At 49.9% G+C, this 1,037,685-nt stretch overlaps 319 protein-coding genes and 2 non-coding genes across 321 annotated transcripts; 167 read left to right on the forward strand and 154 right to left on the reverse strand.

The window, feature by feature from the left end:
- Positions 1 to 16,579: 16,579 nt before the first annotated feature.
- Positions 16,580 to 18,733, forward strand: J4E83_005462 (uncharacterized protein; the record flags this gene model as incomplete). Its single annotated transcript, XM_049332381.1, has 1 exon — positions 16,580 to 18,733. The coding sequence occupies one exon, from the start codon at positions 16,580 to 16,582 to the stop codon at positions 18,731 to 18,733; it is 2,154 nt and encodes a 717-aa protein (XP_049188189.1).
- Positions 18,734 to 19,663: 930 nt separating this feature from the next.
- Positions 19,664 to 21,454, forward strand: J4E83_005463 (uncharacterized protein; the record flags this gene model as incomplete). The annotated part of the gene is made up of 3 exons (XM_049332382.1): positions 19,664 to 20,696; positions 20,743 to 21,071; positions 21,119 to 21,454. The coding sequence occupies 3 exons, from the start codon at positions 19,664 to 19,666 to the stop codon at positions 21,452 to 21,454; spliced, it is 1,698 nt and encodes a 565-aa protein (XP_049188190.1).
- Positions 21,455 to 22,190: 736 nt separating this feature from the next.
- J4E83_005464 (uncharacterized protein) lies at positions 22,191 to 23,241 on the reverse strand (the record flags this gene model as incomplete). Its single annotated transcript, XM_049332383.1, has 2 exons — positions 22,191 to 22,236; positions 22,358 to 23,241. The coding sequence occupies 2 exons, from the start codon at positions 23,239 to 23,241 to the stop codon at positions 22,191 to 22,193; spliced, it is 930 nt and encodes a 309-aa protein (XP_049188191.1).
- A 275-nt stretch (positions 23,242 to 23,516) lies between these two features.
- Positions 23,517 to 24,302, forward strand: DPM1 (dolichol-P-mannose synthesis; the record flags this gene model as incomplete). Its single annotated transcript, XM_049332384.1, has 2 exons — positions 23,517 to 23,617; positions 23,681 to 24,302. 2 exons carry the CDS (start codon positions 23,517 to 23,519, stop codon positions 24,300 to 24,302), a joined length of 723 nt encoding a protein of 240 aa, XP_049188192.1.
- A 494-nt stretch (positions 24,303 to 24,796) lies between these two features.
- On the forward strand, positions 24,797 to 25,655 carry J4E83_005466 (uncharacterized protein; the record flags this gene model as incomplete). The annotated part of the gene is made up of 2 exons (XM_049332385.1): positions 24,797 to 25,120; positions 25,176 to 25,655. 2 exons carry the CDS (start codon positions 24,797 to 24,799, stop codon positions 25,653 to 25,655), a joined length of 804 nt encoding a protein of 267 aa, XP_049188193.1.
- Positions 25,656 to 26,377: 722 nt separating this feature from the next.
- Positions 26,378 to 27,220, forward strand: J4E83_005467 (uncharacterized protein; the record flags this gene model as incomplete). Its single annotated transcript, XM_049332386.1, has 1 exon — positions 26,378 to 27,220. One exon carries the CDS (start codon positions 26,378 to 26,380, stop codon positions 27,218 to 27,220), a length of 843 nt encoding a protein of 280 aa, XP_049188194.1.
- Positions 27,221 to 27,431: 211 nt separating this feature from the next.
- J4E83_005468 (uncharacterized protein) lies at positions 27,432 to 27,851 on the reverse strand (the record flags this gene model as incomplete). Its single annotated transcript, XM_049332387.1, has 1 exon — positions 27,432 to 27,851. One exon carries the CDS (start codon positions 27,849 to 27,851, stop codon positions 27,432 to 27,434), a length of 420 nt encoding a protein of 139 aa, XP_049188195.1.
- A 1,114-nt stretch (positions 27,852 to 28,965) lies between these two features.
- J4E83_005469 (uncharacterized protein) lies at positions 28,966 to 30,390 on the reverse strand (the record flags this gene model as incomplete). Its single annotated transcript, XM_049332388.1, has 2 exons — positions 28,966 to 29,732; positions 29,790 to 30,390. The coding sequence occupies 2 exons, from the start codon at positions 30,388 to 30,390 to the stop codon at positions 28,966 to 28,968; spliced, it is 1,368 nt and encodes a 455-aa protein (XP_049188196.1).
- Positions 30,391 to 31,093: 703 nt separating this feature from the next.
- Positions 31,094 to 31,720, reverse strand: J4E83_005470 (uncharacterized protein; the record flags this gene model as incomplete). Its single annotated transcript, XM_049332389.1, has 1 exon — positions 31,094 to 31,720. One exon carries the CDS (start codon positions 31,718 to 31,720, stop codon positions 31,094 to 31,096), a length of 627 nt encoding a protein of 208 aa, XP_049188197.1.
- Positions 31,721 to 32,120: 400 nt separating this feature from the next.
- Positions 32,121 to 32,954, forward strand: J4E83_005471 (uncharacterized protein; the record flags this gene model as incomplete). Its single annotated transcript, XM_049332390.1, has 2 exons — positions 32,121 to 32,137; positions 32,189 to 32,954. The coding sequence occupies 2 exons, from the start codon at positions 32,121 to 32,123 to the stop codon at positions 32,952 to 32,954; spliced, it is 783 nt and encodes a 260-aa protein (XP_049188198.1).
- Positions 32,955 to 34,096: 1,142 nt separating this feature from the next.
- On the forward strand, positions 34,097 to 34,708 carry J4E83_005472 (uncharacterized protein; the record flags this gene model as incomplete). The annotated part of the gene is made up of 1 exon (XM_049332391.1): positions 34,097 to 34,708. The coding sequence occupies one exon, from the start codon at positions 34,097 to 34,099 to the stop codon at positions 34,706 to 34,708; it is 612 nt and encodes a 203-aa protein (XP_049188199.1).
- Positions 34,709 to 35,982: 1,274 nt separating this feature from the next.
- On the forward strand, positions 35,983 to 37,674 carry J4E83_005473 (uncharacterized protein; the record flags this gene model as incomplete). Its single annotated transcript, XM_049332392.1, has 4 exons — positions 35,983 to 36,247; positions 36,296 to 36,608; positions 36,661 to 37,189; positions 37,234 to 37,674. The coding sequence occupies 4 exons, from the start codon at positions 35,983 to 35,985 to the stop codon at positions 37,672 to 37,674; spliced, it is 1,548 nt and encodes a 515-aa protein (XP_049188200.1).
- A 7,649-nt stretch (positions 37,675 to 45,323) lies between these two features.
- J4E83_005474 (uncharacterized protein) lies at positions 45,324 to 45,536 on the reverse strand (the record flags this gene model as incomplete). The annotated part of the gene is made up of 1 exon (XM_049332393.1): positions 45,324 to 45,536. The coding sequence occupies one exon, from the start codon at positions 45,534 to 45,536 to the stop codon at positions 45,324 to 45,326; it is 213 nt and encodes a 70-aa protein (XP_049188201.1).
- Positions 45,537 to 46,818: 1,282 nt separating this feature from the next.
- On the reverse strand, positions 46,819 to 48,484 carry J4E83_005475 (uncharacterized protein; the record flags this gene model as incomplete). The annotated part of the gene is made up of 2 exons (XM_049332394.1): positions 46,819 to 47,703; positions 47,762 to 48,484. 2 exons carry the CDS (start codon positions 48,482 to 48,484, stop codon positions 46,819 to 46,821), a joined length of 1,608 nt encoding a protein of 535 aa, XP_049188202.1.
- A 562-nt stretch (positions 48,485 to 49,046) lies between these two features.
- J4E83_005476 (uncharacterized protein) lies at positions 49,047 to 50,613 on the reverse strand (the record flags this gene model as incomplete). Its single annotated transcript, XM_049332395.1, has 3 exons — positions 49,047 to 49,742; positions 49,791 to 50,184; positions 50,384 to 50,613. The coding sequence occupies 3 exons, from the start codon at positions 50,611 to 50,613 to the stop codon at positions 49,047 to 49,049; spliced, it is 1,320 nt and encodes a 439-aa protein (XP_049188203.1).
- Positions 50,614 to 51,206: 593 nt separating this feature from the next.
- J4E83_005477 (uncharacterized protein) lies at positions 51,207 to 52,639 on the reverse strand (the record flags this gene model as incomplete). Its single annotated transcript, XM_049332396.1, has 3 exons — positions 51,207 to 52,250; positions 52,299 to 52,439; positions 52,490 to 52,639. 3 exons carry the CDS (start codon positions 52,637 to 52,639, stop codon positions 51,207 to 51,209), a joined length of 1,335 nt encoding a protein of 444 aa, XP_049188204.1.
- A 259-nt stretch (positions 52,640 to 52,898) lies between these two features.
- J4E83_005478 (uncharacterized protein) lies at positions 52,899 to 56,545 on the forward strand (the record flags this gene model as incomplete). The annotated part of the gene is made up of 4 exons (XM_049332397.1): positions 52,899 to 52,907; positions 52,958 to 53,399; positions 53,447 to 56,199; positions 56,249 to 56,545. 4 exons carry the CDS (start codon positions 52,899 to 52,901, stop codon positions 56,543 to 56,545), a joined length of 3,501 nt encoding a protein of 1,166 aa, XP_049188205.1.
- A 406-nt stretch (positions 56,546 to 56,951) lies between these two features.
- Positions 56,952 to 59,787, forward strand: J4E83_005479 (uncharacterized protein; the record flags this gene model as incomplete). Its single annotated transcript, XM_049332398.1, has 5 exons — positions 56,952 to 56,956; positions 57,608 to 57,841; positions 58,001 to 59,002; positions 59,049 to 59,301; positions 59,347 to 59,787. The coding sequence occupies 5 exons, from the start codon at positions 56,952 to 56,954 to the stop codon at positions 59,785 to 59,787; spliced, it is 1,935 nt and encodes a 644-aa protein (XP_049188206.1).
- A 14,968-nt stretch (positions 59,788 to 74,755) lies between these two features.
- Positions 74,756 to 75,966, forward strand: J4E83_005480 (uncharacterized protein; the record flags this gene model as incomplete). The annotated part of the gene is made up of 2 exons (XM_049332399.1): positions 74,756 to 75,167; positions 75,230 to 75,966. 2 exons carry the CDS (start codon positions 74,756 to 74,758, stop codon positions 75,964 to 75,966), a joined length of 1,149 nt encoding a protein of 382 aa, XP_049188207.1.
- A 133-nt stretch (positions 75,967 to 76,099) lies between these two features.
- Positions 76,100 to 78,670, reverse strand: J4E83_005481 (uncharacterized protein; the record flags this gene model as incomplete). Its single annotated transcript, XM_049332400.1, has 1 exon — positions 76,100 to 78,670. One exon carries the CDS (start codon positions 78,668 to 78,670, stop codon positions 76,100 to 76,102), a length of 2,571 nt encoding a protein of 856 aa, XP_049188208.1.
- Positions 78,671 to 83,531: 4,861 nt separating this feature from the next.
- J4E83_005482 (uncharacterized protein) lies at positions 83,532 to 84,293 on the reverse strand (the record flags this gene model as incomplete). Its single annotated transcript, XM_049332401.1, has 1 exon — positions 83,532 to 84,293. The coding sequence occupies one exon, from the start codon at positions 84,291 to 84,293 to the stop codon at positions 83,532 to 83,534; it is 762 nt and encodes a 253-aa protein (XP_049188209.1).
- A 1,037-nt stretch (positions 84,294 to 85,330) lies between these two features.
- Positions 85,331 to 87,193, reverse strand: J4E83_005483 (uncharacterized protein; the record flags this gene model as incomplete). The annotated part of the gene is made up of 1 exon (XM_049332402.1): positions 85,331 to 87,193. One exon carries the CDS (start codon positions 87,191 to 87,193, stop codon positions 85,331 to 85,333), a length of 1,863 nt encoding a protein of 620 aa, XP_049188210.1.
- Positions 87,194 to 89,014: 1,821 nt separating this feature from the next.
- J4E83_005484 (uncharacterized protein) lies at positions 89,015 to 94,402 on the forward strand (the record flags this gene model as incomplete). The annotated part of the gene is made up of 8 exons (XM_049332403.1): positions 89,015 to 89,309; positions 89,372 to 90,219; positions 90,638 to 90,678; positions 90,732 to 90,852; positions 90,906 to 92,942; positions 92,996 to 93,370; positions 93,417 to 94,090; positions 94,141 to 94,402. 8 exons carry the CDS (start codon positions 89,015 to 89,017, stop codon positions 94,400 to 94,402), a joined length of 4,653 nt encoding a protein of 1,550 aa, XP_049188211.1.
- Positions 94,403 to 95,157: 755 nt separating this feature from the next.
- J4E83_005485 (uncharacterized protein) lies at positions 95,158 to 97,224 on the forward strand (the record flags this gene model as incomplete). The annotated part of the gene is made up of 1 exon (XM_049332404.1): positions 95,158 to 97,224. The coding sequence occupies one exon, from the start codon at positions 95,158 to 95,160 to the stop codon at positions 97,222 to 97,224; it is 2,067 nt and encodes a 688-aa protein (XP_049188212.1).
- A 218-nt stretch (positions 97,225 to 97,442) lies between these two features.
- J4E83_005486 (uncharacterized protein) lies at positions 97,443 to 98,289 on the reverse strand (the record flags this gene model as incomplete). Its single annotated transcript, XM_049332405.1, has 2 exons — positions 97,443 to 98,095; positions 98,187 to 98,289. 2 exons carry the CDS (start codon positions 98,287 to 98,289, stop codon positions 97,443 to 97,445), a joined length of 756 nt encoding a protein of 251 aa, XP_049188213.1.
- Positions 98,290 to 98,614: 325 nt separating this feature from the next.
- On the forward strand, positions 98,615 to 101,069 carry J4E83_005487 (uncharacterized protein; the record flags this gene model as incomplete). Its single annotated transcript, XM_049332406.1, has 2 exons — positions 98,615 to 98,704; positions 98,919 to 101,069. The coding sequence occupies 2 exons, from the start codon at positions 98,615 to 98,617 to the stop codon at positions 101,067 to 101,069; spliced, it is 2,241 nt and encodes a 746-aa protein (XP_049188214.1).
- A 77-nt stretch (positions 101,070 to 101,146) lies between these two features.
- On the reverse strand, positions 101,147 to 102,508 carry J4E83_005488 (uncharacterized protein; the record flags this gene model as incomplete). Its single annotated transcript, XM_049332407.1, has 1 exon — positions 101,147 to 102,508. One exon carries the CDS (start codon positions 102,506 to 102,508, stop codon positions 101,147 to 101,149), a length of 1,362 nt encoding a protein of 453 aa, XP_049188215.1.
- Positions 102,509 to 103,620: 1,112 nt separating this feature from the next.
- Positions 103,621 to 104,859, forward strand: J4E83_005489 (uncharacterized protein; the record flags this gene model as incomplete). The annotated part of the gene is made up of 1 exon (XM_049332408.1): positions 103,621 to 104,859. The coding sequence occupies one exon, from the start codon at positions 103,621 to 103,623 to the stop codon at positions 104,857 to 104,859; it is 1,239 nt and encodes a 412-aa protein (XP_049188216.1).
- A 4,302-nt stretch (positions 104,860 to 109,161) lies between these two features.
- On the reverse strand, positions 109,162 to 112,378 carry J4E83_005490 (uncharacterized protein; the record flags this gene model as incomplete). The annotated part of the gene is made up of 5 exons (XM_049332409.1): positions 109,162 to 111,219; positions 111,265 to 111,420; positions 111,468 to 111,875; positions 111,921 to 112,299; positions 112,350 to 112,378. 5 exons carry the CDS (start codon positions 112,376 to 112,378, stop codon positions 109,162 to 109,164), a joined length of 3,030 nt encoding a protein of 1,009 aa, XP_049188217.1.
- A 2,015-nt stretch (positions 112,379 to 114,393) lies between these two features.
- Positions 114,394 to 115,149, forward strand: J4E83_005491 (uncharacterized protein; the record flags this gene model as incomplete). The annotated part of the gene is made up of 1 exon (XM_049332410.1): positions 114,394 to 115,149. One exon carries the CDS (start codon positions 114,394 to 114,396, stop codon positions 115,147 to 115,149), a length of 756 nt encoding a protein of 251 aa, XP_049188218.1.
- Positions 115,150 to 116,012: 863 nt separating this feature from the next.
- On the forward strand, positions 116,013 to 117,421 carry OLE1_2 (stearoyl-CoA 9-desaturase; the record flags this gene model as incomplete). Its single annotated transcript, XM_049332411.1, has 2 exons — positions 116,013 to 116,793; positions 116,850 to 117,421. The coding sequence occupies 2 exons, from the start codon at positions 116,013 to 116,015 to the stop codon at positions 117,419 to 117,421; spliced, it is 1,353 nt and encodes a 450-aa protein (XP_049188219.1).
- Positions 117,422 to 117,491: 70 nt separating this feature from the next.
- J4E83_005493 (uncharacterized protein) lies at positions 117,492 to 118,848 on the reverse strand (the record flags this gene model as incomplete). Its single annotated transcript, XM_049332412.1, has 2 exons — positions 117,492 to 118,676; positions 118,726 to 118,848. 2 exons carry the CDS (start codon positions 118,846 to 118,848, stop codon positions 117,492 to 117,494), a joined length of 1,308 nt encoding a protein of 435 aa, XP_049188220.1.
- Positions 118,849 to 119,012: 164 nt separating this feature from the next.
- Positions 119,013 to 119,993, forward strand: J4E83_005494 (uncharacterized protein; the record flags this gene model as incomplete). Its single annotated transcript, XM_049332413.1, has 3 exons — positions 119,013 to 119,182; positions 119,375 to 119,898; positions 119,950 to 119,993. The coding sequence occupies 3 exons, from the start codon at positions 119,013 to 119,015 to the stop codon at positions 119,991 to 119,993; spliced, it is 738 nt and encodes a 245-aa protein (XP_049188221.1).
- Positions 119,994 to 122,084: 2,091 nt separating this feature from the next.
- On the reverse strand, positions 122,085 to 122,543 carry J4E83_005495 (uncharacterized protein; the record flags this gene model as incomplete). The annotated part of the gene is made up of 1 exon (XM_049332414.1): positions 122,085 to 122,543. One exon carries the CDS (start codon positions 122,541 to 122,543, stop codon positions 122,085 to 122,087), a length of 459 nt encoding a protein of 152 aa, XP_049188222.1.
- Positions 122,544 to 124,159: 1,616 nt separating this feature from the next.
- On the forward strand, positions 124,160 to 125,157 carry J4E83_005496 (uncharacterized protein; the record flags this gene model as incomplete). Its single annotated transcript, XM_049332415.1, has 4 exons — positions 124,160 to 124,163; positions 124,222 to 124,478; positions 124,525 to 124,981; positions 125,078 to 125,157. The coding sequence occupies 4 exons, from the start codon at positions 124,160 to 124,162 to the stop codon at positions 125,155 to 125,157; spliced, it is 798 nt and encodes a 265-aa protein (XP_049188223.1).
- Positions 125,158 to 125,955: 798 nt separating this feature from the next.
- On the reverse strand, positions 125,956 to 127,734 carry J4E83_005497 (uncharacterized protein; the record flags this gene model as incomplete). The annotated part of the gene is made up of 2 exons (XM_049332416.1): positions 125,956 to 126,392; positions 126,450 to 127,734. The coding sequence occupies 2 exons, from the start codon at positions 127,732 to 127,734 to the stop codon at positions 125,956 to 125,958; spliced, it is 1,722 nt and encodes a 573-aa protein (XP_049188224.1).
- Positions 127,735 to 129,289: 1,555 nt separating this feature from the next.
- On the reverse strand, positions 129,290 to 131,060 carry J4E83_005498 (uncharacterized protein; the record flags this gene model as incomplete). Its single annotated transcript, XM_049332417.1, has 2 exons — positions 129,290 to 130,911; positions 131,003 to 131,060. 2 exons carry the CDS (start codon positions 131,058 to 131,060, stop codon positions 129,290 to 129,292), a joined length of 1,680 nt encoding a protein of 559 aa, XP_049188225.1.
- A 1,649-nt stretch (positions 131,061 to 132,709) lies between these two features.
- Positions 132,710 to 134,284, reverse strand: J4E83_005499 (uncharacterized protein; the record flags this gene model as incomplete). The annotated part of the gene is made up of 1 exon (XM_049332418.1): positions 132,710 to 134,284. The coding sequence occupies one exon, from the start codon at positions 134,282 to 134,284 to the stop codon at positions 132,710 to 132,712; it is 1,575 nt and encodes a 524-aa protein (XP_049188226.1).
- A 112-nt stretch (positions 134,285 to 134,396) lies between these two features.
- Positions 134,397 to 134,687, reverse strand: J4E83_005500 (uncharacterized protein; the record flags this gene model as incomplete). Its single annotated transcript, XM_049332419.1, has 2 exons — positions 134,397 to 134,526; positions 134,560 to 134,687. 2 exons carry the CDS (start codon positions 134,685 to 134,687, stop codon positions 134,397 to 134,399), a joined length of 258 nt encoding a protein of 85 aa, XP_049188227.1.
- Positions 134,688 to 136,581: 1,894 nt separating this feature from the next.
- On the reverse strand, positions 136,582 to 137,836 carry J4E83_005501 (uncharacterized protein; the record flags this gene model as incomplete). Its single annotated transcript, XM_049332420.1, has 3 exons — positions 136,582 to 136,985; positions 137,046 to 137,771; positions 137,824 to 137,836. 3 exons carry the CDS (start codon positions 137,834 to 137,836, stop codon positions 136,582 to 136,584), a joined length of 1,143 nt encoding a protein of 380 aa, XP_049188228.1.
- Positions 137,837 to 140,802: 2,966 nt separating this feature from the next.
- ATP23 (Mitochondrial inner membrane protease atp23) lies at positions 140,803 to 141,528 on the reverse strand (the record flags this gene model as incomplete). Its single annotated transcript, XM_049332421.1, has 1 exon — positions 140,803 to 141,528. One exon carries the CDS (start codon positions 141,526 to 141,528, stop codon positions 140,803 to 140,805), a length of 726 nt encoding a protein of 241 aa, XP_049188229.1.
- Positions 141,529 to 143,816: 2,288 nt separating this feature from the next.
- ARK1 (Serine/threonine-protein kinase ark1) lies at positions 143,817 to 145,083 on the reverse strand (the record flags this gene model as incomplete). The annotated part of the gene is made up of 2 exons (XM_049332422.1): positions 143,817 to 144,932; positions 144,982 to 145,083. 2 exons carry the CDS (start codon positions 145,081 to 145,083, stop codon positions 143,817 to 143,819), a joined length of 1,218 nt encoding a protein of 405 aa, XP_049188230.1.
- Positions 145,084 to 145,423: 340 nt separating this feature from the next.
- Positions 145,424 to 146,283, forward strand: J4E83_005504 (uncharacterized protein; the record flags this gene model as incomplete). Its single annotated transcript, XM_049332423.1, has 2 exons — positions 145,424 to 145,734; positions 145,785 to 146,283. 2 exons carry the CDS (start codon positions 145,424 to 145,426, stop codon positions 146,281 to 146,283), a joined length of 810 nt encoding a protein of 269 aa, XP_049188231.1.
- A 1,804-nt stretch (positions 146,284 to 148,087) lies between these two features.
- J4E83_005505 (uncharacterized protein) lies at positions 148,088 to 153,075 on the forward strand (the record flags this gene model as incomplete). Its single annotated transcript, XM_049332424.1, has 5 exons — positions 148,088 to 148,127; positions 148,182 to 149,556; positions 149,607 to 151,184; positions 151,235 to 151,511; positions 151,567 to 153,075. 5 exons carry the CDS (start codon positions 148,088 to 148,090, stop codon positions 153,073 to 153,075), a joined length of 4,779 nt encoding a protein of 1,592 aa, XP_049188232.1.
- A 453-nt stretch (positions 153,076 to 153,528) lies between these two features.
- Positions 153,529 to 154,476, forward strand: J4E83_005506 (uncharacterized protein; the record flags this gene model as incomplete). The annotated part of the gene is made up of 3 exons (XM_049332425.1): positions 153,529 to 153,547; positions 153,601 to 154,194; positions 154,256 to 154,476. 3 exons carry the CDS (start codon positions 153,529 to 153,531, stop codon positions 154,474 to 154,476), a joined length of 834 nt encoding a protein of 277 aa, XP_049188233.1.
- Positions 154,477 to 154,954: 478 nt separating this feature from the next.
- Positions 154,955 to 157,300, reverse strand: J4E83_005507 (uncharacterized protein; the record flags this gene model as incomplete). The annotated part of the gene is made up of 4 exons (XM_049332426.1): positions 154,955 to 155,743; positions 155,792 to 156,670; positions 156,719 to 157,206; positions 157,258 to 157,300. 4 exons carry the CDS (start codon positions 157,298 to 157,300, stop codon positions 154,955 to 154,957), a joined length of 2,199 nt encoding a protein of 732 aa, XP_049188234.1.
- A 3,521-nt stretch (positions 157,301 to 160,821) lies between these two features.
- J4E83_005508 (uncharacterized protein) lies at positions 160,822 to 161,758 on the reverse strand (the record flags this gene model as incomplete). Its single annotated transcript, XM_049332427.1, has 4 exons — positions 160,822 to 161,094; positions 161,144 to 161,183; positions 161,229 to 161,338; positions 161,390 to 161,758. 4 exons carry the CDS (start codon positions 161,756 to 161,758, stop codon positions 160,822 to 160,824), a joined length of 792 nt encoding a protein of 263 aa, XP_049188235.1.
- A 439-nt stretch (positions 161,759 to 162,197) lies between these two features.
- On the forward strand, positions 162,198 to 163,059 carry J4E83_005509 (uncharacterized protein; the record flags this gene model as incomplete). Its single annotated transcript, XM_049332428.1, has 2 exons — positions 162,198 to 162,465; positions 162,536 to 163,059. The coding sequence occupies 2 exons, from the start codon at positions 162,198 to 162,200 to the stop codon at positions 163,057 to 163,059; spliced, it is 792 nt and encodes a 263-aa protein (XP_049188236.1).
- A 202-nt stretch (positions 163,060 to 163,261) lies between these two features.
- Positions 163,262 to 163,793, reverse strand: J4E83_005510 (uncharacterized protein; the record flags this gene model as incomplete). The annotated part of the gene is made up of 3 exons (XM_049332429.1): positions 163,262 to 163,312; positions 163,363 to 163,673; positions 163,721 to 163,793. The coding sequence occupies 3 exons, from the start codon at positions 163,791 to 163,793 to the stop codon at positions 163,262 to 163,264; spliced, it is 435 nt and encodes a 144-aa protein (XP_049188237.1).
- Positions 163,794 to 164,137: 344 nt separating this feature from the next.
- Positions 164,138 to 165,889, forward strand: J4E83_005511 (uncharacterized protein; the record flags this gene model as incomplete). The annotated part of the gene is made up of 1 exon (XM_049332430.1): positions 164,138 to 165,889. The coding sequence occupies one exon, from the start codon at positions 164,138 to 164,140 to the stop codon at positions 165,887 to 165,889; it is 1,752 nt and encodes a 583-aa protein (XP_049188238.1).
- Positions 165,890 to 167,753: 1,864 nt separating this feature from the next.
- J4E83_005512 (uncharacterized protein) lies at positions 167,754 to 168,614 on the reverse strand (the record flags this gene model as incomplete). The annotated part of the gene is made up of 1 exon (XM_049332431.1): positions 167,754 to 168,614. The coding sequence occupies one exon, from the start codon at positions 168,612 to 168,614 to the stop codon at positions 167,754 to 167,756; it is 861 nt and encodes a 286-aa protein (XP_049188239.1).
- A 757-nt stretch (positions 168,615 to 169,371) lies between these two features.
- On the reverse strand, positions 169,372 to 170,910 carry J4E83_005513 (uncharacterized protein; the record flags this gene model as incomplete). Its single annotated transcript, XM_049332432.1, has 3 exons — positions 169,372 to 169,452; positions 169,501 to 170,538; positions 170,590 to 170,910. 3 exons carry the CDS (start codon positions 170,908 to 170,910, stop codon positions 169,372 to 169,374), a joined length of 1,440 nt encoding a protein of 479 aa, XP_049188240.1.
- Positions 170,911 to 171,498: 588 nt separating this feature from the next.
- Positions 171,499 to 171,987, forward strand: J4E83_005514 (uncharacterized protein; the record flags this gene model as incomplete). The annotated part of the gene is made up of 1 exon (XM_049332433.1): positions 171,499 to 171,987. One exon carries the CDS (start codon positions 171,499 to 171,501, stop codon positions 171,985 to 171,987), a length of 489 nt encoding a protein of 162 aa, XP_049188241.1.
- A 479-nt stretch (positions 171,988 to 172,466) lies between these two features.
- Positions 172,467 to 173,512, reverse strand: J4E83_005515 (uncharacterized protein; the record flags this gene model as incomplete). Its single annotated transcript, XM_049332434.1, has 3 exons — positions 172,467 to 173,107; positions 173,182 to 173,380; positions 173,468 to 173,512. The coding sequence occupies 3 exons, from the start codon at positions 173,510 to 173,512 to the stop codon at positions 172,467 to 172,469; spliced, it is 885 nt and encodes a 294-aa protein (XP_049188242.1).
- A 581-nt stretch (positions 173,513 to 174,093) lies between these two features.
- J4E83_005516 (uncharacterized protein) lies at positions 174,094 to 175,632 on the reverse strand (the record flags this gene model as incomplete). Its single annotated transcript, XM_049332435.1, has 5 exons — positions 174,094 to 174,585; positions 174,634 to 175,178; positions 175,231 to 175,252; positions 175,369 to 175,489; positions 175,583 to 175,632. The coding sequence occupies 5 exons, from the start codon at positions 175,630 to 175,632 to the stop codon at positions 174,094 to 174,096; spliced, it is 1,230 nt and encodes a 409-aa protein (XP_049188243.1).
- Positions 175,633 to 176,088: 456 nt separating this feature from the next.
- J4E83_005517 (uncharacterized protein) lies at positions 176,089 to 177,605 on the forward strand (the record flags this gene model as incomplete). Its single annotated transcript, XM_049332436.1, has 2 exons — positions 176,089 to 176,202; positions 176,262 to 177,605. 2 exons carry the CDS (start codon positions 176,089 to 176,091, stop codon positions 177,603 to 177,605), a joined length of 1,458 nt encoding a protein of 485 aa, XP_049188244.1.
- A 1,351-nt stretch (positions 177,606 to 178,956) lies between these two features.
- J4E83_005518 (uncharacterized protein) lies at positions 178,957 to 181,423 on the forward strand (the record flags this gene model as incomplete). Its single annotated transcript, XM_049332437.1, has 5 exons — positions 178,957 to 179,292; positions 179,339 to 179,698; positions 179,745 to 179,898; positions 179,944 to 181,292; positions 181,352 to 181,423. The coding sequence occupies 5 exons, from the start codon at positions 178,957 to 178,959 to the stop codon at positions 181,421 to 181,423; spliced, it is 2,271 nt and encodes a 756-aa protein (XP_049188245.1).
- A 1,020-nt stretch (positions 181,424 to 182,443) lies between these two features.
- Positions 182,444 to 183,177, reverse strand: J4E83_005519 (uncharacterized protein; the record flags this gene model as incomplete). The annotated part of the gene is made up of 2 exons (XM_049332438.1): positions 182,444 to 182,734; positions 182,785 to 183,177. 2 exons carry the CDS (start codon positions 183,175 to 183,177, stop codon positions 182,444 to 182,446), a joined length of 684 nt encoding a protein of 227 aa, XP_049188246.1.
- A 765-nt stretch (positions 183,178 to 183,942) lies between these two features.
- On the reverse strand, positions 183,943 to 184,659 carry J4E83_005520 (uncharacterized protein; the record flags this gene model as incomplete). Its single annotated transcript, XM_049332439.1, has 2 exons — positions 183,943 to 184,251; positions 184,315 to 184,659. The coding sequence occupies 2 exons, from the start codon at positions 184,657 to 184,659 to the stop codon at positions 183,943 to 183,945; spliced, it is 654 nt and encodes a 217-aa protein (XP_049188247.1).
- A 468-nt stretch (positions 184,660 to 185,127) lies between these two features.
- Positions 185,128 to 185,792, reverse strand: J4E83_005521 (uncharacterized protein; the record flags this gene model as incomplete). Its single annotated transcript, XM_049332440.1, has 2 exons — positions 185,128 to 185,448; positions 185,508 to 185,792. 2 exons carry the CDS (start codon positions 185,790 to 185,792, stop codon positions 185,128 to 185,130), a joined length of 606 nt encoding a protein of 201 aa, XP_049188248.1.
- A 339-nt stretch (positions 185,793 to 186,131) lies between these two features.
- Positions 186,132 to 187,556, reverse strand: J4E83_005522 (uncharacterized protein; the record flags this gene model as incomplete). Its single annotated transcript, XM_049332441.1, has 2 exons — positions 186,132 to 186,686; positions 186,885 to 187,556. The coding sequence occupies 2 exons, from the start codon at positions 187,554 to 187,556 to the stop codon at positions 186,132 to 186,134; spliced, it is 1,227 nt and encodes a 408-aa protein (XP_049188249.1).
- A 359-nt stretch (positions 187,557 to 187,915) lies between these two features.
- Positions 187,916 to 189,143, reverse strand: J4E83_005523 (uncharacterized protein; the record flags this gene model as incomplete). The annotated part of the gene is made up of 2 exons (XM_049332442.1): positions 187,916 to 188,713; positions 188,835 to 189,143. The coding sequence occupies 2 exons, from the start codon at positions 189,141 to 189,143 to the stop codon at positions 187,916 to 187,918; spliced, it is 1,107 nt and encodes a 368-aa protein (XP_049188250.1).
- A 923-nt stretch (positions 189,144 to 190,066) lies between these two features.
- J4E83_005524 (uncharacterized protein) lies at positions 190,067 to 191,596 on the forward strand (the record flags this gene model as incomplete). The annotated part of the gene is made up of 2 exons (XM_049332443.1): positions 190,067 to 190,530; positions 190,582 to 191,596. 2 exons carry the CDS (start codon positions 190,067 to 190,069, stop codon positions 191,594 to 191,596), a joined length of 1,479 nt encoding a protein of 492 aa, XP_049188251.1.
- Positions 191,597 to 191,739: 143 nt separating this feature from the next.
- Positions 191,740 to 193,424, reverse strand: J4E83_005525 (uncharacterized protein; the record flags this gene model as incomplete). Its single annotated transcript, XM_049332444.1, has 4 exons — positions 191,740 to 192,947; positions 192,997 to 193,183; positions 193,232 to 193,348; positions 193,401 to 193,424. The coding sequence occupies 4 exons, from the start codon at positions 193,422 to 193,424 to the stop codon at positions 191,740 to 191,742; spliced, it is 1,536 nt and encodes a 511-aa protein (XP_049188252.1).
- A 355-nt stretch (positions 193,425 to 193,779) lies between these two features.
- J4E83_005526 (uncharacterized protein) lies at positions 193,780 to 194,616 on the forward strand (the record flags this gene model as incomplete). Its single annotated transcript, XM_049332445.1, has 1 exon — positions 193,780 to 194,616. The coding sequence occupies one exon, from the start codon at positions 193,780 to 193,782 to the stop codon at positions 194,614 to 194,616; it is 837 nt and encodes a 278-aa protein (XP_049188253.1).
- A 1,100-nt stretch (positions 194,617 to 195,716) lies between these two features.
- J4E83_005527 (uncharacterized protein) lies at positions 195,717 to 196,291 on the forward strand (the record flags this gene model as incomplete). The annotated part of the gene is made up of 2 exons (XM_049332446.1): positions 195,717 to 195,875; positions 195,932 to 196,291. The coding sequence occupies 2 exons, from the start codon at positions 195,717 to 195,719 to the stop codon at positions 196,289 to 196,291; spliced, it is 519 nt and encodes a 172-aa protein (XP_049188254.1).
- Positions 196,292 to 200,116: 3,825 nt separating this feature from the next.
- On the forward strand, positions 200,117 to 201,868 carry MFS1_1 (MFS sugar transporter; the record flags this gene model as incomplete). The annotated part of the gene is made up of 4 exons (XM_049332447.1): positions 200,117 to 200,122; positions 200,180 to 200,608; positions 200,657 to 201,436; positions 201,497 to 201,868. The coding sequence occupies 4 exons, from the start codon at positions 200,117 to 200,119 to the stop codon at positions 201,866 to 201,868; spliced, it is 1,587 nt and encodes a 528-aa protein (XP_049188255.1).
- A 1,506-nt stretch (positions 201,869 to 203,374) lies between these two features.
- On the forward strand, positions 203,375 to 206,305 carry J4E83_005529 (uncharacterized protein; the record flags this gene model as incomplete). The annotated part of the gene is made up of 3 exons (XM_049332448.1): positions 203,375 to 203,882; positions 203,940 to 204,495; positions 205,123 to 206,305. The coding sequence occupies 3 exons, from the start codon at positions 203,375 to 203,377 to the stop codon at positions 206,303 to 206,305; spliced, it is 2,247 nt and encodes a 748-aa protein (XP_049188256.1).
- A 314-nt stretch (positions 206,306 to 206,619) lies between these two features.
- On the reverse strand, positions 206,620 to 208,980 carry J4E83_005530 (uncharacterized protein; the record flags this gene model as incomplete). Its single annotated transcript, XM_049332449.1, has 2 exons — positions 206,620 to 207,159; positions 207,208 to 208,980. 2 exons carry the CDS (start codon positions 208,978 to 208,980, stop codon positions 206,620 to 206,622), a joined length of 2,313 nt encoding a protein of 770 aa, XP_049188257.1.
- An 872-nt stretch (positions 208,981 to 209,852) lies between these two features.
- On the reverse strand, positions 209,853 to 213,441 carry J4E83_005531 (uncharacterized protein; the record flags this gene model as incomplete). Its single annotated transcript, XM_049332450.1, has 2 exons — positions 209,853 to 213,138; positions 213,260 to 213,441. 2 exons carry the CDS (start codon positions 213,439 to 213,441, stop codon positions 209,853 to 209,855), a joined length of 3,468 nt encoding a protein of 1,155 aa, XP_049188258.1.
- Positions 213,442 to 214,433: 992 nt separating this feature from the next.
- J4E83_005532 (uncharacterized protein) lies at positions 214,434 to 215,251 on the reverse strand (the record flags this gene model as incomplete). Its single annotated transcript, XM_049332451.1, has 3 exons — positions 214,434 to 214,711; positions 214,764 to 214,841; positions 214,900 to 215,251. 3 exons carry the CDS (start codon positions 215,249 to 215,251, stop codon positions 214,434 to 214,436), a joined length of 708 nt encoding a protein of 235 aa, XP_049188259.1.
- An 813-nt stretch (positions 215,252 to 216,064) lies between these two features.
- J4E83_005533 (uncharacterized protein) lies at positions 216,065 to 217,355 on the reverse strand (the record flags this gene model as incomplete). Its single annotated transcript, XM_049332452.1, has 2 exons — positions 216,065 to 216,934; positions 216,990 to 217,355. 2 exons carry the CDS (start codon positions 217,353 to 217,355, stop codon positions 216,065 to 216,067), a joined length of 1,236 nt encoding a protein of 411 aa, XP_049188260.1.
- A 1,390-nt stretch (positions 217,356 to 218,745) lies between these two features.
- J4E83_005534 (uncharacterized protein) lies at positions 218,746 to 219,958 on the forward strand (the record flags this gene model as incomplete). The annotated part of the gene is made up of 2 exons (XM_049332453.1): positions 218,746 to 218,774; positions 218,947 to 219,958. 2 exons carry the CDS (start codon positions 218,746 to 218,748, stop codon positions 219,956 to 219,958), a joined length of 1,041 nt encoding a protein of 346 aa, XP_049188261.1.
- A 276-nt stretch (positions 219,959 to 220,234) lies between these two features.
- J4E83_005535 (uncharacterized protein) lies at positions 220,235 to 221,214 on the reverse strand (the record flags this gene model as incomplete). Its single annotated transcript, XM_049332454.1, has 2 exons — positions 220,235 to 220,505; positions 220,565 to 221,214. The coding sequence occupies 2 exons, from the start codon at positions 221,212 to 221,214 to the stop codon at positions 220,235 to 220,237; spliced, it is 921 nt and encodes a 306-aa protein (XP_049188262.1).
- A 1,090-nt stretch (positions 221,215 to 222,304) lies between these two features.
- J4E83_005536 (uncharacterized protein) lies at positions 222,305 to 224,043 on the forward strand (the record flags this gene model as incomplete). Its single annotated transcript, XM_049332455.1, has 4 exons — positions 222,305 to 222,346; positions 222,405 to 222,629; positions 222,767 to 223,833; positions 223,890 to 224,043. The coding sequence occupies 4 exons, from the start codon at positions 222,305 to 222,307 to the stop codon at positions 224,041 to 224,043; spliced, it is 1,488 nt and encodes a 495-aa protein (XP_049188263.1).
- A 177-nt stretch (positions 224,044 to 224,220) lies between these two features.
- Positions 224,221 to 226,773, reverse strand: J4E83_005537 (uncharacterized protein; the record flags this gene model as incomplete). The annotated part of the gene is made up of 2 exons (XM_049332456.1): positions 224,221 to 226,571; positions 226,764 to 226,773. 2 exons carry the CDS (start codon positions 226,771 to 226,773, stop codon positions 224,221 to 224,223), a joined length of 2,361 nt encoding a protein of 786 aa, XP_049188264.1.
- A 1,416-nt stretch (positions 226,774 to 228,189) lies between these two features.
- J4E83_005538 (uncharacterized protein) lies at positions 228,190 to 229,125 on the reverse strand (the record flags this gene model as incomplete). The annotated part of the gene is made up of 5 exons (XM_049332457.1): positions 228,190 to 228,245; positions 228,297 to 228,356; positions 228,405 to 228,914; positions 228,968 to 228,973; positions 229,119 to 229,125. 5 exons carry the CDS (start codon positions 229,123 to 229,125, stop codon positions 228,190 to 228,192), a joined length of 639 nt encoding a protein of 212 aa, XP_049188265.1.
- Positions 229,126 to 230,739: 1,614 nt separating this feature from the next.
- J4E83_005539 (uncharacterized protein) lies at positions 230,740 to 236,832 on the reverse strand (the record flags this gene model as incomplete). The annotated part of the gene is made up of 1 exon (XM_049332458.1): positions 230,740 to 236,832. The coding sequence occupies one exon, from the start codon at positions 236,830 to 236,832 to the stop codon at positions 230,740 to 230,742; it is 6,093 nt and encodes a 2,030-aa protein (XP_049188266.1).
- A 448-nt stretch (positions 236,833 to 237,280) lies between these two features.
- Positions 237,281 to 237,752, forward strand: J4E83_005540 (uncharacterized protein; the record flags this gene model as incomplete). Its single annotated transcript, XM_049332459.1, has 3 exons — positions 237,281 to 237,306; positions 237,441 to 237,567; positions 237,624 to 237,752. The coding sequence occupies 3 exons, from the start codon at positions 237,281 to 237,283 to the stop codon at positions 237,750 to 237,752; spliced, it is 282 nt and encodes a 93-aa protein (XP_049188267.1).
- Positions 237,753 to 237,822: 70 nt separating this feature from the next.
- On the forward strand, positions 237,823 to 239,693 carry J4E83_005541 (uncharacterized protein; the record flags this gene model as incomplete). Its single annotated transcript, XM_049332460.1, has 3 exons — positions 237,823 to 238,075; positions 238,122 to 239,473; positions 239,526 to 239,693. 3 exons carry the CDS (start codon positions 237,823 to 237,825, stop codon positions 239,691 to 239,693), a joined length of 1,773 nt encoding a protein of 590 aa, XP_049188268.1.
- Positions 239,694 to 240,257: 564 nt separating this feature from the next.
- J4E83_005542 (uncharacterized protein) lies at positions 240,258 to 240,887 on the reverse strand (the record flags this gene model as incomplete). The annotated part of the gene is made up of 4 exons (XM_049332461.1): positions 240,258 to 240,508; positions 240,580 to 240,691; positions 240,754 to 240,770; positions 240,839 to 240,887. The coding sequence occupies 4 exons, from the start codon at positions 240,885 to 240,887 to the stop codon at positions 240,258 to 240,260; spliced, it is 429 nt and encodes a 142-aa protein (XP_049188269.1).
- Positions 240,888 to 241,998: 1,111 nt separating this feature from the next.
- On the forward strand, positions 241,999 to 242,598 carry J4E83_005543 (uncharacterized protein; the record flags this gene model as incomplete). Its single annotated transcript, XM_049332462.1, has 1 exon — positions 241,999 to 242,598. One exon carries the CDS (start codon positions 241,999 to 242,001, stop codon positions 242,596 to 242,598), a length of 600 nt encoding a protein of 199 aa, XP_049188270.1.
- Positions 242,599 to 242,698: 100 nt separating this feature from the next.
- On the reverse strand, positions 242,699 to 245,804 carry J4E83_005544 (uncharacterized protein; the record flags this gene model as incomplete). The annotated part of the gene is made up of 2 exons (XM_049332463.1): positions 242,699 to 243,840; positions 243,896 to 245,804. The coding sequence occupies 2 exons, from the start codon at positions 245,802 to 245,804 to the stop codon at positions 242,699 to 242,701; spliced, it is 3,051 nt and encodes a 1,016-aa protein (XP_049188271.1).
- A 3,057-nt stretch (positions 245,805 to 248,861) lies between these two features.
- Positions 248,862 to 249,821, reverse strand: J4E83_005545 (uncharacterized protein; the record flags this gene model as incomplete). The annotated part of the gene is made up of 2 exons (XM_049332464.1): positions 248,862 to 248,995; positions 249,044 to 249,821. 2 exons carry the CDS (start codon positions 249,819 to 249,821, stop codon positions 248,862 to 248,864), a joined length of 912 nt encoding a protein of 303 aa, XP_049188272.1.
- Positions 249,822 to 250,809: 988 nt separating this feature from the next.
- On the forward strand, positions 250,810 to 252,136 carry J4E83_005546 (uncharacterized protein; the record flags this gene model as incomplete). The annotated part of the gene is made up of 3 exons (XM_049332465.1): positions 250,810 to 250,956; positions 251,038 to 251,167; positions 251,223 to 252,136. 3 exons carry the CDS (start codon positions 250,810 to 250,812, stop codon positions 252,134 to 252,136), a joined length of 1,191 nt encoding a protein of 396 aa, XP_049188273.1.
- Positions 252,137 to 254,597: 2,461 nt separating this feature from the next.
- Positions 254,598 to 256,031, reverse strand: J4E83_005547 (uncharacterized protein; the record flags this gene model as incomplete). The annotated part of the gene is made up of 1 exon (XM_049332466.1): positions 254,598 to 256,031. One exon carries the CDS (start codon positions 256,029 to 256,031, stop codon positions 254,598 to 254,600), a length of 1,434 nt encoding a protein of 477 aa, XP_049188274.1.
- A 683-nt stretch (positions 256,032 to 256,714) lies between these two features.
- On the reverse strand, positions 256,715 to 258,753 carry J4E83_005548 (uncharacterized protein; the record flags this gene model as incomplete). The annotated part of the gene is made up of 3 exons (XM_049332467.1): positions 256,715 to 257,184; positions 257,240 to 258,674; positions 258,724 to 258,753. 3 exons carry the CDS (start codon positions 258,751 to 258,753, stop codon positions 256,715 to 256,717), a joined length of 1,935 nt encoding a protein of 644 aa, XP_049188275.1.
- Positions 258,754 to 259,054: 301 nt separating this feature from the next.
- On the forward strand, positions 259,055 to 263,760 carry NTE1 (phosphatidylcholine and lysophosphatidylcholine phospholipase; the record flags this gene model as incomplete). The annotated part of the gene is made up of 4 exons (XM_049332468.1): positions 259,055 to 259,326; positions 259,372 to 262,974; positions 263,021 to 263,592; positions 263,648 to 263,760. The coding sequence occupies 4 exons, from the start codon at positions 259,055 to 259,057 to the stop codon at positions 263,758 to 263,760; spliced, it is 4,560 nt and encodes a 1,519-aa protein (XP_049188276.1).
- Positions 263,761 to 264,280: 520 nt separating this feature from the next.
- Positions 264,281 to 267,575, forward strand: J4E83_005550 (uncharacterized protein; the record flags this gene model as incomplete). Its single annotated transcript, XM_049332469.1, has 2 exons — positions 264,281 to 267,422; positions 267,484 to 267,575. The coding sequence occupies 2 exons, from the start codon at positions 264,281 to 264,283 to the stop codon at positions 267,573 to 267,575; spliced, it is 3,234 nt and encodes a 1,077-aa protein (XP_049188277.1).
- A 2,215-nt stretch (positions 267,576 to 269,790) lies between these two features.
- On the reverse strand, positions 269,791 to 270,648 carry J4E83_005551 (uncharacterized protein; the record flags this gene model as incomplete). Its single annotated transcript, XM_049332470.1, has 1 exon — positions 269,791 to 270,648. The coding sequence occupies one exon, from the start codon at positions 270,646 to 270,648 to the stop codon at positions 269,791 to 269,793; it is 858 nt and encodes a 285-aa protein (XP_049188278.1).
- A 501-nt stretch (positions 270,649 to 271,149) lies between these two features.
- On the reverse strand, positions 271,150 to 275,624 carry J4E83_005552 (uncharacterized protein; the record flags this gene model as incomplete). The annotated part of the gene is made up of 7 exons (XM_049332471.1): positions 271,150 to 272,386; positions 272,435 to 272,778; positions 272,832 to 273,176; positions 273,228 to 273,643; positions 273,696 to 273,897; positions 273,959 to 275,441; positions 275,566 to 275,624. The coding sequence occupies 7 exons, from the start codon at positions 275,622 to 275,624 to the stop codon at positions 271,150 to 271,152; spliced, it is 4,086 nt and encodes a 1,361-aa protein (XP_049188279.1).
- Positions 275,625 to 284,778: 9,154 nt separating this feature from the next.
- J4E83_005553 (uncharacterized protein) lies at positions 284,779 to 285,505 on the reverse strand (the record flags this gene model as incomplete). The annotated part of the gene is made up of 2 exons (XM_049332472.1): positions 284,779 to 285,384; positions 285,497 to 285,505. 2 exons carry the CDS (start codon positions 285,503 to 285,505, stop codon positions 284,779 to 284,781), a joined length of 615 nt encoding a protein of 204 aa, XP_049188280.1.
- A 121-nt stretch (positions 285,506 to 285,626) lies between these two features.
- On the reverse strand, positions 285,627 to 286,205 carry J4E83_005554 (uncharacterized protein; the record flags this gene model as incomplete). Its single annotated transcript, XM_049332473.1, has 2 exons — positions 285,627 to 286,055; positions 286,161 to 286,205. 2 exons carry the CDS (start codon positions 286,203 to 286,205, stop codon positions 285,627 to 285,629), a joined length of 474 nt encoding a protein of 157 aa, XP_049188281.1.
- A 3,489-nt stretch (positions 286,206 to 289,694) lies between these two features.
- J4E83_005555 (uncharacterized protein) lies at positions 289,695 to 290,672 on the reverse strand (the record flags this gene model as incomplete). The annotated part of the gene is made up of 3 exons (XM_049332474.1): positions 289,695 to 290,102; positions 290,150 to 290,382; positions 290,489 to 290,672. The coding sequence occupies 3 exons, from the start codon at positions 290,670 to 290,672 to the stop codon at positions 289,695 to 289,697; spliced, it is 825 nt and encodes a 274-aa protein (XP_049188282.1).
- Positions 290,673 to 291,026: 354 nt separating this feature from the next.
- On the forward strand, positions 291,027 to 292,889 carry J4E83_005556 (uncharacterized protein; the record flags this gene model as incomplete). Its single annotated transcript, XM_049332475.1, has 1 exon — positions 291,027 to 292,889. One exon carries the CDS (start codon positions 291,027 to 291,029, stop codon positions 292,887 to 292,889), a length of 1,863 nt encoding a protein of 620 aa, XP_049188283.1.
- Positions 292,890 to 293,593: 704 nt separating this feature from the next.
- Positions 293,594 to 295,267, forward strand: J4E83_005557 (uncharacterized protein; the record flags this gene model as incomplete). The annotated part of the gene is made up of 2 exons (XM_049332476.1): positions 293,594 to 294,246; positions 294,298 to 295,267. 2 exons carry the CDS (start codon positions 293,594 to 293,596, stop codon positions 295,265 to 295,267), a joined length of 1,623 nt encoding a protein of 540 aa, XP_049188284.1.
- Positions 295,268 to 296,991: 1,724 nt separating this feature from the next.
- Positions 296,992 to 298,788, forward strand: J4E83_005558 (uncharacterized protein; the record flags this gene model as incomplete). The annotated part of the gene is made up of 1 exon (XM_049332477.1): positions 296,992 to 298,788. The coding sequence occupies one exon, from the start codon at positions 296,992 to 296,994 to the stop codon at positions 298,786 to 298,788; it is 1,797 nt and encodes a 598-aa protein (XP_049188285.1).
- Positions 298,789 to 303,372: 4,584 nt separating this feature from the next.
- J4E83_005559 (uncharacterized protein) lies at positions 303,373 to 306,971 on the forward strand (the record flags this gene model as incomplete). Its single annotated transcript, XM_049332478.1, has 10 exons — positions 303,373 to 303,462; positions 303,519 to 303,597; positions 303,654 to 304,114; positions 304,164 to 304,348; positions 304,401 to 305,590; positions 305,643 to 305,774; positions 305,825 to 306,370; positions 306,422 to 306,585; positions 306,634 to 306,751; positions 306,802 to 306,971. The coding sequence occupies 10 exons, from the start codon at positions 303,373 to 303,375 to the stop codon at positions 306,969 to 306,971; spliced, it is 3,135 nt and encodes a 1,044-aa protein (XP_049188286.1).
- Positions 306,972 to 306,989: 18 nt separating this feature from the next.
- On the forward strand, positions 306,990 to 307,236 carry J4E83_005560 (uncharacterized protein; the record flags this gene model as incomplete). The annotated part of the gene is made up of 2 exons (XM_049332479.1): positions 306,990 to 307,091; positions 307,159 to 307,236. 2 exons carry the CDS (start codon positions 306,990 to 306,992, stop codon positions 307,234 to 307,236), a joined length of 180 nt encoding a protein of 59 aa, XP_049188287.1.
- A 1,344-nt stretch (positions 307,237 to 308,580) lies between these two features.
- On the forward strand, positions 308,581 to 310,613 carry J4E83_005561 (uncharacterized protein; the record flags this gene model as incomplete). The annotated part of the gene is made up of 4 exons (XM_049332480.1): positions 308,581 to 308,674; positions 308,724 to 308,734; positions 308,796 to 309,803; positions 309,852 to 310,613. 4 exons carry the CDS (start codon positions 308,581 to 308,583, stop codon positions 310,611 to 310,613), a joined length of 1,875 nt encoding a protein of 624 aa, XP_049188288.1.
- A 564-nt stretch (positions 310,614 to 311,177) lies between these two features.
- On the forward strand, positions 311,178 to 318,596 carry J4E83_005562 (uncharacterized protein; the record flags this gene model as incomplete). The annotated part of the gene is made up of 4 exons (XM_049332481.1): positions 311,178 to 311,239; positions 311,289 to 311,353; positions 311,409 to 318,139; positions 318,207 to 318,596. The coding sequence occupies 4 exons, from the start codon at positions 311,178 to 311,180 to the stop codon at positions 318,594 to 318,596; spliced, it is 7,248 nt and encodes a 2,415-aa protein (XP_049188289.1).
- Positions 318,597 to 320,671: 2,075 nt separating this feature from the next.
- On the forward strand, positions 320,672 to 322,521 carry J4E83_005563 (uncharacterized protein; the record flags this gene model as incomplete). Its single annotated transcript, XM_049332482.1, has 2 exons — positions 320,672 to 321,540; positions 321,591 to 322,521. 2 exons carry the CDS (start codon positions 320,672 to 320,674, stop codon positions 322,519 to 322,521), a joined length of 1,800 nt encoding a protein of 599 aa, XP_049188290.1.
- A 2,210-nt stretch (positions 322,522 to 324,731) lies between these two features.
- Positions 324,732 to 326,072, reverse strand: J4E83_005564 (uncharacterized protein; the record flags this gene model as incomplete). The annotated part of the gene is made up of 6 exons (XM_049332483.1): positions 324,732 to 325,040; positions 325,097 to 325,244; positions 325,294 to 325,362; positions 325,411 to 325,538; positions 325,589 to 325,765; positions 325,818 to 326,072. The coding sequence occupies 6 exons, from the start codon at positions 326,070 to 326,072 to the stop codon at positions 324,732 to 324,734; spliced, it is 1,086 nt and encodes a 361-aa protein (XP_049188291.1).
- A 544-nt stretch (positions 326,073 to 326,616) lies between these two features.
- J4E83_005565 (uncharacterized protein) lies at positions 326,617 to 327,448 on the reverse strand (the record flags this gene model as incomplete). Its single annotated transcript, XM_049332484.1, has 3 exons — positions 326,617 to 326,701; positions 326,753 to 327,350; positions 327,406 to 327,448. The coding sequence occupies 3 exons, from the start codon at positions 327,446 to 327,448 to the stop codon at positions 326,617 to 326,619; spliced, it is 726 nt and encodes a 241-aa protein (XP_049188292.1).
- Positions 327,449 to 362,680: 35,232 nt separating this feature from the next.
- Positions 362,681 to 363,433, forward strand: J4E83_005566 (uncharacterized protein; the record flags this gene model as incomplete). The annotated part of the gene is made up of 2 exons (XM_049332485.1): positions 362,681 to 363,086; positions 363,138 to 363,433. The coding sequence occupies 2 exons, from the start codon at positions 362,681 to 362,683 to the stop codon at positions 363,431 to 363,433; spliced, it is 702 nt and encodes a 233-aa protein (XP_049188293.1).
- Positions 363,434 to 363,567: 134 nt separating this feature from the next.
- J4E83_005567 (uncharacterized protein) lies at positions 363,568 to 364,800 on the reverse strand (the record flags this gene model as incomplete). The annotated part of the gene is made up of 2 exons (XM_049332486.1): positions 363,568 to 364,460; positions 364,506 to 364,800. 2 exons carry the CDS (start codon positions 364,798 to 364,800, stop codon positions 363,568 to 363,570), a joined length of 1,188 nt encoding a protein of 395 aa, XP_049188294.1.
- Positions 364,801 to 368,490: 3,690 nt separating this feature from the next.
- On the reverse strand, positions 368,491 to 370,480 carry J4E83_005568 (uncharacterized protein; the record flags this gene model as incomplete). The annotated part of the gene is made up of 2 exons (XM_049332487.1): positions 368,491 to 370,314; positions 370,367 to 370,480. The coding sequence occupies 2 exons, from the start codon at positions 370,478 to 370,480 to the stop codon at positions 368,491 to 368,493; spliced, it is 1,938 nt and encodes a 645-aa protein (XP_049188295.1).
- Positions 370,481 to 371,579: 1,099 nt separating this feature from the next.
- J4E83_005569 (uncharacterized protein) lies at positions 371,580 to 372,898 on the reverse strand (the record flags this gene model as incomplete). The annotated part of the gene is made up of 3 exons (XM_049332488.1): positions 371,580 to 371,930; positions 371,978 to 372,635; positions 372,687 to 372,898. 3 exons carry the CDS (start codon positions 372,896 to 372,898, stop codon positions 371,580 to 371,582), a joined length of 1,221 nt encoding a protein of 406 aa, XP_049188296.1.
- A 905-nt stretch (positions 372,899 to 373,803) lies between these two features.
- Positions 373,804 to 374,992, forward strand: J4E83_005570 (uncharacterized protein; the record flags this gene model as incomplete). The annotated part of the gene is made up of 4 exons (XM_049332489.1): positions 373,804 to 374,094; positions 374,144 to 374,206; positions 374,264 to 374,518; positions 374,567 to 374,992. The coding sequence occupies 4 exons, from the start codon at positions 373,804 to 373,806 to the stop codon at positions 374,990 to 374,992; spliced, it is 1,035 nt and encodes a 344-aa protein (XP_049188297.1).
- A 740-nt stretch (positions 374,993 to 375,732) lies between these two features.
- On the forward strand, positions 375,733 to 376,406 carry J4E83_005571 (uncharacterized protein; the record flags this gene model as incomplete). The annotated part of the gene is made up of 3 exons (XM_049332490.1): positions 375,733 to 375,966; positions 376,022 to 376,093; positions 376,143 to 376,406. The coding sequence occupies 3 exons, from the start codon at positions 375,733 to 375,735 to the stop codon at positions 376,404 to 376,406; spliced, it is 570 nt and encodes a 189-aa protein (XP_049188298.1).
- A 581-nt stretch (positions 376,407 to 376,987) lies between these two features.
- Positions 376,988 to 378,284, forward strand: J4E83_005572 (uncharacterized protein; the record flags this gene model as incomplete). The annotated part of the gene is made up of 2 exons (XM_049332491.1): positions 376,988 to 377,131; positions 377,187 to 378,284. 2 exons carry the CDS (start codon positions 376,988 to 376,990, stop codon positions 378,282 to 378,284), a joined length of 1,242 nt encoding a protein of 413 aa, XP_049188299.1.
- A 163-nt stretch (positions 378,285 to 378,447) lies between these two features.
- Positions 378,448 to 379,229, reverse strand: J4E83_005573 (uncharacterized protein; the record flags this gene model as incomplete). Its single annotated transcript, XM_049332492.1, has 2 exons — positions 378,448 to 378,994; positions 379,045 to 379,229. The coding sequence occupies 2 exons, from the start codon at positions 379,227 to 379,229 to the stop codon at positions 378,448 to 378,450; spliced, it is 732 nt and encodes a 243-aa protein (XP_049188300.1).
- Positions 379,230 to 379,434: 205 nt separating this feature from the next.
- Positions 379,435 to 381,083, forward strand: TCA9 (Succinate--CoA ligase [ADP-forming] subunit beta, mitochondrial; the record flags this gene model as incomplete). The annotated part of the gene is made up of 6 exons (XM_049332493.1): positions 379,435 to 379,488; positions 379,577 to 379,660; positions 379,724 to 379,796; positions 379,845 to 379,944; positions 380,001 to 380,886; positions 380,949 to 381,083. The coding sequence occupies 6 exons, from the start codon at positions 379,435 to 379,437 to the stop codon at positions 381,081 to 381,083; spliced, it is 1,332 nt and encodes a 443-aa protein (XP_049188301.1).
- Positions 381,084 to 385,104: 4,021 nt separating this feature from the next.
- J4E83_005575 (uncharacterized protein) lies at positions 385,105 to 386,170 on the reverse strand (the record flags this gene model as incomplete). Its single annotated transcript, XM_049332494.1, has 3 exons — positions 385,105 to 385,554; positions 385,630 to 385,917; positions 386,003 to 386,170. 3 exons carry the CDS (start codon positions 386,168 to 386,170, stop codon positions 385,105 to 385,107), a joined length of 906 nt encoding a protein of 301 aa, XP_049188302.1.
- A 961-nt stretch (positions 386,171 to 387,131) lies between these two features.
- On the forward strand, positions 387,132 to 388,613 carry J4E83_005576 (uncharacterized protein; the record flags this gene model as incomplete). The annotated part of the gene is made up of 8 exons (XM_049332495.1): positions 387,132 to 387,146; positions 387,196 to 387,330; positions 387,385 to 387,501; positions 387,555 to 387,745; positions 387,800 to 387,922; positions 387,971 to 388,051; positions 388,107 to 388,174; positions 388,225 to 388,613. The coding sequence occupies 8 exons, from the start codon at positions 387,132 to 387,134 to the stop codon at positions 388,611 to 388,613; spliced, it is 1,119 nt and encodes a 372-aa protein (XP_049188303.1).
- A 211-nt stretch (positions 388,614 to 388,824) lies between these two features.
- J4E83_005577 (uncharacterized protein) lies at positions 388,825 to 391,218 on the reverse strand (the record flags this gene model as incomplete). Its single annotated transcript, XM_049332496.1, has 3 exons — positions 388,825 to 389,222; positions 389,281 to 389,424; positions 389,475 to 391,218. The coding sequence occupies 3 exons, from the start codon at positions 391,216 to 391,218 to the stop codon at positions 388,825 to 388,827; spliced, it is 2,286 nt and encodes a 761-aa protein (XP_049188304.1).
- Positions 391,219 to 392,205: 987 nt separating this feature from the next.
- On the forward strand, positions 392,206 to 393,944 carry J4E83_005578 (uncharacterized protein; the record flags this gene model as incomplete). The annotated part of the gene is made up of 3 exons (XM_049332497.1): positions 392,206 to 392,547; positions 392,600 to 393,005; positions 393,052 to 393,944. The coding sequence occupies 3 exons, from the start codon at positions 392,206 to 392,208 to the stop codon at positions 393,942 to 393,944; spliced, it is 1,641 nt and encodes a 546-aa protein (XP_049188305.1).
- A 2,001-nt stretch (positions 393,945 to 395,945) lies between these two features.
- On the reverse strand, positions 395,946 to 396,375 carry J4E83_005579 (uncharacterized protein; the record flags this gene model as incomplete). Its single annotated transcript, XM_049332498.1, has 3 exons — positions 395,946 to 396,034; positions 396,097 to 396,243; positions 396,318 to 396,375. The coding sequence occupies 3 exons, from the start codon at positions 396,373 to 396,375 to the stop codon at positions 395,946 to 395,948; spliced, it is 294 nt and encodes a 97-aa protein (XP_049188306.1).
- A 1,051-nt stretch (positions 396,376 to 397,426) lies between these two features.
- On the reverse strand, positions 397,427 to 402,060 carry J4E83_005580 (uncharacterized protein; the record flags this gene model as incomplete). The annotated part of the gene is made up of 4 exons (XM_049332499.1): positions 397,427 to 397,529; positions 397,580 to 400,322; positions 400,374 to 401,385; positions 401,449 to 402,060. 4 exons carry the CDS (start codon positions 402,058 to 402,060, stop codon positions 397,427 to 397,429), a joined length of 4,470 nt encoding a protein of 1,489 aa, XP_049188307.1.
- Positions 402,061 to 409,467: 7,407 nt separating this feature from the next.
- J4E83_005581 (uncharacterized protein) lies at positions 409,468 to 411,199 on the reverse strand (the record flags this gene model as incomplete). Its single annotated transcript, XM_049332500.1, has 3 exons — positions 409,468 to 409,814; positions 409,864 to 410,477; positions 410,529 to 411,199. The coding sequence occupies 3 exons, from the start codon at positions 411,197 to 411,199 to the stop codon at positions 409,468 to 409,470; spliced, it is 1,632 nt and encodes a 543-aa protein (XP_049188308.1).
- Positions 411,200 to 414,511: 3,312 nt separating this feature from the next.
- Positions 414,512 to 416,716, reverse strand: J4E83_005582 (uncharacterized protein; the record flags this gene model as incomplete). Its single annotated transcript, XM_049332501.1, has 7 exons — positions 414,512 to 414,866; positions 414,923 to 415,236; positions 415,337 to 415,489; positions 415,539 to 416,150; positions 416,198 to 416,316; positions 416,363 to 416,441; positions 416,492 to 416,716. The coding sequence occupies 7 exons, from the start codon at positions 416,714 to 416,716 to the stop codon at positions 414,512 to 414,514; spliced, it is 1,857 nt and encodes a 618-aa protein (XP_049188309.1).
- A 373-nt stretch (positions 416,717 to 417,089) lies between these two features.
- On the forward strand, positions 417,090 to 417,922 carry CSM3 (chromosome segregation in meiosis- protein; the record flags this gene model as incomplete). Its single annotated transcript, XM_049332502.1, has 2 exons — positions 417,090 to 417,374; positions 417,422 to 417,922. The coding sequence occupies 2 exons, from the start codon at positions 417,090 to 417,092 to the stop codon at positions 417,920 to 417,922; spliced, it is 786 nt and encodes a 261-aa protein (XP_049188310.1).
- A 432-nt stretch (positions 417,923 to 418,354) lies between these two features.
- J4E83_005584 (uncharacterized protein) lies at positions 418,355 to 422,506 on the forward strand (the record flags this gene model as incomplete). The annotated part of the gene is made up of 6 exons (XM_049332503.1): positions 418,355 to 421,051; positions 421,102 to 421,378; positions 421,418 to 421,614; positions 421,664 to 421,843; positions 421,894 to 422,360; positions 422,473 to 422,506. The coding sequence occupies 6 exons, from the start codon at positions 418,355 to 418,357 to the stop codon at positions 422,504 to 422,506; spliced, it is 3,852 nt and encodes a 1,283-aa protein (XP_049188311.1).
- A 4,366-nt stretch (positions 422,507 to 426,872) lies between these two features.
- On the reverse strand, positions 426,873 to 431,368 carry J4E83_005585 (uncharacterized protein; the record flags this gene model as incomplete). The annotated part of the gene is made up of 3 exons (XM_049332504.1): positions 426,873 to 427,369; positions 427,424 to 430,912; positions 430,963 to 431,368. 3 exons carry the CDS (start codon positions 431,366 to 431,368, stop codon positions 426,873 to 426,875), a joined length of 4,392 nt encoding a protein of 1,463 aa, XP_049188312.1.
- A 237-nt stretch (positions 431,369 to 431,605) lies between these two features.
- On the forward strand, positions 431,606 to 432,344 carry J4E83_005586 (uncharacterized protein; the record flags this gene model as incomplete). The annotated part of the gene is made up of 4 exons (XM_049332505.1): positions 431,606 to 431,677; positions 431,737 to 431,753; positions 431,805 to 432,010; positions 432,070 to 432,344. 4 exons carry the CDS (start codon positions 431,606 to 431,608, stop codon positions 432,342 to 432,344), a joined length of 570 nt encoding a protein of 189 aa, XP_049188313.1.
- A 196-nt stretch (positions 432,345 to 432,540) lies between these two features.
- J4E83_005587 (uncharacterized protein) lies at positions 432,541 to 434,093 on the reverse strand (the record flags this gene model as incomplete). Its single annotated transcript, XM_049332506.1, has 2 exons — positions 432,541 to 433,995; positions 434,073 to 434,093. The coding sequence occupies 2 exons, from the start codon at positions 434,091 to 434,093 to the stop codon at positions 432,541 to 432,543; spliced, it is 1,476 nt and encodes a 491-aa protein (XP_049188314.1).
- A 415-nt stretch (positions 434,094 to 434,508) lies between these two features.
- J4E83_005588 lies at positions 434,509 to 434,580 on the reverse strand. The gene has a single exon. It is a non-coding gene; the product is annotated as a tRNA-Arg (tRNA).
- A 774-nt stretch (positions 434,581 to 435,354) lies between these two features.
- On the forward strand, positions 435,355 to 436,866 carry RPT5 (26S proteasome regulatory subunit 6A; the record flags this gene model as incomplete). Its single annotated transcript, XM_049332507.1, has 3 exons — positions 435,355 to 435,665; positions 435,748 to 436,163; positions 436,211 to 436,866. The coding sequence occupies 3 exons, from the start codon at positions 435,355 to 435,357 to the stop codon at positions 436,864 to 436,866; spliced, it is 1,383 nt and encodes a 460-aa protein (XP_049188315.1).
- A 2,278-nt stretch (positions 436,867 to 439,144) lies between these two features.
- On the forward strand, positions 439,145 to 441,362 carry J4E83_005590 (uncharacterized protein; the record flags this gene model as incomplete). The annotated part of the gene is made up of 3 exons (XM_049332508.1): positions 439,145 to 439,567; positions 439,615 to 441,164; positions 441,230 to 441,362. The coding sequence occupies 3 exons, from the start codon at positions 439,145 to 439,147 to the stop codon at positions 441,360 to 441,362; spliced, it is 2,106 nt and encodes a 701-aa protein (XP_049188316.1).
- Positions 441,363 to 441,778: 416 nt separating this feature from the next.
- On the reverse strand, positions 441,779 to 442,393 carry J4E83_005591 (uncharacterized protein; the record flags this gene model as incomplete). The annotated part of the gene is made up of 2 exons (XM_049332509.1): positions 441,779 to 441,861; positions 441,913 to 442,393. 2 exons carry the CDS (start codon positions 442,391 to 442,393, stop codon positions 441,779 to 441,781), a joined length of 564 nt encoding a protein of 187 aa, XP_049188317.1.
- Positions 442,394 to 442,768: 375 nt separating this feature from the next.
- Positions 442,769 to 443,710, forward strand: ECHS1 (putative enoyl-CoA hydratase, mitochondrial; the record flags this gene model as incomplete). Its single annotated transcript, XM_049332510.1, has 2 exons — positions 442,769 to 442,907; positions 442,980 to 443,710. The coding sequence occupies 2 exons, from the start codon at positions 442,769 to 442,771 to the stop codon at positions 443,708 to 443,710; spliced, it is 870 nt and encodes a 289-aa protein (XP_049188318.1).
- A 406-nt stretch (positions 443,711 to 444,116) lies between these two features.
- On the forward strand, positions 444,117 to 446,084 carry J4E83_005593 (uncharacterized protein; the record flags this gene model as incomplete). The annotated part of the gene is made up of 1 exon (XM_049332511.1): positions 444,117 to 446,084. The coding sequence occupies one exon, from the start codon at positions 444,117 to 444,119 to the stop codon at positions 446,082 to 446,084; it is 1,968 nt and encodes a 655-aa protein (XP_049188319.1).
- A 1,234-nt stretch (positions 446,085 to 447,318) lies between these two features.
- Positions 447,319 to 448,908, reverse strand: J4E83_005594 (uncharacterized protein; the record flags this gene model as incomplete). Its single annotated transcript, XM_049332512.1, has 3 exons — positions 447,319 to 448,095; positions 448,186 to 448,733; positions 448,782 to 448,908. The coding sequence occupies 3 exons, from the start codon at positions 448,906 to 448,908 to the stop codon at positions 447,319 to 447,321; spliced, it is 1,452 nt and encodes a 483-aa protein (XP_049188320.1).
- A 278-nt stretch (positions 448,909 to 449,186) lies between these two features.
- Positions 449,187 to 450,012, forward strand: J4E83_005595 (uncharacterized protein; the record flags this gene model as incomplete). Its single annotated transcript, XM_049332513.1, has 7 exons — positions 449,187 to 449,213; positions 449,270 to 449,310; positions 449,365 to 449,377; positions 449,429 to 449,494; positions 449,552 to 449,594; positions 449,653 to 449,790; positions 449,858 to 450,012. 7 exons carry the CDS (start codon positions 449,187 to 449,189, stop codon positions 450,010 to 450,012), a joined length of 483 nt encoding a protein of 160 aa, XP_049188321.1.
- Positions 450,013 to 450,705: 693 nt separating this feature from the next.
- On the reverse strand, positions 450,706 to 451,144 carry J4E83_005596 (uncharacterized protein; the record flags this gene model as incomplete). The annotated part of the gene is made up of 2 exons (XM_049332514.1): positions 450,706 to 450,948; positions 451,001 to 451,144. The coding sequence occupies 2 exons, from the start codon at positions 451,142 to 451,144 to the stop codon at positions 450,706 to 450,708; spliced, it is 387 nt and encodes a 128-aa protein (XP_049188322.1).
- Positions 451,145 to 453,505: 2,361 nt separating this feature from the next.
- Positions 453,506 to 457,176, reverse strand: TOF1 (Topoisomerase 1-associated factor 1; the record flags this gene model as incomplete). Its single annotated transcript, XM_049332515.1, has 4 exons — positions 453,506 to 454,548; positions 454,596 to 456,767; positions 456,814 to 457,045; positions 457,093 to 457,176. 4 exons carry the CDS (start codon positions 457,174 to 457,176, stop codon positions 453,506 to 453,508), a joined length of 3,531 nt encoding a protein of 1,176 aa, XP_049188323.1.
- Positions 457,177 to 457,435: 259 nt separating this feature from the next.
- On the forward strand, positions 457,436 to 458,446 carry J4E83_005598 (uncharacterized protein; the record flags this gene model as incomplete). Its single annotated transcript, XM_049332516.1, has 2 exons — positions 457,436 to 457,567; positions 457,616 to 458,446. The coding sequence occupies 2 exons, from the start codon at positions 457,436 to 457,438 to the stop codon at positions 458,444 to 458,446; spliced, it is 963 nt and encodes a 320-aa protein (XP_049188324.1).
- Positions 458,447 to 458,573: 127 nt separating this feature from the next.
- J4E83_005599 (uncharacterized protein) lies at positions 458,574 to 459,341 on the reverse strand (the record flags this gene model as incomplete). The annotated part of the gene is made up of 2 exons (XM_049332517.1): positions 458,574 to 459,304; positions 459,338 to 459,341. 2 exons carry the CDS (start codon positions 459,339 to 459,341, stop codon positions 458,574 to 458,576), a joined length of 735 nt encoding a protein of 244 aa, XP_049188325.1.
- A 678-nt stretch (positions 459,342 to 460,019) lies between these two features.
- Positions 460,020 to 460,637, reverse strand: J4E83_005600 (uncharacterized protein; the record flags this gene model as incomplete). The annotated part of the gene is made up of 1 exon (XM_049332518.1): positions 460,020 to 460,637. One exon carries the CDS (start codon positions 460,635 to 460,637, stop codon positions 460,020 to 460,022), a length of 618 nt encoding a protein of 205 aa, XP_049188326.1.
- Positions 460,638 to 461,065: 428 nt separating this feature from the next.
- Positions 461,066 to 462,663, reverse strand: J4E83_005601 (uncharacterized protein; the record flags this gene model as incomplete). The annotated part of the gene is made up of 3 exons (XM_049332519.1): positions 461,066 to 461,436; positions 461,605 to 462,144; positions 462,198 to 462,663. 3 exons carry the CDS (start codon positions 462,661 to 462,663, stop codon positions 461,066 to 461,068), a joined length of 1,377 nt encoding a protein of 458 aa, XP_049188327.1.
- Positions 462,664 to 463,842: 1,179 nt separating this feature from the next.
- J4E83_005602 (uncharacterized protein) lies at positions 463,843 to 465,049 on the forward strand (the record flags this gene model as incomplete). The annotated part of the gene is made up of 3 exons (XM_049332520.1): positions 463,843 to 463,879; positions 463,929 to 464,175; positions 464,224 to 465,049. 3 exons carry the CDS (start codon positions 463,843 to 463,845, stop codon positions 465,047 to 465,049), a joined length of 1,110 nt encoding a protein of 369 aa, XP_049188328.1.
- Positions 465,050 to 466,334: 1,285 nt separating this feature from the next.
- On the forward strand, positions 466,335 to 466,684 carry J4E83_005603 (uncharacterized protein; the record flags this gene model as incomplete). The annotated part of the gene is made up of 2 exons (XM_049332521.1): positions 466,335 to 466,482; positions 466,530 to 466,684. 2 exons carry the CDS (start codon positions 466,335 to 466,337, stop codon positions 466,682 to 466,684), a joined length of 303 nt encoding a protein of 100 aa, XP_049188329.1.
- Positions 466,685 to 467,365: 681 nt separating this feature from the next.
- On the forward strand, positions 467,366 to 469,445 carry J4E83_005604 (uncharacterized protein; the record flags this gene model as incomplete). The annotated part of the gene is made up of 2 exons (XM_049332522.1): positions 467,366 to 467,402; positions 467,521 to 469,445. 2 exons carry the CDS (start codon positions 467,366 to 467,368, stop codon positions 469,443 to 469,445), a joined length of 1,962 nt encoding a protein of 653 aa, XP_049188330.1.
- A 450-nt stretch (positions 469,446 to 469,895) lies between these two features.
- Positions 469,896 to 471,092, reverse strand: J4E83_005605 (uncharacterized protein; the record flags this gene model as incomplete). Its single annotated transcript, XM_049332523.1, has 5 exons — positions 469,896 to 469,929; positions 469,981 to 470,570; positions 470,631 to 470,787; positions 470,836 to 470,971; positions 471,074 to 471,092. The coding sequence occupies 5 exons, from the start codon at positions 471,090 to 471,092 to the stop codon at positions 469,896 to 469,898; spliced, it is 936 nt and encodes a 311-aa protein (XP_049188331.1).
- Positions 471,093 to 471,445: 353 nt separating this feature from the next.
- On the forward strand, positions 471,446 to 474,439 carry J4E83_005606 (uncharacterized protein; the record flags this gene model as incomplete). The annotated part of the gene is made up of 1 exon (XM_049332524.1): positions 471,446 to 474,439. One exon carries the CDS (start codon positions 471,446 to 471,448, stop codon positions 474,437 to 474,439), a length of 2,994 nt encoding a protein of 997 aa, XP_049188332.1.
- Positions 474,440 to 476,922: 2,483 nt separating this feature from the next.
- On the forward strand, positions 476,923 to 479,294 carry J4E83_005607 (uncharacterized protein; the record flags this gene model as incomplete). The annotated part of the gene is made up of 2 exons (XM_049332525.1): positions 476,923 to 478,141; positions 478,195 to 479,294. The coding sequence occupies 2 exons, from the start codon at positions 476,923 to 476,925 to the stop codon at positions 479,292 to 479,294; spliced, it is 2,319 nt and encodes a 772-aa protein (XP_049188333.1).
- A 934-nt stretch (positions 479,295 to 480,228) lies between these two features.
- J4E83_005608 (uncharacterized protein) lies at positions 480,229 to 481,708 on the forward strand (the record flags this gene model as incomplete). The annotated part of the gene is made up of 2 exons (XM_049332526.1): positions 480,229 to 480,285; positions 480,374 to 481,708. The coding sequence occupies 2 exons, from the start codon at positions 480,229 to 480,231 to the stop codon at positions 481,706 to 481,708; spliced, it is 1,392 nt and encodes a 463-aa protein (XP_049188334.1).
- Positions 481,709 to 483,189: 1,481 nt separating this feature from the next.
- On the reverse strand, positions 483,190 to 484,659 carry J4E83_005609 (uncharacterized protein; the record flags this gene model as incomplete). Its single annotated transcript, XM_049332527.1, has 1 exon — positions 483,190 to 484,659. One exon carries the CDS (start codon positions 484,657 to 484,659, stop codon positions 483,190 to 483,192), a length of 1,470 nt encoding a protein of 489 aa, XP_049188335.1.
- An 873-nt stretch (positions 484,660 to 485,532) lies between these two features.
- J4E83_005610 (uncharacterized protein) lies at positions 485,533 to 486,561 on the reverse strand (the record flags this gene model as incomplete). The annotated part of the gene is made up of 2 exons (XM_049332528.1): positions 485,533 to 486,219; positions 486,271 to 486,561. The coding sequence occupies 2 exons, from the start codon at positions 486,559 to 486,561 to the stop codon at positions 485,533 to 485,535; spliced, it is 978 nt and encodes a 325-aa protein (XP_049188336.1).
- A 719-nt stretch (positions 486,562 to 487,280) lies between these two features.
- On the reverse strand, positions 487,281 to 488,939 carry J4E83_005611 (uncharacterized protein; the record flags this gene model as incomplete). The annotated part of the gene is made up of 3 exons (XM_049332529.1): positions 487,281 to 487,354; positions 487,404 to 488,286; positions 488,337 to 488,939. The coding sequence occupies 3 exons, from the start codon at positions 488,937 to 488,939 to the stop codon at positions 487,281 to 487,283; spliced, it is 1,560 nt and encodes a 519-aa protein (XP_049188337.1).
- A 636-nt stretch (positions 488,940 to 489,575) lies between these two features.
- On the forward strand, positions 489,576 to 492,531 carry J4E83_005612 (uncharacterized protein; the record flags this gene model as incomplete). Its single annotated transcript, XM_049332530.1, has 4 exons — positions 489,576 to 489,846; positions 489,945 to 492,294; positions 492,353 to 492,433; positions 492,498 to 492,531. The coding sequence occupies 4 exons, from the start codon at positions 489,576 to 489,578 to the stop codon at positions 492,529 to 492,531; spliced, it is 2,736 nt and encodes a 911-aa protein (XP_049188338.1).
- A 100-nt stretch (positions 492,532 to 492,631) lies between these two features.
- J4E83_005613 (uncharacterized protein) lies at positions 492,632 to 493,684 on the reverse strand (the record flags this gene model as incomplete). The annotated part of the gene is made up of 1 exon (XM_049332531.1): positions 492,632 to 493,684. One exon carries the CDS (start codon positions 493,682 to 493,684, stop codon positions 492,632 to 492,634), a length of 1,053 nt encoding a protein of 350 aa, XP_049188339.1.
- An 881-nt stretch (positions 493,685 to 494,565) lies between these two features.
- On the forward strand, positions 494,566 to 496,134 carry J4E83_005614 (uncharacterized protein; the record flags this gene model as incomplete). Its single annotated transcript, XM_049332532.1, has 3 exons — positions 494,566 to 494,856; positions 494,969 to 495,251; positions 495,311 to 496,134. 3 exons carry the CDS (start codon positions 494,566 to 494,568, stop codon positions 496,132 to 496,134), a joined length of 1,398 nt encoding a protein of 465 aa, XP_049188340.1.
- A 6,479-nt stretch (positions 496,135 to 502,613) lies between these two features.
- On the forward strand, positions 502,614 to 503,420 carry J4E83_005615 (uncharacterized protein; the record flags this gene model as incomplete). The annotated part of the gene is made up of 1 exon (XM_049332533.1): positions 502,614 to 503,420. The coding sequence occupies one exon, from the start codon at positions 502,614 to 502,616 to the stop codon at positions 503,418 to 503,420; it is 807 nt and encodes a 268-aa protein (XP_049188341.1).
- Positions 503,421 to 503,529: 109 nt separating this feature from the next.
- On the reverse strand, positions 503,530 to 504,386 carry J4E83_005616 (uncharacterized protein; the record flags this gene model as incomplete). Its single annotated transcript, XM_049332534.1, has 2 exons — positions 503,530 to 504,188; positions 504,245 to 504,386. 2 exons carry the CDS (start codon positions 504,384 to 504,386, stop codon positions 503,530 to 503,532), a joined length of 801 nt encoding a protein of 266 aa, XP_049188342.1.
- A 1,133-nt stretch (positions 504,387 to 505,519) lies between these two features.
- Positions 505,520 to 509,022, reverse strand: J4E83_005617 (uncharacterized protein; the record flags this gene model as incomplete). The annotated part of the gene is made up of 3 exons (XM_049332535.1): positions 505,520 to 506,378; positions 506,430 to 507,992; positions 508,040 to 509,022. 3 exons carry the CDS (start codon positions 509,020 to 509,022, stop codon positions 505,520 to 505,522), a joined length of 3,405 nt encoding a protein of 1,134 aa, XP_049188343.1.
- Positions 509,023 to 510,905: 1,883 nt separating this feature from the next.
- J4E83_005618 (uncharacterized protein) lies at positions 510,906 to 511,397 on the reverse strand (the record flags this gene model as incomplete). Its single annotated transcript, XM_049332536.1, has 3 exons — positions 510,906 to 511,180; positions 511,237 to 511,321; positions 511,371 to 511,397. The coding sequence occupies 3 exons, from the start codon at positions 511,395 to 511,397 to the stop codon at positions 510,906 to 510,908; spliced, it is 387 nt and encodes a 128-aa protein (XP_049188344.1).
- Positions 511,398 to 511,715: 318 nt separating this feature from the next.
- On the forward strand, positions 511,716 to 512,882 carry J4E83_005619 (uncharacterized protein; the record flags this gene model as incomplete). The annotated part of the gene is made up of 2 exons (XM_049332537.1): positions 511,716 to 511,965; positions 512,032 to 512,882. 2 exons carry the CDS (start codon positions 511,716 to 511,718, stop codon positions 512,880 to 512,882), a joined length of 1,101 nt encoding a protein of 366 aa, XP_049188345.1.
- A 1,044-nt stretch (positions 512,883 to 513,926) lies between these two features.
- J4E83_005620 (uncharacterized protein) lies at positions 513,927 to 515,231 on the forward strand (the record flags this gene model as incomplete). The annotated part of the gene is made up of 4 exons (XM_049332538.1): positions 513,927 to 514,314; positions 514,368 to 514,541; positions 514,600 to 514,755; positions 514,813 to 515,231. The coding sequence occupies 4 exons, from the start codon at positions 513,927 to 513,929 to the stop codon at positions 515,229 to 515,231; spliced, it is 1,137 nt and encodes a 378-aa protein (XP_049188346.1).
- Positions 515,232 to 515,844: 613 nt separating this feature from the next.
- Positions 515,845 to 516,216, forward strand: RPS28 (40S ribosomal protein S28; the record flags this gene model as incomplete). The annotated part of the gene is made up of 3 exons (XM_049332539.1): positions 515,845 to 515,905; positions 516,011 to 516,094; positions 516,155 to 516,216. 3 exons carry the CDS (start codon positions 515,845 to 515,847, stop codon positions 516,214 to 516,216), a joined length of 207 nt encoding a protein of 68 aa, XP_049188347.1.
- A 1,474-nt stretch (positions 516,217 to 517,690) lies between these two features.
- J4E83_005622 (uncharacterized protein) lies at positions 517,691 to 519,186 on the forward strand (the record flags this gene model as incomplete). Its single annotated transcript, XM_049332540.1, has 2 exons — positions 517,691 to 518,620; positions 518,713 to 519,186. 2 exons carry the CDS (start codon positions 517,691 to 517,693, stop codon positions 519,184 to 519,186), a joined length of 1,404 nt encoding a protein of 467 aa, XP_049188348.1.
- A 388-nt stretch (positions 519,187 to 519,574) lies between these two features.
- J4E83_005623 (uncharacterized protein) lies at positions 519,575 to 521,020 on the reverse strand (the record flags this gene model as incomplete). The annotated part of the gene is made up of 1 exon (XM_049332541.1): positions 519,575 to 521,020. One exon carries the CDS (start codon positions 521,018 to 521,020, stop codon positions 519,575 to 519,577), a length of 1,446 nt encoding a protein of 481 aa, XP_049188349.1.
- A 1,303-nt stretch (positions 521,021 to 522,323) lies between these two features.
- GLD2 (Glycerol 2-dehydrogenase (NADP(+))) lies at positions 522,324 to 523,313 on the forward strand (the record flags this gene model as incomplete). The annotated part of the gene is made up of 1 exon (XM_049332542.1): positions 522,324 to 523,313. One exon carries the CDS (start codon positions 522,324 to 522,326, stop codon positions 523,311 to 523,313), a length of 990 nt encoding a protein of 329 aa, XP_049188350.1.
- A 346-nt stretch (positions 523,314 to 523,659) lies between these two features.
- On the reverse strand, positions 523,660 to 524,943 carry J4E83_005625 (uncharacterized protein; the record flags this gene model as incomplete). Its single annotated transcript, XM_049332543.1, has 1 exon — positions 523,660 to 524,943. The coding sequence occupies one exon, from the start codon at positions 524,941 to 524,943 to the stop codon at positions 523,660 to 523,662; it is 1,284 nt and encodes a 427-aa protein (XP_049188351.1).
- Positions 524,944 to 525,345: 402 nt separating this feature from the next.
- Positions 525,346 to 527,501, forward strand: J4E83_005626 (uncharacterized protein; the record flags this gene model as incomplete). Its single annotated transcript, XM_049332544.1, has 2 exons — positions 525,346 to 525,628; positions 525,685 to 527,501. 2 exons carry the CDS (start codon positions 525,346 to 525,348, stop codon positions 527,499 to 527,501), a joined length of 2,100 nt encoding a protein of 699 aa, XP_049188352.1.
- Positions 527,502 to 527,561: 60 nt separating this feature from the next.
- J4E83_005627 (uncharacterized protein) lies at positions 527,562 to 528,338 on the forward strand (the record flags this gene model as incomplete). The annotated part of the gene is made up of 1 exon (XM_049332545.1): positions 527,562 to 528,338. One exon carries the CDS (start codon positions 527,562 to 527,564, stop codon positions 528,336 to 528,338), a length of 777 nt encoding a protein of 258 aa, XP_049188353.1.
- A 1,717-nt stretch (positions 528,339 to 530,055) lies between these two features.
- J4E83_005628 (uncharacterized protein) lies at positions 530,056 to 531,426 on the forward strand (the record flags this gene model as incomplete). Its single annotated transcript, XM_049332546.1, has 3 exons — positions 530,056 to 530,341; positions 530,439 to 531,034; positions 531,301 to 531,426. 3 exons carry the CDS (start codon positions 530,056 to 530,058, stop codon positions 531,424 to 531,426), a joined length of 1,008 nt encoding a protein of 335 aa, XP_049188354.1.
- A 9,701-nt stretch (positions 531,427 to 541,127) lies between these two features.
- Positions 541,128 to 542,530, reverse strand: J4E83_005629 (uncharacterized protein; the record flags this gene model as incomplete). The annotated part of the gene is made up of 2 exons (XM_049332547.1): positions 541,128 to 542,221; positions 542,275 to 542,530. 2 exons carry the CDS (start codon positions 542,528 to 542,530, stop codon positions 541,128 to 541,130), a joined length of 1,350 nt encoding a protein of 449 aa, XP_049188355.1.
- Positions 542,531 to 543,283: 753 nt separating this feature from the next.
- Positions 543,284 to 546,419, reverse strand: J4E83_005630 (uncharacterized protein; the record flags this gene model as incomplete). The annotated part of the gene is made up of 4 exons (XM_049332548.1): positions 543,284 to 543,940; positions 543,993 to 544,248; positions 545,078 to 545,889; positions 546,309 to 546,419. The coding sequence occupies 4 exons, from the start codon at positions 546,417 to 546,419 to the stop codon at positions 543,284 to 543,286; spliced, it is 1,836 nt and encodes a 611-aa protein (XP_049188356.1).
- A 3,643-nt stretch (positions 546,420 to 550,062) lies between these two features.
- On the forward strand, positions 550,063 to 553,791 carry J4E83_005631 (uncharacterized protein; the record flags this gene model as incomplete). The annotated part of the gene is made up of 1 exon (XM_049332549.1): positions 550,063 to 553,791. One exon carries the CDS (start codon positions 550,063 to 550,065, stop codon positions 553,789 to 553,791), a length of 3,729 nt encoding a protein of 1,242 aa, XP_049188357.1.
- Positions 553,792 to 554,429: 638 nt separating this feature from the next.
- Positions 554,430 to 555,132, reverse strand: J4E83_005632 (uncharacterized protein; the record flags this gene model as incomplete). Its single annotated transcript, XM_049332550.1, has 2 exons — positions 554,430 to 554,713; positions 554,991 to 555,132. 2 exons carry the CDS (start codon positions 555,130 to 555,132, stop codon positions 554,430 to 554,432), a joined length of 426 nt encoding a protein of 141 aa, XP_049188358.1.
- A 312-nt stretch (positions 555,133 to 555,444) lies between these two features.
- Positions 555,445 to 556,895, reverse strand: J4E83_005633 (uncharacterized protein; the record flags this gene model as incomplete). Its single annotated transcript, XM_049332551.1, has 2 exons — positions 555,445 to 556,614; positions 556,731 to 556,895. 2 exons carry the CDS (start codon positions 556,893 to 556,895, stop codon positions 555,445 to 555,447), a joined length of 1,335 nt encoding a protein of 444 aa, XP_049188359.1.
- A 320-nt stretch (positions 556,896 to 557,215) lies between these two features.
- On the forward strand, positions 557,216 to 558,319 carry J4E83_005634 (uncharacterized protein; the record flags this gene model as incomplete). Its single annotated transcript, XM_049332552.1, has 1 exon — positions 557,216 to 558,319. One exon carries the CDS (start codon positions 557,216 to 557,218, stop codon positions 558,317 to 558,319), a length of 1,104 nt encoding a protein of 367 aa, XP_049188360.1.
- Positions 558,320 to 560,723: 2,404 nt separating this feature from the next.
- On the forward strand, positions 560,724 to 561,992 carry J4E83_005635 (uncharacterized protein; the record flags this gene model as incomplete). Its single annotated transcript, XM_049332553.1, has 2 exons — positions 560,724 to 561,130; positions 561,194 to 561,992. The coding sequence occupies 2 exons, from the start codon at positions 560,724 to 560,726 to the stop codon at positions 561,990 to 561,992; spliced, it is 1,206 nt and encodes a 401-aa protein (XP_049188361.1).
- Positions 561,993 to 563,726: 1,734 nt separating this feature from the next.
- Positions 563,727 to 565,506, forward strand: J4E83_005636 (uncharacterized protein; the record flags this gene model as incomplete). Its single annotated transcript, XM_049332554.1, has 2 exons — positions 563,727 to 564,779; positions 564,832 to 565,506. The coding sequence occupies 2 exons, from the start codon at positions 563,727 to 563,729 to the stop codon at positions 565,504 to 565,506; spliced, it is 1,728 nt and encodes a 575-aa protein (XP_049188362.1).
- A 1,460-nt stretch (positions 565,507 to 566,966) lies between these two features.
- On the forward strand, positions 566,967 to 567,913 carry J4E83_005637 (uncharacterized protein; the record flags this gene model as incomplete). The annotated part of the gene is made up of 2 exons (XM_049332555.1): positions 566,967 to 567,102; positions 567,156 to 567,913. 2 exons carry the CDS (start codon positions 566,967 to 566,969, stop codon positions 567,911 to 567,913), a joined length of 894 nt encoding a protein of 297 aa, XP_049188363.1.
- A 3,288-nt stretch (positions 567,914 to 571,201) lies between these two features.
- On the reverse strand, positions 571,202 to 572,470 carry J4E83_005638 (uncharacterized protein; the record flags this gene model as incomplete). The annotated part of the gene is made up of 1 exon (XM_049332556.1): positions 571,202 to 572,470. The coding sequence occupies one exon, from the start codon at positions 572,468 to 572,470 to the stop codon at positions 571,202 to 571,204; it is 1,269 nt and encodes a 422-aa protein (XP_049188364.1).
- Positions 572,471 to 574,546: 2,076 nt separating this feature from the next.
- Positions 574,547 to 575,683, forward strand: J4E83_005639 (uncharacterized protein; the record flags this gene model as incomplete). Its single annotated transcript, XM_049332557.1, has 3 exons — positions 574,547 to 574,790; positions 574,855 to 575,204; positions 575,255 to 575,683. 3 exons carry the CDS (start codon positions 574,547 to 574,549, stop codon positions 575,681 to 575,683), a joined length of 1,023 nt encoding a protein of 340 aa, XP_049188365.1.
- Positions 575,684 to 576,513: 830 nt separating this feature from the next.
- On the forward strand, positions 576,514 to 577,554 carry J4E83_005640 (uncharacterized protein; the record flags this gene model as incomplete). The annotated part of the gene is made up of 3 exons (XM_049332558.1): positions 576,514 to 576,916; positions 576,970 to 577,229; positions 577,285 to 577,554. 3 exons carry the CDS (start codon positions 576,514 to 576,516, stop codon positions 577,552 to 577,554), a joined length of 933 nt encoding a protein of 310 aa, XP_049188366.1.
- Positions 577,555 to 580,552: 2,998 nt separating this feature from the next.
- On the reverse strand, positions 580,553 to 582,415 carry J4E83_005641 (uncharacterized protein; the record flags this gene model as incomplete). Its single annotated transcript, XM_049332559.1, has 1 exon — positions 580,553 to 582,415. One exon carries the CDS (start codon positions 582,413 to 582,415, stop codon positions 580,553 to 580,555), a length of 1,863 nt encoding a protein of 620 aa, XP_049188367.1.
- Positions 582,416 to 582,922: 507 nt separating this feature from the next.
- J4E83_005642 (uncharacterized protein) lies at positions 582,923 to 583,996 on the forward strand (the record flags this gene model as incomplete). Its single annotated transcript, XM_049332560.1, has 2 exons — positions 582,923 to 583,078; positions 583,289 to 583,996. The coding sequence occupies 2 exons, from the start codon at positions 582,923 to 582,925 to the stop codon at positions 583,994 to 583,996; spliced, it is 864 nt and encodes a 287-aa protein (XP_049188368.1).
- Positions 583,997 to 584,529: 533 nt separating this feature from the next.
- On the reverse strand, positions 584,530 to 588,380 carry J4E83_005643 (uncharacterized protein; the record flags this gene model as incomplete). Its single annotated transcript, XM_049332561.1, has 3 exons — positions 584,530 to 584,699; positions 584,755 to 588,288; positions 588,338 to 588,380. The coding sequence occupies 3 exons, from the start codon at positions 588,378 to 588,380 to the stop codon at positions 584,530 to 584,532; spliced, it is 3,747 nt and encodes a 1,248-aa protein (XP_049188369.1).
- A 1,056-nt stretch (positions 588,381 to 589,436) lies between these two features.
- On the forward strand, positions 589,437 to 598,879 carry J4E83_005644 (uncharacterized protein; the record flags this gene model as incomplete). The annotated part of the gene is made up of 5 exons (XM_049332562.1): positions 589,437 to 590,030; positions 590,084 to 590,399; positions 590,447 to 596,349; positions 597,639 to 597,950; positions 598,022 to 598,879. The coding sequence occupies 5 exons, from the start codon at positions 589,437 to 589,439 to the stop codon at positions 598,877 to 598,879; spliced, it is 7,983 nt and encodes a 2,660-aa protein (XP_049188370.1).
- Positions 598,880 to 600,928: 2,049 nt separating this feature from the next.
- Positions 600,929 to 602,002, forward strand: J4E83_005645 (uncharacterized protein; the record flags this gene model as incomplete). Its single annotated transcript, XM_049332563.1, has 2 exons — positions 600,929 to 600,936; positions 600,973 to 602,002. 2 exons carry the CDS (start codon positions 600,929 to 600,931, stop codon positions 602,000 to 602,002), a joined length of 1,038 nt encoding a protein of 345 aa, XP_049188371.1.
- Positions 602,003 to 605,966: 3,964 nt separating this feature from the next.
- On the forward strand, positions 605,967 to 606,431 carry J4E83_005646 (uncharacterized protein; the record flags this gene model as incomplete). Its single annotated transcript, XM_049332564.1, has 2 exons — positions 605,967 to 606,133; positions 606,191 to 606,431. 2 exons carry the CDS (start codon positions 605,967 to 605,969, stop codon positions 606,429 to 606,431), a joined length of 408 nt encoding a protein of 135 aa, XP_049188372.1.
- Positions 606,432 to 606,699: 268 nt separating this feature from the next.
- Positions 606,700 to 607,691, reverse strand: J4E83_005647 (uncharacterized protein; the record flags this gene model as incomplete). Its single annotated transcript, XM_049332565.1, has 3 exons — positions 606,700 to 607,488; positions 607,542 to 607,630; positions 607,682 to 607,691. The coding sequence occupies 3 exons, from the start codon at positions 607,689 to 607,691 to the stop codon at positions 606,700 to 606,702; spliced, it is 888 nt and encodes a 295-aa protein (XP_049188373.1).
- A 615-nt stretch (positions 607,692 to 608,306) lies between these two features.
- Positions 608,307 to 609,515, forward strand: J4E83_005648 (uncharacterized protein; the record flags this gene model as incomplete). Its single annotated transcript, XM_049332566.1, has 1 exon — positions 608,307 to 609,515. The coding sequence occupies one exon, from the start codon at positions 608,307 to 608,309 to the stop codon at positions 609,513 to 609,515; it is 1,209 nt and encodes a 402-aa protein (XP_049188374.1).
- Positions 609,516 to 609,942: 427 nt separating this feature from the next.
- J4E83_005649 (uncharacterized protein) lies at positions 609,943 to 611,692 on the forward strand (the record flags this gene model as incomplete). Its single annotated transcript, XM_049332567.1, has 3 exons — positions 609,943 to 610,196; positions 610,250 to 611,282; positions 611,363 to 611,692. The coding sequence occupies 3 exons, from the start codon at positions 609,943 to 609,945 to the stop codon at positions 611,690 to 611,692; spliced, it is 1,617 nt and encodes a 538-aa protein (XP_049188375.1).
- Positions 611,693 to 612,277: 585 nt separating this feature from the next.
- On the forward strand, positions 612,278 to 613,759 carry J4E83_005650 (uncharacterized protein; the record flags this gene model as incomplete). The annotated part of the gene is made up of 1 exon (XM_049332568.1): positions 612,278 to 613,759. One exon carries the CDS (start codon positions 612,278 to 612,280, stop codon positions 613,757 to 613,759), a length of 1,482 nt encoding a protein of 493 aa, XP_049188376.1.
- A 6,800-nt stretch (positions 613,760 to 620,559) lies between these two features.
- On the forward strand, positions 620,560 to 621,922 carry J4E83_005651 (uncharacterized protein; the record flags this gene model as incomplete). The annotated part of the gene is made up of 2 exons (XM_049332569.1): positions 620,560 to 621,148; positions 621,201 to 621,922. The coding sequence occupies 2 exons, from the start codon at positions 620,560 to 620,562 to the stop codon at positions 621,920 to 621,922; spliced, it is 1,311 nt and encodes a 436-aa protein (XP_049188377.1).
- A 7,391-nt stretch (positions 621,923 to 629,313) lies between these two features.
- J4E83_005652 (uncharacterized protein) lies at positions 629,314 to 630,069 on the reverse strand (the record flags this gene model as incomplete). Its single annotated transcript, XM_049332570.1, has 1 exon — positions 629,314 to 630,069. The coding sequence occupies one exon, from the start codon at positions 630,067 to 630,069 to the stop codon at positions 629,314 to 629,316; it is 756 nt and encodes a 251-aa protein (XP_049188378.1).
- Positions 630,070 to 630,511: 442 nt separating this feature from the next.
- J4E83_005653 (uncharacterized protein) lies at positions 630,512 to 632,090 on the reverse strand (the record flags this gene model as incomplete). The annotated part of the gene is made up of 2 exons (XM_049332571.1): positions 630,512 to 631,391; positions 631,444 to 632,090. The coding sequence occupies 2 exons, from the start codon at positions 632,088 to 632,090 to the stop codon at positions 630,512 to 630,514; spliced, it is 1,527 nt and encodes a 508-aa protein (XP_049188379.1).
- Positions 632,091 to 632,422: 332 nt separating this feature from the next.
- J4E83_005654 (uncharacterized protein) lies at positions 632,423 to 633,237 on the forward strand (the record flags this gene model as incomplete). The annotated part of the gene is made up of 2 exons (XM_049332572.1): positions 632,423 to 632,624; positions 632,675 to 633,237. 2 exons carry the CDS (start codon positions 632,423 to 632,425, stop codon positions 633,235 to 633,237), a joined length of 765 nt encoding a protein of 254 aa, XP_049188380.1.
- Positions 633,238 to 633,366: 129 nt separating this feature from the next.
- On the reverse strand, positions 633,367 to 633,792 carry J4E83_005655 (uncharacterized protein; the record flags this gene model as incomplete). The annotated part of the gene is made up of 3 exons (XM_049332573.1): positions 633,367 to 633,534; positions 633,624 to 633,692; positions 633,745 to 633,792. 3 exons carry the CDS (start codon positions 633,790 to 633,792, stop codon positions 633,367 to 633,369), a joined length of 285 nt encoding a protein of 94 aa, XP_049188381.1.
- Positions 633,793 to 634,232: 440 nt separating this feature from the next.
- On the forward strand, positions 634,233 to 636,612 carry J4E83_005656 (uncharacterized protein; the record flags this gene model as incomplete). Its single annotated transcript, XM_049332574.1, has 4 exons — positions 634,233 to 634,422; positions 634,469 to 634,600; positions 634,656 to 634,769; positions 634,817 to 636,612. The coding sequence occupies 4 exons, from the start codon at positions 634,233 to 634,235 to the stop codon at positions 636,610 to 636,612; spliced, it is 2,232 nt and encodes a 743-aa protein (XP_049188382.1).
- Positions 636,613 to 637,179: 567 nt separating this feature from the next.
- On the forward strand, positions 637,180 to 637,556 carry J4E83_005657 (uncharacterized protein; the record flags this gene model as incomplete). The annotated part of the gene is made up of 2 exons (XM_049332575.1): positions 637,180 to 637,267; positions 637,408 to 637,556. 2 exons carry the CDS (start codon positions 637,180 to 637,182, stop codon positions 637,554 to 637,556), a joined length of 237 nt encoding a protein of 78 aa, XP_049188383.1.
- Positions 637,557 to 638,488: 932 nt separating this feature from the next.
- Positions 638,489 to 641,747, forward strand: J4E83_005658 (uncharacterized protein; the record flags this gene model as incomplete). Its single annotated transcript, XM_049332576.1, has 8 exons — positions 638,489 to 638,579; positions 638,631 to 638,718; positions 638,773 to 638,786; positions 638,843 to 638,886; positions 638,936 to 639,225; positions 639,272 to 639,606; positions 639,653 to 641,595; positions 641,646 to 641,747. 8 exons carry the CDS (start codon positions 638,489 to 638,491, stop codon positions 641,745 to 641,747), a joined length of 2,907 nt encoding a protein of 968 aa, XP_049188384.1.
- A 1,798-nt stretch (positions 641,748 to 643,545) lies between these two features.
- Positions 643,546 to 645,831, reverse strand: J4E83_005659 (uncharacterized protein; the record flags this gene model as incomplete). The annotated part of the gene is made up of 4 exons (XM_049332577.1): positions 643,546 to 644,381; positions 644,429 to 645,641; positions 645,692 to 645,729; positions 645,786 to 645,831. The coding sequence occupies 4 exons, from the start codon at positions 645,829 to 645,831 to the stop codon at positions 643,546 to 643,548; spliced, it is 2,133 nt and encodes a 710-aa protein (XP_049188385.1).
- Positions 645,832 to 648,142: 2,311 nt separating this feature from the next.
- On the reverse strand, positions 648,143 to 648,748 carry J4E83_005660 (uncharacterized protein; the record flags this gene model as incomplete). The annotated part of the gene is made up of 1 exon (XM_049332578.1): positions 648,143 to 648,748. One exon carries the CDS (start codon positions 648,746 to 648,748, stop codon positions 648,143 to 648,145), a length of 606 nt encoding a protein of 201 aa, XP_049188386.1.
- Positions 648,749 to 651,766: 3,018 nt separating this feature from the next.
- Positions 651,767 to 652,663, reverse strand: J4E83_005661 (uncharacterized protein; the record flags this gene model as incomplete). Its single annotated transcript, XM_049332579.1, has 2 exons — positions 651,767 to 652,498; positions 652,559 to 652,663. The coding sequence occupies 2 exons, from the start codon at positions 652,661 to 652,663 to the stop codon at positions 651,767 to 651,769; spliced, it is 837 nt and encodes a 278-aa protein (XP_049188387.1).
- A 471-nt stretch (positions 652,664 to 653,134) lies between these two features.
- On the reverse strand, positions 653,135 to 653,779 carry J4E83_005662 (uncharacterized protein; the record flags this gene model as incomplete). The annotated part of the gene is made up of 1 exon (XM_049332580.1): positions 653,135 to 653,779. One exon carries the CDS (start codon positions 653,777 to 653,779, stop codon positions 653,135 to 653,137), a length of 645 nt encoding a protein of 214 aa, XP_049188388.1.
- A 1,448-nt stretch (positions 653,780 to 655,227) lies between these two features.
- J4E83_005663 (uncharacterized protein) lies at positions 655,228 to 656,568 on the forward strand (the record flags this gene model as incomplete). Its single annotated transcript, XM_049332581.1, has 5 exons — positions 655,228 to 655,393; positions 655,441 to 655,497; positions 655,546 to 656,049; positions 656,100 to 656,430; positions 656,481 to 656,568. The coding sequence occupies 5 exons, from the start codon at positions 655,228 to 655,230 to the stop codon at positions 656,566 to 656,568; spliced, it is 1,146 nt and encodes a 381-aa protein (XP_049188389.1).
- A 996-nt stretch (positions 656,569 to 657,564) lies between these two features.
- On the forward strand, positions 657,565 to 660,210 carry SIP5 (SNF1-interacting protein; the record flags this gene model as incomplete). The annotated part of the gene is made up of 2 exons (XM_049332582.1): positions 657,565 to 657,975; positions 658,033 to 660,210. The coding sequence occupies 2 exons, from the start codon at positions 657,565 to 657,567 to the stop codon at positions 660,208 to 660,210; spliced, it is 2,589 nt and encodes an 862-aa protein (XP_049188390.1).
- Positions 660,211 to 664,050: 3,840 nt separating this feature from the next.
- On the forward strand, positions 664,051 to 665,301 carry J4E83_005665 (uncharacterized protein; the record flags this gene model as incomplete). Its single annotated transcript, XM_049332583.1, has 2 exons — positions 664,051 to 664,058; positions 664,332 to 665,301. The coding sequence occupies 2 exons, from the start codon at positions 664,051 to 664,053 to the stop codon at positions 665,299 to 665,301; spliced, it is 978 nt and encodes a 325-aa protein (XP_049188391.1).
- A 1,621-nt stretch (positions 665,302 to 666,922) lies between these two features.
- Positions 666,923 to 669,712, forward strand: J4E83_005666 (uncharacterized protein; the record flags this gene model as incomplete). Its single annotated transcript, XM_049332584.1, has 2 exons — positions 666,923 to 667,477; positions 667,526 to 669,712. 2 exons carry the CDS (start codon positions 666,923 to 666,925, stop codon positions 669,710 to 669,712), a joined length of 2,742 nt encoding a protein of 913 aa, XP_049188392.1.
- Positions 669,713 to 674,169: 4,457 nt separating this feature from the next.
- J4E83_005667 (uncharacterized protein) lies at positions 674,170 to 675,904 on the reverse strand (the record flags this gene model as incomplete). Its single annotated transcript, XM_049332585.1, has 2 exons — positions 674,170 to 674,958; positions 675,494 to 675,904. The coding sequence occupies 2 exons, from the start codon at positions 675,902 to 675,904 to the stop codon at positions 674,170 to 674,172; spliced, it is 1,200 nt and encodes a 399-aa protein (XP_049188393.1).
- Positions 675,905 to 680,701: 4,797 nt separating this feature from the next.
- On the forward strand, positions 680,702 to 682,298 carry J4E83_005668 (uncharacterized protein; the record flags this gene model as incomplete). Its single annotated transcript, XM_049332586.1, has 2 exons — positions 680,702 to 681,794; positions 681,880 to 682,298. The coding sequence occupies 2 exons, from the start codon at positions 680,702 to 680,704 to the stop codon at positions 682,296 to 682,298; spliced, it is 1,512 nt and encodes a 503-aa protein (XP_049188394.1).
- Positions 682,299 to 683,477: 1,179 nt separating this feature from the next.
- J4E83_005669 (uncharacterized protein) lies at positions 683,478 to 684,467 on the reverse strand (the record flags this gene model as incomplete). Its single annotated transcript, XM_049332587.1, has 1 exon — positions 683,478 to 684,467. One exon carries the CDS (start codon positions 684,465 to 684,467, stop codon positions 683,478 to 683,480), a length of 990 nt encoding a protein of 329 aa, XP_049188395.1.
- A 652-nt stretch (positions 684,468 to 685,119) lies between these two features.
- Positions 685,120 to 686,154, reverse strand: J4E83_005670 (uncharacterized protein; the record flags this gene model as incomplete). The annotated part of the gene is made up of 1 exon (XM_049332588.1): positions 685,120 to 686,154. The coding sequence occupies one exon, from the start codon at positions 686,152 to 686,154 to the stop codon at positions 685,120 to 685,122; it is 1,035 nt and encodes a 344-aa protein (XP_049188396.1).
- A 317-nt stretch (positions 686,155 to 686,471) lies between these two features.
- Positions 686,472 to 687,966, forward strand: J4E83_005671 (uncharacterized protein; the record flags this gene model as incomplete). Its single annotated transcript, XM_049332589.1, has 2 exons — positions 686,472 to 686,849; positions 686,896 to 687,966. 2 exons carry the CDS (start codon positions 686,472 to 686,474, stop codon positions 687,964 to 687,966), a joined length of 1,449 nt encoding a protein of 482 aa, XP_049188397.1.
- Positions 687,967 to 688,528: 562 nt separating this feature from the next.
- Positions 688,529 to 690,729, forward strand: J4E83_005672 (uncharacterized protein; the record flags this gene model as incomplete). Its single annotated transcript, XM_049332590.1, has 5 exons — positions 688,529 to 689,100; positions 689,149 to 689,379; positions 689,426 to 689,752; positions 689,804 to 689,944; positions 689,994 to 690,729. The coding sequence occupies 5 exons, from the start codon at positions 688,529 to 688,531 to the stop codon at positions 690,727 to 690,729; spliced, it is 2,007 nt and encodes a 668-aa protein (XP_049188398.1).
- Positions 690,730 to 691,887: 1,158 nt separating this feature from the next.
- J4E83_005673 lies at positions 691,888 to 691,974 on the reverse strand. Its single transcript has one exon. It is a non-coding gene; the product is annotated as a tRNA-Phe (tRNA).
- Positions 691,975 to 692,261: 287 nt separating this feature from the next.
- J4E83_005674 (uncharacterized protein) lies at positions 692,262 to 693,149 on the forward strand (the record flags this gene model as incomplete). Its single annotated transcript, XM_049332591.1, has 1 exon — positions 692,262 to 693,149. One exon carries the CDS (start codon positions 692,262 to 692,264, stop codon positions 693,147 to 693,149), a length of 888 nt encoding a protein of 295 aa, XP_049188399.1.
- A 546-nt stretch (positions 693,150 to 693,695) lies between these two features.
- J4E83_005675 (uncharacterized protein) lies at positions 693,696 to 694,208 on the forward strand (the record flags this gene model as incomplete). Its single annotated transcript, XM_049332592.1, has 1 exon — positions 693,696 to 694,208. The coding sequence occupies one exon, from the start codon at positions 693,696 to 693,698 to the stop codon at positions 694,206 to 694,208; it is 513 nt and encodes a 170-aa protein (XP_049188400.1).
- A 5,099-nt stretch (positions 694,209 to 699,307) lies between these two features.
- On the forward strand, positions 699,308 to 700,615 carry J4E83_005676 (uncharacterized protein; the record flags this gene model as incomplete). The annotated part of the gene is made up of 2 exons (XM_049332593.1): positions 699,308 to 699,312; positions 699,364 to 700,615. 2 exons carry the CDS (start codon positions 699,308 to 699,310, stop codon positions 700,613 to 700,615), a joined length of 1,257 nt encoding a protein of 418 aa, XP_049188401.1.
- A 476-nt stretch (positions 700,616 to 701,091) lies between these two features.
- Positions 701,092 to 701,763, forward strand: J4E83_005677 (uncharacterized protein; the record flags this gene model as incomplete). The annotated part of the gene is made up of 2 exons (XM_049332594.1): positions 701,092 to 701,671; positions 701,723 to 701,763. 2 exons carry the CDS (start codon positions 701,092 to 701,094, stop codon positions 701,761 to 701,763), a joined length of 621 nt encoding a protein of 206 aa, XP_049188402.1.
- Positions 701,764 to 702,476: 713 nt separating this feature from the next.
- J4E83_005678 (uncharacterized protein) lies at positions 702,477 to 703,894 on the forward strand (the record flags this gene model as incomplete). Its single annotated transcript, XM_049332595.1, has 3 exons — positions 702,477 to 702,555; positions 702,637 to 702,949; positions 702,997 to 703,894. The coding sequence occupies 3 exons, from the start codon at positions 702,477 to 702,479 to the stop codon at positions 703,892 to 703,894; spliced, it is 1,290 nt and encodes a 429-aa protein (XP_049188403.1).
- Positions 703,895 to 707,302: 3,408 nt separating this feature from the next.
- Positions 707,303 to 707,949, forward strand: J4E83_005679 (uncharacterized protein; the record flags this gene model as incomplete). Its single annotated transcript, XM_049332596.1, has 2 exons — positions 707,303 to 707,580; positions 707,634 to 707,949. 2 exons carry the CDS (start codon positions 707,303 to 707,305, stop codon positions 707,947 to 707,949), a joined length of 594 nt encoding a protein of 197 aa, XP_049188404.1.
- A 3,228-nt stretch (positions 707,950 to 711,177) lies between these two features.
- J4E83_005680 (uncharacterized protein) lies at positions 711,178 to 712,359 on the reverse strand (the record flags this gene model as incomplete). The annotated part of the gene is made up of 1 exon (XM_049332597.1): positions 711,178 to 712,359. The coding sequence occupies one exon, from the start codon at positions 712,357 to 712,359 to the stop codon at positions 711,178 to 711,180; it is 1,182 nt and encodes a 393-aa protein (XP_049188405.1).
- A 1,557-nt stretch (positions 712,360 to 713,916) lies between these two features.
- Positions 713,917 to 716,410, reverse strand: J4E83_005681 (uncharacterized protein; the record flags this gene model as incomplete). The annotated part of the gene is made up of 4 exons (XM_049332598.1): positions 713,917 to 714,726; positions 715,075 to 715,749; positions 715,798 to 715,924; positions 715,980 to 716,410. The coding sequence occupies 4 exons, from the start codon at positions 716,408 to 716,410 to the stop codon at positions 713,917 to 713,919; spliced, it is 2,043 nt and encodes a 680-aa protein (XP_049188406.1).
- A 1,652-nt stretch (positions 716,411 to 718,062) lies between these two features.
- Positions 718,063 to 719,838, reverse strand: J4E83_005682 (uncharacterized protein; the record flags this gene model as incomplete). Its single annotated transcript, XM_049332599.1, has 3 exons — positions 718,063 to 718,397; positions 718,453 to 719,345; positions 719,429 to 719,838. The coding sequence occupies 3 exons, from the start codon at positions 719,836 to 719,838 to the stop codon at positions 718,063 to 718,065; spliced, it is 1,638 nt and encodes a 545-aa protein (XP_049188407.1).
- Positions 719,839 to 720,849: 1,011 nt separating this feature from the next.
- Positions 720,850 to 722,465, reverse strand: J4E83_005683 (uncharacterized protein; the record flags this gene model as incomplete). Its single annotated transcript, XM_049332600.1, has 2 exons — positions 720,850 to 721,863; positions 721,926 to 722,465. 2 exons carry the CDS (start codon positions 722,463 to 722,465, stop codon positions 720,850 to 720,852), a joined length of 1,554 nt encoding a protein of 517 aa, XP_049188408.1.
- Positions 722,466 to 724,633: 2,168 nt separating this feature from the next.
- Positions 724,634 to 725,857, reverse strand: J4E83_005684 (uncharacterized protein; the record flags this gene model as incomplete). The annotated part of the gene is made up of 3 exons (XM_049332601.1): positions 724,634 to 725,386; positions 725,452 to 725,672; positions 725,728 to 725,857. 3 exons carry the CDS (start codon positions 725,855 to 725,857, stop codon positions 724,634 to 724,636), a joined length of 1,104 nt encoding a protein of 367 aa, XP_049188409.1.
- A 2,217-nt stretch (positions 725,858 to 728,074) lies between these two features.
- Positions 728,075 to 729,808, forward strand: J4E83_005685 (uncharacterized protein; the record flags this gene model as incomplete). The annotated part of the gene is made up of 3 exons (XM_049332602.1): positions 728,075 to 728,306; positions 728,360 to 728,814; positions 728,864 to 729,808. 3 exons carry the CDS (start codon positions 728,075 to 728,077, stop codon positions 729,806 to 729,808), a joined length of 1,632 nt encoding a protein of 543 aa, XP_049188410.1.
- A 1,815-nt stretch (positions 729,809 to 731,623) lies between these two features.
- J4E83_005686 (uncharacterized protein) lies at positions 731,624 to 733,721 on the forward strand (the record flags this gene model as incomplete). Its single annotated transcript, XM_049332603.1, has 2 exons — positions 731,624 to 731,991; positions 732,149 to 733,721. 2 exons carry the CDS (start codon positions 731,624 to 731,626, stop codon positions 733,719 to 733,721), a joined length of 1,941 nt encoding a protein of 646 aa, XP_049188411.1.
- Positions 733,722 to 733,949: 228 nt separating this feature from the next.
- ARL1 (Arf GTPase arl1) lies at positions 733,950 to 734,704 on the reverse strand (the record flags this gene model as incomplete). Its single annotated transcript, XM_049332604.1, has 4 exons — positions 733,950 to 734,297; positions 734,356 to 734,439; positions 734,535 to 734,573; positions 734,630 to 734,704. 4 exons carry the CDS (start codon positions 734,702 to 734,704, stop codon positions 733,950 to 733,952), a joined length of 546 nt encoding a protein of 181 aa, XP_049188412.1.
- A 362-nt stretch (positions 734,705 to 735,066) lies between these two features.
- On the forward strand, positions 735,067 to 736,015 carry J4E83_005688 (uncharacterized protein; the record flags this gene model as incomplete). Its single annotated transcript, XM_049332605.1, has 3 exons — positions 735,067 to 735,478; positions 735,529 to 735,740; positions 735,797 to 736,015. The coding sequence occupies 3 exons, from the start codon at positions 735,067 to 735,069 to the stop codon at positions 736,013 to 736,015; spliced, it is 843 nt and encodes a 280-aa protein (XP_049188413.1).
- Positions 736,016 to 737,274: 1,259 nt separating this feature from the next.
- On the forward strand, positions 737,275 to 737,790 carry J4E83_005689 (uncharacterized protein; the record flags this gene model as incomplete). The annotated part of the gene is made up of 1 exon (XM_049332606.1): positions 737,275 to 737,790. The coding sequence occupies one exon, from the start codon at positions 737,275 to 737,277 to the stop codon at positions 737,788 to 737,790; it is 516 nt and encodes a 171-aa protein (XP_049188414.1).
- A 462-nt stretch (positions 737,791 to 738,252) lies between these two features.
- Positions 738,253 to 739,149, forward strand: J4E83_005690 (uncharacterized protein; the record flags this gene model as incomplete). Its single annotated transcript, XM_049332607.1, has 1 exon — positions 738,253 to 739,149. One exon carries the CDS (start codon positions 738,253 to 738,255, stop codon positions 739,147 to 739,149), a length of 897 nt encoding a protein of 298 aa, XP_049188415.1.
- Positions 739,150 to 739,935: 786 nt separating this feature from the next.
- Positions 739,936 to 740,580, forward strand: J4E83_005691 (uncharacterized protein; the record flags this gene model as incomplete). The annotated part of the gene is made up of 2 exons (XM_049332608.1): positions 739,936 to 740,062; positions 740,198 to 740,580. The coding sequence occupies 2 exons, from the start codon at positions 739,936 to 739,938 to the stop codon at positions 740,578 to 740,580; spliced, it is 510 nt and encodes a 169-aa protein (XP_049188416.1).
- Positions 740,581 to 742,548: 1,968 nt separating this feature from the next.
- On the reverse strand, positions 742,549 to 744,459 carry J4E83_005692 (uncharacterized protein; the record flags this gene model as incomplete). Its single annotated transcript, XM_049332609.1, has 2 exons — positions 742,549 to 743,240; positions 744,237 to 744,459. The coding sequence occupies 2 exons, from the start codon at positions 744,457 to 744,459 to the stop codon at positions 742,549 to 742,551; spliced, it is 915 nt and encodes a 304-aa protein (XP_049188417.1).
- Positions 744,460 to 744,880: 421 nt separating this feature from the next.
- On the reverse strand, positions 744,881 to 746,913 carry J4E83_005693 (uncharacterized protein; the record flags this gene model as incomplete). Its single annotated transcript, XM_049332610.1, has 4 exons — positions 744,881 to 745,836; positions 745,890 to 746,281; positions 746,326 to 746,523; positions 746,576 to 746,913. The coding sequence occupies 4 exons, from the start codon at positions 746,911 to 746,913 to the stop codon at positions 744,881 to 744,883; spliced, it is 1,884 nt and encodes a 627-aa protein (XP_049188418.1).
- A 1,054-nt stretch (positions 746,914 to 747,967) lies between these two features.
- J4E83_005694 (uncharacterized protein) lies at positions 747,968 to 749,687 on the reverse strand (the record flags this gene model as incomplete). The annotated part of the gene is made up of 4 exons (XM_049332611.1): positions 747,968 to 748,205; positions 748,264 to 748,711; positions 748,762 to 749,562; positions 749,612 to 749,687. The coding sequence occupies 4 exons, from the start codon at positions 749,685 to 749,687 to the stop codon at positions 747,968 to 747,970; spliced, it is 1,563 nt and encodes a 520-aa protein (XP_049188419.1).
- Positions 749,688 to 751,236: 1,549 nt separating this feature from the next.
- On the forward strand, positions 751,237 to 752,435 carry J4E83_005695 (uncharacterized protein; the record flags this gene model as incomplete). The annotated part of the gene is made up of 2 exons (XM_049332612.1): positions 751,237 to 751,377; positions 751,431 to 752,435. The coding sequence occupies 2 exons, from the start codon at positions 751,237 to 751,239 to the stop codon at positions 752,433 to 752,435; spliced, it is 1,146 nt and encodes a 381-aa protein (XP_049188420.1).
- Positions 752,436 to 753,071: 636 nt separating this feature from the next.
- J4E83_005696 (uncharacterized protein) lies at positions 753,072 to 754,565 on the forward strand (the record flags this gene model as incomplete). The annotated part of the gene is made up of 1 exon (XM_049332613.1): positions 753,072 to 754,565. The coding sequence occupies one exon, from the start codon at positions 753,072 to 753,074 to the stop codon at positions 754,563 to 754,565; it is 1,494 nt and encodes a 497-aa protein (XP_049188421.1).
- A 1,109-nt stretch (positions 754,566 to 755,674) lies between these two features.
- On the forward strand, positions 755,675 to 756,835 carry J4E83_005697 (uncharacterized protein; the record flags this gene model as incomplete). The annotated part of the gene is made up of 2 exons (XM_049332614.1): positions 755,675 to 756,739; positions 756,788 to 756,835. 2 exons carry the CDS (start codon positions 755,675 to 755,677, stop codon positions 756,833 to 756,835), a joined length of 1,113 nt encoding a protein of 370 aa, XP_049188422.1.
- Positions 756,836 to 757,688: 853 nt separating this feature from the next.
- On the reverse strand, positions 757,689 to 758,694 carry J4E83_005698 (uncharacterized protein; the record flags this gene model as incomplete). Its single annotated transcript, XM_049332615.1, has 2 exons — positions 757,689 to 757,753; positions 757,836 to 758,694. 2 exons carry the CDS (start codon positions 758,692 to 758,694, stop codon positions 757,689 to 757,691), a joined length of 924 nt encoding a protein of 307 aa, XP_049188423.1.
- Positions 758,695 to 759,851: 1,157 nt separating this feature from the next.
- J4E83_005699 (uncharacterized protein) lies at positions 759,852 to 760,855 on the reverse strand (the record flags this gene model as incomplete). The annotated part of the gene is made up of 2 exons (XM_049332616.1): positions 759,852 to 760,639; positions 760,822 to 760,855. 2 exons carry the CDS (start codon positions 760,853 to 760,855, stop codon positions 759,852 to 759,854), a joined length of 822 nt encoding a protein of 273 aa, XP_049188424.1.
- Positions 760,856 to 761,357: 502 nt separating this feature from the next.
- J4E83_005700 (uncharacterized protein) lies at positions 761,358 to 762,302 on the reverse strand (the record flags this gene model as incomplete). Its single annotated transcript, XM_049332617.1, has 1 exon — positions 761,358 to 762,302. The coding sequence occupies one exon, from the start codon at positions 762,300 to 762,302 to the stop codon at positions 761,358 to 761,360; it is 945 nt and encodes a 314-aa protein (XP_049188425.1).
- Positions 762,303 to 762,775: 473 nt separating this feature from the next.
- On the forward strand, positions 762,776 to 763,862 carry J4E83_005701 (uncharacterized protein; the record flags this gene model as incomplete). The annotated part of the gene is made up of 2 exons (XM_049332618.1): positions 762,776 to 762,900; positions 762,950 to 763,862. The coding sequence occupies 2 exons, from the start codon at positions 762,776 to 762,778 to the stop codon at positions 763,860 to 763,862; spliced, it is 1,038 nt and encodes a 345-aa protein (XP_049188426.1).
- Positions 763,863 to 763,987: 125 nt separating this feature from the next.
- Positions 763,988 to 765,510, reverse strand: J4E83_005702 (uncharacterized protein; the record flags this gene model as incomplete). The annotated part of the gene is made up of 4 exons (XM_049332619.1): positions 763,988 to 764,584; positions 764,639 to 765,193; positions 765,242 to 765,341; positions 765,395 to 765,510. 4 exons carry the CDS (start codon positions 765,508 to 765,510, stop codon positions 763,988 to 763,990), a joined length of 1,368 nt encoding a protein of 455 aa, XP_049188427.1.
- Positions 765,511 to 765,798: 288 nt separating this feature from the next.
- RRP3 (ribosomal RNA processing protein) lies at positions 765,799 to 767,446 on the forward strand (the record flags this gene model as incomplete). The annotated part of the gene is made up of 2 exons (XM_049332620.1): positions 765,799 to 766,486; positions 766,545 to 767,446. The coding sequence occupies 2 exons, from the start codon at positions 765,799 to 765,801 to the stop codon at positions 767,444 to 767,446; spliced, it is 1,590 nt and encodes a 529-aa protein (XP_049188428.1).
- A 3,102-nt stretch (positions 767,447 to 770,548) lies between these two features.
- J4E83_005704 (uncharacterized protein) lies at positions 770,549 to 771,157 on the reverse strand (the record flags this gene model as incomplete). The annotated part of the gene is made up of 2 exons (XM_049332621.1): positions 770,549 to 770,881; positions 770,930 to 771,157. 2 exons carry the CDS (start codon positions 771,155 to 771,157, stop codon positions 770,549 to 770,551), a joined length of 561 nt encoding a protein of 186 aa, XP_049188429.1.
- A 1,574-nt stretch (positions 771,158 to 772,731) lies between these two features.
- On the forward strand, positions 772,732 to 774,949 carry J4E83_005705 (uncharacterized protein; the record flags this gene model as incomplete). Its single annotated transcript, XM_049332622.1, has 5 exons — positions 772,732 to 773,749; positions 773,802 to 774,154; positions 774,206 to 774,411; positions 774,461 to 774,590; positions 774,644 to 774,949. 5 exons carry the CDS (start codon positions 772,732 to 772,734, stop codon positions 774,947 to 774,949), a joined length of 2,013 nt encoding a protein of 670 aa, XP_049188430.1.
- Positions 774,950 to 776,853: 1,904 nt separating this feature from the next.
- J4E83_005706 (uncharacterized protein) lies at positions 776,854 to 778,092 on the forward strand (the record flags this gene model as incomplete). Its single annotated transcript, XM_049332623.1, has 5 exons — positions 776,854 to 777,111; positions 777,185 to 777,366; positions 777,426 to 777,593; positions 777,683 to 777,839; positions 777,961 to 778,092. 5 exons carry the CDS (start codon positions 776,854 to 776,856, stop codon positions 778,090 to 778,092), a joined length of 897 nt encoding a protein of 298 aa, XP_049188431.1.
- A 2,943-nt stretch (positions 778,093 to 781,035) lies between these two features.
- Positions 781,036 to 782,562, reverse strand: J4E83_005707 (uncharacterized protein; the record flags this gene model as incomplete). Its single annotated transcript, XM_049332624.1, has 1 exon — positions 781,036 to 782,562. The coding sequence occupies one exon, from the start codon at positions 782,560 to 782,562 to the stop codon at positions 781,036 to 781,038; it is 1,527 nt and encodes a 508-aa protein (XP_049188432.1).
- A 1,084-nt stretch (positions 782,563 to 783,646) lies between these two features.
- On the reverse strand, positions 783,647 to 785,722 carry J4E83_005708 (uncharacterized protein; the record flags this gene model as incomplete). The annotated part of the gene is made up of 1 exon (XM_049332625.1): positions 783,647 to 785,722. One exon carries the CDS (start codon positions 785,720 to 785,722, stop codon positions 783,647 to 783,649), a length of 2,076 nt encoding a protein of 691 aa, XP_049188433.1.
- A 612-nt stretch (positions 785,723 to 786,334) lies between these two features.
- Positions 786,335 to 787,573, forward strand: J4E83_005709 (uncharacterized protein; the record flags this gene model as incomplete). Its single annotated transcript, XM_049332626.1, has 1 exon — positions 786,335 to 787,573. One exon carries the CDS (start codon positions 786,335 to 786,337, stop codon positions 787,571 to 787,573), a length of 1,239 nt encoding a protein of 412 aa, XP_049188434.1.
- A 2,086-nt stretch (positions 787,574 to 789,659) lies between these two features.
- J4E83_005710 (uncharacterized protein) lies at positions 789,660 to 790,757 on the reverse strand (the record flags this gene model as incomplete). Its single annotated transcript, XM_049332627.1, has 1 exon — positions 789,660 to 790,757. The coding sequence occupies one exon, from the start codon at positions 790,755 to 790,757 to the stop codon at positions 789,660 to 789,662; it is 1,098 nt and encodes a 365-aa protein (XP_049188435.1).
- A 922-nt stretch (positions 790,758 to 791,679) lies between these two features.
- J4E83_005711 (uncharacterized protein) lies at positions 791,680 to 792,890 on the forward strand (the record flags this gene model as incomplete). The annotated part of the gene is made up of 2 exons (XM_049332628.1): positions 791,680 to 791,762; positions 791,825 to 792,890. 2 exons carry the CDS (start codon positions 791,680 to 791,682, stop codon positions 792,888 to 792,890), a joined length of 1,149 nt encoding a protein of 382 aa, XP_049188436.1.
- A 445-nt stretch (positions 792,891 to 793,335) lies between these two features.
- On the reverse strand, positions 793,336 to 794,871 carry J4E83_005712 (uncharacterized protein; the record flags this gene model as incomplete). The annotated part of the gene is made up of 1 exon (XM_049332629.1): positions 793,336 to 794,871. The coding sequence occupies one exon, from the start codon at positions 794,869 to 794,871 to the stop codon at positions 793,336 to 793,338; it is 1,536 nt and encodes a 511-aa protein (XP_049188437.1).
- Positions 794,872 to 795,524: 653 nt separating this feature from the next.
- On the forward strand, positions 795,525 to 798,856 carry J4E83_005713 (uncharacterized protein; the record flags this gene model as incomplete). The annotated part of the gene is made up of 2 exons (XM_049332630.1): positions 795,525 to 797,342; positions 797,396 to 798,856. The coding sequence occupies 2 exons, from the start codon at positions 795,525 to 795,527 to the stop codon at positions 798,854 to 798,856; spliced, it is 3,279 nt and encodes a 1,092-aa protein (XP_049188438.1).
- Positions 798,857 to 799,550: 694 nt separating this feature from the next.
- On the forward strand, positions 799,551 to 800,367 carry J4E83_005714 (uncharacterized protein; the record flags this gene model as incomplete). Its single annotated transcript, XM_049332631.1, has 4 exons — positions 799,551 to 799,603; positions 799,661 to 799,691; positions 799,757 to 799,916; positions 799,964 to 800,367. 4 exons carry the CDS (start codon positions 799,551 to 799,553, stop codon positions 800,365 to 800,367), a joined length of 648 nt encoding a protein of 215 aa, XP_049188439.1.
- Positions 800,368 to 801,143: 776 nt separating this feature from the next.
- On the forward strand, positions 801,144 to 802,340 carry J4E83_005715 (uncharacterized protein; the record flags this gene model as incomplete). Its single annotated transcript, XM_049332632.1, has 1 exon — positions 801,144 to 802,340. The coding sequence occupies one exon, from the start codon at positions 801,144 to 801,146 to the stop codon at positions 802,338 to 802,340; it is 1,197 nt and encodes a 398-aa protein (XP_049188440.1).
- A 431-nt stretch (positions 802,341 to 802,771) lies between these two features.
- J4E83_005716 (uncharacterized protein) lies at positions 802,772 to 804,168 on the forward strand (the record flags this gene model as incomplete). Its single annotated transcript, XM_049332633.1, has 2 exons — positions 802,772 to 803,289; positions 803,337 to 804,168. The coding sequence occupies 2 exons, from the start codon at positions 802,772 to 802,774 to the stop codon at positions 804,166 to 804,168; spliced, it is 1,350 nt and encodes a 449-aa protein (XP_049188441.1).
- A 380-nt stretch (positions 804,169 to 804,548) lies between these two features.
- Positions 804,549 to 805,640, forward strand: J4E83_005717 (uncharacterized protein; the record flags this gene model as incomplete). Its single annotated transcript, XM_049332634.1, has 2 exons — positions 804,549 to 804,696; positions 804,754 to 805,640. 2 exons carry the CDS (start codon positions 804,549 to 804,551, stop codon positions 805,638 to 805,640), a joined length of 1,035 nt encoding a protein of 344 aa, XP_049188442.1.
- Positions 805,641 to 806,402: 762 nt separating this feature from the next.
- Positions 806,403 to 807,064, reverse strand: J4E83_005718 (uncharacterized protein; the record flags this gene model as incomplete). Its single annotated transcript, XM_049332635.1, has 2 exons — positions 806,403 to 807,002; positions 807,056 to 807,064. The coding sequence occupies 2 exons, from the start codon at positions 807,062 to 807,064 to the stop codon at positions 806,403 to 806,405; spliced, it is 609 nt and encodes a 202-aa protein (XP_049188443.1).
- A 291-nt stretch (positions 807,065 to 807,355) lies between these two features.
- J4E83_005719 (uncharacterized protein) lies at positions 807,356 to 808,383 on the forward strand (the record flags this gene model as incomplete). Its single annotated transcript, XM_049332636.1, has 2 exons — positions 807,356 to 807,584; positions 807,641 to 808,383. 2 exons carry the CDS (start codon positions 807,356 to 807,358, stop codon positions 808,381 to 808,383), a joined length of 972 nt encoding a protein of 323 aa, XP_049188444.1.
- Positions 808,384 to 808,480: 97 nt separating this feature from the next.
- Positions 808,481 to 810,304, reverse strand: J4E83_005720 (uncharacterized protein; the record flags this gene model as incomplete). Its single annotated transcript, XM_049332637.1, has 2 exons — positions 808,481 to 810,034; positions 810,095 to 810,304. The coding sequence occupies 2 exons, from the start codon at positions 810,302 to 810,304 to the stop codon at positions 808,481 to 808,483; spliced, it is 1,764 nt and encodes a 587-aa protein (XP_049188445.1).
- Positions 810,305 to 811,018: 714 nt separating this feature from the next.
- Positions 811,019 to 812,783, forward strand: J4E83_005721 (uncharacterized protein; the record flags this gene model as incomplete). The annotated part of the gene is made up of 4 exons (XM_049332638.1): positions 811,019 to 811,308; positions 811,361 to 811,633; positions 811,685 to 812,092; positions 812,144 to 812,783. The coding sequence occupies 4 exons, from the start codon at positions 811,019 to 811,021 to the stop codon at positions 812,781 to 812,783; spliced, it is 1,611 nt and encodes a 536-aa protein (XP_049188446.1).
- A 2,327-nt stretch (positions 812,784 to 815,110) lies between these two features.
- Positions 815,111 to 816,048, reverse strand: J4E83_005722 (uncharacterized protein; the record flags this gene model as incomplete). The annotated part of the gene is made up of 2 exons (XM_049332639.1): positions 815,111 to 815,865; positions 816,045 to 816,048. 2 exons carry the CDS (start codon positions 816,046 to 816,048, stop codon positions 815,111 to 815,113), a joined length of 759 nt encoding a protein of 252 aa, XP_049188447.1.
- A 230-nt stretch (positions 816,049 to 816,278) lies between these two features.
- Positions 816,279 to 817,283, reverse strand: J4E83_005723 (uncharacterized protein; the record flags this gene model as incomplete). The annotated part of the gene is made up of 2 exons (XM_049332640.1): positions 816,279 to 817,145; positions 817,266 to 817,283. 2 exons carry the CDS (start codon positions 817,281 to 817,283, stop codon positions 816,279 to 816,281), a joined length of 885 nt encoding a protein of 294 aa, XP_049188448.1.
- Positions 817,284 to 817,882: 599 nt separating this feature from the next.
- On the reverse strand, positions 817,883 to 818,615 carry J4E83_005724 (uncharacterized protein; the record flags this gene model as incomplete). The annotated part of the gene is made up of 2 exons (XM_049332641.1): positions 817,883 to 818,395; positions 818,451 to 818,615. 2 exons carry the CDS (start codon positions 818,613 to 818,615, stop codon positions 817,883 to 817,885), a joined length of 678 nt encoding a protein of 225 aa, XP_049188449.1.
- A 333-nt stretch (positions 818,616 to 818,948) lies between these two features.
- Positions 818,949 to 820,287, reverse strand: J4E83_005725 (uncharacterized protein; the record flags this gene model as incomplete). The annotated part of the gene is made up of 4 exons (XM_049332642.1): positions 818,949 to 819,446; positions 819,498 to 819,544; positions 819,722 to 820,169; positions 820,231 to 820,287. 4 exons carry the CDS (start codon positions 820,285 to 820,287, stop codon positions 818,949 to 818,951), a joined length of 1,050 nt encoding a protein of 349 aa, XP_049188450.1.
- Positions 820,288 to 821,462: 1,175 nt separating this feature from the next.
- On the reverse strand, positions 821,463 to 822,871 carry PDB1 (pyruvate dehydrogenase E1, beta subunit; the record flags this gene model as incomplete). The annotated part of the gene is made up of 5 exons (XM_049332643.1): positions 821,463 to 821,870; positions 821,925 to 821,988; positions 822,038 to 822,324; positions 822,378 to 822,501; positions 822,630 to 822,871. The coding sequence occupies 5 exons, from the start codon at positions 822,869 to 822,871 to the stop codon at positions 821,463 to 821,465; spliced, it is 1,125 nt and encodes a 374-aa protein (XP_049188451.1).
- A 543-nt stretch (positions 822,872 to 823,414) lies between these two features.
- Positions 823,415 to 824,650, reverse strand: ERG6_2 (Delta(24)-sterol C-methyltransferase; the record flags this gene model as incomplete). Its single annotated transcript, XM_049332644.1, has 3 exons — positions 823,415 to 823,993; positions 824,042 to 824,398; positions 824,447 to 824,650. The coding sequence occupies 3 exons, from the start codon at positions 824,648 to 824,650 to the stop codon at positions 823,415 to 823,417; spliced, it is 1,140 nt and encodes a 379-aa protein (XP_049188452.1).
- A 437-nt stretch (positions 824,651 to 825,087) lies between these two features.
- On the forward strand, positions 825,088 to 826,261 carry SLT11 (Pre-mRNA-splicing factor slt11; the record flags this gene model as incomplete). Its single annotated transcript, XM_049332645.1, has 2 exons — positions 825,088 to 825,118; positions 825,168 to 826,261. The coding sequence occupies 2 exons, from the start codon at positions 825,088 to 825,090 to the stop codon at positions 826,259 to 826,261; spliced, it is 1,125 nt and encodes a 374-aa protein (XP_049188453.1).
- A 73-nt stretch (positions 826,262 to 826,334) lies between these two features.
- MZM1 (Mitochondrial zinc maintenance protein 1, mitochondrial) lies at positions 826,335 to 826,767 on the reverse strand (the record flags this gene model as incomplete). Its single annotated transcript, XM_049332646.1, has 3 exons — positions 826,335 to 826,435; positions 826,484 to 826,666; positions 826,713 to 826,767. The coding sequence occupies 3 exons, from the start codon at positions 826,765 to 826,767 to the stop codon at positions 826,335 to 826,337; spliced, it is 339 nt and encodes a 112-aa protein (XP_049188454.1).
- A 243-nt stretch (positions 826,768 to 827,010) lies between these two features.
- Positions 827,011 to 828,263, forward strand: J4E83_005730 (uncharacterized protein; the record flags this gene model as incomplete). Its single annotated transcript, XM_049332647.1, has 3 exons — positions 827,011 to 827,034; positions 827,082 to 827,314; positions 827,360 to 828,263. The coding sequence occupies 3 exons, from the start codon at positions 827,011 to 827,013 to the stop codon at positions 828,261 to 828,263; spliced, it is 1,161 nt and encodes a 386-aa protein (XP_049188455.1).
- An 8,163-nt stretch (positions 828,264 to 836,426) lies between these two features.
- J4E83_005731 (uncharacterized protein) lies at positions 836,427 to 837,677 on the reverse strand (the record flags this gene model as incomplete). Its single annotated transcript, XM_049332648.1, has 1 exon — positions 836,427 to 837,677. The coding sequence occupies one exon, from the start codon at positions 837,675 to 837,677 to the stop codon at positions 836,427 to 836,429; it is 1,251 nt and encodes a 416-aa protein (XP_049188456.1).
- Positions 837,678 to 837,993: 316 nt separating this feature from the next.
- Positions 837,994 to 840,371, forward strand: J4E83_005732 (uncharacterized protein; the record flags this gene model as incomplete). The annotated part of the gene is made up of 2 exons (XM_049332649.1): positions 837,994 to 838,024; positions 838,072 to 840,371. 2 exons carry the CDS (start codon positions 837,994 to 837,996, stop codon positions 840,369 to 840,371), a joined length of 2,331 nt encoding a protein of 776 aa, XP_049188457.1.
- A 381-nt stretch (positions 840,372 to 840,752) lies between these two features.
- J4E83_005733 (uncharacterized protein) lies at positions 840,753 to 842,153 on the forward strand (the record flags this gene model as incomplete). Its single annotated transcript, XM_049332650.1, has 1 exon — positions 840,753 to 842,153. The coding sequence occupies one exon, from the start codon at positions 840,753 to 840,755 to the stop codon at positions 842,151 to 842,153; it is 1,401 nt and encodes a 466-aa protein (XP_049188458.1).
- Positions 842,154 to 842,739: 586 nt separating this feature from the next.
- On the reverse strand, positions 842,740 to 844,181 carry J4E83_005734 (uncharacterized protein; the record flags this gene model as incomplete). Its single annotated transcript, XM_049332651.1, has 3 exons — positions 842,740 to 842,903; positions 842,954 to 843,686; positions 843,795 to 844,181. The coding sequence occupies 3 exons, from the start codon at positions 844,179 to 844,181 to the stop codon at positions 842,740 to 842,742; spliced, it is 1,284 nt and encodes a 427-aa protein (XP_049188459.1).
- A 447-nt stretch (positions 844,182 to 844,628) lies between these two features.
- J4E83_005735 (uncharacterized protein) lies at positions 844,629 to 845,383 on the forward strand (the record flags this gene model as incomplete). Its single annotated transcript, XM_049332652.1, has 2 exons — positions 844,629 to 844,892; positions 844,943 to 845,383. The coding sequence occupies 2 exons, from the start codon at positions 844,629 to 844,631 to the stop codon at positions 845,381 to 845,383; spliced, it is 705 nt and encodes a 234-aa protein (XP_049188460.1).
- A 463-nt stretch (positions 845,384 to 845,846) lies between these two features.
- On the forward strand, positions 845,847 to 847,492 carry J4E83_005736 (uncharacterized protein; the record flags this gene model as incomplete). Its single annotated transcript, XM_049332653.1, has 3 exons — positions 845,847 to 846,011; positions 846,058 to 846,506; positions 846,553 to 847,492. 3 exons carry the CDS (start codon positions 845,847 to 845,849, stop codon positions 847,490 to 847,492), a joined length of 1,554 nt encoding a protein of 517 aa, XP_049188461.1.
- Positions 847,493 to 852,903: 5,411 nt separating this feature from the next.
- J4E83_005737 (uncharacterized protein) lies at positions 852,904 to 853,752 on the reverse strand (the record flags this gene model as incomplete). The annotated part of the gene is made up of 1 exon (XM_049332654.1): positions 852,904 to 853,752. The coding sequence occupies one exon, from the start codon at positions 853,750 to 853,752 to the stop codon at positions 852,904 to 852,906; it is 849 nt and encodes a 282-aa protein (XP_049188462.1).
- A 1,086-nt stretch (positions 853,753 to 854,838) lies between these two features.
- On the forward strand, positions 854,839 to 856,414 carry J4E83_005738 (uncharacterized protein; the record flags this gene model as incomplete). The annotated part of the gene is made up of 3 exons (XM_049332655.1): positions 854,839 to 856,136; positions 856,185 to 856,317; positions 856,388 to 856,414. The coding sequence occupies 3 exons, from the start codon at positions 854,839 to 854,841 to the stop codon at positions 856,412 to 856,414; spliced, it is 1,458 nt and encodes a 485-aa protein (XP_049188463.1).
- A 2,639-nt stretch (positions 856,415 to 859,053) lies between these two features.
- On the forward strand, positions 859,054 to 860,157 carry J4E83_005739 (uncharacterized protein; the record flags this gene model as incomplete). Its single annotated transcript, XM_049332656.1, has 3 exons — positions 859,054 to 859,058; positions 859,132 to 859,138; positions 859,186 to 860,157. The coding sequence occupies 3 exons, from the start codon at positions 859,054 to 859,056 to the stop codon at positions 860,155 to 860,157; spliced, it is 984 nt and encodes a 327-aa protein (XP_049188464.1).
- Positions 860,158 to 860,391: 234 nt separating this feature from the next.
- Positions 860,392 to 861,635, reverse strand: J4E83_005740 (uncharacterized protein; the record flags this gene model as incomplete). The annotated part of the gene is made up of 3 exons (XM_049332657.1): positions 860,392 to 860,938; positions 860,985 to 861,130; positions 861,180 to 861,635. The coding sequence occupies 3 exons, from the start codon at positions 861,633 to 861,635 to the stop codon at positions 860,392 to 860,394; spliced, it is 1,149 nt and encodes a 382-aa protein (XP_049188465.1).
- A 586-nt stretch (positions 861,636 to 862,221) lies between these two features.
- Positions 862,222 to 863,901, forward strand: J4E83_005741 (uncharacterized protein; the record flags this gene model as incomplete). Its single annotated transcript, XM_049332658.1, has 5 exons — positions 862,222 to 862,352; positions 862,402 to 862,524; positions 862,580 to 862,847; positions 862,901 to 863,047; positions 863,104 to 863,901. The coding sequence occupies 5 exons, from the start codon at positions 862,222 to 862,224 to the stop codon at positions 863,899 to 863,901; spliced, it is 1,467 nt and encodes a 488-aa protein (XP_049188466.1).
- Positions 863,902 to 864,425: 524 nt separating this feature from the next.
- Positions 864,426 to 866,234, forward strand: J4E83_005742 (uncharacterized protein; the record flags this gene model as incomplete). Its single annotated transcript, XM_049332659.1, has 4 exons — positions 864,426 to 864,670; positions 864,718 to 864,856; positions 865,033 to 865,626; positions 865,680 to 866,234. The coding sequence occupies 4 exons, from the start codon at positions 864,426 to 864,428 to the stop codon at positions 866,232 to 866,234; spliced, it is 1,533 nt and encodes a 510-aa protein (XP_049188467.1).
- Positions 866,235 to 870,530: 4,296 nt separating this feature from the next.
- On the forward strand, positions 870,531 to 871,651 carry J4E83_005743 (uncharacterized protein; the record flags this gene model as incomplete). The annotated part of the gene is made up of 5 exons (XM_049332660.1): positions 870,531 to 870,606; positions 870,662 to 870,764; positions 870,819 to 871,022; positions 871,073 to 871,140; positions 871,266 to 871,651. The coding sequence occupies 5 exons, from the start codon at positions 870,531 to 870,533 to the stop codon at positions 871,649 to 871,651; spliced, it is 837 nt and encodes a 278-aa protein (XP_049188468.1).
- Positions 871,652 to 874,697: 3,046 nt separating this feature from the next.
- On the forward strand, positions 874,698 to 877,855 carry J4E83_005744 (uncharacterized protein; the record flags this gene model as incomplete). Its single annotated transcript, XM_049332661.1, has 5 exons — positions 874,698 to 874,703; positions 874,823 to 874,830; positions 874,880 to 876,009; positions 876,058 to 876,305; positions 876,353 to 877,855. 5 exons carry the CDS (start codon positions 874,698 to 874,700, stop codon positions 877,853 to 877,855), a joined length of 2,895 nt encoding a protein of 964 aa, XP_049188469.1.
- A 64,127-nt stretch (positions 877,856 to 941,982) lies between these two features.
- J4E83_005745 (uncharacterized protein) lies at positions 941,983 to 943,074 on the reverse strand (the record flags this gene model as incomplete). Its single annotated transcript, XM_049332662.1, has 2 exons — positions 941,983 to 942,845; positions 942,906 to 943,074. The coding sequence occupies 2 exons, from the start codon at positions 943,072 to 943,074 to the stop codon at positions 941,983 to 941,985; spliced, it is 1,032 nt and encodes a 343-aa protein (XP_049188470.1).
- Positions 943,075 to 943,930: 856 nt separating this feature from the next.
- J4E83_005746 (uncharacterized protein) lies at positions 943,931 to 944,860 on the reverse strand (the record flags this gene model as incomplete). The annotated part of the gene is made up of 2 exons (XM_049332663.1): positions 943,931 to 944,429; positions 944,481 to 944,860. The coding sequence occupies 2 exons, from the start codon at positions 944,858 to 944,860 to the stop codon at positions 943,931 to 943,933; spliced, it is 879 nt and encodes a 292-aa protein (XP_049188471.1).
- Positions 944,861 to 945,472: 612 nt separating this feature from the next.
- J4E83_005747 (uncharacterized protein) lies at positions 945,473 to 946,181 on the forward strand (the record flags this gene model as incomplete). The annotated part of the gene is made up of 2 exons (XM_049332664.1): positions 945,473 to 945,872; positions 945,937 to 946,181. 2 exons carry the CDS (start codon positions 945,473 to 945,475, stop codon positions 946,179 to 946,181), a joined length of 645 nt encoding a protein of 214 aa, XP_049188472.1.
- Positions 946,182 to 946,349: 168 nt separating this feature from the next.
- On the reverse strand, positions 946,350 to 948,169 carry J4E83_005748 (uncharacterized protein; the record flags this gene model as incomplete). The annotated part of the gene is made up of 3 exons (XM_049332665.1): positions 946,350 to 947,573; positions 947,628 to 947,857; positions 947,911 to 948,169. The coding sequence occupies 3 exons, from the start codon at positions 948,167 to 948,169 to the stop codon at positions 946,350 to 946,352; spliced, it is 1,713 nt and encodes a 570-aa protein (XP_049188473.1).
- A 3,166-nt stretch (positions 948,170 to 951,335) lies between these two features.
- J4E83_005749 (uncharacterized protein) lies at positions 951,336 to 951,872 on the reverse strand (the record flags this gene model as incomplete). The annotated part of the gene is made up of 1 exon (XM_049332666.1): positions 951,336 to 951,872. The coding sequence occupies one exon, from the start codon at positions 951,870 to 951,872 to the stop codon at positions 951,336 to 951,338; it is 537 nt and encodes a 178-aa protein (XP_049188474.1).
- Positions 951,873 to 952,271: 399 nt separating this feature from the next.
- On the forward strand, positions 952,272 to 953,387 carry J4E83_005750 (uncharacterized protein; the record flags this gene model as incomplete). Its single annotated transcript, XM_049332667.1, has 2 exons — positions 952,272 to 952,564; positions 952,613 to 953,387. The coding sequence occupies 2 exons, from the start codon at positions 952,272 to 952,274 to the stop codon at positions 953,385 to 953,387; spliced, it is 1,068 nt and encodes a 355-aa protein (XP_049188475.1).
- Positions 953,388 to 954,710: 1,323 nt separating this feature from the next.
- On the forward strand, positions 954,711 to 956,003 carry J4E83_005751 (uncharacterized protein; the record flags this gene model as incomplete). The annotated part of the gene is made up of 3 exons (XM_049332668.1): positions 954,711 to 954,831; positions 954,888 to 955,069; positions 955,119 to 956,003. 3 exons carry the CDS (start codon positions 954,711 to 954,713, stop codon positions 956,001 to 956,003), a joined length of 1,188 nt encoding a protein of 395 aa, XP_049188476.1.
- Positions 956,004 to 957,431: 1,428 nt separating this feature from the next.
- Positions 957,432 to 957,877, forward strand: J4E83_005752 (uncharacterized protein; the record flags this gene model as incomplete). Its single annotated transcript, XM_049332669.1, has 3 exons — positions 957,432 to 957,574; positions 957,641 to 957,732; positions 957,786 to 957,877. 3 exons carry the CDS (start codon positions 957,432 to 957,434, stop codon positions 957,875 to 957,877), a joined length of 327 nt encoding a protein of 108 aa, XP_049188477.1.
- A 943-nt stretch (positions 957,878 to 958,820) lies between these two features.
- J4E83_005753 (uncharacterized protein) lies at positions 958,821 to 959,873 on the forward strand (the record flags this gene model as incomplete). The annotated part of the gene is made up of 1 exon (XM_049332670.1): positions 958,821 to 959,873. One exon carries the CDS (start codon positions 958,821 to 958,823, stop codon positions 959,871 to 959,873), a length of 1,053 nt encoding a protein of 350 aa, XP_049188478.1.
- A 246-nt stretch (positions 959,874 to 960,119) lies between these two features.
- Positions 960,120 to 961,826, reverse strand: J4E83_005754 (uncharacterized protein; the record flags this gene model as incomplete). Its single annotated transcript, XM_049332671.1, has 1 exon — positions 960,120 to 961,826. One exon carries the CDS (start codon positions 961,824 to 961,826, stop codon positions 960,120 to 960,122), a length of 1,707 nt encoding a protein of 568 aa, XP_049188479.1.
- Positions 961,827 to 962,273: 447 nt separating this feature from the next.
- J4E83_005755 (uncharacterized protein) lies at positions 962,274 to 963,236 on the reverse strand (the record flags this gene model as incomplete). Its single annotated transcript, XM_049332672.1, has 3 exons — positions 962,274 to 962,279; positions 962,328 to 962,987; positions 963,054 to 963,236. 3 exons carry the CDS (start codon positions 963,234 to 963,236, stop codon positions 962,274 to 962,276), a joined length of 849 nt encoding a protein of 282 aa, XP_049188480.1.
- Positions 963,237 to 963,666: 430 nt separating this feature from the next.
- On the reverse strand, positions 963,667 to 964,674 carry J4E83_005756 (uncharacterized protein; the record flags this gene model as incomplete). Its single annotated transcript, XM_049332673.1, has 2 exons — positions 963,667 to 964,560; positions 964,609 to 964,674. 2 exons carry the CDS (start codon positions 964,672 to 964,674, stop codon positions 963,667 to 963,669), a joined length of 960 nt encoding a protein of 319 aa, XP_049188481.1.
- A 631-nt stretch (positions 964,675 to 965,305) lies between these two features.
- On the forward strand, positions 965,306 to 965,951 carry J4E83_005757 (uncharacterized protein; the record flags this gene model as incomplete). Its single annotated transcript, XM_049332674.1, has 2 exons — positions 965,306 to 965,828; positions 965,881 to 965,951. 2 exons carry the CDS (start codon positions 965,306 to 965,308, stop codon positions 965,949 to 965,951), a joined length of 594 nt encoding a protein of 197 aa, XP_049188482.1.
- A 3,205-nt stretch (positions 965,952 to 969,156) lies between these two features.
- Positions 969,157 to 970,955, reverse strand: J4E83_005758 (uncharacterized protein; the record flags this gene model as incomplete). Its single annotated transcript, XM_049332675.1, has 5 exons — positions 969,157 to 969,968; positions 970,018 to 970,481; positions 970,539 to 970,593; positions 970,646 to 970,775; positions 970,824 to 970,955. 5 exons carry the CDS (start codon positions 970,953 to 970,955, stop codon positions 969,157 to 969,159), a joined length of 1,593 nt encoding a protein of 530 aa, XP_049188483.1.
- A 1,600-nt stretch (positions 970,956 to 972,555) lies between these two features.
- On the reverse strand, positions 972,556 to 974,932 carry J4E83_005759 (uncharacterized protein; the record flags this gene model as incomplete). The annotated part of the gene is made up of 4 exons (XM_049332676.1): positions 972,556 to 972,769; positions 972,820 to 973,482; positions 973,538 to 974,745; positions 974,843 to 974,932. The coding sequence occupies 4 exons, from the start codon at positions 974,930 to 974,932 to the stop codon at positions 972,556 to 972,558; spliced, it is 2,175 nt and encodes a 724-aa protein (XP_049188484.1).
- A 690-nt stretch (positions 974,933 to 975,622) lies between these two features.
- On the reverse strand, positions 975,623 to 976,870 carry J4E83_005760 (uncharacterized protein; the record flags this gene model as incomplete). Its single annotated transcript, XM_049332677.1, has 4 exons — positions 975,623 to 976,543; positions 976,593 to 976,676; positions 976,724 to 976,790; positions 976,845 to 976,870. The coding sequence occupies 4 exons, from the start codon at positions 976,868 to 976,870 to the stop codon at positions 975,623 to 975,625; spliced, it is 1,098 nt and encodes a 365-aa protein (XP_049188485.1).
- Positions 976,871 to 978,936: 2,066 nt separating this feature from the next.
- Positions 978,937 to 979,357, reverse strand: J4E83_005761 (uncharacterized protein; the record flags this gene model as incomplete). Its single annotated transcript, XM_049332678.1, has 2 exons — positions 978,937 to 979,250; positions 979,300 to 979,357. The coding sequence occupies 2 exons, from the start codon at positions 979,355 to 979,357 to the stop codon at positions 978,937 to 978,939; spliced, it is 372 nt and encodes a 123-aa protein (XP_049188486.1).
- Positions 979,358 to 980,028: 671 nt separating this feature from the next.
- On the forward strand, positions 980,029 to 980,909 carry MRPL4 (54S ribosomal protein L4 mitochondrial; the record flags this gene model as incomplete). Its single annotated transcript, XM_049332679.1, has 3 exons — positions 980,029 to 980,374; positions 980,427 to 980,734; positions 980,784 to 980,909. The coding sequence occupies 3 exons, from the start codon at positions 980,029 to 980,031 to the stop codon at positions 980,907 to 980,909; spliced, it is 780 nt and encodes a 259-aa protein (XP_049188487.1).
- Positions 980,910 to 981,375: 466 nt separating this feature from the next.
- Positions 981,376 to 983,141, forward strand: GDI1 (Rab GDP dissociation inhibitor alpha; the record flags this gene model as incomplete). The annotated part of the gene is made up of 8 exons (XM_049332680.1): positions 981,376 to 981,421; positions 981,481 to 981,505; positions 981,557 to 981,616; positions 981,667 to 981,694; positions 981,746 to 982,085; positions 982,140 to 982,691; positions 982,743 to 983,000; positions 983,050 to 983,141. 8 exons carry the CDS (start codon positions 981,376 to 981,378, stop codon positions 983,139 to 983,141), a joined length of 1,401 nt encoding a protein of 466 aa, XP_049188488.1.
- A 411-nt stretch (positions 983,142 to 983,552) lies between these two features.
- On the forward strand, positions 983,553 to 986,671 carry MCD4 (Glycosyl phosphatidyl inositol anchor synthesis; the record flags this gene model as incomplete). Its single annotated transcript, XM_049332681.1, has 4 exons — positions 983,553 to 983,721; positions 983,769 to 985,339; positions 985,389 to 985,576; positions 985,624 to 986,671. The coding sequence occupies 4 exons, from the start codon at positions 983,553 to 983,555 to the stop codon at positions 986,669 to 986,671; spliced, it is 2,976 nt and encodes a 991-aa protein (XP_049188489.1).
- Positions 986,672 to 987,672: 1,001 nt separating this feature from the next.
- On the forward strand, positions 987,673 to 988,789 carry J4E83_005765 (uncharacterized protein; the record flags this gene model as incomplete). The annotated part of the gene is made up of 3 exons (XM_049332682.1): positions 987,673 to 987,686; positions 987,741 to 988,177; positions 988,227 to 988,789. The coding sequence occupies 3 exons, from the start codon at positions 987,673 to 987,675 to the stop codon at positions 988,787 to 988,789; spliced, it is 1,014 nt and encodes a 337-aa protein (XP_049188490.1).
- A 4,431-nt stretch (positions 988,790 to 993,220) lies between these two features.
- Positions 993,221 to 993,886, forward strand: DEP6 (Depudecin biosynthesis cluster-specific transcription activator dep6; the record flags this gene model as incomplete). Its single annotated transcript, XM_049332683.1, has 1 exon — positions 993,221 to 993,886. The coding sequence occupies one exon, from the start codon at positions 993,221 to 993,223 to the stop codon at positions 993,884 to 993,886; it is 666 nt and encodes a 221-aa protein (XP_049188491.1).
- Positions 993,887 to 994,546: 660 nt separating this feature from the next.
- Positions 994,547 to 995,533, forward strand: DEP3 (Efflux pump dep3; the record flags this gene model as incomplete). The annotated part of the gene is made up of 3 exons (XM_049332684.1): positions 994,547 to 994,954; positions 995,013 to 995,054; positions 995,114 to 995,533. The coding sequence occupies 3 exons, from the start codon at positions 994,547 to 994,549 to the stop codon at positions 995,531 to 995,533; spliced, it is 870 nt and encodes a 289-aa protein (XP_049188492.1).
- A 35-nt stretch (positions 995,534 to 995,568) lies between these two features.
- Positions 995,569 to 996,011, reverse strand: J4E83_005768 (uncharacterized protein; the record flags this gene model as incomplete). The annotated part of the gene is made up of 2 exons (XM_049332685.1): positions 995,569 to 995,719; positions 995,824 to 996,011. The coding sequence occupies 2 exons, from the start codon at positions 996,009 to 996,011 to the stop codon at positions 995,569 to 995,571; spliced, it is 339 nt and encodes a 112-aa protein (XP_049188493.1).
- Positions 996,012 to 997,025: 1,014 nt separating this feature from the next.
- J4E83_005769 (uncharacterized protein) lies at positions 997,026 to 998,756 on the forward strand (the record flags this gene model as incomplete). Its single annotated transcript, XM_049332686.1, has 1 exon — positions 997,026 to 998,756. The coding sequence occupies one exon, from the start codon at positions 997,026 to 997,028 to the stop codon at positions 998,754 to 998,756; it is 1,731 nt and encodes a 576-aa protein (XP_049188494.1).
- A 312-nt stretch (positions 998,757 to 999,068) lies between these two features.
- Positions 999,069 to 1,001,190, reverse strand: DDI1 (DNA damage-inducible protein 1; the record flags this gene model as incomplete). Its single annotated transcript, XM_049332687.1, has 3 exons — positions 999,069 to 999,793; positions 999,874 to 1,000,454; positions 1,001,180 to 1,001,190. The coding sequence occupies 3 exons, from the start codon at positions 1,001,188 to 1,001,190 to the stop codon at positions 999,069 to 999,071; spliced, it is 1,317 nt and encodes a 438-aa protein (XP_049188495.1).
- A 537-nt stretch (positions 1,001,191 to 1,001,727) lies between these two features.
- J4E83_005771 (uncharacterized protein) lies at positions 1,001,728 to 1,002,860 on the forward strand (the record flags this gene model as incomplete). Its single annotated transcript, XM_049332688.1, has 2 exons — positions 1,001,728 to 1,001,994; positions 1,002,318 to 1,002,860. 2 exons carry the CDS (start codon positions 1,001,728 to 1,001,730, stop codon positions 1,002,858 to 1,002,860), a joined length of 810 nt encoding a protein of 269 aa, XP_049188496.1.
- Positions 1,002,861 to 1,004,573: 1,713 nt separating this feature from the next.
- Positions 1,004,574 to 1,007,601, reverse strand: J4E83_005772 (uncharacterized protein; the record flags this gene model as incomplete). Its single annotated transcript, XM_049332689.1, has 2 exons — positions 1,004,574 to 1,007,383; positions 1,007,454 to 1,007,601. The coding sequence occupies 2 exons, from the start codon at positions 1,007,599 to 1,007,601 to the stop codon at positions 1,004,574 to 1,004,576; spliced, it is 2,958 nt and encodes a 985-aa protein (XP_049188497.1).
- Positions 1,007,602 to 1,008,798: 1,197 nt separating this feature from the next.
- Positions 1,008,799 to 1,009,871, forward strand: J4E83_005773 (uncharacterized protein; the record flags this gene model as incomplete). Its single annotated transcript, XM_049332690.1, has 3 exons — positions 1,008,799 to 1,008,917; positions 1,008,979 to 1,009,357; positions 1,009,410 to 1,009,871. 3 exons carry the CDS (start codon positions 1,008,799 to 1,008,801, stop codon positions 1,009,869 to 1,009,871), a joined length of 960 nt encoding a protein of 319 aa, XP_049188498.1.
- A 694-nt stretch (positions 1,009,872 to 1,010,565) lies between these two features.
- Positions 1,010,566 to 1,011,791, reverse strand: J4E83_005774 (uncharacterized protein; the record flags this gene model as incomplete). The annotated part of the gene is made up of 3 exons (XM_049332691.1): positions 1,010,566 to 1,010,836; positions 1,010,887 to 1,011,499; positions 1,011,626 to 1,011,791. The coding sequence occupies 3 exons, from the start codon at positions 1,011,789 to 1,011,791 to the stop codon at positions 1,010,566 to 1,010,568; spliced, it is 1,050 nt and encodes a 349-aa protein (XP_049188499.1).
- Positions 1,011,792 to 1,012,474: 683 nt separating this feature from the next.
- On the forward strand, positions 1,012,475 to 1,014,142 carry J4E83_005775 (uncharacterized protein; the record flags this gene model as incomplete). Its single annotated transcript, XM_049332692.1, has 1 exon — positions 1,012,475 to 1,014,142. One exon carries the CDS (start codon positions 1,012,475 to 1,012,477, stop codon positions 1,014,140 to 1,014,142), a length of 1,668 nt encoding a protein of 555 aa, XP_049188500.1.
- A 464-nt stretch (positions 1,014,143 to 1,014,606) lies between these two features.
- Positions 1,014,607 to 1,015,662, reverse strand: J4E83_005776 (uncharacterized protein; the record flags this gene model as incomplete). The annotated part of the gene is made up of 2 exons (XM_049332693.1): positions 1,014,607 to 1,015,472; positions 1,015,521 to 1,015,662. 2 exons carry the CDS (start codon positions 1,015,660 to 1,015,662, stop codon positions 1,014,607 to 1,014,609), a joined length of 1,008 nt encoding a protein of 335 aa, XP_049188501.1.
- A 2,182-nt stretch (positions 1,015,663 to 1,017,844) lies between these two features.
- J4E83_005777 (uncharacterized protein) lies at positions 1,017,845 to 1,019,675 on the forward strand (the record flags this gene model as incomplete). Its single annotated transcript, XM_049332694.1, has 2 exons — positions 1,017,845 to 1,019,062; positions 1,019,118 to 1,019,675. 2 exons carry the CDS (start codon positions 1,017,845 to 1,017,847, stop codon positions 1,019,673 to 1,019,675), a joined length of 1,776 nt encoding a protein of 591 aa, XP_049188502.1.
- Positions 1,019,676 to 1,020,113: 438 nt separating this feature from the next.
- J4E83_005778 (uncharacterized protein) lies at positions 1,020,114 to 1,020,852 on the reverse strand (the record flags this gene model as incomplete). The annotated part of the gene is made up of 2 exons (XM_049332695.1): positions 1,020,114 to 1,020,455; positions 1,020,526 to 1,020,852. The coding sequence occupies 2 exons, from the start codon at positions 1,020,850 to 1,020,852 to the stop codon at positions 1,020,114 to 1,020,116; spliced, it is 669 nt and encodes a 222-aa protein (XP_049188503.1).
- Positions 1,020,853 to 1,021,269: 417 nt separating this feature from the next.
- On the forward strand, positions 1,021,270 to 1,023,098 carry J4E83_005779 (uncharacterized protein; the record flags this gene model as incomplete). The annotated part of the gene is made up of 2 exons (XM_049332696.1): positions 1,021,270 to 1,022,406; positions 1,022,457 to 1,023,098. 2 exons carry the CDS (start codon positions 1,021,270 to 1,021,272, stop codon positions 1,023,096 to 1,023,098), a joined length of 1,779 nt encoding a protein of 592 aa, XP_049188504.1.
- A 1,001-nt stretch (positions 1,023,099 to 1,024,099) lies between these two features.
- Positions 1,024,100 to 1,025,501, reverse strand: J4E83_005780 (uncharacterized protein; the record flags this gene model as incomplete). Its single annotated transcript, XM_049332697.1, has 4 exons — positions 1,024,100 to 1,024,448; positions 1,024,498 to 1,025,131; positions 1,025,179 to 1,025,421; positions 1,025,471 to 1,025,501. The coding sequence occupies 4 exons, from the start codon at positions 1,025,499 to 1,025,501 to the stop codon at positions 1,024,100 to 1,024,102; spliced, it is 1,257 nt and encodes a 418-aa protein (XP_049188505.1).
- A 740-nt stretch (positions 1,025,502 to 1,026,241) lies between these two features.
- Positions 1,026,242 to 1,029,610, forward strand: J4E83_005781 (uncharacterized protein; the record flags this gene model as incomplete). Its single annotated transcript, XM_049332698.1, has 4 exons — positions 1,026,242 to 1,027,318; positions 1,027,368 to 1,027,809; positions 1,027,863 to 1,029,253; positions 1,029,299 to 1,029,610. The coding sequence occupies 4 exons, from the start codon at positions 1,026,242 to 1,026,244 to the stop codon at positions 1,029,608 to 1,029,610; spliced, it is 3,222 nt and encodes a 1,073-aa protein (XP_049188506.1).
- Positions 1,029,611 to 1,034,393: 4,783 nt separating this feature from the next.
- On the forward strand, positions 1,034,394 to 1,034,646 carry J4E83_005782 (uncharacterized protein; the record flags this gene model as incomplete). Its single annotated transcript, XM_049332699.1, has 2 exons — positions 1,034,394 to 1,034,402; positions 1,034,446 to 1,034,646. 2 exons carry the CDS (start codon positions 1,034,394 to 1,034,396, stop codon positions 1,034,644 to 1,034,646), a joined length of 210 nt encoding a protein of 69 aa, XP_049188507.1.
- Between the last annotated feature and the right edge of the window lie 3,039 nt (positions 1,034,647 to 1,037,685).

The raw sequence follows: 1,037,685 nt of genomic DNA on the forward strand, positions 1-1,037,685 counted from the left end.
GTTTAGCTAGATTTATATAAAAAAGAAAAAGAAAGCTAATAGAAACTAGTACTAGATAGTACTAGCTTATAGAGTAGCTCTTTTATAAGCTAGATCTTAATATTATTAGTTATTTAGTAGCTAGAAGCTTATATATTACTAAAGTTCTAAAGAAGTATATTCTTAATATACTAATAATTAAGTACTTTCTTAAAAGTAAAGATACTATCTATATCTACTTTACTATTATAGTATAGTAATTAGTTACTTAATTAGATTATATACTTAAAAGAAGAGTAAGTACTCTAGTAGCTTAATAAGATAGAAAAAAGCTTTTTTAAATAAAAATACTATTTTATTACTTATTACTACTTACTTTACTTTTAGATTCTACTAATTAGATATTAGATATATTCTATCTCTATATATTATATTATTATACTATACTTTATATATACTTAGAATAGAAGTTAAGCTATATCTAAGTATAAATATAGAAAGCTATATTTAGTAGTAGTAGACTATACTAGAAAGAATTTTTAAAAAAAAGTAATAAGAAGTAAAATTATAATTAAGATATTTTTATATATTATCTCTAGTATATAAATACTATTATATAAATAGTAGTAATAATAAAGTTTTATTAAATCTACTACTATATTATAGTAAATATAAGGTATTTAGAAAATATATCTATATTAAGATTACTATATAGAGTTACTAAACTACCTTTTATTACTCTACTTTATATTAATATTTTACTATAATAAAAAAGTTTTATTAAAGCTAGTAAAGATATAATATTATAGAACGTACCTCTAGATACTCTAGTAGAGTATTATATATAATTATACTAGTATAGATTAAAATAAGCTCTTAAAAGCTTTACTACTTAAAAAAGCTTTCTAAGTAAGCTTATAATATAATAATTTATCTTCTATTTATTTCTATACTTCTAAATATAATATATAACTATAAAATAGTTTTTTTAATATAGTAGCTATTAGAGAATAGAAATACTATTATAGTTATAGTAAATATAATATATAACTATAAAATAGTTATTTTAATGTAGTAGCTATTAGAGAATAGAAATACTATTATAGTTATAGTAAATAAAGAATAAATATACTAGTTCTATAAGTAGTATTTATATTAAACTATTACTATTACTTTATTACGTATACTAGTATAGAAATATAAGTATAATATAGTAAAGTAATATAGTATATAATTATAATATAGGTATATTCTCTAAATATCTTATTTTATAGTAGGTAGTAGTATATATTTTTTTAAAGATTCTAGTAATTAAAACTAAACTATAAGGTCTAAAGCCTAATAGAGCTTAATAGAATGTACTAAAGCTTATTAGACTTAGATCTTACTATCTATATATATATTATCTTAGACTAAGAATACTATCTTAGTTATTCTTATCTTTTTAGGTTATATTAGCTTAGTAGTCTAAGACTATATTCTTATATAAACTATAGAGTTTAAAACTTCTAAGCTTTATAAACTTAGATTCTATAGAGAAAAAAAAATAAAAAAGTATATATTCTATATACTCTTAGACTATTACTATATATTATCTTAGCTATTATAAAAGTTTTATATATATTAATACTATATCTAGAATTATAGAAATAAATAGAAAATAAATTATTATATTATAATTTTTCTTAAAAAGCTTTCTTAAGTAGTAAAGTATATAAAATTTTATTTTAATCTATACTAGTAAGTTATATATAGTACTTTCTAAAAGTACTTTAAGAATATATTTTATATTATAAGCTTTAGTAAGATCTACTAAGCTTTATTAAACTTTAGATTTTATACTTTCTTAGAAAAGAATACTACTTTAATTACTTATTAATATCTACTTTACTTTTATATTCTACTAGCTCTAGATTTAATACTTTATAATTTTATTTAGTATAAATATAATAAGTATTTACTTATATAAATTTTTTTCTATTCTATATTATATATCTAAATTAGAATTAAAACTTGTTAGAGCTAGAGACAATTAACAATTAGAGATAATTAAGTATATTATAATTAATCTACTACTAAAGAAAGTTAAAATAAAATCTCTAGCTATATATCTAAGAGCTAAGCAATTACGTATCTGCGATTAAGTAATTATAACTACTCTTTAACTTTAACACACTCTCTAAAGTAGTAAAAGTATTAATCTACTCTACTAAAACTAATTCTATTAAATCTACTATAATTAGTATACTCTAGCAGAGTCTAGACTTAAGAATCTAGAGCGTAGTAGTAAGTCGCAGCCTAACTAAGCGTTTAATTATACTTAATACTAATAGTAGTAAGCTCTTACTTATTTAAATAAGGCCTAATAGCCTAGAAATTAACTCTATTAGTTTAAGAATTATCTTATAATAGCCTAGAATGCAGCTAATAGCTATAGAAATCTAGATATCTAACTAGTAAGAAATAATTCTAATAGTAAGATCTAAGCTTCTAATCTCTCTTAGGTAAAGTTTGCAGCATAATTAATAGCTTAATAAGCTATGCTAGCTTTCTACGTAAATACGCGCTTAAGCTAGAATTAGAGACTTTATAATAATAAGTTCTCTAATTCTTCTTTTCTCTACTATAATTATCTACTTCTATATTATTAAGATACTTAAGCTAATAAGCTAATAAGCTACCTATTTAATTAACTTATCTACCTAAGATTCTTAGCTTTTAAGCCTTAGCGCTCTTAAGCTTCTGCGCTTAATTCTTTACTCTACTTAATATACTACTCTACTTACTTCTCTACTCTACTTACTTCTTTATCTTCTCTATTACTATAGTAAGTTCTTACTTTTATACCTAAATTAATAGCTAACTATTATAATTTAGTCTAATAACCTAACTTCTAACTCTAACTCTAGCTGCAAGCGCTAACACTCTAGCTTCTACTATAATAGTATTCTACGCTCTAATTATAATACTTCTAGTAGTAGTAATTATAATATATAAGCTAGCACTTAGCGTAACAGCGCTTAGCGTAATAGTACTCTTATTAATAGCGCTCTATAGTTAAGCGCTTAACCTCTCTACTACACTTAACTTAAAAACGCTACTACTTAAATTCTATCTCTACTTTCTAGAATAATAGTAGCTAATAGTCTATTCTCTAGTAGCTTTATATAAGATAATTAGGCTTCTAATACTTAACTATCTTAGAGCTTTATAAATTCTAATAATTAACTAGATTAGAGCTTTAAAGTAACTAGTAGTTTTAGTAATAATAACCTCTATAAGAATTATAAGCAATTAGAGTTATACGCTAAGCGTACCTACTTAGGTTATAAAGCCTTTTAGTTTAATAACTTTAATAACTAGAATGTCTAAGAGACTATTAAGTCTATTTCTAAAAGTAGTATCTTTATTACTAATAATACTTTCTAGACTTAGAATTTAGGTCTTTAGTAATCTAACTATATTAAAAAATAAAGCGCTTAAGATTAAGAGAAGTAAGTATTTCTAAGCAAAGGTTATAGTTATAGTTATCTTTCTAAAAACTCTAAAAGCAAGGCTTCTATAACTAAGACTCTTCTAGATTATCTATACTTAACGTACACTAGTTATCTACGTAAGTAAGTTAGAGTATTACCTAACTATAACGCTTCTTAATATCTCTAGTGTAAGTACTATATTTATTAGTAACTTCTTAATTCTATTCTAGAGTCTAATTACTTTAAGCAGCTCTACTAGGTTACGCGTTATTTATTCTACTACTCTTATAGCTACTATCTAGCTAATTAAGACTTTTAAAATTACTATATAGGTATAGCTAATTACTATAGTTCTTAAGTAAGTTTATAATTCTCTTTTTTTTAGCTTTTTTAATCTTTTACTAACTTAATAATAGCGCTAGAATACTAAGAATACTTAAAAGTATTATAAGTAGCTCTACTAAGATCTCTATACTTATAAGAAGTAAAAGAAAGAAGCTAAGAGTAGTTCTAAGACACTAGCTAAATTATTAGATAGAACTTCTAAGTTCTTAGGTAAGAAGAGCTTAAAGAGTACTCTACCTATAACTTCTTAAGACTCTAATTAACGTAGTGCTTATAGTAAGTCTATAATACTAAGTAAGAGAATAAGAAGAATTAATATAGATAGTAGCTAGATACCTCTACCTACTCTTTCTACTTAGAGTTATCTACCTATAGCTTTTAATCTAACACTATAATACTTAGAATACTACTATTAAAGCTTATTCTAGTAGCTACTACTACTAACTTTCTAGCTATAGGCTTCTTAATTTAGAAATTAGCTACTATAGAATTAGTAGTAGAATTAGTATAGTTATTATTAGTCTTAGTAGCGTAACTTCTAGTCTTAGTAGTATAATTATTAGTCTTAGCTACGTAATAATTATTCTTAGTATTATAATTCTTATAATTCTTAGCTACGTAGTTACTAGTCTAATAGCTCTATATCTAGTATTATAAGTAATAGGTTCTATTACTATACTTAGCGTTAGCTAGCTAAAGCTAAGTACTAGAAAGCGTTACTACGTACTAAGTATAATTAGATATAGCTTAAGATTTATATATAGAACTAGGCTACTAAGACTACTTATCTAAGAGCTTAGGTTAAGAATTTTAAGAATAGCTAAAATAATAAGCTAGCCTTTAATAAGCGTAACTATAAGAGTTATAATTAGAGAGATTAGCGCTATAGTAGTTAGTAAGTTAGTAGCTATATAGGTTAGTTTAGTAGAAAAGTTTAGTAATTTCTCTACTTTATGCTTACGTTAATTATTAGTAATTACTTCTCTATAACTAGGCGCTAGTTAGAGTAACTAAGATCTAGCTTAGATATAATTAACCTTTATAGTAGTAGTCTAAATAAAGATCTCTCTACTCTATCTACTTCTTAAGAATTAAATATTATAAATCTTATAAGTTAAGTAGCTATTTAAACTTCTTAAACTATTATTAGATAAGTAATTTAGTTAATCTATCTATAAGTATAATTATAGTCTCTAAATACTTAACCTTAAATAATTCTTTAGTATATTTCTACTATAGCTATATATTCTAGATATTAATATACCTAAGCTAAGTATTAATATACTTATTCTTTCTAATAACTAGCCTAATTATCTACTAATTATTACACTAGATAGTTTAGAGTTCTCTAAGATTAAGCGCTAGCTTCTTAAAAAAGTACCTAAGTACTATAGCTTTCTTAGTAGTGTACTTAAGAGTAAGTAGCTCTACTTCTATAGTAAAGGTAGTAACTATACTCTACTTTATAGCTTTCTAGAAGATTACGTCTCTATATAATATAGTAATATAGCTATAAGATAATTAGTAAGTCTCTAGATTATTAGTAAAGAATACGTCTCTAGTAATTATTAGATTAGACTTATTATAGTTACTATACTAGATTATATTAAAATAAGTATAGTAGAAATATATAATTACTTACTCTATAGCTTTTTTATACTTATTACTTAGATTTATAAAAAAGTGTAAGAGCTTTAAAGTAGTATACGCTATATCTAGTTAGAGTATAATTACTATATAAAGTATAGAGCTAACTATTTTCTAGTATCTCTTAATCTTAGACTTAGTTACTTCTTTAGTATTTTTAATTAGCTTCTCTAATAGTAGAAGCGTTAGAAGAAAAAATCTATCTTTAAGCTTAAACTTCTTAAGTATCTTATCTATATATATATTATAAATAAGTATAATTATCTTTAGATATTAGTCTCTAATTATATAAATACTAAGAAACTACTCTATATCTCTCTAATCTTAGATCTTATACTTACTAGAGATCTTAGCCTATATAGTAATTACTTATTATTCTATACTCTTATAATAAAGTAATAGAATATTATTAATATAGAAGAGAATAAAAATCTTATATTCTTAATTAAAGAAAAGGTAAAGCTTTTCTTAAGAAGCTATTATACTAATAGCTCTTAGCGTTTCTAAGAACTTCTTATACTATAATAGTAGAGAGTTTTACAATCTATAAAGCGCGCAGTTAAGCTATACGTATAATTCTAGCTTTCTAAAGCTATCTAGCATCTTATAGATTACTAGGTTCTCTACTATAATCTTTACATTAAGAAACACTTCTATAATATTAAACTATTTAATCTTTAGATTACTCTAGATAGTAATTACTATTACAGCGTAAAAGAACTTTATAGTAAGTATTACTATATAAGTTAAGTTAATTAAGTTCTTCTTCTAGAGATTACTATAAACTATAATTTAAGCTTTATATTTAAGAAGATAGCTATTCTAATTATACTTATAAGTCTATATCTATTTTAATAGAAGTAGCTAATCTTAGACTTTTAACCTATAGATTTCTATCTAGATTCTTTTCTTACTTAGCTAATTAATTTCTTTCTTAGAGGCATCTTTAAAAAGCATACGTATAGAATACTAAATTAGTTATTTCTATAACTTAGGTAGCTTCTAAAGATTATTATAGTATTAGTAAGTAGTCTTTAGCTTATACTTGCTAAGCGTAGTAGCTATAATAATAGAGTTTATAGTTTTATAGCTAGCTTAATTATTCTAGTCTTCTTAAAGACTAGAAAGGTAGGTCTTATAAAAGTTAATCTAGGCTTACTTATTAACTAAGCCTATAATTACTATATTTACGCTACCTACACTATTACTTTCTAGTTAATTACTAAGCTAAGTAGGCTACTTACTTTTACTTTTAGAGCGTTTTAATAGTTAATAGACATTTATAGAAAGAAAGCACTTAGGCTCTTTACTTATAACTTTTCTACTATAGTAGATTTTAAAGAATTTAGCTACTAGCTAATTCTATAGCTATGTTAATTATTAAGAAAAGGCTGCTAATTTAGATAGCCTACCTCTTAGTCTCTTTAGCGCTTACTCTAGTTAAGCTAGTCTCTTATCTATTTTTATAGAACTAGAGTTTATTATAATAAGCTTAATAAATAAAGTTAGATCTTCTAATCTATATATAAAAAGCTTTCTACCTCTAGGCTCTAATAGGTTAGCTCTCTTAGGCGTATACACTACTCTTTAACTATTAGAAACTTTATAATTACTTTAATTACCTATCTCTAAAATCTTACGCTTAGGCGTAGATTCTAGAGTAGTAAGCCTAGTAGAAAGCTACTAATTATTAGAAATTTCTAATAAAATACTAGCTTTATACTCTATCTCTATTAAATTAATAGAGCCTTAATTATATTTAATAAGTAAACTAACCTTATTACTTTAATTATAGCCTATATTACCTCTAAGATCTTACTTAGTAGTTAATAGCTCTACTATACTTACTATTTAATTAATAGAAAGAATATTAAACTTCTCTATAGAATTAATAAGCTTGCTATTATTAAGTATTTTAATCTACTTAAGTACTTAATCTCTAGTTAGCTTCTTTTTACGTTTGCCTTAATAGAACTTCTACTTATTAAAGGTAATATTATAAGTTGTAATTACTTAATTAATTACTAGTATCTATATATAATAGATATTAGAAGCTTAATAGCTAATAAGATATTCTATATAGCTATAAAGCTTAACTTTAAAGTCTTAATAGTGCTTTCTAGCTACGTAATTACTATTAAGTAGATACGCTTAATAGCTATAAGCATAGATTCTACTCTAATCTAGATAAAGATTAGTAGCCTAGTACCTAATCTTAGGTAGCTAATAATATTAGAAATACTTTCTAAACTATTTATATAATACCTAATCTAGAGATTAATAGCTATAAAGCTATAATAAACTTATTCTATAGAGTTAGACTACTACGTTTATAATTACTAGCTAGAGCTTAGCTAGAAGATTAGCGCTTATGCGTATCTTAATTAACTTAGTAATAAGCTCTTAGCTAGCTCTCTCTGCTAAGCTATTAGGCTTATAGGTATATAGTAAAAGCGTTATAATTATAATTCTCTTCTCTTTAGCCTATTTCTTATATCTTAAGTACTCTCTCTAAGGTAATATTATAGTATTATTATTCTAATAGATTTCTACAATCTTCTACTAATAGCAGCGCTTAACTATAGCTATAAAGCTTATAATAACTTCTATTACAAAGTCTAGCGTCTTATTCTTTAGATTATAATTATATAGCTTATCTAAATAATTCTTCTTAATAATTAGAGCTTATTTATTAAGCGTATAGCTTATAGAGAAGTTAAATAAGTTCTATAATACTCTAAAGAAGAAACGTAGTAATAGCTTATAAGAATAATAAGAGATTCTTTAAGATATATAAGTAGTAGTGTAATTATTATATTTACTACGCTATATACCTATAATCTCTATATTCTAGGCAGCTTTAATAAGAGCTTTAAGAGCTTACTTACCTAAGTAGCTAGATCTTTAGTACTAAAGATTAGCGTTGCTAGTGTATAATTATAGAACTTATAAGCAGGTAATAGTATTTATAATAATAGAATTAGAAGAATAGATAGAAGAGTTATATTTAATAAATAAGAGGTTAAATCTATACTTAAGAGTTATAAGAATAATAAATGCCTCTAGTGTACCTATTCTAATTATATAATTATAGTCTATATACTATATACTACTATTTCTAAGAAGCTTCTCTAAGATAATATTAGTATAAAAACTAGAGATAATCTTAATACTAGTAAGCATAAGATTAGCTTTCTTAGGTTCTTTAGAGGTGCTAAGAACAAGACAAAGTACGTAATTACTAATACTAATTACTAGAAGAATCTAGCTACCTACCTTAACTATTTCTTTATTAGTTTTAATAAAGAAATTAAGCTTAATTAAAGCTTTATTATTAACTAAGTAGACTATAGCTCTACTATTAAGAATTATACTAGCTAAGAGCGCGTAAGGCTTAAAGCCTATACTAAAGATAGAAAACCTAAACTTAGTAATTAGTTTCTTTAGATAAATAATTATTAAAACTATATTATTTAGATACTTAGAAGCTAGAGCGCTTATCTTCTAACTAGATTACTTAACCTTCTTACGTAGGCTACTCTACTTCTCTTTATAATAGCGCTTCTAGATCTTTTACTTATCTTAAGCTAAGAGTTCTATTAGTAGAATACCTAGTAGCCTAAATCTAGTAATTATAGTCTATAATTAGAAATATAAAATAGGCTTCTATTTATACTTTGCGTTAGGTTTATAGAAGTAAAGCTTAGGTAGTAAGCTTAACTACTTCTTATCTAACTTAGTAAGAGTAGAGAGTTAACCTATAATAGCGTTAAAGATTATACTAGCTTTCCTCTTTTTAGTAGTAATTAATATCTTCTAGAGAATAATACTAAATACCTTACTAAGATTACTAAGGCTTAATATATTCTTTCTAAAGGCTATAGTAAATAATTAATTATATTACTACTAGTAGGCCTACTTAAAATTAAACTTCTTAACTATAGTAAGAAAGTTAGTAATTATAAAAAGTTCTTTAACCTCTAAGAGCTTAAAGATCTTTACCTTCTAGTAGAGTATTAACTAGTTATTAAACTACTTCTTAGTAGTTTCTTTCTAAATCTTCTTAAGATAAGCGTAATACTTTGCGTAAACTATATATTATATAGTCTAATTAGTAGAAGTAAGTATAGTCTTAAGAGTCTTTATAAGAGACTAGACTATTCTTTTATTATTACTTATAGTTATAAGTAATAAGTAATCTAGCGTAATAGTGCGTATAATCTAAGTCTTAACATTATTAATCTTCTTACTCTTTCTTAACTACTACTTAGACTTATAGTTCTAGTAGGCTATAAGAGTAGTACTATTTTTAGTCTTATAATTATAATCTTATAAAAGAGCATTATACTTATAGATAGCTTTATTATACTTATTTTTTTAATTCTTAGTTAGCTCTATAAGAAAAGAAGCTAAAGCTATAGACTCTAGAACTAAAAAGTTAGAGAACTTAGGCTCTAGAGTATCTATATATTTAATATCTAGAAGATTAGAGTTAATCTTTTTCTAGATACTCTTTTTATTATAGTATTACTTAAAAAGCGTAAACTAAGTATTCTAGTTAGATTACTTTTTAAAAAGTACACCTATAGCTATAATAGCTATATTATAATTACTTATATCTATAGAGTTAAAGAGTAGAATTAATATAAAGATATAGAGAGGTAGGTAGTAAGTAAGTACTTATACAGAAAAAGTTCTAATTACAAAATATTTAGAGAGAGTAGAGTAGAAATAAGATTAACTAATCTATCTTCTAGTAAGCTTTAATGCGTAGTAGAAATTAATTTTATAATTAAGTAGCTAGGCTTATAACTATTAGAGCTAGAGATAATTAATAATTAGAGATAATTAAGTATATTATAATTAATCTACTACTAAAGAAAGTTAGAATAAAATCTCTAGCTATATACCTAAGAGCTAAGCAATTACGTATCTATAATTAAGTAATTACAACTACTCTCTAACTTTAACAAAACTATAAGTAGAACTACTTTACTTATTATTAAAAATTTAATTTTATTACTATAAGCTAGATATTAGTATATAAGTAGCTAGATTTATATTTTTATTTAGTAATTCTAACTATTAGTTTACGTATAGTACTAAAGTAGACTTTAGTAAAGATTTTACTATTTTATATAGCTTAAAGTCTAGTTATAAGTAATTATAATATAACTATATTATAACTATATATCTAACTTAAACTAATACTTAATAGTATATTAGTTAAAATAACTCTAGATATTATTATATACTAATTTAATAAAATATAATAAGTATATTTAGTAGAACCTTAATAGATAGAATAGCTAGTAAGATATTAGTATATATTAATTTTAAAATATTTATAAATTAGTTAGCTCTAGAGTTTACTAGAGTACTAGAAAACTAGAGCGCTAGAGCGCTAGAGCGCTAGAGCGCTAAAGTGTCTATACGTAGTCTATACGCGCGCTAGATTAGTGTCTTAGTAAACTAGTTAGAAATTATTTCTAGAATAATTTTTTTAAAATAATAATAATACTACTCTACTATACTACTTATACTACTAACTAAGCTACTAAATTTTACGCTACTTACTACGCTAAATTATAGCCTACTAAATTATAAGTATACTTTATAGTAATATATAAAACGTTCTAAAATTATTTATTAATTAATTCTAATAGATTTTAGCCTACGTTTAAGTAATTTCTATAGCTTAACTAGCTACTATTTAGTTATTTAGTCTTTACTATAAATACGTAAGATTAGTTTATTATCTATATAAGTTAGCTATACTATATAATTAATATTAGTAGTAGCCTTTATAGTATATAAATTATTCTTTAATTATTTTTTAAATAATTCTAACTATTCTTTTAGAGAAAGTTTACTAGCTACACTTTTCTTAGAAACTACCTACTTACTATCTATAGATTAATTATAGCTATAGCTAGGTAGATTAGTATACTCTCTAACTAGCTAATTTAGCTTAAATTAGATAAGTTTAAATTATTTTTTAATTATTTCTAAATTAATTCTACTTAGTTTTCTATATAAATATTATAGCTAACTATAATATAATTACTAACTTCTCTTCTTCTATTACTAAAGAGAATTTAAATTAATTCTTAGATAATTTAGATAAAGAAGAAAAAGAAGAAGAAGATAAGAAAGAAGAAGAAGAGTAGAAATAAGAAAATAAGAGCGCTATCTCTAGCTAAAAGAAAAAAGAGAAAAAAAATAATAGCCTTTTTTAGAATACTATTTAGCTTAATAAAGATTAAACTTAAGTAAATTATTTTTTAAACGTTTCTAGATTATTTCTAACTAATATAGCTTAATTATAATTTTATAATAGATTATATCTAGAAGTATTTTTCTAATCTAGATAATAAATTTAATCTCTCTTACTAAAAGTATAACGTAAAAGGCTTTAACGCTAAAAATCTAAAGAGTAAGCTTTATTTAAATTATTTCTTAAATATTTCTTAATTAATTCTAATAAAATTTAGACTATACTTTCTTTTATAATAAGTTTACTATATATACTTCTTAGTAGTTCTTCTATAACCTTTCTAGAGAAACCTCTAAGTCTAAAAGTCTAGCTACTCTCTCTAAGTCTAATAGTAATAAGAATTAAAACTATAGTAGAATTATTTATAGAATAATTAAGAAATAATTTAAGAATAAATAAATATATAAAATAAATTTAATAAAACTATAACTTTAATTATATTCTCTATAAGTTTTAAAAAGTAGAAGTATTATAATACTATTAATAAAAGTAATAAGCTATATTTTAGTAAGTAAAATATATATTAATTAAAGTTTAAATAGTAAAAAAAAGCTTATATTTAAATCTTCTACTTTAGTAGAATTTATATAGTAAAGGCTTATTATTTTTAAGTAGTAGATAGTAAACTAATTAGAAATTAATTTTACTCTTTTTCTATTTTTTTTACTTATTTAAGAATATAAAGCGTAGTACCTCTAATAAAAATTTAGTAAAAAGAGTAGCTAGTTAGGTAGTAGATTAAATTAGCTCTAGATTAATTAAAGAATAATTCTAAAGTTTATTTTAAATCTACTTTTTAGTAATAGTATTCTTTTCTACTACTTTAGAGTTATTATAGCGCTTTATTACTTCTTAAAAAAAGTAATAGATAGCGTAGTATATCTATAAAAGTATTACACTAGTAGAATTTAGTGTAATAAAGTACTAGAGGTAGATTTTATAAATATATTTAATAAAGTTTAATCTTCTCTTATAGCGCTACTAGAATTAGTTTAGAATTAATCTATAAAGAGTTCTAGATAACTATTAAACTTATACTATAAAAACTTAAAAAGCTTTTATTATACTTTATATAATAAAAGAGTTCTCTATAGAAGATAATATATTTTTTTTTAGAGTTTTTAAAGTTAAACTCTATAAAGCTATATAAAAGTATAGTAAGAGTAGTATATTAGATATATATAGACTAAAATAGTTAGTAATTAATTTAGAACTAGTTAAATAGAGATAAATCTTATTAGAAAGAACTCTACTTACTATATTTAATATAGAAAAAATAGAATTAGAGAGTAAAGTAGGTTTTAGTAAATTTAATTTAGTGCTAAAAACTTTTTAATTATACTAACTATTCTAAGACTAGTCTAGTTACCTCTTAACTAGTTCTAGATTAATTTATACTAAAGGTAAATCTATAGCTTTCTTTCTTAGAGCTTTAACTTAGTTTTCTTAGTTTAGATTTAAAGTAACTTTCTTTTTTATTAAAGTTTTACTTTTTTATACTCTTTTTTAAGCTTACACTTTTTTTCTTTTAAGTTTATATTTAGATTAGAGCGTTCTCTATATAGATTAGTTCTAGATTAATCTAGAAATAGTTATACTTATAAAGCTAGTAATAAATTAGCTCTAAGAGAGAATAAAGCTAAAAATAATAACTAGAATATCTATATACGTAAGCGCTATACTACTAGCTAAAAGCTTAAGCGCTAGTAAGGTTACTATCTTAATAGCTTAGGTAATTTAAGTAATTTAAGAATATTATCTTTTTTTTTAGTTTCTTTTTTTTATTTCTTATACTCTAAATAGTTTAGAATTAATCTATATATAAATAACTAAATACTTACTCTTTTTTTATCTTATATTATTATAAAAGTAGCTACTTAGGCTTAAATTTTACCTTAATTTATACCTAATACTATACTTTTTATAAATTTTATATTTCTATATATTTTATAAATCTATCTATATAGCGCTAGGTAAAATTAGTTATAAAATAATTTAGAACTAATTTAATATATAGTCTAATACTAACTAAAAGCTTATATCTTAGGCTAGTATAATAGCTCTTTATATATACTTATTCTATAGTATTTATATAGAATTCTAGTATATTCTAGATAGCTCTAGATATACTACTATAGTGTATATTTAATTTTATAGTAATAATAAAGTTCTTCTTATTTTTTACCTATTCTTTAGCTATAGATATTAAAGTATTTTCTTAGAATAGTTTAGAAACGTTCTAGAATTAATTTAGACTACTTACTAATAAGTAGATTATATAACTTAAAATACTTAGTCTAGCTTACTATAGTAAGTAGTACTTTTATTCTACTTTATAAAGAATCTTTAATATATAGTATACTAGAATAAGTCTTATTAATAGTGTAAAGAAAGTAAATAATATAGAATCTTATATAGTAGCTAAGATAGTACTTCTAGTCTTTATTAAGCTAGTTAAGACTAGTAAAGTACTTTCTAAATTCTAAGCTAAAATAAGTATAAATTAATTATAAATTAATTTAACTTACTAGCTATCTACTTAGTATTTATATTAATAGTAATACTATAGAAACTACGTGCGTAGAGATACTACTATTATACTAGCTAACTTAAATACTTTTTAATAGTCTAGAAGAAAGTAGTAAATATCTTTTAGTATATTTTAGAAAACTTAGTATTAGTAGTAAAGCGCCTAAATATAATAACTACGTAAATTAGCTATAAATTAATTTAGAAGTAATTTATATACTCTTTTTATAGCTCTTTAGTATAGTAGTAAAAAGAATTTCTCTCTAACTATTATAGTAGCGCTTAAAAGATATATTTATTTAAAAGGTCTTTTATTTTATAAGTAGTTTAGCTTACTTATTCTACACTTAGATAATAATATAGCTTTTACTAGCTAGTAAGATTTAGTAGATATATATCTATATAGATTAATTTAGAAATATTTAGAAAATAATTTAGATAGCGCTTATAGTAGTAGAGTTAAAATAATTTACTTTTCTTTTAAAAAGAACCTCTTTTAAGCTAGTATCTAGAGAAAATATAATTAATCTTTAAGTAGTAGCTATTCTTATAAAGTAGTTTTTATTTACTTAAGTAGTATAAAGTTTCTTAATTAATAAAACTCTATACTATCTTAAGTAAAAGATAAACTAGTTAAACTATAAAAAGATAGCTAGAATAGTTTAGAAATAATTTAGAATTAATATCTATAAAATAGCTTATATCTTATAGTGTTTAGTATTAATATTAATTAGAATATATAAACTATATTCTTAACTAATTTATATCTAGCTACTAAGGTAAAGAGAGTATATACTAGTATATACTAGTTAAAACTACTATAAAGTATAGAACCTACTTAAAATATAAAGAGATAATAATATTAATTACTATATTATAGTTTTATAAAATAAGTTTATCTTAACTCTAGATATAGTTAGTATCTAAAATAGTTTAGAATTAATCTAGAAATATTCTTTAAGAACTTACTATAGTTTTTTAGGTATAAGATCTAAAGCTTAACTATATTATAGTTTTTATAAAAGCTCTCTACTCTACTATTTAGAAGAGCTTATAAGTAAGTAATATTAATTTTTAGTAGTACTCTCTAAATATAGTACTCTATATTATCTAGAGCGTAATTACTATAAATAATAAACTAAGAAGTAAGCTCTATTACTTACTAGAATTAGTTAGAAATTATTTCTAAAATAGTTTAACTATATATACTATTAATTCTACTTAAAATAACTCTAGACTATAAAAACTTTCTTTATTAGTATAAATACTATCTCTAAACTAACGCTAAAGCTTATTAAAGTAGCTTTTAGCTTTTCTTTTTTTTTTATTCTACTTAATTTAGCTTATAAATATTTTTATCTACCTAAGTATTTTATATAAGCCTTTATCTATCTATAAGTAAGTAAAATTTTATAATTAATTCTAAATATATTTATATATTTTAATACTAAAGTACTTAAAAATCTATCTTAAAGTAGTTAAATTTAAAAAGAAGCTAAAAGTCTTTTTTTTCTCTACTTTACTAGCTTTATAGTATTAAAACTACTTATACTAAATTAGTTTTAAATTAATTTAGAAATAGTTTATATAAGCTACTTATACTTTTAGTATCTTATAATACTTTCTTAACTAAAGAATATTACTTATTTACTTTTAAAACTTAAATAATATAAATATAGTTTTTAAAGTTTATACTAAAGTATTAAAGTAGATATATAGTATACTTAATAACTTTAGCTTTTAAGAGAAGTATACTACTATTCTTAAAAGTAAGTTAAACTATACTTTAGTTTAAATAAGTCTAGAATTATTTTAGAATTAATTTAACTATATACTTTAACTTAGTTTTTAATACTACTATTATTACTTTTACTAAAGCTAAATAAATATAAGTTAAATCTCTTATAAATATTTAAGTCTAATATATTAAAGTTAAAAAATTTAAGCTTAGTATTAAATATAGGTAAAAAAAGCTTTATATTATAATATAAGTATAATTTAGTCTAAATTAATTTAAAATAAATCTAAAAATTATTTAAATTAAAATTTTATTACTAAGTACACTAATTTTTTTAAGTAGTATAACGCTAGTATACTATATTTTAAAAATTACCTATTTGCGTTAGCGCATGCTATATCTTAGCGCGCTCTTAGTTAGATAGACTGTATGCACGGCCGTAGGGAAGCCCTAGGCGTGACGCTAGTCTGGACCCTCACGCGCAAGCTTAACTTTCTGGTTGGCACTGCGCGCAACCTCACCACCACCTCATGCCGCAATCACCTCATGAAATCTTGCAACAAGGCGATTAATTGATCACACGCCACCATGGCCTTCAAATTCTCCCTAGGCGCCGCGAAAGCCAACAAGGCGCAATTGAACGCCAAAGCGAAGGAGGAAGAGGAAGCGAAGGCGCGCGAGGAGAAGAATGCGCTCGACAAGGTCATGGCCGATTTCGAGGCGGAGCACGGCGCAGAGAAGAGCATACTGGGCGAGGTTGAGCAGCAGGAAGAGGAAGATGTCTTTGTTCCAACGGGAAGCAAGAGACATTTCACAGGCAGACAGCGGACGATGAAAAGCGGCCCCGGCACCCTCGAAACGGAGCCTCTCAATGGCTATAACAGACCAGGCGCACCTCCAGGACGCCTCGCACCACAGATACAGTCACGATTCGGAGGAGCAGTGCCTACAGGCCCAGCCGCACTCGATGGCCCGAAGCAGACCGAGAATTTCTACACCACCGTCGTAGCGAAAGCGTCGAACCTCCCGCCCGAAATAGACTCGCGACGCGTCGAAGAGCTGTTCGCCGATTTCCCCTCACTCAAGATCGCGCGGGTCGACAGAATACCACAAGGTTCGAGGGTGGAGGGCAGGCCTTCAGCGACGATGAACATCACCTTTGACAAGGATGCCAACGCGAGGGACCTCGACGCAGCGATGAACAAACTCAACGACAAGAGGTATCTGGGCAAAGGCTACTATCTACATCTAGACAGATATCTGGGTAGTCGCACAGCAGACACAACACAACAGACAAAGGCATTTGGCGCACGGTGGCAGGCACCCGAGCTACCCAAGGGTTTTGCGCCGCCGCCAGATCTTGGTGGAGGGGGAGGGGGTAGAGGGCCGCGCGAGAACACTGAAGATCTCATCATCACTGCGAACCAGCCTCCCGATCTCGCGACACTCAGATTGGTACATCAGACTATTGAGGGCGTCATTCTTGGTGGTGTGGAGTTCGAAGCGGCTTTGATGAACGAGCCGCAAGTACAAGAAGAGGAGCGATTCGCATGGCTATACGACCAGAAGCATCCCGTCAACCGGTACTACCGTTGGCGTCTCCACCAAATCGTCACCAACAGCACCGATTCCGAAATCTTCGCGGGGCAGGGCGCCTGGAAAGGCCCCGTCGATCCGCTCCGCCACGAGTTCGTCGACCACGTTGGCGCTTTCGAATCAGACGACGAGAGTCTGGATAGCGATGACGAGGAGGAGAAGGAGAAGCCAATATTCAAGCCTCTACCCGTGGGCGACAACTATCCCGGCCGCGTGGACAATGGACACGGCATCATGAACCCCAGATCACGAGCGATGCTCCTGTGGATGATCAACGCAATCCCACCCGGCAGCATCGTCTACGACGACCTCGCCGCCATCTCGACCTTTGCCGTCGATAACGCCGCCCAGGGCATGGACGAAGTCACCAGCATCCTCGTCTCCAACATCATCAACCCCTTCCAACTCACCGACGCAAACACACGAAACCGTGCAGGCGACGCAGCCCTTAAAGACGACATCCGGCGCCCGGACCTCCGCCAAGTAACCCTAAACGCGCTCCGCATCGTCTCCGACGTCCTGCTCGTCACCGCAAGGGAATCAGGCGTCTCCTACAAATACCGGCTAGCCATCGGAACGGAGCTTGTCGAACGCAAAGTCTTTGAACACCTGGAGCAGTTGCCGCAGAAATTGGAGATGGGAAGGATGACGGAGAGGACGTATAGGGAGGATGTTAATGCGATTTTGGCGGTGTGGACGGGCGATCATTTGTTTGATGAGAAGACGTTGAAGGAGCTGGATGATGCGTTTAATCGGAGGGAGAGGGAGAGGGAGGAGCTGGAGGTGCAGAGAAGGGCGGCGGAGAAGAGGAGGAGGAAGGGGGTGGTTGTTAGGAAAACGGCTAATCCTAGTGCGGATAAGGGGGAGGGTGAGGAGGTGATGGATGTTGATGTGGATGAGGATGCGAAGGATGGGGCGGGATCGCCTTCTCCTACTGCGAGTCAGATGGGGGACCCGGAGCCTGAGCGACCTGTTGCTGAAGCGGATGCTGAGGCTGTGGTCAAGGAGGAAGTTGTCGCCCCGGAGGTTGTGGTGCCTGCAGATCCGCCAAAGGTCGTTGAAATACCTGGAGAAACCGCTGTTGCGAGGGCGAGGCGGTTGAGACCAAAGGCTGAGGATATGTTTGCTTTGGATGAGGAGGATTAGTCTTCCTATTTCACCACGAAGATGCCGTCAATCATCTCAAGCTCTCCAGTTGGACTCGGAACCAGATAGGTTGGCCACGTTGATCGGAAAGGACTAGGAAACTGTATGACGCGTGGGTGGGGGAGGTGGAGGGGAGGTGGTGGCATCTCATCAGAAGGATGCTGCATACCCTCTGAAGCTCACCTTATGCGCCCAAGATAATATGGGGTTTTTCGCGTTGATCGAAAAGGACTAAGGAACTGTATGATACCCTAGATAGAGACAAGTGGAGACATCGGCGAGTAAAGAGCGGTGATGAGGAATTCGAACCCCGACCGCTGTCTTTGATGCTTCGAATTTTCAGTTGGTATGAAATTTTGGCTCCACATTCTCACAATGTCTGGGTAACGCGTTATGATGAATGTTGAGTCGTTGTTCGTACACATGGATTCTGAACGTAGGTCTGCCAGGGCTCCCTTCAACTTGAAAGGCACGAACAGGCGCCATGCCGCTAGTCATGACCCCACGTTCGATCGACGACAGGCACGCCCCTGATTCGATCCCCTGCCCAAACGCATGGTCGCAGCATATCCTTTGACGTGATATTGACAGTTACATGCGTGAAAGATGGCGGCTCTTTGAAGTTCGCAGAAAACATCAGGTGCACGCGTGATTGGCTCGTGACTTGGGTGCTCGACTTGTGGACCCCAACATCGTGGAGCGCCCGCTACGGAAGCTCTCCGCTAAACCAACAACACAGACCTTCAGAGTCGCTACCTCACACCGCCTCCTAGCCCATCTTCGCCTACTTACTCGCGCAGCTGCCCCTCCGGCGGCCGCTCTATCGCAGGGATATTTTCTCCCTCCCAACTCTGCCAAGACTACTGTGTTAGGGCTCTTCCGCTGCCATCTCCGCAGCTTCGCAGCCGTCCTCACCACGCCTAATCCAAAATGCCGACCTTTCTAGGCCTCGCCGTCAGCATCCATGCCGACAGCAACCCGCTTCCAGAGTACTCGATACAGAAGCAATCTAAACATCACCGCATCACCTCGTACATCCCTGTCCCACCCGCAAAGATACCGCCGGGCGCTACCAAGCCTGAGCAGTCTTCTTTCGCGATATCGATCACTCTGCTCACTCCAGGTCTTCACGTGCCCTACTCGACGCCCAAGCCAACTGACGATGACCCCAACCCGAAAGCGAAGATTGTCGGGGGCCTCCCAGGTCAAACCGGAGAGCGGGGCAAGTACGGTCCCACGATAGCCCCGTACAAGCCCTTGACCACCTCGCCGAACGAGACAATCGCTGCATACATATACTTTGACGGCCGGGCAAAGGAGGAAGTAGCGACCCTGCTGCGACGCGGCGAAGAGACGTGGGTCAACTCACGGTGGGTCAGCGTGCCAGAGTCAGAGGGCGGGGGTCTCGCAGAGCGCGAGTTCCTCTTCCGCGAGGTCGGTCTCGAGAGATGGCTCAACGGTCTGGATCTCGAGGGCAAGGACAAGGACGTGGCCGCCAAGATTGAGCGGAGAAAGCAGCGCCTGGAAAAGAAGCGGGCAAAGCGGAGAGAGGCCATGGACAGCAGCGACGAGGACAAGAAGACCTCCGGCAACGGTGTACTGCGCTACAGCGAAAGCAAGGACGCGCCTGTCGAGACGCTTTCTGGCAACGACGAGTTCTTCACCACCGACTCCGATTCGGACGACGAGCCCCCCATGCCCGAGGCAGCCGGACAAATCAAGGTCGCCCTGTTCCGCGTCCTGGCGTCTGGAGAGATCAAGCGCGGCGAGTACTCACCCCAGTTCGACGCACACGATGACGACGAGCAAAACGGAGGAGGAGAGGGCGAGGATGTTGACCACACAACGAGTTTCGCAAAGCCTAAGACGCTGGACCCCAAGTCTATCAGCACCCAGACCGTGACTGGCATAGATCCTCCGGACAAGCCTTACGCAGTCTTTACCTTCTTGTACCGCGGAGAGCGTAAGTTTACAGCAAGGGATACAAGATTTTCGCTAACCAATGACAGGTCAACTGCGCAAGATGGGTATTCTGAACACCAAGGAGACGCCCAAGATCACCTCGCCACAGACCAAGCGGAAATCCGGCGCACTCGACTTTGGCAGTCTGAAGCCTCTGAACGCGGCTGCTGGAACAAAGAACTTTGGAGGTTACCGAGAGACTTCGCCCAAGTCCAAGAAGAAGACGGAGGACGCCATGGACAGCGACGCCGACGACGAGGACGATGTCAAGGTGGAGGATGCGGATGATGATAAGGAGGTTCTCGACAAGGGCTTGCTGTCGCCTGAGGATGCTCACAGGCAAGGCGAACTTGCAGAGGGCGTACGCAAGATCAAGGTATGTGTATTGTTGTCGCTCGAAATTCATCTACTAACACATCACAGCTGAAGCGTCAACATTCCGCAGAACCTCTCGGCCGCCCCGCAGGACCCTCCCACTCCGATTCGACAGGATCTCCTCTTTCCGGTACGCCAGCACCAGAAAACGCGTCGACAGGAGAGGCGTCATCCTCAGCCGCCGCGAACACCTCCGGAGAGCCCAGCACAAACTCGATCGCTTCACCCTACAAGAAGCAGCGCGCTTCATTACCCGGATTCGACGACAACGTGCGCAAGAGCCTAGGCCAAGCCCTCATGGATGCCCACAACCAAGGTCGGGCGAACTCTGACGGAAACATCCCCACCATCGAAACCAAGATGGAAGAGGACGAGGAGTTGTGACACAAGAACATCCGTTTCCAACGCGCATTCGAATGAGGTAGTTTCTCATCGTGTAGCAAATCACACATTTTGTTTGCATTATAACGGTCAACGACGAGTCGAAATCCAATACCACGATGTCACCCAAAACCTTAATACCACGCGGACACCACAGTCGGGCATTACCTTTCAGGCGCAAAAATTGGCAAACGGAATCCTGCGAAAATCAAGGGTTTGGAGGGGGCTTTGGATAACAACTTGGCTCGGTGCCTTTTTTGGCTCTGGTTGCTTTGGTGGATTCTGTACATGATCATGTTTCGTATGTTTCTTTTTGCGGTGAGGCTTCGGCACGAATGGCAAGATGGGTCGGTGGTATGGATGTGGATGGGGTATGACGGTTTGGTGGATAAGATGCAGACTTTAGTGTCTTTCGTCTCTGGCGGGGTTGGTGGTTGGAGGTTGGATTGTCGACTGACATGGAATGAACTGCAATGAGACGTATGATACAATAGATGGTATTTGCTGATGTGACGAGTGTGTGGGATCAGAGTGAGGGAGTGTGATGTTTGTATGATGAAACACTATCGATGGGCTTGTAATCGGCTGCTTAATTTCTTCATTTACCAAGCAGTGCCATGTAGATTACGTCTGGCTTCGTGGTCGACCCTTCTTCTGCCCTGGCGACAGTGTATTATACTTGCGATTTCTCTCATTCGTGAGACCTGCCCTGGCGATCTGTCTTCAGGGACCTCCTCCTTTATATAGACATATCGGACGGGCGATACTTCAAGCCGTTCAGATACCTGTCGTGGCCACGCACACAAATCGAGCAAGGAACCAACATGTGGCACCATTCTGTCCTGACTGATTACCTCTCCTGCCTCCCCTGTCTCTTTTCCCTTTTCTTCCATCTTCAAACCGTACCCTTGGCCACCCAGGGCATCTGGATCTCTCTCTAGCAATACGCTCGACCAGCCTGCGTCTTGCGCGCCGAACACGTCTTTCTGGATATCATCGCCCACGTAGATTTTCTCAAACGAGGAAACGGGTGGTGCAGTATCGGAGCTGGAATTAACAGAGTCGTTTAGAGTAGCAGCCAGCATCTCTTCCGCTGCCGCAAAAATCCTTCCATCGGGTTTCTCAGCCCCGACGTCGTAGGATAGGACTGTGAAATCGATGTCGTCTTCTTTTTCCGCCTCCTTCCTGTTCTTCTTCTTCTTCGATGGCTCTGATTTTGTGGTGTCCAGAGGACTGACAGCCACACCACTATAACGCCGCGGACTGATATTGAGATCAAAGGAAGATAGTATCCCGGGGACGCGGTTATCCGAGTTTGTGATTATGCCTACTACAGTCTTGTCCCAGGGCCAGAGTCCATGAGAAGCGCCGTAACGTCTCCTATGCGCTTTCATATGCTGCACCATGCGGAAGAAGGGGAGGACGTCGGGGTACAGTGTATACCCCTTACGTGACGAGTAGGTGTGGAGAAGTTCGGGGACGAGGTACTTTGGGAGAGTTTGGTTTGGAGCCAAGAATGGCGTGAAGGTCTCTTTTATTACTTTGGCCCACCATTTTTCTGCGCCCATGCCTGTTGCTCGGCCATAGTTTGGGTGTTCTGATGATAGGCGCTTGAATGCGGATTTGAAGGATGAAGATACTTGGGTGGCGGGGTCGGGCGTGTTTATGGTGATGCCGTGCTTGAGGGCGGCGGCGGCGTAGGTTACTGGGATGGGTGCGCTGGGTGTGAAGAGGGTGCCGAAAGCGTCGAGACAGAGGAAGAGGTTTTTCCTCTGGGGTGTGGGTGACATGGTGAGAGGGTATCCGGCGTATCGACCGGCATTACCCTACAAATCCGACAGCACCGATCCAATATCCTTCTAATTGGCGCGGGAATGTCGATTCAACATTACATCGACGTGTAAGGCCACCCAAACAGGCTAGTCCAGGGTCCGCCGACAGCCCCGAGCTACTTGCGGACACGATCACCTCCGCGAATCCTCAACTCCCCCAACGTCAACCCTCACCTGCAGTCGCTCATTCACCCAATTCCGCAGACACACAACTCATACACGCGATTGTAAAGATGGCGAACACCAACAAGTACTCGGTGCTCCTCCCCACCTACAACGAGCGCCGCAACCTGCCCATAATAACATGGCTGCTGGCCAAGACGTTTGAGGAGAAGTACGTCGCAACACCCACCCCCTCAACCTCCACCACGTTACTATACTAACAATGCATGAACAGCAAACTCGACTGGGAACTCATCATCATCGACGACGGCTCCCCCGACGGCACCCAAGAAGTCGCCGCCCAGCTCCAAAAAGCCTACACCCCATCCCGCATCCAAATCCGCGCGCGCGCCGGTAAACTCGGTCTGGGAACCGCCTACGTCCACGGCCTGCAATTCGCAACCGGAAACTTCGTCATCATCATGGACGCGGATTTCAGCCACCACCCCAAGTTCATCGCGCCCATGATCGCTTTGCAAAAGACCAAGAACTACGATATCGTTACCGGAACGCGGTATGCAGGCGACGGCGGCGTGTTCGGCTGGGATCTCAAGCGCAAGTTTGTGTCGAGGGGGGCGAATCTTTTTGCGGATACGGTGCTCAGGCCGGGTGTGAGTGATCTTACGGGCAGCTTTAGGTTGTATAAGAAGGAGGTGTTGCAGAAGGTTATTAGGCAGACGGAGAGTAAGGGGTATACGTTTCAGATGGAGATGATGGTAAGGGCCAAGGCTATGGGATGCACCGTTGCGGAGGTGCCTATCTCGTTCGTTGACAGGTTGTATGGCGAGAGCAAGCTTGGTGGTGACGAAATCGTTGAGTATGCGAAGGGTGTGCTGGCGCTGTGGATGAAGGTTTAGACGGGACGTGTGGGGTGTTGGTGGCCGGCAAGGATGGCTGGCCGTGACGATATCTTGGGCAGGTAAGGAGATGGTACATTTGATCTTTCTCCGCCTTGTCTGATTAGTATGTTTAACTCTTAATCTTCTCACCAGCGTCTTCGCGCACGTGTTGCTTCCAGTCGCGACTGCCACTACCTATTTCGTACGCCAAGCGGCGCTAGAGTCCGTTGCTCTTGCCAGAGCTGCCTTCACTTTCGTCCTCGTCCTCACTTCGATCTTAACAGTCTCTCGATCGCTGCATCGCTACATCGCGGGTTCAGTCTCTCACTACAGCTCTGGAGTACACTCACCTTGAGCAAGGAAAACACCAAACAGGTTTGCAGCCTACATTAAGTTGAAACATACAAAGTACGCGAATTAACTCCAACGCAGGCTCTACCGCGTTCGGCGTTTTCCTCGTGTGCAGTGCTATCACGATGTCGACGCAAAATGACTCCAAGCCCTTTCGCTTCATGGACCTCCCGTCAGAGTTGCGCCTCATGGTTTACAAGCGCCTACCCCGTCAGATCAAGCACACTGAGGTTCGCTATCTGGGCTATTCGTGGCCCGACACGGAAGTGAAACTCGATTCAACATTCGTCTTGATCACACGTCACCTCCCAGTCGCTATCCTAAGGACAAGCCGCCAGGTCTATGCCGAGGCGCACAGTATCGTCACAGCTCTGATCAAAAGCTTTGTGACAGAGTCGGAGCCGCGGGCCATAGGCCGTGAGGACAATGGGAATGCGTTTCTTTTACTCGCCACATTGATAGCAACTGAGCGTACAGCGCTTTTGGTGAGTCGAATCTCACATTACCATTCTTTAAAGCTCGAATCTAACGCAAGTGTAGACTGGTCAGCCTTACCATGTGAGCGACGTCATTCAGCGACACCCGTACCTTGCCTCTCATCCATGGGAAACCAGACGGCCGCGCGACATTGCAATCTTCTTTGGTCAAACTACACTAGCGAAAACGCCAGACACCAGGATCTGGGTCGCCAAAATCGCTACAGTATACTTCGAGAAGCAGGAAGACGTGATCGACACGCTGCGCACGCAGCATTCTTCGAGCCTCGCCCCTGGCCCCCCACCACCTCCTGCGAGCGTGATAGAGATGTTTCGTCGGGAATATGAGTCTGGTCTCGGCGAGTTTGTTCGCACAGAAATGAAGGGTACCATCGCATACGCTCCCAACGAAGAGTACAAAGTCACAGCAAAGAACGTCCCTGTCATACTCAACGTGGACAAGTTCGATTTGGATGGGACCTTGACCCTGGAGACTTGCATGAGCCAGGATGACTGGACTGGGCATTGGGTGGCTTCTTCGTGAGGGGTTCCCATATGTCATCCAAGGGAGGGATTTAATGCCCGTTCATGAAGAATGATGGAAGTAAAAAACCCGGGAGTCTACGTTGCGTTGAAAGTTCGCCATCTTTTGTGTGCGAAACCACGTAGACTGCAGGGTGTCTAGCTCTTTCCTTTGATAGGGTGCTCACATCCTAGTCGAAGTACCGTCCAAAAGGGCCGATCAATACTCTTATAAGAATTCCGCTCTCACGTATCTCGCAATCGTTACGTGAATGTGGTAATTGTCACGTGATCATCTCGTCTTTCACGTCCCCTCGACGGGCATTAGTATCCACCTTCGCAACTTGGGTTGACTAGCTGGATCTCGCTATACAACTGCTTCCGGTGATCCGACGCAGACTTTCTGTCTATTCGTCCATATTTCGCCAGTCATCTTACCAATACTCCGGCATCGTTCTTTCCGGCTTACCCGTGGTCTTTGTGACGGCACGGTAATGTTTAGTGAACCCATCCGATAGGGTTTCTCTTATCGCCATACCTATCCAAGCCTTATTACTCTAGTATTGACACCGGCATATATGATCTTGATGCTCATTCACGATTGAATTCATCCATTCTAGAACATCGCAGCTTGCAGCCGCTGGCGTAGTGAGTACAGTCAGTACCTTGATGTCTTCCAATATCAGTCATTGCATACGATCCCTCAATTCCAAGAGCAACACATACATTATCTCAGCCACCGACATGTCGATCGACCAACACAATCCTTTCCCAATCATGAATCTTCCCGTCGAACTGCGCCTAATGATCTACGAGCGGCTGCCACGCCAGATCAAACACACCGTGGTCTCCATAGACGGAGAAGTGGCTGTCCTAGTCACAAGACATCTGCCGACTGCCATACTACGTACGAGCAAGCAAATCTATCTCGAAGCCCACGCCATCGTAAACAATCTAGTCCGACATTTCGTCGAAGAGTCACCAACGCAGCTCATCGAGCTCGGCAAAGCTGGAACAAAGATGAGACAGAGGAAGGTACTCGACTATCTCATGTCACAAATCCCCCGCGAACGCATAGCCGTCGAAGACGATGAGAAGTCCGACATCCAAGCCATTTCGCAGAGACTACCCAAGTCCAGTGGACTTCGACCTACCGATCCCGCCAAGGCATCCAACATCGCTCGCTTCTTACATCAAGCTGCTAGAGCTAGATACCGTCCCGGTGACGACCGTTTCCACGACGCAGCAGGCGGGCTGTGGAACAATACTGTCGTCACAGTCTTCGTGACCCGCACATCTTACAAGAACGAAGAGGAGTTCCAATGCTTCGCCGAGATTAATCACAGACACATTCGACATATGTATCATCATGGGGAGATGCCGCACTTTCCGCACGACATATGGATCCGAGATGGTGGTAGCATACAGGTCGAAGGAGATGTTTCTCTGGAGAGGGCGATTGACAGGGTTCCGATGTTATGTCAGGATGGCTATGACGATTGGGGTGAGTCGATAGAGGGTGTGGGAGATTTGTGGGGGCCGGCCATGGGGAGAGATGAGTGGGATGGAGAGTGGCTTTCTTCGTAGGCACGTCATGGGACAGGGATGGATGTTTGTACTGCAGTTTGAATGCAGTTAATGATGACTTCGTTCCCCCATATCATAAGTCAAATACCCTTAATAACCCAACATAACATCCTGTTCCGACCAAGTCGCATTCCCAAAGACCATATTCCAGCCTGGCTTCCAATTCCACTTTTCCTTCCCAAACTCCCGAAACCCATCACCAACCACGCATCTAACCCTCCCTCACACTAATCCCCTTCTTCATAACCAACAACTTCGTCTTCGTCGGCTCCGCAAACTTCTCCTCCTCCTCCAGCACCGGAATCGCCGCATCGCTATGCATAAACGCAATAAACTGCTGCAAATGCAATTCATCCTCAAACGCCATGATACCCATGCAATCCCAGTCCATCCCGTCATCAACCCCAATCAACACCCGCGGAATCCCGATTGGGCATTCCTCGTCGTCAACATGGTAGTGCCGCGTCCACGACAACGGGTGCACTTTCCCCGCGATCTTTTTGAGTAAAGGTGCGTATTTTTCCTCGTTGTGTCGGTGGAATTCTGCGCGGGAAATGCCTTCTTTCCGTGTCGCGACTGTGGTGAGGATGTAGGGGTAAGCACTCGTTTTCGTCATTGTAGTTCCCGGCATTTTGGTTCTGTGGATTCTCCGGTTGTTCAAGGTATGCGATGGGGATGGGGGCTGGGGGCGGAGCTACGTCGGCGGTGTAGAGATATGCGGCCGATGATTGGCATGGGAATAAGTAATCGCAGGATCGCGGAGGATTGTGAAGGATTCGCAGGAAGAAGCAAATAAATTATTGCTGGGGGAATTTCAAAGGAATACGGAACTGGGCAACGGGAAGAACGAAACGCCAAACCGAAATTTCAGGGCCAGGAAAACAGGAGAACGGATGGCTTCCGTATGCAGGCTGGGCCCGTCAGACCGTAGTGTGCCGGTGTCAGCTAATGGGCAGTTTGCACCCCTGTATTTTATTGGTCCCCACTTCCCGCTCGGTTACCACGAGGGCCGATCGCTGGAGACAGTGCAGACAGTGCGCTAGCTGGGTCTGGACTACTGACGAAGCGAAGTGTCGAGCCTTTCCTTTCGAATGTCAGGTTTCCAACCTGCTGCCTTTTTTGGTGAGGCCGCCGATTCGGTTGCGACATGTCAATGCCGTTGTGGTGTTTGGTGTTTGATTATGCGCCTGTTATCTCGTTTGTACTGGGGAGGGCCTGTGAGCGTCATCGGGTATGACGTTAGGCCTCCAGACACCGCTAGTTTCATGTGCCGATGGCTGCTTTGGGAGTTGAACGTCGTTGTCGGAGTGTTGATCAGACGGAAGTACGCGGAAGTGGTGAGAGGTTCTTCCTTAGGTCCGCGGAGTCTTTCGGTATGTTGTGTTGATCGTCGCTGCCATCATTGATAGAGTTGTGCAACAGCTGTCATCTAGTACTAAAGCGTCACAGCGCCGTGAGCGAACTCATCTCTGGAAGTCAAACTATTGCATCGCGCGTTGTCCGTCAGCTCTTGGCCCGCTGTAGCGTCCACATAGGTACTCGTTCTGTTTCCTTGCGCTTGTGCATCGGCGCGGACCGTCACTACTTCACCCCGCATGTGCGTGGTCAAGTCCGTGGCCGTCATGACTCCACCGAGGCTTCACATCTATCGATATTTCGAAATTCATTGGAATGGTATTTCATCCAAGCGCATTAATTCTAACACAACTAGAGCAAAGGTTAAGGCCAATCCCCTACCCCATATTCTACTTGCGAGTTCTGATCTCGAGAGCCCTCCTCTCGCCCGTGGGAGTGTTCTCTCCCAATCCCCTACTGAGATCCCACCTCTTGTCGTCCCAAAGATACCGGAAGACCCCCAGTGTATGTGTCTTGATGACAGTCATAAACTCTTCAATGAGTACAGCTTCACCATCTGCACCCATCCCGCTTGGAGAAGGCCCAAACACAAACGCCGGTACACCGCGATAGCGATAAAACTTACAATCCGTACCACCCAGGCCGACAATCTGTACCGGCTCCCTCCCAGTAACGTCCCGCGCAACATCGGCCATGTACCCAGAAAGCGGATGATTGTACTCCGATAAGCTTGCTGGGTTGCTGGCCGCTTCTTGCACGGAGTATGAGACGCCAGGGGACGATAGCAGTAGGCTGTCAATCTCATTGAGTACAGTCTCAGCCTCGAGCCCGATCGGCAGGCGGATGTCGGCTTCAAAGACGCACTTTGAAGGGATGACGTTGACTTTAACGCCGCCGTTGATGATGCCGATGTTCAAAGTGGGTGAGAACATATTCGCTGCTGCCCCAGCGCCCATGATCTCATCAGTCACGGCGTGCGCTTGTTTGGAGCGAAGATAAGCCCTGAGTTGGTGCGGGATCTTTACGGGTATCGATTCGACCACGTGCTTCAGCGTCGTTATCAAGGAGCAAGCGTGTACGATAGCTCCGCAGCCGTTGTGTGTGTACGCTCCGTTACCGCCTTGAGTGTTGACTGTGAAAGTCAATCGTAGAGTGCCTACGGTACAGGGTTAATATAGGTCTTCAAAGCTGTTCATGGATAAATGTCACTTACCCTTCTCGCCGAACCTAATGGACTGTAGACCACCAGGCTCGCCGTTGACAACACAATCGCCTAGCCAGGGTGAATTTTCACCACAGTGATCAAGCAGATACTTGGTCCCCCATTCGCCTCCCGTCTCTTCGTCCGAGACCACGGTCAAAGCGACGCTTCCGATGAGATGCGACGCTCGCTTCTTCAGCAACGTGAACGCGATAATGGAGGCTGCCGTGCCTGCCTTCATGTCGACGGACCCGAGACCATGTATCGAAGTGCCATCGTTATGTCCAGAGTATGGCGGGTAACGCCAACCCTCAAGGTTATTGACCGGGAAAGTATCCATATGGCCGTTGAAGACGACGCGAGGACCGTCCTGCAAGCGGCCTTCGAAATCCGAAACCACGTTGGGCATGTGAGCCATCGGGGCAACAATATCTGCATAAATGTTGTTGGCTGCAAGGAATTTCGTGACGACATCTGCGGCGGCTCGGGTGTCGCCTGGTGGGTTGGGGCTTGCTGCTCGGACAAGCCTTTGCAGAAAGTGTATGTACTTGTCCTTGTTTGCTTCGATTTCGCATAGTATGAGGCTCTCGTGGTATTGTCTGGCTGGAGCCATCTTGACTGGAGAAGAAGGTTTGCTATGTGTAGATGAATGAAGATGATGTTGAGCTGGTGAAGAGATGGAGGCTTTATGTTAAGAGAGAGTGCAGACTTTTACTCGCGGAACTGGTCGAGTACGGAGATGAAGAAAATTCATGCTCAATCGTGGAAGGCGCCCTTGGTAGTATATCGGCGCATGCCATAGATGAGCACACGAAACATATGCGCGTCGCATCACTGGCTGCTCAGTGTTCGGTACCGTACATCAGCGAGCGTCCCATCCGTGTTCAGTACGATTCGCTTACAATTCGGAGTACGCCGACGGATATCTCTCCAGGAACAACCGTACACGATAACTGTGTGGGCTGACTACATGAAGAGATTGGTTGCGCGTTCGAAACTTTTGTGTGGTTCGTAGTCCGCTACCTAATCCGCAACTTTCCGAATTTCGAACTTGACTGCAGCACCCACAAGTCTTTCCTTTGAAATTTCGGTATTCTGGTTCCATTACTTGTATCCATAAATGTATCTCATGAATTCATGATGTCTTCGCTCATGGTTCCCATCCTATGACTCAGCCTTAGGAGATCCTGTCACACTGTTCCCTCATCGCTGCTCTTCTTTTCATTCGGTGACGCTATTACAGATCAGACGAACTCGCGGAGCCATACATTTGATCTACACGTGGCTCATGCGACCATCTTATGACCATATCCCGGCTAGCGACCCGGTGAACCCTCCCCATCAACCCCATCCGCGCCGGTTATGTCCTGCTCATCCGATAACGTCATACCCTCGACCGCCTCCTCAAAACTTTCCAGCTCCACAAGCTTGGCCTCGGACGACGTAATCTTCAGCTCCATCTCCTGCTTCAGCACCTCGACCGTCGCACTGAATCCAGCAAGGGCCTCAAGTAGAGCCCACGCTGTTGCCAGTGTGTCGAGATGGTCCTTCGTCGCTGAGATTGCTTCGTCTATGGCAGCGTAGAGAAGATCGCGCGTAGTGAAAGTTGCGGGGTTGATGAGAGGCGCGTGCGTGGCGAGCACAGTGACTATGGATGCGAGGTCGGAGACCGTACTTTCTGTGCTTGAAGATGCAGAAGGCGAATCGGCGGCAGGAGAGCTAGTTCCCTCCTCGGTGATCTCTGGAAGGATGTGTACGGTATGCGGCTCGGGTGTTCGTGGCGGCGACGGATCTTGCGATAGCGGCTTGGGCTCGTTTGCGGGTGACTTTGCGATGAGAGGCGACCTTTCATTCTCGCCGACTTTGGATGGGACTGCGTCGCGCTTGAGTTTGGAATTCGGACCGTGCCTGAAGATGTGTCGCAATAGACTTCCTCGCGTCATCGTGGCGGTTATGGTTGAACTGGCGAAGTCGACGGGGGTCAGGTCGCCGCGGCTATACCGACGGGAACGAGATATGACTCTCAGCGTAAACTGTCGGCGTAGAAGCGGGAGGTTGGTTGGGTGATGGCGTCGCCGCAGTCGCAGTAAATACTTGCTCACCTACAATATAGTCGCGCTAGCCAAGGCCATATCGACAAACGCACGATCTCGTATGTACTTCCAGAACACCACGGTTCTTCTGTTCTTCTCTCGAAATCCATCAATTATTCAAAGTCTTCTGATGGCCTTCAACAATACCTACGACAGTGCCCGTGACCCTCGGCTTAGTCGTCAGCCTAGCAATGTCGACATGCCTGATGTAGCGTCTATTGTCCCGACTCCGAACCGCCAAGCCGTTCCGATGCCGCCTACAGAGCTGTGAGTACCCTGAAACTATCTCCGAAGGAGCTCTTACTAACTTCATCACAGTGCGGCGCCGCCCTCAATCGATGGCAACATGGCACCAATGAGGCGGGTTCCCGAGCTTCTTGCACGCATCGCGGACCAGGAAGCTGACAACGCAAGACTCCAGCAAGAGAAGACGGCTGCCAAAAAGATGTCCAGCGACTACCACACCCGTCTCACGCAGACAACCAAGTCCCTGGGCGATCTGACAGTCTCGTATTCGAAGCGCCTGGAGGAGAAGGACGCTCTATTCAGTGAAAACGTCGCAATCGAAGAGCGCGACACACTGATGAGAAAAGAAACCGCCAAGTCCGCCCGCGACATCAGCGATATGACGGCCAAGATACAAGAGATGGAGGCCCAGATCCAAGCATACGAGGTCGAGAACAAGGATCTACAAGATCGCGTCACTACGTTGGAGACAGAAGCGCATAGCCTACAGTGTCACGTTCAAGACCTAGAGTTTGAGAGAGAGCAGGGTCGGGCTTCGGAAAGTATCGATGGATATGGAGCAAACGGTAGGAGGGACTCCATGCAACGCCCCATGTCGAACGTTGACGCCACTCCTCCGCGCCAAAGTTCAGATCGAGACCGAGAATCGAGGTACAGCGAGGCGGTGTACACTGAGCATCGGAGGACGTCGGGTGGATTCTACGAGCGCGGTGGCCATCAACGAGGAGCTCGCCGGGAGCGCGATCGTGGCCGAAACGTACGGAACAGGTCATCTACCAACGATCGCTTCGTCCCTGACCTGTACCCTCCCACCGGACCTCGCGCCGACAGGCGCTGATGCAGAGAGCAGGGAGAAATGTGAAGGATCGTGATGAAGATGGTGACAAGCGTCACAACCTGACGCCGTTGGTAAGACTGAGAAGATTGAAGGAGGAAAGTCCGTACGGCAAGCCTGCTCTACATGGCGGGAAACGAACCTGTGGGAATTGTCAGATGTACGCAGCGGATTCTGACTGGGTGGGTCCCAATATTTGGCATTCTTTGCCGTACATACAATACCTGGTGATAGCAGACGCCTTAGCATGATGAGAGCTAATGCCGGTTGCTTGAGTCATGTTCATCATCCCCAGTCTGATCCATCGCTAGTGAAACATGCGTAGACACTCATCAGTTTGCATACTGAAGATAGTATTGTTACCGTCGCCGTACACAGACCCATAACATGTGTTGAAAGAACGACGAGGTTGGTCATAAGTCACAGTGAAGTGCGAACGTCAGGGTTGTCGTCACCGACAAAGAGTCTCCGCGGACGAAGATATATGTGAAGAGACTAGTGGGAAGCAGGGTACGCGGAGCCTTAATATCATGCCGTGATAAATGTGGAGAGGTGACTTGGATGGAATCTCGCGTAACAGAAACCGACAGGGGGGCAAGAGCATCGGACATACAAGCCGCCTCACGTGACGTGTCCGGGACTCGTGAACGGGCCGCTAGTTCATCTCAGTCAATGACCCCGAATATAAGGTTCGCTAAAGCGGAGAGGATCTGGAGGATTGCGAGGACATGTGTCTGACTGGTTGATCGGGTCTGGATAGGAAGATAGGCGAAGCCACGATGCGACTGCGCCGCATGCCGGTACGCGAGCCAACCACTCATGTAGAGCCAGGCGTTGCTCGCTGCCCGTTTACCCAATGGTGGTGCTTTGATCAATAATCGCGCAACGGGCGACGTTTCTTACTGCGTTGGTGGCAGCGGAGTAGTCGACAGAACCCATGTTCGTACTGCAACGCGATAAAAGGGCCGTTTCCGCGTCAGAAGGCGTCCTCGGAGCATCATCCGTCTTTCTCCATTCGTGCGTACCATCTTGAGAACCATGGCAGAACCAATGAACAAACGCGTCGTGGTGGTAAGTCGCCTTATATGCCATGGCTAATATGAGGCTGATCATTCCAATAGGTTGGTGGCTCGATAGCTGGGCTCATGCATGCTGTGGCGCTCAAGTCTCATGGCCACAGCGTTGTGGTTCTTGAGATGCGAACTGAACAGCAGCTACAAGCCCGAGCTGCAGGCTTGAGTCTATGGTCAAACGCACAGAAAGTGTTCACAACATACCTACCTGATGTTGAGCTCGACGATATCGTATTCCGCAACCCCGCATTTCCAATCCTTGACAAGGATGGTAAGGTCTTGGTAGAAGTACCGTTCACGGAAGACGTGCGCACCTCGTGCTGGGCTGGTCTTCACGGTCTGCTGTGGATGGCCTGCGAGAAAGATGTCGAGGGACATGGGCCTGTCAACATGCGCTGTGGATACCAGGTATGCGGGCTGACTGAGCAAGCTGACCACCTCGTGGTGTCATACAAAGGCGAAGATGGCATCGAGGAACAGATGACGGCTGACATGGTCGTGGCGGCCGACGGCGCACGTTCCCGTCTTCGAAGCCTTGTCCTTCCTGACGTGAAGACCGACTACGTTGGCTATGTGGCGTGGAGATCACAATTCCCAGAAAAGGATGCGCCTGACGAGCTACGTTGTGCCATAGAGGGGAAGATGCCTCTTTGCATGCTGGACGGGAGCTACATAGTGGTGTAAGTTGGGTATAACGTTGCCAACCATTGACTGACATATGGTAGCTATCTGTCGCCTAGCACGATCGGAGACATGCGTCCTGGGAACCGTGTCATCGAATGGTGCTGGTATGATGCTTGCGACGCTTCGACACCAGTGTTCGCGGATTACATGACCGACGTCAATGGTGTCCGCCATAACGTCACCGTACCCGGGAACCTATTGCGTCCAGATGTTTGGGAGGCTCAGCTTAAGCGAAGGGACAACGTGTTGTCTCCAATGTGGAGGAAGATCTTCCACGAGTCGAACCCGCCGCTTCTCACAGCCGTTCGCTGTATGTGCCGTCCATGTAGATACTCGGTTGATGATTTGTGCTGACTTACGCAACCATCTAGCGTTCGACAATACAAAAGCTTCGTTCTTCGGAGGCAAGTTATTGCTGGCAGGCGAGGCATTCATTCAGCTTCGCCCACACCTTGGCGCGAGCTGCGATATCGCAGGGTTGTCGGCGATTACATTGCCGCAAGTGCTGGGAGGGGAGATGAGCCTCGAAGAATGGGAAAAGAAAGTGGGTAAGCACGCCATGGAGAAAGCGATCGGAAGCAGGGCCACTGGAATTTTTGGTATGACGGGACAATGGCCAGAAGGCTATACAGCAGAGTCTGCGGCAAATTTCTCTGAAGAGGTGATGGTCTGAAGAGGTGAAGCTTGCCGTGTGAAGGGAAGGAGACAAGGGGGTGATGACGTAGGAGATGCTCAGAAGTTGGCCCCAGCGCTAGCGAACGGCCTAATCGAATTCAGTCGGATGCCTCCTGCTCACTTGCGCATCATGTCTTTTCCATCACAATCGCTCATCGCAGCAGAACACGGGTGCTCATCATCTCCAGCGGCAGACGGCCGTTTAGAGATCAACATGGTCCTGCTATCGTCGGCTTTCATCTTGCCGCGAGCGGACGGTCGGCCGAACATTGACGCGAACCCCGCGCAACGCCTCAGCCTGGCACCTCTTCAGCGCAGCATGCATCCAAATATCCAACTTTTCGGATTCCGCGGACACGCTTGACGTGTTTTTGCCCAGTCGGGGATCTAATAGTGTGTTTATAAAAGGTCCGAATGCTTGGTTTGCCGGCGGTGGACCGCCTAAACTCGAGTTGCCAAGTCTACATCGCGCGAAAAGACATGGGGGACTGCTTCGCATACTATGCGATGTACGAAACGATGTCGAGGATGATGTACAAAATGATGAATCATATAAGTGTAGCTGAGTGTCTTCAATCATCACCCTGCTACAGCTCAAGATGATGTCCGCAAGTATCTTCGCTCAGCTCAAGGAGGCTTGGGACCTGTCTTTCGTGGAGACGCGCTCTTACTCCGAGCTTGCGGCCAGCATAGTTCTCTTCGCCCTCGTTCTGGGCTTCCTACGCGCAGTCTACCTACTCTACTTTCATCCACTAGCATCCTTTCCGGGTCCATACCAGGCGGCACTATCCAATTGGTGGCAATACAATCTGAGCAAGACTGGCCAACAAGAAGAGACACTTGAACAATTGCACAAAGCATATGGTAAGTCTCACGACGAATCACACGCCCAGGCACTGACGATTTCAACAGGCACACGAACACTGAGGATCGGTCCAAATGAGCTTCACATTACTGGTCCCGCGCTCTACCGTACAATTTACTCACAGAACTACGCCTTTCCCAAACAAAAGTACTTCTACGATGCTTTCGCCGCACACCACTCTGTGTTTGTCGAGGGCGACAAAGAGCTGCACCGTGTACGACGAAAGCTTCTCAGCAACTTCTTCTCGAAGACGCACATAAGGTCGATGGAGAAGACTTTGCTCTCCAAAGCCACCCTCTTATGCAATAGGATATCGGAGACTAAAGGCAACGGCGCGATCAACTTCTACTATGCTTTCAGGTAGCCCTCCCCAATCCTACCGGATGTAACATGAACGCTAAAATCATCACAGGTGCCTGACAGTCGATCTCATCACGCAAATGGCTTTCGGAGAGTCTTTCAACTTGCTTACTAAATCCGATGACAATACTTTCGACGCTCCCTTCCACAGGTGCTTTGATCAAGCCGCCGAGTCACTGTGGACCATGCTATACTTCCCTCCTCTCCGGACTATCGCCTTCAAATGCCCACCCAGTATAGCTGCCAAAATCAGTACATCAGCCGCAAAATTCCAGGCTCTCATCACCGCCACCGCGGATACCGTAGCCAATTTCCGACGCCTGAAGACTTCCGGAAAGTCCTTCGACCATGAACTCGTGTTCGATTCTTTGGAACACCTGGACGATGACCTTGTCTTAGCCGAAGCCATCAGTACTTTGGTCGCAGGCTCCGACACCACGGCCTTCACACTCGCGACTGCTGTCCAACAGATGAGCGAGGATCCTGCAATCTTCGTAAAGCTAAGGAAAGAATTGCGCGACAGCGGTATCACGGCGGGCCAAGATCTCAGCCTTTTGACACTAGAACAGCTTCCATTTTTGGTATGTGCCCTGACATGATCGCGATACGAAGCTAACGTTATCAGACTGCCTGCGTCAAAGAATCGTTGCGCTATGCTATGCCCGTGCCAGGGCGACTCCCGCGTGTCGCACCGTATGGAGCAAAGCCGCTCATCGTCGACGACAAGATCATTCCACCTGGAACCGTAGTCGGCATGTCTGCGTACAGCATACACTTTGACGAAAGCATATGGGGTGAAGACGCCAGAAGCTTCAACCCCGCTCGTTGGTTGACTGGAGACGCAAAAGAGCTGGAGAGATATCTCGTGGCCTTTTCCAAGGGTGCAAGGCAATGTCTCGGGGTCAATCTTGCCTATGCAGAGATCACCCTCACGCTCGCCATGCTGGTCAATAGGTTTCGCTTCGAACCTGACGAGACGATGACGGAATCTGATACCCGACGTCTGGACCACTTTACGTATGAGTTTGAAGGCACTGGCGTTCGTGCTATTGTCTATGAGGATTAGATCTAAGCTTTTGCACCCTGCGCATTAGACAAATGCTTTGGTTAAGGATCGAAAAGCTGGGTGCGATTAGCAGGAAGTCGAGACTGTGAACGAGGAAAAGAGGATCGTATGAGTAGATTGTACTATTTAGCGTGTGCGTTCTTGGCAATGCTGCGAATGTAGGCGATGCGATCTTTCATCATCTCCACCTCTATGTGAATGTATGTGAGGCTAGAAGAGGCGACCGGCTTGTCTGCGGTTTGACGTGCGCACATGCTGGTCAGTTGCTGGGGTGGTTAACATCGCGCACGGGTTGCGGTCTGCGATGCGTTAAACTACTATGACAAACGCAACTTCGGGCAGTCAACTCACGCCGAGCTCAAGGCTCATGTCCGTCAAGGGTGCAGTGCTCATCGTCGGATGGTATGCGCAACAACAGGTTGGAGAATAGCATCCCTGACCTGTTGCACAATTTGACGGTTGATGGCAGAGCGAGGGCTGAGCTCAACATCTGGCACGAAGTCAGCGACGAACATGCCTCATGGCCGACCATATTCACTGACCATTCGATGCGCGGTGGGCGTTGAGATCCTTGCGCCTGAGTAGATGCCAGACGAGGACGAACGATGGAGGGCATGTCACCACAAGAGTGACGATTGCGATGATAGATTCGCTAGACAAGGATGACATGGTTTCTGATTGGTCCAGCTAGCGACTAGTGGCGGTGTCTTGCGCGCTCGATCCTCTGAGAGACGCGGATTGTTTGAACGATAAGGGTGTAATTGTGTAGAAGGCCGTTCAGTATGGAACTGATGCTGGCTATCTTCATAGTGCCTGGGACCATTTTATAATCAACAGAAATGAATTTTGTGCGTCTGGTGGTAAGGGAGAGGTTTGGTGGTAAGGGAGCGCTGAAACATGCAGACGCTTGGACTTTGGCGTGACGCGCCTGTATAGGAACTGTACATTAACCAGAAGCAGACTTTGGCCTGATGAGGCTTGAAGAGGCCATGTAGCACACCCAATCAGAAGCAGAAGCTCATGGCTATGCAGCAAGCAAACTTGACATCATGCCGCGATCCAACGACTAATGGCAGTGGAGGCTAACTACGGGCTGCGTACGTTCGCGAGCTTATAGGAATTGATGGATAGAGAAGATGCACGGCCACGGACTGATTAGGCTACGTATGAAAGCGCAATACATGCGACCATCTCGACTGTTATTGGGCGCCTATCCCTATATACCTCAATTGTGCCCTTGAATGACTTCGATTCGTGTTCGCCTTTTCCGTGTGAGCACCCCTTGACTCGCATCGAGTGGCCCGAAGCCAGGAGACGGCGGCCTCGATGAAAGACATCATCCTGATCTATCCTTCGTCGTAACAGACCGACTCTTTGCGATTAAAGGTAGCCGACTGTCATGTGTCATGTTCTCGGAAGGTGTTGTGTTCTATGCACGATCATCAGACGGTCACAACCAGATCCGATCGAGACCCGTACTATGCCATCCTTCTCTCCGATGGTTCCACGGAGGTAAACGCTTGATGTGCAGGTATATAAGCAAGACCAGGTCGAGGTACAAGGAGGTCGACCTGACCGTCGACGAGGTCTCCGATGCTTGGCCGAGCTGGGCTATTGGCGAGCTCGGCATCTAGAGTGGTTCAGCCGGGATTACATATTGCAGGGCTACAGTCAGATGTACATACCCATCCGACAGACTCCATTGTTAGGACGAGATCGCTTGATCCAATGACATAACAGCGCAACCGAAGGGGGACATGTTGTGACGAGGGTAGCGATAGCGATTATGTCCCCGTTCGACAGGGACGACATGTTTTGTTACACTTGCGAGGATGTGAGGAATGGAATAGAATCCGTGGTAGGAAGACTTGAATAGACGCGATTGATGCACGAGATCGATGCCGTCGTATATGCCGCTTGAGAATCGTCCTGCCGATTGGAGAAAACCACAGAAGACAGCGGGCTGGCATTTTATAAATGTGTGTTGAGCAGTCTAACGCGTGTATAAGCTCCCAGCCCATCTTGCCTTAAGTATTGGGATGCGTGCTCAGCTCCGTAGTCGTCTACGTTCTTGCGAAGCGAGAAATGATCTCAAGCTAGCAAGATGCGAGCCTACGAGGAACCGGCGGCCTCCCGGCCGTTCCCTACTCTCCATTTGAACCTACGTTTCAGAAGCAGCGGGTTTAGCCCGATATTTGTTCCAGCGACTATGGGCATATGCACGGCGTTGATACACCTATAAGATTCAGCGTTAACAGGGACGCATCGCAGAGATCTGCACCGCGGACTAGATTGGTGGAGGGTAGGTAGCGTGGAGGCTCGTGTTGGTGCTAAGAGTGACGGGACGAGCGCGCGAACCCGCATCCGCCAGAGGTCCGCTGGGCGTTCTTCCGTGCTCGTCCGGCGGCGTTCTATCAGGACGCATGGCGGTGCAGTGGTCGGCTCAATGATTGCGCATTGCTTCCTCACCATATCGTGGTTTTTGATGGCGGGCAGTGCAGTGGCGCGTCCAATCCTCTGCGCCACGCGTTCCAAGGTTCTTTTATAACGCAGGCCCTATGCGTTCATTGTGTTCCGATGCAGTTCAAAGCGATCGTGGATGAAGGGCTTCGTCAATGTCCGCCTGTATGTAGCGTTATGTTGGATCGTTAACTTGAGTCGGCGTTACGAGGTGCGAATACATTGTTCGGTGGGTGATGCAGCCTTCGCACCGGGTCGCCCGCGATGTGAGTTAGCAATTGCCGCCCTCTAAATCGCAAACCCATTCTAGGATGGCAGTGATTCTGTGGGCCTTTGGGATCTATCGCGTCTCAAGGATCTGAAGAAGTAACGCGAGGCAGTGGAGCGGCAATAGTTGCTCGAACTCGCCGGGCGGCACGATGCGTTCGCGGTTTGCGTGAGTCGCATTAGGCTGTATATCATCCAAGCTGGTGTGCTTATGGATTCAGCATTTGAGCTTCGCAACCCATTCGATTTGCGTTTCCGGAATGGCGTCCTTGACTGAGATGGTGTAACCTGGAGCGTGGAATGAACCAAATGCATCCTTCCATGATGCAGATGGTGGACTGCCGTGCATTACCTTGTGAAGTCCCCATTGTGCATGATTGTAGGATAGGAGATCATTGGCCTGAGCAGACAGGCAAAGGAACCCTGGAGGGCTCATCAATTATCAGCTAGAATTCGCGACAGACGCTGCCAGGTGTCAGGTAGGTAAGTGGAGCCGAGGCTGCCCAGATGAGATGCCCCCGGGGCCGAAGCGGCCCGCGCAGCGCCAGTCGTCAACAGGCCCACATCGCAACCGCAACCGCTTTTCCTCTCGACCCTACCATCACGACAACGCTAAACAGCTTCCAAAGCATAACGATATTCTGGGAATGCATTCGCCATTAGCATGTGCATCTCTGTCAAGGACTGGTCTACAGCAGGCGACATGCACTGCCGCCGCCGACGCATGTGACGCGATCGCACTGTCCTAAGCAGTTTCAGTGTGGGAATCGATCAGGCTGTATGGCATATGTCGCCTGGTCATGGTCTACGTGCTTCATAGTCTGGATGTAAAAGGTTAGGAAGGCGGGAACGTGTTGTAGGTGGTCTGGCAACATTATTATGATATCTCTCTATGATACGCCACTCTTCCCATCTTTCGTCGTCAACAACATTTTTTTTTCATAGCTAAGACCCATCTAACTACGCCCCATCTTCCAAGATGCTCGACTCTTCTGTTCGCTAGGTTTTTTGATAGTCTCTAGCGCGTTGAGAAAGAGAAGTGGGCTTTGCCATGAGGTGGTGGAAGAGCTTTGTTGAGTTGTTCCCTATCCCGTGTCGACGATGCGAGTGATGGTTATCGCCGAGAGAGGTAAGTAGGAGTGGGTTTGAGTAAAGTATCGTCGACGTGCTTGGTGATCTTGCGATCGATGGCTGAACGAAAGAACTCGTCATCTAGGAAGCTGTCAGCGACGAACAGTGAGCGTTGACACATCTCAACGAACCGTTAAAGTCTCTTTGAACATGCTCTTTACGCCTGAGTAGGTGCCAGATGAGAACTAGGGAGGGCGGACATGTTGCGACCAGACTGACAATGGCGATGATAGATTCGTTGGAAATGGTAGACATGGCGGTTCTGATTGGCTGAGCGACGCGAACTGACCAGTACGTGTGGTCTGCGCTTTACAAGATAGTCGGAAATAGCGTTGTGAATGAGGAATGAAGTTCTGTGTGAAAGATCTGTTATGCTTGAGTTGCAATTTTTGAAGATGATGGGAAAGCGCTTTAGATAAAGTGTGCTACGTTCATCGGCTGAGACCCACACCCCAACACAGATATCCCCAAACTATCATCGGTCACCCCTACGCTGGGTACTTGGGCAACTCCTCACGAGAAACGGCTCATCATTGGCCAGTTGCGTACGGAACGTCTTAGGCGCCAATACATTCTCTGACGTTGACACCCGGATGCAGGAAGTTGTAAAGGACGATACACTTTACCGTCCTACTCGAGCCTACCATAGGGCTGGCCATATGTGGGATGGGAGGGCCAGCGCGCTGGGCCGTATGTGGGATGGGAGGGTCAAGAGCGCCAGCGCGCTGGGTTAGAGCAGTGATGGGGCAGTCGTAGGCTTATCGCTAAGCTGTCGTGCATTCATCGCTCACGGGATTTGCAGGACGGACGCATATAGCCTGGTATTTCCCGTCAATACGCTACTTGTAATTCCTCGGCACACAGTTCTCATCTGTATTTTGACACCTTGAGCGATTGTGACGGTCAAACTACCTCAGTTCATTGGCTACAGCGAGCATGTAACTCCCAATCTTGTGATCGAGAGACTTCGTGGAGGCTTAGCTCCTGCATACTAGCAAGCCCCGCACCGCGCTTGCTACAACTTCCTAATCCTAGCCACTAGTAGGTAGCCACACAACGTGGGTTCTGGGGCAGATTAACTAGGTATCCGCGCATACTTGCCTATTTACCTGCCCCGTAACAACCAGAGAATGCATACCTGCATCTTCATCACGTGGACGGGTATTCTTGCCATGTGCACATGCGTTGTATGTAGACCCGCGTAAGCGTATAATGAAAGCGCCGAGAGGAGAAGTCTTTTCGTAAGTCCATACGATAGCGCAAAGGCACATCGGCAGCTTTACCAGAAGATACTCCGATCCAGCCCCTAGATTAATGGTTGTATGTGCAGGCTTTCAGCAATGCGTGCGCATGCAAAGTCGTGACTGTCAGTCAGCAGGTCTGACGGCTTGACTCGATGTGCCTCAACTCCAGGTTTCGTCCGATTGGTGGTGGTGCCGCGGGAATCATTGCACCGCCTCTTCGAGTCTTCACCGGTGATGGAATTTGCTGACCCCTGCATAATCTCGCGAGTCCACTGCGAATTCCAGGTTTTGCTGATTGGAGGATGATATGCAGGCTCTCAAAATGGTATCGCCTACGTCGTGATGCATTCCAGGTTTTGTTTGATTGGTTCGTGGAAAGGAACGCTGGAGCGCATTTATGCTGCCAGATGTAGTCTTCTTCTCTCTTCGCTGTGTTAGACAACTTCCTCTCAGCTCTTACCTTCTCATCGCAATTTGATACCATTCTCATCATGTCTACAGATGCAAGACCTAATGCGCCACGCATTCCTCGAAGTACGTGGGAGAAGCACCGATACAGGATCAAAGCGCTGTTCGTGGACCAGAAGAAGACCTTAAGCCAGGTCATTAAGATCATGAAGCAGTATGGCCTTCATGCAAGGTTAGTAGCCATATTCATACTCTCTCGTGTAGCTATAGATAATTTAACGCCCGTCTAGTGAGTCGCAATACGAACGCCAGTTAAAGATATGGGGCATACGGAAGAATCGTACAAGAGAGGAGTGGTGCCTCATCAAACGTGTAGTCGAAGAGAGGCGTCTTCAGGGAAGGGACAGTACTGTTCTGATCGATGGCGTTGTACAGCCGAGCGAGAGGCTCGAACGCGAATTTGCGAGGAGTGACTACCGTACACACGGGGGTATGATTTCCTATCAACGCGTATATCCTAGCTAATACGTCGAAGACTTCGAGTCGCACCTTCCCGGGCACATAGAAGTGATGTCGCCGCCAGCGGCCGCCCCGTCACTGAATATCTCAGTTGGAAATTCCGACAGCGAAGACGGCGTGTCAAGGCCGACGCAAGCAGACTCATGGCGGTCCAGATTCGATATTTGGACACTGGGATGCGTCCTTTCGACGGCTGCGACCTGGTGTGTCTTGGGTAGGGGTTCGGATATGTTGGAACAAGCCAGACATGGACTAAGCAGAATGGCGCGTAGACTTGGCCTTCGGTTCACCTTGGCATCTATCCTTCAAGATTGGGAATCTTCGCTGGGATGGTCCAATCCACTGGACTGCTACGAATCGCCTTCTGAAGACCCAGACATCGTCATGTCCGATTACGAGCCCGATTTTGGTGGTAGTCCGGTTATCACCCCACCGTCTCCATCAGGAGCATGGAGTGTTGCCAGTTTGGAGTCTGTGGGTATCACTTCCGAGGAGTGGGTGACTCGGGGATGGAATGTATTCTTCGGGGCGTGGGGTTGAAAGGAGACTGGAATGAAGCTAGCGTCTCCTTCTGTTATAACGAGACTCGTGTGTGAAAAGCTATCATGATATTAGAGATGTGCGTAGACGAGGATTCAGAACAGCCTGACAAGTGCAATGGACAGGGACTCTAGCCCTTTCAAGGAAGACCTTGCTTAAGTTAGTGTGCCGCAACAAAAATGAATCAAGCAGTTGAAGTGTGATCAGCGACATCTCTCGCTGCACACTTCATGCCCCAAAAAAAGTGCAAAAAAGAAGGCACTGGACGCTGTGGGAATTGAACCCACGACCTTTCACAAGTACGCACATTTGATAATGCGAAGCGACTTTTGATGGTGTTAGTCTCATATTTCAACATCTTGATGTTTATTGGTGTTGTCTTACAAATCATACCCCTAGACTGAGGGTTGTTAGTTTAAACTGTAGAGGCGGAATGGTTGTGCGGTGAAGCTTACCCAAGCGCCCGAGTTTGTGTGTTTGATGGCGAAATGGTGGAATTTATGGTACTAGTTCTTGGGTGCTGGGGGTAGGGACGATGCAGAAGCGTGATAGCGGGGGCGAGACGGCGTGAAGTATGGAATAGAGGATGTTGTGATTCGTTGGCGGGGTCGAATCACGAGAGCCGCGGTTGGTGAGGCTAGTATGGCGGGGCAATTGGCAACGAATGGCTGCGGAACGTGGAGGCTTCACGCACACAAATGAACGCAAGTTCTCTCTAGAAGAGTATGTGAAGTCATCAACTCGACGTTGTACGAACAAAATGATATAGATGTCGACTCCGTGGTTATGCATCCTGTTCGAATTAGAAGCAGGGAATAGCGCGTCAGTGAAGAAGGCGGGCTTTGAGAAATGCAACGAATCTACATTTGTGCTACAAGGAGGTCATCGACAGACATCACTCACGCGACCAGAGTCGAGGCATAAGCACATACACGTCCATGCACATCATATCATGAGAATAGTCATTCATGCATTCATTTCATTCCATGCTCAGACCGCCTAGTGATTCCATAGGTCCCACGTCTGATTCATTTCCACAGCTACAAGGCCGTCACTCTGTTCTTCTGACCCAGTCCTCATCTAAACCTTCTTGCTCGTAGTCTCCTCAGCGTGCTTCTCCAGAGTGTGCTGGGGGTTGCTGCTCAAGCTGTCCTTGGTGTTGTCGCTCGCCTTCTCAGCGCCCTCCTTGGGTCCTGCGCCTTGGCTGTTGACGTTGTCGGAGGTCTGGCCGGCTTGCGCTCCGGATTGGCGCTCGGGCTCGGGGGACTGGCGACCGGCGTTGGGGGCGGACATGGTTGTGGGTTGGGGGGTTGTGTTTGGGGTTGGTTGGGAGTCTGGTGGGTGTGTTAGTAAGGAGCGGGAGGATGCTGGAGGGGTGAATGGGTAGGGAGGGAGGTGGTGCGATGGCTGGGTGAGTGCTTGCTCGATGCCATGAAGCTCGCGCTGCCGGCTGCCTCTGCCATCACCCGCTCAGGTACAACATACAGGTTTGTAGGTTTCTTAGTAGTCTGTCCCTCAATTAGCCAACATTTCCCAAAATATCTCTCACCGACCAAACATACCTGTAGAATAGAGCTTGTGAGAAGTGGTGTGTATGAAGATGTCTCGAGAAAGGGCCCCCTCTATGTGTTTTCATGGGCGAACCACCTGCCCCACCAGGCCTGACGTCACAACGCGAACGCGCCTGCATCGGGCAACATCGACGTCAACCTTCAATCAAACGGCTCGTCGCGCATGGCGCGTTATTGCGGGTCCAGAGGTTGATGCATGCTTAGCAAGCGCGGGTGGGCGGCTCAGGCTTGCTAAATAGGTTCAATTTGGCGTTCATGCAGCGATACCCGGTGGCTATCACTCAACGCGTTGGGCGCTGCCTCTCCATGATGCTGAGTGGTGATGGCATTCGCCGAGGTTGTCTGCAGATATCGGTGGACGCGCCGAAGATGTGGGTTATAGATGCAGGTTTCGTATGGGAATTGTTATCGGACCTTTTATTGCTGATGGGAGAATGGAGTCGATGCCTAAGCAAACACCCCAGTGAACAACCTCAAAGCTATAGCAATGTCGTATACTAAGATACAACCTCGATGACCAGCCCAAAGCAGGACCAGACCGCACTCTGAGTTAAAGGCGCACTTGTTTCTTCGCGTCATCGCGAAAGCTAGAAACTGGCCTTATGGTAGGCAGCCCTCACAGCTATGCAGCCACACTTTAAATACAAGCCCCAAATGATTGAACTGCTCGCGGTGTTGTATTCTGGATTGATTAATTTTCTTTTCCGTCATCCGTAAAGCTGTTGTACATGCTTGATTGAACCATCTGATCTTGAAAGCATTATTCAGATAATTTGAACAGATGGCATCAGGAATTCTGTAGGCTGTTGCTTTCCTGAGGTCACGAATTGCAGTTTATGATAGAAGATCAAAAGACAAGTTACAAACCGCTTTGTAGTACAGTTGAAACCATTCACGTAAGAAAGTTGAGCGATATGATGTATCGACTATGCGCAGGGAGACAGACTCGCGATAGATCCATGGTGGCGATGATCAATGCATACACAACACAACCCTACATCCATCTACGTACTCCTCTTCCCCATCTCAACATCCCCCTCACCCCCCTCACAATCATCATCCCACTCACCCCCCTTCAACCTCTTCCCCGCCCAAAGCCCCAACACCGTCGCCGCACTCGCCGCCAAAAACCATCCCTCAAACCACCTCTCCGTGAACCCCGGCTCAAGCGGCGCCCCCAACGCATCCCCAATCTTGCTCTTCATCTCAGGCGGCAAGTTACTCCGAAGAAGCAGTGCAGAGCTGATGACATAAGTTGCTGCGATCTGCGAGATGATAAGCGCGAAGTTTGTGCGTGCGTGGTGGAGGAGACCGGGGACGACGCGGGCGAAGAGGTAGAAGGTTTGCAGGACGCTGTTAAAGGAGAGGAGGAGCATGACGCCGGAGAGGAGGAAGGAGATGGTACGGCTCCAGGCGACGCGGTCGATGGTGGGGTCCCAGTGTTTTGCTAGGAGGGCGAGGACATTGTTAATGGGGTCGCTGCTTGCGAAGCTGGCGTTTGGTGATGAGAAGCGGCGGAGAGTTGTGACTGTGGTGGCGATGATGCGGTATGCGCAATATACGGCGAAGACGTATGAGACGATGTTGAACAGCCTTCCGTTTGCCGTATGCGATCGCAGCTGGTTCTGCCGACGGTTTTGGAGAACTGTTAGGGAGTTCTGGAGTGTATGGCGCATAGTTTCGAGGCCTTGTATCTCCAGTTGTAGAGTGTTGCGCTCTTGAATATCTGGGTTCCCACGAATCGAGCCTACTACGCGGCCCATAAAGCCTTGCTGGGGGTTGTCCGCGAGTTTCCGTTCGACCGCTCGGAGTCGACTCTCCTTCGTTAGGAGCATGTCGTTCGTAGCTTGTATACCAGCTTGCTTGCGACCGATGTCTGACTCAGTAACCTGTAGAGAGTCAGTATATCCAGCAAATACTTCTATCCCTGGGAGACGATGAGCTTACCGGACGATACTTAACGCCAAATGTATGCCAAAGCGCGGATATAGCAGCAAATCCAGCTAATGAAGCCATCAAGCTAATACCAATAATGCCTATCCTCTCCAAACAGCCTTCGCTGAAAGTATGATCATGCTCATACGACTCCTCATGCAAATACGAGCCCAGAAGCCCTCGACCAAGATACCAAAACCCCGCCAGCCATGTCGCCAGCCCACACAGCTCCAACACCCATGCTGCTCGTCGCCGACTCTTCTGTTCTCCACCGATATTTAGCCCAGTCCCCGATATGATCGAGTGAATCTCAATCGCCGGTGTCGCGACGACAAGCAGGAAGAGCAGCGAAGGAAGAGTGATCTTGAGCGCTAACGTTCGTGTGGCGCGATTGACGGTGTTGGAGATTTCGCAGAGGATGAGCTCGGCGAGTACGGCGGAAAGGGCGAAGTTGGTCGAGAAGAGAATACTGGCGAGCGATCGCGCATTTGGGCGTAGACTGCTCAGTATGGAGGGGCGTTCGCGCTGTGGTGCCCCAGGCAGTCGCGCGCCGTCATGGTGTGCTTTGCGATCCGCATTCCCCGACAAGATAGGGAACAGCTTTTGCGCCGCTACAGAAGCAACGAGGAAAGTGACGATAAAAGGAAGCGCCGATATGGCGACCGTCATGGGGCTGCGGTGCAGCGCATAGTCGGGCATGCACTCATCGCAGTCGTCTTGCAGAGTCGGGATCATCGGATAGGCGGTCTTGTTATTCGGCAGCTAATGTGTGGCTGGTGGCTATTGCCAGTTTGTCCTGGTTATGGGCGAGGTGCGGATACCCATTGATTACGCGGCGCGGTATGGATACGTTGACACATGGGGGTCTTGGGGGGATGTGGAAGGTTACGCAAGTGAGGCAATCAGTCAATGAGGGACTGGGGCCGGGAACGCGCATGCATGTCGCGGCGTCAAGCCACACGAAACGTCATCGCGTCGATCATACCGGGGTCTGGCAGGAGCACATGAAACACCACAATCTGCTATCTTTGAGGCTGATGTGAGAGACGAGATATCTTGGGTATTGATGCTAAAACCATGCGCCCCCAATTTGTGCGCCAAAATGTGCGGGTGTGTCTTTGGGGCTTTTCTGAGTTGCACCCGTGTCTATTCATGTACGACACCGACGGTTTCCACCGCCCATGTCTCCTTCGCCAACCTTCATGACGCGGTCCAGATTTAGTCTGACCAAACGACATATCCTCCTCGAGAGTCACACTACCTCCCTTCGCACACCCATCCTTGAATAATGCTTCCACTATGCGCCCTGTGATTCATTCGATTCCTTCGACTCCTTCGCTCCACTTGTGAGACTGTCCATGTACGACATTGACGCATTCCCACCGCCTGCGTCTCCCTCGCCAACACTTGTCTGCCCTGTTGCGATCGATGCTTTCTCTACTGCCGAAGTTCCCGAAGTCGAGACTCCGCCGTCTCCATCTTCGTCGTCGCTACCAGACTGGCTGCTAAGCTCTGGGCTGCTCAGATTCTGTAGATGTGGGCTCTTCATCATCGGGCCCGGGCTTCGTGGATCGTCATTGACCAAGTCATTGAGCACAGTGGTGGTGCGAGTATCTTCCTCGTCCTCGCTGCTGTCTGGCGCTTGTTCGACCTGTGCTAGAGGATGCGCCTCTACGGCAGGTTTCGGTGCGGTCGCCGCTCCCCCGACTATTGCTGCCTCGTCTTCGTTTGCGAAGAAACTGTTACGAGGGCTGTTGAATTCAGGAAGGCTCTCACTCTTCGCCAGAATCTCTCTGTAACCCTGGCGGTCTGGGTCGTTGGTGCGCTTGCTCTTCGCCTTGTCGCGTTTCGATGTGGGGCGTACAACGATGACAGGTACTGGCGAATGTTGTAGACAGTATTTCGACACACTGCCAGGAAGTAGTCCCTGGAATCCGCCCAAGCTCTTGCCCCGTGTCCCGACTACCAGGATTGCTGGTTCGTAGAGATTTATCTGCCTGCTGTTAGACATGAAACAGTTGAGCAACCGCGGAAGACTAACCATGTCGTCGATAACTTTGTTAACCTTACCGATGGAGAACTCCAAGATCAGATTGATCGCCTTGTTGTCGTGATTTCGACTTTGTATGTCGGCCATGGTGTTGTCAGCCTCCACGCGATACCGACCAGTCTCTACGCTGCGGTCTCCTGCTATTGCATCCTCCTTCTCGACTACTCTGAGACATACTATTTCATCTCCGTCGTCGACTAGCTCGTTGATGAGCCATTGTAGGGCGTATACCGAGTACTCGTTCTCGTCGAAGCCGCAGAGGAACGTCCGCGAACGCTTTGTGTATTCGTAGTCCTTGTGCTTGGCGATGAGGGTGAACGAGCTCTCCTCGATGAAGTCTGCGGGCTTGTCGAAGGTGTCGAAAGATACCCGAGGTTGGAAGACGCTGAGTGAAGTGTCAGTCAAAGGGCCTTACCAGGTATTCGCAAGATATGGAGGTAAGTGCCCATCTGAGCTCTGGCACGCTGGAAGCATACTTCGCCATTTGTGCGCCATAAGTACATGGAAAGAGGAAGACGGGCGCAAAGCAGCGCAAAGCTTAGATATACCCGGAGTGCATGAGGTATGAGCAAATCAATACTTACGGTGGAGGCGGCGGTGACGACAACCGGCGTCGTTCACGGGGCCTGGGTTGGCCTCTGGGTAGCGACTGATTTCTGTGCGCCAGGAACTGTATCGACGGCCGCCGTACCTCGTCCTGCGCGAGGTGTCCGCCAGTGGGGAGCTGCAGCGGGCTGACCTTGTAAGGCCCTGAGGACTTTCGCGGCGCTGGAGACGCATGTCGGCCGTCTCTGGACGTGGGGGACGCGCTCATAGTGATGTCGGAGTGAGATTGCGGGCACGAGGTCGTCGGCCAAATCCAATCAGGCGAGCGCAGTGCCAGTGAGGTCCGACCGCGAGAAACCTGCTGGCTGCGTGGGCTTGCGCAGGCGATCGGTGCTGCTGTGCGTCGTGTAGGGGTCCTTGGCGCGGGGAAATAGTGCTCGCGGGGTAAATGGGCGATTAACGATGGCGAAGGGAATTGCAGTGGTAGTTGTCGCAGTGGTCGTGAGAGAGAAATGTCGGCTCAAGCCAAACTTTGGGTGTCGTTAATGCACTGCCTGATCCGGGTGACGGCAGCGCTTGGCTTCTTGGTGGTGTGTCGCGCGATCCGCATCCACGCCATCATCTTTAGACCCTGGTACCGCCCGCCGCGGAAACGCCCGCTGAATGCATTTGACACATGTGAAGGCATGACATCAGATGGGGAAGTAAGCTGGGAGGCTGTAATACTGGCTGCGAATTCGAGTTGAATTTGAGATGAAAGATAAGAGGGTTGTCACAAATGGAATCATGCATATCATTATTCCCGTTCCGTCCAAGTCTAAACAACGTCTATCAAGAAGTGGGTGCAGCCTGAGCCGCTTTTCAAGCCAGAGCCTTGAGCTCGCCCTGCGTGAGCTTTGCAGCACCAATGAGACGCTGGGCCTCCTCCTGGAAGATCTCCTTGATCTTACCGGCATCCTTGACACCGTTGAGCTTGCTGGTCAATGCAGCCAACTCCTCGTTGTCCTGCTTTACGATGATGGTGTCGACGTCGCTGAGAGCGGCATCGACCTGGGAAGCGGGCGCATCGCCGGCACCGTGGAAGTAGTTGGCGTCCTTAACGGCACCACGCACAACACGCTTGTTCTTCTTTGCCGCGTTCTTCGCTGCCTCCTTGGCCTTCTTGTTGTCAGCCTTTGCGGCCTTTTCGGCAGCCTCCTTCTCAGCTGCAGCTGCAGCCTCCTCGGCCTTCTTCTTCTCGGCCTCTTCCTTTGCGGCCTTCTCGGCAGCCTCCTTTTCGAGACGGCGCTTGTTCTTCTGTGCGTTCTCAGCTTGGCGGAACTTCTTGATACGCTCGTCAAGCGCCAGACAATCGTCAACCATGTGCCTCAGACGAGTGGTGTCCTCAGTCTTCTTCTTGCGGCGCGCGTTCTGGTTCTTGCGTTCGACATGACGCTTCTGGTCACGGTTCTCGTTGTCATCGGGCACGTCCTCGTCAAGGTACTCAAAGGTCCTCCAGCTGTCGAAGTTGTACCAGAAGTTGTAGAAGTGCTCGACCTCCTCCTTGGTGCTGTTGGCGTTACCCAGCTTGGGTACGGGCTGCTTGTTTGAGAAGCGTCCCTCGGCCTCGAAGACCTTGCCCCAGAGCTTGTAGAAGTTGCCCTTCTGTGTGTCCTTCTTGGATGGTGGCTCAACCTCAGCGCCCTCGTCGACGGAGTCGAACTGTCTCCTCTTGACAGGGTCGGAAAGCACCTCGTGGGCCTTTTGGATGCACTTGAAGAATTGGTCGTCCTCGGTTCCGCCTTTGGCCGCCTTCTTATCGGGGTGGTGCTTGAGCACCTTCCTGCGGTGGGCGCGCTTGATCTGTTCGTCGGTGGCCCTCCATCGGTAGCGGGTTATGCCGAGCACAGCGTAGTGGTCTTGTGACTGGGAGATGTTAGTAGGAGTCAAGAACAGCCTGTGCAATCGCCCTACCTTCCAGTCCTTGGCTTCACGCTGCAGCATGACAGGGTCCTCGGGCTCGTCAACATCGTCGGGGTCCTCCTCCTCGACGCTCTTGACGTTGGCCTGCGCCTGGATGCGGTCATCCTCGGAGAAAGTGCGCTTGTTGCGCTTCTGTAGAATGTGTCAGTACTGCATATGCCAATCATCGTCGAAGCACATACTCTGCGGGCGTAGGCGAGGAAGTGCGGGCCAACAGGCTCGATCTTGCGGTCGTTGGCGTCGCTCAGCTGGCCGATGGCCTTGAAGTCTTTCTCGCCAGCCCAGCCCTCAGGCAGGACTGGCAGCGGCAGTGAAATCTCCACGTTTGCCATTGTGCTGGATTATCGTTGTCGTTCTGGTGGGGGAAATGGCCAGAGAAAAAGTGAGGATTCCCGCCGCACTAGCTTACCGAAGGCTGATCTTAGCGCCTGTCCAGCGTCCCCGATCCATGTCACCTAGCCGCGACGGACCCCAGAACGTGTCAGAATAGTGGTTTGTCCCCATGGTTCCGTGTTTGATATTCCATTAGGGAAGTGTATTACTTGTCTACTTTGCATGTTTTTCTATACTCCTTCATAATTCAGCAGCATCATGTTTCAGGTACCCCATCGCCATCCACGTTACATCAAAGGCATGCTGACAAGACACAGCGCATTCGGGGGGCCATCGACGCCAGAATAGCAGAAGAGCAAGCGCGCCAGAAAGCCACCTCACCATCGGGCACTCCACGATCCAGCTCCACAACACGGAGATCCAACTCACGCAACCTCTCGCCCTCGAAGCGCACAGCGAGATCGAAAGATGGCGACAGCAGCAAGGCCGCGCCGGCAGGGAAGGGCCCTGACCCCTCAGAGTTTGACCCGGAATTTGTCGTAGGAGAAGAAGATGACCCGCCGAGTCGAGCCGGCACACCGCGACCAAAGGAGAAGGCGCAACCCGCCGAAGTGAATGCGGAGAATGGCGATGGCAAGAAGGAGGAGGAAGAGGGGCCGACTGCCGAAGCGGAAGTGAAGCCAGAACAGCCACCAGAGCTGCCGCGCGAGATCCAATTGCGATTGCGCAGGCTGGACAAGCTGGACCCCAAGTATACGGGTGAGTGACGCCTTCCCTATGTATGCGCCAAGCTAATTCCCCTCCAGAACTCCTTCGGTCGTACCGCATCGCACACGCCAGAGTGGGCGCAATCGAGGCTTTCGAGAGCTCCCTACGCGAATACACCCCTCTCACTTCCATCAGCGACACGGGCGCATTCGTCGAATACCTAGGCCAACTGAACGTCAAGAGTGACATGCTCATGGAGGAGCTCAAGCGGGTGTCCAAAGAGCGCGATGAGCTCAACAAGAAGCTGGAGGACGCCGAGAAGCGCGCGAAGGAGGCTACGGCTGAGGTCGAGACGCTGAAGTCCCAGGCGCCGGCTGCCAGCGACGCTGTACCGGACGATTCCACAACACAGACCGAGTCCGTCGCACCATCGTCACCCTCTAAAGCGTCCAAGCAAACTGAGAGCACCGAAGACACAGAAGACTTCTTCTCGTACGACAGCGAGCTGCCCCGCTTGCAGACACAATTACAGGAAAGCGAGGAGAAGGTCGGAAAACTCGAGGAGGAGAACAAGTCGCTCAAGGAAGAGCTTTCTACTGCTCAGGAATCGGCGCAGTCTTTCATGCAGAATCTAGAGACTACGACGAACGATCTGAACACATTCAAGGACACCCACCAACGACTACAAAGGGATGCTGATGATCGCGAGAAGGAGCTTAACAGCACCATTGTGGATCTCAAGTCGAAGGTTGAAAGCGCCGAGGAAGAGCTACACAAGCACAAGGATACGCATGACCAGAATGAGAGGACCATCGCCGAACTCAAGACAAAGCTTGACGCAACATCCAAGGAACTGGAAGAGCTACATGCGGACAAGGGAGAGAAGATTGTAGAAGATGATCAGGTGCAAGAGCTCAAACAGCGAATCGAAGAACTCCAAGGTGAACTCTCGCAATTGCGCGAATCACAGGCCAAGGCCGAGAAACGGAACGAGACCATGGACGGACTGCTCGGCAAAGTTCGCGAGCAACTAAAGACTACAGAGGCAAAACGCGATAGCGCTGTGGTCGAGCTTGAGCAAGCGAAGAAGGACTTGCAGAAAGCGAACGATGACAAGAAGTCGACCAAACCAGAACCCGTTCAGCAGCCGCAAGCGACCCCAGCACAAGCTCCTCAGAGCGCAGCAGCAAAGAAGAGAGCCCGCGCCAAGGAGAACAAGAAGAACAAGAAGGGCGGAAAGGGACCTGAGGCAAGTGGAACGTTGACACCTGAAGCAACACCCAGTGAAGCTGGAGACACCGAAGGCCTTCTCAGCCCCCGCGATGCGGAGTTCTCGCCATCCCAACTCGAGGACGCCCTGAAGGATGTCGCGCAGCTCAAATCCGACCTTGAAGAGAAGGTCGCAGCTATCGAAACATTGCAAACCGAGGTCGCGGAGAAGGCGTCGACGATCGACCGTCTCAGCAAGAGGGCAAAAGACCAAGAAGACATGCAAGAAGAGATCGATACCCTGCGTCAAGACCTCCTTGATTACGGCCTTGAACACACTGAGGCCAAGGATAAGGTCAAGGAACTGCAAGCCGAGAAGGCGGCGCTGCAAGAAAACCTCACCAAGCTCGAGGCCGAGATCGCCGAGCTGAAGACCAGCAAAGCGTCTAATGAATCGTCGCAACAAGAAAAAGAGGCGCTGACCGCCGAGTTCACGGAGCTCAAGACAAAGGCGGAGACGTTGCAGACGGATCTTTCGGTTGCAGAAAAGCTCGCGGCATCCCGCTTCAAAGACCTCACCGAAATGCGAGAGGTGCTGCAGAAAGCACAACCGGAGCTGACATCATTACGCAAGGAGGTGGCGGAGCTGCGTAGCACGAAGGACGAGCTGACAACAAAGACTACCGAAGTCCGTCGGCTGGAAAATCGCGAGAAAGACCTCAGATCGGAGATCACTGAATACAAGTCTCGGCTGTCGAGCAAGGAGAGCGATATCAAGACGCTCGGCGAGAAGATCAAACAGGAAACCAGTCAAAGGCTTGCGCTGGAAGAGACTAACAAGAAGATCCAGCGGGATCTCCAAAACTCGGAGACGGAGCGGAAGGATGTCATCGAAACGCGGGACAAGTTGACGAAAGATGCCAAAAAGGCACAAGACGAGCTCAAGGCTTCGCGTCAGAAGGTTCACGATCTGGAAGAGGAAGTTGCAAAGCTCATGCGGGAGGTGGGCAGCCTACGTGAAGAGATCCAGATGAAGTCGGCGCAATCTGCGAGCGCGCAGGACTTTGTCAGCAGCATGCAGGACCAGGTACAAGAGATGAGCACTCAAATGAAAGAGGTTCGCGCCCGAAGCGAAAGCCTAGAAGAAGAGCTTGCCGATGCGCATCGCTTACTCAGCGAACGTGGACGCGAGGCTGAGACAATGAGGAGGCTGTTGAACGATGCGCAGGGACGAGCTGATACGCGGGTACGAGAGATGCAAGAGCGCCTCGACCTTGCCGTCGAAGAACGCGAACGTGCGGAAGAGCAAGCCAGCACATTCAGCCGCCGACGCGCTCGGGAGCTCGAAGAACTGAAACAAAAGGTGCGCGACGCCGAACGCGCACAAGCACGCGCTGTGGAAGACAAAGAAGATCTGGTCGCTTCCGAAGGAGCGCTCCGCAAGCAGACGGAGGATCTCGAGAAACGGGCCGCACAAGCCAGCGAGGAGGCCTCTGAAGTCAGACTCGCGATGAGCCAACTCCGAGACGCGCTGGACGAAAGCGAGAAACAAGCCCACGAGCTAGAAAAAGAAAAGAGCGATCTGCGACGAGCATTCGACGAGACACAGAGCCGTCTCGAGAAGCTCCAAAAGTCCAGCAAGGTACGTACTTCCACAAAGCCCGACATACAACCTACTTACCAACCCACAGACAATGTCCGACGAACTCCGCACCCTCAAAGCCCGCGGCTCCAGCTCCACTCCCATCCCGCAGTCCTCTCGCTCCTCAGTCGAGTCCTCGCGGTCGCAACTAGCTTCACCGCGCGCCAGGGGCGGTGGAGCGATCCAAGAAGCAATCGACTACGTGTACCTGAAGAATGTGCTCCTGCAGTTTTTGGAGCAACGAGACAAGAAGTATCAGCAACAGCTTATTCCTGTGCTGGGTATGCTGCTGCATTTTGATAAGCAGGATGAGCAGAAGTGGATGGCTGCTGTGAGTGCGAAGTGAAAGTAGTGGTGATGATGGTGGTGGTGGTGGTGGTGGTGGTGGTGGGATGCGGCTCTCCGCAGGGAGGGATATGCGAGATGCATGCTTTGAGCGTGACGTGCTGGTCAGGTGTTACAGGGCTGCTAATGGATGGCGCGCGATATAGGATATGGGACATTTATAGTTTTGCATAGCGGTTTCTTCTTTGGAGGTCAGGTTTCAGGACTTATGTATTACATAGTATTAGTGAGCTGCGCTTTCCTGCCGCAGAGGTTGGGCTCAGCGCATAGCTCTTTCTTGAATAGGCGTTTCCATTGCAGACATTGGTAGCGAGAGCTAGATAGGAAGGCACACATCATGCATGACGCTACCTCCAGATCCTCAGATGCGGTATAAATGATGAATTGGAAGATACAGATGTGGCATGATGTGGTCCAGGGTCTTCAGGTGCAGTTGGTATGCTGATGTTGACATCCCACGTGTGCTGCAGATCGGGTCGCAACAACAAGCATTCCTAGCAGCTGGCAGCTTCTACTGGTACCGGCCCGGTATGTCTAGGCAAGGTGCTCGCTGCGCTAATTAACAAGACGCAAGGCTTTGGGCAAAACTGGCTTCCAAGGTTGCGTGGACGAACTAATGTGGTAGCAGGCGACTATTCGTAGGCGTCGACTGATGTCATAATTCGTCTGGCCTGCTTCCTTACCGCTTCCTCCGGCTTTGACGCGCTCCAGCCATCCGTCACCATCTCTATCATCATCCCAAGTCGCATCGAATTCTCCGAGAAGCGAGTCGGACTTGATTAATCACGCATCTCTCCCAGCGAGTCATCTCCCGTGGTTGTCGCAGCATCGCGCACCCGTGCAAACCCCCACCAGAGCACCAATCAGAGCCCCGACATCGATAGGCTGGCGAGGGGAGCGCTAAGCCCGTGTCCAGCAATTGAAGAAATCGCGAGGCAGTGCGACAGAAGAGCCACACTGCCCTCGCTGTACACCTGCAAGCCCATACCAAGTAGTCTGCGTCTGCCCATGAGCGCTGCCCAACGCGTCCGGAGCGCCTAACCGCACACGCACATCCCAGCAGCCCTCGAGCCTCAGTCCCGCCCACAGCCCAGCGCGTGGCGGGGAAAGCCACCATGAATGGCACCGACATGAAGAAGGCGGCCATCAACAAGGCCAAGCAGGTCGCGCAGGCTGCCAACAGCAACGGCGGCAAGAAGCGACGGAAGGGCCAGGACCTCAAGCCCATCATCACCACGGAGAACCAGGGCAACCAGAACGCCTCGCCCGCTGGCTCGACGGGCTCCTTTCAGTACAAGTACGTTCACCACCACCACCACCCGCAACCACTGCCCTCCACCACCGCTTGCAGCCTCACCCCTCCCGCCCGCCCAGCCTGCGCCCCCCTCTTTCACTTATTTTAATGCGCCCGACATGCCCTGACTGCCGCAACCTTATACTGACCTCAACCCCGCAGTGTGCAGAACGCCAACTCGCCGCTCGCCCAGCACAAGATGTACGGAAACCAATTAAGCCACTCGCCCGACTCGTCGTCGTCGTCGGTCGATGAGGCCGAGAACACAGCCGACGAGGAGGACTCGGAGGACTACTGCAAGGGCGGCTACCACCCGGTGCAGGTCGGCGAGGAGTACAAGGACGGCAAGTACACGATTGTGCGCAAGCTTGGGTGGGGCCATTTCTCGACCGTCTGGCTGTCGAGGGATAACACCAGCGGCAAGCACGTCGCCCTCAAGGTCGTGCGCTCCGCTGCGCACTACACCGAGACCGCCCTCGACGAGATTAAGCTCCTCAAGAAGGTGGTCGACGCGAACGAGAACCACCCCGGCCGGAAACATGTCGTCAGCCTCCTCGATTCCTTCAACCACAAGGGCCCGAACGGCGTCCACGTCTGCATGGTGTTTGAGGTGCTGGGAGAGAATTTACTGGGCCTGATCAAGAGGTGGAACCACCGCGGTATACCAATGCCGCTGGTCAAGCAGATCACAAAGCAGGTCTTGCTGGGCCTCGACTACCTCCATCGCGAATGCGGCATCATCCACACCGACCTGAAGCCTGAGAATGTCCTCATCGAAATCGGCGACGTCGAGCAGATCGTAAAAACATACGTAAAGGACGAACCGAAGAAGAAGGACAGCGAAGACAGCGTTAGAAACGGCAGGCGGAGACGGAGGACCCTCATCACAGGCAGCCAGCCGCTCCCCAGCCCGCTCAACGCGAGCTTCAACCAGGCCGAGCTCTCCAGCTTCCCCGGCAACACACAAAGTCTCAACAAGATTATGAGCGAGGGTACAGGTAAAGACTCCCCCACGACTATCCCGAGTCCTCCTTCTTCGTCAGACGGTGTCGTAATGAGTGGTGCTCTAGCAACTCCATCTGCCGGCCCCAGCCTGTCCATGGCAGAACGGCTCGGAATAAAGTCGAGCGACGACGACGCGCAAAAGCAACGAGAAAAGTCCGCGTAAGTTATCTCGTGTCCATGTTCGAGTATATACTAATCTTGTCAGTGATCTCCTTACTAAGGAGGTATCGGGTATCAGCCTCGATAAACCCAGCAGCTCGTCCGGCAAAACCGAGCTCGAGCAGCAAGTCGAAAACGCCTTCGAAACCATATCAGTCAAGATTGCGGATCTTGGAAACGCCTGCTGGGTTGGACACCACTTTACCAACGACATCCAGACCAGGCAATATAGGTCACCAGAAGTTATCCTGGGTAGCAAATGGGGTGCCAGTACTGATGTCTGGAGTATGGCCGCGATGGTATGCAAGCCACCAAACGTGAAAGGCGTGGACTAACAATACTAGACATTCGAATTGATCACCGGCGACTACCTCTTCGACCCACAATCCGGCACAAAGTACGGCAAAGACGACGACCACATCGCACAAATCATCGAGCTACTAGGCACCTTCCCGAAGGGCCTCTGCATGTCGGGAAAATGGTCACAGGAAATATTCAACCGCAAAGGCGAGCTGCGTAACATTCACCGATTACGACACTGGGCCCTTCCCGACGTCCTCCACGAGAAATATCATTTCAGCTCAGAGGAGAGTAAGAAGATTGCCGATTTCCTGTTACCCATGTTGGAACTACTACCCGTCGACCGCGCCAACGCGGGCGGAATGGCAGGTCACGAATTCTTGAAAGACACTAAAGGCATGGAGGGTGTGGATTTGAATATCCCGGTTGGCAGCAAGGGCGAGGGCATCGAGGGGTGGGCGACGGAAATCAAGAAGACGCGGTAGAACGCGGTGAGGAAGGTGCTGAGTGCTGCGTATCTATAGAGGGTGTGAGTGGAATGGCGGGAACGGAGGGAATGGAACTGCACTGGTTAGCCTGTTTTTGCTGAGCAATGGAACAGTACTCTGCGCTCGTTACGGTTGGCGGGTGATGTGTTGTTGTTGGAAATGGGATACCGCGATAGAAGCATTACGATTATGACTCAATTGTATAGTGCGCTTTTAAGTGCAATGTTCGCAATTTGGCTGTTCGAGAGACGTAGATGCGTGATTTTGCCTGAGGCTGGATGCTCTAGACATGGTGGTTGTGCGAACTTGTGATACGGATTAAATTTGTCTGAGATGTGCCGGTGCATCGCTTCGAATATGTATAACCATAAGCGCTGTTCTCGAACACAGCCATATCGGCTCAAGACGTGAAGTCGACCGGCCTGGACTCGACTGCGACGACTCTTCTATCTCGTGTTCGGCTCTCGCTCTAATTTGTGCCCGGTCCTTTCGTGTCTCGCCGACGCCGTGCTATGGATAGGAAAGGAAAGGCGAGATGCGGTGCGGTGCGATGCTGATGAGTGAGTTGATCCGAGCGTAGTAGTTGTGAAAGAAAGGGGTCTGTGATGCGATGAGGGGGGGACCTGCAAGAATAGCTCTGTCATGCGCGATGTCGATGCCATGCCGTATAGCGGTGCATCAGCATAGCATGAAGCCGATATACCCAGCTGTGCCACAAGCTGTGTTGCCTCACAAGAGGATCAACGCCTGTAAATGTGTCTGCTGCCTACATTCCTTTTGCGTTGGTCGTTAGAGTAGTAGTTGGAGTTCTCGGCGGGAGAAGCGCATGCGACATCATCGTGTCACCACAACACTCGATGCAACACCAACACCGTACATCTCACGCACTTGTTATGTACATCGTGTCTGTCGTACAAGAACCTCGGTACTGCGATAACAACAGTGTAGCTCGGCTGTCCTGCAGCGCGACCTCAGGTAACCTTAGCGAGCGCTGCGGAGGCGCACCTTAGCTGTCCTTACTTAGTATCTAGGATAGCTTAGTACCCTAGAATTTTTAGCTTATTTATCCTTAACACTATATTAGATTAGACTAAGATAGATCTAGATCTAAGATGCGCAGAACTAAAATCTCTATTCTTAACCTTAGTGTGTACCTAGTATAGTCTAATAAACTTAGGTTCTATTACTAATGCTATAGTAGCATAGAAGCCTTCTCTATTAGCTTAGCTATAGGCAACCTACGCAGAGATAGAACCTAGACTATACCTAGAGACTACTCTAGTAATACAGACCTACTACTTTAGGTTAAATATATAATAATTACTTTATAATAAATTGCAGCGTAGCTTTAGCAGAACCTTAGACTATATATAGTTAAGTCTCTTAGCTAACGCGCAGTATGCTTAATTACTATCTAGTCTAGTTATAGTGTATATCTAGTCTAATTCTATAGACTCTAGTTAGTTACTATTAACTTCTTACTAATTAATACTACTACTAGTAGCACTATTAACTATAACAAGCCTTTAAACCTATACTTAGATAAGTTACTAACTAAGTAACCTTTTCTCTTAGGTATATACATAACCTAGGCATGCTATAGCGCAGCTTGCACTAGACTCTTACTAATTTAATTTATCTTAGACAAATTATAGTTGCTCTATTTAGCGTAGTTGTATACTATTAGACCTATTTTGTAATATATTTATAGTATCTTCTACGTACGTAGTATCTAGAAGAGACTTAGAAGAATCTCTAATAAAGCGTATACAAGTAGGTAGCGTTTAGAGTAGTTAAGAGTCTAGTGTACACTTAGTCTAGTTATAGTCTACATCTTGCGCTAATAATAAGCAAAGTAATATCTAGTTTACCTATATAGTAGCTAAGCTACTAGTATAAACCTCTCTTATACTACTATAGAACGTATATTACTAGCTAAACCTAGAGGAGCCTTCTAAAGACGTACGTGTACATTACCTAGATTACACTAAGTTTATTTCTAACTTATAATAGCCTAAGTTCTTAGACATTAACGTTAATAGTAATTCTAGTAATTATTACCTAGATAATACTAAGATTAAACCTAATATACTAGTTAATTTAAACAGCAAAGCAGAAGTTAAGGCTAATAATAACTTTGTTATCTAGAATTAAGACAGTACTTAGACTACTTCTCTAGAGGCATTAGTACTCTTTTGCACAACTATAGTACTAATATACTCTTACACCTTACCTACTAGCACTATATACGTAGTAGAGTTACTATATGTAAAAACCTAATATTAGGCTCTCTTAGCGGTTAAGGTATAAGAGAACACTTAGTCTATTCTAGTGTTTTACTAACGCCTACAAGGCAATCTAGTATAGCTATAGCTAAGTCTAGAAAAAAGATACAAATAAGTTAAAGAATTCTAAGACTAATTATAGTATAAGAGTCTAAATTCTAGGCAATATTAAATGCTATTACTACAAATATAAGTGCTAAAGTATTAAATACTACAGCGCGCTTAGTTCTTAGGTATAAGAGTTATCTTACTCTTATTATAGTAAGAGTATAGTTAACACTATACATAAGATCTATTTCTATAAGAATAGAAACTCTATATAGTAAGAGATCTATAGGTATATAGTAATCTAGATTCTACTAGGTTTAGTCTAATAGTTGTAGCTACTTTATAGCTGTAATTAGAACCTTTTGTCTTAGAACTTTATATAAAGAGTATAATGCTAAGACTTATTAGCCTACTATCTAGCAGAATATAAATGTTATTGTAAGTTAAGAGCTGTCTTATATCTTCTCTATGCTATACTAATATAGAGACTTATCTAAGTGTAGACTAACTTTATAAGATAACGTCTAAAACTCTATAGTACTACATCGTGTGTGCCTATTAATACAACTCTAGTGTTTAGCAGAGTAAGCATTTTAAAAGAAAAATCTCTTCTAAATATAACTTAGAGATACTCTTCTTAATACAATAATTCTAAGAAGATTATATATCTCTAGTAACAACTAAGTGTTATGTTATAGAGTAGAATAGAGTAAGAAAACCTACCTGCTATACGTACATGCAAGAGCTATCTTAGTTAATACTTATATTAACTAGAGATTACCTACCTTGCTAGTAAAGAACTAATTATTAACTTTCTAACGCAATTTCTAGAACTAGGTCTATATCTAAACGTCTTCTATATCTTTGTTCTAGTTAAAATTAAGACTAATTCTATAATTGTTATAGTATTCTATAATAACTATAACTACCTACTACCTCTACTATCTAAGCTTCTACTACTTATAGAGAAAGAGTTGCGTTAAATTATTTGCACTATGCAAGAAGGTAATTAAAACATAAGTATGTATACACTATTAATTAAGTGCTAACTAAAACTAATTCTAACTAGTAACTTTGTTATAAAACTATTTTCTCCGCAAACTACTTTAAGATAGAGGCCTAGTGTTAGTAGCTAAGCTATATGCCTCTCTAAATAATCTTAATATACTCTAAGCGCTCTATTATAAGAAGAATTTAACTATAATATATTATAATAATAGAATTAAGAGTATTAAGATACGTTACTAAGCAGAGCATAGAAAGCTAAACAGAGTAAGTGTAGAATAGAAGCAATTCTAGTATACTCTAGACTAACGTTGCCTAGTACATTAAACACTTCTACTATAATAGAAATAACCTAGTTATTATTACGTTCTTCTAGTCTTAACTTACTCTACTCTAAGATAGTTCTTAGCGCTAGTTCTCTATTAATATAAGTTTTAAGCGTGTAGCTATAAAATCTATATAAGAGATTACCTTTACTACTTACTTAGAGAGCCTAGGCAAATGTATATTATATAGTTCTTACTTAGACTAATCTAATATAGTACTGTAGTCTACATAATTACGCAGGTATACGTTAATAGAGACACTAGAAAGATGTACTAGAAGGTGTTTACTAGAGTATTCTAAGAATAGCGCACAGCAGAATACTCTGTAAACTAGTATTACTAAAATAGAACTAGAATTTAAATTATTATTATAGATATGTACACTAAGTAGCTTAGTAGTACGTTACTATACTAGTAGAATATACTAAGATTACTTATATATTTACAGAATTTAGCAATTACCTTATATATACTACTCGCGATAGTAGAGATTAGCGATAGTATATTATATATATTGTTATGTTTTGCGTAGTCTACTTTATAAGAGAGATTATAGAATTAACTTAGAGTATAAACTAGAATATAGAAAGCTTAAATAGAGCTATTAAGAATCTTATTAACTGCAAGATATTAGAGAAATATAACTAATTTATTAAGAGTCTAATTAGTATGTCTAGAATATACTAAGTCTATACTAGACTAATATTTTAGCTGCGTTCTCTAATAGCAAAATTAGCGCCTAGGTAAAGAATAAAGAAGATAGAGGTATATACGCTGTAAGCCTATGTCTTGCAAAGTCTCTTATTAAGTCTAAAGTGTAGTAGAATACCTAACGTTAAGATAGCAATAATTTAGAGTAGAATTATTATAAAATAAACTCTATAGGCAGAGCTATGTCTCTAGTAAAGACTATTAGTAAGTAAGTTACCTTAGAGTATACTTAATAGACACTACACTAATACTACGCAGTATAGAAGTTATTAACTATAGTAATAGTAAGGTATATAAGGCCTATATAGTCTATAGTCTTAGATAGATATATAAAAATACTAGTCTAAGAGCACGTCTAAAAACTACTCTAGATAAGGCTAGACGCAAAGAGCGTAATAGGCAGAACGTTTAAGACTACTAAGCTAAGAATAGTCTAGAAGTAGTCTAGAGTAACGCACGCTTGTTGTTATAGAGCTAATAGTATATCTCTTCTACTAGTATTCTACGCGGCCTATCTAGAAGCTTATCTTAAGAGTTGTCTTAGTTATCTATAGGTCTATTAGCTAGTTTCTAAGGCCTAGCCTAGAGGTTAAGTAGTTAAGCGTAAGAATACACCTAGACTACTCTATAGTTAGCGTTAACTAACTAGTCTATAGTAGTTTAGAGGTTTAACTAATAATTAAGATAGACGTATATACTTATGCGCATAAGGCGTACGTATAGACTAGTCTTACTCTACTCTCTCTACGCTAATAAACATAGTTAATCTTAACTAGCAAGTTCCTTCTCTATAGAAAGCTTACTACCTATAGAAAGCTTACTACCTATTAGAAGCTTTCTACCTATATAAAGCTTTTCTGTTATAAATATATAACGTAGTTTAGTGCCTATATTATACTAATAGGCGTCTAAGAATGTTCTAAGTTGCTACTTAACTGCGGGCAAGTAGGCAGCTATACCTCTGTCTCTCTAAGAGCGCGCTCTTTAGGCGCAGATAGTAGCTTAAGAGTTAGTAAATACTAAGAGAATACTTGCTGTATTCTAGAAATATTAGACTAGTAGAATTAAGAACTAGTTCTCTATAGTTAATCTACAGGCTTAAGCTTTACTAAGATCTACCTAAGTTAACACTATAGAGTAGTAGTAATATAATACTAGTACTGTGTTTAATTAAATAACGTTTATTTATCTAAACAAAGCAATAATATAGGCAAGAGACAAAGAGATAACGTAATATAGCTAGATTTAACTAAGTATGCTCTACAAACTCTATATTAATCTTAGAATATAGTAGTTATAGAAATAGTTGCAGTTAAGAATAAGAGGTACTATATAGATTACACTAGGTTAGCTCTGCGCTACGCGCTGCGCTTAGCTAAGGTTAAGAATAAGGTTAAGAATAAGGTTAAGTATAAGGTTAAGCATAAGGTTAAGTATAAGGTTAAGCATAAGGTTAAGTATAAGACGCATTAGTAGATTGCACTAGGTTAGATCTACGCGCTATATAGTATACTTAGCTAAGGTTAAGAATAAGGTTAAGTATAAGGTTAAGAATAAAACGCGTAGGTAGACTGCACTAAGTTAGCTCTATACGCTACGCAGTACGCTTAGCTAAGGTTAAGAATAAGGTTAAGTATAAAGTTAAGAATAAAACGCGTAGGTAGACTACACTAAGTTAGCTCTACGCGCTGTGCAGTGCGCTTAGCTAAGGTTAAGAATAAAGTTAAGAATATAGTTAAGAATAAGGTTAAATATCTAAACATACTCTAGCTAAATAGCTAGACGCAACTTAGTTAGATCTTAGTAAAGCTAATTAATAGTAACACTAGTGTCTTAGCGCGTCTATGTGCTTTACTTAGTATCTATTTCTATTTTTTCTATTTACTTCTTATTCTTAACCTTATACTTAACCTTATACTTAATCTTATTCTTAACCTTAGCTAAGATCTATCTTAGTTTACTCTACCTCTATTATACTCTCTCTATTATTTACTATAGCCCGCTGTATAAGAGCTTCTAAACTTATAGATTATATACGCAGACCTTTCTATGTATAGTCTTAGTGTAATTAACCTATACAGCCTACGTATAAGAAGTATATAATACACTTTAACTAACTAGAGCTCTTTCTATTTCTATACTAAGTAAGCAACGTAATATTAACATTAGACTAAGTATAATCTAAGACTACTATTACTATAAAGAATCTAGATTCTCTCTTATACTAGCATGTAAAGAGCTAATTACACTACAACTTTAATATTAGTGCTAACTCTTCTACCTGCAAGATGTGCTTATAGAATGTAAGTAGTCTAAGTATATTTCTATTAATATATAAACTTAGCTTTAGTAGAGTATATTTGCTATAGAAGCAGCCTATTTACGCTATCTTATAAGAATTTATATGCGTATTAGTTATAGAGTCTACTAAGACTATACTTATTTTGTATAGAGTGTAAGGCTTAGAGAATAGATAATAGAACTAGCTAGTTCTAAGTAAACAGCGCAGTTAGCGCGTAAGTACAGAGCGCTCTAAGAGTAATTATAGTCTAATCTAGTTAGGTTACTAGTTCTATATTCTAGAAAATAGAGCCTGTTAGAGGCGCAATCTTCTAACTACACTACTCTCTTCTCTAGTCTTTCTACGCGACAAATCTAATATTAAGATTAAACCTAGTCTAGTTATTAACTCTAATATAGTTATAAGGCTATATAATAGTGTAGATACAAGTATACGTACATGCGCTAAAACTACACTTAGTTTAGTTCTTGCTAATACCTCTTGTCTTTTAGAACTCTAGCTATAAGAACACTAAGTCTTAGGCTAATGCTAGCACCTCTCTTAGTAATACTGCGAATAAACCTACTAGAGCAAGCAGCAAGACTACACTTAAATACAACCTAACTAACTAGATACACACTAAAGAAGGTAGTCTAGAAGACGCTCTAGGTAATATAGATAAGAAAGTTTAAAAAAGTGCAGAAGAGAGGATATACGCAGCTAACAAGAGAGATTTAATAAAGTCTACACTTACGCTAGACCTAGATAGTTATACGCAGAATAATATAGTAGCAGCTAGTTCTAAGGTTATAACTTCTCTAACTAATAACGTATCTAGACAAAACTTAGTTATATTGTATATTAGAGATAATGTTGCAAGTAACGTAGTTATATCTAGTAGTAAGAGTATAAGCTAGTGTAAGAGTACACTTAGTGTGCACTTAAATACTGCACTAGATAGTTAACGCTAAGACCTACTAGTTAATGTAGACAAGAGTAGACTTACACTAGACCTAGCTAATCTATTTATAGCGTTGCTTAAAGAGCCTAATTATAATAATAACACTAGAGATACCTTTTCTTTAAATAGTTCTAGAGTAAGTCTACACTTAATTCTATCTACTACAGTATTTAGACCTAACTTAGTAGATACCTAACTACAAAAAGGCTAAGAGTTCTCTAGGTATTAAGTTCTTATGCTAGGCATGTTAAACGTCTCTCTATAGTTTATTCTTAGTTTAATTCTATTAGACTTAAGCTAAAGCTCTACAAAGTGTCTATTATTTAGTTACCTATCTAACTATTAAGTAGCTAAGTATTTCAAACCGCCTCTATAGTCTAAACCTTAGAACTAAACCTAGTCTAGTCTAAGTCTTATATTCTAATAACTATAGCTAATGTACTATAAATCTAAGTTTTAGTCTACTCTCTTATTACCTATCTCTCTATTCTATTTTAATCTCTTACTATGCGCATTTCTATATAGAGTTAGTGTATATTAAGAAGTTTAATCTAAGACTACACTTATATAGCTATTATAACCTAGATGCATTCTTAAATAGTAGTTGTATCTAGTAGAGTTAAGACCTAGTAGTCTAAACTAAGTTAGGCTATATCTAGGCAGGCTAATATATACATTAGTTAAGACCTAACTAAGATAGTTTCTATACTTACTACGTTTATTTCTTCTGCTGCTAGCAGCCTTATACGTTGCATACCTAATATCTATAATTCTAAGTATTTTACGAGTTACAACAACTGCGCAGATCTAAAGTTGTAATTAGCTAGACTATACTAAGACAGATCTAAATATACTTACCTTGTTTGCTTTAAGCTCTAGCAATAGAAGGTTTAGGCTACCTAGCTAACTAAAACTAGTCTAGAATATAACTAGTAGTGCAGTAATTATAGTAGAGGCAGGTGCAGAATATAGCGTAGAGACTAGACTAGCTATAGGTAGAATAGAGACAGAGGCTAGGTTGTTCTTAGGCTTAGAGTAGTAGAAGAGCAAAGAGAGTATAATCTAAGATTAATTCTCTTCTCTCTCTTCCGCCTTAACATACTTATATAGCTTAGTATAATACTCTAATAAAGGTTAGCTATAACTAATCTAAGTATAAACTAACTTACGCCTAAGCTTGTGTGTTATAACTAAACTAGTCTTACCTTAAGCCTATTAACCTAGAATATAGCTAGCTGCAAGGTACTAAATATATTAGTTAGGTAGAATAAACTAAGTTAGTTCTAAGAGGACTTACGTGCTTAAGGTGCACTCTTCTAAAGTGCTTTAATATTGTAGAATAGTTTACAAACTAAGTCTACTACTAGTTAGTTAGAATTATACTTAGTTGCTATATAATCTATAGTCTTATATTTGTAGTATGCTAGCGCAAGTGCTGCAGTTCTAATGTTTATATTCGCAGTGTAGTTAAGAAGCCTCTTAGAAATAAATACTACCTTCTAGCTATTAATCTCTATCTATTAATATTAGTAAGAGTACACTAAGACTAATCTATATATACATACAGTTAGTAGAAATAGTAAGCTAATAGGCGCCTTGTTATTAGTAGAGATAAGAATATTCTTATACTTCTTAAACAAGGGCTGTCTTATATAAGCGTAACTAAGTATAGACTAAGACTAATCTAAGTTTATATATAGTCTTCTAGTTTATAGACTCTTCTCTTTAGAGTAATAGCAAAGTTAGCAACTTCTACTTAGTCTAGACTAAACTTCTACCTCTCTAGAGTTCTTAGAGACCTTATACAAGATTAACCTAAGATAATACTAGCCTCTACTTTATCTCTAGCATCTAGTTTAATACTTAAGACTACACTAAGATTAGTCTTACTAGAGCTAGGCGTAGTCGCTATTGCGTTAAATATAGTGTAAGTGTTATTAACGTTAAGAGTAGAACTAACTTAGTCTAGTTAGTAGTAGTAGTAAGTAGTATATTAATATATTTACTAGTAGTGTATATAGTAGATAGTAAAAGAGACAAAGGTATAACCTAAAAGGTAATATAAGATATTACTATCTATTTACTCTAACTAGCGCAGACGCTAGCAGTGCTCTCTTACTCTTCTACTACCTAGTATCTACCTAGTATCTACTTAGAATAATCTCTATGCGTGTCTATATGCAAATTAAAACTCTTTGCACACCTATTAGTACTAGCTTTGCCTATTTAGAGTAAATCTAGAATACTCTTACTCTCTTCTACCTTCTAATAATTTACTAATAATTAATTTAGACCTAGGCTGCTTACCTTTCTTACTTATGCGCTTACTCTTTCTAAGAGCCCTCTTCTTCTTTCTGTAGATAGGTTAGTACTTAGTATAGACTTAGACTAATCTCTACGCACGCTTCTACTTTGCTAGCTATTGTAATCTAGTAGCGTACTACTAATTCTAGATTAAATGTAGTAATAAGACAATAGTTAGAATCTACTTTAATGTCTAGGCATACTAAAGGCGTTAGTTTAGAGTACACTAAGTCTACACTATTATATACCTCTAAATATAGTAATATACGTCTTGCACTAATTCTAATATACGTCTACGTATAGTCTTAACGCTCTAGCTTTAAGTATACCCTCTTTATTAACTATAAGGTTTAGCGCTTTCTCTTTGTTCTTACTAGCCTTCTATTGTTAATTAGCAAGATCTTACTAAGTCTACTCTGCAGTACGTACTAAACCTAGTTAGTATATATACTAGACGCGCTTAGAGAGGTTGTATCTCTAGTCTCTATTAATTAAGATATAACTAAGTCTAAACTAATAGTATATACCTTCTTATTAACTAGGTTATAAAATAGTGCATCTTTTACGCTCTTAGAGATTTTGTTCTTATAGATTCTTAAGGTATTAACGTTAATAGATTAATAATAGGCTTACTTATTAGTAGAAATGCTCTAAGATAGATCTACATTAATTACTATATACTAGTAAGCGAGTCTACAACGTGCCTTAGTACATTGCTAGACGCCTACCTTACTTTAGTGTAGCCTAGGTTAATATACTTTACTATGTTAGCTAGGTAGAACTAAACTAAGATAGGTCTAGATATACCTATTAGCTATGCGTTTTTCTTATGTAGGAAACAGCAGTTAGATAGAATATAAAGGTTAACTAGTTATATTAGCAAAGTCTAAGATTATTCTAAGGCAACACTACTTATAATATACTATAACTAAACAATGTTAAGAGTTTGCTCTAGCAACGCTAAAGTTAATATTAGATATGCAATACTTTGCTTCTAGTAGGTACTAGAAAACCTTTCTCTTATAGTTCTGTAAATAACGTTAGTTAGGTTTATACTTAGAATGCTCTAGTTATATACTACGTGCACAAAAGTTGCACTATATAGCCTAGATATATAGCTTTTGTAGGTAATATAGCTCTTCTATATAGAGTTAGCCTTATTAGAGTTATATCTAAGTATAGTCTAAGCTTATGTTTTTAGTCTAATCTACAAAGTTACTTATATTAAAGAGTGTTAGTTCTAGCTCTATGTTCTCTAGCGCAGGTATAGAGTCTATATTTACCTCTACTTCTAGTAAATTACTAAATAGATTAGTCTAAGACTTAACCTCTATGCCTTCTAGGTAGATACAGAAGCCTTTAATAATACTAATACTATATGTTTTAACTACCTTGTGCTAAAACTAAGTTAGGTTATACGCTAGCTATAGACTTATCTAAGATTAGTCTACCTAACTAGTAGAACGTTCTATAGAGTCTATTATTATCTCTTAAAAAGACTTCTTATACGTAGAGAAGTTAGAACCTATTATTAATAGGTCTATAGCAGCAGTAGTAGCTAGCTATAGAGGCGCTACTTAGTAATTAGACTAAGATAATTCTTAGAAAGAAATCCTAGCAAACGCTGCTTAAATCTTATTAGGTATTAGAGTGTTAGTATCTAGATTAAACTAAGTATAGTCTAGACTCTCTGCATTTAGTATATCCTATATATTCTAGTCTAAAGTAGAAAGATCTATTTAAGCTAGAGTAGATAATACAAAACTAATATTAAGACTGCACTAAGTCTTCTTTAGAGTAGTTTTACCTAGAGTAGTACCTAATACCTCTATTAAATCTAACTACAGCGAGATATATATGCTAGAATTAAGAGAGGTTTACAGATTATTCTTAGTCTTATTCTTAATGCGCAGACCTAGATTTAGAGACTTGTATCTAAGTAGAGTAAATAATTGCGCTACTAGTAGAGCTAGGTTAGTAGCTATAGTTAGTTTAGACTTAGTTTAGTCTGTAGAAGATTACACGCCTAGAGCAGCTAGCGGATTCTCTACTAATATAGGCTTCGCTAACGCAGCACTGTAACTAGGTTTCTTCTAAGAATAATCTAGTCTCTTAGGCTTCTATTTAATAGCTAGTAATGTAAAGCCTAGAAACAATGTTGTTAGTAATAGTATACTATAGCTTAGCTAACTAGAGTTTCTATTAGACGCTATAATTAGATGCTACTAAGACTAATCTATTTCTAGAATTTAGCTATTCTAGTTAATATAGTAGAGTAGATTAGCAAAGAGAATAGGTAGCTAAGTTAATAGACACTAATAGAAATTACTAAGTATGCTACTAGACGTATAGACTATATATTATAGTGCTTATTACTAGACTATACTAAGTCTACTCTTAGCTATGTAAGACGCCTTATAATAAGTCTATAGAGGCTATAAGACTATGCGCCTAAATAGATTAGCTACCTAACCTAATGCTTATTTAATTTCTCTTAAACTAGACCTAGTAGACACTAATTAGAAGCTACTCTTACCTTAGCTACTCTTACTCTTGCTGCGCACCTTCTTTTCTTTTTACTTTATAGACTTAGCCTGCCTATATATTATTAGTTAAGATTTAACTAAGACAGTTCTTATATATATATAGTATAGGCAATATATAATAAGTAAGAGTAAGGCTCTTATTAGTAAACTTTACTAAAGTCTTGCACTCTAGACTAGGCGCAGAGACTAGCTCTAGATAAACTAGTATTATTAGTTAAGTATAAACTAAGACAGGTCTTAACTTACCTTGCTTCTCTCTATAGTAGGTCTTGCATCTATAGCTGTTTTTTAAAATTCTAGCAGCAATATAAGTAGCCTTATACTTAATAGCCTGTTTAATGTAAGCGAGAGTATACTAAGGTAACTCTAATAGTTACTTACTCTGTTTCTATATACTAGCAACTTAATAGTACTCTCTGTAACTCTATTAAATCTTATAGTTCTTCTTACGTTGCGTAACTAATAACTATTAGCTAAGATAAATCTAAGAATATACTAATACTTGCCTCTTACTCTTAACGTTGCTTCTCTTAGAACTCTGTATCTCTAAATAGTAGAATATACGCGTTGTCTAGAGTAATGCTAATTTAGTAATAGTCTAGAGGTAGAACCTTATTAAGTGTTAACCTAGATACTACTACTTAGTTAGCTCTAAGCTAATAATTGCAGTAAAGCTACTTTACATTGTAATACGCCTTTAGTTTCTTAGTACGCTTAAGAACTAGACTAAAGTAGGCTATACATATTAGTGTAGTTTTGTCTAAGTTTAGTCTATACTTATTATACTATTAACCTAAGTAGTTTAATATCTACTAAGTTAACTGTCTATTTATATAAGAAGAGTATAGCTAGCTATAGCGTACTATGCCTTATTAGTAATATAGAGATGTAACTAAGATTATTCTACCTATAGCTTCTGCATAGGTATTAACTATATATTTTTTTACAACTGTAGGTGTAGTAAACTTATTCTTTACAAGGTTAGTAGAGTGTCTTATCTTAAGATTATACTAAGTACTAACTTAGTAGAGGCATCTCTTAGTAGAAATATTTTTGCTAATATTTATGTTATATATACAGTATAGAGTCTAACGTATAATAGCCTAGGTCTTACTCTCTTTATTCTAACTAGAGTTAACTAAGACTATTCTATATTAAGGTCTTATACTCTTATAATAGACGCAAACAGTATTCTAGCTAGATATAGAAGAAGACTGCTATACTTATAATACTATTACTAAGGTAGGTGTTAGCTTAAGAATAGTCTAAGACTAGTCTAACTAAAGACTAGTCTTACCTAATTACTAATATTCTTTATTTAGAGTACCTTTGCTAGTATAATAAAGTTCTTAACGTTGCTGTTACTATCTATATTACTTTTTGCTACCTCTAAATTAATATTAGTTTTGCTCTCTTTATATTAACGCTTGCTAAGAGCTATCTTAGATTGCACTACACTAAGTATATTCTCTCTACTGTTACCTTAGTCTGCTATAAGTCTATACTTAGTTAGAACTTAGCTTATTATTACTTGTAGCGCGTTTAGTAGATAAACGTTTATAGTAATAATTATAGTTAAATCTTAGTTTAGCTAAGGTTAAGAATAAGGTTAAGAATAAGGTTAAGAATAAAACGTAGAGCAGCTACTAAGGCGCTAGCGCTAGGCTATAACTGTCTAAGGACAGCTAAGCTTGCGATTAATCTAACTGTCTAAGCGAGTGTCGACTAAGATTAACCCCAAGGACAGCCGAGCTACTCTCTGTGCGATGACCCACACGCCGTCCGTACAAGCACGGAGAGATGCGCCGCGCACTACCCACTCACAACCCACACATTCCGTATAATCGACACAAGCAACACCCAAAATCCTCCTATCACACTCCGCTATTAACAAAACCCTCATCGTACAAAAACTCAAATCCACCCAACATCGTGTTCGCGTACCCAGCTATCTATACTTAGCAAGACACACCAGCCACACTCCCAGCTCGCATATATTGAGTTTCGGGATCGCCAAGTGGGTCGAGCGTCGTCATTAACCCACGCGGCTTTAAACACGGGCCGAGAGTTGGTACCTGTAATTCGCGTAACCACTCCTGACCCTCTCGTTCCCGCTGCTGCTGTTCTCGCTATCAATGGTGGATGCTTGGTCCTGGCACCCGTATCTTTGGGTACAGGGAATGATCTGGGAGCTGACGATGGTAATTCAAGGGATCCACAGTGACGGGGGCTGTGGAGAGTGGTGTGGTTTGGTGACCCCTTGATGAGGAGGTGCGTGCCACGCGGAGGGTTGAGCATGGCAAGCTTTGTAGATTGTGATTAAAGTAGGTGGGTACGCGGGTTCCTTGTGGTGCTTATCTTCAGCCTCTTGCTTCAAGACTTGGTTTCTCCTCTTTGCTGGATTCACTGTCGCTGTTTCTGTCCCTTCTCTATCATTTTTTAAAAGTCATTCGTTCACAATATCGACAGAAGATTGACTTAATTCTACATCTTCCATAATGCATCTCCCCAACGTCTCGTTACTCCCCCTCTCCCTCGTCCTCTTCTCAGCTACCCAAACTCTCGCCCAAACATCCACAGATTGCGACCCAACAAAGAAATCCTGTCCAGCAGACACCGCACTCTCCGAGTCAGTCTACACCCACGACTTCACCACCGGTGCCGACGATGAGAACTGGAAGGTCACTGCTGGCGATGTGAAGTACACGTCAAAAGGTGCGGAGTTCACCATCAACAAAGCCGGTGATGCACCCACTATCCAATCGAACTGGTACATCTTCTTCGGCAGCGTGAGCTTCGTCATGAAGGCTGCACCCGGCAAGGGCGTAGTGAGCAGTGCCATTCTCGAGAGTGATGATCTGGATGAGGTGGATTGGGAGTGGCTAGGTGGACAACCCGGGAACGTGCAGAGTAAGTCTTCCACCATTCTTCCTATCCCTACATATAAGAACCCCCAACTAACACCCCCCCAGCAAACTACTTCGGCAAAGGCAACACCACAACCCACGACCGCGAAGTCGACGCCCCAATCCCCGACACCCAATCCACATCGCACAACTACACCATCGCCTGGACCTCGACCTCCACAACCTGGCTCGTCGACGGCACCCCCAAACGCACACTCTCTTACTCCGACGCCAACGGCGGCTCCAACTACCCCCAAACCCCCATGAACGTCCGCATCGGCATCTGGGCCGGCGGCGACCCCAACAACGCCGAGGGCACCATCGAGTGGGCGGGCGGCGAAACGGATTACAGCGCTGCGCCTTTTACGATGGTGGTGGAGAAGGTGGAGGTGAGGAACCAGAATCCCGGTTCCAGCTATCAGTATGGCGATTTGAGTGGGTCTTTTGAGAGTATTGTTGTTGATGGCGGGGATGGGAAAGTGAAGAAGAGTGGGGGTGAGGATGGTGATGGGGAGAAGAGTTCTAGTGCGAGTAGTTCGGGGTTGAAGACGGAGGCTAGTCCGAGCGCGAGTGCGAGTGCGACGGTTAATGTTAATGTGGATGGGGGTGTGGGCGGGGAGCATGCGATGGAGACGGGGAATGTTTCGGCAAGTGCGAGTATGGCTAGTGTGACGCCGACGGGGAGTGCGACGGGCAGTGCGGCTGTGGCTGAGCAGACGGGTGAGTCGGGTGCTGTGTTGGGCAAGAGTCTCGGTGGAGGGCTCTTGATGCTCAGCGCCATGACTGCGATGCTCTGGATCTAGATGTTGGCCATGACCACTTAATTCATCAATCCATGGGACGAAGGTCATTCTGTATTGGAAGCCTAGACGCTGAGCCGAGTATCTACCCTTCGCGCGAAGCTAGAAGTGTCGATGATCTCTTCCAAGATGCAACCTAATCCACCTCCGACACGTATCTAGAGCCATATCCAGAGTTGCCCGATCGTTCCTGCACCACTCGCCAATACATCGAGTATGGAAACTCGGTACGCAGCTGCACGGGTATCAAGTCTTCCAACGGGGTTTCGAAGCTAGGTTCATCCACCCTCCGGTATCCTGGGAACTTAACCCTCATACTCTTCTGCAACGCTGCAGCACCCTTGAGAGCTGAGTCCCCCTCTTTCTCAATCATCTTACGGAGCTTTATACCTACCACCGGAAAGATACACGGGTGGTGTGGTGGATTCTTCTTCCAGTTGTACAGCATACAGGGGATAGCGATGGTCAACCATGAATCTCCTTGGAAAATGAATGCTGGATAGTCGACCGGTGCGACCTTCCGAGCGTACTTATGGATCTGCAGCAGTACCTGGGTGCATCGCATATGCAGCTGCAACACGTCGAATGTGAGAGCCGTCTCATCTTTGCTAACCACGTCCTTGAAGATACGTAGCTTTTCCAGAGAAGACAGGGGCTTGTGCGGATTGTGAGACCTTTTCTGAGCGTCTCCAATCAACAACTCTAATTTGACGAGCGTGTCTTTCCTTGGTCCGTCGTCATATACAGGCCCCTTCTGTCTTTGTTGACGCCATTTCTCCAAGGTCTTGACTTTCTGATGCGTCTTATCGCGTGGCATTCTGTCAACGGACGACTCGAGATACTGGGAATGATAACTGAGGCGACGTGTTCCACTGACGCGGGAAACATAGGTTGAGCTGCTGCCTACGGTGCGAGGCCTGTAACCTTTGGTGAAATCGTGGGCCACATTTCCCATGATCAGCAGGACGCGTTTTCCGAATTCGGGGTCTTGTTTTGGTTTCTTGCCCATAAAGATCCAGTCGCTACCTTGTTGCTCGATCAAATGTTCCATATCTGCCCATCGCAGGTCTTCAGGTAAATGTCCGGCACATTGAGCAGCGTTGTACAGATGAGCCATGACAATGATCTGACCATCGTTTGAGGTACATTCGATGGCTACTTCGTGATGCTCTTTGCACATGGTGGCCAGGAGTACACCGCAGAACGCGGGATCGCACCTCAATAGTGAGAACCCAGGCATCTTCCGGAACTTTAGCGGTAATTGTTCTTCGTCGATATCGAACGCCATCTGGGCCTTCTTATTGACAATGAAGGCTTCGACAAACTCTTTGCGATCGATAACGCTTTCACGACAGAGTGTATAGAAGTCATCTAATTCCTCGAATCCTTTGACGTCGATGTAGGCTTGGTATGTTGTGATGATCTGCTGTCCGATCTTGTAGAGAAGCTCCTCACCGACAGATAAATGACGCTCCAGCTCTCTTTGCATGTCCCAGAAGATTTGCAGCGAGAAAAAGATCCAGCTTTGCAGCCGGCCCTCGCGAAGCATGGCGAATGCAGCCTTTCGCACCATGTATTCACCCATGAAACGGGGTTCTATCGAAGGTGATGCTGCAAGCTGTGAAACACACTTGAGAAATCTCTTTTCATCGTTGGAGTATCGAAATTCTTCGTTCTTCGTTACATCACTGAATGTGAAGAGGAGCAACTCTGTGACATGCTTGCACATGACAGTGTTGAAGCTCAATGATTGCTTTTCTTGTTTGTAAGCAAAAGGCTCCCCACAATCATTGGTTGCATCGACGAATGGCGAACCTGGTTCAATCTTGGAGCGGCTGCGCTGTAAGAAGCCGATGAGTTCGCCCTGCATACTATGACCTTTCGAGTCTTTGAATCGAGGGTTGGCTTCTTCGAAATCGTTGCTCAACTTCTCTATCATTGTCAAAGCGACGTTCATGGTTAGCGCGGCGGCCTGGAGACCGATGTCGCCGTTCGCGAACTCGCGCCAAGTGCGTCTGACTGCAATCCTGAGATCTGTAACGTCCTTGAGAAAGCAGTAGATGGCGAAGGTAACGTCAGTATCAGACTCTTTGAGCTTGTAGGTCACCTTCGACTTGGCGGGTTTGGCGTGGACCTCGATAATCTCGGGCATATCGTTGGACTCTGGGAGAGCCCCGTGCTCCAAAAGCTCGTATTTGTTACTCGTGCGTAGAGCTTCTGCTTTTTTGGTCTTGGACTGCCCACGTTCAACTGGTGGCCTCTTGGCGGCCTTGAGGATTTCGAGGACATCCTCCAAAGTCTTGATAAAGTGTTGATGGCCCTCGTTGTTCTCCTTGACGGCGTTGTCTGCACAGTCAGAAGTGCTTGCGTACCACACTGCACAATCCTTGCGACCTCGAATGACAGCCTGTAAGGTTCCAAAGACCGAGGTTGGAACAGGTATACGCGCATCGTTGGCGATGGCTGTCGCAAGAGTGACGAACGATCTAGCGGTGATGTGGTACGTAGCTGGGGCGTTCTTTGCGTCTTTCCGAGCGGACCCTTTCAATCTACCTCCCGTATGCGGTTTTCCATGTTGTTGAATATCGCTGAACACCTCGTTGACGGTACCAGTGGCGCGGGCTGTCTCAGCTAGCCATTGAACGAGATCTTCGGTTCCTCTCTTGTACTTCTGATACGCATCGAATAGCAAGGGCGTAAGCGCCATTATTGGCAAAGGAAATTGGGTGAGGGATATGGCAACGCGTACTGGTCGCGTCGCAAGTCGGATGTAGCCAAGTACCTGGAGGTGGAGCATAGCTAGACTGATATACTAAACCGAAGTCGTCCGTGCACGCTCGCAATGAAGGAGGGCTTCAAAGAGAGGAACTGCTGTTGCGTGGGCAACGGTGATCAAACATAGCCAAAGGGGTACTGTACAAGACACGGTGACGGAGGGACGCTGCATACCTGCATGTGAAACCAGACCAACACATCGACAAATACATTGAGATGACCATATAGTGCCACGGTGCGCTTTCGACGTCCTTGCTCCATCCATGGCAGGAGGACCAAATAAAGTAAACTCGATGAGTCCAAAGCTCAGAGTAGCACAGTTCCTGTGATGTTGATGCCCGGTGCAGGAGGTAGTAACACAAAGATTTCGTAGGGGCGCGGTTGCTTTAGGCAATGTGATGGTATGGGACGACATGAGGTGAACAGAGCTTTTTTTTTTACGACTGCTAAAGACTGACGGGAATGGGAGCTTCGCCATGTTGGTCAGGGGCTGCTCTGATACGTGTGTGTCTTCTGAAGCGGCTCCTTGAATCGTGACGAAACTGTTCACATCCAGGTATGCGACCTTTTGCTGCACCCCATAAGTTTGAAGTCATTGAGTGATGAGTTTTGATGAGAGCTGCATCGTTCGCGTTAGCCATCAGCCTACAATTTGACATGCGGTGGCTAAAAGCTGCCGTTGCGATGCCGGTACCGGGTCTGCATTTTGCGTGAAATGAAGCGTGCAAAGCGTTGTTTGTGAGAAGTGCGGTCATCGAGGCCAAGGGACGGTGGTCTATCCCGAGGTCTTCCGATGGCGAACGTGTTAACGCACGGTCCTGTCGAGGTGGGGCTCCGGCTCGCTCGCAGCCTGCCTTCGTTCATTGCGACCACAATTTCTGCAAGAACTATGAACATGGCCGTCGCAGTCTCTCGCTATCTTTGCAACCGACGGAATAATTTCAGCTGCTCGCCTTGGATATCAACGTCACCTCCGCATACTGCAGACAATCTGCTAGTACATTGCGCCGTAAAATTAGTAGGTCTAGAGACATTTTGAAAGCCCGCTTAGCATGCTATCTCATAGCACTCTCTAGCTAGATGATAACAATCACGAAGCATACAGGGTACTTCTGATTTCCGTTGACGCTGCAGAGGTGTGTAGCGAACCAACGCGACCCAGTTCCGGGCCCCAGTCTGGATCAAAGGCGCATCTTCTTGTGAGGCAGTCTTTTGGAATTCCGGCGTAAGCAGTATGCTCGAATCGAGGATGGCTTGTAGCCCTTCTGCCTTAAGCCGCCCCGCTCGGCTTGCACGCGCACCGCCTCTATAAGCTACCTGCTCATATTTGTCGTCACTCGTACTCTGGCACTGCCCTAATCCTGCCAATCCTCAACAATACCAGATCAACATTTCCGCTGCCTTCTCTCTTCGCGCGGAACTTCAAACAAACCAGCAGTCTTGAAAATTTGGGTTCGAGCGTTGGCATACGCATGTCTCGTTCCTTTCAGTACCGGCCTTTGGACCGACAGACTTCCTCAATCAGACTCATACGACTCCTAAGCGAAAAGTCCGCCGGCGGTCACGTTCAATGCAAGATCAAAAGCGCTACTACAGAAGCCTCATATGTCTGTCTCTCATATGTATGGGGCGGTGATGACGAACGCTATACCATTCTCATGGACGGCAAACCCTTCAAAGTGCGTCACAACCTACATCGATTTCTCACACGGGCGAGACAAATCAAGCACTTAACACGTGCGTGGATCTGGATCGACGCCCTCTGCATCAACCAGAACGACTCTTCTGAACGAAATCACCAGGTCCAGCAAATGGGTGCAATTTTCAGCCGAGCGAGGAATGTGGTGTCATGGCTGGGAGATGACGTCAACATTGCCGAGTTTTTGGAGTACATGCGACCACGTACTATGAGCGAAAAGTGCGCAAAAGATAAGAAGAAACCGACTTTGGGACATCCTGAATCTGGGATGGGCTTTCACCATCTTTGCGTTGCTGAGTACTGGGATCGGGCATGGATTACACAAGAGCTCGGGCTTGCACGGAAGATTACGCTCATGGCAGCTGGCATCGAATTGGACGGTTCATTATTCCCAGTACCTTCAAATTCGGAAAGCTACCCTAGACGACTCGAACTTCTCCGCCAATCTATTACTATGGACTGGAAGGGTAGGAGTCTTATCTATCTGATGAACCGATTCAAGCTCAAGGAGGCACACATCAGCCGAGATCGTGTCTATTCACTACTTGCGCTTTGCGGCGAAGGGAAAGATCTACAGGTCGACTACAAAGCTACGGATCCCAGAGTGGCAAAACATATCATAAGGTGTTGCAAGAAGTCGTTCTGCTTGTGCGCCACCAATCTGGTTGCATTCATTCTACAGCTGAAGTCTCCAGATCCGAGCGATGTGGCTTGGAACGATAGGCTCTCATCGTTTGCAACGATGACGCTACCTATCGTTTCGGAAGACTTTCTCCGCGCCTCGTGCTCAAGCGAATCATATCATGATTGCTATCCAAGTTGCAACGGTACACAGCAATCCCATTTACCAGGCTTCGTGGTAGTATCGCCTTCTAGTAAGCTACTGTCGATACATCTCTATCTGGGCAGAATATGCGAGTCCTACGAGTATACTTTCGTCAAGCTTGACGAGGTAGCTCACGTTCCTGGTTTCGCTGCCCGATGGAGTAGAAGAGTACGCTCCCGGGAGCTGGAATCCACGGAGCTCACCGTGCGACCCTACGACTGCTCCTTGCGATTGACGAACGACAAAGAGAGCTATAAAGCGAGGTTTTCTTTCGATTTCCTTGTGAAACTCGCCCAACTTGATCGAGACTATCGCAGCGAGCTATGCGCCCGTGTAGCTGACGTAGGGACAAAATCGGCGTCGTCTCATGACGGCCCTGCGATGCGGCTACTCTCTTCGCGTCGTTCGCGTCACGCACGGGTAAACTAAGCTAATGACAATATCATCTGTTGATTTTTAGCTACTCTTCCAGCGATGAAATTTGATTGTGGTCTGTCGACCACCCTAACAGCATCATTGGACAAGAGCATGCTTACGTGCAGCTACGTACCTCTGCACTGCCCCACTCGCGGGCTTTGTCATTCACCTACCTAGGCTCCAACTTCCCATAGTTCTTCTTTATCCACACTGCACAACTCATGATCGCGCAAACTTCTTCGCTCTGTGTATTTACATCCATCCAGCGCGGAGCTGTTTGACGATGACAAGCCATGTCCAACCAAGCTCCGATGACGTATCGAAGCCGCAGCCCCCAGACGGAACATTCGTATACGCTCCGCTCGACCATGACAAAGCATCAATTCGCCTAATCCGCGTCCTTGCAACACGAACTCACGAAGGTTATATCCAGTGCGAGATTCGGCATGCATCCATCGATGACTCGTACATCTGCCTCTCCTATGTCTGGGGTGAGCCAGTGGACGAACACCGTATCGTGGTCAACAACAGGACTATGAGAATACGGAACAACCTGTTCGATTTTCTAGAAAGAGCAGGGAAAAACGGCTGGTTACAAAAGGAATCGCTTTGGATTGACGCTCTGTGCATTGATCAAGAAAACGTGGTCGAGCGCAACTTTCAAGTGCAACAGATGGGCCGTATCTTTTCCTGCGCTCAAGAAGTGGTATCGTGGTTCGGCGAAGACAAAGACTCTATTGCCGAATATTTTGTCAAACATCTATCCCGATCGGAAGATGCGGTCAATTACAGCCTTGACGTTGTTGACAACCTGTTCCTCAAATTTGCCTACGCACCTTACTGGAACCGCGCTTGGATTACTCAGGAAGTCCAGCTCGCTCGAAAGGTCACTCTCCTAGCTAGGAACGTAATGGTTGATTACCGCCGGCTACTCAACTCGGACAGGAATCTTCTGATCAAAGATAACTCAAATCCACATTGGATAGTGCCGCCACGCCCTGAAACCTGGCTACCTATTAGAAGCCTTATCCACGTAATGAGTGAGTTTGGTTACAAGAGATGTCACGATATACGAGACCGCGTATATTCCTTGCTCGCTCTTTGCGATGACGGATCAGACGTCCAAGTCGATTACCACACGTCAGTAGAGCGACTTGCCAGACACACTCTGGAGTGCTGCGAACGGTCGTTTTGTTTTTGCTCCATGCGCATCGTCCACGATGTCTTACACCTCGGACAACAGCTTTCCCACGGCCCATTGGAAGACGGCTCTTTAAAGCCTTTCGCATACATGACCTTGCCTTATTATCAAAGCTCTCTACCATCGCCGAGGTGCGCATCGAGGCCGTGCAAGTTTTCAGCATGCGACGGAACTGCATTGTCGCATACCCCAGGCTTTGTTCATCAAAGCTCACAGAACGATGATCCATCAATCACCATCTATCCCGGGTCCATTTGCGAGTCAGTTGTTCACAACCTTGTCAAAATCCGAATGGTTTCAGTAGGAAAATCTCGATACAGGTGTGATAAAGCGAGGTTCTCGGGTAGTGTCATGCCGCAGACATGGTATTGGGATGCACCGCACAGAGGTCGGCACCATTACCTCGTGTTGACACTTGCAGAAGACACCTGCAGAATTGACTTTCAATTCAGCGCCTTGATCGAGATAGCACGCGATTTAGTAGAGGCAGAACCGTGCGGCATTGTTAAATCTCAAGATGCAAAGCTTGGACACCCTGTGTTGCGCCTTTGTTCTTCACCAGAATAGTTTGGACGTTCTATATTACATGACTATCAAGTTGGAAGCGTCCATGTTCAACACTTGTCAATTCTTTACACGCAAGCACATCTCTACCATGGCAGCGTAGTTCCATCCCAATTCTGGAACGTTCCCGAAATCGACCTCTCCGCCTTATCCAGCGTGCTCAAAACACCGCCCACACTCTGCTCAACAGTAATAGCACCCGCGGCCTTCAGTGCCTCAGGCGGACCCATAGTGTTCCCCATATCTGTCACCACCAAACCAGGATGCGTCACGTACGATGTGAGCCACGGCTCCTCGAAATGCATCCGTGTCACCGCCCAGTTCAATGCGGCCTTGCTAGAGCCATACGGGCTGAAGACTTCTGGGAAGCCTGCCATAGCTGCCTGGGCGCCCATGCTGCCGATGACCGTGGAGATGGCGAGGAAGATGGGGTTGCCGGTCTTGCTGGCTTGGAGAAGCGGCTTGACGGCCTGGAAGAGGAGGATGGGGCCGATGGTGTTGACGGCAAAGTGGTCGCGGAGTGCATCGGCCGAGGTGTTAACGATGGTTGTTCCCGAGTGCGCGATTCCGGCGTTGGCAATCACGATGTCGAGAGAGGTGATTCCATGCTCGGATTCGAGCTGCGCGACAGCATTCTTGGGGTCTGCTTCGGCAGATGAGTCGAGCTTGACGACGATGAGTTTAGAACCAGAGGCCTTGGACAAAGACTCCAGTGTTGGGGTGGACTTGGCGACGTCTCGGACTGCGGCAATCACAGTTGTGTTTGGACGTTGAAGCAGGCTTTGGGTGAAGCCTTTACCGATGCCGCGGTTGGCTCCGGTGATCAGATAGGTAATGGGTGAAGACATGGTTTGATTTGTGGTGGCTGCTGTGATGATGTCGAATGTGTAGCAATTGGTAGAGAGCTGTAATGTTATGATTCATACGATACACCTCTCCCTTATGTAGGCTCCGACCTGGAAAAGAAGAGGTGATAAACCCCGAGGCCGAGCATGCTTAACAATCCTTTGGTTCTTTCTGGCGCGCTGGTGCTGGTGAGGAAAAGTTCCATACGAATGATGCAATTTGGCCAGAAGGAGAGTTTGTTCGTCCGGTGCTGAGAGATACGGGCGCAATCTGGTGAAACACCTAGACTGATCAGTCGACCTCGGGATCTAAGCATGACCCGGTGGGTGATTAGTGAACGTTGGGATTTCTGGTAGCCGGACCGATGCTTAGTGAGCCCGGCCATCCTAGACTAGGTAGTCTACCACGCAACATCTTCATGAGTTACGCTGTCTGATTCTAGCCACTTCTGCCTCTTGATTGTAAGTCTTGACATTTTTCGACATAAGGAATGGAAAAAGCTAAGGGTGAGCAGTACATGATAGCGCATATAGTAAGGCAGAGGCGACCTCGGGAACGTTGCGGACAAAACTCCGTGAACCAGGCGTTGTACTTTTTGTTCGGCGGTATTCGGGGGTACGTTAACCTGCTGCAGCATACCTTGGTAGCTATCGCGCACGCAATGTTAACGTTTCAACCTGAAAGCGGGGGATTCTCTGCAACTATGTTAGTTCCCAAGGACTGAGGTCGAGATGAATGATTACCTATGCATTTCGGCATGGAGGTAGGCGGCGTTAGCAGGAGCGGCTGCCGAGGTTGCCGAACTTTGGCCGAGTCGAAGCCGTCCACGGTGCCCGGGTGGCTTTAAAGGCATCATTCGCCTCTTTGACGACGCATGGAAACATAAGACAGGCAGCCGTGCGTGAATGAATAAGAGGAACAATGTCCGACAGATACTTGATAGTTCATTCATGTATCAATGACGCTCTACCGACGGTACTAACGAGAGCGGCCAATTTGGATATAATAAACACTGTACAGAGAAAAGAACGTCCCGCATCTAAACACGACAAAGCTTGCCGTTCTCGTTCGGTAGACCGTCTACACTCTCTACCCTCCACCTCTCGCTACCGACACCGGTAGTCGCAAAGAAAACATCCTGAGGGTCAAGCTTCTTCTTCAGCTCCAACAACTTAGGGTAGTTGTCACCGAAGAACGCATTACCAAAGTCTGGCTCGAGACGATCAGCCTCAGCAAGGTAGGATCCAGCACCAGGGCTAATGTCTCTCCAGGCCTGCATGTCGCCTGCTTGGAACTCCTTGCGGATCTTCAAGATCTCCTCGGCGGTGCTGTTGATGGGCCAGCGTACGGACTGCATGCTGAATGAGACGAGCGGGCGCCAGTGAGTGTTGACAGCGTTGTCAGTGTTGTATGGGTCTTTGGCTTGCATGTTGAAATGGACTTGTACGCGGTTCTTCTCGCTCGATCGGCGGATGTTCTCGTATACTTCTTGACGCTTCTCGGCTGTCTCGAAGTTGGCGCGAGGGAAGAGGCGCGATGCAGTCGCTACATTGGGCTTCTGAACAGCTTCGAGAGGGAAGGATGAACGCCACGCGTCGTAGTAGTTGTCGAAGTGAGTGATGTTGGGGTCATACTTGACACCCAAGTCATCGAGCTTGTTGAACCAGGGCTGTAGGAGGGCGGTGGCTTGCTCTACATTCTTGCCCGGCGCGAAGAAGGGCGAGAAGGCGAACGCAAAGGTGCCGTTGGAGGGGATCAGAGTCCAGTATGTGTATGTACCGGCATCGGCGTTGTCGATCCAAAGGTCGACGTATGAGCGGATGGCAGCCCAGAACGTCTCGTTGCCTGTGTCCTTGGAGTTGAAACCAAAACGGGAGGCTGTGACTTCGAGGTCGGGGTGGGCCTTGACGGTCACGGAAGTGACGACGCCAAAGGTACTGCCTCCACCGCCGCGCAGGGCCCAGAAGAGATCGGTGTTGGAGGTAGAGTTTGCGACAACAAATTCGCCATCCGCCCTAACAACCTCCATGGAGAGTACGCTGTCAGCTCCAGTGCCGTACAATCCGGTCAATGGAGAGTGACCGCCTCCTTGGATGTATCCTCCCATGACTCCGACCGTCTCGCCTTCGCCACCAACGACGATTCTGCCCTTCTCGGCGGCAGCCTTGTAGATCTCGAAAGCCTGCACGCCGACACCGCTCTTGAATGCAGGGCCAGTGTAGTTGAGCTTCTCATCGACATACTCTTCGATGTACTCGATATCCTTCATGTTGTGCGTCCAGATGCTAAGAGCATCCTTGCCGCCACTCTTGCCGAGGAAGTCGTGGCCAGTGTTCTTGACGACGAGTCTGACACCCGAGTTACGAGCAAAGTTGACGGCGAGCTGGACGTGCTTGGGTTCAGTCGCGTTGACAACGTACATGGGGAAGCCTCCGCGAGTGCAGCCATGCGAGTCGTAGAGAACCGGTGGGGCACAGGTCAGGCCTTGAGCGACTGGGGACATCATTTCGATAGGGTCGATCATATGGATATATGACTTCTGCCATGCTGCCACAGTGTATTCGGAGCATTTTGCAGCGTTGTAATCTTCGCCGGGGTAGCACACTGCTGCCAATGGAGTAGGTGCACTGATGACGCGGTCGCCAGTGAGTTTGCTGAGCTGGGACCAGGCTTCATCGGAAGGCCATTGGGGGTCATCGGGGTAGACTTTGCATCTCGAAGAGTTCGTTGGTGTTGTAGCGTCGAGCGAGCCGGGGAGAAAGAGGGACCTGACTGCTGAAGTGACGCCTTGGAGGTCTACATCTACGTTGAGGGTGTTGGTTCCCGCCTTGGCCGAAAGGACGGGTGATGCCGTCGTTGACGTCGCAGCCAAAATCGTGAGCCACACAGCGATGGAAGCCATTTTGAATAGTTCGTCGGTGTAAAACGACGACTCAGTGTTTCACCGAGTGTACCAGTCTTTGGCAATTGATCGTCTCCCGTCGAACGTTTGCCGATCTATATGTCTGTCAGAAAGTTTCTTTTTGCCATTGACGGCCGTTACTCACTGTACCTTTCCCCTGGGGCTTGCGGCTGGGCTGCGGATGACGGACCGTTGCGCACTGAGACGAGAACAAGGCGATAGTCATAATGGTCATCTTACGGACTGACTCGATATAGGAGGCGTCGTCCAATAACCTGAGCTTGGCAGGATGTAGGCTAATGTTCTTTGCCCAGAGTGTGACCGCTGATCTTGGCTGGAAAGATTGTTGACAGCTGAGATAACCGGGGTCGACGACATGGTATTCAAGTAATCACGGCATCGCGACCTATCCAGGCAATTCCTGAATGTTCATGTATGCAGATGTTGCGTGGTACGGCGTATCTCACATGCATATTCCATATATTGGACCTATCGCAGGGAGCGATCAGCAACGATAATGCGAATTCTGCACTCGTGAGGCAGTCCCTGGAATATCGACTGCGCCCACGTGCGCTCGAATATGTCGTTGGGACTAGTCTCAGGCACATCGTTACTCGAGTCGTGAGGCTTGCCGCCCAGGGTCTGCCTGGTTGGTGCCGGCGTAGCTGCCGGTAGTGTAAAGCCTGAGAGTCATGTACGCGTGCAAGCGCGAGGCTGCCGCGATTGCCTGACAACGGACCTGCAGCAGTGGACCTCACAAGCCGTTCTAAAACACGCGTTCATGATAACGGCTTGGAATGGTGTTGATTAATTATTCTTGGTCTTCAATTGCAATTCAGCGCATCGGGGTGGCTACGCGTTTCGTAGGAGCCGCGTCAGACGGGTCGGACAATAAACTAGTCCCGCGGGATCGTCTCCGTTAGCCACATGGCCGCCGACCTCCAAGCCTTCAACGCCAACAACGCCATAATCCTGCAGATCGGCATACTTTCTTCCCCTAAACGCAAGTGCCTCCAAACATCGATTTGCTCACTCTGCAATCGCAATCGCAATCACAAAGCCTAGTGGCAGTGGCTATTGTCCATGGTGGCGTCCAGACCATCGACCAGCCAACATCTGGGCGGACAGGCCTCCAGCCGGAAAATTGCGACCGTGTCCAGGGCTGCCCTTGACATGTCAGCCCAAATTCGGACCGTGAGAAACCGATTTGGACTTCGTGAGACGCTCTAGTCCTCTTTCTGGTCAAGCGAGAGGGGAAGACACGAGCGGGAGTCGACTACTGTTGCCGCGGCTGTGGTGTGCATAATGGACCGCCTCGCTTTGAACGACGCCTCTGGTTCCTGGCAGGTTTTTATCCTTGAGACGACAAGAGTCTAGAGCAGCGGCTGGTCCGAGGCAACCTTCCACCTCGCCGTGCAGTGACAGCATCCTTCTTGGCTCCCAAACATCCGATCCTGACAACAAGGGAGCGTACGTGCGACTTCCCGCGTGGACGCGCGACATATACTAGTCACATAGCGAGGAAAACTCGAAGGCGTCCAGTGCGGGTACATTCGACTTTTCGTTGGGTGGGCCAATAACACCTACAATATCCGTCACACTTCAGATCCTCACTGTTTGCGTCGTTACTCCACGTTCGCTTCTCGGTGCGATCATCCGTCGTGGACCCACGATCTTCATAAGCCCTCTGGTTCATCCGGTTCGCGATCCACTGAACAGGCCAACATTGAACTCCACGCCGTGGGCTTCAACGCCTATTGCGCACCTACGGACTGAGCGCTCCACAGTCGCACGACGCCGGCGACAAACTCCAGCAGGACTATGGTGGAAAGCCGACAACCCGAGGTCCTGGCCATCATCGGTACTTTCACAGTCGTCGCCTCTCTCACAGTCTTCCTCAGGGTATGGTCGCGGTACCTCGGACGCAACTTTTGCTGGGACGACCACCTTATCTTGATAGCCTTTGTCCTCCTCATACTAGATACTCTGGCAACATGGATGTACATTGTACTGAGCGGCACCGGCTATCATGTCTATGATCTGCCCAAGAAGTCGGTGGAGGAACAGCTCGTTGCGATACGATGGAATTTCGCCGTACAGATGATGTACCACCCACGTACGTATATTGGATCTGCAGGACATTCCGGCATTTTGCTGACATGTGGCGTCTGCTTCTAGTCATGGGATTGATTCGAGCTTCCATCATCATGTTCCTCTTCCGCATGAAGGATAGTCGGCGGCGCGTACGATACCCGTTACACCTTACTTTCTGGTTGAACATCATATACTCCGTCGGGTCGACTATAGTCAATGTCGTGCAGTGCACGCCTCGTGCCTACGCTTGGTCCAGACCTGCCATGGATAGCATCGATGCCGATGGAAATATTGTACCAGGTGGTACTTGTATCGACGCGCGTACCTTTGTACTTGTGTCGTGTGGTTTGTCCATCTTCATGGATCTTATCATCATCCCAATTCCTTCTATCATGGTATGGGGTCTCCAAATGCACCGACGTACGAAGCTCCTAGTCGTTATCGTCATGAGCCTGGGTTGGATTGCGACAGGTGTTTCGATCGGCAGATTCATCGTATACTACTACCGATTTGCTCCTACCAACAAGGATCGTACCTGGGATATTGGCATAGGAATCAGCATCGCCGAACCAGCTGTACACATCATGACGGCATGTGCACCAGCGACCAAGTGCCTCTTCCGAACCCTGTTCCCACAGTATGGCACCGGCCGGAATACCTCTTACTACGAAGACCGTACAGCGGGCACAATGCGACCGAGCACCAAGGTTTTCGGGAACTTCAACTTTGGGCTATCCAACAACCCAGATGACGAGATCACTATCCAGGAACTGGGAGGCGCCCCTAGGACCGCCCCGCTTCCACCCGTGAAGGACGAGTGTGAATACGGCTTGAAGGCAATGGGAAGCTTCGAATCTAAGGAGTTCGTTGCAAGAGGATTAGGGAGGAAGAAGAGCTGCTCAAAAACCGCATGCACAGAAGCTAGTGAGCCTGTAGAGGCGGAGCCAGAGCATTGCCTGGGGCAAGCTCGGTGATTGTGCTTTTAGTCTGCGTTGATGAGCGATGATAGCGTTTGAGATACCTGGTGAAGATATTCACACTCCTTTAGCACATAGTAGTAATCGATGACGTCTACGGCCAATTGAGAATTGTGCGTATACTTGTGCCCTCGCATTGTCGTAGCTGGGAGTGGAAGGTGGCGGGGCACGCGTGGGCGCGCTTCCACGTGAAGGCCTAGCGCGATTTGGTGGGCGGTACCGAGACCCTTGCCCATGTGAGACGGAACAACAAACATTAGCAGCGACGCATTTCAGCACGACAGCACATGCAGCCACCATGAGGATTATAGAACTCGTAATCGATGTAGGCGACCCCGAACTTTACCGTAGTCGCTTCCTAACACGCGCATAGGGCTACAAGTCATACGCTGTCCGAACTGTCATCTCTGGCTGGTAGGGATTGTTTACGCTCCCCGCACGTAACGACACGACTGACAGTCGACCAGGGACGAGAGCTTCAACTCAATCACGGGACTGAACGGATCCGGAAAGTCGAACATTCTCGATTCGATATGTTTCGTACTCGGAATCAACAACTTGAGCGTGGTGCGGGCGCAGAACTTGCAGGTGAGTGTGGACAGCAAGAAGTACGCGATACGGGAGCGCTGACAGTACTGCAGGATCTCATCTACAAGCGTGGCCAAGCGGGTGTCACCAAAGCGAGCGTTACCATCGTGTTCGATAACCGCGACAAATCGAAGAGCCCCGTCGGCTTTGAGGAACATGCTCAGATTTCGGTGACAAGGCAGATCGTGCTCGGCGGAGCGAGCAAGTACCTCATCAACGGACACCGCGCGCAACAACAAAGCATACAGAACCTGTTCCAGTCTGTACAGCTGAACATCAACAACCCGAATTTCATGATTGCTCAAGGAAAGGTCATGCAGGTGCTGAACATGAAGGCCAAGGAAATTCTGGCTATGCTGGAAGAGGCTGCTGGAACACGCATGTTCGAGGACAGGCGGGACAAGGCATACAAGACCATGGCTAAGAAAGAAATGAAGGTGCAGGAGATCACGGAATTACTGCGAGACGAAATCGACCCGAAGCTCGAGAAACTGCGGATGGAGAAGCGTGCCTTCCTGGACTTCCAACAGACACAGAGCGAGCTCGAGCGCCTTACAAAGCTAGTCGTCGCATACGACTACATACGATACAACGAGCGCTTACAACAATCGGCCGAGGACCTTGAAGCCAAGAAGCAAAGGGCGAAAGATCTCGACGCGTCCGCTGTGCGCATGAAGAAGGAGATTGAGAACCTCCAGGAGGACATCAAACAGACAAAGGCAACACGAGAGAAGGAGCTGCGCAAGGGCGGAAAGTTCCAGGCTCTGGAAGAGGAAGTCAAGACGCATTCGCACGAGATTGTTCGCCTGACGACAGTGCTAGACCTGAAAACGACCAGCATGGCCGAAGAGGTAGAACGGAAGGAGGGCGTCGAGAAGAGTGTGAAAGAATTGGAGAAGCTGCTGCAAGAGAAGAAGCAGACGTACGAGAAGTTACAAGAGAAGTACCAGACAGCCCACGCCGAGCTGGCCAAGCAGACAGAGGAGGTAGAGAAGAAAGAAGAACTTCTGCAAACTCTACAAACTGGTGTAGCTTCCAAAGAAGGCCAGGAGGGTGGTTATCAGGGCCAACTGCAAGACGCCCGGAATCGCGCAAGCGCAGCCGCGACCGAGCAAGAGCAGAGCAAACTTCGGATATCACATCTTGAGAAGCAGATCAAGGAAGACGAACCGAAGGCGAAAAAAGCCAAACAACAGAACTCTGGGCTCCTCCAAGACCTCGAGGCGTTGAAATCCCAGGCTCAGAAGCTAGAAGCGGACCTTGCGAAGCTTGGCTACAACGAAGGTCAGGAAGCCGATATGTATCAGCAAGAGTCGCATCTTCAGGCACGCATACGTGAACTTCGCCAACAAGCAGACGGCATGAGGCGGCAGGTTGCGAACATCGACTTCAGCTACAACGACCCCTCCCCGAACTTCGATCGGTCTAAAGTGAAAGGTCTGGTCGCTCAGCTCTTCACACTAGAAAAGGAGCATACACGAGCAGGCACCGCTCTGGAGATTTGCGCTGGTGGTCGGCTGTACAACGTTGTCGTTGACTCAGCTGCCACTGGCAAGCAACTACTCGAGAACGGCAAGCTGAAGAAGCGAGTGACGATCATTCCACTCAACAAGATTGCAGCTTTCAAAGCGTCGGCAGAGAAGATTGGAGCTGCTCAAAGGATCGCGCCTGGGAAAGTCGACCTGGCCTTGTCGTTAATCGGATACGAGCACGAGGTCAACGCTGCCATGGAGTACGTCTTTGGGTCCACACTCGTCTGTGAGGATGCTGAGACCGCTAAGCGCGTGACCTTCGATCCCGCAGTGCGCATGAAGAGTGTCACTCTACAAGGTGACACATACGACCCAGCTGGTGTTCTGTCTGGTGGTAGCGCACCTCAGTCTAGCGGAGTTCTCATTACCCTCCAAAAGCTCAATGAAATTACTACAGAGCTGAGTTCACAAGAAGGCCAGCTTCAGTCGCTGCAGGCTACCATGGCCAAAGAGAAGAAGAAGTTGGACGCTGCTCGTAAATCAAAACAGGAGCTCGACCTCAAGAGGCACGAGATCAAGCTCACTGAGGAGCAGATTGGCAGCAACTCTTCCTCATCGGTAAGTGATGACTCCTAGAATTCGAACCTGGGGCTTTGCTAATTATGAATTAGATCATCCAAGCCGTAGAAGAGATGAAGCAGACCATTGCTCAGCTCAAGGAAGACATCAAAGCGGCGAAGACTCGCCAAGACGAGGCCAACAAGGATGTCAAACGTATCGAACGCGACATGAGCGAGTTCAGCAACAACAAAGACAGCAAGCTTGCTGAACTACAGTCATCGCTGGACAAGCTCAAGAAGGCTTTGAACAAGAATAGCGCTTCGATCAAGCCCCTGCAGACCGAGATGCGCGAAGCTATGGTCGAGTCCGAGCAATGCGGGAGTGACCTGGCGGCAGCACAAGAGCAACTTGAAGAGGTTCAGACCAATCTGCAGTCGCAGCAAGCAGAAGTCGACGAGTTGCTAGCTGAGCAATCTCGTGTACAGGTTAGTTCTTTGGACCAATGTCACATGTCAATGTTAACCTCGTTAGGACGCCCATGACCTGGCTGCAGCCCACTTGAGAGACGAACAAGCGAAACTCACAGGCTTCGACGAAGAACTTCGCTCACTTGAAGATGCGATCAGGTCGAAGAACTCGTCCATCACTGAAGGCGGTCTGGAACAACAGAAGCTCGGCCATGAGATCGAAAGATTCCACAAAGAACAGGAAGGCGCAGCTAGCCATGTCAAGGCGCTCGAAAAGGAGTACGAGTTCATCGCGAGCGATTCCGAACTCTTTGGGCGTGCCGGAACAGTCTATGACTTCAAAGGCGTGAACATGGCCGACGCGAAAACCAGGCGGAAGTCGTTGGAAGAGCACTTCCAGCAGAAGAAGAACAAGATCAACCCCAAGGTCATGGCTATGATCGACAACGTTGAGAAGAAAGAAGCCAGCCTCAAGCGGAACATGTCGACAGTCATCCGAGACAAATCGAAGATCGAAGAGACCATCGTCAAGCTTGATGAGTACAAGAAAGAGGCGCTGCACAAGACCTGGACAATTGTAAATCGCGATTTCGGTCAAATTTTCAACGAGCTGCTGCCAGGCAGTTTCGCGAAATTGGATCCTCCCGAGGGAAAGACGATCTCTGATGGTCTGGAAGTAAAAGTCATGCTGGGCAAGGTGTGGAAGCAGTCACTGACAGAGCTGAGTGGTGGTCAAAGGTATGTACTCACCCGTACTCGCCCGAATCACATGCGCTAACATCTACTAGATCACTTATCGCCTTATCCCTCATCATGGCCCTCCTCCAGTTCAAACCTGCACCCATGTACATTCTGGACGAAGTCGATGCAGCGCTGGACCTTTCGCACACACAAAACATCGGTCGTTTGTTCAAAACCCGCTTCAAGGGATCGCAATTCATCGTCGTCAGTTTGAAGGACGGCATGTTCCAAAACGCAAACCGCATCTTCCGCACACGGTTTGTCGACGGCACTAGTGTGGTGCAAGCCTCGTCGGGATCATCTGGATAGGTATTGATGTTTGCGTAATGTGTTATGAGGCATGGTTTGGATACCCGGTATGCATGGCTTGATTTGCGGAGTGGAAAGATATCCGTGTAGTTCTGCATAGGAATGGTGTTGGTGGAGTCTTGTTTATGACACTAATGTCCCGGTTGGGAAGTTGGTATGCACATCCGCGGCCCAAACGGCCACTTCCTCGTTAAGATGTCTTGTCGTCCATGTCTCCTTCCTCATGCGGAAACCAAATATACAAGCTTCCTCTACACCCCAGCTCAGAGCAACACCATGTTTCCTACTATTGCGCGCTACCTATTCTTTTTGCGCACCCACCTACGATACACCTATTGACCTTACGAACGGTTTGCTAATCAACACACCGTCCGCTAGATGCGTGATCAACTGGGCGCACACGCTTCAGATACGCAACAACGGCTTTCATCGCCGGTCCGCTCATGCTATCGGCACCACCGACCAGGGCCCACGCAATCGATACCCCCGCGTATGCCTCTATCACACCTTCGGGCATACCAGGGCTGATCGCACCCTCTGCACACGATCTCGGTAGCTTCCTGGGCCCGAGCTCGCCGACGTCTCTCACTAGACATTACACCTCACTTCAGGACCATGCCGACCAGATCGTTAGCACGGAGTCGTCAGAGAATGGCGAAGGAACTACCCCAAGACGGCATGTCGACAGACGTGAGGGGTTTAGCTGGGACCATCGAGCAAGCCTCGGAAATGAGAGCAGGCACAGTCGCAACCCAATGGCGATGGAACAGGAACGTCCGAAAACACCTCCACCGCTGGAAGAGATAATTCGAAGGACGACCATAGACGATGCGGACCATATCCAAAACAGCAAGCTGCAGCATATCGACAGTATGGAGTCGCGCACTTCCGAGACTACAGCTCGAACAGGTTCCTTCTCCACAGAAACCAATGATTCTTACGTCCGCGATCACAGAAGGTCATCTATCGCAGCTTTTGCCAAGGGCATCGTAAGGCACGTGCCGGAATTCAGGATGCTTCACCTGCCCGAAAGCAAAGATGACCAAGACCGGCGAGATCCTCAGGAAGGAAGTCCGCTCAAATTATACAAGAAAGACCGCATGCTATCATTCGCACCACTTCCTGTTGTCAAAGCCAAGGAGTCCTACGAGCAAGCATCAAAGCCATCCGTTGTTATCGAAGAGCCAACAACGCCAACAAAAAATGCAAAACCCCCATCGTGCCCACAGTCTCCGACGGGAAAAGGCGGACTACGGGACCGCAGAAAGGTCAATCTCGATCTTTCTATGCCAACTGTCATTCCAGACTTACCTGCTCGCGGCCGCTCACCCGTCGATATTATGGCCAACCTCGGTGCTCCACGCGCGCGAAGCCCGAAAACACCGTGGATCCGCAAAGAGCAGCCAAAGTGGGAGCCAATGCCAATGGCCAAAGCTACGCCAATCCTCGAAGAAGACTACATTCGGGACAGCACCTCAGCGCTGAGGAATGAAAATCAAGGTGGCATAGGTCTCCTGCCCGATACCGATGCCATCTTCTCGTCGCAATCGCCGAAGTTCGAACGACCGCCGCCGAAAGTACGAGATCGGTGTTACATCGATCGTCCACGATCGAAGAGAACGAGAAGTGGCAGGAGTGAGAAGAGTGGTACGAGTGCCAGCGATTCGACGGTGGCCAAGACACCAGATGGGAGTTGGACCCCAGCAGAAGAGAAGATATACAGAGATCAGCAAGCCCGAACAAAGGCAGAGTTGCAGCAAATAGCGAGCGAATCCAAGGCGACACGTTCGCGCCGCTGGTTATGGCTGAACAAGTCGAGTGAAGATGCACCTCCCTCTCCTGGACCAACGCAATCTCTCAATCGCCGCTTCTCTTTCAATCCCTTCCGACGCTCAAACCGCATCTCCGACCAAAGCGGCACAGAGGCTACCAAACAACAAACTCCATTTTCCTTCTTCCCGGCTCGGGGCAAACAAGTACCTCCAGTAAAGTCGCTCGCACAAATGCATGCTCCGCCAGCCTTCATCCCACCCGGCCTCCAACGCGTACCAACACCACCAATGTTCGACTCCAACGGTGAAGTCAAAGGCAAGCTAGCAGACTTCTTCTTCGACGTCCATGGCGGTGGCAGCGCAATCAACACACGCAACAAGCCCAAGTCCAGTCCAGGTGGCTACTGGGATTCCGACGCCCTACTCATGAGCCTAGCAAACGACATCGACAACCCCTCGGACGAAGCAGAAGACGAAGGCCCTTCCGGCCCCCGCAGCGACTTCATCAACCCACCCGTCGACTTTGGCCCGAGCAGCACGCTCACAGCGAGCACAAGCAACGAAATCGGCAACGCAGCAGGCTACCTCGGCGTAAAACCACCAGCCAGTCCCTCCTTAGCTGCCACATCCCCCATGCTGGGCCACGACGTCTGGTCCCGCATCCACCAATCGCACTACCCCGACACCCCGGACGAACGCACTCTCGCAGCGCTCGCCCGCCAGGAAGAAGAAGAGCGACGAAAGTTTGAATGGCTCGTCCCTGAACACCTTCCTAATAGTCCGCTGTGCCCTCTGCATCCGAAGTATAGGGGGCCCAGCGCGGACTTGTGTTACTGGCATGGACGCAGGTCTGGTAATGAGATTAGGAAGGGGGAGTATGGGGGGCTGGGGGCGAAGGGGGTTTGGAATAGCGCGAGTGGGAGTAGTGGATATAGTCAGCATGATTATGGTTTTGGGGATAATGGAGTGGCTGGGGGTATGCCCAGGCTCGCGGGGACGCCGAGTAGGGAGGTGAAGAAGAGGAGATTGATTAGCTTGTCTAATTCTTGAGTGCTAGAGTTGTTCTTGACGTCAAGTTGAAATGCCTCTTGAGACAGGCGAAGAGGATCAAACATCACGACTGAGAGAGAAATGACGTTTACATACGAGAAGATGAATTCTAGACATGCAATTACCGTCTACTAAACCGTCGTACCTCATGAAATGCGCCAGTGAAGGAGCCCGTCTATCGTAATGCGAGTGCGCTCGGCACCATGCGCCGTTGTCCCTCAAGACTTCTTGTACGCACTAGCAGGCTTCGCTATCTTGCCGTGATCGTTCCACAACTGCTCCCTCTCACGGATGATCTGCTGCGCCCATGCCTTGACTTCCTCGCTCTTGATAACATCTGCGACCCACTGGAATTCCCCAAGATCATTCTCGCACTTGGACGTGCGCTCGTATTCGACCATTTGAACGAGAAGCTCAATCTTGTCGATGTCGTGCACAAAGTGCGACTCAGCCGTCTCGCTGTCCTCGTATTCCTGCCATAACGCCCTGATGTCCTGGCCGTTGAGTCCACCGTTGAACTTGCCCAGCAGGTTTGTGCAGATGTAGTCCATGGTCTCGGTCTCTCTCCTGCTCTTTTCTTCCTTGGAGATTCCGTCTACGGGGGTAATGTCGCCGACAAGCGCCTCAGCCATGTCGTGGACAACAGCCATGCGACAGCATCGCGCGATGTCGAGCTTGGAGCTTATTGAGGCAGGAGCCATCATGGTGAGGATGCTCATGCGGTACATGTGGTCGGATATAGACTCGCCATCGCCAATCTCGAAACGCTGCCATCCTGCACGTTTGGTCGTCTTTAGGCGCTCGAGGAGGTGGAAGAAGGGGAGCGGTGAGTCGGTGTTTTCGGGGTACTTCAGTGCGTTCTCTGAAAGGACTTTGGAGCAGGTTAGCGCTATGTTGATGAAAGTCATGAGGGGTAAGAGAGGTGTCGCATACGGACGAGCTATCGCTTGTTCATGACATACCACTCTCGACTGTCCACTTCCTCTGTTCTGCTTTCTTTGCGTCAAGTACACCGGCGTTAGAGTCGGGCACGCCGTTGACCTGGGTTGCTTCGTCGACTGTCATGATTGCTTTGTGTCTCGAATGCGGTTCGGAGTCGGAGGTTTATAGAAGTCTAGCGGGTGCGTGATTGTCTTATAAACGGTGACTGTTTGGTGAGTGAAGAATGGCGGGACAAGTGACGAAAGTCAGACAGGGAACAGAAGGCGCGAACGGACCTATCGATAACACCCGCCTTGGCAAACAACGCAAGGGTCCCGTCACACCGCAACACCACGCATGCACCCCAAGTCTCAGGGACTTTGACCAGGGTCGCCGCGTGAATGCATGCTCTGCGGTCGCGAACATGTCTCGACCGCCCTCAACCGCCTCTACGGCCACCGCGACTACCATGAGCGGCCATGCGCGCACCGCGTCGGTCAAGACAATTCCCAAACCTCAAGCAGTGAACCCAATAGCAGCGCCCGATATTCGCCTGTTCGTAACCAATTTGCGATTGTTGGATTTGGATTTGCGACCGGATTGGCCTGAAATCACGATACAAACTTTCTCGGCCAAGAATGCAGACCAGCGACAGAGAATTGGCGGGGCTGAATGGGCACTATTTCGACTCTTCGAAATATGGGATCCCAATGAGACAGCACAGGTATGCTGGGATGAAACTTCACGCTTATCTATTTCTGACTCAGCTACAGAAACTCCAACCATTCTTCCCGCCACTCGAACCACTCCAATCGTTGAACCTCCGCGCTGCGCTATACCGATGTCTGAACGAATTGAAGAAGAACGGCATTTTGGGAAGAGAGTCAGTTCTTAGGAAGACAATGCTTGACGAGTGCAAGGGCGAGAAGTTCTACGAGATATTGGCTATATTTTCGAATGCCGTACTCAAAAAGGTTCTTGCAGCGCAAGACGGAGGTGACAGAGACGCCGTTGTCGCAAGAAAACTGGCGACAGCGTCAACACTCTCAGTCGAACAGCAACGGTCATTACTGCCCCTAGCTATCGCACACAAGGCAGCGCTCGTCAACGTGCTGAGACAAAAAGAAGAGAAGAGGCTGAAGTACATGGAATTCCATGGTCTTCTGGACAAAAAGGCAGCAGATATTCGGGGTCGCATACGCAAATGCAAAGATACCCCTCGAGCGCAAAAGCCAGCGATACCACAGAAAGAAGCCAATGCCATCAAGAAACAGCTCAAGGACAACTGGGTTGGCAACCAACAGTGGCTCGACGTAATGCTACGCGGCGAGAACGTACAGGCGGACGATGCGTTCCTAAACAGCCGGTTCGACAAAGTCTTGCATATGGTGGAAAAAGGCAGAAAACTAGAAGACGTCGCGCCTGAAACTGGATTACTGGAGAACCTGCAAGCAAGAGTGCAAGAGCAGCAGGAGAGGTTACAAAAGTGGAAGGCTTTCCATGCTGAGCTACAAAATGACGACTCAGAGAAGGAAACATCAGGAAGCGGACAGACTACGGCGCCAGTAAAGGAGTTCCACTTCGATGACCACTCGCAATATCAATTGCCGTCGGCGAAGCACACAGCAGAATCTGCGAGTGTAAAGCGGCCGACTATGCGAACAGAGTTTCAAGATATCCTGTCTGACATGGACAGTGAGCTGGCGCGAGCCGCCAAGGTCAGAGCTAGTACTGCATCTACAATTATACATCATAGAAGTACCTCGACGGCAAAGACTGCTCGCCCACCACTTCTCACAAGGAAATCTACTCAGACGGAGGCGATACGCAAAGCACCAGTGATTCCAGCTAAGCCTGTCAAATTACAGTCACCATCAAGACCAAACTCGTTAGAACATGTCCCGGTCCTACCCAGACCATCTCGGCACGTTCCGACAACTGCCACACCAATCGACTCAGATGCCACACTAATCGGTCAATCATCTGCGTTGAGTAGAGCTACGACTCAGCACGACGCATCGCCGACGGAGACTGACAACGAGCGCACACCAGTACCGGAGACTAGATCTGCTGTTTCCGAGCCCGCCGTCGATAATTCATCGTCTGAAGCTGCCAAGACACTTACTAATTACTCGGAGCAAAAAACAGATCTCTCCCCTGAAAAACTACTTGAGCCATCGCCAGAATACCCCTCTGAACCACCAATCCCAACTTTCGATCTCCCAGAACTCAACGCTGAAGAAGCACTTGCCGACCAGATCATCAATTCCATCGGTAATGCGACCCCATCTCCGGTCAAGAAGCCTCAACCACGCATGTCCCTTTCACTCATTGAACGCACACGCATGACAATGGCACGGACAAACTCTTTCGAACCTGTCCCAGAGTCACCTGATCTCCCGCTGCCATCTATGGGACCACCGCCTATTCCTTCTATCACTGGAGATGAAGACGGCGACCGACGCGCAACACTTGCCGAACGAACCCGGCTCACCATGGAAGCCATGCAATCCAACCCCCGCCCCTCCGTCACAGCAAAGAAGGAACAGCGTAAATCTAGCCGATCATCACTCTTCCCCGTCAACCAATTCGACACACCCCGGACCCGCAAATCATTCGAACTCCTGGAGCAGGCGAAGCTCGAAAGTATCGAGCGTACACCCACCGAGCAATTGTTCAGTGACGAAGTGGATTACGATAGGGTGTTCAAGTCAAGACCAAAGATTGCCACAAGCCCGGTTTGGAGTCCAGAAGGTGGCGTTGGTGGGCAAGAAGAATTTGGAAGTGACGGTGAAGATGTGGATGGTGTTACTGGTATTGATCTGGGAGATGTGGATCAGGACGATGACGGAGAGGATAGGTTCAAGGAAAGCTGGATGGATAGTCCGAGTCACAAGAAGGGGGTGAGGAGTATGAGGTATTAGATACGATGGAGTACACTTGTAAATGACATATCAACATTGGGACCAGCCCTGTGCGACCATCCATCTTCTCGTCCCGCTCACGACCAATCCTTCACCTCCACATATGTTCTCCGCTCACCACGCTTATCCACTTCTCCGTCACCAGTCTCAATTCTCGTCTCGTTTTGAGTTGGATCGAAACAAGTCATCTGAACAGTACCGTTACATGCTGGATACAGTTCACGCGTCTTCATATCACAGAACATCTGCTCGGGCTCGGAATAGAAGTCAGGCCCAACACTACCGGTGCTTTGGCAGATCTCCACTGCACTTTGCGTGACATCTTGACTCTTGACTAGTACTCCATCGAACTGCCTCTGGAGCGGATGGTCGGGTGAAGTGCGCCGATACTTCGATTTGGGAGCATGGGTAAATGGCCAGTAGGATGAAGAAGATCGCGATCTTAGAAGCGACCGACGCTTTTCCGGCCCAGGCGGGCATGAAGGCCTTTCTTCACACTTATAATACCACCAATCGTCGTTAAGACACATCTGGTCGTACATAACAATGAGATCGTATCGTTCCTGGTACGTGAAACTGTCGTCCTCGCAGATGTGAGGGTCTGTCGTGCTGTCTTTTGCAGCCGGTATACATGCGGAGACGGTATCCAAAGGAAGACTTGCACCTTTGGGTGGCGCTGGACTGAAGATCTCCGGGCAGAGCATTGGGTCGAGCCTGTCGTATGAGCCAAATCGCGCCAGCGAGTCGCACATTTGTGAGGGGTCTTCTTGCCATCCATGGAAGGTAGTGTTGTCGAGCTTGAAGTCGGGAAGATGAACTTGGAATCCTTCGTAGTGGGTCGCTGAGTCTCCGTCGTCGTCGGGCTTGTCGATCCACAGGCATTTCGGTCGTCCGTCTTGGGTCTGCCCGGATTCCGACTTGAACTGGATCTGTGTCGCGGATGGGGACCAGGAGTACTTGTAATCTGGGTTGTGCGTGTTGCATATGGCAGCTACCTCGCCGGGCAGGAAAGCGTACGTGTCGCTGCTAGTGGGGTATGTGACTGCTATAGCTGAGATGCAGATAGCATCGGGGCCAGATGCGGATACGGTGATGTACTCGGCTTTCTCTGTTTCGCCTGGCTTGATGTAGTCGGCCCAGATGTCGGTTGGACTGTTCTGGCTAATGACATGCTTGCATTTCTTGTTTTTGCTGTAGCCAACGCGGTCTCCGTTTGCGTTGAAGAGTGATACTTCCGGAGCGCATCCGCCGTAACTCAACTTCTCGTATATCTCGTCCTTCTTGTTCTGCTCATCGGCATCCAACGGCGGCAGACCGACCAGTACGTTGATCTTGGTTTGTGGCTTGGGGTTGCCGTTGAGCCATTCGGGGACCATGGGAGCAAGACTGATCATGGTGAAAGCTACACTGAGACCGAGCTCGGCGAAGAAACCTGACATGGCGAGAGGTGATAAGGTATACAAGTATGGAGCTTGTAATAGGAGGGAATTCGATAGCACAAGATGTAGATACTAGGATAAGAATGTTTGAGAGCGTTTGGAATATTTGCAAGTAGTTGAAGGTTATAGCGATAACTGATGTTGATGCTCTCATCGACTGTTGCTTTGCTTGCTTCTTATATCTGACTGTGACAGGGCATAAAAGATGCATTCTCCACACCCAAAAGAAATCCGGACGTGTTCCTTTGGCCTCTCGTGTCCTGATGCAAGACCCTCTGGACCCCATTCCCATGATGATGGTGTCACCTACACTGCACGCGTCATGCTCGTTCGACTTTCGTGAGCTTGAGATGCAGGATGCCATCACTGTACTCTCAATTACTCCTTATGTGTCCTTGTTTCTGCTTCATCTCACTGCATCTGAGGTGTCGGCAGTTACATCGGCCCCGAGTCGCGACACTGAGCACTCGATCTCCTTTCTATGCCGCAGCCCCAACTCCATTGCGATGCGATAAAAAACATCATGGCCCCCCTCTGTGACATAGAGTAATCAAATATGGCGCCGTATGTCATCACATTGGTGTGGTAATGGCTCTGCGCCGCCTCAACGTGCGGCGTCTGGACTTGCGGCGTGGCGACCATCGTCACTCACAATCCGCCCCCGCAAGACCCTGAGGCGGCTCAGTTACTGTTAGGTTTCATCTAGAGATCTTTCCGCCTCTTCGAAGAGCATACGTGACATCCAACACGGCGATCGTGTTCCACATAGTGTCACTGCCGAACTTCGCCACGGGCCGTCCGCAGCAGATGGACAAAGAACCCAAGCACCGCCTTTGATAACGAGGGCTTATGACGTAGCATTGAGACGTGAAATCTGGCATGAGGCTAGATGTGCAAATCTGTTGTCTGATTCGAATGTGACCCCAGGAAAGTTCGGCGGGACGAGACACGCAGAGAAACGACGGAGGAAGACATAAGAGCCACGACTCCTGACTCGACGTCCAGCACAACAGTGATCTACTCCCTTCTTCACCCAAACTCTACTATTAAGATCATTCTGCAAATTACATCTTCGTATCAAAACACCATCGCCACTCAACAACACCATCACGATGCGCCACTCGGTGCCGAAGTCGATTGCTCTTGGATTGTTGTCCGCATACATCCTCCAAAGTAGCGGCAAACCAATCATACCGATCGCTCCATGCCAGAACGAAGTCGATTGTAGATACCCATTCAACAATACAAACTGGCCTTATCTTGCCCGTACTGATGCTCTCCCGCCCGCACTCGACCGTAGAGCCAGTGGCGGAGGACGCCCAACTAAACCCAACGACAACAGTCCCAACGCACCTCATGTAAACCCAGATCAGCAAAACACTCCTTCTGACGCCGGCGATCAGCAGGGTGAGTCTGGGGGGTTCAGTGAGCAGCAAGAGACATCTGGTGGCTTTTCCGATTCGCAGGAAACCGAGGGAGGGTTCAACAACAATAACAACGGGGATGATACGGGCGGTCCAGGTTCTAGTTCGCAACCAGCGGCCCCCGACCCGGACGCTCAACCAGCAAACCCTAATCCAGCCCCGAACCCCAATCCGGCCCCAAACGCACCCGCGGGTAACAACCCTGGTCCGCAGAATGCTGTTCAGTACGCGCCTTCAGCAAGGAACAACCGTAACCAGCCGGCAACATCCGCCAACGACGTTTTTGATCCCAACACTGCAACTCCGGCTGTTCCGGTAGTTAACTTAGCAGCCCGGGTGAATGATTTCCGAAGAATCATTGCACGAGACGGACTTACTGGCAAGCCATGGATGTTCTACTCTGGGCTGGATAACCGCGGAGAGAGCTTCGTCTTCAAGCAAACGCTGGAGCACAAAATCGGCCAAACCAACATTCCATATATGGATAACGTACTGCCTATTAGAAACCTGCATGATAGATACCACGACGAATACGAAACATATAGATTGGCTGGTGAAAGACAAGCCAACTACTACTTCGCAGCAAACTCGAAGGCCTATGCTCAAGCAGTGGAGGGCGATATCTACGCTTTGATAAAGAGTGGTACCAGTGTGAACCAGCCGTATCCTGGGAAAGGCTCAAATTGGTGGACCTTTGAACTTCCAGAACTTACCCGTAACGCCCGCGTGGATAGCATCAAAGTTGTACCTATCAACAGAGACGATCGTCTGCAATTGGGAGAAGATTATGAGCGCTTCGAATTGGGCGACGAAAAGGTGATCTGGAGGAGAGGCGATGAACCGATTGGTTTTCCAGCAGATGAGATGCATGGCGTCGCGAGGCCCGGTGAGCCATGGGAGACTCTCCCGGATGTGGAGATCTCCTAATAGATTCGCATGGCTGCGTGTCGATAACCATTATCGACGGACTGACGGCGCTGGGCGTCATCAGCAAAGGAAAGAATCAGAGAGAGTGGGTTGAAATGAGATGGTATTTCCTCATGTTGAGTCTGTCATTGCCGATGGCTGCTTTTGTTTATTTATTGAGTCGCTCGTTTTGCTTTTCTGTACTACGACTTAGAGAATACATCTACGTATGTGAGATGCACGCAACTTCGCTTAGAATACCCGTATCTCAACCTTGCAAGTATCTCGTGGAGTTGCGCATCATTGGATGTGACTGGTCGCAACACTGTATGGCCGACGAGTGAGGGAGCCAGGCCAACAGCCATCAGGTGTCGAGGGGCATCGTACGGCGTCGCACTTGACGCTGCTGCATGTCAGACACATGCAATGTCAAAAGTTGACATAAAAAGTGAATAGGCGGAGCCGTAGCTCTTGGCGGTCGGATGGAACGATGGAACCTCGGGAGGCTTGGCCCTCGTGACCCTGACCTAGCCTGATTGGCGCGACAGGCTCTCTCAGACTACATGACCCCTCATGCTGGGAGAGTCTCAGGCAGATTGCCTCAATTACAGCCACCTTCAGACATTACGATTGCGATTGGCTCGCAATCTATGCAAGGCCCACACACGGTGGCCGGCCATGTCTGTGCCACAAACCGTTCCGTGCCGCAATGGCGAAGGGCGCAAGCCCCGCGACGCCTCTCTTTTATCCCAGGAGACTCGCTGCTCAACATAAGCCCAGGCAAATTTTAGGTCAACCTCAAACACATATCCATCCCGCCAACGGCTTCAGCACTGTCCATCGTGGGGATACCCGTAGACGATATGAAACTTCTTGATCTTCCCAGAGAGCTGTTCGAAACGATCTTACACTATGCCATCCTAGCCCGAGGAACGAAAAGAGGTCTGCGTTTGAGACTGATAAACCGTATGGAGCTATCTATCATGATCTGAGCTTTCACACTGACCGCCGTTAGACTACTTCGCGCGAGAAGTGATACTCGCACTTCGTACCTTCCGCCTACTCGATGGAATCATGTTTCGCACTCCCTATTCTTGGGAAGAAATCAACTTTTTCCAATCCTATCGGGTCCACCGAATTATGCATGAGCCTCTAGATGGCAACTGCTTCCTCAACGGTGTCCGAAACGTGGCTCTACAAATTTCATTGTCGGTCGATGCTCAAAAGGACGATGAATGTATCACTACGAATGTGGTCCAGACTCTATGCGCAATGATGAGGATGAGCAGAGATGCCCGGGACCGTTGGAGAAGCGAGTTCCGCCGCCCAAACAAGTGGGATCCTTGCGAATTAGAGAAACATATTTTTGGTGCTGCGCTTTGCACCAACAGCCTACCTTACGTTCGGCGGTCTACTGCGTTACGAGATACCATGTTGTCAGACATCACAAGTGTTGATAACAGCTGCGTATTTGGAACATTTATCGAGCTGGCTGCAAAGCTTGGCAACGAGGAGCTTCATGAGTACCTTATGGCGAGCGCACCACCTGATTCCGGCCCAGGTGTAAGGTTTGAACTCTTCAAACTTGCAGCGATAGCCGGTCGGATAGATATCGTTCGTTTCCTACACGGGTATCGAAGCGAAGAGTGGCCATGGCGTTTCGAAAACACTCCGGTTGGGTCAACAAATCCATTAGACTCCATTCTTGATAAAGTTATGGATCTTCAAGTGTGGGAATATATCGAGACATTACGCATTGCTTGTGGTATGTTTCCGACGTCCAGGATTGACCTTTGGCGCAGGATCCGTCATCTCGCAGGATTGGGCTACCTGGATATGGTTTCGTTTCTAATACGAGTCGCCGCACATACCGATGAAGGTCGGGATCGGTACTCAGTCTGTATGTCGAGATCATCGGACTATGAGATTTCATGCCAATTGCGGAATGAGGCAGTCGACTATGCCAGCAAACGTGGCTTCATACCCATCGTCGAAATCTTATTAGACGACGGAGCCGAGTCTGATCGAGCCCTTTCGAGCGCGGCTGGCCATGGCCACAGGAGACTCCTCAAATGGCTACTGGATCGTGGGCTTAATATCGGTGATGCACTTGTCGATGTGGGGACATGGAATGCAAGTCGCGTAGTGCCCGCTAAACTGTTCGGAAATCTCAAACAAGGACCTTATCTGGACGTAGTGCGGCTACTTGTTGACGCCGGCGTAGATGTCAACGAAAGCATTGGCAAGGACAGCCCTCTCGCCGGAGCAATCGCCACAGAACATACGGCACTCTTTGAGTTTCTTCTCGAACGAGGAGCGGATTTGCATTCTCCAGGAACAGCAGAGGAATGCGTGCGCCGAGCGAGAAAGGATGGGCTAGAGTCTATGCTACTGCTGCTTGAGAAACATGGGGTTGGTGTCAACGTCGATTTGGAAGAAGCGGTATGATTGAACAGAGACGTCATGCAAATTCATACACTATGATGAATCGAACCTTAGCGGAAGTGCAAGAGAACACCGAAGATGTAGCTTCAGCGGAAAGCATGTGCTTTCGGTGACTCATAGAAATGAGATGATATTGAACAAACATGAGTGTAGAGCTGTCTGGATATTGGGACGCGAGTGTTGCGGACCAAATCCACTTCAGCAAAACAGACATGACCATTGATCGCGCTTGTTTTGGCAGCGCCGACTGGGTGAGAAAGCATATTGGAATAATATACGCAAGAGAGCCACCTCATGCGTAGATCGGTCGGTAGTTTTGCTGGAAAGGAGGGCCGACACATAGCAGCACATGCTTTACTTTTGGAAAGTTCGCAAAGTGCACACAGCTTTTGAAGATGCTCAATGTTCAGGAAGAACAGGCTGCTTTATACATGACCCGAGGCACAGACTTCTCCATCATATCCTCCTCTAGCCAAGCTTTGAATAGCGTATGCAAAAGCCTCCCTTCGTCTCCATGATTGCGTGCAGAATTCTTTTTGTTTTCGGAAGTCGATGCTCAGGGGATATTCAGCGCTCGCAGTGGTCTGAGATTTTCGCAAGTCCAGGCAAAGGAACATAAGTGTAGCAAGTTTGGGTTTTGGAAGAAGCAAAAGAAGAAGCCATTTGCGATGTACTTGATCATTTTAGCGATTTGAAGTAGCAGGATTTGATAGGTGAAGAATAATGGAAGCAAGAGAGTGTTTATATATTGTGCGGCTAGTGAACTGGTCTTGGACGCGCAGGACATGCCAAATGTTGATTCAGACTTTTAGAAAGAAGAGGAGGAACAGCATAGAAGGGTTGACCGCGTGCTTATTTCGAAAAGTCAGAAGACGCCGCAGGAGGCCATGAGCTTCGAGCTCCTCTTTTTTGATATGTTTTTGATAAGTGTGGGTTATGGAAGAGCATCCCAGCTTTCAGTAGAGTATTTATACACACACTTCAGCCAAGGTATACTAAGCCCAAATGGTGGGCGTCGACTCCACTGGAAGACAACCACCAACATGAGTAATCTGTCTGACGTTTTCGTACACTTCGTTTACTGCATGGTAAAGACTGAAGAAGCAGAAGACAGAGCCAGCACATTGCAGACGTAGGTAGTGTCTTGGGAAAGGAGCGAGCGAGGAGCAGGACACATGAACTCTACCAGTCTCTCTTTTGGTTTGAGAGAGGCTGCTCGCACTCGCAACATGTCAAGCCCAAGAACGGCTTTTTGATAGTCGCATGCGCAAAAGTTATGCAGGAACAGGAGAGGCATAGTGTTGTATTCTGTTGTTTTATACGCTGCCACTTGGCCATGGCGACGTCAACCTCATTTTTCATTGCCCAGTCTCTTTGTAGGAACAAGAACCGCAACTCGCAGTCATCACAATAGGCCAATGTGTTTTTGTAAATTAAGGCATGAAGCTCCGAACAGATCATCGCGGGAACAGGTCCATGCTTTTTTTGAGTTGTTTTGCGAAGACACAGTCGCACACTTCGCCGCACATGCGCTCGAGAATTCGAAGTTTTGGACAATGCTCAACACATGGGGACTGCTCACATTGTTTTTGAGAAACTTCGAAGGGAAAGTGAGTAATGAAGAAAGAAGTAGTGTAAGTACCGAAGCGCGACTTTATATAGATCGATTTTCGGGTGATTGTCGGGGCGCACAGCTGGAGCTGGTTAGCAGAGAGACTGCGATGGTGATCATCATCACCAACACATCGCATCGCAAAGAGTGCACACCAAACTCGCGAATGACACAGAAAAGCGGTAATTGTCCTCTGACGGGAGTATGCGCCATGCAATGCTATCCCACCAAACGCCACGGTCTAAACGCCTTGCACTGTTACAATATCACAGCTCTTCCACTTCCCGCTCAACACTACTCGTCCTCTCACGAGCCTTTGACTTCCCTTTCTCCATGCGAAAGCCCACTTCCGTCCTCGCATCATCCGTGAGCCTTCCCCACTCAAGCAACAGCCTAAACATGTACACCTCCATGTCCTCCTTCCTCAACACCTTCTCCGTCCACACTTTGCCATCTCGTGCAATCTTCTCTGCAGCCTTGATATGACCCTCCATCATACGCTTGTTCCTCGCCTCGACACCATACCCACCAAAGTAGGCAAGCGAAGAAAAGAGATCGTGTAAACGAAGATCCACAGGAACGAAATGTTTCCAGGCAGTGAGGCGGCCTTCGTACCATTCGCGAAAGAGGGCAGCCTTGAAGACCACGGAGTTGGACTGTAAGAAAGGGAGGAAACGGCCAGAGAAGCCGGCGCCATCCGCGTCGAACAGGTAGCGGTAGCGCCAGTGCTGTTTGAAGTCGATAGGGTCACCGAAACCGAACTCGCGTGTCTGGTCGATGCAATCTTGACCTGCACAGCGCGCTATCGGACCCACTAGGCGGACATCAGTCTTTGTCTCGAGAAGCCTCTTAATGTCATTAGTGCGCTTCAGCACATACTCCAGGTGGCCACTATGATCGGGTTTCGGGAGAAGGATCGGTTGACGGGATGTTTCGTTGTTCAGGAGATGTACAATTCGTTGACGGAGCATACCCTTCCAAGTGCCATGGGTAGTAACACCTTCCGTGGTCGTCCCGCGCCAGAAGAGGACATCCGCTTTGTCTTGGAAGTGAGGATCAGGGAACTTTTCATCGAAACCATACTTGCTTTTGCCCAAGTAATTCCACGGCGATGGATATCTGATGTCGACAAACCCGGGAGCACGACTCTGGCTGAAGATTGGAACCATGTCATGAGTACCCATGAGACTAGCAGGACTGAGATGCATGCCATGGAGATTGGCGATATCTGGCTGATGGCACGGCTCTGATGATAAGCTCCAATTAGCCACGAATGCGCCCATGGAATGGCCTTGGGTACAAGTGTGACAGAAGGATCTCGTCTGCCAGTGCCGCTCTTTGCGTGCGCGCGAGTCAGGTGGGCATGCGACAGAACCGAAAGTCTCATACGAATGCTTGATGCGAGCGTCGACGAAAAAATGCGGGTCTGTTCGTACGCGGTCCACATCCAGCCATTTCTCCGCGCGGTCGGCGCTGAAGTCTTTCCCTGGGCGAGACGAGTCAGGGGAGGGGTACTGCTGTGGTTTGTCAAGCGCATCTCGCAACCGCTCGTACGGTGCAGCCACGCGACTCTCATCATTCAGGTTCAGGGCAAGATCCATGTCTGGAAGCGATTCGGAGAATTGCTGGATCATGGCCGCCGCGCCATCCATCATCCAACGATGCGTACCGGGGACGTTGTTGAAGACCTCCACCTTCCCGTTTCTTATGCGTAGCCCACCGACCCCCTCATGCGTAGCCAAGACAGTGGCAGTACGTAAGCGAAGATCATCGGCGTTGAAGGAAGAGAAGGGTGCCAAGTCTTGTTCGATATTGTCGTAGTCATCGATTACAATGGAGTTCCGGCTAATGGCGAAGTGATACCACTTGTCGAAATTCGGCGGAGGGTCGCGGTTGTAACGTTTCCGATAGTGCACAACGGCCTCAGAAAGGGATTTGCTCCGGTAAGCTTGTGATGCCCACCGGTCGTGCTGGACTGTCGCGATATCGATCAAGGTAGTGATGGGATGTTCGAGAACGGGACCGTGCCGACGATATACGACAACACCAATGGAGAAGGCGATAAGAAGCACGATGAATCCAGCCGACTGGTTCCTGCCCAGGCGGATGGGTACTTTCGATCGTATGCGGGTCTCGATGCTGGTGTCTGTGACGAGGTAGAGGATGAGCGCAATGGTGAGCAGAGTCAAACACAAAACAAGTCCGACGGTGGATTTTGGTGGGAACGAATAGGACACGCCGGTGCCCAGAGCACGGAGAACGCCAATGTATGCAGAGGAAAATGCGCCAAGGAGCAAAGCGCTCATAACGCCATACAATCGAGCCTAGGAGGTCAGCGACAGAGTACCAGACGGGATGTAGTAACGTACCGATTTGAGGAAACATAACGTCATAAAGGGTATCATCAACGATAAACGCAAAAGACCAAGGAGATATTCAGACGAAAACGAGAGCATCCACTCGCGATGCTCAGGCATTGCGGGGTATATGATGATGCCGGCGACGAGAAGAACCAAAGAAGATGCCTGTTTAGGGTCAGATGTGTAATGGTGCTTGAAGGCGATTGACGTACAGTAAGTGTCAAGCCGACTAAGAGGTGATTCGAGGTGCCATCTGGGAGGTGGATGGTCCAGTCGTCCGCCTCGGAGATGCCATCGTCGATCAGACGGTATGCTATCTGGACGATGACGCAGTCCAGCAAGAAGCCGAGGAACTGAAGGAAAGGAATGGCGGTTGCAGTCGAGTCTGCGATGGGACAGATGTAGTTGGAGCGCAGCGAGCTGGACTTGATGATGACAAGGAAGCTGCTGACAGAGAGCAGGAACGAGGGAATGATGTATCGTGTGGAGCCGTCGAAGATGAAGCTGTAGACGCGGTCGAGCTGGGTACGCGGGCGCGTGTCAGCGCTCCAGGCGGGGTATTGTCGCTGACTGGGGTGCCGAATGCTGTGGTAGAGGGCAGCGACGAGGGGAAGGAATGACTAGATCAGTCAGTACTGTTGGCGCGATGGGAGGGGTTTGCGCACCAATGCAGAAGGGCCGCTGCACTCAACGTCCTTGGTGACGCGGTGGAAGATGGCTATGCGCCCACATATCGCGAACAGCAGGACGGCCAACAGCGCGCCGACAGCCCGGACGCTCCATCCTCTCCGCCGGCCTGGCTGGCCTGCCTCTGTCCATATCTCTTCGGCTGCAGGTCTGCTCTGCACCTGGTTCAGGGCTATGGCGATATATCTTGTATGCGGTTGCGGCTGTGCACTGCGCGACGACCAGGCTTCAATTGCGACAACGGCGAGGCCAGTCAGCAGCAGGACGATGGCGACGGTGTGCAGCGGCTTGTCGAAGGCGAAGGAGTAGTCGACGGGGGTTGCAGTGCTCAGGTACCCGGATGCTAGGACGAGGCCGCTATTGTCTTGTCAGCTGGTGTGCTGCTGGTAGCCTAGGACTGTGCTTACCACGGGAAGAAGAGGGCCTTCCTGTCCATGACCGCCGCATTCTTCGTGGCTTTTCTTTACAGCGGTGGGGGGAACAAGTAGTCGCGACAGGCAGCGCTCAACATGGCCTGATGGTGATGGACAATTGAGCGACGTGAGAAAGTGATTGTACTGAGGCCCGCGTCACTGGGAGCACGGCTGCCCGGCACCTGCAGCCATACCACCGGGCTGTGCTAGAGACCCTCACACTAACGGGAGGTGGAGAAGTCCGTGCCCACCCCGAGTCGAACGTCTGTTAGCGGTTCTGTTATACGCAGATACGCACTTCTACGACGCATCCCATGTTTCGTCCACTGCGACTCGCTGCGTCGACATGGCAGTCGATGGGTGAAGGCACCCTGCAGTCGCCGATCGGACCCTGGGACGCGATCTCCAGGAACCGTCCGCAATTACATCACGCACACGAGACGGCTATCACGGCAGCTATTGCACTGCTTCGCCCCGCTGTGAGACGTGCGCAACTTGTGATCGCCGCTCTTGGTCGCCCTTAGCGGTATCAACTCTTCTTCAATTCTTTACCATGATGTTTGCCACTGCGACACCGAGTTCACTGCAGTCGTCATCAGCCCTGGCGCTAAGCTACTATCGAAACAGCTTTTCTTGCGAGCGAATGGTGGGGTACCTACATGTCTTCAGACGCGGGAACATGCATGCGCCTCACTTTGTGGTGGCGCCAAGCACACGCGGCTGTCAGCATGTCATGCTCGTATTGATATGTGAATACAGTCATGATGGTGTCCACTTTGACGTTCTCGCATTGTAATGACTCCAAGACTAATGCGCCAGGAACCCGCTTTTGTGAGCAAAGGAGCTTCGTTCGCGGCACTGTAGCAAAATTGGAGCTGCCGGCGAAAACTGGCCGAAGACGATTACCACATCCCTAAGGACTGGCAGTCTGATGTCCGATAAAGCGCCGTGGTGCAAAGACTACTACTGCTAGGTCTTCGGCGCGGATACATGATCCAACGATGCTTCAGCTCAGACGACTTATAGCTTTCTTTTGCGGCGATGGTCAAAATCGGAGTTGGATGAGTGGGGTGATCCAAAACCTCCGCCAACGACATCACTACTATCCAATGGCATCAGGGTCTTATCAACTTGGCTTGGAGTATTCCGTGCAGTGAACATGAGCCCGGTGTATCTGCCCCCAAAAAAGAAGAGTCGTGCCAACCTACTGTGGGCGTGCTTGGTTCGTGAGCACATCGAGGAGGGTGGTATCTGCATGGAACTGTGAGAGTGTGATTGAGTTCTCCAAGCATCTGAGGACAGATGCAGACACTATTCTACAACCTGGAACTCAGACATTATCACATACGTTATGTATTACTCGTCAGCTAATTCGCATATGTGTGCGATACCGTTATTTGGTTCCATCCACTTCATCTACTGGTAATGCGACATCCCGAACCGAGTAGCGAGCCACTCACGACCCAGCAACACACAGTTATTACATACACGAGGGTACTCTCGAAAGCAATATTTCGCGATTATCGGAGACTTCGAGCATCAACCAAAGCCGCAGTCCAGATTTGACCTCGCCAACCGTCACCATTGATGGCTTCCATGTCACATGCCGGGTATATAGGGCTTAACCCGCGATGTCGTCTGCACCTACCAAAGAGCGGTTGCTTCGTAAACACCCAATTGCGAGGGCAACAGCGAATGGCGGGGGCCGCAGCGGAGCGAGAACAGGTGGGCAGCACCCTTCCTAGTTTAGCCCGTTAGACTTATTACACCATTCACATTGAACCACCTATCCATAACATTCCAGACGCTATTAGTCTCTACTCACGTCGCGAAGCCGCTCTCAATAAACCACCACCCCACAACACAATACCCGATGACCATCACTAAGGTTCGCGGCGCTGCCAGAAAGGCGAAGAAGCGACAAACCCTCTTGTGACCAGCCCTTATTCATTTACTTGCAACAAGAGTTAACGCATCATATAGGCTGGGTCACAGAATGCTCCGCCTCTACGTAGGCACATCGCGCCGCATATTCATGATGCATCTAGACATGCTTTGCGAGCGATCCACCTTCTTCAAAAACCAGCTCCAGGAAACAAGGCAGGATATCGAGGGCAACTGTGTCACATGCCACGAAGATCTCGATCCTGTCGCTCTAGACTTGACATACTGCAAGACATGTGGGAACAACGTTCACGAAAACTGCAAAGACGAATGGTACAAGATCGACAACACATGCCCTGTATGTCGTGCACAATGGGTCGAGCAGCCATACTTCCAGTCGATGGATCTTGCACAGGTTGAAGTCAATGGGTTCGATATGTACGCTCAGTGGTTCTACGGATACAGCCTCCCAGCATACAACGCGGATGGAGAGGGCGGTGAACTTCGTTGCATCCGGCTGATCAACGCGCATATCGTGGGCGACCTCCTGAAAGACAGTCAGTTCGTGCAAGCTGTGCGCAAGGAGATCATCAAGTGCAGCCTGAACATATCAGATGCGTCTCGCTACACACTCCTTACTCATGTTTACAAGAGCACAAATGGCCGCTGCGCTCTTCGAAAATTGTTCATCGACTTGCACATTCTCAGGAATAGGCACATAATGGCTCAGATGCGTGAAGCTCCCGAGGACATCACTCATGACCTTATACGCCGTTTACTGGAGAGGTCGAGGGCTCTTCGTGACGAAGATGTCTGGAGCTTCATGAGCGACGAAGGATATATCGAACAGGACGAGGCAAATATTGACGAGGAAGATGACACCACTGGAAATGAGAGCCTGGACAGTTGAGCAAGCGGGTATCGATCACGCTCAGCATGGTCGTTGGTGAGGGTTTGGGGTCATTCGAGCAATTAAGGCAAGACAGTTCCGCAGCCTGTAGAACCTGGGCTATCAAACAGATGCGGCTCGTCTTCTAGGACAGTTAGAGTATATTTGAAAAGGAATAAACTCACGTGTAACTACTCGAGCGCGTGCCACACGCATTCGCAAGGTCAGCAGACGGGAGAACCATGAGTAGTGTATCCAGTCGCCATAGCACACACAGGATGAAGTATAGCAACCATGCGCATACGTCGAATAGGCATCAAAATCGCGCCTTCCAATCTCTCGAAATGTGTCCTGTCGTCTCCGCCAAGCCGCTCGCATCCCACCCCCGAACTCGCATCCCTCGCCCAAACCAGGTTAGTCATCAAACCACCGAAGAACCACCAGGTTCCTGCATGCCACTAAACCGCACACGGCATTGTAAACTTCATCAACCACCCACCACCAACCCCCTCCAACCAATCACGCGCGCTGCGCAGATGTGCGCACGACGCCCGTGGAATCCGGGTCGGAGGGTTTGGCACGACCGTCTCGCCGTTACGCACGTTTGTTTTTGCCGATGCATGGGGCTGAAAGGCGCGAGAACCACGTTAGAACCACGTTTACGCTTCTAGCAAGCACCTGGGCATGCAAGGTGCAGGTGGCCCTGCGTTTTTTTATTAGGCTGACAAGCACTGGTGTATTCGGTATGTTCCGGATGGGAACGTGGGTGGAGGTACATATACGAGGCTATAGTACTTCGAGGTGGTGAACCGCTCCAGCAATTTCGACTTTCTTACCTGCTTTCGTGTGTGTGTGTGGGGGTATTCAACTACCAGGACGCCACGATGGCTGCTACCAGCACCCCACCAGAAAAGGAACCGCACATATCCTCCCAACCCATCACCTGGAAGAACTGGTACAGGAAGATAAACTGGCTCAACACAACCCTCGTCATCCTAGTCCCAAGCTACGGTCTCTACCTCGCTCGTTCCACATCCCTCACCCTCCCAACATTCCTATGGAGTATTGTCTACTACGCCACAACCGCCTTCGGTATCACAGGCGGATACCATAGGCTGTGGAGCCACCGATGCTACTCCGCACGTCTCCCCCTACGCTTATTCCTCGCCTTCACAGGAGCAGGAGCAATCCAAGGTAGCATACGGTGGTGGAGTGCTAATCACCGCGCTCATCACCGGTGGACGGATACGATGAAAGATCCCTACTCGGTTATGCGCGGACTCTTATTCTCCCATATCGGATGGATGGTGCTGAACAACGATCCGAAAGTTAAAGGACGAACGGACATCTCTGATCTGGATAGCGATCCCATCGTCGTGTTCCAACACAAGCATTACGGCAAACTGCTCCTGTTTACAGCCTGGATCTTTCCTGCCATGGTTGCTGGTTTGGGATGGGGCGATTGGTGGGGTGGATTTGTGTATGCGGGTATTATACGGGCGTGTTTCGTACAACAGGCTACGTTTTGTGTGAATAGTCTCGCGCATTGGATTGGCGAGCAGCCGTTTGATGATCGGAGGAGTCCGAGGGATCATGTGTTCACTGCGTTGGTGACGATGGGGGAGGGGTATCATAACTTTCATCATGAGTTTCCGTCTGATTACCGTAAGTTGCTGCTTCTTTTGAGCTATGGAAGCTATGATAATACTGATGCTTGAAAGGGAACGCGATTGCCTGGTACCAATACGACCCTACTAAATGGCTCATCTGGATCATGTCGAAGATCCCGGTCTTCCCACTAACATACGACTTGAAGACTTTCCGCTCGAATGAGATTGAGAAAGGTAGACTCCAGCAGCAACAAAAGGCTCTCGACAAGAAGCGATCTATGCTCGATTGGGGTGTGCCACTCGCTCAGTTGCCGGTGATTAGTTGGGACGACTTCCAGACTCAGGCTTCAGCTAAGGGTGCTGCTTTGGTGGCGATTGCTGGAGTGATACATGACGTTTCGCCATTCATCGCTGATCATCCTGGCGGCAAGACTCTGATTAAGAGTGCGATTGGGAAGGACGCTACTGCAGTGTTCAACGGTGGGGTATATGAACATTCGAACGCGGCACATAATTTGCTGTCGACAATGCGTGTTGGCATATTACGAGGCGGACAGGAAGTTGAAGTTTGGAAAACAGGTGGTGAGAAAGACACCAGAGATACCAAAGGGCTCGGTGTTGTCAGGGCTGGTGATCAGATCACGAGGGTAGTTGCGCCAGCTACAGCTGCCACAGCAGCCTGAACGATATGAGGTCGAGTATTGAATCGTTTATTTCAATCAAACAACTCTGGTATCGTATACTGTCCTCATCCTACTTGTTCGAAGGGACCTCCTCCCATTGTACTCCGACCCATTCCTCCAAATATCCGACTTCTCCTTCCTGAACATCGTTGGGTTTGCAGTCTTTGCTGCATACTGCCATGATAATAGTGCCCCATTCCATGCCGTCGAGACTCATCTCATCAGCCTCAAGCTCGGTGATCGCATGCGGTGTTAGTTGAACTTCGAAGACTCTGTCCGCGCCACAGGTCGAACAGCGAGGGAACCCAGCCCCACTCCGTGAGCCTGCTGTCTTGACTTTTGCATTCGACGAGGAACCGTTCTCCGAGTGTGGACCTAGAAGCTTGCCGATAGCATCGTTGTCGCTGTACAGGAGCGGCTTGCCTTTGTACTCATATCGTAGCACCTGCTCTGCATTCTCTCCGATGCGATCTGCAAACTTCTGGAACGTCCTGTCCATGGATGACTCAAACACCTCCTTGTCTTCTTTTCCACCACCGCTACCGCTGCCTTCATTATCTGTGTCCATCCGCACGTTCGCTGGGATCGAGGGTGTTGAAGGGGCGTCTAATGTCTCGTATTCGGCGTCGAGGTGATAGTGAGGGAACGGTGTAGGGAAGGCGGAGTCTGCTGGCCATGGCTCATGTGGACGCGGAGGCTGTTGTTCGGAGGGAGGTGGTGACGAGAGACGAGCTTTGGATGCGAACGTCTCGGGAAGGGTCGTAGAGGCTTCGTCTTTCTTCTCTTGGGGCTCGCTAACTTGCACTGCGGGCGTGGGAGTCGATGCGCCGAAAGGATTCGCACCTGGTTTGGAGAAGGGGTTCGATGATGCTGCGCCATTCGGGTTGGACGAAAACGGGTTCGAGAAGGGATTCGCGGATGTCGATGCGCCTGTCCCGTTCTTCACTCCGAACAGCGACTCGCCAATCTTGGGCTGCGGCTTCGCTTCTTCCTTGACTTCCTTCTTCTCGGCCCTGGGGGCGCTAGCCTTGTTGTTGGCGCCTTTTGCGATGCGCACTCCGCGAATGCCCCTCACACTGCCCTCCTTCCTTCTACACGGCTTGCGCCGACATGTCCAGATGTAAAGCCGCCGCTCGTGGCCAGGAAAGTTGTCGGGAAGGTCGCCGTTGAGTTCGAGGAGGAGGCTGAGGTAGCCATTGCAGACTTTACATTTTGCTAAGGCGCCAGAAGGGGCGGTCTTCTCATCTATCCAGCTCTACTATGATCGTCAGAAAGACGCTCGACGTGGTTGATGATATGCGTACCGGTGCGCCTCCAATGTGGGAAATCGCGTCGCCCGTTGCTTCCCTCGCTGCATATCCTAGCAGAACATTCGTCTCGGTGTAGTCGCCTCCATCGTCTGAAGAATCACTGTCATAGGGCGCCATTCTGGTTGTTCTCGTGTATATTTCCACAGGTGATTGTTTGGCGGGGTCTAACTTTTTTGAATATGACGCGGGGCTGCTCGGTGGCCAATGCGCCTTTTGTCGCACTGAGCGAATTTGACCAAGCCTGCAACACCAACTCTTCGTCGCTCATCTACACAACCACCATGGGCGCCCCTTTCGACTTCGCGCCTGAGCGGCCGGATCACATGCAGCAGATCCTTGATGGACTGGATCGCTACAACCCAGAGACGACGGGTGTCTTCCAGGACTATGTCATGCAGCAGTGCGAGAACCAGACGTACGACTGCTACGCCAACCTCGCCCTGTTGAAGCTGTACGTGTCTCCCCTACTCTTCCTCCCATGCTACAAGATGAATAAACAACCACAACGTTTCCTATTACCCGAGGGATGGAGCATGAATCACTCCCCCGCTGAAGTTTATTATTAGCTCTATCTGACAGCTTTCTCCTGACTACCATTGTACCTCAAGCATCATCGTTACATCTGCTAACCACGATGCTCCAGCTACCAATTCAACCCACACCTTGCCCGTGACGAGACCATCACCAACATCCTCGTCAAGGCTCTCACCGTCTTCCCCTCCCCCGACTTCTCCCTGGGCCTGTCCCTCCTCCCCCCACACGTCCTAGCTCCTCTTTCATCTTCATTACACAACCCAGCTGCTGGCGACGCGCCGCTATCAGAAGCTGTCCAGAAGCTCAACGAGCTGAGGAATTTGCTTGAAGGTGCCGACTACTCTACCTTCTGGTCCACACTAGACTCCGACGACCTGTACGCCGACTTGATTGCCGATGTCTCAGGGTTTGAGGAGCTGATGCGCGTACGCATCGCTGCAACCGTCAGCCAGGCGGTGCGCGAGGTTGACCGCAGCATCCTCGAGTCGTGGTTGAACCTCTCTGGAAGCGAGTTCGACAACTTCGTCGGAAGCGTTTGCGGGTGGAACATCGATGGCGCCAAGATCAAGGTGCCTATCAACAAGGACAACGAGGCTAAGGGCACCGTTGTCCGTGAGAACGTCAAGTTCGATCGTAAGTACATCAGCACCACAAACGTCGAGTCGCTGCTAACAAGCCTATCAGAATTCGCAAGGGTCATCAAGAGGGCATACGAGCAGCCCGCATGAGCGACATGATTTATAGTATGACGACATGAGGCTACGGTTTGCACGGTCGGCGTTTGAGGCGGACATTACAACTGCATCAGTATGCGACAGAAGCGTACCAGCTGGCCTTCGACAACCGCACAGGTTGATTTCGATGGCTTGCTATATACCCCAAAAGTACGCCGCTATGAGCAGGGCCCAGGAGCATGAAATCTCCATGGGCTAACAAAGATCAATCACATAAATCCGACAAAGTTCAGACAAAGTTCACTGCTCCTCCTTTCCTTCTTTCGCAATCTAGATCTCCTTTCCGTTTCGCTTCTAACAACCCAGTCCCTGTCAGAAAACGGTGGATGACGGTCCCATAGGCTCGGAGAATCCTGACCTAAGCTTCTCACACTCGCCAATAATCAGCCGCATGTCTATCATTCGTTATTAAATGTCCGACATCTGGAGCAACTTCTGGCTTGTAACATGGCGCGACAGTCGCATTGAATCGTACTGCGATAGGGAGTGGTGCCAAGTCGATGCGCAACGGCCCCGTGAATTTCGCTTATGCGTACGCCACCTTTGCCTCTTACCAACCGTCCAACCCTGTCAACAACAACACCAAGGACAACTTCTACGTGTTTACCATTGCGCATTCCAGTCGATAACCATGTGGCGCGGCGGGTTAGCTCCTTTCGATCAGGTTTTGACCCTGACAGCTGAAGCTTGTTCGACATGATCACAGCCTGGAGTGTGCTTTTTGCGTTGAACTATGCAACGCGAGTCTGCGATTGTATATGGTTATGGTAGGGGTCGATGTCTTTTGCGGAATTCCTTACCTTCACTTTCACCTTCACCTTGGTCGGTTTCGCTTCGAGATAACCGGTGTCCACATTCCTCCAGTATCTACCAGTAACATTGCGAGCTCACATGCCCGTCCATGTCACACACAACATACACGAAATCTCCACATCACCGTCCAAAGACCAATCCTACTGACTTGGAACAATTCAAGTCGAAGTGCACTGGTAGCAACATCTAGCTCACGTCACACGCGGCTTCTCGTCAGGTCTCACTCGTGATCGCCTCGGCTCAGCTGCTTCAGCTACCTGCAGGTTACACGGAGCTGAACGGTCCATCAGTTTGAATCACATTCAAAAAGCGATTGAAAGTCTGCAAAATCGCCCAGTTGTACGACCTTCCCAAACATCGACAATACGTCATCATGCCTCTCCGGGAATTCTTACTCTTCATTGTGTGCGCCATTCTCACCTTCGCGACCGCGCAAGCCAGTCCACTATCGTCACCGCAGCAAGCGCCTTCTGTCAAGCGCGGCACGAATGCCGTTGTCAATCCCTCATTCGAAATCCCTGTGCTGTCTCCGTGGATGGATATGGTAACCGGTTCGTGGTACTCGCGCGGAATATCCACCTCCCCTACAGGCGGACACTCCGGCAGTAATCTCTACGCCGCGACATCGAATAGCTCAGCGGTCCAAGCTACACTCACGTTATCGCAATCCTACATTGATCTTCCTGTCGGTGCGACGGTCGATTGCTACGCATGGGTTAACGGAAGGAGACCGAATGGGCAAACGCGCGTTGAGATCTTTCTGGATCAAGTCAGCTGTGGAGAAGCACTTCATATGGGGGCTGGACAAGAAGGCTGGACGAAGGTTGGAGGGAAAGTTCAAGTGCAAGATGTACCTGGAGGCGTTGGACATTCGGTTGCCGTCAGTGTGCAGGGCGATGGTGTTGAGGATGAGGAAGGCTGGAGAGTGGCTGTTGACGATGTTGGCGTGATGGTCGGATGCTAGACGAGCGGAAATGAGTGGCATGATTCAAGTGATCAGGTCAGGCTGGGTAGAGAAAAGCCGTGTCAGCTGGAGATTGTCCAAGGGCTAAGACAAATAAAAGTGTCCAACAAAGAGCTGTCACTGTCGAGTGAACTTGATCTACCAGAGACAAGGAGAAAGATATGGAGCTACGATATCCACAGAGGCGAGACCGAGTATCTTACTAAAAGACTTCGCGCTAGCGGTCGGATTTGGCAGCTGCAGTACTCTACCCAGAAGTATTAACTATCCCCCGATCGTCGATCAACCGCGATTTCCAAACACTTCAATCACTCCGGTTCCTTCAGTCCAATCTCCGCCGCCTTCCGGTCGCAGAACTCGGCCATGTCCACATCCTTGATACTCAGTCCCTCGGGCTTATGCGTAGTCCACTCAATCTCGACCCTATTATACAGGTTCGACCAACTCGGATGATGCTTCTTGACCTTGCACTCATCCGCAACGAGCGACATGAACCGCCAAGCCTTTGCGAAACTGGTAAATGTAAAGGTGCGCGTGATACTCTTCTTCCCAGCGTTGATTTGCCATGCAGGAGAGAGGCTGGACACGCGTTCGGGTAAGTCAGTGGGCTGGTTGGCCGCGTAGATCATGTCATATGCTGCATCTTGTTTCGGCTGCGCTGCCGGACTAGATGACGGACGAGAGCCAGTGGATAGTGACCGGAACCCCGTACGTGCGCTTGCGTATCCCGCATAAGGTAGGGAGGTAGCTTGTTGCAGCGGCGGCATTTGTGTTTGGAAGCGGGTCAGCAAAGACGTTTTGGTGCGACAGTGATGCTGGCACAACGCTTGATAAGGTGAGCTGTGATTCGATGGTTAGATGGGTTTGAGTTCTGAGTCATCAAGGCAGGTGCTCGGGGCTTTGGTCAGACGAGGGAGTGGCTTGTTTGTTGGTCTTGGGGTCTTGGGGGGACTAGTTGGTGGACTTACGGGAGAGCCCGTAAGAGATTTGGGGGCCTTGTCATGATGTAGATGGACTTTGGTGGTGGTGAGGGGTTCAAGTGCAAGCAAGCATTGATGGATTACGGCTAGTTCCCTTTTCAGAAAGAGTATAGGAGTAATTTATCAGACTGTACCCAGAAGAGAAGAATGATTAGTTGTAGGTTGCACAACAGATGCAAAGGCGATGCGCAGTGAGGAGCGGAGTAGGAGTGAGAGCTAACTACTACGATACGCCTTGCAAACGCGCATGGACCAAGGGTCTCGAAGATTACGGAGTACCCAAACGGCCATGCATCTAATCAAGATTTTGAGGAAGACAATGAGAGTTGTGTAATGACAAGACTCGTGCATGAAACTAGATGGGATGAGATGAGTATCACAAGATTCGCCTTGACAGCCATCGGCTGATGCTGCACATGCGCTTAGATGGACAGATGGGAATAGCAACGGCTGATCCGCGCGGCAAGTCATCAGCGTGGAGACATTGAAGGAAGGCGTACTGAAGCAGCGATTAACCTATCTCAGAGCGCAACAAACACTCCATTCGGTCCTTACGGGAGCTTCGGATCTGGAGACACATACATCCGATATACACTCTGTAATCAAACGCGAGAGACTAGCCCGTAGAGGATTAAGGTGTGTTTGACGGGTACCAGAGGGTCGGAGTCGGGGAATTGGTCAGCATCAGCGCGCAAAAAGCAGGTCGCTGGGATGCAGTAGGCAGGTCGTCGGATGGCAGCCGAAGCCAGACAGAGAAGGGCTCGGGGCGCTGATTTGCGCAGCGTGAGATGGGGCGAGTCGTGATGGCATGAGGGGAGCGTGTGCCATGGATTGCATTGTCCTGCTGCTTGAGCGTTCCCGAGGCCGACCTTGCCGCCCTGCTCTGTATATAGCGCGCATCGCCCTCTTCTTAGTCAAAGCTGCGTAATCCACTCGACCAACTGCATCGTCACGATACAGGTGAGCTGCCCCAGCGTCCTACAACCCGAGACGCGCAACCAAAATGCCGTCGCAACACTGCGCGCCTGTCTTGGCGCTGGCGAGCGCTGAAGCTGACTCTCACAGCACCCGCGCGCGCTCTTCACGCACGGCAGCCTGCCCTCTCGCACCACCACCTTGTCGCGACGTCACCACCGCCGCCGGACCGCGCCCGAGGACCGCTGCTGCCACCCCGTCTGCTGCCGCCCCAATTCCCACGTTGCTGTCTAATCAACGCCACAACACCCTCGCTGCGGTGCTCCCGTGCGACGCGCCTTGAATGAGCCAAACTCTGGATCCTGCGATCCAAGCCAGCACTGGCTATAACATGCAGGCATCTGCCGCTCAGGTAAGCTGCGCTGACTATTCAGGCCCGTTGCGCTGCTGACACGCCGCTTCAGGATCAATCCAAGCCGACCATAGAGATGAGTTAGTGCCCCGCGCATCCCTACCCTCCTGCCGATTACTAACACGTATCGTCGTGCAGGCTTAAGAGAACATCTGCTCGCTGCTGGCGCTGGACAGCCCGGCGTGCAGCCTCTCCCCCAGCACTCCCCACACGCCCAGCATTCCCAGCACCCGCACACTGCTGGCCCACCACACGCCATCGACCCGGCCATTGGGGGCTCCGCCTACGACATGAGCGCCGGCGGCCCCGACGATGGGAACACGAGCGAGGGTCGCTCCAAGGGACGGAGAGAGCTGTCGACATCTAAGCGTGCCGCACAGAATCGCGCTGCCCAGGTACATGCAACGCGCGCATTCCAATGGCACAAGCTAACACCACCAGCGCGCATTCCGCCAGCGTAAGGAAGAGTACATCAAGCAGCTGAAAGACCAGGTCAAGGAGTTCGAGCAGCTATGCGAGCTGTACAAGACGCTCCAAACCGAGAACTACCAATTGCGCGATTACATCATCAATCTGCAATCGCGACTACTCGAAACCCAAGGCGAGATACCACCTGCGCCGGCCGGTGTAGATCTCAACCGGCCCCACGAACAGCCAAACATGCACCAACAACCGAACCCACCACAGCCGCCCCAACAGCCCGAGCAACCACAGCAGCAACAGCAGGGCTCGAACAACAACAATGGAGGACTCTCGGAGCACCAAATCGGCGAACTGCAAATGGCAGCGCAAGCTGCAGCAGCCGCCCAACACAGCGCATCAGGCAACAAGCACACCAGCTCTGAAGGTTCGTACGACTACGCCGAGAAGCGCCAAAAGGTCGACGAGCCACCGCAAGGTCAGCAGCACCCTTCGCCGTCCTCTTTCTACCCCAACCCAGACGCTTATTGAAGATGAAGAAGCAGCCGGTCCGATCCATGGCTTACCAGCATAGTAGGCTCCGGTTCCTCCGCCGCAGATTACGACGCTTTCGTCAACGAACTGCAGCAATCGTCCAGCAAGCAGACCACATAGGCACATCGATACTCACATACCCCCGTCGCGTCTGCTCATCTCCTCCTCCTCCTCACCTCTTATCGCTATTTTAATTCGCTTCTTCGCCATACTTTTCTAGCCTCGCTTTATGATGTAATGCATAGGCCCTGAAGCCTGTCCTTTTATTCGCTCGGGCCGGCGGTGTTTTACTGTGCTGGGCGTATGGAGTTTGTGTGTCATTGACACACTTACCACGTTTTTATTCCAACGCAGTGTATGGGTCAGGGTAGACTGGACCGTATTTGTAGCCTCTCCCCGACAGGGTTCTGTGCTGCGCTGTGCTGTGCTGTGCTGTTTTAGGGGAATACCAATGTTTTCGGTGGCTTCGAGCTGCTTCCACCCTCATACCTTTATGCGGTTGAGTGAGACCTTCGGTCTTGCCTGCGATGAGTATTGTTTCGCGTGTTCCTTGATATCTATGCGCGTGTCGTCGCTGAGTCTGCTCAAGTTTGTACGGTACGATATTGTAAATGGCGTTCGGTAGTCCATTGCAGCCGAATAAATCGCCGAGCGGATGTTGGCATTGAGACGACACCTCTTGATCCAGCTCTGTGACTGCAAGCAAAACGCTCCTTCCCTGGAGCTGGAAATTCACGACAATCACTCATCGCGTGCGAAATTCTCAGGAGACTCATAGTGTGTAACTCTATAAATTACAATCTGGTACATTAAACGATTGGTATCATACTCCATATCATGCCCCATCCGCGCATTCATCGCATAAAAAAAGGTGACCTATCAAACAGTCCAAAGGAAGAAGGAAGCTCTAGCTGACATCTAGAAATGGGGCGTGTTAAGCGCCATAACCATGAGCAGACCGGAGATAAGACCAGCACCGGGCAGGGTGATGACCCATCCAGAGAAGATGAAGCCAACCTGCTTCCAGTTGACGGCCTTGAGGTCAAAGTTGCAGAGCGCAACGCCAATGGTGGCACCAGTGAGACATTGCGTGGTGGAGACGGGGAGAGCGAGACGCGAGGCGAGGAGCACGGTGATGGCGGCACCGAGCTCCATGCTGAAACCACGGGTGGGCGAGACTTGGGTGATCTTGTTGCCGAGCGCGCGTACAATGTGGTAGCCGTAGAACCAGAAACCGATGCCGAGGAGGAGACCGGCGACGACGAGGATCCAGATGGGGGTGTCGGCTTCCTTGGTTACGACACCAGTGGTGTAGGTGTTGTAAGAACCGACCCATGGGCCGACAGCGTTGGCAACTGCGATGGGGAATTAGCATGTGTGTGGAAATGAGTGTTTCAAAGAGTATAGCTTACCATCATTGGAACCGTGGGCAATAGACATCATCATGGCGGAGGCAACTTGGGCGTAGGTCCAGAGATGCTCGACGCGGTTGTCGTAGACAATAGCGCGGGAGTGGACATCGGCGAGATCCTTCTGGGTAACTACATCGCGGGAGACACCCTGGAGAAGGATAAACTTGGTCCAGTTGGCGATCTTCTTGGGAGAGTAGAAGGGAAGGTGCTCGACGGGCTTCAACCAGCGCTCCTCAGGCTCAGGGGTGGCGGGGACAATGTGAGCTACGGCGCCATCGCGGGGAAGAGGACGGGAGAGGCCGCGGCCACCTTCGACGTCAATGTTGTCGCTGTCAGAAGACTTGTTGTCGAGGGAAGTAGAGTGGCCAACAGCCTTCTCGCCCTTGAGTCCATCGCTCTCTTGGATCGGGACAGGGGCAGCCTTCGCGTAGTAGTCGGTGACGACCTGGTCGCCCTTGCCAGGGAAGTAAATGGGAGGGTTCTCGCGGTACAGAAGGGGACCGAGAGGAATGTGCCACGCCCTCAGCCTGGTGTCACCCTTGACAAGGCGGCGGGTGAAGTAAGGGATGAAGAAGATGTAAGAGATGGCAAGCATGCCGAAGAAGACACCAAGGATAATACCACAGGCCTTGCCAGCGCCCATCTCCTCAAGCGACTCGCCATTTGGCAGCTCGTCGATGATGAAGAGAGCGAGGACACCAGCGGTGAAAGCCAGGTAAAAGGGAATCAGGCGCATAGCCCACTTGAAGGGGTCCTTGCGGTTGTGGACACCGAACTTGATGGTCAAGAACAGGACGGCAGCGAAAGCGGCGGACAGGAAAGGCGCAATGACCCATGAGGCGGCGATCTGGGAGATGGATCCCTTCTTCCAGCCCCAGCTGAGAGGAGATTGAGCAGCAATACCGGCACCAGCGAGAGCACCAACGACGGTCTGGGTAGTCGAGACGGGCATACCAGCGATGGTAGCGACAGTGAGGAAGACGGCGGATCCGACCTCGGCGCAACCCATGGCAAGCATGAGGGTACCGGGTACAGGCTTGAAGGTGTCAAGGGCGAAGATACCGCTCTTGATAGTTCCAGTGACTCGTGATCCGAGAGCGACAGCACCGAGGAACTCAGTGAAGCAGGCCAGAATACCAGCCTGCCACATCTTCAAGGTCCTCGCAGCCACGGACGTGGCGTAGGAGTTGGCGACATCGTTGGCACCGTTGGAGGCGGACGAAGCGACAAAGGCGATGGTGGTAATCGCTAGGATCCAGTCGTACTTCTTCAAGGCGGGAGCCATTGTGGGTGAAGAGTGGCGAGCAGTAGCGCCGGTTGACTGAAAGGCTGAGGTGTTGTGAGGTGTCCTGACTGTTTGGTTGAACGAGTGCAGGGGAGTTTAAGTACACAGCATACAAACGGAGGCGTGGGATCTTGGCGGCGCAGATGACATTTCACTGCAAGTGGACTTTTGTGGACGTCAGACGGTGTTGCCTGCCTCTTCGAGGCGCGGTGGATCATCGAAGCCACAATATCATGCTATTCGGCTCTGGCCGTGGTCCAAAGGCCCAACAACACCTATTTCCTGGACCCTCAGCGCCGCTCCGGGGTGAGCGTTCGGGTGCAAGAGACGTGTGATTGGTCTGCAGGACCCCCAAGCCTGGATCCACGCGCATGGCATGTTGGTGTCGCGTTAAGTCTCCACTGTGTCTTGTCGCGGGTCTTCGCCATCGCCTTGGTGTAACCAAGTCAAGGTGAACGAACGAGCGTTCGACGCTGTACCACGTTCCCTTGGCGCCCAGTCCGCCCAGCCCCACGCCAAGCTGGGCCTCCATCCTTCGAAATCTCTGATAACCCCAGATCATCGTAGACGCCGCTAACTCTCCAGCCAATCACATTGCGTCCTTTTACCTCGTGGTAGAACCACGCCCTCAGAGCGTGCTACACGACTGCGGATGGCAGAGCGTTGTATTGGTATTCACGAACTACGGTGCCGCATAACCGCGTTCCCGTCCGCCTAAGTAAGCCTTACAAGGATTGCCGAGGCAGCCTTCGTCGAGCTTCGGTGCTGCCATGAGATGAGGCAAAGCCTTGTCAACCACTACAAGCCGTTCATTGAAGACATGTGCCCCATTATCTACTAGGTAGCAATTCGTCTAAACATGCAAAGAAGGAAGTTGATCGGGCTGACCGAGTGGGTGTCATGACTTCGCGAGGAGATGATGATGGAATATCGCCAGGGTCTACCAAAAAAGAACTGCGAGCTGAAGGCTAACAGTGACATTCACACGCGCCTGGTACATGGGACCATGGATGGAAGAACGTCGGATAGACGCCGAGTTAGGTAAGCCAGACATGTGCGCAATCGGTCCGTGGCCATCGCGTCTCTCGCATCTATTTTCAACACATCACCTCCTGTCTTCTTCGAACAACATGGTATTGTCTTGAATCATCATTGGTTCCATTCACTCGGCGAGCTCCGGGATGCCAGTGGCACGTTGGTAGGGCAGACCTTATGCAACAGCCCACTGTAACCCCATTAATCCATGTCGTCCCTGTTCATGCATGGAAGCCCGCGAATTCTCCCTGCATGCTCATATCCGCTGTCAATGTCCCAGACCCATGGTACACGAGTTTAGACCCGCTTGCATATAAGAGGCCGCCGGCACTTGCAGGACCCATAGCAAACAAGGGTCAGTGCGGTGTTACAAATCAGGACATGTTGGCACCATGTTTACGGAAAGGTGTCTCATATCTTAATTGCATTTGTCTTCCAGCTGCAGGAGCAAACATTCTTCTTTGCAGTCGGACCCACTACCTTCTCAGGCACCCGAGCACACATGCTATATGCTTCCGCGCTAGACTTCACAATTTGCCCACTCTCGTCCATCTCCCCACTCCATCCAGCTGTGCAGCTCTTCAACCATCTCAAGATACGGAATTGACCCCCTTGGCAAGCGCAGACACTTTCTGACCAGCCTATCGAACACTTTCTTCAGCTCAACACAGTTGTCCAACGTAAGCTCTGGAATTTGTCGTCTCATCTCGCTCGCCAAGAGTATGAGCGCCAGCACCTTTTCCCCGCCCCGAACCGCGTTGTAATCGCCGAAAGGAATGTGGATAGATTCTCGACAGAGTGCTTCGACTGTAGGAACGATGGAAGTAGTGATGGACTTTCCATCTTTCACGTTGATCACAGACGCGAGTGGAACGTTGTGAAGCAGAAGATATTGGGTGATGAGTAAGGGAAGTGATCCGTTCAGCGCCGCGATGAGATTCCGCATCGTAAGCTGAACGCCTCGGTCGAGCGCCAGTTGTATGATAGCGCGATGACCGTGTGTCGCAGCGATGAGCACAGTGTTGACGTCCGCATCATCTGGATGTACCAAATCTTTGTCGAAGACGTATTGCACAATGTGGGTATGACCGTGTTTGACCGCAAGACGTAAGCCTGCAGTCAGGGCATTCCAATAGGGCAGGTCGGCGATTAGAGGATTCCATTGGTCCATGAGCCATATGAACACGTCCAACTGTCCCCACCTCATGGCATCGGTAAGGTAGTATGACCGGGACTTCATATGCGCTGGTATTTCAACGCGGCATCTTGGCAAGAAGTTGAACAGCGTGACAACGGCCCTCAGTTTTCCGGTCCGAACTGCGGCTCTTATTGCGGAAGTGATAGTCTCTGTGAGTGGACCGCAACGGGTGATACGACCGTGCTGTATCCGAGCGAAATGCCGCTTCGTGAGCTCATTGTTGACTTCTATGAGCAGACACTCAAGAACTTCGACATTTCCACTGCAGGCTGCCGCGGTTACAGGGTTACCAAAGCCAGCAAAGTATTTGGGGAACCAGTCAATGACCTCAGCAGATTGCGAAATGTAGTGACGAACAGCTGCGAGACTCCCTGCCATAGCTGCTGCTGCCAGCATGTCGTTGACGTTCTCTTGTGCAGAGTTGAGATGGTCCCGTTCCCTTTCCGCTATGCTGCGCGAACCAGGTCTGAAGATTGGTGTGAAGACGGAGTCCAACGTCAATGGCTTTGTGTCGAACATAGTCCGTGGGGCAACTTCGTTTGTAAGGACCAGACCATGGATAAGTGCGTTTAGATAGTCCTTTCGCAGAACGGAATGATCTGTGCCCGTGGTAGCAAACTCCATGAGCTTATCCGTGACCTTGTGTATAAAACTCGGCAGTCCAGAGGCTATGATATGGTTGTCTTCGATGTGATTGAGCAGATAGATCTCGATGTTGCTCAGAAGGTAGCCCTTGATGTCAGATGGGAGCGTACCCATCGAGTCGGTATCATTGTCCTTGTTATAACGCGATATAACGTATAGCTGATGCAGAGGAGGTAGAGGGTTATGAATATCAAGGCTAACAGGGATCGCCTGGCGTTGATGGTAACGACTGTGGAAGTCCGCAACGGAAGTTTTTGCAAGAAGTTCGTTGTCGATGTCTCCGGCAAATGTACCTGTCTCTATTAGCTTCACCGTACAGTGCTGTCACGAAGTTCTAATGTGTACGGGACACGGCGCGCAGTCGGATTAGCTCATGGAAGGGCACTGCACGCGCAAGGGCGGCGACAACCCTCTCGAAGAGCTCCGGTGGCAGATCGAGTAGCTGCATGTTAGTAGCTTAAAGCAAGTGAGAGTGGTGGAGTGTGAAAGAGAGGGTTCGAAAGTAGGAGGAGGTGAGTGAGGGTCTTTCCAAGGTGGCTGTAATAGGCAGTGGCGTTGATAAGCGAGGTGAATGAGGAAAGAGCAAACATGCGCGGCTGAACGCATGAATCAAGTCCACTTAGATCAAAAGAAAAAAGAAGGAACGATAGTCCTGTTGGTATATAGGAACGCCGTGGTAACTAGGCATAGATTTAATTAAGAAGATTATAGATCTAAGAAGAAGAATTAGGTATATAAAGTAGCTAAAATCTAGTAATTCCTCTCTACTAGTATCTACTAAAAGCGTAATATAAAATATATAAACTTTAATTAAGCCTACTAAGTATAAGTAAAGTTAAAGCTCTTAAAGAATAGTAAAGCTATATATTTTATTTAGGTTTTTATTAATAACTATAGTAAGTAAAGTAACTAAGTATCTTTAAGACTTTAATAATATAAATTCTTACTAAGTAGTATTAAATATCTTTTTTATATAGCTTTTACTTACTTTTTTATTTATTATTTTTTTTTTTATTTAAAGCTTTTCTATTAAGCTTAAAAACTTTTTTATTATTAAAACTACTTTTTTAAAAGCTATAAGCGTACTTTTAAAAACTTATTTAAGTTTTAGCGTATTACGCGCTATAACTTTAAAACTTATTTTATATAAGATAGGTTTTTCTTTTATAATACTTACTAGTCTTACTAACTATATATTAGTATAGATAGTTAGTATTAATAGCTTATTATTTATATTCTCTAACTAAGCTACTAAAAGTTATTAAGCTCTTTAATTTAACTTTTATATTATTAGTAATATTATTTTTTATAATTATAATAATATATTACTTATTATCTTTTTTATACTCTAAAAGACGCTTCTTTACTATACTAAAATTTTTAATTTATATCTTAACTTTAGCTTTTATATTTAGTCTAATATTATATATATTAAAAAATAAGTTTAGTAAATAAAAGTAATAGCGTAAAAGGTAATTAATATAAGCTTTATAGTAAGCTTATAAAAAGTAAAAAGCGTAGTATAAATAGTAAGAATATTATTATATTATTATAGTAGCGTAAAGTAGATAGTTAAGAAATATAAGTTTTATTAGTTATATATATAAGCGTCTTATTAGAATTAGATTATATTACTACTATTATTATTAGTAGCTATTATTAGTAATAAGAGCAAAATGTATAACACTAAAATTAGTAACTCCGAAACGGGCACGGTGACCCGTGACTGGGCATAGGCTGAGACAGGAGCTTGCCGACGTTGTGTCTCACGGTGAACAACACCGTTGGGTTCATGCGAACGGGATGACTACACGCGGACGATACCAAACGAAGCCACACTCTCAGCAACAGATACATGGCATATTCACCACACGATCGTATGAAGCGCAAGACGAGAGACTGAGTGACGTCACACGAATAACATCTCTATACTATGAATATGCTTTATAGTACAAGTCTATCAGATGTGCTCGAAAGCACGGGGTATCAAAGAAAAAAATGAGGTAACAAACAAAACTCTAAATGCTCGCTTGAAAGGACTAAAGGGGGCGTTGATGAAAGTACTGGGACATGAAGACTTCGTTGCACGTGAGCTCTTCAGCTTTGTGTGGTGTACATGTGTATGTGGTCATGCATTTGCGATGTAGTGTCGCGGTAGGGTTGATGCTGCTGAGGCATCAGGTGATGTTGAGGGTGTTGAGGATGTTGAGAATGCTGATGGTGTTGTGGGATGTGATGCTGGGGCTGCTGATGCTGATGAGGGTGACGCATGCCCATTGCGGCAACACTGTAGTCAGGAAGCATCTCTGACGAAGCTTGACTCATCTGCGATGATGGTCTCTGATTCGAAGAGCTGCCTCTTGAGCTGCTTATCCGACTGCCTATCTTGTGGAGCGGCTTCGATATCATTTGACCGAACGAGGGGCGGTCGTAGTATTGCGACTCTTCGAATTGGGGAGCAGCACCGAAGTAGTTGGGATACAGTGATTCCAGTGGGTTGGGTGTAACCTTGACTTGGTCCATGTACTCCTGTTGGTACAACTGCGTGTGCTGCTCGTGATCCATGACTGGCGTGGGGTGTGCATGGGGTGTATGCATTGTGGATGTCGTCATAGCCGGTGGGAGATCAGGAATAGCCGGTTGCGCTACGTCCAAGTAATCTCCAGGGTCCACGTCCATATAACTGATACGGCGGCTGGCCGTATCCACTGCGGGCGCACCAGGCGTCTGCGGCTCCACAAATGGAGACGAGCCGCAATCGTAGTCAGGTACGTGCGCCAACGAACTACTGATGCGTAGCAAAGCTGCGTTGATACTTGCGAGACGCGCTCGTGAGTGATGCGGATTTGAGTTTCCGATGAGTATGTGCATCCGCTGCTCGCGCGACAGCTTCTCAACATGCGGCACGGAATCTCTCGAGGGAGTTACGAAGCCGGTGGGTAACTGTTGATGCACAGGGTCCAGGGGTATATCAGCGCGTAGACTCAAGGCGGTAATCAAAACCTCTTCCCGACTCGGTCGAAGGTCACAGCACTGGAGCTTCTGTCGGAGGATTCGCGAGTTGTCGGGACACCAACTAATCTGCGACCGACTCTCTCGCAATCTCTCATCCAAGCAACCGATAAGCTCTTTCCATGTGTCGTGGAGAGCTTCCTGTCGTATTAGGTTCCTGATCACATTAGAGTATTTCCATTGGTCCATCGTCGCGCCATTCTTCATGTGCTTCGCGACGTGGTCGCATCGCTCATCCCAACCGATGCTGACTTCTTTACACTTGTCGAACCCGCAACCAAACACTCTTCGCGGCAATAATGTGATGCCGATGTCTGTCAGCGACGGCAGGGGTCGACCGGCGTGGTAGCGTTGATGATGCTTGATGAAATCTTTCTGTCGGTCAAAAATGCGGTTGCAACCGTTGACGACACATGGCCAGTCTTCTCCAGTCTCGTGCATCCTCATCTCATGTTTTTTCCAGTCAGACTTTGCTTTGAACGTCTTCTGGCTCTTCTGTTCGGCACAATACGTACAGAACATGAATGGCTCGCCCGACTGACTCTGTGACTTGTCATCATCCGGGTTCAGCGATGGAGAAGCAACACTAATGTCGTCTGTCGGCGTGTAGCTTGGTTCGATCTTGAGATCAAGTGGACTCTCAGTGTCCACCACAGGCATGGAAGCCGGCACCGGACGTGTCGGATCAAGACCAGCTGGGTAGGATCGCGGCTCTGCCCTTCTCATCCTAGAGCGCGATGACGAAGAGGAAGCAATGGAACTTCGCGTATCGCTACTCCCTGTAGATGAAGAAAATGTTGATGCCATAGAAAGCCGAGACCGCCATGATGACCCCGACGAGGATGTTGTAGATGAGCTCGCGGTGCTGGTAGACATGAATGACGAGGCTGTAGAGTTTCGGCCTAGACTTGGTGAGCATGTACACACAAAACAACACAACGAGGAACGTACGCGAATCTATCGCTTGAGAAAACATTCTCTGGATCAAATGTGGAGGATGCCTCGCCAGCAGGGCCTCAATGTGTCGCATAGACTCCTCTGGTATGTCTAGGTTGTCCTCCATTGTGGCGAGGGGAGAGCCGTATGCTCAGTTCAAATCGCGCAACAGAAGACTACTCCAACATGCCGACCATGAAGACCTTGCGACAACCCAAACGACAGAAAACTAGAACGAACGACAGGCGGAGGTGCAAAAGAGGGTGGGGAAGGGTATCCAGGTGTCGCGGTAAGACTAGGGGCCAAGGAGTGGATAATCGTGTATCCGAGCAGGCATCAGCTGCTGTTGGTGCGACAGTTGATATACAAGTGGGATCACCTCACGCAAAGGTGCAGCGGGGGATGCGGAAATGGCACGCTTCTAGAAGGCGTATGGAAGGATTGTAGAAGAAGCTAATTGAGGGCTGCTCGCGGGGGCGCTCGTGCGCAACATCGACATGACCACTGCCCTGGTTTGGCCTCAAAGCTGGGGCAAGGCTGAGGCTACGACAGGCATGCCAATATGTAGCGTGTTTGAGGTGGCCGCAAGGAACCGTAGTAGGGGCTGGGAGAGCACGAGGGCAAGCGACGAGAATGAAAGAGATAGTGTGCGCATCGACTGCTCAAGTCTCTTTCAGCGCCGTCTGAAGGCAGTTTTCGAGCCGGGTCGAGACGTGGCCGGACAAGGTGGCTGCGCGAGGCGATGATTCGCACAGACATGGTGTGCAGCAACACGCACCTATCGCAGAAACGCAACAGGCCATCCGCAACGAATCCATCCGAACACTAGGCCCTGTAAGGGGCATGCAGCGCGCGGTACCTGGATGACGCACCGCTGGTAACTTCTCGAAGTGTGTTGGTGCCGTGATGAGTGACATTTTTGGTGGGACCTGACAGGATTCATTCCTGCACGCCGAACTTCGGCATCACGCCTTCGCTTAACGCAGACGCAGCTATCGCAGCTCGACAGCCGGTCAGGCGTTGGACGAGGTAGCACGGCAGCCATTGTACATCGAGGAAGGACTCCCTCACAGCGCGCGCACGTCAATCAGCACTCGAATGCCCTTCCCACGACGACTTACTTGAGACGCGGTGGCTGACAGAATGGAGTGCTGACGGCAGGAGCACGTACCCCATGCATAAACGATAGCAGCGAATGAACGCTTTGGGACTGTGATTGTAACAATTGGGCTGCCGCACTGCAGTCCGTCATCGCTGAGGATGCCCTTGTAGCTCGAGGTCATCGCGTAACCACGCGCGATCAAAGGAAATATCGACTAGTGTAGGGTAATGTAAGGAGACGGGACTCTGCCATAACGGGCAGGAAGTGGCCGGATAAATTGCAGTAGTTCGAGATAACAGCCTTAGCTAGAGCGTTTGGTTGCTTGGTATGTGAAATCGGACGGAGCGTTAATCACGAAGACGTACTGTAATTAACTCCATCGCGCCTCTTCCATGTCGTCGTGAGCGCGTACCCACATTGGCGTGTCCCTGAAAAGCGGCGCTGTCGTTCGGGACCCGAACCGCCGCGGTACTCTCGAGGACGTCCAGACCGCGAACGGTTTGCCCAAAACGACGAGCAAAGTTTGGGCGAGAGTCAGGAACGGACTGAACTTTGGATGCGGCGCGAGGTGGTTGGCGCGACGCCCGGTTAACGTTGAATTTTACGTCACGTGGCGCGTGCGCAGCAGTTCACACGGTACTTGCGCAGGCAGGTCAAGAAGCACCATGACCCGAACGTACGGCGTAGTTCAATTGTGACAACATTGGTGTTACATCGCTCTGGGGCCCCATCCATCCGGCCCACATAGTAGAACTTATCGCTTGAACTCTGGTCCTCAGAAACTGCAAACGATATTGCTAGGGATTGTCTGTGAAACCATCAAAGCGCGCGGTAGTTGGAACGACTATTCAATTCTGTTGACACGCGGCATGGTTTCCGCACTCTGCGAATGAAATATGGAAGTATAGATATAGCCAGCTCATACAAAGTGTCCGTCGCAGTCAAAGTTACCCTCCGTCTTGAAGTTGCATGAACTCTCGTTTCCGCCTCCAGTGATACGAACGTTGTCGATCTTGATGTCGCTACAGCTTCCTTCTCCACAGAGGATGTAGTAGTTCTTTCCTTCCTCAGTTGCAGTGCCAAAGATGTTCTTCATAGTGATGTTTTGGATGATGACACCGTTCGTGGGGTTGCCAGTTGGCCCACCGTTTAGGTAGTCTTGCTGGATGTCAATTCCGTAGATAGAGATGTTCTCAACGCGAATGTTCTCGTAGTGGATGTTGGAGATGAAACCGGTAGTGTTGGAATTCGACTTGATGCGGGCTCCGTTCTCGGCGTTAAGAACCACGGAGTTTGTGAATGAGATGTTTGTTACGTTGTTGTCTGAATAGATGTGGTTAGTAAAACATGATTATTGTATAGCTGGATGATGGGATGACATACTTGACTTTCCACCCACAGACCCGATGGACAGACCATGGCTACCATTGCAGTACATGTTGCTGACGTGGATGTTGTCTCCACTAGTGACAGCTACACAATCATCTTGGTTGATAACGACACTGTCGCGAACCTTGGTATGATTGGTGCTACTCAGACCAAATCCATCGCTGTTGTGTGCTGCAGGAAGACCGTTGGAGCGGTTGTTGGGCGCATATCCGTCGCTGTTGTCCAGCGTAATGTGGTGGACATCCAGACCAGCGCTGTTGCTGATACTGAAGCAGTGCACCGGGTAGTTCTTGATGTAGATGTCGTGTACTGAACTGTTTCCAAGCACCTTCACCTCAATGAAGTGGTTTGGCTTGGTAACGCCTCCATTACTACCCAAGCCATCCCACCAAGCCTGACCATTGCCATCAAGTACTGCGTCTTCTTCGGCAGTGATTTCGACATTAGTACCTGCCACCTTGATGAAGGCATAGTTTGCATCGGCGTACTCCCAGAAGGTCTTTCCTTTGAACGTAACCTTGGTTCCAGTCTTCAGCTTCGTAAGATCGATACTTGAGTTTCCAGGAACGGTGATGCCATCAAGTGTTATGCAAGTGCAAGCTGCGACTGCAGCCGGGATATCGGCGTACTTCGTCACGTAGCAGGCATCGGTCCCAGTTGCAGAAGGTGAAGGTACGGCAGATACAGTTCCCGCAGTGGCAAGAGCCAATGATGATGCAGCTATGAGTTCGTCAGTACAGAAATGGTCTAGGCTGCAAAGTGCTATTAGTACCGTGGAATCGCATGGTGAAGGTTTGAATCTGACGTGAGCGTTAGGTGAAGATGAGTATACGGGATCTTGACGAAGCTATATAAACGTATGCAGGGTCTTGGGTCCCCAGATAATCTGTTGAAGAGCCACCTGCATATTACCGACTAGTCGCCACATAATATTGCGCTCGGCCGCTGTAGTGGTAGAAGAACTGTAGCCTCGTCATTTCCGGCCCCAAAGCACAAGCACTTCAAGCACCAAAGCCAAGTCCAGACGATGCTTGACAGCAGTGCTATGCGAAAAGAGGCATTTGACCCACAAATCGGCATCCGGAAGCGTGCTATCATGGGGAACGGCTCGGAAGAACAGGGGGTACGGCTGGCCGGTCAGTGGCAAAAGGTCTAAATCGTGTTCTGTTTGGCCGATTATTGCAGATGTACAACGTGAAACATTCATCCGGAATGCCACCATGGCCGTAGTGCAAATGCGGAGCGACTGTGCGGAAAAAATGGGTTCCGTCCAACGGCGCGGCTACTTGGAAGCGTAGATGACGGGATGAGTGATCATTGAAATGATGGGGGTCAACGGCATCTGCGGATGCTGTACTAATCCACGAGCTTACGCGCAATCAACGAAGAGTGTTGAGACAATTTCATCTTTGAACACGGAAAAGCACCGATATACATACAGATATCGTGATGAACCTGCAATGACGGCTGAGCTATTAGAGCAAGCATGCGCGTTGGAAAGTGATCAGGGAAAGGGCTAGATGACTAGCGGCTTGGCACCTAGATCGATACGTGCCCAACCTTGTAGCTCCTCATCTTCTAGGCCCAGTGAGCCCTCACATGCATATACCGCCCACATCAACTCCGAATTTAGTCTTTGAATAGCGGAAGACGGAAAGGGGTGTTGAGAGAAATTCCATGCATTTCGCGCCGCCTCACATCGACATAAGGAAGACTCTCACGCAGAAGAGGTAAGAACACCAGGTTAAATCAGATCAGATGTTTAGTCATCTACGTCTCCAGAGTCAAGCTCCATGGCTGCGATCAGTCCCACGAAATCCAGCGCCGCGCAAAGGTCACATAGGTGTATCTTCACATCATTTCGCAATTCTCGGACCGAAGTCGACGGCGCACATGCAACCCATGATGATCTCTTCCGATCGCGCAAAGAGATGGCAAGCCAAACAAACGACACAACATGATGAATATCAAAGCATATTCTGGTCGTTTGGAGAAGTTAGGAGGTCATTGAGTTGAAGAGTCTTGATCGTGAGCGAAAGTCGCTTTATTTACACCTGGACGCCAGTACACAATTGGACATCTTTTCGCAAGATGGCAGTGGATATCCACTTCTGGCGATCAAAGCTTCTTGATCTCGCCGAAGAGCCTCAGACACATATTGCCTCCTTGTACCAGATCTTTCGACAAATTTCCTTCGAAGATCGCTCTCGCACTTCGATGGAAGTCTGGAGGCTCATCCAATCCATCATAGCTCATGATTCGTACCGTGTTCATTTTCGATGCCCGATCAAACCTCCAGGTTCGTTTCCAGAGAGAAGCCGAATCAGCATGATCCAAGCATCTCTGGATCTCGAGGACCATCGGGACAGGCGGATGCGTAGATCCCATCAAACGCGATTTTGTCGATTTCGCTCGAGCATGTATCGAGAGCATCAGCAGACCTGAGCACCGGCATGGTATTTTCGTTCATCAATATCGCAAAGCTCAGAGGATTACTGCCGCCAACGGTACAGCGACCTATTCGCAATCAGCTACCAATCTTAGAAATCACTACAAGGAAACTTACCAAGCCGACCAAACTCATACCCATCCCCACATCCTCGATCCTCGCCGCCCCACCAGTCGAAGCCGGTACCGTCATCCCTGTCGTAGGAGTCGCAGTTGAATGAGTCGCAGTTGACTTCGAAGCAGCAAGAGAAGCCGCCACCTGTGCGGGCGACAAAGTCTTCGCTGGATTTCCATACGGCCTAGACGCGACTTTCGACGCAGTCTCATCTTGATCGTCAGGAAGTTGCACATCAGGCACTTCAAAACCTCCAGTCGGTTTAGGTGCTTGGAAACCTCCAGTCATTTCAGGTGCGTCAAAGCCTGGTGTCGCTTCAGGGTCTGGTCGGTCGGCTGGCCGGTATGGATTGGGTGCTGCTGGTGCGGGTGCGATGGGTTCGATGATTTGGGGTTTTGGTGGGGTGGGGATGCGTGGTGGGGGGATGAATGCTGCTGATGATGTTGCGATGAAGAGGGTGTATAGGAGAGTGTGTGGTAACATTTTGACGGATAAGAAGACTTGAGGTTAGACGTGATGATAAAGGATTGACGGAACAAGACTAGATGGAAGAGGGGCGCGCATCGCGAGATATCTACTTGTTGTATCTAGGCGTCCATGATGTCGGTGGGTTTCAAGGCGCCCAGACTTATGGGCAGTGTTGTGCCAGGCACCTAGTGTTGTTGCGGCGCAGCAGCGAAAATCAAGGGTGGAAAATACGCCCTGCAGCCCCGCGATTCGGGCGATGCACGCCATGGCTTGATCCGTAATTTCAAAGATTGGGGGCCAAAAACACCAACCTCTGATATTTTCAAGAACTTGAAAATGACGTGGAATGAGGGACAATATGAGTAATCAAGGCCTTACTCTCAAATCGAATAGAGATGAGATGTGCGCAACACTGCGCCCTCTGAGATTTATCTTAGAAACGCCATCGCTATGCAAACACAAGGGTAATAATACACCGACAACCCACCGCTTCAGTCACATGTTCAAATGACACATGATCTTGGTCATCGTACGTTGCCGTATTAATAGATCATCGCGAGATGATCCCAATAAATTCCATTTGGAGTAGTGCTTCCGGACGAACTTCAAATGGAAAATATTGAGATCAACTCGAGATGATCTATTATTACGGCAACGTACAATAATCAAGATCATGTGTGTTCAAACGAACCGACCAACCACATCTCCCTCCTCTCACGATCATCGATAAACCTCGTCAAACGGCCTGGTGTCCCGGAAACAACTTTCCCACACCTCATTCACTACTTTCCCAGCATGCTCTTGATCCTTTATGCCCGGCCTCGCCATCATACTCAGCGTCGCCCTCCTCCTAACACAAGACTGTAATTGTTCCATGATATTCCATTGATTCCTCGTGAAGAACTCTCTCGAGAAACGGCATTCGCCGCTGAGTGTAGATGCGCGAATCTCTAGACAAGCCTGGTGGCGCAGGTTCTCAGGTTCGACTTTAAACTTTAGATGGTCCCACGCGTGAACCATCTCATGCGCCATGGTGTCTTCCTGATGCCCGCGATTGCGGAACTTGTTTGCGCAGAGCAGGATGCCGTGGTCGAGTGAGAAGCCACCAGATTGCTCGTTCGTGCACATGCGACAGAGAATGTTGTCTTTGTTCAAATCGCCGCCTAGCTTGTACACTTCGTCCGACATGAAGCGTATGATGGGGCTGTATTTCAAGAGGTATTCCTTGTTGGACTCGCAGCGCTTGCATATCGAGTCGGCTTTTATCTTGTCCATTTCGTTGAAGTAGCCTTTTTCTAGTTCGATGTCGCGGGAGCCTGTCATGCGGCCGAGCATTATGTTGAAGGTGCTGCTCCAGGTGTAGTATACGGGGTCGATCTTTTGGGGCGGCGGTTGGGCCATTGCGGAGAGGGATGCGCCGTCGGGCGCCGTCTCGGAGGTTGCCATCGTAGTAGGGCGTGGAGTGACGTTCGAGTTCAATTACGGGGGGATCAAGCGTTGGGCGTGCAGGTGTCGCGTGGCGTATAGATGTTTGGTGTAGGGCGTGGCATGTTCCTGATTCCCGGCACGAAAAGTTTAGGTGGAGATGGAGATGCAGCTGGTAGCGCGGGGAGCCAATCGGAGGGAAGACGTCACCGCGTACAAGGGAAGCCGAAGATCGCTTGCGAGGAAACTTGGGCAGCTTACAGTCATCCATTGCGCGACAACACACGAGCTGCGTGTTCATATAGTACACGACGCGTTGTACATATCTCACCGTCTCCTTCCGTCCAAGACTTATAGCCATCACCACCTTAGGGCTTTTGTCCCTCCCTCCGTCGCAATGGCCGTCCACATGCGCAAGCAGCCCGGCCAGCTCACCGTGGTAATAAAACTCGGTAAATACACAACCGTACATATGCCACATCGACAAGAAGAGAGCACCTAACCGACACGCCCAGGAACCTCATCCATAGTCGACGAGAAAACCCACCAACCCCTCCTCTCCATCCTCTCCCTCATCGTCGAGACAGCATGCAGTCTGCGCGCCGCCGGCCACCGCGTCGTAATCGTGTCTTCGGGCGCCATTGGTGTCGGTCTACGGCGCATGAACCTTCCTCGTCGTCCAAAGCACCTCCCACAAGTCCAGGCGCTCGCTGCTATCGGACAGAGTAGATTGATGTCTCTATGGGACCAGCTGTTTGGCCACTTGGAGCAGCCGATTGCTCAGATCCTGTTGACAAGGAACGACATTGCGGACCGGACGCAGTACCAAAATGCGCAGAACACTTTCATTGAGCTGTTAAGCATGGGCGTCATTCCGATTGTGAATGAGAACGATACTTTGGCGGTTACTGAGATCAAGTTTGGTGACAACGATACGCTGAGCGCCATTACATCGGCCATGGTCCAGGCGGATTACCTGTTCCTAATGACGGATGTGGACTGTCTGTATGACAAGAACCCTCGCACAAACCCAGATGCCAAGTCTATACCTGTTGTGGAAGACATTGCGGAGCTGGCAGCAGACGTCAGTTCGGCGGGCAGTTCACTGGGAACAGGCGGTATGAGCACGAAGATCGTGGCCGCGAGGCTAGCAACGAGCGCAGGTGTCACAACAGTCATCACAAAGAGCAGTAAACCAGGCAACATCTCAGGCATAATCGCGCACGCCGAGAAGCAAAGAAAGTCACGAATGTCAAGTCGAAACTCCGTCACCAACTTCCAAGACGAAGGCGCACCACTCGCACAAGCCGCATCTCAAGACTCCAACCACGATCTCTCAACATCCACATCCACACTGGACAACCAACAACTCACCGGCCTCTCCTCGCCCAAACCAGAAGAGCCCGTCCCCCTCCACACCCGCTTCCTCCCCATATCCAACCCCATCCGCGACCGCTACTTCTGGATCCTGCACGGTCTCGCACCCCACGGAACGATATACATCGACCAAGGCGCCTGGGCAGCCCTAAGCGACAAAGCGGGTCTCCTCCCCGTCGGCATCGTAGAAGTAGACGGCCACTTCGCCCAACAAGAAGCCGTCCGCATCGTCGTGGTCAAACGCCTCTCCAACCCACCCCACTCCCCGAAACCGACGACTCAAACACCACCAACGCCCCAGCCGCCCAATACACCCGGCGCCCTAGCCCACGGCGTTCATGCCCCAATTCCTATCCGAACACCACTCACGCACTCGTCCTCGTCCTCGTACTCAATGTCCTCTTCCCAGACACTACTGCAGCATCCCCCCAATTTCGAACTGCACAATCCCGCGCCGTTTGAGATAGGGAGGTGTGTGGTGAACTATTCTGCTACTGAGATTAGACGGATCAAGGGATTGCATTCTACGCAGATTAGTGAGGCGCTGGGGTATGCGGATAGCGAGTATGTGGCGTTGAGGGAGAATATTGCGTTCTTTGGGGGTGAGAGGAGTAGGCCTAGTACGCCTGATTTTAGGCATGGGGAGAAGAAGGGTGAGGGAGTCGAGGCGCATTGAGGATCGTAGCGAGGCATGGGATCTGGCAAGATGAGGATGTTCACGGTGCAGACATGGCATACTAGACGGTGCTTTGGGTGTCAAGCTTGAAGTTGTTGAATTGAATGAGTTGTGGGATGTATTCCCAATTACGATACCAACCAACGCCGAGCAATGCGACTAAAGACAAGAAATTCAGTGACTACCGTGCGGAACGCCCCTTCGCCGTCGTACATGTTAGACATTATGTGAAGTTGGAACGCCACCAAGACGAAGCTTAGTAGCTCTCCTCAGACTGCTCCGAGCTGCTGCGTACCTTGCCGCCAGATGTGCGCTCGTAGGCTCGCGAGCTGCCCTTGCAGTGCTTGAGGATCCAGGGGTGTACCTCGACATCCTCAAGTGCGATGCGCTTCTCAGGGTCAAGCACGAGAAGTTTCTTGATAAGATCTCGTGCTTCTGAGCTGACGAAGCTCGGAACTGTGTACTCTCCCCTCGCAATCTTGCGCTGTGTCATGACCTGAGTGTCCTCGAAAGGCGCTTCACCGACTAGGAACTCGTACGTCAGGACGCCTAAACTCCAGAGGTCGACCTTCTCGGAGTAGAAGTTGTCTTTGCCGCCACCGCGAAGCATCTCCGGGGGCAGGTAGTCAAGAGTTCCGCACATGGTGTTGCGGCGGTTGTTGGGCGCGTGTACCGACCAACCAAAGTCGGAAATCTTGATCTCGCCGTGGATGCCGACGAGGATGTTTTCGGGCTTGATGTCGCGGTGCATGACGTGCTTCTTGTGGAGGTACTTGAGTGCTGCGGCCATCTGGGCTAAATATTGTGCTGCCTTCCATTCGGGGAAGCGTTGCTCCTTGCGGAGGTGCTTGTATAGTTCTCCTTTACCAGCGAATTCGAGGATGAGGAAGATGCGCTTTGCGTCGTGGAAATGGCCGAACAGCTTGAGGATGTTGGGATGTGTGAGGTGGGACTGGATCTCAATCTCTCGTCGGACCTGCTTCTCGACTTTGCCTTGCTGGATCTCAGACTTGTGGAGCACCTTCAAGGCACACACGAAGCCTGATGACCGCTCCTTGGCAAGGTATACGCGACCAAACTTTCCCTTTCCGAGAGGCTTGCCGATGTCAAACATGCCCAGATGCCATTGTTTGGGTGTTGCAGGGTTTGAGGGAACGGTGTAGATGGCGGAGTCGGTGAGCGTGCGGCGATGTGATTGGTGCTGTTCTGAGGGTCGGCTGGAGCTTGCTGAGATGGTAACTTTGGCGATGTTTGCCGTCTTTGCGTTTTGCGTAGCGAGCTTCTGTAGTGTCTGATGGGGCAGCTTCATGCGGTTTGCAGCTGATTGGGAGGATGATAGGCCAGCTACCGTGACGGTTGTGGATGCAGAGGGCTGGATGTTGTTAGGACATGCCCTCCATGCGAGACCGGGTAGTACACACCTTTACCTTGTGGTAAGTGGATGTAGAAGTGACGTGCTCATCGTTCTCGTCGTGGATGGTGGTGCGCTCAAAGGCGGCTTCGAGGTTTGCGACGTCGGCCATGGCGATGTCTGTATGCAGGCTGGAGCGACAGGAAGCAAGCAATAGGGCCACAAAAGACCACTGGTAGCTATATTGTGCTATGGGATAGGTGACAGTTGGTGGGTGTGGATGTTTGCAGGGTTCGAGGACGGATGGCAGCTAGTTAACCCAGACAAACAAGTGGGTTTCGTGCGTTGTCAAGGAAACAGCCATCGGCCATCGGCGGTCGGCGGTCGGAGCGTTGGTTCGCGCCCCACCACGCTGAAGCTCCCCGCCATCGCCATCGGATCCACCTGCAGGTGTCTGCGAACAATTTATACACACAGCATTCTTCAGGGTCCCGTCGCATAAGTCCCCAGCTATGGCATCCCTCAATGGCGCGCCCGCCGACACTGTGGCACCCGGTGTCGCCGACACATCCATTACCAAGGAAGGCTTCAAGATCACCACGCGCAAACTGCCCATCCTCAAGGCCGGCCCAATAGAGGACATGACCAAGAAGCTCGGGATCGCGCCGCCCGAGATGATATTCGGAGACAACATGATGCGGATAGAACACGCCCAGAGCGGCTGGTACATTGAGTTCAATGCCTTCGATGCGCTGGATCTGGTGGACAAGACGGGCGAGAAGATGTTCAAGGTCTCCTACTCGAAAGAGTGGCAGCAAAATAGGTGAGACCAAAGACGCAGCACGGAGAGAACTTGCAGCTAACTCGGATCAGACAGAAGCAGTTTGAGGACATCAAAGAAGTCGTGAAGCCGTTCGACTGGTCCTACAGCACAGATTACAAGGGCACCACACCACCAACGCCCGCCTTCGAGCCGACCGAGACCCCGATACCACTCCACCTTCTCAAGCGTCCCGACCCGATACACTTCTTCGACGAACTGGTGCTCTACGAAGACGAGCTAGCAGACAATGGCATCGCCATGCTATCCTGCAAGATCCGCGTCATGCCACAGCGCTTGCTCCTCCTTGTGCGCTTCTTCATGCGTCTGGATGATGTTGTATTCCGGATACGCGACACGCGCGTGTTTGTCGAGTTTGGGGACAACGTGGTGCTGAGAGAGTACACGGCGAGGGAGGAGAAATACGAGGAAGTGCGGAAGAAGCTCGCAGGACGGAAGGAAGACGTGCTTGCGATAATGCGAGACCCTAACCGCTTGGCGGAACATATACCCATAGTGGAACAGAAGCTTGAGGGGTTACAACTGAAGTGAGCAAGCGCGGCTCGACAGAACCTTGATCATCACTCATCAGCCCGAAACCAAAAGCACTAAAAGCGCGGAGGCACAACGGCGACCCAAAACTGCGTCGACAATCCCAAGGTCAGTCTGACCGGTGCGTACGTTGATTAGGCTTTCGCTCATCGCCTGTTCAGTAATCACGCAAACAACCAGGAAGCAGGCCTCTTGTCTCTGGAATCCGCCGTCTGACAGGCCTCAACCCAAGGCAATCTCTACTCTCGTTCCAGAATTCCTATCGAATACACGCCAATAAGCTTAGCTGGACACAAGATCCTGATTATCAAATCGCTACTCAGTACATACCGCCTAGACAAAGGGCCGGCATAAGGCCTGCATGTGGACTGCATGTGGACGGATAGCGTAGGAGGGTTTCACCGCTCTCGAGCAAGATAGCCTTTACAATGCAACCCCGATTACATAAACGGATGTTGTTGACTGAAAGCTGTCTGACCTCCCCAAAAGCGCCGGTACTAATGAGGCTTGCAGCCTCATGCAAGGTCCATAGCTGATACAGCAGTAATGGTGCGAGTCTGAACATCTACGTACAGCTATGGTCAATGCCGCTCTGTGTCCTGGTACCGAGTTTGTGCGCAGTCGTCCAATGTATTGTTACGCGCCTCGAAATCTTTCTGTCACTGCGCCCAGACAGACCTCGAGTACATTCGTTTCTGGAACATATCCTGACCTATGGAAGCGCAGAATTGAAACTCAATCGCTAGACTCCAGCCACGTTGTCCAAGTGTCTTCGCTCGTTGATGCTGATCATCGATCCCACCGTGCGCGAACGTTTAGGGCCCGTAGGGCGGTTCCTGCTGTATTGCTTCCCCTCAAAAAGCAATTAGGTTCTGTCGATGCCGACACAAGCAAGTGACACTGCGTTAGCGCTGCCTGACATAACCAAGGAGACGCGTCCGCCTGCCAACATCAAACGGAGATTACGTTCGTCCGAGATTGGCCTTGTTCAGGGTTCCGTTGTGCACCGCCCCATATTACGACCGGCGGAGAGTGGAAAGTTGACGCTCCTCAACAGACTGGAAATCACCGGCATTTGTACAACAGATAGCCGCTGCTCGGATGGTCCGGATGGCTGGAATGACGACAAGGGTTTGTACGATAGGATAACGGGTACCGAAGACGCGAGAGTGCATGGCAGGCGTAAGGAGGATCCCGAGCGATCTCTCGTCCGAAAGCAGTAAGCTGTCGATCGCGGACCAACATAAGCGTTTTCGACGGGCAGCCGCAATCTTGCTTTACGACCACCAGAATCACGCAAAGAGTGCGCATCGAGCGCAGAAGCTGCCTCGTCACGACAGCCACCGCATGTCTGCTTCCATTACGGACTGTGATGGTGGGCGGATTGCTTGGCAACACCCTCATCCGTGGCCGTCCGGGCTGTGATGTCATATTCAACATTGAGAAAAGCAGTCTCGGCGCCCAGTGTTGTCGCACTAATTGCGGCCTCGAACAAATACGCATCGAGCATGCTGAACTTGGATCCGCTCACTTTGAGTCCGGCCCGCGTAGCGCACGCACGTCCCAATCATCTACTGCGGCGAAGGACGAATCTCAATCCACAGGCCCAGCCATCTCGTCCGAGGCCATGGCAGATGGTGCAAGACTAACCGCGGCCATGGGGAGATTCCGCTATCCGGGGTGCTATGACAACATAGGCCCAACGTGGCTAACAATTGATATATGTTAGATAGTCGCAGGTGGGCACCAGCAATACATCATCGACGCCGACGTTACTCGCCATCACTTGCCGTTGAAAATCACCATGGCTGACCACCAGTCCCACGGCGAGACTTTCATGTCGAGTACGTCGCAGTCACATCAAACACATTTCAGCTCTTCCACCCAATCGGGGTCAGGAACCCAGACTCCTCCCCACGGCGTCACGCGAACTACTTCTGGTCGTCCGACCTACTTCCCAGATGGTCATGCTCACGGCACCCACGGAGTCTTCTCATCACACTCCTACACGCATGAATCGTCGACCGCACATGAAACATCAGCCGGCGCAGGCTTGTTTTCCTCCACCGATGGCACTGAATCCCAGCACAGGCAAGAGGAAGTCGTGCCGCTCGAAAAAGTCAACACATCGAGCTCCTCAGATTCTTCAGACACGCGGTTAGGATCTAATGGACAAGCCCCGAAAGTCAAGCGAACCGGCACTTCATCCTCTTACGAAGATGCAGCCCCAGCCACTCTTCAACGCCGAGTCACACGGGCTGAGATCGACGACGACGGCAGGCAGGAGTTGGCGCGCATCTTCACCTCACAGTCAAAAGTGACTCAGCAGATGAGCATTGCGCAGCCAAACGATCCCCGTGTGGACCCCTCCAACGAGGCTTTTGATCTCAGCAGGTTTTTGAACATGTTCCGGAACCAGCTGGAGGGCGAGGGCATCGAAATGAAGAAGGTCAACGTTGTGTACAAGAACCTGGACGTCTTTGGTTCGGGCAAGGCTCTGCAGCTTCAGAGCACTGTTTCAGACATGTTCATGGCACCCTTCCGAGCTAAGGAATTCTTTGGCAAGTCGGAGCGCAAGCAGATTCTCCACAGCTTCGACGGTATCATACGAGCTGGCGAGCTGTGTGTTGTGCTCGGACGTCCTGGCTCTGGTTGCTCCACGCTTCTCAAGGCTCTCACTGGAGAGCTTCATGGTCTGGACACGGATGACTCAGTCATCCACTACAACGGCATTCCCCAGGAGCGTATGCGCAAGGAGTTCAAGGGAGAGACAGTGTACAACCAGGAAGTCGACAAGCACTTCCCCCATCTGACTGTAGGTCAGACACTGGAATTTGCCGCGGCTGTCAGAACACCATCGAACCGACCCGGCGGAGCGAACCGCGATGAGTTCGCCCAGTTCATGGCAAAGGTCGTCATGGCCGTGCTTGGGCTGAGTCACACCTACAACACCAAGGTCGGAAACGATTTCGTTCGTGGTGTGTCAGGTGGAGAAAGGAAGCGAGTTTCCGTTGCTGAGATGTTGCTTGCCGGCGCTCCATTCGCGGCCTGGGATAACTCGACACGAGGACTGGACTCCGCTACTGCGTTGAAGTTCGTCAAGGCTCTGAGGGTCGGCTCCGACTTGGCTGGAGGTGCTGCTGCGGTGGCTATCTACCAGGCTAGTCAAAGCGTGTACGACTGCTTTGACAAAGCTGCTGTTCTCTACGAAGGCCGTCAGATCTACTTCGGACCCGCCAATGAGGCCAAGGACTTCTTTGAGCGTCAAGGATGGTAAGGAACCCCATATACCGAGACACCTGGAAGCAACTAACGCGCAACAGGTACTGCCCTCCTCGTCAAACCGCTGGAGACTTCCTCACAGCCGTTACCAACCCACAAGAAAGGCAAGCCAAAGAGGGCATGGAGAACAAAGTGCCCCGCACACCGGAAGACTTTGAGAAGTACTGGCGCGAGTCCCCAGAGTACCAGTCGCTTCTTGAGGAGATCAAGGACTTCGAAGCAGAGAACCCAGTCAACGAGCACGGCACTCTCGAGCAACTACGCCAGCAGAAGAACTACATCCAGGCTAAACACGCTCGTCCCAAGTCACCTTACCTCATCAGCGTCCCGATGCAAATCAAGCTCAACACTCGACGAGCATACCAACGCATCTGGGGTGACATTGCGTCTACTGCAACACAAGCTGGTCTCAATGTCGTCATCGCTCTCATCGTCGGTTCCATCTACTTCGGTCACTCTACAGGCTCCAGCTCGTTTCAAGGTCGCGGAGCTGTCATCTTCCTGGCCATTCTCTTCAACGCTCTTACTTCCATCGGTGAAATCGCAGGTCTATACGCCCAGCGGCCTATCGTCGAGAAGCACAACTCTTACGCCTTTTATCATCCGTCTACCGAAGCTATAGCTGGTATTGTTGCCGATATACCTGTCAAGTTCATTCAGGCAGTCGTCTTCAACATCATTCTGTACTTCCTGGCCCAACTGCGGTACACTGCAGGACAGTTCTTCTTGTTCTTCGTGGTTACTTACATGGCAACCTTCGTCATGGCAGCTATCTTCCGAACGACCGCTGCTGTTACCAAGACTGCATCGCAAGCCATGGCAGGCGCTGGTGTCTTGGTTCTCATTCTGGTTATCTACACTGGTTTCGTCATCCGCATCCCCGAAATGCCCGACTGGTTTGGCTGGATTCGCTGGATCAACCCGATCTTCTACGCATTCGAGATCTTGCTTGCGAACGAGTTTCACGGAGTCGACTTTCCCTGCGATGCCTTCATCCCGTCAGGACCTGGATACGCACAAACTGGCGACTCGTTTATCTGCAACACGCAGGGCGCGGTCGCCGGACAGACGTTCATCAACGGTGACAGCTACATCGAAGTCTCATACTCCTACTCTTGGAGCCATGTGTGGCGCAACTTTGGTATCCTCTGGGCTTTCCTGATCTTCTTCATGGTCACCTACTTCGTCGCTGTTGAGGTCAACTCTTCCACATCCAACACTGCCGAGCAACTCGTCTTCCGTCGTGGACATGTTCCCGCATACATGCAGCCTGGTGGCAAGGGTTCCGATGAGGAGTCTGGAGAGACGCAGACAGGAGAGCATGAAGGCGCTGGTGATGTCAGCGCCATTGAGGAGCAGAAGGGTGTTTTCACGTGGCGCGACGTTGTTTACGACATTGAGATTAAGGGCGAGCCACGTCGTCTGCTCGACCATGTCTCTGGTTTCGTCAAGCCAGGATCAATGACTGCTCTTATGGGTGTCTCGGGAGCTGGCAAGACCACGCTCTTGGATGCTCTGGCTCAGCGGACCACAATGGGAGTCATCACTGGAGACATGTTTGTGAACGGCAAGCCTCTCGATCCTGCTTTCCAACGCTCAACCGGTTACGTGCAACAACAGTAAGTTTTCCAGTTTATGTCTGTCTTATCACAAGTACTAACCATTTCAGGGATCTTCATCTCGAGACTTCGACCGTCCGTGAAGCGCTACAATTCTCTGCCATGCTACGCCAGCCAAAGACTGTTAGCAAGAAGGAAAAGTATGATTACGTCGAAGAGGTCATCAAGATGCTGAACATGTCCGACTTTGCCGAAGCCGTTGTTGGTGTACCTGGCGAGGGCTTGAACGTTGAACAACGCAAGCTTTTGACAATTGGTGTTGAGCTTGCTGCGAAGCCCAAGCTGTTGCTCTTCCTTGATGAACCTACCTCCGGTCTTGACTCACAGGTCAGTACAATTGCATCAGCTCGTGTACGATCGATGGTTACTAACTTCTGCGCAGAGTTCCTGGTCCATCATTGCCTTCCTCCGCAAGATCAGCTCGGCTGGCCAAGCCATCCTCTGCACCATCCATCAGCCCAGCGCCATCCTCTTCCAAGAATTCGACCGTCTTCTCTTCCTTGCCCGCGGTGGTAAGACCGTCTACTTCGGCGAGCTCGGCGATAACTCCCAAACACTCCTCGACTACTTCCAGAACAACGGTGCACGCAAGTGCGGTGAAGACGAGAACCCAGCTGAATACATGCTGGAGATTGTCAACGCCGGCAAGAACGACAACGGACAGGACTGGTACGACGTCTGGAGAGAAAGCGAAGAAGCCAAGGGCGTCCAAAAGGATATCGACCAACTCCACGAGGCCAAGAAGAGCGAGGAACTCAACATTGCAGCCGAAACCGGTGGCGGCGAGTTCGCCATGCCATTGACCACGCAAATCGTCGAATGCACATACCGAGCCTTCCAGCAATACTGGCGCATGCCCGGCTACGTCATGGCTAAATTCGGTCTCTGCGCCATCGCGGGTCTCTTCATCGGTTTCTCTTTCTATAAGGCCAACACGAGTTTAGCAGGCATGCAGACGATCATCTTCTCGGTCTTCATGCTTACTACCATCTTCTCGTCGCTTGTACAGCAGATCCAACCCCTCTTCGTCACCCAACGCTCTCTATACGAGTCGCGCGAGAGGCCATCCAAGGCATACAGCTGGATCGCTTTCATGATCGCCAACATCGTTGTGGAGATACCCTACGGCATTATCGCTGGTGTCTTCATGTTCGTCACATTCTACTACCCTGTCGTTGGTGTGAGCCAATCCAGCGAACGCCAGGGCTTGGTCCTGCTGTTCTGCATGCAGCTCCTCATCTACACATCCACCTTCGCCGACATGACCATCGCAGCGCTACCCGACGCCGAGACAGCGTCTGGCCTCGTCTCTCTCCTTACTCTTATGAGCATCCTGTTCAACGGTGTCTTGCAGCCTCCGGACCAACTCCCCGGCTTCTGGCTCTTCATGTACCGCTGCAGTCCCTTCACATACTGGATCGGCGGCATGGTCTCCACCATGCTCTCCGGCCGCCAAGTCGTCTGCAGCGAACGCGAAGTCTCCGTCTTCGACCCCCCAGCTGGCCAAACTTGCGGCGCCTACCTCGCCGACTACGCTGCCGTCGCCGGCGGCACAATCCAGAACCCAGACGCGACTGCTGGCTGCAACTACTGTTCCCTCACCAACGCGGACCAGTTCTTGGCCGGCTCTTCGATCTATTACGGCGAAAGGTGGAGGAACTTTGGCATCATTTTTGCTTTCATCGGGTTCAACGCCGCTATTGCTGTTCTCACTTACTACCTCTTCCGCGTTGCCAAGCTTAGCTCGTTTAAGAGCTTCTTCCATAAGAACAAGAAGGGTGCCAAGGCGAAGGGTACAGCGGATAAGGCACAGGAGGGTGCTGAGAAGGCGGCGCAGCAAGGTGGACACCCTGGTGAGAGGAGTGGGGAGAAGGATGCTGGTACTGCTTGAGCGTTTTGAAAAGTAGTCGTTGATGTTTTTTGAGCGATTTGTTTCTTTCTCTTTCGTATGCATAGATGTTTTGGGTTATCTTGTTTAATCAATAGTTAATATTACATTTTGATGTTAAAGCTTCAGATCTGCTGCTTCTCAGTGAGGACGTCTTACTATCCGAGGGCGCGATGGCAACATTCGAGGAAGGCGCCTGAGTCACGGGAACACGCGTCCTCGCTCCTTCCCCAACAGCCAACATTGCAGCCTGGTCTACCATGTGACGTGTGACGCGACGTGTTACACCTTCAGCTCTCACACTGCTTCCACTCCTCTCTCATCTTCATCGCTCACTGCAGACAACCAAGATTCACCTCACACAGCAAACATTGGCAGTGGTAAATCGCCATCGCTTCTGACAACCTCTCCACTTCAACACACTGCACCGAAAACCAGAGACTACAATACTGCAAGATGGGTGCTTGGGGATACTGTGAGTGGTAACCAGCTACAGCATTGTGACCTCGTCGACTAACGTAAGATCAGGCCTCTTCCAGTCGGACCATGACCTGGACAACGTCGGCGATATGGGTCATGAACTCGGACTCTCCAAACTCCAGGAAGATGCTCATGCAGTTGCCAAAGCCCAGGGTAAGACCGAAGAAGAAGTAGAGCGCAGCATCCACTATGACATCTACGCTCCTTGTTGCTCCGACCCCGAACTCATTCGCAAGCACCTCGATTCCGGTGTCCTTGTCGAAATGCTCTCAAAGAAAGAGGCAAAGATCCTAAAGCCACTCACCGGATCTACGGACGAAGGGCTCGAATACTGGTTCTCGGATCCCTGCTACATGTACATCCTGCTCAGTGCCTGCGCGATGACGCTCGGATGCCATCTCCCAGCTTCTTGCATCGCCTTGCTCAAGAAGATCTTCACCGAGGGCGGTCTCATGCCTGATGCTCAGCGGCAGATGCACAAGGCGCTCTTCGGTCCAGACGGCTACAAGGACGGAGAACCGTACGACTTCGCATCCAAGAACCTTCTCGAAGAGGTGAACGCTTCTTTCGAAGAGCGTCTTAGTAGTGGACCTGGCTACGGAGGTCTGAATGTTGTCAGCCCGGGAGGCATGTTCGAAACCGGTAAGTAGCATCAATGCACGAACTGATGACGCATGCACTGACTTCATGTGCCAACATCCAGGCATGACGACCTCTACCACCTCGATCGTCGTCAAGGAACTTCGCGCCCAGTTCAACACGCCGGATGAGTGTGGTGGCTGTGGCGTAGAGCATAGACCGAAGGGCAAGAACCTGCTCACTTGCTCCAAGTGCTTGAACCGCAAGTACTGCTCAGTCGCTTGCCAGAAGAAGCACTGGAAGATTCACAAGAAGGTCTGCGAGCCAGCCAAGAAGTCTCTGTAAGCTGGCGCCTGCATGCGTCGATGGTCGTTTGTCCCAGATGTGATACAGAGGCAAGCTGGAGTTCTCGGTGATGGTGGCACGAGGAAAGGAAACAAACTGCGATAGTCTAATGGCAAAGTGGCGTGGTTCTCATGTGTTATTACATTAGTGTATGCGATATGAGACGAAATACAATCACGACTCACAAGCTATATCCATGAAATCAAGAACATCGCTGTAGTGACTTGGGGATCATGACAATAAGCAGGCTTTTGAGGAAGCTGTATTCATAACACATTGTTATACGACAAGAAATACCACCCTCGTTGAACCCAACAGGATGCGCCCTTAACGGAATGTCTACTCTCACCATCCCACATCAACCCCATGCTGCTCTAACAATACCCAATAACCCACCCATCTACACCCACCCTCCAACAGTTCAAACATCTCGACCTTCCTTGCGAGACCTATCAACAGCATCCCTATTCACTCCGTCCTACCAAGCAAACATGCACTTATTATTCAACAGCCTCGCCCCCAACATATCATACTCATACCGACTAATCCAGCCATCATTCCCATGCCCACTCAACCGCCCAAACACACTCCCCCCCTTCCACGCCACAACCTGCGGATCAAAGTCTCTTGGCGGCGGCCCCACAAGAATCTCTTTACCGTACCCGGGACGCAACTCACGGAGTCGCATCTCGAGGAACTCGCGTAGACCGGGTGTTTTGGAAGCCCCACCAACGAGCATGATGCCGCCGAAGAAGTCGCGAAGCTTGCGGTCGTCGCCGCGGGCGCCTTGGGAGAGGGATTCGAGGATCGCGGCGTCGAGGGAGTGGATGGGGAGGATGGCGTCGCGGGCTTCGGCTAGCTTGGTCTTTTCGTGGATCGGGTCGCGGAAGAGGAGGGGGGCGCCGTCTGTGTCGCCCATGGGGGTGTCGCGGTCGGGGTTGGGCGTGTTGCTGCCTTCGGGGCCGGGTGAGCCGGCTACAGAGGAGCGGGGTGTGCCTTCGTTGTCGTTGAGGCGGCCGAGGAGGTTGAAGGGGTTTGGCTGGGGGCGTTGGGGGGTTGAGGCCGGTGCTGTGTTGTTTACGGCGTCTGGGGCGCCGTTGATGGTGGGGACCACGGGTTTACCGGCTGCGGCTTCGATGATGGCGATTTGTGCTTGCGAGATGGGGTCGTTGGGTGAGCCGTCGTAGAGATCGACTGAGCGAGGCACGACCTTTCTCCTGTTCTCTAGTTTCCGGGCATTCTCGAAGATTGAGGGCTTGAAGAAACCCTGAATTCGTTAGCAGAGTCCATCTTACATAATTGTTGTGTGACTCACCATGACAGAAAGCATAGTTTCGTCGTACGTCTTGAAAGTGTACTTCCGCGTGTCTTGGCCCGAAGCGCGAAGATGGAAGTCCCACGTTTGTACCGTGACCGAGCCTTCATCCATAGAGCAGAACTTCTGCTTCAGCTCCTCGGCAAGCAGGAAGTCGTATCTCCGCTTCAGGTTCATGTCGGCATACGGAAAATGACCGTAGAGCATCATCTTGATGAACGTTTCCGTCACATCAGCTCCGCCCATCTTGAGGTTGACACGGGACTCCTCAGCACAAAGGCCCTCGTCAACGCAACAGATCGATGTCTTCTGAGCACCGATATCTACTACGCAGGCAACACCGTAGCCAGCACCGAACGTAGCCGAAAGCGACTCTTGCTGCAGGCAGACCTTTCCAAGGCCAAGGTCCCGCATGAGGATGTCCAATATCATTGTGACGTACTGTCGTTCGTAGAGATCCGGTATGATAAAGACGCACTTGTAGTTGACAAGGTCTTTTAACCTGGTGATACCAAGTTGATTCCGGAAAGCCTCTTCTAATATCTTGGAGAGATCATGGTAGATCTGATTACGGTCGCGATAGTCCTTCTCATTAAACGTGCCGTTCCGTATCGGCCAGAACAGCTTGTATCGTGGGTTGGATCTCTCGGGTATCCGCAGCGCATCGTGCCCAGTGAAGAAGTCCGGTGCCTTCTTGGGGTCTGCAGGTAGTTCTGTCCACTCGATGCGGTTGATGTCATTGTGTTCGGAGATGATGTCTGGGGGTGATTTTCGGTTGAAATTGATAACGAGGTCTTTCGAATTGGGCAGTACTCGTCGCTTGTTGGATCGCATCCTCGTCCTAAGTTCGGATGACATGGCCATGTACTGGTCGGCAAACTCGTCGCAAGTTAGCATCGCCCGTGAAACGAGTACGGGAATACTCACATCCTCTCCAAACCACTTCTCAGGCAGGGCATCCGCCGGCACGGCACCTTCGACCTTCATCCGCTTGGGGCTAGGCTCTCCCTCATCCTCCTCGTCCTCACTCTCCTTCCATTTGCGCGCGATGACCATAGGCACAGTTTTCGGGAGTGCGTCCGATCCAAGGCCTATCCTCAAGTTCTGGCTGCCAGGATGTATCACGATGAGCTTGGAGATGTCGGTTCTTGATGCGAAAGAAACCTCGGCATCTTCCATTGTCTCGTCCGCAACCTGTGGTGTCGCTCCTTCCGTTGCCGGTACACCCAACGCGCGTGCGCGATCCTTATCCCTGGCTTCCTGCACTATGCGCGCCCTCTCTTCATCCTTGGGGTATCGTACGGCGAGGAACTGTTCGTCGCGCTTCAGGAACTCGGTGTAGTAGTTCTTTTGGTTGATCATGCCGACCTGAGGCCATGTCGTAAGATCCATATTGTTGTCCGTTCGCTCCAGACCTGCAGGCTTGTTAGTTGCCATGTTTGCGCTGTGATGTCCCGATGCCGTACCTTCTTCCCTCAATTGGGCTCTCCCCGATTTCTTTCCAACCATCTTGGCAATTTGTTCAGGTGTGGCTGGCGATTGAGAGGGTCGTGAAGTCGATGTAGCCTTCGCAGGGTTACGTGAGCGTAGGCGGTGTCTGAATCTCGAAGGCGATCAATGCCGTCGTGTCGGCGAGATGACTCTGGTGCGCGCACACCGATATATGCTGGAAGAGTCTTGTTGGGGCCGTGCAATAGCGGAAGTCGACCGTGGGTGTAGCCGTCTTGGGAGAGGTTCGTTGGCGATGCCGCTCTTCTGAGTGGTGGTGAAGGCTAGCCGGAGGTTGTTCGTCGCGGTCGCGCGTCTGGTGATTGGATCGCGAAGCTACCTAGGTACGCGCACGACCCCTGGCCCTTAGAACCATCCATCACTTCCACCAGCTCGTCATCATTCCCACAACACTTGCGACAATGGAGGCCATCGCTGAGAAGCACGCGGGCTTCATCTCCCGCCTGACGAAGCTCCTCGATCTCTTCGTCGCGATGCGTTACATATCCCCATCTGATGTAATTCGCCCACCTCACTCTTCCGAAACCGTCGCAACTTCAATCTTCGAGAAGATTGGCCTGGATTCTGAGATTATCGACCTGATCAGATCAATTCCTGCAATGCGCAGCGAAATCGTCGAAGGGTGGCAGTGGTTCGGCGTTGAAATGACACCCCGCTCAAAAGCCGTGACATACTTCGCCGACTCCGGTGACACAGATTTCGTCGAGGATTTGCGGTGGGGTGAAAGGTATCATGACGAGGATACCAAGCTGCTACCGCCTCATACGCTGAGGATTACAAGCGGTGATACCTATAGCGGGCACTACGGTACTGACTTAATCTATGATACACAGGACCGTATGTCAATTACTTGCAAGCACATGGATTGAACGTTCACCGAATGCAGAAACGATAATTGAGTGGTCTTCAGTTGGACCTGACCGCAACGAATGGGAGAAAGCACCAAGACGGCCAGCTGAGACCGTGCTTGATGAGATAATAGCAAAGTTCCAAAGCCTGGAATGGGTTCCGTACTATGACCCCTCAGAGGATGACGATCCTTCCCATCCACCCGCGCGCAAGATCTTGGAGGATCCCATTATCATGCAGAATCTTTTTCCGGGAGGCATTCGTCTTCCTACTGACACAACTGCCGCGATCCAGCATTTGAGGCAGCAACACGGCCCAGATGGTGCTGACTGGTTGCGACGGTATATTAATCGAGTAAGAGCGTGGCAAACCATCTATCTCGATTGTGGATGGGGCTCGGGGGCATTTGACGGCGAAGCCTTCGAACTGAAAAGAGCAGATTTTATTGTGGCTTTAGAAGAGCTCGATGATATGGAATCGGGGGCACGCAATCGCTCGTGGGCTATTTCTGTCGGTGCACAGCAGGTAGTTGGAGAAGATGCTCCCACGTTGGAGCAGATTACTTCACGGCTTGATCACTTTCTTGTGCAAGCTGCTGGAGAGCTCGCTGTTTGAAGTCGCTGCAGTCATCGCCGAGCCCATACTGTTTCATATCATTTGTAAATCAAGAAGTATTCATATAATCAAGTATTCATTTCCCCGTGATATCTCAATACCTAGGTATGCTTCAGAGGGCCGTCACATCGCCACTGCGTGTAAGTAAATTCTGAACACGTCTGCAGACCGCACTCAGATAAAGCAAGTGAAATAGAAAGACTTTTTGGTAATGCAGGCTCCATAGGGTTCAGTTTCTTCCTATGTTGACATGTCGTCATGACCATGTACATATCGTGTCATTCGTGAAAAACGTCTCACACATCCTATCGTAACATTGTGGCACATTTCATCCAGAACTTCCATTCCTTACAGTACCATGCCGCTATCCAAGAGGAGTAGCTACGTCTCCCTAGATAAGCCAGGTAGCAGCCAGAACGCCGAGGAACAAGGCGATGAACGAGGCCCTATTATCTCCAGCCTGACCCTTCTTAGTCTCAGTGGCCGCAGATGTTGTGGTATCAGAGGCATGAGTAGTGCCCGAGGCATGGTCAGACGCATGGCGGGTGACCGTGGAGGTAACAGTCCTTGTGGACTCTTCGTCCCTTGCGTTCAGCGTGGGGAAGATGCCGGGGGTGTAGCTGATAGCGGTACCGTTCGCGAAAGGTGGAGCATGATGACCACCTGACGGTAAACGCGCCATCGAAGACGTCGAAGCAGCCGAAGATGTGGAATCCAACGCAGACGAGGAAGCCGCCGAAGACGCGGAAGCTGACCAAGACGTGGAACCCACCGAAGACGAGCTACTAACAGTATGGCTAGGGAACAATCCAACCGATCTGCTCTTGCTAGATGATGGCGGACCGACGGACGACACTATCGATGGTACCTCAGTGCGAGACGCCGACGGCGATCCGCCCGAGACATGGGAGGATTTGACATCGGTAGGGAGGATCGCAGTGAAAGACCAAGTGATGGACGGAGGAGGAAGAGATGACGACGTAGAGCTGGGAGCGACCTTGGTGACTGATCTAGTGATGGTAACTTGGACTGTTGACTGAATGATCACGGTCGTGGTAGGCTCCTCTGCGGGAGGACCTCCAACGTCCGAAGTGGCTGAGACGGGTTTGTGGGGGAGAGGCTGCACTGAAGGAGCAGCTCCGACGTCCGAGGTAGGAGCGGGAGCAGGAGCAACGCTAGAGGTCAGGCTTTGGTCTGCCGTCACAGTGGTTGTCCTGGTGGTAGTGACGGTGACGGTAGACGGACCTTCGGTCTTCTCGGGACACAGATAGGTGAGGGTGGTCTCATAGCCACGTAGCAGTACCGCGTCTGTGCAGAGCTTTGGGAGCTCGGCGCAGTGGTCGTCACGTGCAGCTACAGCATGAGCGAGAACGTGGTTGATAGCGGGACTCCACTGGGCAGACTCCGCGGCAGCGCCTGCTGTATATATGTTAGTAAGAATGATATAGTGGGTGAGTGCGCTGGTTGGAGACTATTTACCAGCAACTGCGACCATGGTGAGTGCGCGTACAGTGTTCATCTTCGAGGGTGAACGTTTGTATCGGAAGGAGCGACTGGGGTTGAAGTGGGTAGAGGGAAGTAGCGAGTGTGAGCAGCGAAAAGAATGTGGAATGGATCAAATACTTCAACGAGCGTGGTGAGGTGAGTGGAAGCTGATGATTGTAAAAGAGGTAAATGTTTTGTTGTTATGAGAGCGATTGCGGTCAACGGCACTAGCGGCATTGGCCTTTCAGCAGCCAATAGCGTCGAGGGCAATTACTGGGACGAGTGAATGGGAGATTGGTGTGCGTTTGCACTCGCGCGTTTGCTCTGCTCTCCACTGTTGCTGGTAATATCGCGCAAGTGACGTCATTTCCGTGCGGATGTCGCTTTATAGGGAAGTTCACAGCTAGAGCCTGTTTGGGGTGGTGAATGAACGGACACCGTGAGGGCACAGAACGTTTTGGTCTAGGATCAGAAAGCTAAGTCCGAAGCCCGGCAACCACCCACCATCAGTACTGGCAGAATACTGATAGTAATGTGGCAATGAAGCGTTTCCGTGATGTAAAGAGACCTCCTCAGTCTCCATACAGCTCCATCAAGTGGTTCAGCATCTTCCGCTGTAATTCGAGAAGCTGCTCTTTTGAAATCTTCCCACCCGCCGGCGTCGGCTGTGAGTCTCCCACTTCTGTCGGGTCGTAGCTGGAGCCAAGTACAAGATGTGGCTTTACACCAAAAAAGGGAACACCCAAAACTTTGAGTGAGGATGTTTGTAAGTCGACCATAGCTTTAGAAGCTCGATATACCTTGGCGTCATATTGGTCTAGTTCTTCTTTCTCACGCTCTGGTGTCTGTGCAGCGTCAGTACTCGTCCGTTAGGATAAGTGTGTTTAGACATACACGAAGCGCGGGTGTGTTTTCCAAGAGACCTGGTAACGACCTGTGAACGTTAGTGATGTATCATAAGAGAGATCTTGTAACGCACAGCGCAGCTCGATGAGTCCGTTCGTTCTCCCGCTTGAACCTATGTTCATCAATCAGATTCTTGCGTCCAGCCTCCCAAGACTTGACATTTGACTCTTGATCTTTCATCAACTGAGTAATTTGTAAGCATTGCGCATAAGGTCACATGATAGTATGCCATACTTTGCGAACTGCAGGAGCAAAGTCTGGGTTCTGGGAAGCTATCTTGCTCACACAGCGGAGACCTTGTTTCCATTCCGTGATGGTAGAAGGATCGATGAACGGAGAAGAAACTCTGTCTTGTGGTTTGGGAGGTGGCTGTCGATGTTGAGGAGGTGCGCGACCAGCCAGACGAGGGTCAGCTGATTGTTGATACGGAGCACTTTGCTGATTTGGATATGTCTGTTGGGGCTCCGGGTACCCCTGGTGACTTTGATAGGGCTCGTATGGCTGTTGTTGATCTTGAGCTGGCTGAGCTTCCGGTTTGGGCAGGTTCGCAAGTGTAGCCAAAATTTGTGCCAGATCCAGGTTCTGATTGACGTTTTCCGCCATGTCTGCGATAACAGCGCGACTGCACTATTTGATGGTGTTACGGAGACTCTCCAATGCTAAGATGTCGGAAGAGTGGTGTGAATTGAAGGTGGGCACGTTGGATCATGGCGTATGTTTGCGCTCAGATCAAGGACATTGCAAGGAAAGAAGCAATCTTTGGCCTGCACTGCTCATACTGAATTCTGCTGCCCTCTCGAATCAACGTATCAGCGAGCTCCCGATCCACACTCGAAGAAGATCTGATAAGTAGTTCAGCGGTACCTAGGTATGGTTGACGATGTACGTTAGCGGGCAGATGGGCGGAAATCTCCGCATCGAACCCTAGTCCATCTCGACTTTTGGAAATCATCGAATCATTCGTTCTCCCGCTCCGCCATCCTCACGACATCTTCCTCCCACGACACTTACCGCCCGAGCGCTCTTCCCATTACCGCCCACTATGTCGAAATCACCGAAAGAGTCGACGCGATTTACAGCCACCGGAGTATGGGCGCACACAAGACCTGGCGGGCGGGCAACGACGCTGCAATTCGCGGATCCCGCACCGAAAAACGAAACGCCACAACAGAAGGTCAAGCGGTTACGAGAGGCAGCGAACAGGGCAAAGATGGCGCAGGTGACGAGGTGGGATTACATGTACTTGTACGGCAGAATGGCGGCGGATGCAGCGCATAGATTTACCGTCTACGGCTTGATATTTGCAACGGGTATGTGGGCACCAAGTAGCCAATGGCTGCACTGGTCATTGGGTAGGAACGATACTAACTGCCTGAACAGGTTGCGTCGGTGTCCTCGCAGTCTTCTCAATAGGCGACATGATCGTCTACAACCGACGGAAACGAGCAATCTACTTCGCCGAAGAGGAACGAGTCCAAGCCAGGATCCTCGAAGCCGCCCGCAATGCTGTCGCAGCAGGAACAGCCTCACCCGCACAAGCCGCTCTTGTCACGGGTATCGCCGAGGAGCAAGAAGCAATGGAGAGGAAGAAGGCAGAGCGAAAGGCGCCCTCCAAGCTGCTGTGGTGGCTGCACGGCGACTGGAAGGAGGACCAAGCAATCGCAGAGCAGAGAAAGCTGGCGGTGGAGGAGATTAAGCGGCAAGAATCCCAAGGCAACTCAAACCTAGGTATCGCTGCTGCGGTACAAGAGGCCAGGGCGAACGACACAACATCCACTTTCACATCATCGACACCAGTAGTCGGAGGCCCGCTCGACAATACAGCAGAGAAGGCAGTGCACAAGGTGGAGGAGACGGGCAAGGGATGGTTTGGATTCATGAAGGGTGGATCGAAGAAAGAGTAGAGGAAGGACAGCGGAGAGTGAAGCCAGACGCTTCAGTGTACTATATACGACCTCAGCCTGTACATTGCTGTCACATTAGATGTATGCATGATGGAGTTCTTCAGCAGTTATGAAGGAGTCAACGATCATCTTGGGTATCTTCGCTTCGTGTCCATATTGTACATTCAACGCATTTTCAAACGATTTCCAGTCCTGCAACTCGCTAGTTCCCTTGACCAGCCACTGGTATATAGCTCCGACGCTCCCGTGCACGCTGTTTCCAGTCAGTTCCCGATCAAGTTGGCCTCGCTCATCTACACGTACCTCTCTCCATCCCTCGACATAAGGCCGCAACGCCGCCCACCCCAAGAGCCCCACCGTCGCTCCAATGAAGACAAACACAACTGCCTGGTCTTTGGCAGAATCTCTCTGGAAGCATGTTGTAAGCACGTTCTCCTCTTTCTCTCCTGCGCAGACGCCATAACCTAGGCAGAATTGGCGGGTGCAATCGTTACATGTCTTCTTGGAGGCGCGGGGTTTCAACTCGAGGGCGGCGGGCTTCTTCGTGCTGGGCGCGTCGAGGGCTATGATAGTGCTATTGCCTTTGCAGGTGCATTTGCAGAATGACGTACGCGCTATGAGATGTTAGTAAGTGCCTGGTACGAGGTAAAGGGTGACGTACAGGCTGCAAGGGACACGGAGAGGGAGGATAGAAAGGTAAGGAGAAGGAAGAGCAGGTAGGGCGGTTTCCGCATCGTGGTGGTGACAAGGATAGATATTGTGTTGAGTCTGTACAAGCGACGGATCAAGTGCAGTGCCAACAAGATGTCAAGCTGATGTGGTTCTAGACGTCTATCGCGCGATGAACATCATAATGGTCAGAGTGGAGCTCCAAACCTCCGCCCGCATACACGCTATGACCAGACAGCTGGGTCTCTTGTCGCGCTAAGCATTTTCCTTTCCCCTCCGGCCCCGACACCTCTACACGACGCTTACAGGCGTCGCTCAAGCTTGTAGCCCGTATTATTTGCTCTAGACGCCCTGGAGTCTTTGCGCACAGTCATCTCCACCTGTCGCACGCGCGCGAACCTGCGACCCAATGCCAGCAGCACAAGCGCCTAACTCTTCCGAAGCGCAACCCGAAAGCAAGGTCGTCCGCCTGCACATTACGCCTTTCCGCCCCGATCTGCTCAAGGTCTACGTCGCGCCGTCTGTCCTCCCCTCTGCGCAGAATATCTCGTACCATACCGTCGCGACCTTCCCCGAGAAAGGTTTCGGCTACGTAGAGCTACCCGAACCCGAAGCTCAAAAGATCAAGAAGAAGCTCAACGGCACAATCCTGAGAGGCGCAAAAGTGCGGATAGAGATGGCGAAACCTGAGAAGCGCAAAGCTCTGGCAGAGGCTGACGCGGCGAAGGAGGTGGCGGACACTGAACGCCCCTCGAAGCGCGCGAAGAAGGAGAAAAAAGAAAAGAAGGAGAAGAAAGAGAAGAAGAAGAGGGAGCAGGGCGTGCTGGAAGGTGTAGAGCTGCCAGACGACAGGAAAGTCAAGCGCGGTTGGACTGAGCCGTCGAAGAAGGACAGGAAGGACAAGAAGGATAAGAAAGACAAAAAGGACAAGCGTGACAAGGACGAGAAGAAGGAGCGGAAGCCTTCCAAGTACACCAAGGATGCTGAGCTGCTCTTCAAGGCGAAGCTGACACCCGTGGCTGCGACCGAAGTTGCGCACAAGGACGAGAAGAAGGTGAAGAAGGAGAAGAAGGAAAAGAACAAGTCGAAGATAAATGAGGTGGTGGTTCACGAGTTCGAGAAGAACATCAAGACTCCCAGCTTCCTGAAGCAGCCACAGGTCGCCCTGTCAACGAAGCCTGCAGTCGACTACGTCAATGGTCAGGGCTGGGTTGACGAGGACGGTGTCGTTGTTGAGCCTGAGACTGGCAAGGCCAAGGCCAGGCGAGCTCTGGAGCTGGTAGACGCGCCCTCAGAGGCTCAAAGAGCCTGGATCGACGGAACAGGCAAATCCTCCACGCCTGCGACTACGAAGGATAAGAAGAACAAGAAGAAAGCTACTCCTCCGCCATCTGATTCTGAGTCCGAGGACGACGATTCATCAGTAGTTTCGTCTTCTTCTGAAGATGAGGACTCTTCCGACTCCGAGTCAGAGTCAGAATCAGAAGCCGAATCATCTGCATCTTCTCCCGCTCGACCTATCGAAAGTCGGAAAACGCCCGAGGTCCAACCAACTACATCGTCCGAGAAAGAGGTCCACCCCCTCGAAGCGCTGTTCAAACGCGCAAAGCCCGCAGATGGCACAACCTCAACTCCCACCAAGAAGCTCACTCCAATCGACACATCCTTCAGCTTCTTCGACAACAACGAAGACACGATGGAAGTCGACGGCGAGCGCGGCCAGCCCATCGACGAGGCCCCCACTACCCCCTTCACTCAACGAGACATTGAATGGCGCGGCCTCCGCAGCGCGGCACCAACCCCCGACACCGCCGGCCTCGGCCGCCGCTTCTCCTTCGACTGGCGCAAGAACAGCCAAGAAGCCGACGACGACGAGGACATGGGCGACGTTGACTCCCTCGCCGAGCAACGCCTATCTCAGAACACGCGCGCAAATGCCAAAGCCAAGCTAGCTGAGGTTGCGGAAGAAGACGAAGAGGACGAGGAAGAGAATGCAGCGGCTGCTGGTGGTAAAGAGGAGAAGCCGGAGAGTGAATTCAAGAAGTGGTTCTGGGAGAACCGGGGTGATTTGAATCGCGCGTGGAAGAAGAGGAGACGGGATGCGTTGAAGGCGAAGCGGCATAGTGAGAATAGGAAGATGACCGGTAGTAGAAGGGTTTGAGGAGAGGTTTAGGGGGACTGTGATGGCATTTGTTGTTACGTTTGCGCGCTTCAAGATGTTCATGAATTGGGGTAGCTACGAGAAGGAAAGACAGGAAGAGGAGTTATCCTTTCCATTCATAAAACTGAGACAGGGAAGATGTCTATCAATCAAGACCTCACGTTATCGTACAGCCATCCCCCTCAAAGATCCAGTTCCCATGTATACGCCTCAACACCAACGCCTTCCTCCCACAACTCCACCCAACAAAACACCTAGACATCAACCCCCTTAAACATAACACACCTCCCACCCTCCCTCTCCCCGCCCACCCAACTACTCTTCCTCCCCTCCCCACCACACGCCTCCTCCGCTCTCGTCAGCAACGTCCCTTCTCCGACCACATCCCTCGCCTCAGACTCATGACCCTGGCTCGACGTCGCGGACGAGTCACTCGGTATGCTGCAGAAGGGGGCGCCTATCATGCCTTTCTCCGTCGCGGTGATGATGTCGGTGGGTATATGTGGGAGGGGTGGCCGTTGTGGTGCGGAGGATATGGTGGAGGGGTTGGAGGATGGGGGTGGAGGTGGGGAGGCGGATGTACGACGGTGGGACGAGGGATTATGCTCCGTCGTTGTTGTTGTTGTTGTTGTTGTAGGTGTGTCTATTTGTTTCGATGGGAAAGCTAGGTTTCTTGTTAGCATGTCGATACATCATTCTCCAAGTCTAGATAGTTACATCGGCCGGGATATATTATCCATGTACATACCATCGCTTCCGGAATCGACGTGTTGGCTACTCCTCCTTCTCTTCTTCTCCCCAAAACTACTCAATCGATCGCGTAGGTTGAACAGCCAATTCATGTTGTACGACGGCTCGGAAAGTAGGTGCTCTGTTCCTGATTTCTTAACAAACATGATCGGTCTGGATATTGGATAGAATACGAATCGTACCTTAGTAGTAAGTAACAGCAGCCTTGCGCAATGATATATGCAATCTCTCAGAATCCGTAAACTCAATAAATCAACCTCGAAACGCAGTCGAAAGTTGATGGATGCTCCACACTCTCAGTATATATCCCGACCCCGAAATACCCCGACCGATGCAGTCCCGCCCCCATTAAAGGTTGAAAGCTGTTCTGTTCCACCTTCAAACAAAATGACGTATCGCAGGCGCCTTACTCTTACTTGCTTATCTGCTTACGCTTTCACGCCCCCATGCCCACGCCCGTGCCGTGGCGCCTCGTCCCTTGCACCACATCGCATCACGTCACGACCCTCCAAAAACGAGGCATTAAACACATCCATCCAACCTCTCTTGCATCACGCCACAGATGTGTCCTGCACTTACGTATGTCACGCCTCCTCCTCTTCACATGCAGACATCCCGCGTCGCTGATCTGCCGTAAGAAGGGGACCACGAGATCGACGCTGGGATGCTGTTCCGTTAGGTGCATATCGTGAGGATCAGCGGCGTTAGTCGGTTAGCCCTAGACAGATCTACGGGTATCCCGTCATGCCGTGTTGGGGGGGAAAGAAGCAAAGTTTGTGATAAGAATGGTAATGGGCGGAGTAAAAGAGATTCGGGGTTGTTATCTTTGCGATCGCATCGGAAGTAGACTTTTGTTTAGCTTGATTGATTGATTGATTGATTGATTGATTGATGAGAATGGTAGAATTAGAATAAAATATCCGCCCGTATGGATGCCGATTGGCATTGCATACCATGCCTGATCGCTCAAACTCCATGTCGACAAGTAAAGATATGGCGGAAACAACCCTGTTCCATTCCGTCGCACATGCAACGTGAGCCTGGCCTACACTATGAACAATCCTTCTCACTGATACCCTACAAACACATCTCCTTCACCCTATTCACAGCTTTATTAGGGGACCCCTGCCGTCTCATTAGCAGGTGCTTGCACAGTATCAGAAGCATTGCCAACCCCGCTGCTCTGCGACTGCGGTGCACCCCTCCGACCCCTCTGACCGTCAGCGGCGTCATTGCCGCCCCTGATCATGCGCTCGAGATCACGGATGCGCTGTTTCAAGGCCTCGTTTTCCTTTTTGACCTCCTCCAGCTCCGCCTTGTGTTGTGCCACCTCTTCGTAGCGTGGGGTGCTGACGACGCTCGAGCTGCGGTGGTCGCGCTGGGCAGGATCGCCCGTCGCAGGCTGCGAGGAGATCGAGTAACGGTGTGGAACGTGGCCTGGTGGTAGGCCGCTGCGGGAGACGCTCGAGGAGCTGCGGTGGCGGCGTGAGGATGTGGGATGCATAGGTCCGGTGTGAGCTTCAGCGTGTGCGACAGAGGAGTCGGCGGCGCTGGACATGGACGTATTGGAGGCTACAGACGCAGAGTGTGCGCGCAGAGCCGAGAGTTCTCGCGTCAGACGGTTGACGACGGCTTCCTGCTCCTTCTCGAGCTCGAGGTGCAGCTCTGCTTGTGTCATCGGACGTGGGTGTCTCATCGGAACGCCTGCTGAGTCGACGCTCGCCTGGACGTAGCCGCTCGCGCTGGGGCTGAGAGGCGGAAAGCCATGTACATGATGTGATGCTGACTGGGGCGGTGGTAGGGTACCGCCAGGCGATGCGAGAGGCAGCGGCGGGGGGCCCATCTGCGACGCTCGCCTAGAGCCTGGTGTAGATGCCTGACGTGACGATGTCTGACGTGACAAGGAGCCTGAAGCTGGCTGCGTGCTCGAAGTGTTGCCTGTGTTGGTCGGCACCTTGTTCAGATCGGGGGCCATCGTGCTTGTCTGGGTGCGAGTCGCGCTGGGTGTGGTGGACGTGAAGGCGTTGATGACCCGTAGGAGACGCGCTGTCTTGGAATGTTTATCGAAGAAGCAGCTGGCGGCTAATTGTGAAGGGGAGACTGATCTCAATTACTGGGCGTTGTTGTGGTGGTTCCGAGTATGTGGACGGGAGGAAAGTGCATCAGCGGAGCGCACGAGCGACCGAGAGGGGCAGGGACATTCACTCCATCGCATGATCATTCCGGACGTGCTTGCTCCGAACGATGCGCTTTAACCGGAATTGCTCGTCAATGATCGTTTGGATGGTGTTGGTCGGACAGAAGCGAAGATTACGGCAGAGCAGCCACGTCCACTCAATGCGCTAGCATCTACCAGTCTGCTACGAAGGCTGAACCCTTGTTTCCCCACATGATGTGACGATGTCAAGCTGAAGTTACAAACATTCACACCACGTCGCGTCCACTTATTGATATGTGTTTGAAATCTGCAAGTTTGTTTGGTATTCTTCAACTCATTGCTCGTTCGCTCATCCTGTCCATCTTCCAGCCCACTCGTCGCGCGCGGCGGGCGGTGTCCAGTCGTGGAAGATCGCGACCTGGACCCTATCTTCGCCTTCCCCATGCCTAAGCGTATCTTTAGATTTTGCAAACACGCTTTTGGATACCCATGAAATCCTCCAACTCCAAGCGCAATGCTTTATTGTATGGGCCCCGAATGTGAATAGTCGCTCTCAGAAAACACTCGTGATCCTCTAGTACGTCCTGGCCAAGTTGCGGAGGTACCAGTCTACGAGCCTCCTGCCGACCTTTGCCTCTGAAACGTGGATGAGGTCCTGATAATCGTTAGCAGATGTCTCTCGTTCCAGATGTGTTGTACTTACACCCTCCATAGCATAGTCGAGGTCGCTGGCCTGGATGATATCACCATCCAACAGACCACCCTCGGCCCACCTTATTTGCCTGCTCCTCTGCTTGTTGACGAGCAACCAGCACCTGAGCTTCTCTGGCTCAACCTCCAAGAATCCAGCGAGCTTCTTGAGGTCCATGGTTGTGTAGAGCTTGAGGTAGCTCTTGACGGTGGGCGACATCATGTTGTTCTTGACCTCGTCCATGAAGATGCGGAGGTGGTGCTCAACAGGGTCAATGTTGACCTCTGGGTTGTCGAAGTCGGGAGGTGTGGGGCTGATGAACTTGGGGCAGGCAGTGCGGAAGAGCTCCTCAAAGAGGGGAAGGGACTCAGGGCCGCCGCGCTGCAGCCTGTTGAACTGCTCGCCGTACTTCTCCCTCAGAGCAGTGTGGATGGTGTCGTCGAGCCTCGTGGGCTGGAAGGCTACGCAGATGGCGACAAGTGCGTACATCTGGTCGTTCTTCTTGGTAATCGAATCGTACTGCGCGTTCTTCTGGAAGTTCTTTGTCCGCGAGACGTAGACGAGGATGTGGCTGAACATGCGGATGGCATCCGAGTATCGTCGCATCATCATGTAGGAGAATCCGACGTAGTAGTATGTGGTGAAGTGGGCGGCCATGACACGGGCGAACATGGCCTTCTTGTTGAGCTCAATGTCGTCGAGCGTCTTGAGCGCGAGGCTGAAGTCTCCGAGCAGGCAGTGCACCCGGAGCAGACCGATGATGGAGAAGTATCCCAGCATCTTGTATAGCGGCCTGTTGCCGTACTCTCCAGCGTACAGACTCGCGTCCTCGCCCCGCTTCATCGCCGCCAGCTGCTCGCTGATCTGTGACCGCTGGATGAGCGAGTACAGAACGTTGAGGACGCTGTAGCAGCCCCATGTGTTTGGGTTCTCGCGCAGGAGCGCAATCTCCTCCTCGTTCTCGTTCTTCTGGGCGACTCGTTGGCGGTAGCTGCAGAAGCTGTTGAACTGGTAGATGAACTCGTCGATGACATCCCACGCCCAATAGTACTATGCGCAGTTAGCCCTGCTATATTCCCCTTTTTTTTCCGGATTCCTTACGTTTGGCACTTCCAGGTCAACGGGGCCCTCGGAGTTCAGGATGTAGTGAAAGAGGTTGCAGTAGCTGTCGTAACTCGCAAACTTGGTCTCTAGCGTGGCCTGGAATTCCAGGGGGGTGGCCGCAGCCTGCAGTTGCGCGTGGATGTCCTGGTTGCTGTTCATCGAGGGCATGCGGTCGAGGTCCTCCATGCCGTCGTATTGGACCTGCTCGCGGTAGTCGTTCGCCATGGCCTCCTCCTCGACGTCCGAGTCGTCGTCCGGCGCACGCCTGGCAGCGTCGCCATTCTGGTACTGCGGCGGGACACGCTCGCGCAGACTCATGTTGGGTGTTCGTTCGGGCGACGGCACGGGTGCTTGTACGGGGGGTGAATGTCGTGTCGTGGTGCTGCTCCCCGCTTTGTCACGAAATTTGGCGTTCTGTGCGTTTGCTAGCGGCAGTCTGCTATCGATAGCGCGCCCAAGCAGAGGGCACAGGCAGGCGCGACCGGGATCAGCGCTGTGAGGGGCAGTGCGCAGAGGTCCACTCCACTCAATCCTCACGGCCATCCTGCTGTTTTGACACGTCCTGATTCGACTCACCGGCCATATCCTCAGCGCTGGGTGTCGTGACGGCGTTGAGAAAGTATGGCGAGCCCATGTCGTCTGCCGGTGCCGGGTCCGTAGTTTCGCCCTAGGGCACGAGTAGCTGTGTGCATCAATAACGGAGGCTTTAGGCGCGCTCGGTGCCAGTATGATGTCTTCGCATCGAGTGTGGCTGATAAACTACAAAAGCCTGCCGTTCCTCTGTCCCTAGACCCTCTGGAAGCCACGCCGCTGTCAAAACCCTACTACTGTCTTTACCACCCACGCTACCAATTTCGTCGCAGTCAAGACCCTTCCTGCCCTCTGACTCGCTTCCCACCCTCCAATATGACGTACACCATCGTCCTCTTCATCACGCGCAACCACGACCTTACCTCGGATGAGTTCAGAGATCACTATGAGCACACGCACATCCCCCTCGCCCATTCGCTGCTCGCCTCCTGCTGGCCGATCGATTTCAAACGTCGCTATCTCGCGCGGATATCGCGGAAGGGGTTCGGAGGACCGGCAAATCCCGACCGACCGCCGCTGATGCTAAGGGGCGAGATGAACGAGCTGGACTGTGACTGCATTGCAGAAATGACGTTTGACAGCGAAGCCCGCTTCCAAGAATTCTACCGAAGAATCTACGCCCCGGAGAATGCAGCCAAACTAGCAAGAGACGAAGAAAAGTTCCTGGAAAAAGGAAAAACGAGGGTCATCGTCGTTGGGGAGACTTGGAGTACGGACGAACACGGCGTCTCGACGAGGGAAATAGGCTACGTCCGCAAAGACGAGAGGTCCGACAGCGAAGCCAGTGGTAGTGGCCAGAGTTGAGATGAGAGACGGATGCCGACATGCGACCCGGAGATACCAGTCGACGCCCAGCACGCGATTGAGTCGAGGTGTCTGCGTTAGGCGCAGGAAGATGGTGCCATAGTGGTTAATCGTGCTTCTGGCCATAATGATCGGCGTTCAATAGTTTGGGAGAGGGGCTGGCGCTGCGCGCTACTAGGCACCCGTTCGCGCTGCGGGTAGGAGTTCACCGGTTGCTTCCTCGAACTTTTGTCAGATACCATGTCTTTGCGACTTTGCGACTTTGCGACATTTGGGCGCATCTGGAGGGGCTTGACATTGGTCGACATGAAATTGAATATCTTAATCGAATACACTTCATTCATTTGATTTCACGATCTTAGACGAAACCAGCATGAACTGTCTAGATCGAGACTAGTGCTTTCCCGAGCATACAACCCGTAGACATTCTACTTGATGCCAGTGATGATGTACAGGTGTCGCGCCAACCCTCTACTTTCTTAAAGCTTCCCCTCGCCCGAGTGCCTATAAACATAATGCCAATCCCCCCTCGCAATATCAGCCCTGACCTGATAATTACTCTCCGCATCCTCCAAGACCTGCATATCCAAATCCACAACACACATGCCCTCGCCCGCACCACCCAATTTCCCCAAAGCCCCCACAAAAGGCACAGCAACCTGACTCAACCCCGCATACCCCATACCCGGTGGACCCCCCGCATTCGCAAAAACAACCGCACACGTATTCTCAAACGCCCGTGCCGTCAGCATACTATCCAGAAACAATGCTTCAGCCGCTGGATTCCTCGCCAGACCCTCCTTATTACAATCATTCAGCGTCCAGAACGTCGGTATAATAATAATCTGAGCGCCTTTGGCAATCAACTCGCGGAACGCTTCTGGGAAGGCGAGGTCCCAGCATATTAGCAAACCGACTTTTCCGATGGGCGTGTCGAAGACTTCATGGGGGTCGTGGCGGGAGCCGGTGAGGTGGTTGCGTTCGGGGCCCCAGAGGTTCTTTTTGATGTATTTTCCTACGATGGAACCTGAGGGCGAGATGTAGTAGCACACGTTGAGCAGTTTGTCTTCCGTTGCAGAGTTCTCTTTGTGGGATTCTACGATCGTGCCCGGGACGATGGCTGCAGTGAGGGGGAGCTTAGTTATGGGTTTGGGGGATGTATGGAGGGATGATGGGGGTTGGAGTGATACTTACAGATGTTACATTCTTTGGCTAAGGAGCAGTATTTCTCTAGGTAGTCGGAGCATTGTTCGATGCAATTTAGGAACTCGGGATCGTTTGGCTTCCAGCTTGTCAAGTGGTATTCGGGTAGGACGGCGAGCTCGGCGCCCTGAGCTGCTGCGGAGCGGATGAATGAAACAGCTTTGTTGAAATTATGTTCTGGTTGTAGGGGCTAGCTAGTGTTAGCAAATGACTCTGATGTTTGTAGATGTGGTCAACCATGATGGGTAATCAAGATGATGTGGGGTAAATGAGATACCTCTGGGTAAAGTTGGATAACAGCAACTTTGATCGTCGGCGCCATCTTGATTCGACAAAGGCTGTTGGTATAGATCGCCTAAGTCAGGACGATATCTGTGGTGAAGTTGTGATCTACAAAGTGAGGCTAATCAAAGGCGTATGACATAGCTGACGCATGCGCATCGATGCAAGACTAGTGCTCGCTAAAAGCGACAAGCTTTCTGCCCAGGGGGTGAGCATGCCTACCATCCCAGCATAAACGCTGATCATGGACATCTCCTTTAAGCGTGAAGGGATCAACGTATTGTAGGTAAAATAATCATATTCCAGAGTAGCCGAGGGGTATCTATATAGGAAAAGAAGCACACTCCAACCAACACCTGTCGAGGGCTGTACGACACGACCTTCTTCTCGTAAACATACCCATACTATTATTCTGGTCGCCATGCCTGCACTCCTGGCTTCCCTGTCTTCGCATAAAGAATGTAGCCGGATAGGTGGGATATTCCTTAGCTTGCTGTGAAACGTGCCGCAACGCGAAGAAACTTGACAGAACAGAAAGACCGGATCAAGTTACTGTAACCCCTCGTCGACCCCAGGGAATAGGCCGAGCTCTGACAGGTGATGAACCTCCATCGGCAATGTTCATGCTACTACACTGTCAGCCCAATGGTAACCATCGACTTGCACACCGTTGGTCCTGTACAACTCCTCTTCGGATTCTGACCCGTCGTCGGAGCCGGTATCTAGAAGAGCATATTGGTTGACCACAGGTGCAGGCTTCATAGGCATGCGAGTGACGGGAGTGTGGGCCTTTTTGGGCTGAGGTAGCGGCCCAGCGCATTCATCCGGGTAGTACTCGATGCGCATGCCCTTGTATACAGTACGCGACATCATGCAGGTCCTGGCGAACAGAGCATTGTGAATAGAGTTGGTCGAGATGTACGCATCGCTATTCTTGAAGTAGACGTCTACCACGATGAGGTTGTGGATGTGATCGAGATGGTCACGGATCTGATCTGTAGTGACCTTGCCTGCAACGCCTCGGACAACAAGGTTTCGCGTAGCGCCGCCGGCGATCTTGTTGGACACGTGCGGTGGTACGTGGAATTGTCGGTCGCTCCAACGGAATTCAAGCTGGGATGGTCAGCTTCTTTCATGCCTTGGGGTAGGTGCATATCTTACCCTCTTCATGTGCAGATATATGTCATTACGCTTAGCATAGGCAAGGAAGTCGGCAGCTCCTTCGATGAAGGATACCGTTGCAGATCGGTCATTGCGGAGGAATATGTCCAGAAGTCTGCCGCCACGAACAATGCCGGCCAGATCCTTATGTGTCGTACGCTCAGAAAGGTTGGTGATTAGCACAGTGCGCTGATCGTGGAGCGGTATACGCTGGGCTGGTCCACGGTTTATATCGTCATATTCGCCGGGTGGGCTGTCTGGATCGCCGGTGAAAGACTCGGAGTCCTCATAGCTGACGACTCGACGGAACGATGCCGAAGGTCTAGGGTGGAGTCCGTGGCTGGCAGAGGTATAGTCGGAGTCTTTTGGGTAGCGAGCTGACGTAGGCGCTACTACAGGAGTAGCCTGCGATCTTGCATGCGTGTGTTGCGATTCATAATCGTAACTCGAAGGTTCTTCGTTCGAAGCCCCATTCTCGCCCTGTAGCAGTGTATCCAAGGTTTCGTTCGTCAGGCCGCCACGGAACAGAGCGCTCTTGAGAAGGTCTAGACATAGTCAGAAACAAATAGTATTGCGCTGGAGCAGGACTGTACGTACGGTACTCTCGCACTGCTTGGGTCTGTAGGAAAATGTATTGTTAGCATGTTTGCAACTAAAACAGAAACCAGAGCCAGCTGGCTGGGTGGTGAGGAAGGTCCAAACGTTTGGAGTGATGTTGGGTTTAATACAACGTACCATGTGCTCATGTTCTGCCTTGCTGATGGTGACATTGTCAGAGAGATCAGTGCCGTAGCTGACAGGCTGGTTGGAAGTATGCTGTTGATAAGAGTCAGCTCTACCGAAGCCAGACGCATAGCTACTGCCTGGGGGGCACCGACAAATTCAGCCCTAAAACTCTAATCAGCAAACAGCCCGGCGCATAACACAGTGCAAGATTGTGAGCACTCACTTGCGTAGAAGAGCGTCGAAATAGGATTTGCCTATGGTTACGGTGGCCATGGCATAGGTGAAGAAGAGCGCGGTGCTCGGGGCCGAAGATGGCTTCGCAACGTGCTTTCGGGGTGTTGATCAGTGAATTGGGCAGGCTATGGTAGTTATCAGTGACGGGCAGCAGGTCCAAGCTCGCCCTAGCGCTCCACAACTCCACAGGGCTGGGAAGGCGCCATGGAAGGCCTTCCGCGACGCGACCCCGGATTGCTTATGCAGCCCTGTGCATCTGTGTATACAGCATTATCAACGTCTATGTTTCTTTTTCTGCTCCGTTTGCACAACTTCCTGATGGTGTGACGAAAATACGTCCACCAACCTTCCACGTTGCAAACAAGCGCTGTGCGACACCCATCGGTTGCGTGCGACATGGTGATAGGCACGAATGGGCGCGGCGTAGCGGCATCGATCCCCCGCTAGCGTCCATGGCGTATCAAATTTCTGGACAGGCGCGCCTCTCCGCCGCTCATGGAACCGAACACGCCTCAACACCAGCTGGCCAAGCAGATCGCTGCCGGCAATAGCAGCCCGGGTCTCAGCTCGCCCTGGTCGCAAATCACCGACAATCCCTTCTTCACCGCCGTATGATTCACCCCGGGGCCACTGCGTGCTTGCTGGACGTGTGCTCACTGATGCCATAGGGCTTCGGTCTCGCAGCGCTTGGGGTTGCGGCGCGGACGGGCCAGAAGGGACTCCAACACGGCGCCGCGTTTGTGCGCCGCCGCATGCTCGTCGATCTCGAGATAACTCGCCATGACGACGCCTATCCCTGGGTCCTCCAATGGATGACCAACTACCACCGCGCACAGCAAGCCGGCACCAGGCCACTCGTGCGCAACGGCGTCCTCTCCAAGGTCCTCAATCGCATCGACCCGCGCATGCACCACCTCCAGGTGCAGACGTACACGCCGCAAGATGGGCCCTCGCACGCCGCCCACTTCTCCTTCGTACCGGGGCCGGGCAAGCACTTCTTGCGCTACAAGAATGCCTTCATCCTCGTCGACCGGCAGCGAGAGCGCAACAGCCTGAACGTCAAGGATGGCGTACCCTTCGAGACGATCAACCTCACGACCCTCTACTCGCATCGCGACGTCTTCGAAGACATATTCGCCGAGGCGCACCAGATATACCAGCAGTCGCAGGAGGGCAAGACTGTCATATACAACTCCATGGGCACCATGTGGCAGCCCTTTGGCGACGCAAAGCGGAAGCGGCCCCTCGATTCGGTGGTCCTTGAGCGCGGCGTCAAGGAGCGCATTGTAGAGGATATGGAGGCCTTCATCGCGTCACGCAAGTGGTACCTAGATCGCGGCATACCATACAGGCGAGGCTACTTGTTGTATGGGCCGCCGGGCACAGGGAAGAGTTCCTTCATCCAGGCTGTTGCAGGTCATCTTGACTTCAACATTGCCATCTTGAATGTCAGCGAGCGTGGTCTCACAGACGATAGGTTGAATCATCTGCTGACCAAAGTCCCGCGACGGACTGTAGTGCTGCTGGAAGATGTTGATGTTGCATTCATGAACCGTAAGACGCCTGGTGCAGACGGATTCGCTAGCGCCTCGGTCACCTTCTCCGGGCTGCTCAACGCTCTCGACGGTGTTGCCAGCGCTGAGGAGCGGATCATCTTCCTGACTACAAACCACGTCGAAAGACTAGACGAAGCGCTCATCCGACCTGGGCGCGTGGACATGACGGTAAGACTCGGTGAAGCAACAGAGTTCCAAATCGAGCAGCTTTGGGACCGATTCTATGCAGAGTTCGATGCAGGCGGGCAAGCGAAGCAGAGATTTATGGCTAAAGTGAGGGAGTTGGGCCTCATCGACTCGGTGAGTACTGCAGCGCTACAGGGGTTGTTCCTCTACAACAAGGACGACACCGAGGGCGCTATTGCGATGGTTGAGGGCCTCACCGCTGGTCGCAAAGCCGAAAACCACGTGGGGATACCCGGTCACGTTGACGTGAACGAAGTGACGTCACGCTGAGCGTTGGGAACCCGTAGAAATATGTAAAACTCCGAATGCAAACGCTGCGGCTCTGTTCGCTCGGACGTGCAGATGTCAATCAGTCTTGGTGTGTAAGGGTGCCGGGATTTTGAAGCATGCAGGCGTGTGATGGTATGCAGGCGGCTCGCGCGCGCGGGAGCGTGCGAGCTTTTTTCCTGGGAACTCCACATCGTCGCCCGGATCTAACCGCTTACCGTGAAGACACTGCACTCGCCATTGGATGACTCAAGCAGTATTCCATCATTGACCTAATTCTGGACCGCTTCCCGCGCTTCCATCTAATCAGATCATCGAAAAGCGTGAGGCCCAACACATGGCTGCCGGTGGTTTTATCTGATCATCTGATTCCGACGTCGCGCGAGGCCGCTTTGGCGCGACAAACGGAGCACTTGTACACGCGCCCCTGGCCACACCCGGGCACCCACCCATACATATGGCTAACGAGGACGGGTGCGGGTCATCTTCGTCGCTTGCTCTCTCGCCTGCCCATCCTTCTGGAAACACGCGACACGACCGTCCTCCCGTCTCGCCAGGCAGCTACGAGTTGCAGCCTCTGCCTGACAAAGCAAAGAACGCAAGGAACATAGCCACGTCCGAAACCCCTTCTGATGACGATCTTGATTCGCCAGCTGGCCGCCCCGAGACTCCTACACGATCCGTCAAGACAGCAATGTCAAGAGTACCTCTCTTGGTGAGATCGAGCCCGGCGCAGGGAACAGGTACGCAAACTATTCTTCGTTGTCAAGCGCCATGGCCGTCAATCGCCCCTCGGCCTTGGACGGGTGCACAGGAGCAACGATGCACACGGCGCACAGAACCTCATTCGCTACACGTGCTGACCCCAACCTCAGGTTCATATGGCGGCCTACCTATTCTTTCCTCCAGTCCAGAGGAGTCTGATGAAAATAATGTGATTAAAAACTCAAGAAAGAAAAAAGGGAAGAGCAGACTTTCGCATAGTGAACCCTCACTACTTTCGGATCACCGCCAAAATGATTCGACACGGAGTGAGCCAATCCTTTCAGGCGCTACCAAGTCACGTCGCAGGACGGGTGACGCCAGTCGTAGCAGCACGACGCTCGGTGTAGCCTCTAGTGGCCAGGACTTTGAAGCTAGGTTCAACGCAAGCGGTCTTGATCCTTCTACCGCTGGCGCGCCACTGTTTGACAACTCAACCTCATCGAGCAGTACGCTAGACGATAATGAATCCTCCGAGGACGACGATTTACACGATATGAAGGGTAGCCCGTCCGATAATTCGCCCTACGCTCAAGTGAGGGCATCCGTCGCTGCTACCGACGACCTCTCCCTATCCATTGATACCCCGCGCATGTGGTTCCTATCGATTCTGTTTTCCATTGCCGGTTCTTCAACCAACTTGTTCTTTTCCCTACGATACCCTAGCGTCAGCCTTACTCCTATTATTGCACTACTACTCGTCCACCCCCTCGGTCTACTCTGGGACCAACTCTTCAAACGACACGACGATCCTGAAGAAACCTTTGTCGATGGTTGCTCGCAAACAACATCGCATCCTCCACAGGCAAAAGCCACTTGGAAACGCCGGTTACGGCTCTGGCTAGGCCAAGGCCGTTGGAATGAGAAGGAACACTGTTGCGTATATGTCAGCAGTAATGTATCCTTCGGCTTTGCCTTTGCGACAGATGTAAGTATCATCTATGCAGCCATGTATGGTATGCTGACAACCCAAGGTCATCGTTGAGCAAGTAAAGTTCTACAAGCAAGACCTTGGCATCATGTACCAAGTATTGCTTATCCTCTCCACACAAATACTTGGCTACTCCCTCGCCGGTATCACCAGACGTTACCTGGTCCGACCCAGCGGCATGATCTGGCCGAGCACACTCGTATCTACCGCCATGTTCACCGCGTTACATAAAGATGAGAACAAGCCTGCCGATGGCTGGACCATCGCTCCACGCAAGTTCTTCTCGCGCATATTCCTAGGATCCGTTGCGTTCTACTTCCTACCTGGTCTCCTATTCCCAGCATTGAGTTATTTCAATGTCATCACCTGGTTCGCGCCAAAGAGCGTTGTTGTTGCCAACCTGGTATGTTTATAGTCATTTTGGATTGAGACAAAGCTAATCTGTGCAGTTCGGAATCTCATCTGGTCTTGGATTGTTCCCAGTGACTTTCGATTGGGCGCAAATCGCATACATTGGCTCCCCGTTGATTACGCCATTCTGGGCTGCTATGAACATTCTTGGAGGCCTTGTAGGCGTGATGTGGATCGCAGCGCCTATCATGTGTAAGTAGTTCAGGAGGTTTGACTACTTATGCTGACAGCTTGTAGACTACAAGAACGTCCTCTACTCTTCCTACATGCCCATCCTATCATCCGCTGTATGGGATAATCGCGGCAAGCCGTACGACGTCAGCAAGATCTTGACCGAGAACTTCCTCTTTGACGAAGAAGCGTACAAGCAATACAGCCGCGTCTACCTCCCGATTACATACGTATTGAGCTACGCCCTACAGTTCGCCGGTCTTACAGCTCTGCTTTCGCACACTGGCCTTTGGTACGGGAAGGATATCTGGAGGCAATGGCGTCGCTCTTGGGCTGAGATCCGGAAGGAATCAGGAGCTGACTACCAGCCACTTGTGAATGGTACCGACAACAACAGCCAACCAACTTCCCCTGCAATGTTGCGACACAGGCCCAGTACGACTTCAGATCCAGACGTGGAAGACTTGCTATCTGCAGAAGATGTGCACAATCGACTCATGCGCAAATACGAGGACGTGCCGATAACTTGGTACCTTTTGACTGGCATCAGTATGGCCGCAGTTGGCATGTTCGTCGTCGAGTACTACCCCGTCCATCTACCCTGGTACGGCCTCTTGCTAGCACTTGGCATCGGTGCAGTCCTCTTCGTCCCCATCGGCATCGTCATGGCCATCACGAACCAGCAAAGTAGCATCTATCTCATCTGCCAACTGATATGCGGCGTTGTGTTCCCCGGTCGACCCGTCGCAAACATGGTCTTCACAACCTTTGGCTACATCTCAGCAACCCAGGGCCTAAAGTTTGCTTCCGATCTCAAGCTCGGCCATTACATGAAGATCCCACCTAGAATCCTCTTCAAGCTCCAACTCTCCGTCACCATCATCTCCAGCCTAACACAGATCGGCGTGCTAAACTGGATGCTAAACAACATCCCCGGTATCTGCACACCCTCGGCCATCAACGGCTTCAACTGCCCCATCGCCCGCGTTCACTTCAACGGAAGTATCCTCTGGGGTGTCGTCGGTCCAGGAAAGTTCTTCGGTCCCGGCGCACTCTACCAACACTTGATCTGGGCCTTCCCCATTGGCGCCATCGCGCCCGTCATACTCTGGTACCTCGCCCGCGGCAGCCGCAAGTCCATTCTCAGTAAAGTCAACCTCGCCGTGGTGTTTGGTAGCTTGAGCTGGATTCCACCAGCCACCGGACTCAACTTCTCGGTTTGGGCGATTGTGTGTTACATCTTCAACTACGAGATCCGCAATCGAAGAAATGCCTGGTGGAAGAAATACAACATGATGCTTAGCGCGGCTTTGGACTCTGGCCTTGCGTTTGGTGTTGTGGTCATCTTCTTTGGCATTGTGTACCCCGGTTGGATGAGCAACTTCAAGTGGTGGGGTACGGAAGTTTACAAACAGGTAAGTCAACCACATACAACCTGGGCTTCATTGGATACAAAAGCTAACACTATCGCTAGGGTTGTGACTGGCAAGCCTGCCCGTACAAGGAAGTACGCAAAGGCGAGACCTTTGGACCTGGGAGTTGGTGATTCATTGATTACACGCGTTGAGCTTGCTTACGCGCACTGGCATATGCATTAGACGACCGGCGTTCATAAGTGGAGTTCGGGATAGACATGCTGTTAGATACACCACGTTGATCGTTTGAGCGGATTGGATACGCTCGCGACTTTGCATGTTATTTTTAGGTACTGTTGTTGGATACAATGAATCTCATTGCTATCCACTCTTTGATGGTCTTGGTAAGATTGAACGCTAAGTAAGACACTCCCGTCGACGAACTCACCCGCCCGCCACGCCACCGCTCTTATCTATCACTCTATGGCAGCAAAAAAGACGGTAAACCCACAGCGCTCAACACAAAGATCTAGCAAAAAGTAATGAGCCCACCGCGACTTGAACGCGGATCCCCCACAATCTCGGCAAGGCTGTGTGCTATCGGTCATCTTTGGCGGAGGCGGAATTTGGATTCGAGAACTGTAAGAGGATTCGACATCAATTGGCGGAAGCTCGGACGGTTTCTCAGCCTTGTTCGTTCGCACGCTGAGACGATGCGATGGCAGCCCTGCGCGGTTTGAGATGTGGGTGTCTTACCGTTGGACTATGGGCTCTGAGAATGAGTTTGATGGAGGAGTGGGCTATTAGAGGAGTTTTGTGGTTAAGGTGTTGGCTGGGTGGGTAATTATTATGCGGAGATATGGAATATCAAGCTCTCACAGGGCGGTGGAAGAGCGCTTCAGAGATGATGGCGCGGGCTTATGGCAGCTCGGAGGGTCTCCATGAGATAATTACAAACAGGAAGAAAGATTGTTGGTACATGTATAGTTCTTTATTAGATCTCATCTTGCGCTCGGGATGGCTCGAGCTGACCATATAGTAGTGAAGCTCCTTCATATCACAATACCTGTCGTGGCAATACCGCAGTCGCTCGCTACCTTCTCATAAGGCCTGCGGGTCCAGGCTCATCGTATATCACGCGCCAAATGAATTCCAGATTATATCCTTCCAAACAACTCCGACCGATCCCGCTCAATGATGCCGGCTTCGCATCAAGTCATCTTGACATCCGTCTTCAACTCCCAATATCTGCCACCGATCATTGCAGTCGCCAATGCCGAGGCGCGCTTTGCCATCTCCATCTCTTCGGTCTCGATGGTCATCTTAGCAACGCCGCCATGGCACTCGAATTTGCCTGCCCAGACATCTGGCCACTTTGGAGCGGAGTACGCGTTGCTGGCAGTAACCTTCAGGTGCCAAGATCCATCGTAACCGATGAGGAATCCGGCGACGTGCTCGAAGCGGTACGCTTTCATCGAAGTGTGGTGCTCGAAGGTGCCAATCTAGAGGGTTGTTAGCGGCTGTCTGCTTGGAAGTGTATGCGATGACTCACGAAGACCTCTAAACCCTTGCGCCAGATGACTAGCTGGACGTCCTTCTTGCCGAATACAACCTTGAACGTGTTGACAGTAGGGCTGACAAACGCCTTGAGGGTCTCAGCCGAGATGTTGAAAAGAGCGGTGACAACGGCATCTTGTAGCTTGAGTGCGCCATCTTCCTTCATGAATGCGGCATACTCGTCTAGATCGAGGATGTGGGCATGGCTAGTAGGACCGCTTGAAGGAAGTGTCTCGAAGTCATCGGTGTACGAGAGAGTGCTGCTGTCGCTCTTGCCAGAATCACTCTTCCCGGGAGAGTTGGCACAAATGTCCATATCGGTGGTGGCAGCGAAGTCACTGCTGACGATGCCAATCTCCATCGGAGTGCTGTCGTGGTGTGTAGCCATTGTAGCGGTGCGGTTGACAGATTGTGAGTGATGTTTTGTGTCTTGTTCGAGATTGATGTCAACGTCAGAAGGTTGTAGCTGCAAGCGTTTGAATCTCGTAGTCACCGGCATGGTACAAGATATATGAGTACAACAACTAGAGGCGCTAGCTTCTGGTGAGCGATGAGATCTAGGAAAGATCAATGGTGAGCGTGAAGTTCAACGGGTAGTGATGAAAGATGAGGGGCGAAGAAGCTGCAATACGTGAAGTGTGCGGGCGTTTGCCATGCTGGTCACACTAGCAGCGCTAGCGGGCGAGGTCGGTGAGGGCTGAAGGAAGGCGCGACGGTGAGGAAAGAGACGACATACCGATTATCGCACATAGCTGTAGTAGTTAATAGGTGAAAATAACAATAATGTCTAGAGCAAGTGATGGTGTTCCAGGGCAGAAACAACCAACATGCACGGTCTCGTTCGCGCATTAACAAAGGGCAGGTGAGATGAAAGAGCGACCACAATTGAAATGCGACTTCGGATACTATATATGTTGGAAACAAAGCCATTGCTTAGTATGGTTCAACCATAGCTTGTCGCAATACACATTTAAGTTGTTGATAGGTTCCTGAAAGAAAGCTCTGATTCATGTCGACTACCCCAGTATTTCGTGCGAGAAGGGGCTCGCATGAATAACCAGTCTTTCAAATCTTCTTCCTTGTACGGATACATGGATCGCGGAATCCAATGTTCAGTATATGAGACAGCGGGCTTCATGAATATGGCGATGCATCAGCGGGCCATGCTGATCTCAATGTTCCACTTGGACTCCGCTTTGGCGATCCAGCACTCGTTGCTCAGGATGTAATCACCCAAGGTCCGCGCGGATTGCTCTTCCCCCTTCTTCTTGTCATGCTCAATGCCCATTCGGGTGTAACGTGGGAGGAATGATTCTGCCCATGCGTGGTGAAGCCCAAGGCGAGTGTATCTACCAAACGTGGCGGATGCAAGGTCCCAAGAGCCGTCATAGTTGATACGGCAACGAACAAGGTTGTCCCATTCTAATTCATCATCCTCGGGGTACTCTACGAACTGGCCGACCTAGAATCCAAGTACCTAGTAAGCATTATGTTGAGACTCATGTATCTTGATAGGATCACTTACAAGAACTTGAGCACCCTGCCTCCAAACGATCATCTGATTCTCGACATGCTCCCTCTTGAATGACCAGAGAAACTTGAACGATGTAGTCTGACTGTCAAGGAATTGATCCAAGGTTGCCTTAGAGATGTTGAAGAGCAGAGTGGCGACTGCGTCTTGGATCTTGACATCGCACTGTACCCCTATAGAGGGCAGGGAAGGCTTGTAGAGAGCCATATCGATAACGTGGGCATGGTCGGAAGGTGCGTTCGCAGGCAAATGCTCATGGACGCATAGGAACCACACAGGAAGATACTCGGTGTCGATGGACCAGGCGCCATTGCGGTCGCAGCTAATAGCAAGTACCATCGTGTTTGGCTTATGAGGTTGATGTGTGTTGTGTGGGGAGCAAGACTTCGTCCAAAGTTGTTTTGATTTCATACCAAAAGCTTGGACCACAAGGGGAGAGCAAACGGCGGTGACAGTGCGCGCAAGTCAAGGTGAACGAGGATACTCCACTTTTGTTAAATCATGGAGAGAAATCTGACGTGTAGCGCGTGGACTGGGAAATTAGTAGGCCGTGCAAAATAGGCAGATATGTTCCCATGTCTAGAGGCGAAGTAATCGTGCTCGTTCGGTAAAGCTCCTTCAGTAGTTTGGACTGGGTCAGTAGACGAGAGTTGAAAAAGAAGAAGACACATGATGAAGATAGATTTCAAAGTATTCTAGTGACATATGAGACTCTGAAGTCATGTAGGAGACAGGAGAAGCTCGCACTATTTAGAAGTCCATCATAAAATCCTTTCCGCTTCCTCGTTTGAGTGGTCACGGTATGACTTACTCCCAATGGAATTCCCTGGTCCAGCGAGTAGAGTCCCAGTACTGACCCGCCAATAGGTGATCAGCAACCTGCGTGGCCAACATTGCCCGCTCCGGCTGGCCTTCAGTAGTCTCGAAGCGGAGAGCCGCGAGGACACCACCGACATTGACCGTGGCTCCTGCCCAGACATTCTCCCAGGTGTAGAAGCCGATCATTTCAACGGAGAAGTAGTCGCGGTAGGCTGCGTAGGTGATCTTCCAGGCTCCAGTCGCATCAATAGAGCAACGGAGGAGGTTATCGAACTCCAGCAAACCCTGAACTTTGGCGTACTGGCCCACCTGTGAGTAGTTTCGTTAGTGTCATGAATTCCTAGACGCCTCTCCCAACTGTCACTTACCAAAACTTCGTTGCCTTTCTTCTTGATAATGATACGATCGTAGTGGCGATCGGTCTTAGATTCAAAGTCCATGTGGAAGAGCTTGGTGGGATGGAAGAACTTGGTGAGAGTATTCTTGGAGATGTTATGAAGAGTTGTAACGATGGCGTCTTGGATCTTGATGTCGGTGGTGACCTCGCCGTCGTTCTCCTTGAAGGTAGTGAGATCGATGATGTGGGGATGATTGGCTGGAGCAGTGGAAGGAAGGTCGGCAAAGCTATCGACAAACTGGATGTGGTGGACCATCGTGCTGAAATTGATGTGTACTGAGTCGTGTTGTGTTGTTTTGTGTTGTGTTGTGAGAATCTTGGTGGGGGAGACGTGTGCTTTATATAGAGAGAGGCTCTGCACGATACCAGCATGTAATCACCCTGGCGTCTCCCGTGCAAACGGTCCCAGTGGCGAAATCTTTCACCGCATAACCTTATTAGGAAAGTACCTGCAAGTCTATTTGTCCTTCTCTCACCGTGATCATAGTGCTAGAGGTAATATAGGTATGTTTACTGCCTGAACAAACGCACTGAAGGTTACACATGAGACTCTTAATGCTGCATTCTGTCGTCATGGTCTACGATACATCCGAGTTTAGCTGTCCCCCGTTATCCTGCGCAGCATCAGCACCTCGTGTTTTGTGACGAAGACGCTGTTAAGTGCCACCGAAGCATCAGTGGGCGACTGCGACCCCATGTTGTCAAGCGCATCGACCAGATCACGCACCTTCGCGCCCTCCCAGCCTCCTTTGTCATCGGTCCAGAAAACGCGTTTGATGCCCACAGACGCCATGTAGGATATGCATCGGTAGCAGGGTCGGGAAGCCAGGACGGTCGGTCGCTTGTCGTCCTTTGTTGGAGTCGGCGGGTGTTTCGTGCGTGCTGGCCTCGCCGGCTCTGGACTAGTGAGCTCGTCGTGCAATGAACCTGTGGCAGGGCGTGATGGAGGTAGCTTCGCGGCGTCTTCATCAGGCCCTTCGCAGCACACCTTCGGCGCACATTGCCAGCCCAGTCTTACGACGTACAGATCGGCTCCATTCAAACGTGGGCTCTTGGTCCTGTCTTTGATACTGCGAGAACTCTGTCCAGTCTGTCCCTTTGGCATGAGCATTGGCTGACTCCTGGCGGTCGGGGGATTCTGTCTTTCATTCTATGGCCGTCAGCATGTGTGATAACAGATCTTGGACGACGCACCTTTCCTGCTTTATCACGATCATTGGATGACACTTCCGGCGACGAAGACGCTTCAGAAGCGCTCGACGTTGGAGACTGATTGTAGCATGGAGCTACGATGGTCTGCTTACGCGCATGTTGTCGACCACTGTGTTTGTGTTGTCCATTGTTGGACTTGTTGCCAAGCTTGTGATGATGATGATTCTTCCCTTTCTTCGGACGGTGTTTCTCCGTACTGTTCATTTTCGACAAGGCCACGTTCTCGTTCTTCTCCTGGTCGTGAAACACAGGGTTCAGTCTCGCACGATCCAGATGCAGAGGATTCAAATCGCCACTCTTGAACACCGGACTGGGCACTGCCAGAGGCCGCGGTGGACTGGGCCAGTGCGGCCTCGCAGATGGCTTTGACATAGGAGTTGATTGCTTCCCTTCGTAGTCGTGACTTTCGTTTAGAATCACCCGATAGTTTAAAGCACGGTTTTTCGGAGGACACCGCGCTAGATGCCAGCGTGCTGGAAGCCGAGAGAGCAGAGTGAATCGCCATCATCTCGCTATGCATAGATAACGGAGTGTTGGCGAGCTTTCCTCCACCACCCATACCCATGCTTTCAAACGGCGTAAACGTCTTATTCACATGACCTCCCGGTATACCTAACTCTCGCTTAGTCGAGGAGCGCAGTGGAAGGCGCCCGGTCTTCAAGGCACCACCGTCGAAGCCAGAGCGATGATCATTGTAGCCCTGACCGATGACTTTACCGCCACGGACTATGATGGCTCCATGGCGGTAACGCAAAGGCGACTTGGCAGCCTGCTCGAGGCAGAGGTTAAGGTAATTGTCAGTCTTCATTTTGATGGACGGCAGGTGTGACTGGACTTTCGATGCAATGTGGTTAAAACTGGTATTGCGAGTGAGTACTGCGGATATTTGATTTTCTTCGTGTTGAACCTGATAACAGGATCGTATTGGGCAGCTAGTAAGACGTGTTTTGGATGCACAAGGAATCATGGGTGTGAGTCTTGACGCGTGAGGAAATGGCACCCGCGTTAGCGTCTTGGCAACACTCAAGCTTCACGCGCTCTTTCCTCTTCACACCTCCATCGCAGACGAACGCGTCATCGTGGAAACGCAATCAGCCTGCGCAACCCTATGATTCATACGAAAGTTATTGTATATACAAAAAGTCCCAATGATCAACAAGCGGACGCCTACTCGGCCCAGACAACCGCGCTGAGACCGTCCTCGTTCTCCGGAATACCGGCAGCCCCGATCCTGAGGTCCGCAACGCGCTCTCCCAACTTGCCAGTCGCCGGATCTCTTGGTACGATAGCTACGTTCGAAGTGGTTTGATCACCAATAGCGACGAAGTCACCGGCCTTGTTGATATCGAAAGTACGCGGGTATGTGCCGTAGGACGATGTGAGGGCAGTCCATGTCAGGCTTCCGTTAGGAGAGATGCTGAATTGGGTGATTGAGTCGTTGGGCCTGAACTTCTTGTCGTTTCGGTTGCTGGTGTAGACGAAGTTTCCCTTGACCTTGATCTCGCCGACCTTGGTACCAGAGACGGCGGTGGCGTTGCCTTGGTACGGTGTGAGCGTCTGCTTCAGGGTCAGAGACATGCAGCCTCCTGACGCTGGGTATGACACCGCCCATGCCGATACGCTGTTGGAGAGCTCGTTGGCGATGAAGAGGACTGTGCCGTCTGCAGCTCGGCGAACGCGCGAGTTCGCTCCTGCCGGCGCCCAGAAGGCACCGTGCCTTGGTCCTGTTCCAGGTGGCGGCAAAGCAGCACCGCATTCTGTGAGATTGCCAGTTGTCTGGTCAATCTTGTTGATTCTGATCTTATCGGTTCCGAGATCAGGTACGATCAAGAAGTCGCCAGACGGGTCCACAAAAGCATGATGCGGATGAGGAGCTTCTTGTCGGTAAGGGTTGACGCTTTTACCAGTGTACTTGATTGTCTGAAGCGGCTGTCCGCCATTCAATGGCAGCTTGAAGGTTGTCAACTGCGAAGTTTGGCTTTCGGTCGATTAGCAACATTCGTGTTTTCTCAGGGCTGCTGACTTACTAGTGGGCATTGGCGATGAAGCTTTTCCCATCCGGACCACCATAGAGCGTTGTCGCAACCACACCTTGAGGTGTAGAGCCCTTTCCGATTGAGGTCACGTTGCCGTTCGCACCCGTGGAGAAGGACACCAAGTTTCCGCCTCCTTGGCCCTGGAAGACCTCATCTGGAATATAGAGCGCCTTTCCAGCACTGTCGTACGTAATCCAACTAGGGAGCTTGTTGCCAGTAGAAGCCGAACTACTGAGAGTCAAGGCATTGCTGTTGAACGACAGGTAGTTGATGGTGCCGGAGTAGTGCGTCGCCCACAAGTTTGCCGCACTTGCGGCCGTGCCGAACAGCGGTAGAAGGAGTGAATGCGAATGGACCATGATGATTATGGTTTGCGAGTCAGGATGTATCTGTTACTGACTTTGAAGCACAGGGAAGTAGCATCGTTTTGTATGTTCGACGTGTGTTCTTTGACATTTCCACCAGACCGCCTTGCGTCACGCGCCCGCACTCGACATTTCGGAGCTACGACGATGAAACACCTGACTACACCCTCTTGGACTAAACAACCGACTCCATCATGCGTTTTGCTGAAAGCGAGGGTGCCACTTCAGCCTCGGTGAGTATGCGATTGTCCAAGCCGGTTAAAGGCCGCACGTCGGACAATATATAGTAATCTACAGCCATGTTTCGAGCAGGGGTACAACGTTTCAGCCGGTTGCCGACCCCAGGTTGATCAACATGGCGAAATTGCAGTAGCCTTGCATTTCGGTCTTTCATCTCGGGCACGCGCATGTTAAGATCTCTTGGCCAGGCCTTATACCGGGAATGCAGCCGCCACGCCGCTGCCCTATGTCGGTACGTGGATGCGGCTGCAGCGCACCTGGACACGTGTGTGGGTATAGACGAGGTGGCATCTCTTAATCTTTCTGCGACCAATCTTTGCCAAGAGGTAAATCAAGCTGAAGTCACCGCTTCTTGGTATAGCCGTAGCTTGGAAGTTGTCGTGCGATAGAGGCAAGATCTGTTATTACCAGTACCAAATCCTCTTGGAATCCCCACGATTCCGACGAAGGATCCAAGGAAAGAGCAAGGTTTCCACTCTGGGCATTCTCATCCCTTCATCGCAGTCATGTCTCCTGGTCAGATATGTTTTCTGGGTCTTCAGCCGTAGTGTATTGGCTCAATATGTATCTCACCATCAGAATCCACCTCTAGGATTCAAGCAATCCATAAGTATCGCGAGGACGTTAGCGGATGAATTTTTCCTGGGCAGCCAAGCCACTTTCCGACTTCCAGAATGATGAAAGAATACTACACATGGCTGTTTGCAGCCTGCGCTCTCTTTTCTTGCACTACCGCTGCAAACGCTACATTGAGCGAATGCCTTGAGTCTCGCCAGGTCCCTGTATATGCTGCAGGTACCAAGAACTACACTCAGGCAGTCAAACCCTTCAATCTTCGTTTACCATTCAAACCGGCTTCCTACGTCGTACCACAGACCGTCAAACAAGTTCAAGATGCTGTATCTTGCGGAGTTGAGAGTGGTGTCCAAGTCACCCCGAAGTGCGGAGGCCACAGCTATGGATCACATGGTCTTGGAGGCGAAGATGGACATCTGATTGTCGACATGCGCCGCTTCAACAGTGTAACTGTTGACCAAGAGGCACACACAGCTGTTATAGGAGCTGGCGGTAGACTGGGCAACATTGCTCTGGCTCTTTACGACCAAGGCAAGCAAGCCATCAGTCACGGAACATGTCCTGGGTAGGTCCTCATCCTTATCATCAACACCATATATGTACTAACACTTTCCAGTGTCGGTGTAAGCGGTCTCACTCTTCATGGAGGTTACGGCATGTCCTCTCGCCTGCACGGCCTTACACTCGACCAACTTGTCTCTGTAACTGTCGTCCTCCACAACAGCAGCGTAGTAACCGCGTCACCAACCTCCAACCCCGACCTCTTCTGGGCCCTACGAGGCGCCGGCGCCGCCTTCGGCATCGTCACCGACTTCAAGTTCAAAACGTTTGACGCCCCCGAAAGCAACCTCGTATTCTCCTACAACCTCTCCCCATCCAACACATCGCAACTCGCCAACATCCTGACCGTCCTCCAAAACTTCACCATCCACGACCAGCCCCCGGAGCTAAACATGCGCATGTTCCTCCCCAACCAACTAACCGGCGTATACTACGGTAACCGCAGCGCCTTCGACACCATCATGAACCCGCTGCTTACCAAACTCAACATCCCGCTCGAGGGACGCGGCGCCGGCACCGTCTCAACGAAGAAATGGATCGACACTTTGACATCCTTTTCCAACGGCCCGTTGCCGCAACCAGAAATATACGACTACCACGAGAACTTCTACGCCAAGTCACTCATGCCAGAGTACCTCTCCCCCGCCGCCATGAACGCCCTGGCAGATTACTACTTCACCACCGCGCGCAACATCCGTGGCCGATCCTGGTACCTCCTCATCGACATGCACGGCGGCTCCGGCTCCGCCATCTCCAAAGTACCCGCGGACGAGACGTCGTACTCGCACCGCAACGCCGTCTTCAAGATGCAGTTCAACGACCGCATTTTCCCCGACAGCGCGACGTATACGCCTAAGATGATGGAGTTTCTTAATGGCTGGGTCGATGCGATTGAGAAGGCGAGCGAGGGCGAGCAGTTTGGCATGTATATCAATTATGCGGATACGAACCTTACCAAGGCGGATGCGCATTCGAGGTATTGGGGGGAGCATTATGAGAGGTTGGTGGGGATCAAGGGGGTGTATGATCCGCAGAAGGTGTTCGAGGGGCCGCAGTTGGTAGGGAGCTAGATCTTTTAGTTGTAGGGGTAGATTTTCGAACTGAATGCGAGCGACATGTGAACATGAGAATGATTGAGAAAGAAGTGATCTGCTTGCTCGAGAAGAAAGTCTATACGGCCTACAAATACACATTTACACACTTGGATCTGTGTCTACAAGAACTCGATGCCGACGCCGAAGCTCAGTCCTTTCCTGCCTTCCTCCTTGGCCCTCATGACGAGTGGTAGAGAGAAGTTGATCTCGAACCTCGCAACAGGGTGTGCGTATACGAGGCCTAGACCAGCTGCCGCACTGGGAAGTTCAGCGGTGAGGCTGGAGAAGGACTTTTGAATCGCGCCAGTTACGTCGCTTGAGCTGCCGAATGATCCGTCTTCTTTCTTGGAGTTGGGGTTCTTGAGTGCGAGGAGACGGCCACCGTTGATGAAAGCTTGGAGACGGAGAGGTGTCTCTTTGCCGACGCGCGGGATGGGAAGGAGGAGCGATGCGCCACCAGCAGCGTAGATGTCGCCACCTAGTGCATCAGCGCCGTCACGAGGACCAAGACCAGCGATGCGGAAGCCACGAACGTTGTTGGGGCCGCCGAGCTGGAAGCGGTCGTTGATGCGCGAGGCCTGGGGCTGGCTCTCCCCGCCCAAAGCCATGGGGTAGAGAAGTCCACCCCGTAGACCAGCAGTAAGCGTGATGCCTGTGTTGCCGAAGGGGAGAGCGACTTGCGACTCTGCCTCTGTCTTCCAATATGCGGTGTCGCCCTTCAGCGGTCCCCAACCTGCGAGTTCGGATACGGTCTTCAAGAAGTAGCCGCTGCTAGGCAGGAGAGGGTAGTCGCGCTTGTCGTTGACCCAGGTATGCGAGATGCTCGACTTGAATGAGTCACCAGCATCTGCGCGAACAGAGGGCGATGCGTTCTCAGCCAGACTAGTCACCTGTCGCCAGATGCCAGAGTAGCCAAATTCGTGTGTCGCACCGTTCTTCATCCTCCATAGTAGCTTTGAGTTTCCACCCTTGAGGACTTCCTCATGGCTTGCCCAGCTCTTCAGTGTCGAACTCGCGAATCCGTTGACCTGGAACTTGAGATCGGGGTTGCTGAGGATGGGACTGTCGAAGGCGAGGGAGTAGGCCGACCGTGTTCGCGTGCCCAGCGATCCGTGTGCGTTCAGCGTCTCGGCTCCACCAAGCAGATTTCGAAGTTCGGCGTGGACATAGGCATCGGCTTCAGAGGCTCCAGCCTCAGTTCCGGTCTTGATGGTATAGTTGCCGCGCTCCTGGGCCGAGATGTACACGTCAACATCCGTGGGGGAGGAAGAGGCGATGGTCTGGTTTGGACGGTCGAGGTAGACTGATATTGGCGACTTGAAGATACCTAGCCAATGTTAGACAAATGTGAGCCCCTCCGTCGCGTATTGACGTACCAAATCGATTGAGCTTATCGGTAGCTTCGCCAACTTCCTTTATCGCATCTTCGAGGGTATATGGCTGGTCCCGGTTTGCGCTCAGCAGGGGGTCGACTACTCGCTCGAGGAAGCTTCTTCGTGTGCGGTTGGCGTGAAGGATGCGGACCGACGATATCGTTACGGGTAGCGACGAGTTGTCTTCAATCTAGCACAGCCTCAGCAACAGCCCCAATTGAATGCCCAGAATGCATACCAGCTCTCCCAGCCTCTCCTTCGACCTCTGCTGTTGGGCGTAGAGCCGCGCATTGAGCTCATCCTGCTGGCGCTTCTGCTCGTTCAGGTCCGTCTTGTTCTTGAGCCTTTCGAAGACCTGGGGCCCAATTAGCAATGTGCCGTTACTGACATGATGCACGACTACTCACATCGTCTTCATGCGGCGAAGCCATTGGGCTGTCTGTGTCTGCGTGCGTGATGCTTGGCGTTGTTCAGAAACCTTGAACTCTAGATCGCCGCGGGCGGCGGATGCACGTGCGCTTACTCTCCAACTGTTCCAACGTCGTCTGGACGTGCGACCCGAACTCTTTCACCAACGACCTAATTCACCTATCGCGCCTGCCTTTGTGATTCTTATCCTTTGTCTATCGCGGGGTAATCACTGAAAAACGTGCCACGCCTTCTGCACTGTTATCTGGTGGCCACCTATACAGCGCATCCGATAGTCGACGTCAACTATCTCCGCCCAGGAACACGTCGACTACCCCAACCACCCACTCACTCACTCTTCCCCCACATTCACATACCATGGCGACGCCAGCAGCCACCAAGCGCCTCACAAGAGAATACGCTTCCATCTCCAAATCACCACCGCCATTCATTACTGCACACCCTTCGGATAGGAACATCCTAGAATGGCACTACATCATCACCGGCCCACCAGACACACCCTACCACGGCGGCCAGTACTGGGGCACGCTGAACTTCCCGCCCGACTATCCCTTTGCGCCGCCCGCAATCCGCATGCACACACCGTCCGGTCGATTCCAGCCCAGCAGCCGGCTGTGCCTCAGCATCTCCGACTTCCACCCTAAGAGCTTCAACCCCGCATGGGAAGTCAGCACGATTCTGACGGGTCTGCTGAGTTTCATGACCAGCGACGAGATTACTACGGGTAGCGTCCGGGCATCAGAAGCAGAGCGGAAACTCTTCGCCAAGCGCACACGGTGGTGGAACAGCACAGGCGGCGGCAGCAAAGCATCTGGGTCAGACAACGCCGGTGGTCGCCAGAACGGCAACATCCGGGCTGGAGATGGCGGCGCAAAGTTCAGACACGAGTGGCCGGATGTCGACGAGGAGAATCTCAAGTGGATGAAGGAGAACCGCATCGACCCCCTCACGGGCCTACCACGGCCGGCAGCACCAACCCCCTCGCAGCAGCCAGCCTGCTCGCCCGACGTCTCGGGTCTGCGACGACGCCCCGGCACAAGCGCAACGGTCGTTCAAGATGCAGCGCAAATAGCGCGAGATGCAGGTCAAGGCTGGCTGAGCCGCAACAAGTGGAGGATCGTACTCGGAGCGATGATGCTATACATCCTAGTCGCGAGGGTACTAGGCGACGGTGCAATCGCAACTCCTGCTTAGACGGACTGGTCATCACAGGATAGGGCATAATATAAGGATAGTAGGGTAATGTGCATCAGCGGAAGACACAGGTCACGAGTCGTTCAAATCGGCATTTACTTTGGCGTTGGCGGGCGCTCGGCATACCCAAGTTTGAGTCGAGCACTCTGTATGATACCTTTGATAGTAGCAAACAAGGACAAAAACATGCTAATGTTCTTTCTCCAATCCGCTCTCCAGATGTCTTCTGGTCGGTAATGTTTGACTCTGGTCTTGCGTTACTCGCCACCGACTATCACCGCAATGCCCCTGTATTATCTTGAGACTTTCATAATAGTGTTGGCACACGGTACTCCGTACCTACCTTACTCCCCCATCCACCTCAAGGAGACCTGACAACCCGGGCACCACAGCCTCGTCGCGTCGCCACAAGTGCTGGGTGGACCCAACCGGCAAAACTAGGCTTCTTACGGCCACGCTAGCCACGCGACATGCGATGACGCAGTGGAGATCCCCCACCAGCCACAGTATTTCCATGCCTCCATTCCAAGCAACCTCCTCATTCGAACTGACATTGCAATGTTGTTTGCACAGCCCAATATTGAATCTCACACTCGTGGTTCGAATAACACTTCTCCACACGTCAGCAAACCAGCCGACTCAAAGTCCTAGCTAGCCCTGTGTTTCGCATCCCCCACCCATCCCCGTCCCGTTGGTTGGTCCCTGACATCGAGCGCTCAAGGTTAACAAACGCATATTCCCAGCTGTACATGCAGGGATGCGCATAGACTGATCGGCAGGGTCGTGGCGAGCTACGGCGGGCGATTGGGTGGCTGAAAAGCTTCAGGTAGGTTACCCTTTCACGCGTAAACGTGCTTGATAGATCGCGCCGTGGCCTATGATGGTATGTGTGCATGCGGACTTTGTGGGACGTGGGATCGACGTTTTTTACTTCGTGCAGGGTCTCGGTCCCGGTGTTGTGGGTGAGAGGTTGGAGGTATATAGGTAGGAGGGGTGGGACGCTGTTGGGGTTGTTTCGAAACATTTTCGTTGACATTTTCGCTGTTTTCAAGTCATTTGTGTATTCTGTCAGTCTATCATTGCTGTTACTGCAATCAAGCATGCTCTTCTCATCTCATCTCTCCTTCGCCATTGCGAGCGCGTCCATCTCCGCTGCGCTGCCGACAGATTTGACCAACTTCCTGCTCGTCACCACCTCGCAAATAGATGCTAGTGCGAATACCTCCGAACTCAAAGCCGTATCCGCCACCTCGTTATTCGTAAGCCCATACATCAGCCCTTCCAAATAACCCGTCGGAAATCTAACCTTGCACAGGACCCCTTCCACCAACCTGCCCTTCTCCTCCGCCTCACAGGCCCCGGTTACGGTTCCCTGCCCAACTTCACCCTGGCAGACGGCACACTTTCCACCATCGCGTTGGCGCCCTTCGGCAACACGTATTCTCGTTTCAACAGTACGGTTGTGACAGCCGGGTCGGAGTTGCAGTTCCTCGCCTCGGTGCAGCCAGCGGGCAATATCGCGTTGGACGAGGGATACCTCTTGACGGTGGATGGCCAGAGGGAAGGCTGGACGATATGCGAGGGTGCGCTGAGTAACGAGGTATTGAGCTGGAGGGGCAATGCGAGTGATTGCACGAAGACGTATGTGCATGCTGTGTTGAAGGCGCCGTACTAGACTCGAATGTATCCGAGTAGCCGAGCCAACTTGGCCAATTCGAGTAACAGCAAATGATATTCGATGGCATAGCCTCAAGAAACTTGACTTTCATCCTGTGCCGTTGAGGAACTTGCGCCACCAGACTGTCTCCGCGTCCAAGAACCAGGGACTCGCTGCTGCAATCAGTTCTTCTGGTGATGGCGCAGTTCCTGGACCCAAGTGTGCGAGAGCCATGATGAAGACGTCGCAGGTTGTTAGGCTTGTGCGTGCAAAGACGCTGTTGGTGATGTGATGTGGCATGGTAGCTCTGACGTTCCTGATGGTGATATTGTGTCGGAATAGTATGTGTCTGAGCGAAATCTTATCGGCTAGACGGCGATGGAGACCCGACGACAGAATGAAGAAGGCGAGGGTAGTTGTCAAGATATCAGGATATTCGAGTATGAAAAGTCCCACAGTGTACTGGATGATATATCTATCATCGGCCGTTGCATGGGTGATATATTTCGTATGTTTCGGGGGTCAGCTATTCGCGCTTTCTACTCGATTCTCACAGGTGAGAGCACGGTGTACTTCACCGCCAGTCCCCAAGTCTGTCGAAGAATCTCGGCGATGGCGATTCCAGCTGAAAATCCCACGCTGACTTCCCGATGAGGCAGTGCGCGATGCGTCCTCGTTGTTTGCCTCTTCTGATCTCCACCAACAGGCTGGAAGCTTGGGAGCGGGATATATGCTGTTCGCCGATGCGAATGGCCAGTGATACCGACGTCGTGATAATTGGTGGGACTAGCACAAGCTGCGGCCCGTTGCACGCGTGCTGACGGTCTTGTGCGGTTCGCCACGGTAAGCCTCAACAAGTCGATGAAAGGCTGGCGTTGGCTTTGTCGCTTTGCTGGTTTGATGGAGGTTTGGCGTAGGGGAAGATGATTGCGAGTATATCGGAGTTGAGGTGTTGATGCGCAGTACGTACTAGCAAGTACATGTAGACATATGACATCTTGTCATGTTTATAGCAAGGGCAGCTGCCCGCGTCAGCAGGTCCACCCACGCGATCTCATGCAGGAGTATCACTCTTCCATCTCCGCCAGCCCAATAGTCAAGGCCCAACTAGGAAAGCAACGATGGGGTCTGGGTGCGGTACGACTCGAAAACATCGTTTTCCAAGATGACGTTGGTCTGTGATGAGGCTATAAGTGTGCGATACTGTGATGCGCGTTGCGATTGGGAGGTGGTGTGGTGTCGCGTCGTGCTACTGGTTCGCTTACTCGCGGTGAGCAGCGAATAGAAGGCGGAAGCTTCAACTTGGAGACCTGAGAGGTACTCAAGTTGCTTTTTCGAGAGATGAGCGTGGAGACGACCATGGGTGAATATGCAAACTTAAGGGATGTTTGAATATTGAGGTCCGAGTTTCGCAGCGAAGCGAAGCGGATGTGGATGTCGCCGAAGATGGCGGAAGCTGGCAGGTTCAATCAGGAAGCCGGGCTTCTGCTCAAGAGTGCTGACAAGCGTTCTAGACTCCTCAGAGTCAGTTAAGGAGGTAATGCGATAACAGAAGGTTTTCATGGCGGAGCCTGAACCCAACGAGATAGGCCGTATCATGTAGCCAATGTCTCTGATGTTCTTTTCGAATGTGATGCCGACATCTTCTGCTGCACGGTGATGGATGAGTCCACTTGCTTACATTCTAAGGGTAACTTCAGCCTGGTGGTGGTCTGGGCTCAAGCCGAATTGGATTGGATATTGCGAGACGTCCGACTTCATTGTGTGGTAACATATCCCCAACTCATTTCCACAGCGTCATTGTATGACAAGACGTAGCTATCAGGTACCTGCAGCACAGCGCTCAGACTACGGAAGGGTATCGGCTCGACAGATGTCATCCGTGTGGTCACAAACCCATTTCGGAATCTTCGAGAAAGACCACCCATGTCGGACAAGCTCTGTTCCTCGATGTTTTAGCTAAGCTCGGGATTTTAGAGCCCTTGTAACAATACCTAGACCCACATAGGATGGCTGGTGAGGGTGAGCTTATTATCACACCACATCAACGCATTGAAATGTAGGACAGGCTAGACGGTCAGTAGCCAGGCTCCAAGACCTACCTCAGGTCCCGCCAGGGCTGTCAAGACAACATTTGCATGTGTCCGTCGTTATGCTCGGTATACTTAGCCCGCAGTCGCGTTTTGTTCCCAACTCTTACTCCATTTGTATACTCTTACGGCGTGGGCTCGGTAGTGGATGTCATGCCGGAAAGCGAAGATACACGACCCGGCGTTGATTAAGAAGCGGTATCATCTGAAGAACGCCCTGAATTACACAAGAGCTGCTAAGATCTCATCGACGCGGATTGCCGCCAAAAGCAGAACGCTTGTGCTGCAATGGCGCGTTATACGTCTTGCAAGGGCGGAAGCTGTAGAAGAAATGAGAAGGTGGTGGCCGCTTCTTACCATTCTGTATGGACGGAATTGCTGGTTGTGCTCAGGCTCATCCGAGCGGCGGCCATGGGTGTACCTAAGGCACCTTGAAGATGCAGTAGTCCTTACCGAGCCCCGCATCTTGATGAAATTGCTCTCCTTGGATTTCATCTTGGCTTCGCCAGATTTCAAAACCAAGCCACAATGCTGCGCACGCCTGTCAGCAAAGAGGCCCTGAAACTGGGTGCGAATGGCATCGCCGGCTGTGTTGCTCGAAACAGCATTCGATGCGATCGTCCGTATAGGCAGTCGCTACAGAGAAACGCCACAATTGTGTTTTGATCGAACGGTTAGCTGGTGTTGGTTTTCCAGGGCGGAGTAAAGCCAGCCGAGAACTGGGGTCGACGGTTGGCGGCGCCGCTGCATGCTTGGCGCCGAAGCGCCTCTTACGTCGCGCGATCGCAACCTCCTGGCCTCTCTTGCCATCTCATCTCGAAAACCACAGCACTTTGCTCGCATTTTAGACAGCACCCTATGTCCGGGAGGTTGAAAAGCACTATCGCATTGCTTCTACGTGTTGCCAATGTCAAAAGTTGACCTGATAAGTATGTTCCTAGGATTCCACATTCACTGTGGTCGCGAGATGATCGTGCGATTGCCGCGCCTCTGCCCAGGCTTGTGGCCAGCGCAGGATTCACGCTTCGGTCTATCTTTACAGTTGATGGCCACGGCAAACGCAGAAAACCACCTGCAACCTGTCAGAAGTCGGGTGCTTGAACGTAGCGGAACCGAGTACCTGATCCTGGAGTGTGGTTGGAACACGAAGCTTATGCTCTGCGGATGATTTTCCATATTGAATTATGGTCCGAGACAACAAACCAGTATCTGCTGTATCTCATGTCCATGTCTCTACACCTGCGGATTGCCACGCACATCAGGGCGGTTTCCATTCCACAACATTACTGGCCTTTACTACTTGGACGCCTTGCCAGTGCGACAGCACGGGGCCGGAGTAGTATTGGCAGGTGCCATTGCATTGGAAACCAACACGGCGTCAAATTTGCTCCTATTGGATGCCGTTATGCACAACCACTATGGGGGCCACCCAGCCATGCACTACCCCAGGACATGTTGCCGGTTTCCTGTAGGATCTGCGTAAGCCCTGGTTCAACACCCGTTTGCGGGGTCACAACGCTCTCACATGTAACCAACCACATCTCCCGTCAGCAAGGCTACAATCGGGCAGTAAAGAGTGCTGTAGTGAATAGTGAACCCCAAGACTTTCCGCACAGACTACATCCAGTAGGATCACGCGCTCTCTCCGCGCTCTTGGGACCATAAATCTGCAGCCTCCCAGCTCTTGACTGTCCTCTCTCTCACATCGCCCCATAACTTTATCAACCCATACTGGTCACATCGACTTGGCAAGATGAAGGTAGGACCTCGTTCTCCCAATTGCTCCTGAGTGCACTCGCTGACAACAGCGCTACAGTTTCCACAAATCTACAATGTCTACGCCATTTGCGGCTTCGCCGCGCTGGGTGGTATCCTCTTCGGTTTCGACATCTCGTCGATGTCGGGTGCGCTGGGTACTCCCGCTTACAAGAACTACTTCGGCAACCCTAGCGGTACTCGCCAAGGTGGTATCACTGCGTCGATGCCTGCAGGTTCTCTCGTTGGTGCTCTGTCTTCTTCCTTCCTCGCCGATCGACTTTCGCGTAGGAACGCTGTACAAATCGCCGCCCTCATCTGGATTGTTGGCGCTATTCTGCAGGCCGCCTCCAACGGCGTTGCTCTCCTCTGTGTTGGTCGTCTTATCGGTGGGTACGCCATCGGTATCTGTTCCGCCATCGTTCCAGTGTACCAAGCCGAGATTGCGCCCAAAGAAATCCGAGGTAGAGTGGTGTCTTTACAACAATGGGTATGTCACTCTTTGATACGTGTACGTAATCCAAACTGATCCTGGCAGGCCATTACCTGGGGTATTTTGATCCAATACTTCATCCAGTACGGCTGTTCCTTCGTCGATGGAGGCGTCAACAACCCGAACCAGAGCACTGCGGCCTTTAGAATCCCATGGGGTGTTCAAGCTGTTCCTGGCGCAATCCTCTTCATCGGATTCTTCTTTTTCCCTCGCTCCCCTCGATGGCTGGCTTCCAAGGACCGCTGGGAGGAGGCCCTACAGGTTCTTGCCAACCTCCACGGAGGCGGCAACGTCAACCACCCCAAGGTTCTTGCCGAATACAAGGAGATCGAAGAGGCGCTTGCGTTCGAGCGTGAGATTGCCGAGACTAGCTTTGCCGCCCTGGCCAAGCCTCGCATTGTCAAGCGTGTCATCCTTGGTATGTCCATCCAGATGTGGTCGCAACTATGCGGTATGAACATCATGATGTACTACATCGTTTTCATCATGCGTGGGGCAGGTATTGCCGACGAGCTCCTTACTGCGTCAATTCAGTACATCATCAACGTCGCCATGACCCTACCAGCTATCCTCTACCTCGACAAGTTCGGTCGTCGTCCTGCTCTCCTCTGCGGATCTTTCATGATGGCTGTCTGGCTATACACTACAGGTGCTCTACAGGCTTCCTACGGTATTCCTAACCCAGACACTACCGACAAAGATATCTCTTGGGTGGTACCTCGCGAGCACAGCGCCGTTTCCAAGGGCATTGTCGCTTGCTCATACCTCTTCGTAGCCACGTTCGCAACCACATGGGGCCCGACGTCATGGACCTATCCGTCCGAGGTAAGTTCTCACTGTAAGGGATGCATGTGAAACATACACTGACTTGTTCTACCTCTGTAGATCTTCCCCGCCAAGGTTCGCGCGAAGGCCGTGTCGCTCGCTACCGCCGCCAATTGGACCTGGAACTGCATTCTTGCTTTTGCCGTTCCCCCTCTTCTGTGGTCCATCAACTGGAAGATGTACATGATCTTCGGAACATTCAACGCCGTTGCCTTCATCCACATGTTCCTGACTGCCCCAGAAACTAAGGGCAAGACCCTTGAAGAGATGGACGACGTTTTCGACTCTGGTCTTCCTGCCTGGAAGGCTGGCAAGGTTGAGTCGCGTCTCGACCGTGTCACCCGCGACATTGAGGCCGGTAACCTCAAGGTCGGACGTCACGGGCACGACCACGATCATGTCGAGAATGTCCACGCTGAGCCCAAGGTCTAAACGGCCACCTTTAGCGACATTGTCTATACAATGACGAGTGCTGTATTTTGCCACCCTTTGGTTCCTGGTTACTGGGACTAGATAGGCTTTCCAGCGGTATTTTGGGTTGCTTTCGGTTATAGAGTTACGACCATCGTCGATGACGCGGTTCACGACTCTACCCGAGCGACTTCAAGTTGTTTAACTCGGGCAGCCACGTAGCATAGTCCATGAATCCATTCACTAATCTCTTATTCCCACAATCGTACCTTACTATCCGGGTATAGAGTGTCAAACAGCCATCACTAATCACGGAAGGCCTACACATGTAGCTTAGTTGACTTCGAGTGATAGGTTCGGGCTACAAGGGCGAAGCGATTATAGTCCGTCTTGAAAGGCAGAAGCGCCGAAAAAGAGCCGCATTGTCTTGGTGACGCGATACTGCGTTTCGCGTCCATGCAGGGGCTGTGTGAACCAAATTCCATCGCTATCAGCGATTCCCATTGCGGATATAGGATGGCGCAAGCCCAAGATGTCGCAACACCAGGGCCAAGGGTGTTGGCGATATTAAGGCGCACGGGACCGACTCAGCGTGTTCAGCCGTCCACGGACCTCCTGCTCTCGACGAATGCTGTGGCAAGGTCATTGCAGGAACGAGAACGAGTGGTGCGCTATTCAGCACACGAGTGTGTAGGAAAACCTTCGCATGCGTTGCATATGCAGGAAACGACCAGAAGTTCTTCGCATGGACGCCTTATACCTGTTGATCCCTTCTGGAAATACCGCAGAACGGCACGGAGATGGGCGACAATCTACCCAGGGTTTATTTCCATCATGGGGGCGACCGACAGAGTTTCGCTTCGGCTGAGTCGCCGATTTGACGCGAAAGCGAAGAAACCACTCAGGTACAGGTGCAACCCAACTGGGCAGCAACGTAAGTTTAAACGCACGAGGGGATTCAGTTCCGACTGGTTACTTTTTCGCTTAAACATGCTGATCCGATGTTATCGATGATGGGGAAGCAGATCCCGCGCCCCGTTGTGGAAATCCACGATCATGCCATGCGCCGCTAGGTCCCCCGAGCCCAATCAACTATCACCAGGGACTAGCACTGGGGCTCTCAAATCCGCGCCCCCGTTCTGACCCCGTCTTCAGCTGTATGGTTCATGACATGGCCAAGTGTGCCAAAAACGCCACGAACCCGTCAGGCACCCATGCATCGAGTCAGTCTCTGGGGTAGTGTCCGTAACGCCTTCTGCTGTTTGCGTTCCTCTCATGATGAACCGTCTGCCACCACTGCAACCACACTGAATTATAGTTGCAACATGTTCGCTGATCAGCATCTTGCAGCATCTGCGTCGATCAGCAAGGCCACCAACACTCTCTTTGATTGAAATACCCCAGGATTCCACGTGGATATCGGATTCTCCAGTTCAGTTCGCCATCTCAACGAATGCGCTCTCTACCTCACCCTCATTCATCTCATTACTTTCGAAGTCGACGGAAAGACACCTGACTACCTTTACCATGTCGGACAAAGACTCAGAGTCCGGCGTCACTGGCGGCGTACAGGCCAGCATTCCTATCCTTATGACCATGTCTGCATTCCTCGCCATCGGAATGTACAACATGGTTGAGATCCTCTTCCTCATATTCGCCGTCTTCAAACAACGCCGCGGGTTGTACTTCTGGAGTATGCTCATCGCCGCAGGAGGAATCGCCCCTCACGCCATTGGGTTCATCCTCAAGTTCTTCCAAGTCACGAAGCTCGACTTGCTTTCGAGCGCCATCATCGGCGTAGGGTGGGTCACCATGTGCCCGGGACAGTCTCTTGTACTGTACTCTCGCCTGCATCTTGTTGTTGCGGACGCCAGGAAGATCAGATGGGTGCTCTACATGATCATCTTCACCACGATCGCTCTCGGCGTCCCTCTATTCACCTTCGCCATGGGCGCGAACTCCAAAGATTCCCTCAAGTTTCTCCCGGGATTCGAGATCTACGATAAGGTCCAGATTGTTGCTATTTCAGTCCAGGGTAAGTGTTTCCATCCGAGCCGCATGTGAGACAGACACTGACTTTGTACGCCTGCAGAGATGGCCATATCGGTTATCTACATCTTCCGAACAGTAAAGATGCTCCGTGGAGATTGTGGTCGACGACGTGGATCTCTACGAAAGCTTTTCATCCACTTGATCATCGTCAATGTCGCAGTCCTGGCCTTCGACATTACGCTTATCGCGGTCCAATTCTCCGGCCACTACGAAATCCAAACCACATACAAGACGGCAATCTACAGCATCAAGCTCAAGATTGAGTTCTCTGTCCTCAACCGCCTTGTCAATCTTCTACAACACAAGAACCTCTTCGGCGATGGCGCTACACGGTGCCATGATGTGGAAAGGTGGACGGACAACAAGAGGACGTACAGCTCGAGCAACCGTGGCGGATTCACAAAGATGGAGGAGAGTGGCTCGATGGCGAATAGCGACAAACACTCTTCCGTCGTGACATGCCCGGCCAAGGCCAGCTTCCGCATGACAGGGAAAGCTGATGTGGAGTTGGATGACATCATGGATGATGCTACGTTGTACTCGGAGGGCAGCAAGAGCCGAAATAACTCGGGCTGCCAGGGCGATTGTCGCAGTCAGTGTTGATACCCAGGTAGTGTACCGTAAAGGCAACTGCTTACTATATAACGAATGAAATAACGACATAATATACCCCATAACGCGTTCACGATGCGGTTGATTGTAGCTACGATGTGCATGTTGTCGTAAAGTCATGTGGGAACTTCGAACCATATGCAGAGAAAGCTCGAGGGTCATCTCCATGGACTCATGAGGCGCCAAAGACAACAGCACCAACGCCTAATTGGGGTACCAATTCTATAACACACTCATGCCGCGATATCGTAACAACAGCTCAGTCTTACCTGACACCAGGTGAGGTTGTCTCTCACTGCCCACAGCCACGTTTTGTCGCCACGCTCGTTGGCTAGCCTCTCACAAGTCATATAAACTGTCTATTGCGGTAGGGGCTTCTTCCATCCTCTATCAACTTACTTTTACCCCAAAAGTCGATTCTTTCGGCATATTCCACTCAAACGCAACTGGAAAGTCCAAAATGGGCGTCACCACACAGCACCCAGCGACTCTACAGCCAGCGCAACCTCCACCCATGACAGCCCCACAGAAGTTATCTACTCCGACATGTTCCTCGATATGTAAGCAGGTGATGTCGCAGTCTGAAGCGACTCCTCTAATGTCAGAGAAAGGATTCAGGGCAGCTCCATCACAGTCATCGTTGGTCAATACCCATCTCGGACCTACACCCTTCCTGTCGCTCTACTCTGCGTTCACTCTATCTTCTTTCGCGATCAAATCACTCGTATCAACGCCGCGGTGTTGGAGGATCATACGGATAGCAAGAAGCGCAAACTCTCCACTTCCAACGATGACGTGGTGGTGATCAAAGAAGAGGATGGAGAGCCAGCCAAAGAGGAAGACACTAAAGAGGACGCAAAGAATGAAGAGAAGGTGATCAGATTGCCAGATGTGGATCCCGCCATCTTCGGCCTCTTCCTCAAGTTCATCTACAAGGACACATACCCATCCAACGTCGACGCGAGGACTTTGCCAAACAGCGCCAATCCTTACTCGAGGACAGCCAGCGCAGACAGGACTGTTTCCGTTCCAGCGACGACCGTAGCACCCCATTCATTATCCACTCAGACACCGTCTCACTTGCAGCTCAACGGCCCACCCGCCCATATCCGAAACTGGACTCCAACAAACATGCCACCCCCTCCCATCCCACACAACATAACCTCTCCGCAGCCCATCCCCCCCTCAATCCACGCCTGGCTTCTCGCCCAACGCCTCGGCACCTTGTCCTTCATGAACCACACCATCCAACACATCTATTCGGGAATCGGTCGTCACTTCGCCCTCACACCCACGCTCATTGACCATGTATGGCGGGAGACCACACCCTCATCCTCTCCCATATCAACGATTCTAACGCCATCCCCCCTCCGCTCCCTCCTCCTCCACGCCTTAACATCGTACTGGTCGCAGCCGGGCCCGCAGCAGAACCCCAACGCCATAATCTTACGCTCGCTATCTGTGTCACACGGACAAGGCCATTTCTCGACGGGTTTGAAGGACGCGTGGGATAGGCTGTTCGATGAGCATGAGGATTTGAGGAATGAGTTTATTCATGGGTTGCAGGCGGGTCCAGGGCAGTTGGGGGTTGTGGGGGCGTATTTCGCTACTTCGGGGACTGTGGTCGTGGGAACTGGAGGTGGGGGTGTGGGTAGGAGCGAGGCTATAAAGGGAAAAGAGAAGGAGAAAGATGAGGGTGTTGGATGGGTGGATACGGGCAGGGGGGTTCTCATCAAGGAGGAGGAAAGTGGCGAGATGAGAGTTTTGGATGAGACAAAGGCGACTCGTGTGTGAGCGGGTACACTCTTCTTTTTTTCTGGCCGACTTCTTTCTAGTACGAGTCGAAAAGTTTGGAGGGCGGGATCGGCGTTGGAAGCGTACAAAAGTGAACGGCTTAGGCCAACTACGATTTTTGGGCAAGGAAAAGTTGGCGTATCGATCATAGAGTCAGTACTCCATCATACCTTATCTACGGTGATCGTCGGGTATTTACATCGTTTGCTCCGCTCCTCGGCTCCTTTTTTGCTCATTACTTTTACACACCCCTTCAATCCAATCTTTCAATATACACGTCGTGACTCGTCGCAAATACCATGAATGTAAGACCCTTAATGAGTCCAAGCATCAGCAACACGTTCCTGCCACTCATGCTCCATATCCTCTGCGCACTGCTTGCAGACTCCCATACGGCAAACATGAATGTCGCACTCCCAGAGCTCTTCTTTGACATCTTCGTTGCAACGGTCGCAGAAAACAGGGACAGAAACATGCTGTTTGTAGCCAACAGCGGTGTGTAGATACGGTCGGACTTCCAGGCTGTTAATGGCGACCTCGTCGGGTACAGTCTTGAGGTTGATAGGGTGGAAGATGTGGCCGTTCTTGAGACAGTAGTGGTCTTTGAATGATGACCTGGGCGGAAGAGGAGGTGTAGCGTGATCTTCTTTGGGAAATGGGGCAGGAGGGATTTGCTGGTCGGCAAGTACATCGAGGTCGAGACGTTCGGAAAGAGGGCGTTGTTTGGTATGGTCGTAGTCAGACATCCAGTCCTGGACAAGAAGACGTGACTCGTCGCGCGGCAGCTTCACTTTCTTGTCCTTGTCGAGGCGGTTGAACTCGCTAGCGGAAAGAGGGCCATGCATTACGGTAGGCTGGACTCTGTTAGTTGCATCTGTAGTGGTTGAGAGATACTTACACACCTCCACATGCTCACTGCGCTCGTTGAATGGACTGATCTTTTCGTCATGTTGAAAGTAGTAGGTAGGTTTGAAGGGGGCCTTGAGCTGACTAGATAGGGCTAGCAGGGGCAGTGGATTAGGTGGGGCAACCGGTGCGACTCGTGTGGGTGGTGCAGGCGGTGCCAGAGGTACAGCTGGTTTCTTCCTCCTAGGCGGAATATCGACAAGCTTGACCATACCGGGTGTGACCCGCATGAAGGGTACGGCCGTGGCGTCATGTAAGGTGAACTCTTCGTCCAAGTCATCCTCGTCGTCGCTGTCAACCTGGCTATCCGCACCACCGCAGAGCTCACACTCTCCTGGAGCGGCGTGACAACGCTGTGCGGCTGCGAAATCCGCTTTCATGGCTTCGTTAGACGCCTTCAGGGTAGCGTATGTGTCGTCGAGAGTGAGTCTTTCAGCATCGTTTCGGTCTTGCGCCGCCATGCTAGTCGCTAGTCGCGCCTCTGCTACGTCGAGCAAACGGTCTTCAACCGTTTGCAGTGGGCCGCGGAGGCGGAACACCGTAGATTGCAGAATTGCGCCATTCTTGACGTCAACCTCGTTACCAGGATGGGCCGCGAAGTCTTCTTGTTCGTCTTGAGCCGCCTCATCAATGACTTCGTCTGTGATTGAGAGGTCGTCCTCTTCCAACTCGTACCTGACATCTGTTGTGAGCAGTGACTCATTATGCAACCGAGATAGCGGTGCCTTGGAAGGAGATTTTGCGTACTCAGAGATATCGTTCAGCTCAGGATCATGTTCGCTGATTTTGTAGGAAGTGCGAAGCTCATCGTGCGACGTCTCTGTAATGGGTGCCATCCTCTCGAGCTCCTTAGGAAGCTTCTTGCGCATACGTCTTCTCGGAGCTTCGGGAACAACGGGCGGAACTGGTGGGAGCGAACGGAACTGGCCATGGCGTTCGGCGTCGCTACTACGGTATGTATCAGTATGTTCTTCTGGACGCCACGCTAGAGAAACAGCTGCGACGCGCCCCATGTCGGCTTCACGGCTAGCATGAGATGGTGCAGATGGGAGTAAGCCTAACATTCGCTGAGCTTTCCGGTTAGTGTTGCCCCAGAAGCCCTTGGGCTTTGATGGCTCCATGTCAAGGCCCTCTTCCGTGAATCTCGTCTGTCTGTCCGACGCGCTCTTCTGAGTGGTTATTGCCGACATAGAGCCTCGCCTTGTCGATATCGGGCGTATCGGTAGGCTATCGTAGCCGCCATCGTTCTGGGCTGGACGGCCTACAGAGGTACTCCGGGGTCTACCAGGGCTAGGTCCAGGGTCCACGCCCAGCAACAGTGCAGCCTTGATAGGCGTCAACGGCGGTAGAGGCGACAGCTGGGGAGTAGGCTCATGGGAGCTGCTCGGGCGGTCTTGGTCCTTTGCCTTGCGGCCGAATTTGCCATGCCTCTTCTTACCCTCAGTCGCTGCTGTTGATGCGCTTCCTGTTGTGGGTGTAGGCGAATGGGCGGCCGGCATATTCGAAAAGCCATCGGATGGGCGCGCTGGGAGAGGGCGATGACGGTCGCCTGGAGGGCCACTGTCGTGTGCGTAGGAGTTGACCATAGGATTCGAGGGCGCAGAAGGAGGTGAAACATGAGAGTGTTCAACTTGATCCGTATGCTGTGCTGCGGTGACACCACTCGCATTCTCCCTCCCAGCGAATGAGTCAAGACCGAGATTGGGGGTAGTGTTGGAGCGCGGTGCGTTGGAACGGCGCGTGTTGCGGCGTCTCTGGCCGCCAACCATCACGGCGGCAGGGCGCATGCTCCACGCGGGGTTGGCGGAATCAGGTACGACCATTATCCCAAAAGAGATATATTTTCGTGTACTGTAGGGTAGTGCCGATTGGCGGTGGTGCAGGTGCGCGATTCGAGTGCGACGAGGCAATCAGACCAGAACGAAACCAGCGACCCAGACCAAAAAAGAAGCGCGACACCTATCGGTGCATTGGGAAATCGCAATCGGGTTGCGGTTGTGGAATGTGGTGATCCGCTCAAGTGGTGACTCGACCACAACAAACCGAGCTTGGAGCTCTGTCCACCAACAAACGGAGCGTGTTGCCGCACAATAGCGGCAGTGAATGAGGAAGGCGCGGCATAAAGATGACGTAGGCGAGGAGAAACTCGAGACCAGCGAGTGAAGAAGGAAATGAGAGAATCCGTCGCTTCCGATATGTTTACTACGTGCGGTGACGCCTGTTGAAGAGACACAGATTTGGGAAGGAGCATGTGGCGACGGAAAGAACGACCCCAAAGAAGAGAATTATAGAGTAAATAGAGTTAAACGACGCTACGAGAAAAAGAAGACCTTTGCTCCTACAAACCATGTAATAAGATCTGGGGGTATCTTTGTGTACGCGATTGTGCTACAATCCATGACTTCGCTCGTGTAGCATCCGTCTCTGTGCACTGATCTCAAACCCAACGTCACGTAACACCCACTGCACCCGAGACCGAAAACGCTTGACTGACCTTCACAAGAAGTCGAAGAATAAACGAGGGAAAATTTCTGAACCCGTGCTACACGCTGGAAACGCGGATGTTGTCTCGACGTCGCAACTTCTGACTCCTGCGTCTAAGGCCTGTCATCGCTTGTCTGAACCACCGACGAACTCTATGCTACGAGCCCGTTGTATGTTTGTCGCTCTTGGGGCTGCTGAGCCTCGCGACCTGCTCAGTGACAGTGCTCCCACTTCTTGCTCGCCCGGCCTCTGGCGACGCAGGAATATCGATGGAACTCCTCAACCCAATTCCGCTGATCCTTCCAGCAGGCGTTACTGGTCTTGCTTCCTCAGGAGCTTTGGGCGGTTCGCCAGTCGACTCCATTGAATCCGGTTCGCGGGTCAATGTAGCTGACTTCGATGACTTGCTGCTGGGACTTGCGCCAAGACCTCGGTGAACCTCAAGTGTGCTGGATCCATGGAGGAAGTCGGAGATGTCTGCGTCGCTCGTGCCTTTGCCATCTGGTGTTTTGGGTGGACCTCCGGAAGGACTTCGCGGGCTTCTGGGCATGTTAGGCTGGAAGAACTTCTGGACAGCGTTGCGGTCATCCACTTCATCCTCCTCGTCACTAGTCTCCCCGAAGTAAATACTGTCCCAATCGCCCGAACCCACACTACGGGTCGAGTCGGTCGTATTCGATCTCTTGGGTATCCTTAGACTGGGCGGCTTGAGCGGGGCTAGTTCGTCCGCGACTTCTCTCATCTCGCTATCAGTGCGCTCAATAGGTGGCTGCAGTCGCTCCTGTCCTTTGACGTGTTCGCCATCTTCGTTGATTGGCTTGTTCACGGCTTGTGCGCGATCCAGGGCGGGCTCCTCTTCATCTCGCGTGTTTGCCGAGTAAGTGTCTGCGAAGTGCGTATCGCAAAGGTGCTTGACGACAGGCCAACCATAGGCATTAGCAAACATACGACGCACTATCATGTTGTTATGAGCGTCGGGCTCAAGGCTGACGAGAACCTTGCGCCAAGAAAGGTCCTTGTGATAAGCGCGAGCAATCTTCTCTTCCACGCGCATCACACTCTCGTCGACACTTGTTGTCGATGCCTTTGAAGCAGTACTATCACCAGAGAAGTTGCGCACTGGCTTCGTCTTCGTAGGTGGCGGTGGAATGTCTTCAGGATGGTAAATTCTGTCGTGGAAGATGGTGCGTGCTCGAGTGGACGGGTCTGTGATCCAGGACTGAGGAGGAACAGGAGGGTTGATCAAGTCACCAGCAGACTCGAAGATGGTCGTTTTGGGTGGTGCTAGGTGGCTTTTGGGGTTATCGACAATGGAGTCTCCACGGGTTGCTTGGGGTCGTTTCCTTGGCTGTGAGCTATGTGACGAAGTCGCGTGATCTGCTTCAGCCGGAGACAGCTCGTCTTCTTCGTCTTTCCCAATAGTCTGACTACGACTAAACATCTTCTTGTCGCGCGAAGTGTGCTTTCCAGTCGGCCTGATGTAGCTCCACCACTGCATCAAAGTGTTTTGCGGCTGAAAGTACTGGTCGTTCGGCTCCTTGGCTTCTGGACTCTTCTTCCCTCCTTCGATGGCCTGATGGGCTGTTGGCTCTGCAGTAGATACTTGTACTTCGTCTTCCTGATTTGTGACGTCGGCGCCTGGTAGAGGTACGGTAGTATCGTTGCCATTATAGGTTGGCGACTCGACCCCAGAACCCTCATCGTCCGAGAATCCAATTCTAGAGGGGTTGGGCGAAGAGTTTTGCCCAGTGATCTGGCCGTAGCCCCAGACCGCTACCGTGCCGATGAGACCATTTTCTCTACGAGCCTTCTCAACCCGACCCAAGCCTCTCCAGTCCAAGAACAGAAGACAACTCGTGCGCAATGGTACTATACCATCATTGACAACATTGGAGTACAAAGTACGGTTTCGGAATCTTCGCAGGACTTGGTGCGCTGGGCCAGTAGGCAGGATGCGCAGCAGAGGCTTTGCGCCGGGATCTTCCTGATGCTGATCATGCGTCTGGTTACCAAACACGTTGCCCATAGCCGTCCAGCCGCTCTTTGCCAATGTCGGTGCTCTCCAAGTAAGGCCGAGATCCTGGCCTGTCCTCCCCACTAGGCCAAAGTCCAGCGCAAATTTCACGTACGTGGGGTTCTCATTGCTCAATCCCAAGAAAGGAGACGCCATAGCGATGAAGTTGATGGGCTTGATTGTGTCGAAGAAATTGGGAGAGTGCTTGTGGATGTATGCGATTGCGTACGTCTGTACCAGTCCTCCGAGAGAGTGGCCGATGAAGCTGATGCTTGTGAATTTGTATGCGCGCTTGTCATGTCCTGGGGATGTGTGCATGACACTGCTACCGTGATGGGACGGTATGCCTTCGTCTGGCTTGTCTTTCGTTGGCGAGAATGTATTGGACAACTTCTGCCCCATAGACTTCTTGATTGGCAGGTATGGTTGATCAGGGTAGGTCAAGTTCAACACGTACTTAGCGAGCCGCTTCCCGAGATACTGGATACCACGTTCGGTACGTATTACGTTGCCGTCGAAACCTCGAACAATAACATCTTCTTCATCGTCATCCTCCTCGTCATCTGGTATATCCTCTTGGCCGCCTGACAGTGGTGCTGTCGACGCGTCTTGATCCGATCCGGTCTTCTTGGCTCCTCTTTCCTCTCTTCGCCGCCGTCTTCTATCTTCCCGCGCTTGCTTTGCCGTCGCATCAATGCTCTCTTTCAGATATAGCATGTCCGCGCCGAGATTGCTATGTAGACCATGCGTTACTATCACAAGATGTATGTTCTTCTTCTTCTGGTGGCTTTCCGTTGGGCTATTGTGATCTTTCGACTTTCTTGAAGCGACCTCGTCCTCCTCTTTCCACTCTGGTAGTTCCGGTGTATTCCACAAGCTCGTAGTATCGTCAACCACTAGTTTGACCGCCTTTGAATACACCCCCTTAGGCTGTGCCGGATGGTGCGAAACATGTTTCTGGCTACCCTGTTGGTGATCTTGTACTTTTCCTGGAGTTCCGTGGCTATTGCCAGTGACAGCAGTAAAGCCTAGGTCTAGCGATCGTTCGTCGCGTGCCACCAACAATTCGTAGTTCACAGACGCGGAATTGGAGAAAATGATTTGCGACGCGATCTCGATGATCCATGTGAGGCTCTTCGGGGTGCCATCGTCCTCCCTGATATCGCTCCTGTACTGTTCTGGGACAGTCAACTTGGTGTTCCAGTATCCACCGGCCTTGACATTAGGCTCAAAGTCAGGCTCGCCGTATGTTGCGTCGGACTTTTTGTTCGGGTTGAATGTTGAAGGGTAGGCGGATACGTGAATCGTGTATGGCCCGTGGAGGTATGCGGCGCGTAGAGGGATGGCGGAAGAGTTTCGTATGCGAACGTGGAGGGAGGAAGGAGGCGGTAATATGCGGTCTTCGGAGGGGGTGTATGTGAGCGTGTATCTGCATGGCGACTTAGTAATCCGTCCTACAATCTCCCTAAACGTTGTCGCGCACTGCCCATCTCGTATAGACAGTGCGTACAGCGTCCATGCCATCCCGCCGGCAGACCCTGAGAACTCACCTCACAACCTCTCCCACCTTGACGCTCCCCTTTTGATGCAGCAGCAACATCTTCAGCGCGCGCTTTTCCTCGGCTTCGCGTTCCTTCCGCGACTTGACACACACAAAGTACGAGGGTTCAGGGCGTTTGCGGCCCGTGTCGGCAATGTGAGCGAGGGAGTAGGTGCGAGGCGTGAGCAGCATTTAGCGGATCCAGCGGAGACCGGTACGACCAATGGACAACAGCCACAGGCGCGTCATAGGACATGAGCAGTTGTGGCTGATCGCTCCGTACGAAATAAATATGGAGCACAGCGAACGTCGCGATGGCCGGAAGGTGATGATGTATGTAGACTGCGAAGTTTAGCGACCTGGCGATGGTCACGCACGCGCTCGTCGGAGATCGTCGCACGTCATTGCTCGCGTGGCAGGCGCGCTGCACGAGGGAGCTGGCAGGTGTATCCCGACCAAGATTGATCTGCGTGGTTTCACCATCTTGACAGGCCTACAGAAGCTTGACGGATATGTCAGATGCAGCATCAGATAAGCGATGATTTGTTGGGCGTGTTTTACGCGTTCTCGGGTTCCAAGACACGCCCTGCGCCTTCGTCGGAACGCTCCTCGGCCAATTCCGACCTCGTTCTTCCAGCCTCCTTTAAGCGCATTCATCGCGACTGATCCGCCGCATACGTACAACACATCGAGGGACCACAGGCTTCCTTTTTGTCAGTAATTCTGTCAGATCTGAGTAACATGTATACCTCATCATGCTTTTAGATCGACGCGGTACCCTGCATGAGGACGTCTGTAGGCCCTCAGGTACTGATTAGCGCAGCCACGTATTCGGCAACTTGCTTTTCATATCATCGCAGTACATGTGTATACGTACTTCTGGAGACCCTCAGGTAGTTTTCAGGTGACGAAGTAATCACGAAGATGACGCATGCAGAACTTCAACAAGCTATCACGGAGTTGGACGCAGTCTGAGTACACATTCTTCTCACCAACATCATCATTTCAGGTTCGACTTCAGATTGAAAACCAAATGTATAATTCCAAAGTCTGTCTCAAAAGGTCTAGGGGTATTCGCCAATTTCCTAAACGCCTTGCTAAATCGATCCAGAACATAAATCGTCTTTCACAGACCAAGACCCCAGAAAGCAAACATAAGGTATGTGTTAGGAAGATCCTCCATCTTAAGCCGCTCCAGCACCGGGAGAGCCGCCACCAGGTGAGCCAGCTGGACCCTTGCCCTTTCCGAAGGAGGGTGACGTTGGTGACTGCGGAGATCCTTGACCTCGTCCGGAGCCAGCCGAGCCGCGACCTCGAGGAGTGTTGGAGCCGCGACCAGCTGAGCCACGACCAGCTGAGCCACGACCAGATCCTGGCTGACCGCCAGAGCTGGGGCCTCTTGGAGTTGAAGGACTGCCGCGACCGCCGGAGGGAGGAGATGTAGCGAAGTTTCCACGTGTACCTTGAATGTGTTAGCTCGATCTCAAGAGAGATGTGACGCGGTTGCTACTTACTCCTCGAGGGGGTCGAAGGGGGCTGTTCAGCACGGTCGAAGACAGAATCTCCTGCGAACTCGTACTCCTCTTCAGCATCTATAACATGTCAGTATTCATATCCTTTTCTCTCGATCGATATGAAACTTGCCTTCACCCAGATCCTCTCCAGGCAAGCGATCGCCCCTCACCAGAGAAGCATGTTCCTCCATCTGGATTTCCCAGTACTGGTGCTCAAAAGCGCCGAACTTGGGACGACCAGGTTGCGTGTACTGAAACTTGACTCGGCGACCAGTAGGCGGGTCGAATACACGGTAGCCCGAGTCGTAGAACTGGAGGGCATCGCCCATGTTGCAGCGTACATAGTCTTTGCCTTGGAGTATGATGAAGCTCCTGGCGTTCTTGTCGCTGCCAGCAACCCATGTCGCTTTGTCCAGAGAAGAGCCGTCACCACCATCGTTTGCTCCTTGAGGTAGGGCAGTTGGTCCGTACTGAGGCGGGCTCGACATGTCGGATTGAAGCAGTAGTGTGGGAGTTGTGTTGAGAGTGTGAGAGTTGTATATAGTAGTCGACTCGAAGGTATGGTAGAAGAGTGGTGTTCGATGTCTGAAGGAGGTATATAGTGGTCGAAGTGTACTGTATTTATCGAAGGATTATTGATTAAGAAAAGACTCAAGGAGGAACCAGATCAGCGGTTTATATGGACAGCCCAGATCCGAAGCCAGGAGCCCAAGACCGTTTGCTTCAAACGTCAGGTGCATCATGGCGCGATCATTCTCGTCTCTCACTTAGCAAAAGTGCCTCAATGAAAGGTCCGGAGGCGCGGTGAAAGAGCGCTGCAAACAGCCTTCATTTAGAGAAGGAGCGATGACGGCATCAATTACTGGCGGAAGAGGAGCGGCGGAAGAGCGCAAAGACATCGGAGGAAAGAGCGGTGGTCGTGCGCCCCTGACTTGATCTCAACTGCCCATGTGGAAGAGATGGAGTGGAGGGTGTGAACTGATGTGTTATGAGAGTCTCCGGCGCGACCTCATATACAGATTTCCGCAGTTGCTTCTGGTGGGCGCATGGCTCAAGCAAGCAGTTTCCTCCATGTCGCGCCTATGACAATCGCCGTGAGCAAGCTCAACGATTTCCTGAGTTCCACATTGCTACGCAAATGACGGTGATATGGTCTGTCACACGAGCATTTCATTGCAAAGCAGTTCGGCGTCAGGCGACTCGGTATACACTCATGAATGTGTGGAATAAGGCATTACGGTTGCATTACATAATGCCACATAGCATTGAGACTCGTCGAGCTTACTAGAGCTCGAACTTTCCTACTCAGAAAACAGACTCTCAAGAATCATGCCGTACGCCTCCGCCGCCTGCACAAGCTCATCTTGACTCAACATCTCATCCGGCGTATGCGCAACCTCAATTGTGCCTGTACCAAACAGATACTTCTTATCCACTTGCGGCAAGCTGGGAATATCCGTTCCAAAGAAGACAGGTGCGACTTCCAGGCCCTCAACGTCAGTGTCGAGGATGACCGCGGGGTACCTAGCGCTCGAGAAGACGACCTCGAAACTAGCGTTTTCCCCCTTTGCGCGCGTCTCGAACGGCGAGAGCATTCCAGCGATCATGTCTTGCACAAGGTCAACTGCGTCGTCTTCGCTGCGAGCTATACGAACGGCGATACTTGCGTTAGCATGGTCGGGAACGACATTGCTAGCGACTCCACCCGCAACAAGTCCAGCGTTGAGAGTTGTTGCGCCTAGTAGCTCACTTCTCGGCAGAGCCGGTTCGAGCATGTTCAGTCCAACAATGGCTTCGGCAAGATAATTGATCGCGCTCACACCGAGCCAGGGATATGCGGAGTGAGAAGAACGGCCTGTGATATCCAAGCTCACACCCAGGTATCCTTTGTGTCCACTAGCTAGCTTGCCTTCTGTTGGTTCGCCGAAAATACCTGCGCGGAAGGTGGTGTTAGATGCGTACTCGGCGAAGGCTCTCATTCCGGCACCGCCAGTCTCTTCGGCGACAACGAACAGCATTCCTAGGCTGGGCGTATCGGTCCTAGATTGGAAGAGCTTATGGGATGCGATTATCATTGTTGCAACGGGGCCTTTCGCGTCGACCGAGCCACGTCCGAAGTGATAGACTGTGCCGTTCTCTTCCTTGCGCTCGAATGGGTAGAATGGCGGTACCTAATTTTGTGTCAGACATTGTTTTTGAAGCATGACTCGGGTCGAATATGCTTACAGTGTCGATATGACTAGTGATCAGAACTTCCGGCCAAACTCCCTCATCTTTGAGCTCTTGGGGATAAGCGAAGACGTTGAAAGTGCCAGTGTCTCCAGCAGGGATTTCTTCGACGTAGTACCCCAAGTCCGAGAGATATTTCGATATAAACTCCGCGCATTCAACTTCATCCCCGGAGATAGAGGGGATATTGACTAGCTCTTCATGAAGACTGTACAGATCTTCCGTCTCCTCAGTAGTAAGAGTCGCTGAACTTGATGCGGATGGACTGGGAGAGCTCACAGCCGATGGTGACACTGAAGCTTGCGGTGCTGCTATGGTCAACCCCAGGGATGCCAGAGCTGCCAGAGTTTTGATGACGACCATCTTGGCGTTTAGTATGACTGTTGGCACTTCGAGTACGTTTTTGCTATTTGAGAACTAAGGGCATACCCCACTCTTATAAATTCAGCACAGCCTTGAGACCTCGGAAGTTGAACTCCAATCCGCGATGAGGCAATCCGCTTTAGTCAGGACCTTCGCTGAATTAACGCTCGAGACGACAGGGTCTAACACGAGGTATGGATACTTGAAGGTTGGCGTACGTCGTTCGGCATCTGAGTTCCTCGCTTCGAGGTTTGCGGAACGTTCTACCCTGGTGTGGCCAAGAAGCCATATCTCCTAGAGATACAGTGAAGACGTTTTACTGGAGTGTCGACGGACTACAAGCACAAGCCAAGGACATCGTTGCAAACTAACGCATCTAGCTTGATATGATGGGAGGAGATAGCTGGTTTACGTAACCCCTGCCGCATTCTATTGTTCACGATAGCTTCGTCTCCTGCGGTTTGGAGAAGAACGGGATGATGTCAACCGCGACAACGGCCGCAAACGCGGGGTTCGGAGCTGTTATCGAGCGCAGGGCTCTGATAAGCGGTATCTTGGCGCCATGGCAGCATAGGAAGCGTCTTGGTAGTTTTCCCGGCCTGCCAGTTCGGATGTTTGTAAGGCGAGTGTTGTAAAAGCGGTACAAGTCTCGGAGGTGGGCGCGTCAAACAGTGGATGAGCGCAACAGGGTTCCGAGCGCAATTAGATATGTAGAGGAGCTGAGTCTTCGCTAACCCTGTGGTATCTGCTTTGTCTAATTTTCGAAAAAGGAGAAGTATACAGTAGCTGCACCGTGCAGTCGCGTGGAAGGAACGGGATCGTGATGATGCTATCGCGGTTAATGGTAGCTATTGCTTTGCACAAGGCCCAGAACGTGGCTGAGGACACCGAAGTGGAAGGTATTGAAGCAAAACAAAGCGCTAGTGAGTAGAAGGGAATATGGAGAGACGGAAGACAAGGAATAATCGACATGTTGAAGATGTGGTGGTGGTAGCTGCCATGATTGGGCCGACACGCGTTCGCGACGTGAGTTCGTTGGGGAAGTCGCGACCGCAACTACCTAGGTACCGCCAACAACAATGGGAACCCACGTATAGCTAGTCAGTGTGAGAGTCTAATGTCCCTCATTACAATTCCTAGCATCGCGATTAGACTCTCTTTGCAGCAGCTGACGTTCGGGAGCTCACACACAAAGGACCGAAAGTGGATAGCGCGCCGCCCTTGACCGCCGACTGACGACTGACGTACATCGGATGGATCATCAGCCTGAGCCACTCCACATCTCCGCCCGCGTATCCGTGAGGCTTGAGCTTTCGCTACCTGTAGGTCCTGGTCCTGCATCTCTCACCTAAACACCTACACCCAAAGAAGACGCCCAACGACTGCAATCATGTTCGGCTTTGTCGCCGACGGTTTGACGTAAGTATTACCCCGCCCCCGCCTGCAGCTGCCAATTCTCCAACAAACTTTGGAGCCTGATGAGGTATCGTGAGCTCGCTGCTTGCTTTCTTGGAGCTCGCATGACTGCGATATGCAGTATTTTCTTTTTGCTGCTATGGATTCACAGGAAACCAAGCTAATATGGCAATAGCGTTGCAACCACCGTCTTCTTCCCTATCTTCGCCTCCTACAAAGCTCTTCACACCTCGGATCCAGCCCTCCTCGCACCCTGGCTGATCTACTTCGTCGTCCTCTCTGCCTTCACCGCCGTAGAGAACACTTTCGACTTCATCCTCAGCTGGGTGCCCTTCTACTCATGGATTCGCTTCTTCGCACATCTTTACTTGATCCTGCCTGGTTCGCAGGGCGCAAACTACCTGTACCAGGAGTACATGGAGCCTTTCCTATACCACCATGAGAGGGAGATCGACGAGTTCATTACACAAAGTCATGATCGTGCTAAATCGGCAGGCATGGCATATGTCGAGATGGGCATCGAGTGGGTCAAGGTCAACGTTCTGGGCTTCGCACCTGGAAAGCCGCAGTCACCAAGACCTGAAGGACAGACGTACGCACAAAACCTCATGAGCAGGTTCCAGATGCCTTCGGCGAGGGGCAGCAACGATCTATACGGACTTGTCAACCAAGCACTCAGCGGAGCCAGCGCACTTTACGGTGCCGGTAGCGCAGCCACTCGAGATGCGCAAGCCTCAGATCTGAGCCGCGGCGCCGGGAACCTCGTCCCAGACTCCATCCGCAACAACAACGACCGACTCGACTACGTTGCGTCGCAACGCCAGCGCCTCGAGACCCTCCTGCAAGCATTCGACCGCGAACAAGAAAACATCCGCACACAGCAAACAGGTGGAAGCAGATACCATGAAGTCAACAGGAGTACTGGAAGCCTCTCTGGTAGCCTCTCCCGTAACAGGAGCGAAGCAGAATTTGACAGGATCGAACGCGACGAACTGAGCTCGGGCTCCGACCGACCACCGTACCCCCTCACACCACCCGCACTCGGTCGAAGGACAAGCAGTGGCTGGATGCCGTGGAACTGGCAGCGTCAGGAAATGCCTCGGGACGACCCTCTGGCGTATGGAAGGGAGCCAAGCGATGTGAGGAACAGATCAAGGGCTTCAGGTTTTGATCTAGGCGATCGCTAGAAGAATCCCTGGAGGACAAAATCTGTGATATGATGGCGATGATTCATGGCGTTTGGGCAACACGGTAGATGGTATTCTGCTAGGCTTCACAGGTACACTGAAGCTGTGTATATTTGGTATCCCAATTCATGAGTACGAGTAGGACTAGTCGTCCTGGTGGTGTTACAACTTATGTGTACAACCACGTCTGGCTTGCGTGATGTTACATGCCTGATTTTCCTGAGATTGGGTCTTTTCCCATCCAGCTATATGATTCCCAGCGTGACTCAAGCCCACTTACAACTTCACCTCCTTGTACGGATACTTGGCAGTGTCGTCCTTCCTCAGCACAATCTTCCTCTTCTTCTTTGTGCTCGCATGCTCCACCCACACCTCCTTCGTCATCTTGTTCGTAAAATCCCGAATGAAGCGCGGATCCCAGAGTTCAGACGCGATACCCAGGTCTTTGCAACATCGCATCAGGGCATTCGATTTGCAGCCTTCGGTCGCAGTGGGAATACCGTCGGGGTCGAAGTATTGTTGCTCGCCACGGGCGATGGAGACAAGTCTAAATTGTTTGTTAGCGGAAATTCGTTGGAATAGCGAAAGATGGAAAGAGCAACATACCGTCCCTGCACAATAAGTCCATACTCTCTCGTCACCAACTTGCCCGTAACAATACTCTCGCCTCTTGGCGCAAGACCCCAGCCTCCGGGTCCAAACGCCTTGTTCAATATCCGCCTGTACTTGATTTCAGGCAGGTATATGATACCGTCGGGCTTCACTTCCACGTCATCCTGTGTGATAGGTGCTAGTAGCAATTCTCCTTGCTCTGGTGTGAATGATACGGAGCCGAGACCGTGGTATGACCGTGTCCAGTCTATCGCTGGCACGCCTTCCAGCTCGGGTGGGGCATCGGAGAGTCCGTCGGTGAGGGAGCGTTGTTTGCGGGCTGCGGAAGCTGCGCTATCCGCAGTGGCATTGCGCGTTGTTGGTATGGGGGGTTCTTTGGCGACAAACTGCGGTTGTACTGTCCGCTGTGGGGTCGCTGTGGTCGCGGGCTTTGCCGCTGCTGACGTTGTAGTGGCTGGCTTGGCAGCTGTGGAAGTACTGGTCGTGCTTGTCGTGCTCGTCGCTGCTGGCCTGGGTGCAGTCGCGTATGCGGCGAAGATGCGGGACGAGGTGAAGCCCCGCTGCTGTATCCGATTGGCGACTGTTCTTGATGACGAGGCGGAGAGCAGGGCGGAGACGCCTCTGCGTGCTGGTGTCGCTGCCATTGTGACGTGCAAGGGTAGGTGGGGTTGATTTGTTGCCCTTGGGACGGAAACGCCTCAACGCGAAGTCACGATCTGATAGCCGCACGGGCCATGTCTGCGTACACGATGGCGGTGCGTTGCTGTTTGCCGATTTCACCGACTATGCTCATGAGCGAATCATCATCACTCGCATTAGCATTGCACATGTTCATATGACGACTGCTTCTGGGCGTCGCGTTTTCGTTTGGTCGTTTTCATTTGGTCCTTTCCGCATAAGTTTGTCTGTGTACGTTCGGGTTTGTGCATTCCCGAGGTCGTGTGGTGAGATATGACGGCTACGTCGCTGCTACTAACATTGCTTGCAGCTCGGCTCCGATAGTGACATCCAAAATTTGCAGTTTGGGGATAGCTATCTACCAGGTGTACAGATCTGCTAGGGAGCTTGTCCGAATGCGCATGCGAGAGCGATTCGAATGTCCGGAAGAGTATCCATGCTGATCACCCGGTTTCCCCACAGCATCGTATGCAACGTATAAACTCAATTCTCCGAGCGATCGGCCGGTGAGCATTACACGGACGAAAGTGTCCTATCGGAACCTGCCACACTCTGAAACATATTTGGCAGGCTTCACATGTCATCATATTACGCCCTGATGTACGAAGTACAAACAACCAGGCTGCGCCCAGCCCGCACAGCCATCTGCCAGACCTGATTGCCGACCCTCCGAGGGAGTGGGTTCTGGACGAGCTTAATGATCCTCATTAGCCGGACGGTGAGCGTGGGAAATACCCTCCCCACGGATGGTCGACTCGCGTCAAATGCCTCATTAGGTGCGACATTTGGGCTCCTCCAGCCGATCACTTGACAATGAGTGCCTGGCTACTGGCTACCGACGTCAACGGTACTAGGCGAGCTGGCTGTGTCCCGTCTCGGCATGGCACGCGTCAACCTACTCCGTTTCTTTTAGTGCGACAAATGTAGTGCTTGTACTCGTCTGTACTTAAAGCTTGCGCGTGCCCTGCATCAAGATCATCATATGGTGGCTGAACTCCAAGCGTCATGTCTCCAACATCAACAAACGGTTCTTCGGGAATCGCGAAAGTCTTCAACATGGCCTCGATACCGCACATCGTTGGTTCTTTGATCGGTTTTGTAAGTGCTGCTTGATTCGCTGAAGCTCGTCAGAAAAATAGCTGCTAACTTGGCATAGCTGGTTCTCCGCTTCATTGCTAGAGCCATCTACCGCATATACTTCCATCCCCTCCGAAACTTTCCTGGACCGAAACTCTACGCTGCGACGCGCATCCCATATAACATTGCTATCTGGAAAGGCACACGAGATAAACTCTTCCAAGACCTACACCAAAAGTATGGGCATGTCGTTCGTGTCAACCACGATGAACTGAGTTTCACGGATCCAAATTCTTGGAAAGATGTAAGTTTCGCATACTTTGATACAGATATACTTGAACGCCCCCTCGACGTTCCAGGTTCGAGTTGGAATCTCCCGCTACCTTCTTAGGTGCCCGAAAAAGCAAATGTAATCTTCGACACCGACTAACCACCTTCCAGATCTACGGCCATGGTTCCAAAGGCACGGCAGGACATGTTCCTCAAAAAGCCTGGATGAGGTATGGCACAACACCCAATCGGGAACTCAGCCTCATCATCGCCCCCGACCCAGACCACAGTCGCCAACGCAAGATCTTCACGCCCGCATTCTCCGACCGAGCCTTGAAACAACAAGAGCCCCTCTTCGTCAAGTACGTCGACAAACTTGTGTCTTCCATGAAGAACACTATCGAAAAGAATCCAGCCGCGAAGTTCGACATGGTCAGGATGTACAACTTCACCACCTTCGATATCATGGGCGACTTGACTTTCGGAGAGCCACTGCATATGCTCGACAACGCCGAATACGACCCCTGGGTCCGTATCATCTTTGCCAGTCTCAAGATGGGATCTCACTTCACCGTCATGATGTCATATCCATGGCTATGGCGTGCGTTCAAGAGATACGTACCCGAGTCTGTAAATCGGAAGCGGATGGACCACTTCAACCACTCTGTAACGCGCGTGACAAAGCGCCTTGAGAAAGGCCGCGATTCCGAGGGCGTCGATCTATGGGATCTGGTGCTAGGCCAAAAGGAGGGCCGAGGCCTGACCCGAGGCGAGATGGACGCAAATGCTTCCCTGTTCATGATCGCCGGAACGGAAACAACAGCTACACTCGTTTCGGGCCTGACATACCTGCTCCTGCGCAACCCGGAATGCATGGCAAAGCTCAATCACGAGATCCGTAGCGCTTTCGCTAGCGATGCCGACATGACCATGGAGCAGCTCGCTGCATTGCCCTACCTGTCGGCTTGCATCAAGGAAGCGTTCCGTATCTACCCACCCGTTCCTCTTGGACTCCCGCGCCTCACACCGCAAGACGGCAGTACTGTTGTCGGCCAATACGTACCATCCGGCACCATTATCATGATCCCGCAACACGCCATGTACCTGTCGGACAAGAACTTCAAGAGGCCACTAGAATTCCTGCCTCAGAGATGGATGGGTGATCCCGAGTTTGATGGTGATGAGAGGCAGTGTGTTCAGCCTTTCTCTATTGGATCTAGGGATTGTGTTGGCAAGAAGTAAGTTTACAACTCTCTCGTATATGCAGACCACAGCAAGCTAACAGTAAACTTAGTATGGCATACCACGAGATACGCCTCCTTGCTTCCAAAGTCTACTACAACTTCGATATCGAACTCTGCCCTGAGAGCCGTGATTGGAGTAACCAGAAAACATTCATTCTTTGGGAGAAGCACCCTTTGATGTGCAAGTTGAAGGCTGTCAACTAGAAGATGTTGTAGTAAGATTATGATACGAACCAATGAAATCATGAAGCACGTAATACAATACTTTGTACCAAGTTCCGTTCGCACCTGCCTCAAATTTGCCAAGTCGTTCTGCAGCCCACAGTAAGTATTTGCCATGTCATGAGCTACCAACACTAGGAGCATCTTCGCTTCCCCCTCCTAGATACCAACATCCTCCACGCGCAACAACCCCGATGCCATACCCGCAACAGCCCACGTCCCGAACTTCAAATTTGGGTTCCAAGCCAGCGCCGTAATGGCAGTCAGCTCTTCGAAGATACTGATCGATCTTCCCACCTCTGGGTTTCCCCTCTTCGTCGCATTCGCAGACGTGCTGTGCGCAATGCCTGTTTGACCAGCCTTATAGCCTTCGGTGATGCGGACGAGAGGTCGCGAGAGTACTTCTTGCGGCACCTTCTTGGTTCCATCAGCTGGTTCTCCGGCTTGCAATTCAGGTGTGTCGTCTTCGGTCATGGTGACATCTTCACCAGTCGTAGGCTTGGCTAGCACTCGATCCATCGGTCCTCGCCACTCGTGGACAAACCATTTTTGCTGCCATGGCATGATCTTGTAGTTTGTGATGCGCATGATTGGGTTGCTGGCTTGGATATCTCCGTCGACTCCGCCGATAAGAACGCCAGGGTGGACTGGACTTGTCGCGACGCGTGTAATGCTGTTTTCTAATCGCATGCTGTAGAGGTTGTGGTAGTAACGACGGATGGGCGTATGTCGCAGGATGTAATGTTCGTCAGGCATGACGAAGGATTGCGTATGCTCGTGCCATGCCTGCGTTAAACAAAGTGTGCGACCTCGTATCGAAGCAGTAGTGTCAGCGTTTGGGCTTCGCAGGTCGAAGAGACGCGCGAAACCGTCTGCAGTGCTGATAGACAGGAATTGCGGATTAGACGGCCATCCGGAGGATACTGTGAGAATGTACGTGTCTGCTAATTGCTGATAGAACCAGGGTCTGGGGTTGTGATGTGTGGCGTCGGGTGTTCTCAGTGTGGCTGGGCGGTTTAGAGACCAGATACCTACGGTACCTGCTGCAGTCGCAACCGCGAGTGTATGTCCCGACAACCAGTGCAAGCATGAAGGTACTGTTTGAGGGAACGAAACTTCAAATGCAGCGCGCGAAACACGAAGATACGTAGGAGTGTGAGTGTCGGCTTTGGGAGGTGCGGAGATATCCAAGACACGCACTCGTCCATCGGACCAAATACCTGCAAGCATACCTATATGCTTGCTACTTGCGTCGCCCGTCTCTTCAGTCGTGTCTGTAGCAGCTACCGGGCACCATCTGAGATGTTTTGGCGCACCCCAGTCTGTGCAGATGACTAGCTCTAGTTGCGGCTCTTTCGATGCATCCAAATCGCCTTCATCGTCAGCTTCAAACGACCATATCTGAATAGACGCAGGGAACGGCTCAGTAGGGTTGAATGCAGGTGCTTTTGGCTGCTCCAATGGCTTGGGCTGGTCGCCGCTGGTAGGTCTCTGCTCGATGGCAACAGCAAGATATTGGGTGCTGGATTCCTCGTTCGTCGCCCATTGAGCGTCTTGCACCCAAGAGCCAAGGTTGAACAGCCAACCGCGTCGCTCCTGATCGCCCGGAAAAGGTTTTGCGATGCTCATGTGTGAGCCTTTTGCCAGCGTGTTGACTTGGGGAGTATTCACCGGACCAGCCAGTACGTTCATAGTGTCCGATCCTGGGGTTATCATGTACTGTTTCGCCTCGTCCGCGGTCAATTTATTCGTTGTCTGCGCTTTTGCAAAAGCATGGCTTCCGGTATTGGCATACCACGTCCTCAAGACTTCATTCTCTTTCTCTCTTGCGCCTCCGGCTTCGAAGAAGCTCCTTCTCAAGCTACCGACCTCAGCATCATCAGGTTTATTCTTCTTATAACTCCGGATAGGGAAGGTTTCTTGTGGAAACCAATAGTCCCTCGACTCGAGTACTGGTCTCAGATGGTGTACATCTGGACCAAATAGGTTCTTCAGCCGCGGCTCATGACCACCAATCTTGTCGAAATCGGGGATACCTCGCGTTCGCAATTGGGTGTCCGTATCGACAACCCGTACTTTGATGCCACCTCCTTTCTTGAATATGACTGGTGACGGTATGTTGTCTGCCATGTCCTTGTAGCGGGGATCATTATACCGTCGTTTCGGAATAACGTCTGGGGGAGTAGGCACGGCTTGGGGTACTCGCGCATTTCGTGCATCGCGTGCATTGCGTTTTGGAGTTGGTGCAGGACTTTCGTCGGAATTGGCCTGCTCTTCCGCAGAGTCATCTTCCTCCTCTACCACTTCGTCTTCTTCTTCATATTCCATCTCCTCCTCCTGGGCATCCGGCATGAAGTCATCACCGTCGTCATCATCGCCGTTTTGGACGGATGGCGTCTGTTTGCCGGAGGGCGCAGAGCCATCCTCGTCTTCATCGAGAAACGAGTATTCGTCCTCAACGCGATATGATTTGCGCGGCTTGCCTCGCGACTGCCGAGGTGATGAGTGCTCTGATGCGGGCGTTAGTGGTGTCCATCCTCGTCGAAGATGCAGGTAAAATCGCCAAATACAGTACTAGCTCCAAGCGGCCTTCGTCATGTGGAGCTCCAGCTATCTTAGATATCGATGAACTCACGGTAAAGCTGGAGGATCGCGTTCTTTTAACGCGTAGCTGGGCCTGCAGAGTACTTCAGATCACATACCTATGGACATTTCGAGCACTTAGGTGTGTTGCTGGTGTGACTGCCCAGGTGATTGGGTGAAGAAAGAGCAACTCGGATGCGACCAGGAAATCCAGCCCCACCATTAGCGGAGGGCACAGACCTTTTGACCCCGCCATCGCATCCAGATTTTGCTGTCAGAACTATGATTCACATGCTTGTGGGAGACGTGACTGCGGGCTGGATGCTGGTCGCATACACACAATGCGCTACTGTTATTTATGTTATTTTTCTTCGTTTCTCCATCAAAACGAATCACTTCGGGTAAGCAGCTTTCCAAGCCACTACTCGCATCACCGTACTAACAACCCTATCGTGGTATGGTCTAGTGGTATGACGTCGCGTTGTGGCTGGCGGACACCTAGTGTCCCGATCCAGATCCGCGCCAGCCTGGGTTCGAGTACGTTCATTCCCTCATTGGTGGTCCTGAGACATTCCTAACATGTCTACAGTTCCCAGTACCGCCAATTAATTGCGACAATCTTTTTTTTGCCCTTTCTCTCACCATGGCTATGCGAAGTTGGGCTACGCACACTCTTTTTTGCCTTTGTGTAAGTCACAGGCACAGCTACAGAGGTGCAGAGTAAGTAGTATGTTTTTGCCCTTGTGTGCGGGTGTACTCAAGAGAATGTGCTACGCGAGTACTACGATAGAGATGCGCGCGGCTCCTCTTTTGATTATCGCCGTCTTTTCACTATAGTAAGAAGATAAATGTCAGAGGCGCCGATGCACGCTTGATAGATATCTCTAGCCACTACACAAGTTTCTGCAAGCCTGTACAACTACTAAAACGCTTGCGTGATTTGACGAGATCGATGCATGTGTGTGAGAGTAGCAATCAGCCAAGACCTGCAGAAAGCGAGAACGCCAACAATAAAGCAAGGCGGGCAGTAAGGTATCGCAGTAGTTGTATATGACATGTCGAAGCGCTGGTGGGTTTACACGGTCGAGTGACGACAAATAACACAGCGTCTATCTTCTCTTGGAAGCGCGCCATGTTGGTCAGATTTGATGAGGGGAAACCCAGAGGTATCGTGCAGTCTCTCCGCGAGCGGTAGTCTCATTCAAATGCAGTTTGAAGACGGAGTTCGACTTTGTATCTCATATGTTATTCTCTTCTATCCAAGGGGTATCTACCAACGCCGTGACGCCATTGAGGAAGGCTCCGTTGCATCTACTTGCCCACTCTTTCCAGTCGGATGTACCCAGCGCGCGCAATCTCTCCTTGATAACTTTCTTGTCGCTCGCTGTCGCATAATTGCAGTGTCTATTATCAAATGGGAGATCATGAAGAGTGCTCCAGTCTATTCGAATTCCATCGAGTCAAAAAAGATGGTAATGAGAACTGTTATGGAAAGGCTCTCAGGACCTCGTTCCGAACTGAAAGCACAAATTCGACAACAAGGCCTCAGTCTGTAGAAGAGGCACCAGCCGAGCGGTCGCCAGACGTATCTGAGGAGGATTCTGACGAACGATTAGTACGAGTTTGTCTGGTATATCACTGAACCGACTTACCAGCAGCGTCTTCCGATGAGTTACCAGTATTCTCGTTGTCGTCTACAAACGCGTCGCCGTCTACATAGTGTTAGCCTTCATAACGCGAGAGGGATACATCAAACTCACGGTGAACCTGGAGCGCGTTGTAAGCATCAGTTGCTGCCCCCGAACCCGTCGCAAGTGCGTTCTCATGAGCGGCAATGTCCTGCATCTGAGCTATGATACCCGCAGCGGCCGGCATAGAGGGGTTGCCAATGGGACCCGGAGGGATATGAGACTCGGGGATAACCTCGTAGGTCTCCCCATCGAGGATTGTATACGACAGTCGAGCATATTCACGCGCTTCCTCGACACGGGTGCGCCGGTAACGAGGAAAGAGACCAACGCCGTCGACGACGTAGTTCTTGGTGATACCAGGGGTTTGGAACATGATACCTGCCCAAGTAGCCTTCTGGGGAGTGCTCCCGTCTGCTGAGAGAGGGATCTTGAGGTTGGGGTAGGAAGAAGATCCGTGGCCAGTGCCCTTGTCGTTGGAGTTGCTGCCAGGAGGCGGAGGTGGAGGAGATGATCCGGCAGCGGCAGACATCTTGTCTTGGGTTGGAGGATTGATGAGTTGGATAGTAAGGTATATAGATTCTGCAACACAGTAAGTGAAGCAAATCTAGGTCTGTATCTTCAAGAGAACTTACCAAGAACTGAAGTGTATAAGACTGATATCTCTTCTTGTAACAGTGGTGTATAGGAAGAAAGAACCATGAGCCCGCTCGAAACCACCTACTTATATAACCAAGGTGCTTCAATTCAGCAGTCACCTTGACCTTTACTCAAAGTCCAGGTGACCTCCCATCGCCGCCCCTCACCGCGAAAGTGAGAAAGCTTCTACAATAGTGAAGGAGCGCATTGTCGGTGGAGTAGTCAAGGGATTCGGCCATCTTATTGTGCACTCAAAGCAGCGCGTAAGAAGGGATCTTATAACTTAAACGAGCGATTGCGTTTGCTGCTTGTGGTCGTGTGTTGTGGACGGAAGACATGCAGATTGCTAGGCGGCAGGCAAATCAACATTAGACGCTATAGAAACGGGCAATCGCGTTCGTGAACCAAGTTAACCCGTGACTTATTGAGGAAGGCGCGATACCCAAAAAGAGCATAAGGAACGCGGCGAGAAGCAGGAGTGTAATGTCAGCACGTATTGGGGACTCTGATTGCATTGTACCTAGTTACGTTCCTTCCTTTATTCTAACACTATTCACTAATCGCGCGCGGCAGACGCGCAGCTACTCCGTCGCTTATGTCAGACTTGAACGTTGATATACATATTATGTGTGCAGCCTTGTATCTTTGGTATCTACAAACACGCTGATTCCAACTCTAGTGAAAAGTCCATCATAGCCTGCCATGAAAGTGGAGTCCTGCCTAGGAAGTCGCGCTATCAGATCCAGAAATGGAAGCAGCACCTGCAACGGAAGGACCGTAATTTGAACCGTTATTCTCATCATCTGAATCTGAACTATCAGTATGTGCGTGTAGATTGGAAGCAAAGATGACCCACCGTCACTCTCCTTAGCAGGCTTGAAACGCTTGAAGTACTTGATCTCAGAGTCTTTGACACATGGTCAGCAACGTCGCAAGGCATATGTCGTTTCACAATCTTACCATAGTAGATACTCTGGTCAGACGCCGCCTCCGCCATAGCAGTCCTCATATTGATGAATTCCCACTTCGGGTCGTTCAAGCGCGACAAAACTGTCTTGGCTTTCTTTATCTTCACACAACAGAGGTTATCACCATTCATAACTCGCATGCGTGTTCCGCTACTGTCGAGGATGGCGAAGGTTTTCGCTGCGTACTCAAGTGCGCCCGCGTTGGTCGTCTGAATAACACCGCGAGTTGGATCCAAGATGTAGTAGCGAGTAGCGGTCAAGTCGCGTTGGGCGTGGAAGTCGACTAGCGGGTTCTCGAAAGAGGTACCGGGGCTGTTGGCAGGAGCATCCAGCCATGTGGGGGATTGCGAAGTCATCTTGCAGCTGTGTTTGGACTTAGTAGGCAAGTAGCTGCACCTTGAATTGAGCAATAGTAAGTTTCGAACGGAGAAAAGAGCCCCGATATATACGACCCTAGCTTGCCTGTGTTTGCTGCCTAGCAGATGGGTCGCGCGCGTAAAAGGGAAAGAACCTTATAAGTGTGGTCTAAGAGCCAATGGGAACCCAGCTGAGGATGGGGAAAGTGAATAATAACAATGACGTCGGGCCAAGGAAGGAGAGACTCACGAATAGTTTGGCTTTATGCTAACCTACATGTTATATATACAGCCCTATATGATGGGTATCTAGAAACAAACATACTCCGACTCGTTCGTCGACGATCCTTCATAGCAACGCCATGAAACACACTTATTCTGTGGTAGTACACAATCCAGCAAAAACATCCTCTCATGCGCCCTTGAACCAAATCCATAAACCGCCTACTTCTTCTCGCCATCAACATCCATCGCATCTTCATCCTTCTTGGCACTAACTTGGTTAACATCGCCATCCTCCTTCCTCGACATAACGTGAATAACATCGCCATCATCATCCGCCGCATCATCTCCAGCAGCAGTCTTATTCCTTTTTCCTTCGGGACTAACTCGATTAGCCGCCAGATTAGGAAAGAGAGGTTTGCCTGCAATAGATACCGATCTACGCAGATTATCGTTCTGGACTTCCTGATGAATCTCTTCCACCTCTTCTTCGTCTAGCTCGCTAAGCTCGCTCTCGTCGTCTGCGTCGTCGTGGATGGAAGCGGGTGCGCTGCGTTCGGGTTCGTCGTTATTTATACTCGCAGATGCGGTCGCTGTACCGCTTTTGTCGAAGGAAGGGTGTAGATGTTCGGTGGATGTGCCTGGTCCAGGTGCTGGTTGCGCAACGGCTTCGGGTGAGGCGGCTTGTCCGACGATGGAGGGAAGCGCTGCTTCGCTGGGTGGAGGCGATCGGATAGGCATTGATGTTGGCTGCGTAGCTGTACCTGCGATCTTTTGTACACAAGCTTCGGCTCGACGTGCGATCTCCCTACGACCCACTGCCTTGGCTCTTGGTTTTGCGTGTTGCTCAGGCTGCGAGGGCATTTGCGGCATTGACGGCGGGTGCTGCGGCTGAAGCTGGTTGGGATGATACATGTTAAATGGCGTACCGGAACTTCCGTCAGCAGGTCCATCAACCTGAACCTGCATCAACGAGGAGATAGGTACAGCACCTGCAGCTGTTGCGGTTATACCGAAAGGCGATGGTCGAGGCGGTGCAGGCTGCAAGGGCTGCTGTGGTTGTTGCTCCGATTGCAAGGGCGGTAGCGAAGGCCCAATTGAAGTGTACAGCATTGCGTATGCATCGCCAATCAGGTCGTCGATGAGAAGAGGCTTCATCATGCCGTTGTTCAGACGCTTGAGTTCAATGGCATCACGGAGAACATCCAGCACGGGATGTTGAGTCTCTGGGTTCTGACACCACGCTTCCAACCGAAGAGCCAGCGTGTTGAACTCATCGTGGTTGACAGACTTGAAAGCAGAATCTTCTTGGCCCTCAAGTACGTTGCCAATCTTTCGCAGCATCTTGATGTAGCGCAGACATAAGTCTTGCCACAATTTCTGGTGCTCGAAGAAGTCGGTCTGCTTGCGTCGTACACGCTTAGCAAGCGCCTCAAAGTTAGTCTTGTCTCCAGTGAGATCCAATAGTTCAATAAAGAACTTGGTATACCGTGTAGTGTAGACAAAATGTCGGCCGGGTCGCTCATTCTCAGGTTTCCAAACTTGTACAGCCATGGTCTTGGTAAACATTTGCTGCGTAAGCTCATGTTTAGCCTCATTGGCCGATACTGGATCTCTGCCGTTGTCATAGAGAGTATGGGCCACACGGGATATGATGCGATGGTGCCAACTTGACTTGTCGGCCGCTCGCAATGCTTTTAATACCGCGAGTACGTATCGCTGCCAGTCACCGTTGTTTTCCGGAGCTTTGACGTTCTGCGTGTAGGAAGTGTTCGCGAGGATCTCCGCCCCTTTCTCGTGGTCGATGGCTCCTCGAAGGAAGAGTTTGTGTGTGACGGAAACGAGCTTGTAATGCGGCTCAAGGACTGGCTCGCCGCTGCGCCCCTTCTTTCCTGGCAGTGTTTCAATGGCGCTGATGAATGCGTCCACAACTGACTCCCAGGAAGGACCGCGCGGAAGGGGTAGTGGTGCACCTATTGACTTGGCATATTGCGTCGCACCATCATTTGCTGCCCACATCTTCCAACCACACTTTCCAAGCATGAAGTGGTTCCACCACTTATTCGGATTGCCCTTGATGGCTCTCTTGTAGAGAGTGCTTGCGAATTTCCAAGCAGTGTAGGCATGCAGTGGGGCAAATACGACCTCTTTGTATAGGGATGCGTTCGTTTGTAGGTTGCAGAATCGTTTTTCACTTTCCCGAATCTGGAATGCTTCCATACCAAATGGTTCCCTAGATGAGGCGTACATGCGGTTTCCAAACTCGGTGTACATCTGTGCAATCTTGGTTTGATCGATCGGCGTGATGTTAGCATCGCGGGTAGCGCAGGCTACAGCCATAATGTAGCAATTGATTGCAGCACGCTGGAAATTAACCACCTCGGCACTATTGCTGTTCATCTTGTCTGCGTTCCAAGATACAGCCTCTTCAAGCTGCGTGTCGTTGGCTTGGGCAAGCCGATACCAGGTCTCCCACCGTTCAATGGAGTGCTCCAGGTCCTGCACAAAGAATGCTTGGGCGTAGTTGAGGTCTTCTGTCGGTCCCTGGGTCATACGTTTCTGCGATCGGAATTTGCTCAGCGCGATGTTTCCCATCATATAGTACCAGCCCTTCGATGCAGCCACAGCTTCGTCAGCAGGAATATGTTTGGTGGCGAGCGAACCAACGCCTTTCAGACACCCAAACAGTGCCACTGGATTGACCGGCGATTTGAAGTAAGTGGAAATGACTTTGCGGTTAAAGGTGATGTCCTCGTTCTGTTTGGGCCGACCGAGAGCAGCATGCACCTTCTCGATGGTACCCTTGAGCTCGGTCTTCGGTAGGTCCTTAAGATCGACCTTAGCAGCTTGCGACATTGCGAAAGGTAAGATGCTGAAGGCAGTTTTCTTGTCAAGGACGTCTGGAGTAGTTTGAAAGCTCTGACAGTCCAGAGGCTCGACGAAAAGCTTCAATCCATACATATCGTGGAGTACCTGGCAGAGCTCGGTGGCGTGGCTGGGACCATCAACGATGTCATCCATGCGAAGTAGCTCGTCCTTTGCAAGCCTTAAGAATTGACGGTTGGAAAGGTGACAGAAGCCACGTACACCAGTCGCATGATGTACATGACGGATGAAATCGAACAAATCGTCAGAAGGTGTAGGGAAAGCCTCTGGATCTTGGGACATGCCGTCTTTGAACAGATGGTACTGCAGGATCCAGAGTCGTAGATGTATGTCGTCGAGTCTTGACATCATATTGGCGAACGCCGCATTTGGCTGAGATTCTACTCGAGGCACGGTGATGTGATTGACACGAATCAGATCTCGGAGCATGTCTGCGGCTGATATAATATGTAGCAGTTCTGCGATAGCGGACATGGACGATTGCACATGCTCATATGAGAGGCACGCAAATGGCGCTTCGTCATCTCGGATGATGCGGATTATTTTGACAACCATGTCGTCGATAACCCGATATCGGGTTAGGAGCTTGTGTTGACGGTCTAGTAATGGAAGTTCCTGGAAGTTTGTAGATCTGAGATCTGCCACAAGGGCCTCAATGCTTCTAAGGAAGCATGACAAGACCTTCGAAGGATAATCAATGGCTTCGTATGCGACGCGCAGCCTATTCCAGAGGGAGAGTCGGACATTGACATTCGCAGAATCGAGGAACTTCCGCATTTCCAGAACAGGCGAGGCGCGATCGAGCTGCTGTTCTGAGCCAGTGCTTACAGTAGGTGAGCTGTGTGTATCAACGCTGTCATGTTCCAAGCCGTCCGGCTTCGGAGAGGTACTAGGCTCCTTTGTGTTCGCAAGCTCCAGTATCGGTTCCAGGCTTTCGATGACCGTCACTGGGTCCTGTTCCTCTTGGTCAAAGACTTTGAGGAAGAAGTCCTTCATACTAATGCGCACGAGTTCCTGATCAATAGCGGCGACTGAAAGTTCCGGCATGACGGCGTTGTTCTGTATCTGAATCGTGTGATCGCCGAAAGGCTCAAACATATCTTTCAACTGTGCCATGGCAAATAATACATGTTCCGGCAACACCTCGTCGTTGACACTCATTTGAAAGACTGTCGCCCAGATATGGCGCAAACCTAGATCGTCAATGCCCTGACCTGGTCTGCAGTCCGATCGAAGTTGTAAAGCCTCCCGCGCGAGCAAAGCCCATCTCTCTAGACGGTCACTCTGGAGGATTTGGGTGCTGGCGTCTACTACACTTTGCGGATGCTTGATAAGAGAGTAGACATCGAGATGCAGCTCAAACAGTGCCTCCACTATCTCTATCTGCGCCTTGTCGAAGGCAGAGAGCTCATACGCTTGAGACCGATGCGTAGCATCCAGTATCCGCCGATTGAGGCTGTCGACGCGTTCGGCCATGCGCTCGTATATGAACTCGTCGATACGAACAATGACTTGTACTACGTTTCGCTTGAGATCTTCCGCCCACCTAAACTGTAGGTAGCTTGACTGATCACTCGGTTGAGTTCCTGTCGTGGAGCAGTAACCTGGAGTAAACAGAGATTCAATCCAGCCAAATGCGACTTCTTCAATCGAAAGCCAACCGTTGTTGACAGACCTTGCGAACGCGTTCAAGCCCTGATTTTCCAGCAAAGGTTTATTGGAAGCTTGACTCGAACTTGACTTGGAAAATCCCAGAAACGCATTGAGCCCGTGTTCCCTAGTCGCACCGAGGAGATCGAAAGACTCGGAACTGAGAAGGATTTGTGCAGTTTTGACGTGCCCGCTCCGTAGTCCCGTGAAGAAATCGCAAGCGGCCTTGTCAATGGGATCTGTAGCAGTCGCGTCAGGGAGCGCCATGACCAGCTTACGCAGCTCATCCGGGTCCTTCATTCCCTCAACACCGAGCTTCGCATACATATCCTTGAGGATTTCATAGAGGCATGAATCTGCGTATGTGTACTGTTCGAGTTGTGTATCGAGCTGTTTACTAGCCTCTTGAGCTGCATTGCCAATTGTCGGTTCAAGTATTGACTCTCGACCCCGAATGCGTTTACTGCGTGACCTTCCACCCTCTGCGGTTTCGGGTAGACCAGCAGAATCTGTCGATCGTTTGCGCGACGGGACTGGTGCGGCATTGGAAGGGCCAACAGGTGCAGTCTCTTCATTCCTGACTTCACCGTCGACCTCCTGCTCTTCCATTATGGTATCTTCGCCATCCCTCTCTGGTACGTTCTCCGCTTCGGTCGCTGTAGCGTTGGGTTCTTCGATCTGTGGCGACGGGGTCGGAGCGGGCGCAGGTGCTGGCATCAAGGCTTCCTGTACTGGTGCGGGTGGTTCAGACTCGATGCGCTCAGGAGTCTCGCTCTCGGGTGGTATGCTGAAGACTATGTTGGAACCAGAAGGTACGTTGGGCGTCATGCCCTGTTGCTCCGAGAGGAACTGCCGCACTATGATGTCTCCCACTCCTGCCCAGTCCCACTTGGTCGGAGTCAAGGTCACGCTCTCCGGTGCCACCTTGATGTTGTGTAGATTTTCGGCGAGGGCGACATCGGCTGGGAGGGGCGCAAACGGAAATGGATTCAGGCGCCTCTTCAGCGTCTCGGAAAGCTTCTTGCGCTTGATCGAGGATAGTGGCGCCTGGCTCAGTGAGACATTGTCCTCCAGGCGTCCTACGAGCTCGCGCAATTGTTGTCCGGCAAAACCCTCCTCCAGCCCAGGAAGCCGTAACAGACTCTCCCATTGCTCGTCGTTTCCATCCAAGACTGCCTCCAGACAGTAGCGAGTAAGGCGCTTGCTGCCCAGCATAGCCGCGACAGATGCCGCACGCAGCCAGAGATCCAGATCGGTGTCTTCCTTGTCCAAAGCCTCGGCAAAGTAGTTCAGGGCGCCGCGTGTGTTGTTCCATGCCTCCATCTGCGGTGACACGCCACTGGTAGCGATCCAATGCTGCATCGCCTCGAGCAGAAACTGGCCATGGTTCTTGTATGACAGGTGCAGTATTTGCTGGAGTGTGTTGGGGGCGCTGTCGGCAGCGCCTGTGGACTGGACGGGGCCTGCATCGTAGTCGTCCTCCAATATGGTGTCGAACACCAGGTCTTCGCCAAAGACCTCATGCCGCTGGTATTCCGAGAGGGATTCGGCGTATTTGAAAATCTCTGATTCGAAGAGAGCTTTGTAAGCTGCGGCGGTCTTGTCGAACGAGGGAGGGCCTTCGGAGTGGTATTTGAGTGCGGTTTGGTAGAGTTTCAGCGCCTCTTCGATCTGGATCTCCTGGGTATCGTCGACTTCTTCTTCGGCGGTCTCCTCGGGGAGCTCGACATTGTAGGGATGCCATGTAGAGGCCTTCGACTGCGATATGTGAGCGGGCATGGTTGAGAATGCCGGGGTTGTACTTACCATGATGCGAGATGTGCGTGGTTGTAGGCAGTTGGGAAAGGCCGACAGGCGAATGAGAGACGTTTCACAGCATTGGTGGTACAGACCCTGAGCAGCAGGCAACCATGGAAGGCGCGACGATGGTGTGGACAAAGAAGGTGGGATGCGACTGGGCTGTGGCCTATGACACGTCGTGAGGCCTCGGTGTGACGCGACGCGACAGTGAATGATGGTGCGCAGGGATGCCCCGTCTTGGCAGCTGCGGTCCTCCGCGATGAGCTACCGTGCCTGCCCTCCATACTCAGCAAGGACACCGAAACCCTGACAAACATCCGCCCGGGCTGTGAAGTACATACCAAGCCCCTCCGCCAGCAACCTGCCCCCGCCATAGCATCCTCTTCACCGCCATCGTCCCCCCGCGTTTGCGGCGCCAATAGAAGCCATGGTCACATCGCCAGCTGTTCCCGAGTACGCGCAACCTACTAGCTTTCAATCTACACATGTTTTACATATGCGCCCACCTGCATCCTTGCTGCTATTTTCGAGTCACAACACATCATCATGGCGCATTTCTGCTGTAATCTCTTCTAACACGGCTCTAGAATCTACGAGGACGAGCTACACTCCGCAATCGAAGCGCGCTCAGAATCTCTGCAGACCCTACGAGAGCTGGGCCCGCCAGATCTGGTCCACCTGATAAAGCAGCCCATCAAGAATGCGACAAAACAGGTCCGTAGTACCTTCGACCGCACAGTGGCCGCGAACCCAATTTGACATGTGATTAGATTGGCGTCTACCACCACGTCTCCGGCGTAGACGCTTCCTCGTCTGCCAGCTTGGCAGCCTACATCAACACCCTCACATACTCTGCGCACGATAAGCAAAACAAGGTCGTCTCTGGGCTGTATTGGTAGGGGAATGTCTCCTTGCGGCGCTGGCAATTGCTGACCGAGCAGCTGCTACAATGCCTTCTCACGGCTGGACATGCGCGTGCAGGTCTACATCCCTGGCACTGTGGAGAGCTACTGCATCGATGAGCGCGGCGACAAACGAGTAGCCACCGACGAACTCTGGCTAGAGACCTACCTGTGTAGCGTACTGCGCGCATATTCTTATGCCGACGATGGCTCCGGCGACACGATCAAGAAGATCGTTGGTGTGCGGAGATTCAATCCCATCACAAGTACCGAGAGCGAGCACAAGTTTCTGGATGCAGCAGAGCGCCTGTTCTTCAACGGTATGACATTCGCTTGCATGATGATATCTCCGCTAACGCAATTCAGGCTGGCAATTAGGATCTGATCCCGAGATTCAAGTCCCCAATCTCGTCTCGAACCACTTGACTACGGGTCTTCTCGACTACATTCATACCACCGGTAGATATACTTCAGGCATCAATCTGTTCGAGAAATTGCGGACTCGCGATCCGGAGATCTCTTCCCTACTGGCGCGGGTATACATCGAGGCAGATGAGGAGGTGCAGGCAGTCCAACTGCTACACGAGGCCATCCAAGAATTGCCCATGGATTACTCTCTGCTCGACTGCCAAGCCGAGTTCTGCAACAAGAAGGGCCGCGGCGACCTGGCGCTTGAGATTGCTAAGAGGAGCGTTGTGTCTGCACCTAGTGAGTTTGGCACATGGGCGCGCTTAGCAGAGATATACGTCAGCCTCGAGCAGTGGGACATGGCATTGTTGACTCTCAACTCATGTCCCATGTTCACCTACCAGGATAAGGACGCACCACGGATGCCCGAGCCACAGCGAGTCTTTCTGCCTGTCATGCCAGAAGCCATGTGCGACGAGATTGAAGATTCCAACATCGACGATATGGAGCTTGTGCACCCAACTCTGAGGAAGCTGCACGCTGCGGGTTTCAAGGGTACCTTCCTCAAAGCCTACATTCTGCTGACCGAGATTACAAAGAAGATTGGCTGGGATCAATTACTCAAGATACGAAGCCAAGTCTTCGTCATGGAGGAGGAATACCGCCATGAAAAGACCGCACAGCAACCGCATTCTCGCAGCGCCAGCACAACAGCGCTCCGTTCTCCTTCTCCAAACACACACGCCCAGCAAACAAATGGTGACCATGGCGAAGTCGAGGAACGTTCCTCCGCTGAGATATCCAACACGAACGGCGAATCATCGTCTGCGGCCGCCGAAGCAGTCAACGATCTCGAGAAGCCCATGCACACTGTCGCCTCTGAAGTTGTGAAAGCCGGCAGCGAAGACCCTCACGCACACGACGCCGCGAACAACGGCAACCCCTCGCAACCAAACTACACACACTTCCAGAACAAGCGCCTCTGCGAACGCTGGCTCGACAACCTCTTCATGGTCCTGTACGAGGATCTGCGCGTATACACGATATGGCGAACTGAGATGGCGCAGTACAGGCAGCAACAACTTCTGTACAAGAAGAGCAGTGAGGAGTGGGAGATCCTGGGTGAACTCGCCGAGAGACTGCATCATACAGAGGAGGCAGTGGAAGCATACGAGAACTGCCTGCAAATTAAGTTCTCACCGAAAGCCATGAGAGGCGTCCTGAAGCTGGGCGAGGAGAGGAAACAAGTCAGGGATGTCACAGCCGCGCTGATCAGACTGGTAACTTGGCAGTACCGATGGTACTCTGAGGTAAGTCTACCTCCACCCCTTCAACAGTCTGACGAAACTAACAAACACCCAGTTCTCACCGTCCCTCCTCTACACAATCCGCAAACTCATCGAAGAAGAAGGCGCCGTCAAGATCCGCAGCATCATACAGGGTACCTCGCTACCCCAGCACGTCCTCGATCTCACACACCAGTATGCCGCGCTGTGTGCGGCGTTTAGGAGCAGCGGTAGCGATGGTTAGAAGCCTTCGCCTCTCAAAATCTATGGCTATACCAACAACAGTCTTGACCTCCAGGGACGTACCTGGAAGGACGAGAAGGCGAAGTGGTTGGCTGCAGGATAGCTTTGTGTTAGTGTGCGTGTGTGTGTATGTGTTAATGCATGGGAGCGTTGGTGTTGGAGATGGTGAATGTTAGACCGTTAATTGAGTCCATTGCCCTCTTCATAGTATGGCTTGACAGCTGTGTACTTGCTCTGCGTGTATCACTTCAGTGTCTAGATACTTCGTCGGGGGAAGAGTCGATTGGCAATCATTTATCCTGCTTCACTGAGAATCTCATGACCGCCCACACTCGACATGCCGTTGTCCATGTTCTTGCAACCAATGTATTCATTTTGTATCGTCACAAGCCGGGGGATCGTACCAGGCAGCCGTTGCGCGCCATGTCACGTAACCTCGTTGTCCTCAAGGAGATAGATAGTAGACAGTAGAAGACCCCATGTAAAAGCCCAGGATGAACACCGCTCCATGCTCCCCCATACACCGCTCCATCTTTCTCCTCTCCAAGCCCAAAAGTGATACCGCTTAACGGTAAGACTTCTGGTACCTGGCGCGCGCACCTGGACCGCCGAACTTCTTGGGCTCGCACCGCCTGTTGTCGGCAACGAGCAGTGTGCGGTCGTACTGGATCAGGGCCTGCTTGAGCTGGTTCTTCGAGTGCTCGTCGACGTACTTTTGGTAGTAGGCGATGATGGATTTGGCGATGGCTTGGCGGATGGCGTAGACTTGCGAGGTGTGTCCACCACCGGAGACGCGGACGCGGATGTCGACATCGGCTGCCCATGATGTTAGTATTTTGCCCGTAATTCCTTCGCAGCTTCCTCCCTGGGGTTTCGTGTGTGCGTACCGAACTTGTCAACACCGAGGATGAGGATGGGCTCGTAGACCTTGAATCGCAAGATCTCGGGCTGGACGAGGGAAAGAGGCTTTCCGTTAACCTTGACGAGACCCTTTCCGGCCTAGAATTTCATCGTAAGTATGCTGTTCGGATGCGCGTTCGATCGTGGCATTGCGTGTGTACCTTGCAGTGGGCGACAGCTGTGGGCGGTATTGTTAGCCTTGTTCTTCTGCTTGCTCTGGGGTGTCGGGCGGCGGGCTTTGCGTACCAGTCGCGGTCTTCTTCTTGCCGAAGCATTGCACGCTCTGGGAGGCCATGTTGGGCGACTGTGGAATGTGCGTGCGGTTAGTACGGGTGGGCGTGGTCGGTTTGGCTGTCGTCGATGGGTGGAAGTTACCCGACGATGTTGCATGTCGAAATTCAGTGGGCGCACGGACCCGCTATCCCTGTAAGCGATTAGCGTCGCGGCGGGCTAGCGCCGTCCACTCCAGAAGCCGCGCATCTTCAACCTTGCCACGAGCATTTTCAGATTTTGATCCGCAGCATCTTTGGAGCTACTGCTGCTGTTTGAACTGCGCCTCACTTCTAATATCGCTCATATGCAGATTGGTGTGATCTGCACAAACTTATTTGCGAGGCGCTACAGCGTTCTAACAAAAATTGTGTATACCACAATTATAATTCATCCGTTGCGAAAGTAAGAAAGCAGAGATTGGAAAGCTCTATTCATCGCGTGTGTGCTAGGAGGGTTTGAAAAAGCAAAGCACCCTTACCCAACCTTTCTCGTTCACGCGCACACCAGTCGCTCTCATCGCCAACCCCATTCAGCGACACCCACCGAATTTCTGATTACCATACTACTCCCATACCAAAATGTCATGCTCTCAGAAAACTTGCCCTTGTTATGTGGCCCCGTCACTTGCCACAGATTCATCGCACAAACTATACGTTTTCGGAAGTAATGGAGAAGGTCAACTCGGGATCCCAGCAGCCGAAATAGTCGACACCCCAACGCCAGTCCTTAATCCTACAACCGGCTGCTGCCCTATACCTCTGGACGAGATATCGTACATCGGAGGCGGCGACAATCACACGCTGTTCCACACAAAAAGCGGCGTGGTCTATGGTGTTGGTAGTAATCGCAAAGATCAGCTGTGGAAGGAAAATCCTACACCTCAACTTGAACCGTTCCAGATGTTGTCCCACAACAACAGTTCTGCCGCCACTACATGCGAGTCCTCAGCTTGTGTCGAGACTGTCGAGCCTCTCGAGCCTGACGAGCACGACTCTGAACTTTTAACAAATTATATTAAGATGTTCGGTTCGAACAACTGGGGTGAGCTAGGCTCACGCGAAGGTTCCAGCCTGCTTCTACTTCGAGGCAGGATGATCGATTTCGCAGCAGGAGCTTGGCATTACATCGCCATTATGGAAAGTGGCTCAGTACACGGTTGGGGAAAAGCACGTCTCGGTCAGCTTGGGGATGGACTGTACGGCGCCATACCTTTAGGCGGCAAAGGCATGGCGCCTAGCCCAATCGAAGGTATACCATTCAGACCTAAGAAGGTGGTATGTGGCAAGGACTTCACATACCTGGTCAGCGACCCATCCCAGGGTAAACACCATCTTCTCGGCAAAGACAAGTTCAACATCATCTCGGACATGCCCGAACACGTCAAGAATTGGAAAGACATCGGAGCTACATGGCACGCCATCTTTGTACTATTCGACGATGGCACTCTTACCGCGTGGGGCAAAGAGAACATGTGGAAGTTATTACCGCCCAACCTGCCGCTTCTGGATAAGATCGCTGTTGGGTCGGACCACATCCTCGCTGTAACAAAAGAAGGTAAATTGATCTCATGGGGTTGGGGTAAACACGGGAACTGTGGCGACCTCTCGAACGTTGGGGTTGAAATGAAGAACGATATGGTCAACGGGTTTTGGAACGAAATCAGCATACCAGGAGAGATCCAGACGATTGGGGCTGGGTATTGTACTAGCTTCGTGGTTACGAAACAAGGTTGAAGATCCGCTAATCACAAGAGTATCGTTGTAATCTACGAGTACCAACGTTGCGGTCATTCCCCAATGTACAGCAGCTTCGTCACCCATCAAACTCAACAACTCAAAACCCCTCCCTAACCAAACTCCACTCCGCGACCGTGCCCCCATCCGTAGCATTCTCAGCAAACAAATTTCCGCTGATACCCAAATGCGCATACCTTCCGCTCCAAACACTCTGCTCAAGAGTGACATTCGTCTGATTGCCGATGTACGTCTTGATCTCATACGCCGTAACCGGATCCCAAGGCGCACTGATCTCAACATCTCCTGCTGTTACCTTCCTCACATCTTCATCGTGATCTGAGTTGGGCTGACTTTCGAAAGGAGGTAAAGTGGTATTGGAGAAGTAAATTTCGAAGTGCGAGGGTGGTTGGTTGCCCCAATCCATTACGACCTTGTTGATAGGGTAGAACGTTGAATCGCCGAGATCTACGGTCAGGTAGCTGGTGATGTTCGCAAGTTCGGGTTGCCATTTCGTACTTGCGGCACCGTCGATAGCCGCAATAGGAAACTGGCCAGGTTTGTTACCCTGGGATGGTGGGAGCAGAGCTTTGCATTGGAGGATGTTACCGCCGACTGTGAGTATTTCGCCCATTGGTCGGTTGCGCACTACGAGTGGCTCATCGCCAAGTTCGTACGTTGTGTTATCGCGGTTGCTTCGGGTACCAATCGTGACTGGGATGGGTTTGTCAAAGTACGTCGCATTCGCCGATGGTAGAGTATAATTCTCTCGTGGCAGACGTGCCAACGTCGTATGCGTTGAGTTGGAAGTAGCGTTGATACCATGTCCCATCCAGTAGAAGGTACGGTAGTTCAGATATGGGATCTGCGGCGGCAGCGTGGGATCGATGTCCAGCCTATCATAGTAGAGACCAAGACCAAGATATCCGAAAATGCCCACGCGGTTAGTTCCTCCCATGCCGGTCAGAAAAGGGAAAGCAGGGTGTGTGCCGCCGTTCTCGTCGACGTTGTCAATGAGTTGTTCGGAGTATTGATACCATGGTGCGCGGACGTATGGCGAGGACGAGTAAACGTCGTAGGTAAAGCTCGAACAGCCAGATGGTGAGACTTCATTCGCAACGACAGCGAATGAAGAGTAAGTCATGGCAGGGCCATCGAGAGACTGCTTTGCCGCGTAGTAGTCCAGGTTGGCTAAGCTGTATGAGTTGGGGTAATGGAGTAGGTCGTCGACCAGAACAACGTCTGAATAGAAGTTATGATTAGTGACTCAACTGCCGAAGAGGTGGATGTGACTTACCGGCCTGCTTAACCGCTACTGACCCATTCATTCCAGTATACTCCACAATGATGCCAGCATTCTCGTTGATTGGAATTCGCATATTAGATGCCTTGTCTGCCCAGCTAGCATTGGGGCTGCGTCCAAACCAGCTGTTGAACTCGTTCGTCTCGAGAAAATGGCGTTGCATGAGTGCAGTGGTAAAAGCAACGTTGTTGACCTGGTTGGCGTATTCGTCCGGGTCAGTAGCATTCCAGAGCTCATACGCGCCGGATGTTTCGTTGAAGTCTAGTAACTGGCCAAAGAAATGCGCAATGGCATTCGATATGGGTAAGAGAGTGTCGTTGAAGTATTCTCCATCTCCAGTGATGATCAAGTGATTGTTGAGCGCAAGGCTGATGTCGCCGTTGAGGTGGTACTCGTAGTCGAAGCACGCGCCGGTTCCTGTGCAGTTGCCAAAACGCCCGCTTGTCCAAGGATATACAGCTCCTCCAGGCGTAAATCTACCTGTCTGGTTCTTGCTCGATTGATACGCCGTTTCGACGTTACGTTGCGCTTGATCGAAATGCTCTACGCGATACTTGATGACATTCTGAGCGTGTTGCGGATGCGATACTTGGACTCCTGGGGCCATCCATACATCTGCATCCCAGAATATCATACCACCATAGCAGTCTGAGCCCAACCCACAGACGGGAATACTGTAGATGTCCAGCTTCGTATTGTTGTTGGCTGCAGCCACAGCATTGGGTCCGACCATATTCGATAGCAAGTAGAATGGGTTGGTTCGTGCCATGATATGCAATGTTCGTACGTCTGGATCTTCCGGGAGAGATCCGTTCGGTAGGTGGTAATCATCAACCGAGTCCGGTGTTAGTATAGACTCCCACTCTTCAATATGAGAATGCAACAGCTTGTAGTAACCCTCTTCGGCACCGGATTGTGAGGCGTCGCGTGCTACATTCTGCGGATCCGGGAAAGCATCAGTCGATGCAACTCCTATGAACTTGGTGATTTCGGTGGGACGGAAGGCGACAAGTTCGACCGGGAGAGACTGCGCAATGGTTGAGCCATTGCCGCCACTGAAGATGCCGCCGGGTACTTCACTACGAGCAGTAAGATTGACCCAATCGCTGCCACTCAGAGTCGAATATACATAAGCCTTTACGTCGGTGATGTTTCCCGGGCTGACAGCGGACCAGATCGTAGGCGTGTCTTCTTCAAACTTCTTCTCAACGAAGTCTGAGCGAACAGCACAGTCACCGTCAAGAACGTCGTACACCGTCACGTTGAGGTCGCGTGTCGCAGTCAGTCTTAGCCTGACTGCTGCTTTATTGGCATAAAGCTTGTGCACAAACATCTGATAGTCCACGTCAACTGTCCCATCTCCGGAACCACCAGGCCGCCAATTGTATCGCCAGCTTGCAATTCCAGCTTTTACATCTAGACTCGATACGAAATCCGATATGTGGTCGGGGTTGACTGACGCATTCAGGAATTGACCGTTGGCTTCCACAACGATACCACTAGCATGTGGAATACCAGCAGTAAAGCTCTCCCACCCATACTGATACAGCCAAGGGTAATTCGTTCCGTTTGTTCGTGGCTGACTATTCCAGAAGCCTGCGATGGTCGAGAAAGCTTGTCGTCTGCTGAACAGCGGCCACCCACTTATAACGTCGCCGTCCACTGGCTCATCCACTTCGAAAAAAGGTCCTGCTGATGCTACATTGATGCCAAAGTAGCCATTTGCAAGCGTTAGGCGGGACTGGTAGTGGCCTTGATCCAGGGCATGTGTCGCTATAACCCAATTCTGGTCATCCCATGTTACATCCTTGAATTGTTCATGTTCGCTGCTTGTGGAGCACAGAACTAAGCGGGTTGAAGCTAAAAGCGCAACGGTAGCTCGACGGAGGTTTGTCGATAGCATGTCCTGCTATCGAGAGAAGAGTAAGATCGTGATAACGGAGCAGCACCCGACGTGTTTAAGGCACGCCGGCCTTAAAGCAGTCCTAAAACAAGGTACAAAGCCATGCCGATCAAGCATTATTGGCACTAGAGACTTCCACGGGACGCCACCCGTTCGTCTCTCTTACCTTTTTCTACACCGCTAGGCACGGACTAGCTGCTGCGATCGCTCGTCATACGCTCCTTTTGCGGGCGCTAGCTGAGTCGCCCAGCATGCTTGCGCGACAGCTTCATAGCTTCATTCAATGTTCATCAGGTAGAGAGAGAGTCTGCGAAGGATGTGGTTGAACAAAGGTTTGATGCGTCGTTGTGGTTCTTGGCAAATGATGAGGACGCGTCGATTTCGAGCACCACAGGCGATTAGAGCCGAAGCTGTCGGGATCGTGCGCATGTGACGTCACGGCTGACATCCCAACGAAACCCTGGAGACTAAACTTGTCGCCTTATCATTCATCGGATGCCAAATATTGCCGATCGCATCGAACCAACAATATTCCCAGGAGCTGTTCTATCGCGAGACTTTGGAGCTGGCCGTCAGCTTGCGGTTAGGCCGCCCAATCTGTGAGTGGCTGAGTCGCGCCATCACGAAGCGTAAGCACAGGGCATTCTCAGCTGAATGACAACTGTCCACACTCCACCCGCCATGGCCCGGCGCATCGCGTCGAAGCTCAGAAGACGCGCCAGGAAGACTAAGAAAGAAATCTACCTCACTCTCGATGCTGCGACGCGTGCAATTCGTGTGCTACACCTTCACCCTGGCGCCGGGGAGGATGACATTCGCGCAGAGCTCCAGGCCTCTTCCATTGACGATGTTCGAGGGCGCTATATCGCAATTTCGTACACATGGGGTACCGAAGGCGTCGCTCGCCAGGTTCTGATAACCTGCAACGGGAAACTTGTTTCTGTTTCTGAGAATCTTTCCACGGCTCTGCGCAAACTTCGACAACCTGACCATGAGGTTCTGCTCTGGGCGGACGCGCTGTGCATTAACCAAGCTGATGCTTCGGAGAGAACTAAACAAGTTGGCTTGATGAGTGACATCTACAGCAACAGTCGCGAGACGATCATATGGCTTGGCGAACCAACGCTCGGCGAGGATATTGGCTCACGCTTTTTGAAAGGCAATGCTTCCAAGATGGCGTGGACAGGTGATTCCAGAGACAGCGACCTGCGGCGGGAGTTTATGCTCGATTTTGAGCACACATGTAAGGCAGCACCGTTGGTCGCATTGACAGACACACCCGCGGCGAACACAGGTCCGGATATTTTCGGTGCGTTTTGTTTAATCCAGGACTTTGCCGAAGACATTTCGTACCCTCTACTCAAGTTGCTGGATCGCAACAAAGCCACTATATCGGAACGCATCGAATATCCTAGGAGACATGGCCTGATTGCGACAAACAGTCGTTGGCATGGATCACAGTCTCTTAGGGTGTGGGACGGTCTCGCAAGATTAATGAATAGGGCTTGGGTGATTATCCACGTTGTTTTCATTTGGTCTGAACTGACGATAGAACTGGCAGTGGCAGCGCATTTGGGTCATCCAAGAGACCGTACTCTCGAGAAACGCCACGGTCCATTACGGCATGCTTTCAGCCCCCTGGTCAATGTTCGCTACCGCCGCCGTTAATTATGTCCAGCAGCGTCACACCTTGTGCCTGGATCTGGCTGGGACGCTCTATGGGCAAGACACACTGGATCAGTTCAGCAACTTCGTGCTTCGAATCGAAGAGACAAGACGTTGTCACGAGAGTAGCTCCGAAAACGCGACGTTGCTGGATCTGCTTTGGAAGTTTCGACCCCTACAGGCGACTGACAAACGAGACAAAGTTTTTGCTCTCCTCGGATTGACTACAGACTGGCAAGGCTTGCCAGCCTTGATTCCCGATTACAATAGCGATGCGACGAAAATCTTCACTCGAACGACTTGGGGCAACCTACGACGAACCGGATCGCTCTCAGTCCTTGCAGGAGACCTTGAAGCTGTCCTGAATCGCAAACGTCTTGAAGGTCTTCCTTCTTGGGTAATGGACTGGTCGCTACCATGTCTTCCGGTTGAAATAGAAAGAGTCGGCTCATTGAACATGTACAACGCAAGCGGTAACCGTGAAGGCCCAGTTCGGTACCATCCGGAGAACAATGCACTAGAGCTTGAGGCTGTGTACATCGACTACGTGTCCACTATTGGTGAGGTTAGCCGACATACACAGATCAGCGATACATGCGCCGTCATAAAGTCCTGGAAGCTGCTCACTAATCCCTTCCTGCAAGACTCAAAGCCATATCCTACCGGTGAGCTATATCAGGATGTCTTTTGGCGGACATTGGTCGGGGATTTGATACGTACGGGTACTGCTCCAAATACTCGCGAGACGAAGAGCTCTTATCGCCGAGCTACAAAAGACGATTACGAGTCCTATAGGGCATGGAGTATGTGGTCTCGATGCATCTCACGAGACACGTTTTCTCGAACAGCGTCGTTTTCACAGCGCGACCTTAACGAAGGCATATCTGGAATACATCACGCTCTTAAAACTGCGACAGCATCCCGACGTTTTTTCCTTACCAAATCTGGATACATGGGTATCGGCCCAAGAACGACAGTCGTGGGCGATAGAGTGCATGTTTTTAAGGGCGGAAATGTGCCCTTTATCGTCCGGAAAGATGAAATAGTCACTGCAGATGGTGATGGAGGTGTCTCAGACCATAGCGATATGCCAATGGGTGGTAGCTTTCGCTTGATAGGTGACTGCTTTGTTTACGGATTGATGGATGGCGAGGCCTTCACGCCAAACTCTCGGCACGCAGCAAAAATTCATCTAGTTTGATCATCCGATTCACCACTTTCTCGAGATCAGCCATAACTAGCAGCAGAAGTTATTTCGCATACCCAACTAATAATTTATGTACAGAAGAAAGAAACAAAAACATTCCACCAGACCTCGCAGTCATCACCCTACCGCGGAAGTCTAAACATGTATCCATGCGAGGGGTACCGACATCTCACAAACGTAGTAGCCTACCACTTGCGCTCTGCCTTCAACTTCCTCCACCAATCCCTCAGCATCCAAGCATCGAACTCGGTGATCTCCATGGCGCTACCGGCCATCATGATGAATTTGGTCTGACCTTGCGGTACCCAATCGTAGAAGTCTGACACGCAGTTAGCACAGAACATGACGGAATACGTACACAGCATACCTAGAAGACCGAAGCCGTGGCCCATCTCGTGGAGCAAGATGTGAATATTGTCCTGGTCGATGTTGTTGATGAAGTAGTCCGGACCAATCTCCTCTCCCCAGTTGTATCCATAGCCACCCATCTGGCCCTCGAGACTCTCATCAAGCCAGAGGCTGATGTCGTAGCGGCTGGCCTCACCACCAGGGCATTGGCTCATGTCGCCATCCAAATGAGCGGCGCGATAGCAGCGAGTATCGCACTCGGGTACGCCATCACCATCGGTTGTGGTGTAGATGTCTAGCCCAGTAACATCACCTTCGATGAGGCTCTTGTCTTTGACAGCGTAGCCGACAACGTCAACATTGAGTTCAGTAAGCGGGAATCCTTCGAATCCAACGAGTACGTCGAACCACTTCTGCATCGAGCGCTGCAAAGCTTTGACGGTGGATGCGCGCGCACTAGCAGTGCTTTTACCCGAGTGATTCCAGCGGACGCAGTAATTGAGACTCCCGTTGTTGGCCATCATCTGATCAATGATCCAGTTCTTGTCTTGAAGACCTTGGGGGTTCTCCTTCATGGTCTGCTTCCATACCTGGTCTAGACCGGTGACCATGTCGGAAGGCGGGTTCCATGTCGTCGCTTTGGGAATTGGTGCGGGTGAAGTCGAATCTTCCGCGCGGGCGAAGACGCTGCGCTGTTCGAGCGAACAAAAGCGACGGTCGATATGCTTGATGGTTGGGTGTGCCAGCGCACCCAAACCGAAAGCTGAAAATGCGACAATGGAATTGAAGTTCACCATGGCGATGGTATAAACGAGTGACAATAAAGATACAAAAATGGACAAAGAGCGAAACAAAATGAATGTGAACGGTCGGTTTTTCAGTTAGCCAAACAGCTGCGCATCACACCTGTTATACTATGAATGTCGTACATATCGTACAATCATTTTCACGGAATACGCGTATAGGATTGTTGACCCTGAGGCGGCCAGCAAGTGGTGGGTCAAATCGGACATTGCGAACCGAAGCAGGATTGTTCGCAATCATCTATCGCGTAATGCAGACTCCACGTTTGCGGGCACAACTACTACGTCTATCTCGTGAATAGTAAACACATGAGGCTGGGTGTTTCATGAAGAAACAACTTGTCGTGTGTTTGGATTAGAGGACCTCGGGAAGGCGCGGGTGGGGCTGTTGGCACGTGCGGACTCAAATTTCTCCGTGAGATGCGAGACTCGAAGGATTCCAGCATGGCATTGTGTTCTGGCGAACATCCGCATGTTCATAGAGCATGCGCTTCGTTTGCATGGAGAGCTGATCTAGTACTATTGAATAAACATTTTTCCTTAGAAGTGGTACCTAGGTATCTATCTAGATACATTCGTCACATGCGGCTTATTTCCATTCTCGGTATATTCGCACACTCGGTGCATTCATAAAATCGGTGCATTACAAGACGAGTGTGGGCACGATGTCTGCACATGTATCGCGGTAGGTTTGATAGGTTGGTACACTTGGCATAGTGTGAGCAAGCCAGGCGCAAGGCTGCTTTCGCCGCGATCTACGATAGATAGTCCAAGTCTGGTAGAAGTTGTAGGTCATGTCACGTACGGCCGTACCGTGTAGACTCGTGGTCTACTTGGAATAGCTGTCTCTTTGCTGTCGATCAAGCTGAAGATACATACCGAACGCGTTGGCATAAGTACTGCTCCAAGCGGCTTCACGTCTAGAAGAAACCACCAAAGTTCCCATCTTCCACCCCAAAGGAGAGTAAACACAACATCGAACATGACACTCGCCCAGGATATCCTCGCTCTTGCTAGTAAGGGGCCAGCAGGTCTCGAGGAGGCTGACCGGCTCGCCTTACTGCAGGCCTCCGAGAAACTCACACAAGCCCTGGAAACACCTATGGACAAGTTTCTGCGGCATTTCTTCGTGCGTCTTTTCGATATCAATATCCATTCTCCATGCGACTTACATACCCGCTACACCATAACACAAGACTAACGATGCTAGGCAATTTACGACCCAATTGTGATCATTCTCGCCGTTGACCTCAACCTTGTCGACATCGCCGTAGCAAATAATGGGCCCATCACCGCCGCCGAGCTGGCAGAGAAGAGCAAAGCAGACCTTCGATTAATCAGTAAGCTTTCTTCCATCCAGAATATTCCAAAGCATCACTTACTGATCCCATCAAGACCGGATCCTCAAGATGCTCGTACCCGAAGTCTTCACCTCAACAGCAGACACTCCACAACGCTACACCCCAACTGCTTTCGGCCGTGCCATAGCTAAGGGCGCGCCTCTTCGTAGTGCCATCATCCACTTCCACTACCACTTCCGTTCGGCCGTCAAGTTCCCAGATTACTTCGCCGCGAATGGATACAAGCACCCCGTAGATGCGCGCGACAGCCCCTTCTGCTTCTCCTATGGCTGCAAAGGCGAGACCTACTTTGACTTCATGAACAAGCCGGAGAACGTGAAGATGTTCGACGCATTCAACGAAACGATGACGCTAGTGAAGCCAGGTGAGCACAACAAGTTTGTGCAATCGTACTCGGTCAAGGAGCGCCTCGCTATTACCGAACCCTCGCGCCCTCTGTTCGTCGATGTTGGCGGCGGCGTGGGCCACCAGGTAGTCAAGTTTTGCGAGCGTGCGGAGGGACTACCGGGTGTGCGCATGCTGTTGGATCTTCCGAGCGTTATCGCACAGGCTAAAGGTCTGCCTGATGGCGTCGTAACCGTCGGACACAGCTTCTTCGATCCCTTCCCACCAGTCGTCAAGGGCGCCAAGGCCTTTTACTTGCGCATGCTTCTGCACGACTGGCCAGAGATGCAAGCTCTTACCATCCTGACAAACATCGTGAACTCGATGGCTGAGGATAGTGTGGTGTTAATTCACGAGGTCATCCTACCAGAGACGGAGACGGAGGTCGTGCATTTCGATGCCAAGATGGACTGGCAGATGATGAACTTGGGCTCTTCGGAACGCACTGAGGCGCAGTGGAAGGACTTGTTTGGAAAGGCTGGGTTGGAGATAAGAGGGTTGTGGTGGGAAGAGGAGGGTACGAAGGGGAAGAAAGCGTTGATGGAACTTGGATTGAAGAGATGAGGGAGTATGTCCTTTTATGGGACCGGAGCCCAATATATGGCGTCTTAAGATCTACAGGGACTGTCACATGTCTAAACAGCAGTGATCGAGCATGCGGTGCGTTCGTGTCAGAGGCAAGTGTCGTAGTGATTCCGCTGATGCTCGGGTGAATTCCGCTGTATGGTCCAAGCGCAGCCCCGCTTTAACATCCCAGTACATCTTATACAAGAAAAACACGAAACAGATACGTAGACTACATCAAGACAGAAACTTGCAAAGTAGGTAACTCAACGTTAACGTAGACTCTAGGGCCTCTTATCTGTGGTAGGTTGGCGTGGGTAAAACATGTTTTATGGCCTAACCGCTTGATACGAACTTCACCAGCAGGTACCCTTCCTACAGCTTTCGCGCTCGAAATTAAGGGCAAGGCCCCTTCCTTCCCATGCTTTTATGGTTGTTCTTCTACAAATACGTCCGGTTAGGTACTTTGATTTTGCTCAGGCGATCTGTAACGTCTAGGCACTGCCCAGGTGATGCAGGCTGGTGCCCAGGTGTGGTTGCGCGATGCAGGCGAGGCGCTCAGATTAACCCAATTTTTGAGCTGGGTAATCGCAAGAAGGTAGGTGTTATAGCAGCACCAGTGACGTCGCCGGCTTACCTGCATATCAAGTACGCATCCCCGCACTGCATCGCTGCCGCCTTTCCTGAGAAATTCGCGCTTCTTTCACTAGAATCGGGTTCGTTTGAGCCAGCATTTCCATTGCGCCTAGTTGTTGGGACGATGCGACAATCCTGAATGACAGCACTGCGCCCGGAATATTAGGCAAGTCCTTGGCGATGTGTACCGTTGTCCGCGCTCGCTAGGTGGACAGGATAATCTCAATCCCGACGTACCCGTGGACCTCAAGTTTTGTATGATGGCCCCATTAAGTTCAAGTGTGTCCGAGAGATATTTGATCACATTTAATAACACTCCAAGGGTAACAGGGTGGTCGCTCAGGTCGCACCCACTCCGAGTAAAAGTTGCAGCAATGACCGATCCTTATGACCTCACACCGCTCAGCGTGCAGGAGGGCAGCCGAGAAATTCGCCTTCTGCTACTAGAACCCAGCGAGCCCTCCGATCCTGTTAGATGTATTATGGGGACCTGTTCAATCGATTCGCGTCCACCACGATTCACCGCACTGTCATACGCCTGGGGCTCATCTTTAGACTCTACCCTCATATCACTCAACGAAGTGCCCTTCGCAGTCGGCAATAATCTCTATTCATTCCTAGAGGAGATGCGGTCGCAACGGCAGTATGGCATGTACTGGATTGACGCTATCTGTATCAATCAAGCGAGCGAGAAGGAAAAGAAACATCAAATCCAAATGATGCGACAGATATACAGCAAAGCTGTCTCAGTCTCCATTTGGCTGGGCAGGTTCTGCCAGCCATCCTATTTGAGTCATGGTATGAAATTCCTTGCACAGCGCGGATCCAGTTCCTTTCCCAAACAGCACAAAGCCAAATTTGGCACTGAAGAACAAGCGAAAGGGGTTGTTGAGATATGTTTTATGAGCTACTGGCGCAGAGTCTGGATTATACAGGAGATTATGCTCGCAAGAGAGTGTACGATATGGTGTGGCAACATGCGTACTAGTCTGGATAGTTTGTGGGTTCTCCTCAGGGATGTAAGAACCTGGTACAACTACTCCCAGGGATCTCTCTTGATCATACCTCGTACACTTCTCGAGTCTTCGGCAGCTATCATTGTCTTCGCAAAGGCTGAGCAAAGGTCTTCGTTCCAGAAGGCTCGCAGCTCGGAACATATCATGGGATTGCTAGGCCTGTATCGTCACCAAGAAGCCACAAACATTCTTGACAGAGTGTACGCCTTTTTTGGGCTAGCACACGACACGGAGGGTATCAAAATCGACTATAGCATTTCTCCCGAAGAATTAGCTTTAAAGTTACTGATTCGCGCGATCATTACGATGAATCCGAACACCGAGATCATTTCGAGGCGGAGGTGGCTTATGGATACCGCCATAATACTTGCACAGACTCTCAACCTCAAGTGGTCTAAAGAGGAAATTCAGTTCGCTGTTACTTTGATGGATGACTAATAGGTATGATAATCCACGGCGGCAGCTTTGGAATCAGAATCTCATTAATCTTGCACTAAGCACATGACAGACATATTGTCCCACGAACCATGACGAAACTGTAATTACTTCTGGTCTACAACCCAGGTGGATTTTCAGGCCTTCTCGAACGAGCAGTTTCGCAATCAGGGCAACTGGTTACTTCATAGCGCTTTGAAATCCGCCAGTAGAAAGGTTGAACTCGTATTTCACGATCATTGAGTCTACCGCCGTCTTGTCGAGCGGATGTATCTTGTAGCTGTTTGGACCCACAACGACGAAGTAATCAACTCAATTAGATTCAAAACTTCGCTCGTCACTCGAAGACCGAAAAACACGGAAAGCACGTCACATCAAGGCGTCGCAACCCTCTCCGCCCCAGAAAACCTCCCCGTCCTATGCACCAACCTCCCCTTCACCCAAACCGCCACCGTATTCCGATCATCCCCACTATACACCCACTTCTCCACCAAATCCGACCAGCTCTCCCACCCAAAAACATCAACGGGCCCCTCTTTAAACGCCCCATCCCGACAACCATCCTCACCAACAACCCCCAAACTAATCATCTGCGCATCCCACTCCATGCCAACCTCAAACCCACCGACTTTATCCTGCATGCCCACTACCGCTGCACCTCCCCTCGTAGCAAGAAACAACGCCTCTTCCGTCGATAGCTTCGCTTTGTCTTTCGAAGTCTGGAGACACAGATGTCGAGAGACCCATATCGCCTGCCGCACATTTTCTAACACCGACGGCGAGTTTCCGCCCGAGACATCCGTACCAAGACCGATGGTATGTCCTTCATCCAGTAAATCTCGGATAGGCGCACACCCGGATGTAATCGCGGTATTCGACGCCGGACAATGCGATATCTTGCTTTTCCGTTGGAGGACTAACTTGCGCTCTTCGGGGGTGAGATGGACGGCGTGGGCGAGGATGGTTTTGTCTGTTAACAGGCCGTGGGTATCGTATACATCTGCGTAACTCTTGCTATCAGGAAATAATTCCTTGACGAGTTCGATCTCGCCTTTATTCTCCGAAATGTGTGTCTGAACATGTGTATCCGTTTCTTTCGCCAATCTCCCCATAGCATTCAGGCAATCCGGTGTACAACTCGGTGCAAAGCGGGGCGTGATGATGGGTTTTACGATTTCGCCTTTCGGGTCGATGGAGCGGATGTAGTCGATACTGGCTTTTGAATCCGCGTAACTTGTTTCCGTGCTTGAGTCTCTGTAGTACTCGGGGCTTAAGTCGCTGTTCATGCATACGCGGCCTACTAGTGCTCTTTGGCCGCGCGCCAGGCAGATGTCTGCGAGGGCGTTGGTGGCGGGGACGTGGATGGTGGCGTAGTATGCGGCTGTTGTTGTGCCGTGGGACAGGGTTCGTGAGACGAAGTTTTGGTAGACGCGGTGTGCGAGGGGGAGTTTGGAGAAGGAGGATTCCATGGGGAATGTGTATTTTTGTAACCAATCCAGCAGTGTGGTTTTGCCGAAAAGTCCTGTGTTTGGGTGTTGAGGGGCGTGGACGTGGGTGTCTATGAAGCCGGGGAAGAAAAAGCCAGTGCCGGTTATCTCAACGATTTTCGCGTCTGTCCATGAGTCGCCTTTCTGTTGGATGAGATTGGGGAGGTCGCCTTCTTGGATGTCTTTTTCGACATGACGGATTATGCCGTCAGAGTCTACGAAGATGGCGCCGCGTTCCTGGATCTCGAGTGTTGAGAGCGATTCGCTGTGCACGAAGGGGCCGACGTAAACCGTATTCGATATGGGTGATGAGGCTGCCATGATGATGTAGGTATGTTGTTTCCGTCAAAATTCCCCCTTTTAAAGTTGAAGTTGCGCGTTTGTATTCGGTGGATGTGAAGAGCTGTTCTAGCCGCGGCAATAGATCAGAGCAGGTACCGAGTGCAGCCTCTAGTGTAGAATTTCGCAAACAGGGCGGTTGTTGGAATCAACTTATACTTCACACAACCCGTGAATGTCAGAGATTTGGCAAAACGAACAGAAAGACAATCAAGACAAGAGCAATATAAATCGAGTGGCACTGGCGACCTTTATCAGTTGCCAGACGTAAGGACGGCTAGATCCGGTTAGCCACTCGCTAATGCCTAGCACGTGGGGAGCGGAGCGGAGCCCCCAGGGCTATCGGCGTACTCCGATGGCAAACCATCAGAAGAAACGAGGTGGGCGTTTCACTCCCACAGAGTTGACAAGTGGAAAAGGAAACAAAGGGACGGGTAGGTAGTAATGAAAATAGGATTTGGAGGTTGCATCTCGCAATGCGCCGCTAGCCTATCGCTACAATCGCCTATTTCGTTTCATCAAACTTGACCCCAGGCTTTCCTTTTTGGCAACGCCGGGATATCCATAAACCGTGCCTAAACTCCACAAAATGGCTGCGTTGCAAAAGTAACACAAGGCCTTGCTTATCAAAGCCGACTTCGAAATCCAAGTACCAAAATCTCGGATTATAGGCTGTAATCGTGGATACCCTGTGGGCCCTGGTCGTTGTAATCGGGACGGGTCATGTAACCCTTACTTTGACCCTGATCGACAACGAAGATGACCTTGGCTGCGACCTGAGCACCCAAGAAGGCTGACTCATCAAAGCCAACGTCCTTGAACTCGGGGAAGTACTCCGGGGGCTTGATAAACTTGATTGATGTGGGTGTTTGGCCGTGCGATGAGTGGGTGTTACCCCCCATGCCAGGCATGCCTCCGTGTGGCATCATATGTTGTGTCTGAGCAGTTGTAGCTGCAAGAAGGAGCGGGTTGACTTGGGAGCCGCCGTGCGGGCCAAGTTGGGGCTGCGGTGTGTTCGCGCCGGTTCCCATGGGCGTTGACACGTTGGACGGGATCTCGGATGTGAAGATTGTGGCGGAGGAGGGCGAGACCAGATATTTAGTCTGAATGGTTTGAAGGAGCGATTCTTTGAAGCCTGTATAGATGTCAGTAGATGCGCGATGATTGCTGATACATGGAACATGACTTGCCTCGCAGTTTTGAACCGTTACCGCAGACGATGAGCTGTTCCCATAGATCACTTCGTTTGCCAACCTCGTCGATGGACGATATAGCTCTGTGCACAGCGTCTGCAATCTTCTCCAGCGTACCATCACCATCTGCCATGAATCGCTCGGTGCCAACCTCGATCTCACGTCTTATCGATCCTGTGCGTTTGCCGGTAGCACCAGATTCGCTGGTGCCGTTCGCTTCAGTTGCGGATGTAGGCTCGCCGTTCTCTCCATTCTCTTGCCCCTTCCTGTTTGGCCCCTCGTCTAGAGCGCCCTTCGCATCTGCCATCTCCTGGGTATTGAGGTTCATGTTCTTCAAAGTGTCCAGAAGCGCATGGTCCTCGTAAAGGAATGTAGCTTTCTCCAATCGGGAGTTGGGTAACCTGACTGGCTTGTTGGCTGCTGGAGCCGGACCGCCCTTCTTCTTCGCATTGGCCTTTTCCTGCTTCTCCTTCTCCTTCTTAGCGAGGTACTCAGACATCTTGCCGCCAGCGACGATGCTTGCGACATCCAAAACACCTTCACTCTCTTCAAGACTCGCGTCTTCGCCGACCTCCGTATCGATACCAGGCCCTCGTGGCACGTTTCCGATGGAGGCGGCTGCTGCTGCGCCAGGACCGGTCGCGCCCGTTGATGCGAGCGCTGCAGGGTTGGTCGCTGCATCCTTGGTAGCCGCATCTCCTGGCCCTGGTAGCGGAACTCCTGGGGGCAGAAGTTCGCAGATGGGCGATCTCTTCAGTTGTTCACACATGTCGCGGTTGAGACCCTTGGACTTGAGTTTAGACAAGAGCCCTTGGGTAAAGGCCTCGCCTCCACATCCTTCCAGTGAGATGACGCGACCCTGGGTGTGCGGGATGAACTCGCTGACGGCGGTGATGTCTGCCTTGTCTTTGCCCACGTCTATCACTGTTGCCGTGTGTACACCGTATGCCCATGTTGTTGCCAATGCCGCGTCCATGAGCCCAAAAGCAGGCACCTTGAACTTCTCGAAGAAGAACTGGGTGAGCTTCTCGTGCTCTCGCGGGGTCCATGCTGGTTGCGTAATGAGGAGGATCGGAGTGTGGAAGGGCGGGTTCAGAGAGTTGTAGGTGTGAGTGATGAGAGCGAAGAAGCATGGCCAGTCAACGATGCGGCCTTGCTGGATGGGCCATATCGCGCCTTCTTCCGACACGCGGTCTTCTTCCCACACTACATCATCGTCGCCCTCGGTGGGCTTCTTCTCTTCCTGCGATTCGTCTGTGGGGTCGCCATTCGTCGCGGTCGGCTGATCTTGCTTTCTCCGGATCTTGTAGGGCTCGAATTCACCTTCCTTCTCTGCAGGGAACATGCGCGATCGCACGCGAAGACGCGCGGGCGTGAAAGACTCGGGGAGCCCCAGCTGCGCGACTGTCGTCTCCGAGCCCGGCGCAATGATCTAAGGCGGTTAGCGCATATGCGTTGCGTCGAGTGCACGTGAGACTCACGATGATCTGGTCATCTTTGAAGGGCGGCATGGTGGCGCAATGGGTGATGTTTACAAGCTCCGGCGCGCGAGTGAGAGCTCCAGGCCGCGGTGGAGTTTCGCGACTTCCGCGCTAATCGATGCACGGGCCCGGCCTTTCACAAGCTGGCAGTGGCACCCCACATGCAAGCGCCCCCAGTACATACCCGCGGATTTCAACGTGCCCGCTGCACGGCACATCATGGGATTCCTGTCTTTACCGCCCTAGATTAGCAACTCTAGAAACGTCTGGAAACTTTGGCTCGTGACGGTCCGAATTCGGCACCGATCTTTCCTCGCCCACCATGGCCACCATGGCAGTCCCGGGAACTGCCACTTCTCGGTCGCTGGCAGAGGCTTCCAAAGCAGCAGTGTATAATACAGCAGAGGCCCTCTCCAACTCTGTACTCGGCATGAAACCCGCTGACACCACGCCGTCGACCAGCTTTGGTCTATTGGGCCGTGTCATTCTGTCCATCTTCAGTGTCCTGCCCACCGTCTTGTACTGGATTACCTATACCCTGCCGACATGGCTGTTCACGCTCTTCTCTATGAGCCTGACCTTCACCATGAACTTCACAACGCTGTACGTTGTCAACCACCTACACGTATATTAGCTAAACGTTTGTAGGATGCTCGTCGTCGTCTTTGTCGTGTCTACCGTCAGTTACTTCGTGAGGTACCGATACATGACTATGTACGCACGACTACCGCCTGAACCGCAGCGTGAAGAACCACAGGTCGAAGTCTTTCCCGACAGCGCCGAAAATGACTCCAAGCGCGGCTTGTCCAACTACTTGGATGAATTCTTGAGCGCAATCAAAGTCTTCGGTTACTTGGAGCGCCCAGTCTTCCATGAACTAACACGCACTATGCAGACCCGTCGGTTGGTGGCTGGCGAGACAATTCTCTTGGAAGAAGAGAAAGGCTTTTGTCTGGTAGTAGATGGCTTGGTCCAGATCTTTGTCAAGTCGAACCGGAATGATTCAGACTCCGATGAGGATGACATGGGAGGGGAGTCATCCGGCGACGGCGCGAACCAGGGCCACCGGCAGGGCTATCAGCTTCTCACTGAAGTCAAGAACGGAGCTCCAATGTCTTCGTTATTCTCCATTCTCTCTCTGTTCACAGAAGATGTGAAGCTGCGTCATGACGAAGATGAGGACACGCGTCCAAGTTTCCCAGGATCGCCTCAGCAGGACGTAAGGCCATCTATGTCACGGAACAGTAGCTTTGCATTCGACGATTCAAGACCGCACACACCAAACCAAGTTCCCGAGGCCAAGTTCGGGCATCGAAGAACATCAACTCTGAACAGTCCAACAGCAGGCGGGCGCCTTCAAGCCGTGCCGCCTCTGTCGCTGGATCTAGACGGACTTGGTGATGAGCGACTCAAGCACAGCAAAACTCGAGGATCACCTTCGCGCCCTGCGAAGCCTAAATCTGCCCACCCAGACATTGTCGCGCGTGCGACCGTAGACACAACCATCGCTATAATCCCAGCCACTGCATTTCGTCGACTGACGCGCATATACCCCAAAGCAACGGCGCACATTGTTCAGGTCATCCTTACGCGCCTTCAAAGAGTTACGCTCGCAACCAGCCATGCTTATCTCAGTTTGACAAATGAGGTCCTCCGCACGGAGAAGCTCATGAATAAGTATACTACATACGATCTTCCTGGCTTTCTGCGTGATGCTCCGCTCGAGCGACTGAAGGAGAAATTTGCGAAGGAAACGGAGCGCATTGGCTCAGACGAGGGCATGAAGGGCATCGCGTTGCACAACCCCGGCGCCGGCCGACGACGAAGGTCCAGCGTATCCCTTAGGAGAGGAACCGCTGCGCAAGCCCGCCTTGCTGCCGCTCGTGGGGCCAACGCAAACGCAAACAACGAAGCATTACCCAAAATCACTTCCCCAGATCAAGGACCACGCAACGACCGAATCAGCGCAGGTGACCTGTTGACCAATTCGCAAATGGCACGGGGAACTGGTCGGAGTGGCCGCAGCAGCTTCTCTCAACCATACCAACATCAACAGGAACGTCGAGACAACCGAACACCCTTGGACGCAAGCAACTTTAACCCTTTCGCATCTCCCTCACTACGCCCGAAAACATTGCACCGACAAGAATCAATTGATGAAGCTACTGTGTTCAGGGAGTCTATACTGGGATGTATGTTCAAGGCTATCGGACTCATCAACCCAGAGAACCCCATGCCTAAGCCTACCGCGTCAGTGGAGCAGTCACCTCAGCTTGTCTCCTTCGATGCTAGGAGACAGAAGGCTGTGTTCACAAATGCATTTGGCTTCATGGACCCGTATGCAGGCTCCAAGGATGGAGACACCGAGTCTGTAGCATCGGCCTCTGGCATGTCAAGCATGAGCGCTGCAGGCCCTCATAACATCCTGGAAGAGATCGTGAATGATGTGGAAATCGTCTTCTTCCCCAAAGATTCAGTGCTGGTAGAACAGGGAGAAAGGAACCCTGGCCTGTACTACGTCATTGATGGGTTTTTGGACGTAAGCGTGCCTGTGGAGGAAGACGCACCTGAATCCAACGTACTAGGAACCCTTCCCAATGGGCCGGGCTATACTGAAGATGACCTCTTCGGTCCATCATCCCGCCCGCCTGGATCAAGCACCCCTTCGCGAACTGCTGCCGATGGTACCAAGAAGAAGCGCACAAGGAGGAGTCTATTCATGACCAAGCCTGGTGGACTAGCTGGCTATCTTGGAGCAGTATCATCGAACCGATCTTTCGTCGATGTCACAGCCAAGACCGATGTCTACGTAGGTTTCCTGCCTCGCTCAGCCATTGAGCGGATTGTCGAACGGTACCCGGTGGTGTTACTCACAATTGCAAAACGCCTTACAACACTTCTACCAAGGCTGATCCAGCATATCGACTTCGCTTTGGAATGGGTTCAAGTGAACGCAGGCCAAGTGATCTACAATCAAGGAGATGAGAGCGATGCTATTTACATCGTCTTGAACGGAAGATTGCGTGCCATACGCGACGCCGAGAACAGTGCAGTCAAGGTTATTGGTGAATACGGTCAAGGTGACAGCGTCGGCGAACTCGAAGTTCTCACAGAATCTTCCCGGCCGGGATCGCTGCATGCTATTCGAGATACCGAGCTTGCGAAGTTTCCGAAGACGCTATTCAACAGTCTGGCACTGGAACATCCTGGCATCACGATCAAGATCTCGAAGATCATCGCCTCCCGCATGCGAGCTTTGGTCGATGACCCACTTCATGAACAGAGTAAAGAGCGTGGAACGAAGGCCACTCGCGCTAATGTGTCTTCAACAGTCAATCTGCGCACTGTTGCTGTGCTTCCTGTGACAGCTGGCATTCCGGTAGTTGACTTCGGAAGCCGGCTAGTGAATGCGCTCACCCAAATCGGCATGCCGCAAGGCGTGGTCTCTCTGAATCAGGCCGCCATTCTCAATCATCTTGGACGACACGCCTTCAGCCGCATGGGAAAACTTAAGCTTTCGCAATACCTCGCAGATTTGGAAGAAAGATATGGCATGGTCATCTATGTCGCTGACACACCAGTCAAGTCGCCATGGACCCAGACGTGCATCAACCAGGCTGATTGCATCCTCCTCGTGGGTCTAGCTGAGTCGTCTCCAAACATTGGCGAGTATGAGCGATTTCTCTTAACAACGAAGACGACTGCACGCAAAGAGCTGGTGCTTTTGCATTCGGAGAGGTACTGCCCGTCAGGTCTGACGCGGAAGTGGCTGCGCAACCGCCCTTGGATCAATGGCAGTCATCACCACATCCAAATGTCGTTCCGCGCAACCTCGGAGCCAGTTCATCACGCGGGGCGACGCTTTGGAAACGCGCTCAAACAACGAGTGCAGGTCATCCAAGCTGAGATTCAAAAGTACACGTCAAGAAAGGTTCGCCAGACACCGCTCTACTCAGCAGACACGCCATTCAAGGGTGACTTCCATCGCCTCGCACGACGTCTGTGTGGTCGCTCAGTCGGTCTCGTATTGGGCGGTGGTGGTGCTCGTGGTATATCGCAAATCGGTATCATCCGGGCGCTGGAAGAAGCTGGTATTCCAATCGACATCGTTGGCGGCACATCTATTGGTAGTTTCATAGGTGCACTGTATGCCTGGGATGCAGACGTCGTTCCCATGTATGGTCGCGCGAAGAAGTTTGCCGGTCGAATGGGCAGTATGTGGAGGTTTGCACTCGATCTCACCTACCCTTCGTAAGTTTTACATGTCCACACAAACTCTAAAGCTAACTTTTGATAGTGCTTCGTACACCACTGGCCATGAGTTCAATCGCGGTATTTTCAAGACCTTTGGAAACTCCCAGATGGAAGATTTCTGGCTCGAATTTTACTGCAACACCACCAACATCAGCAAGTCGCGTTCGGAAATCCACACGAGTGGATACGTCTGGCGCTATGTCCGCGCATCAATGTCACTAGCAGGATTACTTCCTCCCCTGTGTGATAACGGCAGCATGCTCTTGGATGGTGGGTACATCGACAACCTGACTGTCACGCATATGAAGAGCCTCGGTGCAGACGTCATCTTCGCGGTCGACGTAGGCAGTCTCGACGATAACGCGCCGCAGTCTTTCGGTGACTCATTGAGTGGTTTCTGGGCGACGTTCAATCGGTGGAATCCATTTTCTAGCTTCCCCAACCCCCCGACGTTATCGGAGATCCAGTCGCGCCTCGCATATGTGTCTAGTATCGATGCGCTGGAGCGGGCGAAGAATACGCCGGGATGCAGGTACATGCGGCCGCCAATCGATCCGTATGGCACGCTTGACTTTGCGAAATTCGAAGAGATCTACGAGGTGGGGTACAAATACGGTAAGTGACGACGCAATCTTTGACTTTGAAAATGTTTTGCTAACGCGATGCACAGGCAAAGAGTACCTAGCGCAGCTCCGCGAGCAAGGAATCCTGCCCGTGACCGAAGAGACGGAGAAAGAAAAGAATCTCCGACGGACAATGGCACCGCGACGGGCGAGCATCTAGTGTGGTTGAACCGTGCCCAGAACACGCGGAGAGGACTGAGATGCGGGTTATGTGGATATCAAGTAATAGAATGCAGCGGTGGTCAGCGTAGTTTTGCCCAATGGGTGCTAGGAATGCGTGTGGATGCAAGGACAGTCGGCTTGGGGTTTAGTGGCACGCGTCGGCTAGCTTGGCCAGGGTCAGCTTATCACCAACGGCGCGGATAATGACGGGTTAGAGTGTAGATAGCAATGAATGAAGGCGCGCTGTCACCGCTGTCAACTTGAGCGTCTCGAGGTTTCGCGATCCAAGTTCTTCCTTCCCTTGTAAATTCTCACTTTGCATTTCCCTGGGTTGTGGGTGTTGAACGCGTTTCCCCCGCCAACGTCACCACCACTGCAGTGGCGAGCCTCCCAGACTTTTGAGCAATCGGGCCAATTGCTCGCACAGGACTCGCTCAACAGACCACTAATCTCTCTGTTAAAAAATATTTGCTTCCTGGGGAGACTCCCCGTAGCATCACTGCAACCACACAGCCAACATGCGCGCAGCGTGTATTAGGGCAGCTAGCACTGCTAGCCGGCTCACACGATCGTCGTGTGTCGCCCAGCTACCGCGTCCCCAGCTCGCGGGCACGTCGTCGCGCGCCATCGCATACCAAACCCTGCAAACTCTCCAAAAGCGCGGGTTCCAGCAGCAGGCGCCAAATGCACAACAGGCGGCCGCAGCCGCAGCCGTCGAAGCCGCAGACGATGTATTCGACACCCCGCCCCAGCAGACCGACTCGGCGAGACCCTTCGATGCGCTCGACACGTTTCCCCGCCGTCACATTGGGCCGTCTGCCGAGAGTGCGGAAGCCATGCTCAAGGCCCTGGATCCGCCCGTGGGCAGCCTAGACGAGTTCGTCCGCCAGGTTATACCCGCTGATATTCTGTCGGCGCGCGAATTGAAGATTGGCAGCATGGCCGAGGGGCTGAGTGTGGAGGAGTGGCAGGCCCACGGCGTGCCCGAGTCTGTCTTCCTCAACACCGCGAAGCAGATCATGAGCCAGAACAAGCCGGGCAAGAGTCTGATCGGACAGGGATACTATGGCACCAAGGTCCCGGAGGTCATCAAGAGGAACGTCCTCGAGAACCCCGCTTGGTACACTAGCTATACCCCATACCAGCCCGAGATCAGCCAGGGACGTCTCGAGTCGCTGCTGAACTTCCAGACTATGGTCTCGGATCTTACTGGCCTGAGCATTGCGAATGCGTCGGTGCTGGATGAGCCTACTGCGGCGGCCGAGGCCATGACCATGTCCATGGGCATGATGCCTCTGTCCAAGCAGAAGAGCAAGAACAAGACTTTCCTCGTGTCGGAGAGGTGCCATCCTCAGACTCTCGCTGTTCTGTACTCGCGCGCCGAGGGCTTCGGCATCAAGATTGAGGTCGCGGATGTACTCAAGGACAACAGCAAGAGAGTGGAGGAGCTAGGTCAGGATCTAGTTGGTGTGCTCGCTCAGTACCCAGACACTGACGGAGCTGTCAACGACTTCCGCGGTCTCGCTGATAAGGTGCACAAGACTGGTGCGCTTTTCAGCGTTGCGACCGATCTCCTCGCCCTCACACTGCTTACTCCACCGGGAGAGTTCGGTGCCGACATCGCCTTCGGAAACGCACAACGATTCGGTGTCCCTCTGGGCTACGGCGGACCACACGCGGCCTTCTTCGCCTGCGACGAGAAGTACAAGCGCAAGATTCCGGGTCGTCTGATCGGTTTGTCGAAGGACAGGTTGGGAAACCCTGCGGCACGACTCGCGCTGCAGACCCGAGAGCAACATATCCGTCGTGAGAAGGCCACCAGCAACATTTGCACGGCACAGGCTCTGTTGGCAAACATGAGCGCCATGTACGCTGTGTACCATGGACCCAATGGCTTGACTGCCATCGCCAAGCAGGTCGTTGCAAAGGCTCGCACTATCCAACAAGCGCTCATCGCCAACGGCTACCAAACTGGTCAGCGCGGAAAGATGGACAACGCACCTGTATTATTCGACACAGTCGTTGTCGAGACAGGCGACAAAACCGACGCCATCATCTCCGCACTCGCGAAGAACGAAATATTCGTGCGAAGGATCGACGCCCATCACGTCGGTATTTCCGTTGATGAGACCACTGGTGCGAACACCATTAGCAAAGTATTGAATGTGTTCAACGGAACCCGCAACAACTGGTCTTTTGCCGAGTCCGTCGACATCGAAGTTCCTCAACCGTTCAAGAGGACTAGCGAATTCATGACCCATCCAGTCTTCAACTCGCACCACTCCGAAACGGAACTCCTTCGTTACATCAACCATCTGTCTTCGAAGGATCTGTCTCTAGTCCACTCGATGATTCCTCTTGGTTCCTGCACGATGAAGCTCAACTCTACCGCAGAGATGGCACCTGTCTCGTTTGATACCGTATCCAACTTGCATCCCTTCTTGCCTCTGGACCGCGCCACCGGGTACTCAGACATGATCAAGCAGCTGGAAGACGACTTGGCCGACATTACCGGTTTCCATTCGGTCTCGCTACAGCCCAACTCTGGTGCTCAGGGTGAGTTCACTGGTCTCCGCGTCATTCGCAAGTACCTCGAGCAGCAGCCTGGCAAGAAGCGCGACATCTGCTTGATTCCCGTCTCGGCTCACGGAACCAACCCTGCTAGTGCTGCCATGTGCGGTATGCGCGTTGTGCCCATCAAATGCGACCAAGCGACCGGTAACCTGGATATGGCGGACTTGAAGGCCAAGTGCGAGAAGCACAGCGAAGAGCTCGGTGCCTTCATGGTCACCTACCCCAGCACCTTTGGTGTCTTCGAGCCCAGCGTGAAGGAGGCTTGCGACCTGATCCACCAGCACGGCGGCCAAGTCTACATGGACGGTGCCAACATGAACGCCCAAATCGGTCTTTGCTCCCCCGGCGAGATCGGTGCCGACGTCTGCCATCTCAACCTCCACAAGACCTTCTGCATTCCCCACGGAGGCGGTGGCCCCGGTGTAGGTCCCATCGGTGTAAAAGAACACCTCTCGCCCTTCCTTCCCGGCCATCTCCGCGGCGAAACCGGTGGCGCCCAAGCCATTCACCCCGTCAGCGGCGCGCCCTGGGGTAGCGCCAGCATTCTTCCCATCAGCTGGGCCTACATCAAGATGATGGGCGCTGTTGGCCTCACCCAAGCCACAAAGATCACCCTCCTAAACGCAAACTACATCCTCTCCCGTCTGAAGCCGCACTACCCCATCCTCTACACCAACGACGAAGGCCGCTGCGCCCACGAATTCATCCTCGACGTCCGCGGCTTCAAGGAAACCGCTGGCATCGAAGCCATCGACATCGCCAAGCGTCTCCAAGATTATGGTTTCCACGCCCCGACTATGAGCTGGCCTGTTGCCAACACACTCATGATCGAGCCTACTGAGTCGGAGAGCAAAGCCGAGCTGGACCGTTTCTGCGATGCGCTCATTAGCATTCGCAAGGAGATTAAAGAGGTTGAAGAGGGCCAACAACCCAAGGAGGGTAATGTGCTTAAGATGAGTCCGCATACTCAACAGGATCTTATTACGGGGGAGTGGCAGAGGAGTTATTCGAGGGAGAAGGCAGCGTATCCCCTCAGTTACTTGAAGGCGAAGAAGTTCTGGCCTAGTGTTGCGAGGTTGGATGATGGTAAGTCTTTTCCCCCGTTTGTTGAGTTGTGAGGACGGGATGTGGACTAACAGAGCGATAGCATACGGCGACACAAACCTCTTCTGCACATGTGCACCTGTCGAGGGCGAGGACAGCGATATCACAGGTGCTGCTGCGCCGAACCCGACCTAAAACCCTTCACCCTTCACGACGGGTTCGACCTTCTTCCCAACGATTTCCTTTACTCTTTGCATCAAAGGTGCGGGGCTCTATCGGATAGGCCTCTTTCTTCAACAAGCACCCCCAGCGTGGGTGTTCTGGCGTCTTTACATTTACATCACCTTGGCTTGGCTTCAACACTTGCTGGTCGATGGAATCTTTTTTTTACCCAAATAGGGTGGGGTTTATGAATGCATATGTGGCGTTTTCTTGCTGGGTATAGATGGTGCTATGATAGGTTGGGAATGAGATGATACTTCATGACATATCAAGTGTGGAATTGAATATGTGTGCGATATGTACTTGGTGCTGTGTATGCTGCAAACGGGCCCGGAGACTTCCGCGGCAAGCATTGCGGACTGTGCGCGGACTTAGCGACTCACGTGCATGATCGCGACTAGCTTGGCTGTGTGCACATAAAAGGCTTCTTCATGCTGTCCACTGCTCTCCTTTATCATATCACATCCTTCTGTGCTTTTTCCAAAAGGCTATCCATCTTCGGTCCATGGCGTGACCAAAAGATCACCTGTGGCGAATTATGGGGTCTCTGTCTCTTCCTCCTCTTCAAAATACCCACACCAAAAACTCTAGACAGCTTCCGTAATGTCTCTCTCGCCTCCCTCCTTCTTGAAACGTGCATCGTACGTACGGATGGTGTCTTCGCCCGCCTTCTCGCGATACACCAAAATCAGATCAAAACCCATCCATGTGTGCTCCGTCTGCCAGAACACACCTTTCAGCATTCTTGATGGCTGTCCGGTCTCTCTTCTCCTCTACAACATTCCCAAGGTCAGCGACCAAAACGTCTCGCCATCAGGATAATGGCTGCGACCTTCTCCTCCCGATCAAAAAGAAACGTCGGGTCCACAGGCATATGGTGTTCTCCGACTCTTCCTGGAGTTTTCCAAAAGGGAACGAATCATCGACTATGTGTTCGGCTGGCGGGAACCACACCCAGATTACTACAATGACTGGTCTTCTCCTCTTCTCCTCGCACATCTCTGAGAACCGGGAATCAAAAACTGGCTGGACATGGCGGATGGTTTCTGCCTCCTCTGCTTTGCCAAAAAACAGAAGCCGTGTGAACATGGTGTTCTCTCGCCTCCCCTGGAAACTGAAAAACTACTATAGGCATGTCCAATGTGCTTCCAGTATTGAACAAAAGACGCGAAATACGTGTACATGTCTGTCTGTCCGTCTTCCTCTGCTAGAAAAGGGACATGGTACACCGGCATGATTCTGTGTTTCCGAAAAAGAAACTTTAAGGCTACATGGGCGTCGGCGGACTAAAACAACCCTTCTATGTGGCTATGTCTTCTGCAAAAGTGTCGAAGCGTCCAGGCAATGAACAGAAACTTCTACAGGGTTTACGTATGTCTGAAGGGGGCAACGGAGATTGAAATGTCTGCTGCGACTGCTCCAAGTTGCATGTGTGTCTTGCGCATATACGAAAAAGCCATGGATAAAGTTTCATGTTGGCGAAATACTTCGCTATGTGCAAAATGAATACCCAAATTCAAATTCATGTGTGAAATGAAGGTGATGCTTGCGCTTCTTGCCACTCATGCCTCGATTTTGGTCGCCGGAAAGAGGCTAGTCAGCGGCGAGGGCTTGTATAAAGATCGCGAGATCTTGTGGTCTTCCTTCTTCTTCATCACTCACTGCTTCTGGCAGTTTACCAAAATAACTTGTCCTGGAGCCGATGGAAAGATCAAAATCTGCCTGGCAGCCAGCGATGACTGCGGTCTGGCGAGACGTTCCAAAATTTAAAGACACAGAAGATATGGGGTTTTTTCCTCGACGTGGGCTCCTGCACATCCATTGACGAAGCTTGAGCGTCGAACAGTTCAAGATATACATCATGGTTACGAGGATGCATCAAATCACTTTTCATTCGTGGCCCGTCTCCAGGCCTGGCGCCCGCCGCCCGAGAACCTCGCCTCTAGCCAATCGTTGCCGCAGGTAGGCGGAGGCCCTATGTTCTCGTGAATTATCTTCGTTTGTCGGAAGTCTACAAGCTTCATTAACCCTCGTGTATTTAACCAAATCCATGCATCAAATCACCGTCGAAAATCGAGGCTGCTTCTTATGACTGACACCCACATCATCTAGCGACACCATCCCATATACACAGAGCTCTTACGATGAACCCAGTCATTTTGCTTGCTTCAGAATTTTTGCAAATCCATCAATCCACCTTCGCAAACAGAGCATCCGCAATCGCCTGATCCGCCTCTCTACACAATACCTTCACCTCCTCCTTTACGTACGATGCTTGCGCATAATACTTAAAACTCCTCCACCACTCTCTCCATCTTCCTAACGAAAAGCCCGGGTTTCCTTCCCAAAGGTCTGTGTGCACCGCGATGCCTCTCTGCAAATCTGCTCCAAAGATCGAGTTGCCTAAGCGGTACATATCGCGTCCGCCTAGAATGACCCATTTAGCAGCGGCTGTGAGGTCGTAGTTGAGAAGTTCATTGGCATCGATTGCGGAACGCTCGATGAAAGTAGGGCGAATGTGTTTCTCGAATTCCGCCTCTCGAGATTGCTGGTTCGTCTCGAGAGTTTCGCGCAGGCAAAAGAAGCCGAACATGAAGTACCCATCATCGTATCCAGACGTAGCGAGCTTGACAGTGAAGACGTTGTAATTAGCCCATCTATCCCCCGGTGTGACAGTCGCTTGCTTATCTTCTGGTTTCCAGAGATACCGTAGTCCAGATATGCCGTCATAGTTTTCCCGGTGCATGGATTCGAGGTGGTAGTAGACTGGGTTTGGCGTGGGTGGTATGGCGCGGATGGCGGGGAGGAGGGCGCTAATAGGATCATGTGAGGTGGAGAATTGTGCGGCTATATCAAGGAGTAGATTTGTGACTTCGAAGCCGGTATCTGCGGGTTTTGATGAGGCTTGAACGGAGGTTACGATTGCTGATGCGGTTAAGGCGGGTGAGGTGTCTGTGGTGTTGGAGAGATAATTTGAGAGTATTTTGGTGCACTCTTGGAAGACATTGTCACCGGCGCTCGCCTTTTGACTGAACCATTGATCCATATCTGAGTTTTGTACTGGTGAAAAAAACAAAGACGCTGGGGCGAAAGTGGTGAGGCTGGAGTGGTGAATCTTGCTCTTGGATTTGCGGGCCGGCGGAGGTGATCACGAAGCTTGCCTCAGCACACGCTACGTCATAGGTCTCTGCGCACACTCCGATAACAGCATATACTTGTTGCGACAGCAAGTACACCGCACGTTATCTGCTCTTTGGCGAGAAGTCTTGAATGGGATGCAAATATGCATACGGAGGCAGATGACTTTACTTCTCGACTTCGCACTCATTCACCATGCCTTTGCAATATATAGAGCGGACGTAATGAATGTAATCATTTCAGGGGATTGGAAACCCTCACAGAACACATGTGTATATATTCGCATTCGCGATGTACCGGTATGGGATGGTATCCCGACAAGCGGCGCGCCGCATCATACCATCGCGCGAAGGCCCTCGTCTCGACGCAAACAGCTTTACCTTACCTCGAAGCGGACGCATGCATCGTCTCAAATCGGGCACATAGCACCTCTCAAGTCCTCTACGAAATCGAGCTTTCCTTTTACAGGACCGAGACTGTCGTAATCTTCCTTCTTCATATGTCGTCTTGAGGCTGCCGCACCCTTGAACCCACTCCGACTGACTCCCGCGCCTGCAAGGGCGCTGAACACAGTCATAAAGGCGTTTTCTGGATCCTGGACTACGCCGTAGACTGTAAGTGCGACGTCGCCTACCGTGCCGATAAGTCTGGCAATAGAGCGAACAGCAGTCAGCCCTGCGGCTGCTTCACCAGCGAACGGGATGAAAAACAAGAGACCCATGATGAAGTTCAGAATGAACTCTTCGCGCTCCGCCTTCTCTATTTCATTAGCCTTGCTTACGATCTTCTCCATAGCCACAATGGCCTCCTCGGTAGAGAATGCTGGCAGCGAGGTGGAGTCGACCATGTCAGATTCGGGCATCTGTTCGTCCCAGATACCTGCCAGCGACATGTCTTGGAAGCGGTACAGCATGTCCTGGGCTTTGGAGTAGGAGTCGCCGATGATGTCCTTGGGGTTGTAGATCTCGACCTTGTTCTGGTCCATAAGAGGATAGTTCCTGAAGAAGTTGTTGTTCCATTCCATACAGGATGGGGCGTCCGAGGAATACTGGCAACCGTTGTTGACTCGCATCTCGCGCTTGCCGAACTTGATCCATTCTCTGTCTATGCCCCAAGTCTTGGAGAGGTCGTCGTAAAAGCTGTCTTCGTCCTTGAGGGTGAATGTCGCGTTTGGAATGTAGTCGCTCGTGAGTGGGCGTGCCTTGAACTCCATCTTTGGACATTTCTCCATGGGATAGTCACCCGCGCCTCCTTTGCAGTCTTTGCCTTTGATGCAGTTCAGATTACAGCCGGCATACATGCAGTCGTCACAGCAGATTGCCGAGTTCTTGTGATCCGTGCAAGTAAAGTACTCGTCAACCTTGTCGCTTGCCATGAAGTTGTTGATTTGGTCGGGAATCTGGTCCTTCACGTAAGAAGAGTAGGTGTCGAATTTATCATCGTAACCCTTGTCGACCAGATCTTTGTACTTCTTCAGCGCTCCATCGAGTACAGAGATTTGAACATCGGTGATGTACTGCTCCATGCAGTGGCCGGGGATCGAGCCTTTGCGGTCCTTCAACTGATCCAGTGAGCTGAATTGCCCCTCGCAGGCAGCCCAGTAGTTTTCGTCGATCGGCACTTCGTAATCCTCGGGTTCATCTACTCTACTTCTAGTCAGTGAGGCTCAGTCTCACGCTCTTTCATCAACTTACCCATGCCAATCTTGCAGATCCACTGCCCAGTCCGTAGTTCCAGCGAAGTTGTATGAGTCGTAGAACTTTGATCGAGTGACCTTCAACTCATCATCCATCCAGGCGACCCATTCCGTATTGTTGAAGACCATGATGTTTGAACCGTCCTTGATGTACTTCTTCTGGATGTTACCACTGTCGATGATCTCCTGGATCTCAGCATTGGAGATATAACCACCAGTCTGTGTACATCGGCCTTGGTACGCATCGGATACTCGGGGAGATCCGGTGAACTTGCAGTATTCGTAATCGCACCCAGCTTGCGCCATCTTGAAGGAGCGACCATAGCTAGAGACACCCACAACCTACGAACATATCAGCGTGACGGTCTATACATACATCATTGATAATCACTCACCACTTTGCTGGAGTCTGCTCCGGCTTTGGTTATCATGGATAGCGCATCTTTGGTCTCAGTTTCGTTGACATGAGATCTCAGGCAGTTACCAGTGTCGCATCCAGGCGAAGTCCACTTGTTGCCGTAATCCCATTGGCCATGCAGATCGTATGTCATATATACGATGTAGTCGAGAGTCTTGGCCATGTCCTTAATGGGGAAGGACTTGAGGTACCAGTATGACGCGGGCGCCGCGAAAGATACAGACTTGGAAGAACCCAAGGCTGACTTCAAGCTGGCGAGCAGTCGGTAATAGTTGACGCCGTTGACAGGATCATCGGTCGGAATGCCGGGCAGGTCGGGAGCCTGAGTATATCCTATCAGCATATGGAATTCAGCAATTGCTCGGGGACTTACTCCAGGGTACTCCCAGTCGAGGTCGACACCATCAAGCCCATGCTCTTCAATGAAGCTGATGATGTTGTCCCTAAACGTCGCACGATTGGCCGGTAAGACCGCCTCACGCAGGATCTGAAATGTTCCAGGCTCGGTACTGAACGCCCAGCCACCGAAAGAGATGATCTTCTTGACGTTCTTCATCTTCTTGAACTCTTCGAATTCCTTCAGAGTTGTCTCGTCCGTAATCTCTGGCTTATATGTCCCTCGAGTGACGTTCGCGAAGGCAAAGTGGATATGCGTGTAGTCCTCGGGAATCGACGTCACTAGCATATTCAGGCATGGTCGATTGAAGTTCCAGCTTTCGTAGTATGCGATCTTGATTTTGTTCGCCGGAGCGGTGCCTTTGATGATGTCTCTGCCGCAATTACTGATGCCTGAAGCACGTTAGTATACCTCCATGAATGCGAATGACTGTGGACTACATACATCCATTCTTTCCGGGGGCAGACGTTCCCGGGGCACCGGTCTCTGACTTGCTAACGGCGCAGAAGTCGTCAGTCAAACCACATTGGCCCCAGACGTTGCAGCAAACGTTCAATGGACAAGGGTTCAGTGTGCTGATATTCGCAGGTGCGGTGATCGGGTTCGGTCGGAAGGTGCCGTTCTTCGTTGGCCCGCAGATCGCATTCTATCAAGGCGTGCGTCAGAAAGAGTAACAGGTTGGAGAACGCGGATCAGGAAAAGCATACCGGAACAATGGCAGGCATAGGTGCTAAGCCCTTGCTGACACACATGAGAAAGTCTGCATAGAAGACCTCTGGTTTGCAGCCATTCCAGCCCCATGTACCCTTGTTGAACTCCATGAGGTCATCCACAGTAATGTCGTGGGAGATGGCAACCTTCGAGCAACTGTCATCTTTCTTGGTGTAGTAGGTCGCGCAATTTCCGCCGGCATCGGGCTTGGGTTTCAGATCAGGATATTTGCCGGCAGTACAGCAAACCTTTTGCCCTGGCATAAGGTTTGAGCAGAGATTCGTCTTGGTGTTAGCCTTCATGAAGTCGTTCGCGCTGATACCGCATTTGGCCGCGAGGCTGCCACAGTCATCCTTCTCTACAACCTCCCTCGTCTTGCAAGTACCGTCTGTATTGCCAGAAGGGAGTGTGCTTGGCAATGTGCCGCTACTACAGCACACGACCTCATCTTTGACAAGCGTAGTGCAGAGATTGGCGCGGTTGTACTTCTCCAGGTTGGTCTGGCTGATGCCGCATCGATCGGCGATGGCGTAGCAACCATCGCCACTTCTGACGGTCGCAGTCTTGCAGTCTGCTCTGATGTCGAGACGTCCTCTCGTGTCCAAATGAGCGGGCGAGATGTTTCGAGAACGAATGGTTGAGTTAGTGCCATTGACAGAGATGTGTTCCACGGAAACAGGAATGCGAATGGTGACTTGCATCCAGTCTTCGCCTGTATCAGCCTGGGAGACGCACTCGCCATCCGACCAAGTCTTGACAGCTGTCTGTACGAACGGTAGGTTCTTCGCACTGGTCGCCACGATGCCTACGCTATAGTCCGCGCCACGCCCTTCAGCGGCGCACAGCTGAACGACAGTTGTCTTGGAAAGGCCTTGATTCTGAACGTGAAGCAAGAACTTATTCAAAACTTCGGCGGTCAAACCGTGTTGATGAACCTCGGCTCCGGCATAGACACCGATAGCTGAAGACTGAGAGTATGCGAACTCCATAACGCTATGGCTGCATGAAGGCGTTTGTAATGCGAGATGATTGATGACTTGACGTCCGGCAGAGAGTAGGTGGCTGCTCGAGTACGCATCGTTGCCGGTCGTTGGCTGATGCATGTAGATCGACACGTCTTCCAGAACGCGATTGGCGGTTGTGCAAAGCGAGGCCTTCTCCCCGTCGGGTTCGAAGAAGGATCTGGCTACCGACACGTAGTCTGCAGTACATGCCCGGGTGACGACGTTTTCCCTAAGATCAGCCTCGGCGTTCTGAACGACCATGTCAATGAGCATCGTCTCATTACAAGCGGCAAGCCGTCCGATATCTGGATACAAGAACCATTCGGCTCTTGATGTCATGTCTTTCGTTGTGCTGCAGGGTACGGGACACAGGTCGCCCGCCGCTGGGTTCACGCTTTGGGCTGCTGCTAGCCATTCGTCAAGGTCATCGTTCTCGTCGCCTCTTCGAATTACCTCCACGCTGGGAGAATTGGATCTAACACATGCTGTCAGTACAACAATTTGAAGTACTACTGGGGAAATCAAAGTGATGTGATAAGAGCGAGGATGCTTGAAGCTGAGGTGTGATTTGCATCACAAGCAAACGAAGTGTAACTTACAAAACGCCCCCAACAAGCAACACATAAGGGATAATGCTGCGCAAAGATACTTTCGCCATGACAGAGTTCCACGATAGAATGCGTGGCAAGGGAAGCTTGGGAGAGTTGAACAACGACTGAGCTGGTCAAGCCGAGAATTGAGAACGGCAATTGATAGCACCCGCCTATCTTTGCCTTGTGTACATCGAGGCGATTGTCAATGTTTCGACGGTCGGAAACGGCCCCCGCCGCACCTGACAGTGCATGGATCATGTTGTCTGGAAGCAGTCCCATGCAGGTACGGTGGATGGGGAAGTTCGGCTCTCTGCTGGACCTGCAGCGCGACCCCTTCTCGCTTGTGAGCTTGGCCCGTGCTCGGGCCATGGCCCTCGCGGACAGGACGCGCGACATCCCTGGCCTGACCTCGCCACTATTGCATCTGACCCGCGGGCCCCTCCGTCGGCCCGCTAATGCAGTATGATGGCCCCCATGCTCTCCAAAACATCAGAGATAAGTAACCGCCCAGTGGGACTGTTGGTGGCGTGGTCACAACCACCTGGGCACTCCAGGGACGTCGATCGGACCGACGGCTAAACACTGATGCACCGTATGGGCAGGGCGTCCGTGGGTATGTCATGTAGGTGTCTCGATCTAGACTCACTTGCATCTCCCCGAATCTCTACAGAGACTGGGCTAAATTGGGGTGTACCTCCGTATGCCAGCCGACCCCAGTCGAAAAGTAAGGGCCCTCGCCGGAGATGATACTATTCAGTTTCCGTCCAGAGAAGGCGTAGATTGCCATCTTTGGAGCTTCATCGAGCATTTCTCTCTCTTTTTGGTGTGCCTGAAGCGGAAGTCCTGCGTCGGTTCTTGAACATTTTCGTTGTCTCAGCGTTCGTCTTTCGCTCACTGATCTTACTTTGCATTCCAAGATGAAGCTGCAGCCTGTCATTGCTCTTTTTTGTTTGTTACAAACTGCCTTTGCTGGAGGTTACCAAGGATGTCTTGAGCGCGTGCATCTGTTTCAAGCGTATGAGATCGAGGGGCTCCGTCCAGCTTCAGATCGCGAGTTTGGATACAGATGCCTTGACTGGGACAATTCGAAAGGGTCATCGCACTGTCGAGGTGGTAAGTATGTATGGACTAGCTACAGACTCTTCTTGCTAAGCACATCGCAGACAGATACGAGGCATGTGTGGGTTCTCGAAATGGAGGCCGCTGCTCCTATGAAGAACTCCAAGACTTTATGTCGGGGAAGAAAGACAAACTTACCTGGAAGACGTTAGGTAATGCTGTCTACCAGAGTAATGGCAAGATCGATTTGGAGGCAACTGCTCTGAATTGCTACTCGCGATACCAAAAAAAGAACGATGGGAAAGTACCGAATTTTCCCGTATAGTAAGTAGGAATGTCTTCGACACAGTCGGCTATCGGTCAGCTTGTGCCGAGTGGGACTCTTTTCAGCTAATTACCACAAAGCAAAGCAATGAAAGGCACTAACGGGGAGTATAACGATTACCTGAGAAAGTTGGGGAACCGGGTAAGCTAATCACGTTCACGACCATACGTCCCCATTCTAAACGTTCTTAGGTCGATTACGTCTTTCGCCAGCATCCGGACGCTGGAGACAGGCATCTTTTTGACGACTTCGACAGTACACGCAATGAGATCAACCGAGTCCGCGCTGGTGACCACGGCGTCCATCTTCTTCCCGAGGCCAGACGATCGAATGTGAACAATATCGCCGTAAAGGACCTTGGTACAGATCCTGTGTCAGGCAATGGCATGCAGTCGGTGGACTGGGCGAGAACGGCAAATAATGCCAGGGCCAACGGGGATACTACAGTCGGTGCGCGCATCACGGCGTTCTGCAACACCTTTTACCACGGCACCACCGAAGACGCAAAGGTTGCAAGAAAGCATCTGCAAGTCTTCAGGTCTTACAAATACATGGAAAATCGGGCAAAGAAATGCGGGAGGAGGACGTGAAATGCGGCATGATGGCGGTGCACGAACACATTGATGATCTCCACAATCATGGCAAATCTTCTTGTATTCTTGTCATTGATGATCTTCTAATGGCATATTTGCGATAAGTGAACAGAGCGAGCTGTTTAGAGCGAAAAGAACTTTCGATAATCAAATAACAGAGAGGTGTCCATCCCAAGCCTTCCCAATTTTGTCTCGCTTTATCTCACTCACGATCAGCACACTCATTGCTTTCGCTACTACACTTAACTATGTCTCCAAAGTATGTGGAGGCAAGTTCCAAGCTGATCTTGCTACTATATTCTCTTCGGATGCAAGGATGACGAGAGATGTCAATCGCGACTTGTCGGCTGGCGTGATGTTTCGTTTAGTGCCTTTGCAGGTTTGCTACACCGATTTGGAATATATCAAATTATATTAGAAGAATTACATGAGAGGGTATAGCTCGACGATCTCATCTTCTCCATCACCGCCTCTGAAAACTCGTGTGCTATCATGGGGATCAATGTAGAAGACATTTTCCTCGCCACAAGGCCACAGATGTTCCTCTGTTGCTCCAACACATGCGCGTAGACCGTCTAAAGGCAATATATGTATCTCCTTCACATTTACAAAGTCCTGGACGTCTTTGACCTCGTCGTAATAAAAGTACTCAGACTGCATCTCGCGCTCAAACCTCAAGAGCTGGATAAATTTGGCGACTGGTTCAAAGGCAGTGAAGGCGGACTTCGCAATGTCGATGGTGTCGATGTCGAAATTGACCCATACATACCTGCTTGTCGCATAGCGCTTAGCGTACATACGTGGACCTTGGGATGGAGGCTCACTCACTGGGATCCGTGCCCCGGCACAGCCACTTCGGAGAAGGCCTTTCGGTACAACCCATGATTTCGCGCTTCCCGGCAGCTTTGAAGAACAGCCGGGACTGGCGTAGACGAGGTGAGGTAGAAAGCCTGGCGAATAGGCTTTTGACGTGTCAACTCGACGTTGACCACCCGAGGCTCGACTGTCATCTCCCATATCTGCATGCGCAGCTCATACGGTAGACGTGGAAATGGGTGGAAGGTCGCCATGTTGCAGTAACTGCCGAAGATGACACTAATACGTTTGCGGGTCGGTGTTCCGTCGGTGCACTGGAGCAGCGAGCGTTGGAGAGAGAAATGATAAAACGGTGGAAGGACTTGCGTGCGGCGTAGTTCTCTCGTTCAAGTCGGAGTGAGCGAAGGCAAACGGGCTACCCCCGCATGGGGGTTGCAAGGCGGCATCCGCCTTTCCAGGGTCCACAGCGGCGGCTCTAACCGCGCCGCACCTTGGCTCCTCTATGGCACTGGCACCGCCCAACGAACCTTCCCGTTCGGGCTGCAATCCTCAGCCCACCACCTTCCGCGCGACTCAAACTTTTCGGTGGCCGATTCCAAGAGCGGTAGATTGCTGGTGCCATGCCCGGGCACGCGCGCGAACTGTAATGAGGACACCCCCCCGTGGCCGCTCTTTAGCCGCGTTCCATGCCGCCTGCAAGACCGTCTGGGCACATGTACTGTAAGGCGACCTCAGTGCTGTGGCCAGAATTGGAAGGCGATGATTGTTAGTTGCTAGTAACGCACATTGGCAAAAATGATGCGTGTAGATTTGTCGTTCAATCAGCGTTTTTCGCTGCATGGATTCGGACACTGCCCGGGGAAATATCCGCAGCCCAACAGACTTCGGTTGCAGAATCGCCATTACCTGCAGGCGACGCCAGGCATGAGGATATGCACTAGATTCCACAACACTGACAGGGAAAGACCATCCTGGGCGTAAGGAGTCGGACTCGGGCGTCTTCCAATAGCCTACCTAGGTGGTGTTATTCTTAGCTTTTTGATCGCACGCATCTAGTACAGCAGGCGTTTAACGCTGCCATCACCGATGCGCCCCGACAACAGCTGCGTCCCTCGTTTGCGACCTCACTTCATCTTTCGCACCACAATCGTTTCTGTTCCACCAAAATCTCACCATGAAGACAACAGTCTTCTTATCGGCCGTTCTGTTGGCGCGTCGAGCCATCTCCACTGGCTCGCCTTTGTTTCAATATGATCCCGACACCGTGAAGGACTGCGTCGAATGGTATAACAACGGCGAGGGGGATTCTTGCCAAAATGTTCGCAAGTTTTTTGGCGTCACCCCTGAGGAATTTACGGCTTGGAACCCTTCCCTCAATTTGAACTGCGAACCGTGGTACCCATGGGTATCGTACTGCATCGTCACCGAAACGAAGCTAAACGCTACAAAACCAACGACAACATCAAGCTCGAAGCTTTCCTCCACTACAACTAGCGTTGCTACTCTTGCTCCATCTCCAACTGCCTGGACGCCACTCGGCTGTTACGTGGAAGACCCGGACATGCCAATCCTCGAAAAGAACATGAATCCCAACGGCGACTCTGCCCTCACGATTCCCAAGTGCAAGAACAGCTGTTACCGCCGCGCTTTTGGCTTCGCTGGTGTACAACAGGGCAATCAATGCTGGTGCGGTAGCTATGTCGGCGGCAACTGGGCGAGTAACCAAACAAGCTGCAACTCGACATGCACGGGCGACAAAAATACATTTTGCGGCGGAGTTGGTTTTCTCAACGTCTTCAAAGCTCAGAGGAATCAAGCAACTACTTCTACTGTTGCCTCGACCACAGCTTCTGCTGTTTCTATCGTCTCGAGCGCTATAGCCAACAAGCTCAGTGCGGTGGCCAGAAGTGGAGGACTTGGAGGCTTGTGGGCTATGTAAAGGTTGATCCATCATGATCATATTCGCCGTTCACGTATCTACTCTTGAAACTGCCCTTCAATCTCTAAAAGGTGTAACTTGAAGTTCGCCATGAGCCTGAAATCGACTCCAACATCCCATCGCGCTGAACTGAATATGATGTCTTTGATTCTATACAATATAAGGCTGCTGCATATCTTGGCTGCACATAACTTATGCTATCACACATGTTGGCTATTATTGCACGATGTTGAGTGGTGTCGGAAATCTTGCGCCAAAAATGCCTCATTGAGTTGCACTCATTGCGCAAACTTCAAAGTCTGTAATAGCGTACGGGGGCAAAGTGCTTCGCTCCAGTCTCATCTCGTTTGACTCTTCCCTGTTCTGATGGTGCTCGAGAGTCAGTGCGCCGCTTCTAGCCTCACAATGGCTTCTTCTGCCAAGACGCCTGCGAACACTATCACCCCAATCTGTGAATTGTCCATATTGGCCGACGAAGCAACCTACCTAAGTGGGTGACCACAAGGAATTCCGCCCCAGCTTATCTTTCCTGTATTCGAGGTAGTCTCTCTTGCACTGTGCCGCGTACCCGCGTCTGCGCACACAGCCCAGGGGTGGTCGGGTACATCCGTGGCCTCTCCAGACTTCGACCCCTACATGAAGAGCGCGCTTATCAACATCACTGGTGGAATATCGGGCACTAAAAATGCTGAGGTATTGTATCGGATATGACCTTCTGAACTAGGACTCAACTCCTGCAGTATACATGATTGCGCGAGTCGGGCCTATGCGAGACCCGCGCATATGCAGACCTCACACCATGGAGTAATTGACGAGCACTCTGATCATTTGAGGCTGGATCAGCCTCGACGCGATGTGACTGGGCGACACCCGGTAATCTGGCACCCTAGCAGAGGAAGCGCTCAAGTGACGCATCAGAGCTTTCACGGTGGCATCCATGGATTGTAGCACACTCGGCCGCCGACGGACAGGCCTCACGGATGATGAAGATGGGCCTCAATGGGCCCATCTCTAGATACGCGGGTGACTACTCTGGACTGGCGCACTAGAATCAGAGACAGGGTAAATTCGCAAGCAGCATCTCGTAGCACAGAGTGGAACATACTTACCACCTGACGGCAAATATAAGACATTGCTTGTCAGTGACGCGTGAAAGAAGAACCTAACCACGTCATCTTCATCAATAAGTTGTACCACCGATATCGGGAGATGCTGTTACTGTCTTCTCCAGCAAGCCTGCTTCTTAGCGTCGGCGCTCTACATGCTGCGCTCGTAGTGGCAGCACCTCGTTTTGTGGAACGTGATGGATTTACTCCTTCGCTTCCATATGATGGAGAAACCACCAAGTACTGCTCATGGTGGATTGATCTGGACTCGGAGAGAGACTGCTCTTCACTTTTGACAGAGAACTACATCACTCTCGAGGAGTTACGTCGCTGGGTAAGCCTATCCTCTCCAGATCTGGAGATTGACTTCATTGACATAAGCCAGAATCCTTCCATCACTGCTGAGTGTGGTGGTCTTGTTGTTGGAAACTCGTACTGCGTGGAGACTGTGGATGAGCCCGCTCCAAGCCTGCCTTCTTTTAGCTCCTCCCCAACGCCACTCCCTACTACTACTTCGTCATCTAAGCCCACATCTACTTCTTCGTCCAAGGCCGTTACTACAACCCATTCTTCTACACTGGTCACGTCGCCATCGACTACCGCACCGCCTGCAACGACGAAACCTCCCAACGGTATTGAGACACCCTCTCCACTTCAACCAGACATCGTCTCCAATTGCGACTCATTTTACTATGTCAGCAGCGGTGACAACTGCGAAAGCATTGCCAAAACCAATGGTATCTCCACTGCTCAATTCCTTGCCTGGAATCCAAATGCTGGCTCCGACTGTGCCGGTCTTTGGGCAAATGCATACGCGTGTGTTAGCATTATCGGTCACACACCTACTTCTGCAGCTCCCAGTACAACAACCACAGGGAACGGTATCTCAACTCCAGCTCCAGTTCAGGACGGCATGGTCCGTGACTGCGACAGCTTCTACATGGTGAAGTCAGGCGACACGTGTGCCAAAATCTCAGCCGAGAAGGGCATCACCTCCGCTCAGATCATCTCCTGGAACCCCGCTGTCGGTTCAAACTGCGGTAGCCTGTGGCTCGACACTGTAAGTTACTTTCGTACTTTGCGCCTCCATAGATCGCTTGCTGACTACGTAAATCAGTACATCTGCGTATCTACCATCGGGCACACACCCACGACTACGACGAAGGCTCCAGCCACCTCGACCCGCCCTGGTAACGGAGTTTCAACACCTACACCTTATCAGCAGGGTATGACGACAAGCTGCAAATCTTTTCATTACGTCGTCAGTGGAGATAATTGTTCGTCTATTTCGGCAAAGTACAAGATCAGTGCGGCGAATTTTGTCAAGTGGAACCCAGCGGTTGGTAGTACGTGCGCCGGCCTGTGGGCGAGCACGTATGCATGCGTTGCAGTACTTTGAGGTTGACGTTCAAAAGCTTTTGGTAGTAGTTTAATCTTTAGTGTTCTCTAATATCAGCCCACAACGCATTGTTTTACATACACCTCAACCGTGCAAACGTACCATCACCGGATATACTTTGAACGAGACGACGTCGTCATCATCTTCTTGACATTGACGCGATCATCGTCATGCGCACGTGTAGACGTTTGGCACTAATGAAGCGGGTATAAAAGGCTTGCGTTCTGCCACCCGTTCGCTCTTCCATCACTACCAAAACTTTCCTTCATTTCTCCAAAAACAAGGGCAACGCATTTGATGTCTGCGAACCAAAGCCCCGCATGTCACGCGTATGTGGCTCTCTTCTCCGCTCGCCGGACACAATACCAAAAAGGTTCATGTCCGACTTCTATGCTCCTCCCCTCCACTCTACCAAAAAGTCTCAAAGTCCAAAACACCTTCAGACTTTTCTCATGTCTGTGGACCAAAGAGACCCGGGCAACCCCTCCATGCCTTCGATTTCACGACCCGTGGCTATTAAAACCAGAGGGGGTGGATCCCATGTCTGCGCTGTTCTTTGTCCTTCTTTCCCAAAAATAACGAAACTGTCCGTGGAAAAAGAACATGACCGTCGCTTCTCTCGTGTATAAAAACAACCACTTCCACATCCTCCCTCCTTCCTTCATCGACATACACCTCGTCGGTGTTTTACCAAAACGAATATAACCGGAAATTCATGTGGTGTCTTTGTACCAAAATTATCGCCATACTGGAGAATGTTCCTGCTGTCTCTGGACTGCGCAACCACAAATGTCGACATGTCCAATCAATGCCTGTCTTCCCGGTCTTTCCTCCAAAAACAAGCGTGGCATTCGAAATCCCTCACTGCATAGCCATGCAGTCCAGAACCGAAAGGAAACGCATCAGAGAATCATGTTTTTCGACTTCGACTCAAAACATGACATCCAGAACATCATAATCTGGTCTCTCGTCTCCGCCAGAGTCTAAACACCAAGAGTCAATATTTATGCTCTATGATTGAGAATAACCAAAAGACATCATCACACGTTGCATGCAAGTAGCCCTCGCTCAAACATCGGATACATGGCACCATGCTCCTGCTTCCTCCCCTCCCGTCATTACGATTGCTCGACCAAACACAACACCAAAAGACTCCATATCCATCAAAATTCACAGCAAGAAAACATGTGTGCCTCCAAAAAAACCGAAAGATTCTAAACTATGTGTTCGTGGGCTTTGTCCTCCCTCGTATATAAATTATGCCTGACACTACCGACATGACTGTTGTGCGAGCAAGTCCCGAAGAGTATCAAAATGCATCAGAATACTTGCCATGGCTGTGCCTCTACACACAAGCTTAGTGCACACTACGAAAAGCAGAAAAAAAGGCAGAACTGTTCTGCTTCATGTTGTTGTAATGAGCAGCGTTGAGGCATACATATGTGTTTGGTCGAGCTGAAGGAACCACGCGGTGTGATGTATAGCTGCGGGGTGTACCGAGTACAGCAGGAAGATCTCAGAAAAGAGACATATGTCAGTCTTGCCGATATGTAGTATTATGGGTAACCAGTATCGATTCGATGATGCTGATCATCACTATGGTCATTTCTCGTAATTGCTCGTACACGTCAATGGTTGCAGTGGCAATGTGTCCTGTTCGGCCCATCGACACGGATAAAGGGACAGTAAACTAGAAATGCATCGTGCCAATTATGTCTCTACGGCATCACGACTTAGCTCGTCATACTGCATCCGTCGCAGCCCCAATAGCACTCAGCAGCCACTCTCTCTCAAATGCAATCACTCTTCTTCGATCTCTTTACCGCAGCGCGATCAACTCTAGGATCCATTCTATTCAAGAGATCACTCTTATGAGGATTCGTCGTCGATCTCGGCTCGCCCCTCGTAGTACTGGGTGGATCCACTCTTGCATCTGAGTATCACAGTCTATTAGCATAAGCGCACGCCGAGGCTGCCGTTTACTAGGCACCTTTGCGAAAGACATGTGGCGAGCCACCTTCGACAAAAATATGCGACAACCTGCGGAGAGTGAACTTACGGCTTCGGCGGCGAGATATGCGATGAAGTTCGTCGTCCGAGTCGGGCGAGTACCTTCCCGACTCTGCTGAGTTATCAGAGCCGTCATCGTACTGCGGTGCAGGCTCTGTGGTAGCGCGGTTCGGAGGCGGGTATTGTTCTGGTTCGACGTCTTCATCAAGCATGTTCAAGACGCTGCTTTGATGCGTAGGTTTCGGTTGGTGATAGGAAGGCTCGGGTTGGCTGTAGCCGGGGCCACGAGCCGATACTTCGTCTGGCATATACGGTGTTGCCTGCTCAGGTGGGTCAAGCTTCTGAGCAGCCTCGAGACCTGACGCGCCGCTTATCGAGCCGCGGAGACGGTGGATGTTCGGGTGATCCGTGTACTTCATCGATGCTTCGTCCGATCCGACGGTGAATACAGGATCGAGCTTGTTCGCAGCCTCTAATCCGGACGAGCCGCCGATAGAACCACGGTGTTCATGCGGAGGGTTCGGGTCATGCTGGGATTCGTGCGGTGGGTGCCATGCGTCGTCGAAGCCTTGCGATGGCTGCCATTCGGCAAAGTCTCTATCGGCTATACAGCATCAGCATCAATTGGGCAAGGTGCTGAGAAAAGGAGTTCGTGTAGTAAATGTAGTCATTTGGAATACTCAATCTCACCTGTGCCATCTTTCTGCGCTGTAGGAAGTAATGAGCGAGCATGGGCTATGACGTCAGCGAGAACAAGTCGAACAGGATCGGTAGGTACGAGGAAAGGGGTATATTGATGTTGAAGTGTTGAGTGTATCGTCTATCTACGCGTCTCGTAGCCCGTACCGCCAACTTTGGATGTAGGATCAGCGCGGTGGTCTACGTCCGAGTCGAAGCGCGGGTCCATCTTGTTGCCAACGTTTGTGGAATGCGGCCCAGCGTTTGTAGAGTCGGTCGCGGTACCTCTGTGGTCGAGGTCAGAGTCGTACCTGGGGTCGACCTTGTTGCCAATGTTGGAGTTGTGCGAGCCGTAGTTTGTGGCCGTGGTGCCGGTCGTGTTCATGCGTTCGCGGTGGGCATCGGCGTCAGCAGGGGTAACACCGGCGTCGGCAGGGTGGCCTCGGTAGCCTCGATCCCACTCGTCGACTCCCTTGTTGGCAATCTCCTGGTTCTTGGTTGCGCTCGCTTTATCGCCGCTCGCTTCGTCGACCATGGACATGGCATTGCCTCGGATGGCTTCGCCAGTTCCCTAGATATTGTTAGCATGGCTTCGATGTCGAGGTAACTCGGGAGGTTGGAGTAAAGCGACAATGTTGAGCTAGGCGCATGCATCGCAATGATAGAGCTAACTCACGTGAACCATGCCCACACCCTTGCGGATAGAGTCGCCGAGAGTCATGTTGGATATGTTGGATATGTGGGTATTAGGTGTGTTATGGATAGCAGTTGAGAAGCTTGTGTAGTTGTGGAGAGACGCGTATAGGTTGGTGTATCAAGGTGTGTGTTGAGAGTATTCGTGAACGAGAAGCCAGGAGGGGTGCCGGCATAAGTACTCGACGCGGGCAGTAGCTGCCACGCAACCTGCTTCTGGGTTTGCCATGATGTGCATCGTTTGCGCGTAGTTTGGGAAAGCGCATTGCGACATAGGCTCGACGATGTGATGTCATGCTCGGGATTTCAAGGACGCGCTGCCGGTAGGGCTGAACTAAGCCGCATTGGGGTTCCCACGCGTCGAGCATGACATCCAGCACGTTGCGGTAGGCTGCATGGCTACGAGGGCACCTCATACAAGGAAAAAATCCGAACAGGTCTGGAGCCTACATCGAAATCAGGGCACCTAATCTGCATGTTCCTATGTTTATGTAGGCTGCAGACCTGTTTAGTTTTTTTCCTAGGTTGACGTGAGGGTATGCCATAAATGAATGCATCCAAACGAATACGGACATCCAAATCTATGCACATACAGTCGAATGACAATGTCTAGAGGTGACATGTCGGTCTCTGATGTCATTGTCAAGTCGGTCATACCAACCTGCCAACCACACTAATACGCCCAAGCGGTAAAATGCTGTGTATTTGAATACTCGAGGTACATGAACTGGCAAAGAGTTTCTATCCATTCACACTACAGAACTCGACCACAGCCACTTTGCGGCATCAGACTCAGTAATCTGGTGAGGACTCGAAGAGTCATACTCCGACCACTCTCCAATCACGGCATTGTATACTTCAGCATGACACATCAAGTGTTTCTACTGTGTACTTGCACTCTCCGTATACATAATCACATCTAGTTGGAACAGGAAAGAGAAGAACATTGCACCAAAGGAGCCAAATATGGGGATACTGAAATCTTGTTCTCTCGAGCAGACTTTCGTACTGTTCATCAATATTCATGTCCAGGCATGCGACTTTTCTGTCCTCAACTCCATGGTCGCAACACATCCAGACCGCACTCATGGCACTGCCGTCCCCCCATGCATCCCCACCAACGCCGTTCCCCAATGACCGAAACCGTCTCCGCTTCGCGATGTTCGGGGACCTTTTAGGCCTTGCCGGCGGTGTAAAAGTCGTCGAGGGCTGTCTTAAGGCGTTGAGACCTGAAGAAGTCAGTATTTGTCTCATTTTCATCTCATACAGGGTCGAAATACATGGTAACTTCGCCGCTTCGCACCCACACTGTTCAGAAGTTAGCATACGCTTCTTGTTAAACACGGAAAGGGATTACGGGCCTCTCGGATCGTAGAACTTTTTGTTCTGTACGTGGGTTAGTGTATGTCTCGTATACATTCTGTACATGGTCACTTACTGGCTTGTCCTCGCCATCTGGGTTACCAACTTGAGTCATCAAATACTCCTTCTTGTTCAGGACGTAGTCACGGACACCGGAGAGGTAAGCCCATTGCATATCTGTGTCGAGGTTCACCTTAACGACACCGTATGAGATAGCCTGACGGAAGTCATCGACGGAGCTGCCACTGCCACCGTGGAAAACGAGGAAGACGGGCTTGTCGTCCTTGGCGTTGGTCTTCTCCTTGACGAACTGCTGGTGCTTCTGGAGGAGCTCAGGGCGGAGCTTGACGTTTCCGGGCTTGTAGACACCGTGTACGTTTCCGAAGCCGGCAGCAATCGAGAAGTACTTAGAGACTTCCGACAAACTGCGTGAGAGGTCAGTATATGTCTCACATGGAGTTTGAACAGTCAAAACTTACGTCTTGTAGATGTCGTAGATGTCCTCTGGTCTGGAAAAGAGTTAATACGGTTCTGTAGTGGGATGTTTAGAGGGACGTGGCATACTGGGTGTACAAGCTGTTGTTGTCGACGTCCTCGTTGTTGACACCGTCCTCTTCTCCACCAGTGATGCCGATTTCCATCTCGAGGAATTGCTTCATGGGAGCAGCACGTTCCAAGTACTTCTTGGTGGTCGCGATGTTCTCCTCCTTGCTCTCTTCCGAGAGATCGATCATGTGGGAGCTGAAGAGAGGGACGCCTACAAAGATGCCAAGTTAATAGTTGTCTCCTTGGACTTGGTACAGTCAGAACTTACCGTTGGCCTTGAAGAACTTCTCATCCTCATCGAGCATGCCGTCCAACCATGGCAGAAGCTTCTTGGCGCAGTGGTCGGTGTGGAGAACGACTGGGATGCCGTATGCGGGCGCAATGGCGCGGATGTAGTGGGCACCAGCGATGGCTCCCTGGATGGAAGCGCTCTGGTCCTTGTTGTCGACGCCCTTTCCGGCGAAGTATGCGGCACCACCCTGGCTCATCTGCAGGATGATGGGGGACTTCGAGTCGCGGGCGGCCTCGAGAGAAGCGACAACGGTCGAGGAAGAGGTGACGTTGATGGCGGGGATGGCGTAGCCCTCGGCCTGGGCGTGCTTGAAGAGGTTGTAGACATCCTCACCGTAGATGACACCAGTCCTAGAGGGGGAGATGTTAGCTTCAAGTCGCGATCATGCGAGCGGGGTCGATGTAACTTACTTTCCGTTGAGGACCTTGGAAGCCATGTTGATTGTTAGATAGGGTATGTACTGGGTTTGTGTGTGGGTGTGTAATGGAGGGTACAATTCAGTGTCTGAAATTGTAGAAAGGTGTGGTATGGAGAGAGAAGTTTGCGCAGTGTTGAGAGCTATCTAGTTAAAGTTCAAACATGGTAGTGGGGTTACCGGACCACAAAAACCACCCCGCTAATGACCGCAGCAGTGACGCAGCGTCCACGGGTGCAGCGTCGCGCCAGCTTCCCTCACCAAAGTTGACCTACCCACGCTCGAGTAAAAGCAAACCTCACCCCACAAAATTTCCGATACGCTATATCTGATACGATGACTACGAGGTTATCAAACTCTTTCTACACCGTGATGGCGCTGCGCTGAATCACTGCACTCCCAACCGTGGGTGATGGCAGTGCGCAGTGACATGCGCCTGGTCTGATACACGATGATGCTTCACGGCCGCGCTCTGAAGTCATGGCGGGGCCGCTTTCGCTCGGCAGCGCGGAAGTAAAGTGGACTGGCTTTTTCACATTAGCTCGGTGAAGCATCATCGCAGTCCACAGGTGACATGTTGCCCGAGTCTCGCCGCAAAACGCTGTCGCTTTACGCCTCGAATTACCGAGCCAGCCACTTCTTCCATGTTACTCAGCTCCGTCCAGGCATGCGCCAGGTCCCACCAATGAAGTCACTCTGATGATGCTAGACTAGACACATGCGCGATATCATGATCGTGATTGAGGTGTTGTCTGATTTTTCCGATATGCGGAATTCTATGTGACATGGATGGCACAGGTATATCTTTACAGCGAGGCGGAGGGATCCTCGGAAGGTGTGGTCTGGGCCTCCAGATGTCCGAGGTTGGGGTTTAGGACTCGTAACAGCCGGCTGATGCAGCCTCATGATTCCGATGTCTTCGCTCTGACTCGGATGTTCCTCACCATAGGCTCCTCTACGCCGGGTAACCGTATCTCAACCTTGAATGTGCCCAGCTGCTTCACACGCGATGTGTCGCCCTCCTCATGCCCTGAGAGGAACTTGACGTCCGCCTCGTTCAGTATTACGCGAGCCGCCTCGTCGTTGTGGGCGAGCGCTCCCCTTATGGTTGCAACCAGATCTGCAGTCGAGACGGATCCGTAGATGGCGTCCACATTTGCCTTCTTGCCCATTGCGGCTGCAGTCAGGATGTCTGCCGCACCAGACGCACCCATGCGGTCTCTGGACTGGCTCTCTTGCTCGATCCGTTGGCGGTAGAAGTCGATTGTGGGTGGTACGAAGGCGTCGAGGAGTTCCATAGACCGCTCAGGCTGTCCTTGTTAGTATGCGTAGAAATGGTGGTTCGATATAAACATACGCTGAGCACGTTAATCTCAATCGGCCGCACGTAGTGTTTTGGCTGCTTCGCGAAGTCGTCCTCCTCTTCCTCGACCTCCTCCAGATTCAGTCGTACGCCATATGTGAAGTCACGGGCCATGTCCACGTCATGCGCCTTGAGCTGCTTCATCTGGATAGCGGGTACATAGTCGGCGACGCGTGCGGGGAACCATCGATTGCGCATGAGAGACGGGTTGAGGGGGACATATGAGCCTTGATCGTATTAGCCATATTGACTGGTGATGTTTGCGGTCAGTTTGACAGCTTCAGTGGCTTGCCAGAGCGCACATGTCAAACTCGTGCAGTAGCTGCATCGTACCTGCGCGACCAAATCTTGGCACATCCTTCAGCAGCTTCACGATGATGTTGCGCTCTGCCTCCTTCGCCTTCTTGGAGATGCTGCGAGTCTGCTGGGACCCCCAGACGTCCAGATTCTGCCGCGTCACCCTCCGGATGCATGACGTGCACTGCGGGAGCAGCGTGGACGTCCTCAGCGAAGCCATTGTGCGTGTCGTTGTGAGATTGGATTAATCTCAAGAAAAATGCACGACGTCCACCAGATGTGGAGATCCTTGCGGCGGAGGGCGGAAGGTGCGAGTGGCCGGTGCTACTTGCCGTAGGCTCGGCATACTTTGCGCCCGCCTCACAAGCAAACGACAGATGACGGCCAGCGCAATATCCCAAGCTGGCCAGCAGTCAGACCATGGCTTCTGCAGCAGTCGGACACACCCTACGCCATTCCCATAGCATCTTCGCCGTACAACCTTAGCACGACCGAGCACAGCGTTCGCGACACCCTACACGACCCCAGTTTCTCCATCCAATCCCGCGGTAGCGGAAGTGACAAGCGCCGCAAGATGCCTGAGAAGCCCCTCACAATTGCAACCTACGCCGCAGGAGCCTCCCTCGCCGCCATTACCCTCGTCTACGTCTTTGGCCCGACGTATTTCCTCGACGACGACGCGAATGCAGCCAGCGGCAAGAAGAAGGGCGTAGTCGGCCTCAGCAATGCCGCCAACGACTGCTTTATCAATTCGGTGCTGCAGGCGCTCGCCGGCTTGCCAGACTTGCGCATATATCTCATAAGAGAGACGCATAGGCGCATGCTCGACGGACCCGAAGTTTATGATGTGGACCCTGAAAGACTCAACGCCGAGACAGGGACCGCAAGGCCTGCAAAGTTAGAGGGTCTGCAGCGCGGCATCCTCACCCATGGACTCAAGGAAATTCTCGACCGGCTGAACGAGCGCCCCATATACAAGAAAACGATTTCTCCCCAACCCTTCATCCGATCGCTCGAGCACGCATTCGGCACCCGCATTAGCCGGCAACAGCAGGACGCGCAAGAATTCCTCCAGATCGTCACCGAGCGCCTATGCGACGAGTACCATGCCGGCGGAAAGGCCCGGCGACAAGCGACACGGGCAGGCGCCACGATCACAACCGAGGACGGCGCGTCGGAAAGGAGGGACATTGAACGTCAGTTCGGCGCAGCACCCCCTGAGGGTTCTGGTAGCCATGGTGTAGAGGAAGAGCCGGAGGACGATGAAGCACCCGCGGATGAGGAGGGCTTCCCGTTTGAAGGCAAGATCGAATCGCAGATTGAGTGCCAGACATGTCACTTCAAGCCGAAGCCTTCCGTATCGACCTTTGTCACCCTGACACTCAACGTACCCCAAGCCTCCTCCACCTCCCTCAACGCCTGTCTCGACGGAATGCTCAAGGTTGAATACATAGACGACTTCAAGTGCGAGCGCTGTCGGCTGGAACATGCGCTGAGGAGCAAAGACCACCAGCTCTCGCGAGCCACCGATTCGGATGCACAGGCTCTTCTACAATCAGACATCGCGAAGATCCGACAAGCATTAGAGGACGATCCCGAGAACCCGCCTGAGGGCGTTGAGCTTCCGGACTCGAGCCAGGCACCCAAGCGTCGCATAGCGCGCCACATGTATATTTCGCAATTCCCCAAGGTTCTTGCGATACATTTGTCGCGCTCGACGTTCGCCATTGGCGCTGCCTCGACGAAGAATTTGGCGAAGGTCGCCTTCCCTGAAGCTTTGCCATTGGGCGGAATACTACACCGGAAGAACTACCGTCTTCTTGGAATGGTCACACACAAGGGCAGCCATAATAGTGGTCACTACGAATCCTTCCGTCGTCAAGTCCAGCCTCTTCCGTTCTCCACGAACGCGACACTTGGTACTGAAGGCGCATACAGCCGGCAAGCCAGCCCATACCCATCAGCAGCACCATCGGTAGCGCCTTCAGCCGTACAAAGCCCGCGCATATCGGCACTTAATCTTCCCAACACCATCGACCGCGGGTCACCAGTCCCGTCCACACCCACACTAAACTCTCCCTCAACACGGTCGCTGTCCTCACAAGAGACCATGCCTGCGTCGTCGAGAGGGCCAGCACCAACTTCTGCGCCGCGCATATCTGAGTCTGATCCACTGCAAATGGCATCCTCTTCCACTGAAACAGGAACAGGCAGCGATTCCTTGTCACGGACGAGGAGTGTGCGATCGTTGAAAGAGCGGGCATCGGAGAAAGCGTCATCAATAAAAGAGTCAAATCCTCTCAGGCGGAAGTCAAAGAAAACCAGTAATAGGTGGTGGCGTATAAGCGACGACAAGATCAAGGAGAGTAAGACATCTGAGGTCTTGAACATGCAGAAGGATGTGTATTTGCTATTTTACGAGCTGAACAAAGTATGAGCTACTTATGAGCGGCTATTGTACAGAATAACGAGTGTGCGACATGGCATCCTCAGATCAAGCCAGTGGTGACGATATAGCACAAAAGCTTGGATTAGATATCACTCGCTATGAAAGCGAGACACGAATGAAGAACGTGTTACATAATGTAATTGACGCAAGCTGTAACCTTAATCATCGTTTCTCTACACTCCTATCTATGCGCACTTCCCTAAACCACTCACGTTGGCCATGCGTCGTGAATGCTACCTCTGGCTCGTGGCTTTATCAGCGATGATATCATTGGCTCAGACCCCACGTGGCGCTCCTTCCCCAACGATAACCACCAATGGTCAAGATGCCTAGCCTGCAATGCAACGACATCGATGCTACGCTCGTAGTTTAACATCACACTCCCCCTCATCTGTGTTGACCGGTCACCTCGAAAGGGAATCGCAACACACATCTGCTCATTCTTGGGCATTTCGGATCGCCCCAAACGCGCCCATTCACCACGGGTAGACCAAGACTGGCAGGCACATGTAGCACGAGCACAGTCGGATCGACTCTAGTACCAAGCTATATTTCATCAGACTTCCCAATTTTCATCCAGGTTTCGAGCAACAACAGTTGTAACAATCAGCTTCTGCATTCCATTAGTCGCTGGTATTACTCTAAACCGTTCCTTCCTCATCACAATCCAAGCTTCAACCGATATAAGCGACATGCCAAGCCTCGAAGCAGACGAGAGCGCCTTCCTTCAGGCCGTAGGAAAGCAAACATTCACCAGCCCACCCCACGTCCTCATCATCGGTGCAGGAAGTCGCGGCACAGCCTACGCCGAAGCCGCACTTTCCTCTACAAACTCCATCATCGCAGCGGTATGCGAACCCAATGACTACAAGCGCGCCGAATTCGGTCGTAAGTTCATCTGGGGCGACGGGAAAGAACCCAAGGAACACCAAGCCTTTCGAGACTGGAAAGACTGGAAATATCACGAGTTGAAGAGGATGTCTGACGAATGCCGTTCCGGGCGTGAAGTTGAGAAGCGCATCGACGCTGTTTTCGTCTGTGTCCTGGATGAGATGCACGAAGAAGTCGTCTGTGGTCTTGCGGATATGGGAGTACACATATCGTGCGAGAAACCGATGAGTACAAGGCTAGACAGCTGCATGAAGATGTATAGGGCACTCAAGGTCGCAGAGGGCAGGGATAAGATCCAGAAGAAGATTTTCGGTATTTGTCATGTGCTGAGATACTCGCCGCACAACATGTTATTGCGACACTTGGTACTGGAGAAGGATGTTATTGGTGATGTGCTGAGTATTGAGCATGTCGAGCCTGTTGGTTGGTGGCATTTCTCACACAGCTATGTGAGGTATGTAATTCACTTCAACTTCAATGATATACCAAATACTGACGATGACAGAGGAAATTGGAGGAAAGAGTCGAAGACTGCGCCATCTCTTCTTACAAAGTCCTGTCACGACATCGACTTCCTCATGTGGATGCTCTGCTCGCCTGGCCCGAATGCCGAGAATGCGACTCCTCACCTTCCCTCATATATCACATCTACGGGGTCTCGCACATTCTTCCGTAAAGAGCGCAAGCCGAAAGCAGCAGGCTCAGCCACGAACTGCCTATCCTGCGCATACGAGCCACAGTGTGACTACAGCGCGAAGAAGATCTATCTCGAGAGACACCTGAACAACGGCAACGCAGATTGGCCAGTCAAGATTGTGAACCCTGAAATCGAAGACATCTACAAGACTTCCGGTAAAGAGGCAGCTGGGAAGCAGCTTCTCAAAGACCTGACTGAAGACTATAGCAGTGAGACACCAATCGGTGAAGTTGAACAACGCCCGTGGTTTGGTCGATGCGTATGGGAGTCGGACAACGACGTATGTGATGACCAGATGGTCACGATCACCTGGGATGATGATCCAGTCGCAAACGACGATGACGGCCTACCTATACTGCATGGTCGTGGCGCAAAGACCGCGCAATTCCATATGGTTGCCTTTACAGAGAAGCAGTGCGAACGGCGAGGTCGCATCTACGGCACGAAGGGTGAGATCGAGTACGACAGCACCAGCATCAAAGTACACAATTTCTCCACTGGGCAAACCAAAACTCACAGCCCTCATCTGGCAGGCGGTGGTCACGGGGGCGGAGACGAGGGGCTTGCGCGACAATTTCTGATGGCGGTTAACGCTGTCGACTCTGGCGCCATGCCCGCGTCAGACGCTCAGCGGAACTTTCTCGGATGCGACCTTGAGGAAGCGTTCCGGAGCCATGCCATGGTCTTCGCGGCCGAAGACGCTCGAACGAAGCGCCAGGTGGTCGATTGGAAGAAGTGGTGGACCGAGTCGGTGGAGTCGCAATTACACGAGCGGTAACTACCTGGCATGATGACAGTTCAGGCGGGCAAGGAGAAATCGACGGGTAGTTTCTTTTCGGTCGCCGAAGATGACGGCAAATGTACGTAGGCGCCTAGAACAAGGCATGACCATCATGACATCGGATGAGGCTCTTGCGAAGCTTATGAAACCGAAATGAGGGCTGCCAAACCTCGCGCCAATCCGCTGTCAGCGCTCGATGAAGCAATACTAGCCCCAGGCTCGTTTGACAGTTAAGCTCCGCTTTCAGGCAATTAACGGCCATTTCCCAGCCGGTTTCGGCTCGTCGGGGCTATATTTGGTGATTATGCTCAAGGCTAATACTTCCGCTTAGGGGTGGATATGGGCGCTTAATAGACCGTGAGGCTCAAGAGACGATGGGTAGGGCTGGAAATTTTCTCCACGAGAGCGTTTCCGGGTGCAACGTTTGATAGTATGGGCGCTTGGATTGGCAGACGGGTTGGGGCCAGTCAGATTGCACGGTCTGTGGTACATTGGACGAGAACGACACTCGCGCTGTCTTCGGGAGCGTCCGAACGTCAGTTTACGCTGCTTCGTAGGTCATGCTCAAGACGCCGCTGGGGGCTGTGCACAGAGTCGAAGTCGCATGGCATGGCGGATGCCAGCGCAGCAGGTGGGCGAGGCCCGAGACCCGGAAGAAACTTGCTTGACAACAACGCGGTGAACGCGTCGACGTGTGGGCGGTCTAGGAAGCGTGTTATAGTCGTGAATTGACTCTCTCCGCCCATTGTGAGTCACTCGTTCGTGCATGGCGGGCATGCGGGAAGACGCATATCGCTCCGCAGAAACGAAACGCTGGAGCGCCGTGGTCCAATCAAGCCCCTCTCGTCCATCGATGACTCTTAACGGGCTGCAGCTGCCCCACGCAGCGCGGGACCCAGCACGGACGACACGGCAGGCGCTAAGCGGACAACACCACGCCCGTCGATTCGTCCCTTCGCGCTGCCAACGTCAAACTGCCGCCCCAGCGCCCATCGAGAAAAGTCCCTCAGTGTACTACGACACTAGAACTCTGCTATGCGGCGCCGAGGCTGCCGGTTTCAGGTTATCCAACCGCCCCATGTGCAGGCGCGTCGCTGGCCCGCTTACCGCTTCGGTATACCACTTCATCGCGGCAGCCATTGACAGCGCAGCATTCCATGCCGCCATACTACATCGAGTATGCAACGCTGCAAGAATAGCAGATCCAGAGTCGTTCGCTAGCCACGTACTCGCCCAAGCCAAGCAGCAGCCACGCTATGTTTCAGACGCCTTGTGAGGCTCGAATGCTGTAGAAGGATGCTCTGATACTGCCGCCAGACCGCCAGAACGTAGTCTACCGGTCCAAGTCCCCGGGTGCTGGCCCTTCGATGGATCGTGTTTCAGATGTTTTAGCGCGAAGTGGGCGTTGGTTCTCGTGTCTCTACGCGGGGAACAGTAAGGATAAGAAGTCTGTCTGCGCCGCAATCAGCCAGTCCATCAGCTTCTTCAAGCACTTCATTTAGAGCACTGCCCGACGAGTCGATCGTGTCTCATTTCCTTTCTTTCTCCATCTTTTGCGCTTTTGTCTTAGACACCTAGAGCTGGCCTCTTCTATTAATCGCTATTCGATAATCTCTTCCTGTTACTATTCTCAGTCTCCACAGCGTAAGTCACTGCTTCTATTCTCGAGTTGTGCCATTGGTGCTGATTGGAGGTAGTCTGGTAGCTTCACATCTTTCATCATGTATAGCCGTCAAACAACACCACCGACTGCTCCCTTCAACTACATCCCGGGCAGCGTCGGCTCTGACGTTACATACTACTCCCAGGCCTCATCACCAGAACCTCACATTTCTGGTCCTACTCCTCCACGGTCACCTGTTCGCCAATATGGACCTATTCTCCTCCCCAAGGTCCGTATGCAAGATCAGGTTGCCGAGCCCACCAGTGGCCCCATCAGACATCGCAGGACGACGTCTACTTCTTCCAGCATCGGCTATGCCTACAGCCCATACTCACGGCCAGCCTCGATGGCGCGCCGTGGATCCAGTCCTTTCAACCACAACATGCACAACGTTCACAGCCAGTTGACTTCTCCTGTGTCAACTGCTTCCTCATACGACTTCAACCTCTCTACCCTCAACTCTCCCATCACCTTCGCACAGCAGCCTGAGCTTCCTCGTCGATCCTCGTACATTGGATCGCAATCTCGCTCCACTTCAGCTAGCCGAGCCCGCCATGATCGCTCCGCCTCTGCTGGAAGTGTTGATGAGCAGGTCATCAGCCGGTACGGCTTCCCCACCTACCGCAACATGCCCAGCTACGTCACTGCTTCGAGCGCGCCTCAGTCCAACTTGAGCCTTGTCACTTCCCTTCCTTCTGCCTACTCCTCGGTCCAGGACATGCCCAGCTTCACCTCCACCTGCTCGCAAGACTTCACTATCCCGGAGTTTGAGGCCGCTCCAGCTGTGCAGTACCCCTCCTTCACCGATGTCAGCTTCGACAGCTTCCAGCAAGTCCCTGCTACGTCGTCTTTGGTTGAGTATCTCTCCTCTGCCAACCCCTCCCCATCTCTTGTTCGCCGCGTCACTAGCGCACCACGCGGCATCAACAACCACTTCTGGTGGGACATCCGCAACCTCCGCAGCTGGGAGGACTTCAACATCACCACCATCAAGTCCATTCCCTCGGTGCTTCCTCTTCTTGAGGTTCCCGTCCCAGCAAACTACCTTCCTCAGCCTTGCCGCCAGAACCTGCAGCCAGAGAACGAGTCGGCGCTCCAAGACATCTGCACCAACTACTACGCCAACAAGGTCAACGCCGCTCTCAAGGTCGCTCAGGGCAACTCTCACATGGTCATGCGCTCCATCAAGCCCGTCGCCGGCCAACGCACACAACCAGAGTTTGTCTCCAACTACCCCTCTGACTACGAGAAGACTCTCTTCGGCGACAGCCGTGGCCGTGTCGTCGGTCTCGTCAAGTGCTACGACCAATGGAACACCGGCATGCGCAGCGAGTCACCACCCAAGCAAGTCCTCTACCTCCAAGGTCTCGCTCACCTCCACCGCGTGATGCGCGAGCACAGCTGCCGCTACGGCTTCATCATGACGGAGATCGAACTCCTTTGCGTCCGCTGCGGTGGCCCATCCTCCTTCTCCACTCCCGACCCCACAACCGTCAACGCCCAAGCCGGCGTCCCCATCTATGGTTACCTAGAGACCTCCGCTCCCATCCGCCTCTCCACATCCGGTTCCCACCCTGAGACCGGCGACATCCAACTCACCGCCGCTCTTGCTCTTTGGTACCTCCACATGCTCGCCAAGGAGAACCCCTTCGAGGGTATGGGTACCTGGCGCATGGACGTCGGTGGCCCCGCCGCACTCACCAGGCAAAACTACCTTGAGAAGGATGCCTGGATTCCTAAGCCGCAGCTTGGTGAGAAGAGGGAGGCAAAGAGGGTTAGGGGATGGGTTTTCCCCGATGAGCCGCTTAGCAAGAGGGAGTGTGGGAAGGGTAAGAGGGGTAAGAGTGTTGGTTAAGAGATGGGTTTGGTAATGGGTTATGGGTCATGAGGTATGATGGGACAATGGGATCGGACATGAAAACATCAGCTGCTGGTCAGCATAAGCTCTGCGTCTTCTTTGCATTGAGCGGCGTTTTATCTTCCTTGGGTTTAGCAGCATTGCACGGCGTTCTTTGATTGGGTAGCATTTACATGGCGCGCATTATTTTACAGATCAGATAGTATCTATACTACTTAGTTCAGAAGCAATGGTATCTTTCACCATCAATATCTTGGTATTCATGCTTGGTGTGGGTGATGTGACTGGTGTTTCTGACTTAGCGCTGAGCGTTGGACCTTGGGTCTGCAGCGTAGCACGTGTGCCGGCTTTTGGGATGAACCTGAGGCGTATAAATACCGCGCAGAGTTTTGGTTCTGAGACTCCTTCATCAAAGTTCTTATCCTGCTTTTCCAAAAAGTTCATATGAATATGCTTATGGAGATTTCGCTCTTTTCCCCAAAAATCTTCCTTCTGCAATATCATGTTCTTTTCTCCAAAGATAACAAGATGTTCGAAGAACGGCTGCGAATCTGCCAAACACACCTTTATATTACCAAAATTCAGTACGTTTCGTCTCATGGAGACGAGGAATTCGAGCGATCTCAAAAACACCAAAACAGGCGTTCATAAATTTCATGGTCTTCTGTCCTGCCTTCTCGCTTCAAAAACCTACATAAACTACTTTGCATGTGTTCGGCGATCTCTCGGAAAAAAAAAGATAGTATGGTCGGGCATGACTGTGCTCTCTCCGTCGAGCATGTAAAACATCCCCCGATCACTCCGGGTTCTTCGCTTCTTCTGTACGCCTTTTCCTCAAAATATCAAAAAGTACAGTTCCAAGGTTTCATGGAGAGTCTCGCTGTTCGAACAGCAACAGCTTAGCAACATGTCCTCTGGCGCTTCTCTTCCCCGACACGGTCTTCCACCAAGAAACCGTTGGATATATCGCTGATGAGGGCTCGGCGGTGCAAACAACAACAACAACGCTAACAACATGCTGTTCTCCTCGTCTCCTGCGGGCAAGAAACATTTCCACCTTTTACTTCCGTAACACCAAAAACCGGAAGCATGAGAGACATGGAGAGATTCGGCGGTCCAGAACACAACAGGGATAAACTTTATGTGTTGCTTCCCTCGTCTTTGTCTAGAAAAGAAATGGTCAACCTACATGTCCGCGAACCCCGAAGTTAGGAGCCAGACATACTATGGAGAGATTCGCCGGCCCAACAGCATGTTGTCTTCCTCTTCTTTGCGCGGAAACAAGCGACCTTCATATAGCTCTATGAACACCGAAACTACGTGCGTCCCACTAGATGACCAGCTTCGGTGGTCTAAACAACAGCAACACTAACAACATGTTGTCTTCCTCTTCTTCCTCGAAAACAAGTGGCCAACTTCACTCTGCATAAACACCAGAATTTAGCACGCCTCATAATATAGAGAGGTCTTGCGGATCGAACAACAGCAACAATAACACCATGTTGTCTTCGTCTTTTTCCCCCGGAAAGAAAGTCAACCAATTTCTGCTTTTTAAAATTCAAAATGATAAGAATGGTTCTGATGAAAAGCTCCTGCGACTCAAATAAGATGGATAACGCTATCATGTTGTCTTCCCTTCTCTCCGCGAATCCAAAAAGACGCAACATATGTCTATGGCCTGTCTGGCGCGACTCAAAACCCTGAAAGATACTGCTGATGTCCGCTGGAGAATGGAGACGAGGAAAACGCGCACTGAGTCTCATATGGCGTTGGCGTCTGGCTGTCCTTTCGACCAAAGATGGTTATAAGAAGCTGTGATGTCGGCGCTGCTTCTTTCTGTCCTATCTCCAAACTCCTGAAAGGCCATATACCCCTCTACATGTCTGCTAGCGCCCGCTCTACACCTATATAAACCTCTCGCTTCTCTCGGGTTCTGACTTCCCATATCACATCTGCTCTTGCCTTGTCCAAAAGGGTGCTCAGTCGATGCCATGTGCGTGTTGGCGGTTTCAAAACTTAGAAGCGCGTTTCAAATGGTGTGCCGTGCGCAGTCCGAATCTCCAAAAATCTGAGACGAGGTTGCAATGACCGAAAATCTGGAATCAACGGATCCATGCGAGTGCGCTGGAACATGAGCGTACTTATCAAAAATCACCATCAAGGATCTTATGAAGCTGTTGTGCTGTCCGTCTTTCGACATAACTAGAAACAACCAAAGAAAAAGATACCGCCGTCCATGTTGGCTGTTCTAAAATAAAACCCCAGCCACCGCATGTTCGAGAAGGAGACGTTGTGTCTCTCCACTGTCCGAGTCGAGGAGCCACCGTGGCTGTGGGCTATATAAACACCATTCAGATCACTGCTTCTCTTCTTTATCCTACATCTTCATCTAGAGGACTCCAAAACTGTGTTCTCACAGTGTTATGTTCTCTTCTGCTTCTTTGCTTTCTCCAAAATACAAGCTGGCCAATCCGATGGCGTCGGTCAGACTGCTCTTCTTCCACAATGTCAACACCTTTACCTTATCGTACTAAAAGCATCTAACAGAACAGTGATGTCTTCTCGGTCTCGGCGCTTCTTCATAAATAGCGAGACAATATCCATATGGCCTCGATTGGGCACTCGTTCCTCTCAAAACAGGATTGCAGTCGTACATGGCTACTCGAGAAGCGTACTTGCGATACACGCCCGACTTCTTCGTTCTTCGCTGAGCGACCGAAAATCGTTCGTCAACATGTGATGATCCTCTAGGCGCATCCGATGGGGCGCTAGTATCCGTTCATCGGTGTGCGCATAAATACCACGTCTGCCAGCTCTTTTGCTCTTCATCATCTACATCCTCGACAGAGTTACCGAAATAGAAAAGGAAGCAACTGATGGGCGCGTCTGTCGCCTTCCTCCAAAATTCACCATAAAGATCAACGATGACGCAGTCTTCCAACTTCTCTGAAACAAATGTACCCAGGGGAAAGTCCATGCGGGAGTCGGTCGGCAGCCCGAAAATGGCTTCAGACTACCCCATGGAACCCCACGAGTGCGTTAGTATACCATGTTGGGTGCTACTGCCAAGAACGACAGATATATAAACGTCCGCTTCTCCGCTGCAGTTCTTACTGTACTACCTACACTCCAGTGTGTTCCAAATTGGATTGACAAGATCATCATGGAGAAGGATCCTTTGTTCGACCTGAAATGAGAAAGTTGTCAAATTTATGTGTATGACTGACTTGTCGGGTGTTCGAGTTGCGAGCTCCAAGGATGGGAAATGGAGAACCATGCATCTGTTCGCAATGCTGGTCATAGCTATGCTGTTCTGTATCTTCGAATCGAATATATCAAAAAGCCCTGACTTCCGTTTCATTACATGTTCTTGGTTCGCCTCGTGGTGTATAAATACTTCCATTGTCGGATTTGTGCAGACCTGGCTCACCCATCTTCTATATTCTTCATCTAACAAAAGTGTTGCCGAACCTCAGGATGGAGGTTCGGAGTGTTCTCATCAAAAGGTCAGGGCCAAGGTCGTGATGGTGTCTGCGTCTCCAGCAATCTCGCAGACAGTCTAGGATGAGATCGTGCTACCGGTCGCAATCTTTGTGAAAGCTCCATGTATTTGATGCTAAAATTCTTTTCGAATTCTCAAATGCGAGGAGCTGGCAGTCATGGTTTCGCCGACTGCGCGTTCGTTTTGGAGCGCCAGGAAAGCACATATATTGTGCTGGCATGTCACCGGTACCTTGACTGTGGCGCTGCGCACCCAGCGAGCATGCTTGCTGCATGTGCGAGCGCAGGTCTCGGGCAATTGTGGCAAAGATATAAGGGTGTGGTAGGCCGGCGGTGTGGTGCGGATGCACTTGGTCCGGCAGTGACAACATTTGCCGATAGGTTCTAGGCGCAGGCGTGAAGGTCTAGATCCTGTGCGAGGACGAACACGACGAATGGGTAGGAGCCTGTTGTGAGATACTTACTGCTTTGTGTGTTGCTTCAGGGTCCTTCATATGTTAATGGCGCCTGCCGTGTACGCTATTCCGATGATGCAGGGCACTCTAGATCGAATGGTAAGTATGAGGCTGCAGGTACGGCTTATCTGCGAGCTAAGTCGCCGCCATTCGACAACGAAATGCGTGCGCATTCTAAGAAGTCGGCGTCTGGATGGCCGCTATGATGTCTCACGATGCAAGTTGGTCGCTGGAAGGAACGACCGCGGTCGCGTGTGGTGATGAGTAAAAGCATGCATCGTGGTGGTCTGCGACAGGGAGAGTGCATTGACCGCCACGTGCGCTAACGATGCTAGGAGGGAAAGCCGCGATTCTGATCCACACAAAATTAACTACTGCCCCTCCATCATCACGTCCCGCACAAGCTGCACAAGCCCGACGAGGCGCAAAATCGAGGGAAAAAGCACGCGTGCCTTTATCCTGACACCGTCCCTCCCGCCAATTCTTACCCCAACGCGCTGCTTGCGGGTGCAAAGACAGCAGGAACCTCGCCCGAACCCCCACTGCCCTTTCTCACCGCACCCACCCGCCGTCTTGCTTAGGCCATCTCCCAGCCTTCCGCAGACGCTGCCGCACATTCGCAACCATGGACGTTGCCGGCCTGCGGGACCGGATCCAGGCGACGCTTGACGCCAACGCCGCCATCAGACAGACAGCCGAGCTCGATCTCAAGCATGTGCGTGTTGAAGGCCGGAATGCTGCCTGCCAGACGGAAAACTGATAGACATATAGGCCGAAGAAAAGCCAGGCTTCGTCGATGGCCTGCTGAACGTCCTCGAGCAGGAACAGAACAACGCCGTGCGCCTGTCGAGTAAGGATGCGCCTGCTGTTGCCCCATAGGCCCTGGTTACTAACTTGCACCCACAGCCGTCGTCTACCTCAAGAACCGCGTCTCCAAGGGCTGGTCGCCTGCCGAGGAATACAGCCAGGCCATTCCCATACCAGAGGAGGAGAAGGCCGCTTTCCGCAGTCGCCTAGTCCCCGTCCTCGTCGCCTCCCCGCCACAAGTGCGCATACAGCTCATTCCTACCCTCCAAAAGATACTCGCATACGATTTCCCCGCCAAATGGCCCGACTTCCTCGACATCACAGTCCAACTTCTGAACGCGGGAAACATCGAATCAGTCTTTGCCGGTGTCCAGTGCCTGCTGGCGATATGCAAGATCTACAGATTCAAGTCGGGCGAGAACCGGGCGGACTTCGACAAGATCGTCGCCATGACATTCCCCCAGCTGCTCAACATCGGTAACTCGCTAGCTGGTGAGACGAGTCTAGAGGCTGGAGAGATATTACGGACGGTGCTCAAGGTGTACAAGCATGCCATCTACGTACGATCCCACAAACACAACATGTGGTCGGCAGCTAATAAGATCGCAGTTCGACCTCCCCGCATCCCTCCGCGAGCAGCAAGTCATGGTTGGCTGGTGTACACTCTTCTTGACCGTCGTCGGCAAGGAACCCCCGGAGACGTCCCTCCCCGAAGACCTCGACGATCGGGAAATAAACCACTGGTGGAAGGCGAAGAAGTGGTCGTACGCGAACTTGAACAGACTGTTCGTCAGGTACGCGATACGATGCTGCACGCTTCACGCGGGCTCGGCTAACAGGGAACAGGTACGGCAACCCGTCCGCGCTGGGCAAGAACAACGAGATCGACTACACCGAAGTCGCCAAGACCTTCATCACGAACTTCGCTCCCGAGATCCTCAAGGTCTACCTCCAGCAGGTCGAAAAGTGGGTCGGAAAGCAAGTCTGGCTGTCAAAGGCCAGCTTGTACTACACGCTCAACTTCCTCGACGAATGCGTCAAGCCCAAGTCCATGTGGACTCTCCTTAAGCCACACACCGACAACCTCATCGCGCATCTCATCTTCCCAGTATTGTGTCAGTCGGACGAGGACATTGAGCTCTTCGAGGAAGAGCCACAAGAATACTTGCACCGCAAGCTGAACTTCTACGAGGACGTAACCGCACCCGATGTCGCCGCGACAAACTTCCTAGTTACCCTCACGAAGAGCCGTCGTAAGCAGACGTTTACCGTGTTGAACTTTGTCAACGAGGTGGTCAACAAGTACGAGGCCGCCCCCGATAACGAGAAGAACCCGCGAGAGAAGGAGGGTGCTCTGCGCATGATTGGTACACTGTCAGGCGTCATACTAGGAAAGAAGAGTCCGATCGCAGACCAGGTCGAATACTTCTTCGTCCGCCATGTGTTCCCCGAATTCCGCAGCCCCCACGGTTTCCTCCGCGCACGCGCATGCGACACGCTCGAGAAGTTCGAACAGCTCGATTTCAAGGACCCGAACAACCTCATCATCATCTACCGCAACATTCTCGAATCCATGGCCGACCCTACGCTCCCAGTCCGTGTCGCCGCTGCTCTGTCACTGCAGCCTCTCATCCGCCACGACGTCATTCGCACCAACATGAAGCAAAACATCCCTCAGGTCATGCAACAACTCCTGAAGCTCGCCAACGAAGTCGATGTCGATGCGCTCGCAAACGTGATGGAGGATTTCGTCGAGGTCTTCGCCCCAGAACTTACACCCTTCGCTGTAGCACTCAGCGAACAGTTGCGCGACACCTACCTGCGTATTGTGCGGGAGTTGGTATCAAGAAACCAAGAGAAGGGCGAAGACAGCGAGTACGGCGACTTCCTTGACGAGAAGAGCATCACCGCGCTTGGTGTACTGCAGACGATTGGAACGCTTATCCTTACGCTTGAGAGCACTCCCGACGTCCTCCTGCATCTGGAGACCATTCTTATGCCTGTCATCACCATCACGCTCGAGAACAAACTTTATGGTACTGGACCCCAAAACTCAGCCCTTCATTTCATGTACTAATCCAATCACAGATCTATACAACGAAGTCTTCGAAATCATCGACAGCTGTACCTTCGCCGCCAAGAGCATCTCTGGCACCATGTGGCAAGCGTTTGAGCTGATCCATAGGACATTCAAGGCTGGTGCCGAGCTATATCTCGAAGGTATGCGCGTTCTTCTCTGCTAACCGCGGTGATTTGCTAACCATACATAGACATGCTTCCCGCGCTCGAGAACTTCGTTAACTACGGTACCCCGACTTTGATCCAAAACCGGCAATACCTCGATGCCATCGTCGACATGGTCAGAACGATCTTCAAGGACGACAAGGTTGGCGGCGTTGACCGCATCTGTGGCTGCAAGCTGGCTGAGATCATCATGCTCAACATGCGTGGCCACGTTGATGACTACGTCCCAGAGTTCATTGGACTCACCATGCACGTCCTCATGAACGATGAACCTAAAGTTAAGTCCTTGAGGATACATCTCATGGAAGTGGTCATCAACTCCATCTACTACAACCCCGCCCTGGCGTTGCACGTACTGGAGACAAACGGTTGGACGAACAAGTTCTTCAGTCTCTGGTTCTCTAGCATCGACAACTTCACCCGAGTTCACGACAAGAAGCTGTGCATTTCTGCAATCTGCTCCCTCCTTACCCTATCAGCTCAGAATGTCCCTGTCAGCGTACAGCAAGGCTGGCCACGTCTGTTGCAGGGTGTTACCCGATTGTTCCAAACTCTCCCCGCGGCTTTGAAAAGTGAGTTTGCGTTCCGACCCATCCCACCCGCAATGACTAACAAATGCCCAGACCGCGAAGAAGCCAAGAAGGAAGACACCTTTGACTACTCCGCCGAATTTGAAGAAGAGGAAGACGAGGAGTGGGAACAAGAAGCCGACTGGAACAACGAGGCGGATGAGACTGAGGATGTTAAAGACGAGAGTGCAGCTTACCTTGACTTCCTTAACGAGGAGGTAAGATTAGCTTCTCTGATGTTCAAGTCGCAGGCTGACCAAAACCAGGCGCAAAAGTTCAGTTCGCTCGATGATGATGACGATGACGAGCTGGAAGAGGAAAGTCTCCTCGAGACACCGCTTGACAAGGTGGAGCCATACGGCATGTTCAAGCACGCATTGCTCCGTAAGTATTCCGCATCGAGTCACGCTAGAGCTTATGCTGATTGTACTCAGGTCTCCAACAGGAGCAGCCCGCGCTTTACGAGAACCTTACCAAGAACCTCAGCCCAGAGGAGCAACAAGTGGTTCAGGGTGCTGTTCACCAGGCCGATATTATCGCCCAGGTCCACGCCGAGGCTCAAGCAGCTGCTGCCAACGGCCAGCCAGGCTTACCGCAGCAGTAGAGTTGCTCCATCGATAGCATGGCCTTCGTCCTCCAGGAAATGGAAGATCGAGCATACGTCGCCCGAAACGCCATCGGACAGATCGCCCCAGATGTTGCTGGAGAAGCATGGCTCAAGGAAGTTCGCACAAGGCTGTCTCATCCATGTTGGAATGATGTACAAAAATACGGCAAACACTTACTTGGAGTTCCGGCAAACACCATTCGGCGCACATACAAGATCGAAAGGAGGAGGCACCACAAGCTATCTGTTGAAGGAGCTGTGAGGCAGTTCAAAGAAGGGGCAAACTAAACACCGTGGAGCCTACATCGAGGCCAGATTTTTCAATTTGCATGTTTTATCCCCAGTGTAGTCTGCAAACCTGTTCAGTTTCTTCTTCGGTCAGGTGGGCCTACGTAGTAGCTGGACCCCCTCTTTTAGCGAGCATTTTGGCGTTTTAATTCTTTCCCGGGAAGAAGTTTTGAATCCGGAGGTTTGTTCCGGTAGTTGGCTGATAGTCGAAGTGGTGCGGTGTGGGTGTAGTTATGGCGTTGGGTTTGGTTGGTACGAATGTTATGAAAAGAGGAGGACGATATCCACGAGAGGCACCATTGCTTTGGAATGATAATCATGTATGCGTGATGAGGGTTGTTGCAAAGGCCTAAAGGCCGCAGTAGATAGTTGTTTCCTCTTATAGGAGCACAGTATGCAAATCCGTTACCTTGATCTGAGACCATCACTTGAATGCAGCATCCCTTTCACGGGGGGAACTGAAGACCAGTCTATGAAATCTACAAGTCCTTACTGGCTCGATGGTATCGGTTTTGGTACGGTATCTGCGGTTTCATCCCCACCATGAGTAAGAAAGATCATATGCCAGAGGCGGAAATGCTGCTGCCTTGTAGGCTGCATCGGCATCCGGATATCTTCTTGGGGTGATGTGCAGCCGTGACGACAACACGTAATCGATGTTGAAGATGTATCCATTGTCCAGTTCTCGGTTGGTTTGATGTCTTCGGTCTTGGTAGGTAACAGCAACCACAGTACCATCTAAACCACAAGATTAATATCATGTGCTCTAGGGAGAGATGCTGCTGCTTTGGGGGATGGTTAAGTATTAAGTCTCGCCTTTTCGGCGATACTCCTTCGTTCATCATCCTCCTCTTACTCATCTGAAGCTTGTACACGATTACCCAAAGTAAGACTCGAAGTACCCAAGGTACCTACAAAGTCATTGCAATCGGATCATCACGAGACGAGCGCGCAAACAAGAAGACACCCGAAATCATTGCAATCGGGTCATCACGAGACGATCTGTACGTCAGATTGGCGAGTTGCTGTCGCCCTGTCGATCGCGAGAGGAAGTCGCGGCGCGCGCGCTATCGATAAGCCACGAACTACGCCTATGACGCTTGTTTGATTATCGCAACCCGAAACGTGGTAACAAGCATCGCGCCGGCAGCCTCACTCGCACAACACCTAGTGCTACCTCGAAACACTTCCTCATCCTTACGCGACTCTTGGATCTCGCGACTATCTCTCCGATCAACCCTTTGCCTTTCCCGCGACTACGCCTGGTTGGGAAGCGTGGTTTAGTGCGGCACACGATTGCGCGCGCAAGAAACTAGACATGTCGCGTCCGACAGTCAGCAAGGCGAGGACGGGGTATCCGATATTCGCTGCGACGTTTGCGAGTAACAGGCCTGGGGTTCTCGTTGTAGGAGGTAAGTTACTCTCATGCCGACATCGCCAACTAGACTGACTCGAATACAGGTGGTGGGGGTGTGAGTACTGACCCTATATCAAAACGCGATCGATACGCCTGCTGACCACTTCTCATATCAGGCTGGACGATCCGGTGTCAAAAACCAAATCACAGCATTCGACTTCACCTCACGAGCGCCGACCGTACAACCATTCGCGGAAATCGAAGCGAGCAAGGACGACTCGATAACGTGTTTGGACAACCTGTCTACAAAAGATGGCCTTGTTTTGTTCTCTGGAAACAACAGCAGTGAGGATGACCGGCTGAAGGGCAACAATGAACATCTGAGGGCATTCGAGCTGAAGTATCCGAACAGTGCTGAGAAAAGAGATGGAAACGTTGAGTACCTCAGCAAGACAACACTCTTCACCGCACCGCAATCGAGTTCCGCGAGAAAGGAAGCCTACCAACGTATCGTGAAACTCTCGAAACCACAACGATCGACCTCGAATACACCCAGCAGACGCATCGGAGCGATCGCATCAAGTCTTGGAGACGATAACGAGGTCGTTATCTTTTCCGCTACATCTACGAGACCTACGAATCAGGACGTCATAGGGCGAATCGGTTTACACAATGGCCAGGAAGCTAACGACATGGACTTTTGGACACAAGAAGAGGGGAAATATCAGCTAGCTTACGTCACCGATTCGGAAGTCTTCGTGCAGACTGTCAACTGGGATTTCGATTCAAGGAAGACCAAGGGAAAGAACGAGCACAGGAAGCTGTACACCATTCCACACGTCGAGAAGGGTGCGAGGAGTAAGCTACGATGTGTACGGTGGCTTTCGCCGAAACATCTGCTACTATTAAAGAACAAGCCTAGTAGAAGCGGCGTGGAGTTGCTCCTTCTTCATCTCTACGAAGAAGGTCCGGCAAGCGTTGTGCTACGGAAAGCAATGCCAAAGCATGTCAAGGCGGCTACAGATATGGACGTCAGCTTGCTCGATGCAGACAAGGATGGCGCCTATCAAATTGCTATTGCGATCGCAGCGATTGACATATCCTTGACGGTGTATACGATGGATTACCATGGATCTGCCAGAGATTCTCTGAGCTCGTTTCACGCATTCAATAGCTATGATAACGTAAGCGTAAAGACACCAGAAGAGCCCAACACGTGCTAACAAAAGCAGGTTCACGAAGTGCAAATGACAAAGGCTGTCTTCTCGCCATTCTACAAGCCCGAAGTACCAGCTGGTCGTCAAGCGCCACCCCAGTATCTGCGTCTGGCGAGTACGTCTTTGGGAAACACGATCAGCGTCGAAACATTCCAATTACAGGACATCGGGTCACGCTATGTTCTCCAGACGGCACGCTCGAGAAACATGTTCACAGCAGCGACCTATCTCGTCATCGCCATGGTCGTCGCAGTGGCCGCTCTCCTGATCCAGTCACTCATAGATCCAGAGGGCAACCTCACCAAAGGCATACTTCCCGCCAGTCTGCAGGATGCAGCAAGCCAGCACAAGACTTTTGGCGAAACACTGCGCGAGAAACGCCACAACGCCATCCTCAACAATGCGGACTCACCAGTGGTCAAGACATCACATCGGATCGCTGATCTACTACATCTCCACCTCCCTCACGTTCTCTCTGACACCAAGCCATTCGAGCCATCCGGTCAACAAAAGGCGCTCGTAATACATCATGACCCTGAATCTGACGGCACACTCAGTACAGAGGTTCACGCTGGAGATGAGGATGTCTTGAAGAAGCACGCCTCTGCGAGAAAGTGGGAAGAGCTCAGCCACGAAGAGAAGAGCCAATGGAAGGAGAAGTTGAGCGATGCGGGTATGTGGGCTGTGGGTGAGGGTGAGACTATCCTGAAGTCGATCTTCTTCGGACAGATCGGCGGAGTCATTGGCCATGTTGCAGAGGGTGTATTGGCTGGCTAAGACAAGTCGCGGTGAGGGGACGACTGCACAACGGCCATGGATGGCAGCTTGTGTATGGACTTCGTAGTGTGTGATACCTAATTTCTACTACCTGATGTTCTGGAACTATCTCAATGTGATACTGCGTGGTGAATGGATGTGTATCATGTTGAGCGGGAAGTGTCTCTAATACTTGGTTGCCATTGGACTATGGTGTGCACAAGACTGACACCGGCACTTTGCCCTTGCGAAGATAAGTGGAATTGATAGCATGTGGGGTGATTGATGCAGTCTTTTACCTTTGCTCGTGCGGTAGGCCTGGCCACACTCACCCGTTATCCTCACCGCGGTGCTAATCACGGGCTGGTGTTGCGGATCCCCGGTGTGCGCTTTGGGTTAGCTCCCGAGGCTCGCGTGAGGTCAATGCGCTAGTCCGCGTTCGTGACATACGGCTGCAGCGTCCAGTAACTTTGGCAACACCAATTCTCCCCACGCGCCCCTCTACAGCACTCTTTTCGCTCCTTTTCATGGATGGAGTGAGACCACAAACTCTTGCTGCGAAAGGCTTCCGTTGAAGCAGTCAAGATGTCGCAGCAGGGTCCCCTTTCGGCCAACCTGGACCGCATAGTCCACGACCTACGGTCAAAGTGAGCTCCATACAGTACAACCATTGCGACAGGCAGCTGACAAACCAAGAAATGACGAGACGCGACAGCGAGCAGCAACTGCGCTGCGACAGCAGGTCGAATCGGCGCATCGAGGTGAGAGACAACGCGAAGAACCCCGCCCAAGCTATGGGAAACTGACGTTGTGCAGAACTCGCGCCCAACGTCTTCACCACATTCAACAATGAAGTCTACACCAAGATCTCGGGCCTCATCGTCACCGGCACCGACTCGAACGAACGCATCGGCGGTATCCACGCGCTCAACGCCCTGATCGACTTCCGCGGCGACGATGCGGGCCAGAAGACGACGCGGTTCGCCTCCTACCTTCGGGCGGTAATGCGGGGTCAGGACATCACAGCCATGGTGGTCGCGGCCAAGGCCCTGGGACGACTCGCGAAGCCCGGCGGTACACTCACGGCGGAGCTAGTCGAAGCAGAAGTCAAGGGCGCATTGGAGTGGCTGCAGCTGGAGCGCCTGGAGAATAGACGCTTCGCCGCTGTCCTCATCCTGCGCGAACTGGCGAAGAACTCGCCTACGCTCATGTACCAATGGATTGCGCAAATCTTCGAGGTCATCTGGGTCGCCCTACGAGATCCAAAGGTCCTCATCCGGGAGTCCGCCGCCGAGGCGATCAGCGCCTGCTTCGAGATCATATCCCCCCGCGACTCGCAGATGCGCCAGCTCTGGTTCGGAAAGGTGTACGACGAGATCCTACGCGGCTTTACCATCAACACGAACGAAGCGATTCACGGTTCCCTCCTCACCATGAAGGAGCTCCTCGACAAGAGCGCCATGTTCATGAACGACCAGAAGTACAAGGAGACGGTTGAGCATGTACTGAAGTACCGGGAGCACCGCGATGCGCTCGTACGGAGGGAGGTGGTGCTCATCATACCCATCCTCGCTGGTTATTCGCCAACCGAGTTTGCGACCAAGTACCTCCACCAGTGCATGCTACATCTCCAGGGTCTCATTAGGAAGGACCGCGACAGGGACAAGGCATTCGTCGCTATTGGACAGATCGCCAACGCGGTCGGAGTCGCCATCTCACCATACCTGGAGGGCATCTTAGGCTTCATACAGGAGGGTTTGATCGCGAAGGCTCGGAACAAGGCCGCTATCAACGAAGCGCCCATCTTCCAGTGCCTCAGCATGGTTGCGGCAGCTGTCGGTCAGGCACTCACCAAGTCTGTTGAGCGGTTACTGGACCCCATCTTCTCCTGCGGATTGAGCGACGCACTCTTTCAAGCTCTCGTCGACATGGCGCATTACGTACCACCATCACGCCCTATGATCCAAGAAAAGCTCTTAGATCTTCTCAGTCAAATCCTTGCTGGACGACACTTCCTCCCCCTCGGCAGTCCCTTCCAAATCTCACAACCTCCACAAATATGGACACGCGACCACAAGGACCCTTCAATTATCCCCCAGCGGGAGGCAGAGATCGCGCTGGCACTACACACACTCGGTAGTTTCGACTTCACAGGCCATGTACTGAACGAGTTCGTCCGCGACGTTGCTATCCGATACGTTGAAGCGGACAACGCTGAGATCCGGAAGCGCGCCGCTCTGACGTGCTGTCAGCTTTTCGTCAAGGACCCTATTGTTCACCAGACTAGTACTCATGCGACAAAGGTGGTAGGCGACATCATTGAAAAGCTCTTGACTGTCGGCGTGGGCGATGTTGAACCCGACATTCGGTGGGATGTCCTCATGGCCCTGGATGCACGTTTCGACCGTCATCTCGGAAAGGCAGACAACGTCCGCACTCTGTTCCTCGCTCTCAACGACGAGGTCTTTGCTATTCGAGAGGCTGCCATGTCCATCATTGGTCGCCTGACAGCCGTCAATCCCGCTTACGTCTTCCCTTCTTTGCGCAAGGTCCTACTTCAGCTGCTGACTGAGGTCAACTACGCCAACAGCCCTCGCAGCAAGGAAGAGAGCGCCAAGTTGATTAGTAGTCTGGTCGGCGCCGCGGATAGCCTTATCAAACCGCTGATAGATCCTATTGTTGAGGTTCTGCTGCCCAAGTGCAAAGACTCAAACCCCGAGGTTGCTTCAACAACGCTAAAGGCTATCGGCGACCTTGCAACGGTCGGTGGCGAGGGCATGGTCAAGTACATCAAAGATCTCATGCCCGTCATCCTAGACTTTATGCAAGATCAGACGTCGGATGCTAAGCGATTCTCGGCTCTGAAAGCTCTCGGACAGCTGGCGACAAATGCCGGCTATGTCATAGAACCGTACCGGGAATATCCAGAGCTGATGAACATTCTGATGAGCATCGTCAAGACGGAACCAGAAGGTGAACTCAGAAGGGAGACTGTTAGGCTCATGGGTACCCTTGGAGCCCTGGATCCAGACGAGTACCAGAAGATCATGGAACAGTCACCCGACAAGCACCTGATCTTGGAAGCGCAGGCTATCACTGATGTCTCGCTCATCATGCAGGGCACGACTCCTTCGAATGAGGAGTACTACCCTACAATTGTCATCAGCACGCTCATGGGACTACTTAAGGATCCGTCTCTTGTGCAGTACCACACTGCCATTGTCGAAGCTGTCATGAACATCTACGCGACCATGGGATTGAAGTGTGTTCCTTTCCTCAGCCAGGTTGTACCTGGCTTCCTTCACGTCATCCGATCAACGCCAGCTGGACGATCGGAAGGCTACTTCAACCAGCTTAGCCAGCTTGTTCGAATTGTTCGCCAACACATCCGGCCATACCTACCTAGCATCCTTGCGACGATCAAGGAGTACTGGAGTAGCAGCCCGCAGCTACAAGCTACCATTCTTTCATTGATTGAGGCTATCGCCCGCTCGCTGGAGGGCGAGTTCAAGGTCTACTTGGCTGATGTTCTGCCTCTGATGCTCAGTGTTCTTGATTCCGACCAGACCGGCAAACGGTTGCCATCAGAGCGTGTGCTGCACGCCTTCCTCATCTTCGGCTCCAGTGCGGAGGAGTATATGCATCTTATCATCCCGGTCATGGTCACAATGTTCGACAAGCCAGGCCAACCCATCCAGATCCGGAGACATGCCATCGAAACACTAGGACGTTTATCGAAGCAAGTCAACGTCTCGGAGTTCGCTGCGCGTATCGTGCATCCCCTCTGCCGAGTGCTTTCCGGTAACGAGCCAACCCTCAAGCAGACTGCGCTCGAGACGCTCTGTGCACTCATCTTCCAACTTGGTCCGGACTACATCCACTTTGTACCGACCGTCAACAAGATCCTCATCGCGCACAAGGTACCCCATGAGAACTACGGACGTATCGTATCAAAGCTGCAGAAAGGCGAGCCACTACCTCAAGATCTCAGCCCAGATGAGCGATACGGCGAAGACGATGAGGACTTGAACCCTGCGGAGATCCTCACTAAGAAGTTGGCGGTCAACCAGCAGCATCTCAAGCAGGCCTGGGAGGCTTCTAACAAGACCACCAAGGAAGACTGGATCGAATGGATGCGAAGGTTCAGTGTTGAACTTCTCCGAGAGTCGCCACAGCAGGCACTACGCGCCTGCACACCACTGGGTAGCGTGTACAATCCGATCGCACGCACACTGTTCAACTCGGCGTTCGTCTCATGCTGGACTGAGCTCTACGATCAGTATCAAGAAGAGCTTGTTCGGTCTATAGAGACAGCACTCACGTCGCCCAACATTCCGCCAGAGATTCTCCAAGTCCTACTCAACTTGGCAGAGTTCATGGAGCACGACGACAAAGCCTTACCGATCGATGTGCGGATCCTGGGTATGTATGCTGGAAAGTGCCACGCTTTTGCCAAGGCACTGCACTACAAGGAGCTCGAGTTCAACGCGGAACAGAATTCCAGCGCTGTGGAAGCCCTTATCAGTATCAACAACCAGCTGCAACAGACCGACGCAGCATTCGGTATATTGCGCAAGGCGCAGAACTACGCGGATGTAGAGTTGAAAGAGACTTGGTTCGAGAAGCTGCAGAAATGGGACGAAGCCCTTGCTGCCTATCAGAGGCGCGAGCTCGAAGAACCCGACTCTTTCGATGTCACTATGGGCAAGATGCGCTGCTTGCACGCTCTGGGCGAGTGGGACCTGCTTTCCAGCTTATCAAAGGAGAAGTGGGCCAACGCGACGCAGGAGTATCGTAAGGCGATAGCACCGCTTGCTGCGACGGCCGCCTGGGGTCTGGGCAAGTTTGCGGACATGGACAACTATCTCGGTGTCATGAAGGAACAGTCGCCCGATCGCGCTTTCTTCGCCTCCATTCTCAACATCCACAACAACCGCTTCGAGATTGCTGTCGATGAGATTGCCAAGGCTAGAAAGGGTCTCGACACAGAGTTGAGCTCGCTCCTTGGAGAATCATACCAACGCGCATACTTGCCGATGATTCGTGTTCAGATGCTGGCAGAGCTCGAGGAGATCATGCAGTACAAGCAGAACGAGGGTAATCTTGAGAAGCAGCGCAGCATGCGCAAGACCTGGATGAAGCGGCTTAGAGGACTGCAACCGAACCCTGAGGTCTGGCAGCGCATGATCAAGGTCCGACAGCTCGTCATCTCACCAAAGGAGGGTACGGATATGTGGATCAAGTATACCAATCTTTGCCGCAAGAGCAACAGGATGAACCTCGCGAACAAGGCGCTCCAGAAGTTGCTCGACATCGAGAGCACTGGCGACAGCACTGTGGTTGAGTTCGTCCGCAACAACGCCCATGAGATCTCGCACCCAGTCGCATACACGACCTACAAGTACATGTGGGCCGATCAGAACTTCAAGCAGGAGGCTCTTGATAGTATGAAGGACTTCACCGGACGACTATCTGAGGATCTCGCGATGCGCACTAGGGCTGCGACCAACCCGATGATGGGACAGAATGGGATGAACGGTATGTCCAATGGTCAGCACATGTTCACGAACATCAACCCCTTTGCTGCCACCAATGGACACAGTGGAGTCAATGGTATGAATGGTTCAAGCATGCTAAACGGGTCGTCCATAGGTGCCTCACCTACTGAACTGGCCGAGAGCCATCGCCTACTCGCCAAATGCTACCTCAAGCAAGGTGACTGGCAGCAAGAACTCCAAGACGGCGAGTGGGAGCACGAGTTCGTTCACGAGATCCTAGCCGCTTATGCGGCTGCCACACGCTACAACAAGGACTGGTACAAGGCCTGGCACGCTTGGGCTCTTGCCAACTTCGAAGTCATCAACTCCATCACATCCAAGTCTGACCGGGAGGCCACTGAAGTACCTAATAACATTATCCACGATCACGTCATCCCGGCTATCCAGGGCTTCTTCAAGTCAATCGCACTGTCTTCAACTAGTTCGTTGCAGGATACGCTGAGGTTGCTTACCCTATGGTTCAGCTATGGTGGACGGGAAGGCGTCAACCGCACCATCACAGAGGGCACGAAGTCTGTGCCAATCGACACATGGCTCGAAGTCATTCCCCAATTGCTTGCTAGGGTCAACCAACCCAACGCCGTGGTTCGGCAATCGATTCATCAGCTGCTTATCGAAGTCGGCAAGGCACATCCTCAGGCTTTGGTCTTCCCATTGACTGTCTCGATGAAGTCGGATGTATCGCGACGTCAGCGATCCGCTAAGGAACTCATGGAGGCCATGCGCGAGCACTCGCCGAAGCTGGTCGAACAAGCAGATCTTGTGAGTCACGAACTCATTCGTATTGCTGTGCTCTGGCATGAGCAATGGCATGAGGGTCTTGAGGAAGCCAGTAGGCTCTACTTTGGCGATCACAACATCGACGGCATGTTTGCTACTCTCGCCCCACTCCATGCGATGCTCGACAAGGGACCTGAGACTCTACGTGAAATCTCATTCATCCAATCATTCGGTCGCGAACTCCAAGAAGCCCGGGACTGGTGTAATACATTCAGGACATCCGGTGAAATAGGCGACCTCAACCAGGCATGGGATCTCTACTACCAGGTGTTCCGCAAGATCGCTCGTCAATTGCCGTCCTTGATGACGCTTGAGTTGCAGTATGTCTCACCAAAGCTCAAGGACGCGCATGACCTTGAACTTGCTGTTCCTGGAACGTACCAGGTTGGCAAGCCGGTTATCCGCATCATCTCGTTTGACCCTGTTGCATCCGTCATCCAGTCCAAGCAGCGACCCAGGAAGCTGGAAATGCGCGGAAGCGACGGGAAAGCACACACCCATGTCCTCAAGGGCCACGAAGACATTCGTCAAGACGAGCGTGTCATGCAACTCTTCGGTCTCTGCAACACGCTGCTCTCCAACGATGTGGAGTCTCGTAAGCGACACCTTAATATCCAACGCTACGCCGCGGTCCCGCTTAGTACGCAATCCGGTCTGCTTGGTTGGGTCCCTAACAGCGACACTCTGCATGTGCTCATCCGCGAGTACCGCGATAGTAGAAAGATTCTCCTCAACATTGAGCACCGCATCATGCTGCAGATGGCGCCTGATTACGACTGCCTCACGCTCATGCAAAAGGTTGAAGTCTTTGGCTACGCGCTCGACAACACAACAGGCCAGGATCTCTACCGCGTCTTGTGGCTCAAATCTAAATCCTCAGAAGCCTGGCTTGATCGCCGCACAAACTACACGCGTTCTCTCGCCGTCATGTCCATGGTCGGTTACATTCTGGGTCTCGGCGATCGCCACCCTAGTAACTTGATGCTGGACCGCGTCACCGGCAACATTATTCACATTGATTTCGGCGACTGTTTCGAAGTAGCCATGCACCGGGAGAAGTACCCGGAACGCGTACCGTTCCGTCTCACGCGCATGTTGACGTATGCCATGGAAGTTAGTAATATCGAGGGTAGCTACCGGACGACTTGCGAGCACGTCATGCGCGTGTTGAGGAGCAACAAGGAGAGTGTCATGGCTGTGCTTGAAGCTGTAAGTTCCCTTCCTTACCCCATGCTCACACATGTTTGATTTGATCTACTAACCACCAACCCAACAGTTCATCCACGACCCCCTCTTAACCTGGCGCCTCAACCACCGCGACACCTCCCCCGAACCAAACTACCCCTCCGAACGCCGCCAATCCATCATGGTCGCCGACCCCGCAAACCCCAACCCCAACGACCCCCACCAAATGCCCAGCATCGTCGGTCGCCCCCGCCACCGCTCCTCCATTGCTCCCCCGCAAAACAACGACGTCGATGCAAAGGAAGTGCAGAATGCACGTGCCTTGCAGGTTCTCAGTCGTGTTAAGGAGAAGTTGACCGGTAAGGACTTCGGTAAAGGTGAGGAGTTGAGGACCGAGATGCAGGTTGATCGGTTGATTAAGGAGGCGACGAATTTGGAGAATCTTTGTCAGCATTATATTGGGTGGTGTAGTTTCTGGTAGGCTCTTCACGAAAGAGATTGGAACGGGTGTCTCATTGGGTGTTCATTGGTAGCATTAGCGTTGGCATGGGCATGGTCTGATATGGTATGGGACTTTGCGTGGAGTTATGGCTCTTGGCTTTCTTCGTGGACGAGTTTCGTGTAACATTACGGGAACTTTCTCTTTCCTCTGACCAAGCGGCATTGCAGTGGTGCTTTTGGTGTTGAGGGATATGGAATGTGTGGGGTTAATGATGAATTGCTGCTTTCATGATGATTTTCATTTGTTGTCTGTGATTGTGTGGATTTCTTGCGGTGATGGTGGACACATGTCAAGTAAAGGCAAGCGGATAGAATGCTACCTTTGGTATCTTGCCCTGCCGTGCTTACCGTCCAAGATGCAGTACACGCCACAGGGTCTGACTAGTTAGCCCGTCAGTAACGCTGATGTCTGCATGAACTGCTGACAATGCATAAAGGGTCTTGCATGACGTCGTTCTGCGTGGAGACACGCATGGAAGGATCCGAAAAGACTGGGATCTGGTACTGTCGAAAGTCGCTAAGACGCTCGCTGCCTGCGATGCAAACGTGATTTGTGGATATGAAGAAGCTGATGTAACATGTACCGGGAAAAGTATAGAACGAGTGAGATCTAGATCATCTACATGAGTACCATTTGTAGAACGGGTTCGTTCTCTTTCCTGCCGTGCTTGCCAGTACCCAGGCGGGACAGCGGCACAAGATGCACTATGTTACCAGCTGTCCGGATTCAGTGGTCTAGACTAAACTCTGGAGTTGATATGTTATATGCCGATTCTTGTCCGTGAAGTATATAACGCAGATTTCTCGGCATTGTAAAGACGGTACCCTCTTTGACGGGTAAAAGTGGAGTAGGTTACCGTGCTTAGCTTCCTGTTGTGTCACCACGTTCCTTGCTGGTAATGTGTATATTTTTTTTGGTATATCTTCGTTTTGGAGTCAAGTTGCTGCAGCGAGTTCAACATTGCATCTCGACTGCAAGCTTTTGATAGAATGATAACCCGTTTACAAGTTTGAATCGAAGGTCCAGAATATGTACATTCGGATACATGTCTCCGTACGTCACGCGTACGGATCGGAACTAAGGACAGACTTGTAGGCTAACGGTCTCCGCAATGTAGTCGCAATCGAAGATGCCGTTCTTGCCAGCTCCAAGGAGCGCACGTGACGTGGTAGACGAATCGTAAGGGGATCTTCCGCCGTAATAACCGTGAGATCTACATGAGAATGTGTAGAAAAACGGGTTCAAAAGCAACGGACGTGCTACAAGTTGTACGGTCCAGCGCGTCATTGACCTCGAAATGCTTGCTAGTGAGTCTGCTTGTCGCATTCCGGAGTAATGCCCGGCACAACACCAACGACTGTCAGAGCTGAATGTGTAGAAGTGCTTATGTTGGGCCACTTGATGGTTTGAAATTTGGTGTTGGGCAGTAGTTCTCGGCCGGGTCGGCCCCTGGCCAGCCGAAACGTCAGAACGTCCGAGAACCCACTGGCACGTCGGATCCTTATCATGGAGACAAACTATTCCCGCCAGTGACGCGGAAGGAACGGGTGTAGAACACAGCCACACACAATGATGGTGACGGCAACCTGCAGATGGACAGTTCTGAAACGCTTGGGTTTGCTCTTGGGTTATGTTCCGCATTGCCGCTAACAACGCGTCTTCCAAGGGCACCGGCTACATAGCCGAGATGGTGTGGCCGCTATGGCCATGTCGACGCAACTTTGCTGGCCTCTGGTTTGTCGCGACTGGAAGTGCGGCAGATCGACGGGGTGGGGGGCTGGTCAAAAACTGTTGTAGCGGTGCTCTTATGGGAGGCGCGTGCAGGTACATAGGGTTTCTTATCGCCGGACTTTTTTGTTTCAGAATCCAGAAGTTCGTCTTGGGGGTTTTTTGTGCAGTCTTTTTCTTGTGTTTGGCGTCGAGTCGAAGATCTCGACACGTGCAATAGCGAAAAAGGGGTGTGACATCATTCGGTCATTGCTGAACCACAATTTCCGACTCCAGCTGCCAATTCGCTCGCCCCGCATGTACCGCTGCGGCTCGACCTTGGCATCATGAACCGCAACACGCAGAACCTCGCGATAGGCCGCTTGCCTACTAACGACAGCTTCCCGCCTTTTTCCAGCGTCGTCCACAGACCGGCGTCCAGTTCTTCCACCGCCTCAGTGTCGAGCGCAGAGGAGAGACTGCAATGGCGCTCGCACCCGAATGTCGCGACGCCGCATCCGGATCCGACGAACCAGAATCCCTTCGATGATCCCAGCCTCACATTGGCAACGCCCCTGAGTCGCGATGAGCCCGAAGGCCTTTCCAACGACGTGCAAAAGCAGATCCAGCGCGAAGAGGAAGAGATAGAGTACCATGGCGACGACAACGAGAGGGTCGACACGAATTCTACGGAGAAGACTGACGATTCCATACGCGAGAACCCGACGGCATTGGCTGCTGTTACAAGTAGGAGTACGAAGCGCAGCGCTCACAATTCGGACGTGCCGGAGAAGAGGACGAAGCTGAGCTTCAAAGAGCGGATACGGCATTTCACCTGGACTTGGTTCTGTCTTACAATGGCTACCGGAGGTATCGCCAACGTCCTGTACACTGTCCCGTTTCGCTTCCACGGCATCTACGCGCTTGGGTGTATCTTCTTCATCCTCAATATCGTCCTGTTCTTGTTCAATGTCGCTATGATCTCGTGCCGGTTCTACTTCTACCCGCGAACATTCAAGGCTTCCTTTCTACATCCCACTGAGTCGCTGTTCATCCCTGCCGCCATTGTCAGCTTTGGCATCATCCTGATCAACATCAGTCAGTTTGGAGTCGACATGGCTGGAGTAGGAGAATGGCTGGAGCAATGCATGATTGTGTTGTTTTGGATGGACTGTGGTCTTGCTGTTTGCTTCTCCATTGGCATCTACCTGCTCATGTTTGTTCCTCTCTTACATCGTATGCTGATAAGTAAGCTAACAACCGCAGGTGGTCCACCACAACTTTCACCATTTCTCAGATGACGCCCATTTGGATCTTCCCGGCATACCCTTTGCTCATCATCGGTCCTCACGCTGGTAACCTCGCGCCCAAGGTTGAAGATCCTACCATCTCTCTTACCATCATCCTGACTGGGTATGTCATCCAAGGCATAGGCTTCCTGGTGTCGCTCATGATCTACGCTGCCTTCATCTACCGCCTCATGACGCAGAAACTTCCCAAGGAATCTCTTCGCCCGGGTATGTTCATCTCCGTCGGTCCCTCTGGCTTCACCATTGCCGGAGTCATCATGATGGGTCAAGAGCTCCCAAAGACCGTACCCAGCGATTTCATGGGCGAAGGGAACGGCGAGCTCGCAGGCAAAGTCGGCATGATTTGCGCCAACTACATGGGACTATGGCTCTGGGGTCTCGCACTCTGGTTCTTCTTCGTCAGCGTCGGTGCGCACTGGTCTTGTGCCCGGAGGGGTAAGATGGACTTCGCAATGACATGGTACTCTTTCATCTTCCCCAACACGGCCCTCACAACATCCACCTTCGCCATCGCCCGCGCCCTCAACGACAACAGAGCCATCGCTCTCATCGGCTGCGCAATGACCATCGCCCTCGTCATGATGTGGTTCTTCGTCATCTTCATGAACGTGCGCGCTGTCGTCATTCACCAGATTCTGTGGCCGGAGAAGCAAGAGGATAGGACTGAAGGTGGATGGAAACAGCAAAGTGCGGAGGAACAGCAGAGGAGACAAAGAGAGAGGGAACTGGCTGATGGCGGGGAGAGTATGAGGGGCAGGGCGTGGAGTCGCGCGAGGACGCTGACGAGACCTCGTGAGAGTGATCCTGCGAATACGCCTATGCCGACGCTGGAGAGGTCGCAGACTGATATTGGGGCGAGGAAGAGGGGGTGGAGCTTTAGGAGATAAAAGACAGGATGGTGGTGTATGTGGTGAGTATGAAAAGTCTGAGGAGTTTGTTATCTGCATAGAATTTGTCGTCGATACCCCTTAGAGCGATGTTTTGGTCGAGCGTTAGTATTGGTTTTCGGTAGATATGTATGTTAATTAGATGTTCTCTTCGGAAACCCGCATGACATCAGCCGCCCCCAATGTACTACTTGCTGGCAAGTAATTTCCACTCGCAATTTCCCAGTAGAAGTTTTAAGACTAGAAGATAACCTTGAAGTGCTACTTGCATATAGTAAGTTTACATGTCATTTGTCGCCATATTGCATGACCTGTGAGCCGCAGGTCAGGCGTGTTTGTGCTAGAATGGACCAGGTTAGAGTCTTGGCACTTCAGAACACAAGCACGCGAGTTCGTCGCGTCTTCGCCTTGCGCGCGGCAACCCCTACACGCTCTGCTCGCTCGTCCCATCGCCGAAAAGATGAGACTCATTCTCCATCACTTCTACTGCTAATTTTCTTCTTCCCGACACGCTGCACAATATGTCCTGTACTCACCTCGAAGCACGTCAGGCTGCAGGTGGCGAAGCAGACTGGTCCTCCATGCGTCGACCAATCACTTGTGCATGGTTGCACTGATGAGATGACCTGGCGCCCGGGGCAGACTCAGCCTTCTCCCCCAATTCTTTTGTTGCGGCACACCTTCGTTCGCCATCTTTGGATCAGACTCAATCTTCATCTGGGCGGTCTGCACTATCCCGCCAGTCTTCCTGCCTACCGTTACTTACATACCCTTCTTCTCTGTTAAGATGGCTGCCGTGTCGGAAATGGGAAAGTCGTGTGATGACGCGAGGGCGCCCACCGGCAAACAGCTACTTGGCCGGATCGCTCATCAGCACGCATCAGAGGCCTACGACAAACAAGTACTCTCAAAGATTGATCGCCCCCAGAACTTCGCGTACCCTCTGGACGCTGATCAAACGCGATCAAACTCACCTACCCCAACCTCGTATGTCGCAGATGAAGCAAATCAGGCAGACCCTGGCTCCCCTCTACCAGACTTGCCTCTCGCTTCTGATACACGCGGAATTGCCACGTCTCCTAATTCACAGACTGGCGATAGTCTCGAACCTCATCAAGACAACGATCGAGGGAAAGATCAACTACAATATCAGCACGTACGGATGCTCGGCCATGGCGGCAGCGCCAGTGTTGAACTGGTAGTGGATGTTAGCACGAACTCTTTCTTTGCACGAAAGATCATCAGAAACGTCTATTCTCGTAATATCGAAGAGGCGAAACGAAAGCTTCTCAACGAAATCCGGATTATGCGACGGTTAGAATCCCACCATCACATTGTCGGGGTACACTCCACTCGTATCGAGGGCAGAGAGCTTACCATGATCCTTGACCCGGCTGCGGATGGCGGCGATCTAGCAGATTATTTGCAGAACTATCGCGACCAAGGCTTCCACTTGCTTGGCGATGACATCAGCAAGAAAAACAAACGCCAAAATCGCGTTCTGCGTAGAGCATTCGGCTGTTTAGCCTCCGCTCTGGATTTCATTCACCACCAGACTGTCAGACACAAGGACATCAAGCCGCAAAACATATTGATCCATAAGGGGAAAGTTATGTATACAGACTTTGGCCTCTCGTACGATTTCGGGGATATCGGCCGAAGCACGACCACTGGCAACCCACAAGGTATCACTAGGAGATACTGCGCACCGGAAGTGGCCGAGTGGGGTAGAAGAAATACCAAATCGGACGTATTTTCTCTTGGGTGTGTATTCGTGGAGATCTTCCTGGCGCTGGTGAACGATGCTCACTATGACAAAATATACGAGCGGACTTTTCACGAGGTTGTACAATTTTACGAAGATGATGGTGTACCGCTGCCACCATGGACCATCTTTGAAAGCCAAGACGGACGGCGACTCAGGAATATCATTCGGACGATGATACGGAGCGACCCACCATCTAGACCCTCGGCGGACGAGGTTGCCAACGCGATTTTCGGAACCTTTTCCTCTAGTGACCATTATTGTTCAAGATGTGACGTCGCGTTCAGGGCGGAACAGACAGAAAGGGAAGGAGCTACGTCGGACATCATCGCTGGGTATTCTTGAGAGAAAGAACGCATGCCCTGAGCGGCTCATATCGTGTCAAAATTATCAAAAGAATACAGAAGTCGACAACGTTGAGTAGTCAAGGTTAGGTCCACCTTGACTACAACATCGGCATACCCTCCATACCCGGCAGCGCCGTCAACCAGCCATCGCGCTCCTCCTTTACACGGTTGGGTACAAGACATTTGTTTCCATCAGCAGGCTGCTGCGTCTTCAAGCTACCGCAGTTGGCACCCATGCAGCCCTTGGCATCATCCATAGCCTTCTGCAGCGAGTCGTCCTTCCAGCCGAAGACGTAGTCTCCATGCTGTCCATACCCAGTGTTGTCGCCAGTGGAAAGGACGAAGGGTTGCGAGCCATCGGCGGGCCACTCCGCTTTGTTGTTGAACTTGCTGGTATCCCAGACGATCTATCACTCTGTTAGCCTGGCCGTGAGGACTGGACTGGGGATATATTGGGACTTACCTCGAGCATGACCTGTGGGATCTTGACGGGGTGAGTCGATGGGCAATTGCCACCAGTACCAGTACCAGAGAATAGAGCCGGGCCGTTGGAGGGGTACGCGACGTGCGATTTGTGGTCGGGCGAGTCTAGGTTCTTTCCGTCCCAGCATCTGTCAACGGGTCAGTGGCGCACGATGTTGTTCGTGATGGGCCACTCACGTTGGGTAGAGAACGTTGCTACGGATACCACCCGGGCAGGGTGTCGTAGGGAAGCCTTCGGTATCAAGTCTTAGAGCGTCAGCATGGTCATGAGTACAACGAGACGTGCATGCTCACTTGGCATCCTGGCAAGGCGCGGCATTGTCGCCACCGAAGTTGGGCGCGTTGTAGCATCGGAAGCAAGTCTGAGTCTTCATACCCTTTGAGACGCGGTTGGTGGCATCGCCAGTGAGCATGCGGAAGCCCTGTATGCTATATTAGAGACTCGATTTGCATGGTCAGGTACATGGCTTACGGGCTTGAAGGCGGTGACTTGGCCTTTGCCGCCGGAGACGTAGTAGACGACAAAGCCTCCAGTGGTCTTTCCGGTGTACTTGTCGTTGAAGAGATCCCTGTTAGGGATTTGCGGTACGCGCTTGTATGTTCCATTGCGGGCCTTGAAGTAGACATTCGCGGTCCAGTAGTTGGAAAGCTGTCACCGAACCGTCAGCCTCGATCGTTTCGTATTCATCAGCTTGACTTACATCCTCCGAGTACCCGCAAGTAGTGCATGTCGCAAGCTTGGCGATGTCCGTCGATTGCATCGTGACGTTGAACGCATTGCCCCCAACTACTTGATGCATATGCGGCGACGGCGCTTGACCTGGGTTGACAAGAGGATCAATGCGGTCGATAACATTTTGAGCGCACCCAAAACGCAACATCGTGAAGCCCTGGGAGCCACCGAACTGAGGCGCAGCCTGCGCGACGGCAGCGAGGAGGAGAGTAGGGAACAGCATGATGATTCGCAATGTCTCTTCACAGAAGGATGCGTAGATGATGAAGAAGTACAGAACGATGCAGAGAAGACGCACTGGAAGATAATGTACTTGAAAGATCGTTCTATGGAAACTTCATACCTACCAAATGCGACCCATACGCAAAGATTCGCCAACCATATCAACTTCCGCATTCGCCATACAACTGCCGACCCCATCCGTACCAGAAAGCACATATTAAAGTCACCACAACTTCACCTAATGCGTACGACCTCGTGGCATCGAAGCAATGTCGGCAGTTGCGGAACTAATATGCTGATCCCGCATTCGGCTAAAGGCTTGAGATTACTTCACCAACCTGACCACTTTCTTTGGACGACATGTGGTACCGGAGCATGGGGATCGACATCTCCTCGTGGGGATGTAGTCAAGAACATGGAGATAGAAGTGGCGTTATCGGAAAGATCGGAGTCATGGCATGAGAGTTGAATTGATTCTCGTGTCCTATTCTACCACACTACTATGTGTTGGCATCCTAGCCCCGCAAGTCCAGGGTTGGGAACAACTAAGCAGGCGCAGGGATAGAACCGGCAACAGCCTTGATGCCCGCGTTCCAGATGTCACCCATGCGCGCGTATCCAGCGACATTCCTATAAGATCAGTCAGCTGAGCGGTCTCCAGATGAATGCGTCAATACTTACGGGTGCAGGTTATCGCTCAACTCGCTGCTCGTGCTGAGGACGTTCATATCGACAATGGAAACCTTCGATCCCTTGCTGACCCTGGCGGCGACGATAGCAGGCAACGCGTTGTTGAAAGTCTTGATGTTGGCGTTAAGACCCGATTGCTTCGATGGGATGATCTTGGCCACAATGACAACAGCATTGGGAACTGCCTTCAAAACGTCGTCGAGCAAAAGTCCAAGTCGTCTTGGCGCATCGGCATCAGGCTCCGAAGAAGGGTTTCCTCTGTTCAAGTCGTTGGTACCGGCGTGGAGCAGGACGACGTTAGGCTTCAATGCAAGACCACCCGCAGCAACGCCGCGGATTTGGGAGATGGTGTAGCCAGGGAAACCTTGGTTGTCCTTGTCCGCCATGGTTCCGGACTGTTGTGTGCCGACGAAGTCAACGGTGTAGCCACCAGACTTGAGGTCGGCCAGCAGCCGCTCACGGTAGCCATTTGAACCGCCGCCGTTGATGTAACCCCAGGTAATGGAGTCGCCTAGCGGCAGGATGCGAAGGTTTTTCGACTGGCGTGCGACGAGTGCATCGGTGGGAAGACCGCTGACGAAGGATAGGACTGCGCGTTATTGTTAGTCACGTGTGCATGTGTCCGATACATGAAAGAGCCCTACAGAATGAGAGGATGGCTAATGGCAAAGCCATTCGCGTCATCATGTTTGACAGCATCGTGATCAGATATCAAGGTCTTGTCAATAACGCGCAAGCGACACGTTCAGAGGCGAGACGCCCTTTTGATGTGAAATGCCCAGCTTCACTGTACCCCAGATTTTGTCCATGCGTGCTTGTGCACCCTCAAAATGGCACACATGGCGTCAGTTTCTCCGTCGATTTGATGAAGCCGAGAGGCTAGCGCGTGCCGATTCTGATTAACCTGCGACAGAGCTCGTGGACGCGAATTCTCCGCAGGCAGAACTACGGCTAAGATGGCGGCGGAGTGGAGAGAGGTTTGTGCGCCCTGTCGTCATCCGACGACGCGACTTCCAACGCGCGCGACATAATCACGTCTGCGGCTAGAGTCGATATTGCGACGCGCCATGCAGAGCCTCGCGACAGGTAGGAAAACACCACACATCGCCGTTGCCGCGCTCGGTGTTCTGGAACTGCTTTTAGCCTCGGTTCCTCACCTTGATGTTTCGATGTTTCGATGTGGAGAGCAATTTGGCCTTGACAGCTGTCCCTAAATCTCCCCGCATCCTAGCTCGATTGGGTATAGTTCAGACGATAATAAGATGCCCGCAACACCAACAGCCCCTCAGCCTCATAATCTTTCGCATCGAGTGCGTGTTGCACAAGATACCCTGAATAGGTATGCGAAACATCTTGATGAACAGCCTTTTCAGCACAGCTGAATGGAACAACTGCTAGGTTTTCTAGTCGTGTGTTCAACTGAAGCCTACCTGTTGGTCTCTCAATTGAGCTTGGCAGTGTCGAGATAGCTTCTGCCATCGCCGAAGTCACGAATCAGTCCATCTGAACGCCGTGGTATAGTCATGGACTGTCCATCCTATCAATACGAGAGCCTGACTGCGTCCGATCATATCCGTCTCATCAACATTCTTCCTGCAAACCGGGGATCGGCAATCAAACTCAATATTGAGCATGCCGACATCAACTCGCATCCCGAGTACGAGTGCCTGTCGTATGCCTGGGGAGAAGATGACCATAAGCTGTCCGTTACGATCGACGATTCTTCGCTACTGGTCACTGCAACCCTTTATGTCGCGCTCGAACATCTTCGACATGCGTCACAAGAGCGAAAGATTTGGATAGATGCTGTTTGTATCAACCAGAAAGACATTGCTGAGCGCAACAGTCAAGTAGCTATCATGAGAAAGATTTACAAGAATGCGACGCGCGTGATTGTATGGATCGGACCAGCCACCGAGTCGAGTGAACAGGCCATGGAGTTTTTGGAGATGCTAGCTACGGCTAGGAAACATCGCAAATGGTATACGATCGACTGGTCTAAACATGGTCAAAAGGTAACTGAAACAGCTAATAGCCCAACCTATTGGGATAAACTAAAAAGTCGCCTCATACAAGTAAATGCATCGCTGACGCGGCGATTTCATCAGAATAAAGAGCCAAAACCAGACCCGCCAAAGCCAACACCAAAACCAAAACCAGATCCAGACCCACGCTTGCAACAACTGCGTGAGCGCCGAAGGGAACAATTCAATGGGTACATAGAGGCAGTGAAAACCGCTGAAGCTACAAAGCACGATTTCGTCGTGACAGGCTATCCCATACTGTATGATATGGACGGTAATCCCTACGACAAGTATTTCAAGAGTGAATGGGAGCCCTATTGGGAGGCTCTCGATGAGCTACTCACTCGCCCATGGTGGGAGCGGACCTGGATCGTACAGGAGATATGGTGTGCTTCGGGTGCAGTGTTACAATGTGGCACTTCCATAATTGAATAGAAAACCTTTCAAATAGCCATAGATTACTCTGAGGCCTAGGATAATATTAGATAATAATAATAATATTAGTTTAACGCTAATATTATAACCTTCTAAGAGGCATTCTAGCAGGTACTACTAAGAAGTTATAGTAGTAATATACTACTTTATAGGCTTATTCTAGAGTTTATATATATATTAAAAAGAAGAGAAAGGCCTCTAAGTACCTTTTATACCTATTATATTTAGTAGTAATACTATTTTTTAGTAGTATTAAAGTAGCTTACTACTATATTAGATATAAATAAATAAAAAATAGTAAATATAAAATAATAAGAAAATAGTAAATAAAAGTAAGTAGTAGTAGCTTTTAGGCTACTAGTACTCTACTAAAAAATACTAAGAAATTTAGTAAGTCTTAGTAAAATTTAAGTAAATTTATAGTATAATTATACTACTATAGTAGTTTATTACTTTAATAAAGAATATAAATTTATTAGACTAGCCTATTAATTTTTTAAGGTACTTAAGCCTTTTATTTTATATACTAGAGAAAGTATTAGAGTAGAGAAGCTAAAGTTAAAATTTTACTTAAGTTCTTCTATAAAAGATAATATATTTAGAGGTCTTAGCTCTACTATAGATATATTCTAAAGTTATATCTTTATAGTTAAATCTTTAGTAATATAAAGAATTAAACCTGCAACCTCTACCTAATCGGGCCTAGCGCTAATTAAGCAAGAAATATTAAAGTTCGATTCTACGCCTAAATAGACCTGTACGCAGAATCTTACTTATTACTAAACTTAACTCTTACACTATTCTGCGTTACTCTATACCTAGGTATAGACACCTACTACTCTTAGTTAATCGCGACACTAGAGTAAGTCGCTTAACGTTGCGCAATATTAGAAACTATTATGTAACTACACAAACTACTACGCCTATAGTCTTGCTAACGCTATTTAAATTAAGCAGCTACTCTACGCTTAAAAGACAATTACGCTAATTATAACGCTACTATTAGCGCCTGTAGAATACACAAGTAGAGAACACTTAAAGCAGAGTAACTAATATATACTATTAGAAGCTCTTTGTTAGAGTACTTAGTAGCTAAAGAAGGCAAGTGTTTACGTAGAACCTTGCGCTTTATAGCTAAAAGTATTACAACGTAAAAGAAAAAGAATTAGCTTGCTTTATTTAGAGCAAGTAGTTAAAGGCGAATCTGTATATTATGCGTTAAGTACTAAAACGTGCAATACCTACAAGCAAACAATAACGTAATAGTTAAGAAGTCTATTACATTATTTATACTAAACGCACTCTTTCTATTATTACTACTTAACATATCTAGATAACTATCTTCTAGACTCTTAGAATTCTTTCTATAGCCTGTAAACAAGAACGCTGCTGCATTCTAGAACACCTAAAACACTATAGTCTAGAAAACGCCCGCGCTACGCAAAATCTAGCAATCTAACTACTACTACAGCAGCTTCTTAGATCTACACTCTCTACTATTCTATGTAGAAGAGGCAACTAGCTCTACGCTAGAAGAGCCTACAACTTATAACTATAACTACGTTAACCTAGACATTAAAGAAGATTGCATTAAAGTTATTAGTTCTAATAAGAATATAGACAGTATCTGTGTGTTTTTAGAATTAGAATAGTAGCTAGAACTTAGCATTCTCTACAACAGCAACAGCTTTACTATTACAATAGACTAAGACCTTAAGAAAGGCACTAACACTATTAATAAGAATCTTGTCTCTAGTATTACTATCTCTAACAACTTCTACTACAGCAGTATAGTTACCTAATATCTATAGTAGTTCTACGCTGCTACTATTTGTCTTATAACTACTATTAGACTTCTTACTAAAGAATATAACGCGCTTTTAAAGCAAGTTAAGCTTCTGCCTAACACTATTCTCTGTGTATAGTATAATAAGAAGCTTAACTGCGTACAAAACCTTAAGAAGAAGCTTAAGCTTATAGAATAATAATTAGTAGATAATAGTAGCGCTAACCTTACTAAACTTACTAGAGAGCGCAACAAGCTTTACCTTAAGAGTAAGAAAGATACCTACACTATCTATAAATATAATTAGGCTATACTTACTCTTAAAGAGCGCAATCTTAATAATAAGAACAGAATAGAGGACCTTTGCAATAAAATTACTAAGCTTAAAGGCAATATTGCTTATAAGAAGAGCAAAGCTAACTACTACTAGCAATAGCTTAAGAAGCAGCGATAGCTTACTACTACTTAGCGCGATCTTATTATAGAAGAGAAGAGAAAGGCTATATAGTACTATATTAATTATTAGAACAAAGACGCTAACTATACCTTACTTAAAAAGAAACGTAACACTCTTTACAAAGACTAGAAACGCTTATAGCAAGAGTATAATGCTGTTATAGTTAAGCTCTAGGTATATAAACTAAGCTACTACCTATACACTATTCTCTACTATAAGCGCACTAATTAGGCTAGTCGCGAAAAGCACTACTTTAAACTAGTAGACTATAACACCTAAGAACGTTGCGCTACTTCTACTATTAAACGCGTCTACTACAAAGACGCTAATAATAACTACTAAGACTACTTACTAACTCCCTGCTAAGACTAATCTCTAACTCTACGTTGTAATAACCTAGAGCGCTAACGTAACCCTCTATAGTAACCTTAACAAGATAATAAGCGCAGTGCCTATAGTAGTATACTAGCACCTAGCATATATATATAAGCAGTCTCTTTAGTAGAAGGCTCTAATAGAGGTGTTACCTTCTACCTTTCTAATATTACTATCTTTGTTAGCAAGAATAATAATAAGAAAAACTATAAGAAGTAGCGCTGCTCTACTATTAACAAGTACAAGACCTATACTAATAACTACGCTACTATAGTATACCTAGAGTCTTATATCTTAGAAAACGTATAGAATCTTATACGTTATAATATTAAGAGCGCTAAGAACTATCTTAATCTTCTTAAAGCTCTAGACTACTACTTCGCAGCTAAGTTCTATAAGAAGAAAATAAAAGCTAAAAGCTCTCTCTAAGACAGCTTATTAATATAGAAGAGTAGAGAGACCTTTACCTTATAGAAGCAACGCTTTATAAAGGTACACGCTATTCTTAAGAAGTTAGATTACAAGATAATCTTCTACGCCTGTTAGTTTTTCTAACCTAGTTTAGCGACTACTATAAGCGCTAGCTTAGTCTATAGTAAGACACTAGTCGCATTTCTTAACTAAGCTTAAGACTAAGATCTAGACAACAAGAAGATTAATTAACGCACCTCTCTAGTTGCCTTATTCTTATCTAAGCGCGCTATTAAGAAGAATACCTATAAGACCTATTATTAATTACTAGGTAACTACTTACCTAAACGTAAGCGTAGCTTAGCCTAAACAGCTAAGCAGTCTACAGGCTTTAGTTGTACTAACGCATAACGCAACATTCTCTACAAGAATAAGGTATACTTTAAGTATAGTAATAAGGCTTACTATAGTAGTAACTATACAAAGATATAAGCTATACTCTTTAATTAAATTAAGAGACTAACGCTAAACGCTATAGATACTAACTTTACTAATAATAAAGACTACAGAGCTTAAAGTAATGTAGAGAACAATAACAATAACTATAACGCCTACGTTAAGAATAAGAAGAACGTTAACAAAGAAGGCTACGTTATTAACTCTAGCAACTCTAAGCAGCGTTTTTAGACGCTTCTAGACAAAATTACAAATAGAAGCTAAAATAGAGCAAATCTCTAAAACAGATATAATAAACTATAGAGTATTATAATTATCTATAAGTAGCTGCTATAAAGATATTAGAGGCTAATACCTCCCTCTAACAACGCGTCTACATCTCTACTACTATTATCTCTAACTTATTAGAGATCTGTAAGAACCTCTATTCTACTAAGTAACTAGACTTTAAGTGTTACTTAGAGACAAGCTAAGAGTAGAAGTTAACTATTAGTCTTATTAATACTAGCGCTAGCGCTTGCTTTGTTAACTAACGCTAGGTTAAAGACAACCTTATTAAGACTATACAGACTTTCTCTATTTAATTATTACTAGCAAATAGTTTAGTTATAGAGTTACTTTCTAAAGCTGTTAAATTACCTATTAAGTATAGCACTTATTAGAGCTCTATTACTTACTATATTACGAATATTAGTAAGTACAACGTTATTCTAGGTATAAACTAGATAGATACTTATAACATCTCTCTTAGATTTAGCGACAAACAGTCTATAACGTTTAACACTACACACTATTACTTAAACTATCTTAAGTATAGTATTACTAAGACTATTTATAACAAGAGACCCCTAGATAGTAAAATAAGAAAACCTAATACTAAAGTTTCTATTATAATTATTAGCGCTAAAGCAGCTTATCTTAACACTAAAAGGCACTCTAATAAGATTATCTAGATTAAACTCTGTTACTAGAAACGTCTTAAGAAACCTTCTAATAAAGATACTTTTAAATTCTTTTATAATAATATTACTTATTACTTAGCTATGTTATAAGAGAACTTTAATAAGTACATAGAGAAGTATAATAAGCCTAATCTTACTAATAAAGAGCTTAAGAAGCTTATTCTAGACTAGCTTTATTCTAAGATAAAGAACATCTTTAGCGTAAGGCTTACTAATAACCTTTCTCTCTAACAACCTAGAGTAGACTATACTATTAACGTTAAAGAAAATAAGCCTCTACACCTCTATATTTATAGGCTTATACAATAAGAAATAGAAGTAGTAAAGGCCTATATTAACAAGATAATAGAAAAGAGCTTTATACGCTCTAGCGTGTTACTATATACCTTCTCTATTCTTATTATTAAAAAGCTAGAGAGTAGATTATAGATATACGTTAATTATTGCAGACTTAATAGTGTTATAAAGAAAAATTGCAACGCTTCTTCTTCTATTAAAAAGACACTCGCTAGAATGTGTAAGGTACGCATTATAAGCATTATTAATATTATTACTACTTTTAACTTAGTCTATATTAAGAATAGTAATAAAGAGAAGATAGCTTTCTAGACTTACTATAGACTCTATAAGTACCTTATTATACCTTTTAGTTTATGCAACGCTCTAAGTACCTTTTAGACATTTATTAATAAGACGCTAAAAGAGTACTTAGACAACTTCTATAGTGCGTATCTTAACAATATTCTAATTTATAGCAAAGATAAGAGTCTATATAAAGAGCATGTTCTAAAAGTACTTAAGAAGCTGTAAGCTGCTAGTATATATCTAAATGCTAAGAAGTATTACTTTAAAGTTAAGAAGGTAAAGTACCTTAAACTTATTCTTATAACTAAAGGCCTTAAAATAGACCTAAAGAAGGTATCTACTATTTTAGGCTAGTCTCTGCCTAGAACAGTAAAAAACGTTTAATTCTTCTTAGAGTTTACTAACTTCTATCGCTAATTTATTAAAGGCTTTTTATACCTATTAAAGGCACTTATAGCTTTTATAATAAAGAACGTTAATTCTAGAAAGTTCTTTCTACTAGCAGAAGACTTAAACGTATATAAGGTATTCTATACTATTAAGAACGCTTTCTTCTAAGCTAGCGTACTTACTTATTTTAATCTAGAGCTTAAGTTATAGCTAGAAACTAATACATCTAACTTTATTACTACAGCTATCTTGTTACAAATAAGTTCTAATAGTATCTTGTAACCTATAGCCTTTCTATTACAAAAGATAACACCTACTAAGTGTAATTATAAGATCTATAACAAGAAACTTCTTGCGATTGTCTAAGCCTTTAAGAAATAGTAATTTAAACTTACAGGCATAAAAGACTCTATTAAAGTCTTATCTAATTATTAAGCTCTACAAACTTTTATAGAAAGCAAACGTCTAAATTAACGTTAAGCTTACTAGGCTAAATTTCTTACTAAGTTTAATTTCTAAATTAAGTATTAGCCTAGAAGACAAGGCACTAAGCCTAACGCGCTTACCTAAAGACTAGATAACTTACTAAAGAACTACAAAGATAAGTGCTGTAAGTACTAAGTATAGATTATTATTAAACCTAATTAGGTTAACTCTAAACTCTAGGTAGCCTTTCTTAGTTGCAAGAAGAACAGCAGAAGCAACTACGCTATCTACCTAGCTTACTATTTCTCTAGCTACATTATTAACAACTCTATTTATATCGTATAGATAATATATTAACTTAGTAAAGAAGATAATATTAGCAACTTCTACGCTAAGACATTAATTATAATAGCCTTACTTGCCGCTAACACTATAGATAATAAGCTCTCTAACAATACTAATAACAAGGCTTAGTCTACCTAAGAGAACTTATAGCTAGCTATAAAACAAGCCTACGCTAAAGAAGAGAACAGTGTCTTAAAGAAACTCTTAAAAGCTAAGGTTAATAGCCTTTACTACATTCTCTATAATCTTATTTATAGTAGCTATTATATACGCCTAGAACTAGAAGATTATAAAGTTATTAATAGCCTCTTATATATTAATAAGCGCGTCTATATTCTAAAGACTAACAATATTAGAACGCGCGTTATTAAATAGTCTTACTACGCGTTCTATAGAGGCTACAGTAGTAAATATAAATTCTACTTCTAGCTTACTTAATAGTACTACTAGCTAAAGATAACATCTAATATCTCTTAATACTTACGTAACTATCTTATATATAAGCGCACTAAGAGCTATAGAGACAGCAAGCACAGTCTACTTTACCTATTACCTATCTCTAACTAATATTAGTCTTGCATATTAATAGACTTTATTACCTACCTTTCTACCTACTACTATAATAGCTAAGTCTTTACAAATATACTAGTAGTAGTAGATAGGCTTACTAAGAAGAAGAAGTTTATTTCTATAGCCTCGCTTATAGTTAATGCGCTTATACAAGCCTTTATTAAGTATATATAGTATAAGAAGAGTTACTCTAAGAAGATTGTGTCTAACTATAGTAGCTAATTTACTTTACACTTTTAGAAGCGCCTTTACTAGCGCTTAGAGACATACCTAAAGTATTTATCTACCTTCTATCTATAGATAGATAGTTAGACTAAAAACGCAAACATCTACCTTAAGTAATATCTTTACGCGTACGTTAATTACAAACAAGACAACTAGGCGTTATATCTACCTATTGCAGAGTTTAAAGCTAATATAATAGTAAGCGCGTCTACTAGAGTATTACCTTTCTACGCTACTAAAGAATACCTACTATAATTAGAACTAGAACTTCTGCTCTCTTCTAACAGTCGCGTAACCGCTCTAGTTAGAATAGACAAGGCTAGAGTAGACTAACTTACCTAGCACCTTAACTATCTACGCAAGAAGCTCTACGCTTCTATATAGTAGGTATAAGCTAAGTAAGCTAACTACGCAAACAATAATTATCTCTCTACACTACTATTTAAGGTAGGTAACCTTATTATATTAGATACTTAAAATATTTAAACAACAAGGCCTAACTAATTATTAGACTATAAGAACTATAGCCTATTTAAGATTATGCGCTTAATTAACAATCTCGCATATAAGCTATAACTACTACCTAAGATAGAAAAGGTCTACAACGTCTTTTATTCTTAGTTACTACACTCTATTTCTTTAGACTCTCTTCTAGACTAACAAGTTAACCTAGAAGAGCCTGTAATAGTTTACTCTAATATTAAAGATAATAAGAACTACGTTGTAGAATCTATTAAGAATTATTACATTAATTAACGCCTTAAAGATAGATAGAAGAAGAGACTCTTATAGTATAAGGTTTAATAGGCTAGCTACCTAGAAGAACCTAATAACCTCTTATAGAAACTATATATAAACCTTATTAGTAGCGTAGAGATAATTAAAGAGTATTATTACTACTATTCTAACAAACTACCTGCTTACCTAAAGTTTAGAACGCTAGCTAGGCAATAGAAGCTAGTAATGCTAACACTTAAGTAGTCTTCTATTAGTTGCTACCTTACTAATAGCTTATTGTAAGCACTTACGTAACACCTCTCTATACATATTAACCTATAGAGAGAAGAGTACCTCTATAGTTATATTCTACTACGCACTATAACAGCCTTCTAGATTCTTACTTAAGAGAAGATTACTAAACCTAGAAGAACTACTTATTCTAATAGTATAACTCTTCTATAGAGGCAAACTATGCGTTATAAGAAGACTAGTCTTACCTTTAGAAGGCTATATTCTTGCAAATTATAGAGAGTCTAGCTACAATAAGAAGTGCTTTAGAATGCGCAGCTCTCTGCCCGCTAACTATTAAACCTAGAATATAGTATATTCTACACTGTCTACGTTGTTACTCTACCGCTGCTCTACGTTATTACTACTTAATTGCCGGATTCTCTAACACTACGCTGTTCTACTAATTAATTAACTAACACGCCTATATATAGAGAACACAACAAGAAATATAAAAGAGAACACAGAGACTTAAAAGATAGAGCTATTATTCTATATTAGCCTGCGTAGCTTTCGCGATATAGGCATTATATTTATATTATAATTATACTAACTATAAGTTGTACAGAGCAAAAAAGAAGCAGTTAAGCGTTAGAACTTACTCTTTTTAAAGAGAGAGGTAGTGTAAAGAATTAAACTTGCGATCTCTACCTAATTAGGCCTAGCGCTAATTAAGCAAGAAACATTAAAGTTTAATTCTGCGCCTAAATAGACCTGTACGCAGAATCTTACTTATTACTAAACTTAACTCTTATAAGTAATACTAGGTAAAGTCTTTATATTTAGAGTAAATTATTAAGGCCTTAGCTAGTACGCGCTAAAGTAAAGTTAGTATAGTTAGTAGCTATCTAGTAGCGTAAAATAGTTACTATTATAAGTACTAAGTAAATAGTTTACCTCTTTTAGTATTCTACTAGCTTTAGTAAGCTTATTTTAGTAGACTTTAACTAATTAATCTAATACCTAAATATATAAAGTTATTAGCTTAACTAAATAGTAGATATAGGTTTTTAGCTTTATTATTTACTATTTAGTCTACTAATTTATTTCTAGAAATACTAGTATATCTAGGTACCTACTATACTTATATATTATAAGTATTTATAATACTATATATCTATAAAAAAGCCTATTAAAATAATACTAGTACTTATTCTTAGATACTCTAAATAATAGAGGTACTATTAATATAAAGTATAATCTTTTAGAGGCTAAGTAGAGTAAGATAGACTATATATATAAGACTTTTATAGGCTTTTATTACTTCTATATTAAATACGTAAGAGAGAGAATATAAAAAGCTTTAGCTAGTTATTAATTTAGTCTAGCTTTAGTAAATAGCGTACTTATAAGTTATAGCTCTTTAACTTTTAATTTATTACTTAGAGCTATCTAAGAAAATAGTTACTATTATTAAGCTAAGAGCCTTCTACTATACTATAAAAGTAGCTATAACTTTAGTTTTAGCCTAGCTAAGAGTAGAGTCTTCTTATAAGCCTAGTAAGAAATATTAAATATTAGTTAAGGTTAGTCTAGAGATAGTAGATAGAAGCTAGACTATTTATTAGACTTTAGATTAAAAGTATTAGTAACTTTTAGCGCTTTTACTCTATTAAATAAAGAGTAGCGTAATTCTATTTACTAGTAGGTAGAAACTATCTACACTTAGTAGGTACACTAATTATTAGAGCTTAATCTCTTCTAGAGCTACTACTATAGATAGTATAGTAGCCTCTCTTAGTATAATAGCGTTTAGTATAGTTTACTACGCTAGTAGTATAGCTCTTATAGTAGTTATTATAGTATAGTTTATTATAGCTAAGTACTACTTAATATAAGTACTAACTTTAAGCTTCTAGAAAGCTTTAATAATTTATAGGTTTTTTATTCTCTTTTTATACTAAGCTTTAGCTTTATAGAATAATAATAGTATAATATAAGTTATAACTACTTTATAAAGAGACGTAGTAGATAAGCTATAAGTAGTATTTATAAGACTTTAAAGGTAGTAAGAGATCTTTTAAGTAACTACTACTTATTTAGTAATATAAGTTTTAAAGGTTAGCTTTCTATTAAACTAAACCTCTAGCTAGTAAAAAGTAGCTTAGCTACTATTTACTTTAAAAGAGATAGTATAAATTTCTTAATTATTAAGCTAGATAAAGAGAGAAAGTAGGCTTTATTTTCTTATTAAGTAAATTAGCTTAGTCTTCTTAGAGGCAAACGTAACTTTGTTTACTACTCTTTATTTATTAATAGACTTTAAATTAGAGGCTAGTAATATAGTACTTTTATTTAAAGAATAGGTAGTTCTATAGATATAGATATTATTAGTATATTTAAAGCGTAATTATTAGTTCTAGTTTAAAAGTTTAGCTAGGTAGAAAGTATAAAAAACTAGTAATAGTAGTAATTTTTAGAGTATTCTATAGCGTATAGAGTAGGCTAGAGTAGTAGCGTTACCTAGCTTTACGCAAATAGTTCTATTAGATAAAAACTTTTAAATAAGTTTTCTAAGAATTAAAAGCTAGCTCTACTTTTTAAGTTATTAAAGAAACTAATTCTTAAGTAGTATATTAAATACTTCTTAAATATCTATAGTAGCTATAAACACGTACTTATACTTAGACTAGGCTATCTCTATATTATAGATAAAAGAGGTAACTAGGTCTATAGCTAAGCGCTTAGGTAGCGTACCTTTATACTATAGACTAAGAATATTATATACTATAGTAATATAGGCTATTTATTTTATAATAATTTAGTTAAGACTCTTACTTATATATAATATAAAAGTAATAGGTCTTATTAAGTAGAAAGAGAATTTATTTTTCTTTCTAATCTTTAGAATTATAGCTACTTCTATATTACTCTATATATCTTTATAATAGGCTTTAGTAAAATATTCTTAGTAAATAGCGTATATAAAGTACTTAATATATAACTAGTATACTTTAAGTAGTTAAATAGTAATTTTATTAGGTCTAGAAGAGGTACTAGAGACACTAATTATACTCTTTTTAACCTTTTCTATTAAAATATAAGTATTTTAAAGTAAATACTTATTAATTAACTTATCTATAAGAGGTAAAGGCTTAGAAAAGTTATCTTTTACTAAAAAGTAGTTTAGTATAGCCTTTTATAAAGCTTTAGCCTTCTTTAAAAGTATAGTAAAAGTTTAGCTATTAATAATTAGTAGAGTATTTATTTAGTTATATATTATTTTATACTACTTAACTAGTCTATAAAGATTCTAGTTAAAGGCGTAGAAATTAATATAGTGTTACTAGTACTCTCTCTTAGTCTTTTTAACTCTAGTAAGAAATACTCTAGTAGTATTAGAGAGTAGCTTACTATTAGAGGCTTTATTTCTAATATAGGCTTTATATAAGGTTTAGTACTTATCTATTTACTAGAGCGCTAAGTAACTTAACTTATAGGCTAGCTTACTAGTAACTTTAATAGCGTTATTTATAGCTTTAGTAATATTTACTATACTATTTTTAATTTATTATACTATTAGGTCTTAGCTAATAGGCCTAAAGCTAATTAGATTTAGTTTAACTAGCCTAGTAAACTAGAGTAAGTTATAGTTAGAGACGTAATAGTAATACTATTCTAATACCTATTAGCTATAACTAGATAGAATAGTTACTAGAGTATTATAGTTAAATTCTAAATATAAGGTAGCCTGTACTAAAGTTCTAGTAAAGAGAATATTTAAAAAGAAAATATTAATAACGTATCTAGCGTAATAAGTAGACTACCTAAGTTCTCTAATAAAAGAAAGATTATTTTAACTAGCTTAGTAGGTAACCTCTAATTTACTATACGTAGTAATAGAACCTAGCTTAAAGAGTTTATATTAAGTATTTAGATTTTCTCTAATAAGATAGTTAGAAAGAGAAGTTAAAGAAACTAAGTAGTATAATATTATATTATCTAAGAGTTATTAGTAGAAGTTTAGAATAAGATATCTATTAACCTTAATCTATAAGAAGTCTTTACTAAGATAGAAATAAATAATATTAGCTTTAAGGCTAGAGACTTTTTAGATATAGATTAGAACTTATAAGTAGTTATGTTTTTAGATCTTAAAGTTATTCTAGCTAATTACTAGAGAGAGTATTATAGTAGTAAAACTAGTAACATAATAATAGGCTAAATAGCTATTAGGCTTAAGAGTTAGTGCGCTAGAGAAAGCTAGGTCTAAATAGTGTTTAGACAAGAACAACAACTATATATACATATAATACAAACAACTACATTAAGTACCTATTCTAATAAAGATACTTCTAATTACTCTACTATATATAGTAACTAACTAAAACTTAACCTATTTAGCCTTCTACCTTAGAAAGGCTGCGCGCTACCTTTAAGTGTGCATTTTACCTACTAAAGGCTTGTTAGAACAATAGTTTAACTAGGCTTTAGAAGAGATACAATTATTACACAATATAATAGAATAAGTAATAGATAAGTATATAAAATAGAGAATAAGATAATACGTAGAATAGTATATCTAAGAGACGTATAGAAGCAAACTGCAAGCTGCAGAAATCTAATAGTATAGATACCTAAAAAGTAGGCGCACTAAGAGACCTCTAACAATATAAATAATTAGATAATAATAACTACTACGTAGACTAATAAATAATATAGCTATAGTAGCGCTACGCTAAGTAATATAAAGAGCTAGATAAGAGGTTTAGACTAGGCTAATTGCCTTTTAGACAGCTATATAGACAGAAAATAATATAATAGAAAGTATATAGCTATATTATTCTACTAAGAATAAATAATAAGACTTAAGAAAGGTTAGAAAAGCTAACGCAGTAGATCTTAATTCTAGTATAGCTAGAAAAGAAGAGGCTAAACAACAAGATAGTAGTAGAAAGCTATTATAGTATATAAAAAAGGCGGCGATAGTTCTTCTAGTAAAAAATACCTAACTTTGTTAGTAAGTAAATAGTTAAATCTAATTAACAGCACTTATACGTTTAACATTTACACTAGCTATTATACTATTTATAATACTTATATACTACTTTGTATAAATAAGTAAGAGTTAATCTAATAAGGCTAAAGTTAATAAATAATCTAAGTTAGTTACTAAAGCCTCTTTAAAAGCCTAGTTTACTAAATAACTATTTTTGCCTTTCTAAACTAAGCCTATAAAACCTAAAGCAATACCTACGTTATTTTAGAAGAATATTAAGATACTAGATAGTCTAGAGTTCTTAGGCACTACTAGCTAGTAGCCTTAGGCATAACTTCTAGTATAACTCTAGAATAACAATATAGCGAAGCTTCTTTAGATAATAGCTTAGTCTCTCTAGTAGCTAGACAATTGCCTTCTAGTCTATTCTACCTAGCTTTCTCTATACCTATTAGAGACAGTTCTAGTGTTTAATAGAACTAACGTTACTACGTTTCTTAAGCGTTTTAAGAATATGTTAAAGTACTATAAGTTTATAGATAAGATAAAGATTAATTACTTTTTAGCGCATTGTAAACCTAAGTAGAGAGTAATTATCTAAGCCTTAAATAAATATTCTAACGCTCTAGTTACTAAATTCTAGAAGAAGTTTAGAGAGGCTCTTAGAAAGCTCTTTTATACTAATAACAAAGACTAACAGAAAGCTTAGGCTAAGTACTTTAAGCACTAGCTCCTCTAGTGCTAAGTAAGGTCTAATCTAAATATTAAGAAGTACCTATAGAAGTTTTAGATTCGTAGTAAGCGCTGTATTAAAGCATTAACTATTAATAAAGATTACTAAGGTTTCTACCTAGTTAAGAGACTACCTTTTAGGCATACTATAAAGATACTTAACAAGTTTAGTTTAAAGACTAATAACCTAAAGGTATTTAACTACACTAAGATTAGTAACTACCTTACTACCTATCTAGAGGTAGAGAAAGAAGCTTATATACTTAACTCCTCTAAAGTAGTTAAAGAGATTATTCTAGAAGTTAAATTTAACCTAGCGCAGCTAATAGCCTATTAGTAACCTTAGTAACTAGCACTAACCCTCTAAGACAACTACACGCAGGCTTTCTAGCTACTTAAGCTTAATATTCTACTCTAAGACAAGCTGCTTAGGCTCTATACCTCTTAGTCTTCTCTAGAAAAAGCACCTACTAATACAGAGGTAGATAACTTAGTTAACAAGATGCTTAACCTAAAGATTAATTATACTAGCCTAGAGATAGAACTATAGAAGATCTAGTAGACCTACTATAAAACTAAACTTATAAATAACTCTAATATACGCAGCAAAGTAGACTATTAAGCTAATAAACGCGTAAACTACCTAAGAGTGTACCTACTCTAAGGCTAGAGGTAATTCTAGCTAAATAACTAGTATTAACCTTAGTAGTAGCAGCAATACAGTAGTTACTAATAGAACACTAGTTAGGCTTTCTATAATAACTTCTAAGGCTTTTAGAATCTAGAAACTAGATATAATTAAGGCACTATAAATAGACAGGCTCTTAGAGTAACTATAAATTATTAGGTATATAATAAGAGTAACTATTATAAGTAGAACTACCTAACTCTTTAAGCGTACATAGACAAGAGCTAGCTTTACATAGATAAATAGAACATACTTTAGTAGAGTACGCTAGAGAACCTCTAGAGCTGTATTAATAACCTAGACTAGAGACTATAGGCTAAGAGCATTTTAGCTAAGATTAAGCAACAATTTCTAAAGAAGAACATTAACTCTCTTATAGTTAACGCCTAGTTTAGTAACCTAAAGGCTCTAATTAGTGTAGAGAACAACGCTATTTTAGTTTAGCTTATGCTAGACTCTACTAGAAGCCTCTAAGTAGATAACGTAGAATAATTCTAGAAGCTTTTAAGCATCTTTGCTAAAGATAAATTAGACTACTACCTACGTCTAGTAAACCTAAATTAATATAATAACACTATTGTAGCTATAACTATTTCTAGAGCATTCTTAGAACCTAAGAAGGTAGCATCTTATAATTCTTCTAAGGTTTAGAAGAAGATAATACTATAAAGACCTAGTAATAATTATATCTCTTATCTCTAAGGTTACAAGAATAGAATAGAACACTCTTTAAGCTATTAGGCGCTAAATAAGAAAAGAGTTATCTAATTTAGCAAAGAAGATAATCTTATATAACTAGATAACAGAGTATCTAGAACACTATAAGAATAATTAGAACTAAAGCCTAAGATAACTAATAAGTAACTAAGAAAGCGCAAGATTATTAACAAGCTTAAGCCTAATACACAGGCTATAATCTATAGTATTCTAGGCACTTTAATCCCCCTTTAGATTAGTACTCTTCTTAGTAATATACCTAAAGTCTACAAGACGCTGTTTAACTCTAACTACATAAATAAGAAGCTAGATAAGTTTAAAGTTAATATTATTAAGACATTAAGATAATAGGCTAGATAAGAGAAGCTATAAAAAGAGAAAAAAGAATAGAAGTTTAACAAGCTCTTAGACGCTGTAGTTAATGCAATTACTTTTAGCACTCTCTCTAACTACGTACTAGTAGAAGTAGAAGCTAGTAGAGTAGTTAACTACTACAGCCTAAAGGCAGAACACTAGACTAACTAGAAGATTAGCTATATGCAATAGTATATTATTATAGATTAAGGCTAAGAGTATAACTCTAAAGACGTAGATTATAACTACCTAAGAGATAATTAAGCGTATAACTAACTAATAGATATTAAGTACTTACGTTAAGACTACCTAAAGGTCTCTATTAACATTAGAGAGAACTCTTTTCTCTACCTCTTAGACTTAGGTACTAAGCTAAATACTATTAAAAGAGAAGTAGCTAAGAGAGCTATATTGCTAATTACATTACTACTAGGTAGTATAAAGGCTGCTTAGATAGTTACTACAAATAGAAGCATAGTAAGCTTTATAGGTATTATCTAGAGTATCTCTATTATTATAGAGTAGATTAAAGTCTAAATAAACTTCTTTATTATAGAATTCTACACTAATCTAATTATTCTAGGTAACTCTTTTCTAATAGACGCTTAGGCGCGTATTAAGTATACAACTAATAGATTAACGTACTATTACATCTTTAGCGCAGATAGCTAAGCTAATATAAGATTTATATATACTAGAAGTAATAAGCTTATAGCTTCTAGTCTTTATACTAGACCTATATTAGAAAAAGGCATAGAAGTGTAGTAGCTAGCGCTACACTCTAGCACGTAACTAAAGAGCTAGTAGGCAGCGTAGCGTGCGCGCATATAAAGATAGTAAGTATAATAATAGAGAAGGTTAGAGATAGTAGACTAAATAGTAGTTAGATACCTATACAATCTATTAGTAAATAGGTTCTATAGAAGAAGCGCAGAGCTTCTAGAAAAGATCTAACAGCGTACTTATTAAGATTAAATAGTAAGTTAATAGGCCTTAGACCTAATAGAAGCCTACTAATAAGAGATAATAAAGGCCTATATATTTTTAAGATAGAAGACGTTAAAGAGCTATTAGCCTAACTTCTAAGTAATATTATAAAGAGTATTAGTAATAAAGACACTATAAAATAGAGTAAGGCGTTCTTCTAGGTAAAGAACCTAGCTAAGATAGATAAAGGCCTTACACTAAAAGTTAATGTAGTTATAGTGTTACGCAAACCTGCGCGCCTACCTACTAAGTATATAGTAAGTTAGCTAAATAACACTTAGATTAATAAAGCTTATAAGCGTAAAGGCGTTAAGATTAAACCTATTAATAACTCTAGCTAACTAACGCAACCTATTAAGAGATAGTTAGACTAGAAGAAAAGAGCAGCAGCAAAGTAAGTACCTAATACTAATAGCTAATTAGCTCTATTTACTAAGTATTTTAAGCTATAATACGCTGCATTTCTCTAAGGTACTTAAATAATACCTAAACGCATTTTAGAGATAAAAATCTTATTAGAGTTATTACTAGTAGAGAAAGATATACTCTTAGAGGTTCTCTACTAATAAAAAGCAGCACTAGCCTAGAACTTTAGAGAATCTAGAAGAGTTAGCAAAGACATTATCTCTCTAGTTGTTATTAATACAGTACTATATTAAGCCTAGAGAGCTAACTAGTTTTCTATTCTAAGAAAGCTTTAGTAGGTTGTAATTAATATAATTTAGAACTATATTAATAAAGGTACCTTAGAGTTATGCAAGAGCTAGTATTGCAACCTATAGTTCTTAGTTACTAAGAAAAACAAAGAGTATTGCCTAATTAATAACGCTTAAAAACTTAATAGAGTTATAATTTGCAACGCTAACCTACTACCTAATTCTAATAAGTTTTTAGAGGAATTTGTAGAATGCGTTATTATAAGCCTATTAGACTTCTTCTTAGAGTATAACTAAGTAGAACTATATAAGAACTTAAGAGACATAATAGCCTTTTTAACGCTATTAGAACTTATATAATAGTGCACACTTCTAATAGATATAATAAACTTTCTAGCAGAGTTTATACGTGTTATAATAAAGATTTATAGAGACTACATCTCTAATAGGTATATACTATACCTTAATAACGTGTATATTAAGAGGCTAAAGAAGCGCTACAGCAACTATAAAGTTAAACTAGATATAAGGTAGTTTATTACTAAACACCTTTTAAACATTAATAAAGTACTTACAGATATTAAGCGCGTAGGCGCAATAATATTAGGCTATAAGTCTAACTTTTACTACTCCTCTATAATTATTATTAGCTATTAAATTAATAAATATAGCTACTACTCTAATAAGAAGAAGGTTAATAAGATTACGCGTTAGCTAAATTATCGCAACGCTAAGAAAGTCTAAATATTTCTTAGAATCTACGTTTACTATAAAGTATAGATACTAGGTTTTGCTATTATTATAGTCTTTTTGTTTAAGCTTCTCTATAAGAATGTACTATTTAAATAGAGCCTAAAGCAGAAGTAGGCAATAGAATATCTTAAGGCAGCTCTAACAACTACTCTAGCGCTAGTTTCTATTAATTATACTAAGTCTATCTAAAAGATTATTCTTATAGTTAATAGTAGTAAGAAGAGTTAGAGTATAGTTATTATACAGCTTAACCTAAATAGCTATTATTACTCTATACGCTTTAAGAGTAGAGTTTAGTCTACTACTAAGAGAAATTAAGATTTAAGCAAGCATAAATATAAGGCTCTTCTACTTTCTCTAAAGAAGTTTTAGTTCTATATCTATAAAGTAAACTTCTAAGTTAAAATAGACGCAAAGACGCTTATTACACAACTCTAATAAAGCGCAACAGATCTCTCTAGAGCTCTAATTACTTAGTAGCTTACACTTCTTAATATATAGAAATTTAATATTATCTATATAGCTAGTAAGAAGAACGTTGTAGCTAATACTCTTTTAAGAATACCTAAGCTAGATAGCTAGAAGCTACCTAACAAACCTAAGAAAGATATAGAAGACTTTATTAATGCGTACCTAAATGCAGTTTAGCTTATCTTTAGCAAAGCTCTAGCGCACGCGTATAGAATGTGCTAGGTAGATCTTTTATTTAATAATTAACTACTAGTAGACAGCTATAGTAATAAGTTATAAGTAATTATAGGCTAGCTTCTGTTCTGCAGAAGGCCTAAGTATATATCTACTACTAAGTTTTGTAAGTTTAAGAAGAAGGCGCTCTAAATAACTATTAGAGAATAACATCTCTTTATAATTCTCTTAGAAGGCTAGCCTCTGTAAAGAGTAGTTAACTTAATAGATAAGTAGTATAAGATTATTAGATCTCTCTATAATAAGTCTAGCTACTAAGGTAAGAAAGATACCTAGCGCAAGGTATAGGCGCGCTACTATTAGAAAGAATAGTATAATTAAGTTAAACGCTATATATAGTTCTACTCTAAGTGCTAATTATATGTATTAGTAATAGTTTAAGAAGAGCTTTAGCCTATAGAGCTACTAATAATACTATTTACATAGATTACTATTAACGTTATTTATATACTACCTAGCTGTAATAGTAAGAAGTTTCTTATTATTACCTAAGACTACCTTTTATAATAGGTAGAAGCTAAGGCTTTAGCTAAGAACAACTTAAAGAGCGTTTAGAAGTTTCTACTACATAATATCTTTTATTAATAGAGTATTCTACTTAAGATATTAGCTAATAGAGGCTCTAAGAACAAGAGCCTTATTAAGAAACTTTAGAAGTAATAGAGAATTAATAGAGTTATTTTAAGTGCCTACTACTCTTAGAGGTAAGAACTTATTAAGTAAGAGTACGCGCCTATTATAGCTACTCTAAAGAAGCTTTCTAGTAACTAGGTAGATAACTTACCTAACGTTCTATAGGCTAACTGCACTACTATTAAGTAATCTATAAACAAGACACTAGCGTACTTAGTCTTAGGCTAGCAGCATATCTTGCCTATTAAGCTATCTATTCTAACTTAGCAGACGCTTCTATAGAATAATATTTAGAATACACCTACTCTTCTTATAATACGAGCCTACTAGTTTAACTATAGAGATAAATAATTTAAGAAGTCTATTAACTACACTATACGTCTTAGGCATAAAAACAAGAACTATTTTAACTAGTTAAGAGTTCTTTAGCTAAGTAAGCTTTCTCTAGGTAATTTTATTCTATTAAGAGACTCTTTCTATAAAAATAACTAATCTACACTTACTAAGTTTCTATCTAAGTAGAAAAGGCTATTTTATATTAGTAGCGTTAATAAGAAAGGTTAGTATTAGTTAGAAAAGCTTAACAGCACCTCTTTTAGAAGTTATACACTAGAAAACTGTCTAAAAGCCTTTTACTAGCGCATAGTAGTAGATCTCGCTAAGATTAATAGGCTAGACTACGCTGTAACTATATTCTCTACTAATAAAACTAATAATATAGATTAAGAAGTAAGTAGTAATAATAATAACAAGACGCCTAAATAGCCTACGTATAGCTAAGACATTCTAAATACTCTAGAGTTAACTAAAGTTTAAAGAAGCCTATAGCTAAGAGCTTAACTAGATAACTTATTAGTTAATATAGAAGAGAAACAAGACATAGAATAGGCATTATCTAGACCTTAGCAATTGTTAGTAGTTATCTTAACAAAGAAGCTAGATTTTAACTAGAATAAGTATTAGGCATATACATTATAGGTATAGTTTTAAGTAGTTTTAGACATATATATATTAAATACTATAACTAAGCTCTAAATTACGTTTATAATATATGTAGAGAATAGCTACTACTATTTTAGCCTATAACTAAGCAACGTACCTACTTCTTACTCTTCTTCTTCTTCTTACTAGAGGTTTTCTAGACTAATAAGCCTTTAGACTTAGATAGAGTAAGAAATTTATTACTCTTATTATTATTAATATCTATAGCCTTAGTAGAAGGCGTAGTAGGCTTATAAGTGTAAAGAGTGCGTATAGAGGTAGATAGCAGTACTAGTTTCTTTATCTTCTTAGTAGAAGTAGACTTTATAGTACTCTTAGAAGAAACGCGCTTATACTTAGAAGATAGTAGAGCTAGAAGACTCTTTAGAGTAGCTATAGCCTTCTCTAGCTAAGTAAGCCTTAGCTTACAATTCTTCTTAGAGATACTCTTGCTATAGTTACTAATATCTAAGTTCTAGAACTTCTTAGTAGAATTATAGTTACTATTACTAACTAGCTTCTTAGAAGTATGTAAAGTCTAAACTATAGAACTCTTCTTATATAACTAAAGTGCGCTTAGGCTATTAGAGCTATTAAGAGAGAAAGAAGGCTAGAATAATTAATAAGAGAGGCAGAATGCTACAGAAGGCTTATTAAGATCTACTAGCTTAGTAAATATAACCTTCTTACTAGAGAAGTTAGGCTAACCTAAGAATAAGTTAGCTATTATACTAATACTAAGAAAGTAGATATCTAAGAGGTAGTTAGAAACTTATAAGTAAAAGAGCACTAGAGTTCTGCGCTCTTTGCGTAGTAATTAGTGTAAGTTCTCTATAGTATTAGAAAGCTATTTAATATAACTAAGCAACATAACTTAAATAGAAGCTTTAAACTACGTTTGCAATAGCTATATATTTTATTACATCTACTAAGCTCTTTATTCTTACCTAAAGCTAACTTATGCTTAATTGCGCTAATAAGATAATAGTATATAAGTGTAGTAATAAGAGGCTTAAAGACAATTTGCTTATAGTTTATACTAAGAGAGAAGAACTTATAGAAGAATAAATAGTTCTTAGATACGTCTAGAGGCGCTAAATTAATTTTATACTTAATCTAAGATTCTTTACTCTATATTAGAAAGTAGGCTGCTATAAGAACTAGTCTAGCTAGAGTCTCTAAAGTGTTAAGGTTAATAATATATCTATAGAGGTCTTTAACCTAGTTAAGAGTAAAGTCTGTACGCAATATATATATTACTATAAAGAAATATAATATTAGTAGAATATTTTTTAGAAAGTAAGAAAGAAAGATAGTAGACTTACTCTAGCTAACAATAGTATTAGAGGTAGAAATACGCTTTAGTAGCTTATGCAACTTTGCTACCTAATTACTAAGAGCTCTAGGTACTAGACGCTTTTTTATAGATAACTTAGAAAGAACTTTAGACTTAGACAGGCTAGAGCTCTTAATAGAGGGGCTAAATTTCTTAATATTAGATAGAGTTTTATAGTAGTTAGGCAGCATAGTAAAGTGTAAAGTATTCTTACCTATAACACTCTAAAGTGCCTAAGAGGCGCTTAGCGCGTAATTAAGGTTAAAATCTATTTATGTAATACCTAAAAACGTCTTAATATTAATCTACTCTTAAAGGCTAAGAAAAGATCTCTTATTATCTAAAGTAGAGAAGTTAAAGTTATTAAAAGGCTGCGTATTTAGCTTATTAAACTTATTAGCACTTATAGGTATAGGCTAAGTAGTAATAGTAGCTAAATAGTTCTTAGTATTAGACTTAGCAGTTATCTTATTAGTAGAAGTTAGCTTAGAAGTAGCAGCCTCTAGCGTAGTAATAGTAGACGCTTACTTAGGCGTAGCGCGTAGAAGAGCTTATAGAGTAGCAAAGTAGGCGTTATTAAAGCTAGAGAAGATAATAGATACGCTCTTAATAAGAAGCTACTTAATAGTCTTATCTTTAGGCGTAGTGTTAATAGAGCTAAAAGCTATAGTAAGAATACGCGCAGAATAATAGTAGTAGTAGTAAAGCAAAGAATAAGAAGAGATAGAAGAGCACACAGAAGAGTATAAAGCAGTTAAAGCGTAGAAAGAGTAGAAAGTAGTAATAGAGATATTATAGAAGAATTTACTTAATATGTTTACTACCTAAAGAGCTATTAAGCCTATAGTAATAGACTTACTTTTCTTACAAGAGCTGCTACGCAACACTAGATTATAATACTAGAATTTTAAAGCTAGCTAGCATGTAATAATACTCTTAGAATACATTAGTAATATAAGAAGAATGTTATAATACTATAATATAGAATGCAATGTATTTAGAGTAGTTAGAAATTTAACTAAAGGCTGCTTAGCTAGAGCTGTAGCAAAACTCTAACTAGATATCTTAAGTAGGCGCTTAGATTAGTATCTACTAATAAGAAAAAGCTCTTAGATAGGCTAGAGAATAGCTTTAAGAACCTTAGAAATAGATCTTAACTTTATAGAAGAATTATTTTAATTTAGAAAGATGTTAGAAGATCTTCTACATAATTATAAAGGCTACTAAGGTAATTACTATTAGTACTTCTTAATTACAGCTTAAGATCTAGTATTATTGCAATAGCTACTAGAAACCTAAGAATATTATAATAGAAAGATTATGTCTAAATAATATTTAGAACCTAAGGCTAAAGAAGAAGAGACCTTCTTTCTTTTAAGTGTAGAAGAAAAGTAATATAGGTTTAGCTATTATAATATTATAGGCGTAAGAATATAAGGTAATAAGAGAAGACTTAGAAGTATATTATAATTTTATTTACTACAACTACAGAGTAGAATAGATAGACCTAAGAGTTAATTAGAGAGAAAAGAGACTAGAGAACTACCTACGCATAGAAGAGCTAGTAGAGCTAGAAGTTGTAGAATTAGTAGAAGTTAAAGAAGAAACAGGCTTAGTAGTCTTAGTAGAAGTAGCAATAGAAGCAGCAATAGTAGAAGCCTTAGACTTAATAATATTATTACTAATAGTATTAGCCTTATTAGTAATAGCCTTCTTAGGCTTAGGCTACTTATAAGGTTAACTATAACCTCTACCTAGAATCTAGATAGAAGAAGAAGTAGCATAGAGAGCGCAATAATAAGGTTTTCTAGTTAGCGTAATAGGCTTAAGAATACTAGTAGCTAAACTACTATTAGGCCTAATAGAAAGCGCAGCGTCTAGAGTAGACTAGCTAGTAGATAGATTAGACTTCTTAGGTTAGCTCTAACTCTTAGAGATAGTTAACCTAGACTTATTATTACTCTTACTAAGAATCTTTAAGTGTAGTAATAATAACTAAATATAAGGCGCGCTAGTAGAAGTAGAAGTAGTCTTAGCATTAGAAGCCTTCTTAGGTAAATTATAGCTAAGATTCTTTAGGCTTAGTTAGAAAGCTAAGTTATAACTAGCGTTAATATTACTTAAATAGTATCTATACTAAGTAGCTATACTATCGCTAGCCTAGGTAAATAAAGCTTTATTACTCTCTTTAAATGTAGTAGTTAGCTTCTTACTAGCTTTAAGATAAGTAAAAACGCTCTTAGAGAGACTAGCAATTATATTAGAGGTAACTACAGACTTAGTAGCTGTAGTAGACTTAAGGCTGCGCCTTACTACTTAGATCTCTAGAAGAATATATTAGCAAAGATACTAGAAATAAGAAAGTAAGTATCTAAAAGATAGTTAGCGACTTACTACAAAAAGAGTAGACCTAATAATTACTATACTTTAAGTAATTAGTGCAAACTCTACTCTTTATTAGCTAGCTATTAATATAGACCTAGATACACTAGCTAAATATCTTTCTATAATTTAATAACGCACACTAACTATAGATAATAATCTTAATAGAAGAATTCTTAACTAAAGAATTAATCGCACTAACTAACTTAGCGCTAAAGTAATAAGATAGTATAAGCGCCTTTATATTAGAGTTAAATAGCTAGTGTATAGACTTATTATCTAACTAAAAGAATTTACTAATAGTTATCTCTAGATTAGCTAAGTAGAAGTCGCTATAAGCGTTAACCTATATATTAGACTAATAGCTTTTCTAATTAGTAGCTAGAATAGATAGAGAAGGCCTAAGTATGCGTTCTACGCTTTGCAAAGTATATAAGTAATCCTATATATTTATAGTAAAGCTAAGAGTAATAATATAGGCTCTCTAGTTAGTTACTAATAAGGTAGAAGATATTAGAATAATATTTAGTTAAAAGGCTCTAGAGAAGAGAAAAGACTTATACTAGGTAATATACTAGTTACAACTAGAGTTAGAAGTTTTGTACTTATATAACTTTGCTATACGTATACTACGCCTACTTTCTTTAATAGCCTTAGTTAGAGTAAAGATAGAAAGGCGTAGAGACTTGCTCTAGTTCTTCTACTTCTTAGAAAGGTAAGACGTAGGCGTCTAAGAGGCTTTTATTAGAGACTTAAGAGCTAACTTAGGCTAAGAATAGCTAGTAGAGTTAACGTTATAGATAAAGAAGAGTAGTAGAGCAGCATTAAGCACGTTAGTTATAATAGTATTAGTTTAGCTAACACTAGCGCTAGTCTTAGCTTTAATTAAGAGCGCAGTCTTAGGTAGAGTAAGTAAAGTAAGTTTAGCTAACAGCTATTTAGGCGCACGTAAAGGTTAGAATAATAGCGTAGTATTATTACTAGCACTCTTAGTTATAGGCTAAGTAGTAATAGTAGTAGAATTATCTATAGCCTTAGACTTAATAGTTATCTTATTAGTAGAAGTTAGCTTAGAAAGAGTAAGCGCGTGCGTAGTAATAGTAGCAGCTTACTTAGCTATAGTAAGCTTAAGAGTAGGTATAGTAGTAGAGACAGCAGAGCTGTTATTAGCCTTAGATATAATAGCTAGCTTAGTAGTAAGCTCTTAAGTATAGAGAGTAGATATAGTAACTAGTATAATGCCTGTAGTAGCTAACTTACCTTTAAAGCGCTTAGGTAAAGCTATAGTAGAGAAAGAAAGTTAAGGTAGAGTAGAGTAGAAGAAGAGAAGAAGATAGAGAGAGAATAGTAGAAGAATATACGCGCAAAGGTAGAGTTAAGAGTAGTAATTACTATGCGCAAAGAGAAAAGTTATAATATTATTATTTTAATAGCCTAGTTACTAAGCGCTAAAGAGCTCTTAGGTAAAAAAGTAGAGTAACTAGCATATAAGTTCTAATAAAGGTGTAGTACGTGCAAACCTTCTAGAATGTCTTTATAGATGCACTAGCGATGTAATAGAGATAATAGAATATCTATTAGAGAAAAGGCTAATATTAAAAGTAATTAAGATAAGGTTTAGAATATACTAGCGAAACAGAGGAAGAGGCTATAGATAGGTAGAAGAGATTAAATTAAAACAAAAAGAGTAATAAAGAGAGATATACTAGAATAGAAATAGCCTAAAGAGATTTTGCATTTAGATTTCTAGGTAGAAGTTTAGCGTATAGTATATTTAGATTAAGTAGATAGAATCTAGCAATATAATAGGTAGAAGAGAATATCTAAGAGCTATTCTTTCTTTTATACTTAAGAAGAAGAGAAGGCCTTCTTCTTAAGTATAGAAGAGATGTAGTAGTAAAACTAGTAATATAATAATAGGCTAAACAGCTATTAGGCTTAAGAGTTAGTACGCTAGGAAAAGCTAGGTCTAAACAGCGTTTAGACAAGAATAATAACTATATATACATATAATACAAATAACTATATTAAGTACCTATTCTAATAGAGATACTTCTAATTACTCTACTACAGTATATAGTAGTCTAGGTAAGTAGAAGTCTAAGTACTAGTTATAGTAAAAGGTTTTTAAATATAAATAATATTAATTTTAGCGTTTTAAGTAAGTTAAAGAGTAGAAATATAGTAAAGTAAGCTTCTAGCTACGTTAGACTAGTAGATTTATAGCTAGCTATTATAGTTTTATAGATAATTACTATTATTATTTAAGAGTTATCTTAATATAAGTATAAATTAGTACTTATTTTAGTATTTATATATTTTATAAAAGAAGAGTTAGTATACTTAGAGTTTCTAGGTCTAACACTTTTAGTAGAGAGTTAATAAAGGCTAAGGTCTTATATTAGTACTACTAATTATTATAGCTTAGAAAATTTTAGCGCTTTAAACTTACTTATTAATTTCTACTTAGGCGCTATACTCTTAAAATAGCCTTTCTTATTAGTACTTACTATAGTAGTACTTTATATTAAGAGGCTTAAAATATTATTTATAGTAAAGTTAATAGATATTTCTTTAGAGGCGCCTATAGATAGATTTATAGTAGCTATAGTAGCTACTAATATTATATATTATCTAGATTATCTTATAGTTATTAGTATTCTTTTTATAAGCTATACTATATAGCTATTAACTTATAATAAAGCTACTAGATAATTAGAGTAAGTAGCCTTAAAAGAGCTATAGTAGTTAGAGTATCTTAGTGTATTTTAGCAGCCTTTAATTAAACTTTTATAAGTAGCTACTAGCTTACTATACTTAGAATAGTAGACTACTTTTATATAGTTTATAATCTTATAATACTTTTAATAGCTAAAGTTATATAGTAAAATAGATAGATTCTTTTAAATTTCTTTTAAATAATTACTCTAGCTAAATAAGTAGAAAGTGTAAACTAGAGTAGAGAAAGAAATAATCTACGTAATTCTTCTATTCTTCTAGAGGCTATACTATAATAGTTAAATACTTATAGGTTATACTCTAGTCTATAAAAGTACTTTATTATAAACTTTAGTTAGGTAAGTAAAGATAAAGCTACTTAAAATTAATCTATAATAGCTATTAACGCCTTAGACTATATAGTTAATCTAGCGCTTAGAAAGTCTAGTATCTTTACTCTTAACTACTCTAATTATAAGTTTATATAGTTCTTAGTTTATAAGATAAGCTTTAATATCTTTATTATAAAGTATAATAGTCTAACTAGTTTTTATAGTTTTAGTCTAAAGTATATTAAATAAAGTAATTCTATTTTTAATAGCCTTTATAATAGCTTTATATATAGTAAATAGAGAGGCTTATTATATATATACTACTAGCTTAAGAGTAATAAGAATATAATTATCTATAAGTAGTAAATAAGCTATAAGGCGTAGTGCTAGCTTTGCTATTAGTACTACTTTTATCTTAGTAGCGCTTTCTTATAAAAGTATAAAATTTTTTAGAGTCTTTACTATATTTACCTAGAAGTAGTAAAATAGACTAGTAGAGAGTTTAGTATTACTCTTAAAGGCTAGTAGAAAGTTAAATAATATATAAATAGCTTTTAGTACTTATTCTTAAAGTTTTCTAGTAATAGAGAGCTAGATAGAGTTAGTATAATAATCTAGATAGCTATTTATAGCTATAGCTAAGTTTTAAATAATATTATAGTAAGTTTTTATAGTTTTTTAGTTTACTTAAATTTACTAGTAAATAGCGTTTATAATAGCTTAGTATTTTAATAGCGTGCTTTTACTAATAAAAGCTATAGCGTAGTTAAGTTTATACTATTATCTTTTATTAAAGGCACGTAAGTTTTTATAAGCTAAGCTTTTAGAGTTATCTTATTAAGTTTAAAAAAGTTACGCTAAGTATAGTAAACTCTTAGATATTACTATATTAGCTATTCTAGACTATTTACGCGTAAGTGTAAATATTTAGATAGTTAAAGTAGTTAGAGGCTGCTATAGTAAATTAATTAGTATAAGAAAAATGCTTAAAAGTTAGAATTCTAAGATTCTAAAAAGTTAGTGTTTGGTGGGGATAATATCGGAGATGCCCTGGAAGGCATGAAAAGACAGTCGCAGTGGGACAAATTGCGACGACGTTATACACTGGCGATAAACCTTGCCAAAGCAAGAGTCAACGGGAGCTCGCTGTCTTCACTGCTCTGGAATACCTGGGATCGCGCGTCTACGGATCCAAAAGACAAGGTATTCGTTGTGTTAGGATTGGTGGGCGACACTCAAGGTATCTCCGTGGCGCCTGATTACCGCAAGTCAATGGAGCAGGTGTACCGAGAAACCGCGCATCACATCATAGCAAACGAAGGTCGACTTGACATCCTACTGGCGGCCAGTGGCATTCATGGTAACGATGGCTTACCGTCATGGGTACCGGATTGGCGTCGCGAGGCGTACGCAAAGAAGCCGGTTCTACTCGTCAATCGCCATCTACTGATGAAGCTGTGCTATTCGGGGTCGACTGACATGGGTAAGTTCTGACTGTACGAAGTGCATGTGAGACATATACTGACTTTGTACCTCTACCTCTGCAGTAGTGCTCCAAGGACATGGCTACCGTGCGGCCGGCAGCTCGGAGCCATATAGTTCCTTCAGCCAGGATCTGCATGTGATGACGGTACTAGGCATACAGTTGGACAGCATCGCGGAGGTATGGGACGTAGATGTCGCTGCCATGCGCGATGGTGAATTCATCAATCAGGCTTTCGACTTCATCATACAATCGAAGTTTGTGTCTACCGAGGCACGACAGATAGTGTCGGCGGAAAGGGGAGAGCTCGCCACTTCACCGCATGACTCGATCGTAATGACGACACTTACTGGTGGGGGTAATGTAAAGTACGATAGGAGAGCGCCGACGATGAGAAACATTATGCGACAACGGCGGCTTTTCGTGACGGAGCAGGGATATATTGGGATTGGCCCAGTAGAGGCCCGGTCCCGCGATGCGGTCTTCATCATCTCTGGCTGCAATTTCCCGATCATACTTCGACCGAGAAACAACATGTTCGCGGTTGTTGGCGAAGCTTACATGCACGGCTATATGGCCGGTGAAGCTCTAGCTCTGGCTCCAACTTGGGAGAAGATCTCGATACTGTAGGACACAAAAATGAACCTTCAGTATTTGCTCGATTCGACGCTTATCTACCGTTTTAAGTATTCTGGTATCGTATAGCAGAGCTGCACGTTGAACAGAGGGCGTGTGATCTCGTCACGATCTACTCCTTTTGATCTAGCGTGGTGGCTGTGTGAGGTCCTCCCCGGGGCCATGTAATCAGCCGCTTGGCCGACACGCAGCTGCCTCACTTCTTTTCCCACCTCTCCTGAGACAATAACGCTACCCTCAGCAAGTGACAGAACGCATTGCGACGAAACTTAATCGACAGACATGGGCAGCAACCGATGGTAAGGTGGAGGAATGAGAGATGTCCATCGCTGCGCGCGCGATGGAGAGCGCGTCGAGCACTTGCTAGGACATGCGACTGCCGGCCTTTAACCCGGCGCAAGCCACGACACAGCACGTCGAGCAGTTACACGACTTCGACTTAAAGCAATACAGCCTCTGGCCTCGCGATTTTATCGCTGACAGGGCAATTGTACGTGTCCACGTGTCTAAGAAGTTCTCACAAACCGGTGAGGCGCACTGCGCCCGAAGCCAGACATGTATATACTTGCAAAGTACAGGTAAAATAACACCTCCTTAAATTCGTGTCCTGTCACTCGAAAGTCACTACGAATGCTCCTTTTTGTCCGGTCGCTCTCTTTCACTCTCATGCTGAGAAAATGGCACCACGGCACGCCTCGTCACTCTTACCCTTCATTTATCTCGTTCTTCTGTTCGCTCGAGCGTTGCCTACCTACGGCGTTTGCTATAGAAGTGATGGAATATTAGACATGGTTCCACGACCCTGTCCCGGGTCAAACATGTGTTGCTATCTCGATCGAACCGACGGCTATGCAGACGATGTATGTATCCAAGGCGCTTGCTACAGCGACTACTGGAAAGGGCAGTACTTCGTGGTCGCATGTACGCACCAGAACTGGGACGAGGAGGGCAGTGGATGTAGTCCCCTGTGGGACGCTTGCGGTACGCATCATCACCAAAACCTTCTATCGCGTAGCACTGACTGTCAATGCCAGGTCGTCAACCAGATTACACCCACGTCTCGCACTGTGCCGATGGCAGTTTTTGCTGCGGCAAAGGCAACACTACATGTTGCAGCGACCATTCTGGTGTATATGTGAACGAAGACGGAACGATCATCCTACGGTCGGACTCAGGGAAGATCAAGGATACCCCTTCATCATCATACACGCCGCACGGCACTCCGATTCCTACATCGTTGCAAACACGTTCCTCCAACCCGGCTATCACATCAACGCCGAGCGAACCTTCTCAGACAGCAACAGCGGCTATTGCACCGTCATCAGAAGACCCAAAAGGAGGACTGTCAACAGACGCTAAAGTTGGAATTGGGGTTGGTGTACCTGCTGTAGTCCTCGCGGCTTTTGGGGTGTGGATGCAATGCCGAAACTGGTTGCCTTACCGTAAGCGGTGGTCTCATCGTTGAAGGTGCCACCGTATGATTTCATATGTCTACGATGCCAACCAAACCGCAAATTCAAGCGTAGAGAACGATCTCAAAAAGAACGTGGCAGGAGACCAATGGAAAGAATGTCAGTTGCCCAAATTGCCCTATGAACGCCAGTAGCAGCAGCTCTATCATCAGCTACCACAAAACCTCCATCAATCTGGCATGCATCAACTGCTCACAGTAATAAGGCTCAAGGACGCCTAGTAAATGAGATCCCCAATCATTGACGAACCACTCGATGTAGAATGCCTTGGCCAACTCCCAATATTCCGGGTACCACCCTGACAGCTCCCAGTCGATGATTGCAGCCACACGACCATCTTTGACGATGATGTTGTCAGGCCTGAGATCCCCATGAGTGAAAACGATACCATGCTTATGTGCATTGAGCATGCCGCGGGCATAAGGGCCAATCTGGGGTTTGGACTTCGTGATAAAGGCCTCTATAATTGTAGCATTGAAGTCTTCTATGCTTTTGAACGGACCTACGCGTCTAGTCAGAAATACGCTATCAATAGCTCGATATGGGCGCGATGATGTACCGCGACAAGATGTCGACCATTCTAACATGTTATCAATGACTGGTCCTTCGTCCACAGATCCGATGTAGTTAGCTGGCGGAAGAGAGCGCAGCTCGTCCATGTACTTTTTGAGGTCCGCCGAGATTGCTTGCTTCTCAGTAGAGGTATGTTTATCCCATGACTTCCCTAAGTCTTCGCCTTCGATAAACTCCACAAAGATATATACATCGTAGAAGGTCGCATGGTCATCGAGGCTTCGGTCTATAGGTCCGTATGCATATGCTGCACATAGTCTGGGGACAGGTATCGATGTATTCTCAGCCACATACAGCATGTTCTTGGCTTCGATGAGAGAAACATGGTGCCCCCATTTTACTGCTATCTTTGGTGACGTTTTCGCCAGATTTACCCCGAGGTTCTCTGGGTTTGATGCGTGGAACTGCTCTGGAGTGATGAGTTCATGTCCTGGGGCCAGATATTGCACATGGATCTGTGGACTGGAAGGCATTGAACTGAACAGCTCGGGCATTGCGGCTGCTTGAAACGCAGCGATAGGCTAGTAACTTACATGAGTGATGCAATACACATTTACAAACTTGTACTCACATGGTGCATCTTATCTTTAAACACTGCCATCTTGGAGCGGCTTGTGCTGGCTTTCATCAGAAGTGGTCAGCTGTTCTTCTATTTGCTCAAAGCAGCACCATAGATAATGTCGATCCTATCGTACGAAGCTTTGGCAGCGAAGAAACAAGCATCAGATAATGGACGTTAGTATGGCGACATCTTTTAGGTACTCCGTAATGCGCAGTACGCTGCGCTGCGCTGCGCGGGGTACCGGTGCGGGGCGCCCTTCTTGCCTAGTTTGCCCGAGGAATTACCGCACCATAGCAGGCTCAATGCGCTTACTCCTAAACCATCTAGATCAACACTCACAAAATTCCCACAGATGATATGAGTGACTGGAAAATACTGTCCGAAGTTACATGGATCGAAGCGCTCCATGCATTGCAGCAGCATGGGCCCTCGGCGACTCATATACGTGGAAATGTACTGGAAAGATCTCCGAGAAAACAGCGAAGGAAGGGCACGCAAGGGTCGCCAACATGCATTGTTCTCATACAAGAACCGTTACTGCTCTTGTTCTACTCAGTCATATTCAGGTAGGGATATCGCATGCCACACCAAGATGAGCGTCGCGCGCCTCATACAATGCCTAAGCAGATGCATTTCTACGACAAACATGCTACCTCATGCCATTTCAATCAACTAAGGAAGAGGTGCTACAGAGGGAATCTCCAGCCATCAAGAAGGCATTGCGATGTAACAAAGAACGGTAAATTCGTTGTTGAAGAGGCTGCTCATCATCCTACCCTGGCCTCATGAGCGACTAGTAGTGCGCGACGAAGCAACATTTTCCAGTCGCATGAGGACGTGGACTTCTGGAAGGGAGATACCCGTTATCTGAAAGGGCAACCCTTGCAGCAGACATACCGCTCATACTCCAAGTATTGACCACGCCCTTGCTTAACGCATGTATGAGCATCTGGCAAAATGCGTACTCCTGCCAACCAGCGCGCTTTAAGCGAATCAGCCCACCTACCATCTTGAGGTCTGATCCCCACCAGAGTTCAGTCTGACTGGCCCCAGCTTTCTGTCTTTCTCAGTCTCTGCACCTTCTATAGGCTTGCTATGCGAGCTGTCCCCTGTCCGGTGGCGTCTGGATTACCGTATGCGAACGCTGCTCGCATGACAGCCCATTCTGCAGCCATGAAGGACGAATAGGCCGCCAGAGGGTCCTTCACTGGATCATTCAGGGCATATCTTGCCATAGCTGTTGCGACTGCGTCATAACGGCAATATATGTCTTGGGTTGCAATTACTTGGCGTTCTTGGGTCTGCGATAGCCAGCTCTTAAGTATGACGGGCGCCTGAGGGCTGCTTCGCGCACTTACGTAGGTCGACACCTCAGTCTGGTCTATTATTACATTCTTCTCTGCGGTCTTAGATTGCTGCCAATTCTCCGTTCTCCCATACCTTAAAAGAAGTTTTCGACATGGCGGACCCAAGCTATGCAGCAGCTGAGCCGGGCGACTTCTTCTGTCCAGATGGTGGTACTTGGTGCGTCAACAATCCGATATCGGAATGAACATCACCTTCGACACGAAAGCGTGGCTCAATGGCGCTACAAGGTACGACACTGACAATAAGCAGGTACGTCTGCGAGACAGGCACAAAGTTCGTCGGGTGCTGCATGTCGGATCCGTGCCAGCATGCCTGCTTCGGTGATGCTCTGAAACCAGCGGGACGAAATCCAAGACTCAACAATATCTCGCCTGGCGCATCATGTGGTGGTACGACACCCTTCTGGACTTGTTCGATGGCCCCGACATTCTATGGATGTTGCAACGAAGATGCGTGCATGAACAATTCGACATGTCCAGAGGGGCAGCTAGAGCCAGCGTTTTGGGACCGACCCGACCAGTACTACTACTTCCATGACTTGAACGTTGCGCTTTCGTCCACTGTTCCTGCACCCACGGCATTTTCAACCGCTGTCAGTACGTCTGCGCCCGCCAGTGATACGCCTACAGCCACAGCTTCCGCCAATACCGATGGAGTCTCTGGCAAGGTCATTGGAGGTGCTGTCGGGGGATCACTTGCTGGCGTGGTTATCATCGCCGCAGTCGTGTTCTTCCTATTTCGCCGCCGGCGCAACCAGAAAGCCAATGCCGAAGCAGAGGCAGCGAACGGCCAGGTGATACCAAAGGCCGAACTAGCATCGCCTACAACAACTACTGGTCTCGCACCGTCAAACGGATTCTCACGTACGCTTCTATAACATGAAACAGATGAGACTCATTACTGATTGCGCATAGCACCTCCCACATATTCTTGGGACACTTCCGGCCACGACCAGAAATGGACACAACACCACATTGGCACTGGTGAAATGATGGGAGACACAAGAAACCGTGAGGTAAATGCGAAATGCGCCGATAGCCATGGACCTGCCGAGCTGTACGGGGTTCTACCGGCAAGAGAACTTGAGTCGCCAGAGTACATTCCGAAAGTAGCGCAGGGAAAACCCGCCCACGACACGTCGAAGCAGGAAGCAGATGGCGCGGATGCCACTGGTGATGAGAAAGCGGCAGCGGTGAACGCACAAACGTGAAAGGCTTCCAGCTGTTTGTGAAGCTTCGAATCGAAGTGTTACGCGGTTTTGGATGCTAGGATCTTGTAAGCTACCAGGTAACTGCCTCTAACTCAACGACGATGCGCGACGCTCCCACATTCCTGAATTCATCGCTACCGTTCCGAGTACGGCCAGATTCTCCTCATCTCCTCCGGCGTCATGCCAAACTCGCTACTCCTGCGCACGAACTCTTCTAGCAATTCCTTGTTCTGCTGTTGTTTCGCAGCGAAGTCCAATATCGGATTGATCCAGCCTTCGAAATCAGCATTAAGGATTCCTCTCGCAAATTCGTGTACTTTGTGGTAGTTACTGTATTTTTCGAACTGTTGCTCAAGCCTTTGCACATCCTCCTCGCTGAAGTTGAGCGGACATTCGCCTTCGAAGCCAATTTCGTCCCATAAATCAACAACCAGGAGGAGACACGCGCGAAGTGGTATCTCGTCCTCTTCCGAGACTTCTCCGCACCGAGTGAAGAGCTCGCGGAGGAACGATGATATCAGCAAACACCTCCAAGCCCGCATATTCGTGGCTGCGGTACTGACTTCGTACACCTTTGCTTCTTTCGCTTGCTCAAATTTGTACTCAGCCAGTTCCCTATCTTTAGCATCCATCTTGTCTAGATCAGGCGGCGGGTCTGGAAGCTTGATAGTACCCAATTTGTAGTCTTTATCAACAGTAAGGAATTTCGGAAATCGTGCTTGCAAGAACAATGGCGAGACTACGATAGACTGCCAGTCGATTATCGATGAGATTTGTGGTGGATCCCGCCCTGACACGTATATGTTGCCCATGTGGAGGTCTGTGTGCCATAGCACCGGCTCGGAAACTTTCCCGTTCAGTGTGCGGTCGTTCAGTCGAGACATGACCTCTTTGGTCATATTAAGGGTATCGATCTGCTCATCGAGAGTGCCTCGCGGCGAATCAAATGTTGCATCGGAAGTGCGATTTTGCAGGATTGCGAGCTCTCGTTCGACGAGAGCAGTTCCATATGAAGACAAATCCGGCCCTGATAAAGTCAGCTATGACGCGAATCATCCATGATCGTACTTACACGGCCCCCGATCAAATCGAGGGCTTGCACTTGCTAATGCTTCCGCAGTATGCCATCCTCGCTCGCATGAGGGGCCTATGCAGAACTCTCCCTCGGGGTCAGTCTCTTGGTCCAGAGCGACGTGTGTGTCGCTTTCTGTCATTGACTCCAAAAGGTAAAGACTTCCACTCGCTGGAAACCGGATTTCGGCCATCTGTTTTTCGAATTCGGTCAATTGGCCAAAGAATTTAAATCGCTCCCAGTCATTCAAATCTCCCCACACTTCGAATTGCTGAACCCCAGGAGCCTTTTCCATGATGATGTACTCAACCCCAACCGGGTTCGACGAATCAGCGTCCCAGGCTAGAACTTTCGGTACTGGGACTTGAGTATACTTGTTTACTGCCGACAGCGATTGGATGAGCCGATGTCACGCAGGCTTTCCAGAACAATGAGGACGTACAGTATTTGAGAACAGCCACCTCCGACGCCGTGGTGTACTTTGGTGGCCCTGCGATAAGAAAGGGTATCTTCGCAACTATCTCGCTGCCATCTTCTTTGCGCAAAAGAAGTGCTTTGCTGAACCCTCCTTCCATCTTGTCGATCGCGCAGACGGGCGAGTGTCGGCCACCAGTCGTCGCAGCTACAGCGCAAAGCTGATCTACGTCGAACGTTACATATCTGCGATCGACCGCTTTCTTCTCGTTTGCTAAGAACCGTCCATTGGTGTATGTGAATAATTCATCGCGGTTGATCGGTTGCCCTGCTTTCGTTGGCTTATTGACGAGGCTGGGAGCGCGCGGTAGTTACCCCGACATGTTATGGTGAGAGCTCGAGAGGCCTGGGCCGCGGCAAGACGTGCATTGGCGCGGAAGGTATGTCGCAGTATGATGCTGGGTCGAAGCGCTGATAGCATGACTGCATCGCCATGCACTTTCTCGGGGTTCTAGAGAGTACCGGCTGCGCTGGGTGACGCGCTCGCGTGCCCTCCACGCTACGAAGTGGCCCCGCCTCGCGAAGGCGCGCACTCGCGCTCGGCTGGCGTCCCACCTGGGCAGCGCAAAAGAAGAACGTGAAACGCAGGCTTCAGCTAAATGACGTGTGCCCAGAAGCGGGTGCAATGATAATCATTGGAAACACCTACCATCAAGCACATCATGCAAGGATACCCAAATAATTTTGTGAATTCCTCGAGGTCATGACGATGATCGTAAATGCGCTAAAGATACAAAAACAAAAACGCCGAAAAAGATCGATCGCCTGACATCTTACATATGAATCCAACTCGTCATCTTCTGACCGTTGCGAAAGTGTTGCGCAACATGAGCCATCCTCCTCGCGGTAGTGTCAAGCATACACCCGCAGAACCCACACCAGCGTGAGCCAGGCCCACTAGGCGAGACATCCAACCCTCTTGACCATTCCGTGGGTACCTCAAATGTCTTCTTGGCCGACGGAGGTGCCCCCTTGAGATGCGCAAGCAAGACATGCTGTCTGAGAAGATCTTTGCGAGGAAAACTACGTTCGGCAGCGCACTTGTTCAAACATGGAGCGATTACATGCTTGTCAAGATGGTCGATCGAGTCCATTGGCTCCAGGCAGAAGACACATTCGGACTGTAGCTTGAATGCGTCCGTCAACATGCAGACCCATTCTCGATCGTTATAGCCGTGCACACTAGCCTCATGTCTCTTCCAGTCCGAAGCGTTCTTGAAGGCCTTGACACATTCTGTGCAGGAAAATTTATTCTCTGATTCCTGAAAACTGGGAGAAGTCGAGGTCTGCTGTGGAGCAACAGGCAGGTGCTTGCTAGTGCCGTACTGGTATCGCGGAGCGTGAAACCTCCGACCTTTGCGCTTTGGCATGGCAGCTTCCTGCAGACCGGACACACCGAAGGCTTCCTGACGCGCTGATTCTGCTGCAGAATCTTGGTAGACCTGGGTTTCAGTGTCTTGATTGCTGTCTGGCGTGGGATAGCCTGGGTCAGACGGCGAAGGCCATGAACTGCTGTCGCTCGTGTTCGTTGCAGGCGGGCAGATAATGTTATCATCGGCGAAAGACACGGATACAGGTTGTGCGTAGCTTGACTGAGCCGACAGATTGGCGTGCAGTCCGGTATTGGACGGAACCTGGCCATTTCGCACTTTGGCATGGCCGTCAAACACTAGATGTAACGTCAGCGGGGTAGTCGAGACATGATAATACAGGATATCAGGCTTACAGTGCTTCTCACGGGCTCGAGTGTTTGTAAAACAGTTTTCGACTTGATCCACAGAGCATCCGGTAGATTCAGCAAGTTCTTCCTTCTCTGTTCGTGAAGGGTAGGGTCGAGATGCATGATCGGAGAGCCAAAGCCGAACTATTTGCAGCAGTCTTTGACATGCGGTCGATGTAGAAGAGCCACTATACGGGCTGCGTTGTGACATCGATATCTGCAGATGATCCTCTGGCTGCTGGATTGGGCCTGCATCGATGAATTCTGCATCTTGCATCCATAGGCCAGACTCCGGAAGCTCTACATGCATATCCCCCACAACAGCATCTTGGTCAGCAGAGACGCCATGCGAAGACCAAAAGGTAGTCAAACTGTTTCCATCTTGTACGTCTCCGCCATACTGCTCATCGAAAACAGGCTGAGGCGGCTGCGTAGCAGTAGGAGGAAGACTGAGAGTGTCGTCGAATTCTATATCACTTAGGGAAACGTAGCCATTATGCGGGGTATCCTGAGCAAAGTAGCCGGTGCAGCCGTCGACGTGTGCAAAATGACCATCGACGTCGTAGCCGTGATCAGACCGAAAAGGTGGATCATCTGCGCTGCGATAGAAGACGTGTTCGTTGTTCACGTTCAGCAGAGCTTCGTCCCAGGTGTGGCTAGAGCGAGGTATCGTCAGCACTGGACGAGCGGACCTTGAGTCGGAATCGCATTCGACAGTTTGCGTGCGCAGGTCAAGTAATGTACAAAGAGTGTCCGCACGAATTCATGCGCAGGACTAGGGACGCATTGCCGGAATAAGAGATAAGTTCTAGAAATACCTCTCATCGTTTGTGCGTAGAGTATTGGGATGGCTTGCTGGTGTTGCAGCGCCAGACGGGTGATGGTACTTTGCGTCGTTAGTAGGCAGGAAAGGTGGCCTCAGGCATCAGGGCAACCGGGGGTAGGTCCTTCGGCAGGTTAACCATCGCCAGACTTACGTTGGTGGGGTCGGCCATCGGAGGCGAAGGGGTCGTAGCTCCGCCGCCAAGCCTTTTCTGGTCAATTTGAGTACAGAATCGAACACAACACAACAACAAACGTCCAGAAAGTGATTTTAAAAACGGGGAAAAGGTGGTAGAGTCTCAGAAGACCTTTGGAACTCTTTTTCAGCCTTCATGATGAGTTTCAAGGCGTCGCAGAGAATTTGTGGGAGAAGTTGGGCCATGCTCGACTGTGATCGAATCTAGTTAGCGTGTATGCCGGTCCGTACAGCCATCCGGAGCACCAGCTACAGAAGCTGGGGGTAAAAAAGCTGAGTGTAAAAATAACACGCATTGTCACGTGGTTGTCACGTGCACATCAGTCATCTGCTGGTTTCGCCTTCTGAAACTGGCCGACGTATAGAAGATTTATACAGTTGGCTGTATCCAATGTGCCACAAACCTTGGAAGCATGCGGCTCTCGTTAGGTGCCTTTCATGGCAAGATCAAGTCGAATATGATATTCTCACGCATTCTTTCCTGGCGGTCACCCTAACCGCACTTGTAAGCGCGAGGAATGAATAGAATGCGCTTTTGACTCAAACTGCGGTCTGGTCTGGGTTGCGGCTGGCCATCGAGACTGTACTTTGGTATATTTCATGATTGCGACAAGTCCGAGGACAGCATTCGATCCAGAGGGCGGGGTGTATATCAGAAATGTCACAGCAAGAGAACGGGTCAAGCAATTGTTTAACAAATATCATGTTCTTCTCATGACCAAGTCACTACATCATTAATATATACAAGCGATCATATCCGATCCCACCCCCATCTAAGCCTCCTCAGCAGCAGCCAGAATAACATCCGCCGCCTTCTCCGCAACCATGTACGTAGACACCGCAGTGAAGGTACCCGGAATCTTAGGGAAAACACTAGCATCAACAACCCTCAATCCAGCAACACCACGGACCTGGAACTTGGAGTCAAGAACAGCCATCTTATCGTCGTCAGCACCGATAGGGCAGGTGGACGAGCAGTGGTGACCCCAAGCAGTGTCCTTGGCGTATTGAGCAATCTTCTCGGGGGTGTTGGCGTCCTTGCCGGGGAGGACTTCGTCAATGGGGACGAGTTGGCGCTTGAAAGAGTCACGGGCGAGGTCGACAGCCTCGGTGAGGGCAGTGAGATCCTTCTCGTAGTCGCCAACACCGGTGTCGAAGTAGTTGTAAGTGATCTCGGGGACGTCGAGAGGGTCAGCGGAGCGGAGCGCAACGGTTCCGGCGTTGTTGCGCGGGTGCGCCTTGAGGATGGCCCAGGTGAACCAGTCGTGCTCGGAGGTGGCGTTGTAGCTGTAGCCGGGGAAGTAACCGCGGAAGTTGACGGGGCCACCGAAGGCGAAGATGTCGTACTCGTCGCGCTCGGAGACGCTGGACTTGTAGAACATGGTGGCGCCGAGACCGGGGGAAGCGTAGATGCCGCGGTTGCCGAGGATGGATTTCTCCCAGCGGTCGATGCAGGCGTCGTCGTCGGTGTTGCCGAAGGTGCAGCCGTTCAGGGCAGAGAAGTCGGAAGGAGCCTTGCCCTGGACGTTGATCTCGTAGTGGTCTTGGAGGTTGGTTCCGACACCAGGGAGGTCAGCAACGACAGGGATGTCGAACTTGTTCAGCTCATCGGCTGGGCCGACACCGCTGAGCTTGAGGAGTTGGGGAGAGTTGTAGGTTCCGCCGGCGACGATGACCTCCTTGGAGGCAGTGGCGGAACCGGGCTCACCAGCTGCGCCGGTGTTCTTGGGGCTGGCTTTGTAGAGGTACTGGCCGTCGAGGAACTCGACACCGGTAGCGCGGGGAGGAGTAACGTCCTGGTCGAAGGTGATCTTGGTAACGTGGCAGTTGAGTCTGACATCGAGAGGGTACTGCTTGCTGCCGTCCTCGTTCTTTGCGTCACGGACAGCGAGAACGAACTCGCGGGATCCAGTGCGCTTGCCGTCGGTGGTGGAGAGAGGGATTTGGTAGAGAGCGTTGGACTTGTCACGGCTCTCGGTGTCGGCGTTGGCATCACCAGCAATAAGAGTGCCAAGGTTAACGATGGCGTTGGTCATGTTGGAAAGGGCGAAAGCGGCACCGCCAACCAAGCTGAGAAGCTTGGGGTCAGAGGTGACGATGTCGATGGGTGCGTACGAGGTTCCGAGCCATCCCTCGTAGCCGTGACCCTTCTGGCCGGGGAGGAGGTAGTGGTTGTGCTCGAGCTTCTCGAAGTACTTGCGCATGTTCTTGGCTGACCAAGAGTCGTCACCAGTGATGGCAGCAACATTGTCGAAGTCGGACTGGTGGGGGTAGACGGCGATGAGAGCGTTGTGGGCTGTGCATCCACCGAGAGTACCGGTACGAGGGTAAAGCGTACCCTTCATGGTAGAGCCCTCAGGTGGGCTGAGACCGGTGTACTCGCCTCCATCGACAGTCTCGTAAGAGGTCTTGTAGTCGCGAGCTTGGCGCTGCTCATCAGCGTAGTGCTTAACGTAGAAGTTCCAGCTCAGGTTGGGGTCTTCGGAAACCCTGGCGTTGAAAGCAGGAATGGTGTAGTTCTGGCTGGCACCTTGGTCGTCACCAGCTTCGATAAGAAGCGTCTTGTGACCGGCAAGGGCGAGGCGAGCGGCCAGAGGCTTTGGAAATGGTTAGTATTTGCTACATCCAGTCAGGTACTCTTGAACTTACACCACCACCTGCACCAGAGCCGACGACTACGTATTCATAGCCAGTCAGATCGACAGCCACCGCAAGGGAAGCGAAGGCTGCGACTGTGTAGCCAATTACGCGGGGGAAGAACATGGTGATTAGGTATTACTTTGCTGTTCGGGTGGGTATTTAAAGAAAGAATGACAGAGGCTGTAAAGTGGCCTGCTTGATCCTACACTGTGCAGCCTTGCTGACCTTTATATCGTTTACGAACCGCGTAGGTCGGCATCCCCCTATTTTCCGGTGGTGGCTTGCAATGCCGAACGACTTCTACCTCGGACGAAAAACCATTGGCGAGATACTTACCAAACAGGTGGTGTTCAGTAGTCGCGGTGGTTGATCCCTTCTTGGTCTGGAAAACAATGCTTTCATTCGGTCCGGCACGTAGATCATACGGGTCCTTCTAGGGTACCTTGCAGGTTGCAATTTGCGCCACGGGACGGAACCATTGGGATCTGGAGACCGACAACAGCGCTCATGGATCCGTGAGCTCAGTAGCGTTGGTGGTCGTATTTCTTTCGAAGTAACGCATCTCATAGCGGCAGGTGTACAGCCTGCTTCAGTCGCTTTCAATCTTTCGCCGTTCATCGTGGTACCTAGGTATCCACGGAAGTTGTGGCAACACGCATCCGCGGAGTGAAAACGCTTTCCCCGTTGCGTCCCGCACCGACCCAGAAGTCCAGGTCAGGAAATGATGATTTCTCCTGTCAAGGACGCTTACCCTGGTCTGCCTATTCCTAATTGCCGGACGTTCCTCCCGCTTCGGAAGGGAACTCCACGGGTGTGGAGTCAACGGCCAGGGACAGCGGACGCTAGCGCCTAACCCGTGTTAGCAGCAACGCGCATTGAAGACTCTCTGGACCTGGGCTTCACGATAGGCACTGCGATGGATGCGAACGGACATAACGTGGCTCTGTAGATTGCCGACTTCTTCGCCGAGAACGATGACGGAATACCACGTGGTGCGAGATGCACTGCCGCAGGAACCGCCTGTTTCTTTTTCGCCACGAGGCACAGAGCGAACTGACTCAACTACGACTCCACCCACCGTACGAACGCCATGTTGAATTCGGCATTCGGCTGACTCCACAACACCTTCTAATGCTCGTTCTAGTCGCATGCGTTAAGGCCTACGTTCTGTCGCTCGGTACCTGCGCCTTCTCGAAAACTCCCCTATCTGTTATTCCCGCGTCTATGGTTGGCCCGGCCACACGGCATCGGCAATGCTCCTGACGAGTTGCAGCTTCTTCCTCATGTCTTCGTAACCGAGCGAATTGCCTTCCGCGTGTGATGCGAAACCGCATTGTGGGCTGACGCAGCACTGCTGAATGGCGTCCTCGCGCGATTGGCCGGTGCCCTTTGCAATCCAATCAGCGGCCTGGTTCACCCTGGCGATCATCTCGTCCTTGTCCTCGAGCTTGGGGAATTTCGATGTGATTACACCAAGCACGACGTTCTTGTGCTTGGGAAGATGCGCTAGCGGCTCGAATCCTCCGGCACGTGGTGTGTCGTATTCCAAATAGTATGTGTCGACGTTCAAGTCCTACCAAGATCAGCACTTCATAACTGTGAACAAGGAGATGAACGTACCTGGAACATCTTCTTTGCGATGTTGTCGTATGCGCCTTCAGAGAAATGTCTGCTGCCTACGTAGTTACCGCGGCACAGGTGGATGCCGAGATGCATGTCCGCAGGGCGTTCGAAACATTTGTTATAAAACTTGACATAGGCATCAAACATCTGGTCAGCAGTCTTCTCGTTAGTTGTGTCAGCCTTCCAGCCTGCAAGCATGTCTTCCGAGCAGAAGTAGGCCAGGTTGGGATCATCGATCTGGATGTTCCTGATACCCTGTGCGTGGAGGATCTTAAGCTCCTCCTGGTATGCCTTTGCGACGTCCTCGAAGTAGTCCTCGTCGTTCGCATAGACCTCCTTGGGGTACGCTCTCCCGCTCATGTAACGGAAGTGGTACCAGGATGGCGAGATCAGTGTGATTTTGATGTTCTTCCACTCGCTCTCGGGTAAAAGGCTCTTCATCAGGTCCACTTCACGCTGGTTGCTTGAAGTGCCAGGGTGTTTGATCTTGTCGACACAGACGGTGACATGGTTTGGCACCTCCTTCGCTTCCATGAAAGACTTGACGTCCGGCGCATAGGCGCGGAACATGTCCTTGTTGTAGCCCTTCAAAACGCCAAGCTGGAGTTCCTTCATGCCATGAAGTGTTTCGAAAAAGGTACCCCAGAACATGTGCCTGCATGAATGATCAGTCTAGACTCGGACTAGTAGCGTCGGGACTATTGACCTAGTGTACTCTCCGCTCGACACAACCTTCAATCCGCAGTCCTGCTGGAACTTGACGACCTCTGCGACAGACTTGTCTTCCAAAGGAACGAGCTCCTCTGGCTTCGATTTACCAGAAGCAACATCGTAGCGCTTCTGCACAAGCTCCTGTGGGCGGAGCAATGAGCCAACGTGCTCGGCGCGGAATGGAGGGCTTCTCTTGAGTGACGACATCTTCAATGCGATAGTATGAATAGCTCAGGAAAGAACGAGTAATCAGAACGAAGCAATTGAACAGAAGAAAACTTTGCCCCTCATCATGTCCACTTGCCCCGCAATCACACGCCGCTCATTAATGACCGTTGGACCCTTTCTCAGCCCCGACATATCCATGTTCAGACGCCGGGAGCAGCTAAGCGAGGCTTAGAGGATGGAGCGTCGATGGGATTGGAAGAGTAATTGAGGGTGGCGGGTAAGCCATGTGGGAGGCATCTCAAGCTATGGTGGGGCCCTTGCTCGATAAGAGGCGCGCCACCCGATGTGACGCCGAGAGCCATGTGGTTACAAGGAAACTTGGAAGCCGCGAGCTTCCAAGTCATCATTTTCTCACACGACTACATCTTAACTGCGGTTGCGCGCTGTCGGTTCCCAAGTTATCGCAACGCACGAGAAATCCGCGAACACAATCTGGGTGTGCAGACGCGCGAGGCGTGAAAAGGCAGCTTCGACCAGTCGAACATGAAGATATGGCTATGCTGTGGGGTGTATTGGGAGGTCCACAGTCCCTTTGGAAAGCCAAAGAGACCGGAAGCTGCAGATCAGCAATTGTTCGCTGTACCACGAGAAGGTGACACGAAGACACAGTATGCCCCACCAAAAGTATCCCATCGATGAATGACGGGCATGACGCAATACTCTGGAGAACGAGCCGCGGATATAGCCACGAACGAACGCAAGTTTCGTAAGCGACGGCGGCAGTTACAACGGCGAAAGAGAGTAAATCCGAACTTCGGGGAAGCTCTACCCCGCGCTAGGTGGGATGTCATAGCTACATATATGCTGTCACTCCCGCACAGCTTCAAGTCTAGACTTTGACGCCCTAAACACCTCAACACCAGACTTTACTACCTACCAATAACATGACAAGAGTACTACTCACAGGAGGAAGCGGCTTCATCGCTGCGCACACCCTCGATATCCTCCTAGACCATGGACATAGTGTAGTCACCACGGTGCGCACCCAGGAGAAGGCGGACAAGATCAAGGAATCATACAAGAGCTACGTCGACAAGGGCCAATTGAGCTTCGCGATCGTTCCGGATATCGCTCAACCAGATGCTTTCGAGAAGGCTGTTATCTCAGACCCTCCATTCGAGGCTGTGCTTCACACTGCTAGCCCGTTCCACTTCAATGTCACTGATGTCCAGAAAGTGAGTGTCTTGGGATTGAAACACCGAATAGCTGGCTAATACAACGAAGGACCTGATTGACCCTGCTGTCATCGGAACAACTGGCATCTTGAAGTCGATCAAGAAGAGCGCGGTATGTTGAATCCAAAGGGTGCACAACTTCCATTCGCCTGCTAACGATAGCTTATAGCCCTCGGTCAAGAATGTCGTCATCACATCCTCATTCGCCGCCATCGTAAACGGAAGTAAGGGCTTCTGGCCAGGACACGCATACTCTGAGGACGACTGGAACCCAATCACACAGGAAGAGGCAACGGAGAACCCAATGATGGGATACAGAGCAAGCAAGACATTTGCTGAGAAGGCTGCGTGGGAATTTGTCGAGAAGGAGAAGCCCAACTTCACCGTCTCCACGATTAACCCACCGATGGTTTTTGGACCGATTGTAAGTCTTGCGACGCACAATTCAACGGAGTCGCTAACATAAATCAAGGTACACGCTCTTGACAGTCTTGACAACATGAACACCTCGAACCAGCGTATCCTGTCAGCGGCACAAGGCAAGTTCAAGGACGAGATCCCACCCAGTGGTGTACACCTGTGGGTGGACGTTCGCGACGTCGCGGAGGCACACGTAGCTGCGTTCGAGAAGCCAGACGCAGCCAACAAGCGCTTCTTCGTGACGGCCGGATACTTCTCCAACAAGGAGCTATGTCAGATCATCAAGAAGAACTTCCCCGACTTCAAGGACCTGCCGAGCGACTCAACACCCGGCGGCGACTACCCAGAAGGCACACCTGAGAAGGGCCTCTACACATACAACAACAAGCGCTCCATCGACATCCTCGGCCTCAAGTACAAGACCTTCGAGCAGTCGATTGTCGACTCCGTCAAGTCTTTCCAGAAGAAGGGGTTGTAGATGGTAGCATCGATTATTCGGAAGGATAGATGAATGGCAATAACGGTATTCGATTGGCTATGTACACTATTTGGGCGGCGCGCTTGTTTGAGCGGCAAAGCATCGGTCGCGTGCATGGCAATCTGAAGAAGACATATTAGCATATGCAATCTCCGTGTAATAGACAATACAGAGTGTGTATGGGCAATCAGCCTGTTGAGCTTGAAATTTTTTGGACTTCACCGTCTTTGACTCGGAAGTTATCGTTTGTGTTGATCATCATAATGCAGGGAGTTGGGAGAGATGGTGATGACTTACCGATGAGTATTGCGACGCGACGCTGGCCACAACATGGGTGCTGCATGAAGCTGTTGGGCCAGCGTTGGTGTGAGAGGAAAGAGCAGGCGCGAAGCCTCGAAGAAAATGGCAGGCTTCGGCTGAAAACCGGGCCGAGCTCTTCCAAGCCTAGCGGCTGCCCCACCAACGAAGCCCATCGATGGCGGGCAGTGACAGCAAAAGCCCAAACACTTTCTCGAGAATTCCACGTCACATCGCTCTATCGTCGTCGCGTACCTGTCAGCCACCCCGTAGCCAACTTCTTTCTTGATCAGACAAGCCACGTCCGAGAAACCGCAAAGATGTGTAAGTTGCCTACCACTACCCCACCACCGCCTCGATGCGCACTCGGCGGACGTGCATAGCTTCCGGTTGTAGGCGCAAGGCTGTACTGGGAAGATGTGGGAGATCTAAGACATGATGCTATGTTCACGTTCATATCGCAACGCTACATGTACAATGCAGAACTGACTCCTCCACAGCCGACTTCAACGCCATCGCCCGTATGTACCACCGGATACAGCAAGCACAACCCCGCCGACATGCTCTCCACGATCGCTTCATCCATCAAACCGCGACTGACCTTTGCTCCAGAGCAGTTCGTCCAGTTCTACTACAAGACCTTCGATGAGAACCGCGCTGGTCTCGGTGCCCTCTACGTATGCGACTCAATACCATATGCGCAAAGCAGCAGTCGGCTGACAAATGCTATAGAAGGAGACTTCCATGCTCACTTTTGAGGCGCAAGGCACTCAGGGCTCCGCTGCCATTGTAGAGAAGCTCCAGGTAACGACGAGTCTGCCCACGAAACAGGGACGGGGCTAATGCAGGGAAGAACCTGCCATTCCAGCAGATACAACACCGTACCGACACCGTCGACGCTCAGCCTTCCGCCGATGACGGTATCCTTGTGCTCGTCACCGGTGCGCTTTTGGCAAGTCGTTCCCATGCATCGTTACATGCGACCTTGACTAATACTGAACAGCTTGCGGGCGAGGACAAGCCAATGAGCTTCACCCAGGCCTTCCAGCTCAAGAACGCTGAGGGCAACTGGTTCGTTCTGAACGACGTTTTCCGTCTCGTATACCCCGCCGCGTAGGCTATCCGCTCGCTCTTGAGCTTGATTTCACCACACCGGTGAATTCGGGGGCATGCATAGAGAGTCACTGAGTCTTAGCGACTTTGAACACGACTGACGCGATTTTCTTATGAGTTTTGAGCATTTTGGCGGAGGCAACATAGGTGCGGATGGGATCGAGGATCGATGCTTGACGCAGTCATCTTTGGGAGTGTAGCTACTCACGAGTTCTACACAGGTAGATTGAGCTAAATCTTCAAAATCGACTTGCCTTCTTTGCAGCCTCCTACAGCGTCTCGAATGACATCTATCATCGTGCATATGCATAAGCCTTTTCCATGCGGCGGGTTTGTTTTCCGTGCATGACGCGGAAGAGAGCTTTGCCGCCATTCCTCCGCCCCGCGCTCACTTGCCGAAGCGAAGCTCCACGCCTTCCTCGGACCTGGAGCTTAGCTTACAACGACCATGGCCTCGTCGCGCGGCAAAAGCCAGGACATTCTGTCTCTTACTCGCAAGCATCGGCGGTACTTCACTTCGCCTCTCCTATTCTCTTGATACCCTCCTCTGTCCTTTAGCGTTCCATCACAGCCCATCGTCTCACAATGGCTTTCATCCAGAAGGGTCTCAAGAACATTCTCCAAAAGAACCCCCACGATGTTGTCTTCCTATCCGCACTTCGCACGCCAGTCACAAGAGCGAAGAAGGGTGGACTGCGCGATGCATATGAGCATGAGCTTCTAGGGGCGGTATGCCATCCTCAGCACCTGCAGTACACAGACCCAAGTCCTAACAGCATCCCAGGTTCTCAAAGCCACAATGGCTAAGTTCCCCAACCTCGACCCCGCGAAAATAGACGATATATGTGTCGGCACAGTTCTCGCAGAGCTTGGTGGCTCCAAAGCCGGTCGCATGGCCGCGAACCACGTTGGCATACCCACCACAACCTCCTTCAGCACCGTAAACCGCGCCTGCGCATCCGGCCTCTCCGCCATAACCTCAATCGCGAATTCGATTGCCGTAGGACAAATAGATGTCGGTATCGCAGGAGGCATGGAGAGCATGACGCGAAACTACGGCAGCAGGGCCGTACCCACCGAACTCTGGCCCGAGATGAAAGAAAGTCCCGTGAAGGAAGCCAGAGACTGCATAATGGCCATGGGCATAACCTCCGAAAATGTCGCATCACGCTACGGCGTCAGCCGCGCCGACCAAGACGCCTTCGCCGCCGAATCACAACAGCGCGCTGCCAAAGCACGGAGAAGCGGCCTCTTCGACGACGAAATCGTACCCGTAACCACGCGCTGGATCGAACCCGAGGTCCCCGAGAACACAAAGACTGTGACTGTGACAAAAGACGATGGAATCAGGCCTGGGACGACAGTCGAGAAACTCGCGGAGATGAAACCTGCGTTTATCAAAGACGGCACAAGCACAGCGGGAAACAGCAGTCAAGTCTCCGACGGCGCGTCTGCAGCGCTGATGATGCGTCGGTCCACGGCTACAACCCTCGGCCTCGAATCCCAGATTATCGGCAAGTGGGCCGGCACACAGGTCGTTGGCTGCTCGCCTGACGAAATGGGCGTCGGACCCGCCCTCGCTATACCCAAATTGCTCGACTACACTGGCCTGGAAACATCTGATGTGAATGTCTGGGAGATCAATGAGGCGTTTGCTAGTCAGGCGTTGCATTGCATTCGGACGTTGGGGCTGGAGGGCAAGATGGATAAGGTGAATCCGAATGGAGGGGCTATTGCGTTGGGGCATCCGTTAGGGGCGACGAGTGGAAGGATGTTGGCTACGCTATTGAATGAGATGGGGAGGAGTGGTGAGCAGGTTGGTGTGTTGAGTAAGTGTATTGGAACGGGTATGGGTATGGCTAGTTTGATCGTTAGGGAGTAGATAGTCATAAAGATTGAAATCAGAACTCATTGTTCTCAGATTAAGTGTATGCTGCTGTTCGACCTGTGCACTGGGCCTTCTTTGGAGGTAATTGGGTATCGAGGTAAAGAAATGTTAACGCCATCCTATGCATTGCTCTCTTCAAGCTCATCGCTGCTGCGACCTATGCCTTTCCTTTCTTGCTCTTCTTCTTTGACCGCTCTGCTAGAATCTCGTCGAGGAAGCTCTTCGGTTTTGTCTTCGCTTTCTTGGGTGCGGGCTGTGTGGGCTCCGCTTCCTCATCGTCATCTTCCTGCTTGATAGATTTTGCGTCTGTTTGAGCTTCTTTGGCCACCTCCTCCTTTGGTACATCCTCCTCTTCTTTCACAGCGCCACCTCCTAATCTCTTCGCCCTCGTCTCTTCATCTTCGTCGTCACTATCCGCTGGCTTAACTTCCTGCTTCACATTCTTCTTCTGTCTCTTAGATTTGAAAGTCGCGGCCCTTCCCTCTTCATCATCGTCCGATTCTTCTCTCTTCGCAGCGAGCTTCTTGTAATGCTGAGCTTTGAATGCTGCATTCGGTCTCGCAGCTTCTTGTTTCGCAGTGATATGGGCTTTCGCCTTTTTCTTGCCGATCAGTTGTTGTAAGAGTTTGTCGTCTGATGTTCGTATTCTGCTGGTGAAGCTGCCATCTTCGATATCCTTAGGAACTACGCCGCCGACACCAATCCTGGAGGTATTGTCAGAGATGCGAGCGGCAACACAATAGCGCATATTTACCTGTCGTGAGCGTAATTTTGTTTCAGATCCTGATCATCGTCTTCAACTTGTGTTTTCGCATCACCATCCGGAGTGCCCCAGTCCGGCCGCGACCCATACAACGATGCCAAGAGTTTCTGACCCTTTGCCTCGAGCAAACTTATGCGATTTGCGATGACATCGCCCTCATTATTCCGTTTAGACATGGTTGCGCGATTACTTGGACGCGCATCAAGTTCCAGTCGCTTGGTGTTACAGAAGTTCCCGGCCGCGATATTTTTGAGAGGACCCGGTTCATTCTCGGCGCGCTAGCAGACGTCCGCAACAGCCCTGTGAAGCCGCAACACCAACGGAGCTGTGCACTCCAACTCGCCTCCATATACCCACACGTGTGTCTGCCGCTCAGACATCATGTACAACTTTGCCCGCGCCCGGCCGCTGGCTCGCGCTGTCCGCGCTGCTGCTGTATGTCCACGGACCTACTCCGCAAAGCTGCGAAAGCCTCTTACGCAGCGTGCACCACATTGGGGGGTCATGTGCTAACACAGCCTAGGAGACACCGCTGAAGCGCTCTGTCGTCCAGCAAAGGAGAGGTCTCGCCATCCACGAATACAGGTCCGCTGCCCTGCTCGAGTCGGTACGAACACTCCACCGCATGTCCACCAATTTCGAGGGTCCAGATATCTAATGCGAATTTCAGTACGGCATCGGCGTGCCCAAGGGTGGTGTCGCTACCAGCGGCGCCGAGGCAGAGAAGATCGCCAAGGAGATTGGTATGCGACAGCAAGAGTGAATGTAGAGTCGTGGGCTAATGCGCGCAGGCGGAGAGGATGCTGTTATCAAGGCCCAGGTTCTCGCTGGAGGCCGTGGAAAGGGTACCTTTGACAATGGCTTCAAGGGCGGTGTCAGAGTCGTCTACTCGTATGCTACTTCGCAACCATGATACGACCGCGGCTACCCTCTAACACAACATGCAGTCCCCGCGAAGCCTCCATCCTCGCCGACCAGATGATCGGCCACAAGCTCATCACCAAGCAAACTGGAGCCGCCGGTCGGCTCTGCAACTCCGTCTTCATCGTCGACCGCAAGTTCGCCCGCCGCGAGTTCTACCTCGCCATCCTCATGGACCGCGCTTCACAAGGACCCGTAATCGTCGCTTCGTCGCAAGGTGGAATGGACATTGAGACTGTTGCCAAGGAGCACCCCGAGGCCATCATCACCACCCCCATCGACATCCACAAGGGTGTCACCGACGACATTGCCCGCAACATTGCGACCGAGCTCGGTTTCTCAGAGCAGTGCATCGAGGACGCTAAGGACACCATCCAGAAGCTGTACCAAGTCTTCATGGAGAAGGACGCTACCCAGATTGAGATCAACCCTCTGTCTGAGACCACCGACCACCAGGTCCTCGCCATGGACGCTAAGCTCAACTTCGACGACAACGCCGACTTCCGCCAGAAGGAGGTTTTCGACTGGAGAGACATCACCCAGGAGGACCCTGAGGAAGTCAAGGCTGCCAAGGTTGGCCTCAACTTCATCAAGCTCGACGGTGACATTGGCTGCCTCGTCAACGGTGCCGGTCTCGCCATGGCCACCATGGACATTATCAAGCTGAACGGCGGCGCGCCCGCCAACTTCCTCGACGTTGGTGGCGGTGCTACACCTGAGGCTATCAGGCAAGCGTTTGACTTGATCACCAGCGACCCCAAGGTTACTGCCATCTTTGTCAACATCTTCGGTGGTATCGTCCGTTGCGATGCTATCGCCAAGGGTCTTATCCAGGTCGTCAACGAGATGAACCTCAAGACCCCCGTTATTGCTAGGTTGCAGGGTACCAACATGGAGGCTGCTCACAAGCTCGTAAGTCACGCCAAAAACCACCAGCTTCAAAGTACCACTCATACTAACATATCATGTTCCAGCTCAACGACTCAGGCCTCAAGATCTTCTCCATTGACGATCTCCAAGCCGCCGCTGAGAAGTCCGTCCAGTTCTCAAAGGTCGTCAAGATGGCGCGCGACATTGACGTCGGTGTCGAATTCACTCTTGGTATTTAAACTCTTTCAGCATGAACCCTTTGCTGGCTGACCACGTTTGTGCATGATAGGTTTGTAGATAGATGGAAGCCGAACTTGAGCAAGCGGTGTCTCTTATGAAAGTTTGTTTGGCCTTTGAATGGTTTTGATTTGTGTGTGGTGGTGTGATTCTGTTGTGTGCCGTGATGGTGTGAGGGTCGTGGCGCGTGGCGCTCACAGCTTACCCCGCCGATATATGACCGCTGACCCAGCTTGATGATGATGATCATCACCATCCTCACGACACTATCATCCGGTCGAAACAACAGTTCCAGACCCAATCATCGTATACACGTTCATTGCTCAAGCGGACGAAACATCGGCGTAGACATGATGGCCTATAGGAAAGGCGCGGAACAACCCAACAGACGCACAGCATCCAAATCTCTTTGTGCTGCTTTGAATAAAACCACGACAGCACGCTCCGCATGAGTCGTTCCATTTTGGTTTTTGAGAAGAGCACGCCTCATCCCCAGTCCTTCTTGTGGTTTTGGAGGAGAGCACAGCTCATGTCCCACTATAAGTGAAATCTTAGAGAGAAGAGCACAGCTCATGTTCCACACCGTCGAGAGTTTTGGAGAGAAGCGCAGCAGCACACACCATGAGGATGCCATCTGGTGTTTTGGGAGAAATGAATGGAAGTACGGATGTTGAAGAGGAAGGAAGAAGAGAGGCGAGCAGCGGTATTTATACCCCTTCATCCACTTGCCGACCGCACATGTTGTACTTGTGTTGTTGTTTTGGTAGTGCGTATGTTGATGGAGGGTTTGGAGAGACGTCTCTCATGAGAAGTTCTTTATGTCGTTTTGAAGAAGAGAGGGGCAAGGCACTTCGCACCACATAAGCTGGACCTCAGTTGTTTTGGAGTTTTCAAGGTAGAAATGGATGTAGGAAGGAAAGCAGAGAAGCCGCGGGAGGAGGTTTATATACCCGTGTCGAGACTTGTGCGCTGCACATGGACAGTGCTTCCATCATTTTTTATTCTCAAAGTGCTTTTTTGAATAGCGAAACGCGTACTCTTCATATCGCAGTCTCGAACTCATTTTGAAGTGGGAGGATGGCTCTTTGCGCAACATGAAGTATGCAGCGATGTTTTTGGACAAAACAAGGTAAAAGTGGAGTTTTGGGAGAAGGCCAGAGAAGAGACATGAGTATATCACAACCTAGTTTCAGTCCACCTGTCCATCCCTCATGTATGCTGAAGGGCGGCGATTATGGTACCCGATATGTTTTGCGCAAGGTGGAGGAACAATTCTCACATGCCGAAATAGCGCCATATTTTGACTCGGAGGGAACAGGATCATGACGCTGGTCTCCCTTTTTTTTTGGACAATGCAAGAGGATTGCGAATGTAGAGAGGAGGTAGAGGGAGGCGAGCGCGACGTTTTATAACGTCTTGGTCGCTTGGCAGGCGCACATGGATGCGTTTTGGAGGTATTTCTAGTTTTCGATGTCTTCGCAAAAGGGTCCAGACAAGCTTCTCATCGTCTGGCCCCCAGTGTATTTTGGAGAAGACGGCAGCACCGAAAACATGCCGGCGTCTTCAGTGGAATTTTAGTAAAATTGGAAAGAGGCGTAGGTGTAGATGCAAAGGCCGGAAAGAGTCGTGAGCGCAGACTTTTATATTACTTTGAAGATGATCTGCTCGCACATCGGTAGAACGAACATCGTCTTTGTTGCTACTCGGTATGTAGACTCAAATCGGAAAGTCGCTTTTCATGGGTAGTGGTGGCAATCACTTTGGAAGACGCGCAGCAGTCGCACACAACATTTTTCTTGGTCAATATATTTTGGAGAATGCACGGACGGTGCGGATAGTAAGAGGAGCTTTGAGGCAGAAAGGGCCGGAGACGAGGTTTTGTAATGCGCGACTGAGCGTTTGGCGCGCATGGTGGATGACTCTTGGCGTTTCTTGTGGGTATTGAATGTGTTCGCAAAGGTCGGAGAAGCAATGCTCATATGCATGTATGCTGTTGTTTTGAAAAAGCAGAAAGCCGCGCACAACATGAATGGTTCATTTGCTCGTTTTGGAGTAAATGAATGATTTAAGAGTAATAAGAGGAAAGTAGAAGGACAGGCAACTTGAGGGTTTATAGAAGCTAGAGGAAGCGCTCAGTCAGCATGAGTGCCTTGTGTTCTCAGAAGCCAGGTATAGGAGTTGAAGTCATCGGGACGCTCAGCATATGTAGGTTCCCAGCTGCTTTTATTCTTGCTCATGCGAAGCCACCGCATTTTGATGTGTCGCTGTTACCATCTGGCTACGCGAGAGAAGGCCACCAGGTAGCTGAATGTAGGTTTAGAATCGATGTATGGGCGGAGTCACAGAAATCTTTCCATGGTTCGACATTCTGTAGTTTTCGAGAAAGGGTTGAAGTTGAGGTTGCGGAAGGACAGGAGTGGTAAAGAATGAAGAAGTACTAATATTTCCAACTCTCATAAGCTGAGCCACGACGACTTTTAGATTCGCTAAGTGTCAGCGCATGGAATGGCGGGTACTTTCGCATATTGTCAACGTGACACGTTCTGATGGTTTAGATGCACGACCATTTCGTCAACAGGAATGGCTTTTGGTATACTGAGACTGGTACTCAAAAATGCTCATCGCCTTGTGTAAATTGGCTTTTTGGAGAAGGAAGGACGACAGAACGCCATCCCATTTTTCTAGTCCGCTTTTTGGGAATACGCAGACGAGGTGTTATTTATGGAAGAGTTGTCCATCGGCGAGGAGAGAAGTTTACATACTCAGCCCTGCACTAACACCACCCATGAGCAAAATGAGTATGATTATTAGAGTGAGGGTGATATTATCGGTTAGTCGGTGGTCCCATGCGTTATGCTTTCGCAACATTTGATAGTAAAAGAGAAAGACATCAGTCGTTCTAGACGCGTTGTTTTAGTAGTTGATCAAGCTGGCCGCAGACATGACCCAACGATGAGACAATTTTGAGCCGAACCAAGCGCCAACACACCACGGGCCGTCGCGGTTTGGATGTTGGTAGCATGCAAGGTATAGTCGATGAGAATAATATAGGAGCAGGACAAATCTTTACTCCGACTTGCTCTAAAGTTGCGCGGAATGATGAGATGCTCTCAGGTCCGCACTCTCATGGCTGACGTCGTGTTTCTTTTCGAGTTTGTGTAGCAGCGGAGGCCGTCTGGAAAATTCGTATACCAGTTGGGCTCTTCGCGCATGTGGAGATTCACACATAACTGTACAATGCGATATTATTCGTGTAATGAAACTAGCGGTAATGAGTGAATCGCGCTGACCTCTTAAGTGATGAAGGACATGAAATCTGAACGGCGCATTTTGGAGACCGCGAAAGTTCTCGTGGTCGCATGTATGCGCTTGGAGATTCTTTTGGACTCGGGTGGCTGGTTTTGGAAAGATGGGATATAGCTCAAGTGAGGGCAAAGGTTATTCATCTAGGTTAAAAAGATGGAAATCTAGGTAGATTCTCCACAACAAGACAACAACATAAGATAAAAAAAATCTAAAAAGGCAGTCTTGTAGAGCTCTTTATTCTCTATAATTCTACTTCTTTAGATTTCTTTTATCTCTTCTTAATATAGAGATTTTTAAAGAGGGAGTATAGATGTTCTTGTAAGAATTATAGCTAAGCAAGATCTTATTATTTTCTAAGATTTTAAGCTTAAAAGAATAAAATAAAGAAATCTAAATAAATAGAATTATAGAGAATAAAGAGCTCTACAAAACTACCTTTTTAGATTTCTTTTATCTTGTGTTATTGTTGTGTTATGTAGAGATTTATCTTAAAAATCCACCTAGTGGAATATCTTTTTGACCTAGGAGAATAACCGTCGCCCAAGTGAGGGGTGTTTATACGCGGGGGAGACTTCTCCGGTGCGCTAGTGCCACCCCGAGTTCCGACGTTTGGTATGACACCACTGTCCATTTTCACATGAGTCAGCACATCAGCGGAAATGTGATAGTTCTGTCATAGCATTGAAGTTCATCATGCGATGTTGCTGCTTATAGAACTCATACACCGAAGTCTCCTTTCAATGTCAGCTTGAGCAAGTCGTCCTTCACAATCTCTTCCTTGCGACTGAGAAGATCCTCCACATCCCAGTTCGCAGCGATGAAGCGACCGCTCAAGAACTTCGCCTTTTCCTGACAGAGCCAAACAGCAGTACCACCAACAAGCTCGGGGCTATCTTGATTAAAGAGCGAGCGGAAGGGCTCGCGCAGCATATCGGTCGCGACGAGGCCCGGATGCATCGACACGGCGGTAACATTCGGGTACTCCGCAGCTACGTACGTAGCCAACGCGTCGAGGATGAACTTAGACATAAAGTAGGCGCCAAGCGGCGGAACGGTAAAGAACGCCTGCCATGAGCTTACGTTGACGATCGTGGCAGGTGTATCGGGGCTGGGCAGTAGGCGAAGGAAAGAGCGGATGAGCAGATAGTTGCCTTTTCCGTTGATCTCCTACAATCGATGTATCAGTTCATGCGCTTTTGACTCAGGCACTGCGGGATGAGCAGCGAACGGGACGGATCTTACGAAGTTCCTCCACCATTGATCGGGGTCTGTGTCGTGCAGTTTCGGTCCGTCTCCAGTCATGGCGCCGGCTGCGTTGACGAGGACATCCGCGTGGCCGAATTTCTGCCGGATTGCTTCGAAGGCGGCCTCGACGCCTTTCGTGTCGGAAATGTCGAGAGCGTATGTAAGCGTTTCGATGTTGGGGTTCGCCTCTTTGACCGATTTCTCAGTAGCTGCGAGCTTTTCGGCGTTGGATGCCAGCAACGCAACACCCTTTACATCGGCCTTGACGAAGGCCGGTACCATTGCCTGCGAGAGCAAGTCTTAGCAGACGCAATAATGACGCGAATTCATGGCGAAAGGGGAGCGTTTTCGGTCAATTGTTTCAACATACCATGGCTCCTATACCACGCGAAGCGCCAGTGATGACGGCTACCTTTCCTGCCAGGCTATGTTCTGGGATACTGGGATAGATGGCAGGGTACGCGTCTTGGTGTGCATTCTTCGTGAACTGCATAGACGTGACATAGAAGTCTTTCGGAAGCTTGCTGAGGTTTGCCATCGTGAATGTGTTTTGGGTTCGGAGGATACGAAGAATACGCTGTAGCAAGATAACGCAAAGATACCGATCAGAGTCTAGAAGTACCACAGTCCACTGTGTTAACTTATGCGAGGCTCTGGGGCCAGAGGCCCCGCATTCGGGCTGCGATAATCGCCTCGTCGTGTCCCCACCCATGAAGCACGACTTGGCCATAGCAAACCATGTAATAAAAGCGTTGGCATGTTGACACCGGGGCGTCGGCAGTGAGGTGTTAAGGTTGCGGAACGTCCCAAGCGAAGCCCGTTGGGAATGTTTGAGCGAACGAAGGCGATAATCATCTCCGCTTAGAGACTAGCGCAGGATTGCGGACCCTGTTTTTGACATTCACCTGAGATCGATGCCGAACCCCCAATTTCCTCAATCCGGTCCGAATCGTATCGACATCGCTATCGGCGCGTACTCATTCGTCTAGCGACTCGTGGTTTCGATCCGACAAGCTTGACCAGAGATACTCACATGCCCACGCAATGTTTGCCCAAACTCTGGGGATCTGACATGTCGGAAGCGAGGACGCACACATCGGAATACCGAGGTGTGACGACGTTAACAGGAATGCGGGTACCCGAAAACGATAGATCGTGATGGCAGCATCAGGGGCAGTAAGACATGTCGTGATAGCGGAACCCACTCTGCATGTTGTCTTCTCGGCGTCCTGATCGACCGAATGCACACCCATGCGGGTGAAGGGGTCGCGGGAAATTCTTTGGCGATCTTATACCAGCTGTGAATGCAAAGCGTTCCATCCATTCTCTTGGAACCTTGGTCTCTGCAGCATTGTTTGTATACTTCAACTGCCCAAGAATGTCAAACTTCTCCCCACTCTGGCCCCATTCAACTCCGCAAGTTGTTCGAGAGCACCAGCTGTAGCTCAACACAACGAATACGTACTGAACGGCAACTATAACTCACATATCAATTCAGAATGACACTTCATGAGGTAAGCTGACCCAGATGGGACGCCTCGAGTGGCGCTGACTTTGATGCAGGATCTAGGCCCCAACCTCACGGCGACCGTCCTTGTGACGGGGCTGCTTGCCTTCATCACCATGGGTATGCGGGCGTATGTTAGGATCACCAAGCATAACTGGGCTCTTGAGGACTGGGTTATGGCAGTAGGATGCGTATGTACCTAACCTTCACAGTGGTCGAGAACACACTGAGCTCACTCATCGCAGTTGCCTCTCATGACACTGACTATTGTCACCACTATCGGTTCCTATTACGGCATCGGCGCCAAAGACAGTACTTTTGCTAAGCCTGGCAACCAGAAATACGTCGAGACAGCATATTTCGTGAGTCATCATCCAGTGTAGCACGGAATTGATCAGTCGCTAACAACATTCAGTGGTTCTTCCTCTATGAGGTCTTCTACTGCACATCCATCATCTTCGTCAAGCTCAGCATCGCCTTCATGCTGAACCGGATAGCTGGCAGGAGGATGGTCTACATCTACATCAACTACGGCATCATGGGCCTCTGCGCTGCGACCAATTTGGCAGCTATCCTGTACATCATTTTCCAGTGTTGGCCGGTCGAGTAAGTACAAAGCAATCCGGCATCACGTGGTAATGCTAACCGTATACTTCTCAGGGCTGCTTGGAGGGCTGATCTCATGGCCGAAGGGACTTACTGCCAGCCCCCAGTGTATCTGCAAAATGTCTACTTCTTCTGCACTTCGGTCAACATCTTCACCGACTGGGCTACTGCGCTCATGTGAGTTACTCGAGATTCTGCTATCGAGTAGGCACTAACGTTGACCAGGCCAATCGCTCTGCTCTGGAACGTTCAGATGAACAGGAACACCAAGATCTCAGTCGGTGGCATCTTGAGCTTGGGTATCTTGTATGGCAAATCCATGAACTTGACTGATCACTGTACACCGCTAACATCGCTCTAGCACATCCATTTCCGGCCTGGTCCGTCTGAAGTACACCGTTGGCCTGACAAGCAGCCACGACTATCTTTGTAAGCACCTCCAGACCCGCACCACATCACAACACTAACATCGCTCCCAGATGGCCTCGCCAACATCCTCATCTGGGGCTACGCCGAACCAGCCCTCGGCATGCTCGTCGGCAACATCGCAACCCTCCGCCCACTCTTCCAGCGCCTCCTACACCTCGGTTCAAGCGGCTCCCACCAGCCTCGCTCGGGCACACCCCACGGTGTCAGCAATCCCGACCGTTCGCACCGCTACAAGCCTTTTGATACCGAACTCGAGCTCGGCACGGTCGCAGACAACCAGGACACGCACATGCCGGCGATCAAGGTTCATGCGGGACGCGTTAGTGTATCGAGTGACAGCGAGAGCCAGAAGGAGATTCTGGAGAAGAATGATCGGTTTGTTAATAACAACAAGGACAGCATTGTTGTTAGTCGGCATGTGGAGATTAGCCGCTCGTGAATGGGCCATGGCTAGCGGATGAGAAGGTATCTCAACACTCTTGCGCGATATCTCAAAGGCTTCCATCGCAGTAGTCGCCGCGATAAAAGGGTTGCATGTATTACATTTCCCGGTCTAGCTAGGTCACGTCATGTCACTTTCGGTAACGAACTCTCTCTTTTCACCCTCGACGAAGTGCATCGTACGCGACCGAGACAGCCCTACTCATTCTTCACTCAATTCCCGCCGGTGCTGCTGTGTAGGAAAACCTGATCCCGCTATCTTGTTTGATCATATCATCCGTGTAGTTCATTCTCAGATCCTTCAGGTACTTGCTAAACCGATTGCCAACGTTGATAGCATGCTTGAGATGTGAGTACTGGAACGGCTGCTCTCTGAACTGGGCCAACTGTCTCGCAATAGTGATCGCGTTACGAATCTCTCGTCCGTTCATCGGCTCCTTGCTGAGATCGTCGATGTGGTCGAGGATATCTTCCAGGTCGTCGTCGGAAGATTCATCGAGCGTTTTCATACGCGCGATGAAGTTGCGCCAAATCTTCTTGCGCTGAACAAGGCCAAGGTTGTCGTAGTGCAGGGCTAGCTGAATGCGAGACTTGAAGGCTTCGTCAACTGTAGGTTTGTTGGTTAGCGAGACTAGCGTAGCCGGGAGTTCTCGTGGGTAGCGTACAAGTGCCAACGCGATTGGAAGTCAGGATTAGGATGCCATCGTAGTACTCGAGGGCACGGAGGAACACGGATACTAAAGCATTTCTCTTCAGGTCCTTCATGTCGCGTTCCTCGAGGAAGACATCTGCTTCATCTAGAAGTACGACTGCGCTTGTTAGCACGTTTCTGTAGTTGCATCCATGCGAGGTAACGCACCACAGTCCCACATTTTCCCTAGCTGGAATGTAGCGCGGAGTCGCCGATCAACAACTTCAGCGTCTGTTCCCACGTCACCACAAGTTACGCGGAGCAACGGCTTCTCTGCAAACTCGGCAACCCCCTCAGCTGTGAATGTCTTGCCGGTTCCAGGTGCTCCATGCAAAAGCATGATTAGTCCATTGCCTTTGCCAGCTACAAAGTCTGTCGACTTCTTCGCGTTGAGTTGCTTCATGACAAGCGCTTGCACTAGTTCCTTGGTCTCTGGTTCAGCGACGAGATCCTTGAAGGCTTGCTTGTTCCACACTACGTCAGTAATACGATCGACGAAAAGCTCTCTCCAGTGTTTCTCCTGCAGATTGTGAGCCATGATCTTCGCTGGCATGACCAAAAGCGCATCACCGTCTTCGGGTGGTTGGTCGCGTGCCATGGCTGCAATGCCAAGTTCGTCTTCGCAGTGTAGTTTGGCAATGTCTGAATGTGGAAACAGCATCTTGTACGCCTTTGTGTCGACCATGTATCTTTCCTCAATCTTTGTATACCTCGTTAGTTCATGCAAAGCTCCATGCAGTTTTGGTGATTGTACACGTACGTTGTAGAGCTCGTCCTCCTTCGAACGTATGTAAGACACGAAATGTCTGTTTCGAAGAGACCAGAATGTTTTGCCTCTTTTCTCAAGCAGTAATCTCATGTCTTCGCTCGCATATCGCAGAGGGTAGACATTGAGATCTCTGATCGCAACTGTCTCCTCTTCATATCCTAGAGACATGGTAATCTCTATGCGAGACTCTTGCTTTGCAAAGGCGCCATCGAATAGCCAATACCACATTGGAACTTCCCAAGAATATGTAGTCAATTTGCGACTCGATTCGGAATTGGCAAGGGGACCATATCTTGGGATACGCTTCCTTTGTATATAATCGGACTCCTCGTACTGGGAATCCTCAAGCGTAGTCTCTGGACGTTCAATCCAGTCTGTAGCAATACATGCCTGAGGAACGTAACCTCCCGTGCCATTTCTGACGAGAACGTCCCCGGGTTGGAAGAGATATTTGAGGTGTTTACGCGATACTCTTCCTTTCTCCGCTTGGAGCTTCGCTGAGTCGTATTCGTACCCATAGCTTTTTTCGATTGCGGATTGCAATTGCCTGATTAGGTTTTGACTGGGGGTATCAAGATCAGGTAATATCTCGGGAATGAACGGTGCGCTGTAGTACATGAAAAGATACGGTGCCAGGATTTGCCCTTCAGGGTCGAAGTACGGGAAGTAGTCGCCAAACTTAGGTATCTGCTGGACTAACTCTTCCACCGCGTCCAGCATGTCGTCGGCTATGATCGAGAGAAATTCATGCGCGGGTGTAGGAGAGCGGTATACACCATCTTTTGTTTCAATCTTACTGCGATCGGAAGGCGGGGTCTGTTTGTATTCCTTGTAGATGGCGAAGGCTATCTCGGGATGTTGGTCCAGATAGTACTCAATCTTCCGGATCGGATTGTTAGCCAGTAACACGACGCCAGATCCTTCAGCGGGCTCCCAACGCGGCTCATCCAAATACAGTGTCTGTCCAACTTTGTAAAAGACTTTACCGGTATACGCTAGCACCGCAGGCTGAGAGGGTACGAATGTTTCGCTGGTTCCATGTCGCAAACGCTCGTTTTCGACCCTGAGAGCCTCCAATTCGTCCAACACCTCTCTGAATGTACTATCCTCTTGTTTTGTACGAGCCATGACCACTCCTGACATCGTTGCACGTGATGGAGCAGATTGCTGCTGCTCAGCTAATTGTTTCTCTGGCCTTGGCTTCGACGCATTCGCAGTGTGATCATCATCCGAGTAGTCAGGTTCTACATATGCAGGACGTCTATTCTGCTGAGAATGGTCCGAACGTTCTACTATATGGGACCGACGGCTACGGTGCCGTACTGGTGAAAGTGAACGAGATGATGCCGAGGATGGCGGGGAAACGTCCACGTAGTGAGCACCCTTTGAATCGGAGGACATGTGCTGCAGTGCGTCTCGAGTATGATCTTCGTATGCTGCATCTGGACCGTCACGATGATGGAAGCGAACGCGGCTCTATAAATGTAAGTATGCCTCATTCCACCATGCGAACTCAAAACGCTTACAGGAAGATTCCGTCCAGCAACTGCGTGGTCAGATTCGGTGATATCCGAGGTATCTGTGGTGTCAGAACGCCTCGGAATATCCTGCTCGCTTTCGTGCTTCAAATGTTGCCAATCTAACACTCTCGCGGTTGTCGCATCCCGCGAAAGAGGAGCATAACCTCTCAGAGCATCTAAAGATTCCGCATCCCATTGCTCTTCCATTCGCACTTTTCGCCGGTCCTTGGGGTCCCGAGGCTCGCGATGAGTCGCATTTCTGGGTGACTCGACGATGATGCTACGAGAAGATGCTGACTGTAGTGTTGCTGGCGCTTGTCGATCCATTGTTGTTTGGCTGTGATGAATTGCGCGACGCAGTGAATCTGAAGATGATGTTCGCACCCAGGTGCGCGCTTATATGGCAAAGCCTTGTCGCTCAGCCTCAGAGCATGCAACCGATACCTCATTTGGGGGCCGAATGACTGCGCCCCAGCGAGATGGTTGCCTCCATCCCGCCAGGTACCACATGGTGCCTCCCAGCCGGATCCTCTGCTTATCGCAAGCTTCTATAATGCGACTTCCCATCAGCAGAAACCTATTGTGCGTTATTTGAGACTGATCACCTTCAATGCAGTCGCAAAGTCGGTGGTACTTGAATGCGCAGGCCAGCTCCCCTGCGAGCTCAGCCGAGGATGCCTTCAAGGAGGCGCTTGCCGTCTTTCAGCTGGATCCCCGCACCTGCGCCAAATTCGACAGAGTTCAGCAACTTCAAAGTCTCAACGACTTGGAAGGCATTCTCAACGAAGCTCGATCCAAGTACGGGCGACAACATGAGGACAAAAAGGTCGCTAAGTGGTTATCAAAGCTATCGTTGCGCATCTGCCATTATGGCCAGATCTTTGACGTCCTCGTCCAGCATCACCCTGAGTACGTCAGTCTGGCATGGGGAGCAATGAAGTTTCTCTTTGTCGTACGTACTGCTCTTCGATATCTATGGATCACAGGCTAACAGTCCGCGTCAGTTAGTGGAAAACCACGGGAAACAACTCCGAGTCCTTGCGAAAGGCCTGAGCCAGATCGCGGACGTATTACCGCGCATAGAATCCGCAAATATACTCTACCCTACCGATCGCATGCGCCAGGCGGTATCCGACATATATAGTAAAATCATCCGGTTCTTCCTTCGGGCGGAGCGTTGGTATCAGCAAGGCAAACTGCGCCATGCGTGGGAAGCCCTGAGTCGACCCGCCGAGCTCTACTACAACGACCTGGTCCAAGAAGTCGAAGAATGCACAAGATCCATTGAAGTATTGGCGAACGCAGGCGCACAGGCGGAGCAGCGCGACATGCATCTAGAAATCCAGGAATTGGGCAAGAGGCTGAAAAGCTCGGAAGAGACCCTACAAGAAGTGCGAGGGCTGCTCATCTGTAGGCTACTCTTGCAGTCAACAATGCTTTTTCTAACAATGCGCAGCGTACCAGTCGATTCAAACGAGTGCGAATCTGGACACCAACCACCGCCTGACGGATCTCCAGCTGAACCAGATCATGGATTTCCTCTCTGGTGCGAACGCGCTAGATCCGCTGAAAGCCCTGCAATACCGCGCTTTCATGAGAGCCCGCACCAGAGGGCGTCGGTTGAAAGAAGAGACGGGGTCGCAATTCTGGTCAAATCCGAAGTTTGCCGCTTGGGAGTCTGCATCATCACCGGCTATGATTATGGTGAAAGGCGAATACAGCACTCGATTCCAAGTCCAGGGGTTTGCTGTTGACGTCATACACGACCTGCGTAATCGGACCGTCCCCATACTCTGGGCCCTGAAGTCAGTACCGGCGCATGGTGCATCTGCTGCATCGACAGTAGACGTTATCAAAGGGCTGATATGCCAGGCAATACAGCTCAATATTTCACAGCAGACGGAACGCTCACTTGCCCTGAGCTGTGCGCAATTCCGTGCAGCCGACTCCGTCGAGCAATGGTTCGACCTGCTAGCGCGTACGATCGCTAGCTTCCCTCAGCTCTACATCATCGTCGACTTGGAAGCTGTGGGAAGTTCATATCTCCAAAGCACTTCCTGGCTGTCTCAGTTGGCCGCTATGTTCCAACGACATGCTTCCGGAAAGTGGATATCGCGGCTTAAGATCTTGCTGATTAGCTACGGATCAATGCTTTGGCAGCAAGACGACCTGCTCCACTTTCGGGATATTGTTGTGCCTGCACGGCAATCTCACACTAATTCTATGCTTCAAGGTCGCCTACGCGGATCTGTTTTGACCGGTCGCGCGCGGTCAAACCCTTCGAGAGGAAGCATGCATGCACGTTTTGTTGGCAGACGAGGGTGCCATTCTACACTCGTAGGAGGCTGAACGATTCTTCGATCCCACGTTCGTGAGCATCCTGGTAGTGAACATTGTCATCGCGGCCCAATCTTTTGCGATTATCGCTATAGCATTACTCTTTGGCCCGTATTACGGCAAGTCAAATGGCGCGACCCATATATGGTCTTTGGGACTGATTTGTTTTGAGGAAGCGAGGAAAGAGCCAAACTCATAGCGTTTTTGCCCGTGTCTTTTGGTGTTTTGTTTGGAACGTCGTACTTTTGAAATTCAGTAACAGTTCAAAGACGCAGCTTTATACCCAAAAGGTGGAATGGCACTGGTGTTCTTGCCGCTAGATCCAATAGGCGACATGACCTGCCGATATTGCGTTTTGGAAGATCGCCAGCAAAGCCAAATTGTGCACCTACCAGCAGTCACGATGACTGTCTCATAAGACGTGAATAAAATGCTTTAGATAAGACATCATTATATTTGTGACCCCTACATTCTTTCTCGACATGTGCTTCTGGTGTTGAAATCTCCGCACATGTCTGCAGTAGGGTAAGTTTTGGAGGAAAGGTGCTCGGCAGCGTCATGAAAACGTATCTCAATCACTTTGAGACACATGTAGTAATCGATGGCCAGTTTCAAAAGAGCAGGACACGCACATGACCTTGTTCGCGGCGGATTTGAGAAGGCGCGAGAGACCGCAGCCATGCTCTCCTCTCCCTCCTTTTTTTGGTGTATACACTTCTGAAGATGTGGAAGACGGAAGAGAACAATTGGAGAAAAGATGCTTTATATACAGACAGCTCCGTGAGCCAGGGCCATTGCATAGGGTTCTCTAGTATTGAGACTCGCGAAAACAATATGAGCTGGCAGTTGTCGTGTATTTTTAGCCGAAGGAGAAGAGCACATCCCGTGGATATCGCAGTGTTTTGGAACGATAACAGCGGTAAAAGAGCCCTCAGCGCGCATCGATCCAGCGAACCGGATTTTGGAGAATGTGGCGGTGACTCAATGTGGAAGAACGCTTGAGCACACAGCGGGTACAGGCAGCCTTTCTAATCCCGTGGGACGAGAAACTCAACTCTTTCATGGAACGATGCAGGATGAATTTTGGAAGACTCGAAGTTCCATGGCCGATGTAGGTACACCGTTCTGGGAGAGAAGGCGACAGGCGAACACATAATCACAGCCACATGGTGTTTTGGAGAGGCGGAGGAGACAGGACTCCATGGTGCGCCTTTACGTCATTTTGGAAAGAGTCAAAAGGCTGTGGATGTTGGAAGTAAGAGTGAGGAGAAGAGAAAGAGGTATTTATACCGCCAGCGCACGGGTTCAGGTCGCGATGCGAAGCCGTCGGAACAGTACGCGCGCCTCATGTGTTTTTCTTATCTCTTTTTGGTACGAATCCAAGGTCTGTGTATACTGATGCATCGAACTGCCAGTGGTCTCGCGAAGTCATATGAGACCGTTCGACAATTTTTGTTCAGATTCTGCCGCGCACCATGCACAATCAGCAACCAAGGCATTCCACATAGGGTGCTTGATTGGGGGTTTTGATCGCAGGACACGACAAACCTCTGTCCAAGAGTTTTTCGAATCGCTCAACAAAAATGTAGTCGGCAGAGCACATCATCGACGCGCAGCCGTAGATTTTTGATGCAGGCGAGAACTCCATGAAACGTGAGGGTCTTGTTTTAAGTTTGGTCTCGACGCCCACTCATACCGCGGTTAGCGATCAGTTTTGGAGAATGCAAATGGGAGATAATGGATGATAGAAAGGTAACATGAGAAGATGCATAGACTGTATTTATACCCCTCGACGCACTAAGCGCTCGAGCTAATGCGACTAGTTAGTTTTATGGCGCTGGTACATCTAGACGGCCTGCATACACTTGCGCACACTGTCCCGTATCGACAAAGCCTTCATGGGTAACGTCTATTCTTATTCATTGGCATTACGCCGACCTCAAGGGTAATTATTGGCCGCCTTGCTCATCAATAAGCTTACTCCCGCCATCGCAGAGAAACATTCCCACCACTCTACTGTCCACCAGTCTGATTGTCCTTCTGCTCCATACCCACGCTCCTGCCACCAGCCTTGGTGGTATCGCCAACGAAGTTGCCCGCCGCTATCCCAACACGTTAGCACCAGCTTTATCACCCTTCTTTCATCCGTTGCACCATTACGCACCTTTAGTAGTATCACCAGCACCCTGCGTAATACCCGTAACAGCATCACCGAGTCCCTTACCGCCAGCTGCGACAACATTGCCGGTAGCGTCAGTGACGCCTTGGACGCCCTTGCCGACGGTGTTTGTTGCGGCGCCTAGAGTGTTTCCTGTACTGTTAGCAATGACTCTCATGTGTTCGTGATCGTGATGCTTGGAGAGCGAAAAGGTAGATGGAACGTACCGAGACCGCTGGCAGCGGTGCCGAAGAAGCCCTTTTGTTGGTTGTTCTGGTCGGACATGATTGCTTTGTGTGGTAGACTCGTGCTGTGATTCGGGTTGGGATATAGAGCCTGATGTCTGAAGTTTCGGTATAGGAAGTGTCGAGAGTGGGGTGTAATGTGCTTACTTCGGCCAGCCTGGTGTTCTGATATGTGGTTGACCACTCTGTCCTTATGACGTAGCCAGCTGCACTATTCTCACCTGCATCCCTGCGCGCTGCCCCTCACCTGGAAGTTGCGCAAAGACGCGCAACGCTCCTGCCGTATGCAAACGTCCCGCAGTAGGATCGACGTTTACATCACATCACATCATTGGAGGGGAACGTGCGTTCAACGGTTCCAGGGCCGGACGCAGACTTCCCTTGGCCCAGGCGCATCACAGACAGTATCACAGACAGAAGCAGAGTCATAATTTTTTACCAGTTTATTCGAACTAGATCAAGCTATTGCACAAAGAGTCATCTCCTCGTAGATCTTGCTCTCGTGTACGCAGGATCTTTTTCGCAAGTGCATGCCTAAGCAAGTTTGCTATCGTCGGCGGACACCGCATCACCAAGCCACCACTCTCTGTAAGAGGCAAAAAGAAGGAAAGGAGGATAACATGCGCATAAAGGGGGAGCGGGATTGGAGAGACCTCCACAGGAAGACGCGGTACTCCTTCTACCTCTTGGTCCTCCCTACCCCAAGGAAATCGCAGCGCAAAGAAAAGATGGAGGACTGAGGAAAACTTGGCCAAAATGCCCACCCAGAGCGCTCGTGAAAAGCGTGTGGTGTAGACCATCCCCATCTTCAGATCCGGAACGCCGTCATGAAGCATGCGCATAAAAAGAGTCATCGAGGCTTGTACCAACCAATGGTTTGAACACCCAAACCCATTTCGTGAGACCGGCCGTCAGACAACAAGGAAACTTTTGGAATCCATCGCTCTTGAAAGTCGCAGTAATGAAACCCCGCGAAATGCAGAACAATGCGCGCGCTGATGCCCCCTTCTATGCAACGAAACAGGCGATTAGATTACCGCGTGCGGTGTGGTCTATGGGTATAACCGTCACGCGCTCGAAAGGAAAGGTAATCACTCGGAAGGCTTGGCCTCCGCGTCGGCAGCAGACTCATCAGCAGCGTTGGATGTAGAGCCAGCCTCGCCGGCGTCTTCGTTGCTAAGAGCAGCAAGTGCACTGTGACATATGTTAGTAAAGATCTCGAGTAAAAACAGCACGGATCTTACCTGAAAGCGTTTGCATGAGCAGTGGCCTCCTTCTCCTTCTGCACTGGTGGTGTGCCATTGCGCGAAGAGACGTTGGAGTCTTCACGACTACCCATGCCGGGACCGATACCCATACCACGGCGGCTACCGGCGCGGTTACCAAGCATGGACGGGCCGAGAGATCCAGCGTTGTTGAGGTTGCGTCCAGAAGCACCCTTGGACAGCTTGCGGAGATCGTCCATTTGGACACGGCTGCCAGTGTCTGGAGGAGGCTGCATGCCACCACCTGAGAACGAGCGAGCGTCGCCGCGACCCATGGGAAGACGGCCACCACCACCGCGTTGGTTTGAACGTGTGCGCTCCATCTCGGCGGCCTGTTGGGCTGCCATGGCTTCTTGATGAATCTCGGCGATGGTCTTGGGACCCTTGAGGATGTCCTTGGACTTCCAGCCGGACTTGCGCATGTCGACGGTGTCAAGCAACATGAAGTGCATACGCGAAGGAAGACCCTCCATGTTCATGACCTTCTCGATGCGCTCGAAGTACATGTTGATCATCTTGGGGCCGGCTTCGGCGGACTCCATCGTGGCACCCACAGTGCGTAGCAGCTTGACCAAGCTCTCAATAGCGGCCTCATCGGGGAGACCCTCAAAGTCGAGAAGCTTAAGCACACACTCGTGCATGATGCGCAGAGTCAACATGCCCAGCTTGTATAGCTCTCCGATGAACTGGATCAGACCGAGACCCTTACGCTTGGCTGCAGCGGCAACGTAGTACTCGTCTGACAGAAGCTTCGCCTCCTTTTCGCCTTCAGGCGCCTCGGGCAGGTTGACTTCCCAACCACGCTCGAACTCCTCTTGACAGCGGTTGAGGAGGTACTTACGGAAGAGAGCACCACCGACAACTGGCGCACCGTGCTTGTCGCGGACATTCTCATCCTTGATCTCGGTGCTCATGGTCTGCAACATGCGGCTACAGAACTTGGCGTACATGGACGACCAATGAGACTCGTCACAAGCCTTCTCAAAGGTGAGCTGAATGACCTGGCGAAGAGTGCGTCCATCAGTCTCATCCTTTGACTGTCCAGCGATCTCAAGGATTTGATCGGAAATCTTGTCGAACTTGTCGGGTGTCATCTTGTTGAGAGCGGCCTTGACCTTACGCTGTACCATATCGGGAGCCAAGTGGCCTGCGCTCATCTGGGCCTGGACAGCAGCGGGCTGAGTGAGCGACGTAGGCACCCAACCAGTCTGCGAGCGTTGGAGTGCCTTGACTTCCTGACCGGCGGTCAATGGCATTTGCTTGGCATCTTGAGCATGGCCGCCGCGGCCACCCTTGTGGCTGTTTTGGCCGCCCCTACCGCGTGAGCTGCCAACGCGAGGAGAATTGGGTTGATTGCGGTCGGCGCTCTGGTAGGAGCTTTGACGTCCTGACATCGACTGCCCGCCCATAGGAAATCCACCACGACCTCCACCTAGAACGACATGAGCAAGAGGGTTCGTCATAGAGCCACCGCGTCCGCCTTGGGCTTGCTGGAAACGCTGTTCGGATGTCGTACCTGGCGGGAGTGTGCGGCCTCCTGGCTGGAATCCACCGCCTTGCCCAAATGTACCCATTCCACCGCCACCGCCAGGGCGAGAGCCTTGACGTCCACCGGCGCCCAGATGCATAGAACCGGGACGAGCAGATGGAGGACCGCGAGCAGATTGGGGCTCGTCACCAACTGTCTCCTTGAGCTTCATGTCCCAGTCAACAGATGGCTTCTCCTTGAAGACATCCTGGAATTGCAAGAGGAAGTCCTTGTCGTACTGGCGGCCCTTGCTCCGGTTGCTGTTGTTAAGAGCTGGGTTGGGACTGGCTACGCCTTGAGGATACATAACCTCAGCACGAACTTCGAGGAAACGTGCAGTCTTGAGTGCCTGCATACCAGCAGTCGGCTGTGCGGGCTCGACAGACTTGTTGGTCTCGAGCTTGAGAGCAGCTGGCTTGGGCTTGGAGCCAGTGGGGGTCTTGGAGGGTGCAGGTGCGGCAACAGGAGCTGCGGACTCAGCGGGAGCCGCCTCTTCCTCAGTCTGAGAGGCACCGGGACCGAACATGGTGTTCTTCTTCAGGCTTGCGAAGAGAGCCTTGTCCTTAGCCTCGCGTTCGGCCTTCTGCTCAGGAGTCTCTGCTGCGCGAGCGGCTTCAGCCTCTTCAGCTTCGCGCTCTAGCTTGCGCAGACGCTCCTCCTCCTGCTTGACCTTCTCGGCAGCGTTGGCCTTCTCAGCCTCGGCCTTCTTTGCCTTCTCCTCGGCGTAGCGCTTCTCATCTTCTTCGCGCTTCTTCTCTTCTGCCTCCATCTCGGCAATCATGCGGTCCATCTCTTCGTCTTCGAGGCGCTTCTTCTCAGCCTCGTCAGTCTCGGCCTTCTTGGCAGCTTCGGCATCCTCCTTCTCCTTGGCTTCAAGAGCAGCTTTGGCGTCGGCCTCTTCCTTAGCAGCAAGCTTTGCGTTGGCTTCGGCCTTGGCCTCTTCCTCTGTAGCTTCCTTGGCCTTCTTCTCGGCTTCTTCTTGTAGGCGGAGCTTCTCCTGAAACTGCTTGACAAACTCGGCCTTCTTGGAAGCGGTATCTTCAGCACGAGTAGAGTCAGTGGCGCTCGGTGCGCGCGGAGGAGTGGGAGTGGCGGCAATAGCGGGAGAACGAGGGGCAGCAGGTGCAGCGGATGCTACAGCAGGCGGGGCAGGTGAGGCGCCCTTGGGCTTGAAGTCGACAACTTCACCATCAACTATACGCTGTTAGTATTGTCAGATCATCGCATGTAGAGATGAGGACTTACCAGTCTTGATCTGGATGGCCTTGCTTTGCCTCTTCGGACGCTCGAAGGTGGAGCTAGGTGCGGGGCTTGCCGCCGTCATGCTAGGAGTATGCGTGTGCGAGATATGGTTGACGTTGGTCATCGCAGGTGTGGAAGGCTGAGGAACAGCGGATGACGGGCGCTCCGACATGTTGGAAGGAGTGCGCGACATGCTCTGAGCCTGTGGCTGATGACCGTAGGGGGCGACACCGTAGGGAGACGGTTGCATCTGAGGAGGGAATCCACGGCCTGGGCTGGCGGGGACACCTGGGTAGTGGATAGACTGCTGCAGTCCGTAGCTCTGTGGGTAGAAGTTGTTGTACGGGTCTAAGTTGGGCTGGGGCATGCCTCCGTAGATGGCCTGTGGGGAAATTTGTGTTAGGAATGATTCGATATTTGTACTTGAAAAGACTGAAACATTTGGTGGCGGAACAATTTGTGTGGGGACATTTGCCGAGTCCGATCGACCTTGGTTGAAAGGCCTCTCGGTCCCGACAGAAACACAGCTGGACATAGGAGAATTGTGAGAAACTCGCGATCCAGTCGATAGAACCGATCTGCGAGATGAAGAAACTGAGGGAGTTGCTGAAATAGTGGAGGATGTACTTGCCTGTTGAGGGTACTGCTGTTGCGGGTAGTATGGCATGCTCTGAGGATTAGCGAGGTGCTGCTGCTGATGCATAGTAGCGGGTGTCATAGCAGGGCTACGGTTCTGTGTGTAAGGAGAGCGCTGCGGGCCAGGAGGGTGGAATGGCGCAGCCTGGCCGCGGCCCATCTGAGGCATCGGGCGGAACGGCTGTGGCGAATGGTTGGCCATGTGCGGGTTGTATTGACCTTGAGGAGGGAATCCACCACGGCCGCCTCGGTTGGAGTACGAGCCGCCGCGGCCCATGTTTGCGTTGCTCATGTCGCTGTGCGCAGACTGGGAGGATTCGCGACGCATGTGTTGGGGCATCGTGTGAGAGTTTGGTTGAGGGGGCATAGCAGGGCGTGCCTGTGGTGGGGTCAGTATGTGAAGCGGAGAGAGGACTATATGGGGGGCAGGGCGCAAACTCACGTTAGGCTCAGTGCTTTCACCGCCCTGGCCACCGAACACAATGTTTGGCCTAGTGGGCAGTCCGTCGGGCTTGGGGCCTCCCGAAATAGGCGTAGGAATGGGCGATGGTGAATGAGCGGGGGAGGCAACGCGCGGGTTCTGCACCTGCGCCGGGTTCAGGTTTCCCTGGACTACGGGCGAGGCGTGGGCAGGCGCTGGTGAGCCGGCAAGCGACCCGAACTTGATACCAGAGGGCGGGCCGCCTGCAGTCGCAACCGGCGGGGTCTGCTTGATCTGGACAGACGACTTGCGCTCGTGGGCGCTGCCGTTGGGACCACCGCTGACGATGGTGGGCATGACGGGAATGGCAGGCTTGAGGGCGCCGTTGCCGTTCACCGGGGAGACAGAGGAGCTCTTGCCATGCTGCGCGCTCTGCGGTCCTCCCACTGCCACGGGCGGCGCTGCGCTAGACACGATCGTGGGTTTGGTCGCGTTGGCGTACGAGCTGCGGGCAGTGGGTTGAGCCGAACCGGCGGCCACGGTGGCGGACGATCCTGTAGAGGAGCTGTTCGCGGTCGCAGACGAGGAAGCGGCGATCGGCGGGGTTTGCGAAGTCGAGGCGGGATTACTCATGGACTCGGTGGTGGGTGAGGTGAGGTGCGGTGAGGGTGTGGAGGGCGGTCGGTGGGCTGCGCAATCGCTACCTGGCTGAGGGCGATGACGTTGGTGCTGGAATCCCAGATTCGAGCGAGGGGACGAACTCTGCGGAATTAATGAGTTGCTGGGACAGCGACTCGGGGGGTGCAGAAAAGAGTGTCGTCCGCGTGGGGAAGGGAAGGTCAGAGGTCAACTCCTTTGAGAAGGGTGTTGAGGGCTGTCCGAGCGCTTCAATGAAGAGGTCTCTGAACAGGTTTCCGTGTCCGGGAGGGGGATTTCGCCGAATAAATTCGTGAAATCGACGGGGCGGCTCGTGTGAAGATCACTGAGTCCGCTGCGTGTGTCGTGATGAGTGTTCTCGCAGTGGAGAGACGGGTGGGTGGAGGGATGGCGGTTGGGCTCTTTCGAAAATTGTTTGAGTGCCACACTAAGCCGCAACAAGGATCTTGTCCTAGCCGAGCCCTTGAAGGCAGTCCCAACACCTCGAATTCACACGGACAAATTGCCGCTTGCTTGCTTGGTGACTGCTTGCTCAGGGTCACGGGACAGTCATTTCACGATGAATTCATTGGTGCGCGCTCATAAACCATGGTGCGGATTGTGCCTTCCTCGGATACGTGAGGCAAGCGCGAGGGGCTCCCACGCTGCCTCACCAATTCCAGGTCGTTGATATCGTCATCACATACGCAGTAAGCAGGACATGACACACAATGCTGCACTGCGCCCCAATGGCCTCGTCGTGACTCCTCCTAGCAGGACGTGACTATCGTTGCCGGAGGATGGAGACAAGGCTCTAGTACGTGGGGTGCCTTGCGCTGGGCCAGGCGGCAGCAGCGAGCTGAGATACATCTTCTAGCAAACACCACCGTTGCGCAGACCCATATGTCTACCGCGTACCAAACGCCCTGTTCTCACTCGCAGCATACAACCAGGTAGATGGTGACTTAACTTGACTATTATAGTTCAGCCCTGTGTCTCTCAGGATACACCCCGTTGCACAGCGAAGCACAGATGTGGCTATAACAAAGCAACAGCAGACAAGGCGGTCCTAGTCCCACGATACTGCCTAAGTTCTGTCAGCCATACAATGTCGAGATGCATCTCCCCTCCTGCGCAGATCGAAGAAAAATGTAAACCCACTGACGTCTTGCTGCGCATCTATGCACGATGACGGCGTGTCTCGCGGAGGCGACCATTCACGTGAAAGGCATCTCCGCCTTAACTCCATTGTCATGTGCGAACCTCAGGTATCGTTGCCACAATCGATAAGGTTGATCAGACCACTCTGTGCACCACCTCCAAAGTTACTACTGACTACAAGGCCCGTTCTGACTCGGGTACGGGTCGTGGGCTTCACACGGACTCTTTTCTGTTGACCGGACGATGCATCGACAATTTTGTCGGCGACATGACTGCGCTGCGCTGCGCAAGCGATGGACAATGAACAATCATGAGACAGCGATAGCATCATACTTACGACTGCTCTCAACAAAGGTTTGGTGAGGTAATAGGGTCTTGGGAAATGCGCATGCTACGAGTGGCTTCTATTGCAGTACCAGTGTCTGGAGTGGGTGGCAACCGGCGTCGATGAAAGTAGAAGCAGTGAAATATACTCTTTCGATATTGATATCTCGACCTTGGGGTAATGCAGATCTGTGCTGTCAACCGTTGCTAGTAGTATTACTGCAGTAGCTCAAGAAGGGTATTCAAGAGGTAATGACCCTGAACCATCGACCGCACGCTTGTGAGATTGCAAGAGTGCAATCTGGACTACTGTGCCACCGTATCTTTGAAAACTGCAAAATGATCTTGGTACTGGTACCGGTATATGGGTCGTCCTTCCGTCGCAATATCGAAATCTCGATTGTCACACCTGGGGAGAATACTGCAAGTCTAGCGTGTTCGGACGCGTACAGCCCACGTTCTCACAGCGGGTACCTAGGTAGGGTCGTTCAAATGCGCGGCCACCTCATACAACCTTGGAGAAATCTCAACAGGTGCGCTGCCGTCTACATTAGTCTGAAGACCCAAACTTTTCCATAATGATGTAGAGTCCTAGGAGATGATTGTAAAATTCCTGCCTTACATGAGGCGGGGTCTGCTTTCTTGTGGAAGCAATGAGCTGCAACTGTGGGTCATTGCAAATGAATATGGCAATGTGAACGCATACCGCCACCAAGACATGCCCAGGCAGATGCAGGCTCTCCCATTGACTATGTATCACTTACCTGGAGATTACTGACACGAGTGACATGCCGCTTGGGGAGTCTACCCACCATCAATGCTCCCGAGGTCTCAACCCACTCAACAGCCACCATCATCGCCCGTTGCAATCCTTGACTCACACGAAACGAAACGGTGACACGACGACACGGCAACTTCAGCAGCCGAGTGCAGCCAGCAGCTGCCGGAATCCTGTCATGCAGCGTGGCATTAGCAGCGCACAGCCGACGGTTTTGCATGCGCCGGCAGCACAGCAGAAGCAATGTCGTGGTCGCAAAAGCAACGAACACGACCGATGTTGAAACCCTGCTGCGGGTGTAATGCAGCGGTCCGTAATGCCAGGTACCGAGGCCAGACCAGATGGCTTGTGGTCTCTGGCGGTTTGGTACGACCTCTTATACTTGCGTGTGGGCGAGTCGCCTCAGCGCTGAGGATTAAACCTCACGCGCCCTACCAACAAAATGAGGCATGACGTCCGCATTCTGTCGTGTTGCGACAAAAGAGGACAGCCATGCCTAACGATGCGTTGGCCATCGCAATTCCATCAATCGCATTCGCCCCGCAGTATTCGCCTCAGGATGCCGGAGATATGCAAGTCTGCGGAAAGCGCAATTCCCATAAATCTGGGGGTGTGGAGATGAAGGAGGAAACGAACGTCGCAGAGTCCCGCATACGGGCACCGTGGAAGAGGAAACTTTGACCGTCAGCGGCGTCGAAAAGTTCCACCTCTCATCGTCAGCCACACCCACATTACCTCGGCGAAGTGCCACTCTTACTTTCCTGTCAGAAAAGCCGCCGGCTGTGGCAGACGCAGACGCTCCTCATCGAGTAGTCCCCCAAGCCTGCGTCTTGGGGCAAGCTCAGCTTTTAAAGCGTGCGCCAGCCTTCCGCATCTCGTATCTTGCTCCGGTGCCCGGACGCGCGAATAGGCGGGTCAGAAGGTTTGGTGTCGATGGCGCAAGCTTGCCGTCGTCCGATCGCTGACTGCCATGGCCTTGCTCGTATCCTTCGAGGATCGCCCTGCGCCGTATCAACGCAGGTGCATAACGGCTGAGGAACCACCCTCGGGCACTAAAAGCGCCTCACAATCCTTTGGCGTTGATGGCATGTGACGGGTTGGAGTCAAAATTGACATCGTATCAAGCTGCCGTAGGATTCTTTGCTTTGCTCAAAGTACCGGCCGTGGCTGCAGATGAGGAAGTTGCATGTGGGTGGGGAGATAGCGATGCCGGTGAAAGAAGAAATTTGGAAGGTCGTGCTCGTCCCGTCTTTGTTGTCTGCATCATCCCGTCCCGCCCTTTGCTTCTTCTGGCGTGTATCGTCATTCTCCAGAGGCGCGAGAGCCTGACCCACCACGAGCGAACTTGTCGAAGAAGCATGACTGCCCAACGGCTCACACATTCTGCATCTGTTCGCCATGCGTATCAGCCATTTCCAATACCTTACTGCATTTCGCTTCTCGACCGAGGCGCCGCCTTAGGTACGTATCTCTACATCATCATGGCAGCGCTACCAGAAGTCGTCGCATCCCTGCTGACCTCGGGACCTGTGGAGCGAGACGCTGGCAGCGCAACCTCCACGTGATATGCGTCTTCCACCAATCGCCTCTAATACTGGCAATTCACTCCGCGCCAAAACAGGAAAGCGACCCTGATGCGACCCGGCCAATCGCACATCCGGAACTCAGGACCGACGACGACAAGCACAACACAGCGTCGCAGGGCTGACCCCGAGAAACCCAGTGCCCTCCACCTCGCCAGACTGCAGACTCCACGATCCTTCTCGGCTCTTGAAGTGCCAATAGGGTGTTTGTGGTGGGATAAGCCTCGAGCCTTCTCCGCACGTCATGAAGGCTAAAAGTTCCTGTCGAACCAGTTCCAGCTCGTAATTCAGCCGGGATGGCAGTCCCCTTACTCATCATTTCAGGCACGTCGTTCCGGACTCCTTGGACCGCAAAGGCGCGACTCATGTGTACCTTGCACCACACCACCGAGCTGACGGACAATATTTCTGGTAGCGCCATTGCCTAAGGTCCGGTCCGGTAAGCTCAGCGGCTAGGCTGCGATGCGAGGACGTTTGTGAAAGGAAGGAATGTGGAGGAACAAGGTGGAGGGCGTGGTGCAAAAGCAGCGACAGGGGACGCTAGCCAACGCTCGTCCTGCACATGATGCGCTCCGCAGGAGGTGAACGGTGGCCCTCGAGGGTTCTGTCGGAATGGCGTACCGCATTGCGACGGCCTTACCCCATGGGTGAGCCACGATGACTTCAGCGCCGGCCTGCGTTGTTGTCAATGCCATGGTTGCTTTCGCTTGTGCTCGGTGTGGTCCGTCCTGAGTCGCGCGTCTTGCTTTGGTCTGGAGTAACCTGCCCCGGCCCTGCCCTTGTCGATAAGTGGCCGAAGCTAGCGAGCTTAACTCGAGAATACAAGCTGCTAGAAACGTCTCTAGAGGGCGCCTATCACACCGCCGCTGGAGCCATGCACGGCGAGCCTCATCGCACACGAAGAGCAGCCGATCAACCTAGATCACACGCTCATGCTTCCGTACCCAGCACCGGCTGCAGGACATCCTCTGCCCATTCACACGACGTCTCCGCTGAACCATGTACCATGGCCTTCTCGAAGACCACCGCTTGGAAGAAGGCGCTCTGTGAATGACCCAATTCGCCCGCGTAGCCCTTACCCCGGCCGTGCCCAGCCACGATTAAGCCTAAGATCTTTCTCTTGCCTTGACCAGAGCACCCGCGGCTCCTCAATCTAACGATGCCAGCAGCAGCCGTTTAATAACTCTAACAAAGTTAAGATCCACACCTAGCATTCGCTTCTTAGCGGAAACTCTCCAATCTGCCAAACCAGCCACTCAAACACGCCAGCCGCTGCAAGAAATTCATATCCAGTGTGTCACGCAGCTGCTGGCGTATTCCCACCCTGTCTTTGTCCATCAACCCTTGGCCATAGTTCCATACTCTGTTGCTGATGTGTATACTGCAGCTCGACGCATACCGATCCTGACAACAGAGCATAACCGACCATCCATCTTCCCCGCAAAATGCACAAACCCCGATCTTCCAAAGCACACGATGAACGTACGTCCATGCACCTGACGCGAAAAGCAGAAGGCGCAAGGACCCTACTCTACTCGCTGTCACTCCACCGTTTTGCTCTCCACGTTTTTTTCTTCCATGTTGTACCACCTTGCACAACCCACAATAATCCTCCCGCACGTAAGGACCCATCATCCGAACCCAGCAAGTTTATCTGGTTCTGGTCCATCGGATGTCCGTATACGTAGGTCGTACTTGCTTCAACCAATTTAACCACACATGCCATGGCTTTCCCTGTCACGATATGCACAAGCTATCAAGCATGTGTACATCATTTCTTCGCAACCTTTCGATCCTCTCACACCACTTCGCCCAGCTACATATACCCTACCCCTACCGTACATAGCTTGCCCTGCCTTCGCGCTACCAAAAGCGTAGTAACGGCACTAGAACACACCAGTACTGCGACGCACTACAACCCATGCAAAACCATCGGTTCCTGAGCCTCAGAAGCCGAAATTAATCTGCTGCCAAGCACCATTCCTGTACACATTCCTGCATGTAGTGACGACCAGTCCTTGAGGCCATGCAGCCCACAAAGCAGGTAAAGTCTGGGGTAAAGTGTGGAGATCATGCCTTTCTTCCCCCCGTCAGGTCTTCGCGTCCCTTTCCCGCCCCATCCACACATTCCTACCACGCTACCATGGTATGCAGCTTGTGCGAGCAATCTAAACACGTTCGTGGTCATGTGCGTGTTTGAGACTTTGATTAGGGATGGTCGGGGAGTCTGCATGGTGATGATTTCCACCACTTCGCCTCCTTCTCCCCCACCCATCCGGTGGTGGAAAGGAAGGATCGACGGCTGGGGCGCTGAGGGGGAAGCCGGCTTGGTGGTTTGTGGAAGCTTTTCTAGCTGAAGAAGATTCTAGTGCATGATACAAGTGGTGATGTGAAACTGTGTGTGTGGTTGCCATGTGGGTGTGCGTGAGACTCTGAGTGAGCCATGGCAGCGACCTGCGTCTGTCTCAACGCCCAAACGTCGTCAGTGTAATTAGTTGTTTTCGCCTTCGCCGCTGCACGCGGGAAGTTTTTCATTCGTAGGCTCAGCTCATTCGTAATCGTAGTATCCACATTCCTGTCTAGATCTATCCGCCCAGTTTTTTCCTCTTCGCCCGGAATTTCGGAACAAGTCCTCTGCGCTGCGAGAGGTGCTCACGGCCCTTGATGTGACATCGTCCCGTTGTCCGGCCGTGTACAAGAAGTTGCTTGTCAAGTTGCTTGAGCGACTACTTCTTTCTAGGCAAGGGCAGAGAGGGTATCCACATGGTTCGGTGTCCGCTAGAGGCTCCGACATCGCCTCAGGTATGAGGCGGCTGGGTAGCTGGCCAGGTGGTTTGGACTAGTTTCGCTTGGATATACAGCTAGCAGGTACATGTCGTTCGACGACGGTGGATTGCTTGGCGATGCTGCCGCCACCACCTGTGTGTCAATCGGTCCACCGTTGTGATGTTAGTCAGGCACATGCAGGTAGCAGATCCACAGGAGTGACGGTAGCCGCCCTGCAAGATTGTATTGGAAGATGTGGGGTATCATTAACTTGTTCTGTTGGGTGATCGGCCATGTCATGTGGGTATTACTTTCGCCTCTTTGCAGTTTGTACAGGTATGGCTTTTTCCGAAGCGCCTCAAGTGTGGCCGTGTATATTGGACATGGCAAAGTGGCTGCATGGCCAAGAAATGTGAAGTGGATACAGCGTATGTGTTGAATGGGTTGAATTGCCACAATGAGATGCGGTGTTTGTATGATAAGATGATACATAGAATGATAATACCGATATGCGCTGCAAACTCGAGCTGCCAAGGGTTGTTGTGTAAAGGAGATTGGAAACAAAGGGTAATCGCCTGCTTGGTATGATAAGGTATGTCGAAAGAACCACCGAAGAATTCGTATAGAGATGCGAGACTGGTATCGCAGAAGGTTGGTGATACAAGACAGTGGTCATGTCATCAATCCAGTCGAAACAATATATCCTGTACCCATTTTTCTTGATAAAACATAGCACGCTTGATCATAATCTTAACAGGCAAGTAAAGCAAAGTAATCAAAACATTGGAGCTCCTAGTACTGATCGTTGTGGTGGTCGTCGCTGTGTTGGCTGGTGTTCTCCATGACTTCTCCCAGGACAGAGCCGACGGCAGAATACGAGTCATTGTGCGCCGAGTCGTTCCGCATGTAGGAGTTTGGGAACGACGACATGTGGTGAGGTGCACTCATCTGAGGCATTGCGTAGCTCTGAGGTGTTACGAGCGGTGAGCCAGAAAAGGATGGAAAGTGGGCTGTTTGTGGTGTCGATCCGTTGCGTTGAGGAGTGTAGTGGGTGCTCAACTCAATGCGCCGGGGAACGCCGTTGGAGAAGGACCGCATTCTGTTGCCCGTGGAAGTTCCGAAGCCTGGTACTGGGGAGTCTGGTAAAGTTAGAATGGTGGAAAGCCCACGTGGGTTATGTGAACTTACAGGAGTAGCCGATTCCATATGGCATCATGGAGCTTGAGTAGGACCGACTGTCGTGATGGTTCTCGGAGCCATTGCTGTCGTGACTGCCAGTGTAGCTCATGCTAGTCCTCAACGGCGACTGCAGAGACTCGGCACGGCTTCTTGCGATTCGGTCGGCATGGAGCGAGAGGCGTGGGATGCTATGTTGTGCAGCATAAGCGGTAGGGTTGCTGACAGGCATGGAGAAAGGGTTGGACGTTCTGGGGCTAGTGTCGAGCGGCGCTGAATGGAAGCCAAAGGGGGATCCCTCGTGGGCTGATACCGGTGAAATGGTATCGGTTGCGGACTGGGGTGGAGTAAAGGTGAATCCACCGAACGCTGGGCTAATGCCCGTGGGGGACATGTGCGAGTCGAGCGGCCCTCGCCGGAAGGTATCAATGCTTAGTGGGCGCATCATGTTGCCTTCGGGGAAACTTGACCCATAAGATGCGGGTGATGCCAGCGGTGTGCCTAGACCATGGGAGTTTCCGAATGGTGAATGCAATGCTGAGGCCATATCGAAGTCGTCTGGCAAGGCTCGCGACCTCATCATACGCTCGCGGTCGTCGCTTGTTAATCTCTTGAGCTTGGCACGCCTGTACATATGTCAGCACCTGCATTCTTCGGTGGTTTATGACACGACTCACCTGTTCTGGAACCAAACCTGGACCTGACGGGGGCTGAGACCGGGAATCTCTCGGGCAAGGCGCTCTCTGTGAGCCGCATCTGGGTGTGCTTGTCGGGCGAATTCGCTCATGAGGAACCGAGTTTGGTTGTGGGTAAGTCTGAACCTCTTCATCTTCCGCTTGGCAGCACGTATCTCCGCGGCGGTCATGGGTTGCCTATCTTCACCCTTGTCCTCTCCATCCTCGCAGTCGTCCTTGTCGTCGAGGATGAGATCGTCGTCTTCTTGATCCTCGAGCTTCTCCACGTTGACGCCATCGTTGGTGGAAGGGGGTGTCAGTCTCGAGATTGGGCTGGTGGGTGCTGAGCCTCCAAAGGTTACATTTGGGATGTCGTGCTGCTCGATCTCATCAAGTCCGGATGGTGTGTTGCTGCCGCTGTTCAGGTGGCTCTTACCGTCGAGTAGGTAAGGAAAGCTCTTGTGTGTTCGCATTGATGGTCGCTTCATGTCGAGGTTGTGTCCAGCGACCTCAGCTTGGAGCATGGCCATGTCGCTATCTGAATGTGGTGGGGTGTGTTCCAGAGTTCTGTATTCTGATGAATGCCACTCGTTGTCTGCAGAAGTCGTGCTATACGCAGACATGTGCGGCGAGCTAGGCGGAGACAAAGGAACGAGGAAGCTTCCGTCGACCATTGGCGCTTTTGAAACTGATGTAGTGGAGTAGATGTAGGCTTAGCTGTGTGGCTGGTACCTCTCCTATGGCTCGCTGTTAGTGGGAAGCGGGCCTCAAGCTGGACCGCTGCTTACCTAGTTACTGTGGTCACCAAGAAGGCCTCAAGACTGGTGATGTTGGCGTCCTTGTTCGAACTTGTACCAGACTGCGGATTCCGCAAGGGGTAAAGATCTGACGAAGCTTGGTGTGGACAGTTGATCGTCGCTCGAACCCTGTGCGGGGTTTGATGCGGGTGATCAGCGAGAAAGAGTGAAGGAAGTCGCAGTACTATGACGGCGAGTCCAGCACGCGTTAAAGACGTGAGACTGTTGCGAACAGGTAGTTCGAGGCTGACGTGTTGGTGGGTCTAAGGATGGCGGGTATGCGAAGCCAGGCTGAAAGGTGATGTCGTACCGACAGTAGGATTGGGGCGCGGAGTTTTGGTGCAACTTCAAGCTTGAAATAGAAGCTACCAGGGAGGTGATACTGCGAGCCAAATAAAGATAGACGCTGACGGTGGGCGCTTGATGCTTGACAAGAGGTGAGGTGATGAACAGTCGACTTGCTTCGAAGAGTGAAAGCGTCGTCTGGTAGTCAGCGATGGGTAGGCCTTTGTTAAGAGGGTCAGGAACCGTCGGAGGCTATATCAGCGATGGCGGCAGGGGAGGGGAACAGATCATTCAGACAAAAAGGCTTGACGGTACTCTACTGACGACGATCCGGATAAAATCGAGGTTAAGACAAGTGCGAGGGACTAGGGTCAGACTACGCATGGACAGCGGTGCCTCTTAGGGAAACATGATATCCTTCGAGGATCTGGAAGCAGCTTGTTACACGACGAGAAGCGTGACTAACGTCGAGGGCTAGCAGACCCCAAAGGCTCAGGGCACAGGGATACGGTAGCTCGGGACGTGGGCCTACTACGAAGGAGAGACGGAGCGGGAACGGGCGAATCGAAAGGCTCTGGATCAGGTGTGCTGCATGCCAGGGTGCCCTCCCCTCGAGAGGGAAGGGGAGCGAGCGGTGCGTGAACATGGTGGGCTGCAGGCTACATGCATAGACCAGGGCCCGTGTAGAAAAATGGCCGACGAGCAAGGACTAATCCGTGGCGTCTCGCAGTCGAACGTCGAGGCAGGCGGCGGCGCCATTATTGGCCAGATGCGATGCGGGAAGTCCAAGGAACCCGCAGCGAGAAAGCGCAGGGATGCTACAGGGCTCGGCAACGCTTGCACGGCTTGTTGCGGGGTGTTGCTGTCAATGCTGCTTTAGTGTGGTTTATGAACGGACGAGATGGTGGTGTGGTGGTGAAGGTCGGACTTGGTGCCGCCAGGTTCGTGTACTCGCTGCTACTGTCGTCGAACCACCAACCTTCACACGACGACGTCGCGCTGGGTGGTGGACCAGGCCGCCTTGGGCCGGTGGCTCCCCAGTGCTTCTTCTGGCACCTGTCAAATGTTACTGACGACGGACCGCAAATTGCGTATGCGTCAGGAACGCGGTGCATCAGCCTTGCCAGTGCCAGTGGTTTGAGCCGCCCATCGCGCCCGCTCAGATGCATGAACAACGAACCTTGGTCGTCTTCAGCCGTAACCCATGATGCTTGCCGGCAACCAAGGAACCGCGTCTAGCTACATGTGTGTTCCTGCTGCACACCTGCTTGATCCAGTGTGGTGAGTAGTCGAGCGCCTAGCAATGACGCCGTCGCCAATGGGCAGCGGGGGGTCACCAGCGCGCAACAGATCTGGCTGGGCTAACAACGATCTAACGGCCAAAAGCTCGGCCCGCGCCGGGAAAATGCTGAAGGGCGCTGTTTCTCGAAGCCTGTTCTCGCTGTAGTGCGACTGTGTGCGACGCTGGTGGGCTGTCGGTAGTTGGGTGACAGCGGTGGTTATCGTAACGTGTTTGGAAGTGCGTGTCCAAGCAAGCGCGCTGAAACGGTGCTGGAGCGCGCGAATGACCTGTCGACGAGGCTGCGCGCACCGCAACAGTCTGCTCGGCCGCACTGCAGGGAAAAATGGGCGATGCGCAAGCCACCCCTGCTGCGCCGTTCCGTCGTGATCGCCATCGCCCGTGTCCAAAGCAGAACTGAACGTGTAGCCGATACCGCGGCCAGCGCCCGTGACGAATGATGCACACTGTCCGCCTCGCGCCGTCTGCGGTCGCATTGCCTGAACCGGCGCATATTGTTTTTGCCCGCTGGCTGTGAAGCACGCGGGTAACCGCCAGCGTTTGGCTCGTTTCGCAACGACAAAAAGCACGTCGCCGGCTGCGCACACGCAATCTCCAAACGCGATGCCGGCAGGGCGTCGCGGTCGATTTCCCAAACAACGCCAAGACCGCCCGGATGGCGGATGAGGACGGCCTGTGGAAATGACAGGAGCAAGCGATAGCGAAACCGCGAATACGCTGGCGGGTCATTGGTGGGGGACGCAACACTTGTGTGGGTTTGATGAGCGCATGGGTGCCTGTCCAGCGTCGGCAGAACATGCCTGCCTCTGGTCCTTATGCTTCGGTCCCTCTCGCGAACATAATGCATTGAATATGATTGCGATCCGTTGCCAGCAGTCTGGGCCCGTGGCCGCCTGGTGGTTCGCAACTTGTCATGTCATCATGAGGTGGTCCCACCGCGTGCCAGACCACCGCAGAGAACCTTGGAAGCCTCGGACTGCGCTGAACGGTCGTGTCAGGTCGTACAGGTCCCTTCATTTCGGAATCATGCAGCATCTCCCACGTAGGTGGATTTTGTGCTGACAACTCATTCAATGAGCCTGAAGACGGCCCCACCCCGGCGCATCACGGCACATCTGTGATCAGAGCATTCCTCAAGGGCCTGGACACTCCGTCATGCTTAGCCAGGGACGAGAGCCACAATCTTGCCATCGTGGTTACATCAGTGCGAGACCCGGGAAACGGCGTACATTCCCACGCGATGAGGCTATATTGCGAAGACTTCTATTCATCAGCATGGGGCTCTTCATCTCCACAGCCTGCTCGCGCCGCACACAGCCTTCCTGCCTCTAGTCGTGGCGTTGCAGATTGAGGGGCGCCGTTGGCGACCGGCTGTGCGGTCGCTCAGACTATGCGTGGCCTCCGATCTATCGATACGCTGAGAGTGGCTCGGGGAGATGAACCCCATGTTCTCTTCGCTTGCACAGATAAATTCGATGAGAAAGCGCCACAACGCTCCCCATACTGCACAGTAACGTATGAGGAAAAGCTCATGCGTTTCTCAAGAGCCGTCGATAATACATACCGAGCTGGCGCAGGCGACACTGCCCCTGTCGCTGCTACCACTACGCCGCTGGTTCCGCAGTCACTTGACTACGCTGCTCGGGCCGCTGCTCCTCGACGCTCTGATGCTCGTCTTGCGGAAGAGCCCCCTGGTCATCCGAAGCAGTGGGTGCAGCGTCAACGCCCGTCGCCTCAATGGAAGAGGTGGCCGGCTGAAGAGCCTCGAGGCCTTTGCCATGCTCGATCCTATCGAACGAGCTTAGCTGCGTCTTCGAAGCCACGCGAAGACCTCGCCAGATGTAGCTGGATTTCTTCTCCCCCGCTTGCCGCTTCTCGTCCTCTGCGTCAGTCATTTCCAGATCCAAGTCGGTCATCTTGACCTTTTTTGCATATGACTCTGCATTCGGCACATTGAACCTGACTGGAAGTCAGAGGCTGTAATCCAGTGTCAGTCGGACGAGCGGAGCACGTACCTGTCGCTTTGCCGTAGCTGAGAGAGACCCTTATCCGCTTCATTGTTGTAGAGGAAATTCAAACTGCCAGGAACACCCATGGGCTTCGACGCCTTCTTACCAACAACAGCTTTCTGCGCCCCAGACTTGGCTTGTTGGAAGTCCGTTGTGGGGACTCTGTCTCTAGTGAATGGTTGGCAGTTCTCCATCTTCCATCGTACCCAGTTTTTGTCGCGGGAAAGCACGGTGTCCACCATCCGGTAGTAGAATTTGCCATCTGGGCCTTCCTGCAGGTAATTTGCAATAGCCGTCTTGATGCCCAATGCCCACTCGGTCTGTGCTTTGTGGTCAGCCGAGAAGATGATGATCACGAACAGCGAAGCGAGCAAGAGAGCGTGACGGAGGTGTGAGAAGAGGCAAATGATGGGCACTTACGTCTTCCTCGCGCAGCGTGAAGTTGTATTGCATCGCTTTCTGCGCATTTTGGTAAAATGGCTTGCTCTTGGACCCCTCAGTCAGAGTCAACAAAAAGTCGATGAGTATTAGTGCTTGAACAAGGATGTGGCGTTGGAAGGCGAGATCGCTCAGCTGGAGATTGTCAGTCATAGCGCAGATTGATAGTGGCAATCGTGCGTACCTCGAGCTTAAAGAGATCACGGCTTGTGAGATACTTGGGATTAAAGGAGTTGGCGAATGCATCGTAGTCGTCATCGTCCCGCGACTTTTGTCCCTTCTTTCGTTCTGAATCTCCGGCCTGAATCACTTTGGGCACTTCCCTGAATTTAGCTAGCGTCGCCTCCAAGCTCTTCTGAAATTGCTTGAAATTATCTTCTTCGAAAAGCCTGGGCGGGTTCGAGAAGGAGTGCTGCAATGACCAGAATACTGGATAGAGGGTCTCCGTGTCAAGTGTCGTAGGTTTCGCGTCCTTGCTCTTGTCGATATCCTCAGTTTGAATGACTGGTTCCACTGACTTCGACTCTTCCTTGGGAATAGGAGCAGGCCCATCAGCATCGATTTGCATAGAATCCTCTTCCGTGTTCGATTCCTTCAGGAAATCCTCGAATGTCGTCACATTCTCCACATGGAAATTGCCCCGCAGATTTACCGAACTCTTATCGCCCAAGGGAAAGCTCTGAAACATGAAGATGTAGACCCGGCCACAGAATACCGGATCTTCTGCGCGGGACAGCCGGCGGAGCAGCTCATTACACAGCCGTAAGATGACAAGATCCTTATTCTTGGAGTTGATCTGCGGCACGATGAGAATGGCTAAAAATAGTAAGAGGGACGACATACCGCAATGATAGTCTCTCTCCGCGATTCGAGGAAATTGAATACCGTGCGACATCCTGAGATTGATTGGCTGTCAAGCAGTTCTTCGATGAGCAACAGTACAAGCTGCGGATGGCAGAGGTCTAGGAAGGTCAGCCAGAATTGAGAAAATGCGGCAAAAGAACCTACCCCGATCTCCACAGTACTGGAGGATGTCGAGTAGATTCCAGACGGTTACGAAGGCCGGCTCCTCAATCTGAGTAGAACCCTGAACATGTAAGCAACTGGCGGAGCTCCTCCCGTAGCATGATAACTAACAAGATTGGCATAGAATACACTCTTGGCTGCACTCTCGACCGCAAGCGTTCGCACTTCCTTTCCTCCTTCGATCTCGCCGAGCAGAGGCTCGCTTTCCGGTACAAGCTCAGAAACTTGGAGTGGAGGATCGATCGCAGTACTCTGCTTGACAACACGGGCACGCCGTAATAAGTAGTCGAGCCTTGGGGCTACGGCGTCGGCGGAAAGCACATTTGATGCTCCCATTTTATCAGGCCTAGGGCGCGTAGGGCTTCGATCACGAGCGGAAAACCCGCTGTCGCAAAGGTAGTAGCGATACGGTACAGCTGCGACGTGAGACGTATGAGCGGCAGACGTATAGTCGCATGAACGTTAGCAGTGGTAGAGGCGGTAGTGATTATAGCGAATATCAGGTTAGTGAAGACGATGTGTGATCGCAAAGCTGCATTCGAGAGCTTGGTTGGACCCTGCCTAGACAAAGATCTAGTTGCGCCACATGCGGCTAGTGTTCAAGGCCCGTGCGTATGGCTGAACGCGTCAGACGCGTCGCGCGATGTGAACTTTATGATCCACGAAGAGACCGACCTCACTACACCCACAATAGCCCTCACCAGATATAATGGCCACCCATGACTCCGACGATGATCTCGACGATATTCTCAAAGACGTCACAAACCCCGAAGAACCAATCCAATCGACCGAGAACCCGCCACAACCACAGTACCGAAGCAACAAGAACAGCGACACTGCAGGTGGCCTAGGCGTTGACGAAGAGATTGTTATCACCAAAAAGCGCCAGCCTGCGCCAAAACTCGATGACCAACGGCTGCTTTCAGATCCTGGCATTCCCCGCTTGCGCAAGATCTCAAAGGATCGCCTTCGCTTCAAAGGAAAGGGTCACGAGGTACGTTTATCCTGATCAAGTAGACCCGTCAACTAACTCAATTGTAGTATGGAGACATTGCCCGGATGCTGAACATGTACCAGCTGTGGCTCGACGATCTTTACCCCCGCGCCAAGTTTGCAGACGCCCTAGCCATTATCGAGAAGGTCGGACACACGAAGCGCATGCAATTGATGCGGAAGGATTGGATCGACGAAGGCAAACCGCGCCGCAACACGGGACAGGATGAAGACGACGAGGACGCGGCCCGAGAGAAGACTCCACAGCAGAGTACCGAAGACATGGAGGGCGTCGAGAACGGCGACCAAGAAGACACAGGCCACCAAAAGGAACGGGAGGCATCTACACGTAATCCAGCAGGCGATGCAGCGGAAGCACCAGAGAGCGGAGATCCTGACGACGACGAGTTAGATGCATTATTAGCTGAAAGCGATCAGCCCAGCTACACAGCACCCAAGACACTCCCAACACGGCCGATGCCCACACAAGACGATCCTTTTGCGGACGATATGGAGGCAATGGCAGAGATGGACGACATGTGGGATTGAGCTGGTACGTGATGTTGCAGTTGGATTTGGTCAATCATAGCGCGGCGTTCGGGGATAATACCATAAGAGCGATTGCGCTCGGTCATGAAGTGACGATGAACTATGATTCGCATTGGGGATTGGCTACCATGTAGCCTTCTATACCCAATTAGACATAATGTGCAGCTCAAAGATAAGAAACTGTTATTTCTGGGCAATTTCTAATATATCATGGGCTTATCGCAGGCTCTCCCAGGATCCATCTTACATCTGCAGGTACGAAGTGTTGAATCTTACATGGTAGTAGCACCGACGCTGTGTACACGGTAGCGGGGGAAGTGGGTCCTTTTGACACGGCTTGGCGCGCCGAACAATGTCATCCATTTTCTCACTCAGTCGCGCCACAATCCCACAGGCACAGTACCCTACCAGATTCGCACTCAACTCGCGAACATGGAAGCTTTGTCAGGGGAACTAGAAAAGCTACGGCTACGCAGCGGCAGCCTTGACGAAGATGGGATAGACTCGATAGCTGGCGAACAGCGGCCACCCAAGCGACAGCGGAAAACCAAAGAGGTCATCAAGAAGGAATTGGAGCAAGCATTCCTAACGCCCTCCAAATCTTTCAACACGCAGTGGCTGAATCAGCTTCAGCAGCGCTGGGATGCACCCACCAATTACCGAAGCCTGTTCCAGATCGCCCCAACACAGACCCGGACCATCATCCGCTTCACTCGCGAGGGACTGGAAGGCCGCGTCACTGGATACAAGGAAGTCACCGTTCCAGCAAATTCAGCAACAGCCAAGAACTCTACTTCACTTCTCAGGAAGCCTGCTAACAGAGCTGAATTCGTACGTGGTGCAGCTGGCTTCTTTCCATTCGCGCCCGGTGGCCTTGATGGCGTGGAAGCAGTAGCTGCTATCGAGGATGAAGCAATCCAGCAGCAAGAGAGTGCGAATGGGAAGAAAAGTGGCGGTCTCGACAGGGTCATCAACTTCAGTGCTGAAGGTGGCTTACTAGAGGTGCCGCCTGGCTTTACGCGTGGGCTTGACTTCCAGAAGAAGCCAACTACGGATGCCAAGACTGCTCAGGAAGTCGAAGATACCTTGGGCGAAGCATCTGCAGCTCCCAAGGATACTGATGCGGATGACGAGGATGCCAACGACAAGACCGGCGCAAATGGGGAACCTGATGAAGACCAAGATGCTGGAGACGAAGAGATCGATGCTTTGTTGCCAGTAGAGTTCCCTGCTCTGGCACCTCATGGTCCACTTGCCATGAGTGCTGGGAGGAAGGGTGGACGAGAGTGGGCTCACATGGTTGACATCAACCGCGACATTACTAACTTCCGGGAACTTGTTCCGGAGATGGCGCGCGAGTATCCCTTTGAGCTCGATACATTCCAGAAAGAAGCAGTTTATCATCTTGAGCATGGCGATTCTGTGTTTGTAGCCGCACATACGTCCGCCGGCAAGACCGTCGTTGCAGAGTACGCCATCGCGCTTGCTGCAAAGCATATGACGAAAGCTATATATACTTCTCCCATCAAAGCTCTCAGTAATCAAAAGTTCCGCGACTTCCGCCAAACATTTGATGATGTCGGCATTCTTACGGGAGACGTGCAGATCAGGCCCGAAGCCAGCTGCCTCATCATGACTACCGAGATCCTTCGAAGTATGCTGTACCGAGGAGCAGATCTTATCAGAGACGTCGAGTTTGTCATCTTTGATGAAGTGCATTATGTCAACGATCTCGAGCGAGGTGTCGTATGGGAAGAGGTCATCATTATGCTGCCAGAGCATGTAACACTCATCCTACTGTCCGCCACCGTACCCAACACATATGAATTCGCGTCTTGGGTGGGTCGAACAAAGAAGAAAGACATCTACGTCATCTCTACCCCGAAACGCCCAATCCCTCTGGAGCATTACCTATGGGCTGGCAAAGGCATCCACAAGATCGTCACAGCAGACAAGAAATTCATCGATAATGGCTGGAAAGACGCGAACGATATCCTGTCTGGCAAAGACAAAGTCAAGGCACCCCCTGCAAACGATGCACAAGCCGGCAGAGGCGGTGGTGGTCGCGGAGGCCCACCCGCTAGAGGAGGCCAGAACCAACGCGGACGAGGTCAACAAGGTGGCGGTCGAGGGGGACCTCGCGGTGGAGGCCCACCCGCTGCTAGAGGCCGAGGTAATATCGCAAGGACGGGCCGTGGTGGCGGTCGTACGACTGCCGCCCAGGATAGAAACATCTGGGTCCACCTCATACAGCATCTCCGAAGCAAGGATCTCCTGCCTGCTTGCATATTCGTCTTCTCCAAGAAGCGGTGCGAGGAGAATGCCGAAGCGCTCTCTAACATCGACTATTGCAATGCTGCAGAGAAGAGTGCGATACACATGACCATCGAGAAGTCACTCGCTCGACTGAGCAAGGAAGACCGTGAGCTTCCCCAGATCAAGCGGCTGAGAGAGCTGCTTAGTCGAGGTATTGCCGTTCATCACGGTGGCATGTTGCCGATCGTCAAGGAGGTTGTTGAGATCCTCTTTGCGAAGACGCTTGTCAAGGTTCTCTTTGCCACGGAAACTTTCGCTATGGGACTTAATCTTCCCACCAGGACCGTTGTGTTCTCTGGGTTCCGTAAGCACGACGGCCGGGAGTTCCGTGATTTGCTGCCCGGCGAGTACACGCAGATGGCCGGTCGTGCAGGTCGGCGAGGACTTGACACTGTCGGCACTGTCATCATCTGCGCGCCAGGAGCCGACGAGGCGCCACCAGCAGCCAGACTCCGTCAGATGATGCTGGGGGAACCCACGAAGCTGAGATCACAGTTCCGTCTCACCTACAACATGATGCTGAACCTTCTTCGTGTAGAGGCCCTGAAGATCGAAGAGATGATCAAGCGAAGTTTCAGTGAGAACGCTACTCAAGCATTACTGCCTGAACATCAAGGCAAGGTCAAGGTCTCGGAGGCTGAATTGGAGAAGATCAAGCGAGAACCTTGTGATATCTGCGATGTCGACCTAGAGGCGTGCCATCAGTCTTGTGAGGACTACAAGCGACTAACCAATGAAATGCATCTGAGTCTGCTCATCAACCCTATCGGCAGGAAAGCTTTGTCAAAGAACAGGTTGATCGTATACAAGAAGGTACACGCTTCACTTTCGCTCTCAAATTGCCTCATTACTCACACAGTCAGGACAACAAACGAACAGCGGGTATGTTAATGCAAGATGGCACTAGCAAGGGCAACGAGCCTACAGTCAAAGTCTTGGAGGTGGCGCAGCATCACGATCGTCAGCCTGACGACCTTTTGCCGTATCTCGGTCCCTTTGCAAAGCATTTCCGCAAACTGCCGAACAGCCCCAAGGACTTGATCCTGAAGGCAGCCTACGTACCCCTGAACGACATCGAGTGCTTCACCAAGACCATCATCGATGTTCCTGATTCTGTTCAAAATTTGAATCGCAAGAAGGGTAAGTGGGTGCGCTACGGTCTGGGTCCGGCGCTAACAGCCACATCAGACACATTGAAGCTGGCTGAATCCCAATTCCTGCCCTTGTGTGGATCATGGGATTACGAAGACTGGGATGAGTACGATTACAGCAAGATCAAGAGCCTCAAGTTCCGTGAACTGGAGGAAGCCCGCAGGAAAGAAGGACTCAATGCGGTTAGCAAAGAATGTTTGAAATGCCCAAACTTCTTGAAACATGTACGTGTTCGCGTTCGGCAGTGTTCTCGACCCATGCTAATCTTCGTAGTTCACCATGGAGCACGATCAATGGCTGATCAAAGAAAACATCCTTGCTCTCCGCCAGCTCATGTCAGACCAAAATCTACAGCTACTCCCTGACTATGAACAGCGCATACACGTACTCAAGGATCTCGGCTTTATTGATGAAGGTTCTCGCGTAGAGCTGAAGGGCAAGGTAGCCTGCGAGGTATGCTTGACACTGACTTCAAGCTCCACCCATCCACTGACAGCTATCAGATTCACTCGGCGGATGAGCTGGTCCTTACCGAGCTCGTTTTAGAAAACGTCCTCGCCGAGTACGAACCGGAAGAAATCGTCGCACTACTGTCGGCGTTTGTCTTCCAAGAGAAGACCGACGTAGAGCCTACGCTAACTGCAAATCTGGAACGCGGCGTCGCAAAGATTGTTGAGATCTCCGAAAAGGTCAACAAGATACAGACTCTGCACCAGGTTATCCTCTCGGCGGATGATTCGAATGACTTTGTCAGCAAACCCCGCTTCGGCATGGTCGAAGTGGTGTATGAGTGGGCACGAGGCATGTCATTCAATCGCATAACAGACCTGACAGATGTCATGGAGGGCACCATTGTCCGCGTCATCACCCGACTAGACGAGACGTGCCGCGAAGTCAAGAACGCGGCTCGGATTATCGGCGACCCGACGCTGTTCCAAAAAATGGGAACGTGTCAGGAACTCATCAAACGGTACGTGCTCTGTTTCTTCTTGCTCCCGATTCCGCACCGGCGGGTTGTACCTGGTGCTTGCGCCCTGGTGTTTGGGACGTCTGGGATGTGCGCTGACAAGTGTTTGAAACAGCGACATTTGCAACTGCGCAAGCTTGTACCTGTAATCGTAGGTTCCAGAACATGACGAGCGACCCCGGTCCACGGGCGAGGGTGGGGTAATTTGTGTTTCACGATCCTGCAGTTTTGACGGGAGGATGTGGGGCCTCAGGACATTTGTTGCGTGACTCGCGCGTCTGGACATTGGGATCGACCGGCTTTCGCTTATCGGTTTCAGACTCCGTCTTTTAGGCTTGGCTCTTGGGCGTGGCATGAACATGACGCGTGAATTGGGCGTCTGCATAATTGGGCGCGTTGGCTGCATGCGGGGAAGTGAATCGTGAAGTTTGTTGCAACATGTTCGGGTCGCAGCTGGGAAACAGTTCACGATGGGCACACGCGCGCATGCTCTCATCCTGTGGTGTTTTTGAACGCAACTTCAAGTATAAAATCATCTTTCCTCTTAGCAAAGCTTCTCTTCTTTATCACACACACTGTTTGCACATCTCCAAAATGCGGAAACACTCGACTCATGTGGCAGTCCTCTAGCCTGGAGCGCACTCTAAAAAGCTCGAAATTGCTTTTGATGTCTTCTTCCATCCAGACAGAACATCAAAAGCCAAAGAAAAGCTATCTATGTCTCTCCCAGCCGACTGAGACCCTTCTACCATACTATTTGTGTTGGAAAGGAAAAGACGCTAAAATGCGCCATCATGAAGAATGACGTGTGCGCACTTCTACACTTCATCTACCAGTCTTTGACCCGAAGTCCAAAAAGCCTACAATTTTGGACTGATGTGTTGTCTGCGTCTGCACTTCGCAACTTTGCATCAAAAAATCAAGAAGTATGTGTAGATACTGTGATGTTTCTGCGCCTCGATAGCAGACTGTACTAATAAAGGCTCTGGGCAAGCAAGGCTTTGACTTATATAAAAGCACGACTTCTAGACACTTTCATTCTTCATCTACAATCATACTGAAAACTTCCAAAAGCGGTCCTGGAGATGAAGATGTGCGCGTGCTCTCCGCGCGTTCATGTTAAATGACCAGAAGCCCTGTACACCAGAATTCATGCTTTTGAGCTCAAAATTCGATACCATGTCTTCATGTTTTCCGAACGCCACACTGCTGTTACATAAATCCCGGCATCGAGCCAGCTGTATTGCCCAAGTACTTGTTTCCCACTTGCATACTCAAATTGACCGCCCACCAAAGCATGTGCGCGTCCATCCTTCTCGCTCTCATCTCGGAAAACCAGAAAGAGCATCTGAAAACCCTGCATGTGTTGGTATAGTCCGGCTGTCGATATATAAACTGCGACAGTTGGTTGCTTTGACTCCTCATCCACTGGCTTTTCTCTTTTTTCACCAAAAGAAATGAGAACGATCCTCATGTGCGAGTCCGCCTTCCTCGCTTTTCCACCAAAATATCAGGATCAGCTGCGACATGTTGCCGCCCGTTGCTTCGAGGCGCCCAAAAAAAACTTTAGCCACATGAAGCACATGGTGCTGTCTCTGATCAGCACGCGACGAATGTATAGGGACCGCTGTCTGCGTCCGAAAACATTTTCTTCTTTAGACAACTACCTTACTCCCAGATTTCAAAAAACGCATTCATTCGTTTCGATGTCGGCGGCACATGTTTTGCTGCCTCTACTACAAAATCCAAGAAGTCCGCACTTAAACGCGACTAGAGAGGAGAAATGTCTGAGCTTGTCGGAAGACCGAAAGAATATTCCACCAGTTCTCATGTCTTCTGTCTCTCTGGCGAGCAATACGAATAGACTTGTTGTGTCTAGTGCTTGGTATTGTGTATAAAACTCGCGGAAATCTGTCTTTCCTTGTCTTCTCCATCATATTACCTTGGTCCCCAAAGAAGGATCAAAACTGCCGGGCAACCTAACGATGTTTTGCCGTGCTTTGTCTTCCAAAAACAAGTTACCCAACATGTATCATGATTCTAAGCACTCGTTCAGCGGTCTCAAACTTCAGAGAGTGGTCAAAATGAGTTAGCGTCTTGGGCGTCGTGTACAAAACCCCACATCAATGGACTCTGGTCCTCTTCTTCATGGTACTACCTTATTTTCTAAAATTCTGAGCAATCCCGAGCGATGATCTGCCTTACTTGTCTTCCAAAATATGCATTGAATCGAATCATGATTCGAGCACTCTTCCAACGGTCTCAAACTCCAAACACTGTTCGATATGACATGACATCACGGACGTCGTACACAAAACCTTGTGCCGGTGGACTTTACTCTTCTTCTTCTTAACTCCCCTTATTTTCTTCCTAAAAGCGTCATGCTATGGATCCATGATCTGCTGTGCCTCTCCTTTCTCAAATCGGACTCGAAATCAGGAATAATTCGGAGAAGCTGTCTGACTGTCTGAAACCTACCAGATCAGATAGTATAACTGCGCGGCTTACCAGATCAGCGCATCATGTAACACACGAAAAGTCTTGAGTTCGACCTCCCATGTTCTCGTGGGACAAGTTTTGCTACACCAACTTCACTGTTTCAAAAACCGGAATAACGCCTAGATAAGTGCTTTCTGGTTCTGGCCTATAGTATGCATATGTGTATATAAACCACCACTTGATCCGCTGCCTTCTGCTCTTCTATACGCACTCGGTTTTCCACATTCACCAAAAACAATTTTTAGAAGGGGTATGAGACCAGCTTTCTGCCCCGTCTCCACCTCCAACATCAAAAGACAAAGGAAAAAACGCCATGTTGCTTCTCTGCACCCAAGTCTTTCTCCAGGCCTACATGAAACAGCTTTGTACTAGCTAGTAGCAGGGAAACGGTATATAAACGACTACATGCACTGCTCCTCGCTCTTCTTCCATCCACACAGTTCTTTGTATTCTCCAAAACGGATGCAATCGCCGCTCATGAGACTGAGTGCTCTCTTCTTTCCCCAAAGCCTTGGTAAAAAACTACAAGAAGATCTTAGATGTCTGCTTTCTTGCACCAAAGTCTCAGTCTGCAGGACCAAGAACTTTGAGCAGCATTGGGATGGTTGCCGGCGCTGTTCTCGACATATCTACACAAGATGAAATTTACCTCTAAAGTTCTTTAAGGAGCATTTTATGAGAGACGTGTGCAGTGTGACGGCGCCTACCATATATAAACAGCCTTCAGCTTTGCTACCTCTCTTCTTCTATCTGAATCCCTCTTCTTGTTCTACCCGAAAACGTACAAGGGTTCCTGTCATGGGACGGAGCCGTCGTTCGTCTCCAGATGTACACCCAAACGAGCAGGAATACTGCTGATGTCGTTTCTCCGAACCAAAACCTCCCTTTCGGAATACCAAAATCGACGAACAATTCGAAGATGGTGGCGTGCGTCGTCCTGTGCCTCCCTGCACACTTCGCGCTTACTCCTAAAATGGCGTTCTAAGTTCCCATGAGACCTGTCCACGACTAACCATACTATACCACAAATGCGCTAGACGAAGACGGGTATATAAACACCTCCTCCCCTCGCCGACCACTGTTCTCTCATCCACAAACTTCTTATTATCCACCAAAAAGATATATCAACACATAGCATGGTCTGGATCCTCCTGCTCCTTTCCTCAAAATTATGGACTGAAGCAACATGCCGTCTTCCTGCGCCAGGAACTCAAGAAGCGCATACCCGAAAATCACTTCCCATTAAAAGTGACATTCAAGCCAAGGATGAGACGGACTCCGCCTTTCTGTCTTCTCCAAAAGTACACCTTGAATATGGGATGTTGTCTTCCTGCGCCCAAACTCGACGAAAACTACTACAACATTTTCTTGTCCATCAAAATGACAATACAAGCTCTAAATGATCCGAGCATTTCCTCCTGTGCTCTCTCTACAGCATGCGAAACACAAAGAAGACTAGTGCATGTCGTCTTCCTGCGCAAAGCTCCAGAGTTCCAAATTGTAAGAAACAGAGGAAATGAAAGATTTCCTGCTTCTCTCTAAAAAGGTCTCTACTGAGTGCCGATGATCGGAGTCTCTCCGTGCTTTCTCCCAAAATATAAGGCTTCACCAAAACATGTTTTCTTTCTGTGTTTTGTCTGAATACGCTGAGCAAAATCCTCATGTCTTCTCCCTCCTTTCGAGCCTTTGAATGAACAAAAAACCGCCTGGGTTGAATATATGGTCCTGCGGAGAGCGCTGGCCTTTTTGAACAAAAAAGAAATACTGGGAGGATTTATGAGAGCATCACAACCCTACACCACGACATACCCAGCAAGTTTCGAGCAAGAAATGTGCATGCCACTCGGGCGATGATCGATCTGGTATCTTTCGTCTTCTGACATCTACCCTCCAACTCATCTCAACCCCATCAAATAAGAACTAAACATACAAACATTACGCCAATCTATGCAATACCCCATCGTTCCATCCCCATATCATGCAATCCCCCTTCAAACCTTTTGACCAGCGCATTCTTCAATCCACCACCGCATCCTCCTCATCCTCATCATCAAACTCCTCATTCACCTCCTCAGGGATAAGCACATTCTCAGGCCTATCATCATCCTCATCCTCGTCCTTGCCCCCACCACCAGTCGCCTCACCCATCGTAACCTCCCTCGTGGGCATAACGCCTCCATTCGCCTTCATAGCCTCGACCTTCGCTTTGGTCATCTCATACACATATTTGCCCAAATGCTCTACATCCTGCATCTCGGCTTCGCCCTCCACATTTCCGGATTGTTCGGCAGGTCGTTGTGTTTCGCCGAACATTTCGTCGGTGACGAGCGTAAGCTTGTCGGGGCGTTGGAGGAGGATGTCGAAGGCGGGTTTGAGCTCGAAGACGGATTCGAAGACGGAGCGGCGGCCGAGGATGTAGAGGCCCAGACGGGCGCGCGAGAGGGCGACGGTGAGGCGGCGGATGTCGCGGAGGTAGCCGATTGCGCGGGTGCGGACTAGGGAGAGGATGATGTCTTGAGGGTATGTTAGTACACATCGAGGTTAGGGAGGGGGTGGATGGTACTTACAGTCATTCTGCTCACCCTGGTACTTGTCCACCGTCGCGACGATCTTTGGGCGGCCGAAGAGGGGGTTGTTCTTGCACTTGTGCCCCAACACGTCGTTGATCAGACTCTTCTGTCCGGCATACGTGGTCAAGATGGATATCTTGCTCGCTGGATAACCCAGGAGACGCATGTACATGAACAGCGCGACTGCGTACTCAGCTTCACCCAGATTGATCATCCAGTGCGGTGTAGGTTGGTCTTCACCCTTGCCCTTGTAGTCCTGGACGTCGATGAACTGGTACTCGTGCTTGAAGCCTGGGTTGGCGATCTGAAACTCGGGCTTGGACAGGACGGATGGCAGGTTCGATAATGAGGGGTAGCGCCACTTGTAGAGTTCGGCGATGGACGGGCGAGCACGACCTTGCTGGTCGAGCATGATAGTCGGCACACCGAGACGAACCAGGCGTTGGAAGAGGGATTGCTCCAAGTTAGCATACTGACGGAAAGCGAGGTTTTGGATGACGGGCGAGTTTTGGAGATGGTCACCGCAGAGGACGATGCGCTGTAAAGGAAGTTCGCCGTCCTTGGGGTTTTGCAATGCGAGGGGGATGAAGTTCTCGATCTCGGTGATCTGAGCGGCTTCTTCCATGATGACATTGTCGTAGTGGAAGCCTAGTGAAGCAATCTCTTGTCTTCGCATGGCGGCGTGTGTCGATGTCATGGCAATAATACGGGCTTCCTTGATCAGCAAATAGTTCGCCTTATCTCGCGGGTTCCGCAGGATCTCAAACGGACGGATGTCCTCAAGCTCAGTGAAGATCTTCTCGACATGGCGATAGCAGCCTTGCGCAATCTCAAGGATTTGCTCGCGATCTGCTGCTTGAGGGAAGAGAGGCTGTGGTGCGTTTGAGAAGTAGTCTCTAAATGGGAATTCAGTGATTATCTGGTCAACACTTGTGTCCTCGGTTGTAATACTATCCCAGTATTGCGTCCATGCTGGCTTCACATATACAAGGTTGAAGTAGTCTGCAGTCTCGCACGAGCTACCATGAGCACCGGGCGCATTGAAGTTCTTCGCCAAGCGATCAACTTCAGACAGATAGTACTGCCCTCTCTCGAGGAACGACTCTACACGTCCATGCTTGCTGTAACTGACATCAGTCTCAAGGTCCTCTTCACCATGACCCAAACGCAGAAGATGACGCTCATCGATGTCAAGCGCCGTAATCTTTTGGAAGAGCTGGTTAAGCGCCTGATTACTGTGCGCAACGAGCAAAGTCCGCTGGTCCGGGAAGTTGTGGTATAGATTGGATATAATTTGGGTCGCGACGTCCGTCTTGCCGGTACCCGGGGGTCCGAGCACCACCGTGAGACCAGGTTGTGTGCCCGAGGTGATGGCTTCAATTTGGGCAGGTGTAAATCTGACCGCATTCAGCCTCGGCGCATCTGCAGGGTATGGCCCCATGTTCGGCGGTTTGTACGAGGATACGTGAAGCGATTCATGCAGAGGTTGTGCAACCACTTTCTGGTCGCGACGCCGCTTTTTGGATGCTCGAGGAGGTGCGATGTTTGGTTCACCTGCAGCAGGGTACTCCACAACGTATGGAGGCCCAAACGATGTCTGTGCGTCCTCGTGGGGTTCGATAGACTTGCCAGGCATTGCCTCGATCAGGTGCTGCCAGTCCAAGAAGGTATCCCGGAAATCTATCTTGTTCAATCGGTTAGGGAGGCGCTTGTACGTTGCCGATGCGGGATCACCATATCCTAGGAAGACCTCTTGGAGCCAAGATGGTGCTGGGATGTCTGAGAGGGTCAGGCGCTTGATGGATTCTAAAATGGGCAGGAAGTTGTTTTCCCGTCCTCTCCGACGGACAATCATGTTGATGTGCTCGTAAACGTCTGGCCTTCCTTCGGCAGTTTGATCCATGTCGGTCTGGTACTGCTTCGCGTCGATATTGACAAGGAGTCGTCGTTGGCGCACCCGAGGTCCAAAGCCATCGTCACGGCCTTGTTCGCGCAGAGGCCGGCCTTTGTCGTCCAGAACTTGAACCACCTGGGCGCATCTCATTCGGTGCAAGCCAAGCTGTTCTCCAGTTGTGACATCTTCGCGGTGACCATTACGCATGGGTACGTCGTCTTTGCCCTCAACAGCAAGGAGGAAGACGACATCATCCGGTCTAAGCTGTTCCCAATCCCTTCGTACCGGGTGTTGCAGGCGACTGACGTCCAATATGATCTCGGCACGAACGTATGCTGGGTGCTGCTCGCCTACCTTGGAAGGTGCTACGTCGACGATAGCAGGCTTCATGATAGGGAGTGACATCTTGGAAACGCCACCGAACTTGGTGTTGACACCTTTACCCTTGGGCTTCACGCGCTTCACCACATCCTCAATGTCCTTCCGGATGCCGTAGAATGATTCGGCGCGGTACAGAATGAAGGACCTCCACAAGAAGTCGCCCATGGTCAGGTACTGAAGGTTCAGCTTGGGTATAGCTAGTGGTCTTGATCCGTCGTAAGACTCGTTTCGCAGGAAGGTAGTCTCGTACAGGACCTTCTCTGTTGGTAATACGGGCATCTCGCGGACATTATCCTTGAAAGTCGGTCGCTTTTCTACAAGCGCAATCAGGGTCTCCATGTAGAAAGCTCGGTCGCGCACCAGGTAGGTCGTGGTGGGGTACTCTGTTCGTAGGCCCATGAGAGAGCAAAGCTCAACGAGCTCGGTGTCGCTCAGTGTGCGCAAATGGCCATCCAGCTCTTCCCGGTTTCCGATGCTACTGTAGTTCGCCAGGGCCATCAACTGAAGCTTCTCCTGGAAAGCAGCATAGCCCGTCCGTTGCAGCTTTGCCAGCGTGTCGTAATGCTGTTGGTCGTATTCGAGTTTGGACAACTGACGGCCTGTCTGATCCTCGATGGGGAAGTTGGTGAAGTGGCTCAGCAAGTCGAAAAGGTCCCGGAAAAGGCCGTTATCTTCGTCCGTGTACATGGGCGACAGCCGAATGGCTGGGAGCATGTTCAGGTCTTGTAAAAGCGTGTTGACATATCTCCTTGTTGGCAGCTGGCTCTGTAGGTCTACCAGAAGCTCCATGAAGCGCTCACAGTAGGCCATGTTGTCCCTCGTCTCTTCTCTGCTAGTGCTGTTATATAGCCTGTCGATGAAGTCCAGGAGAAGTGTGTAGATCCAAGACCGCTCGAATCGTAACCGAGCCTGTAGTGCTTCGTCGCCAGCATCAAATCGCTTGGATGCAGCCCTCCATGCCTTGCGCAACATGCTGTGCTCCTCGAAGTACTGCTCGCGCACGGCGTCCGAGTGGAGGTTCTGCCATATCGATATGCCGACCAGAGGCGCGCACTCCTTCCGCACAAGACCGCTGTCTAGTGATTGGAAGGCGCCGATGACGAAGGATACGAGCTGTGTGCGGATCTTACTTGGCTGCGACGGGTCTACGGTCATGGACAGTATGCGGCGGAAGAAGGAGGAGAATTCGGCGGGCTTGCTCGCAAAGTGGTCTATATAACGTCAGTACATGTCGTGCATGCTAGGAATTGGAGCAACTCACCCCATGATGCCAGGTTCTCCCTCCTCTTAACATTAACCATAAGTGCCAACAGCAGATGGTGGTAGTTCGATGCATCCTCGGTAAATCCAGGCCACAGGTATCTCTCCAGAAGCTGTAGGTTCTCCAAGATCAGAAGCGACGAGTATGCAAAGTCGACATTCTCCAGCTCGTCCCATAGCTCTTTCTTGACCACTTCAGGTCGCACTTTTGGCGTCTTCTTGGCGGTAAGCCAGTTCTTCCTCGCTACCTGCGCGAAGTGGTTCTCTCCGTGCAAGTCGGCGACAGTCGGGCGGGCGTGTGCGTTGGACGAGTCGGTCGCATGCGCAGCGGACGCGCCGTCGAGGCCATTTGACATTGACAAGCCCGTGGGCTTGACGTCCTCCATGTCGTCCACTTTCATAGCCATGATCGCAATCGGTGTCGTTGTTGGGCGCACGTGAAGGGGCCGGCGCGCATTGTTGGCGCACGAAGTTGGTCGATGGGTGATGGGGTGTGACGCGCCAAGGAAATAAAAGTAGAGAGAATGGCGTCGCGGGAGCTCTGAGCCACTAGGCCAAAGCCCGCATGCGGCACTTGCCGCCCGTGTGAACCTCACTTCGCGATCCCGCCCAGACATCTCCGCAGTAGAGTCCCCAACACCACCATGTCTGCTCAGGACGCTTACGTCAGGCACCAGGCCGTTGTGCCGGACAAGATCCCCACTGGAGAGTATCCTGTGAGTCAATTGCAGCGCGAAAAGATGCGCAATGGGTGGTGGTAGCTAATGCATGGCAGCTCATCGACAATGACCCGTACGCTCCTCTACGATACCCAACGCATGCGAGTACTGACTGCAGATGAAGACACTTCAAGCGAGTCATTCGGTATGCCCGTCCGTCCGACTGGGCGCAAGGTGCCGCGCTCGGAGCCTTGAGCCCTGGATTGATGATGTACTGGGAGAAGATCTCGCCCTCCATGGTCGGCAAGGGCGGTTTCGCCCCCATTATGCGACTGAGCGGTGCTGTCGGTCTTACCGGAGCCTTCGTTTTCGTCTACTCGAGGTCATGCAGTATGTGGAACCAGTCCGGACATAGAGAAGATTGGATTGGACACTAACTTCTACGGCAGTGCGCTTCTACGGTGCCCGCGAGAACCGCCGCGAGGTCGAGATGGACATGCGCGAGATGGTCGACAAGGTCAAGAAGGGCGAGTCGCTGTACGGAACCACCGAGATGACCGAGTACATGCAGGGAGTTGCACACAGGAACTCGCGTTACTCCTCCACATTTTCGCACATCCTCGCATGGCCAAACTTTGTCAACCACCCTTACCACGGCGTGGACACTGCCAAGTACTACCGTCAGGCTGAGTTGGAGCTGGAACAGGAGAGGGGTGGCCGGTAAACGTTTGATACAAGAGAAGAGAATGGTTTCCTTATAGTGCGGGTGTACATAAGTTCTGATGAACCAGACATCAAGTTTCAGCACACTACTTTTGGCCGTTGAGAATGTGTTCCACACAAACACGACTAGTGATATCCGCGCAGTAACACGACATCTCGATACTTTCTATTTCTTTGATACCCCCTTACTCCCATCCTTAGTTTACAGCCAACCCCTTCAGCACATTCTCTTTTCCAAAATGCCGCATCTTGAACTTGCTAATCCAATCATCCCTATTGATGTACGCCCCACAGATCCTGCGCTTCCCTGTGAAGCTGCTCCGTCCATGCAGCACTCTCCAGTTGTCGAAGATGAGCACTCTACCCGGCACAAGCTGTTCCCAATACTCATTCTCCTTCTTCTTGAGTATCGCGTCAAATTTTCGAGCTGCGTCGTACCACGTCTCAACTTCTTCGATAGGAAGCTCAATAGATGCTCTATCTGACGTGTTCCACCGGACGCGGAGCAAGTCGCCTGTAGCGGTGTCGTGCTCGAGGACGGGGAAGCCACGGTAGGGTTGTATTGAAATGCCTTCGTTGCCTGAGGCGTGTCCATGAACATTCACCGTTGAGAGAATCTCATATGCTTTGCGGTCGGTGTGCCAGAGTTCGTCCGCAGCTTTGAAGCCGTCGACAAGAAGACTTGCACCGCCTTCACCGTCGGTGTGGGAAAGGAGGTGGAAAGCCTGTAGGCCGGCTGGGTCGGAGAAGTAGGTAGTGTCTGTATGTGCTTCTAGTGCGATGTTGGTGTATGCGGTATCCTTGCTCGCTAGGTCGGCCGTGAAGTCGTAAAAGCCGCCGTAGTGCGTTTCCCTAATAAAGGCAATTTTTTGCAGCATCTTCTTCGTGGCCTCTGGGTTCTCGAAAGGCGTCTCATCGACGTAGCAGAATCCGAATCTGCGCAGCCTGAAAAGTAGGTCGTTGCTGTTAGGATTCATCGCGTTAGCATACAGGGTCTTTGGTGGGTCCGAAGCGATGGATGAGTCCCAGGGTTTGATGTCGACCAAAGCTTGACGCTGTACGGCCTTCAACCTCGCGTTGTTTATAGCTTGGGAGAGAAAAGGCCCCGAGTATTCGCTTTCATGTCCATCACTCCATTCAATTCTGTGGACCGTCTCAGACCCTCTTGTTTCAGCCGAGTACGACTTGATCGAGATGTCCTCGGGGATGGAAAATGTATCCAGAAGTCGTTGCTTGGTGGCGTCATGCGTGCAAACTTTGCATTGACAATTGTCCCGCAACCAGATGCTTGGTATTAGTCTATCGACAAGGAACATCTTCCCTTCTCGGACTTCAGGGTGCGTCTCGGACTCGGCGCGCTTGTTGAACGCAAAAGGTGTAGCCCCAATTCGCACTCTATATGGGCTTACTTTCCGGACGATGCGTTGTCGACCATATATCCGATCAAGCTCATGGGCAAGTTTCTTAATCTCAAAGTGTAGTCGCCTGGCTTTGTTCATGTTCTCTACACCAAGGGAGGCGTCGAGACCAGGTGTTTCTGGAACCCGCCGTTCAACCTCCTCCTGTTGCGGAGCATCTGTTTGTTTCTCATCTTGCGTACTTTGCTCATTGACCGTATCAACGGCGGATGACGAGTTTAAGCGAATTGACGCCTAGCATTTTGGTTAGTACTGTAAAAAATGCGGTGTGTCCAGACCAACCTGTAGATATGGTGGGTGAAGCGCGGCACGTCGGGCGATAGGTGTGGCATGAGCGCACCGGAGTGCTCTTGCCGTAAACATGACACAGATTTGTCAAGCACGAAAGGGAATCAATCAGAATCGCTACACACGAGATACCAAACTCAATAGCATGTAGTGCAGCAAAAGAACGTGGTGGGTTGGTGATACCTAGGTAAGGAGATTCGGATGTCAGGAGCTTAGTATGGCAAGAGCGCTCTCTAACCACCGAACGCGACCTCGGATCTTTGCACCACAACTTGAACGAGGAAGGTTCGCCCAGTCATAGGTTTAAGACTATACTAGAATTGGGCTAGCGTGAATTCCAGTGAGTGGCCTCGTTGGCATGCCTCACGATCCGAAGAGCGAATTCTGACAAGGTGGGAACAAAGGCAAAAAGATGCAGAAAGACGCAAAAAGAAGCCGACCAGACGACCGCAAAAAGAACGACACCTGTGGGACTCGAACCCACAATCTTTGCCACCGGAAAGCAACGCCTTACCATTAGGCCAAGGTGCCTCGTTGAGGAGTGGATGAAGATTTTGAAAACTTGAACAAATATATCGCGGGGCTTTTGCGGTCCCCTCAACGACAAGCGCAACGACCATAATGCCAGTATGCGTATTCTCGAACAGGGCCTTTAGGCCACTATAACGAATAGTAAGTAGCCCTATGTAGGCATCTAAGACATTTATTAACCGACGTTCAGACACCTCGCTTGCATGCGAATGCTCCAACCCATGTGTAGGCGTTGACGCACACGAGATGGTGTGTACCTAAAAGCCCATCGCAGTTGCTTCCTGTTTCCTTCACCAGTACGATCACCTTCACCTCACATGAAACATCTCCATTAAACACCATCATTGTTGCTTAGCAAACTGAACCTACTTAGCATCATCGTACTAATCACACGTGTTGAATTTTGTCCATACCTGCGGGCGAGTGTTCGCACAGCTCCTTTCGTATAGAACTGCATGATCTCTAAATTTACCCTCTAGTACTATCGCAGTTTCCTTGATCGAGCTGCAAACTGACAGAATGACACCACCTATCTATCGCGCGTTGTTGCGCGCGACGGATCGGCGTTCACAGACGCCAAGACAATCGGAGCTAGGGTCTCTCACCGTGCACTGGTGCGTACCTTCGTAATCCATAGCTGCCTCTACAGCTCCACATCACCGCCGCACCACAACAACCTCTTTGTCGGCGTCATTCACCACCATCACTCTTGCACCGACCCAGTCATCCCTATCACCCCCCACCGCGTAACGTCGCTCTCACAACACCGCCACCATGTCCACACTCGAAGATCTCGACGACCTTGAGCGCCACGAGAAGGAAGAGAAGAAGGACGATGACAAGAAAGACGGAGGCAAGGACGGAAAGAAGGCTGATGGCGATGCAGAGATGCAGGATGCGGAACCAGAGGAGGAGCAGCTCGACGAAGAGATCCTGAACTCAAGCACACGAGACATCGTCGCGCGCAAACGGTTACTGGAGAACGACATGCGCATCATGAAGAGCGAGTTCCAACGGCTCACACACGAGAAGGCTTCTATGAACGAGAAGATCAAGGACAACCTAGAGAAGATCGAGAACAACAGGTATGTCGTTGACGTGCTTGCTGTCACCCCGCAGCGCGCTGGACTGAGGCGACTTCGTGGACAACACACTGACATCTTATAGGCAACTACCATATCTCGTCGGAAACGTTGTCGAGATCCTTGATCTTGACGTCACAGAAGAGGCGGCTGAGGAGGGAGCAAACATTGACCTAGACGCCACCCGCGTTGGCAAGTCGGCGGTCATCAAGACTTCAACTCGGCAAACCATCTTCTTGCCTCTCATCGGTCTAGTAGACCATGAGAAGCTGAAGCCCGGTGATCTCATTGGTGTGAATAAGGACTCATATCTCGTCCTCGATACCCTACCCGCAGAGTACGACAGTCGGGTGAAGGCTATGGAAGTCGACGAGAAGCCAACTGAGAAGTACACTGATGTTGGAGGTCTTGACAAGCAGATTGAAGAGCTCGTCGAGGCTGTAGTATGGCCCATGAAGGAGGCTGAGCGTTTCAAGAAGATTGGCATCAAGGCGCCTAAGGGTAAGCAACTCATGTCCTCATCTCTAGACATGTGCTAACGATCGTAGGTGCACTGATGTACGGCCCCCCCGGAACCGGAAAGACCCTTCTCGCCCGAGCCTGCGCTGCCCAAACCGACGCCACATTCCTCAAGCTCGCCGGCCCACAGCTCGTACAAATGTTCATTGGAGATGGTGCGAAGTTGGTCCGCGACTGCTTCGCCCTGGCGAAAGAGAAGGCACCCTCAATCATCTTCATCGACGAATTGGATGCCGTTGGCACAAAGCGTTTCGATTCCGAGAAGTCCGGAGACAGGGAGGTGCAGCGAACTATGTTGGAGCTGCTGAACCAGCTGGACGGTTTCGCCTCCGATGACCGTGTCAAGGTACTTGCCGCGACGAACCGAGTCGATGTCTTGGACCCCGCTCTGCTTCGTTCTGGTCGTCTGGACAGGAAGATCGAGTTCCCGCTACCAAACGAGGAGGCCCGCGCACAGATTATGCGTATCCACTCACGGAAGATGACTGTCGACGACGCTGTCAACTGGCAAGAGTTGGCTCGCAGCACTGACGAGTTCGGTGGTGCGCAGTTGAAGGCTGTTTGTGTCGAGGCTGGTATGATTGCTCTCCGGACTGGTCACCAGAAGATCAGCCACGAGCACTACGTCGATGCTATCGCTGAGGTACAGGCAAAGAAGAAGGACACAGTCAACTTCTACGCCTAAGGTGTAGTTGGGTGATGGTGTAGCCGCTGCATGCGTGCACTCTCATGCCGGGCTTGTAATAATACTTAGACCTTCAGCATAGTACCATAGCGGAAATAACGATTATGAACAACAAGGGTTGGGTTTCAGTCATTTGTTGTGAGTTGATTTGAATATAGCGTGAACAGCACATGGCCTCGAGATATTCAGACATCCTACAGTACGTTTACCCCAACCTTGGAATACTGACACAGATGATGGCTACGGGTCTTGAAAATGACCAGTCTGAGGGTTCGAGTCCCACCACGATACCGATAGCAAAGACTTGCAGAATTTGGATACACTTGCAACTCGCACAACACAACTCTTGAAAGCCGTCTCCAACGTGGCGATATGTAAGTTTTAGGACGAAATAAAGATGACATCGTTACGACGTAAGCGAATAACGTACCGGGAATACCTCTTCAGTTATTGACATTCGCTCTCCATCCTACAATCACGCTTTATACTGGTGAGCCACAGTGCTGGTCAAAGACTTCGGCTTGATCTAACACCAGTGGCACTTGGAGGTCAGCCGGCACATCCACCAACCGGCGACGCAAGGGTTTCCAAGCAAACGCGCATGGGAGGAGAACAAGCTCAGCGACATCGAGTTGGCTCTGACCTTCAGGTGTATTGAAGAGACACCTCGCTGATACAACAATTCTATGAGCTTACCAGGTGGTATAGCCGCGCCTCAAGTCTCACGCATGGCGAAGAAGAGAATGAACCTTCGATCTAGACTGCGGCCTAGTCTTGGTCCAGACTGGTCATTGAAGATGTACTCTGGTATACAGGATGATTACAATACCTTCGAGGTGGTTCGCCGGAGTGTCTGGTGCGTCCTCACGTCTCACACCCAGCCAACCCGCCCGCGCAAGGCTGGCAGCTGCCGACATCGTCCGGGATCATCACTCGCACCCGATAACTCAAAGTGACTTGCATGTAGGAAACAACGCCGAGCCACGGTCGCGCTCCTTCCATGCGTTCGACGTCCCTGCATTCTGGCACGCCCTCCCTCACGCTCTCTGATTGGCCGCCGACCCACCTCAACCATCCCCGTCTCAACACCAACCTGCCAGGCACGTCTCACCCACGCGCAACAACAGCTCCACCCGATAGGTCGAACTGACGTCTTTGTTCCCTCTCTAGACTCTTACTATTCAAGATCTGGAGATACTTTCGGTTCTATTAGGACCCTGCATAGCCGCCTCTAGCGGTGGAGCGGTAGTCTACTCAGGGCAGTTCCGTAATGCTGATAGTAAGGAAGGTAGATTTCTCTGGTAGGCTGTCTGGGTGCTGTTTGAGCGATCTTCAGAACATGTGGTGAGGGCTATTGGCTCGTAGGTGACGCGAGACACGAGGACGAAGCCGTACGCCAGGCTGCGCAGCGGGGTGACCTTGTCTATTGGGGCATGCGGGTATGTATGATGACCGAACCGAAGTCGGAATGATGCTTGGGGGACTCGCAATGAGGGCTCATATAACCCCTCCATGGTGTTTGTGGGGTTTCTTTTGTTTTGTTGTCGTTCCCCCCTCTCCTCTCTTGATCATTGCTTCTACTGTCTTGTTGTGAAGTCGCAGCTATGCAGGCTCTCTCAAGTTTTGTTCCAAGTGACCCGTTTCACCAGCTTACGGTTACGCTGTGCCTCGTTGGTGTTTTCCTTACGGTGGTGTTTGCTCTGGCGTTCAGACCGAAGAGCAAAGATCAGGCGCCTAGCACGTTCGAAGCATACCTCAAGTTCATCTATGGGTGTTTCTTGAAGCCTCATACTGGAGACGGATCTGGAAGTCAGCAAGATGCTTTGGTACGTTGAAGAAGGGACAGAACTGGGAACTTGTCTAATCAACTGAACAGGAGAGCTTCTACAAAGCTCAAGCCGACGTCTACGATGCCACCCGGCTCAAGCTTCTTCGAGGCCGTGAGGATATGCTGGGACTGGTCGCTGCGCAGCTGAAGCACCGTACCGAAGCAGGTCTCATTTCGCAACGACCAGTCTGGGTTGATGTACGTGATAGTAGGCTTGGATGATGGTCGATGTGCTAATGATCGCAGATTGGTGGGGGAACTGGTCACAAGTAAGCACGGAGTATCTAAAACCAAGATTACCTTGCTAACGGAATCTCAGTGTTGAACAGATGAACACCTTCGTCCCTGTGGCGAGCTTCTTTCGCGCAGTCTGTAAGTCACAAGAAATCAATCCATGAGGCTTTTCTGACAAATGCAGATGTCGTCGACCTCTCTCCCTCCCTCTGCGAGATGGCTCGGAAAAGGTTCGCCCGTCTCGGCTGGACGAATGTCAAGGTCATCTGCCAGGATGCACGCGCCTTCCGTCTCCACGAACACGAACCGCAAGCATACGAACGCAAAGAATTGATCTCCAAAGAGCAAACTGTTCGCGACCTCGACGAAAACGCGGACGCTGGTGGTGCTGAGCTTGTCACTATGAGCTATGCTCTCAGCATGATACCCGAGTTCTACCCTGTCATCGACTCGATCGACAGCTTGATGAGCCCCAACGGCGTTATCGGTGTCGTCGACTTTTACGTACAGAACCAGGTCGACTTCATGGGTAGAAACTACATGGGTGGTGCTATTGATCGTCACTGCATGTGGATTTCACGTGTGTTTTGGCGGACATGGTTTGAGATTGACCGCGTCAACCTTGAGCCTGCACGACGTGTATGTCAAATCTCCATCAAATAAGCATAGCTTCTAACAATTCGTAGGACTATCTAGAGTACCGCTTTGGCACAGTCCTTAGTATCAACGCTCGCAACAACTTCTTCGGCACCGGTATCAAGCTCCCCTACTTCATCTGGCTCGGTTGCTCGAAAGATCACGGCGCTTCTACCCAGAAGCTCGCTGAGATTGATGCCGCTGCTACTGAATCGCCTTACCTCACTGCTCTCGACCTCCAGACCGGAGCTACGCAGACTGACGTCGAAGTCCACTCAAAGGCCTACGAATCCGCGGTGGTGAACCTGCAATCCAGTCTCCCACTCCCGGCCACATGGTACCAAAACCACCACTGGCGCATCCACTACGACTCTTCCCTGGCTAAACACACCCGATTCAACGACTCATACATCTATGCATTCACCTGGGAAGACGACGTAGCAGACATGCGCCTCCTCAAGCCCACCTCAAACGACGTCGTCCTAGCAATCGGCTCAGCGGGCGACAACATCCTCGCCTTCTGTCTCGAGAACTGCCGCCGCGTCCACGCCGTCGACCTCAACCCATCGCAAAACCACCTCCTCGAGCTCAAAGTGGCCGCCTTCACCGCACTCCCCTACCAAGATGTATGGAAGCTCTTCGGCGAAGGCAAACACCCGGACTTCCACAACCTCCTAATCCAGAAGCTCAGCCCGCACCTCTCATCCGAAGCCTTCCAGTTCTGGCTGCACAATGGGCCTTCGGTATTCTCCTCTTCCTCGTCAAAAGGCCTCTACTACTCCGGCGGCTCGGGCAACGCCCTCTCCATCGCAGGCTGGCTCTTCCACCTCCTAGGCATGACCTCTGACGTGCAAAAACTCTGCACAGCATCCACCCTGAACGAACAACGAGAAATTTGGCAACGCTCCATCAAGACCGTGCTGCACTCCAAGATCCTCACCTGGGCCATCCTCGGCAACGAAAAGTGGCTCTGGAAAGCGCTCGGCGTGCCCCCCGCCCAACGCGCCGTCATCGAAGCCGATTTCAAGAAAACCGACGACTTTGACGAGACAAAGACACCGGCGGTGGCTAAATCGGATGCAGCAGCAGATTACATGGCGTTCCACGAAGAGCCTTCCGACGACGCACTCAAATCGAGTTCTGGAAACGCAATCTACGAATACGTGCTCAACACTTTCGAGCCCGTCATCAACACCACCCTGCTCTCTACATCAAACCACTACTACCTCCTCACCCTCCTGGGACACTACACACCAACCTCCCACCCCACATACCTCTCCCCCAAATCGCACATCAAACTCAGTAAACCCAATGCCTTCAACGGCCTCCGCATCCACACAGATGAGATCTCCGAAGTCATTGCTAGAATGCGACCAGGTACACTCACCATTGTCGTGGTAATGGATAGCATGGATTGGTTCCCACCGTCCGGCCAACAAGCTGTCAAACAGATCCGGGCGCTGAACCGCGCGTTGAAGGTAAAAGGACGGGTTATGCTCCGGTCTGCGGGGTTGGAACCGTGGTATATCAAGGTGTTTGGCGAGTGTGGGTTCGCGGTTAAGAGGGTGGCGGTTAGGGTGCCGGGGAGCTGTATTGATCGGTATGTTTCACCCCCCTTGCATCTCTCGCGGAGATTTGTTTTTGCTGACTGACTGATGATTGTAGGGTTAACATGTATGCGTCTACGTGGATTTGCACAAAGGAGGTGGGGATTGAGCGCGAGGATGGTAAGGTGGGGTTGCGGAAGACGAGTTTGGCGGAGTTGAAGCTTGAGGCTCCTGCTTTGCGTATGGAGTAGGTTGTTGTATATTTCTTTCTTCTTGTTGCCTTGTCTTGTAGCATCGGTGGCTGCCTGTCCTTCTTTTCCTTGTCCCAAAGCTGTTTCCCACATCAGTAGTTGTTGCCAGATACCTAGAATCCTCTCTTTGCACATGTATTCACCTGTGCATGCGTACATAGTACATTGTCCTGATATTAAAGATATAAGCTTCTTGGCTTTCCTGCTACGTGTACACATGATATAACATCCAACGCGTTATCGTGGCAGCACCCCCTCCCTAGAGCAACCCCGAGTTGCGAAGTAGGAAGCTCGAAGTCTATCGCGGACTGGAAAAAGACGCCCATGCCCAAAAACAGCCGTTGGTGGCAACCTTCCCAAAGTTCCAGACCGTTATCCGATGAAGTGAAAGCAGACGGTCGGCCGATCGACCCAACTTAGTTGGCGTTCTGGTACCGAGTCTTTCCGACGGTGAAAGGGACGTAGCGGTACTTGATCATGTGTTGAATCTGTCGTCGCACTAGAATACTGTCAGCCTTGACCTCATACGAACATCCCAGAATCAACTCACTCGTCAAGCCAAAAAGAATCAACCAGTAAACGACCAACACGGGCCAGAAGACGGGCAAATTGAAAATCTCAAACCAGCTGCAGAAGAAGCCAATAGCAATCGCCTTGGTAGTCGAGTACCAGAACTTGAACTCGGGCAGCCTGCGGACAAACGGCCTAAACTCCTGGTCCTCCTTGGTGGGCAAGCCGCTCGCATTGCCGTCCTCCATGCCCTCATCTTGCTCGAGCGCGGGGTCGAATTTGGGCGACAGGAAAGCGAGGAAGAGGTTCAGCAGGTAGATGCCGAGCGAGTATGCGACGATGTACCAGCCCTGGGCGAAGAAGATGCGCAGGCCGAAGAGCAGGAAGAGCGTCGCTGTGCCGCCCCATCGGTAGGGTGTGTAGGGCGTTGACTTGTCGAGGTACGTCTGGAACAGGCGCCCGTACTTGGTTGTTTGTGCTGTGACGGCGCTGAAAGGGGTATCGGGCTCGGGCGAGTCCATGGTTGCGTCGCGGCGGGGGTGGGAGGGTGTGTGGTGATGGCCGAGGGGTGAAGTGGGTGCGCCGCGTAGGAAGGCGTGGGTGGGTGAATGCGGAGGCGACGTCTTGTTGAGGGAATCGTGTCAAAAAGTTGAGATGCGTCGCAAGGCTGGGGCTTAGATCGCCGGCGCCCGCCCAGAACGCGCTAGGACCAAGGTAGCGAGTGCCGCTAGTCGCGTCGAAGTGGGATGTTGGTACGGGCATGTTTTGGCGGGCGCGCTTTACCGAGGTGCCGATGCTACCCACTTGTTGGAGCTCTGAGCTCATCTGCTCTCTTTCGATGTAAACACATGTTGTGAGCTGGACTCGTAGTCAAAGCTCAATTCTACACATACAATATGCAGGCACTTCGATCAACACCGAGGGTAGCCTCTCAATTCCGATCAACGGGTCTACCTAGACTTGCGAGGGGATATGCGACAGAGAGGTCATTCGAGCATTTGCTTGTGTCGGTGGCTCGACCTGGTGTTGGTTTGAGTATGTTACCATCTTCTATTTAACTACTACCATACACTCCTCGAGGATTATTCTAGGACTAACAACCCCCAGTCCAGATCAACCGTCCCAAAGCCCTCAACGCCCTTTCCACCCCCCTCATCCTCGAGATCAACCAAGCCCTCCGCGACTTCCAAGCCTCAAAATCCATCGGCGCCATCGTCCTCACCGGATCGGAAAAGGCATTCGCAGCCGGTGCCGACATCAAAGAGATGAAGGACCTCACCTTCAGCGACGCATACGGCAAAGACTTCATAGAGTCCTGGTCCGACCTCGTCACATTCCTCAAGAAGCCGCTCATCACCGCAGTCAACGGATACGCGCTAGGTGGAGGTTGTGAGCTCGCCATGATGGGAGACATCATGTACGCCGGACCCAAGGCCGTGTTCGGACAACCCGAGATCAAGCTAGGCGTCATACCCGGTGCAGGTGGCTCGCAGCGCCTTACCAAGGCAATTGGAAAGTCAAGAGCCATGGAAGTCATCCTCACTGGCGACAACATCACCGCGCAACAAGCAAGCGACTGGGGTCTTGTCGCAAAGGTGTTCGAGACACCCGAGGAGTGTGTTAGCGGGGCTATCAAGACGGCGGAGAAGATTGCGGGGTACAGCCACATTGCTGTCAAGGCAGCCAAGGAGGTTGTGAACAAGAGTCAGGAACTTGGTATTAGGGAGGGTGTGGAGTATGAGAGGAGAGTTTTCCATGGTCTGTTTGGAAGCCAGGATCAGAAGATTGGTATGGCTGCTTTTGCGGCGAAGGAGCAGGCTAAGTGGACGAACAAATAGATGTTAGTAGAGATGTGTCAAAAGGGGCGGATGAATGAATTCGCCTTGAATATATTTGTTAGTGCATGCGGTTTCTACGAGGAGCTGTGCGACCCAGGATACCAAGCTCAGTTTAGCACTCAGAGATGGGCTGTACCACGCGCTAATTTTTCGATACCATTCTGGCATGCGTACTAGAGAATCGCGACCCCATTTCCATCGCATTCGGCATGGAATGGCATCGCATCTCAATGAAGCTACGCGTGCCTCGGCAGGACCCGATAAGCTTATCGGCCGCACCTGACAACCCGCGCACGCACGCGCGTGAGATGACGCGAGTACATGTGGGGAAACTCTGGAACACTACCCCATCTGACATGCCGCTACTCTCCCAGACATCCTCCTCTCCACATGCCCAACCCTCACCATGGAAGCGACACCGCCATGGTTACGCGACGCCCTCCGCTTCGCTCTAACAGCGACAGCATCGACTGAAGCCCCCTGGTGGGCGCACGACTACGACGCCTTCAAAGCCGCCGGCGGAGGCGACCTTGTCGATCCGGATGACCCTGGCAAAGACCCGCGGTTCCGCAAACTCGTCGAAGCCATATTGTTCAGCCGGAGGTTTTTGAACACATACAACTTGGTCCTGCTGGGCGTGCTGCTGGTTTTCACTATGTGGCATTGGTCCGAGAAGATCGTGCTGCACCGGCGGAAGAGGCGCATAGCCCGTACAACGAAGGGGGATGATGAGACGGCGCATGAAGAAGAGGCAGAGGCCTGGAGTAGCTCGAGTAGTACTATTGAAGGGAATGCGACGCCCCCCGATACCACCGCAGCGAAGAAAATACACGATGCCGATGAAACGAGCCCTCTGCTTTCTTCGCAGCGACCCCGACGCGTGACGAGATCTGTAGTATGGCTTCCTTACTACATGCTCAAGTCCGCGCTGCAATACCAGCCTCGACCTATACCTGTTGTCAACAAAACACTGCCTACCAACGCTGTCTCGCTGCTCGTCCTTGCTTGGATCGGCTTGAACATCTTCTACAACTTCTACCGCATGCCGCTCTCGTTCATGTACCTCTTCGTCTTTGCCGACCGATGCGGAATCATCTTCATCACGAACCTGCCCCTTCTATACCTCCTCGCTGCGAAGAACCAGCCGATAAAGTTGTTGACGGGATATTCGTATGAGAGTCTGAACATCTTCCATAGGAGGGTAGGAGAGCTCGTATGTCTGGAAGCGTTCCTGCATTTTCTCGGTATGGTGGCTGTGTGGTATGGCATGTTGAGGCATCTGGGGTTTACGCTGGCGAGATTCATCTTTAATCGCGTCGTGCTGTTGGGTTTAGCCGCGCTCATCGCGTATGAGCTGATCTACTTTACGAGCCTGGGGAGCTTCCGGAAGAGGTGGTATGAGATCTTCCTGGGCCTGCACATTGTACTTCAAGTCGCTGGATTGGTGTTCCTCTGGTTCCATCACCACACCTCACGGCCGTACGTTGGCGTTTCCCTCGCCATCTTCCTCGTCGACCGACTCGTCTACCGGATGTGGCTGAAGTCCAGTACCCACCCCGCAACACTAGAAATCCTCGAAGACGACGAAACTCTTTTGCTCTCCGCAAACTGGGAAGTCGACACGAAGAAATCCGCGGTCCTAGCCAAGAACATGACACAAGGCTGGAAACCAAACGAACACATCTTCATCTCTGTCCCATCTCTCTCCCGCAAACACGCCATCCAGTCCCACCCTTTCACCATCTTTTCCGCCGCCCCAACAACATCAACGCAGGATGGCGACGGAAAACACGCCTGGTTCTCCCTCCTTATCCGCGCCCAATCCGAACCAGGTTTCACACACAACCTCCTCCGCCACGCCCGCGCCTCCCCAAACCCAACAACACAACTCCGCATCCGCCTCGACGGCCCCTACGGCTCATCCCACGCCCTCGACCTTCTAGAGTCCTCCTCAACAGCCATACTCATCGCAGGCGGGTCCGGCATAGCGGTCGCCTACCCCCTCCTCTACGCCCTCTTACAACCCTCGCCCACCGACCCCGAATCCACACTTAGATCCCAGAGAAAAGTAAAATTACTCTGGATAACGCATTCACTCGACCACCGTCTCTGGATCCCAGAGGATAAATTAAAGGAATTAGAAGACTGGGGGTTGGATGTCCTCATCACGCCGCCGACGGCACTTGCCGGTCGACCGGATGCGGGGGGGATTGTGAGGGAGTGGGTTGAAGAGGAGGATGGAGATGGGAATGCGAGGACTGGTGTTGTGGTTAGTGGACCTGACGGATTGGTCAGGGATGTAAGGAATACCTGTGCGGAGTTGATTTGGGGCGGGAGGGATGTCGATGTTCAGGTTGAGAAGTTTGGATGGTAGTTGCTCTTTCATTTCGGAAATATCTGCAGAGTTGGATGGCTTTTTTGGTTCTCTGGAGTTTATGATAGACAGGGTTTGGTCGGATTTCTGCTTTTGCTTCTGCTGGTGTCTTCAACATCCGCTGTAGCCCTTTGTTATAAGAAAGAGAGAGTTTTTGGAGGATGGATGGCAGTGGCATGGGTATGCCATATCCGAGTGTTGACTAGGTGGACGCCTGTGACGGTTCCGATGACAAAATGATCATTTGATCATTCACATGTTTCAAATGATCATTATGTCATCAGAATCGTCACAAGCGTCCACCTCGAGAAGACTGGGATGGAGCTGATGGTGATCGACCCTATACCATCGTACGAGTCAATCCACGTGGTTGCCCACCCAAGCAACCAAGTGGATTGGATCGTACGAAGGTATCAGCTTCAACGCAGTCTACTCGTAGTGCAGTGAATAATCGGGCATAGCCTTGAAATTAGAACAACCAACTATCTTCTATCTTAAGACCTATTAGCTAAAACTATCTCATCTATGTTTATACAAACGTTTCCTCACTAAATGCTAATGCCTGTCCCCTAAGTTTGTGATAGACTGGCACGTCAGCCTAGGAAAAAATTAAACACCCTGGAGCCTACATTGAGATAAAAACATACAAACTAGGCGGTCTAAGATTAACGTAGGCTCTAGGGTGTTCAGTTTTTTTAATTGTATGAGGTGCTAGGTGGGTAGGAGTTCTGCTTTGCGCTTGTTGTCTAGTCTTGTTACATTCGCTTTGGCGGTCACCTGTGAGAAAGACAGCGAAAGAGAGAGAGCATTTGGGGGATGACAGTGGCGATGAGTAGCCATGTCCGAGTGTCCTATCGGTGTCCGGCTCCATTAGAGGCAGACGGTGTGCCTTCACCGCTTGATTTGTCAAGTGAGGGATATCCGACGAAGTGCTATATCCCTCACTTGACAAATCAAGCGGTGAAGGCACACCGTCTGCCTATAATGGAACCGAACACCTAGTTAATACTCGGACAGGGCATTGGGATTAGAAGATGCAAACATCTTTAATCCTAAACCCATCAAACAAAACCGTCTCCTCTATCTTTAAACAAACGTTTCCCCACTGAACGCCAATGCTTGTCCCCCAAAACGCCCATGCCAATGTGATTAGCCCAGGGTAGCCTTGAATATTCAAGCCCTCCATGCATACACCTCAGTCATCCGCAATGAAACTCGTGACCTGGGGTCAAATCTACCGTCCCCGAGCAATATCCCTAGTCTCCTTCTTCTTCTTAAGATACGCACTAATCTGCTCCACCTGACTGACAAAGAAACAGCGATTCGCGTCGTTCTGCCACACCAGCACACCCAGCGCACCCGCATACCCCAGCACATCCCTGTACTCTGATTCGGAGCCGAATTCGCGCATCAAGTAGCCCGTCGTAGTCTCCACACGCTCGCCTTCGTATTCCCAAAGTCGGATTTGATCCATGACCGTGGGCGGGATGTAGGGAATAGTCTTCTGCATTTGAGGATGCGCGTAGGTCGTCAGATAGGAGATGATTTGGCTCGACGTGATGCCTGATTGAACGGCTTTGTGGACGGATTCTTTGGTGAGTTTGCCGGAGACGAGGTTGGGGAAGCGATGTTGGAGTTTGGTGAAGAGGGATAAGATGGCGATTTGGATGAGGCTGTTTGTGTAGGCGTAGAGGCGATAATTTGTTTCGATGATGATGAAGCCCTTGTTTGCGGATGCCGAGGGGCCGGCGTTGCCTTGGGAGGCTTGGGCGATGTCGTTGGAGGAGGCGGACATGGCGCTGCCGGAATCTGAGGTTAGGGTTGTGGCGAGGCGCGTGGGGTAGAAGGTGCGCGCGTTCTTGTCGGAGCGGTAGACAAGGCCCATTGAGGAGAGGTCCTCGAGCATCTGGGATTGGGTGGGGGAGAGGGTGGATGTGGAATAGTCTTGGCCTAGTTCTAGGGAACCAAGCATGAAGAGGAAGGATAACACTTCGGTTTCGGACATGCCGAGCTGGGGGTCGATGTCAGATTCGGTGTTCGTTGGCGTCGGCTGAGCTCGAAGAGGACAGTCGTCGCAGGGTTCGTGGGGTTCAATACTTACTTCGTTGGTCATTTTCAGGTAGACGATGAGCAGACTCCAGACTTGCGCGTTTGTCTCTTGCAGCACGAAAGAGAAGCCGTCTTTGGTAATCCTTGGACTTCCATGTACGGTCCTCACAAGGTCACCGGTATGTAGCAGCTTCTTCGTTCCGGGACCGACTTCTGCTCTCTCGATACTGTCTCTGCTAAGTCCAGCCGCGCCGCTCACCAAGTAATAGAGTATACCCTCCCATTGCGATCGCGAGTATTCGTCGAGGAAGTCGATGCTTAACCGCTTTCCGCCGCTCTCTTCTCTGGTCGCCGGCACACCGAACGAGCGGTGGGTACCGGAGCCCTCGAGGGCGTTTCGTAGGCTGCCCTGGAAGTCTTTGCTGAGTGTCCACGAGAAGGTACCGTCGTCCTGTTTAGCAGGGGCAATGATGTGTAGGCGTTCGAGGGTAAAGAGAGCCTGTTCCTTCTCTTTCCTAGCGGAAGGCTTGAACCAGGCGTCCATGTCGGCTACGGGGAAAGATGAGGGTCTGTAGAGCATCGCAAAGACTATGGATTTGGCTGTGGCTCCGTTAGCGACAGGATTGCGGACGTAATAAATGCACTCACCAAGATGCGGAAGCATGCAGCGGAGCACCGCCAACACGGTGGAAGGCTGCTCATACAGCCGCCGGTGTGTCGCGACAGGCAGACCCTCGAGGTATTCCAGCGCCTGAGATGAAGATGAAGCCGACATCGTGGGGGATGTGGAGAGGAGGATGTCGGTCTACCGCCGTATTATCATGTTCGGAGAGAAAGGGTCCACGAGTTTGGGCGGTAGCGACGCGTGGGTCGCGCAAGTGGAAGTCGCAGGTCGCCAATCGCCAAAGAAAGTTGATGACGCGCCGAGCGAGCGGAAAGCTCACCCCACAAATTCCGCTCCACCCTGGTCTAGCTTCCGAGCTACGTGGGCAACTGCCGAGCGGAACAACGACATCACTCTTCGCACATCGCATCGCGGGGTGAGCATCAATCATGCCGGCGCTGAAGTTTGTGAGATCTGTGAGTTAGCCAAAATGCCATTGATCAACCTTATGGGTCTTCTAATATGTCGCTAGGTCTGGGAGTCATTCCGAGCCAACTCCGGCTTGGAGCCAAGGTACTTTCGGCGCCCGGTGTATATCAACAGAACTAATGGCTAACCGCCCCGAAGACTCCTAGATGGTGTGAGTATGGCTCGATCAGTAAAATAGACCCGTTGTTGACTTTCTATCTAGCTCCGAGTAACCTCGGCAGTCCCAGGACGCGTCAAGTTTGAGCTAGACATCCAGAAAGAGCATACAGTCCGTGCTATCCCACCTATCATCTCCTACAATGTTCTCGAAACTCATCTAACGTAGAACCGCCTCAACATTCTCCACGGCGGAACCATAGCTAGCATGGGTAAGCCGCCCCTTCCAAAACCCCCACTCAAACACCAGTATCTCACAACCCCACCCAGTCGATCTCGGCGGCTCCCTTGCAGTGGCCTCCCGCGGGCTCTTCGCAACCGGCGTATCCACCGATCTGAACGTAACCTACCTCTCCTCCGGCGGCAAGATCGGCGACTTGATCAAAGCCGAAGTAACATGCGACAAGTGTAAGTCCATCATATTGGCATGCCTTGCCTTGCTCAAGATACCCGGTCGCTGACTACATCACTCCAGTCGGAAAAACACTCGCTTTCACGTCCATCAACTTCAGCAACAACAAGGGAGAGGTCTTCGCCAGGGGAAGTCATACCAAGTACGTTGCGTTGGCGTGGAAAGACCCAAACAACATCGTCGAGGAGCTTTCGCCTAAGCCTGAGAAGAAAGAGTAGAGGCACAGATACACCGGATATGATGGGTCACGGCGCATATCTCGTGGGAGAACACGATGCCCGGTCATAGCACTATAAATACATACGTCTGGTCCTGGGCCTAGTCGACAGGCTTGGGCTTAGCGGCCCGGGGACGAGCTGCTCTTGAAAATCACTTCGAATTGTTGGGAGACCTCATCGTTCGATCTTCCAACAATTCGAAGCAATTTCCAAGAGCGTCTCGATCTCGGATTGCTAAGCCCAAGCCTATCGGATAAGCCGTTAGAGACCGCGGGCAAACAAGGGCTTACTGATTTGTGAATAATGTACGTGTGAAAGCTACAAAAAGCTTTAAACGTCGTGTTGATGCATCAATGTACATATGTCATGCTCACAGCAGTTAACGCCTCGGTCAATGACTGTCGCCGATTCTACTCAAGCCGTAATGTCGACTAAGAATTACATTACTACCTCTTTGTGGATATCTAACAATGCATGCTTCCCGTGCAGATCACAAAATCGATGTCTTGACGTTCTCATGTCATGCACAGTATCTCCAACTCTCGCGCTTTCTTTTTGCCATCGTTGTGCCTCGTATCATCTTTTACTCTTTGCAGGTTTCACATGATCGTAACCTCAACGTCAACTTCCGTGTTCTCGTCCAGGTCTTAACGTGGCCGTCCACCTTCCACAACATCCATCATCCTAATAGAACTAAGAACCATCCGAGGACGTCTCCTGGTTTCGCTCGGTCGAGTCGTCGGATTTGTTCCAGCCCTTGCCCTTCATTAGGTTGATCAGGCTAGCCTTGCGTGGGGTCAGCTTCCTTACGGCCCGTCCAAAGGCTCCAGCTCCTGCAGAAGTCGTGTTGTCGTCGTGCTTACGGAATGACATTGGCGGAAGGTCTGCCGGATTGCCGAGCAGTTTGTGCTCTCTCCTGTATTTGTACTCGAACTCCTGGGCGTAGTCAGTAAAATGGATTCAGAGTCATGACGCAGATAGAACGTACCCAAAGGCTATCTGCTGCTTGATCGGAAGTGCACAGGTCGCGCAGTTGTCCGAGTATGTAGCACGCCGCCAGCTTGTCTTGATTCAATTTGCATTCTCCCAAGAGGCCGGAGGTTTGATGGCCAGGGTCGAGTTCAGCTTTCATTGCATCGGTACGCCATTGATCGTATCGAGACTGGAATCTTCCAGCCCAGTAAAGGGGCGGCATATAGTCTTTAACCTGGAAGATCTCATTGTCAGCAACGTCGGACGTCTCTTGCCCATGTCTACTCCGCAAGCGGCTGGAAGGATAGGTCCAGACGTTTCTAGCGGTGTTTGATGCTCTGATCGGGACTCTGGTTGGTACTGGGGGGAACGCCGCCAGACTGAAATTAGATTCGGTGAATTTCATTGATGACACAAGGCTCCGTCCAGGCTGACAAGGTGTATATGTCGGCGTGACACTCAGTCTTTCTTCGTCCGTCTCCTCGGGTATCGATTCGCACGAGCTCGCGTCTGATCTGACCCTGACATGTTGAGACGGGACAGTGCTCTTCGGATCCATGCATACTGACTGGACCAAGTCCAACAAAGACGCTGTCCTGTACTGCTCCGGGATGCGAGGTACTGGTGGAGCGACTTCCAGGTGGCTTCCAAAATTATGGAAGGTTTGGGAACGTGGAAGTCTGCTCACCTCATGTGTAGTCATCGCCAAAGCATGGGATGATCGCCAGACGCCGCCCAAACCATTTGGTGTTCCTAGCGTTTTCCTTTGCTTTTCTCTGTCCGTGGGTAGCCGGGGAAGGGCTGGCCTGACATTATCGTTCGCATCTGGAGCGGGTGTTGGAAGGTCGGTGTTGTGAGGCGGGGCGGCTGCAGAGTTCGATATCGAGGGTGATGCTGCTGGTGTATCTTTTTGTTCCTCCGACTGTATCCGCTTTACTGTCACTGGCGTCTGCTGTGCAAGCTGTGAGCTCATCCTCTTCCTTACTGTGGGTGGAGTAGCGAAGCTAGGTTCCCTGCTCTGTGAATATTGTAGTCCCGGACCAAACGACCTTCTACTGTTCAGTGTACCGGGCACTGCAAGTGATTCCCTCTTCAGCGTCCTTTCTTGTATCTGCGACCGCCTGTGTGATATACGTCTTTCCGTCGGTATGTTCTCTTGCAGAAGCGGCCTTTGAGCTACTGGTGATACCACAGACATCTTAGGTCCTGGCCGCCTGGGAGCCATATATCGCGCCGACTGTGGCCCGTTGGCTGTTTTGACGAGATTTGGTGTCGTACGTGAGCGCAACTGATAGGAATGCTTCACCGGAGAGCCATTGTTTGCGGCTGCCAACGCGTGGGCAGTCGCGATGTGTTTGATCTGTTGAGAAGCGCGGTACGAGACGTGTTGTTGAACGTGTTGACGTGGACTAGAGCGACGGCGCTCTAGGGATGGCGGACTGGGAGTAGGAATCTTCGAAGGTACCGAGTCTGGCTCTGATTGAGGCATTACCGCGAGAGAATGGGACTTGACTGCGCCTTCTACGTCTGCGGCGAACGACTGAGGCTCTACCCTAACCGGGAGCGGGATGAAGCTCAGCGTACGCGATCGAGGCAGTGGCTGCGGTGTGGTATCGGTATCTGCGCTTTTGGGTAAAGTCTTGCTGAACGGGACTGTTGCGGACTCTTCGGTCGCATCGTTGGAGTGGTTGGATGGCGCAGAAATACGCATTGGTGAAAGCGCAGCTTCGGATACAATATTTTTTGTAGTAATGTCGGTTGCAGATGGTTGAGTAACAGCCAATGACGGCACATTCACTTGATGACGTCCCGGGGTCGTCCTTCGCTGCGAGAGGGGATTTGATATGAAAGCGAAGCCATAGCTGAGCTTCCTCCGGAATTTGCTGCTGCTGTTTTCCTGAGGCTCGCCACCCACCGGGAGGTGAGTTGTCGACTTTTCTCTCCAGCCCACCATCGCCGCTGCTCCGTCTCCACTTGGCTGAGGCGTCTCCCACCGCGCGCGAATCTGCTCGAATCTGTGTCGATCTGAATATGTCAGCATGGCTGGAGCGTGGTGTGCAGCGTTTGTGGGGAAGAAAGGCTTACCCGCGGAATGTTGTTGTTGTGGATGATGTTGTCCTTGAGGAGGTAAACAAGGAAGGCACGAAGCAGCCACCTCGGACCAAGAACAACGTCATGGAACGAAAAGATGCAGTCGTGACCAAACGACAGGAAGGAGCAACTGCAAACGCCCCCGAGCTGCAATCGTGTGGGCTCTTGGCGTAAAGCCGCCAATATGCTTGACACTCTCCACGCGTCCCTAGTCAACAAACATCTGCATCTGAGTTTGCATCCACTGTTTCGGCCAACCTGAAGTCATCCTGCACCTGACTCATACCACGACATGAACAGGATATAAGACGACATTGAGACAACAAGACAATGGGTATTCAAACATTGAAAAGCACAAACCTAAGACACCATGCTATGCTATGCAACCATTCCCTTTAGATAACACCGAGGATGTTATCATCTGTATTCCTTACTCCGAGTCACTGTCAACGATAAAGCCAGCCCTCATATTGCGCGCCGCCGCTGGTCTACGCGCTACCGGTGCATCGTCGTCATCATCGTCGTCCGAATCTGCGTCTGGCATTGCAGCATCGCTGCTCTTCGTCGCAGCATTACTCGCTGACTTCCGGGGCGTGTCCGCGTCACTAAGTGCTGCTGTTGCCCCAGCATTCTGCGATGAAAGCGGCGTATCTGTAGTCTCCTCCCCGTCCTCATCTTCCTCCTCATTGCCATCAACCACGGAAGGAGCTTGGCTGCTCTCTGCATCTTCCATATCGTCGTCACTATCGGCGAATGGCGCTTTCCGTTTCGGTGGACTCTTTCTCCTCTTGCTCTTCTTGGCCGGTGCATCAGCTTTTCGCTTTTTGGATGCGACTGGCTCCACGGTTCCAAGCACGAGCGACTTCTTGAAGACTTTCATGTTTTCCTCGCGGATCGCCTGTTCTCGCGCGAAGAAGGCGGCATCCTTCTCGGCGTCCCAGTCCTCGTCGTCCGAGTCATGCACGTACATCGTACTCAATGCTTTGGCTTGCTTCTCGATTTCCTTCTTGCGGCGTGCCTCGGCTCTGCGGTCTTTCTCTTCGTCGTCAAGCTCCACGGGACTATTCCTTCGGCGTCGTCGCTTCAGTGTCTTGCGAGGGGCGTCTGCATCTCTCTCGGTGGGACCACCCTTGGCGTACTCTCCGTGGTCCTCTTCCTCGTCGTGGTCTATGCCGTCAGAGTCATCGTCAAACTCGGCCCGGCGAGTGGAGCGTCGAGCTGCTGCAGCCTTGCTACGAAGCAAGTCTTCTGGCGCTTTGCCGTCCTCATATGTTGGGGGATCGAATTCATACTTGCGAATGAGATCGATAGCTTCTTGCAGTTGCGCTGAAGTAAGGGATGAAGGTACGATCCATGAAGCGTCTGGATCATGATGTTCTCCTAACCTCTCGAAGCCGATCAGGTTCATAAGCAGTCGTAGTTTGTTGTCTTTAAACATAGCTACGCGTCGTTCTTCGGTGTCGTGCTTGATGACTAAATTCAGTTAGCACACTCCTTCATAGTGAGAGTAGGGTACTTACAAATCGATGGCGGCTTCGAGGTTTCAGTGTCTGGATGCCCAGGTGCCTCGCCTTCTGGACGCTCCTCTACGTCGGCCACCAACGCCTTTTGTGCTTCAGCGGCCTCTTCCCACGCCTTGCGCTCTTCAGCTGCCGATGTAAGCACATCGCGTACCCAGCGGAGAGCATCCGACTTTGACTGATTGACAAGAACACCAACAGCGACACCAATCTGATCAGGTAGCTCCATTCCAGGTTTGACCTCAAGCTCTGCCGGAGCTCGTGGCGCTCGAGTGTGTATCTCGCGATCATATCCGTGCTCAAGGAAGAAGATGGTTGCAGGGATCTTGTCAAACAGCATCTCGACTACCAGCTCTGGCCTCTCTTGTACTCTCTTTACAACCTGCCTGAAGAAGTGTTTGACAAAATCATCCCACTCTCTGTAAGCTGGCGACTCTGGATCAAGGCCACCTGGACCTTTCATCATCTTGTTGAAGAGCGCCAAGATATCCACTCTGCAAAGCAAGACACCAAGCTCCATCTTGAAAGCGACACGGTGAAAGAAGCGATGCGCACGCTTGAGCTGCTCGGTATCCAGGTCGCTGAAGTACTTGGCAAAGGCAACGAAAGTGTTGACGCTGCTTTGATTCACAAACTTTGCTGAGAACTTCATGAAATCGAACTTGCGTTCAGAAACCGTCTTTTGGGCCTGTTGGAGGTCTTCAGTCTCAGAGACGTTGCCCTCTTCCTCTCCGTCTTCGCCCTGCTTTTCAGCTTTCTTCTTCTTGATCTTTCGGGCTCGTCTTTTCGATCGGATTTGCATGTCAACGTTCTGCTTTGCATAGCGCTCGAGCATCCGCAGAAAGACATGGGAAAGCTCTGTGACTGCATCAAGGTAGCCAAAGCCTTGATCTTTGTATGATCTTAGGATCATGACTATTCTGTCGTGTGTTGACTCTTCGTAGAAGATACGGTTCTGAATGTTCTCGGCAATCTCTTGGTCTTCCTCAAGACCTGACTCGGACATCTCATGCACGGTAAGCAAAATTCGGGTGAAGCACTTCAGCCCGGCGTTGAGGTCTCGCCATGCCTTCTCATCTTGACTCTTCTGCATGAAGCGGTTGAGTAGAATGAAGGTCTCCTGATTCATGACTTCGGCTACTAGTCCGTAGCTCTCATCCTCAGCAGACAGAACTTCAGGACTCTTAGGGTCTGCGGCCCTCTCCTTCATCGTTCGCCGCCGTGCGCACTCTGCTCGTAGGAACCACGATACGAGGTAGAAGAACTGCCTAGAGTGTCGTGTTTCCACACGCTCCGTTTCGCGCTCGATAGCTTTCCGCAGATGCAGAAATAGAGGGTTAAAGGACGAGTCCAGGAACTCCTCGACGAACGCTTTGATGTGTTTCCGCGCAGAAGAGGTCAGTGGTACCGGGAGATCGAACTCCTCTCTTTCTTCATCGCCGGCTTGCTTCTTCCCGGGGCGACGGGGTTTATTCCACTTCTTTGTATCATCCATCTTCTGCATGCTAGCCTGAGCCTTCCCTAGCACGTCCTGCCCGGATATAGTTGTGACCTTCTCGTCGTCCCGCTTCATCCAGATCATCGTTCCGAATCGATTATGCCGGGTTGGTGCGTTGCGGGCGTAGCCTGCAAGCATGGCCTTTTCTTTCTGGATCAAGCCCTTAAGCTCGTCCGTGTTCTTGATGTTGAGCTTCTTGTCTTCCATGAATAACTTCTCAGCATCGATGCCCTTGAGGAGGAAGAACAAGATTTCGAGAATAACAACATCCTGGGTGACAAAGTCCTCCCCGATACTAGACGCTATACTCAGAATCACCTGAAATATGTCCTGCTCGTGGAAAGTATCAATCGTTGCAGATCGGGAGACTTCAGCTTCGTCGGTGTCCATGTGTGCATTGTTCGGGGGCGCGAGCATGGCGATGTTGCGTATGAAGTATAGTGCGATTCGGATGATACCCTCGTCTCGTGGTGTGCGTTCTCGGAGGGGTACGGCCATAGAAGGGAGCGCGATCTTGACGGCAGTTTGGAGGGTTCTGTCTCGGTCGAATTGCAGGATAGCACGTTTGTAGCCAATTTGGGCGAGCCCGATATAAGGCCCATGCCGGTGGTGGTTTACGGTCGCTTCGGTGGGGTCAATCTCGTTGGGCCAAGTCAAAGGCACGAGAAGTTCCACTGCGGTCGTCAGTACAGTCTCAATATTCAGAGTATGCTCTCTCACATGTCGCAACCGCAATCTTGTGCTTCCAGGCGCTTTCCATGACAGTTGGTGATATCTTGGCCAGTATCTTAAGCAAGTCGCCCTTTACGAGGTTTGCTTCGGCCATGCATCGTGCTACATCGCGTCGATTGTACTGCCCGTCGGCGAACTTCAGCCATTTCCGTAGGTCCTTGAGACAGAGCAGGGCGTCGTGTCCGAGTGCATACGTGCCGTCATCGCCAATACCACCGAGCTGTTTCCATGTCAGTAGCCATTGTGTCAGTAGAAGGGGATACGTACAGCAGATATTAGACTAGAGACGTGAGCGCGAACTTCTGGGTTCACAGTGTCCTGCGCCCAGTCGTCCAGCGTTGTCTGAGCCATTGTCGTGGTTGATGCTCAGATTGCCCGCCGGTGTCGCGATGGCCCAAAAGACGCGTCGACGCGTAAAGTGCCACAAGCGGGACAAACCGCGCAAATCCGCCAAGACAGGGCTGATCCTCGCGCCTTCCCGCCGCCAGTCAACGTCATGCCTCGGCTAGCCCGCCGCGGTTCTCATCGGCCTGAGGAAATGTCGTTCTTCATCACATGTTTGATCGCGCATCTTTCACAATTCGTGCAATCCTTCGATTAAATACACACGATGTTTTCCGTAGCCTCAAAACAAGTCGCTCGTTGCGCTGTACGGCAGCAATGCCGTGCCTTCAGCTCAACTCCCTCTGTCGGTGCTGCCGCTGAGGTCAAGAAGCTGGGTGTTATTGGAGCAGGCCAGATGGTATGCATCAATGCACCAACCCTACAGCTGTCAATCTAACATGATCAGGGCCTCGGAATAGCTCTTGTAGCAGCACAGAGGGCCTCAGTACCGGTCCGGTTGATTGACAACTCCCAAGCATCAATCGACAAAGGTCTGAAGTTTGCGGACAAGCTACTCGAAAAGGATGTTGGAAAGGGCAGAATCTCGAAAGATGACGCCGCAGCGGCAAGAGAGCGATTGACTTCCAGCACATCAATGGACGATCTGTCAGACGTCGACTTCGTTATCGAGGCCGTACCAGAGATCCCAGACCTAAAGCACAAGATCTTTTCGCAACTCGCGCAAATCTGCCCATCGCACGCCATCCTAGCCACCAACACCTCGTCCATATCGATTACCAAGATCGCGGCGAGCACTACCACCGACCCAACAGATCTCTCGGCTTCATCACGCGTCATCAGCACACACTTCATGAACCCAGTACCCATCCAGAAGGGCGTCGAGATTATCACCGGTCTTCAGACCTCGCAAGCTACCGTCGAAACCGCAATCGCGTTTTGCGAGAAGATGGGAAAGATACCGTCCAAGTCCGCCGACAGCCCCGGTTTCCTTGCAAACCGTATCCTTATGCCGTACATCAACGAGGCTGTTATTTGCCTTGAGACGGGTGTAGGTGCCAAGGAGGACATTGACAGCATCATGAAGAATGGAACGAATGTACCTATGGGTCCACTGCAACTAGCGGACTTCATTGGCATTGACACTTGCCTGGCGATCATGCAGGTCTTGTACCATGACACGGGTGATTCCAAGTACAGGCCCGCAGTGCTGCTCAAGAAGATGGTCGATGCAGGCTGGCTAGGAAAGAAGAGTGGTAAAGGATTTTACGATTACTAGAAGAAAGAATATGAAAACGCAGACACTATCGCGCACAATCGTATATCTGTGCTCCGAAGTCATGCCCTGCAACCCGTCGCGCCCATGACATAGCCTGAAGGTGCCCTCCATCAAATCTCATGAGCCCTCATACCCCCAAGCCTGTTAACCATCGAACATCATCCTCCGAGAAGTCACCCATATGGTCACCCATATTTGGGATCTCTGTCTTCATCGAAGGTCCACCGTTAATCTCCATCTCATCCTCATGCCCGGCACCCATCAGCGGCACCGCCGCTCTCGCCAAGCACATAAGCTCACGCTCCATCTCCTCTTCCTCTTCCCTCCCACTACAAACAGCCCAAGTCCCCTTCCCCCACAACTTCTCCTTCAACCAAGCCATCTTCCCCCTCTTCACATCATCCTCTTCCATCTCTGCCTTCAAGCCAGTCCCAAACTCCAGCTCGCCCCTCGCCCCTCTCTCTTCATCATCCAACTCCACGCCACTGAGTCCCAGATCGCCCATGTCTTCACATTTGTGGATGAGCGGCGTAACACCTAGTTTCACTGACTCCAGAAAGTGGGAATTGCGTATGTTATTTCTGGCTTTCTGCGCGGTGGGGAAATAGTAGGTTTTATTGGCGGGTGTGCGTAGTTGCGCTCGCGTTCTGAAATGTTTGAAGAAGGGTTTCTTCTTCTGCGCTGCGCTGGTGTTTGGCGGCGGCTGTAGGAGTGATTGGGGTGTTGGGAGGTATTGGGTTTTGGCATGGTTTTGCGTGGGTGGGTGAATGGTGAGGCGGCATCCACGCTTGGGCTTCTTTGGCGATGGTGTTTTGGGGGGATGGATGATGAGGCGGCATTTACGTTTGGGCTTCGCGGCTGATGGTGTGGTGGGTGGTGATGCTTCCTCACCCATTTGAGGAGGCGAGTTTGCGACCATGCGGCCGGGCGAGAGGAAATGCTTCATGATGCTTGATTTTACGGTTTTGTATTGGTGTTGGTTGGTTTAATTGGGATTCAACTCTCTTTGCGGAATTTTGATGTAGAGGTTTGGTGTGATGGTATGGTCTTTGGAAATGGACATGGACATAATTTATCTATACCGCTAGCTCGGTATAAAATATGTGAGCGCGCATGGAAACCAAAGTGCACACATGGTAAGCAGAACTAGTCATAGCAGTACCATAGTTGCATTGCTGAGATATTACATTTCTTGCCATATACATCCTACATCACTGGCCGAGGACCTCGAAGTGGACACTCACGTACAACAATATCTGGTACCATGGTTGCGTCGCGCGGGAGTACTACATGTATCTACCATATACACTTTTTATCACTGGTCACAAATGTCGAAGTGGACCCTTATGTGTAATCAAGTACCATAGTTGCCTTGACTAGTCTACATTTTTTTACCCCAACACCGCCAATCAGCCAAACCCTTAAAATAATCGCAATGCTTCCCAGCGGCAATCGTCGCAGTCACTGAGCCCAAACGCCGTACTCCCCAAAACAAATGCCGCAGTCCCCAACCCAATGTCGTAATATGCTCATCAACCGCTCGACTCGGAGCCCACCACCGCACCCTGACTCATCACACTCCATCCTGCCCAGTGGACTCCGCGAACCCACTCGTCTTCGCCTTCCTCTTGCGCTTGAGACTTTTGCGGTCACGAGGTTTTCCATTTGACGAGAAAGCTTCCTTCGCTAATTCTTTGGCGTACGCACTTTCTGTGATTTTCCTGTTTGGCTCCAAAAGTGCGGCAACTCTGACTTGTTCGCGGTGCTCGGCTTGTATTTGACTGAGTGGCTTTGGCAGCTTTTGTTCCGGTTGAAGTGGGAGCGTTGCCAGTAAAGCGTCGACACGGGCGGACCTGTTGATTGGCGGTCTGATGATGTTGTCTGACGGTGCTGCAGTTCCGTCGGTGTAATGCCTCATAAGCTTATTGTTGTAGGCAGCGTTGATCTCTTTTAGCTGAGGCGGGGGCCTTTGAAGATTGGGTACCCAGCGTTTTGCAGCGGCTTTTCGGAGCTTGAGCTTGCGCGATTCCTCTTTGGAGATGTCGAGCTGAGGGATTTCGAGCTTGCTTTGATCTGCTGCTTTGATTGATTCTGCTGCCTTCATCTCTGCTTTGCGCGGCATCGGTCTTTTGCGCGGTCGGACGTCCTCTTTGGGGGTCTCTTGCTGCGGCATCTCAAGCTTCAGACGCATTGTAAGAAAAAACTAAATACCCTGCAGTCTACGTTGACGTTGTGTCACCCACTCTGCACGCTTTTGACTTGATGTAGTCTGCAGACCTGTTCAGTTTTAAAACTCCCTTTGTGTAGAGTGGGTATCTCGATTGGTGAGGCGCTGCGGGAGAGGTAAGCGAGTGTTGTAAGGAATCTTGAGCCTAGACACTGTGAGTAGGAGACTAGGAGTCTTGTACCAATATTTTAGCATTGTGAGGCATTTATAAGATATGAGCGTGGGGTGACTAGCGTTTCGAGTCATCGAGGTGAAGTTTGTAAGCATACTTAGGTACAATGAAAGCCTACATTGTTACCACTCGCGACCTATACATCCTTGGCATGCCGCAGGCTCCCACATAGCAATTGAAGGACATGCTTCCAGTGCGCCTATAGATATCTCCTTCACCATCACTCTTCCTCACTCTCATCCTCGTCTCTCACCTTCTCGCAGCCACAAGGCCACAAGTGATTGACGGCATAGCCAGGGTACTTCTTTGTGAACTCATCGTACCAAATTTGCCATGCATCCCATGTATCCTTGGTCTCAAGGTCGATTGTTATCCCCTGGTTCGGCTTCGGATAGTGTGGAAACTGCTCGTAAATCGTGCTGCGGAAGTTCTTGAACTCTGACCACTTGAGATAGTCGACCGGTTCAAATTGATGGCCCACGCCCGTGTGCCGGTCGTTGTCGGCTTGGAAGTCACCTTTGCGTCCGTGGTCTCCTTCTTTCAGATATGAAACGGAAGGAGATTGGTGCGACTTGGGAGCGCGATGTGGTACTAGGTAGCGTGTTAGCGAGGTGTGCTGTATGGAGCAAGCGGAGTGAACAGCCGAGATAATCTATGTTTGGACCGCCCCGGGAGGTATCCGATGGTTGTGAAGAAGTGCGCAGCGAATGGAACAACCCGCATTGCATCAGGAGTATCCAAAGAAAAGCTGTTACTTACTTGTGGTCTCATGGAAGTACGTCTCGCCCTTGCGATACCCTTTGCCAGATGTCGCTGTGAGCACGCGATCCTCATTACGTCCGCGAATGATTATCGAAGAGCGGTCGGGATCCAAAGGATTCATGCCAGTGGCCTGCATGAAAGCATCTTGGCGGGACCCTTTGGTGTTATATAGCGATGTTTGCCTTTCCGTTTGCGAAAGCGTCGGTATGTTGTAGTCGACGAGGGTGCCTGTGAACTCATCCTCAGCCGAATGTCCAGTATTAATAGCAGCCGTGTTTGTCAGTGCGTCACGCTTCTGCAACTTTGCGTGTGGCCGGCCGTCCGGTGGCTCATCAGGTGCGCTCCTCTTCCGGTGACTAGATTGACGGGAGGTACTACTGTCTTTGATCGTAATTGGCGAGTCATGTTTTCTGTTGACGGGTGTAGAGGGTGTATTGCCCTGTATTGGTGTTCTCACACTGGAAGATGTCGGGGTGGTGGGGGCTGGGAAGGAAACGGCGTCATCAGCATCATCGGTTTCTTCTTTGTCATCTGCGACTTAGACTGTCAGTATACCTGCGCGCATTCAATGCGATGAGAAAGAAACCTACTAGATAATGTCGACTTCGGATTGCGTCCAAGAGCAAGTGTCTCCTTCTCTTCGATCCAGTTCGCGAGCCTTGATTTCGCTAGTCCCTCGTCCTTCAGCTCTTGCCTCTTCTCCGCGCCTGCATACTGCTCTACAATATCAAGTAAGTCGTCCACGCTGTACTTGAGCAGACCCTTGGACAAGCGAGCGTACGGCCTCTTTTTGTTGCCCAAGCCGTCTTTGTTGTACAGTGGAATCTTCAAGCCGTTCGCCTCGTAGAACCTAGCCCCAGAAGCCCGCGTCGGTGTGGAAGGTGTAGCTGGGGTCGCACTTTTCGCCCTTGCCCTCGCAGTACTCTTCTGCTTTGGGGGACTGCTCGCGTGGGATTCAGGAGCTTTTTTCTTACCCTTTCCTTTGCCTTTCCTCGGCGTAGCCAAGTTCATGGCGCGCGCGACTTCGTTGTCGTCGATAATGTTCGTTCGGTCCATGATGTCGCTGAGTTAGATGATAGCTGCAATCCCTGAAGATGTGCGAAAGATTGGAGGAGCTAGAATGAGAAATCAAGCAATGTGAGATTGGTTGAGGAGCGAAATTATCCGTTTGTCTCTAACCCCATTCACAATGAAGTGAAGGCCGCGAATGCACCGCAGAGAAAGCCTGAGCTCTGCACAGTACACGCCTTCACTTTCGAAACGACCAAGTACCGCGCGCTCATAGGGCCCCTGAACAACCAATGAGCGAATCTTCATATGAGGGCGCGTGCAGTATTTTAACTGGCCGGGCACGGAAGAGTTGCGCTATGTGGACCATGTGAGCACAGAGCGATTGATAGACGTGATCAAACGGTGATCCTGAAAGCTGACAAAACTACAAAGAAATCGTGTTGACACAGTGCGACGATTGAAAACACCGAAAATCGAAGTACACACGTCCAAGGTGTGAAGCGATATTCTGAAGCTCGGGTAGCTTGCATGCTATCGCGTGTCGAATGTCAGCCTTGGAGTGTATCGCAACCATGGTTCTCGGTAGCTTGCTTGATGATCTGATCTTTTTCTCGTGCTGTCTGCCACGTCCTATAAGGGACATGACCTCGAGGCATTGACAGAACATGGAATGAGACCATAATGTATCCACGCTCTCTTTTCACTGACACGATATTTGTTCCGCCTACCTGCTGAGTCCAAGCATTGCAGATACTCCGTGGCGGGCGAAGTAATCCGAGGTTTACAAGGAGAAGAAGTAAGGGATAATAACGTGATCGAGATACGGAGCAGTGGCATAAGTTAGTGTACAGCCTTTGATGAATTCGCTAGAGCGTCTGATGCGTCACCGCAGTACCGTGTTTGTCGGTGGAGGCTGACCGTTCTGCCGTGGACATACTACGATATAGTGTAGACGACCATTATCGCGTGTATTCAAAACCATAGGCCAGGGCATGTTGTGATGGAAAGTCATAATCTGGAGTTGGGACGTCTCGCATCGCAGAGTCGAAGTTGGCAAAGAGTTGCGGTCGGCGTGCCACGTGAGACAAGGCGGAACCGACCGCCGATCTAAAGGAGCCGAGGCATACCCGCCTCCAGCTTTCGGATCGTCATTTCGCGACTCTCCAGTTCCATCACCAACTTCGACCTGCGCGTGCTACTGGCATTGCGTATCGTGCAGTCAACATGGTCCGCGAGGATATAATACAGTCGGCGGTGTCTTGTAGGTTGACGCACGACACGTTCTACGCGACGACACTAACAGCCGCCAGTCCTCCAGGACCCGTCCGTTGCCAGCGCACCCCTTGAGAAGCGCATCGCTTTCCTGCAGTCCAAGAACCTCACACAAGAAGAAGTCGATGTCTCGCTCGCGCGTGCAGCCGAAGACCCCAGTTATGCTTCATCGCCTCCACCCCAGACATCCGCAGTAGCCAGCAATGCGTACAGACCACCACCGGCAGCCCCGTATGGGAGCTATCCGCCCCAACAATACTGGCAACCGCCTCCGCCGCCCCCGGAGTAAGCATAGAGATTACCTACGTCCGGTTCCGATGCTGACAGATACAGACCGCCGAAACGCGACTGGCGCGACTACTTCATCATGGCGACCGTCATGGGCGGTGTAGGCTACGGCCTCTACTTCACAGCGAAACGATACGTTCTACCCCTGATACAACCACCTACGCAACCCCAGCTGGAGCAAGACAAGGCTTCAGTCGACGAATCCTTCAAGCGCGCGTTCGATCTCCTCGAGCAACTCAACACCGACACAACCGCTCTCAAGGCATCGGAAGAGGCACGGACAACAAGACTGGATGACGCGCTTGGCGAGGTGGAGAGTGTCCTGACGAGCCTCAAGGAGTCGTCGAAGAGACAGGGAGACGACAACAGACGTATCGAGGATGACGTCCGCGGCTTGAGGGACTTGATTCCGAAGGCATTGGACTCACAGAAGGAGTCCACCGACAAGAGGCTGCAGGAGCTGTCAACTGAGCTGAAGAGCCTGAAGACGTTGATTGGCAACAGGATGAGCTCTCCGGCACCACCACGCCCACAGAGCACCTCGGGCTACTACGGACAAGCGCAGTCGCAGACACCCAACACAAACGGCACACCCGCTGCTTCGGCATCGACACCCCAGCCGTCGTCTACTCCTGCGCCCAGTGAGCAGACCAACGGCACGAGCGCTACCGAGACCCAGACAAATGGTAGCGCAACGCCCGCGCCCACTCCTAACGCTGCCACCGAGAAGCCTCTCCCTGCGTACGGTAGGCCCTCGCCGGGACGCGCTGCTATCCCAGCATGGCAAATGGCTGCCGCGAAGAAGACCGAGGAGGCGAAGAAGGACACGAGCGAGAGCGGAACTGCGGTCGATGCCGGAGCCAGTGCGTAGAATGATCGTAGCTGTATTATCTGAGAAACGTTGTGCATCTTTGGCGTAGTTATTCTGCTATGTATTATTTGGATAGGGACAAACTCATGGTTACGCTTTGAAAATCATAATCTCTGTGGACTGCAATGTGACGCCTTGGAAATGCGACGTCCTACTTGCGACAATGGATTACCATGCAATTAGCTAGGGTTCTGCGTATATTCACCCTTGACCTACCTAGAGCACGACTGCGCATGCACGCAGTATTAGCGTCCTAGTTATCGCTAAAAGAGAATGCATGTGCATCTTGAATGCGATGATGTGGTCGCTCAACTGCTCGTATCCCTACCCCTAACGCAGGCTAAGTCGCTTCTGGGCCATCGTGATGTCGTGACGTCGCGATGTCGCGTCTCGCGTCAGTGCTCCCACCTAACGTCGACCAGCCATCTCAAAACAAACTTCCAGCCTCCAGCGTCATCGACATTGCACACAATCCGATATCTCATGCACGATCGATCTCGCCAATCTGTAGCTCAGACAAGAGGCTCCACAATCCCCTGACGCTACGCTTGTGTTGACGTCGACTGTCACCCTCTTTCGGCTGCAGGTGCGATGCTAGCTCTGGGTCCATGGGCTATCGTGCTGTTCCTTGCATGACGGGTGTTCATTCCCCGTGCCATTGTGGAGGTATGACGCAGTCCTGTGGATTGTCATGATAGACTGTATTGACGTCTGCGTGGCTTTGCATAGCATCAATGGCACCGTAGAAGCACTCGCGCACTGCCAGTCATCCAGAAAGAGAAGGAACTGTGGACGGCTGTGTGAAATGCGTTGCATTGGCCTGCAGCACCACCACAGTATGACGCGGCGACTCTCACGTCTGCTAGTCATTGCATCGCATACCTCCGACAAGCGCAATCAGCTCCCGCCTCTAGGAAGGGACCCGCTTCCCGGATCGCCATATGCCTATCCCCTTTCCAGTGCACATCAATCCCATGCTGGTGTGGCGCTTTGTGGAGGGCAGTATGGCATTCTGGACTATGCGGTCATAACTGTGATCGCGGTATGGGATCTAGATCGCGGCCCTGCCTCCCTATCGTTTCGAACACCTTGTTGCATCAGAGGCTTGAGAGGACATGGCCTACACCATGACGTAGCATCTCTGTTCACATCGTCTACATAAGGAGGTAATCCCATCTTCTTTCTTCTACATCAACACATCATCACATCTCAATCAACTACTCTCGTCTTCAATACTTCCACCACTACATCCACTACCCAAACCAACAACATCAACACCATCATCATGAGCTCCAGCGAGATCCCCAACGGCAACGCCATGGACAACGACTACAAGTCCCGTACTGGCCAGACCGAGATTCCCGTTCAGAACGACGAGGCGCCTGTCGAGGCGACCGAGTACACAAACGGTGGTGACTCTGACGCTCAGCTCGGTATGTACACCAACAGTCATAGTTGGTACCATACTAACGTGATCTAGAACGTGATGAGAAGGACGCCATCGACAAGAGCAACATCCTCGACGAACGCACACGTGGAGCCACCAAGAAGTCTGGCACCTACACCGAGCCTGGTGATGAGGAGGGTCTTGGTGCTGCTGCCGATGGCTCTGACGGTACCTCTGCTACCCGATAGAGTGTGATACCCTAGGAAGAAAGAGCAGGAAGTTAATAGCGTGTCTTCATCAAATTGATATCCCATTTATTTGAACTATCGTCTCATTTCCATGCTTGTGTAGTCCATATTTATTATCCACTTTTCCGGACGCTGTCCAATGTTCATCATTGGTAACTGACATTTGCACGGAGCGTTGAATGTCGTAAGCATATCTACTATCATAGGCGTACTTTGACGAGCTCTGTAAGATGATATTTCACCATTCTGCTCATTGAGCATTGAACCCTTCCCCATCTTTCGCGCCTGCCTATTCTGGATATCCGACCAGCAACGTGTTGACCCTTGCAAGCAACCTTCTTTACTATCGTTATGTCTCGAGGTGCCTTCTCCTACTATACCCGCCAACCCAATCGAAATGTTCGCTTTCACTTTCACCACCTCATACGCAGGGTCTTCCCGCATGGTCTTAGCTCAGCTGCCGTTTGCTGTGGGGTCATACGTGGATCGCAAGTCACTTGCGATCACCACCAAACTGCCTGATTGTCATAAAGGAATAACCGTGTGATGTACCCGCGCTACTTCCGTGACTTGGTGCTGTCACTTTCTCAATCTGCATCTGCGATTGTCGCGACGCTGTTGTGACATCACGTAACAACCCACCGCCAACGCACACGATTACCCGTCTGAGCAAGCGCAACGATGGCGGGGAGAGGAAATGCAAAGACTATCGCAAATGGTAAGCTCCTAAGTTCCGTCGAGCGAGTATGATGTAACGATCGCTACTTCCTGAAGTAGTCACCAAGCTTGGTCGAACCCGCTTACAGCACAAGATCTCTATACTGATCGCATCGTAGAGCGCGCAGCCCGAATCAAAGCTACCAAGCAGCGCGTCTTCATCTCCGGACTAAAGGGCGATCACACGCTCGAAACAGGCGTCGCGTACCACTACCGAGGCCACTTCATCTACGCCTATCCCGTCGGTAACCCGATCGAGCCGGTGCCCTTCTCGACCAAAAAGGGCATCAACATCGTAGGGGTCGTTACAGACCAAGCACCGCTCTACGATTCCAAGAAACCGGATCTCGTTCTTGAAAGCACTGTTGCTGCTTTGCAGAGGTCTTGTGTTCACGAGTGGGAATGGCAGAAGGAGCAGGAGGAGATCAAGAAGCAAGAGACGAAGAAGGCGCTGGAAGAGGAGAAAGCCGGAGAGAGGAAGACGGGAAGCAAGGTCGAGACTGAGACTCTAAAAGGCAGCGCAAAGGACATTGATGCTGCTGTAACCCCCAAGGCAAGCGCGCAGGACCCGTTACCCAGTCAGGCTCCTTCACGTGTCCCATCCTTCACGAGACTGCTAGTACCCTCACAAGTATCTTCGAACCTCGGCTCACGATCCACTTCTCGCTCTCGACCAGCACCACCTCACCGTACCTCATCTTCCTCAGCCAACGTCCCACGCATCGGCACCGTCGAAGCTCCTCCCACCACCAGCGACTCTTCACAAAGCTTCTTCCCATCAACAAGCTACACACCGCACGACCGCGGCCACTACCTCGCGTACTCCGCCCCCGGTTCACGCAACGCTTCCGTAGACAACACGCCCTTCGTCTCACGCCCCGTATCGCCAACCCACCAGCACGGTCTCAGCATCCGCAACGGCCAAAGCCATACCTCACTCCGACCCATAGCGAGCACCTCACGTTTGAACCAGCTCCTAGCCGCGGAAGGGATCCGGCGATCCCTAAGCCCGCTCACAGATGTTGCCGAAGGAGGAAGTGGAAGTGGAACTGCGCCTCACCACGCTCCACAATGGCAAGAAGAAGACATGGTAGCCAACCTCTCCGTGTCACAGGGCTGGATGGATCCCTCCGATATTTCCGCCTTCGTAGAAACTGTTTCACGTCGGCCTACTCCTTCGCCATCTAGGCTCTCGTCACGCTCGCACACGCCGTCTAGGTTTCGGAGTAGCAGTCCACGAGATACTTCGCCTGATGACGGTGGTGGAAGTGGTTTGTATCTCCATGGTCTAGGTCATCCTGATGTAATTCGCAAGTCCAGGGCTCAGACGAGGGAGAATAGTCCGTTCCGTGCACCTGACTATCGGTCGAAGGAGAGTGCGGTGTATTTGAGGGGGTTGGCGCAGAGGGATTATGAGACGGGCGATACGGGGTATGAGTTGAATGCCCCTGCTAGACAAGAGGGTGGTGGACATCCGGCGAGCAGTGTTCAGTCATCGAGGGCGCAGACTCCCATCGGACAGGTACCCGTCGGTTTACGTGGAGGCTCAGATCAGCAGCGCGACACCACACTGCCATTCAGCTTCCCACCGGCCCGTGCACCAGATACATCTTCTTTCCCCGCGTTCATCGACCATGTTCCATCTCCCAGCTACATCGTCCAGGCCGAGAAGAAACCGCTAAACACCGGTCGACCGCGCGCCGCTTCGAAAGCCCTGAACGAAGCTTACAACGCCGCGAACCCATCTTCGACGCCTCGACCTGTCTTCTCGTTTCCCTCGCCTGACGAGCAGACGGAGGGCAACGACACCGGTGTCAATGCGGATCGTGGTGCCGATACTGAGAACGCAGTCTTCACCGCCCGTTGTCCAATCCACTCCGAGTCGTGCAACGGTCAGGATGTAGTACATACATACATAACAGAGCGTGCTAGGAACGGCGCTGGATTCAAAGATTTGTTTCCGACGATTGAGTGTGAGGATGGGAGGGTGATGGTGGACTGGGCGAGGATGAAGGATGAGGAGATGGAGAAGTTGAGGGCGTGATGGGAGTCAGCTGATGGGGTTCATCGACTACTCTGATAAGGAAAGTATGGAAAGAGGGAATGATTGACGTGGTAATGGAATGGAACACATGTGGAAGGGAAAACACATTGTACGATACATACACAGACATACAAGCGAGATGCAAACTGGATAAGTAGTAGGTCATGTACGGACCTCAATTCAGTATAGGAATACAGCAACGAAACAGACACCGATAACATGAGGAGACAAAGAACAACCATTGTGATACCGACCCAAAGAAACGGCCTGCCAACACTAGGATTGTACTTGTCCTGATCCCACGAAACACAACTTTTCCTCATAAACACGACGCTCTCCTGGGTATCTCTACTGTTTCAACAATACACTCCCCGTGACACCCCGCTAACGCCTCGATACGGACTGACAAGATTGTTCGGTAACGCGTGCTGCTCTTCGTGCGAGGGGAATTTACTCGTCGGCTGCGACAGCCTTCTTGCGGCCCCTATGAACAATTAGTCATGAACATACTGGTGTCTCGTTCGATGAAACGTACCTCTTCTGGGGGACCTTCTTAGGCGCGGGAGCTTCCTCCTCGACGTCACTATCAGCCTCAGGCTCGACCTTGGCGGCAGCAGCCTTCTTGCCTCGGGCTTTCTTGGGCGCGGGAGCGTCCTCAGCCATATCCTCGTCCTCATCTACCGGCTCTTGCTTGGGCGCAGCCTTCTTGCCGCGGGCCTTCTTGGGGGCAGGGGCCTCGTCCTCGCTGTCGTTGTACTTGGGGGCGTTCTTGGTCCTGCCGCTGGCACGAGCCTTCTTGGCCGGAGGAGCTGCCTCTTCCTCGCCGCCGTCTTCTTCCTCAGCGACCTCTTTCTTGGCTGGCCGACCACGCTTCTTCGGGGCGGGAGCTGGCGCATCCTCCTCCTCTTCATCCTTGACCTTCTTGGCTTTGGGGCCGCGCTTCTTCGGGGCTGGCGCAGGCGCGTCCTCCTCGTCTTCGTCTTTGACGGCGTTCTTCTTGCCCTTGGCTGCGGGCTTCTTCTTAGGTTTCTCGTCCGCGTCATCGCCGTCCTCGTCGTCAGCCTTCTTGGCTTTCTTCGCTCGAGGCTTCTTAGCGCCTGGTCGGTTATATTCAACATCCTTAGGCTGACGATGTCAGTAAAGCTGAGTCTGAGTATTTCGTTGAGATGGTGTGAAGATACTTACATGCGTGCAGTCGGCATCTGGGATGTGGCCGTTCTCTAGCGCGAACTTGACCGACTCCTGGAACTCTGCAGGCAACTCGTCGTAGCCGTCGACCATGTCAGTGTCGCCTCCGGACACCTCGATCAGGTTCTCGATCTGCTTGGGGGTAACGCATCCCCTGGACACATCAGTAAATTTGCTGGAAGACAGAGAATGGCAGACCTACCAATGGCGGTATTGCCAGCTGACATGCTCATGGATGGTGACCTGAACCGCAAAGCGGAACTGGCCCTTTGTGATCTTTGAGCCAGCTTCTTTGCATTCCTTGACTTGACAGCCAGCGCGGTTGTTAGGGGAAACCTCTAATGTATGGTTAGTCTAGTCCGGAGTTGCGTAAAACAGTATATATTTCATAGATAGGTAGACGGTTGACTGCGTAGGACTTGGGATTATTGAGTACTTACCGACGCGATAGACACCCATAGTCGCGGTACGTCAGTGTGCTGTGTGGTTGGTAGGGGTTGAGCTGCAATAATTTGCGAACACGCGCGGAAGTAGTCGCTTATGTATGCGAACGTCTTAGGCTGCGACGGTCAATGTGTCCAGTCTTGGTTCAACTGCTGGAAATGTCGCGAAATGTTTGCGCGGGTCGACGCGTGAGGTCACTGGGGGGGGCGCTAGTGGCAGGCAGCCTGGAGCTCGGGCGCTGATCCCTGTCCGTCACTTTAGCGCGTCTCGGATCTGGAGAGTGCAGTTCGTCATGATCCCAGTCGGAAAAAGTCAAGACATGCCGCTGGCACGAGCATTCACCCTCACCCCTCGCCCGCCACCCCTCAATGAGCGCTGCGCATACATGTTTTCGCAGCGCCCTCTCACAGGCTTTCCGTCCGAACCCTCGTGGCATCGCTGCGCCCTGTTCTGTCGCCGCCTTCCTCGTTCCCGCCCTCGGTAGACGCTCGAAGCGCACCTTCACATCTGGGAAACGCCGCCCCACAGATGCTCAGTCACCAAGCCAGCTTTCGACGCAAGATGGAGAAGATGTGATTGTTCCAGTATATCCACCCAAGCCTAAGGAACGCATTCATTCATGCATACCCTACCCACCTCGGGAGGTCCGTGATGATGTCAACACATGGCTCGCTGCCATTGAGCCATTCCTTCCCAATTACTTGCGGCAAGAGACCGATGGGAACCCAGAGAAGCCGATAACGTCACTCGACCTCGCCCTTTTCATCAACAAGGCCCAGGATGCCTCTGTGGACGTTCTGAGCTACCTTGGGTTGGAGGCGGGGAAATGGCCAACGGTCATCTGGATGGTCAGGAAGCTCACGGAGGACGGGAAACGCTCGAACGACCTCACTGAAAACCTCGAGGAGTATGCAAACGCTGTCTTGCAAGGAGAAGAGCACCGGTCTATCAAGGAGCTAACTGAAAGTCCTATGCGCCTCCAACGAACCTTTCCGAATCGCAAGCTGCAGCGTACCCTAGACGATGTAACATCCGCTCCAGAGTCGATCCGATATCCGCACGTCCCTGTCAAGCGAGCCCTTGGACAGTTGTGGAGGAGCTTGGGGCACATGATATTGGCAGCTGCGGAGCAAGACCGTAGCGGGCAGGAGACTGTCATGCCGCGTGTCTTGGAGATGATTGCCTACCTGCACCATCTGGGTTTCATGCCTGACTCAGTCTACACATATCGAAATCCCCTGGACAAGCATGCACTTCAACAACCTCCGACCCTTCACATGCTTTCGACCAAGATCTTGACAGCCCTGTCTGACGCCACCTGGAATGCTCACGAAGCTTCCGTCAAGACTGCCAAGGATCGCGCAAATGCCCACTACTTCCTCGGCCATGAGATACCTGGGTCCCGCTACAAGGTTCAGGTCACAGAGGTGGCTCCGGAGCTATGGCTAGAGCTTTGTTTGTGGTCATGTTTACACGGGGGTTGGACACTCGATGGTGCTTACATCCTGGAGAAGATGGCAGCGAAGCAAGGGGACCGCAGCTGGGCGCTTATTAGCTGGAGGGAGATCATGGAAGCAGAGCAACAGAAAAAACCAGCACCACCAAGTCCATGGAACTTGGTTCCGATGAGCGGGAATGCTTTGCCACGTGCAGAAGACCGCGCCCGAACACGAAGGACGATAAGCAGCGAAGTCGTTACGGCTTTTGTCGATGGGCTCGTCAACCAGATGCGACTGGGAGTCGGAGCTCGTGGTGCTACACCAGAGAGCCTAGTCGCTTCTATCAAAACCTTGAAGAACTTCTTAGACAGGAACAACCTAAGTCTCGGTTCCTCAGCTTGGGATTCCATCATGGTCCGGCTTATCGAGTCCGGCGGCTTCGTACCAGAGAAGCGACCCGAGCTGCTCTTGCGCATCTTCGAGCTGGCTCCAGGGTTCGGCACTGAGGTAGGCGCTGCCAACGCATCTGCTTCTTCAAGTACCGAGGTACCCTACTTCTTTGAGCCAACCACTATTCCACTCAGCATATTGCACCGGGCCATGCGTGCTTTCATCAATAACGGTGACATCCAGGGAGCATTGACGACATTGTCCATGCTTCAACAACATACAGATGACAACAAACAAAAGTCTGTACAGGAGTTCTTCGAAATCCTTCGAAATAGTCCGCAGTTACGACAAGACGAGCCGTTCACAAGCCATCTTCCGCCAGTGGAGTTCCCAGCTTTTGAAAACAAGATTCCTATACCTCTCCTCGCGCGGTTGCTGGATCTGGTTACCGAGTCGAAGATGTACGACGTGGGCCGTTGGTTGCTGTTTTCCGATGATCTGGACGGGCCCATTATCGGTCGGGAGCTGCACAGTCATCGCAGCATGTCCGCATCCGTTGTTCGCTTTGGCACAATGGCTGGGGAAAACGAACTCGTCTTGGACGTGATCAAAAGCGCTGGAACTTGGAACGAGAAGCACCAGCAGCAGCGTATGCCGGCTGAAATCTTGATAGCCTTGCTGTGTTCTCAGATCAAGCTTCAGAACTGGGATACCATCAGAGGCATGCAAAAGTATGTGGAAGAAGCATCTACGTTTAGGCCGCGACCTATCATCATCTCAAGCTTTGCTGCAGAACTTCTCCGAACCTCAAATGGTCCCCACGAAGCAAAGACACGTGCTCAGGACTGCTTCACTGGACTGCTCTTTGCATGGGAACAGATGATACTCAGCAACATCCGCGAGGAACTGTACTGCACACTGTCCATACTATCAACTGTAGATGATGAGTGGAAAGATTACTGCGCCCGGTTCCTTTCATTCTCGTCCCGTCAAGCAGTCAATCTTTCCACAGATGACTTCAACCGCGTACTAAGCGGTGTGCTCGACGGATACGGCAGTGCCAAGGGCAAAGAGATCGTCGAGATATGGTGTCACCAGTCACGCAAGAGTTTTGAGCCCTACAGAGCTCCTGGTGGATTACCCACAGTGCCACAATATCGCGTCACCAAGAGCAAAGAATACGAAGATCGACCAGAAGACATTGAGATTGTCCAGGATGGTGGCGCCACGCTCATCCTACAGGGGCGAATCCACCCTAATCGACAGACGATCTGGGCCATCATTCGGAAGGTCCAAAACGAGGTGGAGCTCGAGGAAGGACGTGGCAACGGGTTATCTGAGGCCACGCGTGCAGAACTGCACGATACGCTCAAGTGGGCTGCGCAGATGCTGTACAATCTGGGCTTCGATCACGAGGATATCATTCGTGGTCTAGGCAGTCTTGCACCGCTTGCCAAGCTTGAGGCTCCTGCCTCGCCTAAAGATATCTTCAACGTCGAAGGCGCCGAGCCGACACTGGGAGAGAACACGTGAGCTGCTTACTGCCGCATTGACCAATCGCAACTACACCGTAACCGGCTCACGTGTCCTTCCAGGGACAGAGAGCAGCTAAGCGTTTGAAGTCCGCTATTTCGGCCACTTGCATATAGCCTACCGGACTCTTGTACATACATACATTTGCGTAATGCTACCTCGAAGAAGCATGGGCCCAAAGATGATGACATCTAAAAGTATGGGGACCCCTTGTCGAGTTTACCCCGTTGAAGAAAGTGAAGATATGTTGCGCGTGATCCAGATTTTCCGACCACAAACCCTGAGTGTGTTCGTCGCTTCTAGGCTCCACAGGTACTCCACCCTGTACCAAGCAAAGCCATGTCAACGGCGGCTCGGCCAGACCGACCTTTGGGCATCTGCTGGTTTGACCGACAACGTTGCAGTCAACAACCCAACAAAAGGAAATGTTGTCTTTTGATAACGGGCCTCTCTGCACCTACGAAAATCGACTAGATGGTGTGCCGCTGCAATAGCTAGCGTCTGGGGTATACTTGGGTGGTTAGACCAATGAAAAACCTGCTTTGCATGTATGTACTCCGTGTGTAGGTGTCCGCGGGCCAATGGGGAGCGCCCGACAGCCAATAGAAGTATATGCACATATGACATGTTGAAGATCGTGCAGTAAGCTCGAGAAAGAAAGTCTAGGGTGGGTGGGGGAGGCAGCCGGGAGGAGGTGTGGAGGCGGTGGAAGTCTCTTCTCTACATGTCTTCTGTATTCGGGCGTAAGCTCACAGCAGAACTTGGGCGTACCCAAGCATGTACATGAAGTTTGACATATTATGTAATGGTCGTAATTATCGTCGTCCGCAACCACACGGTGCAGTCTTGACACCTACAAAGTTTGGATGTACGTGGATGCTAACAAAATATTTACTCTTCAGGTACATGCGCGGACGCCCAGTAGCCAATGAAGAGCATATGCACATGTGACTTGTCGAAGATCTGGGTATTGAATCCTAGCTCCGGGCTCGAAGAAACTCGACCCAACCGGAACGCAGTGGATCGGCCCACCAATGCACCCCAAGCAAGGTAAAGCTCAGCCTCACAAAAAAAAGTTGACGCAAAAGTTAACGCAAGGTGTCCAAAATAAACAAAGCGGTTCAGCGGAGAAGGCTCCATAGTCATTGCACGGAAGAGGAAGATCAGAGCAAGCCCTGGAGGTAATTAATTCACATGTGCGATACACAGACGAGTGTCTCAGGGACAGACACCTGCATTGTGACAAGCAGGAGCGGCCCGCAAGTTGCTGTACCTTTACTGTTTGAGGCGCCGGCTACGTTTGCACCTCTTCACCGCTTCTTTGCCAGCGGGCGCCAACGTCAATACCAGCCCAGTGCGTATCGATATGGGTGCATCTGGAGGGGCACAATGCCGGGCGACGTCAAGCGTACTCCAGTTTTGGCAGATCACGATCGCATCGCGAGGTCGGGGTCGCGTAGGCGCAAATTTCGTCTTGATGGGTTTGCTAGAGCGGATATTAAAGATGACGATGTAAGGAGAAGACGGGCAGCGGTAATCTACTCTCTGCGTCGTGCTGTTCGTCGCAGCATGTGCAAACCCGGGGCCTGCGTCTTACAGCCAACCAATAGGCTGAAGCCGTTACCGTGTATTAGCCCCGTGTTGCCTCATCGCTGCACGCACTGCGCACGTCCAAGTTAGTTTCAGTGGGGTTAGTTCGGCGAGAAACCAAAATTTCTTGGTGAGGGGCACGCGACAGGCGTTGGAGGACTGCGCTGGAGAGGCAATTGAAGAAGAAATTACGAGATACGTTGCGCTAGGTGTATAGAGCACCATGTCTTTGGCTGACTTGCATGTCGCATCGGGGCTGTTCATTGGTGCTGGATATGGAGTCATCGCTGCGCGCAAGGAACTAGACGCTCGGACTGCGATTCTACGCTAGTGCCGAACTAAAACTTATCAACATATTCTCTCACTCGCCCGCATTCTCTCTCCACACCAGCCCAAAGACGTTCAAGTCACACAGAAACATACCAGAAACACACAATAACCACATCCATACCCCTAACATCGTCGAGACAATGCCGCAGGCACTCGCTGAGCTCTAAACTCCTGGTGCAGCCCGCCCATGGGCTGCATCAGCCCGACAGCTCACGGAATTTCAACCTCTACGACGATACCAATACTACGACTGCGTGCAGTATCCCCTGCGCAATCTCGTCTCAACCAATTGGCAATCGTCTGGCCTGCGCCGCAAAACACCATCATTGTCATTACTACTTGCTCAACGCTTGAAGATCGACGAAACACCAAGGGCTCAGCATAGTTCGCCAGTCCTTCCCCTCAGTACACCAAAGATCCAGCCGACGAACGCTATCACCCCTCACGATTCCATAGTCCGACCGGCCACTCACTCCGACACCACCCCGACTCGTAACCATCACCCGCGACCCTTCACCACGCCTCCATCACTACAAAGACGAACTTCAAAGACATAACCGACCATGGCTCACCACACGCACGCTCGGTCGCCTACTCTCGGTGGACATAACAACCAAGACCGCAAACTCGTACACGAGACCACTACAAACACCAACGGCAGTGACCAGCGCTCTGCCTCGCCAGACACAGTCGTAGGCAGCACACCCCGTACTCAAGGACGCGGCGGTGACCAGTCGGCTACGGAAGGTGCCGCGGAAGACGACGACGAAGAGGACAGTAGCACTGCCAAAGACATCGAGCTCGACGACGAGACGGATGCGGATGTACCGGCCATGCCCTATAGCTATCGTAGGGGAGGCAAGGGCAAGGGAAAGCGCCCTTCTATCCGCGTCGAGCCTGCAGATGACGACGATTCTCACGCCGAAGACGACGTGAACGAGACAGTGCTCATGCCCAACAAGCACCCGGTAAACCAGCTACTAATGAGCAACAAGAAGCGCACCTTTAGCAATCTCTCAAGCACGTCAGTGCTGTTTGGTGACGATTCCACAGACCAAGAGTCGTTTCCCCGCCGCAAGCTGGCTAGGAAACTAAGCGCCGCCTCTAGCATACCGCTGTTAACCTACAAAGAGGACGACGAACCCCAAGTAAGCTATGAAAACGCTATTGAGAGCGACGATGAAGACTACAGCGGCGTTAATCTCGTCCCTGACGATGACGAGTCCGACATGGAGATGATGGAGCAACAAGAAGAGAGCTACATCCTCCAGGAAGAGCAACAAGCTACTACCCTTCTCAATGAGTATCGTGATGCTCGACGACTCAGTCTTGAGAGTTGTTTGAGCGACAATATCTTCGATGTCACTGTCCCATTAGACGATACGTTCATGGCAAGTCTTCCCGACTATGGGTTCACTCCCTTCTTCGAGCCAGATGCTCTCCCTGCATCCCCTGTTCCTATGGCCAAGAGAAAGTTCTCAGACGGCTCAGCCAAGCGCGTCCGCTTTGACGACGACGTTCAAGTATCAGATAGTTCCAGTTCGGAATCTTCAGAGCTCGACAGCAGTGTCTTCCCTGATCTCTTCATGGATCAAGATAAGATTCCTCCCAGTTTGCATCAACTTCTTGAGATGGACTACGATGATGACAACGGAGACATGGCTTCTCCGCAGTCCGACGCCTCGTTCTGGGACTTTGAGCAGGGCGAGTCGCGCATCACTCAAGTCGATAACTCGGAAGAATCCGATGGCGAGTCATCTGGCGAATCCAGTGGCTATGAGTGTATGGTAGTGCCCTTTAATTGCTTTTACTCAATGACTAACGTTTCTCATCAGCTGACATTGGTGACACCACTGACGAAGAAGACTTTGGTACCGACATACTACCGCACACTCCTAAGCACTCTGTTCTACAGCGACCGGCCTCAGCACCTGGCTCACGCGCTGCAACACCCAAGCCGTTTCAACGAAGCTCTCGTCCGATTGGCCGCCAAATTCCGCCGACTCGCGGCGTCTTCATCCACGACGAGTCTGACCAAGCCATTGCTGTCACTAACAGGTCGACCAAGGCTGTTGCATTCTACCGTCCACGCACGGTACTGATTCCGTGGATTCCTATGACCGATTACCAGAGTAGTACGAGCGGTACTGTCAACAACAGTCCTCGGAACTCCATTGCTCAGCTCAACGCCTCCGACAGCGAGAATAGCAATGAAGTCTTCAACAACAATATCAATACCGACATCATGCTTACTGGCATATTTGGGTCTGCTTCGGGCAACGACTTTGCTTTTGGAAACGAAAGCATTGGTCCCCCGGAGGCATTCTATCCCTTCGTAAGCATTTCTTCCAACGGTAACATGGGCCTCGTTGACGAAGATGAGGAGGGTTCTTCGAGTGATGAATACGATGAGGACCTCAACCTCGCCGACTTCTTGGAGATTGACACCGACGATACCGATGGAGATGAGTTCGACGATGAGTTCGACTTTACTGATGTGCCGGCTACACCGGCAAGCTCTAGCATGCCACATCCTGGCTCCACCCCAGCGGCACCTTCCTCTGTCACGCCCAACGCACGCGCACGGGCTACATCAGACCTTATGCTTCAGCACTTCGACCGTGGCGTCGTTACCGCTTTCCGCAGCAACCAGAACCGTTATCGCGATGTTGCTTCTCTGCCATCGGATCCTGCGGCGCGCGCCTCCGTTTCCCGCCCAGTTCGATCTGGCAAGTCCGCTGAGGCCCTGATAACTCCTCTACGAAAGCGCACTCGGTCAAACAGAGTAGCCAAATCGCCTTTGAAGAACGGCACGACTATGAACCGCAGCTCACCCCTCTCCGGTGTCACCAAGGCTACATCGCGGTTACAAAAGTCGGTCATGGGCTCTCCCACCAAACCCCATGGACCTCCTAAGATGGGAAAATTCTCCTGAGTGTATCACCACTTCACAACCCAACATGCGGCAGATCGGAAGATGGAACGACGAGTATCTGGATGGAAGCATCAGTTGTCTTCCACGGGGCTGTACCGACGACATTACGATACCCATGACCTTTTGTCTTCTAGCTGTTTCAGCGGCTATGTTGTTATTACGCACGTTACATGCACTTGCATATTTCTCAAAAGTCCTTGGATCTTTGTTAGACGGTCCCGGATAAAAGTTGAGCGAGGTGCCTGGCCTTAGAGCGGAACTTTCCATGCGGCAACGCGACGGCATCGTCCGGCTAGTGCAGCCTTATTTGCGTCTTCACGAATTTCCTTTGTTTGGTCGGAGCGTTTTGGTTAAGTACACTGTGTTTCTACGTTGATCTTCGCTGTTCGTCTTGTTGCTTTCTTCAAATGAGCTAAAGGTTTTCTGGGATGATACCACGTGTTTTGCGAGTACGATCTGTATGGGTTCTGCTTCCTCTGGCGTTTGGGTTCACAGTTTGGCAGACTGTTGACCTAATGGCGTTGAGGTCGATAGATGGCTCACAGTCACATCGCATTCGGGTCTCTTATGTATTTGGATTTAAACCGGACGGATGTATCGTGTAGGATTATCGGCATGGCAATGGTAGTTTCTTGCTTAATCGAAATGTGTTCATCAACTTCATCGTGAACAAGCATGTGATCTGCAACAGTATTTGATGTGCCTCTAGATCTTCAAGCGACTCCCGGCTCCGTTACAGGTTCATCCTTCTGTTCCTGCATATGATGGCGCAATCATGGCGGGATGTCAGGATGCTGGCTGGGATGCTTAGCGTGGTGCGTCGTCCGTGCGCGCCCTACGTCACACCCCGGCCCAGCTCCTCCCGCATGTGAAGATCGACGCGCTCGACATGCCAACACCAAGCCATGTAGCCAGCCGTCCCCTCAAGACTGCGATGGAGAAACTCAAGGATGACTTTCGCGAGGATAGGTCACTTCTTCAGATCGCAACAGTAAGACACCCACCCCACGACGCGCGCCATCGCGTTCTGCTGCAGCAAGTCCTGCACATATCCCACACGCATGCTGACCAGTACGTAGGACGCCATCCTTCTCCCCCTCCGCATAGCGACGTCCCCAGCCCTACTGCGAACCTATCTCCGCACGGTCCTTCTCTTCATCACCTCGACCATCCTCTTCGCATTCGCAGTCGTCGCATACTCGTCCTTCTACTACAACTACATACCCGTGCGCGGCATCGCCGTACCCGTATACCTGCAATTCGACCACGGTCCGATAATACCCTATGCGAACGCGCAATCAAATGGCGTACCGACTGGCAAGCCAGCAAAATGGCCGTATGGCCTCGCCAACATACCCGGCTTGGTGGACCGCCAGAAGTACGACGTCGTCGTCGAGATGGAAGTTCCGCGTAGCGATACAAATCTAAAAGCGGGGAACTGGATGGTGGGGCTGGAATTTCGGGGCCCTACAACAATTGGCCAGGGTGTGAAGCATCTACTTGGCTGGGATGAGGAGTGGAGTGTCGAAGACCACAGTCAAGGCGGTACACCCGGTGCCACGGCGGAGAAGGTCGTCACAGAAGGTGCTACGAGCGAGACACCCACGGTACTAGCCAGAAGTCGGAGACCAGTGCTTCTTACGTACCGAAGCCGGATACTCGAGATCATCTACAGGCTCATGCGCCTGCCATTGTATCTTATCGGCTGGCACACAGAGTCGGAACACATTGAGATCAGCATGATGGAATCGGTCATGTTCGAACCGGGATACCGCAACATACCGTCTTCACTCCGCTTAGAAATACGATCGAAACTCCCCCTCGAAGTCTACCGCGCCAGCGTACGCATCAGCGCCAGATTAGAAGGGTTCCGCTGGTTGATGTACCGATACTGGCTCACCAGCGCCATAGTCGGCATCCTCACATTCTGGGGCATGGAAATGGCTGTCTTGCTCTTTACATGGGGTGTTTTTACCCTGCTATTCAGCAGTCCCAGTCCCAACCCCCCATCCCAGGACGATGCGCACCAACGGAAAATCAAGAAAGAAGAAGGCGAACCCTTCCCCAAACTCGAACACGGAGACAACACAGAACCAGGCACGCCGTACAGCGACACGAGTCGTACTTTCCCCACACTCCCTTCCCAACAACCGCTCTCGTATAGGTCGCCCAGTCCGAAAGAAGAAGAAGGGGTAGAGACTAGGCTGGAAGATATTCCTACGAGAGAGGAGCAGGAGGCTGATGATGAAGAGGATGATGATTTCATACTGGAAGAGCCTGTGCCGAGGGGCGTGGAGAGGGAGGGTGTGTTTACGGATTCGGGGATTGGGACGAGTTTGGAGAGTAGTGTTGAGAGGGGGTTGGCGAGGCGGAGGAGTGGGAGGGGGAGTGGGAAGGATAGGGAGGGGGGTTAGTTGCCGATGGGTGGTAATGGTATTGGTAGTGGAACTTGCATTAGGAGGGTGAGGCGGTGTGGGGCTTGTGAGGGGAAGGATGTGAGGAAAGTTCGGTGAGGGAGTGGGTGTGCTGTGGTAGGGGTTGTGTTGTAGGTGATATATCCATTCCTCTGTATTCATGCTATCTCTGTCTCCTGGGTACCTCCTTTATCTTCCAGATATTTGCTCCTCGTGGCACACACAGCCTCTCTCAAACGTCCTTATACACCGGTACAATTCCCTCGGGACACATTGGCATCTATAATCATGACCCGTTAGTCCATATCTCCATACTGAAGGGGAAAAGAAAACAACTTACATAGATATTATCATTACAATAACTCGCACACCATTGAGGCATTGGAGCTCCCTGTGCCCATTTGTACCATGTCGGGTCGCAGATGTTGCTGCATGTGTAGATGGAGCAGTAAGGTGTTGGGATACGAAGTTTGGGTGGCGGTTGTACTCGAGCCACGTCCTTGCGTTGGTTTGGGATGTGACTGAAATTTGGGGGTGAGGTGCCGATGGCGCAGAGGGGGAGCTTTGGGCTTGTGTTAATTTTGTTCTTCATAGTATCTTTTTTGTTGGAAAAAGCTTAGTTGGTTGAGAAAACTTACATCTTTGTCCCCCTGGCAGAGCGCATGACAAGTCTCTGAACCAAGGAAACATGCGGATTTGCAGTTTACAAGCGAACACGGAGTGCCGGATATACTGCTGTGCTGTTCGGCTTGTGAGGCCAGTGGGTGGGCTGTAGCGGTGAGGAGGGTGAGGAGGATGGTGGAGATTGTGAGCTTCATCTCGGTGGTGGTTGGTGGGTTGGTGAGGGGTTGTTGAAGTTTCTTTGGGGAAGTTGGAAGTTGATCAAGTTGATTAAGTCTGAAATGTTTGGTGTGGAAGGAAGCGAGGGGGATGCGTAGGTTTATATACCTCCACACAGTTCAAGACCAAAGTTTGATGTTCATGAACGGGATGGAGTACCGTGCCGCTTAACTTTGGTTAGGTGAGTTGGCATCCTAGATCTTGCTATCACTTGCGACAAGAAGTTGTATGAATGCTTGCTCTATTGGTTAGGTTCTATGATAGATGCCTTCTGTGTGGTTGGAGAAAAGGGTGTGTGCTGAGGAAACCCGGTTCGGGTACCCGAACCAAATTTGGACCATAGTGACGAATAACAACAACTACAACAGGACCATCGAGCAGAGGGGGAAAGATCTGGAACCCTTGGTTCATGGAACTAGGAGCAAGACACGTGCAGTGGACTACACACGGGAAGTTTTGCTGTTGCAGATTTGAAAGGTTGAGAGCTACATCCTGGCAGCGGGCGACGCAATTTCTTTGTTGAACTCGATGTAGGAGTCCGGCTAGAGAATCTGATATATCACCAAAAGAAACACTATATACAAAACCCTCACATCCATTCACACCAAAATCAACTACCTACCACAGTCCCAACCATCCGCCTAAAGCATCGGCCTCTCACTCGCCGGATCCTGCCCCCTCGCAAACTTCCTCTCGATCCTCTCCTTCCCCTTCTGCATATACCCCTCCACCTCCTCAAATTTGATATCCGTCAACCCCGTCTTAACATCCATCTCACTCCTCTCAACCGTCTTCGCCTTGATAAACACACCATTACACGCCATCTTCTTCTCTTCAACAACCTCCTTACAGAACTTGGCGTACTCGCTAAAATGCACGGCGCTACTTGGGACACCCTCGAGCAACATGGCGAAGCAATGTGGCATAGCTTCGAAGTCGCGCCACACGACTGGAACACCCTGAGCGACGCACTGTTGCGCCATAACGGCATCTTCATCTCTGAGCATTTCTTCGCCGACGGAGAAGAATAGCGGTGGGCTTTTGCTCCAGTCTTTTGCGATGAGTGGGGAAACGAGGGGATGCATCAGCGCACTTGCTTCGGCGTAGAAATCTGCGCGCGGGGGGTCCGCCGGCCACACGCCTTCGTCTTTGGGGAATTCTCTTGCATCGGTTGAGCTGGGCGGGGGGAGGTAGTCGTATGTTACTGCGCCCTCGATAGAAGGTAAGCTACGCGTGATATCCAGCCAAGGAGACGCGAGGGCTACACCAGCCGGAAGAGGTATTTCCACCTGCTTGCCGTGGAAATTGACGGTTGGGGTTTGGCCAGCGGGCGTGCTGCGGTGGATTTGAAGGAGCAGTTGGAGGAGCGCCGTGCAGCATGTTCCGCCTGCTGAGTCGCCTCCGAAGACGATTTCGCTGGCGGGGACGGGGTCGTGGAAGGAGCCTGGGGGCGGGTGCAGCAGGGAGAGGTACGCTGTGAAGCAATCTAGCAGGGCGGAGGGGAAGGGGCCTTGCGGCGAAAGGCGGTATCGCACTGAGAAAACGCGGCCGCCTGTTTCTTTCGCGAGGCGACCTGTCAAGGGCCGTGATGTCGCTGGGTCGAGAAGGTACATTGCGCCGCCGTGGAAATAAAGGAGTGTGACTTTGCTCGTCGTTTCTTTCATGAGGTTCTCGTATTTATCTTTTTCGCTCATGTCGGCAGGTTCGGGTTCGTCGTCTTTTGCGGAGGCGCGGTAGCCGTCCCATTCTGCTTCTAGAGGGCGCTGCTCTGGCTTCGTCCATTGCTCTCCTCCGGTGCTCATGTCGTCGATGGCTTTGAACATTATTTGGCGGATGTCGTCTTCTTGTGGTACATCTAGTTTAACTTTGCTGACCCAGATTTTGCCTTTGACGCCGGGGTCTTTGCAGGTTAGACGCTGCATCTTTGAGATGGGCGTTGGTGTGGAGTTGGGGCCCATCATGTCGCGGAGCATGTTGACTGTGATTTCCGTCTTCAGATCCCATTTTGAGCTTGTCGGTGACATGGATAGAGAGTGCCATAGTGCTGTTTTCAATAGGAACGGAGTTTTGGGAAGCAGAAGCTTGAGCAAGGCTGAAGGCGAAGCGTCCATGTTGGTGTTGTTCCGCGGAGGCGTTGACTCAGGTCTTCGGTCTCGATGACTGTGAACGTGATCGGAAATCACACTTTTACTGGTTTGGAGTTTGGAAAATTGGATTTTCGAGGTTTCCCAAGCTATACTCAAGGTTAAAGGAGAGAAGGAAGTCACTTTAGTGGCAAAGAGGCAGTCTTGACGTCGCGCTACTAGACCAACGCGGCATATAACGATGCCTCGGCACGAGTCATGATCTCATGCACGATATACGGTCTATACGCCCACGTGGGGGAATCTACGAAGACCCGCAAGCCGCAGCGATTGACGCTAGCTGTCCTTCCAGAAGATCAATCTTTGTTTATGTCTTTGGTACGATAAGATGTTTATTGCATGTATCGAAGACGAGACCTTCACTACCACCTCCTCCTTCTCCCCCACCCACCCGGACTCAATCGTTGGCGGTAGTGCAAATGCTCAATCACATGCCGCAGCGTCTACACAGAGTCTTCAATCTTTGATCCATCATTAAGATAACACGTCGCGTTATTGTCTAATCATCAATAGTATTCAAGTACTATGCGCATACCTAGGTAGTAATAATGTGTTATGCGGGTTAGTGGTATCTTCCCATGTCGCCTTGTACCAACCAAACGCCTAATACCTCAATTCCCTAAACAGACGATACTGTAAGCCATATCCTTCTTCTTCGTCCCAAAGCGTGGTTCGTGTCCATGGCAATCCATTCGCCAAGGAGCCAGCAGTCTCGTCGTCGATCATCGAATCACGACGAGAGCGTTGAGCTTCTGGGCCTGACGATGGTGGTTTCCGATAATGGATCTTGAAGCCGGTGCGCTTGGCCAGACTGATGATATTCCGTCCTTGAAGTGTCTTCTAGCCATCCAATTCACCCTCTTCACTGCCCCTCTCTGTCGCGTTGCCATCGCCCGTGCCGTTGGCAGGAGGTTGGCTTTGGCTTGTCGCTTGTACGCCTTCCATACCATCGGGCGTGTCCCCGAAGTCGATGCCGTCCTCGGGTGTCCGGAGCCCTGCGTACATGGAGGGTTCTCCATCTTTGTCTGGCGACTTCTCGTACAGATCCGCCATGAGGTTGCATGCTCTCCGGATGTCGCGCAACTGGACATGTTGTATCTCCCACCATGGCTTTCCGTCGTCGTCCCCCAGCTCTACCTCCGCCATACGCGCGCCGGCGTACAGCGATGCTGCGGCGATCGCTCGCGATGTGAACAATAGGCACATCTGTGTGGACGTCGAGTCGGAGAGGAAGGCCCAGGCTGAGTTGCGCAGCTTCTTGTTATGCTCGACACCGTAGTACTTCATCATGTCGTACATTGTCTTGTATGGTGATTCCACGTTTAGATCGAAGCACAAGGCTTCGAGTAGGACGTCCTCGCTGTACAGGATTGTGTCGCGCCATTTCCAAAAGTCTTTTGTCTGCTCGTCGACGAGCTTGTTGGGATCCTTGAGCGCGACCCGGACGCATGAAACAACGAGTTCTTTCATTTTGCGACAGTTTTCTTCGACTTTGGTCGCGAGGAATAACGCGGTTGCGGCGATTTGCTGGTAAAGTCAGACGCGTCCATATCGCATCTATCAGGAAGGGGGACTCACATAGTGGTGTAGTGGCTTATACCCCGGCCGCGGCTTCAAACTCATTCGCATCAGGTAGCGATTGAAGAAGACGGCCGCTGTACTAAGCGTAGTCTGTGGTAATTTGAGCATCATGCCCACCTGCAATATAAACCCGACACCCTTCCGCCGTAGTGTGCGCTCCTCCTCAGCGGGCATGCCATCGCATATCGACGGCGCCAGTAGCAGTTCTTCTTCGGTGAAAATCCACTGCATCTCGGCTTCGATGACGGCCGGCGGTGGCGGTCTGGGGGGCTCACGCTGCGGCGCCATCGCGCTGCTGGCGGTCGATACCATCACCGAGGGTTGTAGCACTAGAGGTCGTGTTTCGATGCGCGATAGTGGTGGTACAGATGGCGCGCAAAGGATATGTTCCGATCCGGTATGGCGTCCCCGTCGTCGCTGATGGATATGTTAGACGACAGTTGCAGAGTGCGGTGACGAGTTTTCAAGTGGCGTGAGAATCTGCGTGTGGTCGGGTGAATAGTGAAAGGTGACAATAGCAGCGGTATTGTCCGTCAAGGCGCACCCATTGAAGCTTGAGAGCTGCAAGGGCCAACGGCTCTCTTCCGCGGCGAGTGCAGGGATCACTTCCGTCAACCTCCACCACCCCAATCTTGGAACGCCGAAGGCTAGCAGCACCACGCTCGGCAGCCCCAGAGCCCGTATTGTAACTAAAAGCTTGTGTGCTGTCAGAAAGCCTGGGCATGAAACGGATTGAGCATGTTTCAACCAAGAGAGACTCAAACGCCGTTTCTAACTGTCAAGTCGCACATGAAACTACTATCAAATGTCAACTGTGAGAGATCTATTGTACCTCGTTCTCTATGTGAGAACGCCTTGACCGTTCCCCGTCGTGCCGTGTTGATTTTAGGTACAATTAATATTACATAGGTGAGTCAACATAAGATAGAGATAGTTTGACCGCAACCCCAGAGGTCTATATCCGACCCGCCATACGCGCCGTGCAATGCTGGAAGTGTGCATCTTGCTCAAGATGAGTAGAACGCTTCGAATGTGTAGATAATACCGAAAACGAGGAAAGCGATCGCTCCACCAAGTGTGACTGTCACGAGTTAGCATTACGTCAAGAAAGAGGGATTGGACATGCTTACCATTGCGCATGCTGATCTTTCCAGCAATGGCGCGGCCACCGATGACTGCACCTGCAGTACACAGTCCGTGGCCAACTACAGCGCCGGCAGTGACATACCAGTAGTCAGACCCAGCAGCCATAGCAACAGTCGCAATTTGACTGCGGTCACCCCACTCTCCGAGGAAAGTCATAACAAATGTCTGTACCCACGCAGGGCTAAGGAGGAGGGAAAATAGGTTGTTCACAGCGCCCAAAGTGCCGCTCATGGAGCCTCCGCGCGGTGAAGGCATTCGATCGGGGGAGCTGGAAGGGCTGCGGGCGGGGGCAGGTAGTCGCGAGTTGGATCGGGAGCGTCGCACACCACGACCAGACTCGAGGGCATAGGGAGAGATGGAGGACTTCCGGCGGTTTTGGTGTCGGGCAAGCTGTTCCTTCTCTTCAAGCTCCTGCTCGACTTCAGCCATTTCCTCGCCCACGCCATCGTCTGGGCTCATAGCGAGACCCTCTCTTATGAGGTTGACACCGAAGACGAGGAAAAGAGCAGCCGCAGCGAAGTGCGTGAAGCGCTCCGAAAGGAGCGCGGGGACGGCGTGGCCCATGACAGCCGAAAGAATTGTCATGACGACCAGAGCGGAGTAGGCGGCAGAGAAGACGAGGAGTCGAGGGTGTCGCATAGCCATGAGCGCCGCAACGAGGAATGTTTTGTCACCAATTTCCGAGACGATGATCATGGTGAAAGCGAGAATGAAGGAATGGAAAGGTTGTACGGCGCCGGCGTCAACATCGTCGAGTGTCGAAGAGGGTGTCTTGGGCGGTGAGGTGTCTAGGGGATCTTTGGTAGAGACGGAGCCTGGAACAGGAAGAGGATTATCGTGCAGGGAGTCAGGAAGGTCGGTGGGTTTCTATAGTTCAATTAGTACAGTATTATCAGCTTGAAAGCATCGCGGCTCACCTCAAGTCCGCCAGCACCAAGCACACGAGTGGTGCTTGCAGTCTCTACAGCGTCTCCGCTCAATTGCTTCTGGTCAGCAGGATGCGCGGGAGCCTCCTTTGGCGATTCGGGAACCTGCTCCATCTTCTCGCCCGTCTTCTCCTCGTGTGCCAATCGCTCCTTGTCCTTTGCCGACACTCCTCCCTCGGTGCCTGTGCTGCCAGTGGCCGGTTTCCGTGCCGGGTCCTGCATGACGCTCTTGTCGCCATCCTTGACGTCGTCTACAAGAACAGTCTCCGTAGAAGCGCCAGGCTTCTTTGCCGCCCCGAGATCTTCTACAACGTTGGGAGCCTTCTTCCCTTTGTATTTTGGATCGTCGTCCACGTATGGCCCGGCGTGGGGCTTGCCGTCTAGCCCATCGACAGGCGCATCTTTGGTTCCTTTTGGGACCGCCGTTGGGGCAAGTGAGGCATCAGGCGAGTAGGTGGCTTGGGTGTAGGCTGGCACAACGGCCCGCGCGACTGGCTTGTCGTCTGATGTGTCTGCGGCAATGGATGTGGCGAGCACTCGTAACGCGGGTAGGAGGAGAAGCAAAGTGTGCGGTCGTGGCTGTCGTAACCTCATGATGAATGCGATTCGAAGGGGAGCAGGGGTGCGGTGCGGCGAAGGCAAGAAACGTCAGCGGTAAAGGGAAGCGCACAGAGATAATCCAAGGGCTGCAAAGAGTGACGAGAATAGAAGAGGTTGTTGTGAAGGGAACGTGGATGTTTCGCCAAGTTTTATTGAACAGAACGGTGTAGGGGTCACTCTGATGTTGAGGCGTGTAAAGCAAGTCGAAGACGACCGAGATGCGCGCAAGGGGTGCGTGCAGACAGCCCACGTAATATATCCACGCCTACGTAAACCACAACGAGGGCTAGTTAAGGGGCCTTTCTGTCCGGAAGCCTGTGGGGAAGACCGGAACCATGGTGCAAATGCCGTGGTTCCGTCTCGAACTCAAACGCTTCGTATTCACATCCGTTCTGCACAGCTGGCCCCTTCTCCGTGCTGCGCCTTGGATGCTGAGGCCCACCCGGGTCCCGAACGGCGATCCACGACGCTAATCACGTGAGCACCCGTCGAGTCGCCTTAGTCAGCCACCATCGCGCACCGTTGGCGTAAACAAGCCCGCATCCGCATCAACGCTACTGACATCACACCTTCACCCAACCTACGTCGCATGTAATACCAGCCGAGTCCACGCGTTCCTACGACACTATCATGGCTGACCGCAGAAGTGTGCGGTCTGCAAGCCGGCGCAAAACACCAACTCCACAACCACCGGCCAATGCGCCTGCACAACAATTCGGACGCGCATCGCGAGCGAGAAGTTTGCGCAGCGCCAGTCGCGAAGTAGAGGACTTTATCGACATCCAGAAACCCACACGTCGAAGCGCGCGACAAGCGAGCGTGACTACGAACGATGGAAGTGAACATGAGGCACCAAAAGCGCGCAACACCAAGCGCAACCCCGCGAAAGAGCTGTTGGGAGGTTAGTAGTCACAGCCCAGTTGCTCGCTTGCGCAGTTCCAATTAGCGCAATATTCACTACTGGCTAGACAGAGCTCAGGCTAATTACGCATGCGCCAGACCTCACAGTGGTTGAGGAAATAGACACCGAGATTGCCCTTGAGGAGGACGAAGTCCCAGGTACACCAGCGCGCACCGAGCCTGACGTAACCTTCCGCTCACCGGGCGCCGCGTCCGAGATGTCCGGAACCACTGCCATCACCTCCTTCAGCATGATAGAGGCCGAATTCCTGGAGCCCAGATACATTGTCAAGCATCTGCGCAAGCTATGCGAGGCTACAGAGGATTTTTTGGAGCACATTGCGCCAAATCACGCGGCAATAGAGGACGATCTGCAAAACATAAAAGAGATGCGAAAACCCGGCTCAGTCTACAGCAAAGATTACCAGGACTTCCAAGACGAACTGAACACGCAGTTGAAGCATTACAAAGGCGAAGAACACAGCTACATACACATCAGAGCAATTCATCGCGCTCTTTTTGGGACAAGTGAGGATGTCACAGCATCACAGAGTGGCCTCGACCTGATCCTCTACCTCACCAATCTACTGGTGTTAGCGAAGCAGATAATGCATTCAGATCGAGATGATAAGAGTATGTGGGATGTACTACGACAACTAGACATTTCGTTCCCGACTCAGTTTCTGCAGTCGCTCGATCGGGACGCGCAACAGTCAGCTGCAGGAGAGAGTGCGCTATACGATGAGACCTTTGAGCTTGCGCTAGAACTGCGGACACAACTAGCAATACTCGTCCTTCAGAAATCGACCGACAACCCCAGCTTTGATCCCACAGAAACAATGGAGGAGGTTTTCTTTCGGTCTGACTCGTCACAGTCGGTAGAAGCTGGCTCGCCGATCCGTGGGTGGAGCACAGCAGCTTTGGGCGGTGACGAATCAGCGCTACCCGAAGAATTAGAGGATCAGATTGTGACCCGAGTAGACCAGATCCGAGCCTCTTTCTTCTGGGATGGGCAAGATAGCCAAGCTGTTGACTTGCAACAACTCAAGTCAAACTTTCCGTGGGTGGCAACTGTTCTTCGCCTGTTAGATTGGGTGCGTCTTCGGCACAAGGAACTCAAAACGGCCATCGATAATCTTGGAGGACCAAACACTATCATGCGTAACCTCAAAGAAGCCCTAGAGGAACCTCAGCACGTCACTCAAACAGCGCCATCTGCTCCACGAGAATCATTGCGTAGGAAACGAACTTCGTTTGGACGAGACAGGCGGCGCAGTAGCCGTAAATTTGACCCAAATGCGAAGGTGGATTTGCGCGCTATTGATGTTTTGAAAGAGAAAGAACGTGATTCGGGTGTACATCTGGGACTCGCGGTTTCTCAGCCTGATCGTGAAGAGACTCTTGTTCAACAGCCAGTCGAGGAGGTGGAGAATGAGCAGCCGGGAATGGACGACCAGCCACAAGACGAACAACAGACCATGGTCGGAAGCGACACGGCTTCTCAGCAGGAGCATGAGGATATTCCCCAGGCGATCAAAAAAGTGCAGAACGAGCGGCCAAGGACAGAAGACCAACAGGATAATATGCAGGTGGTAGATGAAAGCGACGGACCGCAGCAGCCCGATGAGGAGCAGTCTGAACAGCAGCAAGCCCGACAACCAACGCCGGAAGAAAGCCGAATGGAAGAGCCCGAAGAACCAGTCGAAGAGCAGGTCGAAGCACCTCAAGCATCACGCCCACCGCAAAGCTCAGCAGCTCTACTAAAAGCTTTGAAAGCCGTTCCAAAGCCGCAGAAAGAGAACCGCCCAGTATCAATATTCGATCGCCAACCAACAGCACAGCGCATCGAATTCGGCGACGGCTTCGACAGCACCCAGCCAACACCTGGCCCGTCAAATACAGCCAAAGGCAAGCAACCCGCACTGCCATCCCCACGCAAACGTAAGCGCGTAATCGACATCTCCGACTCAGAATCCGACGAATTCGAAACCGCAGACCGCGGCTTCCGTGCCCCAGAACGGCGTCGCAACGCGCCCGTCTCAAAGAAACAGCGCACCACCGAACCCATACCCTCTTCCTCCGCAGCACCAACTAGCCACCAGCCCCCTCCCCGCGCAGAATCCGAACAAGAAGAATCAATCTCCGAAACCTCTGCGCCCTCCATGTCCGAAGAACCTCCCTCGTCAACCTGGCCCGACCAACGGCGACTCGCAAAAGAGAACCGCGCTCTCGAAGTCACCACGCAAGAACGGGCGGCCGAACGCAAAGGCCGCCAGAAATGGACCGACGACGAGGAAGACGCACTGATACAGTACATGAACATGTACCGGGGGAAATACTCGAAGATTCTGCAGCATGATCAGGATGATCATGGGCCGAAGAGGTTGATCAATAGGAATCAGGTTAATCTGAAGGATAAGGCGAGGACGATGGCGCTGCATATGATCAGGTACGTTTTTCTGGTCTCGAACGGATGATGATGTGGTTTATGCTAACAAAATTTGTAGATCTGGAGCTGGACTAAGACCAGGATTTGAGATGATCATTCACCCGGGCATGAAGGAAGGCAAAGCTTTGATGGCCGCTGGGTGGGTAATGCATGAAGATGGATCTTGGGAAAGGGCTGCTAGATGATCGATGAACAGTTCTCAGGTTGGATATCTGGGACAACGGAGTTTTTGGTTGAATATTCTTGATACCCACCACCGCCATATCGGCGTTTTATTCAATCGTACAGTTGTTAGTTCTCAGACATTTGCCTAGCCTCTTAGGCGGTATCGTTCACATCAAACCATCTCCCTCCACCTAACACCCCACTCCCCCTTCGCAAAACTACTCTCAACAACCACGCCCTTCATAACAGCCTCACACTTCTTCTTCTCACTCTCTCCCTCAACGCTAAACCCAAACGCACACCCCCTCCTCGCAGCCTTCCTCACCATCTCCCTCTCATCCGCTTTCCGCTGCCCCTCCCTCCGCTTCAACTTCATCTCATCGGTCTCTTCAATACGCTCAGCCCAGCCTTTTTCTCCGCCCACGCTGCCATTGACGTCGTTTTGCGCTTGGGGTGGCCGCACTTTTCCTCCGCCGTAGCCGTATTCCACGGTGTCGGGGAGGGCGGAGGGGTCTGCGTCTGCGTCTGTAGAAGAGGCTGTTTTGGTGGGTTCGAGGATTATGCCGCCTTCGGCTTCCGCGTCGGAATCTGATACGCTTTCCTCGTCGCTGGTGTAGTCTTGTTGGAATTGCTGTGGTGCAGATGATGCGTCTGTCGTGGCTGTAGTGGCAGGTGTACTGGACGCAGGTTGATCTACCATATCCACGCTCTTCCAATCCTCGGGCTTCTCGACTACGAAACGCGCTTTACGGTTTTTGCGTCGTCCGTAGACTTTTTCTGGGTCTTTTTCCCGCTGGAAGACTATCTCTTCTACTGTCCCGCATTCGATGATGATTCTAGTTTCTCCTTTGACAGTCTTGGAAGGCTTCTTTTTGTGTTGTTTCTTCTCGCCTTTGCCGAATTTAGCATCGTCATTCGCAGCTTCTGATTCTGCGTTGTTCTTGACTGGGTCTGCTCCGGCGTTCTCTTTTAGTGATTCTGGTGACGCGCCGTTGAGTAGGGCAGCGAATGTGGCTTCGATCTTGCGGTCGGTGGGACCTGGTTTGCTATTTCGGCATCGTGCTGAGCAGTATTTGACTGCCGTTGCGTTCTGAGTCTTGCGGCGCTCGCTGATTACGCGCCCGCAGCTGTGGCAGTAGGGTACTGTGTCGCCGACGGTGAGGTAGAGGGGTGGTGGGGTGACGGCGTGCTTGCTGGGCCGCGACCAGGAGTCCATCCACGACATCTTGTTGAAGCTTTTGGTGTTTTTTAGTGGTAACGATCGGTATAGCTTATTCAAGCGTAAAATATGCGGTTGGCGTCGTGTGAATGTACGGTAGAAGATGGTCGTGCTTGTGAAGTTGGTAGAGAGGGTACGAGCGCACGACGTCATCGGCTGTTACCTACCTGGTACGCGGGTGTATGCAGGTACGAGGCTATGGACTGTGCCGCAGAAAGGCGTGAACGGGGTGAAGCTCGAATCATGTACATTTTGCAGCTAAGAGTTGAAGTCTATAATGACGTACTCGAATTGAAGTTTCCTACCCGTGCACTTGGTGTGGCTGCACGTGTGCTTCCAGCTACTAGAAATGGCCCTTATCATAGTCTTCGCCTAATTACCGCGATCGATATACAATATTAGATTACTCAAGTCTACTAAATGCACCGACGTTGGTCAGCGGTATCCCCACAAACCTCCCCAGTCGGTCCTCGGATGTTCCCCATCACGCCTCACGCCAGTTGCCGAGCTTAACATTGCCCCGATCTCGGTAATCAGCACGCATCGCAAGATATACAGTCTCCATTCCGCCGATGATCATGGAGGTTATATATGTTCTTCTTCGGCGCTCCACCCTCTGCCGTTCTATAGGGGCAGCGGGAGATTTGCGTACCTTGGGCTCTATTCTGCGCAGAACTTCAGGTCACGTCTTGCCCAGGGCATAAGGTCCGTTACAAAGCGGACAAATGGAACGTCTATCGCTATCAGCAGCGACTCCAGTGCCCCATTCCCCCTTCGCACAATCGCCATCCCAACACCATCTCTCCGCTAGACGACGTCGACCTCTGAGCGTGCGCCATCGCTGTAAGAGGGCGAAGCTGCAGCCAAGACCCAGAATATCCGCATCCATGTCGCCTGCGTTGGACCCCGCGACGGGTGAAACCGGCACCAAAGGATCGCGTGCGCATCCTATAGAGACATCGTCGACCCCGGAACCGGGACGCCCGAGACGGACTACCGCGCAAAGCGACATCCAGGACACGATACAACACCCGGGCAACGTGCGCATCAACGTCCAGGGGGCCTTTATCGTAGACGAGGAGCAGCCGGGGACGCCCCAGAGCGAGGACTACGAACACGACCCGCACGACATCAGACTGCCGAACCACACTTCGGTAGTCAGCCATGTAGCCGTCGATGTGAGTGTACCTGCGTGGTCGTGTGCTTGATTGGTTGTGGCACGCGACCATTCACAGCGACCAGCCCCTTGCAGAGTCGCAGCAGCATGCTAATCCATCGTGCGCATCGCAGATAGGAGGCTCTCTAGCCAAACTTGTATACTTCTCGCGCGAACCGGGCGACGATGCGATCGGCGGACGCCTCAACTTCTTCAAGTTCGAGACAGACCGGATAGATGCGTGCATAGAGTTCATGCGCAAGCTCCAGGCTGATCAGAAGCATGACAATGGATCCAGGTCGCCGGACCTGTGTATCATGGCGACTGGAGGTGGTGCGTTCAAGTACCACGACAAGATAAAGCAAGCGCTGGATGTGGAAGTTATACGGGAAGACGAGATGGAGTGCTTGATCATAGGTACGAAGATGACGTTATCTATGGTTAGAGGAACTGGTATGCTAACCTGAGGTTTGTAGGCCTCGATTTCTTCATCAACGAGATACCAAACGAAGTCTTCACATACAGCGAAGACAGCCCCATGACCTTCATGCCACACCCTCCCGACCCACCGAACATCTACCCCTACCTCCTCGTCAACATCGGCTCCGGCGTATCCATGATCAAAGTCTCAGGGCCGCGGCAATACGAGCGCATAGGCGGAACATCACTAGGAGGCGGAACACTCTGGGGTCTCTTATCGCTGCTCACCGGCGCACGCAGCTTCGACGACATGCTGCGACTTGCAGAGAATGGCGACAATTCCACGGTCGATTTACTCGTTGGCGACATTTACGGACAGGCGTACAACAAGATCGGGCTCAAGAGCACACACATCGCATCATCGTTTGGCAAGGTCTACAAGATGAAGCGCGCAGCGGAACGGGAAGCAGAAGATGGATGCAACGGCGATCTCAAGCGCCGGGAAGAAGCAGAGCATGTCGAAGGCTCGGCAGAACTCTCCCACGACCCTGGTTCCTTCCGTCCAGAAGACATGGCACGATCGCTTCTCTACGCTGTATCAAACAACATTGGCCAGTTGGCGCATCTACATGCTGAAAAGCATGGACTGCCTAGGATATACTTTGGAGGTTCTTTCATCGGCGGTCACTCGCAGACGATGAACACGCTATCCTATGCCATTCGTTTCTGGTCGAAGGATACGCGGCAAGCGTATTTCCTGAGGCATGAGGGATACCTAGGCGCCGTGGGTGCGTTCTTGAAGAGGCAGCCAAGAAACTGGGGCAGGAGGGAGAGTGGTGCGGGGTCCGTTAGGCCTACTTCAGTTTCCTCTCGCGCTTGACACCCTTGTAGTCTTGACCTTTTTGGGTGGTAGCTAGCATATAGAAGCAGCGTCCTTGTTGTAACATTGGTAATATTATTATTGATCTATTCAGCCTGGTGGCGTCGTGCTTGATTGACTATTTCCTAGATCTCCGCTTACGAAGACTACGAGGACCGCTGCATATTTGTACGCATCTCCATCGGCCCAAGATCTCAACGCTTTCCTGGACGGTACGCGCACTCGTCTTATCGGTTGTACGCTAGGTTTGGACGATCGTGATCACTCGCAATGAAGAACGCATGGGAAGCATATCTTGATATCGCGCGTATCCGTGGTCCAGCATCAATTCTGTGCTTCGGCACATATTCACAGGCAGTTCAATATGGCAGTCACACTCGAAAGTTGCAGCAGACTGAGCAGGCACTGGTGCTACCAAAATGCTGGTGATACTTGACCGGCCAACGGATCGGGCCATCCTGTAACCGTGCTGTTGTGCACAAAGCCAAGTCTAACTACATAACCGCCACCGCCTGATTTTATCCTGAAGAACCATCTCCTCGGATTGACTAATTATACAACATGGAATACTACGACGACAATGACTACCTACGCGCCTCTCCTGAACTCACTCCATTCCAACCTGATCTGAGAGGTTGTCTTCCATTGTCGTTCCCACCTTCATGGCTATTTCAAGAAATTTGCGAGACCCCTCCGGTAGATGCTGTATTCATTTAAACTTTACCAGAACTAACATTGAAGTAGAGTTTAGTTCAAATTGAACGCTCTGGCGATGGTCTAGAAGCCCGAAGGAAGCTGCACAAGTTGTATCACATTCATGCTCAGCAAAGTGAATGGCAGTCCATGGAGACTATGCTGCTTCACCAAATGGTTCCTTCAGATCCACGATCCACGTTGTCGCTTGATACCCGTGATGTACTAGGAGATGTTCATGATGACGGGTCATTATCTGACGGCGGAGACTCGACAAACTCAGGTTCTCCTCCCATGAGCGATGCCAATCTCTGGAGAATGCAGGACATACCACTACCGCCATTGCCTTCCTTTGAAGTGCGATCAAGACTGCAAAAGTATCCTCCATCGCTGTCGATTAAGTCACACAGACCGAAGAAGAGTCGTTCAGGTTTACCTATTACCATTCACAGGGAAGGCATTTCCGCCACCGTTTTATCATGCGCGAACACTAGTGCGGATGCCAACATTATCTCAGACGAAGTGGCAAGAAAATTAGGGCTTTCCAGAGCCGATGAAGTACCAGAGAGGAAGAAATTTGTTTTGGCTGATGGGGGAATCGTGGAAGCTTCCGGCCGCGTCGATCTAACTTGTTCATTCGGTACTGAAACCAAATCATTGGTCATGACGACATGCACCTTTTACGTCGTTCCCAGAAGTGCAGCACCTGTCATGATAGGATTGAGATTCCTGGTACAGACAAGAACAATAACCGAGCATCGAGAGAGACTCTTACGGGTACCATCGTCAGCTTTCCAGGCTCTCTCCCTGCGCTCTACGGACAGATCGAAGCAGCTTCTGACCTGCGAGCTGAACCACGTCAAGACGTTAGCGACACCTGGATTCAGGTCGGAAGTTGACATGATCTCGCCATCATTCGTTTCCGAGCGCAGTCTCAGAATCTATCCCGGTGAGGACACGATCGAATTAGCGGATGGTAGTATGGTAGTCACTTCGGGATATGTATATGCCAAATTATCCATCGCATCCATCCGCGCGTTAGGTCCAGGCTCCCGTGCAGAGAGTAGCATTACAATCAAGTTTGTATTGGCAAAAGACCTGCGTCACGATATCCTCGTAAGCCGGGATTCGTTGGAGGAGCTTGAAATATTTAAGAGACGGCAAGATGCTCTTATACCCGCACCCCTCGACTGTAGACCATTAGGGTTAAACCGAAGGCGACGGCGTGAAGCTACAAGACACACGATCTCTGGTATTACTCAAGACATCGAAGCAGCCAGATCTAGGAATTGGGATGACGGTGAGTATACGAGTCCATCCATACGAGAGCATATTACGTCAAAGACCTCACTGACAATGCTACAGGAGATACAAGGACATCTCGCGACACGCCTATCATCGGTCAGCGTGAAAAGAATCGCAGAGAAAGCGAAGTTGCTACGATCGCGCGTCTACCGTGGGACGCAAGACGAGCTGCTATAGAAACTGAAGCAACTAGGCAAGATACTTATGCGCGCGAACTCTACTTTAGTTCCAGACCTGATCCGTTGGCGTGTGAACATCCAGGCTGTGGCGCAGAACCCATGTGGACACAGCAACTGCTTGAGTATGTGCCTCAACCAATGCCAGTCACCTGTTCTAACAAATACAGCTCGCACATGAAAGCTCACTACCTGCGGAGATTACACTACTGTCCAGTCTCTAGCTGTTCGAGAAGTGAAGGAGGTGAAGGGTTCAAGAGGAAGGTTGAGATGATACGTCATGGTATTGTTCATCAAAGTCTGGCATATGCGTGTCCGTTCTGTGCCGTGGCGTATCTTCGACCCGACAGTCTTGCGCAGTAAGTAAAAGTCAAACCCTTGATGTGTTTGCATCAGAAAGACACTGCTAATCCTCTCGCTTTCCATAGACATGCCCGCGTCGATCATGTGGGCGTGCCGTCGAATAACTCTGAACTTCTTGCGGCATTAGCGCATCGTTCTGAAAGGGGGAGCCGTAGGCATGATGGAAAAACAGCTGGGCTTCGCCACTAATTACGATAATTACTCAGCTAAGGCCCAAAGCCCTAGTACATTCCTCCATGAGCAGTACCTCGTGAGGCATCCCAACAGCCCTCTCAGGTTTACGCCCGCTGCAACACTGCGGCCATAGCCTCCGCCACAATATACAGCTGCATGAGAAGAGAGGCATAACGACCGGTAGAGCTTCTGGTTGGGCAGTGAGGCGTGGCCTTTTGCCGTCCAGTAATTCCTCGTTCCCACTCCTAGCGTGCTTCTCGAGTGACACAGCATATAAAGTCCATACACTAGCCTTCTCGGGCTGTTACACAACGTCCTTCCCCGCGGCCTTTAGTCTTCTCTTGGAAAGCCTACTCCAAGGGCAGTCTAGCTCCCATACTTCCCGCAGCCGCACCGCCGAGGTGTTTGGCTTTGTGTCAAACTTTGTTCCTATCCTAGTTCAAGTGTCGGCAAAGGCGTCCATCGTCTTTGCCCTACTCCTAGCCGCTACGTCTTTGCCATATGGCTTTTCGATATTAGATTTCCACGATGTTTCCCGTGGCGCGCTAGTGTCGAAAGCGGATTCACAACAGTCTCGATGTGTCGCCGGCCAAAGCTCGAACACAGCCACTGGCCAAGTCTTCTCACCATTCGCTTTCGAATATGACATCAATCCAGTCATACATCGCCCTTATCTGGAGAAATCGCAGTCCGTGGAAGCTACAGGCCATACTCACACGGTTTTCTTTGACTGTTCACCGGCCAGTGTTGCCGCTCATCACTTCGAAACTATTTCGTCTGTGCCATCAACGCCACTAGCATCGTCCGAAATCCTCTCGGATGACTGGCTAGACACTCCGGCAACTAGTATTTCCGCAAGCACATCACCATGTGATTTCGTCCCGGGTTCGATTACACCGTCGGAAGGGCCGTACTTCATCTGCTATCTATGTCGAGACGAATTTCCCCGCCGTTGCGACCTGAAGTATGTAGAACGTCCTCTCATGATCAGTACCCTAGTTGACAGCATCACAGTAAGCATACCAACCGTATACATTATAAACGCGCTAGATGCCCGTACAAGGGCTGTATGCAAACGCCGTTTGGTTTCGAGGCCGACCTTCAGCGACACATCCAAGCAAAGCACAGTCCGAAAGGGAAGAATGTTGTCAAGTGTATGATGTACGAATGCATGGAGCAGTTCTCAAGAAAAGACAACATGCTGAGGCACATGAGGAAGAGACATGCTGAGGATTTGATGTGAGACGACACCAGACGGTTGTAGGGCTGGTTCAAAAATAGCAAAATGAAAAGATTGTGTCCAATCATCACTGTGTCCATTGCTTGATAAGCACTATAGCGAGCTGAAAGGCTACATGAAGCTTGGTATTACATTGCGCGAGCTCAATACCAAGTTGAGCTTGTGAATGTACTCAAGCTCGCCCTCTACCCCAAGGTCATGTTGAATCCAGGCTGTCTGAACCAAGCCTTTCGCCTCCAGTAAGCTATTCAAGTGAGGATACTGTTCCAATCTCGTAAAGAAGTCAAGCATGACCACCCGCTCTTCGTCTGTGTGAGTCTCGCAGCCGATGATAAAAATAGCGAACGATGGCGGGTATGTGTTCAGGTTGACGAGTACGGAGATCGCATTTTTCTTCCAGCTTTGTAGCCTGGTGGATTCGCCTGAGAAATTTCGAGATACGCGCTCGAGGTATATTAGGCCAGCTAGTCGGGTTAGCTCTAAACAACGAGACTGATCATCGTCTTCTCCGTCCTTTCCAATAACGGAATCAACATCGCTCAGTCGAACTTTGAGATCATCCAGGGACTGTTGATATTCCACCGAATGATAGTGCGGGTCGGAAGCGTACAGCCGTGTGTCTAAGACGTCGGCGAGAAGCTGAACTACTGGATGAACGTATGTTGAGATAGCCGCCATATTTTTTGCTACCAACGTTCGAGCAATACGATACTGCATGACACAACGGGGGCTTGCACCATTGATGCCAAGCTCTTGCGAAGTTGCTCGAATCATATAGGTGCGCCAATGCCGGAAGCTAAAGCGCGTAAAGGTGACGAAGTAGTAAAGCCACTCTAGCATGACCGCTGCGTCGCTCCCAACGTGGTATGCTTTCTGTTCGACGGTGGGTAGGACGTTTCTCGCGCCGCAGAGATGGCCTATCCAGTCGCAGTCGAGATCTGTCTATGATTGTTACGGTAATCCGTCAGTCTCGTCCTCATCTTTTCCGGAACACTACTCACTTCTACCAAACACAAAGTCAGGCCAGTGGCAATGTGCTCAATACTGGCATCATGGTCCATTTCAGAGCTTGTGGCAATTATCAGCGCGTCTATAGCTGCGTTCTTTGCACGGGCCGCATGCACAGCATCGTGTCCGCGATGACGCGAGACCAGTGCGACAACCGATAGCAGTAAAGCCTTTGACGCTTTTGATCGTCCGGATAAGGCCATGCGCAATAATAACCGTCCAATACCTGCTTTTTTACGGCCCAGGGTTGGTAGGATACCAATCATCACGTTTTCAACTGCGACTAGTTAATATCGAAACCGTCATCCCCCATAAGAGGACATACAGTACTGTATTAGATCCGCATCGCTAGCAGTGATCGTTTTCGGTACCGGGACTATGGTCTGGGTAAGTCTGGGCAGTGCAAGCCTATATCTCTCAACATGCTCGCTTTTTACTAATCACGTCAAGTCGTGTCAACAGCTTGCTTTGGGACGCCGTACCTCCGCCTTTAGCATCTCTAGCAAGGATATGGAGGAGGACATCGGTCTGCGACACATTGACCCATTGCTCGGTCCTCTGTCGACTTATCGTGCGCTGCGTCCCCGAACATGCAGACGTTGGCAGAGACCTCTGTTGATCCTTCTGGGGCCATATGAGACGAATGCCATAACCACCGCATGCTCGCTTGGTCTTGGAACACTTGATGCACACAGGAACAGTGCGGTCACACGAAACCTTGCGATCTACAGACGATGTTAACAAGGCAAAATATCCCGGACTCTACAAGACCAAGCACTACCTTTGCATGTCCAACACCCCTTCGTCGCAGCCATCCTAGATAGGTATCGCGTAGAGCTCGGGGCAGACAAAGAAGTGCACCTTTCGGATAAGTGCTGCAAAGAGATCGTGACGCCGCATATTAGAAATCAAGAGTTCACGAGAGAAACACGCAAGCGAACAGCAGGGCGCTGGAAATGCTAGACGGGAGTTGCAGGTGGGAGATGGCCCAGCCCGTGGAGGCCCTAAAACGCCTCGCCCCGCAGTTCTCGACGAATCACACGTAAGCAACTTCAGCGGCGCCATACCCAAAATGGACGCGAAGCAACTATCTGCGAGCTCTTTGTCAGCCTCGTGTACCGCCAAGCATACATCGTCAAACCATCTCCTGCAAGCCACAGGCACGAGCCCTCCGGCACATCCATCGCGGCAAGCTTAGTCGACCGCATATGCCTTCAAACAGAACTGTAGACAAAATCCGCGAGCTCAGTATCTTTGCTTACGAAGCCATGATGGTAGGAATGCTTCTGCCGCTCCAAAACGGAGGAGTGGTATCGTCTCATAGAGTTGGTATAAAGGAGCTTGCTCGGCCTCGATAGTATCAGCATCAACTCACATCTTAGTATCAAACACTCCAGTCTACAAGACACTCGATCATCAACACTCTCAACCTTCAAGACGCTCAATCCTCTTCACTCAATCTTCAATACTATCAGCCTTCAAAACACAGGATCTTCAGCATTCTTAACCAACAAATCAAAATGCCTTCCTACCTCATCACCGGAGCATCCCGAGGAATCGGCCTCGCCTTCCTCGACAACATCTCCAGCAACCCCAACAACGTCGTCATCGGCCTTGTCCGCAACGTAGCCGCCTCCGAAGCCAAGGTCGCCTCTTGGAACAGAAGCAACATCCACTTCGTTCAGGGCGATCTCGAGAACTACGAGTCGCTCAAGAGCGCCGCCGCTGCTACAGCCAAAATCACCGGCGGAAGCCTTGACTATCTGGTCGCAAATGCCGGTCTGGTGGAGGGTGGTTTCGACTCCTTCTCCGTTCTCGGTAATGACCCAGACAAACTCACAGCCAGCCTTACCCGCCAGTTCAACGTCAATGTTACCGGCAACATCCACCTCTTCAACCTCTTCATGCCGCTCATCCTCAAGGGGACCGTCAAGAAGGTCGTCACCATCTCCAGCGGCATGGGCGACATGGAGCTAGTGCGCAAGTACAACATTTCCGAGGACGCACCCTACTCCATCAGCAAAGCGGCAGTCAACATGGCGGTTGCGAAATTCAGTGCCGAGTACGCCAAAGACGGAGTGCTGTTTCTGAGCATGTCCCCTGGAGTTGTTGGCACGGATGTCTACGCCGATCTTTCGGAAGAAGACCAGCAAAAGCTCGGAGTCATGTCGCAGAAGTTTGCAGCATACGCACCAGACTTCAAGGGCCCGATCACGCCGGAAGAGTCGGTCAAGGCTGTGCTGAGTGTTGTTGAAGCCTCCAGTGTTGCTAATGGAGATGGCGGTGCTTTCTACTCTCATCTTGGCAAGGGTGAGAAGTGGCTATGAAGGAGTAGTGAGGAAGGTCTTGGCTGGTAACTAGACGGACTTGAGTTCATTTCCGTCATTTATCAGTTCAATATATACATGAAAGTTCAAAGATCTTCTTCAGGTGACTCTACAAGCACTTTCCCGGAATGCTCGCAGTGGCGTTCTTAACAAAGCCATTCAAGAACCCACCCCCACCACACTGAATACCCTTAACAAAAGCCTTCGCAACCGCATCCGAGCCAGCCGGACTAGGATGCGTGTGATCCACCGGGAAGAAAGCATCCACCTTCGTCTTACCCAGCGTCTTGAAAATATCCGCCGTGTACGCTCCATGATCCACATACATGGCATTGCTTCCCAGCGCCTTCGCCACATCCCTCGCATACCCAACAAACCTCCCACCGTCCGTATACGAGAAACTGCCGCCCTCCCACGGATTATTAGGCGTCTGGCTGCTCACAATAACCTTGGCACCCTTGGCAATAAGCTTCTTGCCCGCCTCGGTGAGGTAGTAAGGGAACGTGTGAACGGTGACAGCTTGACCGTTGTACGTAGACTGGCACGTCTCTGAACCAGTGCCGGGGCAGACCGAGCGTCCATTGTCGCCGCTTCCGAGGCCGCCGCCGTCGTTGTGACCGAATTCCATGATTACGATGTCGTTGGGTTTTACGAGGTTGGCGATTTCGTCGAAACGGCCTTCGACGGTGTAGGAGCGGGAGCTGCGGCCGCCGATGGCTTTGTTGACGACGGGGAGGGTGAGCGAGTTGGGGAGGAAGACGCCCCAGCCTGGTGGGTGGGTATTAGTAGGGGGTTCTGGTGTAGGGATGGGTGGTGAGGTGTACCTGTAGTCGCACCACTTGCTCTCGCCATTGTCGAGTCTCCGGCTAGATACACGGTCTGCGCACGCTTCTCGACATGACCGCTTGGAGCAGCCAACACTGTAGCTGCCAGTGCAGCCACCGAAAGTAGACTTGAGGAATGCATGACGAAGAACACGATACTCTTTCGATCTCAAAACGAAAAGTCTCAAAAGCGCTGAACCCAAAACCCACGTCCAAACACCCTACTATAAGCCCCAACCACCACCAGCCCACACCTTCCCCATCCGTCCTCCTGTCAACTAATCTTCCGTAAGCCCCATCTCAATCTACTATACAAAAGCAACGAAGTACTACCGCGATCGACCCTGAAACATACCAAGTCCAGGCTAATTCCCCCCAGATTATATTACCATGACTGCGGGGAGACATCCGGAAGCGGGACCCCTTCCTACAAATAGAACAATTATGTCAGGTCTCGTGGTACCCGGAGCCGGCACTTGCGGATGTTGTTTGGTGTAGATTGTTCCACCGGGGAAATACATGGCTGGGCGCGGATGAATTAGAGCCGAAGGGGTGCATCCGACGACGGGAGTGCGCGTGGCGAGATGATGGTTGTAGCTGTGGAGGCTTCATTATACTTCCGCTCGTGCGAAGGGTTCTAGTGAGTTGATGGTGTAGATGACGATGTGAGGATGGGTAGATCATGCTGGGCATGCATGTTACACATCACGCTAGCGCTATACGGGATATCTCTTTCCGAAATGTCCGCCTTGAGGCTAGCACATCGTATTTGGTCGCTCAGACTTTGAAAGAAACACCCGTTGAAGCGCAGGAGTAGTAATGCAAGAGACGATATGATTCATGTATCTAATATTCGGCCCATGAGGGGGTGGATGCCATACTATAGACTCCGCGCCCCGGCAACCTAAAGTGTATAATATCCCATTAAACTTTGCTCGACACGCCCACGCCAAGAGAAAGAAAGCAAAACTCCCAAGAGACAAAAAGAAGTAGTATCAAAGTGGGGGCAATGCAAGAAGCGCACTGCCATGCATGCCAGATGTGGTGTAAACAAGAGAATGATGTGCTCGATGTTGTGGAAGAACGCCGTCGGGGGATGCTCGCGTCGAGTGTCCATATGCAATCGTCAAGGTAATGTGTACTGAAGGAATGCTGAATGGGTATCGAGCCGGCCGAATGGTGTTGAAACATGACTGACGTGGGAATGCCAGTCGAAATATATACGAGATCCTGAAGTGAATGTTGTATGCCACTGTGGCGTGCTTCCCTGGTGGCTTAGCCAGGTCGTCTGAACGCTTCGACGTTCAACGTGGGTGTCTCGACTTGTCGGTTCGTCGGCACGCCTTCGTTCTTTCTCCTATCGAAGAAGTTCTGGCACTCGTGGCTGACAAAGGTCCATTCTGCGAGAGCACGACCTGCGTAGGTACTTGATGTTACAGCAGCTCCAGTTGGAGGGGTACTGAGGACGGGTTCCGTGTTGATGCCCCTTGCCTGTAGCAGGTTATGTGCTGGGGCCGGAAGTTTCGGAGGTTGGAGGCGCATGTTGTGGTAGGTGCCGAAGCGTTTGTCGACCCATTCCAGGGAGAAGCGGAAGTTGTAGGTTCGATGAGTGGAAGGTGGCGGTGCTGGCGTAGACACAGGAGGCTCCGAAACCGCAGATGCAGTGGTGGAGAGTGCGTCGGTTGACGAGTTAGCAGACGATGTCTTGCTGCTATTCTCCTTGTCTTTGATCGATGCCGCAGGGCTCTTGGCTTTCGCAGTCTGCTTGGAGCCTCCACCGATGAGACTTCGCAGGATGTTCCACTTGCCCTTGCCGGGGTCTTCATCAGGAAAGTCGCTTGAATCCGCGGACAGGGCGGACGCAGGCCGAATCTCCGCTTCGGGGATGCTGGTGCTGGCAGGAGTTGGTTTTCGCTGATGGGGGTTTTGGACCACGCCGTCAAACGAAAGGAAAGGACCGTTGTTGGCCACAATAGGATTATCATTACGGATGATAAGGAAACGTCGGCCTGGTGCAGGGTTGCACGCCTGGGTCGATGGGTATACGATCTGCTTACGCTCAGCTTCTTCTTGAAGCCAGAGGTAGTGAGACCAAATGGACCGGAGGCGGTCGCTCAAAGCCTTCTTAATGGCTCTGTTTCATTATTAGCATATGTCATCATTGTCAAGCCTCAAGGATACGTACACCTCAGTATCAGTCTCATTTCCGTCATAGCGCGCAACCCGCCAGCAGATCAAACGCATAAAGTAAGATCGTACCATAGGACACCAATGGTTGAAGCGGCTCTCGAAGAAAGCTGGTTCCAGGAGAAAGTCGAGGCACAACCCAGCCTTTCTTCGCTCGTCCATAACCAGTGTGCACCAGCTGCTGTAAAGGAAGGCGTACAACTTGATCTCAGTGGCTGTGTTGTGGCTGGCGGCCATTGCCTTGAAAACGGTAAGCCAGAACGGCCAGTCCATTACAGCGTGTTGGTCACTGTCGTGCTGTTCGTATCGGACCATGATGATGAGAGCCTCCTCGAGAAAGTCACAGAGTGTGTAACAGGCACTGTTGTCGTATATCGAGATCTTGCGTGCCTGCGCTTGTAGGAGACGAGCAAAACTGTCAGCGAACATGCGCCTGGCAATGTGAAGATGCGAGTTCCGCTCAGAGAGGAAATCCCGAATTAGCATTATAAGTCGATTCTCTTGCATCATTCTCGTAGCATTCGCAGGTGGGATAGCGATACTCGAGGCAGAGGCATCGGGTTCTAAAACGTCATCAAAAGTGATGTTTGCCGCGGTCGATGGATCTTCCTGCTGTTGTGGAGTGGCGTTTCTGTTGATGGTCGCATCGAGGTTGACCAAAATCTGGGCATGCACCATGATGAGTCCTGGCACGCAGATGCGCTCCGCTTTGCTGGGCTCGACAGGTAGGAAATCGCTGACGAGGATATGGAAATGCTTGACGAAAACATAGAAAAGGTCGCTCTCAGCACCAGACCAACGCTTTGTCCAAAGGCCGTACCAGTCGAGGTTCGCCATAGCGAGCGGGGGCAACACAGGCTTGTGTAGTTGGCGCATGAGTCGGTTGAGCGAAAGCAGCTTCAGCGAGTGGAGCATGGGAGGGAAACCAGCCACAACTCGGTCAGAAACAGCATCCAAGCGATCAAGCTTGGAAACGCCAGATTCCTCCATGACGCGCTTCATCATGTCCAGAGAGGGACCCCACAGGCGTACCAGAACGTCTGCCACGCCTGGACAGAAGCAGAAGGCGTACGCGCACGTCTTTCCGCAAAAGGTGACCAGACTAGCTGCGGCGTTCCGCAATGACATCTTTTCTACAACAAAAGCCATCTGAGATTGCAGGTTCTGGGTAAAGATGTTCCGAACGTTGTGATAGACCGATTCGGCGAGAAAGTCGGAGTTGGCGGATGCGTTGGAGCTGGTCGTAGATGCAGACAGCGTCTCCACGCGGTCTGCAAGAGCACAGAACGGAGACGGATACAGTCTCCATTCGGGCCTCTCCATGACTGCGGCAATACCCTCCAAAATGACGGGACGATCTGTTCCAGAGATGGACTGATTGTTCCGTCCTGCGACGAGCTCCAGGAGGCCGGTCCACCAGCCATTAAGGATGTTCACTCGCCGGTCAAGGTCTTCGGGCCTGAGCTTGTGGTTCGAGGGATGTGAGGAATACTGTCGGAGGAAGGGTAGTAGGGCGGTGCGGACGACGTTCGCTTTGAGGGAGCTGGACTTGGATTGGAACCTGTCTTCTGTTAGCTCTGAATTCACTGTGGGAAGAGGGAGTCTTACTTGCGCAGATCCCCGTCCAAGGTCCTGAAGGCAGTCCATAGCTCGTCTTTCTTGCGGGGCTCCGTCTTGATGCCCTTGAGCTTCTCTGCAGATACGTTGCGTGGTAGTGGGGGAACAATGTGGGTCGGGCTGACGGGGTTGTGGTTCTGCGGGTAGTGGGGAAGCTTTTCTGTCGAGAAGGATTTCGGGACGGACGGCAAGTTGGAAGCGCTGCTCGATGCGGCGAAGAGACCGCTGAGACGCTTGTTCTTCTTGGCGACTGGCACGGGCTGTTGAATCTCTTCCTTCACAGTGTCCCGGGCTTCAGACTCCTCCGAGATCCTGTCTGTAGTCGTGATTGTGGTCGTGAGCGTTTTCCGCTTGGCCGCCTCGGTAGTAGGCTGGGTCTGGTCGCCGAGACTCTTCTTCTTGAGCTTCTTCTCCTTGACCGGCGAAAGAGACTCACGCGGCTGCTCCTTCACAATCCACGACTTCCTCCGCAGGTTGGTCAGGGACCGTGAAGGGGAGCCAGCGGGCGAGTCTGATTGCTTCACAGCGTCGGTCCGGCCACGTTCGGCCTTGCGGTCGGTCTTGCGTTCAGCGGATGGCTCTCTGCTCCTGCTGGAGAAAGGGAGAAAGCGCGAGGAGCGACGCGAGAGGTTGTTGGGCCTGAGTTGCGGCATTTCCACGCCAGGGAGTTCGGGAGCCTCTTCTGAGGAAGGACTCGAGCCACCCGAGTGGCTTTCAGACGTGCGCTCTTCGCTCTTGCCGGTTTCGACATCGTCGTCAGAGCCTCCCCTCAGCTCCACCACGGGGGGCTCGTGGTCCAGATCCTTGACCTGGGGGAAGTACGTGTACGAGGCGGCCTTGGGGAGCTGGGCGCGCTCCGTGTGGCTGGGGGGCTGTGGACCAGGGCCAACCTCTGAGGCGGCTCTGCTCCTGCCTCGAATGGCATTCGCGAGGGAGTAGTGGCCGCGAGGAGCCGAAGCAACGGCGATGGGCATGGCGACGGGTGGGTTGGACGTGGGCGAGGCAGCAGGAAACAGCCGGGGATTCGTAAAGTTTGACGTGTTCCAGAAAGTTTACGGGCTCATGGCGGTGAATTGGGACGGTTGCGGCGTTGTGCTGTCAGGCGGGCCGTTGTGCAGCAGGCAGTGAACGGGCAAAGGTGCAGTATACTCCAGCCGGGCGCGCGAAGACGTCACAAGTGAGGCTGTGGTACCGGAAGCGAACGGCAGCCGCTCAGAGGACGCGGGGGAGAGCAAAGCGAGTGGAATCTGCTGCGACAGGATCGGGCAGTAAGTTCAGTAGCGACTGGCAGGCCTTGGGTTAGAGATTCCGCGCTCACTGACGCCGCTGGGGGCAGGTTGAGGGCTATTACTTTGACGCTTTCGCAAGCGGACGAACTGGGGCTAGCAGGGGTCGTCGCCTGCGCAGATCGCGTCGGAGCGATAATAATTCTATATTAAAAACGGGCGTATTCTTGGTATCATTTGCCTTTCGTCTACTGACCCGCGCCGCGCCGTTTCTTTACATTTCCACGCTGGGAGCAGTACGAGCTCTAGCCCGCCACCCACCGCCAGCATGACGCCTTTCGGATCGTCGCAGCTGGCATGCCTGCCTGTGTGACGGTGCTGCGCATCTGATGCAGCGACACGGTCGGGGCAAGATGCGTCTGCTGCGCGGTGGGCCCCCGGCGAACCAACTTGTTTTTTCGCGACGTGAACTGCGAACACTGCAATCTCTCGCTGCCGTAATCTCCTGGCCGGTCCCTAGACATACCGCAGACCCCAGTAGCTTACCGCCTCGTATAACGGCTCGACTCTCATGACTTATCTTGACGTACTGCTTTCTGCTCTGCAGTAGGAGGCCAGTACGGTTGACTACTGTGGACAGGTGCTAGTGCCTCAGGGTAAACCTCTCAACCGAAAAAAGTCCATGGCACGCATGGCACTAGGACGTCGGTATGCAAAGCCGCAGATGCAGATGGTGCGATAGGCGACCGTGCCTGCAGCTACTGGGGCAGACTCCAATTGCGAGGCTCCTTCTGACCCACGCGTATCCTGTGCTTTGTCCGAAGTTCCGAACCGTGAGCATTGTCGGAACGGGACATGCCAGCCTGACGATTACTGTGTAGTGCACAGCTGAGCGCGCAGCCCGGCTTATCTGAGGGGCCACGGTCGCTGCAGTCGCGTGTGCATGTGTGTAGCGATCATCACTCCGCGTATGCCTGTCGGAACAGCGTGCATCAAGCCGGTCAGAATGCGACGCGTCGTGTGTGAATGTCCTCTGAGGTAGGCATAGATGCGACATCCAGTCTCTCGTTACAGCCTGGCACGTAAAAGCAATCGGGCTGCTGCCAGAACCTCATGACGATCCTGGCACCCCACAAATCCCTCAATCCCTAACCCCTCGGGCACCCCTCTCCTGAACGTATGCCAAGTGGTAGATTGCTTGCTTCTCAAACAGCAATGCACATGCACAAAAAGTACATAGTTCAACAGCTGCGAGCCCCTCTTAGTTCCCAGAGCATCAGCACGAGCACGGATGCCAGACCCTGAGCAGGCTAGCTGTAGAACTCCCACGTCTCATGTACTTGTAGATCACGGTCCGCAACGAGTCAAAAAGAATCATATCCGCGAGCAGTTTAGTTCACCTTGTTGAGACAAAGACCGTGGTTTCGAACCAAAGCACTCACTCAACTATGCTTAGCATCGATAGTCGTAACTTTATCTGCTTGTGTACCCCCACGTTGAACTCGAGGTCATAGTCACATCACGTGATTCACATATGCCCGAACAGAGCGCCCGTTGGCTTCATCGCTCAATGGTATTGACACAGTCGCTAGTGTTTTGATACATGATCTCCCTCACCCAGCAACGCTCCTCTAATGGGTGGCACCGGCGGTGGTAATGCTCTCGTCCTCCTCCTCAAACCAGTCCTCTTGCGGGAGCACAGCGTCGTCCTCGCCCTGAGCGCCCTCAACGTCAACTGCCTGTGTCTCGTATGACTTCAACTCGTTCGCAATGTCGGTCTCCTCGGGGGATGCGGGGGCCTTGGGGACGGTGAACTTCTGGACGTGGGCCTCAGCATCGGATGCCTTGACTTCGGGGACCTTGTAGGCCTTGAGCTCGCGGAGGTAGAGGTCCTGCACTAGGTCGGCTACGGCACCAATTGGGTCAGTACTGTCGCATCTTCAAGCGTTCGGGATGAATCACCTGATCGGACGGCCGAGGGAGTGATGAAAGTGCGGCGAGCGACAAAGGCAGGTTGCTGCCGGGCAACGCGGACGAGCGCCTGGCGCTGTGGCAGGTCAGTACGTGTCCAGATTCCACCAGCAGGAGGAGCGTACCGAGGCCCTGATGGATTGCGCGATCATTGTGTAGGTGTAGTGACGTGGGGAAGCTGGCAATGGGAGCTACAGTGAAGGTCGATGTTGGGGAAAAACCGTGGACCGCCGCAGCTTGAGCCGCCACCCGAAACGGCTTAGCGGCGTGCCAAGCCCAGCAATGGCTGCCTGCGCGCCGAACTACAAGTTTGTCGTCGCAGACTTTCCTTCAGTCTCGCAGCCTGTCTCATACCACCGCACTCGCTCATCCTGCTCCAGCCCGGACGCAGCCTACAAGTGTGTCGGTCGACCGCGCGCAATAGCTAGATAACGAAACACACTCTATAGCTCGTCCGCAACTGCTCGAAGATGTCGTACGCCCCCGATGGCCGTCTGCTGTCGCCTGGCGAGGTGTATGAAGCCGCACCCACACTCGTGAAAGAAGACGAGTGGCAGGAAGACCTGAACGTTGCCATGATCTGCCCCGACTGCAAAGAAAACCCTCCCAATCTGGTCGAAGAGTTCAGCGCCGGCGACACCATCTGCGGTTCTTGCGGTCGCGTACTCGCAGAGAGGACTATAGACACGCGTTCCGAGTGGCGCACCTTTTCCAACGACGGCAAGTACTTGCCTGTTTGGAGGAAATGCAAGTGACACTCGTGCTAACACTGCGTTCTGTATCTAGATCAAGGAAACGACGACCCCTCTCGTATCGGAGACGCCGCGAACCCCCTGCTACACGGCTCTCAGCTGCAGACTGAGATCAGTTTCGGTGACGGCGGTATGAGGTCTAGGGACTTGAGCCGCGCGCTTAACAAGACCAACCACGACAAGGTCAACAAGGCGCTGCAGGCCGCGTATGGACAAATCTCAGCGCTCTGCGATTCACAGAACATCAGCCGCCCGACCGCTGAGACGGCCAAGATGCTGTTCAAGATGACCGACGACGCAAAGCTCTTCAAGGGCAAATCGCAAGACGCTATCATCGCCGGGTGCATCTTCATAGCCTGCAGAAAGCACGACCAGCAGCGCAGTTTCCGCGAGATCTTCAAGATGACCAACGTGAGCAAGAAGGAAGTTGGCCGTACGTTCAAGGTGCTCGAGGCCTTTATACAAAAGTCCCAGAATAACGGGCCGTCAGTTGCAGGAAACGGTGCCGTCATCGACACTGTCAACCTTCTCAACCAGAAAGGAGGCACCACAGCCACCAGCGCCGCGAGTCTTATGCCCCGTGCCTGCGCCAAACTCGCCCTTGGAACACAAGTCCAGATGGTCGCAGAAGAGTGCGCGGATCAGGTCGCCCACTACGGAGTTGCAGCCGGACGCTCCCCCCTCTCTATCGCCGGCGCCTGTCTCTACCTCGTCTCCCACCTCATGGGTCAGCCCAAATCGCCAAAGGAGATCGGTTTGGCTGTCGAGGTCAGCGACGGAACGATCCGCACAGCCTACAAGCTCATGCACTTGGAGCAGGACAAGCTTATCAAGGAGGAATGGATCGCCAAGGGTGGCGACCGCTCCAGGATTCCGCAAGCTTGATTATTATTATTTGTACCGTCTTATTTCTTTCATTCAAGTATGCATTTACACGGTACGGCATTGCGACGGAGTTGACGAAATTGGGGCTTGATTATCAGTATTGCAAGCACGTTTTCCTCATTCCATTCAAGGGGAAAAAATATTGCGAGGTCTACATTGACCTTGGGTCTTCTCTTTTGCTCATTATCGTCCTAATTTAGGCTTCAGGCCTGTCTAGTTTCTTCCTTGTATGAGATGCCACCTCAAATTGTTTTGGCAGCAACACATGATACCCAATAGATAGGAAGACATCGAAAAAATTGAAATGGCGTTGGTTTGAAGAAACTGTCCCAAAATTTTACCTTGCTCTTAGGATTGTACAAACATCTGATTTTATGCTGACGTAGAATGTAGTATACCTGATCGGTGTTCCTCCTTGTATGGGGGTTTTCCCGTTGTGCTGAAGCGGCCTTTGTAGTTTGGCACCAGGGACTACCAGCGAGCCCTGTTGAACGCACATTACCAGTACATTGTCCCAACGACAACGGTGTCTGTTCCGCGACTGCAACTTCCAACATACCATCCAGACGGCAACATGCTCTCTGCCTGCGTGAGAGAATAAGATTAAAGATACTGTGTTCCACACTCAGAAGAGCATGCGAAGAGATGAGATTGTTTACTTCGAAACTGGCTGTTCGATTGCGAGCAGGAAGTGTCTAGGACTCCATACGATACCCAAGCAATAGTGATCGCACGTGGTGTTCGTTCCTACCCCTCCGGAGAAGCCCGATCAACACACCTCCAGCACTTCGTGAAGCCGTAATGGATGCTCCCCCAACGCCCCTTCATTACCATGAGACCCTGAGAAGCGCCCAACGAAGAAGATGACCAGAAAACAAGGGTGAATCGTTCTTTCATAAAACCACACATGTCCCTTTCCTCTTTCCTGTAAAGTTCTCATCTCGTTCATCCTCAAGCCTATTGGGATTTACTCCCACTTTGCTCTTCTCAGAGCCTCCTACCTTATTTCATCCCACCTTATCTCATCCACGAAACAATCCAACCATGAAGTTTACCCTCTTCATCCTCGCGACGCTCCTGAGCGTCACCTTCCTCGGGACGTCAGCCAAATACGTCAAATTCATCAACCACTGCCCGTACAACGTCTACTTCTGGGCCGTCGGCCCCCCAGCCTCGCACATCGATGGCGGCGACTCCTTCCGCAGCATGGTACCCGGCAACGGCGGCTCCGTCATTCACCCCATGGTCGACACGGAGAGATTCGGCGGCGGTCTCTCGTTGAAGATCAGGGATCTGGATTACTATGTTCCTGGGCCTGCAGGCATCATTCAGGTCGAGTATAATCTTGAGGAATCCAAGGGGAAGATGTGGTATGACCTGAGTGCTGTGGATTGTGACTTGAAGGCTGGGCCGGCAAACCCGAAGTATTGTCGTATGTATTTCCCCTTGATGGACAGAGGACATGTGGACTAACGGTATTCTCAGCACTCATTCGAGGTGGTGTGAAACTCTACATCAACCCAGTACCCAACAAGAAAACCTGCCCCACTGCGTACTGCAATGAGGAGAAGTGTGTGAACACTTATCTTAGCCCAGGCGGGTTCGCGAATGAGCCAAGCCTCATGTGCTGGGCTGGTGCTGATATCTTTGTCGAGACTTGTAAGTTTACTAACACGTTTTGTCCTTCTCTTGGATAGTGGCTGATGATCAATCACAGGTACCGACGGCCCAGGAGTCCAGACATTCTTTGGCAAGGAACCAAAGGCTGCTGGTTCCGTCCACCAGGCCATTCCTGCACCGGTTGTCCAGCCTCCTGTCGTTGAGCCTCCTATCATCGCTCCCAATGGCATGATCATCTCTCCAAATGGTCAATGTAAGTCTTTCACCCGCCTACCTCATCCTGAACACCTCACTAACCACATTCTGACAGGCGGCGGCACAACTGGCTTCACCTGCAACGGCTCTCCGAAAGGCCCCTGCTGCAGCCCCTACGGCTACTGCGGCGACACAGCCGCTCACTGCAACCCCGGTTGTCTCCCTTCCTTCGGCTACTGCCATGATATATGGCAGATTCCTCCGATTGGCCGCCGTGCTGCGGCCCCTGAGCCTTTCACCTATGGTCCGGCTCATGAGCCGTCTGTCGTGACCTCCCAGCCTTTCACCGTCGCCCCCAAGCCTTCCATTGTTACTAAGGTTGCAAACGTCTTCACTTCGACTACCACTGCGACCGAGACCGAAGTCGATTGTGACACGGTCAAGCATACTGTTACGAAGATTGTGAAGGCCACGAGGAAGCCCGGTTCGCAGTTTACGCCTCCGCCGCTGAGGAGAAGGTTTGCGGCCATGTAGGTGACAGCTGATGAGATGGCTTGCTTCAGATCCTTCCACACCTTCATTCAGGGATTTGAGATTTAGCAAGCTTGTTTACACGGAAGCCGATCCTCGGTATGACTAGTTCGGACGTGGGTGGGCATGGCTGGAAGAGCTACGGAGGGTCGGGTACTTCCCAAGGCGTTGGAAGGCGCTTTATACCCCTCTGAGCGATTTGGCGCTTCTTTACTAGATAGATAGAATGAAAAATGTCGTTGAGTACTGCTGTCCTTGGTGCATTGTGAGGTGTGTGTGATGATTGCGTGGGCACTTGGTGTTGCGACGATCGAATCTTTGGAAGTCACACCGTAGAACATAGCTCTTTCATAACTCCGCAGTTTTCCAAGATTTTGGATGAATTACTTAAGTCGTGACGCTCTGGGTGTTGGTGGTGTTGCCTGCACGCCCAAGTAAATGGACGGGGCACTAGCGCGCCATACCCCTGCTCGCCTAGCTAGCGCACTTTGCAAAATTGCCCACGGTTCACACCAGCTCTCACGCATCGCCAGCGACAACTCCATCTCCGAACGCCCAACCCAGCTCTTCCGCACACCGAACGACCGACTCCCGTCGAAATTCACAACCGCACAAAATGGACTCTGCTAAGGCCCCCGTCAACCTCGTCAAGGTCACCCGTGTCCTTGGCCGAACCGGTACGCGAACTTTCCGAACACCCCGAACTTTTCTGCGGGACGAGCGCATACAACAGTTGGGGGATGCACAACGTGAGAGAATGGCAGGCTGACGGATAACAACAGGCTCCCGTGGTGGTGTCACCCAATGCCGCGTCGAGTTCATGAACGACCAGACCCGTTCCATCATCCGCAACGTCAAGGGCCCAGGTACGCACGCTCTACCTGCCAGCTGAACGAGACCCCCGCATACTAACGGAGACATCACAGTCCGCGAGAACGACATTCTCTGCCTGCTCGAGTCCGAGCGTGAGGCCAGGCGTCTGCGATAAGCGCAAGCAAACTCTCGGGGGAAAAGGGAAAGCGGCATTTTCTATTCGGTTACCGGAGTTCTTTGCGAAAGCTATGGGCATCTATACGGACTTCACGAGTATGGACAATATGATGGCGTGGTAGTTGCTCTTGCAGCGCTGCGAAGGAGGGGGATGGAGATGATGGATCTGTGGAGACCTACGATTACGACGACATATCAAGAGTCTGGGTTCTCTCCCTGAATGAATCGAAAATCTACCAACTCCCAACGAGCATCGCGTGGATGGATGTGATATATGTGGCGGCTACTTGCGGGGCTTGACTGGAATCTTGGAGTTGCTGAACGGGACTGACTCGATTACAGGCACGCTTTGTGAGCGTTCGACCGGGTTATGGTCTTACTGACACTCGAGCCACTCGGCATGCTTTCGTTATCATTCACTTGATGTCCACTTTAGATGACACGCAATACTACGGAACGACATTGAGGGAACTACCTGCCAGTCTTACCAGCATATGCTTACATGCTATTAGGTTGAGCAACTCTATACTCACGGCTGTGTGATTTTTGTAGTAGACGTCAGAGCACTTCTCGTCTCGCTTACTTTCGTCACTGCAACGGTACTAGCTTGCTGTGATGCCCTAGTGCCTTGACTGCCATTTCTGTGAGGCCATTCACTGGAGTCGCAAGAGACATGGTTGAAGCGAGTGTGAATCCTCTACGTCCTACCGTCGCTCTTGTGACGGAGGCCCAATTGAGCATTGACTCTCACTGTTGCTCTTTCTCATTCCCCTTGTCCCTACGAGTACACCAAACGCTCCACCATCAACACAACTAACTCGCTCAGCTTCTGGCTATCTCCGTACCCTTCGATCGCCATCATGCAGGGTAGCGACGCAGCAGAAAGGCTACGTGATCTACTCGCAAGGTCAGGCCCGAAGGCTCCTATACAACCCACGTTACAGCACACGAAGACCTTCACACCTGTACCATCCCCACCTGTAACAGCACAGGCTTGCATGATTCCGCCCAAACCGCTAGACTTGCAATACCCACGCGTTAAGGTACCTGGAAGTCCGCAATCATCAACATTAACGGCAAACTCTCCCAGCTCGCCAAAGTCCACCTTCGGATCAGGTCTCTTTGGGTATTCGAGATCATCTTCAAGGACAACTATACCGCGCTCGATGAGCAATAGCCAAAGTGGAGGCTTCTTCGACTCTTTGTTTCGTCGTAGCACGGCAGACCGTAGAGAAGATGGAGCTAAGTACCACCAGTCAGTAGCTGTAGACTCGACCGAACTGTCATCGTCAGGCTCCTCGTACTGTGTGGTGGGGAGTTCTATGAACATGCTTCCTGGACTAACATCGATCTTTCACTCTGGCTCGCCTTCCCAAATCGCTGGTGGAAATGCGTTGTTACGCGCCCGTAGTCAAGACAGCATCAGTGCAAAAGGCAATGACTTTGAGCATCGAAAATACAAGGCCACTAAGATGAGCAAGACCGCTCCGACGTCACCGAAAGCGCTATCGCCACGACCTACCTCAAGACGCATTCGGACAATCAGTTGGGCGGACCAGATTCCAAAGCAAGCCGCAAAATCACCGCTTCCATCATCTGATCTCGACGTCGGAGAGGCGCAAACGAGGCACGGCTCCGAAATCGCACCACTGTTTGCGCAAGAAGACTTCGATAGCTCCCCAAGCAGCTCGACACTCTCCCTCAACTCGCCTTTCTCTTCTAGTCCACACCTCCCCGTACAACCTCGCACACAACGACCCGAAATCGCTAACACCATGCCAACTAGTCTACGCGACCTCTCACCATTCAAGGGTAAACCCCTCTGGGAGCCCGACGACGATGAATGGGCTGAGCTAGACGCTGCCCACATCTCCTCCACTTTCAAAGCGACCTTCAGGGACCCCAGCCAACGCAGTCCGCAAAAACCGACCAACACCAGCACCATATCCCGCTTCAGCGAAACACTTACATCGCTCCTCCCCTCCTCCCCCACAAAACGCGCTTCCGATGCCCTCCTCCGCGAAGAAGAAGCTCTGCGAGACAAACTAGACGAACTGCAGAACACATACTACTCCAATCCTGCCGGCGACATTTGCGACAAAGTCATGACCTCTGTCTTCCTGCCCGGCTCCCAGTACTTCCACTACGACCAGAGCAGAGATTCCGTCCGCGCTCCCCACGTCATCGATCTAGAAGCATATTTCCATACCCAGAACCCGCTCGTTGGAGCCGCGTACCCGCGTCTCAGCGACGCCATCGCCACGATCCTTAGTCACACAAACAAGGAGTGTATAGAAGCGTTCCTAGATCCACGAGTGGAAGAGTTCGTGTATAGACGGGAGGTGGAGAGGAACAAAGCAGGCAGTATCTTTGTGATTAGGAGGATGGGGAATACCGTCATTGTAAGTCCGCCCTACACACATCCATGTTGAAACAGTGTGACAACTACGACCAACTACAACGAGAATAAGGAGAAGACTAACAGATACAACAGGCAGGCTCCTACCGCAACCTAGGCTTCTCACTCTCCTGGACCCTCTATGTCAAAGCCGTGATCGGCGCAACAGGCCTGTGGTACGACACTTATGCTTCACCTGTAGCAGGCTCGACTCCAATCGTCGATGGCGTACCGGCTTGGGATACTTTTGTACCTATTGGCACCGACGACCCATGCTTACAACTATCATCCGACCCGGCTCAGCCCGCCACATCACCCCGAAAGATTGTCTTAGCCAGTCCTCGTCCGCAGAAGAAGGAGATAAAAGAGGACAACGATGAGATCAGTCCTACGAATGAGAAGTTCGTGCTTTATCAGAGTAGGACGCTTGCGAGGTATTTGCTGAGGGATGTTTGGATTAGGCTTGAGGGGCGGTATGAGTGTAAGGCTACGTGGGAGGTTGATGGGGTGGAGAGGGAGGTTAGGCTGAGGAGGGCGTTGGTAGGGTTTGGGGATGAGGATGATGAGTAGTCTTCTCTTCGGGTATGAGGTGTTAAGCAGATATGAGCTCACCAGTCAAGACAGACTTGGCTCGATAAGAGCGATCATCGTTACCTAATTGACGGAAGACTGTACTGGAGAGCAGCAAGTTCGACACATGAGAAGCAGGAGATGTGAAGATTGTGTAAGAGGTAGAAGACTTTTAAAATTCATCGTAATCTATATAAGAAACCGAAAACCCAGAATCCGTAGACCCAGTTGTATAGTAAACTCGTTTGATCTATAAAGGTGATTTGCAAGCGGCGCTATGCAAGGATATAATCCCGAAAAAAAGAAGAAGAAACGCCAGGAAAATGCTTATTTACAAACAGACGACTACAACACCCTCTGCTGCATCGTCGTTAATCCATCAACCCACTTAAGCAATGGCAGACTGGCCACCCTCAAGGTTGACAGGGTTCATCTTGTCGTCAAACTTGAACTTGAAGTCCTCGCCAAGCTCCTTCTTCATAGCGGTGGTAACAGCCTCGAAGACGTTCTTGAAGACACCGAAGGAAGCAGGGTTCTGCTCGTCGTTGTCACCGCCCTGGAAGACACCAGTGCGGACAAGGCAAGTGTTCCAGCCGTACATGTTACCACCGACGATGTCGGAAGCGGGGTTGTCACCAATCATGTAGATGTTGGCGGGCAGCTTCTCGTCGTTGTGGATGGTCTCCATCCAGGAGGCGATGACCTCGTCGGCGTACTTGTAGGTAGCCAGTTCGGGCTTGCCGTAGACGACACGCTCGAGTTCGACGCCGGTGAGCGACTTGTACATGGCCTCGAGACCAATGCGGAAGGCACCCTGGGACATGCGGGGGAAGGGGTGCTCGGTGGGGCAGAGCATGTCGCCCTGGGAGAAGTAGATGGGGATGCGCTGGGAGACGGGGTCCTTGGCGCGGGTACCGAACTTGCCGTTCTCGGACTGGAGGAGGTCCATGATGATCTGGATGTCGGTGGCGTAGTCACGGCTGTCGGAGAAGACCATGATGGCCTCGATGTTGACCTTGCTGAAGTCGCGGGGGCGGGAAGTCTTGCGCTCCTCGTCGGTGAAGACACGGTAGGGGGCGATGGTGGGGTCCCAGGCGATGATGTCGTTGGGGACGACAATGTCTTGGAAGCCGTATTGCTCGGCAACCTCACGGCACTTGTAGCCCTCACCACCGACAACGAGGACGGTCTTGTAGTATTCGGCCAAGGCACGCATGGGAGTGTGCGACTGGATGAACTGCTCGGTCGAGATGGGGTTGTGGAGGATCTTGGACAGCTGGTCGACACGAGCCTGCTCGGGCTTACCGGAACCGTTGGTAAGGAAGATGTGGGGGATCTTGATGCCGAGCTCGTTGTCTCCGTTCAGGATCTCGAGGACGCGCTGTCCCTCGGGGATCAGACGGTCACCGTGGACGAGGACACCGTCAATGTCGAAGACGAATGCCATGTCCTTGGCGGCGCGGACCTTCTCGCCAGCGAGATCTTGAAGCTGGGCAGCGATGATGTCGCGAGATGGCTGGATCGGGGGCATGCCAGGGCGGACAGCGGCACCACGGCCATCGGGGTAGTGAACAGACGAGAGCCTCGACTGCCTCTTGGAACGGGGGATGGGCAGTGAGGTACCGAAGGAGTTGCGAGATCCTCTCCTCTCCTTCATGGAAGGCGAGAGGGAGAGGTTGTGCATGTAGCCAGTGGTGTCGGCCATGGCACTTCGGGTTGCTGGGACCTCGACGGTGTTGTCGGTGCCATCTTGTTGGGGGTCAGCTGGGATGGGAAGCTCAGGAGCCTTGTTGGAGGTAGTCTGAGCCTCGTTCTCAACAGCGGAGGGAGACATGATGATGGTGGTTGAAGTTGGGATAAGAATGGGGTATCAAGTGAAGAAAGTAGTAGTGTCAGTCTTCTCAGAAGCTGAATGTGAAGCTGAAGATGTGGAGTTGTGATGATGAAAGAGCAGTCTCAGGGTCCTCTGGGGGAGGGGCTATATATCACATCACTCGTCACAGTGACAGGCAGCGACGTCCATGAACCCCAGATGCCATCATCATTCGCCAATCTCTTCTGGAAAGTTTCGCAGGAGCTTTTCGCTATCCCGATTCAGGCCGGTGACACCAACCACGTTCTGGCACTGTGAGCGTTCAACAAGTACCTCTGTACCCACAGCGCGACATCATTACACTGCTGTAGTGGCCGTGCATAGCAGCACTAGTGGAGAAGTTTGCTGAACCAGAGAATGAGAACTGGATACCGTCACCGCCGTATTATCGCCGAAAACTGGGGACCGATAGCAGCGTAGTGCTGTGAGTCGCCACAACACCTGGAATGCGCGCTGTATACCCTTGGCCGAAGCCGTGGAAGCTTAGCGCAGAGCCTCATTTGACCGGAGGCAGAGCGCGGCCGGAAGATAAGGCACGGTACACCGCCTGTCAAAGGCGGTTGGCGTGCATACACCAAGTATGCGACATGTGGGAATCAGTAGAAGCGAGTGTAGCAGAGTGTAGATGGTGCAGGCAGCGTGCAGACAGTCGCGGCGGTACTTGCAGCAGCATGTGGGAGTGACGAAGGATGGGTGGGGCGAGGTAACCGCGGCTCGCCGAATTAGGGCGAAGGCAGCTAGTGATCTGCTTAAACGAGTGGCTGACAACGGCAGAGCCGCACGACTATTGGGACTACATCGTTCCACATTTTCACCTGTACGAAGCTCAGGTCGGCAAAACTTCCGCGCCAGCAATCAAAATGGCAGCGCTCGGCCCGTGCTGTGGACCCTGAGTCCACCGTCGACGTCATCGCTGCTGCTGACGGCCTACTCTGAGGGTCTACGTGAAACTGTTGGATGGGACTATTATGGAGTTTTTTCGCAATGGGACCGATGCCTGCGAGATGCTTCTGCGATCGGAATCTCTCGGTCTGAGGTCACGGCCGGCAGCGTGGTTGGGAGCTGTCCGAGCAGATGGGCGATGATGAAAGAGCGAAGAGATTTCAGACCAACCAAGGTTACGCTGGATATATGTAGCTTCACAGTCCCAGCACGCGCTGTTGCCGCTGAATAAATCATCTCAAAACTTACTTGACCACTTTCATCTTGACTCTACATTTTCAAGATACATTTTCAAACTTCAAGAATTACAAACACCGCAAACATGGCTCCCCTCCAGAACGAGAAGACGTTCAAGCTTTCCAATGGCGTCATCATGCCAGCCGTCGGATTCGGCACCTTCGCCAGCGAGGGCGCATCGGGCGAGACCTACGCCGCCGTAATGACCGCGCTCAAGACCGGCTACCGCCATCTCGACTGCGCATGGTTCTACCAGAACGAGGGCGAAGTTGGCGAGGCCGTCCGCGATTTCCTCAAGGAAAACACCAACGTCAAGCGCGAGGACCTTTTCATCGTCACAAAAGTATGGAACCACCTGCACGAGCCCGCGGAGGTCAAGTGGAGTTTTGAGTCTTCGCTGAAGAACCTGGGCGTCGACTACATCGACGCGTTCCTCGTCCACTGGCCCATTGCCGCGGAGAGTGACGACAACCACATGCCCAAGCTGGGCGCCGACGGCAAATACATCATCAAGAAGGACCTCACCGAGAACCCGGAGCCAACATGGCGCGCCATGGAGGAGATTTACAACTCGGGCAAGGCCAAGGCCATCGGAGTTTCCAACTGGACCATCCCCGGCCTGAAGAAGCTGCTCAGCATCGCCAAGGTCAAGCCCATGATCAACCAGATCGAAGTCCACCCCTTCCTCCCCAACACCGAGCTCGTCAAGTACTGCCAGGAAAACGACATTCTCGTCGCCGCCTACTCGCCGCTCGGCTCCCAGAACCAGGTCCCCAGTACCGGTGAGAAGGTCCGCACCAACCCCAAGCTCAACGAAGTTGCCGAGCGAAGCGGCTACGACCTTGCGCAAGTTCTGCTTGCTTGGGGTCTCCAGCGCGGCTACGTTGTTCTGCCCAAGAGCTCCACTCCCAAGCGCATTGAGAGCAACTGGCTTATTCCCGAGTTGAGCAAGGCCGACTTTGACGCCGTCGAGGAAGTCGCCAATGGACGACACACTCGTTTCGTCAACATGAAGGACACCTTCGGCTACGATGTCTGGCCAGAGGAGACCGACGGTGGTGAGCTCAAGGCATAGAGCGGGGCGATGAGATCACGATGATACGGCATATTTCGATATTTTGTTTTTAGCGATACCAAAAGTCAACAAGAGACTTATTTAGATCAGCTCATGGAAATGAATCGATCGTGAGATTTATTACATCATGTCTTCGCATGTTTGTAGATCATTGTGATCGTGAGATCGTGAGTTCGCGTGATGTGACGCGTTGTAAACGTTCCCCCGCACGCCCAGACCAGACCCCGGTGCACTACCATAAGGCCTATACACAAACATAAGTAATCATGGAATCTTCGGGTTGCCCGCCCAGAAATACCTGCGAACCAGTCGCGGCTATTTACAATTGATAGAATAGAGAGACTGGTCATGTCAGGACCAGGCGATCCAACAACCGCAGGTTTTCCTGTTCCCTACGTGCTTTCCTCGATTCTTCCTTTGGCTGCTCAATGACTGCTTCTTTCGGAAGAACAACATCAGCGAAGTGATCTTTTGTGAACTGCATCACGATCTGCGCTTCAGCAAAATTCTCTTGTTCCATCAGCTGCCGGGCGGTCCCAAGGCAGAGCTGGACAAGGAAATTCCGTCGACCCCGGGATGCTTCGACGAATCTGATGGCGCCGGCAGGATTCTGGACGAAATGAAGTCCAGGGCCCGTGCTGGGCGTCGAAGGGTGATGTAGCCAGAGCATTGACTCGACTGCTGGACTCCACTCCCCAAGCCAGCGTGGCGTTGACAATAAGAAAGACTGATACAACTCTGATTCGAGCATTTCGTCAGTATTGGAGATGATCCGGTTCACCAGGTGACCACCCGCGGATCTTAGGACGTCGTAAGCAGCCTCGTGTCCGGCATTCTCCACAAGGCGGAAGGCCTGCATGAACATAGCCAGACCGCCCGTTAAGCTGTTGTCTGCCGCAAACACAACCATCTTGGCCAGTAGTTGTTGTCTGAAGGTCGCTATCCGTGCCACGTCCAGCCCAGTCTCCTTGACGCGTTGTTCATTTGGCCGGATGAACCAGCGCCAGAGCGCCGTGGTCTCGCCTTCAGCCACGAACAGAGCCACCAGCTTGTCTAGGAATTTACTGCCACGTCCGGTCTTCAAGATGGACATGTCGAGGAATTGTTTCGAGGTTTCCGAGCCGCTGGTTCGGAGCCATTCGGCGAGTACAGTTGCGGATGATCTGCCATCCTTGAGTGACGAGGGTTGGCCCGTGGTCTTCTCGAGGAGCTCGAGGCACATGGCTGCCTTTGGTAGAGTGGCAGAACCAGCAGCTATCTCATCGACAAACCAGACGATGGGCTCTCTCAGTATGTCGCTAGCAGCAGACCTTGAGCCTCTCCGACGGGGTTTGACCGCAAACAGCGGGTTGGTCAAGATGGAGTCGATGTGCTGCGTCGCTGAGTCATACGAGGACGTCGCGCGGTTCGCGGAGGGGTTGCGCTGGCCATAGCTGATGGTCAACTCTCGCGTGGATTTCTTCGGATTGCTCTCGGCAGGCGCGAGGGGGTGGGCGTGGTCGAGGTGGGCACGGAAGGAGTTGGTCAGCAGCGAGAGGAGCTGCTGGCTCTCGCGCGGGGTGAGGGGCAGCTGCGGGTGGATCTTGGAGGCGAGGGTGCTCAGTACGCGTTTGCTTGCGGAAGACTGCATGGCTGCGTGTTGGTGTCGCAGTCGGGGGCGGCGTCTGATCGGTCGGTGGTGGAGTGAGGCGATGACGAGAGTGGACCAGGCCCGACGGGAGCGCACGTGACAGGTTAACGCGCGCATCACGGCAGGCTGGGACAGGCACTCTTGCTATTCGTAGATCAATTGCCCTTCAGCCCTCCCCTCGCATCTGCACACCCGCCCGCCTGCTCCAGCCCCAGCCAACGCGACCCTGCCGCGTCCTCAGCCATTGGAAGCTCTAGCGCCAAGCCGACGTGGTCGCTTCCTCTAGCTGTTCCCCAACTTTACCTTCCCTCTACATCATCACCTCGCCTGCCCACCAATCCGCCCACACATACACACACCCAATAAGTCCCCCGCGGCTTGCCCACACACCACACACATCCAATGTCTGAAGCACAAACTCGGCCTGCGCGAGGCAGGAGCTCTGCCCGCGGCGGCAGGGCATCATACGGCTCCCGGGGCCCCAGAAAGACCAACGGCGACAGCGCGTCCTCCAACATTGACACATCGGCAGACCAGGGCGAACTGGGCGAGCTTAAGAAGCGCTACCAGTCACAGCTATCCACACTGAAGGAGCTATTCCCCGACTGGACCGACGCCGATCTCGTCCTCGCAATCGAAGAATCTGACGGCGACCTGCAGACCACCATCGAGAAGATCAGTGAGGGTAAGCGGCTGCACCCACGATTTACACGCACGTGATTACATTACTAACCACTGCAGGCGCCGTCTCACAATTCTCAGAAGTCCCAAAGAAAGCAAAGGACAGGTCCCGCTCCAAGGCCAAGGAGAACGTCCCCCTCGATGGCGCGTCCAGCCTGCGTGGCCGGCCCGACGGAGCCCGTCGTGGAGTTGACAGCGGTCGCGGCGGCCGTGGCGGACGAGGCACTGATCGTGGTCGCGGTGGAATTCGTGGCGGTCGTGGAGGCGCCGCCGGTGGACCTCGTACGGCTGCTGGATCAGTCCCGACTACCGAGTCCGCTGCATGGGACACGCCCACAGTGCCCGAAGAGTCCAAGGAGACCAAACAGGACGACGAGACCGTACACGCGCCTGAAGCGACCCCCGAAGCCATAAAGCCTGTCGTGGAGGCTACTATGACAGCCGCGAAGAAGACTTGGGCGAGCATGTTTGCTGCACCCAAGCCCGTCCCCGCAGTCCCCAAGGCAGCTCCGAAGCCCGCCGCTGCTGCCCCCGAAGTGCCCTCACAAGTACCCGACGAGACGCCCGCGCACCAAGTTGCCCAAGAGCCCGCCGTGCAAGCAGAAGAACTGCCTATACCCCCCGTTGCAGATGAGGCTGTCCAGACACCGCCCATCACCGCCGAAGATACGTCCAAGATGACGCCGGACAAGAGTGTGGATGGTGCCCCTGACGTCACCCTCACACCCTCCGGAGATCAACTTACGCAAGAGAATGTTGAGCACCTGCCTGATACGTCCATTCCGCCCAAGACGGAGACAGCTTTCAGCACTGTCGCAAGCTCGAAGGATGTTGGAAGTGCTGTAGCGACCCCCTTGAACGGTCCTACACAGGCACCTATCGGTCGCCCCGCTATTGGAGGATTCCAAACGACCGCACTCAAGGCGACTTCTGGAACCCCGAACCGAAGCGCAAGCTACCAGAGGAGGTTGATGGAGCAGCAGGAGGCCGTGGTCATGCCCGGAGACCGCGCCGTGGACAGGGCAGCAGTCCAATTCGGTAGCATGGGATTGGGCGACGGCTCGGATCCAGATGTCGACGAAGACAGGGAAGAGGCGGAGACGAGGACACAGCCGCCCCAGCACTCTCCCGTCGCGCAGCCCAGGGCTTCTCTTCCTCCCGCTCCCCGCCAAGCATCTCAAGATGCTCCCCAACAAGAGGCCGCTCCTACACCAAAGCAGGCCCCTGGACTGCCTCCTGTGCCCCAACATCAGCCCGGCCTACAGCAGTCTCCCTCGAACCCGCTTGCATCCCAGGCTATGCAGAACCAAGGATCTCAGTCGAACCAGCCATACAACCAGTTTGCTAGGTATGGTCAATCAGAGGCCTCCGCCCCACCGCAGAAGCCATACGACCCATTCGGCCAGCAGATCCCGCAGTCGAACCACTCGCAATCGCAGAACTACGACTACCCCGGCCAACAAAGCCAGGCCCCGTCCCAGCCTGGTGCCTTCTCGTCTGCCCCAGACGGTTACCCCTCCAACTACCTCACTGCCGAACAACGCGCGCAATACCAGAACTACTATGGAAGCTACGGTCAACCCATCGCACAAAGCCAGCAGGAAGCTGGTTCTGCTCAGCAGCGCACTGGCAGTGCCTTTGGCTCTGGACCTGCTGACTCTGCTTATTCGCAGAGCCAAATCCCACAGGTAAGTGGTCTCTCTAAAGGTCTGAAACAGCTCGCCAAACTCAAAACCGATCATCATGCCGACCAATCTGAACCATCTCATGTGAATGAGAAACTCTGGGCAGAGATGGCACATGACACGGGCAGAGTAAGGACAGCAGCTAAGACAGAACTCTACATCTTCTCGCATCGTGTACTGACAGAATTGTAGACCCAGAGCCGTTACGGCGATGCTCAGAACAGCGGACACAACACTCCCAACCCCGCCGCCATGGCTGGCCAACAAGGACATGCCGCTCAAGGCCAGCACGCGCACAACGCGCACAACGCAGGCTACCCATACAGTCACCCATACTATGGCAGCCCCTACTACGCTAACTACGTGAACCAATTCGGTGGTTATGGTCAGGGAGGAGCCGGCTATGGTTCGTTTGGAAAGGGTGGCATGTACAATCAGCCTCACTACGGCATGTCTCCTCAGGCTTCATTCGACCAGCACTCGTCGTCCCCCGCCAATGCAGGCGGCTTCGGCGCTTCCTCTTTGCATGATCGCGGTAGCGGTATGGGCGCAGGCTTCGGCGACTACGGCCGCTCAGCCTCTGGAGCTTCTCAGAACCCCAGCGCCACTGCCGGCGCTGCTGCATTCGGCGCCATTCCCGATACCATTACCCGACCAGGAAACTTCCACCAGAGCTCCTACGGACAGCAGGGTAGTCAAGGTTTCAACGATGACGCCCTGAAGCCCTCCAACGATTACAAGAGTGGCGGACCCAGCCCAGCGGCTCTTGGTGCTCAGCCTGGTCGCCCCGGCTCTGCCAACCAGAGCACTCCCGGACAGAGCGGTCCCCAACACTCCCAGCAAGGCTACGGTAACTACCCGAGCCACCTCGGAAACAGCCAGTACGGCGGTCTCGGTGGTCTAGGTCACCAGAACTCCGGCAACCACCAGCAGCAGAGTGGCTACGGCAACTACGGCGGCTTTGGCGGAGGATATGGCGGCGGCAGCTACAACCGCGGAGGTTGGGGCGGAAACTACGGCCAGCACTAGGGTCCGTCTTATACAAATACAGGACGATTGAGAGGCTTGACGCGTTGTTAAGAGGAATATGGCCTAGTCATATCATCATGATGAGCTGGTACGACACGAGGTCATTGTTTTCTTTCTCACGTCCACTTTGAGTTGGCTGATGGCACGAAAAGCATGTTTCCATGATACGCTTGATAGGCCTCAGATTTTGTATTATGACAATCTCCTTTCTTCTCCTCTTGTTCCTCTCCTCTTGCATCCTCTCTTTTTCCAAGGTTCCATGTCACAATCCAATTGGGTCAACTTACGTGCTCAGTCGCGAGGCGTTTTGTAAATCCGCAAGGGAGGGATAAACTCAAAAAGATTCTTGTTTTGTTCTGGATTTTGCTTGTAGTTGGCTTGTTTCCCTTTTCTCCGGTACTTTGAGAAAGGGAAACTACTGTATTAGGGTATAGGTTAGGGAACTTGGGGGGCAAAGAGCAAATCTAGGTAGCTCGATGGCGTTCACAGTTGGGCTGCTACAGCTGAGCAATGCATATCGTTGAACATGACGCAAGACTGCGCTTCTCTTGACTTTGATGGTGAACTCATGTCGTGCTTGTCGTAGCTTGATACTTTAAGTCGACTGCTTGGCACAGGGTCGGGCCTAGCAAATGCAGGTACGTACCGTTTCCTGGCCGCCGAGAAACCGGCGATCCTCCCTCCACTTTTTTTCTTCCAACGTCTCCCGATGTTTTCTCGCGCATGCAACATTGACGCAAACTTGGACATTTTGCAGGGCCCTTAGCAACGAAATTCTCTTCTCCTGACCATCGCGCGCGCTATGACACACTGCGCTCAGGCCAGGGCATGTATTCCGAGTCGTTTCCGAAAGGGCCGATAGAAAGCAGTTTATGCAAGTGATCGCGGGTCGGCCGGCCTTGGAACGGCGTGCGTTCACGTTATCAGGGTCTTGCGCGATAGCAGGCTTTTCTCATTCGATATGACGAGAAATTTTGCGGGATGTCGTTATGCGTTGTCGTGGTGTACAGACGTCGCTGCTTGCATCACCAGACAAGACTACCTCGGTACCTGACTGAGATTAGAAATTAACGAAGAGCGCGATCAATAATCATATACAGCGATACAGGCACCGGCACATGTGTCAAATGTCAAATCAACGCTGCCGATATTGCTCACCGCCGCCAATATCAACGATAACGGTCTCGGAACGGTCATTCATCTATCTACGCCCGGGCGCGCTACCGGCGCCATGATCCACGACTAAGCCGTTGCAAGGATAGCAATCTGGCATCTTACCTCTTCCGGCAAAGCTGCCTCGGCGAATGCGTCAAGGTCATCATGGTGCTGGCCGGAATTTATCTTTTGGCGAGTGCACGCGTTTGTTTTCAAGCGTCCAATTCGCAACACCTTGATGGTCTGTCGGGCACACAAGCAAAACCACGTTGCGTCGACTTTGTGCGCTGATTGACTGCGTCTTTTCTTTTTGAGTTGAGTCTTGTCGATTGTGCAGTGTCTTGTCGCGTTTAACTGGCTGAGGGTTTGATCAGCTGTAAGATTGGGAAGGCGTGTTGTTGGCTGCAGCGATACACCGATCAAGTGCGGGAGCTGAGAAACGCTGACGACTGTACTTCAAGAAGGAAGAGCATACAGTATCTGGAAGCGACCCGACACGTTTTGCACCTTTTTCACTCTCCGTTCACATCGCGCCAAATCCAACAGCTGGCAAACTTCCACCATGGAATCAACATCCTACCAAGCCGATGCTCTTCCAGCCTCGCCGTTACTTCGCCTTCCTTTCGAGATCCGTCTCATGATATACGAGTACCTACTTCTACCCTCGACGACCCCCACGACCGGAAACGGAACGTCAGTCGCGAACTTGATCCCCGACTTCCATACCTACCTCTCAGATGACACGAACAATGATGCTTGTACGTTGAGCGTACGGACCATGGATCCATGGCTAGGGTCGCAAGGCCCGAAGACGTGGAGACGAAGGAGTACATACCACATCAGAACCGGTACGTTTACACATTCTTGGAGTAAACCTAGAAGGACAGTCTAGGACACTGCTCCCCTCGAGAAGACATTATTGACTGGATACTGATAACCTCAAAGGTCCCTTCCTAACAACCACAACACCAACAACCTACCGCGTCCTCCTCTCGCCCTACACATCGCACCTCCGCTACACCGTTCCCTCGCTCCTCTCCTTGAACCAACAAATCCACGCCGAAGCCAGCAAAATCCTCTACTCAACATACACCTTCGCCTTCCACACCAGCATCGAAGCCGCCGTACCCTTCCTCTCCGACCTGACACCCAGAAGTCGGGCGTCCATACGGCACATTAGTGTAACGAAGAAGGCATTGCCATACAGCAAGGAATTTGATCGCGCAGAATGGGCAAGTCTATGCGAATACCTCGCGACGCCGTCTTCTCCCTCAGACGATGATATTTCGGAGGCAGTTCCACCCATCTCCCTCCGTACCCTGAACCTCAACGTCATATCCGGAAAACCCGACCACGGCTGGGACGCCATCACCCCCATTACACCCTCTGATTTCGACACCATGCTACGCATGAAGAACGAGTGGCTCGGCGGTAATGGCGATTTCGGCGGCGTGGATCTAGAGTGGGTGGAGCAGGTCATGGCGATTAAGGGGTTGCAGGAAGTTAATGTGAAAGCGATGGTGGAGAGGTGTGCGAGCCCCGTGAGTGAAAAACAGGCGTTTTGGATTGCATTTAGCAAGAGCGTTGATGAGGGCGGGTTTGGTGCGTGGGTTAGGGGGAGGATGATACGATGAGCAGGGATGTGGATAATGAGGACGTGTAGGTTATGATTGGGTTCACGGGATAGAGTGAGTTCCTGGATTGATTTCAGAATGTATAGTTTGACCACCTTCAACACTTACCCTATCCCACTCTTCCCTCACATATATCCACCATCCCCTCGTCACCTCATCAACAACCCACACAGGACACATGGCTAGTCGGTACAGCACCCGCAACACAAGAACCTAGCGAACGCACGCCCAACGTAGTTCCGGCACGGGCGCTGGTTCTAGCTCTGATCAAGCACCAGCTTTCTCGTCCCCGGGAGTAAAGGGCCGACTGGGGGCAACCCTAGGGGTTCTATCTCCATTGAATATAACAAAGAAGGCTGGTTGTTGGGCGTGCGAGCAGCCTGGCGGGATAAGGTTAAATGGGTCGCTACCGTTGGAACTGAGCTTGCTGGGCTATTTCGTGATGCACATCCTGGTGGGTAAGGTGAGTTGGCGGAAACGCTGGCGAATTGGTCCTGCTGGGCGGTTGGTGGAGCGGGATATGTAAGTTCGAGTCTTACTGTGTTCGGATCGGGGTTCTTTTTGTTGATTTTGATGGCTAGAAGTATGTGGTGACTGGTTGACGATGGCTATCAAGAGGGTGTGCATACATTTCGAGAATAAAGATGCATCGTGTATTGGTAACTATAGAAACGACTTGGAAGGCCAACATTCTCAATACTTTACAACAGCATTTCTCTCACCCTCTCTACTGTTTCCCTAAACATACCCGATATTTCCTCATTCTCTCATCAAACCCACACAGGACACATGGCCTAATGGTAAGGCGCCCGCACACAATGGCCTAGCGTCACCCAGCTCAACTTCAAGGAATCAATGACTTCAAGGAACCAGTGGCTTCAAGGAATCAATGACTTAAGGAATCAGTCGGGTGTGTCGGCAACAAGGAATCTCGTGAAAAGGAATCAGTTCGCTGGAGGCGTGATGCGGGGAATGCAAGTTCAAGTCTTGCTGTGTCTATTCTTTTTTTTTTGCTCTTCTTTTCTAACGGTGGGATGTCGAGTTGGGTAGTCTAGTATAACGCGGCTGTGATAGGGTGGTATGTGAGTTGAAGGTAAGAGAAGGGGTTTGAAGATGCGCATAGTCTAGCGAGTAGATCTCTAAGTCCACTGACAGCGCTGGTTTACGTAGTTCCACTCCATAGCGCTCATGATACCGTACCAATGAGCGACAGCGCTCAGAACAATAAACACGTGGAACAGCTGATGCGATGCCCCCCAGATATCGTATCTCTTTGGTCTCCAAGATTCTGGGAAGTGAGTCTATTGTACCAGTCAACGAAGGTTCGGTCTTGAGAAAAAGGACGTATCGATGAACATGCTAGCCTTACCGCATAGAATCCAACCCCAATTAGTATCAAGATACCCTCGAGGTAATAATACCGTAAACCAGTCTGTTTGTCAAGCTGTTCATGGCCAAAAATTGAAACGCCATGCAAGATCGGCGCAAACGCCGAGAAGCCCGTTGCGATGAATGTTGATAAGCGTAAGATCTTCCATCTCGGGCCGTGAAGACTGGGGTTGATGACCGTGGTCGCCGTCAATGTTCCAAGGGTAATGATCTGGAGATGTCAGTTCAGTCACACATCATCCTATTACCATCTTCGTTTCCCCCAAAACATACCATAGACCAATACAATTTCTGCAACCCCGGTTCGCAGTAGAATCCAAAATAAATGCCAGGTATAAATGATCCTACAATCTGCCCGATGATTGCGACATAATCCGCTTTGACCCACAGACTTGCATACCCCTCCGAATGGCATATCAGCGTGTGATACGCTGCGGAAGTCCCGAAGCAGATTACGGAGGCGGTAAGAAAGATGCGGAAAACGAGTTGATCGGTCCAGGTCGCTTGTGGAAAACGCGTGGTGAAGTAACGATCGAAGGAGTAGCTGGCTAGCAGGACGAAGATGCCGGGGATGAGGTGCGTGTAGATGTTTACTGTTTCGTTATGCAGTTGGAGTAGGCTGCGGAGGCAGAGGGGGATGGATTTCGTGACGGGCCGGTAGCCCGTAAGGATGAACGAGTTATGCGCGTACCAGGATGGCACCTCATGGCTATCCTGCAGTGTTACTGAGGTATCAAGTCGCGATGGTTCTTGAGGTTGTGAGTCTCTCGTGCCGCGAGTGGCCATGGCGCAAGTACTCAACGAATAACGAATAACGGTGTTTAGCGACAAGAAAAAAGACGTTGAAAAGAGAGGGGTTTGCGCGAAAATGGAATGAATTAGTATGGAAATTGAATCGGCGATAGAAATGCGAGGGTTCGGCAATTAAATCCGTCAATCATTGCGGTAGCATCGCGTCGCTTGAGTCAGCGCGTTGGGCGGGCGGTGATGGCGGTCCGTTTAGCACGGACATGTTGATCAGAAAACGGTGTATACACGCCTCTGCAACATCTATACTGAGTTGCGCAATTTCACAGAATCAACAGTGGTGCGTGTTGGTGATGGCGAAGTCCGCTGCGGAATCGCGCGGTTGTTGTGAGAGTTTAGAAGGAATGACGTCAGGACACACCGGTCAGTTGTCAGGCGTCGCCGCGACGCGACGGTGTTTTTCTTTTACCACCACGGCTGTGAAGAATATAGGCCAATAAGACATGCACTGTCGGGTCACAACTCCTAAGGGACGAGGCGTTTCTTCAGGCCCAGCGCCCCGATCATTACCTGCACGAGTGTCTGTGCGACGCAGGCGGCGTGGCGAGTATGGAAACGCCATGTAGGAGACATGTATTCACGATGATGTTCATACAGCCAAGCAGTACTGGGGTGGTCCGGTGGAAGGCTAACCATCAAACAACGATGGATGCACAGGAACCGACTAGGATGCAGTCTCGAGGCGGAACTGGGATATAGGCCCTGTTGGTGGTAGTGTACACAAGCAAGCCTCTTTGTCCAGGTTTTTACACAGCCGACCACGCTTCCCACCAGTCAGCGCCATCATGGCCGGAAGTCAGCTGCATGCCATCGCGCTCCCATGCCATCGCGCTGCCGCCGCGCTGCCCTCACTATCTAACCGCTTTCGCGAGGTTAGCGCATCACCCGCATGCTAAAGGCGGGTCAGCAATGTGATGTCGCTCAAGCATCGCACCCTCTGGACCCCCCACACTGCGCACCAGGCGTGCTTCTGTTCATATCTGGGGCTCATACCCCGATTCCACCTCGAGACCGCAGCCTAGTCGGGCTGTAGCTCTTCTACTATTCGCTCTTGAGCCCGCACGGTCCTCTAGCGAAGAACTTCCAAGGTTTGGTCGTATACACAAACCCCCACACTACACATGAGACGGCGAAGCCATGCGTCCGTTAACACTTAGAACCCATACCCCGGTCCCGCCTCGAGACTGCACCCTGGTCGGCTGCTATGGCTTGTCTGCGTACCTCGACTCGGATCCGTGCTTGCGGTCCTCACATTCAACATATTGCTCGCAGCGGACTTCTGGTTGGCTTGAACTATAACACACCGGTTTGCAATAGGCCTTGTCAGGATGTGCGATTTCTCCAGCTGCTTTCAGTTAGAGGGGGAGGCGTCTGGATTGGCCATCATGTACTACTAGTAGTATATATATGGACTTCGTCGTGCCAGACAAACGCTCTTGGGGAATCAAGAGCAGGAAGTCCTCGACCGTATCGCAGTGGGGAGTATACCTGACACTGGAAGATCTCTCTGTTCTACGCACTGCAACATATATTACATCCTACTTCTACCAACGTACGCAACTTTTCCTTGTTCCCCAGCAGCTCCAACAACGGCTCCATGGACCATGACGCCATTCTAACGAGGCTGATCATAACTAGGCCGAGTGCTGCATCGTATCGCATCGTATCACGATGCCATTCTCCACTTGCACCACAGCTATTGAGCAAGTCGATCAAGAAACCGAATCTTCCGAGCTACCGAAGAACGACTTGCGACCACCTCAGCTGATCAACGACGATTCTACTCTGCCTACACACTTCCTACCGCCACGCAACCATACCGAGCCTCCTGCTTTCGGCATTCATCCTCTCAGCAACCAAACAATAAACTTGAGTACCAACAATACCATGACTACGGGTGATCAGACGAAGTCATGGTTCACTCACGTGAAGGAGTACGCGCCCATTGTTGGAGTCGTTGGCACCATCATCGGTGTCATTGTCGCTATCATTACTGTTGCGGTCAAGTGAGCCTATGAAGAAAGCCGATGCAAACTTTCGGTCTATAGACCATTTGTTCATACCGAGAAGGCATATTCAAAAGTAGAAGAAGGCTGCCGGAAGTGCCTATGGAGAGTGCTCACGCAATGGTAATGGCCAGACTGATGTTAACATATAGCAGAGCCAAATTCACAATGGAGTCTTGCGAAGAATGAACAACTTTGAATAATTCTACACTTACCACGATTTATCTTCGATTACTATGCGCCGGCTTATGTGAAGAAAGATACTATGGAAAAGAGTTATGTTATGTTATGAGGCTCTTGTCCGCAGGATCGACGCGCCCGGAATGTGACATGCCGGTGGCGTTTTTGGCTCCGGAATTGCGCGCTCGTATTTGGGGACTCCACAGCCTTGCCCCAATCAAACACCTGCAAAGCCCGGACAGTTAGGCCGCTACAGAATGTACAGGTGTAGGAATATACTAAGTGTTTACAGGTTTACACGACTGAGCTATAACGAGGAAGGCTAAACGCCTCCAGCCAGTCTTCTGCCTGACTTTCTTCCGCGCGCTGAGTATACGGTTATCTCAACACAACAAAGCCGGACCGGGAGACCTGAACTCTTGCCAGGATCTATGGTGCGTATGTAATGACCCGTACTCCATTCTGTGGTGTACAATTTTGTCAATGTTCTTGCAACATTATGAATGTGGAGCCAATTGTTATCTAGGGCAAAGAGTAAGATCGCTTCACTGCTGTGTAACGGAGGCGCCCGCTAACATAACCATCACTTGGGCGTTGTTGCTGTTTGGCCAGCATGCTACCATTGACACGGTTAGGTCGATTTCTCGTGATATCACCATCCATTGGCAGATGCTGCTGGCACACGTAGTCATAAGAATGGAACCAGGGCCTCTCGTTGTAATCCTCTTATTCCTCCCCAGCTGTGCAAACCTACTTTACCCCAAGGCTGATCGCCTGATACACTTTGCAACATCGTTACGTATCTTCTTGAAGACTGTAGGTACCTTCTTTTGGCATGAACAACTGAGAAATTCATGTGCTAACTTGCAATAGTCAAACGAGTCGTCCCATCTCGTTCTTTTGATTCCAATCGCCATGTCTTCCACCATGATTGCAGCCGAGCAGGTCAATCAGAACACCTTGCTACCCATGCATCACCAACCACCACGCCCCCAGTCCTCGCTTACACCCAATACCAATCGGTTTGATGATCAGAAAACACCCTCAAGGGCTGATGCGTTGGTATCTGGCGTCTCAACGTGGTTTGCTTGTATTAAAGAATACGCTCCCGTCATTGGTATCCTCGTCGCCACCGTCTCGCTCGTCGTGACTGTCATCGGAATCGTGGTCGCTGCTGTCATCACTGTCGCAATCAAGTGAGCTATGAGTACGAAAGGATTCACTCCAAGCAGCCCGCAGCATCTTGTATATCACAATTGCGGGGCAGACTGGAAAGGGGTTGATAAAGAATGGGTTTTGGAGAACGCGATGGTTGGGGCCGTACCTAGGTAGATTGGGATGAGCTAGAGAGGTATACATACTGTCGCGCTATTCAGACTTCGTGGTGGATTCGTCAGGCATCTGCCAGGTTTAGAGAACGCATAGCATATTTCTTTAGATCCCTTTAACTGCATATCCTCTTTCTCGTTGCACACGTATATAGCCATATCACACACCAGCCGCGTACATGCCGAAAAATTGCTAAAACAAGGAAGATCTCTTCGATACTCGTAGGGGCTGACGGTCGTTGAGTTCGGTATGATAGTGGGGCTTAGAGTTCTAAGGAATTGGTGTTCATCTCAAGGTATAACTCTTAGGACTCTATCTCAATGTACTTGCTGCAACTTGGTCGAAGTTACATGCCTAGGTAGTCTAGGGTTTGCGAGCGTCATTTCTTTGCGGCTTCGTGCGGAGAGCCTCACAGCTCTATTGGTTCTTCCAAGGCTGTGCAGCAAATCCGGCACACACCAATATTCTCCGACTAGTTCTAAGATCGGAATTTCTGATGAGTTACCAGGCACAAGATTCGTCATCTTGGGTACCTGTGAGACTACTGCGTGGCCACAGTTCAGTGATACATTATTTGCATAGCCATGTCGAGAAAGTTGCTTACCGGTCGACAGGGGCCAACGCATTACTATGGCCAATCCCTTTCGCGAACCTCGAACAGCCAATTGCGGGGAAGACATCTTGCATGGCGGGCCCACACCGAGCGCCCATAGCGAGCGATATCAACCCTGCTGGGCGGATCACTGACCTATGGGTACCTAGGGATGCCCATCCACGTTGTCGGGTGTGCCTGAAAAGCAGTCATCTTTTAATTGCTCGTTAAAAGACGCTCCTAAACGCCACAAGCAGCGCGATGAACTTGAGAAGAGAGAAAACCAGCGTAATTCCCTACACCTTTACGATGAATTCCTTAGAGGACTTTCGTCTGGTTCTACGTTCAACTTGTTGCTAGATACATTTAGTTCAATACCAGGTACATCGCGCAACTCTTCATCGTTGTCACAGTACGTAGATCAGCCCGACCCATCTCTGATTGGCTGCACAGGTGTGATGCCGCGCTAACTCGGAGACAGTCAAAGCCCCCAAGGTCGCCATGAGTCCTCCCTCTACCACTGCAGACGGCCACATCAACATCGACTCTTTGCTACCTACACACCTGCAACCACGACGCGCCTACACTTTACCTTCACTCGACGAAACGCTTTCACCAAGGCATCATCAACCAATCAGACTTGTTGTCCTACCGGAGTCTGGTACAAGGCGGTGGTTCGCTTACATCGTCGGAGTCGCTACTATCGTTGGGCTTGTCGTTACTATCATTGCCATCGTGGTTAAGTGAATGGATGGAACAGATGATTATTGCTTATCGGAAATTCGTGGAGAACACAATGTGCCGGCCTGTGAATTGAGATAGACCAGAGCGGTATACCTAATTAAGTTTTGCGAAAAAGAAGCGTGTTAGATGCTTCTCCTCGTATACATGATTGTTCTGGATGATTTACACGTTCGTTGCTTGATGTAGTTCTGAAAAAGGTATCAACAGGGCTGGTCTCAATGAGAACTTCGATTCGAACAGCAGCACATTGGGCGTTAAACTATACCTAGGTAAACGAAAAAGACAAAGGGAAACAGACCTCGCATGGTCGTGTTGTTTTCAAGACGCGACATGCACCGCATGGTGTCGTAACTTTCACTGGAGTTTTTCCATTGTGCGCCTCGGTGATAGCAATGTTAGCTTTGGAAATGCGCTGTTGTTGTGCATCAAGCAGACATGACGTGAAGGAACGTCTATTGTCAAGCGGCTTGTATAGAGCGGCATGTCTTCTACCACCATAAACCTCAAGTATGTAAACCGTGGCAATCTCTTGACCGAGAATTCTTATGAGACTGCGCGCTGAGCGTCACATGCTTTCTAAGGTTGAAACGCAAGGCGCACACTGCTGTTTCTGCAACGTGCCGCATGCGAGGGCTGACAACCTGGAGTCAGCATGATTGGCCGTACCCGAGAGTGCTCGGACCCGGTTTCTTGGGCATGCTCAGGCGGTAGCTACTTCAGGTCGCCTAGGAAGGGAAATCGTGGGATGCACGACAACATTATAAGATGCAGAGTCGCAACACATCCGCCTTCACTCTCAGCACCTCCCCGGGGTTTCGAAGGAAGAAGAGGCAAAAGCTCAAACGATAATAATTTAATCTCTACTTGAACATCTGTCGCTCAACGCATTGGAGCGATTTACTAGCATCGTCGTATGTAGTTTAGCTCGCTGACTCCCAATTGGCTGACCTGATACCCACCCATCGTAGTTCCACGAACCTCGCCATGCCCTCCTCCACCTCCACAGGCGCCACCGCAGCAGATCAGTTGGACAGCGATACTGAGCTGACTGAACTGGTCAATACCGACTCGACCTTACCTACGCATCACGTACCGCCACGCGCTCACACTTTACCTCCCGCCTACGACCCCAATCCCTATAGCAACAGCAACAGCAATCAGACAATAGCCTTGAGAGCGAGAGCTGCTGTTACAGCCAGGCTTACTGAGCGAACTTGGTTCCTTCATGTAGAGAGATACGCCTCTGTTATTGGACTTGTCATCGCTGTTGCTGCACTTGGCGTCACGGTCGTTGGAATCATTGTTGGTGTTATCGTTGCTGTATTGGTTAAGTGAGACACGTCGGAGAGACGATTTGAGATAATAAGCAGCGTCGCATCCATCTCGTGCCGAGGGACGTGTGCGACTAAAGACAGCGGCATCCAGAGGTGCCCATAAAGATTCCAAGGTTCCTCGTCGTTGATGGCAGACTAGATTGGAGATCGAGATAGACCGGAAAGATTTGTACATAAAGATTGCCCGCGGAGTGTGATGACTAGGATTGTTGTTTAAGATAGACTGGAGTGAGATACCCAATACAATTTCTGCGGAAAGAAAAGAAAGTCCGCGTGCGTCCAGATATACCACGATCATGTGGAAGAATCATACAATAAGTGGTTTCTAGAGAGTCCACGCCTAGTGCCTGCATCACAGCGATGGCATCTGCAGATCTCGCGAAATACTTATGCGCATTCGCGAGGTATGGCGCCAGGAACTTTGGGATGCTGTCAGGCGCAACCAAGCGCGACTGCAGACTCGCTCTGCGCATGTCAATGATTTCGTCCAATCATGAATCTGCGACCTCTCAGCGAAAGCAACAGGTAGGATCAGAGCGGACATACATCTCTGTAGCTCTTCACGTTTAGTTTTGGATCTCGCGTCAGTGTACTCAGAACGCAAAAACGAACACCTTGCAGTAGCACTCGTTCGTGGTCGGACAATGTACGGAGGTTTACCAAAGATCAGTCAAACGTATGTTAGCCTGTCGCGCAAGGGTCTCGCAGCGCCTCACCTCTTGCGCCCGCCCATTGGCTCCAGCCTCGCTACGATGTGCTGCTGCTGTTGGGGGCGGAAGGCTTAGAAGGTTGAGACAAGGCGCTAGACGGTATTAGTGTGCCTTCTCATTGCCCATGCCACTCACCCTCAGTGCGAAACTACGGGAACAACATTACAACTTTGAATCATTCTACAGTTGACTACAGAATATTCAAAGGAGGATTAGTCCAATTCTACTTCTATCACTCCATACAGTTAAGTCTCCAGATTTCATTGGCTATGTTAGGTCACTAACCCCCAATAGCCAACTACTAGCACTATAACATATCGCATCGCCATGCCTTCTTCAACCACCAACGCAGTCCATCGAGTCAACATGGACACGGTATTACCCACACACGTCAGACACCGACGCGCCAACACCCTCCCTCTCGAATTCGATCCCAATCCCTACAGAACCCAGACGATACCACCTCGATCCGAACATGTTGAGAGACTTTGGGCTAGAAGGTGGTTCAACTACACAAAAGAGAATGCTGCCGTTATTGGTCTCGTCCTGACTTTCCTTGGAGTGATTGTCGCTGTTGTCGCCCTCACAAAGTGACGTGGAGGTAGAGTGAATGATCCTGTGAAGCGTGACGGATAAGAGGGGTGATTGAGACAGACCAGAGAGACAACCTCTTGAGATTTTGGTGTAGAAGAAATGAAGAAGAGAAACGGATAGCGAGGAACTCCTCCTTTGTATAGCATGGCCCGCGAAGTCTGTTGTTACATCTCTGTACCTCATTAACGCCGACGCTGATGATAAATACCAAACCGGTTCAATCTCAACTTATGCTCACCAACCTTGGCTCCGACAATTCCAACAACGAGAAGCTTTACTCAAACTCCCCGTTCCCGTTCCCACCCTCTTTTCCATCTACTCCACGCCCTCAGCCCTCTTCCTATACCCCTCTCTCCTCTCCAAGCTCTCCGGCTCCTTACCAGCCGCCTCGATAATATCGACCTTCGGCTGTTCCTCCGTCATATCAATGCGACCCGGCCTCCTGGGCCTCAGTTGCGTCCTCTGCGTAATAGGGTAAAAGTACGCCGCCCTCTGCATCTTGCTATCGCGCAGCGGCTCATTCGCATGTTTCTCCGGGTCATGCAGCGCAAGCGCAACAACGTCACCATAGGTATCGCTAGGGTCGCCGACTTGCTGGCTCGTCTCGTACGTACGCACGTTATCGTATTTGAAGCATTTGCGCGGCTGCCCTTCGTCGTCTTCGGCGATGTCGAAGTCGATGTCTGCTTCGTTTGTGGGGTCGTGCGTGGTGAAGTTGCGTTTGATGCCGCGGACCTTGTTCTTGTCGGAGGGGAGGAAGTATTCGAATTGCCAGCGGGGGATCGGGGGTGGGACTGTGGGGTCTAGGCGGTGCGCTTCGCGGTCTTCCATGTACTTTTCTTGGTCTTGGATTGTTTGGCCGGCGGGACGGAGGAGTGCGACGTCGAGACGCGGGTCGTAGGATGGGTCGAGCGGGTTGTTGATCGGGGGTGCGGTGAACTTGAATACCATGTAGCCGCCGGTGTCGGGCATGGCGTCCCAGTCTGGGAGGAGTGGGTAGGAGTCCACGAGTGTCAGGTTGGGGTTCCGGGGGTTCTTGGGCTTGTTCCATGCTAGTCGCTCTTCGGGCGTCGATTCCGCTGCCCTGATGTTCTCGGCGCCGTCCTGTCCGTTGTAGGCATCTGCTGGGTACGCAATGTTGAAGCTCTTCAGGATGTGTCTCGCGATGTTGGTTGGGTCGTCCAATGAGGTCTCTACCTGCTTTCGCTTCCTCCGCAGGCGCATCGTGTTGGACGAGTTACTGGACTCGAACTTGGAGCCGCCGGTTGTGCTTGAGGTGACATATTCGGTTCGTCGCAGGAAAGTCGCGCCAGAGGCATTGGTCTGCGTCTTGCCAAGCTGGTTCGGTGGTCGCATCAGCGCCCTGTCTGCTGTACTGAGCGGTGGCGGGTGAGGCATCGCCTGAATAGCTATTGGACGCGTCAGTCGCTGCGAGGGCTTTGCGCCACGGGTTCGCTCTTACCAGACTCGTCTCCATCGAATACCTTAGGGATACCCACCAAATCGATGGGCATTCCCAGCTCCGCATCAGCCTCAATATTCAGCGACTGCTCTCGCGCCAGTCTTGACGCAAAGCCCGCTGATGTGTATTGACCGCTCGAAAGACCAGTGTTGGGGATGTCCAGCAGCTTTGGCGGACAGGGTGGAGGAGGCAGCGCATTCGAATATCGGATTTTGGCAATGTAGTCCTGGTGGACAACAGGGCGCCCGGAACTCATGATGCCGTCTTTTCGCGCGCCGTCGGCTTGGGGTGGTGGAGGTGATTGCGCGGTTTGGTGAGGTCAAAGAAAGTTGAGCTCGGGATGTCAACGCGCCAGGCAAGCCGCGCCAAGACGCGTTCCGCGCTATCACCAGGGGCCTTCGCCATTTACCCAATGGAGAATTGCACCTGCTCATGGGCGTCGCGCTCGACCTTGTAGTCTTTTTGTGAGTAGCCTTTGGTTGTATACATTGAGGGTTCGAATATTTTGTAGCTGTGGCTTGCCGGGCTGTTCGTCCAAGGTGGTTGTCTACTGTACTCCAGCCCGGATCAAGACCAGGCCCCGGTCTGACTCAAAGGCGCAATCCATTCTCCGGTGACCATCTACTGCTACACTTGATATAAGTCTTGCGTTCGAAAAATGTGAACACTTAGCAGTATGGAATCGGAAAGTAACGAAATAGGTTAACGTTCAACGTAACGACCGTGATGATAATATTAGGTAGATATTCTATAATGACCCAGCTCCTATTTACAACACCTCTCTGCCACCCATTATCCAGGGTCCATACTGTCATACTGTCTATTACCGCGACCAATACGCATGGCTGCAGTTTCCTATACCCAAAACGCCATGTCTCATACCAGCTCCGCATCGAAGCGTGTGGGTAGTTATCAGCCGGAAGAGGTTCTACCATCTCCCAACCATCAAGCGTGCGGCTAAAACCGACAAACACTCGTCAAAGATTGTACACATGCCAGCAGAGATCCCTCAGTTGGCCTTCTTGAGCTTGGCAGCGGCCATCTTGCGCTCGCGGCGCTTCTTGGAAGCCTCAGCACCAGCCTCGGTGTCGAAGAGCAGGTCCCACCACCTGAAGCTGCTGGCGTAGTTGCCAATGAACTTCTCGTGGTGAACATCGTGGTGCTCGGCGCCGGCCCAGAAAGGCAGGAAGTGGTGCAAACTCCATGGGAACTCGTAGCCGCTGTGCGCGTCGATGGCCTGGAACACACGGAGGCAGATCCACGCGTACATGGTCAGGATGTGGAGGTCCTTGGTGATGGCGCAGAAGACGATTGGGACTCCGACAGTACCGAAGCCGAGGATCATGACTTCAATGGGCGAGGCGTATTCGGCGGCCAGACCAAAGGGAGCAGAGTATTGGTGGTGGATCTTGTGGATGTTCTTGTAAAGGAAGGAGCTGGCGTGCATGGCGCGGTGCATCCAGTAGTGCCATGCGTCCTCGAAGACGAAGAAGATGGCAATCTGGTACGCCATCTTGTAGATGCTGGGGAAGGGAACGGAAGTCTGGAGGCCGAAGTATTGGCACATGGGGTGGAACATCCAGATCTGGGGAAGCTCGACGGTGAAGTGGGACAGGAGGACGAGGGCGGCGCATTGCGTTTGTTCCCAAGTAGTGGGGATTTTTTGCTGCGGCAAGTTAGCTTTTGACGCATAGAGCTGCTCAATCGCGGAGACGTACGTGTTGGAGCTTGTATCGGTTGAAGAAGGGTATGCAGTCGATGATGATCCAGGGAAGCGCGCGTCCAAAGTAGAAGAGCTCGTGGAAGACGAAGGACATGATTCCGGTCGCCAGGACATCGTTGCCCATCCATTGGTACCAGGCCATCCACATCTTCTCGAGGTAGTTGAGCTGCACATTGTACTTGGAGATCTCCTCAAAGGAGCCCCAGTAGGTGTCGTGCGCCATAGGCGTCAGGAGGGAGGTTGCGTTGTTCCTGTCATCTGTTAGTATCTAGGGTATGCGACTTCGGGGTACTTCGGGATCGGGCGTACATTGTGGCTGCTCTCAATGTCCAGCAGTAAAAACAAAGAGCGGGTGCAGTGTGCAGAGGTAGAGCGAAGGAACGACTGCAGGTTGCAGAGTGGTGAAGGAGCGATTGGCGGAGGTGCTGCAGTGAAGAAGAGCAGATGCAGCAGCAAAGGAGGCGGATTAAATTGGAGATTGGCGGCCCTGATCGACGTTCGTACCACTTTTGCCACCCAAGGTTCACTCAGTTCCGAGCGGCCAACGCGTGGGCGCAAATGCACTAGTGCCTGCCCAGAAGACGCGCCAGGCCAATTACCCTTCGCCCCTGGCCTTCACCGCCTGCTGAGCTTTCTGTTCGGCAGCGGCTCGAGTGTCCCCGGCTTCCACATCACACCAGCGCCGCCCTGCAAGGCGACTGTGGATCGTGTCACGGTGAGCCCACCGCAGGCTGATAAAGTCGCTCGCCCTAGGTAGGCTTCTAGAATTGCGGCATGACTGGACGGCATCGGCAGTGCTAATTGCGAGAGCATGACGCGGTCGGCCCGACGAATCACATCACCACGAGTACGGCGATGTACTAAGCCCCGTCCACGTTGTCACTCGTCGTCTGACATCGGCATGTAGTTGTGGTCATGAGGTAATTCAGTGTAGCTATTTATTTGGTTATACTCAGCACCACCCACACATGTCCAATACCTTTTCGAAGCCATCTCTCTCCAGACAAGGAATCCCACAACAATCGTCGGCCCTACCATCATGGGATCACTACAAGTTTCGCAAAGCATCCATTCCAATACTGTTGTTTCATCTCCGACAGAGTTTTGAATTTGGTCTCACGCAGTCGCTTGAAAGCGCGAATTTCTCGGAGAACCGTTCTCCAGCTACCAGACGTGAGATGGATGCTAGTCAAGAAGACATCCCGCGTCGTAGAATTGACACAGCGGAGAAACGGTATGAGCTGTTCGCTGGTGACGGCGTATCCGATGAGGTCGAGCCGGGTCAGGTGAGGAAAGCGAGACTTGGCGAGGAGACAGAAGGTCTGGTAATCAGCTGCGCAGCTGGAATCTGTCTTGCAGCCGATGAGCCGAAGTTCGGTGAGGTTCCAACATATTGGGCGTGAGTTAAAACGCTCATACTTCGGATCAAGTCTCATCGTCGACGGTGCCCTGATGTTGTCCATTGGATGCGCATGGTCCACATCTACAAAGTTGAGTTTCTGAAAGCTTGGGTGATCCAGGTATGGCCATAGTCCAGGTAGAGACAATCGTTCAGTCCCGGTGAGGTTGCGCATATTCAGGTGAATGATTTCCTTGTTGAAACCAGTGTCCGACAATATCCGATGCAGCAATCGCATGTGTCCAGCGGAAATGTAGGTGCCAATCTCGCGGTTGTAGATACGTTGGAACAGCCAACGAGCAAGATTAGTATGGGCGTAGTCGAACCCTATACTCATGATGAAAGGTTCTGAGCGCGGTAACGGCTTATGAGCGCTACTTCTCGACCCGAAATGTATCTCCTCAAGTCCTTCCATAATTTTGAATGAGGAGAAGATCTTCTCGAGAAGAACCGGGGCGTAGTTAGCCCAGAACAACTGCCGTACAGGTGTAATCTGAACTTCGTTAGCACACAGTGAATTTGAACAAGGCGACTAACGGGAAGAGCGCACCCTCCCAGATCCGAGCCCGTCCTGGATGTACGACGTACCTTGTTCTGGATTTCCCGAAATTTGGCTGACTCCACGGTATAGCCGAGCCAGTGGTGTTTGTCTCGATCTCCTTTTTTGTACTCCCTTATGGCGTCCACTCCAGGGTCGATAAACTCAACGCATTGGATGCAGTCTCGCCAATGAATTATCGACGTGATCTCAAGAAGCGCTGTCAAGCCGTCTTTTGTCATCAGCACTCGAACGTGTCTGAGCCTGCGCCTCATACGTGGGCAAAGCAAATAGGCGGCGGCTGCGCGAAAGAAGCGACAGGTCCGACGTAACGCAAGTAGCTCGCGTACAGGCGAACTGGGTATGAACTTCACGATGTTTGTGATGAGCTCCATGGGAAGGTTATCGAGTGCTGGTTTAGGCGGAGGTGCAAGTACGCATGGCATCGCAGCACAGGCATCGGCCACGCCGTCGCCTGCAGTCATTGTTGTAGGTACCGAAGTCATGAGAGCACACATCGTGGTGTCGTTGAGGTGTTGGAGTGGCTCGGGAGAGCGAATTGCCTAGTTCAGAACTTGGTGTAAGGCTATTCCCGACAGTGAATGAACAACTGTTGCCCTCACTTGGCCAAAGAGCTCCACGCACATGCGGTGGCGCTTTTCTCTCTTGAGAACTCGGTGGTCCGCCTCTTCCGCTCTTGAACAGGTTTGCGGGTCTATCAATGATCGACAGATCAGCTTGGAAGCACCTGCCGAACCTGAGATCCATCCCAAATGGTCGAGCCCCAGGTTGACGTACTCATAGGCTCAATAGGCGGAAGTGCGCCCCGCGGTGACCTAAATTCCCGGCTACACCTGCTAAATGTTGGACTAGGCGATGGGATGATCGGCGTCCTGAACATGGCAGGAGTCCACTCTGGTGTGCCGTCTCCGACCAAGCGCCTTCCGGGACCTGGGCTGGGCTGCTCTCTGCTCTTTATCTTGACCATCGCTCTACGGAAGAGTGGTCGCAGAAATGGTACGGAGGCTGAGATGAGGCCGACGTGCTGTTCCACTTGACTCCACATCAAAAGATCTGCTGTAGTCAGCCCTTGCTGCACATAGTCGTGCACCCAGAAAATCGTAGTGTAAAGCCGAAGGGCGGAAGCTATTACGGCCATGATACCGACGGAAAAGATAGCTATCAGCTCAAGACGGCGTCTAAGCGGCATTGTCGAAAGATTCCAAAAGAACAATATCGGTAACGTCCAGATGATCACATCCGTGACGAGGTTATAGATGGCATTGAAGATCCAGAATGGATTTGGGTTGTAACAATGAGCGTCGAAGATGTGTAGGACCCATGCTCGATACCAAACATCCCATGCGAACGCGTCGGTGATCGGAATGCACATGAGAATGGAGGCGATGATCATGGATACTCCGCCAGAGACTGTGATGGCAAGGAGTACACGGACAACGTATTGGAAGCGTTTGTTCGATGCGGCGATAGAATTGTAAACTAAGTCGATCCTGTTAGCCGAGTAGATCCTTCAAAAATGAGCTTTCCGAGGAAGAATGAAAGCACATGGGCGAACGGATAGCCGTTCGACGCGCAATGGCCGCCACTTGTGTAGTACTCGAAGCTCTCCGCGTTCATCCCTGGGATTGTGTGGCATAGAACGTACATAGCAATATCGACGTCTTGATGAGACAAAGATTGAGGATGAAGTTGACTCGGTATAGCCATATCGACAGTAGCGAGCCGGTGATTACGGGTCTCCCGGTTTCTGGCTTGTTTTTCTATGCTATGTTAGACCACAGTCATTCAACAGCTGGTAGCTACTTACATCAACCTGGCTATAATCGAGGAAATGGATCATGAAGCAATGTACCACCACTGATGGCCTAGATGTAGGAACGAATGAGTCAGTTCAGCTTCTCTGGGTTCCGCGGAGACGTCCATACCAAGTTGCGATCTGTTTCTGGTTAGCAATAGCAGCACAGGGGGTGAGCATACACTCACAAGGGCCAGAAGCATGACCCAGTCGGACGACGTGAGCTTTCCAACATAGAAATATCGGGTGTAGAATCTGAACTGTTAACCAACGTTGCGATCAGGGTTGCGAATGGCTGACGCACCTGAGGGCTACAACCACGGTCGACATAGAGGTAAGCACAAAAGCCAAGATGATAGAAAGTCGGCCATGAGGGGCCATCGAGAACGGTTCTGGAGCTTGACAATGAATCCGTTCACACGAACGGAATAGAATAGCTGGCAGGAAAAAGAAACCGTGGAGGCAATACTCATGATGATGTGTAGGGGTGCCGCAGCCACTGACTATCAAACATCAACGGCAATATCCACAATGCCAATCGCGCGAAAGACGGCGTTCTCTAACGCAATCATGCATCGGCGGGAGTCCCACATTAGGATCCGAGTCAGGTTCAGACTGTCCAGATTTGGGCGGGTGATGAGTCGCGTCGCCCAGGCTGACCAAACGGTGTGGCGGGGAAGTGCCGGCAGACAATGTTAGACCAAGGGTTATGCAACACCAACCGATGTGAGCAGTGCTGCATAGCTGTCAAATTGTCCCTGCTTCCCCGCACCGTACCACGCGACATCCATCTCAGCAGCAGTTTACGCGCCAGGTGTTTGGCAGGGTACGGATAAATCTGCAAAGTGAAGCTTGGGCCGTCGCCGCCTCAGACAACCCGCCAACTCAATTGATCCTGCCTCAACTGGCCCCAACAGGATAGCAGCCCAGATATTGATCTCAGCTCTTTTGATGTTCTGTGCACTTTTACCGCTTCTATATTGACTTGTCCCCTGCCCTGAATTGACGTAATTCGACCGGTGTGTAGATGGCGAGTTTGCACTCAGCGCGTTACATTGTGTATGTTGCCAGGCGTGCCATGTTCGTGACTTGGGGTTGAAACGGGTGTCCACTGTATATTTACCGGCTACTTCGGTAATCTGAAGAAGACGCAGGCATTAGCGACCTACCGCGGGCTTCAGCGATTGCCATGTGAGACCGAGCCCATAGAGACTTTCATGTGTGAGGGGGAGAGAAAATACTAAGGAAACCGTTCACCGTGTCATCAGGGATCAATCAGAGTCAGCTTGGAATGTTGAGGCCCGGGGTTTGGGCGCAGAATCCAGCGTGCGCAGGCGAAATGAGAGTGGCTTTCTTCGATAAGACACCGGTGCCATGACTTGCATAGGGCTGAAAGCCGTCCGCATGAACGTGAATCGTGAAAGGTCCGAATATGATATATATGGAAGGAGATCGCGAGTAATACCGCAAGGACAAAGTTTAGAGCCTGAATCTGCTGCGAATGCGTTCTGGAAGCAAGGCGTTACGATGAGATGGTGTTGAGCGAGTCAGCTGGATCGTGGGCGGTTAGGTGGAGATTGACAGGATCGATCTTGCCGTCTCTTGGGCTGTGGCTTCCATCTCCGCTGTGATGGAATAGTAATCCGGATAACCGGGCGACCAGAGCACCGTTACCGAAACTGTGATAGGGAGCATCGAAGGATCAGTTCACAATCTTGAGGGTGACGGGATGATGTTATGAAAACCGCTCGTGGTGAGTGGCATGAAGCGAAAGGATGAAGACTAGCCCAGTGACGTCGATGACTACGAGGTCGACGCCATTAGTGATATTAGAGAACGTTCCTGAATCGATGAAATGAGTTTGTCGGTTGTAGTACCACAGGCTCCAGAGAAGGTGTTCTTGAGGTGCGATGTCAGATGGGTTGTGAGGTTGCTAGAGTAGGAGCGACGCGATACCGCGGAAGCTGCCCGCGAACTAGCGCGTTTAGTGATATCATCGCCTCGAGTGAAAGTGCAGCTGTCAACCACGGTCGCACCTGTCGCCTACGACGTTTTCACCTCGACGCTGTTTGTCACAGCTCATGCGCGAACTGCCTGCTGACCCGTGATGGCTCACTCCCGTCTCTAGTGCTGGTTTTTCCCGCTTCACGTTCCTCGACCTGGCGCTGTTGCCTTCGGCGCAACTCATCACGAATTCTCCTACCCACGAGTAATCCGACGCACACCACGCACGGCGGTTCAAATCCCGCTCGAGACTCCCGGTGTCAATAGAACCGCTTTCGAAGCCCTCTTAGACTGCGACAACTGTCGTCATGTCGTCGCCCTCCGAGAACGCTGCGCTCGCCACCGCGCCTGAGATCACCGTCACCAATCCAGACAACTCGAACGATGCGACCATGCATGATGGTGGGGAAGAATCAGCAGAGGATATACCGTCAGATGCCGACGAGGAGGCACGGTTGAAGATGCTCACGACTGGCACACGAGCGCAGGATGACTTGGAACGCGATATTGGCAGGCAGGCGGACCAGATGATGACGGAGCAGGCCGATGCACGCGACAAGAAGCGCATAGAGAAGCTCGAGGGTGAAGCAAAGCGGGCGGAAGCTGCTGTACAAAAGCTCAAGAACCGTTTGGCTCTACCAGCTCTGGACACGCAGAAGGCCAAACTCCGTGGCGAGATCGCAGCGTATCGGGACAAGATCGATGGCCTAGACCAGGAGATGGATGGTATACAACAGCGTATCAACGATCGTCACAAAGCACATGGGGTGGACGAAGCAGCAGAAGAAGGCTCCAAGGGTCCTTTACCCAACGAGAGCCGGCGAGAGTGGCTCATCCGCACAGGCAAGATCACGCCTTTCTCCAAGCTGGCGCAGGACCAGCCAGACTCAGGGACGCTGGGTGAGGTCATGCTAGATGCTGAAGCGGAGGATATGGTGACCGAAACCGCGAAAGAGCCAGTATCACATCGCAACCTCATGAAGCCTGGCTTCCAAGACGTCGAATCCAGTTCAGAGGCTCCGAGCCCAAAACCTACAGCCCGGTCGAAGAAGCGGCGGAAGGTCACTCCTACCAGCGATACTGTCGGTTCGCGCGAATCGAGCGCGGCCCCGGGTTTTACCGATCCTGATTCAGACGATGCCTTTGAGCCCGGCATGTCGGATCGCCAGCTTGCGACCCTAGATGAGTCGGATGAGCTTCCAGATGACATGGATGAAGACGACTCATACGCAGAAGAGACTACCGGTCGTAAGCGTAAAGCTAAGGGCAAGAAGACGAAGAAGGCCAAGGCTGCTCCCGCAGAAGCTGCTGTCGTCGAAGATCTAGCAGGTGTCGATGACGGCAACGAGCGGCTATATCGGAAACGTATAGAGACTTGGTCCAAGAGCCGCGCCGCTGCTAGGAGAAAGGCCAAGGCCAATACTGGTGAGGCAACTGCCGATGAGGAGGAGGATGAAGAAGAGTGCTACCAGCCTCATCCTACTGAAGCTGACACTGAATTCGATGGCGGATTCCGCATCCCTGGAGACATCTACCCGGCATTGTTCGATTATCAAAAGACTGGTGTTCAGTGGCTTTGGGAGCTGTACTCGCAGAATGTTGGTGGCATCATTGGCGATGAGATGGGTTTGGGTAAAACCATTCAAGCTATCGGCTTCGTTGCCGGCCTTCATTACTCCAAGAAACTCACCAAGCCTGTCATCGTAGTTTGTCCCGCGACGGTCATGAAGCAATGGGTCAATGAGTTTCACCGCTGGTGGCCTGCGCTACGAGTTTCTATCCTACACACTTCTGGTAGCGGGATGTTGGACACCCATCGAGAAGATCGTATGGAGCGGGAACTTGAGCTTCGGAACTATGGCGACTACGACAATACTTTGACTGGCGCTGGAAAGGCTGCTAAGAAGATCCTCGAGAAGGTCAAGCGAGACGGCCATGTCCTTGTCACCACGTATTCAGGATTACAGACCTACTCTGAGTTCTTGATTCCTACTGACTGGGAATGCGCCATCCTAGACGAGGGCCACAAGATTAGGAACCCGAACACTGCTATCACGATCCACTGCAAGGAGTTGCGGACGCCCAATCGTGTCATTCTCTCTGGCACGCCGATGCAGAACAACCTAACAGAGCTTTGGTCGCTCTTTGACTTTGTATTCCCGATGCGCTTAGGCACACTGGTGAACTTCCGCAACCAGTTCGAATTCCCGATCAAGCGTGGTGGCTACGCAAATGCTTCGAACCTGGAGTTTGAGACAGCGGTACAGTGTGCCGAGACCCTCAAGGATGCGATCAGCCCCTACCTACTGCAGCGGTTCAAGGTCGATGTCGCAACCGATTTGCCACAGAAGAAGGAGCAGGTACTCTTCTGTAAGCTCACGCGTCAGCAGCGACAAGCATATGAGGGTTTCCTGGCGTCGGAGGACATGAAATCAATTGCGAGCGGCAAGCGCCAGATGCTTTACGGTGTCGACTTCTTGCGCAAAATTTGCAATCATCCTGATCTGACGGAGCATAAGACCCTGTCGAAGAAGCTGGGATTTGACTATGGCAACCCCAATAAATCTGGCAAGATGCAGGTTGTCAAGGAGCTGCTGTCGTTGTGGAAGAAGGGCGGACACAAGACCCTTCTCTTCGCTCAGCATCGTATCATGTTGGACATCCTGCAGAAGTTCGTCAGTCAGTTACCCGACATCAACTGGCGTCGCATGGACGGCGAGACGCCGATCAAGGACCGCCAGAACCTTGTTGATGAGTTCAATAACGATCCGAATCTACACGTCTTCCTCCTCACGACGAAGGTCGGTGGTCTTGGCGTCAATCTCACAGGTGCCAATCGCGTCATCATTTACGACCCGGACTGGAATCCTTCGACCGACATACAGGCGCGAGAGCGTTCATGGCGTCTGGGACAGAAGCGAGAGGTTGAAATATACCGGCTGATGTCTGCAGGCACAATCGAAGAGAAGATTTACCATCGTCAGATTTTCAAGCAGTTCTTGACGAACAAGGTGTTGAAAGACCCTAAGCAGCGACAATCATTCCAGATGAGCGATCTGCATGACTTGTTCACGCTCGGTGTGGAGAACGTTGAGGGTGAAACCGAGACAGGCAACCTATTCCGTGGTTCAGAAGTCAAGTTTGAAGAGGATGGTAAGACTGCAGAGGCATCGGCAGATGCTACAGGAGCCGAAGACCTCGCCGCAGTGAAAGGCATCTCGCGATCCGAAGCCTTCCAAGCCCCCGTCTCCGACGGCGAGGATGCTGCTGCTACCACTAACGAAGACGGCACCGACAAACCCCCAACAGATTCCCGTCTGATGTCCACCATCTTCGCCAAAACAGGTGTTCATTCCGTCCTCGAACACGACGCAATCATGAACTCCACAGCCGGCGGCCGAAAGCGCAAAGTGCAAGCCGACCCAGCCTACATCCAACGCGAAGCAAAGCGACAAGCCGCCGTAGCAGCCGAGCAACTCAAGAAGAGCATGCAAGAAGCGCGAAACGTGCCCGCCGGTACACCAACATGGACCGGTCAATTTGGTGAAGCAGGCCGACCAGATGCATCCCGCGGTATGCCATCCAGCCGCGGTGGTCGAGGTGGACGAGGCGGCGGACGCGGCGGCGGCCCCTCATCAACATCCATTCTCAACAACCTCGCCACCCGACAAGGCCGTCCTACGCTCCTCAACCCCGGCACAACTCTCAACACACCCACATCCGCCAGCCCATCCCGCGGCTCCACACCCTCCGCACCCACAACACCGCAGACCTTCCGTGGCCGCCGCATGCTCGAAATGATCCGCGATTTCATGCTCACCCATGGTGGTGTGGTACCCAGTCGTATGCTGGTTGATCATTTTGACCATTACTGCCGTGCGCAGCCGGGAAGGAACGAGGAGTTCAAGGAGATGCTCAAGTTGATTGCTACGCTTGAGAAGAGCGGGAGTGCGCAGAGGGGGAGATGGGTGCTCAAGGATGAGTGGAGGACGCCTGCTGCGGGTGCGGCGGGTAGGGGAGGTAGGGGTGGAAGATAGGAATTAAAGATGGGGAGGAGGAGGATGGGTGATTGGAGGGAAAGATGGGGTGGGAGAGTGAGTTTAGCATGGCATTTTACGGCGTTTGAGATAGGGAGATACCATTTGTAGCTTTTTTGTTTTAGCGCCTTCTTGCCAAGTGCTGGCATATCATATCGTAGATGGAGAATTGTGTATCTTGTATGACATATATATATTTCAGAACACAATTTGAAGCATACGCAAGCATCTCGAATGCGTCGATGAAAAACTGAAATATGACATTGTTACTACACACTCGTTCTAAATCCTGGTGATGCCAACTCTCTTGACCTCGTTTTCGTTCGGTCGTTTCGCTGTACTTTAGACCCATCTATGCAATCACGAGACCTCGCTCAGCGAGTGGAATGCTTCTTGACGTGCTTCTGCAGGTTGTCGAATCGCGTGTAAGACTTCTGACAGCCTGGGACTTGGCAGGCGAAGCGTTCTTGTGCTGCTACCGGTTGATGTGTCCTGAGGTGGCGGGCCAGGTCAGCTCGGAGACTGAATGCCTTTGAGCAGCCGTCGAAAGGGCACTTGTGACGTCGTCGGTGCTTGCGATTGATGTGGTCACTGCGGACTGGTCAGAGGATGCACCCTCAGCTTATCCTGGGATATGATCATACGTACTTGAGATCGCAGTGCCGACTGAAAGCTAATTCACAGAAGCGGCAAGAGAGCTCATGCGCCTCATTTGTGTTGCTATCCTCGGGATGTGCCCACTGTTCAGTGGGTGGCGAGCTTGATTGCTGGCCATCTTCGAAACCAACTTCTGCAGTACCAGATGTATCCAATGATTGCTCACCAATCGTGGAAGAGCTGTTGTTGTCGACAAGAGTCGGTATGTCGTCCTCGGGGGTAGAGTCGCCGATAAGATACGGAGCGTGTATAACAGGATTGATGTCTAATTCAAAAGCAAACGGACTAAAGACACTTGAGGTAGAACGCCGAAGACATCGCACATATGAAGATAAAGCATTACGCGAACGAAGTGAAATGGAAAGAAGGAAAGGCGAAGACTACGTAGGCCTTCGCCGGCAGTTATGTGGGCTAGGCGTGAAGCCTAAGGGTGCGTGACCCCAACGCCTTGCGGCGCGGTAGGTAGTTGGTTGTCGAAGATAGTGTTGAGGTGAAAAGATTGTAAGCCGAATGTAAGTGTCCCTTATATGTCGGAGCCGTACCCCCGGAGGCATAGAATGCACTAGGCTGGATCTCAGCCACGGCAGCCGCCGCCTGCATGTCGGCTTGTAGCATATAGCCAGTGCCTTCCGTACCTTGCTGCGCAGCCACTGTGATGTGTCCTATCATAGTACATGCCTCCATTCCGAGCTGGGGCCATATATGCAGCCGGGTCAAGAAGCTGACAGCATGCACATGTCGCGCTTGTCCGTAATAGGACCCTCTCAGCCGTCCTTCGTTTTCGTGCAACCATTATATGTCGCCCTCATCCATCAAGGCTGAGAACGTTTACGCTAGGGGGCATAGTGCCTCGACTTTGAAGAAAGCCCTGGGGGTCAAGAAGTTCGGTATCCAATATTGTGTCAGCACATATGTACGCCAGTACACAATCCTTTTTGTATACCAATTTATTTGAGATATACCAGGCTCGAGCGCGAAAATGGTGACATTGACCACTTACAACTTCCCCCGACTCTTCTCCATCTCCTCCTGCAAGATCATACCAACAGGCCCACCCCGGCTTCCATCACCAGCCCACTGCTCCTCTGGTATACGTTCAGCTGGCCACTCCCAGCGGCCCTTGAAGTCCTCCGGTGTCCTCCCCTCAATACACTCCACAATGCTATCGCCAATAACAGGCAAGAACTTAAAGCCATGTCCTGAACCGCCTGTTGCCACAAAAAGCCCCTTGTACTTGGGATGATACGAGATCAAAAAGTCACCATCCCTTGTATCAGTATACCAGCAGATTTTCGATTTTGTGAACGGTCGCGAGGGAACGGCGAGGGAGGGGTGGATCGCGGTGAGGAAGTCTCGGCATTGGCGTTGGCCTTCTATAGGGACGGCTTGCGATGGGTCGTCGACGTGTGTGTAGGGAAGCGAGGTTACGATTGTCTCGTTCGGGTCTTCAGATTCTGGGTGTGGGATTGTGGTTGGGTTGAGATAGCCGTGGCCGTGGCGCGCTACTTTGAGCAAGCCCTTGTGAGGCGGGATCATGAAGAGGCCGTGGGAGAGGTTCAGAATAGTTGGCCGCGGAGCCATCTTCGCTTCCTCCTCCTTGGAGATGGGCATGTAGCACAGCGCCTGCCCGGTGGCTTTACAAATGCCACGGAGATCGATGAGCGATGCCGTCCATGCGCCTGCCGCCAGCATTGTAAGGTCCGCCTTCAATTCGGTCGAATCGTCGAGCCGTACACCGGAGACAGTGTTGGTTTTGTGATCGATCAACAGCTTCTTCACGCCCTTTGTGACAAACTTCACTCTCCCCAGCTTCTCCACCTTTTCTCTCAACCACATCATTGCACCCTCTGCGTCTGCCCAGCCTGAACTCCAGTTCACGTAACCGGTGCAGCCATTACCCCAGGGATCTTTGCCCTCCAGACCACATGCTTTCTGTATTTCTTCCGCCGAGTTGAGCACTTCCACTCTGTCTGTCCCTATCGCGCGAACATTTTCGAGCGAGCTGGAGACGTACTTCTGCTCTGGGCCCCATGCTGTTACACATAAGCCGACCTCATGGTAGTGTTCGGTCGCGAAGTCGGTGCGCCAGCGGTTTTGTGCGACGGTTGCGAGACGGGTATAGCGCGCGGCAGCGTAGTCGGGACGGATGATTCGTGAGGCGTCGATCTGTATGCGTTCGCTTGAGTGTTTGGTCTTGAATGAAGCGGTTGTTCCGATCACTAGGGAGTTTTCTGCTCCAGGGTATGGCGTCGAGAAAATTTAGATTGAATTGCTCTACTTACACTCGAACCATCAGGTGTAGGGAAGGGCTGACGGTCTACAACAGTAATTGAGGTATCCTTGTACTGCGGGTTTTGACATAACGAATAAGCTGTGGAAAGTCCAAATGCACCGCTGCCGACGATTAGGATGGATGAGGGTCTCTCAAGAGATGCAGAATAAGCCATTGCGCGCGAGATTAAGATGTTTGAACGTATAGCAACTGAGCAAAAGGAAGGAAAGGCATGGAGAAAAGTCCACCTACCTGCGTCCGAACGGCGTGCAAGTGCCGCTGGTGGGCCGATATCGTTGACTGACTGATGATTTGAAGGGCGTGCGTCGGCTGGGCACGGTTGAACCTCGTGGCTGCAGGGAGCTTTGACGCTACCGAGAGATTGGGTCATCGGTGCATGGAAAGATTTGAGGCCTCAATTCGACATCGACAGCCTCACCAATCGCACCTCAACGTCATCCGCTACTAAGTTATTCTGGGTCTGCCTGTATCGCAATGGCAAAGTTACCGAAGCCCCCGAAGGCGTTCCCCGTAAAGCACACGATACCGTCGAAGCCCGCGATACCACAACACATACGAATACAACGAGCGCAACACGATAACGAAGTACCGCTATATGCTCCAAGGAACCAAACACCCGAACAAGCACTGAAGAGAGTGCTGGCAGCACGTCCGCGGCTCTCAGATCTACAGCGGCTTTCAGATGAGGAACTGAAGTCGGCGCAACACCAGGCAAAACTGCGGAGAGCGAGACAATGGCCAATGTTCGGTATTGGGTTGATCGCATTTGGGTTGGGCACATACGGAACCATGCTCTACGCTTCGTTGACGCAGGAAACGGACCTGGGAAACTTACCTGAAGACCTGTCCGATCGATTCGACAAAGAGGCTGAGGGCTATGACGAGAAAGTGGACACATCTGAGATGCTGCTCTTATTGACTTCTAAGCGCAAGAAGCTCACTGCCATGGCCAAGGGACATGTGCTAGAGGTGGCTGTCGGTACAGGCAGGAACATACCATACTACAAGACCAAGCAATGTGCGACGGTGACGCTACTCGATTCTAGCGGGCCCATGCTGGCTGTTGCAAGGCGGAAGTGGAACGACACGCACAAGGAGTACTTTAGCCGTGTCTTCTTCAAGCAGCAATCTGCCTTAGATCCGATTACGCCCCCATTTGATGCCCAAGTTGGCTACGATACGGTGATACAGACAATGGGACTTTGCTCCACGCCCGAGCCCGTGAAGCTGCTCCAGAATCTCGAGTCGTGCACCAATGAGAATGGACAGATCTTGCTTCTAGAGCACGGCAAGTCGCATTACGAGTGGCTCAACAACATACTGGACAAGTCAGCTCCAGCCCATGCGGACGAACATGGTTGCTGGTGGAACAAAGATATCGGCAAAATTGTCGAAGAGAGCGGGCTGGAAGTTGTCAACATAAAGCGCTACAACTTCGGCACGACATGGTGGTTACAGTTGAGACCCAGGAAGGGCATGCGGCAAAGATTGGCCGAGACCACCGCAGTCGAGCAGCCGCTTGCTGCTCAAGCCGGATCCCCGGTAACACAAAAGTCCTGGTGGTCACTGTGGAGATAATAAGTCGCCGTGTCACCTTCCCCACATTCACCATGATCGAGAATGATCGAAATGTTGCAGCGCTGCCGCTATTATAGACAGTGCGCCTAAACTTACTCCAAGTCCACTACCCAAGCTGTTGCACTCTATCAGGCAGCTTAGTTCTGTCTCAAACGACGTCAACTTTACGCGTTATGGCAGAAGGAGGGGAAGGCCCAAAACGGCAATTTCCAGATCGCGACCATCGATAACCTGGGATCCAACAGAAGGTCAAGCGAGATCTGCGGTCGGGATCATGGGCAAAGGACAATCGCGTCACGGCAGACTGGAACGCGACATGGCTCGCCCGAACTTTGTTCTGTCTTATCATCCGGGCACGCCATGCGTTTGCATGTGCGTCTGGGGTCTGATGCCCTACCGTTGAGCACGATGGGCTCGCACCTCGTAATCATCATTGCCGAGCACACCCAGCGACACGTCCATGGCTGACATGCATCTTTATCAGTGTCGACGAGGTTGCGTGTGGGAACAAGCAAACAAACAATGCATCTTCACCGTCTTTCACGACTTGCCAACTTCCTCATGCAGTCCACACTTCGTCTGGGGAAGATACGTAGCGCATCCGTGAATCTGTCTGCCCACAGGACAAGTGCGGCGCCATACCTTCCAGTTCCCCACAAAAGGTGACGCTGTGCTGCGCATGCAGACCGGACCTGGTTCCATGCGCCTGTCCCCATTGGGGAAAGACGTATGCACAATCCCTGCGCAGCCATCGGAAGTGATGGCAACTCGCGTGCGCAATGTTTGGGGGTGTGGTCGCAATGCGGAGTGGAGGCTGATGAAACTGATGTGCCAGAAGATCCAGCTCGGCATCCATCATCACTGTGCTTTTTCCGGGCATCAATGCCACTCGTTATCAATGAGTTATCAATGAACAAGCAGCAATCAAGCCACATGTGCTGAGAACGGTTTTTGTCGTTCGCGTATTAACGTTGCCGAGGGTTGGCCGCATGCCAGTAGGAAAACTTCCGTTAAAGAAAAATTCGAGAAAAGTGTGCTCACCGCCCTGGGGCATCCTGGTTGCAGCGTTGAGGCTAAATCCACTTTGACGGCTAGGCGAAACCTCAGAACAGGGATGTCTCCGCTCTGGAACAAGATGATATGCACGCTGCATCAGATCATGGCCAGCGCCCGTCCACTCGCATCGTGGCCGTTTGAGTGCTTGGAGACGCGGAAGATATTATAGCGGTCAGCGTGCGGGACAGCTGTGATGACCCGCCCAATTGCAGGTGGGAAGGATGCGCGATGCTCGAACCAGACGTGTTGAGCATGAGATCACTTGCGGGAAAGCCGTCTCAGGGCAGTAGACGTTCGTAATCGTTGGCGGAGGTTTGTCGGCAAGGAAGCATCCTTACCAGCTCCGTCTAGCATGTGCCACTTATTGCGCGCTCGGAGCAAGATGTAGAGAGATCCAAGTGCGGTGTTCACTGCTCCGGGCTCAGCTGAGACCATCTGATGCCCGAAGCTTGACACGGGCAGAGGTGCAACACAGACGGCCCAGATACACGGGATTGGTCAGGACAGCGAAGCCCATACAAGACGTTGGACAGGCTGCCGGAAGGTTGTGCCTAGAAGTGTGCGGCGAGTAAGTACCTACGTTAGAGGACTCTACCGTGTGGTACATGCAGGCAGGCAACGGCATGTTGATAGGAGCGTTAGGCTCTAGCCCCTGGCCAACAAAGCAAAAACGGGCTCTAAAAGTAGTATGCTGTCATAACCAAAGAGGCGATCCCTGGATACATTCACCCTACTAGACGCACGGTCTCTTACCGGAGCCTAGTCGCTCCTTCTTCACTGTGTGCTCCACTACGCCTCCGTTCTTTCCCTCGTCGCATCCCCTCTTCCTTCACCACCCCTCGAACTACATCAGGGCCCGACATCAACTGTCCTGTCCCATTCCGTTTCCCCTTGCCTCTCTCTGTTCTGTTTCCTGATTCCCGTGGTGTTGGCGCAGCACTTGATTGTGTTGCCATTAGTTGTTGGTTCGAGCTCAAGGCAACCGGGCGCCATCGCCGAGTTACGTATTCACTCTTCAGGAGGCGAGCCGCGTAGCTGCGACAGGACGGGTGCCACTCAGCATTCAACTCCGCCAGACATCTCTCGCAATAATCAGGCGCTCTTTTCGACGCCAAAGCCTGCAGTGCAGACAGAAGCGCACGCTACCTGCATCTCGGCGGCAGCGTTGGTGGTATAGGCTGCATTGCATTCCTACCGGACCAATCGACGACCCTGGCATTCGCGCAGTAACAAAACACTTTTGGCTGCACACCCTCTGCCAGCCTCAATAATTATCTTGTCCCCCGGAAGCCTCCCTCCTTCCTTCCTCTCCCTGCGCGACGTTTGCGACTGCATCGCCGCTCCCACTATGCCCTACAACACACGCCGGAAGTCGCTGTCGCTGCCGTCGCTCGGCATCCAGCTGCCAGGAGGACCGCGATCCGCGCGCTCACCGCCTTCGACAAGCGACGGCCAGCACGCCGCAAAGAAACAGAAACGCTCCCACTCCGGCTCTCTCTCATCGGCACTCCCCTCGCCATCACGCCCCGCCGCACTGCGCCTCGATGAGCAGCGACCCAAAAGCTCAGGCCGGGTGGCAGACACCCCGCCACCGTCGCCAGGCGGCGAGTCCGGCACGACCAAGATCGATACCCAGGGCATCGACGACGAAATCGTGGTCGGCGTTATCGAACAGCTCCAGAAGACAGGCAACCGTCCCCACCTGCTGAAGGAACTCGCCCTCGTTCTATCGCCCATCATTCCCATTGTTGAGAGGTACGTACCAAACTTCCGCCATCCACGCCCTGACCACCAGTTACTCATGCTGACGTACTCTAGCTCCGCCAACCCAGCTGCCATTATCTCGTCACGCTTAGCGACCTACCTCAAGCGCAATTGGACAGCGCTGTCGAGATGCCCACTCGACAAGAAGCTCGTTGGTACCCACCCCAAGCGTGTCTACTACTTCCTCTCCACTTGCCCGCATCAGCCTATCCCGGCCGACGGAACTAGCACCGCCATGGCACCGCGCATCGTCACCCCATCGCTGTCGTCCGCAACTTCGGAAGAAGAGGACGCGGATGCGAGGTCAAGAGGTCGCATGTCACCGTCGCCCGAGCTAGACCTGTCCGACTACGACAGCCACGACAGCGACCCCTTCTCCAAACAGAGCCATCTCCCCACGACTGCGAACATCTCGCACAACCGCCGAGCTCAGTCGCCGCCTTTAGAAAAGGATGAGCGCGAGTTCACCCAGACTGCGTCGTTCCTGCAGCAACGCCGGATGAGCCAGGAAGCCGAGCGCGAGCGATCTGCCAGCGCATCTGCCGAGCCAACACAACAGAGCGACGTCAAGATGGAAGAAGTCGCCGTCTCCGTCGAAGAGACCGTAGAAAGCGCTGCTCAAAAGGACTCGGAAGCCGCAGCCGCCCTCTTCGGCCAGATGGACCACCTCATGACCTTCCAGAACGCTCTATCACCCAGCAGCCCCGCGCTGAAACCCGTGCTCCACATCGAAATGCCCCCGCCGTCGCTCAAGCGCAAGTCGATAAAACTCGAGCTTGACGACGACTGGATCATGAAGAGCCCGGAGCTTATTGACCTTGACGAGCTTGATGACCTTTTCGGCGGCTACTAGGCCGCTATTTCCTTTGCGCGATTTCTCTCTGTATACGACATTTACGATTCTCCCGGGGCACGTCTCTCATCTATTCCTCCTATCTATTGTATTCTCTCCTCATGTCGTTTCATCATTGCGTATGTCCTAGATGGATTCCATTTCGCCGCTCGCGCTGCACTACACACTCTAGGGATGTTGATTTATCGCATGGAGTTCTTGAGATCTGGGTGTCTAGGAAGGAATTCTGTAAGATAACTGTAGAGTGTAGCTGTGCGATTACCAGCCAGGAGGCCTGGCTGAGGCGCTGGATTGTTACTCGGCGTCTGAATGCGCGAATCTGCGACTCGGTGTTGGCCAGCATTTTCCAGAATGAGGCAGTCGCCCATGGCGACGAAGAATGAAGTAAAAGGAACGGAACTACTAGATAAAAGTTCATGAAATTGAAAAACAGTTGATATCCTTCAGAACAGCTCATCAAAACAAGCTCTTGCACGAACGTGTCTGTGATGTCGGCAATCTCGATTGTTGCCGACCAGAGCTGGTGGGCCGGGTTGTCCCCTACCAACACGTACTCTGCGCTCACCGCCCGAGTTGCGCACTTCCTGCACCTAACACCACACCTGGCAGTGGTCTAACGCATAAGAGCGCGAAAATTGGGCCCTCACCGGCAGGGCCATCTGCGCCCAATGCGGCTCCTACGATGCGGTGTATCCTAGCCCCAGACAGGAAGGGACAGAGACCTTGGCGCTGCGTTGTTGAAGAAGTTGCGGTCGAGCGAGATGCGCTGGAGAACAGCCTCACTTTTGACCGCACACGCGCACACCAGCGGGGTTGACGAGTAAATCTTTGCATGCTGCTCCAGATTCTGCTCATCTGCCTGGTATAATCAACAATCCCGAGGGGTAATCGCATGTTCGCAGACAAGAGGCTGGGTAAGCGAGTCCAATGACTTGGGCACCCCCAGCCCTGTACAGCAAAGCTTTGAAGCCGAAGCCCAACCACTCGACGTAAGAGTGCGCTGTGCGCTGCGCGACACGTCCGCCCTATTTCCTTTCCCATATTGACCATCCGACCCCCTCGGTTTCACGGATTCCTGTGCCCTGCGTCAAAGTGCTTGCTGCAGGTTCCCGAGGCTGATGAGGAAGCCCGTTGCCTCGCTTACTCCCGCCCATCAAGTTTGAAGAGTTGGAACGGAAGAGCTGGAAATTGTGAAAAGAGGAGGCTGGGGATCCGCGACACCCTCATCCACTGCCCATCAGACGTGCGATCGCTACGAAACGAAGCGCGTCTTTCCGGCGTCTTTGCAGTGGTATACGAAAGGCCATTCGCGGACATAGCCCAAGGCTGCCAGCAACACAACACCAGCAGAGTGGATAGTCGACACGTGGATACGCAACAACCGGGTTAGCCGCATTGCCAGTCACCAAACCTCGCCGCGGGCGTAAAAAGCTCACGCATATCGACGTAGCCCGCTCTAACTCCCCTTGGACTTGGGCTGCGTCTACACCACGACAGCAACTGCCTTTTTCAAAGGCACACCAAGAAAGAGCCAGGAACCTCAAGAAAAGAATGTCTGTAGCACTATCCCGAGCGCGGAGCAGAAGTCGGGCGCCGAGCACAAGAGCGCCGTTAACATCACAGCCCATCGTTGTGGATGTTCCGCGAAGTGGGGCTAAATCACCACTCATCATTGATGTGCCAGCACCAGCACCCCGCGCAAGGAGCAGAAGCGTGCGTAGCATGCGCGAACCCATGGTCGACGCACCTGGACTCAGCGGTGGACGGGGGATGTTCAAGAGGTTGATCGTTGCGTGTGACGGAACCTGGCTAAACTCGGACGATGGAACCAAGAACGGTACTCTCTCCATCCCAAGCAACATCACTCGCATATCAAGAGCCATCAAGGCAGTCAGTCAGGACGGTATCCAGCAGATTGTCAACTATCACCAAGGTCTTGGGACCGAAGGCGGAAAGCTCTCGAGATTGGTTGGGGGTGCTACGGGCAAGGGCCTGAGCGATGATGTTCGAGAAGCCTATTCGTTTCTTGCCAACAACTATCACCCAGGAGACGAAATCTTCTTGCTAGGGTTTTCGAGAGGCGCGTTTACCGCGCGTAGCATCGGCGGCTTGATCGGAGAGATTGGTCTTCTCACAAAGAAGGGCTTGAACACGCTACCAGAAGTGTATGAAGATGTCCAAAATCGGCGGAACCCAGACTATCGCCCGAAGCACGAGGACGTACCTTTCCCGCGGAAACCAAGCGCAGATGACCCACGATACGCAGAGGAACTGGAACGCAGAGGATTGACTAGACTGGATATTCCAATCAAGTGCATAGCGGTGTGGGACACCGTTGGCAGTCTCGGCATACCGCGGATCGGGAAGCTGCAGCGCCTGGGTCTACAGATGAAGCAGTCAAAAGCAACGACTTTCTACGACACCAAGCTGTCTAATTGCATCGAGAATGCATTTCAAGCGTTGGCTCTGGATGAGAATCGGTCGTCGTTTTCGCCTGCCGTTTGGGAGAAGCCCGAGGGCAATCGAACGACGCTCCGCCAAGTATGGTTCCCAGGTGCGCACGCAAACGTTGGTGGTGGCTACGACGACATGCAGATTGCGAATATCAGTCTTGCGTGGATGATGAGTCAACTTGAGCCATTCCTGGATCTGCGGTCTGAGTATCTGTTTGAACAAGACGATTTGAACGAAAAGTACTACAAGAAAGAGGAGGGTGCGATCAGACCGTGGAGTTTTGGCAAGATCTATAGCGAGCTGAAGGGCGCCTTTGCGATCGGTGGTAGTACTGTAAGTTTCAATTTCTTGCAAGTATACGCATGCGTACTGACGGAAATACTAGCAACGCAAGCCAGGTCAATACACCTCCGTAGACCCCTTCTCAGGCCGCTCAACAGAACGACCCCTCCGCCAAACCAACGAATACATCCACCCCTCAGTCCGCACCCGCTACCGACTCGAAGGCCCCGGAATCCAAGACCGCGGCCTCTACGAAGCTCGCGCCCTAACCGACAGCTACAAACTCGTCGTCGATTACGGCGCCAACAACTCCCGAGCCGGCGACGCAGAAGTCTACTGGAAGATCAAATGGAGAGACACCATGGCCGTCAAAGTCCTCCCCGAAGCCCCTCTCTGGCGCCTAGAACGCGAACTCGCAAAACGTGATCCAGCAACCTACGACTACATCAAAAAGCCACCTGCCACTGCCACTACGCGGAGTAAACGCCGTACTGCGCGGCCTCTCTCCGCGGATTTCTCAAACAGCAAAGTGGGCGGCGGACTCACGAGTCCCACTTCTACCCGCAAAGCGAGGAGGGACACGTTTTCTCCGCGGTCGACGTTCCCCGCCGAAGACCGCGCGCCGCCTAGTCGGAGGAGCACGACGAAGATTGAGAGACCGCGCAGTAGGAGTCGCGCGCGCAGTGTCGAGTTTGCGAGTGATCGAGAGACGGATATCAGGGAGAGTATGCCGCATCGCAGGGAGAAGGACAAGGCGTGGTGGGAGGGAAGGCGGTGACGAAAAGTTGATTAAGCGCGCAATGTTTCCTTAGACTTTCTGATTTATACTTTCGGTTGACTTCATATGGAGGGTTGGATATATGCGGATACCCTTTTAGATGTAATACGATTCGATACTTGAGTGTTAGGTGGACTTGGACAAGTCACTTCGCATCGATGTGACGCTCATTATGCACAGTCATTCTCGGAACCAACAAGCTGACGAAACCATGCTTTTGTTCGACTGCCAGCTACCATGACAAATATGTATATCGAAAAGTACCGTGGTGCTGGAATCACGTGGGTCATGGGCACCCGGTTGCCACTCCCTATACCATTCGGTAATCCAGCGTGACCAAATAGCGAACACCCGCCCAATACCTAAACTCACAGTACTTACGACCAGACTATCGCAAGATAATTGAGTGCGAATAAAAGAAAGATGGTAAACCCGCCTACCAAGATTTGGGTGATCGACCTCATCGGGCATACCCACAGATCTCCTTTCTAGACCCTGGTGCGTGAGGCTCGATCGACGAGGGGGACCCTGGCCAAATCTTCGCAGTCAACGGTTTCAGTGAGTAATGCGCGGACCGACTGCTGTTTATGTGTTATTCACCGCATGGCAATCGCGACGATGGCAAAGATGAATATGAGGTGAGGTGACCTGATGTGTGCTGTGTTGTGATGTTTGCAGCGGAGGTGCAGCAGGCGGGATGTGAGTGGCCAGACCACAAGTCGATGATGGCTGCGCCGCCCGCCCATCGCTCGGGAAACGGACGTGCGAGAATATCGTTTTCGTGCGTGGAACGCGCAACGCTGCATGACAAGGCCGTGTAAGCAGCCCGTCGACTCCACGATATTCTCACGAGGTATAGCAGTGACGGTCCATGACATACCCACCTCCTCGAAAAGACCTGTCTTCGTAACGTCCAAGCCCAGAATACGATGCGCGCATTGATGTCTCCCTCGGAACAATATCGTGTTGCGGAGCCCTCATGTTATATTTAGGGTTGCATTGCCCTCTAGCGCTAGTGTCTCTCGGGCTGCCCCCTGCTTGTATCCCATTCGCCGCCGCCCGCCGCTGGGCTGGTGCTGCTGAGCTGGGCTGGGCTAACAAGTCGAAGCTGAGACCATCAAACCTCTCCTTTCACTTCCGCCGTTGAGACAAAAACCATCAATCGCTTTATCGCTTACCTCGAACCCGTCGCCTATCTTCACCCTTCGCCAGTCGCTCGTTTATACGGACGGAGAGGTGTTAACTGTAATATCCATTCGTCGTTTCTCCGCGTAATACTTGTGTCGCGTCGCCTCCGGAGCTCATTCTTCTCTCCCGTCCCGTCACGCCTGAGAGTTGTACGATACCTGAGATTCCACGAGGAACTCTTCCCGCTTGCGAAACGAGTTTTTAGCCGGTACACACGTTTTTGGGGCTTCGAAGGACCAAAGGAGACTTGTTTTAGGCATCTTTCGGACAAGATGAGGCCGTCTCAGCTTCTCGCTGCCGTGGTGGCCATGTCGTCGGTTACGCATGCCATGAACGTCAAGCATGCATTCGACAATATCCATGGGTTGACTGATGTCAAGAACGTGCTCATGGGACGTCAGGATAACAGTACGTTTGAGCATACTCAGGATTAGATGGTTGAGTACTAATGTCATGGTTAGACAACAATAACAACAACGACAACGCCTCAGACGCACCCGCCAGCACACAGCCCGCGAAGACATCCGCAGCGGACAAACCCACCGAAACAGGCGGCGACAACAACAACGATAACAACGACAATAACAACAACGACGACAACAAGTCCTCCGGCACCGCAAAGGAAACCGCAAGCGGCACCCAAAAGCCCAGCGGCTCCAAGACCACCGGCAAGGGCTCAAAGTCCACCAGCTTCGACGCCCGCCTCCCCGCCGGTGGCCTCACAATGGTGACCCCCAACGCTCTGGCCGGAACACAATTCTACAAAGTCGGCGACTGGGTAACTTTCGCCTGGAACTACACCTCCCTCTCCGTGACCCCCTCGGCCATCGACGTCCTCGCCTCCTGCACCGCCAACCAAGCCACCTACACCATCGCCGTCAACATCTCCGCGAAGCAAACTGAGGTTCTCTGGGATACCAAGCACACGCCTGATGGCCAGGCACCGTTTTTGACCGAGAACTACAAGTTGCTCATCTACGACTCGGATCTTAGCGCTACTGCAGCCCCAAGGCCCGGATATCTTGGAGCGTTCACTGGATTCACGTTTGGCATGTACCTGCCGCAGGAGTACATTTCGCTCAAGGATGGATACACGTGCCCTAACTGCAACGGCGCGCTTTCGCTTTCTGAGAAGAAGACGCTTGCTGCTATGCTGCTTACTACTGGTACGACGATTGGCTCTATGCTTTACTTCACGTACCAGTTTGGTGTCTGGTAGATGAAGCGCCTTTTCGATACACGTACACGTAGATCTACGACAACGCAAATCCGATAAAACGCAAGAACTCGACGCTTCACCGCTCACGATTACGGCATATCACAACACACTTTCTTTTTACGCCAATCTTCACATCTGTCCATATTTCGCCACTCATTTACAAAAAGATTCGGGCGCTTTCTGGTGGGCAGTGATATACGGAGCATCGTCACAATCTTTTTGGGGCCATTGAGGCATCTGGTGTTTGGGAGTTGTTATATGGGCTTTGATTGGAAACAATGGTGTTCTGCATTCGGCTCGAGAGTATAAAGATATGTAATACTTGGATTGCTTCGAGGTAAAGATGGGTATGCAGGGGGGATGTGTATATGCTTGGATGGGTGTGAAGGGATGGCAGTGTTGCTAGCATCTTCGTCATTTAGATTGAAAAGAGGGAAAACAAATGAAAAAATTATGTTAAGCACTTCACTTCGGTTTGAGGATTCGCACGTGGGGAGGCTGTTGTGAGATGTGCAGGCTACCGAGATCTATGGAATAGGACAGACGATGTCGTACTTCGCAACACCGCCAGTCGGACGGAACTCATATGATCTACTTGTATTACACACGCCTGTCTTCATCAGCTTTCTCATGCGCTTTAAAGCAAGCGTCCTTATACTGTGACTCGGAAGTAGACAGTGATCCCCTCCATTCTTCACAGCAGGGGCGTAGCTTCTCCGGTCGGTGGTGATCATCGCCATCATCACTTTTCCACAATCTGTGCGACGAGATGACGGCCTGTGCGTCTTCATCTGCATATAAATAGCTCCTGTTTGAGTTCTGACTCTCTTCCTTACATCTACAACCATTCCTTCAATTTCCAAAAACCCATGGATCGAGATCGCATGTGTGGAGAGGACGTTCTCTCTTCCATCAAAACGGGAGCAATGATAGAGTATGAGAACTCCGCGCCGTGTTTTCTACTTTCCAAAGTATAGTCTCTATTACTCATGTTCCACCCGCTGCGATCTGCAACCTTTACCAAAACGCAAAGTGCTTTCATCGATGGTCCTCTCTGTGCGAAAACGGGTATTCGAAGAAGCTATGTCTTTCGCCTGCTGTCACCAAAAAAGACAGGACAGTCCACTTATGGAGATCAGAAAGAAGACCTCAACTATTTCATGAGCGGCGCTGCCTCCGCAACTAGCGATACCGCATAGCGTCTCGGTGTCGGTATAAATATCTACCCGCTCGCACCTTTCACACTCTTCTTCATATTCCTACCCATTCTCAATTTACCGAAAATGACACTCAACTGGTTCATGTCTGAGTCGTTCTTCCGAGTCTCTCAAAAGTTTCTCGATCTCTCTCTATGTTGTCGCTCCAAACCTTGCCTGTTACCTAGAGTATTATCAAAAACTGTCAACCCCAAGCCGATGTCTGTCTCCTCAGACGGGCCGCGAACATCTTTGAAATGAGAGATATCTTGGTTATCTTCTCTATCCAAAAGTTCAAGAGACAAGACAAATGTCTTTCGCCTGCTGTCGAAAAGAATCGATCGAAACGGAATATGACTTCCAAAAACACGAGGTCAACTGCCGATGACGATAAATGCGACCATCGAAAAAGCTATGTTGCACGGGTCTTCTGGAGCATAAATACCTGCCACTTGAACGCCTCTTACTCTTCTTCATCACACCAACACTTGACAGTCTTTCCAAAAGACGAAATTCGTTGGATCATGTTGGTTGCGCGACTCTCTGTTCAAAAAAGGCACATTTCACTGCGATGTGAGCGCTCCGAGCTACACCTACAATTATCAAAAAACGAGAGTTCTTCTTCGCATGTCTCCGTCCTTGAGCAGATCGGAGATAATTTCAAAACCAAGTATCCCGCATTCCATGCTGGCCGTCGTCCTCCCTGAACGCTAAGATCACGGCCTGTGCGTCTCTTATTACGCATATATATCTGCTACATAGCTACCCCCTTCTCCTCCTTCTTCCAACAGTCTCTTCCTCCCTTCAAAAAAGGATATGAACAATCTCATGTCGCTTGTGCGTTCTGGGTTTCTGAAAACTGGGGACGACCTCTCGATGTGAACGCCCCGAGCCATACCTTCTATTATCGAATCCTCCAATAGTTTACACTATGTTTCCGTCCTCGATAGAAATGCAAATCGATCCAAAACCAACCTGTACAGGCTTCACGTTGGCTGTCCTTCCTGAACGCCAAGGTCACATACCGCCCGTCTCTTCCCCTGCATATATATACCTGTCACTTGGACGCCCTCTTCTCCTCTTCATTCCATCAACTACTATTGTTATTCTCCAAAAACGCGGTTCATTCGCAGCCATGTCGCTGGCGCCTTCTCTGTTGTCCAAAAATGGGATTTAACCGAGTCATGTGGAAGGTTCGAGCTGTACCCTCTATCGCTAAAACACCGTGGAGCGCCTATGATGTCTTTGTTCCCGAAAGCCTTGCATTTCAACTAAAAAGACACAGGACGAAATCATGTTCTCTTCTCCGTGCGAACACCACATCTCCGACATGGATCTTGCTCTGCCTCTGTGCACATAGATACTCTTCCTTTGGTCTCCTCCTTCTCTTTTTCACTCCAATAACTTATCTTCTTTCTCCAAAACCGATCCGTGTTCTCTTCATGTCGGTGGCGCCTTCTGTCCTCCTCAAAACTATATCAATACCAAGTTATGCGGACACTCTTATCCCTATCCTCTATCTACTCAAATAAATACGGCGACATTGGATGACCTCGCTCTCGGCTGGACTAGAGCTTAATTCAAACTCGCGAACATGATCTCAATGTGTCGACTGAGTTCGCTGTTCAAAAAGCGAAAGCGAGACAATCATGTTCTTGTGCCTGCCGTCACCAGATCCTTAGCAGGCTATCAAAACTTGATCAAGAAATGGCTTCTGGACTTCAATGATCGGAACTGTGCTGAGAGGTGTTTTCTTTTTTGCAAAATCTTCCTGGCCCTGGAATCATGTGTTGCTGTTGGTTGTGAGAGCGCTCCTATCGGTCAGGTTGAAAAGCGAAGTGCAGCTCGCCTACGCAAATATTTACGAAAGTGGAATCCATGAATTCCTCGGAAGATATTGTTCACTCTATTCAAAACGACGAATGCAAAGTAGCATGATTCTTTTTGCTTTGGTTTTGACATCATGGAAGATATTGAGAAAAGTTTGATTGTAAAGATCTACAGAAGAAGAGAATAAGACTACCAAAGCGTCGCCCACCGAAAACGATGAGATGCGCACACCACCCGGGCTTAAGCAGCTGGGTCAGCTAGTCTAAGCACGGCTGAAGCACTTAGTAACCAACTCGCGGTCAGTGGAGCCGTTAGGCGTCAAACCAAGCACGTAGCTCTGATCAAACGCACCAGCCGACCAACCAATGTAACCAAGGTAAACATCGCTGTTCTTGTTCAAGCTGTCAAGCGCAGCGCAAACATCCTTCTCGCACGACACAGTGTTACCGCCACCGACCTCAGACAAGATAGCCTGACGCTTGTTGTCACGGAGCCAAGTAGCGAGCGGGACGAACGAGTCCTCGACGTGGTCGCTGGTGCACTCAGCGTGGGTGCCGGAGTTGTCGCTGTCGAGGTAGCGGTGGACGTCGAAGATGAGCTTGTCGGTCGTGCCGTCGGCGTCCTTGACCTTGAGAAGGGAAGGTCCGCTAGCGGTGGGGAAAGTACCGGCGGATGTGTAGTCGGTACCTGGGAGGAGGATCATTTGCGACTTGGCGCCGGCCTTGCGGATGGCGGTTACGGCGGCCTGGCACGAGTCGGCCCAGGTGGACATGGTGAGGTCGTGGGGCTCGTTCATCAGGCCAAAGGCAACGTTCTTCTCGGACGCGTACTTGGTCGCGATCTTGGTCCAGACATCTGCGAACTGTGCGTTGGTTGGACCGCCTTGGCCGACGATCTGGCCATTCCAACGGGCGTAGTTGTGGAGGTCGAGAAGGCAGACTGCGCCGGTGGCCAAGCAGCCTTGGACGAGCTTGTCGTAGGCAGCGCTGACGGTGGCGTCGAGGTTACCACCGAGAGTGTTGCCGGTCAGATGCTGCCAGCCGATGGGCAGACGGTAGATGTTGAGCTTGTCGTCCTTGGTGAAATGCTGCATCTGGGCGATTCCGTTCGCACCGGGGTCGACGTAGGCTCCGCTGCATGATCCGGATGTGTCGCATCCGAAGTCGAAACCAGCAATGTTCATACCGGCGTACTGGGTCTTTCCGGAGCTGGCTGCCGCGTTGGCAGCGACGGCAGCCTTGCTAGGAGCGGCAACAGCTACTGCTGCCGGAGAAGAGGTCTTAGCAGCGGGTGCCTTGGTGGCAGTCATCATGGTTGTAGGAACAGGGCTTGCTACAGGGCTTGCTGCACCGGCACCGGCACCAGGAACACACTGAGAGTACCAGTCGTTCTGGACCTCACAGTGGTATCCAGAGACACATGCGGTGGCTCCGGTGAAGCCCTTTCCACCACACTGTGTGTAGGCTGCGCTCTGCGCAGCGTAGGCACCGCTTGCTGCTAGAGCAGCGAATGCGAAGGAGTAACGAGCCATTGAAGCGAAGTTTGGACGAAGGAAGTAAGGATTTGAATAGATGAAGGAGTGACAATGCGATCTAGCACAAGAAGAAGTAAAGGATTGAAACTTCACAAATGTGATGGAGAACTTTGGTGAGGGTGGGTAGGTAGCGCTTTTATCATGTCATGGTAAGAGTAGGTACTCCAAGGGTCACGTCCTTGCGCTTCCAACCCGTTCGAGACCTACATTCCAGAAGACGGCGTGGCGGCACGTAGTCTCCGCATTGTTCCCACCGTTTCACGATCATTACCGAGAAGCTCGGTGATATTGAGTGGCTGTGAGCCAGAAACACGGGAGATGGGTTGCATGTGCGACGTTCCGGCATCTGGAGCTGTCAGTGCTGTCATCGGAGCCTTCGGAGGGCGGCGGCTAGTCCAAGCGAGATGGTCGACCCGCTTTTTGGCTTGCTCTCGAGCCCGGTGAGCGGTTTCGAGCCCGTTCGTGGTGTTGGAGTGAAACGACTAGGCTGGGTTTTGTGGGGATCGGCGTAATGTTTCTTCATTTCGCCAAGATGAGAGGGGTGTGACAAGCTTCAGGATTCACGGAGAATAGAAGCTTGGTATGCTTGTTCAAAGACGCATCAAAGTATTGAAAGGCTTGTTCTGAGAGGCGCAAGGGAGGAATATCTGGTACTCGTGATCCAGTGATTAGGCTGTCGTACGTCCTTGCGACGTGGAGTTGGATCGTCAAAGTCGTGGGGTGAGCCGCGGTCCAGGTACCGCCGGGTTACAACCGGTGGAAGAAGTCGACATCGTGGAGTGCTTAGTTTGTTTTACAAACGTGCACATCCGTAACGGGTAGACAGCGATGATCTCATGTCATCATGCCGTACGGAAAAATTACGCGTGCTTCGTGGCTGCCATTCTGTTCATCTTTCTGGTGTCGCCTTGAAAATCTGAGACATCCTCTACCGATCTTCATCCTCGGCTTCTGAGCGTGCCGATGCGCAAAGAAGTATTCGGACAGATTTACACATCTCTGTGAAGTTTGTACTCCTCAGGTGCGCGTTCTTTTCATCTGCTGACCTTGCCACTTTTCTTCGAGACCATCTATGCCGTCGGAAATAACATCACCACCCGTGCGCCATTATGTTCTTTTTCTTCATCGTTGACGCCGTCTATTCCCTCATATCCTTGTGTTGGTAAGAACCCAGCCGTAGAAGCATCAGGCTTTGCCTCCTCATCGACCACGTGCCGTTTCCTCTGGTTATCACCTTGTCCTCTCACCCGTTCACATCCAGCCGTGGGAATGAATGGCTGATTGTCCATCGACGATCGCGTTCGTTTCGTGCCTCGTTTGTTGATGCCGGCACTGGATCATCGCCAAGGGCTGACACGGTAGATTGAATGCGCTTAGCATCTCTTTCGAATATTTCATACCTGTCATAGTTCAACATTTGAAGCCTGCTTTCCAGAAAGAACGCTGTTCTCCATGTGAGTATCGAGGTTGCGAGAAGCTCAACGGCAGTCGTGTCGAAGACGATGCAGTCGATGATTCGAGGCGACGGCCTACTCCGTGAAGTCATCGTTCGTCTCTTCCATTGATAGACAGCGCGGGAAAGAGTCAAAACTTCTGTTGTAATTCTGATCAGCATTTTGTATGTGCGATAGGTCTTTTCGTCGGGTACGATCTGGCATGGACATTGCAAAACCTTCAAAGCTTGGATGCCATTGAAAGTCGGTCTGCAGAGTGCAAACCGCGAGGCTGTGTAGTGTTACGGCTGCAATCATCGACTAGAGCCCTTGAATTGAGTATTCTCAAGCTTGAAGGCGTATGTCGCTGGTGTTCGTTCGGTCCAGCAGCCAGCATGACGACCCCGCCTTTCCAAGAACAATTAGCTTGTGTAACGTGGTAGCCATCCACATGCATTGTAGTGAATATAATGCACTTCCTAGCCTTGCGACTCTTATCTTCCTTCCCATTTTCGCTCTCAGATCAGTGCGGATTGCGGGATCGAAGAGCAGGTCCCAAAGCACGCTCAGGATATCCCAAAAGTAAGCCAATGTCGCAAGCCTCGCCTACTGCAACCATCGATTGACCTTACTTGACGCCATGCCTACGGTCGCCATCACACCTGGTGCGACAGTGTTTGTAACAGGCGTCAACGGGCTCGTCGGAAGCCATGTCGTCGATCAGCTTCTGAAGCGAGAGTACAATGTTCGCGGTGCTGTGAGAGATGCCGAGAAACACAAATACATGACCGAGTACTTCAACGATAAGTACAAGAAGGCGAGATTTGAGTTGGTCGAGGTGCCGGATATGACAGTCGAAGGGTGCTACGACGATGTCGTTGATGGTACGTCGAACCTTATGTCATTAGTGATATCTTGACTTCTAATATTGGGGAACTTCATTCGCAGATATTGAAGGCTTCATCCATGTCGCTTCTCCGATCGGAGGCATCTCCGACGTCAATGAAGCGATCTCCATTACCGTGAAGGCGGGTCTAAACGGTCTCAAGGCTTGCGCGAAGGTACCCTCATGCAAAAGTTTCGTCTTCACCTCGTCGTCCCTTGCCGCAACGTTTCCTCATCCAAATGTGGAATTCTCAATCGATGAGAACACATACAATGATGAAGCATTGAAGATTCTGGAGAAAGAGCCTGGCAAACCAGGGCTGTTTGTCTACGCCGCCATGAAGACTGAGACCGAGAAGGCGATGATGAAATGGATGGAAGATAATCAGCCCGGCTTCGTGTTCAACCGCGTTGTGAGCAGAAAATTCAGTGCTTTGGAAAGGTCATCGTTAACCCCAAATAGTTGCCAAACGCCAATTTTGGCCCCGTCGTGATCCCCGAGCATCAAAGCTTCCCTTCAACCATCGGTTGGGCTCGTGCTGCATGGGAAGGCAAACAGCTCGACTTTTGGACAACTTCCGTTGGTCCGCAATGGTACGTCCATCCTGTCGACTGCGCGCTCGTACACATCTCCGCGCTGATCCACAGCGATGTCGAAAATGAACGTCTCTTTGCCTTTGCAGAACCGTGGAGCTACAACCAGATGTTGAATATATGGCGTACACTGTATCCCGAAAGGGAGTTTCTGGATAACATTGAGGGCATGGGCGTTGACAAAATGAGTTTGCCAAATACCAGGGCCGAGGAAATCATGAGCTGGCTGAAGGGACCGGGCTCGAGATGGGATAGTCTTGAGAAAGGCTTGCGAGAGATGACTGAAAACTGGGTTTGAACATTCCTTGTTGTTCAAGTCGCTGGGTATGCGACTGTCGTCAGCTGTGTAGTTGTTCAGCAGGCTTACCATGTTGGCAATGAAGTCATGTTAATCCACGTTCCTCGAACATGTCCTGATAGTATCGCCCTTCGTCGTCCAGTGGGTAGAATCCTTCTCGTTTTCGAGTCAAACACGCCCGTACCATGAGATTCTTTGCGCAACAGAGGATGGAAGATTTCGAAGCGCGGCCGCGGCAATCCAATCCTGTACGTCAAGCCACTACAAGCCACGATCGCTCAGGGCGCAGGAAAATTAGACCCTTGTCCCCCGCAGAAGTAACCCACGATACGCGGGGAGGAAAGTTGGGGTTGGCGAAAGCAGGTTGCCAAGTCGTGGGGTTATTCGTGGGAAAATGTAACCAAGACGAGGCGTTCACTTGGCGACGCATCTCATAGTCTGGGGATACATCGGTTAAATCTGCGCCAAGTTTGCTACACCACCGTTCTCGCGTCGTCATTCACGGAAACAACCTGGATGCCAGTTCTTCCGCTGGCTTGGAGGCGGTGATGCCGGGGTAGCTTTATGGAAGCTATGACCCTGTGCAGCTACACGAGCATATGGAAAACGGTCGCGCCAGGGTTGTAAGTGGAATCGCGTGAGAAGAATGCGCGTGATGAGGCTTCTGGACAAATGGAGAGCTCGGCGAGACGGTGTTGTGGGAGATATAAAACCTAGGGCAGCTGCAAGCAATGCAAAGTACCTCTCTTGCATCTCGACAGTCTTCAATTGACCTAGAATCTCAGTCAAAAGAGCTCAAATACCCTCATACTTTACAGCCAGTCGTCGCGATGAAGCTCTCTACCTCCGTTATCCTCCCTCTCCTTCCTGCGCTCTCATCGGCAGCAGTGATCCGTCGTCAGAATGGCGATGGACCACAAGGAGGCGCAGACTCCACTCAGGGCGATCTCGGTGCACGACCTCTTCCACGATTCCCTTTCCCAGTTACCAAGTTCCCGGTACCGACTGAAACGGTTGTCCTCAACGAGACCATGTACATTCAGCCCGGCCAGGTCTTCGATGGGCAGATGAAGCGTTATGAGCGCGTGGAGGGCTCGTGCAACGAGCAGGCGGAAGGAACAGATGCCGATGCTGTTTTCAATCTTCTTCCTGGTGCCACAATTAGGAATGTGGTCATTGGAAAACACCAAAGCGAGGGCATCCACGCGCTAGGTGATGCATGGGTCGAGAATGGTAAGCTTCGCAACCGGAGGTGATCTGACCAGCATACTAATTTCTTGTCATAGTCTGGTGGGAGGACGTGTGCGAAGATGCCCTTACGTCCAAGGGCCTCAACACCCAACTTCGCGTGATCGGAGGCGGTGCTCGATCCGCAACCGACAAGATCTTCCAGGACAACTCGCTAGGCGGAAAGTTCAACATCACTGGATTCTACGCCGAGACTTTCGGCACCTTCTACCAGTCGTGCGGCAACTGCTTGAACCAGGCGAAGCGCAATGTCACCATCCAGAACGTCATTGCCGTCAATGGCACCAGGATGGGAATAGTAAGCCCCCCAAAGGTCTTCCTCTTTCATTGTCTTCTTATTAACACATGGGTAGATTTCACCCAACTACGGCGACGAGTACCGCATCAAGAACGCGCAGGTTGTAGACGTCGAGCGCTGGGTCGACAAGGAGATCGGAAACAACGTTCAGACCGTCCCATACACTGTTGGAACGGGACCAGATGAGAAGTACGCGCTGTACAACTTGACACGCGACCACCTTACCGACTTTGAGGGCGAGATCTTGAACCAGTATGTTCCGGAGAACCCGTACGAGTGGCTGGATGAGTTCTGGCCAGAGGGTACTGGTGCCGCGAGGAAGTAGAGCGTTACAGTAATGATCTAGTCGACATAATCAATAATGAGAGCATTTATCGCGAAAACATTTGTCGATCAGGACTCGCGTGCGCGCGTATCGGTTGCTGTGCATCCCAGCTTTGTGTGTGGCCTACCGGTACAAGACGGGTAGGTGACGCTTTCGGCGGTGCTACTGTCATTGCAGAAAGGTTGCCCCAATAGGCGCGATTGAGAGATGTTGTGGCTGACGATAGATATGATACGAGTGGAGACGCGCGCATGCGCGCGAGCAGGTGTTTCTTGCCCAAAAATCAGGCTTAAAGCGAACAAGGGCCTCAGAAGCACGGACCTCCCGACATCCGTCCCGCTCAGCTCGCGTCCTTCTCCATACTGCCACAACGCCGCGAGAATGGAGGCATACAACAAGGTTGAAATTAGCATGGCCATAAGAATCGACCAGGATGTTCCGCCAACGCATACCTATCAGGTGCTGCAGGTGCGGAGCGGCTGACCGCTACCCTACAACTTCCCGCTTACCTAGTAGCATTCTCAGCCCAAGGCATAGTACGCCTCCAGGCAGTTCGATAGGTATAAACTACTGCTAATTCTTCGATCTTTGATCATTGCGACAAAGCTTTGGAGCGAAACTTTCCATCACTCTACTTTTGAGCTCCGTTACTGACGCTATAACCCTTCACGACCGCACAGCCTCTGGCTAATCATCGCCTAGTCCTCGTCCTTGTCGACAGGTGCTTGTCGCATCATCCCCAACCGATACTGTGTTTTCTCCGAGTCTAACTCAATAGCCCTTGGGTCGGCGAAGCCTCCTAGTCTTCGCCACCACTCGTAATCTCACAGGAGCCCTATTCCACTCAGTATCAGACTACTTCACGTTATCTCACCCCTTGTCCGTGTCGTGTAAACAGGCATGTTTACGATGAACGGGGAGGTAACCTTACCAGCAGTGGAATCTGCTGCTGTTCGCGTTTCGTTTCGCCTTACGAAGTCGAGTATAACGTCAACCCCGTCATTCATGCTCCATACGTGCGTCCGGGCATACCACCAAGCGAGCCCACCACAGACACAGACTCTACGAGAGTACCCGAGCCCATATCAATCTACTCGGCGCCCGATCAATTGTCTGTAGCAGGCCTGGAAGAGCCAGCGACTGGGACACGGCTGAATCAAGCCTCGGAAGCCTTTTCCAACATTCAGCCACAAGTCAACCCCACAAATTACAGCCTTGTTTCCTCTCCTGCTACAATTTCGGACTTATCGGACGTTTCTAAAGTACCTTTCCGAGACTCAACCATCAGCAGCGAAAGTACCCTTATTACAGGGAACTGGTCGTCGTCCTCGAACGGCAGTTTTACGGATAGCGACTTGGGTGACTCAATATACCCTACGGACAACATCGATACCATTGTTGATCATACTCCCCAGGATTTCTCTTCGCGCTCTGTTACTCTTGAAAATGAAGAGGAAATTACCATCAAAAGAAGAAAGGATGTCACGGTCCAGCCACTCAACTGCAGCTTCTGCGACGACACCTTTCAGCACACACATGAACTAAAGTAAGCACAGAAAACCCGACTCTCATAAAAGCTGCACTGACCATCGCAATATTAGCACTCACATCCGCCGGAAACATGAAAAGCGATACCGCTGTACCCATCCCGGGTGCTTGAGCACCTTCGGTCTACGCGCAGATCTGGAGCGACACCGCCAAAGTCACGAGTCGCCAGAAACCCGGAGCTGCTTTCGATGCCTTGCACCTGACTGCAAGAAATCATACCCAAGGAAGGACAACATGCTCAAGCACTTTAGCAAAAAACATACATGATTAGTCGCGTTTTTTTCGGAGCCGTTACTCTCTTTGGAACTACCCTCATTCACGACTTGTAGCACGTTTTCGAAGGCGGGGGTCTCTTCTGCGGACATATAACAATCGCTAGTCTCCGTACAAATCTATATCTCTTATTCCCCATGTGTTGTCCCCATCTTCCGACACCCGTCCACCCTGCTACGGACGACCTCAATATCTCCAATTTGGTATGGGCTCATAGTTACCAACTCAATGTCTTGCACTCTACTGCACCCATATGAAGAGTCTCAATAGAGCTTTGTTACAAAGAAATCGCTTGCCTTCTGCTCAAGACGTGAGAATCGATGTTGTATCGTCTCATCGCGCTAACGAGTTTCAGCCCAAAGAAGAAATGCACCAAACACCACGATCATATTTCGCAAGCAACCTTTCAATTCTTATTCACGCAAAGAAAGACTGTATCCTTTTCATGATGCATTCCGTCCCCACAATCTCGCCGTCGCCGCCGCCCTAGCTTCCAAGTTCCTCCGCGGCCCAGCCCCCACCACGAAAATTCTCACCGCATCATCTCCACCACCTTCAACCATCGACCAGCATTATATTTGTTGCAATTCTCGTTTCCTCCATCAACCAATCAGATACCAACGGACAGATGGCCGAGTAAGCAGTCCCTCAATTCACCATCTCAGAAATTCGTTCCTAACATCAAACTCAGGCTGGTTATGGCGCCAGGTTAAGGTTTCTTAACGTTAAGTCTATATAATAGACGTCCTGGTCACGAAAGTGGCGTGGGTTCGAGTCCCACTCTGTTCAGCATTCGTCTGGCTATAGTCAGATACCCCAGGTATTCTTTTTTGGTGATTTTTTGGGGGTGAGGGGTGGGGTCACGTGACCGCACATGAGTACCCACCCACATAGATTCACGATCCTATCAGTAACTCTACAGTGCTTACGATACCGTCTAAGTATGCATAGCTATCTTGCAGAGACGGTGGGTTGTTAATAGAAAAAGGATTTGTTAGGGCAAGGCTGTAGGCGCTTCTTTTTTGTTGCCTTTTGGGTTGAATCGCATTCGTATTACGAAGAGAGTACTTGTCTAGTATCACACAAGATTAAGAACACTAGAGTAGTTGAAAAAAGTGCTATTTTGGACTTATTTCCATCACATAACATATCCTTCTCAACTACAAACACTCGACCCTCACATCTCCAACGTCCCGATCCGACTCCCCACATTCCCACTATCGCCCCAAACTCCATCGCCAACCCTCCTCCTCACCATAGCCAGCACATCCTGCCTGCCACCATCCTGCTCCAACTTTCGCCCCAGCGTCTTCAACACCTCAAACTTCGCCGTCGCAACGATATACGCCGCGTTCTCCGCATCGCCACGTCCACCAACGAGATTGGAAAAGGTGGTCGCAGGCTTCAGCAGTGAAGGGAGGACGCCACCGCTGATCGTGGGGTCTAAGATCAGATCAACACCAGATTTGGGGAAGGCGTTGAGACGGGCGTAGGTTGGGTCGTTTGCGGGGATGTTGGGGAGTGGCTCGGTCGACCAAGTCGAGGTGATAAGGGCACCAACGAGAGTCAGGGCCGCGAGTGCATTCTCTTTCATGGCGATGGTTTCCATGTGTGTGGTTATGTCGGCGAACATGTTTGGCTTTTTCATGTAGAAGAGGGCGGTGAGGAGGCGAGCGTATGCTGCTTCGGTCTGTGTGCGTTTGCTGTCTGAACCTATAGTTTCGGTTTGTGGGAACGTGATCTCTTCTTTTGGTGGACCGTGGAAGATGGTTGCGAGTGTCTTGAGCGCATCTTGATTCGTTCGCGTGATTGGCATGTCGGTAATGACACAGTCATCCCAGGCTGGTCCTGAAGCTTTTTGCGGTATAAGCGTTGATCGAGGCATCGAAGCGATGATGTTCAGGTCGCTTGCTTCACACTTGCGAATGTTGCGGTGTACATAATTCCGGATAGTGGGCATCTCGCTGCTTTTCTCAAAGTTCTCTGGGTAATGCGATGCGTAGTCGCTGATATACTGGGCTGTCCGACTGCTCAAGAAAGAGTGGTCAAGGCTGGGGTTGTTTGAGGTGTGGAAGTCGACGATGCCTTTGTGCACGCCTTCTTCTATAAGGAAATCTAGAGCAAGACTTGAGTCGTAGTGTGAGAGGTGGGGCTTCGCTTTGACCGTGGTGATCAATGTGCTGTAGAATTGGAGCAGGGTCATATGCATGAGCATATCATCTTCTGTGTCGACCATCTTTAGTGTAGCGTAGTGCAGCAAGCCTTGACCTTCCTTCAGTCCGACTTCTTTTTCAGCTTCCAGACCATACGAGGAAGTGACGGCATTCCAGTCCATAGCGGCGACGCGCGGTAGCCATGACAGTAGTCTAGCCTGTGAAATGGTCTTGTCACGTTTGTTCAGAAGTGGTTGAGGTGGCGATGTGAGGTCCTTGAGAGATGTGTAACGGTAGTACAGCGAACTGATATCCCTGTCGCTGAATAGGCGCCTCCACATGGGACCTGTACCATACGTATGTAGCGAAGACTTGCCGTCTATCGATACAGGCTCATTCTTCGACACCTCCAGTAACGAAGTAAGAAGCTCTTCGGCTTGTGTAGCGACTCCAGCATCTTGGGTGCATAACCACAGACGAACGATGGCCAATATGACTGCTGGCCGGTTCGCAAGTGCTTGAGCATCGGTGCTACTGGTGGTGGCCTTCTCTAACAGTGTCAGGATGAGACTGTGAAATGGAGTAGCTTTTAGATCCAGGCCGATTTCGAAGTCAATGTCCTTGATATCGTCAAATCGATATGGTTCCGCCAGCTTGATGATGAAGTGGGTGAGTGGCGTGGGGTCTTGTTGAAGCGTTGGTAGTAACGCCGCCATCTGCAGAAAGAGCGGCCTCGTCTCTTTCCATATATGGCTACGATATTCTGGAGTGTTGGTGGAGAGCTCGCATCGCTCAAGTAGATCTGTGTCGAGCGGAGTGGTAGGATCTTGGTCGACCTTCTGTAGATGCTCTGACAGCTCGCTGAGCGTAGCAGTCGATGCGGCCATTTTGGATATCTGGATGTAGTGTTTCTTAAAGAAGTTGGATTGTCGACGTTCTCGATGGTAGTCCTGGCTCGAGCGTGGCGGTTATAGTGTAAGAGAAGGTTCTAGGCCGCTCATGTGATTGCGCGTATGGGGCACGCGTTCCCTGTAGCCTGATGCGCGGTGATGGCGAGTGCTGACTGCTTAGACTGCGGCTGTATCTCAAGCTGGGTCGTTATGACTCGATATGCATCCGGTTCAGGACTGTAGATGACTTGGTATTCCTTCGAACGTTCCTATTGTCGTACACCTCAATACCGGGGTTTAGGGTAGAGGTGGCGGGGCTGCGGGTGCAAGTTCGCTATTGGGACCCCACCCTCGAGCTCAGCCTAGCAAGCCGGTCGCAACTGCACCGAAATAATTTCTGACTCCACAACTCTCCCAAACTCTCGCTCCAAGACGCCTGGTCGATCGTCCCGCGCAAAGTAACGACTATAGACGCAGCGACTCATAACATATAAGAAACTTGATATGCCGCCAGCAAGAGGAGGACGGGGTGGTGGCCGCGGAGGTTCGCGCGGAGGTGCCTTCAATCCCGCGCGAGGAACCGTGACGATTGCGGGAACGGAGCTCAACTGGGATCTTACTGGCCTCGACATTCAGAAGGGCCCTGCCGAGCGCTTTCCAGTGAGCATCTCCCTTTCTCCCTCGCATACCCATCAGCCGCATCGCGACTGCTCTGCGCATGTTTTCTACGGCATCGCGCATGTCTACTAGCACTGCGCATGTCTATATAATGTTGTCGCAACCACCATGCCTCGCCAATCGCAGTCGCAGCAGTCCACCAGCACGATACTGAAGAGCGCATCTTTGATTCACCCACTAAGCCACACACAGGAAGCACCACCTCCCCAAGCGCCTCCACCAACCGACGATGAGCTAGCCATGGTAAAGCACCACCTCGCAGTCCGCGACCGCATCCACGAAGGCCCCTTCTACACGATCCTCAACGACGGCATGAAGAACGGGCTAAAGCGCAAGGCCAACGAGCCCGCCCCCACCGAAGCCTCGCTCTTCGACCCCTTCACCGGCAACCAGACCTACTCCGCGAAATACCTAAAAGTGCGCCGGCGCCTCCCAAAGCTAGACGCGCGACCATACGGCAAGTTTCCACGAAACCATCACACGACCGTCAATATGGAACTAACACCCCACGCAGTCGTCGACCTCTTCCCCACCGAACTCCGCACAACCCTCACCGGCACAACCAGCACCACCTCCTCCAATACAAAAAAGCCCGCCCGCCGCACCCTCGCCGTAACAAAAGTAAGCAGCGTCTCCCAAATCGAGCGCCTGATAAAATCCGAACAAGAGCGCACCAACGAAGCGGAAGCGCGCGCCGAAGAAGACGACGACGACGCCGAAGCCGAAGACGACGAGATCGACGAGGAGAAACCTGATGCCGTTGATGAGGAGGATAATTGGAGCGCCGCCAGTACGGATTCAGAGGAGAGCGACGATGATTATAATGCGGAGCAGTATTTTGACAATGGCGAGGATGAGGATATTGATGATGCGGATCCGTATGAGAATACTTATGAATAAGGGGGGAGGGGAGGGGAGGGGAGGGGATATGCAAGAAGTGGAGGCATGAGATACGGCGTATGGATGGATGGCATATTGCGGGGAACCAGCAAGCGAGCATGACAGGCGTTCAGTCAAGTAGATACCCAAACTTCATTTTTACACAGCAAGCATTCATCTTGACACTGTTCCAACCAACTACATCTGTTACGATCACGTACTGATCACGAATTCGCCTTAGCTCGAAATTTCTCGTGGAGCACATGAGAGTATAACAGTTCGAGAGTGGCATGTACAAGTTTCTCATTCTGTTCGTTGTACGGTTGGATGCTATTTACGTTGGCTATCTAAGCCTGATACCATTGCATCTCATTTCCCTCCAATTCATCGCACATCCCCTTCGTTCGATCGTTCAATACATACAATCCGAACGCCAAACGAGACAACGAGGGTATGCGCAAACAAAATCGCTAGATCAAAACGCATGGGTCGAAACCATCAAAATGCTTCCATCCATCCTTCTCAAACCTCGTCAATCCAGATAATCGCATAGTTTAGCACGGCTGCAGATAGTTCGACGGCACAAGACCAGGTCGACCCGTGTTACCCACAGGTTCAGCCTCCCACCACCCATCATCCTGCAATCTAAGCACAGCCAAGATATCGCCCTTCTGGAAACCCAGTTCCTCTGGAATCTGCGCTGCATACGAGTACATTGCACGCGCTGTCGTGATCGTTAGCCGACGTCCTTCATCATCAACATCAAAGGGAAAACTTACAGTAGTTCAAAATAACCCTGCCCTGGCTATTATAATTCTTCGGCTCAGCCAAACTCTTACTCCTGGCCCTGGATTCCGCTCTGACGGATCCAGCGCCAGACCCGCCGCTGAAGCCGAACTCGCTTCCTGCGCTGCCGCCGCCCATGTAGGAGCTTTGCGGGCGGGCGGTACTAGCGGTGCCTGGACGAGCTGAACTGGCTGTCGTAGGCCGGGCGGAAGAAGCAGTACCGGGCCTACCACGTACGCTGCCTCCGTACTGGCTTCCGCCGTAAACACTGCCGTCGCCGCGCTCGCTGCCTGCAGTGGAGAGTGCGAGTGCCATGCCGCTGTGGGAACTGGGCGGTCGTTCTTGGGATTGGCGGAATTGTGGGTTGGGGCTTGCGGCTCGTGAGACGGGGGCAGCTCGTGAGGCTGGGCGCGATTGCGATTGCGCGTAGGCTGGTTGAGGGGGCTGTTGTGGGGGAAGGGGCGAGGCAGTTCGTGGGGTGGGGTTGACGCTGGGGGATGGGCCACGGTTCGAGGAGTACGAATTACGTCCTACAGGTGTACCGTATGCTTGTGCAGCGGCGGTAGCTGTCTGTGCTCTGGGCCTACCCCCAGCATTTGATGCCGCATACGGATTTGGCGATGCTGTCCGGCTGAATGAATTTGCGGGAGGGGCTTGTTGTTGAGGCCTTTGCTGCTGCTGCTGTTGTTGCTGCTGCTGTTGTAGCCTCGATGCCGGCCGTGGAGTTGGTTGTTGCGCAGGCTGCGGCCGTTGTGCAGGTTGAGCTACAGGTTGTTGACGCGGAGCAGGCTGTGCCTGGGGTTGCGCTCTTGGTGCAGGCTGCGATGCTGGTGGTTGCTGTCGTTGCGCAGGTTGGTATGTCGAAGGCGATGATGGCTGTGATTGCCCTCCAGATGAGCGGTATGAGTTCTGAGACGTATTGAGGGGGGTTGGTCGAGGACTGATAGCTCGAGGTGGTTGTGCCGGAGACGCGACCCGTGGGGGCTCTTGCTTTGTAGGGCTGCGGCTGGAGGATCGAGACGCCTGACTTCCGTTGAACATGCTCACTTTCTGATTGACATACATCTGAGTCGTCTTCTGCATAGCGCGCGAAGTATGCGCAGGCTTAGGAGCGCCCAGGTGAGACATGGGTGGTTGCTCGCGCGGCTGCTCACGGGGCTGCGGAGGCGGCTGCTCGCGTTTTGGCTGCTCGTATGTCGGTGGAGGCGTGCCTCGCTTTGCAGCGCTCAGGTCGACGTTAGAAAGGGGAGTAGGTGCACCACCTGCCAGCTTCGATCCGACCGCGGGCGTACCTGGAGCAGGCGTTGCGAGACCATGGTAACGATCAGCAGTCTGGCGAGAAGACGCCTGCTTGCGATCATCTGGCTGCTGACGGACAGACGTTTGCTTTGTGACACCTCTCAACTCCTCAAGAGCCTGCGCAATCGGATCAAGATCTTCTTGCGACTCTTCCTGCTCTTGTTGCTTCTTCTTGTCCGGCGAGGCCACGTCGAAAACATTGTTACCAACATTGAGCTGGAAGTTGGCGCGAGGATCAGCTGGTTCAGGGCTGGGCGAAGGAGCGCGACTCTGAATAGCATTGCGAGGAGCGGCTCTAGTAGCAAAGCTCTTCGTTGGGCTGGTATTCTCCTCCGTGTTTCTGCGAGCGGGAGGTGCCCATGTGTTCCGATTGCGATTGGCAGGAGTAAGAGCTGCTGGGGTCTCGACTTCGTGCTTGCTCTTTCTCCGTGCGAAGGGGCTGTTGAAGAAGCCCCTCTTCTTTGCCACAGAGCCCTCTTCAATCGGGCTGGGTTCAGGTAACTGCGACTGCGGCATTGGCTTGCCAGGAGAGGCTGAACCACTCGGAGGCTCAATGCTTGAGAAAGACGTGGGGTTGGAGTAATCGCTCTGTGAATCTCTACTGGCAGGTCGAGCGGGACTTGGGATCGAGCTGCGATCAGACGGCGCATCGATGCGGCAGAATTGTGTCATACCATCCGAAGGATAGTCGTTGTGCGGGACTTGACTCTGCTGGTATTGTTGCCGAGCTTGCTGCTGTGCCTGAACCAATCGAGGATCTGGCTGTACTGCGCGTGCTACTTGCGGGGATGGAGGGGCTTGTTGTGGCTCTGGTTGCCTTGGTGGCTCCACATGTTGTCGTAGGGGTTCAATGTGGTGTTGTTGTCTCAGAGGCTCGATGTGCTGCTGCTGCTGTCTTGGTGGGTCTGTATGCTGCCTCAAAGGCTGCACGTGCTGTTGTGGCTGTTCTGCACGTTGCCTCAGCGGTTCGACCTGCTGATGCTGGTAGTCCCCATTTGATCGGGATTGGGCACGCGACCGGGTCGATTGTGCATACTGTCGGGGAGATTCTGCCTGTTGGTGGGGAGACTCTCCACGTCTGCGGGGTTCATCCATGAGCGGAGGCGGTGGTTCCACTGGCTGTCTGAACGATTCCACAGATTGACGAGGCATATCTATAGACTGACGTTGTGGTGGACGGTCCAAGGACTGTCGCGGTAGTATATCGTCAGGAGCGATCGGGCGTGTTTCCTGTGGGAGACCTAGCTCTCGTACTAGTGGGTTGTTTGGATCGTGGTGCGAGGAGAAAGTAGATGGCGCTGGTGATGAAGCGCGGTAGGATGGGTTCAAGGTCCTAGCAAACTGGGCGACTGAGTAGTTCTCGTCCTCGTCAACTTGTGATGAGGTCTCGGCATCTCCTCTGCAAAAGTTGATGAACTTGGGAGGGTCGGGGATCTCCTGGCCAGTGCCGGACTCCTTGATGAAGCCGCTGATGTCCTTCTCTACGTCGCAGTCCTCGAGGGACAGGCGCATCTTCTCGCATCCGGCATCGTCGCTGACGCATACTGTGGAGGCAATGTTGGCAAAGTTCCAGAGACTGCTCTTTGTGTAGTCGATGCGCTCCTCTTCGAGATCCTGGAATTTGTCGCAGGCGGCTTTCCAGTCCCTGTTCCATCTGCCAGTGGTCTCCTCAAGCACCTTGACCGCGGCCTCGTATTCGCTGCTGGTCGTCGCCAGATTGATTTGTGTCTTCTCGAGCTTTGCCTTGTTCTTGCGCTCCTCGTGTCCCATGACCATGTGCGCCTGCGCTAGGAAACCCTTGATCTTGAGACAGTCCTGCTCGTATCGGTCGCGTGCCTTGTTGACAGTCGCCGTCTGCTGCATCTTCAGCTTGAGCAACTTCTCGATGCCGTTCTGCACAATCTTCCTGCGCTCCTTCATTCCACCAGCGAAAGCGGCCAGTGGCTCTTCTAGCTCTGTCTTCATCTGCTGTGCTATGCTCTGGTGCGCCTTGCCCATGGATTCGACCTCGGCTCGGATGACATCGCACGACAGTCGTAGGGTGCCGGTTTCGCATGATCCCAGGGGCTTGCGTGAGAGATTTAGGAGTTTCCGCGAGTATTCCTCTTCAATTGCGGAGCGGGCTGCGTAGAAGTTCTTGAGTTCGTCATTGGTGACCTTGGCCGCATGCATGCGGTCGAGCATGGGACCGACGCCGGCGTCATCTTTGCCCCAGAAATTGTTGGCAACTGCAAATGTCAGTATGGATGAGGTAAAGGGAGTAGTCAATTCTCATACACGATAGGGAGACCGAAGGCGGCTCCGTCGCTGCACCACCCATGGCGCGTGTGTTTACTGCTTCAGCGAGGGGAAATGGAGGGGGCGGGCAGATTGAGCGAGAAAGCGAATGCTCGCATGTGGGTGGGGGAAGAATATGGGGATATCGGATATGCAGTCGAGCGACTGAGCCAGGTGTTGACGGTTAACCAGGATGTGCTGGCGGTGTACAGCTGTGTTGACGGCCAGCAACATCACCTAGGCGACGCGAGCGCCGAGGGGTACCTAGGGAGCGCTAACCCCAGCACTATGACGAACCACCGCGTGCAGGTCAGCCTATCACCCCTATTGATACTTGAGCTTGTTATTGGGAATATTCTTTTCTTGTGCTGCGTTTCTTGATGTGTTCGCGCGGACCAATGCATCGCGTGGCCATGTCGGAACCATCGTCATACTGCAAACAAGCAAGCCGGCGCAAGGGGCTGCGTCAGGCATCAGCTCAATGTCTCCGAGAAACATGCTTTAGCAGAGTGCATGGTCAGTTGTGTTAGCTGGTGGATGCTGCATGCAAAGGATGCATCGTGCCTGTGTCGTCCCTACTGTTGTAAGCTGGAAGTCGTGCAGCTGCAGCACTGAGTTCGCGGAGGACGTCCTAGACTGCATTGATGACAACCCTGGAGGAACCATTGACAATCTACAAATCATGTGATCACAAGTCGTCAAAGTCAGGGTACCCTCGCAGGTGATTGATGAATGTGGCATGGGAATTGGACAGGATGGATACAGTCATGTCGTTAGGCGGAGTGTGGGGTATCAGCAGCATGTAGCCCTGGAGCCTCATCACAGCTTCATCGTCAAGATCGAGCATAATAGTGATATCACAGTGGTACACATTGAGATCACTGATAACCGGAGAATGCATTACTAGACATTCATAGACAATTGTGCTTTCTTGTGGTGTTGAGTTCTATCAAACGTGTCAGGTCTACTAAACTCTGCCAAGAACATCGCTTTCCTACATGGGCGAGCCTGAACATCCATCACGTTCAACACCACTCCCACGCCATCACCACCACCTCTCCCCCGCCTGCCACGCGCTACTCATGGAAAGACGCTTTCGATGAGCCAGCAACACCCCTGGGGCCCGAGACCAAACCAAAGCACACGTCCCTCGCCCATCTCGACCGCAATTGCCCACGACCAGCGCAACTCCAGCACGCCCTCGCCCAGCAGCTCGCGGCCCAGCCAGTCGCCCGCCGCCTCCAACTTCCCCTCGCTGCCGCCCGCCTCGGTGTCGTCACGCCTGGTCAGGTCCCGCAAGTCGTCGGCCGCCTCGATAACTTCGTCGCCCTTCCCGCCCGCCGCAGGACAGCAGCTCCCCGCCAGCCAGCTGCTGTCCTCGAGAGGACCCAGGACCATAGCGCCCCACGCTGCTCAGCAACTGGCTTCCTCCGCCGCAGCCGCTACCAACGGCGCCGGTGCACAGTCAAGTAGCGGCGGAGGAGCCTCCAAGCTTGTCCGCGCCTCGCCCTCCCTCTCCACCTCGAGCACCACGGGCTCCCCCAGCACCGCCAGCAACCCCTCCGGCGCGTCCTCGCAGAACCTCTCCCGCATTGTCATCGCCCAGGTATTCCTGCTGCTCAGTCAGTTTGGCCCCGTAAAGGACGACAAAGACCGCGCCAAGTGGGACACGCAAACCGAGCAGATCAGGAAGGTTCGTTGTCCCATCGCCCCTGCCCCATTGGCACTTTACTGACGCGCCGCTAGCTGGTCGACTCCAACGGCATGGAGGTCTTTTCCAAATACTTCCGCCGCGTGCTGCAGAACAATGCAGCCACTATCTTCGGCACCGGCGCCCGCAACGCCGACCCCAACGGCAGCTACCAGATCCTCCTGACCGAGGTGCACAAGATACGGAAGGAGCCCGAGCAGGCAGACAAGATTGCAGAGTCAATAAGCTCCAGCGAGGGCGACCTGTTCCGCGACTTCGATCTCGCCGCCTTCATCGCCCACTTCAAGCTCGACTCGGTCGCAAAGACGATGCTAGCCCTCGCTTGCAGGAAGACAGATCTCCGGACTAAAGGTGGGCTCTCTCACCTCCCAATTGATTCTCACGCTAACTCTCATCAGCCGATGCCGTCCTCTCCACCGTCGGCGACGACCTGCTAATGGCCATTGCGCAACCCACCCAGCCAGAAGACATGAGCCACGAATACCTCGCCGCCCTCGTCGAACGCCTACTGCAAGACCCACCACAAGGCTGGGACGAAGAGAAGAAGATGAGCCTCGCGTACGCCGTCCAGATGCGATACCAGCAGACACACCAACAGATCCCCGGCATTGTCGAATCGAAACTCATACTCGTCGAGCTCACGGACGGCTCGCGGAACCCGCTGGTCAAGCTTGTAAGACAGGCAGGTCCGCAAGGCACAGCTACGGTGGAGGCATGCAAAGAGGTGCTCGCGTCGGCCGAAACGCGCGACATCAGCTACCAGCAAGTCGCGGCGGTGCTCCTTTACCTCGCCCTCTCCACCGGATACAACGCCAAGAACTTTGTAGCCGCACTGCGCGAACACCGGACCGGACAGAGAATAGACTGGCAGGACGTTGTTCTGGCATTCGACCGCGATCACCTGCGCATCGAGCGCCACCAGTTTCTGGCCATCTACAATGCGCTGCTCCCCGTCGCCCAAGACAACGAGAAGTTCGACATACAGGCACTATGGGGAGGGCAATGGCAGCATGACTTGACGCAGCTGTACTTTGTAGTCGCTTTCCTGTCTTCTACACGGCAAGAGCTGGACGTGACCCAGATTCCCAGGTTGCGCACTTCCTACTCGATGAAGACATTCGAGAACGCCTCCGACGACGCCAAGTCATTCGCAGAAGAGGCCGTCAAGCATCCCTTCGTTTCGCTCGACGCGACCGCCGCGCTATTCAACATGATCTTCCAGACGTCCGAGACATATCACACCGCACAGCTCATGGGCATACCCGACTTGGTGATTAATCCACACACAGCGGAGTTCCTGGTAGCGGCAGCGGCAGTACCGAAACCCTGGGGTGCCTTGCAGGAACAAGCACTGAAACAGCTGTTTGACCCTTACTTCCAGAAGAAGCTGCCCATATACAACTTTGTCCTCTATGGTCTTTGGAAGCAGGATTTCCAATGGCTTACAGATCGCTTTGTTGACGCATACAACGCCGATTCGATGACCCTTACCCTGGTGCTCGAGCACGCCGAGACGAACAACTGGTTAGAGCAACTGATTCGCAGTAATACTGACATCAGCTTGGACCTGGCTGCACAAGCTCATGCGCGCGGCAAGTTTGATCTCCAGCCCTGGCTGGAGCAGACTTTCGACCAGGCAGGACCATTATTCCGTCGCATCCTGACTAACTTTCTGAGTGCGCGGGCTGCGGAAGAGATGCAACGAGCACGAGACGACCATCTACCTCTCAATCTGCCACTCGCAGTCAAGACAGTATACCCATTGCTTGGATTCCTCTCAGACTGTGGTCTACCCGAGCCCGAGCTGCTGCCCCTCCAAAGGAACTGCATCCAGGCGTACCCGCGATTAATCAACTATGGCGAAGGCGTAGATGACATCATCGATGCCAACGGGCAGAATGGAAACTCGCTTCCAGACGATGCCGACAAAAAGATGCAGGAGCATTTCAAGAATATGTACAGCGGCGATAGCGACGTCAGAGACATCATCTCAGCACTCAAGAAGTACAAAGAATCGCGCGACCCCGCGGACCAGGAATTGTTCGCATGCATGATTCATGGCCTTTTCGACGAGTACAACTGCTTCGGGGAATATCCTCTAGAAGCTTTAGCCACGACTGCTGTGCTTTTCGGGGGTATCATCAACTTCAACCTCTTGTCCCGAATTGCACTTCAGGTGGGACTGGCTATGGTTCTAGAAGCTGTTCAGGAATACAGACCCGAAGACAGTATGTATAAGTTTGGTCTCCAAGCTCTGATCCATTTCTCGAACCGACTTTCTGAGTGGCCCAATTACTGCGATCAGCTTCTCATTGTCCCTGGGCTCCAAGGAACTGAGATTTTTATTAAAGCTGAAGAAGTCGTAGGTCAGCAGCTCGGTGAAGTGAACGGTGACGGTCACAACGGCATAGGCATGACGAACGGCAACGGCATCGATGAAGCTCTGCACCAGGAGCCGGCTGTACCCAAGTTCTCCTGCCTCTACGTCGACCCCCCTCTCCGCCCTGAGCTCTACGAGGACCCAGACGAGGACGTGCAGGACAAGGTTTTGTTCGTATTGAACAACGTTTCCGAGCGTAATCTGCGCGATAAGATCAACGACCTCACTGAAGCCGTCGAAGAAAGGCATCACCAATGGTTCGCAAACTATCTCGTCGAGGAGCGTGCCAAGATGCAGCCCAACTTCCAGCAGCTGTACCTCGATATGCTAGACCTTTTCAACGACAAGACCCTCTGGGCAGAGGTGCTCCGTGAGACGTATTCAAGCGTCATCCGCATGCTCAACACCGACTCCACGCTGGGCTCTACAGAGCGTGGCCATCTTAAGAATTTGGGCTCTTGGCTTGGCTCATTGACAATCGCCCGCGACCAGCCGATCAAGTTCCGTAACATTTCGTTCAAGGATCTTTTGCACGAGGGCTACGACACCGACCGTCTTCTGCTTGTGATTCCCTTTACCTGCAAGGTACTTGTACAGGCCCAAAAGTCTACAATCTTCAAGCCCCCCAATCCTTGGCTCATGGAAATGCTGGGAGTTCTCATGGAACTCTACCACTTCGCCGATCTGAAACTTAACCAGAAATTCGAGATCGAAGTTCTCTGCAAAGGCTTGGAACTTGATCACAAGAACATTGATCCTACAAACAGTATCCGAGGCCGACCACCCGCGGATGAGGAATTCCTGGGATCCATGGTCACTGACGGAATGGAAGCGTTTGGCGATCTTTCCATCATGAGCCTGAACCGTGGCACCCGAGGTCCCAACGAGCGCTTCTCGTCAGCGGCTATCACCGCGGCTCTCCCCGACTTCACGAACCAGCTCCAATACCCACCGTCTGGAAACAGTGCGGTCCCTCCAGCGGCACTGAAGAAGATCTTCCTCACTGCTGTCAACCAAGCCATCCAAGAGATCATCGCACCTGTTGTAGAGCGCTCCGTTACCATTGCCGCCATCTCGACATCGCAGTTAATCAACAAAGACTTTGCCATGGAACCAGATGAGGAGAAGCTCCGCAACGCAGCGCACACTGTTGTCAAGGCTCTCTCCGGTGCCTTGGCTCTTGTTACCTGCAAGGAGCCATTGCGTATGAGTATCCAGAACAACATCCGCGTCACCGCCCGAGACCTCCCCGATCAAGCTCTTCCAGAGGGGCATATCCTCATGTTTGTCAACGACAACCTTGATCTAGTCTGCAATACGGTCGAGCAGGCTGCTGAGATGTCGTCTCTCGCAGAGATCGACATGCAGATCGAGGATGCCGTCCGCGTCCGTCGCATGTTCCGCAGCTCTCGTCCAAATGAGCCTTTCAAGGATGCGAACATCAGCCCATGGGCATTCTACATCCCTGAACCGTACAAGCAGATGCCTGGTGGTCTAAACCGCGAACAATTGGCCATCTACGAGGAGTTTGGTAGACAGTCACGCGGTGCTAGCCACGTTAATAACGCCTCGCAAGATGGTGGACGTCAGCTCCCAGACGTTCTCCAAGATCAATTCGCGGCGGTACCAAACCTCCCAACTCCGGGTGCTGCGCCGGCAGAGCCGCGTCAACCAACACAGCAACCGCGCCTACAGAGTCTTCAGACACCCCATGCACCCTTGGCGCAACAACAACCCAACGGCTATATGGAAGCTCCAGGTCTAGAGCGCGGCCAGCGGGGTGTTGAGGATCTACTCCTTGAGCTCACTCGCGTCATCAAGGAGGCACCAGAGGAACGCATCAGCGAACTTCAGCCTGGTAACAGCACTGTTCATCAAGTCTTCGATCAGCTTATCACAAGCGTTGAGTATGCAGGACCCAACAAAGAGACGTGGGCTTTCCGCATTGCAGGCCAGGTCACGAACCACCTCTTCTCCGACTCTTTGAGTCGTTTGGAGGTTGAAGTCATGGCGCATCTACTGAGCCATCTTTGTCAATTGTCCGTCCAGACTTCGCGGCAGGTACTCATGTGGTTGGCGACTCTGCACGATGATGACAGGATTTTCAAGTCCACGGTCATGATCGCTCTCATGGAGGTCAGCCTGATGGACATGCACCGTCTTAACACGACTATCGCCAAAGCCATTCAAGAACGACGCGTCGCCGCAGTAGAGATGTTGTCCAGTTTGATGGAGGAACTCCTACTCAACGACCACCCGAGTGCGTTCCGTGCCGACTTCGCCATGTCAATTGACGCTCTTACTACCTGGCTAGCAGAGGACCCGTCCTTTGAGCTTGGAAAGCGCGTCATCGCCAACCTGCAGGCATCCTCCACCGAGTCAATGCTTACACCGCCGCCCTCTGGGCACAAGGATCAGCTGGAGTATGTGTTTGATGAGTGGGTACATCTCCAGATGGAACCCATGCCGAAGAAGACGGTTGGCGCTTTCATCTACCAGCTCCATCAACAGAAAGTGATGGAAACTCAAGAGTCCTCAGTCGCTTTCATTCGCACCTGCATTGACTCTTCAGTGACTGCATACGAGCAGGAACACTCAGTGCCGTACGGTAATGGTAACGAAGACATTGCGACAGTCAAAATCGATGCGCTTGGCCGGCTTGTCGTCGATCTCGTCGTCTATCAGGGCGAGCAAGACGAAGCTGTCAAAGAAAGCAAGGCTAGGTACCTGGATCAAATACTCGTCGTAGTAGTGCTCGTTCTCTGCAACCACCACAGCACACGAGGCGACGCCTTCAACCAGAAGGTCTTCTTCCGCCTGTTCTCTGCCATCCTGTTCCATCTGAACGATGCGGTAAAGGAAGAGGCTTTAGCAGACCAGAAGGCCGATGTCTTCCTTGCAGTCGCTAGGGCTCTATTGGTCATCCAACCCTCGCACATCCAACGATTTACGTTCTCTTGGCTGGCACTAGTTGCTCATCGCATCTTCGTGCCTGCCATGCTGGAAGAGGGCCAAGGAGACAAGCGATGGGACGTCTACGCTCAACTTGTGGAAACACTCTTGATCTTCACCGGGAAGCTCATCAAGCCAACTGGAGAGACTGTCATGGCTGAACAGTTCTACCGCGGTGTTTTGCGCGTTCTACTGGTGATCCACCATGATTTCCCCGAGTTCCTAGTCGAGAATCACTTCCGATTCTGCAACAGCATCCCCATGCACTGCACGCAACTGCGCAATCTCATCGTCAGTGCGTACCCTTCCACAATCCTGGAGATGCCAGACCCGTTCACGGCTGGGCTCAAGGCCGACCGACTGGAGCACGACCTTCAAGCCCCGGTCATTCGTGCCGACATCGCGCAGGTACTTTCCGATGCAGGTATCAAGGGTGCTATAGACAACCTCCTCAAGGGCTCGGACCTAAAGAACCAGGATGTTGATAAAGTGTGTCAAGCTGTTTACTACGCAGAGGCTCAGTCGCCAGCTTTTGAGCTCGTTTCAACGACCGCAAACCCAACGTTGATACATGCGATCACTCTGTACATTGGAATCTCCTCTCTAGGTACCGGCCCAGCCAGCGTACCGATCTTTGACGCGGAGAGCCCAGCCACCAAGGTCATCGAGAGGCTCGTCAAGGACTTCCACCCCGAAGCCAGGTTCCACTTCATTAGCGCCATCGCGAACCAGCTCCGCTTCCCGAACACGCATACTCACTTCTACAGCTATACGCTGCTACACCTATTCGGGCCCCCGAACGACGATTCGTTGGCGTTGGAAATCCAAGAGACGATCACCCGAGTGTTGTTGGAGCGCCTGCTGGTCCATCGTCCTCACCCATGGGGACTCATCATCACGTTGTTGGAAATCCTTAAGAATCCAACATACACATTCTGGGACTTGCCGTTTGTCAAAGCGGCTCCTGAAGTACGTAATCTTCTTATTACTCTTCTGTCCAATCATACTGACTCGTCTTCTTTTGAAGGTTGAGCGACTTCTCAATGCACTTTTCACGCATGCACAGTCGAGCCCACGACCGCTAGCTTAGGCAGCTGGTGGCAAGATCTCGACGTTTTCAGCACGAGTGTACCTCCAGGGCACCAATAACCTTCCGCCGTTCTTCATACGCCCAGCGTAGTCCGACGGTTAGTGTATCTCTCTTAGGATCAACCACACGGCCGTCATCTCTTTCCTTCTCGGTGTAATACCTTTTCTATACGCATCACTCGGCGACTTCTCAACCGCTTGCGGGATCACGACTCACTGGGCTGGCTGGCAAAACAACGGGTCAACGATAAACGTACGTGGGACGGGGAAAACCGAGATGAGCATGGTGGGCTAGGAAGGGTGACGAATGCTCAGGGTTTTCTTGGTATCGTTTTCTCAGTCTTTTGGTTCATGATGATACAGAAAAAGCAAGGGAGTTCTTCGGAAATCGTCTTTGGGTATCTCTAATATCCGTTCGTGTATGTCTTTGCTGCGCATTTCATGTAGAATAAGCATTGCTCGGCGAAACTTGTACTGGGGACGGGATGGATGTAACTGGATGTGGTTTCGAGGCGCGAATGCTCTTTACTTTCTCCGTCATCGTCGAAGTGCATACATTGTAGGATATCATGAATGGTGTTTTCTGTCTTTATCGTCGTTCATCTCAAGATTGTGTTGTCATGGTGATGGGAGCACGAAACCTTGGAAGGATGTTCAGTGAAGGTGAGATGAGATGAGATGGCTCCCACGTACCGCAATCGCTCTCTTCTTATCTGGATCTATTGGATTGGAAGGTGCGCTATCGACTTATCCGCCGGTGCGCGGCGCGACAAACGCAGGTCTTGACAACAACAAACGGATATCTTCACTCTCACTACTCACTATTCATCGTCGCACAAAGGGCCCGAGCTCCCCGCGCGCTCTCTCACCTCCAGCTTTTCTTCACCTCGTTTTCCTTATTCTCACCCACACGCCCTCTACCTTTACTTCAAAATTACTCGAGACTCACGCGATCGCAACCGCAATCGCAATGGATCAACCAGCCTCAGGCAACCACCACGACTCTGACGCGATGGCATCGCAAGTTGACACCAAGCCGACCGCTTCGACCGGCTACCCGGTCGCGTATTTCCTTTGCGATGGTGTCACTGAGAAGATGCTCAAAGCAAGTCCCAACCATACTCACCACACACAAGCTACACGCTAACTCCAACTCACCACCCCAACAGATCTCGCTCATGCTGTCCCGAGTGCCCAAGCTACGCAAAGCACGCGTAGCCGGCTACCGACGTTCCGTGCGCTCTGGCGATGGACCCAACACGCTCGCATTCGATGCGGTAAACTTTGGTGAGTGGAGCGGCGAAGAAGTCGTTAAAGGCGTTGTTTTTCAAGCGTTCAATTTGGAGGAGGAGCGTCGTGTGATTGAGTATGCGGGAGGTTCCGGCGAGGTGAAGCAGGTGGTCATGAAGGTTGCTTGTCCGAGTGTACTGGGCCTGGCGGGGAAGATGGAGACGGTGTTGGGGAGGATCTTTGTTCCTGAGGTACGTCGACTCTTTCTTCTTACTTTGAGGAAGTGGTGGAGATTGGCGGGTAAGTTTGCTGATGTGCATAGGGCGATGGCGATACTCTTGTCGGGAGTGAGGACAGTAATCGCAGTACGACAGCTCAGGATGGAGATCGCAACGAGGACTTCATCGACGAGTTCAGCGACGAGGACTTCTCCGAGACCAGCTCGCAGGCCACCGTCGAGGGTCACCCGACTCCACGTATCTCACCTTCGATCTCTACTCTCAACGACGCGGACGTTCCGCACAGGTCTCTCGATGACCTTCCGCTTTCGGCCATCAATGAGCATCCTGTCGACCCGATGATCGAAACTACCGATTGGGCGGCTACAAGACACGTTGAGACTACGGACATCAACCAGATTGAGGAGTCTAAGGAGATTCAAGACGTCGAGGAAACCGAGATCGACGAGTCCGACGAGTCCGAGGAAGATGCCCAGGAGACTGAAGGCACTCAAGAGATGGAGGAAACCGAGATTACCGAAGACAATATCGATAACATCTCCATGAGCTCAACCAGATCTCTAAGACCATCCGACTTCCAGAGGTTCCTCGGAGCTGAATCCGCACGTGCAGTACCCTCCTCGCCCTGGCAGCCAACCATCCCCTGGGAGAAGAGGACTGCGCTCGCACCTGTCCGCAACGAGATTGTACGTACCCCGAGCCAGTTCAGCGGCACTGAGACTAGGAGACGCAAGACCAGCGACAGCATCAAGTCGCTCGTCGATCATTTCGAGAACTTGTCCCCGATGAGTACGCCTACCAAGGACAAGTTCGGCAAAGAGGGTTCCATCATGGACGGCTCCATCAAGGACGGCTCTTTCAAGGAGGGTTCGGCCAAGAAGGGGTCTGTCAATGACGGCTCTATCGAGGACTCTTCCAAGAACACCGACAAAGGCGCCTAGGTGACGCGAGAACTTCGCGCACTGTGCAGAAAGATTATACAGAAGCACGCATCGGCACTGCTACGTTCTTTGAACCAAAAGTTTCTTTGAATGGGAAGGTATATACCGGTTTGGATGTAGGAGGATTGGTATACGAGAGACTTTGTGTGTCTACTCAGTGAGGAGGTTTTCGGGGTCTTACTTGTATCTCTCTGGCAGTACCACGTGTACATTTGCTTGATTGCTTGCTTACATGCTTGCTCGTATGCTTGCTTCTACGATTGCTTGTTGGCCTTCGGCTCATGAGATACTGAAGCATGATTCATGGTGGAGGACAATGTACTTGCTTGCTTCATACCATACTCTTCTCTCATACTCTGCTTCTTCTGGACACTTCATGTGATGGTTGAGTTGGTCAACGCCCCACCTGGCCCACCTTCTGGACCCTTCGATGTCTCTGGTACGTTCCAAATTCCTTCTCGTGAATGATCGCATATGCCGAGCTCACATTGGAGCATCTTTCTTCTCAACGGTAGGTATCCACCTCAAGAACCTGAGCGACCCATACACCGGCGTTGGAACATCACTGAAGTCCCCGCCGAGACAGTAAGAGTACGCATCAGTGCTCTGACTGCTTGCTCCTGACACGAGAATCGCGCAGTACTCCTGCGTGCTACTTGACATGACAACTATTCTGGGCTGACAGAAATGCAGGTGGCGATTCAAGCCATCTTGAAGTTTAGCTTAGCGACCCTGAAGACGAACGCGCACTCCAAAAGACCGAACAAAAGCTTGGTTGTCGTTTATATTACCACCATAAGTTGATTAAGCTTTGTGGCTTCATGAACTTGGGGAGATCTGCCGCCGCGCGTTCGTCCTTCGTGGTTGTTGCATCACTTTGACTGCCTTGAGGCTGTCGCATGATCGTTGCGAGAGATTTAGCAGTCGGAGAAAGCCTGTCAGCATAGTGCATGAGTAATGAGCGGCACATCAAGTATACCAGTGCGAAAAGTATCATGAGCAGCGGTTATGGACAAACTCGAGCGATGCCAGTGTCGTGAAACGCTGGAGTTAATGAGAACTCCGCACTCAACACCGCACCGGCCTTCCAGAGTCGTGATATCCTGGTACACGATAAGGAATAAGCTAAGAATGTACTAGCTATACCGTAATGGCATGCCATAGAGCTGGGCCGTCCCGTCGGGGGTCGTCTGCCCGGCCCGTAAGTGGAGCGTTATGGGCCACAGTGTACACTCATTGCCCGGAGCAGAGCAACATCAATATCGATTCTTACATCAGTATTCATAGTACATATGCAGTCGCCGTTTCCTCCCTGCTGACCTCAGCAGGTGCGGAATGACGGGGTATACCTTCTCTCTTCCTGAGCAACAACAGCTGCAACCACACACTTTCCATCTAATCCCATCACAAGTTCAGTCTCTCAACTCATCGATCTTGCAAGCAAACCACATCAATGCTACTGGCCCGCTTTGAAGACACGCCTAGATCTGAGGTTCGCCTCGATCACTGCTGCGGAAAACATTGACAGTCACTGACACCGCTTGCGTCGTGGCTACTCGACACAGGTGAGTAGCTCTTTGAACCCACAATCGCTTTATCCAGGCTTGCTAACGACATTGTCTTCAGGAATTGTGTAGGCGGCCATCACCGGAGACAACTCCAGTCTGAGTCTTCACTTACGCACTCGTCGCCGACAAAGCTTCATCACATCACCTGCGCACCAAACAATCATGGTGTTGCCTGATGAGCTTCTTACTTTTCTCGGGTGTAATAACTCAGATGCATCATTCTGCAATGGTCCCTACCACATCACTCTTGGAGAAAAGCTCTTGAATCTCCGCCGGATTGCATACGCGTGCTACTTTCAGGAGCTTCGGAACAACCAACCCGTTACCCAGCCACTCCAGAGAGCATACGGGCTCTTAGCACAGGACGCTTTCTCCGTCGACAATCGCGCGAATGCTTTGGCAGCTATTGTGAACACTGCTTGGCCTCCGGGCTCATGGACTCCTATTGCTCCCAATCGGATGTATCTCCATGTAAGTTTGCATGATCGAGTCGGTGGAATCCAACGAAAAAAAAGCTGATCAGAGATACCAGACACCAAATGGATGCCCCAAGCAGAACATCACCCAACGTGCATTCATCAGGGTGAACCAGGCCAAGAAACCTGTCTCAACAGTGACATTGATCGGGCAACATGGCCAAGAAGAGTTTGACCTCCGCGACACCTCACAGCTATACAAGCTCTTCGACGCGGTGGTAGACAGCGAATTCATCTTCGCGCTGAAGGAGCAACTTCGCCTCCAAGATGCTCTCCAGCAGACAGTGGAACCTCCACCACAGTCGACAGCCCATGCTCATCCGGGTTTGCCCTCTATCACCAAGCAATACCAGCATGCTTGGAATAGCCAAGTTCAGCCTCCCGCCCACGCACTTGTCATCAAGAATGGCCAAGTTCGACCGCACGCCCGCGTACTCGCTATCAAGAACGGACCGAAGGAACCGACGAAAAAGCCCTCCCGAAGGAGATTGATGGAGCAAACCTCATTCAAGACCAGCCCATGTCGCATGCGCTACCAGCTCCTCCCTTACTCCGCAATCCCCTTCCACCTCATCACCTGGCCACGAAGCGAATCCGTGGTCCCACCTTCAGACCTCGCAGAAAGTTCCGCCCTGCGAGATTTCATCACCGTGGAAGGCGAAGCAGGCTGCGATTACGACGAGTCGCTGCTCTTCTACCTGATGGGACTCGCGATGGAGCGTCTCGAGCAAGAAGGCTTCGCTCTACTAGCCCATGAGGTGTGCGACCTCCGAATCCGGTTATCGCGGAGTAGACGCGGAGTTGATCCGCCTTTTGGTCCTACGTCAGGACGACTTCTTGCAGTGGAGCCACATGGGCTGAATGATAAGATACATATCATCTGTCGCGAAGACGTCGACAAGGATAAGATCAGGATGTGGGTGGTGAATGAAGACCAGGGCCAACAGAGCTGCATCATTCGCATTGAGAAGCGTTCCGAGAATGCGTCGCGGACGCTTTCGAGTCTGGGGAAGAGGGAGGTATCGTCCTCGCCGAGGGTGTACTGCGATATTGCGCCTAAGAAAGTGAAGATGGAATGACGCGGAAGAGGTTGTAGGTGGCGAAGTTCCTTCTTGTTGGATCCGGTAGATAGTACAAGGTACAATAAAGACCCTTCTTCTCGATTATATTTACAATTACTGACAATATTCCAGCTATTTGCGCAGATTCTGTGTCCCATTCCTTGTCGCCAATGACAGTCGCAACGTCGCGAACCGTCTTTTCCAGTATGCTCAAGTCATTAAAATCGTAAACGCCAATTTTCGCCAACGCATCCAATCAACAATTTATATCCGTGTGTTTATTCCTCTGAGTTCCTCGCATAATACCTCGGTCGGGGCGTCGTCCGCCTGGACCTCCGCTCCTCACCCATATCCTCACTCTGCCTCTCTATCCGCAGCATCTCGCGCACCTTGCCATCGAACGTAACAATGATGTGGTACGGCACCTGGGGCGATGCCAGTCCGGACGACGAACGGCTGAAGTATCCGCTACCTGCCGATGACGCAGGCGACAAAGGTGTGATGGGTGTATTAGGCGACGAGTCTCGTGACGACGATGCAGACGATGTTTGCGTATTGATCGTCGTAGTTTGCGCGTGCGAATCCATTTTTAGGTTTTTCTTCGAGGGTCTGGTATGTCGATCGTATCGTGCTTTTGGTGGTAGTGGTTGCGGGTACGGTACGATGCGGTAGGGCCGAAAGTTTAAGAATAGACGGCAGTATGTAGTAGTGTACCGACTCTGTGCTGAATACGAGAAGGGAAAGCTACACCAACAACAATATTGATGCTCGTGTCCTGGCTAAGAATATTTTCGTGTGTGCTCGGATGCGGGTGGCAGGTGGTAGATGCCTTTCGTTCCGTAACGCTTTGTTTACGGGTTTGGAGAGGGCCAAGAACAGGTTGGTTGTCGGGGTGGCTGGCCGGAGTACTGCTATGTGGGCAGGTTCTAGATGGCTTTTGAAGGTGGATCAGGGAAGATGTTGCGTAGACCCCTGGAAGCGCGTTAGGGATGATGCTTGTTGAGGGCTTTTCGTTGCTCGGCCGGCGTCCCGCTGCGGGATGACAGGATGTGGAGGTGGTACGTACGAGAAAACTTGCAAGTGCTACGGACGACTTCTCTTTCCCTATTAATCCGTGATGTGTGTGAACGAGAAGAAGTAATAACCCGTTGATATATGCGCAAATATATTGTGTAGTGATAAGAATATCTGAATCGATATATAGAGCTTGATAATAGTAATAACAAAGCCCACCAAAAAAATCAACAGCTCACCCACATTCCATGGTGAAACCCTCCTCCTATTTATCGAAAAGAACCCACATGGGCTGAGTCCGACGGTCGAGCGCTCGAAAAACACCGCGTCAGCGCCCATCCATCATCATCTCGGAGGCCCACTTGTGGGACGCGTTGCGGTCAGGCATCCGAGGCCGGCCGCCGGCCTGCTGTGCTGCGCCTCGGCCCTAACAGATCGCCATAGCGTGCCTTGAAGAAAAACGTGAGGTGGCTGCACGTGTGTTACTATGTTTAGGTTGTGAGTTGTTCCATTGTTCGAGAAGGAAAAGTCAGGCGCGCAATGGTGTGTTCATCTTTGCTGTGTGGGAGAGAGTAAGGGCAGGGCGGAGGACGTTGGCTGTGCACCGTTAGGAGAAGCGACGGGGGTGTTTGGAAGGAATTATTGCCACTTTGGGCTGTGCGAGGGTGCGAAGCGAGGGCAGATGAGCCCCCTGTACATCAGGACAACGGAACGTGTTTGAGAGCTTCTTTCTTGCTCGCGAGATGAAGGCGAATTTCGAAGATCGCACTTTGGAGAGATGAGGGTGAATGTTCGATGGGAATTCGGCTGATGCTATTCGGTCCTACCCCCACAGTCTAATGTCGAGATGCCCACCTGCAATGTCAATCCTGTTCCACCCTCACGAACGGTTTTCCTTTGAGAACTTTCGCACTACCTGAGGTGCGTCTTACAGTACTGTACAGCTCGTACACTCTTTGCGGGCGTATCATGATGGCACTTGAATTGCGTCTTGGCTGCTGCGTGCGCCACCTCCCTTACATACCCCGAGTATGAAGGTCCGTCGACCAGTCGCGTTCTTGACCCAATATCGTCATGATAATCCATCGCTCCACCATCGCAGCACTTCACTCGCCAGAACATCCATCTCACGATCTCTCACAGCCTTGTGCCGATCTCCTCGTATCTACACCGTGTATCGCTTGCGACGTGGCTAAGGCTGCCCTGCATCCAACCCCGCCATTCACATCACCCAGCGCTCACTTCAGCCGCGGATACGGGTTCCCGGATGACACCAACACTACAAGTACTATGCCATGCGAGGCAACCTTAACTGGACATCATCGCCCGCCAAGTTGGCAGCATGCGGGGCGCTCGAGGCTTAGGTTGACCGGTTACCCGTCTTGTTTCCGATCCGCGGTTTGACTTCTGTAGCTTCTCGTGGGATGAACTTGATTGGGAGGTACAGTCGATGACGTGGGATTATGGTATTTTACCATGGTACCACGTGCATTGGGCGAAGTTACTTGATGGCTATGTTGATAAGTATGAAAAGGTGGGTGTTTCCTTAATTTCGAGGTTCTTGTTGTGTTTCATTGCGTTCAAGCGTTGCGCATCTTCACTTTATCACCCACGGAAAGAGTTTGCGCAAGATTCTCAAACGGCGCATTATCATACATTGCAGACTCTTTGGCACGAGAAAGCGAACATGGAGAAGCAAAAGAAACAAGAGCGGCAGGAGAGGTCTCAACGGCAACACCGTAAGCGATGAACACCCTTTTCACCAACACCATCCTTAACTTTGTGTTAGCGAGATACTCCATGAGCGATATACCTGAAGACCCAAATCAGCGCTCTGCATCGTTCATGCCTTCGTCCCGGAAGCGTGCAGACTCGCATCAACCGCGGGCAACCCTGCACCATACACCACGGTCATCGGACGAGGAGCAACTGTCTCAACAGGCCGTCATTTCAGCATATCTAAGATCGTCGTATTCTGATGACGACACGGGGCGTCCGAGGAGGTTCTCATCAGCTGAGCACTACTATTCGCCATCACCAGCGCACCACAATCCGCAGAACGAGATCTCAAGAATAAGCGGCAACTTCAACGCGCCAACAGCCATGGAGCTAGAGCGACACAAATCCCACAAGAGGAGTTCGCGGGGGTTGGGGAAGCTCAAGAACGCCGTCAGGGGTCTAGTCAGGGCATGAGGTTTGTTGGTTGGGGCTCAGTACCTGCTTTTCGTCCTACCGCCCATCTCCTACTTCTGTCACGTTACACGCATTGTCCACTGTGTGGACCCAAGATACCCCATCATTTCGTATATGCCAATTATTGTTTCATCATGTCCTGTGATCTGCATGCTCAGCTTTCCGGTCTTTGCTGTGCGACACGGCACGGCTGATGGTGATGAATGACATCATTGGACCCATCCATTTCGCAACGCCACACATCCTTCGCTTCGCTTGCGCCTCGCTTTGCTCCGTGTCCGCCTCCCCGATAACGTTCATCCCCAACATCATCATCTTCCCAGATCATCGCGTGTCATTAAACAGTCCAAGACTGAGTTTGCCAGCTGTGGAATGTCTTCGCCAATTTGTCGTAGAAACCGAGCACTATCCGCACTCCTGTCTTTGAGGCGTGGTCTTCTGATGAGCCACACATCATTTCCTCATCCGGACTGCGATAGCCAAAGCGTGGCTGGGCACGATGGCGCTGCAATGACGTCGTAGTATTACTTACAGGATTGGTATTGGTCTGTGTCATGTGCATCATGTGCGTGGTATGAGTAGGCAGCTGTTTAAATATCCCAGCCATCGACCGCAGCAGCAGGACACGCTCAACCAATAACACTTTCATCACCAAAGGACGCTAGTAGTCACACCACATTCAAGTTATACAAAACATCTCAGATCTTGTTTTCTAGATTTGACACTACTACTGCTACCGCTGCTACGAGATCGAGTCACTCTCAAAACAGAAGCCATGGACCACTACCCCGAAGTCAGCGTCAACGAACGCGAAACCCCCTCCTCGATGCTCTCCTCGCGCCACGACTCCGCCTCCTCCATCGCCAAAACCGCCGCTGCTGGTCAAAGACCCTCTGGAGCCTCCACTACAGACGACTCCGCAGCGCGCAACTCCTCATACACGTCCTTCCCCAGTCCATCAACACACTCGCACTCGTCGAACCACTCCGCCCACCGCAGCGACTCGAGCTCGTCGTCCAACTCCAACCTCCAACGTATCGAAGCGGAGTACGCGCGGTATACAGATGCGCCGCCACCGTACAGCGAGAAAGCGTATGAGGGCAAGAGCGACGACGAGAGGAATAGCATGCGCATGACGGATTATGCGAAGGAGATCTCTAGGATGATGGGACGGCAGTTGGTTAGGGGGCTGAAGATTGATGAGAGGGAGAAGGGGAGGAAGGAGAATAAGGCGAAGTGAGGGTGGGGTTTGTGATGTATGATGTTGATCATGTTGGAATGATGGTCAGACTAGGCCTGGTGTTGGATTTGTTTGTATTATTACCACGGTTTCTGTATCATTAGCACAGCGGTGGCGTTTGGTGATGATCTTGCGGCGCCATGAATGTGCAAGAGGCCTTCGGCGTTGATACCACTAGTTCAAATTGGAGTTATCAACTTGTTTGTTGTCCAGCTTCTGCTGTATTGATTTCGAACCATATGACAGACCGCTTGCTAGCGATGCTAGTTCATGCAGACCGTTTCCGCTTAAGTCCTCTCTTGTTCATGTCGGCTGCTCGTACATTCCTCATCGCTTCAACCAAAGGCGTTTCAACGACGGTGTCAACGTCCAAGTGCATCAACTCCAGTTGCGGCGGCATCTTGATGCTTCTCCCATCACTCCAACATACACCTCTGATGAACTTTTCAGACTCCTCGACTTGCTCCTCTCTGGTGTCGCCAAGTAGTCCGCAAACAGTTTGCCACGTGTAATCTACGCCGTAATCTCGTGGGCAGATGCGATGAAGCACGCGTACAGTCTGTATCTTGGGGAAAAGCTTTCCTAACCGCGTTGCAATCGAGACAACATGCCGCCATTGCTCCTCGCCTGAAGTTTTTGTCTCAAATAGGTCGTACGGGGCTCGGAATTTTCCAATTCCTGTGTCGTGAAGGACAGCCACCTTCTTAACGAGATGTGCATATGTTAGCGACAAGGGCAAGATATGCGAGCCTGCTACGTTGAACTGCGTCCGGTATTGGTATAAAACGGGGCAGAGTTGAAGGGGCTGCGCGTAGAGTGTTTCGGCGAATTCCCAATGCACTTGGCGGCATGTTTCCATGATACCAAGATTACGTGATCGGGGACTGCCCGGGATATAATTCTTCAAAGCGCCGTGCTTGTCGTTCCAGCCGTTGCCGTTTGTCGACAGATTGGTGCAGATGTAATTGTAGATCATGTCTCTCAACTCTCGCGGTAGATCGAGGAACCCGACGCCGTTGTCACCTGCCATCCTATCCCAGGTTTTGGGTATAGGCCGCTGCCTCTGGTTAGATCGAATCAACTTTGGATTTTGGCCAGGTGTATACGCACAGGCTTTCGGTACGCCAGAGCAAACGTGTACTCGGGTGCGTCTGCTTTGGTTGGAATATGCGAATCCATACTGATGACATGGCATCGGTCTGGCCCGGTGTCAACAAAGTCCTGAAATATGATCAAACTGACCGACTTACCTGTGAACATGGTGTCTTAATTTTGCTTCGCGGTCGCCGGCTGTTCAGTGCTTGCTATAGACTTCCGAGTCAGCAGGAGCCTAGATAAATCCACTTCTATAGGCCATGGGCAGTTCAGTAAAGGAATCTAGATTGTAAGACAAGAATTGCAGGCGAAACGATCGCTGGCTACTGAGCAACTTAGACACAACATACCAATCCTCAGTCAGCACGGAATCACGGGCGTGCCCTATCTCACACCACCTAGGTACCTGTGCACCTACCCGTGGACCGGAAGCTTTTCCACCGGCTGCCGACAGTTCTATGGCTATTCAGCAGCACTTTGCGATCATAGAGTTAGTCGTGGGCCGCATTTGAGGGATCGAGTTTTGTGCTGAGAGTACCACGCCGCATACATGCATACCTAGGTAGTAGCGCGGGGGACGAGGCTGGGTGCTGACTCAGCGAGGCTGGGGAACGCTAACAACTCCAACGATCTGGGGCTATGACGCAGCCGGACAGCATCTTCGCGTCCAAACATGGGTTCGCAATATTCTCTCGCTAGTTATCTCGCGAGCATGCCAATAGCTTTTATCAATGCTAACGACACAGCAACACTCACCCGAGTTGACGACAGCTAGCTGACATGACAAGTCGCGATGGCCCAGCCACGCGCAGCACGCAACGCAGCAAAACCTTCCACCCAGCACGCGAACCCGTGAGACACGGCACCGGCCTACGCCTCGAAGACAATCGCGTCACCGGTCCGATACCCTTCCTCAACCCCACGCGCGCTCATTACCGCCACGACGACCGTCCCGATGTTCGCTACAAGTGGACTTCGCGCAATGACCGCAAAGGACGACATGCCGTAGACATCGAACCTAGCCAGACCGCTGTCTCGAAGAAGCACGATACCCCACGTCCGACTTCCTCCTTCCGTAGCGTCGCTCGCAACATCTGGCGTATGTTCACATACTTCCCCGTATGGGATATTTCCTTCGACGTTGCCTTTGTCTTCACGTTGGGCAGCGTAGTATGGTTATTCAATGCCTTCTTCGTCTTCCTGCCGTTGGTACGACCAGATTCGGAATTCACAAACGAGGAATTGTATGGTGGGGGCATAACAGCGTTTGTCGGCGTCTGCATCTTCGAGGTGGGGTCCTTCCTCCTTGTAGCAGAAGCTGTGAATGAGGGCCGATCGGGGTGCTTCGGATGGGCCGTGGAGCAGATCCTATCGCATGAAGAGGAGGGGGATGTACGCGTAGAGCTGCGGCCGTCAAAGTCGCATTGCACGCACCACCACAACAAACGGCATGCTGTCAGGACTCGACAAATCGCCGAAGCAAAACCCGCTTTGGAGCCGCAAGAGCGCTCCTGGGTCTGGTGGCCGTCAAACGAAGAACTACGGACCCACTACATTCACAACCTCGGGTTCATAGCGTCCATGTCCCAGCTGCTCGGCGCAACAATCTTCTGGATCGCGGGCCTGACTGCACTGCCCGGCATATACGATCAGATGTCGCAAACCCTTACTATTATCCTCTACTGGACTACACAAGTCGTTGGCGGTATAGGTTTCATCATTTCCGGAGCCCTCTTCATGATCGAGACTCAGTCCAAATGGTGGAAACCTGCTCCTCGAACGCTGGGATGGTGGGTTGGGGCCTGGAACCTAATAGGCGGCATCGGCTTCACGTTGTGCCCGGCGTTCGGATATGACACCAGGAGCTGGGCGCAATATCAGGCGTCGCTCAGTACCTTCTGGGGTAGTTGGGCTTTCATGATCGGGAGTACGCTTCAGTGGTATGAGAGTTTGGAGAAATATCCTGTACAAGTTGAGAGTGACAGGTAGCACTTGTTGGCCGATTTCAGACGTTTTCGTTCTCACGCTAATGTGAGTAGCTGGCCGTCGGAAGCAAGAAGAAAAGCAGAGATCGCACCAATTTTCGCGTCCTCCCGGTTCGTTATATCAACCGTCCGCACCTCTTTCCTTCCACTTGCCAGTGTGAATTGGGAACACTCCGAATGGCTCCTTCTGCGAAGATCGGAAATGAAAAGCCCTGGGGTGTTAGCGTCCTCCACGCGGCAGCGGCAACTCTTCAAACGTGAACTCATCTTGACTGAATGACGTGCTCGTCACATCTCGTAACCCCATCACAGGGCTGGTCAAGACGCCTCACGTGAACGACGTTACTCAAACGCAGACCAATTCGGCTTTCCCGTCCCCTCCTTGCTCCCACTACGTTACTCCAATCCACTCCTGCCCTCCGGCGAACGTCATGAGTTACAGTTCCACACGAAAAGAAGCTTTGGAGCTTTATAGGAGTGAAGAGCTACCGAGCATTTACAACAGCCACAACACAAGCCCGGGCTCCAACATGCTAGACACACCCAGCACCCTCAGACGTAGCAAGGAAAGACAGTTGAGTGTCGTCGACTGGCACGGCAACGACGATGCGGCAAACCCCAGGAATTTTCTCTCGTGGAAGAAGGACATCAATATCGGTTGCATATTCATCATGTGTTTTGTATCGTGAGTATCCTGCTTCGTTCATATTGTAATAACAACCCGCTAACTTCAAGTAGACCATTCACGTCCTCCGTCGTCGCGCCAGCAATGCCAGACATCATAAGAGACTTCGCATCAACCGATGCCTATCTCTCTGCCTTCGTCCTGAGTATCTACGTCCTAGGCTACGCGTTCGGTCCCCTTCTCATAAGTCCCCTTTCGGAGCAATACGGCCGACTGCCTTTGTACCACGGATGTAACGTGCTTTTCACGGTAAGCACCTTCGCATGCGGACGATCCAACTCTCTAGGCACCTTGGCTGTCTTCCGCTTCCTCGCCGGCGTGGGCGGTAGTAGCGTATTCGCCCTCGCGCCATCTAGCATCGGTGATCTCTGGGTGAAAGAGAAACGCGGGGGGGTCATGGCCTTGATAGGATTGGCGTATAATCTCGGTCCAGCGATTAGTCCTACAGCGGGTAGCTACCTCAACGCTGCGAGAGGGTGGCGGTGGATATTCTATCTTACTGCTATTTTGGGTGGGGTGAGTACGGCGCTCAGCATGGTATGTTTGTCGGAGACGTATGAACCGGTTCTACTCCGTCGAAAAGCTGCACAGTTGCGGAAACACACGGGAAATAAGGATTTAAGGGCCAAGTCTGATTTGGACGCTGGGACGAGCAAGTTGGTAGCTTTTCGCACGGCGATGGTCATGCCGCTACGCATGCTTTTCCTGTCTCGACCGATCTTCTTTACCTCGCTGCTCACGGCTATTGGATACGGATCCCTATATATCTTGTACACGACCATCCCGACAACATTCGTCGAGACTTACGGATGGGCGCCCAAAAATCTGGGCCTTGCTTATCTCGGTACGGCTGTCGGTAACCTCATTGGTATGCTTGGAGGCGGTGCAATTAGTGACAGCCTCGTCAAGCGGAAGGCACTCAAGGGCGACGCGAGACCGGAGAACAGGTTGCTACCCATGATTTTCTGGTGGCCGCTTGTGAGTATTGGGTTGTTCATCTATGCTTGGACGGCTCAGTATGGTGTGCACTGGATTGCGCCATTGATCGGAACGGCGGTGTTTGGTGCTGGGTCCATGAGCGCTATCGTAAGTTCATCCTCCTCAACTCATGTATCGTCTTGAGTTGGCTCTCAAGACTTGGTGTATAACTGCTAACTCTCATCTAGTTCTTCACAGGCACATATATCCTAGACGCCTACCCAGTCCACTCCGCATCTGGCATGGCCGCCTGCTCAGTCATGCGCTCGCTCGTCGGCGGTCTTGCGCCCCTCTTCTCGCATAAGATGTATCAGAAGCTTGATGTGGGTTGGTCTTTCTCGTTACTTGCGTTTATCGCTCTTGCTTTCGCGCCCGTACCGTGGGTATTTTATACTTTCGGTGAGAAATGGCGTGCTGGTGAGCGTTATGCAGGGAGGGGCGATACGGGTGGGTTGGAGCGAGAACAGGTGGGATCAAGGGTCGTGATGGTCGAGGTAGATGGGAAGGCGCTTGCGTGATCAGTCATGGATGTGCAAGGTCGTGGTTGCCTGATACGGCTTAGCCACAACGATGCCTTACCTTGCGATGCTCTCACTTCCAACACTCCACTCTAAGCCGTCGTTGTCCGTGTCTTGCGAGCATATTAACCTTGCGATTTCTCTCGTTCCTTCATTTCCGGATGCATACTCCATACTCCGCTCGAATGGATATTGTACTTCTTACGGCAATCGCGAGTGACCCTCGCCCGGTCGCAGTACCATGGAATGTGGTCGTTGTTGCCCATGTCGCCAGGACCAGCGCTGTCCCCATAAGTCAACTTCTCGATGTATCATTCCCTGACACATTCATCATCACAACAAGTTCGTCTATCATATTCCGTTACCATCACATGTTTACTGCACACATCCGTACTCGTTCACTTTTATCAGCAACGCAACGCTTATATTGGGGTCACTTTCACTATCGCCAGTCACCCAGAGTGCGCACGCGATATTGCGTCCGTTTGCGCACCGTCACTTGCACCCGAAAAGCCTACATATCATAGAAACGTTCATCACCCGGCACATCACAGATACTACACCGCTCCCCCTCCCACCTCGCCAATGATCGGCCAACGAAGAAGCGCACACGCCGAGCCAGCGAATATGGCACTTCCCGCTAGAAGTACGAATATGTACAATAGACGCTACATAAGCACCGCCAGATCGGATCACAAGACACTCAACTTAAAGCCCGAAACCACCCGTCCATACCAATCCGGTGATCCATCCGTCACAAGTGCTCCAGAAGTTGCAGGCACAATGAAGATTATCGTCGGATCAGAGTCAAATAAACGAACCTGGCAAATACCCAAAGCACTTCTAATACGACATTCAAGCATGTTCGACGGAATCATCGCCGCAGACAGAAAGATTTCCGAAATCCATCTCCCAACCATCACTCCCAACGCCTTTGCCGATTTCGTTCTGTATATGAACTCGAGCATACACAGTCCGAACACAGTTGTTACCGGTTACCGGAGTCTACGAGCACATGCTGAAGCCTGCCTTCTCGGGGTTAAGCTCGAAGCGGATGTATACTGGGAAGCCGGTATGCGGGAATTGTACAACCTCGTCGAGCCACTTGCCCGGTCCACAAGATCCGACGCGAAACAATCTTTACTTCGAGCGAGTGATATTGCGTACATCTGCGCTAACACCACCGCCGAGAGCCTTCGTCGTATCGCGATCATCGGTCCTGTTGCAAGAAGACCGTCTGTTGGCTCCCCGCCTCCTCCAAGACAAGACCGCCACAGTCAGGCTTCCGCCGGGATGGAACTACTCCAAAGACTCTTTTTCGACGCCCTAGCCTCTCATTGGTCTCAGCGAGATGTCCACTATATCGGCGCACAGGATTCACCCCGTGGCGGCGGTTTCAACAGGAACGACGTTCCGGGAGATAGCACCACGTGGGGAGAGCTATGCGAGACGTATCCTGACTTCAAAACCCATATGAACAATACCGGAGACACGCAAAGTCGTTACCGGGGCAGCATACTGAGCGATGTCAACACATACCTCGGCCTTCCAGTTAAGCCCGACCCAGTAGATGAAGACAAAAGTGAGGGCAACAGCAGCCGCAGCAGTGCCACAGCGGTCCAGACAGAGGATGTTGATGACCTCGTGGAAGAAGAGACGCAACGGCCGAAACTCACGCTTAAACTGAGGGGTCTTCTGAGGCGGACCAGCAGTAGGGTGTTCGGAGAGGAGGGGTTGAGGGATGTCAGGGAAGAGCACCAAGATCGTCTTAGGCGTGGGGAGAGCGCGGATGAAGAGGACTCCGTTGACGACGCCGCTGAAGAAACTGCGACCCACGAGACTACAGAGGGCATGAACGCGGCCAGAGATGAAGCAACCCGATCCGATGAGACTACAGAGGACATAGACGCGACAAGAGATGAAGCATCCCGAACCGAGGAGACAGCGGAGGACATGGACGCGGCCAATGACGAAGCATCCGAAACCGATGTGACTATAGGGGGTCTGGACAACAGGTTCGAGGAGGAGTTTCTCACCGGCTTTAGTGTGCCGTCAGAACGTTCGTGATGGGGGTGGTGAACAATGTTGTGCTCGGGATCTTGGACGCACTCTTTGACTTATGAGCTGCTCACATACTCGTTCACTTTCGGCATGCACGATCATTCAGATCATGTCTTTTGGGTGTGCTTGTGCGAAGAGCTTTCCTGGATATCAAGTAGTGCGAATGATATCATGTTGTAGCTTGGATGTTGCCAACTCTTTCGTATGTGCACAACATACAATGGAAATATCAACCACCCTGCAGTCTCCATTGGTATTCACATAGAACTTAGCAGACCATTGAATCCATGTACGCTCCTTGGTTAGTAAAATTTAAAATGTTATGTAGGTGTGTGCTCCATTTGTTCTTGTCGTCATATACAACTACTTGCTGTCAGGGCTTGTGTGTATATTATAGAACACCCAATTCTACTTGCGTTTCCCTTGATTCCTAGGCTCATCAAGGCGAGGACTCTATCTTTACAAGATATTAACCCAGTCAGGTAGTAATACCGTGGATCCGTATCATGACCTTCCGGCGATGAAACATCGGCGCCTGCGAGGCTGTCACCAGCGTCAACGCGTCGGTTTGCCTTGTAGATGCCTGACTCCCCTTACGATCGGGCGTTCTGAATCCTAGGGTTGAATCCTTCGGCTTGTTCAATGTGATCAACACCTAACACATGCATCCAGCAGCGGTAAATAGTAAAAGCCACGCCGTAAACACACATCTGCCACGAGCGTCTACGGACATCACTCCGCTCTAAACCATCCCTCCGTCAAGGTTGAGTCAACCCACCATCAACAACCCCCTAAGACCACCGTCTCAGAACCACAAGAAGATGGTGGTTGCTAAACTGGTCGCCAGGCACCTCGCCGCACCCACGCGTCTGCCACCAGCGCCTACTTCCAGACCACCCACTTGCCCAAACCGCCTCCCTCCGCATCCGCATCAGCAAGGCGGCGGCAGGCGGCCAGACCACGAAACTCGCTCACCCACCTAGGTGTACTTTGCTTACCCCAACCCACATACGCGCGCCTCTATTCATGGCGTCTTCGCAATCGAGTGGCCCAAGTCATCCGAAAGCGCATCACGCAAGCGCTGGTGTCGCCCCCAAAGGATGAGGCGAGAGCGACTGGACCTTTTCTTAGGCCTAACCCCCGCCCGCGAGCGCCGCGCAACCGCATCGATGACCTGCAGTAGTTTGCTACCCGTGCCGCTCCCTGGATCTTTCGAACGAACGAGCTGCGAACAAAAATAAAGGTCAGGGCTGGAATGATGGTGGACTGGAAAGATGGAAGTTAGTGGTGATGAGTCAATGTGTTGATCAGCTTCCGGGCGTAACGCGCATGCGACGCGAGTGTTGGCGGCGCAATCTACTTCGTCAGCACAACGCGGTGCATCTTCGCATTCGTTTTGTTTCTCCGCTGAACACGCAACGCAAAGCAAGGCAGTCTATCAGGTCTCACGATGCAAGGACCGACTCCATGTCGTCAGCTGATAGGATGCAGTCGGAAATGCGTTGCGGCTGTAAGATGTAGCAGCTTGTTTCTGCACTGCCGACACTGCGAGAACATTTTGTAAAAGGTGAGGCTTGTTTCATCTTATGTTTTGCGCTGTTGGCCCACGGGTAGGTGGAGCAGCGACGAGGAAGCAGGCGAGTGAGTTGGTGAGGCGGTGGAGACACGGCATTTGGCAGACCCATCTGTGCGAGGCGGCAGACGAGGATCCCGTGGCTATGTATACATGACATGGTATAGTCGCCCAGCTTCCTGACGCGCGAGGGTCGTCCTTGTGTGTGAGCTGGGTATGAGGCTGTCAATGCGTGGTGGATGGCGAAACATGTGAGTAACGGGCGGGCAGGCGCGGGTATTGGGCTTGATGGAGCTGGTAAGGCTAAGAGCCAAGATTATATGCCCGTGGTATTGTGTGAAGATGCCCATCAGGTGATTACTGAGATACGGAAGGCGAAACATTGAAGGTTGTAAGATTTGTGCTGACGAGGCTGTCGTTGCTTCGTGATGTGGCAAATGGTGTGAGTAGCTCACATGACTTATCGCATTCAGAAACAATGTCACTGAGAGACCGCATTGTTCTCATGCGCCTGCATCATGTTCGTGATGGCGATGTTCACATACACGTGACCGGAGATGTCTCACTCAGACAGAGTGCTGCGTACGCCAAGTGCAAAACCCGACTGCGCGCGAATTCTCGGGCTTTGCGTCGAACATGCTCAACGCCTTTGACCACTTCACCATGCATACGCTGTACGGCGTCTCGACGCCGGAGTTCTGCCCTGTAGTCGGACCTTACTGCGGAAGAAACTTCGCAGATTACTCGCGGCCGCTGTGATCTGCGGGACCCTCAAAGCCTCAGATCGAATCACCCCATAACCACGACTAAGCTCAACGCGAGCGGCTGTACTCGTCCAGAAAAGCCATGGAACAACACAACAGAACCGCAGAAGGTCCGACGTCCCTGCCGATCCAATCTCCTCTGGGCTGCCAGAGTGTAGAGTTTGGTTCGGTGGATAGTTACCGCCGACTAGAGGGCTGCTAGAGCTGAGTGTTTCATCATCCATCTCGATTACTCGCAACGCACGCGTGCGACCAGTATAGGGTCGTGTAAGCGACGCGTTAGAGTTCACGCTTCGCCAACGAGCCGGGCCCCAGACGGAGACTCCAGTTTCCTTTCAATGAACCATGGTGGAGCACACGGGTGGCTTGAATTCAAAGCTTTGGATGAAGCCGCTTGACGAAGTTTCCGGTGCGTCGTTATTGCTGCATATACTGTTGGGACTGAAATGTGAAGGGGGTGTGTGGGCGGGTGACCTAAAGACGCGAGACATGTGGAATATACTCCGGTTGCTGAGGCACCAGCAGGGAACAATATTTTGATGAGTTGTGATGATGTTGGTCGATATGTGAAGAACGTTTCTAGAATGACGAGCCTGACCCCGAATCTTCGTTGAAGTGGGCTCCTACGTCGTTGCTACCTGCGTATGCATGTGCTCGCTGATCGGACCCTGGGAAAGCGATTTCTTCGGAAGCACGATGAGAGATCTGACCTCAGCGTGCTGTATCAGAATAAAGTGATGAACAGGGTCTTGCATCACCGACCGCCGATGATGACGTCTGGGCAGGCATCAGCAACCTTGGAATGAAGCCGCGCAAGCTAACCCGAGAAGATCATCAGCTAACAGAGACGGCCTCCGTAAACCTTACAGAACAACGTAGGACAGACAGATATCCACTTCGTAGCCAAACTTGTTATGTCAGAACAGAACGCCGCCAGGGTGAAGTTCCCGCAATGCATAATGATATAACGACATGGCGCTGCGAGACTTGCGGAGTCTGGTCCTTCCTTAGTAACCACGAAACGTTTGCTGCCTGCGCCGGCCTGGAGATCGACGAGGAAAGCTTCGGACCGACTCAGAGCGGTGTATACTATATTTTGCCATGCGTTTTGCTCGGCCAATCGAAATGTACACAGCCGCAAAGCATGTCTTTGCCAGCATTCTTAATTGCCACAGCCTACCAATTTCGGCGGGACCAAACAAGATCTGAGTAGGCACGAGGAAAACAAGGCTGATGTGCTGTCATTCGTTGGCCACACGAAAGTTTTCAGGTGGCCACACAGTCTGGATCTGACTGGGCCTGCAAGTGGGTGGTCGATCTGGTAGTATCGTCACTGGCGTCGCCTGATGTTGCCCCCAGCCGCAGACGCCACGTCGCAGGATCTGTAAGCCATCGAGACACTTGTGGTGGGCACCACATGTCGATTGGATGTTCCCTTGATCACACTGCCGCCGTTAGAGTTTGAGGGCGCAGGAGGTTGAGATGGCGGGGCATTTTAGTTTTGGCGGGTGTCTTATCGATGACTATCGATAACGGGCTTATCCTGAAATTCGCGCTGGTCAGCATTTGGCGGTGAAAGCACTGGAGGCTGCGACTCTCGACCACCTCCACTGAAACGCTCGAGCTTTGTGGAGAACGCCTGTCCGGCAAGGAAAGCATGCACGATTCTGAATCAGCGGGATCGAAAACGCGCATAGAGCAGCCTACGGCGGGTCGGACGGATCAAAGCAGACAGCACGATGCTTGGAAACGACGGCATGTTGACGGATGGAGGTTGTTGCGGGTTGCACTATTGCAAACTGCATGTTACTATGCAGCGCGCTCACAATTCACCAAGACACAAAATATGCGCTCTATGAAAGAGATTGCTAGCGTCTTGACAAATTACCATGCGCATCGAACGGCTCAGCTCTCACCCGCGGCCATGCTCTTGGGAACGGCTCCTTCATCTCGAATACCAACAAAGTTTTCAGCCATGATATTGACCCGCAAAGGAACAATTTCGCTCAGGACATGATCTTCGGTCCCTTACACTCACAGACTCCCGCTCGTAAGTTTAGCCTACGGGAAGCGGACTTGGCTTGACTCTGTGCTCCTGCACGGATGACGCCGGAGAGCAGAAAAAGAATTGGAAGCTGCAGGTGCTTGCACGGCTATCTCGCTTGCGCTGGGGTCAGCATCGCAATCTGGCACACATCCCAGCTCCTACGACTCATATGCGGACAAGTCGAGTCGGTTATCCCTTCAACGGGCATGGATACGGGATGAGATACGAACCGGTAGAATGCTCTGCTTCCTCGATCTGGAAGCCTTGGAAGACGTTCTACCGTTTCTACTCGTTGGGAGCTGCTACGACCGGCAAACCATAGATGAACAAAAGTTCGCCCCAACATATTGCGCAATAAGCCACGACAGCAACAGCTGAGCGAATGGCCGGTGTGGGTGGAACAGCGAGACATCGTTAGGCGGTGACTGCCAGGTCACAAGGCCATGACTGGATTGCAACAACACGTAGGTCTAGCAGGGCGCGAATGATGATTGGCACAAAAACACAAAATAATCTCCGCATTAATTGGCCAGGCGGAGCAGTCTCGAAAATTCTGGTGGACGATAGCGTGCCACTGGCGGGCCCAGCTTGTCCAGACAAAATTGCCCACGGAGCCGAGCGACAGGGAGGCCAGCTCGCTGCTCATGGCGAACGGTTCGGTTAGTCATCGTCAAGAAGCAATATATTGGTCAGGCCAATGGCAGGTGGCTACGCAAACAGGGCGAAGTCCGGCGCAACAAGGTTGGCGGTGGTGGGATCGACTGGGCCCGATCGGGCATCAAGTGCCATGTGTCATCGCCAACGCTCTTTGGCGGTCCCCAAAGCTGGAAGCAGCTCGCCCTTGCGCATCGCAGCAACGGCCACGGCCACGGGCTTCAGATTGAAGGACAAAGAACGATGATCAGAAGCGCCGGAAAAGAAAAACAGGTCCACCAACACGAAACCCGAAACGTGACCGCGGGTTGCTGACAGGCACTGTGCCGTCCTCTAGACACAGCACCGGGTTCAGGCAGACGGGACGAAAGGTCGACTGGCGGCATGACAGTCAGAGATGCAGAGCAGTGCCGCAGCGTTGCGAGATCGTCGTTTGGGCGGGCTGCATTCGTCATGGGCCTCGGAGCCAGCGAAGAGTCGAAGACTATCGAACGCCGCCCGTGCGCTCGCGGCTTTTCGAGACGTCGTAAGCCTGGACAGGCTTTGCAGAGGAGGCTAAGCAGCACTAGGCAAGGAACTGCATAGCTGCATCTGCTTGGGGCGAGGCGCGGGCGTTTTGGAGCCTTGGTGGGCCGTCTAATCGGCCGGTGACAAGATGCTGCGATCAGGGGGCCGCGCGAGAGCAGAGGCTGGGGGAGGCAGCGAATCAGACGGGGCGCCCGTATTGCGCCCTGGACAAGTGTCCTCTCTGCGAGCTGACGAGCGCGTGTGGAGCGAGCAGCGAGGGCAGCAGTGAATGGACACGAGTGGCCGAGCTGCCTTCGCGCCACACACACAGCGCGCGGGTCCGCTTGCACCATGGTGCACATCGCGCGCTGCATGGCTCCCTCTGGTGCCTCGAGGCTGCTGCACTTGTCGCGGCGAGAGCAGGCCTGTGTGTCACCCTCTCTGCGCTGACAGGCGTCTGATTCGCCCCAAGTCACAGCCGCCCGGTGAGCAGCGGAGTCGCAGGCGGCATGATTCAGGTGAATCAAGGACACGCCCCGGCCGCTCGGTAGCTGCATGACTGTCTTTGTTGGACACGGCCTAGCGTCCAACTGGGTAAAGACGGCTCACACCACTGCAGCCCCCGGCCGCTTTCACTCTCGCCTCCCTGCGCGCGTTGAGACGAGCCATGGAGCCAGGGTGGGTTGCGCGAGTGGAACCACACGTTAGCGTCTGAATGTGCGTGCCGGAGGCCATGGCACACATCGCTGATGGCCTGCACTCGCTCTGTAGCCCCATCCTTCTTCGTCATAGCGCCGCTCCTTCCCTATATTTACGAAAAACCGGGGCCTCCAGGTCAGCCAATAGCCACCTGGGCCCTCCCAGGAAGCCTCTCTTTATCACTGCTGCCCAGCCGTTCTCATACACATACATCATATCCCGCCTCACCCTCTACCACCACCACAACAACAACCACCACTACCTCCTCACATTACTCTACCCTCCTCCCAACACATTCCTTCGTCAACTACAACAGCCTCTTCAGTCTTTGACAAGCACTCCTCACCCGACTGCTTGAACTCACCTTACCGTCGCAACCTCCAAGTCACCTGACTTGCCGGATCCGGTTACTCTCTAATACCTTCTCTTTCTGACTCTTCCATCCGGGACTGTTTGCTGTTTCCACACGGACCAGGTCAACCTCCATCTTCCGGATCATCTAACATCGTCCTTGAGGCCTTCATTGGACCTACGAGGACTTCTTACCCTTCCCACTCACAATATGTACCCGACGCCCCCTGCTTCCCCAACCCAAAATGGATTCTGCGCGCCGGAAGACCGCCTAGGTCAACTTCTTGCTGGACGACTTCAATTGACCGGCATTCTTGGTGTAGGAGCTTATGGCGTGGTGTACACAGCCGTGGACATCCAAACCAACGTCCCATATGCCGTAAAGGCACTCAACAAGGTTGGTCTCGAGCCTCGCCAGAGGAAGTTCCAACAAAGAGAGATTCAGCTTCACCACCAGGCCAGCGCTCATCCCAACGTTGTCTCGCTAGTCAAGATCATGGACGCCCCTGACTGCACATACGTTGTCATTGAATACTGCCCAGAAGGTGACCTGTTCTCCAACATCACCGAGCAGGGCAAGTACGTTGGTAACGATGCCATGGCCAAGCGCGCTTTCCTCCAGGTTTTGGATGCCGTGGAATACTGCCACTCTATTGGAATCTACCACCGGGACTTGAAGCCAGAAAACGTTCTCGTCACTGACCAAGGAATGACCTGCAAACTGGCCGACTTTGGACTTGCCACTACCGACGCTGTCACCTCCGACTTTGGATGCGGCTCGACTTTCTACATGTCTCCAGGTACGTTCGAAATGATCTGACTCATCTGAAGTCACGTGCTAACTTTTTGCAGAATGTCAGACATCAGCACCCAAGGCCTACTCATGCTACGCCTCAGCGCCCAACGATGTCTGGAGTCTGGGAGTCATGCTTGTCAACCTCACTTGTGGACGCAACCCATGGAAGCGAGCATCCTTCGAGGACAGCACCTTCCGTGCGTTCATGAAGGACCCCAAGTTCCTGAGGACCATTCTTCCCGTTTCCACCGAGCTCGACGCCATCCTCAGGCGCATGTTCGAGTTCAACCCCGCCAACAGGGCGACCATTCCTGAGATTCGTGAGATGATCCTCCGATGCTCAGCTTTCACCCAAACCAAGTCAGCTGTGTCGACGCCTCTGTCTTCTCCTCCCTTCAGCCCCGTAGACTACAGCCGGGATGCTGCCTACAACGCCTACTACCAGGCTCCCGCAGTCCCCCAGTTTGCTGCTCTTCCTGGCTCAGCCTACGCACCATCACCCTTCCAGCACTCCACCTCATCTGGAAGCTCAAACTCGGACAACGACTCGGTCTTCTCCGCTTGTTCATCAGCCTCATCCGCATCCTCAACATCTTCGTACCAACACGTTTCCTCTTCTCAGGTCCCCAAGTTTTCTTCCCGAGTACCGCAGCCTCAACAACAATACGTTTCCCAGCCACCTGCCAATACGTGGTTCCAGCCATTCATCCAGGCGGCCAACCTGGTCAAGCATGTGTCCTTCCAGCCATCGATGATGGCTCCGGTTCATGTCTACTAAGCCACCCTTTTTCCTGGACTTTTGGACCCTTTCTATTACGATATGCTTCTTCACGATGTGTTTATACAATTTTCGAAAAAGTCACGATGACACGAACAGCGATTGATTTCTCGTTCGGTGTTGGTGCGGTTTGTTTTCTTTGGCGTTTCAAAACTAGACCAGTCCGGATGATACTCCGGTCTTGGGCTTTAGAACTATCTGGTTACTACGTTTAACTCGGCGCCTTGATGGCACGGCGTTTGATTCTGGCGTGGCTATCTCAACGGTTTCCGCCACGTATAGTAGGAGTGGGGTCATTAGGCATTTTCCCGGAGTTGTTCTTGTTGGGCGTTGGATCGGTAGAGATTCATTGCCATCACGTTCGTTCGAATTTCCCATCATCAAGAGATACCAGAGCACTAGCTCAACAATGTACGGTAGCAGGTCCCAAAAAGAAGGACACAAATCTTTGCCATGAGCAAACTCAAACAAATGCAAAAACATATCATACGGTCGCTGCGACGAGAGTCGTACAGCAGACTAAACAAGCCACATCTTCGCACCTCATCACTTGACTGAATACGCTCTATTGACACTGCCCTTAGTCCATGCCTCTGTCCACGATGCTCCCACCGAATGTGCGCATCGACCACACCAACGTTGTTGACCCACTCACACAACGCATCAATCTGCAGCCACCCTGCCGCAGTTCTGCACCCAGCCCAAAACATGCATACACTTGCGCGAGCAATCCATCTCGCAACCAACCACCTGCTTAGCCACTCCACCTAGGCCCCACGGCCTGGGCATCATCCATATGCACCCGCAAAGTCTCCATCGCGATGGTCGCTGTAAGCCCACCGCCACCAGCAAATCACAGGTTCCACCAAGACCGATGTGTGCATGGCCATCTGCGTGCTGAGCGTGCAAGTGTGCAGTAGCTTGTCTTGACTCGACGGGGACTATCACGCCGGGATTGCGCCCTGCCTCCACAACCTAACTGTTAAAAGGCTAAGCCGATGTGTAAGATTGCTAGGCGCACTTCCAAGGGGAATTATGGATGGAGAAGAGCGGATACCGGATGCAGGTCGTGGCCGGTTGATGACCTGAATGCAGGATCGAGACTCATCTCTGCGCTTTCTGTCATTCCCTTAGCGCAGATCTTTGTTGGGAGACAGGCGGCCGCCTAAACGGATTCCTCAGGCCACGCGATGTACTCTAGATGGAGGTAGGCGAGGCGAAGGCTATGCTAAGCTACTCGTGGCTGAGATGGTGTAGTGTTGTTATTGACATGCTGTTGGACCTGCACGGCATCTGTCCTCCTGGATCGGATCCTACTGCCACAAGAGGCATACCACGAAATGACACGCAGGCAGCAGTAAACATGTCTCGGCCATACGAACGCCATTTCGAGGTCCCTGTCTCGCTTCGTGGCCGGTCAGCTGGCCTCCAAGGAGGGCTGATTCTCTCCAGTCAACCACCAAACGTCCTCCAGCTTCCGTTGCCCTTGTGTCGTATCGGCTACCGATGCTCCCAAGACACATTAGCACGTCGCGTACAGTGTACATCCGCTTACACTTGCAGTGAGGCGTCACCGGAATCTCTTGATGGAACCAATCGCGACACCCAAGCAAGCATGGAAGGGCACCGTTGCAGAGATTTTGTTTTTGCGGCCGCCAATCCTTCGTCATCTGACGAGCGTGACGAGGCGATCGAAAAAGGAAAATGTCGTCGCTACCGAAGCCATTTCAGCAATCAGCAAATACGCACTCATTTCGCATAAGCACCGCGCGGGTAATGGCGTCGAGTGACGTGCAGAATGGCTGACGGAGCAGGTCTGGTGTAAGGATGACATCCTGCCAAGGCCAGCGGCTGGTGTGTGGCAACAATCATCACCCAGCCCGCGGGCGTCGTTTCCTTCTGCCGCTAGCCACACTCCAGGAAGAAATCCCTCAACCCCATCCTTTTGCATCATACGCATCCCACCCCGCGGGCCTCTCGTCAGATTTGTGCATGCGACAAGCTTCCCGTTCGTTATTGACCCAGCATGCGCAAGTGTGGCGATGAAGGACCTGGGCACTCAACGTCTTACCGAAAAACCTGGTCCAGACTTATTGATGCGATGAAAGTGTCTTTCCCCATTCGCCGGGTGAATTGCATGCTTCCACAGCCACCATAACTTGGTTCAGAGCTAGTCGACATTGAGCAGCAAAAACGGCCTTGGGTACCGTCTCAGGCGATAGGGAGAAGTGCCCTGGTCACTCAACGGCATCAAAGATCTGCTATCAGCTCATATGGGGGCTATATCGACGAAACCCAGCCTGGCAGACGTTGAATCTCGCTTCAGTACGGGATGACATCGTCCCTCGGCTCTTGGATATTGTGGCTGTTCGCCAATACTTGCCTGAGGCATTCCTTGCTACCGTATACCGTACTTGCATCAATTCTTTCTTTCTTCCGACACCCGTACGCACCCCAGAAGCATGCTTTTTCGTGCGCCCCGAAAGTACCTCGAATTGGCTTTTGCTTAGGCGCGATTTCGCTTTCGCTTTGTGAGCATGTGACATGCCAGGTGCGGCGTCACAGATAGACGAACGGGTTCGGTAAACTGCACACCGGATACTTACTTCTGCGTAGGGATTGCCGATCTGAGGCCTCAAAGTAAGGAGCGGACCTTGCGCGCAGTAAGCTTCGTGGCTTGTTGTTTGTCGGTGTCACCGTTCCGTCTCACGACAAACTGTCGGGTCTGTCGATTAACATCCACCTTGCGGGTACCAGTCTGTGCTGTGTTGCTGGAACCTGATGCCTGGAATCCCTTCGTTGTTTTAGCTGAGCACGTCCATCTCGACGTGATCGACCCTTCTTCTCAGGCAGGCGTCTCAAAAGCATGCCTCCATGCCGATGCGGTTGTCCGTGGCGCTGCGCATCTATAGTACTTTGAGTGTTCATCGCTCCAGACCAGAAAAGGCGTCGTTCCAAGTCATGACACCAAAACCTTCCATCACCGGTGCGTTTTCGCTCGTGGACACCGGAAATACATCTCCAAGTCACTGATATTCAATATCTCCGTACCAGCGAGCATCTCCGCATATTTCCTTCTCCTCCTAGGGCGATGCCAAACTTTGTCAGTCGCACAAAGAACATGCAATGGCGCTGCATGGTTGCACGATAGCCACCCAAGTCTGCCTCATCAGCCACTTGCGAGAAACCTTCCACAACATGATCAGATCGTTGCTCAATGCTAGCACGATATCCCCACAAGTGGTACAGCATTGCGCCGCTTCTCGACATGTGTTCGCCCAGTCCAATGCTTCGGAACGCCCCTTACTGTAACGGGCTCCCTTGGACAACGCAAGTAACACAACGATGGTCCCCATCTAGCCACCTGCAGACATCCCCATCTACGAGCGTATCACTGCGTTTGAGTTTGCTGCATCCGCCATACGAACAATTGGACATGCCTCTGCTCCCGTGTTTCCGCCCAAGACACAAGCGGCTTCCCGTACACGTACGACCGGCCCGAGAAAAGGTGTTCACAGTCACACATTCCTCACGGCAAGCTACAACAGCACACTCACACCCGGCCGTGTACACAAGAAGGACAGGCGTAAGACTGACAGCGGGTAGGCGTTCCGAAGGGCGCATATGCAACTAGGCGGTCTCCGACAGTTGCCCAGAGCGTTTCGCTGCTCAGCCTCTCCGTGCGCTGTACCAGTTCCAACGGCGTGACAGCTGAGCCTCTGTCTATGCTTTTCCCACTTTGGCGTCGTACTAACAAAGGCGAACGTTCACGATCGACCATGGTTGTCTTTTGCACACCCCCAATTAGCAAGGTTTGCCTTTAGTGTGCCATCTCGCCGGCATCCCACGCGAAGCTGCATGATCAGCCCATGAGCACAGGTCATTGGGCATACGAGAAGAGCGTCCGGGACAGCCCACTGGCTGGTAAGTGCCCAGCGCTTTAGACGACGACTTGTCTTCTTTTCCTTCCACGGTTCTCTTCACGCGTCATACGCTACGATGTTCTTTCCCTCTCCAAATCTTGCTGCGAACATGCATGAACCAGGTAGCGCGATATACAGACTTCGGAACGCTATTATCGTCGACTTCGCCTCCTAGGCAGAACGCATATGGAACGCACGTAGGCGATGCCCGACGCTGGGATGGCCGCATGGCATGGCATAGGGAGCTAGCTACCGAACCCGCGAGCTCGTACGAAGGAAAACGAGGATGCAGCGAGGAAACATGGATCTGCGGTGGGCTAGCGAGGCGGACTCATGGCTGTGGAAGCTCGCAGGCATCTATCCGAGTATATTCTACGGTCGGCTTCCTGCGTCTGTAGCAGAGGACGGAGAGGAAGAAGAAAGGTTTGGGCGGAGATCGGGTCTTGGGCAGCAATAGTCTAAAGGTTTGTTGGCGAAGTATGACTCTTACCATTCTACTCTACGGGCCAGGACCCGGGAGAATGAGCTCAGCCTCGTCATCGCATCGTGAGTCCGAACACGTCGACAAGGCCTACTCCAACATTTCGTCATCGTGCCCACATCAGCATCTCCTCCCAGCACGGCCATCCCACACAAAAGCAACACAGACGCCCAAAGCCCAAAGCCCAAGCCCTTCGAAGCTCAGTTTCCTTCCTGCATCGGCACCTTGCACCTTGCACCTCACATCCATGCGTTCTCTTCGCCCCACAAGCACCAGACATCCAGCGGCCATGCAGCTCACGGTGTGAGTACCCGGCTCAGACCGGGCTTTTGCTGTCGAGTCTTTGGTCGCACGACGCGTGGGACGTGATGGGGGTTGCTTGCAGTGCCTGCAGTGCTTGCGTCGGAGAATTTATGTTGTGTTAGGGAGCTCGAGAGGTGAGGGTCGAAGTTGTGTTACCGGTGTGTGGGGGGTAGTGGAGGTGATTCATTTGGATGATGAATCGCTTACAGCGCATGGTAGGTATGGTATCTCAATGGGGGACATTTCGCGTATGCATATAATGAGTTGATGAGTGAGACATGGGGAAGGAGGGAAGAGCTTTAGTAGACTTCAAATGTTTGTGATCGTGATGAGTCGACATCTAGGGTGTGAAGATATGCAGAAGTCTGGGCGTATTGTAATGGTGAATGACTGAAGTTGGAGCGATATACATCTCAGTCGATTATATAGCTTCGCTACTTTCTTGACCTTATTGGTGCTATCATTATGGACTGGATGTGTACGAACATGCCCAGGTGTTCCCGCAACAGCTCTTAGGCCTAATCCGGTGTAGCTCCGGTGCTTAGAAAACAACGAGGTTTTGCGCTGCATCACTCTCTCTATGAGCAGATAAGGAGCGCATCGATGCATCGATATCACATGGAGATGCACGCATCAACTGGCTTTACTGATAATGTGAGGTAGAGTCCCATGTTGCTTCTATACAAGGGCACCGAATCCAGCCCATCGAGTATCGTGTTCCGCCAGGCTTATGCCCGCATCGCCTACGGCATGAAATATGTTCAGGCCAGCCGCCTTCGTGCCTCAGGCTGCTAAGAGTGTTTACTCCGCCCCCTAAACCCACTCTCCGCCCCTTTAACCTAGAATCCCACAGATCCTCGCTCTTTGCTACAGCACGAGATTCCCATACGCTGCAAATCGGGTCGCACCCGGTTTCGTCTACTATTTTACAAGACACCCTTTTACGAAAGCTCATGTCGTTTCAACAGCTTTGCGAATATTCGCGCGCACTCTTACCACAGCGATGGAACTGCCACCGAAGCATGTGCGCTTCATACACACTCCGCTGAATTTCAAAGACAAGGAGATACGCCTCATAACGATCGAACGAACTGTCGACCCGTCGAGCCCTATCCAAATCACCATGAAGAACGTCGACTTCAGTGGACATATTGAGGCTGTCACTCGTTACCGTGAGGTGGTAGCTACACGTACTTCTAGCGAATGGATTAGCACAGAGGAAAGAGAAGCTATATACGAGGCATCTTTCCAAGAAACTTTCGATTTCATCGCGTTATCGTACACTTGGGGCCCCGAATTGCCAGTGCAGGACATTTTTGTCACAAGCTCCGAATGTCGAGGCTGGCTTTCCATACGCCAAAATTTGTACAACTACCTAAAGATGAAACGAGACTGGCTTTTGGTTCGGCGAAGCGTCCGTATGCGTAAGTTCCTGGAGGTACCCATCTCCCACTATGCGCTCAGGAGATCACACATGTTAGAACGAGATCGTGGGTTGGCTCCAATCTGGATCGATCAGATCTGTATTGATCAAGAAAAAAACGAAGAAAAGGTTCACCAGGTCAATCAAATGGCAGAGATATATAGCGCAGCCTTCGTCGTTGAGGCTTGGCTATGTTCTGGATTCGAAGGAAGTGACGATCTCATGGACATGATCATCCAAGAAAGCTATTCCTCGCGCCGGCATATCCCATCGAAGCTCTTCGTGAGCAGGCAGGAGATGCGTAAATCAATACCTTTATTGCGCCAATTCGCACGTCTAGCATATTGGTCGAGACTATGGGTCACTCAAGAAATCGTACTCGGTAGGGTCGTTCATGTACGGGTTGGCTCGAAGATCCTTTCATGGGACACATTCTACGAGGGCTGGAGGACGTTGGTATCAGCCTGGAACTGTCTGCGTAAAACAGAGCGAGACGAAGATTTGACAGATGAAGAATATAAAGGGTGTAATCGGATATACACCATCAACCGAAGCCGAGGCATTACATACATGAACTGGGGATCTGTCAAAGATTTGATTCGGGGAACAGTATGCTCGAAATGGCAAGATCGAGTATTTGGTATGATGGGTATGCTGGATCCATCGCTTCGAGTATTCCCGGACTACTTCATGCTTCCGCAAGAACTTTTACTCAAGATTGTTACTACACAAGTCAAATCGTCCCATGCTAATATCGGCAATGGCCTTGCAAGTCGCCTGGACAACTCTTCTTCAGCTTATAACCGCACACACATGTGTATATCGATGGCGCAACAGTGGTTCATGATACTCGATAACGATGACGTTAAAAGCAGAATCAATCCAAGATCTGTTCGCCACCATTTGCTCAAGACTTTACCTCACGATCCACCAATTTTCGGCTGCAGAATTGGAAGAACGTGGCAGCTCAATATCGATTTGTGGTTGATGATACCAAACATGCGCAGCATACGATGGCGATTTGTGAGGGGAGGCATTGAGCGTTCGATTGAGAGTCGAATACGAAGGGATCGTGATATTCCTACCGAAATACCCCGTGTTTTTGACCTTCCTGTAATATTTTCGGAGGCAGATAGCGATTAGCGGCGTAAAGTTCACAGATGATTATGTTTGGCATTGCCTATATGCGATCATTTGTCCTTTGGAATCCATACCAGGATGAAGCATGTGCGTGGAAGACACGTGTAGGGTACACACCAGCTTAGACATCCATCTTCCTCCTAATCCCCAACGTCTTCGTAAAATCCTTCTTGGCCTTCTTCGCGGGCCTAGACACTGCAAACTCCACTTGCAGCGACACTTCACATAATCCAGAATCCGGCGAAGATCTCTTCGCCCCCTTGAAGACAGCGCGCGCAATCTCCGCATCTTCCGCATCCTCAACTCCTCGCGATGGCGCAAGGGTAGCCGCGGCAAATTTCGCATCCATCCCTTCTCTCCGTGCCTTCGCCGCTCTGATCTCATCCAACGCATCCGCAACAGCAACCTCAACCCTCGCATCCTCAGTCTTCCGTTCCAGCGTCTCCATAGTCGCTTTCTCATCGCCTCCATCAAGTCCCTCAGCTTCAAGCCTCTCCAATCGCTGCTCTTCAGTATCTTTGGCGCGCTCATCGTCTCTCCACGCCTCAAAACCCCTCACCGCCCCACTCAAAATCCTATAATCCATATTCTTAGGATCAGTCTCAATAACGATTCCCGCGCCGCAGCCGGGACACTTACAGTGCAGAGTGACGATCTTTACGCCCAGGTATGTTTCAGGCGAGATGTGTTTGGGGCTGTTGCGGAAGACTTTGCCACGGGTGGTGTAGTGGCCGCAGGAGAGGCAGCGCATGCTGCGGAAAGGGCAGGCGAAGTTTACGACGGTGCTGATAGGGAGTGAGGATTTCTTTGAGCGGGCCAGTTTGGAGGGGTCGAAGTCGGATGGGTAGTATTTTTGGAGGGTTTTGCGCTCGGCCATTTTGGTGTGGTTGAGGGGGGGATGGGGGTTGAGGAATACGTGGGTGTTTGGGGTGGTGGAAGTTGTGTGAAGGTGGAGCTGGGAGGTATTCGCGGTGTGTTATGCTAGAGAAAGATTGGAAGGATAGGAGAATAAAAAGGGGACTGGGTCTGCATATGAAGGGTGCCGAGTACGTGGGCGTTGATGGTACGTACCATGGGCGAGTGACGAATTTCTACCCAATGACGAGAACCGAGTTACATCAACTCGACTTGCTGCCAGCGACAGTAGAGCAACGCTTATAAGTTGCCAAAATTTTGACTGCAGTTGACGAAGACAAAGGACGGAGTCCTTCGAGTTATGCCACCCATAGCACACCCTGACGGATACATTATACTCACATTTTCAGTACATCAACGTAGAACATGGCGAATACCTTCAGGCCTCATCGAAACAATGCATTCTACCGAGAAAACAATAGAGCTACCATGACCTTTGTAGCCTGAAAAGCGCCTCTAGTACGAACAAGAGAAGCAAAAGTTTGGGGTATCTTCTTAAACGCCGCACCGCCATCGTCTGTCTCAGACCATACTTGCGGAAAGGCAGCCTCAACGCTGACGTCCGACTCCGCTTCGCCTGTCCAATCGAAGCTGATTTGCCAGTTGAGCTTCAGGAGGACGTGTTTGTCTTGCAAGACCAGGGTATCACGACCCAAGTTCCTGCTCAAGTCCTTCCGCGTGATAGTGTTCGCGGGCTTGCTTTGCGGCCGTGATTGTGCGTTCTCGGCGTCGTCTGAGGTCCGGCCTACGAGTAGATGCGCAAACGCAGTCTCGCACTTGTGCCAGTGTTGTGCCCGCTTCTTCGCAATCTCCCAGTACGAGTCCATAGCCCAAGACGCATTACCCAGATCTCTTTCTGGCGCTTTCGACCGGATGAATGTACCCAGCTCACGTTCAGCCCACGGCGAGATTCTTAGAAGTTCCATTTCGATAATCTCACTCGCTAATGCGTCAATGGTAATCGAAACCTGGGCTGTGAGCAGCTTCTGTGGACCGGCGATGTCGATGGTATGCTGCTGATGGACCCGCCGTGATGTGGGGGATATCTTGCCGCGGGGCAGGCTGAGTTGTGTGGAGAAGTTGAGGGATGTGAACATTTGGAGGTATGGTAAGGGATCTGCGAGTTCGACCGGGCGATGTGATGGGACAGGCTTCTCCTCTTGTTTCGGCCGTGGGGGAGGAACGGAGAGGGCGGCGAATGGTAGGAACGAACAAAGCAGACTTGATATTGGTGCGGGCTTCTCTGGCTCTGTAACGGTGCCGCTGATATCCGATATGAACTTCCTGGGATTGTGTCAGTCACAGTTTGGCTATCATGGGAGCGTTTTGGACTCACTTCAGGCTGTCGCGCTCTGGAGACCGCAGAGAATCCTCCGGACTGCGGCGCTGCTCTTTCACGACTTCTTCGACGCATCTTGACACCTGAGACTCCAACTCTTCTACTTCACGTTGTAGACGCGCCTTTTCCTGTTTCCTTCTCTCAATTTCTGGATCTGGAGTCTGCCTCTTCTGTACCACTTCTTGAGTTATCTCTTCGGTTATGTCTTCCACTGGGCCATCTTCTACCGTCCCTGTGAAATCGTCTGATTGTACCGCTGGTGCTCTCGAACTCGGTGGAGGTTGTTTTACGGGATCTTTGACGCGCGGGGGACGCTTGCTTGGTGATGAGAAGATCATCGTTCGCCGCGGCTGCTTCGATGCTGCGCGAACATCCTGTGAGGGTGTCCCTGGGAGTTCTGGCAGGTCGCTCTCGCTGGGTAATTCCACTTCGGTCTCTTCCCTTCCTCCGGAGCCATTTCTGGCTGCTACAGGTCGGTTTGGGTTGCGCTTCGGAGATGCTGAGAGAAGATTCGGGTAGTTGCGCGCAAGACTGGCTTTGGTAGGCGACGCGAAAGACGGTCGTCGCGGAGGTTTCCTCAGCGGACTTGACGCTTGTTCGGTGGGCGAGCTGGTCCTCCGCCGTTTCGCCGGTGGTTCGTTCATGATGTTCGCATATGAGGCTTTCGCAAGATCCTCAACTTCGGCGCGTATTTGGGGCGCTTTTGTGGTAGTAATATGTCCGGGTTGGGAAAGATGGGCTGGTGGGGTATGCGACGATAACAGTGAATGCGACGCGTCGGCGCGTGTTGTTGCCCTGTCGGCGTTCGCTGCAGCTTTTGCCGACGTTCGGAAAGGCGGCGCAAAATGACGTCGAACTGCCAATCGTCACTTTCAATCAGCTGCGAATTGGCAATCGACAACACTGGCTGACTTCGACATGTTATAACGAAGCGGCTCGTGTAATTGCTTCATCTCTTCACTGTTTCTTGGGGCCAATGGATCGCATCGTATACTCCGGGCAACTGGCATTGCGCCAGGAGCTCTGCGCTTCGTGCTTGAAGACATGGCGCAGGTCGCGTGCTTCGACAGAGGCAGGGCGGATAGGGCTTCAAAATAGCAATCGGATACAGCGTCGCTACAAAGGCTATGTTGCACCAGAAGGCGAACAAGCCAGGCCTATCACCGGCTTCTATGCAGGTTGGACCCTCACCCACATCGCCAGCGGTACTCGAACTAACAAGATCTAGACATGCTGAAGAAACCGCTGTCGGAAGTACAGCCACTATCCCACACGACACCGGAACCGCCAAAAGAGCCACCAAAGACGCAGAAGGAAGAGACATTTGCAAAAGCCCGTATCATCTTTGGGTCTACCACGGCCTTGGAAGAACGCAAACAGGAAATCATGAAATCGTCCCAGAACGTTGCCGGCGTACTAGTCCCTCCGCGACCCGAAGAACCAGACAACTGCTGCATGTCTGGATGCGTGAACTGTGTATGGGACATGTATCGAGACGAAATGGAAGAGTGGGCCGAGAAGAGCGCTCAGGCAAGGGCGGCGATGCAGGCACAGCGGCAGGAAGGAAAGGGTACAGGAAGCATGGTAGCGGGAGACACATCTCCGAGTCACGTTGCGACAAGTATGGACGACGATGGCGGTGGAAGTGAGACGAATTGGGACACTGGGTTCGATGATGCGGAGAAGGACAAGTTGTTTGACGATATACCCGTGGGCATTCGGGAGTTTATGAGGACGGAGAAGAAGTTGAAGCAGGCGCAGAAGAAGGCCGAAGCTGCTGCGGCAGCGTAAGCTTCGAATTCGGCAATACCCATACAGTTATCTTGCCATTCAAATACCCATCCATTACATATCTTGCGATATTACATCCTATGCCCTAAAGTGATACCAATTATGCTGCACCCCACTCTTCCATCTCGTCTAATCTTCGCCGACGTCCACGCCCTTTGCCTGAAGATCTTTCCGCGCCTCTGCTATTTGCTGCATGAGCTCCTTGTGCGCGTCCGGTACGTCGTTGAAGGTGAAGACTCCCCAGCCGAGCTTGAAGAGGAGGTATGCGCCGAAAGAGATGAGGGCCCAGAAGGGTAGCTATGGTTTGGTTAGTGGCAGCCCAGTACAATAACAATGGAGATGGTGAAGGTGGTGGGCCAACGCTTCTATGTAAAGGTAAGACTTACGAAAGGAACAATCTCCTCTTGGATCTTCTGAGGCAGCGGGACGACTTGGAGGAACAGTGAGAGGTAGATCTATCACATGTTAGCATCCAATCTCAATATGTAGAGGTAAGGGGCTGCATACAGAGGTGAGGAGCATGCCAATGCTGATGGTCTGCGTGGCGCGCGTCATGTTGGCGAATTGGTTGTTGTAAACGGGCTAAACGAGGGTCGGTGGTCGGAAGAAGTGCGGGAAAGGGCGTGATGCTCGACGTCTGTGGTGGTGAATGTTCGGTGCCAGATCGCTCAATTGCCGCCAAGGGATCTGTGTCCAGGGGTCCAACGGAACCGGCCAAAGGCAAGGCCAACCGCGCGGTGGGTCGACCGACGCTGCCGCAGGAACTCACCCCGTTTCTTTCCGCATCTGCAAAAAACAAGTGGCTGAACTATTGATTGCACTTTTTCTGGAGTTCTCCTGAAACCAATCCGACTAGTAGCCATCACCTGTACGGCGGCTCCGGACGACTGCGAGTAGCCGTTTCATCCTTGCGCAATCTCTACCGCCACTATGCACTCTTGAGCTTTGCCACGACTTTGAGCGACTGCGTTTCTTCATCTTCACACTTTTGCGATATGCCATTATCCAATGAGGAGCTTGGCGACTATATAGCGTCTTTAGAGCGCCTACTCCAAGGCAACCCTGCAGGCCAGACCGCTGTCCTCACAGGTTACGTGCATAAGCTCGATGCGTTTGCAGCAAGTGGGGACAATGAGGCCATAGAGAAGACCTTGCAGCTGTTTGGGACGGCTGTTGGCGGTCGTAGTATGTTATGCCTCTGTTCAAAGCCAACCCTGCTGACAATGTATAGAAAGATGGCAGGCCCCGTTCCGCGACAGCGGCATCCTTGCTTATGCTCTTCGTGGCTTGTCTACCGTTCGCCATGAAGACCCTGTAGCAAAGCAATACCTGAGAGTCATCGGCAACTCGGTTGCTGATAATGGTACTGTAACCTGAAGAGGCCCTCGTATGACGCAAACAGTCTGACTGGAGTCAAGATACCAACAGAGAGCTCGCCGTGAGAGAGCTCGGAGCCATCGCTGGCTGCCTTCCCTCGCCAGAACTACGCTTGACCACTTTGGCCGTACTTTTCAATCTTTGTAATGATTTTGGTGAGCAATGCCACAGGATCCTCCAGACATGCAGCTCATGCAGATAGAACCCGGCAAAGCTGCAGCGGCTGCCCTTAGACTGGATGCCACAATATGCACCTTCCTAGTACTGGACAGAATCCCGGAAGCAGCCCTGGATTACGCTACGGACCTGCTGAGCTGGACCACAAGCAACCTGAGCGACGCCCAATTCAAAGACGAGGTTTCGCTGGAGACATTCAAGAGTCTGCTGAACGTGGCACTGCAATACGATGAAGACCATCATCTGGAGTACGTGGCCATCCTGGTACATTACCTCCAAGACCCAGAGTTCCAGCAAAGGATAGCAACACCGAAACTTCTCGACGACCTTGTCACCCTGATGCTGGAGTTTGAGGCCCGACTGGAGCCAGAGGACATCGAAGCCGTCTTCCAGGAACTCGCGACAAGCAAAAACGCGGATACTACCACATCAGACGAGGCGCAGGTTCTTCTGATGGCTCAACTCATTGGGCTGCTATCTGCTGCTTCAGCAACAGATGTCTTTGCTCGAAGCTTCAACGTCAGAAGTCCTGTTATCGAGAGGCTGGAAGCAAAGCTCCGCGCACCTTGGGAGAGCGCATATCCGTCCACGATATGCGCTTGTGTCATGGTCGGAAATCTGGCCATGTCTGATGAGGTTTGCATAGATATGGTCAAGATCATGGAACTCCATGTTCGGTTGATTGTAATTCTCAAGAAGAGCACTAAGCCCGCGCTTCTTTATGCTGCCGCTGGTTTTATGCGACATCTAACGTTCCCAGAGGCTAACAGGGCTTTGCTTGCAGATGCCGGACTCATGGAAGCGTGTTGTCGCATGCTCGTACTGGACGATCCTTCAGTTCGAGGCGAGGCGGCAGCTATGCTATGCAAGCTCGTCACCGGCAACTTCTACAACATCGAGAAAGTCATGTACGAGACTGTTGGCCCTGACACAGAAGCCATCGACCCAGACATCTCAGCCGACACCGTCATTTTCTCACACATCGTCGAGCAAGCCCTCGCTCCGTCAGCACCGCTACCAAGCACTACCATGAAGAATCCAATGATCGAGCTCGGTCGTACTATTGTCGCCATGCTGCGATATCTCGGACGGCCCAACGCCGAAAAAGATGTTGAAGCAGTGCAAATACAGATCTTACAAGTACCCCAGATAGCCAAGCCGATCGCCCAACTCGTACGGCAGCGTTTCTACCCCGAAGCCCGATCCGAAGGACTACTCGGCCTAGGCCTACTCGCCCAAACACTTGAGGGCGCTGCAGCCATCGCCGAAGAAATAAAAGAGGACAGCGGCCTCCTCGAAACAATCAAAGAGCACGCCAACGCAACAGAAGCAGGCCTCGCGCAGCAGTCTCCATCAACAGCTAGCCGAGATCACCAGAACGCGATTGTGCTGCTCCAGGCGCTGCAGAACAATGCGGTAAGAGAACTCCAAGAAGCCGTCGGGGAAGTACTAAGGACTTCCAGACTGACCAAATGGACGCAATACTCTCGCATTAGACAATCTCTGTCTAAGCACCAAGGGCGCCGCTCTTCAGGCGACGTCAGCACACTAGGTAGCCCTGGAGGCGCCTCACCGGGGAGAGTCAGAGAGTTGGCTCGCAGGGCTACTACGGATGCGCCTGGCATGTCGCCTGGGAGGGCGAGGGGGTCTACGCTCGCTAGTGAAACTAATTCTGATGAGCGGCCACGGACGCCTGTGAGGGTCAGGGAGGTTATTGGCGAGATTGAAGAGGTGTCTCCGAAGACAATGATCAAGGAGTCGCCGGCGAGGGAACGGTTAAAGGGTAAAGGCATGAAGCGGACCAATACGGCGCCGCAATGATTTCGATGATGGTTATGTCTTATGTTTTTAGTATCTACACTACTTCTTCTTAATAATGCACTCTCCACTTATGATTACTATAACTGGTATTGCCGTTGATGTGAGATGTGATCGAATGTTGTGGTCGCCACTACATCTAAACTACATGTTCCGAGTGAGACTCACCTAACACCACCTCACGCCACTCACGAACCACCATACATATCAATCAGATAACCCTCAAACGATCTCCAACAAATGGAAGAGAAGCGAAAAGCAGTGAATAATCAGCACGGTGGCGCCTGCGAGTCCTGAGCCTCACTGCGCAGCATCAGCGTAATCAAGAGCGCTCTGATTGGCCAGACGAGCCACTCACGTGGATTCACGCGCTAGCAATCCAGGGTCCATGACATAGTACATACAAGAGAGCTGGGTATAAAGAAGGGCTGTCTGTCGACGTATTGAAGGTATCTACAAGCTCAAATCTATCTACGCACTTCTGCTTCCCGATCTTACACTCGATCTCCCAAATCAACAACAACTACATACTCGAACCTACCAACCAACCTACCAACTCCAACATCCAAGATGGTTTGCTGCGGACGTAACAACGGCACCTGCGTGTGCGCTCAAGAGGCAAAGTGCTCGTGTGGAAAGCAGCCTGCTCTTCAATGCAGTATGTCGCTCCCTTCTTTCCTTCACCTTATGCCCTCTCTCCCCAGTCCGTATACCCAATATCCACCGCCCACCGCCTATCACCCATCCACCTACCACCTATCTAAATTGTACCTCGTACATATACTAACATATCATCAGCCTGCGACAAAGCCGCCACCGAGAACAAGCTCCCCACCGACTCCTCAGCATGCGCGTGCGGAAAGCGGACAGAGGATGCGTGCAACTGTGGTCGCGCTGAGAACAACGGATCGAGCAGCCTCGAGACCGACTTCACTACTAGCAAGTAGAGTGATGGATGTGGTATGAGGGTTTGAGGCGTATGGGGGTTCGAGTTGGTGTGTAGCATGAGAGGGTGTTTTTGGCGTTTACATGGGACGGTCGAAGGATCGAGGGTATACCTGGTATCAGTGAATGATGATTTGAAAGTTCAAGCTTATCCTATTGCGTCTTGTCTGCTGTGTGAAGATCGCGTTGACGCGTCGCATTGCGGACGCGCGCGTTCCTCTCTACTCTCATCCTTGTCTTCCCTATCCATCGTACAATGTGTCCGGGGTCATACTGGAGACTTTCGCGTTCAAAGGAAACATGTGTTGTACAGTGGACGTCGCCGCCGCCTTCTCGGTCTCTATGTTCCAAATCGTGTTGCGGGTGGTATCTCATCGATAGCTTGCGGAGCTCGGGGGAGAGCGGCGGCACGGTCGGAGGTGTGCATACAGTAAGCTCCAAGGCTATCGCGGCTTTGCTGGAAGGTGCCCTGTTCAGTACTGTTCGAAATTGAATGCATGGACCTGCACTTGCTGTAAGGGTCAAGATCGCGATGTCTTGCTCCTACTTTGACTCGCACGGGCAGGAGCTACACGCTAGACCCTGTTTGCTTGGCATCCATGTGTAGAACATCCACTTATTCCCCCCGTCAGTCGTGCATGCAGAGAAACAACTAGAGAGCTTGCCGGGGTGTTGTGCGTCTTCCTTGCTCGTTCCAATTCCATGTCCTGCTCTCGATTGCGCCATAAGCCTGCAGCCAGCGTCTAGAAAGCGCTGACAGGCGCCCCTTTCGCGAACTATCGACCTCCGCTCCGCAGCGCGCACGCCGGCATAAACCCTGCCTCGAGGCCCGTACCGCACCATTCCATAGCGCACCACCACTACCGCCGCCGCATTGTCGGGCTACTTACCAGGTGGGAACCGCCCACCCACCACGTCGTCTTCTACCACCAGCATGGCGGCCTCGGTCACTTCCAAGATGGCAGCGAGGGCTGGTGGAGGCCTCTTCAGCCGGGAGCAGTCGGGCAACGTGCCCACGATGCGAGGTACATGACGGCATGCCCACGAACAACGGACCGAAGCTCACACGCGGACAGGACTGGTCTCATTCATCGCTGACCTGAGGAATGCTCGCGCGAGAGAACTCGAAGAGAAGCGCATCAACAAGGAATTGGCCAACATACGGTGGGTACACGCTGCCGAGTTCTAAGAATATCCGGAAGGCTAACAGTACCGCAGGCAAAAGTTTAGAGGTACTTCTCCTTGAACACACCTCCTACATGACCTGCTCTGACAGAACACCCCCCAGATGCCGGCCTGAATGGCTACCAGAAGAAGAAATACGTCTGCAAGGTACACACGCCACTCACCGACTCTCCCACCCTATTGCTGATTCCCGCAGCTCCTCTACATATACATCCTCGGTTGGAACGTCGATTTCGGACATCTCGAAGCGGTCAACCTCATCTCCGCGACCAAGTACTCGGAAAAGCAGATCGGATACCTCGCCGTTACCCTATTCCTACACGAGGAGCACGAACTGCTACATCTGGTCGTTAACAGCATCAGGAAGGACCTGTTGGACCACAATGAGCTCAACAACTGTCTGGCACTGCATGCGATTGCAAATGTTGGCGGAAAGGAGCTGGGAGAGGCACTAAGCGCCGAGGTTCACAGGCTTCTGATATCACCGTGAGTGGCATGAGATGGGTTTCGTGGCCAAGCTGACGTCGAATAGGGCCTCCAAGGCATTCGTGAAGAAGAAGGCCGCCCTTACGCTCCTGCGACTATACCGGAAACATCCTGCGATCGTACAGCACGAATGGGCGGAACGGATAATATCACTCATGGACGACCCCGACATGGGCGTGGCACTTTCCGTAACCTCGTTGGTCACCGCACTCGTCCAGGACAACACCGAGCAGTACAAGGGAAGCTACATCAAGGCAGCGAATAGGCTGAAACGGATAGTAGTGGACAACGAGTGTGCCGAAGGCTACTTCTACTATAAGGTGCCATGTCCGTGGATACTGGTCAAGCTGCTCAAGTTGCTACAGTACTATCCGCCTCCAGGTCTGCATCCCCTACAGGTATTACGAACCCACACTGACAAGAACAGAGGACTCACATATCCGAAAACTCATCCGCGAAGCCCTTCAAAAGATCATGGACTCAGCCCTCGAAATGCCCAAGAACGTACAGCAGAACAACGCGCAGAACGCCGTCCTTTTCGAAGCGATCAACCTCGTAATACACCTCGACACAGAGCAAGACCTGATGGTTCAAATATCACAACGGCTGGGCAAATTCATCGCGTCTCGGGAAACCAATGTGCGGTATCTAGGACTGGAGGCCATGACGCATCTGGCTGCTCGATCTGAGAACCTCGACCCCATCAAGAAGCACCAAGCAATCATCATCGGATCGTTAAGAGACAGGGATATCAGTGTGCGAAGACAAGGTCTGGACTTACTCTACAGCATGTGCGATCCGACGAATGCGCAAGCCATCGTGAACGAACTCCTACGATATCTACAATCTGCCGACTACGCGATACGGGAAGAGATGGTACTGAAGATTGCGATTCTTACAGAGAAGTACGCTACAGACGTTCAGTGGTACGTGGATATATCACTACGGCTGATCGCCATGGCCGGAGACCACGTTAGCGATGAAGTCTGGCAGCGAGTTATCCAGATTACGACGAACAACGAAGAGCTACAAGTGTACGCTGCGCAAACGATTCTGCAATACATCAAGTCAGACTGCCATGAGACGCTTGTAAAGATTGGTGGATACCTGCTCGGAGAGTTCGGCCACTTGATCGCGGACAGCAAAGGATGCAGCCCAATCGAGCAGTTCATGGCGTTGAGCGCAAAGATGCGAGGTTGCTCATCAACGACACGGGCGATACTTCTGTCATGTTACGTCAAGTACGTGAACTTGTTCCCCGAGATCAAGCCTCAGCTTCTTCAAGCTTTCCGCGCCTACAGCCACTCGCTCGACTCCGAACTCCAGCAAAGAGCATGCGAATACCTCACACTCGCCACCATGCCGACGGACGACCTACTGCGCACCGTATGCGACGAGATGCCTCCTTACCCAGAACGGACGTCAGCGCTGCTCTCGCGGTTACACCAGAAGCACGCCACTACTAGCGACAAGCGAACATGGGTGGTCGGTGGCAAGGATGCGAATGCGGATCTCAAAGAATTTGGTCTTGCAAGGCAGAACACGTCCGCTGGTGTCAAGAGAAGCTTCACCGAACCCGTACCAAAGGATGCCAAGACCGGCGCGGCAAATGGCGCCAACGGTGTTGCAGCGATATCAAGTGATTTGGAGGGTCTGGATCTCAACATGGATCTGAGCAAGGCTTCCAAAGCACCAAATCTCGCAAGCGCAGCGCATCTCAGTCCCGATTGGGAGGTTGGCTACACTCGTCTCCTACTACGGTCGGAAGGCGTGCTCTACGAAGACCAGCAAATACAGATCGGTCTGCGAACAGAGTACCGCGGGCAGTTGGGCGCTCTCATCTTCTACTTCACGAACAAGTCACAGTTCTCCATGGGGTCCTTCACGACAACGCTCGACAACAGGTCATCGGAAACCCTGAAAACCGACATCAAGGGCCTACCCGACACCTCCATCGCGCCCGAAGGCCAAACACAGCAAACCATCATGTTCGAATGCAAGAACGTCTTCATCGACCCGCCCACCATCCGTATATCCTACCTCGCCGGAGCCCTACAGGGTCTGACCCTCCAACTCCCCGTCCTCCTACACAAGTACATGGAAGGCGCCGAACTCAGTGCAGAAGACTTCTTCAAGCGTTGGAAGCAAATCGGCGGTGCCCCGCGCGAGCACCAAAGTATCTTTGGCCTGACCAGCAAGAACCGGACCATGGACTCTGATTTCGTGCACAAGGTGGTCAAGGGCTTCAAGTGGGGTATTGTGACTGGTGTGGATCCTAATGGCAAGAATATTGTCGGCGCGACGGTGTTGCATTCGAGTGAGGGCAAGTTTGGATGCTTGTTAAGGCTGGAACCGAACTTTGAGACGCAGGTATGTTGGTTTGCTTTGACAAGGGAGATGATGATGCTAACGAGGTGTAGATGTATCGGATTACGATTCGCGCGACTGATGAGTCGGTTCCGCCTGTTCTTGTCAAGGCTATGCAAGATCGCCTCTCGCAGGGTATCGAGGGAATGGCCTAAGTCAAGAGACTTTTGCCTTTCCACCTCTGCTACCAACGCCACCATCACCACCGCTATTCTTACACTATCACCCTCACGATGTGTACACACCTGGAACCTTTTGTTCATATACTAATGTTTTTGTCTGGGAAACTTTGGGCAGTTGAGAGAGAGCGAAAGAAGTATGTTTGATGGCTGGGCTTGGGCTGCATATGTAGCGTTCATTCTTGAGGAGAAGGAGGAAAACATTGAGATATGGCGCATACCCTTGTTTCTGGCTCATGTAGCATGATTACATATATATTGGAGCGTTTTCTTGTTTCGTGGTAATTTGGGTTTGGTGTTGAGTGATGCTGGTGCTCTGGTGATGTCGTGTGGTAAACAGCGCTCAGTTGAATGTGTCGCTTCATGTAGGGAGGAGATATGTAGATGGAGGAGTCGTAATAGTTCATGCGTCATTCGCTCGTTCATGATCTTCAGCCCTTGTGCTGCGCAACTCGCAAAGGGCGCAGCTGCCGTTGATCGATGGTCACCTGACCATCGATACTCCCCTCCAATATTCTGCTGCCTTTACTTAGTTCACCGAAGAACATTCCTAACATATACGACTTATAGTCTCCATTCGAAAAGTTATTCAACCGTAACCTGAAGCAAACATGGCCAGCGATTGGTTACAGAATCAAGAAGAGGGTTGGTTAGGCCGCCTTTTTGAAGGGGATTCTAGGGCTATTGCAAAGGATTCCACACTGTGGCAACTCTACCGCATGTTTGAGGATACAACGACTCGCAAAGCCTCGGCCAAAGACTCGGCGTCCAAAACAGCTTCTCTCGTGTCCTCTGAACCGAAAGCCTGGTATGACGTCATTGGGATATATCTCACCTCTGCAGAAAAGATCGCGGACGAAGATGCTTTGAAAGCACTGGTGGACTACATTATGGAACTGGCAAGTCTTCCCGACGCTATCAACGAGAGTCATGAAACGGTCGTCATCGATCACATAGGCCACGCCGGGGCGTCGGTGCCCATTGAGCCAGGAGAACCTCTCGTGATGGGGTATGGAGGCAAGAGATTGTGGAGGGACTTGCCGGACTTGAGTATGGAAATAACAGAGCGCTTTCAAGGTAAGAGACGCCCACTGTATGCGGAAATTGCTTTGTTCGTTGGCTTACTCGTCAACATAGGACCTGAGCAGTACCTCTCAGATACGCCATCACCAGCGGACCTTGAAACTGCAAAGACCTTGTGGAAAAATTTCAACACTTTCCTCGCCCTCCTAGCCACAAGCAATAGGGCGCAGACCATTCCTGTTCTTGCAAATGGGATTCGCATGGCCCGCATGACCTTGGTGACAGCCCTTGAACACTCGCCAACCACACGCAGGGGCAAAAAGACTGATCTGCACATACCCGCTGCTGAGGCATGGTTCCGGATTGCGGGAGATGAGATTGAAAAGCTTTGTGAAGCTGGGATGGAGACGTTGCCCCCGGGTGATCTTTGGGCCAGTCAGGGGGGCGGGGATGTTTGTGACAGTGCTAGATTGGGGTTTTGGAAGAAGAGAATGTCTGAGTTGGGGGCCAAGTATGGGGAAGACGTCGCAAAATAATGACAATGAACAACGTCAAAGCGGGAAGAGACGGAGGCAGCGTGACGAATACATCACTGTAGCATGGAAGCTTTGATGCTCACATATCGAAGCGCGACGGAGACAATGCACAGGCGGGCCATAGACAACGCCATCAAAGCTAATCAATATGCCTACGTTTCATCATTACGTAGCCCCCGGTAACTCGAATACAACCTGTATAGTACAAAGAATACCTAAGCAGCAGGATCTAAGAATCCCTCCAGTGTCTCATAGTTCAACGGCTTGAACAACTCGTTACTCAGATCCGCACCGCTACTTCCCAACAAGCCTTCAAAGTTCTCAAACGCAGCGTCGAAATTCAGCCAGTCCGGGGACTGCTCAGCGAATCCAAATCCGGCAGGAGGGCCCGTCATAGGCGCGCGATCTGCGCGTTCGCTGCTTGTGGGGTGTTGACCGGGCGTAGGAGCGCTTATCGGGTTGAGAAGACTGTTCATGGGCGAGTTGGCGTGAGGATGATTTTGGTGTTGCTGGAGCCGAGGGTCGATAGGCGTCTCTCCCATGTTCTGCGGCCATGGCTGCGACTGGTTTTGTGGTGGCATTTGGTTGTTATGTGCGTTTTGCGGTGCTGGCGGCTCCGTCTTCGGCTCGGTCGGTCGGGGTTCGGCTGGAACCGGTACCGGTGTGTTGACAGCGTTAGTGTTGCGCCCTGCTGCATTGCTAAGTACAGCTCGTCCGAGATCAGCTGTCGTGCCTGCAGACCACCAAGAGTTTCGTAATCGGTCGAGAAGGCGGACGCATTGCTTGAGTTCTTCGGTGGCGCGGTTGACGTGGACCTTGAGGCGGCGAGAGCGAAAGTGACGATACACCACGCTGAGGGCTACACCGAGTGCGTACGGTACGATCGGAAGCGGTGGGAGTAGCTCGGGGGATTCAGCGTTAAGAAGATGAATCACTCGTGTCGCGGAGAGACTTTGTCGGACGTAAGAGGGTGTTGACTTGACCGGCGCGTTGATGGAGAGGGATTTGTGGGAAGCCATGCACATGGTGTGATGAAAAAGCGATAGGAGACCTGAAAAGGTTAGCAAAAATAAAATTCCAGATTTTGAAGCCATTTACTCATGATAGGGCCATCGAGCTTGTCTTCACCATCTCCAACCATCTCTTCAAATCCTAAGAAGTCATCGCCTTCCCAGCCTGTCTCTTCAGCAGCTCTGCCAGGCCTATAGTAGTCGATGACCTTGTCCAACATCTCGGAGATTTGAAGCCAGATTCCAAATGGGCTTGATCTCTTTTCTGGATCTTGAGGGAGTTGTCTCAAACTGTTGTCGCGATCATGCATCAGCAAAGGTCTTCCGTTCATACAAGCGTTAATCTTGTCCAGACTCCAAAGACACCAAAAGACATCCTCCAGATTGCCTTGGGATTCCGAACTTTGGTTTTTCCATTGATGTCCAAATTGAAGGCCGAATGTATGCGCGTGATGGATGGCTTGCGCAAGATGCATGGAGGCTTGCTCAGCGCCATCTGGACCTTCGCAATGAAGCGATATGAGAGCAAGCACTTGGATGAGCACGACGCGATTCTTCTCTAGCTTTGCTTCGATCCCAACAATAACGGCATTGTAGAGCCTTTGAGAGAACTCGCGTGGATTGAGTGGCTGGGTCTCGTTACCCAAGTAAAGGTGCTTGGCGGCTGTTGCGTGTTTCGAAGCGACAATACAAATTGCTTGCATCAGAATTCGAGGTTCCCGGCCATAGTTGTACTGCTCGTAGAACAGCTCCTTGTCCACAAGCGGGAGCAGCGGATGGACGTAGCTGAAGTAGATCTCGAGAAGCGCAGTTTGGTTCATACGAGAAGGGAGTATATCAACTCCGACCGCGTCTAGGTAGGTTAGGAGAGCCCTAGATACCTGAGCCTCCTGGTTGGAATGCGGACCTGTTTCTACTATCCGCGAAGCGCCTGAACCCACTTGCGACGATGCCTGTCTCTGATCTCGTTCTTCGATCCATTGTCCAATGGGAGGATGGCTGGGCGACTGAGCAGTCTTTCCACGCTCGGAGTGAACTTGCTCTCGCAAGACGGCTTCAGGGTTGAGATAGCCCAAGAAGTTGGGTGGTGTTTGGACTGTGTGGTCCGAGGCCGGGCTTTGCGGCGGCGGCATTGTGGATTGAGCATGACCGTAGTCTCCACGCGCCCCCCTGGGATCATGATAATGTCCGTTCGTAGAAGGGCTGTCTGAGGATGTCGGATTGCTTCCGCCACCACTTTGGGGAACGCTGCCGCCACCCGTGGCTCCCTCGTCATCATCAAACGTATGCGAGCACCTTTTCTAGTATAGCGTCAAAGGATGGCCTTCAGAAGTTTACTGCTAGAACTTACTCTTCTCTTCTTGCATGATTCGCAGGCGCGATGGACTCCTGCGCGACGCTGTTAGCTGCTGCTGCTTGTTGTGTTGCGCACGGTCTATACGCACTTTTGCGCTTTCGGAAAAACTCGTTATTCGCGGCAAATGTTATCATTGTCGACATGTCTGCGGCCTGTGAGCGCGCTTCGTTCAGACAGCGCAGGTTGTGTATCGCAGGTAAGAGTCGCTTGGTCTCCGTAAGACAACACGAGGGTGACGTTGCCAAGGTGGTGTTTCGTACACGTGATACGGTCGCGCGCCTGCCGCCTCCGCATTTGTTGGCGCTTGTGGAGCCGAGGCGATGGATTGGCCGCCAAAACCGTGAAACCGCAGGCATCACGAAACCTGCCCTACCGTTCGCATATTGCGAAGCAGCCCGGCTCGTCAATGTTGCTTACATCAACCTATACCCTGAAGCATACGGTGTGGTTTATTGTTAAGATACTAACAGACAGAAGCCGATGTATGCGTCAGGCCGTCGTAAATATCACAACACGGCAAAAGCGACCTTTCGCGGAGCTCATCTCGATACGGTCTCGTACTGCCTCGCTCGCCTTCCGTCCGTCCCGCCTCGCTCTATCACCGATACGGTTGCGCCTCCTATCACCGATAGTGCTGCTAATCACACTCGCCTCTAGTCGACTTGACGTATCCCCGCACCAAGAGACACGAGTACTTCCGTCTCTCAGCTCGCTCCACAATTACGCCCGAGGGCTCCTTTCAACATCACTCGCAAAAGCCATGGATAGCTCGTCACAACGCGCTATCGCAGTATCTGTAGATGGCAACCGAGGCAGCCCTAGAGGGCGTCTCGCACCCGTTCTAATCTTACGTACCCTTCTCGGGCCTTAATATGCCATGCGCGGACCACGTACCTGGAGAAATCATAGTAATAGCATCTGACAACCCTTACCACACGCTTCATCGATATCAATCGGATGACGTGGCAGGCCTCCCATGACCGATGCGCGTTCCATGTCGTGCGGAATGGACAGATACACCAACCAACAAACCAATCCAAACACAGGACATCCGGGAGGCACTTACCAACGTTTCATGGCTTGTCGAACTCGCAATTTTGGGGCCTGGATGCCTTCAACACACCCGAACGTATCTATATGTTCGGCGTAACCAGCATGTATCCGTCCGACGATGCTTTCATCAGATGGTCAACTCAATTTGGTGTCATGTGTATGTCAAGTCATTTGTCGCTCAGAAAGATTGCTCTGTCACCCAACGTGACGGTATTGATCACAAACTCATCGGATTCCCAGCTATAAGTACAAGCATGTAGAAGCTACTAATCCACCCGATTAATATCTAGTATGGTCGAGCCAGAAGCCGGCATCATGCGCCTTGCACGCGAGACTCGTCAGATGATTTACGACTACATCGTCAGCGACACCCCAGATCGGACTATCAGAGTGACACTGGTCAAGTCGACACTGGATTCGGAAGACAAGCTTCAGAAAGACAAGCCCCAGAAAGACGAGCTTCATATCGAGCGTTGGGAAACTATCCTAAATCTTATCTGCACGCATTGGACCTTCGAAAACGAAGTACTCTCCTACTTGTACCAAAGCTTTACATTCGTATTAACGGATAGCCAACGCACTTGTCGCCCCATTGTTGCAGCTTTCTATCGAGCCCTGGCGCCTAAGAACAGAGTCCGTGTACGAAGGATTGCCATTCCTTTCTTTACCATCCGTGGCCTTTTCGACCCGGCCCATTTCACTGATTCGTCTGTGCTTCAACATTCCCAGGAACACCGTCTTAGCATCATCGATAATGCCCATCTCCACCCGTACGTACTCAAAACCTTGGCTCCAAGCGATGATGGAGGCCTTCGGAAAACACAAGCCAAGTTACTCGAAGAACTCGGTTGTGCACTCATATTGTTAAACCAAATGCCGAGTTTGGAGTGCCTCACACTCGGTGTCGATGTCCTTGAGTTTCTAACCGAAAGTATCCTCCAGACCGATAGTGTTATCTACCGGAGCGAGCCATCGGTGCCAACATCCGATCTTACTGTTATCATCGATCAAGTCAGGCAAGGCAAACTGGGGTGCTTGCATCGTTTGATCAATGTCTTGGGTAGGGTCAGAAGCCTAGGTAAACTGCGCCAGGTTCGACTGGAACTAGACTGGAGTGACTTTGTGCAGGACGAATATCAGAGGGCTGGTGTGACGTTTGGACCATCATGGACGAGAGACGTCAAGAAAGAGATGGAGCTACGATTCAGAAAAATGGTCACTGTATGTACCAGGAGCATGGTTGTGACGACGAAATATAAAGGAAAGTTGGTGTTGGATTTCCCCGGTATCATTGTTGTTCCAGGGAATATCTAACGAGCCATCGTACTTGAACAATACACCGGTCAATCTGCATCATATGTATTTGTGAGAACGTCTTCCTCCATCTCATTTCTAATCCTCCTCCCTCAGCCTCTTCCTAACATCCATCAACGCCCTTCCCAGAAGATTCTGTCCCCACCGATACCGATTCTTCTCCGCATCCTTCTCCGCAAACCCCACGCCCCAAATCCTATCATGTGGACTAGCCTCGACCAACTCGCGATCGCTAGTAGCTAAAAGCATCTTCCTTAAATTCTCCGCATCCTCGCTAATCGTAAACTTGTGATAAGAGCCCAGCTTCACAATCTCCATCTTTCCTGCCACCCAGTCAGCATCCCCTTCTAGAAGTACCGCGAAGAACGTGGAGTACATACGCTCATCCCAAACCTTCTCATCAAACCCCTTGACCTCTCGTCCCAGATCTTTATGCTCTTTTGGGCTTGTAGTCTCCAACATCTGTTTCGCAATCTCTTCATCGCCAAAACAACGCGCTTTGTGTACCATCATCCACATCTCGGCGGTTGCGTAGGTTTCGTCGTTGATGGTGAACTTGGACCAGTACCATTGGCAGAGGTAACCGTGGCCGTCGCGCGGCTTCCAGAAGAAGACTGGTTTGGCGGCGGGTGTGAGAGTGGTAGAGGATGATGCGGAGGGGTGTGGGATCGTTGTTACGGGCATCTTTGATATGTTGTGATACTTCGGGTGATGGAGTTGGTATGGTGGATCGTGGGCTTGTTAGAGGAACGGAGGTGGATCTGGCAGAATGTTGCGTATTGATTAGTCAAACAGTTGGAAGTCTTTTAAGAAGTGTGTTGTTCGAACCAAATAGAAACAGCAATATTAAATGTGAGTGTCCTTTAGATATGTGACTCAAGCATAGTATGTCTTCCTAGGTAGCATGAATGCATCAGGCCCCAAGCGCGATGTTGTACCATGGCACGACGGCAGTTGCGCCCTTTTACTCCGCACTTGCTACCGGGATTCGCATCTCTTCGATCGTTACTAAATACGATACACATGCCCATATTCTTTTGAACCTACTGAACGCGAACGTAAAATGCCGGAATGATTTTGGTGGCGTCGCGCCGAGCTGGCTGCCTGATGAGGTAGACCCGCATGCGCGTGACGAGGCTGAGTTGTGCCTTCCTCAGCCGCACTTCAACTTCTTAGCACCGAACTTCTTCTCTTTCATCCTCCCTGCGCCATCGCATTCTCTTTACACCTCATACCTCTCTTAATATATCTTGTTCTGCATGTCTGTATGCGGCGTCCGAAAGCTACATTTGCCCACCAGCGAAGATGGTCGAAGCTGCTGGGAAAAGGTCCAGACTCCTCAGCCTTGCCAGATCTCTGAAGTCTTTGGAATCAAGACCACTTTCGAGAAAGTCATCGAAGCTACCTGTCGCCGAGGGATATCTACCTAGAATAACAGAAGAGCGGCTTACAACTATGGGAAATGATCTAGAGACAGGCCGAACTTCACACGACTTGCCACGCCCCGTTGCAGCTGGATTGGAAGTTCTTCCTGAGTCGATATGTCCTTTGTGCCTCAACCTCGGAAATGAGGTCTGGGATGCTGACTATCGCCAGAAGTACGGACTTGGAAGTTATCTGAGGCGTTATAACTCCGCAATAGACGTCGTTCGTAATGCGAAACAAGGTTGCTCGGGTTGCAAAGTCGTCGCTTGGGCTTTAAAGCCTTATCTCAGATGGATGAAAGAGCAGAATGGCGACATGGTTCTTCGAATTGGAAAAGGATTCTTCAACTACACTGGTGAATGGGCCTCGCGCGACATGGGTTATTATTGGCGCCCAAAAACCACGGAGACTATCTGTGGCGTAATTGTACTCAGAAATACACCTTCCGAACCTGGAGAAGACGTCTCCGATTCACCGAAAGGTCCGTCTAGATCCTGACGGAGTAATGCAGAGCCACTCTGCAGCCCTTACTAACATCAGTAGAACATATGAGTCCGTGGTGTCATCTGCAGTCAGTACCAAGGATAAGTGATCACACGGGTTCCGCGACCGCTGTCGGGAAGGTAAAGTCTTGGTATACTGAGTGTCTTTCGAGTCACCAGCTGTGTCTCCAGTCTTCAATCCCGCAGCTACCAACGAGAGTAATTCGGATTGAAGGGCCTTCCAAAGCCAGCGTACACACTTCAGGCGTTGAGCGGTCTGAGTATGCTTGTTTAAGTCACCGTTGGGGTGGGCAGGTCATGATTCAGACCACTACCATAACTTTGGAGCAATACGCAGTACAACTTCCCTGGGACGAGCTGCCCAAAACCTATCAAGATGCCATTCAATTCGCTCATGCGCTTGGCTTCGGTTACCTATGGATTGATTCACTCTGTCAGTCTTCTTTACTTGCAATCTGCGCCAGACCTCTCATCCAAGAACTAATTGAGATTTAGGTATAATCCAAGACTCGCCCGACGATTGGCGTCACGAAGGAAGTCGGATGTCAGACATCTACTCGAATGCAGCTATAACCCTCTCCGCGACATGGGCATCAAGACCTTCCCAAGGTTGTTTCGTAACACCTGATGCGGAATACATGCCTCATACAAGTGTATTTAAGAACAACTATGAGGGGACATACGGACTACATTGCCACGAATGGATTCCTCGACTACAAGTTCCACTGCATGATCGAGGCTGGGTTTTCCAGGAACGGATGCTATCGAAGCGTGTTGTTCACTTTATGGAGCAAGAGCTCTGGTGGGAATGCCGAGAGACGATCACTTGCGAATGCCGCAGTGAATACCACGGCAGAAGTACATTCGGGGTCGATATGAACCAAATAGATAGGATGCTTGAGTTGTCATCGCCAATTGACATTGAAAGCTACTGGGAGGAGATTGTGACTATATATACGACGAAGTCGCTCACATATCCCAGTGATATTTTTCCTGGTTTGCAAGGACTAGCCAAACTGGTGCCCCAAGTCATGGGTAGATATTATGCTGGACATTGGGAGGCCACCTTAGTTCAGAGCCTCTGTTGGCACGTTACTAAAGTATTGAGGAGTAAGCTTAAGGAATGGCGTGCTCCATCCTGGTCGTGGGCTGCAGCTCCAGAAAGAGTGACCTGGTTTCCTCCAGGGTCCGATCCAAAGACGACCACATTCGCCACTGTTCTTAGCGCGATGACAAAATCCAAAGGAGATGACCCAATGGGTCAGATATCTTATGGATCCATTGTTCTGAGAGGCAGGTACTTGGTCGGCCACATCACTGCACCTGGCTATACCGCCGCCCTCCGGCTCCGATCTCCACTCAACATAACAGCGCAATGTTTTGTTTGCTTTCCTTATTGGGAACAAACCGATCTCAAAATCGGCACGCAGATCACTGCTCTGAACATTGTCCAATTTGATGGCCCGTTTTTGTGGAACAATAAGAGAGGTAGCCGCAAGGGCTATTGGTTACTCTTGAGAAGTGTGGCGAGTGTAGAAGGAGAATACATGCGTGTCGGTATATACCCAGAACCGGATCTTACGATAATCTTGGACTCCAGGGATGTTGAATCTGTAATGGAAGAAGAGGCAGTAGAAGGGGAGTTCAAAATTATCTAGACGCACAAAAAGGCGGTCAGAACCCATGCTCACTTCGCAAGAATCCGAGAGGTCAGACTCTCTACTTCAATATGCTGCCCGCACAAAATGTTTGTACGCTTACCCAATACACCCCCTCAGCTCTCCCCCTTCGTCTCCTTCTCCACAACAACAGCATCCTTCTTCGCCGGCCTCTCCCCAAAAATCTGACTCCCCACCCTAACCTCATCACTCCCCATTCTAATCGCCCCCTCAAAATCCGCACTCATGCCCATACTCAACTCCAACTGTCCCTCTTCCCACCCAAGCTCCTTGACCACCTGATCCCTAACCTCCTTGAGTTTAACGAAATCCTCGTTTTCGGTCTCGGGCGTCGTGGCTTGACTGCGCGCAATGGCGCCGATGGTCATGAGGCCGTGGAGGAGGAGATGGGGACATTTGTCTATGATGTGCCGACATAGCGCGAGAGTGTCGGAGGGCTCGACGCCGGATTTGGCTTCTTCGCCGGAGGTGTTGACCTGGACTTTCACGCGCAGTTTCTCTTCCACCTGCACTTTATCGTCTCCATCTTTCTCGACCAACGCCCTCCTCCCCTTCTCCAGCTCATTCGCCTTCTTCTCACTATCCACACTACTCACACACCACAGATTCGGCACTTGTTCGGCCAGCTGCTTGCACTTGTTCGATTGCAGACCACCGATCATGTGCCATTTTATGGAGCGGGGCAGGATTTTGTGCTTCTCGAGGAGTTCTTGGACGTAGTTTTCGCCAAAGTGCGTTTGGAGGGGTGGCTGCGAGGGAGAGGATGGTTTGTGTAGCGCGAGGATGTCGTTTGCGGGTTTGAGTTTGGAGACGGCGATGAGGCGGACCTGGAGTGTCGCGTGTTAGCAGGTGGGTTTTGGGGCGATTGAAGGGGTGGATGGGCGTACTTCTTTGCTGCCTTGGCGGGCGGCGTTGATGCGCGAGGTTATACTCGCGATGTTCTCAGTGAGCTGCTTCGCGCGTTGGGGGTTGATGTGCATGTCTTCGGCCATGGTTGATGCAGGGCTATGATGGTGTTCGCGTGTTCAGCCCTGCGACTCGCTTGGATGAAGACGTCAGATCGGCGTTACTGCAAAGTGCCGTGTTATCTCCGTTGTATGCACGAGTCATCACTTTTGCATGCTGATACAGGCACCCGGTCCGGAAAAATCGCCGAACTCCCAAAGCTACACCTTTTGCACGCTTATATCTTTACAAGATCTTATTTATTTTGTATATTCTAATTACTAGAAGTGTAAAGAATTACAAGCTCCATTTTTCTAGCTATTAAGCTTCTTTTATTCTTTTGTTGTCGTAGAATAAGAAGAGTGCAAAGAGGGGTAGATATTATCGTTCTACCTAAAGCAGGCCTGTTTTGGTGGGTTTAGAGTCCGGCCATTTTTCCGGACCGGGTGACAGGTAAACCAAGGGCTTGGCTATCGATTAACGTACTTCTAGGCGACGATGCAAAGGTAGAATTGATGCTAAGGAGCCCCTACGACAGGCTGCGAAGTCTGCCAGGACTCGCTGACCCGCTGCAACCATTTTTCGCTCCCACCAAAGGCAGGGTCCACCAACAAGTCGTGATCGGTACCTGGGAGCACTTCATTTTTGTAATCATAGCTTTGGCTCGGTACCCATATCGCATTGAACCAATCCCTGCCTTTATCGCCGACCAATTGGTCTTGTTCTGCGTGCATGCAGTCGATATCCCAGACCCGTCTGTTTCCTGCCAGTCGGTCGTCTTCGCCAATGGTCTTGGACAGGAGCTGTACCGCGTCGTTAAGATCTTCCCATTCGACTATGGGGGTACTCCATGGAACAGAGCGTCTCAAGAACATCTGTGTGTCCATTGAGACGCCGTCCACGGACTCTGCGAAAACGAACTTGGTAATGTGGTTTCGCAGATCATCCACGACTTTTGGATCGTCAAGTGCGACGTCGTAGAGAGTGTCGCGAGGGCCATCATTTGGCTCTCTAGGCTCAGTTGTTTCAGGCGCTGCAAGAGCGACTGGGCCTGCGGTAGGGCTTGAGCGCGACAATGAAGTGGATATTCCTTGAACGAGGGTGCCGCTCAAGCCAACCAGCGGAACGACATTCTGACTAATGAATCTGGCGACGGGGCCCATTTTCCCTATTAGAGACGCGGGAAGAAGCCCAGTAGCCTGTAAATGCGTCATCTTCGTGTGCGAGTAGTGTACCCACGGAGCGAAGAAACAGATGTATGGATGGTTGGGATTCAGCAAATGTGGATAGGCGAGGATAAGGTTCATGAGGTAGATGTCGCCTCCACTGTGACTAGCAACCGAAACATGCTCGATATTCAAATGCGCCAGGAGTTGGGGAACCATTTCTACGTGGATGAGTTAGCCGCCTTGGTGAGAGAACGTGTTCACCAACCGAGCCAGGTCTGAATCCGCTTCTCAGGCTTCACAGCATCACTGCCACCAACCCCAGGACGATCCGGATGAATAATTCGGACATGATGCCTCTTTGCTAATTGATCCAAAGGGGAGTAAGACAGGCGCTGGCCAAACATCGCTCCACAAAATAAGACGACTGCGTTGCTGTCGGCGTCGCCAAAGTCGGAGTAGGATACATGATAGGGTTCGGGTCGGTCAGCATCAGGGTCGGCGGGAAGCACGAAACTGCGGTGGAACCTTCGATCGCAGATGAATTCAAGCGCACCCATGGTGAGGGGATAAGAAGAGTTCGTTGGTAGGATTGTTGAGGTGAGTACGTTCGATCCTTCCAGGTACCTCCAGCCCATCAGCTGCCAAGCATGGGTATGTCAGGCAACCAGACACGCGGCAGGAGGCTGCAGGCGCTATTGGATGTCAAGGGACGAACCCTACTTTTGCGTACGTCCTTTCATCGCAATCCCCACCAGAGGTGCCGCGATTTGGTGTAACATGTTGAGACATAGCCTATAATCTTTTGATTGTTGAAGAGGGTAGGTGAGGAATTCAATCGCTCGGGCACAGGACTGAAGCTTCGTCATGCGAAAGGATGAGGTGACAACACCAATTCTCAGAGAAAACGAATGTCGAAAAGCGAGTCGAGTGTATCCTGAAGATGCCAGAGATCCAGCTGCGATGGAATCTGGTGACGTCGAAGGCTCGCTGCAGCAGGAAGAAGGGCATCCCCGGAGCAAGCCTCATCACATCCGGCTCGTCGCCCCACATGGCAAGTAACGTGCCGCAGAACCGCCTGCGCGTCTTGCCCTCCACACCCCATCAAAGACCAACCCCAGATTTGATCTAGTAAACAAGACACAATGCACTCAAGTGTCTACTTAGAGCATAGAGACGCCCGGCTAAGGCACCTAGTACCTGCAGGAGGTGCCGGAGTAATACTTCAGACAGATTGCTTTATATGGCCAAGCCCCCGTTTAACCCCGGATACACCCATGACGCCAGTGATGATTAATATCAGGGCGAACTTCTAGAAATGAAGGTGCATGCGGTTTGGAGGGGCGCCTTTGGATTGCAATGTATAAAGATGTGGGTGCTGTAGGTTGGACAGTTGCTGGCGCGGTTGCTCTTTCCCACTACAGTACTTCTTAGCCTACTTCACCATGAGGTATCTCCCAGTCGCTCTTGCCGCTGCAGCAGCACAAGGTGCGCTTGCACACCCAGGTTCCCCACATCCAGACGCGCAAGGAAGGTACACGATCGAGGCCGAGGGAATCAGGGCGCAATTCATTCCCTATGCTGCTACTCTCACCAACCTTTTCGTCAAAGGTAGAATGCACTTATCATGCTAGATGATATCTACTAATAGGATCCAGACCCGGCAGGCCAGGAGCTGGACATCGTCCTAGGTTATGACAATACGTCTTACTACCGTAAGCTGCTGTCGCGCATGCATCGCTATACAACCTAACATTCTCCAGCGGTCGACCCGGGACATCCCGTCTACAATGCCATCCCAGGCCGATATGTCAACCGCATTGGCAACGGCGAATACTCCATTGACAACGTCACGTACCACACTGAGAAGAACGATGGCCCAAACACCCTCCACAGCGGTACAAACAACTGGTCCTTCAGGATGTGGAACGTCAGCGCCGTGACCAATTCGTCCATCACCTTCTCCATCAGCGATGCTTCCAGCTCTTCGCTGGGTATGATTGGCCGTGTGGATGCGAGTGTCACGTACTCGGTCTCAAAGAACAAGTGGCACATCTCCATGGATGCCACATCCCCAGAGGCCAAGACGCCGCTCATGCTGACGCAGCATACTTACTTCCAGCTCGATGCCTTCAAACGCCCTGACAACCGCACGGTCTGGAACCACACTGTGTACATGCCAGAGGCCAAACGTGCGCTCGTCGCCGATGCGAACGCTCTTCCCACTGGCGAGATTGCGCAAATCCCCGCCGGAGCCATTGATGATTGTGAGTAATCTCTCTATGAACCTAATATGAGTTGATACTGATTTGATTAGTCTGGTCTGCACCGCACGAACTTGGGTTCGCGTCAGGCAACGAAGAATTCGAGAACCACTGCGGAAACGGGTGCCACGGCTACAACGGCGCCTGGGCATTCAACGAGGCCAGGAACAAGAGCGCAGCTGTGCTCACGCTATCGAGCGCATACAGTGGCATCGAGGCCAAGCTGACGACGAACCAAGACGCCGTTGTCCTCTACACGTGCAATTGGAACGACGGAAAGAGCGAGTTCAAGAGCACCCAGGGTGTTGTTGGCCAAGACAAATTCATCCCGCGCGACGGGTGCATCGCTATTGAGGCCCAAGACTACGTTGATGGCATCAACCAGTAAGTCGATGATGACGTCGTTTCAGGCACAAGCTAATGTTGTTGAACAGTCCGGAGTGGGGTCGGCTGGACAAGCAGATCTCGGGCCCTGGAGACAAATACCACTGGGAGTCGTCGTGGGAATTTGGAACGATCTGACATGAGGCGGTAGCGGGCTTTGAAGGGGCGCGAGGGTGGTGAGGCTAGCAGTGGACACGGCGTAGGACGGTAGGTAGTAAGCAACATGTTATGCAACCCCATTGACCAAGTGTCAATATCTGGAGCCCCGCATTTGGGCGGGGTGCAGTGCTCGCGTGTCGCCCAACGTCTGCTTGGTAGCGAACAGCACAGTGTTTGAGGGCGAATTTCGAGTGTTTGTTGACAACGAAGTGGTGGTGTTGGTGGTCGCCGACTGCGGGCGGGAATAGCAGACTGGGACAAGGCCCAAGGTTGGTTCCTGGTATTGGTATCGTGGCGGCGCGGGCTAAGCGGCACAAGCTCCAGGACCTAGCTGCAGCATGCCATGGCTGCATATAGGCCCAGATGTCGCCAGCACGCAGCCTGTTTGCTCTTCCATCGTGCGCCCTCGTCACTACTCGACTCTGTGAATGATGGTGAAGGCATGCTGAGCTGACATGATCGACGGCAGCTCCTGACGCCTGATTGCCTTTTCCATCGCCCCGCCCATTCGGCCCTAAGCTTCCTACATACGCAACATTCATTTGCGATCGACAGTCCGCTGCGTAGCTGCCAAGCAACGACATCATCCAGGAATCGTCGACTCCAGGGCGCCATTACTCCAGGGTTGCTCGTCGACACCCACTCCCCACTGCACTTGCCTCTGCCTGCCTCGCCCATGCGCCCCTTTTGTCGATCGCGACTGCTCTGTCTATCTAATCGCATCTCGTGAGGCGCGTCGGAAAGGGCCACCCACGGCCAGTCCCCAGCATCGATGTCCTTGTGACACCGGCTATCTTGCACCGGACACGCCCACCACCTCTCCCTCGCTAGCCGTCGCGATAACGACCTGATCCCTGCCCGCACAGACTGCGTCACTGGCACTTGGGCATCCACGGCCCGCCCTGCTGCGAGCCCGGCGCGATCCGCTTTCACCATCGATAATCCAATTCCTCCATCCATCCTTCCACCCGCACCATGGGCAACTCGCAGGGCAAAGAGGCCACGCCGGAGCGGAGAGGCCACGCCCGCCGCTCCAGTGCCCACCAGCCCACCTCGCCCTCGACTGCCGGGCCCGCCGCATCCACACACGACAGGCCGGGGAACAGTCCCTATGGCAACTCGCGGAGAGACAGAGGCAGCAGACCGGACCTGTCTTTCCTCGGCATACGCACCGGCGACAATGCCGAACGCGACCCCGCCCTCGAACCGCGCCGGGAGACAAAGGCGGAGCGCGAGGCCCGCAAGCTGGAGAAGGACCGCATCTTGAGGGCCCAGGAGCGCGAGAGGAGTTTGAAGGAGGAAGGCGTCGACGGAGGATACCTGGTTACGCTCGGGGTATACACGGGACCAGAGGACTTTAGCAAGCCCACGGTGCGGCAGCTGCAGGTATGCCTCTATCCGTGATACGAGGATCCCTACGAGAACTGAACTCACACGTGATAGATTGAGCGACGACTCGCTCCCTTCTGGCGCGGTCTCGATGACCACGAAGACACTTGGACTGAGCACCAGCTCGTCGAAGTCGTCAACGGCCGCCCGCTGCCCGCTGCAGACGACATCCCTCCCGAAGAGCCGCCTCGAGTCACCACGAACAACCACCTCAGCACGGCATGGAATCCGCGCAGCTCGGAGCCCAGTCTCAACAAGCTCACGGTGCCCATGGGCGCTCGCTCCATGTCCCAAGAGCCAGAGCGCGGAGGTGGTCTCTCCCCATCGAATCCTACCTTCTCACTCCCCTCGCCTGGCTCTCCGATCGCGAACAACTCCTCGTCCTCGCCATTCTTCCGTGGCCGCGCCAAAACACTTGCCTCTCTGGCGACGGGTTCCCGCAATGCTTCGCAGTCTGACATGGCCCCGCAAGAACTACACCTCCCCAAAGACCCGTACGTTAATGGTCAACGGGTTGAGGCTTTCCTCTACAAGAATGCCTCCGAGTGCCCCATCTGCTTCATGTACTACCCGCCACACCTGAACAAGACGCGATGCTGCGACCAGCCCATCTGTTCAGAGTGCTTCGTCCAGATCAAGAGACCCGATCCGCATCCGCCGGAGCATCACGGAGAACCAGGCGCCGAGGGTGCGCAATCTGCCGAGCCGGAGGAAGAGGTCCAGCTAGTTTCGGAAGCAGCTGCTTGCCCGTACTGCACACAAACCGAGTTTGGAGTGACCTACGAGCCGCCGCCTTTTAGGAGAGGGCTCGTCTACAATGGTCAGGGTCATAACGGCATGGGTAGTGCGACGTCGGCAATGTCATCCACCTCATCCTTGAATTCGCCTACTGCGGCCGGCCCTGGTAGAAGAAGGGCGACGTCACTGGCAGTCACGGACAAGACTGTGATAACGACTGACATGGTGCGACCTGATTGGGCCAAGAAGCTGGCAGACGCGAAATCACACGCTTTGCGAAGGGCTGCCGCGGCCACTGCGCTACACAATGCCGCATACATGATGGGAAATCTTCCACAGGGAGAGAGCCGGTTCGGCCTTGGAAGACGAAGGCGAATCTTCACTACCGACAGCGCTGGTAGCAGTGGACACGGAACACCCAGGCGTGAAGGTGAAAGCTCGTCCGGTCAGCCAGGGACCTCGGGCGACCTATACCCCAGCCGAATAAGCTCTAGGAGAGGGAACAGGATTGATGACCTCGAGGAGCTTATGATGATGGAAGCAATACGCTTGAGTCTGGCAGCCGAAGAAGACCGCAAGAAGAGGGAAGAGAAGGACGCCGCCAAAGAAGCCAAGAAGGAGGGTAAGAAGAAGGCCAAGGAGATCAAGAAGGTTGCCAAAGCCCAACGGAATATCGGCAGTGGCTTCCACCCCATCGAGATTGATGGCATTGACGAAACGGAAGCGGGCAGCTCTTCGGCGGCTGGGAAAGGAAAGGGAGTTGATCGGTCTGGTGGCGCCGGTGGCTTCAATCCCATGTCAGAACCGACGTCGACTTTGAACACGCCGGCTACCAAGGACGACCCGCAGAAGCATCTCGAAGCCAGTCGCGCACAGATTCAGCGGGAGAAATCTGACACCAGCAATCCGGCTCCTTCTCATCTCGAGCGCAATAAATCTAACGCCTCCTCGTCCTCGTCGTCGTTCGCAGACTCATTCCAAAACTCACTACAACAGCAAGAAAACCAAAACCTCGCACCTGGCTCTTCTTATGTGCCTAGTTCAAACGCATCAGGCATCAGCTTAGCCCAGGGCGACACCGATACTCCTCCACAGGATTCGAATAGCACCGAGCCAATGTTCAACTTCCAAAGTCTCACAAAGGCGATCACCCCCGAAGACGACAACAAGAATGAGAACAAGCCTCAATATATCGAGGACGTGGGCGAGACGCATACCGAAGAGAAAGCTACAACTGCGAACGGCAAAGCGCCTGAAGCTTCAACAGCTGTAGAAAGCCAGACCTCTGACCCGCTAGCTGAGAGCACAGTGACGCTCAGGCCAAGTGAAGAGACACCAAAGACGCAGGACGCCCACTCCAACGACGATGACGAAATCAGCCCTGCGCCACCCATCCAACTCGTCTCAGACGACCACTCCCCCTCACACTTCGACCAGAAGCACCTCGGTGAAGTAAGCATGATGCACGAGTTGAACCACCAAGCCACGCAGTGAAACCCTTCATCACAACAACATGACCAGTTTTCCTTTGTCTCGAACTTCACATCAACATGCATTCGAATCGGTGTTTATCAAATCAATCAAACAAACGGCGCAAACGGGGGACAAGGGAGTTGAACAATCGCTACAGGATCTTAGTGTCTATTCTGTGTTTCGGTTATCTCGGGTTCCGTGGGTTCATCGGGCGCGTGGGAAGGTCTTTTACTTTTCTGGTATGAAATTGCTGGGATCATGCGGATGGGCAAGTGAAAGCCTGTCTGTCTGTTGAGCTAGATGTCATGGAAAGAGAATGCATTTTATCACAAGATCATCTTGAGTGGAGTATGTTGAGCATGTACTGTGGAGTGAAACATGTAGTTTGATTGGGAGGGTATTCATATCAAATATAAATAACAAAGCAAAGCTCAAACTAACTCCTTGCACCACGACCTGCGCGTGCGGTTTCCCTTCGTTTTCTTCCAGCCCACAACATCTTTCCTGCTGTCCATCGTCATGCTTCTTCCTTCACACCTTGACTAACGGCCCGTGAGAACCTAGCCTTTAAAGTGTTATTACCCTAGTACGCGAGCCGTGACGTAACGGCAACGTTGTCTGAGCTTAACAAATCCACAAGTTCTAGAGCCTTCCAAAGCCCTAGAAATTGTGGATTTGTTAAATTCAGACATCGTGTCGTTTTGCTGTGACGAAATGCGTACTAGGGTAACAAGACTTTAATGGCTGCGGTCCTTGGAATAGTTATGTGTGCCGTTGCGATATGTGGTTGTGAGGCTGGGTCTGGAGGTGGGGCAGCGATGGGTGGCCAGCTGTGAATGTGAGAGCTGTGTGAGGTTGTGTGGTTGTGTTGTGGTGTTGTTGTGTTGATGGCGCGATAACCGGATTGAACGGGAGAAGATGAAGCCATGCGCCGTACTCCCAAATCCAAATAAACGCCGTTGGTATCATGCCATGCCATAGTATCATCCTCGTGTCGTGAAAGTCGTGATGTCGTGAACGCCCTCTTGCATCCTTGGTCTCTCTCCAATCATTTGGGAAAGAATTTCTGTCCAGGTGGCCTCGTTCGCGTCGTTGATATTGCGATGGGCAGAGGTGTGCCCTCCATGCCCGTCATCTCAGTAGACCAACGCTGTGATGTCTCTCACACTCAGATGCTGCAACGCAGCGCTACTCTGGCCTCCTAACCTCGTGAAATAAAGCGAGGCCAGGTCCATTGTAGTGCGTAGCATGGCTGTGGGCTTGCCAGGGTGGTAGAGATCGAGCAGTGTGAGGGCCCAGCAGGCGATTTGGATGATGAGCAGGGACGCTATGCAGAGGCGGAAGGAGGAGTCTTTGCCCATTGTGTGTGCGGGTGGTTTGGTTGTCTTGTGAGGTATCGTAGTGGAGTGTCGGTGAATTTCCGTAGTGGCGGGAGGTAGTAGATAGTGGAATGCGGGGTTCCCAATTTCTTTGTTGTGTATATCCGTGACGGCCGTTCGTTTCGTGATCGTTTATTATCGTGAAGCTCGGATGCCCAATCTTCTTGCCCCAAAATAACAAAGCGAAGAAAATGAAGGGTATCAAATGCGAAGAAAAGCTAAATGTGTGGTTTATGAACAATGCGATATTGAAGCCTGTCTTAAGTGTAGCGAACGATGGGAGAAAAAATAAACGAGGCTGGGTCCCTGCTGCTGTTTATTGTTGATCTGTTGACGGCGGGTGAAAAAGAGTCGGTGTGGTGAGTTGGCATACCGCGTGCATAAACCCACTAGGTTAAGATACCCCAATCTTAGTCTAGGACAAAATGAAATTGTGGAAAGACCTCGACGACAATGTCAACAAAGAGGAAGAAGAAGCGACAAAAGTGGTCTGTCCATCACATCTTACCACCTCGTCACGCGTCGCGCGTTCACGCCACCACTCTTCCTGTCCAAAACCCCAAGTCAATGGCAACAACAGCAGGAGACCGTCTCGTGAAAATCGTCCGTGAATGTCGGTGTGTTGCCGTGCGTGATCTACTCGGTTGAAGATAGCTCACTTCCTTCCCATCGGGCCTCCTGTCAACATGCAAGAACCCCACAGAAACTAGCCTGCAAGGGGTTAAGACCGAGAGCAGACAGGTGCATGTGAGCCGTCCGCAGCCTCGCTGGCAACAATACGCGTGGGGCTCTAAGACCCTTTGCGCAAGGTTGTGCGCGGGCTGCGGGTGTTTATCCAGGTTGCGAGGGATGGTTGGGTGTGGGTTGGTGGTCGGTGGGTAGGTGGTAGATGTTGAGGGTTTGTGGGCGGAGCGGAGGTTTGTAGGCGCGCGTATGTGCAGTGTCTTTTTTTCTTTGCTGGGGTCCTCGGATTGATTTGCGGAACTTGCGGACTTTCACATGCGAAGGTCGTGCCGGGCGTTAGGTAGTCGTGCGTCGCACTTGGGCAAATGCGCCTCTCCCGCCTTTCGATTCTTTTTCTGGACGTCATCTTTGCTGTTGGAACACTTTCGTTGTTGCCTTGGCGGCGTGGTTGCCCGGCCGCGTAAGTAGTGCTGTCCTACCTGCATCACCATCGTGCCATCAACGATATCGGCATGCGAGGTGATATAGCCAGGCAACATTCTACCGAACCGTCGCCGTCGTAACATACAACCTAGGGACGATGAAGAGGTCAAGCCTTAACAAGGCACACTGAAGGAACAACAGCATTTAACCACTGGAGCGAATCCCATACCAGCACCGAGTTGGGTAAACAGCCCATCACATCACAGCTGCGCTCGGCAGCTATTTACAGTACAAGCAAACGATACGAGTATTACATGCGAAGCTTTCTGCAAGGAACCGTGCTCGAGGCTTAGCTGGATGACACAACCTTCACCATCATTCCCACTATCCGCGTTTGGTCGTATCCGCGCGCTTGATCACCGAGGATACCCAGCAGAGTGAACCTGAGTTCATGCCATGACGACGACGACGACGCAGTCTATACCCCTTCCTTCATCCACTGTAGTCCTGGCATCTGCTTCCGGACGAAGCATATTCGCGGTTGTGTAACCGATCGGACCTCAGTTCGAGGCACCTGCAATAGAGAGCCCTATGCGTCTGCAATAGAGAGTGCCGCGCGTCGTGAGCCCTCCTTCCCTTCGTCAAGGCGGTATCTCATCGTATGAGTAGATGTGTAGATGTGAAGGCTTACGAATGATCTCACGGGACGTAAGTGACAGTGATGGCGCTTGGTCCCAAAGTGACGGTTCATTGTCCCAAAGCGGCAATGGGGAAGTGCTAATCTAGGTTGTGATGATGTGGTTTGGTGGAGGGGATAGATGCGAAAGTAAGTGCCTTGCGGAAAGCCTTAGACGTAAGTGTCATGCTGTGCGAGGGCTCCTTGTCTACTCACGACCAGGCAGATGTATTTGGATGGTGTTGAGTCGGTGCGGAGTGAAGGGCGAGGTGTATATGAAAGAGTGTGTGTTCGGGGTGAAGATGCAATGCCAGAGCGGACGACAACGAGTTTGAAGTGAAGGAGTAACAGACAGCAGAGGTGAGTGAAAAAACAAGGTTCTCAATTCTTCTCATCATCAAACTAGTGACTTCCAGATGAGGTGAGACCCTATCGTGGTTTACCTTGTTTGATTAGCGCTGGTTCGGCTGGTGCAACCTACACTGTACTTGTTTGCGCATCGCACGGGTGCTACCCCCAAGCTAAGCTTATACATCAACTTGGTTATACGGTCTCACAAGTATCTCCTTCTTCCGTGTTGTGTCTGACCATTGCGCAGTCATCTTATGTCGACAGCAGACATTGCAATAGAACTACAGCCTTTCCGTACAGACATGGCTCGCGGAGACACTACTACACGAACGTATCGCGATGATGAGAATGACGCTGTCAGTCGAATCTCTAGTCCAATGAGTCTGGAGGAGCTAGATCTTCAGCGGCAAGTACATCGACGTACTGCATCGCAGCACTGGTGGAAGAGAGTGAACTGGTGCGGGTTGTTATCGCGTCGACCTGGTGAAACCGAAGCCCACCGAAAGCAACGGAGAAGACGTTGTGTTCTTTGGTTCGGGATTATTGCTGTTATCTTGACCATCTTCGGTGCTATCGCTGGAGGGTAAGGAGATCCGATCAAGGTGCGAAGTGAGACTAACATACATCAGGGTTTATATCACCTTTGTCTCCATACTGCTAAAGCGGCTCGCTCCTTCCCCCAAGAACAGCGGCCTCCAGCACATCGTCGATACCTGGCAAGAGCCGCAAGCAGCCAAGGCATTCCGATTCGACTGGAGAGATGACTTCAGTCGTGATATCGTACCCAAAAGCTGCCACTCCCACAACGATTACTGGCGCTCTGTTCCCCTCTATGCTGCCCTCGCGGCGGGATGTACGAGTATCGAAGCAGACATCTGGTTGACAGAAGATGGCGAACTGCGAGTCAGTCATTCCTGGGAGTCTACGACCAGCGACCGAACGCTGAAGAGCTTATACATCAACCCACTTTTGAACATCCTCGAACAGCGAAACGCAACAACAGCCTCGGAGCTCGAAAAGAAAACAAGCGTCTTCGACATGGACCCAAGCGCAACTACCGTCCTACTCATAGACTTCAAATCCGACCCGGCAGCAACATGGCCAGTTCTACTCTCGCAACTCGCAGCCCTCCGATCCAAAGATTGGTTAACGTACTACGACGGCTCGGTGCTCCACACAGGCCCCCTCACCATTGTGGGCACTGGAAACGCCCCCTTCGACCTCATTCAGTCCATGGCAAATCGGTACATCTTCTTCGACGCACCGCTGCTCTCTGTCTCGGACAACCAATACAATACCACAAACTCTTACTACGCATCCGCCGCCCTCAGCGACGCAGTAGGCAAGCTGTGGTTCGCAAGTATGTCGTCAAAACAGGTTGGAACAGTCAAGCAACAGGTCGAGGCAGCGGAGGCGAAAGGGTTAAAGAGTAGGTACTGGGGTACTCCGAACTGGCCGATTGGGAAAAGAGATGAGATTTGGGAGACGTTGATGAGTATGGGTGTGGGGGTCCTGAATGTAGATGATTTGGTCAGTGCGACGATGTGGAATTGGGGGTTTTGTGTTGTGGCTGGTATTGCGCTTTGCGGGAATAGCTAGATAGACTCTCGTTGTGGGACTACTTGAATCATTGATGCGACTCATAAGATGGGTCCGTGTTTAGTTTGGAGATATTTGAAGAGCATCCGCGGATGCTTGTGCAATGCTGTGTCCAGTGCTGTAATGGTGATCAGCACAACGTCATGGCCCTGTTGATCGATGGCTGAAACTCGTGGATGTCACACCCGCAACATCGACGTCATCGTGAAGGTCCCCATTCGTCGTATCGATCGTGAATATAAACACAAAACTCTGGAGCCCTAACATCTTAGCATCGACGACGGTTCTGTTTGGACCCTGGCTGTGGGGACATCTAGTGGTTGATCATAAGAAGCTTCGCCTCGGATCCGCAACAGCTAAGAATAGCCCCATTCCGTCTCGCGTTTGCCGGACAGCTGTCACTATCGCAGCAGACACGCTGGTACGAATGCCATCATCGTCGTCGGCCCCTGAAAAGAAAGGCTCATTTCACCGCCACAGGGTTCGCAGCCATTCAACGGCCAAATGTGCCTGACATGTGTGATGCGTGTGGCTGAAACGGTCCTGGGCAGGCACGATGCAAGCCTCAACAGGGGGGAATGGATTACGTGGACAGTTTCTCGATTCGGGGTATCTCCACCAGGATGCTCGGAAATAGGCGAGCTGTGGACCTATGGTAGACATGCGACATCGTCTTTGGGGTTTCCGCGGCCTGGCCGCCCTGCAACAAAGGGATTAGTTGCTTTTTCGTCGGCTGGACTCTGGACGGTGTAATCCGAATGTTCGGCCGGCGATGCTGAACGCGATCGCGATTGTACGAGCTGGACACAATTTTTTCCCTCTGTTGGGGCGTATCGATACGCGTGTACCTGCATCTGCACCGGGTATTTTGGCTAGAACTGACAAGAACGGATCAACGGCAGGGATGGCCGATCGGGTGAATCATGCTCATCGCTGCATGAGGCTCAACCAAAACCGCATCCTCACCAACGACGATACACAAGTCGCTGTTCAACGGCCTGTCCGATGTGCGCAGAACGACGGTAATTAGAGCATGGCCAGGCAGTTTTATGTGCAGCCAGCGGTGACGATATTTGCCCTCGGTGATTCGCTGTGGCGAGTAGCTAGCGGTTTCAGTGGCATGTGGCTTTTCCCGCTACCCCCTCCCTGCATACAGCTAGCATGGTCTGGGGACCGGCGCGCGGCGTCGTTCGTCAAAGTAACTCCTTGCACTGCTACTTTTCTTCACTCGCTCTCCCACCCTGCCTTTTCTGCTATTGTGTCCCGAGAGCCTCTTCGCTCGTTCCTCTATCTCATTGTTTCCTTACCTTGCACAGAGAACCGACGGCAGGCCTTCGTTCAATCGCTGTCGTTACACGTCTCTATTGTACTACTCGTTCAAACGGCTCTCAAAAAGGAAGTGCTCGACGCACACTCTTCCGCCAGCTTCGTTTTGGCAAAACACTCCGGGATCTGCATTCCCTTTCACAATACCCACAATACCCCGCCTGCGCGTTCGCAGTGACGAATCGGCTCCCACGACCAACTACTAGATTTCCTTTACATGACAAGCAAACGAGCCTCCTCTCAGAGGTCCTTTCGACTCTCCAACCACGGTTTCCAGCCTCTCGACAACGGAAATATGGAGAACCGCGGCGATATCCCCCTCCAGACTGTCGTCAGTCACACCCCCACGCAATCATCGCCCACGTCCGGCAATGAGAAGTCGGAGAAGTCACACATGTTCTCACGAGGACGCAGGAAGGTGGCTCTGGCGCCGGTGGACTCCAGGACAGGAGCGCCACTGCCTCCCCGCCCCCATGAAGAGAAGACGGCTCTCAATCGCATGGGCAGGATCTACACCAAGATCCTGAACTGGAGCATTGTCACGCGCTACATGATCTATGTCGCTCCTGTTGCGCTGCTACTCGCCATTCCCATCATCCTCTCGCAAACCGGCACAATCACAGGTTCAATCGGCGGCACAGGCCAGAAGAAGTTCTGGATCTGGATCGAGATCATCTGGCTTAGTTTCTGGGTCATGAAGATTGTGGCACACTTCCTCCCCAACATCTTCGAATTCCTCATCGGTGTGGTCAGCCCTGGTGTCAAGAAATATGCGCTGCTCTTGAGGGCTCTCGAGAAGCCGCTGTCTTTCGTTTTCTGGATGATTGTCAACCAGGCTACATTCCCTGCAGTAAGTTGAGACAAGTTATTTGAACGAACAGTCACTAATTCCGTGTAGCTTATTCGACCTGTTGCTGGCAGAACTGGCGAGAACTATCCAGGATGGATTGGCACGATGCAGTCCGTCCTGCTTGCTCTCCTCGTCTGCACCATCATCATCCTCGCCGAACGCGTCCTGATCCAGCTCATCAGTATCAGCTACCACCGCAAGCAGTTTGACGACAAGATCAAGGAGTCAAAGCGCAACATCTACCTCCTCGGTATTCTCTACGACACTTCGCGAGCGTTGTTCCCCGCGTACTGCAACGAGTTCGCCGAGGAAGATTACATCATCCAGGACACAATTCTGGATCTCGGATTTGGCAGCAAGGGCAAGGGCACGGCTAAGCATGGTCGCTCAGGCAGTCGCACACCCATGCGTCTCATCCAAGAAGTTGGCCGAGATGCTGGTCGCATTGGTGATAAAATCACATCCGTCTTTGGTACCATCGCTTCTGAGATTACCGGCAAGAAGGTCTTCGACCCCAACTCTGCGCACTCCGTCGTCTTGACTGCTTTGGAGAGGAACAAGAGTGCCGAAGCTTTGGCTAGGCGTATTTGGATGTCTATGGTCGTCGAAGGCAAGAACGAGCTCTACTTGGAGGATCTTGTCGAGGTCATGGGCCCTGGTCGCCAGGAAGAGGCGGAAGAGTGCTTCGCTGCAATCGACCGCGACGGAAATGGCGACATCAGTTTGGAAGAGATGATCTTGACTGTGACTGACTACGCCAGACAGCGCAAGTCCATCAACTCCAGTATGCACGATGTCGACCAAGCTATCAACGCTCTTGACGGTCTTATCATGACCATCGCCGTCATTGTCTGCATCTTCGTCTTCGTCGCTTTCCTCGCCCCGGCTTTCCGCACCACTCTCGCTACATCCGCGACCGCTCTCCTATCGCTGTCCTTCGTATTTGCGACGACCGCCCAGGAGGTCCTCGGTTCCTGCATCTTCCTCTTCGTCAAGCACCCGTACGATATCGGCGACCGTGTCGACATAACCACCGAGCAGCTCACTGTGGAGCACATCGCTTTGCTCTACACCGTGTTCAAGCGCGTCACCAACGGAAAGACTGTCCAGATACCCAACATTGTCCTGAACTCGCTGTGGGTGGAGAACATCACACGAAGCAAGGCCATGCGAGAACAAGTTTCGGTATTCTGCGATTTCGGCACCTCATTTGAGGACATCAATCTACTCAAGATGGAGATGATGAGCTTCGTTCGCGATCCGGCCAATGCCCGCGAGTTCCACTCTGACATCGACATCGAGGTTGTCAGCATTGCTGAGATGAACAAGCTCGAGCTTCGTGTCGAGATCCGCCACAAGAGCAACTGGTCCAACGAGTCACTTCGCGCTTCTCGACGATCCAAGTTCATGTGCGCGCTCGTGGTCGCTTTGCGCAAGGTCCCGATTAACGGTCCGGCTGGAGGTGACGCTGCTCTGGGTTCGCAAGACAAGCCTACGTGGTCCGTCGCAGTTCCACCCGCCGAGGCTGTTGCAGCGTACGAGAAATACAAGGCCAGCGCTGATGCCGGACGTCTGCGCCCACTCAACCCCAAGGAGGAGGACACCGGCAGGACTTCTGGCACTGACTACCTGGGCGTCGGGACAGAAGGCAACGCAATCACCGCCCTCAACAACAGGAAGCCGGGTCTAGACACCATCCGCGACGATACCTGGGAAGCTCGCGGCGACGACTCCAGCACCATCGGCCGTCCCAGCACGGACCAAAGACCTGATCTCGACGAAGTCCGCGGTCTTCTCCGCAAAGCTAGCTCCGCCGGAAAGCGAAAGGGCGGCACCACACTCTCGCCATTCGGCTCGCGCGTATCCGTCGACACACCACGCCAGAACCCGCCTCCACCGCTACCCCTCCACGTAGTACCCTCCGGCGGCCAAAGCACATATGCGCCCCCGCCAGGTGGTCCCCTACCACCACCATCCATGCCTCGCAGCACTGCACCCGGATCGCCTAGTTCTATCTCGACAGGACAGGTAGAGGAGTACTCATACCAGACTATGGTACCGCCCCCTCGCTCGCGCAGCCGACCCCGCGCACCACAAGTAGAAGAGGAGGAGGGCGAGAGGCGATGGGATATCAATGCCAATGCGCCACAACGCGCCCCGTCGAATAATAATCCGTATAGGAGTCCGGGGTCGCCGCAGCAGGGCGGGTTTCAGCAGCAGTTCAAGAGGGAGTAGAACTCTCGTATAAGCTAGGGTGGCGAGCATGATGTATCACAGTCATGAAAACTGGTCGGGTGAGGGCTTTAACATTCCTGCAATGTCTTTTTCTTTATATCTATTTAGATGGAAATCTTAGCATGGCATTGGTGGTGGTGATGGTGTCTTGAAGACGCGAACCTCACTGTGGCGTTTTATATTGCTTTGTAGAGCGGCTATGCTTATGGGATGGGCTAAATATCGACTACTACCTTTTACTACTTCATCTCATCTGACGTCTCGCATTGGTGTGTTTGTCATGTGAGTAATTATCGCCGGTCGAGACTGTGGAGCTGCGGAGTTGCGCACGTGAGTTGGCACTGGCTCTACGGGTACATAAAACCCTCCTCTGCCTTCTGGATCTGACTTCTTCATTCCACACTTCCTTCTTTTTTCTCCAAAACCTACCATAAGTCGACATATGGAGCAAGACCTTTTCTCCAAAACTCAGGTTCCAATGATTTATGTGAGAGGCCGCCCGCTCAAAACCAACTACCTTTCGAAAAGAATATCCAAAACATCATTGCCACCAACCCATGTCGGCTTCTGCTCTGCGACTGCGCCTTTATACCAAAAAAACGAACCTTGGGTTCTCACATGAGAGGCTGGGCGGTCCAAAACACAAGGCAACATTAATGAAATGGAATGCGGATTCTGTCCTTGTCGCAGAAAACCAAAACCAAAGTTCCTCGTCCTGGTTACAATGTCCAGTTCCGCTCTGCGACTACACCTACACCGAAAAGCACATTGACATTATGGCATGAGAAGGGCCGAGAACACCAAAAACAAAGTAAAACCGAGACATGGAGAGAGAGAAGCGGCGTTCCAATTCACGACAAAGAAACCAGGACCTGAAAACCGATCATGCGATATTGATGTTGCGGCGCTCCCCTGCCTTCTCGAAACGCGGTGACTACCTCGTCATGGTTCTCGAGAATGTATAAAGTCTTCTATTCTCGCTGCGAGTGTTGCCTCTTCATTCCACAACTTCCTGTATCATTTACCAAAATTGTCCGAGTGCCTCCCGCATGGAGAGGACTCCTCTTCCGAAAAAATTCACCGAAGCGCAAGCCATGACCTGCTGTCCAGAAGAAGACCTAGATTTATGGATTTCTGGATTACAAAAGCATCGTGTCGGACGATGATGTCTCTCCCTGGCTTCCTCGGTGCTCTTTATCAAATCGTGCGTACAACAGAGGCATGGAGAGTCTGCGACTCTGAAAATTCTACGGATATGCAAGAATGCGGCGAGCTGGTGTCTTCTCTTAAAACGTCAAGACTAGGCCTACATGCTGCGCGCTTCCTCCGTCTCGATCTCGATCTCAAAACATGGCGATCCAAGCGGAATGACTTTCGCGGCGTATAAAGATCACTCATTCCTGCTTCTGGGTTCCTCTACTTTATTCCACACCTTCTTGGGTTGTCCCCCAAAACAACTCAGAACTTTCTGATGTCTGGGGTGCCTTCTCCAAAACCTCGATTGGGAGTTATGATGGCGCGTTCGCCTAAAACACGCAGACAAGTGGCCTATGTCAAAAAGTGTTGTCCCAACCTCGTTATGGCTGTCTCTGCCCTCCCCTCCGCCATATACAAGATCCAGCTACATCAATACCATAGAGAGGCTATGAGCCGAAACAAACTGCCACTTTCCATATGCGCTGGCACCTGTGCTTCGCTCAAAGATTTCAGCCCGATTTTCATGGTGTGGAGTCCTTCTTCCCACAATCAAGAACAAAGCAGGGTCATCGATGGCTCTCGCAGCATATAAAGCCTCTTACTTCTCGTCGGTCTTCCTGATTTCTTCTTACCACTATTACGGTTGCTGTGTTCTCAAAAAGGCGATCGACACGCCCGAATGTCTGCGGCTTGCGCTGCTTCCAAAAAGGACCACAGACCTCTTCATGTGAGAGGTTGGCTTTCCTGAAAAAGTTCTAGAAGAAGTTCGATGTGTGGGGACGAGGAGTAGTCTCGCAAATATGACTACTGTTCTTCCCCTACCTCGAAAGTCGGTACTACGCTTCTTGTAGGCTACGCTGGTTGTTCGAAAAAGATGTATCGCAAAGCAAATACGGGAGAGAGAAAAATCGATAGATGCATCGACGCATGTTGCGAAAAGCATTCGGAAAGTTGCCGATAGGCAAAGACCGCGGCGTCTGTCTGCACAATCAGGGTATATAGCTGCCCTCCTCGCCTACTTTCTTTCTCTCTCACACCATTACTTAACTGGTATTTTCCACAACATTGATGCCGTCGGAATATGAGACTCTGTTTCTCAAAAACCTGCGACTGTATTGGCATCTGGAGAGATCCTGCGCTTCGAAAGCCTATCGCAAACCATCCATGAGCCTTCTGCTTTCAAACACTGGGAAATGGTTGCGCATGTGTGGAGACGTCTGGCGGTCTTCTGAAATCTGTGTTTGGATAGCTGCATGCGAGACCTTGGAGGGCATGCTGGAACATAAACCCTGCCTTTGCTGCTTCTTTTCCCTCTTATACCACACTTGCGTCTATTCTTCCAAAATGAGAATGGAAAATGCCATAGGACTTTGTCCTCCAAAAAACAGCAAAAAGAAGTCATGTGTGGAGATTCTCCGATCGCCACGGTGCCGGGCCTTTGATGGGAGTATTCCTTCGAGATAAGTATACTGAGAGCATATGTGCAGAGACTTTAGCCATTTCTTCTTACTGTGGAGCTTTCGGAGGATATGCCAAAGTGAAGAGTGCCCCGGTCGCGATATAAAAACTACCTCACCAGCTCCTTCCATCTCTCTCTTTCATACCAAAGCCTTGCTCTCTTCTTCTAAAACATGTTTTTCTGGCGGCTATGGGCGTTCCTTTTCCAAATGGTAAAGGCTCAATACCCATGAAAAGAGATTGTCTGGCTTCTAAAAAGATTCGAGCGACTTGCCCACGGCCATCCGCCACGAAAAGTATCGAAGAAAAGATCACATGTGGGAAGCTCGGAGCGTACATCATCCAGACCCCAGAAAGAAGCCTGGTTTGCGATATAAAGTCTGCATCCGCCTGCTCTCCTTTCTCCCTTCCTGTCGTCTGCATATCCCAGCTTCCTTCTCCAAAATGACATATAGTCGATCGATCAGAGCGCTTTTTCAAAACACGTCGACAACTCCCCATGAGTGCAGGACTTCTGGTCACTGTAAACAGCTACTTTTACCTCAAATGAGTGCCTCCCCCCAAAAGCAAGCACGCGGGCTGCACATGTGTGCAGACTCCGTTCCGCATTCCAAATTCCTGCATTCCGTTTCTATGCTGGAATTGGACTGATCGTGGAACCTTGATATGCTCTGCTTCCGCGTTGCGGTAAAAAAAAAAAGTATGTGTGTATTGGCGCCATCTTTCAAAAGATATCAGGCTCAGTTGATGTCACGAAAACGACTTGTTCGTTGAGCTACTCAACAGTTTGAAACAAAGCAACCGCGTGGGCATGTGAGAACTGCTAGCTACTTGGCAACGTGTATAAATACCTCTCTTCCGGCTCTCAATTTCTTTCCTCATACATTCTTCACTTGTTCCTAAAACACCAAGAATCGTAGTCCCCTACTTCCATGGCCGAGTCCAGTCTTCCAAACTATACAACGAACATTATATGTTGTGGACTTCCGCTGCTGAAAATGCCCTGATGACTAGGGCATGTGCTTTCCTCGAGGCGTCGACAACGTAGCACTTGGTCGGAAACATAGCCTTAGTCGCTGGATGGGTTTGCCCGGAGATGCTTATCGAAATCTACTCAAAGATGCTGGGAAACCTGCCATGATCTCGAAAGCTGCGGCATCTCACCATACATTTATTCCTAAAGCGATGAAAATTTCAAGATCCACTATCCAGTGCCGGAGCTCAGCTATCGTCTTCCAAAACACTATCCGGAGGTATCCATGTACTGCTCTCCCGCACGCATGCCGTACAATCGATATCTGCGGCAATTTTCTCTAATAGCAATCGATTAATCTATGCGATCACCATTTACCAAAAGCGCTCGCTCTTGGAACATGTAATGGAAGTCTTTCAAAGCCGTTGTAAAATTAAGTACCACTTCGGTAGCAGTGAAAGCGCTGCCAAATGTGATAGTCATGACTTCAGTTCGTATCGAGGTGCTTTCCACGGAGATCTCAACTATGCCGCCGATACCTAATTGTAGCTATCATTAACTACTTCTGTTTAACTAAAAGCCCTGTATTTTGCTCGTATGCTTCAGGACGCAGTGGAAAGATCTGCATGATTTGCGCACTCGAAAACGGCATGTCAACGAGTGAGGGCAGTATAATGCGCTCGAGCGTATTGGTAGCCGGTCAATGCATACCATTCGCATCTGGAAACCAACTTAATTGGCCATCCGACACGCAGAACTAGAAGCCAGGCCAGGCGTGAGATTCCGAAGAGTCATAGTTCATCCCACCTATCACATCCAGTCCGACCTACTAAGCTATCAAGGCCTCAATCAACATGCCTTTTTTCGCCTCTAGCACTCTCTGTGAAACCTTACCCAGCTCTTTCCTCAACGACGCTACGGAATCTACTCGTACGCCTTCCATCCAATGATTCGAATCCTGCGTCGAGACGTTCGAACTCTGGCTTCCAGTAGCTGCTTCTGCGAGTGCAGCATAGTTCGGAGATGGCCTGAAGGAGATATTCATCTCATCATCAGTCGCTCCCTGATTCAATCCATCAGGATACACCAAGGCGGTTGAGTTCTTTGGAGCCTTGAAGCCTGGTAAGAATGTCAGCGCGCATATAGCAAGTTGTTCGATAGCAGACCTACCACCATTGTTGAGTACGATTGTAAGGATGGGTATTTTGTACTTGGAGGCGACCCACAACGCGCTCGAAGGTGCTGCGCACATGAAGCTACCATCTCCAACAACCTGGCAGATGAGCGTTGGCTTATGCGCACTTTCCATAGTGACGGCAGCGTCGTCTGTGGCCATCTTGACACCTAGTGCTGCACCATTGCTCCAGCCAATACCAGTTGCACCGCAATTGATCCAACTGCCAGGTCGGTCGGCCTGAATCTGATCAGAGAGAAGCTGCCCGCATGTCACAGCCTCGATCACGAATACCGTTGTGTCCGGAAGGATTTGCTTGAGAAGATGGCCAATGTTGCTCGCGTCGAGAGATTGCTCGTCGCCCAAGTGACATCGTGCCGCGATTTCGACGAGTTTCTGCTTATGACTATCCGCAAGAACTTTTTCGCGTTCCAGGAATGAAGGCTGTTGAAGCGTCTCACTTAGGGGAGATGTCGTGATGTGGGAACGAATTTGCTTCAACGCAGTATAACATTCAGCTCTCCATCGTCCATGCGCTGGAAAGAAGGAAACTGGCATGCGTTCGTTCAGAGGATCGATGTCAATCTGATATATGCGTGCGCCTCTGGGTGGCGGATTTACCGATGGAATCCAAGGGACGTCGCAGTCGAGGAGTAAGATCATGTCAGCATCGCGTGTGCATTCACCGGTGCTAAGACGGAAGCCTTGCGAAGCCGGGTGTGAGAAAGGAAAGCAGAGGTCGCTGCCTCCAGTGTCATGCACTCGCAAGCCAGGTATGAGATCTGCGAGAGCGACCAGTTGTTCGGGGCAACGTCTGTCTCTGCCTGAGTATCCTGTGATTATCAGTGGGCGCTTGCTCCCCACCAAGGCCTGTGCTACCTAAAGAGTAAACATATCACGTCAGTAAGATGTCTTGTAAGCGCATAGGTGTAGGACTTGCCTCTTCAACCGCATCAGCTGGCAGAGCACTGGGACCGACGGCTTTCCACTGTTCCTGATCCAACTGGTAAGGCTCCTCGATTACCTCCGCAAGTGTTTCTCGTCCGCTGGCAACATAGACTGGTCCTTTTGGTCCACTGTTTGCAAACTGCAGCGCACGTGCAACGGTCTGCTTGACGTTGAGGCCTGTCCGGATCTCGCCAGTATATCTGCAATATTGGCGAACGATGGCTTTCTGGTCAGGCGCTTCCTGCAGCCAGTGCATATACTCTGTCCGTGACCCCGTCATCTCCCCAGCCTCAGTATAGGGACACATTCCGGCGAAGATGAACACAGGCGCCCGCCCGACGCTTGCATTGTGTAGGCCCTGTCCAAGCGCTTGCGTGCCCACGTCGACATGGACTACGACAGCTTGCGCCCGGCCGGAGACTCTCGCGTAGCCATCTGCCATTGATATAGCTGTTATCTCCGATGGACAGGTTATGAACCGGGGCCATTTGTCTGGCCGCTCTCTCTTGCCCTTGACAATGGCCTCGATGATGGACGGATGGTCTGAGCCCACATTAACGAAGCAGACGGTGATGCCGGCCTGGAGCAGATGTTAGTGGCCATAGTGTTTTCAAAGTTGCGTATGCCCGTGTGGCAGTAATGTGGACTCACCTCCCACAAAGCCTCGAAGAGCGCGAAGGCCGTGGTGTACCTGCAATGCTGTCAGTGAAATACTTGGAATATTACTTTAGGCCGGCGAACGAAGATGTTGGTGGCGATGGACTAGAGATGACGCTTGGACGAAAATTGGTGTGATATTGGTAAGAAGGAATGCTGATTGTGGTTGCCGGTCGCTCAGTTCGCAACGCGGTTGCGTGTATCGAGGGCCGGCGCGACGATATGAGTACAGCTGGGGGATGCTGATACGACGGGATGCTGGAAAATGTCGACAGGCGCCTACGCGATGCAAAGAAGCTCGCGCGCTTGCTCGCAGCAACATCAAACACGTGTATGCGCATGTTGACAAGTCCGAAGGTGTGTTGTAGTTGTTCAGACGCGTGGGGCAGGACACAGATCTGACCGTTCAGACATTACTACTAGGAGCTTAGCGTCAGCTTACTTCACTGCGTGGTCAGTGGGTTCTATCAGCGTTCTATCACAGAATTGCCATGACATATCTTGTCTGCTTGTTCAGCAGTACTCCTGCTTCCCTCGACGTTCAGGTCCACCTGATCGGCGTTCACCTATCGGACGCGTCGGGAACTATCCCGAGGTTAGCTCTGCCCGCTGCCGCTACCATCTAGCGCCGGGGCTGATACTCAGCCCCCGAGCTCCGGATCGCGACAATTCTTCTACTCTATCTAAGAGCGTCTGCAAGTCGACCGGTCATTCCGCTTCCGGGTACCGTATTCTGTAGAAGGAGCAGGAACAAGTGCCACTCAATGGTAGTCGTAAAATGCAGGTCCCAGGCGCGAACGGTCACGCGAAGTGAGAGAGACTAACGTATACTGACGGCAGGCTCAAGGCCTGAGGTGCCTGCGATGCGCATAGCTTGGCACGTTTATGAGCAAGCCAATAACAAGACGCCGGCTGTGTCAACGCATGTACGCACTTCCCGCTGACAGCTCGCGACAGGAACATAAGAGTTAAGCGGGCCCGTCCTGATTCTGCCTTGCTCGTCTCGCGCTATCACCAGCCTTGTCCCCATTTCACCCCGGACGCCATTGACCGGAGTTGAAGGCTACCACCACCGGATCTACGATAAGCCGCACGACACGGAAAAGTTGAAACAAGATTACTGGGCGATCGCGCGACTAAGCCGTGCGAAAGGACCGTAAGAGGAGGGACGTTGACCGCAAAGATGGGGATAGTGGACAGCAAAAGCAACTCGCCAACAATAGATCACCAATGGAATTTAGAGCGCATAGCATTTGGAGAGACTGAGGACGAGGCTTTGTTGCAGGAACTTCTTGAAAGTAACCACGTGAGACCGGACGAACGAGATGAAAGATACTATCCAGGCCGAACCTTGCTATCGATCGCCACAAGCCGTGCATCCGCAGCTATCGTGAAGATATTCCTGGCTAGCGACAAGGTAGATCCGAATTCGCGTGATGCGAAGGGACGCACGCCTTTGTCGCATGCCGCAGGCGAGACGCGTGGAGCGATTGTGAAAATCCTTCTCGAAAGCGACAGAGTGGATCCAGACTCTCGAGATGATGAAGGTCGAACGCCCTTGTCGTACGCTGTGGAAGAGAAGTACAATACGATCGCCGCAGAACGTGAAGCAATTGTAAGTATGCTTCTCGAGAGCGACAGGGTGGATCTTGACTCTCAAGATAACAAAGGTCGAACGCCTCTGTCGTACGCTGTGGGTTCGAAGGGCGATGTTATCTTTGAAAAGCTTCTTTCGAGTAACAGGGTAGATCCAGACTCTCGAGATAAAAACGGTCGAACGCCTCTGTCGTATGCTGCGGGTGGGAGGTGCAATACGATCGTAAGAATGTTGCTTGACTCGAAAAACGTTGATCCAGACTCAAGGGATACAAGTGGCTGTACCCCACTATCACGGGCTGCACAAAGCGGGTGGGCTGCAAGAAACAGCCCCCAGGATAACACGATACCGCTGGCTTTACTGGAAACTGGCAAGGTGAATCCTGCCTCTCAAGACAAGCACGGCTACACAGCTCTCTGGTGGGCTATTGGGGGTAGATGCGAAGAACTCGTTACACTGCTACTTGAAACAGGGCAAGTGGATGTAGAGGCAAAGGAAAGGTCGACCGGCCAATCTCCGCTGTCCCATGCGGCAAGAGTCGGGAACGGATCAACTGTGAAGGCGTTACTAGGTACAAGTAACGTGGACGTGAACTCGAAAGACAATTGGGGTATCACGCCGCTCATGTGGGCAGTCGAGCGCGAGGCTCACCATATTGTGGACTTGCTTCTCGGCGATCGGAGGCTCCTCGAGCGCTCGACAGAACACAGCGGTCTTGAGATTGATGCTCGATATCTCACGTACTGGCAAAACGTATGCAACCAAGAGCATGGCAAGGACTGTCAATCATCACCGATCGAGCACCGACTGCCCCACCATATTCCTGATTGGGTCATTGACACGACAGAAGGTTGTATAGTACCCGGTTGTACTGTCTCAAGATACATAGCTTTGAGCTATGTATGGATCGCCCCGAATGCGAGTACCGACACGTCCACAGCGGAGAGACTGATGCTAACACAGGAAACTCTAACCCAATTTCAAGAGCCGGGGTATCTGCAAGGGCATACACTCGCTCGTCTTCCCTATGCCGTGAAAGACGCGATTGTTCTTGTGCAGAAGTACGGGGAAAGATACCTGTGGGTTGATTGCCTGTGCATTGTACAGGATAGTGAGAGAACGCGCGATCAGGTCGACAACATGGGTGAAATATACGCTGGCGCGTACCTGACTATAATTGCTGCGACCACCGCGGGACATCTGAATACCTGGAAATCTACAAGACGTCGTGGCCGTGGCCTGGATACTACTACCCAACTTTACGAAAAGCTTTTGAAGACCAAGTGGGCCACTCGTGGGTGGACCTTTCAGGAACAGATGCTCTCTAAGAGAGTTATCATCTTCCTTGACAGAGAGGTATTCTGGGATTGCCAGAGATGCGTTTGGAATAGGGAAGACCTCACCCCAAAATCTGCTCCGAATACTACGTTTACCCGACCCTACTATGAGACTGCTCGGCGAATTTCCACCATGTCTCAGCCAGATCTAGACATGTACATCGAGATGATTAGCTTGTACAACAGTCGCGATCTGACCTATCCGCAGGACGCGCTACCAGCGATATCTGGTGTGTTAAGTACACTTGGGCACACTTTCGTTTCTGGTTTCGTCAGCGGCCTTCCTTGTGCATTCCTAGACCTCGCGCTACTATGGCAACCTTATAGTACAGCAAGTCGTAGAGTGGCCAAAGAAGGAGGCACTGTCGCACCAAGAAGAAGTCTACCATCATGGTCATGGTGCGGATGGCAATGCCCAGTGGACCCTCACAACCTCCGTTTGAGGTTCGACTACTTTGAGAAAGATTATCTCGGGGAAACCACCAGCCCTACTCCATCGACTTGGCAAACCCACCGACTTGTGCAGTGGTATGCTTTGTCCGAAGATATGCAGCACACGTCGCGCATTGACGAATCTGATTGTCTATCTATGCGCGAAGAACTCACTCCCGATAAGAACGCTGTAACCCCTGGCACACAACCATCTTTTCATCAGGGCGAACTTGAATCATCAAGAGAACGCCAAGATGCTGGATCCGTAGATGCAAACACGACTTCGAGCTCGCACCGTTTGGCAGCATCTTCCCCTCGCGCTTCACGCTCTGTATTGCAACTTCGAAAAGATTGGCCATTCCTCTCATTCGAAACAAGTACGGCTTCACCCCGTGTCAAAACTATCCTCAAAAGGGCCCACTCCCCTGATATGTTGTATATGGGCCCCTCGGTATTCAAACTTGATCGATTTGCCCGTGAGCCATGTCTTTCAGAGATATGCTATATCATATGCCTGGAGGATGAACGAGGGAATCAAGCAGGCGTACTACGTCATATGAATCGTGACCGAGTCGATCCCGGCGACGTGATTGAGCTGATTGCTTTGTCCACAGGGACTATACGGTCGGAACACCTCCGGAACGTTGGAGGAGATGGCGGACCTCTGTTCAAGCAGATGATGAAATCAGATACTGATGAGATATGTACTTCTGAATATCTGGGTAAGTAGCATATCAAGCCTTGCAAAGCTAGCAAAACCCTCGTGAATTTGACCTACATAATCTCGGGCTAACTTTAGTAGAACTGCAGAAAGAAGTGAAGAAATACGGCAAAGAAAGTGAATCTGGCTGGGAATACCACTTTTACAATGTTCTTTGGATTGAACGCAAGGGCGAGATCGTATATCGGAAGGCAGCTGGGCGTGTACCAAAAGTCGTCTGGGAGGCGAATTGCACGGAGCCCGCGAAGATCATTCTTGGCTGATACTTCGCAAAAGCAGCAACAATAGATGTTATTCATAGATACCAGACTCTAGTTGCAATGTATACGCGTCAATATCGACAAGCTCAGGATGATACACAATGAGTCATTTCGCGCTAATCGGCCAAGACCCGGTCTTATCCGAATATAAAAGTGAACGTTCAAAATCGAAAGGATCCAAAAGGCATATAGGAAATTCCAATTTCGACTATTCCAACACTCGCAGCTTCCAAGAATGATAGTAGACATCCTCCACGACATCCGCATCTGGACGATGTTAGCCCTCCTCGGCGGCATCTACATCTACATCCAAAACCACCGGCGCCGCCCACCCTTCCCCGTGATAAACACGCACGCAAACGACTTCCTCAATCGAAAAACCAACCAAGACTACGCCACCAATGCCTCCGCCCTAATAACCACCGGCCTCACCACCCACCTCGGCAACCCCTTCGCCATCGCCCTCCCCAACGCCTACAAAGTTGTCCTCCCAGCTTCCCTGACCAACTTCGTCAAATCGAACCGAGACTTAGATCACAGGGACTTAGTGCGTCAAGACTTCTACGCAGGATATCCCGGTTTCGAAGCTCAGGATGTGTTGCACGCGTCTGGGGATATGTTGCTGGACATCATCAAGACGAAACTAGGGCAGAATGACAGTGTTATGCCTGTTCTGAGCGAAAAGTTGGTTAGTGCATTGCGTGCGCACTGGGGTGAAGAGAGGGAGTGGCGGATGCTGAACTGGCATGCCGATACCACGGTCATAATCGCGCGCGCTGCTTCGTCGGTTTTTGTTGGACCGGAGAAGTGTGAGGACGAGGAGTGGTTGAAGCTTGTGCAGGGATATGTCATGGCATATTTCTCTGCGGTAGGCGAATTGCATGCGTATCCAGCATGGTTGCGACGTATTGTTCAGCGATTCTTCTCACCCAATGCATCTGCATGCCGGAGACACGTCGTCCGCGCGAGGCAAATCATGAGAGACGTCCTCGCGGATAGGCAACGCCGAGTTGACGAAGCGAAGGCAGAAGGCAGAGATGTACCCGTTTGGAACGATGCACTTGCGTGGACGCAGGCTGCTCCAGGAGGCAAAGAAGCGGAGGCGGGCGACTTGCAGCTGTCGCTTGCTATGGCGGCGATGTTTACTACGAGCGAGCTGTTCAGGCAGGTTCTGATCGATGTGGCATCGCATCCGGATGTTATCGCGCCATTGCGCGAAGAATCACGGCAGCAGATTGCTAAGCACGGTATTTCGGTTGCTGCGACAAATGGGATGGTGTTGATGGATAGTGTCTTGAAAGAGAGTCAGAGAAGGAGTGCGGCCGCGGGTATGTATTCCCCTCCTTTCCTTCGTATCTCCATACGACTCTCTGGACAATATGAATGGGAAAGAAGAACTGACATATCGAATAGTCGCCCTGGAGCGCGTCGCTTTAAAAGACGTCAAACTTCCAACCGGACATACACTCCCGCGAGGCACACACATAATGGTCGACTCCACCTCGCTCTTCTCTCCTACGCACTACTCCGACCCCGAATCTTTCGTCGCAGACCGCTTCCTTCGAAAGCGCGAAGCGGGCGACAAGTCTAGCCAATTCGTGCAATCAGGTCCTGATTATAGTGTTTTTGGCGGTGGAAGACATATTTGCCCGGGGAGGTTTTTCGCAGCGAATGAATTGAAGATGGCGATGGCGCATGTGCTGGACAAGTATGATATCAGAGTGAAGGAGGGCTATGTCTCGAAGCCATTGGAGATGGGAGTCTACAAGGTTGTAGATCCGATGATGCAGTTTGAGGTTAGGAGGAGGGAAAGAGATGAATGTGTATTATAAGGAGTCATTTCGGGCTGATACTTGGCCAGATCAGCGAGCCATTGTCAACTTCCGGGGTCCACGCCATCATGCGCATGACAGACTTAAGGGCTATAAAGTCTCCAACACACGCCTTCCCTCCGCTTCTTCTTCATCATCATACTTCCTTCGTATTCTCCAAAAAGGTATGGCAGGTAGCGGATGTTGAGTCCGCTGTCCAGAAGCTACATGTCAACAAGCGCATTGCTAGCTTGCCCCGACTCCCACCAAAACAAAAATCACGATGGTCATGGATATGGTCGCGCGGAGCAAAAGAGGTTGCATGTTGCGCATGTGAGTTGACCACATCGAAAATCGGGAAACGAAGTCACGATGAAGGAAGATTATCGGAAGTCGTCCAAATTCAGCAATCTACCTCCGATGTGTCCGCTGTACAGCATCATCCAAATCATGGGACAGCGAGATCGGCTTTCAGTTGCTAGGCACATAAATACCCCTCGTCTTGCAGCACTCTGTCTTATCAATACCACACCACTTCCTTCTTTTTACCAAAATCGCACTAAGCTCTGCGCATGACTGCGGCTCCCGGGTCTCCAAAACTACCAAGACTATTGGGACGTCTGTCCCGCGTCTCGTTTCGAAACCGACATCTCGGGACAAATATTTCAAGAACGATGACCAATTTGTGATAAGAGACATCAAAAACGATCGAATGAACTGTACATGGTGTGGAAGAGTCAAATTTTCTTCACGGCCCATCCTCAGTTCCTGGGAATGGACTTCTCATGTAGTATGCTTGCTCATCGGTCGTGATGCGCACATAAAATCTTCGTCACGCACTCTGCTACGGCGCATCCTCCCACTATATTCCACTCTTCTTTCTTAAACTCTGCTACGAATCTTGCATGGTTGGAGTTCGCTTCGAAAAGCTGCAAAGGACTTCGACATGTGGAAGAACTCGTATGCCTTTGACCTACAACAAAAATTGGACAACCACGACGTATGTGTCCAGCTTCTCGCTGGCACTAGAAGCACACCATTCAACAACTATGCAATGACGTACCCAAAAGACAGATTTAACCAATGCATGCGCTTGCACGGTACCAAAAAAGCAAAACCAAGGCTCCCAAACAACCATAGATAAAGACCCATAATATACAATCGCTTTTCGTAAATGCAACACACTCCATCATCATCATGCTATGATACAATCCTCTCCACTTCGATCCGCCTCCCCGCCGCATCAACTCTATTTCCCAACTCCGCATACATGTCCCAAAGATACTTCCGATGCAGGAAGACTTCGCCTTGCATCTGCACGTCATCGCTCGTGTCGTCCATCGCAAGGCCGATCTTAAGATCTACATAGGCCGGTATCGCGGCTAGTAGTTCTCTGAAAAAGGCTTTGTGGACAAATGGTGTTGTAGACCACTCAAAGAATTCTGGATGCGACCATTCGTAGTACCGTGGATGGAGGGTTGGAACGATGCGGAGGAACTGTAGAGATGGCAACGCGGAGAAGAAGGAAGCCCAGTCGACGTAGCGGTTCATTCGTATAGCATCTTTGAGCTGGAGTTCAACTTGGAGTCGTTTGACGCGTGACAGGTCCCAGCCGTGTGGGATGTCGTAGGTAGGAACGGGAAGTTTGTTGAGGGAGATGGCAAACCAGTTGTTGGTGTACATGCAATCTGTTGCTTCGCCGGCTAGTCTTTGAGATGCGCGAAGGAGTTCCAAGTGCAGGAGTGGTTCTGTTTCGGCTGTTCTGGGACATACCGGGCGTTTTCCTGTTGAAAGTCGTCGCTGGTTCAACCGTTCTCGTGATTTTAGTGCCGCCAGGCGTTTCTTCCGGTCATTGAGTATAGTCGTTGCGTCGAGTATGGGTAGAGAGCGCGATGTCCTGCGCACCACGAGGTGAGAGTAGACTTCATCCCTGATTTCCTGCGGTAGTTCGAAGAAGCGAAAGGGCCTGCCGTTGGTGATGCGTTGCGTCACCACTGCGTTGGATACGCGACGAGGCCTCCGGGGCGGTATCGTTCTCGGCCGCCGTTCATGCTGTACCCCGTGAAGCGCGCGACTGAGCTCGGCGTCTTTCTTCGAGATATCCCCAGACTCTAGGCCCTTGAGGATGAGTAAACTTGGTAGTAGCTCCTCCAGCATGGAACCTCCCCGACGACGTTGTGGTGCGGCCATCACAGACCAATTGCATAATACAATCTGCTCCTATCAGCCACATGTTGGCGACCATTTTGTTTATGAAGTCGCCTGGACAGGGAAATTGCCTTCATCTTACACTACTGTCAAAATTGCACCAACATGTGGGACCCTGGCTCCCGCGCTGCAGGTCCTGCAGGATCGGAGGTTGCAGGGTGATACCGTGTCGTCGAGGTGTTCGCACCATGTTCAGTACGGCCCTGGTTACCGAGTGACGGGGTCGCAGGATTGTGGTGGAGAGGAGGAGCCGGGCGCGGAGATTGTGGTCCAAGCCGCTGAATCACGACAAGCAATGCGGGAAAGAAGCGGCATCGTCAGCTTTTATTCTGCCAAAACTGTCAGCTGTTCTGTCAGCCGTTCCAATATTTGAGATGGTAGCTGCACTTATTAGGGCGAGTATCGAAGAAACAATAGCAGAAGAAGTAATTGTATTACCGTAGAGTGCGGTAAAGCGAGGCTGTGATGTGTCTTAACAGAGGTATTATAGCTTAGTGTTTCAGCCCAAGAAGATATTGCGCATGGCGGAACGCTTAAGCGAAAGCACTAGAATAGAGAAGGCGTTCCCAGGACCTTGGTACGTTCATGCGATCGGTGGTGGGTGATTATTTTGGTGCGTTGCTTCTGGAGGCTACTAGCCGTCGACGCCTACTTTGGCGTGGCGGAAATACTTCATGCCAACCCAGGCCACGACAACCCACACCCAGCTCGTGACTGCCGTGCAAACGATCAATGCGGGATAGTAGCCCGTAATGGGCAGGGTTGCGTCGTCTTCCAAATCGGGTGGAGCATACGGTGTCTCGCCCACGTCCCAAGCCCAGCTCCAGATTCCGAGGCAAGAGCCCATGCCGACGACGAAAACAATCCACGTTGCTATGAGCACGACCCAGCCCCACCACTCCGTCTCGCTGTAATCCCACTCGTCATCGGGGTCAGCCTCGGCAGGTGTCAGGACTGCCGAGATGGAAGTGCGTCGGTTGCTCCGAGTTGAACGGCGGTGTGCAAGAGATGTCGCAGAGCCCTGGTTGGCACCACTGAAGGAGAAGTCATTGCCGGCGGGAGAGGGGCGGTAGAAGGACATGGTGTCGTCTTCGTCGGTAGTCGAAGCGTAAGGCGCGACCGGGCTCGTCATGGGTGATGCAAGTAGTGAAGGAGCAGGCCGTTCAGGACCATCGGGTGGGGTGCAAATAAGCGCGGGTGACGACGGGGACAAACGGGCAGCGGGTAGCCATCCACTGTCGGACGAAGAGTTGAGGGGAGCGTTCTCGTAGCTGAAGCGGCCTGGAGCCGAGCCTTCGTCCGAGGGGTCTAAGCTCGTGGTGGTGGTGATTGTGGGTGTTTTGGCCTTGCGCAGAGAGCTGCTCCGTTCACGCATCTTGGCCATGGCGGCTTTCCTAAGGGATCCCTTTCTCTGTCTGCCTTGGCTTTGGCGCAGGGCAGTCGCGATGGAGGACGCCCTCTTCGCACCTTCCGCATCCTGTTCGTGCTCCTCGTCGTTGCCTAGTTGTGTCGATGGCGCCTTCCCCATGGCATCCATGGAAGACCTGAGGAAGGCGCCCAGTATGCCTCCCGACTTGCTGCGTCTATGGCTAGACGCGCCGTCCGCCTCGTGCTTCACATCCGCTCCCTCAGCACGCCCCTCATTGCGCGCACCGTTTCCGTCTGGCATGGTTCCCACGTGCGTCAACAGCCATGGAGGACCGAGGTGGTGAATCAAGTGTCATGTTTCGGAGCCAGACCGTCAACGTCAGCGTCATGTTGCGCTCTAGGGTACCAAGGGTAGCGTTCCCTTGCATGCGGGCTAGTCGGGGCCGGATTGGTCGATTCACCGAGTATGGGCCGCCGCATACAGAAGGCCTCCCTCAATTTCCCCTCCACCTCCCGTCCGGGGTTCAACTGCGCTGGTTATCTCGTTAAGCCTGGATTGCGCTGTCGCTAACCGTCACTCATTACCGTCACTCATTTACCACCGTCATGGCCTCGAAAATGCCGCTGCCAGCTCCACCACGGACCCCAACGCCGCCTCCTGACGAGAACGCGCCCCATCCCGTAGGACTAGGATTCCGAGGCGATCTGGCTATGGGCGATACGGGGCCTAACAACAATGCGCTGCTGTCGCCCATGTCGGCTACGTTTCCCTCGAAGCAGTATGCTACTCTCGGACCCAGTGACTCAGTTTCGCAGCGGGCGTCGCCGGCGACTCTGTATACACCCGCGAGCGCGACCTTTCCACAGACACCCGCGAGTGCTGCCAGTGGAACTATGGATCTCGACGCGCCCTCTATGAGCGGGTCCGAGAACCCCAATCCGTTCAACTTCCAATCTATCGCCTACCAGCCTGGTCGACCTCAAACAAAGGCCAATGTGCGTTCTTCTATATAACCCGACGCGCTTATACTAACTTTCGCAGGATATCGGCCGACGACGAGGACACAAGTACAAGCACAGTAGTGTATCGCATCAGATCTTCCTAGAACCCGCACCGCGCGCCCCGCTCCAGCTCCCCGCCTCGCTCCCGATCCCCACCTTCAAAGAGTATCGCTCGTCCATGTCCAAGGATCAGAAGCTGAGGCTGGCATGGTGTTTCTGCCATTTGGTAGTCGCTGGTCTCGTGCAGTGGGGCGCACACGAATCTCTGGCTCTCACAGTGTTGTCGCGACTCATCTTCTACGATGCGCTCGGCGCATTCCTGTGTGTGGCCGTTGACGTTGGATCCAACTTCGAGGTATGGAAGCGATCAAGCATACGACACCCGTTTGGCTTTGAGCGTCTGGAAGTCATTGCAGGACTAGGCATGTCTGTTGGGCTCCTGTTCATGGGACTGGACCTCATATCGCATGGCTTGACGCACGCGCTCGAGAACAGTGGAGGACACGAGGCGCATCATGCAGACGCGCATGAACGAGTATCGCCTGGCAGCATTGATCTTGCTGCCTTGTGTGGCATTGTCTCGACACTCGTCTCGGCAATCCTGTTGAAGAACCATGCGCGCATCGGCAAGGTCATGAGGCTGAGCGCCATCGCTAACCTACCCTCCGTGCTGAGCAACCCTTCGCATTTTCTGACATTATCGTGCTCGACGCTGCTCCTTCTGCTGCCACTGCTGAGCATTCGGATGTATGTGTGGCTTGATCGGACCCTTTCATTTTCTGTAGCGTTCTCCATGGTAGCGCTGGGGTGGATTCAGGGATGGACGCTGGGGAAGATGCTGCTCATGTCCTACTCGGGGCCCGGCGTTTCGGACATTATGTACGACCTCGAGACGGACCCAGCCATCAGGGCGGTCGAAGAGGCAAAGTTCTGGCAGGTACACTACGGCCTCTGCCAGGCGAACCTCAAACTACGAGTGCGGAATTTGGAAGAAATTGGGCGCCTGCGCGATCGCATTGGCAGTATGGTGCGGAACCGCTTGGGCGGCGGATACGGGAGCGGCGGGCACAGATGGGAAATTTCGACCCAAATTACACTCGAGAAGGACTGAGGACGCTGGGCGCCGTTGCATATCCGCGATTAGATTCTGCAATAAATCTTCGAACCCCTGTGGCGGGATCATGTCACTAAGACTCAACCGCAGCCCGAACGTCGCCCCAAAAAGCAGTGCGACGCCAGAAAGTTGGTCCACTACGAACATACTTTTGCGGCAGCGCAACGCTGCATGATAGCAGTGCACCCGCCGGTTCCGATGGCAGGTTTGCTGCGGAAAAACGACATCATCTGCGCGTGTGAGACAGCTGGCATCGACGCCTGACGACGGCCCCTGGGCCGACTAAGAGCCTTAGCGAAAGCCCTGCCGACGCTTTCGATCAACAGGCACCCAGTGCGCGCACACCGCTGGCGGCTTGCCCCGTGCGACTGGCCGACTTTGGTCTGATCCGGCTTGGGCTGCCTGCAGGTGCTTGCTGTTCGCTCGTCACGCCCACCGCAACTCTCCACACACCCGTTCGCTTTTGTGCGTCGCCTGCACAGCGTCCTGAAGTTTTGCGAGAGCGTGAATGAGCCTGTGACCTGCGCGGCTGGCAGAAGGCAGATAAAATACCGCCCGCATGCCCTGGCTGGGCATGGCGAGAGGACGCGATGACCGGGCCACACGACACCGTGACGACGGCGAATATCTCGACGAACGAGAGCGGAGGCACCGGCGCCGCCACAAATCTCGCGACCACGACGACGAACCCACGGCTTCCACACGCGAAAGGAGAGAGCGCCGACGGGCAGAGGAGGCAAGGAGACAGGCCGAGGTCGACATTGAGGACATCAGGGCGCGCAGAGAGTCCTACTACTCACGCAACGAGGCTGAGAAGAGGCGCGACCGCGATCGCGTGGTATCAGACAGCAAACGCACACCGGCCAAGGAAAAGCCACGGAGCAGCCGTGAGAAGGAGGTGCGACGGGACAGCACGCGGAAGCCCAAGAGAGCAGTGATACCTGATGACCACGACGACTTCGTCTTTGGCCGCCCCAAGTCCATGGGTCACGTTGAGGAAGTCCCTGTGCGACGAGCATCTGGGCGCAAGAGAAGCGAGGAAGGCGGCTCTTCTAGCAGGACTGCCTACACTCCGCATTCAGGTTCTGGATCTGCGTCAGTCCGCAGGGTCGAAGTTCCGCCATTGACCAGGTTAGTCCCGTCTCCACTTGTACACGTAGCTCAGCTAATGAGGGCCAGGAATTCATCTACACGCGAGCCAAAAGCACATACTTCGGCCAGAGAACGAGAGCCCAGGCCGACAGTACGACGCAGCAACACTGTCAAGTCGCCTCCCCCAACGCCACTCACCCGGACGCAGTCGGTCAAGGATGCTGCCCGTCGGAGCACCGGGGGCATCTTGTCAAGCTTCTTCTCCAAGGCGGCGCCTCCAGTCTCGCGAACGCCTTCGCGCAAGGCTGAAGAGAAAACGTTAGTATCCCCGTCACGTTACCCCTACAAAGCTAACCTCAACTAGGGTCGACTGTCTCGTGTGCATGAACGATGACCTACCCATCACCAAGACCGTCAAGCTCGCATGTGGCCATCGCATGTGCTACTCATGCCTCAAGCGCCAATTCACCCTTTCCGTAAAGGACCCTGCTCACATGCCACCACGATGCTGCACCTCAGAGCACATCCCATTGAAGTATGCCGACCGCCTCTTCGATGACAAGTTCAAGGTCCAATGGAACCGGAAGTTCCAAGAGTACACGACTGCCAACCGCCTATACTGCCCCACGAAAGGGTGTGGCCAGTGGATCAAGCCTTCCAAGATCAAGATGGACCCGACATACGGACGCAAGTACGCACGCTGCAGCACGTGCAACACCAAGGTCTGCGTACTCTGCAACAGCAAGTTCCACACGAAGCGTGAATGCCCCAAGGACGAGGAGACCAACCGCCTAGTAGAGATGGCCAAGGAGAAGGGCTGGCAACGATGCTACAGCTGCAAGGCTGTAGTCGAGCTAAAGGAAGGTTGCAATCACATGACCTGGTACGTTCATTATATCACTCACATACAACAATATCTAACAACATCCCAGCCGCTGCACAGCACAATTCTGCATGGTCTGCGCCGCCCCATGGAAGACCTGCAGCTGCCCCTGGTTCAACTACCAACACATCCCCGACGGCGACCAGCTCAACGACATGCGCGTCCCCTACCCGCAACAAGCCCGCTACGCCGATGTTGAAGTCATCGAAATCCCCGACGAGCCCTCGCCACCCCTCGCCCGCCGCCCCAGCGTCCGCACCCCACGCAACCGCAGCGAACGCGACCTTCCCCGACCCGAATCCCGCCGCCTGTCCGCTCACCTCCGCGACTCACTGCACCTCAACCCCACGCCCACCGTCTCTTCCATCCGCCGCACCGAGCCCGAGGTGCAAATGTACGGCGTCGGTAACGCAGGTGGCCACCACATGAACGACTCGTACGCCATCCGCTCCATGCCCGCATCCGTTGCGCGCACCGCAGCCCGCACATCCACTCCACGCACGTCAACCCCACGTGGCGCCTTCTTCACCAGCAGCAGCAGCACACGCCGCGCTGCGCCCGCCCCTGCACCCGTTGCCGCCCCTCGCGTCCGACCCGCATCCACACCTGTCGTCACCTCCTCCACCATGGCCGGTCTCTCTCGCGACGGCCGCAAGGTCGGCCAGAACCGTGTGGGCACTTGGCTCACTCACGTCCAAATCGACCCCGAAGCTACCAACACAGCTGCCCGGGATGTCGAAGTGGATGACTGGAGGTGCGATGGTACCATGATTGGTATCGACTAGATCATATCGCATTCTATTGCACACATAACGACCGGCGTTTTTTTGCTTTCGATCTGGATTTTACATCTCCTTCTAGTCGTCACGCTTCCTCTTCTTCACTCAGCATCATTTCTGGGCTTTGCGTTTTTGGGATTTATACATCGGTTTTTTTTTTCTCTCTCTCGGTTATTGGGTTGGTCATTTTGAGCTTTGGGAATGTTTAGAGTTACCCTTCTCCCTCCTTTTATCTTTTGCGGGCGAAAACCGCGAAAGGTTCTTTTTCTTTTGTGTGTATTAGTCGTGTTGATTAGCGGTTTTTGGATAGCATTTAGCCGGCAAGATACCCACCCTTTACGCCCTCGTTTAATCAGTTATTTTATTGAGTTAATGCTATTGTACTCTTTCTGTTCAACTTCAAAAGTGTTTGAGATTGGCTTGCTATGGGTGATGTAATGTGATGTAGTTTAGCGGGAGTTGGGAAAGGTCAAAAAGTTATCTGTCGTAGAGTACAGTAATGATATTGCCATCCACGTCATCCTATTGCTATAGATTATTTGACAGTGTTTACACCAGTCCAATTCCAAATGCTGTATTGTTGAGTGTTAATAGGCCCACTGCAACGCAGTGAGTTGAAACACTTCTATCAAATACTTCCCAAACATGTTTGATAATTTAGACATCGTGTTTGAATATCAACCCAACTATGTGTGCGAAGCCAAGACAACCATGAGGCTACCTAAATCTACGCCTCACACTAAGAAGTGACTGAGAAGTTCTGCAGCCTACACTAGGGTCAAAGTGCAGGTTAGAAAACATAGCGAGTATCCATCTTCTTCCTCGATTGGAGTGCCTACGCCATCGCCCCTCAACTCCCTGTCCTAATCGTAACCACCTCCCCGAGCAAGTAAGCCAAAGGAGATCCTTAGATCCACCTCGTCATCGTGAGGCGTATGCAGAGTACGTGGCACCAGCGCAATGGCTGTCACATTCGCTTGTCCTCTCGCTTGATATGTACAAAAAAAATGAGGCAGTGAGCAGAGAGGGGTAACGGACCTACTCTCCCAGCCACCCTTCAACCCTGTACCCTGATCGTCTTCTGAGCGGTGAAGCCCGTTGGGAGAGCAAAAGATTGACAAAAAGAATGGTTCGAATGTTCTTGAGCAGGCTCAAGCACGGTGATGTCCCCTTCGTGGATCGAACACGATACCTCCAGATTTAGTGACTGATGACTTCAGTCTGGCGCTCTCCCAATTGAGCTAAGGAGACGGTTTCTTGATGGAAGTTTGCCAGACCACAACAAATATATCGCGGGCAATCATGCTTCTCCGAGAGCTTCGATCGATCAAGATTGCAAAATGGAACTTCGTAACACGTCTCCGCCGTGTGTGGAGTTGATGTCGTTGACTAAGAAAGATGACGGTTAGTGTACCGAGGCTCACCCATCGCAAGTCCACCAGCTCCACAGCATCATCTCCAACTTCTTTCCGCGCAAGAGCTCCCAAACCACCACAACGCCGTCGCGCTCGCTCCCAACCCGCTCCAACTCTTCCAAAATGCAACCCTCGCCCCTCGCGAACCCATTGGCAACCGTAGCCCAGCTCGAAACCTCCGGCTCCCAACTCGATGGCATCCCACCCACGCTCGAAGACTCCATCCGCTTCGCCGGCGCGCGCCTCACACAAGCCGCAGGCATCCTGCTCCGCCTCCCACAAGAAGTAATCGCGCAAGCCATCGTAATCTTCATGCGCTTCTGGCTCGGCCCCGAAGGCGGCAGTCTCGCAGAGTTTGGCGCAGAGCAAGTCTCGGCCGCGTCGCTGTACCTCACCACGAAGCTCTCCGCATATCCAAAGTCTGCGCGCAGTCTTGTAAACGTGTACGCGTATCTCGATTCGCTGCCGGCGACGTACTTCGATATGGAACAGCTTCAGAAAACGGGCGAAGACGCAAAGGAATACTACGTCAGCGAAGGGACATATGAGCGCCGCCGCGCAACGCTGTTTACAACCGAACAACGCATCCTGCGTACCCTGGGTTTCAACACACACGTTCAACTCCCCTACACACTATGCATTACATACATGCAAGCCCTCGACATCTTCAGCCACCCCCGCGCCTCCGAACTCGCAAAACGCGCAATCGCGCATCTCAATACCGCGCTCTTGAGTCCGCAGTGCCTTTACCTGACGCACCAGCCGCATGAGTTGGCGACGGCGGGAATTTATCTTGCGGCGAGGGAGACGGGGATTAAGATGCCGGAGTGCGAGTGGTGGGAGGTGTTTGATACGGATAGAGAGGTACTGGGGTTTTTGTGTGTGGGGTTGTTGAGTTTGGAGGGGTGGGTGAGGAGTGAGAAGGAGAGGTGGGAGGGAGGGAAGGTGCCGATGAGTGTGGAGGGAGTGGAAGCGGAGGTTAGGAGGATGCGAGAGGAGAAAGAGACTTGAAAGACACAATACCGTTTGCTCTCACCTTGGACCTCACGGAATCTCCATCACGGACACTGAGGACCTCGCATAACTCCTCTACACGACTGTCGAAGATACGTGACGAATCTCGGAAATCACACACTGTTCGCGATGTTGCGCAAACTTCTGGAAAACGCCACATCTTCACGATGTTTCTCGTACGCAAACAACGTCAGGATTTGAAGAGCAGGGCGACCGTAATGAGCAATCCGATATATTCCCGCTACTACCGTCGACTAATACCCACATCAAATCGACATGGCATCGAGAGAAACACCACTTCAGAAGAGCGTGATGCCTTTTGAAGATTTTCTAAGGTGGAATAGTGACCGCGATATGGAAGTGCGGTACGATCGGTTCGTGAACGATAATAGGTATGAGCAGTGCATCACCCATCTACCGTCAAGTTTGGGCAGCCAACAAAAAGGGTCTTCACATACGGAGGCTGAAAAGCATCGAAGTGCCCCTGCACGGCTAGAGAGAACACACGAGGGTTTTAGCATCGAGAGAACTCCGTACATCAGCATGGACGCGCCACTCGACAGCGTTGAGGACCATGACTCTGTACTCGGCCCTCGCAGTAACCCCGTGAGGTTGAGTCGCAAGGCTGCTGTGAAGCGGAACAGCACGAAAGAGAAAAGGTCTGCGACGGAGAGACACGACAGTCCGATGCAGAGCATCCACGTCCGCGCGAAGACTTCTTCTATGGTTCCGGCTATCCGAATCATTGGGAGCACGCCGCCCATTTTACGCCGCTTTAGCTTCGATGAAACATTCAGTGAAGTCGCGTTTAGCCTCAGCAAGCTCTCGAACTCACCTGATTTCGAAGACGTTCCGCTCAGCCCTGTGGCTGGTCCAGAGCCGGTCAACTCGTCTCAACCGCAACTATCTGTCCAGGAACAACGAAGCCATCGAGCGGCCACAGAGGAGCGAGAGGAAATGATGGGGAAGCAAGAAGTGGAGCGACAGCAACGCCATGTTCCGACGACTTTTGATCAGATATTGGGAGAGAAGAAGGTTCCTACCGCGTTGTTGTAGATGTTGCAGGAGGATGAACGAGGTGAATGAAGGAGCTGGGTACGAAAGTTTCATCATCAGGCAATAACATATACCATCCCACCCACAGCCGCACACATGCCTTCAAAATTAGCACCACGCTGTACACCGACACGTGCTTGAATTCAAACGCAACTTCACAGCGCAATCGCTTGCTACAATGTACATCTTCACCTCATGTTTCCACATTACTCTCGCAACAGCTGGGTAAGACTGTTCTCTTCTCGAAGTAAGCCATTGTAGTATCAACACAATGTATTGTGTCTCTGACCCATACCTTCACTCTGCATCAGCATACTCCCAGTTGTAACACATGCTACTATCTAGACCTCATATTAATAGATCACTAATACCCCACTACCTACTCCTCTTCAGACAGAGCAATAGCTCACGTTCAGAGATTCAACCATGCCACGCGCCCTAGTCGCCCTACCTACAGGAACCCACGCATCATGGCTTGACCTCCTCCCCTCGTTTCCATCCAAGCCTAAGCGCCAACCCCGCGCAACCCCCCAAATGCTCCTGCGCATCTCCGCTCTCCACCACTCCCTCTCCATCATAAAACACTCCCTGATAACCCGCACACACATGCACAACCTCTACCTTACCCTCGGCGCCTACTGCCTCACCTGCAGCCCCCTTTCCACCCGCGGCCGATGCGGCTCTACGTGTCCCCTTCTCCGTCCCTACACTCCCAGCTGTGCGTTTTACGGCGCGGTAGAAGCGGATAGGGGGTGGGTGAGGCGGTTGGTAGCTGATAAGGCGAAGTATAGGGAGGTTGTTGGGGATATGACGACTAGGGGTACGGCGGTTTATGCGGCCACAGTTGCGAGGTGGGAGAGAGTGGTACGGGGGCTGAGGGAGGGGTGTGAGGTGCCGAGTGAGAGGTGGGAGAAGGAGGGATGGCCGAGTGGGAGGGGGAACGAGGGGGAGGGGATGGTGGTGTTTAGAGAGGGGTGGAGGTTTGAGAGGGCTTGGGGCAGGGGGATAATGGTGGGTGGGATTGGGGGTGTGGCGCCTGAGGTGAGGTGTTTGGTTTTGAGGGGGGTGAAGAGAAAGTTTGAGGACTGCGATGTTGATGATAGTGAGGAGGAGAGTAGGAAGCGCGTTAAGCGTGTATAGCATACTAGGTTCGGTGAGCTGAGTACCAGTAACTTTATTTGCTAGATTTCTGCAAGAGTACATTGCTAATGGTACAGTCTCATCGACACAATGACACATACATCTGACTCCAGCAGCCCAACCTGTTCCTCAGAAGTGCGCGATGGACTTAGTGTTTTTTCGATGCTCACGAAGCAGAACCACAAGTTCGTTGTCATCAGGAAGGCGGTCAATCCATGCTCTTGCTGGCATTCCGTGAAAGCTGCAGCCCTTGTCAGGGTCTGCACCATGCTCCAGTAGCCATTTGGCCGTGTCGTATCGCTTCCAGTGGAGAGCACAGTGCAATGGCGTCCCCTCACGCCCACGGCACTCGTCCGGGATAGGCGGTCCACTGTCCATACTGTGGATGTCGAGGCCCAGTTCTCCGACGAGGTACTTAAGCATTGGAATTCTGTTGTCGCTTTTACTGCCTGCCGCATGGTGGAGTGGTGCGGAGTTGGATAACACAGCACCATGGGAGAGTAGGAGACTGAATATTTCTGGGCTACAATGTGCGGCTGCTTCGTTGAGTGTGTGGCCACAGTTAGACATGGGACGCATGTTCATAGCTGGCGCTGTTATCTTGCTCGATGGCCCGAGGTTGGGGTTCGCTCCTAGTTTTAAGAGCAATCGAATGCTCGATTCGTCGTTACGCTTGACAACTAAACTAACTTCGGTAAGCTAACTGTTGCAGTCTTCGTAGAAATCGATGTCGTAGTGGCTTCGTCGCACAGACTTACGGGAGCAGCACAGCGCCATAGGCGATGCTGGTATTGACGTCGTAACCCCACCCTAACAACCACTTCACCCCTTCGTGGGAGTCTGATGCGCAGTGCACTGTACGTGTGTCCCATCTAGCACCTGCGGTGTGGAGTTGTGTGGCCAGGTCGAGATGATTGCATTCGATAGCTTTATTGAGCCCGTACGTTAGCGGTTCAGGCTCTCTACCAGACGCCAGCATTAACGCAACGGCCGCATTATTGCTCTCGCACGCATGCAAGAAGATTGCACAACACGGATCGTTACTTTGGTCTCCGAGTTTATAGTATGCGAGATGGGGTGGCATAATGGATCCAACCGTGGAGGAATGTACCTAGGTACGCAGGTATGCAGCCCAGACGATGAAGTCAAGCGGTATGATCGAGTGACGGTCTGCGTCACCCCGCGGTATAAATACATCTGTTTGAATCCTGTGAGATCAGCGCTTCCATGCGGCGTATGCGGCGTATTGTTTCAGAAGCTGCCTTCCCAAGGATGACGAATGGGGCCGCGGTGGGTTTAGCGCTGGAATTGTGTTCCGTGCGGCTGGCAAGCGACAACCTTGTAATCCTTCTTGCCTTTCCTTCCTACCACCTCATACAAGAAAAAAACTGAACAGGTCTAGAGCCTACATCGACGCTAGGCCACCTATCTTGTATGCTTCCATGTTGATGTAGGCTGCAGACCTGTGCAAATTCTTTTCTTGGTTGACGTGCTACCGCTGCCTTCCAAGGTTCCTTCCGACATCCACTTCTCCTCACCTAATGAGTTTGCGATGCCATTCTGTGGTTTTGATTTCGAAGGCAAATTTGGGCCCAGGCAGGTTATATCAAGGCTGTGAATTCCACAAGCACGACGGATGACACCGTCATATTACCTGGGCCGCCCCCAAATGACCATTAACGCCTGTTCCAAGAATATTTTGTCGCTACGCCACGGGCCAAAACTCTTCGGATGCAGAGGGCCCGCCTCTGTCTTCACTCGGATTCGGTGACCGGTTTGACAAGATGTCACCTTGCAGCAACGCTGTTTTGCGGCGTCGAAAGCCATTGCGCAACGCAAGGCAGAATGCATGTCCTCAGTCCCGGGTGACAACATCTGCGACAAGTTCTTACAAACGCTACGCAATGTTTGCAATTTCTGGACGAAACGCATGCACGCCGCAGGGCAGTGCGAGAAGATCTCAATTGAAATGTAGGTGAATGAAAGCGTAAGCACACTGTCCATCCAGATGACATATAAAGCCGAACATCGATCATGATGCTGGGAGAGTCCAAAGCACTTCTCTATCAAATCATTCGTCCTAAATCATCCCGTCATTATGCAATTGCTACGCAGCGGTAATGCACTCGCTTTGCTTTTTTCCTATCCCGCATTCATCACGGCACAGATCAGTACGGGTACCGGAGGCAGCAGTGTGATCTCCCAAAGTCAAGCTCCATTTCCTGTCCCGGTCAATAGTAGCAGTACCATTGTTGTTGAACCTTCCACTCCAATCACTGGATCATATAGCACAACACCCTCAGACCTTTCGTTCACTACTCTCCCTTTGGCGACACAGAAGAATGACACGGTTGTGAATACGATCATGAGCACGTATTCGTCGACGGCATCTACTTCTTCTTCTCATTCTTTAGGTCCCTCTTCAGTCTCGCCTATCGCGTCGTCTTCCACGCTATCTTCAGTCTTGTCCAGCGCCGGCACTTTTCAATCGGGAGTGACCAGTACTACCAACGCAACGACTTCCTCGAGTTCCAACACCGAAGCTGCGACCAGTGGCGCGACAAGCCTCAGTCCGACTGCGCAACCTACTGCAATCAGTTCAGCGTCCAACACTGCCTCATCGATACTCGCAACATCAGATAGCCCATCACTTCCTCCCAGTATTACTATTCCTCCATCATTGCCAATCACTACCCTAGTACCCACTGGGACCAAAGTTCAATCGAGCGCGTCAGATCTATCCATAGCTATCGTGGGTGTGTTTCCCATTATCCAGAATTGGATAGAGGATCCTGCCGCTCATGTCACCGGCGTGATAGACGAGCTGAACAATATTCTGCCTGAAGCGGCTGGCTTCTTAGCCAAACTACCAAAGCCAACAGACGGAGTCGAGCCGTGTGGGTCTGGGAAACGCCGAAGAAGCGAACAAGATCGTGATACGTACGCTGTACTCGGCGAGCGCGATCTGCTCGGTGGCTTGTTCAAGACAGCATTCTCGCTCGTAAACTGTGTCATCAACACGACCAATAAGGTCAAAGATGCAGTGGTCGGCGGAACTACTGCCGCCGTGGATACCGTCAAAGGCCTACAAGACGACCTCAAACCATTGCTCGATGCTCTCAACGACGTCGTGCCGGATGGAGATTCCGAGCCCTCTGACTCGGCATCAGAGACTGAAGAACCTACGGAGACTTCCTCCTCTACATGCACTCTAACGACCGTTAGCAACTGCGACATTACATGTACAGCGACTGCAACCACAACGATAGAAGGCCCAAATAAGCGGGCGCAGGGCGACTTGTGTACCACAGTCTGTGGGGCGCCTATCACCAAATGCGATGTGACCGGTGTCACATCGTCATCCACGGTAACAACTACGACAACGACTGCTCGGCAGTTATGCGCTCGCGACTGCGACAGCTGCAATGGGAATGTGCGAAGATGGACGAACGACGCGCCTGCTCCGACCAAATTAACCACAGCTTTTGAGGACAATGCCCTTTCCTCAACTTCGACGATCATTGCATCGTACTTCAATAAGCCTGAATTGAGGACGCGGGAGCTCGCACCCGTGGAGACTAGTCAGTCTACCAGCCACATCTCGAAGCGAACTCTTTCAAGCCCTCCCCGAGGGAGTGACCAAGGTATGTGCTCAAGCCCAAATTTAGTTCCATCATTCCAGTACTACTTGGAATGATTACATCCAACCAAATACATATGAACATCAGATGTACAGGTGGTTTCTAACTTAATCAGGTGCTGTTGGGACTTGGCTTCTCATCCAGATCGCTACAAGTCCTAAGAGCTCTCTTCCACTCGGAGTCGGAACGACTGGCTTAACTTTCCCACTGGGCAATACAGCGGACGATTGGCACCTAGTAAACTTATATGGTTGCACATCCGTTGTGGTCATCTCCCGCAAACGAATGTATCTTACTCACATCTGGGAAATACCTTCCATGAAGTACCCACAGAATTTTCAAGGAGATGTCTTGAATGTTCTACAAAATGGCAGTCCTGAGTTCCGCGAAGGTCTCACAACATTCACTGGAGCTGGAGGTGACTTTGAAAACATCCAAGCGAACAAAGTACGTGCGTTCATCATCACGCCGTATCGGGATCATGCCGTAAATCCAGCAAGAGACGATGTTCAATTTCCAGCCGAAGTCACTAGGATCAAGAATTTGTTGACCAGCATTCTTGGACGAAGTGACACACTTACCATTCCCTACTTTCCGGCTGGGAGAGATGACGATAATAGAGCCCCCAAAGGCAAGATTTACATTCAGTATGACCCCGCGGCAGCAGCTCTCGTACCAACAGAAGGCGGTTGCAATCAGCAGCAAGCTGCGGCGATAGAGCTTTGGTTTGAGGATGCTCTTACCTACCGTTACAGAGACTCATGGCAGCCATTCCAGCATCAGGTTGTGCAGGCAAAGAAACGTTCCGTCGCATCTAGTGGTAAAGACCTGCGCTTGCTCAGAGGGAGAGAGGTGACGGATGCGGACGAAGCAGAGTGGAAAGAGTACGAGGCTTTGATGAGACGTCAGGATGGCGACACTTGTGCTCGACCTAGCAACAGCTTGTCGGTATCATCGGTATCACTCATTCCATCACCAGCTTCGACCGTACCTACTCCGTCCACCCTCCAGACAACGGTCAGGCCGTCATTGAGCGACTCAACCGGCGAAAGCTCAAGCCCACCGCCCTCGTCGATAGCCACATCATCACCAACTTCAAAGTCTTCTTTGGCGACGGATACCCCGTTTCTTACGTGGAAACCGGCACAGCCTAGTACGACAAAATCACCATCAGCAGCGCCCAAGCCATCTTCTACATCGCAATCTCCACCTCCACCTCAAACCGAGCCTCCGACAAAGGCATTATCGGTGATCTTCCGGAACACAAATGGCAATGGCGAAGACTACAACAACTGGACCTTCTTCGAGATCAAACCCAACACCCAAGCCGATGGCTGCAGCGTACCCATCCTCAACGATGTCTCGCGGCAATGGTCCGATGCTCCAGCCCTGTCAAACCCGTCGTGGCCGCACGGCACTTTCACCATGCCACTGTTTGGAGAAGAGGATTGTGAATACCTGAGTGATGGGACTAACCCGGGTGTGCTCCACTGCCCTAGTATGGGTGATGGCAAGACGGTCGGATGTAAAGAGGCTGATGAAAAGGACGATGCTGATGGTGTTACGGATTGTAATTATCCGGGTCTTAAGAGGAAGGTCCATATTGTTGTTTATTGTGAGTGGTAGGATAGCCCATTCTTGGAACTACGAGTCTTTTGTGCAAATGCCAGCGATTGTCGTCCCAGTAGTAATGGCTCGCTGCTCGCTCCGCGTTATCGCAAGCCATTGGCATGTGTTCTGCTCATGCCGAAGAGACGCTTGAGATGCAATGCGCCTCTCCGTCACCATAACAGGCTTCAAAGTCCCCCAAACAAGGTCTTATCTACACTAAACAGCGGCTGAAGTGCAGTATCGTGTGAATGGCTGGTGTTTGAGAGGCTAGCTGATCGTCGCTGCGGCACTGCAGATGTGGTTATGCGAGCCTCCTGTGACGTGCGTTGCGGCTGGAAGCTTAGCACTTGAGGAAACCATGACGTCAACAACGAGCTTGGACTTATTGCAGCTCTAGACCCTACGTTTGGCGGGCAACCCCAACTTTGGACTACACACCTCGCAACACAGGAATCTTTGTCAGTTTCAATTACATCTCACCAATTCACATCATGAGCTTCCTACGACCCATGTCAATGCTGCGCTCGGCAGCACTACGGCCCGCAGCGCTCTCGGCGGCTCCCCGTGCCCGCGTCCAAGTTCGTTTCGCGACTTCAGATTACGGCTCTGGTAAGGGCAACCCAGCTGGAGAGAAGCCCGAGAAGCAGGGCGCAAACCCCAGCGAGAACCTCGAGCACCCCGGCCCCGCACCTCCTAAGGTCGCCCAGGGCAAATCTTCGTCGTCGCCGAACAAGGACAGCAACGCCAGCCAGAATGACTCTCCCAAGCCTACATCCGAGTCGCCGGCTCCTAAGAGCTCTTCCGGCAAGCGCGAGTTCTCGACATCGGCCCGCCAGATGAAGGACAACAAAGAGCCAGCCGTCAAGCAGGGCCAAGACAACAAGCCCTCGCCCAACGAAGTCAAAGGTGCGAAACCCAAAATACTCAACGAAAACCCGCCGGCTTCTGAAGAGCAGAGCGAGGACGTCAAGCAACACAACAAGGACATGGATAACAGGGCGGAACAGGCGCATGAGAAGGTCAGCAACGAAGAGGCAGAGAAGGACAAAGTCCCCGGCGGCTTCTGGAAAGGTATGTCATAGCTTGACGAAGGGCATTGGCATGTCGCTAACACATTTACAGGCGAAGGTGGACGAAGCGGCTCCGAAGGCGTACGAGGATAAGCAAGGGGCGGGTGAATGTTCGGACAACATTAGCATGGTGTACAATTAGCTGAATTGACTCGTAGAAGTGTCATGAAATGTACAACATTTATCAAACATAAGCAGCCATAAACAACGTGTCTTGTGCTGTCTATCCATCGTCGGGGCGCTGAAAGTAGGCTTGGCTTCACAAGTTTTGTGCATGTTTGGGGATGACGTAGGGGGCTAGCGTGTGGATCGCCCCCGCATTTGTCGACGTGATGGGATTTTTTTGAAATGCCATCGCGACACAACGCCCGGCATAGGGGCGCTATTTCGCACGACTTGTGCTACGATGATGCTCTCTGCCTTTCTAAACCAGAGTGACAGGCCTCGGAGCTCTCTTACTGCGAAAACGTCAAGCATATGCAGGGCCTAGACCGTGCTCCTGAAAGGCGATCTCACAATTGCGCACAGCCAAAAGACGCGGTTGCATGTGGCCATAGCTCCTCATTGGCTGCTCTGCGAGGCAGGCGCGTTGGGGATCTTGTTTGCCCAAGCTCCATACGTGCAGCACTACGTCACTCGCACGCACACAATCTACCCGCCATTGTCTGTTCCCTCCCCTCATAAACTCGCTGCCCACCACTACCCTCTAGCTCTCACACCTCTGCCGAGTTTGCCTACCCTTCAACCCCTCGTCTTTGCTTCATTAATCGATATCAAGCACATCCTCACTTCGGCAGCCACACATCATGAGGTTCTCCCTTACATCCACCTTCGTGGTGTCCCTTGCTGCCACGGCAACGGCCAACAGCTGGTTTGGAAGCGCCGGTGCGTATAGTACATAACCCCTCCCGTTTGTTTTGATTTGTCCATAGCGCCATGCAGCAGTCTACTGACGCCAGGAAGCAGTCTACGACAAGTGGCATGAGACCGAGCTTGAGCGCTGGCTGAGCGACCACGGCGTTCCCCACCCCAGCCCCTCTGACCGCAAGAACCTCCAGTCGACTGTCAAGGCCAACTGGAACGATAAGGTTGTCACTCCCTACACCAGCTGGGATGCGCAGACGCTCCAGAACTACCTGACCCTCAAGGGCCAGCAGGCGAAGAAGGGCACCGAGAAGGACGCCAAGAGCCTCGCTGAGCAGGTCAAGGTGTACTGGACCGAGACCGAGGACTCCGCGAACCAGGCCTATGGTAGTGTCAAGGACTGGATCTTCGACTCGTGAGTACCCAGAAACTTGCCTCTAGCACAGTACTAACAATCTGTAGCTGGTCCGACTCTCAGCTCAAGGCTTTCGCCGATAAGCACGGCATTCCCGTCCCCCAGCCCCGCCAGCGTGACTCTCTCCTCGCTGCCGTCCGTAACAACTACCAGTCCGTCGCTGAGAAGGCCAAGGAGACTGCCAACTACCCCGGTGACTGGCTCTACGCTTCCTGGTCTGACTCTGACCTCAAGTCTTGGTTCGATGAGCGCGGCTACAACGTCCCCCAGCCCAACACCCGCGACTCGATGATCGCTGCTCTCCGTCGCCAGTCTCGTCTCGCCAGCCAGCAGTCCCAGGGCGCCTACGCTTCCGTCTCTTCCGCTGCTGCCAACGCCCAGCAAAGCCTCAGCGACGCCCTTCTCGACTCCTGGTCTGACAGCCAGATCAAGGAGTGGGCTGACAAGAACGGTATCAAGGTTCCCCAGGGCTCCAAGCGCAACGAGCTCATCGCTCTCGCCCGCAAGCACCGTGCCCGCCTTTACGGTGACAGCGCCTCTGCATCTGCCGGCTCCGTCTCTGCCTCTGGTGCTTCCGCTTACGGTGCTGCTACCTCCAACGTCGGCCAACAGTACGCTGCTGCCACCGGTGGCTTCGCCTACTACACCGACTTGATCAAGCAGCAGATTGGTCTCGCGCAGGCCAGCGTTACCTCCGCTACCGACGCTGCTGGATCCAGCGCCAGCTCTGCTTCCGTCCGCGCCGCTTCCAGCGCCAGCTCCCTCAGCGGTGCTGCTGGCAAGGCCGCGTCCTCATCCTCTTCCTCCATCTCCAAGTCCGCTGCCAGCGCTAACGCCGCTGCCTCATCCTCTGCTTCCAGCGCGTCGTCGGTTGCCTCCAAGTCTGCTCAGAGCGGATACGATGCTGCCGCCGCTAGCGCCAGCTCTGCTAAGCAGGAGTTGTAAGCACCTCACAATAACCGACAAGTAGCGTTCGGTCATGTCTTCTCTCGATGTGACTGCCATACGCATCACTTCACGACCTTACGATCTGCGTACGGATAGGCGGAAAATGGAAACCTGTAACATTAGCATCACGACGATATCCCCTCTGCGACCTCCTGGCAGGCTTGAGGAGGGTCTTGTAGTTTTTCTTATTCCTTCGGAATTGGGACGGATGGATGGATGGCGTCTCACGTAGCTTAGTATGCGCTTGATAATAAAAAGTATAATTGCACTGCTGTCCAAACATTGAGACGTGATTGAGTCGTGATTTAATATTGATGTGTGTTTTATTTACATGGTTGGAGTGTCGTTACCATGTGAATGATGATGATCGTCATCATCACTGTATAACATAACCAGCCCACAAAGTTATTCCTAATCGTGCTCAACAAGAAATTCTGCATGCGAACTTTGCGCGCCAGCAGCAGGGTCATTAACGAAAGTGATGCGCCTTTTTGATAATCTAGTCTTCAGTGTGCGGGTGGTGCACCAGGCAATGGCAAGTCTGGACCCGCAAGAAAGCTCCATGGTTGCGTTCTCTTTGTAGTTCTTGCACAGACCATGAGTTTGTTGCGGTCGTCTTTGAAGATTAAGAGGCAGAGACGACCGCAGAAAGCGGCATGTTGTTAAAGGCGCGTTGGTTTTGGAAGCAGACATGAGAGTTCAGTGGCTCCCTTTTGGTATTTTGAGGTGCGCGCTGGACCGCGGACACATGTATTCGATCAAATCTGTCTTTTTATTCCTGCAGCTTGCAGCTCAGAGGACGAAGTGCTCCCCATGTTCTAATTTTAGGAGGATTTGATGTATCGCCGGAGAAGGAAGTTCTCCTCATGATACAGTAACATAGTTGTTTCTGATGTTTCACCGAAGAAGAGGAAGAAAGGAAGACTCTTAGCCAGGAGTGTTCAAGCTTTTTGGAGAAGACGGCGCAGCCATGCGGCAGGTTATTTGCATTTTGAATACTCAAGTATGGAGAAGATGTCGAGAGGCGGAAGGAGGAAGAGAGGCAGACGCTTGCTCATAGCGGCTGCAGTTGCATTTCTTGAGAAGACGGCGCAGCCATCATGGACGACTGACTCCCTTTTGGTATTTTAAACGCTGAAATGCCGAGATAGTTTTAAGAGGCAAAACGGGGAAGAGAGGCAGACACATCGCCGGATGGCTTCGGTTTTTTTGGGAAGAGACGGCGCAGCCATTAGTAAGTAATCCTTCATTTTTGATATTCTAAATACTCAAATATAGAGAAGATACCAAGAAGAAGAGGAAGAAAGAGGGGGTTTATATATCCGCCCACACTAGTCGCGACACTCTCCATGCCAAGTCATCTCTTGGAGTTGAAGCAAAGAGGAGAAAAAGATACATGTCTCGTCATAGATTCATTTTTGACATTCCAGAGTCGTCTGGTGTACTTGAGACATGAGTTTTAATCGTCTCTCTTGACACATAAGATACAAAGCTTGATGTTTTGGTGAGATGGTCTGCTGGACAAACATGAAGACGTTGACCTTAGCTTTTGGTGAGGTGAACTCTGGAAGAAAGGGAAGAGGCAGAGATCACATGTAGACGTAGTCAATACGTTTTAAAGTCCACAGGCGCACTGATGGCCTCTTGCAATACAGTTTTGGTGTGCAATGTCGGTTGCAAGAGCCTTCTCATACTAGCTGGGCAGCATCAGTTTGAGAAAGAAGAAGAGGAAGTGGCCATTCTGGAGTGCGGATACGTTTCTTGATTTCTCTAAACTTTTCAAAATCCGCAAGCGCACTCATCCGAACCTGATTTCTCGGTTTTGGTATGCAATATCGATCGGGTGAGCCTTCTCATGAGGTGTTGGGTGTAATCTTGAAGAAGGGAGAAGAAGGCGCCATCTTGAAACTTCGAGTCGCTTTCTGGTTTCTGTGCGCTTTCTCAGAGCCCGCGAGCGCGCTCATCAAAACATGATCCCGCGTTTTTAGTGTATAATGTCGATTGGAGGAGCCTTCTCATGCTGAGGAATAACTGTATGTTTGGAGAAGAGAAGAAGTCGTCGTTCGAGGTATTCGCGTTATCTTTTGGTTGCTCTACAACTCTCAGAGTTTGCAGGCGCCCTCATCGATAGTATCCTGCCCAGTTTCGGTATACAAAGTCAGTCGGGCGAGACCTCACATCAGACGCCTTACTTTGAGTTTTGAAGAAAGAAGAAAAGTCTCCACATGGAGAGTGCGATTTGTCATTTTTGGTTCCTCATTTTGAAAATAAACATGAAGATGTGGTGTAAGAGAGAAGTAGAGGGAAGTGTAGAAGAACGGCTTTATAGAGTTCTCGCGGCAGTAGCGTCATGGAGATGGTAAGAGTGCATGTCGTGCGCAAGCAGGAAGTGTTGGTCGGAAGACAGAAAACAGGACATGGTAACTGATCATGATATTTGGAGATGAGGTCATATAGTTGAGCCGATGCAGAGTGGTGTGGGACACGCAGCTCAGCAGCGCCATGAGCTGTTCGATGATGGTTTTAAGTAAAGAGATATGCGCGTGTGGAAGGTGGCAGTAACCTCAAAGCAGACGTCTGCACCCATGGTACGAAGTCTTCCTCGTTTTGGTATTTTCGAGAAGCGCTGAGGCGTTGCAGTGATGAAGAAGAAGACGCAGCAGCCTCGAAGTAAGCGTCCTCCAAACCCCGCGCCATCCCAAAGCAGCCTAGCCCCATTCACGCCGCCCACCCGCATCCTCAAACTCCACCACACCATCCCCAACTCTATCCCGCACACGTCAACTTCTCACGAACACGTCTCGAACGCCTTCTCGAACGTTTCGCTCAGCCATCTGACAAGCTTCACCAAGCCTCGCGCACCGCATCCACCGGCCCACCACGGCCCGATTTGTTTCCACTCCAGATCTGCGACGCTGACTCCCCCGTTTCCCGTCTCACGGCCGTCTCCAATTTTTTTCCACCGCGCGAATCGAAGGAAAGAGTTGGCAACTCCGCATGAATATCTTCCTGGAGCTGTAGAGACGTATTGTAGGCCCGTTTCCGGTCGGTAGGTAAAAGGAGGGGATAAGGTTGAAGTGTGGTGGTGCTGAGGTGCATGTTGTGAGAGCGTTGCGTGGCGAGGTGGTGAGAGTTGTGTCGGTCCGAGTTTTCTGACGTGCCGACGTATTGGGCGGGTGACTTGGGGACGGGACGGGAGATGTGAGATGGAGGTATAAGAGAGGGATGGGATGTCGAAGGATGGAAAGTATTCATTCCAAATCATCTCTCTCATACTTTGCCTACTTCTTACGATCGCTACTCACCTGGTGTGAGCTTGCCTTTAGTTTATTTACACTCTTTGAACATCATCTGTCTTTATTCTAATCTGTTGTATTGCTTTTATCGCTCTATACATACGTCAACATGAAGACCTTCGCCATTCTCTGCCTCTTGGGAGCCGCTCTCGCTGCACCGGCACCTCAGCAAGCGCCCCAGGCTCCTCAAGCTCCTCAGGCACCGCAGGCACCCCGTCCCGCTCAGGCTCCCCAAGCTCCCCAAGCTCCTCAGGCTGGCCAAGCTCCCCAAGCTGGTCAAGCACCTCAAGCTGGCCAGGGCGCTGGCGGCAACTGCGCCGACATCCAGTCCAAGCTCACAAAGGGAATCCAAGCCAACCTCGACATCCAAGCCGCCGAACTCAAAGGGTATGCCATCACCTCCCCCTCTTCTCCATCCCCACAACTAACCCCCACCCCAGCGTCTACGCCCTAAAGCTCCAAGCCGGCACCGCCGGCTTCAACACGACCCAGCAATCCGTGCTGTCCATCCAAAAGCGGGGCGTCGACATCCGCGCCAACAACCAGAAGCTGGCCGCGCAGATCAAGTCCCCTGCTGCTGATGGCCTGGCTATTGTAGCTGGAGCCCAGACCAAGGAGATTGGCCAGGTGCAGAGCTTGAAGGGGACGGGTGCGGATGCGCCGGTTATTGCTATGTTGGTCCAGGAGGTTATGGATGGGACGATGCAGAATCAGAAGAACCTTGCTGCGGCTAAGGGACAGGTTTGTGCGAAGTAGGCGGTTGTGAGTAAGTGTGGGTGTGGGATGAGGATGTAAGGTGTATGATAGAATTGGTAGGAGGGTAATTGGATTTTGGGCCGCGTTCATGTTTTGGAAGTAGTGTAAATGTAATGGAATCGATATGAGTTGAGAAGACAGACACTCTCACATGAGGATGCGAAGTGCTTGTTTCGGAAGCACGCTCAGACGTGGATGAACCTGATGTCCTTTTTCGTGCTCAGTTCATACCGCGTCAAAAGATAACACGACGCAGCATAGTAGAGACTACTATCCCTTTTGAGAGACCAGCGCAGCCATCACGACCTTGGCTCGGGTTTTTTATTATGATTCTGAGGGGACGAATCTGAAAGTGTAAAGAGGAGGAGTGAGCAGCCAGGAAGGACTCTTTTATACATAGCAAACATCAAGCTAGTGGATGAGAGAAAAGGCGTTAAAGTCACCAGCAAAGACTTGCTATGGAAAGAGAAGGTAGCTTGTGTTGCATCGGTTGCTCATCATCCAACTTTGGACGCACACACAATCATGGATGCTCTTTTGCTAGTTTTCGATTTCTACATCGGACTCGGACTTAGATTTTGGAAAAGACGACATGTGTCATCATATTTATCGTTGTGGAAGAACAGAGCAGACATCGAGCCAGTCCGGCATGTTTTTGAGTTTAAGGACAGGAAGTCAAGTGTGTGGGAAAGAGAAGTGAGGAGCCGGAATGAGTGGCTTTTGTATCCATTGAACATCACGCTAGTCGGCATGACCGAAGATAAGGGGATAGACATGGTCATCGCGATAATGTCGATCTTTTTGGAGTAATACATCGACATAGTTTTCGAATCTCGGAAAAGCTTTCATGGGTCTTATTTGTCGTTTCTTTTGGAAAAACCCGAGAGAACATTCGGACCATTTGTTGTCTTTTTAGTGTTGTAGACAAGAAATTGATGGTGTGAGAAAGAAGAGTGGATAGCCTAGATGAAGGCTTTTATAAGCGCTGAATGCCAAGCTGATTATGGAGAGACTAGATGGTATGATCATCGACAGGGACATGGTTTTCTCTCGACGTTGTTTTGTAGAGCACGTTGACTGTGGTCAGTACATCAATTGACAACATACTTTCACGTAAGAGTCTACCCAGCTCAGAACCCAAAGGTACGTGTATTACAACGAAGTAACACAGCGCAATCTATTAAATAGGTATGGTCTAATGTCTAATTGTATGTCTGCTCGAGCAGCAACTCCGAGGGAACAGTCCGTGGGAACAAAACGACGATGGTCTTTCACGTCGAGCGACGAAATTAACCGCACTGAGATCATTAGCACACCATTACTCTCAATCGTCACTTCATCACTTACGCAGCTGATAGTCTACACATATCCACGTTAGCCCTATTCTCCCCACAACGTCCAAGATCAGGGTACTTACACCACCAGCACCACACCCATTCAAACTCGGCCTCCCCCCACTGCCAGGGTAAACGCAATTCCTAAACGTGGGAAAGTTCCTGCTCGGCGCTCCAGGGCTCTGGCACTGCACACATGTCATGTTAGAAGCCGAAACTTGTTTCGTTTGCGTTGTTGTTGTTGTTGTTGGTGTTCGGGACTTACGCAGAAGGAGTTTGGCTGGGAGATGTATTAGTAATTGTTTTCGAAGGATATGTCTTCTATTAGGGAAGAGAGAAGAGGAGAGGTTAGGACGTGGACTGGATTGGACTAGACTTACGTAGGCACCAGGACATGTAGAACCACCCGGTAATCCCCATCCGCCGTTACAAAACGCGGCTTCGGACGCGGCGGCAAGAGCGAGAATGATGGGGGCGAAGAGTTTCATGATGGTTGTTTTAACAAACGTGTAGTTGGTAATCCGAAGATAGCCAGCCTTGCGCAACGGGACGCAAGCATGTATATATATCAACCGCAAACCGCAGCCAAGACGATCCGTACTCAGGGCCACAGGCAGTGCACGCACTTATCGCATGAGTAATAACCCGAGGTCTAGTGCGCGTCGTTTGGTATTAACAGTGGTTCCTCCCTCATTCCCTCAGTTGTAAAGCCGCAGTTAATCCGCATGCTAGCTTCACACAGCTAGCTGGTTCCGTATTCCTGCTCTCATAAAGTAGACCGCAGTACAGATTGCGCGGCTGGCTGGAGACGTTTGACAGGAGAAACATGAGTACATACGTCCATGGAAGGTTCGAGCTGAGCTGTCCATGTTTCAAGCTGACAGTCCGTCCGCTGATCTCGCGGTAGTCAAGGTAACTGCCGGTCATCGTGATGATGGTGATGGGGGAATGTCAAATTGCGATGTGAATCAAAGTTCCGAACCAAACCGCCGGTGTAATTGAGGCTGGTATATCGAGATCGACGACGCGATAGCAGTAGGTACAGGGCTGGGAGACAAGATGGACAGTGCAGCTTACGCTAGCACTAGGTTCAAACGTGGTTAGAGCCGGTACTAATATGTAGACGTTTGTGGTAAATTCCCAGTGGCTAAGGTGAAGGACCGAAGACGAGGCTGAAGTGGTGCGTTGCTTTCATGAATACCCAGGTATTCAGATGCTGAAGTAAAAGCATAAAGCGCAATGCAGATGTCTTCTGAACTACGGTCTTTATCTCCAAAACTCGGCCATCTCGAATATCACGATTCTACCCAGGAATATAGCCAAGTAGTCGCCCCCTGAAAAACCCTCCTCATGCCATGCGCTTGGCGCCTGCGGTGGCGATAGATAGAGCGGAAGCGTGACCCTCCGGCGAGCCGGGCAGTGATGTGAACACCTGCGCGAGCGCGGCCAAGATCGCGAAGACAGATGTAGACTCAGGAGATCCGGTGACACGGCGTTCGAGAGGAAGGTAAGCAATGTAGTTATGGGAGTGAACGTGAACAAGAACACACAGAGGAGAATATGATGAAAGAAGGGAGGACTGAAAGTCAGGCATGCTGAACACGTAAGAGTGACCTCGAGACAGATACGTAACATGACGAAGTAGCAAGACGAGTTGTGGCAGTGACGTACAGTACATAACACAGACATCCGCGTGACAGACGTCCAGCGCCCTCTCAATCCATGGTCAGAAGGACAAGCAAGATCCATACTATACAATCATCAACAGCAGAGACACACGCAACGGGTATCAACTGTGCTGATTCCTCGCTTCTGGTACGATTTCTTCGGTACCTTCTCAACCACACTTGAACAATGAATAATAAACCCAACTCTACCCTCAGCAAGTCCATTCTCACGACTTATCCTTATCCAAAGCCCCAGCAGACGTTTTCGTCCCTTGTACACCATGCACGCACGACTTCTCAACCTGGTTTCTAGTAAGCAAGGGACCTTCTTGTAACTTCGCGACTTCAGCCGTTGTTGCCGGAACAGTACCATCTCTCGCCCCGCTTCCACGTTCGTCCTCTGCCTCTTTCTCTTTCATCGCCATTCCGCTATCCATCCCCGCTTCCACGACCACACCACTGTCGTCAGCCCTTTCTCTCGCCTTCTGCAACTTTGACAATACAACATCCGCCGCCCTCAAAAACTTCCTCCCATCCTCAGCATCCTTCTTCCACCTCTCCCTCTTATCCCTCGGTTGTCTATCATCTTGCCAACCATCCTCAAATGTCTTGACCTCTGCAGAAATCTGCCCATGTATTCTTTCTAACTCGCCCATTGAGTATGTCGGTTTGTGCGTGGCGGGGACTATTGCTCCGGTCGTGGGTGGTATGCGTGGCGGCTCGGGTACCCAGTCGGCAGGCCTATCCGTCCCTGTCGCGGTGGTTTGGCCTGCTTCCCAGATGGTTTTGTGTCGGAGGCACATGCGCCATTGTGTGAGCTTGACATCGATGTCGTGGGCTGCGTTGCGAAGACTGACGTATGCTATGTCGACGAGTTGGATTTGTCGGAGGAGGTTTTGACGTTCGTCCTCGTCTGTAGACTCCATGTGGCAGTGGTCGTATTTTTGCTGTGCGTTGATGTAAAGCAGGTAGTCAGCCTCCTGTAGTAGTTCCATCTTATCCGCTTCCAAGGTTTCCATAGTAGCCAGCGTGCTTTCAATGTCGATGCGTCGCAGGTCTTCGGCATAGTCGACGGGTGTAGCGTAGAATGGTGGCTGTTGTTCGACAGGTGTCGCAGCAACTGCCATAGGCTCACTGCTGCTGTTTTCGAGTTGCACGTCCTGTTCTGCTCGCTCAAAGGCCTCCTCTGACAGCCACCGTGTGTACCAGAGGCTGTTGTGTGAGACGTATTGCTGCATGATGGGGTCGAGGCTCGCCATGAGCTCCGGATCCCAGAAGATGTTCCAGAACTCGAATGATCGTCGCTTGACATGTCGGCCAAAGTGTTTGTATGCCTCCTGCCTCTCTCCGCTGTACTGAAAGTACGCATGCGCTCCCAGGACACCGGCACAAGCGCCGATATTTGCCATGCCCAAGCATCGCGTCCACCTCGGTATAGCAGGCCGGCGCATAAACAGCGAAGGCACCGAGACAGCCAGACCCAATGCCGCGCCTGCCAAAGCACCATCGTCAACGGTATACTTCTTCGTCCTCTCATACAGCTTCCAGGGCTTGATTTTCGGTATATTCGTCGACACCAACACATCCGCAAAAGCGGAGTAGTAATACCAGTTCAGCGCCGCACCTGCCAGGCCCGCCCAAACCCCCAGCCTCGCCGAAGCCCGTATAAACACCGCTGGCCGCGATATTGGCCTCGTAGGAGTGACACTCTGTGCATATCTCGAGGCGAAGGACGTATATGCGGCGGCAAAGACGGTCGAGGAGATGATGGCGTACTGAGGTGTCGCGTTCGCACCGATGGGATCAGGCCGTTTGGGAGTAAGGCGATGTTGCCCTTCGCCTACACCATCTCGTTAGCAACTGCTTCTCCACATCGTCTTCGGCGAAACCTACCAGGCGGCACAAAGAGTCTCAGCACCATGGCGCCAAAACTACGCGCGTAGTACAAGATAAGCGATAGAGTGTGGTATCATATGCTGTCCACGGTCCACGGCTATAAAATAGTGTGCGGCTGCAGCGAGCGCGTGGGGCATTCACGAGGCCGCTCATGGCAGTGAAGGTGCGTGGGCACTACCGGTGAGTGCCCGGATTGGCGCGCCTGGAGGGTGTCATGAGGCAGATGTGAAGGAACAAGGTTCCGGAAGCAGCTACGGCGGGCGGCCGCCGGGAAGGCGCATCGCAGCGGGACAGGTTTAATCCCTGTCATGTTCGCATGGGAAGGCTGAAGGGGGGCGCAAGGGGCGAGGCCGCGTGAAGAGGGTGTCGTTGTGTCTTAGGCGGGATGGGTGGGTGGGCGACACTGGCGATGATGCGTGAGGCCGGGGTCGGAGGGTGCACGTGAGGACGTGTGGTCAAGCGACTTCATGGGTCCAGACCGCCAATGGATGATCGCATCTGGCCATTGCGCGAGTGGAAGATGCGGTCTCGTCGGGTACAGCATCACACAAAACGTTTTCACAACTTGGGTATATTCATTTTGTGATTGATTAATACAAGCTTCATTCCCCGATCGCAGTCAATTATTCTACTCCGCATCGCACAATCATTACCACATACCCCAATCTCGATCCCACCACCCGATTACAACGACTACTCATACCAATTTAGTAACACAAGCTAATATCGAACTCCATACCCGCTTTTCGCATTGAATACAGAAAAAGAAATAGTCGAACGAAAGAGGTAATCCCAAACGCCATCGCTAATACGGTTTAAAAGCAAGTTCAGCGCCAGAAAACGAGAGAACATGCGCAAGGACCCCATCCACCCACGCTAAGTAACATTAGTACAAAGGTAAGCGAAAGATCGGAATCGAGAATCGAGAAAGAGAAATGGCATGCGAGCGGGTACGGGAACCGAAGCAGATCGCAGAAGCAAAGAAGAGACGATGCGGAAACATGGAAGGAGGAGCAGAAGGAGAGAGCCGTCAGAGAACCACCTCAAACCCCTACTGAACCGACTTGACATCACCCCGCCCTCGTATCCCTCCGCTGCATGACAATCTTCGCATCCTCGCTCCTCAAAAACTCAAACACACCCAGCTCCAGCCTCGCCAACCCATCTTTAAACATATACTCGCTCCCCTCCGTATTCGTCATAACCCTAAAAGCCATACAGAGTAGATCCTCAGGACTCAATCCATCAATACTACTCATGTTCTTCCATTTCAACCGCATGGCCCTGAGATCGTTCATAGCAAGCAACCGATCCACAAGGCCAATGTGAGATACGCCGGGGTTGGCAGCCATGCTGTGCCGTAGTGAAGCGATAGCTTGACGCTCGTGCAGCCATGCAGTGAGGATCTTGGAGACGAGATCGTAGTGTGTGGATAGTTCTGTGCGGAAGAGCGGTTCGCCGTGGTACCAGAGTGTGTGCATGCGGACGAGGAGGCTGGCTTCGTCGGGCGGCATTGTGGAGCGAGGGTAGAAGAAGGTGAAGAGACCGGCGGTGACTTCGCATTGGAGGAGGCGGAGGTCGGCCGTCGAGACGGAGCCGCGGGGGAAGGTTTGTGGTTGTGGGGGCTGGACGACGTGTGCGGTTTCGGGGGGTTGGGGCGGTTGTTGGTGGCTTTTCAGCACGGGTTGGTGCGGTGAGGTGTGTTGGGGGGCGGCGGCGGGTTGGCTGTGGTTTGAGGGGGCTCGGGGTTTGCTCGAGGGCGCGGGCGGTGCGTCTTGTGTAGTAGGAACGAGTTGTATGCCGTATGCGGGGGCGCTTTGTATCGCGGGTGCAGAGGTAACCTGCTTATTAGGTGCCATGATAGGCTGATTAGGTGCGGCCTGCGCATGTGGTGTACTAGATCTACTGCGAGGGTGTGGTGCGAGAGAACGGCCGAAGGGGTGGCTCGGGGTATTAGATCGACTTGGTGGTTGGGGTGGAGGCTGTTGCTGAGCCTGGATATGCGGATGTGATGGTAGCTGTGTATGCTGAGGATGATGTGTATGCGGTGATGCCTGGTGTGGGTGTGAAGGGTGGGACGGTGTCTGTTGCTGCTGTGGTGGTGCCTGAGGTTGCGGTTGCGACTGCTGTGGCTGCGGAGCGATATGTGTGGGCTGCGGAGGTTGAACGGCAGGCGACTCCCTCTTCATATATCCACCTGCCCCATTAGCTGCTGAAGATGCGTTCACGGCTTGAAACCCTTGATTCGAAGCTGGTGTAGGAGTGGCTGGCGGTGCAGAACGAGGAGTTTCCGTAGCAGATCGAGCCATGGCAGCACTGCGTGAAGACGGCTCATATGGGCTCGTGTAACTGTTGCTGTGACGATGTCCAATACCAGGAGGAGGTCGATGCACTTCTCTCGACGGTTCTCGGGATGCTTCCCGTGTTGGCTCTCGAGGTGGCTCGCTAGGTGGAGGCGTGTTGTTAACAGCAGTAAAGCCCCCATTGTTGACAGCCGTGAATCCTGCGGGTGCGGAGCTTTGGGTGATAGCCGGAGGCCTTGACACGCCGTTCAAGTCGTTGTTTGATAGAGGACTGAGCTGTATCCGCGAGGGTTCAGATGCAGTTCCTGGTGCTGGCGAGAAACGATGCATGTGCGTCGGCATAGGAGGTATATTCTCCATGCTGCCCGGGCCGGCAGGATACAGTGACTTGAGTGACTTCCTTGGGCTGCCCTTTCGGCTCACAGGCATAGTGCTGTACGGCCTTTTGATAGGCGAAGCCTCAGGATCTTCATCGTCAGACATGGTGAGGTGAGCATTGCTCTTGCGCTTCTTCAGATTAATAGGCTTAACGTCGAGGTCAGCGCCTGCAACAGTATCCGGATCTGGTGGGGTGAGTGACTGTGGCGTCCCATGTGGTGACTACCGTTTATTAGCCATGACAACACCAACCATCTCGTCAAAACTTACAAGGCCTTCGGCATCAATGTCTGCAAGCTGATCATACTCATTCGCACCCGACGGTCTCTTCAACTTCATGTTGCGAATGTAGTAGCAAGCTTTGATGATGATCCACCGATGCAGATGAATCTTGAGACTAAAATAGGTTTAGCGCGCGTTCTGACACCTGACACCTGACCATCCCAACTTACATATCCTTATGCTCCGGCTCCTCGTAAAACAGATCTTTGTTATACGTCTTCTTGGTCGCATCCGGCGTGAGTAAACAGCTGCGATCCGCATCCCTGCCCCAAATAGCGGGTCCGTAACTCGCTAGCAGGTCCTCGAGCTCCTGGTTCAGGGAACTCGGATCCGCCGCGAAGTCCAGCAACAAATCTCTTTCTTTTGGCAATTCCTTGGACAGCTTCGTCACCTCACTCGAGAGCTTGCGGTAGTCTGGGTTGTCGAATTTCGGAATGCCGCGGTTGGTCGTGGACGAAGACGCCGATAAGCCCAGGCCCAAGCATTCCGTCACCTCGCGTATAGTCGGGTTATGCGAGCTGAAGACGGATATCCAGCGAGCGCGATCCCAGCGTCGCACGCCGTGCTCCAGATCCAGGGCCAAGTTATCCTTTGAGCTCATGGCGCCACATGGGTGACGACGGGCACGTCAACAGTTGAAATGGGAAGTAGGAAAATGACGATGGAAAAGTAAGCGGATGGGATGGGGAATGACAATCAATGGCGCGTGCGCCAAAGTGTGATGGATCCGCTCTCGACGTTCCAAGGTTGGGGTGATTGATGGTAGCTCGCTCGGCAAAGGTAAAAGGAGTACGTTCCACTAGGCCGTCTTGGAACAAAGTTTTCTTATTGCCAGCTGCTGCTACCCCGAGAAAAACTTTGTCCAGTCTCAGATGCCGATCGTGCTACCAAACTAGACAAAGAATTGAAAGCCCCTGTACACACAAGAAGAACAAACTGCGCAGCAATTGTACTCTGGAGTAGGAACCGACAGGCGCTGATGAGGGGGGCGTTGGGCGGCGAAAGAAGGATTGGTGATGATGATTGATGCCGGTGACGTGTAGAAGGCGAACGACGGTACGCTGCGTCGAAAAGATACCCAGAAAAGAGGTGTGTCCAGTAGCGAGACAATGATCCGGCAGGGGCCGCAACAAAACATGTGCAGAGGTAATACGCGTCCGCACTCCGAAGTTAATGACTCGCACGCCAATAAATCCCCATCAGGTGTAATCATAGTACCGCCCCATCCTCATTCGTTCACACCCAGCGGGTCTCCTTTGCCCTTGCCTGTTCATTGTACGACACTTGCACTATGAGCGTGGTGCTCATTTGCTGCATTATGCTAATCATATCTATCGCAGGGGTCTTCATCATACACGAGGTACAAATGAATATGTCGCTAGCAGCACAACTCTTACTCGCATAGGCCAAAACATCCGATCCTCTTACTCAAAGCCTCCATTAGCCGCCACATGCAATCAGCGAATAAGCGGCACTATCACGGTTTCGTATAGCCGGGGATAGATGTCGTTGGTATCATGGTCAGGAGTTACAACTACACATGCATCTATGACGCGCTCGTCCCTCACCCATAGATTTGTACTACCGAGCTGCGATTACTCAACTGTGCGACCGGTTCCTGTCCAGACCGCGCGCCGCATAATATTGATGGGAGGTACAGCGAGATCTGATAAACGCCACAGCTCGAAAGAAAAAAATGTGAGGCAATGTGACGAATGTGCGGCGCGGTCACTGCCTGCACTCTAAAATAGGAACGTGGCATTAGGGAGATTTACGGCGCAGTGCGGAGCCTGAAGACAACGCCCCTTGGCTGCAGGGAATACACTAAGCGAAAAGGTATACTGCGAAGTGCTGCCGAGCCGTGTATTCATTCGGATACTAGCTGCCGAACTATCGAAGTTGCGTACAGTCGCGCCCTCACTATGCGCTCGCGCGTTCCAGGCGATCGCAAACTAAAGCAAATCACGCGTCGCAGAGTCCCGTACTGCATGGTGATGAGGTGTGGCACAGCTGAGCTAGTGTAATCCTACACGGTCCTGTAACATGATCAAGTAGCTGAAACCACCACTCTACGGCTGACCTACCCGAATAGCTTATTTTCCCGAATTGGACACCTACTAGTGGGGGCCTCGACCCTGGCGATCGATCGTCGCCCTGAAAACCTGAACGCCTGTATGATCCTCGTACACAGTTTTTGCGACTACAGCTGCCCGCGCGCACGATACGTGCGTGTCTCCATCGTGGTAGTTGCGACTAGCGTCGTGACTCGCCAATATACCAGAGCATACCCTTTCCATCTTCCTCTTCTTCCTTGCGGAAGCTCTCCAGGTGGTCGTGCAGCCAGCCCATTACTTGCGTAAAGTCTACTGGCTTCCACTGCATCTCTACTGCGTACTTTTCTCCGGCCAACACCACAATGGCCTGTCGCAGGAGCTCATCGCGGTCGACAGCAACGTTGGGGCCAAGACCAAATCCTCGGCCCACATCTTCAAAATTGGCGATGATGGTTTGCGTGCAGCCCATGAGCGTGCGGTGCTGTTGGATGCGCCTCTCGATCTCGGCAGCTGTGTGGCCTTCGGCTGACCAACCTGCAGTAGGGTAAGTAAAGATAGAATGGATGCAGATGCAGTTGGTAAAACGTACGTTCGTTTGCTCGTAATAGAGCTGCCAGGTGGCGCTTAAGTTCCACCCAAGTCAGAAATGCTCGTTCCCTCGCAATGAAAACGGGTATGTTTTCGATCATCTTATTGTAGTCGGCTCGAACGCCTTCTCGCCATGTTCTTTCGAGTTGGTTGAGGAGCGCTTCCTCGTCCATTGAAACACCTCGCTCCTCTCCATATATGTACTGCCGCAGCGCCCGTAAGCCGTCGTAGTCTAAACCACGGTAGGGTATGCTGTTGTTTGGTTGCGGGAGCTCTTCTGGCACACCGTTATCTGACCGAAAGCTTGCTACCAGCGCGGCCATTTGGACGCTGACTTGTCGATCAGCAGCCGCTTGGGTCGCGTCGGTGATTTGCTGTTGTGCCGCTGCTTTGGTCTCGGTAGGATGTGCAGCGTGGGTAGCAGCAGGGCCTGACATCGTACTGAGATATCGAGACTTGTTCGCTTCAGCAGTAAGTTTGTTCCAGACACCCTCGGCGATGTTGGATTGTTGTGTAGCCTGTTGTTCGTGGGCTTTCGCCGATGTAAAGGCGGCATTGCCATTCGTTGCATGTCCACCGCCATTGACAGCTGTGAACCCGCCTCCTTCCCGCGGTCCCATAGTGGGACTTTCCCCAGATTCCGGAGGTGTGAGCATTGCACTTGACGACATCGGGCTTCCACGTGACGCTGTATCGCCGTCGTGCAACACCGAGTTTGGTGCAAGCGCAACAAATGATGCTGGCGTGCCGCCCTCTTGCTGGCCAGAAAACTCTGCATCAGCTCGCGCCTGGCGGTTTTCTGCCTTCTTTCGTCTCTCGCGATCCAGGCGTTCGCGCGCAAGAATGACGTTGCATGCCTTCAGCCCGATCCACCAATGGAGAAGTTTGTGAATTCTGCGTAGTGGGTCAGTAGCTATTCGGCTCTATTGCGAGGGCCCAAACCCCAGACAGATGTGCTCTCGAGTTTATGTACTTACAACGCTCTGTCTTCCTCGTTCTCCAAATAAAGATCCCGCGGGTAAAGTCCCTCTTCGACTCCGGGTTCATTCGCAGTGATTAGGTGCTCGCGATCGCCCACTCTTCCCCAGACCTTGGCGCCATGTTTCTCAAGTAAGCCATCGACTTGCTCTTTCAAACTTCCCTCGTCGCTCAGAAACTTCATCAGCTCATCCGGCTCTTTCGGTAACGTGGAGACAACATCGCCCATGTCTGCAACAAGCTCGCGTACGAGGGCGGATTCAAAGTTTGTTTTACCGCGTTTGTTCGATGACCACTTTGCGCGCAACCCAAGACGCTCGATCAGCTCGTGCATACGCACTTTTGACCGATTCTTCATAATGTCCAACCAGTCCTTGGACGTTGCGTATGTGATAGCTGAGCCGTCCATGGTGTCTGGGCTAGATGCATGGATCGCAAAATCTCGCCAGGTGAATTAAATGTAGGCTAGCGATGCAGCCGTACACAGTCGTATGAGTTCCGAGCGTTGTGGTGTCGCGACTATGCAAGGGAGGTGTGATGTGTAGTGCTGATTTTCTCGGGTATGATTACATGCAGATGCTCTCAGGACTGGGGCAGCCAGATCGTGCAATTTCGCCAAAGGGCCGTCTAGAGCATGTACGAGTCAGTGATGGGGCGCGCAAGGGAAACGAACGACATTCTCAAAGATGAATCGAGAACACGATAGATGATAAGAAAAGTACAGATGAAGAAACCATAGCGGCGTATGAAAGCTTCGTCTACAGGTTAGCGGCACCCGCCTGGGAATGGCAGGCGGAACCAGAGGGCAGTTGCTGCCGATTGGCTGGAACATCGCGTTAGCCGACGATCCCCCCAAATCACTTACACAAGGCATTGTGCACATTGTTCTTCGTCTACGAGGTGGCGAAATGCAGCTCACCGCTGCTGACAGTAATGTCTTGTGGCCCAGGTCTATGCATACGACTGCATTTCCTTTTCCACTTATTGGCGCGACTGACATCAGATGCGCAGTGGCGGGCAGATTTCGCTGGTGTACAGGCGATGGGGAATTACTACATCATCGCATGTGCTGTAGCATATGCAAACACCCAAACAGAGGCTCTGTAAGTTTTGCGAGAAAAGGCCACATAGAGATCGTCATTAGTAATCGTATGTATATACATTTTATGAGTTGCCTGGATCCTGCCCAGCCTCATGGAGCACCAGTGCTATACAACCGCCAGCCTGGTATCGATGCTTTCGACCAACTCGCACGCGAAAGATCAAAAGTGATCGGGGTATATGTAGGACAACGCAAAAAAGCCATCGATGTACTCAATGGTATATAGATGCTAGAGAAAGTGAGAAAGAGCACACCTTCGAAGAACGCCGAGGGTGGAATTCTAGGAAGAGAATTATCGATGACCGTTGTTCATGCCGCTCAAGCAGGGTTTGGCCGGCTCAAAGACTTGAGTACGATATCGACTTTTGCTTGAGGATTGTCTGCCCAGATAGACGCTTGAGCAAGTGTAGTCTGTAGACGATCGAATGCGGTCTCCGTGCCTTTGCGGGCTACGATCGCTTTGCTGATACCGTCACCAAGATCGTATGTCAGTTTCCAGGTTTTTGTTTTCTCCAATATGCTCGCAGCAGACGGTAGGTCCTCAGATTCCTCCTCCAACAGGCTGAGCAGGCCTCCAAAAGACTTGCATTCGCGCAGCGTATGAATAAAATCCATTTCCATGCCTTCATCATCGACCGACCAGATAAAGTACACGCGCTCGGCTTGTTCGTCGGTCAAATCAAGAGAGATGATGCTAGTCGAGTTTGTGCGCTTGATGGCTTGAGGCGGAGGTTTGAATGTATCCGCGGGCGTTGGAGCATGCTGTTTGACATCGTCGACAGGTGTTTCTGACGTTCGTTGAGTCTGTGTATGTATCTGTGGCTGCGGTTGGGGTTGGGGTTGGGTTCGGGGTTCCGGCTCTGGCTGTGGCTCCGCCACAGGTTGTGGTGTCGGTTGTTGTTGTGGTGTCGGTTGTTGTTCTGGTTGCAACTGTGAAGGGCATGTACTGCTATCCTTGGGAACAACGTCGATCACGTCCGATATCTGTGTCCTGTTTTCACTAAGCTTTCGCCGCTTCCTCGCTGCGGGTTGCTTAGTATGAGCATCGCTTTCATCATCATCGACCTTTGCCATGGCATTCGATGCTGGAGGTGCGGCATTCGGTGCTGAATGTGCAGCATCTTCATCAGTAGATTTCGATAGCTTGGGGGTAGAAGAGAGACGATGTCTTGGTTCCGGTAGTCCCCTAAGCTTCGAGGCGATGTCAGCTCGCTCTTGCGGAGACAACACTGAGAGCACGGTCTCTAATGTGCCAGCATCGCTGTCAGGATTGCGAAGTGTGAGCATCATGAAATTGTTGGCGAACTTGTCTCCCAGACCACCTCCACTGATCTGCAGAATTAGATGTGAGGTCAGTATGTTTTCCATGGACTATTCGTTGATCCGAGTCTTACCTCGTAGGGGCGATAGGCTTGAAGACCTTGTAAAGACCTGTCACTCGTCTGAGGTAGCATGATGGCAAAAACCCCAGCGTCGTCGTCGCCGTCGAGTGGCATAATAACGACCTTCTGTATGCTGTCAGTACTCTGAACGATGTAGATTGTATGTTTCTCGGTACAACTCACAACCTTCGGTCCGAACTGCACTTCGCTGAAGGCAATAACAGCTGAGTCTTCCCTAGCACAGCCTCGGCAGACAGCGTTGCGATTCTCCCTAGGACTCCCTGATACTATAGGAGGGTGTGGAGGAGTGAACTTCTTGTAATTGGCCTTCAAGTCGTGAAAGGAGGGAAGCCCTCGGAATGATTGGCTTTGCCTGTCCGGAGCCAGGTAGCCAATCCAGACGCCCCGCGCAAAGAGCTGATTGGCCGAATAAAAATGACCTTTCAGATGAGGTTGCGAGTTGAAGCAATCATACGAGATGGAGTTTTTCCTAGGACTGGTGTTTCGAGATTCTTCCATAGATGCCTGCAGTGCACGCAGCCTAGGTGACATCATTGGCGAAGTCAGTTCGCTCGACGCGCTACGACGTGCCGGCTGCGCATCGCTTTCTGGAGATGCCGCCTTGGAATTGGTGTTTATTTCATTTGAGTTGGAGGGTGTTTGCAACCGGATTGCGTCACCAGGCTGAGGGCTGTTGTTGTCGAGACTGGGCTCGCGGGCGCGCTTGCAGCTTGTTGACGGGGCCCTCGACACAGGTGTGCGCACACTCTTCCGTGCTCTTTGGGGCTGGGGCGGCATGCCCGAGTGTTTGGGTGGCATGCCGGCGAGATGTCGGATAGCGACTGGTAGGTGGTGATGGCGGTCTGTTGTTGCACCATGCGGCTGCGCGCGCTAGCGTCCGTGCAGGGCTTTAATTGGCCCACAATTCTGCATGGCATTTTAACTCCGTCGCAGCACCGCCATGGTACATCCCATCTCCCTTCACTTTAACGCGAACAACCGTGTCGCGATACGTATAGCACGCGACATCGGAATGCGGGAGATTTATCAGTGAGCACGAATAAGACGAAAGCTTCTCCTTGCCAATTGAGGACGCGTCAAGTAAACAACGAAGGAGCGAGGACGCGTCTGTCTCGACCGGAGTCTAGATGGAAGGCGCCTTGCATTAAACCGCTGCCCACTCCATCACCACCACGTTCGGAATCTATTCGCAAGCTCTCACCGCTTCATACCGACGTCGCCAGCTGCGGTCTATACATCACAATTGCCAATTGGTTTTTTGTCCATCAAATCACCACTATACCCGACAATGGGGCGGCAAAAAGGCGAAATCGGCGTTGCTCATCATATAGAATGTCTTGGACTTCAGACGTATGGGAGGGAGAGGATTGAACCGGGCTTCGTTATGAGAAAACCAGTGTTCAGGTATGAGCCCGCCACTGCAATCCACGAACTCGAGGTACCGGCTCTGCTTGGTCTACTACTACGCGATGCACACGATGCAAATACTGTCATCGATCGACACGATCCCATGCTCCTCGATAAAGAGCTAGACCAGCTGTTAGTCGAGTATGGTCCTCTGATCTGGCCTGAGCCTGGTCAAGGAAGTAGAGACCATCTCCGAAAACCACAAGAGGGTACCCGATATCCGGCTGATTTGATCTATCCGAGAGACAGTACCACGTAAGTCCGCTCATCCAGGTACTGGGTGCGAGCTAATGGAAGCAGCATCAAGAAACACCTGCTGGGCATGGTTCTCTGCAGGCAGACTCGCACCGACGTAGAGACCTTCATAAACAGAACATACATGAAAGCCCTGAAATACAAGAAAAGAGACCTAAACATCGATAATAAGCCTTGGTTTCAAGGTTGCAGATTCGTAGCCCTAAGCGAGAAAATACCAGTGAGGAAGAGACGCAGCACTGGTACGACTACTACAGCAGACGAACCCGCTCCTCAACGCGCACGTTCCGAGGAAGACCAAACAGATGTTGACTCCGATACGTCTGAAGATTCGGTGATGGGCACCAAGATAGGATGTCCGACCCGCAGGACAAGCGCGCTTTCACCCGAGCCGTCGCCCTTTAAAGTTGAATTACGAATCTATCGCACCAAACCACCGGGCCAGCCAATCGGCCCTGGACCGACTTGGTCTTACGGCAGTTTGATGTTTACTGGAAAGGAAACAACATGTGAAGACTTCTTCGGTCTCATATGCAATCAGACCAAAGCCGACTGCAGCTTCCTCATCTTCCAGTTGCCCGAGGATATGTCCATGGACGGAAGGGTGCGCATCGACCGAGGATCCAAGGAATCTGAGATGACCTACCGACGTACCCTGGGTATTTTGCAAAGGGCGAGGAGGTTTCCATGCGGTCCTGCGCACCGTTCGGTGGAGCTGGAAATAGGGTTCGAGACAGTCGTTGATTAGTGTTTTGAGATACCCCGTACTTCGCGCCTGCGACTACCAGTTCTTCTGTGTGAACTGCGTTCGTGCATATCCTTCGCTGTATCTCTTTCTTCTTCAACACCGGCGCAGGCGACGGCAAGATGTCAAACGCTTAAGCTTGGAACCCCCAACACACGAGTGTATCGATGTAGCTTGTTGACATGACAAGATGTATATAACATGACCTCGTTATTCGTCGTGTAATTAGTGTACCCATATACCCAACCTTTTCTTTTTGTACAAAACACCTCCTTGTGTATTCCACCTGTGACTACCGGTGCTGACCCACTCTCCTCTCATCAACCAGCACACTCCAATTCTTCTGCACACTAATCCCTCCCGTCGCAGTCCTCTGCGCACTATCATCGCTGACCCTTCCCATCTCAATCTCCACATTATGCTTCCCCTGTGTATCCTCCCCAACGAACTTGAACTCCTCCTCATCCTCCAACCGACTCATACCCGCGAGTGTCGAAAACAACCCGCCCGTAGCACCCTTCTTCCTGTGCCTCCCTCCGGAGTTCTTCGAGTCATGCATATACCCATCCAGTCCGCCATTGGAGCTCGGACCAGGACTCTTCATATCGCTCGGCCGCGAAGAAGCAAAAGAGAACAATTTATCGAGGCCGATCCAACGGAAAGCCGGTTTCAAGCTAGGCAAACAAGCACACGTGAGACCGATGTTGATCTCAACAATCGACCACACGATGATCTCGCGGAAGTTGTAGGTCACGTCGCCCTGGGCTGAGATGGGGATTTGCAGGAAGATGATGAGGCGCACGAGCGAGACGACGGCGATGAAGGTGCCGAGCGCGAACATGCCGGCTAGAACGATGCGTTGGGCGAGGGGGGCGTGCAGCCGCCAGACGTGCGGAATGGGCATGATGACGATGAAGAAGTCGAGGATTACGTTGGGGACGGAGCCGCCGAGGTAGATGTCGCGCGTTTCGATGCAGGTCTTTTGCGTGATGGTTATGTCCCAGGCAGCGCGTACAGGCAGGCAGTTGAAGATTACGCAGAGCATCTGTGAGGCGATGCTGTTAGCCTATTGCGCTGATGGTGACAGTGTTCGTGGAATGAGTGGCTTACAATAGCGATACACCATGCGATGGAGGCGGCGGTGACCACATAGATGGTAATGCGGGACTTGATCTCGAAGAGCCGCCAGTAGAAAGCCAAGACTGATAGTTTGATACTCGTGATGCTGAGCGTATACAGAATCTGGCCGATGTAGATATTCCGTAGGAAAGCAATGATTTGTAGCGGGTTCGTGATTTCATTGATGTGTAGTCCCAGTGACTCTCGCATGCCTGCAAGCACTGAGCGTTAGCCTACGATTCGTGTCCAATGACGAAAGATACGTACCTATTATGCACACGTAGAAGAAGCCGTTGGCCACAGCCAGTGCCACCATGGACATGTAGTCGTCCATCTGAACATTGCGCCATCCCCCGTGCCGTTTCCGACAGTAGACCTTGAGGGGGACAAGTAGCATGATCAAGATATAAGTCGATATCGCCACTCCATCTAGACGACGGCGGTAAGATTGGCTGGAGAGAATGTCAGATGCATGCTACCCAAGACACTGTTTTCTGGTCGTGATAAGACATGGGTTGGGTGAACCGCGGAGGACCACGGAGACTGGGTATGGAAAGGGTAGAGAGCAAAGAGATGGCGAGTAGACACTCCCGAGCAACTTACACGCTCTCCTGTGGATCGATGATAGGCGCCATGATGCACAATTCATGTACACACTCTCTTTCCTATCCTCGACAGCGTATACACCAGGTATATCACAAACAGCGAGAAACAAGACGTCGCAGTGGCGTTGACGGTGATGCACGAAACTCTCACATGGAAAACGCGAGACACGCACCCATGATATATCAGAAAGAAGAACACGGCACAAGACACGCGATGCCCAGAAGGAAAGAAAAACCTTTCCTCACCTCCCATGCAGACGCCCTGACCAGAACTCCCCAGATGTTCCCAATCCACCTACCGCTACCGCCGCTCCCGGTCGCGGGAGACCCCCTTTAGGTCTGTAAATCACAACCCTTCAAACCCATGACGGTTTACTTGCTTGTTTAGCTGTGCATCAGCCAATGGCCATCGCAGCATCCGGCAGAGAGAAGTAATAATCCGACATGCTGGAGCTGTTGGGCAAAGCATAAAGTCAAGAAGCGAGGCACTGACACACGGGGAGCATCTGGGAAGTGGATCGTCAGTTACAGGTTAGGGGGTCCTGGTCGGCCTGAAGGGTCCCTCGTCTTCACATGTGAGTGGGTGGGGGATGATCCGGCACTCGCTCCCAACGGAGACGGCGTCGTGCTACGCGGGAACGAAATGGGAAGTCACTCCACTTCAATTATGCAAGACTTCAATCTACGCCTGCATCGCACGCCCTCTCGTTCAGCAAGCGCGTCGCGGCTTGAGACGAATGATCAGTATGAGAGGGGTAGATTTTTGCATCTTGCGAAAAAAGAAATAAGAACGTATTTGTTTATCTGTCGCCGCGGGGTCGAGTCTGCCGTCTGCGTGTGTACCCAAACCGACAATCACTGCGCTCGTCGATCAAAATCCTCCGGGGTAGCCGTGGCAGGATAAACTCCGAGCTGTGCGTTATTCTAAATGGCCGACTCGAGCAGATCATCCCACTTCCTGGTGTTGAGCGCATGTGCCTGGCCGTCGTTTTGGCCGTAAACGGTTTAGCTTGGCCGTCCGTTGCGAGTCAGAAATGAGGCTTCGGCAATGGATTACGAACCAATCGATGGCGGACATAAGCGATGAAGATATCAGACGCCTTGCAGCTCCTCGGATGAACACGCACTGCGTCTGCTTTGTGGCGTTCGTTCCTGTGGATGTCGTGCATTGCCGGAATCCTACTATGACGAATTGCAGGGCATTTGGTAGGGGCGCAAGCCGCAAACGTGTGTGCAAGCTTTGTGGCGGCGTAGGAACCAAAACGTGCTAAGCTCTCGTTGGAGGGCAATCACCGTTTGCCAATCATACGCCTTGCATACAACGGCATGGGTCGCGGAAGCGGAAGGACCCTCACACGCTATGCTGTGCCGTGGGAGCGAGAGGGACTCACGCCGTCGTCTTGGTAGTTTTAGTAGTGCAACAACGAGTCGAGACGCCGTATAGACCCTGTCGAGGCCCATCAAGTTATTGTCTCAAACCCGACCAGGGTAAATGCAGTGAAAGTCCCATGGGGCTTAGCGAGAGACCCACCTATTCGAGGGCGTCCGGCACATGCGCCATCTTCCACGTGGATGCGAGGAACGCGATATGCGGGCTTATTACAACCAGCAAAACAAAAAGTTAGTGATGCATCGTGATAGTGGCGTCGCTCAGTAAGCATCAGTAACTGTTTGATAGTCAAACTATGTGTTATGGATAGCTGGTGCGGGAGGTGCGGCTCGCCATCGGTCCTTTCTTAGCCCAGCCGAGAAGCAAAACTCCACATTTCAGAGTCGTTTCTGACAGGTGCCCCGGCTGCTAGTTAGCGACCTAAGGTTTTAGGAGACCAATCAACGGGCACTAATTTGGGAGCCGTGAGGGTTCAGATGCCGCGGAGCACGACAGGTTCAACCATGTGCGATTTGCAAAGTCGGCGAGCATATGGAAAGGCGTAAAAGAGGCCCCACGCTCTGCATTTCGCTTTCGGATTCCTGTCAAACTTTCCTTCTTCTCTGAATAAGCCAGGTGCATGATGGCAATTACAGATATCCAAGGCAATGGGTCATACCCAGGGCTTCTCGTGTTGTCAGCTCTGTTAGTATCGACCTACGTAATCGTTACTGGAATCTATCGCCTCTACTTCCATCCACTCGCGGCGTTCCCGGGGCCGTTCTGGGCCCGCTTGACTGTGTTCCCGTCATGGTGGCACACTCGTACTGGCGACCGACACGTTTGGCTGTATAGTCTGCAGGAGAAGTATGGTATGGTGGCCTGATTTCATCCCCAGAGTCAGTGAGTTGTTAACGATTGGTAGGACCCGAGTTCCGGTATCGTCCAGACAGTGTCGTGCTCAACACGCCTGCTGCTTTCAAGAAGATCTTTGGACCAAAGGGAAATGTTAAGAAAGGCCTTTACTACGAAGTGTGGCCACGCAATGTCCACACTATCAACACATGGAGCACCACCAGTGTTGAGGTGCACTCGCGTAAGCGTCGTGTGTTGAACTACGCTTTCTCAGAAGCGGCGCTGCGAGATGCTGAGGTCTTCCTTCACGCGAACATCGATCGTTGGTTGGAGCTGATTGGTCAACAAGCGCCAAAAGCTGGCGAGTGGACGACCTCTATCAACATGTGTGACTGGATGAACTGGCTTGTTTTCGATATCCTTGGTGACTTGTGCTTCGGTAAGAACTTCGACATGAAGGAGCCTGGAAGCGATCTCCGCCACATCCCCGAAGTTATGGTTCAATTCATGGAAATTCTCCATCCAGTTAGTCCCCTGCATCAGATCATCGATCGACCATGCTGACATTCCAAAGATTGCTTTCGGCCCGTTAGCCAACGCTTGGGTATGGATGAAGCCTCGTGGGCTCGACAAGCTTCTGGAGGTCGCCTCACCGCCGGTAGTCAAGAAGTGGCAGGACTTCGTTGAAGGATGCCTTGAGAAACGGTCCGCGGTCGAACACGAATTGGAGAACAATCCCAAGCCTGAGGGTGAGGTCCGGAAGGACTTCTTTCACTGGCTCTTCAAGGCTGTCGACCCCGAAACTGGCAAGCGTGGCTACAGCGAGCACGAACTCTTCGCTGAGTGCGAGTTGCTGACTATTGCTGGTTCCGATACAACATCTGTCGTAATGTCTGCCGCCTTCTTCTACTTGGCTCGTCGACCGGAGGTCCAGGCTAAGATTGCTGAAGAGGTCAAGTCGGTCTTCTCAAGCTATGACGAGATCAAGTCTGGTACCAAGATCATGTCCTGCAAATACCTCACCGCGTTTCTTCAAGAAGCTATGCGCATGACACCACCAGTCGCAGCAGAGCCCAGCCGTGAGGTACTTCCTGGCGGAACGACTGTTGGCGATCACTACTTCCCCGCTGGCCTCCACGTCAGCACCGGTCTTTACTGTCTGAGCTACAACGAGAATGTCTACCCGGAGCCCTTCAAGTTCCGCCCTGAGCGCTGGATCGTAGACGAGACTGGAAAGGAAGGATCCTCGGCTGAGAGTGTGGCATTGGCGGAGAACGGTTTCTGTGCCTTCTCATATGGAACGAGGGGCTGCGTTGGAAAGAACCTTGCCTGGCTGGAGATGCGACTTGTCATTGCCAAGACACTCTGGATGTACGAGGTTCGGCCTGATCCAGAGAACAAACTTGGTGGAGGCAATCGAAATGGGAAGCCTGGGCGACAGACGGAGGATCAATACCAGATTTACGACATCTTCGTGGCCGGCAGGAAGGGACCGATGCTGCAGATGCGCAAGAGGTAATGTTGAGTAAGATGAGCCATTTGTGCAGACGACCGAAGTAAAGCCTGCAACGTACGATAGTCATCTTGGCTAGCCAATTGAGCATATTCTGATCCCTTTGAGAACGTTGTCCGTGTACAACACCACGTGTCGCCAGATGCGTGCGCGTGTCTGTGGTGCAAACGGTGGTGCGACCATTCAGTCCCTGACGATCCTCAAATAACTAACAGCCGTTGTACATGTATTGCGCACAGTCGGGAGTGTCGTCGCGCAGCCTCGCCAGGTGATCTGGTGTTGTTGTCGCCTCAGAGGGCTTGCTGTTACCGTCAGCGCATGCCCAGAAGGACGTCCACGTGACGTCTCTAGCGGGGCCGATCAGAGGAGCTTCCTCAAGCTCCGAGTCCGGTCCTTCTTTCTCCAACTGCTCAACACCAACATCGTCGAATCTGTAATTCGTCGTGCGACCGTCGTTGTGCCCAACACGATATGACGATGTTTTTGGCCCCCATCGCAAGCCACCGGCATGCCTCAGACGGCAATGCCAGGCGAGACTCGAACGCCATTCGACCGCAGCGGCACAGCGCCGTATTTTTAGCTCAGCTGGCCCCCAAATCCTGACCGGTCGATTGTTGTGATGGCATTGCTGCAGCTTGTAAAGCGATGCATTCTCTATCGTTACGCTCAACATTCTGAGCTCCTTCGTCGTTACTGACGCCTTTGCGCAACGCCGTCTTTCTGGCATCGAACATCAGGCTATCAGCCTTCAGTCTGGAGTTACGCGGGTTGATCAGCACAGGGCTGAGCGGCTCGTCAAGCCCCGCGACGCCAGCGCAAATCAAAGGCACGGCGAGCTTGATTCCACGACAGCTGTTCGCTTCGCCTGGACTGCACATGGTGTGCCGCACTAGAGCAGCCTTTCCTGCCTGAGTAGGGCGAAAGCATCCGTGGGCGCATATTGGTGTGATGGAACCAGGCTGACCGGTGCAACGCATAGGCTGCAAGGTACCGTCAGCCTCGTGCAACATCTTGTGCGATTTGGTGATTTCCCGCCTTTTTTCGTGGCTTCTCTCTTTCCTTTAACCTCGCTCGCTTTCGTCCTACGGTCGCTACACATTGCAAACATCATTGTACAGTACAAGAACGTGAGCGCACGCCGCGCATACACGAAACGAAATGCGGTCACCATCCGTCGAAGGAGTACCATCACCCCTCAAGGTTGGCTCCCCGAGCAGTAGGAGAATCTCCGATATCACAGTTCCTTCTGCTTTGCGCGTTGGCTCTCCAACAACTGACGATACCCCGCCCATCCACGCTCGGCCACCACTGCGTCGCAAGAACACGTCTGGCGCTTCCGACAGGCTCTCGCAACTCTTTCCGTCCCGACCGTCCTCAGTCGCCTCAATCGCATCTCCTAGCAGCACCCCTGCATCAAGACGTCAGTCGTTTCCTTCGCCTCTGCTACCGGCCGCAGAACCCTCGTATCGCATACCCCGCGCTCCAGCGCCGCCCTCGTTTGCGCAAGAAACGTCATACAACCCTGTCGCGAGCGTGTTTACTCAAGATCGCGCATCACCGTCGTTGGGCAAGAGCAACAGTAGGACCAAACGGGTCCTCGACCGAATCGCATCGTTGCACAGGGGAGCCTCTCATGGGGGACGTTACAACCGACTGGATGATGAAGAATCACAACCCGGCAGAAGACGGCTTGTGGGAGTCGATGAGGGGGACGAGGCAGTCGGATACGATCTGAGCTCGCTAGGCGGTCTGCCGCTGAAAACATTCGAGGCGCAATCGCGGACACAGGACATACATGAAGGGCAAGAGCGTGATAGAGACATGGATGAAGCTAGTCATGCCGCAGAATTTGAGCGTCTCGAGGCGCAACTCGGAGCTGGAATGACGTCTGTGCTCCATGTTCCGTTTGAGCACACCCCAGCTGGACCAGTACCAGGCTTCTTTCCAGGCCACCGACGAATTCTAACAAGAGCGGATGTAGTAGATGAGCAGGCCAAAAAAGCGCAAGACGAGGCTGAAAATACTGGCAAGGTCGTTGCTGTTGCAGCAGATATCCCAGTCGATATCAGCGAGTTCACAGGAGTTGCTCGCGACTTCGACTCTATGAGAACTCTGACGGCTGAGGCTGGTCTCATTTCCAGCGGTGCACAGACTAGCTACTTCTTTCCTGAAGGCAAGTTTCCCTACATGTACGTGTCGAGAGATAGGATCTAACACGCATGCAGATCCCCAGATGCCTGCATGGCGACCCCTTACTATGAGCTCGTGGTGGATTCTTATGCTCATCATCCTTGCAATTGCACTTGCTGGTGTACAAGAATATGTTTGCCAGATTTCCTTACGCAGTGTCAAAAAGCATCCTGATAGAGGCGGTTTGTGGTCGTTCGAGAAGGTTAACAGCTTGTCCGTCGCGCAATATTTCGCCTGGCAATACGCGCCCATCATGATCTCGGTCTTCTATGGCGTCCTCTGGCAAATGTCGGATTTCGAGGTGAAACGTCTGGAGCCATTCTACCAGCTATCCAAGAAAACAGGCGCAACAGCGGGAGAATCGCTGAACATGGACTACTTAACCTTCTTGAGTTTCTTGGTCCCACTGAGAGCACTTCGTCACAGGCAATACGCCGTCATTTACAGCTCACTGGGCACATTGGTCGCTAGTAGTCTTGTACCTGTCTTGCAGAGTGCTTCTATGACTATGTGGCCAGACGAGGAGGCCCGTGACCTCGGCGACTGGAAAGCCGTGAGAGTCGAACCAGTCTGGTCTAGAGCGCTTTCCGCGTGCCTTCTGATTGTCGCAGCTTGTGGCGGGGCGCTGATGTACGCGATGCAAAGAAAAAGCGGCTTGCAGTCAGATCCCAAGGGCATTGCGGGTATCGCTGCCATGGCTACGAAAAGCCACATTCTTACGGACTTTAAGGGCCTCGACCAGGCTTCCTTGCCACAAATCCACAAGCAGCTTCGCCAAAGAAGATACATCTTGCACAAAAGCTCACTTTGGCAAGGAGAATACATAAAGAGCAAGGAAAAGATCCACAAACAAGGCTCTGATCCTAGACCGCTCATGCTTCGAATGTGGGCGGGTGTACTCTTCATTGGCTTTCTCTTCCTATTCACCGTTGCGGTACCACTCTTCACATTTGTCGAGGAGACGGGCATAATCACACAAAAGCTGCCATGGATGATGACTGGGATAGCGACTGTCATACGCATACTCTGGAACACTATGAATAGCGACGTGCGCATGCTCCAACCGTTTTACATTCTTTCTCTTCGACATGCCCCAGCCAAGACTCTCACACTCGACTATGCTGGTACAAATCCTCTCTGGCTACCATTCGAAGCTTTCCTCAACGGGCATTACCTTGTCATGCTCGTCGCCTGGGGATCCATCTTTGCCGAAATCCTAACCGTCTGCGTAAGTTCGCTCAGCGTCGACGGTAAGAAATTCATACCCGGTTTCGGCGGTGAGAATGAGGACAGTAACCATGACGGCAAGGATAGCGATCCATCTGATCGATGGAACACAGACCAAACGTTTCGCAGCTTCTGGTGGAGCTTCATTCTCACCATGTTCATCCTGATCTATCTTATCGGCATCGCTCTCCTTACCTATGCGAAGCGCAGTCAGAAGTTCATGCCCAGAGAAATCGGCACCATGGCCTCCGTCCTCGCGTTCATCCACCAGTCCAAGATGCTCTTCAGCTTTATCGACACGGAAAAGCTGAACTCAAGGGAGATGACGAAGCATCTCGAGAAGAGTGGGAAGACATACGCGTTGGGCTGGTTCCAAGGCAGAGACGGCGAAGATCACTTGGGCATCGACGAAGAAGAGATCAGCAGCGCGTACGTCTTTGGCAAGGATTGGACTGAGGGGCGGCTGAGACCAGGTAGAGATCTGACGTGGGAGGTTTATTAGACGCGTCGTCACACGATATAATGGCATCTCCATTTTCATCGACATGAAGAACGCGCATGCAATTACTGACGTTGACTCCCCACCCCGTATTCACAACCCTAGCGCCGAGACGCCATTATGCTGGTATAATAATCCGTTCTGACGCGTATGTGCCGCGTCATATGTCCCCGCTCCCGTCTCATCCTCATCCCCATCGCACGTTTATCCTCATATCCCCTCCATCCCTTCCTAACTCTGCTCCCCAACATTCCCCACCAGCCAATCCATACCCTCCTGGACACCCCGCCCATCCACGGCACTACAAGCCACAATACTCCAATTCCGGTCTTTGAGTTCCCCCAACTTGAGCGCCTCGCTGATCTCGCCCGCGCCCTTTGCACCCGGTTGATCTTGTTTGTTTGCGAAGACGAGGAGGGCGGCGTCGCGTAGCTCTTCTTCGTTGAGCATGGCGCGGAGTTCTTCCGATGCGGTGGTGAGGCGCTCGATGTCTGTGCTGTCGATTACGAAGATTACGGCCGCCGTGTTGGCGTAGTAGCAGCGCCAGTAGGGGCGGATGGAGGTTTGGCCGCCGAGGTCCTGGGGGGTGGGGTGTTAGATGGTGGCTATGGGTGATTGGGAGGGGAGGCGAACTTACCCAGACGTTGAAATTGAGGTTCTTGTATGTGACGGATTCGACGTTGAAGCCTATTGTTGGTATCGTTGTGACTACCTCGCCAATCTGTCGTGGTCGTTAGCCTGCGTACTCCTCACCATCCACATCAAGGATGCCCATATCGCCATGTCTCCTTTCTCTCCTCCTTGGATATCGCGTACCTTCAGTCTGTATAGTAGCGTCGTCTTTCCAGCGTTATCCTGCATTTGTAATCAGCGAAATGCCTCCCATACTGGCCATGCTGAGGTTTTCCTACCAGCCCCAGAATCAATATCCGTATCTCCTTCTTTGCCCATATCAGCTTTGTAAACGTCGATAAGTAGCCGCCCATGTTGTTCTCCCTGTGTCTTGTCCGCCCGCTCGTGAGGTCCGTTTGTATGCGGCGTTGACCGCTGGTCTGGTGGTTTCGGCGAAAGGGACGGTTTCGAGGATATCGGCGATATGGCGGTTTCGTGAAAGTGGTTTGATTATTATGCGATTAGCTTGGAGAGAGTTGGGCGTATGTTGTCGTATGAGTTGGAGTGTTTCAGTGTTGCTGTCTGGCCATAAAGTTAGGCCGTCGCGTGCAAACAGGACAAACAGACCGAGGTCGTCGGCGGCAACTTTTGCCGATGTTCAGGCGGACCACGGGTAGAATTGATCTAGCCACGCTCCAGTTGGCTAGCGTTACACTACAACCCCATCATCCACACCATGCCTTACGATCGCGATGTAGTCGTCAGTTGCATCAAGAGGCACTATGATTTGCTCGTGCGCATGGCCTACCTCGACCCGGACACGATCCTCCGCCCGCCGCCTGAAGGTTGGAGTGATGAGCAGCTCGCTGTTGACACATTACAAGAGTGGAAACGGTCGGACCGAGTCACTGATCTCTTGCGTCACTTGCCTTATCTGAGTAAGAATATGTTTGACGATAAATATGAGGTCTACGTCGTAACGGAAGCATGCAATTACCTTCGCAATTATGGCTGGCTGGAAGATGCATACAAAAAGGACGCTATCAGGTACATGTCGCCATGCGGGGAGGGAGAGGAAATACCTGCTGGTATGATACCGTTGAGCCAGGGCAACGAAGCGACAGTGTGGATGATAGATACGGACCAAGGTATGAGCCGCATACAACGTGTATCACCGGATATTGACAGGTTTCACTAGGAATAATCTGGCCCATGGGACCGTACATTGTGGACCGTAGTGCCCCAGAAGACCAGCCTTGGCGGCGAGCCGCAAAGCCTCAAGAGATTCAGCAATACTTCGATGAGCTCTACAACGAGATCGAAACCTTGGTCACCGTTCCTGTACCATTGACGCGAGGTAGCTATGCATGGTACAACGAGATGGTGGATCATCGAGACAACAATGCACAGGTGAGTGCGATCTTCTCGGCAAACGTGACCCAAAGACTCATCAAGCGAATGAACAGCTACCCAAGCGCTTACTGAAAGAGTATGGCTGGCCCTCAGCTTTCAGGAAGGCAGAGTATCTCAAAGCTCTCGAACAAGAACGTCTCGACGCTAAACAGAAAGAAACGGGACGGAAAGAGGAAGCCGTGAGGAAACGTGCACAAAGGCGCTTTATAGCAGTTGACAAGACGTATGATTTGCGTTCCAAGGGTGGAAGCGCCGACAGCACAGAGAAGTGACAGGTCTCACGATGAATCACTACGACTGCTCCTATCTTCTTATCTGGGTCGGTCACACGCATTACCACCGCTTCCGAACGTTCGAAACGAACAGACAGCCTCGTGTACGAAGAGCAAAATTTGCCGACGCTCGGGCGTACCACGGTTGGCAGACAGCAGCTTTCCGACATCGCGGAACTTACACCACGTTTGACGGCATGCGACCCATATATCAAATTCTAAACGAAATGCTTCCGATGTCAAAAGGCGATAGTCGGAAAGACGATACGTCAAAGAATATCTCCAGTAGCTCAGCGACGACTGACAGCATTCGATGCGGCCACCCACCTCCGCTGCATTAGACTGCTACACGGAGGTCAGTAAAGACTTGGACTTTGGAATTTCTGGATGCATTCTCTAGATGAATGTTTGGCGGCAAAAGAGAAACACTGTGTTGGGAGGAACCCAAAAACCATTGCCGGCACCCAACCAGCGTTGCATTGCTTTAACCTCGCAATAGAATTGGTCAACACCGATATCAGCGCACTCCTGCCAGACTGTGGGGATTAATAATAGCAAGAGAACAGGCTGCAGGGTAGGACTCGTGATCGCAATCTCAGTTCGCTAAGCTCGAGCGCGTCATCTGTTCGCGTACGGAGGTAATGACCGAGAGCACATTTGCGCTGAACATCAATATTGGCAGCAGTTCTATAGGCTACCTTTCTGAAAGACTCAGTGCGATACACGAAGACTACATCTTTTTGGCAACCATGGTCTCGCATAGTGAACCGTGTGTCGGCCTTGGCAGAATAGACTAGTCTACTGCCAGACTGTAGTCATTGTCCGGTAGCAGGAGCCTGAACCAGATAACGATCCTCACCTTGACTCAATGCTACGCATTGTGAGTCACTGCGTGTCTGGCACTGATGCGTTTTGCTCGCTTAAAGTGCCACTTGGATATGTTGGATTATTCTTTGGTCTTGCGACTGGCTGTCTAAGAGGAATAAGGATACTTACTACTGGTAGAGGTACAAGGTCATATGGTCAGGGTGAGTCTATCTGCTCATGTTTTGGATGCGCAAACACGGGACGCACGCGATACCATTTCTCTTCTACAATGTTCTTTAGATAGTATATAAACTCACATCTCCTGCCTCCTCCATCCTTCCATTCAATTACATCCACACATGTCCCAAAGCCCAAAGACATACTATTCCAAACTCTTCTTGCAACACGCAACCACATCCACAATACAAGCAAGCACAACCCAAAACCACAACATGTCTTGCCAACGCCTATCAACCGTCCACGGACTGGCACCCGAAAAGCTCATCAAACTCGCTTTCAAGTTCCTCCCCTACCGCACTCTCCAAGCCGTCTTCGCGACGCTTCACCCCGCTCAACATCGCATCTTGATGCAACAACGGCGCCGCGGCGTGAGTCTGCACCATCTAGCAGACACACTATACTACCACCAAGGCGCCACACTGTCGCGCCTGTCGCGCTGGAACGAAATGACGGTGCTGCAAATGCAGCATGAACTCCTCAAACGAGAACACCTCGACGAGGGAGAGGAAAAGAGCTTGAGTGAATGGAAACTGAGAATCAGATTGGTGTGTCTCATGACCGAGGAGAGAAGGGCATGGAAGGAGGGGAAGGAGCAGAGGAGGGTGGAGGAGGAGGAAGACAAGAGGGCATGGATCGCCCAGTGTAGGGCGTATGAGGAGGAGGATGAAGGCGAAGTTATGGATATTTCCATCGCCGCTTCGCAGGAGGGAGGTCAGGTGGTATGCTGAGATGGTGAAAGGTCAGGGGCTTGAAGGTGAACCGCTTGTTTTGAAGTTGGTTGGGGTCATCACAGAAAGCTCATTGGTGTTGGTGTAGTCGTTCCACAGTTTCGCCAACGAAGTCGTCTTCACTCAACCAATGTTACTACCAGACCTCTTACAATGCCGTTGATGACTACAGTTTTGCCCACGCTGTGAAAATGATTTCCCCACTTGCCCTTCCCCGTGCTCTGCCGCACTCTCCGAACATGGTACATTCACTTTCACTTCCAGAGACTTGGTCTCACATCACCTGCACCCACTAACCTGAGTGAGAGCTCTCCCTAATGAATGCAGGCCCTTCCTTCTTCGCCGCCCACTTGCCTCTCCTTTTCAACTGACCGCTTCTGAACCTCTTGGATTACTTTCAACAATCAAGTCGCCGTAACAACAAACACTCCCCCATCTCAGCTAACCTTTCACACTACCAAGATGTTTACATCGCTCATCGCAGAGATCAACGGCGTGGAACCCTCCGTTAAGAAGAATACAAACCAGGTCAAGTCAGCGATTGCGCGAAAGCGTACCGTCGCTGAGACTACATCAACTTCGACACCATCACTTCGACAGCGCGCAGTCTCTCGTCACCCGCAACAGCGTCAAGCCATCGATCGGTACATGGCTGTTGCGCACAATCCATGGAGAGAGCCAAAGCGCCTAGCAAAACCCTCATACGGGGTAATGAAGCAACAAGAGCTTCTCGAGGAAGCGCAGATTCGAGGGCTTGAGATCGACAACAGGGATAGGACATACCTCGTAGACATTTTGATCATCGACGACGAGGCCTACGCCAAGATAATGGAGGTACTCGGTTGCCGCTTCAGAGCCGCCGACTTTGCACAGGGTGAAGTGAAGCTCTACAACCAGGAACTGAAGCTTAAGCGAGCTGAAGCGGAGGCGAAGCAGCAAAAAGCGACCCGTGAGATGCATAAGAAGGCGAAACGAGATGCGCGCGTCAAGGCCGAGAAGCTGGTATGGGAGAAGAAGCAGGCTAAGAACATGGCTGCTAAAGCCAAAGAGCAAGAGCAGCGGAAGCGAAAGAGAAGCGACAACATCGATTCTGGTTGCTCTTCTGCCCCTAAGAAGTCCAAGTCCAAGGGTGCGCCATCATTGCCGCCGCGCTCGAGGAAAACTGGCGCCAACAAGGCATCATCCGGCGATAGGAAGTTTGTCAAGACGAGTGTTGCCAACGACATGAAGGATGCGCACGACGATGACGAGGATGAGAATGGACTTGACGACTTCATTGTTGACGACCTGCCGCAGAAGCCGAAGCGCAAGAGCGATGTAGGCGGCATGGCAAGGAGCAGGTTGATCGCTGGGTTTTGATGGATGGCATATCTTCATTTTTCTTGCTTTCGTTGTTGTTCTCCTTCTAGTATTAGACTACAATGTATCGTAGTTCCTTATGTAGAGCATTGTTGCGGGGAAACCTTCATGTTGTAGTACTATTGCGCCGTCGGAGTATCCGTTAGCGCAGGATTGAGTCGGCCCCAGCGCTTACGGGCACTGCTCTCCGCCAGCGTAGCGCAATTGATTGCAAATTGTTAACTTCATTGCGACATGGATTTACTGCCACACAATGTTCGTTTAGGCGGGTAAGGCATGCCGAGCTCTGTCGATCGCGTCCGTATTAACCACACTCTTGGCTAGTGCGTCATTCCCATAGGGTGCCTAACCGCGCCACGTATATATAGATGCATTCTCGCAAGTCCAAACGATCAAACGTCTACGGCTTTACCCTTATGCTACGTCAATATGTGGACATATGACAATCCAAAGTTGCTGCTCCTTACGATATCAGGACTCCTCACCACAGCGGTCGTCAATGCGCAAAACTCCTCCTGTCGAGGCTTTTTCGACGAATTCACGGCCGTGAACTCAACCGGCCAGCACGAATTTACTTGGAACTCCTCCTACGCCGGCGATGACCCGTGGTATGTCTCTGTCCTCGTCGGATCTCGCTATGACGATCTCAGAGGACATGTTTACATCTCCGTACCTGGAAACGTGCCCAACAATACCGAGCTCTGCAAGTATCAGTGGAGCAACATTAATGCGACGTTAGAAGCCGGAGGGGAGAATAGCTGTAGCGGTGTGATCAGCTCCGACTGCATGGACCACCTGAACAAGGCACTTAGTGATACCTCTGGTACCTCGAATTACTGTCCTAGTAAAGATACTTCGTCCGTATCAGATGAGTTCAAGAAGGCGTGCCCAATGTTGAGTGGCGGCTCACACAGTACGTTCCTTCCCTTGCCCCTGTACAAACCTTCTATATGCACTTTGTTTTTCCTTCCCCTGCACAGAACAGATACGATTGACTTGCGGCTCGGAAGCTGCAGCCTTTGTACATATAGCTGACAAGGTCGCACAGACACGGTCCGTCAAGACGTGACCAACGGCACGTGCGCCTACAACAACATACCCGAGGAGGTGCAAATTCCAGACAATTACAACACGTTCGGGACAAACGCAGGCGTCAGCCCGTCCGATAACTTCTATGCCGCTGCGAATGAGACGTATGATCTCTTAACGCGCCAGACGATTCCAGTCGTGCTACTGGGACGATTTGTTGACCCGGATTCGAATCTGGTGCAGACCAGCGTCGAGTTCGTGTGTATGAATGCGAACAACACAGTGGAGGGAAGCCGTGTACCAGAGGAACAGACGCCGTGGGATAGTGCTGGGGCTGATATCAGTGCTAGGATGGTGGGATGGGCGGCCGGTGTGATGACGGCGATAATGCTGGTGTTGTAAGACTGCGGTACATCGTGATGGTCTATTATGGATGTAATCGATGGTGGTAGAACAGAGAGACCATTTGCTTAGCCCGAATGATACATGTATTGACTATCGGGGACGGAAGCAGGTGTAGACTCACTGCTGGGGGTTGAAGGTGGGAGGGGATGGCACGCAGCTGGTGGCTTCCTTCGGAGGCGGCAAAACTCCGGCGCTAATTCCTGAGACGCGTGCATCGCGTCACCTTAATTCGATCGAACGTACTACTCCTTCGCATCTCTTCCTCTATAATTACCATCATTATCGCCTCGTATTTATCGCGAATTCAATGCGCATGTACGATGTTGCATCGATTTGAGCGATGATCACAACCGTTACGCGTTCGCGCAGCGCGTTCTTACCCAGCCTCGCCATGTGAAATATATCGGTACCGCTTTCAACGCATGGCGAATTGCTGCGCTACCGATGTTTCGCGCGGCATGCTCGTCTTTGCGAGCTGTGCGGGTTTGAAAGGCCTGTTGACATTCCCTGGTAGCGAGAGGAAGCCACCCGCACCGTACGCTGATGACACAGTCACGACGTGCTGAAATTTCCTTCCTGGCCTCCATTTCCTCACTCCTGTGCCGACCTGCTCTTGACACGTCGTCCGAAAATCCACAGAAGTCGAAAGTGTAGCTCATCACCTACACATTACCACCGTCAAGATGGCGTCAACGCTTACCGCTACTCAACAAGCCCTGGGCATCGCGGAACTTCTCGAGAATATTTTGCAACACCTCAGCCCGACCGATGCTTTGTCGAACAAACAGATGGTGTCCAGTACCTTCTATAACTGCATCAACAGATCGTCCGTTCTCAGACAGATCTTCTTGCTTGACGCCAACCGAGTCGAAGAAGATGAAGCCGATAGCAAGCTCTACTACCCCTTAAGCCACATCTTTCCCGCGTATGGATCTCATGAGGGGCGCGGAGGAGTCCTTATCCCTGGATACAAATACCGACCTTTTATTTTTCTGAATCTCGCAGACATCAGATGTTTTGTTCCTGCGGACTCCTACTACGTAGATCAAGCTACGGTCAGCAGAGCTTTGATTCCATCAGGCAAAGATCGGCTCCCAAGGTTAAACCCCGGAAGTCGAAGTTGGGACTGGGAAGCGCCTATAACCCAAGTCCGTCCGTCAGTGATACACCCATTCATTGCCCACAATCTTTGGATCAAGGATGGGTTCTTTTGGACTGGCTTTGGCTCCCATGCAATAGTCTTCATGGAGGACCCCTTACCCCTTTCGAAATTGGGCCTCTCCTCTACCAAAATCTCGCGAGCAATCGAGAACATATTGTTCCAGATACAGAAAAGCCCTACTGCTAGTTGGATCAAATCTACGCTCTCGAATCCCGCCTTCACCACCGTCAGCTTGGTCATGCACTGGGAGATCTCAAACCGCTCTACCCGGGTACACTTTGTTCATCGCTTCAAAAGCTTCCGTCGCGCTACTGGTGTACTGGTTGACGATCTTCTGATACTTCTCGCCAGGTACTTCGTCGAGCGGCTCGAATTCGCTGGGAGTTCTAACGCGCTCTACGTCCCCCAACAAGATCTCGCGGCGGCTAACGAGCTCACGAGACTACTGGACCCTGTCGGTTACTTCTACGTGAGCGCCTAAAAACTTTGCAAGGCTTTTCCGAAGCCTGAAGGAGTTGGGACGCTATAGCTAACGGTTATCCGACGGTTGGTCAACGTAGTCAGGATCACATCTGATTATGCGGGCAAGGCGCCATAAACATGGGTCGATCTTCACTGTTATAGGTTAGGGGAAGAGTTGCGAAATATAAGTTATTCAAACTTAGTAGTGCTTGAGGCACCTGACTCTGTAGAGGAGAGTTCATATTCGTATCAGAAGTTGCACAGATGTTACAGACAATGTACCAACACGTCTCTCAGACCTAGAGGTCGTGACTATAGTGAACCAATAATCTCCAGCGATACTACCATATACCCTTCATGTCGTCAATTCGGTCCATCAACTTTTCGATGAGGTCTCGCTCTTTCTTGTATGAGCGCATGTAGCTCCTCCATGTCCTGCCACCTCGCTTGAACGAACGCATTTGACCCATCCAGTACTCCAGATCAGCCGGTGAATAGGCTTCCAAAGCTTTCCGGATCGTCCAGATGAACACGTGCGCGAAGTCAAGCATCGTGATACCAGTATCACCGAGATAATCGTGAGTTCCATCGCCGAACCACCCAGGTAGAGTGGTCATGATGGTAAGTTTCGTGACGGCAGGTGAACTGATCTGAACCGTTCTCCAGGGCCGTCTTGACGCATCGGTGCTCATGGCATTTGCGAAGGTTTCCAGAAATTCCCGAATGTATGTGAAGTACTCGCAGCCCTCGTTGAAGTTGTCGCCCAGTAAGAAGATCATGTGTTTCTCGTGGCCGGTGAAGATAGCGGACGCTTTCCCTGTCCACGATCGGCGAAGCAGCGGGTTCAACCGTGACATGTCAAGCAGCGACTCGCAGGTTCGCGGGTCGTATTCATCATCAGGCCAAAAGCCGCGACACTGACGGCCCACGTTGATCGTCAGAGGTATGATCTCTTTATCGTCATTAAGCGTCTCGAAATAGTCCTGGATGCCCACTTTGTATTGTAGTCGGCGGATAGCATCTGGTTCGTCGGCTGTTAATACACGTTACACACGCTCTAAACGCTTTATCTACAATATAAATATTTATATATTCTATTATTTATTATCTATCTAATATTCTATATCTTCTTTAGTATTATTATTTAAGCCTATATATTCTTTTACATCTTTACCTACACGTTATATAGAGTAAGTATAGTATTTATTTTATTTTAGCGTTTAACGTTACTACTAAAGTAGTCCTAATATATAAGTAGCTACTTTTTATAAGTAGGCTAGTATACTAAGTATTCTATCTAAGTTAATAGCTTATATACTATTACTTACTTATTTTAGATAAAGGTTTAGGCTATTAGTATAAAGCCTAAGACATTAGCATAACTTATAAAAAATATAGTAGTATTACTTACTTAATAAAGTATCTAAGAAGTAGCTATATATTCTTAAACTACGTAACTCTTTAGTATATATACTTATATAAAAAAGATACTAGAGAGCTTATAAAATTACTAAATACTTAAGAGCTTATTTTCTATATAGAGAAGTAATAGTAATAATATTAGAGAAAATAAAAGTAGTAATAGTAATAGTAGTATTATTTAAGTTCTATATAAAAGTAATAAAAGACTAAAAAAGTAAGAGGTATACTATTATTTTATATATTATGTATAAGAGAGAAAGTAGAGTTATAAAGATAAAGCTTCTATACTCTTCTTTAACTTATATATATATAAAAATCTTAAAATCTAGTCTTATTCTATTTTATAGTACTATAATAACTTATTAATAATAAGCTACTTACAACTCTTGTAATACATACAAGATATATAATAACTAAATCTGCCTATTAAATATAGAAGAGATAAGAAAGAGGTTGTTGGCTGTCGGGTCGTCGGCGAATAGTGCGCGAAGAGTACCCGGAGTCACCTTTGTCAGTTGACAAAGTTCCTCAAGGTCTCCAAACTGGCTCCATCTTGCAAGTAGGGGGTTACTCAAGTCTGGAAGATGCGCCCCCAGAAACAACCGACGGTCTGTTTCCTCTTCGCTCATCTCGTCGGCGATCAAGAAGCACTTCTTCTTAAGTGCATTTGATCCTTGAACAACCTCTCGCCAGAACTTTGAGACCCCTTGTGCATTCTTTAGAGTATCGGCGGAGCTGAGATTGAGTAGTATGTTCTCGAGCATCTCCACGACGCCCAAGACGCGGGCGGACTGGCCCTGTTCGAGTGGAGGAAAGGATGTGTTGTCCATGGCGATTGTTTGAGCTTGTTGATAATCGAACGCGATCGATAGGTAAAGCGCGGAGGTTGGGTTATCAGAAGAAATAGTGCAGAAAGGGCGACGCAATTGTTTGTATGAACGCCAAGCCTGAGCACGAGCCAGCAAAGTGAAAGACAGCTGACAAGACAAACAGATGTATACCTAGGTACAGTGAGACTGCTTTCATTAACCGGAAGTTGACTCAGAATTAGCGCAAGTAGAGTCCGCGGCCGAGCGAAATGTACATGACACCTATTTCTCGAGATCAGATGTAAAGCTAAACACCCTCAAGCCCCAGTGAAAGTACATGATTGACCGTCGGCCACCAACAGGCGGACGACATTAGGAGTCAGAGACATTCTACAAAGAAGGGAGAAATACAACATCTGACGAGCCCTTGAGCCGAAATACCCTATGCATCAATCCTACATAGTCGTCCCTGCTGAGTAGGCAACCCTCCTGTCCCTTCGACATACCAATCCTCGCTACCCACACCCGTAACCGCATAGAACAACCCCCAAGGATCTCTTTCCTTCTTGATCTTCAGCAGCCTATCGTAGTTATCACCATACATACTATACTGAAAGTTCGGCTCCGCAACATCCGCCTCGTTCATATAAGCACCGCTGAGCGGCGTCGCATCTCTCAGCTTCTGTACGTAGGAGTTGAGGCGAGCATGCGATGACTTCCAGAGCTCGTCAGAGAGGCTAGCATCGTACTGCCGACTATCGAAGCCGGTCATGTGCATGACTGCGTTGCGCAGGTGCGGCGAGACAGCAGAGTCTGAGCCGGGATAGCCGGCTGTTTCGAGTGTTGGTGCGTAGTCGACGGAGTGGAAGCTGTAGCCGCCTTCTTCCACGAATGAGCGGATCGCTGCCATGGTGGTATTGAATGTCTGGGAGGTTGGGTCTTCGAAGTTGGATCGGGGAACAAGCCGGCTCACAAGACGGCTGTTACTAATACCACCGCTTGGGCCGCCGGGTAGGGTACCGAATTTTGCATATGTGCTCCAGAACTTTGGCTCGGGGTTGACTAGTAAAATGCCAACGTCGTTGAGATCTTTGATGAGCGGCGCCATGAGCTTTTTCATGTCTTCGACGGTGACTCCCGGCTTGGTAATTTGATTTGATAGGGTGAAGGTACCAGAGGCCTTGGTAATGTAGTTTGACATGATGCCTTTTGCGTCATTGATGCGTAGATTGTGCGAGAAGTAGACCTTCATACCTTTCCAGAAGGTTTCATTAGATACGCGAACGGTGGTCTTGTCGTTACCGGACACTGGGCCGGTCTGGAATGTGAAGTCACTTCGTGCGACCGTCGTGGGCGGATACGCTTTTACAATCGCAGATGTAACGATGCCGAAGTTTCCTTTGCTATTAGTCAGTATCAAAGATAGTTGCGATGGTACTGTGGAAGCTTACCGGGTCCACCACCTCTAATAGCGAAGAATAGGTCCGCGTTCTCCATCGGATCTGCATGCACAAATCTGCCGTCCGCGGTAACAAGCTCTAAGGCAAGTACCTGGTCTGCCATCAGGCCATACTTTGAAGTGATGTACGCGAATCCTCCACCTTGCATATAACCGCCATACGCTCCAACAGTAGAAGACCCTGGAGCTAGAAGCGTTATGCCATATGTACTCATGGCGTCGTAGACTTCATGTTGTTCTAGCGCTGCTCCAACTCGGGCCGCTTGACCACTGTACTGACCAACCTCGTACGTCGGTAAGTACTCGAATGCTTTCATGCGATGCACCCAGACTTGAAGTGCGCCACCGCCGGTGTTTCGGCCGAGGAAGTCATGGCCGGTATTTCTACAAAGTTCAGTTTGGGGCTGGTATCTTTCCTGAGGACGTACTTGATCGTCAACCGGATATTGTTGTTCCTGGCAAAGTTGACTGCGAGCTGCACGTCTTTGACTGTAGTAGCATTGACGACAAATGCAGGGAAGCTGACGAGTTTGCAGCCAGACAGCGGAGGCGTGGCGCTAGCTGCAGGTACGGGGCATGGATTATGTAAGGTCCACTGCCCAAACGGTACCAGTGGGTCTTCCTTGCTAGATGGAATAAGTTAGCTTTCGACTGATGGTAAGGTTTCCAAGTCCATACGCGAAGAGAGCATCGCTTTGACGTCGCCTGACGTTTGAACACTTTGCGGTATCCTTGTACTCGCCCTCATAGCAGGCAGCAGCGGGCGGAATGCCCTTAAGCAATGTCCCTCCAAGACTGATGTTCAGGGCACTCCACTGCGTCGATGATGGCCAGCCGTCGTAGCCTGGATAGCTCTTGCAAGAAGGTATGTTGCTCGTGTTTGCTTTACCGAAAGCCAAGTCAGGGTTTGTCCCCACATCCGAATCCGTCAGCTGTATACCCTCATATGGGAAGTTGTACGCATAGGCAGCTTGCGCCGCAAGAAAGCTTGAAAGAAGCAAGGACCCGAAGACCATTTTGGAAAGCGCGAATACGGAATGAAATTAACGATGTTCAAAAGCTTCGAGTTGAAGCTTGCTCTCTTGGAGGCTATCATGCCAGCGCCTTATACCAGCTTCTAGTAACAGCACTGGCGACACCCCCCTTCTCTAATGCCCATGAAATGCCCCACATATGTCCAGGCTGGTGGTAGCCTGAGGTTTGAGGTGATGCAAAGACTGCGTCCCCGTCTCTTGACTCGTACTGCCTCATACGATGCAGCCCAGTTCTCGTCTTGGCCATACGATACGGGCCGGCCCAGACGTATTGCCATATCGGGCGCACAGTCAGCATGCAGCCATGTAGCTTTACCCGGTCTGGTTTCGCTGTGCATCTCGTGTGATCAATACGTCGCGCATATCGCGAAGGTTGTGAGGCTTTTGTGGCGTCCGTAATCATACAGTGGTTCCGACATCATGGTAAACGGTCGATGCTGAGGGCTGCGAGGCTGCATACTGAGTCTTCCTGTTGGTCGTAACAAGCGAATCAGAATGAACTAAACCTGCGATAAGAGCCTTTGAACGCGTGAAAGCTGACTTCGGGGTCTCCCCACACTGGGCGTACAGAATCGCCTTGTGGGACACATGATGCAAATGGATGTCGATATGGAAGCGGGAATGATGGCAGCATGTTCGAAATTGATGCAGCACTCATGGTGTGATGAAACTCATGCTGGCCGTGATGCGAAGACGAAGGAGCGCGTCGAAATGTGGGAGGCTTCAAAAGTTCTTGCGCACGATTGCCCCTGTGATAACGACGCTAGCCCCTTTGGGTGTTGACCAAGCCCCCACCTGTTCCGCCTCCCAAAACGGTCTCATCGTCCCCCATCGCATCGACATCCGGCAGATCAAATGGCTTATCGTCTTCCCGTCTTGACAGAGATACGCGATTGATGCGCACGTCAAACCCAGGCAAAAAGACTCTTAGGTTGAGTCCGGCTACAGCGTGTCGCCAAGTTTCGCCATTGTCTGCTGAACATGTTCATCCATCTACAGAACGGCGCAATCCTCGGTATCGATCTGCAAGCACTGCTCAGTCCTTGCCTGTCCTGTCATCCAGCTCGGTAGCATCCTCCATGTACTTCACCGAGTGCTTTCGCTGCTCCTCCTTCATACCCGCCTCGACATCCTGGCGACGCTGATCAGCCGACACGTCACCGAACAGGATGTCAATCTCCTCAAGTGTCTTTCCTTTCGTCTCTTTGATGAAAAATGTAGCAAAGATGCCCATGGAGAGACAAAAGATGCCGAACATGAGGAATGTTTTCCACCTGCAAATGACGATGTCAGTGCATGTCTTGTATGCAGTTTGTAGAGTCATTGTCTTACCCGATGGAGTTGATTGCAGCGGGTGTAATCTTCGTAATGACGAAATTGAAGAGCCATTGTGTTGCTGCTCCCATTCCCACACCATACGAACGAAGTCGGGTTGGGAAGATCTCCCCAAGGTAAACCCATGGGACGGGACCCCAAGAAGCCGAGTAGCCGATGACATAAAGGTAGATCATGGCGACCATGGCGATGGAGGCGGACGAGACTGATCCAGAATCTGGGTTTGGTGGGTTCGTAGCAAGAACAGCGCCGATGATGAACATCATGGACGCCATCCATGCCGCGCCAGCCATGAGCGAGTACTTCCGGCCAATGAAGTCGATACCAACGATCAAGAAGATTCCAGTCGTGATTACTTTGACTGTGCCATAGATACCCGTTGCGAACAGCGAAGCGTTAGCTGCTGATACACCAATGGTCTGGAAGATTTGAGGAGCGTAGTAGCCTGAAGGAGGGTCAGATGGCGAAGTTCAGCTCTAAAGATCTTCATCTTACCGATTGAGTTTGTTCCGCTGAACTGCTGCCAGAACATCAACACGAAACCAGTGATGAATCGGTATCGGTTGCCCGGAAGGAGAACCTCCTTCCATGTTATGCCCTCAGTCTGGTTCAACTCTTCTTCGACTGCAGCGCGAATCTCGGCTAGCTCTTTTTGGAGCTCAGGGCTATCGGGTTGCTCGCAGCGAATGAACGCAAGAGATTGTGCAGCTTCCTCTTGTCGACCCTTTGACATCAACCACCGTGGAGACTCCTTGAGGAAGAAAAGCCCGATCAACATGAAACCACCTGGGATGAGTTGAATCGATACGGGCACTCTCCATTGTTTCGTTGATGTGGGCATGTGGAGCGCAACACCGTAATCTAGCCAGTACGCAAAAGTGCTACCAATGACCAGGAACTCCTGGAAGAGACCAGCGATACGTCCTCGAAGAGCTGGAGGAGCATTTTCCGAGACGAATACCGGGGTAATGGATGACATACCTCCAATGCCGAGCCCTGCGATGACGCGACCTGCGTAGATCACGCCAATCTCATGATGAGCGGCAGTCTGGATTGCGGCACCGATAAGGAAGACGAGGGAGAAGCCCATAAGAGACAATCGTCGACCGAACCGTTCGTTGATCCAAGCGGCCCCGATGGCACCGAAAAAGCAACCTGCAGTAAGAAGCGATACGACGTTCGACGATACTGATGCATTTTTCGAGTCGGAGAATCCAGACGAGTCTGTTGGCAAGCCGAAGTCCTGTTTGAAAGCTTTGAGCGCGAGCACACTGCCCATTACTCCGGTGTCATAACCTTCCATGGTGTTAGCTCTTGCTCAGGAATGGAGACAGCGGGCGCCTACCGAACAGTAGCGAGCCCATGTAGGCAACACTGGTCAGTAGATAGACCCTGCGGTTCTTGAAGAATTTGGACGGCATCTTGGTTATGTCGTCGCAGCTTTCTGGGTTGACTTGTCTGCGTACAAAGAGAGCGAGGTAGGCTTTTCAATAAATACCTAGGTCAAAACACCAGACGCCGAGGGTGGCACCACCGGCAGTGCTGTCCCCGAGTATTGCGTCGTTATCATGTGGAGGAACCTGTCCGACCCCAGACTCCACCTTTGGCCTCCGCAGACCCATTTATCTGTTCTTCCACCAGTCATTTTTTCGTCTTTGGGATCGTTCAGGCCTACTGTCCGACTCGGTTGCTGCATACTCATGAGACAGAGCCGTTGCGGCCTTTGCGAGCATTCTTAATGGTGTTTTCGTTGCGCGACGCTACAACATGCGGCTCAAAATTTGTGAAGATAAGCCTCCCAAGCCATGTATACGAGACCGCCCGAATGCTTGGTGCTGCATGTGTTGAGTCTAGCGCTTTCGTCTGAATGGCGGTATTTCTCAAGCGTCGGCGGAATAATGAGCTCCACTTGAATCTCGAACGCTAAGCTTGCCAGCGATCATAGCGCCTGCATCCGAAGACCCTTCTCCATGGACGCATTGACATGTCAGCAAGACACCCTCGAAGACTTGGAAGACATCAGGATGCGAAGACATCTTAGTCGTGCGGGAGTATAGCCAATATCCGTCACATCCGGTCCGCTGCGCATTGGCAATCCGCCACAGACGTGACTGCAACGTCAACATGACGGGCTTCAACAGCACGGCAGCGTTCTGGAGGAAGAGTACTGGACATACTCAATTACAATCTTATGGCCAGCCTGTCCTGATACCACCTTTCAGGTGTTCCCACGATATGCACACATGCTAAAGCCTTGTCGGTTTGACCCAGCCTAAAGGGCGACGTTCATTCCGTTCGTGTCCGCAACAACGACCGTCGCTGGATGCTCGAGTGAGATGCATAAGATTGCGCGCGCGCTTCAGGATACTTTATACTGGAAGTGTAATGTTGCGTTACGAGGTTTGACTTTGGTGAAGTAGAGGTCGCTGGCGTTGGACGAGCGTGGTGAGCATAACATGAATGCTAGGCGTGGCAGGCATGGGCGTCATAGGGGACATTGGGCCAACCCGGACATTGGCGACCTTGGCGTCATTGAGTGCCGTCATCTACACCCAAGCAAAACCTTCCTATTTAGGCAATGGGACTCACCATCATCGTTTAGCCTCAATCCATCGTGGATGGATTAACATGTATCCAAAGGGAACCTAAAAGCCGAGAGAAGGCTTTCTGGAAGGTACCAGCAGCAGATTGTGCATTGGAGGAACCCGTACTGGTCTTCTCGGGCCTTTCGGCCATCTCGCTGCTGCCTACGGACATCTCCACCCTACCAACCTGAATGTCGCACATATCGGTCAACAAAAAGCTCTTGAGCGGAAGACGGAATGTACGACCGAGGAAACCGAGACAGTCGTGCGAGCAGAGGTGGAGTATAAAGATCGAAGCCCGCCAAATGGATGTGAATCAACTCAGCAATTGCAACGCCTCTTCCTTCCAGCATAAACCCTAGTGTACAGCTTCAAGCCCACAATCATGGAAGCAGCAGCAGACCAGATCCGCCAGGCATACGCCAAGGGCAATGCCCGAGAAAGACAACAAATCCAGGAACAGATCCGAGACCTACAGAAGGATCTCTACAGCGACTGGGAGATGATGTTCAGCCTAGCTATGGCAGTAAGTCTCCCCTATCCGTTACATACGACACACGTTCACTAAATCATCCCTAGCCTCTTCAATGGGCTCTCATCGATGTCGGTATCGATCTCAATATCTTTACCACGCTCTCCTCATCGACAACACCAGTAACCCACAATGAGTTCCAGCAGAAGACTGTCGCAGCGCCAAATCTACTCGCACATCTGCTCCGGTCTATGGCATCGTTCGGACTCATCGCAGAAGTCAAGAAGAATACCTTCGCAGCAAACCGTGCGACGCGCGTCTTCGCCAACCCGCACGTCAACGGCGCCGCGCCGCATCTGTCGAAACTCCATTTGCCGGTTATGCAAGCACTGCCTGGCTATCTGAAAAAGCACAAGTACCAGGACATCACCGATTCCAAAGACCTGCCTTTCCATGCGGCCATGAAGACGGACCTCACACCATTCGAGTGGATGAAGCAGGATGGCGAGCAGATGAAAGCACTCGGCCACATCATGGTGCTCGACTCTGTCGATAGCTGGGTGTCTTCATACCCTGCTCAAGACGTTGTCGGCGACTTCAAGCCCGCGAACGACTCTGCCCTCTTGGTCGACATTGGCGGAGGCTTTGGCCAGCATGCCGTCGCATTCAAGAAGAAGTTTCCCGAACTACCCGGTCGCATCGTCGTTCAGGATGTGCCCTCAACACTTACGCATGCGCCTTACGTGGACGGTATCGAGTTCCAAGCCCATGACTTCTTCACCCCGCAACCTATTCGCGAAGCAAAGTTCTACTATCTCAGGCATATCATGCATGACTGGACGCATGAAGACTGCATTCGCATCCTCTCAAACATCGTTCCTGCCATGGGTCCGGAATCGCGCATCTTGATCGATGAGGTGGTGCTACCGGAGACGAAGGTGCCTTGGCAGGTCGCTATGATGGATCTTGCGATGATGGCGTCGCTGGGCGGCATCGAGCGGAGCAGGGAGGACTGGACAAAGTTGTTGGAGAGCGCGGGACTGAAGATCGCGGATGTGCATTGTTATGACGAGGTGAGGTATCACTCTGTCATTACGGCTGTACCGGAGTGAAGCGCAGCCTTGTAAGTAGTAAAGCGAAAATCTTGTAGTAGCATTGTAGAACAATGGGACGCACTCACCTCAGTCATTGCAAGATTGGCTTAGTAATGCACCAGCCACCGACTCCGCAGCCTTGTGCCGGCATCGCAAGTGCAACCCTCGCGAAAATCACGATTTCGACCAACCCAGCCCACACCGCGCCCTGACAAACTTCACACGCCTTCCGCCCTTTTCTGCACCATGGCAATCTCGGAGTACGAGCAAGTGCATCTAGGAATAATCGGAGTATGCCAAAAAGCTCCGAAGATGCTAATCAACGGTTGAAGGCGGGGCAGGCCCAGACACGCCGCTCCACTAACCGTCGCTCCGCCGATAGGGTAGGGCGCATCGAGCGGTAACACGCCCTATGCGTCTGGTCGCTGTCATAGATGCGTTTTTTGCGCCAAGCTACTCTACTCGATGAGCCATGCGAATCCGGGTGTTGTCGCTATTGTATAAGGCACGGTAGGCTGGTGTGGTCGACGACCAAACTTCTGAACGAACGGATAAGACATCTATCTGGTCCACGCTACGAGCGCTTGACGCAATCTGCTGTTGTTTATCTTTCGAAAGACGATAAAAGGGTAGAAGAAGGGGTTTTCGTTCAAGATGGATCCAATCGCCAACCCTGTTGTCCAGATGCAGGACATTCCGACCACGAGCGACGGAAGACCCTATGCTTATGAGGAGCCTGATGAGATTTGGGATGGATTGAGGAGGACGGTGTCGAAGATGACGGGTCGATCGAAGGCGGGCAGCGAGGCGAAACAGTCTGCGCATCACGAGATGGAAGTTAGATCGCATGGGCGCACACGGTCGCATCGGACGCAACCCATCGACGAGCTAGACGAAGAGCCTGGGATACCCGTTGTGGACGCCGAAGACGATTTCCCCGAAGGTGGGCTGCGCGCGTGGCTCGTTGTCGCATCGGCATGGTTGATGCTGTTCCCTTCTTTCGGCTTCATGGTGTCTATTGGCACGCTTCAGGACTACTGGGGTCAGAACCAACTTTCGTATATGTCGGCACGTGACATCGGATGGATCCCGTCGGTCTTTGTCTACCTGTCACTTGCGCTGGGCATCTGGGTGGGACCGCTCTTCGATCGGTATGGGCCGCGATGGATCGCTTTGACAGGGAGTGTAATGTTCCTCCTGATGATCTTCCTGCTTGCTGAATGCGACAAGTTCTGGCAGATGATCCTCTGTTGTGGCGTCCTGGGAGGGTTTTCCGGCGCCATGCTGACGACTACGAGTCTCGCAGTAGTTGCGCATTGGTTCAAGGAGCGACGGGGTCTTACGCAAGGCATCGCTATGATGGGTAGCTCCGCTGGTGGCCTGACGATTCCGTTGGTCCTGCGAACTACTCTTCCGAAGTACGGCTATGCATGGTCGCTCCGGATACTGGGCTTCGTTTTCCTCTTCTGCTTCATCATCGCCAACATCCTGATGAAAGCTCGCATCCCGCCGTCTGCCGCCGCAAAGAAGAAAGCCATCATCTCACTCTCTATCTATGGCGATCTGAGGTTGAGCTTATTCACGTTGAGTGTCTTCGGGTTCGAGGTCGTTCTCTTTGGTGGACTGGGTATCATGCCTACTTACGCAACGCTGAGTACAAACTTCCCACCTGATACTGGCTTCTACCTCATCGCGGTACTCAACGGTGTCTCCTGCCTCGGCCGATTGCTACCCGGGTATGCCGCGGATAAGATTGGTCGATTCAACACTCTATTCATCATGATCGTCTTCACGTTGCTCTGGATGCTAGCTCTGTGGTTGCCGCTTGGTACAACATCTCTCCCGGCACTGTACGCTTTCGCAGCGCTCTTCGGTTTCGGAACAGGATCCTGGATGGCGCTGACACCCGCATGCGTAGGACAGCTTTGCAGGGCAGAGGAATTTGGTCGATACTATGGAAGCATGTACTTCATTGCGTCCCTCGCGACGCTGGTCTGCATTCCAATCAGTGGAGAGCTTGTTGAAACAGTTGGACCCCAGCCAATGGTAGCCTTCTTCTGCGCGATCCTCGGTTTGAGTCTGATCAGTTTCTTGTTCAGTCGGTGGGCATGTTTGGGAAGGCGTTGGACGCTGAAAGTAAAGGTTTGAGCGATTTGATAGATGATATCGTCATGCTAGGAAACAAGCACGCTATGATCTTACCCACAATTCTGTTGTTGAGCGGACCGAACTAGCGTAAAACAGTCCTGGTAGTGCGAACATCAAGAAAACTTCACCGCGCTAAGATCGGCCCCTTCCGAAAATTCACGATTTAGTGGAAACTAGTCCATCTAACAAATCACATGGCTACGCTTTACATCTGTCAAGAAAGGGTCTACAACTGAGTAAGTCTATCGATAATGCCTGATAGATGTCTAGCCGCTTAGACGCTGCGGCGAGGTTCAAACCTACAAAACCACGCACCATGATGGGTACCTAGGTATTCGTATAGTACTTCCCAACTACATTCCGCGCCACCACATGGTGGTCCAGGCTCACAACAGATTTACATGACGTGCTTTGATAGCGCCGAAAAGAATTTCAGGGACGGGCGAACACAAGGGCAAGTATAGTACATAGCACCAAGACAGCTTCATAGTGCGGTCCCTGACAATACCTGGGTACACATCCCCGCCACACTACCGCCTGTGCGTTCTCCAACAATACCCCAGAGCCCTGTCTCCGCGGTCACATCATAGTCGACAATGTTGGACCAAATCCACCAGCACGACATCGAAAGCTCACCACACATCGACCACCATGGCTCCGACGACGGTAAACCGATCCTCGAGCCGCAACTCAATGTTGGTGGACATGGTGCTACGCAGCGGCGGCTCAAGAACTACCATGTTACCATGATAGGGTTTTGTTCGGGGATTGGCACGGGTCTTTTCATCGGAACGGGGTCTGCGTATGCGAGTGCTGGGCCTGCGGGTCTGTTACTTGCGTATCTAGTTGTGGGAAGTGTGCTTTGGTGTGTTATGCAGAGTATTGCGGAGTTGGCTACTGTGGTTTGTAACTCTTTGGGTTTGGATTTCAAGGGATAATTGCTTACTGTGCATCAGATTCCTACTGCTGGTTCGTTTCCGCATTTTGCGAGTCGGTTCATTGATCCGGCGGTTGGGTTCTCTCTCGCTATCAGCTATGGGTATTGTTATACTATATCCATTGCTGCCGAATGCTCGGCATCCGCTATTCTTGTCGGATACTGGACTGATATGTCGCCTGCTGTTGTCATTTCCATCAGTCTGGTTCTCATCCTGGCTACCAACTTGCTTAGCGTCCGCTGGTTCGGCGAGTCCGAAGTCGTCGCTGGTGCAATCAAGATTGCATGCTTCCTCGGTCTCATTCTGGTTTCCATCGTCATTACCTCCGGAGGCGCGCCAAACGGCGAAACAATTGGCTTCCGCTACTGGAACAATCCAGGCGCATGGGTGGACTACAATGGCATCTCTGGGCCAACAGGTCACTTCCTCGGATTCTTAGCTTCGTTCGTCAACGCAGCTTTCTCCTTCATTGGTGTCGAGGTGGTAGTCATCACTGCTGCTGAGAGCATCAACCCACACTCGGCCATCCCAAAGTCGGCCAAACGGGTCACATTTCGCATCGCCCTTTTCTACATCCTAGGCGCTCTTCTGATTGGAATTATCGTCGACCCTAGGAACCCCGGTCTCGTATCAGGCACTGGAAACGCCAACTCCTCGCCATGGGTCATTGCGATCAAACAAGCCGGCATAAGCGTACTGCCTTCGATCGTCAACGCCTGTATTCTCATCTCTGCCTGGTCGGCAGGTAACTCATACTGCTGGGTCGGATCCCGAATCATCGTTGCGATGACCACAGATCGCCAGCTTCCACAAATCTTCGGTCGCACATGGAAGAACGGAGTACCATACTACGCAGTCCTTGCCTCTTGGCTCTTTGGGCCTCTCGCATATCTCAGTTTGGGAGAGGGGGGTGCCGCACAAGCCTTTGGGTGGCTAGTGAGTCTAAGCACAGTTGCAGGCTTGATCGCCTGGGCTACATTATGTTTCTGCTTCATTCGCTTCCATGCTGCCATGAAAGCGCAAGGACTCAGCCGAGATAGCTTGCCTTGGAAGAGCCCCTTCCAACCTTTTACCGCGTGGTATGGTTTCATCGGATCCACTATTATCACGTTGATCACTGGTTTCCCCGTTTTCCTAAAGGGAAACTGGAGTACGGGCGATTTCATCGCGTCGTATATCGGCATCCCACTTTTCATTGTTCCGATCATCATATGGAAGCTAGTGCACAAGACCAAGGTGCGTAAATTACTTTCTCCGTACGTTAAACCTGCTGACTTGATGTAGTTCGCTCGTGCTAATACCATCGATCTCCATTCTGGACGTCTTCGGTGAGTTTGGGCTGTACAATTCCGCATTCTTCAGCGTTAGATTCTGTTATTGATGGGAATGGGCATCGAAACACTCGAGTAAACTGTACTAGAAGATAATAGCTGTCCATGTGAATTACCCTAGGCCTTACTGGAATTGGCCGGGAGCTCTGCACAATGAAAGTCTACGACGAACATGTCTTGAGAGAGGACTTTGGCTGATGTGATGGAAACTTTGAGGCTGAGGATTATCCTGGGCATTATGCCTATGTCGAATCGCCTTACGTCATGTTTTGAAGGCTCTGACGAGGCCTTTTTATAGATCTCATGCGTAGTCCTCTCACCTTGCTGCCAGATGGTATCATCGATATGACACCAAGGTTGTGGCTTCTCTGCCAAGTGTTCATGCTTGCATCCAATGGATACAAAGACCATGCGTCCCGTGGTTTGCCCTGTCATAGTCGTGAAGTACAGTACTAGAGTTGCGTGCCAGGACGAAGGTCTAATGCCGTTGCCCTTGCCCTGCAGAATGTTGTCCTTCCCATCCCAGGCTTCTTTGGGATAGCATTTTTGTATCTTGATGCCTTCTGGAGGTTTGTGAACAAGAAATCCCCATCTACGACGGGAATTGTTCAGGATGGTAGATGTACGAACGTCCCGAATGTAGATCTCTCTGGAAAACGCAGAGGAAGGTATGCAACCGAATGGGATCAGTGAAACACTAGTGCTGAGATCCCGCAGATAAAGATCAGCGGATAAATGCAGCAAAGGGACGATTACGAGGTGCTGGAAGTCGTGAACCACGTGGCATCTTAAGATCCCCCAAACAGTGTCGTGATGTTTCGGCCAGATCATGTCTGAGGAGTGAAGAGGCCGAATTATTCCTCGTCCATACTTATCAATCTGATGAGTGTGAAAGAGCGTTTGCGTAATACGTAGGCCTCTGTGGGTCATTGTGGAAGGAGGCACAGGATCATCCGAAGCGAACGGTATCAAAATTCGTGTTGTCCGGAAATCATTTGGACTACACGCAAGTACGTCTACGGTCAGCTCATCCATGCGATAGGGAGGCTTCCAACGGTATGGAGCCTCCCACGCAAAGAGCGTCTCGTCTTCAGAGATCTTCATGATTTCTTCCTGCAACCTTCTAAAAGCCTTTGTGTTCCCCTCGCCGTACAGCAAAGGCATATTGACATCGAAGAGACCAAGTAAACTGTAAGCGATGTCTTCAGATCTTGTGGCCTGCCTGTCTGCAGCCCATGACATCCGCATACTGATACTTGCGGTTTCCAAACTCTGGCCCTCGAGATATTCCATAGGTATGCCAGTGATGTCCGATATAAGTATGCCAAGGTGGGCCTTGTTTCCAAGAAGTTGCCAGTCGCGCGAGTAGAATTTCATGCCATCGTATCTATCGTATGGCCAGTGAGGGAGATAACGAGGTTGGAAGTTACTAGGAGCCAGTAACTCTTGCAACGTCCAAGCTCGCGTGAACCATTTGCTGAGCCAGAAGGTGTTCCGATGTTTCGCCGCTTCACCTTGTGCAAATGCTTCTTGCACTTCCACGTCGGCGAGATAAGCATAACATTGCTCTGAGTTTCGGTACCATGCAAACATGCTGTTGATAGCCTCAGAAAGTTCAGCACTACTACTCTTGTCGATACAGCAGGTATCAATCCATGCGTAGTCAAAGCCATCTTTGCTCGCAAGTTCGCATGTCTTCTCATTCTTTGCAAAGCCCGTCTTCTTCTTGGCCTGTTTCAAGTCGGCTAGATCTGAGAACACGACTTCCTCGTCTGTCCAACAATGAGAGAGTATGGCATATGGTGGGATATTGTCGACAAAAGTTTTCAGCTCTAGAGTGCGTACGTGCAGTAGCCGCATCGTGAGGGAGCGTTGCTGTGCAAGGGCATTCCCTGACTATGTGCAGTCGTGTGCTATTGTCGTCCTAGCGCGGGCCGTCAAGGAACAAGGTACGCTCACTTCATGAGCAGCACATCCAAGCCGACGAGACATGAAATCCACGCCTTCAGCCGTGTAGAAGACGTGGGACTCGCAATCTTAGTGACGGTCGGAAACATGTTGAGAGAAGTGAGTTGTGTTGCGATGGAAGGCGGGGGAGGCACGGACAAGGAATGGTCCCAGCGCCTCGCCAAGATTTCTCGCTTCAAAACTTCTCGCAGCTTCACCCGTTTTCTGCCCTCAACACACCGGCGCAGCCACGACATGATCTGCTGACTTCTTCAATAATAGCGTCTTGCGCGCGATCAATACATCGCGAAATTTACGTCAGACGCTGTGGACGCCTTGCACGACCTAGCGTAGCCACAATTCCAGAACTAACCGCAGCGCCAACCACTCTGCGCCTCAAGCCCTCAGCTCTCCTTCTAACCAAGTAAGTCCACCCATCTCTCTACCTACATTCCCCACACCCCCATCTCGCAATGATGATCACAATACAAATCACAAGTTTCAAGACGGATCGGAGAAGGTTTCACGGCCTTTATTGAATGAGTATTTCCTGTCTGAATGAGAGATTACACATACATGTCACGTCCCTTCATTACGTTTGGGGCAGATTGCTGACATGCATTACAGAAAAGCAAATGGGGGTCTGGAGTGAGCGCGGAAGCAGATGTAGATGAAGTTCATAGATATATCATGCAATGCAATCTTTACAAGTACTCCGTCTTCGTCCATGCCATCTCATTGATGACACGCCATCAGAGCATTTCTGCAGAAAGAGAAAGCACGTGGAATTTTGCCATTACTGTTTACGTTGTTGATTCATTCCATTTTACAGTTACATACAAGCCCAGAAAAGCAGACGTACGATACCGAAGTAAAAGCAGAGCCGAAGAAAAAGGAAATAAGAGTGCGAAATCCATCACTTTGAGCGCCTGCCACCGATGAATACAAATCCTTTTCCATTCCACCCAGTATCCATTTTCCATGGTCGTTTCATTGTTATCCTTTGCGTCGCCATCCGTGACTATATGCATTTTGAACGTATGAGGAGACTTTCGTACCGTATTGCGCATCTAGTCTTCCGCCATTGATGCGGTGTTCTTGGTGGTCCTGCCGCTGCGGCGTGGTGTGCCGTCGGCGGTGGCAGCCTTCTTGGGTGCCTTCTTCTTTGCGGGTTCCTTCTTCTCCTTCTTGGCACGGCCGCCCTTCTTGGGGGTAGGCTTTGTCTCGGTTTCTTCCTTATCCTCGGCTTCATCGTCGTCAGCCTCGTCGGTCTTTGCCTTCTTCTCGGCGGGCTTCTCGTCGGCGTCAGCGTCGGCGCCGTTGGTCTTATCCGCGGCTAGCTCGTTGGCCTTGCGCTTGTCGCCGGCCTGGGGTTCCTCGTCCTTTTCGTCGGACTTGTCTTCTGTCGCGTCGTCCTTGGCCTCTTCTTTTGACTCTTCCTTGGACTCATCCTTGGACTCTTCAGCCTTGGATTCGCCGTTGGTTTGCGCTTCTTCCTTCTTCTCCTCACTGTCAGGCGCGTCCTTCATCTCCTCGTCCTTCTTCTCGGCTTCGGAGGTCTTCTCGTCCTCCTTCTTATCTGAGTCAGCCGAGTTGTCGTCATCCTTCTTCTCTGACTCTGCCGACTTTTCCTCTTCCTTGGAGTCGCCGTTAGCGCCACCGGCCTTCTCGTCGATCTGGAGTTCGGAAGCGCGCTTCACGACATCGTTGCCAGAGCGTTCGACGTGCACAGCGGGATTGTCGGGCGAGGCATTCTTCTTGATGGTGTTGCCCTTCTTGGATTCAATGGCAATCTCGCCTTGGTCCTTGACCTCGGCAGCGGTGCCACCGGGCTGTCCGGAGCCCCAGTTCCATGAGACTGTTCACACGTTAGCATTGAGTTCTAGAGTCTTTTGCGATTATACCGATCGCGGCAAGTAACACGCGCGCGGATGGGCAATCGTGACGCGCCAGTGAGCGCAATGCGCCTGGCGGAACCTCGCGATGCGCAGCCACTGAACGGCTGAAGGGGTCTCGGATTGAGAATTGAGAGGCACGTACCCTTATCTCCTTGTTGGATCTCAGTGTCGGTCATTGTGTGTAACGTAGCTTAGCCGTGGCAGGTGGTAAGAGATGACGTTATGGTGCGCAAAACCGCGTGTAAAGTCGCGAAAGCGGGGCGGAACAGCAATTGATGCGCGTAAAGGTGCAATGGATACGGTGATGCGTAGAAATGATGCGCAAGTAGTGGGAAGAGACGCGACGGGCGGTGTAGAAGAGGAAAGAAGAATGGAAGCCGGGAACCTGAGTGCTGGGAAAGAGCTCTCGAAGATCGGAAGCTGCGGTGCTGAGGCATGATTGGCTGCCCTGACCCACAAACGCCAATCTGTGCAATCTATGGGGAAGGTGGCTGGCGATCGAGCCACGGCGTCATCGGCTGGTCTGTGCGCGTTCTCGAAATACATCCTTGTCGATCGCTTCCTTCACGGCATGACATTCTAAATAGGGTCTTGACGAAGACTGGACTACGCCTTTGACGCGGTTATTGAAGGTGTCAAGCATTTTATTTGACTGCGCTTTGCCCTACCATCGTGTATTCATGTCCAAATCTTGCCTCCCATACCATCTATCACCTTGTCCATCCCGTGCGTATGTGCGTAGTCAAATGCGGTCACCAGAGCCACGAGATGACTAGCTGCCGCAAGAACAACCAAGACGTGAAAGATCTGATGGCTCGATCCCCAGATATCGTACTTCCCAGGACTCCACTTCTCAGGCACCCTCGCGGCATAGATAGCGGCACCAGCGATATACAGCGCACCCTGCAAGAGAACCCAATCCAACCCAATGCTCTTGCGCAGATGTTCGACACCGTACAGTCGAACGCCATGAAGTACAGGGAAGACAGCGGAAAGTCCCATGAGCACGAACATGAGTGCTCGGAAGGGTCGCAATGCCGGAGTGCGGAATTTGGGATGTGTTGCTGCGACAGATGTGCCGGCTGCCAGCGTCGTGATCATTGTCCAGTAAGTTCTTTGCAGTTCCGGTTCGCTGCCAAAAGCATAGTATACAATGGGTACAAAGCTGCCCCAGATGAGGAAGACAATGCCCAGATAGTCGAGTTTGTTTCCCCAGACAGCGACTTCATGCGAGTGGTTTTGTATCGTATGATATGTCGCGCTCATGCCCAGACATGCTACAGCTCCTGCGAAGTAGCAGCTGAAGGCCCAGACATCTTCTTGAGTCGCTGTGTCATAGCGAGGAGCCAACGTGTTGTAGAGTGCGATGGAGGAGATGGCAGCCATCACAGCTCCGATGAGATGGGTGTAGATGTTGACGGTTTCGTTGTGTAGGTACCCCAGGCTCTTCCAGGACTTGACGAATGAGTTGGATTGAGCGCGGTACCCCGATTGAATGTAGTGATTATCCTGCTGCCATGGCGAGAGTTCGTCCCATAGTAGTATCAACTTCTCTTCAACCTTTTGCTCCAGCTTTTTCCCGGTTTGCGCGGCTTTTGAGGTTGCTTCCTTGGCTGCTTCCATGATGGGATTATCTGATGTGAATCTTTGAATTCAGAACTGAGGGGGCGGCCTGCAATATATGAGTGTTTGTTGGGAGTTCACATGTCATGAAGCGGCCTCGGAGAGTCCGCGAATACCCTCAGGGACCACACGCGAACTAGGTAGACTATGCCGCGTCCGGTCAGGCTTGCGAGAGCAACACGTCGCTTCTGAAGCAAAGCAATGACCTTGACAGCGCAGTCGCTCTTTATGGGCAACATCGTCAGTGGTCTCGCTGTTGTCACGAGACAAAGGTGTTCCGACGCGTCGAGCTCGTGCGCTGCCCCTCCATCCCACCTTCCCTTCTTCCCAGCCCTCGAGCGCGGTTGCTTTCACCACCACACACCATGTATCGCAAATACGCTAGGTGATATACAGTCATGGTTGTTCGAGTCTTTGACATTACTTGACTTCCCGCGCGTTCCATAAGAACCCTCCACCCAACCACCAGCGCAATGAAGTCCTCAGATCCCGGCCGACCCAGCAGCCGTCGCGCCGCCTCAGGTGCCTGGAACCGCCTCAAGCCCGTCCGCGAAGATGTCCTGGAGACATACGGACTCCCTTCCAAAGGAGAGACACGGTAGATATCTCTTCTCTCATACGTCCGCTCGCAATGGCTGACTCCCTAGGCTGAACGACTTCAAAACACAAGAAATCTACTTCAACCGCATAATAGAACGCTACATGAAACTCTGCGCCCTCAACCGCGACGAACTCGACCGCCTCTTCATATCCGTCAGCATCCCGCCTCCCGACACGACCACGACGACCAAGTCCACGACAGCGCCCACTGCGAATTCCAAACTCACATCCTCCTTCTCCTCGCTCTCCCTCTCCAAACACGCACCCCCAGAAGCCCGTCAACAACCCACCACCCGCCCACCCCTCGCCTCAACATCCACCAACACACCACATCACCAACCCATACCGCAAAAAGCCTTCACGCCCTCCATCCAAGAACTCTCCACCGTCCTCGCCTCCCTCCGCAAATTACGAGAAGCCATAACCGCGTCCTCACGCACCGACGCCTTCGCCCTCCGCGCCTACACCTTCGCTATCCACGTCAGCATCCTCTGCCACGACTGGTCTTCCTACCTGCCCTCTCTCCTCTCTCTCCTCGGGAAGATCCACCCCGTTAACCCGCTTTCGCCATCGACCCTGCACGAAGTCGTCGGCCTGTTGATCCTCGACCAAGCATGCCGGCAGTCCGATTACTCGGGTGCGCGCGCCACGAAACTACGATATGGGTATAAAGACTGGCGCGTGGAGAAGGTGTTGCAGTGTCTGGTAGCCGATGACTACGTGGGGTTTTGGCGGGTGAGAAGGAGTGTGGATGGGTATCAGAGGAGGGTTATGGAGTGGGCGGATGGAGGGGTTAGGGTGCATGCGCTTAAGTGTTTGGGAAGGGCGTACTTGAGTGCGGATAGGGCGTTTGTGGAGAGGTGTGCGGAGAGGAGCTGGGAGGAGTTGGTGCAGGAGGGGGTGGGCTGGGAATTGAGTGCGGATGGGGAGAGGGTTTTGATTAAGAAGATGAAGGGATAAGGAGACTTGAGTAAGTTGTATGAGATTTGATACCCGCTCGATAGAGATGTGTCATGGATTGGTTGTACTTCAAGATGAAGTGTTGAACATTCAGGGTATCATTAAGACTTTTCTATAAGACCACATCACTCATCCTCCATCTCCTCGTCCTCATCTTCATCCTCCTCCTCGCCAGCATCAGCAGCATCCTGCCAAACGTCATCATCCATATCATACGCATCCAAAAGATCATCATCCATCTCCTCATCCTCATCCTCTTCTCCTTCGCCCTCGCCCTCGCCAGTCTCCCCCCTAGCAGCAGCCCTCTCCTTGCGCTTCTTCTCCACATTCTCCTTCTGAACGCGTCTCCTCTCCTCCTTCTCCTTATTCCTCTGTGTCCACTTCTTCTCTAATTCCTGCTCCTCTTTCTTGCTCTTCTTAATGTATTCATGCCACATGATCTTGCCGCCGCAAACGTCCTCTTCGACTTTTGTCAGGCGCAGCTTCATGCGGGGGCCCAGTTCGACGAGCTTGACAGCACGCTTCTCGACGCGGGGTTTTGAGCCGCGGGCGCGGGCGTGCGAGGTTTCGTCGCCGGCTTTTAGCTTTTCTTTTTCTTTGCGGGAGAGGACTTTTTGGCGGACGGGTTGCGCGACTTCGACTTCGGCGTCGGTGTCTTGTTCGGTGTCCGAGGCGGATGTGTAGCCCGCGGCTGAGGGGTCGAGCATGTAGTCTGCGACGTCCTGTAGGTGGAGTTAGTGGATGTTCTATATGCGTTTTGGGGAGTTACTGCTTACCTCGAGCTTTCCCAGGTTAGGCAGTGCGCTCTTCTTCTTCTCCTTGCTGCCAATGAGCTTCTCGGCTGCGTATAACCTGCGGATGGCTTTCGGCACGCCTGTGACCTTAGTTGTGATTGCGTAATGTCGCAGGCTGATTGTAACGGAGCCATTCTCTTCCGAGGGAGGCTCACGGTTGAGCAAGAGGACGCGCTTGATCGAGTGTAGAGGCGTAGTGTGCGGTTGAATGGGCGGGAACAGGCCCTGGAACATGTCTGTCACAAGCTTCTCCAAATGCTTAGGAGGTGCCTTGTCGCCGAGTCGTTCTCTTTCCGCATCGCTGGTAAGGAAGTTGTTCATGACAAGCAGAGGCGCGACTAGGAAGTCGTTTGCGCCAGCTCGTGGGCGTCTCATGGACTTGAGAATGTCTTTGCAGAGACTGTAGTTTTCGACTCGGAAATGGAGGGTAGGTCCGCGGGGGACGCGGCATAGTCTGAGGTTGACGTTGCCGACTTCTGAGCGGGAGAAGAGGAGAAGATGGCTGACACCTAGCGGTCCACACATGACCAGGAAGTCCTTTGAGGCTGTTAGCTTAGGTCATACTGGAAATCATGTATGCATTACCTTCAGCTTATTCGCCCTTCGCTCCTTCAGCCGAATAGCGGTATCGGGCTCCAGGCAGTGGCGCACATCGTTTACGAGGTCTGAGACAGATCTTCCTACTCTAGATTTCGTTAGCAATCATGTTGGCATATATCTCGATATGAATAGACTCACTCCTGCGCGCCAATACGAATGACCATAGATTTCGGTGTTCCCGCTATCGGCTTCTTGGAAAGCTCCTTGTCGCGCACCGACTGCTTCTTCCTCGCGGTTCCTTTTCCACGAGCCATTGCGAAAACTCAGTTGTCTCTGACCAAGTTGAAGTATTGACGGGTATTGTAGATGACTAAGCGTATGATTCTTGCGCTGCGATCGTGATCTCTACTCGAGTAAGCCAGAGGAGAGCGTTGTGGTGTTGCTGAGTGAACGAGTTCGTCGCATGCAGTCGCAAACTAGAGCTCGCCGGCTTTCGAACTTTTAGGTGGGTCCGCCAAGATTTCGCGGTTTCTTTGGTTGGGAACCGCGGTACCATGATTCTGTCGCACAACTTTTCCAGACTCGACAATCACAACCACAACATGCCTGGCGTCACGAAGAGAAAGCTCCACGCAGACGCGACCACCGCCGCCGGTGCGTCGTCGAAGAAAGTGCGACCATCGAATGCACCTGCGAAGAAAGTCCAGAAGAAGCCTGCACCACCACCAGAATCCGAGTCCGGCGATGACGATGACGCCGAAGAGAGGGACTCAACCGATGCCGAAGAAGCCCAAGATGTAGTAGACGACAGCAGTTCAAAAGATCAAGCAAGGCCCTCTACCACCGCCGACGCAACGAGCGAAGAAGCGCAACCCGCCGCGAACGAACCGAAGAAGACCTTCGCCGATCTAGGCGTGCGCGAAGAGCTCTGCGATGCAGTCGAAAACTTGAAATACGTACACCCGACGCCTATCCAGGAACAAGCTATACCTCTGGCCCTTCAGGGTAGGGACGTAATCGGATTGGCCGAGACGGGTTCTGGAAAGACGGCGGCATTCGTCCTACCTATCCTTCAGTCGCTGCTCGAGAAGCCGCAACCACTGTTTGGTCTGATTCTGGCCCCGACACGAGAGTTGGCATACCAGATCGCACAACAGGTGGATGCTTTGGGTAGCATTATCAACGTCAAGTGCGCGACGTTGGTGGGAGGAATGGATATGGTGCCGCAGGCCATATCACTGTCCAAGAAACCGCACGTCGTAGTAGCGACACCTGGACGCTTGCTTGATCGTGAGTCATGCACATATACGAACCATACGTGACATCCGTACTGACCACATCCGCGTAGATCTGGAAAACACCAAGGGCTTCAGTCTGAAGCATCTGAAGTACATGGTTCTCGACGAAGCCGATCGCCTGCTCGACCTCGATTTCGGCCCCGTACTAGACAAGATCCTGAAGGTACTTCCTCGGGAAGGACGACATACATACCTATTCTCTGCGACTATGTCCTCCAAGGTCGAGAGTCTCCAACGCGCCGCCCTACAAAACCCAGTCCGTGTGAGCATCAGCAGCTCCTCGCATCAAGTCGTCTCGACCCTACTCCAGCGCTACATCTTCCTCCCCTTCAAATGGAAGGATCTCTACCTCATCCACCTCCTCAACGACAACATTGGCCACCCGACCATCATCTTCACCCGCACAGTCAATGAAACACAACGTATCTCCATCCTCCTCCGCACCCTCGGCTTCGGCGCCATCCCGCTACACGGCCAACTAGGCCAGTCCGCCCGTCTCGGTGCCCTCAACAAGTTCAAGTCAAAGAGCCGCGACATCCTCGTTGCCACCGACGTAGCAGCCCGCGGTCTCGATATCCCCGCTGTTGATCTCGTCGTCAATTTCGATCTGCCAAGCGACTCTCAGACTTACGTCCATCGTGTTGGTCGAACTGCAAGAGCGGGAAAGTCGGGTAAGGCTGTGTCCTTCGTTACACAGTACGATCTGGAGATCTGGTTAAGGATTGAGAATGCGCTGGGCAAGAAGATCCCGGAAGAGGCCATCAACAAAGACGAAGCGATGGTGTACGCTGAGCGCGTCGGTGATGCGCAGAGGATCGCAGTCAGAGAAATGAAAGACTACCATGAGCAAAGAGGCAGCAGGGGTGGGCGCGGTGGTCGAGGTGGGTCAAGAGGAGGACGTGGCGGCGGTCGCGGGAGAGGTCGCGACACGATGGATACTGAAGAGGGTTAGATGTAGCATGCATAGCTGCATCGGCGTGTTCCTTTGGGCTCTGGGCGTTTTGATCTTTTCGCGTATACCCTACGAGTTGCTTGATCCCCGACCATGTCTTGGAGAAGATGGCACCCTTGGTCAGGACCGAAAAGTTTGTTTGCTTTGTTTTGGATGGGGGTGTGAGAAGGTTATTATGTGTTATGCGAGCATCGAATATGATATATGAACACATCGCTTTATCTTGGATACTTTGATGGGCCTAGCGGGTAGTGTGGAGGGTATAAAAGGCGTCTTTCGAGCTCATTTCTCTTCTCTTCTTAACATTCAAAATTTCCTCTTTTCTTCGAAAAAAGAATTCGATGCTGCTATGGCTCTGAGATCTTTTTTTGCTCCGTTGTATCCTCTCTCAAAAGATCGACTACCACTCTCCATGGTTCTGCCCGCTGTTACCGTCCGGCTCATACTTCATAATCAAAAGATATTCCACATTTTACATGGGACACGGCATTGCAGCGTTTGGGAAAGAGTCGCACGAGTAGCTTGAGCCATCACTCATGCAATCCTGGAAGCTCGCTACGATACATGGTCTAAAATGCACCTCGCAACCGACTCTTCTCTCTTCCCCCCACATACCCAGATTTTCTCTCCTCTTTCGAAAGATGAGGATCGGTATTATCATGACTTCAAAACCCTGAGTTCCTCCTGCTTATGTCCTCCGAAAAAATGAGGAAGAGACCAACCATGACTCCGCCTTTCGGTACCATCCTGCTCATACTTCACCATCAAAAGATCTTTCTGTTCTCTACATAGTATACGATATCTGAATGTTTGAGTTGAGACTCGCTGAAAAGGGATGATCATATGGATATGCGACTTTGGAAGCTCGTGACTGTGGATGGCTATATAAGCTGCCCTCTCTCCTCCACTCTTCTTCCTTCCTCAAGCTCAACATCTTTCTTCTTAGTTGATCCCAGAAAAAAATCGAGCCAGAGAGTTTATGTTTCCAAAATACGAGGATACGTGTGCTATGTCTCGTTCTGAAAAGATGATCAGTTTGTGCCCATGGCACTGGCTCTCGGAAAGACTCAGTTATCGATCTCGGCGATACGTTTGTGTCTATGATACCAAACAACAGTCTTCCATACTCTAAAAGCATCGATAGAGCACACTTGCGTTGTGCAGCATACAGCATAATCTTACATCAAACACATCGCCCGTCAACAGTACAAATATACTGTTCGTTTCCGTTTGTCGCACAATTCAAGTTGTACGAGAAGAACGTCGTGTAACATAGCAAATTTGACAAGTTCGGCATAGCCATGTTTTCTTTGCGGTTGGTTTTGAGTAGTGCTTTGAACAACACGCATAAGGCTGAGAGTAAAGTTCTTGCGCAGAATGACATATTTATCCCAACGCCGGAGTCACCCAGATCGGGAGTTATTAGTATCGTTTTGATCAAAACCTCAAAATGCAGACTAGATCATTAACCGCCCATAGAGCAAATTTTGGAGGCCACATCGTTCTGTTCGGCGGCGTTTCCCAATCATGAGGCATAGTGCCGTCTTTTTGAAGTGCGGTAGACTGAACGAGGCTTTGGGTAAATGAACAGAGTGCGGGAAAGCAGCCATTCTGTTGTCCAGGTGACATTTAGGGAAATAACAGCAACAGTCCATGTCACGTCCCGAATGATTTTTTAAAACTCAGACTCGAGCGAGTGAATAATGGAGTAGAAGAGGAAGAAAGGACTGAGGAGTATTTATACGTCGCCGTGCTACGTTGTGCCATCGCTGTGATAGTTCCAGTGGACTCTGCCGAAAGCCATGGCGGTTTAGGTAATTGTTTTTGGAATTGAGCAAGTTGCAGACGACAAAAGCCATTAAAGCTTTCTCTGCTTGTTTTGGGAAGACCACGTATTCGCATATCTTAGCTGTTTCCAGGTTTCGAACAGACAGGAGAAATATGAATGCTCCGACGCTCACGGCGAGTAAGACGGAAGTGGAAGAAGGTCAGGAACGGACGATCATGCGTAGGAGTGTGATACATTTCGGGAAACTTGCTGGCAGGGGACATGTCTCCTTCGACTCTATTGTTCGGATTTTGGGGATGTTGATAAAAGTTTCGAGGTAATAGACAGCTTTATACAATAGTGGTAAGCGACATGTTGGTCTGATTATTGGTTTTTTCGACTGCCAGCGCAGCACATAGATAGTCGGGGTTCCTTTCTTGAGAGATGAGAATGTCGTGGAAGGCGGGGAACACATGCCCTGCTGCTTTCCAAACTTTGGTAGCCATGCGTTTTGCTGGGATTAGATTGAATTCGAAGATCAGCCGTTTGAGTAGATCATGGAAGGAAGCATTAATCTCGATGAAGCTCTGAAATAGACGAAAAAGAGCTTGGAAATCTGCAAATGTATGTCTTGTATACGGTTTTTGGGAGAGAAGCACAGGAAGCCCATTAACTTTTTTGTCGGTATCTTTTAGTATCCTTGTGCAAAGGAGTGGATGATAGAGGAAAGGAAGCAGGGTGACTAGGCGAGCTTTCATAAATGGCCCGGTGCTGTAGTGTGCTAGAGTGGATCGAGGTGTCGAGAGACATGGACCTGTACAGTGTGGCTTTTGGAAAACGTAAATTCTTGTCGTGCCGAAAGACATTGCGTTTGCAACTATTCCTTTCCGAAAAGCCCAGGCACTCGCATGTGTGGGCTTTCATGAGGATTTTGAAAGTTGGAAGGAAGATGGATTTGTCTTTGCTCGCACGGAGGGTGAAGAAAGCAGCCACATGGAAAAGTGTTCTGAAGACTTTAGTGTTGGAAGTGCCGCCTGAGTTTGGCACCGATTTGTATTTAATGCGAGGCTTCTAGAACCTTTCGAAGTGCCTAAAAGTCCCATCGGTTCCGTCGATGAGTTTACGGGACGCCAACGCGGCACATACGGAATGCTGAGACGAGTTTTGGAATGGAAGAGCTTTGGACCGGATTCAACAACCACATTTCAGATGCTTTGGTCCAATTTGTGCCCATGCAGTTGGGGCAAGGGCTTTTTGGAGAACACCAGTTCCGCGTAGATGATAGAAGGAAGACTCGATCCAGATCAACGATACTTATATATCGCTCCCGTCTCCTAAATCGGCGTACCCGCAGTACCCTTCTCCATCTCCTCACAAAGCTTACCCAACTCCTCAATCACAACCTGATGGTCATCCCACTGCTTCAGCCCACTCACAACAACCACCGCAACCGGTCCATCGCAATTCTTGATGTAAATCGGCACACCACCACCATGAATCGCATAGTCTTTCGCCGTCTCGCCAAGCCCCATCTTAACCTTGAACTTCTCCTCATCGCCCTCGAACTGGTTCTGTAGACGCCATGTGCTTGCGTTGAAGCGGATGACGGCTGCGCGTTTGCGGCTGACCCAGAAGTCGTTGTCTAGGGCTGTACCGGAGTGGGTTACCTACTTCATATTAGCATAGTAATTACACGTGTTGATCATGGTACTCACGGCGTGGAAAAGCACATGACCTGGCGTGCTGATGGTAGAAATATCTACGACAGCCGGTCGCTCAAAGGTAAGCAGGCGTGTGCGGAGGTTGTACCCGAGCTTGAACGCGATGCCGGAATCCCAGTGTGGCAACAGAGCGGCCTTTTCTTGCTTCTTGATGGCTTCGACATCGCGGGGTGCTTCTGAGAGGCCCACGTGCTGCGGGATCTGGATGTCGTCTGTCGCCATCTTGAAAGTTGTTCGTTGCGGTGGTTAAAGTGGTGTAGATGAGCGATCAAGGTATGTGGTAGCAGGCTTCAAGTAATTCCTGTTCTGCCCGCAAAGTAGTGGCTGATGCAGAAGGATATATCTCCGATAACATGTTGAGATGCCATGCCGAGTTCTAGATCGCCGATGTCATCCGTTGGCAGAGCTTTTCATAAATGTGGCTCTGCCGGCAGGCGGATGCTCCGCATTGTTGCGCTAATTCCCCGCCATCATCGATCTTCCGCAGAGCCGCGTCGGGTCGCGCTCCTACTCTCTCGACACGCTCAGCTACCGACGCGTTTTCACGCGTGTTATATGTCGCAGCGACCTAGGCATGTCTTTGAAGGGCCACGGAGTAGTGATGCGACGAGAGGAGTACACGTGTTTACCTCGTTTAGAGGTTGTGACGCTGGCCCTGCCTTCCCTACGGCAACCTCGATCGGGACTCACGACGACCCCCAGCTTTACATTACCAGGTGCGAAGGAAGAATAGAGTGCGCCTTTGACTCAGACTGCGGTCTGGTCTTGGATTGGGCTAGGTTGATTATCAGGTGCGGCGCGTGTGATGGGTAGTCGCTACGCGGCACGCAGTATGAGAAAGAGAAGGACAGGACATTGCGACTACTGAGACCATCGCAAACACTCACGTCATCATTGTAGCCCCCACACAGGCCCTTGAAACGACACGTCGATGAAGACATAATCTGCCTTCGCGAGACGCTGATGCTATTCAGGTCCGCGATCCGACGTACCTCGCTGACATCAGCGAACGCAAATACCTGATACTCGACGGCAAGGCGAACGTACGTTTCAACAATGTTGTTACGCAGATCTTTGGAGGCTCTGTGCAGCAACTCTGTCGCGGTCACTTGTCCAGCTTGTCGAAATTAGAGACTTCGGGCGATCTGGCTAGAAGGAGCGAGTCTAGCGGACAGCTGGACTCCTCTTTGACCCTTTGAGAAGGACTCACGTTGATCGAGACGGACCTTTTTCCAACACAAAGATATCCTTCAGTCGTCCTATGCAGCGTCCATTCAAACTTCCGTGCCGCAGGATCGGTATGTTGTTCTGATCCAAAGATAAAGTACCTCGAATATGCCTTACGCCCCTCGGCGTCAGAACAGGCTGGCAATTTTAAACCTGAGGGAGGCGTCAGGCATCCGAACAGTACTGTTTTCTCGTCGGCATGGATCCATTCCGTTTGTCATTGTGGGCTGGTCAAAGTGAGTGCTCTATTTCTGTTCATGTGTTTGAATATATGAAGAAGGCATGGCGCCCCAAAAGCGAGATCTTGCACGCACGTTCAGCAACGACTACACTCATACCACCTTGTACACATCACGATTTTCGCATCCATCAGAATACTGCTTCTCCGATTGGGTGTTCGCGGCAATTGAGCACCTCTTTATCCGATTCGCTGTGAACTTCCCCGCTTCGCCAAGGCTTCCGACATGGTTCACATCTCGCGCGTTGTTCTGGGAGCAATCGCAGTCTTCCTTACACACATCACTATTGGAGCCGCTACAACTGGGCCTGCTGTCTCCCTCCATCACAGGATGGCTACCAATGACGAAGTGGGAACTGGATCAACCAGCCCCATCGATTCGGCCAACCCCGTGGTGAAATCATCATGCGCCCCCTCAGACAACAAGGGAAACGAGGGAGATACATGCCAGCAGGATTCAAATGACGCCTCTCCAGCAGGGACCATGGAGACTACGAAGCGCGTCAAGAGAGAGGAAGATATTCCCAGAGCCTATCTCCTCAGCACCATTGACGGCATCAACAGAGCCCAATACGAAGAGTGGGCCAAGAAGCCGCCGCTTGGTGACAAGGAAGGTGACATAATCGCTTTCGATGAACTCGAATATGTTTCTTGTCAATATCTCAATCTTACTGACGCGGAGGCCGCTATTGTGCGCCAGGATCCTATCATAAGATTCATCGAGCGAATTACTGAAGACGATGGCGAGCTGCGCGTCATCCCTCCGCAGGAAGATCCGAGTTCACTACTTCCAAGTTCACTTCATGTCAACGCTCAGGCACTCAACCAGAGGGATGAGAGTGCAGCTCATCTCAAGTTGCTATCAGCCAGGAACCAGAGAAACGACCCCACAAAGCTACCGAACTATGTGTTTGAACCTTCACTCGGCAAAGGTCAAACTATCTACGTCCTCGATAGTGGTTATCGTAAGAGCCACCAAGAATTCGATGCTTCGGAGCGCGAGGTTCGAGACTTTACTGTTGCTAACCGATACACATTCGCTGGTATTGGGCTCACGCCAGATCAACAAGGCCCAGAGGATATGACGGATGTCACTGGTCACGGCACTATGGTGGCGAGTATCGCAGCCGGATACGTCAGTGGTGTGGCTTCGAAAGCAAATCTTGTTGTCGTGAAGATGAGGAATTGGGCCAAGAACCCTTTGAACCCTGACTCACCTGATCTTAAACCACGCGGCGTTACGGACTCAGCGCTAGAGTATGCCTTCGCGTGGACAAGAAAGGACATTAGGAAACAACGGCTTGAAAATCCCGACCCTAATGCAAGGTATATCATCAACCTATCTTATGGTAAGTCTTCCCTTCCACGACCTCGTCCTAGACCACACTAACAACAGTTCAGGCTGGGACAAAGAACAGCATCCTGGTAAGATCGCGGTATTGGAGTATGCACTCGCGGAATGCAAGAAAGACGGTGTCACGCTTGTTATCGCCGCGGGTAATGATGGAGAACATCGCACTCTAGATTCCCTCATACCGCAAACCTATGGCACCGACGATAGGTTTGAAATGATCACTGTGGGTGGCGTGGACCAGACCGGGAAGTATTACGCACATACAGTCCAAGGCATGGAGGGCCAAGGCGGCCAAGTCGATGTATACGCCGACGCAGTTCAAGTTGTTGGTGCGAAGCATGACGACAAGGATGACTCCACTGCGCCAGTTGATGGAACTTCCGCTGCGGCACCAGCCATAGTAAGTATTCGGCAACATCTCCAACCTAGCACAAGACGCTAATGACGGAAGGCCGGACTTGCTGCATATCTCTTCAGCATCCCGGGACTGAGCAGCAACTGGGGCGACAACACCGCACCGGCAGACATGAAGAAGTTCATGTTGAAGAACTCTGAAGTCAGGAACGACAATCCGTTCAAAGAAGGCGAGAGATATCCTACATCGCCAAAGCCCGACAAGGACAGCCTCAAAGTACCATACAATCTGGCGCAGAATACGTACGATATCTTCCTTGCCTCAAATCATCGCGAACTAACTCGGCCACAGACTATGCGATCTTCCTGATGCGGCAGCCAAGCGTTCTCTCTTCACAAAGCGAGCCCCAACACCCGAGAAGTCGGTTCCAGGCCGCCCGATCATTGAGGGTGGCGAGGTCGTCAATGAAGATCTGAAGAATGTTCGTCACCTTGTTCAAATCGCGACGAAGACCATGAATTAACAATATCCCAGGAAGTTTGCAACGTCCACAACCGCCCCGCTCCCGACACCGAGCCAGAACCCGAGCCGGCACCAGAAGCACCCCCAAACACGGCGGGATGCGAAATTCTCGGAAAGGGCGTAGGAGCTGGGGAGTTCAAGATCACAGGATCTGGATGGGGCGACGAAGCGTCGCTCAGGAAGAAGTTCGGTGATTGGGCGTTCGGCTATACTGGTGGCGATTCTTTCACTGCTACGTTTATGACTGCCATGGAGCCGGGTGAGGTCGAGAAGGCTGTGAGGGAGATGTCAGGGCTTGGCGATGTTACTTGCACTTAGAGGATGGAGTTCGAAGGGCGGCGCATGTGAGAGCTTGGTTTGGATGGCGAACGAGACGTTTGGGATCTGGGCTGCGCTTCTCCATGCATGGTTGGGAACGATGCTTCATCAGGATATGCTATCACTTTCCGCAGCCCCATCGAATACTCACGGGCTCTTCTCTCATATACTGGCCTGGATTCGTGACTTGATGACATGGCTGCGTGAATACCAACTTTTGGAACAAGGAAACACATCAAATCTCACACGCTGACTTTCGACATTGAGTAGTAGAGAATGCATCGGCGCACCTCTCAGGGGCATGCGTTCCTCTGATGGTTACTTCGGTATACTCGCCTCAGAACCCCGTACTCCATGATCTAGAGGAGTGGGAAGGGAAGCGGCATGTATTTATACAGCAAAAGAGGCTAAGCGCACGTCTCACATGACGGCGAAACACCCGCTTTCTGGATGTCGCGCAGGCATAAAGGCTTTCTGATGGATTTTGAAGTGCTCGAGGAAACGACGCAACCGAACATGGGACAGGCCCGCTGTGTTTTGTAAAGCGTATGGATTTCGTAGATTGGAGGTATGGAGAGGCAAGGAAAGTCTGGCGTGTTGAAGTTTATATACTGCGGGTTGTATCATGTATTTCGCTAGCAGATCATTTGAGACTTGCGGGGGTCTTAGTCCTCATATCTCGTTAAGATGTCGTTTCTCGGACTACTGCAAAAATCATCACGAGGAGTTGATAGTTTTTGAGAAGCAATATCAATGTAGGCTGCGAGTGGCCGGAGGACATGGCATTGAGTAGTGCGTGTTTTTAGGAGCAGCGACGTCGTAATGTTTAAGGAAGAAGATGGAGGAGCGAAAGGACAGCATTCTATATCGAGCGTCAACCCACTACCGTTAGATGGTAACCTGGGAAGTCGAACGAGCCCGCCGCCATATGGTGTTATCGTGTGCATTTTGATGTACTCGGCCCAGAACCATGTCTTATTCTGTTGTATTTTTCGATGATGGGTGTATTTGGAAACACCTGGCAGGCAGGATGCCGTCACATGGCGACTCACTTTCGATCTTTAGAAAATGATAGTAATTTACAGGTATGTGAGGAACATGGGAGTTCAATGGCGAGAGATTTTATTGTCGAAAAGCATCCGCCTCGCCGGAACATGGTCTCGTCTCTCGTACATTTTAGTGCAGACTTATCCGTCTCGCGGTATCATGAAAGAGGTACGAGAGAAGTCGAATAAGTCATAGTATTGTACTATTAGGGCCTTTGGAAAATGTGAGCGCCAGAGGCAAGGCGGGCGACTTATAGAAGGATGCCATGGGATGTTTTTTGGTAATTGGAATAGCTCATGTAGTATTGGAAAGGAGAAGAAGATCCCAGCATGAGAAGACGGTGTTTTATAGCGAACACCAGCGATCGTACTCTCCGCATTCTCCTCGTTTGCCGGCATGTGTTAGTGACGTCATACGCCCCGTCTTCGCGTCGCGTCGCACATACTCTTTCCATCACGGCTCTATTAACGCCACGCGATCTCTTTTCGCGCATCGCGTTCTTCTTATCATCCTTTCGAGCGACGGAAGATCTGGACTGTTCGGTAATTGCTGCCCCGATATCCGAGTGCGGGTTGACCCTGGACGATGCGGGGACTCCGCGTCGGCGTCATTCTTTGAAGCTATTTCCGCAACTTCTAACGTGTTTGAAGTGCGGAGATGAGACTAGCCTGCTGATGGCGTTGCTAAACCCCTTGCGACAATTTGCAGAGATCATATCTTCCGGTGGCGTTGGAGATGGCTTCGGTATAAGTACTGAGCGCTTGGCGCAACACTCGCGATCGTGTGAAGTATATACTAATTCGTATCTCAACCACATCGGATCAGCTGCTTGGCAACCCTGAGTATCTCTTTCCAGTATGAAGTTCCAAAAATCGTTACCATATCTTCTGGGCTTCGGCACCGCGGCCTCGGCGCTACCCCAGAGCCTTTCCGAAAGACATGCAGGCGCAGCTACAAGAGCAACTGTACCAACAGTCTGGATTGCAGGCGACTCAACAACCGCGCCAGATGGCGGTCACAACGGTACAGAAGGCTGGGGTCAATATCTCCAATATTCTTTCGGCGCCAACGCGAAAGTAAACAATTCCGCTTATGCCGGACGATCCGCGCGCTCGGTGCGTCTTTTCTCTCTACTTCATCCACAGCACCGAATTGCGGACAAAACTGGCTAATACTTAGCGAACATAGTTCACACGCGAAGGCCGCTTCGACAGAATAGCCAAAGCCCTCCAACCCGGAGACTGGGTGATAATCGAGTTCGGCATCAATGACGCCGGCACGCTTCAAAATGGGTCTACGAGCTCAACAGGCGATAAAGGTCGACCACCTTGCCCTGGTGTAGGCGATGAGACTTGTGATGTTACGTTCAAGTAAGCTACCCAAGAGCATTGCCTGATCACAAATGCTAAACTCGGTGTCTACCCAACAGCAACGCTACGGAAGTTGTCCACACATTCCCGTCCTACATTAAGACCGCCGCATCCACTTTCCTCTCCCTAGGCGCATCCGGCATCGTCATTTCATCGCAACTTCCGACCAACGTCTGGGAGTCTGGGAGTTACAGCTTCACACCCGGAAGATTCGCTTATTACAATATGTATGTAACATCATCCGCCCGACCACATCAATGCCTACCATCTGCGATTTTGCGGAGCAAAGAACAAGTCTGACTAACATTCGACACAGGCTATCGGTCCTCGAACTAGGCGGCCCAGCATCACATGTGTACTTCGTGCAGCATGGAAGTTACGCAGCGCAAGCGCAAAAGCTGTTGGGAAAGGACGTGGTGGATAAGGAGTATCCGATGGATCATACGCATACGGCGCCGTTTTTGGCGGATGTGGTACGTTCTTGCAACTCTTCTCGCTCATCGCGACTGTGTTCACGTCTTTTTCGAACATTTGTCTCTTTCGACTGCTTTTTGTTTTGTATTTGAGAGAGTATTTGACTAACCAGAGGAACAGCACAGCCAGGCTTTTGTACTGGGACTGAAGTGCGGAACTAGTCCGTTGGCGGGGTTGGTGGTCAATGCAACGGCGAGGATCGAGATGGAGAGGGGAAGTTGTTTGCCTGCTAATGCGACGCTGCCGATTTAAATGTCCGGTATGGCCTTAAATGCGTGGTCGACTTCAGCGGAACACATGGCTTCTTCACTCCTGCCATTTGGAAAAGCTTCGGGAAGGCGAACGCGCAGTTCTCATCGTGCATGCCCTTGGTTTCTTTTCGGACTCCGGAGAACCATGAACGATGTGCTCATATTCTTCGGTGACACAGCGTCTTACTTTATAGTAGAGATAATGGAGCAGGATAAGCGCAAATGGTCATGCATTTGCCACCAACTTCTTCTGAATTCAATTCGCAATTTCTGAAGTACGCGAGCTTCAGAATAGAAGCGGAAGTACAGAGGTCGTATTGTGGGTATTTTCCAAGAAACGGCAGAATCAAGGCAATGCCTCCTGAGAAAGTTTGAGAATGGCGAACGCGCAGCTCTCATCAGTCGATCGTAGAGTTCTTTTGGACTCAGAAGAACATGTATGATGGCGGATGTGAATTTAGTAATGCAGCGCAAGATCGTGTCTTCTTAATCAACAAACGAGAGGAGCCGAAACAGCCATCAGCCCATTTTCAATCATCTTAGACTTTACCATCTACGTTTCGAAGTTTGAGAGAAGTATAGTAGATGTTTTATAAGCAACTCTGCAAACCGGGGAACACTTGCTGAAGAGATTTGACTAAGGCGACGCGCGACCCTCATACATAGCTTGATTTCTCTTTTCGGACTCCGCAGAACATTGTCAAGCCCTGCATCGTTTTTTGTGAGTCATGAAGGTCGCTGCTGCGCCGAAAATGCTACACAGAAGAGGGATAAAAGCGAACATGGTGTTCTGGTCTTGGTGCTTAGAGTTTATCTCCTACGTGTTGAAGCACGTGAATGCATGAAGAGAGAAAGAAAGACAGTTTCGCTGTCATTTTGTATGGAACGCCATACGCCAAGAGTTAGTTTCTGGGAAGATTGGAAACAGGCGAACCGCAAAGTCCTCATAATCGAGGTCTTGAGGGTATTTTGGACTCCGCAGAACATCGTCTGGGTTTGCGCGACTTTTGGTGTTAGGGGAAGATCGAATCTTTGCAGAGTTTTTGTAACACAAGAAATGAGCAGGAACGGCCATTTTGAGCCGACATCATGATTTTGGAGGTCACCTTCCGAGTTTTGAAGTACGTGAAGGTAGGAGGGAAGGAAGGAGGACAGTCTCATGGACACTTTATACGGAAGGTCAGATGCAGAGCAGTGCCTTAAAGAGCTTCTTGGATTGCGAACAAACAGCTCTCATGTGTACTGATATGGAATGTTTTGGTTCTGGACGCCAGGACATTTGGATGACCGAAGCGCCGTTGGGTGACATCGCGCAATCCCTGTTATAGGAATTATGTTAACACAAGAGGAGAGAAGAGCACATAGGTTCATAATATCACCATTTTGAAGACCCAGGACTCATAGATTTAGGCTCAGTAATTTTTGGAGTAAAAGAGAGGAACCTAGTGATGCTTTTGTGCAAAACGTAGCGGAGAACCAGGTACAACTTTGGCAACACAAGAGGAGAGCAGAACGCCCATTGCTTTGATTTTTGACTTTTTAGGAACCCCTGGAATCATTGCTGGTAGCAAAGGTATTTTAAAGTGGAATAGAGGAGCATAGTAACCAGGTTTTGTGAGACATGGCGGCCTAATGAACAAGTACGATCTCTTTGACACGAGAGGGAAGCAGACCGCCCATGGCTTCAGCTTTTATCGGCTTTTGGAGAACCAGGAATCATGTTCGAGAGCATCTCGACTTTTGGAGTAGAGGAGAGGAATGCGGTAATGGTTTAAGATGCAAAGAAGAGAAGCACCATATATAGAGAATGCAAGTATGTTCCACAAAGACGAGCGCACGACTGCCATCAGGAAGTGTATGAACTGTTTCATGTCGGATAAACATGAGAAGGTCTCCGGGGATTTTAATTTGCACATATCGTATTGCGCAAGAATTGTTGATGGAAAAGCAGGCGAAAAGCCAGAAGCAAACATCACAGTCTGCTTGTCAAATTTAGGAGTAATTGGCGGTTTTTCTGCAGGTGTTGGAGAATACGTCGGAAGGTGAAGAGTATCAGGCGGTTTTATATGGAGGATTGGAGACCATGGCCCATTTTGACAAGCCGTGAAATAAGCGACCGCACAGCTCTCATCGCCAACGGGTCAGATAGTTTCGGATTTGGGACAGACATAAGGATAATGTCTGCTGGTTTTGGTGATACAGCAACGCGATAGTTGCTGCAGTTTGAGGAACAGCAGAGAAGGCAGGCCCGGACATTCGTCTTGTTCACGGATGTTTTGGAATATTGAGCTCACATCGTTGGAGTGAGAAAAGTAAAGAGGAGAAGTGGAAGCGCGCCGTCGTGGAAGATTTATATGGAAAACCCGGGACATAGAACGATTTGATGGTGTTTTTGGAAAGGCGTGCGCAAGGCTCATCGCATAAAATGTTGCTAGGTTTTGTGTCTCGAACAAGTATATATATTGCCATCGTAAATTTTGGAAGTTTCGGCAAATACGCAGTGCTGGACGTTGACTTTCTGGACACATGTAATGTGTGTTCGGAAATTTTGAAGGAGGAAGCGGGGGCAGAGACGGCCATGTGTCTACACACGATACATTTTGGAAATCAGAACCAGGGTCTGAATGGAAGATGAGAAGATATGGAGGATGGGGAGCAAGTCAGCTTTTAGATGCACTTCCAAGCGCGCAAAAACGGAGTCAGTGGGAAACGATGTAATGAGGGAAGTGTCACAAATCACATGAAAAAAATCCGAAGATGTTTTGATGATGACAAATTGGTATCATTACGCATTACTTTCTTTCTCAATCGTCCATCCGCCAGCTATCATACAACATCCCCTTAACTAATTACATGGCTCATAGGCCTCATCCACTAACTTTACGTGTCCACAACGCTTCAGTAGCTTCGCGGCATCCACTTGCTCATTTCTCATCGCACAGACTTAACCAGCCTGGTACAGACCAAGAGCAACAACGTGAGGGTTGATCATGCTCAAGTTGAAGGGAGTCAAGAACGGGTTGGCATCAGTCAGCGCAACGAACATGGTACCGTTGACGGATGGGTCACCCTCGTAGACCTCAGCAGCGGGCTGGTATGTGAAACCAGTGTTCTCGCCGGTGACCTCAAGGGGCGTGTATGTCAAGTTCAGCTGGCTGACCCAGGCAACGTACGCGGGGGCGCCGGCACTGGTATCCGTGACGTAAGAGTTGTTGGGGCCGACAGCCTGACCGGGCTTCTCCCAGGTGAAGTTGATCTTCTTGCCGGGGAAGGACAGGGGTTCGCTGTGGTTGCGCGCGATGGCAGGGCCGCAGGAGTAGCCTGGGTGCTCAGTGCCGTTGATGTTGACGCAGGACTCATCGGCGGGGATGGTGGAGTCAGAGGGGTCAGCGATGCGGTCGCCAACTACCTCGTGGGGCTTGGTATCGTTGGGCGAGAAGCGGTTGGGGTTGGCCTGGTTGTCGATGAGCAACGTGGGGAAGTTTTGCCATGCGAGACGAGTTGTGTTCTCAGGGCACGAGCTGATGTAGGGTGCCAGGTAGGTCCATGCCCAAGACTGCGGGATACCGGTCTCGAACCATACGGGCTGGGGCGCAAGGCCGAGCATTTGGCGGAAAGACATTTGCTGGCGGGCCTCGGTGGCAATGGACTGGGAGAGGAGGGAGGCAACCTCGCGGGAGTCCAAGTGGGCGAGGAAGCCCCAGACGCCAGACTCGCCCCAGCGGGTGAGCTTCTGGTTGAAGTCGATGAACTCGCGGACGGTGCGGTAAGGGTAGTTGTAGGTGCACTGGGGAGGAGCAGTCTCGCCGAGCATGTTGGTCAAGAGGGTGGCGTGGCCACTCTCTTGCTGGGCCATGAAGGCAATGTAGGCGCGGTCCTCAGCAGTCAGACCAGCGTCGAGGAAATCCTCTGCGGAGAAGATGGCGAGACCATTGTTGAACAGGTCGAGTTCGATCCATTCCTGGTAAAGACCCAGGGTGATGGACTCGTAGTCGAAGTCGCTGTTCACCATGTAGCGGGGCTCACTGCCGTTGGTACCGAGACCACCAGCGGGCGTATAGGGAATAGGCATGGGGTTCTGGGGCTTGCCATTGGTGTTGTAGTAGGTAGCAGTGGGGTTTGGGGGCATGGGGGCGATGGCAGTGCCGATGGTAGTAGGCGCCTTAGCAGCTCCAGTGGTAGTGGGAGTGCCATCGAATGGGCCATGGCTGGTTGCGCCAGTGACATCTGAACTCCTTCGGGGAGGAGCTGAGCCAGGTGCGGTGGGGATGGCAGCAACCTGAGGGTCAGGACCGAAAACCGAAGCGGGTGTGGCAGCTGGCGTGAAGGTAACGGAGAAGCTGGCATCCGCGTTGGTGTAGCCTGGGACATCTTCAGTCGGCTTAGCAGCGCTGTAGCCGTCCTGGGGCGCAGGAGCGGCAGCAGCGAAAGCTGCGAGGACCGAAGTGGTGAAGAGGCTCTTGGTCAACATCTTGAAGTCGATTGTCGGGTCGAGGTGTTGTGCGGCTGGGACAATGGACGGCGTCTGTAATGGTTATATACGCGCATCGCGCATCAGTGACCGCATCGCGTCAACGCTACTTCCTACTGATTTCACATCGATGACCACAAGCGTCGCCGCCGAAATAGGTTTAACACCTATGATTTCATGACTGAACGGATGCGGTAGTGCAAGCCGCGAATATCGAAAAGTCGGCCACGACATGGGAATCTCGGGATTGGCATCGGGAAGACATTTCGGACGAATCAGAAGATGCGCTGCTGAATCTTGCCTGCTCTGTGCTCCTCAATGCCTGCTGGAAAAACTGGGCGGTGCGTGAACGCGTGCGTACAGGGGGCGTGTTTTCCACGATTTGCCGCGTGCAGACAACGTGACGACGTGATGACATGGTGGAGCGTTTAAGTTTTGAGCCGCTAGTGCTCCCGCCCCGCAAGAGATCAACAACGATAATTAACAAAACCGGGTTCCTTCCAAGGCTTCGGCGATGTCGCCAGTGCTCTTTGGGGGTAGCTTAACGCTTAAGCATACACCCGGTCTACGTTTCTTGCTGAGAAATCTCGACCCGCGTACATCCAGATACTCGCCCCCGCGGAGCAACCAACCCAGCAATTCAAATCGCACTGGCACGGGAGCCCCAGGCTCGGGTAAACATCAAAAGCTGCAGGTACAGAAGCAGGCCCATCTCCGCTTGGCCGCTTACCGATGCGGCCATCTGAGCGCGCTCCATGCATGCTGCAGCATGTGGATCGTAGATGTGGAAAAGCTTTGGCCGAAAAAATAACGTGCATCTACGATATGGACAAGGAAGACGGGGCATTACCGATGCAGCTTGCATGTCTACCCCTTACCTAAGCACATCGGACGATGACGTTGGATCTGCGCAACGCGCGCCGATGTTTGACGAACGGCGAACATCATGTGTGCCACGCGAGATGATTATTGGAGAGATGCGCGTAAACAACGCACAACGCACAGCGCACATGCAGTTTGTGGAGCGATAAACGTGCGAGCTGGGATGCAATAGTGGAACTGGTATTATTCGCTGATGATTGAATTATTTCGCGCGCGACATCGGACCCCAATTCTCCCTGGGCGCGAGCTGGTAGCGGACGTATTTGCCCCTGTCGTGATCCTTACCAAGCTTCTCGTCAAAGTTGACCTCGAACTTGGTGTTGAGGTAAGCTGGTAGATCTTTTGCGGAGGTCGTCGCCGAACCGTCGCCGCTGCTTTCTCCATTGCTTTGCGCTTCAGGCGCCGGATCGGCCGGTACTTGAGCAGGTGCTATGTCGGCAGTTGACGTTTTTGTGTACCCTGTTGCGTTGGACTTTGCAAGAATGGCGGCGCCTGGGCTTCCTGCCTTGGGCAGATTCTTCAGCGGCGCTCTTTGCCGCACCCATTCGAGCATAATGTGCCAAATGTCCTTCCACGATGCATCGGTCTTGATGGAGCCAGGTTTGCAATGGCTCATCGTCACCCTAAACCCCGCATGTCGTAGCGCACCACGCATGGCCGCCAACGGCGGCGCTGAACAGTGAACTATCTTCGCTACCGAACTTGGGATGATGAAAAATGGGTGGTGGTCTACCTCTGCAGGATCGGACTTCGGAATGAGGGGATCTAGGACCTGAGTCTTTCCCCCATTCGACTTGTCCAGCTTGGTGCCAAATGTGATCTCCTCCAATGCTGTATGTAGCATTCCTTCGATACGGTCCGTTGTCGCGTACGTCTGCTTGTCAACTTCGTTTAGCTGCGCTAGTACTCTTTCGATAAACCCGACATTATGCAGCGGCCCGCCGTACATTGGTCCTGACAGGTGGGTCTTGTGGCCGCAGTGCTCGCAGTGTTGGTCCGCGGAGGGCCCTTGTGCAAAGCCATGCTTGTACATTGGGTCGCCGTTCTTGTTCTTCAGCACTTTGTTGCGAGCAAGGAACTGGGTAGTCCATGCACCGCAGCCGCTTTCGCAATGGTAGACAAGCATCGTCTTGCCGGCGAGGAGCTTGACGTCGGTGGGCGCCTTGCGCACTCGTACAAATACTCGTATATAGTAGTCGATGGAGAGGGACAGTAGTGGCTCGATAGCCATGCCATATCGACCGGCCGAAGATGCGATGGCGTGTAGGACCAGGCGTAACCCGCCTTCGTGGCAGGGCTCGCCCTTGAATGGCAGTCCACCGTACTGCGAGTAGGTCTTCTCGAGGTAGCCGTGTGACGCAAAGATGGCGGAGTCGGTGCACGTTACACACAGTAATCCGTCGTCGTTGATGGCTTGTATGGCCGAGTCGATAAAGGGAGCGGCAGTGCCGTATGGGTCAAGGTCAATGACATCGTAGCCCTTCTTGTCGCAATAGCTGTACATGTAGGCTATGGCATTGCCAGTCTTCGCTGTCACCGTCTCCTCGAGCTTATTGTGCTTTACGTTGAGCTTTATGGAGTCGACAGCATTCTGTGACATGTCGTTTGCTGTAACGGCGGTTGCAAATGGGACCTCTTTCGCGAAACGTAGGGCACGGAGACCGGTCGCGGATAGGGCATCGAGGATCTTGAAGGATGGTCTCCAGGGCGTCTGTCCTCCATTCGCACCAGTAGCGTCGTCCTGATCATCTCCACCTTCTTCTTCTTCCTCGGCAGCACCATATTTATCCAATGTCTTCTGCTTCTTTGGGTGGACCGCACCTTCTTCACCATTAGCCTCTACAAGCTTCCTCTTTTTAGACAGACTTTTATCTGTGGTAGGAGCCTTAGTCTCACCATTCCCACGATTCGTAATATCTCCCGCCGCCCGTTCCGCTTGTATTCGCTGTCGCGTGCGTTCCCGCTTCTGTTTGAATTGCTCGTGCTTCTTCAGTTTCCGTTGTATTGAGTCCAGGCCGAACGTCTTGATCGCAAGTACAGTCAAATCGCGATTGAACTGCTGGATGGGATTGTAGAAGACTTGTTGCTTTGCATGTTCCTCCTTTGATAGCCTTGGGTCGGTGGACGTGGGGATGTCATGGGGGACGAGAATATGCGCGAGGCCCTCCTTGATGGTGGTGTATTCTTTGCCGTCGTGGCTAATATGTTGGTCGGCTTGCGGCGTCGCATCAATAGTCTGCACAGTTGCGTCGGTCATGGGGATGTCTGAGGAAGCCATGGTGAGGGGGGTGTGGAATGCGCGTGGGAAAGAGCTACTGGTTGCCCATGCTCTGCGGGGAAGGCGTGGAGGGACTCGGAAGGCGCGTGAGCAGCGTGTCCAGATTAGAATGGAGGCCAGATTGGAGGTGAGTGTGGAGGTCGATCTAAATCCGGCGATAGTTGTGGCTTGAGCAAAGAGTCACGGCGCATCCACGGTTCTGTCGCGTCGAGCTCCAAATTTTTGGCTTCGGAGTTAAGCTTAAATTTAGCGTCACCGCGCGACTTCCCCGCGTCGCCTGTCACGACTATCACTACTCAATGTATACAGCGAGTATACTAGATGTACATTGTCATGAAACTAATGAATCGGCGCACAGAATGGTGCTATCGATATACCAACACCAACATGCAGCAAACAACATCCAAGGCGTGCATAGTGGTTCCGCATAGACCAATGGGTGCGTGGCTGCCTGGACAGGGCTGAGACTCCTGCTCCGCCTCACCGGCCCCTTGAACGCCTCATCCACACCTAAGTATCGTCTTTCCTTCTTCATCTCAATCGCGATTTCTATCAAATTACTCTCTACGTATTTTCCCTTGGCATTTCTTCGCACGCTCGAGAACATACACCATGGGCAGACCTTCCGACCCCCCACCCAGCTACCGCGACGACCCAGACGCCGTCTCCCTCCACACCACCCCCGGTGACTACACCTACGACGATGCGCCCGAGATCTCCGGCCTCCCGCCTTCCTACACCGACAGCGAAGCGGGTACCAGCAATGTACTCGCATCCTCGATCCCCATCCACCACATCGCGCCCCCAACCTCATCAACGAACCACGCCAACCCCTCTTTCAAGAACGGAAACCCCGTCGTAAACACCACGATAAACGTCCAAGACCCGCTCTATGACAGCGACCCCGCCGCCCTCGAAAACTCCATCCGCCTCCTCGCCGAAGCCGCCCCAACACCCCTCATCTACATAATGGGCACGCACCGCGAAACGACCAAGAGGAATAACGAGACCAAGTCGCGCTGCATAACCGACTTCCGGCTCGTCATCAACCTGTCGAAATACATCCACGCAAACTACCTTCCCAATAACTTCGGCACCATGTCCCTCACGACGGCTGAGAACAGCGAGAAAACGCATCGCGGCACGATTCTCAAGTGTAGGGCACCGGGCTCAAAACAAGATATTGAGGTGGGCGGGACTCAGAAACCGGGCTTGACGGAGTGGTGCCACAGATACTGCGCCTCCCCACGCGCACTTCGCATCTTCCGTGTGCGACGCGACGTCACGGGTCTGGATGAAGCATACCTGCGCAGCCGCATCGAAGGCATAATCCGATCTACAAACTACCGCGGCAACATCTCCATAACCTTCCCCGTCGAAGACGCAAACGTCGATTTCTACACGAGCCACCGTGTGAATGCTTGGAGGCTGAAGACATGGGTGCGATGGGTCTTCTACTTGACCTTCCTGTGGATATTCAGCTGGCCGATCTTGTTCTTCGCAACGCGGCGCTGGAGCGTTGTTCGAGCTGAATGGCCGTTTTCGCGAACGAATAGTATGGGGAGGAAGGAGTATACGACTGTTAGTGAGGAGGAGTGGATGGGTGAATGGCATGTGGCGATTAGGAGACTGGTGTTGGAGAGATATGAAGGCGAGGCGAGTGAGGAGATGATGAGGGCAGTTATGCAGAGGAGTGAGGATCCGCCTGTGCCTGGGACGTTTAGGAGTGGGCATGTAGGTGTGGACAATGCGGTGGGTGTCCTCACGCAGGGCTTCCAGGTTGCGAGGGCTTTGAGCAACGGGGAGGGAGTGGGGAGGGTAGGACAGAGTGGGTGGGGCTATGATTATTGATGAGTGTGTTGGCTCAGATGGTAGGATGGCGTTTGGGTAATCTACAATATTCGGATCTTATTGCTGTTGGTGACATAGATACACGGAAATCCGTTGACTATTTCATATTATCATACAACTGCTACCACAGTGCTCTCATAGAACAGTCAGGTGTCTACACTCTTCGATTGGGGACTGTTCAGACTCTCCATGTTTCCATGGAATTGACCATGTGATACGATGGCTACAGCAAACCTATCCGATCTCTGAGAGTTTAAGAAGCGACTAACACGATCACTCTCGCGCCCATCTACCACATCGCAGAGCGTACGATGGCAACTCATCGCCAACCAGACCCATCTCTCAGTGACTCTGACATCACAGCAGCTCTCAACATACTCACAAGCCTGACGGAAGCCACATTGACGAGCGATTGGCCATGTTTCAATCACGCTCGCGCCACTTTCATATGGCATATGACAACCGCACAGTCCGACGAGGTCATTAGGAGAATCTCGGATCTCAGCAGATCCGAACGGCCTGGATACCCTACATTGGAGCAATTAAAGAATTTAATATCAGAGCAAGTGCTCAAGTCGATATCAAAGCAGGGGAACACTTCCACGACTGCGCATCAAGCACGCTACGAACAGCCTTCCGTAGAAACCGTTGACGACTCTCGATCGGACTTAACAGAACGGGGGTGTTCTTGAAATAAGAGGTAATTAGCACGTAGCAATGGCACCTGCTTGAACATCACGGGGATGTTAGCAGGGATTTTAGAATAGCGTTTGGGTTATGTTCAAACCCCTGATCGTTTCTCGTAGCGGCGTATCTCGCTAATCTAAATCGTTGATTTTCTGACATCACACCTAGAATGTCGATGTATGTAGTCAGTCTATGCCTCACGCGGTTCGTGTATGGGAAATTTTGCCTTTCAACGTGAACATAACAGTGGCATCCTGAGGTCGTTCACAGAGCCAACTGTCTACATTCTTCGATTGAGGCAACCTACATGTTTACGGTTTGTAGTTGATTCGATCTTGTGATCAGATGATTTTAGCAAACCTGAACGATCACACAGACTTAAAAGCGACTAATACGATTAGCATCCCCTTTTCGCTCGATCATATCGCGCAGCGCAAGATGACGACATTTTATGACCCAGAATCACCCCTCAAGGTTGCTCGCATCACAGCCTTCGTAGACACACTGCTCAGTCTAACGGAAGCCGTAAACATGAGTGATCTCTCATGCTTTGTTAATGCTCGCGACGGCTTCGTAGAGCAGCTAACTGACGGGCAGCTCGACCATATCATCAGTAGAATCCTACAGCTCGACCTTACGTTGAAGGGCAGATATGACTATTTGGATTGGTTAAGGGGGTATCTCGACTATGAGGAACACGTTGACTTCATCGAGTGTGAGTGACACCCCAGTAAGCCCAAGACTTTCGACTCCATGCTAATCTTGTTTATGTACTCTAGTGAGCACAGGGGAGCTTATGCACAAATTTGCTGACCATTGGGAGCTTATTGATGAGAAGCCTGGCAAGGATCAGATTTGGAGAAGGAACGTCAGGGTTGGTATACTTATAGGTATGCTCGGCGACTGCGTTGCATCCGGTATACTCGATTCGACGGATAGTAAGTCTCCTGCGGAAGATGACATGCGGAATGAACTGATGATTAGCAGCATATGAAGGACCTCAAAAAACTGTGATTGAGATGCATGCAGCGATAATCATGAACAGAATCAGGAACAAAGCGGTGGCAAACATAACAAAAGATTCATGGCGTCAGCTGATGGGCAGTCCTGCACTCCAGGAGCCGGGCAATACTTCATCCGAGCAGACACACACCCATGCGTCCGGGCAGGCTCATAGTTCTACATCTGAGCAGATGCGCGATTCGGTTTCGGAGCAAACGCACTCTTCTGGGGTTGTGCAGACGGACCATCAAGCAGGCTACGAATTTCAGCCCGCAGAACGTAATGAGGACGGTCCATCGAACTGAAGAGATCGGAGTCTTTCTTGACATACAAGGTATGTAGCACGTAGCAATGGCCACATGCTTGAACAGCGCACCCACAGTCTCGTTGTGACCATCTAAACATCAGCGTGTAGCCCTTGTATAATCGTCTTCGCCTCGTCCTGTAACCTCTTGACCAAACTCTCAGCATCCTCAACACTATGCACAAGCCCTACCGCAGCCCCGGCATACGTAGCCAATCTTCCTTCTGGACCCCACCCTGCATCACCCAACTTCTCAGCCTTTTCATGAAGCTTCTTCAGTTCCTCAAACGGAACACCTGCTTGGTGATCATGCCAGCTCTTATTCGTAATACCGCGCGGGCTATACTGCTCAGGCCAGCCCACTGTACCTCGAAGATGATTGTACAGCATAGTCTTGATAGTGCTCTGAGCACCATCCGTGGCGCGTACGACTTCGTTTTGATACCCTTTGCTGATCCGCGCTTCGGTAGACGCAAGGAAGCGCGTACCCATAGCCACACCGTGTGCCCCAAGAGCAAGTGCAGCAGCTACACCGCGACCGTCGGCGATGCCTCCAGCAGCTATCAGTGAAATACCGGAATCGCGGATGCCATCTGCGACTTCTGGGAAGAGCGTCATGATGCCCATGCCGTCTGTGGCTCTTCCGTGACCCCCTGCTTCTGCTCCTTGGATGACCAGCACATCTGGCGGATGGTCGCTTTTCGCGGCTTCTATGCTCTCCTTCAGGGTCCCGACCTGAATCCAGATATGCATATCAGGTGATACCTCCCGGAGGCGCGCCGTCCATTCATCCAACTCTTCCTGCCCATGTCGAGGCGCGAACAGCCACGCAGCGCAAGGATGGTGTTCTTTCACTGCCTTGGTTGCTGAAATGAGATCCCCATTCCAGAGCTGGAATCCAACACCCACCGGTAATCGCTTTCCAGCCAGATCTGCGTCTGGGAAAGTAGAGCCTGGTACGTCCTTCAGCAGTTTGCGCAATTTCTTCAGATCCGTAGCGGTATCTTCGGGTTTCGCGCTAGGCCCAATGAATCCTAGGCCACCTGCCTTGGACACTGCAAGAGCTAGGCGCGGACCAGACATGACGCGCATCGGCGCTCCGACGATGAAGGGTGATTTGATCCAAGAGAATACATTGCTGAGATGTTTACGCGCTGCACCGGAACTCATCGCGTTGCGTATTGTGTTCATCTAGACAACCTATTGTGACTTGAGACGAAGTATTGGAAGGTTCGTGGGTGCGTGACGAAGAGAGCCGATGACGTTGGTTCAGCACCAGCGCCCACCATCGTGGCATGCAGCTTTACATTACCTAGCCATGCTGGAAAACGATGGTACGTTTCCACGGAGAAGGCTCCTTCGTGGTGCTCGAGTTACGTCAGAGCACACGGAAAAGCACGAAAAGGACGCGCCCCAGACGCGGGCGCGTTCAGATGACTAATGAGGGGAAGGTGTCGGGCCGACTACTCATGCTAGGCGAACACACCTGCCCTCGAAGTCCCTACGACCTGCGTGGCGCTTTCGCACAGCAACCTCTATGACTGAAAGAGCCGTAGTAATGCCGAGTATCTGAATGTCTGTCACTTCTTGAGCAGCTATACTGAACGCGCTTTTCCTTCATCGGCGGAGTAAATCCACTCCGCTAAGTACCCACCGGATCTTCCGGTTTACTCGTCCGAGATCTGGCACCGACAGACATACTAGTCCTACTTATTAGGTTCAGCATAGATGAGAAGAAACCTTCCGCGGTGGTTTCTTGAGACATCCAGTGGAGACAAGTCGGGCGCTGTCGTTGCGTTGACATGTCAGAGATGTCAGATAGTCAGAAAGTACATAATCGCACCCTGGCTAGCCTGACATGGTAGCAACAATATCCTAACTCCGCACTACGTACCCCATGCGACTATCAGTTAGTACCACCGTATGGACCGTATTGCGTGCCTTGCAACGGTCCTGGCCATGTATCTAGATTCTACTCATGTTGAAACCGGACGGACGAACGGCACCGCTCTGTTGATTTATATATTCATCATTGGTAGGATAGATCTTACAATCCATCATCATCACCTTACGACAGCACATTGATCAACAGCAAAGCCCTCAACTCATCAACATGCCCATCAAAGTAGGACTCATCGGCCTCAGTTCCGTCACTGGCGAAATCTCCGCCAGTCCAGGAGACAGCTGGGCAGCCAGGTATATACACTACTTCCCAACTCCCAATCCCAATCCCAATCCCAACTAACCCACGCACGCAGTGCTCATCTGCCCTACCTATTGGCCTCACCTCACTATGAGATCACCGCCCTCTGCAACTCCAGGGTTTCATCCGCCCAAGCAGCTATCAAACGCTACAACCTCCCCTCCACAACCAAATCCTACGGCAGCCCCGAGGATCTCGCCCAGGACCCAGATGTCGACCTCGTCGTCTGCTCCGTCCGAGTAGACAGACACTACGCCCTGCTCATGCCAAGTATCAAAGCAGGAAAAGACGTCTTCGTCGAATGGCCCCTCGCGTCCAACCTGTCCCAAGCCCAGGAAATGCACGCCGCAGCCCAGAAAAGCGGATCCAAGACTATCGTCGGTCTGCAATCTCGCTCTAGCCCCTTCATCCGCAAGATGAAGCAACTCGTCGCGGACAAGACCATCGGCGAGATCCTCAGTTCCACGTTGACTTTCGAAATGGGATGGCCTGGTGACGTTGAACCCCCCGCCAACGACTTCATGACTAAGAAAGAAAGTGGCGGGAGTTTCCTCAGCATCATCGTTGGCCATACCGCAGATGCCGTATTCCACGCTCTGGGCGGCCTAGAAGAATGTTCCGCGCTATTGACAACACGCTGGCCCGAGACCAAGTTGCTCAAAGCAGATATGAGTTTCGACCGCATTGCCAAGCGCGAAACACCCGATCACGTCATGCTGCAAGGTATTCTCCTTAACAACTCCGCGCCCATGTCCATGGCCTTACGCCACGGGAAGACGTTCAAAGACACCCCCGGTCTCGTATGGCGCGTTTTCGGCACGAAAGGCGAGATTCGATTTACTTCTGCCACGATGCTGAATCTTGCTATGGGCGGAGAGAAGATCGAGGTGTATGATCATGGGACGGATGTTGTGGAGACGGTGGAGGTGGAGTATGACGAGGTGGTTAGGGATTTGACGCCGATGGCGAAGAATGTGGGGATGTTGTATGAGGGGTTTGTGACGGAGAAGAGTGTGGAGGAGGGGTTTGTGGGGTTCAAGGAGGCGGTGGAGTGGCATAAGGCTCTTGATCAGATGGAGAAGGGGAGTGAGGGGAGGAAGTGGGTTAAGATAATGGGTTGAGGGGCATAAGTCGGTGAGCCCAGATTTAGAGGATTGAGATAGGTAGAAACATGGCACATTCATTCAGAGTCCATGATCTTTCGTGTGAGCGGATAATGCGCATATACATTGACTTCAAGTTCTGTCTAGACTAAACCTCCCTCCCCACACTACCCTCCACATGGTATCCAAAAAAGCCCACATGTCAACCGCCATAGTCCATAAACAATCATAAAGTTATCAGCCAACCTCAAAGTCAGCCGCGCTAGCTAGCGCCATGCTCAAACAGCATTCATTTGCATGAAGGGTATCCAAACCTTGCTATCCAAAATCAGAAAAAGCAAAAAGCAAAAACGACCCCTCCCTCAGAAAGTTGGCCGCCAAGAATCATCAGAATCGTAAAACCACCAAACTTTCAATAAGCTTGATAAACTCCCTGCCGCATATGGTCAGGAACAATGTTCTTCTACTCTCGCAGCAAGCCGCCAATGCCGAGACCTACACCTTGATCGACGCGTCCGCGCTTCGGCGGACTTGTCTGAGTGCGGAGATCCGCTGTCGAGGGCATGCGGCCGCGCTTTAGCTCGCCGGCACGGGTTAGACCGGAGCCTTTCTTGACTTGGCCGAAGATTTTGCTTTGGACAAGATTCGTTGGCTGAGCTGATGGTGGGGCAGACATCATGCCTTTGGTGGGTGGTGCTCTTTGCAGAAGGTTGCGTGCCATTTGGCTGGCCTGGGATTCGGGGACTTCGTCTTCCTCGCGGTCGGTGAAGGCTTCTTCTTCGTCGACGCTGGAGGCGGTGATGGTGGAGTTGCTGCTTTGGCGACGGGTGTTGGATGGCTTGGCTTGGTAGTGCGCTGGTGGTGCAGATTGAGGAATGTTGGTTGGCACGAAAAGTGGCGGTGTGCGGGGTACCTGCGGGTAGGCAGCTCTGCGGTTTGGGGTTTGTGGCAGCGATGACATGGACTGCGCGCCGCGCTGGTGACTGAAGCGTGATCTGGGTGCGTGTTGCCTGATGGGGGTCGTGGGCGCAGTAGCGACCTCCTGACTCAGCATCTTGTCGGCTAGGAGAAGAGCTTCGAAGTTGTTCTGACTTCTGCTTTCCTCGGACAGAGCAGGCGGCACACGGTTGACGCGGTTTCTGGGAGTCGGCTGATGAGGTGTGCCGTAATTGGACCGCGGTGAAGATTGTTCAATCTGCTCCAGAAGAGGTGCGATGTGGTCGCGATTCTTCCGGATTCGCGTCTTCAGGCGGTCATTCTCATCCAGCAGGCTAGCAAGCTCGCCTTCGCGGTGCTCAGTGAGACGTTTTTGCTGCTCAAGCATGTCGCGAAGCTCCTCGTTCTCACTCTGCAACATCTGGTTCTGGCGACCCATCTCTGATAGCAAGACTGCATTGGCCGCATTGGCGGACTCTTGATAGGTCTGCTCTGGGGTGACCATGTTATTGCGGCGCTTCTCTTCCGCTTGCTGCAGAACGTCAAGCTCTCTCTGAGCCATGGCTAGCTCGACAGCCATGCGGCTGGCAGACTCCTGACTCTCCATTACAGCCATGTTGTATTGAAGCTTGTAGTGGGCTGCGGAGAGTCGCATGTCGCGTAATGCATTGGAGATGGTGTTGACCATGGTTCTCAGCTCCTCAGCAGAAGCACTGTTGACTTGGTCCTGCGGGTAGAGACCTGCACCCATGTCTGTCAAAGCAGACGGCTGATTGGGCAGTTTGCTGGTTGGTGGGGGAGACGTGAGCTGTGGAGTCGGGGGAGTAGGCGTCCTCATGACTGCACGCATGTTTGGGATCTGAGAAGAGGGTGGAGGGGTCATGGAAGAGGTAGTCCGGGGTGCGGGGGAGGTAAACTTGTGGTCTGGGGATGCAAGTTTTGACATTGCGAGCGCTGCCGACTCAGCGGGCGATGGCGAACAAAGCTTGGGTGGTGTTTCGGGTTGTGCGTTCTCAGTCGTAGGCATCAACGAGTCCTGGTACTGCGTTCCGTGGGACTCCATTCTGCCTCAGGCGCAATTGGCCCACGCAGTGCGACACACGTCAGGAAGATGTGGAGGCGGTGTTTGGTCGAGCAGAATTGCGCTTTGTCCAGTCCAACTGTGACACGCGGGGGGAGAGGTGTCAAAGAGCTGGGGGAGCTGGCGTGGTGGGCGACGCGGTAGAGGTGACGAATACGATACGGTGGGTGCAGGGGTGCGCGTCGATGCGCGTTTGCCAAAAAGAAGTCGCGGGGGTTATGCGACCGTGATAGCGTGCAAACGGCAGCGAACAGGTGTTTGCAGAAGACAGGGCGCTCGTAACGGGTGTGTTGGGTGTGTGGGTGACGATGTCGTCGGTGCGGAAGGCGCGTGGAGCGAGGTTGAGGAAGGACCCGCCGGTCGTCCCTGCTCAATACCAACCGGCGCTAGGCCCGACCTGTCAGCGCAACAGAAACATGGCTCTCCCTTTGGTTTCACGGGGCAACGGTCGCCTCCCGCTCGCTCAGACGCCCCTCTGCACCCGGCGCGGAGAATTGGTTCTCGAAAAGCAACCTGGCGACAAGTGGAGGACCCTTAATCTGGTTGGACGTGTGTTTCGCCTGTGCCGTCTTGCATGAACGACTTCCCAACCCTTAGGCGTTGCATCGTATAGCGCGCTGTCTGACAGCATCACCATGGACCAGTCCTCGTCCATTCCGCGCCCGTCTGGGATCCCACGGCCGGCACCGGCTTCGCGACTCCCTGTGCTCAGGCCGTCCAACAGCCATTCCCAGCTGCGCGCGCCCGCCTCGACGGAACAATTGCGCAAGAAGCCGTCGCTGTCGTCCATATCGCGCCCGACCACGTCGACGCTGCAGAAGAAGACGTCGAGAGCATCCCTTGCTTACTCCAGCAACCCCCTGACGGCCTCGAGCCCTGTGCCTGACAATACAGCCTCCAAACGCTCATCCATCGCGCCCTCGTCGAACCGCAGGGCGAGCGGCATTCCCAACTTCGGCTCTAGGCGGACCTCGACCGCCGCCTCAAGTACCAGCGATGCGCCCGTCTTCAAGCGGCCATTTGCCCGTCCACCGTCGCGTCAGACGAATGCATCGCGCTCATCCTCGATCGCTCCCGCCAAGGAAGATGATACACTGGGAAGCCTAGAGGGCTTTAGGTCAGCCTCGAGGGCATCCTCGCGGGCAAGCTCGAGAGCCGGATTCCGTGACAACGACCCCGAACCGGAACATGCGGACTCAGCTATCGACGATTTGTCCAGTCCCATCAGTCCTGTGAAGCCGGAGAAAAGGAAGGGCCGCCCATCGCTCTCAGAACGGACGGCAGAGACTCTGTCCAACCTGCCATCCTCGCCAGCACCCGGCAAGGGAAGACGTAGATCGAGCTTCTTCAATGCCGACAACAGCATGGCCCCTCCGGTGCGACCCGGATCCGCCATGTCGAACAGCAACGGCAGCAGGCCATCTACGAGTGATGGCGCCCCGCACCCGATACCAGCTACACCCAAGCGGTTTGGTGCTCCCTCCAACAGGCTGTCTATGACTGCACCTGGAAAGAGAAGCGTTAGTGCAAATGTTAGCACACCCGCTGCAACACCGAGTAGGCGTACTTCGATGCTACAGCCTATGTCGACTGTCAAGAAGCAACCATTGGCTCCGACACAAAACCTACAGAACACACCTAAACCGCGTCCGCTGACGAATAGCAAGAGTCTCACGGGCATGCGAACACCCCGATCTCGGCCGTCCCTGAACAACGTCTTCGGTCAGGCAATATCACCGCCCGGCACTGCCACATCCTCACCAGCCCGAGATACACCAGTCAAGAAAACACCTGATACCGTCCGAAAGGTTCCAAGCTCTTCAACTGCCCTTCGCGATCAAATTGCGAAAGCAAGAGCGGCGAAGAAAGCAGACGTCGAAGAAGCCCCAGCTGAGGCACCGCCGAAACCCGCCAGCTCGTCCAATGCCCTGAGAGAACAGATCGCAAAGGCCAGGGCAGCTGCAAAGCAGGCAAAGGCTGAGCCGGTGAGGAACAGCACTCCACCTACCGATGTCATCGTGCCCGACCCTGCCGAGATTGCGACCTTTGACTTTGGTCTCGATGACGATCCCTTCAACCAGCGCCCCAAGGGTGGCAAGTCTGTGCTGCGCAGACGGATCGATACCGCCCGATCAGATGGCCGCCTCAACATCGCTGCGATGGGACTGAAGGAGATTCCTGACGACGTACTTTCCATGTACATTTACGACCCCAACGATACCAAGGTGGCCTGGGGCGAGGTAGTAGACCTGTCTACTATCCTGGCTGCAGACAACGAGCTTGAGATTCTTCCCGACAGCATGTTCCCTGATGTATCAGTTGAAGACATGATTGATTCGGATGAGGCTGGACCTCAATTTGGAGGTGTACAGAGCATCGACTTCCACGGTAACATGCTGCGAGAGTTGCCCGTAGGCTTGAGACGACTTACGCAGCTCTCGAAGTTGAACCTTGTAAGTCACACTATCAGTAAAATCTACCAGATTCTGTAGCTAACATTGCCTAGTCACGGAACAAGTTGCCTATGGAGATGTTGGACGTAATCGCTCAAATCCCGACCTTGAGGGAATTGAAGCTAGCAGAAAACGATCTCAACGGAGATCTCTCATCGGCGATATGCGATCTCACAGCATTAGAGGTCCTCGAGCTGCAATCGAACAAGTTGACAAGCATACCGGCAGACATGCAGCGTTTGACGCAGTTGCGGACACTTAATGTGTCGGACAACCAGCTCCGATCCCTTCCTAGCGAAGTCTTTTCTGCAACCCTTGTCGAGCTTCAAGCGTCGAAGAACCGTCTGGAGGGTACGCTTCTCAGCCTGAGCTCAGTACCTCATCTACAGGAACTCAACGTCGCACAAAACTCTCTCACGTCTCTGTGCGATGGCGACGTGGTTGAATTGCCTGCTCTCAAGACACTCAATGTCTCCACGAATAGACTTACGTCGTTCCCTGAAGTATCGACCTGGATCAGTATGACGACGCTGCTAGTCGGCGAGAATAAACTCTCAACCTTACCAGAGGGTTTCGTGATGCTTCAACAACTACGTACTGCAGACTTCACGGGCAACGATATCACTCAGCTTGATGAGAAGATTGCCTTGATGGAACATCTAGAACATCTCACAGTCGCAGCTAACCCGTTGCGCGATCGTAAATTTCTTACCATGGGCACCGATGATATCAAGCGCGATCTGGCATCGCGACTACCAGCGGAGGTCTCAGCCGACGTGGATGACGAATTCGAGAATGGTGTCACAGAAGAGGCTCAGCCGAAGTGGCAACTTACACCCTCGGGCACACTAGACCTCGCGGACAAGAGCATGTCTGAACTAGAGTTGGATGAAGTCACCATGGAAGTCATGGTCAACGGACTGCGTCAATTGCATCTGCAGCGCAACAAGTTCGAGATCATACCGTCTATAGCGGCGCAGTTCGAACACTTGACATTACTCGATCTGTCTAGGAACAGCATTGAAGTACCTCTGTCAGCGCCCATCGAACTTCCTCAGCTACGCGATCTCCGTCTCGCCAGTAACAAGATCAACTCTCTCACGCATCTGACGACATACCTCACGGCGCCTCTCCTCGTGACGCTGGACGTATCGATCAATCGTCTCGCCGGTGCCCTTCCAACGCTCCATGTAGCCTTCCCCGCGCTCACCACCCTCCTCGCATCCGACAACAGGATCTCCGAGGTCTCGCCTGAAAGCTTGCACAACCTTAGGATTGTAAACCTGGGCAACAACGACATTGAGCGTCTAGAACCGCGAATTGGATTGCTGCAAGGCACCCTGACAGGCTTTGAAGTGGAAGGAAACAAGTTCAGGGTACCTAATCGACAGGTGCTGCAGAAGGGCACTGACGCTGTTCTTACCTGGCTCAGAGACAAGATTCCCAGGGAGAGTTGGACGAGTGCACAGAGCTCCAACACTGAGTTCTTCGATGCGGATGATGGTGGATTTTGATCCTTGATTCTTCATATTAGGGTGGTGGTTTGAAGGTTCTTGTTGTACCGGGTTGGGTCTAGAGTGCACTTGTGCGGTTTCACTTCTTTGGATACATTTTAGCGTTTTGTAATGTCTTCGTGTACATTGTGTGCTCACTACAGGAGAGTACTATAGGGATGTTTAGATTATTGTCTACAGTTTGTTTCAAATGGATGTAGCGATACTTCCAAAAACAACCGTTCCCAGTCAGTTGTATCAAAGTGATCAAATTTCTCATCATCGTTGAAGGAATGAAGCACCCAGTACAGCGATAAGAATGATGAGCATGCTCAGAGTAACCACACTCAGTCAACCAGGACACCACGGTAACTTTCGCGACAGAAGACTGTGTTCCAGTAGCGGGTCGTCATTGGTGTTGCAGCGCACGCCGACCCATCACGCTAGAGTCGGCGTCGGCAAAACGTGCCGCCGAAAACTCGGTTGGCCCACTAGCGCTAGGAAGGCTGTCGAAATTGGCGAGCGAACTTCGAGATTTCTTCCTCGACAGCCGTACGATAACTAACCCACAGGTCAGCCATCGAGGTACGTTTACCATCTTCGGAGTGCGCAATCGAACGAGCGCAATTAAACCAACTCGCCGTCGACACTGCGCGCTCCCACACACCTCCACGAGCGAACGACGAAGGCTGATTAGGGCAGACAATCCGACACAATGGCGATCAAGCACAACCAGCAGATTCAGAAGAACCATTTCCACAAGGACTGGTGAGTTCGCGATTGGGACACTGGGCGCGTTGATGACATTGGGCTAACATTCTCCAGGCAACGCTACGTCCGCTGCCACTTCGACCAGGTAATTCCCCTCTCACGTCGCTGAGAGTAGTGGCGCCTGTGTTCAGATTTCTGACAGTACGATAGCCTGGCAAGAAGAAGTCCAGACGCAATGCTCGCGTTGCCAAGGCTGCGAAGGTAGCCCCCAGGCCCGTCGACAAGCTCAGGCCCGTCGTCCGCTGCCCTACCATCAAGTACAACCGCCGTGTCCGCCCCGGCCGTGGTTTCTCTCTTGCTGAGCTGAAGGGTATGTTGCTCTACCCAATCGCGCAAAGCGCTCCTAACATATAGCAGCCGCCGGTATCCCCCGCAAGTTCGCCCGTACCATCGGTATCTCTGTCGACCCTCGCCGCCAGAACCTTTCCGAGGAGGGCCTCAAGGCCAACGTCGAGCGCCTCCAGGAGTACCGCAAGCGCCTCATCCTCTTCCCCCGCCGCAACGGCAAGACCAAGTCTGGTGACGCTTCCGCCGAGGACGTCAAGGCCGCCAAGAGCGCCGACAACCTCGTCCAGTCCACCGCCGCTGCTCTGCCCATCAAGAACGTCGTCCAACTCGAGGAGGGCCCCATTGGCAACTACGAGGCTACCGAGAACGCCTACCGCAAGCTCCGTGACGCCCGCTCCGAGGCCCGCCTCGTCGGTGTCCGTGAGAAGCGCGCGAAGGCTAAGGCCGAGGAGGCCGACTCCAAGAAGAAATAAGCTATTCGCTGAAGTAGCTGCTTGGTTCTTTGCTATGGCTTACGACAATACAAAAGTCAGGATTACGATTCGGCAATGGGTATTCCCAGCGTGGGCTTTCCCAGCATGGGCGGCGTCATGGTTAGGTCTGTCAAATAAATGACAGCATGTGAATGATACCTAGTTTTGCAAATGCAAGCCGTGCCTCCCATTCATCTCTTCGTCATTTCTTCTACAGTCTCTCCCAGCGACATCCACTCTTTGCCGTAGGGTACGATAGGATTGTTCGTGATGTGTCATTTGACCGAGCAGTATGAAATTGCCATTCACCTCGAATTCTAGTATTGATGATCACCTTGCGCAAACGGACGTCGCTAGCGCGGTTCTTGTTGCTATGAGCTCCCCCACCTCACACCGTATCTGTCACAACACCACAACACCACGCAAAACGTGTAAGGTACAAGCTACGAAGTCTTCAAGCACTCACTTGGTAAGTCTCCCTAACAGTTCCCAGTAATCCCGTAGCAAGCACGCTCCCGCAAAGGTAATCCCTGCGCGCTCAGCTCTCACATCGTATACATCTTAGTGTTGTATTGGCATCCACGTACACCGTGAAAAGCCGATGTATCCTCCTCAGATCGTTGAAATCTGAGAGATATTGATGCAAAGTCCTACAATTACTGACTCATTGTCCAGATCTCAACGTCCTTTTCGCTTTCACGCCTATCTCAGCATCACGGTAACTGTTAGTCTCTCTGACCTTTCCCCCTCGAAAAGATATCAGACTCAAATCCAAAATGGTGATCAAGGCCAAGAATCACCCCGCCGCGGCACAAGCAAACGAAGAACCGTGTGATCTCAGCGATCAATCAAGCACCAACACCAGCCCCATCATCTACACACCCCCAGACTCCGGCACCGAAACCGACGCCATGGCATCCTCAGCAATGAACAAGGGCGTCTCACCTTCTCTCCAAGCTCCCGCACAGCCAGACGATGGCAGTGGTTCCTTCACCATCACTACAACTCACGGTCCCAAGCCCGTCCTCCAAGACCCCAGTGCCGCCAACATTAGCAAGCGCGAGTATATCTACTTCCTCCCTTACCCTCTGCCGCCAAACACCGAGATCCCTTACTCCATCCACCTCCCGCAGAAGAACCCGCTGAACCTACCGTCTCACCAGTTCGAGCCTACATCTACTTTGGTACTGACAAGCCCTAACCACACCTTCGTCGATGTTCGTATCTACAAGTCGTTCTCCAAGGACGCCATCAATTCCAACAGCGCTGGTCCCGCGCCCCTCAAAGAGAGCACCAACGTAGGCAACTCCGCTCACCTAGACTGGGCTTTCACCGGCACTTCCACCAGCGTACCCATCACGCCTCCTCCCACCGGCCCACAGCACGGGAAATCTGCCAAGAAGCTCAAGGAAGAAACTTGGGTCAACGTCACACAATCTACTTGGACTCACTGGCTCGACTCACGCTTCCCTGTTGGCCACAAGAGCATCCCTGTTGATGAGGGCGACATGTATCCCATCGCTCCCGGATTGACGCTGGAGCATGGACATGGATACCATCCGGCACTTGGTGCGGTCAAGACCCACGAAGAGATGTGGAAGGATGTCGACGCCGTATCTACGAATGAGAAGGGCAGTATGCTATGTGTGGTTATGCGGTGCCAGGCTGATCACGCGGGTGTTAGAGGTGTGGTCGTGAGGTTGGGGCAGTACTGCCAGGGTATTCTCATGTGGGGTAACAAGGTTACCGTTGAGCGATGGGAGTGGGAGGACGGTGAGGGCAAGACTGCGAAGGAGAAGGTTGGTGGGAACGGCGCAAAGTCAGAGGTGGAGAAGTGGAATAGAACTGTGAGGGTAGGGGATGGGTTCTTGCCTTGTGGCGTTACCTTCAGGCCTGAGATCTTGAGTGTGGGTGCGGTTGTCAAGTTCCAGGACTTTGAGTGGATGGTGGAGGAGTGTTGGGAGTGGAAGTAGGTGGGTATGAGCGTAGGCAAGATATCTCGTGCATGAAGATTAGAAGGTCATGGAACCGAGTCGACGAAGTTAAGATGGACTTTGTATAATAGTATGCGATACGGATCGCGATGAGTAGGGATACCCACATGTCACTGACAGCAGTGACGACCCGAATCTTGTAAATTACACAAACGCTGTCCTGACCACTGAGCATACGCCAAACGGTGAACGTGCCGCTTGAGCTCAGACCTAAGAGCGTACGTCAACCGGCATTGCAGACTCTCCTGCAACGCAGAAACTATGATCAGCATCGACGATCGCAGAATTTCGGAACTCTCAATGCAGTACCCTTGTCTCGACTGATTGAAGCAATGCACATCATCATGCATCTCAGAAGTTCCTTCCCTCTCCTTGCATTGTGGCGGCCCCGCACCCTGGCCTCTCCAACCATGGACACAACCTGGTCCAACGTTCAGCAACCTCTAGCTCCTCAAAGAGATTTATTGAATGGTGATGATACTGTCATTCTGGGTGCAGGCGTCATCGGCCTTGCGACAGCCTATCAGCTCGCACTCGCTCACCGAGAGACTGCTAATGCGACGACCAGGTTACACGGCAGAATCATCGTCGTCGAACGAGCTGCGCATATCAGTCCTGCTGCCTCTGGTCAAGCGACAGGTGGACTTGGAGATTTCGGCTTCGCGAGCGGTGTCGCTGATTTGGGCGCGCTTTCCTACAGGCTGTTCCAGGAACTTGCTCTCGCGAATGGAGTGAAGGAGTTTGGCTTTAGCGAGTCTACAATCTATCGCATCATCCCCGAGGACTTCACGGGTACGCCTAAGCCACCTGATACTTGGGGTCCAAGTCCTCCCAGTGAACGGCCTGTGTCTGCGCTCCCTGACTGGATCAAACCCAGGAGCAACTGGTCAGTGCAGCGCATCGCTGGCCCCTCTCATGCATCGCATCTGTATGTTCGCGTCTCTATTATCACGATGACTTGGACTGACCGATAAGTGACCCCGGCCAGTTCTGCCAGTTTCTCTACGAAGAGTGCAAGAAGCTGGGCGTTGAGTTCGTGTTCAACGCGAATGCAACATCAATTCAGGCAGCACCAGGAGCGAGACATTTCACAAGCATCCAGATCGAGCAACAAGATGGTGACTCACTCAACATCCCCTGCAGAAGCCTAGTCATAGCAGCAGGCCCTTGGTCCCCACACGTCTTCTCAACACTCTTCCCTCACGCCTCTTCCCAACTACCAATGAACTCCACAGCGTCAGCCGGAAACCACTTCCGCATCCGCACACCTGACTGGAAGCCTGAGGACGACGAGAAGGGAAGTCAACAAGTCTTCTTCCAAAGTGAGGTTCCAGGCAGACAGGGTCTCGACATCACTAGTTTCCCGGGAGGTGAGTTGTACGTGGGTGGATGGGGAGCGGCACCGGAAGAACTTCCAGAGCTTGCGGAGGATGTGCGCGCACAGTCGGGTGAGATTGAGAGTATGAAGAAGATTGTGAAGGGGTATCTGAGGGTGCCGGAGGATGAAGACTTGAAGATCTTTGCGGAAGGAAGGTGCTACAGGCCGCTTGCGATGTTCAGACATCCAATTGTCACGAAGGTGGACTTGGAGTTGCTGGGTATGGATGATAGCTCCCAGGATATGCCGCGTCTTTCGACGCAAGAGGATGGTGTTCAGGATGATCGGTATAGCCCTGGTGGCTTGTTCCTGAACACCGCTCATTTCGATGATGGTGTGACATTGTCGCTTGGAAGTGGGAAGATTATGAGCGAGCTACTGATGGGTCTACCACCTTCGGTTGATGTGTCGGGACTTGGACTGAGCTGAGTTCGTTCTATGATCTTACTGATGGTGAGAGAATAGCCAATCTTTTTACAAAGAATTTGGTGACACAACTAATCAGACATGTGCTTTTGCGTCTCTACGCCAAGGAGTTAGTAAGCAAATGCTGGTAAGGTGAAGGCTGTACGGTAGCATGACAAGATTCTCGAACCCTGAAATGCTCTTCCCGTTACTATTGGCGAGGTGAGCGGCGGTCTACCGCTCCTTCCCAAAGGGTCCAGCGCCAAGGTTGCCTAATCGTCAACAAACGCTTGAAACCATATCGCCTGTCAGACGCGCTCTCACCTACCATCCACCACAGTCAAACTTGATACCCACATCTGCTGCAGAGAGCGACCGACGTTCCGGAAACCCCAAAGGACGCAATGAGCTCCAACACCCGAGCCGATGGTCTGCTCAAGACCTTGCAAAATATGAATGAAGTGGACCGCGGCCGCATCGTGGAGTATCTGCCGCCCGAGGAAGTGCGCGCTGCCTTCTTACTTGTCCTCCGCGAACAAGATGAAGCCTCAGGTATGTTCAAGATCACCGCCTTTGGTACAAATGGGGACCCAAGCTGACTGATGGTAGTTCCGCAATCTCAACCTCCCGTTCAGGCTATATCGACAACACCCCAGTTCATCCCCACAGACGATCCAACTACTGCTCCTACAAAGCGAAGGAGTTCTGCGGCGAGCTTCAATGACTCAAAGCGAGCAAGGACCGACGCAGCTGAAGAGCAAGAAACTGTCACTACTGCGGCTCACATGGAAGTGAAGGAAGAGCAGATGCCAGCAAACGCTGAGGTGGCGGGACAGCAAGAAAATGACAATTCTACCGCGCACATACTATTCAAGAAAGAGCACGAGATAATCGACCTCGGCAGTGACGATGAAGAGAAGGAGGAGCTTATGGCCAATTACCAGCGCACGATCGAGGATGAACAGGCACCGGCGAAATTACCTAGGAAGCGGAAGTCAATAGTCGATCGGAGGTCGAACGATGTTCCTAGACAGCGGAAGCCCCAAACGGTCCGGAACCCGGTAGATCTGCCAATATACCTGCGGTTTCGCAACGAGCAGGGTGAATATGTCTTGAAGACACTTGACGACCTTCCGGTCCTTGTCCGGGCCCAGCTGAAGCGACGTTACGAGTTCATGTGCTTGTCTTCTAAGTACAGAAGAGATTACTACGCAAGCTGCACCCTCAACCCAGCACGATACACAGACAACCCGGACAGACCTTGCTGCATCCGAACGGTCCTCATCGGTGCTATGACTCCTGCCGGTACAGTTAGGCAAAGCTTTAGCCAAGGAGGGGACTTCATGGACGCGGCAGATGACCGATGCGTCAAAGCCTACGAACCCTGTGCTCACTTCGCTAACCACAACGGCGAGTTTGTTATACGTATCGTACCTTTGCCGAGCACTTTCCGGGCGGGTAAGACATGGACAGACCTTGGGTATTGGGTGTTGTGAGAGAGAGGTGGAAAGTAGTGTAGGTTGTTGGTCGGTCGAAGCAGCGGTCAGAAGCTTCTTGATTCGTTGTCTCGACTATAAGTTGAGAGACCGCTACAGAGGAGTTCACAAGATATGTGTAGCTCTTTGTACATTAGGGATGGAGGCACAGCATCTAAGGATTAGTCCTGAGATGTCGAGCAACTAGGAAGAACCAGAATGATGAGAAACGTTAAGCGATGAAAATGCACTTACGCATATCCAGACCATCGTGAATGTAGCCCGCGACTTGACTCCTTGATAGCCGCCGCCGACTCTGGTGTTTCGTTGGAGTAATCAGCACTAACAACGCACGCTAAGAGCGCATTGGTGCATCTGGTACATCTACAATTACCCTCAACGTTGTCCCACTCCAGCCAACACCGTATCTTCCTCGACCGCGGTGAGTCGTATCGATCACACTGCTTGAGTAGCGGATAGAGAAGAAGCAGCAATTGTAAATGCAGCCTGCTATTTTGATCAGTCAAAGCAGCGACTAGGCGCCAATGAACCCCGTCGTGACGCAAGAATCAAGGGTACGATCAGGACCTCGGGGAAATGAATTGTAGGGTGATGGGAACACACTTACAGATATCTGGTATATGGTGAGCGTAGACTGAGTACTGACTCCATGAACGCCGATGCTATGCAATGTGGATAAGCCCCGACTAGGGGTTGATCGACTCCAGGTATAATTATAGTAAAAGTGTCGATGTCAACATAAGAGCGATGAACGCGTGTCTTTCAAACAGCATCCACAGACACCCATCCACCAGTCCAGATGCCATCTGTTTTGCATCCAGGACAACTCGCATGATCGCATCCGGTTGGCTTCGTGAAGTCGTACTCTTCCCATGTAATCTCATCTGCCTTTGCATCATCCGCCATAAGTGTATCCTCTTCCTTCTTGACTTCGGCCTCCGCGATGGGCATCGCAGCAGCAACCGGTGCTTCAATACTCCTCTCGGACATATCCTCCGTCTTCACGACCACCACCTCAGCCTTATCCTCGACACCATCTTTCCCACCAACCGCAACCCCAACTTTCTTAAACCTGCCACCCGCCGCAGCATTACCACCACCCCCAATCTTAGTAAATCGACTTCCAACCCCCGGCTTCTTATTCGCATTCTCCACATCTATACTCCGCATCTCTAACCCTTGTTTCGGTTTGTTGCTCTCGGTGTCGTTGGACGCGGTGAGCTTCTTCATGTCGGCGAGACGTTGGCGGTGGTTGTGGTCGTAGGAGCGGAGGTGGTTTTCGTAGTCGAGTTGTCGCGGGTAGCCTTTATCGCAGATTGTGCAGTTGAAGAGGCGGACGGCCGCTGGAAGGGGGTTGTTTCGCTGAGAGGGGTGTTAGTGATGCGTGGGTGAGAGTAGGGTTGGGGAGGGCGTACTGGTGGCATGGTCGCGTCTATGTGTGGTGTGTCGCGATGGGGATATGTGGGCGAGGTGATATATCACCAGTGATAGAATCTCCGTGAGCGATTCGTGGGATCGTGAGGTACCGGGGTCGTTCAGTCGTGGCGTCGCGTAGTCGCGTGTGGTGATAGAACAATTGGTGTTGCGGCTCAACAGCACGCGCCTCGGCTCAAGCATGCAGCGCCCCACTTATATCTTCACCGAATCAACGTCATTCCATGTCTCAGCAACGTAGCATTTCCCTTACCTCGCAACACCACGACACAGACCGCAAGATGGAGAAGAGCCCGGGTCTGCCACCGGTAGAGGATGAAGAGATGGGCGTTATGGGCCTTACCGAAGTCGACCCTTCGCCCGTCGACACACCAGAAGAGTTGAAAGTGAATCAATATTTCCCGGTTCCGGATGAGGAACGGCCTGAGAAGGAGACGGAGGAGATGAGAGGGATAAGGAGGATGAACACTTTGGGATTGCGGTTAGGTGACCATGGACCTGCTTGGTGGCGTATGTCTTCCTACAGCCCTCATCCAAGAAGCTACAATGCTGACACCACTCCCCAGTCCTCCGCATACAAAAGTACTCCTCCTACACCTTCACAGCCTTCGCCGCCCTCCACATAACAAACGTCTCCATAATACCGCTCGCCACCCGCTCCGTCCTCGAATCAAACCGCTACCTCCTGCTCACACGACCATACTACCAATCCGCGCTCACGGAACCCCTCCTCGTTGGCCTCCCCCTCGTCGCACACGTTACCTCTGGCATCGCATTACGACTATGGAGAAGGCGACAAGCGCTGAAAAGATACGGCGCCGAGACACGAACGGATAAGCGCACGATTCCTTGGCCAGCACTGAGTGGCACGAGTGCGTTGGGTTATGCTTTGGTTCCTTTTGCTAGCTTCCATATTTGGACTACGAGGATTCTCCCGTTATACGCACATGGCGACTCGTCGTTGATCAACTTGCAATATATCTCCCATGGCTTCGCACTACACCCCGCTGTTTCCTTCACCGGGTTCACAGCACTGGTAGGAGTCGGGGTGTGGCATTTCGTCTGGGGCGCTGCAAAATGGCTAGGCTTTGCACCCAGTCAGGTCAAGCACACGGAAGAGAACAGAGCGTTGATCCGGAAGAGGAGATGGTACACTATCAACGGCATTAGCGCGGCTCTGACAGCACTATGGCTAGCGGGCGGTCTGGGTGTTGTTGGACGAGACGGCAAGATGGTGGGCTGGGTAGGCAAAGAGTATGACGAGCTGTACAAGTACCTTCCGATCGTTGGACGATGGGTAGGACAATAAGAGGAATGTGTGGTGCGAGTTTTGCATTGTAGTATACCCTTGATAGCGCATCGACAAACGTCTACACTTTCTCGCCAGTACATTCGCTCACACTTGCTCAGTAATCGATGTAAATCCTTCCTTCCAGCGGTCGCAGCACTTGTCCCGTCGCCTTCCCATACGAACTTACAAGCAGCTTCAACCCCTCAACATCACATTCCATCCCTCGTTCCTCGGTCGTAAAATTCAACACAACAAGCGCCATCTTCCCCTCACACCTCTTCCGGTAAATAAACAGATCCCTCCCCTCCGGATCGACCAGCTCAAACGAGCCATACACGAAAACATTCTTATGCTCTTTCCTCAGCCTGAGCACGTGCTTATAGAACGAAAGCACACTCTCCTCATCCTTCTCCTGCGCCGCCGCATTGATACTACCATAATCATCATGCACCCTCATCCACGGCTTCCCCGTCGAAAACCCACTGTTGGTACTGTCATCCCATTGAAAAGGCAACCGCGCATGATCCCTAGCCATAAGCTGTAATCCCCTCTTTATGCGCTCTTTACGCGTAGGATCCGTGCCGTTCTCCGCCAGCCTCACGGCTTCGGCCCAGTAGTTCTGGCTTTCGACGTCTTTGTATTCACTTTCTATGTCCCATGATGGCGGCGCGTTGATCATACCGATTTCCTGGCCTTGATACAAGAACAAACTGCCCGATTGACCGATTAGCCACAAAGCGAGTAGTTTGCCGCTGGCGACTCGCCATTCGGGTGCGTCGTTAGCGAAACGTGATATGCTGCGGCCATTGTCGTGGTTTTCGTTGAACACGGTTGTCCATGCGTCTGTGCCTTTGATGAAGCATTGCCACTTTTCTACTATGCGTTTCATTTCTGGTAGTGTCCAGCTAGCGTAGTCATACTTATTGTCAGAGCCTGGTGGGCCTTGGCCGAGGTGCGTGATGTCGAATTGGAAAACCATGTCTAGCTCCTTTTGTGCGGCGCTGATGTAGGGGAGAACAGAGGAGGGGTTGGGACATAAGGAGAGTTCGCCGACTGTTACGACGGGTTGGTCGTCGTAGGTGCGGTAGTGGGAGAGGACGGTACGATTCATTTCCTTGATGAACTCGTGGATGCGGGGCCCGTTACACCACATTTGGGCGGCGGGTTGAATGGCACTGGTTGGATCGGTGATAGGTGCATCGGTGAAGGGGAGGACTTTGGAGTATTTGTTTACGGTGTCTACGCGGAAGCCGTCGATACCTTTGTTGAGCCAGAAGCGCATTGCTGAGTCGTAAATCGCTTGCCGGCAGTCTTCGTTCTCCCAATTTAGGTCTGGTTGGGAATTGTCGTAGAGGTGGAGGTAGTACTCTTCTGTGTGTTCATCCCAAGTCCAGGTTCCACCAGCGAAATATGAGCGGTAGTTTGTGGGCGGCATGCGGTTGCCCTGCTCGTCATAACGTGCTGGCTGCCAAAAGTACCAGTCTCTTTTCGGATTATCTCTGGAACTCCGGCTTTCCTGGAACCAATGGTGCTGATCACTTGTATGGTTTACAACTAGGTCGAGGATGATTTTCATATCGTTATCGTGGCAGGCTTTGATGAGTTCCTCCACATCCTTGACAGTGCCGTACGGTGCATATACACCTTCGTAGTCGGAAACATCGTAGCCCTGAAATATTGAGACGCGAGGTCAGCGACGGTCTATATATCTCATACATCGTGTTCTTACCATATCAATCTGTGGTGAGTCGAACATGGGCGATAGCCAAACCACATCCACTCCTAGGGACGCGATGTAGCTCATCTTGTCAAGTATACCCGGGATATCTCCCCAGCCATCGCCATCACTGTCCTTGAAAGATGCCGGGTAGATTTGATAGAATGTTGCTTCCTTCCACCACACGCGTTTGTGGTAAGAGAGGTCCCTATGTGGTGACATGATAGTTGACGGACAAATTATGTGTACTGAGCTTCGGATATCTGCGACTGTAAGACTTGGTGGATGTAGGCTATTCGTAAGCAGATATGATCCAGGGATCGATGAGAAGTTACTGGTGGAAGCTGGGCAGTAGCAAGATGATGACCGCTTGGTGTACGGAATGGGAGATGAAGGAGAGAAGTCGTTGCAGACTCCAGAAAACTACACGTTGGTCTGCACTCCATCCCAATGATCATCATCATGCAGTCCATTGTGTGGTTGATTCTCATTCGTCGGTTTGGTGACTGCTTGTAAACGGTTGGCACCATGGTGCGAGTCGTGTTAGCCCCGCAATGTGGCGTCCGTGTTCCTTCCGTGCTGCCTCCGCATCGCCTCCGCCTTGGCTCCGTGAAAATCAATTGGTTCCCCGAACCACCATAGGTCATCCGCGTTGCTTCCGATCACTCGACAACAGAAGAATTCGTAGTTACGAGAAACTTGGCGTTTTCTGATGCCGTTGGAGTAGTTTTGGGCGTAGTATGAGCGATTTCCTTACCGAAGCTGGGGCACCATGGGGAGGTCCGAGGTGCTGGGTCCTCGCTAACCCGCATCAAAGGCAACCCTGTTCTGACCATGATCATCTGTGCTCGGAGATGGTTATAAGCCTGTCACGCCTCCTCAATAATATGGCATCGATTCCAATCTCTTTCACCCGAGCTGCTACTCATTGCGACAATGACAGACAAGGACTTTGAGCAACCTACGGCGACACAGCTAGCAGCGCCGAATGAGGAGGCGCAACATGCAGCTGACGACGAGAAATCTATGAGCCTCGTTCAGGCGATCAAACTTTACCCAAAAGCCGTGGGTTGGTCAGTCGTTCTGTCGAGTGCTCTGATCATGGAAGGCTACGATCTCGCATTGCTGGGGAGTTTGTACGGCAGCCCTCAGTTCAATCGCAAGTACGGAGTTCTCAACGCTGCTACTGGCAAGTACAGTGTTCAAGCCAGTTGGCAAAGCGCACTGTGAGTATCGATGGAACGTAACCCGAAGTTTAATTGTGGCTGATAGCGTCAGATCTAATGGCGCACGAGCTGGCGAGGTCATCGGTCTTGTCATCAACGGCTTCGTTAGCGAGCGGTATGGGTATCGGAAGACCATGATAGGTGCCCTGATATCGATGACTGCTTTCATCTTTATCCTGTTCTTTGCGCCCAATGTTCAGACCCTCGTCATCGGCGAAGTCTTCTGTGGAATCCCGTGGGGCATGTTTCAGACCCTCACAACGCAGTATGCATCGGAAGTTGCACCTGTACGTCTGAGACCGATTCTGACCACGTTCGTCAACATGTAAGCATTTGCATTCACCTTCTCCGAGACCGAATGCTAATGACCTTCCAGGTGCTGGGTGATGGGGCAGTTTATAGCTGCAGGCGTAAACCGCGGCTGCGTCCAACGTTCCGACCAATGGGCGTATCGCATCCCTTTTGCTGTGCAGTGGGTCTGGCCCCTACCGATCATGGTTGGTGTCTTTCTTGCACCTGAAAGTCCGTGGTGGCATGTTCGTAGAGGCGACAAAGTAGGCGCTAAAGCTGCATTGCTCCGCTTGACCTCGCCGGAAAAGGACCCGAACTTCAACGCCGACGAGACGATCGCCATGATTGAGCATACCAACGAAATGGAAAAGAACATGTCAGAAGGCACCCGATGGACGGATCTGTTCAAGGGAACAGATCTTCGACGAACTGAGATCGTATGCTTCACCTGGATTGCTCAGACAATTTGCGGAACTAACATCATGGGCTACTTGTCAGTATTAGACGTGAAGCCAGCAGGGACTCTGGGCTAACATCAAAGCAGCGCATACTTCATGCAGAAAGCAGGCCTCCCCACCGTACAATCGTTCAACATGTCGATGATCTCACTCGCTCTTGGCCTGGTCGGTACTGCTGGCTCGTGGTACCTCATGCAGAAGTTCGGTCGACGAACGATCCATTTCTCCGGCGGCTGCACACTCTTCATCATCCTGATAATCGTCGGATCATGCTCTTTTGCCGGTACTCAAGCCTCGAACTGGGCTATTGGCGCGGTGTTGATTCTCTTCGTCTTCGTATACGACTTCACGATCGGTCCCGTCACCTACTCAATCGTGTCGGAGATGTCATCCACTAGATTGAAGGCGAAGACCATAGTACTCGCGCGAGCGCTGTACAATATCTCGAATATTGTGGTCAACGTATTGACGAACTACCAGCTTGGTGATGCCAACTGGGCCTGGGGAGCGAAAACGGCGTTCTTCTGGGCAGGTACCTGCGGATGTGTTGTGGTGTGGGTGTACTTCAGGCTCCCAGAGCCGAAGGGCCGGACGTATGGAGAGCTCGATATGTTATTCGAGCAGAGGGTCAGCGCAAGGAAGTTTGCTAGCACGCAGGTCGACCCGTACGGGCATGGGCGTGTCGCGGATGAGAAGGCTGCCGTGGGCTCGGAATGGAAGGAGTGAGAGAAGCCATAATTGCGGCGTCGATGTAATAGTTTTACGCGTCTGAAACGCTGATGAGCTATGTTCGCAAATAGTTGTTCGTGTTGGCGATATCCTGCCTCTTCAGTGACGCGCATCTGTTTAGAGATTAGTGTGTTGACATGACGTAAGCAGCCTCGGCATTACGCGACGCGTCTGACCAGCGGGCGGGCTACCTTGGGCTGCGGCCACTCCACACCACGCCTCCTCACATCTCTAATCAACATCATGAACCCCACGTAGACACTCAAGCTTGATGCAGAACACCGTGTCTAGGGCAGTCCACCGGAAACAAGTTGCAAAGGCATGTGACCCGTGTCGCCGCCGCAAAACCAAGTGCAATGGCGCGCAACCTTGCGCAGGATGTTTATCCGCAAAACTAGCTTGCACCTTCAACGCACCACGGGGTCAAGGAGGTCGCACAGGTTCCAGGGCTAATGTACTCAACGAACTGAGAGCGATACCCCATGACGATGCCGACATCTTCGACCCACAGGATGCTGCCCCGACCGCGGTCATTACCACCGCTGTGGAATTGACAAGGGAAGTCTTCAGAACGTTGGTCGACGTCTACGAGGAGCGCATATACAGGATAGTAGCTCTCATACCAGCCGAAAGACTGCGACAAGAGTTCATGCAAATGCAGACTTCGCCGACATCTCGACAGCTCATATATGCCTTTTGCGCATACATGGCAAACTTTGCAGAACTCTCTAATAATGCCAATTGCGGATCTACACAATCTTCACAGTTGAATTCAGAAAGCTCCTACTTAGATCATATCTTGCTCTCGCTGCAGCGAGATAGGATTACGCAGCTTGACCATCGATCAGTTTACACCTCCTTCTTTCTGTATGGAGCTTACGCCGGCCGAGGCGACTATCGTCAAGCATGGTTCTATTTGAGAGAAGCAACAACCTTGTTTATGATGCTTAAAGACGAGGACAGGGATTGGTTCGACACGAAGACAAGGACACGGCTGTTTTGGATTCTGGTAGTGTCAGAAAGGTACGCTAAACACTCCCCGTCTTTCTCACGTCTGTTCTGCCACTTTGACACATCGTGGTTCATCATATGAACTTCTGGCTTCATGATATCATTTGTCCCTTTCTCGTCTATCCAATCCCACCTGCGAGCGAAGACAGCGACGATTCGCAGTACCCATGGGCATCGTAATGACCTTAGTGCTTACTAGTTGTTAGAGCGCATGGCGTTCGTAGGAATCGGCCCATCACACTATCTGTCACTTCCTCAAGCTATCCGCTCGATGGCCATGATGATCTCGGCTTGCTCCACCTCACATCAGTCTTCCGACCCCTCGATGAAGTCTTTTTCGCAGTGTGGAACGGTGCTGCGCAAACCTGTAGTAAAGAGTGGTTGCTCCAGCTCGAGAACGATGTTCGCACCGCGCTGCCCACTGATCTCGAACTTTCGAACGAAGAGATTGCAAATGTTCACATATCGCAATTCTGGCTACAGATCAAACTGTGGGAGCTGTTTCCCCGCTTCGGGTTTCTCTCTACGGAGTCTGTTTACGATTGCTTAACATTCAGATATCCCATCCTGGTGGGCAAAGACCTGACCATCCTCTCAATGAAGCTACCTGTTCAGAGTCTGCAGATACATGGCGTCGGCATGGTACGTCACTCGGCTGCACGCTTGTCTCATTGCTAACAACATTAGACGGAGAAGGTATTCGACATAGCCTGCGCTTTAGCGGACGTTCTTCATTTCGTGCCTCGGTCTACATCACATGCCGAACTCAGCCCCCCAGATTACTTGACCCAGTTGATGCTGTTGATAGCAAAGCTACCGGGTGGCTCGTCTAAGTTCATACCCTTGCTGCTAGCGAAAGTCAATGAACTACTTCCGGATCTGCTGGAGCACGTATGCGAAGCAATACAAATGCCAATCCCCACCAATCACAACCCTATGAGTCCAGACACACGATTTGTGTATGAAGAGGAGGTTGGTAGAGGCCTTCACGCAGACTTGAGGAGGACATTTTAGCGGGAAGGAAGAAAGATGCATTCGAAAACTGCAATCGGGACAAGCCAGACTGGGTCTCACGAACATATCCAACCATAGGATATCGGACACGACCCCGAAGTACTATCCTATCCACCAATCTATATAAAGAGTACCGACCGGTCTGGACTTCCCAGCGACCAGCGCCAGGACAGCCCGCCGTCGACAACACTCAAACCCAAACCCCAAGCAAAAAGAAACAAGAAACCCTGACCACCCCAACGACCAGCGTCAAGATAGCCCACCGCCAACCACAACCCCACCAGCATGGCGACCAGCGCTCATGCGAACCTCGGCCTCAGTGCCCGCCGGCGAGAGATCGCGCCCTCGATGTCGCCATCGATCACCGTCTCCAGCCCACCACCAGGGCCGCACACGAAGATGAGCTCGCTGCTCAGGCGATTGTATCTTGTGTCCCTCTTGGACACCACTGTGGCCTCTGGCTGCTTGCACATCCAGGGAGGTCGCTCGCCAGGGTGATCCCTCATGTATGCGAAGGCCCGCTCCAGTTTCGTCGTCTGACTCTCATGAGTGAACCAGCGGACAAGCGGAACGGCAACGGCGAGGAAAACGGCGAAGAAGGACCAGAAGAGCGCTGTGCGGAGGTATTGCCAAACGAGATCGATCTCGTATGCCTTTCGGCGGCGGAAGGTTTCGTGCCAGTCTGTGAAGCCCGACCCAGGCACGTCTGGGTCGAAGCGGTATCGGTCGAAGAAGAGGTCGAGGATGCGGCCGAAGGTGTTTTCCCAAAATGGGTCGTTTAGGCCCGCCAGCAGGCCAAACGACACCATCATGTAGGTGTTGTGGGCTTGTCGAAAGGAGATCGACAGGGAGAGTCGGCGGATGAGGACGTGGCCTAGGGCCCAAGAGAAGAGGGTGCCGATGGCAATGCGTAGCTCATTTGAGCTCGCGGCGAAGACGGTGATGAGCACCAGGCTCAGGAAGATGCGCAGCTTGTTCTGCGGGGACAGCATTGTTGCTGTTGTGGTGGTGGTGATGATGATGGTGATGGTGGGAAGAGGGAACTTGGATATGTCTTGAAAATGAGCAGGTGTGGTATTTGCTGAAGAGCAAGAGGCGGAGGCGGATGAGCTATTTATATAGTACTGGCTTCTGGGCGAAAGTGAGACGGTTGACAAGAGCTACTATTGTTACAATAGGTACGTATCCGCCTTCACCTCTACTTTCTACAATACCGACTGAACAATAGCGGACTCATGAAAATCTCGCCTTCACCCCGAAACGCCAAAAAAGATCACAATAACAAGAAGGTGACAAAAGACAGAGGTCTCCATGTACCTCGCCTTCACCTTCACCCCAGCGTCATGTAGGCCCCAGGAACACACATGTACGCAGCTCACATCAAGACGCGCACCCACGTATACCTCAAACCTCATCACCAGCTACCGCACCGTCGCTCAAACCTCAGCGTATGCCCCAACTCCTCCCCTAATAATCACTATACCTCCTCTTCGACAGCGCACTCACCCTCGACACCCGCCTACTCGCCACATCAAGCCCCTCCCCCTCAACAAACAACCGATTATGCACTATCCAGTCCTCAAACTCCTGCTCCCTCGTCTCTTCATCCGGGTCAATCCAATCTCCCATCTCACTTCCTTCCATAGTAGTATTAGTCGTATCGCTCATCCTGTTCACGACGCCATCGCGTGAGTGTGAGACCGAGGAACTGGATTGCTTGCTGCGCCAGTGGTGCGGGAGGGGGCTTCTTCCTCGCCCGTCGTCGTTGGCGGCGTCGATGTCGCTGGGGTGGAGACGCCGGATTTGAGACTTTTTGTACTCGTGCGCTGTCTCTGCGAGGGCTTTTGCACTGACACCGGTGTTTTTGTTGTTACTGTTGTTGGTCTTCCAGTTCCGTGGCAGCGTGTACGAGAACGCTGAGCGTATGCCGCTTGGCTTGCGGCGGAGGGAGCCGCCTACGCGACTGAGCCAGGTTTTGGGGCTGGCGTCTTTGGAGTCTGAGGCTGCATCGGCGGGTGGGGGTGTGGCGAAGGGGGATTTACGGGGCAGCTCTTCGCCGCTGGGATATTGCATTAGGTGGCAGGAGTGGTCGATTAGTGCGGGCTCTACGCCGTTGGGGAGCTGCTCGTAGGTGGACATGCCGATGCTTACACCGCGTTTGCGGCGGAGGGAGAAGAATCGTGTGGGTCCTGTGAAGGGGAGGTGCTGGCTTGGGGTGGGTGTCGTGGGCTCGATATGTTGCTCAGCGGTATCGGATTGGGACTGCTCGTTCCGTTGTGCGGTCTGGCGAACTGCCTTCTTCTTGTCTTTGCGTTCTTGGTGGCGCTTTCGAATCTATTGTTTTGTTAGTAAGTGGCCTTGTTGGACAAAGATGCGAGGGTGGATCTTGACAGTAGACGTGACTGGGATGTGATAGATGCCCTTCAATATTGAATAGCCAGAGACTTTACTTACCGTACCGATCAAACCCATCTTGGGCATCCTGGGCAAACGTCTCACGAAGTCCTTGCCGTTGGAGATCAAGGATGAGGTTGCAAAGGAGAGCAGCGGACTTTCATGAGTACAGCTGTCAAGTGCAACGTTAACATGTCCACCGACGGCTTGTGAAGTTTGGTTCCGTGGGTGGGGACGCCGTCAACCAGAGGATATGGTTGATCGAGGGTCCATGGACATGTCATGGTGGCCACCTCAACACATCATGAGCACGGTAGAGATGTATTCTTGACGTTTCAATAACTTTTACTATGGGAGCATGCTTTGATGGTGATCGATTGATTATTCGCAAAGTCCACACATCAAAGCATCTTAACGCATTTTTCGCCCATGGAGTACTTCACAATTCATCAAACTCGAATGCATTCTCCCTGTCAGCTGTGCACTTTTTATTCCATGCGTCTATTATTTCGCCGTTTTATCTATATACCGCCCAAGCGACGAAGCAATTCCACTGTCATTCTCTGACAGTCAGGAACAGACGCAAGAGCTAGGACGGACACCGGGTGAAAATGGAACATGCACACTACTAGCCAACCAGGAAAAACAGGAAAGCGTATGCGACTTGTTCAAGTGGCCTAGGCTTCTTGAAGTGATTGTTCGTCGAGGTCGCGTACGACTTCAAGATCGATTTTCGCAGCCTCAGCAATGCGGAGAAGAGCCGCCATTTGCATCTGCAAAGTACCCTGTGCCCACCCATGCTGATCCTCGATCCGATCATAACAAGACTTTTTCCTCTCCCTGAGTTCTCTCGCTGCGTCCCTGTGAAAGGCGAGAAGCTTGTCGAGGAAAGCACATTCCCTTAGTTGAAGAGCATCGTATGGTGACCAATCCACTACGTCCTGTGACTTGTCTTGCAGAGCTGCCCTCTGATCCAACGCATCTTCATGAGCCTTGATATGGGTAAGCAGCATATCCAGAACTCCCTGCTGAGCTTTGAATCCGATGGATGTTCGGGCGAGTTCCACTTTCTTCGTTCCAGTATTGAAGTCGATCTCTCTCTCGCAGAACCGCATGGCGTCTTCGATGATTTTTGCGAGCTTGATTTCGTCTTCTGCCGTGAGATCTGTTGCTGCTTCGCTCGAACTTCCCTAAGTTTAACGTCAGTTCGAGGGTCGTAGAGAAACTCAAGATAGTAGCACTCACCAGTGATAGATTCTCCGTCAACTCAGCAAGCCCGTCGCTGCGGCTCAGACACTGATTGATCATTCCGTCGACAACAGTGTTGAGCCCTTCCTTCAGGTTCTGGAGCACGCCTAATTCGACACCGTTGCCTTGCTTTAGGCCTTCAATGATGGTGTCCGACGACATGGTGAGTTCGCGCGATTGTCGCAGGCGTCGCCGCAATATGGGTTTCGGTCGGTGATGTGGTCGTGTTGTGTGGGTCGGAGTCAGAGAGTCTTCCAGAAAGAGCAGGAGCGACTAGCGCCAAATCGCTAGGCTATCAGTGAAAGTGAAGGCGAAGATAGAGACCAGCGATTGCTGCATTTCGCACTCGAATCGTCCGCATCGGCAATCATTTGCTATCTTCGGCTATGCGCCCGTATGAGGTCATACGTTGGGCCTACCTAGTCGGTTCCCCTCAAGGCTGCTAACAGAACCACCATAATCTCATTCAACGCGTTGAAGAATCCACCATATACCTCAGTCGTCAAGAGAGATTCCTGCAGTCTTGGCCAGGGACCGAAGACTTTGCAACTGCCTATCATGCCACTCTTGCTCCTCGGCACAGCGCTCGTAAGCCTTACTTTTCCTCTCCTTGTGTTCTCCCTCAATGCGTGCTTGTTCTTCGTTCAAATGCTTGTTGCATTCATTCAAGAGGAGAAGTTCCTTATCCATGTCACGTTCGATGCGGGTGAAGTAGGGACGCAGGGAGTTTGGATAGGATTTCAAGCTCTCGAACAGGGTGACTCTTGCGTTGAAGTCATCTCCGTGAGAACATAAAAGCTCATGGCTCGTCGTTAATGCCTTCGTGTCCGCCTTGGCCTGTGTTTTAGACTTGATCCTCTCCACTTTCCAATTTGACACGCTGGATGCTTTGGCGGTAATGCAGTTGCGAATCACATCCTTGATAGTGGATGTGAGTTTGTGTCTCTGAGCTGTAGAGAGGGCTGTAGCTGGAGAGGTAGCTATCGAAGCAACCTAGACCCAGAAGTCAGTCACTGTCACAACTCTGAAGAAAGTCGCACATACCGGTGAGTACCTCGGCCCGCTAGTCATACCGTTGAAACCCCGCACGACTGACAACCTTGTCACATCACTGATCTGAATGGCAGGCAACGGAGCGATCGTGCGTGCATGCGCCGTGCTTTGAGAGCGAGGGACCGGAGCAGGCGACCTGACAGCTGCCGATGCGCCAGTAGCTCGAGCTCCCCGCCCAGCAACCACCCGTTCATTCTTCATATTCCCAGTCATACCACTCAAGCCCTCGATTAGCTTGCTGAGTGTTTTGCGCTGCCTCAGATATACCTCCTTAGCCTTCTTCAGCCCGTCCGCCTTCGCAGCTCTCATATCCACCTTCCCAATCTTGACCGCTCTGAACATATCCGCGATGAGTACGCGTTCTTGTGCATGTTCCACAAGCAAAGCGTTGTGAACCAGGTTCACGGCTTGGTTGGTAGGCAGGCGGATATAGAGTGCTTCTCTCTTTTCGAAAGCGGCTTCTTGGGCTTTAGAGCGGGCGTGCTGTTCGTCTAGCGATATCTTTTGGGCGTCGAATGCTGCGTCGATGGTGTTGATGGTGTCCTGGTATTCGGAGTCGCTGGTCTCGATGGATTGGATGCAGAAGTGGATGTTGTCGCGGATGGGCCTCGGGAGATGTGCGTAGGTTTCTGCTGCCGGAGTTGGGTAGGTGTCGTAGTTCTCCTATAATCATAATGTCAGTCCGAATTTTGCGTGTTATTCAGCGCTGGCATGCATCCCGTACCTCTGCGCCCTCAAGGTCAATCAGGGCTTCGTCACTGTCGTGCTCTTCCTCCGGCATTGCGTTAGCGCTCGGGAGCCCAGGCATCGTTGCGCTCTTGCGAAGTTTGTGAGTGATGTCGCTCTGCTATGCTAGGACGCAGAGTGCGGTCGAGAGATTGCAAAGTTGCAAGTTGCTTCTGTAAGTGGAAGGAGCCCACTAGCGCGAGACGCGGGTCCATCGATGAGAGTGAAGATGAAAACTCGCAGCCTCATCGTTTCCGACACGATCGATGCGCAGCCACTCGGGATGCCCAGATACTCTTTCTAATACCAAGTTCTGTTCCGTTGAATATCGATTTGGGCAATTTAATGCAATTGTGCCTGGCCGTCAGTACATGCTTACTGCTGTTTGAGCGATATGCCAACTTTGGCGCCGATGCAGAGTATTGCAGTTATCGAAATCTTCTCTTTGCATGAAAGGTGGCGACCTCGTCGCTCCGGCTATAGTCAAGGCGCAGCCGCTCGACCTTTGCCATGCTCTTTCTTCCACCAGAGTTCGTGCCGGCGTTGGCTGTCTAAGTAAATCATCGTGACTCTTGCTCGTGGAGAGCACATGCGTAACTCGATGTGAGCGGTATGCCGGCGTAAAGGCAGTTGCTGAGCATTACAGGCATCGGCATCTCTCTTTCGTAGCGACCTTGATTTGCAGCAACGCATCCTGCTGAAGCATGACGTACAATGAACGAGTAGAGTATTGAAAGAAAAGAAGGAAGTGGAGTGAGATGCGCCAAAAAGAAACAGATAAGAGCAAGAAAGTGGACACAACACACCCTCCAGTATGAGGTAAGAGACCCCAGATCCTTATCGACAAAGAGGAGCGGTGAGATGCCAACATCACAGGGCTCGACAGCAGCATGTGATAGACATGAAGCGGAACGACATGTGCACTCAAGAAATGACGGAAACCTAAACACGTCAGTCGACCTGTTCTCATCCACTCACCTCAACCCCAAGATGCCAAACAATGTCAATCGTTAGATAGAGTTGCAATAGAATACTTGTACATGCAATCGAAAATGCTCTAACCCAGCACCTACGTGTCTACCTCAACCGAAAATGGCCATCTGAATCATACAAAGTCTCATTCCAGTCCAGCACTGAACATAAACCCTCATTTCCCTACGCAATGCACCGATCGAGTACATAAACGCTGGAATAGCTGCTTCACCGAACTCCTATCCTTACAGTCCGGATCTATACGCGGAGCAGCTTGGCAGCGTAATCCACAATCAAGCTCTCACTGGGGAAGCTCATCTCCTCGAGCTTCTGGGCATATGGTGTGGGCACCTCAGCACCGGTAACACGGGCAGGGGGCGCCTCCAAGTAGTCGAAGGCGTACTCGCAGGTAAGCGCCATAATCTCGGACGCGACGCCGAAAGACGGGAATCCGGACTCTACGCAGAGCATGTGGCCGGTCTTCTTGACGGACTTGACAATGGCCTCGACGTCGAGGGGCTTGATGGAGCGCAGGTTGATGACTTCGGCTTCGACGCCGTACTTGGACTTGAGTTGTTCGGCGGCAACGAGGGATTGGCCGACGCAGCGGGAGAGGGTGACGATGGTGAGGTCCTTGCCGGGGCGCTCGATCTTGGCCTTTCCGAACTGGATGGGGGGTTAGTTTGGAAGTGTGGTGGGGAGGTTGGTGGGGTGTCTTACGGGAATGACGAAGTCGTCTCTCTGGGCCTCCTCGCTCATAGGGAAGGAAAGACCGTAGAGAAGCCTGAGGGTGTTAGTACACAGTCTCCCGTCCTGCAACTGTTGTGACCTACTCGTTCTCGAGAACCACGACCGGGTTGGGGTCGCGGATAGCAGCCTTCAACAGACCCTTGGCATCCTCGGCGCTGTATGGCGAAACAACCTTCAATCCAGGAATGCTTCCGTACCACGCAGTGTAATCTTGGGAATGCTGAGCAGCGACACCGGACGCGAAACCGTTGGGACCACGGAAGGTGATGTTGCAGGGCTGGATACCACCGGACATGTAGTGGGTCTTTGCGGCGGAGTTGATAATCTGGTCAATGGCCTGCATGGCGAAGTTGAAGGTCATGAACTCGCACTGTTGTCGCTGTCAGATTTGCTTTTTTGGGTCATGATGACTGAGGGACTCACAATGGGGTGGAGACCAGCGAGCGCAGCACCGACGGTCAGACCGGCGAAACCTGACTCTGTGATGGGAGAGTCGATTACCCTCTTCTCACCGAAGCGGTCGAGCAGGCCCTTTGTGACCTTGTAGCTGTGGCTCAGTCAGCACCGTCCATTGATATTCCGTTGTGCATAGCCTGCGATGTATTCTCTGCGCAATTGGCCCCTCCTCTTCCTTATCGCAGATATAACATCGTTCTTCTTCATGGTGGGACGTACGCTCCGTTGTATTGCGCGACTTCCTCTCCGAGCACGAAAACCTTGTCGTTGCGCTCCATCTCCTCGGCCATGGCCTCGTTGAGCGCCTCTCGCACTGTCATCTCCTTCTGGCCTGACGCATATCCTCTCCTCGCAATTGACGGTGTAATGGCTGCGGCGCGGAAAGCTGGTCGGAAGGCGGGCGCTGGCCGCGACGCCGAGACGAGGCGGGAGGTAGGTCGGAGGAGCCTTGAAGCAGCCATTGTGGGGTGTGTGTGAGGGTGAAGGTGTGGTGAGGAAGTGCCGTGGGCGAGTGATGGCCGCTGAGGCTTGTGGTGGTTGCTGGGGCTTGCTGGACAATTTCTTGATGCGAAGATCCGAGTCGTTGGGGCCGGCGCTAGCGATCAAAGCTCTCGAGCAGGGACCACACTATAGCGAGAACACCCGACGTGCGTCTGGATGGTCCCTGGATGGTCCGCCTCAACAACGTCGCTTTCACCATAGTCACCCCTTCCATACGGCATCTACTGGATAGTGATGCAACAGTCGCTTGCATATTGTACGATAATGATCAAAACATGAAGTTGAGGATTACTTCTTCTATTCTCTATAGCTCCACATTTCGCGTTACCATGACCGTCCCTAGACCGTGCCCTACTTCCAAATATTACAGTATATATGCGCGTCTCCAATGCGCGTGATGCAAATGCCAGGAGATGATGCTCCTATATCGAAGGAATAGCTCGCAGACCGACAAGGTCCTAGATGCGAAGAGAAGTCTAATGCAAAGGGCGAGAACTGAAAACTTATGCGTCGGCGGGTTTCCTTCCGACCATAAGGTACATGGGTGTGAAGAGCTTCTCCCTGCCACCAGCAACAAGGCAGTCGGCTGCGAGAGCAAGACTGTCGGCAGTCTTCTGGGTACCCTTGGGGGCGAGACCGATCACCTCAAGACCACCGACGAACTTGTGGATGAGGCCACGTCCGACCTTGGTCATGCGAAGAATGGTGGGGATGTCGCCAATGGTGCTGATGTACTTCAGCTGGCCAGAGAGCGGCCAGTACCATGGGTAAGGGTCGTCCCTGTCTGCCAGATCCTCGTTGTGCTCCATCACGAAGCCAGCCTTCTTCATAGCATCGAGCGCGACCTCAATCTTCTCCATGTTGGAAATACCGTCACCGATCTCAATTCCAAGACGGATCTCGCGGTGGTGGGGGTTGTCGTTGTCGTACTTGTCGGTCATGAGCCACTCGTATACACCAAAGACACCGCCGGGCTTGAGAACGCGGAAGATCTCGCTGTAGATGCCCTCGAGTGATGGTGCGTGGACAGTGGCCTCGATGGCGTAGACGGCATCGAAAGAGTTGTCAGGGAAAGACATTTGCTACTACAGGTTAGTGAGGAGTACTCAGGATGTGAGGGTATATCATACCATGAAGTCACCCTTGGTGAACTTGAGCTTGTCTGACAGACCCTCCTTCTCGGCGTAGGCAGTGGCACGCTCGATCTGGTAGTCGTTGTTGTTCAATCCAACGACGTTGACACCAGCGAACTTGACAATCTCACGGGCGGGTCCACCGACACCGCAGCCAACATCCAAGACGCGCATGTTGTCCTGGAGGTTCATCTTGTGGGCAAGGTAGTGCTCGTGGCGGGCAATGGCCTTGTAGAAAGACTCGCCATAGGCGTAGCGGGCGAAGTGGAAAGACTGTCCCCAGCCGTACTCGTACAGGTCGGTTGCGAGGTTGTAGTAGTGTCTTGTGAGGGTAGCGTATTCGTCTCGTCGTTCCTGGGTCTGTTAGTAAACACGGTATACAACAATGCCACATATGCATACCTTGCGGGTCTCCTCAGTCTCGTCGCCAGCGGCCTTGTTGTCCCAGTGCTTGAAGTACTCGTCGACAGCGGCTTGCTGGGCAGCCTTGTCCTTTTGCAACATGGCAGTCATTCCACCGCGAGCCTTTGCAGACTTGCCGTGCATGGCCTTGTTGAACTCGGCATCGCGAGAATGGTCTTCCTTTTCGAGCGCAATGGGAGACATGATGGGTATTAAGAGTGATATGGGTTTATGCGGGGGGTGAAGGGAATGAAACGGATAGTAGAATAAACAATTCGAAGAGGACAGGACCCTGAAACTTTATAAAGACGACCCCGGAGAGGAAAGAGCGGTATGGGTAGGAGATTGGGACTTGAATTTCTTAGGGGGTAACTGGCGTCGCCCAATCACGACCGACTCTGTACGCGGCCCTGGTCAACAGCGCTAGCGGTCGGTCGTCGCCACCCGAGCGCGTGAAAGCCAAGACCGTAAAAGGCGTATAGCGTAGTGCCTAGATTTCTACCGTCACTCCCATACCATCTGTCGCAACAACCACCGCGCCCCACTACGCGTACTCGACGTTCCCAGATTCGCTCGGCGAAGTCGCGAGATTACATTCAAAACTTAGCCACTGTCGCACACCCTACACAGCAGGCCTCACCATGCCGCCGCAAATCAAGAGCGACCTGAACCGTACGTCATGTCTTTTCTCACTGCGCGTAGCATACACTAACTTTTGTAGGATCGGGTTGGGAAACTACCGATTTTCCGTCCGTCTGCGAGAAGTGCCTGCCGGATAGCACCTATGTGCAGATGCTGAAGGAGGACTACGGCGCAGAGTGCAAGATCTGCACGCGACCCTTCACCATCTTCCGCTGGAAGGCCGACCGCACCGCGCGACAAAAGCGAACCAACATCTGCCTCACATGCGCCCGCCTCAAGAACTGCTGCCAGCACTGCATGCTCGATTTGTCATTCGGTCTGCCCATTGTAGTCCGTGATGCTGCGCTGAAGATGGTGGCGCCCGGCCCACAGAGCGACATCAACCGACAGTACTATGCGCAGGAGCACGAGAGGGAGATTGAGGAGGGACGTGGAGCGATGGAGGCATACGAGAAGACGGACGAGAAGGCGCGCGACCTGCTCAAGCGTTTGGCGCAGAGCGAGCCCTACTACAAGAAGCAGCGACGGATAGAGGCTGAGGAGGGCGAGAGTGGGCAAAAGGCGTTGCCAGCGCCTGGCGGAGGTGGCGCAGGAGGCGAGAGCAGTCATGTCCCTGGTCCGATCAGAACGCGAGATTCACGAGGTACACCTGCGCGAGGAGGCATGAGGCCAGGAAGAGGAGGTCGCATGGGCGGCGCATCCGCGGAGCCAAACCCGCAAGATTGGCTGCCACCGTCCGATCCCAACGTCGCATCGCTCTTCGTGACAGGCGTGGAAGACGACCTTCCCGAGCACGAGCTTCGCAAACACTTTTCACAATACGGTCAACTTCGGTCACTGGTATGCTCACATCGAGCGCACTGCGCATACGTCAACTTTGTCAAGCGGGAAGACGCCGAGACAGCGGCGGGTACACTAAAGGGCAAGGTGGTCATCAAGGGCTGCCCTATGCGCGTTACCTGGGGCAAGCCGAAGCAGTTGGACAGCTTGGATCAGAACGTCAGGATGCAATATGCAAAGGAAGGACGACAAGTGGCCGGCTCATCGCGACGGGCAGCTGCTTCCCAAGCCGCGATTGAGGCTGCACCACAGAACAGCTTGGACAGCATGGTCGTTGCACCTCCACCGGGAGCTGATGACGATGTTCAATACGCCAGTTTGGCTGGAAACTAGGTCTTTATTTCTTGCATTGGGTCGGCGTTTTGGATTGTATGGGTATCATGATTCATTCGATGTGCATAAAAGCCTAGGAGGAACAGCATTTTGTGCCTCCCAATGTACTCTTTCCCTTGCCCTTTTTGATATCCTCGTTGTCGCCTCGTTCGGTATGCTCGTGTATCCGCAGTTCTGCCTGTGTTAGCCTATTGATCCCGATACCATCCATAGAGAGCATACTGTAACTTTCGCCCTCTGGGTCCGCTGCTTGCCCTTGAACGACGTTTTCCCGTAAGAACTTGGCCACTTCCTCGGCGTGCACTAGTGACGATTGCAACTCTTCGCTACCGATTCGTAGATTGCGGTTCGCCTCGAACTTGTTACGGGCTTCGGTGCGGGCGGCGAAGAGCGTGTTCATGTCGCCTGTGCTGTGTGAGCGCGGGAAGTAGGTCAATGTCGCATTCCGTACCTTGAAAGGCGATGCGCGCGGATCGCAGCAGGTTCCGGTATGCAACTAGCGCCATCTTGTGTAGAGTCGGGGCGGTGTGCAGTGAGTAGAGCGTTGTAAAGAACGACCAGTTCCGCTCGGAACTTCCGCGAGGAAAGTTGGCACACGTGACATCGTTCCCGCCAGGGTCCCCCCGGCTGGCGATCCGACACCCGCTGACGTCGCGCAGCTGAAAGTGGTCCACACACGAGCAACGCTTCGGTGGCCTCAACGGTAGAAATCTAGCTCCCACACCGGGCTGCGATCTACCAGAGCCAACATGGTGTCCTTCTGGCCTTGGAAGGTACGTCGAATCTAAACACGCGCTAATACGCTTGCTGACTGTGACAGGGTAGCGAAGATGCCGCCTCGTTCGAGAGGACGCTCAACACTCTTACTGGCAAGATCAACAGGGCCGCCGCGCGCAATGACAAGCAGAAGCAGCTCTCGCGACGCGCTCGCGTCATGTGGACGCTGTATACCGGCTTCGCGTATATTCTGGTCGCGGTCGTGCTCACTTTCGTAACGGGCTGGCAGAATTGGGGTCCCATTGAGGGAAGTGTGGTGGCTGGCGGGCCTGTCTTGTATGTCCATCGTCATCGCAGCAACGAATATATCTAACCCTCCAGGATCTACGGCCTCCGCTACGCGCTCATGAGCTACTTCGACTACCGCATTCGCAACACCGAGGCGTACCTCAAGAAGCTGAACAAGGAACGCGACGCTACCATTGAGCGCCTCAAGGAAGCCACCAAGTACAACTCAACCCAACAATTGCTCGAGAAGTATGGCGCCTCGCCCAAACAACCCGAGCAGCCACAACAAGGCAACTCTCCCGGTCGCACGAAGTCCCAAGGCCCCCAGAAGCCAGCGCCGCCGCCAGGCCCCCGCACCGGCATGCCTCCTCCTCCAACGGCAAACATCCAGCGACCCCAGCCACAGCAACTCCCGCATACCCCGCAGAAACCTCCGTCGAACATCTCGTCACCCCTGGGCCCCTCCCCGCCACAGCAGCTACCCCCACCAGAAGCCCCAGGCGCCGAATTCGCCCCAAACGCATTCAACACCGGTGCCGTCGACCTAACCAAGCAATATACCGCCGATTCCCCCGCCGCCTTCACCCAAACCCACTGGTACGATCGCATCCTCGACGCTCTCCTCGGCGAAGACGAAACACAGGCTAAGAACCGCTTCGTCTTGATCTGTTCGGAGTGCCGACTTGTCAACGGGCAGGCTCCACCCGGCGCTCGCACGCTCGAAGATGTCGGGAGGTGGAGATGCGGTGGGTGCAGTGCGTGGAATGGGAAAGAGAAGCCGCGGGAAGATGATGTTACGAGGCTTGTGAGGGATTGGGAGGCGGAGCGAAAGGCGAAGGATAGGCTGAGTGGAGATGCGGGTGTGAAGGAGATGGAGCAGGTGGAGGTGGAAGATGAGGGTGTGGTTGTGGAGGCTGAGGCGGACAGCAGTGGTGAGGATACACCGCCGCCCAGTCGGAATACGAGGAGTAAATCCAAGGGTAGGGGAAAGAAATAGGGAGGGCATGGTGGGCATGGCGTCTAGGTATGTCGGGATGGCATAAAAGCGTGTGGCATGGGTATTATGTATACTAAACATCGATATGGCTTACAACATGAAAGTAAGCCTTCCTAGAAGACATGGGAAGACCTGAAGATTTCGAATCGTCTGAACTACTTCTCTAATTTGTAGCACGTGCATCGCTGGTCGTGTATAAATACCTCGCTTTACTCTCTCTCTTCCTGTTTCTTATCACTCACCCTTCATTCGGGATTTACTAAAACGCTTAAGGAATGTGCCGATGGTGTGCGCTTCCTCCTGCGCTTCTCCGTTATTTTCTCAAAAATCCTAACAGCTTTTCTCGATGGGCTGTGCTTCTGCCTCCGCCTCTTCCTCTGGGTTCCTCCAAAAACTGTCTCGATCTTATGCCATGGTGTGCGCGCCTTCCTGCGCCTTCCCATCATTTTTTTCTATAATATACATGCCACCAAGTAATGAGGTGTCCTTCCTGCGCTGCTTCATCATCTTCTCCAAAACAAACCGGGGTTCACCCAAATGGTGTGCGCTTCCTCCTGCGCCTTCTCAAAACACAGCCATCTATCCAAAATAGACGAATTCTCGAGGCATGTGCTGGCGACTGTCCTGTCTTTTCGCAAAACTAAGCCAGGTCTAGCAAATGTCTCCGTTTCTGGAACCACCAAAAACATATTGCTATGGACGCCATGGGTGTGGGAAGAGTCGAGAACCTTCAGTTGAAGTTGTGCATGGCCGGTCTAGGAAAATTCGTTATGAACATTACATGGTCGGTCGCTGTTCTCCAAAACGGCAGAAAGAAAGTGCATGTGGTGTTCAAAACTATCAGGTGTTCCTGGAATGGCTGAGAAGGAGTCAAAAATCATATGCGATGATGTCATGAGCTGTGCCTGTCTGTCCTAAAGAATTAAGCAATTCCAACATGGAGTGCGAAAAGAACTTTTCACCGATATATGTGTCGGTCTGGCGGATATATAAACCTCACCGCAATCTCTGGCTTCTTGTCTTCTACACTCCACAGCTTTCTGTGTTTCTACCATAACCGGACTTGAAAGAACTCATGGTGTGCGCTCCTCCTCCTTCTTCCTGAGTTTGACCAAAATCTAGTTGATAACATCGAATGGTGCGCGCTCCTCCTTCCGTGGACTTCAAACCCTCATCAAGAAAAGCGATGTGCGCGCGTGTCGCTCCGGAAACAAAAGATATCCAGACCACTTACATGCGTTCGTCCTCGCTTCTGCGACTTCCAAAAACTAAGAGTAAAGTACACATGTGAGAACCTGTGCTTCCACAAATACTCCCACAAACGTTCAATGTGTCGACTTTGACCCCAGTTCTACAACACATCAACGATCCAAAAGTTCTCTGCCGCTTTCGCGATGGGCAGTGCTTGGCGCGTGGGTGGTGTATAAAAGCCTCGTCTTCGCTGGTTCCTCCTGTCTTCTTTATCCCACACTTCCGGTTCCCTTTACCAAAATTTACACATCGCCTGCTCTATGGTGTTCTTCTTCCTCCTTCTTTCTCAAAAACCCCACCCAAATAACACCATGTGTGGTTGTGGTCTACCAAAACCGCTACCACACTATTCATGAGCGGTGCTTTGTTGGTAGTCGGAGTAGAAAAACCTCGTCTTTGCCGGGCCTTCCTGTCTTCATCATCCCACACACCTCTGATGTTTTTCCAAAACAAAATGGCTTACTTTCATGGTGTTCGCCTGCCTCCTTGGTCTCAAAATGCCTAGACCATTCCGCCATGTGCGATTGTGGTCCACCCAAACCGCCTACATACTTCAATGATGTTGTCCTGCCCAAAGATCTCCAAAAACGCATCAATGTGGACTTATGGCTGTCTGGACGCTTGGAAACACTGTAAATCGGAGATGCACGCGGCTATGTTCACAAAACATGAGGAGAGTGATACATGTTCCGGACTTGCGAAACCCAAGAAAGCAAAGCGAATGATTGTGCTAGTGGATTGGTGGTGTATAAAACCCCGCTCAGCTGCTGTCCTTCTTACTTCTTTATCACACCACATTCACTTGGTACTCCAAAAGAAAGCTCCTGGACGCTGTGATGTCTGCGTCCTCCTCTTTTCACCCAAAACCACTGAACCTTCTTTTCGATGTGTGCGCGCCTCTATCCTAGAAGAATTAGATGAATTGCTATGTTCTCTGTCTCCTGCTAGCCCCAAAGGTCACCAAAATAGGACAGGCTCCAGAAAATGATTGCTCAAAATGTATCACGTGCCTTTCATGGGTCTTCCGCTTCTTCTCTTCCCTCAAAAAAGCGATAGGATCATCCCACATGGTCTCCCGACTTATTGAGCTGGGGAACTTGCATATAAACACCTCCTGGGCTGGGGTGTCTTACTTCTTCACATCTACAGCTTCTTGTGCTTTATTCCAAAAAACGATTCGGCCAGGAGCATGGCTCCGCTTCTGTGGTTCTGCTGTTGCATCACCAAAAAGCCCCTTGAGAAAGTCTTATGGGAAAGCTCTCTTTCTCTTCTATCACCCTACCAAAACACAGTGAGAGCGATTCAATGGTCTGTCTTCTGCGCCTGCTTTCGCTTTACCAAAATGTCCCAAATTCTGCTGTCATGGAATCGTCCCTCCGCCTCTGCCTTCCCATTACCAAAAATCTGGTGATACTGGTATATGAAAGACGAGAGGGGCGTCTCTAAAAGCAAAACATCAGCAGCAGTGTTGTCCGCTCGGCCCTGGTCTCTGCGAAAGTGAGAGTGGGAAGTGCCATGGAAGCAGAAGAGCTTTACTACTATAATTCGCACTTCCGCAGTATTTCGACTGTGGAGTGACATATGAAGGTTCTTCTTCGCTGCTGTTCCTTCTTCTCTTCTACACACCAAATACCAAAAACCTCTTCATAAAAATGGCTTCAGAAGTTGAAAATGTGCGGCGTCTCCTCTCCTCTTTGTCTCAAAATCTTCAAAACCATACTCCATGCTACCATGGCTGCGCACTCTTGAAAACGAAGAAGTTTGGGCGCATGCTGTTCTTCGGATGATGTGGAGCAATACTTGGAATGTCTTCCGGAGAAACTTCATGTCTGAAAACGCTACGATATGCCTCGATGTGTGCGTTACTTATGACAAAAACATGAAATGATATCTAGGATGGTGTGGAGCAGCATATTGTGTATAAATACTTCTCTTCGCCAGGCTCTCTCTCCTCCTTTCTACAACACATTGGCTTTCTAGTGATTTCAAAAAGCGTGATCGGTACATGCCATGGCCTGCTCTTCTCGATCCTCTTTCAATACTTCCAAAACGACGGTTGGATTTTTGTATAGCCTCGGTGACTTTTCTAAATCTAATACCAAGACTATGATGTTCGCTGCGGTCTGCAAGCTCCTCTGAACTGCTTGAACTATCCAGCGAAGATGGCATGACAAGGGTAATGCCACTGGAATCGGGACTACCCCAGCGATATGTCGCGTTCCCTCGAAAAGTTGCACGTTCCGGCGTATGAGACGATAATCCGACGATATCTTGTCTTATGGCTCTGCGGACTTGGCAAAGGATATACAAGTTTCATCGACCTTGTGTCTCCTTTCCTCGAATGGCAATTCTTCAAAACGCCGTGTCCTTCAAAAAAAGTCTTTGCCAAGTTCCATGGGCGAGACCTTCGGTCTTTTGGCGCAACACTTCATCATGATTTGTTTATGGTACACCAAAAAGAGTATGTCGGCGCCACATGTGTGTGTGCCTCAAACATGCACCACCGCGGCGAATAGACCAGCCGGCGGTGTTGTCTTTCCCCATCTTCTCTTATGACCGTCACGTGCGACCTGAGCTTGGCTGCTGTGTAAATACCTCTTTTCGGGTGCCAACCTTCTATTTCCCTCACTACACAATCCTCTCCCTGCTTTACCAAAACTCTCCCGATGTCTTCCAATGACTCCGCCTTCTCTGGTTCTGGCAGTTTTTCCGAAAATATCACATTCAACATGCATGGACTCGCTGCGGTCCCAAAAACATCGATACACCGCTACATGATCCAACCCACGCAAACACTAAGTCATGCCGCGTTACTGCGAAGTGTCGGCAGACTGTGTATAAAGTCTTCCACCGGAACTGCTGCTCGCTTCCTCAATCACAAACTCCTCGTGAACAATTTTCCAAAAGCCTCAACATGAGACCCAATTTTTTGAGGATCTGCAGTTTCTTTAACAATACTTAAATCAAGATGGCGAAATCCCATGGCTGTGTCCTTGTTCTGGGCAGGATGTAAAAGCGCACAGTACCTATTCCATGCTGTCTAGGCTTAGAAGCTTCAAAACCAACGCCGTATGACCTGGCTATCCATCGGAGCTGTTGTGTCGACACCAGCTGGGGAGGAAATGATATCGCAACTGCCAGTTTCAAACAACCAGACCATTACGATATGTTGGCGTTTCGACGCATCCGGCTTTAGGCAAACACTCCGTCTAAGATGGACGCTACTCAAATTCAGTATGCAGTCTGAGAATGGAAGATTGTGTTCTGGTGGTTGCGGCTTTCATGACGCTGCGGGAAAGCGGGGCTGCTAGCGTCGAAGCAAGACATAAACCCCGCCATCTGGCTGACCTTCTTCCTCATTACACTATCTTTCTATTTCACCAAAAAGCGAATGTAAACCTTCCCATGCTGTCCTTCCTCCTGATCAGCCTCCAAAATTTTCGAAAAACTTCCTAGACACTCTGATGTGTCGAGCATCTCCGCGCGGGTCAAAAATACGAGCTATGCGTTTGACATGCATTCCATTGGCATCAAAACTGCATACAAGACTACCATGTAGCAGGTCGATGAGAGAAATTCACTCCGCTATTCTCCAAAACTCCACGCTCTGTTTTGGATGGGCTCGTTGGCTCTACCACGTCTGCTATAATACATCTGCTTCGTCCTCCTCTTCTAAAGCACCAGAAACACGCAAATTCTGAAACTTTTTCGATGAGTATTGGATGTGTTGAACCTTTTCAAAGCTTTAAATGCCTCAACCCGACGAAAGAAGATTGGCATGTTCTAACAAAATTCGTCACCAACATCACATGGACTGATCTTCTCTCGAGCGGCAACATGGATGGAGAAGAGACTCTGTTGAAAGTCTTCCTTAAAGTTTACTTGAACGAAGTCCTGGTTTTGCTGTCTATATCTCATATGCATACAAGATTTACACTAAACATCACGTTCATGAACGAAATGGATCAGTTCTCACGATGTCGCTGTGTACATGCTTATGGAAACCACTGGGACACGTTTGAACAAATGGGAAATCTACAGACGAGCCCCGAACGAGGTAGCGTCGGTGCTGAGGATGTATAAAAGGTACTGCTTCTGGGCTTCTTCCTCACCCATTCAATCCGCTCATTTTGAAAATCAATAACGCAGGTTTAGCACTCATGTCCGGCTTCTGCGAGAGCGAGCACCAAACATGGTTCACACAACTGATATGTCTTCTCCTCCTGTTCTTCTTCCCCTCTCCTTCTCGGCATAATTGGCCAAAAGACGGCGAGAGATACGTGACATGCTGTCTGAGTCTCTCCGACGCCACGCAGGAATTGCACGGACAACAATAGGATGTCAACCATTCCGCAACATTTACTTCCATGATTTTTTCCTCGAGTCTCCCCGAGTAGACCAAAAACCACGCAAAGACATTTCGATGTCCTCCCGAGCTTCCAGTCCGCAGTCCAAATATCGAATTTGAGCAATGTCATCTCCATGCTGTTTGAATCCAAAAATCAAACAACAAGCGGAACATGCTGCTTCTCTCGTAGATCTTCCACATTTGCAGGTCATCAAAAAGCATACTTGGCCTTAATATGAGCGTGCTGCTCTTCTTCCGACCCAAACACGCAACGGCAACAGTTTTGAAATAAACCACAACTACATCCATGATCGCTGTCTAAGCTCAAAGGCTATGTCATTTCCAACAGTCTTGTTGAATATGCACAAGGGATGACCGCATCGCCGCGTCTTACTCAGTGCCGTCGGCTCTGGCCATGACGTATCATCCGGTATCAGTGACCGCAAAGATACTCACAGAATTTGGATATAAAAACAGTGGAAGTTGCGAGCTTTCTTTATACTCAAAGCATACTTTCTTCTATCAAAAGAACAGCATCTTTGACATATGTTGTTCTGTTCAAAATAAAGGGCAGCCGTACGCATGTCTGCTCCTTCGTCCTACCCCCTAAAAGAAAGTTACAAAAAGCTGAGGATGTCCAAATGTGTTCCAAAGTTGCTAGCAATCTGATCTATGGCTTTTGCTGGTTGGAAACGCCTCTCCTATAGCAGAAAAAGACTCCTGGGTGGTTATACAACATTAGGGGTAGATGCTGCCAGCTTTGTCTCTTCTCAGATCATATTCCATCTGAACAAAACATGAGATATGACGGTACATGTTCCTCGATCCAAAACGGTATCGGACTTTGCACATGTCTGTTCCTCTGCTTGATACCCCAAAAGCGATACGGTTGTTGAATGTGCCCAAAAGTCCATCTCGACAGTGGGACGTCTCTTTCCAGACAGTCCTCCTCTCTGCTATACCACGTGACAGCGTGGGACAGAGGTCATCAACTGCGGTAGAAGCTCAGAGCTTTCTTCTCCTAAAGCCTCCTCCTTTTTACGAAAACTAGGAAGACGATGGCGCCATGTCGTTCGATTCAAAACGCAAGCGCACGCGATCATGGCGGCTCCTTCGTTCCACTTCCAAAACAACAGCAGCCTTCATGCACGGGTTGCAGTATCCAAAATCTCCATCTGAAAACACCATGTTCGCTTCGGACAGTCTTCCAATTTTTTATACCAGAAAATGGTCTCGTTCTGAAATATAAAACGCCGTGCAAGCCGCGAGCTTCCTCTCTTCTCAAACATTCCTCCCATATACTAAAATGGATTCGTATTAGGCGCATGCCGTTCTTCCCAAAAGACTCGACTAGACTCCGCTATGTCTGCTCCTTCCTTCGACTTCCAAAACAACAACGGATTTTCCACATGTCGGATATACCCAGAAGCTTCAGACCGACACTAAAATGTCTGTTCCTGGGGGTTCCCCTGCCTTCTGCACCGAAAAAGCTCTGTTACAAACAAAACATGGTCCTACGAGATGTATGACTGTCCGCTGGACTGCATCTACTTCGTCAAAAGACCTGGGAACCTGACGTATGATTCTGAGATAACTCAAAAATGCATCGAGAGCTTGCATGTGAGAGATCGGAGAAAGAGAGGAATTGAAACGACCAACAAGGTCTACGATTGTGAAAAGATAAAGTCACCGAAAGCATCAAAAGCGTTCCCGCAACATCACATGAGAGAGCAGTGCTCCCGCTGCATAAATACGGCGAACAAAACAAATGTTCTCGGCGCAGAGCAAGGACGTATATAAATACCACTCTTGGGTCTGCATTTCTCTTCAACACAACTCCTCTATTTCCCGCTTCCAAAACTGGAGGTGGTCTATAGGATGGCTTCGGGTCTGCTCTTCCTTCCCTGAGCTATTTTCCAAAACACATCGTCAACTTCGAAATGGAGTGCGCTGCTCGCGCTGCTCAAACACTCCAACAAGTCACCCATGCTCCCGACACAGGGCTGCGGACGTGTATAAATACTTCTCCAGCTTCTGTCTTTCTCGTCTCTACAACACTTCCCATTCTGGAGTCCAAAAAAAGAAGCCTGAGTTCAATGACTTCGGCTCCGCTCTTCCTTCCCTGTCTATTATCTAAAACTATGGGCCAACAACTTCATGGAGTGCGCCGGTCTTGTTCTCGAAACAATGCAAGAAGAAACGTATGTTCTTGGCACTGGACTGGGACGTGTATAAATACCCCGCGGATTCTTGTTCTACTCTTCTTTACAGCAACTCCAGTCTTGGAGTCTAAAAATCGGTATCGGCAAAACCATGGCCTTGGCTTGCTCTTCCTTCCTGGTTATTGTCCAAAAGTACACGTCGCCGACGATATGGAGTGCGCAGTTCGTTCGCAGAGATACTGACTGCGATTGCCTATAGTGATGATGATGATCATCATCATCATCACTATCACATCGCCAGCAACCAGACCGGAGGACTTTAGAACATCCCTACTATCGTACACACACAATCCAACCTCCCATCCATACCCGAGCCTCCCCCATTCCACCCATCTCAACCTCCTACTTCGCCTTCGGCTTAACACTAAAAAAACTACTCATCTTCTTCATCCCACTCGTATCGACCTTCTTAAGCGCCTTAACGCCCCTCCCCTCACTCTTCTTCTTCCTCTCCTCATCCTCCTTCTTCCGCTTCTTTTCTTCCCTTTCGGCAATCTTCTCTTCGTCTTCTTCAATCGCTCTCTTCCGCGAGATGTTGTCTGAGATGGAGCGTAGGGACAGCGCTTCGGATTTGAGGGTCGCGATGGCGGAGAGATGGGTGTCGAGGGGTGCGAAGCGCGCGGATAGGAGAGCGAGTAAGGGGGTGCGGAGAGATGGTGGGGTGTAGGAGGAGAGGAGGTAGGTTAGGGATGTGCGGAGGCGGAGGAGGTGGGGGATTTCGGTGGGGGTTGTGAGGGTGGGTTTTGTGGGGGCGTCGGAGGGGGGTGTTGTTGTTGTTGTGACGCTCGTTTGTGAGGTCGTCGTTGTGTCGTTCTCCTTCTCTGACGCTGCATCTGTTGCTGAAACGGTGCTTGGTGTGCTTTCCTCGCGCTTTATGCTCATGATGGGTATTTCCAGAGCTGTCTTGATAAATCTCTCCTCCATCGACGGTGGCAGTCCTTTCTTGACCATGCGTTCGGCTTTTGAGACGAGGATTTCGAGAAGTTTGGGGTGCGAGAGCCGGTACATGGACTCTTCGCCTGCGTCGACTGTGTCGCACATCCTTCGCATCTTGGTTTCTATCATAGTCTTCAGGGTAGGATATTGTGATAACAGCGCTTTCCAATGCGGTGAAGCGGATGAGAGCGTGTCGAGGTAGTCATCGAAGGCGAGGAAGTGCTGTTTCGTGTCTTTTGCTGACTTTGGTGTGAGGGCAGGGAGGATGAGGAAGAGGATGTCGATTGGTGTTGCGATGAAGAGGTCGGCGGATTTGGTGATGTAGCCGCTGCCTATCCGTGAGGCATCTCCTTCCTCTATGGTGTCATCCTCGCTCTTCTCCCCTGTTATCAACCAACTCTTGAAGTCTTTCTTCGGCGCAGCGATGCGCGTGAACTCGTAGAAGCCTTTCTCAGGGCAGAAGAAATATCTTGATGGTGTATCATTTGCGGGGTTGTCGAGGCTGACTATGCGCGCGTCTTTGGATGTGTCTTTTGGTAGAACAAACAGTTTCGGGGGGTTCGATGTGCTTGCGGGCAGCGGTTTTGCCGTGGTGGTAGGTTCGGGGGTGGATTCTTTGGGTGCGGCCTTTGCGGGTTTCGAACGTGTGCGCGCCATTGCGAGATGTCTGCTGGTCCAATTGGGCATATACAGTCTTGTACGTGGTGTATCGAATTCGTGGTGGAATCGGGGTTCAGGCGCGTCGCGTGGGCGCAACCTTACACGCGCAATCCCTGTCACGTCACGGTTTCGGATTAGATTAGTCTGGGGTGAACCACAGTCCGGTGTCAACAAACGCTACGGGGCCGGGCTATGCGCTTGTGAGTCCTGCCTGACGATCGACTGTTTCCCATCTTGCTTTTCCCGCTTTCCAGTATTGGCGTTGCTATGGGCCACTGCGAGATAGCGCATCCGATATTGCACCATCACAACAATGATCGTGCGGGAGAGCCCCAAGTCAAAAGGTAAGTCGCCCATGTGAGTGTGCCAGCATGCGCTGACTCTGTGACAGTCAAGAACAATCAGCCCAACTGGCCCCCGCAGTCGCCCGTCGAAGCCCTTCTCAGCTCGCCATCCGGCCGTAAGAGGTACGAGAGCCGCCGCCAGCGCGACTCAGCATCGCCATCCCCCTCGAAACGCCGCCCAATGTCGCGCGGAGGTGTGCCAGCCGGCAGCGACGGAGAAGAGGATGAGGAGACACTCCAGCTGCAACTCCAGGCCATCGAGGCCAAGCTGAAGCTGAAGGCGCTGCAGAAGAAGAAGAACGAGTCTCAGGATCTGGATCGCAATGGAGCGTCATCACGAGCGAGCATGGCCACCAGCATGCGCAGAATCGACCTGCCGCGGCCCGAGACCAGGCAAGAGACCGACGTCGAGGTACCCCGATCACCAGTTCGGATGCGACAGGCGCCAACCGAGCCGAAGAGTCCTGCGCGCGTCATGCTGGGCATAGACAAGGGACTCACAGCCCGCGATGTTAGTCTCAAGCGGCCGGGAAGTGCTGTTAGTGGGCGCATGTCGCGGCTGGGCTCGTCGAAAGAGGTCGAGCCGCCCAAGATCAAGTCCTTCAGTGAGCGCATCGCAGAGAGCAGGAACAAGGAGAAGGAGCGTGAAGAGAAGGAGGACAAGGCTGAACAGAGACGGAGTAGGGGGTTTGGGCTGCAGAACATCGAAGCGCTGAAAGACCGGCCGTCGCTATCACGAACCAGCTCATCTCAGAGTACCGATACCAAGACTTCACGCGACATGCCTCCGCCGGCCCTGAGGAATCACAGCCGAACGCAAAGTCTACAGAACCGTACATTTGGGGGTCCGCCCACTCCAAGACCAGGCTCCACATTGTCCTTCAGGCCCGAAAGCTCACGCCCGACCTCGTCCTCTTCCAAGGCCACGTCTAGCAGCTTTGGCTCAACTCCGACAGCCACAAAATACGCCGAGATCTCGTCGCGCGACGAAAGCGCCGATGCTCCTAGTTTCGAATCGTTCTCTGGTCTCCACCTCAAGTCGAGGGAAATGCAACACAATGTAGTCACGCGCACGCTGGAAGGCAAGACGGTCTTGACAATACCTCAACTGCTGAAAACCGTCAAGGCGCCAGAATACGATCCGCCAGATTGGGAGAACGACTATGTTGTTCTTGGGGTTATCTGCTCCAAGTCGACACCTCAAAACTCCAAGAACGCAGCCAAGGACCAGACCAAGGGCAACCAGGACAAGAACTTGGACCAGAACGGCAAGTTTATGGTTATTCGTCTCACGGATCTCAAATGGGAGCTCGATCTCTTCCTGTTCGACACTGGCTTTTCGCAATTCTGGAAACTCCCTCTTGGTACACTAGTCGCCATACTCAACCCCGATATCATGCCACCACGGAACCGCGATACCGGCAAATTCTCGCTGAAGTTGTCAAGTTCTGACGACACCATCCTTGAACTTGGCACAGCGCGAGATCTAGACTTCTGCCATGCACAACGGAAAGACGGCAAGGAGTGTGGTCAGTGGATCGACGGTCGCAAGACCGAATTCTGCGAGTTCCACATCCAACTTCAGGTGGAAAAGGCCAAGAAAGGCCGCATGCAAGTCAACACCATGACCGGGTTTGGCGGAGGTCCAGGCGGCGGCATGTTTGGCCGACGCGGTGGCCCGAAAGGTGATGAACTCAAGAGGGAAGGCAAGTATCACGACCGAGAACTCCACGAGACCGTCTACATAGCACCACGACCCGGCGGCGCAGCCAAGCTCATCGACCGCGACCACCAAAACTGGGAAGGCGGAGCAGGTCGAGAAGACCGCTTCCGCAAGCAACTCGCCGAAAAAGAGAAGGAAAGAGAGCTTGCAAAGAAGCTCGGCACGATGGGAGACGGCAGTACCGGAGGCGACTACATGAAGCTCAAGGGCGCTGGTACCCAGAACCTCCCCGCAAGAGGCTACACATCGTCGCAAGGGTCCTCAGGCGCAAAGCCCGACAAGCCCGCCGACGTGGACTTTACCAGTCTACTCAACCGTACGTCAGCCGATGTTTCTTTGGCGCCTGTTAAACGTAAACGCACAGCATCGGCGAAATCATCCAATTCGAGCGACCCCGTCGGCTGGGGATTCAAGTACGGCCGCATCCCATCACCGAAGAAGGACACTTCTTTCCCTTCTGCATTCCGCGGTACACGCGAAGCCAGTCCAGCGAAGAAGAAGGCGCGTCTCTTGCTAGCCGGAAAAGGCATCCGCGAGCCCGGACGCGAGAGTCTGGGCGGTCTTGACGCCGGTCTTATTGCTGCCATGGACGACGACGACGATGATGATTTGGAAGTTGTTTAATTCTTATTTGGAAAACACTAGGGGAGGTATACACAAAAAAACATGAAGGGCAGGGCGTTTGGTCTGGGTAACAACAGCTCGCTGATTGGCTAGAGCTAAGCGAGCAACGGGGTGTATTTCGACTTTTCTGGGCTGATGGATACCGAAGGCTTTAGCGTGGAGCGAAGCCGCATTAACGACTTTCCTTTTGTTTTTACTTGTACAATATTATACCCGCTTTGTTACGCTGAATTGTATACTGCGTTCACTTTACCAATTTTCTGAGACTGGTCATCTTGAGAGGAGCGTGAGGATTTCCCAATTATACCAGCGACGCACGTGCGACCACACCATTGAAGGAAAGAGCAGGACCACCAACTTCCAAACTCGAATCACACCAAAATGGCGGCCCCAGACTCTGATACCACAGACAACAAAATCTACGCCCTGATCAACTACGAAGATCCCTACGTCCAACCCCTCATTCTAGCCGCTCTCGAAAAGCGCCTGCCGAAACCATCTTATGAGTTGATATCCTCCATTTCACAGCTTCCCAGTCCCTCCTTCCGCCTCCTCCAATGGGTCCAATACGAATCCATCGACTTCGACCACCTCATGGAAAACTCCTCCACCAGCCTCTCAAACGCCTACATAATCCGCAAAGCTCTAATCCGGAAACACTACCTCAGCACCACCATCGCGAATTGGATTACCAAGTATCTAGATAGCGTACTCAAGAAACATGTAAAACCAAGCGTGGAATTCGAAATCGACTACGCCGAGTTTCTGGATGATGCGCTGGTCGAAGCGTGGGAGTTGAAGGAGAGTTGGGCGCGGAACGAAGATCAAGAAGATGTGCAGAAGAAGGAATGGTGGATTCTTAAACCGGGGATGAGTGAGAGGGGGCAAGGGATTAGGCTGTTTAGCAGTGAGGAGGAGTTGACTAAGATTTTTGAGGAGTGGGATCCTGAGAGTGATGATGAGGATGGAGAAGAGGAGGAGGATGCGAGAAGTGACGCTGGCAGCAACATTATTGGCAGTAAGGGTGAGGGAAAGGGGGAGAAAGAGGAGGGAAACGGCATCATAACATCCCAACTCCGCCACTTCATCGCACAACCTTACATCCACCCTCCGTTACTCCTCTCTCCTCCCAACGTCCCCTCTTCAGAACTGCGCAAATTCCACATCCGGACTTACGTTCTCGCCACCTGCGCTCTCCAAGTCTACGTCTACCGACCCATGCTCGCCCTCTTCGCTGCACGGCCCTACGTCCCTCCTTGGGACGACGTGTTACAGGAAGATCGCGATGAGGCTATGAAGGCGCATCTGACGAATACGTGTTTGCAAGAGAGTGGGGATAGGGAGGGGAGTGTGGGGTTATTCTGGTCTCTCCCAGACGACATACCTTCTCAACCAGATCTCGGGTCTGTCAAACTAGAGAGTGAACCGGACTGGAAGGATAAAGTGTTCGAGCAGATCAAGGAAGCAACAGGTGCGACGTTCGAAGCTGCGGCGAGGGGCATGTCGATCCATTTCCAGCCGCTGCCTAACAGTTTCGAAATCTTTGGCTTGGATTTCATGGTAGGCCATGAAGAGGATGGGGGACTGAATACGTATCTGCTGGAGGTGAATGCGTTTCCGGATTTCAGGCAGACGGGGAGCGAGTTGAGTGGGGTGATTGAGGGGCTTTTTGAGGGGGTGGTGAATAGGGGGGTTGTGCCTTTCTTTGGGGTTAAGGCAGAAGGAGGAGAGCGGGACGATGGGATGGTCAAGGTGTTGGATATTGATCTGGGACGGCGGTGAGAAGGGTGACTTGTGCAGAGGGAATGGGACAGCATAGCATAGTCACGACGAATAAGTTTGGTCAGAGTTATCACTCGTATTTTCCTTGATCTATACTACGTTCCCTTCCATGTCCTCCCATTACCATCGATTCAACCGCAAATCGCCGTACACCAGCTCGGTGTCTGTTCATCGAGACGCCCAGATACCAAGCAACCGCATACCGTGATCCCGCAGTCGAATCCGTATTCCCTACTTACTAACTAAGTTACTCTGGGCAACGCACATATGCGTGCTGTCCAGTAAATGTCCCAGAGAAAACACCGAATACAATGCCTTCTCGGCAAAGAAAGGTGTCCACTACCCTTCACTACCAAACAAACATTAAAGGCCGTCAGTAATGCGAACCTTTTCGTAATGTAATCGTGGGTATCCTGATCCTGAACCTCGACTTGAATAGGTCGAAGAACACAAAAAGCAAACGCTCGCTATGCAAACAATCAGTCACAAAGGACCTGATGCAAAAGAGGATTTGGGAACGCTTTGTGGTAGCATCTCAACACAAGCTACGATGAAGACTTGTTCAAGACGAACGGGCTGAAGGCCGTTAGATGTTGTCAATTGACATGGATGAGGTGGAGTGCTCACTGCGAGCCCGCTTGTCTGCTGCCTCGCGCTCGAGCGGCTCACCGCTGCGCTTCTTGGATGTCTTGGTTGAGCTGCTGGAGCTGTGCGCTGACTTGACACGCGACCATGAATCAAACGAGATCTCTGCTACTGTATAAGCGGGGGTTTCACTGGCGAGAATTGAAGAGACTTACCCTTCTTGAGCTTGCGGGTCGTAGGCGGCGGCGATGTGAGCAGCGAGGGTGTTGGGACGGCGTTCTTGCCCTTCTTGCGGCTCGGAGTCGCGACGGACGCATCGATGTCGGTGGTCGCCTCCTCGTCGTCGGTCTCAACACCGTTTGCGCGGTTGCGCTCTTTGATCTCTGCTTGGAACAGAAGACGGGGTTTGATAGACGAACGAGTGAGCGGACGACGGGCCTCATAACCAATCTGGCGACGGACTTGCTTGTCATCGGCGGAGAGGTCGTCGTCTTCCTCTGCCGCTGAGGCGCCGGAGGGTGCGTCGTCGTGGAACTTGCGGAAGACCTTGCGGCCACGGAAGATGTACACCATGCCTTCGTCACGATCGACGGCCGCCTCCATCTTGGCAGTCTTTCGGTCGACGGCTTTCCTTGACTTTTGAGGAGCAGCCTTTGCCTTGCCCTTACCCTTGACGGTGATGAATGGGTTATCTTCAGTCTGAGCACCAGGAGTGGGTACGCGCTCCTTGGAGTCTGTGTAGATGGGGATCTTGTCGGTGTTCTCGTCCACCTGCTGGGCGAAGCTCTCTAGAGTGTAGAGGTTCTTGGTCTTGCGGCCCTTGCGCGGGGTCGGCATGGCTTCGTCGATGGTTGAAGGTCGGTTGGCGGGGAACAATATGCGCGCGGTCGAGCTGACGTCTTCGATGCGACGCTTGCGCGGCGTCTTTGCGGGAGTGGGGAGCATGCCCTGTGGAGAAGTTAGCATGTTGAATTAACGTTATGGTGCAGACGCTTCGACACGACGCGGTTGTTTGTCAGCCGCATCGGGCCCAGGCGGTCACCTCAGGTAACATACAGGAGCCATGTTCGCAAACAAGGTGCGCCGGGACGAGCTTGGTGCAGCCGTGTCGGAGTCAGAGTCGAGCGGGTTGAGGTCCAAGGGCGCACGACGGGTCGAGCGTGGGGAGCGGAGGTGTTGGTGTTGTGGGGATGCAGGCGACGACGGTGGTGAGAGTGCAAAGGAAGCGTTTGCGCGGGTTGCAGAACGCTTGGCGTGAGAAGAGGCCGTTGGCGTGATGTCGCGCCTGGTCCGTGGGCTTGACCGCTCCTGTTGGTGAGTGTGAGCGTCGTGCTGGGCGGCCACTCTGCGCGATCGGCGCGGTGAAAACGGCTCGTAGTTGTCTCCATACAGCGGCGCGGGCGGCGTGTGGACGCGGCGGGGCGGGGACGGCGTGCGCTCCATGTTGGGTGGGATGATGCGGGTGTTTGTTTGGGATAGGGCAGTTGTGGTGTTGTTGTAGCAATACAGGGCGAATTGTGGGTATCCAAAATCAAAACAATGCCACAGCAAGCTCGATGTCGCAGCGTCTCGACGTTGGGATGACAATGGATGCAGTATCGATATGCGCGCAAGTGGAGATGGCGGTAGGGCTGGTGATGGTGAAGGTGAAGGACAAAGCCGGGTGGAGACAATGGGCTATGTCACGACGGGGAATGAAGGAAGTCGCGAGGTTGGGACGGCAGGTGCAGATGGCTGGTGCTCCTTCCTTGGCGCAACGCGGAACATCAACAAACCCCTGCTAACCGCTGGCCCCGCCAAACCAAATACGCCAACGCTGTCAGTCGTTGAAACTCACCAAATCAATTCGTCTAGAAGAGTCCGACACAATACACAGCACGTCAACACAGCATGGACCCGCCGAACCTGGGCGCGCTTGACCTCTCCGACTCGGACACGGACGCGTTGTTTGACACGCCCGCGGCACGCAAGACCAAGAAGCAGACAAAAGATGCGGACAATGATGCAGCAAAGACACGGTCAAAGGAGTCGCATTACACGACAGAAGAGGCGCGCGAGGCAGCATTGCGCAGGGAGTTGGAGAGCATACGAAACGTCAACAAGGTCATCGAAGGCGTGGTAGAAAGCCTGCAAAAGGCCAAGGACAACATGGCTGTAAGGGACAATAGTAGAACTGCCGCAGTCTCTAGACTGACGATGAATAGACTGTATCACGCACCGTCCAAAACGCGTCTACCTTGCTCCAAACATGGACGCGCATACTTTCGCAAACAGAACATAATCAGCGTCTAATCTTGAATCCGCAATGGCAGGGTGCGTCGCAAGATTTGATCGATATCGAGGAGGAAGAGGTACACCGCCAGCAGGCTGCACAACGTCGGGCGGCAGATGAGCAGGCGCGGAGAGAAGCTGCGGCTAGGAAGATAGAAGAGGATCGCAGAAAGGCTGAGGCGGCTCCCAGGGCAGGTACTCAAGGCAGAGGCAGGGGCGTCCGGCCACGCGGTGCTTCGACATCGTCCACAGGGAACTATACCGGCGTAGGCGGACAGACCGGACGTGGTATCAGTCGCAGCGACTCACGAGGTCGAGCAGGCAGCGGCATTGGACGAGGGCTCCCGCGGGGACGAGGTAGAGGCTTGGGTTGATGGGATTGCACATACGCCTTCGCCTCACATCGAACGCATACATGGAATACGCAATCGACATTTAAACCTGGGTCGTATGTTTGCAGTCTGGTGGTGTCGAGTGCTGAGGTCAGCATAATTTATCGCGCAATTTCGGAACGCCTCACTCAGTTTCTCTCATCTTACCATCCCGGGCATCCATAGCTTATCTTACCACGGCGTGTTTCCCCCGAGCAACCGCGACGAGACCTGAAATCCGTACCTGCAGCTCGATGCAGCTCACGGGCCGTTGGTGATGCGGATGCGCTTCTCAAAACGGGAAGGTCTGAGAACCCCACTTGTCGTCAGTTGGACCCCGCCGTACATTTACTTGAGATCTTGCGACGATCCGGGGATTTAATAGACTCTGCTTTTCCTACTCTTCGACCTGCTTTCTATTTCTCCTTCTCTTGCTTTTTGCGATTCTGAACTTCTAGATCGCGCAATGGAGGTCCCGACAGCGACATCGCTACGCGACATCTACCCCGAAGACGCGCTCCCAGCCGAGACAAAGCGATGGGAGAGCCTACTCGCCAAGTTCAAGGAGCTCTATGGCAAGCAAGCCGACTTTGTCGCTAGGAGTCCTGGACGCGTCAACATCATTGGCGAGGTAAATTACCTGCAAGAAGTCTATTACCTGTCACTAATGATTGTAGCACATTGACTACTCCCTGTACGAGGTTCTGCCCATGGCCATTACCGCCGACTTCATCATGGCCGTAGCTGTGCGACCGACTGAGGAGAAGCCGCGTGTACGGATAGCGAACCTCAATTCAGAGAAATTCCCCACTCGCGAGTTCGACATTCCTGAGGGAGAGATTCCAATCGACGCTACCGAGCATGAGTGGACCAACTACTTCAAGTCTGGACTGAAGGGTGTATCACAACTACTGCAAAAGAAGCGAGGAAAGTTCACATCCGTCGGCATGGACATTGTCTGCGATGGCACAGTACCGAGCGGTGGTGGTCTCTCGAGTTCAGCATCCGTTGTCTGCACAAGCTCTCTGGCTGTGCTGGCCGCGAATGGCGAGGAGAAGATTGACAAGACCGAACTATGCGAGCTTGCGATTGTATCTGAGCGCGCAGTCGGTGTTAACTCTGGAGGGTCAGTCTTGCCTACCTTTTGCATTCCCACAGCTAACAAGTCGTAGTATGGACCAAGCAGCTTCCGTCTTCTCCCTCCGCGGCTCGGCACTATACGTATCGTTCAAGCCTAGCCTAAACTACACAAACATTGAGTTCCCCAAAACCGACCCCGAACTCGTCTTCGTTACCGCTCAGAGTTTCGTCGCCGCCGACAAGCACGTCACAGCGCCAGTATGCTACAACCTGCGCGTCGTCGAATGCACACTAGCAGCCGTCTTCCTAGCCAAAGCCTTCGGCCTAAAGAAAGAGCTCCCAACAGACTCCTCCCCCCTCGGCGTCAGCCTCCGCGGCTTCCACGACACCTACTTTGAAGACAAAGAGAGTGTCTCCGACAACACCAAGATCTCCGTGTCAGACTTCGAAACGCAACTCACAAAGCTAATCCAACACACCGAAGACTACCTCCCACAGGAAGACGGCTACACACGCGCGCAAATCAGCGGGCTGCTGGGTATCTCAGAAGACGAATTGAACGAACGCTACATGTCCAAGTTCCCCGTGCGCGCCGAGAAATTCATGCTCCGCCAGCGCGCCCTCCACGTCTTCACAGAAGCCCTCCGCGTGATCAAATTCCGATCGCTCCTCGCATCTCCCCCATCAAACGACCGCGCATACCTCCAGTCCCTCGGCGACCTCATGAACACGACGCAAGACTCATGCCGCGAGATCTACGACTGCAGTTGTCCCGAGCTGGACGAGCTGTGCGATTTAGCTCGCGCGGCTGGAAGTTGTGGCAGCAGGCTCACGGGCGCGGGCTGGGGTGGATGCAGTGTGCATCTTGTGCCGAAAGATAAGGTTGAGGCGGTTAAGAAAGCGTGGGTGGAGAAGTACTATAAGAAGAGGTTTCCGGATATTAGCGAGGAGAAGTTGAAGGGGGCGATCGTGGTTAGTGAGCCGGGGAGTGGGTCTGTGTTGTATAAGGTCAAGGATGGGAAACTTGCTTAGATGGAGATCTATGGGTGGCAGTGTGGGGTCTGCATGCCTTCGTATGGGTTCGACGCAGCGACGTTGAATGAGGGTGGCCCGTTTGGTAGGTCATAGTCACGGCTTTGAATATCTGACAATACCATTGGTTTGTCATGCACCACTCCATCATCACAGTTTCGTGGATGTGAAATATATCACGCAGTCAATTCGATGATGCTTTTCCTGTCAAAGTGCGGTTCACGTCACATTCGCTACTTTGGTTCTCTTCACACGTTACCAAGGCTGGCACACCGCGAGACCATGTTCGTCAACGTCAATGGTATAATAAAATCTGCAACACACACAACTATATTTCTACACCGTACCCCCTTGATACTCTACTTGCCGAAGACACTGCACCCGTCCATACAGCCCGACGCCCATCTTCACACCTGTATTCTCCCCACCCACATACCATCACCACAGAACTCCATCCACACACCAGGAGCGAAGATGACAAAGCGCAGCCCCAACCGCCGCAGAAAGTCTTCCCGAAAGCCTAGTCCCCAGTCCAATGCACCCGAAATGCAGTACCAGGACGCGGCCTATAACCAAGCGGGGCACCAACAAGGCCGGCAACATAATGGCATGCAATATGCGAGCGAATCCATGCCAGCTTTCAGCGAAGATAGCATTCAACGACAGCTAGGGGGTTACATGGTACTATCACAAACATATGCACCCGCCCAAGCGGACATGTGGCAGCCCGGGTGTTGGTACCCGTATACGCGTCCTGCGACGGGAGAGGAAGTCGCGGAGTGGTATGACGCGCGGAATGTGGACGTTGAGGAAGACTACTCGTACGGCCGCAAGCACGAAAACGGATGTGAACGGTTCTACCACCAAGGGGACTGCCAAGTTCGCCCTGGTCACGATTTGCCGCCTGTGGAGACTTCCCTGCCACCGCTGTACCAGTATGTTGAGGAAGACTACTCGTACGGCCGCAAGCACGAGAACGGGTGTGAACGGTTCTCCCACCAGGGGGACTGCATTGTTCACCATGAATGTTTTCCTTCGGAGGACAATGCTTCGCCGCCGCGGTACCGGTATGTGGAGGGTTATCATGATCCAATCTTGAAAGGTCTAGCGCCGGATTGGTGGAGGCTGTTTGGACATGATGTACCGAAACAGTTTATCCTTTCACCAAAGAAAGTGGAGGAACCAGACGCGGGCTCTGAGCCGAGGAAAGTGGAGGAGAAAGATGCGGAGTGGGATGCGGCGGCGTATTTTGGGCCATTTCGTGCGTGTGCCACTGAGTCATGCCCCTGGTCTGAGAAAGCGTATGGTGAAGAGGAGGCAAAAGGAAAAGACAGAAGAGAAGAGGGCGTAGACGGTGTGAATAGCACCACGACAAAGAAGTCAACTGAAGGCTCGGAGCGAGAATGCAGGGGAAGAGATGACTGGGACTGTGACTTTTGCGGCTTGGAGTGCTTTTGCTGGACTGTCAAGGAAGAGAAGAGACTTGCCGATTACATTCAGTCGCCTAGGATGAGGCTGTATAATGAAACATGCCTTAGTGTAGGAACAACGACAGGCAGGAGCTAGTTTACTGCTTTGCCGAGGACGAAGCCACGACTTATTCGGTAGCCTGCCGATGTGAGCTAGGATTGACTTCGTTACGAAGTTCCGTTCGTACCATTCGACTACCGCAGCTGGCTTTTGGGCGTAATGGAGGCGCTGGGGTGCATGTGACGGTGTTGTGTCGCTTAGGCGAAGCCACTCGTACGACTGTGAAGCGGATATCTCGCGTGCGGTCTTATGCGGGATGGCTGATTCAACGTGGTGGTGGCCGCGGTAGGCATAGCTCTAGGCTCCCTGGAGTAATCTAAATCTTGACAGATTCATCACGATTTGGAAAGCGCATGTCGTTTGGTGGTGTGACAGGCGTGGGGCGACGTCTGGTGATAAGCATGATGAAGAGGTTTCGACGTGGCTCTAGCCGACGTTTGAAATTGAATGTTTACGTTGCGCGATCTTCGCCGGCTGGCACGCTTTCCCTTTGCTTTTGTTATGAGCGTGGCACCTTTCGATGGAGCTGCTGTAGTGATTGTGGCATGGGAGCTGTTCGGGGTCGGGATTCTACTGGCCCGGATAAGTAGAGGTTCTTAGGGTTGCGATACTCATCTCTTTCGTAGAGTATCTCCTCGCGTATGAGTGGTATGAATTGCGGGAGGTGTAGTTGGCTCGTCGTTTCTGGGTTGCCTCTGGGTCATCCGGATAAGTAGACTCCTGTCCACGTTCAGTCGATTTGAAGAAACAAATCGCGGTGGCGTTCAGAACTGCACTGGAGTCTTTATGAACCTGGTCCATGCCCGGTTCAAGACAGCCTGATGGGTGTTGTGGCTGATGTTCCTCCCTTTTTAGCGGGATTGGGCCGAGAAGCGCACCTCAGGAGGCATCTACCAGGGGGCGAAAGGAGGCCGCTCGAAGCGGCGAACAAGGTGCTCAACGTGTGGCATAATTTGCTGTGATAATCCCGGATGAGATCAGGTCTTGCTGTGTCCGCTTACAGGCGGTCGGGTTGGAGTGATGTGATATCGAGCAGGTGCCTTCAGGGCTGAAGTGGGGCCATCTTTGCGTCAGCGCCAGCGCCATCCGCTAGTCGCGCCTTCCCGAGGTCGACTTCACCCCTCTTGCACCACTCATATCGGATGATGGGAACGCCATCAATAATGAAGCTTCATCATGCATCAACTACCAATGCGCACCTCACTGTTACAGTGCCTTGTTCAGACCGAGCCACCCTGACGCACGTTTCCGCAGATCGCTGTACCAGCCGTTGCTGCACCCCGGATTGCGAAGGCTGCCATGTGTGTTTGAACCATCTGCCGGCATATCGAAACACCAACGGACTGGCTCCTAAAAGGAAAACAAGTTACCCAGGATTCATAACACATAGCTGAGAGTCCCTCATCACACACCGCAAACTATAGGCTAACCATCCGAACTCTGAATGCGTCTTGTCCGCTTCCGTCAGAATCACTGCATTCACCAAAACCACGGGTGCGAGTTTCCAAACAGGCCCTCAACTATTGTATTGGAACGCTCTCTTGGAAACAATGGTCGATCAACTCCATCACTGCATGCGCGACAGACGTCCATAGTAAGTAGGTATCCAATCTGCACATGAACACCAGGCGAGTGAGGGCCACGCTACCTTGGAAGACAATACCGATTCGCAGAATATGGCACCACATATCGTACGATCTGCGCAAAAAGGTCTGCGACTTTACTGCACTATTAATCTTCAGCGCGCCCAGACCTTGACTTGGATCACTGCAGGGCTCTCGCCATGTCTGATAAGGCTATCACTCCAGCTGGTTATGTCCAATCATCCAACTTACGTGTGAGTGAAATTCGGCAAAGACTCCGGAAGGTGATGCTCAAGTAGGGTGACGACTTGATCTATAGCAAATCTGCACTGCACACGCTTGGTATATGCCGGGAATGGCACTGCCCTAGGCCTCGAACGCTCAAAATCCACGTGGCGATGTAGCATCCATATTGAGCTTGTATCGAGCTCCGAGAACGGTCGCAAGCCATCGATCAGCGGCACTCTTGCCGCATTTAGTCAAAGCTTAACGCCATATGCTCGGTTCGTTACCGATACTGCTCAACTCGAACAGACTCACGTTCAGACTTGGACTGATCTGGACACTCGTCGCGATGTTCTGTAATGTGAAAATGGGGTATCGGCTATGCAACGACTTCGACGATACCCCAAGTCGAGGCCTCACTACATAGCTCGCTGCTTGTATGCCGGAATTCTATAAGTACCAAGGTACGTCCAGTGATCAAGACCGCGGTTTATCGGTCTTGTCAGACTCTAGTCGAGTATCGAAATTGTACTGGCCCTTCCATACCATTTTACAGCTCACCGTACAACCCGTCCCACACCGAATTGTCGACGAACTCACCACACATATGATCTTGGTCAAGCGGCACTTCATCCGAGGGTCTTTTTACGCATGCTCGATATTGCCTCGTCCTAGCAATAGCACTCGAACGAAATCACCGATACCAGCGAATCGCACACGGGTAGCGGAATATCGAGAATGGCTCAAACATCACGTCACGTGAACAGTAATGATACAACACTATCCACGGCAGCTGATTCCCCACAAAGCAGTCGACTACTGAGTCTACCAGCGGAATTGCGGGAGCAGATCTACCGTAACATCCTCTCATCGCCCGAACAAGGCCCAGAAATACTTCAGACCTGTCGTCAGATCGAGCGAGAAGCGCGCAAGTTCCTCTACCAGAGACCTATCAACTTCCCGGATCAACTCTCGCTATATGTCTGGGTAGACGCAACGCCTGATCATCTCCTCCCGCATGTCACCGATGTATCAGTTGCGATTCAGGATATAGACCTTCAACCTGTACTATGCCCACGCGCATTCACACCGTCATCGTCATTACGGCCTCAGCTACTCACTTGGGGATTGTACGAAACGGAAATCTGCAAGCTCATCTCGACGCTGGGAAAACTACCGCACATTAAAAGAATCGCTATCAAATCACCTGCGCTATGTCAGTCCCACCTCTATGGCGAGTTTGTTTCCAGGGTTTTGCGCGGCCTTCATTTGAGATTGTCAGATGTTCGGGTTGTACATGTCACCAGCGTGCAATCATGAGTGCTGGTGGAGCAGCCACTTAGCCTCGTCTATGTCCCCAGTCTCGAGACGCTTAATCAAGACATGCCGGCTTCTCTCGCCGCAGTAGAGAGCTAGGGCATCTGTGTGCGAGAATACTAGCAGATAGATTTAGAGTCTTAGTCATACTCTACTGCTTAGATAGTATACAGGCGATAAAATAGTAGAGCTAGACACGTATACAGGTGGCGTTTGTAGGATACTATACCTACAACTCTCGTTCTGTCTATACTGTGTAAAGACGTGCACGAGCGAGCCTAGTGTGTAAAGTTGTCTTGTAACTGTTTGGGATTAGCGCGCGATGCTACAGGTTGCAACCCAGGACATGCAGCGCTAGGCCATGCCCGTTGCCCGCACCACCAACATGACGCTGACTGCTTATGGAGACTGCACTTTGGTATACAGTATAATAGCAATGGCGTTGATATTTTTTACCAGAGTACCGCAGTACCGTGGTTGTGTGTGGAGGCTGGTAACTTAGAAGACGGCGTTTTCTTGTATATGGTTTCTACACACTCCCCGGCAGCAAAGCGCGTCCGAACTTCATCAATTCTTCTGTCCTCTGATGGATGAAAGACAGATCAAAAAAATAAGAGTAGTTTCCATGTAAAGTGGTAAAATTGGCTTGTAAGGGCTCTAGACCGATAGCATCGCTGCTTCCATAAATGAGAGAAAAAAGACCTTTGTGTTATCTTCCTAGCATTCATTGCACTTCTTCTTCGCACATCGAAGCATTCAAGCCCCATCACTCGGGCCTTTTTCCAATGTCTCCACACCGTCAACGAGGTCTTTGCATCTAAGTAAAAATCCCCATCCTCCCATGTTGAACTCAACCATCTCCTGGGCAAATTTCGGGCTGGTTGTAGCAGTGGCGTCGCTCAGCAAGAGGCAATCCCAACCTTTCCACACGGCATCGGTCAAACTAGCAGCAACACATTGGTCTGTGTTGCAGCCTGCAAAGATCAATGTCCTGATGCCGCGAGCCTTCAACACACTCTCGACATCGGTTCCACCCCAGAACCCTGACAGTCGATTCTTCCAAACTCTTAGATCATCAGGATGGACCATTCTCTCCAAAGCACTGTAGAGTTTGGAATTCCATTGATCGCGCATGAGAACGGCGCCGCCTTCGACTGTAGATCCGTCATCCAGCATTATGGGCCCGATGTTTGTTCCAAGGCCAGGTACATCACGACCACCCTCGAAGTTCGTGTCCATTGAGAAACCACGGACAATCGCAGGGGGCATAGTCTCAATGTCCTCATCCGTGAGACCCCAACCGAGCCAAAGAATTGGAATTCTTGCCTTCCTGCAAGCCGGTATCGCTCGCTCGATGAGCCTTTCCACGACTTGCAGACCCAGGCTTTCCGACGGCCGACCAAACGCTGGGGACAGGAAGTAGTTTTGCATATCGACGACTACGAGTGCAGTCTTGGTGGGATCAATGATGGCATGCGAGTCTTGTGTGCGTAGTGTCATGCGAGGGTAGACCTTGGGGCTATTGGGCGCGACGGGATGCGTTATGTCGTAGCCTTCCTTTTCGGAGTAGAGCCAGAAGTTCTCTGCGCCCCCGATGACCTTCATCTCTTCGCTCGCTGATGTATGAAGAAGGTTACTTTCGGGAGTAGAAGACCACCAGACTCAGGATTGGAAAGTGGAGTTACTATATTGTGAAGAAGCACGAGAAAGACGACGTGCGCAAGCTGGTTGTTGCACCAATGTAATGGGTCGTTTTCGGTCTCGGTCTCGCGTGCTAGCGAAAAACGAAAGGCGCGTTTGACCTGTGGATCTGTGCAAACGCATTTATCATTGAAGTGTTAGAGCTGGAATCAATCATTAGCCAATGAAACTGTTGTCCCATAGATTGCGATGTTCAGTCATAGCATCTACCAGCTCACAGTAGTGTTCGTTCGAAGAAAGTGAACCTTTGTATGGCAGTGGTGACTAGTTTAGATTTGTCAGCGGACTGGGCGGCGGGGATCGGCCATTCTGCTAGCGACATGAGACATCAGACCGAACAGCATGTCAGCATATCTGGGTCTCATTATACCATCAGGCAACTCACGATGTCGAGCAGTGGCGTCGAGAAACGCGGGTCTGCGTCCACGGTGCGAGTAAGTAGGTTTGCTAGCATTTATCCGGCTTAGGCCGCCTGCGGGTCCTTGCATCCGATCCAGACGCGGCTCTGCCACGACATCCGCCTACAGCTATAGAGCATCGAACATCGCATTCCGAGCGCTCAAAACGCGTCTACCAGAGAACTAACGCGTCTTCTAGGCTTGTGATCTGTGTCGCAAACGGAAGCGAAGATGCGTGTGGAACCACGGTCCTCAGGGCTGCTCCCCGTGCACCAATCTGAAAGAAACGTGCATGACCACGTACACGCGCAAACAAAGGTCGAAACCACAAAGAGGGTATGATCTGGCAGCATTACACAGATCGAAATGTCATTGACGATGGTTCAGCAACCGCATATCTGAGTATGAGGATCGGATCAAGAGGCTAGAGTCGCTGCTACACGAGCGGAACGTGGCACAACCAAACGTGCGCCAACAACCGGTCATGCAAACAACAGAACATTCACCCCCAATCTCAACATGGGTAGATTCGTTGCGTCATGAGGTGGAGGCTGGTCCACATCCCCTGCTTCCAGACTTCGACCCTTTTGACATGGAAAGCTTCCTGCCAGACAATGATGGTTTGTTTGCAGACGACCTGGGCGCGTTGTCTACCGGCGGTTCTAGTCACGACTCTTCTACGTTAGATCCCTCGTTGCAGGCTCCGTTAGATGGCATCTATTCCTCTGCCAACTTCCAAGAGGATGTTGCTTTCCTGCAAGCTGCACAATTTGGGACGGGGCCGACGGAGGATGTCAATCTATCACCGCTGCCAATAGTAACCAGTCCAACGAGTGACTGGTATCTCCCACCCCCAGAGCTCGGAACGACACTGCTTGCGGAGTTCCTGACTGACCTAAATACCGCCTATCCGCTCTACCAACCACATGTCATTGCCGACCACCTTCGGACATGCTATGCAGGGCTGCCTGATGATTCAGCAATCGCTTGGACGAGTGCGTACATCGTCTTTGGTATGGCACATCACATGCGTGGCATGAGTTCGACTGGTGACAGCCATAACATGGACATGGCTCAGTACTACCTTGCCCGCGCTTACTCCACACTTGACACTCTTCTCACAGCGCCGCCATCCTTAGGACAGGTACAATGCCTTGTCGGTATCGCGTTACTCATCGTCGCCAGCCCATGCAGTAATAAGAAGCCAGCGGGTCAATTCGTCTCCACCGCCCTCCGTGTCATCAGAAGTCTAGCCAACGAAGGCAAGAAAAGCAATGCAACGGCGCAGGAACTCAGTGACGGCGCACACCAGCGTCGCGTTTTTTGGATCTGCTTCACCAACGACATCAGCCTGAGCATCTTGAGCAACACGCAACCAACACACCAGCTTCAAGACGTAGCCAACTGCTCCGACTTTGTAGCAGACGAGCTTGGTGCGCTCACTGCGACCGAGGGCACTTGGCGAGCGCACATCTTCTGGCTCTTCACAAGAATAGCCTTACTTCAGACCGAAGCCATTGACCAGGTGCTCTCTCGTAAGACAAGTAACACAACTCCGCTGGACCTAAGCGCCGCGACAGCCATCGTGCTCGCTCGCTTGCAAGCCTTTCACGAGCAACACCACATCTTCCATCTCTCCGCTAGCCAGTTGGAACAAATACTATACCGAGCAGATATCTGTCATTGTGTTGCACTTGAAGCGTACTACTTCGGAACTGTATATCGACTACATGCGGTCACGGCGATGGACATGAGTTCGGAGACCAACCCTTTCGAGCTGGACGGCTTGATCAAGATGTCGAAGATGAAGCAACATAAAGCATATCTGGAGGCACAACGGCTGCTGAGTCTACTGCCAGTAGCACCTCGGGGTAATGTTGCTTTGTACTGGTCAGTAGCGTCTTTAACTCGTTCCAACGTATACTAATCTTTTCACAGGATGGTATATCCTTATCTCATCGCAGCGCTCGTCACCATGCTTGCACATCATATCCATAACGCAGCTGAGACGGCTCCATCCGCTGCCGAAATGCGCATCTATAAGCAACTACTCGCTGATATCGATACTATGGTTCTGGCAGGCGACAATCCGGACTTGGAAGCGAAAAGAAACTTTTGCAAGTGTTTGTTGTCGACGCTAGAGGCGCGACACAGTGCTCGCGCGGTAGGCGGAGTTACAGGATGCATTGCGGTGACAAGCTGAGGAATACAAGAACTTGACGATCGCGCAGGGATGCTGACAATGTTTCGTCTTTGCAAACACAAAGTGTAGCGCAAGCGAATCTGGGTCTGATGGGATGCGCAGCGTCATTATGTCCCGACCTGTGAATATCACTTATCAATAATGAAAGCAGTAACGAGGTCTTGCTCTGTCACTCAGATCCACGCAGACTCATTCAGACTCACTCAAAGACTCTTTGGAGAAATGACACCATCATTCTTAGCGCTTTTACATACCATGTCGTATCCTGTCGAAGTATCATCTAGTTCGTCTCACATAGAGAAGCAGCACTATGAGCAAGCATTGACTGCGTTTTTGGACTAAGTATCAACCCATCTCTTAGTCGCGGGACCTAATATCTAATGAGAATAGGCGAGAACAGCATTATGATAAGAGATTTAGTAGTGAGAGAAGAGTGCTCGTTTGATCAAGTGTGTTTGCGTGGAGCTGTACGTGCAGACCTCTTCGGAATCGACCTGATGATTTCTTCCACGTCGCTTCTTATTCGTCGCAACTTCCTGCTTTTGGTGTGGATCTTGGCGTTCTGTGCCTTAGACTTGATTACCTTCTCAGCCCTTTTGAACGTCATTTTCATATCTTGGTGTATAACGACAAGGCTGGAATTAAGCACTACGTTTCCGTCAGCCTTGGACGGTTCCGCAGACTTGCAACTCGCTTTCGCTTACTCTTCCAATCTGAAAACGTCATTTGGCGATCCGCTTTCAATAATGCCTCAAAGAGCTTCGATAATGTCGCGTCCAATCGTGCTAGAGCAGCGCTGTAATCTTCCAAGCTCTTTTTCTGTCCTTTGCTGTCTCTACGGAAGAGTTTGGGTTTCATTATAGCCCGAAGAAACCTGGTGTGAGCGTCGAGATGGCGATCTATCTCTCTACCAGTGGTCGATGCGGGATTAGATTCTATGCAACGTGAGGCCCTCGACGCGATGCTCATGTTGACAGCATTGGGAAGCATAGGCAGACGTTTGCGCGAACGCGCGGAGGTCGAAAGGTTGGTACCCATAACGTGGGTGGCTAACTGTGGGACTTCTGAGAATTGAAAAGTGATGAGCTGAAAAGTGAAGGGGGGCATGGAAGCGGGGGTGGCAGCTGAGATGCATGGGCTGAGTAATGTATTGGACGCAGATTCCTAAAACCAGCGGCCGCCGGGAAATGCAACAGAGTCAGCTTACATCCTGATATGCGCTCATGGCGAACCTAGAAAACCACGCCGACTTGTTGCAATACGTTGCTCGATCGCTTGAAGATGAGGAGGAGTTTCACTTTCTACAATTTGAGTCGCTCCAACGGACCAACATCGTTGCACAGCAGATAGAGCTATTCGAACTCAAACAGCAGTTCCAAAACGCAAAGAGTGTCTCAGCCAATGACCTCAAAGATCTCAAAGATACCCTCAAAGATTATGGTAAGAGCTAGTAGGAACATCAGCTAACTAGGAGCACCTCGTAACTGATGAATACTAGTTACCGCAATTCGGGACTACCAATTCCTTCGAAGCCGAAGAAGTGTGGCGAGGAAAGACATGCATGGGAGAAGAATTTTGCTCCAGCGGTGGTTCCAGCGTAGGTTCGGGACCGGCGAATTGTTTTATTCTCACTACGCCTACTTCGACGAGGCGGACACCACAACTGATCCTTTTCGCGGTTACTTGATGAGGACACTGCCTGTCTACTTCACATACTCCAAAAATGAGCGGTTGGATCGCTCGATGGAGTATGAAGAGGGTAAAGAGCCCAAAGACGTGTCACCATTTGTCGATCACCTTGCCCGTTTCGTGATAGCAATCACGGGTGGACTATTCCTCATCGCCCCGATGCTGGTCATGGCTATCGACACATCGCAAAAGAAAAGTCTCATTACGGTGTCGGTGTCGGCCTTGTTATTCGCGCTTGTACTATCGTTTGGAGTCAGAACTTCTAATGTCGAAGCGCTTGTCTCAACAGCATCGTATGCTGCTGTTCTGGTGGTGTTTGTGGGAACCAACTCTGGCGACGGAGGCATCGTGGCAGCTGCAAGTAACTCCACCGTGGCATCGCAGTGACTGGAAGTTGGCGGGCAGGCCATGTACATTGAGGTTGTTGGCCGCGGAAGAGAAGCGCAACAACGACTCCCAAGCTTTCTAGACGCAATACGAATACCAATTTGCTAGCGAATATTGCATGGGCCTAAGATGACTTCTGTCCTGTACGGCTGGTTGAACATCGACGTCGTCAATACTCTAGCTCGTGCACCTACTGACCCTGCATGCACATACACCCGAAGAACGACCGACTCAGACAAAGGCTCGCAAATATCGACTTCCCTATCGCCGATTCCAGCGAAACAGGCTGCCTCGCGATCTAGATCCGTCTCGATGGGACGCTCCATCGCCTCGCTTACAGCGCCACGCTGGCGATTGCGAAGCTTAGCCAATGAAATCAGCACCAGTTTGATAAGTGATCATGTAAAGGCGATGGGGCTTCTTCATACACAGCTAAACGATGCACCACGGCAAATGCATGTCTACACAGACACAACGGAATTACTACTCTCCTCTTACTCTGAGGAGCAGATATGACTCAGCTGCATAATGAGGTGTAAACCCTGTGTGAGCACGCGTGGTGTATCCAGCCTAGACAGTCCTGTTTTGTGTCTGCCCACAGCGCAGCACACTTGTAGGCTTCGCCATAGGCACAAATAGCATACCCCCGCCTGCCTCCAGCTCGAACCACGTTATCTCCCAAAGCGTCTGATTGCCCTCGAAAAGCACGTTGTCTCGCCGTCGCTCGAAGCAGAGGTGATCGCCGGAGGTGTAGTGCAGCGCAACCTCCCGGGTACGCTCGATAAGCTGAAGGATGTCGGTGCCGTGCGCATCGCTGCTATGGACGCCGGTTATCTGTCTATGCATGTCCTTGCGCAGCAATCTGCCTTGGGCTTGGAAGATCCTGAGGGGTGCCGCGGAGCAAACGATGCTGTTCACTCTGTGATCGTGTCCAGACCCACACGATTCGCCGGATTCGCAGTCCTGCCTATGTCGCTTCCAGAAGAGGCTGAAGCAGAATTGAACCGCAGCGTCACGACCCTTGGATCCACAGGCGCGATGGTCTGGAACCATCTCAAAGATGGAATGTACTACGACGCCGCACGTTTTCATCCAGTCTTCGCCACGACGCAGGAACTCGACGTAACGCTGTGCGTACACCCTGCTACTCCCACCGCAGATATTGCATCCAAGTTGTTCGCGGGTAACTTTTCAGCCGCCGTGACGGGAAAGCTCGGGATAACGTCGTGGGGTTGGCATGTCGATGCGGACTCCTTTGTCTTGCGCCTCTATAGCGCGGGACTGTTCGATCGCTTTGCCAAGCTAGTGCTCATAATCAGACACAATGGCGAAAGGCTGCCCATGTTCATTGACCGAATCGATTTGACGGGATTACGCACCGATGCGACGTTCGATCGGGTGTGGAAGACGAATACCTGGAGCACGACGAGTGCATTCTTTACTGTGAGACAGTTCTATCAGCTTAGGCAGGTGAGCCCAGTTGAGAGGATCATGTATTCGGTCGATTATCCGTTCGGTACCAATACGGATGGCTGGGCGTTCGTGGAGAAGTTGGCGGAAGCGCAGGTACCAAGCGACGCTGAGATGGACATAGTTGCGTGGAGGAATGCTGAGAAGTTGCTGGGGTTATGAATAGCGGACATTGATGGAAGATGAATAAAGGTAATCGAACAATGATAGTATTTGTCTATGGACACGCGTTGGCCGCATGCAGAGAGGAGCATCAAGGGGTCGATGATGCCATGCCAAGATATATGACGCTTGTTCATGATAGGGATAGCGTAGTAGCTAGCGCATTGAGCTCGCGCCTTCGCGCTCGAACGCGTCTCCCGTACAGTCCAGCTTCGCACATCCACCATCTACCATCTAAACATCTTCAGGTCCTGCGAGGCCCAATGCTTGTCTGCGAGTCGGTGCATCAGCCTTAAAGTACGGCTTCTCCGCCAACGACGTGACCCTTGTCCCGTGCCTCGGCTCAATTCCTCCATAATCCCAACTCGCGTTGTGGATTGTAATTCTGTTATCCCACAGTGCCGAAGTTCCTGGCGTCCAGCGGAACCGGACCTGGATATCGACGTTGTTTTCATACACATCGAAGAGGTAGTTGAGAATCACGTCGCTTTCAGCTTTGTCTAGTCCGACAATGCGATCTGTGAAGGCGCGGTTGACCCACAGAGCTTTCCATCCGGTTGCCGGGTGGACACGAACGATCGGATGAACGCGTTCGATGTGCTTAGGGCCAGCACTAGGATCATCACGATCGAGGTACGGGTGCGCACTGCGGTACACTGCTTCTCTGCCATCGATGATCTTTCGGAAAGCAGGAGAAAGCTTCTCGTATGCAGCGTAGCCTGAAGCCCAGAGGGTGTCACCTCCGATCTTTGGGATGGTATCGTTGTGGAGATGGGTTACGCTAAAAGAGTCAGAAATGAACATCCTTCCGAGATACTACCACTTACCCGGCAGGTTGGCGTTCGTGTACCAGATCAGTGTGCCATCTAGATGCACCACCCGTCTTCCGGAAGCTGGCTGGCACTTCCGTCGCCTGCAGAGCGGGCCATAGAACCGTCACCCCTGGCACACCGGGTACGAATGGAACTTGCGGCTTCACTCGATGTTAGCGCGTGAAGCGTCTTTGGGGAAGAACTACTCACGTGGACTTCAATTTCGCCATAATACTCGCCCAGCTTCTTCTGCTCTTGAGGCGAGAGATCCTGATCACGGAAGAACACCACGCTTCTTTCAGCGATCAGAAGACCAAGCTCGTCCTTTTGTTGGTCTGTAAGGTCCTTCAGCTGAAGTCCAACGATCTCGGTCCCGATGTGTGATGTCAAATGGATGACTTCCTTCGCAGCACCAAACAGCGCTTGCTTCTCTGGATCGGCTCGGGCACCTGGATCGATGTGCTCACGATCATAGTCCCTGATCTTGTACACATCGTCAAGGTAGAGTGGTTTTGCTGGTCTGTACGGATAGCCGGCCGACAGATCGATTCCCGCCTTCTCGAGTCTCTTTCTGGCTGGCTCTGGCAATCCCAGCGAGTCTTTCCGTGGCTGGACAGTATCCTTCTCCTGAATGTGTTCGTGAACGGGGATTGCGATTGGAGCCATTGTCAAAGTCGTTTGTGATGCAGTTGCGCAGACCTCATCGCTCGCGGTCCGACCAATTTTATATCCGGAACTCTATTACCCCACTTCTCAAAACGTTCGCTCACAAATCCGACTCCCATGCGCGGTCGACTGATGTGGCTGCATCGCGTGTTGTTTGCGACACATGTTGCGGGGTTGCGATCACATCATAATCTTGCAGATGACGAATACCCATTCAACGCTTCTCCTGTTATCGCTCGGACAAACTTCGCTTCATTTCAAATGTATCGAGAACTGAGATCACACCTTAGTCGCAAATAGGTGCGTCGGTGTTGGTTGCGTGCATCCCACGCGTTTATGGCCGCTCATGATGCCATCCGTATCCACCATCGCGCTTTGTTTCTAGCTACACCCCAGTTGAGATGCTTACTGTGCTGACAAGCGCTATAGCCGAGGCACAATCAAGGAATGCTGACAGTGGGTAGATGGCATTCATGATTGAGTGTTGGGAGGCTTGCGTGTGTTGCTGTCGGCTGAAAAGTCGCGTTCCATTTGCACGCGCGAAGCTGCGAAAAACTTCCTTCAGCATACAAGCAATATTTCCAACATGTTTTTCCGATGCAAAAGTGTTGCTGTAATTGGCGCAGGCATCAGTGGCGTGGTAGCTGCAGCTCATCTCCAAAAAGAGGGTGTCGAGGTCACTGTTTTTGAGCGATCGAGTGCCGCAGGAGGCATCTGGTACACGGTCCAACTTCATGCCCCTCAGACAGAACTGACAGCTGAACAGGCTCTACGATGAGCGAATACCCCTGGAACCACCGTATTCGGGAACCAAGGTGTCCAGAGCCGATAGTGTTCATGCGACCGAGGAGACGGAGGATACAGAGAGATTGCTCCATGCGCCACCTGGGTAGGGCCTACAAATATACGTCAAACGGTACCTTGGACTGACTGGCCATACACAGTCCATGCTATGTGGGCCTGAAGAACAACGTGAGCACGCGCTTGTTGGAAACCACCTTGAATCCGTTTCCGCCTGGGACTGAGGATTATGTGACGCATCGAGTCTTATGCGACTACATACAAGCTACTGCTGCCTCGACTGGGGTGCATGGGTTGACCCGGTACGATACCGACGTGAGACGGGTTACGAAGAAGGGCAAATCATGGACGGTCGAGACTGCGACTCTGCAGACTGAGGAAGGTGCGCTTAAGCGACGTGTATCCGTTCATGTCAGTATTGTTCTGATGTTGGCTGCGCCTGGAGTTTGCTAATCTTGGGCTAGGACTTTGACGCGGTAGTGATTGCGTCCGGTCATTACCACACACCAAGAGTTCCCGACACGCCTGGACTGGCGGAGTGGAAGCGACGATTTCCTGGTAGAGTGCAGCATTCGAAAAGCTACCGAAGGCCCGAGAATGCCCAAGATAAGGTACGTGTGCGCCAGGCTGAGCGAAACGACGTCGTCGTGATCTGATAATACTCCAGAACTATCTACTTGTCGGTGCAAGTGTATCCGCGACGGACATTGCTCGCGAACTAAGCCCGTACGCAAACAAGATTCTACAGAGCCAAAGGAATGGCAAATTTGATCTACCTCCTAGCATGCTTCCCAACAATGCATTCCGCATCGAAGAGGTGGCATCGTACGACGAACCACGCGCGAATGCATATGCATCAGCATCACTGAACCCCGACGAAGCGATTCCGACAACCGTCACATTGAAGTCAGGCGCAAAGATCCGTGATATCCACCATGTAATACTTTGCACTGGCTACTATCTCACCCTGCCTTTCCTACCACAGCTCACCTCAGACGAGACGCCAGTCGAGCATGCCGACGACGCGGTTTTGGTGACGGATGGTACACAGTTCCACAATCTACACAAAGATATCTTCTACATCAACGATCCGACCCTCGCCTTTGTTGGCGTGCCTTTCTTCACGGCCACCTTCACGCTGTTCGAGTTCCAAGCTATGGTCGTTGCAAAGGTGCTCTCAGGCCAGGCCAAGCTTCCCAGCTATGATGCTATGCGGTCGGAGTACAACGCACGCGTGGAGAGTAAAGGTTATGGCAAGTCATTCCATAGTCTGCGAGATCAAGAAGCGAGCTATGTCGACGAGCTTATGGACTGGGTCAATGCTGATCTACAAGAAGCCGGTAAAGATAAGTTGCATGGCCATACCGAGAAGTGGCATCGCGCAAGGGCAGAGCAGCTTGAGAGGATGAAAGCTTTCTTTGCTAACCCCATACCTGAGAAGCGGTTTGAAGCGACGTGTATATGATATACTGGATGAATACAACATGTCTCATTGGCAACGGCCAGTCTGCCCAGACAGTCAACAGCGCAGACGAGCTTTCTACAGTCACATGATCAAATGCAATGTGTTGAGGTTCCCGCGTCTTTCTGCATGATTATTGCGCGACTCAGGCACGCAATCTGCATGCCTGATCACGACACATGACGCCACACCACTCCCATGCATCACGACGATCTTGAGCCTACGCATACCGGAAACGCATTTCACGTTCGTGCTTATCAGACTAGATTGTCTACATGTCGCACGAACCCCACGCGAACCCTGTCATAACGCCATACCAGCCCCAGTATGTCGAATCGCGCTACGAATCCTACCGCGCATTATCGACTCGCCACTGACGCGCCGAGCGCCATGCTGAACGGGTGACCTCGTAAACGCTGCTTAGCTATGGCAAAGAAGGCCTTGTGCTGCTTGTTCAATAAAGCTGAGGCTTGTGCCGGTGCCTCTCCAGACACCAGACACATGCTTCACACTGAAGCCTCACGAAGATGGGTCGACCTCAGGATATCTCGACGGAAGCAGTCGCAGCTACGACCGTCATTCAGACCAACGAAGAGCTGAAAGCGAAGCCGCACAAGTGGTATTACTACCTCTGGGATACCTTGGACAAGCCGAAAGAAGAGCGATGGTTTATGTTCAAACTCGATGCCGCTCTACTCACCTTCGCATCGTTGGGGTACTTCATCAAGTACCTTGACCAGATGAACATTAACAGCGCTTTTGTCTCTGGAATGTATGTATCTGTCTTCCGTTAGCGATGACTGGCTGACATCAGAGTAGGAAAGAAGATCTTGGGCTTTACGGCAACCAGCTCAACTACATGCAAACTTGTTGGACTGTAGGCTATGTCATCGGCGAGATACCCAGCAACATCATTTTGACTCGCATTCGACCGTCAATCTGGATACCCGCAATGGAGGTATGATTCCGCACCACCGCACCCCATTCAAGGGAAAAACCGAACACCTAAGAGCCTACATCAAGATAAAAGCTTGCGAAGTTGGTGGCCTAACGGCAACGTAGGCTCCCGGGTGTTCAGTTTTTCCCTTGTATGAGGTGACCGCGCCGTTGGGAAATGAGTACTGACACCGGTAGCTTACTTGGGCTGTCTTGACGTTCTGCCTTTGCCGTGCCAACAACGCCGAAACAATCTACGCTCTACGCTTCCTTATCGGCCTTGCCGAGAGCACTTTCTACCCAGGCATGCAATACATCATCGGATCGTGGTATCGAAAGGAAGAGCTCGCCAAGAGATCTTGCATCTTCCACACCAGCGGCGCCATCGCGACCATGTTCTCCGGCTACCTGATGGCTGGCGTTTACAAGCTCGATGGCAAAGGCGGCTTTAGGGGTTGGCAATGGCTCTTCATCGTGGATGGGATAATCTCTCTCCCGATCGCGGTCCTTGGCTTCTTCTGTCTGCCCGATTTACCAGAGATCTCCAAGCCTTTCTACCTGACTAAAGAAGAAGTAGCGTTCGCGCAGGAGCGCATGCGACTTGAAGGACGACAGAAGCGGAAGCCGTATACTAGGGCCAAGATACGGAAGATCTTCACGTCGTGGCATATCTGGGCTCTTGTTCCGCTTTATGTGTTCTTCAATAATGCTAGTATGGGATCGCAGCCGATCTTTCAGCAGTTTCTCAAGGCGAGCAAGGACCCGAAATATACCGTCAGTGAGATCAATACCGTACGTTTTGCTATCCCTCTTACACCACCGAGTCGCGCTAACATTATTCATAGTACCCCACCACTACTAACGCCGTGCAAGTCGTCACAACACTACTGTACGCTTGGACGAGCGACAGCATCCTCAAAGGCTCCCGATGGCAACCAATCGTCTTCGGCGGCTGCATGAACATCATCTGCTCTACCAGTCTGGCGATCTGGGACATACCCATCAAATGGAAGTGGGCTTGCTACATCCTCTCCGGTTTCGGTGGCGGTCTTTCCGGCTTATGCTTTGCATGGGCTCATGAGATCTGCACGCACGATAACGAAGAGAGAGCTATCGTTGTCGCGGCTATGAACGAGATGGCGTATGTGATACAGGCTTGGCTGCCGCTTCTTGTTTGGAGGCAGGTTGAGGCGCCACAGTATCGTAAGGGGTTTATTACGGTGGCGTTCTTGAGTGCGGCGTTGATTGCGACTGCGCTCACGATTCGGTTGCTGTATGCGAGAGAGTTGGCTAAGAGGGGTGGCGGTCAGGTTTCTGGAAGTGAGGTACGGACAAGTTCTGACGAGGAAACAACGGGGCTGGGGAGCGATGGGGATGTTGGTCAGGTCAAAGCGCCTTGAGGCCTGCAATCGCCTGTAAATCGCTATCACTTCAACGTTGGGTCTTCTCCAGAACCAGCGTAGCCTTTCATTGATGCAATCGCCGCTTATGCGATATCTATTACGGTGGCATGGTGATACAGAGCAGTGCAACAAACCGTAGTCAGGTAATCCGATATCTAAATAAGACAAAAGGTCTGCTCCTCCGGTACATCCGATGCTAAACCCTGGAAAAGCTCCCCGTTCATGATTTCGTCGACGTAGGCCTGACCCATGAAAATGTATTTGTCTCCTCTTGGTCGCAAGACATATGGCGTGTTACCTCCGTAAAGCACCACCACGACGTCACCGGTTCGCATGCACTGTGGACCTAGGCCATACGAACCGCGTTCCGTCCAGAAGAGCCGCCGGTCGTGACAAATGTAATAAGAATCTTTTCTGAACCGTGCTGAGTCGCGGTTATGAGCGTATTCACCCTCGTTGCCGAAATTTTGGAGATGTAATAATCTACTTAGATAATGAGAGCAAGCATTCCGGTGTTTTGCTTGTATTGACTCGTTTGTAAGCTCTGTGCTCTCGTTCGTCCTGCGCCAATCGCCGGCAGTCAAAGTTCGAGCGAACCTATCCAGCGATGAACTGACGTCTGTCCTCTCGAAAGCTTTGATGAATGGATGTCTTCCGGTTGTAACGCCCTTGAAGCAGATATCTTCAACATCAGGGGAGCTTTGCTCGGCATCTGCGGGATGTTCGCGACATGCGGGTTCGCCGACGTGCTCAGGATCTGATAGATCGCCAAAGTCCATGACCTCCTCCATCTCAGTCACTTTGCTGTACGCCACACCTCTGAGACAGAGGAGTTCTGGAACCGAGCAACTTCCGACAGTTATGGTCTGTTCATGCTCTCCACATGCGCTCCAGGAATAGCTGCTTTCAGGTATCCCTATTGTTCGAGGGATTATCGGAATATCCCACTGCGGGGCCCACGATCTGTATGCAATCTCTCCCTTATCGTCACCCGACCTTCCATATTCCGCAGGACTAGGCCCGTCATAATCGACCCCGTGCTCAATGTATGCGAAAGCTGTGAGCCGAGAGTACACTTGGATGATAGACAACACTGTATCCGCGAACACTTGATCGACGCTTTTCTCGTAGTTGATGCCCAGAGCTTCTACCTCTGATTTTGGCGAGACTATGTTCACTAGGCCATATACTCTGTCCCTCGGGTCGGAAGACTCATGGTCGCAAAAATGCGCCAACGCATCTAGTAGTTTATGCGTGCACTCCATATTCATCATGACCGCATTTCGGCTCCATATCTCACTAAGCGCTGGATTGTTTCCATTCTTGCACTTTCCAGTAACATCAGAGCTGTCGTGGACAGAAATCCAAAAGGCAGTCGTGGCGAGAGCTGACCAAGATATTTCATCATCTCCCCAGATAACTAGCGCGTCAGCAGCGAAGCGGATCTCTTGGATGCACCATGTTCTATAGAACCAAGGTCGATCGTAAAGATCTTTCAGGCTACCCAGTATGTGTTCACTGGCCATGATTTGTGGTAGATTGACTTCGTCATGCTCTGTGTAGCAATCCGGAATGATGCCGTGTCTTTCATCGTGATCATAACAAGCGTCGGCAATGGTTTGAACGGCATCGAAAGCCATGCGGGTCTGTTGTACATCGCCTTGCCCTAGCCAAACAACCACCCTTTTTGCCAATGAACAGATGCTCCCCATCATCGGAACTTGATGACTTTTCTCGGCCTCATCCGCCTGGTTGATACAGATCGCATCAGCCCAGATAATGCGGTCCGCCTCTTCAAGACGTAACCTCTTCAATGCTTGCGAAAGAGATGGTCCAATTTCAACACGCTGTCCGTTACACCATATGTCAGCAGATGGTGTTGGTGCGCCCCATACATAAGACAACGCCTCATACGGAGGAGCGTCGTCGATGTTGAAGGGACGACATTCGCATTGCAACGGCGCGTCTTCATTCAGGGCAGGAAGAAGCCTGAGAAGCCTGAACGTTCGATCACTCAAGGTCTTTTGCGCACAAGCAGGAGCGGCCGACATCTGGTATTTGGAACAAATTTGAGAGCGACGGTATGTTTACGAGCATGAACCCTGACGAACACTCTTAGAGTATTTTGAAGCGTGCTACGCTCGCTCGCATATGTCCGATGCGTATGTATCGCAATTCGGTACGTGCGCTGCGTGTACCCAAATTACAATAAAGTGGCTGATAGACGCCGGTGATCGAGGACGGCAGACCAGCCGCGTCAGGCTGACAAGTCACCCGTCGCAGGAATGGGGGGTTGTGTCGATACTCAGGACCGTGAGAAAATCCGGGCAGCGCCGATGACGTACACCGCGTTCGTGACGAGGTTTGCATGCGGTGTCCTGGGAGGGTAGGTGGGAAGCAGAGGTGCGTCTTGTAGGAGGTTGGGAAGTGGCACTACGATAAGACCTCGGCAATGTGCCGCAAATGGTACTGACATGTGGACACCGACGCTAACGTATGAATCTCATTGTCGCGCTCGTGGGGAGCTGAGCGGTGCGCCAAGCAACGCCATCAACCGCAAGTTCAACCGTAGCTCAATTGTCTGCCGCTGTCACCTACCACTGCCATGACACATTTCGGTCAATTGCCGTACCATTACACTCCTTTTCACTTCAATCATCACAACCCTCGACCGTGCGATCCGCAGATTTGATGAACGCGATGGATGCCATCTGGAAACCTGAACTAGCCACACTTCCTTCCGCCCCCAGTGCCGGCCTCAGGCGATCCATGAGCCAAGTCCGCGGTATACTGACCCGCTTCCTTCATCCCATGTCGCACGTGCGTCGTTCAAACGCCGGTGCCTGGGTACAGGACACGCCCACATTCTATCATCCATGTCATTACGGGAGCTTGCTATAGGGCATTTTATACGAAGTTTCAGCAAATGTCCAGCCTTATCTATTGCGCCCCTGTGCTAGCTAATGCGGGCTGGTCAGACTAAGCGAAACCACCTGCCCTTTTGCGAACCCTCACCACCACGCTCAAGCACGTTGGGACTTGCCAGATTATTGCATTATTGTAATTGGTCGACAGGTAAAGAGGTGCTGGAGGAGTTCTCTCCTCGCCGACCTTCACCGTGCTGCAAAGGGTCACGATTGTCCTGCTGATACCGATGTTGATGCTCCTTCGGACGTCATGTGTGAATGTGGTAAGTGCGCTTTGGTCTGCCAACGGTTTTGCGGCCACGTGCGCTACAATGGGAACTATGGGAAGATCAGTACGATCACTGCGGCACGCTCCATGAGTGGAGTGCACTTCCACGGCTACTGACGATCGTAACAAAAAGCAATGCGCTCATGATGTTCGACTTCAAACGTCACTGGGACTCAAGGCGCAATTGACTTTGCTTACCCAAAGATGGATGTTTCCGTTAGAGGCTTCAACACAGGCCATCCCAAGTAATCATTTGGCGGGCTAACAAGTCGAAAGCCACATGGAAAACATGGAAGACCCGGCCTCGGGTGCCTTCAGCCGCACAAACATGAGCAAGTGTCTGGACCAGTCGCGACCCTCGGGCGATGGTGTCGTTTCAAGCAGGTGGCAGGCGCAGCGCCACTCACACTATGCGCGGGACGTGCGTAGCTCACTTCAAGTAAGTTTCAACTCCTGCTCCTACAGGTCGCGGGGTAGTTGGTGTGTATGCCGGCTCCTATTACGAGCATGCCGGTTATAATGGCCGCGGGCGCTCCCGAGTGATTCAGGAATGCTTTTCTGGTACCCGCGGAGGACTTATGTTGTTTTTGCGGCTGTCTTTGCTGGCGTTTACTCATCATGACTTCGAGATTTCCTACCGCGGAGGAGTTCGCATCGTTTCCACCGCCTAACTATGTCGACCCGGCGAACCATCTTACATTGGCATTGGCGATACTGGTCCCACTGACTGTTCTCGTCATTGGGTTCATATCATGTCGGTTCTACTGTCGGACAGTGCTCGTCAATACATTGGGATGGGATGACTGGACGATGCTGATGGCAGCCGTAAGTGACAGAAGGATTCGTCTGGCGAGCTGAGAGTAGAGCACTGACCTGTGTAGGTGATGTCGGTTGGAAGCAACGTGATGCTCATCATATCGATGCTGCCAGATTACCAAATGGGCTACCACTTATGTGAGTAGATCGTGACTCCATCACATGCGATATAGCTGATATCAATCAGGGGACGTTCGACCCGAGCGACTTTTCGGGACGATGAAAGCTGCCCAAGTATGTGGCGCGTTGCGAGGTGGTGTTCTCATGCTCACAACAGTATAGATGGGCATGTCGACTCAACTGCTCTTCACGGCAATCATCACGTTCATGAAGGTCGCAATCCTTCTCACCTACATACGTAAGTGCGCAGCATATGCAAAATTCTGAAAGTGTACTTACTGACAGCTTTCCAGGCATATTTCCGTCGAAGCTCGACAAGTGGTTCTGCCGCTTGATGATCTTCTACACGGTCACTCTGAACACGGCCTGCTTCTTCATCACCCTGTTCCAATGCTCGTAAGCAAACGTGATCATCTAAACTATTGCATATCATGCTAACAACCACTGCAGACCCGCCAGCACGTACTGGGAGATCTTCAAGTACATCAACACAGCCAAGTGCCTCAACATCAAGGCGATCTACTACTTCCACTCGGCGCAAAACACATTCAGCGACTTCGTCATCTTCCTATGGCCCGCGAGAAACCTTTTGAACGTCCAAGTATCGCTCCGTCAGCGCGTAACTTTGACGAGCATGTTTTCGCTTGGTGTTATGTATGTCAACATCTCGCGATCTACTTTGGATCAGGCTGACATGCGATTAGTGTATGCATCGCCGGCGTCGTGCGACTGTACTACACACACCTATACCTCGTCTCCTACGATGTCTTTTGTGGGTCACCATCGAATCACAGTTGTGCGCAATCACCAATTAACAATATACAGGGTACGGAGCTACCACGTTCGTCATCATGTCGGTAGAGAGCGGTGTAGGAGTGATCTGCGGCTGCCTCCCAGGCTGCAAGCCCCTCATGAACAAACTGTTCCCACGCGTCTTCGGCAACACGTCGCAAGCATCGTCCCGCCGCCGGCCATCAAACAACTTCCTCGGAGGCAAATTCGCACCAACGTCATCGTCATCGGCAGGGAAATCCGAGCAGGGCTCATATCGCATGCAAGCTTTCCAGTCGCGTCCCGAGATACGGCGCGGTGCGACCATGGAGAAGCGACCACAGCCAGACGTTGAGAAACAGCTTCCTCCGCCCCCACAACCGTCACACCAAGGGCTGCGGCCACCCAGCCGAGCGGCTTTCACCGGAAGGAGACAGGGAGACGCGTACAGAGAGCTACAGGGCAATGGAAGTGATTCGAGTATAGAGATATTCCTTTTGCAGCGTAATTAAAATATGTGCACCCTTTCTGGGGGACAGAAAGGATTGAGATAGACAAAAGAATGTCCGTGCTTTTCAGTGTCGCTCCGCCCTAATGACCCCAGAAGTTCATCATGCCATCGATGTCATCAATCTTTCTTTTGCCATATCCATCTTTGCACCACTGCAGACGCTAGAATCCCGTTTGACCCCACCTTTGGCGCCCCTGAGTGCACAAGTAACGTCTCGTCGCGTGTCAAAAGTGTCAGCAGCGGATAGCTTGCAGCTTACCCTACTTCGCGTGTTTGCGACCGGTCCCACGCCTCCGCTCATCTTGTCGTCTCGTCATGTCTTCGTTCAGCCTGGCCGCTTCTGCCTTGCGAACAACAAACTGGGCATCGCAGGCACAACACGGGATGTCTCTTGTTTCGATGGATCGGAAATGAACGAGACAATATTCATGGTAAAGGACTAAAGGTACTGTATTAAGCAATGGCAATATCTCTCTGCTCCCAGCGACGGTCACCCTCATTGTATGCGCCCAACTTGAAAATACCAACGCGCGTGTACTTCTTGGTTTGCGGCTGCATTGCCAGCATGAGCCCCCGATCTATGGTAATACGAGCTAGCAACACAGTATTGCATCCCGCAGTGTATTCGTCACACTGACCATGTATGTCGGTCCAGGCTTTTCCAGACTTCGGATCCACGAAAGTAGGATGCAAAGACGACCAATTATCTTCTTGTGCACCGGTAGTGGCGTCCTCGTCGGTTCGATGACGCGTAGCTTTGCTACTGAACCCCCATGACCGAGAAGCTGCTTCGTGTCCCCATGATTGAGAAGGTCTTTCGTCTTTGCCTATCTTGGCATGGAGGGTTAATGTTCGAAGTCTCATTTCAGCGTCGAGCACGTCGCTGAAGTCGTCTTTAGACGTGGCGTTCTCGACGATGACGTTCAGCCGCTGGCAGACTATAGGATGACTATCGGTCAATGAGTAGCTGATAGGTCCCTCTATCGATGCCCAAGACCATGATGGAGCCACCCATTTAGCGGCCCGGGTGGGTTTATGCGAGCTCCGATCGTCACGGTCCACTTCCCAAAGGAGCTGGCTCGGCAGGTGTTCTGCCCAGAGCCCAGCATAATATCGCACAGATGATGACTGTCCAAACTTTCTGGCAACAGCCGAGATAGCGCGCAGCTTATCAGTGTTGTGACTCAGACTTAGGTGACTGTAGTGCACAACAATGCGTTCCCAAAGATCCAGAAATTCGGTTCCAGTCGCTGGTAGAGTGTACCAGTGAGCTGGTAAGTCAAGCGAATGACCACTTCCATATGCCCCGAACGTTTCAGAATTCGTGATCCACCCGTCTGTCTCCGGGACGACTTCATCAGTGCGATTGGCGGTGCACAGATACCGCAGCTGATGGGTACCGAACTCTAGGATGCGGGGTGAAAGGATTTGTTCTTGGAAGCACCACCCACGTTGGTGGATTGGCTCAGCATTTCCCATGTCTCTGCCTGTCCAGAGGATTACCGAACCTATCTTGCCGTTTTTGCAAAGGTAAGGCAATCGAAATCCTCTTTCCCGGGGAATGTATCTGGATTGTAGGAACCCATCCTGCACCCTGGGACTTCGTGAAGCTAGAAGGGTAACATGCGCATGAGAGTATATGTCGCCCATCCGGGCGAGCTCCACAATCTTGTCGCCATCGTCGTCTTGGACTATGCAAAGAGCGTCTATCCAGATGTATTCAAGCCCTAGTTCAGCCGTCACTAGTATAGCATCTTTCAGCGTACGTGGAAGGTCGCTGAACGAGATCTTGGACCGCCATGAGATTATGTTGCCTCTTTTCAGTTTCGTTGGCTGATCTCCTCCCCAGCAGTAGCTCAAGGTAGCATACTTTGGCCGTTCAATGTTTGTCGTTTCCACCAGGCATAGCTCTGGATCCGTGGCTGAGCCCTTGGGCCTTTTGAAGATCTTGATGAGACGGCGAGGTTTCAAGATACCAGAGCCCGTCGCTGGCCGCCGGGATTTGTTGCCGCACGCATGATGCGTGGTGGCGCACGTCTGCAGCCACTTGCGAGCCGTCGACATGGTTTCGGCGGATGCGGGATTCAGATTTGGCAGCCTGGGTTTGATGTCCGCAGCGGCTACGTTACTGAGCCACATTCATCATTAGTGCACTGATCTAGCAAAGAAGCCGTGTTCCACGGAGGACGTACTCAGCCTCGACGCACAGCACTAGCTTGCGAGCAAAGTCTTTACCGTCCGTATATTGATTGATATCATTGACCCAGTCTAGCACAAGCTGTTCTTCCGAGTTATGCGTGAAGTATGCGCGCAATCGACTGTTTACTGTGGTGTCCCGCCGGCGAAGAGTAAGAAGCCACTGCATAAATTCGCAGCCACCCTTTGCCAATGCGACGGCTTCATTAAAGTAAAGATTGAACCAGTATGCATACTCGTTGCCGGTCGAAGATTCGTGTTCGGTAATGCGCTCCCATGAGCCCTTTTCTGGGCAGCGGTTGTAGCCGTGGAGGTAGAGGAGCAGTTTGGATTGGCACACCTTACAGGCGTGGGGAAGAACAGGCACCAGCATAATCGATAGGCATCTGCAAGGTTTACACAGCGTAACAATCCGGTCAGTATGCAGTCAGGCAGCTGGCGAAGTGAAAGGAATGAAAGTCGGGCGCTGGCGTTCGACGTGGAATGAGACGACGCGGGGCGGGGTGTGGGTCGGCGCGTAGCTTGCCCCACTTAGCGTGTTTGCTGCCAATGCCTCGCCTCATTGCTTTCTCGTCATTCCTCAGCCTTTGGGGTCTTGCGAGCATTCCCATCGGAACAGTGCCGCTGTTTCATACAAAGGTTGCTCTACAGAACCTTATCCGAAAGCACTTAATCCACAAGGGCAGCGTCTCAAACAGATCGCTGAGCTCGTCCCACGTCGCGTCAAATCTTCAGTCCGAAAGCCTCACTCAGCCATTCAACTATGTCAGGCGCACCTCGAGGCGGTGACAGAGGAAGAGGAGGATTTCGTGGAGACCGCGGAGGAGGACGTGGAGGAGGGAGAGGTGACTATGGAGGTGGCGGCTTCCGAGGGGATCGGGGCGGTGGGTTTCGGGGTGATAGAGGCGGAGGCCGTGGTGGCGGCGGCAGAGGAGGGTATGGTGGACCGCCCCGCGGTGGCCAGCAAGGCATCCAGATCTTCCCGTAAGGTATTGATCAATTTTTGATTCGTCCAGAATTAACATTGGTACAGCAACTCTCATCCGCTAGACCCAAAGGTCGCAAAGGTTGAAGATACTTTGCATCCGGTCGGAAAGAAAGGCCTCGATCTCAGCACCCTGACGCTATCAGAAGGAAATCCAACGAGACCCGGATACGGCACCAAAGGTGTCAAGGTAGAGCTCACAGCGAACTATGTTGAGCTGCTTCCACCTTCCAATATGGTGTTGTATCGCTACGATGTTGACGTCCAACCAGAAGCCGCTGGAAGGAAACGTCACCGGGTCATGGAGCTCTTGCTTCAGTCATCGGAGATGGCTCCTCTCAAAGGCGACGTCGCGACTGACTTCCGTCAAACACTTGTCTCCAAGACGAAGTTCAAGCATGACGAAGACATCATTGAGATTCAGTACCGCAGCGAAGGTGAAGACGAACCAGCAGACAACGGCACGGTATACAAGATCAAGGTCAAGTATATCCGAACGTACAGCATCGGTGAACTGGTCGACTGGATGAATTCTACCAACCTCAGCCAGTCCTTGGGCGACAAGCAAGAATTGACGCAGGCGCTCAATATCTTCCTGAACCACTACGTCAAGTCCGCCAATAACCTCGCCACAATAGGCTCATCGAAGAGCTTCTCCCTGAATCAGAATGCGACAAGGGGTGATCTTGGCTCAGGTCTCGAAGTCATCCGCGGCTTCTTCTCCAGCGTGCGCATTGCAACTTGCCGCATCTTGGTCAATATCAACGTCAGTCATGGAGCCTTCTACCACTCTGGTCCTCTCCCAGGTCTCATGCACAGCTACGGTACACGGAACACCATTGCCTTAGAAAAGTTTCTCAAGCTGGTCCGCGTCCAAACCACGCATTTGGCTGAGAAACGGAACAAAGCCAAGCAGGTCATTCCTCGCATCAAGACTATTTTTGGGCTTGCCAGGAAGGACGATGGGCATAAGCTGCCAAACAGGCCACGCATCAAGGGTCACGGTGCAGGCGCCAAGGATGTTGAGTTCTGGCTCGATGCTGACGTAGGCTCCTCTGGCGCACCCAAGGCGGAGGCGGGTGCTGCAAAGGGCAAGGGCAAAGGAAAGCCCCAACCCAAGGGCCCAGCGCCTGCTGGATCGGGAAAATATATCACTGTGTTCGATTTCTTTAAGACGAGTCTGTCACTCTCTCCCTCCATGGTATCCCGGTACTAACGTCATGTAGCATACAACCGTGTCCTCCAGCACCCCGAGCTGCCGGTCGTCAACTGCGGCAACCGAGAAAACCCAATGTACCTCCCTGCAGAGGTCTGCGTCGTCGTCCCCGGCCAGCCATCCAAAGCCAAGCTTGATGGTGGCCAAACACAGACCATGATCCAGTACGCTGTACGCAAGCCATGGGAGAACGCGAAATCCATCCTCACCGAGGGTGTATCGACCGTTGGTCTGGACGAGGACACCAACGTTCTGCTGGTAAGTTCCCAGTTGCACTGTGAAGTCCTTTCGCTGACAATTACAAGCGCTCTTTTGGTCTCACCATCACACCGGGTCTGATTAAAGTACCTGGCCGAGTTCTTTCCTGCCCGAGGGTCATCTACAAAGGTGACAAGACTGCTCCTGTCGACCAGAAATTCGGCCGTTGGAATATGATGAACATCAAGTTCAACACTGGCGCTTCCCTACCGAAATGGTCCACGGTCATGATATCTATTCCAGGTAAACGTGACTCTTTCGATGGCCAAGCTCTCGGTGCTGTGATGCAGGAGTTCTACCAAGGCCTGCTCAAGATTGGTGTCAACGCCCAGCCGCCCCTTCCCCCACAACGTCTTCAACTCCGAGACCCTGAAGATCCCTCCCTCGGCCCGTATCTACAGAGAGCGGCTGGTGCTTTGAACCTTCTATTCATTGTGCTACCAGAAGCAAACATCCCCTTATACAAGCGCATCAAGACACTCGCCGACAGGGACTATGGCCTTCACACGATCTGTTCTGTTGGCTCCAAGCTCTGGAAGGAGCGTGGCCGCGATCAGTACATTGCGAACATCGCACTGAAGTTCAATTTGAAGCTCGGTGGCATCAATCAGATCGTCGAAAACAAGAGCCTTGGCATCATCGATCAAAACAAGACGATGGTGGTCGGTATTGATGTGACCCACCCTTCTCCCGGCTCGGCCTCTAACGCTCCCTCTGTATCGGCGATGGTCGCTTCTATCGACAAATATCTTGGACAATGGCCTGCGACGCTGCGCATCCAGCGCGGAAGGCAGGAAAATGTCGACGATCTCGCCGAAATGTTGAAGTCGCGTCTCAACCTCTGGAAGACCAAGGGCAAGCACCCTGCATTCCCCGAGAACATTCTCATCTACCGCGACGGAGTATCCGAAGGACAATACGACATGGTGCTGTCACAGGAGCTTCCACAGCTGCGAAAGGCATGCGAGGCACTGTACCCCGCGCCTGATACCAAGAAGGGTCTTCCACGCTTCACGGTTGTCATCTGTGGTAAGCGACACAAGACACGCTTTTATCCCACATCCGACAAAGACTGCGATGGTGTTGGGGAAAAGAGCTCTGGCAACACCAAGCCTGGTACCGTCGTCGATCGGGGCGTGACAGAGGCCCGCAACTGGGACTTCTTCCTTCAAGCACACGCCGCACTACAAGGAACAGCGCGCCCTTGCCACTACTATATTGTTCATGACGAGATCTTCCGCCAGATCTACGCGAAAGTGGTCCCGCCACAGTTTGGTAACATTGCTGACATTGTGGAAGACCTCACCCACAACATGTGTTATCTGTTCGGTCGTGCGACGAAGGCTGTCAGTCTGTGCCCACCAGCATACTACGCCGATCTGGCCTGTGAGCGGGCTCGTTGCTACTTGGCGAACCTGTTCGACACACCGACGCCGAGCGCCGGGAACTCCGTCGCTGACTCTTCGGCAGCTGGTGGTGGGTCGCTGGACCCGAGCGCGTCGGATGTACAGATCCATCCCAAGCTCAAGGACACCATGTTCTACATCTAATAAATGGCGTCATGGCTAGTCGCTTACATACAATGTTGACGGAGGTGGCAAGGAGAAGTGTTGAGCTATCACCATTGCTACGAGAGGTAGAATGCAAAGTCGAAAGAGGATGTGTAGGTGAGGAAAGCACCCAGCGATGAATGGCGATTCATCGCTACAAAGTCCATCGATACGGCAACATATCGATGGCCCAAGATCATATTGTTCATTATTGCTACATACAAAGCTGCATAACAGCCGAATACACTCATTTATCAGCCCCGACCCCCATCTCTTCGCAAGCCCTACACCTCTCCCACTAATGACCCCGGTGCATACCCCCATACCTTTAGCCGGTACATAATTCCAAGCCGCCGTCTGATACATCAACTGATCCGCCAATCTCAACCTCGAGCTGTACTGGCTACCCATTGCCGCTGACGTTTCGCCAGTGTATGCTCGCCGAATGCATACCATCTGTTCCGAGCTTGCTGAGACTAGCCCACATGGAGGGATGCGTGCTTTTGGCATTCGTTCTCGTGATATTAGTTCGTAGCGAATACACGTCACACACGCTCTAAACGCTTTATCTATAATATAAATATTTATATGTTTTATTATCTATTATCTATCTAATATTCTATATTTTTTTTAGTATTATTATTTAAGTAGCCTATATATTTATTTATAGTAGCACTTTTACGTTATATAAAGTAAGTATAGTATTTATCTTATTAAAGTATTCTTTATTACTACTAAAGTAGTTTTAATATATAAGTAGCTACTTTTTATAAGTAAACTAGTATACTAAGTATTCTATTTAAGTTAATAGTTTATATACTATTACTTACTTATTTTAGATAAAAGTTTAAGCTATTAGTATAAAGTCTAAGATATTAGTATAACTTATAAAGAATATAGTAGTATTACTTACTTAATAAAGTATATAAGTAATAAGAAGAAAGTTATAAGTATAATTATAGTAGCTATAAATAAAATAGAAAGTGTAAAAGTAGTAAGTATAATTTAGGTAGCTAAAATATAGTAAAAATTCTAAGTTAATTTAAGTTATATATATTATTAGAGCGTAGTAGCTAAAAAGCTAAAAATAGAAAAAGAGCTTAAAGAGTAAGAGCTAAAAGAGTAGTTTAGTTATAAAAAAGTAGTAGTAAAGAAGTATATAGTATATTTATAAGAACTTTAATCTAAGAAAAGTATTCTTTATAAAATATTCTTTAAAAATATTTAAAAGTATTAAATAAGTTTAAATAAGATAATGTCTTCTTCTATTCTAGAACTAGTTATAACTAGTAAGTATTTTATAGTATATACGTATATATATAGTAGCTAATAATAAATAGTATTAAAAGTATACTTAAATAGAATTATAAATAAAGTAGACTTTAAGTTTCTAAACGTAAAGATAGTAGTATATAAAAAAGTAGCTAATATTAGTAAAAAGAATAAAAAAAATAAAGCTTTATTACTAAAGCTAGTGCTAAGGCTTAGATTATTTATATATCTTTTTAAGAATATAAAAAATTAAGTAAGTATATAAAGTATATATAGCTATATAGTGTAGGCTTATAGAAGATAAATAATATAGATAGTATAGAGAAAGCGTTTATAGTAGAGTAAAGTAAGCTACTAAAGTTATTAGCTTATAAAGTAAATAATAAGAAAGACTTAAAAGCTTATAGAACTAAGTTTATAAAGGCGCTAAAAGTATAGAATAGTCTAGTGTTATACTTAAGTATCTAAGCGCTTATAAAGCGCGTAGTATAATATATTAGTTAAGTATTATATTAGTATAGGTATTTATATATAGATAGTAAAGTATTTATATATAATAGTAATAGTAATAGTATTATAATATTACTAGTAATAGTATTTTTATAAGAGTAGCTAAATATAAAGCTATATTTAGTATATTAGTATATATATATAATATAATATAATACGTATAGTATATATAAGTAATTAAGTATTATATAGTACCTAAGATAGCGCGTAAAGTAGGTATATAAGTATAGATTTCTCTAGGCCTTAGAGACAGAGCTTACTACGTTATATCTTATAATATTATACTATATTATAAATAATAAATAAATAAACTTTTAAGCTATTAAAACTAAGTCTAATAGACTTAAACGCCTCTTACTACCTATTTATACTACTTTTCTTTCTTATATAACTTTATAATAAAGACTTATAATTTATATTAACTTATTTATTACTACTAATAATATATAGATAATACCTAGAAGTAGTAGTTACTACTATATTATACGCTGTTCTTCTTAAAAGTAAGCACTACTACTACTACTTCTATTATAGTTATAATTACTTAAACGCTTAAGAAAATTCTAGAATTAGTAGTAGTAGTAATAAGTCTATAGTGCTATAAAAAAGCTATATATTCTCTACTCTAATACGCTAGTCTAAATACTTTATAATAATTCTAAATACGCTTATACTATAGTAGAGAGATTAGAAGTATCTCTATTAGAATAGGTACTTAATGCAGTTAATTGTATTATGTGTGTATCTATTGTTCTTATTCTCGTCTAAACGCTATTTAGACCTAGCTTTCTCTAGCGCACTAACTTTTAAGCCTAATAGCTATTTAGCCTATTATTATATTACTAGTTTTACTACTACATCTCTTCTACACTTAAGAAGAAGGCCTTCTTTTCTTCTTAAGTATAAAAGAGAGAATAGCTCTTAGATATTCTCTTCTACTTATTACATTACTAGATTCTATCTACTTAATCTAAATATACTATACTCTAAACTTCTACCTAGAAATTTAAATGCAAAATCTCTTTAGGCTGTTTCTATTTTAGTACATCTTTCTCTAGTACTCTTCTTGTTTTAATTTAATCTCTTCTACCTATCTATAGCCTTTTTCTTTATTTCTTTAGTATATTCTAAACCTTATCTTAATTACTTTTAATATTAGTAGCTAATAATCTCTTAGGCTTAAATCTATGTCTTTCTTAGGTTTAACCTTTGCTTTTCTATAGCGCCTACCTATCTAGCTCTTAACTCTCTATAATATTAGCCTTTTCTTTAATAGATATTCTACTATCTCTATTATATTACTAGTGCATCTATAGAGATATTTTAGAAGGTTTACACGTGCTACACTAGTATTAGAATCTATACGCTAGTTACTTTACTTTTTTACCTAAAAGCTCTTTAGCGCTTAGTAACTAGGCTATTAAAATAATAATATTGTAACTTTTCTCTTTACGTATAGTAATTACTACTCTTAACTCTATCTTTACGCGCGTAGCTTTCTACTATTCTCTCTCTATCTTCTTCTCTTTTTCTACTTTACTCTACCTTAACCTTCTTTCTCTACTATAGCTTTACCTACGCGCTCTAAAGGCAAGTTAGCTACTATAGATACTTTACTAGTTACTATATCTACCTTCTATACTTAGAAGCTTGCTGCTAAGCTAGCTATTATATCTAAGGCTAATAACAGCTCTACTATCTCTACTACTATACCTACTCTTAAGCCTACTATAGCTAAGTAAGCTACTACTATTACTGCGTACACGCTTGCGCTTTCTAAGCTAACTTCTACTAATAAAATAACTATTAAGCCTAAGGCTATAGACAATTCTACTACTATTACTGCTTAGCCTATAACTAAGAGTGCTAGTAATAATACTATACTATTATTCTAATCTTTGCGTGCGCCTAAACAGCTATTAGCTAAATCTACTCTACCTACTCTGCCTAAGACTATACTCTTAATTAAAGCTAAGACTAGCGCTAGTGTTAGCTAAACTAATACTATTATAACTAACGTGTCTAATGCTGCTCTACTACTCTTCTCTATCTACAACGTTAACTCCGCTAGCTCTTCTTAGCCTAACTTAGCTCTAATAAAAGCCTCTTAGACGCTTACGTCTTGCCTTTCTAAGAAGTAGAAGAACTAGAGTAAGTTTCTGCGCCTTTCTATCTTTACTCTAACTAAGGCTATTAAAGAAGGTAGGCGTAGTATACGTATAGTAAAGTTATATAAGTATAAAACTTCTAACTCTAGCTATAATTAGTATATTACTTAGCGTAAGTCTTTTCTCTTCTCTAGAGCCTTTTAACTAAATATTATTCTAATATTTTCTACCTTATTAGTAACTAACTAGAGAGCCTATATTATTACTCTTAGCTTTACTATAGACATGCAGAATTACTTATATACTTTACAAAGCGTAGAACGCATACTTAGGCCTTCTCTATCTATTCTAGCTACTAATTAGAAAAGCTATTAGTCTAATATGTAGGTTAACGCTTATAGCAACTTCTACTTAGCTAATCTAGAGATAACTATTAGCGAATTCTTTTAGTTAGACAATAAGTCTGCGCGCTAGCTATTTAACTCTAATATAGAGGCGCTTATACTATCTTATTACTTTAGCGCTAAGTTAGTTAGTGTAATTAATTCTTTAGTTAAGAATTCTTCTATTAAGATTATTATCTATAGTTAGTGTACGTTGTTAAATTATAGAAAGATGTTTAGCTAGTGTATCTAGGTCTATATTAACAGCTAGCTAATAAAGAGTAGAGTTTACACTAATTACTTAAAGTATAGTAATTATTAGGTCTGCTCTTTTTGTAGTAAGTTACTAACTATTCTTTAGATACTTACTTTCTTATTTCTAGTATCTTTGCTAACATGTTCTTCTAGAGACCTAAGTAGTAAGGCGTAGCCTTAAGTCTACTATAGCTACTAAGTCTATAGTTACTTCTAATATAATTGCTAGTCTCTTTAAGAGTATTCTTACTCGTCTTAAAGCTAGTAAGAAGCTAACTACTATATCTAAAGAGAGTAATAAGGCCTTATTTGCCTAGGCTAGCGATAGTATAGCTACTTAGTATAGATACTATTTAAGTAATGTTAACGCTAGTTATAACTTAGCTTTCTAACTAAGCCTAAAGAATCTTAGCTGTAATTCGCCTAAGAAGGCTTCTAATACTAAGGCTACTTCTACTTCTACTAGCGCAACTTATATTTAGTTATTATTACTATGCTTAAAAATTCTTAGTAAGAGTAATAATAAGTCTAAGTTAACTATTGCTAAGCGTTAGAGCTAACCTGCAAAGTCTAATCTATCTACTAGCTAGTCTACTTTAGACGCTGCGCTTTCTATTAGGCCTAATAGCTGTTTAGCTACTAGTATTCTTAAGCCTGTTACGCTAACTAGAAAACCTTATTATTACGCTTCTTGTACTATTTCTTCTTCTATCTAGGTTCTAGATAGTAGTTGTAGTTAACCTTGTAAGTAGTCTAAGTCTAAGAAGGCTATTACTAATAAGATAGATGCTATTAGTAATAATATTATTAAGTCTAAGGCTTCTGCTGTTACTACTTCTGTTGCTACTTCTACTAGAACTACTAAGCCTATTTCTTCTTTAACTTCTACTAATTCTATAACTTCTAGCTTTGCTAGCTCTTCTATGCGTAGGTAGTTCTCTAGTCTCTTTTCTCTTTAATTAACTCTTAGGTCTATCTATTCTACTCTATAGTTATAGTAAATAAAATTATAATATACTTCTAAGTCTTCTCTTATTACCTTATATTCTTACGCCTATAATATTATAATAGCTAAACCTATATTACTTTTCTTCTATACTTAAAAGAAAGAAAGTCTCTTCTTCTTTAGCTTTAGGTTCTAAATGTTGTTTAGACATAATCTTTCTATTACAACATCTTTAGGTTTCTAGTAGTTATTATAATAATACTAGATTCTAAGCTACAATTAAGAAGTACTAATAGTAATAGCCTTAGCAGCCTTTATAATTATATAGAAGATCTTCTAACATCTTTCTAAATTAAAATAATCTTTCTATAAAGTTAAGATCTATTTCTAAGGTTCTTAAAGCTGTTCTCTAGCCTATCTAAGAGCCTTTTCTTATTAGTAGATACTAATCTAAGCGCCTACTTAAGATATCTAGTTAGAGTTTTGCTATAGCTCTAGCTAAGTAGCTTTTAGTTAAATTTCTAACTACTCTAAATGCATCGCATTCTATATTACAGCATTATAATATTCTTCTTATATTACTAATACATTTTAAGAGTATTATTATATACTAGCTAGCTTTAAAATCTTAGTGTTGTAATCTAGTGTTGCGTAGTAGTTCTTGTAAGAAAAGTAGGTCTATTACTACAGGCTTAATAGCTCTTTAGGTAGTAAATACATTACGTAAATTCTTCTATAACATCTCTATTACTACTTTCTACTCTTTTTATACTTTAACTACCTTATACTCTTCTATACGCTCTTTTACTTCTTCTTACTCTTTGCTTTACTACTACTACTATTATTCTACGCGCATTCTTACTATAGCTTTTAGCTCTATTAATACTATACCTAAAGATAAGACTATTAAGCAGCCTCTTATTAAGAGCGCATTTATTATCTTCTCTAACTTTAATAACGCCTGCTCTACTACTCTATAAGCTCTTCTACGCGCTACGCCTAAGTAAGCGTCTACTATTACTGCGCTAGAGGCTACTACTACTAAGCTAACTCTTGCTAATAAGACAACTACTACGCCTAAGGCTAAGAACTATTTAGCTACTATTACTACTTAGCCTATACCTATAAGTGCTAATAAGTTTAATAAGCTAGATACGCAGCCTTTTAATAACTTTAACTTCTTTACCTTAGATAATAAGAGATCTCTTCTTAGCCTTTAAGAGTAGATTAATATTAAGACATTCTTAGGTATTACGCAAATAGATTTTAACCTTAATTACGCGCTAAGCGCCTCTTAGGCGCTTTAGAGTGTTATAGGTAAGAATACTTTACACTCTACTATGCTGCCTAACTACTATAAAACTCTATCTAATATTAAGAAATTTAGCCCCTCTATTAAAAGCTCTAGCCTATCTAAGTCTAAAATTCTTTCTAAGTTACCTGTAAAAAAGCGTCTAGTGCCTAGAGCTCTTAGTAATTAGGTAGTAGAGTTACACAAGCTACTAAAGCGTATTTCTACCTCTAATACTATTATTAGCTAGAGTAAGTCTACTATCTTTCTTTCTTACTTTCTAAAAGACATTCTGCTAATATTATATTTCTTTATAGTAATGTATATATTCTACGTAGATTTTACTATTAACTAGGTTAAAGACCTCTATAGATATATTGTTAACCTTAACACTTTAGAGACTCTAGCTAGACTAGTTCTTATAGCAGCCTACTTTCTAACTTAGAGTAAAAAACTTTAGATTAAGCGCAAAATTAATTTAGCGCCTCTAGACATATCTAAGAACTATTTATTCTTCTATAAGTTCTTCTCTCTTAGTATAAACTATAAGTAAATTGTCTTTAAGCCTCTTGTTACTGCACTTATATACTATTATCTTATTAGTATAATTAAGTATAAGTTAGCTTTAGGTAAGAATAAAGAGCTTAGTAGATATAATAAAATATATAGCTATTATAAACGTAGTTTAAAGCTTCTATTTAAGTTATATTACTTAGTTATGTTAAATAGTTTTCTAATACTATAGAGAACTTGCACTAATTGCTACGCAAAGAGCGTAGAACCTTAGTGCTCTTTTACTTATAAGTTTCTAACTATCTCTTAGATATCTACTTTCTTAGTATTAGTGTAACAGCTAACTTATTCTTAGATTAGCCTAACTTCTCTAGCAAGAAGGTTATATTTACTAAGCTAGTAGATCTTAATAAGCCTTCTATAGCATTCTACCTCTCTTATTAATTATTCTAGCTATTCTTCTCTCTTAACAGCTCTAATAGCCTAAGCGTACTTTAGTTATATAAGAAGAGTTTTGTAGTTTAGGCTCTACGTGCTTCTAAGAAGCTAGTTAGTAATAGTAACTATAACTCTACTAAGAAGTTTTAGAACTTAGATATTAGCGACTATAGTAAAAGTATCTCTAAGAAAGATTGCAAGCTAAGGCTTACTTAGCTAGAGAAGGCTATAGCTACTCTAAAGAGTCTTCTAGCTCTACTATCTTCTAAGCGTAAGTGTATTCTTTCTAAGAGTACTATAAAGTCTACCTCTACTAAGAAGATAAAGAAACTAGTACTACCTTCTACCTCTACACGTACTCTTTATACCTATAAGCCTACTACGCCTTTTACTAAGGCTATAGATATTAATAATAATAAGAGTAATAAATTTCTTACTCTATCTAAGTCTAAAGGCTTATTAGTCTAGAAGACCTCTAGTAAGAAGAAGAAGAAGAGTAAGAAGTAGGTACGTTGCTTAGTTATAGGCTGCAATAGTAGTAGCTATTCTCTATATATATTTATAGACGTAGTTTAGAGCTTAGTTATAGTGTTTAATATATATATGTCTAAAACTACTTAAAACTATACCTATAATATATATGCCTAATACTTATTCTAGTTAAAATCTAGCTTCTTTGTTAGAATAACTACTAACAATTACTAAGGTCTAGATAATATCTGTTCTATATCTTGTTTCTCTTCTATATTAACTAATAGATTGTCTAGTTAAGCTCTTAGCTGCAGGCTTCTTTAAACTTTAGTTAACTCTAGAGTATCTAGAATATTTTAGCTATACGTAGGCTGTTTAGACGTCTTATTATTATTATTACTACTTACTTCTTAATCTATATTATTAGTTTTATTAGTAGAGAACACAGTTGCGGCGTAGTCTAGCCTATTAATCTTAGTAAGATCTACTACTATGCGCTAGTAAAAGGCCTTTAGGTAGTTTTCTAGTATATAACTTTAGAATAAGGTACTATTAAGCTCTTCTAACTAATACTAACCTTTCTTATTAACGCTGCAAATGCGAAATAGCCTCTTCTACTTAGGCAGAAACTTAGTAAGCGTAGATTAGTTATTTTTATAGAAAGAGTCTCTTAATAGTATAAGATTACCTAGAGAAAGCTTACTAGGCTAAAGAACTTTTAACTAGTTAAAATAGTTCTTGTTATTATACCTAAGACGTATAGTACAGTTAATAGACTTCTTAAATTATTTATCTCTTTAGTTAAACTAGCAGGCTTATATTATAAGTAGAGTAGGTATATTCTAAATATTATTCTATAGAAGCGTCTACTAAGTTAGAATAGATAGCTTAATAGACAAGATGTGCTGCTAGCCTAAGACTAAGTACGCTAGTATCTTATTTATAGATTATTTAATAGTTGTGTAGTTAGTCTATAGAATATTAGGTAAGTTATCTACCTAGTTACTAGAAAGCTTCTTTAGAGCAGCTATAATAGGCGCGTACTCTTACTTAATAAGTTCTTGCCTCTAAGAGTAGTAGGCGCTTAAAATAACTCTATTAATTCTCTATTACTTCTAAAGTTTCTTAATAAAGCTCTTATTCTTAGAGCCTCTATTAGCTAATATCTTAAGTAGAATACTCTATTAACAAAAGATATTATGTAGTAGAAACTTCTAAACGCTCTTTAAGTTGTTCTTAGCTAAAGCCTTAGCTTCTATCTATTGCAAAAGGTAGTCTTAGGCAATAATAAGAAACTTCTTACTATTATAGCTAGGCAGTATATAAACAACATTAATAGTAATCTATGTAAATAGTATTATTAGTAGCTCTATAAGCTAAAGCTCTTCTTAAACTATTACTAATATATATAATTAGTACTTAGAGTAGAACTATATATAGCGTTTAACTTAATTATACTATTCTTTCTAATAGTAGCGCGCCTACACCTTACGCTAGGTACCTTTCTTACCTTAGTAGCTAGACTTATTATAAAGAGATCTAATAATCTTATACTACTTATCTATTAAGTTAACTACTCTTTGTAGAGGCTAGCCTTCTAAGAGAATTGTAAAGAGATATTATTCTCTAATAGTTATTTAGAGCGCCTTCTTCTTAAACTTACAAAACTTAGTAGTAGATATATACTTAGGCCTTCTGTAGAATAGAAGCTACTCTATAATTACTTATAACTTATTACTATAGCTATCTACTAGTAGTTAATTATTAAAAGAAAGATCTACCTAGTATATTCTATACGCGTGCGCTAGAGCTTTACTAAAGATAAGCTAAACTATATTTAGGTGCGTATTAATAAAGTCTTCTACATCTTTCTTAGGTTTATTAGGTAGCTTCTAGCTATCTAGCTTAGGTATTCTTAAAAGAGCATTAGCTATAACATTCTTTTTACTAGCTATATAGACAATATTAAACTTCTATATATTAAGAAGTATAAGCTACTAAGTAATTAGAGCTCTAGAGAGATCTATTACGCTTTATTAGAGTTACGTAATAAGTGTCTTTGCATCTATCTTAACTTAGAAGTTTACTCTATAGATATAGAACTAAAACTTCTTTAGAGCAAGCAGAAGGGCCTTACATTTATGCTTGCTTAAATTCTAATTTCTTTTAGTAGTAGACTAAACTCTACTCTTAAAGCGTACTAGGTAATAATAGCTATTTAGGTTAAGCTATATAATAACTATACTCTAACTCTTCTTACTACTATTAACTACAAGAATAATCTTTTAGATAGGCTTAGTGTAATTAATAGAAACTAGCGCTAGAGTAGTTATTAGAGTTGCTTTAAGATATTCTATTACCTGCTTTTACTCTAGGCTTTATTTAAATAGTATATTCTTGTAGAGGAGCTTAAACAAAAAGGCTGCAATAATAGCAAAACCTAGTACCTATACTCTATAGTAAACGCAGATTCTAAGAAATATTTAGACTTTCTTAGCGTTGCGACAATCTAGCTAACGCGTAATCTTATTAACCTTCTTCTTATTAGAGTAGTAGCTATACTTATTAATTTAATAGCTAATAACAATTATAGAAAGATAGTAGAAGTTAGACTTATAGTCTAATATTATTACGCCTACGCGCTTAATGTCTGTAAGCACTTTATTAATATTTAAAAGGTGTTTAGTAATAAACTACCTTACATCTAGTTCTACCTTATAGTTGCTATAGCGCTTTTTTAGCCTCTTAATATATATATTATTAAGGTATAGTATATACCTATTAGAGATATAGTCTCTATAAATCTTTGTTATAATACGTACAAACTCTGCTAGAGAGTTTATTATATCTATTAAAAGTATACACTATTATATAAGTTCTAATAGCGTTAAAAAGGCTGTTATATCTCTTAAGTTCTTATGTAGTTCTACTTAGTTATACTCTAAGAAGAAGTCTAATAAGCTTATAATAACGCATTCTGCAAATTCTTCTAAAAACTTATTAGAATTAGGTAGTAGGTTAGCGTTATAAATTATAACTCTATTAAGTTTTTAAGCATTATTAATTAGGCAATACCTCTTGTCTTTTTTAGTAACTAAGAACTATAGGTTATAATACTAGCTCTTATATAACTCTAAGGTACCTCTATTAATATAGTTCTAAATTATGTTAATTACAACCTACTAAAGCTTTCTTAGAATAAAGAACTAGTTAGCTTTCTAGACTTAATATAGTACTATATTAATAATAACTAGAGAGATAACGTCTTTACTAACTCTTCTAGATTCTCTAAAGTTCTAGGCTAGTACTGCTTCTTATTAGTAGAGAACCTCTAAGAGCATATCTTTCTCTACTAGTAATAACTCTAATAAGATTTTTATCTCTAAAATGCGTTTAGGTGTTATTTAAGTATCTTAGAGAAATGCAGCGTATTATAGCTTAAAATACTTAGTAAATAAAGCTAATTAGCTATTAGTATTAGGTACTTGCTTTACTGCTACTCTCTTCTTCTAGTCTAACTACCTCTTAATAGGTCGCGTTAGTTAGCTAGAGTTATTAATAAGTTTAATTTTAACGCCTTTGCGCTTATAAGCTCTATTAATCTAAGTATTATTTAGCTAACTTACTATATACTTAGTAGGTAGGCGCGTAGGTTCGCGCAACACTATAACTATATTAACCTTTAGTGTAAGGCCTTTCTCTACCTTAGCTAGGTTCTTTACCTAGAAGAACGCCTTACTCTATTTTATAGTGTCTTTATTACTAATACTCTCTGCAATATTACTTAGAAGTTAGGCTAATAACTCTTTAACATTTTCTATCTTAAAAATACATAGACCTTTATTATCTCTTATTAGTAGGCTTCTATTAGGCCTAAGGCTTATTAACTTACTATTTAATCTTAATAAGTACGCTATTAGATCTTTTCTAGAGGCTCTACGCTTCTTCTATAGAACCTATTTACTAATAGATTATATAGATATCTAACTACTATTTAGTCTACTATCTCTAACCTTCTCTATTATTATACCTACTACCTCTATATGCGCGTACGCTACGCTACCTACTAGCTCTTTAGTTGCGTGCTAGAGTGTAGCGCTAGCTACTATACTTCTATACCTTTTTCTAACGTAGGTCTAGTATAAAGACTAGAAGCTATAAGCTTATTACTTCTAGCATATACAAATCTTATATTAGCTTAGCTATCTACGCTAAAGATATAATAGTATATTAATCTATTAGTTACATACTTAATACGCGCCTAAGCGTCTATTAGAAAAGAGTTACCTAGAATAATTAGATTAGTGCAGAATTCTATAATAAAGAAGTTTATTTAGACTTTAATCTACTCTATAATAATAGAGACACTTTAGACAATACCTATAAAGCTTACTATGCTTCTATTTATAGTAACTATCTAAGCAGCCTTTATACTACCTAGTAGTAATATAATTAGTAATATAGCTCTCTTAGCTACTTCTCTCTTAATAGTATTTAGCTTAGCGCCTAAGTCTAAGAGGTAGAGAAAAGAGTTCTCTTTAATGTTAATAGAGACCTTTAGGTAGTCTTAACGTAAGTGCTTAATACCTATTAGTTAGTTATACGCTTAATTATCTCTTAGGTAGTTATAATCTGCGTCTTTAGAGTTATACTCTTAGCCTTAATTTATAATAATATGCTGTTATACATAGCTAATCTCTTAGTTAGTCTAGTGTTCTGCCTTTAGACTATAGTAGTTAACTACTTTACTAGCTTCTGCTTCTACTAGTACGTAGTTAGAGAGAGTGCTAAGAGTAATTATATTAACTACAGCGCCTAAAGGCTTATTAAACTTCTATTCTTCTTCTTCTTCTTGTAGCTTCTCTTGTCTAGCCTATTACCTTAATGTCTTAATAATATTAACTTTAAACTTATCTAGCTTCTTATTTATATAGTTAGAGTTAAATAGCGTCTTATAGACTTTAGGTATATTACTAAGAAAAGTACTAATCTAAAGAGAGATTAAAGTGCCTAGAATACTATAGATTATAGCCTGTGCATTAGGCTTAAGCTTATTAATAATCTTACGCTTTCTTAGTTACTTATTAGTTATCTTAGACTTTAGTTCTAATTATTCTTATAGTGTTCTAGATGCTCTATTATCTAGTTATATAAGATTATCTTCTTTACTAAATTAGATAACTCTCTTCTTATTTAGCGCCTAATAGCTTAAAGAGTATTCTATTCTATTCTTGTAATCTTAGAGATAAGAGATATAATTATTACTAGGTCTTTGTAGTATTATCTTCTTCTAAATCTTAGAAAGATTATAAGATACTGCCTTCTTAGGTTCTAAGAATACTCTAGAAATAGTTATAGCTACAATAGTGTTATTGTATTAATTTAGGTTCGCTAGACGTAGGTAGTAGTCTAATTTATCTTTAGCAAAGATACTTAAAAGCTTCTAGAATTGTTCTACGTTATCTACTTAGAGGCTTCTAGTAGAGTCTAGCATAAGCTAAACTAAAATAGCGTTGTTCTCTACACTAATTAGAGCCTTTAGGTTACTAAACTAGGCGTTAACTATAAGAGAGTTAATATTCTTCTTTAGAAATTATTGCTTAATCTTAGCTAAAATGCTCTTAGCCTATAGTCTCTAGCCTAGGTTATTAATACAGCTCTAGAGGTTCTCTAGCGTACTCTACTAAAGTATATTCTATTTATCTATATAAAGCTAGCTCTTGTCTATATACGCTTAAAGAGTTAGGTAGTTCTACTTGTAATAATTACTCTTATTATATACCTAATAATTTATAGTTACTCTAAGAGCCTATCTATTTATAGTGCCTTAATTATATCTAGTTTCTAGATTCTAAAAGCCTTAGAAGTTATTACAGAAAGTCTAACTAGTGTTTTGTTAGTAACTACTATATTGCTACTACTACTAAGGTTAATACTAGTTATTTAGCTAGAATTGCCTCTAGCCTTAGAGTAGGTACGCTTTTAGGTAGTTTGCGCGTTTATTAGCTTAATAGTCTACTTTACTGCGTATATTAGAGTTATTTATAAGTTTAGTTTTATAGTAGATCTACTAGATCTTCTATAGTTCTATCTCTAGGCTAGTATAATTAATCTTTAGGTTAAGTATCTTATTAACTAAGTTATCTATCTCTATATTAGTAGGTGCTTTTCCTAGAGAAGACTAGAAGGTATAGAGCCTAAGCAGCTTGTCTTAGAGTAGAACATTAAGCTTAGGTAGCTAGAAAGCCTGCGTGTAGTTATCTTAGAGGGTTAGTGCTAGTTACTAAGGTTACTAATAGGCTATTAGCTGCGCTAGGTTAAATTTAACTTCTAGAACAATCTCTTTAACTGCTTCTAAGAGGTTAAGCATATAAGCTTCTTTCTCTACCTCTAGATAGGTAGTAAGGTAGTTACTAATTTTAGTATAGTTAAATGCCTTTAGGTTATTAGTTTTTAAACTAAACTTGTTAAGTATCTTTATAGCATGCCTAAAAGGTAGTCTCTTAACTAGGTAGAAATCTTAGCAATCTTTATTAATAGTTAATACTTTAACATAGTGCTTACTGCAAATCTAAAACTTCTATAAGTACTTCTTAATGTTTAGATTAGACCTTGCTTAGTACTAGAGAAGCTAGTGCTTAAAGTACTTAGCCTAAGCTTTCTGTTAGTCTTTATTATTAGTACAAAAGAGCTTTCTAAGAGCCTCTCTAAACTTCTTCTATAATTTAGTAACTAGAGCGTTAGAATATTTGTTTAAGGCTTAGATAATTACTCTCTACTTAGGTTTATAGTACGCTAAAAGGTAATTAATCTTTATCTTGTCTATAAACTTATAGTACTTTAACATATTCTTAAAACGCTTAAGAAACGTAGTAACGTTAGTTCTATTAAACACTAGAACTATCTCTAATAGGTATAGAGGAAGCTAGGTAAAATAGACTAGAGAGCAATTACCTAGCTACTAGAGAGACTAAGCTATTATCTAAAGAAGCTTTGCTATGTTATTATTCTAGAGTTATACTAGAGGTTGTACCTAAGGCTGCTAGCTAGTAGTGCCTAAGAACTCTAGAATATCTAGCATCTTAATATTCTTCTAGAATAACGTAGGTATTGCTTTAGGTTTTATAGGCTTAGTTTAGAAAGGCAAAGATAGTTATTTAGCGAACTAGGCTTTTAAAAAGGCTTTAGCAACTAACTTTAATTATTTATTAACCTTAGCCTTATTAGATTAACTCTTACTTATTTATGCAAGGTAGTATATAAGTATTGTAAATAGTATAATAGCTAGTGTAAATGTTAAACGTATAAGTACTATTAATTAGGTTTAACTATTTACTTACTAATAAAGTTAGGTATCTTTTACTAGAAGAGCTATTGCTGCCTTTTTTATATACTATAATAGCTTTCTACTACTATCTTATTATTTAGCCTCTTTCTTTCTAGCTATACTAGAATTAAGATCTACTACGTTAGCTCTTCTAACTTTTCTTAGGTCTTGTTATTTATTCTTAGTAGAATAATACAGCTGTATACTTTTTATTGTATTATTTTCTATCTATATAGCTATCTAAGAGGTAATTAGCCTAGTCTAAACCTCTTGTCTAGCTTTTTGTATTACTTAGCGCAGCGCTACTACAGCTATATTATCTATTAGCTTAAGTAGTAGTTATTGTTGTCTAATTATTTATGTTATTAGAGGTCTCTTAGTGCGCCTACTTCTTAGGTGTCTATACTATTAGGTTTCTACAGCTTATAGTTTGCTTCTACGCGTCTCTTAGGTATACTATTCTACATATTATCTTATTCTCTGTTTTATATACTTATCTATTGCTTATTTTATTATATTACGTAATAATTGTGTCTCTTCTAAAGCCTAGTTAAACTGTTGTTCTAACAAGCCTTTAGTAAGTAAAATGCGCACTTAAAGGTAGCGCGCAGCCTTTCTAAGGCAGAAGACTAAATAGGTTAAGTTTTAGTTAGTTACTATATATAGTAGAGAGATTAGAAGTATCTCTATTAGAATAGGTACTTAATATAGTTAATTGTATTATATATGTATCTATTATTCTTATTCTTGTCTAAACGCTATTTAGACCTAGCTTTCTCTAGCGCACTAACTCTTAAGCCTAATAGCTATTTAGCCTATTATTATGTTACTAGTTTTACTACTACAATACTTCTCTACTAGCTACTTTAATATGTTAATCTAACTATAAATACTCTTAAAGTTTATTTTTATTACGTATTCTATTATAAGCTTATTAATAAAGCTAGTAGCGCTACTTTATTATCTAAATTATCCACTTTATTTAAATTACTAGCCTAATTATAAGTTTATAGTTATTATTATTATTAATTATAAGCTTATAAGAAGATCTTAAGTAGCTTAGCTATCTAGAGTAGTACTAATAGTATCTAGTTATAGTATTAAGAAGTAAGTAATATATATTTTATAAAGTTAGTCTACGTAGATAATAGCTAGTTATACTATCTAGCGTAGTTAAGAGCTAGCTAATATTAGTACTATATCTTAGAGTACTTTATATACTTAGAAAAGCTACTACTATATATTAAGTTCTTAAAGAAACTACTAAGAATAAAGACCTTTACACTAAGAATCTTATTTTTAATATAGCGTTTAAGCTTTCTATAAATATTAAAGCTAAGTTCTAAATAGAGAAAGTAAAGATTTACCTCTTTTAAGACTTACTTATAGATTTTAATATTTTTAATATAGGTATTAAGGTTAATCTTTTTTAACTTATATTCTAAGATAACTAATAAAAGTATTATCTTAAAGAAAGAGTAGATTAAAAGGTATATTAGAAAGTAGTCTAATATATTAATATTATTATTATAGACTAGTATTTTAAGAGATAGATATAAAGGTAGATCTAGAAGATATAGAAAATATAAAGAATAAAAAGAATAAAAGAAAAGAGAAAGCTAAATATAGACTTTTTTACTTTTTAACTATAGGTAAAAGTCTAGTGTATATACGCGTATAATATTATAGTTCTATCTATACTTACCTAATTACGTTATTACGTAACTAGCCTAGCCTAATTAGGTTAGACTAGCGCTAGCTCTAGAATATAAAGGTTTCTACACTTTTATATTCTACTTAATAGCTTATATTTTATTATATATTATTGCGTCTAGAAGCATAGAAATAAATAGAAGATAAATTATTATATTATAAGCTTACTTAGAAAGCTCTCTTAAGTAGTAAAGCTTCTAAGAGCTTATCTTAATCTATACTAGTATAATTACGTACTATACTCTTAAGAAGTATCTAGAGGTACGTTCTATAATATATCTTCTAAGTATTCTATAAGAGTAAGCTGTGTAGTTATAATAAGCTCTTTTATTATAGCTAAGAACGCTAATTATATACTTATTAGAGCGTACGCAGCGCTAAGAGCTTACTTAGCGTATATACGCTAATTATAATATTACTAAAAATTATTTAATTAGCTAAACACTCTCTACCTCTTACCTAAAATAAGAGTAAGTATTTCTAATTTTTTATTAGTACGCTTACTAACTCTAGCAGCATACTCTATTATACTAATTAAACTAAGTATACCTCTTTATATTTATCTCTAAGCTCTATAGTATTATATTAAATAAGAATAAGTATAAGTATAAAAATAGCTACTCTTCTAAGAATAAGTAGTCTAGTTCTAGCTCTATAAGCGCTTTTAAGGTAACTTCTTTAAGTTCTAGTTACGTAAGCGCGTTAAAGGCTAAGCTATTAAGCTCTAACACCTCTAACTTCTCTAAGCACTTAGCTACTCTTTCTAAGATAGATAATTATAAGCGCTTAAATAAGCTCTATAGTGTTTTTAGAGGCTTTTTTAAGCGTAGTTCTTTTAGTAAGAAGTAGAGCTTTAGTTCTATAAGTACTTCTACTTCTACTTATAACTTATTTACTACTCTAACTTATACTTCTAAGAAGTCTAATTTATTTACTAAGTATAGTAATATAGTTACTTAAAAGTAGGCTAATAATATTTTATATTATAATAAGCGCGCTGTCTAGAAGTACGCTAATAAGTAGTACACTTATAACCTTAAAGCTAAGAATAAGGTAGAGTAAGAGTATTATAACTAGATTACTTATAAGTATTATATTACTAGTTAAGCTATAGAAAATAAGTAGCGTCTACGTTGTAAGCGTAATAAGTAGGTTAAGCGTAACTTAGAGCGTAGTAATAAAAATTCTAAGGCTAAAGTAGTTACTAAAACTAAGCGTATTAAGTCTAAGAATAAGCGCTTTATTAATAAGCAGCGTACTAAGTAAGAATACCTTAAGATTCTACTTCTAAGAGCTATTAAGCTCTATTAAGAGATAGTTCTAGAGAAAGTAATCTACTAAGCGTAGTAGTCTGCTAATTCTATTAGCGCAATAGAAAAGTATAATAATAAGTAGGCTAGTAAGACTACCTAGAAAGAGTATACTAACTATAATTCTAACGTTGCTGCGCTCTCTTAGAAGCTTTCTAGTAATTTCTATAAGTATTCTACTAAAGTTACTATTATAGTTTCTAGTTCTTTAGCTACTAGTAATACTTATTCTAATATTCTCTTTCTAGGTTCTTCTAGTTCTAAGAGCTTTGCTTCTAAGAATTCTATTACTATTCTCTCTAACGCTTCTAAGCTTTCTACTAAAGCCTTAGGTAAGCTCTCTATTTCTTAAGAGAGTAGTATAGTTTATAACACTTTACCTTTTCTTAGCTCTACTTCTAAGAAAAAGTATTCTTTTATTATTATAAGTAGTATAGAGAGCTCTCTCTTTAATCTAGAGCTCTCTATCTAGTCTAATAGTTTAGACATTACTAATTCTTCTAATAAGTATAATAATAAGAAGTATAATAGCAAGAAGTATACGCTTAATAAAGATTCTAATAATAAAAATAATAAAGCTTTAGTAACTAAGTTTATACGTAAGCGCAGCTCTAAGAAGCTTATTTTTATTACTACTAGTAAGCTCTATAAGATAGTATACCTCTAATACTTCTAGTTTATAAGTACTAGAAAGGCTACTAACTCTCTCTACAAAAACTACGTAAGTATTAATAAGAGTAAAAAGTCTAAGCGCTACCTTACTAGTACTATTAGTAATTATAGATATAATAATATATACGTATACTCTTTTTTAAGCTTAAAAAGCTTTACTAACTCTTTTTTAGACCTAAGTATATAAAGAAGGTTACTAAGCGTATAGTTAATTAGTTTTACACTATAGAGTAGAACCTAAAAACTAGTTATCTACTTAATATTAAGAACTCTTACTTTTGTAAGCTTATCTATAACTATAACACTACTTTTAAGTAGTGTCTTAAGTATAGCTATATAATTTAGAGGCGTAGTAAGAAGTAAAGCTTTAATACCTTAAAGGTAGAGCGTAACGCTAATAAGTCTAAGAATACTTCTAGTATTAAGTAGTCTTAATCTAACCTTAATAATAAAACTAATAACGCTTCTACTTCTAAGTAGCGCTCTTCTAGTAAGTTTTTATTCTAGTACTCTAACTTCTTAGTGCTAATAAGCTTTATAGAACTTTGTCTAGTAGTTAAGCAGGTTAACTATAATAAGACTATAGATAATAGTGCAGCGCTCTCTAATAATAGTAATAAAAGAGCATCTTCTAAAACTATTACTAATAATACTATTATAGTTGCCTATAAAAGTATTACTACTAAACTTAGTTACGTATTTACGTCTATAGAGAAAGTTATACTTTCTTAGTTCTTTGCCTTAGAGTTTAAGTATCTCTAAGCTTATAAAAATACTACTAATAACTAGTAGTGCTTCTCTAAATTTGCGCTTAGATAACTAAAAAAGTATTACTCTAATTATAGTTCTAGGTATATACTTTCTTATCTTACTACGCTCTTTAGAGCGTATACTTTAATAAAAGTCTTTTCTAATAAGTAGTTTTCTATAGGCCTATAAGAGAGGCTACGCTTAAAATATACTTCTTACTACTCTCTAAGAAGAGTAGCTAAAACTCTTTTATACTTTATAAGCTTTGTAATACTACTAATAATTTAATATTCTTTATATTTAACTACTTCTTAAAGTAGGTAAATTACTAAACTAATAGATTTTTAGTAAGCCTATTAGCTAGCATACTCTTAGTCTCTAGGTACTTAACTTTAAAAGACTCTTTAGTATACTCTTACCTTAGCTACATATTTTAGATATTAATATATCTAAGGCGTATTATTATATACTTATTAGTACTAACTACTAAGTATATAGTCTACTTATTATTATAGAAAATTATCTACGCTACTTCTAAAGTAAGTATAAGCTTCTAAAACAGCCTCTTAAGAGCTATTACTTCTTTACTAATATACTTAAGAGTAAGAAGCTCTACTTCTATAGTTAAAGTTATTATAGTTACTTATTATACTACTTTCTAAATAATAGTACCTCTAAAGAGTATAATAAGGTAGCCTTATAAAGAGCGTCTAGTTTCTAGGTTATTTATAAAAGAAGCGTTACTGCAAATTATAAGCTCTACTCTAGAGTACGCTCTATAGTAGATAGCCTAATAGTAAGTCTTATATAAGTATATAATTGCTTAGTTAACTACTTTAATATACTCTTTACTTAGATTTATAAGAAAGTGTAAAAGCTTTAAGATAGTGTATACTATATTAGGCTATAGCATAATAGCTATATAGAGTAGTAATCTAATACGCTCTTAGTAGTCTTTAACTACTTTCTTATCTACTTTACTTATTAACTTTATAAGCTCTTAGCTTAGAAGTAGTGTAGTAAGGCTTAAAGAAGTGCTTTCTAAGTTAAACTTCTTAGTAAGCTTATCTAAATACTTGTTATATATAAGCGTTATAGTATAAGTAGTATAATTACGTAATACTCTTACTTCTAGAAACTATTTAACTAGGCCTTTCTCTTCTAGGTTGTATGCTACTTTTATTGTATTAGTAACTTATAAAGCTTCTTAATAAGTAGTATAGTAATATATAAGTAGTATATTATTAATATAGAAGAGTAGAAAGATCTTTCTTTATCTATTAAAGAAGAGATAAGGCTCTTCTTTAGAAGTAATAAGACCTACTTTCTTTACTATACGTAAGAGCTCTTTATACTAGAGTAGTAGAAAGTTCTTTAGTCTATAGAGAGCACGCTTAAGCTTTATATACTTACTAGGCTTTTTAAAGCTATCTAGTATATTATATACTATAACTAGCTAGTGCTCTTAGTGCGTATAAAGAAATACTTCTATAATATTAAACTAGAGAATCTCTAGGTTAAACTTAGCTACTATTACTATTACTATTCTAAAAGAGTATAAAGTAAGCGTTACTGCATACGTAGAGTATATAGAATTAATTACTTATAGATCTTCTCTTACTACTACGTAAGCTTTACACTTAATAAAGTAGCTATTCTAATTAACCTTATATATAAATACCTACTTTAGTAGAAGTAGGCGCTCTTATACTAAGAAGCGCTTAATCTTCTTTTAGGTACCTACTTAATAAAGTATATTAATCTTCTTATTATAAGCCTTATAGAAGAGCTTTCTATATAGATAGTTACTAAGATCTTTATACTTCTTTAGAAGTAGTAGTAGTTAATTATAGTATACGCGTTTAGATAGCTTATACTTTTATAGAAGTATATTACTTAAGATTATAGCTACTATAATTAAGTAAATAGTTATAAGCTCTCTATAGTCTTCTTCTACTCTATATAAGTATTAGAGAAAACTATTTAGAAGATTATTATTTTATATACTATTCTATAGATTATACAGTGTATAAACTTCTAGTTCTTCTACTTCTAGTTCTTTACGTTACTCTCTAATTCTAGAGCTTAACTACGTTAGTTCTCTATAATTACGCCTTTAGCGTATTAGTCTAGAAGTAGATAGTAGTTCTATTTTGCCTTATTCTAGAGAAGTTCTAAACGTAGAGTGTACGTAGAAATATAGTATACTTAGAGGTACTCTATTCTAATAAGTACTATATACCTTATTCTAATAAAAGCTCTCTATATTAGAAAGCTATTTATTACTTAGTACTAGTAGGCGCTCTTCTCTAGTTTAGTGCACTTTCTAGGCACTACTATTATACTTCTAACTAGACCTTACAGTCTAGTACGCTCTAGGCTCTAGTATTTATTCTAGAGTAAATAGGCTAGTATACTCTTAAGAGTCTGTATAGATTTTTAGTAGTTAGCTAGCTAAGCTTTCTACCTATACAGAAGATATATTATATACTACTTATTAATTAGGCTAGCTAGCCTATTTAATAGCAAGCTATAATACACTACTCTCTAGCTTCTAGATAGAGTCTTTAGAAGTATACTAGTCTTATATTTTATCTACTATAGCGCAGAGCTAGTTAAAGATATCTTTATACGCTTCTTCTACGTTATATAGCTTATTCTTATATAGAAGATTAATAATATACGTAAGCTCTTCTACTAAGTACTTTTAGCTACCTTTAGCGCTACTTTTATAGAAAAGCTTCTTATTAAAGCTTACGTTTCTTATTATAATTATTTAATTAAGCTTTAGAACTTATATTCTATAAATATTAGACGCTCTATATTCTACTAGGTATCTAATATAGCCTCTTAGTATAACTTTAAAGTTACGCTTATTTTGTCTAGCTGCTTACTCTCTATTAAGTAGATAAGCTCTATAGCTATAGGCGTAGATAGTACTCTAATCTAGGTAAAGATTAGCTATAATAGTATAGACTTTCTTACTATACTCTATATACTATATATTAAGTATAGTGTTAGGTACTAAGAGATTATAAGTATGCAATAGGCTTATATTATATAGCTAGGTTACTACTTCTATAATATCTAGCTAGAGCTTTTTAGAAAGATTTGCACTAACTCTTATCTTAATAGACTTAGTAATTATCTTCTAACCTACTCTCTTTACTTCTCTATTTAGTTTATAAGTATAGATAAAGGTACGCTCTATAACAATACTCTACTCTTTAGCTTATATCTTAAAGCGTAACTTACCTCTCTAAGATAGTATTGCAATATTATTATCTTAGATAATAACGCAGATATTAAGCTTATACTAAGCTATAAGAAAGCTTATAAAGTTATAAAAGACTTTTATAATCTCTATAAGTATTTTAGCTTAGAAAGCATACTAATAGATCTTACTACTATAATTATCTTTAAGTACTATAATCTAGAGCTCTCTATTATAACTAGTAGAAAAGTTAAAAAGATTCTATAAGATCTTCTAATAAGGTCTTAGAGCTTTCTTATATAGTTATCTAGAAATACGCTACTTTATATAAGTAATAGTGTAATACTTATACTTACTTTATCTTATTCTCTTAATACGCATATTGCGCGTATTCTTAATAAGAGCTTAGAGCGCTTCTAGACCTAAGTAGCCTACTTTTACATACTAAAGCTCTTCTAAATTAGACTAAGAAAGGCTTCTTTAGAATTATTACAAGCGCTAGTTATTAGTTACACTTATTATAGTTAGGTAAAACTTTAAAGAATTATATTTAATAAACGTAAGCTTATACTCTTTCTTAAGCTTTACTAGTATAAAGTTATTAGTAAGCGTTTCTATACAAAGCGTTAAGTCTAACTCTAAGTACTATAGTCTAGCTTTATTAAGAGCTGCTTCTAAGATAATATTAATATAGAAACTCTCTATAAGCGCTATACTTATTAGAATAAAGTTCTCTATATGTAGTCCTCTTTTTCTAGTTAAAGCGTTTCTAATTCTTTATATACTATATCTAAGCACCTAGAAGAAGAAGCTTTTTACTTTTATAGTATAGAATTTATATACTCTTATAAAGGTCTTTAGCTTAAGTAGAGACATATTATTAATAAGATATACTACTACTCTATTATCTAAGATAGTGCTTACAAAGAGTAGATAGATATTAAAATTTATAGTAGAGTATACACTACTAATACTTAGCTAACTTATAATAAAAGTAGAGTTAATAAGCATTACCTATATTAACTCTAAGTAAATAGAGTTTAGGCTCTTAATCTATGCTTACTATAGAGTAGTCTATCTCTTCTTATTAAGAGCTCTCTATAGGCTATTATACTTTAAGTCTCTAAGCTTAGTAGTAATCTTAGCCTTAGCTTTATTAAAAAGCTTTAGAAGTTTACTTATAAGCGCTGTTTCTAAACGCTTATATATAGTAGTAGACTACTTATAGTACTATTTATATAGGTAATTCTTCTTAGACTTCTAGAATAAGTTATTATTATTAGAAGCTTATTATAGTGCTTCTATAATAGTAAACACACTACCTCTACTAGTAAAGCAAGTAGCATACTCTTAGATTAGCGCAGTAAAAATCTTTAATACTTATTTAAGAGTAACCTAAGTTCTACTAATAGTAAGAGCTTTAATAAGGTTCTACTATATTAAGCGCCTTTATTTTAGAGTAAGTCTAACACTAATTACTTCTAAATAGTTCTAGATAGTAAGTATATTATTAACTTTAGTAAGTTTATATACTTTAGCTTAGGCTAGAATATAGAGGTATTTCTATTACTAGCGCTTAGCGTTAATACGTTCTTATTACGCTTTCTAAAGGTATACTCTATACTATAAGCGTATAAGATTCTTAGTGTAGTCTTTCTCTAGAGAAAGCGTAGACTTAAGGTATTTAATAAGTACTTATAACGTAGCCTCTTTCTTTATAGAAATAGAAAGTATAGTAGAAGCTAGAAGCTTTAGGCTAATAGTCTAATTAACTTAGTTCTAAAGATACCTAATACAAGCGCTCTTTAACTACTATTCTATTACTTATACTTTATACTTTATAATAGATAGGTTATACTTATTAGCGTAGAGCTTATTAACTAAAGTATTCTATATAATTACTACTAGCTCTAAAGTAGTTAGAACGCTTATTTAGATAGAAGTAGCTATTTTAGTGTTAGAGTTAATATTAGTTTAAATTTCTCTACTTAGAGTATAGAATTTAAACTAGGTAAACTACTTAGGCTAATGCGCTAAGTTAGTAAGCGTAAAAGCTTCTATAGAGATTATTATAGAGTTACTTATTATAAGTAGTAGAGTAGTGCTTCTATAGAAGCGCAAAGATTAGTAATAGAATTAGTATTACTATACTCTATTAAACGCCTTGCGTTTTAAGTATATAAATACAGAACTATATTATCTTTTTAAAGCGCTAAGCTTATAACTATTACGTCTAGAAGTATAGAAATAAATAGAAGATAAATTATTATATTATAAGCTTACTTAGAAAGCTCTCTTAAGTAGTAAAGCTTCTAAGAGCTTATCTTAATCTATACTAGTATAATTACGTGCTGTGCTCTTAAGAAGCATCTAGAGGTACGTTCTGTAATATATATCTATTTAATTATATCTCTTATATTATATAAGCTTCTTTTTAAAATAAGCTAACTTTTATATATAAATTATATTCTAGTTATAAAGTAATATAAACTAATATATTTAGCGCGTAATACTAATAGATTACTATAGCTTACCTAAATAAAGCGCGTAATACTAACTAGTTATAGTAGCTTTATATTCTATATTTCTGCGCTACTAATAATATAGTTTAGAACACTATTAAGAGTAGCTCTACTAGTAGTAATAGTAGTAAGCCTACTAATCTTAATAATACTTAGACCTAGTAGTAGCTTAATAAAGACTTTAATAATAAGCTAGATAACTTTAAAAGTAACTCTAATATTAGTAAAGCTAAGAAGGTCTAGCTACGTAAGAAGCGTAAGACTACTCTTACTAAATATTAATATACTTATAAAGTGCGCTTTAAAGAAAATAATAATACTAATAATAACGCTAATAATAGTAGTAATAAATAAAAGTATTACTATAACTCTAGGTGCTAGTCTCTTAAGGTAGCTATTAACTTATATAGTTAGACTCTTCTTAATATAGGCTAGAATAATAAAACTAACGCTATCTACTTTTATCTCTTTAATATCTACTCTAGTAGTAAAGAGAAGATTCTTGCTAATATAAGAACTTCTACCTAGTACTAAAAAGCTATTAATAACTACTCTATTACTATATTTAGCTATATAGTTATTATTATAAATAATTACCTTAACTATAAAGAGTAGGTTAAGTAGCTTAATAATTAGGCGTAGCTTATAGAGAAAGCTATTAATACCTATATTAAACGCGCTAGAGCTTAGACTAAAGCTAGTATAGATATTAAAGTTAAGTTACTTACTATAAAGTACGCCTAGATAACTAAGTTAAAAAATAACTACTACGCTAAGATTACTATTCTTAATAAAGAACTATAGGCCTCTTATAACTCTAATATTTAACTATATACTTATATTAGTAAGCTTATAAATAATAAGAACTAGCTATAGTAGCGCTTAGATATCTATACTAATAGTAGTATTAACGTTAGTAGCAGCGCTGCTAGTAGCTACACTTACCTTAATAATAATAGATAGACCTTAGATTATTAGCGTCTAGTTAGTTCTTTACTACTACTATTTATACTTATTAATCTATTTATTAGCTATAGTAATAACTTACTTACTATTCTATCTATAATAAACTAGCCTAGCCTACTACTACCTAGCCTATAACTATCTTACCTAGCTTAGTTAGTATCTAATAATTTTACTATAACTAGTGTAAAGCTTAAGAATATTAAGATATTCTATAGTAACTTCTCTAACTATAAAAAGTATAAGTACTAGTGTTACTCTATCTAAAACTTTCTTAAGAAAACTAATATCTACACTATACTAAAGAATTAGATTAACTATATTATTAATTATCTTTATAGCTCTATAGCTTAGTAAGTTAAGTATTATATATAGCTAACTTATTATATAGCGTTTATTAACGCTAATAAAGTTTTCTAGGCGCTTAACTATATATATAATACTACTAACTCTATTAGTAACGCTACTATATTACTTTATAATAGCTTATTATAATAGAAGAATAGTAAGACTTTTAATACTTAGGTTAGCTACTTTATATTAGTTATAGCTCTAATTAATATATCTAATTAGAAGTTTATTTAGTATACTATCTAGCTTATAAAGTATAGTTATAATACCTTTACTTAGTACTACTCTAGTAACTTATAGAAGTAGTTTATATATAACTACTAAGTCTAGGTTTAGTTACTCTACTTAACTAGTAGTAGCTCTAATACTAGTAGCTTTTATAGTAGACGTAGTAGTAGTAGTACTACTACTACTACTACTACTAGTAGTAGCGCTTAATTTTTTAGTACTTATAATAACTATAGTTAGACTAAGACGTAGCTTACTATTTTATCTAAGTAAGGCTACTACTTTAAGTGTAGTAGTACTTATAACGCTAATAGTAAGAACTATTACGCTACTAATAGTAATATACTATCTTTTTATAAGAATAGTTCTATTATTACTACTTCTAAGATTTTTATTCTTACTACTACTTTTACTTAGGCTACTCTTTAGGTAACTATTAAAAATAATACCTTAGTAGAAAACTAGATATCTCTAGTAATTATTACTACTAGAGACTATAATAAAAAAAGAATAATATATAGCTACTAATACTTCTAACTCTTCTATTTATCTTACGCTTTATAGTACTAACTTACTCTAATACTTCTCTAGATATTCTCTTAAAGCTACTCTTCTTTAAACTACCTACTCTACTACTACTACGCTTACTAGAGTAGAAATTAGAGATTTTATATATTTATATATAATACTTAGAGAAGTAGATATATAAGAATAATAAAGACACTAGTAGAGATATTACTTTTAGTATAAATATAGTAGTTAAGAGCTAATAGCTAGTCTAAGAATAGTAGTTTATATTTAAATATAAAGTTATGTTACCTACTAGTATCTTTATTAATATAGAAGATTTAATAAACTCTAGCGTAACTAGTAACTATATATTATTATTATTTACATAATAAAATAAACTTATAATATTCTCTTTAAAGTAACTACTTTATTTACACCTTAGTAATAGTAGTATTATAGAGTAGACTATTATCTATAGTATACTTATTACTATTACTTATAGTAACTATAAAAGTAAGAAGCTCTTCTACTAGGTTAAGATATTAGACTATAATATAATCTTTAGTCTCTTTTAGTTAGAGAAGTATAACTCTTATATTAACTAGTAAGACTAGATAATACGCTTTAATAGTAAGTATTATTATACTAACTATCTATTCTATAGTATCTCTATATAGGTTAGTAGTAGCTATTATTATAAAAAGAAGCTTACTAATTAAAAGCTAAATTCTACCTATACTCTTCTTAATATTTACTATGTATCTAGTAACGCTGTAGCTTTACTTACGTTTTAGAATAACTATAATATTATCTAGATATACTCTAGTAACTTTACGTAACTTAATAAGAATAAAAATACTACTAGCTATTACTATATTTAGCGCGTGTTTACTTTTATATTCTTTATTAAGTTTAATACTCTATTATAGAAGAATATTAAGAAGTTTTATAAGAAGCTTAATACTCTAGCTAAGAGTTACGCTAAAATTCTCTAAAAGCTTTCTAACTAGCTCTATAATATAGCTAGTTATTTTAACTTTAACTCTACTACTACTAAGCTTTCTTAATAATAGAGTATAGTAGACTATAGTATTAATATTATCTTTAGCTCTAAATATCTCTCTACTAAAATATATAGTCTAGGTTATAATAAAGGCATAGCTATAAAAGCTTATATTATAGTAGTAAAACTAGTAATATAATAATAGGCTAAACAGCTATTAGGCTTAAGAGTTAGTGCGCTAGAGAAAGCTAGGTCTAAACAGCGTTTAGACAAGAACAAGAACAACAGATATATACATAATACAATTAACTATATTAAGTACCTATTTTAATAGAGATACTTCTAATCTCTCTACTATATATAGCAACTAACTAAAACTTAATCTATTTAGTCTTCTGCCTTAGAAAGGCTGCGCGCTATCTTTAAGTGCGTATTTTACCTACTAAAGGCTTGTTAGAACAATAGTTTAACTAGGCTTTAGAAGAGACACAATTATTGTGTAATATAATAGAATAAGCAACAGGTAAGTATATAAAATAGAGAATAAGATAATACGTAGAATAGTATACCTAAGAGACGCGTAGAAGTAAACTATAAGCTATAGAAACCTAATAGTACAGACACCTAAGAAGTAGGCGCACTAAGAGACCTCTAACAATACAAATAATTAGATAACAATAACTACTACTTAGGCTAATAGATAATATAGCTATAGTAGCGCTGCGCTAAGCAACACAAAGAGCTAGATAAGAGGTTTAGACTAGGCTAATTACCTCTTAGATAGCTGCATAGATAAGAAATAATATAATAGAAAGTATATAGCTATATTATTCTACTAAGAATAAATAACAAGACCTAAGAAAGGTTAGAAGAGCTAACGTAGTAGATCTTAATTCTAGCATAGCTAGAAAGAAAGAGGCTAAATAACAAGATAGTAGTAGAAAGCTATTATAGTATATAAAAAAGGCAGCAATAGCTCTTCTAGTAAAGAATACCTAACTTTATTAGCAAGTAAATAGTTAAACCTAATTAATAGTACTTATACGTTTAACATTTACACTAGCTATTATACTATTTATAATACTTATGTACTACCTTACATAAATAAGTAAGAGTTAATCTAATAAGGCTAAAGTTAATAAATAATCTAAGTTAGTTGCTAAAGCCTCTTTAAAAGCCTAGTTTACTAAACAACTATCTTTGCCTCTCTAAACTAAGCCTATAAAACCTAAAGCAATACCTACATTATTCTAGAAGAATATTAAGATGCTAGACATTCTAGAGTTCTTAGGCACTACTAGCTAGCAGCCTTAGGCACAACCTTTAGTATAACTCTAGAATAATAATATAGCAAAGCTTCTTTAGATAATAGCTTAGTCTCTCTAGTAGCTAGGTAATTGCCCTCTAGTCTATTCTACCTAGCTTCCTCTATACCTATTAGAGACAGTTCTAGTGTTTAATAGAACTAACGTTACTACGTTTCTTAAGCGTTTTAAGAATATGTTAAAGTACTACAAGTTTATAGACAAGATAAAGATTAATTACCTTTTAGCGCACTATAAATCTAAGCAGAGAGTAATTATCTAAGCCTTAAATAAATATTCTAACGCTCTAGTTACTAAATTATAGAAGAAGTTTAGAGAGGCTCTTAGAAAGCTCTTTTATACTAATAACAAAGACTAACAGAAAGCTTAGGCTAAGTACTTTAAGCACTAGCTTCTCTAGTACTAAGCAAGGTTTAATCTAAATATTAAGAAGTACTTATAGAAGTTTTAGATTTGCAGCAAGTGCTGTGTTAAAGCATTAACTATTAATAAAGATTGCTAAGGTTTCTACCTAGTTAAGAGACTACCTTTTAGGCATGCTATAAAGATACTTAACAAGTTTAGTTTAAAGACTAACAACCTAAAGGCATTTAACTATACTAAGATTAGTAACTACCTTACTACTTATCTAGAGGTAGAGAAAGAAGCTTATATACTTAACCTCTTAGAAGTAGTTAAAGAGATTGTTCTAGAAGTTAAATTTAACCTAGCGCAGCTAATAGCCTATTAGTAATCTTAGTAACTAGTACTAACCCTCTAAGATAACTACACGTAGGCTTTCTAGCTACCTAAGCTTAACATTCTGCTCTAAGATAAGCTGCTTAGACTCTATACCTTCTAGTCTTCTCTAGAAAAAGCACCTACTAATATAGAGATAGATAACTTAGTTAATAAGATACTTAACCTAAAGATTAATTATACTAGCCTAGAGATAGAACTATAGAAGATCTAGTAGATCTACTACAAAACTAAACTTATAAACAACTCTAACATACATAGCAAAGTAGACTATTAAGCTAATAAATGCGCAAACTATCTAAGAGCGTACCTACTCTAAGGCTAGAGGCAATTCTAGCTAAATAACTAGTATTAACCTTAGCAGCAGCAGTAATATAGTAGTTACTAATAGAATACTAGTTAGACTTTCCGCAACAACTTCTAAGGCTTTTAGAATTTAGAAACTAGATATAATTAAGGTACTATAAACAGACAGGCTCTTAGAGCAACTATAAATTATTAGGTATATAACAAGAGTAATTATTATAAGTAGAACTGCCTAACTCTTTAAGCGTATATAGATAAGAGCTAGCTTTATATAGATAAACAGAATATACTTTAGTAGAGTACGCTAGAGAACCTCTAGAGCTGTATTAATAACCTAGACTAGAGACTATAAGCTAAGAGTATTTTAGCTAAGATTAAGCAATAATTTCTAAAGAAGGATATTAACTCTCTTATAGTTAACGCCTAGTTTAGCAACCTAAAGGCTCTAATTAGTGTAGAGAATAACGCTATTTTAGTTTAGCTTATACTAGACTCTACTAGAAGCCTCTAAGTAGATAACGTAGAATAATTCTAGAAGCTTTTAAGTATCTTTGCTAAAGACAAATTAAACTACTACCTACGTCTAGCGAACCTAAATTAATGCAATAACACTATTATAGCTATAACTATTTCTAGAGTATTCTTAGAACCTAAGAAGGTAGTATCTTATAATTCTTCTAAGGTTTAGAAGAAGATAATACTATAAAGACCTAGTAACAATTATATCTCTTATCTCTAAGGTTATAAGAATAGAATAGAATACTCTTTAAGCTATTAGGCGCTAAATAAGAAGAGAGTTGTCTAATTTAGCAAAGAAGACAATCTTATACAACTAGACAATAGAGTATCTAGAACACTATAAGAATAATTAGAACTAAAGCCTAAGATAACTAATAAGTAACTAAGAAAGCGCAAGATTATTAATAAGCTTAAGCCTAATGCACAGGCTATAATCTATAGTATTCTAGGCACTTTAATCTCTCTTTAGATTAGTACTCTTCTTAGTAATATGCCTAAAGTCTATAAGACGCTGTTTAACTCTAACTATATAAATAAGAAGCTAGATAAGTTTAAAGTTAATATTATTAAGACGTTAAGATAATAGGCTAGACAAGAGAAGCTGTAAGAAGAGAAAGAAGAATAGAAGTTTAATAAGCTTTTAGGCGCTGCAGTTAATACAATTACTCTTAGCACTTTCTCTAACTACGTACTAGTAGAAGTAGAAGCTAGTAGAGTAGTTAACTACTATAGCCTAAAGGCAGAACACTAGACTAACTAGAAGATTAGCTATATACAACAGTATATTATTATAGATTAAAGCTAAGAGTACAACTCTAAAGACGCGGATTATAACTACCTAAGAGATAATTAAGCGTATAACTAACTAATAGGTATTAAGCACTTATATTAAGACTGCCTAAAGGTCTCTATTAATATTAGAGGGAACTCTTTTCTTTACTTCTTAGACTTAGGCACTAAGCTAAACACTATTAAGAGAGAAGTAGCTAAGAGAGCTATATTGCTAATTATATTACTACTAGGTAGTATAAAGGCTGCTTAGATAGTTACTATAAATAGAAGTATAGTAAGCTTTATAGGTATTATCTAGAGTGTCTCTATTATTATAGAGTAGATTAAAGTCTAAATAAACTTCTTTATTATAGAATTCTGCACTAATCTAATTATTCTAGGTAACTCTTTTCTAATAAACGCTTAGGCGCGTATTAAGTATATAACTAATAGATTAATATACTATTATATCTTTAGCGCAGATAGCTAAGCTAATATAAGATTTATATATACTAGAAGTAATAAGCTTATAGCTTCTAGTCTTTATACTAGACCTATATTAGAAAAAGGTATAGAAGTATAGTAGCTAGCGCTATACTCTAGCACGCAACTAAAGAGCTAGTAGGCAGCGCAGCGTGCGCGCATGTAGAGGTAGTAAGTATAATAATAGAGAAGGTTAGAGATAGTAGACTAAATAGTAGTTAGATACCTATATAACTTATTAGTAAATAGGTTCTATAGAAGAAGCGCAGAGCCTTTAGAAAAGATCTAACAGCGTACTTATTAAGATTAAATAGTAAGTTAATAGGCCTTAGGCCTAATAGAAGCCTACTAATAAGAGATAACAAAGGCTTATATATTTTTAAGATAGAAGACGTTAAAGAGTTATTAGCCTAACTTCTAAGTAATATTATAGAGAGTATTAGTAATAAAGACACTATAAAATAGAGTAAGGCGTTCTTCTAGGCAAAGAACCTAGCTAAGGTAGAGAAAGGCCTTACACTAAAGGTTAATATAGTTATAGTATTGCGCAAACCTACGCGCCTGCCTGCTAAGTATATAGTAAGTTAGCTAAATAACACTTAGATTAATAGAGCTTATAAGCGCAAAGGCGTTAAGATTAAACCTATTAACAACTCTAGCTAACTAACGCAACCTATTAAGGGGTAGTTAGACTAGAAGAAGAGAGCAGTAGCAAAGTAAGTACTTAATACTAATAGCTAATTAGCTCTATTTACTAAGTATTTTAAGCTATAATACGCTGCATTTCTCTAAGGTACTTAAATAATACCTAAATACATTTTAGAGATAAAAATCTTATTAGAGTTATTACTAGTAGAGAAAGATATACTCTTAGAGGTTCTCTACTAATAAGAAGTAGCACTAGCCTAGAACTTTAGAGAATCTAGAAGAGTTAGTAAAGACGTTATTCTTCTAGTTATTATTAATATAGTACTATATTAAGCCTAGAGAGCTAACTAGTTTCTTATTCTAAGAAAGCTTTAGCAGGTTGTAATTAACATAATTTAGAACTATATTAATAGAGGTACCTTAGAGTTATATAAGAGCTAGTATTATAACCTATAGTTTTTAGTTACTAAGAAAGACAAGAGGTATTACCTAATTAATAACGCTTAAAAACTTAACAGAGTTATAATTTACAACGCTAACCTACTACCTAATTCTAATAAGTTTTTAGAAGAATTTGCAGAATATGTTATTATAAGCTTATTAGACTTCTTCTTAGAGTATAACTAAGTAGAACTACACAAGAACTTAAAAGACATAATAGCTTTTTTAACGCTATTAGAACTTGTATAATAGTGCACACTTCTAATAAGTATAATAAACTCTCTAGTAGAGTTTGTACGTGTTATAATAAAGATTTATAGAGACTATATCTCTAATAGGTATATACTATACCTTAATAACGTATACATTAAGAGGCTAAAGAAGCGCTATAGCAACTATAAGGTAGAACTAGGTATAAGGTAGTTTATTACTAAATATCTTTTAAATATTAATAAAGTACTTACAGATATTAAGCGTGCAGGCGCAATAATATTAGACTATAAGTCTAACTTCTACTACCTTTTTATAATTATTATTAGCTATTAAATTAATAAGTATAGCTACTACTCTAATAAGAAGAAGGTTAATAAGATTACGCGTTAGCTAGATTGTCGCAACACTAAGAAAGTCTAAATATTTCTTAGAATCTACGTTTACTATAGAGTATAGGTACTAGGTTTTACTATTATTATAGCTCTTTTATTTAAGCTTCTTTACAAGAATGTACTATTTAAATAGAGCCTAGAGTAGAAGTAGGCAATAGAATATCTTAAGGCAACCTTAACAACTACTCTAGCGCTAGTTTCTATTAATTATACTAAGCCTATCTAAAAGATTATTCTTGTAGTTAATAGTAGTAAGAAGAGTTAGAGTGTAGTTATTATGTAGCTTAACCTAAATAGCTATTATTACCTAGTACGCTTTAAGAGTAGAGTTTAGTCTACTACTAAGAGAAATTAGAATTTAAGTAAGTATAAATGTAAGGCTCTTCTACTTACTCTAAAGAAGTTTTAGTTCTACATCTATAGAGTAAACTTCTAAGTTAAGATAGATATAAAGACGCTTATTACGCAACTCTAACAAAGTGTAATAGATCTCTCTAGAGCTCTAATTACTTAGTAGCTTACACTTCTTAATATATAGAAGTTTAATATTGTCTATATAGCTAGTAAAAAGAACGTTATAGCTAATACTCTTTTAAGAATACCTAAGCTAGATAGCTAGAAGCTATCTAACAAATCTAAGAAAGATGTAGAAGACTTTATTAATGCGCACCTAAATATAGTTTAGCTTATCTTTAGCGAAGCTCTAGCGCACGCGTATAGAATATACTAGGTAGATCTTTTTTTTAATAATTAACTACTAGTAGATAGCTATAGTAACAAGTTATAAGCAATTACAAGGTAGCTTCTATTCTACAGAAGGCCTAAGTACATGTCTACTACTAAGTTTTATAAGTTTAAGAAGAAGGCGCTCTAAATAACTATTAGAAAATAACATCTCTTTATAATTTCTTTAGAAGGCTAGCCTTTACAAAAAGTAGTTAACTTAATAGATAAGTAGTATAAGATTATTAGATCTCTTTATAATAAGTCTAGCTACTAAGATAAGAAAGGTACCTAGCGTAAGGTATAGACGCGCTACTATTAGAAAGAATAGTATAATTAAGTTAAACGCTATATATAGTTCTACTCTAAGTGCTAATTATATATATTAGTAATAGTTTAAGAAGAGCTTTAGCTTATAGAGCTACTAACAATACTATTTATATAGATTACTATTAACGTTGTTTATATACTACCTAGCTGCAATAGTAAGAAGTTTCTTATTATTGCCTAAGACTACCTTTCGCAATAGGTAAAAGCTAAGGCTTTAGCTAAGAATAACTTAAAGAGCGTTTAGAAGTTTCTACTATATAATATCTTTTGTTAATAGAGTATTCTACTTAAGATATTAGCTAATAGAGGCTCTAAGAACAAGAGCCTTATTAAGAAACTTTAGAAGCAATAGAGAATTAATAGAGTTATTTTAAGCGCCTACTACTCTTAGAGGTAAGAACTTATTAAGCAAGAGCACGCGCCTATTATAGCTACTCTAAAGAAGCTTTCTAGTAACTAAGTAGATAACTTACCTAACGTTCTATAAGCTAACTATATAACTATTAAACAATCTATAAACAAGACACTAGCGTACTTAGTCTTAGGCTAGTAGTATATCTTACCTATTAAGCTATCTATTCTAACTTAGCAGACGCTTCTATAGAATAACGTTTAGAATATATCTACTCTACTTATAATGTAAGCCCGCTAGTTTAACTAAAAAGATAAATAATTTAAGAAGTCTATTAACTACACTATACGTCTTAGGTATAATAATAAGAACTATTTTAACTAGTTAAAAGTTCTTTAGCCTAGCAAGCTTTCTCTAGGTAATCTTATACTATTAAGAGACTCTTTCTATAAAAACAACTAATCTACGCTTACTAAGTTTCTGCCTAAGTAGAAGAGGCTATTTTATATTTATAGCGTTAATAAGAAAGGTTAGTATTAGTTAGAAGAGCTTAATAGTACCTTGTTCTAAAGTTATACGCTAGAAAACTATCTAAAGGCCTTTTACTAGCGCATAGTAGTAGATCTCGCTAAGATTAATAGGCTAGACTACGCCGCAACTATATTCTCTACTAATAAAACTAATAATATAGATTAAGAAGTAAGTAGTAATAATAATAATAAGACGCCTAAATAGCCTACGTACAGCTAAGATATTCTAAATACTCTAGAGTTAACTAAAGTTTAAAGAAGCCTGCAGCTAAGAGCTTAACTAGATAATCTATTAGTTAATATAGAAGAGAAACAAGACATAGAATAGGCATTGTCTAGACCTTAGCGATTATTAGTAGTTATTCTAACAAAGAAGCTAGATTTTAACTAGAATAAGTATTAGGTATATATATTATAGGTATAGTTTTAAGTAGTTTTAGATATATATATATTAAATACTATAACTAAGCTCTAAACTACGTCTACAAATATATATAGAGAATAGCTACTACTATTGTAGCCTATAACTAAGCAACATACCTACTTCTTACTTTTCTTCTTTTTCTTACTAGAAGTCTTCTAGACTAATAAGCCTTTAGACTTAGACAGAGTAAGAAATTTATTACTTTTATTATTATTAATATCTATAGTCTTAGTAGAAGGCGTAGTAGGCTTATAGGTACAAAAAGTACGTATAGAGGTAGAAGGTAGTACTAGTTTCTTTATCTTCTTAGTAGAGGTAGACTTTATAGTACTCTTAGAAGAAACGCGCTTACACTTAGAAGATAGTAGAGCTAGAAGACTCTTTAGAGTAGCTATAGCCTTCTCTAGCTAAGTAAGCCTTAGCTTACAATCTTTCTTAGAGATACTCTTACTATAGTTACTAATATCTAAGTCTTAAAACTTCTTAGTAGAGTTATAGTTACTATTACTAACTAGCTTCTTAGAAGTACGCAGAGCCTAAACTATAGAACTCTTCTTATATAACTAAAGTACGCTTAGACTATTAGAGCTATTAAGAGAGAAGAATAGCTAGAATAATTAATAAAAGAGGCAGGATGCTATAGAAGGCTTATTAAGATCTACTAGCTTAGTAAACATAACCTTCTTGCTAGAGAAGTTAGGCTAACCTAAGAATAAGTTAGCTATTATACTAATACTAAGAAAGTAGATATCTAAGAGGTAGTTAGAAACTTATAAGTAAAAGAGCACTAAGGTTTTACGCTCTTTGCGTAGTAATTAGTGTAAGTTCTCTATAGTATTAGAAAACTATTTAATATAACTAAGCAACATAACTTAAATAAAAGCTTTAAACTACGTTTACAATAGCTATATATTTTATTATATCTACTAAGCTTTTTATTCTTATCTAAAGCTAACTTATACTTAATTGCGCTAATAAGATAATAGTATATAAGTGTAGTAACAAGAGGCTTAAAGACAATTTACTTATAGTTTATACTAAGAGAGAAGAACTTATAGAAGAATAAATAGTTCTTAGATACGTCTAAAGGCGCTAAATTAATTTTGCGCTTAATCTAAAGTTCTTTACTCTAAGTTAGAAAGTAGGCTGCTATAAGAACTAGTCTAGCTAGAGTCTCTAAAGTGTTAAGGTTAACAATATATCTATAGAGGTCTTTAACCTAGTTAATAGTAAAATCTACACAGAATATATATATTACTATAAAGAAATATAATATTAGTAGAATATCTTTTAGAAAGTAAGAAAGAAAGATAGTAGACTTACTTTAGCTAATAATAGTATTAGAGGTAGAAATACGCTTTAGTAGCTTATGCAACTCTACTACCTAATTACTAAGAGCTCTAGGTACTAGACGCTTTTTTACAGGTAACTTAGAAAGAATTTTAGACTTAGACAGGCTAGAGCTCTTAATAGAGAGGCTAAATTTCTTAATATTAGATAGAGTTTTATAGTAGTTAGGTAGCATAGTAGAGCGTAAAGTATTCTTACCTATAATACTCTAAAGCGCCTAAGAGACGCTTAGCGCGTAATTAAGGTTAAAATCTATTTATGTAATACCTAAGAACGTCTTAATATTAATCTACTCTTAAAGGCTAAGAAGAGATCCTTTATTATCTAAGGTAGAGAAGTTAAAGTTATTAAAAGGCTGCGTATCTAGCTTGTTAAACTTATTAGCACTTGCAGGTATAGGCTAAGCAGTAATAGTAGCTAAATAGTTCTTAGCTTTAGACGTAGTAGTTGTCTTATTAGCAGAAGTTAGCTTAGTAGTAGTAGCCTCTAGCGTAGTAATAGTAGACGCTTACTTAGGCGTAGCGCGCAGAAAGGCTTATAGAGTAGTAGAGCAGGCGTTATTAAAGTTAGAGAAGATAATAGACGCGCTCTTAATAAGAGGCTACTTAATAGTCTTACCTTTAGGCGTAGTGTTAATAGAGCTAAAAGCTATAGTAAGAATACGCGCAGAATAATAGTAGTAGTAGTAAAGTAAAAAGTAAGAAGAGGTAGAAGAGCGCGTAGAAAAGTATAAGGTAGTTAAAGTGTAGAAAGAGTAGAAAGTAGTAATAGAGATATTATAGAAGAATTTACGTAATATATTTACTACCTAAAGAGCTATTAAGCTTATAGTAATAGACTTACTTTTCTTACAAGAACTACTACGCAATACTAGATTACAATACTAGAATTTTAAAGCTAGCTAGCATATAATAATACTTTTAGAATATATTAGTAATGTAAGAAGAATGTTATAATACTATAATATAGAATGTAATACATTTAGAGTAGTTAGAAATTTAACTAAAGGCTGCTTAGCTAGAGCTATAGCAAAACTCTAACTAGATATCTTAAGTAGGCGCTTAGATTAGTATTTACTAACAAGAAAAAGCTCTTAGATAGGCTAGAGAATAGCTTTAAGAACTTTAGAAATAGATCTTAACTTTACAGAAGAATTATTTTAATTTAGAAAGATATTAGAAGATTTTCTATATAATTATAAAGGCTGCTAAGGCTATTACTATTAGTACTTCTTAATTACAGCTTAGAATCTAGTATTATTATAATAACTACTAGAAACCTAAGAATATTGTAATAGAAAGATTATATCTAAATAATATTTAGAACCTAAGGCTAAAGAAAAAGAAACTTTCTTTCTTTTAAGTGTAGAAGAGAAGTAATATAGGTTTAGCTATTATAATATTATAGGCGTAAGAATATAAGGTAACAAGAGAAGACTTAGAAGTATATTATAATTTTATTTACTATAACTATAGAGTAGAACAGATAGACCTAAGAGTTAATTAGAGAGAAAAGAGACTAGAGAACTACTTGCGCATAGAAGAGCTAGCAGAGCTAGAAGTTATAGAATTAGTAGAAGTTAAAGAAGAAATAGGCTTAGTAGTTCTAGTAGAAGTAGTAATAGAAGTAGTAATAGCAGAAGCCTTAGACTTAATAATATTATTACTAATAGTATCTACTTTATTAGCAATAGCCTTCTTAGGCTTAGACTACTTATAAGGTTAACTATAACTACTACTTAGAACCTAGATAGAAGAAGAAACAGTATAAGAAGCGTAATAATAAAGTTTCTTAGTTAGCGTAATAGGCTTAAGAACACTAGTAGCTAAATAGCTATTAGGCCTAATAGAAAGCGCAGCGTCTAGAGTAGACTAGCTAGTAGATAGATTAGACTTTGTAGGTTAGCTCTAACGCTTAGCAACAGTTAACCTAGGCTTATTATTACTCTTACTAAGAATCTTTAAGCGTAGTAATAATAACTAAATATAAGTTGCGCTAGTAGAAGTAGAAGTAGCCTTAGTATTAGAAGCCTTCTTAGGTAAATTGTAGCTAAGATTCTTTAGGCTTAGTTAGAAAGCTAAGTTACAACTAGCGTTAATATTACTTAAATAGTATCTATACTAAGTAGCTATACTATTACTAGCCTAGGTAAATAAGGCCTTATTACTCTCTTTAGATATAGTAGTTAGCTTCTTACTAGCCTTAAGACAAGTAAGAACGCTCTTAGAGAGACTAGCGATTATATTAGAGATAACTATAGACTTAGTAGCTATAGTAGACTTAAGGCTACATCTTACTACTTAGGTCTCTAGAAGAATATATTAGTAAAGATACTAGAAACAAGAAAGTAAGTGTCTAAAGAACAGTTAGCGACTTACTACAAAAAGAGTAGACTTAATAATTACTATACTTTAAGCAATTAGTGTAAACTCTACTTTTTATTAGCTAGCTATTAATATAGACCTAGATACACTAGCTAAACATCTTTCTATAATTTAATAACGCACACTAACTATAAACAATAATCTTAATAGAAGAATTCTTAACTAAAGAATTAATTATACTAACTAACTTAGCGCTAAAGTAATAAGATAGTATAAGCGCCTCTATGTTAGAGTTAAATAGCTAGCGCGCAGACTTGTTGTCTAACTAAAAGAATTTGCTAATAGTTATCTCTAGATTAGCTAAGTAGAAGTTGCTATAAGTGTTAACTTATATATTAGACTAATAGCTTTTCTAATTAGCAGCTAGAATAGATAGAGAAGACCTAAGTATGCGTTCTACGCTTTGTAAGGTATGTAAGTAATTCTATATATCTATAGTAAAGCTAAGAGTAATAATATAGGCTCTCTAGTTAGTTACTAATAAGGTAGAAGATATTAGAATAATGTTTAGTTAAAAGGCTCTAGAGAAGAGAAAAGACTTATACTAGGTAATATACTAATCGCAGCTAGAGTTAGAAGTTTTATACTTATATAACTTTGCTATACGTATACTACGCCTACCTTCTTTAACAGCCTTAGTTAGAGTAAAGATAGAAAGGCGTAGAGACTTACTCTAGTTCTTCTACTTCTTAGAAAGGCAAGACGTAGGTGTCTAAGAGGCTTTTATTAGAGCTAAGTTAGGCTAAGAAGAGCTAGTAGAGTTAACGTTGTAAATAAAGAAGAGTAGTAGAGTAGCATTAGGCATATTAGTTATAATAGTATTAGTTTAGCTAACACTAGCGCTAGTCTTAGCTTTAATTAAGAGCGTAGTCTTAGGTAGAGTAAGTAGAGTAGGTTTAGCTAATAGCTGTTTAGGCGCACGCAAAGGTTAGAACAATAGTATAGTATTATTACTAGTACTCTTAGTTATAGGCTAAGCAGTAATAGTAGTAGAATTATCTATAGCCTTAGGCTTAATAGTTATCTTATTAGTAGAAGTTAGCTTAAAAAGCGCAAGCGCGTGCGTAGTAATAGTAGCAGCTTACTTAGCTATAGTAGACTTAAAAGTAAGTATAGTAGTAAAGGTAGTAGAGCTGTTATTAGCCTTAGACATAATAGCTAGCTTAGCAGCAAGCTTCTAAGTATAGAAGGTAGATATAGTAACTAGTAAAGTATCTATAGCGGCTAACTTACCTTTAGAGCGCGTAGGTAAAGCTATAGTAGAGAAAGAAGGTTAAGGTAGAGTAGAGTAGAAGAAGAGAAGAAGATAGAGAGAGAATAGTAGAAGGCTACGCGCGCAAAGGCAGAGTTAAGAGTAGTAATTACTATACGCAAAAAGAAAAGTTATAATATTATTATTTTAATAGCCTAGTTACTAAGCGCTAAAGAGCTCTTAGGTAAAAAAGTAGAGTAACTAGCGCATAAGTTCTAACGCTAGTATAGTATATATAAACTTTCTAGAATATCTCTATAGATGCACTAGTAATATAATAGAGATAGTAGAATATCTATTAGAGAAAAGGCTAACATTATAGAGAGTTAAGAGCTAGACAGGTAGGCACTATAGAAAAGTAAAGGTTAAATCTAAAAAAGACATAGATTTAAGCCTAAGAGATTATTAGCTACTAATATTAAAAGTAATTAAGATAAGGTTTAAAATACACTAGAGAAACAAAGAAAGAGGCTATAGATAGGTAGAAGAGATTAAATTAAAACAAGAAGAGTACTAGAGGAAGATATACTAGAATAGAAACAGCCTAAAGGGATTTTGTATTTAGATTTCTAGGCAGAAGTTTAGAGTATAGTATATTTAGATTAAGTAGATAGAATCTAGTAATGTAATAGATAGAAGAAGATGTCTAAGAGCTATTCTCTCTTTTATACTTAAGAAGAAGAGAAGGTTTTCTTCTTAAGTGTAGAAGAGATGTAGTAGTAAAACTAGTAATATAATAATAAACTAAATAGCTATTAGGCTTAAGAGTTAGTGCGCTAGAGAAAGCTAGGTCTAAATAGCGTTTAGACAAGAACAAGAACAACAGACACACACACAATATAATTAACTATATTAAGTACCTATTCTAATAGAGATACTTCTAATCTCTCTACTATAATATCTAGAATATAAACTTTAGAGGTAAGATCTATAAAAGTAAGTTAGAGTTTACTTTACTAGTACTTATTATCTATAAGCTAGAGAGTAGCTTTTATATTTATATTAATTATAAAGCTCTTAATATAGTTACTATTAAGAATAGAAATGCTCTACTAATAATTAAGAAAACTCTTACTAAGCTTTCTAAAGTTAGATACTTTATAGTAGTTAATATTATTACTACTTTTAATAAGATTTATATTAAAAAAGGTAATAAGTATAAGATAGTATTCTTTACCTACTATAGTTTCTTTAAGTACTTAGTTATACCTTTTAGTCTTTATAATGCCTCTAGAATCTTTTAGTTCTATATTAATAAAGTTCTAAGAGACTATTTAGATAAGTTTTATATAGCCTACCTAGATAATATTCTAGTCTATAGCTATACTTTTAATAACTATAAGATATATATTTATAAAGTTATTTAGAAGCTTAGAAATACTAGTTTATATTTAGATATAGATAAGAGTAAGTTTACTATTAAGAAGGTTAAGTATCTTAGCCTTATCTTAATAACTAAAGATATTAAGATAGACGCTACTAAAGTTAAGACTATACTAAACTAGAAGCTTTCTACTACTCTAAAGAAACTATAGATATTTCTAGAATTTACTAATTTTTATAAATAATTTATTATTAGCTTCTTATATATCTCTTAGCTACTAATAGATCTAATAAGAAAAGCTAATAGTAATATTAGAGTAAACTTTTCTATTACTTATAGCTTTTCTACTTATAAGGCGTTTAAGAAACTTAAGTACGCTTTTATAATTACTTTTATCTTTACCTATTTTAACTCTAATCTTAAGACTTAGGTTAAGACTAATACTTTAGACTCTATTACTACTACTATTCTATTTTAAGTTTAGCCTAATAGTATTCTTAAGTCTATTATCTTTATCTTTATAAAGATATTATCTACTAAGTATAATTACGCTATATATAATAAAGAGCTAATAGCTATTATTAAGATATTTAAAAAGTAGCGCTTTAAGCTTACTAGAATAGTAGACTCTATTAAGGTTATCTCTAACTATATAACACTATAAACCTTTATAGTTAATAAGAAATTAAATTACTACTAAGCCTACTAGACTAAGTTTTTTAGTAAGTTTAATTTCTATATTATCTACTAACTTAGCTACCTTAGCGCTAAACCTAACGCTTTTATATATTACTCTAGTAATACTTTTATAAATCTAAATAATCTTTATATTCTTTATTAAATCTAAATAATACTTAGTTCTAATTATATTAACTCTATAGTTTAAGAGAATATTATAAAAATAAAGTAGAAGAATAGAGTATTATACGTAGCTTACCTTACTAGTATACTATTTAACTATACTAAGTTAGCGCCTACGCTAGCTACTATAGTATATCTAATAAGTAAGAAGAAAGTAGACGTAAATAACTTAGTAGATAAAAAGTTTATATCTACTAAACTTTTAGGCGTTACTAAGAAGAGAGAGTTATTAGTAATCTCTCTACTTAACGTTCTAGCTCTCTAGGCATAAGTATCTAAGAGAAACGCCTCTAATAATAAACTTATAGTAGCTATATATATAGCGTATAATAAGAATAGTATAATATAAGAGATTATTAAAGCTAAGACTAATAGTGCTTATTAGCTACTATATAGTCTTATTATAGAGATGCGTTTAAAGATAGAGCTTAAGAACTATAATATCTATAATAGCTTAGTTTACTTTTATAACTATCTTATTATCTTTTTTAATAATAATCTTTATAATAATATTATTAAACGCTTCTATAATACTCTCTTTACTAGATATAGTAGTAAGTAATCTACTTACTATCTAGTTAGCTACTACTACTACTAGCTACTTATAACTAATATAATTATCTAGTATATATAATATTATATAACTTATTAGCGTTTAAAGCTATATAAAAACTAGAAGTAAGGTCTACTTTATTCTCTACTTATACTTAGAAGCTTCTAGACTAATATCTTAGTTAACTTTATTACGCTATTATCTTTATACTTTTAGTTTAGAAAGATATATAAATATATTATAGTTATTATTAATAGGCTTAGTAAGTAGTAGTAGTTTATTACTCTTAATAGTCTTAAGGTATAGACTATAGTCTACGCTTTTACTAAGTATATCTAGTAAAAGAAGAGCTTTCTATCTACTATTATTTCTAACTATAAAGCTTAGTTTATCTTCTACTTCTAGAAAAAGCTATATAAGCGTATTAGTATTACGCTAAAGCTATCTACTATGTACTACTTAGAAACTAATAGTTAGATAGAAGTTACTAACGCTAGACTAAAGTATTACCTTTAGACTTATACTAACTATATATAGAATAATTAGATTAACTAGCTTTCTATTATATAGCTTGCTATTAATAACTATAAAAATATATCTACTAGTGTTACTCTAGCGCTAGCTACTAAGAGTTACCTTCTATATATAGAAGTTAAGCCTAACTAGCTTATTATAGTAGCTTAGTCTTACTTAGAGTAGCTTCTACGTAAGAAAGCTTATAGTACTATATAGTATATATCTAGCGTTATCTAGTTTATATAGAAGAACTTTACTTAGACGTAGAATAAGATAGAGTACTATACTAACTAGACTAGATAAGCTACTCTTAAATATTGTGTTAGTAATTAGGTCTACCTAGATACTTATAATATCTCTACTATATACTCTAACTAAGAGCTTAGTGTAAAGAATCTAGGCCTCTACTATATCTCTACTATTTCTAACTACTACGCTATTATTTTTAACTTATCTAATTATTATAAGAATATCTACTCTATCTTCTACTTATAGCTATTATATCTTAATATAGATTAATCTAACTAAGAGCCTAAAAAAGAGCTTACGTATACTTAACTTAATAGTATTTATAACTACTATATTAAAGAAGTAGTTAACTACTATATTAAATGCTAGCGTAAGAACTCTATTACTAGTACTAAGAGTACTTAGTAGTATAAAGTAAAGTATACTAATTTACTAAACTAGAACGTAAATTCTTCTTAGTAGAACTACACTAACTTATAAAGTATAAAGAAAGCTATTTAAAACTTCTATAATAGTTATCTTTATAAGCTCTCTCTATATAAGCTATACTAAAATTTAGTAATATATCTTAATACTATCTCTATATATACCTTTAATAGCTACGCTAATAGTACTAATAATAAAAATATAGTAGATAGCTCTAATACTTAGCTAGCTAATCTAATTAGAAGAAGTTAGTTATAGCTCTAGCTTAGAAAGTAAGCTCTATAGTTACTTAGTTATACTAAAGTAGCTAGGTAAGGTAAGGCGCTTAGTAATACTTAATTAACTATAGAACCTAGTTCTTTATACTATACTACTCTCTCTTAGATATTATGCCTAGGTTACTATTATAGACTCTAACTCTAACTCTAACTTTAACTCTAACTCTAACTCTAACTTTAATCTAGACTCTAACCTAGACTCTAACTCTAACTCTAACTCTAACTCTAATTCTAGGCCTATTAGCTCTAATCTAGACTCTATACCTACGTATTATAATATAACTAGATAGTACTTTATAAAGAATATAATACGCTATAGAATATTAGAGTATAGAAAATAGAAATAGAGTATTACTATAAAGGCGCGTATTATATTAAATAGCTATTACTATTAAAGCGCGCGCTTTTAGAAAAGCTTTTTAATTACTAGTATAATTACTTTAAAAAGAGAAGATAATATTATAGTTCTATTTATACTTACCTAATTACGTTATTACGTAACTAGCCTAGCCTAATTAGGTTAGACTAGCGCTAGCTCTAGAATATAAAAGTCTCTATACTTTTATATTCTACTTAATAGCTTATATTCTATTATATATCTATTTAATTATATCTTTTATATATAAGACTTTTTTTTATAAACTTTTTTATAAGACTCTTCTACTTACTTAGAATACCTATTATATATTAAATTTAGAGTTCTAAATTACTAGATATTACTACTTTACCTACTTATAGCCTTATTTTAGAAATAGCTTTAAATACGTTTAAGTTCTTAGATATTATAGCTATTTCTTTATAGTTATAGCTTTCTTTACTCTCTACTTTTATATAAAGCTTCTAGAAAGTAATAAAATATATATATAACTTCTAAATACCTTTCTAAAGATATATAAAACGCGTAGAATACTTATATTCTTTCTCTCTTTATAGAATCTAAACTAAATTCTAGCTTTTTACTTTTATACTTTTATATAAGAGTTAAGAGTATTAAACTTTATAGCTTAGTTTTAATTCTTAGAATTTTTAAAAGAATATATATACTACTATATACTATAAAATAAGATATTTAGAAAATATACTTATATTATAATTATATACTATGTTACTTAACTACGTTATACCTATATTTCTACACTAGTATATTTAATAAAGTAATAAGTATAGATATAAGTAAATATATAAGTATAAGTGTAGGTAGATATATAAGTATAAGTATAAATATATTATAAAGATACTAGCTAAATAGCTACTTAAGGTAGTAAGCGCCTAAGGCGCTATATAGCCTTAGTAAGCTTAAAAGCTATATTAAGTAGGCGTACGTAAGTAGGTTATTCTAACTTAGACTAGAAGATCTAGATTAAAAGTCTATCTAAGTAGTAGCTATATATTTTTAAGCTATATAACTCTTTAGTATATATACTTATATAGAGAAGATACTAAAAAGCTTATAAAATTACTAAAAGCTTAAGAGCTTATTCTTTAGTTAGAGAAGCTATAGTAATAATATTAAAGAGAATAAAAGTAGTAATAGTAATAATTATAATAGTTCTAGGTCTTAGACTCTATTAGCTTAATATTAGGCTAACGCCTCTACTATATATATATTTCTACTAAGCTCTATAAGAGCTTCTTACTATAATAACTTTATTATTTTATATATATCTATTATCTAATCTTTTATAAAACTCTTATACATTATTATAGTTAATACTATATACTAGCCTACTAGCGTAATCTAAGAGAGACGCTCTAGTAACACTATAGACTTTATTAAGCGCTCTAGTACTTTATATTCTAAGTTCTCTAAAAAGACTATAGAGATTACTTACTAATATAATACTTTTAAAACCTCTAAGTCTATTATAGCTTAGACTACTAACCTATATAGCGTAGTACCTATACTCTATTACTAGTATAATACTACTACTACTATAAACTAAGCTAAGAGCTTAGCTAAGAGACTTACCTAAAAGTCTTAGACTTTAGAATATTTTTTTTATACTATTAGTAGCGCGTTCTTATAAGTAATAGCTCTCTTCTAATAGTCTTATTTATAAGCGTATTTCTAGGCGCTATTACCTCTAGCTCTTTATACTTCTAGTAGTAGCTTCTAGTAGTTATTAAGTACTTAGAACTTTTACTTTAATAACTACTACCTTAATAGTAATATATAAGTTTCTAGCTACTTTATCTTATATAGTAATAATAGTAATAACTATATTTATAGTAATACTAATAGCTTCTAGTTTATTAAAATCTCTAAGAATCTCTCTAAGTCTAAGAGTAAGCTATCTACTACTATTACTATACACTCTAATAAAAAGTCTATTACTTTTAGTAACTTTAATAACTTTACTAATAAAGCTTATATTAACTCTATCTACTACCTCTCTATAAGCGTATAGCAATATTCTTTACGCCTAGTAACTATTACTAATAACTCTAATATAGAAAGTGCCTAGTAGAGCTTATAGTAAGGTTAGAACTTATCTAATAGCTTATCTATTACTAGTAAAGACGCCTTATAAAAAGGCTCTTCTACTACTACTATTATTATATCTCTTTCTAACTATTTATACTTTAAGTAATAATCTTTTAAGTTATATATTATCTTTTAGAAAGGTAACACTATAATATTTAAACTATAGAAAATAGATAATTAGAGCTAACTCTTTTATAAAAATAAGCTCTTTAAGTTAGATAATATAAAGTGTATAGAAGCTAATTTTAAGTTACTATTTATTATTACTAATATTATAGAGCAGCTTTACTCTATATAGAATAACTTTAGTAATAAACACTACTAGTCTAACTACTTTAATAATTACTACTTAAAGTAATCTTAGTAAGTAAAAACTCTACTTAACTAGATTAAAGACTTTAAGAATAAGTATAAGTACTTTAAGAGTAACTTAGATAAGTCTATTAAGTACGCTATATATCTCTAAGACTAGCTTACTAGCTTAGACTAGCGTGTTACTAAGCTAGATAAGTAGCTTTATAACGTAAAAGAAGCTATATATATTAATAGCTAGTAGCTTTAATAAGTAACTAGTAGCCTCTAGAAGCTTACTAAAAGTAAGACTATATATAAGAATTAGTATTACTAGAAGTATACTACTTATATTAGTACTAAGAAGAAGCTCTAGGTTAGCGCTGCTAACCTTTAGACTTACGTTACTATCTAGTAAGCTCTTTAGACTAACGTTACTAAACTTAAGGTCTACTTTAAGTAATCTAAGACTACACTAAGTAAGGCTTCTTATTACTTATATAAGAATAATCTACTAGATACCTTTAATTTCTTAGATAATAAAAACTCTAAGCATTCTCTTTAACCTATTTACTTCTTTTATTACTAAGGTTACTACCTACGTAGCCTATCTCTAACCTCTAGTATAGAAGCTAAGAATAGTAACTATTAATATTATACGCTCTACTTTAAGAAGCCTAAACTAGAGGTCTTCTCTAGAGATAGAACTACTAAGGTAGACTATATTAAATAGAAAATAGATATTATAGACTAGTTTAACTACTATAAGTATAAGTTTACTTTAGAAGCTAAGAAACTAGGCTATCTTTGCTAAAAGACTAAAAGTACTACTTTTAGCTATATTTAATAAAAATTTATTATTACTAGCGCTAAGTTTATATACTTTAATAAGATTTAGATAATTCTTAATTTTATATACTATACTTTTAATAGTAATATTACTACTTTATAATAGTATAAAAGTAATAAGTTTTATATAAAGTTTAGTAAAACTATAAGTAAGTATATAGTCTACTTTAATATTAGCGTTATAGTGTTACGCTAAAATAACCTTACTAAGATCTAGTTTATACGTAACTACTTTCTAGTCTAGTAGTATAATATAACTACTATAAAGGTTATTAATAGCTAGCTTACCTTTATATTCTTCTACTAGACTTTTTATCTTCTTAAATAAGCTAACTTCTACTTCTTAAATATCTATAATAGTAATAATAGAGAAAATAAAAGTAGTAATAGTAGTAGTAGATAAAGTAAGATAACTACTACTACTAATATAGATAGTAGTAGAAGTAGCTCTAGTATAAGATCTTATAGTTACTCTAATATCTAGATTAAGGTTCTTAAGTACTTAAACTACTACTTTAACTACTTTAAGAAGAACTATAGCTATAAGTTCTAGAGTAGTTACTACTTTAGTTAACTAGCGCTATTCTTTAATATCTACTTTAAGATATAAGATATATTAGAGAAGATAATTACTAATAATAGCGTACTAGTTAGTAAAGCTACCTATTCTAAGTCTAAAAGTACTACTATTAGTGTTAATACTTTCTCTAAGTTCTCTGCGCCTTTAGAAAACTTATAGTCTTTAGTAATAGTTATCTTTAGAGACCTTTCTAGCCTAAGAAGCTACTTTTTATATCTACTCTAGTTATACTAATAAGTTTAATCTATATATCTTATACTATAGATAGTAAAGAAGAGAAGAAATACTATTCTAACTACTTTATTACTAGTACTCTTTATTTACTCTTACTTTTAGTAAAAGATAGCTCTAATAAAGATAACTCTAACTTTAACTCTACTCTTAAAGTAATTACTAATTATATTAAAACTTTTAAATAAAGCTTAATAAGGTCTTAGATAATAGTCTCTACTATTACTACTACTACTATACGTAGTAATATATATTAGCTTTTTATTAGCTAGTAATTAGTTTTTAAAGAAATTATCTTATTATCTAATATCTTCTCTTTACTATAGAACGTTAAACTTATAAGTAACTCTAGTTATACTTTTTTCTTTATTAATACTTCTTACGCCTACGCGTATAAATATAAACTTATTTCTCTTATAAATTCTACTATTCTTAAGCTAGCTAATAGCTTAGAGATAGTAGGTATTATCTATATAGCTAGAGTAACTATTATATTTAGTTTCTATACTAAGAATGTTCTAGCTTATATTATAAAGCTAGTAAGAGTCTAAATAATCTTAGAGACCTTCTAGTTCTAGATCTATAATCTATATATTAACTAGACTAATATATCTATTATCTTTAACTTAGAGTATTACTTATACTACTATATATATAACTATAAACTATATTATATATAGAGTAGCTACTATAAAAAGTAGATACTACTATAAACTCTAGACTTTTATAAAAAGATTATAAAGTACCTAAAGGCTTCTTCTCTAGTTAGCGTATTCTATATATCTAGTTACACTATAGCTACTATAATTTATAGTAACCTAGATATTAGTATTATATCTTATAATAAGATTATACGTCTTACTAAGATATCTAATAAGAACTAGATAGATATATAATAACTACGTACTACTAGCGCTAAGATACTTTCTAAAAACTTTAAAAAGTTCTATAATAAAATAGAATAGCTTTATATATTATAGAAGAATATTTTAAAAAAGCTACTAAAGGTTCTTTATCTTTTATACTAAGGCTTTAATTCTAAGAAAGCTAATAAGCTACTTAATTATTAGAGCTATCTAGATTATAGTATTAACCTAAAGCTTAATAAAGTAGAATACCTTTCTAACTTTTTATTCTAACACTTTAGACTATTATTCTAGAATAAAGCCTACGCTATTAAGCTTTATATAGATAATATAGTTAAGAAAAGTTATATTAAACGTAGTACCTCTACTTAAACTACTCTACTACTTATAGTTAGAAAGCTAGATAGTAGAATCTAGATATATATTAATTATTATAGACTTAATATGTATATAGTTAAAAACTATAATACGCCTCTCTTAATCTAGAATATACTAACTAAGCTTAGTAAGTCTAAGTACTTCTCTAAGATAAATATTATTACTACTTTTAATAAAATCTATATTAAGAATAAGTATAAATATCTCTCTATGTTTATTATACTATATAGTCTCTATTAGTATACTATTATACTATTTAGTATATATAATAGTTTAGGTATCTTCTAAGTATATATTAATAATATTTTTTATAAATATTTAAATAAGTTCTATATAGTATATTTAGATAATATAATTATCTTTAGTAATATAATAGAATACTATAAAGAGTATCTTACTAAGATAGTTTCTTACTTTATAAACGCTAGTCTCTCTATAAATATCTTAAAGTTAGAATTTATAATACCTAAAGTAAAGTTTCTTAGCTTTATTATTACTTTAGATAGTATTAAAATAGACCTAGAAAAGACTATAGCTATATAGAACTAAAAGCTACTTTAATTACTTAAGAATATCTAGACGTTTCTTAAATTTACTAACTTCTATTAGTAATTTATATATAGGTTCTTTAATATTACTAAACCTCTTATATACTTAATTTAAAGTAACTCTAAGTTTTTTAAAATAATATAGAAAGCTAAGAAATTATTTAAAGTACTTAAAAAGGCTTTCTATAGTAATATTATTCTAGTATACTTTAATATAAACCTAAAGTATATAGTAGAGATAAATACCTCTAACTACGTATACGTAGCTATTCTCTTATAAGTTTAGCTTAATAAGTCTATTAGGTCTATAGCTTACTTTTCTAAGAAGATAACTTTTACTAAGTATAACTACGCTATCTATAATAAGAAGCTTCTAGCTATTATTTATACTTTTAAGAAATAAAAGCTAGAGCTAGCTAGTATCTCTAATTTAGTTAATATTCTTACTAACTACTATAGCCTTAAGTATTTTTATATAAAGTATAACCTTAATTACTAGTAAGCTTAATAAGCTAAATTTCTTAAAAAGTTTAACTTTATAATTTACTATAGACCTAGAAAGTAAAAAATAAAGCCTAATAGTTTTATCTAGTGTACTAGTAATCTATTTAATAAAGTAACTAATAATTACACCTAGTACTAGGTCTAGATAATTCTACTAGACTATAAGTAGTTTAATAGATATTACGCGTAGAATAGTAGTAGCTACGCAGCTATCTAGCTAGTAGAGCTATATCTAGATAATAATAAGTATAATCTTAGCTTCTTACTTACTATACTCTAGAAGATAGAAGAAAGTACCTTTTTAGGCTATAGCACTTCTATCTTAGGCCTTATCTAGTTCTTTCTTAAGAGTACTACTAATCTATATAATACTATAGATAATATAAATAGCTAAGAGTTAGATAATATTTTTAATAAGTTATACTTTATAGACTAGTAACTAATTAATATCTATTACGCTCTTAAAAAAGGTAAGCGCTATATTCTATACTACTTTATTACTAAAAGTGTAAGAATAAAGCTAGAAAACCTAGAAGTTAGTAATAAAAGTAAACTATTTCTTAGAAATAACTAACTAGTAGTACTCTTTAGTAAGAAGCTAAGAACTTATATTATTAAGTAATACTATAATAGTCTTTCTAGTAGTTATAGTAGCTACATAACTACTTATTAATAAGTTAGTAAGTAGTATTACTAGTAAGGTATAACTAATACTATTACTTAGTATCGCGTCTAGAAGCATAGAAATAAATAGAAAATAAATTATTATATTATAAGCTTACTTAGAAAGCTCTCTTAAGTAGTAAAGCTTCTAAGAGCTTATTTTAATCTATACTAGTATAATTACGTGCTGTGCTCTTAAGAAGTATCTAGAGGTACGTTCTATAACACACTTTCTAAGTATCTTATAAGAGTAGGCTGTATAGTTATAATAAGCTCTCTTATTATAGCTAAGAACGCTAATTATATACTTATTAGAGTATGCGTAGTACTAAGAGCTTACTTAGCGTACGCGCGCTAATTATAATATTACTAAAAATTATTTAATTAGCTAAACGCTCTCTACTTCTTACCTAAAACAAGAGTAAGTATCTCTAATTTTTTATTAGTACGCTTACTAACTCTAGTAGCATACTCTATTATACTAATTAAACTAAGTATATCTCTCTATATCTATCTCTAAGCTTTATAGTATTATATTAAATAAGAATAAGTATAAGTATAAGAATAGCTACTCTTCTAAGAATAAGTAGTTTAGTTCTAGCTCTATAAGCGCCTCTAAGGTAACTTCTTTAAGTTCTAGTTATATAAGCGCGTTAAAGGCTAAGCTATTAAGCTCTAATACCTCTAACTTCTCTAAGTACTTAGCTACTCTCTCTAAGGTAGATAATTATAAGCGCTTAAATAAGCTCTATAGTATTTCTAGAAGCTCTTCTAAGCGTAGTTCTTCTAGTAAAAAGTAGAGCTCTAGTTCTATAAGTACTTCTACTTCTACTTATAATTTATTTACTACTCTAACTTACGCTCTTAAGAAGTCTAATCTATTTACTAAGTATAGTAATATAGTTACTTAAGAGTAGGCTAATAATATTTTACATTATAATAAGCGCGCTGCCTAGAAGTACGCTAATAAGTAGTATACTTACAACCTTAAAGCTAAAAATAAAGCAGAGTAAAAGTATTATAACTAGATTACTTATAAGCGTTATATTACTAGTTAAGCTATAGAAAATAAGTAGTATCTATGTTATAAGCGTAATAAGTAGATTAAGCGTAACTTAAAGCGTAGTAATAAGAATTCTAAGGCTAAGGCAGTTACTAAAACTAAGTATATTAAGTCTAAGAATAAGCGCTTTATTAATAAGTAGCGTACTAAGTAAGAACGCCTTAAGATTCTACTTCTAAGAGCTATTAAGCTCTATTAAGAGATAGTTCTAGAGAAAGTAATTTACTAAGCGTAGTAGTCTGCTAATTCTATTAGCGTAATAGAAAAGTATAATAATAAGTAGACTAGTAAGACTACCTAGAAAGAGTATACTAACTATAATTCTAATGTTGCTGCGCTCTCTTAGAAGCTTTCTAGTAATTCTTATAAGCATTCTACTAAAGTTACTATTATAGTTTCTAGTTCTTTAGCTACTAGTAATACTTATTCTAATATTCTCTTTCTAGATTCTTTTAGTTCTAAAAGCTCTACTTCTAAAAATTCTATTACTATTTCTTCTAACGCTTCTAAGCTTTCTACTAAAGCTTTAAGTAAGCTCTCTATTTCTTAAAAGAGTAGTATAGTTTATAACGCTTTACCTTTCTCTAGCTCTACTTCTAAGAAGAAGTATTCTTTTATTATTATAAGTAGTATAGAGAGCTTTCTCTTTAATCTAGAGCTCTCTGTCTAGTCTAATAGTTTAGATATTACTAATTCTTCTAATAAGTATAATAATAAGAAGTATAATAGTAAGAAGTATACGCTTAATAAAGATTCTAATAATAAGAATAATAGAGCTTTAGTAACTAAGTCTATACGTAAGCGCAGCTCTAAGAAGCCTATTTTTATTACTACTAGTAAGCTCTATAAAATAGTGTGCCTCTAATACTTCTAGTCTATAAGTACTAGAAAGGCTACTAACTCTCTTTATAAAAACTACGTAAGTATTAATAAGAGTAAGAAGTCTAAGCGCTGCCTTACTAGTGCTATTAGTAATTATAGATATAATAATATATACGTATACTCTTTTTTAAGCTTAAGAAGCTTTACTAACTCTTTTTTAGACCTAAGTGTATAAAGAAGATTACTAAGTATATAGTTAATTAGTTTTGCACTATAGAGCAGAACCTAAAGACTAGTTATCTACTTAATATTAAGAACTCTTACTTTTATAAGCTTATCTACAACTATAACACTACTTTTAAGTAGTGCCTTAAGTATAGCTATATAATCTAGAGGCGTAGTAAGAAGTAGAGCTTTAATACCTTAAAGGTAGAGCGTAACACTAATAAGTCTAAGAATACTTCTAGTATTAAGTAGTCTTAATCTAACTTTAATAATAAGACTAATAACGCTTCTACTTCTAAGTAGCGCTCTTCTAGTAAGTTTTTATTCTAGTACTCTAACTTCTTAGTGCTAATAAGCTTTATAGAACTTTATCTAGTAGTTAAGTAGATTAACTATAATAAGACTATAAATAATAGTATAGCGCTCTCTAATAATAGTAATAAAAAAGTATCTTCTAAAACTATTACTAATAATACTATTATAGTTACTTATAAGAGTATTACTACTAAACTTAGTTACGCATTTACGTCTATAGAGAAAGTTATACTCTCTTAGTTCTTTACTTTAGAGTTTAAGTATCTCTAAGCTTATAAAAATACTACTAATAACTAGTAGTACTTCTCTAAATTTACGCTTAGATAACTAAAGAAGCGTTACTCTAATTATAGTTTTAGGTATATACTTTCTTATCTTACTACGCTCTTTAGAGCGTATACTTTAATAAAAGCCTTTTCTAATAAGTAGTTTTCTATAGGCCTATAAAAGAGGCTACGCTTAAAATATACTTTCTACTACTTTCTAAAGAGAGTAGCTAAAACTCTTTTATACTTTATAAGCTTTATAATACTACTAATAATTTAATATTCTTTATATTTAACTACTTCTTAAAGTAGGTAAATTGCTAAACTAATAGATTTTTAGTAAGCCTATTAGCTAGTATACTCTTAGTCTCTAGGTACTTAACTCTAAAAGACTTTTTAGTATACTCTTACCTTAGCTATATATTTTAGATATTAATATATCTAAGGCGTATTATTATACACTTATTAGCGCTAACTACTAAGTATATAGTCTACTTATTATTATAGAAAATTATCTACGCTACTTCTAAAGTAAGCGTAAGCTTCTAAAATAGCTTCTTAAGAGCTATTACTTCTTTACTAATATACTTAAGAGTAAGAAGCTCTACTTCTATAGTTAAAGTTATTATAGTTACTTATTATACTACTTTCTAAATAATAGTACTTCTAAAGAGTATAATAAAGTAGCCTTATAAAGAGCGCCTAGTCTCTAGGTTATCTATAAAAGAAGCGTTACTGCAAATTATAAGCTCTACTCTAGAGTGCGCTCTATAGTAGATAGCCTAATAGCAAGTCTTATATAAGTATATAATTACTTAGTTAACTACTTTAATATACTCTTTACTTAAGTTTATAAAAAAGTATAAAAGCTTTAAGGTAGCGTATACTATATTAGGCTATAGTATAATAGCTATGTAGAGTAGTAATTTAATACGCTCTTAGTAGTCTTTAACTACTTTCTTATCTACTTTACCTATTAACTTTATAAGCTCTTAGCTTAGAAGTAGTATAGTAGAGCTTAAAGAAGTACTTTCTAAGTTAAACTTCTTAGTAAGCTTATCTAAATACTTATTATATATAAGCGTTATAGTATAAGCAGCGTAATTACGCAATACTCTTACTTCTAGAAACTATTTAACTAAGCCTTTCTCTTCTAGGTTATATACTACTTTTATTATATTAGTAACTTATAAAGCTTCTTAATAAGTAGTGTAGTAATACATAAGTAGTATATTATTAATGTAGAAGAGTAGAAAAATCTTTCTTTATCTATTAAAGAAGAGATAAGGCTCTTCTTTAGAAGTAATAAGACCTACTTTCTTTACTATACGTAAGAGCTCTTTATACTAGAGTAGTAGAAAGTTTTTTAGTCTATAGAGAGCACGCTTAAGCTTTACATACTTACTAAGCTTCTTAAAGCTATTTAGTATATTATATACTATAACTAGCTAGTACTCTTAGTGCGTATAAAGAAATACTTCTATAATATTAAACTAGAGAATCTCTAGGTTAAACTTAGCTACTATTACTATTACTATTCTAAAAGAGCGTAAAGTAAGCGTTACTATATACGTAGAGTATATAGAATTAATTACTTATAGATCTTCTCTTACTACTACGTAAGCTTTGCACTTAATAAAGTAGCTATTCTAATTAACTTTATATGCAAATATCTACTTTAGTAGAAGTAGGCGCTCTTATACTAAGAAGCGCTTAATCTTCTTCTAGGTACCTACTTAATAGAGTATATTAATCTTCTTATTATAAGTTTTATAGAAGAGCTTTTTATATAGATAGTTACTAAGATCTTTATACTTCTTTAGAAGTAGTAGTAGTTAATTATAGTATACGTATTTAGATAGCTTATACTTCTATAGAAGTATATTACCTAAGATTATAGCTACTATAATTAAGTAAATAGTTATAAGCTTTCTATAGTCTTCTTCTACTCTATATAAGTATTAAAAAAGACTATTTAGAAGATTATTATTTTATATACTATTCTATAGATTATATAGCGCATAAACTTCTAGTTCTTCTACTTCTAGTTCTTTGCGTTACTCTCTAATTCTAGAGCTTAACTACGTTAGTTCTCTATAATTACACTTTTAGCGTATTAGTCTAGAAGTAGATAGTAGTTCTATTTTACCTTATTCTAGAGAAGTTCTAAACGTAGAGCGTGCGTAGAAATATAGTATACTTAGAGGCACTCTATTCTAATAAGTACTATATACTTTATTCTAATAAAAGCTCTTTATATTAGAAAGCTATTTATTACTTAGTACTAGTAGACGCTCTTCTCTAGTTTAGTGCACTTTTTAGACGCTGCTATTATACTTCTAACTAGACCTTATAGTCTAGTACGCTCTAGACTCTAGTATTTATTCTAGAGTAAATAGGCTAGTATACTCTTAAGAGTCTATATAGATTTCTAGTAGTTAGCTAGCTAAGCTTTCTACTTATATAGAAGATATATTATATACTACTTATTAATTAGGCTAGCTAGCCTATTTAATAGTAAGCTATAATACACTACTCTCTAGCTTCTAGATAGAGTCTTTAGAAGTATACTAGTCTTATGTTTTACTTACTACAGCGTAGAGCTAGTTAAAGATATCTTTATACGCTTCTTCTACGTTATATAGCTTATCTTTATATAGAAGATTAATAATATACGTAAGCTCTTCTACTAAGTACTTCTAGCTACCTTTAGCGCTACTTTTGTAGAAAAGCTCTTTATTAAAGCTTACGTTTCTTATTATAATTATTTAATTAAGCTTTAGAACCTATATTCTATAAATATTAGACGCCTTATATTCTACTAGATATCTAATATAGCCTCTTAGTACAACTTTAAAGTTGCGCTTATCTTATCTAGCTACTTACTCTCTATTAAGTAGGTAAGCTCTATAGCTATAAGCGTAGATAGTACTCTAATCTAGGTAAAGATTAGCTATAATAGTACAAACCTTCTTACTATACTCTATACACTATGCGTTAAGTATAGTGTTAAATACTAAGAGATTATAAGTATATAATAGGCTTATATTATATAGCTAGGTTGCTACTTCTATAATATCTAGCTAGAGCTTTTTAGAAAGATTTACACTAACTCTTATCTTAATAGACTTAGTAATTATCTTCTAACTTACTCTCTCTACTTCTCTATTTAGTTTATAGATATAGATAAAGGTACGCTCTATAATAATACTTTACTCTTTAGCCTATATCTTAAAGTATAACTTACCTCTCTAAAGCAGCGTTATAATATTATTATCTTAGATAATAACGTAGATATTAAGCTTATACTAAGCTATAAAAAAGCTTATAAAGTTATAAAAGACTCTTATAATCTCTATAAGCGTTTTAGCTTAGAGAGTATACTAATAAATCTTACTACTATAATTATCTTTAAGTACTATAATCTAGAGCTTTCTATTACAACTAGTAGAAAAGTTAAAAAGATTCTATAAGATTCTCTAATAAGGTCTTAGAGCTTTTTTACGTAGTTACCTAGAAATACACTACCTTATATAAGTAATAGCGTAATACTTATACTTACTTTATCTTATTCTTTTAATACGCATATTGCGCGTATTTTTAATAAAGGCTTAGAGCGCTTCTAGACCTAGGTAGCCTACTCTTACGTACTAAAGCTCCTCTAAATTAGACTAAGAAAGGCTTTTCTAGAATTATTATAAGCGCTAGTTATTAGTTACACTTATTATAGTTAGGTAAAACTTTAAAGAATTATATTTAATAAACGTAAGCTTATACTCTTTCTTAAGCTTTACTAGTATAAAGTTATTAGTAAGCGTTTCTATACAAAGCGTTAAGTCTAACCTTAGGTACTATAGTCTAGCTTTATTAAGAGCTACTTCTAAGATAATATTAATATAGAAACTCTTTATAAGCGCTACGCTTATTAGAATAAAGTTCTCTATATATAGTCCTCTTTTTCTAGTTAAAGTGTTTCTAATTCTTTATATACTGTATCTAAGTACCTAGAAGAAGAAGCTTTCTACTTCTATAGTATAGAATTTATATACTCTTATAAAGGTCTTTAGCTTAAGTAGAGATATATTATTAATAAAATATACTACTACTTTATTGTCTAAGATAGTGCTTATAGAGAGTAGGTAGATGTTAAAATTTATAGTAGAGTATATACTACTAATACTTAGCTAACTTATAATAAGAGTAGAGTTAATAAGTATTATCTATATTAACTCTAGATAGATAGAGTTTAGGCTCTTAATCTATACTTACTATAGAGTAGTCTATCTCTTTTTATTAAGAGCTCTCTACAGGCTGTTGTACTTTAAGTCTCTAAGCTTAGTAGTAATCTTAGCCTTAGCTTTATTAGAAAGCTTTAGAGGTTTACTTATAAGCACTATTTCTAAACACTTATATATAGTAGTAGACTACTTATAGTACTATCTATATAAGTAATTCTTCTTAGACTTCTAGAATAAGTTATTATTATTAGAAGCTTATTATAGTACTTCTATAATAGTAAATACACTACTTCTACTAGTAGAGTAAGTAGCATGCTCTTAGATTAGCGTAGTAAAAATCTTTAACGCTTATTTAAGAGTAACCTAAGTTCTACTAATAGTAAGAGCTTTAATAAGGTTCTACTATATTAAGCGCCTCTATTCTAGAGCAAGCCTAACGCTAATTACTTCTAAATAGTTCTAGATAGTAAGCGTATTATTAACTTTAGTAAGTTTATACGCTTTAGCTTAGGCTAGAATATAAAGGTATTTCTATTGCTAGCGCTTAGCGTTAATACGTCTTTATTGCGCTTTCTAGAGATATACTCTATACTATAAGTGTATAAGATTCTTAGTATAGTTCTCTTTTAGAGAAAGCGTAGACTTAAAGTATTTAATAAGTACTTATAACGTAGCCTCTTTCTCTATAGAGATAGAGAGTATAGTAGAAGCTAAAAGCTTTAGACTAATAGTTTAATTAACCTAGTTCTAAAGATACTTAATGTAAGCGCTCTTTAACTACTATTCTATTACTTATACTTTATACTTTGTAATAAATAGGTTATACTTATTAGCGTAGAGCTTATTAACTAAAGCGTTCTATATAATTACTACTAGCTTTAAAGTAGTTAGAATACTTATCTAGATAGAAGTAGCTATTTTAGTATTAGAGTTAACATTAGTCTAAATTTCTCTACTTAGAGCATAGAATTTAAACTAGGTAAACTACTTAGGCTAATACGCTAAGTTAGTAAGCGTAAAAGCTTCTATAGAGATTATTATAGAGTTACTTATTATAAGTAGTAAAGTAGTACTTCTATAAAAGCGTAAAGATTAGTAATAGAATTAGTATTACTATACTCTATTAAATGCCTTACGTCTTAAGTATATAAATATAGAACTATATTATCTTCTTAAAGCGCTAGGCTTATAACTATTACGTCTAGAAGTATAGAAATAAATAGAAGATAAATTATTATATTATAAGCTTACTTAGAAAGCTTTCTTAAGTAGTAAAGCTCTTAAGAGCTTATCTTAATCTATACTAGTATAATTACGTGCTGTACTCTTAAGAAGTATCTAGAGGTGCGTTCTGTAATACTTAGTTTACTAATAGTTATATAATATATAAGCGCTCTAAGGTAAATTATATAGTAAAGTATAGTCTTTTATATTCTTTCTCTATTCTAACTTACTACTAAAATAATATCTTTATTAACTTTATTACTCTATTATTACTATTAGTATAGTATAGCTATACTTACTAATATATTATAGTTATAGTTAATAGACTTTTTAAAATAAAGAAGTTTATTACTATAAAGAACTTTAAGGTCTTTACTATAGTAAATAAGTTTATAGAATATATTTAGAAATATAAAGAGTATTTCTATACTATTATCTCTAACTATAGTTATTAGTTTATATTCTACTTCTAGTTATAGTTATATAAGTGTGTAAGTATAAGCTTTAAGCTTTCTACTACTTACTATCTAGAAACTAATAGCTAGACTAAGAATATAAATACTAACTTAAAGTAATATCTATAGTTATATATTAACTACTTATAGACTAACTAGGCCTAGTTACTACTATTAGTAGAATTTAAAGCTAACTTAGTAATAAGCGTAGCTACTAGCTTATCTCTATTCTAGACTATAATAAGCTAATAACTAAGATTAGACTTAGAGCCTATATATACTCTCTCTAACCTAAGTTCTATTTCTAATATTACGTAATAATAACGCGCTGCTAATACTTTCTTCTAGCGCCTTAATACTACGCGCTAGTTTCTATATAGTAAGATCTTATAGACTTAGAATAAGATAAAGAAGTTTATAAATATATATTACTACTCTACTCTATAATTTGTAATTAGAGACTAAGTAATACTTAATACTTATTATATTTATACTAAGAGGCTAGTTAAATTTCTAGACTATAAGAATATAGGTTTTTATTAAGTAATATAAGTTATTAATAATATAGCTTATAAATTAGATTTGCTGCTAGTACTAAAGTCTATCTTTTCTACCTTCTACTTTTAGCTACTCTAACTATATAAAAATAATACTCTACTTAGATAGTTTTGCTCTAGAGACGCTATACTACTAAAAGTTTACTTTAATAATAAGAGCGTTACTAAGTATATTATCTCTTAGGTAATTAACTTATATATCTACTATAATCTTACTAATCTTTATACTAACGTCTATAGTCTTTTATAATATAAAGTTATTTAAGTAGATAATAACTAGTCTAAGCTATAGTAGGCGTATACTAATATAAAAGAATATAAGAACTTTATCTAGAACTTTTATACTTATAACTTAAGTAAGCTAGAACTATATATTATATTTTATAACTATAATAATAATAAAAAGCTTATAGTTACTCTACTCTAGCTACTAGACTTTATATACTTAGAAAGAACTAGCTAGTTATTTAAAGACTTACTTAGCTATATTACTTCTAAAGCCTACTAAGTTAATTATAATATATATTTCTACCTAACTTTAACCTTTATAGCTATTAGTAGCTCTAAGATAGCTTACTACTCTACTTACTACTTATTAGCCTTAGCTAATATAGTATTTTTTATAGCACTCTAGTAGGCTACTAAATTACCTCTTTTATATAATATAAAGAAATACTTAGATAATAGTATTACTAACGCGCGTTAAGAATATAGAAACTTTTAACTTTTTAAAGTATTCTTATTAAGAAGTACCTTTATTATTATTACTTATTATTACTACTTAGTTAAAGCTTTAAGCGCTTTTAGAGAGAAACGTATAATAGTTCTAGGCCTTAGGCTCTATTAGCCTAATATTAGGCTAACGTCTCTACTATATATATATTTTTGCTAAGCTCTATAAAAGCTTCTTACTATAATAACTTTATTATTTTATATATATCTATTATCTAATCTTTTATAAGACTTTTATAATAATAAAGTTATTTAAGTTTTATATAAAGGTAATAATAGACTAAAGTAGAAGGTATACTATTATATTATATATAAAAGAGAAAAAAGTATTATAAAAATAAAGCTTCTATACTCTTCTTTAACTTATATAGTATATATAAAAATTTTAAACTTTAGTTTTATTTTATTTTATCTTATAGTACTATAATAACTTATTAATAATAAGCTACTTATAACTCTTACAATATATATAAGATATATAATAACTAAATCTACCTATTAAATATAGAAGAGATGCGAACGAGGTTAGTTCGTAGCGATCCGTTCTCGCGATGCCGTCTGGAGTAGTCTTTGGCTTCTGCGGTCGTGCGAAAAAAGTCTGTGGTAGTCGACAGTGGCAATGTACGTGAAATAACAGACCATTCGATGCAGCGCAATCGTAATTTGAAATTTCGTGCAAGCCCGACCCATGACGACATCACGCAGGGTGCAGATCTACCGACGCGCTCTGCTGACACCCCAGCCCTATCTCCACCAGTGCGTGCAGCTCCTCCGGCAAACTGTTTCGTATCATATTATGCCACTGCTGTGGCGTAAACAGCTTTTCACCCCTAGTCGCGCGCCAATAATTCGTCGTTTCGTATACCTCCGGACATCCACTCAACAGCCAGCCCCACTTCTCCAGGAATACCCGATCAATCTCCCAACTGCGATGATCCTCTGGCGGTCCCCAAACTATCAGTATGGGGTTGCGATCTAAATGGTTGTACTCGCAGATGTCATGGCATAGCGCATCTTCGTAGTCGATAGGCTCCGTGCGTTGGAAAGCTTGCAGCATGTTGTCTCGCACTTTTGGCCACGGGAAGAGGTCGAGCCACGGGTGATGCTCTACTGAGCTTTGTAGTTCGGTGGGTTGGAGACATGCTGGCCATTCTGCCCCTGCGTCGGAACCTAGGAGCGGGCCTTGTTTATTGAGTGGTGAGATGCCATACCAATCGTAGTACTGCGCAGTGACTCCCAGGATATCCGCATTTCTTGCGAGACCACTGGCGACGTTGTATTTGAGTAGCAGCGGCAAGTGGGACAGGGCGGGTGTACCTTGCATGTAGCTGGCGTATGCGTGTTCGGAAAAGCGGCGCATGAGCTCCTGCACCTTGGGGTGGGCGGCCATGCATGACCTTTGCGCTATGGCGGCATCGGGTTCGCTAAGGTCGTTCAGAGATAGGTCGGATGTGCTGCAACTGCCTTCACGACCCGACGCGTCGCTCTCGTTGGCCTCGTCTGGTATGACAACACGGCGCGGCTGTTTGGCTGGAGCACTTTTCTTTTGTGCACGGTTCCCTGGTAACATGTCAGAACTGACTTTATTTCTTTTGGCTGTCGATCTGCAGGACAACTTACTCCGTGCTCTCTGGTTCAAGCGGTTCTGTAATTTTCGCCTCTCAACTGGATTGGTCACACCCATCCAATCCTCCGTCTCATCGCGGAGCTCGGGTCGCTGAGACGACCAGGCTAGCTCAATGGGCGCATCTGCATAGTCAAACCCAGATGGCATCGGAGTTGCTGACATGTGGGCAGGTGGAAATTGTGTATGGGAAGGTCATCCTCCGAGCGAGTGCCAGCATATATGCAGATCGATGACAGCTCGCGAATCGGACCTATGTATTCGAGCCCCGCTTCGAGAAGCAGCATAGCCCCAACACTGTTGAAGGTGTTAAGGAAGTAGTGAGGCTCTCTCTGGCGCGATGCTGTTTTGAGATTGTCAGCAGCGTGCATAAAGTCCGCGTTAGCTCCCTTTAGCGCCTGGGCTGATGCACAAGTGCCATCAAGACAGCGGCCGGGTCCACTTCCCCGTCGCACTCGCTCTCGCGGTCGGAGTTTGATAGATCGGAGGTGAGAAGGGTGCCATGTCTTAGTTGTAAAGCATAATGAGAATACACCAAGCATATGAAGTTGTTGATGAAATTTTGGGTGCAAACATGAGGACTTCGCGATGACTTCACATATCGTTCATTGGGACTGGTGAGACCTTGGCTTGCAAATTGCTCTGGCTACTGCCACTGAGACTCGTAACCTTCTCGTCACTCCCGCTTCCTAAGCGGGATGACAAAGGTATTGCGCACGCTTCGTGGCGGAGTTAACATCATACGTGGTATCGTGCATCGGATCCGCAGCTCTTATAGCGTTGAATTGTTTCAGCTAAGACTAGCCGCTTTTCTCATTCATTGTATTTATTGCTTCGTCATCGAGAGATGAGTAAAGATCTTCGATCGCCTGCACGTGGCTTTTTGATTGCTTCATAAGCTGTAGTGAGTACCGCATCTTTTGCGAATCGATATCTTCGGGTTTGTCCCCAGGATCTCCTATTGGGTCTGCTGTGACTGTTTCGCTCAGAGCCGCACAGATTTCGCTCAACTGATCGTGCCTCATTTACCAGCAGCAGGGACGCGGTCGAGTGGGATGGTCTCCATGTCTCGGATAAGTACGGCGGGCCTGTCATATTCGAATACAATCTCGAGTGCTGGCCTGCACTTTGTGAGGAACTCAAGGAACTCGCGACGGAACGCTTCATGGTAGACACCGCGGAATTCGAGGTACCGTAGCTTGGACACGAAGGTCTTGTCTGTCAACCAGTCGAGTGTGCTGTTGAGACGGATGCGCTTGGACTTTTGGCCTTGGACGACAGTGAGAGTAACGGATTCGATGTTTGCGCAATTCTTCAGGATTGTTGGGAATGCGGTGCGCGTGAGCTTGGATGTGCCGTGAAGAGCAATGATCTCTAGCTGAGGCAAAGCCTTGGTCAACTTTTCCACGCCCGCGCTTGTTAGCTCAATGGCCTCCTTCCTCTCGGCGTCTCCGGCGACGAAGACACGGACTGCGCTTCGGAAAGTAGCATCTGCATTGGCGATGACGTCGACAATGGTGCTGAATATCATCAGCATAAATTAACAGGAATTCGGACAAAGTTGGACATACTCGTCCACGTTGATGCCAGAAGCAAAGACGATCTTTTGAACGGGCTTCGCAGTGCTATCAAACTTGGTTGACGCATCTACGTGCATAGTCTGCTCATCTGGGATGGCAGCAGGCTGGTACTCGATAGCCTTTCCCTTCCTTGCCTTTGCACGTTTCTCAAAGGCATCCCACGAAACGTCGCTCGGGGGCTGAGCCATGAGACGCGCATCCCACTTCTCCTTTGGCTCGTCCCAGGGTCCGTAGGCTTGGGTAGCGGGAATCTCATCGTCCGGGCTGGTGTCCGACCCCGCTTGGCGCTCTTCAATGACCTTGAGCCTCTGGAGTTCTCTCTCCTTCTCCTTCTGCTTCTTCTTCTTGGCGGATCCCGAAAGTGGCGCCATGATGTCGTTTTTAGGTATTTGACGTTGGGAGATCTGAAGAAGCCAGGTGTCGAGCCATCAAAAGAAGAGTTCATCGAAGGCGGGGGTACCCCACTATCATCCCACACCTTGCCGCTTCAAGCCTAGTGGCTTTGCGACCCTTTCGTAAGTTCACTCTCGTGTCTCTTTGAGTCTCGTTTGAGACACGACGAAAGGCTATCGCGCTGGCATCAATATCCTGACTCATGCCTGCGATAAGGACCTGACTCCTCAAATATGTCCGACTCTGTCGCAATATCGAAAGACCAGGAGCGCGCATACTCGGAACAAAGTTCCCGGACTTGAGATCGAATGATAGCGAGCCCGGAGTAGAGTCGCCCGGGGTTCAGGGAGAGGACCGCTCCATCTGGAAGAGAAGACGCAGAATGCGAGCAACACGACATACGAGCTTCCTTATACTAACTAGCGCTCAGCATTCTGGTTGCCTGGATGGTCAGCCTAGGTGACTCATCCGAGTCCAGGCCGGTGTTAGTATTCTGTCGACGCGTCGAAGAAATGCTTATAATAAAGCTTGGGAGCGTGGATGCTTGAATAAAACTACCAAACGTCGATTTTCCAGCTCTTAGCCTCAAGATGTCACCATACGACTTCCACATCTCGACTTCACGTCTCTACCTATCCTACCTCGATCCCTCCTCTGACGAACAGTGCGACTTCACCCTTGCACTCTATCATGGCGCCCCATCTGTTCGACGGTACCCCGGCGTGATCAAAGACGTACCAGATCGCGAAGCAGCGCGAAAGATCGCCGCTTCTGGAGATGAGAAGCTTCGTGCGACTGGGTATGGGCGGTACATCATCAGCTTGAAACCAGAGTCGCCTGGAGGTGACGAGGACACCGAAGTCTCATTCTCACAGAGGAAACTAGAACGCATTGGGATTGTTAGCATGCAACTAGGACGTGTTGCAGGCGAGCAAGCACCCACCATGCCGGATGTCGGCTTCAACATGATGGAGCGGTATCATGGGAAGGGTAGGTCCTGGTTGTACGACATGCATGTGAGACATATACTGACTTCTTATCTCTACTTCTGCAGGATATGCGACGGAAGCTGCACAAGGGCTGATCAAGTACTTTCGCGAGGAGAAAGGTGCGAAGGAGATTGCGGGTTTGACTGACGACACGAACGAAGAGGCGAAGAGACTCTTCCGCAGACTGGGATTTACGAACCATGGAGTCAGGAAGGTACGTGGTATTCGGTGGGGTGGTGAAGTAATCGACGTGGATCTCTGGACCTTGGGACTAGAAGATGGGAAGAAACTAGAAGACTTCGGGTTTTGATCCCACGCGGCTGCTGTTCACCTTGTTCAGGCTTTCAAGTATGTTCTCAAGTGTGGGTGGTGTCTTTGGCTGGGCGTTCATCCTGCGTTTGGAAGTAATGGGCTATGATATCTAAGTAATGCTACCTGGTTCCCTCCATATCTCTAGGTGTAGTTCCGCGCCAGTACTCTAGTTACTGCAGTCTTGAGCTTGGCTGGAAGACCGAGGAGATACTTTAGCCTCAGGCATAGCTTTGGCCTCGCTATCGTGCGACAAGCTCCCAGCCTCGTTGTCAACTTCGATTCCATCCAGATACTCAAACCCAGTAACGATGCGCGGAATGAGGGTTTCATGGGCAGGAAAGAACAGATTGCAGAAGTAGTACAAGAAGATGGACAGGAAGAACCCATACAGCCAGTTGAACGTGAAGAGATTCTGGAGACCCGCCGAGAGCTTCAACTCCGGATTGACTTTGTTGGCCAGGCCTGGCAACAGAGGGATGATGGTGACGAACGTTGCGACAACAGCGCGCCAGTTTGTACCGTAGCGACCGTATCGGTAGATGCCTCTTGGGTCGTACAAAGCAGGGACATCGTACTTCCTATGCTTCACCAGCCAGTAGTCCGTGAAGAGAATGCCTGCCATGGGCGCCATGAAGATGGCATATGCGCTCATGAAGTTGAGGAACGCTTTTCCGGACGCTACGATGATCCAAGGACATAGCGCCCAGCCGCCGATGAATGCGACGAGAATGGAACCGCGGCGTACGTTGACGTACTTTGGCGCTAGCGTCGTGACGTCATTGGCAAAAGAGACGGCATTCGCACTAATGTTGACACTAAGCTGCCCAAGCAACCAGATGGAAGCACAGAAGAAGGCTGCTGCCCTGCCACCAGGAGTATCCCAGGTATCGATGATTTGTAGTGGCGTCCAATAGGCTTTGCCCCAGATCTCTTGGGCTGCGGATGCAGAGACGATTCCCATGAGAGCGACCATAGTCTTGAAGAAAGGGATTACCGGCATCTGCCAGTATTGCGCTGTCGGATCTTTGCTAAAGCGGGAGAAGTCGGGAATGTTGACAGCGAGTGTGCTGTATCCACCAGTAATGCTAGTCATGCTCGATAACCATAGCCAGGCCCTTTCAGCACCATGCACCGAGGCCGGACGTGTAAAGAAAGTGCCATTACCGCCTGCTTTGACAGCAACCCAAACTGTCATTCCAATGGCTACGGGTGGTAGCAGTACTGTCTTCACCCAGAACATGTACTGTAGTCTGTGCGTCGGGATGAGAAGGAACGGGAATTGAATGAGCCAATACAGGAAGTATGAGATCATCCCGGCCGTCGTGAGACCGACCGATGCAGGTAGATGGTTGGGAATATCGCGAAAGCTTGGCCAGATAGCGTTCAAAATCTAGGAAGCAATGTCAGGAGACGCATCCATCAGGCCATTCTTGGTGTAACGTACCGCGGTGACGCATGTACCTCCGTTGGCTGTTTGAACCCCGAACCAAAACATAGCCAAAACACCTCTGCTCACTATGGCAAAGTAGCTAAACCAATAACCAAAGCTGGCGCGAGACGCGATGGGGAACGGAATATGCAGGTTCGAGCCGATAGCGCCGTTGAGTACGGTGGGCAGAGCGTTGCATATACCCGCCACGAGCGTTATGAGCACGGCATCGGTTGCCGTCAGACCTACTCCAATTAACATCATATCCTCAAGATGACTTCGACTGTCGCAAACTTACCAAGTGTGAAGATGGCAGACCCTGAGCTCCAAGTCGATATGGTAACAAGGTCACTGAACCAGTACGTTACGAATGCGCTCTTACCCCAAGTCCGCTTTTCCGGTGGTACTGGCTCCATATCGGCATTGGTCCATACATCGGGCGGTGCGATGCTGCTGTTTTGCTTAGGAAGTTGCCAGCTCGATGGCTGCGTTGTGCGAAGCTTCATCTTCTCTTTTGCCGCGTGGCTGCGACTGCGTATGCTGCCTGTAAAGTGCATTGTGAGGGGCTTCTGTTGTGTTATGCGCCCATGTGATTCGAGCAGTCTTCTTCTGAGCTCATCAAAAGTCGTTTAGCGATGAAAATCTCCAGCCGTTCGAGTAAAGCGATGACGGATAGATAGGTGACCGACGATGTACTTCGAAGTTGCGTCCGAGTCCGATCTTCCACAAAGATAGCAAGCTATCCTCATCTTATGAAGTCAGGATATATGTGCTGCGTCTCGCGGCAGGTGTCAAAGATAGACAGCTGCGCTTACGTCGCACCGCGCTGAGCAAAAGATGGGGTAGTCTGGGCTGATCTTATCATTCCTCGTGACGTGATTGGGCCATACCTCGTCGCTATCATAGATAAGTATATGTTCCTTGCCCATATCGCTATCGTGTTGCTGCATTTGATGGGAGGTGTTCCTGCTGCAATGAGACGCGTGGAGATGATATGCAAGCGTGCGCCACCTGAACGGGGAGGATGAGAGCCGAAGGTCGGCCGGCGCTAGTGCCGACGCTTATCAGTTCGCTCCAGGGCTATCTCCAAGCGACCATCCCGCAACCTCCGTGTTTATCACTGGAAACTTCAATCTTCTCGACTATGGCGCCGGATTGTCCGCTTGGTCTCGACTTGGCATGGCATCTCATCCGCGAAGCAGGCTGACGTGCGCAGCTTGTGCGAAGCGGAAAGTCAAGTGCAGTAAGACGGTACCCTGCGACAACTGCATCAGACGAGGTCAAAAAGATACGTGCGGTATCGACGATTTGCATGGCGATGTAAGCTCTCCAACGCGTTCTTCCGACCAAAGATCATGTGAGCTCGACTATTTGCGACAGCGGGTCGCACAGCTCGAAAGCGAAACATGCCAGCGAAGCCCGACGAACATTGCGACTCCGCCCGGAACTCTGCAACCTGAAACACCAAACGATAGGCTTCCAGATGAGTCCGCAGATGAGCCCTACGACGCTGCTGTTTCTCGAGATACCGCGACGGTACTGGAATTCCTCGCTTGGGGAAGAAGGAAAGAGCCTCACTGTCACACAGTCGCGTCCCTCGAACCCGTGGATGATATTCCGATTGAAGCGGGTCCAGGCATTTTCGATGACTTGTCCCAGCTTTCGGTGCTTCAACTACTTCTTCCAAGCCTCCACCAAGTTCGACAGTTGGTAGAATACCACCATGAAAGCCTGTTGTGGTACCATGGCAGCTACTTCGTTCCTACTTTCCAGGCACAACTCCAAGATTTCTACGATAGAGATAATGGGCTCATCGAACAATCAACTACGGATCTTCAATGGGTAGCTTTGTTATTCGCTATCTTGGCCGCTAGTCTTGTATGTGCACCCGATCTGCGAGCGCAATCATGGGGATTTGACATGGCCGAGCGACAGAAGCTCTCGCGACGATGGTATCAAGCTATTTTCACTTGCCTTAACCGGGCGGATTATACGAGTAACTTGAGCATCCATTCTTGCCAAGCTATAGCCACGGCAACCGTTTCAGCCCATCTCCTAGGGTTCAGTACAAAGCAAAGCATCCATCTCGCAACGGCTGTACGCATTGCTCAATCTTTGGGCATCCATCGCTTAGGGCCAGACGCCAGTGGAGGTGTCGTAGCAAATGAGACTGGTCGTAGAGTTTGGTGTCAACTTTGCAGTCAGGACTGGTTCAGCATACCGTTCTCGGAAAGCTACCTGGTCATTCCAAGATACTCGACATCAACCCCACCGCTGAACAGCCACGACAAAGATTTGACCGCCGTTGACGCGGACGTTCCTACTACTACAAGCTATTCTCTATTCTTGCGCAACATCGCGATAATCATGCCCCAGCTTCAGGACGGCCTCGTATCATGCAATACACCTTACACACGTTACGAAACGGTCTTGCATTGGGATGCGCGACTTCGAGAACTGGCCACTCGTGGAAGGCCAGTTTTCATGACGAATGCACCGTTGGATCCGAGCTGGCCCACGTGGGTACCATGGGCGCGGCGCGCTCTAGCCATTACGTCGAGTCACAAGATCATCATGATTCATCGTTCTTTTCTACTGGACAGTTTCGTCAATCCTGCTTTCGAGTTCACCCGCCGAACATGTCTCGCAGCCTCCAAAACGATCGTCAAGGAGTACAAGGCTTTGATCGGGGAAGATGGCCCCACCTTGTGGATTCATCAAGCATTTGCCGTCGCAGCATCCATCACCCTCTTGCTGGATGTACTACATCGCGAGATCAACGAGAATGAGTGTTCCGAGCATCGTGCGCTTGTTGAAGAAGTCTTGGAGATCCTGCAGCGGCGCCCAGAGAGTATGATTGCGGTTAGAGGCGTCAGACTTCTTAAAGCTTTGCTTGCTCAGGCGTCGCACGAGACCTTGTCCCAAAGAAGAAGAAAGCGTAATCGTGACGGTACACCCGCTTCCAAATTTGACGTCTCGACCCTCGTTAGGAACTTCTATCAGACCAACAATGGCGACAGCCACCCTTCGCTACGTCCTGCAGCCACATCAGGATCTACTACCGACCAACCTCCTACATATGACTCGGAAGAAAGCAATCCCCTCGCCACCACGTTTGAACAGCCGCAATCTGCATTTGCTTTCTCGGCCTCAGGCTTCGCAGGTACCAATGGTTTTGATGATCTTCTGTACCTAGCGAATTACGATTTCGCGTTGGCGTAATTTCTCGTAGCTATCCCTTCCAACTGGTAGTATCCAGCGCAACGTAGCTCGATACGAGATGAAAATCGCATTTCACATCACTAGCGCGGTCGATTCGTACGTTTGCTGAGTCAATCTGATTCATTCGATGATGGCTTCCATCAGTTGCTGCACCGCTTTCTCAACCCCCGGGAGATCCTCCAATATCGGCTGATGACCACTTTTCACAACATGCACCCAGCTTCTTCCTCCAACTAATGTACTGAGATCTTGCGACCGCTGCACTGGGCTGATCATATCCTTATCTCCTGCCACGAAGACTATAGGACATGTGATGTCCTGGTATTGCGGATCTTTGTGGCTACTATCCACGATAGCTTCACATGTTTGCGCATAGGCCTCGGGGTCTGCAGAGCTCACATCCAGCCTCACGGCTTCTCGAGATGCTGGGTCTACCTTTAGGTTTTGGCTACGGATTCACTGTTAGCACGGTCTCGACATTCTTCTGGGCTCATCATGTGCTTACCTATCGTCGTAGAAGTTAGACTTGGCCGCAAGATCCGCTGCATGCTTGATGCCTTCCTTCCTCACCGCGGCCGCAAGATCGAGCATGCGCTGTCGAACAGCGGTGATGTGACCGGCCGCTCGACCAGGACCAAGGAGCAAGAGACCTGCAACAGACTGTGGATATATTGCAGTATACTGCAGAGCAATAATGGCGCCGAGCGAATGTCCAGCGATAACGGCTTTGGACGGGGCTACAATTTCCGACTTTGTCAGATGTGTGATAAGATCGTCCAAGTCGGAAACAAGCCCTTCAACTGAAAGTGCTTTCGTGACACCTGCTAGTGGCGTCTTCCCGAAACCAGGAAAGTCGACAAGAACAATGTTGTAGGCCTGGGGTAGGGAAGGTACGAGGGGCGAGAATGTTTCGGTAGAGCCTCCGAGCCCATGGAGACATACTAGAAGCGGACCAGAAGGATCACCACCTTGTAGGTAATGTGTGTTTGTACCGGAGGTCGTCTTGTAGTGCGAGGAAGTGAGACTGCGAGCAATCATCGTGAGAGTGTGCGATTTGAGTCTTCGATCGTGAGCAACGAAATTCTTACTCTTGTGACGAACGCGGCGTGGATATGAACGTATGCATGGTATCTAAATGCGGTGTAGCCAGGCTCGTGAAGGTGCGGGTATATCCGAAAGTGATGGAGGTGGATACTCGGCCGAGGTCCCGAGCCTGGCTGATAGGAGCCCGAGGTAGTATCAACGCACCCACACAAAGATGCGCAGCTCGGGATGTCGCCATACAAGCATTGTCGGGCTGTTATGTCAGGCGTATGTACTCGAGCTAGACTTGATATTGTCATATAGTCAACGATAATCTCAAGACTATTCCTATGTCTCCCTACATGTAAATTGTAAAGGCCCACCAACCTCAGATTCTACTCAGCTATCAACATCATGGTCGTCACGGCAGTCATAACCGAAGAAACCAACTGTTTGCGTCTCAAAGCAGAGAAGCCCATTATCGATCTCCCACATGCCGATACGACCACCGGACGCGTCGTGCCCATCAAGCACGCGGAAGGTAGCCAGGTAGACTTTGGCGCCGAGATCTACGGCATCGATTTGAACAACTTCACGGATGCAGACTTTGAGTTTGTTTCTGATGCACTACATAAGTGGAAACTGTTGGTGTTCAAGGAGCAGCCGCAGATGCTGAAGCCGCAGCAGCAATATCTGCTTACAGCCAAGTAAGTCGCTAGAAGGCCGCCTATTCAACAGATCTAAATCGGCATTAGCTTCGACCGCGAAGAAACAACCGGTGGTTTCGCTCACGGTCACGACCCTTTTCTCACCCACCACAATGGCGTGGACTTCTACGGCATTCCCAAGCGTCCAGCAATCCCAGTACAGCCACAAGTACATATTCTTGGACGCGGACCCGTTCCAGAAGGTCACTTTGGCTTCCCACCGGGCTTCGAAGTCCAAGGTATTGACCACGAAGAGTTCCATCTTCCACCGCACATACCCGCGGAAGAGCGCGAGGCCGGCGCCTCGCGGTTCTACCAATGGCATTTCGACGGATCTTTGTATGACATTCCTCCTCCGCGTGTGGGCTGTCTCTTGGCTGTTCGAACTCCCAAGGGTCCAGATGTGACTGTGCGATGGGAGGATGAAGCCGGAACGCAGATGAAGATGGCGCCGGGAGCTACGGCGATGGTCGCTGGTAGTCGTGCGCTGGCGCTACTCGATGAGGAGACACGTAACATCGTCCTGAACAGCAAGATTGAGTACGCGCCACATGCCTTCGTCTGGATGTCCAAAGCGCACAGTACCCGTCTCGGCCATTCCCTCGAAACCGAAGGCCTTGAAAAGGCACTGGACGAGCTGCCGAAATGGGAGAAGAGCAAATTCTGTGTGTACCCGATGGTATGGACGAATCCGAAGACTGGTGAGAAGTCGCTGCAAGTGCATGGCCAGGGCGCTCTCAAGCTACATCTCAAGAGTAGTGCAGATGGACCTGAAAGGGTCGTTGACGACTTGGGAGAGGTCAGGAAGTTCCTTGATGAGTAAGTAGCGTATTCCCGTCCTCCATTCGGAAGCTGACTGAAAGCAGGCTCATGCGACCGGCGTTGCAACCCGAGAACATATACGCGCACCCGCATCAGGAGCAGGATGTCATCCTGTGGTACAACCGCGCGCTATGGCACAGCATTGTAAGTTCATACTCTCATGATGAGGCTGAAATGCAACATTGGCTAATGCTCTCTTCCGTCTAGACTGAGTTTCCCAAGTCATATGGGCCGCGTGTGATGCATCAGTGCAACATTGCGGCGAGCGATCATCCGTCAGGGTGAGGAGGCCATGGCATATGTACATAAATTCGAGGCGCAGCTAGTCGCGTAGTAGAGGTTCATGATGAGGTAGCTGCAATGTGGTATAAAACAAGACGCGTGAAAGTTGTGGATGTCAATTGTGCGCGTGTGCTTGCGACAGGAGTCGATGACGCGTGGCGAGTCATGCCACGATCACGTGATCGTGCCCTTGCCCATCAAACCATGAGGTCTCCCTGAACAGGGTTTTTCAACACCTCACCACTGCCATTCTTCTACTGCACAGCATGCGCCATTATGATTCTGCAATCACCTCCCGCAGGTCCCACCGAGTCACCGCGAAATTGCTGTAGCGCGTTCTAACACCAAAGATCACGACAATGAGCTCGACGCGTCGCAAATGTGCTCGGCTCTATCTCCCATGACGCGAACACCACATGCAATGGTCGCGAGAGCAGCTGACTGCATCTTGCGTTTCGCGTTTCGGTGACTGCGCTTGTCACCCGTGCACTGAGAGTGCGCCGCCCGGTTAGCGATTGCTATCTCGCGACATCGTAGTCGGATGCGAACATGCGCCCACTGCTTTCGAGTGACCCGACTCTCCAGCCACCGCGCTCATACTGGTCACAGATTGCGAAGTCGGCCGAGCGCAGCAGCTCCCATGAGTTGACTCTCGGCCGGGACTTGGCTGCTGATAAGATAACGTCCATGGATCTTAGCGAAGGGCGCCTCCCAGGGAAACATTCCCCGCACGTTCGGTAAATGCACTGCTACAGTATGAAGCGCCTGAGATAGGGTCATTGATAACGACCGAGTGCTAGATGGGAATGCGGGGATGGCCGTTGAGTAAGAGTGGGTGGATGAGCATGGTCTCGACTTTGAGCATATATGTCGCGTGGGGATTGTAGATCAAGGCTGGCTGATGGTGTAGACACTTATGACATCGGGCTTTGCGTTCTCACCACTCGAACTTTCGCTTCTCCTGTTCAAAACTCACCGCCAGAGACCGCCGCCTAGAAGGAAGATCGCCGGTCATCATTTCCCTCGACATCGGCCAAGGATCATGGCACCAGGCATCCTGGCCCCTGAGCCCACCTTCGTGGTGAAGGAGATGGAGAAGACTGTCAAAGAGAAGCACAACTTTGGAGCGGTGATCGATGACCTCGATCTGAACAGCATCAGTGGTAAGCACACTGGCGGCATGACAATGGCAATGCGATTAGCTAACGTCGCGTTATAGACTCCGACGTCAAAGCGCTATCAGACGCGATCTGGACCCACAAGCTTGTTGTTGTCAAGGGTCAGAAGAACCTCGCGCCCATCAAGCAATGGGAGCTTGTCACACGCTTCGATCCCAAAGCACCACATGTGCATTCCCATGGCGATGTCAAGACCTTCCACAAACAGGGTGGCCTACTATCGGTAAGAGTCACCTCTAACCAAGTGGACTGCCCCGCTAATCCGGCTCCAGAGAGGACGCGATGTTGTCGGCATACCCGGCGCGGAGAACGTCCGTCTGATCGGCAAAGGCTACCAAGGATCAGACCACTACGGCCTCAAAGATGCAACCATCAAAAAGGAACTCGCGCACGCATGGCACGACAAACCGCTTCCAGAAGAAGAGTACGCGCAAGGCCACACACGCTTCCAACGCTGGCATATCGATGCACCACTATACGCGCGTGATCCGGCCTGGTTTACCACCCTCCGCTGCATCAAGCGACCCACATCTCCAGAAATGACCATACATTGGGATGACGGCAGTGGCATGACCATGAAGACTGAACCAGGTCTGACCGCCTTCTTCAGCAACGTACAGACATACGACATGATGACAGAGCAAGAAAAGAAGATTGCCGACCACTCATGGGTCGAATATGCACCCCACCCTTACCAATGGATGGGTGACTGCAAAGGCCAGTCTCACGGTCTAGGCCTAGTGAGTCAAGGTAAAGAAAAGTTAACGGAAGACCTTGGGCCCTACGAAGAAAAAGACATCAAACGCTACCCCATGGTCTGGGTGAACCCAGTGACAGGCGAGCGCGCCTTCATGGTCCACGGTATCTGCGTCCGGCGCGCATTCGTTCGGTCAAGCGAAGACGAAGAACCAACCATCATCGATGACGTTGCGGAGATAAGGGCGTGGTTGAAACCCATCCAAGAACGCGTACTAAAACCGGAATACATCATGCTGCCGAAGACTGAAGAAGGAGATATCATCATGTGGGCCAACTACCAGATGTTTCATACTGCCGTGGATTACCCGGATCAATGGGGTGCGCGGACGATGCATCAGGCAAACATCGGGGCGAGTAGTGGGCCGGTTGGGCCGGTGGCTATTCCTGGTGTTGCATAGGAGATGGTGGTAGTATGGTACGGTATCATAAGATTACGGTATGAGAATACAACGCTTTCCCAGTCTTCTATCACCACTTCCACCCTCGCATGTAGCTGGCATATGCGGGTATCGCGTCGACTGCGGTATCAGATCCCCATCATGTCGTCTTCTGGCCCAAGCATACAGTCGCCCTCGTGTTGCGCTACACCCACGTAGTCTTCACATGTCGCATCAGCGACCCATACCTATCAACAGCACGTTTAGCCTTAAAGGGGAGACAGAGTTCCAGCACGCCAGCCAAGTGCAGAGCGGAAACGCCAAGGCAGTATGATAAAGTACTCTACAGTATATAGCTCAGAAGCTAAAAGTAAGAAAAAATCAACGCTCTGTCGAAAAGTGATGACGCGTCCAATCTGGGCGCTGGTTGGGGAGGCTTTGGGTACACCCGTTGTATCGTAAGCTCCGCGACCCATGTTGTTGGACCCTGATTCTCAGAACATCATGATGTTGACGCAACCCGCGCTTTCACCACCTCTCATGTCTCCGCTATCAAGAATTTACGGTCGACTGGGGAGGTACGCGGGATCGGGCTGTGATACTAGTAGGTTTACATGGTCGATAAAAATCGGGGTTTGAAGGTTCGCGAACCCGGTTCGGTTCTCTAGGACAATGTCAGTTATTTACCTGGGATGCGACAGGTTTCCGGAAGACCTACCGAGTCCTTTAGAATTTTTGTCGCCAAAACGCCTTTTCCTAAACATATGCCTGATAACAAGGACGGATGGAGGGAACCCCGTCAAGAGAGCGACAGTTGCAATGATGGCCTCATTGGAGAATGAGGACATGCTTTTGGTGCTGCGATGATGTTATGGAGAAGGAGCGCCAGAAACTAAATATTCGCAAGGACGTTTTATAAGAAAGGGATTTACCAGACTCACATGCTCGTTTTGACACTGGCGCATTCAGCCTGGCATGGAAACAAGCAGATGGCATCCTGTAAATCTCAAAGTAGGGTTGCGCTAAGTACGCCTTCAGCGCTCCGGAACATCGTTACATTCACGTTTTGCTTGATAGGCTATCCAAGCTGATCCATGGGGGCATATGTGGCGCAGTCTACTCAGGTAGTCACCGGAAGCTGTCGAATGTACGTTCTGCTCAATTAGCCCTGTTGGAGACATCTCTTTGCCGCATTCACCGTTCGCGCATGCTTTATGCCCAAACAAAACTAGCGTCTTCATCTTCAATTCCTCATTCTGCTGATTGGCGAGATGCGCCACCAAGTGCTGCAATTCGACAGGCGCCCAAATCCTCATTTTGCTGATTGGGCAGGCTTCCGAGCCCCGAGGATTGGGATGCCGTAGCTGGGTGAACCGTTCAGTCTCAGAATACACTCTATAGCGCATCCATTCCGTTACATCCATCGCGTCCGCAGAATAGCTAGAAGCCATGCCGAAGAAAGATCGCGCATACTCGGTGCGCATTCCTCCGCAGGTCTGGGAGGGTCAGAAGGATAGAATCCTGGCCTTGTATAAAGAACACATCCTCTGCAAGGTCCTCGAAAAGATTACCACTACTGAGTTCAGTCCCAGGTCAGTCTGTTCGACATCGATTGACGTACTGTACGATGCGCTATATGTAAACTGACAATGTACAAGCGAGAGCCAACTTCGGGAGAAACTGAAAGAGTGGGGAAGCAAAAAGAGACTGTCCGCAAAAGAACGAAAGAAGATCAATCGCGAGATTGAGAGTAAGAAGCTGCCTATCGAACTATGCGAAGTCGTAGTTCATGGCGAGGTGCAGCCGGCCGAAAAGACATGTCGAGAATATGCAAGGACCTGCAATCGTGGCTACAGAGGTATGACCTGACCATCGTCGATCATTCTCGCGAGTAACATTCATGATCCTAGGGCTAAGCCCTGGTTTACCTGGACATATCCAGATACGTACCCCACGAACAGGAAGGTGGTCGTGGGTCCGAGCCCGACCCCATATGAGTATGATTTCGTGTGTCTGGGACTACACTAAGTGGGTTGGATATGGTTTTTGGGAAGGAGGTGGTTCTGCTCCTGTGACGGCAATGATAGGTCGTTCCACTTCTCGCTTTAGGGTGGAAAATCCGTTGCTCAGAGACCGGTCGCTCTGCAACACCTCAAAAGAGGCTGTGAGTGATACCGTATGTACTTCGGAAGACCAGATGCACGGTATGTTCGAGCGCACAACTTCTATATATGTGCTTATGAAGTTACAGATACTTCTTCCACCTTGCTCTTGGGAGAGTCTGACGTCGGTGATTACTCAGAATTGGATGGCGCCGCTGACGAAACGTACGAGTACGGCTTGGTGCCTGCTTCTCCAACACTTGCATGGTCGGCATCCGAGCGAGAAGCTGTGGGTATCTTTTCAGATGAATCGAGACGGCATGGGTGGGACACCTTCTTTGGCTGGAATGACTGAATGAGACACAGTCTTCACGAACCATGTTTGCTCGGTTGGAAGGATCACCGGGTAGCCTCATAGAGAGTAGTGCACCGGCTGAGTTGATAGCAATTCCCATCATCGGTTCATGAGATGGATAGCGACAAACGAATTACCTAGGTAATAGCACAGTGCATCCACTACATACAGAAAACAAACTGAACAGGCCTGGAGCCTACATTAAACCTACGATGAGCAAGTTTGGAGGCGTAACATCAATGTAGGCTCTAGGGTGTTTAGCTTTTCCAAGATTTTCTTGAACGGGGTGCATCCACCGCGCGGAAGCGGCCCGCTATGACATGTGAACTTCTCTCGCGACTCCACATTACCTAGGTAACTTCCAACCACCAAACATACACAATGCCGCGCCGCAGCCAGACACCCGAAGAATCCACCGCGCAATTGCCAACACAGTCGCAGTCTCATCCCGAATCCGACGCTCGTGAACCGCGCGCCCACAAGAAACATCATCGTTCGCATCGCTCTCACCGTTCGCGCTCCCCCCGTCGCGACGATAACACGCACCGACACAAGCGCCACCGCTCGCGCTCACCCGCCGCATCCAGACCCGTAGATCTACCGTACAAAGCAAAGCCGCTATTAAAGCGCCACTACGAGGACTACAAACCGCTATTCCAATCCTACCTCGACATACAGAAAAACATCCAACTCGACAGCCTCGACGAGCGGGAGGTAAAGGGACGATGGAAGAGCTTCGTCAGTCGCTGGAACCGGGGGGAGCTAGCGCGGAGCTGGTACGATCCTTCGATGCTGAAGACGGCGCAGGAGACTGTGCAGACGTATCGTGCGACTTCTCCTGTAGCGCCCAGGAAAAGAGCGTCGCCGAGCTATGCGCGGAAAGAAGATGAAGCTTCAGACGCAAGCGACGACGACTTCGGTCCCGCGCCGCCTACGAACCTCCCCAGACACACCGGCCACGGTCCCACAATCCCCAACATGGACGACCTAACCCTCCGCAACGAACTCCTCTCCGAAGACCGCGCGCATGGCCAATCAAACTACATAGACGACATCCGACACGCCCGCAAAACGGATCGGAAATCGCAGAAAGAGGCTCTAGACGACCTCGTCCCCCGCGCGGACCCCAACTCTCGTGAACGCCAACTAGAGAAGAAGCGCGAAACAACATCCACCCTAAACTCCTTCCGCGACGCCAAAGAAGCGGGTGAAGTCGACGTACCGGAGTCAGACCTCATGGGCGACGACGGGATAGACGTGTATAAGAAGAAGAAAAAGGAGCAAGAGAGGCAGAAGAACGAGAGGGAGATACGACGCGAGGAGATTGCGCGGGCGAGGGAGGCGGAGAGGAATGAGAGACTGGCGGAACGGAGGGAGAAGGAAGCGGGGACTATGGAGTTTCTGAAGAGGATTGCCGCAGAGAGGTTTGGGTAGTGTTGAAGAGGTGGTAGGGTATTAGTAGGCTGGGACAGTTGCTTCACATCTGATTGAGAAGAGAAATTGAGAGCTGATGGTTCAGCCTGACTGGGATACCAGTCTAGTGCGATTGACTGTATTATACAAATAGTAGATCCTCCGAATAGGTCGACTCCACAACATGCTCAAACACATTCGTCCGATCATCACATACCCCTACTCCTGAGCTCACTGTAACTCTCAAACACCCAACCCCAAGCACCCTCAAGCCGACGCCCTAGCACCACCCCTCGGCTTCTTCCGATCATGATCCACAATCCCCCTCTTCCGATGATTCTGCGCAGTCTTCCACCGAACATACAGCATAATCATATCTTTTAGCCCAACAAACATACATCCACCAACAACACTCCTGCCCCAGCGCGTTTGCAAGAAACCCGTTGGCTTGCCCACGCCACCGGCCTTGCCACCCGTATTGATCCATCCACCGAGCCATGATGTTGCTGGTGCACCTGTAGGAGGCGTGACCCATGAACTGGGTAAGCTTAGTCGGAGGATCTCGCCCATTGCGGCGGCGATGGTGGGGAAGATGAGGGCGCCGAGGATGGTGTCGGCAAGGGAGGTAGTGGAGAAGGTAACGCCGCGTTCGCGACGGACGCGTCGGGGTCGGGGTGCGGCGGGTTGCATGGGGATGTTGGGTGGAGGTGCTGCGTGTTGCTGGGGTTCGACATCGACCAGATCAGGCATCCCTGCGTCGTCCTGATCGTCTTGCGGTGGCGCGTCGATGGGTCCTGCTGGGCCTCGCGCGACGGGAACGGGGGGATGTTCGTGCGCGTCCTCGTCATCGTCGTCATTGTCCGCTTCGCCATTGTTGTTCCAGTCTGCGAAGATGTCGAAGTCGAGTTCTATCTCTACTTCTTCAATCACATCCTCGCCATCTCCGTGGTCGTGGTCATGGTCGTGATCATGTTGTACCTGAGTATCTGCGGTTGTGTCTTCACCAGCCCGGGGCTGGATTTCCTTCAGCCACTGCTGCTCTCGTGGTAACCACACACGCTCGTAGTATGCGTTGTAGAACCCTCGAAGATATGGTAGTGCGGCAAAGGTAAACGCAGCGCTCGGTGGCCACTGCAGTTGTAGCATGTCATCGCCTGGCTGTCCGGAGCTAACGAAGAAGATGAGCGGAAGGAAGGGTAGGAAGGAGTCGGCGAATGACGTTCGGCTTGCGACCAAAACTGTCGGAATTAACGGTAACCCAAGGTCTAACCTCCAGTGCTGCCTCAGGTGTTCTAGCCACTGCAATGTCACCGAGTTCACCGACCGACTCGGCGTCTCGTAGAGCGGCCCAAGAATCTGGAGCGCGTCTTGCGTGCCGAATATCTGGTAAATCGTTGCCGTCCCGGACAGCGTCAGTGTCGAGTAGAGCGCCGTGCCTGTGACGAGTGCGAAGCCTGGAAGCAGGAGGCTACCCGTAAGCTTCTCGACGCCCCGAACCATGTCCACCACGTAGCTCCTCGGTCGCTCTATTCTGATCTCGCTCTTGCACTGAGGACATAATATCTGCCCTGCTGCTTTACCAGCCCGTCGCCGTGAGCTGGGCGCCTCCATATCCGCTATCCAGTCTAGCAAACACCTCTCGTGCGCCACTAGTGAGCAGGCGCAAGGCGACCGCCATTCCGATGTCGTTTCGTCGTCTTCCGTCTCGTCGTTGAAGCAGATCCAGCATCTTCGCGGTTCGTCGTCTTCCTCTAATTGTGGCGCGGTGGTCTGTGTGGGTACCTCGGTCTGTTCTTGCGGCGTAGAAGAGGCTGACTGTGTAGATGGCGTATTGAGTAGCAACGTCTGCGAATCTACCGACTGCCCAGAGAAACTGTTCGTCCGTTCTGTTTGCTCCTGCTGTGAGGACGATGATTCGGCAGGAGGTGAGGGTCTATGTTGCGACGCGGGGCGCTGAGGCGGAAGAGACGCCATGACGGCTGAATGTGTGCGAAGAGGATCGGAAAGGCGCGTGATCGGTCGAACAGGAAGGATAAAGATTATGGCTCTGCTCTCTGGAACGTGTGACACGAAACAACAAGTGCGGTCAGGTTGTCGCGAGAACGGGTGCGGAGGTCGGACTGCGGATCGGTGTTTGTTGATTAGAGTTGCCGAAAGATCTACAAGACGTCACTAACTCCCTGTCACCTGTAGCGTGCCAAGACAAAGCACGTGCATGTTGACTTCATCAGAACGCCCGTCAGAAAGACTTATCCAGGAGTCGACATTAGTACAATGACAAGAGTTCGCAAAGGCAAAGGGCAATGTAGACCTTTGGAAGGTAGATGACATTAACAGAACAGGACTTCGATACACAATCATCCATCTCATCTACAATCGGATCTCCAAAATCTACCATCTCCTCCACAATCTCACCACCCCCTAGAACTATACATGTCAGCACGTATCGCTAGATCGACATATAACAGTACTTACAGGTGGATACATCCCCCTCAGATGAGGCGGCGGAACCGGTCCCCAGACCCACGTCGGCGCCTGGCCTGGTTGAGGTACTCCCAAGTACGACGGCACATGACCTCCTGGCAGGCCCTGAGGTACTGGGCTCCCGTCCAACGCGAACGGATAGGGGTGTGGGGCGACAACATTACCAGTCGCCTGGCTGTTTTGACGTCGGTGATGCTGTTGTGGGCGCCCGGGTCCACTGTTCTGGCGTCGATGACGAGACATCCGCTTGGTAAGCTTTTTCAGCTCTTTCAGCTGACCGTTGACGAGATGACGGTGCTTGAGCGTGTTAGGTGAGTCGCTGAATTGGCCTTCCGCAACATCGGGAATGTTCGGGTCCTGGTTGGAGCCGTTTTCGTGGAATGGCGAGCCTACTTCTTGCATCTCGTGTGGGTCGTGGGCGGAGCGGGTTTCGAACGGCTCCGCAACTCCTGGAGAAGCATGTGGAGCTGGTGCTGGCGAGTTCTCTTGCGGACCTCGAGCCGTTCGACGGGCACGCGGCGGGTCTAGACGCCAGTGTGACGTGATGCTGTCGACGTCCGAGAGGCTTCGGAAGCTGTGGTATGAGCCGGCCTCGTCATCGTCCTCCTCTTGGTTCCGTCCTCCAACCGCAACATTCTCTTGCTCAGCGACCTTGACCCAACCCGTTCCTTCTACGTACGCCAATTCGTAATGCGGAATAGCAGGATACGAACATACCTCTTGATCCACCTGATCGCCATCTGCCTTCAGACACTCTCCACAGTCGGCGCGGGGTTCTACGAGCACGCACTTGTTGTGAAACTCCAACGTTCCAGGGCAGTCGAGATGGCCGCAGTGAAGGTAGTCGATAAGGTGCTCCCGGGGGCCGTCGTTGTGCGTTACGAACCACATGATACACATGGTAGCGATTGGTAGTGGAGTGTAAACGGAGGAATGTGAGAAGCGATTGCTGATGCGGATTGGAAGGGACAGAAAGCGGTTGTTGCAAGATGATTGCGTTCAAGGTCAAGTGAGGAGACAAGCTGTGTTATTGACGGGTTAGTAGTCAGGCGTAGCAACGGAGAGAATAGCTGCACGGACCAATCGCGTAGCGTGATGTTGCGGACAGCAAACGGAGAGATCTAGGGAGACGCGTCGGGCTGTCGCGTTTGCAGTAGCAGAATGGAGATTTTGAGAGCAAGTTTTACTGGCGGCTACTAGAGATCATTGTGCTGGCCGATGGAAAGTTGACAATGGGTAGGATATGAAAAATAGGTATGGATGGTTCAAGTTGGGACAAAACGAAAGCAGTGAAAACTCTACCATTGGACACATATAGTCGGTCGTCGTCTTACCATCCCTCAATCGTGAAGTCGAATACCCTGTCACCCTTGCCCTTCTCAACCGGTTTCGCGTCGCCGTCATACAGCGTCCTCTCAAAATATGTCACCTTACCTTCCCGGTCGCATAGCACTACGATGTTCTTCTGAGTACCATAGCACCCACTCGTAGCGTCCACCGCCTTCGCCTTGACCAAGTCGCCTATCTCATGCGCAGGCATCTTGTGCTCTTCAAGATGGTCTCTTCCGATAGCCGGTATAAAGATGCTGTGACGGAGCTGGTTGAGGTACATGTCCCATTCCTCGTTCTCTTTCTGTCGAGGCATGGTGTCCGTGGTCAGGATGTCAAGAAGACGATTGATAAGCTGGTCACGAGATTCATTCGCGGCGACAGATTCCGCAATCGCAGTGCGCGTCCAGGCTTCTCCGTTTGTAACTTTTGGCCAGCTGCGGTCACTGTAGGCGGCGTTGCTGAGAGCTTGGGTTTCGTTTGGCGTTTGCAGGAGATGAACCACACCATGAACGTCCGGAGTGCGGTTACTGACGATCGCTAGACCCTTTCCTTCTTCTTTGACGACATCCTGGATGAATCCATAGCAGAGCGAGAAACCTCCTACACCTTCAACACCATCCTCTTCAATCATTCGCTTCGCGAAACCTTCTGTGCTCTCCCCTTTCTTTGGGTCGATCTTCAGCCAAGCGTTTGGAATTAATCCTCTGCTTCGCGCTCCCTCAACAATGGTCTGGTCCTCTTCACGGTAGTTGGTCAATACTGCGATTCGACCTTGACGAGTCACACCTAGCCAGGTGCCATGAGCAGGGCGATGTAGATCGTAGCCTCCTAGAACTTGCGTATCTGGAGATGGCCACCATGTTGCTTCTGCCGTTGGACGGTGAAGATACTCCTGGTCTGCATTAGTTGTGAGAGAAACACTGAAGCCTAACAAACGTACGTCTCGATTGTTGAGTAGAATGAATGGGTAGTCTGGGTGCGCGGTCGTAAGTATAGCGATGCACATGTTGATGGATGTATTCTGGTTGTAAGAGGGTTTGTGAGTTGAAGTGTGACAACGCGGTGTTCTGTGGCGTTGAAGTTTCGGGGAACGACGGGACAAGCGCAGAGTTTACCGAAGTGCAGTGTGAGCGGTGTGAATGAATGCCAACAAGTGCTTCAACGTTCAATTTTATACGTGGTTCCAACCGTACAGAATGTGGAGTGAGGTAGGACGACACATGGCGAGACAAAGGTTGACCGAAGGCGGAATCTGATGTCCCTGTGACATAACTAGAGTGCGACCTCGAGCCAGCGACGGTAAAGACGGCGGTACCTCACTTAACATTGACTCGTCGCACTTGCGTTAGCATGCTGTTCACTGCGAGGTACTCGAAAGCTGTGTGAGCCGTCGTTTTCTAGAGACGTCGCACAGCATGACTGTTCCTGCAGCGGAGTGACACGGCGGAGATGGCGATCATTCACGTGCCAGCGGTAGAACCCCGGCCCGTCTCGAGCTCAGATCCCTGTAAACGTCACTGCCCCGGTTACACCTGCCTCTGCGTCAGCCCTATCTCTTGCACCAAACTTCGCAATACCCACGAATTGAGCGACAAGCTCCTCATATACTGCATACGTCTTCTAAGTAAGAAACTATAATGGCAGCCAACTTCGCCCCATACCAAGACATTCCCGAATCGTCACGCGCGCTCTCTCCACCGCCGGTCCACTCGCCGAGGACATCTATCGACCGCACACGTAACATCACATCGCCCACCACACGCGCATACGAACAGCATGACTACTTCCAAGGTCAATCGCCTATATCGCCGCCCGCAGAACCCGATACAGAGCGCATAGCGTGGGATCAGCCTTCGCGGAGCACAGGCTTCGGCCGTTCCCGCGAGGATGTAGACATGTTCACAACGTCTTTAGGCTGGCGACTGGACTATGAAGCGTGTCTGGCATATCTTCTGTTACCACCAGCGGGTGGTGTGTTACTTCTGGTTCTTGAGCACCAGAGCGACTATGTACGGTTCCACGCATGGCAAAGCAGCTTGCTGTTCGCCTTCGTCTTTGTGGTGCACATCATATTCAGCTGGTCGAGCTTTATCTCCTGGGTGCTATTCATCGGAGATTTGGCGGGGATAGGGTGGTTGACTTGGAGGGCATATTTGGATGGTGGGTCCAAGTGTGAATGCTATAATGGAGCCAGGCGCTAACACGTGGACAGCCGCAACACTCGATCGATACGAGGTACCCTTCTTTGGCTCGCTGGCCAGCTCGATACTCGATGACGAATAGGGCGGCATGCGGAGACGGAGGATAATGTCGATATGAGCAAGCATGGCGTTTACGGAGTTTCTGACAGCGACGATCTTCAGTCGGCTTGGAGTGACATAGACTTTGACAATGCGATATTATGTTCCTGACAGTCTGTCGATTGTCACCCCTGAAGACTATTGTCAATGCTCATCCAACGAGTCAAGAGGTCTTTGAAGGATCGAGGCACACGCTAAACTTGCTACGCCGCATGCAAGGACAGTGAAAAATAAACGTCAACGACGGCGCCGCATGGACCGCAGGGTATCTCGCTACCATGTCCTTTCTGCGCTATAGATATCGCCCTGCGGGCAATATTCTAAGATTCGCTGCTTTCTCATCATTACAGCTTAGACACCGATGAACCTCCGTCCGTGACAACCACACCACAAGCGCTTCAAATGATGAATACGAGCATTTCTACCGCTATGACAGCGGCCGCTGGCTCTGGGACGAAGAGGAACGCTTACGTGAAAGATACAACAAGTTCAATGTCCCCGAGTTAAAGAAGATTGCCGTCCACAAGACGGGTGTACGATGCTGCTCATCGATGATCAGACTTGCGGAAGGCGATCGAGCCCAGCCTCTCGACTTGTCATGGACAATGGCAACTGATGAATTTAGCGCATTATGTTGTCACTAATACACCACCTTCTATCGGTTTCGATTATTGGCTAACGTGAGGTCATTGCAGGCATTGGAATGAGATCAACGATACTATGCTGCGTACTAGATCTTTTACACGGGAGGAAATTAGAGCGCATCTCCGCGAGAGAAGAGGTTGGGACGAAGACGCCGACTGGTAGAAGTCGAAGCAAGGTCTTGTTAGTCGGGATGGGTGGACGAAAGATGAGCTTTGTCAGCATCTTGTGAGAGATCGTGCAAAGTATACCCCGCATAAAGCTGATCGGAAGAGATGAGGAAATTGGAACATGGTCTATCAATAGATGAATGGCGGTAAGTTCATGTTGACGTTGAGCCAACAGTGTTTCGATATGATGAGCGAATTTTCGTCGTCGAAAGCGGCTATGGCATTTCAACGATTACACATGCCTCTGATTTCGGACAACATTAATCTTGGTTTACTAGGTGGCCACGAGTGAGTTGTCCCTTCCCCTGTCACTCGAGCACAACACGACACCCTTGATTGATTGAACTGAACGATCTCGTACAGGGCCACCAACGAGAAGATCGCGGTGCAAGACTGCCTGTCTGGTGAAAGTTGAATTCGACAACTATCATGATCAACCCTTTTCCAGCTATCAGACCATTTCTTTCTATATTCGGCCCAGTGAGTGTTGCGCAGGTGGTTGGTGTGGAATTGAATCCATCCATTGTATGATCCACAAAGAAAGCGAGCTTCCAGTGTGAAGGCCGAGTGGGTTGAATCTCGCTCATACCAAACACATGACGTTGTCTCACCAATCTTATCATGGTATGGACCCATAGCCACTGGGAGAGTTATCGATGCAAACTTTGACAGCAACCTTGAGTCGTGTCTTATTTCTGAGTAGTTGCGGGGTATGGAGCGCTCATACACAGGATCCCAGTACGCCAGCACCGGCCGCTCTAGCGTAACCCCCAGGACCGATGCGACTATGGCTATCGAGCATAGGCAGAAAGATCGCCCACAAGATTCCAGAACACCGATAGCCACCTCAACGTCCGTAATGTCATAGTCCACAGGCACGTCGGAGCCGTCACCACACAATGATAGTAGCGCATAAATACGGTCGCGTAATATGCCTGACTGCTTATGTTTGAAAAGTTCCATAAGGTAAATCAAGCTTCTACCTCGAAGCTCTGGTGTTGTTCTTGGGTCCAGTGCGACGACTCGGTGATCACAGGCATCGTCAAGGTTGAAAGAGATCGACTTTGCTGCCAAACTTGCCTTTCCGGCCATGAACGTGATGTGGCGGGCAAGGGCGATCTCCTGCGTGATCCAGGCACGATCCCAATCATCGACGTAACAGAAATGACGGAATGCAACGGCGTTTGCATGTGTAATCCCTCCATCTGTATTTTCTTTTGTGATTCCTGCTCTTCGCCTCCATGTGCTCGGCAGCTTTTTTCTAGCTTCCGTTATCTCTTTTAGGAGTTTTGATGTCTTCAAGAAGGTTACTATCCCCGCGTTCGTACCTAGCCACGCTACAACCTGTAGCGCCCCTGAAAATATGTCTCCCATCTGTTTCACCTGATGGTTCCTCTCCATAGTGTTACTCTGATCTATACAAATGGCATCAATCCAGAACGAATAAGGTTGTAACTGCCGCTGCTGCATGGCCTCTTCCAAGAAGTTGTACAGGTTCTGTCGGATGCGAAACCGCTGGCCATTCACGAGAATCCATCGACAGCTATCATCAGCGCCCCAAACGTAGGACAGGCAGAAGTAAATGCTCGTAGTTGATGCATGTCGCATTTGGCATTGGATGAAGCCGTCTGGGGACCTTGAGGCTTGTATGCGAAGTAGACGGATAGATGGCGCGCAATAGTCGAGAGGGGTGTGGATGAATTCCGACGGCGATCCAGCGGGAGGTGTCTGACTCTGATTGGCTGACGGTGGTGAGGCATCTATCTCCATCGGCGTGTGGAGGGGTCGACAGCCCATCTGGTAGAAGTGCCAGTATCAATTATCAACTGAGATGCGAGTATCGTAATGGATAAGAGTGCAATGTGGAAGAGGATTGCCCATTTGAACAGGGTGCCTGAAAATGGCTTTTTGTCGTAGCCTGAGGCATCCAATCGAGCGGGGCAGTGCAGGCTGCTGGAGGCCAGTGACCACCACAACAACAACCCGCCTACACGCTTTGTAGTCAACAGCAAATCGTCAGGCGGCCAATGTTGTGATGTAGAACTGTACCTCGGTCGATCATAGGACCTTACGATGATAGCCTAGGCCTTACCGACAGCATGCGCGAGCAGTCCCAGTAAAGTTTCATAAGTGCAAAAAGTCGTAGCGTCTAAGTCTAATAGAACGGCGAGCCTTTCCGTGTAGAATAGAACACAGAGTTTTCATTCACTGCACGTCTTTCTACTTCTCAAGATATCTGCCCTCATTTGTTGCGTTGATAGATACACGTCGCTAGACGGGTATATTACTAAATCCATAAGTTATCGCTGCCCCGTTCGTTTACCATTAACCAAGTCGAAGTCATCTCAACGACATCTAACTGCGATAGCGTCGCATTCAAACTCTCGCATCATCCAGTGCGGGCCGGCCTTCAATCGTATCAAATACGGGTCCAACGAATTGCTTCTTCCCTCCAATAAACCACCACACAGCGCTCAACACCAGAACGCCTCCCAGAACGACCGGCGCGTAGTTCATGTTCTGGGCCGTGACAGGTTGATATGGCGGGAAAAGAAGGAAGATAGACACGTAGACAGTGTAAATGATAGAAACAAGGTTGACACCCACACCCAATTTTCCGAGCCTGAAGGGGCCATACGGCAGTGATGTCGGACGAGCGATCCGCCGGTAAAATATGAGCAATATCGGCATCAGGTACGAGATGTACAGACCGACTGTGCCAAGTGATACGATAGCGTTGAAAGCAGTAGTGGAACCGATGTTTAAAAGGCCGATCAAAATGAGAAAGACGCTGGTGACCGCTATCGCTGGTAGAGGTACATGATGTTTGCTGTCAACTCGGGATAGCGTTTTCGAGCAAGGTAGTCCAGCGTCCTGGGCGAAAGACCACAGCATTCGAGATGCTGTCAGAAGAAGAGGTACTGTTGCCAATGCCGCTATGGCTATGAGGGCGCAGGTCATGGCTGACGCCGCAGCCTTGCTGCGACTGATCTGGTAGAAGATCTCGATGATGGGGTATCCGGTTGTCGTTTCCATCGCTTCGGTGATGTCGCCCATACAAAACAGGACGACGAGCAGGAACCCGAATCCTAGTGCGCCGTTGATGATGATTGATGCCAACATGGCTCGCGGAACGTTGCGTTCGGGGTCTTTGATCTCTTCGGTGAGATGGGTCGCGCTGTCGTATCCTGGTCGAATTGTCAGTTTTGTACATTGTTGGAAATGGACGCGACAAACCCGCAAGCACGTATGTGCTACTCAGCAAACCAATGCTGAAAGCTACGCCTTCACTACTCCATCCCGACTCGTTGATATAAGTAGTGAAGACGAATTCCGCGGAATTTTTGCTGGGCGATATAACGCAGATGACAATGATCAGCACGATCCAGAATCCGACGTGCAGCGCGAATGTCGCATGCAGAATTAAAGGCATGATTCTGATAGCGAAAACATTAACAAGTGCTGCAAGCCCAAGGAAGGCACAATATATCAACGTTCCGTGCCACCTCTCATACGAGTAGCTCGGGTAGTTGAGTACGACGAGACCTTGAATCATCGTTGCGCCGAGGAACGGTGCAGCCGCAGTGAAGGTCTGCCAGGCGAATATGCAGATCCATCCCGAGGCATATCCCCATGCTGCTCTGAATTTCTTGGGAGCAAGTTGGACGACGAAGTAGTACTGGCCTCCAGCCGATGGGTACCTGGCGAAAAGTGGTGGTCAGATGAGTTCGCAATCCACAGAGGAGCTCTCGACTCACATGGAGGCCAATTCTGAAAGAGACAACGCTGTTGCCAATGTCCCTATGATCGCGACTGTGGTATCTGTATCAGAGGCCGATTCGAGCCAGCAGATTGGAAGACGAACGTAGGTATCCATACACCAGAGACACTGGGCCTCCAGATATGAGGCCGGTGGCCATTGTAGACCCAAGTGCTTCCCATGTTGCGATCAGAGATGTTGCAGTAGAAATAAGGGAGAAGACGTTGAAGTTTTGCTACTGCTCGGTAAGTAAGACGGTATCAACGGTCTCGACGTAACTTACTTCAAGCTTCTGGTCGGAGACTTGCGTCTGATCATGCTTCCCAGACATGGTCCGTTGCAAGTCCAGAGCCATCGCTTCGTTTTCTTTGCCGTCAACATCTTTTCGAGAACTCATGTTGGTTTTCTCGTTCATTCGCTCTGCACAGCGCAGTAGACGGTTAGTCCGATAGGAAGAAGAGAAAACGCTCAAGCCGCATGTTCAATAGAATCATGGTCGTTGATGCGCGGAACCAATCCGAACAACCTGGACTGGTGAAGCGACTGTAACCTAATCAGGAAGCAGTGGCATGCCTGTCAAGATATGCTTATCTCTGCGCCGCATCTTTCCATTAGCAGAGGGGCTCCATATTGAACGTGTGTCAGTGATCCCAGGGCCTTTCTCTCACGTTCTGCGTATAGTGTCCTATCTCGTCCAATCATCGAGGCGGGTTATAAGAATTAGAGGAACCGGTTCTGCGGGGAACGGCAAAGGAAGAGGGTTCTGCAGCCATCCCGACGCCGGTCGTAGATGTAGGCGGAATCATGCCGTGATAGTGTACCTGACTCCAAACCAGACATGTGTATCTGGTGCTTTGCGAGTCACGGTAGCCATGGTGCATGCCCGGGTGGTGCGAGACGAGTAGTCGATGAGCCGAAGTGCTGTGCCCAGATCCCTCGAAGCTTACTACGCTCGGTTTAGACGCGTCAACATGAGTCGTCAGGTCGAACGTATGCCGTTGAGTTCATAATTCTCGTGTTGAAAGCGGCGCCTCTGTTCGGTGTAACGTCGGGGAGGTTGGTGAGACGTGCTTGACGCGTCTTATCGGTATTGCGGGCAATGCGGACGCAATTCCGCGATAACGCTAGCGTGGTGGTGGCCCACCAGCACCTGCAGGTCCGTGGACGCGTCAAATGATAACCACGAAGGCTCTTTCGGATGTATTCTGTGACCTTCATAGTGGGAGTACTCTCTAGGTTTCTCATAGTCACGAGCATTTACTGTTATCTTGCTTTAATGAACTCGCGTGCGAGCATACTCTAACAAACTACCACCACGCCACCCCCCTCCCAGCAAAAGGCCCATCGCCCAGCATCTGCTCAACAAGCCAATCATCAATAATGACCGCCGCGACCTTCCTAAGCTCTTTCATATGCCTCTTGCACAGATATCCACCGCGATTTTGCGCATCTGGCCTCCATCTGATAGTATTACGGCAGTCGCGGACAGCGCATGGTTTCTGAAGATAGCAGCAGGAAGTGAAGGAGGAGGAGATGGAGGAGAGAGAGGGTCGTGGGATCTTGGGCATGTTTTCTGGTGTACGAGAAGACTACAATAGGAGCGTTTTTGGATAATTGAGATTGGATGATGGAGGTTGGAGTGATTCAAGTATGCTCAAAAGTTCAGATGGATGGACAATAGTTCAGCGGGACGACCACTATACCTCCGCTAACAATGCGTTGGCTCATGATGCAATGTTGTCTTTGACAAACCCTCATCTGGGTCCAATCCAAGGACGTCCCGTATCCACGTATCCGCCAGCAGCAAACACGCGCCTCCTGAACCATCTCGCCTTCGTTGCATTCCATTCAGCAATAGGAGTCGCATCTTTCCAATGGGCCCCCCACGCATCGATATCTAGATCCTCGTTTGACCAGCCTTCACGTCCAATGCGGTCTTCATTGCCAATGATTCCTGACCTCTGTCGTCCACTCCTGTTAACGTAATCTTCTGAAACTCGCACATTCTCGCGCCTCTACTGCGAGATGCCCAACTCCTTGTAGAAAGCTTCGGTTTGGGGCTTGCGACCAAGGAACTCCTCAAGAATGTCCATCTCCTCCTTGGAACCACCACGCTCGAGAACCGTGTGCCGGTAGCGACGGCCTTCGGTGGGGTTCATGGGATCTTTCTTGAAGACAGTGTAGAACATGTCTGTGGAGTAGACCTGAGATGAGAGGTAGCCGTAGTAGCTGTGATGGTTAGCATGTGATGTTTGGTAAAGTGATCGAACGTGACTTACCCAGCGTCATAACCACCGATCAAGTGGCCAAACGTAGCCTGTCCGTTACCCCAGTGCCAGTCACCCTTCTTGTCACCCTCCAACGACTCAGGTCCCTTCAGCTGACTGATCTCGTGCCTCAAAGAGTTGTACTTCTCAGTAATATCCATCTTCTCAAGCTCCTCATGGCTGGCTGGCTCGTGAACAGCCATGTCAAAGGTGCCGAAATGCAACTGTCTCAAGTTGAATAGGGCGTCGTTGACATGCTTGGTTGAGATCAACTTTGCAACGAGTGACTGGGGGATCTGCTCCGCTGGCTTCTTGTCGGCGCCTGAAGACTCTAGATATGCCTTCTCGTAGTCGGCAGAGATGTGAGAGTAGTGGTGTGATAGAGAGCGTAGTTGCGACGGTGTCCAGCACCAGTTCTCCAGCATCTGAGATGGTGCCTCAACAAAGTCACGAACAGTGTTGGTGCCGTGGAAGCGAGAGTAGGTTGTCCGCGATACCAAGTCATGAATACCGTGTCCAAGCTCGTGGAAGAGGGTAACGACTTCATCGTGCTTCAGTAGCGAAGGCTTCTTCTTTGTTGGCTTCGAGAAGTTGCAGACTAGTGCCGTTGCGGGGTATCGTCGCTTGCCGTTCTCGTCTATGTATCCAGGCTGGAGGTTGAAGTTGGCGGCATGTCTACCAACCAGTCAGTATTCATCTCATATGCAGGTTGTACAGCGGCGTTACTTACCCGTACTTGCCGTCCCGAGGGAAGAGATCGAGGTAGAGATAGCCGACAAAGCCCTCGCCCTCGCCCTTGTCATCCCAAACGCTAAAGATCTGCACCTCCTCATGCCAGACAATATCGGAACCCTTACCGCCATCAGCAAGGGCAGCCCTGTCTTCCTCGCCAACGATCTCAACGAAGACCAGACCAAAAAGCTCTTCAAAGATCTTCAACATGCCTTGGATGGTCGTCTGCAGAGGGAAGTATTCGGCAATGACTTGGTGGTCCAACTGATAGTCCTTCTCTAGCAACAGACGATCGTAGTACCGGTTGTCCCAGAGGTAGTAGTCTTTGGTCAGCGGACCAGTGAGTCCATTCTCCTTCACGTCTTGCTCCTTCAACGCCATCAGCTTCTCAATCTCTTTCTTGCCGCCTGGTGCAAGCCGAGTGCGAAGGTCACCGAGGAAGTCGTCGACTGTCTTGGTAGTTTTTGCCATCTTATCTTCTATCCGGAATTGCGCGTGGTTGTCGTAGCCGAGAAGGCGGGCGGCTTCGTCACGAAGGAGGATGGCCTCCCTGAACAGAGGTACGTTGTCATTGCACTTGTTCTCATTCTCAACGAAGACCTTCATGCGCGTCTCCGGGTTCGTCGCGTACTTGAGCGTCGGGAAGAGGTCGGGGTACTTGAAGGTCAGGAACAGCTTGCCGTCGAATTCACCCTCTCCCTTCTTGAGTCCTGAGAGGACATCTTCTGGCACGCCGTGTAGCTCCTCGGGTGTAAACCACAATCCTCCGCTTTCCTCGTTAAGGTTTTTCTGGAAAGCAATGCTGATCTGACTCAGACGCTGCTTGATCTCCTTGAAACGGTCCCTCTTGGGGCCCGCGGGAAGATTCAGACCATTCCTAATGAACGACTTGTGGTCCTTCTCGAGCAGCCGCCGGGACTCCGGATCGAGGTCCTCGCCCTTCTTCAGTACTGCATCGATGAGGTTGAAGACGTCCTCGCGCATAGACGACTCAATACCAAAGTCGTCGAGCATCTGCTCAACCTCGCTGGACGCATCGCGGAGCTCCTTGCTTGTCGACACGGCGTTGTAGAAGCCGAGGATATGCGATTCGATGGCCATCTTGTTGTCATCGCGGGCGATGGGAAGGAGTACGTTTGCGAAATTGGCGCTCTCGGGCTTCACGTCGCGGACAATAGCATCCTGAACACCTCGTGACCTGTCGATCTGGGGCAAGCGTTAGCATTTGGTCGATGCACCCCTCCGGCGGGGTCGGCAGCAGCAATTGCGAGCGGAAGCTCTGGAATCACGGAGCCACACATACCAGTCGCTTTGCGTCATTCACCAAGCTCTCCTTGGTAGCCGTGAACTTGGGCGGCAACTGCGGCGGTGTCTTGTATTGCGAGGGAGCCATGGTGGAGTTGGTGAGTGGCCTAAACGGTTGTGTGTAGAGGGGATGCCGTAGAGGCGAGGGCTTGACGTATTGCAGTATAGATGGTACGCGGCCGCCGAGTCGGATTGAAGCCAGGATGGCGGATGTTGCGATGAAGAGAGCGACAGCGGCGAGGAATAGCTTGGTAAGGCGTGAGGAAGCCACGGTGCAGGTGGGTAAACAAGGGCCTGCTACTTAAGCCGAGATGTGGGGGAGATCCACAGGTGCGATTGGTGTGCTGCGATAAACAACGGCTCTGTAGCTGCTAGCACGACGGTGAAAGCGGTTGAGTATAACGCGGGCGTCTACGTGACCTCTCCATCGCTCTCTGGACAGCCGCATGAGATCGCCGCTGACGCCCAGGTGGATAGCTCCGCCCGGTGTTAGCCTCAAATGGCAAGGCGGCATCGTTAAATCCATGTCATCCTGCACCCCTCATGCAACACCCGATGTTAGACATGGCCGCAGTCGGCCGTGACGAATGTCTTTCTGCAGCTGCCAATGTGCATACAGAACGCGACATTTGTGTTCATGAGACCAGCGCAGTCTGTGCAGTTCACAAGTGACACAGCTATTACGAGTTGCTTACATTCTTGAGGGGAAAAAATATGAACTTTATTAAAGGCAGATTATCATTATCGTTACAAATACAAGAAGGCACCCCTGAGCTCCTCAGACCGTCATGTGCGGATGCTGTTGTGGCTCTAGTAATGTCTCGCCCCTGCTAGCTGAGCTCAGACTTTCCGGTATGGTGATGAAGGGCCCCCAAGCAGAACCTCTAGTACGCATTGTCTCTTCGTGTATTGTGATGAAGCAATTGTCCTGCTCACTGGCTCTCTTGACGTCCTGGAGCGGCCATTCGCCCATATCGAGTGCTTTGTGCTGGCTAAAGGCATCGATCTGAACAGGCCGCGATGGCACTCTGTTGACCTTCACTGGCGTTGCGCTTCGTTCTTCCTTTTGAGTACTGCGAAACAAGAGACGCAGGAATGGTATAGATGCAGAGATTATGCCGCTGTTGGTCTCAACCTGACCCCACAGGAGTAGGTCGTTTCCAAAGCGGGCAGAGTTGGAGGGCGACTCAGCCCATAGCATCATGACCCACATGCGTACGGACGATGCGGTTATAGCCATGATGCCAACTGAGAAGATGCCAATGAGTGCTAGACGTTTGGTCATAGCTATGCGAAGACTGAGAAGTGTTGGAAGGGGAAGCATGAGGATGATGATGTCGGTTATCAGGTTGGATGCCGAGGAGAACACCCATAGCTTGATGGGGTCGAAGCATTTGACTGGCCTTCGGTGGGCGTTTGGGTTGCGATCGAACTGAGCGAAGTAGTTGGTTGTCGACCAAGCGTCTGATGGGTTCTCGCATTGGAAGGTAGATGCCATGCTTGCAGCAAACGTGTACATGCAGACGAAAGCGATCGTAGCATAAACGAGCTTGCGGAACGTGCGGTTTGCGGCGATGGCGCGGTAGAAGAAGAGGATACTGAGCTTGACGAAGCCCAGCCCGATGGTGTAGGTCAAGCGGTAGACCCACCATGATATGAGGTTGCCACGGACTTGCGGCTCGATCAGGGGGCGCTTCTCCTGGATGGATGTTAGACGTTGTCGTTGGCTGAACTTTGGTCTCTCTCACTGGATTGAATAGATAGCTTGGACGAGTATGGGCGCTGGTCTCATCTTGATAGAAGTTCACCACGAAGTTGCCCCATGTAACTACCTGAATCTCATTAGCTTTATCGTCGAGGAGACGAGGCTCAGACTTACAAGAGCCACAAACATGAGGTGATCGCTAGCACTGACAGTTCCCATCAAAAACCATCTGCAATAGTATCTGTTCGAGGACGTCAGCCTGTTGCCATATCACATCAACGCCAATTAGTCCTACCGCAACGCTACGATGACGGTCGACATCGTCGTGAGTATCGCCCCAACAATCACCACCACATATCCCGGCCGGAAGTACATGTTAAATGGCTGCGCGTGAAGCACAACAAGGAGAGTATCTAGGCTCGATTGAACGATTCGACGTGTGCAACAGTGCGCCCGGACAGCAAGAGAAGAAAACGGATGTATGAACAAACATGAACATGAACAAAGTGAGTCGGGCCTGAGCGTTCGGTTATGAGGACGGATACAAAATGCAAACCCGAGGATTCCCCAGATTCTGCACAAGCGGGAGGGAGTGTCCCATAGGCCGTGTGGCGCTCCTTACGCGTGTGAACAAGCATTACTATCCCAGCTGTGGCGATCATGCGAGAGAAGCGACCGGATGGCTCGACGCGAAGTGAACCATAGTACATGTCTGGAGAATGCGATTGGTCTATGGCATCGAGAAAGTTCGCAGCTAGCGAATGATGCAAGGCTTAGAAACCGTTGTATAACATCGGGCAGCCATATGATCGGCCCGTAGCCTTGAAGAATCCACAGGAATCCACAATGGCATGCTATGAAGGAACAAAATGGGGCTGCGTCGTGATCTTGGCGCATGTGGTACGATCAGGATAGAGACGCTATCTCTACGCTGGGCTACGGAAGTCATGCGCGCTAAGTCCAAAACAGGTACTAACCGTGAAAGGAAAACAGACAGCGGCCATGTGGCTAGATTCGGGTAGCTAAAGGCTTGCATGATGTGATGGGTTCGGCAGCAGAGCTTCCATCAGACCCACTTTTAGCCGGGTGGGCGTTGTGACGTGAGTGTCAGAGACCCTGAGGCTGAAACGCTTGTTGCACGCGTTACTCAACAACAAGGGCCTGAGGCGATAGACGAACGACGATGTCGCATTCGGATGCTGTTACGTAGTCTACGAATTGAAATGCTCGGGCATCGTGCTGGTTAGGAGAGCTCGATGGGATCGTGCATATTGAGCCTAGACCGCCCTCAAAAGATTGCCGATCAAATACTGTAACGACGCACCCTGGATTGTGGGTACTTGAAGGGAAGATAGGAAACATGAAGTTGCAATGAAGTCGGCAGTCTCCTGGTAAGCCGGGATGAGGATGGAAAACGACGTCGCAAGGCAAGATAGAATGCTGTACCTGATTGAGGCGGTACAGAAGGCCGGCCTCGAAACAAGGGATCGTAGGAAACGTCAAACCCCGGTAGAAGAGGTGTAGAGCCCACCGCTGCAACACAGTTAGTAGCACTTTCCTGTGATCACAGTCTGATGTTCGTGGGAGTTGCAGCGGGGGGTGCTCTCAAACATCTGCGGGGTGACGACTGCCGAGCGCTACACGAAGGTCGGCATCTGAAGGCCGCTTACACCCATGCGCAAGTTGAGTCTGGAGGTGGCTGGCGGCGCCAATGAGTCGTTGTTGAGGGAGAAAGCAGCCGTAAGACAAGCCAAGGATTCGGACACACCCTGAGTGAGAATGACTCACCGCTGCGCGCTATGATTGGACCATTGGGTGGCTTTAAGTGGAGCTGTGAACATCATCCGGGGACCACACTTTGGACTAAGGCACCGCAGCTGCAAGCCTCAGGCTTGCGTTCAGCGAAAAGGGCGTACGGGGTTTTGGCGGCGGAACGTCCGGTTAGGTTCCCAAAGCGAGTACAATTTGGCAGATAATGGTGTTGTTGATGTAGGACATCGTCGAGGGTGTTGCTCACTTCGACTCATTGTGAGGTTGATGGACGTCTTCAAGGGCTCAATTTGTGTAGATATAGGCTCTTGCTCATTATGAGCTAGAGTGATTGTCGCGGAAGATGAATGCAAACATCAGTATAAACTGAGGACAGTGCAACATAGAGTCATATGTAGAACAGATATTGAATTCATCATTTGACGATATTGACAGTGAGTGTACACCACCAGAACCCTACAACCTCTGAGATTAAACCCTATTTTGCCGATCTGAATACCGCCCTGAACAGGCGTACCATGATCCGACCCATTGTCCGACATCGTCTGAAAGGAGGCCTCTATAGATGATGAAACAGGAAAGATTAGGCCACCACATGCTGACAGACCGATACAGGGTTACTTCTGAGAACGGAGCAGGGCACGAAGCGTCTCGACCTCTCCCTCCAACCTGGCGTTGCGGACTTTAAGGTCGTCTCGCTCGGCTTTGACTTCCTTGAGTTCGGTCTCGAGGGTACTCATTTGATCGACGCGCTTTTGGCGGTAGCGACGGGCAGCGAGGGTGTTTGCCTTTCGCTTCTCAACTCGGCAGGAGGGTTCTGAGTCCTTGGGGCTGTTCTTTGTAGATGACAATTTGGACGACGAGATTTGCTCAGGAGGTGATGAGCTCTGATCCTTGTGACTTGTCGAGGAAGAACCAGAATGAGAGTAATCTACGTAGATTAGTTACTGGAGAATTGAGAAGCGTGGCGTGGTCTTTACCTCTGGTCATCAGCGCAGATGTGTTCATAGTGTTGATATTGCCCATGCTAGGCGGCATGGTAAGCATGTTCATGTTGTCTTCCGCGATCGAAAGTGAAGTAGGCCCGCCAGGAAGCAGTTGCGTGCCATCGCCAAGATATTGTGAGTCAGAATGGGGGAAGAGGTCCCAGTCCGGAGTGGTATGAAAAGAAGGGTCCGGTGCAAGTAGGCCACCTGTCAAGGCGGCGGACGAGGAAGTAGAAGATAGAAGTGAAGGGGTATCGAACAGAGCACTGTTATTATCGGCGGTCGAGTAGGAGAGTGCAAACTCCCAATTAATTGACTGACTTCCAGGGTGGTTTGGCGACGAGACGGAGTTGCTGTGGCTGCCAGTACAGGCGGGCGAGTTCGCTTGGAACGAATCGCATGGAGAAGATTGAATACTGCATTTCGGGATGTTAAAGGGCGGGTCCTGGTACCCGCTGGTGAAATCGAAGAAATCGTCAAGTGAAATTGGAAACTATCTGAAGGCGCCCAGCACTGGGTGATGAGCGCGAAGTTTGGTGACGAGAGGAAGAGGAGCGCGGGGTGGCTTCTCTTTATACGGGAGGGCGGTGCCTAGGTGGGTTTGATTAGGGCTGATGGCTGATGGCATGCGCTAGCGGCCTACCCCGGTCGCAGTTTCCTGCAACTTTGAATGTAACCCGGCTGCGCCCACCAGCATCGGCAAGCACAGCCCACACCGACGACATGGCTGCGATACACCCCTCACGATTACTACGGCCCAATCTTGCACTGGTGCAACAAGACACGGTTCTGTCTTTCCTGGTGCCGTCGGTCCAATGCGCGCGCTTCTCCACATCACCCGCCCGATGGAAAAGAGACAACAACAGCAACAGAGGCAATTCCGCCGTCAGAGCTACCGGTCTGCGTCCTAGACAAACATTGTCGGTCAAGGAGAAGGATTTCGCAAAGCAGCGGTTGCCCAAGCCCGTCAAGATCGAGCAGGAAGTGACTGGCACACCCGACCACGGCCTGTGGGATTTCTTCAAGGACCAGCAGCTCTTGCAGACACCAGTAGAAGAGCAGAAACATGGTAGGCTGCCATTGGTTCCGTGACGGGAAGCGGGTAACTGACAGAGGCACAGGAAGGTCGTGGACTGTTGGCGAGCTGCGCAGTCGAGACTGGGACACCCTGCACCAGCTGTGGTGGGTATGCGTGAAGGAGCGGAATCGTCTTGCGACCGAAAAGCTTGAGCGAAAGCGTCTGGACGCGGGCTACGGCGACTTCGAAAACGAGGAGCGAGACAAAACGGTGCAGGAGACGATGAAGGCGATTCTCGACACATTGGCCGAGCGACACCAGGCATACCAGGAAGCCTATGTGCTAGCGCAGCGCGATCCAGATATCGACTTGTCGAGGACAGACGGTCCACAGTACACTCAAACACCATACGTACGTACAACTTCTCAGGATGGCTATCCACATGCTGACCCATTTGTAGGAACCCGTAGAAGCAGACGAGACGCCGTACGAGACTCCGGCCGAGCAAACTATCGAAGAGCCCTCGAAAGACAAAGTACTTGTAGAACCCGAAGTGCAACCGAAGGAGAAGGTGAATCACGCATAATGAGAATCATGGGCGCAGGTGGCATATGCGCCTGGGTAGCTACCCGGCGAGGAATGTACCTGTTGAAACTTTTGCAACGGTACGGACATCGTACAAATGTGACTACGATCATAAACGCATCGCATATGGGATGGCGAACGGGGAGCACTGCTAATGCAGTGAGGATGCTGTATAGATTAGGGTGGCCAGGGCGGCCTCTGTAGCATATCGCGTGTATCACAATCAGTCATGAAATCAATGAAGTGCACTAGTCAAGCGTATGCTAACCGCGACGAGTTATGAAAGTAATGCGAGCATAAACAGCCCTGGAGGTCGACCAGATTGGCGAGGCGCTTCCCAGAGAGAGCTACAACCCCACATCCATCACACCGCCTAGGGCTAACACCGCCTGTCCACGCGCCTTCTTAGCGGACACCCTCTACCGCAATCCTCAACTTTCTTATTCTGCACCCGACATCTGACAGCCATGGACGAGATTGCCCCCGAATACGACGTAGTGGTCCTGGGAACAGGTGGGTTGCCCTTACCCCACCTACGTAACGCTGCCGTCGCGGAAGCTAACTATCTCCAGGTCTCACGGAATGTGTACTTTCAGGGTAACACACGGACGCGTGCCAGCTTCCGAGTCCATACTGACATGCTTGCAGAGTCCTTAGTGTCAAGGGCAAGAAGGTGCTCCACATCGACCGCAACGACCACTATGGCGGGTATGTTATCTGGACAGGTACTTTGAGGGGCGAGAGCTAACAGGAAGCAGTGAGGCAGCATCGCTGAACATCGAAGCAGTAAGTCGACACCATGCCTGACAGTTCAATACACGCTAACCCGATGTCCAGCTCTTCAAGCGATACGGCCAGACCGAGGGCGAGCCATGGAAGAAGTACGGCCGCGTCAACGACTGGAACATCGACCTCGTCCCCAAGCTGCTCATGTCCAACGGTGAACTCACCAACATTCTCGTTTCCACCGACGTCACCAAATACCTCGAGTTTAAGCAGATTGCCGGCAGCTATGTACAACAGGGCAACGGCGCCAAGGCAACCGTCGCAAAGGTCCCCTCAGATGCCGGCGAGGCGCTGCGATCGCCTCTCATGGGTCTTTTCGAGAAGCGTCGGGCGAGGAACTTCCTCGAGTGGGTTGGCGCTTACAACGCGGATGACCCAGCGTCACACAAGGGTACGGATGCTCAAGTGAAAAGGAATAGAGAATGGTGACTGACATCTGACGCAGGCATCGATATCCAGAACTGCACCATGAAGGACGTATACGACAAGTTCGGCCTTGAGGCTACTACTCGCGATTTCATCGGTCACTCCATGGCTCTCTACCCCACAGACGACTACATCACACAGAAGGGGCAAGCAAACGAGGCCGTCCAGCGCATCAGGCTCTACGTCAACTCCATGGCACGCTACGGAAAATCGCCTTACATCTACCCGCTCTACGGTTTGGGAGAGCTTCCTCAGGGTTTCGCTCGTCTCTCCGCTATCTACGGTGGTACCTACATGCTGAACACCGACGTCGACGAGTTCCTCTACGAAGGCGACAAGGTTGTGGGTATCAAGGCCACCATGAAGGAGAAGGACGACGCTGGCGAGGGCATGAAGTTTGAGACCAAGGCAGGAAAGATCCTCGCCGACCCTTCATACTTCCCCGGCAAGGCGCGTGTTACTGGACATTTGCTCAAGGCCATTTGCATTCTGAACCACCCCATCCCCAACACAGCCGATGCCGACTCACTGCAACTGATCATTCCTCAGTCTCAGGTCGGACGCAAGCACGGTACGTATACACCCGTGTGCCCACAGAACCCTTGCTGACAATTTCCACTAGACATCTACATCGCTGTCGTCTCGTCTGCACACAACGTCTGCCCCAAGGGCTACTACATCGCCATTGTCTCCACCATCGCTGAGGGCGACAGCAACCACCACCTTGAGCTCCAGCCCGGTCTTGACCGTCTCGGAAAGATCGAGGAGAAGTTCATGGGCCCAGCTATCCCACTCTACGAGCCAATTGAGAGCGGTGCCAAGGACAACATCTTCATGTCGAAGAGCTATGACGCCACCAGCCACTTTGAGACAACGACTGGTATGTTTCCGATGTCTGAAATGGTGCACGAAATACTGACATATGACAGATGACATCAAGGACATTTACCAGCGGGCCGAGGGCCACGAGCTGGTTGTCGAGGGTCTGAGAGAGGGCGCGAACTTCAATGTTGAGGAATAGACGGGCTCCACGAGGGGACGGATGATACAAGCATCAACGGTCTTTTAGGTATATCGTTTGGTAATCGGTAAAGACTTGGCTTCTACATTGACTTGCATTCTCAACATGTGTGAACGCGTGATGCTGCGGAGCTCGAGCTCGGTATTTCCTATTTGGGCGATGAGATCGGTCCCTTCCATTTCGACCACCACGCGCGTCTCGACGAACGTGTCAGTCCAGCCCAGATCAAGATAGATAACAAGTCAAAGCTGCATCCATCCGAGGCGTATTGAGTCGTGATGTTGTACCTGTGCCTATGACGACGGTAGATCTTGGCAGGGATACCTCCATGGCTCCGCAACCATCTGAGTACTGCAACGCGTCCACAAAACGTGTCCTCGAAGCGCATTGCTGTTCCCACACTCCTTTACCATGGCGCAATTCGGTCGCTACAGGTTCCTGCTGGTAGCAGTGGTGTTCCATCTGGTGTACATTTATACAATCTTCAGCATACATTTCACAAGTCCAATTGTCCATGGCATGCGCGAGCACCGCGTGGAGACGCAGGAAGCTCCCGCGAAACGTTTAGTGCTTTTTGTTGGTGAGTCGCGTCTAATGGGCGTCCATTCAGCACTGACAGTATTACAGGCGACGGACTCCGTGCAGACAAGGCATTTCAATCGTTTCCCAACCCTGATCCCAATCCTCCGACCCCTCTCGCAGACAACACCAGCGACCCGCGACCTCTCGCCCCGTACCTTCGCTCTCGCGTCCTAGAACATGGCACCTTTGGCGTCTCCCATACACGCGTCCCCACCGAATCGCGCCCCGGACACGTTGCGCTCATTGCAGGCTTATACGAGGATGTCTCAGCGGTTACGACTGGGTGGAAGCTGAACCCGGTCAACTTTGACAGCGTTTTCAATCGAAGCCGGCATACATGGAGCTGGGGTAGTCCTGACATTCTTCCCATGTTTGAGGCGGGCGCTGTACCTGGGAGAGTCGACGCATACTGCTATGGTGCTGAAGAAGAGGATTCCTCCAAAGACGCCTGGGTGTTGGACGAATGGGTATTCGAGCGCGTCAAGAAGCTCTTTGCGGACGCCAAAACGAATGCGACACTGGATGCAGAGTTGAGGCAGGAGAAGAACGTCTTCTTCCTCCACTTGCTCGGAATCGACACCACAGGACATGCGCATCGACCATATTCGTGGCAATACTTGCACAACATTCAGATCGTGGACCGTGGAGTTCAGGAAATTACGGAGCTGATTGAAGAGTTCTACAACGATGACAAGACGTCCTTTGTGTTCACCGCGGACCACGGCATGAGCGACTGGGGAAGCCATGGAGACGGACATCCAGACAATACGCGCACACCATTGATTGCATGGGGTGCTGGTGTTGCAGCCCCATTGAAGAACGTATCAGGCGTTGCTAAAGGCCACACCGAGTTTTCTTCTGACTGGAACTTGGACGAGGTCGAACGCCACGACGTTGACCAAGCCGACGTCGCGGCATTGATGGCATACCTGGTCGGTCTGGACTTTCCAACCAACTCTGTCGGGGTTTTGCCGCTCTCTTATCTTGACAAAGACCCCAAAGCCAAGGCGGAAGCTCTCCTTGCCAACGCTAAGGAGATACTGGAAATGTATCACGTCAAAGAGGATATCAAGAAGTCGACACAACTCCACTACAAGCCGTTCTCTGGCCTTGGTGACGAGGCACATTCTGTCGAACATCGCATTGCGGAAATACAAGCTTTCATCGACAAGGGCAACGATGTAGAAGCTATTCGCGAGACCTACGAGCTCATCGATCTTGGCCTTGAAGGATTGCGCTACTTGCAGACGTACGATTGGCTCTTCCTCCGGACGCTGGTGACTGCTGGCTATGTTGGATGGATCGTATTCGCCATCACGACAGTCATTGACCTGCATGTACTCACCGAACATGTGCCAGCACAAAGAACGGCGGCCAGTATGGTGGTGTTCTCTTCTGTGTTTGTTGCGCTCTGTGGAGTATTCTTCAAACAGGAATCACCAATCGTCTACTACGCATACGCCGTTTTCCCTGTTCTGTTTTGGGAGGAAGTTTTTGCGCAGAGGCTGTCGCTCGTCAAGGGCAGCAAGGTTCTGTTTGGTCATTTGAACTCGGGCGCCGATGTTGCGAAGCTCGTCTTTGCGACTTTGGGCTTTTTTGGTCTCCTCGAGGCTTTGGTATGTAGGCCATGCACAGAAAGACACGATGGTACTAACTCCGGGATAGGTCCAAAGCTACTTCGTCAGGGAAATCTACACCGTATGCTACCTGGTTGCAACATTGTGGCCAGCAGTCTATGGACAGGAGTTTGTGAAGAAGAACATGGCGACAGTTGCCACTTGGGTCCTGTCTTGCATAGGCATGAGCGCTTTTACACTGTTGCCAGCCAACAAGGCAGAGGACACTCGCCTGATGTAAGTGCGTCGCCCACATGAATTGATCTGGGACTAACAACCTGCAGTCTTCTTGGAGGCGCATTGATGTTTGTCGTCGGCGCGCTTTACCTGCTCTTTGAGAAGAGCATTCTCGAAGACGGTAAATCCGAAGCCGAACTTGCCAAGCATGAACTCAACAACAACTCTCGCATTATACTGGGCGCCCAGCTCGGTCTTGTAGTGCTGTCCATGATCGTCACGAAAAGCAGCAGCGGATACCTCCAAGCGCGCGTAGGCATACCATTTGGTGTTCTGACAGTGACACGAGCAACGCTGTTGGCCTCACTCGTCGTCCCTCAACTGCATGGTCTCTACCCGAACACACACTACGTCCACCGCCTCGTAGTCATCTTCTTGCAGTTTGCGCCGACATTCATCATCCTCTCGATCTCATACGAAGGGCTATTTTACTTCGCCTTCTGCATGTGTCTGTTCAGCTGGATGCGCCTCGAGCACCAGGTGTACCTGCATAGCACGGCCAACCCATCGACTGCAGCCATTACATCGGATCCGGCCAAGCCTACCATGGACGCTGCATCCGATCGCCTCAACTCACTCCAAAAGGGGGAGTACAGAACATTGACCCTAGCCGACGCCCGCATAGCCCTCTTCTTCATCTTCTTCATCCAGTCGGCCTTTTTCAGCGCATCCAACATCGCTTCGGTGTCGTCCTTCTCGCTCGACGCCGTCTATCGTCTGGTCCCCATTTTCGATCCCTTCTCTCAAGGCGCACTTCTCATGCTCAAGCTCATGGTGCCATTTGCGGCTCTCTCGGCCAATTTCGGTCTGCTCAACCGCCGACTGGGCGTGGCGCCGTCGGCCCTCTTCATGGTGGTGATGGCGGTCAGTGATGTCATGACACTGAGCTTCTTCTACATGGTCAAGGACGAGGGGAGCTGGCTGGAGATTGGAACGACGATTAGTCACTTTGTTATTGCGAGCTTGTTGGGTGTGTTTGTTAGCGGACTCGAGATTTACAGTGAGTGGACTATTCGGGGGGTGGAGTTTGGTGGTAGCAAGAAGACGCAGGGGAATGGGACCGTCAACGGAAAGGCTAGCGGGAAAGTAGAGTAGTTGGTGTATGGAGTAGTTGTAGTGTGAGTTTAAAATTAGTTTCGTATGCGAGCGTATGGTCACCTCATACAAGGAAAAGCTGAACAAGTGCGCTGAAGTCGACACTACTATAAAAACATCAGTTTGAGAAATGTTAAGGCCATGTAGTCTTATCAGTTCTGCAGAAGTGGCTGTCCAGTTTTCTTTTCGACAGGGTATGATGTTCCAACCCTGTTGAGATAGGGGAAGCAATGGTCGAAAAGTATGGTTCACTACGGCAACGGTAGGATCGCTAGAAGCGCTGTACCAAACACGCAGGAAACGCACGCTGACTGGAGCTAGGAAGATGCATGCTTCCGAGATGAGCTTGGGTTGCCGGGCAACATTGCGCTGTGCAAGTGCCTGAATCGGTCGTGATGCTCTGGAAGCGACGGCAGCCGCGTGGGGAAGGCAGGTCGCTTGAAGGAGCATCACCGTGCTGTCTCGTTATCAGGCGAGATGGGCGGACGGAAGGCTCGAAGCGGTCGCGAGAGGTGTGATGTGGCTGGGGACGGGCGGCTGGGAAGGCTCGGCTCCACAAACTAGCGGGGCCTGCGGATGCTGCGCTGGGCGGCATGCGAGGATGGTCCTACCCAACGCACGACTATACAAAGCCTACGCTCGTCAACAACATCCGTTCGGCGCATTATTACCTCCGCTACCGTCTGCGGCGCATTGTTTACCTCCATCGCTCTGCAAAAGACATATAGTCTGTCTTGTGCGACGCGCCGTGTGTGTGTGCAACGCAGCGCATCATCGATAGTCGTGTTATCGTGTCTTGGAACCAGGGGCCCGCCCCAACCACCGCCGCCAACAGCAGCCCGTCGTTCAACCTCGCACTTTTCCTGCGAATCGAAAGCCTAAATCCCACACGCCCAACCATTCTTTATTCGTATCGTCAGGCGCAATCTCGCTTCCTCTGAACTGCCAGCTTATAACACCGCCGGCCTTCACCCTTCGCTGCAGACTCTTCTTTTCGCATAATGTTCTTCAAACGGTAAGTCGGACCTGCTACGCGCTGCATCTGGTGACGCGCACTAACTTTGCATAGTCGGTCCCGAGCCAATTCTTACGTCGACAACAGTGAGAACCCGCGCTCGCAGTCATTCGACGATTACACAGATAAGCGCCCCGAGTCGAGCCGTAAGGAGTCCCACCACAGCCAGCCCTTCTCCCCTACCGAGGAGCCGGACATGTATCCCCGCCAGCAGCAACCCCAAGAGCCGACGTACGCGCAGAGTGCTCCCCCAACCCACAACAACATGCCCATCCGCTCCCAGCAGGTGCCCCCGACCGGCAGCAGCGCCCCGATGGGGCTCGGCATGCCCGACCTCATCACCGCTGCCTTCAACCAGGCCGTCCAGCCCTACACGGAGAAGATCGAGCAGCTCGAGAGCCAGCTCGCCGACATGCAGAACTGGGTCGACCAGCTCGAGCAGCAGCGCGCCGAGGTGCACAACTGGATCGACAAGCGCGGACTGCGCCCAGGTAAGCCGCCTGCACTGCTCGCTGCATCACTTTGTACTGACCTGCCCAGATGTTCCTGCCTCAATTGCTAAGATCATGGACACAACTACCGCCGATGCCGCGCCCACACTCAACGCCCAGCTCGACCGCAAGATCACCATCGTCAACTTCGACCTGCACCGCCTGCAGGACGACCTCAACGACTCCATCTCCTCGTCACACTTCGCCTCGGCCATGCTGAAGTTCCTGCCCGACATCCAGCGCCTGACACTGCTCCCGTCCGGCCCGCGCTACGCCTTCGACCTCATCCTGAAGCTCGGCGGCAACCTCAACTCCCACGGCGGCATCGACAGTGCCGACGCCGGCGACATAGCAGCCCGCCGCGACTTCTACAACCGCCTCGACGAGACCATGGTCGATGTCGTGCAGCGCCGCTTCGGCGAGGGCGAGGGCTGGGACGTCAAGCGCGAGATCAAGCGCATCGAGAAGACGGCCAGCTACCTCAAGACCTACGGCGTCGAGCCATACTTCCCCTCAACGCTTGAGATGATGAAGCGCGAGATGGAGTTCCAGCCGCACCCCAACGGCGGTGTTCCCAATGGCGGAACAGGAACCCCACCGCGGTACCATTAGATCTCTTGAGTGTGTGAGCTGAGGTGTGCTGACAGTCTGTAGCTCGGGAGAGTCGATCGAACAGAGGATAGAAGCGAGGCTGGCGAAACTAGCACAACTCACGCAAGCTATCAAGAAGTGTCGAAGTGCGCAGGACAGCTTGGGCCAATTGCATCAGTTCGTCGACCACACACCCGGGCGCTCTTCGGGGCCTCCCCCGCCGCTCCCTGCACGGCCTCCGCCTCAGCCGCCTACGAGAACTGCGCCACCTCCACCCGGATCTGTCTCGGATCTCTGTCTTGGTGGTGTTGGCGCCGCTCCGGCTGCTTGATGAACCCTTGTACTTAATACTTTTGACTGAACGAATTTCCTTGATGTGTTGCATGATGCGGGGAAGGGAAGGAATTGGGGGTAAATTGGGGTGTGGTTCTTCTTCTGCATCATACCCGAGCATATTTTGGTAAACGGCGGCGTTTGGGAATTGGGTAGCCTCTTGCATGTAGCTCGCGGCGTACATTTAGTATAGTTGTCGCTTCTTTTGAAGAAGTAATTGAGAACATGACTGAAAATATTGGTACATCAAGATGAAAATACGCGAAGTGAGTGATCCAACCTCAACGTAGGCTCCACGGTATTGAGTTCTTCCTTTGGATGAAGTGGGAGAGATTCGAGCTTCCAAAGTTGTGCTTGACTAGATTGCATGCGCTCAAAAACACCATTCGCCAGAAACATGGTGACGCGCTGGCAGTGCACATCGTCTGGCCTGCATTATGGAAGAAACGAGACCGATGTGGATATGCACTCACTCAGCTTCTTTTCGGAAATCAGGTGTAGCGGCTTGGCGATAGCGGTATGTCTGTGTACAAAAGATGGACTGCTGCTGCTCATTCTCTTCTCCTTCATTATCTCAGTCTGGGTGTGGCACTCCAAAAGTGGCAAAAAGGCTGTCTATGTGTTCTGTCTGCTCCTCCTTTTCCAAAATCTTTTTCGAAAAACCGCATGGGCTTCTGCTCCTTCCTGTCTCCTTCTTTACTTGAAGAACACCTCAAAATATACACATCAACTACGGATGATTTCTAAAAGACAGAAGTGTCTACGTTATGTTCGCGATCTTCGAGATTGGCGAAAAACAAAAGCAATGTTTGTATGTTTTATGATTTTCGAGTATCCAGATTCAACTCAGCACAGCGAAATATCATCAGATCGGCAGCGGAACTCTGGGGCTTAGAATGGTCCAAAAGAGTTTGATCTACTTTGGATGACTTCCCTGGTAGCATGTACGCTCTACTGTTCTTTCGGCGCGACGCTGCCATGAGAGATGGGTATAAAATCTACTCTTCTGCGCCTTCGAACCTTACTTCCTACACCACGTTTTCTTCCTAAAAAGTCCAAAACGCCTAGGACATGGAACAATGTCTGTGCTGTCTTTGTTCGAATAAAAAAGAAGAAGTAATAGCATCATGCCTGCTCTGCGCTGCCTCCCTCACTTGTCATGACGACGTTCAGCCAGAGTTGATCTTTTGAAACAACCCCCGCCTTTCCTGATGGCTGCGTTCCTCCCGCCGACAGTCGAAGTCAGATTTGAGAGAGCTGATCAAAACACTATGATTTGAACCCATGGAGACCGCCGCTGTTGCGCTGGCTGGACTTGGAAGCGTGCGATACACAAAAAACACACGGCCACAAGCGATATGTTAGGAGGAAGAGCAGAGAATTTGATGCACTGAACTTCCGGCGCGATCTCGGTATCGATCTTACGTTCTAGAAGCGATATAAAAGCTCTTCTGACCTTTGCTCTTCTTGTCTCGTTACTTCCTCTACGATCTCTTCCCATTTACCAAATGTACGCCAAACTTGGCCATGTTCTGCCTTTCTTTCTTCCAAAAAAGAAAAAGAACATGTTCGTCAAATTTCCATCACCAAAATTACTGGCAAACTTTCGCATGTCTCTTTGTCGTCTTTGCTTTTCGTACTTCGAAATGCCGAGTGCAGCGCTGCATGCACCGCAATATCCGAGAAGACTGTTCAAAATATGGTTGAAAAGATCCTATGTCTTCCAGCGACCGAAATTTGCATCATTCCAAAGTCTACTTGGCCGTTCCGCAACATTCTCCAAAATAGACCCAGACAGCTGCGATGGCTGCCTGCTCGAAAAGCACTACGGTAGAACACATAGCAAGTCTCGAAACGTCCTCATTGATACATACCGAGGCGACTGTCGCAGGACGTTATACAAGCTCTGCCGGTTCCTCTCTTCCTACTTCCTCTACACCACAGTGCTCGAAGTGCTTTCCTCCAAAACATGGGGCTCTACATCTAATGGGTTCTCCTCTTCGAAAAGATCAAAAACGACTATCGTGGTCTCCTCCTGCCTTTCTTTCTTCTTCTCTTTCCATCAAAGGCGAGTACGCGTTGACGTATGATTCCTCTGCTCTTCTTTCGACTGGAACGCGATGTTTAATCTTCGTCAGAAGGCACACATGAGTGTTGCATGCCCAAGAAGGCGTACAAAACAGACATCCAAAAGTTCCATGGCTTTCCTGGGCCCTGCGGTTTTCCAATCACAAATTTCTATCATGAATTCCGCATGTACGTGCGGTTGAGTGCTGAGGCCGACACTGATTGCATCCTCCATGTTGAAGCATGATCTACCATGGTAACCTATGAACCTGGGCAGTCTTACAGGTGGCGGGGGAAATGATTTCGATATCTGGTTTCCACTGCTGTTATTATCTCTTATACCACCATAACCTCACCTCTGAATAAACAACAAAAAGTTGGATAGAATACAACAATGATCCAGTCTGCTCCTCTCTCCAAAAACGAATAGCAGAAAGCGCGATGGCTGTCCTGCTCTCGGTGTCTTACTTATCTACGTTTGGTCGCGACGGTAGGCGAGCTTCTCAAAAAGACACCTCTCGAGCTGATTCCAGAACCCATAATGCACATGCCAGAAGCTGGTATTGGAAAAGACGCGATGAGAAAGACATGGCCATCGTCACACAACAGTGGCAGTGATGTGCTTCTGTGCCATAAGTCGTCGTCGGAGTGATGCGGTGTTTTGCCTCGGCGCGAGTGCTCCTGGGGGTTCGTTTAGGCGGGCTGTGGTAACTCTCTAGACACCCGCAACCGACGGTTTTCGATGACTTGCCCGATAGAGTAATCCGCTAAAATGACACACTAGCCTAATGGGGCTTGGCGTACGCTTGTGGTCGAATTCAATGCTCCGGCCTCCAGCCACCAGACTTTATCACTCAAATCATCAGATCAACACGATGACATCGACAGCACAGTACGCTTGTGGGATCTGCCGGGAGCGTAAAGTCCGGTGCGATCGCGCGCTTCCAAAATGCAGACGATGCGATCGTCTCAATCAACCATGTGGCTATCAAGTGCACTCGCGTCGCGCACGCGACGATCAGCTCAAACATCTTCAGGAACGGCTGGCCAAAACGGAGGCTCAGCTTGCTCTTACCGCGCAAGATCTTTCCACGACGACCACACCTCAGGCGCAACCAGCTCCTATTTTACAGCATACGGCTGCGAGCACTCCTATGGATCTTGAACATATGCGAGAGACGAGTGCAGTCAATGATGCGGCAACACATAGCTCATTTGTTCCGGACATTGATTTGTTCACTTCTTTTGGGGAAGACATGGACTCCAACATGAGGTTTGACTGGATGAATCAACCGCTGACGGCACTCGAACCAATGGATGATCTACTTCTCAATCAGCCTCAGAAAGCGACCCAGGGCGGCCCGGAAGAATACTTCTCTCCAACCGATCTAAGTTCGCTGTGCGATCGCTATTTCGAATCCGTTTACTATTCCTTTCCGTTCATAAACAGAGATAAGTTCATGATTGAGCCAACGGTGAGCGGTGGCCCTGCAGCGATTGCTTTGGTCTATGCTGTTGCGCTTGCGGGCTGCTCTTACACTACCCTTGAAGACTCCGAACGAAAATCGACATGCTACAACCTAGCGCGTGATTACGCCGAGAGATGCGAGCGAGAAGACTGCATGAGTGATCTGAACTTCATTCAAGCCTTGCTGTTGATAGGCCGCTTTGAGGCTACAAGCCAGAAGCTGGAGAGGAGTTGGCTGACTTTAGGACGCGCCGCTATGCTCTGTAGGCTTTTGAGGCTACATCGAATGGACGAAGTCAGCCATGATCGAAGTACAGAAAGCGGAGAAAGCCAGAACGGCCCTCGGTTCAGTTTGCCGCATACGGAAGATCCGGTGCTACTGGAAGAGCGACGGCGCACATTCTGGGGCTTATACATACTGGAAAGCTACGTGAAAACACGCAGCGGGTTGCAATGTCAGCTGGGAGACGTCAAGGTGCGAAATGTAAACCCTAATGCCTTTCAGGGACTGACGTAGCATTCAGGACTTTCGGATCAACTTACCATCACAAGGACCATTAAACTCGAGCTTAGAACCGCTCAAGATGCCTTCCGTTCTAGACGTGGGTACCGAATTTGGTGTCGAGATATCGTCCTACGCAGGCTGCGTTCTCATGGTCGAATTAGCATTACGCTGCTTCGACCATGGGCAACAACGTGACAGACCGGGTTTCTGGGACGACTACTACGCCCTAGTCAAGAAGACTGATGACCTCTTCGTTCTCCTCAAGCGTCATCTCAACGCGACTTCCATTCGTGAAGATCCCGTAGCGTTCAGTCTCTACATGAACTTACGCGCCACCGAAATCTTTTCTCACGAAACAGCCATCACAAAAAGCGAGGAACAAGGACTACCGCCATTGATGATAGCAGAAAGCCAGCGTCGCTCTACCGCCGCCGCCTTCCAAATATGCAGCGCGGTAGGCCTTAATTTGCCATCGCCACGCAAGGAAAGTAGCGATATCATCATGTTGCAAGCTATCTTCATTGCCTGGCCTTTGACTATGGCACTGAAAGCATTACATCGCGAACTCATCAATCAAGGGGGAAGGGAGACTACCAATGGTGTGATCGCTTCAACCCGCTTGCTTTTCGCGGCTGTAGATCACATTGAAGAGTCGGAAGGATACTGGCACCAAAGCGTAATGCATGTTGGGGCTAAGTTGCAAGAATGGGAAGAGAAGAACGGCTTCGAATCAGTGGCTCTATGATAACTTCCTGGCGTCTCTTTGGTGTAAATCGCGGAAAAGCGGCGATGTCGGCATCATAACCGCTGATGACTACCGCACACACTCTAGTAATTAACACTTCATCTGACCCAGATCAGGTCTCTTCGATGCAATCCTCCCCGTCAGATATTCTACGTCTTCTTTCGGTTGTCATTATTTTAACAGATCAGTATCCTCGGGAGAAAGTGGGCCGCTCGGACTCCGTGTCCGTGTCCGTGTCCGCCCCGTCTGGACACCTCTACGGTCGTTATAGTCGCCTTGCAACTCTTCGAGCTTATCTCTGTTCTCAACATCCCTTTTCCTTCTTACGAAGCTATCTCAAGCTCAATCGAGACCGTATCTACGTCTGCGAAAGGTACATGCCATTGAGGACTGATTAAATCCTTCAAACATGGACTACACAACTACACGACTGAGTCCGAACGACTTGAATTGCGAGAAGAATGCAGAATCGACAGATTTGAGTACTCAGAGCCCACCTGCTCACGGCGTCACTACAATCGCCAGGTCAAATCCTCGCAACATCCATGGTTGGAAGGTAAGCAAGCCACCGGCACTTATACGCATATATGCCATCACGTCCAGAATAGATGCTAAAACAATATGTTTCCTTCCATCTAGTGGGCAACCGCTTACTCCGCCATGCTATCAACAACCCTCCTCTTCGCCCTCGATAACACCATCGTCGCCAACATCCAACCCGCCATCATGACTGACTTCGGCCACCTCGAACTGCTCTCATGGATCGGAACGGGCTTCGCCCTCGGCACCATGTTCATTCTACTCTGGGGAAAGATCTATGGCGTCTTCAACATCAAATGGGTTTACATCTTCAACATCTTCTTGTTTGAGGCTGGCAGTGCACTCTGTGGTGCTGCGCCGAATATTGAGGCGCTCGTTATTGGAAGGGTTGTTGCGGGCGTTGGGGGTTCGGGCATGTACTCGGGTACGCTGACGTATGTGTCGGTTCTTTCGGATGAGAAGGAGAAGCCGGCGTATCTTGCGGGGAGTACTGTTGTTTGGGGGATTGGTAGCGTGCTGGGCCCGGTGGTGAGAACAACCATACAACTCTGTCTTTACTGGATGTATGCTAACTTTTTACCATTAGGTCGGCGGTGCCTTTGCGGCAAGTAGCGCCACTTGGAGATGGGTATGTCGTTTCGTTTTTTCATCTTCGGGTTCTTGCCACAAGTACTGATCATAAGCTAGGGGTTCTACGTCAATCTTCCTATTGGTGCTCTGTTCGCACCCGTGTACTTCCTCCTATTCCCCAGTATCGACCCCTATCCATCCAAAACGCTCACCGAGAAGCTACGCCTTGTCGACTGGGTCAACGCCGTCATCTTCCTCGCTGGTTCCGCCTGCCTAACCGTCGTGCTCACCTTCGGCGGGGTCATCTACCCGTTCAGTTCCGGAACTGTCATTACGCTGTGGGCCATCACGGGCGTTCTGCTTGTCGTCTTCATCGTCACGCTGAAGTTTCATCCGCTCATTACCAAAGGCAATCGACTGTACCCACTGCATTTCTTCAAGCAACCGACATTGATCAACATGCAGCTTCAGGTATTCCTATCCTCTGGTGTTATCCTGGTAAGCTGCTTCCGAACAATGATGAAGTCAAGATGCTAACCTATCCCTAAGGCCATGACTTACTACATACCCCTCTATTTCCAATTCGTCAAGGGCGATGGCGCACTCGAGGCCGGCGTCCGTCTCCTACCATTGATCATGTTCATGGTCTTCGCGTCAATGGTGAACGGCTTCTTGATGCCGAGGTATGGCTTGATACCGGGCTGGTACATCGGAGGGAGCACACTGGCCCTCATTGGCACGGCTCTGATGTGTAAGACTTTGCATCGCATCCGGGTTTGAAGTAACTTCACTAACGTCTTTCGCAGACACCGTCGATGAGGCTACACCCAATGCCAACATCTACGGCTACAGCATCCTCGTAGGAGCTGGCACAGGGTGCTACATCGTCGCAGGTTTTGCCATTGTGCAGTCTTTGGTTCCTGTTCATGAGATAGCCAACGCCGTTGGTGCCATGACCATTAGTCAAGACCTCGGTATGGTTCTCTTCCTCGCCATCAGCGGCAGCCTCTTCCATAACGTTGCTGTCGACAAAGTCGGAAAGGCGCTCCCGGACGTCTCTCCCACAGAGATTGGGAACTTAATCGCGGGATCAAGCAGCAAGACCTTCCAAGCACTGTCCGATGAAGAGAAAGCTTTAGTCATTCCCGAGATAGCCAGCGCCATGACCAGCATTTGGGCTTTCTTTCTTGCTGCCGCTGCGCTAAGCGTGATATGCTCCATTCCATTACTGGTGAGTCGTATTCCCAATTTGCTTTCCTTCCGCTGGGTATGGTTCACTGACGTTAATGGCAGAAAGCCAAACTCGGTGATATGGGGAACGGTGCTGTGGCGACTGCGGCATAGTTTTTACCGTGACTGAAAGTGAGCATTTCGGATGGAAGGATTCTTGATGTGTGGAAGCTTTCTTTCCCTGGTTTACTTTCCTCTACGCTGCTGAAACCGCAATTCATTGACTCGTCATATTCCACGCGTTGCAACGGGAATATCAACTCAAATTCGTTTCCTCTCTCGAATCTATCATCAGTAAAACCTAGCATCTCACAATAGCACCCATTGCACATACGGGCAGCAAATTCCTAGGCGGAGATTTCGCGATTCTGGAATCAGATGTGTACGCCCATGATCCGCCCTGGCCGATTGACAGGAGGGGTGGATCCACCAGGCAACCAATAGAGAACGAGCGGCCGTTTGTGTCCGTTCCTGCCTTCTCATTTCGGCGTATCGTCGACTCTTGAGACCATAGATTAAATTAGAAAAGACTTTGGAAATGATTGCACACTCTCAACAAGAGAGAAGACTGCTTTAGTAGAGTCATGTATGATTTGAAGATGATGTGGTTTGTGAAGGCCATCAATGAAGCTATTGTTGGTTCCAGCGAAGTGGAGCCCAAACTCCGCGCGGGAGCCCCACATTTCCTGGTCGGCAGAACCTTCCGCCGCCCAAAATTTCGAGCCGTTCCAGGTACTTTCCAGCGCAACTTTCAGATTTCACTTTACCACAATCTACTCGTCTCCAAACACCCGTCACGATGTTCGCCGTTCCCGGATGGAACGTTGCCGCGCAGGTGAAGACCCAGGTCGAAGTACCAAAGCCAAAAGATTCCACGAAACCTGGAAAGAAGGCGCAGAAGCGGAAAGAGAAGCGCGAGGAGCAGCAGGTCAATGCAGACAACTTGGCCGAGCAATGGGATAACATAGCCAATGGAAAAGGTGCGGAGGTGGAGAAGACCGAAAAGACCGGAAAGACCAAGAAGCCAGAGGCAGCAAGTGTAGAGGCGACAGATGAGGCAGCGCAAGACAAGCGTGGGAAGAAGAGGAAGAGGGGAAAGGCTGGAGGCAACAAAGACAAGGAGGCAGGCGCAGATGGCGCAAAAGAAGTGGACGCGGATACGGCGGCGGTAGCTGAGCCTGTAGAGGCTAAAGCAGATGCTGCGAAGTCTGCTGAAGAGAAACCCGCGACAGCCGACAGCGAGGCAAAGCGCGAGAAGAAGAAGCGCAGGAAGGAATCTAAAGCCGATAAGCTCCTCGCCGCAAACGCAAACGGCACGAACCCCGCCTCCGTGACTCCAGTTCTGGAGAACCTCCTTCCCGAGCCCAAGGGCCTCACACCTCTCCAGCGATCGATGCGCAGCAAGCTCGCCAGTGCCCGATTCCGTCACTTGAACGAAGCGCTTTACACGAAACCCTCTGCAGACAGCGCGTCTCTGTTCAAGGAAGACCCATCAATGTTCGAGGACTACCATCGCGGTTTCGCACAACAAGTCGAAGTCTGGCCATCGAACCCTGTAGACGGCTACGTAAACAGCATAATAGTACGAGGCAAGCTACGGAATAAGGACATACGAAAAGACCGAAGAGGCCCACCAAAAAATGCAGTTCGCAGAGGCCCCGGTTTCGAAGAGGAAGAAACCACAGCCATCGCACCACCCCGCGGAGACGCGAAGCCTCTCCCCCGAGACTTCAAAGGCCACTGCACCGTTGCTGATCTCGGCTGCGGAACAGCCTCGCTATCCTACCGCCTCCAACCTCATCTCAAATCGCTCAACCTGACATTCCACTCCTTCGACCTCTCCAAACCCACCGGTCCCTCAGCTGACCTCGTAACAATCGCTGACATCTCCGCGCTGCCCATCTCCGAAAACAGTGTCGACGTAGCCATCTTCTGTCTCGCCCTCATGGGCACAAACTGGCTCGACTTCATCGACGAAGCATACCGTATCCTGCGCTGGAAAGGTGAACTCTGGGTTTCGGAAATCAAATCGCGATTCGGGCGTGTGGACAAGAAAAAGGGCGGTGTGCCTATCAACTCCATTGGCTCCCTCAAGAAGACTATGGATAAGAAACCTGCAAAGAAAGCTAAGGCTGATAAGCCACCTGAGGAGGGACCTGTCGATTCGGAAGACGAGGCCGAGCTCGCGGTCAATGTAGATGGCCAAGAGGGCAAAGAAGGAACGGATGTTTCTGCGTTTATTGAAGTGCTGCGGAAGCGTGGATTCGTTCTTGATGCTTTACCTGAGAGGCCTGGCGATGCGATTGATTTGAGCAATAAGATGTTTGTCAAGATGCAATTTGTCAAGGCAGCGCATCCGAGCAAGGGCAAGAACGCGAAGGAAGATCAGAAAGCGGGGGCTGTGGCGCAGAGGGGTGGTGGTATGAAGTTTGGGCTCAAGGGGAAGAGGTTCGGTGCTGGTGATGGAGATGACGAGGGCGATGCAAAGGATGGTGCGGTCCTGAAGCCGTGCTTGTACAAGATTAGGTAGACCTGGGAGTGCATAGTTACGATAAGAACTGCGTTGAGGGGCGTTGAAAGCCTTTCTTCATTTGATCTATCTTATCTTCGTAAAACTACGTTAATGCATATGAAGCTTCTTCGCTTCTAATCCTGTTCCCTGGTAATACATGCATGCTATCGATGCCATGTCGTGAGTTCGTCAACTCATGTCCCCGTCATCGAGACTACTTTGAACTGTTCAGATCTTTCCAAAGGGTTAAATCTTACTGAGTGAGACTACAGCGGGTGTAGACGAGCGCCATGTGATCCTGATCTTATGGTGCTGTGGTCGTCTCGTTGACTAACCACCGAGAAGGAAACTCGCGGCATGTTCGACGTTGCCTCCGAACATCTCCAGTGCCTGTATGGCTTCCTGTTCTGAACAGCCAAACATGCCAGTGAGTTGCTGGATGTTTTCCTGAGGGAAGTTGCTTGTGGGTGCAGATGCTACGGGCGCCTTGGACGCTGTGGGTTGGGCTTGCGGCTGCGCTGGTTGAGAAGATGATGACGATGCTCCGGCATTCGAAGGACCAGCTGCAGCGCTACCTTTCGGTCGAACGGCACCAGTTTTCGCACCAATCTCCTCTCCGTTGGGACCTTGGACAGTTGGCTCGTTCATTTCCGCCTCCTCAAAGCTCCTGGGGATTTCCGACTCATGCAAGAAGGGTACTTCCTGACCTTCAAAGCATAGGGCGTTCTTCTCGAGATCGATCTTGGCGCGGTAGCGCTTGAGCATGTCCAGACCAAACAGTAGGTCGACGTCCTTGCCCTCCATGACTGTGAAGGCGCAGGGCATGACCGCGCCTCCGATCTTGATCTCGGCGTGATGTACACGACCCAGAATACGGGCAGTGCCGACACCGCGTGCCATACCGGCATATCGGACGTCCATCAGGCGCATGATACCACATCGCTCGGCACAGTCGGGGGACATGATGGTGGCCTGGGCACCAGAGTCAACGAAGGCCTTGACAGGCACGCCATTGACCTCGGTGTTGACGTAAAGCATGTGTACGCGCGTGAACACTGTGACATGTTAGCTTCCGTGAACACAGCCCCTCACTTATATATCCAATTGATCTATCCGCCGGTCGAAGTTGACATACCTTCAGGGTTCTCGTCGTATGCCTTTTGCAGGTTCTCGACTACGCGGTCCTGGCGGATGATGTCTTCTATCTTTCGTTGCGCCTCCACGTTGAAAGGGTCTTCGTTGAGGAGGGCAATCTGGTTCTGACGCTCGCGCTCCGACTCCTCGGCCTGTCGTTGCCTCATTGCATATGTATCTCTCCAGCGGGTGGGGTCGTTGACGGCGGCGGCGAGCTCCGGGTCGCCCTGGCGCAGCTTGTTCATCTGCTGGGGGTCGTTGAGGACAAGCTGTCGCACGCCTTCTGGATCAGGTTGCGCGGGCCTGCCCGGCTGCTGGAGGTTCCTGTTTGGTCGAGGTGCGGCGCGCATCACAACGGCCAGCATCTCGCCATCCCGTATTCCGGCGTCCTCTAGTGTCTGTGTGTCTACGGCTACCGGCTGGCCGTTCAGGTAGAGGCTCTGTGACGCGGCGGGCAGGCTGGTGTCGGCCTCGATGAAGCCCTTGAGGTCCTTGACGGTACTGCCGGGGGGCAGTTCGAGCGTCAGCAGGTCCGTGTCGGCCTGGGTGCCGGGCGCGGTGATGGATATGGTGACGCGAGGCCTGGCGGCGTGTGTTAGCAGCGTGCTGGGGGTGGTGGCACAACCACGGCTCCGGAATCGACTCACATGGTGGTTCGGAGCGGGCTGGGGCGTATGCGGGCACGTCTGGATGAGGCCAAAGAACGTGACACGGTGGGAGGTGAGGTTGGGTTGGGCGGGTCGGGGCAACGGTGTCTCGGTGCGCAGGAGCTTATAGGAAGGAGGCACTGGGCCGTGATGGTCTGGTCGCAACCTGGGACTGGAACGGGCCGGAGGGTCCTCGCAGTGAGAGAGGGAGAGGGCACGTCAGTCGCCGCCTGCTGGGCTGGAAGGGAATGGAACGTAGTGGAGCCGCGCACCCAGCGTCGGATGAATCAGCGATCAGAGGGCACAGGCTGCATGTTGTGAGAGTTTCGCCTAGGCCACCAAGGCTGTCACTCGTAATATACCAGCAACGTCGGGCTGGGGCGTAGGCGGAGGCGCGCAGTCGAAGGAGTAGTACTACTGCATCCAAACCACGACGTTGGCGGTGTAGGCCCAAGCATGGCCAGCAAGCGGGGCAGCCGACGCGCGGGAGAGGCTAGACAGTGCAGACAGTCGCGTCGATATGAATGAATACCGTCTCTGCTTGGAGCCACGGCGTGTCTGCCATGCACTTGTCCTGGGCTGACTATGCGGCGAGCCTGGTCACCATCTCCGCGGGGGTGCTGTTCATCCGGGAGCATACCCAGACCTTATTCCAGCTACCTGGATAGCATAATGTCTGGGATGCTTCAACTCCTGCCCAACGCATGCACGAGAATCATCTGGCCGCTGCGCCCTACGGCTAGCCCCTGCAAAGGATTCCGTGAGCTGTAGCTCCATGCCACCAGGTGCTGCCATACCCCACCGACATCATCCTACTGCACGTCATGGTAAATCCCATCGCCACACCATCGCTAGTCAGGGCATGGTCGATAATCCACGAATCCCGCCATCACAAGTCATTGCTTTTTGAGACGCAAGCAGGAGTCTAGAAGAGTGAATCCCATACCAGCCATAACACACGCATACCCCCGCCTGCTCCTTTGGGCCATCTGCCACCCAGCTAACCCGGAACGATCTGCAACGGCAGGCGCGAAGCGAACCGCTAGTAAAGGCGGGGCTGAGGCCGCAGAGAGTCTCGTGAGTCCTCCAGGAACCACGAACCCAGACTCACCACTGCACTCCGGCTTCCTATAGTTGCATCGACCGACCCTCCTGCCGTACCATCATCATAACACCGCTCCATCTGACCTGTCCAACTCACCGCCAAGATGCCACGAGACTTGCTAGCAGACAAAAAGACGCTCGATGGCATGCCCGAACTATCAAGAGAGCCTGAGACCGTCGCTAGCCCAGAGTCCGTGGAGCAGCAATCGAGTCTGGTACCCCATCGCAGTTCCAACATCGCTCAGGAGGGGAGACTCAAGCAGATGGGCGTCCGGCCCTACGCTTCATTGCTGAACATCGACGACCTGGATGATTGCGATTGGCTCGAGCATGCGGCCTTTGATCCGGTTGAAGCTGCATCGCGCGAGAAGGTGAGAAAAATTGCTTTCATCGACGTTATCTCGAACACCATGGTCAATGCCTGTATTTTCTGCTCAGTGCCACCATTGGGCTCCGTCAGGCACGAGCCATGCGCTCTTCTCCATAATGATGTTACTCAAACCATCAAGTGCGCACACTGTCTTCTGCCCTGTTTCCTATCCATTGTTTCACGAAACACCAATATACCTCTTACGTCGTTCATCGGGTTCAATTGAGTTTGTTATGCGCTGGTCGTTCGCTCCTTCCCTTACCTCGCTTATGTGCTTCGCTCTTTCCTTCCGGTCTCTTCAGATTCCCCGCTAACCTACCACAGCTCGAATATCGTCTGCGAACCTGTGGTGAGCTCTGCAGCGGTCTCTTCTCTTCCGCCTACCCCACCACGTCAGGACCATTAGGCGAGACCATCAAGTTGCACTCCTTCCCATCAATAGACTCAGCAGACACAGACCGGAAGCGCGTGATAATTGGTCACGTCATCTCAACCAAAGCAAACTCCCCTCTTGTCACCGACGATGCCATGGACTACCCCAAGGATTGGAAAACCAACTATCAACTCACGCCAAATGTAGGCCACAACGAAGACGGTCAGACAGTTTGTCTGCACTCATTATGTGTACATCCAAACTTTGCGCGCAAAGGGCTCGGCTCGATATTACTGCAGAGCTACGTACAGAGGATCAAGGATTCGGGTGTGGGTTCTAGGATAGCGCTCATCTGCAGAGACCGGTATATACCGTTCTATGAGAAAGCGGGATTCAAGAAGATCGGACCTAGCAAGTGCCAGTATGGTGGAGGCAACTGGGTAGATATGGTGCTTGACTTCGAGGACAGCGGGGATGACGGATGGGAGTACTAAGAAGTATGCTCAGATAAAAGCGGGCCTTCTACAGGCTGGCATACAATCACGCCCGTAGATGTTTGAGCGATTCAAGAGCGTGTAGAATGGGACAAAAAGCATGTGCAAGATTTAGATGTTCACGCGCACTGTATTCGCTACACATCTGTCGTTGACTAATCGCCCATTCAGCCTCGCTTAGTAGATCAGCCTGCATAGTTCTTGTCCTCAGCCTTCGTTCAGCCGTAGGCAGCTGCGCCTCAGCCTCGTCTCACTCATCAACCCCAACAGGGTTTTCCTCGCATCTTTCCTCTTTTCCTCCCTCTCCCTGACTACATTGATGCGCACCGTGTTGAACTTATTGGCGACCGACCCCACACGTCATTCCCCATCATGTCCACTCTGTACGAAGACACTCCGCTCCACATCGATGCCAGCACGAACATTCGACGGCTTGAGATTATCCAAGCAGACGACGAAACGGCTCCAATAGCCTGCACTCTTCGCGTAATCGCTCTCCGGGAATCGCCCAATTACACCGCGCTTTCGTACGTCTGGGGCCCACCGACACCCGCAAGAGATATTTTGGTCAACGGGAAGCCTTTCAAAGTACGCGAAAACCTTTGGAACTTCCTTCATCAAGCCAGGAAAGATCGGCGGACCTGCGCGTTCTGGATAGATGCTATTTGTATTGATCAAGATAGCAATCCAGAGCGTACTCATCAAGTCTCTATGATGGGCACAATCTACTCGGAAGCTGAGCTTGTCATAGCTTGGCTGGGAACTGCTACTAAATCCTCGGCTCAATGGGAACGTGCAATGAAGACGATACCGGCTCGCAAGGACGACGAGCATGGGAACTTCAAACGCTGGTACAAAGTGTACGGTCCATCCATCATGGATCTTCTGAATATGCCTTACTGGAGTCGAATATGGATTATACAAGAGTACAATCTGGCCCGGCAGATCCTTTTGCAGTGTGGCCCTCATAAAACCACCGGCAAACTAGTTTCTTCGCTTTACGAGACTTGGTACGAGTACGTTTTAACTCATAGGATCAAGAAGCGGCCAAGTTTTCAAGGCTCACTGGCCATCGGTGTGATACATGAGTACGTCAAGACGATTGGACATGTAAATATCGCGATCTCGGTCGCTTGGTCTTGCAGCTTCTCCAGACGGCGTGATTGCGCGGATCGACGCGACCGTGTATACGCGTTATTGGCACTGTGTGATCCGCAGAAGCTTGCAGAAAATTCTATAACGCCTGATTATTCAAAGTCTCTACCTGAAATATATGCTCAACTTATTCGCATGGTTGTCGATGATGACCGATGGGAAGATAGCTGGAAAGCGGCTTTCATAGTACTTGCCATACCTCACGCACTGATGCTCAAAGAGAGCGAATTAGAGGGTTTAGATCAAGAGGCGATGAGTATCCTGGAAGAATACCGAAAGGATTATTATGATGATCCTGGTATAGGTCGGGCTTGGTTGAGCGGCTAGTGAGATATTACACCTCTTCACTTCCTGACGCAGTTTTCTTGGAGTTTATTGAGAATAAAATGAGATGATTCATCTGTACGGCAACATGATGATAGTCAAGGTCATATGTTGTGCCAGTGTACGGGGCTACTGAAATATGGGGGCGACAATGTTGGGTACACTCATGAAGGACAGACCGATACATGTATATCTGGCATATACCATGCTACAAAACGACAAGCCAAAGATCGCTCATGCGTACTCACTCCTATCCACCCACCCCGGCTGCAACGCCTTCCCGTCAATCTCGCCGAACGCAAACCCACTCTCATACCTCGCGTACTCAATTAACTTGAGCGTATCCAACTTCGCGCCAGCCTCAGTCTGCGCCCACATCGCCACACTCAACACATTCTCGCCTCTCATATTGAGGATACCAGGAGGAACGGGGTAGCGAGTCTGAGGCCCAATGTGGGGAACGTATTTTCCGTACTGGTAGCCGTTGACGAAAAGGAGCATGCGTGCGATGGTACCTTTCGGCGCACCGAGTTCAATGCCGATTGGAACGTCGAGGTCGGAGTCGACGGAGAGGGAAAAGGTGGTTGTAAACCAGCGGATACCGGCGCCTTGGACGCCGTCGGCAGTGGGACTGGCGTCTTCCCAAGAAGAGGTGTCGAAACCGGGGAGGTGCCAACCGAGACGTTCGCCGTACAGACCGCCTTCGTTCATTGGACCGCGCACGGGATCGATGTTGCGCTCTCCACCTGCGTTACCTTGAATCTTCCATTGGTCGAACGAGATTTTCGTGTTGTTGCCGCTGAGGAGCTGGGCACCTAGTATACCGCGAGGATTCTCGGCGCCAGCGGGGCCTGTAGAGGTTTGGTCGTGACCAGTGTAGTCGGTTATCACGGTCAAGACGTTTCCTTCGTCCTTCAATGTAACGTTCTTGAAAGAGAGCAAGGCTGTTGTCGAAGTGAGTGATGCGTTACCGGGATGGTAACCGATTGATTGCCCGTTGAGCCAAGCACCCCATCCTGCCGCTACACCACCTTGGACTGTAATGTTGAGTGATGATGCGGTTTTGTCGGAGAAGTATCCGCGGTAGATCTTGGCGCCGGTGTAGTACTTGTAATCACTGCTAAAGAGTACGGGTAGGGTAAGTGGCTTCACAGGGCTGAGCGTTGTGGTTTTGTTTGCGACTACCCAGTTGCTGTCATCGTACGAAGGTTGGATCTCAGGCGAAGACCCAGCAGCCTTGAAGTTGGAAAGCTCTGGAAGAGTGATCTCGCGGTCTGCGGTTCCGGCAATTCTCGCAGTGAGAGAACCATAAGGAGTCTTCGTCGTAGCGAGCTCCTTTCCATTCCAGGATATCGTTTCCGCATCAGAGCCAGCATATACCTCGATAGTCGTCGCATTTGCATTGTCGCCAACAACGGAAACCGTGCCGCCTGATGCACTGGCTGAGCGGACGAGATATGGTCCGAGCACGAAGATCTGGTGGTCGGGTGTGACGTTCGGGTCATCTGTCGTTGATGGGGCAAAGAAGGTCCATGCAGTCGGTATGTCAAGCATATAAGCCAAAACCCCGTTAGAGAACTCAACGACTGTCGCACCCTTGCTTTGGGTGTACGAGAAGCTTGAGTAGGTGCCATTGCCCGGCTTACTCGCAAGATTCGACTCCGCACCGTATGTCTTGAATGTTACGTTGCCCTGCGATTTGAATGCGAACTCTCCTGTCTGGGCTTCGCGGGTGTAGAACACGAGGACAGGTCGATCAAACAGGCCGTAGGTAGCAATCTCAGCCGACGAGTAGAGCAGCGTTTCGTCTCCCACGGCATAGTCCGTCACTACCCATCGACTCTGACGGCCCGCAAGCTGCATGCTCGGGATCTTGACATCGCCCTCAGATGTCTTGACCGTTATAGAGAAATCGGTAACAGCGCGGGTACGAGTGTTGTTGTTCTCAGCAAGGTAGAACCTACCCTCCGTATCGCGGCTCTTGAGCTGCCAAGTCCAGATTGCGGAGTTGTCGACCGCGTTTGCGGTGCCGTTGTTCTCCATAAACGTGTCGTGAAGACCCTTACTGACACGGGTGAAGAGTGCGAGAAGTTTGTACTGCTTGAACTTGTCGCGGACTTCTCGTGTCTCGCGTAGCGGCGCGTCGTAGTCGTAGCTAGTGTACACAACAGGAGCTGCAGAATGGCCCCAGTTCGTGCCTCCGTATGCCATGTACAAGTTCAGAAGGCTAGCTCGCTGTCCGATCAAGCCCTTGTAGAAGACATCTGCAAATTCCGGGCTCTGCTCAGCCAAACACTGGTCGAAGAAGTAGCCACCCCATGGCTGAAACCATCCACCTTCGAATTCGGGCAGATACTCTGGCTGAGTAGGTGAGACCTCCTGAAACCACTGGTAGTAAGTCCTGGGTAGGTTGAATCCAGTGTCGAGGTTTGTGCAGCTCATGCCGCCAGGGTAACTATCCAGACCGTAAACGTTGATCGCGCCGCCAACATTGTTGTAGTCAGTGGACCAACTCTTCGACCTGAAGCCCTTCTCGTTGTGTGACAAAGGCACGACGATGCCTGCGTCTTTAAAGGCGGACTTCAACTGTTCCATGTAGATGACCAGTGTGTTGTTGGCTTCGTAACGGGTTTGTTGCAGTTCGTTTTCGACTTGCGCTAGGATGACAGGTCCGCCGTTGGTAATCTGGTTCTTTGCGATGATCTCGCCAACTTCCGCTATCCATTCCGACCAGGCTTGTCTGTATGTCTCATCCGAAGTTCTGTACTTGCCACCACTTCCGTCGCTGGTCCATAGAGCGAAGCCACCTCCATTTGTCTCCGCGTTACAGTATGGACCTGGTCGTGCGATGACGTAAAGTCCGGCTTCCTTGGCCATATCAAAGAGGCGCTGGATATCTTTCCCCGGTGTTGTAAAGTCGTATGCGCCTTTCGATGCCGAATGGTACGACCAGAAGAAGTAAATTGAAACGGCGTTCATGCCGTTCGCCTTGAACTTCTGGAAGACGTCGAGCCATAGCTCAGGTACTGGGAGGCGAGCATAGTCTGGTAGATGCGAAAGTTGAGTTAGCACTCATCTCATCTACCCTTTATTCATCTCAAATCATCAACGTACGGAATTCCCCACTCATGATCATGACGCGCTCGCCATTAACCATGAGCGATCCATTATCCCACTCCACATCCGTTTGCAGGCCATTATCGGTCGCCAATACACCAAAGAACAGCGAGATCGCGACAGCAAACAGATGAAAGAATCGCATCTTGACTTCCTCGGTGATGAAGAAAAGTTCATGAGACGCGACGCGACTTCTGCTCTACGACATAGCTCTCGATCTCACGTGCAACTAGCCCGTGGACTTCAGCCGCGGCCAAAGATCGCCATCCGGACCTGCGCTTCACGGAACGATCTCATTGACGGTATAATGTTTGCCATGGAAGAAATGTTCAGCGGGGTAATATGTAAGGTACTAGCGACCCCAGATGTGTGGCGTTTGCGGAGGCGGGCGGAACGTCATTTGCCCGAGATGCCGAGGGCGCGTGAAGGAAGCTTGCGCCAGCGGGAAGGTTACCACAACGGGAAGGGAGGAAGTATGTGGACGTCATGGAAGAACAAGCCATGTAATTTGCACCCTATGCTGGTGTTCAGTAAACACGTATAGTGTTGTCAGGAGACGTCGCGAGGTGGCTGGGAATAACGCAGATTCCCAATCTATGGCCGGTGGACGTACTAGCCATTTCCGGTACGCTACTTCACACGATGGAAGAGAGCTTTCCCACACCACTGCGCTGAAGTGGGCTGGAGCAGAGTCAAGCCTTTTAGTTTCCGTTCTTTCCGAGGCTTGTCACGCAACTCTGGCTATGCATTGACATGTTCACGAGGGTACCTTCGAACGACAGGCTTGGAAAAGTGGAAATCGGGCGGGTCCCACTCATTGGAGGATTTTCCGAAACAAATCTCCCCTGACCACACCCACGCACTGAACAAGCGTTGCTTCGAGCGACCAAGTCCCTCTCATCTCTTCCTCTTTCTCCCCACTTGGTGGAGGATCTCGAAACAATCCCTCATCTGTTAGTATGGAGAATCTTGAATCGGGAAATTATGATCCCGTCAAGTGTAGATTCGATGTATCAGTAATTGGCTGGTGGCTAAGTCATTCACTCGTGTGTATCATTACTAGGAATTCGTATATATGTGTGGCGTACCAAGCATGTAGGCCAAGCAACCAAGCACTTCACTCGCTCTTTTAAGCCTTTCTTCAAATCAAGCATCTTTCACAATGGTCGCCTTGACTCTTGGTATCTTCTTCACGTCGCTGGCGGCGTCCGCTGTGGCAGCCCCAGCCCCGGCCATCACTCCTGCACCCAAGCCCGAAGTCGTGAAACGTGCCTCCAGCTGTACCTTTTCGGGCTCGAACGGAGCTGCTGAGGCTTCTAAGTCGCAGTCATCATGTGCTACGATGGTCCTCTCGGACGTTGCTGTCCCTTCAGGCACTACTCTGGACCTCTCCAGCTTGGCTGACGATACCACCGTCATCTTCGAGGGTACCACAACTTGGGGCTACAAAGAGTGGAAAGGGTAAGCAATATCCAAGTACAAATGTATTAGACACGCACTGACTTCATGAACCAACTCTCAGACCTCTCCTTGACATTCGTGGAACCAAAATCACTGTCAAGGGTGCCGAGGGATCCGTCCTCGATGGTGACGGCGCTCGTTGGTGGGACGGTGAGGGTGGAAACGGCGGAAAGACGAAGCCCAAGTTCTTCTCCGCACACAAGCTCACCGACTCCTCCATCACTGGCATTACCATCAAGAACCCTCCCGTTCAAGTAGTCAGTATCAACGGATGTGACGGTCTCACCATTACCGACATGACCATCGATGCCTCGGAAGGCGACAAGGACGAGCAAGGTCACAACACGGATGGTTTCGACATTGGCTCGAGCAGCAACGTCATCATCGACGGTGCAAAGGTCTACAACCAGGATGATTGTGTTGCCGTGAACTCTGGTACCGTATGTATCCCCTGAGGATTGAGACGATGACACCCGCTGACAATACGGATAGGATATCACCTTCAAGAACGGCCTCTGCTCTGGTGGACACGGTCTCTCCATCGGCTCTGTTGGTGGTCGTGACGACAACACGGTCGATACGGTTACCTTCTCGAACTCCGAGATCACCAAGTCCGTCAACGGCGTCCGCGTTAAGGCTCGCGCTGGCACGACCGGCAAGATCAACAAGGTCACCTACGAAGACATTACCCTGTCTGAGATCTCCAAGTATGGTGTCCTCATTGAACAGAACTACGACGGTGGTGACCTTCACGGTGACGCTGATACTGGTGTTCCGATTACCGGTTTGACGCTCGACAATGTCACTGGCGATGTCTCCAGCAGTGGCTACGACGTCGTCGTTACCTGCGGAAAGGGCTCCTGCACTGGCTGGACCTGGACAGATGTTTCCGTAACTGGCGGCAAGACCTACGACAAGTGCTCCAACGTACCCAGCGTTACCAAGTGCTCGTAAATGGTAGTTGTAGCCTTTTGTGGTGATGGCTTGAGCCTTTCTCATCTGGGGTGACGCCCATTTCATTTTCGGTTCTGGCATGTCGTCAGAGCTTCGCAGTCATTCCTTTTGCTGCGCTGTAAATATCCTTTTCTCTTTTGCATCTTCAGAAGACCGCAATATACTCTTATTTTGGAACTGTATGTGCAACGAGTACCTTGGACGAATAAATGTTTATTTGATTTGATGTAGCGACGACGCGGTGTCGGATTCGTGGGTGTTTGGCCACACGAGACTGTGCTCATGGTTTCTACTGTCAGCGGCGGAGCCGGGCCTCGTAGAACTGGGCGGATAAGCGACATGTCGCGAGATGGAATCCCAGCGTGACTTAGATCTCTTTCGCACGTAAATCAGCGCATCTAAAATTAGAAAGAACCTTAAGAACATTTCCTGTATCAGATCAAGTTGCCTTGGTTGCATCGGCACACTAGTCTAGATGTTGATGCGCTACGTCATGCCCTCCAAGCTTCCGGTCGTGGAGCCGACGCTAGAGAGGCTCGCGGCGGCATCCACACCAACGCGCGCGTTTTCATCCCTTATCACCAACTTGACGCGTTAACGAGACGCGTCAAAATGTACCTCGATTTCATTATCAGCCTGTACGGAACGCTACTTGGCTTCCATCATCTTTATCACACTCCTGAACTTCACCCGGCTAATGCAAATTCGTGTACCTTGCTTCTTCCAAACCTCTCCTCCCAGAGATCTTCTCATTGATCCCATAGCGATGTAGTGCCTCTTCCGAGCCGAAGTACTTCACGGTTTCCGTCACGAGCTTCGCGACTGCAACGACCTCGTCTTTTGCATCCGGTGTGGCCTCTTGCAATGTTCGACTCAATCTCTTCAGATTCTGGATTTGCAGCTCAATGCCGTCTAGGCTGGAATGAATGATGAAACTTAAGGTTTCTGTAGGGTCTGGTTCACCGCTGATATTCTAAGTCAGAGAAGTTTCCGTCGACGTCTCGAAATCACATACCTGTCGTCATCTCCGTCCTCGAATAACGTCTCGTCGTCGATCTCAGGAAGCTTTTTGAACTTCAGGTCCCTTGGCTTGGCCTTGGAGCAAACGTCGTGTAATTCTGCCACCAGATACAACAGTCGGTCTAGGCTTCGCGATGCGGCGTCCACGACTTCTCTCTTATGCTTATCCACCGTAGCCATACCCTCGAGGTTTGAAAGATGAGCCCACACTTGCAGATCGAAAGCAAAAGCTTTAGTGTGTTCTACTATCTTGTCGAACGTGAGATCTTGAGGTTCCGCAGCCTCAACATCCATGTATGGAGCACACGTGCTACTGATCTGGTCCAGTTTGTTTTGTAGCGTCGCATATTGGTACTGAAGTTCCGGCCGTGCAGTGGGTGATCTTGGGCTAGCGCTCGGGCTTCGCTTCACCCTAAAAGCCAGATCGCTTGTGGGCAATGGAGGATTGTCTTGGTGGATTTCCACTTTGATGCTTGGTTTCTTCTGGTGCTGCGGCTTGCCTTCGTACCTTACAGGTAGTTGACTTGACAGGACTGGCTCGTTGGTCAAGTTGTAGCCGGAAACTGGTATCGCGCTGGGCCGGACCTCCTGAGTGTTGTACCGTCGTTCTGACCTTCTGTCCCTTTGACCAGCTTCTGAACTCGATCGCATCCTCCCAGTAGTTTCGAAGACGGGGACGCCGAGTCGGTCAGGCGTTGTAGGAGAGTTAGAAATCCGTGGAGATGAGGCTGTACCATGCCGACTGTCATGATAGCGTTTCATTTCTTGTTCGCGACTCCTTCGATCCCATCTCGCCTTTTCTTCTATGGTATCGACGTAGCCTCCTGAGCGCGACCGAGTATGACTGGGATTCCGATGACGTTCGTCGACTTCTAGGAAGTCGGTTGAAATGGTCGCCATCGCACGGAGTCGCAACTAATGGAGGAACGGAGATGATCAAAAGCTTTTTACGTGGTACGAACAAAGGCAAGTATGTGTCTATAATGAAGAAACCTGCTCTGTGGTATGCATGGAACGTTCTGTCTGGTACTGCGCCCAGTGTCAAGAGAAATTTGTCAGTGGGGTCGAGAACTCAACAGAAATGAAAAGATGTAGGAATGCCACGCTCATATGAACAGTGCGACCCAATTGCCTGATCAGGCAGCTGACTTCAGATGCCTTTGGGGGCCGTTGGGGGCTGAGCACCACCAAACGGTAACGTCATCCCTGTGCCGCTATGCATGGAGCCAATTCCGACCAATGTCACCTCAATACCCCACACCAATGCCGGTGAGCTGATGTTCGCATCTGTTCAGCCGCAATAGTTCGTGGGTCATGAGGCCGCCCATTTAATGTCGAAAATACTTCAGGCTGCCGCCTCTAAAAGATGGCCCAGCCCCCATCCGACCGCGCTGATATCCTGGACTCGCACTACATCTTACACGAAATTGCACCATACAGTTCCTGCGCTCGGTAGCTATTGCGGTTACACGACTCAAAGTTTTCCCGACTGTGCCGCACGCGAGTTTACTGCTCCTTAGCGTCATAGAAGATACATCTCAACCGCATTTTCAACTCGACCCAACACTCCAGCTGGACGAGCCATGGCTGAAGTTCTTGGCGTTATCTCTGGCCTCTATACAGCAGGACAGGCTCTACACACCTTTGCCCTTGAAATCAGACAATGGAGACGACTATCCGAACGACTCTTCGACATCAAAGAAGGGCTTGACTATGCGAAACTATCTCTAGACAGCTGGCAACAGAAACATGACATCCAAGTGCATCGACCCCATGTTCACACCAGGATCTTGTTTGGAAAAGAAGGGCACGAAAGGATCACGGCCACAATCGGTACTGTGAATGTGATCACCGGAAGTATCAAGAGCGACATCAAACGAGTCAGAGGCCTTGCCCTTAATTTCGAGTCTAGAAGAGGATATTATGGAGAAACTCAGCACTTGAGTAACGAGGATCGGGTCAAGGAGTGTCTTTGGAGAATTCGCCACAACACCACATGGTCGCGCAGATTCGAGTTGAGCGTCTTTGGAAAAGCAAACGATCTGGAAGAGCGTCTCAGGCGATTATACCAAAAGCTTACCATGCTCGAACGTTTTACCGACTTTTACCTCGAGCGAGAGCACGCAGAGATCTTCTCGGAAGTCAAGCGACTCCCTGGACGGCGAGTGATAATCAAGGTCGGAGACGGAAGGACGGATACGATACAGAGCAGGGTTCTGGACGCCGTTCGCGCCCAAAAAGATGCTGAGCGATTACACCGATGCAGCGACTCCAGCCAGAACAATCGACTACATCTCGGTTTATCCATCCCTCGCGTTCATAAGCGCGACTTCGCGTTCTTGCTCAACATGAACGGGGCGAGCCATGAGATCATCGTCCATCCTGTGACCCTTAAGGCTATCTACGAACCAGCTTTGGTGCCGAAGAATTTCGCTACTGCTGTGTCAAGTCTCATGAGCAGGACGCAGGATAACTGCTACCTGATACCGCCTTTGTCAACATCAGCAGGCTTCACGGTCAAGAATCCACCAACAAACCTTCTCTCTGACTTGCAGTACAAGGAAGCCCTATCGAGTGTGATTCGCAATCAGAACGTCTACCTCGGCTCACAAACGCTATACTCTCAAGACCAAAATGCAGTAGCGACTGGCATCGCCCAAGGCTGTTTCCGATTGATAGGAAGCCAATGGTTGTCATTCCTCGACTGCTCGAATGTACGCTGGCGGAGAACGAAGGATGGGAAGTGGGCTAGCATGCTGACCGCAGCGCCTGGCTCATCGATGACAACACGTACCCTGAACCAATGCTACCAAATGAATCGCCAAAGGAGAGATGGTCGCGATCTCTCCAAACACATCCAAATCTTCCGCATCGGACTCGTCCTCGCCGAGATAGCACTCAAATCACCATTTTCGTACATCGATTTCGACACCGCGACCCACAAGACACGCTTGTACATCAACGATGGCGAGGAGGTCAGTGCTCACGATGTCGCATCGCAGGTCGAGTTGAGGAGCAACATGTTATTGGGAAACATGGTGTTTTTCTGCCTTAATGTACTGCAAGACAATGATGTTATGGCGGAGAAGAGCATCGAAAGTAGCTATTATCAGGATGTACTCGGGCCGGCGGAAGAGCTGGAAAGGTTCTTTGGAGCTGATAGGCGAAGAGGTGGCTTGAGTCCAGGCTCGAGCCCAATGGGAAGTGGAGCGAACACGCCAAGATCAGCTGGGAGTTCATATGTGTATTGATGTTGCGCTCGCTTTTGCATCGTGTTTTTCTTTTGAGACCTCCGCTCCATAGTGTTATCCGATGTACTTTCCGCGTCATCACATACCATTTTAATGTAACAATATCCTTGAATGACGTTAAAGTATGGAACGAGGAGTACATTCCGATGAACGCAAGCAGCTGAGTAGTGAGCACCAACACTAGTGGTATTCAGCTGCCGAGTAGCGCGGACTTCAAGAATCAACACTGGTCAGCCGTGGCGCCGTAGCTAACACTGGAGAACACAAGATACTAGTGATGACTGAGTAGTGTTTCGAGCGAGGCGCCGTGAATGGGAGATGTAGCTTCCTGTTGAGCAATTGGTGAGACGATCAGAGACAGGTGTGCCAGGCTAAAGCACCGCGTTGAATTTGTACCAAGACGCCTTCGCTATGCATTAGATACCAGGTAAGACATGAGAAACTTCTTCCGCAGACTGTTCGTCTTAGACAGCGAAGCTCTGCTCATCCTTTCTTGGCCCTAGTCCTCTCTTCACACCGTCCTTCAAACTCTCCCAGTTTACACCATCTATCCTGCGTCCGCGTGTGCCCATATCAGACGCAACATCAGCCAGCTTGCCGGTAGCAATCCTGCGCATCATGACCAGATCTTGTGCGCTCTGGAAGGTCCTGCCCCTGCCCTCGGTCAGGAACTTCTCGATGAACTCCTCTTCGTCTTCACTGAACGGCAAGCCCGCCAGCTCAAACGCCTTAGCGTCTCGCGTGTACATCTCGTGTTCGGGGTCCTGAGACCAAGGTTGGTGATCCAGCGTCTGCTCAACGAGGATCTCTAGCAGTGGTCGCTGCTCGTACTCCGGTCTGCTGTGAATCCACTGGTACATCTCCGTAACATTGCGACCTGCAAGGTATTTGGCGAACTCGTCCCTGGTCTTCTGATCCTCCAGCGGCGGCCGTACACAGTTGTAGTATGCTAGTGCCAGTATATCATCTTTTGGATCCCTTGCCATGCCCATGCTGCTCACTTTATCCTGCCCCGTCAAGAGGGTGTACATGATCTCGTCGGGAAAGGTAGGTATTATGCCGGGGTATGTAAGGTGTCCGACGGCGGTCGCGAATTGGAGGTGGTCGAGGAACCAGAGTCCTTCAACGAATGTCCAGAATCGCTTCTCGAGGTGTACGTCTTTCGCGAACGATTCAGCTAGCTCTGTCGCTTCGTGGTGTTGCGCCGATAAATCTTTGAGTAGGTAGAACACAAGACAGTGCTTGTTGTGTAGTGTTGTGTTGGAGGAGATTATGCGCTGATGGAGCTCTTGAAGCTGTTGTGAGCTTTTGGGCGGGTACATCTTGCTTCCTGTACCCAATTAGCATTTGGCGAGGCCCAACACTGTGCGCGACTTACCCTTGATGTTTAGGAGTGTCAGTAACCGTTCGAAGAAGGTGCGCCCACCGAGCGCAGTCCGGTATGATTGGATCTCTTGAACAAGGCCATCGTTGTAGTGAAGATTGCGATATACCGCGTCGAAGTCCTCAATGTCGAGCATGTTTATGGGGGAGCGAGTTTTGCTGGGGTGAAGGTAGTCGGGGTCTGTTGCGCGCGAGGTTCTCGATGGATCATTGGGTCCCGAGGTCGCGCACGTCGATGTTTCCGGCCGCCGCGCGGTCACGTGGACTCTTTGAATGCTTGGCGCCAAGTCCATCACGATGTCAGGAGCGAGGCCACACAGCAGCCAGACGTTCTTGAAGCTCGCAAGTTTGATACTCAATATGTCTGTAATTTCTAAAAACCATAAGGCTTAGCGAGAGTCGTAGGATATCATTGATTGGTTGACGCGCCCAACAGTTCGTTCTGCTGGTTGGCACTACGTCCAGCAGACTGCATGATAATAGCTCTGCAGTATGCGTGCCCAGTCATGCTATACAGAGCGATATCTCGTTGCACAGGGCGTGAGCGTAAGTCTTATGGCAGCATCTAGGTGTCGTCCCCGAGCATATCAGAATGCATGCATGACCAGATCAACAGACGTAAATCGCATGAAGATATCGAGGTAGGTATTGGGGGACTTCATATAAGCCATCGGCGATGATACTGATGAAGGGCATAAGTCTCAAGTGACTGACACGCGTCAATACAAGCCATACACATCATGCCATGGCTGTCGTCCTCTCCCGGTCGATGGATCGTATGACCCGAATTGCAGCATGCATGGTAATGTCTCCTCCTCGGCAATAACAAACAGCGATGTCGGTTCTACGCTTTCCGAAAGTCCGGATGTACTGTATGTAAAGATATGTCAGACACTTGGCGTTCAGTATCAGATGATGAAGAATCGCTGTCGAAGAAGGTATAGTTGCGAGGTCCAAGCGAATGGATGCCCGCTGGCCCCACATCTTTCGCATGTTCGCGATTTACACCTCGTAGGATCGGTGACAGATTTGCATCAAGTGCGCTTATTGAGTATTTCGAGCGCTAGGCAGAAACTTGGAGGTCTGAGTCAAAGCCGGGGTCGCAGAGCCCAGTGCTGCCTTCAACGTCGACATTTCTTGATTGTAATGTTGCGTCAGAATGGAAGTGAGGCGATCTTGAATATGCGGATAAATACTCCGAAACGAGTTTTGCGGCTCTAGAACCTTATCTAGTTGCGAAACAATCTTGAACCTTCGGGTTGAGGCACCATGGCATGATGTCTTCTCGTCAAGTTTCTGTCACATTGAGCCACAGGTGTGTCAGCCCGGGACTGGCCGGATGCCAGCAAAACACATGGAAATCGGAGCTTGATCATCTTGCGGTCTGCGCGTGGGATTATATCCGCCTCTAGCGTGCATTGCCAAGAGAAAACAAAGCTTGAGTGGATTAGAGACATGGCGCAGGTGACTATGGTTGATGTAAGCACCAATGATGTCTTTCGTGAGTGTGTAGCTCGGACAAAGCCTGGAGATAGCGGTGGTTGAATTTTTGCAAAATCGCGAAGGAAAACTGGGATATGACAGGCGCGCGGTCTTAGCTTCCGACGTACCCTAGACAGGGTGGTGAAGATCGCATGTGAATCTTCGATTCGAGCGCAAGTCGAGTGTGGGAGGCCGAGACGGATGGTCGTTGTCACCGGAATCCGATGCAGGCGCTTGTATATCCGCCTTGTCGCAGGCATGGCGTGACACACTCACTGAGTCTGCGACGAAGTCAAAGGCGACGAGGCCGTTTCAATTGTCAGGCCAAAGTCGCCGTAGGTTTCAATGTCATGATGAGATAGATGCAGCCACAACCTTAAGACTAACATGGCGAACTTTGCCGGGTGGATTGCTCGCAAAATCCCATTAGCGGTGGCTGACGGAATGGCCCTCTGTCCGTGCTTGCCCGGACCCACGCCGCGCCTGACAATCACATCCGACGTCACAGCCAACGAAGAATGCCATGCGATCGGATGGGTTTCGCAGCTGACAAACTCTTGTCGCAATGACTTGCTCAAACTTCTTGTTCCGAAACTTCCGGAAACAATATAGATGCGAGCTACGCCCATGGCGCTGGCGGCCACATGCATTGAAACATTTCTTCCTGTTACATCTGCTGTCTCCCTTGAATCCCTCATCTTCTTGTTGCTTTGACAGCGCATCCTGAAGTACTGCAGCCATTCATACGACCGATCTGCGTCTTGCTATTTCAGTTGTTTGAGCTCTGCGCATTTCATCCCACCTTAACAAATCTAATCCTTCCTGAACATAACATACATGCCGGATCGCAGGATTTTGACGATAGCCACCGCGGCGCTGCTAATTGAGCTCTTACCGCTGGCAGCTGCGCATGGCGATAGCAAGGAAATGGACATGAGCGCACATGAAATGCCGAAGGCGCAACCGCAGGACAATGGCTTTGAAGGCTATTGGAGTTTATCGGAGCATGCTTCGCTTATGTTCTGGCACATAGGGCTTGAGATCCTGGCCTGGATTGTCATCTTGCCAATCGCAGTCATGTTTAGCATCGCTCGCTCAAGATATACTCTCCCCTCGCAAATGATCTTCCTCGCCATCAATGCGTTCGCGCTCGTACTCGGCCTCGTATACGACCACAAGACACCGGAGATGTACGCAGGAAATGCACACAGCAAGATGGGATGGGCCATCACCTGGATCGCTTCGGCATGGGTGTTCATGGCTCTGATCCAGGCCTACGCTGGTAGGTCAGAGTCTCACTCGAAAGCGGACGAATTTGCGGAGCCAATGACGACCGCCAATATGCTCAGATACGAGCGCGTACACGACGAAGAGGCTGTCGCGCCGTCGCGATGGTCAGGGGATTCGGGGCAGGGCACAGAGCGGAACTCGGCTTCTCTGTATGATCCCTCTCAGTCCCCCAGCGTGGAATCTGAGAACCAGCAATTCGCTCCCCCTCTTCGAAGATCCACACATGACGACGACTCTTTCGGTAACGACGACGACAGCGACGACGAGAAGCGCGGCTTCCTTCGCAACACCTCGATGGACAATTTCTTCTCTCGTAGCGTGGCGCGCTTCGCAGTTGGTCGGACACTCAAGGCAATTCGCTTCCTCTACGTTGCCATCGAGCGCACAATCTTGGTACAGGGTTTCGCGGCGATTGTAAGTGGCGCCATCGTCTACGGCGGCATCGGAAGGGGAGGTGCAATTTTCAACGTCCTGGCGCACACAGTAAAAGGAGGGATCTTCTTTCTATACGGCTTCCTTACCTTGGGTCGATGGATGGGTGCATTTGCAGATTTCGGATGGGCCTGGAACGTGAAGCCACCGAAGGAAGTCGTCGGTCGTCGGAGAGCGGCACTACCGTCGGCAGAGTTTACCGAATCCTTCGTCATCTGGCTATACGGCTGCACAAACGTCTTCCTCGAACACCTGGCTGCGTGGGGCGATGCATGGACTGCACAAGATCTGGAACATGTTTCGATTTCGGTGATGTTCTTTGGTGGTGGTTTGGTGAGTAAAGGTCGCTCCTTCTTTTTCTGTGTAATATCGCTGACATTCTTCCTAGTTGGGAATGTGCATCGAATCGACCAAGGTACGCGACCTTCTTAACAGCGGAGTCGTTGCCTCTCAAGCAAGCTCGCTACAAAACGAGTCCTGGAAGCAGCCTAGCCAATATCGCTTTTCGATGAACCCACTCCCGGCCCTAATCATTATGTTACTCGGCAAGATGATGAGCTCTCATCATCAGAGCTCAATGGTCTCGACTATGATCCATACCCAATGGGGCAGCATGTTCATGGCCTTTGCTCTTGCCCGCGGTCTTACCTACATCACCCTATACATCTCACCGCCGACTTCGTTTCTGCCATCCCGGCCGCCTACGGAAATCGTCACCGCATTTTGTCTGATATCGGGTGGTATCACCTTCATGGTCAGCAACAAGGACACGGTCGCAGCTCTGGAATCGTACAACCTCGACGCTATGTTCATCTTCACGGTTGTCATGGGCCTTACCGCGCTGCTCATGGCTTGGACGACTGTAGTGATCGCTATCAAGGGATGGGCTCTACGCAAGGAGAGCAGCAGCCAGTACGCAAAGGGTCTTGCTGGAGTATTGGCGTAGGCGACATTTTTACGAGATACCCTTGATCGATCGACCGGTCACGATTTTCTTATCTAGGAAGTGGAACTTCCACTTGATACCCTATATTTCCTCTTTATGACTTTGACGCTTTATTTTTTTGGTTTAATGGGTTTGGTCGCAGTATACCCCTTTCTTAAGGAAGACGACAGCGTGGATAGCTGCACCTAATACCTGTTTTTTTCTAGACCGGTGGTAATGAAGGTCATCTTGGATTAATGAGCTTCTTAGGACGAAGGGATCATGGTAGTAATAGACGGATGGTGACTCTGGAAGTTAATACTAGGTTGCACCACAGTTAGCAATGTAGCCATGCAACCCCTACACGATGTGGGATAATAGAACATTCATAGAACAAGCTTCCTCATTGCCATGAAAATTGTACTCAGCGAGACATCACCATAGATTTGTCCGACGTTCTCAACGTGCTCCGCGACCACGTCCAGCGACACCTCTTGCTATGCCTGTACCACCCCTGGTTCCTCTAGGTGCACCGCCGCGTGTAGGTATACCACCCCGTCCGCCTGCTCGTGGTATTCCCCCTCTTCCTCTAGGTACGCCACTTGTTCTCGTAGCCGGTGCTGGCGTTTGTGGGTTCTGGAATTTGGAGTGGATTTTGCTACTCGGCGGGTTGTCGACGAATGAAGTGTCGGTCGTTAAGAACGTGGCTTCCATATCTTCTGGGCCTTGAGAGCGATTCAGGTTTGCGGCACCTTGGTCAGGTTGGTTCTGTGGGCGCTTGAAGGATTCTGGAACAGGAGCCTAGTGACGAGTCAGTACCATCCCGCGTTCTCTCTCCTCTGTATCTTCTCTTCAGTCTCCCATCACTCACCTCCGGGAAGTCTACGCAGAAAGCATTCATGTTCATTCCATACAGAAACCCCGCAAAACTCTCTGAGAAACGTGCCAGGCTCTCGTGCATAAGTTGCAATTGCAAGAAGTTTTGCTCAAGGTCTGCCATGGCGTCGCTCAACTCGGCGAATCCATCCTGTAAGCCTTCAAGCGCGTTGCCAGATGCCGAAGCAGCGCGACCGCGTTGGGATGAGTCGCGTAATGAGGAGCGGGAAGACGGGCGGAGGGGCGTGGTCGGACGTGATCGTGGTGATTTGCTGCGTGTGCGCCGGTACGAGGGTGTTGTTGTGGGTGTTGTGGACGCCATGTTTGCACGGTGGTAGATGTATCTCCTTGTAAATCTGGTAGCACAGTCGCGCAATTGCAGTCTGGTACTGTGACGCCTCTGAGATCTTGAAACGCGGTCCTAGTTCGGGAGCTTGATACGAAGTAAACAGTACCCCACACGCAGGGCAATCGCGCTAAGACCAATTGGTCGATGATGCCATTGTTCTTGCTTCCAAAAGTACGCCTCTCTGTACGTCTCCGGATACTTTGTGTTCAGCAAACTATCACAAGACGCACTTGCCCGCAGCTTGCTCTAAGGCGTCCCGCTGCTGCATTCTGTACGTAGATCGCGGCTACATATTCGTCCGACGCATCCGGAAAGCTCTGCCGACGTCACACTAAGCAGACGCGAGCAGTTGCCATAACGAGGCTCAGCTCAGCAACCTGACACTTTTCCATGTTGCCTCGCGCACAGCCCCTACGACGACTTCTGCTCACCTCTACACCCAAGCGTCAACTATCCGTGTATAACCCAAAGTATCGCGGCGCCCCACCTGCCCCCTATAGCTCTACGAATCCGGTCACACGCGCAAACCTACTACATCACAGTCGGCGAAGCACGGCACCGGCACCTCACAAGACAAGCGGACTCAACCTGTGGACTGTAGGAATAGTCGCTGGCATTGCAATTGGCGGCGTGCTACTCGTCCCCTTCGTACAGAGCTCTTCAGAGCCCAAGACAGCCAGGAAATCCACCCCGACTCATTTCAACACCGCAGACCTCACAGACTCTTACCTCGTCATGGCACCAAACACCCCCGCCGGGCGACCGGGAACCCTCACACCCGAAGAAGACAAGAAGCTGCGCGAGCTATGGGGGATCGTTATGAAGGTTTTCGGCGTGGAAGCGGGGTCGGAAGCTGCGAGCACGGTCGATGAGGTCGCATCACCGACCACAAGTGAGGCGGCAGCGGACGGCAAGAAGGACAAGAAGAAGAGCCGATTGAACGTGTTCAAGAGGAATAAGGGCGAGAAGGGCGCAGACGACAAGGCGTCGACTGCTTCGACAGGCTCGACCCCGTCAGACATTAGCAGGCTGTCGATATCCGCCGATGACGACAAGTTCGGCCAGACCGCAGAGTTCAAGGCAGCGATCGCCAACATTCCCCCAGAGGAGCTGCGAAGGACCTTCTGGATGATGGTCAAGCACGACCACCCCGATGCTCTCCTTCTCCGATTCCTCCGCGCACGGAAATGGGACGTGGAGAAGGCGCTAGTCATGATGATCTCTACCATGCAGTGGAGGTTGAACGAGATGCATGTCGACGACGACATCATGAAGAACGGAGAGCTCGCCGCTGCGCAAACTACCAGCGACGATGCTAAGACAAAGAAGAACGCGGAGGACTTCCTGACACAGCTGCGCATGGGCAAGAGCTATCTACACGGATTGGACATTGAAGGAAGGCCGATGTGTTTTGTTCGCGCGAGGTTACACAAAGCCGGCGAGCAGACGGAGGAAAGTCTGGAAAGATTCACCGTCTACACTATTGAGACCGCACGCATGCTGTTGAGGCCTCCGATTGACACAGCCGTAAGTCTATTCTCTTCTCCGGATTGTGTGCAATGATTAACCGAATACAGACTATCGTCTTCGATATGACCGACTTCTCCATGGCCAACATGGACTACACGCCGGTAAAGTTCATGATCAAGTGCTTCGAGGCCAACTACCCCGAATCGCTTGGCACCGTTCTCGTCTACCGAGCGCCCTGGGTCTTCAACGCTGTGTGGAGTATCGTCAAAGGCTGGTTGGACCCCGTCGTTGCCGGCAAGGTGCACTTTGCAAAGACGATCGACGATCTCAGCAACTACATCCCAAAGTCGCAGATTCCAACTGAACTAGGTGGAGAGGAGAAGTGGGAGTACAAGTTCCCAGAGCCCGTGCCAGGTGAGAACGACAAGATGGCCGAAGAGAAGCCAAAGCAGGAGCTGCAAAGCGAGAGGCAACAGATCGTCGACAATTACGAGACTTCCGTGCTGGAGTGGGTACACACCGGTGAGGGTGCGCCAGCGGACGAGAAGAGGAAAGAAAGGGATAGCATTGCCGAACAGCTGAGGCAGAACTACTGGAAGCTGGACCCGTATGTTCGAGCTCGCTCACTGTACGACCGTATGGGTGTCCTCCAGAGCGAGGGCAAACTAGACTTCTACGGCCAAACCCCAGCGCCCGCCGCAGCCGCAGCGCCAAAAGCAACAGAAACCAGCGCCGACGATCTCGACTAGGACTCGAAAGCCCAGCTACTCCGGCGGTACAGCACCTTCAACACTTTGGCCGACGCTTCGAAACAACCATAATCCCTTTCCCCTTCGTGGCATTCACTATGTTGGTTTGGTAAACGGCCGGTTTAGCACACCATCGCTCTAATGTGTAGTCCTGAAAACAAACTCTCTGTATAGAACTCCACATCCCATCCCCTTTGATAGCCTTCGTCTCGTAAAGTTGCAGTTAACCCCTACCTAATAATATCTACCATTCGCCTTGTACCAACCAAGTACTAAAACCCCCACACCGCCGCCTGCTTTTGCCTTCCCCCTTCTTCCTTTACCGCCTCACTACGTTTCAATCCTCTCCGGTGAAATGCGCGCCCCATACTACGGGGCTTCCCTGCGTGTGCACTGTTCATTCGATGACGGCCCAAACTTCCGATCGCGACTCGATGCACTAGCACGACTGACGTCATGTTCCTGCATCGGAATAAACGTGACGCTTACTTCTTCTGCTTGCCCTTGGGACTCTCGGTATGTGCTTTTTCTCCTTTTTCCGGCTCGGCTCCTGGGCCTGAGCTAGAGGGTTAGTCGGGCGGTTGCAGGTTCCGTGGTGCTGCTAGCACGGTTGTGATGGGCCAGGCTTTATCGCAACGTCGCGGTGTTTTTGGCTGGGTGCGCTGCGCTGCTGTGGGTGGCTCCGGGGGGAAAGAGCTCAGGCTCGTTCCGGATAGGTGCCGTGGAGATCTTCGTAGATCTACGTCTTAGAACTGGGAATGTTATGGTGTTGATGTTTCGCTTGGGATGGAAACGTTACTGTTGGTGTTTAAGATTGGACGCGCGCTTGTGAAGTTGGTGTCGTGACATACGGCGCTCAAATTCGATAGTTTGAAGTTTGGTGTGGTGCTGAGGCGTGACAACTGAACACAAATAACGGCATGAGTAAGCGTGCGCGTGAAGGTGAGACCTGATCCTATGCATAATATTCGTACTGTAGATTTACATGCTATACAAACGCTCTATGAGGTGACTTTAAGATCTCTGCCTTCTCTCGTCCGATGGCTCTCGTGGTTGGCCACTTCGTCCAGTTTGGTGGCCATTTCATTGGCATCCTCTAAGCCCGTGTCTATCGGTCCCGCTGCTTCGTCGACTTGCTCCAGGGGGACATTCGTACCCATCCGTCCTACAGATCTGCGTTCGGGTCTCACGCTTTCTGCACTCTTGGCATCCACATCTGTGCTGGTTAATGTCAAGCCTTGTGCTGGGCGGTAGGTGATGCGGCCTTCAGCGGCGGCCGCAAGCCGTTGCTTTTGGCCGGTTTCTCCGGCACGACCTAGGACGCCAGCGATGACTTGTATGCAGCGTAGACTGTGATGTGTTAGCCTGAAACAGTAGCCGCTGGTGGGAGATGTTTTACCTGTCGTCGTTGGCAGGGATGGGGTACGTGACCCAGGTGGGGTCCGCGTTGGTGTCAATGACGCCGATGGTGGGAATGTTGTTCAGCGCACACTCGTGCAGCAGGACGTAGTTCTCGAGGGGATTCATGCAGACGACCAGGTCGGGCCGGAGGACAGATCGGTCGAAGAGCTGCTCTTCGAAGCCGGAGACCTCCTCGTCGAACTCATTCACGACCTTGGTCTTGCACCTGCCGAGAATTTGCTGGCCGTTGGTGATGCTTCCTGGGATCCAGCGCTCGAACAGGTGGTATCCTTTGGCTAGCTCCGCAGCGCGTGCTACTGCCCTATCCTGCCCGTCGCGCGTGCCCACGAACAAGATCATGCCTCCCCGCCGCGCAACTTCCTGCACGACCTTGGCGGACCGCCGCAAGTGGGCTGCAGTGACTTCGAGCGAGATGATGTGGACGCCTTGCCGTATGCCGTGGATGTAGCGTGCGTTTGCGGGGTTCCATAGGGAAGTGACATGGCCTTGGTGGGCCTCGGAGGCGAGGAGCAGTTCGAGGGTCACGTCGGCGGGCGATGGGGGGTGGTTCAGGAGGGAGTGCGGTTGGTAGTGCGGCTCGATCTGAGTTCCTAGATGTCCCATCTGCTTGGCTACGGATCGTCAGCAGGGTGGAGTCAGGATGGGGCGGCGGTCGTACACTGCTGCTTGTACATGTAGTACTGCTCAGCGACATCGTCGGAGGCGGACTCGGAGGTGCCATGGGTCTCGGGGTCGACGGAGGGGATGGGCTGCTGGAGGTGGGTGTTGAGCTGGGCCTCTATCGACTGGATCTGCTTGAGACTGTTGTCGGTAGCGGCCTCGATCGACTCGGTCTCGGTGGAGAGAAATCGCTGCAGCGGGCGGAGCGGCTGGCGGGAGTGTCGTGCGAGCGCCCGGGGGGCTATCGATGGTGTTAGTATGTGCAGTCATGTCCAATTGACGTCTCCTACCACTGCGCGCTGCGATGCTCCTCAGTATCATTTTGCCGTCGCGTGCAGTCGGCGCTGTCGCTCCAAAAACTCTCGAGCCGGGGCATGCCAAGCACCCGCCAAGCTAGCCCAATTGGGCCACCCTGCAGGCCAGCCCATCCTCCAGTGTCAGACCGATAACGAGCCTCAGGCGATTGCCGTCATTGTCAGATCATGTGTGCCAGTCAGGACCGCAGCGAGGGGGGCTGCGTGCATCGGTCCCACCGGTAGGGCAGAGCATGGCAAAGTGCAAAATACCATAGCTGGTCCCTGCTTGCAGAGTCGCTCGCCTCTTGCTTATCCCATGCCGCTCCGCCTGTGCTCAGAGAGTGCTTGTGCCCGGGCTGCCCCCGATAATTGCTCGCGTGAAGCCACTGACATGCTTCCGTCATCTTCTGCAGCTATCCCGCACGCGGCCTTTTGGCTTGGCACCTAGCGCATTCCACTGACGCTACACATGCTCGCTCTTCGCATCCCAACTTCACCCGCCCAATCTGCCCCAGACGACTCCCCGTCCTGCTGCACTGCACCCAGGCCGAGGAGCCCCCCCCCATCTGTCGCCGCCCCCGGATGTCGCTTGTCAGACGCTGCACGCCCCGCCGCCGCGACTCCAACATCACCAGCGAGACAAGCGATAGCGCACCACCGCCGTGCCCTCGGGCGCCGCCCACACCCGTGGATGCCTACAACCCCGTGCCGGACGACACTGCCTGCTCCTGCCGCTCTTGAGCCCGTAGCGCCCTAGCCGCCACCATGAATGGCTACCCATATCCCACCCGGCCCTTCAACCCGGCCGCCAATGGGAACATGATGATGAATATGAATGGGGACGGCATGAACGGCTTCAACATGGTCGAGGGCCAGTCGCTGGACTCCATCGTCGCGCAGAACGACAAGGACAACCGCCGCCGGAGTATGCCCGTATACGCTAGAGGGCCCCAACAACAGCAGCAGCAACAACAACAAATGAACCTGGGCAGCCCCGACACGCGCAGGCTGAGCATGATGAATTTCGGTGATCCCAATGGCGGAGACATGGACGATTTCCAATTCGACATGTCAACCGCTGCCATGGACAACATGATGCGCAACAACACCGCTTTTCCGCGCACCACGGCCGACATCCAGAGTGACCAAATGCCGGCTGCCGACCTCAACATCAACACACAGTTCCAAGGCCAGGCTTCTCCCTTTCCGACCATGGGCGGTCCTGGCTCTGCCTACGCCTCGCCCATGCACCAGAAGAACTCCCTCGACCTGGACATGGGATCGTATCAGAACGGCATGAACATGCCCTTGGACATGGACGATTCGATGGCCATGACACCCATGGACATGAACATGTTCCCAGGCAGCCAATTTAACACACCCATGCTGGACTCGCCCATCCAGCAGGACTTTGTAGGACCAGTGCCCGCTGCTCCCCAAGGAGACAATACTCCGTCAGGCCAGACCCAAGACCAGTTCAAACGTCCGTCCCTAAACAATACACCAGAAGTCAAGTCCGGCAGATCCAGCTTCCTCAGTCGGTCGACCAGCCAGGACCAGTCCAGCATGCGGTCCCACTCCCGGCCCCAAAGTGAACACCATTCTTCCAACAGTGTTCCAACGCGCATGACCCTGGCCTCACTGCAGAACCAACAACCCGTCGCACAGGACCCTGCTCAAGATCTGTCTAAAGAGGTCATGAAGAAGCAACTCGCAGACTTCAAGATTCCGTGGCAGGCGCCCACCGGCGGGTTCCCGTCAACCAAAGCGAACAACCCACACATGAAGACGCAGTTCAAAAATGCGTACTCGTCGACCGGATTTGACATGCTCGGAGTGCTGGTACGTATCGACACAGTGTACTGAGATTGACATACTGATATGCCAATAGATGCGCGTAGCTACTCGACCTGAACCCCAGATCGACATCGGCTCCGTTGATCTTTCGTGCGCTTTCGTCGTTTGCGATGCCGAGCTGGACGACATTCCCATTGTTTACTGCTCTGAGAACTTCGAACGACTGACCGGCTACACGAGACATATGATCCTCGGGCGGAATTGCCGTTTCTTACAAGCACCTGACGGCAAGGTAGAATCGGGTATCAAACGCAACTACGTTGACGATGATTCGGTATACTATCTCAAGAACATGATCGAGAGTCGTGCCGAGGCGCAGATCAGCTTGATCAATTACCGAAGAGGCGGCCAGCCGTTCATGAACCTGCTCACTATGATCCCTATCGCTTGGGAGCCTGGCGGCAAGATGAAATTCTTCGTTGGTTTCCAGGTCGATCTAGTCGAGCAGCCTGGAGCCATGACGAACAAGAACTCAGGTGGGCTTCCGCATCTAACACAACACCTCGTGTGTGAGCTGATCATGTTATAGACGGTTCGTACCGAGTCAACTACCAACGCGGAATGTCGATGCCCAGTTACGTTTTCAGCGACCACCACAAGCCACAAGCAGCCGAGCAAGGTCAGACCATTTCCAAGGATGAGGTGTCCAACGTGCTCGCTGCATACAGCGGTAGCGGTGACTCGGAGATGACCAGACGTATCTGGGACAAGGTCCTGCTTGAGAACAGCGACGACGTCGTCCATGTCTTGTCGCTGAAGGGACTCTTCTTATACCTGTCACCGGCCAGCAACAGGATACTAGAGTACGACCCAAGTGAGCTTGTTGGGACTGCCCTGTCTTCTGTCTGCCATCCTAGCGACATCGTCCCGGTTACACGAGAGTTAAAGGAAACCACAAACGGCGCATCGGTCAATGTCGTGTTTAGGATACGGCGAAAGAAGAGCGGCTACATGTGGTTCGAAGGTCACGGTTCCCTTCACACGGAGCAAGGCAAGGGCCGGAAATGCATCATCCTTGTGGGTCGCGAGCGCCCAGTCTATACTCTCAGCAAGGCTATCGTACGCGAATCCGGAGGCGTTGGTGACAACGAACTTTGGACCAAAATGTCTACGTCAGGCATGTTCTTGTACGTCTCGTCCAACGTACGTCAGTTACTCGACAAGCAACCCGAGGAGCTTGTGGGCACAAGCATACAATCTCTTATGCGCCAAGAGTCTAAGATCCAGTTCGGCCGTATCCTTGAGCTTGCCAGAGGTGGCAGGAAAGGTGAAGTCAAGCACGAAATGATCAACAAGCGTGGCCAGGTCCTCCAGGCTTTCACAACCATCTACCCCGGAGATGCAATCGAGGGCCAGAAACCCACCTTTGTCGTTGGTCAAACGCGACTTCTCAAGTATTCGCGAAATAGCAATGCTGGCCGCCCATCGATGTACACGAACACCAAGCATGAACGCGACTCTCATAACTCTGTACACACGCAGATGTCAGGAGCAGCATCGCCCGCCGCAGGATCTCTGACCGGCCACACCGGGTCAAATACGCCAAACACATCAAACACAAATCCTCTTTTCATCACTACCGAGGAATCGCCTGCGACGTTTGCTGGCCACAACGGTCTACAGCTTGGACACCAGGATCAAAGTCTTGCTTCAGACGATAACGTGTTCGACGAACTGAAGACGACACGAAGCACAAGCTGGCAATACGAGCTCCGACAAATGGAAAAGCGAAACCGATACCTGGCCGAAGAGGTTCAGAGCTTATTGGCAGCCAAAAAGAAGAGGAAGCGCAGAAAGGGCGCAGGTCAGATGCAGAAGGACTGTGCGAATTGCCATACAAGAACAACACCCGAGTGGCGGCGAGGTCCATCGGGCAACCGCGACTTGTGCAACTCGTGCGGACTACGGTGGGCTAAACAGGTAAGTTAATCTTCTCACATCTAGTCCACATAATCAAACTAACAGGGACACTCACAGCAAGGACGAGTGTCACCTAGAACGTCGTCTGCGGCCAGTGACAAGAGCAAAAAGAGTGCTTCGCCACGCCACTTTCCTACAAGCCACTCAAGTCATCAGACTATTCTTCCTCATGCGAAGACGGAGAGCGGACAACAGTCTACTATCCCTTCGCCAATGGCCACTTCCACCAAACGTTCGCCGCAACAAGGTAGCATCAGCGAGTCGCATGCTGCAAAGGCGCCACGTATAGAAGTTGCTGCTTCACAGGGCTTCATTCCCCCACCGTCGATCGATGAAGTGACGGAGCCGGAATCATAAGCACGACGGATCTGAACGTCGTCTTCTTACTTCTTCTTCGCGGTTTCTCTCTCCTGTTTCGTGTCATTCTCCGCTTTGGTCAAACGATACCCCATTACTTATATTCACTTTAACGAACTTCACATTCGCTTGCTCGAAGCGAGCTTCTCATGGGGGAGTTTTTAGACTCACATCCTTTTTCTTTCTATATCCGTTTGATGTTTTACGACTTGGGTCAACAACGTGGGGAAGGTTTGGCGTGTGGTCGAGCTATTCGACTGCGGGTTTCACAAATTGGAGGCTGAGAGATGAGGCGCAATATGCATGTACATGTCTTGGGCACACTTTATCAGGTGTCTTCTTATTCTGTTGTATATATCAACGACGTTTGGCAACGGTACGGGATGGCTTATCAGGATCGCGTGGGGCGCACGCGTACGGACGGTATCACTCATCAATCAATCAATCATATATGTCGCATCAGATCAGATCATGTCAAAATGAATAGTGGAACGCGATTGCATGACCTGGCTGAAGCGTCATGGCGAACCCCAACGTTGCCCTTGACCCATTAATTCTTTCGCATCTCTCCCCCACCCGCACATCTCGTCGATTCGCTTGTTTGCTCGCTCGCCTACGATTCGAGTCGAAGCGAAGTGACGCGACGCGACCATCCATCCCCGCCGCAATTGTGGCGTCGAGTGGCCTCACTTGTCATACGTCAAGTCAGATCATAACATCAACCGCTAACTAGGATAACAAGGCCCTTTTGCCCATATCTGGTGCGTAATCCTAGCATGTTTGCACGGCTGTTTGTTTGTACGAGGCGCACCGCAACTGCGCGGCTTCCAAGGTTGGCAGCGAACACGAAGTACGATAAGACAACGGGCATCCCAAGTCCAACCTACGACGCTGATGTCGGCCTTGTCCTCGCTTGGAGTCTGACAACCTGCGACAGGCGCGTGGGACATTGACAAGGTCGGGGAGGGTGTGTTGGATGTAGCCCTAGAATGCGCGTGATGTGGCGCTAGAACGCTGCATGTGTTCCACGGAAGCAGGAAGAGGAACACAACCGAACAGGGGGTTTGGCAGGAAGGAAGCTGGGCAGCATGCAGGTTCCCGGACAGTTAGCCCCGGCATCACTGGGTTTAGTTCCAAGTCTCTTGGACACATGGCAGATTACGTTCCATGGATAGCATCTAGATTTGGGGGGCCTAGGGAAAACGCCATGCCGAGTAACTCGTTGGGTATTCTCTGAGCCTAACCTAGATCTTGTGAGGAGTCGTTGGGTTGGGTATTGCGAGAACGGTAGTTGGAGGTGGGAAAAACTTCGTGTGCCTCGGCATCGAGACCCGTGGCCATGAGCTCCAATGACGAAAGCTCAAAGTTCAACATGGCAAATAAACTTTGGTCCATCGCACGTTGTTACCCACATGGCTTGGGCTCTGGCAGACTGCCTCCCTCGTTCCCCCCTCCCCAAGCCCGCTCCAGCCTCCCAATCAAACAAGTGGGGCCGTCTTCCGGGCTTGATCCTTTGGATCCTTCGATCCCCTGCGGCCTGAGCGTTCTGGCAGCGCCTTATCTGGGCTCTGATGTCTGTGGGTTTTCCTTGGTGCGTGCCATGACATGTCGAAGCGGCGCGCGCGATGCAAGGGTACAAGGGTCTGTGGCCCTCTTTCGCACCGAAACTTTGCGCGCGCAGCAGAGCCGATGGGGGACATGGTCCCCGGATACTTGCACGCAAAAGAGGTAACGGGCTGGGCTTTTGGAAGCGATCTTCGTCCTTCATTTCTTTTTTTCACTTAGTCCTAGGCTGGGTTGAGCTTCATGCCTGATTCATTTCTAACGCTGTGCGGCTTTGGATAGTACTAGGGACCGTTCCGTTCTGCTGGGGGCACTGTTCGCTTCATTAATTTGTTGGTTGGCTTTCCGGTATTACACATACGAGAGGAACGCCTGCGTTGCGCTGCCTCTGCCTTTTTGTTCTTTTGCATTTCCTGGTTCTTCGTTTGTCTGGACCGCTGCGACGATAACGCGAACTTGCGAAGCCTACGCGCGATATCTTTTCTTGTTTCTATTGTCGTGGGTTTACTTTTGGTCGGACCTCAGCCAAAGTCGTGACCTATTCCGACGACACATTCCGAACGCGAATTGCAGGACCATACATATCTGCGCGGGAACTTGGAAGGATTGCGTTTGCGTGGAACCACGGGACACGAGAAAAGGGAGTGCTTGGTTCGGAAGGACGGTTTGCGACAAGCGCACCCACGAGAGTTGACGACTCGAAACGGATCCGGTTACGACACGAATACCGCCTGAACGGGAGCGCATACACGTCACAAGAATTACAATCGCAGACACAGAATCAAGCGCAAGAGAAGGACACAATGGACGAGAACAACAGAATCACGATTACAGTGTGCGGTGATGGTGGATGCGGAAAGAGTTCGATTACGCTGCGGCTCGTGAGAAGCCAATGGACATCTGAGTACGACCCAACAATAGGTACATCCCCCTGCGCGCGAATTCGTCGCAACTTGTAGCCTCACACGACTAACACCCCTCCAGAAGACTCATACTCCGTAACCCGAACCGTCGATGGCGTCCCCTACTACCTCATGCTCACGGACACGGCCGGCCAAGAAGAATACCGCGGTCTTTGGGCCGCCTCGAACCTGCAATCCGACGCTTTCCTCCTCGTCTACGATATAACATCTGCCAACTCGCTCGACGCGCTCGACTACTTCATGGAGATGATAGAAATGGAGACCGAGAACCGGTTAGACAATGGCAAGATACCGCCCATCAAGTGCGTGGTAGGCAACAAGTGCGATTTACAGGGCCAAAGACAGGTAGAAGCGAAGACGGGTCTCGAGTGGGCGAGGCGGAGAAAGTGCGGATTTATGGAGACGAGTGCGAGGGAGATGGTCAACATTGAGGAGACTTTTGCGCGTAAGTCCTGCAGCGCAGATGACGGCAGAGACATGGCTAACAAGACGGACAGTGCTCGTACGTCGTGTAGTAGAAGCGCGGAGACTCACTGCCGGAGACGGCCCTGCGAACCGAACTGCCGCTCTTCCCCTTCAATCGCATCCGAACCGCGACCCGAACTCTTCGGCGGCGTATCTGGATAATGAGAAGGATGATGAGGACGAGCCCAAAAAGAGTTGGTGGAGGAGGCTGAAGTGCTGGTAGTTGCATTCCTATGTTGCTACGCATTGCACATAAGTCTCAGGCGTTTACCAATAGCCTGGGGACTTGTCGTTCGTTCACGGGCTCGCTGAGATGTGGTATGGGACATGAAGCACGACCTGCTTGTTTTATACACACTTTGCTTTCCCGTTTATTTCCTTGACTTGTATATATGCGTCGATGTTACGGGCGCAAAGCATTTGTATACGCATGGCATGGATATGTCGATTAGCGGGAATGGGGAAACCACGGGATAAACCGGGCGGCTGTCTGATTCTTGTTCATTTTCTACAGCGTCTCACATCTTGCGTATGTATATTTCCTTGCATCACTGTCGATTTCATACTGTAAAGAATTCACATCAAGTTTTGAATGAGAACACATACTAGCTGGCGCACGTTGCACATGGACTGGACGCTTTCCGTGGTACGCTTCGCGGATTATATCAGAAGGCTCAATAATATGTATCAGTCAGCAGTAATCGCGATCTGTACCTATAGGATGTAGTGCGAACGATGACCGCTTCGAGGCTAACCACCCCGTCGGCTATCCAAGGCATCGCTAGCGCGTCTGTGCACGAGCACGCCATTGGCCTGTAAAGCCCTTGGACAACTTTGAAAACCCTCGCAATAGCATCAAACTGTTAATACCAACAAAAAGCTACAGGGACATCCTGCACCTGTCGACACTTAGGCAAGGAGCGCAAACAGTGCGTTCAAGACCGGTGACGTCGTAACTACCCCTCTAAAGGGTCCGTGTTGACGGAGATAAGAGAGCAGCGAGCAAGAAGAGATATCGGCAACACAGAAAGAGCAGGAGCAACATGTCGAAACCTCATATTGAGGAAGAGCTTCCAGTTCAGGATGGTCTTTCTCGAACACTCAAAGACCTCTTCGCAGGTGCAGTGGGAGGAGTTGCGCAAGTCTTAATAGGACAGCCTTTTGGTAAAATCTCTACGAACTGCGTGTGAGACATATGCTGACTTCGCACTTCGACAGACATTGTCAAGGTGAGATTACAAACAACATCACAATACTCTGGTGCCCTGGACGCAGCGACCAAGATCTACCAAAACGAAGGAGCCCTCGCCTTCTACAAGGGCACACTGACACCACTCATCGGAATCGGAGCTTGTGTATCAATCCAATTCGGCGGCTTCCACTATGCGCGACGTGCCTTCGAAGCCAGTAACGAAGCCAAGACTGGAAAAGGTCAATTGTCATACTCGCAATACTATGCCGCCGGTGCATTCGCCGGTATCGCCAATACCGTTCTATCCAGCCCCATCGAGCACATCCGTATAAGACTGCAAACACAACCCCACGGTCCAAATCGTCTCTATGCCGGCCCGATCGACTGCGTGCGCAAACTCTCGGCACACCAAGGCGTACTTGGCGGTGTCTACCGTGGCACAGCTGTCACATTCATGCGCGAAGCACAAGCTTACGGCTGTTGGTTCACCGCCTTTGAGTACATGATGAACGCGGACGCTGCACGCAACGGAATTGACCGGAAGGAGATCTCTACTCTAAAGGTCGCGGCATATGGTGGACTTGCGGGTGAAGTGCTGTGGATCAGTTCATATCCCTTCGATGTACGTTCAAAATTCCCCATGTACGAAGTGCACGTGAGACATATACTGACCTCGTACACCCACCTTTTAGGTAATCAAGAGCAAGATGCAGAGTGATGCGTTTGGCAAGGATCAGAAGTACAAGAGTATGAGGGATTGCTTCGCGAAGACGTACAAGGGCGAGGGCTTGGGTGGCTTTTGGAGGGGTATTGGACCGACTTTGCTCAGGGCTATGCCAGTCTCGGCAGGCACATTTGCTACGGTCGAGGTCACGATGCGATTGATCAGCTAAGAAGCGCTCTTGGTTTCACGAACATCCCCAGATATTGCGGTGGTGGAGCCTGTACGATAAGCCCAGGTCCATAATTGATGGAAGACGCCGTTCAGATCTTTAGCCAATGTTTCAGGTGTGCATACGGAGAGTTTGCGATACGCACCATTGGGAGATCGGCCTATCTGTATGCGTGTGCGAAACTATCGACTTCGTAGTGTTCCCATAGTAGCTAGTACGCGTCGATAACAACACCGCCATTGCGTCTGAGCTTGGCTCGGCCTTAGTTCACAGATTATTGCGGTGCGGCCCTTGGGGAACAACAACGTCGTCGTATCGCTCAGCCAGCCTCTAAACGCCCTTCACATAGAGCTTACTCAGCCTCTGTCTGTAACGCGTTCCATCGTCATGCTGACTACATACAAGATAAATTACCCTGTAGTCTAGGCACGCAGCATCCTCTCGGATGCAATTTCGCTCCTTCTTGTGCATTACGTCGGGTACCGACGCACCCCTGTTCGAACGCAGCCGTGCCGCATCCCCCCAAGATTCATGCCACAGACTGCAAGCCACATGCTTTGAGCACAAATTCGAAGGAACCACTCATGAAATTGCACAACCAACTTGAGAAGGTACGGTCGGGGCCGACGGGCGTTGTTCCGCTATTGTGCCGCAATCCCGCTGCGAACATGTGGATTGGTCCGTAGAACTAACGGGCAGCACCAAACTCTACCTCTTCTCACCCCAAGTCCTGTAACATGCGATGGGAAGTTCCTTGTACGAGAGATAGAGTTTACAGCGAGTTCCAGGAACCTGGCTATGGCCTCGTGGAATTTGCCGAAGAGCTACCGGGTATGCAAGAACGACTCTTATGCGGCGCGGTTTGCATCCATCGCTCGTCACACGTCGCGTCACGTAAGGAGATTGCCGCTTTTAGCTAGGGAAGCAACGCATTCGTAGTCACGGCGAAAATCACCGTTATATCAGTGCATATGTTATGATATGATGTCGCTCAATGTCCTTTTCGATCGTTTCGCTCGAATCGCTGCTTCCTACTCTGCACCGCACCTTCGCTAGACCTTCCAACACCGTGGGCGCGAGAGACGCGCCTGCATCCCACGATACGCGGCGACGACGACCGCGTCGAACGAACGCGCAAAATGCTCTTCAGCACAACACTAAAGAAGTGGAAGTCCAGCCTCAACCCTACGAAACCATCTTCACAGCCAATCCGACCCCCAAAACAAACTCAATCGGACGAGAACCTAGTTTCGATGCAACTACCAAAACCGCGATATAATTCTTCGACCCATTCGAACTCCGAAGCTGCGCTTCATCGACCGACGAGTCAGATCGTGTGCCATTCGCCGTTGGACAAGAGGAATAGGGCCGGGAAGAAGAAGGGGAGGAAGAGTAAAGAGGACCAGGTTGCAAAAGAGGGTGATGTTAATGGATTGAGACATAAGACTTCTACACGGGTGTTGTTCTCGTCGACGCAGTTTGACAAGGTTGATGTCAAGAAGCCTGCTTGACGGGAGAATGGGGATATGTTTTACGATGCAGATAGAGGATACTGCGGAAGAGTTGCAGTCTGTGGGGAAGGAAGTAAATGAAGTTAACGCAAGCGAAGACAGCAAAGAAGGAAAGACAAACTGGATGAGGTACACATTATGATCTTGATCATCTTAACGTTGCCGTCTTGATCGATCATCTCATTTTAATCTCGATAATTTCTATTTGAAGTTCGTCAGGAAGCGAAAAGGTGTAAAGACTCGGTATTCGTCGACTGGATGAGGTACTAAGGCGCTGGCACCATTCCTCTTTCAAGCAGTCACCACTCACATCTGAGCTTCGGCCCCGCATACATCGAGCTGAAGCGGTTTCTATATCCCTTGTTTTCATACCCTCGATGAACGCTAGTGGAGGCGAGTTCTCAGATTTGGCTAATTCATTAAATTTAAAATCATTGGGATCTACAGTCGCCCTACTTGTACATATGTAGGAACACCATCCCTTTCAATTATCTGCAGATCTTACTCCGTCAATAGATCAGAGACCGATAACAACCCTTGGGTATTCATCCTCTGATTCTAGACTGAAGTCCGGTGTAGTAGGATGGCGCTTGTCTGCCTCCAGGGTGCAATCGTAACATCCGAGAGAAACCCGTCCATCGATACCCATGACTTGACCCGCAAGAAACACCGCCCATGCCTGGTCGCCCCCGGTGGGTAAATACGTATGATACTGGTTGGTACCATCCATGGGACGTTTGTGCCTCTTGGACATCCAGGTAGAAGCTTTGATGATCAAAGCTTTAGCTCGTGAAGGATGCCCAGGGCAGGGAGACTCCGCTTTGCTAAGGCTTTGAACCACCACTACCATGATGTCATAGATTCCGGAAACACCTATCGACTCTCCATGAACTCTCCCAACAAGCGCGATCTGTCTTTGCATTGGGGCATAGTCTGGTCTTGCTCTCTCGAAGTTGATGTAAAGTGGAACGTCCGGAGGCTGTTGGCGTGGCTCGCTTACGAAACTAGACTGACTGGGTACTATAGACTGGTCATTTCCCTCGCCTGTGCCTGTGGCATAACTTGCCCAATCGTCAGACTGTGTAGTCTCGACACTACCGTCTACGATATGCGCAGGCAAGTTTGCGAATACTAGGTTCTCGCATCTGAAGCCAATGGCACTTGGATCAACCTTCATGTTGAACATCAGGTTTGGTAAGACAGTGTAGCCATTCCCCTGATACCCGATAACATACCCATCCCATGCGTTGTCCGAAGGTCCAAAGTTCAATGGCAAGCTCGCATGACATATCGCAAGCAATCTCAGCACTGCACCAGATGGAAAACCCCGTTCCAGTTCTTTGAACAACCCGGAGAGAAGCTGTAGAGCAGTGTGGTCCGTATAGTTGCAAGGTCGATACAGATCTATGCGTGTCGCATGTGCCCACATATTATAGTTGGGGGGGGGGGGGGGGGGGGGGGGGGGGGGGGGGGGGGGGGGGGGGGGGGGGGGGGGGGGGGGGGGGGGGGGGGGGGGGGGGGGGGGGGG

Source organism: Alternaria metachromatica (genome assembly GCF_023757995.1).
Source record: "Alternaria metachromatica strain BMP 0045 chromosome Unknown scaffold_11, whole genome shotgun sequence".
Lineage (NCBI taxonomy): Eukaryota > Fungi > Ascomycota > Dothideomycetes > Pleosporales > Pleosporaceae > Alternaria > Alternaria metachromatica.